Source organism: Bicyclus anynana, chromosome 24 (genome assembly GCF_947172395.1).
Source record: "Bicyclus anynana chromosome 24, ilBicAnyn1.1, whole genome shotgun sequence".
Taxonomy (NCBI): Eukaryota; Metazoa; Arthropoda; class Insecta; order Lepidoptera; family Nymphalidae; genus Bicyclus; species Bicyclus anynana.
Genome location: NC_069106.1, coordinates 4,795,141 through 5,777,710, shown reverse-complemented (window position 1 = coordinate 5,777,710; position 982,570 = coordinate 4,795,141). Strand labels below are relative to the sequence as shown.

Here is a 982,570-nt window from a genome sequence, read left to right as displayed (position 1 = left end):
TAAAACCCTATAATAACTTACTGCCTATCGTTCGCATAGAAAAAATGCTACTTCCCACATAACGCCGGCGAAACTGTCAACCCGGAAAATTATTGCGAGAGTAAGCCCAGCTGAGTCTATTGAAAAACTATTGCGGAGGCGAATGTATGTAGGCCGAATATAGACTGATTTTCAAGTTGGAAATTTTCCCTTATATTTATAGGTTTATTGTACCTAACCTAGATTTGGTCTGACTATATTTTTCTATGGACCTAATAAGAAGGCTCAAAGTCACTCAGCGGGCGATGGAGCGAGCTATGCTTGGGGTTTCTCTGCGTGATCGAATCAGAAATGACGCGATCCGCAGACGAACTAAAGTAACTGATATAGCTCAGCGAGTCGCGAAGCTGAAGTGGCTGTGGGCAGGCCACATAGTTTGAAGAGCCGATGAACGTTGGGGTCCCAAGGTGCTGGAATGGCGACCCCGCACCGGAAAGCGCAGTGTTGGTCGACCCCCCACTAGGTGGACCGAAGACATCAAGCGGGTTGCAGGGAGCCGCTGGATGCTGGCGGCTCGAGACCGTTTTGTTTGGAAGTCCATGCAAGAGGCCTATGATGATGATGATGATGATGATATTTTTCCTGGCAACACGCGTTGCCAGTGATGACCTATGGTTCCGAGACTTGGTCGCTAACTATGGGCCTCATAAGAAGGTTCAGAGTCATACAGCAGGCGATGGAACGAGCTATCAGAGGAGTAGGCTTTGTATTTTGTGTGCAATTATTTCCTCTTCTTTACCGACTAGTTGGAGCAGAATGGGAATTAGTCATATAATATATAATTTTAAGTGGAACCAGTTGAAAGGATGGGGAGTGACATAGGCTATTTTTTTGTCACTTCCCTAAAATGGGAAGTGGAAGTTTAGTTGAGTCAAAGCGAAGCTTCCGGGTCCGCTAGTTAGTCGAATTTAGAAAATATACCAAATATTGTTTATAAATCCTCCTTGGAAAAGAAAATTTATCTAAATTCTAAATTCCGTTTAGCCATATTTCGTTTGATTGAATAACCAAACCAAACATCTGAAAACCCAAACGTAAAAATATTTTATAGTACGAACTCTCAAACACTCGTAGAATCAGAATATTGCACCGCAGAATAAAAATAAAATGCACCAGCAACAAATCTCTATGAAAGCTGTTAGACCAAGAGCCTATGACAGACAGATCTTCGTCATTTTATAAATGACAAAATTTGTCAGTCACCGGGCAACGTTAAGGATAATTTTAAAATTATTTTTGAATTTAACATTACATAATGAAAAACATCAGAGAGAATATAGACAAAACACAAGATACCTTTAGTTTTATTTTAACGGTATCCGTTGATCTGGTGACTTTACCTGCCATACCTCCTAACTAGATTTATAGATTGTGATGCATAGGATATGATTTATCATTATATTATGATGATTTTAAAAAACGTGTGTCTCGAAACGATTGACAAAAGTGATATTAGTTGCTTTAAATAATCGAATCTATTAAATTATTTAAAAATCCTCTTTTTTCGGAGAGGTGTAAAGAACATTATGACAGCAGCAATACATAAACTTTTAAAATAGTCTGTGGTCGTAAAATCAGTCCAAAGTTTTCTCTGTCAAGTGGAAGTATCAAATGTGCCAACGTCAGCTGTAACGCGTTACGTTATATATCACTTTAAAAAATACGTTTTACTTGTTGAACTTGTTGTTTACTTTACGGTGTAGGATCTGAACCTTAGCAACCTGCTACATCCCAAAGCCATTCGGTACCATAACCCAAATTCTATATTATACTTGAGTATTGGCTACAGTAATTAAGTGCATATGCATCATGGGCTGACAAATTTTTAGAATTTTTATTTGACGAAAGTCTAGCTATCACTGGCTCCTAGACTATGTATTTAATTTCACCGATACGTAAGTCCGGACTCTTTGACAATCGGCTAATACTGGAGAGTACTTGTGCGATGGAAACCGGATTTGAGTACTTATTTTAATGAGAGTCTGTACTTACGTAAATCGCCAGGATTTTTTATCGCTTTTAATACGAGAGGAAACTTTCAGCTCTCGTCTCTAGTGAATTAAATACCGCAGAGTTTGTTGTTGTTGTTTTGTAGGTCCAATGGTTAGCCCAATGAATATAGACTCCTTACCACGAAAGCACAATAAGTAAAAAAAGAGAATGACCAAAAAAAAAAGAAAGAAAGAAAGAAAAGAAAAAAGATAAAGACCACCATTACCAAATGTCAATGAGCATTGATGACACTCCCATGATATCCCCGGAAGTGAAATTGTGCGTGCGGGGAAGTGAGGTGTCGTTTTTCATTCATCGCTACACGACCCCCCCCCCCCCCGGCCCGCGCGGCCCAGGAGTGTTACGAACGAAGTTGCCAAGCTATAAGACATTAGCGCCGCGTCTACGGGACTTGTTTTGTGGCGCGGAGTATAGAATGCATTTGTGAAAAACTGAAATTCACGTCGCGGTTGTCCGCTACGTGAATTTCAGTTTTTGTACGTTTAATACTTACCTTTGGTTTTACCTTGTGCATACCACTGGATAGAGAATATGACGCTTAGGCCCACAGCGCTTCTCCGATGTGGATTGGCGGGCTATGTAGTAGGTCTGTTCAAACAAACGTTAGCAGCTCAATTGTACGCACATGCTGAAAGTTATATACTTGAACGCGTCCTCATATCGACCCTTATCATTATAATGAAGGGTATGCTCCGAATACCACCTCCCCAGAGTGTAATTTATTACCGAAATTGCGTATCTGTGCTAAGTTCGATATAAATTGCCAAATTAACATTAAGTGGTGGCAAGGGTGAGATGCTAAAAGTAATTTCGTCGTATGCTACAAATACATTGTCTCCTATTTTTTGGAAAAAAAATGACTTTTTTTGTTCTGTTGTTCTCATGCGATCAGTCTGTAGACTGCAGAGGTGTTGTAGTTTCAAAATTCATTTATATCAAGTAGGCTCAGTTTACAAGTACTTTTGTTACGTCAGTTGACTACTTGTAAAGATTCTACAACCGGTTCTGAAAGCAGGTTTTGCTGAGAAGAAACCGGCAAACTTAACATTATAATTTACAATTGATGACAACATTACAATTTCTTATAGTTAACACATTGCTTAAAGCAATGCATTGGCGAAATTTTTGGTGATTAGAGGCAACACTCCCCTGCGGGAAGAGCTCCATGTATGTGTCATATGTGGCTTTTAACCCAGACAACCCGCGGGGGCCGGGGACCGGGTAGCTATGACAGCAAAAAGTTGACCCTGCCCCGCGCGCACGATCTCACACCCGCGCTGTTCTTCCCATCCTGTCGCCCGCATACCATGGAAGTGTCATCAACAAACTTGCCAAGCTAGTTCTACTAATATAAACGCGAAAGTTTGTATGGATGTTTGTTACTCTTTAACGCCGCTACTACTGAAGCGATTTGACTGAAATTTAAAAAGAAAGTAGATTTTACTTTGGATTAACACATATGCTACTTTTTATCCCGAAAAAATCCATGGTTTCTTTAGATTTGCGAAAACTGATGATTTTAATGTTAAGAATGTTTGTTACTCTTTCACGCCTCGACTACTGAACCGAATTAGCTGAAATTTGGTATTCAGATATATTACAGCATGGATTACAACATAGGCTACTTTTTACCTCGGAAAAATCCATGGTTCCCGAGGGATTTGTGAAAAACTAAACTCCACACGGAAGAAGTCGTGGGCGTCCGCTAGTTATCTATACGAATAATATAACGAGGTGGAGTGTCCGCTGATAAGGTGAAATCTTTGCGATGCGTCGCCGCAACTCATCGTGTGCTCGACGTGAACACCAACCAAAACAAGTGAAAGTGAAAAACCAACACAAGTTACACAGCTAGTGTAATATAATAAAGAAACATTGTTACAAACAAGCCAAAACATGTAAATCATACATTATCGGCGCCAGGCATTTTAGGAAAGCACGGAATCAACCTGAAAGCCCTTATCGCCATAATAAAGAGCACCTAGGTAGATTAACACGTCCCAGGCGTCTAATTTATCTCTAAAAGTGCGTATCTGCGGAAACTTTCTATATAAATTACCAAATTAATATTTGGAGCTGGTAGCAATCACCGTGAATACTCTTTGGAAATATCTGAGCAAATGTTATTCAGTTAATTAATTATTTTATACATCAATACATCTATATGAAACCTCTTTTCACGATGTTGATATGGGAGTTCGGAATTTTTGTATATATTTTTATTGATTCGTTTATACAATGATTAGAAATTAATTGGTATTTAATTAATAATTATTAAGCAAATTCAAAATAAAGCGAGCTTCTTAAAAAAAACGCCTGTATAACTGTTTGTCGGGGCTACTCTCTGTTTGTCGGGGCTACTCTTTTCAATGGCTGAACTGATTTTAATGGGACTTTCTATGGAAGATAAAGAAGGCTATTGAGCAACATATAGGCTTCTTTATCCCGTAACATTTGTGAAAAACATAATTCCACGTCAGAAATATTTTTGACTTCTGAAAATCTAAAGTTTGCATACAGTAGCATAAATTTGCAAACTGCTCACTACTAATCTAATTTTAACTCCTAAAGTGTTTTTCAAATAGCATGGGTATGGTGACAGTCGCCTGTATGTCATACAGTCATAATACGAACTGTTATCGTGAATCGCGGCAAACTATCAAGAGTGAAGAGAACTGTCACCCGCACCATCCTACATTAAACGAACTTTAACAATAATTGGTTGTTAATTTGTAAAAGCACTTATTTGCAATAAAGAAATGTTTATAACTTACAATTTTACGACGTCTGAAATAGTAAAACTAATAAGTGTTTCCAGTCTGCCTTTAATCCAATCATAATAAAACGTTTATAGTGATCTTTTAATTTAATACAAAAGGGTGCGTACTTCGTCTTATTCTTTGGTCTTGTTTTCCTTCACCGTTTGAGACACGTGATATTTAATTTCTTAAAATGCACACAACTGAAAAATTGGAGGTGCATGCCCAAACCCGGATTCCGGCATACCCTCCGGAATCAGAGGCAGAGGTCATATCCACTGGGCTCTCATGGCTCATAGACTAAAGAAATAGTTAATGATAATTAAGACGTTTACATAGAAATTCTAATAAAAAAGATTCATCATCGTCATCATCATCATATCAGCCGATGGACATCCACTGCAGGACATAGGCCTTTTGTAGGGACTTCCAAACATCACGATACTGAGCCACCTGCATCCAGCGAATCCCTGAGACTCGCTTGATGTCGTCAGTTCACCTGATGGGGAGTCGACCAACACTGCGCTTACTAGTGCGGGGTCGCCATTCCAGCACTTTGGGACCCCAACGTCCATCGGCTCTTCGGACTATGTGGCCCGCCCATTGCCACTTCAGCTTCGCGAATTGCTGAGCTATACCAGTGACTTTGGTTCTTCTGCGGATCTCCTCATTTTTGATTCGATCACGCAGAGATACTCCTAACATAGCTCGTTCCATCGCCCATAAAAGATTTTCTTTGGTATATATTTCGTTAAGTGAACTCCTTACTAAATATTTACCGAAACATAAATGATTTTCCCTAACTAATAGGTTTAACCAATTAAAACAGACACAATTAATATGTCGGCCAAACATATTAGATTAGATATTAAGTCCAAAGTCGGTTAAAGATCAAAGAGATAAGCCCCTATCCATCTTAACCTTTAACTTTTAATCTTCTGATGTTAAGGGCTCCGTCCCTTAAGGAACGTTTATTGTTTAGATGAAATAATTAAGTGGAATAATGCTTTAATTAAAAGTTCCTATTAGGTAGATAGAGGATATTATTTGTATATGGCTTAAATATAAGCTAGCGGACGTCCTCGACTTCGATTACGAGAAAAATAGTGAAAATTTTTCGTCACCAATTTTTTTTTAATCAGATTAAAAAAAATTGTTGACGTTTACCGTTACCGTAACCGTAACGTTACCGTTTTACGACGGTAATTATGCTAACCTTAAAGGATGTGCTTTTTGCGTACTTCTTTGTAGATTTATAAAAGGAAAAGCGCCGTTCAACCAGCGCTGTATGCAATGTCGTGCACTTCATACAAGCATTAAAGCACTTCATACCCTAACAAATGTTTTGTTAGTACTTATCCAATACCATGATAAACAATCATCGTTCACATCGACTCAGATTAGACCGAAAATGGTACATCTGGGCGTGAATCTCAGGAGGGGGAGAGATAAGGGAAAGGAGATGATGAAAATACTATAACTACATATTACTTAAAAAAGGCAAAGGATCGCATGGCCGCTCGTATTACATCCTCGTCGTAGACATTGCTTTCTCAAATATTTATTAGGCACCCGACAAGGCCTATCTTGCTACTTAGGAGATTACAAAGTCTACCTTCTGTAAGATGATAATCTTCGACATAATGTGTTCCAAGTAATTTGCTTTAATCGTGCCAAAGATTTAAGTTATTAGATAATGTCCGTACATAGAAAACCTATACCTACGAGTACATAACCGAAAGCGTTCTGGCTCGTATTGTCAAATAAATATATACATTTTTTTTATTCTTTACAAGTTAGACCTTGACTACAATCTCACCTGATGGTAAGTGATGATGCAGTCTAAGGTGGAAGCGGGCTAACTTGTTAGGAGGAGGATGAAAATCCACACCCCTTTCGGTTTCTACACGGCATCGTACCGGAACGCTAAATACGCTTGGTACGTCTTTGCCGGTAGGGTGGAAACTAGCCACGGCCGAAGCCTCAACCAGCCTGACCTGGACTAATTAAGAAAATCTCAATATGCCCAGCCGGGGTTCGAACCCAGGACCTTCGTTTTGTAAATCCACCGCGCATACCACTGCACCACGAAGGTCGTCAATTAAATAAAATATAATAAATATTTAATATTAAAATTTTCAATGACGTTACTTACTAATTTGATAATTTTATTTCAATCTAGTAGAACAATAATGATAAATTTAAGACCATTTAAAAAAGTGTCAACTAGCCTTTTATCGGAAAAAGTCAAGCTGCCTGGGAGCTTCCATTAAAAACTCTGAAAAACCTATTCAAAGTGTTCTTAAATAGGTGAAACCTCAGAATACAGAGGGTGAAACTAAAGCCTTAGATATTGGATAGAATTATTTTCTTCTACATTATTTAATAGGTCCCGACTGTTTTCTAATTGCCTTCTACACTTCTGGACTGAGCTTGTTTTTTTTCTTTTCGGTTTTTTTATACTTTATGCAGTCGGGTTTTTTTATTTGTTTAATTAAATTATTTATTCTTACTTTTATTACTACTCTGAAGTAGGTACACCGTGTACATGTAAAATGGTTTATTCTAGATTGCAATACTGACTTGTGAATGTAAAACAAAATATGAATAGTGTGAAAAATCCTATCTAGGGCGCTGGGAAATATTCTACATCTGATTCCCTATTACCGGCACAGTCTCTGGAGACTCATTTCCCGGGTAAAAGGAAACCTCGCTTCCGCCGAGTTTTCGCATAGACGTCCACTTTTTACCCAACGTTCGTTTTTATTCCTCTATTATTATTAAACTGTTTGTTATTTGGTATTCACAGTCTGTGGACTTAATGACATTATCAACCCATATTCGGCTTACTGCTGAGCTCGAGTCTCCTCTCAGAATGAGAGGGCTTAGGCCAAATAGTCACGCCGGCCCAAAGCGAATTACCAGACATCACACACGCAGAGAATTAAGAAAATTGTCTGGTATGCAGGTTTCCTCACGATGTTTTTCCTTCACCGTTTAAGACACGTGACATTTAATTCCTTAAAATTCACACAACTGAAAAGTTGAAGGTGCATGCCCCGGTCCGGATTCGAACCCACACCCTCCGGAATCGGAGTCAGAGGTCACGTCTCTAATATATACGGCCAACTATAGCTTAGCAAATTCATTCGTCAATGGTCCCAAAGCGATGCACCGCGCGCACGACTTCATACCCGCTCATTCCCCCCCCGTCGCCCACATACCATGGGAGTGTCATCAACGAACTTGTCAAGCTATACAATAACAGGCATCGCTCCTTACAGGAGAGGAGATATGGAGCTTAAACCCAGCATGCTACTGCAATGTGGTGGTATGGTGGTGTGGTGGCTTGTCCTGCTAGATCCTGTAGATGTTACCCCTCTGTCAAGAATGATCTAATGCGTATATAAAAACAATTTCTATAGAATCGATGTTTCATTGTTGTAATCGTTTTCGTCGTGTAAAGAGCTCATTAAAAATGCCGATCAGTAGTTGAATGGCAACTAAACGGTCAACAACTTGTAGTTCACTAAAAGATAAAGTTAGGTTTCATTAGTAAGTATTTCTAATTTAATTATATCAAATTTGTAATATTTAAAAAGAATCTTCTGACGGAACAGCAAAACATCGATTAATTAATCGAATTAACTAGTGTAAGCGATATGATTGTTTCTGTAAAAATTACATGTGTTGCTAATCAAATTTATGGTTGTGTGTAGTGAAAAGAATATATTTAGTGGTGTTAAATATGTTCGATGTGACATTACCTCGCCCCCCTCAAGAAACCACAGACAATTTTGTTAGAGAATTTGAGTGCGATGCATCTCCATATCTAATTCCTCTATGGCCATTCAATACCATAGATAAGTACCTCCGACAGTAAACTATGGACGAGCTCATCCGTTATGGGAGGTAGGATGTTTGAAGAAACCAGTTCATAAATTATATCTATAGTAATATTATAAAGCTGAAGAGTTTGTTTGTTTGATTGAACGCGCTAATCTCAAGAACTACTGGTCCGATTTGACAAATTCTTTCAGTGTTAGATAGCCCATTTATCGAGGAAGGCTATAGGCTATATATTATCCCCGTACACCTACGGGAACGAGAACCACGCGGGTAAAACCGCGCGGCGTCAGCTAGTCTAAGTATAAAACGATTTTTTGTTATGTTATTTACATTTTCTCAGTAGAATTTCTACCTTCCGAACCAGTAGTAGACTCACTACAAAGACAAACTTGAATTTCAAAAGTTCTTGTAAACCAAGTCAACTTGAAATAAACCAATTTGAATTTCGCGGCAGTAAAAGTGTACCTGCCGGTTCTAAAATTTAAAATTAAGATTCGCTGCATAAAATCCTTAGTTTTCAAGAGCGACGGAATTAAAATAGAACGGGGACAAAAGTTTTACATAAAGTGTTTGAAGCTTCCACATTGTGAAAACGTCTTGCATGCATTTTAACTTGCTTGAGAATATTCATCATTTTTATCATCATCATCATCATCATCATCATCATCATCATCATCATCCTCCTTTTGACGGCCGTCAAAATCACGTGAGTTTTAGCCGTGTTTCATAATCAATTAAGTTTTTAAATTCCTTACATTAAATGTAACATTTTTTAATATTTGTATTATAAACATAAACGTGATAGCCCAGTGGATATGATCTCTGCCTCCGATTCCGGAGGGGGTGGGTTCGAATCCGGTCCGGGGCATGCACCTCCAAATTTTCAGTTGTGTGCATTTTAAGAAATTAAATATCACGTGTCTCAATCGGTGAAGGAAAACATCGTGAGGAAACTTGCATACCAGAGAATTATCTTAATTATCTGCGTGTGTGAAGTCTGCCAATCCGCATTGGGCCAGCGTGGTGGACTATTGGCTCAACCCCTCTCATTCTGAGAGGAGACTCGAGCTCAGCAGTGAGCCGAATATGGGTTGATGATGACGACGACGAAACATATTAGTATAGATATAAACTAACATAACTACCTAGACTGAAACTGTTGACGTTGTACTAAAAGCGCTTATAAATAAAATTCTAAAACCTTTTTAAAAATATTTTAAAATCTCCCAAGGGAGGTCGTTACGTCCGAATTTGTTGCGACTGGCAGTTTTTTATTTGCGTTACTCCTACATAATCCTGTTTAGTCCCGAAGCTTCGAAAGTTTTAACACGAATCGTCTGCGGACTAAAGGTTTTTGTTTCCACTTCGCAAAGCTTACGAACTTTTGCTTGAAATTATTATTTTTATTCAGCCTATTTTACTAGAGAGCCAGTTTTTTCTCAATATAGGAGATATGCATCTTAAGACATGCACCAATACGGGTTTTACAAGCAAATATTCAAAGTAAAATTAATTTATATTTATATTCATTACTAGCGGACGCCCGCGACTTCGTCCGCCCTTAGACCTCTTTAATCCAGCACTTACAGTAGTATCGCTGTAAAAATGTAGTAACTTCTTCCGTTTTCCCAACATTTCCCTTCACTGCTCTGCTCCTATAGATCGTAGCGAGATGAAAAGTATACTATACCTGCCCAGGAGTATGAAGAATAATTGTACCAAGTTTCGTTAAAATCCGTCGAATAGTTTTTGTTTCTATAATAAACATGTACAGACAGACAAATATTTTACTGTTTGCATTTTTGGCATCAGTATCGATCACTAATCACCCCCTGATAGTTAATTTGGAAATTTCATGTACAGAATTGACCTCTCTACAGATTTATTATAAGTATGGATTTTTATATTTCACTAATCATACTTCGTTTACAAGCATTCTTCAGTCGTCGAAGAGTGCGTGATGACCTATATAGTTCCGAGACTTGGTCGCTAACTATGGGCCTCATAAGAAGACACAGAGTCACACAGTAGGCGATGGAGCGAGATATGCTCGGAATGTCTCTGCATGATCGAATCAGAAATGAGGAGATCTGCAAAAGAACCAAAGTCACCGGCATAGCTCAACGAGTCACGAAACTGAAGTGACAATGGGCGGAGCACATAGTTCGAAGAGCCGATCGACTTTAGGGTCCGAAGGTGCTGGAATGGCGACCCCCCACCAGGTGGACTGACGACATCAAGCTAGTCGCAGGGATTCGCTGGATGCAGGCCCTACAAAAGGCCTATGCCGGCAGTGGACGTCCATCGGCGGATATGATGATGATGATGGCAATAAGCCCGCCAACCCGTATTGCAGCATACACATCCACTATCCTATAAAAAGAGGCCTTGCCAACTACATGCCATTAAAATAGGCTGATGATTACAGAATTACATAGATATCGTCATCAACCCATATCCGGCTCACTGCTGAGCTCGAGTCTCCTCTCAGAATGAGAGGGGTTAGGCCAATAGTCCACCACGCTGGCCCAATGCGGATTGGCAGACTTCACACACGCAGAGAATTAAGATAATTCTCTGGTATGCAGGTTTCCTCACGATGTTTTCCTTCACCGATTGAGACACGTGATATTTAATTTCTTAAAATGCACACAACTGTAAAGTTGAAGGTGCATGCCCCGGACTGGATTCGAACCCACACCCTCCGGAGTCGGAGGCAGAGGTCATATCCACTGGGCTATCACGGCTCTTACACACATTTACGGTATTACGGTTTTATATGCGTAATATATCTACATAGATATATTACGCATATAAAACCGAGTTTATAATTAGGTGGCAGGCCTATTAAAAACTAAACTCGAGAACCATCGACCCGTGTGTGCTATTTAAATGCCAAGGGTTAAAGTTAAGGTTGCATAAAGGACCAAGTGTCGCTTGCTAATCACGGGGTATACGGAAAGTTAGCCCGCTGTGCTGGAATTAGACCCCACTTGCCCCGAAACTACTTTAAACTAACCCCAACTAAACAACCGCTCTAGAAAGTAATAACTAACTGGAAAGTTGTATCAGCAGAACAAACGAATTCCAAAATAAGGTCCGGAGGTCCTGGGATCGAACCTCGGTTAAGCCGATTGAGGTTTTCTTAATTGGTCCAGGTCTGGCTGGTGGGAGGCTTCGGCCGTGGCTAGTTACCTCCCTACCGATAAAGACGTACCGCCAAGCGATTTAGTGTTCCGGTACGATGTCGTGTAGAAACCGAAAGGAGTGATTTTTATCCTCCTCCTAACAAGTTAGCCTGCTTCCATCTTAGACTGCATCATCACTTACCATCAGGTGAGATTGTAATCAAGGGCTAACTTGTAAATAAAAAAAAAGGTACTTTAATTTCATTGAAATTTTTAGAACCAACTATACCTTATCAGCCGATAGACGTCCACTGCTGGACATAGGCCTCTTGCATGGACCTTCAAGCACAACGGTCTCGAGCCGCCAGCATCCAGCGGCTCCCTGCAACCCGCTTGATATCCTCGGTCCACCTAGTGGAGGGTCGACCAACACTGCGTTTTCTAGTGCGGAGTTGCCATTCCAGCACCTTGGGAATCGTCAACGTCCATCGGCTCTGCGAACTATGTGGCCTGCCCATTGCCACTTCAATCAGCTTCGCGACTCGCTGAGCTATGTCAGTGACTTTGGTTCGTCTACGGATCATCTAATTTCTGATTCGATCACGCAAAGAGACTCAAAGCATAGCTCGCTCCTTCGCCCACTGAGTGACTTGGAGCTTCTAATAAGGCCCATAGATATAGTACCAAATATGTGTGGTATGGAGAGTAAATAAAATTTACCATAACTGTATAGTATTATTATATTGTTGAGGGTATATGAGGGTAGAAAAAAAAATTTACTATATTTAAAAAAATATGGGAATGGTTGCAGCAAAATCGAAGCCTTAACGATGTTCAATTAAATCAACTCTCTGCAGACTCCGATTCACTTAAAAATGCCTTGAAAGATAACAGATTGAAAAAAGCGAAGAAGCCCTGCTCGGGGAAAGAAATTGATTTAAGACAATTGAAGACTCAAGGCCGCTGAAGCAATCGCTTTGAATATCTAATTGAGTTTAATTTAAATGAAATCCTTCTTTTATTGCAACCCATAGTAAAAACACACTAACTAGGTACGTTTTCTTATCTATAATATAAAAATGAATCGCAAAATGCGTTGGTAAGCGCATAACTCAACAACGCCTGGACCAATTTGGCCAATTCTTTTTTAAAATATTCGTTGAAGTTCTAGGATGGTTTTTGCGGCGAGAAAAATTCGAATAATTGCCGGAAAAATCATAAAAACCCTTTTCTTTTTCCCATACAAATGTTTTTTAACTAAAACGTAGTCAATTTGAGCTTTATTGTTATTGTATAAAGTTCATATTAATAATATTAGAAAGGGTAGGGTAGGGGTAGGGTATGGTAGGGTAGGGTAGGGGGTAGCGTAGGTTTAAGGTAGGGTTTGGGTAGGGTAGGGGTAGTTAAAAGTTTACATCGAGTTTCACGCGGACGAAGTCGCGGGCGTCCGCTAGTAGTATCTAATAATAATTGACAAGTAGGTACATAGCTTGTTTATAAAAAGTGTAAACTTTATATAAAGACACTAAAGGGATTGTACATTTTACAGCGTTATATATAGTGGTCGTTATATGGAAAGAAGAAAAAATGTATGAGTAAAACTTTTTCGTCAATACACAGTGATTTTGTTTTACTAGCCATGTTTACTATTTGAAAGTTTGTGAGCAACTAAGAATATGATAACGTATTAAGTCCATGACTTCTACTTATTAGTCATGGTAAACAACAGTCCACACGTGCAATCCCCATTTGTAAATAAAAGAACGAATTTCTTGGAAAGTGTTATTTGCTTGATGCCGGCAATCGAGTTTATTACAGGCTGCGCAATTTTCACTAATTTTGGCAAATTAAAAGGTACTTTTTATTAATTAATTGTCATTAAAGAGAGTGGGTGTAACGCTATATACAGTGTATCATTGCATAGAAGGCAAGCTAAACCAACCATAGCCATGTGATGTGGACGCTATATTGAGTTTGACGTTAAATCGAGTGACTTTACATGGAGATTCACTGTAGTTGTATAGTCAAACAATTTTTTTAGTTTTGTCATTGCTGTCTGTGCCGCCCCTGTTTCCTCCGCTCTCCGTCTTTTAGTACTAGACATCTGTAATTTATTATAATAGGTATATTGCATGCCGACAAAGTATTAAAATCTCAAAAAATGATTTTTTTACACCTACCTAGTGCATTAGAGGTCTGATTACCACTGCCTTTGTTTAGGAAGGCGTAGGTTCGAATCTGGTCCGGGGCATGCACCTCCAACTTTTCAGTAAATTAAACATCACAAGTCTCAAACGGTGAAGGAAACACATCGTGTGGAAACCTGTATACCAGAGAATTTTCTTAATTCTCTGCGTGTGTAAAGTCTGCCGATCCGCATTTGGCCAGCGTGTTGGACTAAGGGTTAACCTCACTCATTCTGAGAGGAGACTCGTGTTCAACAGTGAGCCGAATATGGGATGTTAATGATAATGATGATTACCAAAAAAACAGGATCTACGTGGATTAATCAATCGCAGGACATAGGCACAACAAAAATAAAAAAAAACGTGTGAAACGATAACTTAAACCTGCTGCCGTATGCGTGAAAAAAGGTAAGCCAGACAAAGTGGCGCCGTAACGCGTTACGTTACGAAGCATTTTACCCTACCATAAGAAGTTATCACTTTAAAAATCCGGAGATTGTCACGCAATTAATTCTGCTCATTAATACGCGTAAATCTTCTAACATAATGACGTCTCCGTTTCCACAAAAGTCCCTATTAATTTGAAAACAAAAGAAATATTCTCATTGAAGCAAATACCAGGATTTATATCCTTCGTAATTAAAGATAACGAGCGTCGTTAATTCCGTTTTCTTTTTTCCTTTTTTTTTGGTTAATTTACGATCGCTAAATGGTAATATATTTTCGCCTAAAACGGAATTGAGTGGCCGCTCATTTCGCGATAAAAGGGCTCAAGGAGAGAAAAATAAGCCTCTATTGCTTTATTAGCCTTGTTTTACATAATTTTCTCCTTCTATAATTCCTTCTGTGGACCGTATAATTCCTAAAGTCCAGTCTTTTGCGAAAATTCATAAGATATTTCAATTATTATGAAATTATTCGTTTCCGTGTACGTGCCTGTTTTTAATTTCGTAATCAAGAAGGAACTTTTATCGGTCCATGTCCATCTGTCCGTCTGTAAGACTATTATTTTTATAGTAAATAAGCAATAAAGGTTATGTATGAGAGGGGTAAAGCCAATAGTCCACCACGCTGGCCCATTGCGGATTGGCAGACGCGCTGAAGTATCAAAAGAAGGGTTTTTTTGTTATTTTTGTTAATGAAAAATGATTACTACTGTTTGTATTTGTAGTCGTATGATGTTGCTTCAATAACATAAAATGTAGTTCACATTGTTTTCTACATTTTTTGTTCAATAAAATTTTCCCTAAAACCCATATTCGGAGAAAAACGCGTTTCAAATTTTTTTTGGATTTTCTCAAAAACAGCAGGAGGAAAACCCCGCTTATCTACAGCTACATCTTTACATGTCCCCCTAACGTTATATGAAGTCAAACTTTTTCTTAAAATTATCCTGAGGGTAGCATTTATTTCATTACAGATTGACTGAACTAAAGGTATAAACTAAATAAAATGAGAAAGTATCTCATTGTTGCAATTCCGGCGGTATGGAATCCTTGAGAGACAAGTAAAGCTACTTATCGGCGTGACGCTGGGATTTATGAGGCGACTTTATCTCTTCCTTATTCCGGACTCGGGAGCATTAACTTGATACGCGTTGTTCCGACGAATAAAATGTACTTTCATACAAAGCTTTGATAGACGAAGGGTGGCGTGGTACGGATGAGATAACGTATGAAACGAATGCTCGAACCACTTTAACCCTAGACTTGTATTTAATGGTTCTATCCCTTTTTTATACAGCTAATCCATAATGGAAATGGATAACGCTTGTGGACTTATGTCGAACAAAGGTTATGAATCACAACATTTGTCAGGACAACTTAATTAACAAATCAAACTGTAACCAAAATAAGACCCTAGAATGGCAGAGAATGACCTTCAGTGAAGTCACGCATTTGTGAACGTTGTTTGTAGGGTTAAAGGATCCTTTGACTGTTAACAAACACTCCCCTTTTCCACTCAAGTCACTCTCCTCGCCTATCCCAAGTAACCCATTAAGAATTACACAACAAGAGATGTGGACGGCTTGAACGCCACGGGCACACTGAAGCCGTCCGTACCGCAAGCCGTTGCAACGTTGATAACACTTCTACTGTTAATTACTTTGAACTACGAATATTTTTGTATGTAAACAAGAAACTAAAGCGGAGCGAAGGATAATCCTCGTATCACACAAGTCAAATACGCCGCATACGTAGAACAAATAGACGGGACCTGGCGAATTGACACAGTGCGATTGCACTGAGGAGAGTCAACACAACTGAAACTGTAATGGAATTAGTACAGGCTAATGTCACTTTACTTGGAGTGGATTTGATACAACGCTGTTAATTTTTAAAACTCACTATACTCGTATTACAGCCCTACTGGAAGTGTCATCATCATTCATCATTATCAACCCATATTCGGCTCACTGCTGCTCGAATCTCCTCTCAGAATGAGAAGGTTTAGGCCAATAGTCCACCACGCTGACCCAATGCGAATTGGCAGACTTAACACACGCAGAGAATTAAGAAAATTCTCTGGTATGGAGGTTTCCTCACGATGTATTCCTTCACAGTTTGAGACACGTGATATTTAATTTCTTAAAATGGACACAACTGAAAAGTTGGAGGTGCATGCCCCGGACGGGATTCGAACCCACACATTCCGGAATAGGAGGCAGATGTCATATCCATTGGGCTATCACAGCTCAAGCGAAGTGAAGTAAAAATGATAGTATAAATCGCTAGTCATTTCACAACTAATAATAATAGGGATGATGACAGTTTTTTAAATTGTATATAAATTAAGAGTATGCTAATAGTAAAGCAATTTTGTAAAAGTAACAGGGTATCTGTGATCATTACTTTCGGAGCTACAGGGATTTAAAGGGTCAGATTTGCGGCGCTGCCGCGGATCCCTGAAAAACGCCCCATACAAAATGGTACGAACTTATGACGTCGTAGGCACTTAATGATTGTATGGGCGTTTAAACAAAATTACTAATATCTTTGTTATTTCTGCGTTTATGTTTATAGTTCATGTATTAAAAATGTCACATTTAATGTAAAGAAGCTTAAACTGTATGAATTTTCATCTAATTACAATAAAAGATTTTTAATAGATTTTGAAATTTTATAATCTTATTTATTTTGCAAATATCCAGTCAATCTTTGCTTTTTATGTATAAATTAGTTAACATTGACCTTATTTACCTGAATTTATTATAAAAATCAATATATTTAAACCTAGTCATCATCCCCATTACAATTAATTAAAACTATCGTGAGTTTTATTCATATTAATTATGAAACACGGCTAAAACTCACGTGATATAACCCATACGGGGCCCTTAGTCAACTAGTGAAAAACTAAATTCCACGCGGACGAATTCGCGGTCGTCCGCTAGCTTATAATACAGTGCAATATCATAATTTTAGCAACAGACGTACAAATTAAATGGAACATTTTAGTTAATAACAAAAGGAATGTCTACCATTGTGTTCTACTTCCCAAATAAAAGAGCTGCACCTGAAATTTAAAATTAAAATTCGCCGCATAAAAACTGTTGGTCGGACGGTGGAGGGCGGAAATTAAAATAGAGAATGGGGACATATTTTTACATACAAAGTGGTTTAGATTCAAACTGTCGAGCATTTTAGGGTTGAGTACCTCGAAAACATAAAGTATATGACCTAGGAGACCGACCATTTTGGGCCCCGCCTATTAAAAAAAGACGAACAGTCTTTTATTGACGTGACATCGTCTTATAATTTGAGCCGGCTGCACACTCGAAAAAAGATAACGTCATACGTCGTTCCCTCGCTCGGGGGTTGCCAACTTTTTTTACAAGAAATAAAGTATATTCTGGTCTATGAAGATTACGAAACAGTATTTTAGAATAATGAACATTTTCTTTTGAAAAATGCAACCCATTCCATCAGTATTTTCTTGACGTTGTCACGTTCAACTATGATCAGTAAACCGACTTTACAAACAACCAATTTTTTTTATAAAAATTCAAATCATTACAAATAATTAAAATTCACGGTTGTTAATATTTTATGAAATGTGTGTGTTTTTTCTCAAAACCACAGACTCTTAAACAGACATTATGCTGCGCTTTTTTATATCCGTGGTTAAAACTTTTAAAAAAAGATTACTGCGGTTTCAAAGCCGACGTAAATAAATAAAGAATAAACTATAAAGGACACTACACTTTATGATGCTCTGCGTAAACAGGATTGTTTATTTTTTATTTTACTCCCGGAGGTTTTGTCATAGTGTTTACGATTTCACCTTCGTGTTTACGCAAACTGTTTACTCAACATTTAACATAATGTTAACATTTTTTCAGAGCTTTTAAAGCTACATTAATTTAAAATATAATCTTCGTTGCTGTGTCCTACGATTTCAACAGTATATTATTATCTTAATATTCCTTTCCGCAAAAAAATCAAGATATAAGTTTTCTGTATTCTTGACTATAATCGCCTTTTTAAATTTGACATCATTCCGTTCCTTTCAAAAATATTTAGCCGACTTCAAAAAAAAAGGAGGAGGTTTCTCAATTCGACCGTATATATTTTTTAATAGAGATATTTGACTAGCGCGTCAAAACAGAGGTTAATTGAACGCATTTCAGTGAGTCGCACATATATTATTTGTTAAAATAACGAAAGTTATTCGTCAACCGATAACTAAAACATGAACAGCAAAAAACGTGGACAGCAAAAATGGCACATCACAAATAAAAATGTCCAGTATGACAAACCGGTTGATGGAACATAGATCAAGTAAGAATCGCAAATAAAATTTCTTTTGTTTCAATTATTACACAGTTTTCTTTTTCATATTTTCCTGCAAATATATTTATACTGGTGGATACACAATAGCTCAACACATCAAACAAATCTTGAAATCCTCTGTAGGATATAATTAGGATAATTTATACTAATTAAATATTAAATAATTCCCTTAAAAACACCAGTGTAAGGTTTATATATTCAACAATTAAACCTTTGTTAATAATGCTCGGCTAACCGGAAACATACACAAGGGGAAGGAGAAAGGAGTGTGAAAAAATCAACGTAGCGGAAAATTGATTAGGCTTCCAAAGTTCTGTGTATAGCACGTATCATGTAAAAGGAACGATATTTTTTTTTTACTCTTTACAAGTTAGGCCTTGACTACAATCTTATCTGATGGCAATCTAAGATGGATGCGTTAAGAAAACCTCAATCGGCAAAGCCGGGCATAATCGGCAATAACTAACGTTTGGGTTAAAAATAATCTTTTTTATATTTCTTTATTCATCATCATATTCATCATCATATCAGCCGATGGACGTCCACTGCAGGACGTTTGCTTACGTTTCACTGCAATCAAGTCCATTTGTTTTTAATAATGTAGCCTTTAAAATTAAAACTATTCGAACTTAAGTTATACTAAGTAACAAAAATATAATCGATGTTTTGAATATGATAATTTACAATGCTATAATCTAATGGATATAATCTATTTGTCTATGGTTCACGAGTTTTTAATCCCAGTTCAAGCAACAAAAACATCGGGTTTTTTCTTCTTTTTTTTTCATTTAATTCATTTTATTATGTACAAATAACTTAGTTTTATAATATTTATGCTTTTGGTTATATTCACTGCTATAGTAAGCTTGCTGTTATTTTAAATGCATAAAGGAGGAAATCTCATGATAACATTCGTTTAATAAATGACCTAATCCAACAGAGTGCAAACTAAAATATTATGTAGTTGGCTAGGCCATGCTACTTTGCATATTGTTACTTGTGTATTCAGTGTAAAGTTAATTCACTATTTAAATAAACTATTTGCAAAACACTGCGGTTTATGTGATCCTTATATTTTTTTAAACAATAGCGAGTATTAAACAATAGGTGAGTGTTTATGCATTCTGAAAGGATCCTTTAAACCTACACCCCAAGGTCACAAGTCCTGGGACCTGCACGAGGTGACCTCTGCCACAAAATAATAGGGCAATCACTGTCGCTGCTACCCGTTACCTTAAGTCACGGAGCTATAACAAAAATCTTGTATTCACTACAAACATCATTTGTAATCGTCAAAAACAAAACTTCCGATGAATGGTTTTTACTCGTTCCCTTGCAAAATCTATCTCTGTGTAGGCTTTGAGCGCGACTGTTTATTGTTAACTTTTCCATTTAGTTGTTGTCAACGCTGACAAAAAAGCCAGAAAAGTATATAGCTGACCCGGAAAATGATGTCATTTTTGTCATTTAGGTAAATGACAAAAATGACATCATTTTCCGGGTAAACTTTAGTACAAAAATACTTTATACTACAATCGCGCATTATAAATAGCAGGGCGGGATTACAGGATTTAAAATACTTTAAGAGGTATTCTCGTACCATATAATAAAAAAAAATCAATAAAGTCAAAATCAAAGTTAATCTATACTAATATTATAAAGAGGTAAAGTTTGTAAGTTTGTAAGTTTGTCACATTTTTTAAATGGGGTAATCTTCGGAACTACTGGTCCGATTTTAAAAATTCTTTCACCAGTAGAATGCTACATTATCGGGGAGTGCTATAGGCTATATTAGTATCATATATATTAGCCGAGTTATCACAGTTTTTGTCATACAGGTCGGACTGAAAATCCTCTTAAACAGAGTTATTCGCATGCGCTGCCTTAACTATTGTGTATAATTGAAATTAATGTATGGAGACTTTATGTATCTTTAAAAGTTCTTCAAAAAAGTCCGCGACACCATATATCTATCTTCTATATATTAGCAGATATTGTACCTTTTGTGTTTTAAAAAATATTAATTTTATATACTTAGGTTTACGTCATTATTTATACAACTAAACTTTAATCCTTATTAAAATAAATTATTTAATAATCACAAGGATATTATGGAGATAAGATTTGCCCTTTACGATATTTTAATTACTTAAATAGTTTCGGAGATAATACAAAATTTCTAAAAGACGCAGAAATTCCGCTATATGACACCCGGCGCTTTCATTTACGTAGTTCCCGTTCCCGTGTGAATATGGGGATCAAACATAGCCTATGACACTCGCAAATAACGTAGCTTTCTATTGGTAAAACAATTTTCCAAATCAATCCAGTAGATCCAGAGATTACCTCCTACAACCACACATACTTTACCTCTTTATATTATTAGCATAGAAGTTTCTATATCCCTTGGTCATACCACCACTCTCGAAGGACTGGATCGATTTTGCTAAGGGTAGGAGTAAGATAGAGAAGTTATAGAGTAGGGTAGGGTACGGGTAGGGAAGCGTAGGGGTAGGGCCGGGGTAGGGTAGGGGTAGAGGTAGGGTACGGGTAGGATAGGGAAGTGGTAGGGTAGGGGTAGGATAGGCGTGAGATAGGGGTACGGGTGGGATAGGGGTAGGAAAAGGGTAGGGTACGGGGAGGGTAGGGGTAGGGTGTAGGTAAGGTAGTGGTAGGGTAGGGGTAGGGTAGGGGTAGGGTAGAGGTGGGGTGGGGTAGGGTAGGGGTAGGGTAGGGGTAGGATAGGCGTGAGATAGAGGTACGGGTGGGATAGGGGTAGGAAAGGGATAGGGTACGGGGAGGGTAGGGGTAGGATGGGGGTAAGGTGTAGGTAAGGTAGGGGTAGGTTTGGGGTAGGGTAGGGTAGGGTGGGGATAGGGGTAGGGTAGGGTAGGGGTAGGGTAGATGTAGGAGTTAGGTAGGGTAGGGTTGGAGTAGTGGTAGGGTAGGGGTAGGGTAGGGTAGGGTAGGGTAGGGGTAGTAGTAAAGTTGACTTCGAAATTTACGCGGACGAAGTCGCGGGCGTCCGCTAGTTTTTTATAATTGGGCTTAATGAAACCTGACGTTTCAAAAGTGCTCATAAATAATTGGGCTTAATTTATGAGCACTTTTGAAACGTCAGGTTGTGGTATAAGTTAATAGTGATAATTAAAATCGAAAACTTAATCGGTCAAGCCGTTTTGGAGGTGTGCTACCGCTAACATTGCCATACTTTTTTATACATTAGACATTTATGATTGTACTTACTGCAAAACTGCGCAATGATTTGTAAGACTTAATGCTCTTTTGTTGTGACACAAACTATACACGTATTATAGAAACAATTTAGGCCACGAATATTCAATGGTAAGGATATAAATTAAACACGGGCTTATTTTCTTTCAATAAAATTGGAATGTGTTGCCACACAACATAGCTTTGTTCGGGCACCTGCTTGACATTTATAATTAACTAGCTGACGCCCGCGACTTCGTCCGCGTGAAATCCTACTACCCTACCCTATTCCCACTCAACAGGTACCCTACCATACATTCATAGGGACCTTACCCCTAACCTACTCCTACTCTACCCACACCAAATCCCTACCCTACACCTAACCTACCTTACCCCTACCCTACCCTTGCCCTAACCTATCCCTACTTTTAAATTCAAAAAATACCCTATGTTTTGCTCCAATGTCCCATTTACCATTATATCAAAATTCATCTTGTTCGTTTCAGCCGTTTAGCAGTGAAAAGGTAACAAACATACTTTTGCATTTATAATATTAGTGTAAGGTCCCTTGTCCTTACTGTAATAGCAGTAAGTCACCATCTCACCACTACACTGTTATACACTATAATGGCCAGCGGCACACGTCCGCCTTCTGTCGATGCCAGAGACAGAATGCCCGCTCTCTCCCACTACCGGTGTATACATACACAAACACTACAATTAGTATAGATAATATAATATGAATTGTATACCTATACATATGTATATTAGCAGACGTACCGCGATTTGAACCGCGTTGTTCTCTTTCAATTGGGAATACAGGTATAAAATGATATGCTGATCAGGGATAATGTAGGAATTGTAATGGTGATTTTTTTCCAATGGGTCCAGTAGTTTCATAGTCTAGTTTGGTAGTTACCTTACAAACATTATTAATAAGGAAATCCAATATCCCTTCAAGGAAGTAATACAAATATTAGGGCACGTCCCTTCATTACACCGTAGCTGGCGATTAGAACTGTCCCTTGCGACTTACATTATTACGAATAACATTAAGCCAAAGGTTTTATACTATTAAATATGTCTGTCAGTAGCGCTTTTATTGAAATATTACAACTTAAGGACCTAGTATTCCATTGTTACCGGCAAAGACATACCGCCAAGCGATTCAGCGTTCTGGTACGATCCCGCGTAGAAACCTAAAGGGGTTAGCCCGCTTCCATCTTAGATTGCATCATCGCTTACCGCCAGGTGAGATTGTAGTCAAGGGCTAACTTGTAAAGAATAAAAAAAGTTAGAGGACGCAATTTTATTTTTGGGACATGTGTGAGAGGTCAATAGAACCTCAAGTTTGTGGGGTCGCCACCCTTGTCCCCCGGCCGCCATCTTGAAAAAAGGGGTGAAAACACTTTTTTCGCGATGCGAAATAAATACTGAAGCGAACAAAGGTGGCTAATTGTCTTAATTTCATTTAGTCGCATAGTAAACACCGAAAGTTGTCTAAACAATTAATACGTAAATATTGTCTACAATGTCGAGTTGTGTATTCAGGAACTGTAAAAACTATGTACACAAATATATAATGTAAGTAAATACAAAATTGTCAATGTGTGCGCGGTATGGAGTAGCTATATTCGGATATTTTTTGCGGTGATTTTGTGGACACGTGACATGTCTAATAGTATAAAATATCATTGCATTAGCATAGCAGATGTGATTTTTATTGTTATCGGAGAAGACTCCAAGATCCTTTACTCATAAAGTACCTTTTTTTTGGAATCAACCCATATACGGCTCACTGCTGAGCTCGAGTCTCCTCTCAGAATGAGAGGGGTTAGGCCAATAGTCCACCACGCTGATCCAGTGCGGATTGGCAGACTTTACACAGCCAGAGAATTAAGAAATTCTTTGGTGTTTTTGAGGTTTCCTTACGATGTTTTCCTTCACCGTTTGAGACACGTGGTAATTAATTTCTTAAAATGCACACAACTGAAAAGTTGGAGATGCATGACTCAGGCGGGATTCGAACCCACACCCACCGGAATCGGAGGCAGAGGTCTATATCCACTAGGCTATCACGGCTCTCATAAATAGACATAAAGTACCTACCAAGTAGTAAATACGCGTTCCAATTTAAATTCCAAATTAGTTTACTTCATGTACTAGAGGTATTAAGTGTGCATAATTCTAGGACCTCATTCTGTTTACAGTAATGAACTCAAAAAAGCATGCAGATTACGATTCTGCATGTTGCCAGGAAGTCCATTGGTCCATTCTTTTGTTATACTATATATTTGTTATCTTTTGTTATCTATACTAATATTATAACGCTGAAGAGTTTGTTTGATTGAACGCGCTAATCTCAGGAACTACTAGTCCGATTTGAAAAATTCTTTCAGGGTTAGATAGTCCATTTATCGAAGAAGGCTATGGGCTATATTTAATCCCGGTATTCCTACGGGAACGGGAACCACGCGGGTGAAACCGCGCGGTGTCTACTAGTATAACCTAAAATTACAATTAAGAAGGTTCCAAAGTAAAGTAAATCATTAGATTGATATTAATGTTTAAAGTTCACTTTACTTTGAATAAAGAGGTTTAAATCCTAATCCATTTTTATAAATAAGGCCGTAGAAGCGCGTACCATTACATCACACTACGGCATACACTCGCTTGCAACGCAATCCAATATAACGAATCTTCGTCAAAACTTATTATCACTTTCATATCGTACGGTGAAGTAATTATATAAGGCACAAAGGACAATTACACGTAATGGATTGGCGGCGTATAATGAAAGGGCTCTTATCTCTAATTGACTTTCCGACCCGAAGATATCTTGCCGACTAAGCAAGATATTCACGCTCACTCGTCCAACACTAACTTTAACAAGGTCTTTTTAGTAGGGGAGCCCGAGATGCTAAATTTGCAGTTACTAGAGCGTCATGGGAATCGATTAGATTTGATGATAGCAAAAATAAATGGTTATATACTTTTTTGCTTTCAGTGTTAGCGAAAAAACCTACGGACTTTAAAGACAATTTTTATTACTGAAATAGTCAGAAAACATGTGCGATTATTCAGGAGATTATTTCATTTAAAATAACTAAAAAAATTACCGCGTTCGTGCCTTGATAACAGAAATACAAAGGTTTTATTTTGTAATTTTGGAACGCTCCCATTCCATTACGTTACGTTCAAATCGTTAGATTTTCGAAATACACACGTTTTAGCTATCAACTCTACTACCTTATCGTAATCTGACGTGCTGGTTGAGTATATAAGAAGTTAGTTTTTTTTTTGCATGCCCTAAACGTACTTACTAATATTAAGGGCAAGGGCAGGGTTTCGAGCAAGGAACATATTTAGGGATTCAGGGTTTCGAGGACCCAATTTTCGTTATATTCAGTAACCGTTATCCTTAACCGTTATCGTTAACCCTACAGTGTGAGTTTCAAATTCATATGCGTATCTCTGTCTAACCCTATAGTACAGATATATATACGAGTTTAAAAAACTCGAACTGCCGATTAATTGAGACTCGCGAAAGAGTGTCAGCCAAATTAGAAAGAACGGCTGACAACAAAGCGACAAGTATCTTCGAGTGCCTTATTACGTACTATTATCGTGAATCAACGAACTGTCACCGTACCCATGCTATCTGAAAAACACTATAATAAAGAATTTATTATACAGCATAGCGCTACTAATATTGAAAGTGACCCGTCTAGTTTATTATCCAATATTAGGCACAAGAACAACTATGTAATATTAACTTGATAAGAAATATGTAAGTTTATATTAAATTCTCTTTACCCAATAACTATTACTTTGACATTCGTTTGAACTTTGAATATGAACGAGACGAGACCAAATAGGGATCGATGAGATGTAATAAATGGATCTTACCCATTAATCTTTATTAGGCTACCTCATCTGAGACCCTAATCTTACTAGCTGAGTTAAGCACCTCCCCTAACCTATATACCTGGATTAGGAAGTGGCTGTCTTACATGGCCTAATTATATCTGCTGGCCTATTCACTATTTTGGTCTTTATTATCAAGGAATGATGACAGTTTTTTAAATTGTATATAAATTAAGAGTATGCTAATAGCAAAGCAATTTTGTAAAAGTAACAGGGTATCTGCGATCATTACTTTCGGAGCTACAGGGATTTAAAAGGTCAGATTTGCGGCGCTGCCGCGAATCCCTGAAAAACGCCCCATACAAAATGGTACGAACTTATGACGTCGTAGGCAATTAATGATCGTTAGATTTGTATGGGCGTTTAAACAAAATTACTAATATCTTTGTTATTTCTGCGTTTATGTTTATAGTTCAATTATTAAAAAATGTCACATTTAATGTAAGGAAGCTAACTAAAACTGTATGAATTTTCATCTAATTACGATAAAATATTTTTAATAGATTTTGAAATTTTATAATCTTATTTATTTTGCAAATATCCAGTCAATCTTTGCTTTTTGTGTATAAATTAGTTTACATTGACCTTTTTTTTACCCGAATATATCATAAAAATCAATATATTCAAACCTAGTCATCATCCCCAAATTATATGATATCCACCAGTAAGCAAACGGATGAGCTTTGTAATTTGTATCATATTATGTGAATGATATTTTGTCAATTGATTTATTTTTTTATTTTGATGGGTTGATAATAAAAACCAAAATAGGAAATAGGCCAGCTGGTTTAGACGAGTGGTTAACACTAACATTATAAAGCTGAAGAGTTTGTTGGTTTGTTTGTTTGATTGAACGCTCTAAACTCAGGAACTACTGGTCCGATTTAAAAACTGCTTTCAGTGATAAATAGCCCATTTATCGAGGAAGGTTATGGGCATCATATTTTCAAAAAAATTAGAGATCCTTCCTGAAACTCCAATAATGTAACTCAAGGTGTACAAAAGTTTTGTGTACATGGCGTGCGCTGCAAAAACTATTGATGTTAGAATAAAATAATGTACTACAACTTTACAGAACACATTTTCTACAAAAAATGTCGCGACAGCATATCTATCTTCTATATTTTAGCAGATATAGTACCTTTTTTACTTTAATAAATTATTTAAATTATATATTAAGGTTTACGTTATTATTTACACAACTAAACTTAAATCCTTATCAAAATGCATTACTTAATAATCAAGAAGATATTATAGAGATAACATTTGCCTTTTACAGTATGTTTACGTATAGTTTCGGAGATAATACAAAATTTCTAAAAGGCGCAAAAATGCCGCTAATAGACGCCCCGCGTTTTCACCCACATAGTTCCTGTTCCCGAAAGAACACAGAGTAAAAAATTGCTTATGACACTCGCAAATAACTAAGCTTTTTATCAGTAGTGTGATAGGGTTTGAAAGTTTACATCGATTTTCACGCGGACGAAGTCGCGGGCGTCCGCTAGTAGTTTATATATAAAAATACTAAAAAATAATATTTATATAAAAATACTAGAAAATAGGAAATTAAATATCACATGTCTCAATCGGTGAAGGAAAACATCGTGAGGAAAACCTACATACCAGAGAATTTTCTTAATTTTCTGCGTGTGTGAAGTCTGCCAATCCGCATTGGGCCAGCGTGGTGGACTATTGGCCTAACCCCTCTCATTCTGAGAGGAGACTCGAGCTCAGCAGTAAGCCGAATATGGGTTGATGACGACTAGAAAATAATATATCTTTCAATTCTTCTTTTATTATAAAAAGATAATAAATAGGAAATATAATACACTGGAAATTAATTGCAATTATCTTACTTAAACAGATTAAGAAAATTTACTTTTTTATAACAGAACAAAGGCTAAAGATAAAATGTCCATCAAAAGTAAACACGGTTAATGAGGAAATCTTCTCATTATATTGTTCGTAACGAATGGAAGACGTAATCAATAGGATAAGATCATTCGCGAAATGAGAGGGCGTCTAATGAAAGGGACTTTTCGGTCCCTCCCAATAAGTCAAACTCTGATAAGGTTCTGTTTATAATGATGTAATTACGTCATGAGAATTCAGAAAAATTTGTATTTTTCTTTTTATAAAACAGCAGACGCGACTTTGTTCTAATCTATATTTACTTACTTGCCGCTTAACTTTTTTTCACCTGTTAATTATTTTATAATTGGTGTATATAATACGTGTAGGTTTATGTATTAGTATGTCGTTATTTGTAGGTATGTACAATTTTACAATGTTTATTATTATTACGTACACACCACACCACCTACAGTTGTCCTAATATAAGTTCCTAAACCAGCCTAAAAGGTTGCCTGTTTTTTTTTTAATTTTGAGTGTTTTTTTTAATTATTGTGGTTTAAAAATAAAGAATTTAAATAAATAAATGAACTTTTTCTGATGCTGTTCTTGGTTTTTTCAGATGCTGTTTGTTGTGGGCTATCACGGTTGTTATGCTTATATACATATAATCCATACGTAAATCGAACACTATGAATTAGAACGAATGTAAGTCCGATCCAACCCTTAGGCTTATTAGGCTTAGAACAAACAAACAACCCTAGAACTACATAAAGGACAGTATTTGAAGTTACACGAATATTTTGTTGACCTGTATGTCAACCCAGACATCTATACTCTTGACAAAGAGCCTGCGATAGCCAGACATACCTCATTTTATAAACTAACAGACGCCGCGCGGAATCACCCGCGTGGTTCCCGTTCCTGTAGGAATACTGGGATAAAATATAGCCTTAGTGTAGCTTCCCAGTGAAAGAATTTTCAAAATCAAATCTTTTCTTTTAATAATATTAGTATAGACTAGCGGACAGGTGAATCATCATCATCATCCGATGATGATGATTAACTTGATTAATTGATGATGATGGACATCCACTGCTGGACATAGGCTTCTTGCATGGACTTCCAAACGAAACGGTCTCGAGCTGCGACCTGCAACCCGCTTGATGTCCTCGGTCCACATAGTGGGGGGTCGACCAACACTGCACTTTCCGGTGCGGGGTCGCCATTTCAGCACCTTAGGAACCCAACGTCCATCGGCTCTTCTATGAGGCCTGCCAATTGCCACTTCAGCTTCGCGACTCGCTGAGCTATATCAGTGACTTTGGTTCTTCTGCGGATCTCCTCATTTTTGATTGGAGCACGTAGATAAACCCCAAGCAGCTCGCTCCATCGCTCGCTGAGTGACTTTGAGCATTTTTATAAGGGCCACAGTTAGCGACTAGGGCTCGGATCCGTAAATCATCACTGGCCACTCGCACTGTTCGAAGACTTTCGTCTTCAGGCACTGAGGAATTTTGGCAGCAGGTGAATTCTTCTTAATCGTACACTCTTGGCAGAGTGGTCGTGGTTGCAGCGATTAGCGACGCCTTCTGTACACCACATTTTAAGAACGCTGAAATTTCATCAGCCTAGCAAGTGAATAGGCTGATGAAATTTCAGCGCTCCCAAAATGTGGTGTATCTAGCTAACGCAGGCTTTCGTTCTACGTAAATAGAGTCTATCAAACTTGTACATCCTCAAACATTGCGGTCCCGAAATTTAAGTGAATCCGGTCGTTCGATAAATATTCATGACCCACACGAATCGTAATGGAAAGATTATGTAGATGTCGTCCTTTTAGACTATAAACACTCGTCGTTCTACGTTGATACGTGGGATACGCTTTTTAAATTCAGGGTCTGTATGACTGAGTAATGTAGTTTTTTATGTGACGATGAATCATTGTTTTCGTATAGTCGGATGAAATCTTTGTGACGTTTTCGTACATCGTGCGTTAAGCTGCACAATACATGTAGTATAGACTATATACTCAGAGGTATATAATTATCCGCCCTCTTTAATATGACGCGAGTATACCTAAGTGGCCGGATAATTGTGCCTTAGATTTAACCGGCACACAGGAGCGCGGCGGCAGGGTATATATAACCCATGCCCTCAGACCAAATACATATGGACTTGTATCGCACCCAAGTTCACCAACAAAATGTCTGTTATTATTTGAGAGGGACAAGGGACAAGCGTATTTTATGCATGACCTGCGCGTAGAGAGACCTGCGGCTAATTTCGGAGACGTCATAAAGATTGTGTCCGACGATACCTACTACACTGTGTTTAAACGGCGATTTCTTAAAACCGTGTTTTTCAAAGTGTGTTTTTAGAGTTCCGTGTCACAAGGAACCCTTATAGTTTCGCCATGTCCGTCTGCCTGTCCATCCGTCCGTCCGTTGTTTAGCGCAGAGACTACCACTTCTAGAAAGCTGTAATTTAGCAAGAGTATGAACATTAGAAATGGACTCCCCTGCACATAAAGTGGGGATGATCTTTTTTTATTCGTATATCTAATAGTGTGGGGTATCGTTAGATAGATCTTTGATAGATATGAGAGGTCTTTTAGCACTATTTTCCGATTTAGGTATCCATTTGTAAAATGTTGATGCAAAATTTTGTTACAGCCAGGTGTCTCCCCCTCTACCAGCTAGATGGTTGTTGTTTTTTTAATAGTGAATTATAATTTGTAATTAATTCATTATTAAAAAAAATACTTACCAATAGTCGTTATAACCCATATTCGGCTCTCTGCTGAGCTCGAGTCGCCTCTCAGAATGAGAGGGGTTAGGCCAATGCGGACTGGCAGACTTCACACACGCCGAGAATTAAGAAAATCCTCAAGATGTTTTCCTTCACCGTTTGAGACACGTGATATTTAATTTCGTAAAATGCACATAACTGAAAAGTTGCATGCCCCGGACCGGATTTGAAACCACACAAGGCTATAGGCTCTTTACCTACCTAATACATACCAATAGTACCTACTACAAACATAAACTAGTGTAATATTTTTTTTTTATTTCGAATTTTAATAAAACAACGGAAGATCAAAAATCTGTGCAAATCCCTACAACAATATCCCGTTAGTTATGACATAACATAATATTGGATAAACTCGTTCTAGAACGCTAGAATATACTCTATTTCATCCCCTATTACTGGCATCGTCTTCGGGCTCTCATTTCCGGTGTAAAAGGAAACCTCACATCCGCTGCGGCTTCCCTCCGATAGTCATTTGAAAAATGTTTTTCATATAAAACCTCTCTGCGTTGTCTTTGAATGCATGTTTTTGTTTTTTTTATAAAACAACATTATTTCCACTATTAACTGCAATTGTCCGTATGAACCACAGTCATCATTTTTTTTCAGCCGATGGACGTCCACTGCTGGACATAGGCCTCTTGCATGGACCTCCAAGCATAACGATCTCGAGCCGCCATCATCCAGCGGTTTCCTGCAATCCGCTTGATGTCCTCGGTCCATCTAATGTGGCCTGCCCATTGCCACTTAAGCTTCGCGACTCGCTGAGCTATGTCGGTGACTTTGGTTCGTCTGCGGATCTCCTCAACCACAGTACACAAAATATTTTGTTAGATATATTTGTGCTAGGAACCCAGAGCCAACCATAGATAATACAGGAGCATAGAATTTTATAGTTGGTTTACTAACCTGGTTAACTAACCAGTTTGATCTGTGGTACTGTAAATGCCGGTCGTAGATTCATATTTTGTTAATTAATTGTTTTGGTGATAATTATAAATGTAATCTCGTGTTGTTTATTTTAACCACTTCTGATTTCTAATAATATAAATTATTTTATATTATTCCTATTACCAGCTTACAGCATTACCTGAATAACCGGGGCATGCACCAATTATGTGCATTTTAAGAAATTAAATACCACGTGTCTGAAACAGCAAAGAAAACACGTGGCGAGGAAACATGCATACATGAGAATTTTCTTAATTCTCTACGTGTGTGAAGTCTGCCAATGCGCATTGGGTCAACGTGGTGGACTAAGCCTAACCCCTCTCATACTGAGAGGAGACCCGTGCTCAACAGTGAGCTGAATATGGGTTGTTAATGATGATTACCATACCTCAGATTTGATAGCCTTGTGACAAATGAATTTTCCCCGTTTTTTGTTTCCTTGATTGAAAAACTGGGAAAATTAATCAAGTTTGGGCAAAGGTTAAAGTTATGCAAGAATACTTATAATTATAAATATGAGGGAGAAATTTCAAATATAAATATCCGTAACATAATGTATGTCTTTTCAGGCTAACTAAACTTAACGGGTGTCTAGTCCTACTAATATTATATTTGTATGGATGTTTGTTACTCTTTAACGCCGCTACTACTGAAGCGATTTGGCTGAAATTTGGAATGGAGATAGATTTTACTCTGGATTAACACATAGGCTACTTTTATCCCTAAAAAATCCATGGTTTCCCGAGATTAGCAAAAACTGATGATATGAATGTTTGTTACTCTTTCACGCCTCGACTACTGAACCGAATTAGCTGAAATTTGGTGTTGAGATACATTACAGCATTGATTAACACATAGGCTACTTTAATCCCGGAAAAATCCATGGTTCCCGAGGGATTTGTGAAAAACTAAATTCCACGCGGACGAAGTCGCGGACGTCCGCTAGTAGTATAATATAGTAGATGGATAGCGAAAGGTCTGAATGTATTTTCGTGTATTTCAACATTTGAAGCAAACAGAACTGGGTTGGCCCGACATACATAAACATGAGGTTTATAGCAAACGCAGCCGACCGGAACTCTAGTACACCTACTTCTATCTGTGATAGTTGACATTGCTCAGCAGGCCAATTCACTAACTTTATCGTATATTAGTTGACATATAAACGTATATTATAAGCTACCACATGAAGCCACTGGAATGTCTCTCAAAAAGTTCAAAGTGTTTATTAAACGCAAGCTTAAAGGTGCTTGGAGGCCATTGGATCAGCTTCCACCTTCACACAGGAAGTAAAACTAAGAGAAATTGTAATTGTTATCAATTGTAAATTATAGTACTGTATGACTTTTTTATTTCAAAAGAGCAACTGTTGAGTTTCTTGCCGGTATCTTCTCAGCAGAACCTGCCTTCCGAACCGGTGGTAGAATCTTTACAAATAGTCAACTGACGTGTCAAAAGTGCTTGTAAATTGAGCCTACTTGAAATAAATGAATTTTGATTTTGATTTTGCTTTTAGGAAAGTCTTATTAATTATAGTGTTAATGATTATATAAATGGTAAAAAAACTTGGTGATGAACTGTATTATACGACTTGTGCTTAGTTTTAAATGAGTTTGTAAAATGGTGGTAAACAAAAAAAAAATAAACCTTGGCTGAGTTTGTTGTGGGCTTTTCTCGGACCAAGGCGCGTTTGGAACCCTCGTAACTTTAATTTTAAGTTTTCGACTATTATTACCGGATTAAATTAAATTATGACATAAACCTGAGTCAAAGTCAAAAGTGCTTGTAAACTGAGCCTAATTGAAATAAATGAATTTTGAATTTTGAATTTTTATGCGAAATTGAGATTCTATGTCACAAATGTCATCCAGTCCTAGATTCCAGTTGCGCCAGATTTATTTTTACAAGTTGCTTGATTGCGGGTAGTATTAAAATTCATTATTTATGCTTTTGTAGAGGGGATCTATCAGTGTTGGTATAAATAAGAGAGTATTTGATGACTTGAACTCAGTTGTTTGTTAGGCAGCATGGACACCGTTACGCTGCCAGTTTTCACTATTAAAAATTAAAATATATAATCACTGCGGTAGATAATTTATTTTAATAGGTTGTTAATAAAGACCAAATTAGTGAATAGCCCAGCAGGTCTTTTTATATTGAATCTATACTAATCTTCTATCTATCTTATATCTTCTATATAATATAAAGCTGGAGAGTTTGTTTGTTTGGTCGAACGCGCTAATCTCCACCACTGGTCTGATTTCAAAATTCTTTCAGTTTTACATAGCCCATTTGTCGAGGAAGGTTATAGGCTTCCTATTTTATCCCCGTATTCCTACGGGAACTAGAACCACGCGGGCGAAACCGCGCGACATAATTTTACATAGTTTTACATAATATGTGTTTCAAACATTTTATCCCTGAAAGTGATAAATAAACACACAAACACAGCAGCGATACAGGCTTATTTCTTATATATTGCCTTATTTGTAAAAGCCTTAGATATATTAAGTAACAAGCATTTAAAAGTCCTATTGAGACACAAAGGTAAACATTCATTCCACGTCTAAACGATTTGTGTAGCTACATTCTTCAGCAAGGAACATAGGAAAACGCTTTCTACTTATTACTCGTCTGTCTTGTTTATCTCGTTTTAAGTACCCTGTTTTTCATTTCATTTATTACTACGCCTAAGAGGTTTTATTCAATTCTTAATATCGCAATTTGTGAGCTTTCAGGCAAAGCAAATAGTTCTAGGTAAGACCCCAGAGCGACCGAAGACATCATATTTTCTCACAATTTTTTTTATTTATTTAGACATTTATGCACACATAATTAACATAATAATTGATATACTAGCCGATGCACGTGCTTCGACCGCGTGGATTTCAGCTTTTCACAAATTCCGCGGAAACCATGAATGTTATTTATACATATAAACCTTCCTCTTCAGTCACTCTATCTATTAAAAAAACGCATAAAATACGTTGTGTATTTTTAAAGATTTAAGCATACATAGTAACAGAGAAAGCGACTTTGATTTATATTATGTAGTTATAGTGAAGATAGATATAGAAATACAGATTTAAATGAAACATAAATATCAAAGGCTGGCTTGTACAGTAGACACAGAAATACTTTAAATATAAACAGAATATAAACTAGAAATCCAAAAAAAAATGAAACCAAAACCCAATTGAAACTTTATATTTTCAATAGCGTCTCATGTGTTTTAAATGTCTGCGTGGGAGAAAGGTAACCAACCAACGTGCCAAGGGAGAAAGGTAACTAAAGAAAGTTGCATGTATGTTACGGTGCTACTCTAGGATGCGTGGACCGATTTGGATAATTCTTTTTTGTTACACAGGGTACTTTTGTCGTTGTCGTTGTTATCAACCCATATACGGCTCACTGCTGAGCTCGAGTCTCCTCTCAGAATAAGAGGGGTTAGGCCAATAGTCCACCACGCTGGCCCAATGCAGATTAGCAGACTTCACACACGCCGATAATTAAGAAAACTCTCAGGTATGCAGGTTTCCTCACGAAGTTCTTCCTTCACCGTTTAAGATACGTGACATTAAATTTTTTAAAATGCACACAACTGAAAAGTTGGAGGTACATGCCCCGGACCGGATTCGAACCCACACTCACCATTATCACGGCTCTATTTACTGTATTTACTCGTACGTAATCTTCCAGTTCCGGCACATAAAATACATTGCTTAATGTAACATTGTCTTGGAACAAAAATGTACGATAATATATACAGAGGCACAATTATCCGCCCACTTTAATATGACGCGAGTATATTTAAGCGGGCGGATAATTGTGCCACTGAGTATATTTTCATAGTGTTGAATAATGTATAATGCATGTACCTGCAAATAAATAAATTGATTGATTGATTGAAACAAGCGGTGTCTAACTGAATGTAAGTCTTCGGTGTCCATCAGCTATCAGTTGATCAAAGGACTGCGATCTAGAGGGCGTTCGAAAGCCAAAATGTATTCTTAGCGGTCACACAAAACGCATTAGTGTCAAAGACCCGACGCTCCCCACAGGCTGGGAGGAAGAAATCCCTCGGAAAAATATAATGAAATAGTCGGCCCTAATATCACGCTTGTGTTGGGCAGATAATGATGTCGTGGCGAATGTGAGAGCTGGTCTAACGTATAAGCTTAGTCGTGTATTTTTATTGAGAAAGAATATAATAAGTGTTTACGTGCAGTGGCACTAGATGGCGCCACTCACACTTTAGATCGCGCTATGACTTGTTCATACTAGAGTATATGAGGCAAGCCATCGGTTTGCCTAATTGTTGGTGTTCTCAGTTATTGGTGCCTACATTGGTCCTTCGAGCCGGATATCTGGAACCGAGGACATTTTTTGGAGACAAGTGGTCACTGGAGACCACCCGCCGTACTCGCAGTGGATTGCTGCAGAAACCGAGTACGTAGCACCGACGGAAGGCGCCGGCAGAGGGCGCCATCGGCGCTAGCAGCGGACTGATGACAAGTGACAGCAGAGGACATCAACCACAGATCAACAAGGACAGGAGTTCAAATCACATTGACAGCTGTCAATGTGACACGTGAGTGCAAAAGTGTCAAGTGTCAAAAGTGACGTTTCAAATTTAATACTAATAGTTAAAGTAAATTGAACCTTATTTCTTTAGTGAAAATAACTTTAAAATTTCAATATTGGAAATAGACTTTGGAAGATAAATTAGAGTAATTTGTTAAAGTAACTTAGAATTAATTGCATGTTAATTAAGACTTAGAATAAGTTCATTAAAAACGAGGGAACGGGGAACCTATGCCCGATTTCCGCCAGAGTTAACTAAGTGTAAAACACTTGTAAAATTTTTAAGAAAAAATATTAACTTAGAAGATTTTTGGTAGCAAAAAGACTTGTAATTTTTTGTGATTTGAAATTGGAACATAGAATTATTTTGGTTATTAGAACATTTTGTTGAATTTAGTGATATTGTGAAATACACTTTGTTGCTTGTTTATAGAACGTCATAGAAATTTAGTTTGAGATTATTTTAAGTTTATTTTTTGGTTTAACTTTACTTATAATTTAAATAATTTGCAGGATTCATTGATTTATTAGTTCAACCATGGAAGGTCTATTAAATGTACAATATGAGTTACATAATATAATTAAAAAGGGGTTTTCCAATTTTAAGAAAACACCAAAGGACAGACTAAATTTCGAGTATATAGAAGTTAAATCAGAGAATTTAGAACATGATTGGTTAAGTTTTAGATCGAATAACATAAAATTGTATCAAATATCAGAACCAGATGGTTTATCTAGTACACAATATGTCAAAAATGAAATGTATGAATCCACTGAAGATATTTATTTGCTATATAAATCATTAATAAAAAAACTACTGAATCAGTATTCTAAAGAACAACCTAGTAAGGAAAAAACTATTGTATCAGGTCAACAGCAAGATTCGTGGGTAAAATTACCAAAAATTACCATTCCCACATTTTCTGGTAATTATTCGGAATGGACCACATTTAGAGACTTATTTTTGGCCCTAATTCACAATAACGAGACTTTAGATAGTGTACAAAAGCTACACTATTTAAAGTCTCACTTAACGGATGAGGCCGAACAACTAATTCGGCACACTCCGATTACGGGAGCAAATTATGGCCAATGTTGGTCACTATTAGAGCAACGATATAATAATAGGAAATTCTTGGCAAACAATATTTTAAAACGATTATTTGGTATTAAACATATAAATTTGGAATCAGCGTCAGGTCTAAAAGTACTAATAGACACCACTATAGACTGTTTAAATGCATTAAAAAATATTGATATTGATGTGAGCACATGGGATATTATTATCATTCATATAGTCAGTTTTAAATTAGATCAAGAGACTCGAAAGCAGTGGGAGCTACATATTTCGAGCTCAGTAGATTTGAATAATTTGCCAACTCTAGATCAGTTCAAATGTTTTATTGAGAATCGGTTTCGTGCACTAGAATTCGTAGAGTCAAGAAAATCTTCAGTACAGCGGACCAGTGGTAACAGCTCCAGACCAAAGACTTTTGTTGTGACGAATGAGTCAGATAAACGTCGTTGTGAATTTTGCTCAGGTAGTCATAAATTGTGTTTCTGTAAAAAATTTGCAAGTGAAGATGTAGAAAAACGACGCGACTTTGTAGCAAATAATTCTATCTGTTTTAATTGTTTGGGTAGTAACCATCGAGTTCATGAGTGCAGAAAATCTGGAACTTGCAGAATCGACAATTGCAGAAAACGGCATCATTCACTTCTGCATCCAGAACAGGAGAGCCAGAGTAGAGCTACCAGTTCAACAGCAAGAGAACCAGTTGAGAGTGCTAGAATTACAACTAGTGCTGAACCAATAGTTTCCTGCTTATCAACACAAAGAAGCTCTAATAGCGGACAGGTTTTACTTGCAACAGCATTAGTAAAAGCCGAGTCTGAAACTGGAGATCAAAATATTAGGGCACTAATAGATCAAGGGTCACAAGCCTGTTTCATAACCGAATCAGCTGTGAAACGGTTACAGCTCAAGAAGACTGCAGTAAGCGGAACCATAACGGGACTTGGAGGAGATAGAGCTATTAACTCTAAAAATTTAGTGACTATTAAGTTCAAATCTAGATTCAACAGAGGTCGTAAAATCGAGGTAACAGCATACGTATTAAAAGACATCACATGTTATCTGCCTGAAAAAAGATTTAATGAAATAAATTGGATAGAACTGCAGAATCTCAGTTTAGCTGATCCACATTTTAATAGGCCTAATAAAATTGAGCTATTGTTGGGAGCGAATGTGTATAGCCAAATTCTGCAGGATGGCATTAAAAAGGATTCAACTGGCACTCTTCTGGCACAAAATACCAGTTTAGGTTGGATTCTGACAGGCAAGGTGACATGTCAAAACCAGTTCAATAGTAATAGTCTGGAAAATATATCGGTCTTACAAACTGATATATTGAAAAGAGTATAGAAGAAGTTGAGATGTCAAAACTAGTTCAATAATAACAGCTTAGAAAGTATATCGGTCTTACAAACTGATATATCAAAAAGTAAATAGAAGAAAATTATAGTACAAAAGTATGCTGACAGAGGAAGAGCTGAAACGAAAAATTATATTAAATAAAATTATTAAATATAATAAATATTTAAAACACAACAAAATAAAAAAGTTAACAGGATATCAAAGTCAAACAGAACAACAAGATCAATCAAGACAACAAAATCAAACAGAACAACAAGGTCAAACAGGACAACAAGGTCAAACAGAAAACAAGGACAAAGATAGATTAGTTATACAGTCTCACTAGGAAAACAGGTCAACAAGGAAGAACCGGACAACAAGGTCTAACAGGACAACAAGGTCAAACAGGACAACAAGGTCAAACAGGACAACAAAGTCAAAAAGGACAATTAACAAGGTCAAACAGGACAAGACTTCAAGATCAAATAGGACAGGAATACTACTTAGGACAACAGCAAGGACAAACAGGGCAAACATATACAGGACAAAAATAACCAAAAGATCAAAGGATAAAGGACAATGAAAAGTTCTAGAACAAAAAGGAAAAAATAGTATGTAAAGGAAAATATAATAAAGATTACTTACCTTAGACAGAAGGGAAGATCATTTTACTTACTCGGATAATCTGCCGGAGATGTCATCTGGATCTGAAACAAAAGATCAATCAATATTATTAGTTACAGCATATCTGTACAATCTACTAGGATAAATAGCAACTTTAATTATGAAAGCAAAATTAATTATTAAAAAGCTATAGCTAGCAAGATCATTTGGGAAGAGTTAATCTTGAAAGAACTACAAAATTAATGGTTCACTTACCGTAGAGCACTAGAACAACTTACTGCAGGACACGTCCCCGACGGTTGAGTGATCCAGTGATGAATGTTACCACTGAATAATTATACGGATTTTGGAATACTTCTCAACTAGCATCTGTAACCGTGGTTTATTCAAGAATAGATAAGAGGACAAAGGTAAAATATTTATATTTTCTGGTGTCTTAAACGAAAATCGAAGGAAACGAAGTTTGTTGCAAAACGCTAACGGTAGAAAAGGTTCAGCCACTAACAACAATTAGGTTACTTGTCAATAGAGTTTCAGAAAACATCCTACCAAAAGGCTTTATCTATATTTGGAGAACAACCTAATGTTGAACGTAATCTTTTAACGAGATGGCAATTTATTCAAACAGTGACCTAAAGCTTCATAAGTCCTCTCTTACAAAGAGGACCTGCCCCCTGGCAGCTGGTTAATAGGTCAAATTGTAGAAAAGCACCCAAGTGCTGATAGTATAACCCGTGTGATCGCTATCATGGTGAAAAATACTACTTTCAAAAGGTCTAAAATTAAAGTAATTCATGGTAAAATAAAAGGAAAGTTCAAAGTTTCAAATTGGTAGATTTTATATTATGGTACAGTTTTGTCATAGATAAATTTTAAGTTCATTTATAATTTAGCATTTTAGTTCATTTTTTTTTTCAAGTTCAAATTCATTTTATACTTTAGTATTTTAATCAAACTAAAATTTAAGGGTAAGTTTCAGAGTTCAATAAAATCATTGTAAAATTCAAACTAAATAATTGATGGATGGTTATAGATTTTGATTCATAGATCAATTTAGATTAATTTGTAATTTAGTTCATATTTCCAGTTCAAATTCGTTTTATAATTTAGTATTTAATTTAAAGCAAATAAATTAAAGTTGTTGTACAAATGTAGATTTTAGTTCATAGGTCTATTTAATTTAACTTTATAATCTTATAGAGTTTAGCCCATAGATACATTTTATAATTTATGATATGTTTAGTTCATATTTCAAGTACGATTTATTTACAAGTTCAAATTCATTTTACAGTTTTGTATTAATTTTAGTTCACAGTTCAATGAACTTGAGCAGTTCATTTATAATTTTGTATAAATTTTAAATCATGCTAAGGAACATCTGAAAAAAATTGTGTGTAGGTCAGTAAATTCAAACCGTGTAAACTTCTCACCAAGAACATCTCATGTGGTCACGGTGGGCGGAATAATGAAGGACATTTCGCCACTAAATGTCCTTGGTGGGCGGTATGTTTACGTGCAGTGGCACTAGATGGCGCCACTCACACTTTAGATCGCGCTATGACTTGTTCATACTAGAGTATATGAGGCAAGCCATCGGTTTGCCTAATTGTTGGTGTTCTCAGTTATTGGTGCCTACATTGTTTGTTTAAAATAAACCCAACCCATCGAGATCAAGCCGTAGTTTCATTTGGTGTGACCCGCGGCCCCAGTTCAATAGTGCACGGTGGGTTTGGGGTGCTTCGGCCCATACAATAAGAAACTTAAGCTAACTTATCCTAATAATCATACAAATCATGCCTACGTGGAATGATGACAATAACACTGGCTGTATTTCCGCGATGGACGGCCAGGCTGATCCTTTGCGCTTAAAATGAGCCAGCCCTTCCGTCAACAGTCTAATGCTACTGTTACACATGCTCATTCCAAGCACGAAAACATGCTACTATTGATCAGTTGCTACTTATTAGCATGTATACAACATTGCTAATAATGAGCATTCTTATTTCGCGCTTGCTCAAGAATCAACAATCGTGCGATTTATGAGCATGCTTGCTGTGCGGATGGAAGAAGGCGTACGGATGTAAACCGATGATAAGCACGCTCGTATAATAATAATAATAATAATAATAAAGCCTTTATTTCCAATAATATACAAGTAATTTCAAAAACAGTATTCATCATAAATCTAATATTATTCTTTTAAGCAAAACATGTCAATTCTAAATAAAATTTTTTATAGATGTTTTATGTCAGAAAAGTTCTTCGTCATTGTTAGTAAGTATTTGTTTAGTCCAATTTAAATTAGTTCTATAAGTTTACGTCACTGCTTGCTGTCAATTAATTATTATTGGAACGCCCATTTTTGGGCATAGGCCTCCTCCATCCTTCTCCATTTATCTCTGTCTCTCGCCAACCTTGTCCAGGTAGTCCCCGCTGCATCGACGATGTCGTCGCGCCAGCGTCGTCGCGGCCGGCCTCGCGACCGGCGCTCGTCACGTGGGTACCAGTGCAGTACCTTCTCTGTCCACCGCCCGTCCGTTGTTCTGGCTATGTGTCCAGCCCAGCGCCATTTTAAGAGACATGCTAGTTTTGCCGCGTCTATAACTTTTGTCTTATTTCTTATTACTCTATTTTTTATTTTATGCTTTATTTTTAGGCCTAGCATGCTTCTTTCCATGGCTCTTTGGGAAATCTGTATTTTATAAATGATCTCTTTAGTGATCGGCCACGTTTGACAGCCGTATAGAAGTGTTGGTGTTACTATAGAGTCCATTGTCAGTTTCTTTAGTTTTACATCCATATTTGATTTAAATATATGTTTTAAAGACCAGTATGCAGCCCAGGCTTTTTTGATGCGCCTTTCGACTTCATTGACATAATGACCTTTGAAGGATACGTTCTGACCTAGATAGACATACTCATCCACATATTTAATCTCTTTCCCTTGTACTGTAACTTTATATTGATCACTATTTGACATCACGCATGTTTTCTCTAAATTCATTTCTAAGCCACACTCTCGGCTGCGGGAATCTAAAGTATTCATCATGTGTAAAAGCTGATCGTGATTTCTTGCTAGTAAAACTATGTCATCGGCAAATCGAAGATTGTTTAAATATTCCCCATTTATATTTAATCCTAAGCCCGTCCAATTTAGCTTTCTGAAGATATACTCTAGGAGAGCAGTGAAAAGGTTAGGCGAGATTGGGTCTCCTTGTCTTACTCCTCTCTTTACTTCGAAAGATCTCCCTCTCTTTTCAAGTTTTACTAATGCTTTACTCTTGCTATAGATTTCCTTAAGGATATTTATATATTTTTCTGCAATGTTTTGACTCCTCAAAGCACACCACAAGGATTCATGAAAAATGGAATCGAATGCTTTGGAGTAATCAATAAATGCTATATAAATAGATTTTCCATACTCTACATATTTTTCCATGATTTGACGTAGAGTAAAAATATGATCTAATGTAGAGTAATTCCTTCGAAAACCTGCTTGTTCTCGGGGTTGGTGGATCTCAAACTCTCCTTTTAGCCTATAAAGTATTATATTGGTAAATAATTTGTATAGTCCTTGTAATAAGCTAATTGGGCGATAGTTATTTATCTCCTGAGGGTTGCCCTTTTTATAAAGTAAAGTTATGACAGAAGTTTCCCATTGCTGCGGTATTTTTTCTTGGTCTAAAATATTATTAAATAGAACGGTTAATATAGGAGTCAGTGGTTCGGTTATTGCTTTGATAGTGTCGTTCGTTATGTTGTCCTCTCCTGGGCTTTTCATACACTTCAAAGAATTGATTCCGCGCCGGATTTCACTTTCCAAAAAAGCAGGTATCTCTATTATATTCTTATCTGTTATCGATAGGTTAGTTTCCCTTTCCATTGGTGTGTTATACAAATTTTGATAAAATTCAGTAGCTACTTTAATAATAGTGCTTCTGTTTGTAGTGATGGTGCCTGATCAGTTTCTTAAAGTTGGTATCCACTCTTTAGTATTATTTAAGCGTTTATTTCCACGTTTTACGGATCTCCTTTTGCTCAGTTCCTCTTCAAATATCTTTAATTTGTAATTTTCTTTGTTATTTTTTAAAGATTTTCTAATTTTTTTATAAAGATATTTTAAACGCCTCTTTTCCGAGTTTGTTTTTATTACTTTTCCTTTGAGTTCTGTCCTTTCTGAAATCATTCTTCTTACTTTATCTGTTACGTAATATTGAATTGGATTTTCCGTTTTTCTGTCCGGCAATTTATTGACGCTTTCACGTATTGTATCTATAAGATTTGTGTATGTATTTTGAATGTCATTTGTGGTTTCTAAAGTTTTTGATAATTCTGTAAAGGCATTTTTTACATGTTCGCATTCAATTGGCAGATATCCTGACTGACTTTTTCCATAAGTTCTTCTCTGCTTGCGATTATTTTCTGTTACGGCAAGAGTAGCTCTGACCAATCTGTGGTCAGTTGGGTGTGAGGTGTTAATTACTTCTATGTTATGGATGCAAGAGATGTCATTCAGTTTAGTAATAAAGAAATCTATTTCGTTAAATGTACGTCCGTCAGGTGATTTCCACGTCCATCTTTGTTTTGATTTCTTTTTAAAGTGGCTATTTATTATGTAGAGTTGATTTTCGAAACAAAAATTAATAAGTTTTGAACCTCTATTATTTCGGTTTCCATAACCCCATGGGCCCATTACTGTTTTGTCCTCTGGGTTGGCATATCCGATTTTGGCATTGAAGTCTCCCATAATGTATGTTTTCGATAGAGTATTTTCGAGGGCCAATCCAATGTCGTTGTAGAGACACTCAAGTTCTTCTTCAGGTGATTTTTCGGTTGGTGAGTAGACTTGTATTATACTTGTTGAGATGCTTTCTATGCGTATATCCAATCTAGCGACTCTATCAGAAAAGGCTATGAAGTCTATTATGTTGTTTTTATACTTCTTCTTTACCATAAATCCTACCCCATTACTTCCACTTTTCTGTCCTGTGTAAAGTAATATGTATTCGTCATGCTCTATGATATGTGTTCCTTCTTTTTTAACTTCCGATAATCCTAGTATGTCCCATTTGATATTTTCTAGAGCATGTTCTAATTCTTCTAGACGTCCTATTCCTACAAGAGATCTTACATTTAATGTACCAATGTAATAAAGATGCTGGATGGAGGGTGATGGTCTACTGCTCCCTCGGGGACCAGCCGGCTTGGGAGAGATATTGTCTGTTATAAAGTTTTTATATATTGGAGGGAGAGAGGCCTTTCGTTGCTAAGTTCGAGGCGATATAGTAGAGCTCGATAGAGTAGTATTTGATGTCATATAATATGAGTCAATGGTTTTATTCTTTTTATGAGCATAATTGGTATGTTTGCGCATTGGTAGAGTTTCGGGAGAAGAAATTGGCTTTCTTTTGTTGTTTCGAATTTTTGGACTCTCTTGGTTAGTAACTCTATCTTTAGTAGAGTTTTTATTAGCGAGTGATATTATTTTATCATATTTCAGGAAAACATTTTCGCCTTGCTGTCTTCTAGAAATAAATTCATCTTGCAGTTCTTTTCTCTTTTGAAGGACTTTAGGCGTAAAGTCTTCTTTTATGTAAATGCATGTATCCTTGAGTAATTTCTTGTTTCTTAGAATTTTTATTTTTAAACCCATTGTCGTTACTGACAATACTACAGGCCTAATATTTCCATTTCTTTTTCCTAATCTTCTGACTAATTCGATGTCTCTTTTGTCACAGGATATTTTCATAGTAGTGTTCAACAAGTTTAAGATAATATCTTCTAAGTCACCATAATATTTTTCCTTTTCTTCTAGTCCAAAAATTACTATATTTCTTCTCTTTAATTGTTGTTCAAATCTGTCCATACATGTTTGCTGTTTTTCCAACTTTTCTTCCAGTTCTTTAGTTTTTAATTCTATGTTTTCAAACTTTTGTGAAATATTTTGATTTAATTTATGCAAATTATCCTGAACTCTATTCATTTCCTCCTTTTGGCTCCGCATATCTTCCCGGATTTCCATAAGTAATTTCATAATTTCTTCCATTCTTGTGAATATGTATTCCAGCAGGATAAGTTATTAGCAGTCGGCCTTTTATTTTAAATTGCCAGCGACATCTAGCGGTGAGGTGCCAAAGTAGCAATAGATGGTTGATATGTTGTATAGTTCGGATACTCGTCAATAGATGGCAGTAGAAGTTTTAAAAATCGTCGATACAATTTGAATATGAGTCATCAGATAAATATGTTTCGCAAAAACACTTTACTCTTCGTTTGTATTATCACTAATAAGTCATATATTGTCACAAAATAACACTCAAATTACACATTTCATACAAAAGTTGTTGGTTTTGAATTGTCACTTTGTTTTATTATGATAAACTGTCACAGATCGTTGCACATTAGTTTTGTTATTTTTGCTGCTAATATGAAGTATTTTGCATAGATAACGTTTGTTCGCGTGCACTGTCAACAACTCTTTACATTTCATTACTTTTAGCACTGTTAATGTTCTTTTTATATTTTAAAAACACAAATAAATACGGACAATATGTTTACGTGCGCACTGCAGCGCCCTCTCGCACGCTCGTATGGAGCATACATAATAGCATGATATTTTAGATCATGTTTAACAGTACCTTAATGAAAGTAGTTAAGGACCAAATATTCATTGTGTCAACAAATGTTCATGACGTCGATGATTCCAACACCCACTGAGCCATTTAGTCACCAATATGTAAGGGTAGGGATAGGGTAGGGGCAGGGCAGGGGTAGAGTGTAGGGTAGGGGTATCTTGGGTAGTTACGAATAGGGTAGGTGTATGGTGGGAGTAGTAGGGGTAGGGAATGAGTCAAAGCGAAGCTAGACCGGCTAGTTATTTTATAAAAATACAAAACTTGTACCACATTGAAGGTTCACGCAACTCTTTTATAGCGGAGTTGTGGTAATATAATTTTGCCGATTACGACCTTTTTAACCCGCGATGAAAAAAAATACTATAAATATGACAATTTATAGGTATGCATATCTGTCTGTCTAAAGGAATTGACCAACTATAATGCGATTTTTGTTTGAAAGGTGACGTGAAATTATCACGTCATAATCAGCGTTTACCTATCATTTAAATATATCATAGTTAGTTAGACTTAACATAGTTAGTTAGACTTTTTAACATAGATAGTTAGTCGAAGAGCCGATGAACGTTGGGGTCCCATGGTGCTCGAATGGCGATCCCACTCCGGAAAGCGCAGTGTTGGTCGACCCCCCACTAGAAGGACATCAAGCGGTTTGCAGGGAACAGCTGGATGCTCGCGGCTCGAGACCGTTTTGCTTGGAAGTCCATGCAAGAGGCCTATGTCCAGCAGTGGACGTCCATCGGCTGATAATTATGATGACAGTCAGTAACCTTTGAGTTATATATATTTAGATATGAACTATTTTCAAGCGTTTTCAAACCACTACTATTGGGATTTCATCGAATTTTGTAGCCTAACAATGAAGTTAGTATACCTAGTTTATTTTTCATTCTATTATCAGAGAACTAAAAGCAATTTACGTCGGGCCACATACCGTCCGACCGTTTGGGGAAGTTTTCGAGCAATTTGTGCAAAACTGCCAAATTTTCAGTACGTGAGCGCGGAACGATGAAGGCAATAGAATTGTATGGAAATTTCTGCGTACATAGCATTCGTTAACAGGTCATTCCGTGGTCAAACGGAATAGGAATTTTCCTACTTTCATTATTTCATCATTCACAGCTGTTAGGGGTGGCGAGAAAAGTAACTCGAGGTTCACAAACACACCACTTTAATAACACAACTCTTCGATTATAATCACAAAATACTGAACCCGCCTCATCCATGAAGCCACGTTTTTATACCTTACCAAAGTAATAAACAACGAGAACAAAATATAGTCAAACATCAATCTTTTATCTATACGGATATTGACATAACTTCATTTATGAATTATGTCAATATACATTTTTAAATCTATTTATTTATTTTAGTGTAGTTTCGTATATTTTAGTTTAATTTTAAGAACAAAGAATTACTCGTCATTATACGTCATGGTACCTACGTATATTGACAACACTACAGTTATAACCAGGTTGTTTGTAACATATAATGTAGCATATCCGTTAATACAAATGCCTTTTTATTTAATTTTCTAACACAGCCGATGGACGTGCACTGTTGGACATAGGCTTCTTGTATGGACTTCCAAACACAAGGGTTTCAAGCCACCAGCATCCAGGCTTCCTGTAAACCGGTTGATGTCATTGGTCTAGGGGGCCACCAACACTGCTCTTTCTTGTGCGGGGTCGCCATTCCAGCGCCTTGGGGGAGAATTTCCTTAATTCTCTATGTGTGTAAAGTCTGCCAATCAACATTGGGCCAGCGTGATGAACTAAGACTTACAGACCAAGATCCCAGGTTGAAACCTGGATGAAACCAGATTTTTAGTAGCGTCTTAGTTTACTTTGAATATTGGGATCCTGCTCTATTATCGTTCTCGTTCTGACAGGATACCCGTTCTCAACAGTGAGTCCAATATGGGATGTTAAGAATTGATGATGTCTTTGATATCATCACGACACACGACACACGTCACTACGGGACTGAAGTTGCGAGATGCGCAGTGCAAACCACACTCACGCTAGACTTGAAAAAAGAGAAAAAGAACAAGAAAGAGGGTAGATCGATTCGGCCCCTAAATGCTGACGTCAACTTCGCATCTCGCAACTTCGAAATATATACGAAATATCGACAATAAAATCACGTCGTTTTATCGTGGTATGTACTACTACTTTTATTATATTAACATGCAGTAGGTATTACTTCTTGCATAAATATCATATAAAGTTCAAATCGCTTCTCATATTTGTACATACGAAAACTTTTAACGACGTCCTCCGTACCTAGGGTACACAAGTAATGAGATATATCAAAAGACCTTAAGTCAGAATGCAGAACTCAAACAAGCCGCTTCCCGGTACAAAGTACTACTTGAGCCCGACTTCAATAAAGACGAATATCAATATTATCTTCATAGTGCATGCAATTTACGAAACTATGAAAGTATAAGTAAAGGCTGAGATAGGTAGGAAAGCAGCACTAAGCCGCTTAAAGGTCATAGCACACATGACGACTCAAAAAGGGATCGTAAACGTATCTAGGTTTTTTTTTCTGTTTGTGTAAGTGCCGTAGGCTCCTTATAGAACCTCAGCGGCGTCATCGCGGGGTAGCGTATCTATGCTAAGCAATGATGTTAAATACTGTTAGATGTGTTACTAGATCATAAAAAATAGGCGCTTGAAAGATGAAATTTCCACATCTCAATTTCCATAGTTGTGGTCAACACTATATTTAAATAAATAATTCCTAAATATCGTCTACAATGTAGAATTAAAGACAAAATTGTGCATGTGTGCGCTCAGTGTTGTAGCACTATTCGGATCACTTGTGGCGGTGATTTTGTAGGTACGTAACCGATCTATATTATAAAATAGGGATGATGACAGTTTTTTAAATTGTATATAAATTAAGAGTACGCTAATAGTAAAGCAATTTTGTAAAAGGAACAGGCTATCTGCGATCATTACTTTCGGAGCTACAGTGTCATTTAAAGGGTCAGATTTGCGGCGCTGCCGCGGATCCCTGAATAACGCACCATACAAAATGGCACGAACTAATGACGTCGTAGGCAATGTAATGATCGTTACATTTGTATGTGCGTACAAACAAAATTACTAATATCTTTGCTATTTGTGCGTTTATGTTTTCACAAAAAAAAAATGTCACATTTAATGTAAGGAAGCTAAAACTGTATGAATTTTCATCTAATTACGATAAAAGATTTTTAATAGACTTTGAAATTTTATAATCTCATTTATTTTGCAAATATCCAGACAATCTTTGCTTTTTATACATAAATTAGTTAACATTGACCCTATTCACCCGAGTGTATCATAAAAATCAATATATTCAAACCCAGTCAGCATCCCCATTATCATTGGATGAGGGTATATATTTCTGACGCCGGATCTCGTACTATTACAAGTACTCTTTGATATAATGTCATTTACAGTCTACGCAACAATATCATTGTCATGTCACGCTCGCAAAACATTATGATGACGAATTGTAACACATAAGTTTTCATAAAAGCGGAGAGGTATTCATTTTACGTGAACCCCGCTGACTTAACGTGGCATGATTTGTTTTAATACAACGTATCTTTGTCCCTTCATGTAGATATTCTATTTCATGAAGATCTGATTCAGTTGTAGTGCAGTGGAAGTAAAGCCCAGTTCGGAATACTTTAGTATTTTAGTCGAGTACGAACGACTTTTGGGCGGTTAATCCAAAAATTGTTCGTACTCTACTAAAATACTAAAGTAGTCCGAACTGGGCTTTAGGTGTAGTAAGGTATAAGGTGACTTTGTGTGTGTGATCCAACGATATTTTGATACTATTAGATATGTTACGTGCCTACGAAATCACCGCAAAAAGTGATCCGAACTCAACTCAGCTACTCCAATGAGCACGCAATTTTGATAGTTTTACTAAGCGACCAAATGAAATTAAGATAATTTTTTTGGTCGCATACCTTTGTTCGCCTCAGTTTCGACGCGTTAGTGATCTTTAGTATAAAATATCGTTGGTGTAAACAAAAGGGTCAGCAAATTAGAAATACGTTAACAAAGTTGTATTTATTCCAATACCTATTCCTACTGTGAACGAAGTAAAAACAATGTTATTAGGTTGACAAGTAGTCTATGGTTGGCAACATTGTGTATTTTAAAAAGATATTGTCTGGCAAGTTCGTTGATAACACTCATATGATATGCGGGCGACGGGCAGAAAGACTGCGCGGGTGTGAAATCGTGCGTGCGGGGAAGTCATCGCTACACGCCCCCTCTATTTCACTTTATTTTTTATGTCGTTCGCATATTCCTTTCATTTTGAAAGGTTAAATAATAATGTTTCTTGAAAAAATAAATAAATAAGCCGATAGAATATTTATAATATTAAATGAATATTTAGAATATTTAAAAGCTTTTTATTAAAAGACGATAATGTAAACGTAATCAGTAGCTTGCACGTAGGATTAGGTAGCAAATTAAACTATAAAAAATTATAAATTTATACATAAAATAAAACCTAAAATAACAGTCATTTTGCAGGTCAAATTCAAAACTTTTTGAATATATTTCTACTTTGCTAACCCTCCTCCAGTACAATTTACACAAAGCTTTCTGTTACTACTACAAAGCCAAATCTTCTTCGTAAAATACAATATCTATACATACGGCGAAGTTTACATGACAAAAGCTCCCCCAATGATCTAAGATCCGGTGTAAAAAATATATACCCTCATCTATTAAATGATGGAAAATGACACATTGCAAATACTCGTACTCGCAAATACACATTACATACACAATCTAGGAAACCATAAACTAGATCAAAGGCAACTTAATACAGCAAATTAAGCATAATCATCATCATCACATCAGCCGAGGGACGCCCACTGCAGGACATAGGCCTTTTGTAGGGACTTCCAAACATCAAATTAAGGCGGTGTAAGGGGGAGGCTAGTACCAGTCAGTCTCCCCAACTGTCAACCTCACCTGCTCGTGGTGCACCCTGCAGATGGACTAACGAGCGTCAATATTAATAAATAATAAATATAATCTATCTCTACTTCAAGATTCAGGTGATTCGGTTCAGTAGCCGAGGCGTGAAAGAGTAACAAATATTCATACCATCAAAATCATCAGGTTTTCGCAAATCTCGGGAAATCCATGGGTTTTTTCAAGATAAAAAGTAGCCTATGTGTTACTCCAAAGTAATATCTATTTCCATTCCAAATTTCAGCCAAATCGGTTCAGTAGTTGTGGCGTTAAAGAGTAACAAACATCCAAACATACAAACTTTCGCGTTTATAATATTAGTAGAATCCTTAATAAATAACATATGAGGGTATAATTTCATAAGCCGGTTCTTGTACTACTATTTCCCGAAAGAATATTTCCCGGCAAGGTTTCCATGGATAACGTTTTCATAGAAAGTTTTCGGCAATTCAGTACCCTTTATGGTGACTTATATTCTGTACGCATTTTGCCTAGCGAGGAAATATTGCTAGATTTACCTCAAAGACGAAAATAAAGTAACATAAAGAGATTTCACGAACCACTGGGAATTTTTCCATGTCACTTGTTTTCTATTTGGAAATGAGTAGTGTTTGTGTGTACTAAATAAATACCTACAATACTACATACACTATCTCATGTACATTGGTAGTGGGGGCAATGGGACAGTCTATCACCGGCGCTTGACCGGGGTGGTCGTGTGCGGTCTGCTTGCCGTAATAGTGTAGGAACGAGCCAGTTATTAGCTTTATTATAGTAAGGACGAGGGTCCTTACAAGTAGGTATGAGTTCCAATGTAACTTGGCTTCGTCTAAATAAAATGTAGATTAGGTGCATTATTTTTCATCAATCAAATGTAACTATAGGTACATAAAATAATAATAGATTAAGAAACGGTTGCAATGTGGTATTTTTACTTCCATTGCGTAATTTAATCTTGGCTTGACGGCTTTACGTGCTCTCCAAGGCACGGGGGTGTACCAACACCGCCAAATTCTCCAAGCTGCTATTAAGATTTACTTTTGTAAGAAAAATTTAAAAATTTCTTTTGTAACGTATTTTTTTTAGTCTGACCCTAGATTCGAACCGTGGACCTTATTGTCCGAACCAGCTAACCACGCGACGAAAACGAAATTAATGTTTATATTATAAAGTTTAATGAGTCAACTACCCTATTGTCTATCGTACTTCGCTAAAATAGCTGATAACATTTTAGACTTCTTAAAACGTATCTGGTATTTAGCTAAGGTTCAGTCCCCATTCGCACGAGTGTTTTTTTAACGGACGTTAAAAAAGCGTTCAAATATAGTATGAAATTAAATAAAGTCTAATACCAACGCCTAGAATTGAAAATGCATAGCTTGAAAAAAAAGCATCGCGTTTTTAAAACCCTGACGTGAGAAATATACTTGGGAATGTATTTGTGCGAATGGGGAATAAAGCTTTAAAATAAGGTATGTCTGACTGTTACAGACTCTAGTTCTAAGATTAATAATCTAGAAAACCTAATTAAAGTTGAAGACTTTACAACAAAGCAATTGGAAAGATAATATACTGGCAAATTGAAACAAATACTGTATTCTCATTGTGTGTATAGTATTGACGTATTGATTTCATTGTATCGCTACTTAGAGGGCTTTAGCTAACGAGATCGAGCTGTGTACTGCGATCAAACGCCGAGATACTTGAAACAGCTCGTTAAACTCATCAAATGAATAGTTCAAAACTACTTGAATGTACTAATGATTGGATGCGGCTTATTTTCTTTATTTGTTTTTATTCTCGGTTACCGTGTTGTAGCGAGTGGAATTCCTTCTTGTAGGCCTTTGATGCGTACCATGTCATACTTATCCCGACACGAGATAAGATATTATATCCGTCTTATCACACTAATATTATAAAGGCGAAAGTTTGTGTGTGTGTATGTTTGTTCCTCCTGTACCCTGCGGCTACTGAAGCGATTTGGCTGAAATAGATTTTCCTCTGGATGAACACATAGGCTACTTTTCCCCGATGGTTCCCGCGGAATTTGTGAAAAACTGAATTTCACGCAGATGAAGTCGCGGACGTCCGCTAGCAGAAAATAAAGAGAGCGCTATATTTTCGATTACGCTGCTATTGGTCGACATTTGTCTTTCCGTAGTTTAGAAATTAATCTACCTAAACGTTGTGATGCGTATCACAGGTCTGATTTTACCTCATACTTCTTCTTTGACTTACTTTTTCACCGTACTTTGCCGAAATACAGCCAGTATTCTGGCTAACATTCCAAGTGAACTTGATTTGTCGATTGTCTAGAATAAGTTTGCTTAAGCTTCCTATTCTTTCTCAATAAAATTAAGCTTAGATATTGTTAAGGCTACGCCCAAACTGAGTATACATAACTTGCATTATTTAAAAAAGTTTTAGCAGACTCAGAAGTGGGTTACAAAAATTTGAAAAGCAATGTCGAACAAAGGTTTATGATTCACAATATCTGTCAGAACAACTTAATTAACAAATCCAACTGAAACCAAAATAAGAATGCCCTAGAATGGCAGAGAATGACCTTGAGTGGAGTCACGCACTTGTGAACGTTGTGTGTAGTGTTAAAGGCCCCTTTGACAGTTAACCAACCCTCTCTTTTCCACTCAAGTCACTCTCCCCGCCTATCCCAAGTAACCCATAAAGAATTACATAACAAGTAATGTTAAGGCTCGAACGCCACGAGCACACTGAAGCAGAAAACAGTACGACGAGCGCCTTATATCGCAAGCCATTCCCGCCAACCGATCGCTACCCCTCTCTAAATCCCAACTCTTTACGAAACAAGTCGGCACGAGCCAACACGAGATCGAGCGAAGTCATATGCGTCCCAGACTACTATTTGTAACAAAAGTGTAACTAGTATAATTATTAGGTATATTGTATAATGTAAAATGTATTGTATTGCTTGAATATGAAATAAATAAATTGTAATAAATAAAAAAATACTCGATATTTGACAATACACATTGTGTATCCCTATTTTCACATCCCAAATCTTGTAAACAGCTCTACCGATTCTTATAATCATGTTTTGAAAACATTAGTGAAAAACCAGATTTCAATTTAAAAAAAAACCGCATCCAAATTCAGTCGTTTAAGAGCTACGGTACCACAGAGACATATTGTAATCAAAATACGAATACCTCTCTTTTTTTTATTTTTTTTTATTCTTTAAAAGTTAATTAAGATAAGTTTTTTTTTTATTCTTTAAAAGTTACCCCTCTTTCTGCAACGGTGGTAAAATACAAGAAAATAATACTAATACCGTATAAGTTCTTTTAGTATTTCATGACCAAACTTTGATTAAGGTTTCCCTTAGTTCGAGGCTCACATAAAAAGGGCTCATCGCCAACTTCGTTTTGCTTCTTAATTACCTACCACTTACGTAACTTTTTCTTAGTCTGTGGCCAAGTTTTTTTTTTTAATACTTGCACTGATTCCGTTCCTTTGAAGAGTTTTAATGGAGTATATACGGACATTTTGATTGCATTTTCTTGTATTTTATTATAGCTATCGAACTTTGATGACTTTTCAAAATATTGTTAACATTTATTTATCATTCGCCTATTTTTTTTTATTCTTTACAAGTTAGCCCTTGACTACAATCTCACCTGATGGTAAGTGATGATGCAATCTAAGATGGAAGCAGGCTAACTTGTTAGGAGGAGAATAAAAATCCTGACCCCTTTGGGTTTCTACACGACATCGTACCGGAACGCTAAATCGCTTGGCGGTACATCTTTATCGGCTGGATGGTAACTAGTCACGGCCGAGGCCTCCCACCAGCTCTGGCCCAGACCTGGATCAATTAAGAAAATCAATTGGCCCAGCCGGGGATCGAACCCAGGACCTCCATCTAGTAAATCCACCGCGCATACCACTGCGCCACGGAGGTCGTCGTCTATTTTTAATGACCCTGATTTTATACTTAAATGTAAAAAGGTGGCTAATTGTTTTAAGTCTTCAGTCGCTCATTAAACAACGAAAATTATTTAAACAAATAATAACTAAATATTGTCTACAATGTCGAGTTGTGTGTTCAAAACTATATACACATAAATAAATAATGTAAGTAAACACAAAATTGTCCATGTGTGCGCTCAGAGGAGTAGCTAAATTCTGATCACTTTATGTGGTGATTTTGTAGACACGTAACATATCTAATAGTATAAAATCGTTGCTCTAACTTCTTTATGGAGAAGAATTTGAGCGACACAATATATCATAGCCTAAGCCTAGGCCCTTCTTGAAAGGGCATTCCCTTTTGAGAGAAGTAAAGCTGAGCAGTTCGTTGCTTGATTCAAAGTCGAACCCAGGACCTCGTGATCCGAAGGCACATAATCTAACCGAGGCAGTTTATCATCATTAACAACCCATATTCGGCTCACTATTGAGCACGAGTCTCCTCTCAGAATGAGAAGGGTTAGGCTATTAGTCCACCACGCTGGCCCAAGTGTGGCAGAAAGTTTGGAATTTCTTCAGATATGTAGGTTACTCACGATGTTTTTCTTTCACCGTTTGAGACACGTGATATTTAGTTTCTTGAAGTGCACATAACTGAAAAGTTGGAGGTGCATACCAAGGACCGGATTCAGACCTACACCCCCTGAATCGAAGGCAGATGTCTTATCCGCTGGGCTACCAAGGCTCAGTTACAATATAGAAAAAGCACAATAGTTAAACAATAAAACCGACTCATGTCACCCTTGTGATAGAAATACGTGTATAGTACAAAATAATCCGGGATATAAAGTAGCCTATGTGTTAATCTAGGCTATAATATAACTCAATACCAAATTTCAGCTTATTCGGTTCAGTAGTTAAGGCGTAAAAGAGTAACAAACATTCATTTTATCAAAATCATAAGTTTTTGCAAATCTCGGGAAACCATGATTTTTTCGGGATAAAAAGAAGCCTACGTGTTAATCCAGATTAAAATCTATTTGCCTCCGATTCCGGAGGATGTGGGTTCAAATCCGGTGCGGGGCATGCACCTCCAACTTTTCAGTTGTGTGCATTTTAAGAAATTATCACGTGTCTCAATCGGTGAAGGAAAACATCGTGAGGAAACTTGCATACATACTAATTCTCTGCGTGTGTGAAGTCTGTCAATCCACATTGGGCCAGCGTGGTGGATTGGCCTTTACCCCTCTCATTTTGAGAGGCGACTCGAGCTCAGCAGTGAGCCGAATATGGGTTGATGACGACGAAAATCTATTTCCATTCCAAATTTCAGCCAAATCGCTTCAGTAGTAGCGGCGTTAAACAGTTACAAACATCCAAGCATCCATACAAACTTTCGCGTTTGTAATATTAATAGTAGGAGTAGGATCATTGAATATACTAACAAAATAATGCGATTCTCATACTAACATACATTTTGTTTGTTGTTTCCACATACTTGTACATCATATTCTGTCAATAGAAAATTTACAGTTTAAACGTAAAGAGATGGAGGCGCGTGAGGGGAGTAAAACCTCTTACTCGCGGAACCTAGGGTGTGAATAAATAAAATTTTCTCGCTTACGGCTTGATACACACGGCGTTTTCAACCCGCAAACCTTGTTCGAAGTCAAACTTCATAACTCTTAACTCGGAGAATAAGTTGGAATACAAAAAGTGTAATCGGGCGATGCGTGCTGCCATCTACAGGCATAATTAGTTATGCAGTTCGGAAGAAAGAATATAAAAAAGTTCAGTAAGAATATAAAAAATATTTTAAACTACCAAAAAATGGCGGCCTTAGAGAACTTTGAATCAATAAATTCTTGTACACTCCAATAACCTTTTGCGATGCTGCTGTCTGAGGCTCATAAATGGCGCTGTTTTTTTTTATTTTTGAAAAAAGTTTTACTTTAGTCGTTTGGTCTACAGTGCACTATTTTTTGAATTTTTTTATTTTGATAAAACCCCAATCTGCAATTAGCAGACGTTGGCAAACATTTTAATATACAAGTATTCTTCACCATAAAACTTTACTTTTGGAAGTTGGCAAATAAATCTAAAAGAGCACTATCTATGAGGCTTGGCAAATAAAATAAGTACTATTTTAGTAAAGTGGCTACGGATCACAAATTCCTGGGTTCGACTCCTAGGTCAGGCTTTGAAATGCTGCTGATTTTAGTAAAAATTGTCAGCCCGGAGTTGTTAAAACGGTGTTGTGTGATGTGCCGTGCAAGCACGATAAACCGTAGTTCCTGTCATTAACGCAGGGCCGCCTGATCCTGTAGGTAGTGGCTGATAATGTTGAATAAAGCATCATTAGCCATCCGTAGAAGCAGTGTGTCACCACGCTGCGTCGCTACAGTTTTATAGCGTTCTCTCCGAAGGGCTATACCTCTCTGAATCCACTAGGAAGACGTTTTTATGTGTTTTGGCGCTGAGATATTTTGTAGGCCCTATATATTGTTGGAGGGTGTTGGGCCCCAAATTGTCCTACGGCGTTATAAATGATTTACGGCCTACTAAACTGATGTATTGCTCTAAGATTGGTGTTTAAACGGTTTACGGGGATTTTGCGAGGATGTAGTGTTAATAAAGGTTAAAATTTACGATTTTTTAATAAACTAGCTTTAGAACGCGACTTTGCGTTTGTTTTTGTCTAAATGCATATTATTTTAGCCCTTGGGTAGACTTCCTTTTATGTATGTTCATTTGACAGGCATGCTATACGTACATACGGTTTGTATAACTATACTCCGCGCCACGAAATAAGTTTCGTAGACGCGGCGCTAATGTCTTTTGTAATGGCGGTATTAATGTCATTTGTGTAAGGCGCTGTACATTTTAGTTCTGGTTTTAGCCAAGGGACTTCTTTCGTGGCACGGAGTCTAAAATGATGTTCTTATCTGCTACTCTGAGTGGCGCAGTGGGTACTGACCTGCCTTCTGCATCCAATGCTGTGGGTTCAATTCCTACAATTAGAAAATATTTGTGTACTCGTAATAAGCATGGATCTTTTCTATTCTGTGTAGGTGGTATATATTTTATATGTATGTTTATTGCTTAAGCCATGCTTTATCTACTAAAGAGCTAGTTGGTGGTGTGTGAAATATTTAAATATTTATTATTGATTATGTATTCGCGTCTTTTCTTTAAAATTAACTTGACAACTAATAACTTATTATTTTTAATGTATGTCATTAAATAATAATTAGTAATAGTATATTCGCAAGGTTTATTTGGAGTATTTTTATACCTACCTCCTCAATCTATTTTTAGCGGACGTCTATTAACTATAAACTACCTCCCTGCCAAATTTCAACTTTGTACGTCAAGCGGTTCTTTAGCTTGGCAAATTCGTTCGTAACACTCCTGATAATCCGCGCGGGCCGGGAGGGGAGTAGCGATGCCCCGCGCGCTCGACTTCATACCCATACAGTCCTTTCCTGTACCCGCGCGTACTACTTCACACCCGCGCATTTTCTCCCCGTCGCCTGCATGTCATAGGAATCTCATTGACGCACTTGGAAAGCTATAGAAATTTAGTTTATTAGTGAAAGAGGACTACGTACAAAAACCAAGCCCGCGTGGAATTTAGTATTTCACAAATCCCGCGGGAACAATGGATTTTTCCGGGACGAAAAGTAGCCTATGTGTTAATCCAAAGTAAAATCTATATCCATTCCAAATTTCAGCCAAATCGCTTCAGTAGCCGCAGCGTAAAAGGAACAAACATACTTACACACAAACTTTCACCTTTATTATATTAGTGTGATGGTGTAAGTTTGAGCACAGTATCTTGTGTCTTGTTCCCAGCCGCAGCAGGTTAGCAGGTAATAGTTGCGGGACCCATAAACCGACTACGTGAGAGAAATTGTAATTGACTCTCTTACAACCTGGGCTTAGTCTACATTATACCTAGAGTACAGACTAGGTAGTGATCGTGAAACTAAATTAAATACATTCTCTTCCTTAGAATGATGATAAGAAGTATTTTTTATGACAAACAGAAATTACAAATTAACTAATGACAAGATGCACATTTTTTATACAATGACTGCGATCTCACTCTTAACTTGAACCGGCAAAGACGTACCGCCAAGCGATTTAGCGTTCTGGTACGATGTCGTGTAGAAACCGAAAGGGGTGTGGATTGCCATCCTCCTTCCATCATAGATTGCATCATCACATACCAGGTGAGGAGTTTGTAGTAACTTGTAAGAATAAAAAAATTCTTACTTCGTAGTAAAAAAAATATTCTACCCATAATATCTAAAATAGTTTTTATGGGGTATAATACTGAACCGCTAAATCGGATGGTGATAAGACTTTGCCAGTCAAAAATCAAAAGTCCAAATCAAAACTCATTTACTTTAAGTAGGCTTAGTCACTTTTTAAAACCTTGGGTTATTTTATGATATTATGGTGATAAATGAAAACATTTTAGTTTCTTCATTAGGTTGCTGGGTTGATCGCTTGTTACCAATAAGGCTGACTATTGTACATTTTGTATTTATTGTATTGTATATTCTTTGCTGCTGCATTTTGTATTTTTTTTGTATCTATTGTACGAGTATTGTATGTTCTTTGTGTTGTTCTTTAAAGTGTATTTTATTTTCATTCTTTCAAAATTAAAGTTACGAAGGTAATATACGCGCCGTGGTCCAAGAAGAGCCCACAACAAAATAAGCAAGGGTTTTTTTGTTTGTTACCGAAGAGTGGTGCTAGTAACTTACCACGGCCAAATTCTGACGACGAGTACTAGTCCAATGATTTAGAAAAAAATAAGCTCCTAAGTTTACTATAGCACCGAAATTCGAACCCAAACCCTCCCAATTACAAAGCGTACAAACACTGTACCATAGAGGTCGTATAGCTCACAACAAGAGCCTACTTTGGCACAAAGCCCGTCTCAAGAACCCCTCTATATGTTTTTCTTTATCAAACAATGCCACATTGCCAGCCAACTTTGGTAATCTAATTCCTGGAATATTTGCCTACTTCAAGCGAGTTATAATGTACGCGAATATCGACCTTATTATCAATAGTTCCAGTAGATTGTGGGGATAAAATCGGTTAAATGGCCTAAACAGCGCGATCGCACGCGAGGCCTACGTTTGCGTGCGTTCTGTTTGCGGTGCAAGTTTAATTTTTGCGATTGTGCCCGCTACGGTGCTGGGCCGTGGATGATGTTGAATGGATGCGGTGAGATTGGCTTTTAAATTGTCGATCGTAAAAGAAAAAAAAAAAAGATAGATCTTTATTAAGTTTTATCTTAATATCTAGCAGATCCTTAGCCTTATCTATCTGCATCAAACACTTTAATTTTATTTATTTGATGTAAAAGCAAGTTTGGTGAAGAAATAAACCATGAGACCTTGGACCAAAACATAGGCTACTTTTTATTCGAGAAAACTTCATGATTTCCGCGGGAATTGAAAATAAAGAACATTACAGCTTTCGCTTCGTCCACTGGTAGACACCTTATAGGTGAGGGGATTTAAGGCTTTGACTCAGTGTTTATAAGTGTTGCAAGTTCCTCGATTACAGGTGGTATTAACATTCATTATTTATGTTATTATACAGGGAAGGTATCAGTGTTGGTATAAATAAGAGGGTATTTGATGTCTTGAGCTCAGTTGTATGTGAGTCAGCGTAGACAACGTCACGCTGCTAGTCGCGTTAGAGATTTTGTGCAATAACGTTTTGTGTTGTAATTATTGATAGTGTTTTGTGTTGTATTTATTATTTATTATATTAAGAGAGAGAGAGAGAGAGAGAGGTTGAGAAAATTACAATCACTATCACACAAGCTTAATTAAAACATAGTGTTTACAAGCTAAGGGTGCTTTTCCACCAGTGATGTGTTACGCTACGTTGCTATGGAAGTTTTTGATTTCACATTCACATGAGCCCATAACTTAGCACTGGTGGAAACGGATTCAACTAAGATATGTCTTGATGGAAAGATGAGTCTATATGGAAAGATGCGTGCTATGGATGCGTACTATGGATTCCCTCACTTCCCTACTATCGATACATCGTATACTTATAGCTCGAGCTGCGCATCTTTCTCGCACAGCTACATAGCTTAGTATTGATGGAAACGGTCACATACTTTCGTAGCGCAGATTTCACATATTCAAAATTCATTTATTTCAATTAGGCTCTAGGCAATAGGAAGTATTTTTTATGACAAACAGAAATTACAAATTAACTAAAGACAAGATGCACATTTTTTATACAATGACTGCGATCTTACTGTTAAGTTAACTTGAACCGGCAAAGACGTACCGCCAAGCGATTTAGTGTTCTGGTACGATGTCGTGTAAAAGTCAAAGTCAAAGTCAAAATTCATTTATTTCAAATAGGCTTAGTTTACAAGCACTTTTGAAAGGTCAGGTTTACGAGGGTTCCAAACGCGCCTTGGTCCGAGAAGAGCCCACAACAAACTAAGCCAAGATTTATAAACATAGCTGTATAGAACATCTTTGGTGGAAAAGCACCCTAAAACTGACAATGTATGGACGTTCTAACACTACCGACTCTGTGTGTTACTAATGTTTGTATAGAAAGAAAATATTTCAGAGCGCAAGCATTGAAGCCAGATATTTTTAATGGGTACTATACCAACGGATCTCAAAGAAAGTGCCGCATCTAAAATTTGAACATCCACTAGTCTGGGTTGATGAATAGTTTTAATTAGAAACACCTTGGCGAGTTTGCCGCTCGTTAGAGTTCAAATGACTGTCTATGCTCCATCTACTTACTCTGTGGGATTAAATTAATTCTATCAACATTATGATAATTTGTTTAGGGGTATCTACAAACCACAGAACATAGATAAAGGGGTTAAGCTGAAATTTAAAAGATACAAACAATCCGATATCCGATAGACGTATATTTTATCTAAGCAAAAAGCTAAGTAATTTTAATATTTATTAAGTGTATGACCAAATCACCGACATAACTCAACGTGCCGCGAAGCTGAAGTGGCAATGGGCGGGGCACATAGTTCGAAGAGCCGATGGACGTTGGGGTCCCAAGCTGCTGGAATGGCGACCCCGCACTAGAAAGCGCTGTTGATCGACCCCCCACCAGGTGGACTGACGACATTAAGCGAATCGCAGGTATTCTCTGGATGCAGATGGTTGAGTATCGTAATGTTTGGAAATCCTTACAAACGGCCGATGTAGTAACCCGAATTAGATCTACATACAGGTAAGTAGATATTAAAGTACCTTTAACAATTCAGAGGTTACCTTCAAATTAATCGATACGTCGCGACTTCATACACAAACTACTTACTTAAGTTATCATTTCATATCATATTCCTAACGTTATAACAATGATGTTACTTAATTAATATTCGTTAATAATTATTTATTAACCTAGTAAACATACTTCGAAGAGCCGATGGACGTTGGAGTCTCAAAGTGCTGCAATGGCGACCCCGCACGCAAACGCAGTGTTGGTCGACCAGGTGGACTGACGACATCAAGCGAGTCGCAGGGATTCGCTGGATGCAGGTGGCTCGGTATCGTGATGTTTGGAAGTCCCTACAAAAGGCCTATGTCCTGCAGTGGACGTCCATTGGCTGATATGATGATGATGATGAAACTAGTAAGACAGTAGTCTGTGAATGAAGCAATTTTAATGTAGTTTTTTTTTTATTAAAGATGAGATTTCATTCAATTCAGCAAAGAGTTTGTATTAGGATTACGTACGACTATAGTCTAATAGTCTGTTAGATTAAGCCTCAGACCTCATAGATTTGAGTCGAAGCCCAGAACCGTTCAATTACTAAAGCTTAATTTATTGTAGTACGAATACTAGGCAGCTACGTTCTACGCCGTAGTTTGCTACAGAGTGCTACGAGCGAATGTAAGGGATGATTGTTTAGATGCTACGTATAATGCTATTATTAATCCCCGACGCAAAAATTTATTTATTTATATTTTTAGTTACTAGCTGACGCCACACGATTTCACCCGCGTGGTTCCCGTTCCCGTAGGAATACGGGAATAATATAATTATAGCCTATAGCCTTCCTCGATTAGTGGACTTTCTAACACTGAAATATTTTTTCAAATCGGACCAAGTATTCCTGAGATTAGCGCGTTCTATCAAACAAACAAACAAACTCTTCAGCCTTATAATATTAGTATAGATAGTGCTATAAGTTTGGCGTGTCTGTCCGTCTGTATGTCTGTCTGTCAGTTTGTCTGTGGCAATATAGGTCTCGAACGGACGAAGCGATTTGAATTGAGTTTTTTTTTATCAAAGGCATGAAAATATAATAAAAGGTATATAAAGACTTATGGGCGAGTATTCTTAGACATATTTGATGAAAATCGGTTGAGCCGTTTTTAAAGTTGTGTGGGTTGAAAGTTGAGTGTCTGCAAATATACCTAACCGAGTGGGGTTTCAAATGAAAGCGCACTGAAAGAGAATATTTACGGCTTGATCGAGAGTGTAATTAATAACTTCATAACATTCGGGGGTATTTCAAAGTTTTCAATTTAATGTTATTTGAGATGTGTAATTCGTCTCTATTTGACTCTGTCTATTAGATAGTGTTAGACAATTTATACAGGGTGCTCGGGAGTATTTATATAACTCTGGGGTTATATTCTTTACCGAAAATTAATTTTAAATGGTCTAGGAACATGTGTTCTAAAATTAATATTTTCTGGATAAATAATATTTCTTTTGTAAATAGATCTTAAAATATGTCTCTTATACGCATCCTTGTACTTATGATGTAGCCAAGATTTACGTATTTTAAAATGCAAGGATAAATAAAGGTGTGTGTTATATGGATAGTCAGAATTATTTGAATTACTTTGTATGGAAACATATTTAATTTTTTAATTAAAAAAAAATTAGTTATGCAGTTCGGCTCCTAATTGAACACTTCAACATCTTGTAGTTATGGGAAATACTTTCGAGCACCGTATATACATATTCTATACCTTACAATATACATCCAATCAGCCCGAGGATCAAAACCAGGATCTTGTAAATCCACCGCGCATATCTCTGCGTCATGGAGGCCATCAAAAAATATACGTATAAACGTACCAACGTAAAAACTATGGAGTTTTGGTCATGGTGGCATTGAAACAAAAGGTCTGACTAGCACAAGCCCTTGTACCATTAGTTCAGTCTTTTAATAGCCCTCTAATATATCCTAATAATCACTGTATATTTTACAACGGAAGTAAACTCAGTATAATTAACGGATATAATATGTCAGCCAGTAAGTGCCTACTTATGCAAACCCAACCCTGTATAGCTCCTGAGAGGCTTGTAAAGGTGAATTACGTGCTTCTCTCTTTACACTGCTACTGTAATGGTCGTTAATTAGTAAGCTGATCTTCTGTTGGAATTTTCTACAAGCTTTTATGGACTTGACGGACGACGGAGGTCCTGGGTGCGATCCCCGCCTGGGCAGATTGAGATTTTCTTAATCTGTCCAGGTCTGGCTGGTGGGAGGCTTCGTCCGTGGTAAGTTACCACCCTACCGGCAAAGACGTATCGCCAAGCGGTTTAGCTTTCCGGTACGATGCCGTGTAGAAACCGAAAGGGGTGTGGATTTTCATCCTCCTCCTAACAAGTTAGCCCGCTTCCAGACTGCATCATCGCTTACCATCAGGTGAGATTGTAGTCAAAAGAGAGATTGTAGTAACTTATAAAGAATTAAAAAAAAACGTATCAATCTTACGGACTACAAGGGCCCACATGTTAAAGCAAAATGTATAACACATATACATACACAATATCACTTACGAGTAATCTGCCGCTTCCTAGTCCTAGGCAAAAAAAAAAAAAAAAATAAGCGAGCATTTTTGTTTTTTTTTTTGTGAGAAATCTTTACCCTTAATTTGGGCCCTCCCAACTAATTTTGATACAGGGCCCTTTTAAGGTACGCTACGCCACTGACTTAGGGCCTGTGATAGCCAGACATATTTCATTAGGAATTATGAGAGTTTGTAAGCTCCGTTCTCCTACCATTACCAAGGCCGCTTGGCTCTGCTTTCTGCATTCACGGGTTCAATTCCCACAACTATTCTTCTCCAGTGTATGGGTGTTTTGATATATTGTAATATAATTTTGGAAATAAGTAGTCTGAGCAGGACATGACGTCATTCCACGAAGACCAGGATATGGCGCTGGATAACTAGCCTAAACTTTTCATTAAGCAAATAATATCGAATAGCAAAATTTCCCCCGGACTCCGTTAAATCCGTTAGCAAAATTATATGAATACAATAAAAGGTACCCAACAAGGCTACCCAATCAAGCATTAACCTGGCATCCAATAAAATAAAAAGGTAATAGCACCCTTTACCCACACGGTGATTGCGAAATTATTCAAAAATTCAAATCGCAGACCAGCCTTTTAGGCATTTTGGGCTTCAACCTCTCCATTACGTTGACCGAAGTATTTTTGTCCATTCAAATAATATGTCCCGTGACACCTTTTTCGTAAGTCTGCCCAAATGTAATATGGAAATTCATAACGAAAGTATTTCGTTTGAAATTATTCTATAGACCAATGTGATACGTCTTATTTTTCTTTGATTTATTTTTTACTGGCTTATTTTATTCACTAATGTACATTTTTTAGTTTTTTTATTTACACTTTATTAGCACACTACAGCATAAAAAGAAAATATCTATACTTAATATTATTATTAAGCTGAAAAGTTTGTTTGTTTGATTGAACGTGCTAATCTCAGGAATTACTGGTCCGATTTGAAAAATTCTTTCAGTGTTAGATAGCCCATTTATCGAGGAAGGCTATTGGTTATATATCATCCCCATGTTTAGGAACTACCACCACTAATTTAAACATTTTTATGCAGTAAAACTATTTTTAAGTTTACATTATTAGGGCACTTTTAAAGTTGGTCGCATTAAAGCCTTTTTAAGTTTAAAGTGATCTTACTACGCGATGTATTAAGAAGCTTTAAAAAGCTGTATAAAACGGTGTTAGAACGTAATAAGCTTTGTAATTAGCACTTTTATAAAATTTCCCAAGCTCAAATTTTATACTTTCCGCTTTAACCGCCCGTCATGGCGGTAATAAAAATGGATTAACATTTTATGAGTTGTAATTTATCGCGCTACGGGCGACATAGCATCTTGTACAAGGTTGTAGTTCCGTCCGTTTGCTATTACGTTGTCTACCTATACCTACCTACTTTTTGGCTGGTGGGAGGCTTCGGCCGTGGCTAGTTACCACCCTACCGACAAAGACGTATCGCCAAGCGATTTTTATCGTACCGGTACGATGTCGTGTAAAACCGAAAGGGGTGTGGATTTTCATACTCCTCCTAACAAGTTAGCCCGCTCCCATCTTAGACTGCATCATCACTTTCCATCAGGTGATATTGTAGTCAAGGGCTAACTTGTAATGAATAAAAAAACATGTTTCACACTCGGTTGAGGAACTTCCTTTTCTGAAGCTATTCGAAATCTGATGATATTTATAATCATCATATCCTTCTTCATCCACGTAGCTAGGAGTAGCGAAGACTAAAATTTTCTCGTAGGTAACCTGTTCATGTGGTTTTTTAGACTGAATGTGTTTTTGACTGAGCACGTTAATTTATGTACGTTTGTATAACTCGTGTGGTTTTTGGTTAAGGGTGTGGGTTCGAATCCGGTCCGGGGCATGCACCTCCAACTTTTCAGTTGTGTGCATTTTAAGAAATTAAATATCACGTGTCTCAATCGGTGAAGGAAAACATCGTGAGGAAACCTGCATACCAGAGAATTATCTTAATTCTCTGCGTGTGTGAAGTCTGCCAATCCGCATTGGGCCAGCGTGGTGGACTAATGGCCTTGCCCCTCTCATTCTGAGAGGAGACTCGAGCTCAGCAGTGAGCCGAATATGGGTTGATGACGTATAACTCGTTGTTCGCGCTTGGCTTTGCTAGGAAAGTTTACTTACTGTAAACTGCTTCGTATCTTCACTCTTCTCAATCCCAGCCAGATTTTAGATAGTTTTGGTAACTTATATACGAATTACCAAAGGGTCGCGGCGCGTGCGCACAAAACGTATGTAGGTAGCGATAGATTACGTGCGACTAATTAATTTTGATAAGTTTTCAGTGGCGCAAAGGAAATGACGGGAATTATGCGGGACAGAGAGGAACTTATAGGATGCGTTGGTGTATAGGAAAGAGATAGGAAGCGTTAGCTTTACGCGAACACTCGTGGATTATTAAAGGTAACCCGATAGGAATCGTGTTGTTAGGAACCATCGCCCCTGGTAGCTAGGTAACAAGATGAGATTAGCGAAGTTGATAATAGATTGATTAATAAACAGAGCAGGCAGCCTAAACACACACAGATAAGGTATCGCACAACCGATGAATGACGAACAATTTGCATATAGATAGCCGTTCATGTTAATTAATTGACAAACTCTGTGGTTCCAGCAATAGACGTTTACGTCTTCAATCTATACCTACATATACCGCGGCGTGAAGAACATTTTTAACCAGGGTAAGCACTGTTGTACAGTCTGTACGTCTATTACATAGGACATATCCCAATTTAGTATGGAGGCTGGGCCTTTATTTCGAGTGCAGAACAAATAATTTTTATCTTAGAAGAACATAAAATACAGAGCTTAAAATCCAAAATAAAAAAAATTTTGGAACCCGCATTTGTTATTATTACTATTTATTAATTAAATAAATAGTAGATTGTTATACAAGGGGCTAAAAAGACCCATTATATACGAGGTATGTTAGGCCTAACTAGAAACCGAGTTTATAATGGGTTTAGCCCCACGTGTTACACTCTGCTTTTTACTACGATTGCGAGAAAATAAAATAGTTTAGTTCAATATTCAATGATTTATTTTAATTGAAAATTAAATGTACAAAGTCTACAATTTAGGATATTAAGGGTGATGTTTTACCAGGTAACATAATTTCTGACTACTGTGAAGATGAATAATGAATATGTAAGGTAAACGTGGGAGATAATAGTTTAAAAAACTCCTTTCGTAAGTGAATCCGTTGTTGTTTTTTCCACATTACCTAGGTAGGTATTTAAGTAAATGCGTCTCGACTTTGATGGTAACAGATTGAAAATTTCATCCATCTCCAAATTAGAATCACCATTTTCACTAGATGAAGACAACAATAACAATTAATGTTGAAAAATATGTAAGTTACTCTATTACTTGTTGCCAATATAATTACGGACATCAAAGTGATTCTATAAGGTTTTCGCTTTTTCCGTTTGAGGTACCCTAAAAACAGAGCTCCAAACATTCCGCTCTACGCACCGCCAAGTAATAATAATCAACGCTCGAACAAATAGTTCTAATTTGGGCAAAACAGTAAACGACCTAATTACGTAAAGGAATACAACCTTCTGTCCCACTCAGAGACACCGCTAATGAGACCCCTTTGAGAAGCACGCCCTTTGCCGCGATTGGAGCCTCCTTGGAAACTTTCGTATGGAACTTTAATAGTAGGTACACATATATACAGCGGGCGATGGAACGAGCTATGTTAGGAGTATCTCTGCGTGATCGAATCAGAATCGATTGACGGCCTCCGTGGCGCAGTGGTATGCGCGGTGGATTTACAAAAGGGAGGTCCTGGGTTCGATCCCCGGCTGGGCAGATTGAGATTTTTTTAATTGGCTCAGGTCTGGCTGGTGGGAGGCTTCGGCCGTGCTTACCGGCAAAGACGTACCAACGCAGACGTACAAGAGATTTAGCGTTCCGGTATGATGTCGTGTAGAAACCGAAAGGAGTGTGGATTTTCATCCTCCTCCTAACAAGTTAGCCCGTTTCCATCTTAGACTGCATCATCACTTACCATCAGGTGAGATTGTAGTCAAGGGCTAACTTGTAAAGAATAAAAAAAATAAGGAGATCCGCAGGAGAACCAAAGTCACCGACATAGCTCAACGAGTTGCGAAGCTGAAGTGGCAATGGGCGGAGCACATAGTTCGAATAGCCGATGGACGTTGGGGTCACAAAGTGCAGGAATGGCGACCCCGCACTAGTAAGCGCAGTGTTGGCCGACCCCCCACCAGGTGGACTGACGACATCAAGCGAGTCGCAAGGATTCGCTGGATGCAGGTGGCTGAGTATCGTGATGTTTGGAAGTCCTTACAAAAGGCCTATGTCCTGCAGTGGACGTCCATCGGCTGATATGATGACACATATACAGGATGCTCGGCAGTATTTCCCATAACTCTGGGGTTATATTCTTTACCGAAAATTAATTAAAAATGTTCAAGGTTTGTTCTAAAAGTAATATTTTCGGGGTAAATAATTTTTCTTTTGTAAATAGATCTTAAAATTTATCCCTTATACGCATCCTTATAATTATGACGTAGCCAAGTTTTACGTATATTAAAATGCAAGGATAGATAAAGTGTGTTACATGGATAGTCAGAATTATTTGAATTACTTTGTATGAAAACATAAAAAGTTTTTATTTTACAGTTAAAACAATATTAGTTATGCAGTTCGGCTCCTATAAGTGGACTCGTCAACACCTTGAAGTTATGGCAAATACTCCCGAGCACCCTGTATAGGACTAATAAGAATCATCATTAACAACTCATAGTCGGCTTACTGTTGTTGATAATGTTGTTGATGAGTAATAGAGATGAATGAAAAAAATTGACATATCTTTCCGACCCCACTTAAGTGGTATAAGAGAAAGGGGATGATTATTCGGCTCACTGTTGACCCTACAATTCCTCCTATAAAGACTCTCAAAAATACTTGAAGTTTTGAGTATAAAAAATATATTGCAGCAACAATATTTTATACTAGAGATATGGCACTAGTGCGTCAAAACTGAGCTGGACAAAAGTTGCTAATTGTCTTAATTTCATATAGTCGCATTGTAAACAACGAAAGTTATTTAAACCTAATACCTAAATATTGTCTACAATGTCGAGTTCTGGGATTACGAAGTGTAAATCTATACATCGTTATCAACCCATATTCGGCTCACTGCTGAGCTCGAGTCTCCTCTCAAAATAAGAAGAGTTAGGCCAATAGTCTACCACCCTGGCCCAATGCGGATTGGCAGACTTCACACATGCAGATAATTAAGAAAATTCCCTGGTATGCAGGTTTCCTCACGATGTTTTTCCTTAACCGTTAGAGACACGTGATATTTAATTTCTTAAAATGCACACAACTGAATAATTGGGGGTGCATGCCTCGGACCGGATTCGAAACCAAACCCTCCGGAGTCGGAGGCAGAGGTCATGGGCTGGGCTATCAAGGCTAAAACTATATATATATATATACTCGTACGTAAATATATAATGTCCTTACTAGTAAGAATAAAATTGTGCATGTGTGCGCTCAGTGGAGTTGCTAAATTCGGATCACCTTTTGCGATGATTTCGTAGGCATGTAACATATCTATAGAAGAAAATCTCTGTATTCTTAGCAGGAAATGTAGATAAACACATAACATAAAGTGTTTACTTACGTTTTAGACGTTTGATGAGTTTCTGTACTTGATTCGCTGACGAAATGAGGTTTACACGTGCGTGAAAATATTCGGCAAAACCAACACAACTTACAAGATAGATATAAACAGATGAATTAATAACATTTTCATCATTAATAAACTGTGCCACAGAGGTCGAAGATCGTTATCAACCCATATTCGGCTCACTGCTGAGCTCGAGTCTCCTCTCAATTTCTCTCCTCTTGGGACCCCAACGTCCATCGGCTCTTCGAACTATATGGCCTGGCCACTGCCATTTCAGCTTCGCGACTCGCTGAGCTATGTCAGTGACTTGGTTCGTCTGTGGATCTCCTCATTTCTGATTCGATCACGCAGAGAAACTCCAAGCATAGCTCGCTCCATCGCCCGCTGAGTGATAAGGCTCATAGGTTTTTTTGCTAAAAAGATTTTATTTGTGTACCTAATCAAAGTTACATTGGCAAATAAGCATGGAGCATGTTGCACATAGAACTACAAGTTAATTAACAGTACTCAATCTACGCCAGCCTCGTAACGAAGTGCTTTCCCGGCTAGGCTTAGGTAATCTATCATTTGCCGCCCCGCACCCAACTATTAACACTGCCACCTCGGATCTGTGTTCCTGATAAAGAAATTACAACCCATTATGACGTTATTAATAATAACCCTCAACCCTCACCTAGTGTGAGATTAATGATAGGCCTAATAATACGCTGGGTTAACCGAAAATACCTGTAAACTATCTACAACAAATCATCGATGTAGGCGTATATTTAGAACGGACATTCCTTTGAGGTTAAGTTATTTTAGTCTGAAAAATTTTTGTCTGTAAAATTAAAAGATGTCGTAAAATCAAGGGGTTAATCATCATTATCATCATTATCATCATTATCATCATCATTATCAGCTTATTTTAACGGACAAATACTCTTTATCATCATTAATAACCCATATTCGGCTCACAGTTGAGCACGATGATGAGGATGAGAGGGTTTTATTACTTGTTAGTTTGTTGTCAGTTTTTCACAAATCCCGCGGGAACCATGGATTTTTCCGGGATGAAAAGTAGCCTATGTGTTAATCCAGAGTAAAATCTATTTCCATTCCAAGTTTCAGCCATTTCGATTATAAATAAACTAGCGGACGCCCGCGACTTCGTCGGCGTGGAATTCAGTTTTTCACAAATCCTGCGGGAACCGTGGATTTTTCCGGGATAAAAATTGCCTATGTGTTAACACAGAGTAAAATCTATTTCCATTCCAAATTTCAGCCAAATCGCTTCAGTAGCCGCATCGTAAAAGAGGAACAAACATACTTATACACTTTCACACAAATTATTTCATTTCGATTATAAATAAACTTCGCCTTTATAGTATTAGCGTGATGTGATTAGTAGGAAAAATGCTTTTGAATATAACTCTTAATTTGCCCTTCGTAGCCGTGTAAAAATTAAATCATCGCCACCCATTCAGAACGCCGATCGAACGCAAGCCATTGAATATAAATCCACCGATAACCCGACAAAGTAAACCCATCCGAGTGTTCGATGCAATAAAAAATTATTTACGAGCCCATTGCCTTCGTATCGGATGTGAATCGATTATCACCGATTTATTCGTTTGTTACGTTTGAATCGATTACGATTGCGACCGATTTATTCACGTCTCTATGGGTGAAGGTATAAGCTAAATCTCGAGCTGAGATTTATGTTGCTGTTTTATCTTCACCGTCGTAAAATACATATAAATATTTTCCATTTCAAGGGCTGGTAAACAAATATCACAATATCTGATAAAGCATTGGAGATATTTAGTTGCTGCATATTTATAGATAAACCATAGATTAAAATAAAATAAAAATAAAAAAAGCCTTTTATATCCAGTGAGTTAAAATTTAAATTACCTATTTTTAAAAAAATAGTATGTAACTATTTTTATGGTATTTATTTAAAAATCTATATTTTGCTGGAGCCCCCCTCAGGTAAAGGCCCCCTTTAAAGTATTTCATTTTTTAGTCTAGTCTTTAGCGTAGTTTTTAGTTTAGTCTTTAGCGAGTTGTAGCCATTGTGGACCTGCAATTTTTTTAATATTAACGTCCCATCTAGAGTATGGTCTACTTCTGTAGCGTTTGCCCGCTGGACCTTTCCATGATGTCACGGTTTTTGTCCATCTTCTATCTTTGAGTCTGGCTATATTCCCAGCCCATTTTCATTTTAATTTTTGGTTTAGATTAAGGATTAATAAACATAAATCAATTTAAAAATAACTATATGCCTTAAAAATTACTATTAACATTGACAAACCAAATGTGACGTGGTGGATAGCAGCGACAGTGATTATACCATTATTTTGTGGTAGAGGAAACACCTCGAGCAGAATCCAGGACTTGTGACCTTGGGAGTAGGTTTAAGGGTTCCTTTTAAAATGCATCACCTTCCCTGCCTGACATGTTCTTCATGCCCATACTAAACAATTTATGATAAACTATAGTTATAATGCAAAACATTATCGCACAATACCACTAACGCGACTGGCAGCGTGACGGTCTCTACGCTGCCTAACAAACAACTGAGCCAAGTCATCAGATACCCTCTTATTTATACCAACATTGATACCCCCCCTCCACTATAACATAAATATTGAATGTTAATACAACCTGGAATCGAGGTAACACAAAATCACCATCATAACTAACGAGTTGCGACGCTGAAGTAACAATATGCAGGCACAGTTCGAAGAACCGTGGACGTTGGGGCCCCAAGGTGCTGGAATGGCGACCCCGCACCATACAGTGATGTGATGATGTCAATCGGGTTAGAGAGAGCCGCTGGATGCTCGAGATCGTGTTGTTTGGTGCTCTCCAAAGCATGGAGTGTAACATTGCCATCTTCCCAACTTCGGGCTGAGAATTTTTGCTGAAAATTTCTTAAAAAACAAAAGCTCAGTATTTAATAATCCGACCCAAGATTCAAAGCCAGTACCTTATTTAAAACATGTAAACCAACGAGGCAGTTGTAAAACAGTTCAATTACTTGACGGCCTCCATGGTATGTAGTTTTTGACGGCCTCCGTAGCGCGTGGATTTACAAGATACAGGTCCTGAGTTCGATCTCTGGCTGGAGGACCGATTAAGGTTTTCTTAATTGGTCTAGGTCTGGATGGTGGGACGCTTCGGCCGTGGCTAGTTACCACCCTAACGGCAAAGACTTACCGCCAAGCGATTTAGCATTCCGGTACGAAGTCTTGTAGAAGCCGAAATGGGTGTAGATTTTCATCCTACGCCTAACATAGGCTATGTTTTATTTTAGATTTCATCTTCACTTACTATCAGATGAGATTGCAGTCAAGGGCTATGTGTTCATTTAAACGAGCGGCAACTCTACCGACGACCGCAATCGACTGCAGTCGACAACAGGCGACGGCGTCGCTGACTGCAGTCGACTTCCGACGGCAGTCGACGTCGGTCGCTGACTGCAGTCGACTGCCGTTGGCTGCCGCCGAGACGTCGCTGACTGCAGTCGACTGCGGTCGTCGGTAGAGTTGCCGCTAGTATAAATGAACCCTAATTTGTAAAGAATAAATAAAATTATCAACATCGCTGAATTCATATACTACGAGTATCTCATCTTAGTCCCGCCATCATTACAATAATATAATTGAATTGTACATCAAAGTTTGCGAAGTAATTAAAACAAACAAGTGGAAGCGAAATCAAACGCGCTGCAATTTGTTGATTGGATTCGATACAACTTGAACAATATGCCGATGGCAGTGGAAACTAATTGAAAATACTTGTTATTTCATCTGTAGGTACTCATACCTAGTTAACTGGATAACAGGATCATAGTATAATGATGGAAACAGGTGGAACTCAGACTAATTACATAAGGACTAGTATCGCACCCAAATTTATGAACAAAATTATCTGTAAATGACAGATTTGGTTGGTGGATCTATCTTTTACTAAACTAGAAGTTTTTTCTCGTTGTTTACCCCAGTTAACTACACTAAAGGGTATTTTTATAACACATTTGCTCGTAAAGTATCTACCTACTTCAACAATTTCAATATTGTAATGTATCTCATTACGCACATGTGCTGTAATGTAAAGTCAATGCACATGTGCTGTAATGTAATATAAAACCTATATCAAAAGTCTAAAAACGAACGGTACTTTTTTAAACCTTTGCAAAAAGTTTTTATGTCAGAAAATTGTAATTTACTTTATTAGTAATACTGGCTATTTTTGGTGCATTTGCCGAAACGCACGCACTTAGCTATCTAAGCAAAAATGACAATGATTCTTCTTCTTCGGCCGTGGCTAGTTACCAATCTACCGGCAAATATATATCGCCAAGTGATTTAACATTCCGGTACTATGTCGTGTAGAAACCGAAAGGGGTGTGGATCTCATCCTCCTCCTAACAAGTTTGCCCTATTCCATCTTAGATTGCATTATCACTTACCATCAGGTGATATTGTAGTCAAGGGCTAACTTGAAAAGAATAAAAAAAAACCGGTGATAGCCAGCTCTACAAACATTATATTTTAAGATACAATTCATTCGTATTCTACGGCAAAGCTATAAAAGTAGACTGCAAACAACTAGACATCCTATCGGCTTTCTTTGCACCGTGTCCCGAAGTTATAATGACTTTCTTACGTACAAATAACAAGACAGACTTCGTGTTTATAATAAATATAGTGCACTCTATTCTGTATTGGGTAGAGTTTAAAATTATTTGAAATGTTTTTATTCTATATAAAATGGCATCGGTTTAAAAGTGATCTTTTTGCGTGTTCTTATAATATCTCTTTCTTTTAGTTTTAATGAAAATAATGAGAACATTGTTCTTAATATCGCTTTCTGTTTTAAACTTAAGTAAGTTTTGAACCGAGCATCGCTCGCTAAATAATATAAATTTAGATAATCTGTTTATACAAAATTTAGGTCATCATTCAGACAGCCATTACAAGGTTTCCTTCCTCATAGAAGAGAAGAGAAGACGTAGGCTTTTCACCACGGGTTCTTTCTCATCTTATAGGATAAGAGATGTAGAGCTCAGTATGTGTAAGCTATGGACTGTGGTCACAGTCAATCTAAGATGAAAGCGGGCTAACTTGTTAGGCGTAGAATCAAAATCCACACCTATTTCGGTTTCAACACGGCATCGTACCAGAACGCTAAATCACCTGGCGGTACGTCTTTGCTGGTAAGGTGGTAACTAGCCACAGTCGAGGCCTCCCACCAGCCAGACCTGAACCAATTAAGAAATCTCAATAGGCCCAACCAGGGCCTCCGTGGCGCAATGGTATGCGCGGTGAATTTACAAAACGAAGGTCATGGGTTCGATCTCCAGCTGGGCGATTGAGGTTTTCTTAATTGCTCCGGGTCTGACTAGTGGGAAGCTAGTTACCACCCTACCGGCAAAGACGTACCGCCAAGCGATTTAACATTCCAGTACGGTCGTGTAGTAACCGAAAAGGGTTAAACCAATTTTGTTGGTGAATACAAGTACAATAGAAGATAATTGGTCCGAGTCCTAACCCTATAAAAATTAGTAGGTAATTTTATATGAGAATTTTCAGAGGTACGAAGTTCGCCAAGTCATCTATCTAATTGTAAGTAATTTTCTGAGGTATACTGTGCGTTTATTATAAAAAATGCGTAGGCATACATTTAATTATAGCCAGGAGCGGTAAATGAGGCTGTCTTTTCCATACTTTGTCACTGTCGTGAGTAATAGATGTCCGTTTGACTTCATTGCCTTGTATGGATCTCTGGGATCCTCACAAAAACCTTATTAATCCATCATCATCACATAATCCGCTTTGTAGGCCGTGGTTTTTTGTAGAGACTTAGGTAGCTACACGATCCTGAGCCACCTAAATTTAGCAACTTTGATGTCGTGTACTAGGTGTATAGTATAGTCCTTTCCATGAAAGAAGGCCCCCAGACGCGGCGCTAATATCTTGATGGTTTTATTGTCATTTATGTAAGGCGCTGTCAATTTTAGTTTAGGTTTTAGCCGCGGGACTTCTTTCATGAAAAGGACTCTACATGTATTTTCATACCAAAGAAATGAGAATAAAGTATTTTAGTAAAGTAGAGGTCATAAAGTATTTTTCAGTTACCTCCACCCCCAATATCTAATAGCAAACAGGGAATATAAAATTACACTTATAATGAGAAAAATACATATAGCTTGGTAACTTCGTTCGTAACACTCCCGATGTTAGGCGCGGGCCAGAGGGCGTGTAGCGATGAATGAAAAACCCACAAATGATTCACGTCACTTCCCCGCACGCATGATTTCACACCCGCGCAGTCTTTCCCCCTGTCGCCCGCATATCATGAGCGTCATCATCATCATCATATCAGCCGATGGACGTCCACTGCAGAACATAGGCCTTTTGTAGGGACTTCCAAACATCACGATACTGAGCCACCTGCATCCAGCGAATCCCTGCGACTCGCTTGATGACTCGTCAGTCCACCTGGTGGGGTCTACCAACACTGAGCTTTGTAGTGCAGGCCATTCCAGCACCTTGGAACCCCAACGTCCATCGGCTCTTCGAACAATGTGCCCGGCCATTGCCACTTCAGCTTCGCGGCTCGTTGAGCTATGTCGGAGTTTGGTTCTTCTGCGGATCTCCTCATTTCTGATTCGATCACGCAGAGATACTCCGAGCATAGCTCATTCCATCGCCTGCTGTGTGACTCGGAGCCTTCTTATGAGGCCCATAGTTAGCGGCCAAGGACTGGATCATGGGAGTGTTACCAACGAACTTGCCAGGCTATAGAAATGATGTTCATTATTCAGCTAGTACAAATGTTAATTGTGACCAGCCGTACGTCACGCAGCGCCCGCCGATAGTTTGTCACTGTCACGCTAAACGCTTTGTCTGTGCGTTCATTCATTATATATTTACCATTTTGCAGGGAAAATATGCGAAATTACGAGAGATCACTTTAATAAGAGCATCTTCATGAGCAACGAATCTATTAGTACGTATTATCGAAACTAATGAATAATAATTAAAAAATAACACAAACAACAATGCACATATACTATACTTATAATAATTCTGCAGAGAGGTCAATTCTGTACATGGAATATAATTCCAAAATAGCTGATGTCATTTTGGTGATTAGTGATCGATACTGATGCCAAAAATGCAATCAGTATAATTGTCTGTCTGTATGTTCGTTATAGAAACAAAAACTACTCCGGGTTTTAACGAAACTTGCTACAATTATTCTTCATACTCCTGGGCAGGTTAATAAAACGGTTATACTTTTCATCACGCTACGATTAATAGGAGCAGAGCAGTGATCGGAAATGTTGGGAAAACGGGATAAGTTACTCCATTTTTACAGCGATACTACTTTAGCCATTTGGAGAGATGTAATTCACTTGTAATTATTTTAGATCTTTTAATACTTTACAAGTTAATCCTTGACTGCAATCTCACCTAATGGTACCTGATGATACAATCTAAGATGGAAGAGGGATAACTTGTTGGGATTAGGAAGAAAATCTACACCCCTTTCGTTTCTACACGACATCGTATCGGAAAGCTAAATCGCATGGCGGTACATCTTTGCCAGTAGGTAACTAGCCACGGCCGAAGCCTCCCACCAGACCTCGACCAATTAAAACCTCAACAAAGACCTCCGTATTGTAAATTCGCCGCGCATACCACTGCGCCACGGAGGCCGTCAAAATAGTTGAAATTCTGATTTTCACCGTTTATCAGAAGAAAATTGTCAACAAAGTTAATCAAGACTGTAGGTATAACAATATCCGAAGACGCTACCTGCGGGCCGGATATCCGGTTAGAGCTCAAATGATGTATTGAACTCGTGACCGTCTCTTCACCGTTGTTTGTATTTCCGGGCAAGGCTATATTGAACGAGGGCTTGCGAACGTCAGACATACCTCATTTTGTGAAAGCTGATATTTTTTTGAGTTTGTTAGACAATGCTCCTACGGTAAAATATGAAGTTTGGGCCGCGATGGTTTTGAAAGTTATTTTTATTTAAGAGATCCGTAGTCCACAAGGAACCATTATAGTTTCGGCATGTTCATCTGTCCGTCCGTCCGCGGCTAGCGCAGAGACTATTACTACTAGAAAGCTGTAAATTAGCATGAATATGTACATTAAAAATTTAAACAAAGTCGTAAAATAAAATCTTTAAAAATATTTTTTTAGGGTACCTCTCCTACATGTAAATTGGGGATGATTTTTTTTTTGCTCGTTTATTTCATAGTGTGGAGCATCGTTGGATAGGTCTTTGAAAGTTGAGAGGGATCTTCTACCAATATAAATCGATTTAGGGTTCCGTTTGTAAAATATTATGCTTTTAAGAGCTAATTTTTGTTAGATTCAAGTGTTCCCAAACTCTACCAGCTAAACAGTTGTTTATGGATACGTGAAAATATTCACGAAAGTAGGATATATAGTGAAATTACAAGGATAACTATAGCGGCTAATTAGCAATTACTATTTAAAAATTAATAGTCGACCAACTAAAAAAACGTAATTGGAAATTGAAAATTGCATACTGATTCCGTTGTTAATTAAAAAGATAAAATTGTCAGTACGATATCTCAGAGTCTGTTACAACTAGAAAGATGAGATTTGGTAAGGGTACGTATATTACTTCCATCTATAAAGAAGCATTGCTTTTCAGCGATGAACGGCTAATGCTGAGCTGTAAACCCTTTCTGTTTGGTGTCACAGACAGTCATATAATATCTAAGATAGGATGTACTGTTTGGGACACTAAAAATAAAAAGTGAATAAACTTATTTTCTTTCTTTATTTTCTAAGTAGAAAGAAAATTTGAAAAAAAAAATTTGGGATTCCTTCCCTACATGCAAAGTGAGGATGAATTGACTTGTGAGTGTTGGTAATATAACATTGTATGGGAACTGTAATCCACAACAAGGAACTGTCGAAGAAATAGGTAATTGGAATAGGGATATATAAGAACAATTTATATTACAGTAAACACATACCTAATACTGATTAGACCTTTTATGATCACGTCACACTACTTTGTACACTGAATAATTTTAGTGTATTTAATATTTTTTCTCTGTGCTTGGTAACATTAAAAAGAGATTTTCTTTCCTCTTTCTAATTATCGCAAAAGAATAAGACCACGGCCTTCTAAAATAAACACACAAGATTCTCTTTGTGAAAACATTTCTAGAGGCCACTGTAGGAAATGTAGAAAAATTACATCTACTTCTGTGATGTTTGTAGTTTATTACAACATAACAATAATTATAAGAATGACTTTTTCAATATTTTAGACAAGTTAGCCCTTGACTACAATCTCACCTGATAGTAAGTGATGATGCAATCTAGGATAAAAATCCCCTTTCGGTTTCTACAAGACATCGTACCGGAACACTAAATCGTTTGGTGATACTGCTTTGCCAGCCGGGGATTGAACCCAGGGCCTCCGTGTTGTAAATAATAAAGTTTTAGGATTTAAAGACAGTTCTTTCCCGTAGATCTTACAGAAATAGCTATATTTAATACGTCACTGTCTTGTCTTTTAAGTGATCTGAAGGTACCACATACGATGTTATTTCGTCGTCATCAACCCATATTCGGCTCACTGCTGAGCTTGAGTCTCCTCTGAGAATGAGAGGGGTTAGGCCAATAGTCCACCACGCTGGCCCAATGCGGATTGGCAGACTTCACACACGCAGAGAATTAAGATAATTCTCTGGTATACAGGTTTCCTCACGATGTTTTCCTTCACCGATTGAGACACGTGATATTTAATTTCTTAAAATGCACACAACTGAAAAGTTAGGGGTGCATGCCCCGGACCGGATTCGAACCCACACCCTCCGGAATTGGAGGCAGAGGTCATATCCACTAGGCTATCACGGCTCTCGATGTTATTTATCGCTTTTTAATTCATCTCTGTGGTTAATTTTTTTTGTTAAAAAGATTTTATATGTCTTAACTTTTGCCTACAAAGTCGATAAGGTCCGCAAGATAGCTCGCTCACTCGGACTCCGACTGTCCAAGAAAACTTTACGAGCGATATTTTATTTCTTCACGAACTAAACGCTTTATTGGTGATCTAGAAATTCAGCACAAAAGTTTTGAAATCTAACTCATTGTCAGTTGTTTGACCTAGATACCACGTTGAAAATTCTACAAATAATAAAAACTATGTCAATAGGTATTTATTTATTGATACAAGTTGATTCTATTAATATTATAATAGTCCAGTTATTTGGTAGATTTACACGTGTTATACATATATTAATACCTTCCTATAAGAAGCTGCTAAATAGAAATTCTAAGAGAGTACATCCTGGAATCCAGTTCCAAGTTCCAGGAATTTCGAAAATGTTGAAAATTTTCGAAATTCCTGGATCTTTCCATTCATCATTATCAACCCATATTCGGCTCACTGCTGAGCTCGAGTCTCCTCTCAGAATGAGAAGGGTGAGGCCAATAGGCCACCACGCTGGCCCAATGCGGATTGGCAGACTTCACACACGCAGAGAATTAAGAAAATTCCCTGGTATGCAGGTTTCCTTACGAAGTTTTCCTTCACCGTTTGAGACACGTCATATTTAATTTCTTAAAATGGACACAACTGAATAGTTGGAGGTGCATGCCCCGGACCGGATTCGAACCCACACCCTCCGGAATCGGAGGCAGAGGTCATATCCACTGGGCTATCACAGCTCTTAAACTTTCCAATCACTTTTTTGAGTACCAAATGACTATTATGCGAAAGTTTAGATGTTTATTATACTGAATTTCGCAATAACTATTGGACGAATTTTGGTAAGAAAATGTCATCGTCATCACCATCAGTAACAGCCAATAGACGTCCACTGCTGGACATATGTCTCTTGCATGGACTTCTAAACAAAACGGTTCCTTGCAACCCGCTTGATGTCCTCAGTCCACCTCTTAGGGGGTCGACCAACACTGCGCTTTCCGGTGCGGGGTTCCCATTCCAGCACCTTGGAACTCCAACGTCCATCGGCTCTTCGAACTATGTAGCCTGCCCATTGCCACTTTAGCTTCGCGACTCGCTGAGCTATGTCAGTGACTTTGGTTCTTTTGCGGATCTCCTCATTTCTGATTTGATCACGCAGAGAAACTCCAAGCATAGCTCGCTCCATCGCCCGCTGAGTGACTTTGAGCCTTCTCATAAGTTAAATTTTCCCATGATTTCCCATAGCGACCAGGTCTCTGATCCGTAAAAAAATATGTTAGACGTAAAGTATAATGGATAAATAGTTTTATCCTCAACCACTAAAAAATGTCAAATATTAAACAACAAAAGCTAAATTTATTTAAAATAACGAAAACATATTTTTTTATAGTTTAACAAAAAGGCATTGCCTTTGTGTTAGACTGTTGGGTAAATCATAATTAACATTATTTTTAAGTACATACTACTTGAATACTAAATGAAAAGAATAGAGAGAGAGAACTGTCTGAGAATATTAAAAACATTCTAATTATAGTGAAACATTCCACTGGTGGTTACTGTCCCAGGAGCGTACTAATTTGTTTATTTTATTTGCATAACATTGTAAAATAACACTTGTTTTTTTACAACAAAAAACATTGTTTTAAGTAATACTTACATACATACAAGATACACGCTGAAACCATAACCCTTCTTGTAATAAAAATATTTTTAGTGCAAAGCTTATTAATTAAATAAGTGAAATTAATTTAGCGATAATAAAAACTAGAGATAAGGAAGAGATATATTAAAATTGCATCTTTTATCTTTGAAGTTTAGGCTTTTATTACGATCAATTAATGTTTTTGAACTAGTACTAGAGTATACTTCCAAGTTTTAGAAAGAATATTTGTTGCGAAAATATTTTTCCTATCCGTTCGACGTGAAATATCGCAAAAGTTTTGCTTATCCGGGGAAGTTTAGAAATTCGTTTTAATATTATTTATGAATTCTTCTTATTTGACGACATAACTTGCTAGCTGACCCAACAGAAATAATCATTCCACAGACCACTATTTATACATGGCTGAGATTATGAAATATAATTTGGTTCGTCGTCATCAACCCATATTCGGCTCACTGCTGAGCTCGACTCTCCTCTCAGAATGAGAGGGGTTAGGCCAATAGTCCACCACGCTGGCCCAATGCGGATTGGCAGACTTCACACACGCAGAGAATTAAGATAATTCTCTGGTATGCAGGTTTCCTCACGATGTTTTCCTTCACCAATTGAGACACGTGATATTTAATTTCTTAAAATGCACACAACTGAAAAGTTGGAGGTGCATGCCCCGGACCGGATTCGAACCCACACCCTCCGGAATCGGAGGCAGAGGTCATATCCACTGGGCTATCACGGCTAATAATTTGGTTACCAGCCGTGATTTCCCAGCATCAATAAAAAGGTCTTCCCCTGGATCGTTTAAGACCATGCAAATCGGACATACCTTCTTTTTGACGCTGGGAAATGCTAGCTGACATAGATTAACAAATGGATTTATCGGCAGCAAGATGCTTCTACCTAGCTTACCCAAAAGACTTATCCAACCACAGATCGACCCTTTATGTAGACCGTATTATAATCGAAAGCTAGGAGTCAAATCCTTAACCCTACGGTTCGCAACAAAACTGTAACACGAAAGAACTACATAGATTAACTAATGGATTTGCTCTTAGTAAAATAAGTCTTTCTCTCTAGCTGACCCAAAAGAGTCTAGTTCTTACTACAGTACAGTACGCCCGTAGACCGTATTTTATAACTAAAAAATATAGGTCGAATTCTCAATACTATGGTTCGCAGCTGAAGAGTAAGGCCAAAGTGCTACATACTACCTAACTAATGCATTTAAAGGCAGCAAAACAAGGCTTCTAACTTTCTGACTAGCTTATTCAACAGACATATCCTACCACAGATCGATCCCTTTATGTAGATCGCATTGTATATTGAAAGCTAGAAGTCGAATTCATAAACTTAAAGCTAAACAGCTAGACGAACTATTAGATTTGCTGTAAGCAAACAAGTTTTTGTGTCTAGCTGACATAAAAGATTAGCGTTTGATGTAGACCGTATTCTTAATCGAAAACTAGGATTTGCTGATGATTTGTACCTAAATAGCTAGAACTTACACGCATAAGTTTATCAATGATTAAATAATGGATTAGCTGTAAGCAAAAGAAGTCTTTTCGCCTAGCTGACACGTCAGACTTTGTCCTTTCAAAGACCGCCTTATTCTATATCCGCGTATTTTATATCGAAAGCCAAAAATCGAATCTCCATCTTATAATTATATATAAACAGTTAAAGCAGAGAGCCAGAATAAACTTAGTAATTTATCGTAAGCTAAACAAGGCCTTCTGTCGTAGGCTGACACAGGATTAGTGCTCTTAACAAATCTCTGTTATGCCACAAGGCATTTGTTTGAGTGAAATATGTGTCGGGATTAAGTTTAGTCGACAGAAAAAATCTGCTACCATTTATTTTGTAAGGCCTTGGTCTATATCGAAATAATAATAATAAATATATAAAAGGATTGCTTTTGGATAAATATTACGGAAGACCTCGACGTCATCCCTGGTTTGATTTATGTATTTTACTTAAAAGTTATTTGTGGTTGCTTTGATTTGGAATTAAATGCAACGAGCATGTGCCACGACACGGAGAGAAATAAGATTAGTAAGTTAGCGAGATAATGAGATAGCATACAACATACACAAATTATAACGTAGCTCCTTGGTAATATTATGCCTCGTGGAAAAGCAGTTTTCCTGTCTTTATGGTCAATGGTTAGTGAACTTATGTGGTTTCAGATCACAAGGTTCGAGTCCTGAGTCGAGCTATGAAATATTGTATTTCTTTCTTCCAAGAAATTGTCAGTAAATAGCCGTCGCCCCGTTCATTATCATTTGTCATCTGTAAAAATTATCCTTCAATAGGCCGTAAGCAGCTTTATTACAATTAGTTTTCCCAACATTTCCCTTCACTGCTCCGCTTCTATTGATCGTAGTGTGATGAGAATTGACCTCTCTACAGATTTATTATAAGTAGGTATAAAAGATTTGCGGGCGATGGAACGAACTAAGCTCAAAGTATCTCTGCGTGATTGAATCAGGAATGAGGAGATCCGCAGAAGAACCAAAGTCACCGACATAGCTCAACGAGTCGCCTGAAGATCGTGTTTGGAAGTCTCTACAAAAGGCCTATGTCCTGCAATGGACGTTAGTCAACTGATATGATGATGATGACGACCTAGACTTTTATATACCAACCCTTACTACGAATATAAAAATCATGATCAACATTAAAATGTGGGTCAGACATCGCTTTTACTAGCAAAGCGAATGCTTTCACCGATTTGAAATTTGCTAAAAATGTAGGTCACAGGCCCCACGACTAGCGTAGTAGTCGTTAGGCACAAGAGTCGCATAACGAACGCTATATAGACGCAAGGCTGAACTTATATAGAACAACGCCTATATATTGTATAGAACTGCACCTATTCACTGCATATATTACTAATGATTTTTTACTACACCTACTAGTAGCTTAAGAATATAAAAGGCGTAACAAGGAAATCGTCGGTCTAGATGTGATACCTCGTAACTAACAATTACGTAAGTGACGACCACGTACCACGTACCTAAGTGCATTTTCTCAGAGAAAACGGAATTTACTCTTATAATAATAAAATTTCATATTTCTTAAATCTAAATCACTAAAAAATGTAAACATTTTTATTACAGTTAGCTTTAAAGCTTTAAAAGAAGTTTTTTTTGTCTCTCTTGTAAAGTTTGCACGTACGAGCTATCACATCTAGACTGATAACTAATATAGAACAACGCCTATATATTGTATAGAACTGCCTTTATTTACTGTATTTACATTGCTAAAGATGTTTTTCACTACACCTAGCTACAGAAAAAAACAGATGGAAGAAGGATATGGTCCAGTCCAGTTAAGTGGAAAACCAATAATTTCGACGGGAAAAATCGCTAGGAACATAGTTGACTCTCGTAACAATTTAATGTGTCATCATGAAATAGGCCTTAGTCCAGAGGTCATGTCCACTGGCCTATCATATCTCTCGATATGTACCAAATCTATACTATAAAGTTAAAAGTAAAAAGCGGTAAAGTTTGTAATTTTCTGAACTTACAGGGGGTAATCTCTGGATCTACAGAACCGTTTATGCGATTATCATGTTTCATGGTTATAATTGTGTTCGTCGATAAAAGTTCTCCGTAAAAATACCTTTTTGTGTAGTTGAATGGTGTGAAAAACAATCAACAACTTCTAGTTTAGTAATCTAATCTAAGCCCGTTTTTTTTACAAAATGACAGACAATTTTGTTTGTGAATTTGGGTGAGTATAGTACATAAGTAAATACTTAAACTCTGAGTTTTGATGTAATTTTTATTTCCTTAATACTTTTTTTAGAATCGCACCATAAGACAAAGAGCCCACAGTACCTAATGATGCAAAGGCTACATCTATTTATATTTTATACCTCCCATCACTTCCACCCGTACCGGCCTTTTGTTCTATTTAGCACAGACTACTAATGTTTAGATACCTACTTAAGTAAATTCGTACGTAAAAAGAATATAAGCTAGCTGTGCGGCGCGGTTTCACTCGCTTAAAATTACAGCGTTTACAGGCTTTAGCTTTCTTCAATTAATGGGCTATTAAACACTAAAAGAATTCGAATTTCGAACTAGTAGTTCCGAAGATTAGCGCCTACAGAACAAACAAACAAACTTTTTAGCTTTATAACATTAAATTGTACAAACTAATTAGTGAAAACATTGTCAATACAAGTTTAAAAATGACTTCGTTCGCGTGAATTTCTGTTTTTGACAAATCCCGCAGAAACTTGGTTTTTTTCGGGATAAAAAGTAGCGTAGGTATTATTACATATTCTCTGTCTATTCTCTATCTATGCTTATGTTAAGTATTAATATGTAGTATATAATTGTATATTAATATTATAATATCAACTATATTAGCACCCATAACACAAGCTACTCTGTATGCTTACTTTGGGGCTAGATAGTCATGTGTATTGTTTAAGTATATTTCATTTAATTTATTTATTTTTATTTATTTCTTTTTTTATGTTATGTTTCAAGGTCCGATTTATTACAGTACTATGGTATCTACTGACATTCATTCATCGATTTGATTTATCTAAATCGGTTTAGCAGTTTAGCGGCGAAAAGGCATTTATACCTAATACTAGCTGACGCCGCGCGGTTTTACCCGCTTGGTCTCCGTTCCCGTAGGAATATAGAGATAATACATAGTCTATAGCCTTCCTCGATAAATGGGCTAGCTAACACTGAAAGAACTTTTTAAATCGAACCAGTGGTTACTGAGATTAGCGCGTTCAAGCAAGCAAACAAACAAACTCAGCTTTATAATATTAGTGCAGATTTATACAGTTTAGTACCTACCAGTAAGTTTTAAAATAATGAAAACACCTGCGCTTATTTTTCTTGAGTTCTCTCAGATTTTTTACTCTGTGATCGTTTGCAAACGTTTTTCCTTTATTTGTCGGCGATTTGCTAAATTGCTAAAACAAATGACTTTGTTGATTCCGGCCCAATAATAAAACGGATTCCGATTGTTTTGACTATCAAGTGAGTTTTATTTGAATTTGCCCATTGAAGCTAAAGGCGAACATTTATCTTTTTTTTATTCTGAAAAGATCTGGGTCTACTGAACCGATTTTGAAAAATCTTTTACAAATAGAATGGGTTTTTAAGGACGGCCTCCGAGGCGCGGTGGTGTGCGCGATGGATTTACAACACGGAGGTCCTGCGTTCGATCCCCAGCTCGGATTGAGGTTTCCTTAATTGATCCGGGTCTGGCTGATGGAGAGGTTTCGACCGTGGTAGTTCCCTACCGACAAAAACGTACCAAGCGATTTAGCATTCAGGTACGATGTCGTGTAGAAACCGAAAGGGGTGTGGATTTTCATGCTCCTCCTAACAAGTTAGCCCACTTCCACCTTAGACTGCATCATCACTTACCACCAGTGTGCCTAGTGAGAGTTTTGAATATTTTCATACTGTTACTATCGCGTTGACGTAAACGCGAATTTATATGGAATTGAAACAGTTGTGCAGTAGAGCCACTAGATGGCGCTGTTTCAATTCCTTAGAAATTCGCGTTTACGTTAACAGTATCAAACTGACCCTCAGATGACAATGAGTCAAGGGCTAACTTGTAAAGAATAAAAAAAAAGTTGAAATTGGCGGTGTTAGTACACCCCTGTGCCTTGGAGAGTACGTAGAGCCGTTGGTCCTGCGCTTGATCTATTACCGCTCGTGTCGGTCTGCCGTCCCATAGGACTATGAGATTGAAGTGAGAGTGCACCTGTGCTTGCACTATAATATCTCATGCGTACGTGGTTAATCTCAACATGTGATTTGGCCTTCGAATTTCATCAAGTCAGATGGACGTCCACTGCAGGACATAGGTCTTTTGTAGGGACTCCCAAACATCACGATACTGAGCCGCCTGCATCCAGCGAATCCCTGCGACTCGCTTAATGTCCTCAGTTCACCTGGTGGGGGATCGACCAACACTGCGCCTTCTAGTGCGGCGTCGCCATTACAGCACCTTGTGACCCCAACGGTTCTTCGAACTATGTGCCCCGCACATTGCCACTTCAGCTTCGCGACACGAAGCTATGTCTGTGACTTTAATTCTTCTGCGGTTCTCCTCATTTCCGATTCGATCACGCAGAGATACTCCTAGCATAGCTCGTTCCATCGCCCGCTGTGTGACTCTAGAGTTTACCTTGGAATTTGGAATTTAAATACCAAAACTAGTAACATAACTATGGTCCACGGCTAAGTACATCTACCTACACGGTAAACTTAAATCTGTTTGCTAAACATATTTAGAATCGTTTGAAGTTTGAATCTCCGGACGCCATAACTTAGAGACGCGTCTTATGCAAATCCTGGAGGGACAGCTCGTCGCACTAATGAAAACCTCTAATGGCGGTCGTGACCTATTTCTCAGTTTGCTTGAAGTATTACATAGGTATACCTCAGTCAAAGAGGTAAGTTGGTATACCTACACTGAAATACAGTCAATACATATCATAATGTGAACGTTCTACTAGTAAACTACTAGTAGGCCGTTTAAGAACTCCCGAGGCGCAGTGGTATGCGCGGTGGATTTACAAGACGGAGGTCCTGGGTTCGATCCCCGGCTGGGCAGATTTAGATTTTGTTAATTGGTTCAGGTCTGGCTGGCTGGCTTCCACCCTACCGACAAAGACGTACCGCCAAGCGATTTAGCATTCCGGTACGATGTCGTGTAGAAACCGAAGGGAGTGTGGATTTTCATTCTCCTCCTAACAAGTTAGCCCGCTTCCATCTTAGACTGCATCACTTACCATCAAGTGAAATTGTAGTCAAGGGCTAACTTGTAAAGAACAAAAAAAAACTTAATAATCATCAGCCTATAATACCTACTTAGGCCACACTCGCAGTCCACTGTTTACCAACAAACCAATTAAAAATGAAAGTAGGAAACGCATAACATTATTGTTTCGCTCACAGAAATCAGAACAGAGAATGATACAGAATGAGTCTTCACAAGTCGCGCGAAACCCATAGCAATAAAAGAAACATCACGCGTCTCGTAGACATCCGCCTATACAAACTTTTTTATAGTTTGTATTTCAAGATTTAACACTAACAACATTTACGTAGATTAATATCTTCGTCATCAACCCATATTCGGCTCACTGCTGAGCTCTCTCAGAATGAGAGGAGACTCGAGCTAGGCCAGGCCCACCACACAGGCCCAATGCGGATTGGCAGACTTCACACACGCAGAGAATTAAGATAATTCTCTGGTATGCAGGTTTCCTCACGATGTTTTCCTTCACCGATTGAGACACGTGATATTTAATTTCTTAAAATGCACACAACTGAAAAGTTGGAGGTGCATGCCCCGGACCGGATTCGAACCCACACCCTCCGGAATCGGAGGTAGAGGTAATATACACTGGGCTACCACGGCTCTTAATTAATTAATATCTTAATAGACTGAGATTACCAATCATTTGGTAATTTAACTGGAAAGTTTTCCGGGACTTTTGAAAATTGTTAATTTTAATAGATTTTGCCAATTTGAAAAAATGGCGTCTAAAAACAGTTTTCTGACAATATCTCCTTTCCGACTCGTTTTACGAATAAAATATATCTATATTAATACTATAAAGCTGAAGAGTTTGTTTGTTTGTTTGTTTGATTGAACGCGCTAATCTCAGGAACTACTGGTCCGATTTGAAAAATTCTTTCAGTGTTAGATAGCACATTTATCGAGGTAGGCTATATATATTTTATCCCTGTATTCCCACGGGAACGGGAACCACGCGGGTCCAAACAAACAAACTCTTCAGCTTTATAATATTAGTATAGATTAAACTAGAGAAAATTTCTTACAATTCATGTAATAACTTTCTTTTTTGTCAAATCAAGTTTTAGTCTACGGGCGCCGCTAAGTATATTGTATTTGACTTAACCGTACTGGACCTTTCTCATTAATTGACTCGTCTTTGTCCATGAAACCTGTGTAAGAGTCAAATGCTTCATATACATTTTTTGGGGTCCTTCCTGGGTGGCGTATAGTTATTGGTATTTTTGTGCATTACATAGGGATTAAAGTGCTAACTTAATCTACAGAACCCTACACTGGGCGTGGTCCAAAAAGCAGCTAGCCGATTTTTTTTTTATTAAAGAATGAGTTTAATTTAAGAATTAACCAAATAGCAATATTTTTTAAGACATTGTTACTAGGTACTTAGATATTACTACCTAATTTCTTTTTTTAATTGAACTTCAGTTGTGACACATTTTTGTTAAACAAAATAAAATATTAATTATTAAGTTTTTAACTTATATGATATAAGTAAAGTCAAGAGCAAAAACTATACTACAGTACTATATAGAACTATTAGGATAACGTTTGGCAGCATAGTAAATATCCCAACAGTTCTATAGAACTACGGGATGGGGTACTACTGGGATGCACCCAAACAATTTTGTCTCTGGAAGTTTTGTTCGATACTGACAAAGAATTCTCGATCTTATTTTATTATAATAAGGTTCACATTTTGAAGCAACTAATGGAGAATGTTCACTATTTTTTAATGTTAGCTTTCTGTATTCTCCGTTGAAAATGAAAAATACTCGTGGAAGATTTATTTTAATACGTAATTTAGTATAAATCCACCGCGCATACCACTGCGCCACGGAGGCGGTCAAAATATCCAACGCTTTGTTTCAAACAGACAATAATTGCGGGATTATAAAAGAAATAAAACAACAGAGTCATTAATCCGAAAACAATAGTTTTATTTAAGAACTTTTTCACTTTCTCATAAAATATACACATTGTTTTTGTCATTAAACTAAACTGTAAGTAAATACTAATTTTAAATACCAATCACGATTGTCGGATTATGTGGGTGGCTATTGCGATCCGTCTAAATTAAACGTGCTGTCTCCTTCTCATGTACAAAATCCGTAACTTAATTCTATTTAGAATCAAAAAAAAAGAAAATAATAATAATTGAAAGCATGATTTTTGTACATTTCAAAATAACCAAAAAAAAAAAATAAAGAGAAAAACACATGTCCTCTCGTTTCTTTCGAAATAATTAAAGTGTGATGATAGGTCTACAGTCCTTTGTCAATACTTAAAAAATAACAGTTTGTATGCATAATGTGCACTCTCTCGGGCGAGCGGGGTCAAATGCGAACAAATGCTGAACACACCAGAGGGGCGATGGATCCAACTTGCACATTGTAACTTTTCATCATACTTGTCAGTCCCCTTTATGGTCTGTCCCATAGAAATCATAATAAAATGGCAATAGAAGTGACACATAGTCCTCTAAAAATTCAAGAACATACCCGTAACAGATTGTATCGCTTACACTCAATAACATAATATGGAGTGTGCCATTTAAAATGCCATAGCCAAGGCATCCATTGGCGAAAATTTGTTAATACAAATGAATAGGTGCTTGCCTTTTCTGTTGCCTTTTTATTAACATTTCTATGGTCAGTCTATATGTGAACTTAGTGGTAGAAACACATTAAACACCCCCCACTCGACGCCATACAAATCAACGACTCTTAAAACACATTTATTAGTCCATTGTTTCCCAAAACTATCTTACATATTGAAACACCACCATTATAGACCTCCACATATTACACATCGCCCGTCAGCTAGGGCCAACCAGCCTAGGTCAGCTCTCGACCTTGACCGTAAGTAGTTCATTGCCTATCTGACCAATTCTTTGAAGGCTGTCGATTTGCGGTGTAGCGCTGTATTTCGATCACCCCACTTTTATCAGCTGATGGGCCCTTGGTCCATTCGCGTAGGCGCCGGATGTTTGCCCATAGAATAGGATTTATTTATCATGCAAAAGCCAGAACTCAAACTAGTGCACCCTCTCTAAAATCAAACAAAGTATGTATTATGGATGTTTAAAAAAATCACAATACTTGAAGACACAGCACAATTTTAATTAATTTGATGTTGTTTTTTTAAACACCCAGGGGCACCTATCACAAAGAGTTAATTATTAATACACAAATTTGAATATTTTGTGTGTGGGGTGTTACCCATGTTTCTACCATACGCCATAACTCTACCATAATGTAAAAAAAACACACGACATAGAAAGAGGCGGGTACCGACCACGCCTCATACTAGGCGAACCATTGATTTGTGTCGCGTAAATCTTCAATTGTCACATTACAATCTATACCAAAATAATATGTACATCTCATTGTAATCACTTTTATTGCAAAACTTTCCATTCACAAAAATTTTATTTATTTCACAAAACCAAAATTAATAAAACATTTCTGAATATTATGGAAATAACTAGTAAATCAATATAAAGTCTTGCATCAAATGTTATACAAAATATTCACAGCAGAGAGTGGTAGAAACACATTCACAGAATCACATTATATATGACAAATCTAACTAATTATATTTTTAATAAATCACAGCTCTTACATTCTACAGCAATTTGTTTCATTGGCTATTGTATTGGACAGTATAGTACCTATATTTCTAGACAACACCCATGTAATTCCAAAATTGCTCAATACTCAATAGGCTAGTTGACACTTTTTTTAAATGTTCTTAAATTGCTCATTATGATTTTTCTTAAAAAAATATAATTTTATAGTTTTTGAGACGTGATTACATAAAAATTTCAATTTCTAATAATTTTTTGACAATATAAGCCAAATTGCTGTCCACCATGATGGTTTATATTTCCAAACAGAGTGTTTGACAAAAATATTTGTTAACATTAGTACATCAAGTAATTGTGAGGTCACAAAATGGAAATCAGCGTTTTTGACGTTTGTAAAATAAAAAAAAAAACACGTTTTTTAAATTTAATATTTATAAGAAATCCTTAACTTTTATTAATATCGATATATTTCGGACCCTTATTCCATGTACTATAACGAAATTAATAGTGTTTTGTTTATACAAAATTTTATATGTGTCAACTACCCTATTGTGTGTCAGTTAATGTGTGTGTGTCTAGGCCTGTGTTGCATAGAATGTGTTTCTACCACAACATGTGAAAAACCATAATTACGGAGATCCATTTCCTTGGATAGATTTAATAACAAATTCCACTTACTACATATTTTTCCGTACACTTAAACAAACAAATAAAAAATGAAAAAAAATAAAATATATATATATATAATTCTTACAGTTTAAGTAGATTTAACACAATAATATTATTTCAATTCCATCATACGTTGTATGTTCGACACATCGCCCCGTCACACACATACATCGGCCCGCGACATTTGCACGCAATTACATAACAGTATATAATATATAGCTGTCCCAACTTACCAAATACAAATACAGAATCAACTATTCGCTCATAAACGACGTTTGCACCAACACGCATCACTTACACATCAAAATATATTCTTAAAAGTCCGAAAGCGGAGTCCGTTGGACGATATATTTTGCGAAATATTCAAAAACACCCCCAAACACAGTCTTTTCACATTCAATACATGCACTATAAAGCTACATTTATTATTTTGTACGCTCCCCCATCTGTCACTTTTCTATACTTTTTTTAAACTGTCTTTTACACTTATATAGGCGTAATTAAATATAGCTTTAGGGGTACGAGGTCTGTCACACTCTACGAGACAAACCGCTGACAAGTGCAATCTCTCTGTGAATATGTCTCCCTTGTCTCAGCAGTCTGTCTCCACAGGATCGCGAGAACATACCAACGTCTGCATGTCACCAGTGGCGTGCACAAGGTTTTTAACTAGGGTATGCACTATAATTAAAAATTGCAAAAATTCCTTGTCCGAGCAAGTATTCTGTGGTCCAACATAGGTTTGTATTGAATCCTTAGGGTAGACAGTGCACTTTTGCATGTATGAATTGCACGCCACCGCATGTCACCCAGTTCCGTCTTGTCAGCTCCCGACGAAGACTGCCCACTGATCAGTTTCGGGAACTAAACTAACAGGCATGCGTATGCAAACGTCCGTCCACTTGATATCACTCGTTGGCTTACGACGTAGGTACTTATGACATAGTTGCGATGGAATCAATAAAACTATTGTTTGTATGTTTGTTTGTTTGTGTTGCTCGGCGCGTACGGTACTGCAACGTAGCGTGGCGCCTAGTGGACGTCGGAGCTCTCCTGCTTCATCTGGTGGTTGGCCGGGTCCGAAGTGTTGATTGGCTGAAATGCAACACAAATAATGGTCAAAATGGCTTTGGAAGTACCATCATTGTTTAATACAAATAGCGAGATAATAGCGAGATTAATACATTACAAATTGTATTTCAAAATATCTTTTACTTTAGTTTAAACATTCTTAGACCCGAGTTCACCGACTTTCATTTAAACAGCGTTTACAGAACCGGCCCGTCAAGTATTAAACGTAGTTTGAACAAGGAGCGTTTTTTTCCTGTTCACCAGACACTTTATGACTCTGGTTTGTAAACCGAGCGAGCGAGAACGGCGAATGAACGATATATGAATAATTTATTTATTATATATAACAGCATTGCCAAACTTGCGAGGAATGTCGGGGATTTATAGGGGAGTTGAGATATGTTCTTTCCCATATTTGGGAAGTTCCCGCTTCAATTTGTAGGGAAAGAAACGTATTGGCAACACCGATTTATTATTTACCATGTGAATTTGACAAATATTTGTCTTTTTGTTATATTTATTCGTATGGAAATCGAAGCTGGCAGCATTCAGTGGCATAAAACCTCAAAGCTAGAAAGGGATTGATTTATGGGAGACAATGAATTATTTCCGAAATAAAAAATATCCTCTTTTATAATTTAACGGGTCATTTGCATTTTGGTTGTTACAAAATTTGCGAAAGTTACAAAAATATAGCGTGTAAATATATCTGTCAAACACGTCTTATCCGAAGAATAACCAGGGTATGCAAGATAACCACCCGTTTTACGTCCTTAACCGGCATATGGGCTGTGATGACCACGAAATTTGGACGTAACGGCGTTTAACTTATTTAAACAGCTGATTATGTTTAAACGGATGTCAGTGAACTCGAACCTTATTCCTTTAAACATTACGTTTTCTGTACGTAGAATGCATAACTCGACACTTGGTGACTGCCGCGAAATGTGATGAATTATTATAATCAGACGGCAAATTAGAATTTAACAGTCTTCAAATCATACATTCAATTAAGCATTTTTTTACTGTGGCACAAAAAAGTTGATGCCAATACTAATCCTCATAGTCACTAATTGGTCAATGTTCTTTTTAGTACATTTTTCATTTCTGTATCATTCTGAAGAGTGGGCCCAACTGCGGACTACTTCTTTGTAAATTCGCCACTGCCAGTCAACTACTTATGGGTTGATATTGTGTGTGGTGCTAGTGATGTGGTGATGTGGTGGTGATGTGGTGGTGGTGATGTGGTGGTGGTGATGTGGTGCTGGTGATGTGGTGGTGTGGTAGTGAGTGGCACTGGTGACGTGGTGGTGAGGTGCAGCGGTGACGTAGCGCAAGGGAGCACTCACGAGGGTGATGGGCGGCTGCTGGGGCGGCGGCTGCGGCGCGGGCTGCGGCGGCAGCGCCGGCGCCTCGTGCACCGCCGTCGTGGAGTGCGCGGCCTGCGCGCCGCCGCCGCCGTAGTACCCGCCGTTCATGCCTGCGCGGAAACTCAGCATTACTACATGTTCATTATGATCAGCCTAATTGCAATGCCTTACTGCAGGTTCAGATCTTATAAGAGGGATATTTCAAGACACTATTCCAATACTAGTTGGCAGGATATATTTGTTAAGTAAAACCTCTTTAGGGAACCTGCTGAACACTTAATCAGGCGAGGTTTTTAAGATATGTGCTGCCTTCTACAGGCTTAATGAAACATTGTTTGTTAAATTACAGATGGCGTTCGAGAGAACTGTTATGCCTGAGGCTTTGTTTTTTATTTTTACAAAGTTAAGTTTAAAGTAAATTTACATTAAAGAAAACCAGTCTGCTTTAAAACCACAGTAATGCAGACTGGTTTTCTTTATTTTATTGAATGCTAAGATGTGACTTGATTTTGATCACAGTCATCACACAGTCACAACACAAGTATATAATACTAGCGGACGCCCGCGACTTCGTCCGCGTAAATTTCGATGTCAACTTTACTACTACCCCTAGCCTACCCTACCACTACCCCAACCCTACCCAACCCCTACATCTACCCTACCCCTACCCTACCCTACCCTACCCCTAACCCCATCCTACCCCTATACCCATCCTACCCCTACCCTCCCCGTACCCTATCCCTTTCCTACCCCTATCTCACCCGTACCCCTATCTCACGCCTATCCTACCCCTACCCTACCACTTCCCTATCCTACCCGTACCTCTACCCTACCACTACCCTAACTCTACCCCTACCCTACCACTACCCTAAACCCGGCCCTAAACCTACCCTACCCCTACGCTTCTCTATCTTACTCCTACCCTAAGCAAAATCGGTTCAGTCCTTCGAGAGTGGTGGTTCACTCTCATTTCTCTTGATCCACAGTGGTGGACCAAGAGAAATAGAGACCGATTTGGAAAAATGTTTTACCAATAGAAAGCTACGTTATTTGCGAGTGTCATAGGCTATGTTTGATCCCCATATTCACACGGGAACGGGAACTACGTAAATGAAAGCGCCGGGCGTCATATAGCGGAATTTCTGCGTCTTTTAGAAATTTTGTATTATCTTCGAAACTATTTAACTAATTAACATACTATAAAGGGCAAATCTTATCTCCATAATATCCTTGTGATTATTAAATAATTTATTTTAATAAGGATTAAAGTTTAGTTGTATAAATAATGACGTAAACCTAAGTATATAAAATTAATAATGTTTAAAACACAAAAGGTACTATATCTGCTAATATATAGAAGATAGATATATGGTGTCGCGGACTTTTTTGTAGAACTATTAAAGATACATAAAGTCTCCATACATTAATTTCAATTTTACACAATAGTTAAGGCAGCGCATGCGAATAAGTCTGTTTAAGAGGATTTTCAGTCCGACCTGTATGACAAAAACTGTGATAACTCGGCTAATATATATGATACCAATATAAAATATAGCCTATAGCACTCCCCGATAATGTAGCATTCTACTGGTGAAAGAATTTTTAAAATCGGACCAGTAGTTCCGAAGATTACCCCATTTAAAAAATGTGACAAACTTACAAACTTACAAACTTTACCTCTTTATAATATTAGTATAGATTTGAATCTTTAACAATCACTATTAGATGCTAATACTCTAGGACAAGGACTGCTGCCTGGTTTTTTTTTTCGTGTTGAGTGAGTGCCGATGGCTCCATGTGGGACCACTAGGGCGTTACCGGGGGGTTTGGAAGAGCGCAGAAGCATCGCCTGATGAGACCCCAAGGCTGAAATAAAGACAGGACGGAACGACTCTCTAAGGATATCACACATCGCAGGATATTGTCCTGTCATATTATTTAATATGACAATATTATTTGATAGCATTATATGATATTATGAGCATAACGTGTTGTGTGGCATAATGCTGTAATAAAGATTTTTTCTTTCTTTCTTTCTTCTTTCTTTCTAAGGGCGTCTCCTATGAGACTCAGATGCTGCCTGGCAGTCCTTGTTACATGTTACTTGTCTTAGTAGTGCGCAGTGAGGAGGAGACGATACCTTCGCTGACGTGATAGCCCAGTGGATATGACCTCTGCCTCCGATTCCGGAGGGTGTGGGTTCGAATCCGGTCCGGGGCATGCACCTCCAACTTTTCAGTTGTGTGCATTTTAAGAAATTAAATATCACGTGTCTCATCGGTGAAGGAAAACATCGTGAGGAAACCTGCATACCAGAGAATTTCTTAATTCTCTTCGTGTGTGAAGTCTACCAATCCGCATTGGGCCAGCGTGGTGGAGAGGAGACTCGAGCTCAGCAGTGAGCCGTATATGGGTTGATAACGATACCTTCGCTGTAGGTGCTGGGCGGCGGCTGCGGCGCGGGGATGGGCGGCGCGGGCGGCGCCAGCACGGGCGGCACGCCGGGCAGGAAGTAGTCCTTGTTGACGCAGTTGCGCAGGCAGTCGGGGATGCGGCCGACGATGGCGCGCCGGATCTCCGACGCGGCCATCTCGCGCAGCTCCTGCGCCGACGCGTCGGAGTAGAAGGCGGCGTGCGGCGTGCACAGCACGTTCGGCGCCTCCTTCAGGGGGCCCTGCTGCGGCACACGATACGACACAGTTAACACACCGCGACACCGTACATCTTTTTTTTTTATATATAAGGAATAAGCTCGCGCTTGACCACAATCTCACTTGATGGTAAGTTTAGATGTGGCCTAAGGTGATACGCGCTTGCCTAGAAGATGCCTATTCACTCTCATCTTAAAGATGCCCAAGTTGTAAGAATTAGGGAATACCGACTTCGGGAGAGATTTCCATATTAAACGAGCACTACAGTAATCTCAAAGTTGGTAGAAGTTGGAAAAGAGCTGTTTCAGTTTTTATGGGGGACCTGAGGATTATAGCCTGAGGCCGTGATAGCCCAGTGGATATGTCCACTGCCGTTTTCCTTTGAGTCAGCACCTCCAACTTTTCAGTTATGTGCATTTTATGAAAATAAATATCACGTGTCTCTAATAGTGAAGGAAAAACATCGTGTGAGTGCGTGTGCGAGTGTGTGTGTGTGTGTGAGTGTGTGTGAGAATTTGTGCATAAGTTAGTTATTAAGTTTGTTGAGTTTGGAATGTGTTTTTCGTTGAGGTGTCTATGGTGTAGTGATAATTTTTTTTATTATTATATTTTTGAGATAGACATACCAAAAGCGCGTTTTGGACATAATTGGAGTTTGATTTAGGAGCAACTAGTAAGCTAGACCTAAATGACGAAGCGTTTAATGTGAGAGCTGATAGTAAGCTAGGACAGTCGCTACGCCCAGTCAAGATAGCATGCAACAGAAGAATGTCACTCTGATTTCTTCTTTGTTCCAGGGTGCCTATTTTATAGTGCACACAAGCTCCCGTCAATAATAACCAGTAAAAAATTTAATACAAATGAAAAAATATCTATGTAAATATGTTTAATTTTAAATTATATAAATATATTAAAAAATATTACAATTACGAGATTATTTTCACAAATAAAAAGTGAGAGAGAAAAGAGGAGCCTATTGTTCAATTATTAGTGATGATGATGAAGAGGTGAAGGTGGTGAGGGAGTTTAGGGTCCCCATCACAATATACTCGCCTGGAAGACGTTGAAGGGCTCGTTCTCGTGCACGTCGAGCGCGGCGGCGCGGATGCGGCCCTGCTTGAGCGCCGCCGCGAGCCCCTCGTCGTCCACCAGCCCGCCGCGCGCCGTGTTTACCAGGAACGCGCCTGTGGGGCAGCACCACGCGTTATAGCGTCAGGAAGGAAAACCCCGACTTATTTTTATAATATACTAGATTTGCAAAGAAACACACTTTGAACACTCTTTCTGAAAATTAATTTTCGTCTTTGCCTGTTTTCCATATGGTGACATTTTGATATGGTTGTCATTTTGGCACAGATAGCGATGTGAGCATACCAACGTTTTTTTTTAAGCAAATGCAACAAAAACAGCTAGTATTACTCATAAAGTAAATTAATATTTTTGTGTTTCTGTTATTAAAATGAAAGAATTAAATGCTTATTTATTATTATTATATCACAAGGTTAATTATATTCATAAAATGTTGAGCACTTGACATAGAAACTCTTTGCTAAGATTTCAAAAAGTACCGTTCGTTTTAGACGGATGATAAAGGTTTTATATTACTTTACGGCACATGTGCATTTTACATTACATTACGGCACATGTGCGTAATGTAATGCGTAATGATACATTAGGATATTGAAATTGGTGAAACTAGAGATGCTTTACAATCAAAGTGTTTTTTTTGTTTGTGCTGTACAGTGTACACGTTACAGTATCTCAGTCAAGTTAGCGTAGTATCGTAATATAAAGAAATCCTCCTCCTCCTTATCAGCCGATAGACGTCCACTGCTGGACATAGGCCTCTTGCATGGACCTCCAAGCACAACTATCTCGAGCCGCCAGCATCCAGCGGCTCCCATAAAAAATAACGATAATGTATTTACCTGGGCGCATCTGTTTGATAGTGAACTCGTTGATAAGGTGATGATTGTGTTCATTTAGGCTGCAGTGCAATGACACACAGTCACTCTGGAATAGGAGGTCCTGGAAAACACAACAAAATGGCATATGAATTTACAGATGTTTCTCAATTCGACTCTTCAAATTCTCAGACGCATAGAGTTTAAATTCGATACTCAGCGGGTAAGCAATCCCCTGAGGGCGCTCCCACAACATCTATGAATTCTACTGTTAGTGAAGCAGGGGGCGTTTAGTATTGTGCGGAATACTAGGTTCTGGTATCTGTGGAGTATTTTTATATTGGAATGACTGGCCCCACAGCTCTGAACCATAAGTCTAGATTGGTTTTAGAACGCTCTTTTACAAGAGGAGTTTGTTATTAAGCGACATTAAGATAGATAGTCCAGTTAGGTGGATCCAATTTCGAGAAAGAGGTGAACCGCCGAATCCTGCTCGGCTGGGCAGCAGTCGGGAGACTCCGCGACTTCTCTGCGTTCAAAATTCCTCAGTGCTTGATGACGAAACTCTTTGAACAGTGCGTATTGCCAGTGATGACCTACGGATCCGAGACTTGGTTGCTAAATATAGGACTTAATAGAAGTCACTCAGCGGGCGATAGTGCGAGTTATGCTCGGATTTTCTCAGATGAAAGTCACTGACATAGCTCAGCGAGTGCAGGCCACATAGTTCAAAGAGCCGATGGACGTTAGGGTCCCAAGGTGCTGGAATGACGACCCCTCACTGGGTAAACCGAGGACATCAACTCGAGACCATTGTCTTTTCGAAGTCCATGTCAAGCGTGCTCGGCTGAAAATGATGATCAAGATTTTTTTTTTCTCTTTCCTTTGTCTATCGGAGATCAGTCTCTGGACCATAGTCCGATTAAATGATCTGCACATCCACTGATGTAGCATCCAGGAGTGAGTATTTATTTTTTAGTATTTATACTATGTTGGCCATGATGATGAAAATAGATGGAAGATATAGTGTTATTACCTGCAACGTGTAGACCCTGGTGAGGCCCAGGGACTTCTCGATGCCGTCGGGAAGGTAGGGGTCGTAGAAGATGACGTTGAAGCCGAACGCCTTGGCCCGCAGCGCCACCGCCGAGCCGATGCGGCCGAGCCCCACGATGCCGAGCGTGTCGCCGCGGATCCGCGCGCAGCCCGTCGCCGCCTCGCGGACCTGCTCCGGACCTGGAAACCCATCACTGCACTTCAAATTTTTTTTTAATTGTCAATCTATGGCAATGCTGAGTATGAGTGTGCTCTCAAAATTAGAGGGGTTATGCTAATAATCCGTCATGCTAGGCGTCGGTCTGATAATGAGGAATCTATTAAGCCTTACTCAATCTTAGGTTCTGCACCTGATTGGACTTTATTAATGGATACATATGAGGAACATTATAAAATCCCAGTGGATGTCTAGACCAGACATTTTCCTTTTGTCCAAACAAACTAAGCAAATAGTACTTGTAGAGCTTACTGTACCGACTACCATTCTGAAGGACCACAGTATAAAAGTAAATAAATATTGTGACCTAACAAATGAACTATCTAAAAATGTAGTTAGTCTGTACGCCGTAGAAGTAGGTGCGAGAGGATTACCAGCAAAATGTCTCTATAACTTGCTTAAAGACCATGGCCTCTAGAAGTGCAGCTAGTTCTATATTAGAACGAGTATCCAAATATGCTTTAATATGATCTTACCAATTTAGGCTAGGCAGGGAGAACAACACGAGCAGAGAACGGGGAGTGTTGATCGATCGTCAAGGAATTCCTTAACCCTACATCCTGTATTCACAAGTTCAGGACTCTGCACGGAGCTTTTCTCTCTACCATGCGATGGACCCGGCACACGCACGGTGATTCCATGGAATGCTAAGATATTCGTCTCTCTAGTTTAAGTAGGCGTAACGTACCTGTGAATTTTTTTCCTTCTCTCACCATGTTGGCGAGCCAGTATGTCCGTCGATATAAATTCAATATGAGACACATTGTCGTGTCCGCTACTTCCTCCACGCCGTAGCCCGGCACATTACATACAGCTATGCCTGAAAACAAACCAATACACAACATTAAGTTATTTAATATTTGTAGACCCAATTTCATATGAAATTACTAGGTGCCCTTAACTCCATTCGTCGTTACGATTCTCCGATAAGCTCTGCTCTTTATAATTTATTACTGCACCAAAATACATCTAAGTCGGTTCAATCGTGATAATGTATTGTATATAATGTAATGTAATGTAATAAATCACAATTATATTAAAAATATGGATTAGTAGACCGATATCTAAGAACCGGGTGTCGGTAGAACCAATAAATATAATAGGGTTAATGAAGTCTCTTAATTTGAACCTCTGGTGCTGAGGCGATTTTCAGCCGATTTCAAGATTCAAGGAGAAGATTCTCAAGTCGATTGGTATTTTCCTGTAAGGCCTAGCACCACCCTTCAGTCTTTATTTTTATTCTTTACAAGCCCTTGACTACAATCTTACCTGATGGTAAGTAATGATACAATCTAAGATGAAAGCGAGCTAACTTGTTAGGAGGAGGATGAAAATCCACACCGCTTTTGGTTTCTACACGACATCGTACCGTAACGCTAAATCGCTTGGCGGTACGTCTTTGTCGGAAGAGTGGTAACGAGCCACGGCCGAAAGCCTCCCACCACCCAGAACTGAACCAATTAGGAAAATCTCAATCGGCCCAGCCGGGGTTAGAACCAAGGACCTCCGTCTCGTAAATCCACCGCGTATACCACTGCGCCACGGAGGCCGTAAAAAAAAAGTCATGAGAACAATAACGACAAGTGTGTTACCTAATTCGCCGGCAGCCTTGACGTCGATGTTGTCGACGCCGGAGCCGATGCGCACGATGATCCGCAGCGCCTTGAACTTCTCCAGGTCCTCCTTGGTGAGGATGATGGTGTGCCACATGAGCGCGCCCACCGCCTCGTTGAGCACCTTCTCGTGTATCTCGGACGTGGACTGCGCGTCGCAGAACGCGACCGTCGCCACGTCCTTCAGTATCGGCATCTCCACGGTGCAGTCCCGCCCGTCCAGTAACGCCACCAGGGGCCTGCAATTCAAACAAAAAACATCGATTAAGCCCAAGGTATTAAATCAGAGTCTTGATAACTATAGGCTAACTATGAGCCTCTTAAGAAGAGTTTTAGCCGTGATTTATAATTTTAATAAGAACTAGCGGACGCCCGCGACTTCGTCCGCGTGAAACCCTACTACTACCCTACCCTACACCCACTCTACAGCTACGCTACCATACAGGGGATGATTTTTTTTATTCTTTACAAGTTAGCCCTTGATTACAGTCTCGGTAAGTGATGATGCAATCTAAGATAGCAGCGGGCTAACCTGTTAAGAGGAGGATGAAAATCCACACCCCTTTCGGTTTCTACACGACATCGTACCGGAACGCTAAATCTCTTGGCGGTACGTCTTTATCGGTAGGGTGGTAACTAGCCATGGCCGTAGCCTCCCACCAGCCATAAGTAGGTACTCGACCCTACCCCTACCATACTCCTAGTCTAACCCTACCCTATCACGCGACGGAAGCTTAAAAAATGGAGCCTCTTAAGAAGGCAAGACACGCATGGAGCAAGTTATGTTCAGAGTGCGTAATTGAATCAAAGCGGACGGAGCGAAGGCATCAAGCGGATTGCAGGTAGCCGCTGGATACAGACGGCTCAAAACAGTCTAGTTTGAAAGTACTTAAGAGAGGCAACTGGACATAGCAGTGGACTCCATCGGCTAATAATGATGTTAATATCGAAGCCTCAATGTTATAAACAATTTCGTCCGCGTGAGAGTCCTTGATTACCATAATAATTGTAGACTGTCATACAAGGGGCTATTAAACTACCATACGAGGCATTTTTAGGGCACAAGCCGTATGGCGAATGCCGCCAAATAACGCTACTTTTCACTACGATTGCGAGATAATAAAATAATTCATTACAGTATTCAATGTTAAAATTCTTTTTGCAGACACAGCTCGCAACTCAATAAAAATCAAATAAAAAAATTACGCATTCCACAGACAAGAACTCTGCATTTCGTTCCAGTGTTTTTGAGCAAGAGTAGTGAAAAGATTATTTTGAGTCAACCTTAATTGTAATCCAGTTAGTATATACAATTTTAGAAATGCTAATTAACCTTGAAAATTTAAACTTAAAAAGCATAACTTCAAATTCTCGACCAAGATTTCCTATGTGCATTTTTCTTTCTTTCCTATGTCGATATTGGGATAAACCCAATATTCTTACGGAATCTACGTAGCTAAAACCAGTAGGTACAGCTAGTGTAGGGTACAATTTACAATCTAGTTGATGTACATTAGCAACATATTATGTAGTTTTCCTCAAAGATACAGACAGCTATTACATAAAGCGCATGGATTTATGCTAATAAAGCCATTTTATTTCGTAATTGACATTGCGACCTACAATATTCGGAACATACTGGCCGTATTCAAGATGCAAATTAGACGCTTATAGTTCAACGACGCATAACTTGTTTCATTCGGTATTATGACCAAAAATATTACAATATTATGTATATTTCCCATGCGTTTTTATGTATCGATGTTAAGTAGGTATGTTTATGAGTGTTACTCTACTTTTCGTACATCGACATGGTATTGCGTATAAGGATAATGTATTGTGCATTATTAAACCTCGTCGTCATCAATCCATATTCGGCTCACTGCTGAGCTCGAGTCTCCTCTCAGAATGAAAGAGTTAAGGCCAATAGTCCACCACGCTGGCCCAATGTGGATTGGCAACACCACACACGCAGATAATTAAAATAATTCTCGGTTATGCAGGTTTCCTCACGATGTTTTCCTTCACCGGTTGAGACACGTGATATTTAATTTTTTTAAATGCACATAACTGAAAAGTTGGAGGTGCATGCCCCGGACCGGATTCGAACCTACACCCTCCGAAATCGGAGGCAGAGGTCATATCCACTAAGCTATCACGGCTATATATTATTAAACCTATTTGTATTAAACTATTTAATTTAATACAGCGAAAGACTCAGACCGTCTACAATTTGGATATGTACAAAGATTTATAATAGAGATCACTAGCGCGTCAAACTGAGGCGATCAAAAGCGGCTAATTGTCTTAATTTCATTGAGTCGCATAGTAAACAATGAAAGTTATTTAAATAAGTAATACCTAAATATTGTATACAATGGCGAGTGGTGTGTGTTCAGGAACTGTAAAAACTGTATACACGCATACATAAATATATACTTAATAGTATTACGCACGAAACGTGGAGTAGCTAAATACGGATCCCATTTTGCGATGATTTTATAGATACGTAACATCTCTACAGTATAAAATGTGTTACGGATCCATTGCATGAGCACACACAGGCTAGTTCATGATCCTTTATATTTAAAAAAACACTATCATACGGAACACTAATAAGTAATACATACTTAACTCATAAACTTCATCAAGGCCAGGGGATATTAGCTAAATTCGGATCATTTTTGCGGTGATTTTGTAGACACGTAACATAACTATACTATAAAATATCGTTATATATGTCACGGATCCGTAACATGAGGAGACACGAATAGAATAGTTCATCATCGTTTATATTTTAATAAATCCAAATTATTATGAGTCAGGACAGTTCAAAATTCAAATACATACATCTGAAAATTGGACATCGAAGAAAATCGATTTACAAATCGAATTTGAAATCAAATATAGGCTACTCGGGGACGCGAAACTAACATTCCGAACTAAATTAAATCGATTCCGAGACACCCCTTCTCAACCCGCGCGAATAATAATTAAACCGGAGCCAGCGCGATTAAACTAATAAATTAAACTTTCGTCATAGCGAAGCAAAATTATTATTATTATTACTTGCCGCCGAGGAAAGTTTCGGGCGAAACGGGAAAGTAATTCCAGAGCAGTTTTACAAAATTTCACCAACTTTCCCCGGGGTAGACGGAAACAGATTTGAGAGGGGGGGGACAAACAAAGGGATGGGGCGTGGAGGCGGACCCTTCGGGCAAGTTTTGATGGAAGGCAAATAGGATTAGCGCGAGAAAAGAATAAGTTCACAGGGTCCAATAGACCGGCCGGCGTCGGCAAGGGTTTCGGAAGGACTTCCAAAGCGAATTAGAGAACTTTCTTGGGGTGTTAAAGCTTTTAAGTATCAGATTGTTTATACTGTGACTTTGATAAAGCTGCAAAGGCAACATTGACTCATTTGATTACGGATTCTATATTATTCGTAGCCTGTAATCAAGGCAAAATGTATCGTGAGAAAAGTTGATTATGATAGGAAATGTAGAAAGAAAAATGTCATATGATAGATTTTTAATGGTTATAGTCACTTCACATAACAATAACTTTAAATAGTTTAAAAAACTAAAAAACACGCATTTAGCACGCACGCACGCACGGGGTACTGAATGTCTTTAAAGCCTCGAAAACGGAACTCAAAAGAATAGAATTCATCGACCTTGTCTATTATAAAGAGGTGTAAAGTTTGTAATTTGTGTAAGGTTATGTTTTGATCTACTAAAGCGATTTACCACTACAAAGTCACGTTATTTTTTGTGTCACAGGCTATATTTTCCCCGTATCCTCACGGAAACTAAGCGGGTCAAACCGCGGAGGGTCGCTAGTTTTTAATGCAATAACCGGATAACTTCTGTGTTGTAGTGAGAGTGAAACTTAAAGACACGAAAACGGAACTCAACAGAATATAATTATCTCCTTGTCTATACTATTCTATACAAATTTTATTACAAAGAATAGGGGGATTGTGGCATTGTAGGGGTAATCTCTGGATCTACTAAACGGATTTATATTTTTTTTCCACTAGAAAGCCACGTTATTTATATGGCCACGTCATAGGCTATATTTTATTCATGTATTCTCAAGGAAACGGTAAAAACTTTGAAACAATAACTGTGCTGTAGTGTATAAAAGCCTGAAAGTGAAACTTTCATTACCCAGCCATATTTTATTATGGTAATTTTTGTCGTAAACATAACTATCGTAATATAAACATTTCACAATAATTACTTGACATTTTTTTTTGTTTTTATACACACCTTCACAGTAGACGATGGTTTGTATATAACTAAACATAATGGATATAGTAGTAAAAAGTTCAAAAGCTAAACTGCAAGGCAACCAATGATAGGAACGTTAGACGGGTCAAGGTGGGATGAAAATGGCTCTGCAGTTGTTTCTTTAATGTGTCGACTGTTGAGTGGTTGAAGTAAACACAATATGATATCAAAGGCATAGTATGCGGCAACTATGCCATTGATATCGTATTGTGTTTATTACGTAATACTTATGTATATGTCACTATAAAATTGTAAATATGTACCTTTAGTTTGTAATCTATCTCGCGAGATTGTAAACTGTCGAGAGATTGTGAACATACCTACTGCTTACAATTTAACGTGTTATTTATTATTCGGTAGATTTATATTTTTAAACACGTTGACAAATTAAAAGATACCTAACCTAACCCAACCATTGGTTTCCGACCCACTCAAGTTCCGGTTCTTAGCAGTGTGTATGAAGTTCACAATCTATCGACAGTTTACAATCTCACAAGATACATTATAAAACAATAAACTGTGACATATTAGTAGATAATACAGTGACGTAGTACGACGTACACTGCCTATCCCTAGAATTAAATACGAACTTATATTGAAGAGTGAGTTATAATGTAAATAAATAAATAAATATACTTAAACAATGCACATCACTACCCATCTAGCCCCAAAGTAAGCATACAGAGTAGCTTGTGTTATGGGTGCTAAGGTTGTTGATATTATGATATGCATATACATTTATATACTACATATAAATACTTATATAATGTAAATGTACACGCAGACACTGGAAAAAACCCATGTTCATCACACGAATATTTTCCAGTTTTGGGAATCGAACCCACGGCCGTGGGTGCAGAAAGCAGGGTCACTACCCACTGCGCCACGCGGCCGTCAAAGTCAAAAGTCAAAGAGTTATCCATTTTCTATACCTAATACGAATGTACGCATAGTGCATACCCTAATTAATAACTTTGTACAAGCTACTGTTGATTAGCAGTCACAATCGAACCACACCTTCGTCGAAAATAATACAGAACCCTAACAAAAGTACCTACCAAATGTAAAAAACTTTGCATGACCACAATCACTCAAACATCGCATTAATAAAGGGTTAATACCTAAAACAGTCGGAATAGGCACGCAGCCAGTTTAACTGAACCGCAAAATAATGAAACAATTATATTAATGTAAGTGTTGAATATATTAGAATTGTAATTAGCATTTTCATAGGAACTACTAATTCTAAAGGTTACTAATTACGCATAATATTTAAATTGCTTGTAATAGTTGAATAATTTATATGGCGACAAACAGGATGTAAAGGAGGTATTATTGTATTTAATTATAACTATTGTTTTTTAATACTGTTCCACATGACGATAATCTGGTTGAAGCCGAAAAGGAAAAAGTATCATAAATGGACCTCGCTCACGAGATTACCGCCATGTGGAATCAACCCAACACAGAGAGGTCGTGGTTCGATCCCCGTATGGACTTATGTCATACCTATCCTCCAACATCCTTTTCAGACTTTCCATCCTTTAACACAGCCTTTTCAGACTAATTATACCGTTACATTACCGAGGGGTGGTGGTTCGAAAGCCGCCCCGTTGGTCTATTGTAGCACCCACTCCTAATATTACAGTATTTCCCGAATAGTTGGGAGGGGAATGGGAATATTGGTCATACTAGTATTCAAAACATATGTCAAATATCACTTCTGTAATACTTGTGTAGCTTCAGAGACAACTGAAAATGCAATAACATGGTACCAGGATCTCATGATGGAGTTTACGAGTAAAATTGACTGAACACTCTAATGCTAGTTAGAGGATTTAAAGAAAATTTGTTTTTAAATACACTTATGAATATTATAACTTATTTTCTAAAAGAAGCATTTTTATAATTTTTAATTTAATATATAGGTAGCTTCAGAGTGAGACTACAATTAACAAAGATTTTATACTACTAGATATGTTACGTAAAAAATCACAAAAAAGCCACCACTGAGCGCACACATGCACAATTTTTTGTTCCTGAGCACACAACTGTACTTTGTAGAATAGACAATATTTATGTATTATTTGATTAAATAACTTTCGTCGTTTACAATGCGACTAAATTAAATACTCACTTAAGTCACTTTTGTTTGCCTCAGTTTTGACGTGCTAGTATCTAGTACTATAAAACTAAATGCAAGTCATGGTCCTCACCTTGACTGCAGGGGTCCATTGGCGATTGGACCCCGCATACTATCCATACGCGCTCTCTTTGGCAGCATCTTGCGTTTGTCCATTTAAAGCGGCAGAGCCGCTTTAACCACCGCTCCGCAGCGCGTCACCTGGAAACAACAACATAACACGTTAAATATACCTAAGAAACACACCGAACATAGTAAAATCACCAACGGGCCTATCATCATCATCATCATCATCATCATCATGTCAGCCGATGGACATCCACTGCAGGACATAGGCCTTTTGTAGGCATTTCCAAACATCACGATACGGAGGATACGGAGGATACATTCCAGCACCTTGGGACCCCAACGGCGACTCTTAGAACTGTGTGAAGACATGAAGCACCATTAATCTCAAGTTCCGACTCTCTGAATACGTAATCGAAAATTCTTAACATCTCTAATACCTATTAAAGCCATCTCGATGCTCGATGTGCACTGTTTACCAACAAACTAATGTAAATACTTTAATACTAAGAGTACGTAGTTAAAATAACTAAATAATTAAAAAAATAAACAGTTAACATTTAGCTCACTCTACGATTTCGTTTATAAAGTATAATTACCATGCGTCTATTTGATTACCCAGCAAATATTATAACTTTTTATTTTCTCGACCCAGATATCTATGTAGGTTGCGTACCCATTAACCACTTTTAATTTTAAAATACAAAACGCATAATATTAGGAATTTAAATTCTGCTTATTTATGCATACGATTATAAACAAGTTGTGAATGAGTCACAAGCGAGTAGGTTGGGAACACGGCTGTATTATTTCAGAAATAAAATTATACAAAATAATAGCTAGTGATGCAATCACAACGATTAAACGTAATCGACGATTAACGGAATTTCGCGATTAATCGTCATATTGATTACAATAATTTGCCATTATCTAGCGATTTTATGATACGATATTTATTTTGAAAGCAATTTAAATAAATAATTGCTAATGTCACAATATTTATTAGTGTACAATAGTATGTTATAAATATAATCCTTTCTTTAGAAAATATTGTTTTGGTGTTTTAAAATGCGAAAGCAACTACGTAATAACTAAAGTATAACTTTTCATTACTAATAGGTATATTAAGTATACTTTGAAGTAGAGCATAATGCTAGCCACTCACCATCAAATAAGCCCACATGCCTGCAGCGCTAACAGCTTGACATCGGCATGATGTCATGCACATCGCGACCAACACACGATCAGTTATGGCAGGCATGTAGGCTTATCGCATGGTAGGGGGTTAGCATAAGGAATAAAACGTCGTTGGTTCCATGGTTAACCTACATAGTTAGGCTCCGTCTCTGAAGGTCCTGGGATCCTTTAGTTGGGTGCATTTTAAGAAAAATCACGTGTCTCAAACGGTGGACAACATCGTGAAGAAACCTGCATATTAGATTTTTTTTTAATTCTCTGCGTGTGTGAAGTCTGCCAATCCACATTGGGCCAGCGTGGTGGACTAAAGCCTAATCCCTCTCATTCTGAGAAGAGACTCGAGCTCAGCAGTGAGCCGAATATGGGCTGATAACGGGGAATGCTGCATCTCGGAGAGCACGTTCCGGCGTCAATCCAAATCATTATCCTTAACAGTTGCTAATACTGATCGTTAAATTAAACTTTAATTACGCTCTAAATTCCCCTCCCTTAAAACAGATAAAACTGGCCCTGTATTATTGTATATTTGTATAATGATAAGAAGCGTTAGAGAACTTCAGTTTTAACAATACAGTTTTATCTAATCGAAATGTCCACTAAAATCATTACAAAAATCTGTATAGTTAAAACTATAAATACTTACGATATTAAAAACGACAGAATATAAAACGTAAAAACAAAAACGCATCAAGTAGGTACAGAAATGAGAAAGTTCATGAAGCGACTTCCAAAAAAATAGATTTATTAGACAATTTTACGCGAATCGTTCTAACATCAGGTGAGATCGCAGTCAATTTAACGTGTCACTTTATAAAAAGAAAAAGAAAAAAACTAGGCCACGGAGATTGAAGTAAAAGAAACGCCAGTCTAAAGAAGTAGGTATAGAGCCCCTTGTAAAGATGTTAAGTCAGCTTCAATACTTGACCGTGGGCTAGGTCGCACGCCGGAGATAGAGGTCGTAAAACCGTGCGATTGTATAAAATCTTGGAAAACCTCCAAATCGGACAATAGTTGCATAAGAAATGATACGGAAACTGGGGTACACACGTTATTGAATACGAATAGGATTTTGAAGCATTATTTAAATCTCAAATCGTCCTAAAACTAGAGCCTCTGTTAGCCAGACAGATTTTAACCGACTTCAAAAAGGTGGAGATTCTCAATTTGATCGGTATTTTTTTTTTATAAAATCTGAATGCTCGTCAGCCCTTGTTCCGAAGATATTACCCGCGCGCATTAACTTGACACCTGACTACCAAACACATCGATAGGATACCCACATTAGGAGGCAGAAGGTTTTAGGGTGAAGAGGCCGAACCGCGGGAAGTCATGGGTTCGAACCCCGCCTGAAGTACTGTCGTACTCACTCTACAACATATTTAAAGAAAAGATTATGATCATTTTTTTTTAAATTGACTAAAGTCATTGTTCAAAAAACCAAAGGGGGAGATAAACTCATTTCAGGCTAAACCGTGGGGGCACTTGCTAGTTTATTCATACATGATTTATATTATTTTCAATAATCTTACACATTTTATATATTTTGGACGTAAAATTTATTGAAGTAGTTCATTCTACGTCAGGGCAATCAATTATTATCAAGATTATACGGTAATGAAATCGTATGTAAACATGAAAATGTACTCTAGGTATAAAGTATACCTAGAGTACATTTTCATGGATGCTATTTTATTAAGTTGCTCAAAGAATAATAATCGTTATGAGAATACTTTAAAAATTGTAATTATGATATTTTTAAACGCGTAAAAGCACAACAGTTTTACTGCTGAATTTCTTTAGAGTTTTCGAAACTGCTTGATACTAAAAAGCTACTTGAAATCATAAGATTTTAAGAATTTTGAAGTAAATCTATACCAATATTATAAAGCTGAAGAGTTTGTTTGTTTGAACGAGCTAATCTCAGAAACTACTGGTCCGATTTAAAAAATTCTTTCAGGGTTAGATAGCCCATTTATCGAGAAAAGCTATAGACTGTATTTTATCCCGGTATTCCTACGGGAACGTGAACCACGCGGGTGTAGCCGCGCGGCGTCTACTAGTTTTGGTATAATACATAAGGGTTGCTACTCACAATGTCAATGTCATTAGGGTTGGCGTTGGAAAATCGCTCTCGGCCGCGCTGCGCTCATTTTACCTAGAGCAAAAACACAACTGTTTAGTTACTGAGCCAATAATAAGTACTAATATAATTATCAGCATTAATTACAACAAGCTTATTTTTTAATAACCTACTATGAGAGGGGATTTTGGACCTTGGCCCGGGAAGGTAATTGTTATGAAAATTTTCGTTAACGGTCCATGAATACAACATTTTAATCTTGTTCCTCTCCTTTTACTCTGAAAGAGTGGATATGACAATAGTACAGAGGGCGGGGATCCAACACATGACCTGACTTGCACTTATACTATGTAGATATTGAGGCAATTACTATCAGATGATAATTATAATGGTAATCAATGAGACCGGAGATATTTCACGGTGGGTCAATGTGTTAACCATCATTACTTTCGGAGCTACAGAGTGCCGCGGATAGCCCTATACAAAAATGGCAGGAATTAATGACGTCATCGATAATAGTGATCTTTACATTTGTTTGGGCGTTCAAACAAAATTACAAATATCTTTGTTATTTGTTATGTTAATGTTATGAAAAATGTCAATTTGCATGTAAGGAAGCTAAAAATGAAATTTCTAAAGTTACGATAACATATTTTTAATTGATTTTGAAATTATGTAATCTTATATTTATTTCACAAAACTCCGACAATCTTTGTTTTTTATGTATGTTTATATCTTTGTTTTTATCTATGTTTTTATTTTATGCACGGTGAATTCCGTATTATGGAATGCTAAGATATTCGTCTCATTAATTAGTAAATATGGACCTTATATACTCGAATGTCTCATAAAAATCAATATATTCAGACCTAGACATCATCCCCATTGTTGTTGTTGTACTTAAATTATTCGATCTCAATCCGTACTTCCATAATACACTAATATTATATATAAGAAAGTAAGTCTGTCTGTTACCTTTTCACGACTACGCCTCTAAACCGAAGAAGACAAATTTTCGGTTACTTTTAGCCCGAAAAAAATCACGGTTTCTGCGGGATATGCGTTTTTCACCAAACGGAATCGCGGGCGTCAGCTAGTTATATATCTATATAATAGACGCAACTTTATCCTCCTGGCAAGTGTATCGAGGGCAGTAGTTATACAACCGAAGGTCCGTATCTGTCACAATTAATTACAATTGCTACTTGACGCTTCTCAGAATCAATAAACGATTACGTAGCCGCTATCCGCAATTGAACGTGTCACTTGCATGACCTTGCATTGAATTAATTAATTACAAGTTTCCCACGTTACTTTCAGCTAAGATATCTAATTAACTATTTATGTATCAATCAATCAAGCGTGTCACAACTGCAAAATTGGTTTACAAACAGATGTATTATCTAATTTATCTATCCTCGTGCATAGGGTTCATGATGACACATAATAATTATTACAACAAAGTAACACAATTATTACACAAAGTAACGCAAAACTGAATGTCTGTAACGCGGATGTTTATTCTTAACTGCGCAGTGTTAACTTTACAGTATTATCTAATCGAAATTTTAATCAAAATAATTAGAAAAAAAATGTATAGTTATAAAAACTGTTTAACAAAAAAAATCGAGAGACTTCATAACACAAAAATACACTAAAAAGCGAAAAGTTACATCGTATGTGCCACCTTCTGATCACTTTGTAGGCGGTGCCAAGCCAGTGGCATATAAATTAAAGCCGTTTTTAAAACGTGGGGAAAGATCTGTCTAAAAATCCTAAAACTTCATGGTTTAAACTGCTTGAGTTGATACATCAGTGTTGGCAGCAGTGACTGTTTTTTGTTAAAAAGATTTTATTTTTCCAATATTGATGAAAATTAAATGGGACCAATCTGGAAGAAAACATACGCATCGAATTGAAAACCTCCTTTTTTTAATAGAAATTACACACGTAGGACTTAACTGAACAGTCACGTCTGTAGCACGTGTCTATAGCGTTTTTCAGATAGCATGGGTACGGTAACAGTTCGTTTCGATAATAGTACGTATTATGAACGCCATAAGGCAAATGTCGCTGTCGACTTGGTCGCTAACTATGGGCCTCATAAGAAGGCTCAGAGTCACACAGCGGGCGATGGAACGAGCTATGTTATGAGTATCTCTGCGTGATCGAATCAGAAATGAGGAGATCCGCAAAAGAACCAAAGTCACCCACATAGCTCAACGAGTTGCGAAGCTGAAGTGGCAATGGACGGGGCACATAGTCCCAAAGTGCTGGAATGGCGACCACGCACTAGTGTAAGCGCAGTGTTGGTTGAAGGCAAAAGTCACCGTACCTGAGTATTATGTTACCCTCCTTCTGACGCAGTCGGGTAAAAAGTACCCTGATTCATAAACATATGGCCCACTACATACAAATATATGTTATAATTCCGACGACTGTACTACGAGCATATCGTTTGAATTAATGACCCTGTTTCACAGCTGTATCTCTAGATGACCTTGCACTGAATAGTGACGACTTGATTACACCATTCTCACGTTACTATTGCGTGATTTATTTTTAATTAATGTTGTTTTGAAGTTACGTTTGTTACGGTATGCGGGTTTAGGTTTTATAATACATTTTATACAGCCTTTTTGTATGGGATGCGATCAATCGCACAATCTACGTGTATGTATATCTTTTTCTGATTGTGTAACTGCCGAAAGCTACTTAATGGGATCTCAGCGGCGTCACTGAGGGTTTTGAGCGAGCATCGCCTGATGGCATCTCCTTTGAGACTCGGATCTCGACTTAGAGGGCCAATCTGGAAGGGTGTTTTGGTCGCCCCGACTTCTTCATCAGTCATTAATAAGTAGTAGTATATTACAGCAGAAACGCCTTTCTGTATGTAAACAAAACGCACGTCAGCACAGAACAAACGTTATTATAACATTGTTATATTAAGAAGAGTGATACGAAGATATGTGACAAAGAAACCAGTTTAACGAGAAACTCAAGCCGAGCCAACCACTAACCACAGACAGACGATAAACTATACACATGATCTGCTTTCGCACTATTATTTAACGACCTTCACCCATCTTTTTTTTTTAATTCTTTACAAGTTAACCTTTGACTGCAATCTCACCTGATAGTAAGTGATGATGCAATCTAAGATGGAAGCGGACTAAGAATGAAAATCTAGAATCAATTGTCCCTTTCGGTTTCTACACAATATCGTACTTCCGGTACGCTAAATCGCTTGGCGGTACGTGTTTGCCAGACCTGGACCAATTAAGAAAACCTCAATCGGTCCAGCCGGGGATCGAATCCAGGACCTCCGTCTTGTAAATCCACCGCGCTTTCCACTGCGCCACGGATGCCGTCAAAAAATTAAAATTATTTAAATTAAAAGTTTAAAGAATGAAGTGTTTTATATCGAATTTAAGTAAGTTAAAAAATACATATATTGCAAGTAGGTTGCCTCAAAAACTCCTAGCCAAACTATCATGAAGTTAATAATGGTTAGTATACATTAGGTATACTCAAAGGCACAATTATTCGCCCACTCTAATATGACGCGAGTATATTGAAGTGGGCGGATAATTGTGCCTCTGAGTATAGTTAGGCCAGGATTTTTTTTAGACAACCTACTCGCAATCTACCTACTTCTACTACTAATTCAATTTCGGACTCAGACATGCCTGTCTGTAAACCTTACCACAAACCGTCTTCAAGAAGAAGACCATTTGTAACATCTAAACAACTGCTACTGTATATCTATACTAATCTATACTAATATTATAAAGCTGAAGAGTTTGTTTGATTGAACGCACTAATCTCAGGAACTACTGGTCCGATTCGAAAAATTATTTCTGTTTTAGATAGCCCATTAATCGAGGAAGGTTATAGGCTATATATTTTCCCCGTATTCCTACGGGAACGGGAACCACGCGGGTGAAACTGCGCGGCGTCAGCTTGTTTAGCTATATTCGGCTAAGGGTTCATTTACACGAGCAGCACGTTGCCGACGGCAGCTAGCAACTGCTACCGACGACTGCACTCGACTGCCGTTGAGTGCCGCCGAGACATCGGCGATTGCAGTCGACTGCCGTTGACTGCAGTCGACTGCTGCCGAGACATCGCCGACTACAGTCGACTGCAGTCGTCGGTACCAGTTGCTGCTCGTGTAAATGAACCCTAAGCCATACTTAGTTCGTGATTTATTTTAACTATAATGACTTCAACAATTTATGGCTCCTATTTAATTTCTTTTATCAAACGTAAGTATTAGACTTCGCGTGAATTTTCTTAATAAGTGGGACCAGAGAAAAAGAAAAATGTATGTGGAAGCAATTAAACTTGGACTGAGAAAAGTTCGAATCGCTTTTTACTGGCAAGGCAACATTCCACAAAGTTCAAATTGTCAATTTTGCAATAATCCTCATTTATTTATGGACTAAGAGCCTGTAATAGCCAGATGTATCTCATATTAAAAACGCTGTAAGTTTGTCAGCCATTAGTCTAAGATCCGTATTATAGACTAGCAAGTTCGTTGGTGACACTCCCATGATATGCGGTCGACAGGGGGAATGACTGCGCGGGTGTGAAATCGTGCGTGCGGGGAAGTGACATGCATCAGTCGTGAGTTTTTCATTCATCGCCACACGCGCCCCGGCCCGCGCGAACCATCGGGAGTGTTACGAACGAAGTTGACAAGAACTTGCGGACCCGGTCAAGCTTCGCTTTGACTTATGTGCACTTCTTCCCTATCCCTGCTGTACACTAACCCCTACCCCTACCCTACCCCTTAACCTACCCCAAACCTACCCCTACGCCTTGACTCTTAAATGTTTGTATGGGAAATAGAAAAGGGTTGTTTTTATGGTTTTCCGGCAATTATTGAATTTATAGAAATCGTATTATAAGTATAGATTCTAGATGGCGCTAGTAGTAGTCTATGCCACGGTAACGTTTGTTATTACAAATGGTATAAGTAAAATCTCAAATTGCTAATAAATGTATAGAATTCGACCAGTTTTATAAAATACTAGCTGACACCGAGCGGTTTCACTCGCGTGGTTCTCGTTCCCGTAGGAATACGGGGATAATATATAGCCTATAGCCTTCCTCGATAAGTGGGCTATCTAACACTGAAAGAATTTTTCAAATCGGACCAGTAGTTCCTGAGACTAGCGCGTTCAATCAAACAAACAAGCAAACAAACTCTTCAGCTTAATAATATTAGTATAGATAGATAGGATAGGAAGATTAGTGAATAGGCCAACACGTTTTCATAGGTAAGTACGTGACAATTCCAACACACATCAAGTATGCAGTGAAACACTAATAATGTCGCTCGTGCTCTCCGGATTGAAATGCGGCTGAGATTCCGCGAGAGCATCAATTCCACAAAAGTGGGTCACGTTCGTTGCTCGGCTGCACACTGCAGAGGGGGGAGCCACTTTAAGGTGCAGACTGCATTAAACGTGAGTGGCTTGAACTTGAATATTTAATACATTTTAAGCGTTAGTTACATTAGTGAAGGTCTGGCGGTATCGGGGAAAAAATGTTATCTAAACGATGAAATATCACGGTTTCTCAAACGGTGAAGGAAAACATTGTGATTAAACCTGCATAACTGGGAATTTTCTTGATTCTCTACGTGTGTGAAGTCTGCCAATCCGCATAGGGCCAGCGTGGTGGACTATTGGCCTGACCCCTCTCATTCTAAGAGGAGACTCTAGCTCAGCAGTGAGCCGTATCTGGGTTGATAACGACGAAGCGTTAGTTACATTAGAGAAGGTCTGGCGGTATCAGGGAAAAAATGTTATCTAAACATTTTAAGAAATTTAATATCACGTGTCTGAAACGGTGAAGGAAAACATCGTGAGGAAACCTGCGTAACTGAGAATTTTCTTAATTCTCTACGTGTGTGAAGTCTGCCAATCAGCATTGGGCGCTGACCCAGTGGAATATTAGCCTAACCTCGCTCACTCTGATAGGAGACTCGCGCTCAACAGTGAGCCGAATATGGGTTGTTAATGATGACTCATTAGCATCAAATTCAAAGCAGTAAATTTACTCGATATAAATAATCATAATCATTATCAGTCATTTTGCATCCAGCATCCACTGATGATAGACATGGACCTCTTTTGATCCACGCCGATAATGTTTTCAAATGGCGTTTCGCATCAAATCGATATGCCAACGCGCCACGTCATAATTCTCAGCTTATTGTACCAGCCCACACGTCTATTTACAAGACGGAGGTTCTGGGTTCCACAGATCCGCATCGTAGGTATGTATCGAACGCATCGCATCAACCGGATTTTAGTATTCATTGGTGAAGTCTGTCAATACGCATTGGGCCAGCGTGGTGGACTATTGCCCCTCTCATTCAGAGAGGAGATTCGAGCTCAGTAGTGAGCTGAATATGGATTGTTTATGATAAATAATTTTAGCCCAAAATTAATACGTTATACTTGTTATTAAGGTTAATAAAAGATATTTAAATATCTCATTACATTGACATTATCTCTCTCATTGACATTGACAGGTGTCAGAAATACAATGTCTGAGCGGCCGGACTTTTTTTTATTTTATTCTTTACAAGTTAGCCCTTGACTACAATCTCACCTTATGGTAAGTGATGATGCACTCTAAGATGGAAGCGGGCTAACTTGTTAGGAGGAGGATGAAAATCCAGACCCCTTTCGGTTTCTACATGACATCGTACCGGAACGCTAAATCGCTCTGCGGTACGTCTTTGCCGGTAGGGTGGTACCAGCCAGAACTTTAAGGCACTTGAAGGGTTAAAGTATCACGTCAGACTCACCAGCGCTGCACAGGCGATGTAGTCAGGCCGCGATCACCGATCCATCGGCGCACCTGCATCTGCGAGGTGACCTGCGCAGGCGCCACCACGGACGCGCGCACGCACACACGCACAGTCACCGCACACAGACACAGACACGCACACAGACACCACGTACCGCACTGGCACTCACACTACGGCGATGCCGTCACGTCACGCACACCTCTTCACTTTACACCTGCAACAAGGAAAATAACTCATTAGCAATTAATTGAAGTAAACAGCACACACGTGGAGGCAGGTAATTGTACTCCGTTTTCTATATATAGTAGGTAATAGTTGCTTGTATTTTTAACTGGCAATTTATCCAATTAGATGTATAAAAACTTCTTATTGTTAAATAATAATTCTTTCATAATTTTCATAACGAATAGTTGACCGAACAAGAAGATATCTGATTTGATAATTGTGTTTAAGTAACAGCTTAAATGCTAAAAATAAAGGACATTTTTTTAATAACAAAACTTAATGAATACTGTTTGCGTCAGAAATTAAAATAGCGATAGATAGTACTTTCCACCAAGAGCTTAACTACTGTTAATACCATCTAATTAGAATTAGATTATATTCAAACACGAGCGGAGAACATAGTTCAAGGAACATAATATGAACGTAAGGTCCCAAGCGGAACTGCATCAGAAAGCGCAGTGTTATTTGACCTCCCACTCACCCACATGTGGAGTGACCAAGTCAAACGTATCACCTCTGGCTACAGACGGCGGTTGTGTTTGGACTTTCCTACAAAAAGCCTACATACAAAATGGACGTCTTTTTATTCTCTACAAGTTAGCCCTTGACTACAATCTCACCTGATGGTAAGTGATGATGCAATCTAAGATGAAAACGGGCTAACTTGGTAGGAGGAGGATGAAATCCACACTCATTTCGGTTTCTACACGACATCGTACAAGAACGCCAAATTGCTTCGCGGTACGTCTTTTTCGGTAGCACAGATATGACAGGTAACTAGATTTATAAAGTGTCAATTCTTTGTATTGAAACCAGCGTACCCAGGGGCGTGGCCTAAATGGCTGTTTAATATTTAGTGAAAAATGAAATGTGTCACCCTTACTTTATGGAGTTGAATATTATTTATTCCATTTGTCACAGGACAAAACAAGACTGCTAGTACATGCGCGGACACGCTTGCGTTGTTCCGCAAACCCGAGTGTACGCTGCGCGTTAGCTTTTAGCGTTATCTGTTCCGTGGTCGGTAGGGTGGTAACTAGCCACGGCCCAAGCCTCCCACCAGCCAGACCTGGTCCTGGGGATCGATCTGCGCTACGGAGGCCGTCAAAACCCCTCAACCGTACAACGGCATCTGAGTATCTTCAACGTACATCCACGGTGACGATACAATTTCCGTTGTAGGTAGCAACACGCTTTCACGGCCTCGCTACTCCGATGCCCAGTGTAAACACAACGAGTCGCGGTAAATGCGGATTAATGAATAATAATCGCCGTGTACAATGTACATACATCTTTTATGGGCCGCTGGAGCGGACTGCATTCAAATGAGATAGATAAAAGCGTTATAAAATCGTAAAAAAAGAAAACATAACAAACGAAACCAAAATGTGTGAGGTTTTGGTTATTTATTAGACTGTGAATAAAATTATTTTTCTATTTCCAAGAAATTTTACTGTGAAAACTCAAGTACATGCTGCTAAATTGCCTTGATTTGTGACAGTGTGGAAGATACTAGAATATTCATGAGAGACAGCAATTTCCTTTCTTCATAATAAACTACACTCCTTTGGGTTTTATAAATTCTAGAATTTATTATACATTTTTCATTTTAAATGTAACAGACATAATATGAATTATAATTACGTTTTTCATGTAGGTATCATACGTTATTCAAATTATTAAAATACTACACAACGTACTGTTTTTTTTTAATTACCATAATTTATTAATTTATTTATTTCAAACTTTGTTAAAACTATTTAAAAAACATACGTACTCATTTCATAATACTTTACACGCACAGATAATAGAACACCCATCAACAACCTTTCCCATACAAAGAAAGACCAAAAAGTAAACTTCAAATGTCAAATAACTCATATAATCAAGCTGACTTTGGCGAGACTTAATTTAATGATGCCTTTCCTAGATCTAAGGAAATACAGATCTAGAATGGGCATTTTAGATCCGAGCTATGTGTATAAGAAAGGAACACACAAAAAACATTTAGTCTTCATTCTCGTACGGTTTTGATTTCGAATCGTGAACCCCCAAATTTTGTATCACGTCAACCGTAGACCCCCACCGAGTCTTCCGTACACCCGCTTGACGCTTTACATGCACAGATAATAAATAGTAAATATCCATCACCTATCTTTCCCATACAAAGTCCAAAGTAATAAAAAAAAGTAGACTTCAAATGTCAAATAACTATGTAGATATTTATATGTAAGATTTATTCCATACCACGCCTCGTACCTACATGACATATGTATACCTAGAACAAGAGACGTAACGTACAAAAGCACTCGCAAAGATTATTTTTATAGCGTTGCGAGGGCCGGCGTAATATTTTACGGTCCATAAACCGTTCGGCAGACATTGTAGCTATTATGATGCCCGAGTTAGGAACGTAGCTTGCATTGTTTTCACATACTTCCTATGTACATAAGTAAGATTTGTCTATGTCAGAATAACGTGTACTTGCTACTTCGTTTGTACAGTTCGTAAAGCTATTCTGTAATGTTGTTTTTGTAACTTCTTATATATCCATGAGATATAAGCATAGTACAGTATCTTATTTTCCTAATATTCCTTTATTTCCAAAGAATTGATGCGTTCGAGATGTGGTGTTGGAGGCGAATGTTACGTATACCGTGGACTGCCAAACGTACAAATGTGTGAATTATTTCACAGCTTCAAATTAAAACACGTCTATCGACCATCTGTCTACAGCGCATCTTCAGTTATTTTGGACATATCACACGCCGTGGTAACGACAACTTGGAGAAAATTATTGTGGTGGGAATTGTGAAAGTCATACGGCCACGAGGTAGATCTCCAACCCGATGGTCGGATTTTCTCCAGGAAACAGGAGCCCGCACCTTTTACAGTGCCGTCGAAATGGCCAGCGACCGTACTCGATGGAGATGACCTACCAAAAGATGACTCGCTATGATGGTCACGATCCTCAGTCATGAGGGACCGACTGGAGAGAGACAAATTTGAAACTCACACTTACCAGTTATAAAAAGCTCATTATGGGGATCAGTTTATGCCGAATGAAAAGTTTTTTTTTTTATATCAAATTAAATATATTGCTAATGCCTAAAAAAATTCGGTCAAAAATAACTCCGTGAAATTATATCTCGCATAAAATAAAATGAAATTCGTTTATTTTAAGTAGGGTCAATTTGCGGTAAGACCTCTTTTTCTCTACAACAATCTCAGTAAGTATACTTCCAGTCCAGTACAATTGAAATTAGTCGTAGGTAGGTACAAGTTTTGTAACACTTTTTTAATGCTAGTTCTTATTATGCGTATTCAAATTATTCTGTTTTTAATAGTGAGAAACATTACAGTCATCTCCCTCGAGAATCATAAAATAGAAATATAAAATGTTATAATACCCAAATGGAAACAAAAGCTATAAAACGCACAATTGCCACAAAAAGGCGGCCAACTAAAACCAACCAGCGGCGGTTGTTCAAAAGGGAAACTTTTAATTGAAAGGACGACTGGATCGCATCCGACTACGCGCAACTATTCATACAGTAGCCGTAGGTAACTATTCATTTTCAATTTCTTTTATTAATTCGATTTCTTTGCAGCAATATTGTTTGTACTTGTAGTTGCAATGCTTTAAACGATATTTTAAGATCTAAGACTTTGTCTGATTTGCAAAATTTCGCGGAACCATGGATTTTTCCGGGAAACTTCAAAAATTCAGCCACATCCATGTGGTAGTTTCAGCGTGAGGGACTAACAAAACATTACTTTATTAACGTTTATAGGTAAGTATTAGCAGGATTCGTCTTTATCGTCGTCATCAACCCATATTCGGCTCACTGCTGAGCTCGAGTCTCCTCTCAGAATGAGAGGGGTAATTGTCCACAACGCTGGCCCAATGCGGATTGGCAGACTTCACACACGCAGAGAATTAAGATAATTCTCCGGTATGCAGGTTTCCTCACGATGTTTTTCTTCACCGATTGATACGTTTTACTTAATTTCTTAAAATGCAAATCGGAGGCAGAGGTCATATCCACTGGGCTATCACGGCTTATCGGTTCGTCTTTATAGTAGGCATATTTAACGGTGCCTGGCGAAGGTGCGTATCTGCATTGGAACAACATGGTGCCTCTAAGCTCCAAATTCCCTCTCCTGCCATACTGGGACTCTAAAAGTTGATGAGACAATAATAAAAACAAACGTCCTAAGGCAGACCCGCCACGACCTGTATACAATGTACCTAAACGCCGACCACACACAGTCAAATTGACAAGACTCCAGCGTGCTTCTTATGAGGGCAGTGATAAAAACACCCACCCCCTTTTTTTATTCTTTACAAGTTAGCCCTTGACTATAATCTCACCTGATGGTAAGTGATGATGCAGTCGAAGATGGAAGCGGGCTAACTTGTTAGGAGGAGGATGAAAATCAACACACACAACAACTTTTGGTTTCTACACGGCATCGTACCGGAACTAAATCACTTGGCGGTACGTCTTTGCCGGTAGGGTAGTAACTAGCCACGGCTGAAGCCTCCCACCAGCCAGACCTGGACTAATTAAGAAAATCTCAGGACCTCCGTTTTGTAAATCCACCGCGCATACCACTGCGCCACGGAGGCCGTCAAAACGCACTAGAAATTTGAGGGTATTCTTGACCGTGTGTGGCCGGCGTAATAATAAATCCACAAGTAACAACAACAACAACAACAACAACAAACATACGATAATGATAAACGGAATGCAAAACACGAGCGTGTACGTTATTCCGAGTGAACTTTTCCCCGTGTACACAAACTGAGCGTGTACGTATATAAAACATCAAGTTGAGTGTATAAAATTGCCACAAAAAGCGTGCAGACAACTCGGCAATGTAGCGACCGACCGGTTTACAGGGAAACTTTTAATTGAAAGAGCCTTTGATCGTTACCGGTGCGAGTTTACCTTTTGTTGGGGAAAAGTGCATTCTTTCATCGGGGTGACACTGGAATGTACACTCAATATATCTATTTACGAGGTTAAGTAGTATTACTTTCACTACTAGCAGAACTTTAGTTCGTTTTAAAACGAAAGTAGAAAATTAACTACAATACTTCATATCATAGTCAAACTCTTAAGACATGCGTTATTGTACAATATGTGTTCCTTACTTACTTATACCACGATATATTATATTTTAATAATATCGTCGGTCTAGATGTTATAGCTCGTAAGTGCAAACTGACGAACTTTAAGGAGAGACAAGAATCATCTTTTAGGTATCACTAAAAGTCGTTTTATGCGAAAAACGTTTTTTAATGTACGTACTACAAGATATTTACAGGCTACCACCGGAAAAGCTGTTTGAAGCTTTCTGCATCAAAATCAATTTTTACCAAAAATTGTTAGTTACGTGGTATCACATCTAGACCGACGATATAATATATTGTGATAAGGTTATAATTAAATTACTAATTAGAATAATAGACGATCAAACCTTTTGTCAAATCAAACGTGTTTGATAACTTACGGTTTTGTTGCGAAAAAGTTAAGAATGACAAGCAAGTTTGTCAAACGTATTTGACTGTTTCCAACGCCCACCATGACGCCAATGTAAACGTGTCATAAAAAAAAGTTCAAGATTTGTCAAAAATATTGAAACGTTTTCAAAGCCCTTTAACCCACCAACGCCTACCTAATTCAAACGTTTTTCTGTACACTCTACCACTACATAGAAACCCAAACGGACTTCCCGGTATATATTGTTTATTATTTATAGTAAAAAAAATGGAAAATTTTCAAAATACTACATCCATCCAGCAACGAGACCATCATTAAGCTTCAATTAAAAGATAAATGGAACAGATAACGGTAGTGTCGTGCGGTTATCACAATTCACATTAATTGTACTAGAAAAGAGACCGTCCGTGATCGTATCAGTTGTACGATGGGAGATGATAGTAAACAACAAGCAAAATAATGTATCTTGGAAGATTTAAGAAGCTATCTATACTAATACTAGCGGACACCTGCGACTTCGTCCGCGTGAAACTCGATGTAAACTTTCGACTACCCCTATCCAACTCTACCCCTACCAGAACCCTACCCTACGTTGAAATTTTTCCTGAATTTTCTTTGCTATAAACCTCACGGAGCCCGAGACCTTTCCAACGAATACAAAACCGTGGAAATCGGTTCGTGCGTTCTGAAGTTATAGCGTCAGGAAGGAAACCCCGACTTATTTTTATATAGTAGATTATGAGGTAAAGTTTGTAAATTTGTTTGTAGGTGATAATCTTTGACTCTACTGAACCGATTTTGAAAATTATTTTACCATTAGAAAACCACCTTATTTGTGGGATGTTCTCACGGGAACGGGAATTACGCGGGTGAAACCGTGGGGCGTTGGCTAATCTATACTAATACTATAAGAGAAAAGATTTGATTGTTTAGTTTGTTTGCAATAGACTCTGAAACTACTGAACCGATTTGAAGGTACCTTACTAGGGTAAGGGTAGGGTAGGGTAGGGGAAGGGTAGGGTAGGGTAGGGGTAGGGTAGAGGTAGTTGAAAGTTTACATCGAGTTTCACGCGGACGAAGTCGCGAGCGTCCGCTAGTATTTAATAAATACGCGTCATTTTGTAGCTTTAATCGAGTCCAACAATATAATAAAGCAATATAACGTCGCGTACATACCAACCATCTATTTTTATTTATTGTATTGAGTGTTAATAATAGAAAGTGAATTCCCGAATAAAATCGAGGCACATTCGTATCGCACAGTAATAATAACAAATAGAATACTCTTCTAGTCCAAACAAAACACGTCCTATAATGTATAGTTTTATCAGATAAGATGTAAGCCAATTATATCAACAACAAAGGCACGAGGGGAACATATACGCAATACCAGTGTGTAGTTATATTATAGTTAGGTAAGTTATCAAGTTGGCGAGTGGCAACCATGAGCGGTTTCGAAACTCAGTGACTAGTTGAGGTCGTCGAACTATCGATTGCAAGGGCACTTGCACGAGTCGTGGATAGGATAAAGCTCGGGCTACATTGACTTCTATCTATTTGCGACGCGGTACGCGTGGCCACTTAATAAGCGAATATCCAGATGGTCTCTAGTATTATGTAGCACTTTTTAGTAGAACAGCAGATTTCATCAGAGGAGTACTACGAGTACATTGCCGATAGATTAAACTTATTTCTGTACTATCGCTTAAACCTTACCGTTAAGACAGATGGTTCCCTCATAGCATTAAAAAAACTGTTTCACGAGTCATTATTATGACTTTTATTATATTATATTACATTAAAAAACCCTTTTGACTGTATGATCAAGGGAGTACGTTGCAATTTTATAAATTTCAGTAACGTCCAGGGAAATTCGGAGACTGCAATGTGAATAGGTTGTGTGTGTGTGTCGATAATAGCGCGGATTTGGTCTGACCAACGCAACGTCTGCCTGGTCCCTTTCCCTCTACTTTGCCAGTGATTACTAGTTTCTCTAAGTTTTCTCCTCTCCAAGCAATGGAGAAAGAATTTAATTATTCTTAATAAGTTAATTGGCTTGACGACGACGCAGTGGATAAATAATAAACCGATATCGTTGTCTTTGGAAACAAAAATCTACGATATAACAAACTGATCATAAGATTGAAGATCATAAATAACTTGCTGACTTCGAGACTTACATGTCTCAAAATTTACAGCGAGCGAAAACTTGGGAATTTTCCACTTCCTTTGTAAATCTACAAATTAACGTTAACAAATCGCTTAACGGTCATTCGCTGCTCTAGTAACTGCATGAATATTATTTGTATTGATCGCATATGCGTGAAACTAATAGAGTGGAAAAGTATATGCATGATACGCATCATAACAAGACACATTTATAGACGTACATTTCAGTAAAAACTTTTTTGATTGATTTATTGATTACAAACACGGAATAACATTAATGTGTATTGATCTTATGAATATTATAAAGCTATATATTATTTCTGGTCTCATAATTCAGACCAATTCAACCTATCTAGTAAAAAGTGTCGTCGATTTTTATAAGTTTCCACACAATTCCTATAGAATTGGAATAACTACAAAAAATTGAACTGGCGTTGTATTTTTGACCGAAATGACAGTTCATTTATAACAGTTTAAATTATTTTTAAGTAGTTTTTGTCAATTGTTGAGTTTATTATCTTCTCAATAGTACTTGCTTTTCAAATTGGTGGTACAGAATTTTATTATTAACACATATTTAGTTATCATTAATTGTAAACTGGAATTGTTATTTTTGTTTACTTTGCATTAAACATAATGTGATGTACAAGCATTATCTACTAAATATAAAAAAAATATATAATATAGTGATTAAAGCATTTTTTATTGTATTTTTTTTATATTAATTTAGACATAATAATTTCTGTAATTCAGTAATAAACAAGACGAATTTAGTTGGAACAGGACCAATTTGGCGACATTATTATATTTGGCCGGGTTATACAAAATAAAACCCACAAATATCCTACCGGTTCAATGTAACCATGCCCTTATTATAATACCGAGAACAGAGAACGTGACATCCGTTATCATTTTTTGTGAATTAAACGGTCGCCTCGTCGGCGATGCATTTGAAGAGACCTGAATAGAGAAAGCGACCAACGACATCGAATGAGATTGGAAAGTAAGGCAAATTCGTGCGTAAAAGAGGCGCTGACAATGATAATTGTAAAGTCACGCCGATAACATTGTTACAGACATTTTGTCGTTTGTGCGAGGAATAATAGAGATACTAATGGAATAACTGTGTCGACTCCTTAGCAAGCTACGTTGTTGTTGTTTCTTTTGTTGTTGTTGTTGTTAAACGTGTCTTTAAATAAACCAGCCGCCGAATGCATTTCCTAAAAAAAATATTAAAATGTTTTTAAAAAATTCATTATTTAAATAAAAACGAAAACCCCATCCATTTTGGATCCATACAAATCGTACATTACGGATCCAATAAAAAACATTCAATACCTCCATTTTCTAAATAATCTTGGAAATTTGATTCAAAATCAAATGGGTAAAAAACAGTTTTTTGGGCAGTTTCTCAGCCTCGAATAAGTAAGTATGTACGAGAATCTTCATATAGCTTTAACGTGATTTATTTTGTACCTAATCTACCAAAATTAGCTAAGAATGAATCAGTAGTATATAAACCAAGGAGAAGAACCTTCTTATTTGGGAAGTCGGTTAAAAACGCTGTACACACGTGTCCGAGAAACTTTCGGAAAACGGGTCCGTTAACTTTTGAAACTAAAAGTTTACGGAGTTCGCGGCAACTGAGAGAAATAAGAGATAGAAAATAAAATTGGTACTTGAGCTATCAAAGCAAAGAGCACTTTTTCAAGCTTCCATGTTTTTTTTACTATCTCCAACATTGAGCTTGACCTTTAATTTTATGTCACTTCGAATATTTATTGCCATATTTGTATCATGAACAATAGCGAATTGTTTTTGGCCATATTTGACCAATATTCTATGACCCTGTGTCGTGCACTGCTTAGAGGCAATAATGTAATGTCTATCTTGAGCACTTATTACGAACCTACGTAGGAGAATATTTTTTTAAATCTGTATAATACCCTTGTCAAAAACCATGCGCACGCCACTGCCTAGGCCTACAAGTAAATATATATTTTTTACATCATCATCATCATCATCATCATCATCATCATCATCATCATCAGGTGCCCTCTTCAAACTCAAGTTTGGCGGTCAGATGGAGAAAACTTTTCCGATCACTTGACATATTTTTCAGCTGGCTGTAATTACTCTTTAATTATTTTTTAACAAGTACCTCTCAACAACACGAGGGACCAATATTCGTCATAATACGTACAAATTAGATAACAATCCACGCTTAAGACGCCAAAGCGAGGCGAGGGAGGCCCGCAAAGTTATAATGAAATTCAGGAGCAATAAAACTTCCAGTCTCTCACCCCTGGATATATACATTCCGGCAGGGCTGCCACTCGCCTGTTCGCGGGACCCGTGCAAATAAAATGTAAATTTAATGGCGGCTAAATAGATTCAAATTGTTACACCGGAGTCGAGATGTCTCGAGTACTCTTTGTTTTATTTCACTTTACTTACTTGGTCTTTTGAGACTAGTGCGTTGGTATCCATTATGGCCTATTCAATTTTAGATTTGCGTTTAGATCTTTTACTCGTACGCTTAACGAATTTATTGCGAAACTCCTTAAGAGGTGGAGAAATTTGAATAAAAATATCGTTAGTAACTAGTTATTGACTAGTTTAAGTAAATAACTAAAATATAAACCATTTTATTTTTTATTTACGCCATTTTATTTTATATTTATTTAGAGTTACGAGTATATTTTGTTTTATGATTGAGATCATAAAATAACATATTTTGATGTTTTGTGATATGAACAAAAGATTTTAATTCTTTTGAGAGCAATGATGTTCCAGCACCACCAGCAGCGGAGGTTTGGGGCGAACGTAGAAGCATTGCCTGATGGAGCCCGAAGGTCTACTTGTATAAATTTGTCAATATAATGTAAATATTACGAGTAGTATTACACCGTCTGAGATTGATTTACGGTTTCTTTTTGCAGAGTTGACACAGAGTGCTGTGTGATTGAGTTATAATTTGACTGATTCATAATAAAAAAATCTTTTAAATAACATCAAAAGCCATTAACAAAGAAAATAAACACAATAAAAGTAAGTATCTTCCATTTGAAGACCCTCGTATTCGTACTTACATAATATTTATGATAATAAGCATAAAAATGTAGCTGCCAGCCCTAAAATTCACAAAGTAGAGTTATGTGCAACCAGACAGGCGCAAACTTATACAAAGACGGCCAAGCTTCCATTAAATCTTTCGCAACTAAGTCCCGGCCCCGCTGAGACCTGTATGTTGTTTTACTCACTCGTTCTGGTACCTTTGAATATTAGATTACTTTGTCTTCTTTAAAGGGAATGTCAACTAACTTCGCAAAGTTTTTTGTAAGGATTTTACCCTACTAATATTATGACATCATCTTCTTCTTTCCTAGGCCTTTACCGCACTTAGCCGTTGTACGTCGTCAGTCCAATTGGTGCTGGTCCCCACTGGAATCACTCCAGCCAACCGAGTTCGCTACAGAAGCTTAGCAGGCCGCCCAGGGCTGTTTGAAATCCGCCATATTGGATTTGTAATGATGTTTCTTAACTGGTCATGTATTGTCATCAGAACTCGGAGAATTTCATCCTAATTGATGACCGGGAAGTGGGTCAAATTAAGATTCCAAGATATGTCTTTTTGTTTACTTAGTTCTTACATAATTACAAGTGATTGGGGAGGCCGCCATATTGGATTTGTAATGACGTTTCTTAGCTAGTCATGTATTGTCATCAGAACTCAGAGCGTGTGCAAAATTTCATCCTAATTGAAGACCGAGAAGCTGGTCTCATTAAGATTCCAAGATTTTCTTAGATACATAGTTACAAGTGAAGCTAATATTATAAAACGTGTAATAAGATAGCAACTCTCGTGCGGTTGATGTAAATAAAATAATATACGACGTAATTTATTCCCTTTGAAAAACCCGTAAAGCGTAAATGACTATTATTATTATTAGCAAGTGATAATAATAATCATTGTACGAACAACTAACTGTGGCAGTGAAAGCGTTAATTGCTTGTATTAATTCTGTGATAACACGAACTAGTTACTTAACTATTTATAACAACAGTACGAGAATTCGCCTGGCAACTAGAGATATTCGAGAATTTAACATTATAGCGCCAAGAATATTTAGTTTATTTTATGTTACTTTCGGCGTAATTTTAAATAAAACCTTTTTTTACTTCAGTTGAACCGCGGGAAGGTAAATATAAAATACTTGAGTTTCTGTACTCGGAAATAGCCGACCTTACTTTGCCTTAAAATGACTGTACCCAAAAACTACTGGCACATACTTTTAATATCGACAATTGACACTACGTCATGGCAAACGACAATACATTGAAACCCTAGTAATCGTACCATCACCATTAGATGTGTCCTTTAAATAAAGAAATTGGAAATTCATTATGGGAACCAACCTTATGGGCCACAATCCCATGTGGCGATTTTACCAACTTATTTTAAGTGTCGTCTATACTTACGCAAGATTTCATACTTTATGTTTATGTTTCATACTCTTAGGTGTGTTACTAGAGCATGGAAAATGAAGCCTCCTCCTCCTGAGGAAATTCCTCAAAAGAGGAAAGTCAATGTTAGTTGTGGTCAACAACGAACGTTACAATAAACAAATAATAACTACCTAAATATCGCCTACAATGTCTTCTTGTGTGTTCAGGTGTAAAAACTATATATACATAAATATATAACGGAATTAAAGACAAAATTGTGCTTGATCATGTATGCGTTCAACCTATTATTCGGATCACTTTTTGCGGTGATTTTGAGGGACGTAACCGATCTATAGTATAAAATTATCATTGCTTTATGTTCAATAACAAGAGAAAAGTTGTGAATAAGCTATTTGAATTTGAAGCCAGCTCTATGTGAACTATGCGTTTCTTAACAAGGTCTATTCAAGCTCATAGCGAATTAAGTACTACATTCAACGTAAGTAAGGATTAATCTATGCAAGTTTGGTAATCTTGGTGTGTTACGCCATTACAATACCAATATAAACTTTGACGAATATATTACAAGTACGCTTAAAAAGTTGTACCAAAGTTACAATAACACAATCGTCACCCCCAACCGTACGCCCGAGTTGGGCGGACGAGCGGCGAACTTAAACAAAGCGGACAAACTTCCATTAAAATCTTTTGCAACTTTGTTCGCATAGTCCCGAACACTGCTGACTGCTGTATGTTAGGTATATTAATATTACTTATATCACTTTGAATGTATATGTGAGTTTCGTGTTGATGTACTAATAATAATTTTATAATTTATGTACATCCTATTAATATTATAAACGCGAAAGTTTCTATGTTTAGATGTTTATTATTCTTTAACGCCGCAACTACTAAACCGGTTTGGCTGAATTGGATATTTATTTATTTATTTATTTATTTATTTATTTACTTAAACAGTACCCGGGAAGACATTACAGTTGCCCAATTCATCTTCCCGGGCTATAAATATACATTATAATTTTATATTATTACTAACAAAACAGTACAAGCTTGTTATATCTACTGTGGTACAGGTGATACACAATTTACTAACTACAACAAAAATAACACTTCAAAAAATTACAAACTACAATAAAAATAACACAAAATAGAAAAGAAAGAAACTAATTAAAAAACAAAAACATTAATTAATAATAATATATATATATATATATATATATATATATATATATATATATATATATATATATTATACTCTGGATTAACACATAGTCCTACTCTTTGTCCCGAAATAATCTATGGTATCCCGAGAATTGATGGTTTGATGGTATAAATGTTTGTTACTCTTTCACGCCGCGACCCGCGACTGCTGAACCGAATCACCTGTTTAAAGTAGAGACAGATTATAATCTGCATTAACAGATAGGTTACTTTTTATCCCGGAAAAGTCCATGGTTCCCGAGGAATTTGTGAAAACTATATTCCATGCGGACGATTTCCACTCAGTTGTTCCAATATTTGCACTATAATTTTGAGAATTTACTCCTATTTTTTTTTAATAATACCAATTTATTAAGTCGGCGCTATGAAATACAAATTAATATTTCCAAGAAAATCTCAGAAGCAGTCGGTGTGGTTTAAATGTGCGTTTTACAGTGTATCAATACCATATTACGTCGTATTTTTTTATCAGAACGATAGTGTCAATACTGTCAGTAAACTATAATTATTGTAAAGTAAACTAATTTCAATAATCGAAAATATAAGCTAATCTCGAAAAAAAATAATAAACTAAAAGTAATATAGGTACAGGTAAGTAACAATAATCTGTATTAAAGCTTCGTTTAAGGTTAACTGCTATAAAGGTCACTTTACAAAAAAAAAAATATTACACGACGTTCTGCGTAGAAACGACCTTTCCATAACATAAAACCCCTAAGCGCTGTAGTACTGTGGCGTGATGAAATTTACATATTCATTAGAATTTGGCGTTGATGACGTCATGTCCACCGATAGCTCGGCGCCGAGCCAAACATTGCTTATGCAACAGCCACAAGTTAGATTGGGCACATCTACAAAGCTACGAGCTTTTGGCGGCACACACGTTATAACTTAACACGGCTAAGTAGACAGCGCTGCATGCTCTGTAACCTACAGTTTCACAGATACATTTATTCCAATAAACAAAAATTAATCGTTATGGTCCTCATAAGACTCAATCACTCGGCGAGCGATGGAACGAGCTATGGTTCTCTGCGTTATCGATCAGTAATGATTAGATCAGCTAATTAACAAAAGCCAACGAGTCGCGAAACTGAAGTGAACTCCGCCCTGCTTAGCACATAAATCTAAGAGCCAGCGGACTTTTAGGATCACATGATCAAAATTAACAAAAAGCAAGATGGCCCACATGATATCGTGTGAACGACCATCGGCTACGCGAACAACCACCAACAATTAACGCTCTAAGATCACACGAGAATACAAGAAAAAAAGTCGTTGGTCGAAGTTGTTTTGACGCAGTTGTTTTAAAAATGAAACACTGTATGAAGTAACTAATAAGTTACTACCGGACCCGGTCAAGCTTCGCTTTGACTTATGTGCACTTCTTTACTATCCCTACCCTATCCCACTCTAATTGTGGAATTTTCCAAATCGGCTCGTAAGTAGCTTTGTAGCTTTACAGTAAGAAACAACTCGCCGATGTTGTGTATAATCCCTCGAAAACATGATGCAGCTTACCTGCCCACAGTTCCAACTAAGTTTGCGTTCACATCGCCAGTTTGCGCACTCCGCGGCACGCGAAAGTAATAGCTTTTCGTCGTACAACTATGGCTTATGAACTACATAGATAGGTACATGCTGGTGACTGTTTGTTTTGCACCCTCCGTCTGTGTGAACTTTGCACACCAGTCGGGATACACGGGAGTTTGTAGTTATGTAATGTTTCTTTGTAATATTAAATGCGAGTACAATGTCGTTTATTTTCTTCCCTTTTCAGGACATTTATGCCAATGGCAGTGCTAAATGACTCTAATGGCGTTTATGCACGGGTTCGACGTTTTTATTCGGAGTTAGAAAGATTTTTCCTTTTTTTTAATCATTACAAGTTAGCCATTGACTAAAATCTCACCTGATGGTAAGTGATGATGATTAGGAGGAGGATGAAAATCCACATCCCTTTCGGTTTCTACACAACATCGTACCAGAACATCTCTTGTTGTGTAATTCTTGATGGGTTACTTGGGATAGGCGGGAGAGTGACTTGAATGGAAAAGGGGAGTCTTAGATATCTGTCAAAGGCGCCTTTAACCCTACACACAACGTTCACTAGTGCGTTACTTCACTCAAGGTCATTCTCTGCCATCCTATGGTCTTATTTTGGTTACAGTTTGATTTGTTAATTAAATTGTCCTGACAAATGTTGTGAATCATAATCTTTGTTCGACATTAGTTTTCCTATTTTTGTTCTTTCTTAGTTTTGTAATAAATTTTGAGTCTGCTAAAACAATGACACGGCACTAAGGAGGCCGTACAAAAATTATGAGATGCTCTATCGCGCCTACATGTATTCAAATAAGAAAGCAAACCAAATGATTTTTAACTATAAAACACACCATGCTGCACCGTGCATTAGTGAAACATTCTTTACGAAAAGAGATTACTTTAAAACACCATCCATCCAACGCACCAGCGCACGCTAACGAGCGAACAGGCGCTTACAAACTTAGGTAAAACCGTAGGTAACAGTAGTTGCAGTACCTACTACATGGTACACTGTGTTTTTGAAGGATTAGTTGAAAAGTTAAAGTTGGTAAGCTTGGAAACTAACTAACTGCCGATGAAGTTGCACAACTCGCAGTGAGTTTAAGCAAAAGTTTTAGTAACACAGTTCAGACCCCCTATAATGGTTGTTGTGAACTCGATGGAAAATTATTATTGACGACGTGGAAACTCTTGTACGATGTTATACACATTCTAATCTAATGGCTGGCTCGTTTCAACGCGAATATTTGCGCAAAAAGAGGGGTGTTATAAGTTTGACGTGTCTGTCTGTCAGTCTGTTTATGGCACCACAGCTCCTGAATAGATGAACGCATTTCATTTTATTTATTTTTTTGTATGAAAGGTGACTTATGGGCGAATATGGAAGTGTTGTTAGACATGTGAAAATCTGTTGACCCGTTTAAAAGTTCTGGGGTTTGAAAGTGGGGAAGATTAAACGAATGTCTGCAAATATACTCGAGGAGTGGTCTCAAATGAAAGCGAATATTGATGACTTGATCGGGAGAGTAATTAATAAATTCGTGACAATTTTTTTTTTTTCAATTTTATGTTATTCAACTATGTCCTTATTCTTAGAACGGTAATAGATCTAATTAGGGCTGCAATCAATGAAAAGCTATGTCGATTATAATAATTAGTATAGTAGTGTTTACTTTAGTATATATCTAAGTTTAAATTTTATGAAAACTTACAAAGGGGCATATTTGCTCTGCCAAAAATATCTATAATAAAAAAAACTACATAATGTTTTCAGTCTTTTCGTTTTATAATAACATGAATGTAATGTAATTAATAAGAAATATTTATAAAAGTAATCATTTTTGGCTCGTGGAGTTTCAGAATGGCGGTTAATTGTCTTAATAAATAGATTGTAATAATTACAGTACTTCTGTTGTTTATGTAATATTTAACTTGCATGGTTCCCGTTCCCGCAGGAATACAAGGACAAAATATAGCCTATAGCACTCGTTGATAGTGTACCATCTCGACAGTGAAAGAATTTTTCAAATCGGTTCAGTACTTTCAGAGCCCATTCAATGCAAACAAACAAACATATAATCAAATATTTCTTCTTTATAATATTAGTACTTATAGAAAAGTAAAACCGCTTCTTTATTTTAAGAGTACCTACACAATAATTTTGATTTAAAATCTTTATACTTTATATATTTTTTAATTAATCAAAGTGGTTAACTATTTCGCTTTTAAACGAAAGCTCAATTTATAAAATACCTCTCCGCATGCATACATTTTACGGCGGCATTTGTGAAGTTGGAACCGGCGAGGCACCTGCATATATTTGATAATTATAATTTATGTGAGAAATATTCTACTTTGGGCAATAAAATTTATTCAAAATATATAATTTGATTGGTGATGATGTTACGAAAAAATGCGGAAGTTAAAATTGAGACTAGTTTCTTATTGTAATTATTCTAAAATATCAGGTAGTTAAATGTACTCGTATGAATAATTAGGCAGTCATATTCCAGTATACTCATAGGTATACAAAAGACTCAATATTGTATCTGCAACTGTAGCTAATGTGACCATGAAAACGAGCTAAAAAAAAACATTTCACTAGTACATAAATAAATACACATAAAATGCCGTAAAAAAAACTCAATGAGTACACCACGTGTCAATTATAATATGACAGACGGCGTGGTAAACCTACATGGTATTGGCAGAGAAAACAGAAAGTACGGTACTTTGAGGCAAAATAAGTTGTAGTAGCAATTCACGCCGCAACACGCAAACACAAACTAGTACTTAAAAAATTAAAAATAAAATGAGGCAAATACTTGTCGTGTAATATTTAAAAACAAAAAATACTCTACGATAACGCCACGTGTCAGTTATATGACAGCAGGCGTGGTGAACTTAAAACAGTAGCAGCAGAGAAAACAAAAAGTACGGTAAAATGCGTGCAAGTCAGGCAGGAAATAAAGTACTTTGAGGCAAAATAAGTTTTAATAACAATCCACGCCACGAAACAAAAATTAGTACATAAAAAAAATCGGCTGTACTCTTTTTATTGACGATAGTTGAAGGTGACAACGTCATAAGAAGTAAATAAATAAAATACTGTTCGTTTTTCTAAAATACTGTTTAATAATTTTCATACACCAGAATATACTTTATTTCTTGTACAAAAAGTTGGCAACCCTAGAGCGAGGTAACGACGCATGACGTCATCTTTTTTCGAGTTGCAGCCGGCTTCATCGAATTACAAGACGTTGTCACGTCAATAAAATGAGGTACTCCTCGTGTAATGCTTATGTGTCAAATAAAAAATTAACTCAACGAGTACGCCACGTGTCAGTTATTTGACAGACGGCGTGGTGAACCTACAACAGTAGTGGCAGAGAAAACAGAAAGTACGGTAAAATGCGCGCAAGTCGGACAAAAAATGAAGTACTTTGCGGCAAAATAAGTTTTAGTAGCTGTCCACGCGGCGAATCAAAAATTAGTACATAAAAAAATAAAATGAGGTACTCCTCGTGTAATTCTTTTGTGTCAAAAAAAAATTAACTCAACGAGTACGCCACGTGTCAGTTATATGACAGACGGCGTGGTGAACCTACAACAGTAGTGGCAGAGAAAACAGAAAGTACGGTAAAATGTCTGTCGCGCAAGTGGGGCAGGCAGGCAGGCAGGCAGGCGGCAGGGCGAGCGGAGTGTAGTGGAGGGCCTTCGATCGCGAGCGGGGACGCGCTCGGGTCGTTCACCCGCGGCGACCGGACCGACTGTCGTCATCGCGTCCGCTTTCTAGACACGACACGACTCCGATTTTGGGCTACACACGACACGACTTCGACTTTGGGCTCGCATGCGTCAATGACATAATATTTTGTGACGATAAGAATACCAATAACGGAGTTGTCCCACTGCGATATTTACGTTTGCGCTGCTTTTGGTTGAAATTTGACTTTCTCTCGTCTCAATATATGTCATGATGTATAAATCTGCAAAAACAATCAATACTGTTTTGTTTTTTAATCAACCGCGGTTTATTTTATAGTTTATATTCAAACTTTCGGGCGAATACAATAAATAAAATACATAAAACACAAGACTTAATTAGTTTTAGTTTCGTTCTGTTTAACAATAAATACTAGAAATAAGTTTGTAAAGAAGAAATACTCAAATAAAATCTTTCATTTATTTTTTAGAAGAGGAGGAGCGGTTAAAAAGCGGGTTAGAAACCAGATTCTATGGAGCCGGTAACAAATTCAGCAGGAGATTTAAAGAATCTTATTGTTACAATTTTACATGTTCACTTTTTTCTAAATTAAAACATATATTTTGACGTGGGTACCAGATACCAAGTCAATAGTGATGCAAAATATTATTCTCATTCATAATTTAAATGTCATCTGATATACTAAATGTTTCCTTTATTTGACAAAAAAAAAAATACATGATAAATCGTATCGGATAGTTGAAGTGACGAGCACAAAGTCGAAAAAGTTTTATAACACGCGCGTTACGAACCGTAAACTCTTGGAAGATGGCCGCTAGTGCGTTTGACAAATCGATACGTTGTTTACATCATCCGTTACCATCACGCAAAATACATATTAAATGTATGTCTCCTTTTACATGGACAAAAATTTATGGCATATGATTTATTTCTTTTTATCCTTAAAGCGATATTATTATGATGGATAAGTCTTAAGTACAATCATCATCATCATCACACCTTCCGGAGGCAGAGGTCATATCCACAAGACTATCACGGCTCTTAAGTACAATGGATTCTAAATAATACTCAGTCATTATACAAGATTTATCTTTGATTTACATACGTATTATATGAATCAAATGTGGGTGTTCTACAAATAGGTAAATATTTAATTTTTATTTTACACATCAAATTTAAATTAAAACATTACGTACATTAATGGCTAACTTAATAAAAATTAAGGTAATCTTTTAGTAAAAACATAATAATGATTGTTGAATAAACTGAATTCATTTTATTTAAGAAAGTTCTGTTAGCAGGTTATCTTGTCAAAATCTTCTCTGGAAGTGGCTGGATTTGCTACAAATTGTATTAACATTAAAAACTAAGCCACTAGATTCAGAACAAGTACGATGCTCACTACAAAGTCAAATAAAGACTGACTCAATCATTGTACATTGTTATAACAAAAGTTATAACATAGAAACACAAAACAACAAACTTTAAATCAACGATTACATAGCATCAATAGAAGTTTGATTAAGTCAAAGTCAAAATTCAAAGTCAGTCATTTATTTCTATATTTATAAATAGGCTTAGTTTGCTCTTTCGAAACGTCAGGTCATATTAAACTTAAGATAATGGTGATAATAATCATTCGAAAACTTAAAATTAAAGTTACGAGGGTTCCAAACGCGCCTTGGTCCGAGAAGAACAAAGAAACAACACCACACCCATAACAAACTCAGTTAAGGTTTATTTTTTTTTTATTTATCACCATTTTACAAACTTATTTAAAACTAAGCACACAGTCGTATAATACAGTTTAACACCAAGCTTTTTATCATTTATAAACTCATTAACACTATAATAAAACTTTACTAATTAAGATGATTTTTTAAAGACAGTTATTATTTTTATTACGACATATTTATTACAAAATCGTATCCGTTACGTCACGTTTGTATAAGAGCAAACAAGAACGCGAAGTTAGAACTTTATTCCGTGAACCGTGAGTTTTTCGAAGATGGCCGCCCCGGTACAGTGTCATCTGTCAGATCGATACCTTGTTTACCACCCAATAGAACGGACACGGTAACTTCGTTACCAACTTCGCTCGCTCAGTTGTTTCATACGAATGTTATATAGAATTGTTGTTCCATTTTCCACGGCATACTTTGTTAAAGTTGTCTTGTGTTTTGATGTTGTTTATGTCTTGTTTAAATATGGAATCTTTCAGAAGTTAAAACTAATTTGGAACTTAGTTACGTTTACACCAAAAACGAAATATATTTTTTTTTAATATCTATTTCGTTTTTGGAAACAAAGACCCAAATTAGTTGTTATTTCTGATGGATTATATTTAAAATTCGTTCGTAAACATGAAATACGAACTCGTAAGTCATAAAGCTATGAAAACTATTTATAATATGTTTCATAAAAATGCTTTATTCAATCAAATCATCATCATACGTTCCTACTATTATACACCAATGAATTACTCGTAACTGGAATACTTTGAGAGCCTGATTTTGGATGGGGGCAAGTTAAATAAATTGACTAAGTTTTGATCGTGAGACGTTGGCTAATTAAGCTCAGACATGGCCAGAGCTTAGTCATCATCTCCTTACCCTTATCCCACACTTAGTCGTTCACGTCATCATCTTTGATCATAAGATTTATAATACTTATGAATTCAGTAATCAAAGCGAGTGAATATAAACTCAACAACTGACCAATTAATAGAAAACCATTTAAAGTAACATAAGGACGAGTGTGTTAAATTAACAACGAGTCAAAAAGACGGTAAAGTTGCCGCAACAAAGCCAAGGGGACCCACATTCGGTATTGAAAACTAAATTTTATTCATAGCGGCACGCCGACCGGAACGGTTCAGATGCCAACAAAAAGGCTGCCGACGCTGTTTCCACAAAGGCGCTTCCGAACAAACGAATTTGAAAGACAAACCCATCTCCACAATTTCTGGCTGCGATCTTGGAAAGTTTTATATTGCGGTGACAGCGGACACGTCGCCACACCCGCTATTGACGACAAACTATTGTTTTTTTATTATTTTTAACATATGTGCTACATTCTGATCAGTTTGAAGGCGGTGCCAATCCAGTGTCGTGTTTTAATTAAATCCGTTTCTAAAAAGACCACAGAAATTTCGTAATTTGAACGGCTTGAATTAAAACATCACTGGCTTGGCAACGCCTTCAACTGATCAGAATGTAGCACATAGGTAAGATGTTATTTTTTGCTTTTTAGTTTAGGTTAATTTTTGAGTTGGAAGTCGGTTGAATTTTTTTTATTATTGTTAACCAAGACAATCCTACTTCCTACTAATATTATAAACGCGAAAGTTTGTATGGATGTTTGGATGTTTGTTACTCTATAACGCCGCTACTACTGAAGCGATTTAGCTGAAATTTGGAATGGAAATAGATTTTACTCTGGATTAACACATTTTTTATCCCGAAAAAATCTATGGTTTCCCGAGAATTGCGAAAACTGATGATTTTGATAATATGAATATTTGTACCTCTTTCACGCCACAACTACTGAACCGAATTAGCTGAAATTTAGTATTAAGATATATTATAGCCTAGATTAACACATAGACATAGACTACTTTTTATCCCGGAAAAATCCATGGTTCTCGAGGGATTTGTGAAAAACTAAATTCCACGCGGACGAAGTCGCGGGCGTCCGCTAGTGTGTTATAAGCACGTAAGCATAACTATCCATCACCACGAAGCTTTCCCAAGCACTTGGGTGAACACAAAACGAGACACGAAGCAGGAAACGGCACGCGGCAAGTAAAAACTAAAAGGCAACCGGTTCCAGTGAAACGCGCTTGCCGTTTAGTAGCAAAGTAGGATGTCATATTCATTAAGCCGTTTGCTTTAGGCTAATTAATTATGAAGTATATATCCAGTTTTGATTTACTTTGGCTAATATTTTTAGTCTATACTAATATTATAAAAAGTTAAAAATTATACGACGTGATCTCTGGATCTAGTGAATCGAGTTTGAAAATTCTTTGACCGCTAGAAAGCCACGTTTTTTTTGAGTGTCATAGGCTATATTTTATCCCCGTATTCTCACGGGAACAGGAGCCACGCGAGTGAAACTGCGGGACGTCAGAACGGTTATAAAGAAATTCCTTCTAGATCCGTCCAGCCGTTCTTCAGCCGAGTCTACTTGAGACTTAAGACAAGACAAAAATACATCTAAACTTTGACATGACTTTGACATAACTTTGACATAATAGTACAGATATTAAATTAATTAAACGACTAAGCAATCTACGTTCAATTATATCAAAGTCACGGTGCGATAAATTCACCAAACATTAAACAAACAGAGATCACTAGATTTATGAAATATGAAATGTTTAGATAATATTCGCCATTGAAACATTTCGTGAGTTAACGTGTGCGTGCTAATAGCTACACTCAACACGTATCACACACACACACACACAGATGCTACTAGATTGTATAAGATATGTGCGTGTGTGTGACCCGGCTTCAAGAATACGAGCGAGGACTTTGAACCTATCCTCGAACGACGTCATTCGCCAACTGCCGAGTTGTGAATGCAATGAATGAAAAGTATTATAAAACTTTACATTCGTTACTCTTTAGGTGCAGTGCTTAATTAGCGTGCTAGGGAAGTTTTTACACCGCGCTCGTTTTTGTTTTTTTTTTTTTATTTCCATGAAAGATGTGGTGGCCTTTGTTTCGCCACAGTCTTTTAGTTTACAACTGTATAATAAGAAGATGTTTTTAAAGCCTACTTTACAAAGTACCTACTATGCAAGTGAAAATAAATGTTCAAGTATATCTTAGTTTTTTATAAGAAGCGACAGAATATTTTTAACATTTTAGTGCTTACCTTAAACAGATGAACAGGCTTTGCCTTGACCGTTAATGTACCGAATTTTAGCTTCACACACAAAAAAAAAAAATAATTGTTTTATGTAATTGTAATAAATATTGTGAATAATTGAGTGCCGGCTTTTCTGAACAGAACCTACCTTGCCGAACTCTACTAATAGTCAAACTTGCAGCCTACTTAGGTCCACCACGCCAGCCCAGTGCGGATTGGCAGATTTTACACACGCAGAGAATTAAGAAAATTCTCTGATATGCAGGCTCACGATGTTTTCACCGTTTGGGACACGTGATATTTAATTTCTTAAAATGCACACTTGAGGTGCATGCCCCGGACCGGATTCGAACCCACACCCTCCAGAAATCGGAGGCAGAGTTCATATCCACTGAGCTATCACGGCCGCTGGCCGAACCGATTGGGCTGAAAATTGGCGGAGAGGTAGCTTAGAACCTGGAGACGGACATAGGATACTTAGGGTAAGGTAGAATAGGGTAGAAAAGGGTTGGAGTAGGGGTTTCACGCGGACGAAGTCGTAGGCGTCTGCTAGTGAAACACCTTTTTGAAATTTATTTCTGTACTATAAGAGCATACAAAACTAAATTGAAATACCTTTAATTCTCAAATGTTATATGTAATATCCTGGCGCCGACTCTGTAAATGAGAATATGTTAAAAAAAATCCAGCACCTACTGCGATCGTGAGTGTTTGGTACTTAATTTAACTATAAAATCTTTATTTTCAAGTTAATGTGAAGTGTTCCAGGTGCCTTGCATTTAATGCACGCCTGAATGCCCGAGTAGAGATTCTAGTTCATGAGATAAGAGTATGAGTGAGTTACTGCATACTTAGAATGTTTTATCTAAAGTTTTAACAACTACCTACCTACCAGCGGCGATGAGTTCACGTAAGCCGATTCCCGGCGGGTTACTTTTAAAAATCCATGCATATTCATTGTTGTACTATAGTTAGATGTATGGGAAACCGGAGTTTGTATCACACTGTACGAATTTAATTTTCTTTGGGACGGCTTCGCCACTGCCTGTCTACCTAATAGCATGTTTACTGCATACTTAGAATGTTTTATCTAAAGTTTTAACAACTACCTACCTACCAGCGGCGATGAGTTCACGTAAGCCGATTCCCGGCGGGTTACTTTTAAAAATCCATGCATATTCATTGTTGTACTATAGTTAGATGTATGGGAAACCGGAGTTTGTATCACACTGTATGAATTTAATTTTCTTTGGGACGGCTTCGCCACTGCCTGTCTACCTAATAGCAGGTTTTCTGAATCCTTTCAAATTTTTTAATAATAAGGCATACATTTAAATATTTATTTCTTTATGTCAACTGAAGTGTCGGTTTATAATTTAAAATTCTTGTCTGCCGGTCTGTTGGTTCCTCGAATCTGCTGGACATATTTTGACGGGACTTTCACTGGCGGATAACTGATACTATAAGGATTAACATGAGCTTATTTTTATTCCGGACCGGATAAAACTGCCGGACATAGTTGGAAACTTAACGCTCCAGTTAAATCACAAACTTATAGGATTTAAAAATGAATTTCACTCGCGATAGTTTAAATTTCGGCCAAAGAGTTTTAAAACTTTCTATTTTTCCAATGTTCCAATCTCCGTGTTTACACAGTCTGTTCAAATAGAGATTTCAGTTCGACGCTTTAAAAAAAAAATAGAGTAAAAAAGGCTATTTCCGCTGCCGCCCGATACATGAATAAATAAGTCTAGCTACAGTTACAACACGTCCAAATCAAAGCGCATTTTATATCTATACTATAAAGGGAATTTGTTTGTGTGTTTATTTAGACGTTTACTTGGATAGAAGCAGGCGTTACTTTGCGGAAGTTCATCATGATTATATAATGATTTATTTATTTTGCTATTATCCGCGAAAAGTCGACGAACACATGCGACAACGTCACCCAGGTCCGACAAAATACTTTCTACGTACGTTTCACCCCGAAACCAGAGCATCCTCAGGAGATGTTGACTCTACAACGTGCAATTGCAAAGTGACTTTGCAAAATAATAGCAAAATAAATAAATCATTATATAATTAGACGTTTACATTATTATTGTATATTCATTATTCATATAGCCAGGCTCATGAGTGACACGACTTTAAACTGGGGATAAGTAGGGAAACTTTGTTTATATGTTAGCTCTTTAAAATTCGAAAAGTGAGGGTTGTCTACGCGGACGTTAGTCTGTGGTATTCGTTTACTCATACGAGTATAACACAGACTAACGTCCGCGTACAGAACCCTTACTCTTCTAATTTTAAAGATTAAACTTTAATACAAAGTTTTCCTACGTATCCCCAATTTAAAGTTCGGCTATGTCACTCATTACGAGGACGATAGTCTGTGTTATGCTCGTATGAGTATACATGAAACTTTAATACTGAAAGAATGTTTCAATTTTAACCAATAGTTCCTGAGATTAGCCTTCCTCTTGAATCACTCTCTATCTAATGATAAAACCACATTTAAATCCATTGTATAGTTTCAAAAATCTAAAACTAGATTTACACGTCATTGTGTATGTCAGGAAGGTCTTTGCAGTACTAATGAGTACTAGGCTAGGGTAATAGACGAATCTAACGATATCTTAAATAGCGATTAAGCGATAGCGAACAAATAAATGGTGGCATATACGTTGTACATAGAACTGTTCACACAACATTAATACCGCAAAAACGTACACACACAATGTCGTGTGAATCTAGTCTTAGCGTACCGGCGGGAAACAAATTCGTTTTACACTATGTTAAGATAGCGTAAATAATGATTTTCCACCTCTGATGAATCATATCAAAGTAAATGAAATGCCAGTGTGTGGTCGACGCACTAATCAGAACCTATACTATACGATACATAACGATACATAACATACCGGTACATAACGATACACGAGTAGCGGTGGTGCACATACTTCGTTTAATGCCCTCAGTGGGTGGGCGAGTAGGGTGACCGCACTAATACCGGGACTTTGTGAATTATTAATGGACACTGCTACGATTAATCGTAATCATTCGATTTTCATTGCAAGCAGGACTAAGACTATGTGGTGGCGAAAAATTCCTCATTTTATAAACGCTGAAAGTTTTTCAGCTCACGCTTCTAATATACATAGATAGACGACTAGAAGTTTGAGTGGCAGAATCTTTACAAATAGTCAACTGACGTGTCCTTGTAAACGGAGCCTACTTGAAATAAATGAATTTTGAATTTGAACCTTGATGTCTTTAGGAGATTTCAAAGATCCAAATATAAAAGCACTTTTATTTTTTAAAACAAAAATGAAATTATTTTTATACTTTAACTAACACTCTATGGCCAAGTATCTATCCTTCGGTGACACAGGTTTCTGTAGTTTAGAGCGGAACACCCTATTACTTATTTATTTTAAAACTAGCCGACCCTCCTGATTGTAAGCTCCACCAATTATCAGCCAAATCAGTCCAGCCGTTCTTGAAGTATAATTAGTGTAACTAACACGACTTTCTTTTATATATATAGATTAGATTTCTTTATAAATAATTTTAAGAAAATGACATTGTATGGACTTGTCCCCAAACGCATAAATATATTCTTTCTTTACAAATTAGCCCTTGATTACAAACTCACCTGTTCGTAAGTGATGATGCAGTCTAAGATGGAAGCGAGCTAATTTGTTAGGAGGAGGACAAAAATCCACACTTCTATTTGGTTTCAACACGACATCGTACCGGAACGCTAAATCGCTTGGCGGTACGGTCTTTGTCGTTAGGGTAGGGTAACTAACCGCGGCCGAAGCCTCCCACCAATCAAAAATAATTATACAGAATACCTTTGACTTTATTCGTAGTACAACGGCACCGTTAAATACGTACCTAACTCAGGCGTTACCAAAGGCAACTACGTGATTCGCGAACACACCCCGGGCGCGAAATCTAAGCAACTTAAGCGGACATGTTTATGGCGCATTAAAATAGTTACACTGTCAGGTACGAACTAAAATAAATAAGACGCAGCGTAGCCGGCGGTAATTCGCGAAACGTGCGCCACGTTTTGCAAATCATCTGTCACGCCGTTATACGAACGTAGATGAACGATGCAGTTTACCGTTCCCCAAACTATCCCATCGATATACCTGTATTATACAGGTACATACAGTTCTACCATAGTTTAGAAGAGGTTTTTAGCCTGTAAGAGTCTGGCCTGTAATACTTCAATAAGGTGTTGTCACCTTTTATGAAGAACAGAACTACCACGCTCCTATGCCACGCTTTAGGCGTCGTGCCCTCATTAATGACGGCTGGGCAGCATTCGGGAAACTTCGCAATATCTTTTAGTCCGAAATTCCTCAGTACCTGAAGACAAAATTCATCGTGCGTGTTGCCAGTGATAACCTATGTTTCCAAGTCTTAGTCGGTAACTATGGGCCTTCTAATAAACCTCGAAACGAGCTATGCTCAGAGTATCTCTAAGTGACCGAATTAGAAATGAGGAGATCTGCAGAAGACCCAAAATCGCCGACATATGAGCTCAACGAGTCGCGAAGCTGATGTGGCAATGGGCGGAGCACACTTCGAAAAGCCGATGGACATTAGGGTCCCAAGGTGCTGGAATGGCGACCCCGCACTAGAAAACGCAGTGTAGTCGACCCTCCATCAGGTAAACTGCGAGTCACAGGGTTTCGCTGGATGCAGGCGGCTCAAGATCATGATGTTTGAAAGTCCCTACAAAAGGCCTATGTCCTGCAGTGGACCTCTATCAGCTGATATGATGATGATGAAGAGTACAGCACTACCCAACACGGGTGTCCATGGGGATTTTCCCCCTACGGGGGAGAAAGTAAGCAGCAAATCAACATAAAAAATCCTATACAAGTTTACCTTTTACATTCGTATATTTATGTAATAATACCATCTCAAACAACATTAATATTCATACATCCATCTACTTCGGGCTCTCTCACAGAAAATGTTTGATCCGAATTCTATATCAATCTAATATAGCCTCGGAACCCTCTTATCAAAAATACATGATTAGTTTATTCACGAGAAAAAGGTGTCTAACAGTGTTCAATTGAGTTTCCGAACTCTTGAAGCACATCTTTACAATACTTTTATTTGAACACACGAACGCAAAGCAAAATCAACTGTAATATCATACAAATAGAGTGCAATATAGTATAACGGAATGTATTTTCACGGGATTTCCGCTCGAGGGCGTTAATATTACGAGTCAAAAAAAAAGGTATGTGCACACAGTTACCAAAGTTAGTTAGCTTGGTTTACAACAGGTCCTGGATTCGTTTGAAATTATGATTTTATTTATTCCAAATAGTTTACTCGTACGATCGTATTGTGATCGGGAATGACGTACTGCTAACGATACGATAACATGAACAGAATGCAGTCATCAGTCGAAGAATTGGAATCGACTCCTCCCAAGTCACCGCAATACTATTTTAATCTGCATTATCACTTTACATCAGGTAAAATCGCAGTCAACCGATAACATGTCGATGGTACTTCATACATACAACAATATCTTGCATACCCTCCATAAAATTTAATCCCTCCTGTATTGAAAAAGGAGATTTCCATTTTGTACAATTCGTAATTGTAGAAATATCTGATGGTAAGTGACGATGCAATCTAAGATGAAAGGGGGAACCTTGTTATAGGAGTAGGTTGAAATCCCCTTTTGGTTTCTACACGACATTGTACCGGAACGCTAAATATACCTAGTGCCTACTTTAGTTAAAAACGTGTGCACTCCACATATTGATGGAAAAAATATCAGTAAATAATCATAAAACCAGTAAACTACAAGATTTACACACAGTTTTATATTGCGTTATGGCGGGCATAAGGATGGGTGCCGAAGGTCGGTTACGAAGCCGCAACATTTTCCTGTTTACGGTATTTGACTTCATAAATGAAGGGTCACAAGGGCTGTCAGTACGTTGCATATCTATAAATCTACTATACTATAAGATAATGGAAAATTAAGATCTAGTCTAGAATAAAGATCCAGATTGACTGGACAAATACGAAGTCGCCGGTATCCACTAGTCCATAAGGAGCATGACACAAGGTCTCAACTCTCACATTAATAAGGAGCATAACACGAGATCTCAACTCTCACATCAATAAGGAGCATAACACTTTTCAACTCTCACATTAATAAGGAGCATAACATAAGGTCTCAACTCTCACATTAATAAGGAGCATAACACGAGATCTCAACTCTCACATCAATAAGGAGCATAACACTTTTCAACTCTCACATTAATAAGGAGCATAACATAAGGTCTCAACTCTCACATTAATAAGGAGCATAACACTAGGTCACAACTCTCAAATTAATAAGGAGCATAACACATCTCAACTCTCACATTAATAAGGAGCATAACACAAGGTCTCAACTCTCACATTAATAAGAAGCACAACACAAGATCTCAACTCTCATATTAATAAGGAGCATAACACAAGGTCTCAACTCTCACATTAATAAGGAGCTATACACAAGGTCTCAACTCTCACATTAATAAGGAGCATAACACATCTCAACTCTCACATTAATAAGGAGCATAACACAAGATCTTAACTCTCAAATTAATAAGGAGTATAATATATCTCAACTCTCACATTAATAAGGAGCACAACACAAGATCTCAACTCTCACATTCATAAGGAGCATTACACAAGTCTCAGCCCTGAGCCACGTTAGTAACACACCGACAGAGGCGAGAGAGACGCTCGGTGACAGATCGCACCTCGCATTTGCGCATTGCCCACGAGCGCGATAAACAATTACAATGGCACACCCATTGTTACACGCGGCGTTTAAATGGTTATAAATAAAACCGAGTAACGTAACCAGTGAGAGAATAGAATCAACCGGTGACAGCTGCATTGCATTTATACAATGGGTGTGACTATGGAAATGTCGTAGCATGCACGCACATAAGCGATATACCGTACAGCGAGTCTTGTAAAAAACGTGATTGATATCTTATTGTTATTATCACTAGAGCAGCGTTTCCCAAACTTTATTCTACTGGGACCCGGTAAATTTCACACTCCTCCTTCGTGACCCACTTGAGTTTTTGAACCCATAATATCTACAATCCGCCCGTTGAGTAATCATTATTGTCTCGTTAGTCAAGAAATAAAATCGACCATCTTTTAGTACTTGGTTAAAGTAGCAGCATTGCCTCCATAATGCTGCGACCGGTATTTTTTTTGGCGACCCGGTATAGGGTCGCGACCCACCTGATGGGAAACGCTGCACTAGAGAGACGGAAAAATATTCTTACCAAGAAAGACATGTAATGGGCATAAGACCTAGGTCTAAGGCGAAGAGACCACCAATTCTAGCCGGGTTACCTTTTCAAAATCCATACATATTCATTGTTGTAATGAATATACTCGTAAATCTTTAAGTAGTTTGTAAGCTCTGTTAGTATTAGTTTGTAATTTCTTCTTCTTTTTTAATTTGTATTTTTTAGCTGAATAAAGGATTTTATTATTATTATTATTATTATTAACTAATATGTAAGGATATACGAGAAACCGCAGTTTGTATCACACTGTATGATATCATTTTTCTTTGGTACGAAGATGATGAAGGTAAAGCCCTTTAATCTAATGAGTATGTCAATTAAAACTTGTCAGTTATTTTTTTTTTTGTATTTCATTTAGTAGTGAGTGAAAATATGAGGAGGAACGTCTGTTCTTTGAACTCTGATGGGCCAGTCTTCCACGCAAACGAAGTCACGGACCGTCCCGCTTAGTGTACGAATAAATGTTAAAAACCCACGCATCAGTTCGCACCTATCAAATTCAGTAATATTAATTATTCACGCCAGCAAATTATTACAAGTCCTCGAATTCGGTCGGGCTATTTACGTAGTATGACGTATCGTGTAACCGAGTGAATATACGGAATGGTACTGATAAAGTATTCATTACAATTTGTAACGAGTAAAATGTGTCTCTATGTTACATAACTTATCTATAAGGTTTAGTCAAAAAATAATAAATGTGTTGAAAAGAGTATTATGATAGGAACGAGGTATTGAATAAACCGCAAGTTATTAGTCATCATCATCATATCAGCCGATGGACGTCCACTGCAGGACATAGGCCTTTTGTAGGACCTTCCAAACATCACGATACTGAGCCGTCAGCATCCAGCGAGTCCCTGCGACTCGCTTGATGTCGTCAGTCCACCTGGTGGGGGGTCTACCGACACTGCGCTTTGTAGTGCGGGGTCGCCATTCCACCACGTTGGGACCCATACGTCCATCGGCTCTTCAAACTATGTGCCCCGACCACAAATTATTAGTGCATCGAAAAAAATCAGTTCTTGATTTGAAATGATCCAGGCATACAATACAATTATGTTTTATTCTAGTAGGTATAGGCAAAGACGACGTACTTCCACTCTCATCAATCCTTTCATTCAAGTTCGTCTAACAACTACGAACTACGAACTACGAACAAGGTCAAGAATACCAACTTCCCTGTATCTTTTTTTACCTATATTCGGATTTATTTATTATATTATTGCCTCTTTCTTTTTTTATCTATATTCGGCTCACTGCTGAGCTCGAATCTCCTCTCAGAATGAGGGGTTAGGTCAATAGTCCACCACGCTGGTCCATTGCGGATTGGCAGACTTCTCAGAATTGAGAAAATTCTCTGGTTTACTCACGATGTTTTCACACAACTGAGAAGTTAAAGGTGCATGCCCCGGACCGGATTCGGACCCACACCCTCCGGAATAGTCCGGCAGAGGTCATATCCACTGGGCTATCACGGCTCTAAACAAGAAATAAACGAATATGGTGTGAATTAATTTGATTTATCCATTTAAATTTACAAAGTTTCGTTCCAGTGTGCTCGAGCCTTAATATTCCACGTTGGTGTTTAATTATGTATTCAAAACCTTGCCAAGTAACAAAAGAATTGATAATAAACTTGTACGCGTCACACCGCCGAGTGGAAACATTACATAAGCGCACAATATAAACGCCACAACTTATGATAATTTGGACGGAACCGAGCTATCAAGCCCACTTCTGTACGGGTATTTACCTTTTGCTACCTGTTTCACACATTTATCCTATTGTTATGTGGTTCCGCTTTTATTTATATTTAATCGAAACATCTTTATAAATTACTTCATGTGGAAATCAAGGTAAATTTTGTAATCCTATTATTTATCTTAAATAGGCTAAAAACTCTCGTCACATAATTTACGTGATTGGTTGCTCGCGTAACTGTCACAGTGCAGCTTGACTGGATCTGCTAGTTTAATTATATAATAATAATAAGCGTGAGAGTTAGTCATGATAATAATAATAAAGCCTTTTATTTTCCTTATACTCTAGGGTTACAAATTACAATAGTTTATTAAATCTAGTGTTAGTATATTTAGTGTTTCTATTATTTAGTTTGTTTGTTTTAAAAATACATTGTTTTTTTTTGTAGTATTAGTTTAAGTTCTTTAAAATTATAAGGATCCCTCATAGGGTATAGTCCTCCCCCAGTTTCTTCCACTTATTTCTGTCCTTTGCCAAGAACCTCCACTGTTTTCCAGCTATATATGTAAAAGGTCGTCACACCAACGGGATTTAGTTTAATCATATACTAGTACATAATTCCTGATCCGATTTCTTAAAACGATAAATAAGTAAGCTTATTGGCGATATTTTACCTTCTTCCCCTGAACCATTGAATTATTGATGCATTCAAAATTAATATTGGTAGGCTGTATACGGAAAAATGATTATAACATTGTGTGTGTGTTATGTGTGAAGAAAGTGTTTAAATACACCTAGGTGTCACCTACTCATAGCATTACGTTGAAACCACACAATCGAAATTTTCAGTCATTTGACATCGACAACTCTAAACACTTGTTTATAATTACATCTGCGCAAACAACTGTCATTTTAGTTCAAGTAACTTGCCGGGGTGTAAAAAAACGTGTGGTTACGTGATTATTCATATCAACGTTGCTAAGCAAATAAAATAACCGACAGATCTCATCTCATGAAAACTGATCTCGGCGCTGTAAATATATCTAGTTAGCAGTGGCGAAGGATGGAATTTTGACAAAGGTAAGCCGTACCAAAGAAAACAAAATTCATATCTGTAGAGAATTAATTAAAGAAACTGTATTTGTTTACCACGTTTTATTTCTATAAACAGGTGGGCATGCCTGGGCCCATAACCTGTAGAGAATTAATTAAAGAAACTGTATTTGTTTACCACGTTTTATTTCTAGAACTTTTTACAAACTATAAAATTAAATAAAATTATTCTAACAATATCGCTTGATACAAACTCAGAGTCAATCAGCGGGCGATGAAACGAGCTATGCTAGGAGTATCTCTGCGTGATCTAATCAGAAATGGGGAGATTCGCAGAAGTACGTAAGTCTCCGACGTAGCTCAACGTGTCGCGAAGCTGAAGTGGCAATGGGCGGGGCACATAGTTTGAAGAGCCGATGGCCGTTGGGGTCCCAAGGTGCTGGAATAGCGACCCCGCGCTAGAAAGCGCAGCGCATCAAGCGAGTCGCAGGTATTCGCTGGATGCAGATGGTATCGTGATGTTTGGAAGTCCCTACAAAAGGCCTATGTCCTGCAGTGGACGTCCATCGGCTGACATGATGATTATGATCGCTTGATACAAACTCCAGTTTCTCATACATACAGATATATTACATACATAATCGTTACAATAATGAGCAAATGTATGGATTTTTAAAAGGTAACCCGGCGGGAATCGGCCTGTATGGACTCTTCGCCGCTGCTAGTTAGGTATATAGAGTGGGTACACGAGCAGGAACGTGTTTGTGGTCTCGAGATTGTCGCCGCGGGCGCTAATGGCCGCCGGCCACGATAATTGAGGCGGGTCAACTCAAACGGCCGGCCGGCAATAGACGCAATTGCAAGCGTCGCGGCGGCCTTTGAGCGCCGAACGGTGGGCGATCGAGAGACAACTTTTAAATTACGCACCAATAAAACTGTCGACGACACTGTTGCTTACAAATCACGTATATGTGAACTGAATAGAAGAAAATATACAATTCATATCCTGCTAATATCAATGCTTTATAACGAAGAGATGTACATTTATGACAGTTACTGTCGTACTGTCGAAACCAAAATGTTTCGATAAAATAATTTATGTAGGTAGATATGTCATGTTTAATAATGATATTTCACGCAAAACCAAAGAGGTTGTTTATTCTACCTATACAAATCCATATACCTATAGCTATAATTCATTTTATGAAGACTAAAAGCTAAAAGTTTGTTAGTTAGTGATGCTCATACCAGGTACCTAAGTACACGCAAGCCAATAATGAAGTATCGACTGTGCTGGTAATAAGTATGTGATTTCCTTCAAATTCACTACCGTTAACAACTTACAACAATGTATAATAATATTATCAGTAGAGTAGTTAAAGAATGAAAGCACATTTATAATATCAGTATGTATAAGTAGCACACCTCGACTATTCACTATTTTTGACTTTATTATCAACCTATTAAAATAAACATCAAATCCATTGACAATAATAATCATTTACTTACTATGTGATATCCACCAGTAAGAACCAGATGACATTTTACATAGAATCTGAATTTCAACTAGCATACTTACTACGTCAAAGATTGTGAATAAGCCTGAAGGTCAAACAACATTAAAACACCGTGATCATAAATAAAATCTACAATTTCCAAAGTAAAAAAAAAAAATCAACCACCTTGTGTAAAACACGCCTTATTCCCCATTTCCTCCGATCCGTCTCACAGTCACAAGAAACGATAGCAGGCAAGTATTGGTATGCGAAAGCCGATAACGCCGAGCAAGGACGTCGGAATGCGACCCTCTGTGTGTTTGTGCGCGCACTCGTGTGTGTATTGTGTTATATGTAGGACAACTGGGAACATACACACCTATTACCTACGAGTATATACATATATACGTGTAAATCTGTGTGCTTTACCTCGAGATCCACAATAGCATAAAGCAATTTACAGACATGCTAGCTACCAATCCCAATTTAGGACCGCTACTATTGATTTCAAATTTCATATTAGCTCGAATATTATTATACTAATAGCATTAACAACTGAGTCTTAGGGCCATAAATCATTTCTCTATATCTATCTCGCTTGCACTTATGGGTCTTATGGAGCCGTCTAGTGAAGGGTGTAACAATGAAAGACATATTATCGATAAGTAAAGTTTATTATCGTATCTTGTTCACAAAATTAAAAAAATTAACAATATTTGATTTAATATAATACATATTTCATATTATATAATTATTAACTAAATAAAATTAATCTTCATCTGAGTCTTCATCATCAGAATCTTCGTCTTCTGCCAAATTTATTATATATTAGTATCCATAGTGCGCAACGAGTAACACATGAATGTATTTATTTAATTGCAGTAAACACATTTATAGCAAAAAAAATACGCAATGCAATTACATTAGAAACCGACCAATCAGAATCGTCCAAATCATTATTGACTCATCATTAGCACGTGCGCAGGTAGCCGTTTATCGATAATTAGGGTGCGCAGGTAGGCGCGCTGCACATTCCTATCTTTTTTGACTTTTATGACCGGACGACTCAGATGATAATGCGCATACTATAGTGTGGTCTAATCTTACAATTGAAAATCAAAATCAAAAATCATTTATTTCAAGTAAGCTCAGTTTACAAGCACTTTTGACACGTCAGTTGAATATTTGTAAAGATTCTACCACCGGTTCGGAAAGCAGGTTCTGCTGAGAAGATTTAAGATTGTAAGATTGAGATTTTACAATCAGTGCAAGATCTGAAGGATATTATTAAAATCCATCCTCTCTTTACGACCAATGGCAAATATTCGCGAGAAATAGAAAAATGAATTTATATGTAAGATATGCCACATTCCATCCCTAAATACTACCTTTTGCCTATAATGGTAGGCGTCCACAGATCCGCAATCCGCATCCTACGTACCGTAAAATTAAAAATGCGTTAATTACGATGCGTCCGATACGCACGATGCGATCTGTGGACGCGTGCCATATATCGGAAAACACAGATCATTCATATGGTGATATAATGTAATTCATGTCTGTTCCAAATAATAATAACCGTGACGTGACGTCACATGCCAGATAAAATAAATGCTGGTTATTTGTTTTTAAACAGCGCATAATATAATACAAAGATAACTAACTCATTATCTTACATATAACACAAATATATCAACATACTTAATTCGTTCTAGTTTTATTTACACAAGTAAACTTTTTTAAAAAATAAAACTTATCGATATTTTAAAAAATAAACTGCATCATCAGATACGCTATCAAACGGTAGTTAAGGCTAAAACATCTCAAGGAATCTATTGTTTGGACAATGTAACTTTTTTATCAAGATCAGTAGTAACGGTAATATTGCACTTTTAATTAGTACTAAAACAGTTTGAGATAAGTATCAAACAAAGTAAAGGGAACATTGAAACAGTAAATTCGCTTATATTATGATCGTTAAGACATATTCAACGAGGCAATAAACCTAAAACGCCTTACTCGACAGAACATGGAAACTACATCAGATGGCAGTGAGCGTTGCACACAGCGCTGTGCCGGCACCAATGTTGAATAGAAGCGACTGTATTTGGGGCTTTAGAAATGGTGCACACAGGGAGGTATTATCGGACTGTTTTTTTTTTTTATTTTCTGATTCTTTTTGAAAGTGTACTGTAGCTCGTGATCGTGAACCGAACCTTAAACCTCTCGTGTTACCAGTATGACCCCTTAATAAGGCTTAGTATGTGATTCATTTAATTAGTAATTCAACGTTCTAAGTCTGATTTCGAAAGTGAACGTACATAGGGCTTTGTTGTCGAGTGAGTGTATGGGTCATAATCTGGCGTGTCATGACATTACACTGTATCTTTAGATACCTTTAGACACAAAAATACCCTGCAATGCATTAATAGTATTTTCATGGCACGGCAGCATTGCCGCTAAGATTCGTCGGATTTTTGCGGTAAAAGTTAAAACGTATTAATAGACCCGATTTTATAGAACTTACGTACATAGGATTGAGTTGAATTATGATACTTTTTTAACCGACTTCAAAAAAGATTCGCAAACATGGGCGTATAAAAACATACAGATGGTAGGTTTTTATACGTCCATGTTTGCTAATCTGTTGATGTATAATTACAATTGAAAGCAGCAATGTAGCGTTATGTGTGACGGCGGCAATATTTCTATACATTTCTAATAAGTTTACTTTGTTAATATTATCAATTTGTTATAGAAATTCGTACCCAGTCATACCCAGTTTCGCATAGTTGGAGAGGAATGAGAATTATATTGTACACAATAAAGGGGGGTAATATTTTATTAAAAAAAAAATTAGACCCGCACACTTGATGGGTCACGATCCGCGCGGCATTCCCCACAGTCCTGCACCAGCCCTTACAGTCGGCGCTATTAACGAGTCGGCAAGCGTCGCCGGAGATCACGTAGGGGACCGGTCGTGGGTCCGCCCCCGCCCCCGCCCCCGCCCGCCTGTGTTAAATTACCGCCATTTCGGACCCGGCGGGCGCGATCGTAAAAATGTGCAACCTAACGGAAAAACTACCATATAGCAACGTGAGCTGGGAAAAAAGGCGCTTATCTACATTTTTCAGCTGACGTTTTTGAACGCGGTTTCAATTTTTACGGCCTTCAGTAATGCTATTTGATAACATACCTAAACGCGTGGTCACAGTTGGAATAGTAAGGGCATGTTTAATTTAACCACTGTTTGGTAAGTATTGGATAGCTTATTCACAAGTTTTGTCTTTGTCATTTTGACAGTAAGAAAGTTACTTGAGGTTACACCATGATGATTTTATTACAGTTACAGCTTGTTGTTTTAAAATTCCCTTTCCTCCGATAAGGATTAATTTGTTAAAATTATGTTGATAGTAAGCGAAAATGTAATTTACAACAATACTTGTTTAACGAAACACTGGAAGCTCTATTTAAAACATCTCCTTGGTAATTCCACTTAAATTCACTGTGTACAAACCATTAATTATAAATCAAGGCTATTATTAAAATGATGAAATAGTTTGATAAGCGTAGCAAAATCAATTTAATAGGCGAAGTGGAATACTAATAACCCACCGACTAAATACGCAGTATCATTAATAAAGTAAGTACCTACTGTAAGAGCACGAGTTTTAGGGCCCACCTTATACGATATGCAGATAGCTTTATTTATCCATCGTCGTGTATCAAGATAAAAATGATAATGAGGTACGCAAATTTAAATACATATATATATAAAATAATGTTTAAAACAATTTGGTCTCAGGTAGTACTAGTTAACTTCTCTCGTATATTTAGTAAGAGCTGTATTAGTTTTTTCGTAATCTAAATTTCTCCGATACCAACAGTTATAATACCAGGTGTCGAAATATAGCAATAATACAATTCTATGTACAGTGGTAGTTTGTGTTATGCTGTCTATTGTCTGTGGATATTGTTTGTTCAACCTGTCACTCTCATATATACATTCAAGCATTAATCTGTAAATAAAACAATCGCACAGTGCATAAGTGGTTTTCTTTTCCCTGCGACCTCCATATACCAACACATAGTAGTCAGGCTAATCTATAATTGAACAGTTTTATGTAGAACTCACAGACGTCCTATGATTTCACCCACGTAGTACTCTATTTCCGAGGGAATAAGTACGGGGATAAGCATATAGCCTATGACTATAAAGTAGCTTTAGTGATCAAAGAATTTTCAAAACCCAAGGAAAACCCCTACACATTACTTCTTTATTTTTTTTTTCTTTACAAGTCAGCCCTTGACTACAGTCTCACCTGATGGTAAGTGATGATGCAGTCTAAGATGGAAGCGGGCTAACTTTTTATAAGGAGGAGGATAAAAATCCACACCACTTTTCGGTTTCTACACGACATCGTACCGGAACGCTAACGCTTTGGTGGTACGTCTTTGTCGGTAGGGTGGTAACTAGCCTCGTCCGAAGCCTCCCACCAGCCAAAATTACAAATATTAGTATAGAGTAGGCTATAGGAGACGGGCCCTTAACTGCGAGTAGGTATCGTGACGTATAACCGTTCAATCAAACGGCGATAAATATTACGATACGAGTAGCGTAAAGATCCAAGTCCAACTGCCCCATTAAATTTAATAATATACAACCGATAAAGATATTTCATTTAAATGAACCGACTCTCAAATCCATATTAGTACGAATTAAAGAGCCCAATGGAATCCAAAGACGTCCATTAGCTGGATTCCGAGAACACGCCCGCCGGGACTGGTTTAATTATGACTGTCATTTAATAGTGTGTATTTTTTTACCGTGTCACTTCGCCGTGCCATTCTGCCTTCTCGGTAAAGTCGCTCTATTGACAATAATACTTGAAAAGCCACCTACTATCTATACTAATATTATAAAGAGCAAAGATTTGTTTGTTTGTATGTTTTGATAGGCTCTGAAACTACTAAACCGATTTGAAAAATCATTTCACTGTTGGGAAGCTACACAAGCTACAGCTCTGACGGCCTCCGTAGCCCAGTGGTATGCGCGGTGGATTTACAAGAGTGTAGTCCTGGGTTCGATCCCCGGCTGGGCCGATTAAGGTTTTCTCAATTGGTCCAAACCGAAAGGAGTGTGGATTGTCTTCCTACTCCTAACAAGTTAGCCCGCTACCATCTTAGATTACATGATCACTTACCAGGTGAGATTGTAGTCAAGGGCTAACTTGTACAAAATAAAACACTATCCCCGTGTGCTATAGGCTATATTTTATCTATTTCTACGTGAAACGGGAACCACGCCGGTGAAATGACGTCATTCATTTGGTCTTATAAAGATAGACGTCCACATATCAACATCGCAAGTGTCGGACACATCGCAAACTGATTTTTAATTTTACAATGGATTACCGATTTACCGCTGATCATCCGCATCGTGCGATCCGTACGATGCGGATGATCAGCGGACACACTTGTACGACTTGATTATATGATACGATGCGCCCGATACTTACGATTCAGATATGTGGACGCCTACCACAAAACGCCTGTACGCCGCTCGACGTGTCCTTGCTGCAAGTGGAAGAATACGCGTAACGACAAAAAACTGTACGATCATACATACGTTCACTGGCGCACATGAGAACTGGTCGCCCATTCAAGTTTCAACCATCCACAATGCCGTTTCGTCTCAAGAAGCGGTAACTGATCCGAGTGGGGTGGGGGGGAGGGTAGTCGCTTAGCAACTGCGCCGTAACTCGCCGCGCACGTATGGCCAGACAATCGCAATTATTATTATTAGCAAACACACGATTAAGGTATCGTCATACGTACAGTTGACTATGACTTGGTGACCTTATTAAAGTTCCATTTTGTTTCAACGGAGGTGGGTAGAGAATTACTCTGTTACTAGTACTTCGTGTTTTTTACTCACACGATATTTATAAATAAAATACGGAACTCTATAGCAAAGAAAACATTGTTTGAAACAGGGAAATTACGTATCTCGTGTATTTACGAGTATCATATGCCAAGATCTGTTACCAAATTTATATTATTTTGAGTGCCTCAGTGGTATGCGCGGTGGATTTACAAGACGGAGGTCCTGGGTTCGAACCCCGGTTGGGTCGATTGAGGTTTTCTTAATTGGTCCCGGTCTGGCTGGTGGGAGGCTTCGGCCGTGGTACGATTACATGTAGAAATCGAAAGGGGAGTGGATTTCCATCTTCCTCCTAAAAAGTTGGCCCGCTTTAATTTTAGATTGCATCATCACTTACATCAGTTATACAGAATAAAAAAAAATATTATAACTGATGGGTCACCATAAAACTGTATAGTGCTCGTACCTACACCGATTTACAAAAACGAAATTTCTTAAGATTACACTTAAACCAATTACAATAATGTATGAAACCCTAATGATTAAACAAATTTAAGTTTTACTGAAAATTTACTTGGAAATTAAAGTTAAGTTACCTACGGCAACAAAATTCCTGACTTAGACGGAATTAACTAATTTCTTGTGATTTTCATCTTAGTTCTTGCAACTCAATAATAGTTTCTAAATCGAATTCTGTTTGATTTAGACGTAACAAGATTTTAGTTCTAACGAAGTTATAGTTCACAATGTCCCAATTAGACTAAGTAATCATGTATAGTCCTAAAGCCACTTCCACAGTAACAACGGTTAGGATTAATTGGACTTATTAATTGCTGCCCTAGTGGGTTGCTCTTCTACTCAATACAACCCAATACCGATACCGTTGAAGGCGAAGCTTTTATACTATTAGATATGTCACTAACGGGCGAACAAATGTGGCTAATTATCTTAATTTAATTCAATCGCATAGACAACAACGAAACTTATTAAAAAAAATATTGTCCACAATGTCGAAAACTTTATATACATAAATCTATACTTATAACAAAACTGTAACAAGTCAAATGCTGTACATTGAAGATATTATGAAAATTTTTGTTGGAGGTGACACTGAAGCCAAAAATATTTTTTTTCGATGTTTTGTCTGTCTGTCTGAACGTGACTTTTTGGCCGGGCATCACGCTGAAACTACTGAATGAATTTAAATGAAACTTGGCATGGTTTAAGACCATAATACGGAGAAGGTTATAGGAGTTTTTATTGCGAAAATAAAATTAAAAGAAAAGAAAAAAAGAATGGGCTAAAATAGGGGTTGAAAGTTTGTATGGAAAGTCCTTCATTTTTAGAGTTAGTTTTAAAATATTGTTCATAAACCTTAAAAAATATACGAAATATAATGTAATTCAAAAAATTTTAAACTCAACCTCTAAAGTAGTGAAATAGGGCTTGAAAGTTTACATTGATTTCCACGCGGACGAAGTCGCGGACGTCCGCTAGTATATGTAAAATATAAGTAAACACAAAATTGTGCATGTGTGCGCTCTAATTGAGTAGCTAAATTCGGATCACTTTTTGCAGTGATTTTGTATTAGGCACGAAACATATCTATAGTATAAAATATCGTTGGCAGTACTCGTAGGTACACGAGACACTGGGTGGGAATTAGTAGCGAGGTGTAGGTATAGAAGGCGCGAGGGCCCAAGGAGGTGGGTCGGGAGGGAGATTCTTGTGGAGTCGGTCGAGTGATGATTTGTAGTGTGGTTAGCGTTCATCTAGCGAACTGTCGGCCCACTGCACATAACTCATCTCTAACAATGATGAATAGTGGACTCGCAATGTGGACAATTTACTGTTACGTACAAACACTTCAGAGCTATAGATGTTTGTAAAACCGACGTCATTTAGATAACGTAATTCTATCTACCTACAAATATCGTGCACTCCTTAAGTGCTAGAATGCAATACCTTTGACGGCTAGATTAACAAGAAGAAGGTCCTGGGTTCGATGCCCGACTGTGCCGATCGAGGTTTTTTTAATTGGTCCAGGTCTGGCTGGTGGGAGGCTTCGGCCGTGGCTAATTACCACCCTACCGGCAAAAGTCGTTCCGCCAAGCGATTTAGCGTTCCGGTACGATGTCGTGTATAAACCGAAGGGGTGTGGATTGTCATCCTCCTCTTAACAAGTTAGCCCGCTTCCATCTTAGATTACATCATCACTTACCATCAGGTGAGATTGATCCCGAACCTGATCCTGTAGCCATGTGGCACGTCGGTTCAATTTCTACACGACATTGTACCAGAACGCTAAATCACTTGGCGGTACGTCTTTATAACTAACTAGCCACGGCCGAAGCCTCCCACCAGCCAGACCTGAACCAACTGAGAAAACCTCAATCAGCCTAACCTAATCCACCGCGCATACCACTGCGCCACGGAGGCCGTCGACGAGTCACCTTTTCGGTCTTCAGTTTCCTCGACAGATTGACATCTAATTCACCATTTGAAATGCTTCTAAGACCGCATAAAGACATCAAAAACGACACTAATTGCTCATGTACATGTACAAATTGCTCAATAAATTGCCACTCACTTAGTGTAGTCCAAACTGCTCGCTGCTCCGGCAATGACCTAAAACAAACAAGTAGGCGCATTAATTTATTATCGCGCTATAAATATGTCACCAAGATGGCTTTAGGAAGTTCGCCGAACTACCAAACTACTCGCTAAGCACATTTAACTTGGTATAAAACTATCGCGAATTCCACTAACTAGTTTTGTGATTTATTGGAATAACAAGATTCATTTTCGCAAGCGGACCAGTTTCGCCCGAACAGCTAGGAGAAATAGTTATTAGAATATTATTGTCTTATATATACGGTGAAGGAAAACATCGTGAGGAAACCTGCACATATAATTTTAATTATCTGCGTGTGTGAAGTCTGTCAATCCGCATTGGGCCAGCTTGGTGGACTATTGGCCTAACCCCTCTCATTCTGAAAGGAGACTTGAGCTCAGCAGTGAGCCGATGGGTTGATAACGATTGTCTTATAAAAGACTGAAAAAAAAAGAAATAATCTTTTTTAGTTAAAAACTGGACGTTAGGGATAATGTAAACAATTGATTTATTTTGTTATTCTCCGCAAAAATGCGATAATCCAAGCATACCGTTGATATATTGATTCTAGAATTTTTCAATTAAAAAAAAATTTACAGTTTTTTTTAGTATTCTACACGATATTTCTTCGTTAACTTTAATTTAATGCTTTTTTTAATTATTATTTTTTGCTGTATAGTGTATAGGTAACACGTTATTTTTGCCACTCTGACTAAACATTCAATGGATGCTCTACATCCTCATTCTGTATGACTTACTTATTGTTATTTTTTTATTATTTACCAGTTAGGCCTTGACTACAATCTCACTTGATGGCATGCGATGATGCAATCTAGATGGAAGCGGTCTGACTTGTTAGGACGCGGATAAAAATCGACAACCCTTTCTGTTTCTACACGACATCGTACCGAAACGCTAAATGGCTTGGCCAGACTGAGCCAATTAAGAAAATCTGAATTGACCCAGCCGGGGATCGAACCCAGGACCTCCATCTTGTAAATCCACCGCGCATACCACTGCGTGACGGGGGCCGTCTATAATACATACACGTTATATCTACCACTAATCATCCAATGGATGCTCTATATCCTCTTTCTGTACCACTTACATAATGTTATTTTACATTATAATCAGTCGAGTTGTTAACAAACAGAAGAGTTTAGCAGATAGCGTACAAAACAAACACGCATCAACAATACCTGCATTCATAAAATAATAAATAAAGCAAACAAAGTTCAAGGCAACACTCCTACATAGCTCTCAACTCGGGCGTACGGCGGAGTAAAAGCGATTTCTTTGTTAGCACAGTACATCAATAATACAGTTGGGCTGGGGATCGGGTCGGGGCGTTGGTTGGTGCCCGCATCGTGTAACGAATGGACAGCGCGCATAAAAAATCAATAAAGGCCCGGCCTTCGCGGAGGTCGTGTGACGCGCGGATGTACCACCGCATACCGAGACTGTCCAAGATGGCGGACTTCTTTCTTTCTAACTTGTGACGATTTATTAGCAGACTTACGTGTTATGTTGTAACTGTTTGCTAGTCTGGTTAAAACTTGAAAATGATATAACCTAAGATATTTTATTTTGTTTCGTTTGCTCTGACACGACACCATACCGATTGTCCTAATATGACGGACTTCTTTCTTACTATCTTGTCGTGACGATTTAATAACTGACTAAGTGGTGTTAAATGAGTTGTGTTGTAAGTGTTTGTTAGTATAACTAAAACTAGAAAACGAGATAACTTATATTTTTTTTAATTTTGTTTGCTTTAAAACAGATCGCATGCCAAATCTCATAAGATGGCGGACTTCTTTCTTTCTCTATTGTAACTATTTATAAATTGACTTAGCTACAAGCTCGTACTGTGTACAAATGTATCTACATTATCAAGAAATAGAAACTGCAAAAAAATCTTAATAAAAAAAATTCAACCGACTTCAAAAACATAAAACATACTGACTAAACTAAAAAGCGGAAAATAACATTATACTAAGTTCTATATATCTTATTATGTTCTAACTGATGATCAGTTTCAAACAGTCGAATTGAGAACCTCCTCCTTTTTTTGAAGTCGGTTAAAAACAATCTTTAAATTTCATATTATTTTAGAACAAAAACGTTTTTTTTAAAACAATTATAACCTTCTTTAAAAACCAAAGTTATAATTTCGACCTATATTTTATTTTATAGATGGGATATTTATTAATCACTGAAATATACTACCAGAATAGGATTTCAGATAAAAATATCGAAAGCTGTCATAAATTAAAAAAAAAATCCTTATTCATCTTAACTGGGAATTGAACCTCAAGAAGCATCAATTATAAAAGATCGCTCCGCCACAGCGGTCGTCGGGAATACTTTGGCCGCGGTTCAAAGAGTTAACGCCGTTTTATTCAGTGCCAAGTGCAATATTTTTAGATGGATTTGTGACATAGCAGGTTTTGATGCGCGTAATTGCTAAATTCGTACTACTTTTAAGCCGACTAGTTTTAAATATTTCATACAAGCAGACGCCTACCGGTTTCACCCGCAGTTCCCGTTTCCGTAGGAATGCGGGGATAAAAAAGTCTATAGCAATCTTTTTTTTTTCATCTCACCTGATGGTAAGTGATGATGCAGTCTAAGATGGAAGCGGGCTAACTTGTTAGAAGGAGGATGACTACACACACCTTTTCGGTTTCTACTCGACACAACTACTCATAAACAAAGTAGCATTCTAATGGTACAATAAACTACAAAATCGCTTAAGTGTATCCAGAGATTACCCGTAGAACATCACAAACATTACCTCTTCATACTATTAGTATTTAGTATAGATAACACTAGCAAAACATCCGCAAAATCCACCACGTGGAAAACGCCTTAATAACTCCATGGCTATTGTTGTACTCAGTACAAACAAACGTTGCAGTAATATTGGTAATATTTAAAAGATATCATCTAACTCACCCTCTATTTCACAAAAGGCAACCTTAGTCCTTCAGCTTGCCTAGCATCAGTAGTTTCTAAAGTCAGCCCACCCACCATCCGATAAGCCTACATTTCTGCAGCGCTAACAGCATGACATCCGACAAAAACTCTTCGTGTGTTGGTCACGATGTACACATCATACAGTTCGTGACCAACACACGAGTTAGCGCTGCAGGCATGTGAGCTTATCGGATGGTGGGTGACTAGCATTTGAAACTACTGATGCTAGCAAGATGAGTTTAGCATTAGCGTTGATAATAATTTATCTTAAACGTAGCCTCATAATGTATCAAAAATCATGTTGTCAGAAGTTGTGATTGTTATCAGAACAGAATCGGTATCATACATTTTGTATGCGGCACATCAGAAGCCATCACGACATGTCACAACACATAAGTGTAAAAGTTGCCATACAAAATGTATGTGATACCGATTCTGTTCTGATGCGTCACGACACGACACGTCAGACAATTGTAAATCCGTCTTTAATTTCACCATTAAAGCAATCACAAATTAGATGCTTTTAAAATCTTCTATTAAGGTTAAAAAAAGAACAATTCTTTACTCAAGTTAATGGAAAAGTAGAAAAGACTAAGAAAACTGCACATTCTTTTGTATAAAGCTTGAAAGTTTCGAACTATCTCGGAAGTTTAAAAATAATATTTTTCCGTACTTGAAAGTTTGTAGGTTATGGTTCCTACATTTTGTTCTTAATGTTTTTTTTTAAACTTGAAGTTCACAAAACTGAAATACATTTATGCTCAGTTTAAATTGATTAATTATTATCTACTTTAAGTATTTTTATTCATATTAGTAAACAGAGATAAAAAGGGTTTAAATCGTCGAAAAAAACTATACAAAACAGAAACAAATGATTTCGGAACTCACATATTTATGTTCATATTTTGAGTTCAAATATAAAATTCTGAAAGTTTTTCATCATATTTTCATCAAACGGCAAATTTTCGCCTTCTGAGAACAGCATACCTAACGAAAAGACGCTGCACTTTAAATTCTTTGGCAGACGATATCTACTAAATCAATGAGAAACATTTGGAAAATACTAAAATGTCACGCCTCCTCACATTAATCAGCTCTCTTATGACGTTTTATCACGAAAATCATTCAACGCGAAACTAAGTGCGCGTCGGAAAATGCGTAATCGGGTTCCGTTATCACGCCAGTAAAATAGACAATAGAAAATTTTGCATTGTAGTAATTTTTTTTCTAGTTCTGTAATAATAATAAATTTTATTAACTATAGTATGCGCGTTATCATCTGAGTCGTCCGGTCATAAAAGTCAAAAAAGATAGGAATGTGCAGCGCGCCTACCTGCGCACCCTAATTATCGATAAACGGCTACCTGCGCACGTGCTAATGATGAGTCAATAATGATTTGGACGATTCTGATTGGTCGGTTTCTAATGTAATTGCATTGCGTATTTTTTTTGCTATAAATGTGTTTACTGCAATTAAATAAATACATTCATGTGTTACTCGTTGCGCACTATGGATACTTTATTTTCTAACGTTGATCTGAAGAAATTACATGGCGATATTAGCCCTCAAGCTCGAACACTGATTCACAACGTATTCCTGTTTCTCAATGAATTGAAAAGTGATCCGAATAAAGTGGCTTCTCTAAATTTCAACAAACCACGTGAAATGGCCGCATTTGTTTGTGGTGTGAGCAGAGCGACAGTGGACCGAATCAAGACGGAAGTATCACAATCAGGCAGTACCTGTATACCAAGAACAAATTTTAAGAAACCACAAACCGTCTGTTTAAATCGATAAAAGTTGTCATGACCGCCGATAGATGGCGTTAGTAGTCGTCTAACTCACGCTACCATTGTTCCAATTCGATATCATATAAGTTGAACGAATAAGCCCACCGCGAGGTTGTTACTTAATATTAGTTTCTATATATATTGTGAAGTGAGTAATAAAAGTTAATTCAAAAGAGTGTTGTGTTTAAATTGTAGTAAAGTGATCGAACATTATGGTGCCGAAACCCGGGATAAACTGTGAGTAAAAGAACTTAGAAAATAAAATCAGTGAAAAAGACTTAGTGCAATCGCGAGTGTTTGTAAAAAGACTTAGAAAATTCATACCGGTATTAACATAGAAAAATTTCGCTCCAAAAAAGACTTTGAAAATTTATACCTGTATTGACTTAGAAAAATTTCGTTTGAAAAAGACTTAGAAAAATTTATACGTGCATCAACTTAGAAAAATTTCGCTTCAAAAAGACTTTGAAATTTTATACGTGTATGGACTTAGAAAATTTTCTCTTGTGAACAAATATAATAATTTCACTTGTGAATAATTAAGAAGCAATCAATTAAATGTGTTTGAACTTTTTTCATGTTTTGTTAACCGGACATTTTAGTGACAACTGTTTCATTGAACTATAAATTATTTGGACATTCTTTATTATTGAACTTTACATAAACGAACTTTGTTTTTAAATTAAATTAGTGGTGTTAACATTTGAAAATAAAGATGCAGTCATTAATACTTGTTCAAGAAGATCGTTTTGAAAACTTAATAAAATCGGAAAGAAATTTTAAAAAATCACCTAAAGAGAGGTTAACAAAATCTTATACAGAATCGAGATTGGAGTCTGCAGATACATTATGGAATGAATTTAAATCAGATCATCGAGAAATTGTAGCACAAGCAACTAAAGAGATCAAAAGGGAATTATCATATTTTACTGAAGATTTATACGAACAATTTGAGGAATTTTACACTACCTACAAATCATTATTAAAAACTAAACTCGAGCAATTTAAGTCTACAATAGAAAATGTTAACGTTGCTATGCCTAATGTCGGATCGTGTTCAACGCATAACGAAGTGCATTTGCCATTAATCAAACTACCCTCATTTGATGGAAAATATTGTGAATGGCAATCTTTTCATGATTTATTCGAGAGTTTAATTCACACTAACAGAAGGTTACAAAGCGTTCAGAAACTTCATTATTTAAAGAGTTGTCTAAGTGGAGAACCTGAAGTTTTATTACGAAATTTAACCATTACTGATGCAAACTACGAGGAAGCGTGGACATTATTAAAAAGGCGATACGATAATAAAAGATTCAATTGTAACGCCACACTGAAGACACTATTCTCCATTAAACAAATGAGTCATGAGTCGGCTAATGCAATTAAACTTATTCTTGACACAACATTGAGTTGCCTTAAGCAACTGAAGAATTTAGGCATTGATATTGATTCTTGGGATGCAATCCTGATATATCTAGTGGTTTCCAAGTTAGATACCGAATCTCACAAACAATGGGAAATTCAAATGAGCAATTTTGCATCTGATGAACTGCCTAAATGGAGTCAACTTGCCGAATTCCTAGAAACTAGATTCCGAGCATTAGAAATGATAGATACCAGTAAAGCTAAGCCTTCTATTCAAGGCAATCAAGTATCCAAATCTAAATCCTTTCACACTTCAGTTCTTGACCAAACCAAAACGGTTAAGGATCCAATTTGTGCATCATGTGAAGGGAATCACTATCTTTATGCCTGTAAGAAATTTGGAATGCAACAGTCAAAAGAGAGACAAGACTTTGTACAGGCTAAGCGACTGTGTTTTAACTGCTTGGCACCGACTCATTCTGTAAAGAACTGTAGACTATCAAAATCATGTCAAAAATGTGGTAGACGTCATCACACACTCTTACACAACAACAAAGAGACTGATGTTTCATTTAGTACTGATGAGAACTTAAATCAAGAAACTAATACAACCCACCATCAAACGCAACCATCAACTTCGTTGGGAACCGAAAAGAGAATTATTTCAAGCTTCTCGACTGAGAAGCATCAACCTAGCGAAGTCCTACTTGCAACTGCGCGTTTGAAAACAAGAGATCGAAACGGCTGTGAGCACCACATCAGAGCATTGTTAGATCAGGGCTCACAGGCCTCATTCATCACGGAAGCTACAACTCAACTGCTTGGACTTAAGCGCTCACCAGTCAATGGTTGGGTGTCAGGTTTGGGGCCTGGCGAAACGAGAATTAAGTACATGGTTTCGTTACATGTCGAATCACGTCAGAATCCAGCAAATTCAATCCAAGTAGATGCATATGTGCTGAAATCATTTTCATGGTCACTTCCGTCGAGCAATCTTAAATCATCTGATCACCTAGAAATAGAAGATAGATTTCTTGCTGATCCAGACTATGCTACTTCCAGTAAAATTGACATTTTGCTTGGGGCAGAAGCATATAGTGAGATATTAATTGAGGGCATGATCAAACATCCAAAAGATAATTTAATTGCACAAAACACAATCTTTGGATGGATTATATCAGGAAGAATTTCGAGAGACACAAATACAAAGTATAGAAGAGTAGTTAACATGCACCTTAAATTTAGAGAAGACAATTTCGTGAAACAATTTTGGGAACTAGAGACAGAACCAAATAACATTTTCCAAAAGAAGCTTACGAATGAAGAAATCAAATGTGAAAATTTATTTCAATCAACTACTACGAGAGATAACGATGGGCGGTACGTTGTGAGACTGCCGTTCAAAATAGAAAAACCTGAATGTGAAGAAGGACAGTTTAGAGAGTTAGCTTTGAAAAGATTTTATAATAATGAGAAAAAGTTACTAAAGAATCCGAATCATTATGAAGAACATCAGAAAGTTATGAAAGAATATATTACACTAAATTATATGAAGTTAATAAAAGTAAGTAAAAGTAAAAGTAATGAAGAAAAGGCAGATTCTACAACAGTTTACCTATCACATCACGCAGTAGTCAAGGAAGACAAGGACACGACAAAAGCAAGAATAGTTTTTGATGCTACCCAAAAGGATGTGAATAATGTCTCATTGAATGACAGTCTAATAAAAGGTCGAAAATTGCAACAAGACTTGAAACATTTGTTGATGAGATGGCGATGTGGAAAAATTGCTATAGTTAAAATGTACCGTCAAGTCAGAGTACATGACGATGACACAAAATATCAACGTATACTCTGGAGACCCGATCCTAATCAGCCAATACAACATTACAAGTTACTTACCCTGACTTTTGGAACTGCTTGTGCACCCTATCTCGCAGTAAAGTGTTTACAACAAATAGCTAAAGATGAAGGTTATAAATATCCGATGGCTGCTGAAAGAGTATTAAAAGATTTTTATGTGGATGATCTGATGACTACATGTAAATCTGAAAAAGAATCTAAATTGATGTACAATGAAATGAACAATCTACTACATGGATCAGGCTTTCAACTTCAGAAATGGAGTAGTAATAGTGAAAACTTTCTAAAATACGCGAGTGAAGAAACAACTAGTTCTGATAAATCAATAAAAATCAAGGCTAACGATACACTAAAGGTTTTGGGCATTACTTGGAACCGGACAGCAGATGAATTTGAATTTGGAATAAATTTACAAAACACAAACGATAAGATCACTAAGAGAAGAATTCTTTTAGATATAGCTAGATTGTACGATCCAATAGGATGGATCGCACCTGTTAAAGTCAAGGCCAAAATTTACATCCAAAAGTTATGGCAAGCAAATTTAGATTGGGATGACACATTACCTGAAAATCTCTTATCTGAATGGTTAAACCTTAAGACAGATTTAGTCAACCCCAAAAAGGTTAAAATTCCTAGATGGATGAAGCTGACAGATAATTCACATCGAGAGTTACATGCGTTTACTGATGCATCTAAGTCGGCTTATGCAGCATTTATTTATCTGAGAACAGTGGACACAGAAGGTAATGTTCACGTGAGTTTGGTTACTGCCAAGACGAAGGTTGCACCAATAGAGAAAGAGGTATATATTCCGAGATTAGAACTTTGCGGTGCAGTTCTGGCTGCGAAGTTATTATACGAAGTATCCCAAGTGTTAGACATAAGTATAAATAACTCATTTGCTTGGACTGACTCGACTGTGGTGTTGGCATGGCTACGAGGTTTGCCGAATCGCTGGACAACGTTTGTTAGTAATCAAGTATCCGAAATTATTAACATTGTTGATTATGAACGATGGAGTCACGTAACGACAGTTTTCAATCCGGCTGACTGGGCTTCGATAGGCCCGCAGCCATCAGAATTATTAGATCATGAACTTTGGTGGAAAGGTCTGCAATGGCTTCATAGTAGAGAACTCGAATGTAACAAAACAGAATTTAATACACACAAAGAAGAGAAACCTATGAAGACTTATGTAGCAATAAAAGAAACAGAAGATAAATTTCCATGGACTAAATTTTCATCATTATCAAAAGCACTAAGAATTCTATCACTGTGTAAAAGATTTTTAATATTAACAAAATTATCAAAAGAAGAAAGACACAAGATAAAACCTATAATAACTACAGACGAAATAGATGACGTTGTAATCGTTAAAGAAGATAACATCCCTCTGGCCCAATGGGTCCTAGGAATTGTAGAGAAACATACTGGCAAGGACAACATAACTAGAGTAGTGTAAAAATATTTTTCTTAAAAGACCTGTCAGTAAACTATGTTTCTTACCTTAAACTTAGTTTAAAGTTAATTATCTTAATAATTGTCACGGTGGGCGGTAACTAACTTGTTATTTGTGTTTACATTTATACTGTTAGAAGTTCAAGATTAACATATTACTTCAACTTGTTCATTGTTACCCACATATTTCATTAAGGCTTAACATCTATTGTTCTAACTTTATTTGCATTGATTTGCTTTACTTTGTTTAGAGTAAATTTTATCTGAAGCTTGTATTGAATCATTTTGTTTGTTTTTTTGTAAGTAATTATTGTTAACCTTAATTTGCAAAATCATTTAGATCACTTTCTTTGAATTTGGTGAATTTTAGTTTGTTTCATCTTATTAATGTATGTTTATTTAAAGGACAAGTCCTTGATGGGCGGAATGTTTAAATCGATAAAAGTTGTCATGACCGCCGATAGATGGCGTTAGTAGTCGTCTAACTCACGCTACCATTGTTCCAATTCGATATCATATAAGTTGAACGAATAAGCCCACCGCGAGGTTGTTACTTAATATTAGTTTCTATATATATTGTGAAGTGAGTAATAAAAGTTAATTCAAAAGAGTGTTGTGTTTAAATTGTAGTAAAGTGATCGAACACCGTCACTAATATTGACGATTTTGATAAAAGTGTGTTGAAGCGAACTGTAGCTTCATTTTATGAGAATGGAGAGTATCCATCCGTGGCGAAAATTTTAGAAAAATTCCGTGAACAGATTGAAGACTCAGATGAAGATTAATTTTATTTAGTTAATAATTATATAATATGAAATATGTATTATATTAAATCAAATATTGTTAATTTTTTTAATTTTGTGAACAAGATACGATAATAAACTTTACTTATCGATAATATGTCTTTCATTGTTACACCCTTCACTAGACGGCTCCATAAGACCCATAAGTGCAAGCGAGATAGATATAGAGAAATGATTTATGGCCCTAAGACTCAGTTGTTAACGCGCGTACTATAACCCAAGTTGAGGCATTAGACACTACAATGGTGGAAGGGCATTGTATGTACGGTATTTATTGTATGTGTGGCAAAATTAAAAAAAAATGTTTTTTTCTTTCTTTCTATTGAAAAACAAGTACTAACTAAATGAATTAGCATTTACGATTCGTATGCCATGAATCTGAAAAAGTACAATACAATGAACTATAAGCAAACATGAGCTTGACGCAATATGTAATTATGTATTCAGTCGTAAAATCAAAACCAATCAAAAAAAATTGTAATTAAGTATAGTTTTAATTTTTTTTGTCTATTTTCTGTATTTAATACATCGATTCTCCCATTAGTACCTATTATATAGCTCAGCCGATATGAATGAAATAGAAACTCTTATTAGGATTGCTTCATGGAACCCAAAAAACGAGCGTGCTGTATAAAACGAAAGCTGAAATAAATTAGAACTGGTGTAATTTTGTAAGTCTGTTTTTGCGTTAAAATACTTACGATATTCATGAGAAACCAAATCAATTTAATTTTGACAAAATTCTAGTGATATCAGCTTTACAGGTGATTATAAACTTATAAAATAATTGAAAATATACCAATCCAATGGTTTTAACGACTTTATTTAGGGACAGTGAAAGTTAAGAAAGGTACATATACTAACATATTTCTCTTTACGGAATTATTATGAATAATATTTTTGTAATTTTCTAGTAAATATGTTACACACCGTAACACATTCCGACCAAAATCGTCACATATTTTTATTTTTATTTAAATATATGTTATATCTTTTAAATACGGCCAAAATTTCTTTTCCCCTCTAACAAGTCGGAAAATACTGTAGGAATAGGTACGACATTATCCTAAGCTCAAGTTTCAACGTAGTAATATTAATCCAACTTTTTAGAATTTTGTAAAAATATATTAATTCACGTAAACGCATTTCTATATCATTCATCATATTAAATTGGAAACCATCATATATTTTATAGCCGTGTCAGATAGTCAACTTTCTCACACGACAACCATCCAATTACTCGGCGGGTTTCAACAATGACACGGGGTCAACGACCTCAACGCGTGTGGAGATTGCAAGGTCCCGATACTAAACGCTCTCTACGACTGCGGTTGCTAGGCGGGTAAAACTAAGTGGAAACTATTTCAATGAGCATCATCAATAACTCAACAGTTATCTGGTGTAGATTAAAACCGATGTCTTGGGTTCGATCCTCACTCTTTGAATAATCTTAACACTAACAACATAGTTGGTTAAAAAAACGACAATATTTGATGTTTAAAAAAGTACATTCATTCATTATCAACATACATGAACATATTCGGCTCACTGCTGAGCTCGAGTCTTCTCTCAGGATGGAGGGGTTAGGCCATAATCGACCACGCTGGCCCAATGCGGATTGGCAGACTTCACACACGAAGATAATTCAGAAAATTCTCTGGTATGCAGGCCTCCTCACAATGTTTTTCCTTCGCCGTAGACACGTGATATTTAATCTCTTACAAAGCACACAGCTGAAAAGTTGGAGGTGCATGTCCCGGACCGGATTCGAATCAACACCCTCCTGAATCGGAGGCAGAGGGCACATCAACTGGGCTATCACGGTTCTCTTAAAAAAGTACATTCCATGTTAATTCAGTTAACATTTTTAACCGAAACTGTCCACGCAAACCAAACCCAAATCACGCATCACACTAATATTATAAAAAGCGAAAGGTTGTGTGTAAGTATGTTTGTTTGTTCCTACTTTACGCTGCGGCTACTAAAGCGATTTGACTGAAATTTGAAATTAAAATAGATTTTACTCTGGATTAACATATAGGCTACTTTTCATCAAAATACATGTTTGTGAAAAACTAAATTCCACGCGGAAGAAGTCGCAGACGTCCGCTAGTTGTATAATCATTGATCCGTGGTAGTAAACTAACTCTGCCGCTATACAAATTACAAACTATATACAACACAAATTTTATAACAAAACTTCCCACTGCAAGTTCCCTATAGCAAACTCCAAACGCTTTATTGCAAAACTATCTTCGGCGTTGTATCGCCGACTGTACGTGGCCCGTGCAACTTTCTATTCCGGCCGCGACTGTACCAGTGACCATTGTAAATGAAAAAATTACGCATTGTGTAATTGATCCATAGCAGTAAACTCTAACTGGCTGCAGCTATACAAACTAATAGCAACACAAATTTTATAACAAAACTTCCCACTGCAAGTTCCCTATAGTAAACTCCAAACGCTTTATTGCAAAACTATCTTCGGCGTTGTATCGCCGACTGTACCTGGCCCGTGCAACTTTCTATTCCGGCCGCGTCTGTACCAGCGACCATTGTAAATGTAAAAAATTACGCATTGTGTAATTGATCCATAGCAGTAAACTCTAACTGGTTGCCGCTATACAAACTAGTAGCAACACAAATTTTATAACAAAACTTCCCACTGCAAGTTCCCTATAGCAAACTCCAAACGCTTTATTGCAAAACTATCTTCGGCGTTGTATCGCCGACTGTACGTGGCCCGTGCAACTTTCTATTCCGGCCGCGTCTGTACCAGCGACCATTGTAAATGTAAAACGCATTGACCTACGGCACTAGTGCGCTGCAAGTACAACTTTCTTTGATGCCTGTAGCGTGTTTTCTAACCTGCCCGGCTTAGTGTGTGTGCGAGACCGGTTTTAATAAATGCCCGGCTCTGCAGTATAAATAACGTCTAGATACTAGATGCTTGATAATGTACGGTTTGCCTTTCAGAATGGTTAACTACGGTATACGTATAAGTCTTTCTTAGCGCGGAGATAAAACTGTTTTCTTCTCTTAGTTTTATTGCAAACATTTCTCATTTTTAACCGGATTAGGTCTTATTTATACCTATCGTCAAACGCAAAAAACTCATTTATTTTAACTATTATTCGTTTCGCAAATAACGTCTAAATGTTTGAAATGGTCAACTCCGAATAATAATTACAGTCTCGCACATATAAGTCTTCCTTAGTGTAAATATAAAGCTCATTTTCTTTTTACTACTTCTACAAACGGATTAGAATGTTTACTGGCTTGATATATGGATATACTCTTAGCATTTTGCATATCGTATCTTTCCTTAGTTCTATTAAAACTATTTGAATTAGAGATTTATGCACATATTCGTACTGCGATCTCACCCGATGCTAATTGACGATGCAGTTTAAGATGGAAGCGTGAAAACGACATGTTTTGCTCACATTTTGCTTTCGATCTCAGGAAAAGCAAACTTATTTTCTTAGATTTTTGTTTTGTATAGAAAATTAGGTATATATCTTGAACATGGCCATTTTGTTTTTCGTTATGTTGTTTAATTTATTTGCAATTAGGTAAAAATGGTTTTGGCGCTCACGTCATAAAATTTGCGTCGCGCGTCAATCGCTCCGTGCTTTTCACTCACGTGAAAGTTATAATTCGGCGTCTCGTTTGCGCTTCGAATTTTATCCATATCGTACCGACGTGCTGCGCGCTCTTAACCCAGATGAACCTACCGACCCATACATGGGTTCGTCAAAATAAAAAAATCTACCGTCATTATTTGATTTATTTAAACCAAGTTACACATTTTTTTAGAAGCTTTAGTTGATAACTGTTATTTGTAGTGACAAGTAACGCGGTGAATTTATTATTTTCTTGGTGTTTCACGTGATTGAATATATTTTTATTGGAAATTGTAAAACATGGCCTCAAAAAGGTAACTTTATAATATACTATTGTTTTGAATTTTAAAAGTATAGAAGTAAAAATAGAAACCAAGTAACATTTTAGTATTTATTGTTAAAAATTAAATAATAAAAACCTAACTTTTTGACACTTTTATATGGCCGCAAGTTCTATGAACCCTTGTATGGGTCTGTCGGCACAACCATTACGCATTGAAAGTTTTGACTAAATATTTTGTTTTTTCCGTCTTGGATCAAAACCTTTATCGGTACACGAAATTTTGAACGGGTTAGAGAATAATGATAACCCGGTCCCTGAACGAATAAAATTTGAATCATCAGATAACGATAATACTGCTCGATACTGCGGATACTGATGAAGATTCAGGAGAAGAGGATAATATTGTTATACATAATCTGCCTGGTTTAATTTTACGTGCACCTGCTAAAGCTAATTATGGCAATCAGACTGATTCTGAATCGGAGGCTGAAGATGAGATTTATTTCGCTAGTGTACTAAAAAGATCTCGCATTGAACAGCCGCTTCAGCAGCTAAGGCCATTTACATATGCCGAACTAAAAGATCGTCCTCCATCAAACAAAACGTACGAATTTAGGAATCGACACCGACCAAATGATTTTCTTAGTTTCCAGCCCTTAGACGGCCCCAAAAATATGTTACGTTCTCTGATAAACTATTTTGACCAATTATTCAATGAATATTCCTTTATAGTGGACATGTATGCTTGCCAAGACGTCGTATGTATTGGAGAAACACGTCCAATTGTGAATTTTCTCTCGTGAATCAATCTCTATCTTGTGACAGATTTATATACATCATATACCATTTGCATCGTTGTGACAACTCATTGATTCAGACCAAAAGTGATAAATATGCTAAAATGAGGCCTTTATTTAGCTTGCTAAACGCTGTTTTTCAAGAAAACGCATACGTTGAAGAGATGCATAGTATTGACGAGGTTATGATTCCTTACTACGGCGGTTGTAAACAGTTCATCAGTGGTATGCAAATTAGATGGAGATACAAATATTGGATTGGGGCTGCTCGTCTAGGGTAGGTAGGTAATTTGGTTTGATCCTTACCAAGGAGTCCGTACAATTACCAGCTGTTTACAAGAAATTTGGTCTTGGTGGTAGCAGTGGGTATTGAAAACAAACAGAAGGTGTGAAAAACGTGGACCTTGTCCTGCACCTAAAAGTCATCTTGCAAATATACGACATGATAACATCAGTCACCTAATAAGCTATGATAGCAAGATTCTGAAATGCAAAGCATGTAAAAGAAACTGCAATTATATTTGCGTGAAGCGTACATCATAAAGAGTGTTTTCTTAGTTACCATTCAGTATAAATAATACTTTTATTCAACAAAAAGTCTTTTATTTTTGCCTCAACACATTGTAAAAAACTTCTTAGTAAATAGTATATGTAATGCCGACCGACCCATATATGGGATGTCATTTTCCAGCTTTCCCGGGGGACACAGATTTTTTTTATTATTTTTCCTGAAATACTGAGGCAATCATTAAGAATATATAAAAAAATCGCAACTTTCTAACGCAAAAATAGTTTCAGGCTTATCTGGGTTAATACATAAACATCGACATTTGAAAGAAAAAAAAAAAGAAAAAAGAAAGCACCAGTTCAGTGCACACGTCGGCAAATAGCGGCGATCGCTATCAGCACGCCACGAGTGTGACATCATTAGTGAAACATTTCCACTTGCGTACGTACAATATACATACACACACGTACAGTTCGAGTGTGTATATGCGATATTGTAACAGCACTCACGTTTTGCTACACGCCGCGTTCGCAGATACCACACGTTCCGATAACGTTGAGGACTGCACCACATAATCTGTTGCGTTTCGCACATACATATATATTATAAAAACTTTAAACCTAAAACAAAATAATAAAAAAATATTTAAAATTTAATACTTTTAATTTCTGATAGAAGACAATTTCACTGGCGAAAAGTTATTCAACTAAAGCTGTGAGGGTTCCAAACGCTCCTCCTTGTCGTCATATTATACCTTAACGGTAATTTTTTGTCCTCAAGTTTTTTATGTATACCTTTACCTTATACATACAGACTGACTGCTGCTAGACATGATATGTTCTGTATAAACCAAAACAAAAAAAACGATTTAAACTTCTTGGTCGACTTAAGATTTATTAAAGAAAAATGTGTTTATTTCGAAATTATGCCACACATCACAATACCACCAGGACAGGACATCCAGGACAATACCCTGCCTTGTGATGCGATGGACATAACCCAGAAAATGGCCCCAACTCAGCATAATGCTACGTGACCGTTTGAATTTGGACACGTAGCGCATATTAGTTATTACGTGACTTTTATGCTGCCTCCCTAAGCCATGATGAGCATAATTTTTCTACTGTTATAAAATACAGGCCATCACAGGATACAGAAAGGCATATCCAAGCTATACTATAAATATATTAATTGAAATTAAAAAGTAAAAAATAAATTGTCCCGATTCATTGTCCACGTATAATGGTGCTCCTAGTCATGGTAAGCGACATTCGGCCCTGCGTCGTAAGCATCGGCTCACACGAGCGTGCAACTTGGAATAACACGACTCGTCGGCAGTTTCGCGTTATGCAACTTCCGCATATATACGTACTTTTCTATACGCCGCTACAATTACGTCTGCCTCGTCGGTGCTGTGGTTAGATTATGTGGCTTCTGATCAGGAAGTCTCAAGTTTATATTTCAGTAAGTTCAAGTTTAAAGGAAAATCTTATTATAGTGTTAAGGATTATTTAGGAAAGAAAAAATGCTTGACATTGAATTGAACTATATGATTGTGTACTTAGATCTAGATAAATTTGTAAAATGGTGATAATCATAAAGCCCTGGGTGAGTTTGTTGTGGGCTCTTCTCGGACCAAGACGCGATTTTTTAGTACTTATTATTTATTTATTTTAATAAATTTTGGAAATTTTTTAGATAAATGAATGAATTTGAACCAAACAATCATCGTCCCTATTTACAAAGTATTGTTAAATTATGAAAGCATCTGTAAAACTTCGTGATTTATTCAGTTTTAGATAAAATAACATAGTCCCTGTTTCGATAGTTACGTTAAAATATAAAATAAGACATTATATTCACAAACAAAACATCAACACAAAAATTTAACGGAAGATGTTCAAGATGAATACAAAGAACTCGAACGAGTAAATACGTAGGATGATTGTTCGTTTCGAGTGAATACGGTGAATTTATTAAAGAATCTGACGCTTATTTGTTTCCACCCTACGCAAATATATTTACTACGGCGTGATCAGAAGGTCGAAGGACGAAGCCTTGGAAGGAAAACGTGCGATTGAGTAAATACGATGAGTTACGAGAATTGAGTGGGCACGAAGCTTTACAATTCTCCAATTTCGTAGCAGAAAGTTTGGTCTGGAAAATCGTAATCCTAATTATCGTTTCCCACGCTTTTCACAAAGTTTTATTAAGTTTGTATAAAGTTACACCTCAGATTTCTTGGCCTACTTATTCGTATGTATCATTGAATGTTAAATGTAAATTGAATGTATAAAGTAATCTTTGGACTATTTTTCCATGCCTGTTCAAAAGATATTCGGCGCTTGGAAACACCAGTTAATGTTGGCGAGCTTCGAATGATAATAAATTAATAATGACTGTAAAAGTCCCTCTCAGAATGAGAGAAGTTAGGCTAATATTCCGCCATGCTGGCCCAATGCGGATTGGCAGATTTCATACACTAAGCGAACCAAGAAAATTCTCATGTTCCCTCAAGATGTTTTTCTTTCACCGTTTGAACCACGTGATATTTAATTTCTTAAAATGCACATAACTGAAAAGCTGGAAATGCAAGCTCCAGACAAACATGTCATATCTGGGCTATCACTTCTTAGTTCTTACCTTGAAATAGGTATACTTGTGTGTTATAGTCTGCAATAACACATAGTTGAACTTTCTCAAACTTGTATAGACACCTACTAGAAAGAAATAAATTTGTTTCGATATCCCTACAAGGGAGCAAAGATGTTGAAAGCTAATACATAGTGCCCAGTCGATTATACAAGCCACGTGTACGGTAAATACCGCCCGGGGCCGCATCGAAACAAGGTCACTGAACGATTGTCCATGCTTAGCGAAACTCAAGCGAACTAACCGTAGGTACCTACTTCGCAAATACACCTGATTAATATTATCGTTAGGGGTGACAAAACTTCAGTAACATTTACAAGTGACAGCAAACTATCTATCCTAATAATATTTAGCCAGACTTCAAAAAGAAGGAGATTCTCAAGTTGATCGGTATGTTTCTTTTTAATTTAATCAATTATTGTTATGTTATAATGTTAGTGGTATTGCTGTCTTGAGTTTTTTTTTTTACAAAAAAAAAATACCCAACCCCGAGTCTAAACACAACCATTTCCTATAATGAATATAAAATAGGTTTGACTGAAACCAAACCGAGGTCCTCTCATTTTGATAAACCAAGTTTTAGGCTAGTGGGAGGCTTTGGCCATGGCTAGTTACCACCTACCGGCAAAGACGTATTGCCAAGCGATGTAGTATTCCGCTAAGAAGCTGCATGCAAAAAAAAAAAGTAGGCTCAGAACTAAACTGCAATAGACTCAATTGAGGCAGCCCTACATTCGCACCGGTGCGCGGCGGTGGCTAGATAAACACCATTGTTTACCGTACCCAAGTCAAACAAACGTACCTGATAAGTCCTTCGGTTCGAACTGTGAACAATCCGATCACAATGGCACTATTGCACGGTGGGCACACAGCACTTAGATATCACAATGGCAAGTAACTAACAATACACATAGACGTTTGTACTCCGGTGTATATGACAAAGGCGACGCTGTGAATTGACATGACCGATTTTTTTTTTAAATATGATGACAGTAGGGACGATGACAGTTTTTTAAATTGTGTACAAATTAAGAGTATGGTAATAGTAAAGCAATTTTGTAAAAGGAACAGGGTATCTGTGATCATTACTTTCGGAGCTACAGAGATTTAAAGGGTCAGATTTGCGGCGCTGCCGTGGATCCCTGAAAAACGCCTCATACAAAATGACGTCGTAGGTAATGTAATGTTCAGACAAAATTACTAATATCTTTGTTATTTGTCCGTTTATGTTTATAGTTCAAATATTAAAAAATGTCACATTTAATGTAAGGAAGCTAAAACTGTATGAATTTTCATCTAATTACGATAAAAGATTTTTAATAGATTTTGAAATTTTATAATCTCATTTATTTTGTAAATATCCAGACAATCTTTGCTTTTTATGTATAAATTAGTTAACATTGACCTTATTTATCCGAATGTATCATAATCATCCCCGTTATAAGGTTTATCTGATAACATTGTCATCTGTATACTAAAGCCGGGGCTACATATAGCTTCAAACATTAAACACTTGAATGAATCTATGTCTGGGATGGGTAATTTCAGCAGATCCGGTCTCCCGAACCGGTTGTAGAGTCACTAGTCACTACAAACAGCTTGTAAACCAAGCATATTTATGATAAATTATTTTTGAATTTTGCTTGAGACTTGGAATGTTTAATTTAAGAAATAGATACACATTGTTGTGTGGTGTCGTTTTTTTTGCGTCATCAAAGCGTTGAAAGGCAATGTATCTACTGTAGAAAGATGTGGTTACAAACTAGACTGGCAAGTTATTCAATAATGGTAGCCACAAACGGTCAATTATTCTCACGTTTCTGTAGCACCTACGACTATAATTGATCGTGTGTTGGTCACTGCGTACATGACTTGTATAGTATGCCGCGTGGGTACTGCCGTTTGCTTTTCAGAAACGTGAGAATAATAATTGACCGTGAAGAGCACAAACAAGTGTACAAAGTAATTCAAGAGTTCAAATGTTTGAAGATACATGTAGTGCCGGCATTACATATTATTAAAATAAATGCTGATTAGTACGTTTTATTAATTACATAAAAACACACTAAAATCATGCGCCAACACAGCACATGTCAATTCATTTTGTGGAATGTAAAAAAAGCCTTCCAAAGTATACTTCTCATCAAAAACTCATCAAAAAAATCGAAACAACCCTTTTCAGGCGAACTGTGTCGATTTTTTATTAGAAGTACGAGTATATATAACAATACCTACTGGTCACGTTAAAACATATACTAATAAACAAAAATAAACAGTTAAATACTTGGTTATTACAGTCGCACTTCACACACGAAATAAGTCGCATGACAATATTTATTCCGACAACACAGAAATGTCCACTTCGTATCGATTTTATGAATTGAGGGAGAAAATAATAGTCACGTCGACAATTTGGGTGTACACACACGATATAATTCGATTGCGCTGTGCCGCGTAAAGTAATATTATTATTATTATTATTTGTCCAATATTCAATATAACATTCACACCACTTATGATAGTCACTGATAATACATTTGTTTGTACGATATGAGAGAAAAAAAAACCCAAAAGATATAAAATAGAGTATCAACACACGGCACGTTTCGATCGCGCGGTGCGTTAAGTATTATTTATCTGTAGGCCGTGCGGCAGCGAACGGCGGTCGGCCACAACTGGTTAATTATTATTATTGTTGGACGCGGTCTCGCCTCGGACGCAGATAGGTGGCGTAATCACTGAATTCCGTATAATCGCAGTACGCAACGCACACAAGCGTACGCCGGTACGCGCGTCGCGTTGCCCACGTGTGTGCCGACCAACGGCGTAGCGCTAATGTTAATATGACACAACTGAAATAACACGTGTAGCTTTATATATTTTTTTTTATAATAATAATTAAACAAATTAGCATTTATGAAGAGCTCTACTAGCAGTGAACCGCCTTTGTTTTTACAGACAGATATTTTTAAGGGGTTTAGACTTAAGGCTTTAGTTATCCTTAGAGGGGAATTAGAAGCTTAGACCCACCACGGTGCTTCAGTGATGGTTGACGATCTTAGGATGTTAATATTTTACCTTGTCACAAGATGTAAAAAAAAAATAATACATTGTGCTCTTCGAGAATACTAAATCTTCCATCTACCAAACTTTAAAGATTTTTAGAAGAAGAAAAACCGACATATTCTTTTCCCGTTCAATTACCTCGTGTTCCGGAACTGCACAGCATAACCACAATTTAGATTCCTATGAAATAAATGTTCGTTTAATTGCTTTGAAATAAAAACATTTTATTACGAAATTTTGTAACCAATAAGTTATCAAATTCTTTGTTTAATTATAATAACGTGCCTATATCTAACTTTCTGCAAGTGGTTATTATAATTATCGATTGTGAATTATTGGCCATCACATCACTAGCCTTGATTATCATGGCCGTGTACAGTAAATTCGGTACGGACAGCACAGCGCTTAGGGCCGGGCCGAGCCGGGTGGACGCTTATCGATCTCGCGATAAATTCGATACGCTCGCGCGGTGAATGCACCGCCGCCGCACGTGCGATGGCCTTTCACGATGAAAATGCAATTTAAAAATCCCGGTCTCTCTACATCGTTGAAAAATCGGTACAATAAAGAGGCAAACTAGAACCTTTTTTATGCAACGTTATTGCGTTAGCCGCTATGGCCTTAAGTGGCAACGCCGGGGTTCCAGCCGCGAATTTATAAATAACTAAATTGATGTAATTCCTGTGTGAAACAGCCTTACAGTGTTTATCGGAACTCCTAATAAGAAATCGATACATGTTTGCGAAACGTTAACTCAATGTACTTCCAAGTTTACCACTGATTAATAAATCTTTAGTAAACAATTGCCTGCATTTGGCATTATACAATCTTCCATCAAAAGTACTACACCTTCGCTTAAAACACAGGATTTGTTAGCGAGAATTTCTTTTTAACCATCATAATAAAAGGAAGACGATAAGATTTAATCATTCAGTGGTGGATTAGTAAGGCAACATAGTATCGAAACACTAAATATCTATTAGTCACTACTTAACCGAACATTAAGTGGAACATTCTGGAGCCCAGTCATCGATGTAACGCGTGTATGTATATCAAATTGCGCAACACTATTGTAGTGATAAGAGCGTTTGCTCTCCGCCTCACAAGTGTATATTAAGGCGAAGGTGACTGAAGGTCTGAAGTGGACGGGAATTAAATTTATCTGCATTATGTTCTGCAAAGGTAAGGTAAGGTAATGCCCATAAAAGACCACCAGGCTTAGGTTTCTCGCACCGACCCCCACTAGGTGGATAGAAAGACATCAAGCGGGTTGCAAGGTGCCGCTGAATGCTGGCGGCTCGAAACCGTGATGTGAAGTCTATGCAAGAGGCCTATGTCCAGCTGAGGACGTCCATCGATCCAACGATGGATGATGATGATGATGATGATGATAATGATGATGATGATGATGATGATGATGTTCTGCAAATACCTGACACATTGAAATGAATTAAGAACGCAAAATCTTTTGATGACCGAATGTAATTTTCGCCGCAAAATTGTACAAATTAAACTTAATCAAGGCCGCCTTGGCATGCCAGTTCTTTGTATCAATTCTATTATTTATAATTAATTGTATTTTGTGTGCAAAAATGCCCCTTGAAAATTGTCCAACAATGGTATCACTTAATTTTTTATTTTTGTCTTACGAAAATATTTTTAATCTAAAAATTTACAACTTCAAGATATTATAAATATCTAAATACTGACTATAAATGTTTAATATTACTTAAAAAGTAATTTCACTTGGGACAGAAAATTACACTGCCCAGTCAGTGAAGTCGGCCACAATACAAAGTAATAAAAACAGACGGATATGTCTCACTTGTTCTATTAAAGCGAGTATCGTGGACTTGTCTAAATTAGTTCTTCTGTCGTCGGTCGGTGCTGTTTGCGTCATCAAACCATATAAATAAAATTGAATTGTCTGTCTGTGATTTCAAAAATAACCGTTGCTCTCAGGTCCAAATAGTGATTTACACGATATTAATACACACTTTTAAGATTTTTCGTCAACGTACCTCGAACCCAGGACCTCCGTCTTGTAAATCCACCGCGCATATCACTGCGCCACGGTGGCCGTCAAAATTATTATGGTGTAACTAGTATTGTGCAGTAAGTAAGAGCCGCTTCCGATTCCGGAGGGTGTGGGTTCTAATCCGGTCCTGGGCATGCACCTCCAACTTTTCAGTTGTGTGCATTTTAAGAAATTAAATATCACGTGTCTCAAACGGTGAAGGAAAAACATCGTGAGGAAACCTGCATACCTCGAATTTTCTTAATTATCTGCGTATGTAAAGTCTGATAATCCGCATTGGGCCAGCAGAGGTGGCCTAACCTAACCCCTCTCATTCTGAGAGGAGACTCGAACTCAGCAGTGAGCCGAACAGATTCACCGACGGAACCCTAACGGTGGACTATTGGCCTAACCCCTCCCATTCTGAGATGAGACTCGAGCTCAGCGGTGAGCCGAATATGGGTTGATAATGATGATGATGATGATGAGTAAGTAACCGCACCTCGCAAAAATGCTCCATGCAAAAAGATTTTTCCGCAAAACTTACTCAGTCTGTCTAATACGCTTCCATGAAACTTAAATACCTTGATCAAATCTGTGCAGTGGAACTTTCTCGAACTGTAGATTGATTTTCGCAACAGTTTTCCCCGCGGGCGAAGCAGGGAGCGGTATCTAGTTGATTTTAATTGTAGATAGAAACCAGAGATCCCCAAACTTTTGCTTTCTACTACTACTTGCCATGACTTCGGGGTTTCCGTTTTATAAATTTTAAATATCTGAAGTTTAGTAAAGTTGTAGAGCCAAAAAAGGAACCTATTAATGTAATAAAAATCAAAAAGACGAAATAAAATTTAGCAGGATCTATTAATCACACTAATATTATATATTATATTATAGGCCAAAGTTTATATGTTTGTCTGTGTGTGTGTATGTTTGTTACTCTTTCTAGTAGCAGCTGCTAGTATTAAGCCTTAATAAAGATTTTATTAAGGCTTAATACTAGCTGCGCAATTTGAAAATAAACTAGTACCAATTTAATTATGTAAATTGATTTGGTAACTTTATTATATTTCCAATTTTAATTTAATGCTGATAGATAATTAATCCTCGCGACAAGCTTTTATTATCATTTAAGTTGTACATAATGAGGTTTATAAGTTGATAGTTAAAATGTTCAAAAAAAAAATATTTTCTTCTTTTTAGATCGTTTAAATAAAAGCTTTTTTTAAAAAGTTTTACTTTTTACTTATATACTCGTATCTATACTAATATTATAAAGCTGAAGAGTTTGTTTGTTTGATTGAACGCGCTAATCTCAAAAACTACTGCTACGATTTCAAAAATTATTTCAGTGTTAGATAGCCCATTTGTCGAGGAAGGCTATAGGCTATATATTATCCCCATATTCCTACGGAAACGGGAAGCACGCGAGTGAAACCGCGAGGCGTCAGTTAGTGTATTAATAAAAATATGTTCTACATAAAATTCACAGAATTCCGGAAGCACTTTCAAGGTTGTGCCAAACATGACAGTGTGGCCTTGCTCAGGTGGTTGAGGCATCGGACGCTGCATCGGTGCTTCGGCATTGTGGTGTGTGACACAATTTTAAAATAAACGTTTTTTTCTTTTTTCTTTCCTTCTTTTTTCACTTTCCGCTGTTTCGTTAATCGTGAGGACATCGCTAATGAAGTTGAAAAATATTCCAGAGACAAGACAATCTACATAATGCACTGCAACAGTGAGTAGGTACATACATACATATACAGAGGCGAGACACACCTACACAATGGTGACAATCGACAAAACAATGGCCGCTAATGAAGCAGAACCGTCTGAAATGGAAATCGGCTGTTATTTTTTTTTTTTTCGTCCGACGCGGCCGACCCGCCGAGCCCGGAAACCGGAGTGGTCGTCCGAAAATGACAACGGCCGTATCAAGCGAAGCGTGCCGCAAAAACGACCACGAGAACTGAACGAGCACGCCAAGGTCACCAACTCAATGCTGTTTCCGGGATAGTCTTTCTATAAAAAAAGCGTTATTATATTATAATTAATTGGTATAACGATTACTGACACCTGCAAACTGTCTTGATCGTAAAGGCAAAAGAAATCAATAAGAAATGTATTATGATTCAAAATTAAATTTAGGTCCACGCTTTTTTTCTTACTATTTGTTCTTGCACTGACATTTTCAAATAATCTTTTCAACTTCTCAAAGCTACTGTACTACTTTTCCGTCTTCTTTTACTGTTAATTTAATTTAAATTATTATGATGAAATAAATTTATAGGTGTATTTCCGACACAGAAGTCATCAATCTGGCAAAGGTATTGACTGACAAAGTTACACCTCAATAACTCATAAAAGGTAAAAAATAACCATTAACCAATTTTTCATCGAACAGCTCTAGAATTTCCAAATCTCGCGATGCTCAATTTATACACTTAGACCAATGCAATATTTAGATATAACTTCATATTTTAATAACAAAATTTAAATTTGCAATTACATCACACTAATATTATAAAGACGAAAGTTTGTAAGTGTGTATGTTTTTTCCTCTTTTACGTTGCGGCTACTGGAGCAATTTGACTGAAATTTGGAATGAAAATAGATTTTACTCTGGATTAACACATAGGCTACTTTTAATTCCGGAAACATCCATAGTTCCCGCGGGGTTTGTGAAAAACTTAATTCCACGCGGGCGTCGGCTAGTAAGGTTATACATAAACTAAAACGAATAAAATACTAATCGGCAACCATTACTTCGTTGAACACGCGTCATTTACACCGTGTCCCAAAAAAAGTGTCCGTACATCTGGCGCCCCCAGTACATACGGCGAACGCTTCGGCAAAAAGTGAATAATGATGGACGCCGGCCGCCTCGCCATCGCACAATTGCGCTATTTCGAGACACGTTTTCCTGCTAGCAATAATACCTATTAATAATAACAGCCGTTGGCCGTCCTGTACAATACAAAGACAGCGATTGTTAAGCCGCAAACGGCATGGCAAATTGAGAGGCGGCTGCATGTTCGTGTCATTGATTCAACACTACTTGTGTACGTGTATTTATAATACGTGAGCATCGGAAACGTTTTGCTTAGTATGTATTATTATATACTGGCTCGACAGCCGTGATAGCCCAGTGGATATGACCTCTCTCCAACTTTTCAGTTGTGTGCACTTTGAGAAATTAAATATCACGTGTCTCAAACGGTTAAGGCAAATCGTGAGGAAACCGACATACCAGAGAATTTTCTTTTATCTCTGCGTGTGTGAAGTCTGCCAATCCGCATTGGACCAGCGTGGTGGACTATTAGCCTTGCCCCTCTCATTCTAAGAGAGACTCAGCTCTGCAGTGAGCCGAATATGGGTTGATAATGATGATACTGGCTCGTTGGTTTAATGGTTAGGATATGCTGCTTCGAATCATGTGGCCCTACTTTGAAGTGTACGTGTGAACAACGTCTAAGGTTTCATCATCAACGTATATGCAGTAGTTTCCATCCAAATGGTCGGTAATCCATCTATACCATTTATTCCACGCACATACAAGTTGGGGAACCAACATTCCGCAAAGATCTATCGGCTATGCTAACAGTTTTATTATGGGTATATTTAGGGAACGGATAAACATTAACATATACCAAAAGACGCATTAATATGGAATCTGTGTTTACAAAGTATATACGAGAGGCAGTAATCACATAACATCAGATGATCTACATTAAATATTATTGATATCTAAATCAATTATTTTTGATATTTACATCAATAATTATTATTGATATTTACATCAATTAGTATTGATATCTACATCAATTATTATTGATGTCATGCTTCTTTTATGCACGAGAGATACGACTACTGATTATGCCCTGAGTTACATAAGCTTACTTGCTATCCCAGGAATTGCAACAAACTGAATCTCACGCGGACGAAGTCGAGGGCGGGCCTATAGTATAGAACCGTGTAATTTCCGGATATTTCAAATGTCTAGGTTTCCCGTTGTTCATTTATCCTTTCAAGGATAAAAGTCGATTTCGACAAAAGATATCTAAGTATTTTTAAACAATATCCGAAACAGAAAACAACATATACCTACAAACTCTGCTATAATAATAAAATTAAATAATAATACATTCTGATACGTTTTTATATTGAAACACAAATTAATCTAAAGCAGAATGACACGTCTGGGTCGACTTCAAACAGGTTTCCGAGTCTAATTTACGCCCGTGAATTCGAAGGACTTGCGTTATAATCAAAGCAGTAGAGATTTACGCGAGAATTAGCATTTTTATTAAAACATAAAACATGAAGAGCTTTTCAACGTACAGCCAGATTTTCTTTTTGTTTTAAAAGGAAAGATATGCGAATTATTATTATTATTATTATTAATGAACTGCTGTGAGAAGAAGTAAGTAATGTGAGTAAATGTTATTGTGCACTTGTTTCATTACGGTGCCCAAAAGATTTTTATACGTCATAATAGTTTTTACATGATTACTGTTAAATAAATATAGAGCAGTTTTTATTTTTTTATAGGGTACTCTCCCCCACACGGTTTCATGTAGATAAGTAAAATTAGTACATATTAAATGTATGTGGGATATCAACTCTAGACTCTAGAGCTAAGAGTATAAAACTAGAACTATTAAAGTTTTAGGTATTTTTTTTTATAAGTTAGCCCTTGACCACAATCTATCTAATGGAGAGTGATGAAGCAATCTAAGATGGAAGCAGGCAAACTTGTTAGGACTAGAGTGTAAATCTACACCCCTTACAACACAACATCGTACCGGAACACTAAATCGCTTGGCGGTACGTCTTTGCCGGTAGGGTGGTAACTAGCCGCGATCGAAGACTCCCACCAGCCAGACCTGGATCAATTAAGAAAACCTCAATCAGCCAAGCCGAGGATCAACCCTAGGACCTCCGTCTTGTAAATCCACCGCCACGGAGGCCGTCAAGGTATACCTTGCGCATTTCCGGTGACATTGCAACTGTGGTGGTAGCAAACAAAATGAACGCTTTGAGAGAAAAGCACACGTGGATCATAATTATAGTTTGGTCAGTCGATCAGTTCCCTTCCCCAACGAGCGCATCGGCTCTCCCAACTTTGTACTACTTGGAGCAAAACTCCCGACAACTTCGCAACTACAAACTTTACTAAACTTACACGTACACGAACATCTATGTAAGTGTAATTCATACATGCATACATCGTAGCTATACCGTACACAGAACAATCCCCTCTACGTTAACTTTAGCTTTTAGGATAGACTTGAAGTAGGTGAATTTGTAACTACACTCTCTGTTCGTACATTAATCTGTACAGTAAAATAAAATGGGTAATATGAGCCGTGATAGCCCAGTGGGTGTGGCGAGCCAAGGAGTTCACTTTACATAAGACTGGCTGTCTCATCGCATGTTTCGAATTTAGAACACGATTCTGCCTGGCTGCGCACCGAACGTGCGCAGAGGAGAATCGGACCGTCAGGTATTTGAGCTCCTCCATACAAGCGGCTGATTTCCAAACAACAGCCTGAATTATACTACTATATATTATTATTTCACCGCCTCCATTACTTATGTACTATTAATTTGTGGAATATATATTATGCTATAACCTACAGGCGTCTTATTCCCAAGTAAAAGTATTAAAGCAAGCATTGAGACTAGCGCCAAATGGGTTCGAATCCGGTCCGGGGCATGCACCTCCAAATTTGATTTGCATGCATTTTAAGGAATTAAATATCACGTGTCTCAAACGGCGAAGGAAAAACATCGTGAGAAAACCTGCATACCAGAGATTTTTCTTAATTCTCTGCGTGTGAGAAGTCTGCTAATCCGCATTAGGCCAGCGTGGTGGATTGGCCTAACCCCTCTCATTCTGAGAGGAGACTCGAGCTCAGCAGAAAGCCGAATATGGGTTGATAATGATGAGAAAGTTAATTAGTCTCTCTTTACACTGACTTGTGAAGTTATTTTTTACACCGAATATACGCAACTCTAATCGAATGTCAAAGAAGTAGCTCTTATATGACATCCCAAGATATTCTTATAACCCAAACAGGGCAATTAAATAAAATCATTTAAAAGTACAGTTACGCCAATTTCACAAAACAAAGGAAATGAAGGAATCGATCATTTAGGAGCGTCACAGCAGCGTCGCCGCGTCGTTCAAATTAATTAAGACTTAAACGTCGTTTAAGCCAGAGTCGCCTAGACCGAGAGCCTGCGATAGTAAGACATACTTCATTTTATTAAAGCTAAAAGTCAGTCCATGCTTCTGACCATATGAGAAAATATGTTCCAGTAGCCATTCAAAAACACAGTTAAATATTTTCAGGAAAACTTCAAGTATCTTTAGCGAAGGGTTGTCACGAAACTGAGGGTCTAGCGTCTGGAAACACGCCTCCTCGAGATAATACCCCGTAGAAAACACCAAAAAGTTACGTTTTACCTATAGGTACTTAGACAGTCAAGATTCTAGACCTTTGAAACATGTTACTTCCAAACCAAATATTTGTCTACCGTTGTTAACTGTGGAGGAGCATGGACAGACAAACCTTCATCCTTACTTATTAAATGTCAAGATAGTCTTTGATTGCGATCTCATCTGATGTTAAGTGACGATGCAGTCTACGGTGGAAGCGGAATTACTTGAAAGAGGTACAGGTTCATTCTACCTATACCTCACGGTTTCTAAGCAGCATTGTACATTTATACTAATTCGTTTGACGGTAGGGTGGTTAGCCACAGTCGATGCCTACCACGAGACCAAACCTGAGCCAATTTAAAAAATAAAAAAATCGTAAATTGACTCGAGCTGGGAAACCTTCATAAGATGAGGTAGATGTGGATATAGCAGGCTCGCGTTCTAGCCGTGTTTCCATGAAACTGTGGCGGACGCAATTCATTATGGTGAAAGCTTGTGACTCACTCACTCACCCGGCGACGGGCGTCAAGTTGCTATGCCGCTAATTGCTTTACCTGGAAATAGAAAGAATACTTTATTAAAGTCACAAAATGGAAATTTCATAGCAACTGCTGGTATACATACTACAATCTACATATAAACTACATAGACTACTGTACTGTCTACTTCATAATATATTACGGATTATTTCGTTTTTAAATACTGATGATATTTTTACAAACTTTGTGGATAAGCTAGACATGTTTCTAATCTCAATTGAGATATTAAAAGCCCATAAGAACCTCGCCCATAAACAAAACCATATAATACTAGTGGACGCCTGCGTCTTCGTCTGCCTTAAAACTTCCTTAATCTCTCGCATATATCGCAAAATTTTAGTGTACATCTTTGCCAAATTTCATTAATTTACTTGAAGCTGTTTTCGATATTTTGTGATGTAGACCTTTCGCTTTTATATACGGTGACTTAAGTATCGTCATAAACGAATAACCCAGTTATTGTACCCAATGTATATTATTCATATAAACTAATTTTATACAGAAGTAAAGTTTGTGAGTTTGTTCTTAATCTTCGGATCCACTGAACCGATTTTGAAAAATATTTTAAGAATCGACACGTTATTTTTGAGTGTCAAAGGCTATATTTTATCTCGGTATTCCAACGGAAACGAAAACTACACAAGTGAAACTGCGGGGCGTCTGCTAGTTGCACAATACGAAGATAGAAGGTACAAGGCAGATTTATTTAGCCGGTAACATGGTTCGATTAGATCATAAAACGTGGGCCCGGCGACACAGCCTAGCTAGGTCGGGCGGGATTACGCAGACAAGGGCGGCGACCTTGGCACCCCTCCCCCCGCCCGCCCGCCGCTCGCGCGAGATGTGAGCTGACTTCAGACGAACATTCTTTATACTACGCCGCTTTATCTAATCTATACCATCTACAGACACGAATCCAAGTCGAACTTGGATCGGTAGGCCAACTTTTTTGCACGATTGACGCCTTTTTCGGTACCTCTACTACTGGGAAAACTTAGCTCTCATTTCATTAATAAAGCCTTTGTGCATTTATTTGCTTTCGAAATACACCGTTGATGGTTCAACTTCTCAAACCTAATATATATATAAATATATATTAGGTTTGAGTTTATATAACCCAGTGCAAAGAAGCGAAATGATTAGCTTCTTGACACCACTACTACTTCACTACCAGGGACACGATTCCTCATATTATTCCATATAACCATACCTTTGTGGTTTTATTTGCTTTCGAAACAAATTACCAATGTATCTCTAGCTTATGATTGTCAAGGAGCAAAAAATCTAGCGACAATCATGATTTCTCTTATTATCTAAATCTATACTAATATTATAAAGCTGAAGAGTTTGTTTGTTTGTTTGATTGAACGCGCTATTCTCAGGATGTACGGGCCCGATTTGAAAAATTATTTCAGTGTTAGATAGCCCATTTATCGAGGAAGATTATAGGCTAATATTATCCCTATATTCCTACGGGAACGGGAACCACGCGGGTGATACCGCACGGCGTCAGCTACGAGGGGACTAGACATCCTAAAGCTACCAAAATCGATATTGTGTAGGTAAAACGTACCTATGGTAGGAATATGGCCTGATAAATATTCAGCTATTAAAATAACGCAGGTCTAAACATGCTCACAGACCATGATGTGTAAAGCCACCTGCGTGAAACTTTTGCGTTTTTACATCACACCATAGCAGGCTTTACATCAAAATGATCATTGTCTAGTGGTTCACACAACACAACATATTGACAGTATATTAGAAAAAGTATATTTATTATTATAATTGTAAAATACTGTCAAGTTATGTGATGTGTGACAATATATGCGACACGTATATATTGTTGGGAATGTTCACATTTTTCTCTTAATTTATTATTATCTTTATAAATTCATATTTAAAATATACCATTTGATGGTGGTTCGACTCTCCAAAACAAAATGATATCATCATTAAAGTGTTTTGCAGATAGCATGGGTACGGTGACAGTTCGTTTCACTCTTGAAAGTATGCCGCGATTCACGATAATAGTACGTATTACGAACTAGGGATTGCAATTGCTGGATCCAGCATACAGCAATCCAGCTGGATCCAGCGCCTTTTTAAACATGCTGGATCCAGCATACATCTTGTTCCAGCGATGCGGATCCGCAAACGTATCAATTTCTATTGTTTAGTTTTGAGTTAACTGCCGACACAACCCTGAAATTTGTCTTAGACAAGCTAAATAATTCCTTAAGCGCCGAGCTTACTGAAGCACTACGCAACAGAATCGCAGAACGACGCCTTTCCGAAGTTACTGGTACGTTAGTGTACTTGAAAAATCCAACAAAGTATGAAGAAGCAGTAAAAAAACCTGGCTATTTTCCATTGCCAAAAAAGAACGCGATGCGGCAGGAGATAAAAACATTGTTAAAACGAGTAAATAAACAATATATTGTAGAGCCGGTGCAAGAAGATACCATGGAGATAGAAGAAGATTGTGTAGGTGATGACGCAGAACCCGTTAAAATGACTTTAGAACTAGAGCTTGAGATAGAACTTAAAAGAGAGAAGGAGAACTTTAATAAACAAAAGCCAAGTGGTCAATTAGATTACGAAAAGATCCTGAAATAAGAAATGAGCGTTTATGAGAGCGAAGGAGTGCGAGGTGAACATTTATCAATGGTTTATGAGTATTTGACCTTAAAACTGACCAGTGTAGGGTGCCGAAAGGGCATTCTCAGCAGCCGGCTACATATGCAGTTCTGTGCGAAGCAGGTTGGGAGATAAGACTATAGATAAAATTTGTTTTCTAAGGTCTTACTTTCAGAGAATTCAAAAAAAGAAGTAGTCTCTTATCGTTAGACTTTAAACGGCTTAATTATTAAGGATTAACGAGCGCAGAGAAGATTATTTCAAAGCTTTTTTTGTTTGATACAAAAATATTATTGAAAGTTAATTTTAAAAGAATTTGTGAGACTGATTGCTACTGATTAGCCGTCCTATCATTAAACATAAGCGTAATTAATAAGATAGTGCTTACTTAGAAACATTATCTTAAATGTTAGGTATATGAATATAAAGTTATATGTTTGTTATTTAATTTTATGTTGATTATTTTGATCTCAAATTATTAAAAAACCAAAGCAAATTAATATAAGATATCACCAAATGAGTGGAAGATTTCAAAGATTATCGTAAGAAGTGCAAATTAATAAAAAAAGTCTTAAAATGTCGTCTTTTTATTTTCGTTCCACGTTTTGCTGGATCCGCGCTGGATCCAGCTGGATTGAGGTCAATCCAGCAAAAAATCCGCTGGATTGAAAACGCCGCTGGATTGCAATCCCTATTACGAACGTCATACAGGCGATTGTCACCGTACCCGTTTACCAGCCTATGTTGTCATTTAAGTTTTTATAACTCAAACTCAGAAACTGTATGTTTAATTCATCATTAACAACCCATATTCGGCTCACTGTTTAGCACGTCTCCTCTCAGAATGATGATGAAATGATAGTCAACCACGCTGGCCCGATGCGGAATGGTAACTTCACATTCACACACGCAGAGAATTATTAAAATTCTCAGGTTTCCTCACGATGTTGTTCCTTCACCGTTTGAGACACGTGATATTTAATTTCTTAATGCTCAACTGAAAATTTTGACGGCCTCCGTGGCGCAGTGGTATGCGCGGTGGATTTACAAAACGGAGGTCCTGGGTTCGATTCCCAGCGGGGCAGATTGAGGTTTTCTTAATAGGTCCAGGTCTGGCTGGTGGGAGGCTTCGGCCGTGGCTAGTTACCACCCTACCGGCAAAGACGTACCGCCAAGCGATTTAGCGTTCCGGTACGATGTCGTGTAGAAACCGAAAGGAGTGTGGATTTTCATCCTCCTCCTAACAAGTTAGCCCGCTTCCATCTTAGGCTGCATCATCACTTACCATCAGGTGAGATTGTAGTCAAGGGCTAACTTGTCAAGAATAATATATAAAAAAAAGGTGCATGCACCGGCCCGCATTCGAATCGAAGGCGCAGAGGTATTCACTGGGCTATCGCGGCATGTAATGTTTAATTTTAATAAAACCGCCGTCACATAAATAAACGCGGCCGATAGTAACAGTCAATCCATAAATTTACGCTGACGGGTGTGCAAATTGCATGTTTATTTATTGTGACATTTGACCCTGCGTCGGGGCTTACTGTACGCTTTTGAAATACACAAAACCATTTACATTATAAGTCATTTTAATAGGATACTTTGCCTGATGTTTACATAACTAATGAGTTAACTAATAGCGGATGCCCGCGACTTTGTCCATGTAATTATTTTTTTTATTTCGCATAACTTTTCCATGTCTAGCAATAAACAGTCCACTCAATTAACAGTGGAGTCATAAAGGCTAGCTAATCGTGAAACAAAACTTGTGTTTTGGTCTAGACTTAGTGCAATCTATGTATGAACACCTAACGAAAATAATTCGTTTAGTCAATCAAATGAAGTGTCTTTTTGAAGTGCTCACCAAGAACTTTTATTTGATACCAAACACGTGATAATTAACTCTGTTTTTTTTCGAGGTTATAATCTGATGGTTGAATTCCGTCATACAAAAATTTGTATGAATGTTACCAGGGCTATTATTATTACGAACCTTTTGACACCTCATTCAGTAAAATCGGTTCAGTAGTTTAGGCGCTACTGTGGAACATACACGCATACATACACACATAAACTGCCAAAATCATTATCCTTCCCCGTAGTCGGGTATATAAGAGTACTAGTATATGATGATTCTATATCATCATGTAAGTATCAGTGGCGAAGGATGGAATTTAGACGAAGGTAAGCCAAAGAAAAGGAAATTCATATATCGTGATACAAACTCTGGTTTATCATATATTTAGATACAGTACAACAATGAATATGCACGTATTTCCAAAGGTAACCCGACAGGAATCGGCTTGCATGAACTCTTCGCCGCTGGTAGGTATGTTATTTACATACAGAAACGTGTCTCGAACATGTTACATATGCAGATCAAGAGTAACATTTCTGCAAGTCTAAGTAAATATAATCACGTATCATGCTATTCAGATTAATTTGTGCCATATCCGTGACTCACATAGCGATTGCGTCATATATTAGTCAAGTTGAAGCATAAATAAGGTAAAATGACAAATAATATAAAGTGTTTAATTAAATTAAACAATATGGCGAAATCGGATGGGTGCAAAGTAGTTTCAAAAAATCCAATTCGTTGGATTTTCCGTTCCTTCAAAACTATAAAACAATTTTTATGTAAAGAATAATTAACACCTGCCTCTATTGATATGACTAATTAATTTTACATTTTTATTTAATTTAGCTTTTACTATTTATTAAATACTAGCTGACGCCGCCGGTTTCACCTGTGTGGTTCTCTTTCCCGTAGGAATACGGGGATAATATATAGCCTTCCTCGTTATATGGGATACCTAACATTGAAATAAACTTTCTTTCAAATCGGACCAGTAGTTCCTGAAATTAGATCGTTTAAACAAACAAACTCTTCAGCTTTATAATATTAGTATAGATTTTATTCTGACGATGGAAGTAAAATCAACATACAGGAGTAACATACCTATGAAAATATGCATCATCATTGAATAGAAGCCGGCGTTACTTTACAAAATCATGAACAATGAATTATTGGTTTATATTGCTTTTTTCTGGGAAAGTAAGCATTATAAGTAAACTAGCGGACGCCAGCGACTTCGTGCGCTTGGAATTTAGTTTTTCACAAATCCCTCGGAAACCATGGATTTTTCCGAGATAAAAAGTAGCCTGTGTGTTAATCCATGCTATAATATATCTCAATACCAAATTTCAGCTAATTTAGTTCATTGAGGCGTGAACGAGTAACAAACATTTATATCATCACTTTTCGCAAATCTCGGATAACCATGATTTTTTCGGGATAAAAAGTAGCCTATGTGTTAATCCAGAGTAAAATCTATTAATATTTCAAATTTCAGCTAAATCGCTTCAGTAGTAGCGGCGTTAAATTGTAACAAACATCCAAACATCCATACAAACTTTCGCGTATATAATATTAACAGAATAATTCATGCATCACACTGGTAATAATTTACTCTTTTTGTAAGACGACGTTAAAGTACTATAAGTAAGGGTGGTCATTTAAAACGACATCAACATAATTGAAACCGGTTATGTTACATACACAGGTAGTCTTTCCTGAACGCCATAAAACCAAGAAACGAAGACGGATAATACGTTTAAATGCCTATAACTAAGCATTACCAATTATCACATAGCTAATACAGGTCCTTCCATCCTTTCAGGCATTTTATAAGGGAATGCAACGACACGACTACGATTTCAACATGTTTTTACTCTTAAGTTGCAATTTTTTTTTTATTCCTTACAAGTTGATTACAATCTCACCTAAAGAAAAGTGTTGATGCAATTTAAGATGAAAGCGGACTAACTTGGTAAGCGGTGGATGAAAATCCACACTCCTTTCGGTTTCTACACGACATCGGAACTAAATCGCTTGGCGGTACGTCTTTGTCGGTAGGGTGGTAACTAGCCACGGCCAAAGCCTCCCACCAGACAAATACTGATAATGAGCTTAGCTGTTCAGCAATAATACCTAATTATAACAATATAATACAGTTTCAATAGCTTGATGACGTAACATTTAAATAGTTCTACTTTAAACAGCCATTTTTGAGATGCCCGAAGTGAACTTTACATAATAATACATATTTTTGGAAGAAACAATGAGCAACCATTGCATACCTACTGTATTTCAAACAATTTAAATAAAGTAACAAAAATGGTAAGTAACATGAAAAACTGAAAAAAACCTCTACAGCTTTGATTAACTTAATTTTAACTTTTGGTGTTAAACTGTGCGCTTAGTTTTAAATAAGTTTGTAAAATGGTGGTAAACAAAAAAAAAGCCTTGGCTGAGTTTGTTGTGGGCTCTTCTCGGACCAAAGCGGGTTTGGAACCCTCGTAACTTTAGTTTTAAGTTATCGACTATTATTACCACCATTTAATTAAATTCAATTATGACATAATCTTGACCTTTCAAGTGCTTGTAAACTAAGCCTAATTGAAATAAATGAATTTTGACTTTGACTTTCAATTTCGTGACGTCCCTATTTCCTAACTCTGCATATTACACAAAAAGTCTCATAGATTATTATCTTAGCATAGGTAAAGGAAAAAGAAAAATATTTGCAACGTTTAAAATATATTCATCAATCTCAAACGAAATCAATCTTAAAAATATCGCACGGATGTCGTATCATATCAATTAATCGTAAACAATTTGTCGTTGCATGTAAACGGCTCGCTTGTTTCGCAGAAGATGCTAATTGCCCACAGCCGGCCTGCAGACGCGTTTTTTTTAATTGACATTGACAAGCCGGTTGGGTGCCACCTGGTTTCCGAACCAGTTTACGAAACGATTGCAGAAGTGGCCGCCAAGTATTTTTACACTAATCGATATTTATTAGCTAATCCTAATACTTTAAAACTAGAGATGGGCCTCGGTTGTTACTCGGTACTCGGCGGATTTTTTGATATGTATACGAATAACTCGGTCGGTGAATGCCGAGTGTACCTTGTTTAAGAAAAGCATTATTTAGGTACATATAATTAAAACAACAGTGTTAATCAAAAAGTATTTATTTGTAATTTAGGAAATCTTTGAAAATCTCAATTAAATTTAAATAAAATCAAAATGAAAGATTTAAAAGAGCAACTCTTGAGTTTCTCGTCGCTCTTCTCAACAGAAGACTGCGCCTTCTTAGCTGGTGGTAGAGTCACTACAAATAGTCAAACTTGACGTTTCAAAAGTGCTTGTAAACTAAGCCTACTTGAATGAACCTAGTTACTCGGTTGAAAAAAAAATTGAACCGAGTAAAACTCGGTACTAGTTACTCGGCAAAAGTATTACTCGGCGCATCTTTATTTAAAACTAAACTTTACATAAATCTGTTTTCTTAACTTATTTTTATAGCTCACATTTTTGGATTCCAAACTCGGGTCGGCATTTACATTATTTTCTTTTAATGATTGTCTGATTAGTGACTTGACTTACTCGCTGGTTAATGGCAATCACAAAACGATTAGCATTTCGTTACGATGCCAAAGAATAAAGTTGGAGATTAAATAAAACGTACGTCTTCCAAGTAACTGCACACCGTTCTCATAATTTAACTTCAATAGCTTCACAGTTAAGGGGCTGGACTCATATCGAAATAGTCAACGGTTCTGTTCCCACCGTTTGGGCTATTGTCGTTATGACTACCTACTTGTGAGTTGTTAAAGAGCCCCAAGTCAAGTCCTGCAAGGGTTATTATGTAACTCGGTGTACCATTCCAGTAGTCAGTCACTATATCATTTTTCATTGAGGTGTTCTCAACGAAATAACCATCGAAATTGCCATCGATAACATATAATACAAATATCACGTGTCACAATTTGTTTGTGGTTGCACACCTCCGAAATGATTTTACTGATATTTTTTTGTATTCTTAGTAGACATGAGAGATTAGTTCGGAAAATATTTTTCACTTTCCCACCCACTTTTAAACGCGATTTTATTTTTTTGTAGGACAGATTATACATACATAGCGGAACTACGTTTCCGTTTCGTAAGTAATTACACCGGAGAGTACATTCGGCACGTACCTTAGTCAAATGTGCCAACGATTCACATCCATAGAATGGCTGACTGTACATTGTACAGTCGCACAAGTAACGTGTACATCTCTTTGTAAATCACCGCCTCTAGCCGCTAGCTGGCGCGGTCAAGCCCCCAGTTGATCACGTCAGCGACTCACTGCCGACTAAGCGCAAACTCAAACAAAGAGAAAGCCGACGATGCTCCTTTTCCGTTGATTGCACAATCGTTTCCAATTTCTTTTCGTATTTAGTTACATTTCCGACAGCGTTTCATTTCGATTACATTGGTGGCGAAATTATTTGTCCCTTTTCAGCAATATAGACAGCCGAATGGCGCAGTGGATAGAAACCCTGCATGCACGGCCGTGGGTTCGATTGCCACAACTAGAAAATATTTTTGAGTTTTCCAGTGTCTGGGTGTGTTTATACATTATCATGAAATCTTAGTACTCATGTGTTGGTCAACCCCCAACCAGGTGGACTAACGACATCAAGCGAGTCGCAGGTATTCTCCGGATGCAGGCGGCTCAGTGATATTTGGAAGTCCCTACAAATGGCCTATGTCCTGCAGTGGACGTCCATCGGCTGACATGATGATGATGATGAAATATAAATAAAATCTTACCTAACACCTTGTTTACAAAGGCAAAATTATCCTAACTTTACGGATTATCATGAAATTAATTAGGTACTCTAGTCATTGGTCCACCTTCCATGCTTATTATGCCATAATTTTGAGATTAACTCTATATTATTCTAGTTAATATTATAATAAATAAAAAAAATTCGATATCTACTTGTAATTCTTTAGGATATAAAGGATACTATTTCATTATTTATCCACTTGAAGTTATTACTTATATTACATGAACATTTATTAAGTGTAATCAATTTGCAATTTCCTTGTGTCCCGTTTCAAGGCTTAAACATAAGGTAAGTGTCTGAAATGTACACTTTAACCAGAGTATAATGTTACGGTAACCAGAACAGACTTTCTATTGGATTAACCACAAAATGTAAACAAAATATGTCTTGTAAATTAATTTCTGTGGCAGTAAATATTATTGAACGGATTTCTTATACTAATATTAGAACAAACTTCTCAATATGGACAGAATATTACGGCCAATACACAACAGCTAATGTACAACACAATATAACAAACAGTATTGTATAATTTACTAGCTAACGCCGCGCGGTTTCAACCGCGTGGTTTCTGTTCCCGTAGGAGTACAGGGATAATATATAGCCTAATAAGCCTTCCTCAATAAATGGGCTATCTAACACTGAAAGAATTTTTTTAATCGAACCAGTAGTTCCTGAGATTAGCGCGTTCAATCAAACTCTTCAGCTTTATATATTAGTATAGATTAAATTACTACTGAACAATGACACAGATTATTTCATTAAAGGTAGGATCAAACCTCATAGTCTAAGGTTTACAAAATACACTAGCAAACACCACGCTGTTTCATCCAAGTATTTTCCGTTACGGGGATAGAATATAGCATATGTTAATCTGTGAAGTTTTGGTTTACTAATGGTAAAAGAGTTAAAAATCTGTTGTAGTGTTTTTGAGTTAAGTCGTAACAAATAAACGAACAAAATATCAAATCTTAGTTAATTTAGCTACATTGTAAATGTAATGAAAATAGGCAAACGCCATAGTGGTAATCCGTCCTATTATCGCTAGCAATAAGATCCACATAATGACCAAGTTATTAAGTATATGATGTAAAGAAACATATATAATTAAAAAAAAAATAACTTGAGAGTACACAATGAAAACAGAGTCACAAATAAAATTGAGAATTTCAATGGTAGATTCCCTGTTTAATGTAGAAATGGAAGGTTGTATTGTAAATTGAATGGCAATCATGACTATAGGTAAATAACTAAATAGGCAAATGCCAAAATGGTAATCCGTTCCATTATCGTGTGCGATAGAATCCACACAATGGCTAAAATACACAATGATAGCGTAAATGTGGTTACCCTAACTAAGCCAACCGCTATCGAGCAAACGAGCCAAACGCGACATTCCATTATTTGTTCAAGTTTCACACATGGCGATATGGATGTAGGTACATATTGTATGTGACGCGTGTATGACTAAACTTTATATTTTAGGGATGTCACATTTCTAAATTAAACGATTTTCTGTTTACAATTTTTTAATTTATCACATCTAATGAGACATAAAAAATTATATACAAATATGTGAACCACACTGACGCGTGTGTGAATATACTATGTCTTAGGGATGCCACATTTTAGTACTTATTCATTCTATCCGTCAATAATAACGATCCCATCTTTTTTTTCCTACAAATTAGCCCTTGACTACAATCTCACGTGATGTTTAGTGATGATGCAATCTAAGATGAAATCGGGCTAACTTGTTAGGAGTAGGATGAAATCCACACTCCTTTCGGTTTCTACACGACATCGTACCAGAACGCTAAATCGCTTGGAGGTACGTCTCTGTCGGTAGGGTGGTAACTAACCAACCAGACCTGGTCCAATTAAGAAAACCTCAATCGGCCCAGCCGGGGATCGAACCCAGGACCTCCGTTTTGTAAATCCACCGCCACCACAAAATAAATAATTACTAATATATGAGACTATAAGTAAAACTTGATGAATAGTAATATAATAGTCCATATATGATAAATTGCCATCTTCTGTCGACAACCCTTGCACAGTACATATCTAAATCAAGCTACGCATGTACCTACTTTATAAATACCTGTAGAAGATATATATACAACGTATCAGTGTTAGCAAACATTATCGACTATTATGTAGAAATGTTCTATAGCGCGCGATAAACACACAATCGTGTTACTGACGGTTGATAAAGTATTTGACGTTGACAAGGTAGGTATTCTGCATACCATGTTATGAACATGTTTGTTATGTTATTATCAATAGTAGGCATAGCCTTTTATTACAGAACTCATCAGGGAAAGGCATCACACTTATTTATGGCACGGCACAACACCGTATCTTCAGATACAGTGTTAGTTCAAGACACGGCAGTGCCTTAGTATGACAATGTAATGACAAAACACTGTATCTTAAAATGATTAACATTTGAAAAAGCGCAGTTCTTTGTATTTGTTAGAAACAGTTCTTACTATAAATTCCTTTCACAGGGTATTTTTGAGTTTTTATAAAATTATTTATATGTCTGTAAATGTAATTATGTGCGAGGACGTTATTTATGTATGTTAAAACAAAATACCATATCTGGAGATACAGTGTAATGTCATACCACATGCTGTGTTTAGCGCTATTCTTTAACGATGTTTTTATAACTCGACAGTTTTAGCCTCAACTCTATCTGTCATTTGTCTAACACCATACTATAGACAGGGAAAGATAAGACGAATTCGAAACTCACTCTGTTAAGTTACAAAATCATAGTTTCAAAATAACACTTCAGGTATGGTCCCCGGTGTATTTACGGTTGTTTATGTTTAAGGGTTTAACACCTCTGCCGTGCCGTTACGTTATACTGTATCTCCAGATACTGTGTTTGTCGTAACACTCACAATATCCTCGCGCATGGTTAAATATAATTATTTCCAGGACATATATGTCCACTGTTGACCGGGCTCTTAACTCTATGTGTTTAGGTTTACTAATAATACTAACATAGTTTTTAAGGTAAATATTGTTACTAATCTTACTAACCCTTCTAGACCGAAATAAAAAGTTATTTATTTATTTTATTTAACTTCCCACCAACACTTTTTGAGCCGCCTGCATCTAGCGACTTCCCTGCAACCGTCTTGATATCGTCGGCCCGCATCATACAAATAAAAATTAAATTATAAACATGGCTGACTGAACATTTTGTTTTTTTTTTAAAGATATCATTCACACCTTTTCCCTAAAATACAATATACATAATTATAATTATTTCTTTAATACGTTAAGTAATATGTTAATAACTATTGTTATCTCGACCGGTTATAACCAGTTACGGCGTACCTAATTTGAGTACATTCGGCTCCGAGATAAGATAGCGCCATTTCGTTACGTGCTGACCTTATTAGGCGGCATTTTTAATCGCTCCGACAGCGTACTATGGCTTTCTTTAATAAGTAACAATTCTTTATTTTTATCAAGTATGATAACCCCGAGTAATATTCTTTCAGAGAAATCTGTTTAATTTGAGTTATAGTTCCTTGTATTGCGTTAAAAGAAATACCCACACACATACAAGCAACTAGGTTAAAGAATTTAAAACTTTAATAGTTCTACGGGAAATGGTCTGTATTAAAATACGTAAGGTTCTAGGTTTGATGCCCACCATAGAACTATTGTCGTATATACTGCTAGCACAAGCTTATCCCTGTTGTTTTTTAAATTGATTTATATTTATATTGAGGACGTGAGAGAGACGTGACGTCTGCCTCCGATTCCGGAAGGTGTGGGTTCGAATCCGGTCCGGGGCATGCACCTCCAACTTTTCAGTTGTGTGCATTTTAAGAAATTAAGTATCACGTGTCTCAAACGGTAAAGGAAAACATCGTGAAGAAACCAGCATACCAGATAATTTTCTTAATTCTCTGCGTGTGTGAAGTCTGCCAACCTGCATTAGGCCAGCGTGGTGGTTTATTGGTCTAACCCCTCTTATTCTGAGAGGAGACTCGAGCTCAGCAGTGAGCTGAATATGAATACGAACGAACGAGGAATACGTTGACTCTTTAATTCTAAAATAAGTTCTACCGAGTATGTACAACTACATATTTGCGAAAACTCATTATTATTAAAATGCAAGTACACACTCAGTAAGCATGATTATATGGTATTAATTATTTTCACCTGACACCTGAGTAAATGTGATGGCAGTTAAAAATAATTTACATATCATCGTACCATATAAAAATTACATCTTCACTCTTCACTGAACATCAAATGTAAACACAATGGTTGTATATGAACATAAAGTATACTCAGAGGCACAATTATTCACCCACTTTCATATACTCGCGTCATATTAAAGTGGGCGGATAATTGTGCCTCTGAGTATACGTATTTAAAAGTTTACTGTGTTTTTAGAAAGCATAAAATTGACCATCTGTCGCGCGACAACTATCTTTTCACAATAAGAAGTACAAGTTAAAGACATTCCGCCCTCAATACCGAAGCGTTTCTAATTATCACCGAAGCTTCTATTTTAAGAAGAACAACTTCCATTCAGTAGGTACATACCTTTATATACATATAAATTATATAACGCACTTAGTCGGTCTATAGATATCCACATAGACTCACCAAGGACATATCGCAAGTTAGTTTTAGGTTAGTTGTAAATGTTTCTTTTTCTTGTTACTGTAAAATGTATTTTCATATGTAAACTGATTTTATGTAATCGTTAATTTATTTTAATGTTTCGGAAATGAGCATGCTGTGTCTACCTTCATTTGATTGTGCAGAGCCTTGTGTTTGTGTTTTTTAGATTGTAATTGTGTAAATGCTGTAACAGTCACTGGTGGATCAAATAAATAAATAAATAAATACTGCGATATACATGTACATCGCCGATAACGCGAGAAATGCAGTTTTTCACAAATGTCGCAGGAGCAATGGATTTTACCGGGATAGAAATATCCCATATTAAGGTCATAATATATGTCCATATTTCAGCCAAATACATTCAAACTTAGACGAAAAGAAAATAGTCAATTTTGTCTAACTATAACGAGGTAAACAATATAAAATAAACGTAAATAGGGTGGTAACTAGCCACGGCAGAAGCCTCCCAATCTTCATTAGCCCAGGACCTCAGCCCAGCCCAGTGGTATGCGAATTGTTTTCTGTAACCCTGACAACATACAAGTATGGAATACTTCATGACCACCGGTTGAGTACATAACGCGTGAAAGCGTAACAAACATACTCAATTTCGCATTTATAATATAAAAAATATAATTCAACTTACGTTACCTATAACACATTACCTATATATGGACGTGTTATATATATACTAATATTATAAAGCTGAAGAGTTTGTTTGTTTGTTTCCTTGAACGCGCTAATCTCAGGAACTACTGGTCCTGGTGGGACTAATGGGACTAATGGGTCCAGCTCAGCATTGTGCTGCATGTACCAAGCAAATATTGGACATACAGCGCCGATCCCTTGAACCACAGGACAAATATGTATGTAAGGAATTGTATCTCTTTAGTTCTTAAAAAAGTACGCAATAGTATATGTTTATCTAAACAAGTTAGATAAACTATAGGTAAACTCTTTGATTTTATCGTAATCAAGGGACGGACACATGGACAAAATCGCAAGCGTCCGCTATTATAGTGAAATAAAAAAGCACAAGAGCCGTGATAGCCCGGTGGATACGACCCCTGCCTCCGATTCCGTAGGGTGTCAGTTCGAATCCGGTCCGCGGCATGCACCTCTAACTTTTCAGTTGTAAGCATTTTAAGAAATTAAATATCAAGTGTCTCAAACGGTAAAGGAAAAACATCGCGAGGAAACCTGCACGACAGAGAATTTTCTTAATTATCTGCGTGTGTGAAGTCTGCCAAATCCGCATTGGGCCAGCGTGGTGGACTATTGGCCTAACCCCTCTCATTCTGAGAGGAGGCTCAGCAGTGAGCCGAATATGGATTGATAATGATGAAATTTACAGTGTTTACTCAAAATTCACAAGAACGAAGACGACGACAAATAGTAAAACATAAAAAGAAAACTGTTCAACCGCTCAAACTAATGCCTAACTTTTTCCTTCAGACTTTATTTCGCCGACTAAGTAATTGCCTTTTACAGTTGTGTCACGAATGTGTTTTCTAGCTGACTCATTCTTCGTCGTCGGGGACGTTCTTCTATGTACGGATGTACGGAACTCGGCAAGTGTTTTTAAAAACGACAGAGCATTCTAGAAGTATAATGTCTTTATACATTGCATCGTTCTAAGATTTTTTTTAAAGCTGCTAGCCTATCCTACTAATATTATAAACGCGAATATTTGTTTGTTACTCTTTAATGCCGCTGCTACTGAAGCGATTTGACTGAAATTTGAAATGGAAATAGATTTTACTCTGGATTAACACAAACTAAATTCCACGTGGACAAAGTCGCGGGCGTCCGCTAGTTTGTTATAATTAAGTTAGAAATACACAAATGAAACGTAATATCATCCTTTAGATTTTTTTAAAGAAAACATTTTTAGCTACCAGAATCAAGAATTTTCGTTAATAAAAAAAGTTGATCGTCACATTCAGATGAAGAAGCTCACGGAAAATTAACTTGATAGTGATCAGTTGTACAAAATGTTCTACGGATCCCCGACTAAAACAAGTGTTCAAACGAAAAGGACTCGCAGAGACAATAAAAAAGTCGATCGTCTCATTCAGATGAAGCTACTCACGAAAAATTAACTTGATAGTGATCAGTTGTACAAAATGTTCTACGGATCCCCGACTAAAACAAGTGTTCAAACGATAAGGACTCGCAGAGACAATAAAAAAGTCGATCGTCTAATTCAGATGAAGCTACTCACGAAAAATTAACTTGATTAGTGATCAGTTGTACAAAATGTTCTACGGAACCCTGACTAAAACAAGTGTTCAAACGAAAAGGACTCGCAGAGACAAAGTTAGTGCAAAAAGTAATAAACAACACCGAGCGACACGGTTCGTGCCAGTAACAAAGGAGCAAATTACGACTCTCTGTACACTGCAGGAGTTGGAATTTTAAGTTTTCTGCTGTCTTGCACAGACGGATCGTTTCTAAAAGTTTTTTTTCCAACTGAGTTATTCGTTTCATAGATTGCATTCAATTGTTTCAATGTATGTGATATTCTATTCATCATCATCATTAGCAACCCGGCTCACTTTAGCACGGGTATCCTCTCAGGAAAAAAAATGAAAATGAAATATTCTATTCATATAATAGTAATCTATTCCGGGAACTATATTTACACTTGGATGTGTTGTTAACGTAGAGTAATTAACTCGTAACTTATTGTGAAACTAGCCGACGCCCCGCGGTTTCACCTGCGTAATTCTCATTCCCGTGAAACACGGGGATTATTTAACGCGACTTTCTAGTAAAAGAATTCTGGTAAAAGAATTTTCAAAACCAGTTCAGTAGATCCAGAGATTAAATACTACAAACTTATATCTTTATAATATTAGTATAATAATAAACCAAAAAGGTTTACAACCCCTGACAGTTTTATAAAACTAAAAAATAACTATAGCGACAAAAAGCGATCATTGATACACTATCAGTTTGTTTCATAAACGGTGATAAGTTCTGAAACCTAACATTCATTTATCAACAAAATTGACACAGTTAAGTATTTAAAACAAAAGACGACAGACGCATAATAGTTAGAAAAAAAAAATCCGACAACAAACTTGATGAAAAGAACAAACTACATCCCTGTGTCCGTTTGTATTCGGAAACAACATGAAATGGGCGAAACTACGAAAATAAAAAAAAAAATCCCGGCGCGACGCTTGCTGATGGATTTGTCCACAGTAGAACGAACATACAGTTCTTTTTCGAGGTATAGACGTATTACAGTTACACTTTAATAATATTATAATTATTCAAAGACATTTGTATATTATATCCGCAAAAAAGCAATTTGATTTACAGACCTGTAGTTTTAACTGAACAGTTCGACTGTTCAGTGTGTGTTTAGTGACTATCAGTTTTAATTGTACAGTTTTACAAAATAATAAAACTGTACGGTTAAAACTGAAGGTCTGTTGCGCTTCTTAAGTTAAAAGTGATTCAATAATCTTCGAAATTATAAATTTAAAACATTTTTAACATAATATAAATTTGCAGAATATTTTAGAATTATATGCTTTTTCTATTCTATTTTATTCTAGCTAAAATAAAAGCAATCAAAAATACTTTTGTATTCAAATAAACAAGACAACAATACAAGTGTTTTGACTTTGGAATAGTTACATTTATTAACATCAACATCTCATCTTATTTAACTATTCACAAGCTTCTTTGTATAATGTTCAATTTATTTGCAGATAACTTACTATTAAAGTAGGTTTATTAGAGTTTGTATATAATTCATATGTATTGTAAAAGACGTTTAAAATATACATATATTTTTGTACTAACTGTAAGTTAGCTAATCCGCGGATCTGCCGAAACTCTTTGCCGGGAATGTAATTGGCTTTTATAGTTTCGGAGTGAGTCCTTATATCACGCTGACTCATCTTGACTAGTCAAGATAGACTAAAAGCTAACAGTTACAGTTACATAGCACAAAATATTTAGGAAATCATATCGCACTAATATTATATATCCGAAAGTTTGTGTAATTGTGTATGTTTGTTTCTCCTTTGCGATGCGGCTACTGAAACGATTTGGCTGAAATTTGGAATGGAAATAGATTTAACTCTGGATTAACACATAGGCTACTTTCATCCCGGAAAAGTCCATGGTTCCCGCGGGATTTGTGAAAAACTAAATCCCACGCAGACGAAGTCGCGGGCGTCCGCTAGATATATATTTGTTATATTCGTAGTCATTGTATATTAACAATATAACAAAGTTGTTTAATTTGTAAGCTAATCTATTTCATAAATTATATCAGTATAGTTTTATCATTATAATTTACATACGTCAATAGCTACGGAAGATAATAAAAACAATTCAGATAGCATGGACTTTAATAAATGATATCAAAAAGAAATTAAACAGTAATCAGTGTGATGACCGTTGCCTAATATTCAATACAATTTGTCAAACATTCACAAACAAACAACACTAGTGACGTGTCGTTATCGATAAAAATTTCATTTATCGTCGCGTCGTAAAGTTATTTATCGACGGCTCGAAAGTTCCATCAAGCGTGCCCCCGCATTCGTGAACTGTTTACGCAACGCGGCAAACTATTACAAAATTGGAAAAGATTCAATGTCGGTCGGCATTAACAACAAGTTAAGAGCGGCATAAATCGTGTTTTCCGCGACGTTAACAGCACGGGCGGCGGTGCCACGTTGACTCGACTCACGTCCCGGTGTGTCGCTGACACGCCGCTCTCAGCAAAAACAACGTGCCTCCACAGTACTACAATAGGTGGCTGAGCCGAGCGGTTTCCCCCCCCCCCCTCCTTGCCCCCCTGCCCCCGCGAACCCACTCAGCTCCCCATGGTCGCCACTTACGTGACTCAGCATCGAGCTTTATATCAAAATCGACGTCGTGCGACTTTTGCGACTTGTTTTTCGTTGTAACGTACATTTTTTTTTATGCCAATAAAACACTTTGTAATAGCGCTATTGGCAATGATAAAGGTGAGCGACTGAGAATAAATTACAGGAGGCGAGTTTGCCTTTTATTCTTTTTAATAAAAGTTTCGATAGTCTGTATATGTACGCGGCGAAAGAGTAACTTTTGTCGAGGTTCCGAGACCTATTGAAAACTTCGCCGGCAAGGATAAAGTTGACTTCTAATATTTCCGAAGGCGAGGCACGAAGTTTTGAACTGAAATAGGCTTACGTTAGCTACTATTACGGTATACAGGTTTATACATTGTACTAGCTTTCCTCCGTGGCTTCGATCGCGTCAAAACTCACGTAGGCATTTCGAAAAGTTGTATTAAAATTTAATTGTATCAGACGTGTGTCTACATGTCTTTGTGTATAAAAATAAATGTACTGTTTATAATTTTATGTATCTATATGTAGCTACGTTTCTTTTTATTTAAGTTTTTTATCGATATGTAAATTGGTATTCAAGTCACTCATGTATTTGTACACTGTATTGAAAAAGAAAATCAAAATTGGTGAAACAGACATCAAAACCGACGCAAAGGTTGACGACCCCTTCGAAAACGTGGCATAGCCGGCTGTTTCCGATACACGACGAAATCCAATTAGCCATCCCATCCCGGCTGCTTTTATTAACTGGCCAAATAAGCGGAAACCGTAAAATACTTGCCAGTCTTGCAAGAAAGCAGTACCGTATTTACTTACAGTTACATATTAATAAACTCAAGTATTTTTTTTCCAGAAACTAAAGTTTCTTCTGTTATCAGAATATGTTATTTGACCAATTTGACTAGTTTTGTTTTTAAAGCTAGGACCATTCATCCAAGTCAAAATTCATTTATTTCAATCAGGCATAGTTACAAGCACTTTTGAAACATCTAGTTATGTCGTCGAATAGTTAAAGTACGAGGGTTCTAAACGCTGAATGAGTCCACAAACTCAGCCAGGTATTATTTTTTTTTTGTTTATCACCATTTTACAATGTTATCTTGAATTAAGTTTCCAGTAATATAGTACATTTCAATTCCAGGCTTTTTTATCGTACCTAATCATATTTCTACCATATAATATCGAAGACTAAGGATCCCTTGCGAAGTACATCGTGATGTCTTTTTTTAAACGCAGCAAACCTGACTAAACGAATATTCGTAAATAACTAAAATTCGTGCAAAGTAGGTAATTTATTAATTAATGTAATTAATAAATTAATGTAATTAATAAATTACCTACTTTGCACGAATTTTAGTTATTTACGAATATTCGTTTAGACTAATTAATATTAATGCAACATACAAAACTAACAATTTATAAATAGGATTTTGAACGTTCGAGTATTTTACAATAAGTCGGAAAGACTGTGTTAGTAGGAGCATGACGATATAAGTGGGCGGGGAATGAACCTATAACCTCTCAGCGAGTCCAGTGCCATTGGGGACTTAATTAATTACTGAGGATTTGCAATAAAAATATTGAACTTTGCTCGTGTGTGGAACTTACCGCAGTGGTTACATATTTATTGATAAACCAATCAATTCTGAACCGCAATGGCGTAGATTAATTAATTATTTTTGATTTGGTAAAGACAAAATATTCCGTAATCACAACGTCATTGTTACCCAATAACAATCGGAATTTTCCGTAGGTATTCACGATTCAGTGAATGTAAATAATATATTATGTGAAGAATAGGGATGATGACAGTTTTTTAAATTGTATACAGGGTGTGGCGTAAATAATGGATAACCCTGTACCTGCCGAAGAGCCTCCAAATGGGCTATTCGAATATAGATTTTTTTTTATTTATTGAAGTTTCGTTTTGAGAAAAATGGCTTAAGTCATGTTTTTATAAAAATGGGTACTTTCACTTACTAATTTTGCTACAGTAATCTCAAATTTTGGAATTTTCTTTTTCTGTTTTTTTTATAATATAGCTTAAGAGTTGTGCTACTGTTATTGATAAGGAATTTCTAATTCGTTACTCTAGTTTTGGCAAAAATTAACATGAAAGTTCAAAAAAGCCTTATTGATTATTCAGTTTGTTAATTTTGTACATCATATGGTTTAAAAAATCTCTATTAGAGCTGATTTGCCCATTATCTTAAAAACATGCTTGCTTAATGCAGATTCCGAAACGGTATAATACTTATTACATATCGCGATATTTACGAAAAAAATTGGCAATAGTCAAGAACATGTCCTTGTTTTATTTTTATTAAGTAAATTATTAAGCTATCACAAACAAATTATCTATTGCAATTTAAGTTGACTAGGTTTACCAGTGGGTGTGTGGGTTGTTTTAAAAAATAAATAAAAAACATAAAACGATTTTTTTTTATTGAAAAAGCTAAAACACAAAAGTTTACATTTTAAACTAAATGTTCAAAATGGCCGCCATTTGCGGCAATGCAGGCCCTGCAACGACGGATGAATGACCTTTTCAGGCGTCGTACAAAGCCAGATCTCTTTATTTCGTCAGCAGCTTGAAAAATCCGGACCTTTAATTGTTCCAGGGATGTTATCTCCGTCTTGTAGACCTTTTCTTTTAAACATCCCCAGTAAAAAAAGTCGAGAGGATTCAGATCAGGAGATCTTGGCGGCCACAAAATGGGTCCTAAACGACCAATCCATCTCTCATTGTATTCATCATTCAGGTGATCCCGGACAATGCGTGCGTAGTGAGCAGGGCAACCATCATTTTGTAACCAGTGGTTATCTGGCAGTGGTTTTTGTGGCCGCCAAGATCTCCTGATCTGAATCCTCTCGACTTTTTTTACTGGGGATGTTTAAAAGAAAAGGTCTACAAGACGGAGATAACATCCCTGGAACAATTAAAGGTCCGGATTTTTCAAGCTGCTGACGAAATAAAGAGATCTGGCTTTGTACGACGCCTGAAAAGGTCATTCATCCGTCGTTGCAGGGCCTGCATTGCCGCAAATGGCGGCCATTTTGAACATTTAGTTTAAAATGTAAACTTTTGTGTTTTAGCTTTTTCAATAAAAAAAAATCGTTTTATGTTTTTTATTTATTTTTTAAAACAACCCACACACCCACTGGTAAACCTAGTCAACTTAAATTGCAATAGATAATTTGTTTGTGATAGCTTAATAATTTACTTAATAAAAATAAAACAAGGACATGTTCTTGACTATTGCCAATTTTTTTCGTAAATATCGCGATATGTAATAAGTATTATACCGTTTCGGAATCTGCATTAAGCAAGCATGTTTTTAAGATAATGGGCAAATCAGCTCTAATAGAGATTTTTTAAACCATATGATGTACAAAATTAACAAACTGAATAATCAATAAGGCTTTTTTGAACTTTCATGTTAATTTTTGCCAAAACTAGAGTAACGAATTAGAAATTCCTTATCAATAACAGTAGCACAACTCTTAAGCTATATTATAAAAAAAACAGAAAAAGAAAATTCCAAAATTTGAGATTACTGTAGCAAAATTAGTAAGTGAAAGTACCCATTTTTATAAAAACATGACTTAAGCCATTTTTCTCAAAACGAAACTTCAATAAATAAAAAAAAATCTATATTCCTATAGCCCATTAGGAGTCTCTTCGGCAGGTACAGGGTTATCCATTATTTACGCCACACCCTGTATAAATTAAGAGTATACGAATAGTAAAGCAATTTTGTAAAAGGAACAGGGTATCTGCGATCATTACTTTCGGAGCTACAGGGATTTAAAGAGTCAGATTTGTGGCGCTGCCGCGGATCCCTGAAAAACGCCCCATACAAAATGGCTCGAAATAATAACGTCATAGGCAATGTAATGATCGTTAGATTTGTATGCGCGTTCAAACAAAATTACTAATATCTTTGTTATTTGTGCGTTTATGCTTATAGTTCATATATTAAAAAATGTCACATTTAATGTAAGGAAGCTAAAACTGTATAAATTTTCATCTAATTACGATAAAATATTTTTAATAGTGTTTGAAATTTTATAATCTCATTTATTTTACAAATATCCAGATTGCTTTTTATGTATAAATTAGTTAACATTGACCCTATTTACCCGAATGTATCATAAAAATCAATATATTCAAACCTAGTCATCATCCCCATTGAAGACGATATTTAATTTTTTGGGTGGTAAAATAATTTAATAAGTCGACATTATTTTTGCACTCAGCGACTCTATTTGTAGTGTCACCACAAAGGAAGAAGTACGATTTTACGTAATAATTGACTACGAAAGTAATTCACTGATTTAGTGAAATTACAGTTTGGTATATGGAGCTATAGGATAGTTTTTTTTCTTTCTAAAATTTACCGAATTAAAAAGATATATTTGTGTTTGTTTAAAGGACTGGATTAAGTAAAAAAATACTTTTGTATGAAATTTTTATAGGCGGTCAGAGATCGAATCATCTTCGGTTTGCATATTTGCCTTCGATTTTTCATAGAACATGTCCTTGTCCAGTCACAAGTTTTTATATCACAGTAATAACAGGCGATACTTTAAGTTAAATACTTTGTTTTTGTTTAAAAAATGAATATTATAGTCAGAAAAGTCATGTACGAGTAAGTACAACAATAGTCCAGCGGCCGGGGATCGAACCCACAACCAGTCAGTGTCGAGTCCGGGCCTTTTACCATTGAGCTATTGAGGTTGCTTATATTGATAGCAGGCAATGGCGTGCACTCCATAGATGCCAAATTGAACTGCATACGTTTAGGACTCATCACGAATCTATATTTGAGAATAAATTTTCCAATTCTGTGCAGTGCTTACCTTATTCAGAAAACTTGTGCACGTCAGTGATAGCAGGATAGAGGAAAAAGATAGTGAGATACGACCAGAACACTATCGGCGGAATATGGGTGAAATTGAGCCATAAATCCTTTATCGGTTCGACCGTTGGCAATAAACAACGGAATGATCGCGCTCAAATGGATAATTCGCGTGTTTATATTGCATCGCAACAGCGAGCGGTTATTACTTGTATCAACTGTGCACATGTGACAACACCCGCCTGCGCGGAAACGTTCTCAACTAAGCATCTGTTTTGGCCTGCAGGGTTATTATGTAACTCAGTGTACCACTCAAATAATAAGTCACTACATCGTTTTACATCGTATTTTCGTTTTTGCAATCATCTAACATTGTGTCATTACTCACAAACACACGCACACGCACACACATACACACACACTAAATATATTATAATTTATAATTCTGTTATTAGTTAACTATTGTTGTTCTGTGTGGTGAATGAGCGGGGCACCCAGTAATACGGGTTTTCCACCTAGCACAGGTGCCCTTGCTACTTGTTTGTAAGACTTAGTTGACGAATAAAGATTTTTTTCATTTATCAACGAAATGAGACAGTTATCGTCATTTTACGTAAAGTAACATTAGTTTAATAGTGCTAGGTAGTAACATTATTTTAACAAAAAACTGCTATTTATGTAATTTCGTTGAAATAATCATGTTCGATGATCGTTGAAACAAACTAACGTTACCACTTAATGCAAACTGATGCAGTTAAAGTTATTTTGTTCAAAACAATGTTATATGATCACAAAAACGAAAATACGATGAAAAACGATGTAGTGACTGATTATTTCAATGGTACACCGAGTTACATAATAACCCTGCAGCAGGGTCATTAGGTAATTTAAATTAAACCATTTAAATAATAAATCATTACATCGTTTTTCTTCGTTATCCTTGTATAGATAGTCATACAAGTTAGTCCCCTGATCCTCATCGTACCGATCGCATCGAACAGATTTTACGTATCTATACTAATATTATAAAGCTGAAGAGTTCGTTTGTTTGTTTGATTGAACGAGCTAATCTCTGGAACTACTGGTCCGATTTGAAAAATTCTTTCAGTGTTAGATAGCCCTATACTCGAAATTTACTTAGATGACTTTTTTACACAACAATAATGGCCGACTATGAATCAAAGACAATCAGTAGGGTTGAGAAGTTAACGGCGGGCATCGGAACGATATCAAGTAGGTATCGTTATAACTGAAATACCTAAACTAAAACATCCGTTACTATACTACGTTATCTTAAAAGGGAACGTATAGTAACGTTTGTCGGTTGTGTGCATTTTAAGAAATTAAATATCACGTGTCACAAACGGTGAACGGTGCACGGTTTATGCCTATGGGTACGCGTGGTTAAGAAATGGGGTAATCTTTTTTTATTATTATTATAAATATACTTTAACAATACACATCACTATCTAGCCCCAACGTAAGCATACAGAGTAGCTTGTGTTATGGGTGCTAAGATAGTTGATATTATAGTATTAATATACAATTATATACTACATATAAATACTTATATACACTCATTCTCATCACACAAATATTTTCCAGTTGTGGGAATCGAACCCACAGCCGTGAATGCAAAAAGCAGGGTCACTACCCACTGCGCCACGCGGCCGTCTCTTTCTTTAATCTTTTGGGGACGTACTAACGTCCAAGATTTGCTTATACTTCAAAAAAGTGTGCACGTATCCACGTACATACTGGGTGTAAGGGACATGATACCGAAAACTGCGTGAAGAGGTTAAATTTAGTTTCCACAACGATATTTTAAATAACAATTACGTGGGAAATGAGAAAATTCAGATTGTGAAAATTTTGAACACGCAATGTACAGCTAACAATGCGATAACAACGCTCCGCAATCTACTGTGTACGTACGAGTAGGTACGTACGCATCGACAGCAAATCGGCTGGCTACACTTACCTATCTAATACCAATTTTTTATACTTTACAAGTTTTTAACTAGGTACAGGTAATTAACTTACTTCAGGTTGTTTCTCGTTTACGAGACGTTCTGTCGTCATAGTAGGTACAATATTCATAAGTACTGAATTGATTTGATCTAAGCATTTCAAGACTTCTCAGTCAACACACACAAACACACACAATACAAACGACACAATTGTATGAGTATTCGTTACAGAAAATCACTACTAACATAACATAGAACATACACAAAGGTTTTTGAATTTTGGTTTGTTTGTCAACAGACCGCCGAATACGAACTAAAGAAAAAATAGCGTAGCGTCTAGCGAAAGGACCTAAAGTTTCAATATTTTGAAAATACCTATTAACCACGCCGCGCGGCTTAGGTTAGAGAGAGATAGCAATTATTTTCCTCGGCACCGGCGGCGGTCGGCAATACAACGTCGCGCAGTTTGTTTGTGACTTTGTATAGATAGATATTAGTCGTGACCTGCCTATTTGACCTCTTGGAAAACAGCTGATCGCGCGCATTTTGCAAATTAAATTTACATTGCTAGTTTTTGTTAAAATCTTGATTTGACGATTTTTATTAAAAATCGTATTGAGATAATGTTATCCATACCAGTGTTTGAATAATGCTACTATTCGTAAGATATCTTTTACGCTATAGAATAACGTGAGCATATGTATTGTATAACATTTTTATTAATAAACTATTTTTTAAAATAAAATGATTATAAAATATTTCATTTTCCCATCTTTAAACTAACAACATATCAATTATTAAAGAATCATTCATTATCATTTATCGATAAGTTAACGCTCGATGTTATTTACCCATCCTTGCTTTTCATAGACAATCTAGCGTTACGAAATGTCAAATTGCCGTAATCGTAGTTAAGCTGTGCAAATTAATCTCGTTGTGATTTTGTTTTTCAGAAAATAAATGTGAATAAATCGTAAATTCGGTGTAGTTTTTGGTGTAATTCGTACTGTATGCGTATAATAAAGGATTTAGACACTTTGTTCTTTAGAAATTACGTATAACGTAAGTGAAATATGTGATTTTAGTGACAAGACGGGTTTGTTTTGGTGATAAGGCTTCTAAGAAAATTTTCGGTATAGATATATTATCCCTGTATTCTTACAGGAACGGGAACCACGCGGGTGTAACCGCGCCGCGTCAGGTAGTGAACCATAAAATGAAAAATCTGTTTGATGCTATGCCTCCGATGCGTACGGTGCGGATCTGTGGACACCTACCATAAAACATAGCATTCCACAATACCCAACGAAAGAAAGCGAAAAATAGGATCACTTGGTGGCAACCCTAATCCCACCCTACGTGAAATGACGTCACACATTTCTCACATAACACATTCCTCCTTCAACGGAGAGAATGTCACCCGTCCCTGCAGGGCTTGCATAACCGACGCAAACATATTTGACATTGTCTGTGCCAAAGATTTAATATATTATAGCACTGTCAGTTATGTACTGCAATGGCAAGCCGGTAACGGATTCAACTTACAAGGGAAGGTATGAAAATATACTCAGCATTTTGAAAGTCTCAATGATAAATCTACCCTAAAATTTATAGGCAAAACAACGTTTACAGAGTTCCTCAATTCGACCTCAGTAGGAAATTGAACCTAGAACCGTATAAACAGTTTTCAAACAACGGCGTTCGTTTGATAGTTTCATAATCAAAGTTAGAGCCTAACTAGAGAGTTGAGTAAAGCCGTGATAGCCTCTGTGGATATGACCTCTGCCTCCGACACCGGAGGGTGTGGGTTCGAATCCGGTCCGCGGCAAGCACCTCCAACTTTTCAGTTGTGTGCATTTTAAGAGATTAAATATCACGTGTCTCTCTCGTGTTAAATATCTCGTGTGTGAGGAAAACTGCATACAAGAGAATTTTCTTACTTCTCTGCGTGTGTGAAAACTGCCAATTCGCATTAGGCCAGCCTGGTGGACTATTGGCCTATCCCCTCTCATTCTGAGGGGAGACTCGAACTCAGCAGTGAGCCGAATATAGGTTGATAATGATGATCAAAGTTAACTAACTCATCACTATAACTGCTTCTATACATATACTTCTCATCAGAAAAATGGAAACAGTCTGCCTGAAAAGTACTTGTGGAGTGTTTCGATATTTTTGATGAGAAGTATACATTAGGCCGGTTTAGCTAACCCTGCTTGAGTAGGTATTTGCCGTTTACCAAAATTTTCCATTATTCGTATTATCCTGGTAAACAAGCTCCTTAATTAAATTTGCAAAAACAATACAAAGTTCACGATCTTCTATCTCGAGACATTGTTTCGCGCAAGTTCGTAATCTTTATTACTTCTGATGCCCTTCTTACGACCTACCGAAAATATATAATAAAAATTTTAATAAAAAAAATACAACCGACTTCAAAACCTAAAAACGTACCCGCTAAACTAAAAAGCGAAAAATAACATCATAATATGTTCTATCTGCTGATCAGTATGAAGGCGGTGCTAAGCCGGTGATGTATTAATTCAAGCCATGTGAGAATATCTTATAGATTAAGATTTTGCAGACAGTGTTGTTTCATGTGGTCCTGTCAGAAATGGCTTTAATTAAGACAACACCGGCTAAGCACCGCCTTCATACTGATCAGCAGGTAGAACATATTATGATGTTATTTTTCGCTTTTTAGTTTAGCGGGTACGTTTTTAGGTTTTGAAGTCGGTTGTATTTTTTTTATTAAAATTTTTATTATTTTTCCATTTTTAGTGTAAAATTTCATCTCAAACGAATACATCAGACCCCTAATGACAGTCACAATCCATCTTGGTACAAAATTCTCAGCAATACAAATTAATCAAGCCCAAGCACAAGGTAGCTACCGTAAACCGTTAAGGAGTTCCCTTAATTGACCTTGGTCTTCATCATCAGACCCCTAATAACAGACACAACTCATATAGGTAGAAAGTTCTCAGCAATACGAATTAATCAAGGCCAAACACAAGGTAGTTACTGTAAACTGTTAAGGAGTTCCCTTAATTGTCCTTGGTCTTCATCACCAAACCCCTAAATGACAGTCACAACCTATCTATGTGGAAAGTTCTCATTAATACAAATTAATCAAGCCCAAACACAAGGTAACTGCTGTGAATCGCCGAGGAGTTCCCTCGTCTGTTTTATGGCTCCATCATCAGATCGACTTTAAACGTTTATGAAATTATAGTGCTTAAAAGTACTAAATGGAAAAGTATACGAACACACTAGACACCCATATAATTTTCGAAAGTTCCCCTCAATTTCTCCAGGATTCCACCATCAGATCTTGACATGTTGGCAATGGGACCAAATGGGGGCTATACCATTTCAAACAAAAAAAGAATTTTTGAAATCGGTCCAGGCGTCTTTGAGTAATCGGTGTACATACATAAAAAAAAAAAAAAAAAATACCGACCGAATTGAGAACCTCCTCCTTTTTGAAGTCGGTTAAAAATGAACGTCGTATTTTTAATAAAAATTAAAAAAAAAAACCACAAAAAAAATAAATAAAAGAAATCCATATCCTACTAACATCTACTACATCCTACTAATATTACAAACGCGAAAGTTTGTATGGATGTTTGTTACTCTTTAACGCCGCTACTTTTGAACCAATTTGGCTGAAATTTATAACGAAGATAGAAGATTTGTGAAAAACTAAAAATCACGCGGACGAAGACGCGGAAATTCCCTAGTAAATATAAATGCGAAAGTAACTCTTTTGTTACTGGCTGGTTAAATCATCGATATACGGAAAAATTGGATCTTAGCACATGGCCATACTTTACATCCTGGAAAATGTCATCCCATGGTTCCTGTGGGATTTGTAAATAACAGAATTTTATGCAGTAGAATGCAAAAGCACATGTTTATTTTATCAAAAAGAATACTCTCGATCTCGAATCAAAATTGCAAATCTGTATATTTGTACTAGCGAACGACCCCAAAGTTCCATCCGCAGATTTCCCGTTCCGGAATACGGGATAATAAATCCTAGTACTTACTGTCTGTCCTATGTGGCTGTCCATTGGTGAAAGAATTTTAAAATCGGTTCAGTGGCTTTGGCATAAAAGCTTAACAAACAAACGAACTCACATTCGAATTAATAATATTAGTTATAGCCTGGAATCCGTGGAACAAATGTGAGTGATTACTATCAACTTAATTTTCCGTAAGTAGCTTCATAGCTTTTTTTTATTAGTTTGTTTATTTGTTAGTCTTGATGAGACGCTTTTATTACTGTTGCTTAATTAATAGTTATACATATTAACAGCCACAATGTCCTACAAATTGCGTGGTCTCGTTCCGACGCTCAGAAATTTTTTATTACCTGGTAACCCAGTTAACTATCAAAATCAAGAATATTCGTACCTAAATAAAAAAGTTGAGCATCACATCAAGATGAAGCTACTCATGGAAAATTAACTTGATAGTAATCACTTGTGAATTTGTTCCACGGATTCCGGGGCTATTTGGTATATACCACCAGTTACAGTATTTTATTTATTTTAACAATCTAAAAACGTACATTTGTACAAACGTACAAAATAATATATGCTATTCGTCAACAACAAAATACATTATATCCGTTCAGATATTTTGTTTGTGACAGATAAATAAAACTTCTCGTTTTGCGTCACTACCATAAACAATCAACGCTAATGTTTTGTTTTTTTTTACAAAAATATTCGTCTCCAGATAGAAGAACGTCTATTTTGAAACACGAGGTAATTACGCTTGTTTTGTATAACATTACGCGGTAACGTTCAGGTCAATGTCCTGAATTAACACGTAGAAAGAAAAACCAGTACATTTCGTCCTAGTGTAAAAAAAAACTTTTTTAGTTACTAACTTCAAAACAAATTTAAATTGAATATGTGAAATAGTGCATTGTAACTGTCGCATCCGTGATAGCCCAGTGGAATATGACCCCTGCCTCCGATTCCGGAGGGTGTGAGTTCGAATCTGGTCCGTTTACTCAAACGGTGAAGGAAAACATCGTGAGGAAACCTGCATACCAGAGAATTTTCTTAATTCTCTGCGTGTGTGAAGTCTGCCAATCCGCATTTGGCCAGCGTGGTGGACTATTGGCCCAACCCCTCCCATTCTGAGAGGAGACTCGAGTTCAGCAGTGAGCCGAATATGGGTTGAGAACGATACGACGAACGAACCGTCGCATGAGGTGGTAAGTCATTGAATAAAACAAAGATATCGAACCGGAGACCGATCGTAGAAAGCAGAAAATACTACTGAGCCGGATGGTAGTTTATCTGGCTCGTAATAATATAAATAATCAAAATACCGCAGCTATATCGAGCATGTCTCGATGTATGAATCGTGGGGGCGTCGAGAGCTGCAGTATTTAAGGTTATCTAAAAATACACGTTGCGTTGGCTTCACAAACGTAATCGAGTTTTATTTCGCAAGAGGCCCAGCGTGGACATGTTGTTTTGGGCAAACCGTTTTGGATTTGAAATAGATAGCTTTTAAAACCATGTTATATTTTTACGTTGCCTATGTATGGTAAAATGTATTATCGGGATAATGACAGTTTTATTTAATCCTACTAATATTATAAACGCGAAAGTTTTTATGGATGTTTGGATGTATGTTACTCTATGACGACGCTACTACAGAAGCGATCTAGCTGAAATTTGGAATGGAAATAGATTTTACTCTGGATTAACACGTAGGCTACTTTTTATCCCGAAAAAATGCATGGTATCCCAAGATTTGCGAAAACTGATGATTTTGATGATATGAATGTTTGTTACTCTATAACGCCGCTACTACTGAAGCAATCTAGCTGAAATTTGGAATGGAAATAGATTTTACTCTGGATTAACAACACATAGGCTACTTTTTATCCCGAAAAAATCCATGGTATCCCAAGATTCGCGAATATTGATGATTTTGATGATATGAATGTTTGTTATTCTATAACGCCGCTACTACTGAAGCGATTTAGCTGACATTTGGAATGGAAATAGATTTTACTCTGGATCAACACACAGGCTACTTTTCATCCCGGAAAATCCACGATTCCCTAGGGATTTGTAAAAAACTAAATTCCATACGGACGAAGTCGCGGACGTCCGCTAGTCTAATATATGTTAAGCAAGCAGTCTCCAAATACATTAATTTAAATCGTTTCTTGGTTAGTAATCTCGTCGTCATCAACCCATATTCGGCTCACTGCTGAGCTCGAGTCTCCTCTCAGAATGAGAGGGGTTAGGCCAATAGTCCACCACGCTGGCCCAATGCGGATTGGCAGACTTCACACACGCAGAGAATTAAGATAATTCTCTGGTATGCAGGTTTCCTCACGATGTTTTCCTTCACCGATTGAGACACGTGATATTTAATTTCTTAAAATGCACACAACTGAAAAGTTGGAGGTGCATGCCCCGGACCGGATACTTATCTAACTAATATTATAAATGTTAAGTAACGCATGGATGTTTGTTGCAACGGCTGAATGGATCTGTATGAAAGGCGCAGACATTCGTGATATATTCATAGTCAGTGTGTGTACAAAGACCTTACCTAAGGCACTGCGTACAAAATTTATTAGCCTCAATAGCTCAACGGCAAGAGCGGTCGGACTCATTACCCCGTTGGTCTATTGTCGTACCCACTCCTAGCACAGTCTTTCCCGACTAGTTGGAGGGAAATGGGAATATTGGTCATATTAAAAAATATATGGCAAATATTCTTTAAAAAAAAAAATAGCACAAAGTAATAAATTCATTCTACAATACAGGTTCAAATGAGCACGACGTAGCAGTGCAAATGTTGCATATATGAAGTTCATCACAGATTATTATAGTACATACCGTTCTTAAGGTAGAACCGAGTGGTACCTTACCTGCCTACATTTATTAAAAAAAATAAACTCTTTGCCAGGCAAACAGTTACACAAAAGCAATAAAAACAAGTGGAACTTACACTAATGTTATTGCCAGCCGCGAACATTCTGCGAATCTGCATTAAAGTCGAGAAAGTTACTTTTGATATTTGTCTCCCGGGAGCGTAGCTTTTCAAGAAATACAAAGTTTCTAAATTGCACTTTTCGAATACTATTATCTGCAGATTCAAGCGAGTAAACGTTTTAAATATTTTATATGCAGTTTCGTTGCACTCATACTACTTACTGAATTCAACAAAAACTTGAGTAAAAACAGCTCTACAATAATAGTAACTGGTTGTGTTAGAATCTTCAATTAGAAAGTTAAAACTGAATTATTCTACTTTGAATGTCAAAAAATGCAATGCATACAAAATTATGATAATGAATATTATTTCGAATGAATTAAATTAAATTCGTAGATTTGTATAATAAAAACTAGTTAAAAAAATATCTTCTTTTATTTCCGCTAGGGTACAATGACTGATCCTGGGCTCCATACAATTTTGGACCCATCTCCTTTACATGACACATCTTTGTTTTTTCATAATTTTTGTCGGTCTGTTTGTCCAAGCTAATCTTTGGAACGGCTAGACCGATTTTAACGGGACCTTCATTGGAAGATAGAGGAGGTTATTGCGCAAAATATATGCTACTTTTTATCCATGGTACCCACGGGATTTGTGAAAACACAGACCCAATTTACGGGCGTACGTTATACGTTAGACGTTAGTCTTCATATATAAATACAAAAGGTACATCATAAAAGCTCGAAAACCGCTAGACGTAAAAAGATGAAATTTGGCAGCGAGGTAGTCTATAGTTAGTAGAAATCCGCTAAGAACGCTAAGATTTCGCGATAGGGCCGAATTAAGGAGGTCTAAGGAGGGGCGATGTTGCTTGCGTCCGCTAATTAAATATAAAACTATCGCCATGAACCACCCTACACTATAATCTACTACAATTTATTTATCATAGTCAATCTATGTAATCAATCATTCAATAGACAATTTATTACATTTTCTGTGGTACGATTGTCTCTCTCGGTAACAAAGCAATAACTCAAGTCAATTTCCAATCAAAATTGGATTAAGTCTACAATTTTGGCTGGAATTGACTTGACTAATAGTTATTTTTTTAGCAAATAAGTGATGTGTTTTAAGTTTAGAGTAAATAAGAAATTCGACAAACAAACAAACTGTTCTGCTTTATAATATTAGTATAGTTATCTATACTAATATTATAAAGCAGAACAGTTTGTTTGTTTGTTTGTTTACTTGAACGCGCTAATCTCAGGACGTACTGCAGGGTTATTATGTACCGATTTGAAAACTTTTTTCACTGTTGAGAAGCTACACTATCCCCGAGTGTTATAGTATATAGTCGGTTTCTACGCGACATAGTACCGGAACGCTAAATCGGCGGTACGCCGGTAGGGTTGTAATTAGGCACGGCCGTAGCCTCCCACCAGCCAAAAACCTAAATGTAGGGAAGACCAATTAAGAAAACCTTTCAAACCTAAATGTAGGGAAGACCAATTAAGAAAAGAAGACAAATTCAGAAAGAAAAACGGCTCAGCCGGGGATCGTACCCAGGACCTCCGTCTATAAATCCTCTACGCATACCACTGCACCACAGAGACCGTCAAAAAAAAGTTCAACCCCCTTTACCATAGAACTGTTGAAAATTAAAATATCACAAATAGTTCCCAAAACCAAGTGTCTGTGGTACTCGTAGATTATCGTGCGAGGAACTCAACACACATATAAATCAGACGGTAGAAGCGCCCGTTTTGTAATAAGCGAGTTAACAGTGGGGTACTAAACAAGGTCGTATCTCGAATCTTGAGTTAGGTGTCCCGATGTCGTCCTCTAGGGGGCGCTCCCGTCGTTTCGGAGCTCACCCTTCTGTTCCCAAATCACATTTGCTATCTGCGTCGCAACGTTTTGTACTTTGTAAAGTAATTCCTTGTGGGATGTGAACAAACTATTATTTATTCGTGAATTCGAAAGTACACACTATAAACAGTATATTTGTGACTTGGATTTATGAATGACAAATACTTATTTATCTTCAATGCTTTATTACATTGTTAATCGTTCATATTACTGTAATCTAGCATTTACTTTGTACAATCAGTTATTTCAGGCAGCATGTCAACAATTTTTATTGTATACTGTGCTCATACTATCGGACGCCCGCAACTTTGTCGGCGTATCCTACTCTACGTATCCTATGACCGTCTCCTGGTTCTAAGCTACCTCTCAGCCGCTTTAGAGTTATACATAGTGTAACTTCTATTATCTAAAGAGAAGATTATAGGAGATTGTTTAAGTTGTCACATCAGAATACAAACTGCTTTAACGTTACTACTAGACGCGGTCAGTCATGCACTAAACGAAGTCTAAGCCAGTAAAAGTCCAAATAGTCGTAGCCCTTGGGAAACCAGAAACTTCGCTTATCAAGCTAAAGAGGTTGTTCCATTATTGGAACATTAATTTAAACAAAAAAAGGCATTAGCCAGATCGACATACTATCTACGATTCCCGTCGGATCTAAATTTTAGAAATTTAACAAAAGTATAATAAAATATTTTTTTTAACCCTAGATAGCTAACATCCGTCGATTCGACGGGCACCGCACAGAAATATCGCTTTTTATATACCCGTCGTTTCGACGGATGGTTAGCTTAAACAGGGTATGGCCGAACGTTAGCTATCTAGTGTTAAAAGAAAATCGGAATTGATTTTAATCTGTGTTCAAACCTTACTACAACAATATGGTATGTACTCGTACTAAATACGTTAAACCCTCATTTAAATAGAGCAGTATTTTTTAGAAACATCGCGAATATACATACATATACACGGGTCATATATGGAACAATCCTTTTTTGAAAATCGGCTAACAAATAAAACAGCTCCGACAAGCCTTTTATCCGCTGAGGCGTTAGAAACAGTTTTATGTAACTGCCTTATATGGAACAGTGAGCAATAACATTCGAGTGTTTTATTACACGATTTCGCTGTAACAGCATTGGCCATTTGTTGGCGACCTTTAGATAGCGGGAAACTAGTCGTCCGTCAAATCTACCAGCTAAGCGGAACGTGAAATTGCTTGCTACGCCATTATATTGAATTTCATTCGGATTGGTGATGTCCACAAACCATAAATCTATACTAACAATATAACGAGTATGATTGTTTAGTTGAACGCGCTAAGGCTTAGTTCGGACTACTTTAGGGCACTTCAGGAACAATTTTTGGGCGGTAAATCCAGAAATTGTTCGTACTCGACTAAATTACTAAAGTAGTCTGTACGGCTTCTAACGTCTGGAATTACTGATTCGAGGAAGTTTTATAAGGAATATTTTATAGGACCCTACCGGCAAAGACGTACCGCTAAGCGATTTAGCGTTCCAGTACGATTTTTTATTATTATTTACAATGTCAATGTCGTGTAGAAACCGAAAGGGGGTGGATTTTCATCCTCCTCCTAACAAGTTAGCCCGCTGCCATCTTAGATTGCATCATCACTTACCATTAGGTGAGATTGTAGTCAAAGGCTAACTTGTAAATAATAAAAAAAAGAACACCCTATACTTCACTTTCCATATGTACACACAAATGGCTGGTGGAATTTTTTCACCAACGGTCCAAGTATTTTTGTGAAAACGTAACGACCAATTTCTTTTAACGAACCGTTTTATATCAAACAGAACTCCCGGGAAAGAGGGGGGGAAAATCAATATGACATAATTTCGGCAATAATACACAAAGCCGTCTGGTAATTACAATTTTAATAGGTCGGTCAGTGGGGGTAGGACGGGAGCGACCCCCTCGCTCGCCACCCCCTGGGGGTGGGAAATACAATGGGTTTACGTAACTGAAATTATTATACAGCTTTTGATTACGTTATTGGACGTCGATCGTGTGATTTTGACTTTGAAACTTTATTAGACGCCATTAAAGTCCAAGTTTATTACCAAGTTTAGTTAAGTCTCACAAAACGTTGCCACTTGGAAAAAATAGCTAATGTTTTTAACAAGTAACATTTTTTACGTATTTTACGTTCATTGTCGAACAAGAAATACAATTCACAAATAAGATTTGTAATTATTAATTGTAAATATAATTTCAATAAAGCTCCAAAAGTTTTCATGTTATATTATATAGTTTTCACAAGAAGGACTTTACTCAAGTTTCTAGAACAAATAAATTTAAAGTGGATTGAAATAATTCAATTTCCTTTCAGCTTGGTTGGTTTAATTTATTTTACTAAAATACTACACGGCCACGCGGTTTCACCCGCGTAGTTCCCGTTCCTATATGAATACAGGGATAAAATATAGCCTATAGCACTCAAGGATAGCGTAACTTCCCAACAGTGAAATAATTTTTTAAATCGGTGCAGTAGTTTAGGAACATATTCAATGCAAACAAACAATCACATATTTTATCTCTATAATCTATACATATATATAAAAGAAAGTCGTGTTAGTTACTCCACTTATAACTCAAGAACGGCTGAACCGATTTAGTTGAAAATTGGCAGGGAGGTAGTTTAGAGTCAGGAGAAGGACATAGGATACTTTTTTTTTGTAGGGGTAGGGTAGGAGAGGTAGTTGAAAGTTTACATCGAGTTTCACGCGGACGAAGTCGCGGGCGTCCGCTAGTAATAGTATAGATTTTTACACTACACTATACAATATATTCTTGTCGTCCTGAAACTCTACGTTGTGTTTATAAGAACTATTATAAGAATTAGTCTATATTTCAAGCGGTAATAATGTACAAGATTCGAACCTTGTCTTGAAAACACATACACTGTCACATTACTACATCAAAATACAAGTCATTGCAAAACACAACCTACAATACACATACTTAAGAATAAATAGACATACTCAAGGACGAAATAAAACGCACAGTGACAACCCTAAAAAAATGACATCAGTATTTCATAGAGGCGCCAGGGGAAAAAAACCCTCCGCGTGACATACGAGCCCAATTTGCCGCGAACGAGCTCAACGTAGGTATAATGAAAACGATGTCTGTATGCATACTTTAACACGTCAAAAAGAAAGTTCTCTCCTCGGCGAATATGTAGATCGTGACACGTTTCGCAATGTAACACATGCTCGCTTTTGGCGTGCCTTTAGGTATATCTATATATATGAATATTAGTTATAGACCATACACACAAACCTTATTTTGTAGTACGTATTGTACACCCGACAAACGTCCTGCTAGTAGGCCTAGCATGCGTCAACGACAATTATCCCGTGAAGAGAAAAAGACATTGTCGACCAATAGCGGCGAAATTCCCAGTCTTCGCTCTTGCATATCACACACAATGAAATAGCGACATTTTAGACTCTGTCGCTATTGGCAGATATATTTTTTTTTGCGATATGTCGCGGAAAGTACCTTGTCCAAAGTTTAATTAAATAAAAAAATCTTTTGTACAGGGAATTGTTGGATTTTCATGTGCTTGTGATAAATAAAAAAATATATATTTAAAATATATTGGCAAAAGACAAAATAATTCTCAGTCTTGCGATAAAAATACATCTTAATCAGTCCAGCTAGCTATCCTGGTTCATACTTATACGATACGAGTATATTATTGTACCTCAGAAATTATTACCTGAAACGGAATCGAATCTTGTGCCATAATGAAAATAAATTCGATTTATAAACTTACAACAATTAGATATATTATGTAGTTAATATGTTTTGAATAACATTTTATAAACATAAATACGTTATAATTTATGAAGTGACATGCGTCTGTCATATACTGTCATTTCTAATTTGTTTGTTGGTAAACAGTTCACATCCAGTAGGGCTGTAGCAACGTATTAGCAGTGACATAAACAATGTACAGCGGCACTTTTACCATAAACGAAGATATCACCACCTGCCAGGCAGGTGGCGGTTTTAATTAGAATTTATGACAACATTACGTTACGAAACACCTCACAAACAGATCAGTCAGCATAAACAGAAAGTTAATAATTGATATTTTTGTATATTCACGTACCATAACAAAAGGAAGTTTGTAGAATAAAGTATATGAATTAGTACTCATTTACGAGTGTTTTACACACAGACAATGTATGTCTTGTAGTTTTGAATATATTCACTAGGCTCAGGAATCACTTTCACGGGATATACAATATAATGTGTGTTTTTGTGTGCCTCGTCGGTTCAGTGGTAAGCATATGTAATTCCGGATCACGAAGGTCCTGGGTTCTAAAATAGATCGGACTGAGATACTGTCAGAGCAGGTTGAGCCACCGGTCCCGGTCATTATCATTACCATAGAGGTCGTTAATGAATTTAACATTATCACGCTGGTTGCAGGGAGCGGCTTGAGACCTTGGAGGTCCTATGTCCAGCAGTGGACGTCCATCGGCATATAATGATGATGATGACACCAAGCCCGCCAACTCGCATTGGAGCAATATAGAATAGAATATAATATAATAAGTCTTCATTGCACATAAAATAAAGGTACATTGAAACAACTAAACACTCACCATCACTTAGTGGATGGTGGTTAAGTCCAATCTGCATGACATCATGCAGATCGAGATCAACACACGGTCAGTTTTATCGCATGTCCTGCCGTTAGCGCTGCAGACACGTGAACTTATTGGCTAGCATTAGGCACAACAAAAATGAACTTTGCTTTCTTGTTGAACAAATAACTATTTCCGTTATAAGGAATTCCTAACACAAAGAGTCATTCTAGGTAAATTATTTAGCTGTTTCATTAATAATGATAATAATACGTATTTGCTCACAATCCAGCACTAAAACTGACAACACACGAGGAAAACTGCATAAATCGTATATAAATGCCCCGCAAACAAAACAAATGATAAGATGGCCGCGCAGTTAGTTTCTTACTTTGTTAAGTTTGTAACTTTGCGATAATTTATTATACCTACCCGCAATACAATGTATTTAAGTGGACTGTACTTCAAGTTTAGAAGTCGTTGTACACATCTAGCCCTCCGTGTTATTCCGTGCTGAAATGTGATTTGATTACTTACTAGCCGACGCCCCGCGGATTCTCCCGCGTGGTGCCCGATCCCGTGAGAATAGAAGAAATTAAATATCACGTGTCTTAAACGATGAAAAAAAACATCGTGAGGACCTGCAATACCTGAGAATTTTCTTAATTCTCTACGTGTGTGAAGTCTGCCAATCTGCATTGGGCCATTGTAGTGGACTATTGACCTAACCCCTCTCGTTCCAAGAGGAGACTCGTGCTCAACAGTGAGCAGAATATGGGTTGATGATGATGATGATGATGATGATGATGATGATTATGATGATGATGATGATGATGATGATGATGATGATGATGATGATGATGATGATGGTGATGGTGATGGTGATGATGATGATGATGATGAAACTATAAAATAAACTAAAAAATCCGAGCTGGGAATCGAATCTCACTCTATTGAGATCCACAGTACCTACTACCAACGTATATCTACGCTTAAGAAATAAAAAAAAAAAAAAAAAGTTACAAAGTTTTGCCTTCAAATAAAAGTCGTAGCGGTCAATAGGAAAGATACGAAGTGAAATAAAAGCGTGGCTCAGCATTAAAAAGGCGGGCAAATCGATAGCCGATCAAGCCTCGGCGACCGGTTACCGTGTGCGTGTGTGTCTTTGTATCTATGTAGGCAGACGTTATGTGTGCGCGGACGGATGTGTTGCGTTTATGTTCGACGTATTCGCCGAGCCTTCGAGGACCATCGTGCTCAAACTATGGGATGAAAAGTGTGTGTGTTTTTTTTTTCAAACGAGTGTGTCTAAAGTTTTTAATGAATATACAAGGAGATATATGTTGAGTCATAATTTGCTTCGTTGGTCTAGTACTCTAGTGGTTATCTACCTATCGGGATAATGAACTGCTGCGTTAGTCTAGCCCGGAAATCCGTATTGTAGCAGCGTGGTTGGCTTTGTGACTCCTTTATTAAGAAGGAGAACTGCTAGCCTGCAGTTCTCCTTCTTAATAAATTCACTGACTGACGTATGTTAGTAGTCTATGTAACAAATGTAATCCGGTGCCTACTGACAAATCCCTTATCCCTTTGTGAATATCATACAGTAGGTACAAGACATTTCTCTGTTGATTTTAATAGGTTGCTAATAAAACCAAACTAGACCAGCTGGCTTGATAATGATGGATTTGTCGAGGGGCGTGCTATAAAATATTGAGAGCCTTTACGACGAAATTATCAGTAAACAGCCCGGAGATTAAAAGTTGGTTTTACATTGATATTTTGACGGCCTTCGTGGTACAGTGGTGTGCGCGGTGGTGGTTAGAAGACGGAGTTTCTGGGTTCGATCCCCGGCTGGGCCGAATGAGGATTTTTTAATTGGTCCCGGTATGGCTGGTGGGAGGCTTCGGCCGTGGCTAGTTACCACCCTACCGGACGTACCGCCAAGCGATTAAACGTTCCGGTACGATGCCGTGTAGAAACCGAAAGGAGTGTGGATTTCAACCTACTCTAAAGTTAGCCCGCTTCCATCTTTTATTGCATCGTCACTTACCATCAGGTGTAATTATAGTCAAGGGGTAACTTGTAGAGAATAAAAAAAACCTCCAAACGTACTTACTTTTCGGAACACGCATGCCTCGGAGAGCACTTTAAAATAATAAACGGGAAAAAATAAACTACTTTGTCACGAAAAAAACTACCTAATTCGCAACCAACTATCTGGTTTCCAAGAAATTCATCAAGGTAATTAGTCATCAGCAATTAAAACTAAATATAAATTGTAATAAACTGTTCAACATTTATAATGTGTCTAAGCCAATCAGATGTGTACTCCAATCAGGGCTTGATAAATCGAGGCAATGATTTATCATATAAAATTATAATATTCCGCAGAGTGTAGATTAATTCGAACGCTTAGAACACGCTCTGCGGTCAGGGCCGTTCATATACCTAACTATAGACGCTACAAGGATTTTCGTAATCGAATTAACATGATGAATCAAAAATCTGTGGTTGCCAGACTTTCATCATTTTATAAATGCTGAAAGTTGGTCATATCATGCGGTAGCATGAACAGATGCAAAAATGTCTTTTGAAGTTGTGCAGTAATAAAAATCTGTTAATTTAAAATTTGAATATAAAATAATCTATCCCAAAAACACCGATTCCACTCGCGTAGTTCCCGTTTCCGTGGGAATACGGGGATAAAACATAACACTCGCAAATAACGTGGCATTCTATTGGTAATAGAATTTTTATAGGTTCAGTAGATCCAGCTATTACCCCTTACAACCTAACAAACTTTACCTCTTTATAATATTAGTACAGATAGTATAGAAGTATTCTCGTTATCAATATACGGCTCACTGCTGAGCTCGAGTCTCTTCTCAGAATGAGAGGGGTTAGGCCAATAGTCCACCACACTGGCCCAATGCGGATTGGCAAACTTCACACACACAGAGAATTAAGAAATTCTCTGGTGTGCAGGTTTCCTCACGAGGTTTTACTTCACCGTTTGAGACACGTGATATTTAATTTCTTAATAGTAGTATTTATAAGCATTAAAAATTAAAAACCTTCAAAGAAAAGATAAAAAAAGACAATCATGTCTACACAATAATTGTAATAGCAAATGCAGTCATAAGCAAATTCCCTTGTGAATGTGATAGTACCGTCTCATACGTGTTCTCTGTAGATAGCTGTGTCATAAACAAAGGCGCTCGCCTCGACCTATCTGTATGGATGTAGGCCTAAAGCCGAGTGTACAATGCAATATATCACATAACACAATATGCACTAGCCTTTATGTACTGGCATGTGTGTGAATATCAGTAAGTGTCCGTGTATACAGGGTGTTCCGTAATTAATGGATAAAACGCAAATGGTAGATGCACCACCTAATTATCTAAAACAAACTTGAAAAGTTTTCTAAAAATCCTTAGGGTGAGCAAGTTATATATTTTTTTCGGATTTATCAAAATTTTCTATCTTGAATCAGTTTTTTCAATGCTTGTAGCTGCTGGAATTAAGATACTGAAGATCTGATTTTTGTGTATTGTGTTGTGATGTTTTGTATCTACCATTTACCGTTACCGTTTACCGTTTTTATCATTAATTACGAGTCACCCTGTATATGTTAGTCTTTTGCACGTACGTACTGAAACAATTTGACTGAAACTTTACATGGCAGTAGATTCCAAAATCGTCTTCATGGCAAATTCAACTCTTGACTTAGAGTCAAATTATGTGTTACAGAGGCCAACATAGCGTAGATTTTTAATCGATTATTAATTGATGTTAGCAAAGGCGTTTTATAACATCTTGATGCAAAACGCCATATAATTATCATTCTTTTTTGTCATGTAAGTTTTCAATTTTAATAATGACAGATTATGACATTTACTTCAATGTACCTGATATGCTTAAAGCTATTTTTTTTTTTTAATTTAATAGGTTAAGAATTTTCAAGAACATATTTTAAAGAACAACAAAATGTGTGCCAACCCTTACATAACATATAGGTGGGAAAACAAGTCCCTATATAACAACATCCTATCCACAGTAGGTATAGACGCATTGCGACTGAGTTCTTAGTGTATTACGTAAACAGTCTCCTTGGTCTAGTGGTTAGTGAACTTGGCCTGTGTTCGAGTCCAGTAGGCCAATTCACTAACTTTGACGTATGTTATTCCACATATACGAAATTGAATTTTAGTTACTTTGGAAAGCAAGTAAAACCAGAGGATTATGAGACAGCAGGAACAGTCACAGGACTTACAAATATAAGAACATTTGTTTTTGGATTGCAGCATAATACTTTTCTCACCCATGCAGTTAATTAGCCGCCCGCAAATTAGCCCGCTTCCATCTTAGATTGCATCATCACCATCAGGTGAGATTGTAGTCAAGGGCTAACTTGTAAAGAATAAATATAAAAAATAATTACATAATGCTGATTTCCGTGATTATTGTTTACTTAACACTAGTATCTCCTAGTATAGCATTTGTTATCATTACCAATGCCCATTGTTTTTTTCCCTAGCAAATATAAAATTCTGGATATATATTGTCACAAGTTCAGAAAAGATTGGGATTCATTTGATCTACAAAGAAAAATTTAATAAATCAAAAATAATTCTGTCTCCTAGCATACTTTTGATTTTAGTTCAATATTAATTTGATGTTAATACATCAAAAAAATCGCCCAGAAGTATTAACAAAACTTCTCCCACATCTCTACCAATAAAGTTGTTGTTGTCTCCAACAACTGAAGTTTTAAAAACTTTATACTTCTGATTTCAAAGAAAAAGTAGTAAAATGTTAAAGACAATAAAGTTCCAAACAGTTTTCTTTTAAATTCTTTATTTAATGGAACAACTTTCTTTTTGTTTCAAGCAGCATAATGGAATTGTTTCTAACCCCTTTCACTTTGAAATTAATGAATCTTAGCAAAGAATTCTGACAAAACTAAACCTTACAACTGCAATAATAAAAACAAAAAGCTAAGCTAAATAGGTAAATAATGAAAAGCCAAACTTCCCCAAACGAAATCCATTCAAACTTTTTACCCAATTCAAAGTTTAGTTGAGCGAGTCTGTACTAATTTAACTTTTCCAAGGGACATGGGAAACAATGTTTTGATATTGCCTCAAAGTATCCAACTTGACAGTTTAATTACTTCTAACAGTTTCTTGGGCAATGAGTGATTGCAATATAGTTCATCATTGCCTTCATCATCAGCATCATCAGCTTATTTTAATGGTTTCCATTTGGATAGGATTTTAAAGCTTAGTAACACCATGCTGCTCAAATGTGGAATGGTGGGTACACGAGCAATCAGAGATGTCTCGGCGGCAGACAACGGTAGACAACTGCAGACATTGGTAGCAGTTGCTGCTCGTGTAAATAAACCCTTAGGGTGAAAAATATATGACATAGTGCCTCAGAAGATAATTGTCTATGTTTATCTAAATATTGCATTCTCTATCATCTCATCACCAAAAAGCAATATTTTTTTTAACTTCTGAAAAAGAAACTCATTTTCTCGAACAATGTGTAAGTAGCCCACGCTTTTAATTATCTCATAGAGCTCATCATAGATCCACACCCACAGGACAGCTTGCTTAACATTCATAACCATTTTAATATATATATTTTATTGGACAATACCAATAAATAAATTATTTTGAAACTAAATTTTTTAAGTCTGCCTCTGCACTTGTACTACTCTGTGAAAAATTATTCCATTGTGTTGAAACTAATTAATATTTTCTCTACAACTGTAGGGGTGTTCTCATAATTTGGATTGACCAGAAATTTTTCACATTTTTAACCGACTTCCAAAAAGGAGGAGGTTCTACGTTCGGCTGTATGTATGTTTTTTTTTTTTTTTTTTTTTTATGTATGTCCAGCGATAATTCCGTCAATAATGGACCGATTTTGAAAATTCTTTTTTTGTTTTGTAGGGTTTACTTCCAGGGTGGTCCCATTTTTTTCATGTCAGGATCTGATGATGGCATCCTGGAGAAATTGAGGGGAACTTTCGAAAGTTGTAGAGACAGCTAGTACGTTTGTTAGTGTTTCCATAAGGTATTTTAAACCACTACAACTTTATGAAGGTTTGGAGTTGGTCTGATGATGGAGCCGAAACACAGACGATGGAACTCGTCAAGGATTTACAGCAGTCACCTTTTGTTTGGGCTTGATTAATTTGTATTGATGAGTACTTTCCACCTATATGGGTTGTGACTGTATTAAGGGTCTGGTGATGAAGACGAGGGACAGTGAAGAGAACTCCTCGACGGTTCACAGTAGCTACCTTGTGTTTGGACTTGATAAATTTGTATTGATGAGAACTTACCACCTAGATGGATTGTGACTGTATTAAGGGTCTGATGATGAAGACGAGGGACAGTGAAGAGAACTCCTCGACGGTTCACAGTAGCTACCGTGTGTTTGGACTTGATAAATTTGTATTGATGAGAACTTTCCACCTAGAAGGATTGTGACTGTATTAAGGGTCTGGTGATGAAGACGAAGCACAGTGAAGAGAACTCCTCGACGGCTCACAGTAGCTACCTTGTGTTTAGACTTGATAATTTTGTATTGATAAGAACATTCCACTTATAGTCCGCAACTTTAGGCTTTTTACACAACAATATCACTACTCAAAAAGGTTCTTTTAGGCGACACTTTTCGTTTCGATTCACATACATTTTATTTTTATTAATAAGCTTTACGGCTCTGGGTTCTAGCCCTTTTGAGCCCGGATTCACATACAATTAATTAATTATCTTGGACTAATTATAGAAGGACCTGCCTCGCAAGACGTTACCTCTCTGTCAATCAATCAACGATCTAACGCGTGTATACTTATATCGTATCGATGTTTCATTGTTGTAATCGTTTTCGTCGACTGAAAAAACTCCCTAATCATTCCGGTTTGTGTAGTAAGTAGTTCAATGGCATGAAAAATGGTCAACAACTTCTAATTCACTAAAAGATGAAGTGACGTTCGATTTCAGTTTCACCTGATGGTAAGCGATGATGCAATCTAAGATTTTTTTTTTTATTGTTTACAAGTTTCCCTTGACTACAATCTCACCTGATGGTAAGTGATGATGTAGTCTTAGATGGAAGCGGGCTAACTTGTAAGGAGGAGGATGAAAATCCACACCCCTTTCGGTTACGGCATCGTACCGGAACGCTAAATCGCTCGGCGGTACGTCTTTGCCGGTAGGGTGGTAACTAGCCACGGCCGAAGCCTTCCACCAGCCAGACCTGGTCCAATTAAGAAAACCTCAATCAGCCCAGTCGGGAATCCAACCCAGGACCTCCTTCTTGTAAATCCACCGCGCATACCACTGCGCCACGGAGGTCATCAAAAACATAACCGACTTCCAAAAAGGAGGAGGTTCTACGTTCGGCTGTATGTATGTTTTTTTTTTTTTTTTTTTTTTATGTATGTCCAGCGATAATTCCGTCAATAATGGACCGATTTTGAAAATTCTTTTTTTGTTTTGTAGGGTTTACTTCCAGGGTGGTCCCATTTTTTTCATGTCAGGATCTGATGATGGCATCCTGGAGAAATTGAGGGGAACTTTCGAAAGTTGTAGAGACAGCTAGTACGTTTGTTAGTGTTTCCATAAGGTATTTTAAACCACTACAACTTTATGAAGGTTTGGAGTTGGTCTGATGATGGAGCCGAAACACAGACGATGGAACTCGTCAAGGATTTACAGCAGTCACCTTTTGTTTGGGCTTGATTAATTTGTATTGATGAGTACTTTCCACCTATATGGGTTGTGACTGTATTAAGGGTCTGGTGATGAAGACGAGGGACAGTGAAGAGAACTCCTCGACGGTTCACAGTAGCTACCTTGTGTTTGGACTTGATAAATTTGTATTGATGAGAACTTACCACCTAGATGGATTGTGACTGTATTAAGGGTCTGATGATGAAGACGAGGGACAGTGAAGAGAACTCCTCGACGGTTCACAGTAGCTACCGTGTGTTTGGACTTGATAAATTTGTATTGATGAGAACTTTCCACCTAGAAGGATTGTGACTGTATTAAGGGTCTGGTGATGAAGACGAAGCACAGTGAAGAGAACTCCTCGACGGCTCACAGTAGCTACCTTGTGTTTAGACTTGATAATTTTGTATTGATAAGAACATTCCACTTATAGTCCGCAACTTTAGGCTTTTTACACAACAATATCACTACTCAAAAAGGTTCTTTTAGGCGACACTTTTCGTTTCGATTCACATACATTTTATTTTTATTAATAAGCTTTACGGCTCTGGGTTCTAGCCCTTTTGAGCCCGGATTCACATACAATTAATTAATTATCTTGGACTAATTATAGAAGGACCTGCCTCGCAAGACGTTACCTCTCTGTCAATCAATCAACGATCTAACGCGTGTATACTTATATCGTATCGATGTTTCATTGTTGTAATCGTTTTCGTCGACTGAAAAAACTCCCTAATCATTCCGGTTTGTGTAGTAAGTAGTTCAATGGCATGAAAAATGGTCAACAACTTCTAATTCACTAAAAGATGAAGTGACGTTCGATTTCAGTTTCACCTGATGGTAAGCGATGATGCAATCTAAGATTTTTTTTTTTATTGTTTACAAGTTTCCCTTGACTACAATCTCACCTGATGGTAAGTGATGATGTAGTCTTAGATGGAAGCGGGCTAACTTGTAAGGAGGAGGATGAAAATCCACACCCCTTTCGGTTACGGCATCGTACCGGAACGCTAAATCGCTCGGCGGTACGTCTTTGCCGGTAGGGTGGTAACTAGCCACGGCCGAAGCCTTCCACCAGCCAGACCTGGTCCAATTAAGAAAACCTCAATCAGCCCAGTCGGGAATCCAACCCAGGACCTCCTTCTTGTAAATCCACCGCGCATACCACTGCGCCACGGAGGTCATCAAAAACATAATTATAATAAATAATAAATTTGTAATAAAAACAATATCTAAAAGAAAAATAGATACTATTCTTCTAACGAACGAACAAACAGCAAAACATCGATCCATTAATTTAATATTCTGTGTACAGATTATATTATTCTTATTAAATATTTTATTATTTATTTTTGTTAAATATTATCGATGACTGAGTTTACCTCGTACCCTTCAAAAAACGACAGACAATTTTGTTGCTGCATTTGGGTGCGATCCATTTCCATTTCTAATTCCTCTATGTGGGTCATTCCACGTCAAATCGACCAATAGTTGGACTCGACCCCTTTCGATTTGGATAAATTTTGGTCAGAAGTTTTCTTTTATCCTATAACGAAGTTCTGCCGAAGAAAAAAAATTGAAAAATTTTTTTTTCAAAAGTTATGCAAAATCCAAAATTTCACTATTTTCCATATTTTTTAAATTTATGTTTTAAAAATCTCGAAAACTATTGCAATTAAAAAAATTGCTTATGGTAAACTTCAAAGGGGATACTTGGGGCTATTAAAAAAAAAATTTCCAAAAAAAAATTTTGAAAAATCTCCAATTTGTGAAATTTTGAATTTTTGAAAATTGTCAAAATTGACCGTCGACAATAAATTTTTGGCTCAAACTTTTTTGTGTACTACCTTGTACCAATCTTAAAAGATCCTGAAATTTTTGGAACTGTGTTTTTTGTTTTTTCAAAAATATGAATTTTTGAAATTTGTTAAAAAAAATTTTTTCTTAAATTTTTTTTTTTAATCAGTTTTTTCTGCACTCAAAATTTTAACTTGATAATGTCCTCAAATTAAACACTTGATAAGATAATTGTCATAAGTTTAGAATTTGAAGAAAGAGTTATTTCTAGACACTTACTTAGAACGATGACTGTCTTCGAAATAAAAATCAGAAAGGTTAACTTTATCTTACACGTAAAGATTCAAACGTCACGCAACAGATGTCACCACTTCTTCTACTTTAACATCAAATGATAATACAGGTGTCAGTATAATTTTTTTTACGAGTTTTATTTTGAAAATGATCCCAAAAAATGTCATTAATGTTTTTTTTCTCATCATTATGCCACTAAATGAAATTTCAACTGATCAAAATATCAAAATTACGCGATTCGCCAAACTGATTAAAAAAAAAAATTTAAGAAAAAATTTTTTTTAACAAATTTCAAAAATTCATATTTTTGAAAAAACAAAAAACACAGTTCCAAAAATTTCAGGATCTTTTAAGATTGGTACAAGGTAGTACACAAAAAAATTTGAGCCAAAAATTTATTGTCGACGGTCAATTTTGACAAATTTCAAAAATTCAAAATTTCACAAATTGGAGATTTTTCAAAATTTTTTTTTGAAAATTTTTTTTTTTAATAGCCCCAAGTATCCCCTTTGAAGTTTACCATAAGCGATTTTTTTAATTGCAATAGTTTTCGAGATTTTTAAAACATAAATTTAAAAAATATGGAAAATAGTGAAATTTTGGATTTTGCATAACTTTTGAAAAAAAAATTTTAAATTTTTTTTCTTCGGCAGAACTTCGTTATAGGATAAAAGAAAACTTCTGACCAAAATTTATCCAAATCGAAAGGGGTCGAGTCCAACTATTGGTCGATTTGACGTGGAATGACCCATGTTAAATATATAGAGTTTGCACAAAAACAATACAAACGACATAAAAAGAACCCAAGCAGACATGAGTCACAAACCATTATGAAAAATAAAGATATTGAGTTTTATGGGTATTAAATGTGCATTTATAAAATTAAATTATAACTTTAATTATTTTATAAATGTCGTATTTTCATATCAAAAGAAGAAAGAAGTTGTAATTAAAACGATGATTTATTTTATTTTAATGTGAATTTAACCTTTCATTTATTGCAGAATTACCATATACTATGATATTTTTTTTGATTTTGTATTAATAAGTGAAAGAAGATTGACATTTGACAGTTCACACTTCACAGCACAGAACACTACTTTATTTGCTGTCTATGACTAATACTCCTACTTATATATCAGTATTCGTTAATGATTCGTTAACTAAATCCAGTCTGTCGTGCGTATTTTCTTCCCTTGTAATTTTTGTTATTTCGTTTTGTTCTCGTTTCGTTGTTATTGTTAATTATGGTTTATTTGTTGTTTGTTTACTGTTTTTACCCGACTGCAAGAAGGGTTATGTTTTTCGCGCGTATCTTGTATGTATGTATGTAATATTCTTTATTACCTCATATCTTCCAAACCGTTGAACGGATTTACGTAATTCAGATAACGTTAGATTTGTTTTAATAACCCAAGTGTTCTTAGATAGGTGAAATTAGAAAAAAAAAACCAACAAGACGACTGTGAGACGCTATAGAATCGGGGTGAAGTTTTTTTTTTTGTGAATATTGCAACATGCGAATCAAATTCAAGGGATTTTTGTGAGAATTTCAAAATAGTATATCATGGCCATGTTAAAAAAACTACAATTAGGAAAACGTTATTTATTAATTCTAATATTAATTAAGTCTATACATAATACGCGAGGCGGACGACTATAAGGTGCGAGGTTTATGAAGTGTAGTCATAAAACACCTAAAATAGACTAAAAGAAATATATTGATTATAAAAATCGGACAAGTGCGAGTCGGATTCGGCCACCGAGGGTTGCGTAGATTTTTTGAATATTTACTTAATTTCAGTTGGACTTAGGTATACATTATCGTACTTTGTAACAAACGTAACCAATAAATCCGAAATTCACCATCTATCGTAACTAAAAAGTGTGAAATAAATTAATTAATTAAACAAATATAAAAACCCGGCATAAATGATATAAAAATTGATCAAACTAAAGTCGGGACCTAATAAAAAATGTAGACGAAAATCATTCTATTCAATATAATAGGTCCCGACTGTTTTCTAATTGTTTTCTACACTTCTGGACTGAGCTTTTTTTTCTTTTCAGTTTTTTTATCATTTATGCAGTCGGGTTTTTTATCAGTTTAATTAATTAATTTTATTTAGTTTAGTACGAAAATTAGTGAACCGGAGCCTGGAACTAGCCGGAGCAGTTATTCCGCGTTGCTATTGTTTCCGTCACCAAAAAAGAAACGTACGAATCAATCACCCTTATCGTCCTCCGAGAAAACCGTTTTGATTAATGTGTTTAAATATGTCGAGGAAACCTTATGCTTGCTTCTACATAATAAAGAAACAAAACTATAAGAGTTCTTTATTGCCTACGGAACCCTTAATATAAGTGAAGCATTATCTGTTTGATAAATAACAGGATATATTATATAGGAATATAAAATTAAAAAAAATATTTGTTTACCACAGGAAGTTTTATTTCATGATAATATTCGTAAATAATGATAAAATGTTGAGCAAACCTGAGTCAGCTGTTTTTGTTTGTTTACATAGTTTAAAATACCTACTCAATCTGACTATAGATAGGTTGTGACTGTACACACGCAGTGGGTATGCTAACACTAAAAATAAAAAAATAAAAATTTTAATAAAAAAAATTCAACCGACTTCCAACTCAAAAAATAACTTTAACTAAAAAGCAAAAAATAACATCCTACCTATGTGCTACCTTCTGATCAGTTTGAAGGCGGTGCCAAGCCAGTGTCGTGTTTTAATTAAAGCTGTTTCTGGAATAACCACAGAATTTTTGTAGTTTAAACGTATTTAATTAAAACATCACTGGCTTGGCACCGCCTTCAAACTGATCAGAAGGTAGCACATAGGTAGGATGTTATTTTTTGCTTTTTAGTTAAAGTTATTTTTTGAGTTGGAAGTCGGTTGAATTTTTTTTATTAAAATTTTTATTCTATTAAATGTTCTTTCAATGCCCAAGTTCTCATTGAAATGACAAATTTCAAAAATTCTTTGGCAAACTAGTAACAGACAGCTCAGGGAAATGACAACTGGTCTAGATAAGCTAGTAAAATTTGAATGGATCATTTCTGAATACAATACAATGATGTCATACAATACTTATCATATCATATCCATTAAATTAAAATACATCACAGAACAGGTAAATGATATCTTTTGATAAAAGATATCATTGACAATGACAGTGTTTTATTTCTAAAGATAAAGAATTTATCTGTTAGTTATAATAATATAAATGCAAATGACTGGATGAACTGATATTTGTTGCCAGTGAAGAAAAACAGACAAAACATTGTCCAATGATTGTGAAGTTCTACCATCACTTTTGTTCCAATGCAATTATGTGTTGTTAGTTAAAATTTGTCTACTTCTATTGACGATAAATGTCTTTGGCACTACTGAATGAAATTAACAAGATTTAAGTCTGAAATAACACTAAGGCATTAAATGCAAGCCATACATGATCAAGTCTCTCATTTGCAGCGCACTAAAGAATGTTGGCAGTGAAAATCGAAATATAATAATGATTTAATATTTTTTCTCTGTCCCATCTCTTAAGCCTAGTTCGGACTACTTTAGTATTTTAGTCAAGTATGTACGATTTTTGGGCGGTAAATCCAAAAATTGTTCAGACTCCACTAAAGTAGTCTGTACGGCTTATTACATGCTATAAACTGGACAGTGTGTGGCCAACATTATCCTGATACAATCACAGGAACACTATTTACATGGTAGAAATAGAGGGTAACACCTAGATTATTTTAATTACTGACAAAGTAAAAGTTTTGTATCAGGTAGTTTTGTAACACTTTTTCCTGTTGGATCCATTTGTAACACAGGTTTTCTGTTAAATTAAAGGTGAATGGGGAACATTGGCGTGCACTTCATAGAAGCATAAACGCAATGAATATAATTATAAATTGTATTGGAGGAGGAATTTTCTTTTTGGTCAAAATCAAAAAAATCAAAATCAAAAATCATTTATTTCAAGTAGGCTCAGTTTACAAGCACTTTTGACATGTCAGTTAACTATTTGTAATGATTCTACAAATGGTTCGGAAGGCAGGTTCTGCTGAGAACAGTTGTTCAGTTTATTACCTTGCTCTACTGCCTTGTTCTGAAAAGTGTCAGTTTCTGCCCAAATAGTTTTAAATCAAAATGTTTTATAGTTATAGTTTTTCCATGGTATACATGAATTTGTTCACAAATCAAATTATGCACCCAGCAGCAATAAACCTACACACAATGGCCAGCATTTTGACCATAAAACTGTGTTCTGGAACCAGAACAACAAGTCTTACTATTTTAATGTTCAATAAATAGCTATTTATTTAGTCCAAATTGTCACATGGAGTTTCAGTAAGATATGGTTTAAAATATTATAGAGCTCCTATATTTATAATAGATAGCTTTAAAAGGTTTGTATCATAAATAACTGTTTAACTGTATAAGTGTTTAACTGTATTCTAAAAATTAAGGATTATCTGCATACTTGCATTTTGTTCTCAAAAAAAATAGATACTTAATAGTCATTGTAAATTACTCAATAAATAAATTATACTGGCCATAATGGAAGTTAAAGTAAGTATCCTATATTAACCTACTAATATGTATTATAAATGCGAAAGTTCGTATGTAATGTATGTTTGTTTGAATGTTTGTTACTCTTTAACGCTGCTACTACAGAAGTGATTTGGCTGAAATTTGGAATGGAAATAGAATAGATTAGAACACATAGGCTACCTACTTTTTATCCCGAAAAAATTCATGGTTTCCCGAGATTTGCGAAAACTGATGATTTTGATGATATGTTTGTTACTCTTTCACGCCTCGACTACTGAACCAAATTAGCTGAAATTCGGTATTGAGATATATTATAGCATGGGTTATCACATAGGCTACTTTTTATTCCGGAAAAATTCATAGTTCCCGAGGGATTTGTAAAAAACTAAATTCCACGCGGACGAAGTCGCGGGTAAGCGCTTGTATTCATATAGTTTATGCTGTCAGCCTAGAAACTATAGCTGTAAAGAAAAGTTATAAAAAAAATATAAAGCAATAGTTACGTGGTAGAATAGAAGTTATTTACACGAAACTAAACTTTCTACTCAAGTAGGTCAGCGTCCCCGTCCCGTCATTCCGACAAAAACCGCGTGGTGTCTTACGATTAGTTGGTAGGTTCTAGAATACGGATGCCGCCGGCGAGAGTGCGACTTGTGAGGCAGCTACCCAGTCGAGCGCCGACAAAGGACATAACGGAGACCCCGGCATAGATTCATACAATACTTTAGACCGTTTATGACTGGCATTGCCACCCGGATGACGCCAACACACTGTTAAAAACCTTTTCAAAACTTATTTGTTTTTTATCAAGAAAGTTACGTCACACTTTATTCTAGATTAAATATGACGAAACAAACGAAAAACCAGTGAAACTTACCTATTTAACGCCGAATCCAACAACAAAGAGTAACCAGCCACGCGCTCCAATTACAGTGCACTCACAAATCACGAAAGCACTACGTATCGATGCAAATTTATTACACTACAATGTCAGTATCGCCTAAAGTCAATTGGGAGAGGCAATAGAACGAAGTTTTTCAGGTTTTCCACGCAATAAACACTTAACCGGGAAAGTGAACCCCGAATCACCGCCAGCTACGTACAAAATGGCGGATTCGCGTGAAAGTGACGCGGTGACGCGCCGACTAGCGCATAGATAAAAAAAGTTTATGTTAAGTCTATGGATTTTATGTTTTGAGCTTTGCCACAATACATGCAATGGGTTGGCTATGGATTGACCGGTGAAAGCTAATCGCAGATGGTGCCATCGACTGGTGCTTCTTTATACTTTTATCTGTGGCGTTTTGTTGCGGGAATTTAAAAAGTCGTAGTGTATTTTTTAAGTAATCCTAGCTTTTTTTGTAAACAATTTGACTATAACATTTTTGGCATATTTTAATTATTCAGCAACTAGTCTATTTGACGGGTTACTATATAGTCTGCTATGTGTGTAGCCAGCTTATGGCCTTGTTTTAACAATATCAATAATATATCATATTTTCATAAACTTTAATATGTTTGCTAACTATAATCACACTACTACTATTGAATGCTGTCCTTATAAATAATAATTAAAAACATTGTCGAAAAAAATATGGTTCGAAAGTGTCGCGTGGATTTCAACAACACAAATGAGATTTTTGTTTTCAGTCTAAAATATAAAACATTTAATAAATATTGGATTTTTGACTAATGAATTGATAACTTTTTGAGAGGGGCTCTGTCTGGCTTTTTTTATCACGCATAAGGTAGCAGGCTTAAATTATCCTTTTTGTTAAGCGTCTCGAGACGCACACGTTATTTTAAAACTATACGAGTAAATGTAAGTTACATTATTTTAAACGTTAAATTGACTCAAAGACATACATTGTATCTACAGTACATAGACTAGACGATCACTGTCATTCGCACAGCTCACGGAACTAACAGAAGATTTTATGAAACATGTCAAATAGTTGCTCCCCGCTTAGCATTGGGAACAACTTTTATGCACCGTTTTCGTATGACTATAATATCTGTTTGTCACCGATAGCTTTCTTGCGATTGGTTGCTTGCGTAACTGTCAAACTTAGTCAAAGCAAATCCGCTAGTTTTCTGTAAAAACGAAATTGTTTTTTATTTGAACACGATACGACTCGACAGTTAGTGGCACATACTACATGCATCGTGTATAAGCAGAAATTTCACCATAGATAGATGAATTAGATAAGGAGATGCATCGCACCCAAATTATGCAATAAAATTGTTTTCACTACTCTTGCTCAAAAACACTGTCATATTACCACTTGTGGAGCAGGGCTAAACAAGCATTTTAGCCTCTAGGGGCTAAAGTAATTTTGTTTTTTAATTCTTGTCTGTTACGAGTACTAGCCAAGTACTAGCCTACTAAAAACGGAGGAGGTTTTATTCGAAAATAGAATCATTATATAAAAAACTTTTATTGTATAAATTGGAATGAAATGCAGCGTTCTTGTCTGTGGAATGCGTTCATTTTTTTATTTAATTTTTATTGAGTTGCGAATAGAGCGAGATTTGAAGACATGGGATGCATCCTTTACGGTGTAATACCTTTGCCTTTTTCTCATGTGAAAAAAATAAAATTAAAAAGCGACAATTTAAAAAACAATTGGCGTGAATAATATTCATATTTTAATATAGTTAGTACATTACATTTCAATTTCACAATTTTACTTAGTTAATTTTATATCGAGTATTCAATTATTATCGATAAAATAGCCCTAGCTTAATTATCGATCAAACATGGCTACCGGAGGCTTCAAAAATAATTTCTTAGAGACATTTTCGGTGTCCTTACTCTACATACAACTATAAATTGATTCGCATTATATTATAGAGGTGAGGCGTATATACTGGAGCAGGTCTTAACACTAGGTTTGTTGGAAGACGTATGGCGTACGAGTACGGAGCAGGGACTTATACACGTATTAAGCGTATTTAGAAGTACCGAGTACCGAGGAGCGCAAGACGTCAACGGAGTGCGAGTCCAATACTCGCAAATACTCTAACGGTCCAACCAATGCGGGACGTGTTCAGAGACGCGTTCGATTAGTAATGTGTGAGTGAGAGACTTCTATCAATGCCGAAAGAAAATAGACTTTGTTGTCTAGACATAAGACCGGTTTTTCAACGCAATAAACACTTCATACTCCAACAGACAAAACATCGCGAGACGCGTTCCCGGACGCGTTCGTTTAAGAATGTGTGAGTGACGTCCCATTGCCGATGAAAAATTGTCTTTACTTTGTCAAACATAAGACCGATTTTTTAACGCAGTATACACTTAATACTCTTAATACTCCAATATTTGGAGTCCCTGATTTTAATCCTTATTTTAAAAACATAATGTTTATTTGTTTTAGTATGATTATTTATCCGCTAAAGTAACAAGTTAATGTAACCCGACAGTATCATGAGGTAATATTAAAAGAAATAACTAAATAATAAAATTAAATTGAAATTTTGAAATTAATGACTGAAATATTTTTGTTTGCAAATTTTTTTCTTTTTTTTGTGGATTACAAAAACCAAAAATAGTTGAAGAAACCAATTGAAAAAAACAAAATAAAAAGACAAAAATGATATTCTGTTACCCGGGATCGAACTCAGGATTCAATTTTTTTGTACCTTGCGTACATACCACTAGTCCAAATGACTACGTAGAACTCGTTTGAAATTAATGTACGCTTAGTATCAGATTATATGACGTAAAATCGCTGGCCACTGAGTATTTAGGAGTACGTATCTATTCTATAGGTCCTAATGGCTCGTACTTCTAAATACTCGTGGAGCTAGTCTTTGGAGCGCGTCTCTCGGCGTACTCGTACTCGTAACACTCAGTACGCGTTTTAGCGAGTACGACTCACCTCTATTATATTATTGAAAAATAGCGTAACAATCACATCGCTTACACTCGTTACACTTATCACTCCATTACATAATCAATGTTTTGCTCGTCCGGTAAAAGAATCTTTTAAATATTGTTTTTATTACAAATTTGTTATAAATTAAGTTGTTGACCGTTTTTTATGCCATTCAACTACATAAACCGGCATTTTTAGAGAGCTCTTTACACGACGAAAACGGTTACAATAATGAAACATTTATTCTATAGAAACAGTTCTTTTAAACGTTCTAGATATTTTGATTCTTGATCTTGGACAGATGAGTAACATAACATCTAGCGTATAACTAACTAACATACATCCTGAGTAAATATGTTCCTTGATCTAGCGAGTCAGGTACTTTTATAATTAGTCTGAGCTTGCAGTTTTAGTATTTTTTATGATATTATTATTTTTAACCGACTTCTAAGAAAAGGAGGAGGTTCTCAATTTCACCCGTATATTTTTTCAATTAAAATTTATTAGATTATAATGTTTGATACCTCATTTCTTAACTGGTTTTAAAAATTCTTTGTTTAAAAAAGTATAGTTCCAGTAATGTTGAAATAAATTTATGTAAATCTCCATTTTGCTTTTGGTTTTGTCAATTTTGTCGTCTGTGTTGTCAAGTTTCTATTGAGATATTTTAGAGATTTTTGCGTTTTACCGTTTGTGAAACCGAAATTGTTCGCTAACAAAGAACTTTATATTAATTTGTTTACGAAATTGTCTACACATTTCATGCGATACTGCTGTATGACTTTACAATAGCTTGCATGGATATTCAGTATTGACTTGACACATAGAATCAGCTGAGTTTTGTTTTCGTTATTGAAGTGCGTAAAGGTGGTTGCTAGCTCCATCATTGTATATTTTATTGTGGGGAAGTGACTCGGATTGGTAGCAATGAACGAAATAAAATCACTTGAACATGCCACATTAAAGGTAAGCAAACAAAATTTCATTAAATTACGATCAATAAAAACGAAATTTGCAAACGTGTTCCCTGTTCGTCATTATACTTGTAAGGTAAGGCGTAAAGGCATATTATACATATTATATTGGTTTTAAAGAGATTAATAAAATTAGTAGCTTATAATAAGTCATTGTAATAAAGTTAACAGACATTTTTTGTAAGTCTCTATGATTCTGATTTCTTTATTTTGTAACATTTAAAAATACCTATAATTATCTTTAACTACCCTATAAAAACAAATGTTTTTTAACAAACTTAAAAAAAAGAAGAGGTTCTCAGTGATTTTAAAATCCTTTTTCTTTTATAGATAAATTTAGATATTCAGTTATTATTTATCTGGTTTCTGTAATAAATGAAATTGTGAATTTAATATATTGTCATATATGTTTTAATGCATACACTAGCATTTGCCTGTGCGCTGTGACTTTGTCTGCCAAAAAATAGGTGCACTGGTATCATTGGTAAACATTTCACATCAAGTTTGGCTACAAATATTGGAATAGGATACAAAATTTTAGATTTTCTCTAACATATTATTAGAATTAGCCTGCCAACCTTCACTGAAGCAGTGTGGTGGGTTTGAGCTCCATTATCATCATCATTGTACTCTTCAAGCTGAAGTTTAGCAAGCTAACAGAGAAAACTTTTCTGATCACTGACAATATTTATCAGCTGGCTGTAATTACTCTTGGTCCACTACTTAATATTGTCCATCCATTTAAGTCTCTGTCGCCCTGGTGCGATGTAAGCTCCATATCCTGACTCTTGAAAGGAGGCCTGGTCCTATAGAGGGTCTAAAATATTCTGACAATAATTATAATAATTAATTATACTTAAGAATTTAAACATTCTTGTGTTTATGTGCATAAGAAAAACTATGTTTTATTTCTAAAACACCCAAGATAATGATTCTAAAAATGTCTTTTAGTACCACAGTAAAAGCTCCTTATTTGCTATTCCTTTATTTGCATTTTTACTATTCGCAGATTAAAAAATTCACTATTTGCAGTTAAAAGTTTTGTTATTCACCGACTGCCGAAAATTACATAAAATCTGCAAATTTAAACTTACCAAACTTGGCTAGGCAGTAAGTGTTAATTGATTATCAAAGACATCTTCCATCGATCATAAGTCCAGGACTCTGCTCAGACTTTTCTCTCTGCCGTGTAATGGATCTGGCACTTAATCCATGTATTGCGAAGATATTCATCTCATAACTTGCCGATATTGTGAATTTAATAATAGAGTTGAAAGGAATAGTAAATGTGACATAGTAAAGTGAAGGTTTAAGAAGGCCATTACTTAGTATTATTGGGAGTCAAAGAAGCTTTCAATTTCTCTAAGACTGAAGATAACAATAAATAAAACTTTTTTTTCATACATTTGTTTTTTTTTTATTTTACACCCAAAGTATCCCCTATGATCCCACATTAAATACATTTGCAGAATGTATCCTCTGTAAATAAGGAGCTTTTACTGTATATAGTTATTTTTAGACAATTTAACAAAAGTTATGTTTATTTATTTATAAATATGATTCCAGGTGCCATATGAAGTATTTAACAAGCGCTATCGCAATGCTCAGAGGGTGCTGGATGTGGAAGCGAGGCAAGTTACATCTTCTGTGAGTGACATTGATGCTGCCACAAAGAAAGGAGCTACAACTGGAGAGATTGACTCACTGCTTGGTGGAATGGTAAATATGCAATTTATTTTCCTGATTCTGTAATAATAACAATAATTTATTTGCTAAAACATGGGTTATAACAGATACAATGAATACATTTCACAATTAATGGTCCAAACATGTTTTGCTACTAATTATTAGGCGTGCAAATTTTTAAATCAAGTAATACAATATAAATGTTCAAATGATTAATATATGTTACATGTTGATTTGATTGATAATAAAGAGACACAGGAAAATTACCACAACTATACCAATAATGAAATAATTCTAAAGCAATTAAAATAATAAATATTTAATTAAAGTTATTTACTGAAAATACAAATTTAAAACATAAACATCAATAACTGGCTTGTTCAGTAGATGCAGAAATACTTAGGATATAAACAAAACAGAACACACTATAAAACAATACAAACTAAAAATACCACAAAAAAGAAATAAAGAAAGCAAAAATGAACAAAGAAGAAAGAGCAAATTAATAATAAAATTAAGTAAAGTACCTACACTGAATCTTTAACTTCCCTGCGCAGGGAGATGATAACCTTACGACGGAAGCAGATAGTTTTAGAATTAAAAAGGTTGATGTCTTGATTATTTTGATGAAAGCTGTCTCTAAAACCTCTACAGTGAAAAATTAATGTGCATTTGCAGGTAGAGAAGCTCACAACAATGAAACGCAAAGCATCAGAAGCTATCACAGAGGAGGTGCAAGCTGCCTGCGTTTGCAAGAAGCGGCTGGAACATCTCAAGGAGCAGGCTGAGGCTCTTACAGAGCCGACTGCTCCACAGGCTAAGGTAACACTACTAGTTTAAATAACTACATGCATCATTATCAGTCAATGGACATCCACTGCTGGACATATCTTTTAATCACTTATTTGCGATACAAGTGAAACCACCTCTAAAACTAGAAAATGGAACCTGGGCCAGGAGCTGCCAAGAGAAAGTGAATGCTTTTGCTGAACACCTTGCATTAGTATTCACCCCGAATGAATCAGGGAATAACAGCTACTTTGAGGACTCTGTAGAATCAACTGTAAATGCTCCCTATCAGCTAAATGTTCCTCCAAAATCGGTTTCACCTCGTGAAATAGCACGACTAATTAGAGAATTAGACAACAAGAAGGCACCCGGGTTTGACTTAATCACAAAAGAGGTCTTGATAGAGCTACCCAAGAAAGCATTAGTTTTTCTATCATACCTATTTAACGGTATTCTGAGAACACAATATTTTCCGAGAATATGGAAGGTGTCTCAGATACTGATGATTCACAAAGCGGGGAAACCACCACATGCCATCAAATCTTATCGACCCATAAGCTTATTACCAACCTTGTCAAAACTATTCGAGAAAGCCCTTCTGGAAAGATTAATACCAATTTTAAATGAAAACAACTTGATTCCTCCTCATCAATTTGGCTTTAGACAGCATCATTCGACAGTAGAACAAGTCCATCGAGTGTGCGATAAAATTCGAAAATCCCTAGAACATAAAGAATATTGTGCTTCTGCTTTCTTAGACATTCAGCAGGCATTCGATAAGGTCTGGCACAAAGGTCTTTTGTGCAAACTCAAATCAGTGCTACCACATAGCTACATACCACTTCTCTCCTCCTATCTGTCTGATAGAATTTTTCAAGTAAAAGAAAAAGACACAACATCTTCGTTTTTCAATATTAGCGCTAGTGTGCCGCAGGGATCTGTTTTGGGGCCTACTCTATATACAATATACACAGCCGACCTACCGACTCTATCAAATATTACAACAGCAACATTTGCCGACGACACAGCTATATTAGCAAGCCATAAAAATGCTACTTCAGCATCAGCACTGCTGCAAACAGGTCTTGATCAGGTTGCAACATGGCTGCGGAATTGGAGGATTAAGACAAGCGCCAATAAATCTGTTCAGGTCACGTTTGCTTTAAGAACAGGAGATTGTCCGCCGGTCCATCTAGATAACAACACTTTGCCTCACAATGAACACGTCAAATACTTAGGCCTATATCTAGACCGCAGACTCACGTGGAAAAAGCATATAAAAACTAAAAGAGAAGAGCTGAATATCAGATTTAAAACATTCCACTGGCTTTTAGGCAGAAACTCTAAGCTGTCCGTTGACAACAAGCTGCTTATTTACACGTGCATCTTGAAGCCGGCCTGGGCCTATGGCGCTCAACTGTGGGGTAGTGCATGCGACACTAGCCTAAATATCCTGCAAAGAATGCAAAATAAAATACTACGTACTATCGCCAACTCGCCGTGGTTTATCACGAATGAGGAACTACATCATAATTTGCAAATTTGCACAGTAAAGGACGAAGTTAGGGGGCTAGCCAAAAGATACAAGAAGCGACTCCTTATTCATCCTAATATCTTAGCAAACAGACTCTTGACTGATGACTGTCCGAGGCGTCTTAAACGTAAACGCATACTCGACCTGGACATTTAAAAAACAGGACGCACCAAATGAGCGCCGACTCCTAATGAGGATCGACCTCCACAAGACAAAGACACTCGCAACATATTTGTTTATAGTCTTAGGACTGATCGCAGATTGGCCGTACAAGAAAAAAAAAAAATTTATTTGCATTATATAACATACTAGCGCACGCCCGCAACTTTGTCCACGCGGAATTTAGTTTGTCACAAATCCCACCATGGATTTTTCCGAGTTAAAAAGTAGCCTATGTGTTAATCTATGTCAATACCAAATTTCAGCTAATTCGGTTCAGTAGTCGAGGCGTGAAAGAGTAACAAACATTCATATCATCAATTTTCGTAAATCTCGGTAAAGCATGGATTTTTTCAGGATAAAAAGTAGCATATATGTTAATCCAGAGTAAAATCTATTTCCATTCCAAATTTCAGCCAAATCTTTTCAGTAGTAGCGGCGTTAAAGAGTAACAAACATCCAAACAAACATCCAAACAAGCATCCATACAAACTTTCGCGTTTAGAATATTAGCCCCTAACGTATCCCTATCCTACCCCTACTCTACCCCTTTTTTAATCGACTTCCAAAAAGAGGGAGGTTTACGTACGGTACGTTCGGCTGTAGGTATATTTTTTTTATGTATGTCTAGCGATATATTTGCTTTTTTTCTCTCGCTGGGAAATGTTTTTACGCGTCCCTCCCGAAGGTGTCGCGGCTCCATCGGGAGAGCATGTGGGACTCGCAGGCCAGGACTACAATACGTACTAAAACCCAGCGCAACCCTCCGCGTCTAAATGAAGCAACAACGCGTCGAATGGAACATTCCACATTGCCACTTCCGACGTAATCCTAAAGAACTAAAAAAGCTAAACAACTTGGGGGAAGAAAAGAGGATAATAAGGAAACTAAGGAAGACTGGGGAAAAAGTGTACATTAGTCTAAGCGAAACTTGACCAGGTCCCACTAGTTTTATATATACGCCAGCATATTAAAGTGGGTGGATAATTGTGTGTATATAATATATATACATTATATAATTATATAACATTTTGTTACAGACACAGATGAACGCTTGGCGCGGCGTCCGCCTGGACAGGATGCTGGTGGACTACTTCCTGCGCAACGGCTACTATGACTCGGCAACCAAGCTGGCTGATAAACGTGATCTTAGGGATCTCACTAACGTAGGTCAGTATCTGTAATCAATATCATCTCAGCTGATGTTATAATGATCTACAATATATCAGCATATTTGAAGCCGATTGACTTACACATTACACGAGAGCAAAGAAATTTTGTTCTTGTGCCTTTGAATCCCTCACTTTGCTCAGATGTCTAGCGTAGAATCATTTGCTACTCTTGGATTTATTTTAGAATTCTACGCTTCCTTAGGGTCTTGAGGACTAAACTAGACTTAAGAAGGTTCTGATGAGAAGAGCTGGCAAGACATTTAAGAAGTTTACGAACAATTGAACTTTATTATTACATAGAACTAATAATTTCACTTCTTGTGTGAATATTAAAGACAATCCAAATTGTCTTAAAGCATCTTTGTCATTAGTCAAGCATATTTCTCAGGGGCGTTGCTACCGCCGTATCAGCCGTATCAATGATACGGGTCCCCCAGACTACAGGGCCCTTTACGTGTGAAAGCAAAAATGTAGGTAATCCACAATCTATTTTTTGGCAAGCGTGCGCCCAAAAGTTGGAAACATCCTACATAAGTTAAGTCACAGATATACTTCTTTTAAGAAAGCATTTTTGTGTCTTTTGTGAGAAATCTTCAATTGGGCCCCCCAACTAATTTTGATACAGGGTCCCTGCAAGGCACGCTACGCCACTGATATTTCTCTTCTGTTTGTGCAGATATCTATGCGGCAGCGGCGGAGGTTGAGACTGAGTTGTCTGCGCGGCGCACGGCGCGCTGTCTGCAGTGGTGCGCCGACAACCGCTCCAAACTGCGCAAACTCAACTCCACCATGGAGTTCAAGATACGCATACAGGTATTGTACATCATCATCATCATCATATCAGCCTCAGACTAATTACATAAGGACTAGCATCGCACCCAAATTCACGAACAAAATTTTCTGGCATTTTCTAAAGAAACGAGCTTAGATTTCATACATATCTTATACTAAACTAGAAGTTTTTGTTCGTTTTTTACACCATTCAACTACACTAAAAGGTATTTTTACGGAGCTCTTTAACGACGGACACGATTGTAAACTATAAAACATGGATTCTATAGACACTGTGTTTATAATAGCATAAGATCGTTGATCATATACTTTGACAGAAGAATAATGTCTTACGAGGCAGATCTTTATGTAATTAGTCTGAGATATTAGCAGATGGACGTCCACTGCAGGACATAGGCCTTATGTAGGGACTTCCAAACGTCACGATCCTGAGCCGCCTGCATCCAGTGAATCCCTGCGTCTCGCTTGATGTCGTCAGCCCACCTGGTTAGAGTCGATCAACACTTCGTCCAATTTGTAATTTGTCTCAAATGTGTAGATATCTAGTTGACTTCCTCAGTCTCTGAAGGACAGACGCTAACTATGGGCCTCATAAATAAGCTTAAAGTATTTAACAGCCAGCTTATGTTTGGAGTTTCTCTGCCTTGTATCGATCGAATGGATATTGTGGTCTCAAGAGACTGAAAATGCACGAAGCCCAGTGCTGGTTGACCCCAGCATTTAGACTAATGGTATCGAATTGCGATTGCAAAGAGAGAGCCATATCTAAACTTTCTCATATATTGCAGGAGTTTATAGAGCTGGTTCGTGAGGACCGTCGCCTGGAGGCGGTGCGTTACGCGAAGAAGCATTTCTCCACTTACGAAGATGGCCAGCTCGACGATATACAGCACTGCATGGGCATGCTGGCATTCCCCAAGGATACAGGTATGTTGTGCGATATAAATATGTATACTCAATACTCATTAATTAATAAATATATAAAGAGAATCTCTGATATATTAAGTATTTGTTTATATAAACCATCCTCTTGAATAACAGTATCTTTTGCTAAAAACTGCATTAAAATTCGTTGAGTAATATAAAAGATTTTAGCAAACATATAGCGGAAGTGACTTGATTTTACAAGCTTTTATTTAACTTGCAATGTATGAACATTTGTTTAGGTGGAATCTTGCAACTCAATTCTGAAGCAGATATCTTCAACCAATTGAGCTGAAATTTCTTATACAAGTTCAATTTGGATGACCATGCATATTTAACTTTGTGACGTCATTCCAAATCGAACATGGCGGCATATCTGTGGCGCACTAGTTATTTTTAACACACTTCTACAATATGGGTATCAAATGAAAGGTCTTGCTAAGAATAATTCGAAACTAAGTGACGTCTAAATCCAATTTTGCGGCAAAATTTTGTAACAATGGCCAGGTATTTTGTAACATTTTTGCCTATAAAAGCTTGATTTTTTTTACTTTTAATTTATTATGAATGTTATTTAAACGGGTACATACCACGATAAAACGACGAGATTTTTAATGTCGATATTTCGACCCAGTTGCATGGATCGTGGTCACGACGGAACTGAATTTGCGAGATGAGAAGTGAAGTCAGCTGTTAGGGGCAGAATCGATCTACCCTCTTTCTCGTTCTTTTTCTTTTTTCAACGACCTCGCGTTTTTGGCTGTTTAGGCAAACCACACTCACGATATCGCTTTTGTTATTATGCGTATCGCGGCGCCCTCTTGGTTTGCATAATTCTACGACCGGCTATTATTATACTAATATTATAAAGCTGAAGAGTTTGTTTGTTTGATTGAACGTGTTAATCTCAGGAACTACTGGTCCGATTTGAAAAATTATTTCTGTGTTAGATAGCCCATTTATCGAGGAAGGCTATAGGCTATAAATTATCCCTGTATTCCTACGGGAATGGGGACCACGCGGGTAAAACCGCGCGGCGTCAGCTAGTGTTTGATATGGTGCAGAGGTTGAGCCGTACCGCTCGCTGCTGGGCGGCTGGCGCTGGGGCGCGCTGGTGGCGCAGTTCCGCTGGGAGCACGCGCGGCTGCTGCACCCCGCGCGCCTGCCCGCGCTGCCCGTGGCGCTGCAGCTGGGGCTGGCCGCGCTCAACACTCCGCAGTGCTACAGCGAGACCACGCAGGTATGATTTATACTGGTACTAAAGCCCGACCAGACTGCACTATTTCATCATCACCATCACCATCACCATAGCCGTCGCCGTCGTCGTCATCGTCATCATTGTCAACCAATGTACGTCCCGTGTATGTATGACTATTGCTATTGACTGGTCACGTAATCAAGATCTGTCATTCCCATACATTTTTCTAGTTTTCGAAGCGTTTGCGCTCGTAGAAAGAGATTCGACGTGCCACTTAGCTAGAGGGGCTGAGCCGCCTGCATTAAGCGGATCCCTGCATTGCATATTGTCAGTCCTCCTGGTGGTTGACCAACACTGCGCTCTCTAGTGCGGGATCGCCATTTCAGCACCTTGGGACCACAAAGTCCATCGGCTCTTTGAGCTATGTACCCCGCCCATTGCCACTTTAGCTTCGCGTCTCATTGAGCTATGTCAGTGACTTTGGTTCTTCTGCGGATCTCTTCATTTCTGATTAGATCTTCAGAGAAACTCACATAGCTCATTCCATCGCCCGCTGTGTGACTCAGCAGTGTTTATTAATAACAAATAAAAAAAAAATAATTAGAAAAATTAACACTCAAGACAGTTATAACGAAATTAAACTTGTCAAAGTGCATTTTCTATTAACTTCCCCACTATGCAAGCGGTCATCATCAACCATCCGCTAAAAATCGTTATCTTTCATCCTCGATTTAACCCCATTACATGTTATATTTTAACTATAGCCAATATACCAATCACTGTGAAAAATGGCAGACTTTCATAAAAATGTAAACTACTGTAACCCTATATGATTCTTATGTAGAATCCCTCGCTACTGAACGCAGGTTTTCGCAACTTTAATAAAAAATGTAAACTACTACTTAACCTTATACGATTTTTATTAAGAATCCCTTGCTACTGAACGCAGGTTTTCGCAACTTTATAAAAAATGTAAACCTCTACTGTAGCCCTATACGATTCTAATTAAGAATCCTTCTCTGCTGGTTGCAGGTGTCGGCGTGCCCCGCGTGCCAGCCGCCGTTGAACGCGCTGGCGCGGCTGCTGCCGCACGCGCACTGCTCGCACTCGCGCCTCGTGTGCCGCATCTCGCGCCTGCCGCTCAACGAGCACAACCAGCCCATGGTGCTGCCCAACGGACAGGTGTATGGTGAAAAGGTACGTGTAAGGTCCCTTGTCCTTACTGTAATAGCACTAAGTCACTGTCTCACCACTACACTATTATACACTATAATGGTCAGCGGCATTATTCGTATCATAAGAGACGTTGCAATCCAAACACTTTGGATTCGTTCGTTTGGATCGTGCCGCGATGCAAGAACCAGCTCATGACTAAGGGCCCCGTATGGGTTCGAAACTAGTCGGGCATACTCCGACGTAATATCACGTGAGTTTTAGCCGTGTTTCATAATCATTTAATATGAATAACACTCACGATAGTTTAAATTCTAAAAAAGCTTATTATAGTTATATTTAATATATTTTAAATGATATTTTATAAAACAACAATACATATTTTAAAATAAAAAAAGTTATGAAATGACATGCGTTTCTACACTCATTTCTAATTTGTTTGTTAGTAAACAGTACTCCTCGAGTATGGCTTTAGTACAGTACAGTAGTTTTTTTTGAAGTACCTATTAAGGGATTCTTAGTTAGAATCTCTTGCTATGCCCATAATGAGGGACTTATTTCTTTCAACATCATTAGCTTATTTGAATGGCCCAACTGAGAAATGTCAAGAACCCATGGTGTTACTTAATGTACATATTGTGTACGCTGATTTGATAATAATTACTATCAGAAATTACTCATTATTATGTCATTATCATGTAATTATGTCATTTTGTTTGTTTTCAGGCTCTCAAGGATATGATGAAGGAACACGGATCGATCATATGCCCAAAGACAAAGGAAGTGTTCTGCATGAAGCGTGTGGAAAAAGTATATGTCATGTAAGCCATACTCAAAATAACTATAGTCTATTTTATTACTCAATTATGTCGACATGTTTATGTGTAGTACCTTCGTTTTTGGATATTTATCTTTTCTTATAATTGTATTAAATATATCCTAGTGTGATACGAAAACGGGTAATAAATGTGAAATGTAAGAATAATGTCAACATTTCTATATTTTATAATCCTTACACTATATTGAGTTGTTCAGTATGGGAACCATCTTTATGTACAGTGTGTAGTATCGAAGTCTCAGACTAATTACATAAGGGCCTACCTCGCTAGACTTTACTTTTCTGTCAAAGTATATGATCAACGATCTAATGCGATTATAAAAACTGTCTCATTATCGTGTTCATCGGTGAAAGAGCTCTGTAAAGATACCTTTTTGTGTAGTTGAATGGTGTGAAAAACGGTCAACAACTTCTAGTTTAGTGTAGGATATATACCTAATCTAAACTCATTTTCCTCAAAAAACTACAGACAATTTTGTTCGTAAATTTAGGTGCAATACTAGTCCTTATTTAATTAATCTGAGATCGAAGTAGATAAACTTTGTTGTGTAATCAAAATGGCCATACCATAAAAATAAAAAAGAAGAGATAAGACTTCATTGGCGAAATTTTGTCATAATAAGCCCGAATGATGCAATGTTTCTTATAGACTCTGAAACCCCTCCAGGTCCATCAGAACCGATTCATTCGTCAAACCACGGATGCTCCGTGGATTGTACGCAATAACGACTAACATAGAAACCTAGATCTCCCTACAATAGCCCAATATATGAAACAGCTCTCGAAAACTTATTTTGAGAGAGCCGCCACCCACCCCAACCAACTAGTGGTTGAGCCTTTCAACTATACCCCTGATCCCAACGCCGATTGTAGATCTAGACGCCCAAAAAGGCTCCTTAAGATGACTTAACGACCGACAATGCTTCCCAGTCAAGACAAACAAGCTACACAGGTCTTCGACGGCAAAGACGAGGTCCCCTAAATCTGATGTCACCCAGACATGAGTTTATAACCCACGATTTTTGGGGCGTCTGGACTGATACATTCAGGCCAAAACACCCTTCCAGAACTCTCAGAGAGACAAGAGACTCCCTAGGAGATTCGTTCCGGCCACATCTGCTTCTGCCTTCGGGCCCCAAATGCTTCTGCGCTCGTCTAAAGCCCCGGTGACACCGCTGAGGTCCTATTAAGGAGTCTACGGCACTTACACAATTAGAAAAAAAATTTACCATGCAGACGAGGGGTCAATACAGTTTCCTTATAGTTTCTTGTAACCTCGTGTTGTGGTTTAGTGTAACCTCAAATGTAACCACAACACAATCGTAACGGTCGACATAAATTTTTGTGTATATGTCCATATTCGTATTAAGATTCTTGGTGTTACTTATTTTATACGGTTTTAATTGCTTCTTATTTTGGTTGTAAAACGTTAATCATTAGGTATCAAAAGTTCAGACCAATGGTAGAACCAAATGTTACCATGTACGGTCCAAACATTTTATTTTTATTTAGTCAGCTATTTAGCGATGTCCTAATGCATTATTGATTCATTTTATTCAATTTTAACGATTCTCTTAAGGTGAACTTTTAATCGGTTTAACACTTAATGTTTTTAGACGTTTTACACTAACTATGGAGAAGGCTATTTCTTTTATAATTTTAAATTAACCATATTGAAAAAACTGAATCTCTTTGAAATTTTAACTCTTCCCACCTGTCACATTAGAAAACAGATTTTGTAGAGTTCCCACACAGGTCATATGCAGTAGTTAAAAAACACGTTTTGCTCACTTTAAGACAATTAATTTAATTAAAAAAATTAATAAAAAAAAAATAAAAGCAAGCTTTTGTATTTGTATGATTTTCTTTACTTGTACTAATAAAAGTGTTATAATATGTATGTTCCATTCACAAACTATGGAAGTGAAACTTCAGACATCTTCGCCATACCCAGTGGCGTGCACAAGGTGTTTAACTAGGTATGCACTATATGTACAATTTGGTCCTACCAAATGGAAAATTCTCCTCAATCTCTTCGTAATGACTTCTTAGGGTAGGCAGTACATTTTTGCATCTATGGAATGCATGCCACTGACCATACCTCGTCAATCATCACAAATTGTCACATCACAAGACGATAGAGTGTTTGAGGTTTTTTGCAAGGGTTTGAATATCGGCAAAATTTCTTATGTCACAAATCAAGGAATTTGCCACAAGCGCTTGTATTGGTTGATGTCATGGTTCCACCTTTACTAAAGCCATGCCCGATGTGCACCGTTTACCAACAAAACAAACAAATTAGAAATGAAGGTAAAAAAACGCATGTCATTTTATAACTTAATTATTTTAAATTGTGTTTTGTTATTTATCACATTTTCATCAATTTAAGAGCACGTTAATTATTATTTTTCTCTCATTTATTTATTTGTCCTTTTTTTAATTTTATTATTATATTTTAAATACCAAACTTGTGGTTCAGTTATAAAATGTATTCGTAATATGACTATTGTGCTAGGATGTAATGTCTCATTCCTTCGCTAGCTCTGTCTGTAGTGATATTTTCGTCTCATCCAGTTCAAATAACAAGGATTAAAGTCGCGCTGCTCAGAAATTGCGATGTAACTTCGAACTGGCGTATAAGGTTGTTGAACTGCGCTGTTCCAAGGTTATGACAACTGTTTGTCTTTGTTGTGATGAGTCAAAATAACGAGACAATCGTAATTTCAACATGTCCAATTCGATCACGACCCCTCAGAAACGCAATCTCTGAGCAGCTGGATGTAAAGTTTCACTTGAATACATAACTACGTGTCCACTTTATTACATTTGGGAACATATCAGTTAGTTAACCGTACATTGTCAATCTTCATGGGAAAATAACTACTGGAATAACTTTTCGTAATTATTATAACTGACCTGTCCATTTTAAAAAGAAAAAAATAAATTTCGTATGTAGTGGGTTTATTTTAACTATGCATTTTAAGAAAATTGTATTGTTACAGTGTAAGTCTTTGTATCTTATATGTGATTTTTAAGGAATAAAGTATTACCTATGTAACCAAGCAGCATTTTTATTTCATTTGCCATCGACAATTTTTTTAACATACTAGCGGACGCCCGCGACTTCGTCCGCGTGGAAATCAATGTAATCTTTCGAGCCCTATTTCACTACTTTATGGGTTGAATTTTAAAATTTTTTGAATTAAATTAAAATATTTCGTATTTTTTTTATTATTTATGAACAAATTTTTAAAACTGTAACTCTAAATATGAAGGACTTTCCATACAAACTTTCAACCCCTATTTCACCCTCTTCTTATTTTATTTTCGTAATAAAAAGTAAGGTCTTAAACCGTGCCAAGTTTCATTTGAATTCATTCAGTAGTTTCAGCATTATGCCCGAATAACAAAAAAACATAGACTGACAAAAAATCGAAAAAAAAATGTTTTTAGCTTCAGTATTGATTTTAATATAATGCTCCCCAACATATAAATAAAATGTTTAGATATAGATTTTGTCAAAAAAGGGTATTTTTTAGTAAAAGAACATATATTTTTATATTTTTATTGCTTTATTATTTGACTAGTAGATAAATTGACTAGAAACATTACAGTCGTGATTTATAATAACATTTGAATTGAATTTTTTATAACATGTAATAAATAACCAACGTCATTAAGTAAATTATAAAGGTTTAATCCCACCCCTCTCTCATTCTGAGAGGAGACTCGAGCTCAGCAGTGAGCCGATTATGGGTTAATAACGATAAAGGTTTATCATTTACAACTATGAACCTTTGTTTGTCTAAATCTACCCTCCTACAATACAATATTGGTAAATGACTAGAGAACAGACATTTTTTTGTACATACAAAATGTCTAACAGAACCAAGTTTTGACAGGCGGTTCGGAACTGTCATTGACTTCATGTCAAATCTGCCCAATACCAGAAATCCCGTATTTGGCTAGTTCTGGTACATTTATATCGTCCAAATCCGGATTGTTCGAGACATAACCGGTTTTATCCGGTTTCATCGACAAATATTCGGTTGAATCCGGTTTTATGGGCACATAATCATCGGTTCCATCGGTGAGATCGATTATTTTGTTCTGTAAAAGCAAATTTTCGAATTCGTTGGTGATATTAGCTTCATTCAACAGTTTCAAGGATTCTTCTAGAACAAGATGGCGGTTGTGTTCTGGTGTGTGTGAGTGTGTGGATGGCGTCCGGTCGTGCGGTTTGCGGTGGTGAGCGTTGGTGCCAATGTACGGCGGTGGTTGTGGGCGGTTGTAGTTGGCGGCTAAGTTGGTGGTCGATTTTGGGCTGTAGGGCCGGGCCAGGCTGTTGTTTGGGCTGAAACAATAAGTCACATATGATAATCTGTATTAAAACTTAGTTTTCAATGTCTAAACTTAGACAGAAAGCAGTTTTCCTAAAAAAAATGACCCTTGGGTCATATTTACGAGTAAATAACGACTTTCCGGTTTTACCAGCTCATGTGTTGAATAGTCCAAAACTCTAAACGGAACTTTACATTAGAACCGGTGTACAGGTCATCCTAAGGGTGCTTCTCCACCAGATATGTGTTACGCTACTTCGCTACTTTACCAATAATATTCATTGGTGCACATAGCTTAGCACTGATGGAAATGGATTCAACTAAGACATTGTTTTTTATATGGAAGGATGCGAGCTATGTGCAGAACAGAGTATCTACAGTATTCCTGCGTTTGTCGAACTACATAGCGCATCTTCCTCGTACAGCTTCATAGCTTAGTATTGGTGGAAACGGTCACATATTTTCGTAGCGTAGATTTCACATCTTCGCAGCATAGCTGTATAGCACATCTCTGGTGGAAAAGCACCCTTAACCCTACATCCATCGATTACAAGTCCGGGTTTTCTCCGGGAAGTCTCGACGGATTATTATTGGTAACATTCATGTTGGGAATCGTTAGACCCTTTCGTTCAATAATTGTGTTGTGCCCTTTAAAATTTAAATACGCTTCTGATGTCAACCAGTCACCAACAATAATATAGATAACAAAGACAAAACATTTGATTAAGCAATCTGACACTGATCAGTAGATGGTGAAACTGGCCCTTAATATTCTATTTGTTACTTTAATAATATTTATTTTCCATTGCTATATTTACCCAATTTTTAACAAACTCACCTAGGACCCAAACTCTTCTGGCTCGTATTGTCGCCTACTTGAGTCTGGTCAGTGTTGCCAGTACCGTATCTACAAAGTTCCACCTTGGCAGAATTGTGGGCTCTGAAATATGAAATAAGTACCTACTTATAGTGGCCTAAATTATTGTCTGAAGCAAGTTTGAATTAGATTGCCTTTGGTTAATACCTAACGGTTATTTATAAACATGGATTAGGATTTAAACCTCAATTTTTTTCAAAGTAAAATGAACTTTAAATAATAACGATTAGATTCACTTTACTTTGAAGAAAATTAAATCTTAATCCATATTTTTATATAAGGGGGAAATTGTTATCAAGAGAAAAAGTCAGTCTAATTAGTCGGAGGTAAGAATAATATGAAATTAATTGACTGCCTCCTGCCTGGTATGCGCGGTGGATTTACAAAACGGAGGTCCTGGGTTCGATCCCCGGCTGGGCAGATTGAGATTTTCTTAATTTGTCTAGGTCTGGCTGGTGGGAGGCTTCGGCCGTGGCTAGTTACCACCCTACCGGCAAAGACGTACCGCCAAGCGATTTAGCTTCCCGGTACGATGCCGTGTAGAAACTGAAAGGGGTCTGGATTTTCATCCTCCTCCTAACGAGTTAGTCCGCTTCCATCTTAGACTGCATCATCACTTACTAGGTGAGATTGTAGTCAAGGGCTAACTTGTAAAGAATAAAAAAAAAAGTCTGTCGTAGTACTTATGCAGTCTAAACTACGTCCGTTAATATTAATTATGTATGTACCTACCTAAAATCTACATTATTCACGTACCTACATAAGTAGGTAGGTACCTATATCGCAAAATAGATTATAATTATAATGTAACGTTATTTACCTAGTATTTACAATTTTAAGGTAGGCATACATGACAAGTTATATACGAGATGTAGATAGAAAGCAGAAAGCTACTTAATGTTAATCTAATTAGCCAGGCCCGGACTACCATCCTATGAAAAATTGCCAGGCATGTTATAAAAAATATTTTAATAATGGTTAATGCAAGCTGCCGAAACATCACAGTTAATGTTTTAAATTAACAAAAAAACATATTTGCTATCGTTTTAAAAAAAATAGCACCTGCGTTTTTTATATTCTTCGCAAATGTGATAAATTCCCTCAAGGAAACTATCGGACTGTGGATCAGGGCTGAAAGGTGATATTTAATTATTAATTATTAATTAATAATTAACTTAAAGAAATACATATATAAATTATAATAGAACAAATTCAATTTACCGGAACATAATAGAAGTTTAAATTGAAATTCACAGATTAAAATAAAAGAAGTAACAAAAAAAGTAAGGCTGTATGTACAATGGTCATTGCAAATCGGTGAATGAACGAAAACTAAATTGTAATATACGCAAATAAACAAAAGACATACTTTAAAAATTTAAAACGAATATCATTAAAACTAAAATGTAAATTACGTCACTAGCTGTCAACTTTAAAGAGAATAAAATAAACATTAATGAAAATAATATAGGCAAATAAAATATAATAGACATTTCGCCTTTGATCCAATGGTTAAGATTCGGCTAAAATTTTTTTAAGTCTTTCTTATGGGTTTAAAATATTGGGTCGAGGTATTAGATAGTCTAAGAACCGCAATAGAATGATTGGTTGATAAATTTTTAGGTTTATTATATAAAAAATAAAAAAAACGATGGTCTGTCCATAACAAAGTCTATAGAATGAGTTTACTCACATGGCAGCATAGTGAAAGCACAGCACAGCAGTGAGTGCAGCAATGGACAGCAGCAGTAACGCCATTGGAGCAGCAATTGCTGCTGTCAACTGCTGCACGTAACTGCGCGACGGCAGCGATTGCTTGTACGGCGCGGACCATGCCTCGGTCTCTAGCCCCTTTGATTTGCCCGATTTTGATGTGTTCGGTATCTCCGTTAGGTACTCTAGATGTTCTGTTGTACGATCTTTGTATATTGTGTTGTACTGAAAGGTGATTTCAATAATTAATTACCTAACTGGTAAGATTTTGTAAAACCTTTGTTTTATTTACCCTAAGCTCCTCAATCAGCATTTTAACAACGTGGTTGCTTTAAGCTGTTTTTTTTTTAAAAAGAATATGTCATATCTTTTTTATTTAATATGATTAATATTCCCATTTCCCTCTAACTAGTCGGGAAAGACTTGTGTTAAGAGTGGGTACGACAATAGACCAAATAGGCGGGGATCGAACCACCATCCCTCCGTGTTGAGTCCGACCGCTCTAACCGGTGAGCTATTGAGGCTTTGAAGCTCCCTTTAAGGCACCATAATATATAGTTACATAAATAGGTAAATGATATCCAGGCCTTAATGTTGGCCATTTAACTAGGTTAATGACAAAGATATTCTTTTTACAAAAATTTGATTTTTTTGTGATTTATCTCTTTAGTTTTTCCACAGTTCCTAACAACAGTGAATAAGTAAATTCTGAATCCTATAGGGAATCAGGCCTGACCATGCAGTGGGCAATCTTTAATAGGCTTACCATCAGGTGGGCTATCTGGTTTCGTCAACTATTACTAAGAACCTCCAGGAAATAAACTAGATTACTAGAGGATGTTGTACGTGGTTAACTTACCAGTTCGAAGCTGCACCAATCAAGAGTCAACCCTGCGTCTCGGAAAAGGCGTTCGACAGTGGTTCGCTTATATTCACGAGGACAACTCGGCAGTCGTGATAGGGGACGGACCTCCTCCCTTAACCGTTTTAGTTCAGATGAGAATGCCATTGAACTACCCAAGCGGACCACGAGACTGAAATTAGGTATTTCAATAATTAGACAAATTCATTATTATCCGCTTTTCCTATATAAGTATACTAATATTATAAAGCTGAAGAGTTTTATTGTTTGATTGAACGCACGAAATCAGGCACTACTGGTCTCATTTGAAGATTTCTTTCAGTGTTAGACATACCATTTATCGAGGAAGGCTATAGGCTATATTATATGATAACCCTAATCATACGGAAACGGGAAACGTCATGTACAAATAAAAGGGTAAATGGTTTTCCGTTTTATGATTTATCTAATATAGCTATATTATATTTCTGTAAACTTACATTCTGATGGATTTTGCGCTTAATTCTGTTTAGACGATGACGTAAATATTATCCGAATGACGACTTAAGAAAAAACGATGACGTAAATATTATCCGAGCATAGCTCGTAGGTGCTTTCAGAGTGATCGAATAAGAAGTGAGTAGATCTGTTGAACCGCGTTGCCAACACATATCTACTTTGTAAGTTCTGTCGGCCTCCGTGGTGCTGTGGTATGAGCGGAATCACAAGACGAAATCTGGTATCCCACCACCAGCTTGACCTATTAAAAAAACCTCAATTTCAAAATCGAACCCAGGACGAGCAAATTGAGGTTTTTTTAATAGGTCAAGGTGGTGGTGGGATACCAGCTGGTTGGCACTGGCTTCGGCCGTGGCTAGTTACCACCCTACCTGCAAAGAAGTACCTACCGCCCAGCGATATAGCGTACAGTAGATAATTACAAATATCTCACCCTTCTCCATCGCTAGGTTTCAAAGGTAGGCGTGCCCCTAAATCGATAGCCGAAGCTAGAAATGTAGGATACAAATCCTTGCTACTCTCAGTCCATAATTTCGTTCTCAAAATGTCCTTAAGGCGCGTCATTCTGTGAAAAATATTCGATATTTAGGTAAATAAGCAAAGGACAAGTTATTTAAGACTAAAGTGATGTGAAGTATCTACAGATTTAAACTAAACTTGTCATTCGTTTTCGTTCGATCCATGGTTTATGACTGACCTATGCTCATCTAACAAATCCTCAACATTTAGATTGTCGATCTTCAGTTCCACTTCATGTTTTGCCATGTTATCTTTGGGGGTGACGTTGAGAGTCAGTAGTACTCGACGAGTCTCATAATCTTGTCTATTCAAGCCTATTATTTCCAACTGAAAAACAAGTCAGTTTATTAATCAGTAAAGTAAACGAAATTAAGCTAAGTAATAAGTTAGAAATGGTGAAGATGGGCAGTTATACCTTTTAGTTATCACATACATCAGTTAAAGACGCTTAGAAACATAACTTTCTTTCATAAAACTTTTTGGATTTTCGATTTTCAGAAATTATAAGACTAAGTACCCTGGGTCTTGGTCTCTTGTAACGTTTAAACATTTCGTTAAATTCATCTTTCATACTAATATCAGGTATACATAATTATATGCGAGAGTCCATCTGTCTATTACCTTCTCATGGCTAAACTGCTTAATGGATTTTGATGAATATAGAGATAACCATTTTATCTCTATATTATACATATTTAAAGAGCAGAACAAAAAGTCCATGATTCCCACAGAATCTATGAAAAAATTAATTTCATGCGAGCTGAGTTGCGAATGTCCTGTAGGTACTTGGTTAATAATTCTGTAGGCGTTACAGAATTATTAACCAACTTTTGAAAGGCTTTCATTTTAATTATTAACCTAGACAAGAATAAAAAACATAAGCATTCGTACATGGATAATCTGTATATATCGTTTTATCTATCGTCAATGCATAATGCATGGCGCATACCTTTTATAAAATCAGTAAATCCTCATTAACATAAATACTTTAACGATTCGAGTTAACAAGCTAGTTACACTTAACGTAAAATGGATTTTAAACAAATTCCATGTAATTAGAGCGACACACCATTAGAGCATAACAATAACACTGTTAGTAGATAAACATTTGAGTATTTGTATTAGAATTTATAAGCATTTATCTACTTACCTAACCAGTCCTGAGTATGTGTTGATTATGGATGCGAAGTTAGAGCCACTTTCAGATGTTTGGTGTTATTAAAATATGGTATAAGTGCCTTCGTGTGGCGAAAGGCGTGTCTTCGATGACAAAGTAGGTTGATAGAGAGAATGCAATAATACAAGGAGCTGATCTGATAATAGAGTAGGACGGTTGCCATGATCATTATCATCATCAGTCTTTTTTAACGGTCCTCCACAGGATCAGTCCTCCTTCTCCAGAGAGGGGATATGGACTTAGACTTAGGGCTAAGAAATTATTAAATTATCTAAACTAGTCCAGGATCTCGTGACCCAAAACCACATAGGTCAACTAATACTGGACCAATGAGGCTTAGTGGTCATGGGAACATCGAAACTATCAATTGATTTTGAGCTCATTAATCTTGCGCTACATATTAGAGCTATATGCTCTAAAGCTTGACTTAAAAAATATATTTTTAAATATTAATTATTCTCAATTTCCGTAATCTAATTTCAAAACGGTGATCTCACTCGCTCTAAATATTTATATACGGAACGGTCCGAAAATTTTACGATAAGGCAATAAATAAGACGATCGAAACTTCAAAGAAATAAACGTTAACGTGAAAACAAATTTACAGTGATCGGCGATTTGGTACTCCTTGGTGGTGTTCCAAAAATAAATCCCGAGTGATGTCGGCCGCTGTATATGTAGCGTAGCCACGGTGGGAGCTCCGGTTTGCCGATCAGCGACGCGTGGAAGCGGTATTGCTGATCGAATTCTGTGTACACGGAAAATATTCATTTATACACTATTATTTTTTTTCAGGAGGAAAAAAAATCATGGACATCCTGAACCGGATAGTGTCGGACTCCTACTGGCTAAAAAAAGCCCCTCCTGACCCCTATGCGTTGGTGTTCCTGCCAATTCGACCTACCACCAACACCACTGTCTATGTATCACCGAGCTCTATTACACTTACACTTACACACTTACACTTATACACTTTATTATTTATTCCAGATAAAATCTTATAGCTTCCCATTTCTCCTTCGTCTCTAGCATTAAGCTGCTTAGATTTTCAACTTCTATTTCGCTCCCAACATGACGTTTTACTAATTCTCTCTGTTGTTCAAAATTTGGACAGTGGACTTTACACTTTATTTGTATACCAAAAAAACAAGGAAACAAACAATATAACAAATAAATAAGAAGTAGGATACAAAAAGATTGCATTATCGCTTCATAATGGTCACTTTCAGGCAACCAAAATATTAGAGTGAATTGCGAGTTGCATGCATGACTGACTGAGGATGAAGTAACGATGCAGTCTAAGATGGAAGAGGAAACTCTGACGGTTTCTACGCGGCATCGTACCGGAACGTACGTCTAAATACGTCTTGGTCATCTTTGGGTGATAACTAGCCACGGTCAATGCCTACCACCAGACAAGACTTAAGCCTATTTCGAAATTACAAAATCCGAAATTTTCCCGAGCTGGGCATTGAACCCAGAACCATTATATATATTGCATATATTGCATTGATATTGAGAGTCACAACACCACCACAGAGGCACAGAGTACATAATGTAGAAGGCTGTATATTATGTATGTATCTATCAACTGCGAGGTCGTTATAAAATACTACAATAGTCCAGCCAGATCGAGAACTGTTATTGTACCTAGATAGGTGTAACTAATAAATACGTATATTTTCGTAAAACGAAGTCGTTACACCATTTGTAACTTCAAAATATCTAAACGAATCAGGATGTATTTTTTTCAGAGAGATAGATATATAGAATAGCAGATTAGCACTATTCGAATACCTTTTTATTAGGACTAAATTCAACTCAGTTCAGTTAGCACTCAACCATAAAACATTGAGTTAGCATAATGAAAATTGTAAAATATCTGGCATTATTTTTTTTTTAATTTCTGTATATCGGTATGTTTGTATAAATATTTAAACCTTATTCATATACTAATGGATCGATGGCCTAGAGCCTAGACTTTAGGCATTCATTCAGGTTTCATTGAAACTGAAAGTAATTATAAAAATATTTAAGCAACACTGACGAAGTATGCGTCTTCTAGCTTTATAAAACACCTCAAAGTTTCGTAAAAAAAATCAAATGGGTTAATTAGACACACCTTGATATGTCCAGTTGAACAGATTGGGACTGATTGGTATTGCAAACATTTCCGTTTCCACCGCATTGTAAACATGCCCTAATACTGCTTCGCCGCAGAACAACATCCATGCGAGTATTATTAGCGCCATATTCTGAAAATTTAAAAATGGAATATTTCAAATGAAGATTTAAAACCATTGCCTTTTCCCTACGGGAAAGAATAAAGAAAAAAAAATGAAAATTTAAAATTATATTAAACTCGTTTATTAATACTGGAATATTTAAGGTTAACTACGCATCTCTACTAATTTAGTATCAAGGAATAATTATTAATATAAATAATACTTAACAATTTAACCACGTTATTATCAACTACTTCAGAGTTATTAGATTTTTTTTATTATTTTAATAATTAGAAAAAAAACCAGGTAACTAGGTTAGTAAGTAACTAATAATTAGGCCAACGATCAAAACAAACAGTATTATATTATAACAAATAATGAATACATAATCCAGTTTCCCATGACACGGAAGAATTTTAACAGAAGCGTAATTAAAATAATTTTACTCATTAATAATGATACCTACGAACGTTAACATAACAGCTGTTTTACACTGTGTCGTAACTCGTAAACAGTATGTTACAATTACCTACCTACCTACCTACTTACCTACCTACTACTGCCTTGCGTACTGATATTATGTTAGGATTATTTTTATAAATATTATTTAAAATAAAAAAGAATTATAGCAAACAGCATAAATAATAATGTTAGAAACAATAAGCTCACAAATCACACTTTTATATTTAAATATTCGCTTTAATGGTAAAGGATCTAGTGAATTTCTAGGTTTATTTTAAACACCTATGCAAATCTACGTAAGCGAATGATATTAAAAAAAAGAAGTCGTCATTTAACGTAGAATAAGAATTTATTCACTTACAATTTACTTCCCATTTATTTACGTTTACGATAAAAATAAGCAAATACGTCCCTGAAAATAGGGCGTGACGTAAAACAGGCGCGAGTCGCAACGTCATACGTCATTGGTTGGATGGTTGGCCTTCTCGTGGGGGTCCAACAACGATGTTTTGTATTGAAATTTGCGTTCCGTTTCCAAGACCGATAAATAGAACCATAATTTTTTAAATGTAAAGAAATTTTATTGTATCATTAAAGTGCATTTCTGAAACTAAGAATACTTTCAACATACGTTGCACTTAAAGTAACGTGGTAAAAATAGTGTGCATTCAAATTATTAAAATATTTAACCAAAGTTTCTCCATTATGAAACGTGTGTCATTAACTGCACGTATAACTTAACGTCATTTTGTTCATTCGTTCGTATTTCGCTACAAATGTCAGATGCTCGAAAGGGCGAGGGAGGCGAATTAGTGATATTGTTAACTTTTATGTGCTGATATCTTCGTACAAATAAATATTAACATTTGTTATTGTAACAATGTTATCAGCGGTGCTTAGAGATGGGGCGTATGCTTGTCAAATGCGCTCACTCCTGTGTATGTAATGCCTAGGCAGTCGTTTTAGTTTGGGTGTTAATAATTGTTTTTTGTACATTTTCGGGATGTTGAAGTTCAAAAAAATGGGTTCCGATAAAGTACCACTGCTGCTTGTGACTGCCAACGTTGGATCAATATTTGAGGACGTAAGTTATGTTTTATTTTAAAAAATGGTTTCTGCTTTTTAGTTTTGTCCGAGGCTGATCTAACCGCCTTCCCACATCATATTAATTAAATGTAGCATGTCATAGTCTTATAATGTTTTATAGCGCCACAGTTTTTTAGGGTAGGTAGGTACCTTTCACATAATAATTACTGAACAGATTCTGATGAAACTTTGCAGTAAACACCATAACTAATATCACATTATGTAATTTATTAAAGCCAAAATTTAATGTTACTATGTGATTAATCTAAAATTTGAAGTGAATGTAGATTTATATCATGGTTTAACACACCTAGGCTAGTTTTTCATATAGGAAAAATTTAACACAGGAATTGTGTTTACTGATTACTGAAAGTTTTTTAGTTTCCCAGCTCAGTCAGTATGGGATTCTATATTTTCTAAATTTGCTCAGGTCTGGTTTGGTACGCATAGGCTGTGGCTAGTTACCACCCTAATGGCAAGGCTATACCACCAAATCAGATTTAGTGTTCTGGTATTATGTCGCATAGAAGTTGTCAGAGGTGTGGGTAGAATATTCTTGTACCGGAATCGGAGGCAGAGGTCATATCCACTGGGCTATCACAGCTCATTGTGTGGTTTTGAATCAAAACCGGGGCATGCATGTCCGTCTTTTCAGTTGTCTGCATTTAAAGAAATTAAATATCACATGTCTCTAACGGTCAAGGAAATCATCATGAGGAAACCTGCATACCAGAGAATTTTCTTCATTCTCTGTGTGTGTGAAGTCTGCCAATCTGCATTGGGCCAGTTAGGTGGACTATTGGTCTTACCCCAGTCATTTTGAGAGGAGACTTGAGCTCAGCAGTAAGCCAAATATAGGGTTGATAACAAACAAGAAGATAAAACAAAACTTAAAAATCTATTCAAAACAACAAACAAAGCCATCAGAAAAGATTATAAAGACCACAGAAAACAGATATTAGAAAAAAGCCTGAAACAATTTCGAAGTACGAAGAGGGGTCTCAAGGATTTAAACACACACAAAAATTGGATAACAAAACTAGAAACGGGTCAACAAGAAATGAGAACAAGGAAAGAAATAATTGACAGTGCCACGGAATTCTATAGAAACCTTTATGGATATCATGATGACATAGCAGAGGAAAGGGTAGGTCCAATCATCAAGACCTCCGAAAACTCAGAAGGTATAGTACAAGCCATTGATGAACAAGAAGTGCTTAAATATATATGTAAACTAAAACCTGACAAATGCCCAGGACCTGATCATATAACAAATGAGGCCATAAAGATTGGAGCACCAATACTAACTAACATCTTAACAAGATTATTTAACAAAGTGATAGAACAAGGCTCCATACCTATACAGTGGGGTAGCTCAAACATTGTTCTACTATACAAAAAAGGGAACCCCCTTGACATCGGTAACTATAGACCAATTAGTTTGATACCGACCATTTACAAGCTATTTTCATCAATTATACTTAGTCGAATAACACCAACAATTGATATGAACCAACCGATTGAACAGGCAGGATTCCGTGCAGGTTTTTCCACAGTTGACCACATTCATGTTATAGAACAACTTATAGAAAAATACAAAGAATTTAATAGACCACTTTATATAGCTTTTGTGGATTATTCTAAAGCATTCGACAGTATAATACACACATCTATATGGCATACACTGGAGAACAACAAAGTGGATAACAGATATATTCAAATTATTAAAGACCTGTATTCCAAAAGTGTAAGCAGAATAAAGCTAGAAAGGAAAGGTGAAATGATCCCCATTAGACGAGGCCTAAGACAAGGTGACCCGCTTTCACCAAAACTATTTATAGCAGTGCTTGAAGGTGTCTTTCAAAACATAGAATGGGGAAGTAAGGGTATACAGATAAAAAACCGTCGCCTAACGCATCTGAGGTTTGCAGATGACATAGCCCTTTTTAGCGAAACTGCACCATCCCTAGAAAAAATGCTACAAGTCTTAGATGTGGAAAGCAAAAAAGTAGGTCTAAATATGAACCCAGACAAAACTAAAATCATGTCCAACAGCCAATTAAAGCCTATAAAAGTAAATAATAAAATGATAGAATATGTAGATAAGTATATTTATCTGGGGAAGCAAGTGTCATTTGACACAATCAACAACGAGATGGAAATAAACAGGAGAATAAACATAACCTGGAGCAGATACTGGGCACAAAAGGAGATTTTTAAAGGAAACTATATTTCAAAACACAAAAAAATAGTAATGGACACCTGTATTTTACCATGCCTAACATATGCCAGCCAAACATGGGTGTTTGATAACAAAACCAAAGGCAAAGTAAGGTCATGTCAGAGGGCAATGGAACGCAGTATGCTGAAATTGAAAAAAATCCATAAAGTCAGACATAAAATGATCAGAGAAAGAACCAGAGTCACAGACGCCTTAAAACATGCCTTGAAACAGAAATGGCAATGGGCAGGACATATATCGCGGTTGAAAGACGCCAGGTGGACACTTAGGGTCACTGAATGGCAGGGTCCACTAGGCAAAAGGAGAGTTGGCAGACCTCAGAAGCGCTGGACAGACGACATTGCTCAAGTGGCTGGTGGGGATTGGTTGAGGTCAGGAAGGGACAGACGAAAGTGGAAATTGCTGGAGGAGGCCTATACCCAATACAATGGGATTCATGCAAACGTAAAATAAAAAAAAAAAAAAAAAATAAAAAAAAAAAAAAAAAAAAAAAAAAAAAAAAAAAAAAAAAAAAAAAAAAAAAAAAATTGTATTACTAATTTGTATGAAAAATAAAGACTTTATTATTATTATTATTATTATTATTATATAACAAACAAACTTGTACTTCTTTCAAGTTAGGCTGCTTCCATCTTAGACTGCATCATCACTTAACGTCAGTAGAGATTGCTATGAAGGACTAAAAAAATCAAAACCTCTTTATAATATTTGTTTAAGCTCATGTATAACTAAATAAATGGCTGAATTTGGAATATTTTTATCAAAATATGGATATACATTACAATACATTATCAACTACATTTAGCTTTCATTAATTAATTATAAATTTAGTTTTTATGTTAACAAATCATTAGCTAATTGCTGTTTGGAACAACACCCTTAATTGAATAAATGTTAGGTAATCTAAAATCACTAACTAAACATAATAGCCTGGAATCCGTGGAACAAATTTACAAGTGATTATTATCAAGTTAATTTTCCATTAGTTCTCCTTGATGATACATTCAACTATTTTATTTACAAAAATTTTTTTGATTTTGGTAGCTAACTGGGTTGTTACTAACATGTTGTTTTTTTAACTGTTGCATACTGTTGCGTGGTACATTATCTTTTTCCGACGCTCAGAATTTTTTATTACCTGGTCACTCAGTAGTTTTGTAAATATAAAAGTTGAGCGTCTTTTACTCACGGAAACTAGTAATCACTTGTAAATTTGTTTCACAGATCCCGGGCTATAAATATGATTCAACTGAAAAATTAAATTAAATGAAATAAACTATAAATAGATTAAATTGAAAGTTAATTTTACTGAGTCACCATTATGATAATGCAAGGCACTTGCTTGTTACATTTCCATGTTCTGATAGCTGTAGGACTCGGATGAAGTGTCTTGCTTCTTCTTCTTTTTTTGTTGTTTGAAGTAAACTTTTATTCTTTAGGTTCCTAAAACTATCTCTAACTAAATAGTCGTTATCATCATCAACAACCCATATTCGGCTCACTTTACACAACCCATATTTGTAATGACATAAATGTTAAGGCAAAATGATTTTCGATGAAAAACCACAAATGACGTTAGTTTGTTAATAAACAGGAAACTTAATGATCAATTAATTTATTCCTGTTAATTATTTTTTTTTTGTTAAATTCATTACTATTGTGCAATCAGCTGCAAATTCAACCCAATTTTAAAAATATTTAAATCACATTATATTTCGTATTTTTTTATGGTTTATGAACAAATTTTTAAAACTGTAACTCTTACCCTATTTCATCCCCTTCTTATTTTATTTTCGCAATAAAAAGTATCCTATAACCGTCTCCGTGTTACAGTCTTAATCCTTGCCAAGTTTCATTTGAATTCATTCAGTAGTTTCACTGTGATTCCCGGAAAATCATGGACTGACAGACAGACAAAACATAATTTTGCCTTCAGTATTGATTATACTATAATGCCCTCTAACAAAAATTTTTAAAATATCTTCAATGTACAGAATTTGAACTGTTACAGTTTTATTATAAGTAAGATTAAAATGAATAATACTCGCAATAGTTCTGTCATGTATATGTCGTAGAAAACGTAGATTCATTAATAAAAATATGGACAGAACCACTGACCTAACCTTGGTCATCGGTTCTGCCAATTACAATAGGTATGCTATGCTTAACCTCACTAATCGCTTACACAATAAACTACTCTTAATTTTACTATTGTACCCTGGTAGTTGTGGTAGAGGAAGTACATCGAGCAAGTCCCAGGACTTGTGACCATTGGGTGTGGTTTAAAGGCGCCTTTTAATACTAGTAAACACTCACCAACCCTGCCCGACATGCTCTCCATGCCCACAGTAAACAATTTAAGATCAATAATTACTTCATCACGAAACATTATCGAACAAAATCACTAACGCGACAAGCAGCATGACGCCTCAAGCTGCTCAACAAAGAATTGAACCAATTAATAGCCCAAGTCACTAATCACTTTCCTTTTCTTAATAACACTACTTAACACTTCACTATTTCACTATACTTAACAAGTAGAAGACGATTATTCCATCTTAAAAACGCGATTAGAACTGAATTACTAAATCAGCAGACTACGGAGACAGACGGAGGCAGGATGCCTCACTAGACTGAATACACAGTGACGGTACACGCGTACGCGCCATTTGGGACGCGATGCCATTGGATGAGAGTTACGTGATCTCCTATTGGTCGATCGCCGCCACGTTCGTTATGGTGGTAACGTTTTACAATCTTAATTACTTCAAGAGTAAATAATCAAAACCTAATTACATGAAAACTTGATTCTAAATTTATTAAATTAATTAACGTAGATTTTGCTGACCATTACGACAGCAAAATCTCAACACAGAACCTAAAGAGTTTCTTTTCTACTGCTGTCACCTGTCATCATTACTTGAGAGACTAATTATTAATTAAATCAAAACGGAATAGTATTTTGACTGCAAAATGATCAGACCACTAGATAACAAGTCGATTCGAAATAACCACAGAGCAAACATGACAACTATTAGGTCTGAGGCCATAGAGCCCTCAGTGAGCCAAGCTTCCCCGGCGACACGGCCATACTGACGTGCGGTGCGTGCTCTGCAGCGCCTCCAGTTCTTTTCTGTAAAAAAAAAAAAAATTCTGAAGCTAGGTACTTTCACAATTAACCTAGGCTTTGTTTGAATCTAGAAACTTGTGTTTTTCAAATTGTTAGTTACCTTAAACAAGGCTTAACTTTAGTATCTAAAATTAAAATGTTTAGTTATCTTAGACAAGGCTGAACTATAAGTGTGACAACACAAACTTGCTATGAATGTTGAGAAAGAGAATATTTATAAGTTCATATTGACACTGCTTGCTACACGCGACAACAGATAATGATTCATATGTACACTGCTCGCTCCACGCGACAACAGATAATAATAATTTATATTGACACTGCTCGCTCCACGCGACAACAGGTAAATATTATAATTATAAAATAAGTAAGTATGTTGTGTTTTAAGTGTACACGTAGACACTGCTCATAATTTTCATATGAATACAGTTATAACGTGGTGTGTAGTATAGGTAGGGAATCATGTGAGATAGATCCACGTAGAAGGCTACAGGGGAGTTTGGGAAGGTCGATGCTGTGTCCTTTGAGTGCCACATGGCATCTTTTATTAGTTATAAACGACTCCACGCCGCCAATAAGTAAAATTATAAGTATTCTCATTACTCTTTCTTTTAAAGTGTTTGTGATGATGTTTGTGTAAATGTTAAAATAATTGAAACTATATTCACCGGGAATAAATAGTCCACGCAGTGGTCGATGTAGTAGACGACACAGGCAGCACGCCAGCTCCAGCGGTCGCAATAGCAGCAGGCTGAAACGACTGCAGAAGTAGTAGCGGGCTGCGCGGCTGTAGTGGCGTTAGACGTTTGACACCGTTGATACCAGAGGCGGTACGGCCGCCAGAAGATCACCAGGGCGAGCAGGTCGCCTCAATTGGTTATCTGTTACCCTGCAAGGCCTCCAATGACGACCAGATACCGCTCTTGAGCACTCTGTGTACTTCACTATAAGGATTGCTAAACAAAGGTGAAGCGACGTTTGGTTGTTTTTAATTAAAACCAAGTAGTGTACTTACTAATAGTGGTTTTTTTTTTACCACCGCCTCGGCCATTCTACTTTGGATGTAAACATGCAGGGCTTCTATATCGATGACCCTACTGTCAAAGTTAACTAGATTAAGAAGTTTAGGTGCTACACAATTTTGACTATACAAGAAGTGTTAACGAAGCTATACCAAATATTGTATGTACTTTACAGTAAAAAGAGCATTGCAAATAACCGAAGATAGTATTTCGTTACCTGAAGTCACTATGTGTAGTTCGTTGCAATGCCTGTCACAATAAGTCTTGGAAGCTTCTGAGGAATTGTCTTCCATCATCAATAATTTATTTTGGGGATGTAAAGAGGCGGAGAAGTTCTTAAAGTAAACCCTTGGTACAATCTGAATTAAATGAAAAGTAAGAGACGCAATCTAACTAAGGAAAATGCCGTACGCCACGTAAACGCAATATCTATTTTGAAATTATCGGTAAAAGATTCGCACACTCGGCTCAAACCGTCGCGGTTTTTAACTAAAAGTACTCGACTCGCAAACGCATAACGTTTGCTAACGATAAATCTTAAAAGTAATACAGATTGCAACGTAATGAACATTTCTCAAATTTTTTTTTTTTTTTTTTTTTTTTTTCTTTTTTTTTTCTCTTTTTCTTTTTCTTTTTTATTTTTCTCTTTGTCTTTTACGTTATTACATTATTTATTTGGATGCGATATGGCGACACGGGCATCACGGCAACCATTGCCGATTCAACTCAATGACGCATCAATATTAAATTGTCAAAACTATTTTACGGTTTTAAGTCCAACTTAGTTACCACAAGAAAAACTGAGGGTAGTTATCAAATAAAATTAATTTCATCAGGGATTTCACAAATTACAAATTAAGTTGCACTTTCATTGTCAATGTCAGGATTTGGTACAGATTGACCGGCAGAAAGGGATCGCTGGAGCGATCCCACTTCTGATGTCGTAGAAAACGTAGATTCATTAATAAAAATATGGACAGAACCACTGACCTAACCTTGGTCATCGGTTCTGCCAATTACAATAGGTATGCTATGCTTAACCTCACTAATCGCTTACACAATAAACTACTCTTAATTTTACTATTGTACCCTGGTAGTTGTGGTAGAGGAAGTACATCGAGCAAGTCCCAGGACTTGTGACCATTGGGTGTGGTTTAAAGGCGCCTTTTAATACTAGTAAACACTCACCAACCCTGCCCGACATGCTCTCCATGCCCACAGTAAACAATTTAAGATCAATAATTACTTCATCACGAAACATTATCGAACAAAATCACTAACGCGACAAGCAGCATGACGCCTCAAGCTGCTCAACAAAGAATTGAACCAATTAATAGCCCAAGTCACTAATCACTTTCCTTTTCTTAATAACACTACTTAACACTTCACTATTTCACTATACTTAACAAGTAGAAGACGATTATTCCATCTTAAAAACGCGATTAGAACTGAATTACTAAATCAGCAGACTACGGAGACAGACGGAGGCAGGATGCCTCACTAGACTGAATACACAGTGACGGTACACGCGTACGCGCCATTTGGGACGCGATGCCATTGGATGAGAGTTACGTGATCTCCTATTGGTCGATCGCCGCCACGTTCGTTATGGTGGTAACGTTTTACAATCTTAATTACTTCAAGAGTAAATAATCAAAACCTAATTACATGAAAACTTGATTCTAAATTTATTAAATTAATTAACGTAGATTTTGCTGACCATTACGACAGCAAAATCTCAACACAGAACCTAAAGAGTTTCTTTTCTACTGCTGTCACCTGTCATCATTACTTGAGAGACTAATTATTAATTAAATCAAAACGGAATAGTATTTTGACTGCAAAATGATCAGACCACTAGATAACAAGTCGATTCGAAATAACCACAGAGCAAACATGACAACTATTAGGTCTGAGGCCATAGAGCCCTCAGTGAGCCAAGCTTCCCCGGCGACATATATAATCTACATAAATTCTGTGTCTTTTCTAAACTTTAGTTGAATTAGGTAGGTAGTTGAATAATTCCATTTTACAACTGTCATGTCTTGCTACCTAGCTCAATAAACGTTATCTAAATTATAAATCGTATTATTTAAACATAATAAGTTACAATTCAAAAATAAATTCTAAAAACATCTAATATAAGTTGCCAACAAAGTTCAGCAAAAATTAACCAGTTCTATAATTTTTAGCCATCAGTGATGCTACCGATATGGACTGCCGAGTTCCTCCAAGCAGTAGCTCGGATGGATCCCAAGTTTATTGCACTGCATCTTCAAGAGGTCGGCGGCAAAGCATATGAGAAATCCATGCAATATGTCAAAGACTTTGTGCAGAGACTCTGTGACAGTCCAGAGCTGCGGCTATATGACAAGATCCGAATATTCTTGGACGAGGATTTCAGCTCTCCAGAAAAATTTACGGTAAGAGTTTCTTATATCTGTTTATTACTCGAGCAGAGAACGGGGAGTGTTGATCGATCGTCGAGGAATTCCTTAACCCTACATTCTGTAGTCACAAGTTGAGTATTCAGCTAGGAGTTTTTCTCTCTACCACGCGATGGACCCGGCACCCGCATGGTGAATTCATGGAATGCTAAGATATTCGTCTCGGATAGAATAAAATTTATGCATCGTCATTGTTTTCTGCTCATAGATTTCCACTGGACATTGGTATTATGACATATACAGGGTGCTCGGGAGTATTTCCCATAACTCTGGGGTTATATTCTTTACCGAAAATTGATTAAAAATGTTCAAGGAACATATGTTCGTAATTAATATTTTCGGAGTAAATAATATTTCTTTTGTAAATAGATCTTAAAATGTGTCACTTATACGCATCCTTAGAATTATGACGTAGCCGAGTTTGACGTATTTTTAAATGCAAGGATAGATAAAGGCGCGTGTTATACGGATAGTCGGAATTATTTGAATTACTTTGTATGAAAACATAAAAAGTTTCTATTTTTTAATTAAAAAAAAAATAGTATGCAGTTCGGCTGCTATATGTGGACTCGTCAACATCTTGAAGTTATGGGAAATACTCCCGAGCACCCTGTATTGTGAAGATTTAAGTGGGGTCGGCAATATACGTCAATCTTTGTCTCTATTGCTCGTCAACACATTATCCACTCCCTTTGCACACATGTCGTCTGTCATACACTCCAACCATCTCTTCTTTGGCCTTCCTCTCCTCTTGTGCCCTTCCACTTGCAAATTCAACATTTTTCTAGTAATATGACTTTCATCCCTCCGCAATACATGTCCGAAAATATAGCTGTTTCTTTTGTTGCGTTGAGACGAAAGAGAGAACGATATTCTGGTTATAGATATACCATTATTCCGGCTCCGCACTATTGGTCGATTTGTCTTCACATATACATATATAGGGCTATTGGCAGGGACTACTAAAAACCATGATTGAGGACCTCGACAAACATTGGGCTTTTGTTGCATGGTTTCTGTTGTAGGGGCTTATCTCTGAATCTTCTAAACCGATTTTGAAAATTCTTTTTCTGATAGAAAACCACTTTATTTGTGAGTGTCATAGGCTATATTTTATCCCCGTATTCCCACGGGAACGGGAACTACGCGGGTGAAACCGGAGAGCCATTTCCTAGTGCTAGTAGTTAGTTAATTATACAGGTTAACCTAAATCGCATATAAAATCGATTGCACGGGTCGCCTGTTCATCCCGCCTCATTACTGACATAGGAGACCTATGTGGGTATTTGCGGTTTGACCTGAATAGCATTATACCTAGTACATGTAGGTTTAATCAACAGCATTTGAAGTAGAAGGTTCTATTTAAATTCAAAATCTACCGTTAATCGTTAAATAATGATTATAACAACTCAGAAGATTCTATTTAAATTTAAAATATGCCTTAACGTTAAAGAATGATTATAGCAACCCATATTCGGCTCACTGCTAAGCTCGAGTCTCCCCTAAGAATGAGTGGGGTTAGGCCAATAGTCCACCAATGCGGATTGACAGACTTCACACACGCTGAAAATTGAGAAAAATCCCCGATAAGCAGGTTTGTTTTTCCTTCACCGTTTGAGACACGTGATATTTAATTTCTTAAAATGCACACAACTGAAATTTTGGAGGTGCATGCCCGGTCCGGATTCGAACCTACACCCTCCGGAATCGGAGGCAAAGGTCATATCCACTGGGCTATCACGGCGTAAATAATGATTATTATGTATTATTAACTGATTTCAAAAAGTGATGGTATACCCGAATGTATGTAAGTCCGTAAATTTTTCAGAAACTAATGATGGGTTTTCGTTAATCATACGCGTTTCTACATATCTTTCACATTTATTACGGACCATATAACGAGAAATCGTCACAGAAATAGGTTCAGATTAATAGAAGAAACGGACAAAATACCACACGAGTTGAGTTGATTCCCTATTACATTACGATACCGCATTAAGATAAAGACTTTCTTAGCTTTGGGACTTAAGGTTAGGATTCCAGAGAATTATCTGATTTAGTTTGGACTACGGAAACGGACGGACTATACAGAAATCTTTTCCCGGCCGTTTACCCCAGGGTATTAAGACTAATCATCACCATCTTATATAACCCGCATATTCGGCTCACTGTCGAGCACGAGTCTCCTCTCAGAATGAGAGGGGTTAGGCTAATAGTCCACGGTAGCCAGGTTTCCTCATGATGTTTTTACTTCACCATTTGAGACACTTACTTTCTTAAAATGCACATAACTGAAAATAGGTGGATGCCCCGGACCGTCTTCTAAAAAAAAATATTTAGTTCCCAAGGCGGGTGATTTACCAACCCTTATGTAACAACTCAAGACAGCTCTTTGCGGAGGTTTTAGCGCAACGTCATTACCTTCTATTTATAGTTGAAGCTCATTATTTGCTTAGATAGACTGTTAGGTAACGTATTTTTTATATAGCAGTCTATATTTTATGGCTTATACAAGAAAAATTTATTATTACATCATTAATTTTTTAACACGTCTATAAGTCATCTATCTATACTAACATTATAAACTAGTGGACGCCCGCGATTTTGGTCCGCCCTTAGACCTCTTTAATCCAGCCCTTATCGCTGTAAAAATGGAGTAACTTCTCCCGATTTCCCTTCACTGCTCTGCTCCTATTGATCGTAGCGTAATGAAAAGTATACTGTAATCTGCCCAGGAGTATAAAGAATAATTGTACCTATTTTCGTTAAAATCCGTCGAGTAGTTTTTGTTTCTATAAAGAACATACAGACAAAAATTTTACTGATTGCATTTTTGGCATCAGTATCGATCACTAATCATCCCCTGATAGTTATTTTGGAAATATATTTCATGTAGGTACAGGATGGACCTCTCTACAGATTTAATATAAGTATAGACATGTTAAGTTTGTGGTGTTTTCGAGCGTAATCTCTGGATCTACTGAACCGATTTTGAAAAACTTTTTACTACTAGAAAGCCACGTTATTTGTGGGTGTCATAGGCTAAATTTTATCCCTGTATACTCACGGGCACGGTAACTACGCGTTAGAAACCGCAGGGCGTCGTCTAGTTTGTTATATATTCGTTTATAACAAAGTACCAGTTTGAAGTGCTACGATTTGTGTTTGCAAACTTTTCCATTTGAATTGCTCAACTCGTGGAAAGTTATTAGCATTTCGTGGGGAGAAAATCGATACGGTGACCTCTGACGTTGGCGGTTAGTAGGCGCAAAATGTATTTAGTGTCGCCGCACACGGGCCAGACGCTACAGCCACAAACGCCGCTACAAGAAGCAAGGAAAGGCCACAAAAATTGCTGAAGCGCGCGACAGCTATTTGTGGCCGGTGGTCGACACTTGTGGCAATCCTGCCACAAGTGTCGACCACCGGCCACTGCTACTTTTTAACAATACATGCAGTACTATAATCGCGCGAGTGACGTGTTTTTTTTATTCTTTACAAGTTAGCCCTTGACTACAATTTCACCTGGTGGTAAGTGATGATGGAAGCGGGCTAACTTGTTAGAAGGAGGATGAAAATCCACACTTCTTTCTGTTTCTACACGACATCGTACCGGAACAAATCGCTTGGCGGTACGTCTTTGCCGGTAGGGTGGTAACCAGCCAGATCTGGACCAATTAAGAAAATCTTAATCTGCCCAGCTGGGGATCGAACCCAGGATCTCCGTTTTGTAAATCCACCGCGCATACCACTGCGCCACGTGGCCGTGAAAAAGTTGTGGTGGCGTTTTGTGTCGGCGTTTAGGTTTAGGTCACAAGAAGCGAACAGCGACGACGGTGGCGGCCACCGGCGTCGCCCGTGTGGCGAGTCCATATACAATGTATGAAAACTACAGGAAATATGCCGGTAGCCGCGTTTTGCCGTTGTGGCCGGTGGCCCGTGTGCGGGAGCCCTAAGAGGCCGTACAGACTACTTTAGTATTTTAGTCAAGTACGAACAATGTCGAGTACAAAAAATTTTTTGTACTCGACTAAAATACTAAAGTAGTCCGAACTAGGCCTTAGTCGCGCTGCAAGCGTTTAGTTTTAACGGTACAGTTTTATCTAATCGAATTTCAATCAAAATCACTAGACAAGTGCGTGTCGGGCAACACGCAGTATTGGGGTCCGTAGAATAAGTTAGCACTTTAATCCTTTATGTAATGCACAAAATATCTTGTGGACTACGGAACCCTAAAAGGTGTACAGTTAAAACTGACGGACACTAAACACGTACTATTTAACTTAACTACCTAGCCGCCCCTTTTAGCACCCATCTGACCCATCATAATATAAGTTATAATATATGATATTGTCGTGTAGGTAATGGGAGCCATTGTAGCATGAGTGATTTTTGTGCAATGAAGCCGAATAGCACAATATACATAACGAGTGCTGCATTCGCTAATTACGTGCAGTGGCATACTATACTGTTATGATTACCAAACGACTTGTAGGAGTGAATGAATGAATAGCTTTGTGTTTGTGTGTGATTTGAGGTTTTATATTTTCTGTATGTAATCTACTATTACAAAATGGGAGTAGAAAATAGACATTTTTTGCCGTATGTTGGGGTAAATGCACATTTAAATAAATCATTCAAAACTATTATTAGTTTTTAAATTTGAAAAAAAATTACATAATTAGAAATAAAAATAGTAAAAGTTTGTTATTTATCATTGCTTATTCCCAAACTTTTTGTCACAAATGGCAACCCTGAACATCTGGTCGGTCGCCCTAGGCCCAGGGCAACTGAACCTAAGAGGCCGTACAGACTACTTTAGTATTTTAGTCGAGTACGAACAATTTTTGGGCGGTAAATTCAAAAATTCTTCGTACTCGACTAAAATACTAAAGTGGTCCGAACTAGAAATTAGGGTAAAACCTCCACTGGCTACATCTATAGCTAAGCTGACTTCCTACAATAGATTAACTATAACACCGATAGAATAAATAACTCCCACAAGTCATTAGACCGCCCCATAAGGTTGTATTACGTATGAATTGGATTGTAGCTAAGAATGCGGTCTGTAAGACCGAATAAATTCAATATGGAGTAATGACGTACGTGAGCGTCATAATGTAAACGGAATTCTGCATCTGCATAATGAATGTGCCGATTTCCCGTTCTATTACGTATCACTGTTTAACCGACTTCCAAAGAAGGGTTATTATGTTTTGAGGTAATATAATTATGTCTGTCTTCACTGTTGGACGTTTTTTAATCTATACTAATATAAGGAGGTAAGGTAAAAACCGAACCGATTTTGAAAATCCTTTTATCAATAGAAAGCATCGTTAATTGTGAGACATATAAATCCGGCTTAAGACATATTTATTATTTATCGACTAATAGCGGCAGAACCGAAAATGCCCCTCGCTCTTCCTCTGCAATGGGACGATATTTTCAATACCGTGCATATATTGGTCGACGATATCCTACTACTACTAAACCTGGGTTCAAAGGTCTCGACTTGGTATAAAGTATCGGTGTATTTGTCGTAGACTTTCATCAAGATGTGAACGATATTTAGATTATTAATCTTAATAATGGGGATGATGACTAGGTTTTATATATATTGATTTTTATGATACATTCGGGTAAATAAGGTCAATGTTAACTCATTTATACATAAAAAGCAAAGATTGACTGGATATTTGCAAAATAAATAAGATTATAAAATTTCAAAATTCGTTAAAAATCTTTTATCGTAATTAGATGAAAATTCATACAGTTTTAGCTTCCTTACATTAAATGTGACATTTTTCAATACATGAACTATAAACATAAACGCAGAAATAACAATGATATTAGTAATTTTATTTAAACGCCCATACAAATCTAACGATCATTGTCTACGACATCATAAGTTCGTACCATTTTGTATGGGGCGTTTTTCTGGGATCCGCGGCAGCGCCGCAAATCTGACCCTTTAAATCCCTGTAGCTCCGAAAGTAATGATCGCAGATACCGTGTTACTTTTACAAAATTGCTTTACTATTAGCATACTTTTAATTTATATACAATTTGAAAAACTGTCATCATCGTCACATAAAAATCAATATGGCGCACCCCACGATATATTTAGTTGGTATAGAATTATAATAAGTAGTTTAGTGATAAGGTTTTTCCAGCATTCCATTTTCAAACAATTCTAATAAGACAGACAAAGTGGCATTACATTATTCTACGTAACAAATATGAAGAAACAGTTGTGGAAATTCCGTGTCTTGCATGACCGAAAGATCCAATATGGCTTTATGACGTCACGCTATTGAACGTCACCTATACATGGGACTGCCGATTTTAATATTACTTCTAATAACAATAGGCGAGAATGTTGGCCATTGTAAATATCATATTATACTTTTAGCTTTAGAGTCGCTTTTCAGTTGTAGTCTTTCTAGGTAATTGATTTACATGCGGGACTACATGTCTGTTATGACGTCAACGATTGTCTTTTTGAATGGCAACAGTGGGATATAACATAACATAGAGCCTGTGATAGCCAGACCTTAGACATTAAGACTTAAATCTTGTCAATCCATGCTCCTGCAATAGGTTAGTGCGGCAACCAATTTATAGACTTTGGAATTTGGCCTTGATAGGATTTCAAGGATATAGTTCCGCAATAGGGTTGATGACAGTTTTTTAAATTGTATAAAAATTAAAAGTATGCTAATAGTAAAGCAATTTTGTAGAAGTAACAGGGTATCTGCGATCGTTACTTTCGGAGCTACAAGGATTTATCTTTGCCTAGAGGCAGAGAGAAGCAAAAATGAAGTGTGGCAAACTTTACTTATTCCCCAGACTTTTTTTTAATTCTTTACAAGTTACCCCTTGACTATAATCTCACCTGATGGTAAGTGATGCAATCTAAGATGGAAGCGGGCTAACTTGTTAGGAGGAGGATGAAAATCCACACTCCTTTCGGTTTTACAGGGCATCGTACCGGAACGCTAAATCACTTGGCGGTACGTCTTTGCCGGTAGGGTGGTAACTAGCCACGGCCGAAGCCTCCCACTAGCCTAAAAATTTATCTTTGCCCGGAGCGGCGAAATTGCTGGATCGGGCTATGTTACATATGTATTTTGTGCTACTCGTAGAAGTGGTATGTCTTGCTATCGCAGGCTTTTAGACCATAACAGGATGCTGCTATCGCGGAAAATCTGGTGGAATGTCAAATGTCAAGTGCATCTACTTGAGTTACAATAATAGGTATGTTTTGTGAACAATGTTGTATTGTATGACAACAATGAACATTAGAATAACACTTGATAATCTTGATCAATGGTTTTTTTCTGGTCGTTTATACTGAACTGTGTCGCATTGATGACACTAAAGTTTGCTAGTCTTTTGCGCTGTGACGAATACTCTAATATCTATTATTTATTTTAAAAGACATTATGTCCTTATTTTGTAATCTGATAATATCAACTCTGAGGGTGTATTTCTGTCGACGGGGCGTAAATAAATAACTGCCGCCCCGCCCTTGACACGATACTAAAATAAATGCTCGAGTGCGCCTTTCAAAGGTTATACGTATTTTTAATAAGTTGATCAAAAGTGTGCAGGAATTTTCAGCCAGAATACATAATGATATTGGTTAAGTTAATTATAATAAAACTTCGCTATTAGACGAGACGAGAGATAAGGGACGTGATAGGATATGACCTTTGCCTTTGATTCGTAGGGCGTAGGTTCGATTTCGATCCGGGGTATGCACCTCCAACTTATCAGTTACGTGAATTTAAAGAAATTAAATATAATGTGTCTCAAACGGTGAAGGAAAAATATTTTTTTTTGTCATTTGGCAGCGTGGTGGACCAAGGCCTAACCCGTCTCATTCTGAAAGAATCGTGCTCAACAATGAGCGGAATACGAGTTGTTATTGATGATGATGATCACTATCAGGCTAGTTTTAGGGCCTGACTTTATCAACATAATATACTTTTAAACACCACGATCACAGCCTGCACCCAATGGTTTCCTGCAACCAGATTGATATCTTCAGTTTACCTAGTGAAGGGTTGCTGTTTCTGCATATTCGGAGTCGGATCCCCATATCCAAGGGCTTATCAAAATATGTCATCAAAATATGTCTCGCCTATTGCAACTTCAGCTTTGCGAGCTATATCGCTATTTTTGGTTAGGATATCATTACTGATTCGATCACGCAGTACAGCACGTTGTCAGAAGTTCATACTTTAAACTATAAGTTACCGTGTGAGAAATATATTATCTAATCATCCACAGAAAATGGAATCATATCAAAGAGTCCTAATATAGGCTTCCCTGAAAAATAATATATTGGTCTACCACACTGCTTCAGAGTGTCATCATTCATCGTCAGCATTATCGCCCGCATCTAGCGGCTCCCTGATGTGATCCGGTTCATGACGTCAGTCCACTAATGGGGGGCGACCAACACTGCGCTTACCGTTGCTATTTCAGCACCTTGGGACCGACGTTCACCGACTATTCGAACTATATGCCCCACTTATTACCACTTCAACTTTGTGATTCGTTGAGCTAAGTTTGTAACTTTGGTTCTTCTGCGGATCTGCTCATTTATGATTCGATCACGCAAAAATACACCGAGCTTAGGTCAATCTTTCGCGCGCTGAGCGACTGCGCCTTTCTTAAGGTCCCTTAACCTTAACTAACGTCAGTCGTTAGTCACCACTGTCAACAAGCATTATGCTTGTTGACAGCGATGACTATTTGAAGCATAGAGACTCTTATATTGTCAAAGATTTGAAAACTATCGTCTTCAAGCACTGAGGATTTCGGACGAAAAACAGTGTGTTGGCTAATAAATCTATACAAATTCCTAAAAAAATGCAAGCCCATTACACTTTCATTATAAATATATTTCATGTAGTAATCGATCTGTCACAGAATTAGATTCGACAGCGTTGATATCGTATCTGGTAAGTACATACTAATATAACCTGATATTAGTTTTGTGTTAAGCCGTCAAACACTTAATACTCACTTATTAAAAAAACCATGACGTCAGTTTTTACAAGGTAAATCAATTCCAGGGTAAAAAGACTTAAACTCTTCACGGTTTTAGGGAGTGGATAAAGCCCGTTATGTCTTAGGCTTAGATTAATTTACTAATCACTAGTGACCTATACATTATGGCTTCCCACGGAAATTCAAGGTGCTTTTCCACCAAAGATGCGCTATGGATGCGTTTGATATCCACCAATCATATTCATTGGTGCATATAGCTTAGCACTGGTGGAAATGGATTTAACTAAGATATGTTTTTCATATGGAAGATATGCTTATGGGCCGTCGCGAGTGGGTAGCCATGTACAGAGCAGAGTACCTACAGTATGCCCGCGTGTATACTTTGCGACGACGCGACTTACTCGCACAGCTACATAGCTTAGCTTAGCTTATTGGTGGAAACGGTCACATATTTTCGTAGCGTACATTTCACATCTTCGCAGTATAGTTGCATAGCACATCTCTGGTGAAAAAGGTATATTGTGAACTGAACATACTGATTACAATTTAACGTTTTTATTTTTTAATATATTATAATCTATCGAATTTAACCGATGGATTCACCATGCGGTTGCCGGGTCCTTCGTATGGAAGAGAGAAAAACTCCAAGCAGAGTCCTGGACTTGTGACCAATGGATGTGGCATGTGGTATGCTATGACAAATAATCAGGTAAAAATTCTCTTTACCAGGCTCTCGGCAATATGTACTTCGCTCATTCCACACTGACTGATCTCAAGATCTGGGACTTCGAACTGAAGTCGTACGTAGACGTGGTCAGCAAGGAGGTCAACAGCGGCAACATCGAGAAGGTGACCACCAAGGAGAAGGCAAAGTTCCCTCAGCATTTCTTCCCTGAGGTAAGTTCAACATCCCCAATACTATAACCGAAGTTGATCAAGTACGAATAAAAAAAATAATTAATTCATTGATCATCATATTTATATTACACTACCGTCATTCTCGTGCTAATGCTAGCTACTCACCATCCAATAAGCCCATAATCCTACAGCGCTAACGGCTTGATAAAACTGATCGTGTGTTACAGATTATGGGCTTATCGGACGGTGATTGGCTGAGATATGATTGCCTGGGAGAAATCGCCACGTAGAGCTTTTGTTTTATGTTGTAGTGGACATATAAAGAACTAGCTGACGCCGCGCGGTTTCACCTGCGTGGTTCTCGTTCCCGTAGGAGTACGGGGATAATATATAGCCTATAGCCTTCCTCGATAAATGGGCTATCTAACACTGAAAGAATTTATCAAATCGGACCAGTAGTTCCTGAGATTAACGCGTTCAATCAAACAAACTCTTCAGCTTTATATATTAGTATAGATTTCAATGAATAAAATCATTAACAACCCAAAGTCGGCTCACTGTTGAGCACGAGTCTCCTCTCAGAATGAAAGGGGTTAGGCTAACCAAGCCAACCAAGTTTAGGTCAACCAAGCTGGCTCAATGCGGGTAAGCAAACTTTACACATGAAGAGAAGAAAGTTCTCAGGTGTCAGGATGTTTTTCCTTCACCGATTGAAGCACGTAACTGAAAAGTTGAAGGTGCATGCCCCGGACCGGATTCGAACCTACGCCCTCCGAATATTAATTAAATTTACACTTTGTACGCCACAGTATGCCTGTTCGCTGCCACTATTTATACTATGAACCTTCGTTTCTTTCGGGCGTACTTAGGCGGCACTGTAATTTATGGGATTATAATTCGTAACGTAACGCGTTACGGCGCCACTCTGTCTGGCTTCCCTTTACGGTGGCATTTTTCTTTGGTGTCGCAGTGCAAGTGGTCTCGCAAGGGCTTTTTGCGCACGCGGTGGTCGATCCGAAGCACGGCGGTGGAGTTCGTCAACATACATCTGTTCCACGACGCTTCCAACCTGGTCGCGATGGAGCCTTTTCCATCTGTGAGTAAAACATATTTATATTGTTCTCGACCGATTTTTTTTTTACTACGGCGACCAATCTCATGTTGTCATTAACCATATCATCATCATCATATCAGCCGATGGACGTCCCCTGCAGGACATAGGCCTTTTGTAGGGACTTCCAAACATCACGATACTGAGCCGCTTGCATTCAGCGGATCCCTGCGACTCGCTTGATGTCGTCAGTCCACCTGGTGGGGGGTCGATCAACACTGCGCTTACTAGTGCGGGGTCGCCATTCCAGCACCTTGGGACCCCAACGTCCATCGGCTCTTCAAACTATGTGCCCCGCCCATTCAGCTTCGCAACTCGTAACTAACCATATACGCAGGAGATATTATAGTGCACAAGCGTCTGCACAAGAACAGGTGCACTCTCCTATTCCTTCACTCTCATCGTCCAATGAGACAGCAGGCTGACACGACCGGTGAGAAGATCGGACGCAGGACTGAAGGCTTTACGTACCCTCCGAGTCACGGGGATGTTCTAACACCGCGAACTTCCCAACTTCAGGTTGCTATTAAGATTTTTCTTGTAAGAACAATATATTTAGTGTGATTAGTGTGAAATTAGTAGTAGGTCATTAGGCTCATGATGGATTCTCGAAGGGTTGGATATAATAATGAAAACAATAAATGTTTTAAATATGGTCCTTAGAAAGCACATATCCCTAACTTTTAAGCCTACTACTAAAAGAAATAGATATATTGTTGCAAAAACAGAACGCACCAGAACTACTTTTGCCCGAAAGCAATATTTTTTACAATCTAGTTATTTGTATAACATACTTAATAGAAAACTGAATATATGTATATCCATTGTATTTATATTCTTGCAAAAAAATATTAAAAGTTTTCTTATTAACACAAAATTTTGAAGAAGTCGAATCTCTACTGAAGCGTATTAAGCGTAATAATACGAGTACAAGATTAACCCAAAATACACACACACATTTTTCTTGTTATGGAAGAGCGAAGTCTTCAAATTTACTTTTGAAAGGTGAAGATTATGTCATAACTTAATTTAATCTAATAGTGGTAATAATAGTCGAAAACTTAAAATTAAAGTTACGAGGGTTCCAAACGCGCCCTGGTCCAAGAAGAGCCCACAACAAACACAGCCAAGGTTTATTTTTTTGTTTTGTTTGCTTCTGACACAGGAGTTCACAATTCTTAAAAGAAGACTAGCATTTTTGTTACCGATTGATGTTACTGAAATAAACTAATTTTACTATTTTTTTTAATAAACATTTGTTAGGTGTACTGCCGCAGTCGACGGCGAGCACTCCGTCACACGCTACGTCATTTGACCGCGGACGCGAGCGCGCCGCCTTTCTTCATATTCGGGGACTTCAACTTTAGAACCGACACCGGCGCCGTTGTTAAGGTAACTTATTGCGCTTTATTCTATTTTTATTATTATAAATATTTGGACTACCTACCCATGGTTCATAGTTTTGTCAATATAACCATGAATTCTGGACTAATAAAATTAACGATACTTATTAAAAAAAAACATATTTCAGAAAGTGACAGATGAACTGAACGCGTGTCGCGTGCAAAACGGCGCGAACGTAGAGTCGTCCAAGCTGCAGTACCGCGCCAAGGCGGACGAGCGCACCGTGCTGACGGTCGGCAAGAAGGAGTTCGCGCACGCCGACCATCAGAAGATCTTCAGAGAGCCGTGGGTGAGTCGTCAGTCAACAAAACGTCGCGCACGTAGAGTCGTCCAAGCTGCAGTACCGCGCCAAGGCGGACGAGCGCACCGTGCTGACGGTCGGCAAGAAGGAGTTCGCGCACGCCGACCATCAGAAGATCTTCAGAGAGCCGTGGGTGAGTCGTCAGTCAACAAAACGGGGTCAGCCTATGGAAGTCCACTACTGGACATAGGCCTTAAGCCGCTTGCATCCAACGGCTTCCTACAACTCATTTAATATCGGGATTAAAAAAAATGCTTTCCTATACGGGGTCGTCATTGTAGTGCCTTAGAACTTCATCGGCTCTTCGAACTGTGTCCCGCCCATTGCCACTTCAGCGTCACTATTCGTTGGGTTATCTTCGGTTGTTCTGCAGATCTCTACATTTTTGATTAGATCATGCAGAGAAACTCCGAGCATAACTCGATCCATTGCCTGTTGAGTGACTAAACTAATACTGACTTCATAAAAGAAGGCGGTTATTCAGCACATGTTTTGGGCTGCCACACCTTAAAGGGGAAAAAATATAATTGTTTCAAAATGTCCATCAGTTTTAAGTAACAAAAACCAAACATTCATGTGAAAGATTTTTGAAATTCACTAAAAAGGTCTTATAAACTAAAAGGCAAAAATCTTAATACCACAAAATAGAGGAAACAGTAAAATTGGTTTTTCTATTCAAGCCTACTTTTGAGGCTAATTAGTGTCAGTCATTTATAAAAATTACTTCAATAAATTAGGACATTATTCAGTGTATGCTTGGGGCTCCCACGCGTTGAAAAGGAAGAAATTTAACTATTTTAATATTTCCACCATTTCCAAGAATAAATACCAAATATTAAGATTTTTAGAAAAACATCTATATAAGTTATACAAATGACCAAACTGGAAAATTAGAATATCTGCTTTTGAAGTTTAAGTTTGCCCTAGTTTGCACAATACTCGTATGTACACAAGTAATTAAAAATGTTCAAAATTTTCACGTATGAAATATAGCAGAACCTTGCTTGCTTAGCCTATAGCACTTGGGGAAAGGTATAGAATTTTGAAGTTTCGAAAATTCAGTAGTATCGGAGTCTATTTAATGCAAACAAACAAACAAATCTTTCCTCTTTATAATATTGTTATATTAAATGTTCCAGCTGCAGAAATTCGATCGTGAGCTAGAAGCCTTCAAGCCAAATCTATACGAGTTTCCTGTCAAGTTTCCTCCCAGTTACCCCTTCGAAGAAGATGTTCATTTGCCCACACATTATATGAAGACTAGGTTTGTTTGAATTAATATTTACTAATATTATAATTACGATAGTATGTCTGTCTGGTACCTTCGGCTAAACCTCTGAACAAATTTGCATGAAATCTGGTATAAATTGGACCTTGTATCAGAACATAAGCTGTTTTTTATCCCGGAAAAATCCATGATTCCTGCGGGATTTGTGAAAACAGAATTACACGCAAACGGAGCGCGGGCGTCGGCTAGTACATATAATAAAATCTGAGCCAAACCTGCTTATTTTGCGTATTTTGCAAACGTCAATGAAGTCACGTGAACCAATCTGGCCAATAGCGGCGATATCTAAATTATCGCTCTCACTTTAGACGTGACGAAAGAGATAATATGTAAGACAGACAATATTCTCATTGTCTCTTGGTCATTTGGGTTACAAGTAAGCTGTTTTGACCTTTAGTGAGTTGCGATCTCGTAGTACAGGCCCAGTGGCATCAGTGTCCCCGTTGATTCCCCAATGACTTTGTCAAGGTTCATCATCATCATATCAGCCGATGGACGTCCACTGCAGGACATAGGCCTTTTGTAGGGACCGCCTGCATCCAGCGAATCCCTGCGACTCTCTTGATGTCGTCAGTTCACCTGGTGGGGGTCGACCAACACTGCGCTTTCTAGTGCAGGGTCGTCATTCCAGCACCTTGGGACCCCAACGGTCATCGGCTCTTCAAACTATGTGCCCTGCCCATTGCCGACTCGTTGAGTTTTTTTTATTTTGTTGATTTGACTTTGATTCTCCTGCGGATCTCCTCATTTCTGATGACTCCGAGCCTTCTAATGAGGCCCATAGTTAGCGGACCAAGTCTCGGAATAGGTCATCACTAGCAACACGCACTGTTCGAAAACAGTATGATCCTAGTATTATCTTCAAGCATTGAGGAATTTCAGATAAAAAGATTGTCGATTGAAGGTTATTTCGTTGAAGATGATGCTGGGTTTCAGATGTCCCGCGTGGTGTGACCGGGTGTTCCTGTCACAGTCGGCGCGGCTTTTGATACAGCAGGGCGATGCGCGCACTGGAGACAACAGGCATCACAGCTCTAGGTGAGTAACTCGCCCGACTCTAACTTAGGTACAGGCAGGCAAATTTAGTATGAAGCCCCATAGACGTTCATCTTGGAGGAGGGGAGGGGGGCGGGAGGCAACTGCTCTGAAGATCTAGACACAACAAGGCACCTTCGAAAGACAAGGCAAAAGCCTTCTTATACCTGTTACTGTTTACACTACAATAGTAGTGGTCAGTTATAATAGTCCATTGAAAAGTTACATTGAGGTTGCGTTTTTTAGAGAATGCAATTTTATTTTTTTGCTGTGTAGGGGGGGTCAGTGTAAAGCTAAAAACAAGTTTGTGGGGTCGCCACCCTTGTCCCGCGGCCGCCATCTTGAAAATAAGGGTTGAAATGGTTTTTTTAGCAAATTAAATTCTCTACAACTTTGGTACAGTAACTTTTTGTCGTAGATCAATAAAGAAAAAAGTTATGAGCAAAAATGATCAGAATTTCCAGAAATATAATAATTTATACTTTCTTGAAGTTGATGAAAGATGAAGTTATCAAGAAAGGCTAAAGTTGAACGTTGAAGCGAAGTTGTCGCCAAGGAGGACATCGTTTGTCATTCAAAAATTACAATTGAGGAAAATACAAATAAAATATTCCGACGAAAAATAAGTTGTCCTCTTTATTTGAAGTTGGTTGAAGTTTACTACCATAATAATAATTGTCATATTATAGGAAATCCATGGCAGATTCTACAGATAGTGGCAGTGGAAGGGTGTCATCGTCAGACAGCAGCCCGGCCAGGTCGGGTTCGCCTGCTAGACAGAATAATCAGGTAATTAAAGCCTCAATAGCCTAGTAAAGGGGCCGAACTAAACATAGGTCATCGGTTTGACCTCATTTTTATTGAAAAAAGTTATATTTCTTGAAAAAAAAAAATACAGGCCTGTCTCTTACTTTGTTGTTTGCCAGCCAACAAACTTATATTAACTTTTATTGTCTATTTTTTTCATATATTTTTATATATGTGTGTAGCTATGTAGGCACAGCAATATTCTCGCTGGTTTTAACCGACTTCAAAAAAAGGAGGAGGTTCTCAACTCGACGCGTATGTTTTTTTTTGTTACCGAATAATTTCGTCATTTCTTAACCTTAACGTAACAAATTAACTCAGAGGTAGGATGGGGGTAGGGTAGGGTAGGGATAGCGAAAGCTAAGCTTGCCCGGGTCCGCTAGTTTACTATATTTATGTATACCATTCAACACTTAATACTTGATACTATTTTTATTATACTTTTCAGCAATGGAGTCCCAGTAAAACGCTGGAGAAGAAAAGCAGTGCAGCAGAGTTGGACGTCTTGAATGTTCCCGGCATACAAGTCAGCAGGAAGAGTATCGCCGACCCCACCAACTTGCAGCAAGCCATCAACGCTAGGTCAGTTCATTCACCAATCATTCACCATTCATTCACCATTCATTCATTATTCATTCACCATTCATTCACCACTCCTTTATTATTCATTCATTACTCATTCACCATTCATTCATTATTCATTCACCATTCATTAATTAGTACAGCCTAAGTCCAATTTGAAAATTCAAAATACAGGCCCGCACAGAATTCACATTAACGTATATAATGAAATACCACAATACATTAAAGAGAAAGTAAATATTTATGAGTTTTTGACATTAAAAATTATTTTGCTTAAGAAAGGTACCTATAAAATTTCTTTTCTTTCTTTCTTTCTTTCTAAAATAAATGACTTTGTTACCGAAAAAAATAAATCCGCCTCTATATTAGTTACAACACTCTCTGGTTCCATTGTGATAATTAAATGACATTTGTATTATTTGTTTCGTATCAATGTCCGGAATCCATCTTGAGAGAAGCACTCATCTTTCCTTGCCGGATGTCAGCTAAAATCACCTCTCCGATGGTGGCGCCCCCTTGCCGCAACCTAATACCTATGTACAAGTGACCGTAGCGAGCCGAGTGAATGTTCGTCATTAAGCGTCGTTTTTTCACGCCGTTCACATGTCAGCCATTGTGATCACGGAAAAAACAATTTATACCTACATATTAGGTGCACATTTTATATTTTCTGTGTGAATAAACCTCTCCGAAAATGGAGAACGTAAGTGATTTTGTTAAAAGTGAAATTAAAACGTGCACGTTGTCCATCGTCGAGTTCCAGCGGCAGCGGCGGTAGTGATCCTACGAGAAGTCGCAGAGCAGAGCATGTAAGGCTTTGCAAACCTGAGTTACGTACAGTTTAAATTTTATTACAACACGTCACATTTTCAACAAATCCTATGAATAGAAATAGTGAAAATACGTGTACAATTACAGACTAAGCGACGGTAGTAACGATTGATCTTGGCTGCAAATTAGTACGAAATTGTTGCAACTTTATAGGAATCTATTTACTAAAGCGAGTCATAAACCTCATGAATTTATTCAAACATCGTTTTAAATACGAGTTTTAAATACAATATAAACTATATATTGTTGATTTTCCCTTTGTTACGACTTTTCTTCACTTAAAAGAAAAATGTGGGTACCCACATTTTATCATTCACACCCGGAGTTAGTATGAAAGAAAACGTTTAAAGGTACATAATTATGAAAGAATTGCATTCAAATATACTGGAATGTTCTTTCGCAGCTTTGTAAAACTTCTTAAGTTGCCAGACTTTAGACTTATTACTCCGAAAGGTCATCTATACATACAAGTACAAAACAATGGTAGGTGAAATTATTTTATCAATTTATTTTTACGTGAAATGAAAATTTTAAATATGATGTTTTGTATAAAATGCCTCCCAAGTGCAAAGCGATTTCAAAACAAGGGGGGGGGGGGGGGGGGTGGCTAAAAAACTTACCCTTGATACACTTAGTTCCAGAAACAGAGCAAAACTGTCTTGTTTCTTCATCGTGACATTTCAAGAACAACATCTATTATACTTACCGATAATTCAAGCTAACGTAACGAAAACATTACATTACATTTTAAGACGGATGTTTGTTTAAAAAAAAAAAAAAAAAAAATAGAGTTTTGAAATATGTGGACCATCAGACATTTTTAAATGGTGTTCATATCTTCAGACCATATCGTATACCTATTTCAGTTTTAGTTTCTACTCATGCAGCGTTTCAGAAATAAAACGTACACTGTGTATGTATACTCAATACCTATTAACTTTTGCTACACAGGTATACGTAATGTTTATTTTAGAACTGGCGCAACACAGCTTTGTCCATTTTGGTTTTGGTACCAAGACTGAACCAAACATTCCGACCAATCCTAAACTTGACTTAACTGAACGCAACTGATGGAAAGAGAAAAACCGCTTTCGCCTATGCACCGCATATATCTAAGGCTCGATTAGCACTGAAGTTTAGACAAACAGCAGCTACTTCAGCTGGCCTAATTGACATTCGGTCTATAAGCACCTAAAAACCTTTGCAATAACAACGACTTGGGTTGCACGATTCCAAGAAATCGAGGAACAAGTTTACCTTTTCTAGAATACACCCTTTAGACTGTAAGTCGGTCCTGGTACTGACACAATACCTCGGGATTGTCGGCATAACTTGGATACAAGCAATGTAAAGTCTTTGTAGGAGTCGTATGTGCTTAACGCTATGCAAGACACTTGAGCGACATCTTCTTAAACGTAAGAAGTAAAGCAATGCTAATCTCATATGGACTGGACTGACCCTTTCACAATAAGGACTGTAAACATTAGAATGGATAACCAACTCCGAGAAGTCTGTGCTGACTCCGATACTTTGCCTCAAGTTTCTTCGCAAACTGGGACGCAAGACGCAACGCAAAGTCCCCTTGTCGGAGTCGAAGTGCTTAACGCTACGCAACAGCGTATGTGCTTAACGCTATGCAAGACACTTGAGCGACATCTTCTTAAACGTAAGAGGTAAAGCAATGCTAATCTCATATGGACTGGACTGACCCTTTCACAATAAGGACTGTAAACATTAGAATGGATAACCAACTCCGAGAAGTCTGTGCTGACTCCGATACTTTGCCTCAAGTTTCTTGGCAAACTGGGACGCAAGACGCAACGCAAAGTCCCCTTGTCGGAGTCGAAGTGCTTAACGCTACGCAACAGCGCTTCAGCAACAGCTTCTTAGTCGCAGGTGGTCTCTCTGACAAATATCAATCTCTTAAAGAGAGGCTGACCTTTGCGACCTGTGTGTGTTGGGCCACAGTCCTTCGAGCAGCTAAGTCAACAGGTTACGTTTACAACACGCCTGTTGCACTGCCTAGGACGGATAAGCAGGCTACACAGTTGGACAATGCAATACTACAACCGACTGCTGCCGATAAGTCAACATAGGTGGAGCAGGGCGACTATTCCTATACCGTTGTGCCCAGATATAGGTTAATAGGTTAAGAATACCTATAGAACACATGGCAAAACACCTATTGGCCATGCCAACACACACTCATATTGGCTTTCAGATGTGGATTGAAAAAGCAATTCAATGACATGAAATTCACGATGTCTTGGACGAATGACTCGCATGGTACGCACACCACAAGAAAATGTACTGCGATATTTTATCAGCATTGTCGATTGCAAAGTGCTTAGACGCTTCTTCAGATCTATAACCGATACGTGGATTGCTTATATAAACAGAACAGAGTTATCTAGCAGTCACATCAGGTCCTAACACAATTAGACAAATAAAATATTTATATAATAGCTCAATATTTCCTGGACGGGTTTAATACAGAGTTGTCCTCTCGAGTCAGCAAACTTAGTCAGAATGATTTTTCTTTTTGACGTGCGACAGCTATATTATTTCAAGTGTGAGACACGCCCAAAACAAGCGTCTTGTGTAGGAACTACTCATGCTGAATAGCCTTTCGAGAGCAGATGATCAGGACTAGTAAGCCTTATACACAACAACACGTTATGTGTACTAAAGAAGCACAACTGGTTGTCTCTTCCACCAAACCTCATCGTACACGGCCACCGGAATCATTCCAGTCATTTCAAGCGGAAAGCTATTAAATTTTAATTTTTTAAATATGGCGATCACACACACCACAAAACAAACAGATGCACATGCCCCAGTGATTCAAGATTATAATTACTGAGCCTCACCGATTTTGAGTGAATAGAAATGTTGATCCATTGACCTGATCAAGGGCAGCAGTTATCAATACCCAGCCGGCGCTACAATCATATGATAAAGCCAGTTTGAGACAGATGTAAAGAAATGGTGTATCCCACAAACCATTGAATTTATATTCTACAATGTTGGACAAATAGTTTGCTATCTGTCTTGGATGACAAAAGTATGCCAATACAGAAATCGGTACCTAATATAAAAAATTTACTAATTTGACTAGTAGGTGAGATGGGCTTATATTAATGCTTCTTCACGTTGGTATCGATACCCAAAGCTATTTCAGTATCGGAAGAGAAGTTAAATTGGTATCCTAAACTTACCACCGTATTATATAGTTTCACATGATCCTGACAAAATCAATAATTTCTACACCCAGCTTAGCAAGGGCTTCTTCACCGTTGAACATGGATTGTCATAATTTTATCAATCAAGATACTAGTACAATGAACAGCAGTGACGTGCACCTCATACATGCAAAGGATTCGCTTCTACCGGACTCATTTACCGTCGTCATAATCAGCCGGGCCTGCCTACTTATGGGACATGGAGCTGAATCCACCATGCTGCTACAGTGAGGTCTATTATTTAAATAAAAGTAATTAAAATTCATTTATCGCCAGAATGATGAATCTAATGATAATAAATTACATTTTGATGTGGCACAATCTGTCTGAGGGGTTGTGGTAAGTAGATTATTTATAGGTACATATCCTAGTTCCTGGGCGTGTCACTGTTGGCTAACATATTTGGACTCTAAAGTGCAGAGTATCATTAAGAAGCAATTCATATAGAGTTTTGAAATATAATCGGTAAAAAATCCAAGTATGGTTTATGGGTTTAAGCAACTGCTTTGTATTGCTGTAACTGAATGACAAAACATAACTAATTTAATAATACTAGGAGCTATGTTACGCATGCATCTTGAACAATAATAGGTTAAATAAAATTGTTTTACAAGATCTGTAAAGCAAATCTTTCATCAGATTCTATCCATTTCTAGAAATTCGGACGGATTTGGAAGTCAGATTTAATTACTAACATCTAGAATTCTAGAAAATCACTGATTATGAATTCCAAAATAGGTATACATAACTGGATTACCTAGCCCACTATCAAAATCCTTAACATACATATTAAGAGTATATTTGTTCTTCAAAATTGAGAATTTTCATTTATTCAAAAATACTTTTCAGTATAACTCACATTAAAGCGTCAACCTTGCGAGCACCAGGTGATAACAAACACTTCACTCAAGATGGATTCCGGACATTGATACGAAACAAATAATAGAGAGTTTTAACTACCAATAAAACTTACCTATTATTTTTTCATCAATGTCCGGAATCCAGGTAAGGCCTACCTGGTGCATCATGAGTATAATAATGGCGAACATTCACTCGGCTCGCTACGGTCACTTGTACATAGGTATTAGGTTGCGGCAAGGGGGCGCCACCATCGGAGAGGTGATTTTAGCTGACATCCGGCAAGGAAAGATGAGTGCTTCTCTCAAGATGGATTCCGGACATTGATGAAAAAATAATAGGTAAGTTTTATTGGTAGTTAAAACTCTCTATTTTTTATTTAACGAAATGTAACTTAAATGAATATAACAAACTCATAACATTTTAACTATGAACATGTACAGATAACTTTAATATTTATGTTATCCTGATTACTTCATAACCAATTAGATCTATCGTCAACTTGATATCAATTCAATAAGTACTTAATTTGTCTACTATCACTTACCTGGTATTATTCAAACACTTACCTGGTATAACCAGAAATGTCTAAGTTTATATTAATAGTCTTGTCCAAGTATGACATAATCAATTAATTTAAACTAATTTGCTCTATCCTGACCCTGGTCTTGTCCATAAAACATAAATTTGACATAATTTGCAAAATAAACACATGACATTTAGAGTAATACCTCCTATTTAATAAACTGACTGTGTATGATTTTTTGAAACTGTACAATATACTCAACTTTACAGACTCAAATGGAAATTTTTCACAAAACAAAAACAGTAAGTTAGTTGGTCGATGTCAGTTGTTGCGGTTGTGATGAAATTTCTGTTAATTCTCTTGATGTTTTGAATGTTAATGTCGTTAAAAGTCATTCCATATACTATGTCGTGACATTTAGTATCAATTCATCATTATCAGACTATTTAAATTGCCCAGGTCTATCCTGCCCCCTATGAAAAGGTGACTTTTAACTTAGATCCATTATACAGCTTAATAAATAGGTTTGATTCTGTAATGATTTTATTATCACTAGGTCTAAGATGCTCATGAAAAGAAAAATGCGACAAATAGTGGCAGTATTGAAAAAAAGGTCTGTTTCATCAAGGGTCATAATAGAGAGTTTTTTCGCGGCCACTATTGGTCGACAATATGACTTGCATCCTAAACTACTATACTACAGATGTCTATGGTAATAGCCGGGACCATTGATTTAACATGCTTATTAAGAGGGTGTGGTGACACCGCTAAATTGTTAAGTTCTCTCCTTCCTTGTTTTCGTTTTCTTTCTTCTAATAAATACTCAGTAATGCTCCCCCTTTCGTTGTGATAGAACAAATGGAGAGTCTCTCTCTCTCTCTCTCTCTCTCTCTCTCTCTCTCTCTCTCTCTCTCTCTCTCTCTCTCTCTCTCTCTCTCTCTCTCTCTCTCTCTCTCTCTCTCTCTCTCCCTTTCCCCCCCCCCCCCCCCCCCCCCGTCTTTGAAAATTGTCTCCCGGCGTAATTAGGCCTTAGGTTGACGACTTTAGGCAACTTTGTACACCGCGTTCCTTGCATGCCCTTCAAAGTGTGTCATTGTTTTTACCCGACTGCGTCTGGAGGAGGGTAATGTTTTTCGAGCGAATGTATGTGTGTATGTGTGTCCATTTCTTTGGCACGCCCTACAGCCCATATACTTGTAAAGTTCTGACTAAATTCTTTGTGGTGACAAATAAGACTTTCTTACGGGCAAATGAAATACCAATGTTTCTCACCGCATGCGGCAACATAAAGAATTTAGTCAGAACTTTACGAGTATATCGATATTGTGATTCTTGTTTTCCTCTTTTCAGTTCATTACGCAGTAGGCAGTCGGGTTTTTTGTTTTTATTAAATATTCTTTAAGTGATTGTTTTCTATTATACCACCAATTGGGCTATCTGCTTGGTACATCAATTGTAACTTTAAAAATTAAGTTAAGTGTGAAAAAAAAAATTGGCTATAAACGTTTTTCGTGATATGTTGCAGTACCTGTGTTTTTGCTTCATTTTGATTAAATAAATTTATTAAATAAAAATAAATTACGTTGCTATTGCAGGGTGTCGGACTCGGAAGTTTCGCCGGGACGTCGTAAACTGGTCCGCAATCAGTCGGAAGGTTCGCCGAAATCCGGCGAAACGTCCGCCGAATTACGACGGTTGGTCGACGCGCCCGCGAGACGACGGAGCGAGTACGGTGTTATAGGAGACGCGGCTTGTATGGGTGACCATAAGGTAAATACTACTTTCTACCAATTGCTACCATTTTCTACCAATAGGGTAGTTGACTCATATCAAATATAATATAAACAATATTAATTTCGTGTAGTACATGGAATAAGGGTCCGAAATATATCAATATCAATTAATAAAAGTTAAGGATTTCTTTTAAAAATTAAATTTTTAAAAATTACGTGATATTTTTATTAAATATCACGTATTATTTCAATTTTTCCAAACGTCAAAGACGCTGTCGTCCATTTTGCGACGTCACTAATACCCTTGATGTACTTAACGTCGAACTAATTGTTAACTAATATTTTGGCAAAAGCTCCATTTGTATGGGATTTATTGTAGTGACGTCATGAAACAGTTGAAATATAGACTGTCATGGCCGACAGGCGTTTTGGCTCGTATTGTCAAAATCATATTTAAAAACATTTTTCTTTATGTAATCACGGTTCAAAAAAAATTTTATAGCCTAGTAAAACGATAATGAACGATTTAAAAAAAAAGTGTCAACTAGCCTATTTCTACCATTTTCTACCAATTAGTAGAAAAAATAATTATACTTTTTAAACTTCAAGAATCAATTATTTCTCAAACACTGCATGAATTAGCCATTATTTATTAAGTACTTATGCATATTTCATAAACAAAATCTACTTCACTCTTTCTAACTATAAATTTTTGATAATTTCAATAAATTGATTATATCCTTTGAAATAATTGTATTGGTATGCTGCTGTCATTGCAAGCTTATTTACGTTATTATTACGTTCGTTTAAATAAGTAGATTTATTTTATTTAATATCTACAAATTACTTCTTCGTTTTCCTTTGCGGTACGGCTAAAATACATATTTATTTTTTATTGTCAAATAATATACAATCTGTCCAAATTTTTTTTTTTTAATAAGTGATGAATAATAATAAAATGTCCAAATATATAATAATTCATCACCATTATCAAGTTTTTTTTAACTGTAATCTATGACTCCACTCCATATAGGTAAGATGAAATGGATCCTAGGACTGTAGGAGTGGACACGACAATAGTCCAAGGGCACGGACCACCACACCTCGGTGATGTGTCCGACCGCTTTACTATTAAGCTTAGTAATAATAATTGGTTGCTCTATAATGACAGATTTTTATGAAAATTACAGTAAACGTGGTGTTGCCATACGCCGAGTTTATTATAAAAAAAAAACAACTATTATGTCGCACTATACCTATGTTCGGAACCCTGTACTGTAAGCGCGGGAAAACACTCACTTTGTCTATAGTTAAATTTTTGCTACTCATATACAGGATGTTCCGTAATTAATGGATAAAATGCAAATGGTAGATACACCACCTAATTATCTAAAACTAATTTGAATAGTTTTAAAATTATCCCTAGGGTGACCAAGTTATATTTTTCTTTCGGATTTTTAAAAATTTTCTATCTTGAATCAGTATTTTTAATGATCAGTTTCTTGAATCAGCTTCTTGTACAAAACAAATAAAACATTATTTACAAAAATAGTATTACCGTGCATTGCTAATGTTTAACTAAAATCAGATCGTCAAAATCTTAATTCCAGCAGCTACAGAATTAAAAAAAGTGATTCAAGGTAGATAATTATTAAAAATCTGAAAAAAAATTATAACTTGGTCACCCTAGCGATTTTTGGAAAACTGTTCAAATAAGTTTAAGATCATTAGGTGGTGTATCTACCATTTGCATTTTATCCATTAATTATAGGACAACCTGTATATCCTATTTTGAAATGAAACTTTAATATGCTGTATCGCAAAGAAAACCGACAAACTACTTTAGAACGATAAAAATATTAATTTATATATTTAAATATCCATGCGCATATTTCGTCTACCAACCGTAAAAACGTTGTCCACAGCCGATATATCTACGAGTGATGCTGCAAAGCGATAGAGGTAAACCCCTCCCGCGCCTTCGCCGCCTTCCCACAGACCCCGACTTGTACGCGAACAAACTCACGATTAACCACCTAGAACACACCACAGACCACCCATACAAACTGTTGCCCGATGTCACCAACAAACGTACTAGGACTGGTTCGCTCAACGAAAAGATGTTACGCATTCCGTACGTCGAAATCACTAGTGCTGCCACAAATGCCGACGTCATATTCGTGAACGATATCGATACATCGTTGTTGAGTCCGAAACGGTTCTCCGATCCGTATACACCAGAGAGTGTCGAGTCGCACACACCGAATGCCGATGCCTCGGGATCGGGTAACACTGAGGTTATCGACGATGCGAACGTCACTAGTTTGACGCGTGACAGGAGTGTATCTCCGTCTCAGTTGAAGACGCGGTTGGATATGTTGTTGAATAGGGACGGGAATAGCGATAGGGTTGTGCCGTTGCAGAGGTTGGACAGTAGGGAGTCGTGCAAGTCGGGCGGCAGCAGGAAGGGTGGTTTGTGTTGTTTGGCGTTGAAGTGCTACGGGTTCTGTAGGAGTCGTGCGCGCAAAGTGAACTGTGGCTGTACTGGCTTGAAGTGTTGCACCTCGTGATGTTTGAACGTTTGTCGTGTTTTACAGTGGAATTCATAGACGTTATAGGGGCACCCCTAGGGGATTGTTTGAGAATTTGACACTCAGCCGGTGAATGATCACCTAGGAATGAGTCTACAACGTCTATGAATGCCACTGTTGGACGTATACAGTGGCGTGCACTGGACTTGTAACTATAGTAAGCGCACGTACAAATTGTACAAAATGGAAAATCACGTTGACAATGAATCCGGGGATAGGCAGTGCATTTTGCATATATGTAGTGCACGCCACTGTTTACAAAACAAGGACAGCTAATATTGATGAGATAAAGACAAACTATTGTTTGTCTAATAATGACTAAAAATCGTTTTAAATTACGGGTTTAAATTTATTTACACTAGTGTGGAATGTAGGTCATTGTTTAACAGTGAAAACAGTAAGAAATGATGATCTTAGATAATTTATCGAAGTACACATATTTACTAAAAAAATTGCGGTGTCTTTTAACTTGAATACCTGTAATAAAGGGTTAAGTTGAACTTACTTTAATATGCATTTAATTATTACTTGGAATAATTATTAATATTGCTGTCCTTCTTTCACTGCTTAAAAATGCATTTTTTTTTATTTTTAATCGTAATTCGCACAATAAGTTTAGTCGACTTAATTATACAATGTATTTTTGTATAATAATTAATTATAATTATTTAACATAGACTAGTATGTTTTATTTTATTTTTGTTTTTATAATAATAGTTAGATTTAATTAAATATAATCAAATCTAATTATTATTTTATTTGTGTTTAGAATGACAACAAAAACAATAAATGAAGTGATTACACTTTACTCATCATTTTGTAGTTCACATCACATTTAATTGATTTATTTTGTTATTAGTTTATTTTGCTATTTCACCCAATGATGTGCAAAATACCCACAACTCAATATACAAAAATATGTTCAAATTTCACATAATAATGTATAACAACAATGCAAATTATATTCTACTATGAATCGCAATATTATAATTAAATAAGTCAAACAAATTGTATTTTTAACGAAATTTAACGACTTTGAACCTCATTAAACGAATATAAACATTTTCTTATTTTGATAATTGCGATAATTTTATGACTTTTTGAAAACTTTTGAATGACTTTGAATTTTTTTTTGACTGCGCGTATAATACGTACCTCTATAATTATTAAATGTAAGAGAAAGTTTTGTCGTCCCTCGTGATTATTCGGGCTTTCCTGATCAAAGTTCATATTAAAAAAAAAATCACCAGTACCAAATTTTTGGAAACCATTTTTGACATATTCGAGTCCTCTCAAAGGCTGGCAGCAAAGGCGTACCGCCAAGCGATTTAGCGTTCCGGTACGCTGTCATGAACAGAAACCAAAAATGGTGTGGAATTACAAGTTAGCACGCTTCCATATTAGATTGCGTCATCACTTACCATCAGATGAGATTGTAGTCAACTTGTAAAGAATGAAAAAAAAATTTATAGCCGTAAGGAATAATGACGGTGAAAACGACAAAGCTTTAACTTACCCAATAGTTTTTTGCTAATTATTATTCTAGACTTACCAATCACTTTTTGACGCTTACTTGATTTAGATAAATGATTTGTAGTTGTAGCATGTTTATTATTTACCATCGACCTCCTATTAAAAAGTGGATGCACAATCAGCGACCAAAAAACATCCCCACTCAATGAGTGCCAAACACAACTTCTTGGCACTCAATTGAAGTAGTCGCATTTGCAAATTCAACCTTAAACTCAATCCTTAAAGTTGAATTTGCTCTGAATTTGGAATTTTATTGAATATTGGACTATATTTAAAGGCCTTTAGGATTATTTTCTTTACAAATAATTCTACAAAAGCAAAATTGGCCAGTTTTTAAGTGAAATTTTTCACATGATTGTGCGTCCTTTTATTATAATAGGTCTATGTTTACCCGTAGTATTTTATTGAATATTGGACTATATTTAAAGGCCTTTAGGTTTAATTTTCTTTACCAATAATTGTAAAAAGCAAAATTGGCCAGTTTTTAAGTGAAATTTTTCACATGATTGTGCGTCCTTTTATTATATGAGGTCAATGTTTACCCATAGTATTACAATTATATTTAAATAATATTACTTAATGTTTAGTAGATGTAGTTCATAGAATATTAGTGTAAAGAAAAGGTAACAAAGTTCTATTACCATTGTTTTTACGATTTAACATTAATGTAACGCATGCATTTCATGTTGCAATATTAAAATTAATTAAAGTACGTGTGGGAAGTCTGGCAAATAACTTAAATTTATATTGTTACTAATGAAAATACCTATCTAAAAGAACCACCATTGATTTCTTGTCGGGTTTTTAATAATATCTATCTTAGAAACCGATAGTAGAGTTATTACAAATAGCTCAAAACTTAACGCTTTAAGTGCTTGTAAAGTAAGCTTAATTGATTTGGTTAATTGTATTATTAATGAAACTAAATTAATTTTATAACAGTTTAGTGGTGTAACTACAAAGAACTATTTTGGTTGTGATACACCAAAATAGTTCCTTGTAGGTACTTACTACAAAGTACAATCAAAAACATTAATTTTTATCATCGCTAAACAAAACTACAAAATTTAGTGCTTTTACAAAATCAATTACCTACACTGAAACTGATTTATAAACGTGACAATCATTATTCAAGGTATTTGCCTAGATTTATAATGACTTATTTAATTACTATTAAACTACTAGCCTTTTTAATTTTTATACTTTATAATGTAACCTATACACATGGATAGCTCTACTAGTCTATGGCACAGTTGTTTATTGTATAATTTATTTATTTAACATATTAAAATGAAAATGTTATGTTGCTTCTACACGATGGTCAATCGAGGTCCGAGTCTCAGAGGAGACGCCCTTAGAGAGTCGTTTTGACCTCGCTTACTGCTTCTAACTTCGGGCCCCATCAGGTAATGCTTCTAAACCCCTGGTGACGCCCAAAACGATCGAAAAACCGACAAGGATCTCAAAATCATCGACATTATGGTCCATCATAGTAGGCCTCAGATGGATTATATATAGACTTGCCTCACTAGTCAGTCACCACTCTGTCAATGATCAAGTATCAAGGAGCTAACGCATTTTTAAAAACTGTTGTATAGTATCGATGTTTCATTGTTATGATCGTTTTCGTTGTGCAAAAAGCTCCCTAAAAATTTTGGTATGTGTCTTCTAGTTTACTAAAAGATGAAGTTACGTTACATTTATTATCTGTATTACTAAGTTGATTATATCAAATTTGTAATACTACACCATAATAGTAATAATATGCAATATCTAATAATAATCGATTCTTCAGCCGGAACAGCAAAACATCTATCAAATAATCGAATATTCTGTGTGTCGAGTTTAAGCTATGAGTTTGTTAGTCTGTGTAAAAAATACACGTGTGTGAATCGCGAATCTTACGAGTATAGAAGTGTGTAGTGTAAGGACACAAAATATTCATTGATATTAAATATTTTCGATGTGTGTGAGTTTACCTCGTCCCCCTCAAAAAATTACAAACAATTTTGTCGGTGATATTGCTTGCGGTACAAGTCCATATGTAACTGGTCTGAGTAGTATGCTATTTCGATGGCCCATCGTGTAGAAGCAGCATTACACTCTGCTTGTAATGTCTAGGGAGATTACACCGAATCGTTGAATCGAGCTTACATTTACTTAATACACTTTTCATTCCCGATGATTGCCAATTCCATTACATGTATGTATCAGTGGCGTAACTACATCATTTTCAATTTTGTATGGGGAAGAAAAATCTGCGAAATTTCGATTAAATGTAGCTTACGCGACTGGTTAATAATTTAGCTTTCCAGCATGGAAAGAATTTTTAAAATCGGTCTAGTACTTTCGAAGCCTTTTGGCAACAAACAAACAAAAATCAAGTTAGGTACCTCGTTATACTAAAAGATTAATTATGGATTTACGACCTCACGGGCTGTGTACCCTTAAAGCCGTGGGCCCTTGGCAATTTTCCAGCCCTATCCACCCTAAACCGTAGTTACACCACTGACCATAGTTTGGCAAGTTCGTTGATGACACTCCCATGATATGCGGGCGACGGGGGGAAAGACTGCGCGGGCTTGAAATTGTGCGTGCAGGGAAGTGAGGTGCATCAGTCGTGGGTTTTTCATTCATCGCAACACGGGCCCGGTCCGCGTGGACCATCGGGAGTGTTACGAACGAATTAGCCAAGTTATAGTATAGTAGATATTAAGCAAATAGCGCGTATACATTCAACCTAAAAACTACGTACACCATAGATCTAAGAAATATCAACTGTGCCGAATTCTTTATGTATTTTTTATTATTTAAACTGAAGTGAAATTATACCAAAATATGGTCTATGATTCTAGTCTAACGGATGCTCAAATGGACCTTTTACTATTAAATATCTGTGTAATATAAAACGCATTTTTTATTTATTGACATAACAATATTAAGTGAGAAAAAATTGTAAAATGTTTTTTTCTTTTATAGCAACACCTACAAATAATAGGTGATCGCGGTCCTATTTATGACTAGTTTAGCTCCGCGATTTTACCCTGGGATACCTATTTCGTTTGAATATATCAGGATGAAAATTATTATGTACTATTTTAGACTACAATGGATGGATGTTTAATGCATTCATACATCTAAACAAAGTTACATTTAATTAGTTCTATTTTCGAATTTCTAATAAGTTTATCACACGGCATTACTGAGATTTTTTTATATTTATACTAATCTTAGAAACATAAATCTTACAAAATATTTACAAATGTTGCATTTAATTGCATGATTTTCCCTTACTTTTTGAAGCTATTTTGATTTGTTTTATAATATTCCAATTTCTTTGATATTTTGCTATGAACGTTGTATTGTGTTGTAAGATTTTAGATTACCAACCCTTAAATTTCCAACCAACGAAATGTAGTGACAGAAAGTAGTTTTGTGCTTTTTGTAGTGTTTTTTTAGTTTTCATGTGTATTAGTTATTACAGAACTCATTGTATTCAAGCATCTGTGAAGCTTTGCTTGTAAGTATTTTTTATTGTTTGTTTTATACTTAGTTACGAATGCTTTTGTTGCAAGCTTTTTAAATAACACGTTGATGTACCAAAGTTACACATTAAGGGTGTTACTTACGACATCGAGTGGCGTAAGCAACACCCACGTCATCCATGTAGCGATCTTGATCATAAAAAATATATAAAAAGAATTTAAAAAAATAATTTATAGTTATGATCAAAATAACTTTATAATTTCATTCCCAATATATATTTTTTTTTTAAGTTTTGAATGATTGCCCAGCCAGAGTTTAATTTTTTGTCGTTTTTTTTTTGATAAAGGTGACAATGTAGTTACATAACTGACAACATTGTAGTTCTTCTTCTTCGTCGTTACACTCTTGACAGAGTGATCGTGGTCGTCATTTGGGCGCGGTGGCAAGCCTCACTATCCGTCGCCATTCGTCCCGCAGTGTGGCTCTCCTAGAACATTCGTGGAGCGATCCATCCACATTGTAGTTACAGTGACGTAAATACAATGATTTAAAAAAAAATGTTCAGTTGTTTTTTAACGATCTTTATAACTACAAATAGCTCATAATATACTTTATTAGTATGAAATAATCTTCATCAACTAATATTATTTGATAGTAATAAAGTATGTTTTCCTTGAAAAGTTCCTGCTCGACAAATATCTCGTCATTATAATATAATAATCCTCGTACTGGCGGCAGATAGGCGATGTTTTGTTAGACGTACCTATTCCTTGCATGCCTTGTTTTGCTGACTGCAGTCGACTCTCGGCGGTGGTCGACGGCGGTCGCCGACTGCAGTCGACTGCCGTTGGCTGCCGCCGAAACGTCGCTGGCTGCAGTCGACTGCGGTCGTCGGTAGCAGTTGCCACTTGTGTAAATGAACCCTTATGGTTTCCCACATAACACCAAGTGTGCCATTTAGTTACATCGATTACTTTAAAAACAATATAACATCATGAACAAAAACTTCATGTAAGTGAAACTTTGTGTACATTTTTCAGGAAACTTCCGTCATGAGTTGCACTCAGAAAGTTCTCCAAAGCAAGACACCGACGACGTGGAGGATGTCGAGGCACCAAACACTCGCTATATACACTTCAATTCAAACCCACATGATATATTTAAAGAGACAGATATATAAGAATGTATATATGTTACAGAATTTTGATGCAATACATATGATTATACAATACACTGCCGTACCATGACAAAACACTGTATCTAAAACATGGGCGTAGTTACCGCCAATATCTATGATACGGGCCCCCCGGACTAGGGGGGTCTGTTTCGTGTGAAAGCAAAAATGTATAAAAAGTAATCTACAATAATTGTATTGCTTTGTGCCGTGAAAAAAACATAAAAAAATGCAGAAATGACAAAAGTAAAAAAATTAGTTCTTTGTGGTGAAAGAATTAGGTCATAGTAAATTAAAAACTAACGAGTTTTTTCGGGATTTTCCTCTCGTTTATTGGGCCAACTAATTTTAATATAAAGCCTCTCTAAGACAAACTACGCCTGACTGAAACTACACTGAAAAACGCATTTTTTTTTTGAGAAATCGCAGTTTATTTTTAGTCTGGATAAGTTGTTAGATACAGTGTAGAATATAGATGTTAGTGCATTTCTCATTAAGATTTGTAATCTTGAAAAAAAAAGCATTAAAATGCCAGTAAATAAATGCGAGAACTCATTTTGTGAGCTTACAAAACACTGTATCTCAAGTTACAGTCTAATGTCATAGCACGACATTATATTATGTAATATATCACATATTAGATACTTGTCATGTGATATTTGCACAGTTGCAATTATCTCTTTTGTAGAGCATAATATAGTCATTTACTTAATGTACCTTTTTAGGTATTTTACAGTTTGGTTCATACCAACAAATGCAATATACAGGGTGGTCGGGAGTATTTCCCATAACTTCAAGATGTGGATGAGTCCACATAAACCAGCCGAACTGCATAACAAATATTTTTCTAACTAAAAAATAATATATATGTTTTCATACAAAGTACCTAATTCAAATAATTCCGACTATCCATGTAACACACGTCTTTATCTATCCTTGCATTTTAAAATGCGTTAAACTTGGCTACGTCATAATTATAAGGATGCTTTTATGGGACACATTTTAATATCTATTTACAAAAGAAATATCCGAAAATATTATCTATAAAACACATGTTCCTTGAACATTTTTATTTCATTTTCGGTAATACTTAGGTACTTAGACTTATGGCAAATACTTCCCAGCACCCTGTATAGTATGCATCAATGTATAATAAATAAACATATCTCTTAATGAGAAATATATTAGGTAGAAATATGTAGGACGACAGAGAGACAGATAGATTTCGCCGCTAGAGTATTGTATCACCCACTGGTGAAACATGGCGATATTTAAAAAAAATGCCAATTATCTCGTAGAAAATCTTAGGTGTAAGATGTGCGTCACGAATTAAAGATGAAATGAATTTCAGAAAAAAATAATTTAACATTAATTTATTTCAAGTAGGCTTAGTTAACAAGCGCTTTTGGAACGTAAAGCTTGACTATTTGTAACGACTCTACCACTGGTTCAAAAGGCAGAGATCTTAACAAATACTCTTATCTACACAAAGCTCTTTATTTTGTCCCAACTCAAAGAAAGAGATCGATATTTATGCAATACTTTGTAGGTGTGATTTGTCCTGAGTGCAACGAGAACTGAGAACGTGCTGATTCCTTCCAAGTCTTTTATTGCGTCACTGATTCTATAACGCCAGCCACACACGATCAAGTTTACCGTCAAATCTGCAGGAAACTTAAGCTTCCCATCTCTAAGGATTTAGCCAGTAAAAAAATATCGAAACATGGTAATAGATATGGATTCGATATATTTTCACTGCCTAAATCCTTAGGGATTAGAGATCCTTAGGAATGGGAAGCTCAGGCTTCCTGCATACTTGACGGTTAACTTGATCGTTAGTGGCTGGCGTAACGCGATAATATGCCATTCTGAAATTATATTTAATATATAGTAATGTTCGTTGTTAGCCATTCCATAAAATTTATTCGAATCAATAATTTATGTAAATTTTAAATCTTGAAGTGAAAACTTCTATTTTTATTTTTTTTTTTATTTATTTTTTATTCTTTACAAGTTAGCCCTTGACTACAATCTCACCTGATGGTAAGTGATGATGCAGTCTAAGATGGAAGCGGGCTAACTTGTTAGGAGGAGGATGAAAATCCACACCCCTTTCGGTTTCTACACGGTATCGTACCGGAACGCTAAATCGCTTGGCGGTACGTCTTTACCGGTAGGGTGGTAACTAGCCACGGCCGAAGCCTCCCACCAGCCAGACCCGGACAAATTAAGAAAATCTCAATCTGCCCAGCCGAAGATCGAACCCAGGACCTCCGTCTTGTATATCCACCGCGCATACCACTGCGCCACGGAGGCCGTCAAAAGGTTCTATCGGCACTTTAAGCACATTTGGGATGAGAAAAAAGCATCATGCTTAATACTGTTCTGTATCAATGTTTTATAAATTTTAAGTTTCTAATTCCGATCCGAGACTTGGTCGCTAACTGTGGCGCTCATAAGATAGCTCAAATTGGTTTGGAGTTGAAGAAATGAGCGGAGATCCGCAGAAGAATCAATGTCACTCTCTGCGAGATCAAATCAGAAATGAGGAGATCCGTAGAAGTACCAATGTCACTCTCTGCGAGATCTAATTAGAAATGAGGAGAAGAACAGAAGAACCAATGTCACTGACATAACACAGCGAGTCGCGAAGCTGAAGTGGCAATGGGCCGACCACATAGTTTGAATAAAAAGTTTTTATGTTATTTAAAAAAGTTTAAATAATATAAAATGATTTTTAGAATCATTATATATTGAAACTAGATCATTATTTTATTTCTAGTCAATTTTCATAATAATAACTATAATTATAAAAAAAAATCTATACATATTAATAATACATAAGTTTTAGCTAATGCATGATATTTAACTAGAATAGGTTTAAGTAGCTTAAAAGACTTAATGTATAATATCGTGTCAATGTAATCAATACAATATGAACGTTCCTTTGAAATGCCTGAACAATAATAATTTAATATGCAGCAATAATACATTATGTATAAAATATTTATAAGACAATTCATTTTATAATACAAATGAAATAGCTATTTTGTATTGATTGTTACAATAATTCGTCAATTTGTGTATTACACGTTCTACAGACGTGCAGTTTTAACTGAACAGTCGAACTGTTCAGTTTTGTTTATGATTTTGATTGATATTTCTATTAGATAAAACTGAACGTCTGTATGTGATAAAATAAAAATGTGTAAACACACTAAATTGACAGAAAATACTTTGAAAGTCGCTCGTTTTTTTGGATTTGGCTTTTTCGTACTATTTTTGGTATAACAAGTAGTTACAATTTTCTGTCATTTAAGTGTCGTTTAGAGATTTGCTTGCAACAAAATCTACACCAGTTACTACGAATTAATTATGTAATTAACCTATTGTGTGAAAAATGCCAAATACAACACAGGGTAGCTTTACATGGGAGAATACTTCAAGTGGATAAGATGTCATCTTAAGATTTCTTTGATTAAAATTTGTCACAGCCTATTAAAATATGCAGCTTATTTTACTAATATTTAAAATTATATTATATACACATAACGACATTATTTGTCATAATATATTTAGTCCCATCCAATAGCTATCTAACAAGTCCCATCCAATGTGTTATATAAATAATATCGTTGAAGTATACCAAGTCTATGAATTATTTGTAATTAGCAAGTAATATTTAGCATAATATTTAAATTATTTTTTGTTAATTAAAATGAAAAGAAAAGGAGATAGCCCAAAACTGCCCCAGGTGAAATAATTATTATTTTGAAAGAAAGAATAGAAATCTATATTCTCTTATTTAAACCATCACTATTATCTTAATTCCCTTTTGATCGAATAGATTATAGATTGTGCCCATACAAGAAAAAAAAAATATTACCTTATATTTATTATATAAACAATATAGGAACTCGTTGATAAAATTACTATTATGTATTGTAAGAGTTAACCATGCAAAATGACACATATTCATTGACTAGAATGTAATTTGTAAACGCTTTTTTAAACTCAGGTGACAGCATTTTCTGATAAGAAAATTTTATTTTTTTTAATAAAGTCAAAGATTACTGATACTAGGCAATATTGGTAACTAATGTGGAAGTATTTTAACTATATTTATTGCTTAGGTATCTGCAAAAAAAAATACAACTAAAATCACACTTGTCAGTTTAGTTTAAACATTTTGTCTACAAATAAATTAACACTAGCACATGCGTACAATTAAACTGAAACACTTAACCATTGTTACTAGTGGATAATGTATTTTGCTAAATGAATTGAAATATAATGATATTATTAAATTATTAGATGTATTTTTAGATATTAGATAAATGTCTTTGTTGTTTTCGTGTTTGTCACTTATTTATTAAAGTTGATATTAGTACCTGTTCTTAAAGGTACTATAATATTCATTCCACTACTATATAATATTGTATCTGTATACATAAGTACTTGAATATTGTAGAATAGTGTTTTTGAGTTCATTGTTTAAAAAATCTGTGTTTTACAAACACTACATTTTATTAATTGCTAAAAACTGTTCACTAACACTTAAGTACGTATACTTTAGTTATATTTTAAGCTGAGCAATTCTTATAGGTATATATATTCTTATTAACTTTATGGTGTTAGAGTGTCACTTTTTGTTTATGTGCCGTAGGCTCTTTAATGGGACCTAGGCGGCGTCACCATGTGGTTTTAGGAGAGCGCAGAAGCCTTCGCCTGTTGGGGTCCGAATTCAGCAGCAGATCACATGGACGACTCTGACCTCGCCAATCTGGTTATGAGTATGGTTTCATTTGGTTTAAACGCGCTGCAGACTATACTTGATAGTGTGTGGATAGCTTAAGTCGTAACTACTCGAATGTTGTAAACATATCTATGAATATCTACTCTACTAGTTCCTATTCAAAATTATGGTGTAAAGCAAGGTCAGACATATTTTTTTTTATTGTGCAAATTTACTAGCAGACACCCGCGGCTCCGTTTGTGTTAAAAACTATTTTTTATTTATTCGACTTTACTTATAGAGAATACATTATCCTGCCATCTCAGATTGCATCATCACTTACCATCAAGTGAGATTGTAGTCAAGGGCTAACTTGTAAAGAATAAAAAAAATCAATTTATGAAATTATTTTAAAAACGCTACGTTCTTCTTTTTTGTTGAATTATAAATACTAACACGCAGTTTCACCAACGTTGTTCCCGTTTCTGTCTGAATATGGGCATAAGATATAGATTATGTTACTCAGTGAAGATGTAGCTTTCTAATAGGTAAATATTTGAGTTGAGTAGTTATTGAGTTAAATCGTATCAAACGTTCTAAAATCAAATCTTCCCTCTTTATAATATTACTTTAGATTATTATAATTCGTGTTTGAGGAAAACAATATCCTGTTTTAAACATACTCGTACCTACTCGTTAGTAGGCAAATAACAATAAAGTTATTTATTACTTAACTCTGGCCTTGCTTTAGGTATAATTTTAAAATTTTTCCTTCTTATTAGAATAGTAAATATGTATATAAATAATGTTCTAAAAGTATTTCTTCCACATTAGTCTATAAAAAAGAATTTAGGCGACGGATAACTTGTGTTTTCGATCTGTCACATGTTCTTCAAGCTCTAGGTCGTATGGCTCGGGCTGATCGAAACGATGAAGCTGTTTTCCTAGTATGCCAATAAAGCAAATACCTACACTATAGTCTGGCAAGTTCGTTGATAACACTCCCGTGATATGCGGGCTACAGGGGGAAAGACTGCGCGGGTGTGAAATCGTGCGTGAGGAGAAGTGATGTGCATCAGTCGTGGGTTTTTCATTCATCGCTACACGCCCGCACGCAACAACTTGGTGTTACGAACGAAGTTGTCAAGCTATAACGCCAGCCACATACGATCAACTCTATCGTCTACTCGTAGTTAGCGCGTTTAATACAAGCGAGTGAGGATAAGGGTTCTGTTAAATACCGAAATCGTGACAATTATACGATATATTTTTAACACGCTTTTATTAGCTTCACTTGTAACTATGTATGTAAGAAAATCTTAAAATCTTAATTTGACCCATTTCTCGGTCTTCGATTAGGATGAAATTTTGCACACGCTCTGAGTTCTGATGACAATACATGACTAGCTAAGAAACGTCATTACAAATCCAATATGGCGGTCTCCCTAAGATGGCGGACTTGCTGTTTGAAATCCACCCCATGTTATGGATATCAAATGAATAGTCTCGTGACTTAAATCCAATATGGCGGACGTCCAATTTTTAGTGTGTGCTAAAAGCGTGTTTTTTAGTTTTTTTAACTATTATATATTATTTTTTGCCCACATCCCTAAACGTGCTGCAAATTCGACATTAGATTTGATCGTGTGTAGCTGGCGTAACAAACCGTTTTTGTTGCATGTTGCTTTATACCGCTCGTTTAAAGCAACTTGCTTTAAAAATAATGCTATGTTGTTTTCGATTAAAATAACATAGCATTATTTTTGTATTTGATTAACCTATCTACATGATAAATTGATGAAGAATACCTACTCGTTAAAATGAATTTAACTTCAATTAGTTAATTATTATTCGTTAATTAAAAATTATTGTTATCTACATACCTATAATACTATTTGGTGTCTAGTCATTTTATTATTATCATAGTTGTGTCAATAAAATTGAATTATTGAAAATTACATTGCTTTTATTTGTTTTTATTACAATCAATTTCCTTTCGATTTTTTGGTAACAGGTTTTTGCTGATTGGATTCTTACCTTCGATTGACATAATACCTAATATGATCAATCAACGGCTTTTAAAGGTGCTGATTGAGCATTCGCCGTTTTTATATTTGTTGAACTGAACAACGAACCGAGTCATGGAGCCAAATATTGCTATTTGCTACGAACATCTTGACATAGGTACCTGCTCATAATTCTACCGAACGCCTCTATTATACTCATCTATTATATCGTACTCACATGTAGCGCTCAGAAATGACGGCATAGTGCTCAGAGTTATTTTCTGGTATAGTAACAGCCTTCTAAGCGTTATTCACGTTGGGTCACTTCACATGTAATTTTTGTTCAAGGGCTTGTAGTCTATTCGATGTTTCCATTTCAAGCAAATCTGCTCGAAAGAATGCTTGCTCGCTAAAATGTTCTCGTATCTTTCTGTGATGTAACATTTCAACAATGCTCAAGTCTATCAGTAGCTTAAGATTTTAATGGGGATGATGACTAGGTTTGAATGTAATAATTTTTATGATCATCATCATCTTCATTAGCCGATGGACGTCCACAGCTAGACTTAGGCCTCTTGCATGGACTTCAAAACCCGTGGCAGCGCCGCAAATCTGACCCTTTTTAAATCCCTGTAGCTCCGAAAGTAATGATCGTAGATATACTGTTACTTTTACAAAATTGCTTTACTATACTCACGAGGCACAATTATCCGTCCTCTTTAATATGACGCAAGTATGTTAAAGTGGGCGGATAATAGTGCCTCTGAGTATATTAGCATATTCCTAATTTAGATACAATTAAAAAAAAACTTCATTTACAAGATTGTATTGGACGACTTTTCGAAAATTCATGTTCAATACATGAATTTTGTCGCCCTCCGTGGCGCAATGGATTTACAAGACGTTCGATCTGGGTTCGATCCAGGCTGGGCCGATTGGGTTTCTTAATTTGTCCAGGTCTGGCTGGTGAGAGGCTTCGGCCGTGGCAAGTTACTACCCTACCGGCAAAGACGTACCGCCAAGCGATTTAGCGTTCCGGTACGATGTCGTGTAGAAACCGAAAGGGGTGTGGATTTTCATCCTACTAACAAGTTAACCCGCTTCCATATTAGATTGCATCATCGTCTTTATCAGGTGAGATTGTGGTCAAGGGATAACTTGTTGAGAATAATTGACCTCTCTGGCGCAGTTGGTAGTGGGTTTCAACACAGAGACCCTGGGTTCGATCTCAAGGACATGTCTGCTTAGATTTAATATTTATTATATTAGCTCAAGTCTAATCTGGTGACTTCGGCCTCGGTAATGACGCGTAGAAACCGTCAGAGGTGTGGGTAGAATAAACTTGTACCGCTTCCATCTTAGACGGCATAGTCACTTGACTTCAGGTGAGATAGCAGTCAAGAGTTAACTTTTCTTGGAATTAAAAAAAATTACCCTACCCTACTTAAAGAACTTCTGCACGCCACTGGTGTATATGCATGTACTTCGCAAGATAAGCCGGCAGATAGCTGGACCGATTTGCAAATTCGTGGAAATGGATGGATTTGGATACTTATAAAAGTAAAATAAATAAAACAAGGATATATTTATGTAATTTATAAATTTATTCGACAATATTTTTTTAATAAAATAAATAAATAATTGATCTGTTTTTACCGCCGTATTCGAATATAAATTCTTAAGATAGCCGTTTCAGTAAATAGTCTTATAGCGAAAGTCTACCAACATTTTAAGCGTTTGATTTAATAGCCAAATATTAAATCAAGAGACAGATACAGATAACAGTTACTAATACTTGAGACGACGCCTATAGTGAGAACAGAGGTTCCTCACTCTAGACCCCTGACCATGACCTTGTGCAATCAAGTCTCGCAAAAGGATTTTATTTTTTAAGTCAGTTTTCAGCGTCTGGGGTCTAGGGATGAGGACTAGGCTAAAGGCTAACCGTTTACTATTTGTGGTAGGAATAAACAAAATGCCGTTTAATACACTTAGTGTTTTTCAGATAGCATGGGTAGGTACATATGTCGGAATTAACTACTTCCTTACCTAGTAGTTAGTATCTACTTTTAATAAGACTTTTTCGCAAGTTATAAAATACCTATATATACTATGCACAAAAATTAAGGGAGCAGAAAAAAAATCCAAATTTATGGGGGATTTTCAACAGGCTGTAACTTATACAAAAATGGTCGTACAGCAAAAAAATAAAAAGCAAATTGTACAATTGTACAATTGTACGCTTTTGTGCTTGCGCACGTGTATGTGCGCAAGCACAAAAGCCATTGGTTTCCGCAATATTTTTGATTGGGCGCTTGATTTTCCAAAAAACGACAAAAAGCCCTTTTTTGGATGCTTTTTCAAATTCATGTAATGATTGAAAAAAAATTTTTTTTTCAAAATTCAATTGCCAATCCTTGTAGAAAGTTTATTCAAGTTTTTGAAACCAACCTCAAAATTTCTGTGCGATCATTGGTTGCTGAGATATTGGTAATCAAAGACAAAATGATCTTTTTCCATTCAAACATCGATATCTCAGCGAGAAATGCTCGTATCGAGATTTAAAAAAAACGAAATTAAATCTGAATAAACAAGCTATCCGGTTATTCCACGTCCGTAGATTAAAAAAAAAACCAAAAAAATTTCGAAAATTTTTTTTTCGGTGGTTTTCTTATGATTACTCGAAAAATATTTTCAAAAAAAAATTTTCAAACTCAGATCCAAAAACTAAACACTTAGAGCTACAATTTGCTTTTTATTTTTTTGCTGTACGACCATTTTTGTATAAGTTACAGCCTGTTGAAAATCCCCCAAAAATTTGGATTTTTTTTCTGCTCCCTTAATTTTTGTGCATAGTATATTATCTAACTTGTGATATAAGAATTTAGATTTTTAATACAGTAAGTACTTATACATATTATGACCTGATTACAAAAACTTGGGATGCAATGCAGGATACCTAAATATTGAGCATTGCTACTAAAAATCTTTGTGTCAAAAATTTTCAACATAACAGAAATTAGATACCTATACTAAAATAAGTATATTTATTGTAATTAACAGTTCATTCAATATTGGCAATTAAATAACATTTTGTAAAACACTTAAAATCTACCTTCATATTATATATTGGTAGGTATACTTATAGCTAATAAAATATTACTTATTCTACTTAGCTTACTTATATTTTTCAATAACAACAGCTTGTATATTGTAACAATGAATAAAATACTTGGCAGGAATACAATAAGTAGGCACATTATGCTAGATACTTATTTAAGTCTACAATTTATAGGTATATTAATATTAATTTTATTGTAATTGATATAAAATATAATTATTTCATTAAACATGAGGTTTCTCCATTTTAAAGTGTTTCTGTAATCTCTACTATAAAAATACCATTGTTTGTTATCCAGCAGTCATTACTCAAGGGTACTTAATGAGATATTTATCTATAAAATATAGCAGTATATGACAATATATTGTCATTGAGTATATATGTCTCATAAAATCACAAGAAAACAACAACTACAAAGATAAACATTTCCAGAAAACAGAATAAAAGTAGGTAAGTAGTAGGAAAATAGAAGCAGACATTACCTTGCGGAAGTTCTTTATGAACAGTGAGTGAATCATTGATTTATTTTGCTATTCTCTGTGAACTCACAAATGTGAGCAAAAATCCTCTAAAATATGTTTCACTCTGTTATTAGAGCATCCTCGGAAGATAGACTTTACATAATGATTATGCAATCTAAGATAGAAGAGGGCTAACTTGTTGGGTATAGAATGAAAATCCACAGCCATTTCGGTATCTACATGACTTTGTGCCGGAATGCTAAACCCCTTGGCGGTACATCTTTGTCGGTAGAGTGGTAACTAGCCACGGCCGAAAGTCACACCAACTAAAACTTTAAAGAATAACAAATGAAATCACTTCATCATTAGGAATTTTTATGATTACATTAATTTTTATTATTAAATCTTACTATGTAATTAAAGTAGTGTCTGTATTGTTTTTTTGTACTTTATCACAAGACTTAGTTACCCACTTCTTACTTACTAAGTTCTACTTAGTTTCACTACTTCTGCTATATGAGGCACACCTTTCATTACATTGCAGCATTAAAATTCACCTTATAGGTGTGTGATTTATCTATAGAAAAAAATGTTACCTAAAATAAAGTTAAGTCTACAAAAGTACACAAATATCAAAAAATTAAATATGGCGTTATTATACGATTTGAATACAAAAATGTTGTGGTTATATTAGAGGCTTAACTGTAGTAAATGCACTGCAGAACCTTTTACATTTTTTGCGCTTAAAAAATACATTTCAAAAAGATTTTATTCTACACATAACAAACATCATTACTGAGCAAAACCCTTATTTTAAGTAAACTAAGACTCCCTCACACCTACCAGCCAACTTTGTTTGTGTGTGTTTGCTGCCTTCGATTCACAGGGCGTAAGGGCCGGGGCAAGCACCTCCAACTTTTCAGTTACGTGAATTTTAAGAAATTATATATCACGTGTCTTAAACTACGAACGAAAAAAATTGTGCAGAAACTTGCATATTATCTCAAAATTTTCTTAATTCTCTATGTCTGTGAAGTCTGCCAATCCTGTTGGCCAGCATGGTGGACTAAGGCTTAACTCTTCTCATTCTCAACAGTGAGCCAAATATGGATTATTAATAATGATGATGATGACTTAAGTCTTAATCCTTCATTGTCTACACTTAGTCGTCACAGTCACAGTCACAGCCAGCCTCAATACAAGCAGAACAGAACTTGTCGAGACACTCACAGCATCCTGAACAGCATTCTCCAAGACAATCTACACACCCTGAACAGCATTCTCCAAAACACTCACAGAAACTTGAACATGTAGATCCTAAACACTCAATAAAATTGTTACATAACCCACCAAAAGTTTCACAGTTAAAAAACATATCAAATACAGTGTCCTCATCGGGACCAGTGCATACACAACAGGCAGTTTCGTTCCTCTTTTTTTTCTGTTCTTGCTCGATTACTTCATTTCCTATAGGTTTGACGATTGGCATCTCTTGCTCTGGTGGTTCTGGATTTTAAAATGGTTCATTTACTCCAGGTTGTGTGGTGATTGGTTCAGCCATAGTCAGTTTCGTACAAGCTTTCTTTCTAATCACACAAGTTGTACCAAACACAACAACTTGTGATTTAAATATTTTCGCACAAGTTTTTACCAAACAATGCAATAGGTACCCAGAATTTACTGCATTTTATTTATGCCTACCTAAAATTGGAGACCTATTTTAGGTCTTCACAGTATCATAACTACCTATGATGTGCAATATACAGTTTAACAATGTCCACTAGAAACTGCTTTACCACAAAAGTTGTTTGGCACTTTTTTAATTATTTAATTCAAATTGAGAACAATTAAGTAATAAACAAATTACCCACCCAATTTTATATAAATATAATTAAATAGCTACTTATTAAACAATCACAGCAGTGTAATGGCTAGAGTGTCTAATAGACATTATAAATTGTTTTAATGATATTATTGATTATAATAATATTATCTCTGAAGTGTGTGCAGTCCTGAACCCACAATTTGATTTGATTTGAGTTTGACAAATGACAATATTATTATTTTTGTGTTAAGGACTGTGTTCACAGATGACGTACATGTAACATATTAAACATCAATTTACAAAGATAAGTTTGTACTACACATTGAGTATTAGCTTTAGTATACATATAATTTGAGTACAAAAATATTGTGGTAATACTAGAGATATAAAAGGCTACATTGTAAATGCACTGCAAAGCTATTTACATCTTTTGGGCTTAGAAAATATCTTTCAAAAAGACTTTATTCAACTCATAAAGTATAACAGAGACTAGAATTGTCTATCATTACTCCAGTATGCCTAAGTTGAACAACACAACATATATCAAACATTGCGAGGAAACCTGCATACCTCAGAATTTTCTTAATTCTCTATGTGTGTGAAGACTGCCAATCCGCATTGCGCTAGCGTGATAAACTAAGGCCTAACCCCTAACCCCTCTCATTATAAGAGGAGACTCATGCTCAACAGTGAGCAGAATATGGTTTGTTAATGATGATGATGAAGACACAAGTATGAAGATATTCAACTTTTTATGTTCTGTTTAACCCTGCGACTTATGTCTTAGTCCTTCATTGTCTAAGCTTAGTCTGAACAGTCACAGTCACAGCCACCCTCACCACAAGCAGAACAGAACTCTCCAAGACACTCACAACATCCTGTACTGCATTCTCCAAGGCACTCACAGCATCCTGAACTGCATTCTCCAAGACAATCACCACACCCTGAACAGCATTCTCCAAAACACTCACAGCAGCTTGTACATGTATATCCAAGGCACTGTATAAAATGGTGACATAACCCAGCGAAACTTTCACAGATAAAAAACATATCAAGTACATCATCTTCATCGGGATCAGAGCATACACAACAGGCAGTTTCGTTTCTCTTTTTCTTCTTTTCTTCCTCAATTACTTCATTTCCAATAGGTTCGACGATTGGCATCTCTTGCTCTGGTGGTTCTGAATTTAAAAATGGTTCCTCCAAATGTATTTTTTCACTCGCTCTAATGACTTCATTTACTCCAGGTTGTGTGGTGATTGGTTCAGCCATAGTCAGTTGTGTACAAGTTTTTTTTTTAATCACACAAGTTGTACTAAACACAAAAACTTGCGATTTTCTTTTAAATAGTTTGGCACAAGTTTTTCCGAACAACGCGAACAACGAAAAAAAATTAGGTAACCGGAATTTATTGCATTTTATTTATTCCTTCCTAAAATTGGAGACGACGACGACGTGCAATATGAAGTTGAATAATTATATCAACTGTCCACTAGAAACTGGTTTACCACAAAAGTTGTTCGGCACTTTTTTTACTAATTTATTTCAAATTAAGAACAAATAGATAATAAACAAACTACCCACCTAATTTTAAGTATTTCTAAATAATTGTATAGACTTATTAAACAATCTCAGCAGTATATTGTCTAGTGTCTATTAGACATAACAAATTGTTGTATTGTTATCGAATATATGTTAAAAATAGGTTTAAAAAATATTAAAATAAATAACTCGGAAGTTTGTGCAGTCGTGAGCTTTACAATAACAGGGGCCTAATTGTCTAACGGAGTTCATTGATCGTAAAGTTCATACGATCGGCTACGATCAACGATCAATCGTAACTTTACATTGGTATTGTCTAATTTAGTTCATTATATGAAGACCGGATGGTGAACGATGAACTGAAATCATTCATGAAGATTGCGTATTGTTTATGCAAAACGATAGTGAAACTATCGTTAATAATATTATCAAATTTAAGTCAAACTCCATAATAATGCATATATTTTAACAAAGTTTTATGTCTTTTGTTTAAAACATTAAAGAAGCATTAAATTTCACGAAAAATATCTACTATTGAAGAAAATAGCGTGAGAAAATGGTACATGCAACTCGAGTAACAAAACGCATTTAACGAATTTAACCAAGGGCTATTTGGACTATTTGGTAATCTCCCTGTTGTCTGTGTAGGCTAGTGTCAAAATAACGGGGTATCCTATTAGTCTGTGGTGAAACATAGCATATTAATAACCTGTGGATTAGAAATTTTATTTTTTAATTTATCAAAACAAAACAAAATTTTTATTTTTTAGGTTTTAAAGAGAATTTAGAAATTGAGCAAAGTTTTACTAAATTATATTGATCTTAGGAGCAAAGTTTACTTCGTTTGTGTTATTGTTAATCTAAAATATAAAAGTAAACAAAAAAGAAAACTACCTCTATATAATTTTGTCGATGTCCATTTCTTAAGAAGTTTCTCATTAAAACAACCCTTAACTCAGGCAAGGCAGGGCTAAGGTGGTTAGCGTAACTACAAGTGGAGTTAGCCAACTGAAGAACAATCAACAATGCCCGATTAATAAGTGATCGCGCTGCTGTCTACTACATGTCCCTGCACTAGTTACAGCAGTAATTTCTTTGTTGGGAAGTATTTAGCACATCCGGGCTGCGCAAGAGGAGAGGGTGGGCAGCTGTCTCTTAGAAAAGTCCGCATGTTATTTTTTCCCAGTGTTAAGTCTCGTATGAGTCAGCACTAATATACATAGGTTTACCTAAGTGTGTGATGAGTGACTTCACAAACAGACTTATTATTAAAGGATTTGAACAGTTCTTTAGCTCTTTAGGGTGTTTTATTCCTTCACCAGCCAACAACAGTGTCATAATAACAACGGGTTCGCAGAGATAGTTTATCTAAGCATTTAGATATACCATTCAAAATCCTCTACTGAGAGCAAAATGTTACTGTTTTATTTTATTTTTTATTCTTTACAAGTTAGGCTACACGTCATCACACTGGAATGCTAAATCAGTTGGTCCAGCCGGGGATCAAACAAGTTACTTTCATTGTATGAACCTTCGGAACATAAATTATCATTAACATCTGATAGTGGTATATTATACATTAACACCATAACTACCAATCCACATTGGAGCAGGTTTTTTTTTTTTTATTCTTTACAAGTTAGCCCTTGACCACAATCTCACCTGATGGTTAGTGATGATGTAATCTAAGATGGTAACGGGTTAACTTGTTAGGAGTAGGAAGACAATCCACACCCCTTTCGGTTTCTACATGGCATCATACCCAAATGCTAAATCTCTTAGCGGTACGTGTTTGCCAGTAAGGTGGTAACTGGCCGAAGCCTCCCACCAGCCAGACCTAGACCAATTGAGAAAACCTCAATCGGTCAAGCCAGGGATCGAACCCAGGAAATCACTGCTAATGTTTTCCTCTCAAAGATTCTATCTAACTTTTAGTATGAAATATTATTTTTTTTTTTTTATTTCAGACTAAATTGATTATTATGAACAGACTATTACGATGAACCACTGATATTGAGAGAGACATGAAGATGAGTGCTTTGACAACAAGACTGACTAGCTGAGCCAGCTTAAGAATTATGTGCTGTGTGTGTGTGTAATTCCAGGAGCTCTCTATGTCAGCTATCCATCTAAAATATTCTTACTCATTTTTGTTAATTATAAAATAAATTTGATTATTCACTATGTAACTTCATTGTACCTATCCTGTGATTGACTGAAGCTGTTAGAAAGGTAGCATCTGTAATAATTTATTTACGGTAAAACATATTTAAAAATAAATATGCTTTAACATTTAAGTATGGCCAATATGTTGTCTAGTACAGTGAGCAGGGCTGAACCCATGATCCCTCAGTGTCTAGTCTGGCCCCTCTATGGAGTAGCTAGTTAGGCTTTAGCAGATTTATATCCTAATTTGGTAATACTCGTTTTTCTGATTTAAGAAAATATACTAATCATCAAAACAGTGTCTGCAAGTTACTGTACAGGCCGACTGGATGAGAAGTATAAATTTGATTATTTTTAAGCTTTGTGGTTTCCGGGTTTAAAAAATGTCTAACTGAAAGTCTATGTCTACTGTATTTATTATTATTATAATAAATAAACTTAAAAAATCTTTTTTTTTATGAACTTCCAACCCCTATTACACCCTCAGAGGTGTCATTTTCATAATTCTTAGAATACTAGTTGTCTAGATACTGTAATAAAAAGATACAGTTCGGGGGATTGTAGGGGTAAGCACTGGACCTACTGAACCAATTTTGAAGATTATTTTACCAATAAAAATCCACATTTGAGTATTATAGGCCATGTATTTCTTCCCACGGGAACAGGAATTATGTGGGTGAAACTGCAGGGGGGTGAACATACACAGGTATTATAAATGTATTTTTTACAACTACACTTTTTGAATATTTTATTTAATTATTGTAATGGTAAAAAAAATATTAATAGTAAAATGTTAAACTAAAAGCTTTAGGCTGGTTTTACAGTCACGCGTTTCGGCAGCGCCGTCGGAGCGCGCGCGCTCGGATATGTATTGGGGTATTAGTAGCGTTTCAAATTCGCGCGCTTGAGCAGCGCCGTTCGTTGAACGCGTCCTATTCGCGCGACGCGGTCGAAGCGCGCGCCGCTCGTGCGCTTCTACGGCCATTGTGCGTTTTAGTCTCACGCCGTTGAGACGTGCCGTTAGGTACTGTTGTGTACAAAATGAATCACATCGATACGGGTCGAGTAATTGACGAAGTGCGAATTAGAAGATGTTTATGGGACCCGGCCGATGATTTTTATAAGAATAAGGACGCAAAAAATAAAGCCTGGAAGAAATTGGAAAGGAATTGTGTTGTGAAAATTTCCAATTTTTCCACTGGAGCTATGGGGTTGCGACGTATGCTGGATCTTCGTAAAGAAAACTCTAACTTGCACAGTAATTCGTCGAAACTGCTGGTTGATAGGCGAAAATATTTATAAAATTTATAACTATTTTCTCGTAAATCAGAGAAAGATGTTACGTGTTCGCCTCTCAGTAACCTTGTAGCGTTATAAGGATCAACACCTACTGTTCTTCGACGTTTTTGTTGCCTTTTTTTCCATAAAAAGTAAATAGCCAGTACTCTAACCGCATTGCCGTTCATTTTGTATCTGTTTGTACACGACTGTCTCACAGCAGCGAAACGCGCCGTACTAATTGAGGAGCGCCGTACTAGTTGGTGCACCGCTGTTCAAACGCGCGCTGTCCAACAGCGCGCTGTCCAACGGCGCGTCTAGCGGCGTGACTGTAAAACCAGCCTTAGTTTTAGAAAAAACTACAACAAAACAAACTCAGCAAAGTAAGTATTCTTTTATTTTTAAATATCAAAGACCAAATCAAATATCATCAGCATTTCACAATCTATGCAAATATTTTGATAATACACACACATTTATGATTTGACCAGATAACAGGGTCATCAGTACAATGTCCTGTCAGCTAAAAGCCTTTGCCATCTTTTCTTCAGCACACCAATATGTTATTCCACTGTATTGCAGGTGCTATTTGCAATATTGGAGTCTGCAGTTATAGGGCATATTCCAAATCTCCTGTAAAGCAAAATTGTTAATATTGAGCATATTATAAAATATACACATCACTATTTAGTCTCAATGTAAGTGTAGTTTGTGTACTAAGATAATATAGCAGACAGACAAGCTTCGCTTTGACTCATTCCCTATTCCTATCCTATTCTACTCCCACCCATTGGCTTATCTATTATTATTTCCTATTCCTATTCGGTAGCTCAGAATCCTAGGATTCCTAGGGTGGGCATGCACTAATGGAAAATGTAAATGTACCTATGAGCGATGACGAAAGAGTTCGTTCGCCATAATCATACTTTTAAAAATGAAATTTGATTCCTTTTTGCTTAACTTTGCCAGCAAACTTAACTAAACCACACACTTATGCCATGGAACACAGATCCAAACATATTGGATACAACAACATGCAAGATGTCGCAGAAATCGAGTTTATGTCGCTCTATGGACTAAGTGTCTCTTTGTGTGGTACGTCCAAAGAAAGTGTGTGTAAGACATTGGATGCTGGAAGAAAGATGCAGTTTGATCCCCAGTTCTTGGAGGAGTGAGATGTTGTTTCGAAACTGTGTCCAGGATATGCAAGCATTCTTCTCCAACACCACATTTCTAGAGTGTGTATCTTCTTTTTCTCACTTTCTCTCAGAGTCCAAGTCTCAGCATCCTATATAAATCGATTAATGGCACTCAATTAACTTCATTGTTTTGACTTTAAAAGTTCATTGCAAAGAATATATTATTTATTACTCTTTCTAATAGAGTTCATTGTTTACAAACAAAGCACTAAACACTTCGCAAAGTTTCGTACTAAAAATGCTAACTGTGGACGGGGAGACTGAATTGAGAGATTTAGAATGGAAAAAAATATTAATTTTAGATATTTAATAAAATATAAATTATTATTTTGGAATTTTGGACATCCACAATTTGTCCTTTTTACGATCAAAGGTGACTCAAGACCCATCGTAAGTTTTTGACATAGGCCATGAAGATAAAACTTTAAACAATTCGAAGACAATCGCAAATAACTGTCAAATCATATAAAATCATTCACTCTTCGTATAAAAATAACGATCTAATCGTAATGAACTAACTATGCCCAACCGATGGCTTTCCATTGGCTTACACAATCCGAAATAGCTGTTTGACAAGTAAAAACGTACGATTTCAACTGTCAAATTCAATCGTTTGCGTTAGACAATTAGGCCCCAGATCATAAAGATTTATTTATGCAATTTTGATTTGAGTTTGACATTGACATTGACAAATGACTATAACAATTTTATTGACATTATTTTTGTGTTGTAGACTGTGGTCGATGACGTAGTCGTAACTGTGGACTTAACGTACTATCATTACATCAGTAGACAAAGAACAATTTGTAGTAATTTGTAGACAGGTCGCGCGACGAACTCCTGTAATGACAAAAGACCGACACACGACCGGCTACAAGTGACAACACTTTTACTTAAATAGTCTCGTAAACGCGTGGATCCGGATTTAGGACTAGGTGAAAAGTAAAAAGTGGAAAGCGTTAATTATTATACAAACTGTCTCTTCAAAAATTCAATATAAAAATGGTTCAAAGATAACACCCATGAACAAATTGACTTTATTGTAAGAAAAATGCCGAAGGACGTGAAAAATATTCAATAGAATTGATATATTCAACCCTAGTTTCGTAAAGAAAAATAGATATTGATATATTTATTTCTTTTACAGTCACGCCCTTCCCTTAGCGGCTTCATAAGGTCTTCAACGTGCGTCTGCGTACGTGTCTAGAGTTATACGAGCTTACTGAGCTCACAAAATGTCACATAACCTGAACACATTTGAACGTGTACCTAATCACTGATGGCAAATATGGGCATTAATATTAACATAACATTTATTTAAAATTATTCTAAACTATAAACATATACCTATAAATCGAGACATAATTAAAGGAAGTAGTAGTGGAAGTAAATGCCCTTATTTGTTTCAATTTAATAATGAATAACGTACGTAAGTTTAAGTGACAAGGGAAATATAGATAGAGGGAAACTATATCTCATTAATTCTGACGAGCAACTTAGCAAGGATTTTTCCAAGGTACTATTGTCACAAATAAGGTACTAAGTTGCTCGTCAGAACAATAATTACGAAGATAACGTTTGAAATATTTGTCACTGACAAATTCAAAATTTTAATAAGCTTTAGCATTAATACCTTAGCTTCCCTGGATAATCCATTGGTTCTTTAAAAAGCAGGGCAATGTCTTATCATAATTTAGTAGGTACATAATAAAATCGCTTAGATTTTTCAAATAACACATCCAATTTTAAGGTGGTTTTCATTAAAAGATGAACAAGTGATTCAATAGGAAGGTCAATACGTCTAGTTCAATACAAAATGTCGCGGTCAATGCGGACGAAGTTGAGGGAAGTAGTTCACAACAAATCATTAATCATCTCCACCACCACCACCTCCCCCGCTATCACCACCTGTGTCTCCTCCGCCACTATCACCACCGCCCCCTCCACCACTATCACCGCCAGTGTCACCACCCCCACCCCCTCCACTATCGCCACCAGTGTCTCCGCCGCTGCACCCCCAGCCACTAGAATGATCTACGCTCCCATGATTTCCCCCAGAGTGATCACCACTACTCGAATGCGTGTTATCGGCAACAGAATGGCCTCCATGTCCAACAGTACCACCTGAGTGGCTTACGCCGTGATCTCCACTTCCAGTGTTACCAACTGTATAGCAAACATTTCCATATTTATTTTCGACGCCGCTATGATCAACTGAATGACTTTTACTGCTGTGATCTCCACTTGCGTTGTTACCAACTGTATAGCAAACATTTCCAAATTTATCTTCAACACTGCTATGATTAACTGAATGACTTTTACTGGCATGACCAACTGATTGGCCATATGGATAGCATACGGTCTCAGAGTCATTTGCACTATCACTATGAAGACCTGGTTGGTGTACTTTACCAGAGTTACCTGCATCGGGCTTACAAGTTGAGCGACTCATGTCTCCCGTGTGATGATCATTTCTACTGCGACCACTCAAGTGACCATCATAGTCGATTCCTGCCACAGCGAGATCTCCCCTGTTTACACCTCCGCTATGTTCATGAACTATATTATAGTCACTATATGTAGTGGGCCTATAGACGGTGTCGTCTTTTATAAAACTTGTAATATTATCGTCTTCAGATACATCATCGACTGTGTAATTATTCGCCGCAATCCTTAGTGGCCTACTTCTCTTTTTTTTTTCATCATCGCAGCAACCAGAGCAGCGGTATCGACCGCAGTATAACGAGTAGAAATACACGAAGCAGCATTGGTCGTTATCGTTTCGACATTCTTCACATTTAATTGTATCATAACGAACTTCGGATAAAGGCGGTTCTGTCGAATTATTCTTTGCCGTTGTCCTTGGCTGTGACGATACCACATACTTTGACATTGTTTAGAACGTGGGAAACAACTATTAATTTAGTTTGTATTTATAAATTTACTCTCTACTCACTTTATTTCGCACTTAACGATGAACACATCACAACCGAAGTTTTAATTAGTAGGAACTGCTCATTTTAGGCGTAATGAAAACATTATTTTGTTATTTTGAGTTGATGACTGACGTCAGTGCTATGGCGAAAACCACAGATAACAAATGCGAAAACGGAATCACAGACTTCATTTGTCGTCTGTGATCACAGATTCGTTATTAATTACTACGTAAAGTTGAATTCAGCCATAGATCAATAGATACTAATTCACCACAGACCCACAGGCCACACAGAATATAGATGAATGTGATTTGAATCATAGATATTTAATAGGTATAGGAGTTTAGGTTTGATTTAAATTGATTGATTTTAAATTTCTCCTGTTTTTTAATTTTTAACAATGTTATACATACAAAATATACAAAACACTAGTAAAAACTTAGGTGTAAAAAAAATTAACCCCCTCGCTGCGGGACATATAAGTGCCCAAGCAACCGGTGGTCAGGACTCCAGAGTGAGAAACCTCCTCACAATACGCGCCGTCTCAAGAATCACTGCCTTCTGTATCCGACCCTTGATCTAACTGTTTAGTGAAAGCTTCTTGAGATGTTGGTCGAAGCTTTTCGCTATAAGATCATTGACTGAAACAACTACCGGAACAATAATAGTTGACTCAACATTCTACATGGAGGTAATCTCGTGAGCAAGGTCCTCAAGTATTTTGATACTTTTTCCTTTTCAGCTTTAACCAGATTATCGTCATGTGGAACAGTGATATCAACAATTATTGCACGGCGCACCGACCGATCAACTAACACTATTTATCAGGTCTATTGGCTACAATATACCTGTCAGTGATAATCGTTCGGTCCTAGTAGAGCAATGCACTGCTATTTTCAAGAACTGACGCTGGGTCGTACCTATAGTAAGGCATCTCAGAATCAATACATAAGAGCAAGCTGGTAGTGGATTATCTTATCTTGGCTACTTGATTATGTCTGTGCAAGTATTCGCCGTTAGCAAGGTGAGAACACCCGGACACAATATGCCTGAGGAACTCCCCAGGACAATGACACGCTCGACAGAATTCTAGAGTGCCATCTTTCATAATATGTTTCCAGTAGTTTCTCGTCTTTATAACTTCGTCCATAATTGCACAGACAAAATCATCGGTTTCCCCAAAGAGGTCATTTATTATTATTATATTCTTTGATTCAAACTGACGAATCTATAACACGTATAATTTAGATATTGGCAGAGAAATTTCTCGCGAAGCATATTTTTGTGCACGAAGAGATCCTTTTATTTAGATATAGGTAGATACTAATCTAAATAACTCACATGATAAACTTATTTAAGCTAAGTCTGGTGTGTCTGTATTTGAACAACCACAACAACAGACGTCACACTCTTCATAATCGGGTTCGACAAAACACTCCGCAAAACAATCGCATATGTCTGAATGTAATTCTCCAAGAGATTCTTTTCTTTTGTTTATCTCTTCTTCCTCAGGAGTAACTTCGTTCGGAATAGGTTCAACAGTTTGTACTTGCCCTGTTGCAATGTCTCCGAAAGGGTTATCTTTATTCGCGTTAACTGCTTCATTTAATCCAGGTTGTGTGGTAATTGGTTCAACCATAGTAATTTTTTTTTTTTTTTGTTATTTCGTAGGTACGTTTTTCTGATTAATGCACTAGTAGGTAATGGGTACACTTTGCACGCTAATGTATATTATTACAAAAAGTCTACTTAAAAATTTAAATTAAACATTAATCTTTAATCACAATGTCATGATAGTAGATATCTTTATTTTATGACGCGCAATAAAAATATTAACGGTTACGTACTGGTTTGATATTTTGGCACTTTTTAATGAATTAATCATGAATCATCATTCAAATTAAGAACGAATAGGTAATAAAGTAGTGTCACCAAAAGATGAATGGACCATAATAGATGAACATCCACACGAAAAAAAAATATAAAATAATAAAAAAAAAATAAAAAAAATAGTTTTAGCAGACCCAGAAGTGGATTATAAAAATAAGGAACCTATGTCGAACAACAGTTGTGATTCACCATAACATAATTGTCAGGACAACTTGTACAACAATCAACAACAAATCAAACTGTAACCAAAATAAGACCCTATAGTCAGATCGGGTAGGTATTTTAAACAATGTAAATAAACAAAAACAGCTGACTCAGGGGTGCTCAACATTTTACTACAGCATTATTTACGAATATTGTCATGAAATAAAACTTCCTTTGATAACCAATATTTTTTTTATTCTATATTCCTATATCCTGTTATTTATCTAACAGATAATGTTTCACTTATATTCAGGGTTCCGTAGTCAATAAAGAACCCTTATAGTTTTGTTTTTTATTATGTATAAGCAAGCATAAGGTATCCTCGACATATTTAAACACATTAATCAAAACGGTTTTCTCGGAGGACGATAAGGGTGATAGCTTTGTACGTTTCTTTTTTGGTGACGGAAACGATAGCAATGCGGAATAACTGCTCCGGCTAGTACCAGGCTCCGCTTCACTCATTTTCGTACTAAACTAAATAAAATTAATAAATTAATTAATTAAACAAATAAAAAACCCGAATGCCTATATGATACAAAAACTGAAAAGAAAAAAAACAAGCTCAGTCCAGAAGTGTAGAAAAAAATTAGAAAACAGTCGGGACCTATTATATTGAATATAATGATTTACGTCTACATTTTTTAATAGGTCCCCACTTTAGTTTAATCAGTTTTTGTATCATTTATGCAGTCGGGTATTCGTTTATTTAATTATTTTATTTCATAATTTTTAGTTAGATAGATGGTGAATTTCGGATTTATTTGTTACGTTTGTTACAAAGTACGATAGTGTATACCTACGTCCAACCGAGGATAAGTAAATATTCAAAAAAATCTACGGAACCCTCGGTGGGCGAATCCGACTCGCACATGTCGAGTTTTATAATCAATATATTTAATTTAGTCTATTTAAGGTATTTTATAACTACACTTCATAAACCTTATAGTCGTCCGCCTCGCGTATTATGTATATACAATTAATAAATAACGTTTTTCTAATTGTAGTTTTTTGTTGGCCATTATATACCATTTTGAAATTCTCACAAAAAGCCCTTGAATTTGATTCCCTTGTTGCAATATTTAAAAAAAAATCACCCCGATTCTATAGCATCTCACAGTCGTCTTGTTGGTTTTTTTTTAATTTCACCTATCTAAGAACACTTGGGTTATTAAAACAAATCTAAGGATATCTGAATTACGTAAATCCGTTCAGCGGTTTCGAAGATATGAGGTAATAAATAATACATACAAGATACGCGCGAAAAACAAACAACAAATAAACAATAATTAACAACAACAACGAAACGAGAACAAAACGAAATAATAAAAATTACAAAGGAAGAAAATACGCACAACAGTCTGGATTTAGTTAACGAATACTGTGAGGTAGGAGTATTAGTCACAGACAACAAATAAAGTAGTGTTTTGTGCTGTGAAGTGTGTGTGTGTGAAATGTCAAATCTTCTTTCACTTAATAACACAAAATCAAAAAATTAATCATAGTATAGGGTATTTCTGCAATAAATGAAAGGTAAAATTCACATTAAAATAAAAGAAAACATCTTCTTTTGATATGAAAATACGACATTTATAAAAATTATTAAAGTTATTATTTAATTTTATAAATGCACATTTAATACCCATAAAACTCAATATCTTTATTTTTCATAATGGTTTGTGACTCATGTCTGCTTGGGTTCTTTTTATGTCGTTTGTATTGTTTTTGTGCAAACTCTATATATTTAGCATAGAGGAATTAGAAATGGAAATGCATCGCACCCAAATGCAGCAACAAAATTGTCTGTCGTTTTTTGAAAGGGACGAGGTAAACTCAGTCATCGAAAATATTTAAAAAGAATAAATAATAAAATATTTAACAAGAATAATATAATCTGTACACAGAACGTTAAATTAATGGATCGATGTTCTGTTCGTTCGTTCGTTAGAAGAATAGAATCGATTTTTCTTTTAGATATTGTTTTTATTACAAATTTATTATAAATTATAATTATGTTTTTGACGACCTCCGTGGCGCACTGGTACGCGCGGTGGATTTACAAGACGGAGGACCTAGGTTCGATCCCCGGCTGGGCCGATTGAGAATTTCTTAATTGTGCCAGGTCTGGCTGGTTACCACCCTACCTACAAAACGTACCGCTAAGCGATTTAGCGTTCCGGTATGATGTCGTGTAGAAATCATACCGTCCATCTTAGATTGCATCATCACTTACCATCAGGTGAGACTGAAATCAAGGGCTAACATGTAAAGAATAACAAAAATAAAATAGAAATATTTTCAAATTGAACGTCACGTCATCTTTTACTGAATTAGAAGTTGTTGGCCGTTTTTCATGCCATTGAACTACTTACTACACAAACCGGAATATTTAGGGAGTTTTTTAGACGACGAAAACGATTACAACAATGAAACATCGATACAATCGAACAATCTAACGCGTTTGTTAGTTTTTTTACACGCGATAGCCGCTCAACTATCCCAGTCGATTTTACAAACACTTCTAAATGCCCCGCTCTATATAGATAGATCGTTGATTCTTTGACAGAGAGGTAACGTCTTGCGAGGTAGGTCCTTCTATTATTGGTCCGAGATAATTAATTTATTGTTTGTGAATCCGGGCTCAAAAGGGCTAGAACCCAGAGCCGTAAAGCTTATTATTAAAAATACAATGTATGTGAATCGAAACGAAAAGTGTCGCCCTAAAAGAACCTTTTTGAGAAGTGATATTGTTGTGTAAAAAGCCTAAAGTTGTGGACTATAGAATGGCAGAGAATGGAGTATGTTTGAGAGAGAATGGCACCTTGAGTGGAGTCACTCCCTTTTCCACTCACTCAAGTCACTCTCCCCGCCTATCCCAAAATCAAACAAAAGGTGTGAACGGATCAAACGCCATGACAAGAATGAGCTAGACTGTACAGCGAGCGCCTTATATGGCCTGTCGTTCCCGCCAGATGGTTACCACTCTCTAACTCCCTACTCTTTACGGAAACAAGTCACGCCACCAAGCGTCGGCACAAGCCAACACGAGATTGAGCGACGTCATATCTATCTCAGACTACTAGATTTTTCCTACAATAGGTACCTATTCACAAAATAAAAGATCTATAGATAAAAAAACATCTACGCGGCAATTTATTGGTACAGACATAAAATAAAACTGTAACAAGTCAAATTGTGTACATTCGATTTTTTTTTGGAGGGCATTATATTATCAGGTTTAATCAACTTGTATTCATAGGTATTGTTTTACGCTTAGATGGTTTAAGACTGTCATTAGGAGTCTGATGACGAAGACAAGGGACAGTTAATGGAACTCCTCAACGGTTTACAGTATTTACCTTGTCATTGTTCTTGATTAATTTGTATTGATGAGAACTTTCCACATAAATGGGTTGTAACTGTCATTGGGGTCTGGTCACATCTTTAAGTTATTCTTCCAAGCTATACATATCCGAACGAAAGTTCCTTATCCTATACATACTCGTAATGATCCATGAAATCCATGCGACCTTTATATTTTTAGGAATATGTTTAAGAAAAAGTCCACAAGAGATTATATTCAGTTTAATACTTATTCGTATTAAATAAACATAGACAATCATAAAAAAACTAGTTCCTAATTACCTACCTATAATTAAGTTTTTCTGTCTACAAAATAGTCCATGTAATCGACCTAGGTAAGTTAAACCTACCTTTTTACAAAAAAATCAGTAATAAAAAACAAACACAAAATTGTACGTTATATCCAAACGTGACAAGTACTTTTTTTCAATTTCAAAAGTGCATATTAATTTAATTAATTTAATATACTCACTTAACTTATTAAAGTTTAGTTACTGAAAGTAGAGACTGAAATTGCGTGGCAAATTAAAAAACAATCTACTAATGTTTGTTAAAAACGCATATGTGTGAAAACATAAAGGTATGTTTAAAAATTACAAGTATCAAACTGAGTTATGCCAATATTTGCACTATACTTTGCGGAATGCGCTCCGTTTTCTCGAGTTTCATTAGGCAAACTCTACATTATACTTACTCTACTCTTTGCTACATTTCCTTTTTCCATTTGTGACTGAATACCTTTACATTACATTATATTTTACAGCAATTTTTGAAAGTTATGGCTTACGTTACACGAAAAAATAATTATTCTAACAGGGTTATAAATAATAGCTGCACAGTTCGGCGTGTTGACATAGAGTAGGTGCATCGGTAATAACAAGCACTTCTGCGAATGTGGTTAAATGTAGTCCATCGTCAATCAAAGTCCTCAGTCAAGTCCAATGGCGTACATAATAGAAAATTCCTTTTCTAATGCAGATTTTTAGTGAGTTCTCAGGATATGCAGAGCATTTTTGCATCGATGGCGTGCAAGCCACTGATCAAGTCATGCTTTAATATGGCGAAGGCAACCTTACGAAAACTAATAGTCTTGCGAGACAATTTATGCAATAACTTAAAACTTTCTTACTTATTCTCCACTTCACTTGTGCACCTTTTCTGAACTAAATTGAACAAAGTGCATTCTACTTTACGCAATAAAACTCTAAACTGCAGCAAATGAATGAAAATAAAAAGAGAGCTTTAAGTAATTCTTACGATTTCCCGCCAAAAACCAGGTAAACCAAAAAATGATACCAATTTATCTACTCCATTGCGTACACATACACAATTTTTTTACTTACATTATATATATTTATTTATATATACTCAGAAGCACAATTATCCGCGTTTTTTAATATGACGCGAATATATAGAAGTGGACGGATAATTGTACCTCTGAGTATATATATAGTGTCTATACTTTTGTAGACATTGTAGACAATATTTAGCCATTTAATAAAATAAAATATTAAGGCAATCAGCCACTTGTGTTCGCCTCAGTTTCGACGCGCTAGTGATAATTGACATATTTAATCTTAGAAAAAGTACACGTATCTATTAGTATAAAATCTTTGTACCTACTTATTAAAATATATAATGATTTTATAATAAGTTCAAATTAAAACAGTATTGATATTGTATAGGTACCTTGGGCCTAATTGTCTAACGCAAACGATTGAATTTGACAGTTGAAATCGTACGTTTTTACTTGTCAAACAGCTATTTCGGATTGTGTAAGCCAATGGAAAGCCATCGGTTGGGCATAGTTAGTTCATTACGATTAGATCGTTATTTTTATACGAAGAGTGAATGATTTTATATGATTTGACAGTTATTTGCGATTGTCTTCGAATTGTTTAAAGTTTTATCTTCATGGCCTATGTCAAAAACTTACGATGGGTCTTGAGTCACCTTTGATCGTAAAAAGGACAAATTGTGGATGTCCAAAATTCCAAAATAATAATTTATATTTTATTAAATATCTAAAATTAATATTTTTTTCCATTCTAAATCTCTCAATTCAGTCTCCCCGTCCACAGTTAGCATTTTTAGTACGAAACTTTGCGAAGTGTTTAGTGCTTTGTTTGTAAACAATGAACTCTATTAGAAAGAGTAATAAATAATATATTCTTTGCAATGAACTTTTAAAGTCAAAACAATGAAGTTAATTGAGTGCCATTAATCGATTTATATAGGATGCTGAGACTTGGACTCTGAGAGAAAGTGAGAAAAAGAAGATACACACTCTAGAAATGTGGTGTTGGAGAAGAATGCTTGCATATCCTGGACACAGTTTCGAAACAACATCTCACTCCTCCAAGAACTGGGGATCAAACTGCATCTTTCTTCCAGCATCCAATGTCTTACACACACTTTCTTTGGACGTACCACACAAAGAGACACTTAGTCCATAGAGCGACATAAACTCGATTTCTGCGACATCTTGCATGTTGTTGTATCCAATATGTTTGGATCTGTGTTCCATGGCATAAGTGTGTGGTTTAGTTAAGTTTGCTGGCAAAGTTAAGCAAAAAGGAATCAAATTTCATTTTTAAAAGTATGATTATGGCGAACGAACTCTTTCGTCATCGCTCATAGGTACATTTACATTTTCCATTAGTGCATGCCCACCCTAGGAATCCTAGGATTCTGAGCTACCGAATAGGAATAGGAAATAATAATAGATAAGCCAATGGGTGGGAGTAGAATAGGATAGGAATAGGGAATGAGTCAAAGCGAAGCTTGTCTGTCTGCTATATTATCTTAGTACACAAACTACACTTACATTGAGACTAAATAGTGATGTGTATATTTTATAATATGCTCAATATTAACAATTTTGCTTTACAGGAGATTTGGAATATGCCCTATAACTGCAGACTCCAATATTGCAAATAGCACCTGCAATACAGTGGAATAACATATTGGTGTGCTGAAGAAAAGATGGCAAAGGCTTTTAGCTGACAGGACATTGTACTGATGACCCTGTTATCTGGTCAAATCATAAATGTGTGTGTATTATCAAAATATTTGCATAGATTGTGAAATGCTGATGATATTTGATTTGGTCTTTGATATTTAAAAATAAAAGAATACTTACTTTGCTGAGTTTGTTTTGTTGTAGTTTTTTCTAAAACTAAAGCTTTTAGTTTAACATTTTACTATTAATATTTTTTTTACCATTACAATAATTAAATAAAATATTCAAAAAGTGTAGTTGTAAAAAATACATTTATAATACCTGTGTATGTTCACCCCCCTGCAGTTTCACCCACATAATTCCTGTTCCCGTGGGAAGAAATACATGGCCTATAATACTCAAATGTGGATTTTTATTGGTAAAATAATCTTCAAAATTGGTTCAGTAGGTCCAGTGCTTACCCCTACAATCCCCCGAACTGTATCTTTTTATTACAGTATCTAGACAACTAGTATTCTAAGAATTATGAAAATGACACCTCTGAGGGTGTAATAGGGGTTGGAAGTTCATAAAAAAAAAGATTTTTTAAGTTTATTTATTATAATAATAATAAATACAGTAGACATAGACTTTCAGTTAGACATTTTTTAAACCCGGAAACCACAAAGCTTAAAAATAATCAAATTTATACTTCTCATCCAGTCGGCCTGTACAGTAACTTGCAGACACTGTTTTGATGATTAGTATATTTTCTTAAATCAGAAAAACGAGTATTACCAAATTAGGATATAAATCTGCTAAAGCCTAACTAGCTACTCCATAGAGGGGCCAGACTAGACACTGAGGGATCATGGGTTCAGCCCTGCTCACTGTACTAGACAACATATTGGCCATACTTAAATGTTAAAGCATATTTATTTTTAAATATGTTTTACCGTAAATAAATTATTACAGATGCTACCTTTCTAACAGCTTCAGTCAATCACAGGATAGGTACAATGAAGTTACATAGTGAATAATCAAATTTATTTTATAATTAACAAAAATGAGTAAGAATATTTTAGATGGATAGCTGACATAGAGAGCTCCTGGAATTACACACACACACAGCACATAATTCTTAAGCTGGCTCAGCTAGTCAGTCTTGTTGTCAAAGCACTCATCTTCATGTCTCTCTCAATATCAGTGGTTCATCGTAATAGTCTGTTCATAATAATCAATTTAGTCTGAAATAAAAAAAAAAAAATAATATTTCATACTAAAAGTTAGATAGAATCTTTGAGAGGAAAACATTAGCAGTGATTTCCTGGGTTCGATCCCTGGCTTGACCGATTGAGGTTTTCTCAATTGGTCTAGGTCTGGCTGGTGGGAGGCTTCGGCCAGTTACCACCTTACTGGCAAACACGTACCGCTAAGAGATTTAGCATTTGGGTATGATGCCATGTAGAAACCGAAAGGGGTGTGGATTGTCTTCCTACTCCTAACAAGTTAACCCGTTACCATCTTAGATTACATCATCACTAACCATCAGGTGAGATTGTGGTCAAGGGCTAACTTGTAAAGAATAAAAAAAAAAAAACCTGCTCCAATGTGGATTGGTAGTTATGGTGTTAATGTATAATATACCACTATCAGATGTTAATGATAATTTATGTTCCGAAGGTTCATACAATGAAAGTAACTTGTTTGATCCCCGGCTGGACCAACTGATTTAGCATTCCAGTGTGATGACGTGTAGCCTAACTTGTAAAGAATAAAAAATAAAATAAAACAGTAACATTTTGCTCTCAGTAGAGGATTTTGAATGGTATATCTAAATGCTTAGATAAACTATCTCTGCGAACCCGTTGTTATTATGACACTGTTGTTGGCTGGTGAAGGAATAAAACACCCTAAAGAGCTAAAGAACTGTTCAAATCCTTTAATAATAAGTCTGTTTGTGAAGTCACTCATCACACACTTAGGTAAACCTATGTATATTAGTGCTGACTCATACGAGACTTAACACTGGGAAAAAATAACATGCGGACTTTTCTAAGAGACAGCTGCCCACCCTCTCCTCTTGCGCAGCCCGGATGTGCTAAATACTTCCCAACAAAGAAATTACTGCTGTAACTAGTGCAGGGACATGTAGTAGACAGCAGCGCGATCACTTATTAATCGGGCATTGTTGATTGTTCTTCAGTTGGCTAACTCCACTTGTAGTTACGCTAACCACCTTAGCCCTGCCTTGCCTGAGTTAAGGGTTGTTTTAATGAGAAACTTCTTAAGAAATGGACATCGACAAAATTATATAGAGGTAGTTTTCTTTTTTGTTTACTTTTATATTTTAGATTAACAATAACACAAACGAAGTAAACTTTGCTCCTAAGATCAATATAATTTAGTAAAACTTTGCTCAATTTCTAAATTCTCTTTAAAACCTAAAAAATAAAAATTTTGTTTTGTTTTGATAAATTAAAAAATAAAATTTCTAATCCACAGGTTATTAATATGCTATGTTTCACCACAGACTAATAGGATACCCCGTTATTTTGACACTAGCCTACACAGACAACAGGGAGATTACCAAATAGTCCAAATAGCCCTTGGTTAAATTCGTTAAATGCGTTTTGTTACTCGAGTTGCATGTACCATTTTCTCACGCTATTTTCTTCAATAGTAGATATTTTTCGTGAAATTTAATGCTTCTTTAATGTTTTAAACAAAAGACATAAAACTTTGTTAAAATATATGCATTATTATGGAGTTTGACTTAAATTTGATAATATTATTAACGATAGTTTCACTATCGTTTTGCATAAACAATACGCAATCTTCATGAATGATTTCAGTTCATCGTTCACCATCCGGTCTTCATATAATGAACTAAATTAGACAATACCAATGTAAAGTTACGATTGATCGTTGATCGTAGCCGATCGTATGAACTTTACGATCAATGAACTCCGTTAGACAATTAGGCCCAAGGTCAAGAGTTCCCGCCGAAAATTGAGCAGCATAAACAAATACACTCTAACATTTCAGCGCAAAACGCAAGTACTGGACATGCACAATCACAGATATCTCTGGTGGACCTCAAACATGGGTACATACATGAACAACAGTCACTCGAACAATCACTTGAACAACATTTTTTTCTCTCCCTTACATCTTCTCGAGGTATCTCTGTTTCAATATGCGGTTGAAAAGGAGTTGTTTCTTTCATCGCAAGTTCTTCTTTCTCTTTTTCACGTCTAGCTATGTCCTTATTCCAATTATCAAGCGCAATTTCTAATCCTCTCGATACTGGCTGCTTTGATATCGTTTCAGATTCGGACATTATTTTTAATTTACAAAAACAATTTAAACTTTTAAGTTTTACAAAATCTTGGTGCAACTTTTAATTATCTACCTATTTGAACATTTTGAGCTTTCAAGTTTCATATGAACACTGATACATATATGCAATATATATTATATAAACATTCGCGTGAATAACAGGAAAATCGAAAACTTGTTTCTTAAAAATCAGGTTGGGAATTCCACAACCCACTCAGTAATTATGATAAACGATGGGTTTGGTGTCGATTTTGCACACGTATAAACCAATGTATTTTTGAACTATTTACGTATATCTTATGTTAATTTAATAAACACGAATGTATTAAATGGCTAATGAAGCAAAACCAATCTATTCATTGTGTTTCAACGTTTAATGAGGAGTGAGGACCCAGCGGGAGCATCGTTCGTGGAACTGGAAATTGGAATGTGGCACAAGTCATCAAAGAATAAGGAATTTGCAAAGGGCACAACAGATTTATTGTCTCGATTGAACCGATTTCTGTAACTGCTTAGAGTAAGAAAGCTGCATTAAAAGACAAGTTGTTACTGTTACTTGTTTTTTGATACATATAACAATGTTTCAACTACAATCTACTAGGAATGTTAGACTGGAGGTGCGTTGAAAGACGTATTGCATTACGTCATTCGAAGAGATTGTCTATACCTACGAGTATGTATTCGTTGAAATTCTTGATAAAGAGGTACTTGATTGAAGGGTTTTCTAAAGCCTTTTAGTATAGCAATGATTTGTAATCACTTGCATTGAATTATTACAAATTAACGATTTAGATTTTTGTTTAACCTACCTAATTAACTACATACTGATTTTGTTTTGTATCATCATTGATTTGAATAATAATAATCCTTTAATCAACACCGCCACCACAATCTCCTCCCCCACAATCACCACCTGATGAGAAATCTCCACCTCCACAATCTCCCCCAGAAAAACCACCTCCTGAGTGGTCTGTAGACCCGCCAGTGTCGTGAGTTGAGCTATACACGTGGTCGTTGTGTATGTTTATATGATGATTGTGGTCACTGATGGCCATGTTTGTATCACTGAACATCATAGTATCACTAGTATAATTATTGAAGCTACTCCGATATCTTCTTCTTTCTTTGTTATCTTCATCTTGACTATCTCCACAGCAACAGAAGAAGCAACATCCTGCATCATCCTTTTCCTGAGGACGAGGAAGTTTTATTTCATATTCAATTTCAGGTGAAGGCCGGTCTGCGGAATTAATCTTTGCCTCTTGCCTTGGCTGTGTCGTCACTACGTCAGACATTTTTATTACAACCATATTAATCGGTAGAACTTTATAGTATAGTCTATTACTCACGGGATGTGATATTTGAAACGCCTACGTCCTATTAATATAATATACATATTATATTACTGTACCTACGTCACTCCGATATAATATTATGACAACTCCTTTTACTTTATTCTACGTGCGCTAACGCTTACGAATTGTACTAAACTGATATAAAACAACATACTTAGTTAGGTTTTATACACTTAGGTTAGTAATAGATACAGGTGATTCTCGCTCCTGGATTTCTCATCAACAGGTAAACTAAGCCAACTTGTAGTATACACTCACTTGACGAAGGAATCAAAATGTAGGTATGCATCCGTTCCCTACGTCATAATAATAATTTGTAGTGACTTGGATTACCAAGAAGAATGATGGTCATTCAAAGTATGCTTACTAATAGGTAACCTAATAATGCCTCGATACTAGGCATATGAAGACTAAAATATACGATGATAAAACACAATCAAGTTTTTTTTTAAATTTCGTCTGTCTATTAGTCCAGGCTAAATTTTTGAAACGGCTGGACCGATTTTAATGAGACTTTCACTGGAAGATAGATAATGTTATTGAGCAACATATAGGCTACTTTTTATCTTGGAAAAATCCATAGTTCTCGGGGGATTTGTGAAAAACTGAATTGCACGCGGACGAAATTGCGGGCGTCAGCTAGAATATAATGTAATAGATTAGTTAATTAGTATCTAAAAAATACACAAGATGGTGTTGCGAGTATAATATTTCTATACCTATAGAGTAGAAAATGAGGGCGCTCCAATCGTTTATGTAGCAACACAGGAAGTATACAGCTAACCAATTTTGATACTTGATATATATTTTTGTATTTATTAATTCTCCACTTGAATGTTCATCATCTCAAATTATTGGACCGAGTTTTTTTTATTAATTAAAAATGTACTTCCTCGTTTGTCTAGTGGTTAACATGTGGCTTTGTATACAGAGGGCTTGAGTTCGAATCCTGACTCCTAGTCGCACTATGAAATTTCTAAAATAGTGCAAATTCTGTGCAAACTCTCAGCTGATCAGGATTAGTCATTATCATTACCATCTCGTAATGATCATCGATGATTATTAGGTATTTATCTCCATAATGTTACGAATTCCTTGAGTACGTGAGGTATTTACATTCATTACTTACAAGTGCTTATGTTATTTTTATAAAGTTGTTATAACAGGTTAAATAAAAGAGTATTTGATGATTTGTGACTTGTGTTGATTCCCATTTACAAGGTGTTCTCTACCACAAAATGATAAATTTATTTCTGACGGTTCAGAAAAATATTGACTACTGTCAGACCTACTAAAACAACGCCCATCGTAATAAAATAAAATGAAATGCTAAAAGCCGAATAAAAGTATGAATTTATATATATCACTTCGCAAAACTAACTTTTGATAAGGCCCATATTACAAAAAAAATTGTAATACTATGTATATTTAACCAACTAAACACAACAATATCTAAATAACCAACAATAAGGAAGACCTACCAATGCATGGAGGGGCAAATAAAAGCAAGACAGATATATTAAAAGCTTTTATTAATTTGAAATTTACTTCGATAAGTACAACTATATTAATAGATATAATAATTATAATATTTATATCTAGTAAAGGCATTAATTATTTCGCTACATTAAATTATTACTTAAGTATTTATTACGGATGTACTTTGGATAACTTAGTTATTCTATGTAACCTAAAATTGGTTAAAATCATTAACTTTGTTAATCTCTTTTTCTTGAATAAACTAACATATTCAAGAAAAAGAAATTAATAAAGTTAATGATTTTAACCAATTTTAAACTTATTTTCATACTCACAAAATATACAAAAAAATCGTTAAAATCGGTCCTCCGTTTCCGAAGTGCTACCACAAAAACCGTGACATGAGATTTTTTACATGACATAGCAAACGCCCCGTGGTTTCCGCATTCGGGGATATAGTGAATTTCTATTGGGAAAAGAATTTTTTAAATAGATCTAGTAGTTTCAGAGCCTACTCGTATCTAACAAACAAACCAAAAGTCAAATCTCACCTCTCAAGTTAGTTAGTGTTAGTTTTAAAAGTGCTAACTTTTATTTTTTGTAGGTTTGGCAAATAATGATAAAATAGCTCTGCAGAAAAAGATCAAAAAAAATATTAATTTTTTTGTTGACACAGAATTTTTGTTACATAGAAAACCAAAGTTACCCTCATACCTCCCAAGTATTTATTAAATTGCTTCCTACATACACAACCTAGTATAAAAACAATTTTAAACGTACACAAAATAATAATTTAATATCGTCTACACAAATGAAAACTGCATACTTTTCGATACAGCATTGCACGAAGACAGTACTGTCAAAGGAATGTACGGATGTTTAAAACACCCGAACGTTTAATCTCTTTAGAGTATATATTTACAACTACGAAAAAAATATGATTCAAAGAAAATCGGTTTTTTATCCACCAGACAAAAAATATATTCTTTATCGCACTAGTTCGGAAAATCTTTCTTTGTAGCTCGAAATCGGCACGCAGATTTCAAACTAGACCGTAATTTATTATTTTTCACATTTACTTCACAATTTCGAGTTTGTATTTCCGTTTTACGGACTCTTCACACTAGTGTAAATCAATCGTACGCGTTAGTCGCGACGTCATGCGTTCGTCGAACGCAAGTGTGCAAGGACTCTTACATTAAACACATTATCGAACTAGTATACAAAAATAACTCCAACACTATTTTGTGAACACAAGTCTTATGTCTGCAGTCTTTTAAGCGCTAAGGCGTAAACTTTATTGCCACAACAATAGATCATATTTAAGAACTAACACGACGACACTTTATCGAAACGCGTCTCACGCAATGCAAATGCGACTGTCGCGTTTTTTTCTAAAATTTAGTTTAAAATAAATTTTAAATAAAATGAGACAAACAGAATTCCGAAAATAGAATAAATAAACAAAGTAAAATAAAAATAATTGTATGAACGAATGACAGCTTTAAAATATTAGGTTAATTTCTTTTTATTTGTAAATAAAAATGAACTTTTGCTACGCGTAAATGTCGTCGTATGTATAGGCTCTTAAGGTCTATTCACACAGGCCATGCGTTGCTAGCGGTGAAACCGGGTCTCGGACTTCGCTAACTAGATAGCTTTGAGAAAATGAAAACACATATGATATTTAATAGTTTTTCATAGGAAATATGCTACGAATTTTTATCACAAGTTTCAATGTAAAACATTAATGTTGAAACAGGTTTGGGTGCCTTTATCCATTAAAACACTTTTGAGTTAGCGAATAACCACGATCTGTCATTATATCACATTAGCATCGATCTCCTATTAAAAAGTGGATGCACAATCAGAGACCTAAAAACGTCCCCACTCAATGAGTTCCAAACACAACTTCTTGGCACTCATTTCAAGTAGTCGCATTTGCAAATTCAACCTTAAACTCAATCCTTAAGGTTGAATTTGCTCTGAATTTGGGATTTTATTGAATATTGGACTATATTTAAAGGCAATTTAGGTATATATTTTCATTACCAATCATTCTAAAACTGTCAATACTAAATTAGCCAGTTTTTAAGTGAAATTTTCTACATGATTGTGCGTCCTTTTATTATAAGATCAATGCACATTACTTAATTTTATTGCTCTAAAACTCACTGATCAATATTGATTTATTATCAATTTTGTTTGTTCTAATTAAATATTCATTTTCTTTGACAGATCACAACCCAGTACACTATACTGTGTAAATAGATATTTAGCAAGCATACAGTTCAGAAATGGTTTTTAAATGAGCGCTAGCGCCATATTGTTTTATAACTCTGATCTTCTACCCAAAGAAATTATAAATGTTACGCATTATTTTCATTCTTATTCCAGTATTTATGTACACTAAATGACTTACTTTGAGAAATTACATAATATTAAAAATTGCAAAAGCGACGAGATATCATTCCACATGTCTTTTGTACTCGCGTTTTAGTTAGCTGTGGTACTATATTATATTATATGCGTTAAAGTGTAGAGAAATGTACAAAATGACGTCAATGGCGGCGGAGTTGTTTGGCGCAATTATTACAATTCCGGTTGCTACGCCATTAGTCGAAATTTGTCTATTTCCCTTCACAAGATTATCTTGTTGGTCGCATGTTAACACCTCCGGGGTGCGATTCCGCTATTTTAAACTCGACGACGAACTTTTGAATACATGATGTCAAAATTAAAATACCATTAACATATAACATATAAATAGTGCTGTAACTTTACAGAATGCTGAATATCGTTTGGTTCAAATAAGGCCAATTTTTTAAAATTGAGAAAATGAATTGATAATTTTTGGGCGACCTATTGATTGGTCATTTATTTACCTCTGTGATGCAATTTCATCTAGTCGGTAACGCAATTTTTAACATTATACATTTTCTGACATTTAAAAATTATAAATGCACGAATAAATGCAAACATCTGAACTGTATGATCGCTAAGCTGTGACAATGAGATCAAAGCGTGTCTACCGTCATTCTTTGGGCTTCGACGGACTATCTTCTGCCTTCCTTTTGCTTCCAGCATGGTGGGACCTTTTGTCAGGCTTGTATTTCTCCCATTTTTTGTGATTTAAAGTGTCAAAATCGTCGCAATACATCGCAATGTCCTTTAAATAGGTCGCCAGGTGAAGTAGTTCCCTATCTTTGTCCCTGTTTAAATGTGCTTGTCTGAACGGTCGAATTTTGAGCCCACTTTTTGGGTTCATGATAAAGTTTCGTCGTATATCGTCGAACATTATAGTGTTCTTTGAGCTGTATTGCGGGTATTTGCCCCATATAACTCCGAGTGGTTTTACCTGTAATTAATAAATATGCATTTTAATACAAAGTATTAGCTCCAGAAAATTATATGCATTTTATTTTATATATTCAAATATACTACTAATATTTACGCGAAAGTTTGTATGGATGTATGTTTGTTTGGTTATTTGTTACTTACTATTTACCGCCTTAACTACTGAACCGATTTGAATGAAATTTGGAATGAAATAGATTTTACTCTATTTCATTCCAAATTTAATTACAGTTAACACATAGGCTACTTTTCATCCCGAAAAATCCATGGTTCCCGAGGGTTTTGTGAAAAACTAAATTCCACGTGGTCGAAGTTAAGAGCGTCAGACTCCGATAGTTACAAAAGATAAACAATGATAACTATAATCATCGTTTACAAGATAAAAAAAAAATGGAAATATATTTATAATTGGTAATAAATGACAAAAGATTTAAATAGGTCAAGTTAACTTAGTTTGTGAAAAAACAATTCATGATATTATACTAGCTTACATTTTGCTCTACTTTCGAGTTTAATAGTAGATTCTATCACTTCACTTTTGTCTTTCTACAATTTTACCTTCACGAAAAAAGGTGATTCTACGTGTATGTCTGGCTGTATTTATGTTTTTTTATGTCTTTTCATCAATATTTTTCAAGTTATATTCGCAGAAATATGCACTACTAGTACTAGCATTGGGTATGCTAGTAGTGCTAATTTCTGTGAATATAACTTGAAAAATATTGATGAAAAGACATAAAAAAACATAAATATATAACGAAACTAAAAAAGGGAAAAATAACATTATAATATTTTCTACCTATTGAAACCTAGGTGCCAAGCCTAATTAAAAATAAAGTTTAATATAAATAATATCAAAATCAGACCACTCAGTAAAAAATTACACATCTTCAATTCATATATAAAAAAATATACATGTTCAACGTCGTCTACTTTAGCTCTGTTTTTCTTTAGTTGAAAATATAATGACCTTAGTAAGGGGATGAAAGCTTTAACTTATTTAAATTAAATACTTACATCAATAGTCCCATATTTAGCTGTGTGTACCGTGATCATTGCCAAATAGTCCAGATAGAACATGATCTTATAGTCCTGATGCGTTGACACGCCCAACAACCGCATCTTCTCTTCAATCCACTTCATACCTGTCGCAGACCATATCACTATGTCGTAGTGTTCATACGCCCATGTGAGGAATTCGTGGAGAAAGGGACGCATTAGTTCGTAGCCTGGAATAATCATTTAATTATCATTGATTATCTGTTATATTTGCTTGATCCATAGGTTTTATTTGGTGATCGAATCATAAATGAGGAGTTCCACGATGTACCAAAGTCACTGACATAGCTCAGCGAGTCGCGATGCCGAAGTGGCAATGTGCAGGCCATATAGTTCGAAGAGCCGATGGACGTTGGGGTTCCAAGGTACTGGAATAGCGACCCCGCACCGGAAAACGCAGTGTTGGTCGACCCCCTCACTAGGTGGACCGAGGGCATCAAGCGGAACGCAGGAAACCGCTGGATGCTGGCGGCTCGAGACCGTTATGCTTGGAGGTCCATGCAAGAGGCCTATGTCCAGCAGTGGACGTTCATCAGCTGATAATGATGATGATCTCAGTTTTATTTAAAGGCCCACTAGACTACAGGGCTAGGCCAACCACTTTATAGACGCAGGGCTCAGACAAATTACCTTTGGACCTGTATTACACCCAAATTCACCAATAAAATTGTCTGTTATTTTTGAGAAGGTTTGCAAGTGTTAAAAAACATTTACTATGTTGAGGTTACTAAACAATTGATAAATTTCTGAATGACAAAGATATTTGGAGGTCATTGGCCTTTACACAGAACGTACAATTAAAAGAAATTTAATGATTTTAACTATTGTGTATTATGAAACTGTATGATTTTATTAAACAGCAATTGTTGAGTTTCTTTTTAACTCTTCTCAGCAGACCTGCCTTCTGAACGGAACTGAAATTGTAAAATCAGAAGTGCTGGGACCAGCACTTAATGGACCTATATACAAAAGCCAACCTTAGTGGCCAAGTGCAGAAAAGGTTCAGAAAAGACTAAAAAGAATATCAAAAGTGCTTGTAAAGCCTATTTCAAGTAATTTAATTTTGATCTCAAACACAGGTGGACAACAGTGCACATCCATCAGTTGTTGGTGTATTTTTTTTTTTATTCTTTACAAGTTAGCCATTGACTACAATATCACCTGATGGTAAGTGATGATGCAGTCTAAGATGGAAGCGGCCTAACTTGTTAGGAGGAGGATGAAAATCCACACCCCCTTCGGTTTGTACACGGCATCGTACCGGAACGCTAAATCGCTTGGCGGTACGTCTTTGCCGGTAGGGTGGTAACTAGCCACGGCCGAAGCCTCCCACCAGCCAGACCTGGACAAATTAAGAAAATCTCAATCTGCCCAGCCGGGGATCGAACCCAGGACTTCCGTCTAGTAAATCCACCGCGCATACCACTGCGCCACGGAGGCCGTCAAATTATAATTTTATCTTAGAGAGGTTCTACAATGTACTCGTAAGTATAGAAATAGAAATTGTCTTACCAGTTTCTGCAACAGATCTGTGATCAAACAGTGTATAATCTATATCAAGGACAAGTAGCTTTTTGCCCTCTCTGGGTTCATTCAATATGTTTATTTTGTAATCTCGCACCCTTTTATTTATTTTCGCTAGGTAGATCTGTAATTTAAAAAATAATTATAAGAGTATTTTTTATAATTTATGTTATTTAAAACATATATAATTAAAACAAATTTGTACTTGAGAAAAGACAGTTTTGAAATCACAGGTAAACTTCACTTTTATTTATATTTATTGATAAGAAGAGATTGAAGAAGATGGACAATCATCCATCCAATCCAATCCAATCAAACCATCAAAATGAGGCTCCATCAGCTCATTGTAAAGCAAAAGTCGATAGACCGAAGCAGCAATGGGAAGACAACATTGTTCAAGCGACTTTGTCCTCGTGGAATTCAGTTTTTCACAAATCACGCAGGCACCATGTACTTTTCCGGTATAAAAAGTAGCCTGTATGTCCAGAGTAAAATTTCAGCCAAATCGCTTCAGTAGCTGCAGTGGAGGAACAAATATACTTGCACATTTACACACACACAAACTTTCGCCTTTATAATATTAGTGTGATGTATTCATAAGAACAGATCTAGTGTTTTACCTCTTGATTCTCCACATCAACCTCTTCTTCTTCAATATCCAGATCATTAACAACCTCATCACCAACATCAGGTTTGGTTCTGGCACCTTCTATTGCCTCCTCCAGGGAGCCCATCATCATAATCTTGAGATTCGGCTTGAGATTCAGCTCTGACAATGCATAGTTGTCGGTTGCCACTTTGCCTACCAAAGTAATATAATTATGAGACGAATATCTTAGCATTCCATGGATTCACCGAGCAGGTGCCGGGTCCATCCCGTGGTAGAGAGAAAAACTCCGAGCAGAGTCCTGAACTTGTGACTACAGGATGTAGGGTTAAGGAATTCCTTGACAATCGATCAACACTCCCGGTTCTCTGCTCGTATTACTTTTTAATTTCTACCATATGGCTGGTACTTACTACCCTAAACAACTACCTCTCTTTTCCACCTTAGCTCTTTCTTTTGGACTAGCGGACTCCTACAACTCTGTCTGCGTGAATTTGTTTTTACAAATCCCACAAGAACCATGGATTTGGCAGGATAAAAAGTAAAAGACCCACTGTATCAAACTACATCAAAATCAATTGTAAGGAAAGAAATAGTATAATTGTTGCTTATTCTTTTGTTTTGATGGGATGAAAGGGCGAGGGATATGTAGATAATTATCCCATTATATTATGTGCAGGAAAGAATTCCAATTGTATAAAACTGATTGTCAGCGGTACATTAAATAGATTGTGTTGATTATTAATATATTGTTTGTTGTGTTGTATTGTTGTTTTTATATAAGAACGGGTTTCCAAAGCTACTCTAATAGGATCAAATTTGGATAGGCAGGGAGAACAACACGAGTGGACGAGGTGAGTGGTAATTGATTGTCAAGGACAAATCTTTCGTTAACTCTACATGTTTTGATCACAAGTCCAGGACTATGCACAGAGTTTTTCTCTTTACCACTCGATACACACTAAAATATACATCTCATTAACTTTATATTTACCAATTCTAATACACACCATCTTCATCATGTTAATGTAACTATCACAAATGAAATCAATCTATTTTTCATTTTGTATAGTACAAAATAAAGTAAAAAGCCTGTATTAAAAGAGATTACTTAACTCAGGAATATTTGCAGTGTTCAGTTCCTGTATAGACATTCCTCAATATTGAAGCTCAAGTTCAATATTGAGGAACGTCAACAGTATACAGCGTTAGAATCCTAAAAAGGATGATCAAAGAAGGTCATATAGGCCAGGTTTTAGCATTATACTTGGGTGATGACGTTGTAGGAGACAGCTGTTAGAGTCAAGTTTTGTTCAAATTCCCAGGTAAAGATGATAAAGAAACATGAGCCATATATGAGGTACAAGAGGCCATTGTCAGAGGTAAGGCTTTAGGTGTATTATTAAATAAACAAAGTTATATTTACCTTGGAATTTAACGTTAAGAAGTTTTTGTCGTTCCGGCCGGACTCCGGTTGCGTTTTCAATTGCGATTTTCAACATCGCAACAGAGTCTGACGGCGATAACTCCGGTATATCAAATTCCTTACCGTTCCATTTAACACTTAATTTAATTGGATTATCATTTAAATCGCACATTTTCCCATTAAAACTAATAAAGCAAATTAGAGAAATGTGATCGTAAGTGACAGGTGACACATAAACAAAACAATTTTGACATATTACAATTTTTTTTTTCTTTATTCTATCCCATGGGGAAAAGTGATCCAACTTTGCTTAAGGGATGCTCCCATGTTAACGGTTTTCAGATATTAGTGATGCCTCCAACTCCATGTAACTCCTTAAAGTAATTTTCCGAAAAAAAAATTATATCGCCTATTGCCATACATTTAGATACTTGAACCGACCCGTAAATCTATGTATTTAGAATAGGCTATAAAAATATATTATAAATCTATAGGTACTATATCCAGATTAAAAAAATAAAATACCTCAACGTGGACATTTAACACATATACATAATACTATCTGACGCCCGTGACTTCGTCCGCGCGGGAATCAATGTAAGCTTTCAACCTCTATTTCACTACTTTAGGGGTTGAATTAAAAATTCTTGAATTACAGTAAGTATATTTCGTATTTTTTTATGATTTATGAACTATTTTTTAAAACTGTGACTCTTAAAATGAAGGACTTTCCGTACAAACTTTCAACCCCTATTTCACTACCTTCTAATTTATCTTTCTATTCTTCTTTTTCTATTTTATATCTTTTATCATTTATCTCTTATTTTATAGTGAACAATAAGTTGTTGGCCGTTTTTACCATTCAACAACAGAAACTGGTTTTTAGGGAGCTCTTAACACAACGAAAATCCGTTTCTATAAAATCAATGTTTTCATTGTTGTAATCGACAACAAACCACTCATAAAATATAACACTTCAATTCAATCAGTTTATTTATCAAATGAATCAAAGAAATTACTCGTAATGATTAAAAATATATGTTCAATTTTTTACTCTTCCTTCTTCTTGACTCTCTTTTCTGTAAATTTCTTTCTCTTCATAATATTGTTCTGGTTCATAATTCGGATCTAGTTTTTTCGATCGTATGATCTCTTTATATATAAAAGCAGATTTCCGAGGAGTTGTAGTCTTATCTGGACTATGGAAATCTACTTCATACAAGCCAAACTTTTCTCTGAAAGTAGAAACAATCAACGGTCTTTTTTAAAATTGATAAGTTCTAAAATAGGCTTCTTGATTTTTCAGGTCTCTTTACGTACTGACACCTCAAAAACAGTTGACGGATAACTACGTGTAGCCATGATGTTAACATACCTAATCGTTTAAAAAAATCAAAGAACTATTTTTATCAGATAACTTACGTGTAACCCCTCAACCATTCAAAACTATCCATCAGGGTCCAAGCTGCATAAGCCTTGATATTGCACCCCAATTTGACAGCATCTAATAGGGCAATAAGGTAATTCCTCATGTATTGTATCCTGTCTTCATCTAATAATCCTCTTTTAGAAGACCAACCGTTTGCCAAGATGTACACCGGCGGATTGTCGTAGAGTTTGTTTATTTCGAGGAGTAACTTACGAAAGCCCCATGGAACTTCCTAGTAGGTAAACACAAAAAGAACGAATGAGTACAAAAATGTAAACTCCTGAACATTCCGAATGACTAGCAATTTTAAAGAAAGGAACAAAAGCATGATGTTATTTTTAAAAATAGCAAGCATTACCTGCAGCCAAGGTGAGTGACTACGCGGCCAAGAGGGGTCATTTGTCAAAACTGCTCCCATGTCATCTCTAAATGAAGGCACGGGAAACATTCCATCCAATGAAGCATCTCTGTATGTCAATACTGTTGTAAATGAATTAAGGCCAAAGAAATCTGATGTTCCCCGTATAATAGCTATTTCAGCAGCCGAAAGTTCTGGTAAACGCGATTGTGCATAGCCCTGTTCAACGCTCTTAGCATAAACATTGTTTTTCACCTGAGTAGGATAGTCGCCTTCTTTGGAAAATATTGGATGCGCATATAAACCCCACTGAAAAAGGCATCATTAGTAAGTAAGATCTACATCAACTAAGGTTACATTTCCATTTTACATACGAGAGGTTTCGAAGTACAAACTTACATCAAATTGTCTAGCGTCGATCGCTGCTTGATGGTCATCAATAGTGTCTGAAGCTGGTTCAAACCATTTAGCATTTAAAGCTATACCAATACTACCCTGTTGCTGTGTCCTATACTCTTCATCATACAAATGGTACACCTTAGCGTGGGCGAGCAAAACGTTTTTTGCACAAATATATTCAGCTATTCCACTCATATTGAGGAAAGGAGCTTTCATATCCGAACCGTAACCTTCGTGGCAAATTTCCTTCGGCTCGTTTATTGTTATCCAAAATTTAACTCGATCGCCGAGACTTTCAAACAAAATGTTCGCGTAATCAACAAACCAATCGACCGTAACAGGGTTCGTCCAACCTCCTAATTTGTGGAGTTCATACGGAAGGTCCCAATGGTACATGGTGACGAAAGGCGTTATACCATTTTTCAGCAGGTCATTGATAAGGTGGTTGTAGTACCTCAACCCAGCACTATTGACGTAATTGGAAAAGCCATTTGGTAATATTCTCGTCCAGGATATAGAAAAACGATAAAAGTCAACTCCCAAGTCTTTCAACATAGAGATATCCCGTTTGTAAAGATGGTACGAATCAACAGTAATGTCGCCTGTGCTTCCATCGTCGATTGGTGAAGGTTTTGTGTGACTGGCTATGTCCCAAATTGATAGACCTTTACCTACAAAAAATAAAAAGTAACAACGTAATTCGTCGTTCGTTATCAACCCATATTCGGCTCACTGCTGAGCTCGAGTCTCCTCTGAGAATGAGAGGGGTTATGCCAATAGTCCACCACGCTGGCCCAATGCGGATTGGCAGACTTCACACACGCAGAGAAACTTCTCTGGTATGCAGGTTTCCTCACGATGTTTGCCTTCGCCGTTTGAGACACGTTAATTTAATTTCTGCTCTTCTTGCTAAGGACGAAGCACTGTATTTAAAGAATCGATGACTTTTCTGTATTTGCCGATTTTTTGGCATCTCTTTATTTCGGACGTAATATTCGTCTAATATTTTAATCCTCAGTTTTTTTTAGTAATAAGTAATTACAAAGATTATTTTACCATCCTCATAACAACCTCCTTCAATTTGATATGCAGACGTTGAAACCCCGAACATGAAACCCTTGGGAAAACTCCTAATGTCACTTTTAGACCATGCTCCATTTTTACTCGCAACGAAAAGTAGGCTGAAACAGAAACCGTCTAATTGTTATTATCTAAATATGCAATTAAAATAATTTTAATAATTTGCTTGTTATGCCTACACGTTAATTAGTCTATATCTACATATTAATAGGTAATTAATATGTAGATAGAGGCACATCATCATCATCAACCCATATTCGGCTCACTGCTCGAGCTCGAGTCACCTCTCAGAATGAGAGGGTTAGGCCACCATGCTGGCTCAATGCGGATTGGCAGACTTCACACAGGCAGAGAATTAAGAAAATTTTTTGGTATGCAGGTTTCTTGACGATGTTTTTCCTTCAGCGTTTGAGACACTTGATATTTAATTTCAATGCACACAACTGAAAAGTTGGAGGTGCATGCTCCAGACCGGATTCAAACCCCCTCTCTCCAGAATAGGAGGTAGAGGTCATATGCACTGGGCTTATATAAATTTGGAAAATTAATCCAACTCTAAGGGTAGGAAAACGGGGGACAATTTGATTGTCACTGATTGTAAAATGTAATACTGATCGTATATACTTATTTCAATAAACCGTCATTAAAGGATATAAGAAAAATTCAATTTTAAGGGAGGGGTATGTCAGGGTGAATTTTACAATTCAACCGCTTGTGTTTTTGAAGTCACTCGAATTTATAATAAAATACCTATTTAAAAAAAACAAAAATAGGTAAGCTCACCACATTAACTGAAAACTTTTCATTGCATCACCAACTACAAATATATACTATAACACTTTAACTGAAGTTTAGTACAAGACGATTTTCATGAATAAAAATAATTAAAAAGCTAATATTTGTACCCCTTTCGACTACCTCTCGTATTAATTGATCCTCCCACTACAATTGCAGTACGTATAGTAAATGTTATTGTCTTATGAGATCATAGCATAAAATTGTCACTGTTTTGTAAACTTTTAAAATAATGTTATTAAAATACGCTCTCATAAAGAAAATATAACGGTCATACTGCGTACCTATGTACAATTTTTATTATTATTGTAGGTACATGTATTTGTTAAATGCCAAATCATACGGAATAGAAGTGTGAAACCTGCGAATATTCGTTACTTATAATGTAAGAAAAATTATAAGACTAACAACCGACGCTTTGCGGTTTCACCCGCGTAGTTCCCGTTCTCGTGGGAATACAAGCATAAAGTATAGCTTATGATACTCGCAAATAACGAGGCTTTCTATTGATAAGAGATCTTTAGAAATCGGTTCAGAAGATCCAGAGAATACCCCGTACAACCTCACAAAATCTCTTTATAACATTAGTACCTATGTAGCGTTATTCATAAAAATATTATTATATTATTATTTTAGCTCATCTACATTAATATTTAGTTAGTAGATTATCCATAAGTTTATAACGTACCAAAATGTATCCCGACATATGGCCTGCACAATGCACATGTGGCGTACACATGTGCAGACCACACTAAAATATGTTCCTTGTTACTAACCCAATGTATTTAGTTATAATAACCAGTTGAACAGTAAACGGCGATCGATAAACACGCTTTTCTTTGCCACCTTACCTTCTTTACCACACGCGGCAAACCTACAGGAGTAATAGATAGGTACGCCTAGTTCATTGGAAGCGGAATAAAATCTTGAGAAAGACAGAAGAATTCTTCTGCAAGCCAAAATTGCAGTTTTTATAACCATTGTTTTCGAAGGGTAGGTTTTTTACCCCCGACGCATAAAGAGGGGTGTTATAAGTTTGACGTGTCTGTCTGTTTGTGGCACCATAGCTCCCAAACGGATAATGCTAGCCACAAACGGTCAATTATTCTCACGTTTCTGTAGCACCCACGACTATAATTGATCGTGTGTTGGTCACTGCGTACATGACTTGTATAGTATGCCGCGTGGGTACTGCCGTTTGCTTAAAAGAAACGTGAGAAAAATTGACCGTCAATGGCGACCTTAACCTTTTTTTTTGTATTAAAGGTGGTTTATGCGTGAGTATTCTTAGACGTGTCTGATGAAAATTGGTTGAACCGTTTAAAAGTTGTGGTGGGTGAAAGTGGGGAAGAATAAGCGAATATCTGCAAATGTAAGAGTGTACGACACTTTTGAGTGTGACTCCCACTTTCGCCATCCTCCTTTTTAAATTTTAAGTTATTTTATTCAATGGCAAGTTAGTTAGTTGCATGCTCATGAAGAGGTCTAGCCACCGTTGGCTCTTTGTTCATAAGTGTGGACTAAACTTGGAAATTTTTTACCTTATTATTATCATGGTCAATTTCTTCATCACTGTAATCATCAGAGGAACCGCTAGAAATTTAAATTAATTAATTTAAACATAAATTAATTTACATAATTTAATAAGCAAAGAAAACATGTTCTTTTAGTGGTTTTTTAACTCATCATTGTCAATGTCAGCTAGTAGAACATCCGAATTAGAAATGACCTTCACCCATCTGTTGAATAAAAAGTATTCAAATTTAGTGCCGAATTATTATTAACCATTGTTAGCTATTGTTAATTATAGTCCGGCCAGGAATTTTTGAGGCAACCTACTCGCAATAGGCTTTTTAACTAACTTTGAAGTAAACACTTTTCATTCATTAAACAGATGGGTGAAGGTCGTTTCTAATACGGATCTTTCTGATAATGATCATGATCGGGAGGCATGGGGGCGTAAATACCACACCACTTACTTCCCAAGTCCGGGTTGAGAATTTGCACTGAATGCTTCTATAGTAAGATAGAAAATATTAGCTTATATTTTTTTTTATTCTTTAACAAGTTAGCCCTTGACTACAATCCCACCTGGTGGTAAGTGATGATGCAGTCTAAGATAGAAGCGGGCTAACTTGTTAGGAGGAGGATGACAATCCACACACACCATCGGTGAGTCGGTTGAATTATTTTGATAAAAAGATTTTTTTAATTTAAGTAATTTTCGACTCACGTTTCTAGGCTGACATCACTCAAGTCCCCATAGTCTGTGGGTGACATACAAATGGTGCACAAATGACCAATATCGCAATAGCACCTTGCACAATACACTCCGGGACAATTCCTTGTGTTACAACTACAAATAAATCAAATAGTTTAATTAATATAATAGAAGGGATTCCCGGGATGCTAATGCAGTTACTAAAGCGTCTTGGGGACCGATTACATCAATGATATTATCTATCATCATCATCATCATCATCATATCAGCCGATGGACGTCCACTGCAGGACATAGGCCTTTTGTAGGGACTTCCAAACATCACGATACTGAGCCACCTGCATCCAGCGAATCCCTGCGACTCGCTTGATGTCGTCAGTCCACCTGGTGGGGGGTCGGCCAACACTGCGCTTACTAGTGCGGGGTCGCCATTCCAGCACTTTGGGACCCCAACGTCCATCGGCTCTTCGAACTATGTGCCCCGTCCATTGCCACTTCAGCATTATCTATACTAGTATTATAAAGAGGAGAGATTTGATTGTTTGTTTGTTTGTTTGCACTCTTGTTGGCGAATGTTTTTTCATAAATTTATACGGCGGTAATAAAGACGACTCACTATGCTTGCGATACAAATGATTTGCTAAGACAGTGACTAAAAATTCATTTAATATATCATCGTTGCGTCCAACACAAGATGCTGCTCGTTTTCATAGTCTCCGAGTATATCACCAAGTCCAGTCATGGCTCGGTAGATATTAAAATCCTGAAAATTGGGGCTGGAAATAGCAGCAAACATTCGGATGCCAATAGAAGATACCCCCCGATATCATGAAATATATTTTCAAAGGATACTGTGGAAGCATGTGTGCAGAAAAGCAAGCCTGAAGTACTTTGCAGTATGCCTCCATTGCTCTGAAACTACTGAACCGATTTGAAAAATTCTTTCACGGTAGTAGTAGGTAGAAGTAGGTAAGGGTAGGGGTAAGGTAGGGAAGGGAAGTGTATATAAGTCAAAGCGAAGTGTGACGGGTCTGCTAGTAAATAAAACAAAATTACCTTATTAACGTTGTTTCAGAATCACTTCCTTCTTGTAAAGTGTTACATAATAAACAATGCAGTTCCTTGGGCAAAGTGCCAAACAAGTAACGGAGCCACCAACAACTACAAAACATTGGAACACACTTTATTATTACACTAGCTGACGCCGCGCGGTTTCACTTGCGTGGTTCCCGTAGGAATATGGGGATAATATATAGCCTATAGCCTTCCTCGATAAATGGGAATTTTTCAAATCGGACCAGTAGTTCCTGAGATTAGCGCGTTCAATCAAACAAACAAACAAACTCTTCAGCTTAATAATATTAGTATAGATATGTAATTTAAACTAATATTATAAAGAGATAAAGTTCGAGACGTCGTAGAGGGGTAATCTCTGGATCTACTGAACATATTTTGAACATTCTTTAATCACTAGAAAGCCACGTTATTTATGAGTGTCATTTTATGTTCAGTGTGTGTAAATTTTATCTCCGTATTCTGTCAGGACCGATAACTACACGGGTGAAACCGCGTGGCGTTTGCTAGTAATTAAAATTGTGGTGAAAAAGTGTCTCTTTACCCACATATCTTGCCCTTGGTGACAGTTCGTCTTGGGAAGCACGGAAACCAAATTCTACCTTTAAGCAACATTCGTTATCAACCCATATTCGGCTCACTGGTGAGCTCGAGTTTCCTCTCAGATTGAGAGGGTTTAGGCCAATAGTCCACCACGCTGGCCCAATGCGGATTGGTAGACTTCACACACGCAGAGAATTAAGGAAATTCTGGTACTGGTATACAGGTTTCCTCACGATGTTTTTCCTTCACCGTTTGAGACACGTGATATTTAATTTCTTAAAATGCACTCAAATGAAAAGTTGGAGGTGCCCCGGACTGGATTTGAACCCACACCCTCCGGAATCGGAGGCATATCCACTGGGCCATCACGGCTCATAAGCAGCATTGCTGTATGCCAAGCTGTAGGGCATTACCCCTGAAAGTACTTTCCTAATGGCAATGGGCTAGCGAGTAAATAGACCTTTACGTACGTACATACATGAACTGAGCGAACAATTGCAACTGCTTCGAGCAGTTATCAATAAACTGCCATTGTTAACTGCTCGAACCAGTTGCAGGCTGTTGACTTGGACTGCAACAGCGGTCCATGTATGTTGATCATTGGCTTACTGCCCGAGCAGGACTAGGTAATTGTGGAATTTGCAACACTCTCACAATGTAGATTGTACGTCGGTTTTTACTGGATATACTTTGATGAGTGTGCAAGAATTTCACCATCTTGTTCCTCTTTCTCCTATCTACCACAGAACATCAAGACGCCGCCAACGGTGGCATCCTTACGTTGTGGATGTCCAGACAACTCGCACGTAAATTAATGGAACCCACATTCCTAATTCGCATAGCAAAAGTTTGGAATGCCCTTCCAGCGTTTGTGTTTCCTGACACATAATTTTACACATTCAAAGCAAGAGTGAACAGGCATCTTCTAGGTAAGTGCGCTCCAAACTTAGACTGCATTTAATACTTTCCATCAGGCTTAATTTTAGTCAAGCGCAAGCCTACATTGTATAAAAAAGCTGTCTTTATATGGTCTAAGAGCTGAAGATTCAAATCATGGTAGTATACAAAACTTACGGTAAAAGTGAATTTATCCAATGTCGAAACGTGAGGTGTTCCTGATTTGAGTATTTGTATTCACGGTGCAGTTTTCTGCGCGCCAATTTCATAAAACTGCCTACAAAATGATTTGAAACCAGAATAAAAAGGTGTTGATAAATACATAAAAATTACTAAAACCTAAAACTTAACCTCAAAACACTCAGGCGATTCCTTAAGTCTCCTTAATTTTCAGTTGATATCCAGTCGACTCGCACAAAACGTTTCGCATCGACGTTTGTAATAAGAACATTACGAAGATACTAAGATATGGAATGCCCTTCCGGCTTCTGTGTTTCTTAACACTTAGGATTTGTACACCTTCAGGACAAGAGTGAATAAAAGTCGTCTAGGCAAGCACGCTCCAATCTAGACCTCATCATTGCTTTCCACCAGGCATGATTGCCTATTCAGAATAAAAATAATATCCCCGTATTCTCACGGTAACTAGAATTAAAACTGCGGGGCGTTTGTTAGCCAAAGATAAAAGTAAAAAAAGCATATAACTTACCTCTAGTACGCAATATATGATTGTAAAGCCACACAGCCCGTGCTTTTGCGCGCTCGGGTCGGTAGTGACCCATGATGACGTGTCGAAGACGCAGACCGTAGGGTTCGAATAGCGCAAAGAACCACAGGAGCATTATTAGTACAGCTAGAACATGACAATCTGGTTATCTGAACTGTATTTGTAAACTAGCAAAATTCTCGTCCTCAGTTCGGAGTTGGGAAGTTGGCGTGCTCTCCATAGAGAACTATAGTGACCATTAACATCTGATAAGAGTCAAACAATATTATCTTAAAAACCTGAGAACGCGCATTAGAGTAGCGTGGTCGTAATAACGGAGGTCTGTCGTGGTGTGTGGTCATGTAGTGGGCCATAAGCCTTAATGATGAATAGGAGGATAATGATGAACAAAATTTTTAAAGCGTAGTGTTTCTAGATAACCCACCCCTCAACGAGGTCCGATGACATCAAACGGGTTATATAATGCCGCTGGATGAAAAAGGCTTAAGAAGTTAAAACGATGGTGTTTGAAAGTCTACAGGAAGCGTAATGAACGATGATGATGAAGAATAAGCGGTTTTACCTTATTTGTAAAATATGTACTTACCAATTTGAGTGTATCGCTGCAAATCAGGTGGATAAGGATTAGGAAGACACGTGATAGGCGATGGTATTGTCTGCACCAGGGGAATGGTTAACGCATTGAATATAGATCGTATAAGATCTGCCACAGTCCCTTGCCCCGATATGTGGACACCAGCACTATATGGGCCGTCTGAAAATAAATTAAAGATTTGAGATAGATGTGGTTTTTGATTTGGCAGGTGATAGGCGATGTTACTTATTATCTGCGCCAAGGGAATGGTTAATGCATTGAGTATAGACAGTATTAGAACTGCCACAGTACCGATATGTGGACACTGGCATTAGATGGGCTGTCTGCAAAGAGATGATAGATTCAAGATCGTTACATAATAGGAGGATGTGGTTTTGGAAGACAGGTAATAGAAGATATTATTGAAAGTATAGTCTGCACCAAAGGAATGGTCAATGCGTTGAATATAGACCCGATAAGATCTTCCACAATAAACAGTCCCCTGTCCAGCCGAATAAAATCTGCCACAGGCATTGAATATAGACCCCTATAAGATCTGCCACAGTATACAGTCCCTTGTCCAGCCGAATAAAATCTGCCACAGTTCCCTGTCCTGAAATATGGACGCCGGCGTCTTAAAAGCCGTATGCAAAATGATTACTGCAAAATTAGGTGGACTTAGAATTTGGGATGAATGGTGGAAGGTGATTGTATTTTCAGTTCCAAGTTAACGGCTAATTCATTGAATATAGACTGTATTATAACTACAACAGTCCAGTGTCCCGATTTATGTGGATGCCTGTGTCAGATAGTTAAGTAAAAAAGATGATTGATTAATAGACACTGGTTTACGATCGAAATATTGGCAACGATCGTGCATAAACGTTTATGTACGTGTGGTTTTGAAGTTGATTTATGTCAGCGATGCCTAAAGTGGGTTCCGCAAAACCAAAGAAAGGATTATGTAGAAAAGTCACGGGTTTTGTGACTTTATTTAATGGATGCTATCCACATGTATTAGGAGGAGATAATGAGAGGTTGGTTAGACCAATAGTTAGATTAATCCTGGATTTTGAAATTGCTTAGACTTAGAGCATCCAGTCTAGGGGGGCACTACAGCCGAGAAAAAAACGAGTACATGAAAGTGTGCAAAATCCGCGCGTTTCAAAATATTAACATTATTTTTTTTTGTAGTTCATTTAAGGCTAGGGGGACTCACAGGGGAAGATTGCTTAGGGCATCAAGTTACCACTATCTGGCGCTGGGAGCAAATAAAGACCCCAACTAGATGGAACACGACAAAATATGTTGCTTCAGGACTATTAAAATGCACCTACATACTTTATTTGTCATGATCACTTCTTCCACAGAGTCATTTGCCATAATTCTGTTTACTATTGGATTTTGTTTAGAGAAGCGATCTGCAAGTATGTCTCATAAAGAGTCCTATATCCATTACAGTGGACGTCCATTCTCTGAAGATGATGATAAGGTGGTAGAAAATATACATACGTGGTAATACAGTTTGGAAACGCCCATGATAGCGTATGGTGGTCAGAACCCAGTACAAGCTGTAGTCAGCAACGATATGTATCAGAAGTTTAAACGTTGTTATGGTCATGAAAACCACAGCACGAGTTAGGTAACGCTTTTCCGTCGTTACCAAACGAAATGAAGTTACCTAAAAATATTTGAAAATTACTGCTCGTTGGTTTACTGTTTGCCCACAATATAATCTGTCCAGGTGATGGTTCGCGTGTTCTGTGGTTTTAAATTGGTTTCCTGGGTCGGGCTATAAATACATTTGGTTTTCTTGTGTCTAAAAACTCTCAGAACTGGCTTATTGGTATAGTAGCTACCTGGTTCGGCTACTTTGAATGAGGTCCAGGGTTCCAGGGTCCAAGCCCCGCGGATAACATCAACATAAAATACGTCATTAGGAATTTTCTTACGATAAGTTTTAATATCAGCCTGGAGTTGGGAAATAGGTGGTGTTGTACCCCGTGCCTGCCCCATTAAACTATGAAAGTGAGGGAATAGAGTGCACCTGTGTATGAGCTCACACTTGTGCACTATAACATCTGCGACTGCGTACATGGTTAATGTCAACATGAAATTGGAAAAGAAGCAGGAAATTCGGTTGGGAGGATATTTTATATTTATTTTCATAATTATGATTCATGTAATGCAACTGAATCTACTCTACCATCTTCGACTTTATCATCACTATCCGATGAGATCGTAGTCTAGAAATAATTTGTCATTGATAAAAAATTAACCAACATTGATATATTTCGCTTGTTCCCTCTTATTCAACGGCAGTATGGTCACACGTCCCTCGAGGTACCTCTTTAGATCTAACTCGCACAACTCTTTAGTCACGTAGAGATTGTCGAATCTCGATCTTGTTTCGAACATGTGCTGATAATATTTGGCTCTGAAAACAACAACAATATAAAGGACTAGCCAAGGCCCTGCGGTTTCATCCGCGTAGTTCCCGTCCCCATGAGAATACGGGATTAAATATAGCCTATAAGGCTATGACGCTTAATAATAATTAAAGCCTTCTAGTAAAATAACTTTCAAAATCGGTTCAGTATATCCAGAGACGATACCAGATTACTACAAAGTTTACCTCTTTATAATATTAGATTAGGATTCCCACTTAATGCGCAACCATTTTGGACTGGACACGATCTAAATATTTATTCTGATATTGATTTATTGTAATTGTTGATTCTGAAGAAATACTTCAGGGATTGTATCGGCGCCTATTTGGCTAGTGTAAGTCTAATGACTAACGCTGGCGAAATTGTCGTAAATTGGAGTAATTGGCGCCGATACCTCTGGCATAACGCTAATGCGTTGTTGCAAGAAGCCAGAAATCAATCAGCTCAGTTCAGATTTCCACCTGAGACCTGGTATGTCGGGTCGTTGGTAAATGTAGCTTATGATGGATTAGTATGGCATACCTAAATATATTGAGCAATAGAAACAAGCTGGTGACACAAGAGCTCCATCAGCGTGAGTCCTAATGTCAGTGACTATACCAGCAGCTATTTGGCTAGCCGAGTCACAGGCGTATACTTAACATGAAAGATGTCAGAAGAGTTATTGGAGGTCTATTAGAGATAGAATAGCTCCTCAACAACCAAGTGAGCAGTGGATCAGATTGAGTCCTGATCTCAGTTACAAGCCAGCGGAAATTTGGTTAGCCAAGTCACGAATAGTCAGAAGAGTTATTACTTACCTGAATATGATGAGCAACAGAAACAAGCTGGTGACACAAGAACTCCAAGATAACCAGGTGAGCAGTGGATCAGCTCGAGTTCTGATCTCAGTGACTATACCAGCAGCTATTTGGCTAGCCGAGTCACTCGCGTTGTTGGTAAATGTATAAGTGTGTTTAATATTAACGTTAACGGAAAACACTTTGTTGATTCGATCGGTGAATAATCTTATCTCTGAAATATAATTAAATTATTTAAATCCTACTAATTTTATAATTTTTTTATAGAAACTTTTTCTTTGTAGACCCCTACTTTCTACACGAAATCTTGAACAGTAATTGGTCTTGCCCTGTGTGCGCAGAGGAATAGAGAGGTGTGGTTTAAGCAGTAATACGACTAAGAATGTTTTGTAGTCAATTATTTTTGTTTTAAATGGATATCCCTTAATACTGAGGTGTTTCTGACTGACCAAGTATTTATGGAGCTAAAAATACACGTGTCGAATTGAGTGCATCCTCTTTACACGCGTTTATTGGCTTGGCGTGACACGCGCCTCTTTAAGAATGTTATTGAATGAAATTGCATTAAATGTTAATTTTTCATCCGCTGTCCAAATATACGTCGTCTGGACGTGACTCCTAACCACGGGGATGTCTGGGCTGATCTATCTCTGTCACGAACACCATCGGTCTTAAATCTCTAAGCCGAGGAGCGAATACATATCATGGACATGAAAAGTCCCCTAAAAAGACGTCCAGTCACTCTATGTTCTTCAAACCCTAGGAGTTGACGCTGGCCCCTTTTTGTTTGGGACCCTAGTAACTCCCCGGTGAAGCTGCTGCAGTCGCGTTAAGGAGTCTATACAGAATCAGAAAAAAGTTCAACTTTGTAGGAACCGGCGTATTCTCTTGCACTGCTTTATAATCTGGAGGTCTTGGATTCCTAAGTAGAACACATTGGGATATTTTTCTGTAGAGTAATTCTAGTAGCACTAGCAGCCCGTAGTTTGGAGGATGGTGGTGTTACACTTACGTAACAACAAGGCAACGCTTTTGAGTTTTTTTTTACCCTTGTGGTTGTGTTTTGGCTCGGACAACAAGCTGTCGGTCCCGGTTATTATTATTATCATAATGTACTGAATGTTTATACAGACAAACCCTCATTCAAGTAGGTTAGTGGGTCTAACCTCCAAAACCTCACTCCTAAAAGAGAGACCTGTGCCTTATAGCGTTTAAAATAGGCTAAAGATGATATACTTAAAAACAATTACTTCTCTTCATTGTCGCAGCAAATGACATAGTAGAATAATCAGCTATAAAGCAAACAGAGCGATACGGTTTGACAGACAAACATGCAGCTTTCGCAGCGGAAGCATTGCAAAGCCTTCCGAAGTCGCCTTTGAAGGTGTTTTTGCAGTTCAATACACCACGGTTCACAGCTTTCATACAATAATCGTAGGGTAGTCCAAATTTGTTGTTGCAAATGTCACCAACTGAGTTCAACCAGGACAATGATGATTGGATTACGTCAGCTGGAATTGAAATTATGACTGTAAATTTGTTGTTATTATTATTTAATCTCTGTAGTTGTTTGTTTATTTGTTTTGCCACCACCACAGGGCCATAAATTAACAAAACATGTACGAGTAATATGTTGTATCATCATGAAATGCGGAGATCCGCAGAAGAACCGAAGTCATTGACGTAGCTCAGCGAATCGTGAAGCTAAAATGGACAGGGCACATCGTTCGAAGAGCCGATGGACTTTGCACTAGAAAGCGCAGTGTTGGTCGACCCCTCACTAACCAGGTGGACTGACGACATCAATGGTGTCGCGGGGATTCGTTGGATGCAGGTGGCTCAGGGTCGTGATGTTTGGAAGTCTCAAAGGCCTGTGAATGGCGATCCCGCACCGGAAAACGTAGTGTTGGTCAACCTCTCACTAAGTGGATTGAGGACATCGAGCGGGTTGCAGTGAGTCGCAGGATGCTCGAGGCTCGGGACCGTTTTGTTTGGAAGTCCATGCAAGAGGCCTATCTCCAGCAGAAGACGTCCATCTGCTGTCAATAATTTTTAGACATTAGCATTTATGTGTGGTCCAGAGATGACACCGCAGACCCCCATATACGAGTATGAGTATGAGGGTCCGCGGTGTCATCTCTGGACCCTTGGGTCACAGGTTGGGAAACAATGCTATAAACAGATCAACTTACAAATAGTAGTAGCCAATACATCTATCCTAGAGATAATCCCGTCCACAGCGCAGGCGAGGCGTTTGATAGTGCCGACCATTAGCGTTATAGTGTCCTTCATTGCGTTGAAAGGTTTTTTTATCGACTCGTTTATTTCTCTGACGCTACCTTTTATTTGTTCCTGGAACCAACACAAACACTTCATTACGTGCAATGATTATTTTATACTATCGGTTACCTACATCTCTACAAAATCACCGCAAAAAGTGATCCGAGTGACACGCTACAAAACTGAGCGCACACATGAACAATTTTGTCTTTAATTCCATTAATTATTTATGTAAATATAGTTTTTACACTTCCTGAACACACAACTCGATATTGTCGACGATATTTAGGTATTATTTGTTTAAATAACGTTCGTTGTTGACTAAACTAACATTGAGATGTGGAAATTTCCTCTTTTGAGCGCCTCATTTTTCATGACCAAGTACACACATCTATCAGCATTTAACATCATTGATTATCTGTACCTACCTATCAAGCCGTGATAGCCTAGTGAATATGACCTCAGTCTTCGATCGATGACGTGAACAAAAATTGTTAACGTTAGGATATTTCAGTGGAGACGTCAGACAATAATTTAGTCCCAACTTTCTGAGCTGTTGTAACAGATACTATTTTAAGAAAAAGTATGTTTGTGTCGTAATAGCCCAGTGGAAATGAACTCAGCCTTCGATTCAGACGGCGTAGTTTCGAATTTAGTCCGGGACATGCACCTCTAGCTTTTCAGTTGTGCATTTTAAGAAATTATATATAACGTGTCTCAAACGGTGAAGGAAAAATATTGTGAGGAAACCTACATGCCTGAGATTTTTTTTTTTCATTTCAGGTCAGCTTGGTGGACTATTAGTCTAACTCCTCTCATTTTAAGAGGAGACTCGTGAGGTTTTTGAATAATGGTATTAAGAGGACCTATGCTAGGAGTTTCTCTGCTTCATCTAATTAAAATAATATGCATATCCTCAGAAGAACCAAAGTTACCGATAGAGCGCAACAAGACGTGAGACATCAAAACCAGTTTACTGCGCACAGACAGACGATTAGGAACATGTTTTGCTATAGTGACTCCTTCAGTTTTATAATATGGCGTCGTCAAACGTTTAACTACTATTAGATTATCATAGTTATTATCATTGTAAATTAATGGAATGAAATAGACAATAACTATTCAAAGTCGCGCCATAAAATTTGCATGAATTAAAAATGCAATGTATTTTGCAATTTTTCTCGAAGTTTCTAAAGGTATTAAAAAAAATAGAAAATTCCAACTATTCCCCAGTTCTGTGTTGGGTAGCATAGGAGAGACAAGTAAAAGATAAGTTTTTAACTCACATACCTACTGAAAAATATCCACTAGCTCTCGGACCATATGTAAAGACGTAAGCAGTTACGCGCGGCGTCGCCATGGGTTTTGGGCGAATGCTGGAGCCTGCCTCTGTACGCCTTTACATAGCCTGAATATGATTACCTGACTACAGGCCATAGATTCTGAGAGCACTTCAGAATTCTTGAAGGTGTTGGTGGCAGGTCCTGTCAGTATCAGCACCAGGGCGTAGCAGGTGATTGTGTAACGACCCACTCGGGAGAACAGCTGCGGGATCAGTAGGAATACTAGACATCTAAAACAGAAGATGTCGAGGTATTTAAACATAGGTGCTGGAATGACGACCTCGCACTAGAAAGCGCAGTATTGGTCGATCTCCTACCAGGTGGACTGACGACATCAAGCGAGTCGCAGGAATTTGCTGGATGCAGGCGTCTGCGAAAGTCTTCGAACAGTGCGTGTTGCCTACTACGAATCCGAGACTTAGTCGCTGACTATGGGCCTTATTAGAAGACTCAAAGTCACTCAACGGGCGATGGAACGAGTGCTTGGAGTCTATTGCATGATCAAATCAGAAATGAGGAGATCCGCAGATAAACAAAAGTCACTGATATAGCTCAGCGAATCGAGAAACTGAAGTGGCAATGGGCAGGCCACATAGTTCGAAAAGCTGATGGACGATGAGGTCCCAAGGTGCTGGAATGGCGACCCTGCACCGGAAAGCACAGTGTTGGTCGACCCCCCACTAGGTGGATCGAGGATATCAAGCGGGCTGGCGGCTCAAGACCGCTGTGTTTGAAAGTACCTACAAAAGGCCAATGTCCTGCAGTAGAATTCCATCGGCTGATATGATGATGATATGTACATAGAGGTAGATAATATTATGTACCTGATTCTATAACTGAAGGCGAGTCCTAGTGTGAGTAGAACGCCAATAACGGAACTCATAATAGTGGCGTGGATGAGCGATATCGACAATTGGAACACAAAGAACATAAAGCAGAGATACGTAAGCACAATGCCACCGAGGAAGCCGACGACGCTTTTCAAAACGAAATTAGGGAACGTCTGGTCAGTTTTCAAGTACAAATACATATTGGATACGTAGGAACCATCCGGGAACCATTTCCTTAGTTTTCCAGTCACGCGGGTTTTTGTGTCGCGCCTGTAAATACGCCATTTCTGCAAAATACTTGTACGGGGAATCTCAGTGTTCGACGCGAGAATTGAGTTGAGTTTTTCGTTTTCGTATTCCGTTTTGCATTTCTCTATTATTCTCGCTTTCCAGAGGGAGGTGAAGTAAGCCATTATAGTATTGGTGCGTATGGATATTTTTTGGATAAACCTATAATAAACTCATAACTAATAATATCTGGCCATTTTTCATTTCGGTGTATTCTTGAAGCGTAAATAATTTCGTGTCAGTTGGTGTCAGCTTTCTTAATGCGGGCTACAGACCTTCAGTTTTAACTGTGCAGTTTTAACTATAGCACAAACAATGATAATTTTATAGGTACTATATATAGGTTACGTTCCTACAAAATCACCGCAAGGCTAAGGCACACTGAGCGCACACATACACAATTTTGTCTTTAATTCCATTATAAATTTATTTACACACAACTCGACATTGTAGACGATATTTAGGTATTATTTGTTTGAATAACGGCCATTGTTGACCACAACTAACATTGGGTTGTGTATAAATTTCCTCTTTTGAGCGCCAACCTTTCAGACCCGGTGGCCAAAACTGGAACTAACTCTAACTTGGGAGCACCTCCAATTTTTAGAGGCTCCAAGTGGCCTAACTTGAGTGGATGGCGGCGAATGGGATGACGCAACCACCGGATTTGACACCGCACTACTCACCGAAAGACATTTTTACATAGAATCTCAATTTTGAAAGAAAGAAAGAAAATTTCTTTGTTTTTTATTATTGAGAAACAATAAGGAACTTAAGCTAACTTATCCTAATAACTATACAAATCATGCCCACGTGGAATGGTGGCAAGAATACTGGCTGCATTTCCGCGCTGGACAGCCAGGCTGATCCTTTGCGCAAAAAATGAGCCAGCCCTTCTGTCACCAGTGGAGGCAACTAGCCGTGATGAAATGATTCGGTAAAATTTTTTGGCACTGCGACTCCATGGCCCAAGGGTCTCCACGGCAAAAGGTACAAATATGTAACTCTCTGTCAAAGAGGCTTACTTGAGCCACTTACCGATTTCAGCTTTTTCTGCTGCGGCTCCCGGTCTTGATTCTGTCTCCCTGATATAGCACGGTGCTAATGTGTCGACGCATGTAGCGTCCCACATTAGGGTCCGCCCCATTTCTCAGGGAACCAGCGTCAATCCAGCAGGTCTATTGCCATCATCCCGATTGATTCCTGACGGCTCGATTAGCGCAGAAATATTTATGGTGGCAAGAAAGAAAAAAAATATTTAAAAAAAAATTTGCCACCCATTAACACTATTTGTAGTGCCTGATATTTAATCTACTTAGTCTAAGCATCAGAACACCACTATGTTATATTTGGCACAACCTTGAAAAAGGATCCAGTTCAGCATTGTGCTGCATGTACCAAGGAAATATTCGACATACAGCGCTGAATTTCGTACGCATACGTCAAAGATAGTGAATAAGCCTGCTGATATCGCAACTGGACAAACTGAAACTCACCATATGTAGACATATGTAGGTAGGTACCTACGTCAGTTAAAACTGCAGGTCTGTAGCTCGCGTAACAGTTTTTTTTCTATAAATTTAATTTGACATTGTCAGTATTGGTGTGGCAGCAGGTTTTTATTAAAATTCAATAAAAATTATAAATCTAAAGAAGTTTTACTATCTTATAGCAGACTTAAAAAAAAAAGTTGCAAACTGAATACGAAATATCGAAAACTGCTTGATGTACAGAGTTCGTTTGTAGTTAGATGACATCTGCTAGGAACGGATTTTGTGGTTTATGAGCGGAATAAGGAGGAATACCCATTGACAGGTTCAGTTCAGTTCATAAGGATTTGCCTTCGAGCGCTAGTACGCAGTTATCACCTCCAGCTCTTCCGTCACCACAACCGACAGCAGTAGTAGAGAACCGTCCAAAAAGAGTGCGTAACCCAGTGGTACGTTTCAGAATAGAATAAGATTAGTTGATAAGTAATTAGGGATTATAGTACATTAAATTCATAAGTTCTTTTAGTTTGTAAATCAAATGGTTTAGTAGATTTGGCAGGGAGGTGTAATGTATGCTAGGTTAACATTTGTAGGTAGTCACATAAATTATGTCATCTTTCTGTGTGTGATTAAATGGCGTATGGTAAACCGTGATGTAACTATTATTTCTCTCTCAATATATTTCAGTCTAGGGCGGACAAAGTCACGAGCGTTCGCTAGTATTGTTATAAAACCTTTCATCAAAACTAATGTCTAGTTTTATTAATACTCGTAGTTTGTAAATAGGTTTGTATATTTATCGAAAAAATAAATATTTAATAATTACAATTTTAAGTATCATCTTTCGGAGCCCTCTAGGTATACCTATGCGAATTCAACGTGCACTGTTTTTTTTTAAATTATTACTTTAGAAATAGAAATAAAAAAAAGATCCATAGTTATTATACTTTTAAAATTTCATACAAACACATAATACATAATAGTACAACAAAGAAAAGAAAGAAAACTGTGTCTATAGTACACATTACAATATTGCTTCGATACAAGTCCTAACTCACGCTAACGAAATGTTTTCGCTCTCGAACTACATATACCTCGCGCATCGTATATACGCCGGGAGTCCGTTTCTACACAGTAAGGCAGTCGTTGCGGAGGGCTGCTCTAAACTCCGCACCCGTAGTCTAGTAGTTTGGTGTACTACCCATGACACGGCGATACCGTTCACCGGAACGCGAATGATGTCCACGTTATCTGAGTTCACTCAGAAACTGTCCTCCCGTCCCTTGTGAGACGCTAACTAGGATTCAATTCCTGACAACACTGATGTAGAAGATTTGACTCTCTTTTGATACTTATATCACTTATATATAAAAAATATCAACTTTTTAACCGACTTCCAAAACGGAGGAGGTTCTACGTTCGATATGTATGTTTTTGTACCATGAAGTAGGAATATTCTTTGACTAGGTACACCAAAATAGCCCGATGTGTTTCACATCTCTGCTTGCAAAGATGCAAAGATGTTTTGAAAGTTCTTCGAATGCTTAAATATACAAGTAAACGAGCACCGTGTAAGATTTGCAATGCAGATATTTAATAAGAGCCTGCAATTTTTCGAAATTGTAGGTACGTACAGTATTGCTTTCTTTTAGAATCAGGCGCTGCATTTTATTATATAATTATTATTTAATTTGCGTAAGCACAGGTATTCTTCGGAATGCGGCCTAAGGAATACATTGGAGATTGATTAAATTAAATCCGCGAAATAATATTATAAATTAGCGTTACGAAAAACATTATCTTTATATTGAACGCAGCTGTAAGCCTATTTAATAAATGGTGTCATTTGCTTTGCGTCGCAGTCAATTTGAGTCAATACGAACGAGAAATATAATTAAGGGCTATTGACCACAATACGAAAGTGATATGAAGGCAATAACTTAGGTCGGACATTGAAACAAACTGCCTTTTAGAGTTCATTGACTCGATGAAAATTGTCAATAGCAATATTAAAATGTGCTCGGCCAGCTTGCTTGCGGATCTGCGCAGGGGATTCATTCATAAAACATGCGCAGAACACTGCATTGCTACAAAATCAACTTCACTCTGTAATCGTTCGGGATAGGTATCGGCTATATTTTCATTAATATTTAAATTAGTATATTAGTGATGCCGTTGCGCTAATTCGTGACAAACGGGTTTCTTGTAGTGTGCAATTAAAGTGAAAATGCTTAGATGATCTTCATGATTCTCATAAACACTGGTTTTTATTGTGTAGCCAGACGGCTCGTTATTCAGTGAAGAATCCCGTAAGTGAATTATCCTTGAATTATCACTTTTTTTTTATTTTCACCTAAAACGTTTAATCAATATGTTTGATAATTCATTCTTAATAATGATTTTGTTTTCATTAATACGTAACTGTGTAGATACAAAACTGTGTAGTTTATTTGCTGATTTCTATTAAATTTAAATTAAATACACATAAATACGACCTAAAATATATATCTTTTTTATTTATTTATTCAAAACAAAAATATTTTCTTGAACGCATTATTGACAAATGTTTAACGAGCTTTAGCTTTAATTGTCAAAATTATCACTACCTTTTTAATTTATTGTCTGTGATTGAACAGCTGTTTCCTGTTTCGATGTTTCTTGTTTTGTTTTGGACTTTGAATTCGAGTTTCGATTTTGATTTTTGAATGAGAATTTGAAATTTTTTATAAAATTCACTTGCCTTTGCACGTAAGATTAAATTATTTATCAATTTAATAGGTTCAGTTACATCTAATTAAAATGTCTTGTTCGCAAAATATGTACAAGTGCTTGTTACTATTAGGTAAGTTTAATAATTTTGTATTTCACCGAAATATTATTATATCTATCCACCTTAAAGTTTTTTACCTAGGCTTTAAAGTGCCTTCCTTACTTATTATTTATTTAAAACGGTCAAAGCTATTCGCGGTTTCCGTGTTGACGGCTAAAATTCATTTCCTTTAATAATCCAATGATTTGAATTGTTCATATTCGCGGTTTTGTTTGCGCACAATCCCCGCTAATAAGGAGCTTCTACTGTAATATTATTTGAAAATAAAGCAGTTCTTTAAAATGGTATGGCCTGACTCTCGCTAAAATGGTCATTGAAGTTTTTTTTTTATTCTATTTTGTTTATGCTAAAATTACGCCTGATGGTAAGCGATGATGCAGCCTATGGTGGAACGCGCTTGCCTAGAAGATGCCAATAATTATCTGTTAATGATAACGACATGGACTGATTGCTTTGTATGGTCTCAGAGGATACACCACCAACTTCTCAGTTCTAGGCTGTAATTTTTTTTATCAAATATTTCCGAGCAGAAAGATAATTTCAGTATTACTCAACCCAGGATTTAAACCTAAGACCTCATGATCTGAAACCATATAGGCTAACCACTGGACTAATGACACATTTATGTTCTAGAATGTGTACCACTAAAATTGTTACTTTACCAGTCTTTGCTTTAAAGAAGATAAAATTTCCTATTTGTACGAGTAATTTGTTAGGCAATCCACATTCACAAGTCCAGGACTTTGCTCGGAGTGTTTCTCTTGGCCATGCATAGGACCCGGCACCCGCACGTTGAATCCATAAATTGCTAAGATATTTGTCTCTCTACATTAAACTGCAGAGGATACAAACGAATAATATTTTTGTTTGATATCAGAAATCAGTAATGCGTACAGATATCTTATAACCCTGGCAGCCCTTAGTCAATAAACAACAGAATGGACGTACAGATTTTTCAAAACGGCAGGAACTAATTTTATTTAAGTTGTTACATTAAATTTTAATACATTTTTAAAATTGCCTATATGTACTTATGTTTATTGTGAGGCAAATGCAATTCTGTATTAATCTTTTGTACTGCTGAAACTTAACCACACACAAACAGTGTTTGAAACCATATGGATATTATTTGTGACTATGTATCAAGAATAAGATTAAGCGTGGTTAAATTTATTCAACCATCTGTCACCAGCGTACACTCATGAATAGTGACGTTGCTGTTATGACAACATTCGTTCGGCTGTTCGTTCGTTCTTTATCAACCCATATTCGGCTCACGGCTGAGCTCGAGTCTCCTCTCAGAATGAGAGAATTGAGAAAATTCCCTGGTATGCAGGTTTCCTTATGATGTTTTCTTTCACCGTTTAAGACATGTGAAATTTAATTTTTTTTAAAATGCACACAACTGAAAAGTTGGAGGTGCATGCCCCGGACCGGATTCTAACACACACCCTCTGGAATCAGAGGCAGAGATCATATCTACTAGGCTATCACGGCCGTTATGACAACATATATTATAAACCAGAATGAAATAAATATTTAAGGGGCTCCTATACAATGAATGTTTTATTTTATTTTTATAAAAACAAATTAAATTTCTCTAATAAACCCTATTCAATCCTAGGTTCTGCACCTGATTGGACTTTGTTAATGGATATATATGAAAAACACTATAAAATCCCATAGGATGTCACTATTTTAAGATCTAGACCAGACATTTTCCTTTTTTCCAAAAACACTAAGCATAAAGTACTTGTTGAGTTTAATGTGTCGTGGGAGACTAACATTTAGCTACTCTGTATGCTTACTTTGGGGCTAGATAGTGATGTGTATTGTTTAAGTATATTTATATTTATTATTATTATTATTCCGAAGGACCATAGTATAAAAGTGAATAAATATTATGACCTAAGAAATGAATTAACTAAAAATGGCAATGTAGTTAGTCTGTACACCATAGAAGCTAGGTGCGAAAGGATTACCAGCAAAATTTCTCTATAACTTGCTTAAAGACCTTGGGTTCTCTAGAACTGCAGCAAGCTGCTCTAATGCTAGATTTTCAAGGAATTCCTTAACCCTACATCCTGTAGTCACAAGTCCAGGACTCTGCTCGGAGTTTTTCTCTCTACCACGCAATAGACTCTGCACCTGCACAGTGAATCCATGGAATGCTAAGATATACTCAATGATACCCTAAGTATGCAAGTCTGACTCGCACTGGGCCAGTTATTATTAAAGAAAATCGGTAATTTTTTTATTTAGTAATCAGTAGCTCAACTATTAAGGTGTTAGACTTACATGAGCACCAAGAGGTAATAGGTTTGACTATTGCCTTCTCATAACAGAGTCTTTACGACTAATAAAAATTCTGTCTTTTTTATTAGTCAAAGACTATGTTAAGAGTACAACCCGTCACGTCCCATGGCCCTTTCAACCTCTCGGTAATTTGGGCCGAATCGAGGGAGGGCGAAACCGATACTTGCTCTTTGCATGCTTTGCAAAATCGACGCAGTTCACTTCCCTTGGTCTCATTCGCCCATCGCTCCTGCCACTCGCGGTTTATGGCCGACCCGATTTCTAGCTTACGCCTGCTCCACTCCCCTTTGGCCGCGGTACTACGCGCCGCATCCAGCCTGGCAGCACAGAGAGTGAGACAGTTATGTTAAGAGTATAGTACTTACTTCGTTCTCTATTCCAGAGCATGGACAACGAACAGCCCCACCAGGAGCTGGTGAAGTGCGTGGTGGTAGGCGACACGGCGGTGGGCAAGACTCGGCTGATATGCGCGCGCGCATGCAACAAGCATGTCTCGCTGTCGCAGCTGATGACCACGCATGTGCCCACCGTGTGGGCGATCGACCAGTACCGCATCTATAAAGACGTGAGTGACAGTTCATCATCATCATCATATCAAGCACACCAGGAGCTGCTGAAGTGCATGGTGGTAGGCGATACGCCGTGGGTAAAGATTCGCGGGCCCCCTGAGCTTGAGGGCCTTGCACTGCCAAGCTCCTGGGTAGTTACGCCATTGCCAATGCCTACAAAAGGCCTCTATCTAGTAGACAGAGGCATTTTGTAGGCCTTGATAATTTCCAAACACAATAACTTGTGTGATTACACAAGTTGTTGTGTTTGGAACTTATCAAGCTATTGCTCCCAGCAACAGGTTTTAGTGTTTTTTTTACAAGTCTTTTTATTCTGTACAAATTAGCCCTTGACTACAATCTCACCTGATGGTTAGTGATGATGCAATCTAATATGAAAGCTAACTTGCTAGGAGGAGGATGAAACTCCACTTTCCTTTCGGTTTCTACAAGACATCATACCGGAACGCTTGGTCGGTAGGGTGGTAACCGCCCAGCCAGGGATCGAACCCAGGACCTTCGTCTTGTAAATCCATCGCGCATACCACTGCGCCACGGCCGTCAAAATGTTGTTTACCTATAGGGAGAGAATTATTAGTATAGGGTCGTCATTTCATGTGTTTTTTTTTATCTTTATGAGCATTAATATAAAATATACTTGTAAAAAAACATATGGATAATATTTTTTATACGGGTTTTCTTTGTGTTAAGTTTTTAATAAAAAAATTCTTGTCAGGTTTTGGAGCGTTCATGGGAAGTTGTGGATGGGGTCAATGTGTCCCTCAGACTATGGGACACATTCGGAGACCATGAAAAGGACAGAAGATTTGCTTATGGAAGGTAATTATTTGCCAAATGTATTTGACATAACAAGTTCTTGACTGTTATCTGAACTGATACTAATTGACGAATCGTGCAGTATCATACTGCAATAAATACCAGTAGCGAAGACTGAAATTTTCTAGTAGGTAACCCGTTCATTTGTTTTTGGCTGAGTACGTTTAATTATTATTATTACCGTCCGTAAAACTCGTGGATTTTTAAAAGGTAAGCCGATAGGAATCCGGTTGTTAGGAACCAACGCCCCTGATAAATACTAGTTTTTCTTGTCCTCCCAAGTAATTCTTGTGACAACTTACTCAGCCCATAGCCTCGAAGCTGTTGTTGCTACACCCCCTGACTCAGGTCCAGGAACCAGGTCTCCTTTCTTCTAAAAGAGGAATATATAGATCTAAAAACCACTTTGAGTCAGAGTGTCTGTCCTGGTCGTTTAAGTTAACATCTGATGGGGATTCTTACAGAGATGATGATGTATGGAGCTTGGTTATTTAGTGGGATGTTAAAATACGCTGATAATGATCATGCTGAAGATAAGGCATTCTATAGGCAACTTTTTTTTATGAAAGCTTGACTAAAAGTACGCCTGATGGAAAGCAGTAATGCAGTCTAAGTTTTAGCATGCTTGCCTATAAGATGCCTAATCACTCTTGCCTTAAAGGAGTTTTAATCGATGAGATGGGATGGGATAAATGACAGGAAACTTCAAATAGATATATTTGCGAGTTTGTTCAGTTCATGTTCCTCAAGGTCATTAATTATTATTATTATATAGCTCTTTATGTGGATATATAAAGAAAGTTTTCTATAGAAGCTATTAATTTTAGGTCGGACGTTGTCCTGCTGTGTTTTTCCATCACAAATCCAATATCTCTGAGGAACTGTGGCGCCATGTGGTATCCAGAGATTAGGTGAGTACAAGCCACATAATAAAATCATTTATACTATGTCTTTCTTATTTATTCGTGCTCCAGTTTATGGGTGTAAGAATAGGACCACTTCATATCTGCGTGTGGATGACGTAAGTGGCGACTAATAGACAAAACAATGCAAGCGGGTAACAATAATAAAAAGTGATATAGACACCCATATCAAAAAGAGCGGGCCCCATCAGAACGCGATGGATTTACAAGACGGAGGTCCTGAGTTTGATCCCAGGCTGGGCCGATTGAGGTTTTCTTAATAATTGGTCTAGGTGTGGCTGGTGGGAGGCTTCGGCTAGTTACCACCCTACCATCAAAGATTTAGTTTACCAAGCGATTTAGCTCTTCCTAACAAGTAAATCCGCTTCCATCTTAGATTGCATCATCACTTACCATCAGGTGAGATTGTAAAGAATAAAAAAAAATGGCTTCCGTACTTATCAATGATACGAACAAGGGCTCACAAAATATGATGAAGTGTATCTGGTAACGTCAATTTTCTCTTTCTACATCAATATAAAGATTCATCCAACGCAAAGAGTTTTATGAATGACCCGTACTGCTCCTTCAAGAGATTCGTGAATGAGTTGACGGTTACTTATCCATTCATTCATTCATTCAATCCCGAGTGAACGAACTGGTGTTTTCTTTTGTGAAAGGTGAATGTTGTATAACTGTGAACGACGCACACTCTTTGCATACGCAGTGACATTTAACCTTTTTGACGTCATTTATCTTGAAGATGTTTATTGGATAGAAGCTCGGATGTCAAGTGTCGTATTGTGGATTTTGTCAAAGCTATTTTTTTATTAAAAACCGGGTATTTTTTACCTCATAACAATAATGACAATGTTACTTTCTTTCTTTTATAATATGACCGATATTCCCATTCCCCTCCAACTAGTCAGGAAAGACTGTGCTAGAAGTGGGTACGACAATAGACCAACGGGGCGGGGATTGAACCACCACCCCTCCGTGATGAGTTCAACCGCACTTACTGTTGAGCTATTGAGGTTTCTTAAAGGTAGGGGACCGATAAAATGTGTATCTAACCCGTACATTATAACAAAATCAATAGATTACAATTTTGAAATATTTCTTAAAGGGGTACGAATATTCTTGTAGTTACGGTGACTTAATTATTGCACTAATCATCACCTTTGGTGATTGGTGAATTTCACTCTTCAAGTTTATTTCTTTACTATTGGACGCCCGCGACTTCGTCCGCCCTTAGACCTCTTAAATCTAGCCCTTACAGTAGTATCGCTGTAAAAATGGAGTAACTTTTCCCGTTTTCCCAACATTTCCCTTCACTGCTCTGCTCCTATTGATCGTAGCGTGTTGAAAAGTATACTATAACCTGCCTAGGAGTATGAAGAATAATTGTACCAGGTTACGTTAAAATCCGTCGAGTAGTTTATGTTTCTATTACGAACATACAAAAATTTTACTGATTGCATTTTTGGCATCAGTATCAGTCACTAATCGCCCCCTGATAGTTATTTTGGAAATATATTTCATGTACAGAATTGACCTCTCTACAGATTTATTATAAGTATAGATTTTCTTTTAACACTCTGTATGTAATCGGATTAAGTACGCCAAATCTGACACAGATCGGTAATCCTAAAAGAACTTAGGACTTATAAGACTCCTATTTCCCGAATTTGCGTGTCATTTCCTTATTTCTGTTAAGTCTATACTTTGTAGACAAGATATTGATTAAATATAGTGTTAAGTAGCTGTAATAGAAAAGACGAGAAAGTTTTATAGCCCCGCTACAAGCTTTCCGCAATGAATGTCCTACATGAAGGTGAAAACCGCAATTAGGTCTGTCTAGTGCATCTTATAGTCATAAGCGGCTAGACAGACGAAAATATTGCACGGCTACATTGTAAACAGGGTTTCCACATACTGGAAAATCAGGGAAAAGTCTGGAAAAACTCGAACGCTTTAGGGTGATCAGTGGAATCGAGGCATCACCTAGATTATTGTAACATGACGGATATTAATAACATAACAGATGTCACGCGGTTTCACCTACATAGTTTTTGTTCCCGTAGGGAATACGGGGATAAAATATAGAGTATGACACTCACAAATAATGTGGTTTTCTATTTTCTCAAAATCAGTTTGTAGTGTCAGAGATTATCTTCTACAATTTCTATTTATTATTAGTGTATAAGTATATAAGTAGCTAATATAATCTATCGTACATTTGGTTATAAGCTATATAAATTTGCTATCTTCAATGCTAAATAATTCATTTGAAAAACCTGTATATAATTGGATTATCAAATCATGTAATCAGCTTTTCAAATCAAGGCTTTAATAACCTTCCCTCCGTTTTTATGTCGGTTTAAAAGAAAAAAACATAAGGCAGACTAAGAGAATAAGGTTAATGAGATTTTCTTCATTTTAAACGATGTCTATGAATCAACGTGTAAACAATTTTTTTTTAATTTTCATTCGCAGACGCTTCTGTCCAAACACGCCGATATTACTCGTCGGATGTAAGAACGATCTCCGCTACATGTACCGAGACGAGACCTACTTGAACTACTGTAAAGATAGAAGCCCTTTTATCAGGTGAGACACCGCTATCTTTGTTTGTTTTAACACGTTCGCTGCACTGATATTTCTGTACTTTCCTCTGGTGCGGTACGAGGTTTTTTGACCTCATACTAACATACTTTATATGGTGTAGTACGAGGTCCCATCGACCTCGTAACTCCTGAAGACGTTAGACGCACGAGGTCAATTGACCTCGTAACCATTGAAGACGCTAGACGTACGAGGTCAATTGACCCCGTAACTCTTGAAGACGCTAGACATGCGAGGTCAATTGACCTCGTAACCCTCGAAGAAGTGAGACGCACGAGGTCAATTGACCTCGTACCGCAGCGAACCTGTTAAAACCATTTTTTAAGGTCTATAATCATGCATTTGACCGCGCATCAAATCACGCATTGTCTGGTGGAAAGCAATGATGAGTTCTAAGATGGGACGCGCAAAGCTATTCATTCCAACAGGTTGTTTGGTAATGTTTATTACCACACGGGTAATAAACATTAGCAAACCGTGCTACAATGTTATTTTTTATTTTCAAATAGCTCCATGGCATTGGTTGCAAAAATTCAGGCTTCCCTAGAAGAGATAAAATTTAGGAGGCCATGCCGATACAAAATCGAGTGGGCCATTGCTCAAAGCTATATAATATATTATTAACCAAGTTTTGTTAAATAATGAATGAATGTAATATACTTTATTGTACACCAAAAAGAATAATAACAGGCAAGAAATTAACTTAAAAAGTAATGTACAATTGGCGGCCTTATCGCTAATGAGCGATCTCTTCCAGACAACCAATCGAAAAAGAGAAAATATATACAAAGAATAATCAAAAATGACGGGTGTACACATAAAATGAAGAGTAGAAGATACAAATAAATATTTAATTTCTTTTATCATGGTTGTAGAAAAAGTATTGTATGCCACTGCACGTAAATAGCCATTGCAGCACATGCTGTTAATTGTGTAAAAAATCACTCGTACTACAATGGTCTTCATAACATGAAATTAGAATGAATAACCATTTCAAATATTTTTTTGTTATCGATAGGGCTCCAAGAAAAAGTGACCTAGTAATGCCGGACCAAGGGCGGGCCTTGGCCCACGAGTTGGGCATATACTATTACGAGACGTCCGTGTTCACTTACTACGGAGTGAACGAGGTGTTCGAGAATGCCATCCGAGCGGCGCTGATAGCGAGGCGGCAGCAGCGCTTCTGGATGACCAACCTGAAGAGAGTGCAGAGACCTCTTTTACAGGTCAGTTCGGAGTCCTAAACACTAACACAGAACTCAGTCTTGAGTTCTTTGCATGTTGTTGAGTACCTCCACCAAGTATGAGCCCTTAATATTGGTGGGTACGTTTAGGACAACCAAAAAATAAACTAACTTCAGAAATACTCAACCAGCACGTCAGATTAAGATAAGGTAGGTGAGTTGATAGCTAAAAGATGTGCATTTCGAAAATCTGACGATTTAAACGTAATGTAATGGAATGGGAGGGTCCCAAAGATACAAAATAAAATCCTTATATTTTAGTTCTCGAGTTACAGGCGCGATTAATTTTTTACTTATTTTGGAGGAAATAATCTCTTAATTAATCGCTAAAATTTTCTGACAATTTCAATAAGCCAAAGTAATAAAAATTGCTTTTAAGGTCTATAGTTTTTTCTCCACCGCTAAAAGCGAAAAGTAAAATAACCATTTATTCTTCCCCTATTATTACGTGTTATATTACATACCTTTTTGACGGCATATCTGGTGTTGGTATTGAACTTCTACCTCTTCCAAGTAAGCCCGCTTCCATTTTACACTTCATCGTCAATTAATATCAGATTAAATCACAGTCAAGGCGCAAATACATCCGGCTCGAAGGACCACTTTGTAAGGGGCCAGACTCAATAAAATACAGCTTTTCGCAAAAACGGCTTATTTCTTGGAGACGTATGTGATGACGGTTTTTCGGTTGGAAAAAAAGTCGTTGAAGTTCAAAAATGCTGTCAATGTATCTATGACGTTTACTGTTATCACATATGTTCCGTTTCGCCCTTTATTGATAGGCACAGATTACATAATTATGGATGTACTAGCTGACGCCGCGCAGTTTTACCCGCATGGTTCCCGTTCCCGTAGGAATACGGGATAATATATAGCCTGTAGCCTTCCTCGATAATCGGACCAGTAGTTCCTGAGATTAGCGCGTTCAATCAATCAAACAAACAAACAAACTCTTCAGCTTTATAATATTAGTATAGATTTGCGTCGCTAACGAACGCGAAGTTGTCATAGAATAAACAAGAAAAAAAAACAACGCATAAGAATGGAATTAGTAACGGAGAAAGGACAATAATATTATTCATACTAATTTCCATTTTGTTTCAGGCTCCATTCAGACCTCCCAGGCCTTTAGAGCCAGAAGTTGTTATCGTGAACAGCGTGTTTTTGGAAAATATGACAACTTTATTACGACAACAGGTATGTCACGCAACAATTTAAACATCTGTGTAGTGTATTGTTTATTTACTGTGTAGAAGGCAGATGAAAATGTATTGTGTATTCCACAAGGCACTCCTCCAGATGAAAATGTATTGTGTATTCCACAAGGCACTCCTCCAGATGAAAATGTATTGTGTGTCTATATTTTTTATTATATGTATATTAATTGCCTTAAATAAACACATTTTACTAGGATAAAAAGTAGCCCCAATGTATATTTAGCGTTAATCTATCGCCATTCCAAGTTTCAGTGAAATTGTGTGGAAACTACTGAATCCACGTTAAAGTGTAACAAACGTTCAAACATTTATATAAACTTTCGTGTTTGTAATGTTTGTAAGAATATTTGTCATATATTTTTTTTAAATTTGTCAAATACCGTTCCCTTATAAATTGTTTGAAAAGCCTGTGTGCGTAACCCATGATGTGTTTGCGTAAGTCCGGCCTCTGTTAGAGCATGGATTCCCAAAGTGAACCCCCAGGGGTCCTAAAATTCATCTGGGTTCATAGGGTTTCGTACCGGATTGGGAGGGAGGGCGTAGTAAAAATTTATTGGTTATTTTTCTGTGTTTAATAAAATAACTGTTTTTGATTGAAAAACTTAACTTTTTTGACATTTACCACAAATCGCAATCGATTAATGAGTCAATTCTCACTTTTTTTCGAAAAGTTTTTGTGGTTGGAATTCCGCCACAATATAGACATATCCAATGATGTTCCATAGTCAGATCTAATCTTCACAAGTTTGGGAACCTCAATCAATCAATCAATTTATTTCTTTGCAGATACATGCATTATTTATACAGGTGGTCGGTAGATGTAGATGGTAAATGTATCTTGCCAATTAGGCATGCAAATTATTTATTAAGTATTTAATGATTCAAATGACAATTTCACCATTTAAAATTTACATCTGCTTTAGGCTTTTGAGGCTTATATATAATATTTGTGGGATATAGTCAAATTTTTCAAATATTGTTCTTTTATTAGTACTTCTCGGACATGGTAATAATATGCGGCGCAAAGGGATTCCCGGTGCACCGATTTGTAATGGCGGCCGCGTGCGAGGCGTTCCACCGTTTGCTGACGACCGACTGTGTCAGCTTGTCCGCGGAACTTGCGAGAAGCTCCAGTGAAAGTAGTATGGTGAGGATATATATAATCTGTACTATAAGTAAAGGAATACCCGCTGCACCGATTTGTTCCACCGTTTGCTGACGACCGACTGTGTCAGCTTGTCCGCGGAACTTGCGAGAAGCTCCAGTGAAAGTAGTATGGTAAGGATATATATAATCTATTCTATACGTAAAGTAATACCCGCTGCACCGATTTGTTCCACCGTTTGCTGACGACCGACTGTGTCAGCTTGTCCACGGAACTTGCGAGAAGCTCCAGTGAAAGTAGTATGGTGAGGATATATATAATCTGTACTATAAGTAAAGAAATACCCGCTGCACCGATTTGTTCCACCGTTTGCTGACGACCGACTGTGTCAGCTTGTCCGCGGAACTTGCGAGAAGCTCCAGTGAAAGTAGTATGGTAAGGATATATATAATCTATTCTATACGTAAAGTAATACCCGCTGCACCGATTTGTTCCACCGTTTGCTGACGACCGACTGTGTCAGCTTGTCCGCGGAACTTGCGAGAAGCTCCAGTGAAAGTAGTATGGTGAGGATATATATAATCTGTACTATAAGTAAAGGAATACCCGCTGCACCGATTTGTTCCACCGTTTGCTGACGACCGACTGTGTCAGCTTGTCCGTGGAACTTGCTCGAAGCTCCAGTGAAAGTAGTATGGTAAGGATATCTGTGATTTAAAAACAATTGTGTCTTCTATGTGTATCTGCCGGTCTGTCTTTTGTTTGTTGTATGTATGTAAGTGCCTTGTATTTTTGTAAATAATAAACGCAGATACACTGTTACTTCAACAAAAATGCTATTAGGATACTGATATTATATATTAAATAAAAAATGTTGAAAAATACCCAATTGTTACTTATAAAATTTTAACTATAACAAAAATTGTTTATTTCATTGTAGGTCAGCAGTATGGGAGAGGCTACTGCAGGGGAATTTAACGAAGACACTGAATACTTAATTCGACAAGATCAAGCGAAACAAATGAGGTACACATTTACAATCTTAATATATAAATGGAAAAGTGTGACTGTACCATCATTTTGTGGTAGAGGAAACACCTCGAGGAGGTCCCAGGACTTGTGACATTGAGAGTAGGTTTAAGTGATCCCTTTAGAATGCAACACCCATCTTCCCTGCCCGTCATGTTGTCCATGCCAACACTAAACAATTTATGATCAATAGTTACAACACAAAACAATATCAATAAAACATTCATCACGATTTCTCGAAAACCGCTTGACGTACAAAGTAGAAATTTGGCAGGGAGGTAGACATCCATTAAAAACGGTTTTTGCGAGAGGGTCGGATTAAGGAGGTCTAAGGCCGGACGAAGTCGCGGGCGTTCGATAGTGTAATATAATGTTGAAAAAAGTCTAAAGTCTTTTCAAACGTCAGGTAATAATATTATAAGATAATGGTGATAATGCACACCATTGGTTATCTCGTGAAGACATATTGTTTACCAAAATATAGCTCACTCTTTCGTGCCATCGTAACAAAAGAGTGTTATATTTTCTATTCAGCCGCTATTGATCGACATATTTTGTTTTTTCTCTCGTCTTAAGATAGATATATGTTTTTATAATAAACTTACTGAGGTAGAGTTACTACTATTCAATACTAGTGGACAAGCGGAGGTGCCCCGGACCGGATTCGAACACCTGATCACTCTCCGAATCGAAGGCAGAGGTCATATCCACTATCACGTGAAATCGTCATACGTGAATATTAAAAATATATTTAGATAAATATAAGCCCTGATAGCCCAATAGATATGACCTCTGCCTCCGATTCCGCAGGGTGTGGGTCTGAATCCGGTCTGGGGTGTGCATTTTAAGAAATTAAACAACACGTGTATCAAACGGTAAAGAAAATCATCGTAAGGAAACCGGCATACCAGAGAAACCCCTCTCATTCAGAGAGGAGACTCGAGCTCAGCAGTGAGCCGAATAAGGGTGGATAATGATGATGATGATTTAGATAAATAAAATGTAACTTTTCTTATAATCAGAGTGTGGGATCAGATAAAACGCCGCTCGTCGTGTCAAATCCTACCTATCAGTGACAGTTGCAAACGACCGCCCGACTTGTACAGAGAAGTGAACCACCCAGCCATCATCTCTATCAGAGTTGTTAAGGTTTGTACATGTTACTCGCTGATAATATAGGTTTGTACAATCGGTTTAGTGGTTTAGGTGTGAATGCATAGAAAAAAGTCACATTAGTATTTTTTTTTATTTAGTACTATGCATAGGCGTATATAGAGGGCGGTCCGGGTGGGCTAAAATGGACCTGTGCACACCCTTGAATTCTGGACTGAGGATATGGAATTCTATTATGATACTAATAATAAACTTGATGTCGGGGGCCGGGCCCACCCCAGGAAGTAATCCTAGATACGCCAATGGTACTATGACCAAAATTATCAAAAATTTAAATAGAGGGACAGAAAGAACACAACTAAAAACAATTTTTGAAACGGATTTCTGTCTGTCTGTCATACAGGTTACAATATTACGATCGGAAAGTTATCTGCAAAAATTATGAAAAAACGTCTGTTTGATTTTGATAATAATAAATAATTAATAAGTGTCAGTTCTTTTTTGCGTTTTGTTAGAAAAGACAAATTTCTACCCGGGCGGAGTCTTGCTTGTTAATACTGCAAATACCTAATTAAGAGAATAATTTTCAACTAAACTTTGCATTTTGATCTCAGACTAATTACATAAAGGACCTGCCTCGCTAGACGTTACTTTTCTGTCAAAGTATATGATCAACGATCTAATGCGATTATAAAAATTGTCTCTATATTCTATAGTATCGATGTTTCATAGTTGTAGTCGTGTTCGCCGGTTAAAGAGCTCCGTAAAATACCTATTTGTGTAGTTAAGTGGTGTAAAAAACGATTCACAACATCTTGTTTCGTATAATATATAATGTCGTTTTCCTCACAAAATGACAGACAAATTTTTTCGTGAATTTGAGTGTGATAGCCCCGTGGAGATGACCTTTGCCTCCGATTCCAGAGGGTGTCGGTTCCAACTTTTCCGTTGTGTACATTTTCAGAAATTAAATATCACGTGTCTAAATCGATGGAGGAAAAACATCGTGAGGAAACCTGCATACCAGAGATTTTTTTTGCGCGTGTGAAGTCTGCCAATCCGCATTGGGCTAGCGTGTTGGACTATAGGCCTAACCCCTCTCATTCTGAGAGGAGACTTAAGCTCACCAGTGAGCCGAATATGGGTTGATGATGATGATTATACTACAGCATGTCTTGATGAGTACTGTTTACTAACAAATAAATTGGAAATGAAGGTAGAAAACGCATGTCATTTCATAACTTATTTATTTTGAATTATGTATGGTTTGTTTATAAAATATATTAACTATATCTAACTGTTCTAAGCTTAGTTAATCAAATTTATTTTTATTAATTTAAGACCAAGATAAAAATAATTATTATTAGGTGTGAAATGACTAGTGATGACCCTCATTTCTAATTTGTTTGTTGGTAAACAGTACTCACTAAGAAAGGCTGTAGTATAGTCCTTATGTAATTAGTCTGAGATTTTGATAGACGTAACAACCATAAAACTTTTTAGTGCGAAAAAATCCAGCACGCAACATCGCAAACTCAGACAATTGTTACTATGAGCAAGCTCATATCGCAAACTGTCATGCAAGAGATCATAAACTTCGTCTACACCGGCGTGATGGACAACACGGCCTTCAAACAACAGGTGAGTTGGAATTATTAACCTTGATATATTGTAATACGGCGTATTTTGGTTTGGCTTCTTGTTGCCTTGGATTTGGAGTGTACTGTGATGTTTATTTATTGTAGGTTCTGTGTTTTTTTTAACTTGTCTAATTCCAAATTTTCATATCTACACAGTTTTTGTTAGGTGTCGTATCTGTCTTAGTTCCTTTAGGTTGTCTATAAGATGTTGCTCGATTATATCTATAATGCCGCCTTGCATGCCTCTAAGTCTGTTCTGGTATGGTGTCTTCTTCTCCAATAAATATTAAGATCCACAAAATTGCTACTTATGTAACGCCCAATTTCAAATCACTTATTAAATTTTGATGTCTTCAAAGTTGCCATCTTGAAATTTATGTTAACAAAATTAAATAACAACGGTGATTGATAAACTCCTTGTTTACAACATACATGCTACTCAAGATTTATTTTAGTAAGTACGAAACTTTGTTGTTCTGACATCTCTGAATCAGTTGCTTAACGAGGACACTGTCATGTAACTGCCCATTGTAGCACGAGTGCTACAATCACTAAATACTTGCAGTGGCATACAATACTTTTTTTATGGTAAATAATACATAATTGGCGTAGAGCATGCCCTCTTCAATTTTTGTAGCCTCCAAGATTTAGTCTCGGCGTAGCCTCTTTAATATGTCTCTCTTAAGGAAGCATTTGTTTCTGATTTTATGCAGCCAATGACATGGAACTATTAAAAATTAAACAAAAAAAACATTGTAGCACGGTTTACCTACACAACCAAAGCCGTATAGACTTCCCAGAATAGATTGACTATTGGTAGGCTTCGACAGATCCGTATCGTAGTATTCTTTGTATTGTACTCACCATGAGACATTAATAAAAAGACGCACAATCATGTAGAAAATTTCACTTGAAAACTGGCCATTTTAGCTTTGACAGTTATAGAATTATTGGCAAAGAAAATTATACCTAGCTCTTTAAATATAGTCCAATATTCAATAAAATCCGAAATTCAGAGCAAATTCAACCTTAAGGATTGAGTTTAAGGTTGAATTTGCATATGCGACTACTTGAATTGAGTGCCAAGAAGTTGTGTGGGGACGTTTTTTTGGTCACTGATTGTGCATCCACTTTATAATAGGAGATCGATGCCGTCGGTATGTTTTTATTAGACGGTAATTTTATGTATTATTTTTAATATCGCAGTGGACTCCAGAACCTTCGCTTTGTTTTTATCAATATCTTATCAAACTTTGCCAATCTTTTTCGCCGCCTTTACAACTGCTTCTTGTAATTAGTCTCTATATTTCCTATTGCTGTTTTTTTTTTATAAATCAATATTGTTGTATTTGTATGGTGTAAAATAATTATAATATTAAATAAATAAAATGTAATAATAAATTAATAATGGTCTTCTTCAGTCCGCTGCTATCGGAATACTACTGGTAACGATTATTATAATATAAATAACTCATAAATCATGATTATTAATTTTGTCATTATTATTATTATTTATTATTATTATTATTAATAAGAAACGTTTAATATTGTATTTAGAATAGTTTTAATTTACATTTTACTTCTTTGTAAGATTTTTTTCCACTAAATGCTTCCTTTTCTTCATTGCACTTTAATATTATGAAATATATATTGTTGTACCGTTTATTTACTTCGTTGCACGCGCATTAGAATCTTAACAAGTCATGGTACATCACAAATTTTATATGAAGAGGAATACAACGTTATTAAAAAAACATATAAAATAGTTATGTTTATAATTTAGTGTAAGTAGTAAGTTAACAGGGCTATTGCCTTTGTGTGTGTAACATTAAGGAACGTAGACAGAGAAAGTAATAGATAAAAAGATAGCATTCCCTCAAACAAGACAACAGCCTATACGTGGTAAACTGTAAAGAAACGAGACAATGCGGCTAGATATTTGGTGTCAATATGCGTGGTGTTTTTCAGACCTAAAAACGGGTCAAAAAAGTTCGTAAGTTACTCGGTAAAAGATTTTTATGTTTTTATTAAAAATATAATATATAATATAAACATTAAACGTAATGTGTGCAAATCTCAACCTCTCAACCAAGTCTCAACCTGTTGCAATTTAAAAAAGTTTAAAAATGGTTCATTGTTGGTGTTGTAATGTGAAAATCAACTCAAAATCAAATATCTTTTGACTGAATGATTAATAGTCTATTTTTTTTCTATCTACGTAAAGAGGCGACAACATAGAAGAAACGCATTGTTTTCGCTTGTTTGTATACCTTACTTCTATATCCAAATAGTCTTCCGAAAGTAAAAGTACTATATGTTAAACCAGAATGTTTTTGGTGCCACAGACCATACTAGGAAACCTTAGGCTGCTATTAGGCATTTTGGCGGCCATAAACACTCACCAGAGTTTCTTTACAATCGGATCCTAAGCTTAAAGGCATACAGGTCAGGATATCTAACCTTAACATTCCCCCAACACCCTCTAGTAGTTAACAGTTGTGAATAATAATTCGTATTGATTTAGGCCATTTGAATTTACATATTTGAACTCGAAAAAACTGAATAGTTGAAAATAATGGAAGTTTTGAAATTACTAAAATATGAGCGACTTCAATAAGATTCATGTAACAGAATAAAATATAGGACAACGGTGGAAACTCAATTTTTTAAGACCTCAGCTAAACAAATGCATTATTATCCAGGTCAATACCAAGAATTGTATAAGAATACATTATGTGGGGAACACAATCGAAAATATGTCCAAAGACAAAAATATGTACATTTAGGTATAGATCCCGGCAAGTGAGTTGAACAAAAATGACAAATTCGTATGTCGCTAAAGCCTGAGAGTGTTATTGCGCATAGTTCAATTTAATATATATAAATTATATGGACATTTACATAGTGATTTAATTGATCGCAGGAAATACGCCAAGCTGCCGAGCTGTTGGGCTTCCACGAGCTGACGAAGTTGAGCCAGTTCATATTGGACCAACATTTGCTCTTCGATAAAGGGTTCATGCATCAATTTCATACGGTGAGCATTATATTCATTTTATAATTTAAAGTTTTCTTATGTGTGAATTAATATATAATATTGATGGCAACGATCCATTCTCAGTAGAGTAGTGAGAAGATTATGAGTTAGGTAAAACCACAGAGAGCTCAAATTATCGCCCTGGAAAATACCTCGCTTAATCCTTACGTTCGATCGGATTCGGTCAGTTTGAAATCTCACAAGTCCTTGAATTATAAAGGACTGTCATACATTATCTTATGATTGACCTAAGAAAAAAGCATAGGGTTGCATTGACCTTGCTCAAAACCTCCATTAGCCACGAATGAGGCATCGAATCATAGGCCTTCTGAAGTCCATCCAAACAATCGTGAGGATTTTCCTGTTTCGCCAAACCTGCTGGCAATATAATAAAAAAAAAAATAGGAGAAGTTTCTGTGTACGAGTACACATAGACTGTGAGCCATGAATGAGGCGCCGAATTATAGGCCTTCTTGTAGTCAATCCAAACAGCCGTGAGGTATATAATATAACAGTATCAAATAGGATAAGTTCCTTTGTCTGAATCTGGGTTTTGCATTTATAGCTTACTAGCAGACACACCGCGGTTTCACTCGCATAGTTCCCGTTCCTGTGGGAATACGGAGATAAAATATAATCTAAGACACTCGCAATTAACGTGGCTTTCTACTTGTAAAGAACTTTCAAAATCAGTTTAGTAGATCCAGATATTACTCACTATACACTTTACCTCTTTATAATACATTGTTATTATTGTCTAATAGACAGTTGGTTTATTTATTAAGTTTGGCTGGATGCGAAAGGCTCTCGCATATTCGCATAAAACGCACGAGCGTTTTATGACTAATGATCTGGCCACGACTAAGAAATATACAAAATGAAAAAGATCTCGAAGAAACCTGCATACCTGAGAGTTTTCTGAATTCTCTACGTGTGTGAAGTTTACCAATCCGCATTGGGCTAGCGTGGTGGACTATTGGCCTAACCCCTCTCATTCTGAGAGCAGACTTGAGCTCAGCAGTGAGCCGAATATGGGTTGATAATGATGATAAAAATCTCAATTCTAGCCGCTGCCACAAAGGATGCGCGACATTTGCGTGGAACAGAATCTGTTTGCGGACGTGACGTTCGACCTCGACGACGGCATTCACCTGGCGCACCGCTCCATGCTGATGGCGCGCTGTGACCCCATGAAGGCGATGTTTCAAGGACATTTTAGGGAGAGCACTTCGAGAGTGGTGAGTATTGTGTTTCATTGAATTTCGAGCTTTAGGAAGATAGTCAAAACAATTGCACACATTATTCCCGATCTCTTCTGTACCTTATTTCACTTAGGTGGGTCGATATCAATCTCCTCCATTCTCCTCCTCCTCCATTCACCTCAACGCATCATCCACTCACTTTACACACATCCTCTTCCTTCTCCGTCCTCTTTGACACACTCCAACCATCTTTTCTTTGGTCTTCCTTTCCTCTTGTGTCCTTCCACTTGCAATTCCAACATTCTGGTAATATGACTTTCATCCCTCCACATTACTTGGATATGTACATACCAAGCTAACCTTTTACTCCTCAATTTTTCTGTCACTGGCGCCACTTTTGGATTTTCAATATTTATAATCTCTTCTTCTTCTTCTTCTTTCCTGGGCCTTTTCCGCACTTGGCCACAAGGGTTGGCCGTTGTACGTCGGTACCTTTGGTGCTGGTCCCCGCTAGAGTCACTCCAGCCAACCAAGCTCGCTCCAGAAACAGGTCGCCCAGGTCGCCGATCGCCTCATGGAGTGTTGCTGGAGATTCAATGTGTGCTGCGCGTTGTTCAGATACACCTCTGCAAGCTTATGTATCGGTGTTTCTTTCTCCATGCATGCTCTGCACAGAGAGCTGTCGGTTATACCTACCTAGAACCGAAAGGTGTTAGTGCCTTGTCATTAATTCTGTTGATGTATTAAGTTTGCTACGATTAAGTTTAATTAGCTTTGTTATTAAAAGTGGGTTGAGGCTTGGGAAAGCCTCTAATAGCCCTCTCTAATAGTAAAATATTAATGATATTAATTTTTACATTTTTGATTTTCAGATCGCATTCCCGGGCGTGAAAATGTACGCTTTTCACATCCTCCTGTGCTATATTTACTCGGACAAGGTGCCCACTGTGGAACCCACTCGTTGTTTGGAGCTGCTGGAGTTGGCCAATAGACTATGCATGAACAGACTGGTCAACCTGGTGGAAGCCAGGGTCATAGATACACTGCAGCATCAGGACAGGTTAGTTTGTCTCTGGGAAATAAATTTAAGCCATAGCTTTAACCGCAACTAGCATGACCTTAACATGTGGGCTTAAGGTTATACTTGGGGAGTCGAAGTAAAGATTTTTTGGATTTAATCGAGCGTGGCAAACAAACATAAAGAAGTACGTTCTTGATTACCTCCGCCAAGTATGAGCCCTTAATATTGGTGGGTACGTTTAGGGCAACCAAAAAAAATTCTGTTCTTGTAACATGAGCACCAGTTATTTTTTTTCAATATTTTGAAGGAAATATCCCAAAATTTGGTTGATTATAACAGTTAGTACTGCTATTATAAGTCATTCAGTAGAGAAATCTAAAATCTTGACTCAATTCGGAAATGTATATTTTCTTAAAGCTACAAATGAACAACGCCAAACGTCATTTGTCAGATTGACATCTATAGTAATATAATAAAGGGAAAAGATTTTATTGTTTGTTTGCATTGAATTCACGTATTGTTACCTGAAAGGTATCTACGCGAGTAAAACCGCGTGGCGTCAGCCAGTGTTTCTCTAGAATGAAAAGCAAATGTTGCTTTTTAACCGACTTAAAAAAAAAGAGCAGGTTTCTCAATGCGACCGTATATTTTTTTTTTATGTATGTTCGCGAATAACTTCGTCGTTTATCAACCATTTCTGACAATTTTTTTTTGTTAGAATGAGATATTCCGAGGATGGTACCATGATCAGGATCTGATGGGATCCTGGAGAAATCGAGGGAAACTATTGAATATATAAAAAACGGAAAATAAACATTGTATGTGCTTCCTTCTGATTACTTTGATGGCGGTGCCAGGACAGTGATGCATTAACTTAAGCCGTTTTAATCGTTTTAGTATTTTCTGACCTTTCTTTCCCGTCGTTCTATCAGAAACGGCTTTAATTAATACGTCAGCTTGGCATCGCCTTCAAAGTGATCAAAAGGTAGCACATACAATGTTATTTTTCGCGTAACATTTATGTGATTATGAAGTCGGTTGTTTTTTTCTTTAAAAAATGGTTTGCTAGCCCCTTTTTTAGGTTTAGTAGTAATGGATAAATGTGTGTGTTGTTGCAGAGTTGGCGAGGACGACCAGGTTGTAGAAATAGCCCTGTCATTGTTGGAGCCTGTGAAGGTATATATTTATTTTCAAAATCTACATCATCATCATCATTATCAGCCGATGGACGTCCACTGCTGGACATAGGCCTTTTGCATAGACTTTTAAACAACACGGTTTGAGCCGCCAGCATCCAGCGGCTTCCTAAAATCCGCTTGATATTGATATGAAATTATGTTGTGACATAATCCTGACATTTCAAAAATGCTTGTAAACTAAGCCTAATTGAAATAAATGAATTTTGAATTAATTTGAACTATCCTTAGTCCAACCAAGTCGAATGAGTCGAGGGAGTCGACCAACACTGCGCTCAAGACAACATTAATACACTAATCTATGTCATTTTAAAATTATATTGACTGATATCTTAATCAATCAACTTAATTTTGTGTATTTGAAACGATTCTAATAACTATTCAGAGAAAGTTGCCAGTAACCAGTAATTGGTGCTCGCGGCGACCTCTTCGTATGCTGATGAAAGTGATGAGTAGTCTTTACGACGGTGATGATGAAGTTGCCACTGATTTAATACCTTGAAACATAGAAGACTTGGAACAGTTAAGAATATACATTCAATCTCTGCACAGCTTTTTGCTGACCAAAACGACAATTTCTTAAGTTGTAATTTTAGTCATGTTCGTGGGTACTTGGGGACTAATTCTACTCAGTCAATAAAGCATCTGTTATCTATACTAATATTATAAAGCTGAAGAGTTTGTTTGTTTGATTGAACGCGCTAAACTCAGGAACTACTGGTCCGATTTGAAAAATTCTTTCAGTGTTAGATAGCTCATTTATCGAGGAAGGTTATAGGCTATATATTATCCCTGTATTCCTACGGGAACGGGAACCACGCGGGTAAAACCTCGCGGCGTCAGCTAGTGTTAAATAAAAATAAGAACTAATAATTGATGTATTTGCACGTTACAGTTACACAATGCGCACAACCTGTCAGAGTGGTGCACGTGGCGTCTATGCGGCGCGTACGACCGCGTGTGTCGCGCCAAGCACCTCAGCGCTGCCTCCAGGGAGTACCTCGCCGACAACCGCTGGCCGCCCGTGTGGTAAGAAGAAGCTCGGATGATCAGATCATATGACATACTCGAATGATCAGATCAGATGAGATACAAGGATGATCAGATCAGTTGACATAATTATATAATGATTTATTTATTTTGCTATCATCCGCGAAAAGTCGACGAACCCATGCGACGACGTCACCCAGGTCCGACAAAATACTCTCTATGTACGTTTCACCCCGAAACCGGAGCATCCTAAGGAGATGTTGACTCTACAACGTGCAATTGTAAAGTTGTCAGTTGACATACGCGGATAATAATCAGATTAGATGAGATACTCGGGTGATCAGTTCAGATGACATACGAGTACTTGGATGATCAGATCTGATGACAAACTCGGATGGTCAAATCAAATTAGATACTCGGATTATCTGATCAGATGAGATACTCTGATGATCAGATCAGAGGAGATACTAGAATGACCAGGTGTTTACTTAGATTGTTTTGATCCGTTCGTCGCGTCTTTAGGTATCTTAAATTTCCACCCTGTGACCGCATTTGAACCTGTTTCTGATGTATAAATGTAAAGGCTTTTGTCCTTTTTTTAGGTACGTGAAAGAGTTCGACTATTACCAGAAGTGTGTAACGGAGCAGTCGAAGGATCAAAAGGAGATCCGGCCGACGACGTCTCTCCAGGCCAACCAACAGACTGGTTGTCTATGTTTTACTAGTAAGTATAGTCTATTTCGCTTTGCATATGGGGCATTTCACGTCAAACCGACAACGAAAAAAAAGTGAGGTCTTGAAATTTGTTTATATTCTGGTGGTTTGTAGTTCTAGTAGACATATATACGTGTGCCTATTTTTTTTTTCGTACGAGGCATAATTGCCGAGTTATGAGCTTCTAAAGAATTGAAAAAATTTGAGAAGGGACATTTTCAACTGTTGTTTTTCGAATCATTGAGTTTGTAATTAAATTCAAATGAAATGGTTTCAAATAGTCAAAAACACGTTATTTTTGAATTTGAAGTCGAATTTGAGTTTTAATTTTTTTTTAGCATAAAAAACCGGAAGTGAAAATTTCAAATTAAATTTTCAAAAAGTTCGACATAATTTTTTTTCAAAATTTCAAGTTCTAATAAATAGAGTACCAACAGATCGCACGGAGCGCCCCATTTCAGCGCTGCCTTAGATGGGTTGGTATACACAATACTGCAATATAGGTGTTTATTGTTATTCCTAGCTGGTTACAATAGTTTAATATATGAAAATATAATATATACATGCATTTAATTGATCTGCACCAGGAGCAACGGCGTCCCAAATTTGACCCATTTCGACATTTTTTACATGTGCTAGTATTTTTTTGTGACTTATACTTAATGCAAAAAGTTGATTGTTATAATAAGATTTGAAACCTTAAGTGGAATAGATTACTATATTTATCTCTAACCACCTCTAAGCGCGGCTGGGTCTTTTTTGACCCAGTCATGGATGACGAAGTTTAACTTTATATAATTTCTAAGTTAGTCGCAATTTTGCGTTATCATGCACCTTATGCGAATGTTCACATTCGCGGGGAAGCAATGAAGATGTTGCTTGTGGGGGACGCGGTATGACTTAATATTCAAAAAATGCTTCAAGTGCTTATGGTTACTAACACCATAGATTGTAGTAAAAAGACTAAAACACAAACAAGCTTTTTTTAACTTGCTTAAAAGTGAATGAGTTTACACACATGCACATCATCACACACACTTATCTCCCTCAAAAAAAATTATTTTTTTTACCAATTTTCACCAATTTTATTGGTGAATTTAGGCGCGGTTCAAAGGTAGGCATGAGGAACAAACTTACCCATTGTCAGGTAAAGTATTTTTGAGCAGTTAACAAATTGAATGAAAATAAGATAACATTCAATTTGTTAACTGCTAACCGTGTAAAAGATCTAGCATTAAATAACATCAACAGAGTTTTCGTTTGTTGATAATTTACTTAAAGAGTCTTATTTAAATCTATTTTTGTCATGCAAAATTTAGAAATCGGTATATTTTTTAAATTTTTGCTTAGATATTTAGATATTTATGACCTCGATTATTAGTTTTTTTTTAGTTATTTTTTCGATTCCAGGGTGGAGATATATATAAGAAAGCAACCATAAAAAAACGGTTTAGCGGATCTTGAGATATAAATGTTTCTACTTGATCTGTTTTCTTAAATTTAAAATAGTTACAATTTTAAATCTTCCAAACAAAGATTGGACAAATCGTGAAGTAATTAAAAAGATTCATGAAAATAATGATTTATGGGTAAAATTGAAATAAAACTAAAGACGGTGATGAGTTAAAAGTACAATTTAATACAAAGTGTGCTTTTGTATCTATTTAATATAATCAAACTATTAAAATATCTACTATTATAAAGAATTTATGCCTGTGCAAATGCCTTACCTTACACTTCCCTTTAACCTGGCGCTGAGCTATCTATGTTTAAATCTTGTACAATCAATGATTTATTTTAATAATATCTTACCTTGCTTACAATTATTTCAGTATTGGAGTAGATGGTATAAGTACCAACGAAGTATTTTAACCGGCACAAGGCCGTCTTTATCTGATATAATGTTTTATTAAGCCATAGAATAGCTTTTATCGCTGGATTTGAACGCAGCGACCGAATCTAGAAATACCGTATCGAAAATAAACCTAACACCTAAGCCTCAAGTTAACACATTTCGACATTATCATATCGACTCAACTGGACAAGTGGTATGAGACTAAGGGCAAAATTTATTAAACCATAGTTGGATTCCAGCTGAATGTAAAGACATTTTTTATTTTTGTTTAATTTATTAATTATTCTTTTATTTTTCATTCTCTTCTAAAGAAAAAATACTGCATGAATAAAATAAATAAATAATTATAATTGCATGATTTGATAAAGACGGAAAATTGCATAAGTTTGTAGACGAATTCATATACAGCTAGAACATATTCAGGTAGATCTGATTTCGAGAAGGACGTGAACCACTAAACCCAACTCGGCTGGGCCGCATTCGGGAAACTTCGCGATATCTTTTCGTCCAAAACTCCTCAGTGCCTGAAGACAAGTCTTCGAACAGACAAAGTCTTCGAACAGTGATGACCTATGGTTCCGAGACTTGGTCACTAACTATGGGCCTCATAAGTAGGCTCAGAATCAAACAGCGGGCGATGGAATGAGCTATGCTAGTAGTATATCTGCGTGATCGAATCAGAAATGAGGAGATCCGCAAAAGAACCGAAATCACCGAATTTCTTACAAAAGGCCTATGTACTGCAGTGGACGTCCATCGGCTGACATGATGATAATGAAGTTGAAAAAAAAGCTATAATTATATAATGATTTATTTATTTTGCTATCATCCGCGAAAAGTCGACGAACCCATGCGACAACGTCACCCAGGTCCGGCAAAATACTCTCTACGTACGTTTCACCCCGAAACCGGAGCATCCTCAGGAGATGTTGACTCTACAACGTGCAATTGCAAAGTCAACGTTGTAGAGTCAACATCTCCTGAGGATGCTCCGGTTTCGGGGTGAAACGTACGTAGAGAGTATTTTGCCGGACCTGGGTGACGTTGTCGCATGGGTTCGTCGACTTTTCGCGGATGATAGCAAAATAAATAAATCATTATATAATCATGATGAACTTCCGCAAAGTAACGCCTGCTTCTATCCAATATTTAAAAAAAGCTATACTTTTCACCGAGTGCCACACCTATTTTTTCTCTTCAAAAGTTCTTGAAAGAATATTGTACAATAGGATACAACCAAATCTTGATTCAATCAATTTTACTTTTCACCGCGGCTTATAACTGAAATTAAGTACTCTCTCTGATTGACCTTGTAACTAAAATAAAGTATTTTTATGACAAAAACATATAACGTTTGGCATTTTTATTGATTTAAAAAAGACCTTTGTTACTGTGAACCTTCTATTGTTGTTTAAAATCTTGAAACAAATTTAAAAAATTGTAATGTTTGCCATGATAATGTTTCAATCGAATAACCAATTGGACACTAATTGTTAAATTAAACAAATTTCGGAGCTAAGATTTTTTTTATTATTCATTACAAGTTAGCCCTTAACTACAATCTCACCTGATGGTAAGTAATGATGTAGTCTAAGATGGAGGCGGGCTAACTTATTTGGAGGAGGATGAAAGTCCACATCCCTTTTGGTTTCTACACGACTCCTGATCACTTTGAAGACAGTGCCAACTCTCACTGTGTTGGCACACTTACGATGTTATTTTTCGCTTTTTAGTTTATTTTTGTGATTGTGAAATCGGTTAATTTTTTTTTGTTAACACAGTTTTTTTAACACAGTGAGTGTTGGCACCGCCTTCAAAGTGATCAGAGGGTAGCTCATACGATGTTATTTTTCGCTTTTTAGATATTTTTGTGATTTTGAAATCGGTTAAATTTTATTGTTAAAAAGATTTTATTTTCCTATTTTTAGTATGTCTAATAGTGAACGAAAGCGCCGCTGTACGGGCAATTGTTGTTTTCATTTTAACACAAAATTACTTAATTTTTCACGAATTTACGAGGTAACAAACATTAAAAAAAAGCATACGCATCTAATTGAGAACTTGTTCCTTTTTTGAAGTCGGTTAAAAATACATTACCTCAATAATAAGAGCATTAATTTCATACTATTGATGATATTCCGTTTAAACAATAATACAGTGAAAATTGCTTAGGCCTAAGATCTGGAATACTAAATAGATTGAATATCCAAGGAGTTAAATTAGCTTATTCTTTTCAAATAAAATAAAGCTCTACCGCGTCCCCCACCACCCATTCATTGCCGCAAATTTTCAATATGGCGCATAATTACGCAAAATTGCGACTAACTTAGAAATTATATAAAGTTAAACTTCGTCATCCATGACTGGGTCAAAAAAGACCCAGCCGCGCTTAGAGGTGGTTAGAGATAAATATAGTAATCTATTCCACTTAAGGTTTCAAATCTTATTATAACAATCAACTTTTTGCATTAAGTATAAGTCACAAAAAAATACTAGCACATGTAAAAAATGTCGAAATGGGTCAAATTTGGGACGCCGTTGCTCCTGGTGCAGATCAATTAAATGCATGTATATATTATATTTTCATATATTAAACTATTGTAACCAGCTAGGAATAACAATAAACACCTATATTGCAGTATTGTGTATACCAACCCATCTAAGGCAGCGCTGAAATGGGGCGCTCCGTGCGATCTGTTGGTACTCTATTTATTAGAACTTGAAATTTTGAAAAAAAATTATGTCGAACTTTTTGAAAATTTAATTTGAAATTTTCACTTCCGGTTTTTTATGCTAAAAAAAAATAAAAACTCAAATTCGACTTCAAATTCAAAAATAACGTGTTTTTGACTATTTGAAACCATTTCATTTGAATTTAATTACAAACTCAATGATTCGAAAAACAACAGTTGAAAATGTCCCTTCTCAAATTTTTTCAATTCTTTAGAAGCTCATAACTCGGCAATTATGCCTCGTACGAAAAAAAAAATAGGCACACGTATATATGTCTACTAGAACTACAAACCACCAGAATATAAACAAATTTCAAGACCTCACTTTTTTTTCGTTGTCGGTTTGGCGTGAAATGCCCCATATGCATATATACATTTATATATGCATATGCAACATATATATTTTACATATATACTCGTAGTATTAGTAGAGTAGAGATATATCATCATCATAATAGTAGGGGAGCCGAAAAGAGGATTTTTGCAGTTACTCGAGCGCGGCAGATAAACATAAGGGTCTATATCTTGCACGTTATTGAGTACCTCCACCAAGTATGAGCCCTTAATATTGGTGGGTAAGTTTAGGGCAACCAAAAAAAAAACTAACTTTAGAAATACTCAACCAGCACGGATTTTCTCTGCATGATCTTTTTTTATACTTTACAAGTTCGCCCTTGACCACAATCTCACCTAATGGTAAGTGATGATGCAATCCAAGATGGAAGCGGGCTAACTTGTTAGGAGGAGGATGAAAATCCACACTCCTTTCAGTTCCTACACGGCATCGTACCGGCACGCTAAATCGCTTGGCGGTACGTCTTTGCCAGTAGGGTAACTAGCCAGGGCTGAAGCCTCCCACCAGCCAGGCCTGGACCAATTAAGAAAACCTTAATCGGCCCAGCCGGGGACCGAATCCAAGACCTCCGTCTTGTAGATATGAGATTCGCAGAAGAACCAAAGTCACCGACATAGCTTAACGACTTGCGAAGGTGAAGTTGCAATGGGCGGGGCACATAGTATTATTTATTTTTTAACTGTGAACAGGCAAAGGTCGCAGGGAAAGCGGCGCTGTGCCCGACGCTACGACCGCACTGTGCCGCACCGAGCCGCAGCAGGCGCCGCTCTGACATCTGCCTTACTGGAGGTGCGGTTTCATTTGTTAATTAAACTGTGAACATTTAAAAGGAGGGAACTAGCTACGCTTTACTAATTCGGAAGAAGTTTCGAAGTAAAAACTTCTTTGTGACACGCTTGGCTTGGGGAGAAAGCTAGTGAATCATCATTATCAACCCATATTCGGCTCACTGCTGAGCTCCAGTCTTCTCTCAGAATGACAGGGGTTAGGCCAATAGTCCATCAATGAAAAAAAAAAAAAATCCCAATGAGGATTGGCAGTCTTCACACACGCAGATAATTAAGAAAACTCTCTGGTATGCAGGTTTCATCACGAGGTTTTTCCTTCACCGTTTGAGACACGTGATATTAGTAATTTCTTAAAATGCAGACAACTGAAAAGTTCGAGGTGCATGTAAAATCCGGAATCGGAGGCAGTGGTTATTTTGTCCACTGGGCTATTTTGGCTAGTGAATGCCTTACCAACATTGTTATCGGGATACGCTTTAGGCTACAGTGAAATAGTGATTGTTATTTTAAAATATCAGTACATGGAGTTCTCAGAGAACTTTGAAACAATCCATTTTTGTATACTTCAAGAATCTGGTGCTCTACAGTTATGACCGAGGCTCATTGGATGGCGCTTTTTATTTATGTAATAAGTTTTACTTCGGTCGTGTGGTCTAAAACACACGGCAAGCGTCTCCACAGCAAAAGGGCGAATATGCAATTCGGTCAGAGAGGCATACTTGTGCCACATATCGTTTTCAGCTTTTTTTGCTGCGGCGCCCGGTCTTGATTCTGTCTCTCTGATATGAGACGGAGTCAATGTTTTAACGCAAGTACTGTCCCTTATTAGGACCTGACCGATTTCCCAGGGAACCAGCGTCAATACATCAGGTCTCTTATCTATCTATCATCCCCAATAATTAGTGACAACTCGATTAGCGCAGAAATATTTTATGATGGCAATGTGTCCTTCAGAAAATCACGAAGAAAAGGTCTACTGGCATTCCTTTGGGAGGAGAGGTCGTGAATACCTTACTGACATATTTTCCACATGGAATTTTTAATATAATTTTATTGTGTTTTCAGATCGCTCCGTTTCGCGGTTCTCCTGCCAGTGTCTCTGTGCTTCATGAGCACTTTGCTCACCATTCTCATACTGTTTCAGGTGTACACATAAACTTTGTACTACAATTAACATCGCGGTAATGCACAAAATGGTATAAAGTCGATTGGATTGCGTTTTTGAGATCTGTAAACCCTTTTTGAGGCGTTGAGGTTATGGCCTGTATCAATTGACGTTCCTCAAAAATTATTGAGATCATATTTGTGATGTATATTTGTATGGCGAATAACGTCTATTGATACGGAGCCACGTTATGGATGTCTGGGCATTGAAATGTTTGGAACGGTCTACGTTGGACCGTTGATTTGATAACGGAGTCTTGAAATGTTTGGAATTACTTTTAACTTTTACTTAACTTTTATTTATCCCCTTTTAATATTTACCCTGGAAATTTGCCCTATACCCTATTACCCTATAATTATAATTTTTAGATGATACACCATACTTTTCCATACACTATTATTCTCAATCAATTAATTATTTTATTTTTTTGAAATTACCTAATTTTATGTATGTCAAGTTTGTTGTAGTCCAAACGTAATGGCATTAGGTCGATATGTCCTGTAAATGGTCGATTATGATGGTATTGGTAGTTGCCAAAAACTTGTAAAATCGGTTCCTGGTAATTGGATTGCTATTAATTAACTTAGCATATAGGTGCGTAATATTGTATTTCTAATTTATAGGTAATTGTATGAATATTAAGCGTATATGTGAGGGTGGATAAAGATTTCAATTGTAGATTAGCTGATCCCTTTTCTAAGAATACAAGTCAGCAATACAAGAGATGTTTGTCTTATGTTAAACAAATCTACTTCCCAGATATCGCAGTTGGGGCCGAATATTTAGTAGTTTATACCAGGGAGTTAAAATTGGTGTTTATTTAGCTTTTGGGTCCTTTTAAGATGATTTATTTCATAAATTGGCTCATTTCTAGCGACTCGGAATATCAGTAATTGAAATCTTTGTCTAATATTTTTCATGATTTGTAACAACTTTTAAAACAGCTTTTACGAGACGATGAAAACATATTTTGGCGTTATTGCGTTAGTTACTTTTCTCTCTGGAGAAAAGAGAGGAAAGTAACCAATAACTATCGTATTGACTTCACGCAACGAACATCAAAGTATGTTGGCATTATAATAGTATAAGCCTTAAGATATTTTTGTAAAGCTTGATTAAAAAATTGCGGCCATATAACTAAAAATGCATATTGTTTAAAAAGTTTCTTGATTATGTACCTATTTGGATTTTGGTCCTTCCTGGGCACAGTTAGTTGATTCAATAATGCCTCCATTTATGAAGTTACAGTCCACTTATGTTGCGTTTAAATACACGGTATAGTACTTGTTGTGAATTGACTGCTGCACAGTAGAACACAATGTCTGTGTGAGTGAAAACACAGTACAAGTCAGGGATCCGTAGAACATTTTTTACAACTGATTACTATCAATTATTGGTGAGTAGTTTCATCTCAATTAGACGTTGATTTTTTTTTATTTTCGAAAATTCTTGATTCTGGTAGTTACCAGGAAATCAATTTCTAAGCGTCGTTCTACGGATCCCTGATTATACTGTCTTGGTGTCATACTGTTTATGCGTTTCCCTTGCATACCTCTAGGCATGGCACGAGTTGCCGTATTTTTCTGCTATAAGTTACAAGCTTTTTGGACCTTGAGATAACGAGAAAATTTTGTCTGCATAAAGCTCTTTCTTTTACACCATCGAAATATGTGTGCTTCGATGGTAAGAAAAGGAGAGTGATATGTGGGTACACAAAATTTGTTGTTATCTCTTGGCGTGCCTAACCGTGGCACGGCGATTCTTTTTCTACGATCGCAAACGCTTGGAAAATTAAAAAAGTTATAGAAATGACATTTGCTAGCGACAGGTCACGTGATCAAGTTGTTGATCGCATCTGTCACCGTTTATTGAACGATGGATTGAATCGACTAAATGCGTCCTGAAGTTTGTATTACCGGTTGATTTTATTGGTTAATTTCAATTGAGTGATTGATTGAGCGGCTCATTGAATTTTGAATGGCTCATTGAAAATTGAACCTTATCGAATGCTCGTACAGTGTAAATTAGCTTGTGCTGTATTTTGTAGGTATAATTGCATACAACGTGCAAGTATCGTTTGGCGAGTCAAATGTATACTAATCTACACTATGTTTATTTATATAATATTTATCTTGAAATTGTAATTAACTGTATGATAATTTGAAAATATACAATAAATTCACATATTTTTCTACGGCACTTACCTATTTGTAAAATAAGTTCAGAGTTCGAGTTAAAGTTCACAAACGTGACGGTTAGGTACGTTAATTTGTCAATATTTTTACTGTTTCTTTCATTTTGACGGCCTTCGTGGCGCAGTGGATTTCCAAGACGGAGGTTCTGGGTTCGAACCCCGGCTGGGCCGATTGAGGTTTTCATAATTTGTGGGAGGCTTCCGATTTAGCATTTAGATTTAGAGCGATTTAGCATTTCGGTGCGATGTCATGTAAAACGAAAGGGGTGGATTTTCATCACAGAACAGACACTATTGCTTTTAGCAATAGAAGTAGCAAGGGGGCGTGGCCCGCGTACACCCGGGTGTGCGGAACATCGCAAGCCTGTCCGCGCATGTACTGGCAGTCTTGTTTTGTTCTGTGACAAAAGGAATAAATAATATTCAACTCTAAAGTAAGGGTGACATATTTCATTTTTTACTGAATATTAAACAGTCATTTAGGCCACGCCCCCGGGTACGCTGGGTTCAATACAAAGAATTGGCACTTTATAAATCTAGTTACCTCTTATATCTGTGATTTTCATCCTACTCCTAACAAGTTAGCCCGCTTCCATATTAGATTGCATCATCAGGTGAGATTGTAGTCAAGGGCTAACTAAGGAATAAGGAGTAAGGAATAAAAAAAATCGGTTGTCTATAAAGTCGGTTTACTGACGATAGTTGAACGTGATAACGTCATAAGAAAATACTGATGGAATGGTTGCATTTTTCAAAAGAAAAAGTTTCTTTTTTCTAAAATACTGTTTAATAATCATCATAGACCAGTATATACTTTATATCATGTAAAAAAAGTTTGCAACACTAGAGCGAGGGATCGACGCATGACGTCATCTTTTTTCGAGTGTGCAGCCGGCTCCATCGAATTATAAGACATCACGTCAAAAAATATTTATTGTCAGTTATACAGGTCCTCAGCTGTGCAGCTCTCAGAATGAGAGGGGTTAGGCCTTAATCCACCACGCTGGCCCAATGCAGATTGGTAGACTTCACACACGCAGAGAATTACGAAAATTCTCTGGTATGCAGGTTTCCTTCACCCTGAGACTAGTGATATTTAATTTCTTAAAATGCACACAACTGAAAAGTTCGAGGTGTATGCCCCGGATTCGAACCCACACCCTCCGAAATTGGCGGCGCTATCACGGCTCTATCAACAAAAAAGTTTTGAATCATAGTTTTCATATCTTGAAGAACCGCGATATTGTAAAAAAAACTGAATTCAATCCTTTTTCAGGATAGTGGAATTCACATGGGAAATCTTGGTCGAGAATTTGAAGTTAAGCTTTTCTAAGTCATATTCAAAATTCAGTTGTAGTTAAAGCAACACTGGATAACTAAAATTTACTTGTCCAAAAGTCGTCGTTTCAAATGGCAACTTAACATACCTAACTGACTTGTCACGTTTGTCTATTATCATTTGAAAATTACTGGAAACTCTTTACATTTAATATAAAACTAAAGTAAGCTCTTAAAAGATTGCTTGAAAATAATCTCGCGCTTTATTCAAAATGTCACAAATACTGTGGAATTCTAAAGGAATTTGCCATAAGGCCAGCATTTTTAAACACAAATTATAAACTATTACCCATTTTTCTATGAAATGTAATGAATAAAATATAATAATACTTAGATCTAGTTTTTTTATAAAACAAGGCATGCTTGTATTACGTAGGTATATATTGTTTTGTAAATATTGAAAATTTATTTTCGTAGTTTGCTATAAGCCGAATTAAGTATGTAGATGTAATATGCTGTCCATTTACAATACTCCTATTGGGGAATGTCAATATCACATAAAGGACAAAAAAATATGGTGATACTGAGGGTAAAATCACATTTTGCCCTTTGGAAACAAATCTTCTCTTGATTTTATGTAAGCGCATTAAATCTTTACTATTTAAAACTAGCGGACCCGGTCAAGCTTCGCTTTGACTTATGTACGCTTTTTCCCTACCCTTCCCTACCCCTACCTCTATCCTACCCCCTTCCCTACCTCTATCCTACCTTTGTGTAGCAATTTTTAGCTTCCTACCTTGAAAACTGCGAAAAGTCCCATATAAAATTTTACTCCCTCTTTTAAAGGTTTGGGGGCAGATTAAAAAAAATGATGCAGTTTTTTTGTTAGTCACAAACAGTCTGCATACTACTGCATACATGCATATTATTAGCTCTCTGCCTTGGAAATTGCGGAATGCTCCATACAAACTTCCACCAACCATTTTAGGAAAGTGGGGTGACAGAAATAGACAAAAAGTAGTCTATGTCACTCTCCATCCTTTCAACAATCTACACCTAAAAAATCATGTCAATTCGTCGCTTCGTTTTGCCGTGAAAGACGGACAAACAAAAAGACACACACACACTTTCACATTTGTTATTATGGAATTATGGATTATGGACTGGGCCAAAATTGAGGGCAAATTTTATTATAAAATCGACACTGTCCAAAGCTTGGGTTGTATTTTCTCATTAGGAACTTTGTAAATGGACAATGTCTAAGTAGTTTGTGCTGTGATAGGTTAATATCAGATCTGTGATTAGATATGGTCAAACCATGCAATGGGTGTACCAAAGAATTATATTTTTAGTCGGTTTAAACTTAAAGTTTATCCTTATTCAGGGATACATTTTTGCATTTTATTCATCAGAGTGTGAGTAGACATGGGTTGAGGCTTGGTATTGCCTTTTTATTGTGTTTGCAGTTTTTTGTGTAAGCCCATGACTCTGCATGTGACATCAGTGACTTTAATACGAAGGTGAAGGGGTGGTATTCCCAGTATCACCTCTAAAGCGGTTGTAGATGTTGTGCCCATGCTGCCTGTTATGGCTAGACATGCTTGCCTTTGGAACTTTTGTAGTTCTTACTGGATTGTTGTTAAGAGTGTCCTAGGCCACTAGATTATTGAGGCTTAGGCCCCTGGACCTAACGTGTGAAACGAAAGAATTGTACAAGTGAGATTGAGTTTCTTTTGTGAGAAATCTTTACCCCTCTTTAAGACTGGCGGTTAGCAAACTTAATGTAAACCTTGCCCCTAACTCTTTCACCACAATGTAAAATTGGTAACTAAAGAAGTTTTTCGAGATTTGTCGCTTGTTTGTGGGGCCCCCTAATTCTGATACAGGCCCCCTCCAAGGCACTGCCTCTCACTTTATAAGACAGTAGATTTGAGGTAAAGACACTTCAGTAATGCATGATAGTGGGCTTTGGATGATAATAGAGATTATGTAATGATTGCTTTCATATGTTAATGCTTTCTGAAGCTTCGGTCTTATATTAAGAATTACTTAGATGAAAGAAAGAAAGTCAATTGGTATTTTATAGAACGAGGACTTCATGATTTTAAGTCCCATAGTTAGTAGATGAACGAGGCAGATGTAAGAGGGTTTTGCTCAAAGTTTTTAATTAGGGTAGAGCATTGGCGAAGGATGGAATTTAGATGGAGTGTAAGCCATCCCAAAGAAAAGGAAATTCATACAGCGTGATACAGACTCAGATTTATGATATATCTAGATACAGTACAACAATGAATATGCATGGATTTTTAAAGTTAACCGACGGAAATCGGCTTGTATGAACTCTTCCCGCTGGGGTAGACACTGTATGGAGAAGCTGTACAAAATGGAAATTTTCTTCTAATACATTAATTTATTTTAAATTGTTTTTTTTCAATCCAGGTATATTTTTTCTGGTTTACTTTTAGCTGAAACCGACTAAAAATATTTATAATGCTTGAGATTTGAATGTTGAATTTTTATAGTTAGAAATTTAGCTTACAAGCATATCTGTGTCTAAGTGGTATTGTTTGTTTTTTAATAATAATATATTTATTATATTTGGCACATAAATAAAGATTTTTAGTTTAACTTTCTATTATAAATACCTGTATTTTTCATCAATCAAAGTTAAAAATGATGATTTTGCCTAGGCGACGTAGATTTTGTATAATATGAAAATGTAAAAAAATCAAATTGATAATGAAATCCCACTATAAGTTTTGCTCACGCACAATAGCGAACATAGATAAAAAATCGTAGTGGATAATTAATTTATCGATTTTTAGTACTTTATATTTGGGCAAAAATTTTTATATTCAGGTGCCCGAAATGGACTTCTCATCAAAAAAAATCGAAGCAGTCCGCATTGCATATTCAGGCAAAATGTTTCGATTTTTTTGATGACACGTATATATTGCAGTGTATTTGTTTAATGAGTAAGCAACGTTATATATAAATTATATTATTATTTAACTATAGTCAATATTTTTTGATTTAAGAATGGTATTACTGTATTTAATTAGGATATTACGGTATTATTAGTCTTAAGATTCGAAATTAAATATAAAAAATCACTAAAATAATCAGCAGGCGATTCAAATGGGTTTTGAAATTTGTTTAACATCACAATAATAAAATAAAAAATAGATAATTATATACCTGATTATGGATTTATTTATATAATTTCAAGATGAGGTTGAAAATTTTACATACCTCAGAAAAGGTTTGAAAGAAAATCTTCTAAATGTTTTGAATTGTTATTTTTGTCGTTAGATGGCGCTGATCGTTTTAACATCACGTTATATGCCACAATAACTGAGTCCTCTTTTGTGCGGTACAGGAGTGAAGGTCATGAGGATAAAGAGGAGGGGGTGACAAGCTTTTGGCCTCCGTGGCACAGTGGATTTACACGATGGAAGTCCTGGGTTCGATCCCCAGCTGGGCCGATTGAGGTTTTCTTAATTGGTCCAGATCTGGCTGAGTAAAGAGGACCAGACAAAAATCGGTACGATGTCTTGTAGAAACCGAAAGTGGTGTGGATTTTCATCTTCCTCCTAACAAGTTAGTCTGCTTCCATCTTAGATTGCATCATCACTTATCATCAGGTGAGATTGTAGTCAATTTGTAAAGAATAAAAAAAAATCTCTCACTCCCTCACTTTATAGTCATACCAAGCATTCGTGTACCAGACAAGCGAAGACTGAGTCCAAGTTACTTATTGATTTATCTAAGCACGTTTCAATCGCCATTTTGAATCGCTGAGATAGAAAAAAATAGTATTGATAAATTTATTTTTGTATTATTTAGTAATAGCACACCGAGCTGTATGAAATTTTCGCTGACAACATTTAAAATAGACGCGTGTTTAGGACTACTTAGTGAATCTCTTCGACATTTCAAATTGTGTACAAAAATGTTCCCCCTTCATATAATATATTCAGAGGCACAATTATCCGCCCACTTTAATATGACAGAATACATTAAGGTGGGCGGATAATTGTGCCTCTGAGTATACAATAAATAGCGTTGCACATTATTGCAGCACGCGACTTAAACCTTTGGTGCACTTAAAATCGAGCTATATTTGCTGATTTTTTTTTAAATTATTCGGACTATAAACAAACCTCATGACTGAGTCGTCTTCGTGGTACAGGGGTTCAGCTAGAGTGAGACCCTCACAAAGAATAGCAACCCTCTGTCATCATTACATACATACACACACTTAAACTAGACTGGGCACACAAGATATTGGGGCCCTTTTATAAAAATTAAATACCTCTTATCAAGACCTTTCATTTGACGTATCTCACGATGAAGTTTGTAAAAGTTTTTTTTTCAACTTTCCATCTTCCCCCCCTCGCAGTGCAGTAGTATGCGCGGTTGATTTACGAGATTGGGTTTTCTTAATTGATCCAGGTCTGGTTGGTGGGAGGGAGGCTTCGGCCGTGGCTACTTACCACCCTACCGACAAAGACGTACCGCCAAGCGATTTAGCGGATTTCATCCTACTCCTAACAAGTTAGCCCGCTTCCATCTTAGATTGCATCATCACTTACCATTAAGTGAGATTGTAGTCAAGGGCTAACTTGTAGAAAAAAAAGAAAAGATGACTTAGTTTTCTGGTTTGCTTAGAGTCACTTGGGAAGAATAAATAAATTAATAACGTGCACATTACATTTCATTGAACTTTAAGGCAACCTATCTGCGTATATAAATGAAAATCTGTACTATTTTCTTACACTTTATTGAATAAAGACAGTACTGTTATCTCATTGACAGTGCACTGAAATGCAGGGTTATTATTTATACGATATTATTTAGGACCTCTTAGACGAAACTATCTCTATTATAATCTTGGAATACTGTAACTATTACAACTGTTAGGTTATATAAACATAATGTCCCTAATATGTTAGTCATTTTAAAAATTATATACTAAGGTGCTTTAAAGTAATTACAAAAATGGAGAAATTAAAAAAGTATTTTTGCACATTTGACTACCTCTACCTAGGCAGCACAATAGTTTCCTGCTTATTTCACTGAAAAAAAATCCAGATGACAGAAAAATTATTACACATTTGCAATGGAATTTTCATAATTGCCCTATGGCACTTTCAACGTAAATGACACAAAAATAAAATTTTAGTGCTCATATTTTGTTAGTTTGTATTTGTTTATAAGTTTCGTTTGGGGGACAAAAAATATTGCTTCAATTACTAGTAAATAGAATTCATTGGACAGATTTCAGACAGATATTTCTTAGGTTTTTAAATATTTATAACTGTAAATTGTGCTGTCACACCAATGATGAAAAAAAGAGGTAGATAGGTTATATGCGGACTGCAAGTGGCACTTTAAAACTATGCTAATTAGCAAACCTCAGCTCAGTCGCCACACTGTCATCGCGCCGTTGACAATGTCGCTTATGCTATTTTCGTGTGCCAGTGGTAAACATCAAATGTGGTTAATGTAACCTTTTTATCTACCTCTTTTTTTTTTAATCATAAGTGTATGTAGGTTCCATTGATCTGATTAGATAACATAGTCTAGATGTGTATGAAATATCTGCTGAAATCTGTTGTATTTTAAGATAGTTTCACATTTACAGCCAAAACAATGTTCATAGTTAGTTATGCATAAATATTTTTTTATCATAAAATTATGTCACGACATTGCTTGGAGTCATGTTTGTTAGAGTTATTTAATGGTATTAAAACAAATCACATTTTTTTTAATAACTGGTTTTTATATTGTAAATCTAAATAAAGTCTATCTCTCAAAGATAAATGTGAATACTTCTGTATATAACCTTGATACAAAATAACAAAAAAAAATAGTGGCTTTAAATACACTTGACTCTTTCCGGCACGCTTAGATGAGACAGCTTGGTGGAAGTTAAATAAAACATTAAGTAACAAAATCAAATACTACAATTTTAAGCAAATTTATGCTTAGATTTTCCAATGTTATGAATGCATTGCTTAGTCCAGAGGCTCCACAATGCTCTGTAAGTGTGAAACCACCTTTAGATCTAGTATTCTAGTGCGTAATTAAAGTACCTAATGTATTTTGCCAATCATCACTGTCTGGTTAGACAATCTGCCATTTTTTACGTACCCTTAGATTTTAATAAGTGTAATAAATCTATGTGTAATGGGGAACTGCTTTTGTTATTTCACCATTTAAACAAGACCAAACCTGAGATAAATCATGTTACATTTTGCAATGAGCTTAAGTTAAGTTTTTTTACTCTCTTATATTTAATTGCATTGCTTCTAAGATACAAAATAAAAAAACCTTTTTAAAAATCATCCCTGTCTTCAGGGTCATTTGAGGAACCTCCTCACAATAAACCTCAAGGATTACTGCCTTCTGTATCTGATTGATCCGTAAGTCAAGTGAAAGCTTTTTATGCCAAGCATGCGACCGCGCACTGCGCCTTCGCTGCTAGCCTCAGTCAATTCACTCTCTTCGCAGCGAGCAGTCGTATGCATGAATCGGTATGCACATATGTATAGGTAAGTACTATCTAGCCAGCAAAGGTGATATGTACATTACACGCGGCCTCAGTTTGCTGCAGCTTGGCGCAGTGTGTGGTCGCATGCTTGGCATATATGCTCGTATGTAGGTAGCTACAACTACAATCATAGACAGAAAAGATTAAAGAATAGTATCAGTTTACTCAACTTTGCACACAACTGTACTCTTATGTGCAGGTTCCAATTACTTTGTTTATAATTATTATACCACAAAAATGTAGACTTAGATAACTATTTTAATATACATTACACAGTTTTACTGAACTAAAGTAACATTATAAAGGATGTCCGAGGTGCTTAATTTCATCTCTAACTTCATCATACAACTCCTTATAGTCCTCATGTTCCTTTATAAGCACCATTATACACCCTCTCATGGTGCCCATGGCAGCTCCTATGTCTTTTCGACTGGGAGTGTAACAGTATGGGACATCTTTCTCTTCACATACTGCTGGCAGGTGGCACATGATTTCTATCGGTGAAATGTCGCCAGCGAAGAAGACAATCCTGCAAACATACAAGTAAGTTAATAAAAAATCAATTTTAATTCATTGTATTATTTTTTGGTCAGTGAGAAGTTAGCCCTTGACTGCAATTCCATTTGATATTAAGTGCAGTTTAAGATGGAAGTGGGCTTTTTTTTTATTTACAAGTTAGCCCTTGACTACAATCTCACCTGATGGTAAGTGATGATGCAGTCTAAGATGGAAGCGGGCTAACTTGTTAGGAGGAGGATGAAAATCCACACTCCTTTCGGTTTCTACATGGCATTATACCAGAACACTAAATCGCTTGGCTGTACGTCTTTGCCGGCAGGGTGGTAACTAGCCACGGCCGAAGCCTCGCACCAGCCAGACCTGGACAAATTAAGAAAATCTCAATCTGCCCAGCCGGGGATTGAACCCAGGACCTCCGTCTTGTAAATACACCGCGCATACCACTGCGCCACGGAGGTCATCAAAACGGGCTAACTTAGAAGATATAGTATAAGTTATTCTAACTATACCATCACCATTCACCATCACTTTCACCATATGTCATCTTACAAGAAAAATTGAATACAATAACCATTTTAGTGGCTATTGAAGCATATCAGTTAAATAAGTAGCTCTATTTTCCATGATATGTTCAAAACTTAAACTTCAGATAATAGTATCGGTTATGTGTGTAACTTTACAGGAGTCAACTATGCATGACCACTTGTTATCCATGCTATGCTCAGACAAAATACATAAGGACTAGTATAACACCCAAATTCAAGAACAAAATTTTTCTGCCATTTTCTAAGGAAAACGAGCTTAGATTTCATACATATCTTATACTAAACTAGCAGTTTTTGTTCGTTTTTTACAACATTTAACTACAGAAAAAGTATTTTTATGGAGGTTTTTACCGACAGACACGATTGTAAACTATGAAACATCGATTCTATAGAGACAGTGTTTATAATCGCATAAGATCTTTGATCATATACTTTGACAGAAAAATAATGTCTTGTGAGGCAGGTCTATATCTAATTAGTCTGTAATGCTATGGCATAGAGTTATAAATGTTGCACATAATGCAGAATTTAGATAACCCAAGTGTCTTTTTTATTTTTGACAGCTCTTAGTATAGGTTAAACTTGGTATAGGTTGTTTCAATACTATTGCTAATAATAACTTCATAATAATCATTGTTGAGATTGTCTGGGAGTCTGAAATTCTGAAATTGAAGCCTCAAGTCTGACAATGTTTAAAATTAATTTTAAGAATATGTTTTGGACTTACTTAACTTAGCGTACAAGGCCTTGAATATCCAAAGCACTGCTTAAGATACAAATTCCAATGTTCTAAATCTAATCAGGGTCAGTATACAAACATAACCTAAAAACTATCCAATAACTTACCCCTTTTCGCCTAATCTCAGTTGTTTTTGAACAATTTTTAATCCGTTCCGTATATAATTTTTATGACCACTGGACTTCTTGATGAGTTTATATATTTTTTTGCTTAATTTCTTCGGCGCCATCGGTTTCGCTATAATACTGCAATGCTCAACTTTGTCGTCGTAACTTTGTGGTTCATTCTTGATGCTAACATCGCCTTGCTCATCTTGCTCCATTGCTTCCTGTTTTACTTTGCCCATTATATCAAAATATAGTTTAGTTTTTATTTAATTATTTTAAGAAAACTTAACCAACACGTGTAAATGAAACAAAACAAACGCGAACGCCGAATCAAACGTGCGAGTCGGCGTGACAAGTGACAACTGACACTGACAAACGCTTTGGTGGAATAGTTGCGTCAAAATGTCAAACAGACGTTGACAGTTATTTTTTTTAATAAAAAGTTCAACAGCAGCATCGGCAGGGCCTTTTTGTGTTGTAAACATAAACATTTTATTGTTTAAAGTTAATTTTAAAAGAATTTAAACAACAAATTAAGCTAAATAATCATCTGACTTTTAGGCCTCAAAATGGAGCCGGAAAGTGGCTCTAGCTCTAGCGTATAGATTAATAAATAATAATCAGATGCTGGCAGCACCAATGATAGTAATAAAAGGTCGTTGGGCAGCACTATTCTCGGATAAAACCGTAGACCGCCGTAGACAGACGATTTTTGATTGTGCCGCCTTGTAGAGCTTTCCTATATCATAAGTTCCTAACTAACGGAGCGGTCAAGCTTTGCTTTGACTTATGTGCACTTCTTTCCTATCCCTACTCCTACACTACTCTACCCCTGCCCTACCCCTAACCTTTCCCTGCCCTACCCCTAACCTACCCCTAACCTACCCCTATCCTACCCCTACCCCTACCCTAGGTCTACCCTACTCCTACCCTAACCCTACCCTACACCTACCCTACCCCTACCCTACCCTTCCCAACCCTGCCAAGAAGTTGTGTTTGGCGCTCATTGACAGGGGACGTTTTTTGGTCGCTGATTGTGCATCCACTTTTTAATAGGAGATCGATGTCATTTGTCAATTTTAGTTCAGGTTTTAGCCGCGGGAATTCTGTCGTGGCGCGTAGTCTAAATAAAATTGATTTTACGGGCATTCAACACTGATTTGACGTTTTCTATTGTTACAGAGGTAACCATGGTGAATTTGTTGTGTCAACAAATCAAAATCACACCAAACATTTATATTGTGCAATAGTTATTTAGCGTATAATTATAATCTTCAGTAGGACTGTGTTTAAATCATTTCTTAGTTTCCATGATGGTACGTAACAATATAATAATAAATCAGACTTACCTATGCGATTAAGGTAAATGTAGATATGTATATAGTATAGACCTTTCAGCAGGGTCATAATTAGGTTTAGCGTCTGATCATCATCATCATTATCAACCCATATTCGGCTCATTAATAAGCACAAGTCTCTTCTTAGAATGAGAAGGAATATGCCTTAGTCCACCACGCTGGGCTAATGCGGATTGGCAGACTTCACACACGCAGAGAATTAAGAAAATTCTCAGGTATGCAGGTTTTCTCACAATGTGTTTCCTTCATCGTTTGAGACGCTAAAGATTATGAATTGCTGAAGTCGGTCTTTCTTCATACAATGCGTTCATATTCTAGTTCACACTTAAAGTTGCAACATGCCACACTGCGGAGGTTTTATAACCCCTCGGTAAGTATAATATTTTTGTACGATGCACCTCGTGTTCAAACCGGACTAGAAGCTTGACATCGCATCAAAGAAATACCAAAGTCACGATTTCCCTGGTTCCCCATCCATTTAATTTGCCACAAGCATTAGACGCTAGGAGACGTGGTAGCCCAGTGGATATGACCTCTGCGTTCGGGGCACGCACCTCCAACTTTTCAGTTTTAAACATTTTAGGAAATTAGATATCACGTGTATCAAACGGTGAAGGAAAAACATCGCGAGGAAACCTGCATACCTGAGAATTTTTTCAATTCTTTACGTGAGTGAAATCTGCCAATCCGCATCCAGCGTGGTGGACTATTAGCCTAACCCCTATTATTTTGAGAGGAGACTAGTGCTCAACAGTAAGCGAACATGGGTTGTTAATGTGACGTTTTTCCAAACATTACAGGGTCTACTGAACATTTTAAAGAAACTACGGTCTAATCCTGATAAAGAGCTTCGTCTACTGCTACTTGGTTTGGACAATGCTGGCAAGACCACGATACTGAAGCAATTGGCTTCAGAAGATGTCGCTCATGTCACCCCCACAGCGGGGTTCAATATTAAATCAGTGCTTTCCAACGGTTTCAAATTAAACGTGTGGGATATTGGTGGGCAGAGGAAGATCAGACCGTATTGGAGAAATTATTTTGAAAATACAGACATTCTTGTAAGTATTTTAGAATATCGTGAGTGTTATTCAATGAAACACGGCTAAACGCGATTTGAATCGTGCCGCGTTGCAAGAACCAGCTCATGATTAAGGGCCCCGTATTCGATTGGTAGGATCTTATTACTCAGGGTAGGAAATTAGTTGCTAATTGGTTACTACTAGTTAATTGGTTAAGCAGTAGCAGCAGATGACTATAGTCCGGCCGCTCAGAAATTGCGTTACTGGAGATTAACAGGACAGGTCGTGATCTAATAGGCGATGTGACATGAGAGAAAGTGACAAAAAAAAACGAAAAAAAAATGTATTTGTCCCATTAGCACGATCTGTCAGAAGCGCAATTTCTGAGCGGTCGCTCTTTAACCATGATAGGCATTAAATTAACATGTTAGGTACCTACTTCTTTTATGATATACGATCGCAATCGAATTGTTAATATAATTAAAATCTATTTCAGATCTATGTAGTGGATTGCTCTGACCACCAAAGACTTGAAGAAACTAGCCTAGAACTGGCAGAGCTCTTGCAAGATGACAAGCTACGCGGCGTGCCTCTATTGGTGTATGCTAACAAGCAAGACTTAGCTACAGGTGATCATCGTCATCAGCCGATTTTTTTATCATCATCATCATATTCAACCGATGAACGTCCACTGCTGGACATAGGCATCTTGCATGGACTTCCAAGCACGGTCTCGAGCTGCCATAATCCAGCAGCTCCATTCGCCTGCAGAGCAGTCAGTTAAGGTGCCGAATAACTGATATTTGGCACCTGAACTAACTGCTCTGCAGGCTAATTTACTATCTTCGACGTATGTTAGGTGACATATATTATACGAGATGGTCCATTTCAGGTTCACTCTTGTACACGGGGTACAACAATCATTAAAATTTAAAAAGTACAAAGATTTTATTAAAATTTATTAAAATGAATAAATCTAACTAAATAAAAAGAAATAAATAAATAAAATAAAAACTCAAGTTTTTGAGTTATACCAAGATGGCGCCCATAGAACAACTATGACATAACAATTGACAGCAAACGTCAAATCGATTAATGCATTGAAAACGTCTTAAATCCGCCAATATTACCCTTATTAATGTTTAATTTTTTGGGAGATAATGAATATTATTTCGAAAGAATTAAAGTAAAATCGTAGATTTGTATAATCAAAAATAGTTTAAAAAAAATATCTTCTTTTATTTCCGTTAGGGTACAATGACTGATCCTGGGCTCCATACAATTTTGGACCATCTCCTTTAGATTATATGTAACAAATGTCATCCGGTGCCTTATATTTACCCTTTTTTATATCACACAGTAGGTAGATTAGATGTTTATTTTATTAGGTTGTATAGGGACGAAATTAGTGAATATTGCTTTTATAATAATTAGTATTTTTTTTAATTTGTTTAGTACATTTATATAGATAGTTAATTGGATTTTACAGCTTTGCCGGCGAGCGAGGTAGCGACTTTGCTTGGCTTGCATCTGATCAGGGACCGGACTTGGCAGATTCAAGCGTGTGTGGCTACTGACGGCACTGGCGTGAAGGTAGTTTTATTTTTTTCTAAAAAAAAATTCTGAAAGGAGACTCGTGCTCAACAGTACGCCAAATATGGGTTGTTAATGATGATGAGGTAAAGTATCTACGCAATTTCGCGTGTTGCAAACTTCAGAGCGGACTCGAAGTTTTGCGCATCATCATCAACCCATATTCGGTTCACTGCTGAGCTCGAGTCTCCTCTCAGAATGAGAGGGGTAAATCCACCACGCTGGCCCATTGCGGATTAACAGACTATAGAGTCTATAGAGTAAGTTGCGCATACTATAGAGTAAAGTTCTGTTGTATTATCAGGTAGTGTGGAGATGATGATTTTGTTTGAATGTATTGATTTTTATGATACATTTGGTTAAATAAGGTCAATATGTTAACTAATTTATACATAAAAAGCAAAGATTGTCTGGATATTTGCAAAATAAATAAGATTATAAAATTTCATAATCTATTAAAAATCTTTCATCGTAATTAGATGAAAATTCATACAGTTTTAGCTTCCTTACATTAAATGTGACATTTTTCAATATGTGAACTATAAACATAAATGCACAAATAACAAAGATATTAGTAATTTTGTTTGACCGCGCATACAAATCTAACGATCATTATGACCTACGACGTCATTAAATCGTACCATTTTGTATGGGGCGTTTTTCAAGGATCCGCGGCAGCGCCGCAAATTTGACCCTTTAAATCCCTGTAGCTCCGAAAGTAATGATCGCAGATACCCTGTTACTTTTACAAAATTGCTTTACTATTAGTGTACTCCTAATTTATATACAATTCATAAAACTGTCATCATCCCTAATCAACATAATATTTGTATGACCCGTCTTGAAAATATATTTTTTTTTCATTTTCAGGAAGGCATGGAGTGGGTTTGCAAAAATATTCCGATTAAAAAGTAACTTCTGCAGATAATATAGTTTTAAGAAATCAATCAAAGATGATATTATATTGTTACTTCTTACCTTACCAATTAATTAATTAATTATTTATTTAATTAACAAACCACAAATGAAACTTAATGTGTTTATTATATTTTATATTAAGTTATTATTGTTTACAAAAATCGACCGATATTTTTAAAGTTTAATTACGATATTTTTTTAGATTAAAAAGTCACATGATACCTAATTTGTAAAAAATATTTTTACTGTGGTAAATGTATTTTTAACGTGATTCATATTAATATGACCGCGTGAGTTAATTATTACACTTAAAAATTAATCAATCCTTCATCTCGTTTAGAACTTCCAATGTAATTAATTAATTAAAGGAATAAAAGTCACTTTCATAAGAGAAAATATTTTATTTATTTAAACAATACAGTCTTCCAACAAAATTGCGTATGTAGTATTTAATTATTGAATACATATTTACATATTTTTTACGATAATAGGAATTAAATTATTATCTATAAGTTAATCAATTATTTATATCTACGAAATTTTACAACATCTACTTATTTGTCTTTATTATTTTTTAAATATACTTTTTTATATAAGAGGAAGACGTAATATTTTTCTTTGCGATAATTGCAAAAATTTTTTTAGCACCATGTCCAGCAAAATACCTATACTTTTAAGTGACAATCAGTCAAGCTTAACATACATTTCTATAAAAATAATAAATTCAAAATTAAACGATCACATTATATTATTTTAATTAGATAATGTCAATAACTTATTAAGAAATTGCTACTTTATAAAAAATACGTATTTAAATTATACAACATTTACTTTGTGGTACCTATATAATGAATCTATATATCTAAATTTTATATTAAAAATATATTTTTTTATTTATTTTCCATATTTATATTGAGTCAACATTAACTAAAAGAATTTGCGCGTAAGTTTATATTTAAATATGCCCATTTTGATTAATCGTTTAAACTTTATGAAGCTATCATTTATCACTACGAATTTATTAAAAAGACGAACGCTGAAAGCTCGGAAAATTCGATTTTATTCTTAAAACTAATTAACTACTGTGCCTACCGATATCGATATTTTTTCTTCTTCATCGCACTTGAGGTACGTCTTTGCTAGTTGGGTGGTAATTAGCCACGACCGAAGCCTATAAACGAAACGAGTCCGGAGCCAATTTAGAAAATAATAAGTTATTTTTTACCCGAACCTATTAAATTATAAACTAAATTTAATACAACAGCTAAAGAAAAGTTCAATTTAATACGTAATTCTACAAAAAAAACAATATCTTACACATATTAATTCCGCTTTTTCTTACAAGTATAAAGTAGATGTAAAATGTTTACGTCAATATCTTATTCTTAGAAGTCTAAATAAATGCAAGATTACCTAAACATATTATATTATAAGTGAAATGCAATTTGTGTTATAATAAATTAAATTTAATACAACATTAATATTAACATTACATCTGTATTTATAACTCGCTGTGGTATACTTCTGTAGTAACTTTCATTTCATGCTCGTGGAAGGCAGCACAGTCCGCGGGATATTTGGTCTGAAATAAGAGAAAAGATAAAGATAAATAAAATTTTCGACGGCCTCCGTGGCGCAGTAATATGCGCGGTGGATTTACAAAACGGAGGTCCTGGGTTCGATCCCCGGCTGGGCAGATTGAGATTTTCTTAATTTGTCCAGGTCTGGCTATCTGGCTAGCTTTATAAGTTGGCCCTTGACTACAATCTCATGGTAAGTGATGATGCAGTCTAAGATGGAAGCGGGCTAACTTGTTAGGAGGAGGATGAAAATCCGCACCCCTTTCGGTTTCTACACGGCGTCGTACCGGAACGCTAAATCGCTTGGCGGTACGTCTTTGTCGGTAGGGTGGTAAATAGCCACGGCCGAAGCCTCCTACCAGCCAGAGTTGGACAAATTAAGAAAATCTCAATCTGCCCAGCCGGGGATCGAACCCAGGACCTCCGTTTTGTAAATCCACCGCGTATACCACTGCGCTACGGAGGCCGTCAAAAATCGATACCTACTGTCAATCTGTCTGTATGTTCGATATAGAAACAAAAACTACTCGACGTATTTTAACAAAATTTGATACAATTATTCTTCATACTCCTGGACAGGTTATATGACAGTATACCTACTTTTCATCATGCTACGATCAATAAGAGCAGAGCAGTTAAGGGAAATGTTGGGAAATCGGAAAAGTTACTCCATTTCTTAAGCTTCCGTCGCCATCCGCTAGTACGTAATATAATAACAATTGGAAGTTGGGGTCTCAAGGTGTTGGAATGGCGACCACGCACCGGGAAGTGTGGCTCCCTACCAGATGGTTTGACAATATCAAGAGTCGCATGGTCATGCTGTGTGCAGGCAGCATAAGTCCGTGGTGTTAGGAAGTCCCTACAAAAGTCCTATTCCAGCTGCAAAGGACGTACATATGCTGATGTGATGATGATGATGAGCCATAAAATAATAACGTGTCCTTTGTACTTCATATAAGCGGAAAGCTTATTTTTGAAGTGAGTACGACATTAATAAACATACACATAACATAAGTGTTTTACTGTATTCTGAGGTCTAAAGTTCGACTTTTCATATTTCAAGTAACAGCAGACATTATTCAGCCGATTAACCTTCACTTCTAGTAATTGTCAACAGTCATTGAAACGGCGTGTTCCTTACTATGCAGGTTTCAGTATCGGTTACTTGAGCTCTCAAACTTCGCATCGGAAAAAAACGAAATATTCAAAATTTTTAAACAACTAATTGACACAAAGAAATCTTTTTCGTACCTCACAGTTAACGTCATTCTGGATAGCGTTGTACAAATCCCAGAAACCATTGCCGTTCTGGAAGCTGAGTGCAGCCGACGCGATCAGGCTGCTTAGCTTGGTTAAACCAGCTTTGAAGCCTGGGAGACCTGTAAATACATTTTAATTCATGTAATCTTATAATTTCAATTTGATTTCATTGAATCATTGGAATTGAAACACGTCTTTCAATTATGTGCCTTCAGTGCGTCTTTAGTTAATGTAGTCACATCACACACTGAAGAAAAGAAGCAGAAAAGTGTTGATTGAGTCCAAACCGATGATCAGATCAACTAAAAGACACAGGCGATCTGTTGTTCAAATGGCTGGAAACGGTACATGAAGAAACCATGGTGTCTCATTTATTCTGGTCACGGTCCCAGTTGATAACGCACATGCGTTGGTCCTGGCAGTGCAGCGTGCTTAGGAATTTCTTATAAGCTAGGAATAATCATAGCACGAGTTTAATAACTTTGGGACTTTGTAGAGGGCCTTTACTAGCTGATTCTAGTCACGGTCTCAGTTGACAACGCACATGAGATAACCCTGGCAGTGCGGCGTGCTTAGGAATTGCTTGTGAGCTAGGAACAATCATAGCATGAGTTTAATAACTTTAGGACCCTGCAGATGGCCTTTACTAGCTGATCCTGTTCACGGTCCCAATTGACAATGCACATGAGATGGTCCTGGCAGTGCAGCATAGGGATTGCTTGTAAGCTTTTTTTTTTTGCAAGGCCCATTTACAGCATGAATTTGATGACCATGAAACACAGCATGCCTATAATGGATGATCATGATGATGATGATTACTTTCCTAATGATAAAAGATTCCCATTACTCACCATGTTTATCCTGGTCATGATGCCTGTTAACGACGCACATAAGATGCTCTTGGCAGTGCGGCGCTTTGAGCGAGTGCTTGTAAGCGCGGTACACTCGCAGTACGGGTTCAATGACCTCGAGGTTGAGCGTGTCAGTCAGTCGGTCCGCAACGGCGTGGTAATCGGCACGGTTGGCGAACTTTTGCGACGCTGACTGCGCCATTTTGAGGATTTGCTGTAGGATGAAAATTACAAGTATTAGTCATAACCAAAGATCTACATATCTGTAATAAGTAATATCCAAAGGTAAGTATGAGACATCTATATTAATAAAAAGATAAAGAGTTTGTTTGCTAACACGTTAATCTCAGGAACTTCTGATTTAAATTGTAAAATTACTTTTGCGTTGGATAGTAGGTACTTTAATGCCGATAGGAGTATTATAGAAAAATTAGACAAAATAGGAAGAAATCATTGCTTTTGGTAGCTTTTGTTGCATGCTCTGGTGTACGAACGGTTAAAGTTTCACTAAAATACAAGAAATTGTTCTGCTTTAAAAATTCTACTAAAATGCAACATCAACATGTCATCAACAATAACGAAAAGTCAACCTTAAATAAATCTCAAGTTCTTTCAAAGGATTCCTGTAAAGTTACAGGGTTGTGACATCGTTTGTTTCCATGGCAACTTCGTTGATAGTGACATAGGTTCAAATTCGAATAAGACGTGTTGAAGGCGAAAAGTTCATCGACGAGTGTAATAGCAGAATCGCACTCCTGATCTGACCTAGATGATCCGCATCCTTCGCTTTTTAGCATAGTATTTTTCATACCTTTATATAGTCGATGGCTGGTTTGACATAATCCGAGACATCCGTGTCCATGTCCAGATACTTTTTCAGCGCGTAGTTGGTCAGCGAAGTGATGGACTTCTCTGGGTTGTTGATATTGAAATGAGCGGTCTTGGGCAGATCTTGCGAGTCCAGGAAACTGTTTATGATGTACTGAGCCGAGACTAGGTACCTGTAATTGATAATGGTTTTGTTTCAGTCCTAGAATCTATATACAGGCTGTCTCGTAAATATTACGACATACTTTATAGGGTGATAGATGACATCTAGGCCTACTAAAAAAACGCAATATATGTTAACCGAATTTTTAAGGTTTTGAAGTTAGTGTACAAAATACAAAAATCAATACCTTCAATGAAGTTTAGTCGTACCATGTGGTGAAAAATTACTTAATCATTGATTTTTGAATGACAGATCTTGATCACGTGACCTGTCGATAGCAAATGTCATTCTCATACATCTTTCTAGTTTTCGAAGCGTTAGCGATCTTAGAAAGAGAATCGACGTGCTACTTGGCTAGGGGGGCTGGATCCTTTTTCGAAGTTGTGGCAAATATGATATTATTGGTGTTCTAAAGCTTAGACTACTTTTGATTTTTGACTTGCCTATGTCATCTGGGTATCAGGCACTAAAGTAGTGTTAAGTAGTTAAGTGTGGTACAATTTTTGAAATAAATGTACTTTTACTTTTATCCCGGAATTCCTCTGGAATCGGGAATGGTTTCCGATTCAACGATTCCGATTGTGCGATTTGTGAATTCCACGCGGACGAAGTCGCGGGCGTCTAACATGGCTATAGCTTGGCAACTTCATTCGTAACACACCCGATGGTTCGCGCGGGCCGGGGGGCGTGTAGCGATGAATGAAAAACCCACGACTGATGCACCTCACTTCCCCGCACGCACCATTTCACACCCGCGCCGTCTTTCTCCCCGTCGCCCGCATATCATGGGAGTGTCATCAACGATCTTGCCAGACTGTATAGCCATAATATTAACTTAGGCATAATAAATAACTCATCAGCTTAGACTGGCTTAGATGAATTAGTATACCTAAGCGTTAATTTGTAAATCTATAAAAAAAGTTGTGATCTCTATGGTTAAGAATCCGCCCCATACCATAAACAACCCCATATCGACGTCCGTACGTGAGAAAAAAATAGATCTGTCAATCTTTCCCGAGAAAGGAAAAAACTACAATTTATGTTGATGACTATCCCCCAGACGAGACGTGGGTACGTAAAAACACGAGAAAATTCAACTTTTTTCCATTGAAATATGTCCCATTTATTGACGGAATCCTTTGCAAATACGACCTTGTTAGCGATACTGGATTGACAATATTATTGTTGGATTTGTAGGGAGAATTTTATTTTTAGGCAGCCACACGTATATACACGCATTGCGTATGTTTTTTTTATTATTATTATTTTTTACAATTTCACCTGATGGTGAGATTGTAATCAAGTGATGATGCAATCTAAGATGGAAGCGGGCTAACTTGTTAGAAGGAGGATGAAAATCCACACCCCTGTCGGTTTCTACACGACATCGTACCGGAACGCTAAATCGCTTGGCCGTACGTCTTTGTCGGTAGGGTGGTACTACTAGCCACGGCCGAAGCCTCCCACCATTCAGACTTGGACCAATTAAGAAAACCTCAATCGGCCCAGCCGGGGATCGAACTCAGGACCTCCGTCTTGTAAATCCACCGCGCATACCACTGCGCCATGGGGGCCGTCAAAATACTATATCAAACAAAACGTTGGTGATTTTATTAAAATCTTGGATCGGGATTCAATAAAATTTGCATCAACGCGCTTATTACTTATTATTTTCAGAGGGTAAAATGAGAAGTAAAGGTCGGATAGTTAGTTTTGGTACAAAATAACTCGTAAATACTCAGAAGGTCCTTAGAAGTTAATCCAAGATGATATTCGTATCAAATAGGTCTTGACGGCCTCCGTGGCGCAGTGTTATCCGCAGTGGATTTACAAGACGGAGGTCTTGAGTTTAATCCTTGGACCAATTAAGAAACCCATTGAGGTTTTCTTAATTGGTCCAAGTCTGGCTGGTGGCTTCCGCCGTGGCTAGTTACCACCCTACCGGCAAAGTCGTATCGCCAAGCAATTCAGCGTTCCGGTACCGTGCAGAAACCGAAAGGAGTGTGGATTTTCATCCTTATAGTTATCCAGCTTCCATCTTAGATTGTATCTCACTTACCATCAGTAGAGATCGTAGTCAAGGGCTAACTTGTAAGGAATAAAATAAAAAACCTTGCAATCAACGCCATACCTCGTGAAGAGAAATAGACTAAATATGTCAACTAATAACTAAGCTGCTCAACCGGAAATATCGCTAGCTCTATCATTCCGTAGGGATGAAAGAGATGGGGCTGGGACAACTCCACCGCCATTAAATACGATGGTAAAGATAAAAACTTACCTCTGATATACCTCTGGCTTAGCAACATGTACCACCATGTCTGTCAGATACTGTGCAACTGCCTTGATCCAGTGTCTTCTAAACGAGTGGTTCTCAAAATTCTTGAACATCAATTCGAAACTGAGCTTTCCATCAGGTCCCATGAAAGCTTTCGTTGCCTTTTTAAAGCCAGACTTTTCCCATATCGTTCTTCCTAGTTCAGAATTGATAAACACGTCCCAGTACAAATGTGCCTTTTCCAAAAACGGTGGAAGGAAGGACGCGTGGTCTTTATGTTCGTCGGCCATTTTGTTAGTTTCCTCATCGGAGAACGAGCTTATAGTGTTCATGATCATTGGCATCATTCCTGCTACGTTCTTGTTTCCTAAGAGTCCTGACGCCATGGTGAGTAGACTGTCCATGTTGACGTCGTTGGATTCAGTTTTAGTGTTGGATTCTCGTTTCTGACGCTGGTTTTGTTGGCCGTTTGACGTCATCTGTTGTGCGAACATAGACGCAACTGTTCCAATGAGGGAAGGATCGATTTTGCCGTCTTGTCCACCCAATAAGCCTCCTAAACCTGAAATAATATGAAATATTTTGTCTGCTGTATTAGTGAAATGTCACCGAAGGAAGGAAAGAAAGTTAATCAAACATTTTTTAAATAAAATTTAAGATCCAGAAAATCATATTACTAGTTTTTTAGAGGGCAAAAGATATTTATTAATAAAAGTATATTAACCATGTGTGTTTGAAGATAGTTAATATTTCCATTTTTCCTCCAAGTACCCAAAATACTATAGAAGTGGCTACGACAATAGTTCAATATCCTTTTCGAACTTTTCGTTTATGAGTCCATAACCACAGAGCCGCTAAGAAGCTTCAAATAACTTACTCATAAAATTTCTTCATGTGTATGTTTTGAGCATATTTACCTGATACCATGCTAAGTATATTCTCCATGCCGTTTTCTTTGGTTTGTCGTTTCTCACGCTGGGGTTTATCGCCGTTTGAAGCCATCTGATTTGCGAACATTGATACCATTGATCCAACAAGTGATGGATTGATTTTCCCATCTTGACCGCCTAATAGACTTCCCAGACCTATAAGGAAATTCAGAAATTGACTAATTTGTCATAGTCTAAGAGCCCGTGAACAGACTTTTGTCATTTTATAAAAGCTGAAAGTTTGTCAGCTCATGCTCCTACCACAAGTAAGTATGGTAGCCAATTATGGAGTATGGACCATGGTGGCTTTGGAAGGTAGCAGGTTTGACGATACCTGACCCTCTAAGTATAAAGTGTTTAATTTTTTCATGTTTTCTTTTTCTACGAAAAACATTATTTAATTTGAAGCTTTAAGGGAATCTAGCGAAGGGTTAGATGGTTGAGGGTCTGGATCCTTGAAACCTGCTATCTCCCAAAGCCACCACGGACCAAATTACATAGTTGGTTACCGTACCTATCTATTGTAGGAGAATGAGCTAACAAACTTTTTTTAGCTTTTATAAAATGACGAAGGTCTGGTCTGTCGCTGGTTCTTCATCTATATTTTAATGTAACATTATGAGCATTTTAACAAGCAAATCGTTCAATTTGTTTAACTTGCTCCTAATATTTGGACAAGGTAAGTGTACCATTTGCTTTGTTATTTCGGGTTGCTACTGAGAATATTTGATATATTTGCTTTATCTTGCTCCTTGGGCTTATCTTCAATCTTGTTGTACCCTTGAGTCAAAGTTTTCTTATCTACTTTATTTGCACAGAGCTAAATTATTCTATTGGCTCTTGAGTTAACATTAGATAATAAAGTTCTTTTATACCAGATTTCGTATAGTTTTATATTATTTAGGATTAGAGTTTAGCAGCAATCAGGCGATAGCGTTCGAAGATATTAACCAAGATAGTGTCTTGAATGTGGTAATTCAGTCTTAACTTGATATTACCAAAGTGGTGGAAGGGACAACGGAAGCTGGTTAGGCATTCCAGATCTTCGCAGTCCGTCACAGAAACGATGATCTAAATCAGTAGATCTTAACAAAAATTGACAGATGATTAGTTGTACCTACTAATCGCCCGTCAATTTTCGCTATTATCCTGCCTAAAGCACCCAAGGCTGTGAGTTCGACTACCATGACTGGAAAACATTAACTACATGAACTATTTTCCATTGCTTGCTTGGGCGATTTATTTGAAGGTATCTGTGTATATTTATTACTTATTACTGTCCATAACACAAGCTTAAACACTTACTTTGCAGCTAGATACATGATATATTCAGTCTAATATATTTATTTTAATTTATTTACCTGATAAAACATCACCAGCGTTACCACCATCTTGTCCCAGCATTGATCCTAGCTTCTTAGCATTATCCCCTTGCATGAGAGTGCCAACCATGTTCCCTATAGCAGCTAGACCTTCCATCTTGTCATTCCCACCTTCACCCATATTCTGTAGGAACGATGATGCCAGATCCAATAAAGGGCTATCTTCATCTCCATGGGTCAGGATCGGGAGACTTATGATTTGGCAAATAAGCAGAGCTAATGTTATTCTCGCCATTCTTGGACCTGGAATAAATAAACTGCGATAAGTGTTTATGGTTATTGCTTAGATATTGGATAAGGAGACAGTGGCGGATTTAACAAAGCTAAGTAGGCTTTGGCTTTTTAATGACTACCTCCCTGGCGCAGTGGTATGCGCGGTGGATTTACAAGACTGGGGAGACAGTGGCGGATTAGGATGGAGGCTAGGACGGCAGATTTTAAAGGGCGGCAAATTTGGGCCAAAAATTTGTATCCAGAAATAACATAATTGTAACAGAGTCCTAAAAATTTAAATACTATAGTCATACCGTATGTTATCAAATATTAAAATTGCATTGTAATTGGCAGAATAAATGTAGCTATCTAATTATGTGAATACGTAGTTTATATGATAGGTTTAGGTATTAAATTTAAGTAGGTAGTTTTAATATTATGTTAAAATAAAATTGTGTATTTTCGATTTTTTTTTTAAATAAATTTTACAGTACGTATGTTAATGTGCTTGCAAAATAGTGTATCGATTTACAGAAGCCAGTAGAGGTGGCAAAAATTTAACAGCCTTCTGAAGGATTTATAAATCCGCCGCTGTTAAGAACGCGTTGGAGTATTATTTATACAATAAAAATATCACTATTTGCTTATACCTACATGTGTATTCTGTGCATAAATTTACTTATAGCTCAACAGCTCGCATTTGACATGGTCTGTGGGATTGTTTTTAGTAAATAATATAATATATTACTTAACATAAATAAAACGACTGCGCAAAACTACTGTAAGTATAGTCTTTTGAAAGTCAGTGGCGTAGCGTGCCTTGGGCCCTATATCAAAATTAGTTGGGGGTGCCCAGAGTAAAGATTTCTCACAAATGAAACAAAAATGCTTGCTTAAAATTACAGTGACTTAACGTAAGTAGGAAAATCCCATTTTTCGAGTGCACGCTTAACCCGAGAAAATATTGCTTATTTGAATTTTGTCATTTCTGAAGTGAAACTCTACCAGTAGGTATAAGTATTTTTTTATATGATTTTTTTCGGGAAGCACCAAGTGACATTGTGGATTACATTTTACCAAATTTTGCTTTCACACGTAGGCCCCCGGACTACAGGGTTCTTCCCAGAGAAAAAAAAAACATAAAAAACTGCTAATTTTAATACAGGGCCCCTCCAAGGCAAGCTGATGCGGCGGTAGCTACGCCCCTGTTGAAAATACATTATCAACAAAACTCAATGTATTTTGAACACAACTATGCCTATGAAAATTTATATATTTTCAATGGAAAACTATTAGAAAGGCGTCCGTTTAAGTTTCCAAGATAAGAACTTATTGTGCCTACTCGTACTTAATTGAACGTTAATTGAAAACATTTTTCACTTTGATATGCGATTTCGCTTTTAATTATGACCAACGGATTCTTGCAGACGGTTCAAGTGAAGCGTGAAGTAATTTTTCTGATCTTTTATTCATCTACGAGTATGTAAAAAACCGGCCAAGTGCGTGTCGGGCCACGTGCAGTGTAGGGTTCCGTAGATTCAATTAGCACTTTAAACTCTTATTTACAAAATACCGATAACGATACTTTAAAAACACCAACACTAAATAAATCATCGTCACTTTGCATCTGCAGAAGGAACACCATTTCTTTTTTCATTTTATTTTTTACCGCTTTAATTAAAGACGTAATACTTGTACATAAGCTGAAGTGACAATGGGCGGGGCACATAGTACGAAGAGCCGATGGACGTTGGGGTCCCAAAGTGCTGGAATGGCAACCCTGCACTAGTAAGCGCAGTGTTGGCCGACCCCCCACCAGGTGGACTGACGACATCAAGTGAGTCGCAGGGATTCGCTGGATGCAGGTGGCTCAGTATCGTGATGTTTGGAAGTCCCTAAAAAAAGCCTATGTCCTGCAGTGGACGTCCATCGGCTGATATGATGATGACTTGTACATATTATGTTTTCTGTGGTAATAGCCAGGGATCCCTAGAATATTGTGTACACCTGAGGCGAGGTTGCCTTTTTTTCTCATATTAGCTGACACCGCGGGGTTTCTCCCGCGTGGTTCCCGTTCCCGTAAGAATACGGGGATAATATATAGCCTATAGCTTTCCTCGATAAATGGGCTATCTAACACTGAAAGAATTTTTCAAATCGGACCGGTAGTTCCTGAGATAAGCGCGTTCAATAAATCAAACAAACAAACTCTTCAGCTTTATAATATTAGTATAGATATTAATTTACTCTTTGGTTACCAGCCTTAAGAAGTACCGCCTAGCGATTAGGGCTTCAAAATTTCTCATAGCAAAATTATGATTCACGGATAGTTTTTTTTAACAGAGTCGATAACATAACGAGGTATAAAATGGAATTTCCTTGACTGCTATGAAATGCTTTTGTGTTAAAAATTACTTAGCGATAATAAGTAAAGGTACTTTCGTCACAGACAAATGGTTTTCTTTGAATATTCATGAGCGGTAATGTACCATAACATTTTATTAATATGCAAATGTAGTAATGCAATACCAATATGGTATCAAACACCTGTTTCATTATTATATCGATTTAAGAGTGTGCAATATGTAATTTGGTGGTTACAAATTGTTCTGGCTCTCAGATTATGGAAAAGTTAAAGGCTGATATTTGGGTAAATGATTTTTCAAAGGGTTAACTTCGTTATGACTATACAAAATAGACAATTTGTAAAACTTTTCTCGATAATTTATTTTTTTGAAAAATACATGTTTTGCTCACATTTTGCTTTCAATCTCAGGAAAAGCAAACTTATTTTCTTAATTTTTTGTTTTGTATAGAAAATTAGGTATATATCTTGAACATGGCTATTTTGTTTTTTATTATGTTGTTTAATTTATTTGCAATTAGGTAAAAATGGTTTTGGCGCCCACGTCATAAAATTTGCGTCGCGCGTCAATCGCTCCGTGCTTTTCACTCACGTGAAAGTCATAATTGGCGTCTCGTTTGCGCTTCGAATTTTATCCATATCGTACCGACGCGCTGCGCGCTCTTAAACAGAACTACTGCATATCTATAAGTAGGTATGCCAATAATTTTTATTCAGCTACAGGCATAAAATCAAATTATCATTAAAACTAGCTGACGCCGCGCGGTTTCACCCGCGTGGTTTCTGTTCCCGTAGGAGTACGGGGATAATATATAGCCTATAGCCTTCCACGATAAATGGGCTATCTAACACTGAAAGAATTTTTCAATTCGGACCAGTAGTTCCTGAGATTAGCGCGTTCAAACAAACTTTTCAGCTCATTATACACTCAAGAACATATATATCTTTATTCTGACTCAAGGGGTCGAATCTTCAGTACAAAGACTTTGGACATGAGATTAAGAGATACTTTACGAGCAAATGTGTTAAAAAAGAATTTAAAAAATTGGTTCCGTAGATCTAGTGATTACCCCCTAGTAACAGTAACTTTACCTCAATATGATATTAGTACTTACCTATTTAAGAATTTAAATATTACGTGTCTCAAACGGTTAAGGAAAATCATCGTGAGGAAACCTCCATACCTGAGAATTGTCTTAATTCTCCACGTGTGTGAAGTCTGCCAATTCGAATTGGGCCAGCGTGGTGGACTAATTACCTAAACCCCTCTCATTTAGAAAGGACAATAAACTGCTAAACAGTGAGCCGAAGAGTCAATGATTATTGCTGGACTAAGGGCAGCTAATAGCCAGACATACTTCAATTTATGAATGTTGAAAGTTCATCAGCCTATTGCTCATACAAAAATTCGTTTATTTGACACACACACAATACAGCGAAGACACCAAAAAATAGTAACTAAAATAAAAAAAAGCACTTTTTATACTTGATCTTGGAAGTATGTCTGGCATTTGCAACTCTCGGTCTATTCCAAAGATTTTATACTATTAGATTAGATATGTCACTAACGCGTCGACACTGAGGCGACCAAAGGTGGCTAGTTGTCTTAATTTCATTTAGAAGCATAGTAAAACAACAAAAGTTACTTAAACAAATCCTAAATAATGTCTTAGATGTGTCTGGATGTGTTTAGAATGTGTAAAAACTATATAAATGTGTGTAAACACAAAATTTTGCATTTCTTTGCAGTCATACTTATCTATACTACAAAATATTGTTGTTATATTCATACTTTGGTCAAATGACTAAACAATCGACTTCACGAGAGTACGGCAAGGCTAACTTTATAGCGGTATCCGTGACGTCACTATACGCCGCCAGGTCATTACCCTTTCCACCTGACCGCTAGGCGTTATTCCATGTGATGCCTCAATAACATTTACTGTAACTCTTTTTTTTTGTGTAAACAAACTAGAGACTAAGAAATAGTCCATAAGAACTAGAAATGTAGTTCTTATGGACTATGTTGCATTTATTTATTACATTTGTATTTTTGTGATCTGTATTTTGTCAGGCTTGAATAAATTGTGTACATAATACATTTTATCTCACAAAGTAGAAGAATATTAAGAGGTTATTTACAATTACTTTTACAAAGATTAAAAAGAATAATCCTACTAATATTATAAACGCGAAAGTTTGTAAGGATGTTTGGATGTTTGTTACTCTTTAACACCGCTACTACTGAAGCGATTTGGCTAAAATTTGGAATGGAAATGGATTTTACTCTGGATTAACACACAGGCTATTTTTTATTCCGATAAAATCCATAGTTTCCCGAGATTTGCGAAAACTGATGATTTTAATGATATGAATGTTTGTTACTCTTTCACGCCTCGACTACAATACCGAATTAGCTGAAATTTGGTATTGAGGTATATTATAGCATGGATTACTTTAACACATAGGTTACTTTTTATCCCGGAAAAAACCATGGTTCCCGAGGGATTTGTGAAAAACTAAACTCCACGCCGATGAAGTCGCGGGCGTCCGCTAGTAAAATCTAAATTTAAATAAATTAAATAATTATAACAAATACACACCATTTAAAAATGTTCACCCATAGGCAAGGTAATGCTTATCCTTTTGGCCAAATAAGCGCCAGCTCTTGGGTCATCTGACGCATGGATAAATTCGTCGGATATACAATTAAAAAAATTTTTGGTGTCTGATGACCAAGGGCCTAAAGTCTCAAAGGCAAGCGCCGCAAATACATAGTCATTAGATATGATTGATATGTACATAATAATTTAATGTATATTTTTTTTCATTTAGTTAGATGCTCCGCTATGAATATTTTTCTCTAGTTTTCTAATATTCGTGTAATGTATACTCTAAGCCCGTCAACCCACTATGGAGAAGTATGGTTGGTCTCAAACTCTTATCTCTTAAATAAATAAATATTATATACGTGGAATAATAAATATTATATATATAGGTGACCCCGCACCGGAAAGCGCAGTGTTGGTCGACCCCCCACTAGGTGGACCGAAGACATCAAGCGGGTTGCGCTGGATGCTAGCGGCTCAAGACCATTTTGTTTGGAAGTCCATGCAAGAGGCCTATGTCCAGCAGTGGACGTCCATTGGCTGATAATGATGATGATGATGATGATGATGAAATAAATGTTACCTCTTCTTTATGGAGGGTGGGCCATGTAATAGGCTATTAGTGATGATGACTCGTGTATTTGACACACAAGGTCATAATAAATATTTAATTACGTAAGTATCCAAAAGATGATTACATAAAAAGCTAATTTTATTATTAAATGGTCACGATCTAGGTAAGTAGGTCTTGCACTAAGATGCAGAGCTGTTAAATTATTTATGTAATACGTCCCGAGCGATTTGTCTCGAGTTTTTGCATGATTTTACATTGCCTGGATTAGCTTCTTTATGTAGGTATAGTAATAGAAAAAAAACGGCCACGCGCATTGTAGTGTTCCGTAGATTAAATCACTTTAATTCCATATGTAATGCACAAGAATACTGATAACGATATTCCACACCATGGGATAGACGTTTTCGAATTCATCCTCACTTTGCATGTAGCCAAAATTTTTTTTTTCAAATTTTCTTTTTATCGATTTATAGACGTAATTAATATACATACCTATAATAAATATTAGTTTTCTAGTTTTAACAGACTCTGAGTTATCTTTTTAATTTAATTAGTTACGATCTTTTTAATTACGAATAACAACGGAATTACTCGTAGAATGCAATTTTCGATATCCAATTATGCTTATAAGTTTGTCGACTACTTATTGCTCTTTAAATGGTTATTCTTTCTTAGTTATTGTAGTTTTCATTGTAATTTCATCATATATCCTACTCTCGTGAATTTTTTCACGTATCCATAGACAACCGTTTTGTCAGTAGAAGGTGGGTACACTTGATTCTAACAAAAATTAGCTCTTTAAAACTCAATATTTTAAAAACTAATCTCTTAATCGAAAAATGTTAGGAAAAGACCACTTATATCTTTCTAAGACCAATCCAACGATACCCAAAACTATGAAATAAACCAGTAAAAAATCATCCCCACCTTACATATAGGGGAGGTTTTCTAAAAAAGTATTTTTCAAAATTTTATTTAACGACTTTGTTTACATTTTTAATGTACATGATCAGGTTAATTTACAGCTTACTAGTAGTAATAGTCTCTGCGCTAAACCACGGACGGACGGACAGACAGTCGGACATTACGAAACTATATGGGTTCCTTGTTGACTATGGAACCCTAAAAAACGGAATTGACGGTTGAGTTTCTTGCCATGCAGTGTTTTAGAGGTACGAGTATAGACAGTGAATTTTTGAAATTTAGGTTTTTGTCATTTCTCTCTAGTCTCCAATAACAAATTTCAACGCCGACTCGAAAAAATCCTATATCCGGGGCGGCAGAGATATTCGTTATTGGATTTCCTGAAAACGAGGTTTCCAATTTTTACGTTATTCGGACGTGATCTCAATATCTTGTCCTTGGAGACGTGGGAATTAATCAAACTTCGACTCCTTGGCAGCCGAGGCTAGGCCACTGTTCCACTCAAAAGACTTCGGTCGATGACTTAGTTTCTTTGAGTAACTTCCTAACCGATTCAATTACGATGTCATCATCTTTATCAGCCGAAGGACGTGACCCTATGAACTTTAGAACACTACGTTCTTGAATCACCAGCAATCAGCATCCATTGGCTCCTTGTTATACTCCGCTAGTATAGACTAAACCAACACTGTGTATTACGTCATCATCATCATCATCATTATCAGCCGATGGACGTCCCCTGCTGGACATAGGGCTCTTGCATGGATCTCCAAGTTCAATCAAACAAACAAACAAACAAAGCACATGTACTTCTTCTCTTCGTGTGGGCAATCTGCCAATGCGCATTGGGCCAGCGTGGTGGACTATTGGCCTAACCTCTCTCATTCTGAGAGGAGACTCGTGCTTAGCAGTAAGCTGAATATAGGTTCATAATGATGATGATTATATTTATGAAAATCTGTTTTAGAGTAGTAGAAACCGCAAGCAATAATTTTACTAATAATTGTTGATATAACTGTTTCACATGCCGATAATCTGGTTAACGCCGAAAAGGAAAAAGTATCAAAATACTTGGACCTTGCTCACGAGATTGGAATGTTGAATCAACTATTATTGTTCCGATAGTTGCTTCAGTCAAAGGTCTTATAGCGAAAAGCTTCGACCAACATCTCAAGAAGCTTTCGCTAAACTGTTGGATCAAGGGTCGGATACAGAAGGCAGTGATTCTTGAGACGGCGCGTATTGTGAGGAGGTTCCTCACTCTGGAGCCCTGACCACTGGTTGCTTGGGCACTCGAATGTCTCGCAGCGGGAGGGTGGAATTTTTTTATAAATTTTTTATAGTGTTTTGTATTATATTTTTAAATAAATAAGAGTAAAAAAAGTATTTTACTAATAAGACTAATAAGATATTTTAAGGCTTTTATTATTATATTCTACCAAAGGACCAAAGATAAAATGGTCACGTTTTAGTACGAGCTAACAGCAGGGGACTACACGTCTTCGGTAACAGCGTTTACGTCCCCGCGGATTTTTTCATGTGTCATAACTTTTATAAAGGGCAGTGGGCTGATGGAATTTGTTATATACTTGTTCTTTCTATTATACTAGCAGACAACCCACGGTTTTGCCCGCATTGTTCTCATTTTTGTAGGAATACGGGAATAAATATACCCCATGTTACTCAGTGAAGATGTGCCTTTCTATTGGTAAAATAATCTTCCAAGTCGGTTCTGTACATTTACCCCTTCAACCTTACAAACTTTACCTTTTTAAAATATTAGTATAGACTAGCAGACGCCTTGCGGTTTCACCCGCGTAGTTCCCGTTCCCGTGGGAATTCGGGGCAAAAGTATAGTTTGTGACACTTACAAATATTACAAATATGTCACAAACGCTATATGTTGTCTGTGCTAACGCGTCAAAATTGAGGTGTACTTATGTGGCTAGTTGTTTAATTTCAATAATGTAGTCGCATAGTACATAACGAAAGTTATTTAAACAAATAATACCTAAATATTGTCTACAATGTAGAATTATGTGTTCAGGAATTGTAAAAACTATATATATGTTACTGTTAAATTGTAAAATACATTAGTTTATAATTTCACTCAATAACACATTAAACTGTAATCAGTATTTTCAGTTCACATTATAACGGCAGATTATAATATTACGAGTGAGATTATAAACTAACGTATTTTACAACCTAACGGTGACATATACATAAATATATAATGTAGGTAGATATGTAGTAAACACAAAATTGTACATGTGTGCGCTCAGTGGTTTAGCTAAATTCTAATTGCGGCGATTTTGTAGCCACAAATCATCATCATCATTATCAACCCATAGGTATTCGGCTCACTACTGAGCTCGAGTCTCCTCTCAGAATGAGAGGGGTTAGGCCAATAGTCCACCACGCTGGCCCAATGCAGATTGGCAGACTTCACACACGCAGAGAATTAAGATAATTCTCTGGTGTACAGGTTTCCTCTCACGATGTTTTCCTTCACCGTTTGAGACACGTGATATTTAATCTCTTAAAACGTAACATTACCTATCTATAGTGTAAAAAAATATCGTAGATGCTAAGAGAAATGTGTTGACAATATATCATCCTTCATAAAATTGAGTATGTCTGGCTGCCGCAGGCTTTCAGTCTTACGGCCGCGTATCTGTGACATACTGTAACTGCGCATAGTGATTCAACGTTCCGGTACGCCGCGTAGAAAGCGACTATGGTGTCCATGGGTTCAATAAACTATACGCAGGTTCGTACGCTAAAAACATGGTCACCTAACTACATGAAACACAATTTGTAAACGAATAAAAATAAGTATAGATTAATGAGAAGAAATAATTAGATTGGTACCGAACTAATTACATCTTTATGTGAAACATTTTGGTACTATACGTATACCTACTAAAAAGTTGCTAAAATTTTATGAAAATACCGTAAACATACTAGAAGCATACAAGATAATGTAATAATTGCGATATTTTTATTAAAAAATAATTTGTTAAACTCACCCACTATTTAAAAAATCCAAATTTGTAAGTCACGCGTAGTTTTTCCGCAGTCCAAAAAAAAACAAATAATCTTAACTTATCAACTGAAATTGTTCTTAATTACCAACTGATTTAATTCTTGCGATAATTTTCCAGATAATATTCGTGACAGTAGCGAAGCACCGTTATCGAAGACACGTCATCTTTCCTTTAAATAGTTTTTATTCAAACAATCACAACAATAAGCTGTTTAAAGAAATACCTTAGTCAGGAAATTATAAAAAAAAAGTTAATTTGAATTTAAAAATCGAACACGTAACTTTCGCGGCGTAAACGCAACGTTGCGCTCGCATCGACACGTCTGTATTCTATTTTCTTTTGAACTGAGTCACTATTTTCGTCTCTATCGTTAGTGTGGCGCTCTCTCTATCTTGCACAGGTATGGGGAATCTCAGTACTTTTGTCCTTGACTCTGACGCAATGACATTTTATACTGTAGACACGTTATGCCTACAAAATCACCACAAAAAGTGAGCCGAATTTAGCTACTCCACTGATTTATACTACACACATTCATAGTTTTGTGTATTATTAATTTTATGTAATACTAGCTGACACCGCGCGGTTTCACCCGCGTGGTTTCCGTTCCTATAAGAATACAGGGATAATATATAGCCTATAGCCTTCCTCGATAAATGGGCTATCTAACACTGAAAGAATTTTTCAAATCGGACCAGTAGTTCCAGAAATTAGAGCGTTCAATCAAACAAACAAGCAAACTCTTCAGCTTTTTAATATTAGTATTGATTTGTGTGTATACAGTTTTAAAGTTCCTAAACAAACAATTCGATATTGTAAATCTATATTTAGGTATTACTTGTTTAAATAACTTTCGTTGTATATTGTGCGGCTCAATGAAATGCGATCAATTAGCCGCTTATGTTCGCCTCAGTTTTGATGCGCTAGTGACATATCTCTAATATAAAATCTTTGCCCTGAAGGCGCTTCGAGAAATTAAAAGTACCGTTGGTATCTTACTTCTCGTTTCTTCACACTCTATTAAGGTTTATGTGAAAAAGAGAGGTTTATATAATTGTCGGTTAGGTGTAAAAGTAACTGTCATTGACCGAATGCAAGGATCAAAATAAATAATCGATTTACTGTTACAACCAGGTTATGCCATCGGGTCCTTTGACCTCGTTTTCCAAAACTAATATTATAAAGTGGAAAGATTTGATTGTTTGTTTCTTTGCATTGAATGGGCTCTGAAACTATCGTACCGATTTAAAAAAATCTTTCACAGTTGGGAAGCTACACTATCGCCGACTGCTATAGGTTATTTTATTTCATGTATACCTACGGGAACGGGAACCACGTGGGTAAATCTTAAATAAAAATGTACAAAGGTATTCTTATTTCTCAGATAACCTACCACTTTTGCATAAGTTAATGGTTATTATAATTAGGTATTGAGCCGTGATAGTCCAGTGGATATGACCTCAGCCTCCATTTCCGGAGGGTGTGGGTTCGAATCCGGTTGTGTGCATTTTAAGAAATTAAATATCACGTGTCTCTATCGGTGAAGGAAAACATCGTGAGGAAACCTGCATACCAGAGAATTATCTTAATTCTCTGCGTGTGTGAAGTCTGCCAATCCGCATTGGGCCAGCGTGGTAGACTATTGGCCTAACCCCTCTCATTCTGAGAGGAGACTCGAGCTCAGCAGTGAGCCGAATATATGTTGATGACGACGAAGCAATGTGACGTATTATCTTAGGTAAATATACACAAAAAGTTTAAAAACATTAAAATAGGACAGATAACTTTTAGCTTTGAGCCATGATAGCCCAGTGGATATGACTGCTTACCTTCGATTCGGAGGGCGTAGGTTCAAATCCGGTCCGGTTATCCAGGAAACCTGCCTTGTATATGTTTAAATTCTCTACGTGTGTGAAATCTGTCAATCCAATGTATTAGCTATTAGCCTAACCCCTCTCATTCTGAGAGGAGACTCGTGTTCTACGTTTGTTTGAGGAATTCCGCTTAGGTGTAGCTTAAGTGCTATAGGTTAAATGGGAATTGTTTTGTGTACAAAATTTGATTTGAAAAAATGGTATAAATCGGTTCAGGCGTCTTCGATTAATCGGTACATACATATAAAATAAAATATAAAATAAATAGCCGTGATAGCCCAGTGGATATGAACTCTGCCTCCGATTTTGGAGGGTGTGGGTTCGAATCCGGTCCAGGGCATGCATCTCCAACTTTTCAGTTGTGTGCATTTTAGGAAATTAAATATCACGTGTCTCAAACGGTGAAGGAAAACATCGTAAGGAAACCTGCATACCAGAGAATTTTCTTAATTAGGTATCTGCGTGTGTGAAGTCTGCTGATCCGCATTGGGCCAGCGTGGTGGACTGTTGGCCTAGCCCCTCTCATTTTGAGAGGAGACTCGAGCTCAGCAGTGAGCCGAATATGGGTTGATAACGACATATAAAATAAATATACCAATCAACTTGAGAACCTCCTTGTTTTTAAAGCGGGTTAAAAATATGGTTACAGAATGAAATACAAGAAGATTCCTTTCTTTTATTCGGACGTTCAGAAGTCTAAGAAATAGTTGTTATAATGAGGAAAAGATAAAGAAAGGAAACGGCATCAACCGTTAGTGACTCAGCATTCAGCAGTAAGAACGAACGGTATTTTGTTTATGATTACCCCGCACGTTTGAAAATACATACTAATCACTATGGAATGCTGACTACGAACAATTTACTCACATCATGACTTTGCCATTCCTTTTTAGAGAGCATTTGTGTTATCGCCGCGTTGCAAGAACTTGCGGTATGGACGGGTTCAGTGTACTCGTGGCGTTCGAGCCGTCCACATCTCTTGTTGTATAATTCTTTACGGGTTACTTGGGATAGGCGGGGAGAGGGACTTTAGTGGAAAAGGGGAGTGTTAGATATCTGTCAAAGGCGCCTTTAACCCTACACACGTTCACAAGTGCGTGACTTCAGTTAAGGTCTCTCTGCCATTCTAGGGTCTTATTTTGGTTACAGTTTGATTTGTTAATTAAGCTGTCTTGACAAATGTTATGAATCATTTCATCTTTGTTCAATATTAGTTTTCTTATTTTTGTAATCTTTTCTGAGTCTGAGAATTAATGTAAAATAGCAAATTTTATTGCTATTTTTCATTAATTGACGGACTAAACAGATGGCCCACGGAATCATTGAAAATCTTAACTTATGGAGTTAATTAAATAATGCTTCTAGTTTTCTGTCTGTCTGTCTGTCTGTCTGTCTGTCTGTCCGTATTTTTTTGTTATTCGGTTATTCGCTGAAATAACCGAAATAAATTCAAATGAAACTTGGCACTGTGTAAGACCTTATTACGGAGAAGGTTACATTTTGAAATAGGGATTGAAGAGTGTATGGAAAGTCCTTCATTTTTAGTATTCAAAAATTTTTTAAATTTAAACTGATGAAGTGAAGATAGAAGATAGAAGAGTGGTGAAATATGGCTTGAAATTTTACATTGATTTCCACGCGGACGAAGTCGGGGGCGTCCGCTAGTCAATAATAAACGTTTAATTGAAGCTCTAAAGGAGACGAAGCGAGAGAAATAAACGATTTAAATCTAAAATGTTATTTTATTTTATAAAGTTTAAGGGCAAATGGGCTTTAAAGCTGGATTCTAAAGCTTTATTAGTGGTCGAGGGAGTTTTAATTGTACAAATTGAATTAATTTGCATAATCGTTTGGACCTCCCCGAGATAATTAAGGTCATAGTGTATAGAAGTATTTGTATAGCGAAACGTCTTAACGGTTAGACACCTTGTGACGTCACAGGTAGCAGAAAATAGCAGCGACAGTGATTGTACCATTATTTTGTGGTAGAGGAAACACCTCGAAAAGGTCCCCGGACTTGTGACTTTGGGAGTAGGTTTAAGGGATCCCTTTAAATGCATCAACACCCACCTTCCCTATCCGAAATGTTCTCCATGCCCACACTAAACAATAATTACAACACAAAACATTAATGCTCAAAATCACTAACGCGACTGGCAGCGTGACGGTGTCTACGCTGCCTAACAAACAACTGAGCTCAAGTCATCAAATACCCTCTTATTTACACCAACACTGATACCTACCCTCTGCAATAACATAAATAATGAATGCCAATACCACTTGTAATCGAGAAACTTCTAACAATCTACTTAATACACTTTCAACTATTTTTCTCAGTGTACGATCATCATCTTCATCATAATATCAGCCGATGGACGTCTACTGCAGGATATAGTCCTTTTGTAGGGACTTCCAAACCTCACGATACTGAGCCGCCTGCATCCAGCGAATCCCTGCGACTCGATTGATGTCGTCAGTTCACCTGGTGTGGGTTCGCCATTCTAGCACCTTGGGACTCCAACGTCCATCGGTGAGTTTTACCGGACGTTATGCCGGCAGCGCTGTAGGCATGTTGGTATATCAGACCGTGGGCGACTAGCATTAGGCAATCACAATTAACAGTAAAGTTACTTCCAGTGTGCCTAGTGGGAGTTTTCAATATTTTCATACTGTTATATCGCGTTGACGTAAACGCGAATTTATATGGAATTGAAATAGTTGTGCAGTAGTGCCAATAGATGGCGCTGTTTTAATTCCTTAGAAATTCGCGTTTACGTTAACGCGATAGTTAAAAGTATTAAACTGCCACTAGGCCCTCTGATATTTAGTTATTATTGTTTTACATGAAATATTTCCTTAAATAAACGTATGCTAAATTAGATATTAAGCCGGTGCTATCCTGTTGTAAGTATTTGAAATGAAATTCTAACAAAACACGTTTGAATTAGCAACGTAATTTAGAATGTAAATACTGGTTGTTATCGCGTTCTATGTTATTTGTGTGTGTTCATTTTGAATTAAATTCTTGGTATAAATTAATGTTCAATGTTTATACAAAATGTTACAATTAGCTAGTCTTGTATTATCTAATAACATAATTAATGCTTTTCGTTATACTCGAAAAACTGAAAGAAATAAAATTATCGTATGAAGCACCTTTTTCTTTTGTTTTTTCTCCGTAGGTGGGAAAATCTGATATTATCATTTCATCATCATTATAAACTCATGCTGAGCTCGAGTCTCCTCTCAGAATGAGAGGGTTAGGCCAATAGTCCGACACGCGGATTAGCAGACTTCACACACGCAGAGAATTGAGAAAATATTATATTATATATATTATAATATTATATTATTATTTATGTTAGCTGTGGCGTCACACGGGTCTCAGCTGAAAATCAGCGCCGTGTGTTATGCTTGTATATAGTACACGGCATATGCTGAGCTGTACACCCTTTCTTTTTTAAGGGTTACAGACAGACATGCTGTTTTTAGTTAAGGATACTGTTTGTAACTTTTAAATTTGAATAAATTCATTTTCTTTCTTTCTTTAAAATTCTCTCGGAATCTGCATTCTCCTCACGATGTTTTTCCTTCACTGTTTGAGACATGTGATATTTCTTAAAATGCACACAACTGAAAAGTTGGAGGTGCATGCCCCGGACCGTGTTTGAACCCACACCCTCCGGAATCGGGGGTAGAGGTCATATCCACTGGGCTATCACGGCACTCTAAATTATGTAATTACAAATGTAAATTTCAGTGTCAATCTAATAAAGGAAATGGTCCATTTCAGGTCCACTTTTGTACCCTGTATCATTAAAATTTTAAGAATACAAGGATTTTATTAAAATCTAAATAGATGAATAAATCTAACTAAACAAAAAGAAATAAATAAAATTAAAACCCAAGTTTTTGAGTTATATCAAGATTGCGCCCTTAAAGCAACTATGACATGACAATTGACAGCAAACGTCAAATCGACTACTGCATTGAAGACGTCATCAATCCGCCATTATTACCCATAATGTGCATTTCTTGGGACAGAATGAATATTATTTCGAAAGAATTAAAGTAAATTCGTAGATTTGTGTAATCAAAAATAGTTAAAAAAAATATTTTCGCCAGGGTACAATGACTGATCCTGGGCTCCATATAATTTTGGACCATCTCCTTTATTACATTTCGAATTGCCTTTACAACTCCGGAAGTTACACAAATATGACGGGTATCTCGTAAATTGCGTCCCTGTTTTTGACGTACTGAATGCAAACGAATTTCCGCTGAAAATATATCGTAAAACATGTAACGACTCAGCAAACCGACTGTTAGCATCCTTCATCATCTTTTTATTTTAGCTATAAAAACTTATTACGTGCTCCAATTGAGATAAAGAGTATGCCGTTTATGTAACAAAGTTACATAAACTTTTTATTTTCTTAAAGTATTCATAAAGTTTCTAACCGCCTTAAAAGGTAAACCCAAAGAATAAAGAATGGATCCAGAATGACAGAAATAAATCCCTTAAAAGTATAATACTGTACTAACAAGAGTTTTAAACACAAGATTAAAGTATATATCGCTAGTTATTCATAAAGTTTCTAACCGCCTTAAAAGGTAAACCCAAAGAATAAAGAATGGATCCAAAATGACTGAAATAAATCCCTTAAAAGTATAATACTGTACTAACAAGAGTTTTAAACACAAGATTAAAGTATATATCGCTAGTTATTCATAAAGTTTCTAACCGCCTTAAAAGGTAAACCCAAAGAATAAAGAATGGATCCAGAATAACAAATAAATCCCTTAAAAGTATAATACTGTACTAACAAAAGTTTTAAACACAAGATTAAAGTATATATCGCTAGTTATTCATAAAGTTTCTAACCGCCTTAAAAGGTAAACCCAAAGAATAAAGAATGGATCCAGAATAACAAATAAATCCCTTAAAAGTATAATACTGTACTAACAAAAGTTTTAAACACAAGATTAAAGTATATATCGTTAGTTATTCATAAAGTTTCTAACCGCCTTAAAAGGTAAACCCAAAGAATAAAGAATGGATCCAGAATGACTGAAATAAATCCCTTAAAAGTATAATACTGTACTAACAAGAGTTTTAAACACAAGATTAAAGTATATATCGCTAGTTATTCATAAAGTTTCTAACCGCCTTAAAAGGTAAACCCAAAGAATAAAGAATGGATCCAGAATGACAGAAATAAATCCCTTAAAAGTATAATACTGTACTAACAAGAGTTTTAAACTCAAGATTAAAGTATATATCGCTAGTTTTAATACACATTCAGCTGTCTAATGAAGTAATTCACTACTTAATGAAGCAATAAAGGTTTCACGCGTTTAGTTACTGCGTGACTCTAAGTTTTATGACTTATTTCCTCAAAATACTAAACAAAGGTGTTTTGAAAATAATTTCAGTTATGCGTGGGTGCATTCGGTTGGTTGGCCAAATTAATTCAAACGATTATTTGTACTGTAGTGATTTTTATATTATTTGGTAATAATTAATTATAATTAATGGGTTGTGTAGAAAAAAGGTTTTTCTAAATAATAAGAAATCAATAATTTGAATTTTTATTAAATTATGGTTAGAATATTAATTTAAAAAACAAAATAAAATTTACTAAGGAATGATGTATAATGCTTTATAAGGTTAGTATACATGCTTCATTTTATTAAAATTAAACTCCTGAAGCTTTGCAAGTTCGTTTATTAAACTCCTGTGTTATGCGGGCGACGGGGAGAAAAGTATTGCGCGGATGTGAAGTCGTGCGCGCTGGGCAGAGGCTGGAAGTGGGGTGCATCAGTTGTGGGTTTATCTGTCATAGCTACCCACCTTCCGGCCCCCGCGGACCATAGGGAGTGTTACGGACGAATTTGCCAAGCTACAATAACACCATTTCTATAAGTATAGTATCTATTAGCTAACCCAACCACCAACCAACGTACTTCCCATTCTCATGGGAATAGATACAGGGTTAAATATACGTCGCTTTCTATTGGTACAAGAACATTCAAAATCGGTTTTGTAGATTCAGAGATAGCCCCTTAACTACAAACTCACAAACTTTACCTCATAATTATATGTATAGACAAAACCATTTTCCTTTTAGACTATGTAACGGATTTTAACACGGTTGCTGGTTTTAGACAATAGACAAAGAGTGATTCGAAAATAAGTTTTTTAAGTGTAGTATGATAAAACTTGTTACAGTTAAGGGTTTACACGCTGGCGAAGCTGTGAGGGTCTACAGGTATAACTTATATAATGTACTGGCTGTTTATTACGCCTACCATTTTTACATAGCAATTTCACCGTCAGCATACATTGCCGTAATATTTCATCAGGCGCTATTATTGTACTTCTATTTTCAGATTCGAATATTAGCTGTGGCATTGTTAATATGTGGCGCAAAATGTTCTCAAGTTATAGACATACACACTCAAAAAGGACTCAACATATCCGACTATTGTCCTAGAATAGGAGAATGTGCTGAAGGATCGCACGTTATGTGTGTTTATAATTCAGTAAGTTTAATAAATTGCTTCGTTGGTCCCGTGGTAAACCTATTTTATTTAAGAAATAATAACAAAAAATTAGGCTCACCATTGAGCACGAGTTTCCTCTCAGAATGAGAGGGGTCTAGTTCACCACGCTTGCCCAATGCGGAGTGGCCGACTTCACTTCTCCGATATGCTCCGGAGCGGAATCGAACCTACACTCTCCGCATCGAAGGCAGAGGTCACCTGGGCTATCACGTATGCGTAATGGTCAATAATGAATGTAAAATTACTCACTAGCGGACGTCGGCAACTTCGTCCGCGTGGGTTTAGTTTTTCACTAATCCCTCGGGTTCCATGGATTTTTCCGGGATAAAAAGTAGCCTATGTGTTAATCCAGAATATAATCTATCGCTACTTCAAATTTTAGGTGATTCGGTTCAGTAGCTGAGGCGTGAAAAAGTAACAAACATTTATACCATCAAAATCATCAGGTTTTCGCAAATCTCGGGAATCCATGGATTTTTTGGGATACAAAGTAGTTTTTTTCTCTCTACCATTCGATGGACCCGGAAGTCTCAAAGTAGCGATTTGGCTATTTTCAGTAGTAGCGGCGTTAAAGAGTAACAAACATACATCCATACAAACTTTCGCGTGTATAATATTAGTAGGATTAGGCCAGACCCCATAGTAGGCCGATAAAATGGTGGTATAGAACAGTTTTCATTACAGGGCAGAATAATGGGACCCGCCTGTTACGATTTTTTAACGAACATTACAATTACTGCCGACTATGCTCAAATGATACTGAGCATCATTAATAGGTAATTTTAATGATTTCTTAACTTTAGCATCCTTTGTACAATGTAAATTATGTGGTTTAGGTATTCTATTTAGAACGATATTCGATTTTCGAAAGACGATTCGCCTTTGGTAGTACATAGTAAGGTTTAGAGAGTCTGTTTTTATGATACTGAATTCTGAAGTTAGCCGTATAGAAATATGTTTATTAATTACTAGCGGACTTCGTCCGCGTGGAATTCAGTTTTTCACAAATCCCGCGGGAACCATGCATTTTTCCGGGATGAAAGGTAACCTATGTGCTAATCCAGAGTAAAATCAATTTCCATTCCAAATTTCAGCCAAATTTTCGCAAAATTTCGCTTCAGTAGCCACAGCGTAAAAGAGGAACAAACATACTTACACACTTACACACAAACTTTCGCCTTTATAATATTAGTGTGATAGTGTGACTAGCCAACACGGATAGATAAGATATAAGATAAATCTTAGATTACATCATCACTTACCATCAGGTGAGATTCAAGTGAAGGGCTAACTTTTGAAAAATAAAAAAACCAAACGCATTAAGTCTGAGAATTGTACAACAAACTAGCTATAATTATTATTTTTGTTATCACCATCGCATAGTTTATTTAAAAATTAGATCTAAAATTCTAAACTGTAAAGTCACATTGCAACGATTGAATTTTCGCAAATATGACCGTTGCCTATGTTCTACTTTTTTTTTCTAGAATTAGGAGTAGGATTGCAAATGGACTAGTGAAAGCTAAGGATGGGCTGCTTCTTCCCAAAGGTTACGGTATACATAGAGTGGTATGTACATTTTATTTGCGTAGACAGATAAGTAAATAGACAACTGTTGGCGTGAATGTGTTGTAAGTCAAATTGAATGAGAGCATACGAAGGCCTTACGTATCTTATTTTATGAAGGTTGAAAGTTTGTCAGCATTATCTTCTACTCGTACCATAAGGTAAGTACGATAGCCATTTGTGGGTGATCGAGGTTCGGAACCCCTGATATTACCACTATCTAAGGCCATCACGGTCCAAACTTGATTACCCTAATTAGCTATGGATGATTACTGCAATTACCATAGGCAGACAAAGTAAATCTTCATAAAATGAGGTACCTATGCCTCTCTCTAGTCTATTACACAATTTTAACATCCCAAAATATTACAGTGAATATTTTCAGTTTTACTGCTTATTTATTTGTATATTTTTGTAAATTCGTAAATGGTTGTTATTTCGTACTTACAATACGTTTATTCTTGTTTGGACCTTCGTTGTTGCTAAAAAAAACATTATATGAAATAATCGTGTTGGGTCGATTCTTTCAGAGTCCACACATAAGTTTATTTTGGGGTATTTTTTTATGGATGCCTTCTATATCTAGTTATTACTCAATCTACGTTTCTATGTATATGACAGATTTGTTCTAGAGACGTAGGTATCCCTTTGCTATTTGCTTTGTAGTCATAGAAAGATCTAAGTATTCCCAATTTATTAATATATAAAATATAATTTTTTATTGATGTTACCTTTTTTAGTCTTGGGACGAAGAGTTGGCGACGTTCGCGCAAGTGTGGGCCAACCAATGCATTTTACGTTTGGATCTGTGTAGATCGAGTAGTGAGTTAACATTTTTTTTTTTTATTCTTTACAAGTTAGCTCTTGACTACAATCTCACCTGATGGTAAGTGATGATGCAGTCTAAGATGGAAATCCACACGCTAAATCGCTTGGCGGTACGTCTTTGCCGGTAGGGTGGTAACTAGCCACGGCCGAAGCCTTCCACCAACCAGACCTGGATCAATTAAGAAAATCTCAAACTGCCCAGCTGGGGATCATACCCAGGACCAGAAAAAATGCGAAATATTTCAAAATATTTATTTTGTTATCATCATCATTAACAATCCGCACTCAGCTCACTGTTGAGCACGAGTCTCCTCTCAGAATGAGAGGGGTCCACCTAGTCCACCACGCAGGCCAAATGCGGATTGGCAGACTTTACATATGTAAATAATTGCGAAAATTCTCAAATAATGTAGGTCCTCACGATGTTTTTCCTTCACCGTTTGAGACACGTGATGTTTAATTTCTTAAAATGCACACAACTGAAAAGTTGGAGTTGCATGCCTCTGACCTGATTCGAACCTACGCTCTCCGAATGTCATAGACAGAGAATGTCATACTCATAGGCATAGAATGGCAGAGGTCATGTCAACTGGGCTATCACGTCTTTCGGATGCGATAGCGGATTTCTACTAATTATAAACTACCTCCCTGCCAATTTTTACATCAAGCGGCTTTTGAGATTTACGCCGGTGCACTTTAATTTGGTTGACACCTGACTCTATATCTTTCAGAAAGGTTTCACAAGCGCTAGGAATTACTCGTTTCTCATTGGATCTCTGAATCAAAGGCAGAGGTCCAACTGGGCTATTACGTCTTTCGGATGCGATAGCGGATTTGTACTAATTATAAACTACCTCCCTGCCAATTTTTACGTCAAGCGGCTTTGCACTCTAATTTGGTTGACACCAGAGTTCAACTGGGCTATCACGTCTTTTTTTTTATTTTTTTTTTTTTTTTGATTTTTTTTTATTCTTTACAAGTTAGCCCTTGACTACAATCTCACCTGATGGTAAGTGATGATGCAGTCTAAGATAGAAGCGGGCTAACTTGTCAAGGAGGAGGATGAAAATCCACACCCCTTTCGGTTTCTACACGGCATCGTACCGGAACGCTAAATCGCTTGGCGGTACGTCTTTGCCGGTAGGGTGGTAACTAGCCACGGCCGAAGCCTCCCACCAGCCAGACCTGGACAAATTAAGAAAATCTCAATCTGCCCAGCCGGGGATCGAACCCAGGACCTCCGTCTTGTAAATCCACCGCGCATACCACTGCGCCACGGAGGCCGTCATGCGTCTTTCGGATGCGATAGCGGATTTGTACTAATTATAAACTACCTCCCTGCCAATTTTTACGTCAAGCGGCTTTGCACTCTAATTTGGTTGACACCTGTCTCTATATCTTTCAGAAAGGTTTCCCAGTGCCGGTCAAGCGCTAGGCATTACTCGTTTCTCATTGGACGATTGGATGCCAGTACACAGAGCTGACTTCAACGACACAGTACTGACACCGCAGAAGGTGAAGTACGCTCTTCGATCTGTGATGAAGGCGTGGTGGAGTATGAAGGAAGAGATCACTGCTGATGATGTCAAGGAATTCAATAGATCGTAAATATATTACAATTATTTTAAGTCTAAGTGTTCATTTACATAACCGGCAACTCTACCGACGATCGACTGCAGTCGGCGACGTCTCGGCGGCAGCTAACGGGAGTCGATTGCAGTGGGCGATCGCCGTCGACCGCCGCCTTGCCGCCGAGACGTCGCCGACTGCAGTCGACTCTAGTTGGCTTCCGCCGAGAAGTCGCTGACTGACTGACTGATTGCGGTCGTCGGTAGAGTTTTAGACGCTTTTTAATGTCCGGTAAAAATACTCTCGCGTTAATGAGGGCTTAGCCTTTATCGTAGTAAGTGCAATCTAATAACATGGAAGCGGGCTAACTTGTTAAGATTAGGATGAAATCCACACTCCTTTCGGTTTCTACACGACATCGTACCGAAACGCTAAATCGCTTGGCGGTACGTCTTTGTAGGTAGTGGTAACTAGCCACGGCCGAAGCCTCCCAATCAAGAAAGCCTCAATCGGCCCAGCCTGGATCGAACCCAGGACCTCAGTCTTGTAAATCCACCGCGCATACCACTGCGCCACGGAGGCCGTCAAAACTTGGCACTATAACATCTCTTGTGTACATGGTTCTAAAAGAAAAGCCCCTGTCAGCCATAAAATAATGTTTTTCAGGGTTCCTGAATTAAATAGGAATAAGTTTTCGAACTTGGCGTTTGGACCACTCACACACGTCGGCTGCGGTATATCCGTTTACAAAGAATACGCTTACAAGGATAATTTGGCGCATTTGATTTTTAATGTTAAGTACCTATTTTTTTTTAATTTGCAAGTTTTTAATTTTACCACAGATTAAAGATAATAGGCAGATAGTACGTCAGTAATGCAGCCATTCCAAATACAAATTCAAGAAGTAATACATTCTCGAGTAGAGAGACACAGAGGCATCAGTGATTTTCAATATTATTTAAGAAAAATGGCCTCTTATGTTTTTAAGTATTTTTCGTTATCAACCCAGCAGTGAGCTGAATATAGCTCACTGCTGAGCTCGAGTCTCCTCTCAGAATGAGAGGGATTAGGCCAATAGTCCACCACGTTGGCCCAATGCGAATTTTCAGACTTCACACACGCAGAGAATTAAGAAAATTCTCTGGTATGCAGGTTTCCTCGCGATGTTTTCCTTCACCGTTTGAGACATGTAATATTTAGTTTCTTTAAATGCACACAACTGAAAAGTTGGAGGTGCATGTCCCGGACCGGTTTCGAACCCACACCCTCCGGAATCGGCCGAGGTGATATTCATTGGACTATCACGGCTCTAAAATATCCCTTTACCTGTATGGAATAAAAATTCAAGGTAAATATTTTTAACTGACTTCAAAAAAAGGAGAAGGTTCCAATTCGAGTCTGTATTTAAAAAAATAAAAAGATAATAAGATTATTTTTATAGGTTATTATTGATTATTATTAGTCTATTAGGATATTAATTTACGTAACATGTACACAATCAGAAAGGTCACAAAAAACTCTACCACGCTCTGCTTTTTCCAAGTTTCTTTTTCCAAGAGAAAGAATACATTAGGAAACTTACTCTAACGCACTGCAATATCCTAATTAATTATATAAAAATGTCCACGTGGAATGGTGACAAGAATACTGTATTTTCGCGTTGGTCAGTCAGGCTGATCTTTTGCGCAAAAATGAGCAAGCCTGTCTTCAGTCGAGGCAACTAGCCACGCAGAAACAATTCAGAGGTTTCTTTGGCTCTACTACTCGATGGCCAAACGGTCTCCACAGCAAAAGGAACAAATATCAAACTCTAACAGCCAGTTTCTTCATGTAAAACTAAAGTAACAGTAAAAGTAGTAAGTAGTAAAGAAGACTTTATTTTTCAGTGAATAAGACCGTCACTTTTGATTTATTATGTTACTTTGACTGTTACTTGCGATGAAGAAATTGACCGTTAGACAGAAAGGCGTACTAATTGTGCCACTTACTGGTTTATTTTGAATGATATTTTTGTGTTAATTTTTCTTTTTTTTTTCAGTGCATTCAGATCGTCTGTAATTTTTCTTCGCGCCCCAAAAAACCGATATTTACGGTGGAACCACCAACGCAACCTGGTTACACGGTGCGGTGCGGTTGTCCCTTAGGTTACGATGAGGATGAGGATTGTCTCTGTTATGAGAGCGGCAGAAAGATGCGTAAGTTCTATTAGAATAATCTAGGATGGTCATATCCCCCTCCGCAGCGCTGGACCAAAGTAAATTTTAGATGGAGCGAGATCCAATTATGGCGCCTTTCTGCTTGCCTTTAATAATATAAACTTTTAAACCAATTGTGAGTTCAATGTAAGTATGAAACGCGAAGATCTCGACCATACTCTGGAGTGACCAATTGAAAATCAAACGCAATGGGCTGCGCTCCGAGGCCTTTTTTCTACCTTGCCAGTAACAACTAACTTTTCCAGATAATCATATAAATGCCTACTCTTGTTGTCACTCTGTGTAAAAATTTGTGCATATGTCTGAGTCAGAGGCACGAAAGTAGTGAGACAAGGGATGTAGTGCAGAAAAACTCAACTCTTATTCGTAACACTGAAAAAACGTAGCAGTTTATCGTAACTTCTTTTTCTGTGTCATCGAGTGTCGTGTTGTGAAGTGCCATCTCCTATCGGAGGTTAGCAATAATTAAAGCTAATTTTACTTTATTCACTGCTGCTCGAAACGTTGATCTAATAGCTACTCGTATTGAATCATTGGTGTAAGTTTTTGAGCCAGGCCTTCGTTTTCCCTTCATCTTTTCTTGGATAATAAGCTGGAGCAGATCATATTTGGAGTTTCGCATATATATCCCAGGTACCCAGGTTCACTTAAAACTGAGACAGCTTTTCTTCGTTCTTTTCTTTTAGTTTTTACTAATTTTCTAATACCATTTCAGCATGTAAGGACAAGGATCAATGCAAACCATCAGTTGTAGTGCTGCCAATTTTCACTGTGGAAGATGCTTCAATTTCCCCATCTAGGTATAAATTTTTAATCAATATACATACGTCTTAAAATAATCGCCATAATAAATATACGTCTTAAAATAAACGCCATCTCATATTTTTTTTTAACATTTTAGTGATTTGACTAGAAGATTTCCAACTGATGTTAAAAGTCGATATTTTATTAAGGAGCCCGAAATGTCACTTGTAAACAATACTACGCATGCCCCGGGTAGTTCACACGCTAGAGTAAGTATAAATTAAAGATATTGTCAAGTACTTTAAATAGTAAGTTAAGCTGAAATTCTTATTAACTTTGTTTTATTCTTCCAATTCCTCAGTGCCTAAAGACGAAAGTCTTCGAACAGTGCGTGTTGCCAGTGATGACCTACGGATCCGAGACTTGGTCGCTAACTATGGGTCTTATTAGAAGGCTCTAAGTCATTCAGCGGGTGATGGAACGAGCTATGCTTGGGGTTTCTCTACGTGATCGAATCAGAAATGAGCAGATCCGCAGACGAACTAAAGTCACTGATATAGCTCAGTGAGTCGCGAAGCTGAAGTGGCAATGGGCAGGCTACATAGTTCGAAGAGCCGATTGACGTTGGGGTCCCAAGGTGTTGGAATGGCGACCCCGCACCGGAAAGCGCAGTGTTGGTCGATTCCCCACTAGGTGGACCGAAGACATCAAGCGGGTTGCAGGGTGCCGCTGGATGCTGGCGGCTCGAGACCGTTTTGTTTGGAAGTCCTAGGCCTATGTCCAGCAATGGACGTCCATCGGCTAATAATGATAATTGATGATGATTCTTCCAATTCTTCAGTGTAGCATAGTCTTCGCAATCATTATTGATTTGGTCCATTGCCTTGAAATTTCCCTTCTCATCAGCACTGAATGCCTTCTTCCAACTGAAGTTTGCCGGTCATGTGTATTCAGACTAATCCACTACTCTACTCCAACCTGCAGGTTAATCTTTGACGTACGCTAGTTGACATACGAAATTGATGTTCTATGTAACAAATGTCATCCGGTGCCTACTGGTGGTTATCATACAGTTAGGTAGATGACAATTGGCAATTAATGTTCATTTGAATAGGTTCATTTTATAAAGACCACAATAGTGAATAGGCCAGCTAAACTCATTGCTTTCCATTTCATTATGTTTGTCTTTATATTCAAGGTATCTTAAGTTTTATCATACAGCCCTTTTGTATAATAACTGTATAGACGATTTCAGAATATACATATAATTGCAATTTGCAGAGGCACTTTTCAAGGCAAAAACAGAGTATATTTTCCAAGGCAGGAATTTTTGAGTTACCAATTAAACGAAAACAATTGAAAATGAATCTTATACCTCAAACAAAGGAAATCCAAAATGATGTAAAACCTAGAAAAGATTTCACAAAAGTTCAAGAGATAGTATCAAAGTATTTAGACGAAAAGAGAAACGGAAAGACTATTATTGTAGATATAAATAGTGGTGGGGATATTGCTCATGGACCAGTTACATTGAAAAGTAGTACTATCCAGAAGTTAAAAGAAAATACTATACATGAAAATCATAATTTCAATTCAACTACCGTTGATCTCAACTATTCTACCACACAACCAGTCACAGAAAGTGATATAAAACTCATGTCTCTGTTAGATAAACTGGAAGAAGAAGTAAAAAGAATTGATTTAAATACACACGAAAAAGGACTTTTTGACGAGAAAATCCGTAAAATATACGGAACTCTTGTTGGTAAATTAAATATAGTTGAACAAAAACTTAAATTACGGAACAGAGATTCAACTAATCAATCTATTAATAGGGACAGTGAATTTATTAATGCGGACAATTATGATTTTAATTTCAATAAGCCTAAACACAATTACCGTGACTTTGAAAATAGTTACAATTCTCTCAACAACTACGAAAATAAAGTAGATAGAGTGTACAATAAAAATAATTATTATAATGATAAAAAGAGTTTTTTGCGTGGAATTGATGAAAATTTAGAAGAAAGGAAATTACGAAATACGTACGACGTTAGAGAAAACGTTGGGAGGAATATAATGAGTCGTCATTCAAGACTAGAAGGTGACGACTATTATCCGCTTAGCAGTGAGAGAAGGAGGTATTATCATCAAAAGTTAGCAAATTTACAGAAGAAGATCAATAATATCAAAAGAAGTGGGCATCGGAAAGACCAAGTAAGTAAAGACTAACAAATATTTGATATTAAATCTTGAATGAATTTTTACAAGGACATAATATACATATTTATAAATGTGAGTGGGCATTATTTAAGAGGACTGTCTATATTAATATTAAACAAAAAAGTTGATAATAAATTTTTGTTTACGATAAGTTTTGATAATTTTACTTTTAAATATATATAACTCAAAGGTTGACTGACTGACTGACTGACTGACTGACTGACATAGTGATCTATCAACGCACAGTCCAAACCATTGGATGGATGGAGCTGAAATTTGGCATGCAGATAGATGTTATGATGTAGAAAGAAAGGATTTTGATCAATTCTACCCCCAAGAGGATAAAATAGAGGGCGAAAGTTTGTATGAAACTTTGTCAATTTTGCGGCGATTTGGCTAAAATTTGTATCCAAAATAGGCTACTTTTAATCCCGAAAAAATCTATGGTTCCCGCGAGATTTGTGAAAAATTGATATCCACGCGGACGAAATCGTGGGCGCCTGCTAGTTAGAAATAAAGAAAGAAAAACATTTAGTCTTTAGTGCCATTGATAAGTTTACATCCATACGTATGGAATGTCCTTACAGTTTCTATTTTTCTTACCAACATCGTGGACGTATCTTTACAAGAGTGAATAGGCACTTCATTATAAATATAAGAACGAAAATTCATATGTTTTGATCACGTATTCTTAGGTATTTTTTCTGACTCATATTCCGAGATATATCAAGCTTAATAAATTAAGTCTAGACTTCTACATTTTCTAGAGCCCCGAGGGAGTGAGACATGTACGTCCTACGAAGCGAGAAAAAAAGCAACGCAGCAAAAGACCGAACGACCAAGTCAATACGTACTATATGCCGGATCGCGCGAGGTTTCTTCACGGATTTTGAAAATACATATACATATGGATTTTTGTAGTATATTTTGATGAATCTATTAAAATAAATAAAAAAATAATATTAAAAAAAAATTCATTCATATAATAAGGAGAAGAAAATTTTTCTTAATTTTTTTTCTCTTTTTGACGGCCTGCGTGGCGCGGTGGATTTACAAGACGGAGGTCCTGGGTACGATCCCCAGCTGGGCCGATTAAGGTTTTCTTAATTGGTCCAGGTCTGGCTGGTGGGAGGCTTCTGTGGCTAGTTACCACCCTACCGGCAAAGACGTTTTTTTTGGACGGTCTCCGTAGCGCAGTGGTATGCGCAGTAGATATACAAGACGGAGGTCCTGGGTTCGATTCCCGGCTGGGCCGATTGAGGTTTTCTTAATTTGGCCCGGGTCTGGCTGGTGGGAGGCTTCGGCCGTGGCTAGGTACTACTCTAACGACAAAGACATACCGCCAAGCGATTTAGCGTTCTGGTACGATGTCGTGTAGAAACATAAAGGGGTGTGGATTTTCATCCTCCTACCGACTGCAGTCGACTGCAAAATAAAAAAAGTAGTCGAAGCTTACCATGGGACCAATGAAGCAGTTCAACTTTACTGGAGTTATAAAGACTGAGAATTTGGAAGAATAAAAGCTAAATATTTCCCAACTCAACAGAGCATCGAACCCGGGATATTGTGAACCGAATACTAACCCCTGGACCAACGAGGTAGTTCAGTGCCCTGTGAGCTGTAAAAATAGGCTGATGAAAACTTAATCAAAGAATGAAGTATTTGCTCGGTTTATGTTTACAATATACAAACAAATGAAAATAGATAAGCGGACGTTTAATTAGTTTTCCGTATGTGTTTATGCTATAAAAAAGATTAAGCAGAATTCGAGCTAAAAGGAAATCCATATGCCTTGTTTTCTTTTGTTACATTAAACCTATATTATATACTAGCTGACGCAGCGCGGTCTATATGGGGTACCAGTCAGTCTCCCTCCAACCAAGTCGAGGTGCCAACCTCACCTGCTCGTGGTGCACCCTGCAGATGAACCGACGAGGCTCTGGCGACCGATTAATAGCGGTATAACCATTCGTAACTGGCTGGATTTTGTAAATGGCACAGCGACACTGGCACGAAAAATCCAGCCCTGCGAATGACCAACCCGCATGCCCAGCGTGGTCATTTATGGGCAATACCTTATTATGTATTCCCCCTAAGGCCGTCCACTGCACCCGCCCCTGGAGAAGGTCAGAGGAACACGTATAAGTCCCTACCTACTCGAGTCATTAGATCGACTAATAATGACGATCGCCAAATAATTTCTTCTAGAAATTATTTGCTGATGTACCTGTTTTTACTGGCCCAAGTAATAAAGCACTAAGTCAGACTGGGATGTTATCTATACTAATATTATAAAGCTGAAGAGTTTGTTTGTTTGATTGAACGCGCTAATTTCAAGAACTACTGGTCCGATTTGAAAAATTCTTTCAGTGTTAGATAGCCCATTTATCGAGGAAGGCTATAGGCTATATTATCCCCGTATTCCTACGGGAACGGGAACCACGCGGTGAAACCACGCGGCATCAGCTAGTACAATATAAATGGCACCCCAAACAGTATCAACTTAAGCTAACCAACTTGGAGTTAATAAGTTGTAAGCAAGCGATAGTTTCATAGCATCTTTGCTATCTTCTACGGACATATTTTAAATTAAAACAAACATTTTCGAGAGACAAAATTGAACCATAATATTATGCGATAAGCAGAGTGTTTGTATCATAATGCTGATCACACATTATGATATGAACCGCAACAGGTGTAAGAAATACCGCACGTAATGTATTATCTGTCTTCTAACACGATTATGAGGAGGTTTTATGTTCGGCAATTTTCATGGAATAACTAGTTGTTCACCGTGGTTTTACGCTGGGTGTTACCATTGCCGTAGGAATTTCTAATAAGTAGCTTACTCGTTTGTGCTATTCTAGAGTATAATACGAGTATGTCTCTGTGCAGTTCTAATGTTGTCAATTGTGTATCTAGCCCGACTCTGTTTAAACGGTTGTTAAATAGGACAATAATATATTATGTTAAAAAAAATGTTAATAATTAAACGAGAGAAAAAAAATTAAATGTTTTACTATTCTCCATAAAAGAAAAAGAGTCAAGTTCAATTTACATGTTTGTAAATATATAAAATAGAAATAGTACTGCAATTTAGTATGCCCTACCTTACCTCATCAGCCGATAGACGTCCACTGCTGGACATAGGCCTCTTGCATGGACCTCCAAGCACAACGATGTTGAGCCGCCAGCATCCAGCGGGTCCCTGCAACCCGCTTGATATCCTCCCTCCACCTAGTGGGGGGTCGACCAACACTGCGTTTTCCGGTCCGGAGTCGCCATTCCAGCACCTTGGGACCCCAACGTGCATCGGCTCTTCGAACTATGTGGCCTGCCCACTGCCACTTCAGCTTCGCAATTCGCTGAACTATGTCAGTGATTTTGGTTCGTCTGCAAATCTCCTCATTCCTGATTTGATCATGCAGAGAAACTCCAAGCATAGCTCGCTCCATCGCCCGCTGAGTGACTTTGAGCCTTCTAATGAGGCCCATAGTCAGCGACCAAGTCTACCTTGACCTGTTAACTATGTATTATGCCATTTTAGCATAATACATAATAATTAACAGGTCAAAACTGCTACGTGCGGTATGAGTGACAGTAATTGCTATAATGTGCGACGACTTTTAAAAGAAATGAATATGTTTCCTATTTCATGTTTGATGTCCAAACATTAATTAAATTTGGATTCGCTGAAAACGTTTCAACAACGCAATTCTAGTGCTAACAAAAGCACATAATAAACGCGGATTATGTGATGAATTCGTTGTTCTAAAATGATCCAGTTTTCTCAGTATAAAAAGATGAGTTTTCTTGCAATTGATTATATTCTTGCTTTGGTTATAGTAAAATGAACTTCTCTAGAATATTTTTGTTCGTGTTTGCGGTTATGGTTGTTCTGTGCGCTGTGAACGCGGCGCCTAATCCAAGATGGAAGGGCTTCAAGAAATTCGTAAGCATAACATTTTTGTACTATAAGGGCCCTCTCACACTATGCGGCCAAGGCTGTCGTTGGCTGTAGTCGCTAAAACTACGGTTTGATTGTGGCCAGATTAGCGGCCATTAGCAGCAGGCCTTATTCACTGTTTCGGTCTTATCAACCTATAGAAATAAACATAAAATCAATTGACAAAATGTCATCTACCTACTATAAGATATCCACCGGATGACATTTCTTACATAGAATTTAAATTTCGTGTACATCAAAGATAGTGAATTGGCCTGCAGGAAATTCGTAAGCATAACATTTTTGTACTATAGGGGATCTCTCGCACTATGCGGCGACGACTAGGTAATACAAGTTGGCTGTAGTCGCAAAAACTACGGTTTGCTTGTGGCCAGATTAGCGGCCATTACCCTGCTGGTAATGGCCGCTAATCTGGCCACAAGCAAATTCACGCCTATTCACTATTTTGGTCTTTATTATCAACCTATTTATTATCAAATGTCATTTACCTACTATAAGATATCTACAATTAGGCACCGGATGACATTTGTTACATAGATGCTCAATGCCAACTAGCATACGTCAAATATAGTGAATAAGCTTGCAGGTCTGGTTGTAAAGCGGCTAGTTGCTAGTTGTTATTCTGCCCCCGAAGTACTGGCTGGCTAACCTGTTCACTAACTTGGACTATGTGATGCAACTAATATAATTAACATCAAGTCAATAACTATCGCATTTTTCGTATTCCGTAAAGTTAACTGGGCAATATCCACTAGGTAACTCTATGGCTTATAAGGGTCAGTTAGCAATAAATAGTGAATACGAAATTACATGACTTATGAATTACTAATAAATTATAACAAACTAGCAGACGAACGAAGTCGCGAGGATAATTTGTTACGAGAAATAATGTTAGAAAGCTCAATTGAATATGTTATATATATATATATATATATATATATATATATATATATATATATATATATGCATATTATGTGTAATAATATATAGGTATACTAATCTAGATCTATATTAATTTTATAAAGAGGTAAAGTTTGTAAGTTTGTAACAATTCTTTGTAAGGGGTAATCTTCGGAACTACTGATCCGATTTTAAGAATTCTTTCACCAGTGGAATGCTTACGTTAACAGGGAGTGCTATAGGCTATATATTTTATCCCCTATTCCTACAGGAATGGGAACCACGCAGGTGAATCCGCACGGCACCTGCTAGTGGCATTTAAATAATGTTCTCCGTTGCCAGATTCTAAGAATGTAACTTTATTGTAAAAATAATTTCATTTTGGTTACAGGAAAAACTTGGTCGTAGAATTCGCAATAGTATCGCAAAGGCTGGCCCAGCGGTGGGCGTCGTGGGACAAGCTACTGCCATCGCTAAAGGATAATCGACAAAGAATAAACATCTGGACTCAGACCAATTATTGTAAAGGACCTGCCTCGCTAGACGTTACTTTTCTGTCCAAGTATATGATCAACGATCTAATGCGATTATAAAAACTGTCTCTATAGAATCGATCTTAAATAGTTGTAATCGTGTTCGTCGGTTAAAGGGCTCTGTAAAAATACCTTTTTGTGTAATTGAATGGTGTAAAAAACGGGCAAAAACTTCTAGTTTAGTATAAGATATTTACAAAATCTAAGCTCGTTTTCTTCAGAAAATGACAGACAATTTTGTTAGTGACTATGAGTGCGATACAGGTCCTTCTATAATTGGTCTGAGCATCTGGACTTAGTTTTTATAATAACTATACTTACTTTGTATTAAGGTAGCTATAAGTAATCTGTATTCTTAAAGTCTATTAAAATAATTTCATTTTAAGTTATAACATTATTTCAATGATTTCCTCCATAAATTTAGGTCATCTTTATCGAATCATTTAACTGCGGCTGGTTGCCTCGACTGGTTACAGAAGAGCTGCCTCATTTTTTGCGCAAAGGATCAAAAATTGTGTGTGTAACAACTTAACCAAGGTCAAGAATGTGTGATTGCCTTAGAAATAGGAACTCTTACTTTTAAATCAGCTGTAAAAATTTAAAATTACAAACACAGAGTAACCAGAGTGATACTTTACAAGCAACGTACTGAAGCCGGTGAATGTACAAAAAAACAAACGTCATGCGTCTCCTTGACAACCGCATAAACAAACGTATTTCACAATTTGTATTTCAAAATTTAACACCAATAATAATAATAATAAATTACTAATAAAAAAATACTCCATCTTATTTCTTTAGTTTTTGCGTTTTTAAAATATTTAAAAACATAAGACGTAATTTTTCTTGAATAATATTGAAAATTACTTTTTGAATGTCGTATTCCGCACACTCCATCTGTATAATCTGTAATTTAAAATAAATAAGTTTTACGTTACAAAATGCGATTTTTCACTTAACTCTCCAAATTTGCATTTACAAACTGACCCGTGCTGGAAATCGAATCCAAGACCTCTCTTTTGAGAACCACTGCACTACAAACTGCGCCAGAGAGGTAACAAGACTTTAGAGAAGAAAAGAAAATATTTGGTACAGTAAAAATCAACAAATATAAATTGTACCAGTTTAACGACGAAAACATTTCGTATTGAAAACGAATTGAAAACCTCTTTTCAGAAGCTTGTTTGGAATTTCGATAGATTGCGAAATAACGTAGGAAGTTTTAATTAAACAACTTTTTTGATTTTCGTTCGAATGTTATTTTAATTATTATTTGGGAAATACATATAAATAAAGGTACGTGATAGCCCAGTGGATATCCTCTGCCTGCAATTCCGGAGGGTGTGGTTTCGAATCCGGTCCGGGGCATGCACCTCCAACTTTTCAGTTGTGTGCATTTTAAGAAATTAAATATCATGTGTCTCAAACTGTGAAGGAAAACATCGTGAGGAAACCTGCACGCTAGAGAATTTCTTAATTCTCTACGTGTGTGAAGTTTGTTGATCCGCATTGGGCCAGCGTGGTGGACTATTGGCCTTACCCCCTTTCATTCTGAGAGGAGACTCGAGCTCAGCAGTGAGCCGTATATGCGTTGATAACGACGATATAAATAAAATAGAAGTGTATTTCTGTGATTTCAAAATAAGCGCTTATAGTTATTTACACGATATTTTTTTACTTTTGTCTGTCTGACTGTTTGCTAGGGCTCTGGAACAGCTGAACTGCTTTTAATTGGACTTACTGGAAGATATAGATTATTAAGTAACACATAGGGCTACTACTACTACTACTACGAGGAAAAATCTATAGTTCCAGCTGGATTTCAGTCAAATTCAATTTCACGCGAAGTTGTGGACGATTACTACTTTGATATAAAATTGTTTAATTGCAAAAAATTGGCAGTAAAATGTCTCTATATTTTAAAGTTCTTGTCATAATTATATACATGAAGATAAATTGTATGCTAGCTGTGGAAAACGTCGATGTAAGTTTTTAAACTAAATTGTAAACTGTTTATATGGTAATAATCTTTATTATTATTGGTATTTTAAATACAAAAAAGTTTGTTTATTTGGTTTCACGCTTCAACTAATTAATTATGAAAATCTGCATATACTTCCCAAGTGATTAAAGGTATTACGTTCTTCATTAGTGCTAGTAGATACTTTAATCTAGAAATAAATAGTATTCTAGGATTGAAAAAGATCATTTATATGCGAGTGAAGGCGCAGTTAATACGATTATCTGGTAATAGATATTGCAAGTCAGTAGGTACTAATTTACAACGGTGAAGGAAAAAGATCGTGAGGAAACCTGCATACCAGAGATTTTTCTTAATTCTCTGCGTGTGTGAAGTCTGCCAATCCGCATTGGGCCAGCGTGGTGGACCATTGGCCTAACCCCTCTCATTCTGAGAGGAGATTCGAGCGAGCAGTGAGCTGAAAATGGGTTGATGATGATGAGGTACTAATTTGTTTAATATATTTATATTAGAAAAATATGTATTTATTATGTGACGTTAGCTGTGCCTTATTATATAAAGTAAATTATATAACTAATCATTTATACTCTCATTTATTTATTTTTCCTTTTTTTAATTTTTAACAATGTTATTAATACAAAATATAATACAAAACACTATTAAAAAATTATAAAAACCATCAACCCTCCCGCTGCGGGACATTTGAGTGCCCAAGCAACCGGTGGTCAGGGCTCCAGAGTGAGGAACCTCCTCACAATACGCGCTGTCTCAAGAATCACTGTCTTTTGTATCCGACTCCTAATCCAACAGTCAAGCGAAAGCTTCTTAAGGTGTTGGTCGAAGCTTTTCGCTATAAGACCATTGACTGGAACAAATATGTGAACAATAATAGTTGATTTAATATTCCACATGTACATTATACATTCCAAGTATTTTCTTACATTTTGTTTTGTGGAACAGTAATTAACTAATAGTTATCATTAATTTTGCAGAAGCTCAGCACAGTTTTACAAAATGCTGATTTTGGAAAGAACTTTAATTTAAGGGTAAGTTTGCCGATATTTTCAGCTGAATAAGTTCAAATATTGACGGCCTCCGTAGCGCAGTGGCATCCGCGGTGGATTTACAAGACGGAGGTCCTGGGTTCGATCCCTGGCTGGGCCGATTGAGATTTTCAATTTTAATTGGTCTGGCTGGTGGGAGGCTTTCGCCGTAGCTAGTTACCACCCTACCGGCAAAGACATTCCGTTCTTAGCGTTCCGGTATGATGCCGTGTAGAAACCGAAAGGAGTGTGGATATTCATCCTCCTCCTAACAAGTTAGCCCGCTTCCATCTTAGATTGCATCATGACTTACCATCAGGTGAGATGTAGTTAAGGGCTAACTTGTAAAGAATAAAAAAAAATGATATTTATTATATTCCAGGTACCGCGTCATGTAGTATTACCGACTGAAACTATACCGCATTTTTTGAAATCCATTAAACATAAATATTTAAACGCGAAAAAGAAAGGTAAAAAACAAACATTAGATAAAAGCTTATTACGTCAGTTGAAGAAGAAACTCAGATTGTATTTAAGGAATAAAAAGAAAAACAGAATGAACTAACGAATAAACTTTTGTTTTATTTCATTTGAAAATTGATTTGTACCCACGTCTACGCAATTTCGCTCCATTGTTAACTTGAAGGAATGCTTAACTAAATAATTTAGAAGTTCAAGTTTAGTTTTCTTTTTATTTTAATGGAATAGCGAATATCATCTGCTTATAATAAAATTTCATGTCACCGTTTAGATCTCATCCAGATATTTCATTTGTTATGTCAAACGACACAGTTTGATTTTTTTTTAAATTTCCATGTTACACCCCAGAAGTGACCTTCATAGTAAAAATTTCAAGAGTAACTTTACTCAAAATCAAAAAATCAAAATCAAAAATCATTTATTTCAAGTAGGCTCAGTTTACAAGCACTTTTGACACGTCAGTTGACTATTTGTAAAGATTCTACCACCGGTTCGGAAGGCAGGTTCTGCTGAGAAGATACCGGCAAGAAACTCAACAGTTGCTCTTTTGAAAAAGTCATACAGTATTATAATTTACAATTGATAACAATTACAATTTCTTATAGTTTTATTTCCTGTGTGAAGGTGGAAGCTGACTCCTATACCCTCCTTACTGTAATAGCAGTAAGTCACTGTATCACTACTACATTTTTATACACTATAATGGCCAATTCTCAGACATGCAGGTTCCTCAAGTTTTTTCTCAAGGTGTTTGAGACACGTGATATTTAATTCCTTAAATAGCATATAACTGAAAAGTTGGAGGTGCATGCTCTGGACCGGATTGTAACCTACGCCCTCCGGAATCGGAGGCAGAGGTCATCAATACATTGTAATCTTTGGAGGTCATATCCACTGGGCTATCGCGGCTCTACTATACGTTCTATATTAAACTATTTCTTACTCTCTTATTCAGTGATACTCCATTCATTCAAAATAAAAAACAAGCCATTGTTTAAATAATTATTATTTAATCTTTCATTTTTATATGAACAATAATATCAACTGGTTTTCTATTGATATCGTTTTCTTTTGAATCAGACATCTTTGAGTCTCTGTTCACATCTTTAAGAATAGTTTTAACGAATCTTCTGTCACTCTTGACTTTCCTTTTTTTGTTTTTTCTTTTCTTTTCTTTACGGTAATGTGGCAGGATATTAGCTTTGGCTCGGCGATTTTTGTTTTTTGATACCTCATTGTTTTTCTTATGATGTCGTCTTCTTTTTATAGTATCAAACTCTGCCTTCTCTTGTTCATAACTTTCAGTAGGTTCTCTTAGATGTAGTTGAGCATCCTGTTAACAAAATAAAGAGAAATATAAAGATGTGACTTTTACAATAATAGATTGTTCACTATCTATATTTTACCTTTAGATTTTGAATATGCTGCCTCTCCCAACTTTCCAAAAATGAATTCAGTGGCAATATTTCGTTATGATTGGCTTGTACCTACAATAAATTATAAAATATTAAATAAAATGGTATTATTATAAATAGTAAATTAATTTAAAAATTCTTACTTCGAGATCGAACCCAATTTTAAAGATAACTAGTAAAAAGCTGATTGTTAATTGTACGCATTTCATGTTGATGATATTTGAACTACTTTGAAATTGCGGAAACGAGTACTATAATCGTAAACACTTGATTGTTTGCAAAACACGGTTAACTTTAGTACGTAAATAGTTTACAGTTTCCCTGTAATTTTCTTTTCAACCTTCAGCTAATTAGCTTAGCGATAGTATCAGATATAAACAGAATTAGTAGTATGATATCATCACATCGTATTTTCGATGCATGTATGATGATGATGTATACTTGTAAAATTATTTCCTTTTTAAGAAAACAGGTATTTTCTACTCACAATTTCTTTTTTTTCTTTACAAGTTAGCCCTACAATCTCACCTGATGGTAAGTGATGATGCAATCTAAGATGGAAGCGGGCTAACTTGTTAGGAGGAAGATGAAAATCCACACCCCTTTCTGTTTGAAAAAAAATACATCGTACAACGCTAAATCGCTTGGCGGTACGTCTTTGTCGGTACTTGTTTTAATGCTCATAATTTCCTTAAATCGATAATATTAAAAAAATATATAAATTATAAAAAAAAAACATTGATCGGTGAACACACATTCGTCCGAACATGTAATTTTCTCCTTTTTGATTGTTGGTTAAAATACATTCATTATAATAAATAAAAACAAATATACTAAAGAGCTAAAAAAAATGTTTGGCAGATATATCGACTGCAGATCTATTTGTTCAAAGTTCTTAACCTTATTAATATAAAAAAACTAAAAACGATTGAGTTAAGGCATTTTACGTTTCACTTGAAGTTCATGATAGTTCGGCAGCATTCTTCTCATATATCGGGCAGCATGCATCTAAACAAAACAAAAGAGATCTTGTTAGTAATAGACACCAATATTCTTTTCTGTAATTCAGGATTTTGTATAATTTTACTTACATTATTCTGATTCCCGTAATTTTGGAATTCTTGAAATTTCTTCTTTAAATTATTCAGCCTGTCCTGATAAAATTGTCTCTTTTCTAGATTAAGGAAATCGTCTTCCCATCGTAAAGAAGAGTTTTCATTGCGAAAATAATTCATTTTATCTCTTTTATTATTTGGACTACTTCTTAGTCCATGTATATTTGGTATTCCTGGCATTTCATCATTATTATCATAAGCGAATGATTCGATTTTAGAATTAGGGACCAAGTTTACTTTTACAGAGTTTTCATTAAGTTCCTTAAAGCAACGACTTTCCGATGTATGATCATTGTTATGATTTTCATCAAAAACTTTATCGTTTATAATATTGATCTGTTCGTGTTCGTTACCAGGAGTACCCGTTAAACTTGCATTTTTAATTGCATCATTTATTCTATTTTCATTGTCTCTGGGTGAATAGGCTTTCTCTATAAAAACGTTATATATTTTTCGAATTTTGTGATCTAAAACATTTTTTCTTTCGCAAGCAAGTTGAACATTATTAGCTTCTTTTTCTAACTCATCTAACAATGTTATTAGCGTACTTTTTGCATTATGTTTTTGAAAATGTGAATTAATATTTGGATTTAATCGCGTAACACTATCTGATATTTCCATTCGATTTGCAGTTTTTGGGAAATTTTCTATCATTAGATTATTGAATTCATTTCTTTTATTGACAATCTTAGACAGTGAAATCGTAGTGATATTTTTGATATCATCTATTCTTTGGGGTTCCGTAATATTTATTCTTCGTCTTACATGAGAATTCCTTGCCACGAGATTACGTTCATCTGAAAAATCTCTTCTCGTTTCATTTTTCTCAAGCAATTTATTTTCATTTCTTTCATTTTTCAGTTTTCTTGAAGGTAATTCAAATACCGATGATTTTAAGAATATACTCCCTCTTAAGTCGTGTCTCTAAAATAAATAACACTGTTACTGGATACAGCCTAAATTAGTACGATACCCAGTGAATAATCTAATTCTAATTCTAATGTATTAATTAATTCTGTATTAGACCTAAAAGTAATCTATTGGTGGAGGGTAATGTAAAGATTTCTCAAATTGGAATAAAAAGGTTCTTCCACGAAATAAAATGGTCGATTTTGACGTTTTGTACGATCACAACGTTCAAGAAATCAAAATTTAAAAGATCTAGGGTAAATTCTAGAGTACAAAATTTACCCACCCTTAAATAACTTGTCATAAATAATCTTATTTTATACTAGTGGACTTCCCGCAGTTTTGACCGTGTGGTTCCCATTCCTATGGGAACACGGGGATGACATACATCCTATGTTATTTGCTAGTAATGTAGCTTTACATTGGTGAAAAAATCTTTAAATCGATATAGTGGTTAAGGCATTGAACTTAACAAATCACATTCATAATTTACAAGATTATTTTAGGCCAGATTTCTTATTTTAAACAAATACTCACCCTTGAATTCGTATCATCAAAGTGTTTCAGATCTACTTCATCTGTAGTTTTTGGGTTACTGTTAACTTTTCTGAAAATAAAGGTTACTTCCAATAATCATTAAAATATATCTATCTAATAATCTCAAGCTTGGCCCTGAAGTAGGCCGTTTAAATAAGAAAGAAAGATTTTTTTTATTTGGACACACACATACATACACACACACAACACACACACCCATAATACAGAAGACAATAAAAAAAAGAAAAAATATTTAAATTAAGGAAAACTAATAATTTAAAAAGATATCTAAAAACAAATGTGTGTGGTTCCAAAATGGTCACCACTCAGCATGTGATGGATGCACCAGCGCAGCGCTGGTCTTCCGTGGAGCCATGTGGTAACGCGGGCGGAAACAGTAAGAAGAAGTGTTAAATCATAATTAATAATAAGAACATAATTAATAATTGTTTATTAATTAATGTATTAAATAAATAAATTTTTAGTAAAGTTTTAAGTGCGAAATATAATATAGAGAAGAAAATAATCCGTAGAAATAGGAACAATAGCAAAAGGCCTTATCAATTTAAACTTGGTAAGTAAGTTATAACATATTATTTTACCTGAATTCTTCGTTGGGTTGGGGAAACGGCTTATTTTCGAAGGTGAATATTGGCAACACAACAACAGCGGGCTTACATTCTTTACTCTTGCAAGAAAATGCTGATGAAAAATAAAAAAAATGACTTTCGAATATTTTTGACAACTAAAGCCGGATTTATATTTGTCTGACATATGGTATCGTACATTTTGTATACCTCTTTTTACTTCTAATATCATTGGCTACAGGCTTAGACCATTAAAAATAATGGACCTGTTTCGCACCCAAATTCACCAACAAAAAAGTCTGGCATTTTTTGAGGGGGACGAGGTAAACTCACACATCGAAAACATTTATCACCATTATGTATATTCTGTGTCCATACACTACACACAACTATATAATTGACTCGCAATACACACACGCGTAATTTTTACACAGACTAACCAACACATCGCTTAGACTATATATATTTATATATAGAATGTTCGATTACTTGATTGATTTTTTGCTGTTCCGTCAAAAGAATCGATTCTTTTTAGAAATCGTTTTTATTACAAATTTGATAAAATTGTGTTAGAAATACTTACAAATGGAACGTTACTCCATCGTTACTAAAGTATTTGGCCGTTTTTATGCCATTTAACTACACAAATTGGCATTTTTAGAGAGCTATTTACACGACGATAACGATTACAACAATGAAACATCGATTCTAATGCAACAGTTTTTATAAACGCGTTAGATCATAGATTTTTGATCTTTGACAGAGGGGTAATGGTTTACGAGGCAGGTCCTTTCTTTTTAATGGTCTAAAGCTACAGGCATATGTGTTAATCGGATGGTGGTTGGCTAACATAAGACAATCTTACGCATTTTCCTGCCGCTTTCATAACATAAGCAATATTCGTCCTCATCATATCCGAGAGGGCAACCGCATTTTATTGTGTACCCCGGCTCAGAGGGGGGTTCGGTGTTGTATACTCTGTTTATCCCAGGCGTTGCAAGCATACGGGACGATAGATTGCAAACAACACGGACAACCTGAAAGAGTACATAATAATCTATACTAATATTATAAACTTAATAACTGTGGTCCTCATACAAAGAGTCAAAGTCACTCAGCGAGCGATGGAGCGAGCTATGCTAGGAGTTTCTCTGCGTGATCCATCCAGAAATTAGGAGATCTACACCAGAACCAGAAATTAGGAGATCCGCAGCAGAATCAAAGTCAGCTCAGTAGCTCAGCGAGTCGCGAAGCTGAAGTGGAAATGAGCGGGGCACATGGGCTAAAATGGCAATATTTAATGAAGGTGTAGATTTCACCGCCTTCATACTGATCAGCAGGTAGACAAAACATAGTAAGTACTATTATGATGTTATTTTTCGCTTTTTAGTTTAGTGGATACGTTTTTAGGTTTTTAAGTCGGTTGTATTTTTTTTGTTATTAGAACATTATCTGTTTGTTTATTAGATGATGTATGATGAAATTTAAAAGACAGTGATGTCTAACGACCGTATTTAATAACCTACCCAAGGTTACAGATAGATAGCTATCCTCAATTATCAGTAACAGCCAACCTACCTTTACATAGTCAATCTATCTGTCAGTAGGTTATTATAAAAGCAGATAAGAACAGAAAGATACATTTTCTTATCTTTTGTAAAATGGCGGATAGATAGGTTATTGAAAACGGCCGTTAATAAGTAAGCAGTACGTTACGTTATGTGTCAAACTGGTTTTGTATTTCATTGTTCTGTCGTATGAATATTCTTTGAAGAGAGATACACCGCATCCAACGTGCGTGACACGGCCATGCACTGTCATCAAAAATATATTGTTACCTAAATGTTTTGGCCTGAAATTATAAACTTTATACAGTACAGTTAACGGAACATACAATAGGACTGAACGAATTTTGATGAATCTACTGTAAGAACTGGAAATAATAGCAGTAAAATCAGCTGTTAAAAAAACCTAGACATATCCAAGCGGTCAAATTTATAACACCTTTCTTTTGGTGGGGGATAATCTAGTAAACTAGATTATTGTAAGATCTATTATCTAACTTTACCCCTAACTCTTTAACCACAATGTAAAATTGGTACCAAAACTATTGTTGTAACATAAACTAAAGGTCGGATACAGGAGGCTTGAGACGGCGCGTATTGTGAAGAGATTCCTCATTCTGGAGCCCTGACCACCGGTATCTTGGATACTTAACTGTCCCTTAGCGGGGGTTTGAATTTATAATTATAAATTTTTTATAGAGTTTTGTATTATTATCATTGTCAAAAAATAAAAAAGGATAAGAAGAAGAAATTAGAGAAGAATAAACGAGAGAAAATCTGAAAATAATGTTGTTTGTTAAGAATAGGTTTCGAAGCTATTTAGAAAACTCCTTCACTAATGGAAAAGCTACATTAACGGCGAGTAAATTACGTTATGTGTATAAAAGGAAATGGGTGTAGATTTGTGAGATTATAGTCAAGGAGTAACTTGTAAATAATAAAAAAAATAACGTTAACTAACCAAACATCACTGGACTCTGTAATGTCGTCAGGATGGACGTACTCTTTGGTTCTGTACCACGATCTCAACAGAGAGTGGATGCCGTATTTCACCTTCTCAATACTGAGGCCTGTGTAGTTGAATAGGCCTTTGGCGTTGATCGGCAACCAGTCCTCATTGAAGCGAGTTATACCAGCCAGTTGAGCTGGATTGGGGAACTTTTCTGAAAGGTTAACAACCCAAATTACTTGGCTCACTCACTCTTCTTCAAAATCAAAATCAAAATCAAAAATAGTTTATTTCAAGTAGGCTCAGTTTACAAGCACCTTTGACACGTTAGTTCACAGTACATTTGTAAAGATTCTACCACCGGTTCGGAAGGCAGGTTTTGCTGAAAACAAACTGGCAAGAAACTTAGCAGTTGCTCTTTTTAAAAAATCACACAGTATTATAATTTACAACTGATGATAACATTACAATTTTTATAGTTTTACTTTATGTGTGGAGGTGGAAGAAATGCTTACTACTTACTTATACTTCTTAGAATGAAAGGGTTAGGATAATAGTCTACCACTAGCCCTAGTGGCAGATTTCATACATTTCTTTTTTTTTATATATTCTTTACAAGTTAGCCCTTGACTACAATCTCACCTGATGATAAGTGATGATGCAATCTTAGATGAAAGCGGACTAACTTGTTAGGAGGAGGACGAAAATCCACACCCCACACATGTAGAGAATTAAGAAATTTCTCAGGTATGCAGGTTTCCTTAGGATGCTTTTCCTTTCACGTGATATTTAATTTCTTAAAATTTTTAATAAATAAAAGTGACTTCAAAATCACCAAAAAATGTTTCTACTAAACTTAAAAGTGAAAAATAACATCGTGTGTGCTACCTTCTACTCTACTACTACTCTCTACTCTACTAGACTACAATCTCACCTGATGGTAAGTGATGATGCAATCTAAGATGGAAGCGGGCTAACTTGTTAGGAGGAGGATGAAAATCCACACCCCTTTCGGTTTCTACACGACATCGTACCGGAACGCTAAATCGCTTGGCAGTATGTCTTTGCCGGTAGGGTGGTAACTAGCCACGGCGGAAGCCTCCCACCAGCCAGACCTAGACCAATTAAGGAAATCTCAATCGGCCCAGCCGGGGATCGAACCCAGGACCTCCGTCTTGCAAATCCACCGCGCATACCACTGCGCCACGGAGGCTGTCAAGTACCAGCAATTGATCGCACTAGATCCCCGAGGGTACTCTTTCTTGGCCTCGGCCTCGTGTAAGTTAAATGTTAAACTTACTGGTAGCTCGGCACATATCAGATCCTATAATACATGTGTTTGCCCACACTTGGGCCAATGTAGACAGCTCAGGGTCCCACTCCTGGAAATATATAATCTGATGAAATAAAAAAATATATATATTTAATATCGTGTGTCAATGTAACAAAACCTTACATTTTGAAAATCATTTATCGATTTGAAGAACCTGCCAAAGATAGTTGCATATCATCAACATAAATTTTTTTCACTCAACAATCAAACAATCAAGTCAACAAACAAATTTGACGGAAAAGACGAAGGTCCTGGGTTCGATCCCCGGCTAGGCCGATTGAGGTTTTCTTAATTGTTCCAGGTCTGGCTGGTGGGAGACTTCCGCCGTGGCTAGTTACCACCCTACCGACAAAGATGTATCGCCAAGCGATTTAGCGTTCCAGTACGATGTCGCGTAGAAACCGAAAGGGGTGTGGATTTTCATCCTCCTCCTAACAAGTGAGCCCGCTTCCATCTTAGATTGCAACATCACTTACCATCAGGTGAGATTCCAGTCAAGGGCTTGTGAAGAATAAAAAAGTGGGTAATCAAAATCAAAGTTAAGAAAAGTTAAGAAAGGAGCAGGAGACACTTACGAATACAATTTACTTTATTAGAAAGGCAAAACGATCTTACCAATCGGTATAGCCCATAGGCTCTCGGCAAGGTTAGATTTGCCATTCCATATGTCTTGCCTTGAGCTGATCTGCCTCTTATACTAGAAAAGGTGTAGGGCTTTTGAGAATACAATATAATGTTTAAAACTATAAGAAACTTTTAGTTATCTATGACAATGTGGATAAAGCCAATCTCAAAGACCACAAAGAAAGGTAACATAAGCGCTGGAGATAAAATTAATTACTCGTATGTTTTGGGTACTGTTAATTAGTTCTATTTATAAAATCATTTTATCTTATAAATGGAACCGACTTCAAATATATGTATTTCAGGTTTTGATTTTAACACAAAATTTTTAAACCGATTTTTATGAAACTGAAATGGGACCAATCTGGAAATATGCTCTGACGAAGGTTTAAAGGTAACAAACATTCAAATAAAAAATAAAAACATACGCGTCCAATTGAGAACTCCCACAACTTTTTGAAGTTTTGAAAAAATTTTGTCATACAAATGTACAGTAGGTAAAGGAGACGATCATTAGAGAGGCAAAGACGGGTAACGAAATAATTGTATACTATTTATGCACAAGTTTTTTGGTTTTATTTTGCAGCACAGACAGTTAAATAAAAAAATTAATATAACGAAAATTACTGTTGTTATTTTTCGAACTGTCAGAAACATGTTTTGACCTTTTTAGATGTTCTTTCATCCCTTGCATTTTTTTTAAATTAATATTTGTGTTGCCTTTTCTATACTTGATGAATTTAAACCCTTGCCCTCCTAAACTAAGTGGAAACGACAATAGTCCAGTCTAACTAACAGGTTGAGAAATACGACCTAATAAGAGACGAATCAAAATCAAAAATCAAAATCAAAAATCATTTATTTCAAGTAGGCTCAGTTTACAAGCACTTTTGACACGTCAGTTGACTATTTGTAAAGATTCTACCACCGGTTCGGAAGGCAGGTTCTGCTGAGAAGATACTGGCAAGAAACTCAACAGTTGCTCCTTTGAAAAAGTCATACAGTATTACAATTTACATTTGATAACAATTAAATTACAATTTCTTATAGTTTTATTTCCTGTGTGAAGATGGAAGCTGATCCAATGGCCTCCAAGCACCTTTGTCGTTAAGGAACTCATCAATAGTGTAGTAACCTCGACTAATTTCGACGAATTTCATAGCAATCCATGGATTCACAGTGCGGGTGCCGGGTCCATCGCGTGGCAAAGATAAAAACTCCGAGCAAAGTCCAGGACTTGTGGCTAATGGATATAGGGTTAAAGAATTCATCGACAATAGATTTACGCTCCCCTTCTCTGCTTTAGCTTGCTTTAGTTAAGTAGCAGTGGTAGTATTTGTGTAATCATCTCTTTCTACAAACGCTAACGCTTCGAAAATTAAAAAAAAATGTATGGGAATGACATTCACTATCGACAGGTCACGAGATCAAGTTGTCGATAGGATCTGTCACCCCCATATATTTTGTTAGTTTTCGAAGCGTTATCGTTTGTAGAAAGAGTATCGACGTGCAACTTGGCTAAGGCCCCAGATCTGGTGGTAGATTTAGATTTTTTCGATTACATCTTAAATATGGATACTTACACATTGAGAAGATCGAGTATAAGCTCTGCGTAGTCCGGTGCGATATAAACCTCTTGTGCTTCAGCGCACAGAGGTCCGTGGGTTTTGTTCTATAATTAATTAGCAAATATAATAAATTAACAATTTTATAATTAACAAACATTAACATTACATACATATAAATAAAATTGAACTATCTGTCTATGATTTCAAAATAACTGTGTTATATCATAATAATTTATAAGTGCTTAAAGTTATTTACACAATACAAAAACATAATCAAGCTTTTTTAAAGTTTTTGTCTGTCTGTTTGTCCGGGCTAATCTTTGGAAAGGCTAGACGGATTTTAATGGTACTGTCATTGAAAGATAGTATATAAGTAACATAGAAGCTATTTTTTATCCCGAAAAAAAAGAAATGAAGAATTCTTAAATCTTCTTCTTCTGATAGTGCCATCCTCCTACCCTTTCTATTATTTTATCATGTAGATACAAAGAGTTGAACCTGATTGATTTTCAGCTGATGGTCATGTATTTTGCCTTTTTACAGTTAATATTGAATAATCGTAAATAACGAATTTATTTTAAATTCTTTTTTTCTCGAACTTCAAAGTCTTTTCGCAACCAACAAGATTAAAATCTGTAGTGAAGGAAATAGTAGTCTGAGACGGATATGACGTCAGGTGGCGCTACTTGTTTCCGTAGGGAGTTGGGAGTTGGAACAGGGTAGCGATCGGTTGGCGGGAACGACTTGCGATATAAGGCGAGTCGTACGGACAGCTTCAGTAAATTTATGGCGTTCGAGCCGTTCACATTTGTTGTGTAATTCTTTATTACTTGGGATAGGCGGGGAGAGTGACTTGAGTGGAAAAGGGGAGTGTTTGATATCAGTCAAAGGATCCTTTAACCCTACACACATCGTTCACAAGTGCGTGACTACACTCAAGGTCATTCTCTGCCATTTTATTTTGGTTATAGTTTGATTTGTTAATGAAGTTGTCCTGACAAGTGTTGTGAATCATAACCTTTGTTCGATATTAGTTTTCAAACGCAAAGTAAACTCACTGGTATGTAGTGCGTGCATAGTACATGAGTCCCTTCTGGACATACTCCTATGCTTTTGCAATAGTCGGCAGCGTACAAGGCTTGTTGGTACTGCTGGTCAATGACTTGAGAACACTCGACAATCACTAACATAATCGTTAATATTAGTAGGATTACCTGGAATGAAGTTATCACCATTAATTTAAAAACTTGCAAGACCTGTCGTATTGTATGGAATAGCATGTTAGGCAGTGAAAAGGACGGATAATAGTGACTAGAAAACGCAGTGTTGGTCGACCCCCCACCAGTTGGACTGACGACATCAAGCGAGTCAGGATCGTGATGTTTGGAAGTCCCTACAAAAGGCCTAAAGGAACTGTCAACTTTCAAAATTCTACAATATCAATACAAGGCAACCTATTTGCATTATGTTAATAAATATTTTCTATCGTTTATATTTATCCCAATCAAATAACATATGAGGAAATATGAAAAATGCTGTTTTTATTAATTTGATTTGATATTAAATTGGATATGGGGTTTTGGCCTAACCCCTCTCATTCTTAGAAGAAACTCGAGCTCAGCAGTGAGCCTAATATGGGTTGATAATGATTGTGATGATGATATTAGGTTGCTATAAGACCAAAGTTACTAAATAGGCCAGCAAGACTGATGGCTTAACGTGCTCTACAAAGCAGGCAGGTGTAATCTATATAATCACTAACTTCTTAACTCTCGGCTCCTATTGATGATGTATTTTAAGAAAAAACCTCAATATTTCATAGCCCAACTCAGGACTCGAACCTACTTTGGATAATGAGGTCCTGACCTCACGATTAACCAAAGCCGCATAGATTAATTTAAATATATTTTTTGTAGAATAGTAAATAAATTATAACAAAATAAATGATTAACAATTGTGCCAACGAGGCATGTTTTTGTTTTTAAATTATTGATTACCTCGTTATTCATTATTGTTTTGTAATGTCATATGTCATTCATTTTTCTATTCACTTGTGACGTCACCACTTGCTATGTTCACGATATAATTAAGTTAACCCGAATGTAAAATATAAATTGGATCACATAAAAGGATTATTCTTGGATATTTTTAAACACGTCAACTACCTCACACTTGAGAGTAAAACTAGTACTCATTTTGAATAAAAAAAAAACAAAAATAGATGTTTTTTAAAGACAATGGTGCTTACATTCGGTTAAGGAATGTAAAAATAAGAAGTCCGTATGAATGGCTTCGATTTTTATTATTCTTTTCTTTTTCTCGTTTGGCATTTTATACTTTTGCATAGACTATACGGTAAAGTGTTTTTCAGATAGCATGGTGCGGGTGACAGTTCGTTTCGCGAACGCATTTGAAAGTTGGCCGCGTTTATGATTATGGATTTCACAGGACCCATGCTATCTAAAAGGCTTAGAGGCAACGACTCTTTTCGTGACTCCTTCATAAAATTCATTAAATCGTCAATAAACTATATTTTGCATTAATATAAAGTTTTCTTAAATAAACTCGTAAACATTAAATTGCAGCTTGGAGGGTTCCAAACGCGCCCAGTTTAAAAGCTAACAAGACATTTAGCCAGGTAGGTATTTGTTTTATTATATTTTTTGACGACCTCCGTGGCGCAGTGGTATGCGTTTACAAGACGGAGGTCCTGGGTTCAATCCCCGGCAGGGCCGATTGAGGTTTTCTTAATTGGTCCAGGTCTGGCTGGTGGGAGGCTTCGGCTAGTTACCACCCTACCGGCAAAGACGTACCGCCAAGCGATTTAGCGTTCCGGTATGTCGTGTAGAAACCGAAAAGGGGTGTGGATTTTCATCCTCCCCCTAACAAGTTAGACTGCTTCCATCTTAGACTGCATTATCACTTACCATAAGGTGAGATTGTAGTCAAGGGCTAACTTGTAAAGAATAAAAAAAAAATCACAGCATCGCTAACACGTCAAATAAATCATACAAATTTTCACAATTTTCTAGCTTTACTTTTTTTGCTTATTTGCTTATATTGCAAAACTTCAATTAAATTTAATGGTCTTAACGAAATAATAATGTTGAGCTAGACCAACCGAAATAAGTTTGATCTATACTAAGAAGTAAAGTTTGTGGTGTTGCAGGGCGTATCTCTGGATCTACTCGACTAGAACGTTACTATATTTGTGAGTATCGTATTCTTACGGGAACGGGAACTACGCGGGTGAAACAGCGGGGCGTCGGCTAGTATCTTAATAAGAAGGCAGAGAGGAACCAAGGCAGAAAGGAGGAGGAAAGAGGAGGATAACCACAATCACAGAATACATATTTACAAGTACTTAATTCACAAGAGCTGTGAAAGCCCAGTGGATATGCCTCTGCCTCCGATTCCGGAGGGTGTGTGTTCGAATCCGGTCACAACTTTAACTTTTTTAAGTTGTGTGCATTTTAAGAAATTAAATATCCCGTGTCTCAAATTGTAAAGAACTAGCGGACGCCCGCGACTTCGTCCGCGTAAAAATTGATGTAAACTTCTCTACCTCTACCTACCCTGCTCGTAAACCTACCCAACCCTACCCTACCCTACCCCTACCTTACTCCTACCCTACAGCTAACGCTAACTCTACCATCCCTTCACCTTACCCCTACCCTAACCCTACCCGTAACCTATCCATACCCTATCCTACCCTACCCCTACCCTACCCCTACCCTACCCCTACCCTACTCCTACCCTACTCCTACCCTACTCCTAACCTACTCCTAACCTACCCCCTACCATTACCTAGTCCTAACCTACCCCTACCCTACCTCTACCCCTACCCTACCCTTACTCAACCCCTACCTTACCCGTACCCTACCCTACCCTACCCTACCCTATACCTTCCCTACCTTACCCCTACCCTTAGCAAAATCGGTCCAGCCCTATGAGCGTGGTGCGATGACAAAGGGAAATAGAGACTTCTATGCTAAAATTATAATAAGGTAAAGTTTGTGTGGTTGTCGGAGGTAATCTTTGGATCTACTGGACCGATTTGGAAAATTGTTTTACCAATAGAAAGCTATGTTATTTGCGAGTGTCATAGGCTATGTGTGATCCCCATATTCACACGGGAACGGGAACTACGTAAATGAAAGCGCGGGGCGGCATATAGCGGAATTTCGGCGTCTTTTAGAAATTTTGTATTATCTCCGAAACTATTTAAGTAATTAATATACTGTAAAGGGCAAATCTTATCTCCATAATATTCTTGTGATTATTAAAGAATTTATTTTGATAAGGATTTAAATAAAGTAGCATAAATAATGACGCAAACCTAAGTATATAAAATTAATAATTTTTAAAACACAAAAGGTACTATATCTGCTAATATATAGAAGATAGATATATGGTGTCGCGGACTTTTTTGTAAAACTTTTAAAGATACATAAAGCCTCCATACATTAATTTCAATTTTACACAATGGTTAAGGCAGCGCATGCGAATAAGTCTGCTTGAGAGGATTTTCGGTCCGACCTATATGACAAAAACTGTGTTAACTCGGCTAATATATATGATACCAATATAAAATATAGCCTATAGCACTCCCCGATAATATAGCATTCTACTGGTGAAAGAATTTTTGAAATCGGACCAGTAGTTCCGAAGATTACCCCATTTAAAAAATGTGACAAACTTACAAACTTACAAACTTTACCTCTTTATAATATTAGTATAGACTAGTATAGATAAACATCGTGAGAAAACCAGCATAACAGAGACTTTCCTCAATTCTCCGCGTGAGTGAAGTTTGCCTTGTCACCACGCTGGCCCAATTCGCATTGGGCCAGCGTGGTGGACTATTGGCCTACGCCTCTCATTCTGAGAGAGACTCGAGCTCAGCAGCGATCCGAATATGAGTGGGTGATCATGATAATGATGATTATTAATTGATTATGAAACACGGCTAAAACTCACGTGATATTAGGTCGGAGTATGCCCGACTAGTTTCGAACCCTTACGGGGCCCTTAGTCATGAGCTGGTTCTTGCATCGCGGCACGATCCAAATTGGATGTTTGGAGCGTGCAGCTTTAGCCGTGTTTCATAATCAATTAATATGAATAACATCCACGATAGTTTAAATTCTAAAATAAGATAATGATGATTATACGCTATTATTGTTAGCTACGCTAACATCAAAAAGTTCGTCACTCTGTGTTCTGCCTTTTTTAATAACTTATCTCATGCTCGCGTTCGTTCCCCATGTCTGAGCCCAGTTTAAGTTATTCATTATAAATTATTATCATTTCAGTCGGCTCAATAAACCCTCGACTAACTTTCCCAAGCCTTCGAGTGGGATCCCTAGTTCTCGAAATTAAAGGAAAATGCTTGTTGTTTTTACGTAAAATAGACTATTTAAATGTCTGAGCCTTATTTACGTAAATTGACAAGAAATTGCTGCGAGATATTTATTCAGAGGGAATCGTTTTTCAATAACATTAGTTTTAGTTATTTTAGTAGAGGGAGAAATGGCTTGTCGCTGAATCGAGTGGGAGAGAATCGCAGAGTCGAATGCGCATGGCGACGCGTCGCCACACCGTACACACTACTGCATATAGACTGTATATATATATCATCAAATAGCGTGGCGACGCGTCGCCACGGCATGCGTCGCCACGCCAGAAATCGGTTTTACGTGCGGCTATAGATATTTCACATCAAAAATATGTCAAATATATTTTATTATATATTGTGTATATTTTATATTTATACATGTAGTATATATAAATGTACTATTTTTATTATTGTATAATTTTTCTTTTTTTTTTGTTGCACTATCCCGCATTTAATTACATTAATTCCTTTCCAAAGGTTGTCTGGTAGATATTGCTATAAGCAATAAGACCGCCTTTGCACATACTTGTCTACTATGTTTTCTTTTGTTTTCTTTGTTATTGTTTGTGCAATAAAGTATAAATAAATAAAAATAAATAAAACAAATATTCGTTAAATAAAAACAAGGTGCCGATAGTGTGCCTATAATGTAACAAAGCTTCAAACAAATAGTAGCTTAGAACGTTTCTAACAATGCTGTTTTGAGTTGCAAGGTAATAAACTCACCTACGAACAGTTTAGTTTACAAATCTAACGTTTTAAAAGGAAACTTTCCTCATTTTCCTACAAATCTTGCTCGTATTTGTACGTTATGCATCTTTCGTTTCTAGTTCTCTACGTTATTGCATTTTCATCTGCAGTGTCAGAATCTATTAAGGTAAATTATAATTCTAAAAAATCATTATTTTAATGTATTTACTTACCTAACTATCGTGATAGCCCAGTGGATATGACCTCTGTCTCCGATTCCGGAGGGTGTACGTTCGAATCTGGTCCGACTTTTCTAATGTGCATTTTAAGAAATAAACATCACTCGTCTCAAACGGTGAAGGAAAAACATCATGAAGAAAATTGCATACCTGAGAATTTTTTTAATTTTCTACGTATGTGAAATCTGCCAATCCGCATCCGCAATCCCTCTTATTCAGTATCTATACATATAATAAAACTTATCTTTTATATATCTATCCCTCTTTCTTAAAAATTATAACAAATAGCTGACGCCACGCAGTTTCACCCACGTGGTTCCTGTTCCCGTAGGAATACGGGGATAATATATACCCTTAGCCTTCCTCGATAAATGGGCTATCTAACACTGAAAGAATTTTTCAAATCGGACCAGTAGTTCCTGAGGTTAGCGCGTTCAATCAAGCAAACAAACAAACAAACTCTTAAGCTTTATAATATTAGTATAGATATTTATATTTCAGGACACCCCACAAAACAACCCTGCAGAAAAGCGTGTAAAGGGCAATCAAGGTGCTTTGAGTTTAGTTGCGTCTATTAACAATAGCCCGGTAAGTGTCCACGACCGATGTGCAGGGGCCTTGAAAACCGAAACCCCTCTCATCACTATACAGGGTGCTGGTTATTGCGTCTAAGCGATATCGATTTGTAAAAGTAGACACGGGCATTAGTTAGTTATTTCTGCATATCGTCTCCAAAGAGTAAAAAAATCTTTTGTAGGTTTTTACTCTTCTATAACAAGATCCCCAAGACTGTGATGGACCTGCCAATGCATATAAGCAATGTGTTAAAAACATTTGCTTAGTCGAGGTTACTACACCATTGATGAGTTCTTTAATGATAAAGATGCTTGGAGGCCGTTGGATCAGCTTCACACAGAAAGTAAAACTATAAGAAATTGTAATCAATTGTTTATTATAATATTTTTTTTTTAAAGAGCAACTGTTGAGTTTTTCAGCAGAACCTGCCGTCTGAACCGGTGGTAGAATCTTTACAAATAGGCAGCTGACGTATCAAAAGTGCTTCTAAATTGAGCCTACTTTAAATAAATGAATTTTGAATTTTTTGAAAAAAAGAATAAAGAACTATTGTGATACTTTTAACCTTTTGGCTATTCACTTCATTATTCAAGCATTTGCAATTTCGTCTTTCTAACTAACTAATCGAGTTCCCTCTCATTTTGAGAGGAGACTGGATCTCAGCAGTGAGCCAAATATGGGTTGATAAAGATGATGATGAACTACCTAATCTATTGCACTTCTATGGCTGTTAGGAAGGCGGCCTTAGTACAGGAATCGAATTAGAAATCCCATTAATTGAATAACTCTACGCCAGTGTAGTGTGTATGTCTATACACGAGGTTCAAAGCTAATGCGTGAGATAGATGTAGAGATTGATGGGATTAGAGAGAGCGCTGAGCCGGGTGATGAGAACTCAGTCATTAGCTCTATATCTTTTTTATTTAGGTCAAGCCTGTTAATTGTTTAAAAGTAAGGGACTGATTACTTATGTAGTATGTACTATAGATAGGTCTACTCTGATTTTGTACATTGTTTATTAGCGTTTCTTGAGTACAGAACATTTACATTTGTTATTAACGACTAGGTTATATACATATTAGCCCAAGATTGCAGGGCCATAAGACCTTACTTAACTTTTAAATAACCAAATATTGGTATTTATTAGACAAACTAACGGACGCCCGCGTACAACTCGATGTATACATTCAACTACCTCTACCCTGCCCCTACCCTACCCCTTAATTTTTTTAATTTTTTTCTGTCATAAGAACCAACAATAACAAACACATCAATAATGAAAAAAATTGTGAAATCGGTCCAGCCGTTTCCACGCGTGATGGCGTGACCAAGGGACATATGGATTCATTTTTGTATATATAGATTTGTAGTGTTTAGTTTAAAGGTAATGTAGATAGATTACAATCATTCATCAGGTGCTATAGGTACATAAAATCATTAGCTCGCTGTCATCTTAAAAGCCGATTTATAAAAATTCCATTTGTTTTTGGAGGTTAATTTATCTTCTATACGAGTACAATAATATGTATACTATAATATAAATACTATATCCACTATAATATTATAAAGAGGTAAAATTTGAGGTGTTGTAGGATTCTACTAACTGGTTTTCAAAATTCCTTTACTACGTAATTATAGATACGTTTTCGTATCTTCATAATTTCACCGGAACGGGAACACACAGGTTGGCAGGTTTAGTGAGTTTACACAGGTGAACTAGTATCTGTGAATGTTTCAATTTTGTGTATAATATTACTGTTTCAGCCACCTGTAAATAAAACGTATAGAGACAAAGAAGAAAACCCACTACGTATGCCACATAAGTTTTATGAGGAGCCAAAAAAGAAAAATAAAATATTGAAATCACCAAAGAGAACAATTCAGAAGATTATAAAGAACGGTAAAAGTAAAAGCAGAAAGTTCTACGTACATCCGGCAACGCGACAACCTATGAAAACCTCAGTGGCAATGGAAATCGTTGATAACACACTCCGTAGCATAGAAGAATTAGGACCCACAGAAAGAAACTATAAAAAGAAACCAAGAAAAAGTTTAAAAGTCGCAAGATATCCAATGCCATTCCATAAGTTCCAGACAAAAAAAGTTGTAACTCATAAAAGGAATAGAAGAGACGTTGGTAGAGATGATGTGTTTATTATTAAAGATCTGGATGAGGTGGAATTTCTGAGTAAAGACAAAGACTATGATATTGTGAATGCACATGTTAAAAATTATTGGTAGGTTTAGTAAGTTTGTAATAAAGTGTAAGATTAAATATGAAAATATTTTTGTTTATTAAAAAGTAATGTTATTTATTGTTGGGTTATGTAACATGCCTTAGTTCTATAATAGAACGGGTATCCAGGGCTCTGGTGGGATCTTGCCAGGTTTGGCTGGGCGAGGAGAATGGCTTGAGCGAAGAAGGGGAGTGTTAATTAGTTTTAAAGGATATCCTTTACCCTACATCCATCGGTCGCAAGTTCGGGACTTCGCTTTAGGTTAGTCTCTGCCATTCACGGCTCACTGTTGAGCATGAGCCTTGTCTCAGTATGAGAGGGGTTAGACCACCACGATGACCCAATGCGGATCGGCAGACTTCACACACCTAGAGAATTAAGAAAATTCCCAGGTATGCAGGTGTTTTTCCTTCACCGTTTGAGACACGGGAGATTTAATTTCTTAAAATGCTCATAATTGAAAAGTTGGAGATGCATAAGCCCCGGACGGGATTCGAACCCACGCTCTCTGAATCGAAGGCAGAGGTCACATCCACTAGGCCAGGGTTTCTCAAACTTTCGGCTCCACGAACCCCTGTTAAAATTTCCAAGTGACAGCAAACCCCTTACTAACTAATGAACGCCCCTGTAAGAAAAAAATAAATTTGACTGTTGAAGAAAATAAGGTTTTTATTTGAATAAAAGGTAATACATAAAGTACCAAAATAAATGTCTTTGTAATATTAATGTGGTGTGCTTGTTTCTTGTCGTAAATGGATTCAATGTTAGGAGTAATTTTGGACAATTTTAACCTTAATTCTGACTCATTATCTGTGATCAAGCCACCATTACGTAAATCTTGTCGCGAACCCCCTGCCGTTAAATGGCGAACCCCTAGGGGTTCGCGTACCCCCTTTTGAGAAACCCTGCACTAGGCTATCACGGTTCCTATCACTTAGGTATAGCCAATAAATAAAATTTTAATAAAAAAAATACAACCGACTTCAAAACCTAAAAACGTACCCACTAAACTAAAGAGCGAAAAATAACATCATAATATGTTCTACCTGCTGATCAATATGAAGGCGGTGCTAAGCCGGTGATGTATTAATTCAAGCCATGTAAGAATATATTATAGTTTTAGATTTTGCAGACAGTGTTGTTTCATGTGGTCCTGTCAGAAATGGCTTAAGTTAAGACAACACCGGCTAAGCACCGCCTAAATGACAGTCACAACCTATCTATGTGGAAAGTTCTCATTAATACAAATTAATCAAGCCCAAACACAATGTAACTGCTGTAAATCGCCGAGGAGTTCCCTCGTCTGTTTTATGGCTTCATCATCAGATCGATTTTAGACCTTCATGAAATTGTAGTGCTTAAAAGTACTAAATGGAAAAGTTTACGAACACACTAGACACCCATATAATTTTTGAAAGTTTCCCTCAATTCCTCCAGGATTCCATCATCGGATTTTAACATGATGGCAATGGGACCAAATAGGGACTATAACGTTTCAAACAAAAAAAGAATTTTTTAAATGGGTCCAGGCATCTTTGAGTAATCGGTGTACATACATAAAAAAAACACCGACCGAATTGACAACCTCCTCCTTTTTGAAGTCGGTTAAAAATGAAGGTATGTAGCGATGCTAACAGGTATTGTTATAGTACTACTAAGTATTAGTAAAATGAAAGAAATTTCACGCTGCTTGACATTGTAATCAGAATTTATGGAAATCGTGTTAGACAACTACATAATAATATTACAATTTGTCTTGCTTATCGTATATGCAAATCGTATCTAGGTAAATTTATTCACCAATATTAATTAGGGATATTAGTTTAAACGTGATTGAGTTTGTTAACTTAATTATAGTTATCATATTAGCCGACGCCCAGCTGTTTCTCCCGCGTATTTCCCGTTTCCGTGAGTTAACGGGGATAAAATATAGCCTGTGATACTCACAAATAACGTGGATTTGTAGTCTATACTTATAATAAATCTGTAGAGAGGTCAATTCTGTACATGAAATATATTTCCAAAATAACTATGAGGGAGTGATTAGTGATCGATCGTCGTCATCAACCCATATTCGGCTCACTGCTGAGCTCGAGTCTCCTCTCAGAATGAGAGGGGTTAGGCCAATAGTCCACCACGCTGGCCCTGGATTGGCAGACTTCACACACGCAGAGAATTAAGATAATTCTCTAGTATGCAGGTTTCCTCACGATGTTTTCCTTCACCGATTTAGAAACGTGATATTTAATTTCTTAAAATGCACACAACTGAAAAGTTGGAGGTGCATGCCCCGGACCGGATTCGAACCCACACCCTCCGGAATCGGAGGCAGAGGTCATATCCACTGGGCTATCACAGCTCTTATCAGCTCAGTGATCGATACTGATGGCAAAAATGCAATCAGTAAAATTTTTGTCTGTGTTTCTGTCTGTCTGTCTGTCTGTCTGTCTGTCACCATCATAATTGTAACACATAACTCCCGAACGGATGAAGCGATTTCAAATTACTTTATTTTGGATTAAAGGTAATATATGCGCTAATATTTTTAGGCATGTTTGATGAAAATCAGTTGAGACGTATAAAAATTGTGGGGGGTGAAAGTGGGGACGAAAATCCGAATGTCTGCAAATAAACTCGAGTGGGGTCTTAAATGAAAGCGCACTGAAAAAGAATATTGATGACTTGATCGAGATTGTAATTATTAATTTCATGACATTCGGGGGTTTTTCAAGGTTTTCAATTTTATTTTTACATCGCACGCACGCACAGGTTATTTAAATGAAATTTTGTAAGAATATTTAATTAAGAACATTTAAAACAGAATTCTATTTAAGTAACACTTTTCTTTAATTCCAAAATACATACTAATGTTAAGTTAATTATGTGTATTTATATTAATTAACAAAAGACAGGAATACGTGGAATATATTAGAGGAGGTCTTTGTCTGTACAAGACAAGCTGTTTGAAAGGGAGATCGGATGGAAAATTACCATTTTAGCTAGTTGTTTACCCTACTTTTTATTTACTTTGTTAGCAAGTACCTTGTATGTAAAGATAAAAACAGCAATAAAGGCTTAAAAATTTAATTTTTTTATATTAATTAACTAGCTGACCCGCGTGGTTCCCGTAGGAATATGGGAATAATATATGTATAGCCTTCCTCGATAAATGGGCAGTAGTTCCTGAGATTAGCGCGTTCAATCAAACAAACAAACAAACTCTGAAGTTTTATAATATTAATATAGCTATGTATTTTTATTTATTATTAATTACATTATATTTTTATTATTAATTATATATTTTGTCGAGTAAGAGCCGTGATAGCCCAGTGGTTATGACCTCTGCCTCCGATTCTGGAGGGGTTCGAATCCGGTCCGGGGCATGCACCTCCAACTTGACAGTTGTGTCCATTTTAAGAAATTAAATATCACGTGTCTCAATCGGTGAAGGAAAACATCGTGAGGAAACCTGCATACCAGAGAATTATCTTAATTCTCTGCGTGTGTGAATCTGCCAATCCGCATTGGCCCAGCGTGGTGGACTATTGGCCTTACCTCTCTCATTCTGAGAGGAGACTCGAGCTCAGCAGTGAGCCGAATATGGGTTGATGACGACGACGTTTTAAAGTTTCGCAAGACTAATCAAATAAGGACATTTTCAATAGGTGCGTAGGTATGAGAAATTCTACTTAAGACCAAATTTCTAATTTCGTACACCGGTGTCTATTTATGTTTATGGCTGAAACATTTTAATTATAGCCGACGACATATTCTGTTACGTCGTTAATTAATATCCTCTGTACACAGTAATTTGGAGTCTCAAGGACAATGTCTGTGTTTACCTGCACGCGTATTTATCATATCAACTTTCTAACAATTTGAGAGCTTTAATAGCTTCGCCGTTAATGGGCTAGACCAGTGATTCCCAAAGTGGGGTCTATGACAACCCGCAAGGGGTCTACATCAGCGAAAAAAAATTTGGGGGTCCACGATAGTGGATCTTAACACATACACTGATTTTACCTATTTACTTACATCATACTATCTTATATCTTTATTATTAAAGCATCAGGTTCATCCTTCTTATGTTATTTTATTTATAGTTTATTTTATGTTTATTTAATGTTACGTATATTTTACATAACTGATACAAAATTTGATTTTGAGTAGTTTTAATTTAAATTCAATTAATAAATGTATAAATTAACATGTGTTTTTATTTTAAGCATTTAACATTACTTTACTATAGTTAGAAAACAGGAAATCATTATCAAGTAAGTAGGGGGTCTAACCTACACGGAAAAACGTGGCAAGGTGTCTACGACACAAAAAAGTTTGGGGAACTCTGGGCTAGACTGAAATGGAGTCCTTGGGTTCGTTCCTCTACGTTGGACTATTGTCAAACGTTTTTCTTGCTGGGAAATGCATTTAGGCATCCCTCCCGAAGGTTGCGTTAAAAGGACTCCTCAGCATCATCAGGGTATGTGGGACTCACCGGCCAGAGGATCAGAATACCCACTAAAACTCAGCGCAACCGCCGCGTCTTAAATGAAGCAACAACGGATCGAATGAGACATTCTATATTGCTGCTTCGATATGTAAGTATAAGTAGTAACTCCTAGCACAGACTGTTCGCTAAGTTAAAGGGTATTGGTCCATACAATGTAATAAAAATTAATTTTAATATTAAAAGTTTATTAATATTAATATACAATATGTAACACTAATAATTATTATCTTATACAATAATGAAATAATCAAATAAATATATGAAAGAAGTACTTCTTTCTGATGTCATGAATGTCAAACATTTTACAGTGAAGAATTATGAACATTTCATAATTCATTTCACAACTAGTTCATAATTCTTCACTAGAAAATGTTAATTAATCAGTAAATTATTCAATAACATACAATTGGTAAATAATCAATTTTTACACAAGAATAGATTCTATTTACAGTATACTTACAAAGTTTACACGTAACCGTCTCAATTTCCAAGACGATTTTTTAAAAGCTTATGAGCTATTTAAATAAACAATAATCATAATAAACAATAATTATGCCTTCTATTGTAACACAAAATTTAAAAATAAATGTAAAGTGATCGAGTGTATGAAAATTAATGCAACGAATTTTGTTATGCAAAACTAACGTATTGTTTGGTCAAATAATAACCTGTTGATTGACTAGAATCTTCGAATATGTATTTGCATAAAAGTAGACGACAGTGTTTACGATATAGATTTAATTATCTTATGTGTTATTGAATCTATTATATTTATAAAAGAAATTCGTGTTTGTTACACTAATTATAACTCAATACTGTGTTTGTTACACTAATTATAACGTCTGGACTGATTTGGCTGAAAATTGGTGGAGAGGTAGCTTAGAAACAGATTAAGCAAGCAAGCTAAGCAAGCTAAGTATCGAGACGTTCGGAGCGTGTATAGGAAAATTCTAGAATGTAACATTTATATTATGAAAGTGATTTTTTTCAGATAGCATGGTGCTGATGACAGTTATAGATGGCCGCGTTACGCGGCAATAGTACGTATTATGGACGTCATAAGTCTATTACTGTCACCGTACCCATGATATCTGAAAAAAATATGAGTACGAGTAACATCTGTTTACCTAAAAAAATCTTTCTTTGTCGCTTTTCGATTCACTTGCTTACAATTAAATAAAAAAATGGCTTGCTGAGTTGTTCATTTTGTGTCTTTAAATAAAATCTTTATAACAGCTTAGTACGTCCAATCATCAATATAAATCGTTAGATAGGCCCCTCTATATTAAAGAACGCACAATGTTATGTCATTACTCAAAGACGTGCACGCACATCTTAGTACGCAACAAGCGTATGCTGTGAGTGGAAGTGGACTTAAAAAAATATATTACTGTTTTTTCTTGTTAAGTATTATGACTTCGTGTTCATTTTGGAAGTGTAAAAACACAAGCCGCAACACGAATAAAGAGAAAGGTGTTACGAGTAATGACGTACAACGTGCGAAACCAATGACAATTCTGCGACGCTTCGGGGCCCATCTAACGACCTAAAATCGATGCGTCCAATAATGGATACTTATAACTTGGATTACTTTTCAGTCTTATGCTTCTTCTGCTTTTATATCTTCGGCTCCTTTTTTGTTCCGGTACTCCCAACCTTGGTACGCCAAATCTTGAGGACCAAGCTCGTGTTCTCTGAAGGCTACCCCATTGGAACCATATTTATGGTATTGGTTACCCTGAAAACAATGTTTTAGGTTTAGTATATACACAATAATAAAATATACCGTATCTACTCGTAAATGCTACATTACTTCTGCGATCCTGGTAATCTGTTTTGGGGTTGCTGCGATATACTACGTTTTTATTTCTTTTTTCTATTCTCTACAGGTTAACCCTTGACTACAATGTCATCTGATGGTAAGTGATGATGCAATCTAAGATGGAAGCGGGCTAACTTGTTAGGAGTAGGATGAAATTCACACTCCTTTCGGTTTCTACACGACATCGTACCGGAACACACACAACTGAAACGTTGGAGGTGCATACCCCGGACCGGATTCGAACCCACACCCTCCGGAATCCTAGTTATATGCTAGGTACATAATGGGTGTGACCACGGCTCTACCTTAGCAATTGTTGTGCCTTGTCTTGTTTCGTCCTTTTTAAGCCCGACTACGTAAAATAGTTTTAAACTTTACCTACCAATATACCTATATATACCTATATATATGGAAAACAGTACTTACAGCATAATTTTCGTAATGTCCATAATTTGAAGGACTGTGGCCATCTCTATATGGACTTAAGCCGATTCCCGCTGGAGAGTATTGTGGTCCATAATGGCTGGATGAGAACGGAGAGGTGAGGTTTGGCTTGCAGAATTTGAAGTAACCGATGACACCTGCAAAGGATTTCAATATACTCGACCCATTTTTGAAAAACGTGGATTAGCGATCACTTCCAGACAGATGATAATTTTTGTATTGCTGACGCTCCTTGGCTTGTAGCCAAGTTGGACATCAAATTCTCTTTTCGAAAACTCCATCGTTCCGAAAAGTCAGACCAAAATATAAGCACCTGTCTCGCTAGACGTCACCCCTCTGTTAAAATATAAGATAAACAGTCTAACGCATATATATATACTGTTTTCAGAATCAATGTTTTGTAATCATTCTTCGTGTAAAGAGCTCCCTAAATATGCCGGTTTGTGTAGTTGAATGGCATAAAAAAAGAGTTCAAGACTTCTTCTAGTTCACTAAAAGATGAAGTAACGTTTCATTTACGACAATTTTGTGCGATTTGCAGAATTTGGGTGCGATGCATCTCCATACCTAATACCTTTTTGTTAGAAAACTATAAAATGTATGGGGATGACACTCATTCAGAGCAGTCAATCGAATATGTATTTTTTTTTAGTTTTCAGAGTATTAGCGTTTGTAGAAAGATGTGTAAGTTGGCTAGGCCCTCGTTAGTTTTAAACACATGCTGACATATCTGTAAATCTTACGACTAACGATAACTAACTAATAAACCATCTTACATCTTATTATACAGGATGATAATATGGGAGTATTTCCCATAACTTCAAGATATTGACAATTCCACTTATAGGAGCCGAACTGCATATCTAATAATTTTTTAATAAAAAAAACCTTTTTGTTGAAACAAAGTAATTCAAATAATATGTAACACACGCCTTTATCATTGCGTTTTAAAATACGTAATCGAAATAGTATGGTTGTCGATATCGACGAGATATTTCATCTGGCACTGCCATTTTCAATGAATATGTTTGGCTAGGTCATAGTATAAAGATGCAATATAAGGGACACAATTTAAGATCTATTTACAAAAGAAATGCTTTTATTCCGAAAATATTCATTTTAGAACACATGTTCCTTGGACATTTTTAATTTTCCTTAAAGAATATAACCCTAGAGTTATGGGAAATACTCCCGAGCACCCTGTATATAACACATTATAAATACCTGGAACAATAAGAGCCATGAAACCGAGGAACTTCTTGAAGCTGGCCAAGCCGAGGATCAGAGGCAGGAACAGCAGCAGTTTGAGCTTGAACAGCTTGAGGATCAACAGCATGGGGATGATGAGCTTCTTCAGCTTATGGCGACCTGCAAACAATAAGCTGTATTATGTTAAATGACATTATGAAAGTTAGATAAAACCCTTGTATATCCGTTCTTGAGCCATGAAAGTGGTTATTTTGAAGTGATAATATCATATGAAACCCCCTTCGTAACGTAACGCGTTACGCACGTGTCTGAAACGGTGAAGGAAAACATCGTGAGGAAACCTGCATACCAGAGAATTTTCTTTATTCTCTGCGTGTGTGAAGTCTGTCAATCCGCATTGGGCCAGCGTGGTGGACTATTGGCCTAACCCCTCTCATTCTGAGAGGAGACTCGAGCTCAGCAGTGAGCCGAATATGAGTTGATAACGACAATATTTATGTTTATATAGTTTTTACAGTTCCTGAATACAGAACTAGACATACTAATTAGGTAATATTTGTTTAAATAACTTTCGTTGTTCACTATGTGGCTCAATGAAATTAATCAGTGTGCCCAGTGGGAGTTTTCAATATTTTCATACTATTACTATCGCGTTGACGTAAACGCGAATTTATATGGAATTGAAACAGTTGTTCAGTAGTGCACCTAGATGGCGCTGTTTCAATTCCTTAGAAATTCGCGTTTACGTTAACGCGATAGTGTCAGTATCAAATTGCCATGACTAGGCCCTCAGTTTTGACGTGCTAGACATATCTCTATTGTAAAACTTACGGAAAGGCGGTGCTTTCTTGTCTTCAATGATGTCAACTTCATCAGCAATTTCATCCAGAAACCGCGGTGCTATTACTCCGTTTGATGTCACATCGTCATCCAATTGGAATTCCAATGCTGTTGATCTCAAAAATCTGGAAATTAACAAAAAATACATTTTAGGCTTTAAAAAAAAAATATATATTAGGTATCGTGAGTGTTATTATTATATAGTATGTGATATTAGGTCGGAGTATGTCCGACTAGTTTCGAACCCATACGGGGCCCTTAGTCATGAGCTGGTTCTTGCAATGCGGCATAATTGAAACTGCGAAACGGCTGTGCGACGCACAGCTGCTCGCATCGTGCGTTGGGAGAAGAGATGAGTGGTGGGTGAAGGTTCCATTACACTCTCCGACGGTTCAATAATTCCTTCTTCCTTAGACTCGTCATCTTGTAAGCAACCAGCTCATAATTAAGGACCCCGTATGGGTTTGAAACTAGTCAGGCATACTCCGACCATCACGTGAGTTTTAGCCGTGTTTCATAATCATTTAATAAATAATATTTCATTTATTTAATTTTAAGTGTATTATTGCTTAGGTATTTTCATCTAAATTGATTATGTATGTCTTCTGAAATTTATCAATCGATTCCTCATTCTGATGTTAATTTGGTTTAGATATTCGGACCCACGTCTATAGGATATAGAACAGTTTAGATGGAAATTCTAAAGACGCATGATATATGAGACGCAAATACAAACTGTATTGTACTGAATGGACGGATATAGGTTAAGTGATCAAGGGCTATTTATAACCCCATGCAAAAGATAACTATTATTGTAACGAAAAGCAAGAGAAGATGTAGTTTTGTGTTATTTTCCACTCTCTTGAATCCCTTGATATTTGGTAGATGAGACTACTTGAAATTTGGTATAAAGATAAATTAAACATTGTGTAGAACATAGATCCTAAAAACCCATGGCCCCGCGGGATTTGTAAAAACAGAATATCAAATGAACCAGAAATCGCCTATGTGAAGTAATTTTGAGGAGACACATCCATAAAGTAAGTAAATAAATTGAATTGAATTGAATTGAATTGAAAGTCTTTTATCGGTGAAATAATTAATGAGCTTATAGTCTAGTATAGTAGCTTCAAGACGTGTATTGGATACAAATAAAAAAGCTTTCAAAAGTTTTTCAATCAAGTTATGTAGTTATGTAGTAAATTGAACAAGAAGGTAATCCATCTGATCTTAAGTCGAAAACTATAAGATTGTTAGAAGTTTCACTTGTGAAACTTCATAGTAGCTCTTTCAGAAATATCCTCTTACAAGTTTCGTATAAGGCTGCTCTCCCACGAGACTACCGGTTGGCGACGCGCGTTTTGTACACGACGCTTTGATAATTACTAATAGTTTGGCCATATAGTTCAAAAAGCCGATGGACGTTGTCGTCCCAAGGTGCTGAAATGGCGACCCCGCAGCGGAAAGCGCAGTATTGATCAACCTCCCACTAAGTGGGCCGAGGATATCAAGCGGTTTACAGAGAGCCGCTGGATGCTGGCGGGAGACTGTTGTACTTGGAAGTCCATGCAAGAGGCCTATGTCCAGGAGTGGACGTCTATTGGCTGATGATGATGATGATGACTAGTTGCTCGTCAGTCGCTTACATATCACTTCGTTATGTAGATTACGTCTCAGTCGCTTAGCTTTTGATATCATCATCATACTCAAAAGCTACGCGACTGAATTTTTTGATATAGACCTCTCTAAGATCTTCGAAATGGTTGTGAGCTTTCTTGCATCCAGTGGTTTCTTGTAACGCTTTTAATAACTTCTGTCCACCTGGTCGACCCCCTTAGGTCAACCAACACTACGCTTTTCCAACGTCCATAGGCTATTTAGCCGACTGCGTCAGAAGGAGGAGGGAGGAAGCTCGAATCATCATCATCATCATCATATCAGCCGATGGACGTCCACTGCAGGACATAGGCCTTTTGTAGGGACTTCCAAACATCACGATACTGAGCCACCTGAATCTAGCGAAACCTGGGTCATATAATGCGAAACTCCATATATCACCTTCTCCAGCTTATTATACAGGGAATGATAAAGGGGAAACGAAGACCTGGTCGTAGATGTACATCTTGTCTCAAGAACTTACGCCAAGGGTTAAACAAGAGTTCCAGATCACTCTTTCAGGCAGCAGTGAACAAAGTGAAATCAGCCTTAATGATTGCTGACCTCCGATAGGAGATGGCACTATCAGAAGAAGAAGCGTCAGAAGGAGGGCAATGTTTTTTTACTATTTGCTTTACCTATTGCCACTTCAACTTTGCGACGTGTTGAGCTATGTCGGTACCTTTGTTTCTTCTGCGGATCTCCTCATTTCTGATTCGATCACGCAGAGATACTCCGAGCATACTTCGCTCCATCGCGCTCTGAGTGACTCTGAGCCTTTTTATGTAGGCTATATTTGAATATCTCTGTGGTAGAATGGCCTAAGTGTTTTGTACACAATCTTGACATATGTATAAGATCACGGAGGAAATTGGCAATTTACTATGCAAATGCGGGAACTGAACAAACACAGTGTCCTCAGTATATTGGTTACGAACGGACGGCGACTGATATTCCCAATAAAGCTAGCCATTGACGATCAAGTATACCCACGTTTCTGCCACGGCTATAACTGATCGTGTGTTGGTCGCTGCGTGCATCACGGCTCGACTTGACGCCTACATGGAACGTCTATGCTGCGGGCAGAGCTGCAGAAACGTGGGTATACTTGATCGTCAGTGGTTAGCATAATGGCCTGCCAGCCTCTTTGGTACATTGGTTCATTTATGTGGCTTTTGGTTGAAAGATCTTGGGTTCGAAACAGTTTAGTGAGAATTAGTGAGATCTGGTTTCTACTAAGAAATTTTCAGTAAAAATGTTCAGCCCAAAGTTGATGGTTATATACAGGGTGTTGCAGAGTATTTTCCATAACAACAAGTCCACATAGGAACCAAACTGTATTACATTTTTTTTTTAGCTAAAAAAAACTGTAAAGAATAAAAAAAAAAAAAAAAAAACTTTTATGTTGTCATACAAAGTAATTTAAATAATTCCGACATGTAACACACGCCTTTATCTATCCTTGCATTTTAAAATACGTAATCGTAGTGGTAAAACTGTCGATATCGACGAGATATTGCAACTGGCACTCCATACTTCACTAGTAAGATACTTCATTTATCAATGAATTATTTTGACGGCCTCCGTGGCGCAGTGGTATGCGCGGTGGATTTACAAGACGGAGGTCCTGGGTTCGATCCCCGGCTGGGCAGATAGAGATTTTCTTAATTTGTCCAGGTCTGGCTGGTGGGAGGCTTCGGCCGTGGCTAGTTACCACCCTACCGGCAAAGACGTACCGCCAAGCAATTTAGCGTTCCGGTACGATGCCGTGTAGAAACCGAAAGGGGTGTGGATTTTCATCCTCCTCCTAACAAGTTAGCCCGCTTCCATCTTAGACTGCATCATCACTTACCATCAGGTGAGATTGTAGTCAAGGGCTAACTTGTAAGAAATAAAAAAAAAATGTTTAGGTGTTTGAAGTCTGCTAATCCGCATTGGGTGGTGGACAATTAGCCTAACCCCTCTCATTCTGAGAGGAGACATGGGTTGTTAATGATGAGTCAATCAGAAAACGTATTTCAACTCATCCGTTACTTTCGCAGAGCTTCTGGGCTCATCCAAACCTCTCCAATTATGCTACTGAAGACTTTACAATACGATATATCGTAAGCTATAAACGGCCCTTCATAAAGTAATTCCTGTTAGAACTGACACAGCAATTACACAGTGTCCACGCTATATTGGTTACGAAACGAACCGGTGTTTGACATTCTGTATAATAGTTATGAGAACTAAAAGCAGTACAAGTAAGACGTACCATTAACTTTCCTATAATATTCAAACCAATGACTTTTTTACATTTGTATTAAATTTTTTTTTTATTCTTTACAAGTTAGCCCTTGACTGCAATCTCACCTGATGGTAAGTGACGATGCAATCTAAGATGGAAGCGGGCTAACTTGTTAGGAGGACGATGAAAATCCACACCTCTTTTGATTTCTACACGACACCGTACCGGAACGCTGAATCGCTTTGCGGTACGTCTTTGTCGGAATATTATAAATGCGAAAGTAAGTCTTTACTCTGTCTGTTACCTTTTCTCGGGCATAATATAGATTTGGATGAAATTTGGCATAAAGATAGGATCTTGTAGCAGAATAGGCTACTTTTTATCCCCAAAAATTCCAAGAAGCCCACGGAATTTGTAAAAAATACATTTTCATGCGAACGAAGTTGCAGGCGTCCAGTAATACCTAAATATTTCCTTAACAAATGTATAATGGTTCGCAGTTAAATCACGCATCATCGCACTAACATCAATTCAGTCCAAAAATATAGATTATATTGTAGGTTTTTGACCATTAAAGGCCATAAGTATTGGAAAGGCAATCCTCCTCGTGAAAACATTTGCTCCCCGTGTAAATGCTTAAAAATTCACACAACACACTTATTTCAATAAATGATTTTTAAGTTTCATTGATTGTTAATTTAAAGCCAACTACTCGTAAATAAAGAATCAATCGATGTAGAAGACAATGTTATATTTCAATTGAACTGAAATTAAAAAGGGCTCTTGCCACCATAAATATTCCTGCGCTAATCGAGCCGTTAGGAATCAGTCGGGATGATGGTAAGAGACATCAGGTCTCTTACCATCATCCCGATCGGGATCCTTGGGCCATGGAGTCGCAGTGCCAAAAAATTTTTCCGTACCATTTCACCGCAGCTTGTTGCCTCGACTGGTGACAGAAGGGCTGGCTCATTTTTTGCGCAAAGGTTCAGCCTGGCTGTCCAGCGCGGAAATGCAGCCAGTATTCTTGCCACCATTCCACGTGGGCATGATTTGTATAGTTATTAGGATAAGTTAGCTTAAGTTCCTTATTGTATTCTTTCTCATTGAACTGAATATCATATTAAAATTTCCTTAAGACTTGAGCAACCTTATCCTATAACCCAACCCTACCCTACTTAGTGTAAAGAAAGTAGAATTCCCATATTTCAGTTACCCGACATAAGGTATAAGGTTTACTGCGTTTTACCGATAGATATTTAGCGCTTTGTTTTGAAGACTTTGCACGCAAATAAAACAACTTAGATGCTTCTGGCTTTGTTCACTGGAATGGCCATTCTGTTTTACGATGGCTCATTCCTGCAGATATTATTCTGTTATCTACCTCACAGACAGTAGCAGACGGTCCCAACGGTTTATTTATACTAACAGCAGTGCTATAGAACTGTAGATTTGCTGGATTCAATGCGATAATCTCAGCAAAGTACTTACTAAGTAAGAAAAGTTCGTATAGTTCAGGATCGGTGGAGTATTTTTAACAATTGATTACTATCAAGTTAATTTTCAGTTAGTAGCTTCATCTTGATGAGACGAAAATTTTTGAATCTGGTAGCTAACAGGGTAATAAACATTTCTGAGTGTAGGAACGAGATGACGCACTACGCAATTAGTAGGACAATTGTCGTCGTCGTTATGAACCCATATGCGGCTCACTGCTGAGCTCGAGTCTCCTCTCAGAATGAGTGGTCCAATATTCCACCACGCTGGCCCAATGCGGATTGCTTGATGATCGTTGTGATGCACTTAACACACGCAGAGAATTAAGAAATTCTCTGGCGTGCAGGTTTCCTCACGATGTTTTCCTTCACCGTTTGAGACACGTGATATTTAATATCTTAAAATGCAACAACTGAAAAGTTGGAGGTGTATGCCCCGGACCGGATTCGAACCCACACCCTTCGGAATTGGAGGCAAAGGTCGTATTCACTGGGCTATCACGTCTTAGTAGGACAATAAGGCTGTCAACTTGTTTAACTAGCGGCAGCTGCTTTCGACGACTGCAGTCGAGTGCCGTTGGCTGCCGCCGAGACGTCGCTGACTGCAGTCGGTGACGCCGTCGCCTGCCGCCGAGACGTCGCCGACTGCAGTCGACTGCGGACTCGTGAACACTTAAACAATTTAATAGCCACATTGTCCTACAATTTGCGTTACCCTGTTAGCTACCAGAATCAAGAATTTTCGTCTCAAATTAACTTGATAGTATCAATATCATTTTTACAATATCAATTGTAAAAATGATTAATTATGTAACTATTAATTATGCAACATTAAAAACAACAGTTAGTAACAATTTTTCATGACCTCGTTACTTTTACAAGTTGGGAGGAGGGAAGTTCATTAAAAATTGTTGCAACTCCACATCTAATTCCTCTATGATTATGATACAATGATGCAGTACCTTTCAATTTTCCTCATGCCATATTTGACAAGCGCGTCCCAGTCGGAGTCCTCACTCCGTGGTTGAGAGGCCAGCTGTGGCGGCTCCCTGGATAGAGCTCTGGCTTGAGACTCTACTTTAACCAGCACTGCATTGTCTGAAAGCCTGAAATTTTGGAATTGTAAATAAACCTACTACATATCCATCGTTTCGTAAACTAATAAAAAAAATCGTTAGGTATTTGCGAAAATCTTAAATTCATGAAAATTTTGAATTACATTTTATAACTAAACAATACTGTAGGAAATAGCTTTTACTTGGGATAGGCGGAGAGAGTGACTTGAGTAGAAAAGGGGAGTTTTGGTTAACTGTCAATGGCGCCCTTAACCCTACACACAACGTTCACAAGTCTCCAAAGAGTAAAAAAATCTTTTGTAGGTTTGGGTGTACTCTACTATAACAAGATCCCCAAGACTGTGATGGACCTGCCAATGCATAGCTTTAAGCAATGTGTTAAAAAACATTTACTTAGTCGAGGTTACTACAACATTGATGAGTTCCTTAAATATAAAAGCGCTTGGAAGCCATTGGATCAGCTTCCACCTTCACACAGGAAATAAAACTATAAGAAATTGTAATTGTTATCAATTGTAAATTATAGTACTGTATGACTTTTTCAAAAGAGCAACTGTTGAGTTTCTTGCCGGTATCTTCTCAGCAGAACCTGCCTTCCGAACCGGTGGTAGAATCTTTACAAATAGTCAACTGACGTGTCAAAAGTGCTTGTAAACTAAGCCTACTTGAAATAAATGATTTTTCAAATTTTGATTTTGATTTTGAAGTGCGTGACTCCATTCAAGGACATTCTCTGTCATTCTACGGTCTTATTTTGGTTACAGTTTAATTTGTTGATTAAGTTGGCGGTTTCAAAGACATTTTCTTCACGTATAATCTAATAAATTGTCTGCAATTCACCAGACATCTAACTGTTTACGTGCAGTGGCACTAGATGGCGCCACTCACACTTTAGATCGCGCTATGACTTGTTCATACTAGAGTATATGAGGCAAGCCATCGGTTTGCCAAATTGTTGGTGTTCTCAGTCAATTGTACCTACATTGCTTGTTTAAATAAACCCAACACCCATCGAGATCAAGCCGTAGTTTCATTTGGTGTGACCCGCGGCCCCAGTTCAATAGTGCACGGTGGGTTTGGGTGCTCCGGCCCATACATTGTTCCTACGAGAGCCGGATATCTGGAACCGAGGACATTTTTTGAAGACAAGTGGTCACTGGAGACCACCCGCCGTACTCGCAGTGGATTGCTGCAGAAACCGAGTACGTAGCACCGACGGAAGGCGCCGGCAGAGGGCGCCATCGGCGCTAGCAGTGGACTGATGACAAGTGACAGCGCGGTGACAAGTGACAGCAGAGGACATCAACCACAGATCAACAAGCCACAAGGACAGGAGATCAAATCACATTGACAGCTGTCAATGTGACACGTGAGTGCAAAAGTGTCAAGTGTCAAAAGTGACGTTTCAAATTTAATACTAATAGTTAAAGTAAATTGAACTTTATTTCTTTGGTGCAAATAACTTTAAAATTTCAATATTGGAAATAGACTTTGGAAGATAAATTAGAGTAATTTGTTAAAGTAACTTAGAATTAATTTGCATGTTAGTTAAGACTTAGAATAAGTTCATTAAAAACGAGGGAACGGGGAACCTATGCCCGATTTCCGCCAGAGTTAACTAAGTGTAAAACACTTGTAAAAATTTTAAGAAAAAATATTAACTTTGACAATTTTTGGTAGCAAAAAGACTTGTAATTTTTTGTGATTTGAAACATAGAATTATTTTGAATGAATAGAACAATTTGTAAAATTTATTGATATTGTGAAATACACTTTGTTGTTTTTTATAGGACATCATAGTAATTTAGTTTGAAATCATTTTAAGTTCATTTTCACTTTAACTTCAATTATAATTTAATATTAAAGTACATTGCGTGATTTATTGATTTTTTAGTTCAACCATGGAAGGTCTATTAAATGTACAATATGAGTTACATAATATAATTAAAAAGGGGTTTTCCAATTTTAAGAAAACACCAAAGGATAGAATAACTCTCGAGTATCTAGAAGTTAAATTAGATAATTTAGAAAAAGATTGGTTAAGTTTTAGGTCAAATAACATAAAATTGTACGAAATATCAGAAGCAGATGCTTTATCTAGTAAACAATATGTCGAAAATGGAATATTTGAAGCTACAGAAGATATTTATTTGTTATATAAATCATTAATAAAAAAAATATTGAATCAAAATTATAAAGAACAACCTAATAAGGAAAAAACTATTGTATCAGGTCAACAAAATTCATGGGTAAAACTCCCAAAAATTACAATTCCCACATTTTCAGGTAAATATTCGGAATGGACCACATTTAGAGATTTATTTTTGTCCCTAATTCACAATAACGAGACTTTAGATAGTGTGCAAAAGCTACACTATTTAAAGTCTCACTTAACGGATGAGGCCGAACAACTGATTCGGCACACTCCGATTACGGGCGCAAATTATAGTGAATGCTGGTCACTGTTAGAACAACGTTATAATAATAGAAAGTTTTTGGCAAACAATATTTTGCAACGTTTATTTAGTATTAAACCTATAAATTTGGAATCAGCGTCAGGTCTAAAAGTACTTATAGACACCACCATAGACTGTTTAAATGCCTTGAAAAATATAGATATTGATGTGAGCACATGGGATATTATTATCATTCATATAGTCAGTTTTAAATTAGATCAAGAGACTCGAAAGCAGTGGGAGCTACATATTTCGAGCTCAGTAGTTTTGAATAATTTGCCAACTCTAGATCAGTTCAAATGTTTTATTGAAAATCGGTTTCGTGCACTAGAATTTGTAGAGTCGAGAAAAGCTTCAGTACAGCGTACCAGTGGTACTAGCTCTAGACCAAAAACTTTTGTTGTGACGAATGAGTCAGATAAACTGCGTTGTGAATTTTGCTCAGAGAGTCATAAATTATGTTTCTGTAAAAAATTTGCTAGCGAAGATGTAGGAAAACGACGCGACTTTGTAGCAAATAACTCTATCTGTTATAATTGTTTGGGTAGTAACCATCGAGTTCATGAGTGCGGAAAATCTGGAACTTGCAGAATCGACAATTGCAGAAAACGGCATCATTCACTTCTGCATCCAGAACAGGAGAGCCAGAGTAGAGCTACCAGTTCAACAGCAAGAGAACCAGTTGAGAGTGCTAGAATTACAACTAGTGCTGAACCAATAGTTTCCTGCTTATCAACACAAAGAAGCTCTAATAGCGGACAGGTTTTACTTGCAACAGCATTAGTAAAAGCCGAGTCTGAAACTGGAGATCAAAATATTAGAGCACTAATAGATCAAGGATCACAAGCCTGTTTCATAACCGAATCAGCTGTGAAACGGTTACAGCTCAAAAAGACTGCAGTAAGCGGAACCATAACGGGACTTGGAGGAGATAGAGCTATTAATTCTAAACATTTAGTGTCTATTAAGTTCAAATCTAGATTCAATAGAGGTCGTAAAATCGAAGTAACAGCATACGTATTAAAAGACATCACTAGTTATCTGCCTGGAAAAAGAATTAATGAAATTAATTGGATAGAACTGCAGAATCTCAGTTTAGCTGATCCACATTTTAATAGGCCTAATAAAATTGAGCTATTGTTGGGAGCGAATGTGTATAGCCAAATTCTGCAGGATGGCATTAAAAAGGATTCAACTGGTACTCTTCTGGCACAAAATACCAGTTTAGGTTGGATTCTGACAGGCAAGGTGACATGTCAAAACCAGTTCAATAGTAATAGTCTGGAAAATATATCGGTCTTACAAACTGATATATTGAAAAGAGTATAGAAGAAGTTGAGATGTCAAAACTAGTTCAATAATAACAGCTTAGAAAGTATATCGGTCTTACAAACTGATATACTGAAAAGTAAATAGAAGAAAATTATAGTACAAAAGTATGCTGACAGAGGAAGAGCTGAAACGAAAAATTATATTATTAAATAAAATTATTAAATATAATAAATATTTAAAACACAACAGAACAAAAAAGGTCAAACAGGACAAAAGGGTCAAAAAGGACAACAAGGTCAAACAGGACAACAAGGTCAAACAGGACAACAAGGTCAAACAGAAAACAAGGACAAACACAGATCAGTTATACAGTCTCACTAGGAAAACAGGTCAACAAGGAAAAACAGGACAACAAGGTCAAACAGGACAACAAAGTCAAAAAGGACAAAAGGTCAAACAGGACAACAAGGTCAAACAGGACAATTAACAAGGTCAAACAGGACAAGACTTCAAGATCAAATAGGACAGGAATACTACTTAGGACAACAGCAAGGACAAACAGGGCAAACATATACAGGACAAAAATAACCAAAAGATCAAAGGATAAAGGACAATGAAAAGTTTTAGAAGAAAAGGGAAAAAACAGTATGTAAAGGAAAATAAAATAAAGATTACTTACCTTAGACAGAAGTGAAGATCATTTAACTTACTCGGTGAATCTGCCGGAGATATCATCCGGATCTGAAACAAAATTATCAATATTATTAGTTACATCATATCTGTACAATCTACTAGGATGTTAGGAAGTTATAAAAGCAAAATTAATCATTAAAATCTATAGCTAGCAAGGTTAGTTAGACAAGCTATTTTTTGAAAGAACTACAAAATTAATGGTTCACTTACTTTAGAGAATTAGAACAACTTACTGCAGGACACGTCCTCGACGGTTGAGTGATCCAGTGATAAATGTTACAACTGAATAAATATACGGATTTTAGAATACTTTTCAACTAGCATGTGTAACCGTGGTTTATTCATATTTAATGGTGTCTTCAACGAAAATCGAAGGAAACGAAGTTTGTGGCACAACGCTGGTGGCTAGACTTTAATTGAGATACTACAGTCGTAGATGTACAAAAAGGACAACATTCGAACGTGGACTAATTCCGCTATTGTTCTCGTCTGGCTAAATACCTAAATAGTTAATTTGACAGTTTCAATTTCGAGATCATAGGTCGAGGAATCTCATATAAAATGCCAAAGGTAGAAAAGGTTAAGTCGGAAGCAGCAATTAGGTCACTTGTCGATACATTTTCAGAAAACATCCTACCAAAAGGTTTTATCTTCTAAATTGGAGATTTACTTACTTCAATTGGAGAGCCTCTGGTAGCTGTACTGGAGAGCAACCTAATGTGGAACGTAATCTTTAAACGAGATGGCAATTTATTCAAAGAGTGATTTACTCAAAGCTTTAAAAGTCCTCTCTTACAAAGAGGACCTGCCTCCTGGCAGGTGGTTAATAGGTCAAATTGTGGAAAAGCACCCAAGTGCTGATAGTATAACCTGTGTGATCGCTATCAAGGCGAAAAATACTACTTTCAAAAGGTCTAAAATTAATGTAATGTAAAATTCATGGTAAAATAAAATAAAAGGAAAGTTCAAAGTCAACTATTTGATAGCTTTTATATAACGGTACAGTTTTGTCATAGATCAATTTTAAGTTCATTTATAATTTAGCATTTTAGTTCATTTTTTTAAAGTTCAAATTCATTTTATTCTTTAGTATTCTAATCAAACTAAAATTTAAGTGTAAGTTTCAGAGTTAAATAAAATCAATGTTTAAATTCAAAGTAAATAATTGATGCTTTGATGGTTGTATATTTAATTCATAGATCAATTTAGATTAGTTTGTAATTTAGTTCATATTTACAGTTGAAATTTGTGTTATAATTTACTATTCAATTTAAAATAAATAATTGATAGTTGTTACATTGTTGTGGATTTTAGTTCATAGATCAATTTTAATTTAACTTTATAATCTTATAGAGTCCATAGATACATTTTAAGTTCATTTTATAATTTATTGTTAAGTAGAGTTCATATTTCAAGTATGATTTGTTTAAAAGTTCAAATTCATTTTACAGTTTTTTATTAATTTTAGTTCAAAGATCAATGAACTTAAGCAGTTCGTTAATTTTGTATAAATTTTAAATCATGCCAAGTAAAATCTGAAAAATTTTGGAATGTAGGTCAGTAAAGTCAAACCGTGTAAACTTCTCACCAAGAACATCTCAAGTGGTCACGGTGGGCGGAATAATGAAGGACATTTCGCCACTAAATGTCCTTGGTGGGCGGTATGTTTACGTGCAGTGGCACTAGATGGCGCCACTCACACTTTAGATCGCGCTATGACTTGTTCATACTAGAGTATATGAGGCAAGCCATCGGTTTGCCAAATTGTTGGTGTTCTCAGTCAATTGTACCTACATTGCTTGTTTAAATAAACCCAACACCCATCGAGATCAAGCCGTAGTTTCATTTGGTGTGACCCGCGGCCCCAGTTCAATAGTGCACGGTGGGTTTGGGTGCTCCGGCCCATACACTAACTTCATTACAACCCTTCACCGGAGAGCCTTAAAAGCCATGGAAATGTGGAATCTATAACGGAAGCTGACTGTAAAACTGTTAGTGTCAGCTTTTATGAAATAACGAAATCTTGGCCATCACATGTTTACATTATATATTACCATATCTTTGATTACATTGTATTCCAATGTTAGACAGGCAACACTTACTGGTAAGCTTGTTTATCGAAGAAATCATCGAATGATCTCAAGGCTTGTGCTTTGAAGCAATCAGCCAGGTCACCGTTGAGACACTGCTGAGTTGATTGCTGAATGTAAGGGTCCTGGTCTTCGCCGAGGCCAATCCAGTCCAGGAGACCACGACCCTGAGCTTCTGGCTGAAAGTAATATAAAAGGGCGTTTATTAAAAAAAGTCCTCACAAATTCAGAGAGATCCTAAAAAGCAATTGGTATTAAGCACGTATTTTGCCTACTACAATTACTATATATACAGGCTTTTTCTCTCCATATTTGGAGTTTAGACCCAATATAGATTTGGTTCTCTTCTTATCAGTTCACTCTCATTGTTTGACAGGCACAGGTCAGTACCTCAGTGTCAGGTACAAGTCAGCATTTTCGTGTGACTATTTTTCTAAGTCAGAAGCTAGCAGCAACTTGTTGCTTTCCTTATTCAAAATTAAATCATAAGTTTATAATTGCAAGCAGCTCATTGCGGAGCTTTATTTATTAATTTTAGAGCAAATTAATACAAGCTTATCTAATAAAGAGACGTGGATATGACCTCTGCCTCCGATTCCGGAGGGTGTGGGTTTGAATCTGATCCTGGGCATACACCTCCAACTTTTCAGTTGTGTGAATATTAGGAAATTAAATATCATGTGTCTCAAACGGTGAGAGTGAGCCGAATATGGGTTAACAATGATCTAATAAATGGTGGAACTAACCGATCGTCCATGGTCACCCTCGCTGAAGTGTAAGTTTCTGCCCTCAGTTTCCTCCTTGGGCGGCTGGTCGGGAAGTCTGAACCCGCCTTCCCCCCGCGACTGCAGCGCCAATAAAGCCGATATGGCGAGCATCAACCAGCGTGCTCGATTTAACATCTTTGCTGGTTATGATGTCCTGGTAACAGAAAATAATTACTTTACCTAATACCGTTTTTTTTAAGTTTTTGTTTTTCACAAATTTCATAGGAACCATGGATTTTTTCCGGGATTAAAAGTAACCTACATTATGTACACCCAGACTTCTAACATAGTTTGTTTGTGCTTCAGTGTAGTGTAAAGAACTATATTTAAACTTAATTTTACTTCAATTTTCAGACAGACACTTCAATTTTATTTACATGTATTGACGTTTTTTGTATCATCAGAAATGAGGAAGAAATCTGTGGAAGAACCAAAGTCACCGACATAGCTTAATCAGTCGAGAAGCTGAAGTATCAATACATATACGGGACCCCGCAACGCAAAAGCGCAGTGTAGGTGGACCCCCAATTAGGTGGTCAGATAAAATCAAGACGGTAGCAAGGAGTCACTGAATGCATACGGCTAGAGACCATGGTGTTAGACCTTATAAGAATCCTATGTCCAGCAGTGTTGATAATGATGACGTTATGCTTTAACCCCCATATTCATAAACACGGATTAAGATTTAAACCTTGATTTTCTTGAAAGTAGAGGACCTATGCACAAATATTTAAAGTTCACTTTACTTTGAAGAAATTTTAGATTTAAATCCTGATCCATGTTTATAAAAATGGCTGTAAGTATTAGAAATAATGTGTTTAAAATACCTAATTTTTATACTATGCTTCTTGCGATAAGACCGCCTCTGTGCATTATCGTTTTTGTATTAAGTTTTTAAACAAAATGCATATAATTCGATACTTAACTACTTTCGATCCCAGTGTAATGCTAATTTACTGTAAAAACATTGCCTGACTCGATAGAATAGCAGATACGAAACAATAAAAGAAAAATCTATCTTATTTGTAACTTCGAAGTTAGCCGTAAATCTTGTAACATAACTTCGGAGATCCACTCTAACTTAGCGGCCCTACATTATGTGCCCGAATAAACTTTTACAGAATACTAAACTTGTGCCATTACAAGATGTAATTTGCACACAATCGATGTCGTAGAAGTCCCTGTAACCAAGTGGCATATCGATTCTCTTTCTACGATCGCAAACGCTTCGAAAACTAGAAAAATGTATTGGAATGACATTTTCTATCGACAGATCACGTGATCAAGATCTGTCATTCCCATGCAATTTTCTAGTTTTCGAAGCGTTTGCGATCGTAGAAAGAAAATCGTAGAATCACTTGGCTACAGTTCTACTGGGTAATCATTAAAAACAAAATAGAATGTTCTACTATTAGGAGTGACAGTTTGTTTATATCGATTGTTGGTTTTTTTTTAAGTTAACCCTTGACTACAATCTCACCTGATGGTAAGTGGTGATGCAGTCTAAGATGGAAACGGGCTAACTTGTTGGGAGGAGGATGAAAATCCACTCATTTTCGGTTTCTACACGACATCATACCGCAACGCTAAATCGCTTGGCGGTACGTCTTTGTCGGTAGGGTGGTAACTAGCCACGGCCGAAGCCTCCCACCAGCCAAAAACAGTACAAGTACAGTGTTGTTCAGTAAAAGCTCCTTATTCGCGCTTCCTTTATTCACATTTTCACTATTCGCGGATTAAAAAATTGCGTCGCAATTCCTATAATCGCGGCTAAATATTTCGTTATTCGCGGATCTGACTGACGAATCTGACATAAAATCTGCAAATTTAAACTTAAACTTGCAAATTAAACTATTGCCGAAATTGAAAATGGATGGTTTAAGAATGCCACTGCTTAAAATCACTCTGAATAGAAGCTTTTAAAATAGCAAGATAAAGTTTCAAAATTCTTCAAACCATTGTTTAAGACTGAAGATAATAGTTAATCAATAACTTCAATTATTTGTTTTTTCTTTATATATTCGTTTTTTATTTTGTCACCCAAGAACGTATCCCATAGAATCTCATATAAAATACCATTCCATATTCACGGTTTCTGTATTAGCGACACATTTAGAGAATAATGAGCTTTTACTGTATATACTCTACAATACTAAGTAGATCGAGACGTACGTCAGTCATCATATATATATATATATATATATATATCTACTTAGTATTGTAGTGTATACAACAATATAAACAAGACAAACTTTAGTTATTTGTTATTATAGTTCGCTGGATAGAGTTAGAGTTTATACTCTGTATATTTATGTTATGTAAAATAGATATTTACCCATTTTCACTTGACACTTTCACTTGTTCGGCTATTTAATATTATTTCTATTAATAGTACTGTCTTTTAAATTTCACGCTTCAATGATCTCGGTTTTATGTCGATTGTATTTTATCTATAGAAATATTAGAAAGAGATAAAGTTTGTGGTATTGTAGGGAGTAATATCTGTAGTAGTAGTATTTAAAAAAATTAAATATCACCTGTCTCAAACGGTGAAGGAAAAACATCGTTAGGAAACCTGCATACCAGAGAATTTTCTAAATTCTCTGCGTGTGTGAAATCTGCCAGTGCGCATTGGGCCAGCGTGGTGGACTACTGGCCTAACCCCTCTCATTCTGAGAGGAGACTCGAACTCAGCAGTGAGCCGAATATGGGTTGATAATGACGATGAATATCTGTAGGCAGAAATCTATTAAACCGATTTTGGAAATTCTTTTTACCACTATATGCTATGTTATTTGTACACTCACATATGACACTTCATAGGCTATATTACATACCCGTATTCTCACAGAAATGGGAACTACACGGATGTTTACTAGTACACAATATAAGCGTAGTTACTGGAATACGGAGATAAAATATAGCCTATATAACTCGGCGAAAATGGAGATTAAGGTTAAAAAAAATTTTAAGTAGTTAATGAATTTTTGAAGTATTTTTGAATTTGTTTAAAGTAGTTTTTGATTTAAATAGTAACAAACAAACAAACAAAAATCAAATCTTAGTCTTTATAATAATGCTTAGTTTAAGGAAAATATTATCATCAAATAGTAAAATTTATAGGGGTAGAGAACAAAATTTAGTGACAAATTATAACTTGTAATTATATTTCTTACCGTTCAAAGAAACATTTGAAGTAAAAACCATCCAAAAATTCACAGCAACACACAGAATACAGTTTTAATTTCAAAGTATTTTAAGCCACTCAAAGTAATAACATAGAATATGGGCGTAATGGAAAACATACTGCATAAATGGAAAACACATTTCTTTGTGCGAGCGAGAGGCATGAAATGCGGTCGGCAACTGCGCGTGCGTTGATAGCAAATTGCCATAGAATATAACATACAGATAACTACTAAATCCTACCAAATATTATAAACCCGAAAGTTTGTATGGATGGATTGTTACTCTTTATCTGATGAATTGGCTGGGGAATGGAGGTATGATTATGCAGATAAATGGCGCCCGCGGGATTTATAAAAGCTGAATTTCATGCGGACAAAGTGTAAGGTTTATTTCATTTTTATTTGATTACAGAGGGTATACGATTTTTTTTTAGAAATAAATTAAGTGACTTTATTGTTGACTTTATTTAAACTAAAATTTGCAATAATGTAAAAAAAACACTAACAACTTGTCTTACATTTTAAAGAAAAAACTGAACTATACTACACACGATTCAAAGTTTTGTTGTAATTCATAATTGTTTTAAAACTAACTTTGCTTGGGTTTACAATATTTTCATCTGTCCCTTCGTAACTCCCTTTACTCTAACTCTCTGTACTTCTCCGGAGGATTTGTTCTCTTATTTTCTCTCTACCACGGACAAGATATTTTTCAATTGGACTTCCTAAGTTGAGTAAGTTGTGAAAGAGGAAAGCAAACAACCAGACTTAATTACCTATTTATAACTACATACAACAAAATAGAAAAAATCTAATTATTGTATAGATTATTTGTTCACATTTATATTTATTTCAATAAAACAAAGAGTTCATTGGTACATTATTGCTTTTAGGTATCTACAAAGTGTCGCGTCTGTCACATTAAATATTCTTTGTGTAACGGTACGGAAGAGTTGTAGGCCGCACTCTTTCTGAATACTAAGTATTGGCATATTTTTAAAAATGGACGTTTTAAAACTTTTCCTTTAGAGTTACTTGCTTTGTTTGTCTGTGTAAGAGTTTTGCTCAAGGGGGTTACATAATTTATTATTCGAAGTACCTTCTTTTGCTGATTTTTAGCAGCGTTCCAACTGAATCGATTCCTATTATGATTGGCTTTTTGTTATTGTAGATCATTTTTTATGGTAATTCTAAACGGAACGAACGAAATAAAATGAGAACCACGCATTGGAAAGTGTTTGGTAGTTGGAAGTTAAATAAAAAATGAAACTATAATAAAAAATACGTACGGAACCCTAAAAAGATCGACTATGTAAGTTATTTTATTTTGTGCATCATATTGTGGTGGTAAAATTGTTGTAGAATTCTTGGACAAATATTTTTTGCACCATTTGGGCACAGATTAAACAGAGAGCGCATGGAACACGACGGTGCCGTAGTCGCTCCAAATACAAAACTCAAAAAAAATAATAATAATAATACATCCAAGTCAGTAGTTATCATATGTTTTTAAATAATTAAATAACTGTACACAAAAACTAAAGAAATAAGAGGAAGTATTTTTAATTGATTATTATATTAATATACGTAATTGTTGTTAGTGTTCAATTTTGAAAAAAGTTTTTATGCGGATGTCAAAGAGAGACGTGACGTTTGGGTTTTTTACGGCTTCACCACGCTGCTTGTAAGCACTCATTCTGGATTTATTTTTTACTAGCGGACGCCGCCCTTAAACTTCTTTAATCCAGCCTTTACAGTAGTACGCATCGTTGTAAAATGGAGTAACTTCTCCCGATTTCCCAAGATTTCCTTTCACTGCTCTGCTCCTATTTATTGTAGCGTGATAAAAAGTATACTATAACACGTCTAGGAGTTTAAAGAATAATTGTACTAAGTTTCGTTAAAATTCGTCGAGTAGTTTTTAATTCTATAACGAACGAACGAGCGTAGAAAGACAGACAAAAAAGACATCAGTATAGTTAGTTATTTTGGAAATAGGTTTATTTCATGTATAGAATTGACCTCCCTACAGATTTATTACAAGTATATAGATTCTGTGCAATTGGGCTATAACTTGGCTGTGTCTAATAAAAATCGAATGCTGTGAAAGTACCTACTTACCAGTGGTAAGTAACATTATTAGCAACTAACACAGACTAGAAGAGAAAGAGGTGAACCGTCGAATCTAACTCGGCTGGGCTGCATTCGGGAAACTTCGCGACATCTTTTCGTCCGAAATTCCTCAGTGCCTGAAGACAAAAGTCTTCGAACAGTGCGTGTTGCCAGTGATGACCTATGGTTCCGAGACTTGGTCGCTAACTATGGGCCTCATAAGAAGACTCAGAGTCACACAGCGGGCGATGGAACGAGCTATGTTAGGAGTATCTCTGCGTGATCGAATCAGAAATGAGGAGATCCGCAGAAGAACGAAAGTCACCGACATAGCTCAACGAGTTGCGAAGCTGAAGTGGCAATGGGCGGGGCACATAGTTCGAAGAGCCGGTGGACGTTGGGGTCCCAAAGTGCTGGAATGGCGACACCGCACTAGTAAGCGCAGTGCTGGCCGACCCCCCACCAGGTGGACTGACGACATCAAGCGAGTCGCCGGGATTCGCTGGATGCAGGTGGCTCAGTATCGTGATGTTTGGAAGTCCCTACAAAAGGCCTATGTCCTGCAGTGGACGTCCATCGGCTGAGATGATGATGATGATGATGATGATGAACACAGAATATATCTTATATCCGTATTCCTACAGGAACGGGTACTAAACGGATTAAACAGCGCGGAGTCCGCCAGTTATGTCGCTTCTTCGTGTTTTAATTAATCTTTGTCAGGAGGCACGGAAGCGCCATTAGGTGGACTCTTGCTGAATGCTAAGTGAGACGCCACTTTTATTGCACCGTCGTAATTAAGTGATGTATCTCCATTTTATTTGTAGCATTTAATTTAATTTGGTTCATTTTATTGCTTTAGATAATCTAATGAGTCAACCAAGAGTAGTAGAGGATCACTAAAAAGAATGAACTTCACCCATCTGTTGAATGGATGAACATTCATCATATCATGATCATCATCATATCAGCCGATGGACGTCCACTGCAGGACATAGGCCTTCTGTAGGGACTTCTAAACATCACGACACTGAGCCAACTGCATCCAGCGAATACCTGCGACTCGCTTCATATCCTCAGTCCACCTGGTGGGGGGTCGGCCAACACTGCGCTTACTTGTGCGGGGTCGCCATCCCAGCACTGTGGGATGGGATTCTCAAAGTGCTGGATGTACATTAATCTATACTAATATTATTAAGCTAAAGAGTTTGTTTGTTTGTTTGATTGAACGCGCTAATCTTTGGAACTACTGGTCCGATTTGAAAAATTCTTTCAGTGTTAGATAGCCCATTTATCGAGGAAGGCTATAGGCTGGGCAATATATTATCCCCGTACTTCTACGTGAACGGGAATCACGCGGATGAAACCGCGTGGCGTCAGCTAGTTAATTGATATGAGTGCTAAGACAATTTAACATTAAGATATATGGTCATGGCTGGACAGATTTTTATGACTGACTTTTTACATTTTTCACCGTTTCAAATAAAATAAAAGAAATTTTTTCCCTTATTTCCTAATCTAATCTGTTGGTACTCGTAAGTGTCTACTTACTAACTGTTAGTTCGCTTGAACTAACAGTTCCATAAATTATTACATTTACTCTTATTTATTTATTTGTCCTTTTTTAACAATGTTAATGCTACATACATTATTTTATGCATTATTAATGCTGAAGCCTGGAAGCATTTGAACTTTTAATCCTATCGTACTCATCAAGCATAACAGGAAATTGCGAACTGGAGGCGTGTGATTGGACTCGCAGATTGGGTGTTAAATTGGACGGCCATTGAAGGCTCTTTGTCGGGAATTGTTCCATGCAAAACACATCGGTTTCACACTGGTCATATGACCAGATGAGCCTCTATACTTCAGCTTTTCTTGATGAATACTGTTTACCAACAATTTTTGGAGCATATAAAGAAAGATAAGAAAGGCAACTTTGATTGTGTTCATTAACTTGAGGCGTTGGTGTGCCTCGTGTGCTTTTACGAATTTAATTTAACGAAAATAATAACAAATTATCCATCCCTACTCAGTCTTTTGTTACCAGTCAGTCATTGTTGTTTAATCTTCAAGACACGTAAAGAAAGATTATATCACAATCAAGTTTCAAGCGTGGATAGAGAAGTAAATAGACGAATGCCAAATATCGTATTTCCTTAAAAGACAACACAGATTTAACATTAATTTTCGTGTCTTATCACGCGCGACGTTTACAAATTTGACAGCTTATTGTCAACTACCTGACCCGACAGACTTTGTCCTTACTGTAAATTTTGAGTTCGCAAAAATCTAAATCAAAATTCTTTTTTTTATAAGCACTTTTGAAATGTTAAGCATGCAAAAATAAACAGAGGAAATACTCTAATAAATGCAACATTTCTAATGTTTCGCGTATCTTCCTTAATTTGCTTTTAAAAGTACCATTTTCTGAGAATAATAAATACAAAGCAAAAAAAACAGCGAAATTGGTCCAGCTGTTATTTTTTTAATACTATAGATTAGTCGTGCTTTTTGATCAAAAAATATAAAGTAAATTTATATGTATACAGCAAAAAATTATAGCTTAAACTTATTACAAAGTATTCGTAATATAAGTTTATATTAATGTATTTCTTGAATTGTGGGTATACTGCTTAAAATGGTACAAAACTGTTCCAGTGTTGGGATATCAAAATCACCTCAGTATCATAATTTATCTTTTAATTTATAACGCGCGCAAACCAATCGTCTATTTACTTCGCTGTCTACGGTTAGAGTCTATTGCTCTAAGTATTTTTCAAGTACATTTTTACGAAGTAGAAATACTTATAAAAGTTTATTTTCACCAGTCCATTGTGAGAGTTGAATAGATAATATTTCAATGAGAAAGAATTTAGCGCTAGCGACTTTTAAAAAGCTTTTGTTTTTCGTAACGAGTTGAGAATATGAATGAGGCTTGGATGGCTTTTTGTGACTTATAGCGTTTATATTTATGTACGAGCAAATGTCTAATTTGTTTACGTAATTTTTTTTTTCTTCTTCTTCTTCCCAACTACGGCATGACAGTTTGCAAAAAAATTCTAGGAAAACAGAAAATGTTAGCATGTCATAGGCTGACTGAGGACTCGAACACAGGCACTCGTGATCCAAAGCTTCATAGCCTAACCACTGGTCCTACGAGGCAGTTATGATTGCATCATCACTTACCATCACATGAGATTGTAGTCAAAGGCTAACTTGTAGAGACTAAAAAAAATATTTGTCATAGGCCCAGGTCTATTCCTAGGAATTCACTAGATGTTAATGATGACCGGGATTGCCGTTATAAAATGCTTTCCGAAGCACTGAGGAGTAACGCTACCAACTTCCCAACTCCGGGCTAAGAGTTAGCACTGAAAATTGTAGGAAAACAGAAAAGCTCAGCATGTTATCCCTAACTGAGGAATCAAACGCAGGACCTCGTGATCCAAAGCTTCATAGCCTAAGTACTGGATCTACGAGTTATATAGGCACTTTGGTGTACAGTTCACATATTTTGTGTTACCAAATAGATGACATAACTTCTAGGCCAATTGAGAAGGACAATGAAATTATATCAATTATGAAACAATGCTTATTACGTGATAGCTTTTGCCTTCGGCTGCAATCGTGTGAACGTATGCTTTTCACTTTATTTTGGGAAACCTTAGATATTTTTAAGCCTTGACGTAAAAAATAAGGGTGTTATAAATTTGACGTATGGCAACATATATTTTATAGGAATGGACCGATTATATAATTAGGTATGTGTTTTTGCTTAAAACAATATTAATATTGGGCTAAATAATTACAAAATCAAACATTATTGAGTACCATAAGCTTGCCAAACTGTATTGAAGTCTGGTAGGTCTAAGTTCTATATCCCCTCTCTTGGTAGGAAAGAGGCCTGGCCCTTTAGTGAAAATTATGCTGAAGTTAGCCATTGACTACAATCTCACCTGATGGTAAATGATTCGAGAAAAGACGATAATCTTTGCCGGTAGGGGGGTAACTAGCCTCGGCCGAAGCCTCCCACCAGCCAGACCTGGACTAATCAAGAAAACCTCAATGGGTTAAAAAAATATTTATCAAAGAAAAATTTAAAATTTTGTCGACCTCTTGGCGTACTGAAAGGTCAGAGTTTGATTTTCACATCTAATCAATTTGCGGTTTTATTGTATATATTTTATATTTTTGATGTTTCATCATGGAATATAAGAAGAAAATGTTAATGATGTAATAAAAGTTTTCCCTCTTATATATTCCCTATTATATAAAATCACAGGGCATTTTCTGCAGATAAATAAGTTACATTAAATCTTATTTATCTGCAGAAAATGCCCTGTGATTACCATGAGGTGAGCTGCTAATTATCTATAATTTTTTTTATTATTAGAAAAGCACTGTCGGTGAAATGGGGGTTGGAAAATGAAGTGAAACTCCTGTATGTGACAAGGGAAATTGTGAAGAAGCTCAACTTTCAAACCAATCTGCCACTATCTTATTCATGATATTAGGGATGAAATAGGGGATGAAATACTGAATGAAAGTCCGAAAAGTGTGAAAGTGTTATTAGAGGGCTGAAAAGAAGTTAAAAAATAAAAACAAGGCTTAAAGTGCTAATTAATATTAATGAAAAAACTCACCTAAATTAATTAGCAAAGTTACACTAAAATCTAGATCAACGTTCAATGCACTGAACGATGGAAACGAGAATGACCGACCGACAGACAAACCTTATATAATAACAACATAAGAATTGCATAAACTTCTTGGATCCGTATTGTATGAAACTTAGCCTAGTGGCTTCAGTATAATTTAAACCTTAAAGCGTCTCAATAGAGTCTATATTTCTTACTCATTTTAAAATCTTTAATAGCTCTGAAGAACTTAATACGATTTATAATTCAAGCAATATTAAACTCTAATGACATAAACACAAAGTCCTTTAAGCAGTAACAGTATCATCATCTTTACTATGAGTAAGACAACTTCAGTACAAATATTTCAATTAATCAAAATTAAATCTTATAACAATACAGTAAGGTTTATTTTTATTTGTGTTGTGATGTATGTTATCGTTGTGGTTGAGAAAATTAAGGACAAAGTAAAGTGAAACATAAAGTTAACACATTACGGTTCAATATTCAAGTCGTAATAGTTCGCAAAATGATCGTTTGAACAAAGTTAGCGCAACTCTGGGATAACCCCAGCTGTTGTTTCGCGGTTTGCTAATATGGAAATGGACTCTTTTAAAATAATAACTACCACATTTTGAAATTGTGTTTTACTATGATTTCGTCATCATTTAATTTCAGGTAAGGTGATCCTGACCGTAGTCTTCTTTTTATGTTAATATCATGCCATTAAAATCGAAGAATTAGACAAAATATCGGTTCTAAGTTTAGAGAAAGGGTTTCATTTCAACTAATCCGATTTAATTATACACATAGCTAGATATCAGAATAGGTGGAAAGTAAGCTTATGAATAAAAATCAGTGGAATAATTTAATATTGTTTTTAAATTAAGAAAAATGGAGTCTTAAGGGATTTCAGAATTAGAACGACTTTTCATGTACGCAATGTACTCTTACCTGATGACTTCGAGGTTTCAACAATATTACCTTTTTACAAAGGATAGAAAGAGTAAAAAGATAAATTCATCTATAATTTTGTTGTGTTGTAGGTATTTACTGCATTTTCATCGCGGTGTATGTTAATTTACAAATATTTTTAATCAAGCCATCTCTATATTAAGCGGCGCTCATATCCTGGTAAGCTTTCATAATTTGGTTCATGGAAATTCGGAGGTTTTCAACTTCGGATTGATGTTGGGAAACTCGCCCCATGGGGGTTTACAAAACATGTAAATTTCTACCCCTTTTTATATTCAAATTACCACGGAAAGTACTTTTTCGTGACAATGATGTCGCGAACTTTGTGTAGTTTATATGAAAGTTCATAATATTATACCTATTCTTTTATCGGTTAGGTCAACACAGCGTCTTCGCCGGCGAAGACGAAGTCCCCGATATCTAACGTCACTCGGACGTGGGTTTTCTAACTCACGATCTCGGGGGCGTCCGGAGTGATTCACACAGATCACGGTTACACCCTCCCGAATGGCCCTCTAAGCCGAGGTCCGAGTCTTATAGGAGACGCCCTTAGACAGTCATCCTCTATCTTTATTTCAGCCTTCGGGTTTCATCAGGCGAAGCTTCTGCGCTCGCTCCGGTGACGCCGTAGTAGACCCACATGGAGCCATCGGCATTTACTCAACACGAAAAAAAAAATCGGTTCGAAGTTATTGTATTAGTCGTTGTATCTTCCACTGACAATATTAAGTCTAGGAAATATACAAGAAAATAAGCACCTTCTAGGTAAATACTTTACTATGGTAATATCTATACTAATATTATAAACTGAAGAGTTTATTTGTTTGTTTGATTGAACGCGCTAATCTCAGGAACTACTAGTCCGATTTGAAAAATTCTTTCACTGTTAGATAGCCTATTTGTTGAGGAGGGCTTATTATCCCCATATTCTTACGGGAACGGGAACCACACGAGTGAAACCGCAAGGCATCAGTTAGTTGCCTATAAACAGAGTAACACTTCACAGTGTGCATGGAAGGTTTTTTTATTTATTCTTTACAAGTTAGCCCTTGATTACAATCTTACCTGATGGTAAGTGATGATGCGATCTAAGATGGAAGCGGGCTAACTTGTTAGGAGGATAATAAAAATCCACACCCCTTTGGGTTTGTACATGACATCGTACCGGAACGCTAAATCGATTGGCAGTACCTCTTTGCCGGTAGGGTGGAAGCCCCAGCTGAAACCTCCGACCAGCTAGACCGGGATTAATTAAGAAAACCTCAATCGGCACTCGGGGATCGGACCCAGGACCTCCGTCTTGTAAATCTACCGCGCATACCACTGCGCCACGGAGGTCATCAAAGCTATCAATAAGTAACCAGCATAATTACAATACTACTTAATTTACCTAACTTTACTATCGTCGTTATCAACCCATATTCGGCTCACTGCTGAACTCGAGTCTCCTCTCAGAATGAGAGGGGTTAGGCCAATAGTCCACCACGCGGGCCCAATGCGGATTGGCAGACTTCACACACGCAGAGAATTAAGAAAATTCCGGATTCGAACCCACACCCATCGGAATCGGAGGCAGAGGTCATATCCACCTATCACGGCTATAACTTTACTATGCAGGTACATAAGTAGCTATCACTAACCTCAAAGAAAAAGACTCCATGCTTGAGCTTGACTAGAAAAATGCCTATAATTATTTTTTTTTAATAACCACTAGGTCAAATCTTGTTTACCGGTTCACTGACCTACATTGGTAATCAGATTCAACCGGACAGGTGATTCATAAAGTGATTGTTGTTGACTTAAGCAACAAGCTAAAAAGACATGACTGCCAAAAAACTATTACACATTCGGCGGCATTTACAACCGTTATATAAGAAAGAAGAAAGAAAGAAAATAAATTTATTCAAATTTAAAAGTTACAAACAGTATCCTTAACTAAAAACAGCATGTCTGTCTGTAACCCTTAAAAAAGAAAGGGTGTACAGCTCAGCATATGCCGTGTACTATACACAAGCATAACACACGGCGCTGATTTTCAGCTGAGACCCGTGTGACGCCACAGCTAACATAAAAAAATAAAAATGAGAACAAATTCAAGTGAATTAAATTCAATTAGAAGCAGCAAATATGTTTAAAAATAATAATTAAGTACCAATTAAACTACAGATGTAAAGATATATAGTGTTATGTGTTTAATATTGATTTATAAAAGCTACTATGTAACTTAGCCGTGATAGCCCAGTGGATATGACCTCTGCCTCCGATACCGGAGGGTGTGAGTTCGAATCCGGTCCGGGGCATGTCCAACTTTTCAGTTTTGTGAATTTTAAGAAATTAGATATCACGTGTCTCAAACGGTGAACGAAAACATCGTGAGGAAACCTGCATACCAGAGATTTTTCTTAATTCTCTGCGTGTGTAAAGTCTTAAAATCCGCATTGGGCCAGCGTGGTGGACTTAGGCCTAACCTTATTCTGAGAGGAGACTCGAGCTCAGCAGTGAGCCGAACTTGGGTTGATAATGATGATGATGATGATGACTGTTTAACTTGTCTTGTTAGTATGATTTATTTTTCTAATGTGCCTTACATTGTCACTTATCATTAGGTGAGATTGCAGGTAAAAGTTTCCTTATAGATTTCCGTATAGAATGAAAATCCACTCTCCCTTCGGTTTCTACATGCACCGGAACGCTGAATCGCTTTGCGGCACATTGCCGGTTGGGTGGTAACTAACCACGGCCGGAGCCTTCCACCAGCCAGACCTGGACCAATTAGGAAAACCTCAATCGGCCCAGTCGGGGATGGAACCCAGGACCTCCGTCTTGTAAATCCATCGCGCATACCACTTCGCTACGGAGGTCGTCAAAATTTATATTATATTTGAAACAGATAAGTTTGCATGCTTTCGTCTTTTTGTCATTTGTCATCAAGTGACGTCACACTCTGAAACTTGTTACTAAGTAAAAAAATATACCATGACCTTGTCCGTTTGTATGACTCAACATAACGCCGTAAATCCCGTAACGATTGAGCCACTAACCGAAAAACATATAAAGCATTACCCAAGATTATGCACTGAGGTTTATTATTGAAGCCCAAAATTATTTCATTTAAAATTGTACCTTATGTGTAATAAAATAAAGTTGTATTTTCTCTATTAATTGTGCAAACATCAGTCTTCCATACAAACAAGTGATTAATTCTGTCGTTTGAAAATGAACTCTATGATAATAAGCATACGGTTGAAGTAGTTATTAAAATTTAATAAAGGAAGGTCAACTTTCTACTGGTAAGAGTAGGGGCGAACCGGATCTCCGTTCACACTCACTATGCTTGGATGGGTACGTTTTGATATTTTTATGACGTCATTTGTGTCAATCGGGCAAAATGTCTGCTATACAAAATATTCTTGGCCCTGTAGTATTATGGGAATAAAATTATAGCCTTTGTTAATGAGTGAAGACGTATGTTTCTGATGGTGAAAATATTGAAGTGATAACCTCTTATGAGAGGGTAAACTGCTTCGTAACGTTACGTGTTACAGCGCCCATCTGTCTGGCTTCCCTTTTTCTCACGCATACGGCAGCAGCCTTTTTTATCACTTCTGTGTACAGTGATAGCCTCAATAGCTCAACGGTAAGAGCGTCAGATTCATCACCAGAGGGGAATGGGAATGTTGGTCATATAAAAAAAAATATGGCAAATATCCTTCTTTTTTTAAAGTGATTATCTAATTAACAGTGTAACAGCTTTATTTGTTGTTTCTCTTTCAATAAGAGCAACACAATAAACTACATCTCATATAATTTGTTTGTTATTTTAACAAAATAACATTATACCTATATTTATCACCTAAATTAATCTTTTCTTTCTAACCCATTAGTTTTTTGTAACAAATGGTCGTTCATTTTACATGCGACTGAAGCTTCTAAAATCCAAGAGCTAAAGTATCAAGACTAATACACTGTGACTCACTTGAATATGTAACAGCTCGCTAGAAACAGATGGCTGTTGCATCTTTGAATGCTTTTGTAGAAAAATATACTTATACTACGAGTATATTATAGACTTATACTTGTTTGTAAGTACGTATCTACTTAGATATAAGTAGACTATTTTATTCTGGAGGTCAGGGAATCGTTTTAGCTTCCTGTAACTTCGCTCATTTTACATGCAAATGGAGCTAAAGTATCAAGACTAATGTACTACGGTTTGCTTAAATATGTAACATTATCTGCGTATCTGTTGCGTCTTTAAGTTGCGTTTATTGCAAAATCTAGTTATAAGTAAGTTGATATAATTAACCGACTTAATAAAATAACAAAAAAAAAAAAATCCACCGAACATGAAAACGTACCCACATATCTAAAAACCTAAAAATAACTTCATATTATGTTCTACCTGCTGATCAATTTCAAGGCGAATGGATGAATGGAGCTTCAACAAACAGCTAAAGTACCAAGACTAATCTACTGCAACTCGCTTGAATATTGTATCTTTATGTCAGCCACTGACGATCAACAAAGCTCACATGATTGCAGCGCTAAAGGCTTGACGTCCAATAAAACTGATCGTCAGTGGCTGACATTAAATACTCATGTAGCAAAAATATATTTAAAAAGTTTTGTTACCTGCTACCTTCCAAAACCATCATAGTCAAAGATTGAGTTGTCTATGATTTTTACTTTTGGTAGAAGAATCCGCTGAAATCATTCAGGATAGGCAAGTTTCAGATTTTATATTTGGATAAATGTAAAAAAAAATATGTTGAAAAAATTGTTTATGCATTATTTTTTATTTTGATAAATAAAACAATTTATTCGTAGACTTAATTACTTTAAATAACAATAAAACTTACAATTACAAATGTTTCTTACTTCTACAATTACATAAAGTTTAAATAAACATAATAAAATAACAGTTATTTATTACAATATTTAGTTATTTCACAACAAAAATTAAAGAAAAAGAAAACAAACATTCATACAAACATACAATAAATTACATTCGCTCAATAAATTATAGTACCAATTTATTATTATTTTAAAATAATATAATTTACTTAATAAACTTATAATACATTTGATATACGTAACGAATAAATAAAATTTAATATTTACATTTATTACACATACATTTATTAATATTACAATTATGTAATTTTATTCACTCAATATAAAACTCACTAAAATGTTTTTTTATATTTGCTATAATTTCTCTCTTTCTTAGCCAATGTCCCGCGGTTTCGTCCGTAGTTCCCGTTTCCTTGAGAATACGGAAATAAAATATAGCCTTTAATTCTCACATATAAAGTAGCTTTCCAGTGGTAAAAGGATTTTCAAAATCGGTTCTGTGGATTATCCTGCAACACCACATACCCGCGTTTTCACCCGCGTGGTTCCCGTTCCCGTAGGAACACGGAGATAATATATAGCATATAGCCTTCCTCGATAAAAGGGCTATATGACACTGAAAGATTGTTTCAAATCGGACCAGTAGTTCCTGAAATTAGCGCGTTCAACCAAACAAACAAACTCTTCAGTTTTATAATATTAGTATAGATAATGGAAGATACTTCCGATTCGAAGAAGAAAATCTATATAAATCCTGAACAATACACAATCATTATCATCATTAGCCTATAATTCTCAGACCAATTATTGTATAGGACCTGCCTCGCTAGACGTTACTTTTCTGTCAAAGTATATGATCAGTGATCTAATGCAATTATAAAAACTGTCTCTATAGTATCGATGTTTCATAGTTGTAATCGTGTTCGTCGGTTATAGAGTAAAAACATATTTTTGCATAGGTGAATGGTGTAAAAAACGGGCATAAAATTCTAGTTTAGTATACCAAATCTAAGGTAGTTTTCCTCAGAATATGACAGACAATTTTGTTCCTGATTTTGGGCGCTATACTGGTTTTTCTCTAATTGGTCTGAGTCACCTAACTACTGTATGAGGTATCATACAGTAGGCAGATGACATTTCTCAGTTGATTTGATGTTTATTTTAATAGGTTGTTAATAAAGACCAAGTTAGTGAATAGTGCAGATGATGATTATGCCTCTAGCTTCCCAACTTCGGGCTACTCCTGAGAATTTATAAAAAGAAAGACAAGTTCAATATTCAACAACCTAACCTAGGACTAAACCAATGACCTTCTGATTTGAGGCCACATCGTCGTCATCAACCCATATTCCGCTCACTGCTGAGCTCGAGTCTCCTCTCAGAATGAGAGGGGTTAGGCCAATAATCCACCACGCTGGCCCAATGCGGATTGGCAGACTTCACACACGCAGAGAATTAAGATAATTCTCTGGTATGCAGGTTTCCTAACGATGTTTTCCTTCACCGATTGAGACACGTGATATTTAATTTCTTAAAATGCACACAACTGAAAAGTTGGAGGTGCATGCCCCGGACCGGATTCGAACCCACACCCTCCGAAATCGGAGGCAGAGGTCATATCCACTGGACTATCACGGCTCTCCACCCCACATAGTCTAACCAATAGACCATTGAGGTCTCCCACTATGCGAGCTTATTCACATCAAATTGCAGGTCGACCCACCCCAAACCCCAATATAATTTCTTGGCGGTAACAAGAATTTTCATATCATACGCTATATAAGGTATACCTACATATAAGTACACTACCAAAATTACTTTTTTTTTACAAATACTTAAGAGGGAAAGATTTTTCGGGGTAAAATGTTTTCAAATATTCCAAGCAAAAAACATCGTACAGGGATTTCTAATTTAGACATCAGACTAAATACATATTTTCTACATCGTTTTTTATTTATAAATGTTTTTTATATATATATATATATATATTATGTAATAGAAACTTTTATGAAACTTGCTTTTACTCGTGTTTTTTTAAACTTCTAGAAAATAACATTTTTTCTGGACGAAAGATTCTGTTTTGTCAATGTATTGTGAATTATATGTATGTAGAAGCCTTGTATTATTACACAGCCTTAAAATCGTGCTAATAAAGAGTGATAAACAAACTTTTAGAATTAGAATTCAAATGCTAGTTTTGTATGGATCAAACTCAATGAATAAAGTAATTAGTCTCTATTTTGATAGTCCAGTTGGATAAACACAGGGTTAACAAAATGTCCACTTATATTAGGGACATCTTATTGGGCGACTTGGTGTAATTTCTCCTCTCAGACTCTATTCTTTAGTGGAGTCATAACAAAGTAGTGTGATGACAATGATGATGATGATGAAGATGATGATGGCTTTTTTTGCATTGTTTGATATTTTCTACATTAGGCTTGATCGTAGCATTCGTAGCATCTGCATCATTGTTCGTAGACAACCTGTAACATAATATATTAGGGTAGTACCATACCTGTGGTATATATTTGGATACAAAATTGAGCATATTATATTGAGCATATTATTCATGTTTTACGCGTACTAAGCGGATTAGTTCCTCATTCCTTATACGCACTGCAAAGATGTGGAATGCTCAACCAGCTTCAGTTTTCCCCACCACCTACAATATGGGTATTTTCAAGTCAAGAGTGAATAGGCATCTTCTAGGCAAGCGCGTTCCACCATAAGCTGCATCATCGCTTACCATCAGGCATGATTGCAGCTAAGCGCTTGCTTATTCAAAATTAAAAAAAAAATGTAATACTGCTGTTGTTTGTTAGTAAACAGTGCATCGACGATGGCTTTAGTATAGATGCATGAATTTAAGGCTTTTTTATACTTTACAAGTTACTCCTAGACTACAATCTCCCCTGATAGTAAGTTATGATGCAATCTAAGATGGAAGCGGGCTAACTTGTTATGATGAAAAACCACACCCATTTCGGTTCTACACGACATCGTACTGGAACACTAGATCTCTTGGTGGAACGTCTTTGCCAAGTATTACATGTGGTAACTAGCCAAGGCCGAAGCCTCCCACCAGCCGAGACATTGTTAATATCGACTTGCCTACATATTATGGTAGCTTTGGGTTTCTCTGGGTGATCGATTCAGAAATGAGGAGATCCCCAGAAGAGACCCAAAGTCATTGATATAGCTCAGCGAGTCGCGAAGCTGAAGTGGCAATGGGCAGTCCACATAGTTCGAAGAGCCGATGGACATGCTGGAATGGCGACCCCGCACCAGAAAGCGCAGTATTGGTCGACCCCCCACTAGGTGGACCGAGGACATCAAGCGGTTTGCAGGGAGCCGCTGGATGCTGGTGGGTCTAAACTGTTTTGTTTGGAAGTCCATGCAATAGGCCTATGTCCAGCAGTGGACGTCCATCGGCTGTTAATAATGATGATGATGATACCTATTATGTGTGTAATTTCCTCGCCGTGACGAGTTTATTGATATCATGGTATGCTGCTATCATGGTGTGGGAGGGAGCGGTATTGGTCGCACACGCGGGGTGAGAAGTCATGCAGTCGGTGCCTTCTTGGCCTCTCCTCGCAGCTCGCATGTAACGGAAGAAACGGAGGATCTCCGGGTTGTCGGACACTGGCCGACGGAGTTCGTTGAGCTCTCTGTAACAGTGATGAAAAAAAAGAACTATAGTCGTCTCGTCTTTGTCGATTCGGCAACAGCGACTGGAGACTCTGTCAGATTACACGCGGGCTTCGATCATGCGCCCTCATGTGACTTATGTACCCTATTTTTGAGCGGAATGTCCTGGAGCAAACAGGACAAGTTAGGGTACCGTCCACATAATTATATGAGATATTGGAGGGTGGCTTGGCCTTAAGTTGTTCACGACGATTATCCAGATCCCGCCTCCGCCTATCTTCAAAACCAAAGGTACTCCGCTGAACATAGGACCTCCACTCTGACCGATCTTTTGCTAATATCTCCCAATGAGTAGAATCTATGATACAGTTAGCCAAATGCCTCTTCTGTTAAATATTTTTAGCAGAAGCTTCAAAATTGGATTTAAAATATATGAAAAACTTCGGGTTTGCCTCACAATATTTGTCAAGACAACTTAATTAACAAATCAAACTGTAACCAAAATAAGACCCTAGAATGGCAGAGAATGACCTTGAGTGGAGTCACGCACTTGTAGACGCTGTGTGTAGGGTTAAAGGCGCCTTTGACTGTTAATACTTCCCTTTTCTACTCAAGTCATTCTCCCCGCCTATCCCAAGTAATTACATGACAAGAGATGTGGACGGCTCGAACGCCACGAGCATACCGTACGACGAGCACCTTATAACGCAAGTAGATAAATTTAACGGCGACATTTATAGCACTTGAGAAAACAGCTACTTTGAAATCACAGACCGACACTACAATTTTATTTATTATTTAAATGTATTCACAAATCATGATTAATTAGAAAATACCACAGACGTAAATAAAACATTTGTATTTTCAAATTTTTCGAGAATCCTTTATCATTTTCTACCTTACAAGGCTTATAATAAATAAACCGTTTGCAACTCACGAGAATTGCGGCGGCATTTCGAGCATGTTGTAGGTATTTCATTAAACTGCCATAACATCAGTTCCCGGTGCTATTGTACCAACATACTGACATATATCACACGCAGATATGGCTCAGCGATTTTATTCCCCTATTTAGGTTGCTATTTATCCGCAGACAGAGGAGGGAATAGACAACTGACTGACGTGCCGTCGAGTCAAAAGATATACGAACTCGAAGTGATTTTGAAACCCACACTTTACTGGTCTACCTAAGTTTTCATTAATAAACGATTATTTTATACTAAGTGGTTATTTAAGCTTTCAACAAGTTGTGATTTCGTGTTCACTCTAAGTTCGTTAATTTTATGCAGAAAAAGCATTGAAATCGATGAATGATGGAATATTCACATTGTTTGTACCATACATCTCCTTAAAATAACGGCAAGCGTCATGACTCCGAATATCAAGTCGCCTTGTCCTACACGAATTGTTTTTTTCTTGAGAGAATGCGATAGATGTTATCTACCGTCCGATTCGATTCGATATCCATGTATCTATTTACTTCTCTGTCTACGTATTTACCGATACATCCCTACAGTCTAAACACGTGTTATTTGTGTAAATTGCATGGCGTGAGACGTCATCCAATTATTCGTACTCGTAGTACGAGTATAATATTGTACTAAAAGAGATGTATACTTCGGAATAGATATTCAATTAGTATAGTATCAATCCATATTCGGCTCACTGCTGAGCTCGAGTCTCCTTTCAGAATGAGAAGAATCTATGTAAACTTTCAACCCCCTTCAGATTTTAATAATAGCAAAGTATCCTTTAACGTATTACGCAAGTATTATGGTATTAAATCGTGCCAAGTTTAATTTGAACTTATTGAGTAGTTTCAGGGATCCACAAAAAAACGGAGAGACAGAAAGACAGACATAAAGACAAAAAAAGAAAAAAAAAATTTAGATTCAGATTTTAGATTCAGAATTTTTGATTTTAAAATTCTCCCTAAAAAAGTTTAAAAACATCTTTATGAAGAATTTAAATTTATAGAATTTGAGCCGTGATAGCCCAGTGGACATGACCTTTGCCTTTGATTCTGAGAGCGTAGGATCGAGTCCGGTCCGGGGCATGCACCTCCGTCTTTTCATTTATGTGCATTTTAAGAAATTAAAATATCACGTGTCTAAATAACATCGTGAGGAAACCTACAGACCTGAGAATTTTCCTAATTCTCTACGTCTGCCAATTGGCCAGCGTGCTAAACTATTAACCTAACCTAGCCTATTAGCCTAACTATTAGCCTAACCTTTCTCATTCTGAGAGGAGACTCGTGCTCAGCAGTGAGCTGAATATGGGCTGATAGTGATGATGATGATTATAGACTTTATATGGTTCTACGTCACGTACCTACTCAGTTGCGCTGACACCAAGTTGCTATATGGCGCATACTTGGCCGGACTGGAGTACATAAGACATATCAGCTGTTCCCGACAGGCTTCCAGCTTGACGTCACTCAGCGTCTGCCCGCCGATCATAGTGCTGTCTTCCGTCGTTGTCTCCGTTGGTGCTAGACCTGGAAATTATGGTATTACTAGCGGACGCCCACGTCTTCGTCCACATGGAATTCAGATTTTCACAAATCCCGCGGGAACCACTGACTTTTCTGGGATGAAAAGTAGCCTATGTGTTTATCCAGAGTAAAGTCTATTTCCATGTGAAATTTCAGCCAAATCTATACTAATATAATATTATAAAGCTGAAAAATTTGTTTGTTTGGTTGATTCTCAGGAACTACTGGTCCGATTTGAAAAATTCTTCCAGTGGTAGATAGCCCATTTATCGAGAAAGGCTATATAGGCTATATATTATCCCCGTGTTCCTACGGGAACGGAAATCACGCGATGAAACCGCGCGGCATCAGCTAGTCGCTTATACAGTCGCAGCGTAAAGGAGGGACAAACATACTTACACACTTACGCACACACAAACATTCGCCTTTATAGTATTAGTGTGATGTGAAAAATAAGTAATTTGATTAGTAATTATAACTGACTGTGACGTCACTCCTGTCTCAGTTGAAAATCAGTGCTGGGCATTGCTTCTTTGCAATGAACATCGTAATGGTGAGTTGAGGTGAGTTGTAAGCCGTTTCTGTTTGGTGTCACAGACAGTCATCTAAGATAGGTGTTTGTGACACTAAAAATGGATAAAAAAAAAAACATAGCCTGACATAAAATATAGCCTAGCACTCAGGGATAGTGTAGCTTTTCAACTTGGACTAGACCTGGACCAATTAAGAAAGCCTCAATAGACACAGCCGGGGATCGAACCCAGGACCTCGATCTTGTAAATCCACTGCGCACACCCCTGCGCCACGGAGGCCGTTAAAAAGATGTAATACCCTTGCTCTCAACTCCAGGCGGGATTAGAAAAAAAAAACATTATCATATAAGAAAAATCACAAATTGTATGCTTGCTAAGTTTCAATATCTTTGTAATCGGCTCACGTAAATTTAAATTTAGAACAGCACTATCTCATACTACTAGCTTAAAATATGCATCAATGAACCCTTGTTTGCTTACATAGGAAAATCCAGCTTAGATTCTGCAATGAATGTCAAATTTGAACTTTAGTGTTATAGTGGTACTGTTCAGTTTAGCTTACCCAGTCTTGCGAAGATACCGTCGAGACGTGAAAGTAGAGGCGAGTAGAATGGATCATAGTTGCTCAAAATCATAGAGGAAGCTGGAATTTTCTGGAAAATCTGAAATATTTACATTTAATTTAAAAACTGTTTTTGACTTGAGAGATCCGAGAAAGAATTTCGAGAAATCCGTTCGAAGATCCCACAGAAAATTACATATTTTAGACTCATCTCTTGGCGATGCAGCAAGAAAAATTATACTTAAAATTATTAATTATATATTGATTAAATAAGTGTTAGGATTAACACTGTATACAAGTGAAAGTCAGCCCTTGCGTTTAAAGTTTAAACCTTCTGGCTATTCATAAAAGCATTATATTCTTATTTTTATCTTACTTATCTTTCGTAAATTTAGAACCCACATATCAAAACATCTCTTACCTCTTCTACTTGTTCTGCATCTAACAAGATTTTACAATTTGCCATACATTCTTTCAAAACCATGCAAACAACGATGTTATTAGGAAACTATATCTTATCATCGTATAACCAGTGGATGTGACCTCTGCCTCCTATTCCGGGGGGTGTGGGTTCCGAATCCGGTCCGGGGCATGCACCTCCAACTTTACAGTTGTATGCATTTTAAGAAATTCAATATCACGTGTCTCAAACGGTGAAGAAAAAACATCCTGAGGAAACCTGCATACCAGAGAATTTTCTTAATTCAATGCGTGAAGTCTGCCAATCTGCACTGGTCCAGCGTGGTGGACTATTTTCCTAACCTCTCTCATTCTGAGAGGAGACTCGAGCTCAGCAGTGAGCCGAATATGCGTTGATAATGAGGACGATGATACCTTGTAATTGTTACTGGTTGTGGACATTTGATTTTTGTAGTAACTGTTCTTTGTTGGTAAGTATGTAACCTTCTGACCACCAGCGCCAAATCTGAAACAAGAACAAAATATAATAAGATGTGTGTTGTTGTGAATTTTTAATGAAAAACCCATCGATCGTAGATCGTTAGATGGGCCTCAAAGCATCGCGGAATTGTCATTGGTTTCGTACATTGAGTACGTCATCACTCGTAACACATTTCTCCTTATTCATGTTGTGGCTTGTGCTTTTACACTTCCAAAATTATTTTTTTTTTTATTCTTTACAAGTTAGCCCCTGACTACAATCTTACCTGATGGTAAGAGATGATGCAGTCTAAGATGGAAGCGAGCTAACTTGTTAGGAGGAGGATGAAAATCCACACCCCTTTCGGTTTCTACACGGCATCACGAAGGAAAAATTAAGGGATTAAAATAAAAAATCATTTTAGACATTAGTTTTATTATTTTTGTAATCACTTCTGAGTCCGCTAAAAATACCAAAGTTAGTGCCTTGAAAAACTCCTGGCCAAACTATCAGATGATAGTAAATAATGGTTAGGTATTATTAGCTTGGTTTCACGATTTTGATTAAAATTTCGATTACATAAAATTTTACAGTTATGATTGAAGATCTGTAGCCCGTATATCTTGAAAATCAATTTTGGCAGCAGAGCCAAAATTGATTCTTTTTTTCAACAAATCGCGCATACCCTGTCTCGTTACGCAGTAATAAATTTAGAAGGGAGATTATTATTTTTTATGCTCCCGCTTCATATTTCGTCGTTTTTAATGAAAAATACGCCGAGTCCCCGCGGAACGAACGTGAGGAGATCGAGTCTCGTAAAATGAATACGTTTTCACATGAAGGAATACATTAGAATACCGTTTTATGGGGCGGTGGTTCTGTATAATGGGAATGTTAACTTAATTCATCATCATAATAATTATCATTGACAACCCATATTCCGCTCACTGTTGAGAACGAGTTTCCAAGGTACTTCTGAGTGTTGGAAGATAAAGTACCATGCAATTTGTAGGACAATGTGGCTTTTAAGTTATATCACTATTTTTTAAGCAACAGTAAAAAAAACAGCTGGTGTAAGATGCTTCCATAACTTAGATATATTGAATTAAAGTCCAACTTCTCTTGTATACATTTTAATTCCATCTTCACCTTATGTACAGTAAATCTCGACATTGACATAATCATGGAATCTCGTAAACATTAATTGTTGTACATTTTCATTGATATTTCATTTACACTCAATGATTACTAATTTAATAATTAAATCGATAATCTGATTTAGTCGTCTACCATTTCATAACTCCCTCCCGCGTCACCATCTCCTTCTTTTTTTGTATGCAAAAAGGCAAAGGCATTACACCGTACAGCCATAGAATACTTTATTTATTAAAATTAAATACTCGGCCACACTGCCGGACGTGTCAATATCATTCTTATGAATTCCTTTTTGTATAACAATGTAATGTTCCGTATAAATTTAACTAGAAAAATCACATTTTAGACAATAATATTTCCGAAACCTTACACTGGTTAGTAATAATTTTTGAACAACTCCTTATGCCAATAACTAGGTCGTCAGAAATTGGTACTAACCACCTGTTTTTTACCAATTTATAATAATAATAATTCATAGTAGTAATTTATACTTAATAGCTACATTAAATAATATAAACCACGTAAAAACTGGAATTTGTTTAAACAATTCTGTGTAGTAAATATTACTTTTAGTCTAAAATATCAGAGTATTTTGCGAATGCGTTTAAGTGGGTAGATCACTAACTTCACGAAAAGAGTTATGTTCCCACCATAAAGTTCATAAAATACGTCAACACGAAATGGGTAGAAATGGAAAACCCTAAAATTCTTTCAAAACTTTGGAAATGGGGATTACTTCCATTAGCTGGTATATTTCAGGGGATTTATTTTGTGAAGTTTAATATTATGTAGATATTACACGAAGAAAAGCTGTTTTAAATTCTGAATAAATCAATTTGGGATAAAATAAAACGGTCTTTATATGTACGAAAAACGAAAAAGGCCGAAATTATGCTAAACGACGCTTAAGACTGAGAAGTTTTAGCAAATTTTAGTGGACTCAAAGGTGATTACAAATATAAGAAAACTAATGTCAAACAAAGGTTATGATTCACAACACTTGTCAGGACAACTTAATTAGCAAATCAAACTGTAACCAAAATAAGGCCCTAGAATGGCAGAGAATGACCTTGAGTGAAGTCACATACTTGCGGACGATGTTATGTAGGGTTAACGGATCCTTTGACAGTCGACTAACACTCCCCTATTCCACTCAAGTCACTCTCCCCGCCTATCCCAAGTAACCCGTAAAGAATTACACAACAAGAGATGTGGACGGCTCGAACGCCACGAGCACACTGAAGCCGACACTAGATCGAGCGACGTCACTGTCACAGACTACTATTTCCTACACTATTTATTAACAACATGTAAATTTAAAAGCGGCAAACGCGGCGATAACACAAACTTTTTAAAAAAGTCTTGATAATAACAATAAAATAGTATTCCGTTGTTACAATTTAAGTTAATTTAATCATAAAAGCTCGTATTGCGGTTAGGAAAACATTAAATTAACATTGAAATGAAGTAAAATTACATAATTATGTTAACAAAACCATTTGCGTAGTTAAAATACTGTATTTGTAAAATTTTCATACAATTATAATTATTGTGATAACGATGACCTAAAAAGAGTTTTGTGCATTAACAAAAGGCATTTATATGTATTTTTTTTTTAATTTAGACATATTATAATCTATTTACGTATACTGTATTACTTACAAGCAGAAACTCCCGGTTTCACCTGCGTAGTTTTCATTCCAATTGGAATACGGGGATAAAATGTAGCCTATGTTACTCCCTGATAACGTAGCTTCATTTTTAAAATCTGTCTAGTGCTATTTGAGATTATTTATTACATACAAAAATACAAAACTTTCATATTGATGCTGTAGATTTATTAAAATCTATATTAGTTACTTTTATACATATTTTTCAAGATACTAATTTGATTTAAAATGTCTCTCTATCAACAAAAAGATGGGTGAAGGCAAAGATATTTATACTAGAGATATGGCACTAACGGGTTTGTTTAGGCGTTGAAACTGAGGCGGACAAATGTGGCTAATTGTTAAATTATTAAACAACGAAAGTTATTTATACAAATAATACCTAAATACTGTTAACAAATAATGTCTTGTCGAGTTGTAATCAGGAAGTGTAATAACTATTACTGTTATTTATACCTACATAAACATATAACACAAAAATAACACAAAAAAGTGAAGGAAATTCTGAGTTCGGATCACTTTTGCGGTGATTTTGTAGAAACGGAACACATCTATAGTATAAAACATCGTTGAGTGAAGGTGATTTCTATCGCATTTGATACCTATTTAAAGTCTCACCTTGACATATCAATGCTAGATTGATCGTTGACGTCATTCCCATCCATATTCCCATACATGTCCGGGGAATACGCATACGTAGCAGCTGGGTTGGTTTCGTAACCCATAAAGTTCCCATTGTCGTTGTTATAAGCAGTCTCGTCTGTGTTGGCTGGCGGGTAGCTTGCTTGGCTCGATGCCGCGGATATTTGAGATATACCTGGAAGTATCATCATCATAATCAAACCATATTCGGCTCTCTGCTGAGCTCGAGTCTCCTCTCAGAATGAGAGGGGTTAGGCCAATAATTCACCACGCAGACTCAATGCGGATTGGCAGACTTCACACAGGCAGAGAATTAGACTGTATTATAGCATAATACAGTCTTTCCCGACTAGTTGGAGGGGAATGGGAATATTGGTCATATTTAAAAAAGATACGGCAAATATTCTTAAAAAAAAGGTATAGAAAAATATGTCTCGGTCGCTTTAAATTTTATTTGTATTTACTTAATCGTAAACTGGATGAAAGACGATTAAACACAAACTTTGGAAGATTCCAGAAGTTGATAAGATACGTTTAGACACTGTGTTGATTTAATCAAACAACTTGAATCAACTTACCTTTTCCGAGAATTTTGCCGAAACTCCCCAAAAGGCTCGGCAGGAACATCGCCACAAGTATACTTTTGAAAATTTGAACGCCGATAAGGAGTGGTAAGAAGAACTTTTTAAGTCCAAACGCTGAAAAAATATAAAAAATCATTTTAAGAGTATAAAAGGTTTACCTAATTTACTGAGTTCTTAAACAATATGACGACCTCTTTGAGGTTTGATTATGCTTTGCTCTTATAGCTAGAAGTCATTTTTTTAATTTGCTCAGCGAGGTAACAAAGATATTAGTTGTTATAATTTTGTTTGACCGCCCATACAAATCTAACGATCATTATGTACCTACGACGTCCTTAATTCGTACCATTTTGTATGGGGTGTTTTTCAGGGATCCGTGCAGTGCATCGAAATTATATTTATTATTAGCGATTACGCTTTTTCGGTTTCTATCACAGGATTAAATCAACCGAACATGTGTGACATATTAATTAATATACATTGCAACTTTATTGAGCGATGCATAAAAATATTTTGTAGTAAATCTTCTATGGAGAATATAATTAACTATCAACCCATATTCGGCTCACTGCTTTCTCTAAGAATAAAAGGGGTTAGGCCAATCGTCCACCACGCTGGCCCAATGCGGATTATCAGACTTCACGCAGAGAATTAAAAAAATTCTCAGGTATGCAGGTTTCCTTATGATGTTTTCCTTCACACGTGATATTTATTTTTTTTAAAATGCACGAGGCAAAGGTCAAATCCACCGGGCTATTATGTCTCGTCCCGTCGTAAATTAGATTTAATGAGCTGCAAGTTTTACAATTTTTTTTATTGAGCGTCAACTCAAACCTCAAATCGTTATTACACCATTCGATTTTATTTACTGCAGTTAAAAGTCACAATAACTAGTAAAAAAAGTAAAATATTTTTTTACTTACACCGAAATCCGGCAAGCCCCACAGCTTTAGGTAAATTAATTGATACAATATGTGTATCAATAAAGTTTTTTATCTTCTGAAATAATCTATACTCATAAGTATACGAGCTGAATAGTGCTCTTTCTTCGTTTTTAATTTCTAAGCTTTTCCTCGACCTTTTCGTTACGTTATTCGAATCTATCGCTTTTAGTTCTACACCTTCTATTAATTCATATCTATCTTTTTCGAAAGCTTCATCTAATGCTTTCTCTAGTACATTTTGTAGCTTCCTTTCTGTTTCATTTACGAAAACGTACTTTTCTGAAAATGTACTAACTGTATCTATAAAATCAGCTAAAATATTACTGCCTTTAGCATTAACGTTAATTTCATTACTATCACTACGACAGCTATGGCATTTACTAGAATCTACTGTATTACCTAATTTATTTAAGTCAGATTTGGTTGAGCTACTGATATGACTCGATTCATCTTTGTGGTTAGTCTGGCAATTGCCTGAGACTATAAAAAGGATTATATATAAAGTGACTGATATGAAGCCTTCTGGGAACCTCCAATCTTTTCTTTTATACATGTTTTTCGTTGATCCATTTGGGTCCATCTTGTAAGCCGTTCAACCTTCATCACCGGATGTTTCAATTTTCGTATTCAAAACGTTCTCTTCGTTCATTGGACAGGATGTCTGAAACAATAAATAAGAAGTCAGTTAGTTCAAACTTTTTCAATACATCAACTTCTACTTAGTAGTAAGTAAGCATTCTAAAGTAAAAAAAAATCTATTTTAGGATGTTTTATTTGCTCTCTTGATCTCGCGTCTTATTGAAGAATAGAGTAGACTTGTACTAGAAAAAGAAGAAGAGATAGTAAATATAAAGAAAGAAGAAGAATAATTTAAGATTCTAACAATCCAAAAAGGTAACTGTATTTTCAATCAATCAATCAAAGCCTTTATTACTTCTTAACAATAAATTACATAGTTATTTTAAGTTTATTTATCCTATACTATTTGTGTAAGTGAGTAAGTTTATTAATTATTACAATATTGTGTGTACATTTTCTTTTTTACAATTGTTTGTTCTTAAATAAGTGTTAGAAGGTTATAATTGTTACGTATGTTAGTATAGTAGTTTATAATTATGTTAAGAATCCCTCACTGGGTATAGGCTCAGACCAATTATAGAAGGACCTGTATCGCACTCATAGTCATTTTCTGTGGAAAACGAGCTTAGATTTTGTATATATCTTTTACTAAATTAGAAGTTTTTGCCCGTTTTTAAACACAATTCAATTACACAAAAAGGTATTTTTACGGCTCTTTCAACTATTTAACATCGATTCTATAGAGACAGTTTTTATAATCGCATTAGACCGTTGATCATATACTTTGACAAAAAAGTAACGTCTAGCGAGGCAGGTCCTATACAATAATTGGTCTAAGAGTATAGGCCTCCTCCAGCTGATACATTTTATTCATTTTTTTCTATGTAGAAACATAATTCCTAAATTATGTAGGTTTGCCATCCAAACATATATATATTTTTTTTGTATTTTAGAGACCCATCATGGCAGACAGCGTATTCGTAACATTAAATCAAAAGTTTAATTTAAAATTAAAGGGAGTATTCAAGTCTCAAGTCTCTAGAAATGTAAACAGTAATTGTTATCAATTGTAAATTATAATACTGTATGACTTTTTCAAAAGAGCAACTGTTGAGTTTCTTGCCGGTATCTTCTCAGCAGGACCTGCCTTCCGAACCGGTGGTAGAATCTTTACAAATAGTCAACTGACGTGTCAAAAGTGCTTGTAAACTGAGCCTACTTGAAATAAATGATTTTTGATTTGATTTGATTTAAGACCGATATTGAGCAATTTAAGACCTTTTAATAAAGTGTCAACTAGCATATTGAATTAATAACGTTCACACAACTGTCTATTGTTATTGTTGTAGATGGTTTGTAGGTACTTTGAATTATTATGTATTGTTACTATCGACGGGAAGTGATATCTATAGATTAGTTCCACAGTAAATGTGATTAAAAACTATACAGTATAGTGTTGTTCTAGTTTACGTGATTTCATTATTAGGCAAAAAATATAATATCCATTATATCAATCGTATATGTATCCATTCAGATTTTATTTACATGAGACAAAGAATTCATTTGAATTGTAGAATATTAAAGAAAGCAACTTACTTATTAACTAGCTTAATTGTAAAAATAATTTTATGTTACATTTGCTCGTAAAGTGTCTCTTATGTCAACAATTTCAATATCTTAATGTATCTCATTGTGCACTTGTGCGTTATCATAATTTAGAACGCTTAGTTTATAATCCGTTTAAAAAAATTAAAATCATAACAAAGAGTTTTCATGACAAAAAAATCTCAATCTCAAATCTCAATTTCAAAACCTACTCGGGTTTACAAACACAAAATTGAGATTCTATGTAACAAATGTCATCTGGTGTTTACTGGTGGATAACATACAGTATGTATGTATAATGACATATGTCAAAAGGTTTTGATGTTTATTTTAATAGGTTGATAATAATTATCAAGATGGTGAATAGATCAGCTTGATCCTATTTCCTATTTTGGTATTTATTATTAATCTATTAAAATAAACAACAAATCAATTGACTAAAATGTCATCTACATACTATAATACAAATTACAAATGTCATCCGGTGCTTACTGGTGGATATCACAGGACAGAAATTCAATAGCGACAAATGGGAAAAAACAGAACTCATAAAAGATTATAGTTAATATAACCCTAATAATTCTTGCTCTATGGCTAGGTACTTTCCTTTTACGTTTCGTTGCAGTGCTTTTCAATCTAACATTTCTGAGTGGAATTATGCATTTGGTTGTTAAAACTCTCTAAAACCGACGCGAAATTACCAACGGAATAGCAGTAGACGAGATTTGTGAATTAATATTCCTAGATTTTTAAAAGCGTCATAAAGATGCGAGTCTAGTTTTATGCTGATGCACATGAATGCTTATAAATATACTTATAAGTATCTACAAAAATATTATTAGTAATAGAGCAAGAATCTGTCAATGCCAGACCTTTGTGGTTTTACAAAAGCTCAGAAATGAAGCGATCCGCAGTAGAACCAATGTCACCGACATAGCTCAACGAGTCGCGAAGCTGGAGTGTGGAATGGGACGGGCACAATTCGAAGAGATATTGGACGTTGGGGCCCCAATGTGCTGGAATGGCGACCCCGCATTATAAAACGACATCAATCGAGTCGCAGGAATTCACTGGATGCAAGTGGCTCAGGATCGTGATGTTTGGAAGTCACTACAAAAGGTCTATGTCCTGCAGTGGACGTCCATCAGCTGATATGAATAATGAAGCTACTCGTAATTATAACCTCTAGCACTGTTCTAAGCCACTACGAGATAAATGTTACGTGTTTGATTAAAGGAGTTTGATATACGAGAACGAACCGAACAGTAATCCGATCTATTTCAAAGTTCAAACATTACTGCAGGTATTACATAATCCACAATTTTGGAATTTCCTGGACAAATTCAATACTTTGTTCATTTATCTTACACAAAAGTCTCTATTTTGTTGGAATCTCTATTAGAATTTTGATTTCATGGTTCGTCACTCAGGTAACTTGGAATTGGGTAGTTGACATATCAAATCCTACTTCCTACTAATATTATAAACGCGAAAGTTTGTATGGATGTTTGGATGTTTGTTACTTTTTAACGCCGCAACTACTGAACCGATTTGGCTGAAATTTGGAATAAAAATAGATTTTACTCTGGATTAACACATAGGCTACTTTTTATCCCGAAAAAATCCTTGGATTCACTAGATTTACCAAAACCTTATGATTTTGATGGTATGAGTGTTTGTTATTGTTATTTGAGTTCTTGCTTGTTGTTGTTTGTTCCACGCGGACAAAGTCGTGGGCGTCCGCTAGTTAAATATAAACTTTTTTTTTTTCAATCTAAATCGCTTTCTTCTCGGAATAATATTAATTAGCCACATCCGGTGCCTACCACTTGAGCACTATCTCCTGCGTACTTGGTTAATCTCACCATGAGATTGGCCGCTGTGGCCGAGAAAAAAAAAGAAGAAGAAATCGATTGGGAGCATATTATTAATTCATCATCATCATCAAAATCAAAATAAAAATCAAAAATCATTTAGGTATTTCAAGTAGGCTCAGTTTACAAGCACTTTTGACACGTCAGTTGACTATTTGTAAAGATTCTACCACCGCTTCGGACCATCATTGTCAGCCGATGGGCGTCCACTGTTGGACATAGGCCTCTTGCATGGACTTCCAAGCAAAACGGTCTCGAGCCGCCAGCATCCAGCGGCTCCCTGCGACCCGCTTGATGTCTTCGGTCCACCTAGTGGGGGGTCGACCAACACTACGCTTTCCGGTGCGGGGTCGCCACTCCAGCACCTTGGGACACTAACGCCCATCGTTTATAACGTATTATTAATTAATAGAAAAAAACTATAATACTTTTTTAAATTATTGAAATTCAATATTTTAAAACTAAACTCATCTAAATGTGCTTACATAAAATGAATAAGATTGATGATATGAAATTTTTATATGAAGGTCGTAAAAATAAAACTCCAATTGGTCTTAAATTGATGCACCCGTAGAAAGTCGTAATTTATTATTAGATCTTTGAATAGTGAGATAAAATTTCACGAGATAATGAAAAAGTATTTAGAATTTGTAATAAAATTATAATTTGAATTCTTTATAATGAAAACTACATAAAAAGTTCTGAAAATAACATAAAAAACCAGCTCTATACTTATCCTACCGATATTATAAACGCGAAAGTTTGTATGGATGTTTGGATGTTTGTTACTCTTTAACGCCGCTACTACTGAACCGATTTGGCTGAAATTTGGAATGGAAATGGATTTTACTCTGGATTAACACATAGACATTTTTATCCCGAAAAAATCCACGGTTCCCGAGGGATTTGTAAAAAACTAAATTCCACGCGGACGAAGTCGCGGGCGTCCGCTAGTAGCTCTATATTAAGCGTATTTGTTACACACGTTTTTGTGTGTATAGAGGAAGTTAGGGCAAAGTAGAAACCTTGACGTTTGACAGCTTATGGAAAGAGAAGTATTAGACATAATAAATAATTAAATCTGTTCTTCTATATGAATCAAAATGTATTTTAGTTTTTATTATAGTACAACAATAATGCTACATAAATACATTTCTTATTCAAATAGTTTTAATAACATTGGTAATTATATTAGCTTTTCCCAACCCACCGGGTAAAGTGGACACGACCATTGAGCAAAATAAACGGCCTCCGTGGCGCAGTGGTATGCGCGGTGGATTTAATGACGGAGGTCCTGGTTTTCTTAATTGGTTTTCAGGACGAAGTTCTCTTAATTGGTACAGGTCCAAGCCTAGTTGGTGGGAGGCTTCGGCCGTGAATAGTTACCGCCCTACCGACAAAGACGTACCGTCAAGCGATTTGGCGTTCCGGTACGATGTCGTGTGGATTTAAAATAAAAACTGTATTATTCCAAATGCTTATGTATAGTTATTTACATGATACCAAATCACATAAAAAAATATTTTGTGTCAGTTTGACAAATGTCCGGGATAATCTTTGAAATTTGAAGTGGAGGAGACTATTAAATAAAATAAAAACTACTTTTTATCCCGAAAAAATCCATGGATTACGCGTGATTCGTGAATAATTAAATTTCACGCATGCAAAGTAGCGATCGTCCACAAGTATGAAATTAAATTTTGATACATCTTAAAGACAGAATGAGCCGGAGTCAAGAGATAAGTATCTCATTCTATTTGGCGAGGGCTTGACTTTTTATAGATTACTCAGTATTTTTCTCAGAAACGGACCCGGTTGTTTCAACCAATTTATCATTCGGGTCCGGTCGACGCGGGTCGTGGATTGCTTTTGTTAGGTACCCTACGATATTTCATTTTTCCTCGACAATAACACAAGAGATCGATTAGGTTTTAGGCTTAACTAAGAATCTAAACTATACTAGTGGATGCCCGCGACTTCGTCCGCGTGGAATTTAGTTTTTCAACAAATCCCTCGGGAAGCATGGATTATTCCGGGATAAAAAGTAGCCTATGTGTTAATCCAGGCTATATATCTTAATACCAAATTTCAGCTAATTCGGTTCAGTACTCAAGGCGTGAAAGAGTAACAAAAATTCATATCATCAAAATCATCAGTTTTCGCAAATCTCGGGAAACCGTGAATTTTTTGGGAATAAAAAGTAGCATGTGTGTTAATCCAGAGTAAAATCTATTTCCATTCCAAATTTCAGCCAAATCGGTTCAACAGTAGCGGCGTTAAAGAGTAACAAACATCCAAACATCCATAGAAACTTTCCCGCTTATAATATTAGTAGGATAGGATTATAAAGAGAAAAGTTGTGGTGTTATGTAATCTTTGGATCTGCTGAACCGATTTTGAAAATTCTTTTATCACTAAAAGCCATGTTATCTGTGAGTGTCATAAGCTATCCCTATCCCCGCGGAAATACGCGATGAAATCGCGGGGCGTCAGCAGTGCTTAGATAAAATAACCCTCCTTAGCCAGTCGGGTAGTTAGAAACACTTTGTCCCAATTCTAGTATTAAAACTCATGGTGTTTCTACAAAGATAATGAGTAGGTATTCATCGGTGTAAACTGGGCCAACCTGCACTTTCAACTTAACGATAATATGAAAACTTGTTTTTATCGGAAACGCTGCGGATTTGCGGGGTCCATTTCACTTTATTAAATTTGCACGATAGATTCCAGTATCATAATAAAGTTTATCTATATATAAATAAGTAGGCAGACCAAAGTCGCGCTGGTCCGACGACATCGTCCAGTTAGCAGGCAGAAATTGGCTCACAGTCGCAAATAATAGAACTAAATGGTATCGGCTGGAGGAGGCCTATACCCAATGAGGGGTCCTTACTGCATAGTTAAATATATTTAATTAATCAATTAGAAATAAGACTAACCTACTAAAAACAAGTTTTTTTTAGTTGTAAGCATTGTTAAATTATAGAAATGTAAGGAATAATAAAGGCTTTGAAACTTGAAACTTGATATATAAATATATAAAAGAAAGTCGTGTTAGTTACTCCACTTATAACTCAAGAACGGCTGAACCGATGACCTGATTTAGCTGAAAATTGGCAGGGAGGTAGTTTAGAGCCAGGAGAAGGACATTTTTTTTTTAGTAGTAGGGGTAGGGTAGAGGTAGTTGGAAGTTTACATCAAGTTTCACGCGGACGAAGTCGCGGGCGTCCGCTAGTCTTGTAATAATCTTTAAAACATATCTTTATTCAAATTACCATTATATCCTAGTAAAATAATCGCTAAGCAGTACTTTTATTTGCAACTAGGATAATGATAATGACTGTCCATAGCTAAAGCCAGTGGCGGATTTAAAAATTTTTCGCCAGTAGGCTATAAATAGGTATCTACTCGTACATGTAAAGTATATTTTACCGAGGTTTTAGTAATTTTTATGCTTCCTTGAAGGCCTACAAATGCTATCTATATATTTACAGTGTTCAGTAACAATACAGACGTTAGAGTTTCGCGAGAATCAAGACTTGTTTTCTTTATGCGTATTAATAAGTTTTTCTTTATTTCTGTAATATGAAAATTTTTAGGCCTAATTCGCCGCCCCCTAAAATCTGCCGCCCTAATCTTCAGCTTGTTGGTAAATCCGCCACTGGATAAAGCCATAAAAGCTGAGATAATTTAGAAAATGTTTCTTTTTCAACTTATCCGAATTTAGAAAAGGGTTTTCTTGCTTAGCATACACACGTAAAACATCAGGGCGATCGTAAAAATATACTTTGCTTATGAGTAAACTACACTTCGAAAGATCAAAAGCCTAGTGAAGTTTTCGGGTCCACCAAAGTTTTATCGGTTATCGTAGATCAATGAGAGTACGAACTTTTGTGTGCTGCCTTTTATGGTAATACAAGCTGACGCCGCACGGTTTCACCCGCGTGGCTCCTGTTCCCGTAGGAATACGGGGATAATATATATTCTATAGCCTTCCTCGATAAATGGGCTATCTAACACTGAAAGATTTTTTCAAATCGGACCAGTAGCTCCTAAGATTAGCGCGTTCAATCAAACAAACAAACAATCTCTTCTGCTTTATAATATGAGTATAAAGTATAATAGATTTGCCATGCTCATGAAGTCGGTCTCGCTTATTATTATTTCAACTTCAGCGTTTTCTATGTGCTGTAGTTACTATCATTAATGTTTGCAGTGATCACTATAGAGATAATCATTATCGCCCTAAGATGGCCCTTGTTCAGAAAGGGTGATTACTATGTGAATATCACCAGATGGTAAGTGGTGCTGCAATCTAAGACGGGAGAGAGACTTGTTAGGAAGAGGATGAAAATCCACACCCCTTTCGGTTTCTACATCGTACTAGAACGCTAAATTGCTTGGCGATACGCCTTTGCTGGTAGCATGGTAACTAGCCACGGCCGAAGCCTCGAGTTAGCCAGACCTGGACCAATTAAGAAAATCTCATTCGGCCCAGCCAGAGATCGATCGCGCCTATACCACTGCGCCACGGAGGCCATGAAAAGATATAGATATGGAATAGATACACAACAAGTAAAAAGTACTAAATGTCAACTCAACTGTATTAAATGCACTATTATCTGCGTTATCATTAGACATCAACCTAAATCACTTTCAAGTACTAATTTATAACTGAATAAGCCGGCACCCGGAAAGCCCGTACAAAACGCTTTTCAAATACGAAATATGCAAGCGTTTGTTGCAAAACTACGTAGTTTGGGCTTTACATTAATTAGCATTCATTAGTACTTCGGTATAGTAACTTACCATGAAGCGGTTTCAGCGTGATACGAGTTGTTGGTATGAACATTTATATCAAAGCGCTTTTCGCTGGAATTCAGCATTCCGCTGTGAAACATTCTTGAATGCTAACAGGAGTTGCAATTCGAATGTTGTGTTTGTAACTAGTTTGTATAACAAGACAAGTCCACTAGAACTTGTGATATTTTGGATTAAAAGCCTGCGGTAGCCAGACCTACGGCATTTTATAAAGGCTGTACTTTTGTCTACTACCGGATATATTTTTTATGCAACTTGACTTCAATCAAGCCTGATGGAAAGCAATAATGAGATCTAAGGTAAAGCGCACTTGCCTAGAAGATGCCTGTTCGCCTTGCTTGTGAGTGTCATAAGTTATGTATCCATGTATTCCTACTGGAATAGGAACTATGGGGGTGAAACCGCGAGGCATTGGCTAGTATTACTATAATAGTGAATTATTAATCATGATTTACAGTCACACAATTTCTACTTTGTTATATTGATATATTACATAGTTAATATACTTCCAGTTGGTGTAAGTAGATGATTAATAGTAAAAATGCTGAGCATTTTCTCGCTCTCCATAAATTATGGTCACAAATACAAAAATGAACTGGCGTTTTTTGCGACCCTTCTCATATGTCATCCGTGACGGATGTTATGCTTGTTGACAGTTGGCTTGACGTCAAACCCAAGGGTAATTCGAGAAAGTCATGTAGACCCTGCAGGGTAATTATCTCGGTGTGCGATTGAAAACAATGCATTTATTACGTCTTTGCAATTTTCAAACATTCACACACAATTGAAAAGTTGGAGGTGCATGCCCCGAACCGGATTCGAACCCACACCCTCCGGAATCTGAGGCAGAGGTCATATCCACTGGGCTATCACGGCTCAACTACCACGACTATACTAAATAGATAATAATATAAGATATTATAAAAGATATTTCTCACGATAAAATCTGTGGAAAACTCGACAAGCTCTTATTAGTCAACAAAATCAATATACTTTTTTGGGCGAAAATTCAATAATTACATTGCAAAAGTGTTGAGTCGTGAAAATTGATAAATTTAGCTTCTTCGGCTCGAATAAATTCGATATTCTTACGAAACTCAAAAGTTACGGTATCGACAAAGGGCGTTTACTGAGATCATTATTTTCCAAGTAATTATAAACTTTCATAAAGTCGCCGACATAAAAAACTGCTCATGCATAAAATGCTTCACTTTTAATGTCAGAAAAAGTTTATTTTTAAAGATACTTTTAAACGAAAGCTATAAGTAAGGGTGTAGCTACCGCTGTATCAGCCATATCAATGACTAACTGACGCCGCGCGGTTTAATTCGCGTGGTTCCCGTTCCCGTAAGAATATGCGGATAATACATAGCCTATTGCCTTCCTCGATAAATGGGCTATCTAACACTGAAAGAATTTTTCAAATCGGACCAGTAGTTCCTGAGATTATCGCGTTCAATCAAACAAACAAACAAACTCTTCAGGTTTATAATATTAGTATAGATACGCAGTGGCATGCACTTCTTAGATACAAAAAAGCACTGCTTACCCTAAGGACTTAATAGGAATCTATGTTGGACCACGGAATACATAGTTAAACAAGGAATTTTTTCAATTTTTACTTATAGTGCATACCCTAGTTAAACATCTTATGCATGCCACTGATGACAAGAGGCCGCCGGAATACAGGGCCCCTTAAGTGTGAAAGCAAAAATTTGCAAGATTTAATCCACAATCTCTCGTCATCTAGTGCTACCCGAAAAAAAAAATGCTAAAGAGATTTTCGGGATTTGCTGCTCGTCTATTGGACTCCGAAACTAATTTTTATACAAGGCCCCTCTAAGGCAAATTACGGGAAATGCCTAGTCAAACAGAACCAAAACTAAGGGGGATATGGATTCGTTTTAGGGTTCCGCAGTCAACAAGATCAAACATTACCGCGTCAATCCTGTCGCCAGACGATCATGATCATCATCTAGTCTTACAAATCTAATATGTTCTCGCGACGCTTGAGTAAGTAAACTTTTAGCATCGTGGGCTCTTCTACCTATAAAACACTATTAATAAATAAAAAAATGTGTTCCAAGTTAGAAGCCAAGTCATATGAGCCAAAACTCGATGGGAAAGTATTTATATTCATTGTGCGTTTATTGTGCGTTGTATGTATGCGTCTCGATGGTCACATTCGCACTACGCCAACCCTAGGCGGGCACAGGATTTTAAACTAGGGTAAGCATCATTCGTACAAATTGTGCAAAATGGAAATTACCTTCTCCAATACAGGTTTGTATTGAGGCAGGCAGTAGCATTTTTGCATATATGAAGTGCTCCGATCATTACGATATCGTTGCATATTCTAATCCCGAGTTCCCGAGACATTTCACGCAGACAAAGTCGCTGGCGTCCGCAATTTTTTTTTTTTAAAAGAATATTATCCATATTTTTTATAATATGACCAAATATTCCCATTCCCCTCCAACTAGTCGGGAAAGACTGCTAGGAGTGGGTTCGACAATAGACCAACAGGGTGAGGATTGAACCACCACCCCTCTGTGATGAGTCCAACCGCTCTTACCGTTGAGCTATTGAGGCTTAGTTTGGTTCTAATTTAGCTTCCAAGAGTCGATCCAACAGGGAAAGATCCATAAAAGCTTGCAAAAATACCAATATAAGCCACGTTCAAAACATAAGCATGGCGGAATAACAGTTTATATTTTGTTATGCAAATTACTAGCTCTGCTTTCGACGCGCGTCTCTAGGGTATAGAAGCTTTTTTTACATCCCATCCAAACTTGCATTTTGCCGCAAAAAATCCGCATTTTTAATAGAAACCGATTTTCCTAGCGTTTTTTCCTAGAAACACGTCTTTTTTACGTAAGCGTGAAGTTTTTCACAATATCATAAAACCGTAGGTACCTACGTACGTAAATTTCAACTTGAATACCTACAGGCATCCTTTCGACATTGAAAGGACGGCTGGAAAGCAGTGGAGGAAAAATACCACAGATAGAGACTACTGGTAATCTCTGGAGGAGGCCTTCACCCTCCAATAGAGGGGTACGCACTAATTTTTTAAAACTTTATATAATATAATAAAGTATACTTCCAAAAATTTAAAAATTGTAATTTATTTTCGTTTTGTAACAAAATTATAAATTTTAATAACCTAATTCTACATATTATCTACTATAAGTTCACTATGTATAATTTACTTATGTGCGAAATAAAAGGCTTTTTATTTGATTTTATTTATTTATTTACCAACAGGCATTCCTGAAATAAAGGGTCTTGATAGACAGAACCCTAAAAAGCACTAACATTTATGAAAGCAAGGCACCAACAATAACAAAAGTCAAAAGGAATTAAGAATTTGGCCATTCACCATTGAATCCGCGAGAAAAATAACAGAACGATTAATCAACATTTTACCTACTTCCATTGGTTTTGTTTGTCGACATGACATAGCATTATATGAGCCTTTGTGTTCGACATCCAATGATTACAAAGTCAAATTACACCATTAAACAAGATTTAAATAGTTATTTTATAATTATGGCAGGCAGAAGGCAGAGGTCGTATCCACTGGGCTATCACGGATCTGTAATATATTACTAAGTTTAGATTAATAAAAAGTATCTATCGACCCTTTTTGGACATCCAGTTCACATCATCATCATTCGGCTCAGTCTTGAGCACGAGTCTCCTCCCAGAATGAGAGGGATTAGGGCTAATAGGCCACCAAGCTGACGTACCACATAAAAGTCAAAATTCATTTATTTCAATTAGGCTTAGTTTACAAGCACTTTTGAAAGGTCAAGATTATGTCATAATTTAATTTAATGTAATGGTGGTAATAATAGTCGAAAACTTAAACCTAAAGTTACGTGGGTTCCAAACGCGCCTTGGTCCGAGAAGAGCTTACAAAAAACTCAGCCAAGGTTTTTTTTTTTGTTAACCACCATTTTACAAACTTAAGCACACAGTCGTATATTACTGTTTAACACCAAGCTTTTTATCATTAATATAATCATAACACTATATTAAGCCTTTCCCAAAAGCTTGCGTTTAATAAACACTTTGAACTTTTTGAGAGACATTCCATACATACGTAAAGAATCAAGAAAATTCTCTGGTATGCAAGTTTCCTCATGATGATTTCTTTACCGTTTTAGACACGTGATATTTAATTTCTTAAAATGTATATAACTGAAAAGTTGAAGGTGCATGTCCCGGACCGGTTTTGAACCTACGCCATCCCAATCGAAGGCAGAGGTCATATCCACTGGGCTATTACGACTCCAGTTCATAGTAAAGATGTTAAGCAACCTCTCACCATATTGGTGTTAGTGTGTTGCGAATACTAATATCCTATGACAAAAAACGCTCCATAATTTAGAGTGACTCGTAGAATTTTCTAGAAAATAACAAAACGATCAATCAACGTGGCTTCGTTCGACATAATAATTCGTCGTCATGACACTGCATGATAATCTTCGTTTAAGACACTTTGTAGATACAAATGGGTCTGAAGAGTGCTTAAGCTTTACGCAAATTTTCCTGTTTTATTAATTACTAGCTGACGCCGCGCGGTTCCACCCGCATGGTTCCCGTTCCCGTAGGAATATGGGTATAATATATACCTAGTCTATAGCCTTCCTCGATCAGTGGGCTATCTAACACTGAAAGAATTTTTCAAATCGGACCAGCAGTTCCTGAGATTAGCGCGTTCAATCAATCAAACAAACAAACAAACTCTTCAGCTTTATAATATTAGTATAAATTTGCCGAGAACACAGATTAACACATGTTCGACTATTTATGGCGTACAACAGTTTACCTATGTATTATAACATGAAATAAAGCTAGGGAACTTTAACAACTTTTAGCAGACTCAGAAGTGATTACAAAAATAAGAAAACTAATGTCGATTCGCAACATTTGGCAGGACAACTTAATTTACAAATCAAACTGTAACCAAAATAAAACCCTAGAGTGGCAGAGAATGACCTTGAGTGAAGTCACGCACTTGTGAACGTTGTGTGTAGGGTTAAAGGATCCTTTGATTGTTAACAAACACTCCCATTTTCCCCTCAAGTCACTCTCCCCGCCTATCCCAAGTAAAGAATTACACAACAAGAGATGTGGACGGCTCGAACGCCACGAGCACACATGTGAAATATAAATGTATTATTAAAATGTCAAGATAATACTAACAGAACCCAGCGGTTTCACCTTCGTTGTATACGTTTATGCGTTCCCGTGGGAGTACTGAGATAAAAAAAATAATTATTTTCATCAGAAATAATGTACAATTCTATTGGTGGAAGAATTTTGGTCCAATAATTGACATTCATTATCATCATCATCATTATCAACCCAACTTCACACACGCATAGAATTAAGAAAATTCTCTGTTATGCAGGTTTCCTCACGATGTTTTTCCTTCACCGTTTTAGACTCGTCGATAATTTCTTTAAATGAACATAACTGAAAAGTTGGAGGTGCATACCCAATACCACCTAATTAATTGACATTAATTAGGTGTTATTTTGCTTGTGCGGGGGACCTAACGTTTTGGTTAATCTGTCAGCAGATCTAACATGCAACCAAACGTATTGTGTGAAGTGAAATAGACAAATGTCAACCAATAGCAGCGCAACCGGAAATATCGCTCTCTGTTTCATTGCGTTGGGACGAACGATATAGGCTGATACTCCGTTGGCATTGGTTGATATTTTGTCTATTTCGTTTCACGAGATAAAATAATATCGTTGGTTGTATGCTAGGCATACCAATGCGATAACAAATCCAATTAAACGGAAATCCGCCATATTGTTATAACTTATGATATCTTTGATAAGGGAGAAAAGCCGAAGCCAATGAAATCCTATTAATCAAAGATCAAAAGTTTCTCCCGGCAATATATGAAGCAAACATACTAGTACAAACAGCAGAACAGACTGTTAAAATAAAGTAATTAAGAAAAGATTTCTTCACTTGACCCACTGGTTGGTGCTTTCGCTAAGGCAAATTTGCGCATCTTGAAAGTGTGGAGCAATTTATAAAAGGAATGTTTAATACTGATTTTTATTTTAACTAAAAAATTTGTTGTTAAATATTTTTCTTTCTTTCTTTCTTTCTTTCTTTCTTTCTTTCTTTCTTGTTAATTTTATTTGTATTGAGAAAGAATACAATAAGGAACTTAAGCTAACTTATCCCAATATTTATACAAATCATGCCCACTTGGAATGGTGGCAAGAATACTGGTTGCATTTCCTGATCCTTCGCGCAAAACATGAGCCAGCCCTTCTGTTAAAATATCTTGGTAGCTTGACGTTAGCAATTTGATTAAAAAAAACATTTACATTTTCTTCAGAATCGAAAGAAGTATTTTTTAAATTTTTTTGTCTACTTAAAAAAGTTTCCGAAAAGTGTAGTGTACTTGCGAGTATATTGTGAAATTATTATGGTTATCTTCGTCAAATCAATGTTTTTTTTTTGTTTTTGACATTATTAGTTTAACCGAGTATTGGGTAAAATAAAATTTACCAGCAGGCTAATGTTTGAAATATGCTAGTTGACATATACGAAATTGAGATTCTATGTAACAAATGTCATCCGGTGCCTACTGGTAGATATCATACAGTAGGTAGATGACATTTCTCAATTGATTTGATGTTTATTTCAATAGGTTGATAATAAAGACTAAAATATCGAATAGTTCTTAGTTATTTATTAACTTCATGGTCTAACTATTTCATTATAGACAAGGTTTCGTCTTCGTGGGAAATATTTTTGTTTACTAGTTTTTTGTACGTCGCATTCCAATGAAAGGAGTCCTATAATGTGCTCGAGAAAAAAAAATAAACAAAACATAAATTAACTACGCAAACAGATTTTTGAGGAATACAATAAATTTTGTACACATGTTACTTCATAAGAAAACTTGTTCTTAAAATCAAAATAAAGTCTAATGTGTTCTTGTTTACTTTAAGGTTTTTTAGTATAATTACCTACACTGACATAAAAAAATCTGGGCCGCCATATTATAATACGTAGCAAACCAAACAATATTACGCTTATAGCCAGCGCTATGTTGTAAGTATGCGAGCTCCTCATGGTGTTACTTATAAACATCACAGTAAACTACATTATTCCAAGTATACTGCATTTATTTTACGTATGCACCCGCTGTAAGTAGTAATTAGCAAGTTCCTTTAGTAAGTAGCTAATTTTTCTCAGTGTAACAGATGGAACGTTCTCGCTTTCGCCTTTAACTTAAACGCTAACCAGAGAAACGTGGGGTGTTTACCGATGCAAATGAAGTCCAGACAGTCGCTTTCTACGACACACCTGTATGTTTGTACAGCTTATATACCTATATACAGCACTTGTCATTAAGCGTATGTACTTGGGCCTAAAAATAAGTCGAAGAAATAAGGGAAATATCAAAGAACATAATAAGGCTAAACTAACATTTAAACATATTAGCACAGCTAGCATATTCACTCATCATCATTATCAACCCATATTCGTCTCACTGCTGAGCTCAAGTCTCCTCTCAGAATAAGAAGGGTTAGGCCAAAAGTCCACCAAGCTGGCCCAATGCGGATTGGCAGACTTGACATACGCAGAGAATTAAGAAAATTCTCTGGTATGCAGGTTTCCTCACGATGTTTTTTCTTCACCGTTTGCGACATGTGATATTTAATTTCTTAAATATCATATGTCTCAATATATAATATCAATAGGGATTCCCTACCCTCTCAGGAATTCGAAGCAGAAGTCATATCCACTTGGCTATCACAGCTCTATGGTAGTAGTAAGTAGAATTATCGAGTTTTTCTAGATAGATATAAGTAAATAGCCGAGTGATTAGGGTAGGCATTGGCCGGGGATGGGCATTCCCTTTAAAAAAAACTTATATAATATCATCACTACATAGTTTAACCACTGCCATATCATGGCAATTCTACTAATATTATAAACGCGAAAGTTAGTATGGATGTTTGTTACTCTTTAACGCCGCAACTACTGCACCGATTTGGCTAAAATAATAGATTTTATTCTGGATTAACGCATAGCCTACTTTTCATCCCGGAAAAATCCATGGTTCCCGGTTCATAGTAGGGGAGCCCGGGATGCTAAATTTGAAGTTACTCGTGCGTTATGGACCGATTACATTTAGTAGATTAAATTATAGGAATAATAAATGGTGATTTACTTTTTGCGGTGGAAAAAAAAACTGCAGACCTCAAAAGCAAAATTTTATTACTTTGGCTTAGTTAAATTGTCAGAAAATTTTAGCGATTAATTAGGTTATTTCCTTCAAAATAAGTAAAAAATTAATCGCACTCTTAAATCGAGAACTAAAATATAAGGGTTTTATTTTGTAACTTTGAAAGCCTCCATCCATTGCGCTACGCTTAAATCGTCAGATTTTCGAAATGTGCAGTTTTTAACTATCAACTATCAATCTGAGTTAAGGTTGAGTATTTCTGAAGTTAATTTTTTTTGGTTGCCCTAAACTTACCCACCAATATTAAGTGTTCATACTTGGTGAAGGTACCCAACAACGTGCAAGGTATAGTCCCTTATCTGCCGCGCTCGAGTAACTGCAAAACCCCCGCTTCAGCTCCACTACTATAATGTCTGATTTTTCACCAACAAATCGACTTCAAGGTCACTGTGCTAAACACTCACTCTCTCCAGCCGACCAAAGAGTGTCAAATATCTTACTTTCGATTATATATGCTGTGAGTGACACGAATGACATACGATAGGTGTAGTGCGGTTGTGGCGTTATTAAATAATTACTGTTAAAAAAATAATAATACAAAATCAATTAAGAAAAAAAAAATACATAAATGTAGTTAGTTTTGATAGTAAATTTAAAATAAATACCGTTGAAGAATAAGCAAAGAATAAATAAAGCCATACTCGATGTGCACTGCTTATCAACAAATAAATTAGACACATGTCATTTCATAACATATTTATTTTAAACTAGCTGAGCCCCGCGGTGTTACCCACTTAAAATAAGTACACGTACACTTAAATAAATTTTAACAACAAACTTAAAAAAAAAATAGGTTTTGATTTAACGCGTAGGTACGTTTCTGTCTTTTTAATTAATTTTATTATTCCTTACCTGTATCACTTTTTAAAACAGTAATAAATAAATAATGTATGTGTGTTTAAACAATGTCTGTTTCTATCAACGCAGAGCCCAAACCACTGGAGGGATCGAACTGAGAAAGGATTTTGATCAATTATACCCCCAAGGGTTAAAATAGGGGCTGAAAGTTTACATCGATTTCGGAAGTTTACGGAAGCCGTGGGCGCCCGCTAGTAAATAATAAAATGTCACGGTTGAGAATTTCCACGCGGACGAAGCCTTTATAAAAAATATTTGATTAAATATTTCTGATTAATGGTGTACCATTATACAAATGGAACCAAATTGATAATGCCTACAAGTCTCTTTAGTTTCCTCGAAAAGGAAAAAGGAAAAATTATCATTAATCTTTAGTTCCTACGAAAAATATAACTGAGTCTGGTCAAAGCCAAGTTGTTTACGGACCATGAAGCCGTTTAATGTCTCAAATCTGCGAAGATTAAAAGTAAAACGCAAAAACGTAATAAAACGAAGTGAAAGTGCGACATTAAAATGGCGAATCCCGCAATTTTTTCACTCCGGGATTTGCCACAATCTGTCTCGTGATCCAGGATTACTGTAATGCTGGTCGCATATTGCATTGCTTGAACGAGTCATTAAAAAATCACGAATTGATGAAGGTAACAGGTAAGGTTACATAGTAATTATAATAAAATCAAACCTTGCCAAGTTGTCTTTAAGTTTTATTTTGTTTTTTGCTTTCAAAATAATAATTTACACAATGAAAAAGTTATATGGTGACAATTATACGCTCTTTCTTTTTAAATTAGGATATAAAATTCCAAAAAAATATCATTACAAAAAAGAAAAGGAATTTAAATTATCATAGTATCTGAATAACATGATTTAATTATTAGAGTATATTATTGAACCGAGGGCCTAGTGGCAGCTTATCATTGTTACTATCGCGTTAACGTAAACGCGTATTTGTAATTGGAACAGCGCCAACTAGTGGCACTACTGCACAACTGTATCAATCTATAGTAATATTATAAAGCTGAAGAGTTTGTTTGTTTGATTGAACGCACTACTCTCAGGAACTACTGGTCCGAAAATTCTTTCAGTGTGTTCGAGTGTGAGAGTGTTCGATAGCCGATTTATCGAGGAAGGCTATAGGCCATATATTATCCCCGTATTCCTACGGGAACGGGAACCACGCGAGTGAAACCACGCGGTGTCAGCTAGTTCCGTATAAATTCGCGTTTACGTTAACGCGATAGTGACAGTATAAATATATTGAAAAGTCCCACTAGGCACACAGGATATCACTTGATTTATTACGCAGGTTTATTATCTTTGATGATGATGGATGTCCACTGTCCATTTCCTATTTTAGTCGGTAAAAGTTTGACGTACCTCCCCTTCCTATCGTGTGAAAATCCTCACTCATTTCACCATGATAAAAAAATATTATAATTATTAGAAATACGGAAAAGTAATTGCAAATAAAAACTATTTTGTAAATCGGTAATTTTTCTTTAACATATCGTATCAATATCAATACCAAAAGAGTGGAGCAAGAGTGTTACTGTACTCTTTTTCAAAAAAGGAGATAAAACCTTACTGAAAAATTACAGACCCATATCACTTCTGAGCCACATCTACAAGTTGTTCTCGAGGGTGATTACCAATCGCCTCTCCACAAGATTCGACGATTTTCAACCACCAGAACAAGCCGGGTTTCGAAAAAGATACAGCACCGTGGACCACATTCACACGTTAAGACAGATTATACAGAAAACGCAGGAATACAATGCTCCTCTCTGCTTAGCGTTTGTGGATTACGAAAAAGCTTTTGACTCTATCGAAACCGGGGCAGTTCTCGATTCATTGCAGCGCTGCCAGGTCGATTGGCGCTACATACAAGTGTTGAAGTGTTTGTATGACGCGGCAACAATGACTGTCCAAGTTCAAGACCGTCGAACACATCCAATACCAACCCGAAGAGGAGTAAGACAGGGTGATGTTATATCCCCGAAACTCTTTACTTGTGCTCTCGAAGACGTGTTCAAGGTTTTGGACTGGAAAAGTCGGGGCGTCAACATAAACGGAGAATACATTTCACACTTGCGTTTTGCGGACGACATAGTAATATTGGCAGAATCGCTGCAAGATCTTGAGAAAATGCTGACCGACCTTAGCCATTCCTCCAGACAAGTGGGTTTAGTGATGAACATGGATAAAACTAAAATCATGCTCAATGAGCACGTCATCACGATGCCCATAATTATCGATAATGCCAGCATCGAAGTTGTTCAGGAATACAACTACCTCGGTCAAATGATACAACTAGGTAGGAATAACTTCGACAAGGAAGCTGACAGAAGAATTCAGCTTGGTTGGGCAGCATTTGGGAAATTGCGTCGGGTCTTCAATTCGTCAATACCCCAAAGCCTGAAGACAAAAGTCTTTAATGAGTGTGTCTTGCCTGTTATGACGTATGGAGCGGAAACGTGGACACTGACGATTGGCCTTATCCACAAATTTAAAGTCGCTCAGCGAGCTATGGAGAGGGCTATGTTAGGAGTCTCTCTGAAGGATAAAATCCGGAACGAGGAAATCCGTAGGAGAACGAAAATAATTGATGTAGCCCAAAGAATTAGCAAACTGAAGTGGCAGTGGGCGGGCCATATCTGTCGTAGAACAGATGGCCGCTGGGGCAGACGTGTTCTGGAGTGGAGACCGCGTACTAGCAAACGCAGTGTAGGACGCCCTCCAGCTAGATGGTCCGACGACATCAAGAAGGTAGTGGGAAGTGGCTGGATGAGGAAGGCGGAGGATCGTGTGTGGTGGCGCGCTCTCGGAAAGGCCTATGTCCAGCAGTGGACGAATACAGGCTGTTGATTGATTGATATCGTATCTTGTATATTATAACTAGCTGAAGCCGCGCGGTTTCACCCGCGTGGTCTCCGTTCCCGTAAGAATATGGGGATAATATATAGCTAATAGCCTTCCACGATAAATGGGCTATCCAAAACTGAAAGAATTTTTTAAATCGCACCAGTAGTTCCTGAGATTAGCGCGTCCAATCAAACATACAAAAAACAAACAAACAAACAAACAAACAAACAAACAAACTCTTTAGCTTAATAATATCAGTATACATTACATGATTATAATATACCAACTTAATTTAAAATCTTGGCAATCTATCTACAGAATTCAGCTACCATGATTACATAATGCGTTGTAATAATAATAAAATTCTAAAATAGAATATTAATTACTATTAATTAGCTTTGTCGTTAAAGATTATTAATTGATTAACGACTCAAAGGATTAAATGCGTTTGCGACGATTTTACAACTTATCGTTTTTTGTTTACTAGCAGATGTTGCGCGGTTTCACTCGCGTGGTTCCCGTTCCCTTAAGAGTGCGCAATATGTAATTTGGTGGTTATGACTATACAAAATACACAATTTGTAAAACTTTTCTCGATAGTTTATTTTTTTGAAAAATACATGTTTTCCTGAGATTGAAAGCAAAATGCTTTCAATCTCAGGAAAAGCAAACTTATTTTCTTAAATTTTTGTTTTGTATAGAAAATTATATATATATCTTGAACATGGCCATTTTGTTTTTCGTTATGTTGTTTAATTTACTTGCAATTAGGTAAAAATGGTTTTGGCGCTCATGTCATAAAATTTGCGTCGCGCGTCAATCGCTCCGTGCTTTTCACTCACGTGAAAGTCATAATTCGGCGTCTCGTTTGCGCTTTGAATTTTATCCATATCGTACCGACGCGCTGCGCGCTCTTAAGAATACGGTAATAAAATATAGCCTATAGCACTCGTTGATAGTGTAGCTTCCCAAAAGTGAATTTATTAAAATCTTTTCAGTAATTAAATGCAAACAAACATACAAACAATTAAATGGACTACAAATTAGCTATACGAAACTATGTGCGACCAGCCTAATAACGCAGGAGATTTAAAATTGAACATTAAAGCGTTCCCCAATTCTTAACTAATGGCAATCGATACAACAGTATCGGTCTTCATTCAACGCAATAAGATTCAAGGATTTATCACAATCAAGGCCTGGATCTCGCGATAATCCCACAAACGCAATAAAAACTTTATGGGTTTTATAAAATTAAAAGTTGTTTCGATTAAAAGACATTTTAATTACAATGTTTTAATAAACAAGCGATTTTGAGTTCTGGTACGATGTCGTGTAGAAACCGAAAGGGGTGTGCATTTTCATTCTCCTCCTAACAAGTCAGCCCGCTTCCATATTAGATTGCATTATCACTGAGATTGTAGTCAAGGGCTAACTTCTAAAGAATATAAAAAAAAAAAACTATCAATTATTATTGTGAGAATTCAGAATTATCTATGTGTATCATTAATGCTTTTCCTTTACAGGGTCTTAATAAATAAATAAATATACTTAAACAATACAATCATCACTATTTAGCCCCAAAGTATTTAGCGGATTTTATCATAATTTATAATAATAAAAATAATTTTCTAATAATAATATGAGAATAATTAGGATAAAGCAGAACCAGTGGAAATATCAAAATTAGCAACTTTGATGTGTAATATTTAATATTTGATTTTCGTTTGTATGATTTATTTTAAGTTTAATTTTTAATTAATTATTTAACCGTTTTCAAAAATTATTTAACACTAGAAAGCCTTTACCGAGTAACATTGGCTATATATTATCCCCGTATCCCAAGGGAACGCAATTCACGCGGGTGAAACGATAACGGGTAACTAGGCAACCTATTTGCAATCTGTCGCTGTGAATATCATTTATTTTTTATCACTAATAAATAACAGATAAGAGTATATATGTCAACCGCTAGATTGTAAAATACGTTAGTTTACAATCTCACTCGTGATATTATAATCTACAGTAATATTGTGAACTAAAAATACTAATTACAATTTAACGCGTTATTTTAATAATAAAATAATAATAATAAAATAATCTTTATTACCATACTTATTACTAGGCATACATAAAATCAATTTAATTTTAATTATTGTGCTTAAGCTATAATACAAAAATGAAACGAAAAAAAGAAACTAATTATTATTACTCGCCTACCTAGTAACATGGCAACTGGTCGCAAACTCAGCCTTATGCTGTGCATAGTGCACAGCGCTGATTTTCAGTTTGCTCCGTTACAACGGTCTAACGTGCACCGTGCTTACTAGTATATCATTTTAAAGAAAAAATAGAATAGCATAAACATTAACTCAAAAAAATACACTTTACAAAATCAATACTTTAATAATATACAATATACAAAAATAATACATTAAGGTATAAAATAATACATAATAATACATATATGTATAATCACATATATCTACACACATATTAAATACATACAAAAAAAAATACGAGTTAAATATCAATGAATTTATTATATTAACAAAGAAAATATATAAATATATGGAAAAAAAGGAGAAGTAGAATTGTGGAATAATTATCTCATAATTTATTATAAATAAATCCGTATTTTTATTATTATAAATAATATTAAAATAATTATAAATAATACCGTAAAATTTATTTATAATAAATTTACAGAATTATCTTTGTTAGCTAATAGGGTTTGGGTGAAAGTTTGTAGTTTGATGTGACAGCCGGGAAACTTGGTCTTGATTACGCGGTGTAAGTTGTGAAATCCGAGAATTTGTTGTTTCAATCACAACTATGCTTTTGATCTCTACCCTGATTACATAACTGACTTTAGTTTGTATGGTAACTTGATGTATCCTTCAAATTGCTTGCAGGAAGTTCATTCATCATAATACGCGACGCGCGACTTCAACTACGATAATTTTTTAACTGACTTCAAAAAGGAGGAGGTTCTCAAGTTTATGTTTTTTTTTTACCTTAAATGTTACAAATAATACATAGTAAACACACACACACGAGAGACGTGATAGCCCAGTAGATATATGACCTCTGCCTTGGATTACGGAGGGTGTGGGTTCTAATCCGGTCCGGGACATGCACCACCAACTTTTCAGTTGCATTTTAAGAAATTAAATATCACGTGTCTCAAACGGTGAAGGAAAAACATCGTGAGGAAACCACCGGACACACCGGAGAATTTTCTTAATTCTCTGCGTGTGTGAAGTCTGAATATTAAGTAAAAGTAAGTATTTTCGTTTGCTTATTTTATGTATTTGACTGATTTTATTATTATTAAAAAAATATTTTATTTGGAAAAATGGAACAGGATTTTATCTAACAATAATGGATATCTCTTTTCCAAGTTAAAGCATAAGAAACCAAACTATATTAAGCTTAGTTCGGATTTAGATTTGGTCACGTCTCGATTCTCAAAAGGTTCGCTATGGAATTTATATAGCAGATTACATCTGTTCCGTTATCTAAAATACTTCTCCTAATGTTTCTTTGGAACTATGGAAGATTTAGTGTATAATTATGTAGTAAGTACTAACTAACCCCGCGGTTTTATACGCGTAGTTCCCGTTCCCGTGTAAATACGGAGATAAAATATAGCCTATGACACTCACGAATAACTTGGGTTTCTATTGGTAACATAATTTTTAAAATCGGTTCAGTAAATCTAGAGATTAGATTCATTGATTCATTACCAACCCATGTTCGGCTCACTGCTGTGCTCGAGTCTCCTCTCAGAATGAGAGGGTTTAGGCCAATAGTCCACCACGCTGGCCCAATGCGGATTGGCAGACTTCACACATGCAGAGAAATTAGAAAATTCTTTGGTGTGTAGGTTTCCTCAAGATGTTTACCTTCACCGTTTGAGACAAGTGATATTTAATTTCTTAAGACTTGGAGGTGCATGCCCCGGACCGGAGTTTAAGTCCCACCCTCCGGAATCGGAGGCAGAGGTCATATCCACTGGGCTATCACGGCTCTAGAGATAAGATTACAATACCATAAATTTTATCTCTCTATAATATTAGTATAGATTAGAATATATTGTAATTTGTGATACCTACCTTTACATGAATCCTATATGCATGCTAAGCAAGCCTATAAATTGGACGTTTATAATATCCAGGTTAATCTAAATAATGTTATTTATAGCCAAATTTAGCTCAAATGCAATATTGGATTTCGATAAATACTCAATAAGTTTATTCAACGAATGAAATGAAATATGATTTGGATTTTGGGCTGGATTAAAGCTTATTAAACAGTCAACTATAACTAAATTTTTAATATTTACACAATATCGCCATGACAAGCAAAATAAAAACGTTACAATTTTTAATGTTTACATTTATTAAAAATAAATAAATTTTAACAAATCGACTTATTTATTAACATTGATTGCTTCAAGGAATTATGATAGTCGCCATACTGATTTACGAATTTAATTCTAAAGATGTGTTTTGGATTACTTAATAAAAGTACTTTTTCACTCAATAATATATTATGTGGTTCACCCAATGATTATTTTATACTATTGATATGTTACTTGCCTATAAAATCACCGCAAAAAGTGATCCGATGGACGTCCACTGCTAGACATCAGCCTCTTGCATAGACTTCCAAACAAAACCGTCTCAAGCTGCCAGCATCTAGCGGCTCCCTGCAACCCTCCTGGTCCTCGGTCCACCTAGTGGCCACCACCAGCTGATATAATGATAATAATAGAATATACTTACTTAAACAATACACACCTCACTAGCCCCAAAGTAAGCGTACAGCGTAGCTTGTGTTATGGGTGCTAAGATAGCTGATTTAATATCTTATAAATGTATATACTACATCTAAATACTTATATAAGAAAATAAAAAAGAAAAGAAAAGAAATATCTTTATTTTTAGGCAGTGCCACACATTAAAATAGTTAATTTAAAATATATAGCTTATAGCTAGAGCAATAAAAGAAGAACGCCCTGCAAAAAGGCCCTAACTCAGCATTTTGCTACATACTTCCTATCTAATAAAAAGTATGCAGCATTGATTTTCAGTTAGGACCCAGTTCAGGTGCCGCCACGTACACAGTTCAAATCAACGACCTTTTAATAACGTAAACTATTATTAATTAAGAACAAAATTAAAACTAAATAGGTAGGTACATTGATTTTTACAAAAATACAGAAAAAACATCGATGAAAAGAAATAATAATAATAACAATAAAAATATCACCTGCAATATAGTTACGTAAGTAGACCGGTATACTTTTCTTTATTGAAAACTCTTTTTCCTAATGGAGATAACTAAATACTTGTTATTTAATATTAAAACATTAATAGTTAGTATAAAACAACATATGAATTCGTTATTGAAAATTAAATATATAAATAATAAACACAAATAATAATATAATGTATATATCCAGACACCGGAAAACACCCATGTTTATCACACACATATATTCCAGTAGTGGCAATCGAACCCACGGCCGTGGATGCAGAAAGCAGGGTCACTACCCACAGCGCCACGTATATTTATATGTATAATTCTCAAAATGCAACTTACAAAGTACCTGTTGTATAACAATACAATTGCCGAATGATAATATGTTATAATTTATAATGTACACCTTTAATTTTAGCTAGTATTGTTTCAATTGTACCAATTGCGGTTTATTAAGAGAGCAATCGAAGCGTTGCGTATCTGAATACATTTTCAGTGAAAGTTGTGTTGCGCGTAAACGGCCATCTGTATTCATGACGTGATTACCGAAGCGGCAATCGATGTTTTTTTTTTCCTTTTACCCGTCCGCCGGTCGCGGAATTTGGAGTTCGTTGCACTTTTGGTTCAACTTTATTAACTTCATAGAGGAACAAAAGTTTTGGATATAGTAGGCGTCCTTGTAAGAATCTTCTTTTTTGACTGGTGCTTGAATTAGTAATGCCGATTAAGTATGAAACTAATTACAACTAAATTATATTTTCTGCAAAGTCGTTTTACTATCTATCTTTGTGATAACCTGATGAATAATAATAAAATGAAGGTCTTTAGACCTCCCTTATAATAAAACTAGTAAGAAACTGTGTAGATCTCGCTTACTTCTAAAATTGCAATTTTATGGTATATTTTGAATAATTTCAATTCTGAAAATGAAAATCTATTTACATTATATAATAAACTACAGAAACAGCTCAACTAAGAACAAAGCACTAAATTGCTTCTGACCACGTCCGATGAATAAATTATTTGACTGATCTATACCAAGATCCACAAACTATTTTAGCTAAATTGCTTCCGCTATAGTTAATCTTGGATACATATTTTAATACGGTTAACAAATAGTGTTTTAACGTCCTCAAATAGGTTGAACTTCCCAAAAATGGTTAATACTTGCTTTTGACGTAAGAATCTGAAAACCTAAAAATATACCTGATTATTATAAATGGAATTTCTATTTAACTAAATTCGTTATTTATTTTGCAGGTTTATTTACATATCATGGTAGTGACAATAAATGTTATGGTTAGTTCTATAATCCGCCATAAACGCATTGAAATAATAACAACTTGCAAGATACAAACAAATACTTCAATGCCTTGTTGTCACGTGCCAGTAATTTCACCATTTTATGAATGAAAGAATAGTCTACAAAAACTCAAAGTTTACGTTTCAAAGGTGATGATAGACGAATTTGAATTTAAAACCCAATGCTGCTTGGCAACACAAATGAACATGGCACGTTAATTCCGGACCAGCAGTTAATACCAGTATTACTAAAAATAAACAACTTTAATGATAACATTTATTTATACCGAAATAAAGCAAGGGAAGGACGCTTGAATAGAAACAAATTCATCTTATTGATGACACAATTACCCCTCGAGTCTGCGATGTTGTTATCTTCTCAGGAAAGGCATTACCTGAGGGTCTCAAGGGGAAATTTGGCGACAGGTGGGATGTACCCAGCGAATCTTATTAAGGTAGATCTCATCCTAACCACTCCCCTGACGCTGAGTTTTGCTGAGGTAAGTATTTGAGAGTGGTGTGGTTAGATTGTGACAGCTAAAACCACTTAGTTCCTATTATACTCGTAAGGATATAAAATGCGTCAGCTTGAGCGTTTAATAAAAGAAGAAAGAAAGAAAAAAAAAATTATTCAGATTTAAAAGTTACAAACAGTATCCTACCCTAAAGACAGCATGTCTGTCTGTAACCCTTAAAAAGAAAGGGTATATTATAATGATCGATAGTATAAAGCAACGGTTAACTATGTTAGTATAAATAAATTAATAAATAATTTTGTGGGGATCGGTATGTGATTTGGACTCCATTTAATCTAGATTGTAGAATATTTTAAATAAGCTTTTGGTCTTAGTATATTTTATTCCAACCACCTACTAGGTCTTGGCAAAACTTTCTAAGCTATGTTTATTTTACAATAGACATCGAATTTTGCTAATTCAAAGATATTAGCATTGTATTATTTTAGCTACAGGAATTTTTGAGTATACCTATTACGAATAGTACAATACAAATATACGAGTATACCTATTTAGGAGTATTAGTACTGTTATAGGTATTACAAAACTGTTAATGTCTTGCCCAATATTCAGCATATAATTATTCCAATGTAATTAATATTCGCACATATTCATTACATTAGATAAATGCTAGTTTGTTCTTGATTGTAATTAGCTAATGGATTGTGGCCCATTTAATGTCTTGAATCGACGAGCAAGCCATTTGATGTATGACCTATTATAATAAATTAGGAGGGTAATATTTGATATCAATTACTTTAATAACTTTATTATCAGTTACAGTTGCCTGATGACCTTTCTGGTACAACCTGTAATAAAGAGCAGCTGGCCCACTTGATCTTAATTGGAAAACCGTCACCTATAAATAACTTTATAGATAATTATTTTGAGAAAATAAACTTTACTGAGTGTTGATTGTACTGAGAGTACAATAAGACGAAACTGTAGAAGAGAAAGAATAATGAAAAATGGAGGAGGACATAAAACTACTTGTCCAGATTAAAGAAGGTTCAGGAATCTTCTAATCTAGTAGTCAGGCCACGGAAAGGAGCACAATATGACAAATAATAGCCTTAGAAATGCAAAATTGATGAAAAAGGGACGTGTGTCATGAAACTACTTACAGAGTAAAGAGGGTTCGAGAAGAGCTAAAAGAGCTAGTCAGGTAAAATGGGAGGCATTTTGAGGACTAGCTCTTCTTTAGATTGTACGGGAAGCACAATTTGACAGACTAGCCCTAAAAGAGGAAGATTGATTAAAAATGACACGAAACTACTAATTAAGTACGTTCAGAGTAATAAAAAGAAGAGAATATCCTAACTACTAGGCAACATTGATGGCCATGGAGGTGGTGGTTAAACTGTGATCACAATATGACAGATACTAACTTTAGAATTATTAGAAGATTAATAAAATCAGACGAGCAAATGAATCTACTTGTATAGAGTAAGGACGATCTGAGAACACGCTAACAAAAAAAAAGAAACAAGGACATGAAACTTTTATAAGAAGGTCTGAGAACACGTTAAAGGCAAACCAGGCAAGATTGATGGACATTCTGATCGGAGAATATCCTAACTACCAGGCAATATTGATGGGAGCATGGGAGGTGGTGGTTAAACTGTGATCACAATATGACAAATACTAACTTTAGAAATAGACGATTGATAAAACCAGACGAACAAATGAATCTACTTGTATATAGTAAAGTCGATCAGAGACCACGTTAACAATAGTTACCAGGCGAAAATTGATGGCAAAGGAACATGAAACTTTAACAAGGACATGAAACTCTTACAAGGAGGTCTGATAACACGTTAAAGGCAAACCAGCCAAGATTGATGGACATTCCGATCGAGGCCATGATTAAACTGCGAAAGTTTTCATTGCTTACGCAAATATTGTCATTTGCAAAGACCTAGTTACACCAACCTATATTAAAGGCATGCATGACACGGCGTGTGACCACGTAACCGATGGTTTGTCGGTTCGATCACCGAAACGTGTCACTAAAATGCACCGAACGACCTCGATACACATAGCGGAATACGAACGCGAAAAGCGTAGTTTACGCGTTTGATGTTGACAGGAGAATTAGTAGGTGATAATAGTTTCACGGATGAAACACCGTAGAAAAACAGCCGATAGCAATCAATCTGTCATTATAGTACGAGATCCGGTATAAGAAATATATACCTTCATCTGTTATTTATGTGGAATCAGAAATAAATGATAGAAAATATTCATTCATTGCAAATTGGTTGCCTAGCTACATTGCGGCTGTATAGTATAGAGTTAAATGATTTTTTGACGTGACAACGTCTTATAATTCGATGGACCCGGCCGATCCGCAAAAAGATGACGTCATTCGTCATTCCTTCGCTCTAGAGTTGTCAACTTTTTTTATAAGAAATAAAGTATTAAGTATTCTGGCCTATGAAGATTATAAAACAGTATTTTAGAAAAGCGAACATTTTCTTTTGAAAAATGCAACCATTACAACAGTATTTTCTTATGACGTTGTCACGTTCAACTATCGTCAGTAAACCGACTTTACAGATAACCGGTTTTTTTTATTAAATTTATGTATCGACTGCCCCTATTGGTTGATTTAAAAAATCGTGCACTAAAGAATTTAAAACGTAAAGGTTGCTTGCATATTGCAACTGTTGGTTTGCCAGATATAAGGGCCCTACTCACACATCTGCCGCAGGGGCAATCTTGGGTGCACGGCGGTTGTGGCGATATCGGGAGTATCTCTACACACTTGCCCGCCGTGCAGTGTTCCAGAATAAGCCGAGCTGAGCACACGTATTGAGAATGGCACCCATATTATCGACCACTCAAATGATTGGAGTAGCCTTGGCGCTTTCTGTGGTGCTACCTCAAAAAAAAAAGTAAAAGGTGATACTGGGTGAAGAAAAGAAGTGAGTTATGCCACATGAATATTATAAAAGAACTGGAAGTAGATGACTTCAGTAACTTTTTACGGATGGATTTTGACTCTTTTGAAGAGCTTTTTGCAATGGTGGCACCATTTATAGAAAAAAAAATACATTGATGCGAAATGCCTTTTTGATTCTACGCTGTTTGTACGTGCACTCCGTGTGACAGCTACTGACAAACTGACTGAGAAATTGCCCCAATCACGCTACACACGCACCGACGGCAGAGACGACTTAGGGATCAAGGATAGTCCCGCGCCCCTGTCGCCCTGCCGCAGGGCCATCCTCCCAAATTGCCCCGGCATGCCTACACACATCACAATTAAGGATGCAATTAAGGGTCATCCCCACTCCTACACCCTAGATTGCCCCTGCGGCAGATATGTGAGTAGGGCCTTATACTCAATTGAGTAATGTTACATAATGTCGGAATACCGAATGACATGACAGTGGTAAAAAGGCTGGATTTTTAACCGACTTCAAAAAGGAGGAGGTTCTCAATTCGGTCGGTATTTTTTTTTTATGTATGTACACCGATTACTCAAAGACGCTTGGACCGATATTCTTTTTTGTTTGAAACTGTATAGTCCCCATTTGGTCCCATTGCCATCATGTCAATATTTGATGATGGGATCCTGGAGGAATTGAGGGGAACTTTCGAAAATTATATGGGTGTCTAGTGTGTTGGTAAACTTTTCCATTTAGTATTTTTAGGCACTACAATTTCGTGAAGGTTTAAAATCGATCTGATGATGGAGCCATAAAACAGACGAGGGAACTTCTCGGCGATTTACAGCAGTTACCTTGTGTTTGGGCTTGATTAATTTGTATTAATGAGAACTTTCCACATAGATAGGTTGTGACTGTCATTTAGGGGTTTGGTGAGGAAGACCAAGGACAATTAAGGGAACTCCTTAACAGTTTACAGTACAACTACCTTCATTCATTTAGATCATTTTTACCAATTCCTACTAAAGTTATGTTAGCACATTCTCTTCTTCTTTCGGTTTTAGATTATGCGGACGCGAGCTATCTAAATATAACTGAGGACCAACTCAATAAACTTGAGCGACTTCAAAATCTTGCTATTCGGTTCATATTTAGCCTACGCAAATATGACCATATTTCTGAATTCCGTCAGAAGCTCAAGTGGCTCCCTATTCGTCGTCGCCGGGATCTGCATGTACTTTCACTTTTGTACTGTGTGTTGTTTAATCCAAAATCTCCTGTGTATCTGAAGGAGAAATTTACGTTTCAGGGAGTGCAGTCTGAACTGAGACAGTGTCGTTTACTAACTCTATGTTTACCCGTGCATAAGACGAAATTTTATAAACATTCTTTCGTTGTGCAAGCCATTAAGTTATGGAATGCTCTCCCTTTAAATATACGGCAATCAAAGACACTGGACATTTTTAAAAATGCCGTAAAGTCTCATTATCTGGTGCAGTAAAGTCGATCTGTATATATTATTTCTTTTCAATATAAGGTATTTATTAGTATATTTTGATATGTATTTTATTCAATATTGTAGGTATTTGTGTAATATTGTTTATGTATTAGGATGTAAATTATTTGTATGTATGTGTATTACTAATACTATGGTTATTTTTGTTTTACGCCACCTGCTGATGTCCTTAAGTTTTCCTAAACCGAAGGTTGCCTGGAAGAAATCGCTACTTAGCGATAAGGCCGCCTTTTGTATGCTGATCTCTTCCTAATTTGTTTTTTATTTCACTTGTTTTTGTCTTTGTGGTGTGCAAATAAAGTATATTTATCATATCTTACCTTGTGTTTGGCCTTGATTAATTCGTATTGCTGAGAACTTTGTACCTAGATGAGTGGTGTCTGTTATTAGGGGTCTGATGATGGAGGCCAAGGTCAATTAAGGGAACCCCTTAACGGTTTACGGTAGCTACCTTGTGCTTGATTAATTTGTATTGCTGAGAATTTTGTACCAAGATGGGTTGTGACTGTCATTAGGGGTCTGATGTATTCGTTTGAGATGAAATTTTACACTAAAAATGGAAAAATAATAAAAAATTTAATAAATAAAATACAACCGACTTCAAAACCTAAACCTAGCGGTGCTTAGCCGGTGTTGTCTTAATTTAAGCCATTTCTGTCAGGACCACATGAAACAACACTGTCTGCAAAATCTAAATCTATAAGATATTCTCATATGGCTTGAATTAATACATCACCGGCTTAACACCGCCTTCATACTGATCAGCAGGTAGAACATATTATGATGTTATTTTTCGCTTTTTAGTTTAGTGGGTACGTTTTTTGGTTTTGAAGTCGGTTGTATTTTTTTTATTAAGTTTTTTTAATCTACAGGTGGTGGTTCGACTCCCGCCCTCTGGACTTTTGACTTACCTACTCCTAACAGTATTTTCTGACTAATTGGAGGGCAACAGAACTATTGGTTATATTTAAATGGTCATGACCAAATGGTCCACCACGCTGGCCCAATGCAGATTGGCCGTCACACACGTAGTGAATTAAGACAATTCTCAGGTATGCAGGTTTTTCACGATGTTTTCCTTCACTGTTTAAGACACGTGATATTTAATTTCTTAAAATGCATATAATTGAGAAGTTGGAGGTGCATGCCCCGGAGCGGATTTGAATCTGCGCCCTCTGAATCGAAGGCATAGTTCATATCCACTAGGCTATCACGTCTCTAAAGCCTCAAATTATGTAAATACACTGAAAGCATGTGCGTCTATCTGTAGGTATACCTACACTTCGCCAAAGCTTCGCTTTCACTAGATAGCGTTTGTTTTTTTGTAACATCAATGTTTTGGCTGAGCAAAAAATACTTTGTCAAATATGCTACGCGATGTAAAAAAATATTTTTGAGATACAAAGCCAGGAATGTTATTGTAATGCAAAATAGGCTTTGTTTGGTCTTTTGAATGGATTTTCATTGGTTTATTTTTTTACAAGTTAGCCCTTGACTACAATCTTACCAGACGGCATGATGAATGATGATGCAATCTAAGGTGGAAGCGGGCTAACTTGTTAGGAGGAGGCTAAAAATCCACACCTCTTTCGGTTTCTATACGATATCATACCTACCTACCTACATACGTAGGTTGGTAACTAGCTACGACCGAAGCTTCATACCAGCCATACCCTCAATCAGCCCAGCCAGGGATTGAACCCAGGACCTCCGTCTTTTAAGTCTTCCGCGAATACCACTGCGCCATTACCTATCTTCATTTTAAATTTAAGCCAAAACTTGAGGTGTTAAAAAGTAACAAACATCCAAACATCCATACAAACTTTCGCGTTTATAACATTAGTAGCATGACGCTCCGCTCTATCATCCACTTAGTCCTTGTTCCCTTGGGAATATGGGGACGAAACCTATAACATTCACAAAGAATGTATTTCTATTGGTAAAAAAATTTTCAAAATCGGTTCCGTACATTCGGAAATTTTCCCTATAACCTCAGAAACTCACGAACTTTATGATATTATGATATACATCATCATTCATTATCAACCCATATTAGGCTCACTGCTTAGTTCGAGTCTCCTCTCAGAATGAGAGGGGTTAGGCCAATTAGTCCACCACGCTGGCCCAATGCGGATTGGCAGACTTCACACACGTAGAGAATTATGAAAATTCTCTGGTATGCAGGTTTCCTCACGATGTTTTTCCTTCACCGTTTTGAGACAAGTGATATTTAATTTCTTAAAATGCACACAACTGAAAAAGTTGGAGGAGCATGCCCCTGACCGGATTCGAACCCACACCCTCCGGGATCGGAGGCAGAGGTCATATCCACTGGGCTATCACTTGTATCACAGCATCATGATATTAGTAGAGATGTATTTGAATCGTATAAGCAAAGTGTTCATACTGTTAGTTATAAAAGGATATGTCACTCTAACGCGTCGAAACTGAGGAGCTACTTAATTGACTTAATTTCATTTAGTCGAAAATTATTTTTAACCGACTTCAAAAAAAGGAGGAGGTTATCAATTCGTCGTCGCCGTCGTACCAAGTTAGTGATGTATTCAAGCCGTTTGAATCATAAAATATTTAACTGGATTTTCAGACATTTCTTTCAGATACGGCTTTAATTACAACACTTACTTGGTACCGCGTTCAAGCTGATCAGCAGGTAGCACATAGTACGATGTTATTTTTTTAATGTGTTAAAAGACATTTACTTAGTCGAGGTTACTACAACAGGCCATTGGATCAGCTTCCACCTTCACACAAAAAGTAAAACTATAAGAAATTGTATTGTTATCATCAATTGTAAATTAGATTGCTGTATGATTTTTTAAAAAATAGCAACTGTTGAGTTTCTTGCCGGTTTCTTCTCAGCAGGCAGGTTCGGAAGGCAGGTTGCCTTCCGAACCGGTGGTAGAATCTTTACAAATAGTCAAGTGACTTGAAACTTGAAATAAATGGTTTTTGATTTGATTTGATTCGCTTTTTAGTTTTGTAGAAACATTTTTGTTAACTTAATAAATAATTTGCATGCTAAATTTGCAAGATACATTTACCATCTACATCTACCGACCACCTGTATATATATAATGCATGTATCTGCAAATAAATAAATTGATTGATTGATTGATTGATTTTGAAGTCGGTTGTATTTTTAACCGACTTCAAAAAGGAGGAGGTTCTCAATTCGGTCGGTATTTTTTTTTTTTTATGTATGTACACCGATTACTTAAAGACGCCTGGACCGATTTCAAAAATTCTTTTTTTATTTGAAACGGCTTAGCACCGCCTTCATACTGATCAGCAGGTAGAACATATTATGATGTTATTTTTCATTTTTTAGTTTAGTGAGTACGTTTTTAGGTTTTAAAGTCGGTTGTATTTTTTTTATTAAAATTTTTCAAACAAATAATACCGAAATATTATGTCAATAATATTTCGTCAAATACAATGTCAATTTGTGTGTTCAGAAAGTGTAAAAACTATATATACATAAATATATAATGTAAGTAAACACAAAATTGTGCATGTGTGAGTTCAGTGGAGTAGCTAAACTGTGATCACTTTTTGCGGAAATTTTGTAGGCACGTAACATATCTAATAGTATGAAATCTTTGCGAATAAGACACACCTCATGACCTTGTTCCAGCGCGGTTATAGGACTAAATATGAGAAACTGGTTCCACGTTGTAAATAAACTTTCCAATACATTTCGCATTATGTGAATGGAATTAGCTGTATTAACAAGTTCGGAGAATCTTTTCTATTTTAAATATATAAACGGTTAGAATGGGATGCCTTCACTTTTCTGTTGAATATGTGAAACCAGTGACCTAATTTTTTAGGGATTTCACATAAAATAAGAAAAAAAGATAGATACATGACAAATAAATGTATATATGTACGTGTTTTATTTAAAAACTAGCTGACGCCGCGCGGTTTTACCCGCGTGGTTCGCGTTTCCGTAGGAATATGGGAATAATATATAGCCTATAGCCTTCCTCGATAAATGGGCTATGTAACACTAAAAGAATTTTTCAAATCGGACCAGTAGTTCCTCACAACAAACAAACTCTTCAGCTTTATAATATTAGTATAGATATCGGCATGTTTGTTTTAACTTGCTCTGCTAGGAGGGTCAAGTTTATGAATGAATGAAATATACTTTACTGTACACAAAAAAGAATAATAACAAGTAACAAATTAACTTAAAAAACTACTTTTTATCCAAAAAAAAATCCTTGGATTCACGAGATTTACAAAAACATTATGACTTTGATGGTATGAGTGTATGTTACTCTATCACGCCTCGGCTACTGAACCGAATCGCCTGAAATTTGAAGTAGAGATAGATACTTTTTAGAGATAGATCCCGAGGGATTTGTGAAAAAGTAAATGGGGATGATGACTAGGTTTGAATATATAGATTTTTATGATACATTCGGGTAAATACTTTATACACAAAACTAATTTATACACAAAAAGCAAAGATTGTCTAGATATTTGCAAAATAAATGAGATTATAAAATTTCAAAATGTATTAAAAATCTTTTATCGTAATTAGATGAAAATTCTTTACATTAAATGTGACATTATTTAACATATGAATTATAAACATAAACGCACAAATAACAAAGATATTCGTAATTTTGTTTGAACGCACATACAAATCGAACGATCATTACATTACCTACGACGTCATTAGTTCGTGCCATTTTGTATGGGGCGCAAATCTGACCCTTTAAATCCCTGTAGCTCCGAAAATAATGATCGCAGATACCCTGTTCCTCTTACAAAATTGCTTTACTATTAGCATACTTTTAATTTATATACAATTTCAAAAACTGTCATCATTCCTATTCCACGCGGGCGTCTGCTAGTTGGAAATAAAAATTTGAATGAACGGTAGAACGGTAAGTAATGTAGAAACTATAGAATCAGTTCCGAACAATAAAAAAATCCTAAAATGAGTCGTGCCTCAAACCTAAGACTTTAACTTTCACATTCAAAGCAAACCGACCATAATAGTTTAGAAATACTAACAAAGTTTGATATCACGTCTTTGTCATTATAAGGAACTTTTACCACAATGGTATCCTAAAACTAGTTTACAACTATGTTAGAACGGGAAGCTTTAAATAACACATAAAACACAACCTAACAATTTTAAACCATATGCTATAAGCAATAGAGTCTACATTTTAACAAATAGATTAAGGAAGGCCTTTTATGGCATTTTCCTTATAGTGGTTTAAAAGACTATTAAACGTGTGTTTTGTGTTTTATGTCAAGAATTTGGGAACGGTTTAGGGATTCTGTAATAAGATTACAGAAGCCCAACAAATCGCGTCGAAGCAGTGTGTTGGGCTCGAGCTTTATTGGACTTAGATTTCTTCAAAGGGCTTTTCGTTTTCTTATCTACGGTATGAATATTAGATATGAATGCCCTTTCAAAGTCTTTGTTTCCTGATTCATATAATTTTAGCATCTTATTAGCATCATCAAAACGATTAGGATTCATTATGCGAAATACTCGGGACTTTCAAAACAGTCTCACAATAAATCTTTTATTTAATTCTAGTAAAGTGATACTAGCGCCTGTATTAGGAATCCCTATGAATGCGCCTATTCGTTAGTATTGGAGAAAGTTCAAAAAGCTTTTCTGTACCTTACAAAGTTCCTATTGAGTCACTTGGGTCATAACTCGTGGGAGACGCGGCGAGCTTACGATCAATTAATTACTATATGTACAGTCTATTCTTCCTCTAATAGTTTTTAGGGGAAGAATAGACTGTCCGAAACTTCATAATGACTAGTGTCGAATATTTGCTCCTAAAAACAACCTGAGTCCTCGCCGCCAAAAATATATGGTCGTTTCTTTTTCTCGAACAATTCTCCAATACCACGCACTCTGACCGCTCTAAATGTCCGGTTGTCGGAATTTCCACACTGTGACATTTTGCAGATAGGACCAAATTGTGCAGAGATATCTTGCAATTTCTAATAAGTCATAGTCAGACTATGGGCCTTGTTTATGAAATAAACGAGTAAAAAGAAATTCATCCCCACTTTATATGTAGGGGAGATACCCTGATTTTTTTTTCTAGATTTTATTTTACGACTTTGTTCACATTTTTAAAGTACCTACATATTCATGCTTTCTAGTAGTAATATTTTTTGCGCTAAGCCGCGGACGAACAGGCGGACAGACGGACATGACGAAACTATAGGGGTTCCTTGTTGACTACGGAACCTTACTAAAAGACTAATTTTTAGTAGACTCAAAGGTGATTACAAATATAAGAAAATAATGTCGAACAAAGGTTATGATTCACAACAATTGTCAGGACAACTTAATTAACAAATCAAACTGTAACCAAATAAGACCCTAGAATGGCAGAGAATGACCTTGAGTGAAGTCACGTACTTGTGAACGATGTGTGTAGAGTTAAAGGTACCTTTGATAGTCGACTAACACTCCCCTTTTCATCACTCAAGTCACTCTCCCCGCCTAGCCCAAGTAACCCATAAAGAATTACACAACAAGAGATGTGGACGGCTCGAACGCCTCGAGCACACTGAAGCCAACACGAGATCGGACGACGTCATATACGTCACAGACTACTATTTCCTACACTATTTATTAAAAACATGTAAATTTAAAAGCGGCGATAACATTAATTTTCGAGGCGATTTACTTGCATGCGGGGAAAATATCTGAAAACACCAAATTAACACTCATTCCAACACGACATACGATACTCGTATCCACTAACTGCGATTTTTTCTCATTCCACTTTCATCTTCTGCATTCCGATGCTGTGTACTCATCCGTCCAAAACTACCTTTCACTGCTTCACGTCACGTTCGAACGACTCTTTGAGCTAACATAACGCATTTCTTTATTTTTATGTTACCTTAGTAGGAAGAGTGTGTTTTTACACACATCTAGTATTTGAGACCTTTTTTATCCGTCGAGACTTCGAAAAGTAGATTGTCAAAACAGTAATCTTTATGACTGTCGTCGCTATCAACGACTCTATTCGGTTCATTGCTGAGCTCGAGTCTCCTCTCAGAATGAGAGGGGTTAGGCCAATAATCCACCACGCTGGCCCAATGCGGATTTTCAGACTTCACACACGCAGAGAATTAAGAAAATTTTCTGGTATGCAGGTTTCCTTACGATGTTTACCTTCACCGTTTGAGACACGTGATATCTTATTTCTTAAAATGCATACAACTGAAAAGTTGGAGGTGCATGCCCTGTGCCCCGGACCGGATTCGAACCTACACCCTCCGAAATCGGAAGCAGGGGTCTGATCCACTGGGCTATTTATGACTATAAAGGTACTTTTATATTTTTTTATACTATTTCTCTTTACTTTATTAACCGACTTCAAAAAGGAGGAGGTTCTCAATTCGGTCGGTATTTTTTTTTTTTTTTTTTTTTTTTTTTTTTTTTTTTTTTTTTTTTTTTTATGTATGTACACCGATTACTCAAAGACGCCTGGACCGATTTCAAAAATTCTTTTTTTGTTTGAAACGGTATAGTCCCCATTTGGTCCCATTGCCGTCATGTCAAGATCTGATGATGGAATCCTGGAGAAATTGAGGAGAACTTTCGAAAATTATATGAGTGTCTAGTATGTTCGTAAACTTTTCCATTTAGTAGTTTTAAGCACTACAATTTCATGAAGGTTTAAAGTCGATCTGATGATGGAGCCATAAAACAGACGAGGGAACTCCTCGGCGATTTACAGCAGTTACCTTGTGTTTGGGCTTGATTAATTTGTATTAATGAGAACTTTCCACATAGATAGGTTGTGACTGTCATTTAGGGGTTTGGTGATGAAGACCAAGGACAATTAAGGGAACTCCTTAACAGTTTACAGTAACTACCTTGTGTTTGGCCTTGATTAATTCGTATTGCTGAGAACTTTCTATCTATATGAGTTGTGTCTGATATTAGGGGTCTGATGATGAAGACTAAGGTCAATTAAGGGAACTCCTTAACGGTTTACGGTAGCTACCTTGTGCTTGGGCTTGATTAATTTGTATTGCTGAGAATTTTGTACCAAGATGGGTTGTGACTGTCATTAGGGATCTGATGAATTCGTTTTAAGATGAAATTTTACACTAAAAATGGAAAAATAATAAAAATTTTAATAAAAAAAATACAACCGACTTCAAAACCTAATAACGTACCCACTAAACTAAAAAGCGAAAAATAACATCATAATATGTTCTACCTGCTGATCAGTATGAAGGCGGTGCTTAGCCGGTGTTGTCCTAATTTAAGCCATTTCTGACAGGACCACATGAAACAACACTGCCTGCAAAATCTAAATTTATAAGATATTCTCACGTGGCTTGAATTAATACATCACCGGCTTAGCACCGCCTTCATACTGATCAGCAGGTAGAACATATTATGATGCTATTTTTCGCTTTTTAGTTTAGTGGGTACGTTATTAGGTTTTGAAGTCGGTTGTATTTTTTTTTATTATAGCCAGCAACATGATTTATGCGAAAAGAACCTAAGCTGATCGTTATGTTCAACCTTATGGATGTTGCACAAGACTGGCAATTCCAATCCTACTAATATTATAAACGCGAAAGTTTGTATGGATGTTTGGATGTTTGTTACGCTCTTTAACGGCGCAACTACTGAACCGATTTAGCTGAAATTTGGAATGAAAATAGATTTTACTATGGATTAACACATACTTTTCATCCCGAAAAAATCTATGGTTCCCGAGGGATTTGTGAAAAACTAAATTTCACGCGGACGAAGTCGCGGGCGTCCGTATAAGATATACCTATAGGAGATGTTGGAAATTGGGCCACTTTCAAAACGATGCAGATATGAAAAATGTACTAAAAATCTTGTTTATTTTACTAAATTATTCCATTTAGAATTTTAGCCGAAATAATATTCGTCTACAGGTAAAATAAACTAATTGTATTATTTGCACACCGATCCAGCTTTGTAAATGCATATCGTAATGATTTATATACATCTTCTTTGATGCGTCGTATTTCACTGATTGCCTTTGCAAACGCGTTAATTTCATAGGGATAAGAATTATTGCCCACCTGTATTAAGTAATTTACTTAATTGATTAGGCAAACATAGAGTTTTTTGAAAATTGCCCTCATGAGTTCTCCTTAATTGTCCTAATTCCTAAAAATGCGGATGAAGTCGAGGGCGTCCGCTAGTATATGATATAGAAAATATATTTTCAGATGTGTTACTCAAAATATTGGGCTTAGAGAAAGAAAGTGTAAAGAGCTTTTAAAAGGCTACTTTTAAAAGTGTTGTAGTAATCTGAGGGATTAGGTATTTAGTTTAAAAATGTTTTTTTATTTACGCAAAGTTGAATAAGAGAGCTTAGATTGAAGCTAAACGTAAATACGTAAACGTAATACGTAAACCGTACGAATTATATTATAATTATGCATGCCAATAAAATTTTTGAATTTTTTTTAACTTTTCTCTACTTTTTTAAGTTAAACTGAAAATTTAAAAATCCAAGTTTTTTTGTCATTAAGCCAATTCGTATGGTTTACGCGTAAATAGTCACTTCCGAGAGCTTATTGGACACTTGTAAAACTGAGATAAAAATATAGATCGAAAATCGTGTTTCGAATCGAAATTCACAACGCAATACGATTTTCCATCTATATTTTTACCTGTCAAACGGATAAAAACGGAACGCTTGGAGAGTTGAGTTGACGATTGAGGGTTTTAACCCTTGAACGGTCAACAATATGGATGAGTATCTGAAGCCTTGAAATCTGCTATCTTCTAAAGCGACCACAATCCAAAGTCATCCAAAGTCTGTCAGGGGTTGTCTATTAGAGATTGCTTATAGCAAAAAGGCCTTTGCATGCTCGTTTATTTAGTTTTAATTTTTTTTTTAATTTTTTATTATTTATTTTGTGTGCTACAAAGATTTTCCTCTTTTTCTAATTTTCAATTGGCTTGTACTTATGTATGTAATGTACTTACCTCTGGTTGGCATACTCGTAGTCTTCATAAAATAAGATGATCTCGGGCAATAAAGGTTATACTATTTACCTGCCAGTGTACACAATACGTTCGTTATTAGATCTTGGACGCAAATTTGATTACTGGACGTAGGATGGATGCAAGTTGGACGCTTTTGTTTGAGACAAGACACGTGCTGAGAGGAAAATAACAGAGTGTTCCTATTCATAATCTTTTCCCACAAAATTATTTCAATATTTATTGAATAAGCCGATCGTGAGAGAGTATTAAACGAAATACTATTGTTTCAGACATTTTCCACGGGGACATTTGTGGTGAATTAAATTAATTAAGTGTTATATAATGCTCGACTTATTTATTGTCATGTATTAAATTATTATTTACTGATATCTATCAGTTTGTAAATTGGGTGAAAAGACACAGGAATATAAGTATTCCTGTGTCTTTTCACCCAACTACCTACCATAAAAACCTTAATAACTTAATTGTTATTAAGGTTTTTATGGTAGCAGATCATCAGTCAGCTAATAACAACGTCTATCAATCCTCCAAGTTTATAGCTTACTTTTCAATATTTAATTTGGAATATATGAAATCATGTGTTTCAGCAGACAGATTTTTAATAATGCCTCGCCATTTTATCTTCGAAGGTGTTTTCTAAAGGGTGCTACTATGCTATGTAGAAGATATAAAAAAGTATGTTTATATTGAGATGATAGGGCAAGCTCCATAGTTGCCTACCTAGTAATGGTAGAAGTATTGGCTGAGTAACTTTCAGTTTTCATAAAATACTAGCCAACGCCCGCCACTTCGTCCACCCTTAGATGTCTTTAATCCGGCCCTATCGCAAAATCCGTCCTTAGTGGATATCTACTAATATAAACTACCTCCCTGCCAAATTTCAGCTTTGTACATAAAACGGGTTTCGAGATTTCGTGATGAATAACCTTTTGCATATATATATATATATATATATATATATATATATATATATATATATTATGATATATATTTTTATATAGTAAAAATTATGCAAGCAATTCGATCTTGTAGTTTATAATACAATGAAGAATACTTAAACTTCCTAGAATTCCGTTTTTAAAAAGGAAACATCGTATATATGTTGAATACTTTGTTTTTTTGTCGGTGAAGTAAAGTGTAACATAATAGCCGTATCGTCTCCGAAAAGGAAATATTCGTCTTGAAAAATAGGAAAGCTTTTTAGTTGTTTGTCACTTTGAGCAATGAACCCCGACGCCTTCCGGAGCCCATAGCTACCGGGTGGCTTAAGGCGCGCCCATGTTTACAAGAGGAAATTTACATCGTATTATTTTACCACAGGCTTGTTCCTTCGGTTTCTACATCAATGTCATGTTTAATTCTATAAACTGAGTACTGAGTAATTTTATTATTGGACTTACAATTTTTGAAGGCCATTGAAAATATTATCATTGCGTAGGGAATGCCGTCGCTTGTTTTAGAGAGGAGATTTGGAGCTTCAACTCTTTAAGCTGCCCCAATGCGAGTTATTGGACTTATAATACTTTTTTTAGTTGTTTGTCACTTTGAGCAATGAACCCCGACGCCTTCCGGAGCCCATAGCTACCGGGTGGCTTAAGACGCGCCCATGTTTACCAGAGGAAATTTCCATCGTATTATTTTACCACAGGCTTTTTCCTTCGGTTTCTACATCAATGTCATGTTTAATTCTATAAACTGAGTACTGAGTAATTTTATTATTGGGCTTACAATTTTCGAAGGCCATTGAAAATATTATCATTGCGCAGGGAATGCCGTCGCTTGTTTTAGAGAGGAGATTTGGAGCTTTAACTCTTTAAGCTGCCCCAATGCGAGTTGTCGGACTTATTATGCTTTTTTAGTTGTTTGTCACTTTGAGCAATGAACCCCAACGCCTTCCGGAGCCACCCATAGCTACCGGGTGGCTTAAGGCGCGCCCATGTTTACCAGAGGAAATTTACATCGTATTATTTTACCACAGGCTTTTCCTTCGGTTTCTACATCAATGTCATGTTTAATTCTATTAACTGAGTACTGAGTGCCGTGATAGCCCAGTGGATATGACCTCTGCTTCCGATTCCGGAGGGTGTGCCGAATCCGATCCGGGGCATGCACCTCCAACTTTTCAGTTAATTAAAGAAATTAAATATCACGTGTCTCAAACGGTGAAGAAAAAACATCGTAAGGAAACCTGCATACCAGAGAATTGTCTTAATTCTCTGCGTGTGTGAAGTCTGTCAATTCGCATTGGGCCAGCGTGGTGGACTATTGGCCTAACCCCTCTCATTCTGAGAGGAGACTCGAGTTCAGGAGTGAGCCGTATATAGGTTGATAACGTAACGTTTACATTTAAAATGTTTGCGTTTCTGTATGAACGTAATACCAGTACAACGAAATAAACTCTCTGTTTTCGTTCGTTCGTCATTTCGATAAGCAGTGACAATGGTATTGGGAAAGCACTTTAAACAACACATTGTTCCCTTAATTTAAATAACATACTTCTTGTTGACATACATAATGGCCCTGGGTTCGGTGCACGACCCACAGACGTGTTTCCCTGCGTGAGATCTTTATATTCGGATTTTTATTTGCACCATTAATGTCACTTGTTTTAAAATTGCGATAATTTTATTCCTATTTCCTTGAAATAACCTCTTTAAAGATCGCAAAACTGAGAAATCACTGCCAAAATGTTTCCTGAACCTTAATATTTCGTTACAATAGCCTATGGACGCTTTGCATTTTGCCATTTTCTAAGCAATGTTTCCACTTTAACTCCTTCACGAACTACATTTTTCTGTGATTTAAACCCAAAACTGTATAAATAATGTACGCAATAAAACAAATTGGAGAGTGTTCAATGACTCGTAAGAATGCCTTCGGGATTTCGTTGAGTATGTAAGAACACGATTTATTCAGATAATGTTGGATATTAAACGGAATGAGGTTGTGGTTGTAACCATTACTATTTATAGTTAACACCCTGTTGGGTTTGTGGTGAGACGATGTATAACGTATTGTGTAATACAAAAATGAGCGTCGATTTTCATATTTTTTGGGTCAAAAAATTTAGGTGTTTTTTGTTGATGGTATCAGCTGGCCTATTCGCTATTGTGGTAAATAATCAACCTTGTAAAATAAGCAATAATGGTTGATATCCTCCAGTAAGCACGGGATGACATTTGTTAAATAGAATCTCAATTTTGTATATGTCAACTAGCATACGTCAAAGATAGTGAATTAGCCTGCTAATCATCTTCAGCGTAATTATGTACATAATTATATCGGTGTATTATTCAAAACGTATGCCACCACTTGTTAGTGATTTTTTTGGTTTTTTCTAAATTCAAATTCGAATTATTTATTTGCATCAAAACATATGCGTACAAGATGTCAATAATTTAATAGTAGACTATATACAATGTTTTGCCTTTACTATGTAGCTTGCAAATAGCTTGCTCAGCGTTACGTCTATGCCAAATGGAAAATGGTTTAGCTAGTGGGAGATCCGCTTATTTAATTTTACTCTTTTTAAACTGTTAAACACCAGAAATGGCCGAATACATTTGTTTTTTTTTATTCTTTACAAGTTAGCATTTGATTACAATCTCACCTGATGGTAAGTGATGATGCAGTCTAAGATGGAAGCGGGCTAACTTGTTAGGAGGAGGATGAAAATCCCTTTCACCCTTTCAGTTTCTACACGACTACGTACCGGAACGCTAAATCGCTTGGCGGTACGCCCTTGTCGGTAGGGTGGTAACTAACCACGGCCGAAGCCTCCCTGGACCAATTAAGAAAACCTCTATCGGCCCAGCCGGGGATCGAACCCAGGACCTCCGTCTTGTAAATCCACCGCGCATACCACTGCGCCTCAGAGGCCGTCAAAACAAACTATGTCTTCTCAGCAAAAGCAAAATTAAATTTAAATTACGTTCTAATCGCTTTTGAATTCTTGTAAATGTAATCTTGCTCTACAAAATCTTTTCAAGTCGCCCAGGAAACCAACTTAACAACCCTGTACATACATAATTGTGGTCATTTGGCAAGGCTTCGCTCCCGTAAAGCCACTGTATCTACATAATAACGAGTTTGGCGTACTGCCATAGGACATAAACTTTGAACAACTTCAACACGGCTTTACAATAAGAAGCTTTTAGTACCAATTACTTGAAAACTGCCTCATTATTTGAAAAAAACCACGTAGCAGTATATTTGAATAATCCCACTATTTAAGTCTCAAATAATACTTTAAATTTAATGGTATAAACAAATCTTAATTAAGCTAAAGCCTGATATTATGACCTCTGCCTCCGATTTCGGAGGTTGTGATTTCGAATCCGTACGTATTGTTATGCATTTTCAGAAATTAAATATCACGTATCTCAAACGGTGAAGGAAAAACATCGTGAGGAAACCTGCATACCAGAGATTTTTCTTATTTCACTGCGTGTGTGACGTTTGCCAATTGCATTGGGCCAGCGTGGTGGACTATTGGCCTAACCCCTCTCATTCTGAGAGGAGACTCGAGCTCAGCAGTAAGCCGAATATGGGTTGATAATCATGAAGCAAATCTTGGCCACTGGATGCACATACATAAATTAATTCTCTTTCTACAAACGCTAACGCTTCGAAAACCAAGAAAATGTATGGGAATGACATTTGTAATGATGGGTTATTCAATCAATTAGATTTTTTATTTATTTATTAGTCACTATTAAAGCAGTATCTGCAAATAACCCCAATTGAAAACCTTAAATAATCCTTTAAGTTTTATGGGATAAGGTTATCTTGGCCTCTGAACCTATTACATAAATTATTGATTTTTTTCTACTATTAACGCTTCGAAAACCGAGGAAATTATATGGAAATGACATTGGTTATCGATAAGTCACGTGATACTATTGATCAGTATGACCTTTAGATGTTGTCAAAATGTAGTAATATGTATATCTATATCTATATTAATATATAAAGCTGCAGTGTTTGTTTGTTTGTTTGATTGAATCCGCTAATCTCAGGAACAACTGGTCTGATTTGAAAAATTCTTTCAGTGTTAGATAGCCCATTTATCGAGGAAGGCTATAGGCTATATATTATCCCCGATTTCCTACGGGAACGGGAACCACGTGGATAAAACCGCGCGGCTTCAGCTAGTGATAATATAATAAAGCCCGCGACTTCGTCCGCGTGGAAATCAATGTAAACTTTCAACCCCTATTTCACCTCTTTATGCGTTGAATTTTAAAAATTCTTGAATCATATTTTATTTTGTATTTTTAATGATTTATGAACAAAATTTTAAAACTGTAACTCTAAAAATGAAAGACTTTTCATACAAACTTTCAGCCCCTATTTTGCCCCCTTCTATTTTTATTTTAGGGTCAAAAAGTACCCTATGTTTTGCTCCAAGATCTTATTTACCATTACATCAAAATTCATCATAATCGGTTTACCGTGAAAAGGTAACAGACAGGCAGATAGACGGACTTACTTTCGTTCCTAATAGTCTATACTACAAATAATAATAAATAATATTTTAAAAAATAAAAATAAATAAATCCAATGTCAAATATAATAAACAACTTTGATATTTTTTAATAATAAAACATTGCAACTTTGAAATTAAAAAAAATAAACCTCTGGCCTTTCATGGCGTATTCTCTCTACGAAACAAATGTATAAAGCCATTAGCCTAATGCAACCATAAGCCATAACCCACATAATAGAGATACGTATGTGATAAACTTTTACGAGATATAAATGAAAGATGATTATATCAACTAACTGCCTTTTAATGCCACTGTAAAGTAAAAGGTCGCCTTCTCTTAATAAATCACTTTCTTGGTATCGTATTAGTTTTTTATTTGCTCCATAAAGTATCGATAATGTGATATTTTTTGAGACGCGACTCTAAATAAAGGAATATAAGCTACTAGATGTCGCCGCGCGGTTCCACCCGCGTAGTTCCCGTTCCCCTAGGAATACGGAGATAATATATAGCCTGTAGCCTTCCTCGATAAATAGGCTATCTAAAACTAAAAGAATTTTTCAAATCAGACCAGTAGTTCTTGAGCTTAGCGCGTTCAAAAAAACAAACTCTTTAGCTTTATAATATTAGTATAGACTGGTAGACGCCGCGCGGTTCCACCCGCGTGGTTCCCGTTCCCGTAGTAATATGGGGATAATATATAGCTTATAGTCTTTCTCGTTATATGGGATACCTAACACTGAAAGAATTTTTCAAATCGGACCAGTAGTTCCTGAGATTAGCGCGTTCAATCAAACAAACAAACAACCTCTTCAGCTTTATAATATTAGTATAGATCGCTTGGAAACTTCATTCATAACACTCCCGATGGCGTGTAGCGATGAATGCAAACCCACGACGATTTCACACCCGCGCAGTCTTTCCCCCCGTCACCCGCAGATCATGGGATTGTCATCAACGAACTTGCCAGACTGAAATGGATTGGTGGCTAGAATATTGGTAGAGTAGTTATAATACGGGCTCAAAGTCACTCAGCGGGCGATGGATCGAGCTATGATTGAAGTTTCTCTACGTGATCGAATCAGAAATGAGGAGATCCTTCGTCGAATCAAAGTCATAATGATGAACGCACATAGCTCAGCGAGTCGCTGGCCAAGGTGCTGGAATAGCGACCCCGCACCGGAAAGCGCAGTGTTGGTCGACCTCGATGTTCTCAGTCCACCTAGTCCCACTAGGTGGACTGAGAACATCTAGTCCACCTAGTGGGTGAATTGCAGGGAGCCGCGGGATGCTGGCGGCACGAGACCGTGGTGTTTGGAAGTCCATGCAAGAGGCCTATGACCAGCAAGCAGTGGACGTCCATCGGCTGATAATGTTGATGATGAATTTTTCATGGGCCGATCATAATGAATTAATGATAGTTTAATTTGAATCATAAAATATTGCTTAATCCACGCAAATTATACATTAATAAAATATAAATAAAATAAAATGTGTTTGAAGTTTTGGGACATACAAAAAATAACAGGGTAAATCACAGCGTGCCGTGAAAAAGAAGAACAACGAATTTCAAAAACACACAATTAGAAAAAGTAGCATCGTAGGTGCTACCTACAGATATATTTGGTTTGACAGCGATGTCAAGTCATCAAGAAAGCCGTTTCTGAAAGAACCGCATAAAGTAACTGCCTGAAAAACCTAAATCTGTTTGATACGAACGGTAGTTTTATGTACATGTTAAGTGGTCTTCATCATAAGTTTGACTTCACCAAATTGAGCTTTTCGTACGCAAATGCGCTAAGATACTATATAAAAAAAATTGTACATTCTAGTGTGCCTATAAAAAATTACAATGACATAAAACCTCTTCATTTTCAATACCTGCTTACGAAAGAGATTTGAAAGTTAAAAAAAAAAACGAAAATCAAACAAGTTAAAAAAATGTATAATATGAATGTATTCATTCATATTTAAATCCTACTAAAACATTTGTTTATGTAAATTAATACCCATATCTACACTTTCTTTAAAGGCTTAAACCGGACATTTGCGGTCGAGGTTCGCTTTTGTGGTCAGACGGTGTTAGTGTGTCGCCGACATTATTATACCTCCTAAAACACTGTTCTACACACAGATTAAAGAATAACAGGCAGATAGAGCGAACGGAACATGGCAGTGTTCTGGGCTGGTAGGAGGTTTCGGCCGTGGCTAGTTACCACCCTACCGACAAAGACGTACCGCCAAGCGATTTAGCGTTCCAGTACGATGACGTGTAGAAACCGAAAGGGTGTGGATTTTCATCCTCCTCCTAACAAGTTAGCCCGCTTCCGTCTTAGATTGCATCATCACTAACCATCTGGTGAGATTGCAGTCAAGGGCTAACTTGTAATGAAATAAAAAAAACATGTTGCAGTCATTCCAAATTCAAATTCAAAACAATACATCCTCGAGTCAGTTACGTCACAAAGCGTCGCATCAGTAATTTTCAATATTATTAAAAAAAACAGCGTCTTAAGTTTCTAAATATTTTAAAAACTGTTCACAAAATCTAAAAATAAGATAGTGGTTTTTTTTATATGTATTTATTGGATTATTAGTCTACTGTGATATAAATTTACGTAATTGTTGTTAGCGTTAAATTGAAATACAAATTAAGTAAAAAGTTTGCATATATGCCGATGTCAAAGAGACATGTGACGTTTGTTTTTTATGGGTTTCATTGGCCTCACCGCGTTGTAAAGACTCATTCTGTATTATTATTTATTCTGTGTTTTTACAACAACAGTTATGTTATTAAGACTGTTGAGAAATTAATTAGCATACGCTAAGTTCGTGAGTTTATAAATTAATGTCTGGCGAACCGAGTTTCGCTTTGTTGATCTATACTTCTATACTAATAATATAGAGAGGTTAAGTTTGTGTGTGCTGTATTATTTTTTTTTTATTTTTTACAAGTTGGCCCTTGACTACAATCTCATCTGATGGTAAGTGATGTAGCAATCTAAGATGGAAGCGGGCTAACTTGTTAGGAGGAAGATGAAATCCACACCCCTTTCGGTTTCTACACGACGTCGTACCGGAACGCTAAATCGCTTGGCGGTACATCTTTTTCGGTAGGGTGGTAACTAGCCACGGCCAAAGCCTCCCACCAGCCAGACTTAGACCAATTTAGAAAACCTCAATCGGTCTAGCCGGGGATCGAACTCAGGACCTCCGTCTTGTAAGTCCACTGCGCATACCACTGCGCCGTCAAATTATGAAAAAGATTGTATATGCGGATGTCAAGGAGACGCGTGACATTTGTTTTTTTTATGGGTTTCCAAGTTTCAGCACGCACTTACTAACTCACTCTGGTTACTCTTTAACTATGGGCCTTATAAGAAGGTTCAGAGTCACACAGCGGGCGATGGAACGAGCTACGTTAGGAGTATCTCTGCTTGATCGAATCAGAAAAAAGAACCAAAGTCACCGACATAGCTCAACGAAGCTGAAGTGGTAATGGGCGGGGCACATAGTTCGAAGAGCCGATGGACGTTGGGGTCCCAAAGTGCTGGAATGGAACCGCGCACTAGTAAGCGCAGTGTTGGCCGACCGCCCACCAGGTGGACTGACGACATCAAGCGAGTCGCAGGGATTCGCTGGATGCAGGTGGCTCAGTATCGTGATGTTTGGAAGTCCCTACAAAAGGCCTATGTCCTGCAGTGGACGTCCATCGGCTGATATGGTTACTCTGTGACCAAATTAAACAGTTTGTGTGTATAGTATGTATGTTACAAAAACATAACTATCTCATGCAGGTCTTGTTACCGGAAGACTGAACCTACATAACAAAGTGACTTCGTTTAGAAACGTGCGTAAGATGACATCTTAACTTTTGCAAATCACCCGACTTTCTTCTCGGTATTTCCGAGTTAAATAAATAAATAAAATACTAGTTCAAAGCCGTGTCACCATTTGCATAATTTGCACAGTTTATGGCTAACGTTAGTTAGCTAAAGTTTTTTTTAATAAAATGAAAGAAAATACCTTAAAACTTTAAAGCCCTCAACTGTATGATTTAAATAAAACTAAAATAACATAAAATTGAAAACTTTAAAATACTTTCGAAGTCATGAAATTATTATTATTAACATTCTAAATCAAGTCATCAATATTCCCTTTTAGTGCGCTTTCATTTGAAACTCCACTCGAGTATATTTGCAGACATTCAGTTATTCTACTATCACCCCCCACAACTTTTAAACGGCTCAACCTATTTCCTTCAAATATGTCTAAGAACACTCACAAATAAGTCAACTTTCATACAAAACAAACTAAATTGAAGAAGAAAGAACCGTTCGGGACCTATGGTGCCACAGACAGACAGACACTTCTCTTTTTGCGTGGGGGGTTAATTATAACACCCCTCTTTTTCGTCGGGGGTTAATAACGACTTTTATAAGAAACTCTTTCCTTTTACATTTTACAATTAATTAAAACAGCAAATTTGGATAGATTTATTTGAACTGCATCTTTAAGAACCATCGCGTCAGCTTTCAAACTGAAATAATCGGTCAATTCATACTGACAAACTCACAGACACACAGACAGATTTACAACCTCTACCAATTTGCATCTAAATATAAGGATGGCATAAAAAATCTTAACTCATTTTTTGCTATGTTCTTATTTTCTCAGCTTATCACCCAAGTTATTTATTTGACGACTCACGGCTTTTAACTTGGTGCTCTAATAGCTTGCCAGACATACGTCACTTTATGAAGGCTGAAAATTTGTTTGTGTATGCTCCTACCATATCCTGAGCTGGGCCATTTTCTGGGTTATGCCACACATCGTAGGGTATTGTCTTGGATGACCTGGTGTACTGGAGATATTGTCATGTGTGGCAATATTTCGAAATAAATTTTTCTTTCTTTCTTTTCCGCCTTTCTTACCATAAATATTATAGATAAACCTCATTATGAGGAGAAAAATTGCATTTTTGGGCATTTGCAAAGGAGTTTCTATGTGTTTCCTAGGTTGATCCTAAAGGAAGGCAGCGGAGATAGTGGATAGATGATGTCAAAGAGTAGCTCAAGTTAACCTACATACACACAGCCTAAAAAAATTGCAAAAGATCGGTAAAGATTTCTACACATGACCGCCAAACTTTTTTTTTTTAACTCCAGTTTGCAGAAGGCATCCAGTGATAATTATTATGATAAATGACAAATAAGTACGGTAACCAATTATAGGGTTTGGACTCTGGTAGTTCTGTAAGGTAGCATGTTTATTAGTGTTAATTGTAAGAGCGTTAGTTTCAAGAGCCCAGACACTAAACCGTTCAAGTAAAAAGTACTTTCCTCGGCATAAGATGAGAAATCATGGCTCAAGTCCCTGTTGCTCCGTGGCAATCCTTGAAAATCCTTAGAAACATACCAGCAAAGATCAAATTCCAAGGGTTTATAATAAGGGTTTTTTCTAAGAAGCTGATGACCGGAGACAAGATTACTTAAGATCCCGTAGAAAATATAAAAAAAATACGTTTTAAACTTGGAAAATTGAGAATTTGGAATCTTGAAACATGCTTACCTCCCAATGCCACTATGGTCCAAACTCCACAACTGGTTAACGTACCTTCTTACTTAACATGCGTCGATAAAGGCTGGTAGATCGGCGCAAGCAATCAGGCTCCTACGTGATTCCGCCTGGCCGATCAACCAGCATTTATCGGTACAGCCAGTCACTAACTTTGACGTAAGTTATTCCGATAAAACCCATTGTTAACTAATATTCAGCTTTAATAAAATGAGGTAAGTCTGGCATCGCAGGCTTTTAGTGCACTAAGTTATAGCGCGAATGGTCTGTGCTGGTTACGGCGACTTACGGTGGAAATTACACCAAACTTGTGTTACTGGTTCAACTAGTGTTCTCAGACATAATAATTTACTAAAGCCTGTTTAAAAGTAGCCTTTATATAGGTTAATATGTCAAACGTTCTTCGGGAGTACCAGGATATCATAACACTGATATTATAAAGGCGAAAGTTTATGTGTGTGTGTGTGTGTGTGTGTGTGTGTTAGTGTTTCTGTAAGTGTGTGTTTGTTCCTTTACGCTGCAGCTACTGAAGCGACTTGGCTAAAATTTTAAATAGAAATTTGTTTTATTCTGGATTATTAAATAGACCATATTATCCCAGAAAAATCCATGGACCCCGCGGGATTTGTGAAAAACTGAATTCCACGAGGACGAAGTCGCGGGCACCCGCTGGTAATATAATAAAGCCTGTATACAAGTAGCATTTATATAGATTATACAATATTACATGTCAAACACTCTTTGGGAGTACCAGGATATCATAATATAATAAAGCCTGTTTAAAAGTGGCCTATTTAAAGGTTAACATGTCAAAGAATCTTTGGGAGTACCAGGATATCATAATATAATAAAGCCTGTTTAAAAATGGCCGCAGTGTTAACATGTCAAAGAATCTTTTTGGAGTACCAGGATATAAGGACATGAAAGAGTAATTTATGTAGGTGATATTGAAACGTGGGTAATTAGGATATAGTATGGGTGATATAGCAATATTACTAATTGCTTCGATGGGTCAGTGGTTAGCCTATGTGACTTTAGATCATGACGACCCAGGACTCAAGCCCAGAACCTCGTGATCGTATTCTTCTTTTTCTTCAATTTAGAGTCACCATAGTATGTCAAGGCAGTATAGTTTTCTCTTTAAAATATTGTAAAATGAGAAGAAAATGTCCTAGCACTTCAACCTGATATATAAAGAAATTACGACGAGTACTAGATAACATACTGCGTTCAATACTCTGTAATGATTGATAAATTACTAAATTAACGACCGCAATGCAGCTAATAATCTAGATTGATATAGATCTTCATACTTATCTAAAGGTTTTCTGACCTTAAGCGCTTATGCAAATTCCTAATGACGCTATAAAATACCATAGGTATTTTTATGGTTAACAGGTCAATAGTTCAAATAGGTTCAAATCTCAAAGACCTACCTTAAGAAATTATTAGAAAAAAAATCAGCTCGGACTTGGGAAGTCAGTGACATGTAGGTATACGAATATATATGTGGTGTATATAAGGGAGGTTATTTTTAATTTTATTCTTTACAAGCTAGCCCTTGACTACAATTTCACCTGATGGTAAGTGTTGATGCAATCTAAGATGGAAGCTAACTTGTTAACAGGAGAATGAAAATTAACACCCGTTTCGGTTTCTACACGACATCATACCGGAATGCTCCTTGGCGGTATGTCTTTGTCGGTAAGGTGGTAACTAGCCAAGGCCAATTAAGAAAAACTCAATCGGCCCAGCCGAGGATCGAACCCAGGACCTCCGTCTTGTAAACCCACCGCGCATACCACTGCGCCACGGAGCGCCGTCAAAAGAAAGGTTTGATCCCCTCACCTTCCCCCCATCTGGTTCCACCACTGTTTCCCTTTAAAATCCGTTCCTTATCAGACAACTAAATAAATATCTTCTTACTTTCAATTAAGTAAACCAAACATAGTAAATATTAAACAACAAAAAAAAATACTCACATTCTAAACCGGAAGAAAGTATCCATTGTAAGTGCTCTCACCAAAACAAAAAAAAAATCCAATCGAATCCGAAAGAGAAAACGCACCCAGTTTGATAACACACTGTTTATCGGATATAGGATATGGGACACAACACTTTCATGTGATTAAACACTGGAGCACTGGCCAATTGGAGCAAATATTTGCAACGAATGGTCACGGCCACGTCAATGGTACCACGGCCACAGTTTCATCGCCACTGCCACGGTCGGCAGTGCTGCGTTCTCCCACCAGTTTCACTGGGGCAAAAAAGTCGTATGCCACGCGTGGGTCAGAATAAATTGGCCGTGACGGCGTGTGGATTGCGGGTGACCATGTTTTTGTTTGATATGAAACCTTTTTATTATCACACTTATGTTATAAAGGCGAAAGTTTCAATGTAAACATCACTCTCGCTCACTTACTTCGTCTTATATCTAAGTACTCAGCAAAAACTGAATCGATTTGAGTGAAATTTGGAATACATACATAATTGATTATTCTCTGAATTAGAACATGGGGCACTTTTTACGCGAACAGAGTCGCAGACTACCTCTAGTGACTTTATTAATTTTACTTTTTAAAACTACCATATATTGTAGGAACAACTTTTTTGTATTAAAGATTAATTTTAATGTAATACAATCGATTTCCAAATTCGAGATACGTGATAGCCCAGTGAATATGGCCTCTGATCCTAATTCCGGAGGGTAGTGGGTTCGAATCCGGTCCGGGGCATGCACCTCCAACTTTTCAGTTGTGTGCATTTCAAGAAAATTAAATATCACGTGTCTCAAACGAGTAGTTTTTGTTTCTATAACGAACATACAGACAGACAAAAATTTTACTGATTGCATTTCTGGCATCAGTATCGATCACTAATTACCCCCTGATAGTTATTTTGGTAATATATTTCATGTACAGATGAATTGACCTCTCTACAGATTTATTAGAAGTATTCAATGGGCAAGAATCAAGGAATCAACCTTTCAGATTTGAGTGTGACCCCTTAACTGTAGAGTTATTGAAGCCTTAATTTATTAAGAGACCATGAATTATTTTCTAGGTTAAGGATTGCGTAAAGTAATAGTTTGACTTAACAAAGTTTCAACTTTCACTCTCATTGTTCTTTAATTTATTATTCAACAGTGTTCCGCATATATTATGTGCATGCGCATGGCATGTGAAAACAAAATGTCTACTCGCTCTATGAATTTATCATTAGTAAAAACTTATCATAAATTCATAGGTTTCACATGGAAAGTCCTGACGTCTTGGAAAATTGAGTATAATGTTATTAGTAATCGAGAAAACATGGAGAAAATCATTAACTAGGTACCTACTGTGATTTCCCTACAATGGGGATGATGGCTAGGTTTGAATATATTGACTTTTATGATACATTCGGGTAAATAAGGTCAAAATTAACTAATTTATACATAAAAAGCAAAGATTGTCTGGATATTTTTAATATAATTTCGATTATAAAATTTCAAAATCTATTAAAAATCTTTTTCATAATTAGATGAAAATTCATACAGTTTTAACTTCCTTACATTAAATGTGACATTTTTTAATATGTGAACTATAAGCATAAACGCACAAATAACAAAGATATTAGTAATTTTGTTTAAACGCACATACAAATCTAACGATTACATTACCTACGACGTCATCAATTCGTGCCATTTTGTATGGGGCGTTTTTTAGGGATCCGCGGCAGCGCCGCAAATCTGACCCTTTAAATCCCTGTAGCTCCGAAAGTAATGATCGCAGATACCCTGTTCCTTTTACAAAATTGCTTTACTATTATCATAATCTTAATTTATATACAATTTAAAAAACCGTCATCATCCCTATTGATGTTTTATAGATACAGTGTTTTGTCATGGCATGGCAACGTCATTATCAACATGGTACCTGAAGTTTGGCTTTAATTTCGTTAAGCCGTATATTGTTTCACACGTATCACGTTCGCCGGCCATTGTTTCGATGTTTAATCCAACAGTTCACCGATTAACTCGCGTTAATAAATTTATGGTTATTATGTAAAAACCACGTATAATATTACGGTTGTGCTACGCACGGTTAAAACAGTATAATTTTTTTTTTCCAAACGACGCCAATGATAAGTAATGGAATTGGAGAATTGGATATTAATTATTCTTTGAAAATTGGCCTCATGTGTTAATTATCCTAATTGCCATACCGAATGTTCAGCTCTGTGCCATTTAATTTGGGCCCGAGTTTGTATGGAGATTGGGTTTCTCTTTTATAAGCCTAGAGCCTTCTTCGATAAATGGGCTATCTAACATTGAAAGAGTTTTTCAAATCGGACCAGTAGTTACTGAGATTAGCGCGTTCAACCAAACAAATAAGCAAACAGCTTTATAATATTAGTATATATATTTACTTATGGATTTGGCTTAACTCCAGACAGACAGGAAGTATCTATTTATTGCCACAAACAATGATGAAAGTTAACTATTCATCAAGCTATTTCCCTCTATAGAGAAGTCAACAATAATGCGTGAGAATATTACAGAGTAAAACATTCCAATACGGAACGATTACTTACGTAAAAAAAAAGTAATACTAGTTAATGACCTTCAAGGCAAGAAAGTAACTTTATTACCTTTAAGGAATTTTTGCTTCTAAATTTTGGCTCAGACCAACTCAGACCATAGGACCAGCTGTCCTATTCACTATTTTGGTCTTATCAACCTATTAAAATAAGCATCGAATCTATTGTCAAAATATCATTTACCTACTGTGTGATATCCACCAGTAAGCACCGGATGCATGCCCTGAATTGGATTTGAACCTACGCCTTCCGAATCGAAAGCAGATGTCATATCCTATGTGGGCTATCACGACTATATAACTAATAATGGACTGATTAGGAAACACGGCTAAAACTCACGTGATATAAGGTCGGAGTATGCCCAAATAGTTTCGAACCCATTCGGAGCCCTTAGTCATGAGCTGGTTCTTACAACGTGCCACGATCCAAACTAATCGGGATTAACTACTAATTAATTTTAATCGGTATCTTTTTCTTTTATTATCACAAATAACAAACTTGGAACAAGATAGCGTTAGTTCGGTTTGCTTACAAGACGATGAGTCTAATGAAGATGACATTAATGAACCATCGGAAAGTGTAACGTAACCTTCATTCCCCTCCACTCAACCCATCTATCAGCGCGCGATGCGAGCAGCTGCGCACCGCGCCGTCGCTTCGCAGTTTGGATCGTGCCGCTTTGCAAGAACCAGCTCATGACTAAGAACCCCGTATGGGTTCTAAACTAGTCGGGCATACTCCGACCTTATATCAAGTGAGTTTTAGCAGTGTTTCATAATCAATTAACATGAATAACACTCACGATAGTTTAAATTCTAAAATATTACTGGATTGTTGTTGTATCCAGCATAAAATAATCGGTGTACATACATAAAAAAAGGAAAAATAACGACCGAATTGAGAACCTTTTTGAAGTCGGTTAAAAATATGTTAAAATAATGTATCTTGGATTGAGGATGTAGATTTTGTATCCCAATTCAAAGATTTTAGACCGTTAATTATTGAACTACCTCACTAACCGATGTGAGGCGTTGACTGGCAAACTTCAGCCTTCAATATGAATTGAGATATATCTGGTTATTGTAGATTCTTACTCCATAATATACCAGCGAAGCGCAGAACCGGTTGTCATTTCAAAAAAAGAATAGAAATCGCGAAAGTGTACAATTGAGTCGGCTCCAAGCGCTGCAGTTCAAGGCAGGTGAACGCACTTGACCGTCCGCCAGTCCGCTGCCAAGTAGTACACCTTGCCTACTTAGAAACTTCAAATACTTTATATCATCAAATAGTCGACGGCAATCGGTTCCACCCGCGTGGATCCTGTTTCCGTGAGAATACGGGGATAAAATATAGCCTTACTCACAAATAACGTGGTTTTCTAGTGGTAAAAGAATTTACGGAATTATTTAGTAGATCTAGAGAAAGTAAATTCGTAAATTTCAATAATTAAAAATCTATACTTAATATTATAAAGCTGAAGAGTTTGTTTGTTTGATTGAACGCGTTAATCTCAGGAACTGGTCCGATTTGAAAAATTATTTCAGTGTTAGATAGTCCATTTAACGAGGAAGGCTAAAGGCTATCTATTATCCCCGTATTCTTACAGAAACGGAAACCACGCGGGTGAAACTGCGTGGCTTCAGCTAGTATTTTAATATAAGTAATATATATCTATGTTTTTTTATGTATATCAGTCTTTGTACACTGACCATAAAAATTTCGATCTTCTTTTAAAATATGACATGACGTATTACTTATAAACTTGTATTTGTGGACATTTCCAAGTGACCAAGTCTTAGGTACATACCAACGAATGCAAGCTCATTGGAGAGTGGCCAAGTGTGAGGCCTTGTTTTAACAAGCGTTCCAGTGCACAACTAAAAAGGTGAAAGGTTTTTGTTTTAGTATTTTAATTTTAATAAAGTTTAGTACCTATTTTTTACCTACGTAGTTTTAATTAGTGATTCAGTTAGTTATGATGGTACCCGAATGGCAGACTCTACCTTCTACATCCATTGCCGTGGCTTTGATTTTCATAACTGGAAACATCTACAGGGTGTCCCGTAAATAGTACGATATACTTTACAGGGTGATAGCTGACATCAAGGCCTATTAAAATAATGCAATATATTTTAGCCGAAATTTAACGATTTTTAAGTTATATTGATTTTTGTACAAAATACAAAAATCCCTACCTTCATTTTTTTCAACGTGACCGTTAAAAAAAATCGTTTAACATGAAAAAAATAATTAGTCTCGTTTTTTAGAAAAAACTTACTTTGCAGTAGAAAAAATTAAACTTTCATTACATGAAATAAATATTTATCAGCACATGGTATGACTAATCTGCACTGTGAGACCCGTGAGTAATATTGTCAGAATGCATTTTTTTTACAAGTTAACCCTAGATTACAATCTCACCTGATGGTAAATGATGATGCAATCTACGATGGAAACGGGCTAACTTGTTAGGAGTAGGATGAAATCCACACTCCTTTCGGTTTCTACACGACAGCGTACCGGAACGCTAAATCGCTTGGCGGTACGTCTTTGTCGGTAGGGTGGTAACTAGCCACGACCAAAGCCTCCCACCAGCCAGACCTGGACCAATTAAGAAAACTTCAATCGGCCTAGCCGGGGATCGAACCCAGGACCTCCGTCTTGTAAATCCACCGCGCATACCACTGCGCCACGGAGGTCGTCGGACTGTTACACTACAGTACGGGGAGTAACGCCATCTGTCAAATAATTTCAAAAATGTGTAAAGTTAGCCAATTTTTCGTATTTTCCCGATTTTACTTTAGCAAAACTCTTACAAGCTAATAAGATTTAAGTTCATCCATTGTGCGTACATTTAGGAGGGAAGGAAGTAATAAGGGTCGTAATAAGTCACGACCTTTTCATTTTGACCTTTGTTTGGAGAGGCGGCTATCAATCTCGTTCATTTCCATAATTTTTTGTTATTATTTCAATGGATTTAAATTTTCGAAGCTCTGATTCAATTTACTTGATTATAAGGAAGAGAAAAATGTGAAATACAAAATTTTGTATCACGCTGTTATATTGAAAACGGCTCGATAGATTTTAATGTTTCTGTATATTTTGGTAGATATGAGAATAGGTTGTAAACCATCGTTTTTGTTCTGTCTTCCATTTTTTATGAAAGAAATTTATAAATGGCATAATAATGTTCCACCTAGTTACATCTATTACTAAACGAACGAATTGCAGCAATTTATGTGATTTTCGTGATATTTTGGAGGTGTTTTTGTTTTTATTCATTATTTTCGTAACCCATAGCATAAAGTTAGATTTTATGATTTTATATTGTAAAGAAAGCTACATGAATTATATTATATTTCACAGTAAAAAAATATATGCATACGTATTTTTTTATTTCACTTTGAAAATTTACTACATTATGTAATCCATGCGACCACTCCCGTTACTTTTAGGTATGCGACCACTGTAGGGTGAACTGTCAAATGATTCTTTAACCCTACACGCAACGTTCACAAGTGCGTAACTCCACTCAAGCTCATTCTCTGCCATTCTACGGTCTTATTTTGGTTACAGTTTGATTTGTTAATTAAGTTGTCCTGACAAGTGTTGTGAATCATAACCTTTGTTCGACATTGGTTTTCTTATTTTTGTAATCCTCTTCTGAGTCATCATTATAATCATTATCAACCCATTTTCGGCTCACTGCTGAGCTCGAGTCTCCTTTCAGAATGAGAGGGGTTAGGCCATTATAGTCCACCACGCTGGCCCAATGCGGATTGGCAGACTTCACAGACGCAGAGAATTAAGGAAATTCTCTGGTATGCTTACGATATTTGCCTTCACCGTTTGAGACACGTGATATTTAAATTCTTAAAATGCACACAACTAAAAAGTTGGCGGTGCATGCCCGGACCGGATTCGAACCTTTACCCTTCGGAATCAGAAGCAGAGGTCGTATCCTCTGGGCTATCACGGCTCTCCTCTGCTGCCTCTTCTGAGTAATCTGCTAAAATTATATTATCGCTTTTCAGCCCGCCCACTGAACCAAAGTAACTTGAATTACGTAATACATTAAGACTTGATACTGTCAACTCTCGTGGAAGGGACGATTGTGAGGACAATCTTCAAACACTGTAGGCTTTGGGTCGCCCTTTGTCATAACAATGCCTCACAAGAGGGGAGTAATGCGGCAGATAATTTGAAGCCTCTTTGCGTTTGTCATACAAGGAGCCTAGACAACTTGATTTATTTGACATTTTTGGTATATTTTTAGCTTGATTTCGTGCATCTGTTTTTTTTAAACTAAAATTATAAATAGGATTTTTTGTTTTTTACTCATTTTAATCATAAATTCTCCAACATTAACAACTCATATTTGGCTCTCTCGAGTCTCTTCTCAGAACGAAAGGGGTTAGGCCTGGCCAATCCACCACGCTGGCCAAATGCGGATTGGCATGGCGGACTATGAGGCAGAGGAGACTCATGCTCAACAGTGAACCGAATGTGGGTTCTTAACCAGCCATATAAAATTGTCTAACACACAAACTTTCTTATTTGTAATATTAGTAGGATGGAACAAATGTCAAAATCAAGGTAAGTCCATCGTTTTCGAACTTAATCGTAAAAACCATCTGGTGAAAGTTGTCCATCCGGTGGTAATTTACCAAATTGCCAGGTTTGGACGCATGTGAAAGTGATTTTTTTTTTGGTTCCACACAAAACACCGTCTGTATACCTACCTATTTGTTATTGAAGAGAAATTTCTTAAATGCGGGTAGGCGAACAAAAAGAACAACTTCTTGTTGTTGTTGTGTATGCGGTTACGGATCGTGAGATTTTAGGTTCGAGTCTAGGGTGAAGTTACAAAATATTAAATATTTATTTCATCTTAAAAACTCTCAATGGTAGCCTGGATATTTTTTTAAAGAATATTTGCCATATCTTTTCAATTTGGCCAATATTGGGAATATTGGAAATGCAGTCTTCCTCTCCAACTAGTTGGGAAAGATTGTATTAGGGGATAAATATATATTCTTTCTTTCTTGTTTCTTTATTACCATTTGACAGTGATATTACATTATCGCCCTAAACCCGTCAAGTCACATTGAAGAGGCGTGCGACATACTTATATCCTCTTCTGTTATGAAAGCAAAGTAATGGGCTATAAAAATAGGTTGATCATGATGAAACAATAAACGTTTTAATTGGAACTTTATTTATTATGAGGCTTGCAGGCCTTATATTATGTCAGTTTCAGGCTTAAGCACTTTGGGATAGGCTTAAGATGTGTTTTCTGAAGTACCCACTCGTAAGAAGAAGTAAGCTTTGGCATTACCTTGGTGTATAAAAGAAAGAAACCCTTCAAAGCATCTTACGTAAGGGTTACTGTAACATATAATAAATGTATGCAACTTACAAGCACTGCGTGCGGGGCGCGGGCGCGGGGAAACGAAACAGAAGTCGTACGACACTTGCGTTCCGTGACGTTGTGCGGGTAAGACGCATACTGTGTAACTGCATAGTGTTTTATTCTAACCTAACTTATTACGGCCATAAGAGTAACCTGTACAAGTGGCGACCCTGCCAGGATACTAAACTTCAAGGTTAGTAAGAATGCGCACAATGCGCACAATAAAAGAAATGCATAATGAAACTTTAATGCAGTAATCGAGAGGTAAATCAGTAACCGGTCAGCTTTGTTGTTTAACATCATAATCTGTTAAGTATTAAATATTCTCTATTACTTTTTACTATATAAAATCTACAGATAGGTCCCAGGTAGATGGTATATATTAATACCTACTCGGTTGTGTATTAACGGTACATAAAGGAAAATTCAAATAAGTTTTGTTTTGAGGAATAGTGGGTACCTAATTATAAAATAACGTAATAATAACGGAGTTATACAGCAAAGCTGAATTTGTTACATTGGTTAGTACCTACCTAAATATTATATTTCTACACCCATGACACATCGTGTGTAAAGGTACCAATCGACATATTGTTGACAGAAAGTACACAGGATATAGGTAGTTAGGTAAAATAATTTATAGTGATGTTAAGAAATTCACAAGATAAAGAAATATTACCTAACCAATTTACTTTTTGCTAAACAAAATTGTGGGTATTTTGAACAATGTGTGTATACACGAATAAAACTAAATATCACATTTCATGTTTCATGTATGTTTGTACATTTTGCGAAGGCCCCTTTTTGCATTACGCCACTTCGCACCTACCCCACAGTACAATCGACGACGGCCGTCGTCAATGATAATTTTATACTATAGATCGGTTATGTCCCTATAAAATCACCGCAAAAAGTGATCAGAATAATAGGCTACAAAACTGTGCGCACTCATGCGCAATTATGTCTTTAATTTCATTATTTATTTGTACTTATATCTAGTTTTACACTTCCTGAATTCCTGAATGTATTATTTGTTTTAGCAGTGATAGCCCAGTGGATATGACCTCTGCCTCCGATTCCGGAGGGTGTGGGTTCGAATCCGGTCCGGGGCATGCACCTCCAACTTTTCAGTTGTGTGCATTTTAAGAAATTAAAAATCACGTGTCTCAATCGGTGAAGGAAAACATCGTGAGGAAACCTGCATACCAGAGAATTATCTTCATTCTCTGCGTGTGTGAAGTCTGCCAATCCGCATTGGGCCAGCGTGGTGGACTATTGGCCTAACCCCTCTCATTCTGAGAAGAGACTCGAGCTCAGCAGTGAGCCGAATATGGGTTGATGACGACGATTATTTGTTTAAATAACGTTCGTTGTTGACCACAACTAACATTGAGATGTGGAAATTTCCTCTTTTGAGCGCCTCATTTTTCATGACCTAGTAACACACAGTATTTAACATCATTGGCCGTCGTAGGTAGTTTATTAATCTTCAAATTATTTGCACTGAACTTGTGATACCTATATGCCTACCTAAGTTATAACTTAGTTTCATATTTGATTGTAAGACCTAAATATATAAAAGTGTGTATTACTCACTTTATTTATAATTACACTTTATTTATAATTAACTTACTTTCGTTATGTCAACAATATTAGATTAAAATGGGTGTAGATAAGAGGAAGTTTGGTAAATCAAACAGTTCCTAAAAGATCTTTCAATAATAAGATCTAGAGGTAGTTCGGCGAAAGTCGGAACAGTACCTATAAAGGATGTTAACTCCTTAACCAAGCTAAGAGGAAGCTAGAAAACTAAACGGTTCCTAAAGGATATTTTAATGGCTACTAGAATAAAGTCTATCTATCTTGATCTAATGGTAGTTCGGCTAAAGTCGGAACGGTACCTAGTATATCAACTTTTTGGTCGGAGTTCGGCAAAAAAAAAAAAATATCCTGTAATGGTTATATTGAAATATACCTACTATGTGGCCAGTATGGATAAAATATAAGATGTAAAGGTAATTCGAAAAATCGAATAATGCGTATCCTAACAGGTACACCAAAAAATGTCGCACTTATCACCTTTAGAATCTTTAGATTGCGACGGTGATCCAATTTCACTTGGGTTACGTAGGGAAAAATGGAAGCGTGCACCTGGGTTGTACCTCATAGCGGCCAATGTTACCACGCCAGAAACAAAAAGAGCTGTGCTCTTACATATGGGTGGATTAAGCTTGCAGGAAATATATTATGATATACCCGGGGCCCATATAGACACTGCTGACGAAAACTAATGACAATTGTGTAGTAGCTATAAATAAGCTTGATGAGTACTTCGCTCCTAAACAAAGTTGTGTAGTTTATGAGCGCCATTTGTTTAGTAGCCTAACAAACAAGAGGAAGGAGAGAAATTTAAAAAATTTCTTGTCAGGCTCAGACGTCAATGTTCTAAATGCAAATTCATTGCTCCTAAAGAACACATGATCGATCAAATCACTAAGAAATGTGAATCGGCCAAATTAAGGAAAGCGATTCTGACTCTTGGTGACGAGGTGACTCTAGATAAGATTATTACAGAGGCGAACGCCTTAGAGACAGTAAACCGACAACTTAGTAACTTCAACTCATCTGGACCAAGTAAAGATATGTCTATAAACATGGTGACTGGCAATTTAAAAAGAGTTTGAATGCAACTCCCTGATCTCGCTGTGGTGGCAATCATTCAAGCGATGACAAGTTTAGCCCAGTCCGAAACAAAAAATGCATAAAATGTGTGTATTTAGGACATTTCCGCAAACTGTGCAGAACTAGATCTAGAAAAAGGAATATTAGCGAAAATAGTGAAGATAGAAATTCCAAGAAGAAAAATCTAGAGATTTTTCTAGAAAAGAATAAGTGGATTATATTTTCAACGTTTGATACCATTAAGAGTACATTGGGGACCGTAGAAACAGTTAATAGATTCGGGTGGTAAATGTAATTATTAATGATGTAACATTATTAATGATGTTACCTGGAAATTTAAAAAAAATAAAATGGTGTTCGTGTTGAAAACCAACTTAGAAACCGAACAAAGAATTTATGGCTTACGGAAGTCAAAAGCCTCTTTATTCTCGGGTCCTTCGTCTGTACCATAACAGTCGACAACAGGTTTCCAAGTAGCAAAAGCTTTTTATGTTATAAATGACGCCGCCACTGAGCTTGGGGTTTTAAAGGTTGGAATAGATGCTTGGAGGCCGTTGGATCAGCTTCCACCTTCACACAGGAAGTAAAACTATAAGAAATTGTAATGTTGTCATCAATTGTAAATTACAATGTTGTATGATTTTTTAAAAAAAGCAACTGTTGAGTTTCTTGCTGGTTTCTTCTCAGCAGAACCTGCGTTCCGAACCGGTGGTAGAATCTTTACAAATAGTCAACTGACGTGTCAAAAGTGTTTTTTTTAACTGAGCCTACTTGAAATAAATGATTTTTGATTTGATGTAAATACAGTCAAACATAACTATGTTTCCTAAGTTCAACGATGTTGAAAATCATATGCCCATAGACATTTCTATCAAAACAGTTGCTCAAACTTGCCGAAGAGTTCTCATGCCCTTGAATGGAAATATAAACTAGAATCAACAAGACAATGCAAGAGCTCATGGATTTAGACATTATAGATACTGTAACGAACCATTAGATTCGATTTCACGATAAGTGCCTGTTTTAAAAGCAAATAGATATGTTTGCATCTGCGTAGACATGATACTAGACTTATAAATGTTTTGCAGGTTTTAAAAGTTAATCTTGGTCTGCTAAATGAAGCCAAAGTACTTACAAGGTTAGACAAGTTGAATTTCTTGGACATAAACTGATAAGTACATATAACCAATAGAAGCGTTCCAAGAACCTGTACATTGAAGAGGAACAAAGCTTTTTAGGATTTGTTAATTACGTTGGTAAATGGATTCCAAACTCAGCAACGTGGACTGAAGCTTAACGCGAACTGTTAAGACTAAAACTAGGAAAGAGTGCTGATATTACTTCTCATTGATGTGATCAACATTCACAAGCATTTGATGGTTTGAAATGTATCATGAGTCAGATTAGAACTTTAGGTTATTATGACCCTCTTGATCGTACTTAAGACTATGCTGATGCCGTCTCATTTGGTTAGGGGCTGTGCTCGCTCAACTTAATAATAGAGGGCGCGTAATAATGCATACGGTTACAATAGTCTCACTGATCGCGAAAAAACGCTATTGCTAGACCGAGAAAGAGGCGCCTGCATTAATCTGAGCGGTAAAACATTTTAATATGTATCTGTTTGGTAAGGATAGTTTCGAGCTTGTAAATGTCTTTAGAAGTAATATTTGGATCAGCTGGCCTATTCATTATTTTGGTCTTTATTATCAACCTATTAAAATAAACATCAAATCAATTGACAAAATGTCATTTACCTACTGTGTGATATCCACCAGTAAGCAATGGACGACATTTTTATATAGAATCATTACATAGAATCTCAAATTCGTTAATGTCAACTAGCATACATCAAAGAAAGTGAATTAGCCTGCGGACTCCAAACCGTGCGCAAGAATAGAACGATGGGTTCTACGATTGCAATCGTATAATTTTAAAATCGTCTATACACCCGGTAAGAAAAATAATCTATCGATCTAAGTTAATCAATTTCCACTACCTTTTGACGTCGAAAGTTATTTAAATTTAGTCATTGACCAATCACTGCCAATTGTAATTACCATGCGCGAACGAAATTCTCAAGCAATGTAGGTACAATGGCACAACCCATTCCGTCATAGGAAAATCACCTGCAGAACTCTTTTTCAGGCGTCAGTTTAGAGATAAGTAACCTTCTACTATAGTATTTACAGAGTTAGATTACGAAACCAAAGACGGAGATACGCTGAACAAAATGAAGGGTAAAGGAATATGCTGACAAGGAAAGAGGGGCAGTTTGTCTAGAAGCGAATGAATCCGTGGGCAGTTGCCCAGAAGCGAATGAAGCCTGATTGTATCGACTGTATTATGTTTTATAGATTTGATTGTAGATTAGTATTGAAAATAATGTTTACTTTTATTTTTCAAATTTTATTTTGTAAAGGGTAGATGTAACATATAATAAATGTATGCAACTTACAAGCACTGCGTGCGGGGCGCGGGCGCGGGGAAACGAAACAGAAGTCGTACGACACTTGCGTTCCGTGACGTTGTGCGGGTAAGACGCATACTGTGTAACTGCATAGTGTTTTATTCTAACCTAACTTATTACGGCCATAAGAGTAACCTGTACAGTTACTTTTAAGGATTTCTTCCTTTTAAGGCAGGGTTTCTTCCTTCTCATACATATGCTAATGCTTAGCTGGCTGAGGAGATAATAGCTCTGTAGCTATCACTATCATTAATGTTTCGTTTTATTTGACCTGATGTTAAACAATGATACAGTTCAAGATGGAAGGGGGCTTACTTAACTACACACAGAAGTGTATGGATACCCTAAGGGTGCAATATAACAATGGGTTCAGGATGCTGTTACCTACCCCTACTGCTTGACTCTTAAACGTTTGTATGGGAAATAGAAAAGGGCAGTTTTTAGGGTTTTCCCGGAAACTATTTGATTTTTTCTCACCTTTTAAACCTTCCCTATACCTCCACGAACATTTCAAGACCAAGATAAGATAAATCCGTTAAACCGTTCTCGAGTTTTAGCGAGACTAACGAACAGCAATTAATTTTTATATATATAAATTAGAAAACGGAAGTCATCCCTACTAGCAAGACTGCGGGCGAGCTCCAATAGGATCTTGAACATGTTAGCAAGCAAGACTGACTCGCCGATCCTGCAGAAAATTATTTCTGTTTTGGTGCGGTGAGATTGTTTATGTATTTATTTTATTCTCTCAAATGTAATTGTGTATCTACTAACATATTTTATAAGATAACTTAATGTAACTAACCAATTATTTATCATTACTATTATTAAAAGAATTACAAATATAATCTACCCATTCCTGTGATGTTTTCCACGCAGCATCGTACCACAACGCTACAGGTCCGTTTTTATCTACAAACACATTGCATTACAGACAAGTAGCGTGGCAGACATCCACAGACAGCGTCTATTCACACAGCAGGCATAGCTAAAGACACTAAAGTTATTTTCATGAAAGAAGTCCCCCAGACGCGGCGCTAATGGTTTAATGGCGCTGATTGTCATTTGGTAATGGTGGTCTTATTGTCATTTGTGTAAGACGCTGTCAATTTTAATTTAGATTTCATGAAAAGCACTCATGAACCACACAGACAAAATATTCTTTAAGCGAATACTGGCCGGGCTCGGCCCGTGTCTGTCAACGTCTGCGCGGCCGCGTTACGATAGATATAAATATGTGTTACGTGTTAAATATACACTGTTATGAATATTATTTTGTCTGCCATGGCACGTGTCTGGCACGCTAAAGGTCTGTAGATATAAACGGACCTCAAACCGCTTGGCGGTTGGCCAATACCTACCACCGGACCAGACCAATTTACAAAATATAAAATCCTAAACTGAGGATTTGAAAATCGAACCCAAAACTCTTTAATAAGATCGACAACATTACCAATTGCGCCAAAGGTTGTAGAAATAATTAAAAATAATTGTTAAAAATATTTAATGATTAAAAATATATCTAATCGTTAATGACCGTGACTGATGGCTTAGAGTACTGGTGGGAGGCTTCGGCCGTGGCTAATTACCGACAAAGACGTACCGCCAAGCGAATTAGCAGTCCGGTACGATGTCGTGTAGAAACCGAAAGGGGTGTGGATTTTCATCCTCCTCCTAACAAGTTAGCCCTCTTCCATCTTAGATTGTATCATCACTTACCGTCAGATGAGATTACAGTCAAGGGCTAACTTGTAATGATGGACCTGGCAATGCATAGCTTTAAGCAATGTGTTAAAAACATTTGCTTAGTCGAGGTTACTACACCATCGATGAGTTCCTTAATGATAAAGTTGCTTGGAGGCCGTTGGATCAGCTTCCACCTTCACACAGGAAGGAAAACTATAAGAAATTGTAATGTTGTCATAAGTTGTAATTATAATATTATTGTATGATTTTTTTAAAGAGCAACTGTTGAGTTTCTTGCCGGTTTCTTCTCAGCAGAATCTGCCTCCCGAACCGGTGGTAGAATCTCTACAAATAGTCAACTGACGTATCAAAAGTGCTTGTATACTGAGCCCACTTGAAATAAATGAATTTTTGATTTTTTTTGATTATGAATAAAAAAAAAGGACTCTCCAAAGCACATAGCTGTAACACCTACATAAAGTGCTTAAGTGGTAACAGGACAAATTTTCGAAAGAAAGAAAAACCCAATAAGAATTCACCAGGTAATATATTCAGTTCCGGTGTTAGAAAGTGAAATGGTTTAGTCACTTGCGGTTTTTATTGTAAAACACCTCACGAATTCCGTTCGAATGATGCGTAATGAAATTAAGTTACGTAGACTATATATTTCAGTGTTTACGTAATGAAATTGAGGACGGAGGGATGAGATCACGGTAGTTTAGTTAAAGTTTAGGTTTTACGTCTGGTTTTGGTTCACAATTTTTACGGAATTTCGTCATCAACCCAAATTCGGCTCACTGCAGAGCTCGAGTCTCCTCTCAGAATGAGAGGGGTTAGGCCAATAGTCCACCACGCTGGCGCAATGCGGATTGGCAGACTTCACACACGCAGAATGAAGATAATTCTCTGGTATGCAGGTTTCCGCACGATGTTTGCCTTCACCGATTGAGACACGTGATATTTAATTTCTTAAAATGCACACAACTGAAAAGATGGAGGTGCATGCCCTGGACCGGATTCGAACCCACACCCTCCGGAATCGGAGGCGAGGTCATATCCACTGGGCTATCACTGAGGTCATATCCACTGGGCTATCTCTAAATTTAATGTTATTAAATGTAAATAAATACTATATGAGCTCAATAAAAATGTGGTTAATTTTTATGCCATTGTAGTGGACCCACTAACGGCCTCCGTGGCGCAGTGGTGTGCGCGGTGGATTTACAAGACGGAGGTCCTAGGTTCGATCTGGGCAGACTGTGCTTTTCTTAATTTGACCAGGTCTGGCTGGTGGGAGGCTTCGGCCGTGGCTAGTTACCACCCTACCGGCAAAGACGTACCGCCAAGCGATTTAGCGTTCCGGTACGATGCCGTGTAGATACCGAAATAAGTGTGGATTTTCATCCTCCTCCTAAGTTAGCCCGCTTCCAACTTAGACTGCATCATCGCTTACCATCAGGTGAGATTGTAGTCAAGGGCTAACTTGTAAAGAATAAAAAAAAAACCCAAGCAGAATTTTTTTAACCTCCTTTACTCACTAGAACTGCAGTCAGTTCTATATTAGAAAAAAAATCCAAAGTTGCTCTAGTAGGATCATACCAAGTTTATATGGGCAGGGAGAACAACACAGATGGTGAGAGTTGGTGGTGGAGGAAGTCCGCCAAAAACTTTTTTAATCCATCTCCCGATTACTATATCTAATGAAACCATTTTGGGGCACATCGCTTGGATGGTTTCAAAGCGTATCTCTTTATGTATAATTATATCGGTAGAATTTATTTGTGTGTTAAATAGGTATTCCTCCTATCTCCTATAGGTATCTGTTTACTCATTGAAAAGTATTTTATATCAAATTAGCTGACGCCACGTGGTTTCAATCGTGTGGTTCTCATCCCCTTAGGAATACGGATAAAATATTACAGCCTATACTATAGCCTTCCTCGACAAATAGGTTATCTAACACTGAAAGAATTTTTTAAATCGGACCAGCAGTTCCTGAGATAAGCGCGTTCAAGCAAACAAATCAACCAAACTCTTCAGCTTTCTTAGTATAGATTAAATATGTATTTATTGGCATATTTATTTTATATATAAAAGAGAAACTTGACCCATCTGTTCACTGAATGTAAACAGATGGGTGAAGGTCCTCTTATATTGGGACCCTCTACTATACTATTTTACTATTCTTCCTAGATAGATTATACTATTCTTCCTAGACACAGAATATATATTGAATTGACTTTGAATAATATCACATAGATCTAGATTCCGAGGTTAAGAGTTTTTATCTCTACTATATAACGTTTTTCACGGTTTTGCATTCGTTGGAAAGGTCTCGGGCTTCGTAAGGTTTATAGCAAAGAAAAATCAGGAAAAAGTAGGGGAAGGGTAGGGGTAGGGGTACGGTAGGGTAGGGTAAGGTAGGGGTAGGGTAGGGGTATGTAGGGGTAGGGTAGGGGTAGAGTTGTGTAGAGGCAGTTGAAAGTTTACATACGCGGGCGTCCGCTAGTTTGATATAAAAGCACTTCCACAAATTGAGAACTGTTGTCATTGTACTAAAAGCAACAAGATGGAAAATCAGCCGCATTCAACGACAAATGATAGAAAATTATTTCATAGAACGCTCCGTGATGCATCATACCTATAATTTTATGCGGAACCCGCTGGCTACCACTGTTACGTGATCAGAATACCGCTGAACCTTTCAAATAAGGGTGTTCGTAAACTGAGCGATGACTCGGCGATGATAATTTCTCTGGAACAATAACAAACTCAACCGATAGAGCCACTAATTATAAACAGAATCTGACGTTTAAATAGTTTTTGTAAGCTAAACCTACGTAATTAAATTAAAATTTTAATATTCAAGCGCTAATTGATTTCTTACGTCCGTATCCTTCACCGTTAATACAACCACACATTTAAACATTTTCTTTAACATGCTTTAGCTCGGTATTTGTTGTATTTTAGTGGAACCTTACTGAAAGAAATAAAACCCAGCACCGAGTTGGTTTTTTAAAAGTTGGATTTTTGCCAGGTGTATATTGTCTCCGAGTTCAAATGCTGACTGTGAAATAGTTTTGGGCTTATGACGATGATACTCACTTCCGGTATATGACAATTTTATTTTTCGACTTAGCTTCAATCATAACATCCATTTATCTATACTACAGCCTTTCTTGATGAGTTCTGTTTACCAAAAATCAAATTAAAAATGAGGGCATAGATCACTAGTGATTTCACACCTGATAATAAGTGTCATTAACTTATTCTAAAACTCATGAATATAAATTTGATTAATAAGCTTAGATATGGTTAATACATTTTATGAACATACCATATATAATTTTAAGTAAATAAGTTATGAAATGGCATGTGTTTTCTGCTTTCATTTCTTTCTTTGTTGGTAAACAGTGCATCAAGAAAGGCTGTAGTGTTGACATGTCATTTTGTTGTTGCTCACAGTGTAGGTTTCCTTATTTCGATACTGCTGCGGGAGAGTAATAAACTCTCCTTATTTGGCAAATTTATCGTCCCTGAAGCGTATTCCCACTATATTAAACAATAAATATACCTATTTTGTATTTCCTGAGATATCAGATCTGGGCTACGTTGTCGCTATACAAATATTCAAGCCAAATCCTTACAAAATAATTTGTAAAGAAATATGTAAAGTGACGCGTCTCCTTGACATCTACACATACAAACTTTTATCATAATTAATATTTGAAAATTTAACACTTACAACAATTACGTAAATTAATAAAATAAACAATATTATCCAATAAAAAAATACTCCGTCCTATTTCTTTAGTTTTTGAGAACAGTTTTTAAAACATTTAAAAACATAAGACGCCATTTTTCTTGAATAATATTGAAAGTTACTCATGCGACGCTTCGTGTCGTACTGACTCGAGAATGTATTCGTTTTTGAATTTTGTATTTGTGAAGGGTACGACACCGTCGTGCTCCGTGCTCTTCGTCTGCCTATTATTAAATAATCTGTGCCCTCAAAGACTTTATTTTTAGCTGCTGATGCTGATGTTCTATTCCGTTTTTTGTATATTTAGTTATTAGAACCAATTTTTTTTTAATTATTATATAAAGTGAGTTTGGCTGGCTTGAATGGCTTGAATGACTCTACATACAACTTTCATGATTTATTTCCTTACTACTAGATACATCCAAAGTCAGGCAAGCCATCCTCATACGGTTTTGTGTTAAACATAAAATTCTTTGAAGAAGTAGTATAACTTATAACAAAATTTAAAGGCGGTCACACAGAACGTAAAAGCGTTCGGCAGTGTTGTAACTCAATGGAACTTTGCTCAAGTTAGGAATACCAATTATACAAAGTGTGGCTTCGCCTTTGTGAACATGTTCTTTTCATTCTGAACTTGCGGGTACTTTGGCCAATACTTTGCAGGAATTTTATAGACAACTTTAAAGTTTTAGAGATGTGTGAGCAAAGTAACGTTTAGTTTTTAGCCCGTCGATCACCTATTAAAAAGTGAATGCAAAATCAGCGACCAAAAAACGTCACCACTCAATGAGTGCCAAACACAACTTCTTGGCACTCAATTTAAGTACATAGTAACGTTTAGTTTTTAGCCCATCGATCATTTATTATAAAATGGATGCACAATCAGCGACCAAAAAACGTCCCCACTCAATGAGTGCCGAACACAACTTCTTGGCACTCAATTTAAGTAGTCGCATTTGCAAATTGAACCTTAAACTGATTCTTTAAGGTTGAATTTGCTTAGGTATAAATTTTCTTTATCAATAATTCTGAAACTGCTAAAGCAAAATTGGCCAGTTTTTAAGTGAGACTTTCTATATGATTGTGGGTCCTTTTATTACAAGAGGTCAATGCCCAGTACCTACTATTAAATTACTTTAAATAGTTAAAAAAACTAAAAAACACGCTTTTAGCACGCACTAAATAAATTTTATTTATTTCTTTTTATTTAGATAGAATTATTCACTTATTTAGATTTTAATAAAATCCGTGTATTTTTTAAATTTTAATGGGGTACAAAAATGGACCTAAAATGGACCATCTCTTTTTAGGCAAATCAGTTCAGTAGTTGCGGCGTTGAAGAGTAACAAACGTCCAAACAAACATCGATACAAACTTTCGCTTTTATACTATTAGTAGGAAGTAGTATTTAGTTAATAAGAATATATGGCAGAAATATACTCGTCATTTGGAATATAGCCTGTGTCATTGACTAAATAATAAACGAGGTATCGACATGGTACGATGAATCTTCCATAGAATTACGACTGACACACTAGTCATTCGTTAATGCTGTGTGATAGTAGACGTGCGATCGCTTTTATCGATAAAATATGTCGATAATATTTTCTACTGATTCAATATTTAGCCTGTTATACTTGTTGAGATCGATGATAGCTTTAGCAGGGTTGCTCATGGTCTGTACTTTGAGTGTTATAAAATATTTGGAAAATAAAGGAAATATTGGTATATACTTTTGACGACATGGACTCATGCATGGACTCATCAACAATAAATACGATTGTCCTGACTTAGTATGTAAATTATCACTAAATGTTTTGTACGCAGGTCAACGTCGGGTGCGTGCTTATAATTTATTCGCTGTCAATTTCTGTAAAACCAACGCTGGAAAGCGCGCGCCTGTGCGTCGACTTGTGGACACATACAACAAGTTATTTGACGATGTAGACGTATTTGCCATGTCCGAACCCCAATATAAAAAGCCATCCACCCAATATAAAAACCCATCTCAATCACTCTTCAAAAATTAAATATCCCTGTACCTGAGTAGTAATAGTGTCTTAATTCTTATTATTAGATCTCTTATTATAATTATTATTATATTTTTTTTTCTTACCTATTTGTGTTTCGTTGTATTTTTAATTATTATTGTTATAATTCTCTCTTTTTTTATATAGATTTACGTTTGTTTGTTTTTTTTGTAATTGATTTGTTTGTGTATTTTGTGACGCCATTATTTTCGTATGTGTATTCGTGGATGCTGTTATAAGATGTATTGTTGTTTACATGTTTAAACTATTTTTACGTTTACTTTTAGATTTAAGAAATAATATGTAAATGTTAACTATCCCTAAGAAATAAAAATAAAAAATAAAATAAAGACATGACAACACTCAACTTGACCGCTCGTGTAGTATATCTCGCTCAGATAAAACAACATATGAAGAATATGGTAATTGACTCATATAAAATTGAATATAAATAATAAATAAACAATATAATTTCGTGTAGAAAATGGATTAAAGGTCCGAATATATAGAAATTAATAAATAAAAGTTAAGGATTTCTTATAAAACTTAATTTAATATGATGTATTTTTCAAATACGATGTACGTCATACGTCAAAAACGCTGTCATCCATTTTGTGACGTCACAATGTTACTTGTGTAATAAACGTCAAACTAATTGTTAACTAATATTTTTGTCAAACGCTCCGTTTGTATAGGATTTCTTACCATGACGTCATGAAACAATTGAAATATAGACCATCATGACTGACAGGCGTTTTGGCTCGTATTGTCAAAAAAATATTCAAAATTTAAAATTTTCATTTAATCTAGTAGTAAGATAATGAACAATTAAAAAAAGTGTCAACTAGCCTATTACACAATCAAACAGAAAAAAACATACAGTTAAATACATACCCCTCACGTGGCAACGTCAATTAATTGAATGTTGTGTGCACTTGTCATAGATGTACGTATAAGTCAATGTGAGCTAGTTATATATTATTTGTGTATGTCTCTATATGTATATTGTAAGTGTACGTAAATAAATAAATAAATTAACAAAATTACAGTGTCACTGTCACATAACTTAAATTCAAGTCGTCAACTTCTTCAACATCGATAAAAAGGTTTTAAAATTAGCACAACACTACGAGTAATTTCGCCAATACTATATTTCACGTGTATAATGACTTACATATTTTGAAAGCAATATTACTGCTGTCGAAATACGAAAATAATATTATGATTGATGTGTCATTTCACTTTACTTTTCATTGCTTTTTGTGTGTTATTTACTGTTTGAAGATTTATTAGAGCTTATCGGAAGTTGAGAGCTGTGATAGCCCAGTGGATATGACCTCTGCTTCCGATTCCGGAGGGTGTGGGTTCGAATCCAGTCCGGGGCATGCCTCCAACTTTTCAGTTGTGTGCATTTTAAGAAATTAAATATCACGTGTCTCAAACGGTGAAGGAAAACATCGTGAGGAAACCTGCATACCAGAGAATTTTCTTAATTCTCTGAGTGTGTGAAGTCTGCCAATCCGCATTGGGCCAGCGTGGTGGACTATTGGCCTAACCCCTCTCATTCTAAGAGGAGACTCGAGCTCAGCAGTGAGCCGAATATGGGTTGATGACGATGTCATTTCACTACACTTTTCATTGCTTTTTGTGTATTATTTACTGTTTGAAGATTTATTAGAGCTTATCGGAAGTTACAATACCTTGAAGTGATATTTTGATGAGAAAATTACTTTTTGATTAGGGACTTTCGATAGTGAACTATTATGTGTTTTGTAGTGAAACTTTTTTACTACAACTATAAAAAAAATTAAACCATTGTTATTGTTAAACAAGCTTTTTAAAGTTAAATCACCATCAGTTTATTTTTAAACACTGTAGCCAAGACCACTTTTTTTATTCTTTACAAGTTAACCCTTGACTACAATCTCACCTGATGGTGAGTGATGGTGCAATCTAAGATAGAAGCGGGCTTACTTGTTAGGAGGAGGATGAAAATCCACACCCCTTTCTGGTTTCGGTGGTAACTAGCCAGGGCCAAGGCCTCCCATCAGCCAGACCTGGACCAATTAAGAAAACCTCAACCGGCCCAGCTGGGGACCGAACCCAGGACCTCCGTCTTGTAAATCCACCGCGCATACCACTGCGCCACGGAGGTCGTCAAAAATGCTACCTATAGAATTGCTACCATAGCACCATATGTCGCTAGCACCCGAAAAGTTGTATAAGCATAGATCAACTTACAGGCCGTTTACTATACAGCCCCCCCTAGCCAAGTGGCATTTCGATTCTCTTTCTACAATCGCTAACGCTTCGAAAACTAGAAAAATGTATGGGAATAACAAATCTTGATCACGTGACCTGTCGATAGCAAATGTCATTCCGATACTAGTTTCCAAAGCGTTAGCGATTGTAGAAAGAGAATCGAGTGCCACTTGGCTAGGGGGGCAGGGGTATCACACTGCCGACTTAGCTAGGAAGGAGGAAGAGTGCAATCCATTTAAACAAAAATTAATAAACCTATCCAGAGGAATCATTACGAACCTTTATTTGAAAACATCTGTAATCATAAATTTTATGTATGCCTACTCTAGCTAAAAACCATAATCACGCCACTGTCATTAACCCAGGACTCGATCCTTCATCATTATCAACCCATATTCGGCTCACTGACTGAGCTCGAGTCTCCTCTCTGAATGAGTAATAAAATAGTCCACCACGCTGGCCCAATGCGGATTGGCAGACTTCACACACGCAGAGAATTAAGAAAATTCTCTGGTGTACAGGTTTCCTCACGATGTTTTCCTTCACCGTTTGAGACACGTGATATTTAATTTCTTAAAATGCACACAACTGAAAAGTTGAAGGTGCATGCCCCGGACCGGATTCGAACCTTCGCCCTTCGGAATCGGAGGCAGAGGTTATATCCACTGGGCTATATCGGCTTTTCTCGATCCTTAAAAAGACCTTATCATTTGTAGTCGCAAAGACTAAGAACTAGTGCGTAATTACTATAATCATTTTGTACAATCAATGTTATTAACATTGTTTGCATGTCAATGTCAAACTTTTCTACTAAACACATTAATTTATTAAATATAATTTATTTAAAAAATAATTATTAGTAATATTTTAGAAGTCACGCAAGTAATTATAAAATTTAATTAAACATTATGACTTCTTTACGATAACGTTGGTACATACCAACTTCAGAAGGAAACGTGTAAACGTAAAATGTTTGATTTCCCTTGGGAATAAATAGCTTCACTTTTTTTGTCTGGTGGGAAATTTTCTTTGATGTACGCTAATCTCTGGGGGAAATGTTAGAGTTCGTATGTGAGGGCTTTTGTCCATCCACAACCACATTTAAGGTAAACATCGTTCTTATATTCAACACTAGCTGACGCCGCGCGGTTTCACCCGCGTGGTTCCCGTTCCCGTAGGAATACGGGGATAATATATAGCAAATAGCTTTCCTCGATAAATGGGCTATCTAATACTGAAAGAATTTTTCATATCGGATCAGCAGTTCCTGAGATAAGCGCGTTCAATCAAAAAACTCTTCAGCCTTATAATATTAGTATAAATTAATTCAACTGCCTCATTGTTACTGTGATAAGATGTCCAAGTCAAGTGACGGCCTCCGTGGCGTAGTAGTATGCGCGGTGGATTTACAAAACGGAGGTCCTGGGTTCGATCCCCGGCTGGGCAGATTGAGATTTTCTTAATTTGTCCAGGTCTGGCTGGTGGGAGGCTTTGGCCGTGGCTAGTTACCACCCTACCGACAAAGACGTACCGCCAAGCGATTTAGCGTTCCGGTACGATGCCGTGTAGAAACCGAAAGGGGTGTGGATTTTCATCCTCCTCCTAACAAGTTAGCCCGCTTCCATCTTACTGACTGAAAGACTGAACTTACTCTTAAAAAAAAAAAAGTGGCAGGTCGATTCTCTTTTTGTCGGTCGGTTGTCGGTCTAAAAGAGGAAAATAAGAGTGCACCTGTGTTCGTACACACTTGTACACATTAATATTTCCTGCGTAAATGGCTAATCTCAACATGAGATTGGCTGCCGTGGTCGAAAAAATTCGGTCTTTAGCATTTTAAATATTCAACATTATCATCGTTTTGCTTTTTTTATTCTTTACAAGTTAGCCCTTGCCTACAATCTCACCTGATGGTAAGTGATGTAATCTAAGATGGAAGCGGGCTAACTTGTTAGAAGGGAGAAGAAGATAATCATCATTACCATTAGGCTCACTGTTGAGCACAGTCTCACTCAGAATGAAAGGCATTAGGCAAATAGTCCACCACGCTGGCCCAATGCGGATTTGCAGACTTCAAACGTATTTCTTCTCTTAGTCTTTACCTTTGATTCTTTTGCCGTCTTTAAATAAAGATAAATTAAATTCAGAATTTATATTTTGCTCAAAATTTGATCCTTCAAAGAAATTCCAAGCAAGGTTCTCATAGCCCTCCGTCGTTTTAATTTAAATAAAGAACAAATATTTAGCATAATAAGACAATATTGTCTATTACAAAAAAATCAATAACTTTTCGAATACTAACCAACCGTTGTTTACCCCTGCTAACGATGTTTTTGTCATCTAAATGCAAAACACTTTGGTGCTAAATAATTTGAATATCAAAAGAGATTGATTAGGTGTCCTATTAGAGCGAGGCCTTACAGTATAGTTCGTATATATGAAAGTAATACCTACTAATTTCTATCATTTCAAATAATAAATACATTGATTAAACAAATAAAAAAACCCGACTGCATAAAGTATAAAAAAACTGAAAAGAAAAAAAACAAGCTCAGTCCAGAAGTGTAGAAAGCAATTAGAAAACAGTCAAGACCTATTATATAATGTAGAAAAAAATCATTTATCCAATATCTAAGGTCCCGACTGTTTTCTAATTGCTTTCTACACTTCTGGACTGAGCTTGTTTTTTTTCTTTTCAGTTTTTTATACTTTATGCAGTCGGGTTATTTTATTTGTTTAATTAATTAATTTATTTCACACTTTTTAGTTACGATAGATGGTGAATTTCGGATTTATTTGTTACGTTTGTTACAAAGTACGATAATTTACACGTCAAACCGCGGTTAAGCAAATATTCAAAAAATTCTACGGAACGCTCGGTGGGTGAATCCGACTCGCACTTAGCCGATTCTTATAATCAATATATTTAATTTAGTTTATTTTATAACTTCACTTTACAAACCTGCTTGCACCTATAGTAATCCGCCTCGCGTATTTTGTATAGTCAACTAATAAATAACGATTTTGTAATTGTAGATTTTTTAAACATGGTCATGATATACCATTTCAGAATACTCACAAAAAGCTCTTGAGTTTGATACCTATGCAATATTAGAAAAAAAAATTTTTTTCACCTCCAGTCTATAGCGTCTCACAGTCGTCTTGTTATTTTTTTTTAGTTTCACCTATCTAAGAACACTTGGGTTATTGAGACAAATCTTACGATATCCTAATTAAGTATATCCGTTCAGTGATTTGGAAGATATGAGGTAATAAAGAATATTACATACATATAAGATACGCGCGAAAAACATAACCCTTCTTGCGGTCGGGTAAAAATACAATAATACGCAAAAAAAAACAGTTTTAACGATTGTTGAACTCTGTGAGTCAAATATTGTCCGTATACTTTATCACAGTAATATTATAAAGGTGAAAGTTTGTGTGTATGTTTGTTCCTCCTTTACCTGCGGCTACTGAAGCGATTTGACTGAAAGGACATGTCCCAATTTAGTATGGAAGCTGGGCCTTTATTCCGAGTGTCAACTAAGCAGAACAAATTATTTTAATCTTAAAAGAACATAAAATAAGGTGCTTAAAATCCAAAATTAAAATATTTTTGGAACCCGTATTTTCATTAAATTAATTGAATAAAATGTATTTTTTTCATTAGCTGACAACATTAATTAAGAATTTTTATCATGGCAACATGCTTGTAACTCACACCCTGACAGATTGTCAGTGATCTTCGAGTAGTAGCGTTCGTTTAGGGCGTTTTTAAAACAATTTAAGCAATTTAAATTGCTTAACTCGTAGACGATTTCTTTTTAACATGTGTATTTAATACATTGCTTATTATTGTCACCAAGTACTATTGATTAAGGGTCCATTTGCACGAGCAGCAACTACTGTCGATTGCCGCCGAGTCGTCGCCAACTGCAATCGACTGCAGTCGTAGCTAGCAGTTGCCAAGTTGGCAACGTGCTGTTTGTGTAAACGAACCCTATGTCGTGCATATTTCATACATTACCCCTCATTTATGTTATGTCTACCAGTATCTGAAGTGGATAGCCAAGAAAACAATGTTAAGCTAAGTTTCGCGTGTTCTCCCTTGATTATCCATTTGATCATTTATTATGTAATAATCTATAATTTCCCTTTTGTTCCTTTAACTGATTGCGTGCTTGTGTAAGGGCGATTGCTATCAATAATCGCAAGGTTACGTTGGAGGTCTTAAATTTTGATTATTAATATACGTTTTTGTTTTGTTTCCACTTAAGTTATAGTGCTTTAGTAATTCTTTACACTAGCGTTTATTATTATAAATATCATCCGGAACCTTGTGTTCCTACCTGTGTGGGTAAGTTCGTTATCAACCCAGATTCGGCTCACTGCTGAGCACGAGTCTCCTGTCAGAATGAGAGGGGTTAGCCAGGTATGCATGTTTCCTTTCGATGTTTTACTCCACCGTTTGAGACGCGTGATATTTAATTTCTTAAAATACACACACTACTGAAAAGTTGGAGGTGCATGCGCCGGATACGAACCCAGACCCTCCAGAATTGGAGGCAGAGGTCATATCTACTGAGCTATCACGTATCATAGCCAATTATGGAGGAGACTTTGGCTCTGGAAGGTATAGTATAGGTTTCAAGGGTCCTTCAGCCATTCAAGTATATAGCCTATTTTTTTTATAATAAAAATAATTTCCTAGACATAACCCTGATCACCAAACACTTCTACTTAAGTGTTGTACCCTTTAGAAAACCCGTTAAATCTAACTTAACTAAAGCTACAGTAGATCTAAAGCTCTCTAGCACAAAGGGTTCGTCGACTAAAGACGTGATTCTTCTAGATATCTCCTAGAAAATATAAAAACTGCGTTTTATACTGTACTCAACTCAAAGTCCAAACTAACTTGACTAACATACTTACCTGTGGTAGGAGGATGAGTTAACAATTTAGCTTTCATTAAATTTGTTCTATGCAAACCTGTGACAGTCGCTAATTTGAGAGTACGCTAATCTATTCGAATCGTTCGACTAACTACGAGTATCTATGTAAATTACAAGACAACGATCGTGTCCGATCATACATTTTGCTATTCTCGCTGTATATTATGGCTATAGCTTGGACTAACGATTAGTTGACCTAAAATTGCGCATGCGTGTCTCTATTAGTATAGGACTCAAAAGTGATTGCAAATATAAGAAAACTAATGTAAAACAAAGGTTATGATTCACAACATTTGTCAGGACAACTTAATTAACAAATCAAACTGTAACCAAAATAAGATCCTAGAACGGTAGAGAATGACCTTGAGTGGAGTCACGCACTTGTGAACGATCTGTATAGGGTTAAAGGTACCTTTGACTGTATACAAACACTCCCCTTTTCCACTCAAGTCACTCTCCCCGCCTATCCTAAGTAACCCATAAAGAATTACACAACAAGAGATGTGGACGGCTCGAACGCCACGAGCACACTGAAGCCGTCCGTACCGCAATTCGTATGGCAGAGAAGACTGCGTGGAGTCGAAATTACACAAATTAACTTATTACACACTGCGTGAGTTCTCTCTCTTCTATAGATTACCTAGATAAAGTATGTAATGGATATAATATTCATAATATTGTCATTAGCTGACAACATTAATTAAGAATTTTTATCATGGCAACATACTTGTAACTCACACCCTGATAGATCGTCAGTGATGTTCGTTTATGGCGTTTTTAAAGCAATATAAGACTTTTTTTGTTTAATGCTTCTCTGTCTACGATTTAATATTTATTTTTAACTTGTGTCTTATTAACATTTGACAATATTACATGACATTGACAGCTTCACCTATAATTGTATCATCTATCATCATAGAATGCGTGCCTAGGGCGCCTGCCACCAGTCAGACCTGGAGCGATAAAGAAAACCTCAATTGGTCCAGCCGGGGATCGAACCCAGGACCTCCGTACTATGAATAAATTAGTCCAGCGCGCATACCATCGCGAAAGCCGTTACTGTAACGTACATTAGGAGAAACGCTAGTATGAACAGGCGTTAGAATTAGCGTGACTGTGTTATCTAAATCTGAGAATTACCTGCTGATATGCCTTCAAAAACACTACAAATTACAAAAATGTATGTAGTAAGTTCTTTCTAAAGTGTACTTTAATTTTTTTTGATTTTTGATCTAATATCGCCTGCGAAAAGTGTTCTTTTTTATTCTAAATCATTGATATCGCCTGCGAAATATGATTAGCATATATTTTGCAAGAATTACCTGCTGATATGCCTTCAAAAACACTACAAATTACAAAAACGTATGTAGTAAGTTCTTTCTAAAGTTTACTTTATTTTTTTTTTATTTTTGATCTAATATCGCTTGCAAAAAGTGTTCTTTTTTTTATTCTAAATCTACGATATCGCCTGCGAAAAGTGATTAGCATATATTTTACAAGCAAAATTTTAGAAGGACTAATAAATAAATAAATTTCTTAAAATGCACATATCTGAAAAGTTGGAGGTTCATGCCCCGGACCGGATTCGAACCTACTTCTTCCGAATCGAAGGTATAGGTCATAATATCCACTGAGCTATCACGTAATATCATAGGTAACTACGGTAGCCAATTATAAAGGAGGATTTGGCTCTGGAAGGTATAGGATTAAGGGTGCTTCAGCCATTCAAGTAGGTTTATTATAGCCTATTTTTTATAATAAAAATATTTTTTTTCCTGGTATAGTAAATTTACTACTGTATTATTTAGTACTTGTACTAAATAATACATTTCAGAATTCAGATAATATTTGTAAATTGGGTTTTGTTTTTGCCAAGATTACTTTATTTTTGTATCACCTAATTCGATTCATCCAATCCTTGTCTAATTCAGACAATAGAATTCCAAATGAGTATTGATGTAAACGAACACGTAAACTCAATTGTTCAACAATTTGATGAAAAATTAACTTAACGAACACAAAAGAGGGGAACGAACGTATTTTAGTCCAAAATCAACATTTATTTCGTTAATTCCGAATGAATTGACGTGTGAAGTCGAGATAAAACACTCAGATTCGTGTTTCGTGAACGCTATTCGTAAAGTAAATACGTACTATTATAGTATAAGAGCCGAAGAAGAGATTCTTGGATTTACTTGCGCGGTAGAGAAACTTTGAATACTTTGTATAGTGTTGAGTATCTCCACCTAGTACAAGCTGTTAATATTGATGGATACGTAATACGTTTAGAGCAACCGAAAAAAACCAAGTTGAGAAATACTCAATCAGCACGTCATAGGATAAATGAATGTAAGTTAATAGCTAAATGTATGTAAGTTAATCTAACGATTTGAACGTAGCATGAGGGAATGGGAATATATTAGTGAATAGCTACGAGAGCGGTTATTTTTTATTTTAATAGATATTAAAGTAAGTCGAAGTAAAAAAAAATTGTCTTTAGAGTTTGTATCCCCACCGCTGAATGATTTTTTTTTTCAAAAGAGCAACTGTTAAATTTCTTGTCGGCTCTTCTCAGCAGAATCTGCTTTTCGAACGACAGGTAAAGTTTTTACAAATAGTCACACTTGAAGTTTCAAAAATGCTTGTAAACTAAGCCTACTTGAATAAAGCCAATAAATCAATTTCGATTTTTTTTGTAGCGTTGAAAGTATATACCTAATCATTTATTCTTTTTGTCTATCAAATCTACGGCGCTTCAATAACTGCAAATTAAGCATCCCGAGCTCCGCTACTATAAAGTAAATACATACTATTGCGTAGTGCCCTTATCTCTTTCGTGCAGATGGTTAGGGAAGCCTGGTTGTATTGAGGCGAATTTATATTCCAATTTATAATGATGTCCTTAAGACTGTGATTTTGGATTGTGTGGTTCCGAGATTCAGAGTATTGTAAATGGTTTTCAAAAAAAAAAAACTAGCCAACGTGGCCTCGATTCACGAGGTCTTCGGTTCATATAATAGTGAATAGGCCTGTCCCGGTTATCATTAACATCTGGTAGTCGTTGTTAGAAAGTTTTACAATAAGATCTTATGCCCACCAAGACACATTAGAGCAGCGAGATTGGTCTAAGCTTTTGTATGGAGAATAAATAAAAACTATTAATATATAACAAAAATCTGCTTTATGCATCGATATCCTATTAAAAATGGATGCACAATCAGCGACCAAAAAACGTCCCCACTCAATGAGTGCCAAACACATCTTCTTGGCACTCAATTCAAGTAGTCGCATTTTGCAAATTCTTGAAAGGTAGAGTTTGATCTGAATTTGGGATTTTATTTAATATTGGACTATATTTAAAGGCATTTAAGTATAATTTTCTTTACCAATAATTCAAAAACTGTCAAAGCATTTGGCCTGTTTTTAAGTGAAATTTTCTACATGGTTGTGCGTCCTTTTATTTTAAGAGGTCAATGGCTTTATGTTAAATTTTGGAATTGTAATATACAAATAAAGGTCAAGTGAGAGTCGGATTCAGCGGAGTCCCAGTAATAGCGTCCCGGTTTATTTTTTAGGACACAGATCCTAAGCAGAATTTAAACAATGAAGTGAAACTTTCAAAAACGGTTGATATATTTATAAAGAAATCATTACAAAATATCTTCATTTATCTGCTATTTATTTCCCAAGGTGCGCAATTTGACCCACCACTGCAACGGCGGGCCCGGCTTTGATGATTCCATCCCTGATATGTTGACCTACTCTCTCCTGCAACAAACAAATCTTTATTACCTACTGAAATCAATACTCAATGATTTGTAAATAGGATCATCATGTCAGCCGATGGACGTCCACTGCAAGACATAGGCCTTTTGTAGGGACTTCCGAACATCAAAATCAAAATCAAAATCACGATACTGAGTCACAAGACATAGGCCTTTTGTAGGGACTTCCACACATCAAAATCAAAATTAAAAACACGATACTGAGCCACCTGCATCCAGCGAATACCTGCGACTCGCTTGATGTCGTCAGTCCACCTGGTGGGGGGTCGATCAACACTGCGCTTTGTAGTGCGGGGTCGCCATTCCAGCACCTTGGGACCTCAACGTCGATCGGCTATTCGAACTATATTACAACTATAAATTGGATAATTCTACTGATATCAATAAAACGCGAAAGTTTGTATGTTTGTCCCGAAAAAATTTATTGATGAGATTTGCAAGAAACTGATGATTTTTGATGGTATAAATGATTGTTCTTCTTTCACGCCGCGACTACTGAACCGAATAAAACTCAATTTTGAAATAAATATAGTTGCCTGGATTAACACATAGATTACTTTTTATCCCGAATATTCGTAGTTCCCGCGAGATTTGTGAAAAACTGAATACTCGCGGGTGTCCGCTAGTTCCGTATTGTATTATTTAAACTAATATTATAAAGCTGAAAAGTTTGTTTGTTTATTTGTTTGAACGCGCTAATCTCAGGAACTACTGGTCCGATTTCAAAAATTCTTTCAGCGTTAGATAGCTCATTTAACGAAGAAGGCTATCTCGTATAGACTATCCTCGTATTTCTACGGGAACGGGAACCACGCGGATAAAACGTGAATACATATCAATAAAGTTGAAATTGTAGAACGTTCAAAGAGCAACAAAAAAGTAGGTATTCAGTCATTTTCGTATCTAAACGGAAAACCGAGTTATTGCAAAAAAACTGAATTCAATGCCTTTTCCAAGATGGCGGATCGAGCCCAGGACCTCCGTCTTGTAAATCCACCGCGCATACCACTGCGCCACGGAGGTTATCAAAGCTTACCTACTGAATCAAGAGGAACATAATATGGTAGGTACTTACAGCTTTCTTCCAAAACTTCCATTTAGGATTAGGAGAAGGCGCAGCTATAGACATGGATAATCCCAATAAAAATACAACGAACAAACAGAATATCTTCCCAAAGTTCATGATGAAAGCAAACTAATGGATCTTTACGAGTAATTACAAAATTAATTCTCTCAAAGACACTAGTAGTCTGATTTATGGATGAGATGGACACAGATTATATACACGATTAGCCACTTATGTTTATCGTCTCATATGACTTCGTCCACTTTATAATTTTTATCGTCCATTTTTAATTGATAAGTAAACAGTATAATATTGTTTTAGATTAAGTATTTATTTACTAGACTGCCTTGGTCCAATTTACTTGTTCGATTGAGAATCATCAAGCCCATATTCCAACAAGTTTTAGAATGAATTTCTAGGAAATAAAGTCATCTATCCATTACCTTGGGGAGGAGGGTACTTAAGTATTATAGAAAATATGACAAACTAGCGGACGCCCGCGACTTCGTTCGCCCTTAGATCTCCTTAATCCGGTCCTCTCGCAAAATCCGTTCTTGGTGAACGTTTACTACATATGAACTACTTCTCTGCCAAATTTCAACTTTGTACGTCAAACGGTTTTCGAGATATCGTGATGACCTTTCGCATTAATATATTAAGATATGTAAGCTTCATGCTCTGACGGTAAAGCTACACAGTTAAAATATAAGTTTTCATTAAATAGTGACTACGAGTAATAGTGACTAATTGAGCTATTTTTAAATTTTCCTCAAAAACCAATCCATCCAAGCAACTTTACCCAAATCCGTCAAAAAATCCACTACGCACGTTCCACGGCCCTTGAGGATCCTCAGAAATGTTAATCCTATAACGTTTAGATGGAAAAAAGGCCTACTTGAAATAAATTAATTTTTGATTATGATTAAGCAGTTTTTGAATCTAGTTTTTATATCATTATTATGTTTTGACGAACATTCTGGTGCTAGATGTAAGATGAGCCAATACAATAAGTTAAAAAACTCTATATTATTGTACTCTATACATATATATAACATTGTTTCTAAAGTTTATAATCTAGTTTTTGTTATTAAAGTTAATCTACTTTGTTTTGATCAATATTTCTTGGGATTCAATATTTTATTTAGAAAATGAAAATCATTACTATCGGTAAAAAGTAGATCAGGTTAATTATTCTATTGTTGATATCTATTTCTCTATTGACATCTATCACATGTCTACATGTCACATGAAACTACTGGCATGTCTCTCAATAAGTTCAAAGTTTTTATTAAACGTAAGCTTATAGAAAAGTCGAATTATAGTGTTAATGACTTGAAGACAAAATTGCTTGGAAATGAAATGTACTACATGACAGGCTACTTATACACCTATTGTTAAATGGTGATAAACTAAAAAAAGATAAACCTGACTGAGTTTGTTGTGGGCTCTTCTCGGACCAAGGCGCATTAGAAACCCTCGTAACTTTAAGTTTTTGAATAATTATTATCACCATTATCTTAAGTATAATATTATTACCTGATGTTTCGTAAGACCTTGTAAACTAAGCCTATTTGAAATAAATGAATTTTGATTTGATTTATCTATCTATTATTGAGTGTTTAAATATTCTTTATAATATTAAAAGATATAGATAATATTGTTAATGATTATAACCACAGAATTATGCTTTCTTTTCTTCCCTAAAATTTAATAGTAGTGCATTGAGCAATAACTACTTTATTAAAAAGTATATGAGCAATGTTCGCTATAAAAGATTTTGCTATAGAATAAATTAAATATTGTTAGTTTATCTCGGAACCATTTTTTTACTTAACAAGTTAGCCATTGACTACAATCTCACCTAATGGTAAGTGATGATGTTATCTAAGAAAAAAGCGGGGTAACTTGTTAGGAGGAGGATGAAAATCCACACCCCTTTTGGTTTCAACGCGAAACGTTTTTGTCATATTTCCAAAAGAAAAAAATATACCTAATTACAATAAAAATAGCCTAACTCCTCTCATTTTAAGAGACGGCTCGTGCTCAACAGTGAGCCAAAATGATGATGATAACAATCAAAATATTAAAGTAAAGAAAACAGTTTACAGATTGAATGTTTCCATAAGTTTCTATTTTTTTTTATTCTTCCGTGTTCCTTTGTTTTTTATACTACCTTAACACGAAACAATATCGTGGAAAAAGGCAATTATGCGGTCTAGCCGGAAAACGAATCTATTAAGCGAAATATCATTGGTTACAAACATGATTGATTGTTTATTTAAATGTTAGGGAAAATACCTTTGCACCGATACTTTATATAGTTACCTATAGACTTATCGCGTATATTACTTAATTACTTATACAGGATGCTCGGGATTATTTATTTCAAGTTTTGACGAGTCCATTTATAGAAGCCTAGCATAACTAATATTTTTTTTTTATGTTTTCTAATAGTTTTTATGTTTTTATACAAAGTAATTCAAATAATTCCGACTATCCATGTAACACACACCTTTATCTAACCTTGCAATAAATTTTAATGTATACATCATTATTATAAGGTTACGTATACGTATGATAGCCACAAACGGTCAATTATTCTCACGTTTCTCTAGCACCCACGACTATAAATTGATCGTGTGTTGGTCACTGCGTACAAGACTTGTGTACGCCGCGTGGGTACTGCCGTTTGCTTTTCAGAAACGTGAGAATAATAATTAACCGTAAATGGCGACCTAATGGCGAGAAATATTAGTAGCTCCGAAAATATTACTTTTAGAACACAATGTTCTTTGAACATTTTTAATTAATTTTCGGTAAAGATAATAACCCCAGAGGTTGATGGGAAATACTTCCGAGCACCCTGTATAGGATGACTAAACAATGACTAACCAAACAAGTTGTGCTATGACAATACACTGTATCATCAGATACAATGTTTTGTAACACTCACAAATGAGGTTTTCAGGCATGGTTTAATCTTTACTAATATTATAAAGCTGAAAAGTTTATTTGTTTGTTTGGTTGAACGCGCTAATCTCAGGATCCACTAGTCCGATTAGTAAAATTCTTTCAGTTTTATATAGCCCATTTATTGAGGAAGGCTATAGGCTATATATTATCCCCGTATTCCTACGGAAACGAAAACCACTCGGGTGAAATCGCGCGGCGTCAGCTAGTATTAAAAAAATGAACTGTCTTTAAAGCCACAATAACTCAACGGTGAAAGGGCCAGACTCAACAGAGGTCGTGAATTCGATCCCCGCTATTATAAGATATATCTGTTTGCATAGATTAGGCTCTGAAACTACTTAACCGATTTGAAAAATTCTTTCACTGTTGGAAAGCTACATTATCCCCGAGCGCTATAGTCAATATATTATTCCCGTATTCCTACGGAAACGGAAACCACGCGAATAAAACCGCGCAGCGTCTGCTAGTATCCTATAAAATTGTACAAATTAAAGCATTTTTTTTATTGTTTACTAGTTAGCCCTTGACTGCAATCTCACCTGATGATAAGTGATGATGCAATCTAAGATGGACACGGGCTAACTTGGTAGGGAGAAGACGAAAATCCACACCCCTTTCGGTTTCTACACGGCATTGTACCGGATCGCTAAATCACTTGGCGGTACGTCTTTGTCGGTAGGGTGGTAACTAGCCACGGCCGAAGCTTCCCACCAGCCAAAACATAATAGCATAAAAAAATTATGGAAAATCTATAGGAAACTACACTCTGTATCTGTAATTTACATATGTGAGTAGGTATTTCTTTACTTATTACGCTGAGATGAAAGTGTATTCAATATAATGCAGGTTTTGTTCCAGTCATGGTCCAAGTTTTGTATGAACACGGTAGTTTCAAAGTGATCACGTATTAACTGAGTTGAAACTTCAGTAAGTTTTATTTCTTGTTTATAAAAATACTAGCGGATGCCCACGACTTTGTCCGCTCTTAGACCTCCTCAATTTGACCCTCCCCGCAAAATCCGTAAAAAAAAATTCATTTATTTCAATTAGGCTTAGTTTACAAGCACTTTTAAAAGGTCAGGTTATGTCATAATTTAATTTAATCTAATGGTGGTAATAGTAGTCGAAAACTTAAAATTAAAGTTACTAGGGTTCCAAACGTGCCTTGGTCCTAGAAGAGCCTACAACAAACTCAAGGTTTTTTTTTTGTTTACTGCCATTTTAGAAACTTATTTTAATCTAAGCACACAGTCGTATAATACAGTTTAACGCCAAGCTTCTTTATCATTTATATAATCATTAACATTATAATAAGACTTTCCTAATAGCTTGCGTTTAATAAACACTTTGAACTTTTTGAGAGACATTCCAGTGGCTTCATGTGGTAAATTAATTAGTGGACGTCTACTGCCTACGAACTACCTCCCTTTCAAATTTCAACTTTGTACGTTAAACGGTTTTCGAGATATCGTGATGAATGCGTGCAAACCTTTCGCATTTACATATTAAGATTAACCCAGGATCCGTGGAGCATTTTTACAATTGATTACTATCAAGTTAATTTTCCAAGAGTAGCTTCATCTTGATGAGACGCTCAAATTTTATATTTATGAAAATTCTTGATTCTGGTAGCTAACTGGGTTACCAGGTAATAAAAAAATCTGAGCGTCGGAACGAGATAATGTACCACGCAATTTTCAGGACATTGTGGCTGTTTAGTTGTATATCTATAATGCTCTCTAAACTCTTGATTCTGGTAGCTAACTGGGCTTAACATGAACAAAATCTGATCGTTAGAACGAGGTAATGTTCTTCGCAATTTGTAGGAATATGAAACTGTTAAATTGTATAACTATAGGGAACAAACAGTAAAAATAGCTGGTTAGTAACAACTTTTTATAACCTCGTTATTAATACAAGTTGGGGGGAAGGGTGTTTACCAAAAGTTATTACTAACCAGCTGTTTTTTGACTATTGCTTGATTAATAGTTATACAATTTAACAATCTCAATATCCTACAAATTGCGTGGTACATTAACCTCGTTCCGACGCTCAGATTTTTTTATTACCTGGTAACCCAGTTAGCTACCAGAATCAAGAATTTTCATAAATATAAAACGCTTACATTTTTTTCCATGTTAAGCCTAGTTAGCTACCAGAATCCAGAGTTCTCGTAAATATAAAAGTTGAGCGTCTCATTCAGATGAAGTTACTCACGGAAAGTTAACTTGTTATTAATTAGTGTATTAAGAAAATGAAAAATCAATAATAATAAAATTAGTAAAGCTGGATTTATATTTCTCTGACGTCTTATGTCGTGACACATCAGCGGGTCTAGTGGAAGTTTGATACTGTCACTATCGCGTCAACGTAAACGCGAATTTCTAAGGAATTTAAACAGCGCCATCTAGTAGCACTACTGCACAACTGTTTCAATTTCACGTTTACTTCAACGCGATAATAAACTAAGAAATAACACAGAACTGAATCGGTATGAATACATTTTTTAAAGCAACGTTTACACATAAGTGTAAACGTTGCGTAAACGTCGTTTATAAAATGTATTGATACCGATTCATCAAAGTCCATCAACAACACATAAGTGTTGTTAATGGACTTTGATGTGCTGCATGCAAAATGTATGATACCTATTCTGTTTTGATACGTCACGACACGACACGTCAGACAAATATAAATCCGGCTTTAGTCAGCCGAATTGCCGACGCAGCAAGTTACGCTTATCAAAACAAAGACTCCTTAGTTCGGATTAATGGCGTATAATATAATTTAATGTATTTACACAGAAGATAGCAACTCTGCGTTATCAACATTATTGCTAGCCGGGATTTACGATCGGCTTGTTTAATTACCAAGATTAGTTACGATTTGGCTTCAAGAACTTCGATTTGTAGGTGTGCTCCAAATAGGTAGATTTTATCTTCGGTTTTTGCGGAAATTTCGTAGTGTAACCATTTTCATTGTACCTGCAACTAAAAACAATTTTAAGCCACGCTGTTGTTAATATTTTATTTTCATTTATTTTTAACTAGCGGACGCCTGCGACTTCGTCTGCGGATTCAGGGATTTCAGCTTTTCACAAATCCCGCGGGAACCATGAATAGTCGTCATCATCAACCCATATCAGTCACTGCTGAGCTCGTGCCAAGGCTAATAGTCCACCACGCTGGCCCAATGCGGATTGACAGACTTCACACACGCAGATAATTAAGATAATTCTCTGGTATGCAGGTTTCCTCACGATGTTTTCCCTCACTGATTGAAACACGTGATATTTAATTTCTTAAAATGCACGCAACTGAAAAATTGGAGGTGCATGCCTCGGACCGGATTCGAACCCTCACCCTCTGGAATCGGAGGCAGAGGTCATATCCACTGGGATATCACGGCTCATGAATGTTATTATGCATATAAACCTTCCTCTTCAATCACTCTATCTATTAAAAAAAACATACATAGGGATATAGGGACAGAGAAATCGATTTTGTTTTATACTATATGTACTAAAGAGCAGACGCCCCCCGTTTTCGTGAGAATAAAACGCCTATGACACTCATAAATAATGTGGCTTTCTAGTGGTAAAATAAATCAAAATTAGTTTAGTAGATCCAGAGATAGCCCCCTACAATACGACAAACTTTACCTCTGTAATTATTATATTTATAGTTACTCATCACGAAAATCGAAAACAGCTTAATATACAAAGATGAAATTTGGTAGGGAGGTAGTTTGTATTTAGTAGACGTCTTCTAAGAACGGATTTTGGGACAGCGCCGGATTAAAGAGGTCTAAGGGTGGACGAAGTCGCGGGTGTTTCCTAGTATTAGTATAGAAGGACTCGTTGTAATTTGTAACGTCCTGGGTCCAAAAAAGTAGGTATCCTTTACAAAATGTTTCCAAAGTCTTCACTAGACTGCTTCAAAGAGTCATCCTTTTCACATAGAATCCTAAAACGTGTAAATACTTACATAACTGTGGAACAAACTTACCATGAAATTGACAAGTAATGTGGTACAGACACGAGTATGATAATTAATTGCGTCGTGTAAATAGCATAGTTAATGATAACAATAATAAATTGTTATTAATTTTATCTAATATATAAAATTCTCGTGTCGCGGTGTTCGAACTTGAACTCCTCCGAAACGGCTCGACCGATTTTGATGAAATTTTTTGTGCATATTCAGTAGGTCTGAGAATCGGCCAACATCTATTTTTCAAACCCCTAAATCCTAGGATAGGGTAGTGGTAGGATAGGGGTATGGTATAGGGATAGGGTAGGGGTAGGGTAGCGGTAGGGTAGGGGTAGGGTAGGGGTAGGGTAGGGGTAGGGTAGGGGTAGGTTAGGGGTAGGGTAGGGGTAGGGTAGGGGTAGGGTAGGGGTAGGGTAGGGTAGGGGTATGGTAGGGGTAGGGTAGGGGTAGGGTAGGGGTAGGGTAGGGTAGTGGTAGGGTAGGTTTATGGTATAGGGATAGGGTAGGGGTAGGGTAGTGGTAGGGTAGTTATAGGGTAGGGTAGGGTAGGGGTAGAGTATAGGTAGGGTAGGGGTAGGGTAGGGGTAGGGGTAGGAGTATGGTAGTGTAAGGTAGGGATAGGGAAGAAGTGCAAATAAATAAATTAATAAGTCAAAGCGAAGCTTGAGCGAGTCCGCTAGTATTATTATATAAATATTAAATACTACTGTCTGTTCGTGTTTTCTGCAATGTAAGATTTGATCTGAAGATATATAAAAATTGGCAAGTAACGCCGTGATATACACTACAAATAGAGGGGATAATCTGAAAACTATACAATTTAGAAAAACCTCATTATTTAAAGTAGGTACGGAAGACGTGATAGCCTAGTGGATATGACCTCTGCCTTCGATTCGGAACGCGTAGGTACGAATCCGGTCCGGGGCATGCAACTCCAACTTTTCAGTTATATGCATTTTAAGAAATTAAATATCACGTGTCTCAAACGGTGAACGAAAAATATCGCGAGGAAACCTGCATGCCAGTCTGCCATTTGCATTGGGCCAGCGTGGTGAACTATTGGATTAACCCCTTCATTCTGAGAGGAGACTCGTGCTCAGCAGTGACCTGAATATGGGTTGATAATGACGATGATTAGTGACATGAAATTATTAATTTTATTTTTTGTATGTCGATGAAAGGCACATCCTTGTTCAGACACATCAGAAAGTAAATCCATGATTTTTCCTACTAATATTACGTAAATTATTATAAAATGATTAAGATTATAAATAAAATCATACTGAAAGAAATGATATACTTTTTAATCATAGGTAGGATTTTCTTTTATTTTTTATTCTTTACAAGTAAGCCCTTGACTACAATCTCACCTGATGGTAAGTGATGATGCAGTCTAAGATGGAAGGGGGCTAACTTGTTAGGAGGAGGATGAAACCACACCCCTTTCGGTTTCTACACGGCATCGTACCGGAACACTAAATCGCGTCTTTGCCGGTAGGGTGGTAACTAGCCACGGCCGAAGCCTCCCACCAGCCAGACCTGGACAAATTAAGAAAATCTTAATCTGCCTAGCCGGGGATCGAACCCAGGACCTCCGTTTTGTAAATCCACCGCGCATACCACTGCGTCACGGAGGCCGTCATAAATATCAATAATTACAAATCCCTCGGGATCCATGGTTTTTTTTCGGGATAAAAAGTAGCCTATGTGTTAATCCAGACTATAATCTATCTCTACGTCAAATTTTAGGCTATTCGATTAAGTGGCCAAGGCGTGAAAGAGTAACAAACACTCATGCCATCATAATCATAAAATTTTCGTATATCTCGGGAATCCAAGGATTTTTTTGGAATAAAAAAGTAGCGTATGTATTAATCCAGAGTAAAATGTATTGTGATTCCAAATTTTAGCCAAATCGCTTCAGTAGTAGCGGCGTTAAAGAGTAACAAACATCCATCCAAACATCCATAAAAACTTTCACGTTTATAATATTAGTAGGATAGTAGGATAAGTATGTTGTTATAAATTCACCTACAAATGTATTTTCCTCTAAATCGAAAACTAAAAGAAAAACTCCCTCAAATATAAACAAGTACAGCTAATGGGGATGATGACTAGGTATGAATATATTGATTTTTATGATACATTCGGGTAAATAAGGTCAATGTTAATTAATTTATACATAAAAATCAAATACCGTCTGGATATTTTCATAATAAATGAGATTATAAAATTTCAAAATCTATTAAAAATCTTTTATCGTAATTAAATGAAAATTCATACAGTTTTAGCTTTCTTACATTAAACGTGACATTTTTTAATATTTGAACTATAAACATATAACAAAGATATTAGTAATTTTGTAAGTTCGCACATACAAATCTAACGATCATTACATTACTTACGACGTCATTAGTTCGTGCCATTTTGTATGGTGCGTTTATCAGGAATCCGCGGCAGCGCCGCAAATCTGACCCTTTAAATCCCTGTAGCTCCGAAAGTAATGATCGCAGATACCCTGTTCCTTTTGAAAAATTGCTTTACTATTAGCATACTTTTAATTTACATACAATGTAAAAAAACTGTCATCATTCCTATTCCATTTCCAAAAACTATGTTGTATAAATGGAAATAATCTTATCTCTATATTTTACCTGAACCTACCTTTATACCTGAACTGGGTCCTAACTGAAAATCAGTGCTGCATACTTTTTTTTATTGAAAGTATGCGGCAAAATGCTGAGTTGGGGCCTTTTTCTAGGTTGTGCCACATATTACAGGGCATTCTTTAGTGCTCCACTGTTTGAGTGGACGTTAAGCCATAATGTTATAATTTAGATTTAATGTGATATGTGGCATTACTTAAAAATAAAGATCTTTCTTTCTTTCTTTTCATATTTATTTATTTAAAAAAAAAGTCCCGCGATACTCTGAACTGCAGTTCAGCGGGGATTCACTTTATCTCCAACTGAGAATGACCCCCGTCAGCCAACCGACCTTTTAGCGAACTACAAACACAATAACAACTATGAAACAGCTCATCTTTGTTTACTAACTCTTATTGTCTGCTGCATAAAGGATAAATTCTAGCATCATTTAGTTCAATGAGCGCACGTATATTTTGGTCAATTCCCTACTATTTAAATTGAGGAGTTCAGATCTAGTGTCATTCACATTTCGTCGCCTTCTGAAGTAATATCGAAAGTTATTACGATTTCAGAAAATGGACTTTTCAAAGATTTTTTTCTTTGTCTTCGCCTGCCTTTTGGCTTTGACCTCGGTGAATGCTGCGCCCAGTCCCAAATGGAAGATTTTCAAAAGAATTGTAAGTTGTTTATTTTATTTTTGTTTAAAATTTTGTCAATATGTGCGACTTTACTTGTGCATTTTTGTCTTAGTCTTTCCCGGCTAGTTGGAGGGGAATGGGTCATATTTAAAAATATATGCCAATTTTTTTTTTAATATATAATTTAACTTTGTCTACTTCTCATCTAGATTTTAGTTACTGTATTATTGGCAATGTAACGACATTTGGTGTTTACTTTTTTATAATATAATTATTATATTTATATTTTGTCCATATGTGCGATTTTACTTGTGCATTTTTGTCTTAGTCTTTCCCGGCTAGTTGGAGGGGAATGGGTCATATTTAAAAATATATGCCAATTTTTTTTTTTTTTTTTTTTTTTTTTTTTTTTTTTTTTTTTTTTTTTTTTCTCTGTGGGTAGGCTTAAAGAAAGTAACACATTTAAGTAATCTCTTATATTTTCAATTTTAAAATATATACAAGTGTTATTAAATATTTACATATGTACCTGTGAATAGCCTAGGCTTGCCAGCTCCTTTTGGTTATATTTGCACAGGCTTTAAGCTTCTTTTTGTGACAGTGTGCTATTTCACATATCCTAACCTCACTTTTGGTTTTTTTGTTTTCACTGTTACTAAACTTTGTTTAACATGGAGTCTCTAAAAAGTAACATAAACGAAATCAGTGAGCACTTCAACAGAAGAATGGAAGAGTTCCAAAAAGAGTTAAGAGCAGCAATCCCAGCCACAAGTCCAACATCAAATTTAAACTCTCAGTTTCTAGCCTTCCGGACATTTGTGTTGACTGCACTGGAAAATCTGCAACTACAGCTTGAGCTTCTTGGCAAACAACAGGAAGATTTGGAGATGCATTCCAGGCGAAAGATTCTTCTAGTGCACGGAGTTCCAGAAGAAGAAAAAGAGGTTCTAGGAGTTAAAATTTCGACCACCTTGTCTGAGCGCCTTGGGCTGCCGGAGTTGACTCCAGAAGCAATTAGCCGCAGTCATCGCATGGGTCGTCCGGGTGATAAGCCACGGGCTGTTGTTGTCAAATTTAAGGACTTCTCGCTGAAGAATATGGTTTGGTCATCGAAATCTAAGTTGAAAGGCACAGGGGTCACTTTGTCAGAGTTCTTAATTAAAAGCCGCCATTCAATTTTTCTGGCGGCTCGACAACGATTTGGCGTAGCCAAGTGCTGGACAAAGGATGGAAGCATTATAGTGCTTGACCAGACTGGTAAGAGACACCGCATCTCGTCAATGAAAGAGATGAATGCTATCCCGACGTCCACGCAGAATGCCTCTGTGCCTATTGCTGCTCCTTCAGCCACGGGTGATGCTTCTCGGGACACCAAGGGTGTCAATGCCAGGTTGAAGAGAACGGGCAGGAGATAAGCCGTGTATAGCCGTCTTTCGTATTTCGTGAGCTGTGTTTCTCATTGATCCGTTTTATTTGGTATTATGATTTAATTCACAATTTTAGTTTATGTTTAATTAGTTTGTTTCATTCAATTACTTATTACTTATTAGTTATATTTAGAAAACGCAGGTAAAACTTTAATTTTGCAATTATATTTTGACGTCTGTAATTTTAACACATCACACTGACATTGACAAGAGATAGATCTGTCAAAGATTATTAATCAAAGTCAAGATGACAGTTTGTCTAAGTTTATACCACATATGTTGCTATATTTTTTATAAATCCTCTGAGACTAAAATAGACAATCATATTCTTACTTTAGTTTGCTGTAAATTGTAAGATTGTAGATCTGTTTGTAGTTCTTGTACTAGCTTAGTTTATTTTTATTTGTAATTTTGCTGTAACTGATTTTTTTTTTTTTTTTTTTTTCTCTTGTACTTTAATATACTTTGTTTCTCTTTTTATTTTTGTAAATCTGTGTAAATGTATATATTTCCTGTATATCTTTATTTGGCTGCTGGCGGTTTAGGATAAATAGGTGCATTTTTTTTTAGCATTTTTAGACACTTATCATAATTTATTTATTATTATTATAACTATTTTATATATAAATATTTTTGTATTTGTTTAATATTTTTAATTATGTCATGTACCAGTTTAGATAGTGATATATTTTTGTCTATGTCGTCTAGTGATAATAGTTTCCACAGTACATCTTTCCTTCCACTCGATGAAACCCTTGATTCTCACTTCTCGGATTGCCAGAAAAACTTTAATGTTATCCACATTAATGCACAAAGTATCCCGGCTCATTATTCTGATATGCTTGCGTCTTTTGATTCCCGTAATATTCATGCCATTCTTGTTTCAGAATCGTGGCTTAAATCTTGTTTACCATCAACGTCCTACTCGTTGCCGGGTTTTAGGCTTATACGCAATGACCGCGTGGGTAAGGGTGGTGGTGGAGTGGCGATCTACTTGCGGTCTTATATTTCTTTCTCTATTGTTGATTCGTCTCCACAACCTCCTTCACCTGATGCGGCTGAGCACCTGCTGCTAGAAGTTGTCCTATCGCAAACAAAAATTCTTCTTGGCGTGTTCTATTGTCCACCATCTGTTTCTAATTACTTTTACTCATTTGAAACTTTACTGGAACAAGTAGTCCCCTTGTATAGTCACAGCATAATTCTGGGGGATTTAAATACATGCCTAATTAAAGATGACTATCGCAGTAAGAAGTTAATGACTGCAGTTGAATCATGTAGTTTATCTGTCCTGCCACTTACTGCTACACATTATTCTCCTGGTTGTACTCCATCTCTTCTTGACCTTATTATTGTGTCTTCTCCTGATTTCGTCTTCAAGCATGGTCAATGTCCAGCTGAAGCATTTTCGTATCATGATTTGATTTATCTTTCCTATAAATTACGTTGGAGTTGGTAAATCTTCCCCTAATAATCCTATCAATATTGATATCGAACATCTGAATAAACATTTTGCTACTTCCGATACGATTGATAGTATTGATAAAGAACGTACACTTAACATTCTTTCTTCTGCTTCAACTCCTAATCATTTACCCTTTTTCTTTGAGTCTTTCACTGAATGTGATGTTAAGAAGAGCATTTTATCGATCGTCTCAAATGCTGTCGGTTCTGATGACGTGAGCCGTAATATGATCATTCCCATCATTGATATTGTTATCCCAGTTCTTACCCATATCCTAAATTATTCCATCCACTCCAGTAAATTTCCTGAGGCATGGAAGAGTGCTCAAATTATTCCATTACCTAAAAAAATTACCCCTAATTCCTTCTCAGACTTTCGACCTATTTCAATTTTGCCTTTTCTGTCAAAAGTCCTTGAAAAATTGGTTTTCCGACAGTTGAGTCTTTTTCTTAGCAAGCATTCCATTCTAAGTCCCTTTCAATCCGGTTTTCGCCCTGGTCATAGTACGGTCACAGCTTTAGCAAAAGTTACTGATGATATCCGCTGGGCGATGGATAATAGACAACTCACAGTCTTAGTTCTGCTAGATTTTAGTAATGCTTTTAACACTGTTGACTATGACATTTTGTTGGGTTTATTATGCTCTCTTAACATATCTCCATCGGTGGTTGACTGGTTTCGGAGTTACCTCAATGGCCGTAAACAGCGTATTCGCGTTCACGATTCTTTCTCATCTTGGTGCGATGTTTCGGCTGGGGTACCTCAGGGTGGCGTGTTATCTCCTTTACTCTTTTCCATATTCATTAATTCTATCACTCAATGTTTCACTTCTCTCTACCATATGTATGCAGATGATGTGCAAATATATCGCTCGTCAACTCTTGAGAACCTTGGCTCTGCTGTGTCTGCTATTAATAAAGATCTAAATGCAATTTCAGTATGGAGCAAACAGTATGGGCTTAAGGTTAACCCTATTAAATCAAAAACAATTATTATTGGCAGTCCTAGTCTAATCTCAAGAGTTGTTTGGGGCGACGTACCACCTATTATTTACAACGGTGTCATGATACCGTATTGTGATTCGGTTAAAAACCTTGGAGTTGTTATGGACAAGGAATTATCGTGGTGCATGCATATCAAGGAGTTGAGTAGGAGGACGTTTGCGACGTTGAGTTCGTTACGACGCCTACGTTCTCTTCTTCCAATTCCTACCAAAGTTATGTTAGCAAATTCTCTCCTACTCTCTGTTCTCGATTATGCGGACGCAAGCTATCCCAGTTTGACTGAGGACTATCTTAATAAACTTGAGCGACTTCAAAATGTTGCAATTCGGTTTATATTTAGCCTTCGCAAATATGACCATATATCTGAATTTCGTCAGAAACTCAAGTGGCTTCCTATTCGCCGTCGCCGGGATCTGCATGTACTTTCTCTTCTGTACTGTGTGCTCTTTAATCCAAAATATCCTCCTTATCTTAAGGAGAAATTCACATTTCTGGGAGTGCAATCAGAGCTAAGAACATGTCGTGCTCTTACTCTGTGTATGCCTTTCCATAGGAGTAAATTTTATAAGTGTTCATTTGTTGTTCGTGCTATTAAGCTATGGAATGCACTCCCAGTCGACATTCGGAAATCCAAATCCCTTGACATGTTTAAAAAATCCGTTAAGACATATTATCTTAGTCACTAGTTACATATTTTATTTTATTAGAATATTTATCATACGACATAATGATATATTTATATATTAGTTTATTTTATGATATTTATAATTTTTATATAATTTGTGTATTATGGTTTATGTATTAGTGTGTAGTTATTTGTATGTATGTATATGTACAATATTATTACGTACACACCACCTACAGTTGTCCTAATAAGTTCCTAAGCCTAAGGTTGCCTGGAAGAGATCGCTACTAAGCGATAAGGCCGCCTTTTGTATTCTACTTTTTCTTGTGTTTCTGTTTTGCTTGTTTTCTTTTATTTTTGTGGTGTACAAATAAAGTGTATTAAATAAAAATAAAAAATAAATTTAACTTTGTCTACTTCTCATCTAGATTTTGGTTACTGTATTATTGGCAATGTAACGACATTTGGTGTTTACTTTTTTATAATAAAGTCATTTACCTCTTATAATAAAAGGACGCACAATCATGTAAAAAAAATCCACTTAATAACTGGCCAACTTTGCTTTGACAGTTTTAGAATTATTGGTAAAGAAAATTATATCTAAAGGCCTTTAAATATAGTCCAATATTCAATATAATCCTTAACAAATTTAACCTTAAGGATTGACTTTAAGGTTGAATTGAGTGCCAAAAAGTTGTGTTTTTCACTCATTGAGTGGGGACGTTTTTGGTCGCTGATTGTGCATCCACTTTTTAATAGGAGATCGATGATTATAGTGGATACATATAGTTTACCAGTTATAAAAGACCAATTTTCAAAAAAATCTCAATTTTCGTTTTTTTTTTCTTTACAGGAGAAAGTTGGTCGAAATGTAAGGGATGGACTCATCAAAGCCGGGCCAGCCGTCCAAGTCGTCGGTCAAGCTGCAACCATCTACAAAGGATAAACGATCTTAATGCTATACAATAAAAGTTCAATTCAACTCGTCAGCCATACGACTTCCATAGTCAAGTGATACCCCTTAGCACTATTACCCTAAGGACCATTTTAGCATAATTTCACTAGTCTTAAGTATAAGCTGTATTATTAAAATGTAAATAAAATATTTATTTATACAGAAAATTAAGTCGATTTTGTTATTACGCCTTAAAAGCGATCCTTCATTGAATAATGAATAATGTAAGAGCCAACACTTTGAGAGCAGTAATTTCTAAGAGAACAGCTCCTTAGCCAAGTGGCGCATCGAATCTCTTTTTACGATCGCTAACGCTTCGAAAACTAGAAAGATACATGGGAATGACGTATGCTATCGACAAGTCACGTGATCAAGATCTGTCATTTTCATACATTTTTCTAGTTTTTTTTTTTTTATTCTTTACAAGTTAGCCCTTGACTACAATCTCACTTGATGGTAAGTGATGATGCAGTCTAAGATGGAAGCGGGCTAACTTGTTAGGAAGAGGATGAAAATCCACACCCCTTTCGGTTTCTACACGGCATCGTACCGGAACGCTAAATCGCTTGGCGGTACGTCTTTGCCGGTAGAGTGGTAACTAGCCACGGCCGAAGCCTCCCACCAGCCAGACCTAGACAGATTAAGAAAATCTCAATCTGCCCAGCCGGGGATCGAACCCAGGACCTCCGTTTTGTAAATCCACCGCGGAGTGGAGTTTCTAGTTTTCGAAGCGTTAGCGATCGTAGAAAGAGAATCGACGTGCCAATTGGCTAGAGGGGCAGTATTTTAGTCCGTTCATTTAATACTTACATAAAATACATGTAAAGCAACATAAATAGGTACAAATTCCCATAAATAAGGTAAGCAGAAAATAGGTCGTCGTCATCAACCCATATTCGGCTCACTGCTGAGCTCGAGTCTCTTAGCCCAGTGATTACCTCTGCCTCCGATTCCGGAGGGTGTGGGTTCGAATCCGGTCCGGGGCATTCACCTCCAACTTTCTTAGTTGTGTGCATTTTAAGAAATTAAATATCACGTGTCTCAAAACGGTGAAGGAAAACATAGTGAGGAAACCTGTATACCAGAGAATTTTCATAATACTCTGCGTGTGTGAAGTCTGCCAATCCGCATTGGGTCGGCGTGGTGGACTATTGGTCTAACCGCTCTCATTCTGAGGAGAGACTCGAGCTCAGCAGTGAACCGAATATGGGTTGATAATGATGATACATCTAAATCATAATATTTAACAGTAGTTAAACAATGAGATGATTAATTAAATATTAAGCTTGACTAATATGTTATAACAAGACTAGTCAATAATTATGCATACCTTATATTACTACTAGCTGATTCGGCAAACGTTGGCTTATTAGTTTGGGGTGGAACACCCTTATACGCGTAACTTAGGGGTATGAAAACGAACGAACACTTTGATACGAGAAATTTATACGAGTATTTTATCACAATACTATATCTATACTTCTATACTAATATATAAAGCTGAAGAGTTTTTTTAACCGACTTCCAAAAAGGAGGAGGTTCTACGTTCGGCTGTATGTATGTTTTTTTTTTTTTTTTTTTTTTTTTATGTATGTCCAGCGATAATTCCGTCATTTGTGGACCGATTTTGAAAATTCTTTTTTTGTTTTGAAGGGTTTGATTCCAGAGTGGTCCCATTTTTTTCATGTCAGGATCTGATGATGGCATCCTGGAGAAATCGAGGGGAACTTTCGAAAATCGTAGGGACGGCTAGTGCGTTTGTTAATGTTTCCATAAGGTATCTTAAACCACTACAATTCTATGAAGGTCTGGAGTTGGTCTGATGATGAAGCCGAAAAACAGACGATGGAACTCGTCAACGATTTACAGCAGGTACCTTTTGTTTGGGCTAGATTTATTTGTATTGATGAGAACTTTCCACCTAGATGGGTTGTGACTGAATTAAGGGTCTGGTATTGAAGACGAAGGACAATGAAGAGAACTTCTCGAAGGTTATTAGTATCAGTTTTGGTTACACTCAGTAGGTGTGCTAACACTAAAAATTAAAAAATTAAAATTTTAATAAAAAAATTCAACCGACTTCCAACTCAAAAATTAGCCTAAACTAAAAAGCAAAAAATAACATCTTACCTATGTGCTACCTTCTGATCAGTTTGAAGGCGGTGCCAATCCAGTGTCATGTCTTAATTAAAGCCGTTTCTGAAAGAACCACAGAAATTTTGTTTGTGGCTTTAATTAAAACATGACACTGGATTGGCACCGCCTTCAAACTGAACAGAAGGTAGCACATAGGTAAGATGTTATTTTTTGCTTTTTAGTTTAGGCTAATTTTTGAGTTGGAAGTCGGTTGAATTTTTTTATTAAAATTTTTATTGATTGTTTGTCCGATTTGAAAAATTCTTTCAGTGTTAGATAGCCCATTTATCAAGATATATTATCCCCGTATTCCAACGGGAACGAGAACCACGCGGGTGAAACCGCGCGGCATCAGTTAGCTTAGACAATATTTTTCGAAAAAGCTTAAATCTAGTTAATGGAAACTATTTGATTCTATAGTCTCTTATTAAGAGATGGAATTAGAGTAGTAGTAGGTGAGTCCGGGATGCTAAATTTGCAGTTACTAAAGCGGCATGGGGACCGATTAGATTTGGTAGATTAGATGATAAGAAGTATAAAAGGTTATTTACTTTTTGACGTGACAACGTCTTATAATTCGATGAAGCCTGGACACTCAAAAAAGATGACGTCATGCCTCGTTCCCTCGCTCTAGGGTTGCCAACTTTTTTATTAGAAATAAAGTATATTCTGGTCTATGAAGATTATTAAACAGTATTTTAGAAAAATGAACATTTTCTTTTGAAATAATGCAACCATTTCATCAGTATTTTCTTATGACGTCACGTTCAACTATCGTCACAGAAAACCGATTTTCGCAAGCAGTGAGAAAAAAAACTACAGACTTAAAAGGCAATTTTTATTACTTTGGCTAACTGAAATTGTCAGAAATTTTTTGCGATTACTTCCTTCAAAATAAGTAAAAAATTATTCACGTTCGTGCCATGAGAAATGAAATATATTATAAGTTTTATTTTGTAATAACCTTACCTTACCTTTAACTAATAGAGGCTTGTTAATACTTACCACGGTTAAAGCAAGCCCCCCGCTCCTGTAACGCTATCCAAATAATCTTTATTTTGCGGAACCCCGGACATGTCCCTAATACCCTACTGCAATTTGGCTCCTGACCTAATTCCGGAAATTTTTTAGATAAGCAGTTCCGTGCCATGCTTTTTATTCTAGAAAATAATTGGAATACTCAATCTCAGTCTCAATAATCAAAATGGATTTTTATCTTCTTCATAACAAGTTAGCCTTCTATATTAGATTGCATCATCACTAACCATCACGTGAGATTGTAGTTACGGGCTAAATTGTAAAGAATAGAAAAAAAATAAAAAAGTAATTATGTTGATAGTTTAAATTTATCTCTATATGTTCATTAAAATGGGATTTATCCCCTAGGGTTTTTGACTATAAATTATAACAGGGTTTAGGGTAGTTACATTAATTATAATTAAACATGGTAGCATACATCGGTTCATTTAAAATTTATTGCGCATTAGTAATGTAATATCTTTGGTCCAGCTTTCAGCTTATTCAAATCCCTTGGAGTAGTGGCGTGCACAAAGTGTCTAACTGGGGTAGGCAATACACCTGTACAAATTATACAAAATATAAAATTCTTTCTCCAATGCAGGTTCGTAATGGGTCCTCAGGGTCCTGAATAAAAAAGTAAAGGTCAAAGTGAAATGTTAGGAAACTGATGATTTTGATGGTATGAATGTTTGTTATTCTTTCACGCCCCGACTATTGAACCGAATTACCTGAAATTTGAAGTGGATATAGATTATAACCTTGATTGACACTTATGCTGAATGTGACGTGGGTAACACCGCGGGGTGCAACTTGTTTTATTATAAATCAAAAATATTTTAAAATATTATATTAGAATTCATAGTTAATTAGAATTGATAGACACGGTGTTGTGGTGTAACTTTTTTGAAACGGCTTTATCGAATTATATGATATTTTATATCCCTATCAAATTTATATCCCTTAAAATGCACACAACTGAAAAGTTGTAGGTACATGCCCCGGACCGGATTCGAACCCACACCCTCCGGAATCTTAGGTCATATCCAACGGCTATCACGGTTCTTTCTATTGATTAGAAATTAATATATAAAAAAATAATTACATATATTTCGAGACTATAGGATACTGGTTAGGTTGAAACTTGTATGATGTATCACAAGCTTTCCTAGCGCGTGTATGTTGGTAGGTACACTAGATAGCAATCTTCATACCTCCTCTATCGTGTGCTTTAAATTGCATATTGTTGTACAAACCAGACGTTTCCTTAATCGCGACTGTAATTTGACGTGGACTTATGATTTGCATTAGCGCGTATGACCACGGTAGCGACTATTTGTTTCAAAACGTCTTGTCTTGTCTTCTCCCCATAATTTTTCAATCACGATTCTAGTATTTTTGCAAGACATAAAGTTCTCCAGGTTGAAGGTTTAACTTGTTTTCAATAAAAAACCTGTCTCAAAAACTCACTCTCTATAAATCCACACAAATTTTCAAATAACCGTTCTGACGTGACGTCACAGTCAGGGACTCCCCCCAAATCAATTAGCCGCAGCAAAAAATTAATTGGAATCGGTTATGAACCGTTTTAATTGACATATTTACGAAGCAGGAATCACTTTTATCTCTAACCGAGGGAGTTCCCGCGTCTTCGCAAACCGTTATCACTCAACCTCTTTGTTTATACAGCTGTTTATTTGCTCTAACAATGTAGCTCATATTGCTATAATAATAAAGTCTATAACCTTCTGTATTGAATATCCCAACTGTAAATATATGTTTGTAGCTGCGACTAAATATATAAACAGTAAGCTTTGGGATACATCACATATTCAAGCAAGCGTTTGGGATATCGTGTCCAGTTACAACAGAAAAATCCATCAAAATGAATTTTGGAAAAATTTTCTTCTTCCTGTTCGCCTTCGTTATGGCTTTGACCACAGTTTCTGCAGCACCCAGCCCTAAATGGAAGTTCTTTAAAAGACTGGTAAGTTATTTTTGTTTCTCTCATTTACTTATTTACATCGCAAGTAACAGTCAAAGTAACGTCATAAATCAAAAAAAAAAAAAAACATACATACAGCCGAACGTAGAACCTCCTCCTTTTTGGAAGTCGGTTAAAAAGTGACGGTCTTATTCTCTGAAAAATAAAGTCTTCTCTACTATTTACTACTTTTACTGTTACTTTAGCTTTACATGAAGAAACTGGCTATTAGAAGTTTTTCTTTGAAGCTTGATTAAAAATTTAAATACTTACCTACAGCTGGACATAGCACCTCCTCCATTTATGAAGTGGGCTAATAAATATCCAGTCAACTTATATGAGTTTTGGAGGACCAAATCTTCGACTGTTTAATTACTGTTTCTTAATGAAATATAAATGTTAGATTTTACATTACCCATATTGATTATAGGTATATCTATGTTTGTGAAACCCAATCCTCGACTGTTTAGTTGCTGTTTCTTTAATAATTATAAATGTTACATTTTACATTATATTAATTATAGCTATATTTAGAATAACTACTAAAACCATCCCTAACATAGTTTCAACAAACTATGCAAAAAACATAGACATTTTTTCGTAGAAAATGAGTAATGTTAAGTCTAGCCCTGGGAATATATTATATTTTTATTAACAAATTTTAACTGGTATTTATTTTATCTTTTTATCTGCAAACCACACTGCCACTTACCATCAAGTGAGATCGCAGTCATTTAAACATTTTCAAAAAAAAACCTAGTATTTTTTTAAATAACTGCAAACCACAGTCTCACTTATCATCAAGTGAGATCGCATTAATTTTATTTCAGAAATAAAAAAGTAATAATATTTTCTTTGTCTTTTACAGGAAAGAGTAGGCCAAAACATTCGTGACGGACTTATCAAGGCCGGCCCAGCTGTTCAGGTCGTCGGCCAGGCCGCCACAATCTACAAAGGATAAACAACCTTAACACCATTAAAATAGGGTTGAATTTTGCGCTAGCAAAACTAGTTATAAGTTAATCAGCATTTACTCGCCAAAGCCAACAATGTAAAATAATAAGCACTCGAACTAATCGTAAGAATACTCATAATTGTAAATTAATTGTTATGCCATTTTTATAGTATTATTTATTGTACAAAATAAATTACATACAAAGAGTTTCCAAGTATTTTTTCATCTATGTCTATTCCTTATACAAAGTGGTGCCAGGAATACGACCTTAAATTAATACACAATCGCTAACAGTCAATCAAAATACGATTAGGTGATTAAATTAATTATTGTATAATAAATAAAAAAACTAAATTTTCAAACAAAAAATATTCGGAAATAATCTAAAAAATTCACAACATCCTTCATAATAATATAAAACTAACCTCAAGTGACCTATAGGTAAAAGCGGCAACATCGCGTCTCCTAGTTTTTGGTTATTTGGCGGTCCGTTTGTAGTGCGTAAAGTTCTTTCATGCACTTGTAGGTACTTATCTACATAAGAATAATCACGCCGCGCCGGCGGGCGGGAGCGCCAAAATTTAATTAATTTGTATTTTGTACGCCGCACGAGACGAGTAGATATTGTTGTTAAATGTTACTCATCAAAACTCACACATTTTAAACATGATAGGTATAGGTAGGTACTCGTACGTATTTACAGTACTTAGCTTGAATTTTTAAATGCTGGAAATGTCCACCATTGATTAAAATACACATGTTACAACGTCGCGAGATATCGGTATAATACTCAGTAGCAGTATTACCGAAACGTGGCATTATGTTTCAATACCAAAACACACTTCACAATAAAAAAAACTACACAAATCACAAGAAATGTTTGATTTGTATAAAACAATGCGCAAGGGTAGCAACTGGCTATCACACACTGAGTCACTATTCAAAAGACGCCGCCCGCGCCCGGAACCAAATCTAGCAAAAACACTAAATGTATTTCTATCCTATTCCCACTTAGTAAATCTTCCAAACACCTACAGTTAGCTAAAAACAAATGATATTGAATGAAAGCCCTTATAGGCCAGGATCCGGTGAATATTTTAACAGTTGATGACTGTCAAGTTAATTTTCCGTGAGTAGCTTCGTCTTGATGAGGTCGCCCAACTTGTAAATTTTCGAAAATTATTTATTTTGGTAGCTAACAGAGTTACTAGATAACAAAAATGTCTGAGCATAGGAACGAAATAACTGACCACGCTATTTGTAAGACAATATGGCTGATAAGTTGTATAACTATTAATTTATACAACTTTTCAGCCATATTGTCCTACAAATTCAATGTTATTTATGCCTCATCAAGACAAAGCTACTCACATAAAATTAACTTGGTAGTGATCAACTGTAAAAATGTTCCCCGGATCCTGGACTATTAGTGCCCAATTGACAACGTCGCAATTTTCGTTTGTTTACATTAAAAATAGGTACAAAATTTGTGGTGCCGAATAATTATTGTAGGTAAGTATGGTAAAGATAATAAGAATTTTTATTCTTATGTGCAATAGGTCTAAATTTCAATAGGATTTTTGTTTTTTGTAAGTTACCAATATTTTTTAAAACGCACATTTTAAATTGTTATTTTGGTTTATCAAGGTGAATGACCTAGTGAATTTTCGTGAGGTATTTGTAATACATTTACAGCGTGTTCAAAAATTGTTTAAGTGAAAAAATTATCCTGTGGCTAAACCACTGCATAGAAATTAATAAAAATTGGCGTGCAGACTACTTACACGATACCCCATATGTGGTTGAAATTAAGGTCGTAATCGTTTCACCACTTTGTATATTATAACTAGCTGCCGCCGCGCGGTTTCACCCGCGTGGTTCCCGTTCCCGTAGGAATACAGGGATAATATATAGCCTAAAGCCTTCCTCGATAAATGGGCTATCTAACACTGAAAGAATTTTTCAAATCGGACCAGTAGTTCCTGAGATTAGTGCGTTCAATCAAACAAACAAACAAACAAACTCTTCAGCTTTATAATATTAGTATAGACTAGCGGACGCCCGCGACTTCGTCTGCGTGCAGCTCGATGTAAACTTTCAACCCCTATTTCACCCCCGTTGTATTTTCGCATGTTTTATATAACTCAAATATGATCGATTTATATTTAAAAAAAAAACTTCCTTTAGAAGTTTGAAAAATATTGAATTGCATTATTTTTAGTATTTTAGTAGTAGTAGTAGTAGGTAGGTACACATACCAATTATTACAAACGTAACTTGAAAACAAATCAAGGACTTTCCATAAAAGTTTTCAATCCCTATTTCGCTCCCATAAGATTTTATCAATGGACAAAAAGTATCCTAAAACCTTCTTCGTATTGTGCTAAGTTTTATTTGAATTTAATCAGTAGTTTTAGCGTGATGTCAACAAAAACACGGGTAGACAGACAGACAAAATCAGCTTCAGTATCGATTATACATATAATGCCCTCCAACGAAAGTTTTTAAAATATCTTGATTGTACAGAATTAGACCTGTTACAGTTTTATTATACGGTATAGAATATAATAGATACTTTTTTTTTTTTTTTTAAAAAGAATATTTGTCATATATTTTATAATATGACCAATATTCCCATTCCCCTCCAACTAGTCGGGAAAGACTGTGCTAGGAGTGGGTACGACAATAGACCAACGGGGCGGGGATCGAACCACCACCCATCGGTGATGAGTCCGACCGCTCTTACCGTTGAGCTATTGAGGCTATTAATAATAGATACGTATATAGGTATAGAATAAAATAGATACGTCGCATTCATCTGGTTAAATTAGCAAACTAATTAGACGACTATAGCTTGGCAACTTCGTTCGTAACACTCCCGATGTTGCGCGGGCCAAGGGACCTGTAGCGATGAATGAAAAACCCACGACTGATGCACGTCACTTCCCCGCACGCACGATTTCACACCCGCGCAGTCTTTCCCCTGTCGCCCGCATATCATGGGAGTGTTATCAACGAACTTGCCAGACTGTAGGCTGTTCATTAGACGCCGCCATCCAATTATAAGACTAGATTTCAGTTTTTCACAAATCCCTCAGAAACCATGGATTTTTCCGGGATGAAAAGTAGCCTATGTATTAATCCAGAGTAAAATCTATTTCCATTCCATATTTCAGTCAAATCGCTTCATTAGCCGCTGCGTGAAGGAGGAACAAACATACATACACACTTACATACACAAACTTTCGCATTTATAATATTAGTGTGATTATGATTGCTATTCTACCCTTACAGTAGAAAGAAAAGCTCAATATTTCATAGCCCGACACGGGACTCGAACCCAGAACTTTGTGATTCCAAGCCACATAGGCTAACCACTGGACCAGGGTATTAAAAACTACAGTTATAATTATTACAAGACTCAACTCAACTTATAATTATTATAAGAAAACTAATGTCGAACAAAGGTTGTGATTCACAACACTTGTCAGGACAACTTAATTAACAAATCAAACTGTACCCAAAATAAGACCCTAGAATGGCAGAGAATGACCTTAAGTGGAGTCACGCACTTGTGAACGCTGTGTGTAGGGTTAAAGGATCCTTTGACTGATATCAAACACTCCCCTTTTCCACTCAAGTCACTCTCCCCGCCAATCCCAAGTAACTCATAAAGAATTACACAACAAGAGATGTGGACGGCTCGAACGCCACGAGCACCCTGAAGACGTCCGTACCCCAAGTCTTTGCAACGCGGCGATAACATAATATGAATATAATGTGGAATGTATGAGTTTTATTACTATTGCATTGCAGGACAGTAAAGTTTTCTACTACAAAATGTTTTCCACTTGGTTACGCAGTCAAGGTCAAATTCCAATATTTAGTATCCATTAAAGAACGCGAAAATCTAAGGAACTTCTGTGCTTCGATAATCTATACTAATAATATAAAGCTGAATAGTTTGTTTGTTTGAACGCGCTAATCTCAGGAACTACTGGTCCGATTTGAAAAATTATTTCAGTGTTAGATAGCCTATTTATCAAAGAAGGATATAAGCTATATATTATTCCCGCATTCCTAAGGAATCGGGAACCACGCGAGTAAAACCACGCGGCGTCAGCTAGTACTTCGATAAAAATGTTACATGCATTTCACTTCATGTACTAACAATATACTTATAAAGATATGTACATATAGATAATGTTGATAAATAGAATACATTCACTAAAACGTACATCTACGACTAGAGTACAGGACACCCACTAAAAAAACACGTAAACAGTCAAAGAAGAAACAAAATACAACAAAAGAAGGAACAAAAAACAAAACTTAACTTAAAAATATTATGATGAAGAACTCACCGATAGATGACCGGTGAGTTTTTTTTTAAACAAAATATGTCGATATCAGGTAACAAGAGTTCTTATAATGTGAATTAATAATTATTAATCATTATCAACCTTTTTTAATAGCCCATTACAGTGGCAGGACTTCCTTCTTATCATTATCAACCCATATTTGACTCAATGCTGATCTGGAGTTAGGCCTAACCCCTCTCAGAATGAGAGGGGTTAGGCCAATAGTCCACCACGCTGGTCCAATGCGGATTGGGAGGAGAGGCGACTCAAGATTCAGCGTTGAGTCAAATATGGGTTGATAATGAGCCGTGATAGCCCAGTGGATATGACCTTTGCCTCCGATTCCGGAGGGTGTGTGGGTTCGAATCCGGTCCGGGACATGCACCTCCAACTTTTCATTTGCGTGCATTTTAAGAAATTAAATATCACGTGTCTCAAACGGTGAAGGAAAAACATCGTGAGGAAACCTGCGTACCAGAGAATTTTCTTAATTCTCTACGTGTGTGAAGTCTGCCAATCAGCATTGGACCACCGTGGTCGACCACTGGCCTAACTGGGGCTAAAGGCAATATTTTATCCCTGTATTCCCACAAAAACTGGAACTAAAAGGATAAAACCTCGGCGCGTCTATTAGTTGCAAATATAAGAATAGCAAAACCAAAAATACAAACAAACAAAATACCACTGTGTAATTTTGGAAACCCTATTTTTGTTGTTTTGAAACTCAAAGATCACAAAAGTCCCCGAAGAATTAAAAAAAAAACACAACACAGTTTCAAGTTCGCGGGGAATCACTGAGCTTTGGAAAATCTAAAGAAAGCTTTCGCATTACTGCTTTGCGGCCAACGGCAAGTGAAAGCTGCATCTACATTGCAAAACCATGACCCGTATGCCTTACAAAATAAGAGTTAGATTTGGTTACGTTTTGATTTTTAGAAATACATTTATATATTTGTTCATACGGAGTATAAAAGGTTGTACCGAGGATTTTAAACTTCATTCCAAATCTTTACACCGTCGCTTATTTTTCATTTAGTTGGAAAAAGTAGTATTTACGTCAAAATGAACTTCAATAAGATTTTGCTCGTATTATTTGCGTGCTTTGTGGCGCTAACTGTGGCGAATCCTGCGCCAAAGTTCAGACCGTTCAAAAAACTGGTATGTACCCTCATTTCTCTTGTTATAATGAAGACTAGCTGTGCAACGGGGTTTTACCCGCGAACAGTATATACTAATTATAGTTCTTAGATTTCTTTGAGCTGAAGGACTACTGAAGGATTACTTACACGCCAAGCTTACACGATAATATTCGTTTAAACAAATATTTAAGGTCGTAGCTCATTAGAGCCACTTGGGACCCGACTCGCACCGCCTCGTCGTTAGGCGCGAATTTGTAGTTGACAGGTGAACCACGGGTGTACCTACTCTGGTTGTCACCACTGACCCTCGCGTGGTCAACGAATTTCCGAGTAGACTATCGGCGTTTGGTCCTATGTGTGCATTGCATGCTTATGCATCAGTGATGTCAAATTTTACAATACGTGAATAGGCCCTCATAGCTGTCAGTCTTAATGATGATAAAAATGAAAGAAGAAACAAAAAAAGAAAGCTTATTGGGTGCACGAAATGTTTAAAAAAAAATAGAGGGCGAAAAAAGGCTGAATATTGGATCTCTCGCAGGCATTGGGTGCGGGTCGGGTTCCGGTTAGCTCTAATGAGCTACCACATTTAATTTTGGATATGTTGGTACTATGATATAAAATATTATCGTTTACTGTGAATAATAATTTAAAGTATTTAAACCTAATCGAATATAACAAAACGATGTGCGGTGATTTTTAAGCTATTGCATAGCTTTTATAACGTTTCAACCGAATAAATAAATTCCGTAACGAAAATAAACCTAACACCCAAGCCGTGCATCAACACATTTCGACGTTGTCATAAAGACTCAACTGGACAAGTGGTGTGAAACTAATTTAAAAAGAGCTTAGTCACTATGGTGACTATGTAGCTCTTAATACTTAAATGTAATGTAGAGCAAAAGTCACGAGTGCTTAAAATGTTGGATTACGAGCCTAAAATGTTGTACAATGTGTTACGAGCCAGTTTGATGTTTTACTAACCATCAAAAATTTTTTTATTACAGGAAAAACTTGGACAGCGCATTCGAGATGGTCTCATCAAAGCCGGTCCAGCTATCGAAGTTTTAGGACAAGCACAGACTATCTACAAAGGATAACTTACCTTAACTTTATCAATATAGAGACGCTTATTGTATCAGCCACCGATTTGAAATGCATTCTTAGTTATAATAAATTAATTTATTTACACAAATATTCTATTTTACTTACGTTTTCCTTGTATGTATGGATAATGGATAGTGGGGATGATAACTAGGTTTGAATATATTGATTTTTATGATACATTCGGGTCAATGTTAACTAATTTATACATAAAAAGCAAAGATTGTCTGGATATTTGCAAAAACAATAAGATTATAAAATTTCAAAATCTATTAAAAATCTTTTATCGTAATTAGATGAAAATTCATACAGTTTTAGCTTCCTTACATTAAATGTGACATTTTTTAATAAATGCACTACAAACATAAACGCATTAATAACAAAGATATTAGTAATTTTGTTTGAACGCTCTTACAAATCTCACGATCATTATGTACCTACGACGTCATTAATTTGTACCATTTTGTATAGGGCGTTTTTCAGGGAACCGCGGCAGTGCCGCAAATCTGATCCTTTAAATCCCTGTAGCTCCGAAAGTAATGGTCGTTGTTACCCTGTTACTTTTACAAAATTGCTTTACTATTACCATACTCTTAATTTATATACAATTAAAAAAACTGTCATCATCCCTATTTCTGTTTTTTGTATTTTCCATCTTGCGTCTCCATGTTCCATCCCAAATTACACGAGGTTGTCACCACCCAACTTCCTAGCCCCGGGCTGGTGATTTGATTTCATGATAAACCCAGTATTCGATCCCAAGACGTCGTGATTAGAAATCACAAAGGCTAACCAATAGACCAACGAGCCATTCTAATATCATCATCATCATCATCATTATCAACCCATATTCGGCTCATTACTGAGCTCGAGTCTCCTCTCAGATTGAGAGGGGTTAGGCCAATTAGTCTACCACGCTGACCCAAAGCGGATTGGCCGAGTTCACACACGCATAGAATTGTAAAAAATCTCAGGTATGTAGGTTTCCTCACGATGTTTTCCTTCACCGTTTGAGACATGTGATATTTTTTTTTAAATGCATACAACTGAAAAGTTAGAGGTGCTTGCCCCGGACGGGATTCGAACCAACACCCTCCGGAATCGGAGGCAAAGGTCATATCTACTTGCCTACCACGGCTCAATACTTATATACTTAGTCATAATATTTTGTATGACAGAATTAAAAAAAATTCTACCCCCAATAAATCTTTCTGTGGGGATGATAAGCCTGAAACACGTATATTTTGATTTACAGCTATGGCAGTTAGCATCAAGATAACTTTGAAATATTACTTTTTTTTAAACAAATATTTAAGTTACATTTTCTTAGATTCCTTTTGTTCTTTTTTTTGCTGTTCCTTTTGAATTCTTCAATTTTTTTAACCACTCATATAATATAGCAATAGTAGCATAAAAACAGTTACCCTACCACCCTTACCTACCCCTGTTGATTAAGCCGTTTTTGATCAAAGATTTTATACTATAGATATGTCTCTATAGTACGCGCGTTAACAACTGAGTCTTAGGGCCATAAATCATTTCTCTATATCTATCTCGCTTGCACTTATGGGTCTTATGGAGCCGTCTAGTGAAGGGTGTAACAATGAAAGACATATTATCGATAAGTAAAGTTTATTATCGTATCTTGTTCACAAAATTTGTTCTTGGTATACAGGTACTGCCTGATTGTGATACTTCCGTCTTGATTCGGTCCACTGTCGCTCTGCTCACACCACAAACAAATGCGGCCATTTCACGTGGTTTGTTGAAATTTAGAGAAGCCACTTTATTCGGATCACTTTTCAATTCATTGAGAAACAGGAATACGTTGTGAATCAGTGTTCGAGCTTGAGGGCTAATATCGCCATGTAATTTCTTCAGATCAACGTTAGAAAATAAAGTATCCATAGTGCGCAACGAGTAACACATGAATGTATTTATTTAATTGCAGTAAACACATTTATAGCAAAAAAAATACGCAATGCAATTACATTAGAAACCGACCAATCAGAATCGTCCAAATCATTATTGACTCATCATTAGCACGTGCGCAGGTAGCCGTTTATCGATAATTAGGGTGCGCAGGTAGGCGCGCTGCACATTCCTATCTTTTTTGACTTTTATGACCGGACGACTCAGATCATAACGCGCATACTATAGCGCGTCAAAACTGAGGCGAACAATGGCGGATAATTGTCTTAATTAATTTAGTCTCATAGTAAACTACGAAAGTTATTTAAACAAATAATACCTAACTATTGTCTACAATATCGAGTTGCGCTCAGCGGGGTAGCAGTGGTACCTATTTGTGAAAAACAAAAAGGGATGAAGTCAAAGTAATCATCTAGTATATTATAAAATATGGTAAAGAAAAAGAAAAGACGATTGCACACTTCTTAACAAGTTTACAAATAAAACCACTTATCGGATTTTATCTGACACATTTTCTTTCTTTTATATATTGAACCTACTTAAGTATGCTCTTTCAGAAGCAATAGTGAGTGCCTAATAAATAAATAATAATAATTTATATTATCAGCGTTTGTGCGTCACAGATTTTAATTATTTGTTTTATAAATTTCTTGTCAAAGATGAATAATAATAATAGGACGTACTTGTAAATACTCATAGATTAGGGTTTCTCAAACTTTCGACTCCACGAACCCCTGTTAAAAAAATCCGAGTGACAGCGAATGTCTTACTAACTAATGAACCAAACCCCCCCCCCCCCCCCTGATTGTTGAACAAAATAAGGTTCTTAAAGGTAACACACACAAAACAAATGTCAAATATTAATGCGATGGGTGTGCTTGTTTCTTGTCGCAAATGGATTCAATGTTAGGAGTAATTTTGGACAATTTTAATGTTCATTTTGACTCGGTATCACTTATCAAGCCACCATTATGTAAATCTTGTCGAACCCCCTGCCCTCATATGTCAGACACCGTCAAAGATTTAATGGTTGCTTATTTTCCAAAACTACACCATAGTCCTATCTCTATAACTAAATACTTATATGTTTTTTATAAATGTTTTAAAAGACATAACGATCTCATTGGTCCCGTAGCTTGCTGGTTAGGCTACGGACAACGAGGACCAGAGTTCAAATCCCTCGCTAGGCGACCGAAAAAATACGATACGAAATTTTTCTTCTAAGAAATTCTAATGGCAGCCTGGAGTTGGGAAGTTCGCGATTGTACACCCCGATCCTCAAGAAACCCACGTTATTTGTGAGTGTCATAGGCTATATTTTATACCCATGTTCCCAGTACAGAAACTACAAGGGTGAAACCGTGGGTCCTCTCTCTCTCTTGGATTAAAAAATAAATACTCTTTCTTCGCAAGTTCTCTCGTCAGGGGTTGCCTGGTAGAGATTATTTTTAGTAATAAGGCCGCCTTTGCATGCTAAGTTTAATTTATCTTTTTATTGTTTTATTTTATAATTGTATTTTTGTGTGCAATAAAGTATTTCTTCTTCTTCTTAAGTAAATAAGTAGACGGAATATAAGCGATAAAACCATCTTTTGAATTCTACTTAATTGCTTTTTGTCACTAATGTATGTTGGTAAGCATAATAAACGCAAAATGAGAACAGATAAGTAACATACAGTAATATCACATTTATTGACTTCGAAGACCTTAAATTATTGAATACATAGTATCGAAAAGGCAACTGCTGACATTATATTGTTTTTATCTTAATATAAACTAATCATCTTTCTTTCCTCCGTTCCAAATGTTCTGCGCGTCGCCAATGACGTCAACAGCGGGTTTGGCTGAGATGATGGCGTCTCTCACTCTCTGGCCAGCTCTCTCCTGGAAAAGATAATTTATTTTATAACATGTAAAAAAATATTTAAAAAAATAAAGTCACCCGCCGCGTCTATCGGTTTTTTTATTCTATGACAAGTTAGCCCTCAACTGACTGATCTCATCTGATGTTAAGTGACGATGTCTAAGATGGAAACGGTCTTGGAAGATGTACATTATACCTCTTACGGTTTCTACGCGGCATACTACCGGAACGTTAAATCTCTTGGCGGTACGGTTTTGAAGGTAGGGTGGTTACTAGTCACGCCCGATGCCTGCCACTAATCAGTCAATTTAAAAATATAAAGTCTTAAACTGACCAGTATTGGGTATCGAATCCAGGACCTCTCTGCGAACCACAGCACTACCAACTGTGCTAGAGAGGTCGTCAAAAATCAGATTTTTAACATTTAGATTTGTGACAAATATTTCATTGTATTTCAGTTTGACGGGCTCCGTGTGTGGTGTGTGCGGTGGATTTACACGATGGAGGTCCTGGGTTCGATCCCCGGCTGGACCGATTAAGGTTTTCTTAATTGGTCCAGGTCTCGCTGGTGGGAGGCTACGGCCGTGCCTAGTTACCACCCTACCGCCCTAGCGTTTTGGTACGATGTCGTGTCGAAACCATAAGGAGTATTGGAATTATTGAATGAAAGTCTGTCAGGTCCAACAACTCCCACTAAGAATGTTACCAATAAACCCTGAGTAGCAGAGAATGACCTTGAGTGGAGTCACGCACTTGTGGACGATGTGTGTAGGGTTAAAGGCGCCTTTGACAGATATCTAACACTCCCCTTCTCCACTCAAGTCACTCTCCCCGCCTATCACAAGTAACCAATAAAGAATTACACAACAAGAGATGTGGACGGCTCGAACGCCACGAGCACTGAAGCCATCCGTACCGCAAGTCGTTGCAACGCGGCGATAACAGTTTCCACCATCACTTACTATCAGGTGAGATTGTAGTGAAGGGGTAATATGAACTACTAGTACGTGGGCGAAACCGCTGGCTTATGCTAGCTTAAAGGGGATATTATCAATTGTGTAACATGTGTTTAATATTTATTAAGATGAAGTTAATGATGATAATTATATAAATTGATACCAATAATAATAAATTAATGAGGGTATTTAAGAAAAAATATTTGCTTACAAATGAATATTCTATTTATTAAATATGACCAATATTTCCATTCCCCTCCAACTAGTCGGGAAATACTGTGCTAGGAGTGGGTACGACAATAGGCCAACGGGGGATCGAACCACCATCCCTCGGTGATGAGTGCGACCGCTCTTACCGTTGAGCTATTGAGGCTTTATAATAAAAGTTATTATTGATTTTAAAAAAAATGCAATCAATTTAAATGAAATATTTACCAATTCCTTGAAGAAGTTCTCTGGTGCAGCCTTTACGTTGTTCAAAGCCATGAAGCAGGCGAAGACGAAGATGAAAATCTTGGAGAATTTCATTTTTTATTATTAAATTAATTATTTATTAATAAACAATAATTAAACAGACACTAGTCTTCGAATGGCAACATACGGTTACAAACGGTATTTATATCGACATGTCTTACAAATTAATTTTCTGTTACACAACTGATTTTTATACAAATATATACTTTATTGCTATAGTGATAAGTATCACAGCCACGTTTAGTAACTGTATATGGGATCAAAGGTCTTTCGACGGGTCCATAGCAGATATGCAAGAAAAGTGATTCCCCCTTGTACTGATTATAATACGAGTATTTGCTTATTATTGTCTGGTGTTAGGCGGAAAATGTTATAAACAAATAATTACTATATGTTTTATTTCGTTGACCTTTATGCGTGATTTGGTTAGTAAGAGGGAGTTCCCGAGTTTCATAATACTAGCGGACGCCCGCGATTTCGGCCGCGTGGAAGTCAATTTAAACTTTCAACCCCTATTTCACCAATTTAGTTGTTGAATTTTAAAAATTCTTGAATCACGATATATTTTTTATTTATTTTTATGATTTATGAACAAATTTTTAAAACTGTAACTCTAAAAATTTTCCATACAAACTTTCAACCCCTATTTTATCCCGTTGGGGGTAGAATTAATCAAAATCCTTTTTTAGCGGATGCCTACGTCATAGCATCTACCTGCATGCCAAACTTCAGCCGGATGCGTTTAATGGTTTGAACTGTGCGTTGATAGATCACTATGTCAGTCAGACACCTTTGAGTTTCATAATATATTTAGATACATAGATTTGTTGTGACCTACTTTATATATCTATACTAATATTATAAAGCTGAAGAGTTTGTTTGTTTGATTGAACGCGCTAATCTCAGGAACTACTGGTCCGATTTGGAAAATTCTTTCAGTGTTAGATAGCTCATTTATCAAGGAACGCTATAGGCTATATATTATTCCCGTATTCTTACGGGAACGGGAACCACGCGGGTGAAACCGCGCGGCGTCAGCCTGTACTAGATATTTTATACTAGAGATTAGCGCATCAAAACTAAGGCGGACTAAATATGCTTAATTAATTATCTTGATTTCATCTAGTCGCTTAGAGTTATTAAAAGTTTCACTTACTGCTGAGCTCGAGTCTCCTGTCAGAATGAGAGGGGTTAGGCCAATAGTCTACCACGCTGGCCCAATGCGGATTGGCAGACTTCACACACGCAGAGAATTAAGATAATTCTCTGGTTTGCAGGTTTCCTCACGATGTTTTTCTTCACCGATTGAGACACGTGATATTTAATTTCTTAAAATGCACTCAACTGAAAAGTTGGAGGTGCATGCCCCGGACCGGATTCGAACCCACACCCTTCGGAAGCGGAGGCAGATGTCATATCCACTGGGCTCTTATTAAACAAATAATACCTGAATATTGTCTAATATTAAATATTAATAATAATATTAAAAAATGTGAGCCGTCACGGGACGCCTGGCAGATGTGAAACATCGACATTATTTTGTATGAGAACCTCCTCCTTTTTGAAGTCGGTTAAAAAGTTAAACAACACTGTATACACTACGGAGTATACACTATATCCGAGCTCAGTGTAGTGAACACTATATCCGAGCTCAGTGTGGAGAAAATCGCACAGTCGATTGCGCATGGCGACGCGTCGCCACAGTGTACACACTACTGCATATAGACTGTATATATATACCATCACATAGCGGGGCGACGCGTCGTCGGCGTGCGTCGCCACGCCAGAAATTAGTTTTACGTGCGCCTATAGATGTTTCACATCAAAAATAGTTTCAATGGCATAAGCGTGAAAGTGTAACAAACAAATAAACAAACTCACATTCGCATTTATAACTTTAGCTTGTGTTATGTAAGTATGTTTTCAAGTTCCTTTTTCCCAATATTTTCCCACTCAGGCATGGTTTATACATCTTATCACGACATACCAGTTTTTATGATTATTGATTTCCGATTCGCCAGGCTTCTGTGTGCTCTAAGGACGGTACAATGCTACAATATTTACTGTTGCTTTTGTTTATGCGTGAGTACATAACTGTATATATAATCGTCGTCATCAACCCATATTCGGCTCACTGCTGAGCTCGAGTCTCCTCTGAGAATGAGAGGGGTTAGGCTAATAGTCCACCACGCTGGCCCAATGCGGATTTAAGATAATTTTCTTTCTTTTCACGCAGAGAATTAAGATAATTTTCTGGTATGCAGGTTTCCTCACGATGTTTTCCTTCACCGATTGAGACACGTGATATTTAATTTCTTAAAATGCACACAACTGAAAAGTTGGAGGTGCATGCCCCGGACCGGATTCGAACCCACACCCTCCGGAATCGGAGGCAGAGGTCATATCCACTGGGCTATCACAGCTCATTAGTATATATAATACATACATATATATACCTACGAATATATACAGGGTTACTTTTAAACGTATAGCGTTCCCTGTAAGGGGTGATAGTAGGGATCATTAGCTATCAAATTAAACTGGATTATGAAAAGAGTACCGCTTTCGAAAAATGAGGCTTTACTCTTCTTTGAAATGTGGGTTACTCTACTTCAAAGTGGATTATGAAATAAAAATTACGTATTTAGTAGGTGTTTTTGGTGTTTTTATGTTGGTAACAACCTATTACATAATAATAATACAAAAAAGAATACTAAAGTTGTACTGTTTTGAATTATGACTTCAATCATTCCGGTAATGATTGATAATGTTACTTTGTGTATTTGCCATACCTGACGTAAAGTGTAGAATCTAGTCGAGACATACGATAGTAGTGCGAAGTATACGATACGACATGATATCCCGATATTTAGCGCTTGAAATTTAGTATTCTCCGATATATATTATATATAAATATTGTTACATTGTATATATGTATATACGGATATTTATTACCAACAAATTCTATACCAACGTCAAATATTTGTGGTTTTTGTGGTTGTCCATGTAATTGATATTTTTGTAAACTTTGTATTTTTAATAAATAAATGTTAAACCATATATACCTACGTACCATATATAACTAGAAAAAACAGAGTTGGTCGACTCTTACCAGGTGAACTGACAACATCAAGCGAGTCGCAGAGATTCGCTGGTTGCAGGCGGCTCAGTATCGTGATGTTTGGAATTCCCTACAAAAGGCCTATGTCCTGCATTGATCATCCATCGGCTGACATGATGGTGATGATGATATAAATATTTAATAATAAAATGTATATTATGACTTTATCTCTTTCACTCTATAACTTTATCTATTAAACAATTTTATTTTTCCTAGCGTATCGTAATTATTCAAACTATAATTTTATATTGTTTCAGTAATAACGAAAAGTAATACAAATTATGTAAACAGCAGTATGACTAGGCCGGGAAGGGTGAGGTTTTACCCAAAAAACTCCGTCTTTCGGAAATCTGATTTCATAGACCGCGGCTGCGTGGTCTTCATTAAGGACTGTCCTGCTGCATATAAGTATTTATGCGTTTTTTATATAATTTTCTAATTATTTCGATTAACGGAAGATGTATTGAACCGTGATCCTTCGATTCGGAGGGCGTAGGTTCGAATTTTTTTGCACCTCCAATTTTTAACTTTTATTTTTTTATTTATTTTCGATTTTTGTGTGCAATAAAGTATTTTTTCTTCTTCTTTTCAGATAAGTGCATTTTAAGAAATTCAATATCACGAGTTTCAAACAATGCAGGAATAACATCGGAAGGAAACCTGGATACCTGAGAATTTTCTAACTCTACGTGTGTGAAGTCTGTAAGTCCGCATTGGGCTAACGTGGTGGAGTATTAGCCTAATCCCTCTTATTCTGAAAGGAGACTCGTGCTCAACAGTGAGCCGAGTATGGATTGTTAATGATGATGATTAGCGGAAGATATGTGATGAGAATTGGAAAACCATTTTTTTTGCCAGTTAAACCTTAGAGTTAGAGTAGTACACGTAAGAAGCCATAACCGCATGTATTTTATAATTAACTAGCTGACGCCGCGCGGTTTTACCCGCGTGGCTCCCATTCCCATTGGAATATGGGGCTAATAATATATAGCCTATAGCCTTCATCGATAAATGGACTATCTAACACATAAAGAATTTTTCAAATCGGACCAGTAGTTCCTGAGATTAGCGCGTTCAATAAAACAAACTTTTCAGCTTTATAATATTAGTATAGATTAATTCATCATCATCATTATCAACCCATATTCGGCTCACTGCTGAGCTCGAGTCTCCTCTCAGAATGAGAGGTATTAGGCCAATAGTCCACCACGCTGGCCCAATGCGGATTGGCAGACTTCACACACGCAGAGAATTAAGAAAACTATCTGATGGGCAGGTTTCCTCACGATGTTTTCCTTCACCGTTTGAGACACGAGATATTTAATTTCTTAAAATGCACACAACTGAAAAGTTGGAGGTGCATGCCCCGGGCCGAATTTGAACTTACGCCCTCCGGAGTCGGAGGCAGAGGTATATCCTCATATCCACTGGGCTATCACGTCTCTCTATAGATTAATCTATTTATTTTTAAAGTTTTACAATTGTATTTCTTGTATGCAGGCGGGATATAGTATGCGCACGACACTACGACGGCTACTATAGAACCTTCAACAACTATTGTGAACTGGAGTATGAGAACTGTAATGGTTGGAGACGTGAGTATCACACTAGACAACTAGCTCGCTAGATGGCCACGATCACATTGTCGTTGGCCGTGGTCACAAAACCTTAGGCTTTAGACTATTAGGCTGCGGGCAGATTTGTCAATAACCACAATATCTATAAATATAAAAGAAAGTTGTGTTAGTTACTCCACTTATAATTCAAGAACGGCTGAACAGATTTAGCTGAAAATTGGCAGGGAGGTAGTTTAGAGCCAGGAAGGACATAGGATACTTTTTACTTTTTTTTTGGGGTAGGGTAAGGGTAGGGTAGGGGTATGGTAGGGGTAGGGTAGGGGTAGGGGTAGGGTAGGGGTGGGGTAGATGTAGTTGAAAGTTTACATCGAGTTTCACGCGGACGAAGTCGCGGGCGTCCGCTAGTAATATATATTAACAAGTAGATACAGGTATATGTAGGTAGTTGACTCATACCAAATTTAATATAAACAATATTAATTCGCCATCCTTGATCCTTACAAAAACGTCAAGTTTGTGATGATGGCTATTAATGTACCTAATTATGTAACACTTTTTGTTTTTTGTACATTAAAAAAAAAAAAAAAATACTACATATAGTACTTGCTTACATGGAACAAGGGTCCGAAATATTTATCCCTTGGTCACGCCATCACGCGTGAACGGTTGAACCGATTTCATTATTTTTTTTATGTGTTTGTTATTGTCAGGAGAAGGTTCTTAAGATAGAAAAAGAAATGGTAGGGGTAGGGTAGGGTAGGGTTAAGGTAGGGGTAATTGAAAGTTTAATTCGAGTTTCACGCGGACGAAGTCGCGGGCGTCCGCTAGTTAATTAATAAAAGTTAGGTATTTCTTATAAGACTTAATTTAAAAGTGATGTAGGTATATATAATATAATATTAATATAACATCAGGTGAGATCGTAGCTAAGTTCTCATAAAATAATAATAATAAAATAATTATTATAGAAGCAGGCGTTACGTTGCAGAAGTTAATCATGAATCATGAATATATAATAATTTATTTATTTTGCTATTATCCGCGAAAAACCGACGAACCCATGCGGCAACGTCACCCAGGTTCGACAAAATACTCTCTACTTACTTCACCCCGAAATCGGAGCATCCTCAGGAGATGTTGACTCTACAACGTGCAATTGCAAACTTTGCTATATTATAATATTTGCAAATAATTGTTTTTTTACAGAATGGAGTATGGTGAAACGCGAAAGGTGTTAATTGCTCTTCGTAAAGCGTAGGCGTAGAATCGGACGGAATGAAAAATACACAAAAACAATAAAAACTTATAATATTTTGTAACGGACATTATATTTTTATTTAACCTACAACCACCAAAAACGCGCATTTGTGAATACAAAAAAAAGGTGATTGGGTTATATTCCCTGCATGGTTTATGGAATGTATGTAGTTAACTAAATTTGTCCTGCCCCCCTAGCCAAGTTGCATGTGGGAATGACAGATCTTGATCACGTGACCTGTCGATAGCAAATGTCATTCCCATACATCTTTCTAGTTTTCGAAGCGTTAGCAATCGTAGAAAGAGAATCGACATGCCACTTGGCTAGGGGGGCAGGTCTTGTACTCGTATAGTGGTAGGCTTTAGATTCTGTGTCACGTTTTACAGACAAATATTGCTAAAGTAAAGACCATTTTATATTAATACTAGCTGACGCCGCGCGGTTTTACCCGCGTGGTTTCCGTTCCCGTAGGAATACGGAGATAATATATAGCCTATAGCCTTACTCGATAAATGGGCTATCTAACGTAGTAGTTCCTGAATTTAGCGCGTTCAATCAAACAAACAAACTCTTCAGCTTTATAATATTAGTATAGAATATGTCATACGGACGTATATATTTAATGTTAGCCCCTGCATTCTATAAAGTTACAGCGATGTGACATCGCTCATTTCCATGGCAACTATGTTGATAGTGACATTTTATTTTTGGCATCCCATAAAGTTGAACTTCTAATAAAACATATTATAGGAATTAGAATTACATCGACAAGTATAAAATAGTGGAATCACTCCCAGGTGAGACAGCGTTCAAATGACTCGTCATAAAAAATAATAGATTAGTTAAGAAAACGTCGAGTTTCAGCACCGTCCATCTCTTAGATAACGAAGATTATCTGGAACCAATGTAAAGTATTTTAGGTTACGTTCATAATAATTACTAGCGGACGCCCGCGGCTTCGTCCGCGTGGAAATCAATGTAAACTTTCAAGCCCTATTTCACCACTTTATGGGTTGAATTTTAAAAATTTTTGAATTACATTATATTTCGTATTTTTTTTATGATTTATGAACAAAATTTCAAAATTGTTACTCTAAAAATGAAGGACTTTCCATACAAACTTTCAACCCCTGTTCCACCCCCTTCTCATTTTATTTTCACAATTAAAAGTATCCTATAACCTTCTCCGTATTATGGTCTTAAAACGTGTCTTAAAAAAAGTTTTTTTAAAATTTATTCAGTACTTTCAGCGTGATGCCCGAATAACAAAAAACACGGTCAGACAGCCAGACAGAAAATCGAAAAACAATATTTTTAGCTTCAGTATAAATTATATAATGCCCCCAACAAAAATTTTCAAAGTATCTTCAATGTACAGAATGTACCGAATGCGTATTATAAGTATAGATTCTAGATGGCGCTGGCTTCCTTTATGCCACGCTAACGTTTGTTGTTACAAATGGTATAAGTAAAATCTCAAACTGCGAATTAATATAGAAATTGAACAGTTATATTATAATTATAGACAGTACCTACTCAGTTATAAAAAAATAAATAAAAAAATAACGTGTAACACATGTTTAGAGTAACTACGCACGCGGCAGGTCAGAAAATGCTTTTGGCATTTTATTATAAAAGAGCAGCATTTTGTTAAAAAAATATAAAATTTTTCAACTTCACAAATGATTTTTTGTACAATACATTTCATAAATGACGTCGGCTTATTGTTATTCCAGTTTCGCCTGAATTAATTCGAGAGGCAAAATAAAATAATGTTTTATGAATGCATCCTGTAAAGGTTGTAGCTCATAAGAGCCACCTGGGATACAACTCGCACCGCCTCGTCGCTAGGCACCGCCTGGACGCTAGGCATCCATTTGACCACGGGTGGACGCCGCGTTGTCACCAGTGAACCTCGCGTGATCAATTTCCGAGTAGTCTACAAGCATTTGACCTTATACTACAGCCTTTCTTGATGAGTACTGTTTAACAACAAGCAAATTAGAAATGAAGGTAAGAAACGCATGTCATTTCATATTTTATTTATTTTAAATTATGTATGGTTAGTTTATGAAATGTTATTTAAAATAAATTAACCACATCTAATTGTTCAAAGATTATAATCAAATTTATTTTCATTAATTTAAGAACAAGTTAATTATAATTCTTACTATGTGTGAAATGCCTAGTGATTTATATCCTCTTTTTTACTCATCTAACTGTACTCATCAAGAAAGGCTGTAGTATACGTGTCATACCTAGCTATCATCGAGTGGTTCCACTCGCAATCCGCGCCTGGACACCTCGCGAGCGAGGCGATTCGTTGATGGTACGAAGTTGATGTAGTGAGCGCATGCCCATAGAAATCTATACGAAGATTACTAACCACTCGAGGCGTGGCGGTGCGGGTCGAGTGCTGGTTGGCTCTAATGAGCATTTACCTGACTTCAGTATAATATAGAGTTCAAACCAGTCTAATGGCGGCTTAGTTTTGCACAGGTATTTTTGTCCTTCACTAATGGATTCACATGGAGGACATAAAGCGAGTTGCAAGGAGACGCTGGATGCTGGCGGCTCGAGACCGTTGTACTTGGAAGTCCATGCAAGAGGCCTATGCCTATGTTGATGGTGGTGATGAAATGCAAGAAGCCTATGCCCAGCAGTGGACGTCCATCGGTTGATAATGATGATAGTGGTGATGAATGGACCATTCATCACCATCACCATCCCGGGACTTTTGTCTTCCAGTGAAAGTTCCATTAAAATCGGTTTATCCGTTCCAGAGGATACCCGATAGTTGAGTGATAGAAAGAAAGGCAGACTAGCACTTTTTTTTTATAAAATGTAATTTTATTATTATGTGTATGCTGTATTTGATGTATTATTTGACGGCATCTTTTGTGGTTTATTGTTATTTGTGGTTGCCTATCAAAATAAGACTTACTCGAATTGCTTTCTGAGGGTCTAGTAGCAGTTTGATACTGTTACTATCGCGTTATCGTAAACGCGAATTTCGAAGGAATTGAAACAGGGCCAGCTAGTGGCACTACTGCACAACTGTTTCAATCCCATATAAAATGGCGTTTACGTTAATGCGATAGTAACAGTATGAAAATATTGACTCGCACTAGGCACACTGTTATTGATTGCCATACTATTCCTTTTGGCATTGCCGGTAAGATCGTAGGATATATCTTTTCAATGTGTGTGTTCATGGAAGTAGAACTGTGTTTCGTGAGTGTGTGTGTGTTTGTTATTGTCATTATCATGAAAACTTACCTTTAGAGCCTTTGCAATTCTTATATTCCATATCACATAGATTACTAAAGTTCGTTTTTTCGTTCATTTCATTGGTGGCACATATTGGTATTTTTCTGTGATTCGTAAATATTTGGAAATTTAAGTATCAAATTGTTTCGTTTGACCGTATATAATATTATCATCATCATCATCATCATCATCATCATCATCATCATCATCATCATCATCATCATCATCATCATAACAGCCGATGGACGTCCACTGCTGGACATAGGCGTCTTGCATGGACTTCCAAACAAAACGGTCTCGAGCCGCCAGCATCCAGCGAATCCCTGCAACCCGCTTGTGTCCTCGGTCCATCTAATCGCGGATAGACCAACACTGGACTTTCTGGTGCGGGGTGCGGGATCAGCATACAAAAGGCGGCCTTATCGCTAAGTAGCGATTCCTTCCAGGCAACCTACTACAGGAACTATGTGACTTCAGGTTCGCGTCCGTGGTTTATTAAAATATTAAACCGTAAAGGGTGTGGATTTTTCATCTAACTTCTAACAAGTTAGCCCGCATCCATCTTAGATTGCATCACCTTGCTATGAAGTGAGATCGTCGGGCTTCTGGAGCGAGCTCAATTGGCTGGAGTGACTCCTGCGGGGACCAACACCAAAAGCACCTACGTATAAGGGCCAACTCTAGTGGCCAAGTGCGGAAAAGGCCCAGGAAAGAAGAAGAAGAAGATAGTCAAGGGCTAACTTTTAAATAATAAAAAACAACCTTACAATCGCTTAAAAATAGACTTGGTTACTTACCTGGTAATGCTAAGACATTTTACATAATCTTCCATACATTCTTCGTAAGTCTGTTCCATAGAGGTTTTGTTATATGGAATGTCCAACATTGGACGACGTGTTTCTTGGGGTACCAGCGATAGCATTTTTGATATTTTTACTAATAAAAAAAATTAAAATATTATTGAAGTGATAACTTCTCATGGTAGGGTGAGCCGCTTTGTAACGTAACGCGTTACGGCGCCGCACTTTCCTTTCTCTCACGCATATGGCAGCAGGCTTATGTTATCACGTCTGTCTAGCGTCCCGAGATGCATTCCTTTTTTTTGTTTAGTTAGGTTTTTGTTATACTATTCATTACGACTAGGTATATTAGAAATTAGATGCTGAAGTGGCAATGGACAGGGCGTATAGTTTATAGAGCCGACGGACGTTGGGGTCCCAAGGTGCTGGAATGGAACCCGCACCGGAAAGCGCAGTGTTGGTAGACCCCCCCCCCCCCATTACGTGGAAGTCTATGCAAGAGGCCTTTGTCGGCAGTGGAAGTCCATCGGCTATTAACGATGATGATGATGATGATGAGGTATTTTAGATCTCCTTACTAAGTTATTGATTGTCTTGTTGGTCTAGTGGTTAGCCTATGTGATGTCGAATCACGCGGTCTTTGGTTGAACTGGGAAATACTGCTTTTTATCTATATCTTGGAGAACACGTTAAGCACGTCTTGGTCATAATCATTAACATATGATGGAAAGAGATTCTCGTAGCCGTAGTTTTGCACCGCCATTGGTTGAAGTATCTATTTCTATCATCCTGAGCCCGCCAACTCGCAGTGGAATAGCGTAGTGGGTTAGCTCCATATCCCCTCTCTTGCAAGGATATACACAGAGTATATCCAGGGCTTGGGCCATTTTCTTGTTTATGCCACACATCGCAGGGTAATCTCCAATACACCCAGGACAATAGTCCTGGTTCATCATTAATCATCATTATCAACCCATATTTGGCTCATTGCTGAGCTCGAGTCTCCTCTCAGAATGAGGAGTTAGGCCACATAGTCCACAACGCTGGCCCAATGCTGGTTGGCAGACTTCATACACGCAGTGTATTAGGAAAATTCTCAGGTATGCAGATTTCCTGACGATTTATTTCCTTCATTGCTTGAGACACGTGATATTTACTTTCTTAAATTGCATATAACGGAAAAGTTATATGCAATTTAAGAGATTCCCTGAACGGGATTCGAACCTATATATATCCTATATATATATAAAGTTGATGCAAACGCATATTTCATTTTCTTTTCTTTATCTTCAAATCGTTGATGAATCGTGAAACTTTACCGTTAATATTTAAATTTCAATTAATTTACACTTACTCAGAAATATATAACAGAAAAGAATTGTCGTCCTCATTATGTCGGATTTTTCCAATATTTCAAGATATGTGTTTTATTATTCCATAACTAACTGCCAATTAGACACTAAATATTTTAATGATGCTATAAAATTTGTGCTAAAATACAAAAGTGACATATACCATACTTTTCAAAAAAACCAAAATGTCCGCGAAACGCGATGTAAACTTATATAATGATTTATTTATTTTGCTATCATCCGCGAAAATTCGGCGAACCCATGCGACAACGTCACCCAGGTCCGACAAAATACTCTCTACGTACGTTTCACCCCGAAACCGGAGCATCCTCAGGAGATGTTGACTCTACAACGTGCAATTGCAAAGTATACGCCCCGTTGTAGAGTCAACATCTCCTGAGGATGCTCCGGTTTCGGGGTGAAACGTACGTAGAGAGTATTTTGTCGGACCTGGGTGACGTTGTCGCATGGGTTCGCCGAATTTTCGCGGATGATAGCATAATAAATAAATCATTATATAATCATGATGAACTTCCGCAAAGTAACGCCTGCTTCTATCCAATATTTAAAAGCGATGTAAACTTTTAGCCCCTTCTATTCATAATTTTGCATATTTTGAAAAGTTTCACAAAAATATCTCAAAACATGAATGATTTATATTTTAAAAAAAACTTCAAACCTTTTTTAACCTTTTAGGGGTAGAATTTAGAAAAATCTATATTATTTTACATCAATCTCCTACCTAAACAATCAGCGACCAAAAAACGTCCCCACTCAATGAGTGCCAACACACAACTTCTTGGGACTCAATTCAAGTAGTTGCGTTTGCAAATTCAACCCTAACCTCAATCCTTAAAGTTGAATTTGCTCTGAATTTGAGATTTTATAGAATATTGAACTATATTTAAAGGCCTTTAGGTATAATTTTCTTTACCAGTAATTCTAAAACTGTCTAAGCAAAATTGGCCAGTTTTTAAGTGAAATTTTCTACATGATTGTGCGTCCTTTTATTATAAAAGGTTATGTTACTTTAATACTTTTCTAGTAATCACATATCAATTTTTAATAATGTAACTTGAAGAAAATCTCTGTAACAAAAAAATCAACTGACTTCAAAATCATAAAAATAAACTAAAAAGCGAAAAATAACATCGTATGTGCTACCTATTCTGATCACACAATAAGCCGTGATAGACCAGTGGATATGTCCTCTGCTTCCGATTCCGGAGGGTGTGGGTTCGAATCCGGTCCGGGGCATGCACCTCCAACTTATTAGTTGTGTGCATTTAAAAAAAATTAAATGTCTCAAACTGTGAAGGAAAACATCGTGAGGAAACCTGTTTTTCATAGAATTTTCTTAACTCTCTGCGTGTGTGAAATCTGCCAATCCGCATCGGGCCAGCGTAGTTGACTATTTAGTACTAGTATTATTAGTAGTATAATAATTTCTCGTAAGAAATTGATTAAAATAAATAAATAATAAATAAAATAAAAAGCCTTTTATTTCGCACATAAGTAAGCACATATACATATTAGTGTTAATAAAATTTATAAAAAAATAAATTACAATTTTTAAATTTTTGTAAAAAAATTTTGTGCGAACCCCTCTATTTGAGGGTGAAGGCCTCCTCCAGAGATGACCAGTACTCTCTATCTGTGGCTTTTTTCCTCCACTGTTTTCCAGCCGTCCTTTCAATGTCGTCTGCCCATCTACTTCTAGGTCTTCCTCTTTTTCTAGCACCTACAGGCCCTGTCCATGCCGTTAGCCGAGAAGTCCATCTATCGTCATTTATTCTTGCTACATGGCCCGCCCATCTCCATTTTAATCTCATAGAATAGTTTAGTACGTCTATTACTCCTGTTTTTTCTCTTATAGTAGAGTTGCGAATTTTTTGAATTTTTCGGATTTTCATCATACTTCTTTCCATGCTCCGTTGGCATTAATTTATTTTGTTCTTGACATTTCGCGTAAATTTCCATGTTTGACAGGCGTATGTGAGAGACGGTAAGAGACAGGTGTTCATGACATTTCTCTTAATTTTTGTTGGCATTTGACTTTTGAAAATTTCTTTAAGGCTCCAATATTTCTTCCATGTCCCTTTTATCCTTCTTTCAATTTCTTGCTCGTTACTTTTATTATCAAAAGAGAGTTGCTTGCCCAGATAAATGTACGAATCGACAAACTCTATCGAAGTATTTTCAACTTTAATTTCATTTTTTAATGCATTTGTCATCAATTTTGTTTTTTTGAAGTTGATTTCTAGGCCAGACTGTCGGCTCGATTGTTGCAGCGTGTATATCATATGCTCTAGCTCTAGGCTGTTTTCAGAGAGCAAGACTAGATCGTCAGCGAATCTCAAATGGTTTATATAATTTCCGTTTATATTTAAGCCCATCGTATTCCAGTTTAACTTGTTTATAACGGTCTCTAGTACTGCAATGAAAATCGTTGGTGACAGCGGGTCCCCTTGTCTGGTTCCTCTTTTAATTGGAATAGGGGTTCCTGTTGACTCTAGCCTTACTCTACTGGTGTTGTTTTTATAAATGTTTTTTATCACTCTAATGTATTTGGCCTCTACATTTTGTAAGTACAGAGCTTCCCATATTGATGAATGGAGTATAGAGTCAAACGCTTTTTGGTAATCTATAAACGCTATGTAGAGTGGTCGTTGGAACTCTTGGTACTTCTCAATAAGTAGCTCTACCGAGTGAATGTGATCTACTGTAGAGTATCCTTTTCGAAAGCCTGCTTGTTCTATTGGCTGATGTGAATCAAGTGTAGAGATTATTCTATTTTTTATAACTGAAGAGAAAAGTTTATATATCGACGGCAGAAGGCTTATGGGTCTGTAGTTGCTTATGTCGTTGGGATTGCCCTTTTTATATAACAATATAATATCTCACTCTGACCACTGCTGAGGCGTTATAGAGGTGTCTAGTATTTTATTGAAGAGAATCATCAGAGGTGTGGCAAGAATGGTATAAGCCGCTTTTATAGCTTCGTTAGTTATTTTGTCCGGCCCTGGACTTTTCTCTACTTTAAGGTGCTTAATTTCTCTTATTATTTCTATTTCTTCTACTGGATTTATTTCCGTGGTGTTAATATGTTTTTCCTGAGACATATGAAAATGTAGAGTACTTGCGTTTTCTATCTCTGGGGCATCATATAAGGTTTTGTAAAACGTAGTGGCTATATGGAGTATATTTTTTCTATTTTGTGTGACTCTATCTGATTCGCTGAGACCCTCAATCCACGACTTATGGGGTTTTAATGCTTTGTATGCTCTTTTTAAGCTTCCTGATGCATTGAGGTGTCTTTCTATGGTTTGGTGTCGGTGGTTATTGTAGTCATGTCTTATACACTTGCTTATAAGTTTGTAGAGAGCACTTACTTCGTTTTTCAGTGATCTTGATTTAGGTTTGGTCTTTTGTAGGTCTATTCTATCTATTGATTAAAATACTTATTATAATTTTTCAAAAAAAAAAGATACATTTTGAAACTATAAAATACACTAAATTATTGTTTAATTTTTTGGATTCTTAAGAATAGGTCACTTTATGTGCAGAGTGTATAATTAAAATTAATCAGCAATTCTGGTGTTTAATTACCTTGTTTTAATTATTCTCACCACGTTGTTAGGATTTGATGATTTTTGTGTTACATCTACGCTTTAAAAACCGTTTAGGCGTGTCGGGACACGCAAAGTGTAGGGTTATGTAGATTATTTTAGCACTTTAAACCCAATACACAAGCACACAAATACCGATAGCGATATTCCCCACAATGGAAAACAAGAAAAAAATCATGCTGTTTAAACTTTGTTTGGAACCTCAAATTTTTTTTTTTATTTTCTTTTAGGGCTCCCTCACACGGGCCACCGGCCAGAGCAAGAAAACGCCGCTACCAGCATATTTCCTGTAATTTTTTTTATATTTTATATGGACTCGCCACACACGGTTGACGTCGGTGGCCGCCACACGCTACAGTCTACGCTGCTCGCTTCTTGTGGCCCGCACCGGCCACTAAACGCCGACACAAAACGCCACCACACGCCATAAGATTCTGCATCTTCTGCATGTTGTTCTCGTTCTTCATCAAAAGGACCAGCCACCGACCACAAGTGGCTCCTCTTGCTTCTTGTAGCGGCGTTTGTGGCAGTCGCGTGTGTTCCGTGTGCGGGGACACTTAATCACTTTATAGTCCTAATGAATATACATACTCATGCCCAATTTCAGCCAACTACTTATCAGGCTCGGAGTTAACTTGTTATTTTCGTGCTCCGAGTACGTTTTTTAAGTTCGACTGTAACTCTTAAAATAGTAATTGCGATGAACGGACGGACAGACAGATGGACATGGGGAAACTCCATTGGACTTCGGAACCCTAAAAAACCAAGGTGTAATTGTCGTAACATTGTTCTAACTGAATCTAAACTATCTCTAATTTAAACGTCGCTGTATGATGCTGCATATATATCTATACTAATATTATAAAGCTGAAGAGTTTGTTTGTTTGTTTGATTGAACGCGCTAATCTCAAGAAATACTGGTCCGATTTGAAAAATTCTTTCGGTGTGGAGGAGTCCATTTATGGAGGAAGGCTATAGGCTATATAATATCCCCTTAGTGCTACGAGAATGGGAACCACGCGGGTGAAACCGCGCGGCGTCAGCTAGTATGATAATATAGCAGTAACAGACTCAGGAGAACAATGTTTGCCAATATTGAGACTCAGTCATAAAAAACAATCAACGCCCTGAGATAATTAATTTTATTAAAAAAGAGATTAAAATTAGGTCACCTAAATCACATTCTCATTTTATAACAGGCGATTTACGCTTTGGGCTCATTAAAACGTAAATCACCGTTTACATTACATTACATTATGTTCAAACCTTATTCTTAGACTTAAAATTAGAAGAAGATCTATATTTACATCGTAAATTACACAGATTAACAAACACTGAAACAACTGAGGAACTTTTTACACCACACTATACATGGATTACGCTAAAACAGTACTTAGAAATGTTCAAGGTTTCAAATAAAAAAAAAGTTCAAATGCTTTGCATTTCAACAGTTTCATGCTATTTGAAACAGGACTTTAGTCAGAAAATTTGCGAACATTGCGACGTCTTTGTGTTTGTTGTCACCGTTTGCTCCAATTGCAAAGCAGTCAACTCTGTGTCCATTTTCCGGTTATTAGTCCTCATATTCTTCTTCATTGGACCTTTCTTTCTGCAGCAGCAAAGGATCTCCTCGAATTCCTTCCGAAAATTGTCATTCAGCCACCCATATAGCAAAGGATTGGATATAGCACTCGACATTCCAAACATGTGGCAAATCGCATACGTTATTGTTAATGGTTGTTCTTCGAGAATGGGTTGCGAACTAAAATCTGCTACCATGTTGAAGACGTTCAATGGCAACCAACTAATGACGTACGTTACAGCTATTGCTACAAGGATAGCTGGAGTTTTCCTCGTAGGCCGTCTCCTTCCTTGCAATCTTCTGTGAATTTGTACATGGGCAATTACCACTACTAAAACTGGCAAGAGATATTGGAATATTAGGCTAAAAGCTGAGTAGATGGCCCGCCCTTTCTCGAAAGGCCAATCTTCGATACAGAAATGTATGAAGTCGAACCCTAGTATGCCGACTTTATGGGTTTTTAGACTTCTAAATATGTAGAGGGGTGATGCAAGGGCGAACGCGGTGACCCATATGAAGAACATTGTGACGAGAGCACCCATTGTTTGCAATCCAGGCCGAGTAGGGTACACGATCAGCTGTGGACAAAAATATTTGTTATTGTAATGGCAATAAGGTTCTAATTTGATGATTTCGCAATGTAATAATTATGATTAGAGACCAATAAAAGTTATAATCATGTAGCGAATAGGCTAAAGTAGATTTTTAATTTTTCTGTTACATAAAAAAAAATTGGCTTTCCATTGCCAAATTTGAATAGTTTTTGCGAATTGAAAATGCGAATTTCTATGCAGTAATACTTGTAAATATCTTCTGTATTTCACGCTTTATGTCGATAATATTGTAAGGAAGTTTTGCAAAGGTTAAAGCATAATTTATCCGGAGTTTTTCCTTAAATTTTTATTGAATAAAAGTAATATCAACTTCATCATATCATCATTTCCCCAACGTTCATTAGCTCTTCATGATGTAAATGTACTTACATTTACATCATCATCATCATCATCATCATATCAGCCAATGGACGTCCACTGTAGGACATAGGCCTATTGTAGGAACTTCCAAACATCACGAATCTGAGCCGCCTGCATCCAGCGAAAACCTGCGACTCGTTGAGCTATGTCGGTGACTTTGGTTCTACTGCGGATCTTTTCATTTCTGATTCGATCACACAGATATACTCCTATCAAAGCTCATTCCTTAATATTCTGATAAACATAATTAATCAAAATTTTCACTAAAAAAGGAGTACTGTTTTGACTTGTACATAAACACTACGTCTATCAATCAATTTAGATGCATCCAGTCCAATAGTCGTTGTTTACTCTGACGCGTACATACATGTTTATTCTAAAAGCGTAGATAATAAATTTCAATTACAATGTGTCATAGTTTGCTCAACATTTTTTCCACGTCCAATAGACCACCGTACTATCAGTTGTATTGAGTGGCGTTATCAACTGTCTAGTGTTTGGGTATTCGGTTCATTACACGAACTCTTCAATGATAAACTGATAATGGAGTTCATACAAAATCAATATGTGCATTGGAAATAGATATTTTAATCAGATTCTCGCGTATGCTACCCAGTTCAGTTCATTGTTTTCATTAACTCGTTTGGGGATTTGCTAAATAAATGTACACTTATAATAAATCTGTAGTGAGGTCAATTCTGTATATGAAATATATTTCCAAAATAACTATCAAGGGGTGATTAGTGATCGATACTGATGCCAAAAATGCAATCAGTAAAATTTTTGTCTGTCTGTATGTTCGTTATAGAAACAAAAACTACTCAACGGACTTTAACGAAACTTGGTACAGTTATTCTTCATAGTCTTGGGCAGGTTATAGTATACTTTTCATCACGCTACGATCAATAGGAGCAGAGTATTAAAGGAAATGTTGCGAAAACAGGAGAAGTTACGCAATTTTTTAACCGTCCGTCGCGTGGTAGGGTAGGGGTATGTTAGGAGTAGAGTAGGGGTAGGAGTAGGATAGGGTAGGATAGGGGTAAGGTAGGGGTAGAGTAGGGGTAGGGTAGGATAGGGGTAGAGTAGGGGTAGGGTAGGAGTAGGTTAGGGGTAGGGTTGAGTCCCTAATCATCCCCTGTATGGTAGGGTGGATTGGGAGTAGAGTAGGGTAGTAGTAGTACTGTGAAGGAAAAATGTCGTGAAGAAACTTGCATACCAGAGAATTTTCTCAATTCTCTGCGTGTGTAAAGTCTACCAATCCGCATTGGGCCAGCGCGGTCGACTATTGGCCCAATCCCTCTCATTCTGAGAGGAGACTCGAGCTCAGCAGTGAGCCAAATATGGGTTGATAAAGATGAAGATGATGATGAAATTAGATAAGTCTCATGACATGATCAAAAATAACTGAGGTATACAGCTTGTCACTGCAAAGTGATTTTACAAAAATAAAGACGATTGATTATAAATGTATCAGAAGATTAATCATGTCTTATCCGGAGTGGGATAAGTAATTGACTGAGCCTAGACCTATAAATCTTAAGATCAATCAATTAAAATGTATACTCAATCGACGCGAATCTGACATGTTTCAATGCCACCCCAAAGTAAGGGTCGTACTTGATCTCTATCTATACTACAGCCTTTCTTAATAAGTACTGTTTACCAACAAACAAATTAAAAATGTGGATATAAATCACTAGTAATTTCACACCTAATAATAATTATATTTAACTTGTTCTTTAATGAATGAGAATAAATATGATTAATAAGCTTACAACAATTAGATATGCTTAATATATTTTGTATATAACATTTTATAATCAAACCATACATAATTTAAAATAAATAAGTGAAATGATATGCGTTTTCTACCTTCATTTTTAATTTATTTGTTGGTAAACAGTACTCATCAAGAAAGGCTGTATTATACAATTATATCGCTTAATTTATTTTAACTACAATCTGAATACAAACAAAATACATATTCATTATGTTCCTAAGCGTTTTGATGCATATGATTTGCTATTTAAAATAACCGGTCAAGTACAAAACGGACTCGCGCACAAAAGGTTCCGTACTATGCGTATCTATAAAAACGGTAAAATAATGTTTATTGTATACGGGCCCAAATATTTATCTATTATTGAGTTTTTTAATAGTTAGTTCAGCGATTTGGCTGAAATTTGGAATAGAATTAGATTTTACTCTGGATTAACACACAGGCTACTTTTCAGTCCGGAAAATTCTATGGTTCATGGTTGCTCGCGGGATTTGTGAAAACTGAATTCTACGCGGACGAAGTCGCGAGCGTCCGCTAGTTCTTTATAAACGCCAAACAACAACGCACGCTTTGCTACGATACTGTGTGTAGTGGGAGTTTTCAATATTTTCATACTGTTACTATCGCGTTAACGTAAACGCGAATTTATATGGAATTGTAACAGTTGTGCAGTAGTGTCACTAGATGGCGCTGTTTCAATTCCTTAGAAATTCGCGTTTACGTTTACGCGATAGTAACAGTATCAAACTGCCACTAGGCCCTCAGAAGCATCTATAGTGTGTTGACTCGATATAAACTAAGCAAAATCACAAATACCTTTCACAAAGCTCAATAAATTATTTTTTTAATTTAAAAATTACATGCCAGACGGCAGATGTTATTCTATAAGGTTCGTTGGCTTAACTTCAACTAAACTCGATACAGAATATTGATGACTTCAAAGTTAACTAGAACGGGCTATTTGCGGCGTTATTACAAACCATAAGCGTAAACACATGGGCCGATCAAAACAGAAACGGACGAAAATTTAAACGAACTGAAATTTTGTAGTACGAGAACCGGCATAAGAAATTATACCCTCATCTGTTACTTAATTGGGATAAAAAAATGATAGAAAATATTCTTTAGTTGAGGTCTAACTGTTGCCTAGTTAAATAGTGGCCGTATAGTATTAAATTACTATTTTTTTCAATTTATTTAATCTCCTTCCCTAATTCTACCCCCAAGAGGGGGTAGAATTGATCATTTTTTTTCTTAGCAGATGCCTACGTCATAAGATCTACCTACATGTCAAATTTCTGCCCGATATGTCCAGTGGTATGGGCTGTGCATTGATAGATGTTAATAGATCACTATGTTATTAGATGAAAGGCTTAATTTAACTTTATTAGTTTGCTTTTGATCTAGTTCATGGTTTCCTAGATTTTGTATGAAAAATATGTTTGGTCACACTTTAACTAGACAAACTATGTGTCACTCTGAAAAATATCTATCATTTGTTTCTCATCACTAATGAATAACAGATGAGGGTATATATTTCTAATGCCGGATCTTCGACCATTAGTCGTTACAGACATGCCCCTCTACTAATAAACGTTGTTTAAAATTTGTATGTTTATGTAGTATGCGCTAAGCTTCGTGTCCGATCTGACATTGCAATGCGAACTACGTGATAGTTATTAACCCGGCTATAGTATGTTTTCGTTTGCGCAACATCATGTTTCGTGTTCAGTTCAGGCTTGAAGTTTGGTTCGGTATATACAAATCTTTAGTGACTGATACTTTGATAAATTGATATTTCATCGTTTCAGATAAATTTATAAATAATAATTATTAATATTTGTGATTGATACTTGAATGTAAAATATGTTTTAAATCTATCTAGCGCAAAGAGTAAGAGTGAATGAAGGAGAGACCTTTTTGGAAATTGGTTATTTTTTTTTTTAAACTACTATTGCTAAGTTTCTTGCCTGTTCTATGGGTACAATAGAATCTTTATTTACAGACAGACAAACTTGACGTACCTTGGCACTCAACTTGGTAAAAATGACAATGGCCAATATTTGGTCAAATGCTTTATAAAAAATTGTGGAATTCCAGAGAAATTAATTTAATCCCAGTTTGTTTGTGACTAAGTCACACGTAAATTAGATGTAAGTAAACAATAAACCTATCTGATGCCTACGTCTAAAGAAAATGATGTGATGAAAGTAGATGGCGCGAAGTATATAGCTTGGTTTACACAGACTAAGCAGTCTCGACCAATGTTTGGTCTAAAGCTAAAATGGTGCATACCAACATACAACACACCTGATATCGATCCAAAGCAATCGCAGTAATGGACAAAAGTATACTAATATGGATATACTTTGGATGGAGTCGTAGCCTATACAGAGGCTTGGCCAATTTGGCAACGGCCAATATTTGTTCAAAGCTATATATTGGGGTAGCAACACAGCAATCTTAATCAGAGCCTGTATACGGAGTAAACAACGTACCTGATATAGATCCAACAGTTGACACAAATTGGATATAACTTGGATTGCACCTTCACAAAAACTAGGCCAATCTAGCAATGGCGATTTGATCAGTGTCTAGTGGGAGTTTTCAATATTTTCATACTGTTACTATCGCGTTAACGTAATAACGAATTTATATGCAATAGAAACAGTTGTGCAGTAGTGCCACTAGATGGCGCTGTTTCAATTCCTTAGAAATTCGCGTTTACGTTAACGCGATAGTAACAGTATCAAACTGCCACTAGGCCCGCTGCATATAAGTCACTATGCAGAGGGCCATTGTGATCATCTAACATAGTTATTTCAACGAAATGATCTTGTCTACGCCACTTTATATCAAATGGCAGTGATTTTTCGTTTTACAATTATCTAACAAGAATATTTTGATGAAATTAAATAATCTTACTAATTGCTACTACCACTTCTATATTAGAGCATCAATCAGCGGTAAGAGCGGTCGGACTCATCCAAGGGGTGGTGGTTCGATCCCCGCCCCGTTATTCTCTTGTCGTACCCTACAGTCCCGACTAGTTGGAGGGGAATGGAAATATTGGTCATATTTAAAAATATGGCAAATATTCTTTTAAAAAAAAATCGTATTGTCACTTTATGTAAAATGAAGATACTTTATGCCATTTCGTTGTAAATATAATGTTAGATGATTGCATAAACGAAAGTGTGTTGAAAAACGTTGTAGTGATTCATACCAACCAACCAACGGAATAGTCTTAATCAGAGTTGGTACCTATAAATATACAATATACCTGATATCGATCAGTGCTACAGTTGACAGCTTGGATTAAAACTTCATAAAGGCTAGGCCAATCTAGTAACGACCAATATTTTAACCAAACCCAACAACCAAATTCAACGGCCAATATTTGATCAAAGCTACTAATGTGATGGTAACGTAAGAGCCGTGATAGCCCTGTGGATATGACCTCTGCCTTCGATTCCCGAGGGTGTGGGTTCGAATCCGGTCCGGGGCAAGTATCGCCGTTGAGGTTTTTATATATTTGGTTATTGATATGAAGACGATGGTGATTGATATATTTATTCACTTTACTAATTATAACAATTGTATATAGATATAAAATAAAAGTACTATCAAAGTGATGATGCGGTGTGGAATGGAGAAACGGTAAAGATGTAATGAATGGGCGAAACAATATATCCACGCATGCGCGGTCGAGGGAATTCTAAATATGAAATGAATCTGGAATGTGAATGTAGATGGCCTAACCTAAAGTGGGCGAACGAAAGAGTTCGTTCGCCACACCAGCACCTCCAACTTTTCAGTTGTGTGCATTTTTTAAGAAATTAAATATCACGTTTCTCAATCGGTGAAGGAAAACATCGTGAGGAAACTTGCATACCAGAGAATTTTCTTAATTCTCTGCGTGTGTGAAGTCTGCCAATCCGCATTGGGCCAGCGTGGTGGACTATTGGCCTTACCCCTCTCATTCTGCGAAGACTCGAGCTCAGTAGTGAGCCGAATATGGGTTGATGACAACTAACGTGAAGATTAATAAACCAGTAAATAACACACCTGATATCGATCCAAAGCAATCGCAGTGATGGAAATAGTTGACACGAATATGGATATAGCTTGGATGGCACCGCAGGCCTTGCAGAGGCTTGGCCAATCTGGCAATGGCCAATGTTTGGTCAACAGCTCCATCAGAGTGAGTGGAGTGCCAACGCAGCAGACCAGCGCATCGGACACCGCTAGGTTGACGATGAACATGTTTCTGGCAGTTCTCATTGCTGGCTTTCTGACTACCTGGAAAAGAAAACAACTTTTTATCTTTTTCTTTACTTGTTATAGTCTAGGATCCGGGGAACAATGTTACAATCACTTGGAGTCATCATTATCAACCCATATTCGGCTTACTGCTGAGTTCGAGTTTCCTTTCAGAATGATTTTTGGGTTAGGCCAACAGCTCCATACAACAACCAATATATTTGAAGTACTTAAATGTAATTTCCTTCGCTGTGGTAATCACAAAAATATTATGAAGGCGAAAGTTTATGTATATATTTGGAGATTTGGCTGAAATTTGGAATGAAAATATATTTTACTCAGGAACATGATCTATTTTTCATCCATGATTCTCACAGAATTTGTGAAAAATTTAATTCCACGCAGACAAAGTCACAGGCGTCCGCTAGTTTCAGAATAAAAAGTGGTTATACTAAGAGTGAGAGTGACGACTGGGAATATAATTTCTCATATTATGTCGAGTAAAATTACACTTTATACTTTAGTGGTTGAAGGTGTGAATTCTTGAAATCTGCTACCTTTCAAAGAAACCTAGGTCTAAACTCCATAATTAGCTACCTTACTTACCTATGGTAGACTAATGAGCTGACAAACATTCAGTTTTTATCAAATGAGGCAGGTCTAGCTGTCGCTAGCTCTTAGTCTATAGCCTCTGTGTTATTATAAACTCCGCATCATTTTCTACCGCTAATTTCAAGTTATTATAGGTAAATTAAAACCCACAAAACAACTCATTCAAGTTCGACGAACATGTTAGTTCGAAGTTTATTATGTATAACAAGCAAGAAAATAATTAGTCGCTTATTACAAATTTAATGACCTCCAAAATATTGTTAAGGGTAATTGAACTTGGAAAATTAACAGACGTATAATTTCGGAAGGTAAAATTTGTTAGCAAAGTTATTTATTAAGGGAAAATAACATGTAGGTATCTAAAGGTTATTTTATAAGAGAATTTTGTTTTAATAATATGTTAAAATACTAGCGAATGTCCCGTGGTTTCACCCGCGTAGTTCCCGTTCCCGTAAAAATACGGGAATAAAACCTATGACTCTCACAAATAACGTGGCTTTCTAGTTGTAAAAAATTTTCAAAATCGGTTCAGTAGATCCAGAGATTACTTAAAATACTTTTTTTTATATATTAGTATTTTATTGTATTCTTTCTCCTAAGAAATATCCAGTGATTTTTATCCCGAAGTTTGGGCCTCAGAGAGCATGTTAGGGCCATCGCACAAGCTGGCCTATTCACTAATTTGGTCTTTACTACCTAACCTACTAATTAAAAAAAACATCAGTCATCAGAAATGTCATCTATCTACTGTATGATATCCACGAACTACCAGGATACCATAGATGGTGAGAAGTACCGACTACCGCTTGCTTATTCGTTTACTGGCTATAGAAGTTAAAAAAACCAACATACTTACAGAAATGACCACGAGTGCATTTCCAACTGCGCCGATAACTACCAGGATGCCATAAAATGTGAGGAGTAGAGCTCTTGTCGGGTCATCGACCTTCCTGTTTTGCGAGAACTTTTCTAGCAGCACATTAGGGTTCTGCACACCGCGGGATGCTTCGATCAGTGCCGACGTTAGGTTGACATTGAACGTGAAGTTCAAATTGGGGTCTTCCCCCTGAAACAAAAAAAAACGCATGTCAAGTATAATCAATCATACTACACTAGTCGATACCCGCGACTTCGTCCTCGCTTTGAGCTCGCTTCGCTCGTTAATCCGGATCTGTCACAAAATCTGACCTTAGCGAACGTCTATTAACTATGAACTACCTCTCTGCCAAATTTTATCTTTATACGTCAAGAGGTTTTGGATATTTCGTGATGTGACCTTCGCTTTTATAACACAAGTTAGCCTTTGACTACTATCTCACCTGATAGTAAGTGATGATTCAATCTAAGATGGAAGCGGGCTAACTTGTTAGGAGTAGGATGAAAATCCACACCCCTTTCGGTTTATATACGTCATCGCACCAGAACGATAAATAGCTTGTCGGTAGGGTGGTAGCCACGGCCGAAGCCTCTCACCAGCAAAAGATGTAGAAAGTAGTCAACGATGTAGAAAAACACACTTTTAACAAAATTATTTTCTTTCGTCGGACAAAAGTAATGGACCTTTTTACGTATCTTTATTCATGTTTTATTTCTTTTTCTCCTCTCTGTGTTGTTTTATGCAATAAAGCTTTTATCTAAGTATTTATCTAAAGTATCCAAGCTTTCCACTCCAAATGACCTAATAACAACTGCTTACTATTTATTTTTTCAATTTCAAACGATTTAACAAACCTAGTTTTGAACCGTCAAGCTCTTGTATAATTTTGGATTTATATAAAAAAAACAAAGTCAAGCGTGAGCCGGACTTGCTAGCCGCTGGTTCCGTACAGGTCAGAAAATATTTTTGTACAAAAGCCATGAAAACACCAAACATTTCTATTGAAAATATGTAAAATGGATTGAGAGACAAACACAACCATAGAAAGCTGTTGTTGACGTTGGTCGCAGATAGAAAAATGTGTTTTCTGGTGTTACCAACTACAAATAAATTTTTCCACAACAAATTCAATTTTTACGATCGGAATCGATTTTCCGATTTTTCCTTAACTTTTAGAATAGAATAGAATAGAATAGAAATCATTTATTTGTTAGCACAACACATAACTACATAATAACTTAAAACTAATACATATATATATATAGAAAATATGTTGCGAAAAAAAAATGGACCTGACTCAGCTAAAATGTGTTGTGAGTACATCAGTACCCGTTTTTACTATAACACATTGTTCTTTTTGTTATTCTTTACAAGTTAGCTCTTGACTACAATCATATTTTTTACACTTTCTGAACATACAATTTGACATTGTATACGATATTTAGGTATTATTTGTTTAAATAACGTTCTTTGTTGACCACAACTAACATTGAGATGTGGAAATTTCCTCTTTTGAGCGCCTCATTTTTCATGCGCTAGTATACACCTAACAGTATTTAACATCAATGCACGACATAGTACGCTAAATCGGTACGTCTTTGCCCGTAGGGTGGCTTCCATAATCCATGCCTGGACCGACACAGAAAATCTCAATCGGCCCAGCCGGAGATCAAACCTAAGACCTCTGTCTTGATCCTATGGCAACAGGAAGTAACGTCAAAGGTTTTAATTCCCTTACGAGCGTCAAAATTGCGGTATCTTTTGACTGCGTTAGTTTGGGAGTTTGAATTTTTACAGTCACAAGGCTATGCAGATTTAAGTCTTAGATGCTACTTTCAGCTTGATACATTCACGAGTTCTTAAGTAAAAGATCATGGCAAACATACTTAACTATAAAACATACATAGCTATGTTAGGAGTATCTCTGTGTCTGTGTGATCGAATCAGAAATGAAGCGATCCGCAGAAGGACCAATGTCACCGACATAGCTCAACGAGTTGCGAAGCTGAAGTGGCAATGGTCGGGGCACATAGTTCGAAGAGCCGATGGACGTTGGGGTCCCAAAGTGCTGCAAGGCGACCCCACACTAGAAAGCGCAGTGTTGGCCGACCCCCCACCAGGTGGACTGACGACATCGAGCGAGTCGCAGGGATTCGCTGGATGCAGGTGGCTTAGTATAGTGATGTTTGGAAGTCCCTACAAAAGGCCTATGTCCTGCAGTGGACGTCTAACGATGAAACATACTCGAGTATAATACACTAGCAGACACTGCGCGGTTTCACCCGATGGTTCCTTTTCCCGTAGAAATACGGAGATAAAAAGTAACCTATAGCAATTGAGGATAGTGTGGCTACCCAAATTATTCTTTTCTATAATATTATTATTAATATTTGTATAGAAGTATAGATGACATTCATTTTTCGTGCTACAACTAAGGGCAAAGTTGTTTTCTTTTAAGATAAGGGACCCTAAAATTGCAGGAAAAAACAACTTGTTTTTATACCTATTTCGTCTAAAAATAAATGTTACAAACAACCCATCAAACGCCCTATTAGATGTGTTTATGGGAACCATGTTCGCCAAAGCTTTCATGTATTTGCTATGTTGTTTTCAGAGGATTTTATGTAAAGGCGTAGTTGACATTTTTAAAGCTACCAGCGTTGAAAAGCGGTGCGTAATGTGGGTTCAACGGGATAAATAAAACTTTATTTTTACGACACTAGGGTTTAAAATTGTTTGCATGTTTACAGTTATAAACATAGATGATGGAGTGTATTAAACAAAGTGGGAAAAACTGGCATACGTTCAGCACACCTGTCCTTTAAATGGCAAAGTGTATATTTTCCTGCATTTTCCCGTGACATTTTCATGCACAGTTGGAGAACACGGCAACTGAAACGAGCAGCGAATAACGTGCAGTAGCTTTCTGTATCCATGGCCGTGGGTTCGATTCCCAGGATTAGAAAATGTTTGTGTTGTAATATTTGATGAACATGGTTTTTTTTACCATTCAAATAATGTCACTACATCGTTTTTCACCGTATTTTTAACCGACTTCAAAAAAGAAGGATTCTCAATTCGACTATATGTTTTTTTTTTGCAACTTCATGTTTTAATTCAATTACTGTGCACTTTATTATTTAACATAGGATAACTAGATTAATTTTGGTTAAGTATATGTATAATTGTATATTGTAGTAGTAGTGTATTTAGTTATTTATAATCTAAAAGTGTTAAAATTATTGTAAAATTACGGAGCGGCATTATCGCTCTGTGCTAAAGCCCCACAAAAAAAAATTAAAAAAAAAAAAAAAAAATAAACTGACACAATAATTATTGTCATTTTACGTAAAGCGGCATTAGTATAGTAGTGACAAGTAACGTTAATTATTGATCGTAAAAACAATTCCTATTAAAAAACAGTGTAGTCACTTCGTTACAAACATAAAAGACAAAGTAATATAAATGATCACCATAATGAAAATACGATGAAAAAAAATTTTAGTCACTTATAATTACACCTAGACCGAGATACCCTTGCAGACATAATAACCTTGCTGATCCTCAATTGAAAATATTATATTTTTTAATAAATAGGTATTATTTAGCAATGCTGTTCGCTTGACAGTAACTTGAAATTGAGTAAGTATTTTCCTCGTAAATTATTGTCATAAAAGTGCGCTACCGATATAAATTGTAATATTCCAAAACCTATGACAATGGAAATAGGGAAAGAAAACCTAAATCGTTTTATTATTAATGACGAAGGGAAAAAATGAGAAAAACACCCTATAGAAGGGCGGTTTCAAAAATGATTAAGCATTTTCTTATTTTGACGGCCTCCGTGGCGCAGTGGTATGCGCGGTGGATTTACAAAACGGAGGTCCTGGGTTCGATCCCCGGCTGGGCAGATTGAGATTTTCTTAATTTGTCCAGGTCTGGCTGGTGAGAGGCTTCGGCCGTGGCTAGTTACCGCCCTACCGGCAAAGACGTACCGCCAAGCGATTTAGCGTTCCGGTATGATGCCGTGTAGAAACCGAAAGGGGTGTGGATTTTCATCCTCCTCCCAACAAGTTAGCCCGCTTCCATCTTAGACTGCATCATCACTTACCATCAGGTGAGATGTAGTCAAGGACTAACTTGTAAAGAATAAAAAAAAATTCTTGCTTCTCTCATCCGATTTTTGTATTTCACCGTATATATTACCCTTTTCTGTACCAAATTAAAAAAAATCCTATTATGAATTATTGTATAGCGAAATTAAAAGTTTTTTAATATCACCAGTGATATAACTTGGCACAGCCGCCGCAAACTTTGCGTTTAGTTCGATGAAAATAGTAATATTATGAAATATCCACTGACATATAAATCTACTTATTAAACTTTTACAAAATCAAAGAACGAGCATTCGCCACTTCTCCCTTTGAAAATCCTTTCTTAGCGGAGGTCTATTAACTATAAACTACCTCCCTGCAAAATTTCATCTTTGTACGTCAAGTGATTTTTGAGATTTCGTGATGAATGAATGAGACTGCATCGTCATTTAACATCAGGTGAGATCGCATTCAAAGACTAGCTTATTATTGAACTAGCAGACGCCGCGCGGTTCCACCCGCGTGCTTCCCGTTCCCGTAGGAATACGGGAAAAAAATATAGCCTATGGCACTCGGGGATAATGTAGCTTCTCAACAGTGAAAAAATTTTGCAAATGGGTTAGGTACTTTCAGGGGATATTCAATGCAAACGAACAATCAAATATTTCACCTTTATAATCTTCAAAGTCAATGTCGAAATATGGCAGAGAGGTAGTTCGTAGGTAGTAGACGTCTATTAAGAGAGGATTTTGCGAGAGGGCCGGATTAAAGAGGTCTAAGGGCAGATGAAGTCGCGGGTGTCCTTTTTTTTTTATTCTTTACAAGTTAGCCCTTGACTACAATCTCACCTGATGGTAAGTGATGATGTAATCTAAGATGGAAGCGGGCTAACTTGTTAGGAGGAGGATGAAAATCCACACTCCTTTCAGTTTCTACACGACATCGTACCGAAACGCTAAATCGCTTAGCGGTACGTCTTTGTCGGTAGGGTGGTAACTAGCCACGGCCGAAGCTTCCCACCAACTAGACCTGGACCAATTAAGAAAACCTCAATCGGCCCAGCCGGGGATCGAACCCAGGACCTCCGTCATTAAATCCACCGCGCATACCACTGCGCCACGGAGGCCGTCAAAAGTCATGTCAAAGGCCGTCAAATGTCCGCTAGTATTAGTATATTTAGCATAGATAAAATGTTTGTAGATATCTAAAAAGTTAAGCTTAGGTAACAGTTTTGTAAAGTTCTAAGACCAAGAACTCATCTTTCATAGATATGTAGCTCTTATTTTTGATGACACACACACTCTAAAAGAGCTAAAAATATTGTTGTTCGATACGGCGGGGTAGGAAGTGCCTTTGACCCAGTTCCAGTTGTCAGCGAGAACGAGGAATCTAAATCTGTACCATACAAAGAAAAGCTTCGTTCATGATTTTTCAGTTCCATTGGAAGTGAAAATCAACCTATTTTGAAGGCCCAATATGTACGCATACGTACAGTTTTTGTTTATTTTTTTATTATTTACATTTAAGCCCTTGTTTACAATCTCACCTGGTGGTGAGTGATGAGCGGGCTAAATAATACCGCTTTCATTTCATCGGTAGTCAAGGGCCAAAGTGTAAGTGTAAGAGGGTGTAAATCCACACCCCTTTCGGTTTCTGCACGACATCGTACCGGAACGCTAAATCGCGGCGGTTATTGCCGGCAGGGTGGTACTTTAGTTGGACTTTAAAAACGACATGTCTAATATTAGTAAAAAAAAGTGTGTCAGCTCCGACTCACATATGGAGTTTACTCTTTCAGATCGACTGTCTAAATACACTATACACTATATACGTCTCAACACTCTCGCCTGAAAGTGAAAGGTGCGCAACCGAGGAGCAGCACGCACAGCGGCAGCGCACGGTGAAACGTAAAAGACGTAACGCTGTCATTTGTTCATCGAATTTTACTGCTCACATTTTTTCATATCGCGGGCTATACTCGTACCTGTATTAAAAATCGATTCTCAACCTCCATTGCCACGTCACCTAACAGATCTCAAACATAAAAAAATCACAACCAAAGTGATGCACGTACATACGTTATCAACCCATATTCGGCTCACTGCTGAGCTCGAGTCTCCTCTCAGAATGAGAAGGCCAATAGTCCACCACGCTGGCCCAATGCGGATTGGCAGACTTCACACACGCAGAGAATTAAGAAAATTCTCTGGTATGCAGGTTTCCTCACGATGTTTTCCTTCACCGTTTGAGACACGATATATTTAATTTTTTAAATGCACACAACTCAAAAGTTGCATGCCCCGGACCGGATTCGAACCCACACCCTCCAGAATCGGAGGCAGAGGTCATATCCACTAGGCTATCACGGCGCTCTAGCACGTACATAAATATTCTTTAATTAACTTTATGTTCACTACGCACAAACAACTTTCGCATACATTCAGTATGTATGTACAAATTATTTCGAAGCACATAATATATTCCCACACCAACGACTTGCTAACGTACTGACGTGCGTTGTACATTTTCTTCTATAGTTTATAATTATTATAGCATTACATTATCCAGAAGCGAATAGACGGGCGGAGTCAATTTATAAAAGTTTTTAAGACAAGATATCTAACACGTGCTGTTGTCAATTAATTATAAGTTCTCATCGGGTTTCTGTAAGTATTAGTAACTAGCGGATGCCCGCTACTTCGTCTGCGTGAAATTTAGTTTTTCACAAATCCCTCGGAAACCATGGATTTTTCTAGGATCAAAAGCCTATGTGTTAATCCAGAGTAAAATCTATTACCATTCCAAATTTCAGCCAAATCGGTTACGGTTAAATTTTGTAGTTGCGGCGTTAGAGTAACAAACATCTATACAAACTTTTGCATTTATAGTATTAGTAGGATGCTCGCGATTTCATCTCCGGAAAATACTATATAATATTCACCCCATAAGGGGTTACATAGGAAATAAATATATGTAATAATTTATCACTTCAACGAGTGAAACTTTTAAAAATACTTAATCTGTACGATTTTCGTGAATCATCATCATCATCAACCCATATTCGGCGCACTGCTGAGCACGAATCTTCACTCAGAATGAGAGGGATTAGGTCAATATTCCTGGCCCAATGCGGATTGACAGACTTCACACACATAGAGAATTAAGAAAATTCTCAGGTATGCAGGTTTCCTCACGACGTTTTTCCTTCACCTTTAGTGACACGTGATATTTAATGCACATAACTGAAAAGTTGGAGATGCCCCGGACCGGATTCGAACCTACGTACTCCGGAAGGCAGAGATCATATCCACTGGGTCATCACGGCAATAACTCTCACGGTTTTCTTTCATGAATAAATAAATCTTTTAAGAAACTTACATACTCTTATATACAGCTGAATAAAGATAGTCTTCCTTTTTGGAAGTTAAAAAATCGTAAATAACATTAGTTGCTGCATTGCTCTAAAATAACATGCTAAAAACATGCTATTAAGTATGCTCCATACGAGCATGCTTTTTATGAGTTTACATTTGCTAGCAATGATCATGCTATTTTTAGTAATGCTCCGAAACAAGCAAACATTCCAATTACACATGCTTATTTGTATCTATCGCTCTCTGTCTTTAGTATCGTGTTAGACAGGGAGCGATGAAGGTGAAGAGAATACAGAATAGCAATGCTGATCGACTAGCATACTCAATAAGCAAAACCTGTTTTTACGCGCTAAAAGCACGTCCCCTTCCAACCGCACATCAACTAGCAGGCTCAACAATCTTTTAAGCAAGCTCGAAATAAGCATGCTCATTACTAGCAACGTTGCGATACACATGCTAATAAGTAGCAACTGCTCAATAGTAGCATGCTTTCGTGCTTGAAATGAGATTGTGTAACAGTAGCTTAATATAAGTAAAATAGATTTAAAAAACTATCAATTAAGTAGCAAGAGTGTAACAACTAACACCCTACACTAGATAAACGATAAAAGCTTTAACGATAAGGTTAGAGTAGTCGGCATACAGTATCCCCTTACTTTGTAACTTTCCCGAGAAAATACTTACTGACGGCCTCCGTGGCGCAGTGGTATGCGCGGTGGATTTAATGACTGAGGTCCTGGGTTCGATTCCCGGCTGGGCCGATTGAGGTTTTCGTAATCGGTCCAGGTCTAGCTGGTTAGCTAGCCTAGCTACGTACGTAGTAGCTAGCCATCCTAACGGCAAAGACGTACCGCCGAGCGATTTAGCGTTCCGGTACGATGCCGTGTAGAAAACGAAAGGAGTGTGGATTTTCATCCAACGCTTCCATCATAGATTCATCAGCTGAGATTGTAGTCAAGGGCTAACTTGTAAAGAATAAAAAAAAGGTAAGAACTGTATAATATCTTATTACTTAAAGGCAGACTGCATTTTAAATGGAACAAGTTGTAAACTAAGATTTAATTATCTCTAGTGCCAGTTGCGAAGAGCCTTCGTTACGAATAAACGTGTTTTCTAATATAAAAGAGCTGTCTGTGTAAGACTGTATTAAATTTTTAAACTGTTCTTAGAATAGATCCTTAGTACAGTTAAAGTTCTCTAAGTGTTAACAACAAAATTGTGAAAGGTAGTGTCTTTATGAAAGCTATTATAAAGTAAAGCCTTTTGTACTTTGTAGTCACTTTATTTAAATGAGAGATAGAGTATTTCTTTTACTATTGTAATATTACAGAACTTACACTTTCTGTTTTGCTCAACTAATTATAACTAACTAGCTGACGCCGCGCGGTTTTACCCGCGTGCTTTCCGTTCCCGTAGGAAAACGGGGATAATATATAGCCTATAGAAAAATAGGCTATCTAACACGTAAGAATGTTTCAAATCAGACCAGTAGTTCCTGAGATTTGCTAGTTCAATCAAACAAACCAACTCTTCAGCTTTATATATTAGTATAGATTTATTATTTAGCGCTCGCGCTGCGCCTGCTCAATGATCTAACTGGTAACAATTTAGAATTGGACATTTTTCACTCTCCACCGCAGATGCTTATAAAAACCATTAAATTATTATTAATGAAGTAAGTATTGATGTTTTTCGGGCATTTCATTTTTATGTTTTGTTAAATTTTCAATTATTGTTATTGATTAATGTTTTTGTTTTTAAATTATTAATGTTTTCTTTCTTTTTTTTTCTCTCTTTTATGGTTTTTTTGTTATAGTTTGTAATTATCTATTATAATAATGTATGTATAGCCTGGGAAGACGAATTGGGCAACTGTAATGTCTTCCCGGGTATTGATTAAGTAAATAAATAAATTATAAGCGCACAAGTTTGTATTTATGTTTATTACTCTTTCACGCAAAAAGTACTGAATGGATTTAGCTGAAATTTTAAATGGAGATAGACTTTATTCTGACTAGGTTCGGATTAGGTACATTCTGGATTACCAGCCACTTTTCATCCCGAAAAGCTAAGATTATTTAAAAACAATTTAACATTATTGTAATAGTATCGATATAGGTTCATCTATTCCCGTTTGTTTTTATGGGATTATCTGTAGAGTTCCTAGAAGCTATGAATAATGTGGGTAGTGAACGGGACAGTGAACGATCGCCTGTCAATTCAGTTTATAGCAGCTGTGTAAAGTTTATGGCAGATAAAAAAAATACCTTTTTTAATTCAAAAAACCAGGAAGGCAAAACAAACGTTTTTTTTAATTTATTAAAAAAGAACTGGTGTGCGTGTGTGCATTTTTATAACTATGTATATTTTAAATAGTCTGTGTTCTTTACAAATAGTGTACTTTTTATAGTAGACTGTACTATAAAAACCTTACTCTGTACACAGCCTTGTAGGGCTTTGTAGTAGGTATCAGTAAGGTAAGTAATGCTGCATAAAGCAGCAGCAAAAAGCAGGAGGTTGGAAAAAGCATTTTAAGAAGAGCTTTATCTTGCAAAATTGCTTTCTCTTGGAAAAACACTAATTATATAAATCTTAATATTTTTTTTTTAAATTTATTTTGTTGATAAGATATAATAGTTATTTAACATATTTTATTATTCTAGTTATTATTTAAAAGTAAATGCTAAATCTAATTTTAATAAGATACTTAAAACTAAGGTAACCTAAGAATTTAATATTATAAAATGAAATAATAAAAAAAATTACAAAAGGTGAAAACAATTTCTATAAAGTAAATCCGTCAGTGATGGGGTCCCCAAGGAAAACTTTCTTTAATTTCTTCTTGAGGACTCCTTCACTGATCTCCCTTTCTTTTTTGAGCCACTCAATTTTATTATATATTTTGGGCACCATGTAGCCTTTAATACTCCTTTAAAATCTTATTTAAATACGAATAGGTATTTTATAGAGATATAATACTTGAACATACCACTTCTTTTTGACTTTAACGTAGGCAAGTAAAAAAAATCACTACAGTTCGTTTCATATAGGATGGTGAGGGTGACAGTTCATCGTTGAAAGTCGCGAATCACGGTAGTAGGTCATACAGTCACCGTATTCATTAGGTCCCAAAAAAATCAAAGTGACATTTTTTAATGCATACCCTTTTATTTTGTTTGAATGGTCTTAAAACATTTAAAAATACAGTTTTGCGTACTTAGGATCACGACAACCCGTGCCGACTTGCAGCGAAACATTTCTATGGTTGTGTAAATGTTGGGTCAAATGAAAAACAATTGAAGGGTATGCGTTTTGAAATTCGAAAAAAAAAATTCTCCCTTATAGCCTGGGACACCCTAGTATCCATGCTATCTGAAAATCACTTTAAAATTGAGATAGCAATCAAACGCTTCATAGAATAAAATATAAAGACCCATTTCAATTCTTTTGATTCATATAAAAAGAATATTCCATTTTTAGGTTCAGTAATTAACAAATATGTCAGAGACAGTGGAAAAATGACAATAGCCTCGAGCTTTCCTAACCTCAGTTCTCATTTCCCTTTCAACAACAGTAATTTTTTGCTTAACCGCCTACGTATTCGTCTCTGATAAACCCAGTTTCTGACAAAACACCGATATTTTGTATCGTTTACATTATATGCAACTAGCTAACACACGCAACTTCGTTCGCGTGAATTTTAAATTTCAGAAATCCTGCGGAAAATCCGTGGTTAAGGATTTTCCGCGATAAAAAGTCGTCTGTATGTTGCTTAATAACCCCCTCTATCTTCGATTGAATTCTAATTTATTTAAGTCTAAAATTTGATAAGATTGATATTAAAAAAAAAGTGAGGTTAAAATAAAGATTACGAAAAAAAAATCTATGACCAAATCATCACGAAAAAAAAAATCTATGACCAAATTAAATCGGTTCAGCGGTTTTAAACATCATTATCATGTTTGGCTCACACTTGAGCACGAGTCTCCTCTTAGAATCAGATAGGTTAGGCTAATAGTTTACCACGCTGGCCCAATGCGGATTGGCAGACTTTACCTAAAGATTTAGAAAATTCTCAGCTATGCAGGTTTCCTACACCGTACGAAACACGTGATATTTAATTTCTTAAAATGCACATTACTGACAAACATAAGTCCAGACAAACGGACAGATGGACATTTTTTTCAATTAATTGGTTGTGTCTTGCATCTTGTACACAATCACTTGAGAAAACACAAATATTTTGCAATCACAGACAGACACTTCAATTTTATTTATGTAGATGTATTGATTGTTGGCGTCAGAACTTTCGTAGAATTGTTAGCGTCAGAACTTTGGTAGAATATTTCGCGTCAGAACTTTGCGGTACAGGATTTATGTCCACAAAACTGAACGCAAACTAATTCAATGTTTTATTTAGACAAATATTTCAAACAATTCTCTATTCTATTGTAAACCACTAGCAGAGCATGGTTATATAGGCAAGCTTTAATTTAACTTGCAATATTTGGTTGTTACAGCTATAAGTCTGAATTTTCCCATTTTGTAAAAAAACTAACAACGCAATACATAGGTATAACTTGGTCACCCTAAGGGTTTTTTTCAAAACTGTTCAATTTTATTTTAGATAATTAGGTGGTGTGCCTACGCATTTGCGTTTTATCAAATAATTACGGGATACCCTGTATTTTTATCGGCACTCAATGTATGAAAAATTATACCCCCAATCACTAGTTACTGAGCTTTAAGGCAATACTTTTATGGAACTTATAAAAATACTGTTAAAGTTCAAACTTAAAGGGTCTCTAGTAAATAGCTACCACAAAGTCAAGTGTGCCAAATAGGAACATAATTTCTCATAATATCTTGAAAAAATGGAAAAAAATAACATTTTTAAATTTTTTTATTCTTTACAAGTTAGCCCTTGACTACAATCTCACCTGATGGTAAGTGTGATGATGCAGTCTAAGATGGAAGCGGGGTAACTTGTTAGGAGGAGGATGAAAATCCACACCCCTTTCGGTTTCTACAGGGCATCGTACCGGAACGCCAAATCGCTTGGCGGTACGTCTTTGCCGGTAGGGTGGTAACTAGCCACGGCCGAAGCCTTCCACCAGCCAGACCTGGACAAATTAAGAAAATCTCAATCTGCCCAGCCGGGGATCGAACCCAGGACCTCCGTCTTGTAAATCCACCGCGCATACCATTGCGCCACAGAGGCCGTCATTAGATATTATAGGACCTTCCAATGTCACCAAGGTCCCTTAAAGTAACATGGGTTCTATCATCCTTTGAAATATTGTTGTACCAGCTCATTCATAGTCTTTACAACTAATACATTTTTTTATGATATGCGCTGATGTTTTAGTTCGTGTAATCCCAGCTTTAGAGTTATGAGTACGCGATCTTTGATATTCTCTACTATTGTACAATGATTAATCAAAAGAAAGAATGATGTTACGTAATTCAATAGAAAATTATTTCAATTGAATTTCAATTTAGGCTAGAAAAACTTAAACTTAAATATAGTATTAAACCTATATGGTAAAAGTACTGTTACACATGCTAAAAACGTGCTATTAAGTATGCTCATTAGTTCATGCTTATCATCAGTTGACATTTGCTAGCAATAAGCATGCTATTTTTAAGTATGCTCCTGAATTACACGTGCTAATTTGTATCTATCGCTCTCTGTCTATAGTATCGTGTTAGACAAGGAGAGATGAAGGTGAAGAGAATACAGAATAGCAAAGCTGATCGACTAGCATACTCAATAAGCAAAATTGGACCAGTAGTAAACAAACAAACTCTTCAGCTTTATAATATTAGTATAGCTTTAAGAGACACCGTTTATTATCCTTAAGAACGAAAATAAAATATAAATAAATTAATTAAACAAATAAAAAACCCAACTGCATAAAGTATAAAAAAACTGGAAAGGAAAAAACCAACTCAGACCAGAAGTGTAGAAAGCAATTAGAAAACAGTCGGGACCTATTTATATGCAGTTGGGTTTTTTTATTTGTTTAATTTATTTATTTATTTCACACTTTTTAGTTACGATAGATGGTTAATTTCGGATTTATTTATTACGTTTATTACAAAGTATACGATAATTTATAACCGAGCCAACCGAGGTTAAGCAAATATTCAAAAAATTCTACGGAACGCTTGTTGGGCGAATCCGACTCGCACTTAGCCGATTTTTATAATCAATATATTTAATTTAGTCTATTTTATAACTTCACTTCACAAACCTGCTCGCACCTAAGTCATCCGCCTCACGTATTTTGTATAGACAACTAATAAATAACGTTTTTCTAATTGTAGATTTTTTAAAACATGGCCATGATATACCATTTTAGAATACTCACAAAAAGCTCTTGAATTTGATACCCATATTGCATTATTTAGAAAAATAAAGCTGGATCGAAGGACTTTACGTGATCTTCAAGACACAAGGGTGTAACACCACAAATGTCGACGAAATGCTTAGGTACCTTTCGTTTAACATATTTTATTCAGCTAAAATGTGAAATGCCCTTCTGGCGTGTTAATGTTCCTGTCATCTACATTTTCAAGACGAGAGAAAGTGTCTTCCAACCAAGCGCGTATCATAGATCATGTAGGTATATATAGAAAGGGGAATCAGCCCATACCGTTGTATAGGCCGGCCCAGGGAACCCAGCTAAACCCCCGTATAAAAGTATATGGAGATGATATTATGATGTACTAGCAGACGCCCGCGACTTCGTCCGCGTAAAAATCGATGTCAACTTTCAACCCCTATTTCACATCCTTCTATTTATATTTTTGCAAGCTTACTAACGTATACCTAGTAAATAGTCCACTAATCATTTTACATTTACAAATATAGCCTATAGCACTCCTCGATAACGTAGCATTCTACTGGTGAAAGAATTTTTGAAATCGGATCAGTAGTTCCGAAGATTACCCCATTTAAAGAATTTTACAAACTTACAAACTTTACCTCTTTATAAAATTAGTATAGATAAATAAGGATCTGGTTAATTAATTGGCTTGGCTTAATAAAAGTATGTTTATTGAAGAAAAATACATTTTTCTTCTAGGGCAAATTGTTCCCCGATGTACCAAAGCGGCGAAGTAACATTTGAAGCTGTTTTTTTTCTGTTACTTACAAATATAAAAAACAAGAAAACGAACAAACAAACTGATCAAAAGTCTTAAAAAATATCGTTAAACTCGGGCTGTATGGTCAACGATCTTAGCTTATCCCCGTTGTGGACAAATTAAAGATGAATTAGAAATGTCGTAAAACGTTGTAGCAAACTTTTTTTTATAAAGTAATAATTTCATTGTTAAAGTAGAATTATCCAGTTTTTTAGATTTACTAATTGCCGGGTGGGTAGGGAAGGCCTGGGCCGAGGATGGGAATTCCCCTGTTAACTTACAAAAAAAGCCATTCCGAAGTTCTTTCACCATATTACCTATATAGTAGAGGAGCCGAAGAGGGGATTTTTGCAGTTACTCGAGCGCGGCAGATAAACATAAGGGACTATACCTTACACTTTGTCGAGTACCTCCACCGAGTATGAGCCCTTAATATTGGTGGGTACGTTAAGGGCAACCAAAAAAAAACTAACTTCATAAATACTCAACCAGCACGTCAGATTAAGATAAGATAGGTGAGTTGATAGCTAAAAACTGCACATTTCGAAAATCTGACGATTTGAGCGTAACGTAATGGAATGGGAGGGTTTCAAAGTAACAAAATTAAACCCTTATATTTTAGTGCTCGAGGTACGAGTGCGATTAAATTTTTACTTATTTTTAAGGAAATAATCTCCTAATTAATCGCTAAAATTTTCTTACAATTTCAGTAAGCCAAAGTAATAAATAAAAATTGTTTTTAAAGTCTGTAGTTTTTTTTTCCACCGCTAAAAGCGGAAAAAGTAAATAACCATTTATTCTTCCTATAATTTAATCTACCAAATGTAATCGGTCTCAATGACGCTCGAGTAACTGCAAATTTAGCATCCCGGGCTCCCCTACTAATATGAATGCTCGTGTGTTGTAATAACCAGAGGTACGCAATATATGCGTGAGATTACAGTTTATGGGGGCCAATATGTTGCCAGTTATTGACGTCAACGTTTGATAAAGGCGGCGCATTCCGCGACGTTATTGCGTTTAGATGATGCGGATGGATGGCGCGACTTTCTTTTTTAGAGATCCGTATGCAAAACGTATCTGCAACAAGTTCAAAGGAGGAAGCCCAAATACCTGGGTCATATAAGGGGAATATAACCAGCTCCAGCTTATTAACCAGGGAAAGATGAAGAGAAAACGAAGGCCTGGTTGTAGACGTATATCTTGGCTCAAGAACTTAAGCCAATGGTTTAATATGAGTAAAATTAGCCTTAATGATTGCTAACCTCGGATAGGAGATGGCACTAACAGAAGAAGAAGTATGTAAAACTAGAGATATGTCACTAGCGCGTCAAAACTGAGGCGGACCAATGCGGCTAATTGTCTTATTATCATCGAGTCACATAGTAAACAATGAAAGTTATTTAAACAAATAATACCATATTATTATATACAATATCGATTTGTGTGGTTAGGAACTGTAAAACTGTCACTTTTTGCTGCGATTTTAAAAACCCGTAACATGTTCAAAGGAAAAAAATCGTTAACATGCCCTACCTATATAAGCAACTAGCGGACGCCCGCAACTTCGTCCGCGTGGTTTTTAATTTTTCACAAATCCCTCGGGAAACCATGGTTTGTTTCGGGACAAAGAGAAGCCTATGTGTTAATCCAGAGTAAAATCTATTTCCATTCCAAATTTCAGCCCAATCGCTTCAGTAGTAACGGCGTTTCAAACTTTCGCGTTTACAATACTTATTAGCGGACGCCTGCGACTTCGTCCGCGTGAAACTCGATGTAAACTTTCAACCACCCCTACCCTACCCCTACTCTACCCCTAACCTACCCCTACCCTACGCCTACCCTACCCTACCCCTACTCTACTACCACAAAAAAAAGTATCCTGCCAATTTTCAGCTAAATCGGTTCAGCCGTTCTTGAGTTATAAGTGGAGTAACTAGCACGACTTTCTTTTATATATATAGATTAATAGGATTTTACTCATATTAACAGATTAAAAAGAAAGAAACAAATAATTAAATCTTAGACCTATAATAATATACATTTGGACTAAACTGGTTAAATCACGCGCCTGCAAATATTCATATAATTCCCGAAGTGTTTGGATTATTTTTCTTAGAATGATGAACGATAGCTGTTCTGTTTGATAGACATAAAGCTTTTTGCGCGCGATTAAAGTAATTCAAGAAATAGAGTTATCTGTGTCACTATTTACACATTAGAATACATTTAGATCGTGGCGCGTGATACTGGCGATCTGTTTTTAACAGGCTTATTTTTGACGGCCTCCGTGGCGCTGTGGTGTGCGTGGATTTACAAGACGGAGGTCCTGGGTTCGATCCCTGGCTGGGTAGATTGAGGTTTTCCTAATTGGTGCAGGTCTGGCTGGTGGGAGGCTTCAGCTGTGGCGAGTTACCCTACCGACAAAGACGTACCGCCAAGTGATTTAGCGGTACGATGCCGCGTAGAAACCGAAAGGGGTGTGGATTTTCATCGTCTTCCTAGCAAGTTAGCCCGCTTCTATCTTAGATTGTATTATCACTTACCATCAGGTGAGGTGGTAGTCAAAACAACAAAAAAGATTGGAAGATGATATCTGACAGGTTGCTGGGAAAACCTGGACTAGAGTAGCCAGAGAGAGATTAGAATGGAGGAGGCTTTTGCCGATTGGCAAACGAACCTACTGAGAGTTAAAAAGCACGAAATATAAGAAAAGTTTTAAATGTATAAAAGATATAATATTTAAATGTCTGTAATATTTTGTATTGTTTATACAATAGTGTAAGATTTCTTACCTTCTTAGAAGGCTTACCTTCGTCAAAATTCCTTCCTTCGCTACTGGCAAACGCTCGCTACCGGCAAAGACCTACCTTCAAGCGATTTAGCGTTCCGGTACAAAGTCGTCACAGACACTGATGTGAATTTTCATCCTACTGTTATCGTGTACTGTTATAGTAGTCTGTGACGGATATGACGTCGTTTGATCTCGTGTTGGCTTCGAGCCGTCCACATCTCTTGTTGTATAATTATTTATGGGTTACTTGGGATAGGCGGGGAGAGTGACTTGAGTGGAAAAGGGGAGTGTTCAATATCAGTCAAAGGACCCTTTAACCCTACACACGTTCACAAGTGCGTGACCCCACTCAAGGTTATTCTCTGCCATTCTAGGGTCTTATTTTTGTTACAGTTTAATTTGTTAATTAAGTTGTCCTGACAAATGTTGTGAATCATAACCTTTGTTCTACATTAGTTTTCTTAGTTTTGTAATCACCTTTGAGTCTGCTAAAACTACTACGCACTACCAACTGCAGATACCACCAGAAAGGTCTTCAAATAACCATGGCGGATACTACCTGGAAGTTGTCAGATGAGCCGAATTGGGGCGTATTTTTTTGGTTTCTTTATTACCTATTTTTATTAATTCCTAGATACATAACAGATTAATATCCCGCCAATTTATGACTTTTTTAAATTTTAAACATCTCACCCCATAATTGTTGCGGCTTATTCCGATTTAAGTTTGCGCTAAATTCACACTGGTTTAGAAACTTACATGGTCGCAGCATTTTATTTATAGTTTATTTATGTTTTACATAAAACTCTTCCTCAAGAACAGGCTGTATGGTCAACGATCTTTGCCTGTCCCCGAATTTAGTTGGGGACAAATTAAAAAAAAATCTTACTCCTAACCTATCCTACCCTACCCCTAACCTACCCTACCCCTACCCTACCCTACCCTACCCTACCCCTAACCTACCCTACCCCTACCCTACCCTACCCCTACCCTACCACTACCCCAACACAACCCTGCCCTACTCAATCCCTACATCTACCCTACCCCTACCCTACCCTACCCTACTCCTACCTATAGGTTTGGGGTTTGGGGTAAGGTAGGGGTGGGCCTACCCTACCCCTACCTTACCTACACCCTACCCCAATCCTACCCCTATCCCACCCGTACCCCTATCTCACGCCTATCCTACCCCTGCCTTACCACTTCCCTATCCTACCCGTACCTCTACCCTACCACTACCCTACCTCTACCCCTTCCCTACCACTACCCTAAACCCGGCCCTAAACCTACCCTACCCCTACACTACCCCTACGCTTCCCTAACCGTACCCTACCCTACCCTGTAACTTCTCTATCTTACTCCTACCCTTAGCAAAATCGGTCCAGTCCTTCGAGAGTGGTGGTATGACCAAGAGAAATAGAGACTTCTATGCTAATAATATAAAGAGGTAAAGTTCGTGTGGTTGTAGGAGGTAATCTCTGGATCTACTGGACCGATTTGGAAAATTGTTTTACCAATAGAAAGCTATGTTATTTGCGAGTGTCATAGGCTATATTTGATCCCCATATTCACACGGGAACGGGAACTACGTAAATGAAAGCGCCGGGCGTCATATAGCGGAATTTCTGCGTCTTTTAGAAATTTTGTATTATCTCCGAAACTATTTAAGTAATTAACATACTGTAAAAGGCAAATCTTATCTCCATAATATCCTTGTGATTATTAAATAATTTATTTTAATAAGGATTAAAGTTTAGTTGTATAAATAAGGACGTAAACCTAAGTATATAAAATTAATATTTTTTTAAACACAAAAGGTACTATATCTGCTAATATATAGAAGATAGGTATATGGTGTCGCGGACTTTTTTGTAGAACTTTTAAAGATACATAAAGTCTCTGTACATTAATTTCAATTTTACACAATAGTTAAGGCAGCGCATGCGAATAAGTCTGTTTAAGAGGATTTTCAGTCCGACCTGTATGACAAAAACTGTGATAACTCGACTAATATATATGATACAAATATAAAATATAGCCTATAGCACTCCCCGATAATGTAGCATTCTACTGGTGAAAGAATTTTTAAAATCGGACCAGTAGTTCCGAAGATTACCCCATTTAAAAAATGTGACAAACTTACAAACTTACAAACTTTACCTCTTTATAATATTTGTATAAGTATAAGTATAGATTTTCCCTCCCTATGGAGGGAAGTAGCATTTTCTATCCAATACTCAGATCAAAACAACACTACTTTCCGAGTATGAGAAACGAAAAATGTATTTTTTGCTTTGTTTATAAACGCTCCAGGGTTCCTTATTTTGAAATGGAATAGCGAATACCATCTGCTTATAATAAAATTTTATGTTACTGTTGATCTTCGTTATTACACACAGAGTTTCATCTTTATGTGTTTCATCTCAGTACATTTCTGTATCATTGTTTACTGGGAACCATAATTTTTATGCTCAATGACATTTCGGCGATTTCACGTTATAGTGAGTGATGATTCAGCGTATGTGAACAGAGTTCATGAAATCTTTTTAACAAAAACATTGAAATGACTTCAAAATCAGAAAAATAATCTAAAAAGCGAAAATTAACATCATATGTGCTACCTTTTGATCACTTTGAAGGCGGTGCCAAGTCGTCCCATTGAATATCGTTATTCCTTAGTTACCAAAATTTTAAAATAAACACATCGTTATTTAGCACTTTTGACATTTCAAATGTATTTACGCAAATCATCGTACATTATTTCCCTGACGAATGCGGTCATACTGTCATGGACCCCATCGTTAATCACGGTTGAGTTACATGACAGAGGTACATGTCGGTGCTCCAGACAGACGTTATTATTCATACTGTTATGTCAAACCCTCGGGGTAATTTCTTGATATAATTATCTTAATCTGTATTATAATACGCTGCTGGTATTATTAATTAAATTAAAATTAATTCAAACTAAGAATTAACAGAATTATTTAATTTAACGACTTATTTAATGCTATGTAACTATACTCTTTTATGAATTGACTAAACCTATTATATATATATATATATATATATATATATATACTACATATTTAAAAAAATAAAAAAGTAAATATTCTAATGTTTCTTACATTAGAATATTTACTTTTTTATTTTTTTAAATATAGTAGTCAGAGACGGATATGACGTCGCTCTATCTCGTGTTGGCTCGTGCCGACGCTAGGTGGCGCAACTTGATTCCGTAAAGAGTAGGGAGTTAGAGAGGGATAGCGATCGGTTGGCGGGAACGACTTGCGATATAAGACGCACGTCGTACAGTCAGCTTCACTATGCTCGTGGTGTCGTTCGTCGTTCGAGCCGTCCACATTTCATTTGGTGTGATTATTTATAGGTTACTTGGGATAGGCGGGGAGAGTGACATGAGTGGAAAAGGGGAGTGTTTGTTAACAGTCAAAGGATTCATTATCTGCCATTCTAGGGTCTTATTTTGGTTACAGTTTAATTTGTTAATTAAATTGTCCTGACAAATGTTGTGAATCATAACCTTTGTTCGACATTGGTTTTCTTAAATCCACTTTTGAAGCCTTCTGCTAAAACTAAAGTTAAATTATATGTAATCTACTGGTCCGATTTGAAAAATTCTTTCAGTGTTAGATAGCCCATTTATCGAGGAAGGCTATAGGTTATTATATTATCCCGTATTCCCACGGGAACGGAAACCACGCGGGTGAAATCGCGCGGTGAATTGTTAACTAGTGGTGTTTGAAACTAGTTGAATTTATATTTGGATCGTGATTTTTTTGACATTTTTATCATCATTGTCAATTAATTTTAACAAGGGCCAGGGCTCCTTACCAGGACCTAGACATCATAAACCACATTAACTATCCGCTAAACCAACGAATCATTAACATCCATAACCGGTCCATATTCAACCTAAACCCAACAACCCATATTGGAGAAGCGTGGTGGGTCTATACTCCATATTCCAAAGGAAGGCCTGGCCCTAATAATAACATTGACATGATGAGATCATTGCTACACAGAATCTAAATAAAAAATCCGAAGAGAGAAAAAGGGGCTTGGAGTTAATGTATATCATTCAGTTTGAAATAATGATACAAGCTTCCGTGTCCGTGACGCCATAAAGCGAAAATGTGACCCCATTAACTGGATGACGCGTTTATACGATATACTTACAACAGTGAGTGTCTCTTATTTTATATACTCGATTTAAAGGACATTTTAATTGCGACTGATAATATTACTATATCACTACATCTCAAAGCCCAAACACTAACTAATGCCACATAATATGAGAACCAACAAATGAGGCAGTTGAGAATTTTCAGGACAAAGAAAAACTCAACGTTTAATGGCCTGACCCAGGATTCGAACCCACTCACGATCCAAACCGCATAAGCTAACCTAAACCTAGAGAATAACTGGACTAACGAGCCAGTTATTCTCTTCACTTCACGTATTATATCTATATCTATCTATACTTTTAACATTTGTAAACCAAACGTTACCGTAGCATAGAGTACTACTAGCGCCATCATTGAAGATATTTTGAAAATGTTTGTTATATAATCGATACTGAAAATATTTTTTTCAATTTTTTGTGTCTGTCTGTCCGTGTCTTTTGTTATTCGGGCATCACGCTGAAACTACTGAATGAATTCAAATGAAACTTAGCACGGTTAAAGACCATAATACGGAGAAGGTTATAGGATACTTTTTATTGCAGAAATAAAATGAGAAGAGGGTGAAATAGGGGTTGAAAATTTGTATGGAAAGCCCTTGATTTTTAGAGCTACAGTTTTGTTCTTCATAAATCATAAAAAATACAAAATATAATGTAATTCAAAAAATTTTAAAATTCAACCCCTAAAGTGGCGAAATAGGGCTTGAAAGTTTAAATTGATTTCCACGCAGGCGTCCGCTAGTTCAAAATAAATTTCAAGAAAACCTTGTGATAACATAAAAAAGATTTCTGTACGTATTGGACCGATTGACGCAAAAACCTAAATATAACCAGACAGATCCCACAATAATCCGTGAAAAATACACCTGAAAAACGGAGATTTAATCAAAGTCGACGTTAAAAGAGGCAGGAGCGGTTTTTTCCTCATGGTCTTACAAAAAGGCAATATGTTGATATTGAGTAAACGTTGGGGGCTGTTGAATAAATCTGCCTACTGCTATGATATGGCTGCCTATTACACCGTTACGAGCTTTTAATATTACAGAAACATATGTTCTCTTTTCCGTACTGTGATAGGTCAATGGATATGATCTCTGCCTCCGATTCGGAGACCGAGGATCAATTCTACTATGGGGCACGCATCTCCTTTTTAACTTTTCATTTATGTGCATTTTAAAAAATTATCACATCACATCTATCAGAAGGAAAAATATTGTGAGAAAATATGCATACATCAGAATTTTCTTACTTCTCTACGTGTGTAAAGTCTGCCGATCCGCATTGGGCCGGCGTGGTGGTGGTGGTAGAGCCTAACCCCTCTCATTGTGAGAGGCGACTTATGCTCATCAGTGAGCCGAATATGGGTTGTTAATGATCATGATTCTCTTTTCGGAAGATGGTTCAAGTTGATTTGCAATACTAGGTGTACGCAAACAGGTGCGTTTGCTGTGTATATCTCAAGGGGCGTCTTTTGTCTTGAGTGCTTATAAACAAGGGTTTATCGGCATCCCATTGTAAATAATTTGACTGTAAATACATGAACAGTTCGTTTCTGCTGTGTTGATGATCTCTTACTTTAAAAGTGTTTGTGATTTCACCTTACGGTATTTTATTGTGGGGCAAGGCTGCCGATATACAATCTATATTTGTACTTCAAAAAAGAGCAATTCAAGCAATATATCAATTAAAATCACGCGAGTCCCTTCGTCAATAGTTTAAAGAAATAGGTATGCTAACAGTAGTAGCCTGTCAATATATATATAACAGTATAGTCTATGTAAGACAAAATATTAATTTGTACAAACGAAAAGTGTACTTAGTCGAGGTTACTACAACATTGATGAATGATGATTCCTTAAAGATAAAAGCGCTTGGAGGTCATTGTATCAGCTTCCACCTTCACACATAAAGTAAAACTATAAGAAATTGTGATGTTATCATCAATTATAATTATAATACTGAATTTCTTGCCGGTTTCTGCTCAGCAGAACCTGCCTTCCGATCCAAAACTGCCTTACATACTTAAAACAATGAGGTACTGTATTCGATGCTTATCCATAAAACTATCATCGTTTTCCTCCATTAAATGTAAATGTTTAAATTTTGGCTGGTGGTAGGCTACGGCCGTGGCTAGTTACCTCCTTACCAGCAAAAGCCGTACCGCCAAGCGATTCAGCGTTCCGGTACGATATCGCGTAGAAACCGTCAGAAGTATGGGTAGAATAAACATGTACCTCGTCCAAGTACGCCTGCTTCCATCTTAGACTGCATCGTCACTTAACATCAGGTGAGATCGCAGTTAAGGACTAATTTGTCATTGAATAAATAATAAAAAGACTTCAAGTACGATTAAGTACAAGTGTCTATAATATTATTATAAAGAGTTTGTTTGTTTTCTTTCAGTGTTAGATAGCCCATTTATCGAGGAAGGATAAAGACTATATTATATATTATTCGACGGAATTATTTCTACGTATTTCTACGGAAACGGGAACCACGCGGGCGAAACCAGCTAGTATTATTATAATTTAAAGTCAATTAGAATTCCCTTACTAAAATTAAAAGTGAAGTATTTTGTTACAATACGGTGTAATACAAGGAAATCTTTACACAGATCTGAACATTTAAAAACATGTAAAATACATACCAAATCCTGATGTACATTTGGGGATTTGGTATTGTTGCGGAGCGGAGATAGGAGACCGTCTGTTTTTTGTGTTTTTATTTTTTACATCTACACACATAAGTACAACGAATGGAAAACGAATTGGACAAATTCTTTAAAGTATTCTACTAACATTTTAACCGAGAGTTTGTGACTTCAATCATATTTTTACGATTAAAGCAGCGCATGGCTGCAACACCTGATGGTAAGTGATGATGCCTAGAAAATACTTTTTTACTCTTGTGTTCAAATTAAACATCTTTTATTATAAGACTCAAAAGTAATTACGAATATAAGAAAACTAATGTCGAACAAAGGTTATGATTCACAACACTTGTCAGGACAACTTAATTAACAGATCAAACTGTAAACAAAATAAGACCCTAGAATGGCAGAGAATGACCTTGAGTGAAGTCACGTACTTGTGACCGATGTGTGTAGGGTTAAAGGATACTTTGACAGTCGACAAACACTTTCCTTTTCCACTCAAGTCACTCTCCCCGCCTATCCCTAGTAACCCATAAAGAATTACACAACAAGAAATGTGGACGGTTCGAACGCCACGAGCACACTGAAGCCGACACTAGATCGAGCGACGTCATATCTGTCACAGACTACTATTTCCTACACTATTTATTTACAACATGTAAATTTAAAAGCGGCAAACGCGGCGATAACATTCGGCCATCCTGGTAACGCATCCGTCCCTGGTGCAGTTGCGTTTACACTGACAACTTGAGCTTGTACAAACCACTATTGAAGGTCGTGTATGACTCATTTTTAATCGAATAAGTGTGTATGGGCCTTGTGTACAAAGTCTATACGGCAACATTTCGCGTCTTGTAACGCAAATTTTATATTAAAACGCAAATTTTCATCGAGAACACCGTGAAACACAATTTCTAAACAATTTCTGTCTATACCGTCAATACTAAATTTATACCGTCAATACTTAAAACTTGAAATCACGATTCACACACTATTAACTTTCAAATTTAACAAAACCGTAATGTAAAACTCATCGGTGTACTCTGACAGGAGATAATGAAACAACACTGTTTGCAAAATCTAAATCTATAAGATATTCTCACATGGCTTGAATTAATACATCACCGGCTTAGCACCGCCTTCATACTGATCAACAGGTAGAACATATTATGATGTTATTTTTCGCTTTTTAGTTTAGTGGGTACGTTTTGAAGTCGGTTGTATTTTTTTATTAAATTTTTTATTATTTTTCCATTTTAAGTGTAAAATTTTATCTCAAACGAATACATCAGACCCCTAATGACAGTCACAACCCATCTTTGTACAAAACTCTCAGCAATACAAATTAATCAAGCCCGTAAACCGTTAAGGGGTTCCCTTAATTGACCTTGGTCTTCATCATCAGACCCCTAATAACAGACACAACTCATCTAGGTAGAAAGTTCTCAGCAATACGAAATAATCAAGCCCAAACACAAGGTAGTTACTGTAAACTGTTAAGGAGTTCCCTTAATTGTCCTTGGTCTTCATCATCAAACCCCTAAATGACAGACACAACCTATCTATGTGGAAAGTTCTCATTAATACAAATTAACCAAGCCCCAACACAAGGTAACTGCTGTAAATCGCCGAGGAGTTCCCTCGTCTGTTTTATGGCTCCATCATCAGATCGATTTTAAACCTTCATAAAATTGTAGTGCTTAAAAGTACTAAATGGAAAAGTTTACGAACACACTAGACACCCATAAAATTTTCGAAAGTTCCCCTCAATTTCTCCAGGATTCCATCATCAGCTCTTGACATGATGGCAATGGGACCAAATGGGGACTATACCGTTTCATACAAAAAAAGAATTTTTGAAATCGGTCCAGGCGTCTTTGAGTAATCGGTGTACATACATAAAAAAAAAAATACCGACCGAATTGAGAACCTCCTCCTTTTTGAAGTCGGTTAGAAAGCGGCAAACGCGGCGATAACACTTTTGGGAGGTAATGGAATTGATTTTTGATTAATTATTTACTGGTAGACGCCGCGCGGTTTCGCCCGCGTGGTTCCCATTCCCGCCTTCCTCGATAAATGAGCTATCTAACACTGAAAGAATTTTTCAATTTCCTGACATTAGCGCGTTCAATCAATCAAACAAACAAACAAACTCTTCAGCTTTATAATATTAGTATTATATTTATTCAAGCTTCGATTTACTTATGTGCACTTACTCGTACTTCTTCCCTACCCTACCCCTACCCCTTGGTTTTACTGTGCACTTGTCACTTAGAAGCGTCGTGACAGGTTAATTATTAAAGAATTGGCGGGTAGTATCATGTTGTTATATAGAGGTCGCAGGGAAAAGAAAAAGGCTTTTGCTTGACTTATTAGTTATTAAAATTTAATGAAATGGCAGATCAGTAACAGAGAATACATATTGTAATGATACTGGAACAATGAAGAGCGACAGGTTGAACAATTAATATTCACAGACAATAGACAACTTATCTGAATATACCACTGTACCATAGCGGTCGCGCGGTTTCACCCGCATGGTTCTCGTTCCCGTAGGAATACGAGGATAATATCTTATAGCAAGCCTTCCTCGATAAATGTGCTATCTAACACTGAAAGAATTTTTCAAATCGGACCAATAGTTCATGAGATTAGTGCATTCAAGCAAACAAACAAACTCTTCAGCTTTATAATATTAGTATAATGCATTTAAATTTTTTCGAAGATTGTTTTGAAGTCTTGGAACAATAAATTCTTTGTTAGCCGTGGTTCTTGTGATTGCGTATAAAAAAACCCACAAGAATTACACCTCCTTTGTGTCCTTATAAACACTATTTTTCTCTTCTCTTATAAGGCTTCTGTTTAACCCACGTGAAAATAAACATCATTTATGTATCAGAATAAACACTGCAATATAAATTCCTGTTTAAATAAGACCTCAAAGAGTTCCAACCCGAGAATGCCTACAAAGAAAATATAGCTTATTAATATCCTTTGACGTGAAGATATTAAATACAGTGTGTATATAGTATATTTATTGTTTGTATTCTCAAACGAAGAAGGTAGGTATGTAATAAAATATTTAAATAAATGAATTAATATACTCGGGTATTCAGATTTCCTCATGATGTTTTTCCTTACGTATATACACGTATACAATACGTGATAATAAATACCTAAAATGCACATACTTAGCTGAAAAGTTGGAGGCGCATGCAAGGACCGAATTCGAATCTACGCCCTCTGAATCGAAGGCAGAGGTTATATCCACTAGGCTATCACTATCCTACTTCCTACTAATATTATAAACTCGAAAGTTTGTATGGATGTTTGGATGTATGTTTGGATGTTTGTTTGGATGTTTGTTACTCTTTCACGCATCGACTACTAAACCGAATTAGCTGAAATTTGGTATTTAGATATATTATAGCCTGGATTAACACATAGGCTACTTTTCATCCCGGAAAAATCCATGGTTCCCGAGGGATTTGTGAAAAACTAAATTCCACGCGGACGAAGTCGCGGGCGTTCGCTAGTCCAACTAATCTATACTAATAATATAAAGCTGAGTTTGTTTGTTTGATTGAACGCGCTAATCAGGAACTACTGGTCCGATTTGAAAAATTCTTTCAGTGTTAGATAGCCCATTTATCAAAGAAGGCTATATATTATCCCCGTATTCCTACGGGAACCACACGGGTAAAACCGCGTGGCGTCAGCTATTTATATTAGTTGGACCAACTATTCTAAGTATTTATAAATTACGGTAATTTAAACTCCAACAGCATTGATATTCCCATCCTTGTAGCAACGGAGCTTCGTACAAGTTATCCGATTCGACCCAATAACACATTAGTATCACAACCGTGTTCTGTTTCCGAAAAAGTGCTATAAATTGTGTGGAATGTGTTTGTAATATGTGTGTGTTGAACGGTAATGTGCGATGTCGAGGCGCGGTACGTGGAAATGTTTTCCCGACGATTTCCACGTTGCAATCTGTATTCTAGGGCTGTGATAAATTTTTCACGCGCGATTGTGAGTAATAAGATAGTGAGATGGTATTTTGTTTTGGTATTCGCTTGTGGCGTATTTTTATAGTAGCAGTGGCGTGCATAAGGTTTTTAACTAGGGTACCAACTATGTATTCTGTGGTCCAACATAGGTTTGTGTTGAGTTCTTTTTTTTTTTTTTATTCGTTACAAGTTAGCCCTTGACTACAATCTCACCTGATGGTAAGTGATGATGCAGTCTAAGACGGAAGCGGGCTTACTTGTTAGGAGGAGGATGAAAATCCACACCCCTTTTCGGTTTCTACACGAACCGGAACGCTAAATCGCTTAGCGGTACGTCTTTGTTGGTAGGGTGGTAACTAGCCACGGCCGAAGTCTCCCACCAGTCAAAAACCCTCAAAACCTCAAAACCAGCCAAAAATAACAACCCTCTTGGGGTAGGCAGTGCTTTTTTGCATGTATGAAGTGCACGCCACTGGTAGCTAGATATATATTTTCAATGTTTTCCAGTTGAAATATTTCTTACTAGCTGACGCCCGCGACTTCGTCCGCGTAGGATCCAGTTTTTACAAATCCCGCGGGATTCGTGTGGATTCGTGTGGTCGTCGTGGATTTTTCGGGGAAAAAAAGTGATAATCCAGGGTATTATTTCCGTTCTAACTTTTAGCCAAATCGCTTTAGTAGTTGCGGCGTTAAAGAATAACAAACATCCAAACACACATCCATACAAACTTTCGCGTTCATAATATTAGTACGATGTCTCTCATTCTATAATGTGGCTTTCTATTGGCAAAAGAATTTTCAAAACCGGATCAGTATTATCATAAAAAACGAAAACTGAGTTCGCTCGACGATTCACACCATATGTCGATGCAAAAGTCTACAACTTTGTTGCAAGGTCCTGTGATCTTTGCAACCTCTCAGTAAATCAGGCAAGTCTAACAATAACAAATTGGTTAAAAAGTTTAACTTCTACAGACACCGAAGAATTACTCAATGCAAATATGAAATAAGCTAAAATAATTGTGTACACCTATCTAACGTTTCTGCTTACTGTTTTACTTTACTTTTCTTTTTTGTAATATATTTCTTTTTGTAATTAGTCCTAGTCCAACGGTAGGCATTAGAAAATCCTACCTGGTCTCCACGATACAGATCAATCTAGTGTGGAGACCACAGGCAATGTTATGATTTTTTGTATATATTTTTGGTCAATAAAGATTTTATTTATTTATTTACTTATATTATAATAGCATATAAGATAGAATACGACGGCCGCGTGGCGCAGTGGGTAGTGACTCTGCTCTCTGCATCCACGGCTGTGGGTTCGATTCCCACAACTGGAAAATATTAGTGTGATGAGCACGGGTTTTTTCCAGTGCCTGTGTGTATTTATATATTATATAAGTATTGATATGTAGTATATAAATGTATATGAACATTATAATGTCAACTATCTGTTACCCATAACACAAGCTACTCTGTACGCTTAATTTGGGGGCAGATAGTGATGGGTATTGTTTAAGTATATTTATTAAAAAAAAAAAATCTTTAATTCAATTAACTAAAACTGTTGTATTTATTTTATTTAAATATATTTATTGGACAAAATAAAGACAATAACAAAGAAAATAGAAGAACACATAGTAAGCAAGTATGTGCAAATGCGATCTAAATGCATACAGCAATATTTGTCAGATAGAGCCGTGATATCCCAGTAGATATGACCTGTGCCTCCGATTCCGGAGGGTGTGGGTTCGAATCCGGCCCAGGTCACGCACCTTCAACTTTTGAGTTGTGTGCATTTTAAGAAATTAAATATCACGTGTCTCAAACGATGAAGGAAAAACATCGTGAGAAAACCTGCATACCTAAGAACATTCTTAATTCTAAATTTAGTCTGCCAATCCGCATTTTGCCAGCGTGGTGGACTATTGGCCTAACCCCTCTCATTTTAAGACTCGCTCGAGCTCAGCAGTGGGTAATAATGATGATAAATAAATTTATTTCAATGTTGGACAAATCCAACATCCAAATAAGTTTATTACGTTATCATCTATCATGTTTACCGATCCTTGTATTTGTGGTCAAAATCACGAAATACAAGGATCGGTAAACACAAATATTCACCGAAAAGGCTAGCTAGAAATGCGACACGTCTGATATTCGGCTTACTTCTGTTGACATCTCAATTTTAGGTGCAACATTTTAAAATGATACAGTTTTTTTAATTTATGCTCTCAACCTTGCGTGTTATTTAAATTACCCCTAAAACTACGGCGGCCTCCGTGGCGCAGTGGTATGCGCGGTGGATTTGCAAAACGGAGTTCCTGGGTTCGATCCCCGGCTGGGCAGATTGAGATTTTCTTAATTTGTCCAGGTCTGGCTGGTGGGAGGCTTCGGCCGTGGCTAGTTACCACCCTACCGGCAAAGACGTACCGCCAAGCGATTTAGCGTTCCGGTACGATGCCGTGTATAAACCGAAAGGGGTGTGGATTTTCATCCTCCTCCTAACAAGTTAGCCCGCTTCAATCTTAGACTGCATCATCGCTTACCATCAGGTGAGATTGAAGTCAAGGGCTAACTTGTAAAGAATAAAAAATTTCGCACCATGCTCATGCACGACCCCGACGTTTCGAATTTAGTACTTTAAATTCATATTGTTGTTTTATAAACTCATAATCGCTCAGGTCATTAAATAAATTTTTCACTACTCTTGCTCAAAAACACTGTCATATTACCACTCCACAGCGGGGCTAAACAAGCATATTAGCCTCTAGGGACTAAAGTAATTTTGTTTTTTTAATTCTTGTCTGTTACGAGTACTAGCCAAGTACTAGCCTACTATAAAACGGAGGAGGTTTTACTCGAAAATAGAATCGTTATAGGTAAGGCACTGATTGTTTTGAAAAATAAATAAAAAACTTTAAATTAGAATGAAATGCAGCGTTCTTGTCTGTGGAATGCGTTTATTTTTTTATTTAATTTTTATTCAGTTGCGAATAGAGCGAGATTTGAAGACATGGGACATCCTTTACAGTGTAATACCTTTGCCTCTTTCTCATGTGAAAAAAATAAAATTAAAAAGCGAATTTAAAAAAACAATTGACGTGAATAATACACACTTGATTTTTTTCATAAATTCATTGTAAATTTGTGACCGTAACTTACATATTTTTCAACAATAATTGTTATTGTTGTCTTCATATAGTGAGAATGGTGATCCTAATTTGGAGATGGATGAAATTTTCAATCTATTACCATCAAAGTCGAGACGCATTTACTTAGATACCTACCTAGGTAAAGTGGAGAAAACAACAACGAATGGATTCACTTACGAAAGGAGTTTTTTAAACTATTATTTCTTATAATATATTGTTTACCTCATATAGTATACTAGCGGACGCCCGCGACTTCGTCCGCGTAAAAATTGATGTAAACTTCTCTACCTCTACCTTACCCTGCTCGTAAAACTACCCAACCCTACCCTACCCTATCCCTACCTTACTCCTACCCTACCGCTAACGCTAACCCTACCCTCCCCCCACCTTACCCCTACCCTAACCCTACCCGTAACCTATCCATACCCTATCCTACCCTACCCCTAATCTACCCCTACCCTAACCTTACCCTACCCGTACCCTACCCTTACCCTACCCCTATCCTACTCCACCCCTACCCTATACGCCCTCCGCTATCCTTCCGCTACCTCTACCTTGCCCCTACCTTACACTACCCCTACCTTATCCGTACCCTACCCTACACTTTCCATAAATTACCCCTATCCTACCTCTATCCTACCCCTTCCCTACCCCTATCCTACCCTACCCCTAATCTACCCCTACCCTAACTTTACCCTACCCGTACCCTACCCTTACCCTACCCCTATCCTACTCCACCCCTACCCTATACGCCCTCCGCTATCCTTCCGCTACCTCTACCTTGCCCCTACCTTACACTACCCCTACCTTATCCGTACCCTACCCTACACTTTCCCTAAATTACCCCTATCCTACCTCTATCCTACCCCTTCCCTACCCCTATCCTATCCCTATCCTCAGCAAAATTGGTCAAGCCTTTTGTGCGTGGTGCAATGACCAAAAGACTATAATTTCCCAAGCGACTTCTATGCTAATACTATAAAGAGGTAAAGTTTGTGTGGTTGTCGGGGGTAATCTCTGGATCTACTGGACCGATTTGGAAAATTCTTTTACCAATAGAAAGCTAGATTATTTGCGAGTGTCATAGGCTGTTTGGTCCTCATATTCACACGGGAACGGGAACCACGTAATTGAAACCGCGGGGCGTCATATAGCGGCATTTCTGCGACTTTTAGAAATTTTGTATTATCTCCGAAACTATATAACTAATTAACATACTGTAAAGGGCAAATCTTATCTCTATAATATCTTTGTGATTATTAAATAATTTATTTTGATAAGGATTTAAGTTTAGTTGTGTAAATAATGACGTAAACCTTAATTTAAAATTTAAATAATTTATTAAAGTACTAAAGGTACTATATCTGCTAAAATATAAAAGATAGATATATGGTGTCGCGGACTTTTTTGTAGAACTTTTAAAGGTTCAAAAAGCCTCCATACATTTATTTCAGTTATACGCAATGGTTGAGGCAGCTCATGCGAATAAGTAAGTTTTTCCGTCCGACTTGTAAGAGAAAACCCGCGATAACTAAGTAGTTATATATGATAGAAATATAAAATATAGCCTATAGCACTCCCCGATAACGTGGAATTCTACTGGTGAAAGAATTTTTAAAATCGGACCAGTAGTTCCAAAGATTACCCCATTTCAAAAAATTGTTACAAACTTACAAACTTACAAACTTACAAACTTTACCTCTTTATAATATTAGTATAGATTGTTTACCTCATATAGTCATTATTCATCTTCACAGGAGTCGGAAATTATGTTGCCGGGTAAAAGCATCTTCTTTAATATCCAAAATTGTAGACTTTGTACATTTAATTTTCAATTAATATAAATCATTGAATATTGTACTAAACTATTTTATTTTCTCGCAATCGTAGTGTGGAGGATTTTGGCGAGTCCAAACCACAGGAAGACGCGTAAAAATAAAACACGTATATCTTGTTATGTAGAGGTGCGATCGCTTCAGGCTTCGAGAGTGAAGTGTGTGATTATTACATGGGGTGCTTTATTATATAGGCTTTGAAGCGTCCGCATTCCCTTATCTTTATTGCAGTAATAGTAACAATATAAAGGAGACAGAGTTACATGTATAAAGGAGATGGTAATACAATGAGAGCGAAATAACAATATTGTAAGAATAGTACAATAAACATACAACAGAATGAGACAGTTAATATTAGAGTAGTTAAGCAATATAGAATATGATGGTTAAACAAATACATGGTTATAATATCGTATTTTAGTATAGTAAAGATATTTTAGTACACTATCAGATAATCTACATCGGCATGCAATTATATACAATAATTATTGCTCTTATAACTAATTATCTAAATAGAGATAATTCTTAATCACATACAGTTATTATTCTTAATGTAATAGGGATACATTACGTAAAGTAAGGGTAAAAACTTACTAATCAAGTAATCTAATATATACTTAATATTAACTATATTATAAGCGGATATATTAAATATGTACATTCACCCAAAGTATCGTCAACTAGAATTAGTGGCCTAACAATTCTTAACACGTAGTGAAAAGCAGAGTGTAACACGCGGGGCTAAACCCATTATTACTTTACTCGGTTTCTATTTAGGTGGCCCTCGCCTTCGTCTCGGGCCCTAAAAATACCTCGTATATAATGGGTTTTTTTAGCCCCTTGTATAACAATCTACTATTAATATATTCTTGAAACGTATATTAACAAACTTTAATGAATTTTAAATGACTTTAAAGTATTTCAGTCTTGGAAAAATGTGGAACTTTTGTGCACCCGTGTTATAAGTTATACGTATTTAGCAAAAACGCTTGTATACTTATACTCCTAGCGAACTCATGGAGGTGCATGCCCTGAACCGGATTCGAACCCACACCCTGCGGAATCGGTGGCAGAGGTCATATCGACTGGGCTATGGTGGCTAAAAGACGTATGAAAGGTACTATTGTTTTCTAGTCCATTTCAAAATTTCATTTCTTAAGGCTTGCTGAAAGACCAGTCAGATCTGATCTGAATTTTAAGCAAAAATGTGGCTAATATAAAAATAATATTGACTTTATAAATACTTTGTGATAAATATGCCGAGCCGTGATAGCCCAGTAGATATGACCCCTGCTTTCAATTAGGAGGGCGTATGTTCGAATCAGTTATGTACATTTTTAGAAATTAAATATCACGTATCTCAAACGGTCAAGGATAAACCTGCATACCTAAGAATTTTCTTAATTCTCTACGTGTGTGAAGTCTGCCAATTCACATTGGGCAAGCATGGTGGATTATTAGCCTAACTCATTCTGAGAGAAGAACTGTGAGCTGTGAACAGTTCTTAATGAATAATGATTCGTCCGAAATTCCTCAGTGCCTGCAGACAAAAGTCTTCGAACAGTGCGTGTTGCCTGACCTATGGTTCCGAAACTTGGTCGCTAACTATGGGCCTCGTAAGAAGGCTCAGAGTCACACAGCGGGCGATGGAACGAGCTATGTTAGCAGTATCTCTGCGTGGTCGAATCAGAAATGAGGAGATCCGCAGAAGAACCAAAGTCACCGACATAGCTCAACGGGTTGCGAAGCTGAAGTGGCAATGGGCGGGGCACATAGTTCGAAGAGCCGATGGACGTTGGGGTCCCAAAGTGCTGGAATGGCGACCCCGCACTAGTAAGCGCAGTGTTGGTTGACCCCTCACCAGGTGGACTGATGACATCAAGCGAGTCGCAGGGATTCGCTGGAGGCAGGTGGCTCAGAATCATGATGTTTGGGATTCCCTACAAAAGGCGTATGTCCTGTGGACGTCCATTGACTGATATGATGATGATGATGATGATGATTAAGTAAATACGGTACGCAATAAAGACTAGCTACATTAATTTATTTTCAACTGTACATTGTATAAAAAGAACGAGCATTTCACACGAGTGACGTGTTTCGAGAGAAACAATTTCCATATAATTGAAATGTATTTTCATTTTACTTTCCAAGGCTTCATTACACACGCGCTTTGATAAATCCCACAAAGGGTTTAATTAACCACTTAATTACCAACGCCCCAAATAAAAGGAGGAACGCAATAAATTATACATAACGCAAATCCCCTTCCGCAAAAATATGATACCGTAAGCAAAAAGAGATGAAATTTGTGAATTGACAAATCCAATTATAATATGAGATTTGTACACCTGTTTCCGTTTTTTGTTAATTAGTTAATTGCCGTTGTACAAACTCGAGTTTTTTGTTCACGATTATTTCATAAATGAGAGTGATTTTTAAAACCGATTTCAAAAACATAAACGTACCGATGAAACTAAAAAGCGAAAATGTTATTTTCGCTAAGTATAATATTTTCTACCTACTGTAGGTACTGTATTTTAAAGCCACAGTTTTTGACAATTTCGTCGAGAACGTTTAACATTTCATCAGAATATATTTATAAGAATGCTTCATTAATATAAACCGGACTTAACGTGAATAAATGATGAAACGCTACTTATTCTTAACAAAAATGACAAAAATCGTAAGTTTTGATGTAGTTATAGTAGTTAGATTTTGATTTGATGAAGGATTCCATCAAATCAAAATCGTAACTACATCAAAACTTACGATTTTTGTCATTATTGTTGAGAATAAGTAGCGTTTCATCATTTATTCACGAGCGGTTCCTTAATATAAGCCGGATATAACGTGAATTCTTAAAGTCGATCCAATCCGACCAATAACCAATCATCGAAACGAACACTATGGTTTACATTAAGTAGCTGAATTTTTTTTTTTTTTTTTTCTTTACAAGTTAGCCCTTGACTACAATCTCACCTGATGGTAAGTGATGATGCAGTCTAAGATGGAAGCAGGCTAACTCGTTAGGAGGAGGATGAAAATCCACACACCTTTCGGTTTCTACACGGCATCGTACCGGAACGCTAAATCGCTTGGCGGTACGTCTTTGCCGGTAGGATGGTAACTAGCCACGGCCGAAGCCTCCCACCAGCCAAACCTGGACAAATTAAAGAAAATTTCAATCTGCCCAGCCAGGGATCGAACCCAGGACCTCCGTCTTGTAAATCCACCGCGCATACCACTGCGCCACGGAGGCCGTCAATAAATAATTAAAACTCTGCACAAAATCATACGTATAAGAAGTCGGTTAAAAAGCCGTCTCTACGATTTTCGAAAGATCCCCTCGATTTCTCCAGGATGCGAAAAATATATACATACAGCCGAACGTAGAACCTCCTCCTTTTTGTAAGTCACTTAAAATCCCCTTTAGCATATTATTATCTACTGCATATGTTTACTTTCGAAGTGTTCTAATGTATTTTGTATTTATTTAGCTTCTATACCGGCATAAACACTTGTTAGATTTTTAATTATTTAATAATTATAAATACATAAGACAACATATAAAGACTCCTTCTTCCAGATGAATATTTTAATCTGTTTATTAATGATTATGGTTTTATTCTGAGGTTTGGTGGGGTAATTGTTGTCTAGAAAAAGGATGATGACATGTGAAGTGGTGATAAGTAAAATTAACCTAATGTATTAACCATAATGTAACGATTTGTTTAAGAATGATATTTGGAATACAGTTTAAACATTTCAGCTTCTGTTTATTTTATTAAAATTCTTAAACACTATACTCTCAGTTGTCTTATCTGTGGTACAAATAGTACCAGTTTGCGATATTCACGTTTTTCATTAGAAGATCTAGAAAATGAATACGATTTTCAACGGTTTCGTCGAGCACATGTAATGTTACACATATTCACGAGTGGTTAGTCAATATAAACCGGGCTTAACGTGAATTCTTCAAATCGATCCAATCCAACCGGTAAGCGTCCTAAACTAAAACGTTTATTTACTTTACCAGACGTATATAAATAAATGAAAACCTGAAAGCCATCGTAACTTCGACAAAACCCTTTGTGAAATTGCGCGAATATCGCCAACCGCATAAGTTCTTTGATCTCGAAGTATTTCAGCGCGAAAATTGATTTCAGTTAGTAGCTATTCGATTTGGTAGTGTGTTTAAATTTGCCGACATTATATAGGCACGAGTATTTTTTTTTTATTCTTTACAAGCCCTTGACTACAATCTCACCTGATGCTAAGTGATGATGCAATCTAAGATAGAAGCGGGCTAACTTGTTAGGAGTAGGATGAAATCCACACTCATTTCGGTTTCTACACGACATCGTGCCGGAGCGCTAAATCGCTTGGCGGTACGTCTTTGTCGGTAGGGTGGTAACTAGACACGGCCGAAGTCTCCCACCAGCCAGACCTGAACCAATTAAGAAAATCTCAGTCGGCCCAGCCGGGGATCGAACCCAGGACTCCGTCTTGTAAATTGACCGCGCATTACCACTGTGCCATACCACGGAGGCCGTCAAAAGGTGTAGGTACTTTAGTAAAAGATCAACATCAAATAAAATCGAAGTGTCCGTCTGTGATTGCAAGATAACTATGCTTACAGTAATACTAAAACAATCAACGTTTTTAAAAAAAATGTCTGTCTGTCTGTTAGTCCGGGCTAATCACTGAAACATAAACTAATAGGTTACAAAAAAAAAACTGTAGCTGTATTTTTTTTAGAATGCCATATCCTTTTTTTATACATGACCAATATTTCCATTCCCCTCTAACTAGTCGGAAAATACTGTGTTATGAGTGGGTACGCAAATAGTTCATCGAAGTTCAGAACCACCCCCTCTAGATAATGAGTTCGGTCCCTTTGTAAATGTCATCATCATTATCAACACATACTCGTGCTCACTGCTGAGCACGAGTCTCCTCTCAGAATGAGAGTGGTTAGACCAATAGTCCACGACGCGGGCCCAATGCGGATTGGCAAACTTCGCACACGTGTAGAATCAAGTATGCAGGTTTTCTCGCGATGTTTTTCCTTCACCGTTTGAGACACGTGATATTTAATTTCTTAAAAAGTCTCGCCTCGGACCGGACCGGATTTGAACCTGCACCCTCCGGAATCTGAGGCAGAGGTCATATCCACTGGGCTATCACGTCTCAGTTTGTAAATGAACTTAAACTTATTAGTTATAGAAAATTCTCTGCTATTCATATTATTGGAATGAAAAACCATTTCCAAGAATTTTCTATTAATACTAAAAAAGAAAGTGTTAATCAACTTTTTCCACCAAAGGTACCTTTCCTTTCCGCTTAATTAAAAGCTCAAATAACAACTAATTAGAAAAATGAGAAAGAAAGCTTACTGGAAAACCTTAGTAGTTACCTACTTATTGGCTGTACCTGGAACTATATTTTAATTTTAAACTATGAGGGAAGAAATAATTAATTTAATAAATTAAAAGAGGGGAGGTATTTTTATGAAATAGGCTTGCGCTTGCCTTTGGCTTTCTAATGGTGAACGAATTTTTTAAATCAATTGAGCGGTTTTTGAGTAAAATCGTAAAAAACAAACTATTAAAAAGTCTAATCATGCTTTTTACTTCCTTACTCTACAACTTTCTGTTATACTTTATGATATTAATTTAAATAAATGTAAGTATATGGAATTATTAATTATTATTACCAATTACTCTTTGCTTCTCCTTTTTGGTTCCTATCAATGAATCCAATGCACCAAGCATACAACCTCAAGATTAGCACCAGAATGGGGATGATGACAGTTTTTTAAATTGTATATAAATTAAGAGTATGCTAATAGTAAAGCAATTTCGTAAAAGTAACAGGATATTAGCGATCATTACTTTCGGAGCTACAGGGATTTAAAGGTCAGATTTGCGGCACTGCCACGGATCCCTGAAAAACGCCCTAAAATGGTACGAATTAATGACGTCGTAGGTACATAATGATCGTTAGATTTGTATGGGCATTCAAACAAAATTACTAATACCTTTTTTAATTTGTGCGTTTATGTTTATAGTTCATTTATTAAAAATTTCACATTGAATGTAAAGAAGCTAAAACTGTATGCATTTTCATCTAATTACGATGAAAAATTTTCAATAGATTTTGAAATTTTATAATCTTATTTTGTTTGCAAATATCCAGACAATCTTTGCATTTTATGTATAAATTAGTTAACATTGACCTTATTTACCCGAATTTATCATAAAAATCAATCTATTCAAACCTAGTCATCATCCCCATTGCTTCAACGCTGTGTAAGATGCTGGCACTTCACCTTAGCATTACAAATGCCAGACACCGACGCTCGCTTACATATTCGTAGCTTCGCTTTGTTACGGAAAGCAAAATCCCTCTACCCACTTTATGCTTTACAAAACACTCTAAGCGTAGAAGACACGTGACTTTCTTCATGGGCGTAGCCAGGATTCTATCTAGGGGGGGCAGCTATACTTAGGTACTTAAATTGAGTATCTCACATTACAAACTGATACTGTCCAACCGAAACTAGGTTTCACGGCCGAAACCGAAATCGAAATTCAGCTTCAGAATTACCCCTACCCTACCCCTACCCTATCACCACCCTACCCCCACCCTACACCTACCAATGAAATCGTCACTAAAAATGTGATAAATGAAGAACTGCTAGACCGGTTCTGGGCAAACTTCACATAAACCATCTACTAAATAGGCCGAACAAAGCATAAACATTTAGTTTGGATAGGTAAGCCCGTTCTTGAGTTATAAAATCACAACGAAAAGTGGTATTGATTTTTATGTATTTTTCAAATCGGACCAGAAGTAGTTCCAGCGATTAGCGCGTTCAATCAAACAAACAAACTCTTCAGCTTTATATATTAATATAGATTATTAAGTATTACAAAGATTACGTTAAGGTAAGCATGATACTTATAAATTAAATAAAAAATATATACTACCGATGCTATCGAGCGAGACCGTGTCGGGACGCTAGTTAATATCAAAAGCGTTTCACAGAATCACACAGTTGAGAGAGCTATCTAATGATAAAGATTCCACGTAAACAATTTATTCGAACCAAAAGAAAAAAATATTATTTATGTTGCCTTTGAAGAATGTGGGACTGATAATATTTGCGTCGAATGTTTTGGTTTGCCGCTAGACGAGGACGTTTCTTGGAAACTCTTTTTAGAACGATCGAGTGGAGTGGTACTTGGTAGTATGATGTACTTTTCCAGCCGTTTTATAATGATACTGGTGGATGCCTGCAGGTCCGTCCGCATTAGATTTAACCTTAAAGTATGTACCTGTGTAACCTAGCCATGTAGCACGTCGACTCTCTTTCTACGATCGCTAACGCTTCGTAAACTAGAAAGACGTATGGGAATGACATTTGCTATCGACAGGTCATTTGATCAAGATCTGTCATCGATCGTAGATAGAGAATCGACGTGCCACTTTGCTTGGCTAAATCACACGACAATAAAAATCTCGAAGGTCACAGACGCACAAATTTATCAAACAATCTATTCTAACAGAGTTTATTTTAGAATTTAAACTATCGTGAGTGTTATTCATATTAATTGATTATGAAACACGGCTAAAACTCGTGCTAAAGAACGTTCCCGGGGTGTACAAGATTCCGTGTGACTGTGGTCGATCATACATCGGTGAGACTCGCCGTAACATTACAATGAGTAAGAGAACACATACGTAGCATGAAGAATGTGGACACGGACGGTTCAGCAATAGCCGAGTATGTTCTAGCTTTGGGTACGACTCATAATATCCGTTTAAGGCTTCTGTATTATCAAGGGAAAAGTTTCTAGTACCTCGTAAGATACGTGAAGCGATAGAAATTAGTCGTCACCCGAATTTTAATCGGGATCATGGATGGTTGCTGCCCACAGCGTGGAAACCGCTATTTCTTTCATTATCACATACAACAAACTTGGAACAAGATAGCGTTAGTTCGATTTGCTTACAAGAAGACGAGTCTAATGAAGAGGTCATTAATGAACCGTCGGAAAGTGTAACAGCACCTTCACTCCCTCCACCACCACTCAACCCCTCTCCGCGCGCGCAATGCGTGCAGCAGCGCGTCGCGCAGCACGCACGCAGTTTCGCGCGCAGATCGTGCCGCGATGCAAGAACCAGCTCATGACTAAGGGCCCCGTATGGGTTCGAAACTAATCGGGCATACTCCGACCTAATATCATGTGAGTTTTAGCCGTGTTTCATAATCAATTAACAGAGTTTAATTTAGAATATCTGTACAATACCGTCTCATTGTAAAAAAAAAATCTATTCTAGATTCCAGATGGCTTCAAAATTAATTAACTCACTCACTAAAAACAAAATTGTTTAGAAATGACTTCAAAGACAAATGTACGTACTTGAAGTATCTTGCTTTATGAATATAAAGAACGTCCTTTATTACAATGCTCTATATTGTCTTGAGTCTCTCTCCCAACAAAGGATGTATCAAAGAGAAGCTTAGCTGTTGAAGAATTACTCTCGAGACAGAATCTGATTAAATTTCAAACGCCAGTTCTTGAAATAAACATGAAATCAGCATGAAGTCGTATTGTTTGTTATTAAATTATTAAATGAATGATATTTTCGGAAGTGATTCTAAATTCTGGCTCAAAAGTAATAACCATGTTTAATTTAAGGGTTCCTTGAAAATTCAAGTAAGTTCACGGTACTAACTGTCTATCTATCGTGCGTTAAATAATTGTATTAGGTCCATTGCACCTGTTTTTCTTTATTTTCAGATAGCATTCTAATTATTTTATGTTAATTTAACCCTTAACTATAGTCGTGGGTACACTAGACCCATGTTGAATTTTATTATGTGTGTAAAAATCATGACGTGTGCGCGAAAATCACCTCATTGCCTCCCGCTCGCTCGCTCGCAAAATACGCTAAAGTATGGACAAATGGACATGCTTCTATCTCTACTACAAAGGTTAGTATTGCTGTCCATGTAGGTCCGTGAGACCCACCATTATAGTTGCGTAACTTTTTTAGTTTAATCGGTGCTAGAAGCACTATAAACAGACAAACTTGGTATTATCATATCATATTCGGTTCACTGTTAAGCACGAGTCTGCTATGAGATGGCATGATTTGCATTTCGTTAGTCTCGCTAAAACTCGAGAACGGCTGAACAGATTTATCTAATAACTATCTTGAAATGTTTTTGGAGATATAGGGAAGGTTTGAAAAGTGAGAAAAAGTAAAATAGTTGCCGAGAAAACCATAAAAACAACCTTTTTCTATTTCCCATACAAACTTTTAATAGTCAAGGGGTCGGGGTAGGTAGGGTAGGGTAGGGTAGGTGTAGAGAATGGGTTTAGGGTAGGGATAGGGAAGAAGTGCATATACAAAGCGAAGCTTGACCGGGTCCGCTAGTTTCTAAATAAATAAGTTCTTTAAAATATTTAGGTAAGTAATATAAAGAAAAGCTTTCTTGAAATATATGTATTTGGATTCAATGGACGGAAACTTTATTAAAAGTTACAGTAAGAGAATTACAACAAAATAGATGCAAATTGAGTCAGTATTTGCTGTAAGCCGATTTGTCCAGGCGACGAGTGATCCAATATTCTTTTTTTTTATAAACCGAAAGCAATTAAGGTTTTTTATCGTGCTTGATATATTCAGCCAAATTGGTTTTAAACTGACAAGGTTTCATACAAACTTTCATCCCCTATTTTATACCCTTGGGGATAGAGTTGATCAAAATCCTTTCTTAGCGGATGCCTACGTAATAACATCTACCTGCATGCCAAGTTTCAGCCCAATCCGTCCAGTGGTTTATGCTGTGCTTTGATAGATAACTATGTCAGTCAGTCACCTTTGAGTTGTATATACTTATTTAGATTTTTTGATGTAAAACTTCTTTAGGCGCATGAGGGTAAAATTTTTACAGATGTAACGTCACGCCGGTACGCAACGGAAGTGTCGAAAAAGAGAGAGAGAGCGATCGAGAAAAATGGAGAGAGAGTAAGACAGGGCGAACGTAGCAAGAAGCAACTATAGCCGTGGAGTGAGAGTAGGGAGCAAGCAAGTGAGAAAGATTGAGAGAAAAAGTGAGACAGAGCGAACGTCGTATCGCACAGTGCTATGGAGTGAGAGGTGGGAGAGAGCTATAGTGAGAAAGATTGAACGAGAGAGAGAAATCGCGCAATGTAAATATTAAAGAAATAAATTGAAAAAAATAATTTATAATTATACATTAAATTTCAACACTTTGTATTTTAATGACAATTAAATTCCTAACCTATCTTCCTTTTTTTCTTCCTCTTAGTCTCGGAAATCTAAAGTTTTAGATTTGTATAAATATAAACAAGATTTATAAATTAGTTTGCCAAAGAAGTTTCACTTCTGACATGTGTACTTTGTACGCACGCATTTTTTTTTCAGTAAAAACTGTTTTCGCCTTGCCTTTATGCCTGCCGTTTTCGCAAAATAAAATCTCCCGCACCCCATTTACCAAATAAATTGAGCCAGACGTATTCAAAGCTCACTGATTACTTTCGCTATTATGTAGGTACCTACTCTGCTTTTAGCGTTTCTTCTCGGATACGACTAATCCCCGTTTCATTGTTGATCTCAATAATTTTCATTCGATCACGCAGACATAGTCCGAGCATTGTTAGCGACCATAATCTATACTAATATTATAAAGCTAAAGAGTTTTTGTTTGTTTGTTTGATTGAACGCGCTACTGATCCGATTTGAAAAGTTATTTCAGTGTTGGATAGCCCATTTATCGAGAAAGGCTTTAGTCTATATATTATTCCCGTATTCCTACGGGAACGGGAACCACGTCGGTGAAACCGCGCGACGTCAGCTAGTTACCTTTATACTCGTACTACAAAAACACACAAAGCATCGTCTTCATGATCATCAAATTGTGTTTGTTAATTGTATAGAATTCTTCCGGCTGTTACTACAAAATAAATACCTTCCGGTAACCATTTATTTCGATTTTTTTTCATTCTATAAAACACCTGTTACCTGATGGTAAGTGATGATGCAATCTAATGTGGAAGCGGGCTAACTTGTTATGGGGGTAGGATGAAAATCCCCTTTCTGTTTCTATACGACATCGTACCGGTACGCTAAATCTCTTGGCGGTACGTCTTTGTCAGTAAGGTGGCAACTAACCACGGCCGAAGCCTCCCAGTCAGACCCGAACTAATTAAGAAAACCTCAATCGGCCCAGTCGGGAATCGAACCCATGACCTCCGTACTGTAATAACACCGCACATACCACTGCGCTTCGGAGGCCGTCAAGTCAAGTCAAAGGAGAGTCATTTGAAGAAGATATATTTTTACATCTTTAATGTCCCACAGAGCATTTGAAGAAGAGTCATTTGAAGAAGAAAAGAACAAAAGAGCAAAAGCTAATTAAAAAAATAAATAAAAACTGAATGGATTGCAAACAACGGATACAGATTTCGATACGGTGGGCGTTGTGGATATAATACCTACAAGTTATCTCTAACAGCGCGCTATCGGGCCGCACACATTGTTTTTATCCGTTTCAATTAAAAAATACAAATATTGATATCAATATAGTCGTGTGGATAGCTTTAATTTATTTTATACCAACTTTTGCGCGCGACTTTAGTACAAAAGTCAATAACACGACCTTGGAACTATGTCATTTCAATGTTGTACTACAATAGGGATGATGACAGATTTTTAAATTGTATTTATATACAATTTAAAAAACTTTTATCATCCTTATGCTTCACTATTCGCATAGGTACTCCTAATTTATATTAGGAGTATGCAAATAGTGAAGCAATTTTGTAAAAGTAGCAGGATATTAGCGATCATTGCTAACTACCATGTATTTTATTTCCTTCGCTCGTCGTTGTTATTATTATTTGTTTATTTAGTTTTTTTCCTTTTACTAATATTTAGTTAGTTTTTTATCATTAGGATTTTTTATTTTCTCTAATTAACCGACTTCAAAAAGGAGGAGGTTCTCAATTCGGTCGGTATTTTTTTTTTTTTTTTTTTATGTATGTACACCGATTACTCAAAGACGCCTGGACCGATTTCAAAAATTCTTTTTTTGTTTGAAACGGTATAGTCCCCATTTGGTCCCATTGGCATCATGTCAAGATCTGATGATGGAATCCTGGAGAAATTGAGAGGAACTTTCGAAAATTATATGGGTGTCTCGTGTGTTCGTAAACTTTTCCATTTAGTACTTTTAAGCACTACAATTTCATGAAGGTTTAAAATCGATCTGATGATGGAGCCATAAAACAGACGAGGGAACTCCTCGGCGATTTACAGCAGTTACCTTGTGTTTGGGCTTGATTAATTTGTATTAATGAGAACTTTCCACATAGATAGGTTGTGACTGTCATTTAGGGGTTTGGTGATGAAGACCAAGGACAATTAAGGGAACTCCTTAACAGTTTCGAGTAACTACCTTGTGTTTGGCCTTGATTAATTCGTATTGCTGAGAACTTTGTACCAAGATGGGTTGTGACTGTCATTAGGGATCTGATGATGAAGACCAAGGTCAATTAAGGGAACCCCTTAACGGTGTACTATAGCTACCTTATGCTTGGGCTTGATTAATTTGTATTGCTGAGAATTTTGTACCAAGATGGGTTGTGACTGTCATTAGGGGTCTGATGTGTTCGTTTGAGATGAAATTTTACACTAAAAATGGAAAAATAATAAAAATTTTAATAAAAAAATACAACCGACTTCAAAACCAAAAAACGTACCCACTAAACTAAAAAGCGAAAAATAACATCATAATATGTTCTACCTGCTGATCAGTATGAAGGCGGTGCTTAGCCGGTGTTGTCTTGATTTAAGCCATTTCTGAAATGACCACATGCAACAACACTGTCTGCAAAATCTAAATGGCTTGAATTAATACATCACCGGCTTAGCACCGCCTTCATACTGATCAGCAGGTAGAACATATTATGATGTTATTTTTCGCTTTTTAGTTTAGTGGGTACGTTTTTTGGTTTTGAAGTCGGTTGTATTTTTTTATTAAAATTTTTATTATTTTAGATCTATAATGAGGGAAGAGCGACGGAAGTAGCGACACGGTTTATACTAGTGCAACTTCCATCACATTAATTATTTGGATTTACACATTTAATTTTTTGGATGAACAAAATTGCTATCGGAGCTACAGGGATTTATTTGCGGTACTGCCACAGATCCCTGAAAAACGCCCCATACAAAATGGCACGAATTAATGACGTCGTAGGCCATAATGATCGTTAGTGTATGGGCATTCAAAATTCAAAATTCAATCATCACGTTTAAGGTAAAGAAGCTAAAACTGTATGAATTTTCATCCAATTACGATAAAAGATTTTTAGTACTTAGTAGTTTAAGGTATTCGCCATAAATATTAAATAGAATAGGACAAAAGTTGCAACCCTGCATTACGCTTTTCAGTGGTTTATAAGGCTTAGAGATAATGTCATTGATTCGTGACACGGAATCCGTCTTCAAAGCACAGGTTCGCGATCAACTTAATGAGATGATAAGATTACATGAATAAAAATAGCCTAAGCAGCTTCTAGTATTTATCATTCGATTTTCAAAATAAATTATTTATAGTTTATCTACTAGTAGATATGAATATCACACAGGTGTATCGATGAACTGATAATAATAATGATCGATGATAACAATGGATCATTTGGATCATTCACTATGTTAAAATTAGCATTTTATAACGGTTTGTTAACGTCATGATTTATTTCTTTATCACAGTTAATTAAAGTATCTGATTGATAAGTACTTCATTGGATACTTACCTACCTATTAAACGGACTATTTTCAAAAATGCCTAATAAGTAAATCAATTAAAATTATATCTCCAGTTAACAAATTTTGCAATTCAGTCCCTTAGAGACGGTTTTACCACCTTCTGATAAGTGTTAGACGTGGAAATACACTTGTCTGAAAGTTAGAGGTGCATACTCCAGACCTGGTTTGAACGTACTCCCTCGAAATTCATATCCACTGGGATATCACAATTCTCTAACAACTTTACCTCATTTATATACTATGCACAAAAATTAAGGGAGCAGAAAAAAAATCCAAATTTTTGGGGGATTTTCAACAGGCTGTAACTTATACAAAAATGGTCGTACAGCAAAAAAATAAAAAGCAAATTGTAGCTCTAAGTGTTTAGTTTTTGGATCTGAGTTTGAAAATTTTTTTTTGAAAATATTTTTCGAGTAATCATAAGAAAACCACTGAAAAAAAAATTTTCGAAATTTTTTTGGTTTTTTTTTTAATCTACGGACGTGGAAAAAATTTTTTCGACTCAACCTCCATATGGACCGGATAGCTTGTTTATTCAAATTTAATTTTGTTTTTTTTAAATCTCTATACGAGCATTTCTCGCTGAGATATCGATGTTTGAATGGAAAAAGATCATTTTGTCTTTGATTACCAATATCTCAGCAACCAATGATCGCACAGAAATTTTGAGGTTGGTTTCAAAAATTTGAATAAACCTTCTACAAGGATTGGCAATTGAATTTTGAAAAAAAAAATTTTTTTCAATCATTACATGAATTTGAAAAAGCATCCAAAAAAGGGCTTTTTGTCGTTTTTTGGAAAATCAAGCGCCCAATCAAAAATATTGCGGAAACCACTGACGTTAAGTGTGCCTTTTACTGTTCAATATACCCACAAAAACCCTACAAAGTTTCAATTCAATCCAGCCAACCGTTTTTTTTTTCCCACTTGATCGAATTTTTGAAAAAATTAAAGGAGCAAGAATTTCGCTCTGAAAATGTCATAATTTACGCTTTTGTGCTTGCGCACGTGTATGTGTGTGTTCCACAGTATTTTGTGACTCCAAACTCACTCTCCGAAGATGTATGTGTGTGTGTGTGTGTGTGGAAGTGACGAACCACAGGGTCTCAATCTCTGATAAAACCACAGACATACACGTGCGCAAGCACAAAAGCGTAAATTATGACATTTTCAGAACGAAATTCTTGCTCCTTTAATTTTTTCAAAAATTCGATCAAGTCCGTAGATTAAAAAAAAAACCAAAAAAATTTCGAAAATTTTTTTTTCAGTGGTTTTCTTATGATTACTCGAAAAATATTTTCAAAAAAAAATTTTCAAACTCAGATCCAAAAACTAAACACTTAGAGCTACAATTTGCTTTTTATTTTTTTGCTGTACGACCATTTTTGTATAAGTTACAGCCTGTTGAAAATCCCCCAAAAATTTGGATTTTTTTTCTGCTCCCTTAATTTTTGTGCATAGTATATATAAATGACGAAGATCATAAGAGTTTTAAGATGTAGATATGAATAAAGATAGTCAGAAAACTAAGCAGGCAAATACAACGACGTAAGCGAGAAAAATAATATTTCTATTCTACAAAGTTATAAAGTTTAAGTTTCAAATTTATTTCAAAACACCATCCATTTATCTGAAAATAACATTGTTAAGAAAAGAGCCTGTTAACTGTCTCTCTTTGATACCAAAATGACTTTTTGCTTGAATAACATTAATTATAAAACACCAACCCCTTTTCAAGTCTCGCGCTGGGAATTAAATTAACTTCGAATTGCGATATTTCTTATAACAATATCTTGAAAAATTTGTAATAGTCCAAACTGACTGACTGACTGAAAATAAATATGCTATAAATTTTTATCTAAGATAATTAATTTTATATTATTTTCCAAAAATAAAAATAGACGTATCAGCTTAAAACGACTTATCAGACATTGATGAAATTTTATGGGAAATGTATATCGATAAGATCTATCATTCTTTTTTAGTTTTCGAAGCGTGACACTTATCTACAGGCCCTGTTATTTGAAAGCCGAGAGGTGGTGGAGAGCTATCATCATTAAACGACCACTGGTGAACGTAGGAATGTTCAGCAGTTGTTATTTAATGATGATAATGTTGATGATGTTGATGATGATGATGATGATTAATTATTTATTTGGTTAACTAGTGATTGTTACAGTATTTACATAATTACAATCTAAAAAAAATACAAATACAAGGCTCTGTACAATCAAATTAAAGAAATGGCATGCTTATTTCCGTAATATTAAAATAAATTAAAGATTACATAAAATCAGTTTATATAAAAAATAGAGATGATGATGATGATGATGATGATGATGATGATGATGATGATGATGATGATGATGATGATGATGATGATGATGATGATGATGATGATGATCATGCCGACGACGACGACGACGACGACGATGACGACGACGACGATGATGATGATGATGATGATAATCCATTGTTGAATGTGCTCTCCGTATGATGGTGTCCACTAACTTCCCAATTTTCACCTATTTATTTATTTTAATTTAATTTTTAAATGTTGTTGGCTGAAAAAATAAATACCTTCAGCTGCTACTGAGTTTATGGAAAAAACCCAAATTTCTAACGTTTCGCAAACATTTTTATTATAGTTCTTCTATTTCAGGAATACAACGTGTATTTAGGTGTAGTAGATACTAGTGACAAGGGGAACGTCACAGTTTCTTTTAATTTAGACACACAGACGCGTTTGTACTGTCACCTTAGTACTAAATCTAAAGCCAAACTATCTTCCTGAAATAGAATAACTTTATAAAAATACTAATATATAAAGCTCAAGCGTTTGTTTGTTTGTTTGATTGAACGCGCTAATCTCAGGAACTATTGGTCCGATTTGAAGAATTTTTTCAGTGTTAGATAGCCCATTTATCGAGCAAGGCTATAGGCTATATTCTATCTCCGTATTCCTACGGGAACGAGAACCAGGCGGGTGAAACCGCGCGGAGTCAGCCAAGTACATACCTACACCAATTGGTTTGGCGTCACACTTATTATCTTGCTCCTTATATCAGGCGCCTACTTGGCTACTTCAATAAAACGTCCTCGTTTTAATTGTTTAATAGACAATTTGTATGCGTGGACAATGCATGCGATATGCTATAAACTCGTATGCATATGATACACACGTATTAAATGTGTACAAAGTAATATGTTCCACGTTATGATAGGTTATGACTTTCGATCTTTTTTCAAAACGCAGTTCTCGTTTTTAGGGCTCTGAATCTCAAAAGGACATACACAAAAGCCTTATGTTCACTTTGTTGTAAGTCTGTAGATATGTCGAGACTTTTTCTCAGGTACGCGTGGATGTATCAACTCATAATTCAAAATTTTGACGGCCTCCGTGGCGCAGTGGTATGCGCAGCGGACTTACAAGACGAAGGTTCTGGGTTCGATCCCCGGCTGGGCTGATTGAGGTTTTCTTAATTGGTCCAGGTCTGGCTGGTGGGAGACTTCGGCCGTGGCTAGTTACCATCCTACCGGCAAAGACGTACCGCCAAGCGATTTAGCGTTCCAGTACCGGTGAAATTGTAGTCAAGGGCATATGTATTGCACAGAATAAAAAAAAAAACAAAACCATTAACTAAGGTCTACATTCCCTTGAAGCTGTGGGAAAATCAAACGGCTTACTCTTCGTAAGGGAGGGTAAACCGCTTGGTAATGCAACGCGTTACAGCTGACGTTTGCACGTTTGACTCTTACATTTTTTTGACATTGACGTCAATTCCTTATTACCGAGTCAAATATGCTCGTTAATTAGGACCTGACCACGAAATTTCTGTGTACATATATTTTACATAACACATTCTTATTTTTAAAGTAAACATAATTAGTGTACGGAATGACGACTAGACATAAAAATAAATAAATCCTTTTTTAGAATTTAAACTATCGTGAGGGTTTATTCATATTAATTGATTATGAAACACGGATAAAACAGATATTAGGTTGGAGTCGGCAGTTTGGATCGTGTCGCGATGCAAGAACCAGCTCATGACTAAGAACCCCGTATGGGTTCGAAACTAGTCGGGCATACTCCGACCTAATATCACGTTTTAGCCGTGTTTCATAATCAATTAATATAAAATAAGTCCTTGTTTTAAAAACTTCATCACTTTATAATTCACAATACTAGTCCGGTGAAAGTTTCACCGGACTAGTATATATTGTGAATTAGCATAGCTAATATTGTGAATTAGCATAGCTCTATAGCTATGCTCGGAGTATCTCAGCAATAGGTAGTAGTGATCGAATCAGAAATGAAAAGATCCGCAGAAGAACCAAAGTGACTGACATAGCTCAACGAGTCGCGAAGCTGAAGTGCCAATGGGCGGGGCACAAGAGTCGAAGAATCGATGGACGTTGGAGTCCCAAGGTGCTGGAATGGCGGCTCCGCCCTAGATAGCGCAGAAGTGGTCGACCCACATTAGGTGGACACACTCAGTTTTTTTTCAAGACTGCTAATTTTGTTGCTAGTTTGATTGTAATTGAGCCATATTTATTCGAAATTTGGAAAATGATTGAAATGTTGTTTCAGGGGGTCTACTGTAACCAGCTAGATTTCGAAAGTGGTCCATGAGAAGAAATACCTTGGGAACCTCTGGTATAGACTAAGGCATAACCGATTAATACGAAATAGAGTGTCTTACTTAATGTTTTCGGTAGTTTTGATAACTTCATCCATAATTGCACAGACAAAACCCTCCCGATGGATGGTTGCAAATACCGAATTGCAACCATGATACATCATCATCATTTTCATCACTAACAATCCATATTCGGCTCACTGTTGAGCACGAGTCTCCTCTCAGAATGAGAGGGGTTAGGTCCACTACGCTGGCCCAATGCAAGAAATTCCCAGGTATTTATTTATTTATACTTTATTTGTACACCACACCATAAGAAAAGCAAATAACAAGACAGAAAAAAGTATAGCACAGAAGTAAGAAACAAAAGGCGGCCTTATCGCTACGTAGCGATTTCTTCTAGGAAAATGCAAAAACAGTGCAGGTTGTATAAATAATATAAAATACATATATTCAAATAATACATAAACCATACAACCAACAAACCAACCAACCAGGTATGCAAGTTTCCTTACCAAGATATCGATGGTGTTATTAATTTGGTTCCCCTAAATAAGAGATCTGTAGAATCTTCCGTGCAATGTACACTTCAATACACGAACTGAGCTATTTTTTATTAAGTAACAAAGTCAAAGTCAAAATTCATTTATTTCAAATAGGCTTAGTTTACAAGCTCTTTCGAAACGTCAGGTAATAATATTAAACTTAAGATAATGGTGATAATAATTATTCGAAAACTTAAAATTAAAGTTACGAGGGTTCCAAACGCGCCTTGGTCCGAGAAGAGCCCACAAAAAACTCAGCCAACAAAATGTATTTGATAAAACTCATATAAACCATTCGAACGAAGCAGCAGGCTACGTGTGAATAAAAGCATTAAAAGGTAGGCTTAAATTAACTTTAATGATTTATGTAGATAAAGTTTTTAATTAAAATGAGCTTAACTTGTAAAGAGGGTTAACTTTGTAATGAGAAAGTACCGCTTTTATGACATTATCACATGCTGGTTGCGCCCTGTGGCTTTATTTATGGGATTACATTATATCCATACATTACATTATATCTTATAAGTTAAAAGCTGTGATAGCCCAGTGGATATGACCTCTGCCTCCGATTCTGGAGGGTGTGGGTTCGAATCCAGTCCGGGGATGCACCTCCAACTTTTCAGTTGTGTGCATTTTACGAAATTAAATATCATGCGACTCCAACGGTGAAGGAAAACATCGTGAGGAAACTTGCATACCAGAGAATTTTGTTAATTCTCTGCGTGTGTGAAGTCTGCCAATCCGCATTGGGCCAGCGTGGTGGACTATTGGCCTAACCCCTCTCATTCTGAGAGGAGACTCGAGCTCAGCAGTGAGCCGAATATGGGTTGATAACGACGATCTTCTAGGAATTTATTTATTACCAAAAATATATTTAGGAATATTTGCCTTAATATTTTAGGTAAGTATTTTTTTTGACAAGTTTGCTTTTGAATGATATTTGATGTAGTTTAAAATTTAAGTGGACTTACTTTTTTTATTCTTTACAAGTTAGCCCTTGACTACAATCTCACCTGATGGTAAGTGATGCAATCTAATCTTTTGCTTCTCTCAGTATTGTTATTATATTCAATGTTTACGGGTTTACTTGACGTCATAACACAGATAAAATATAGACAATCATGGCGATAATGTTTTGGCTCGTATTGTCAAAAAAAATGATAACTTTTTTTCACGAGCGATAATTTAAAAAAAATAAATATTTACATTGCAAGGTACGTGCCAATAAATGACCACGCAGGGCATACAGGTTCGTCATTCGCAGTCCTAAACTACTCGCACCAGTGTCGCTGTTGCCCGACACCGGTCTGTGATACTTGTGAAGTCTAGGAACCCCCGACCCCGCACCGGAAAGCGCAGTGTTGATCGACCCCTTACTAAATGGACCGAGGACATCAAGCGGATTGCGGGAAGCCGCTGGATGCTGGCGGCTCGAGACCGTTGTGCTTGGAAGTCCATGCAAGAGGTCTATGTCCAGCAGTGGACGTCTATCAGCTGATAATGATGATGATGAGAATTCAGCTGGTGGGAGGCTTCGGCCATGGCTAGTTACCACTCTACCGAGAAGATATCGTATTGGTAGGAACCGAAAGGGGTGCGGATTTTCATCCTCCTCCTAATAAGTTAGCCCGCTTCCATATTAGACTGCATCATCACTTAGCATCAGGTGAGATTGAAGTCAAGGGCTAACTTGATAAAAAAAAAATATTAATGAACAATTTAGGACCTATTGGATAGAAGCAGGCGTTACTTTGCGGAAGTTCGTCATGATTATATAATGATTTATTTATTTTGCTATCATCCGCGAAAATTCGGCGAACCCATGCGACAACTTCACCCAGGTCCGACAAAATACTCTCTACGTACGTTTCACCCCGAAACCGGAGCATCCTCAGGAGATGTTGACTCTACAACGTGCAATTGCACGTTGTAGAGTCGGACCTGGGTGACGTTGTCGCATGGGTTCGCCGAATTTTCGCGGATGATAGCAAAATAAATAAATCATTATATAATTTAGGACCTTTTTAAAATAAGTGTCAACTAGCCTATTGTAAACTTAATTGCTAATTTGGACAATGTTCTTTAGAATAGTATGTGTATTGCGACCTTAACCGTGATACTATAAGTACTAAGATTATCTAATCAAGCCTATTGAAGCAAATTCTCAAGATAAGCCAGATATGGAATCGTATTTAAAGAAACAATCATAAATTATCTTCGTCTAAAAAGCGATGATGTAATCCTGAAATAATCGGGTAAGTAAAAAAAAAAAATAAATCTATACTACAGCCTTTCTTGATGAGTACTGTTTTAATAATAATTATTTATAACTTGTTCTTAAATTAATGAAAATAAATTAGATTAATAAGCTTAGAACAATTAGATATGCTTAATACATTTTATATAACATTTTATAAACAAACCATACATCATTTAAAATAAATAAGTTATGAAATGACATGCGTTTTCTACCTTCATTTCTAATTTCTTTGTTGGTAAACAGTATTCATCAAGAAAGGCTGGAGTATAGTAATATACTCATAGTACATTCACTACTGACGTGAAACTTAACTTTCGAATGGGTGGTCAGGGGTTGAATCGGGCATTTCCAAGTTTTCATTATAAGTCTTTATTTAATTATTGAGGTGAAACTTTGACTTTCGAATGGGTGGTTGGGTTGGATCAGCCATCTGCAACTTAACATTATAATAACTACAGTATAGGGATACAAAATGGTACGATATAATGACGTCGTAGATTATGATGATCGTTAAGATTTGTATGGGCGATCAAAGAAAATTACTAATATCTTTGTTATTTGTGTGTTTATGTTTATAGTTCATATATTGAAAAATATCACATTTCATGTAAGGAAGCTAAATCTGTACGTATTTTCATCTAATTACGATAAAAGATTTTTAATAGATTTTAAAATTTTATAATCTTATATATAAATATCCAGACAATCTTTGCTTTCATTGTATATAAATTAGTTAACATTAACTTTATTTACCCGAATTAATCATAAAAATCAATATAGTCAACCCCATTGATGCAGTTATTTTTTTATTTGCCCGCCCTAAGCCTACCCTCCAATAATAGTCTTAAAGGTGGTGGAGGTACTTAACAACATACAGGGTATCCTCTGTTATGTTTATCTGCCACGATAAAGATCGGCTTCGGCTCCCTACTAACACAAAACAGCAGTTCATATAAAAAATTGCAATGTCACTAAAACGCAAGTATACCAAATTACAATACATCGAACGTCAGAAAGTGGTTCTAATTTAACTTTATATGACCAACACAAACAAACTGGACAATTTAACCAAGAGCTTTTATAATAATAATAATAATAATAAGCCTGTTTATTTCCAATCCAAATAAAATAACATAAAGTACAAGCAATTTTTAAACTTAATCACTAACATAATATTTAAAAAAAAAAACATAAATATATTAATTGCTGTCGCTTTCTTCGTTACCATTGATCGGAACCCCTTCTCGGGTAAAGGCAACCTCCAGCTTTTCCAGACCTCTCTGTCTTTAGCTTTCTTTATCCATTAATTTCCTGCTAGTGTTCGTATTTCATCTATTCACCTTTTTTTGGTGTTTAGCTTTGACCAACACAAACAAACTGGACAATTTAACCATGAGCTTTTAATTAAGCTCTAATAAGACCGTATGCTATATTTGAATCCATTCCATTCCATCCACTGAACCTTTGTTGCATGATTGCTTTTAATACAAGTTGGATGTAATTACAACGATCCAGCGGCTGATTTAGAACAAATGTGACAAAGTGAATATTCGAAATACTGTTGAATTTAGCCGAAATTAGTTTATTTTCCGATGAATCACGTGTTATGTAGGCTACAGATATTCTGTTAAACTGCGCAATTTTTTTTTTTCAAAAGTCATTTATTTTAATTAGGCTTAGTTTACAAGCACTTTTGAAAGGCCAGGAATATGTAATAATTTATTTTAATCTAATGGTGGTAATAGTAGTCGAAAACTTAAAATTAAAGTTACGATACCAAACGCGCCCTGGTCCGAGAAGAGCCCACAACAAACTCAGCCAAGGTTTAATTTTTTTTTGTTTACCACCATTTTACAAACTTATTTAAAACAAGCACACAGTCGTATAATACAGTTTAACACCAAGCTGTTTCAACTGGACAGTTATCTAATCGAAATTTCAATCAAAACAATTAGGAAAATCTGTACAGTTTTTTTTTATTCTTTACAAGTTACTTAACTAAATCTCACCTGGTGGTAAGTGATGATGATGGAATCAAGATGGAAACGGGCTAATTTGTTAGGAGGAGGATGAAAATCTACACCCGTTTCGGTTTCTACACGACATCGTACCGGAACGCTAAATCGCTTGGCAGTACGTCTTTTTCGGTACGGTGGTAACTAGCCACGGCCAAAACCTTCTACCAGCCAGATTTAGACCAATAAGGAAACCTCAATCGGCCCAGCCGGGGATCGAACCCAAGACCTCTCTCTTGTAAACCCACCGCTTGTTTCATAGCGCCACGGAGGCCGTCAATTAGTTAAATTAAATACATTTGGTTTAATGAAAAGTTTGATCATTTAGGAGGTTTTGTGAAAAGAGCAATTTACATAATTTATTTTATTGGTATTTAATTTAAGGAGGATGCGAATTTAAGCGACATAGCGTTTGTGATTTTTTTTGGTATTTTTTTTTCGCTACGGACCTATTTAATGAAACAAAGCTGTATTATGTAAATTAAGTCTCAAATCTCTGAAATAAGCAAGCTATAAGGAAAATAGCCTGCATTAGCTTCACGATTATGGGGCCGGACTTAAGCCTGTGAAAAACGATTATGAAAAGGAAAAAACGGAAGTACGATTATATTTATATGACGACCCCGCACTAGTAAGCCCAGTGTTGGTCGACCCCCACCAGGTGGACTGACGACATCAAGCGAGTCGCAGGGATTCGCTGGATGCAGGCGGGCTCAGTATCGTGATGTTTGGAAGTCCCTACAAAAGGCCCATGTCTTGCAGTGAACGTCCATCGGCTGATATGATGATGATAATGATAATGATTGGAAGGATTAAAGAAACACCGATACTAGGCAGGATTAAGAACTTTACAATATCGCAGTACAAATTTTTGTCTGTCCTTAGACCTCTTTAGTCTGGCCCTGTCGAAAAATCCGTTCTTAGCGGACGTCTGCAAACTATACTTAAACTAACTTCCACGCTAAATTTCGTCTTTGTAGGTGCATCAACAGGTTTTGATACTTCGTGATGAGTGACCTTTCACTTATAAGTACAAATAAAAATTGAGAAAAGATCAAATTCCAGTAACCAGTGGGGACTCTACTACTGGTCAAAATTTAAAGTTCTAACGAGAAAAATAAAAGAAAATTATTGACGAACTTTTCATTGATATTTTCCAGGCATTATGTACATTTTCTTCTCCATAGTTAGAGTAACAAATCAAGAGGACAACTTGATATGATATAAAACCCATAAAATCTACATACATATCATACAGAAGTATCCTATGGTATGGTTTAAAAAAAATGGGTAGAAATTGTTCCAATGTTGCATATTAGGATGACAAGAGCCTCTCAATGTTTTTTTATTAGAAGGTATTCCTCGTACGTGCCTGTAATTTTCTAACCATACCTTTCAAATTGTCTAACTGCTTCGTTGATCCAGTAGTGGTAGTGACTTCGGATCACAATCGGACATTTCTCAGTTGATTTGATGTTTATTTTATTAGGTTGTTAATAAATACCAAATTGCTCAAGTGGCTGGTGGGGATTGGTTGAGGTCAGGACGGGACAGACGAAAGTGGAAATTGCTGGAGGAGGCCTATACCCAATACAATGGGATTCATGCAAACGTAATATAAAAAAAAAAAAAAAAAAATTGTATTACTAATTTGTATGAAAAAATAAAGACTTTATTATTATTATTATTATTATTAATAAATACCAAATTAGTGAATAGGCCCACAGATGTTAAGTAACGATGCAATAGATGGAAACAGGCTAACTTGGCAAATTGTACCAGAACACTAAATTGCTTGGCGGTACGTCTTGGCTAGTAACTAGCCACGGCCGAACCCTACCACTAGACAAGCATTTCAGAAAGTAGTTCTTATTACTTTATAACACAAATAGACTTACCATATCATCATAAAACGGCATTTGGATGGCCACAATCCGCTTGATGTGGTAGTAACATAACGTCCAGTTTATATTATCACCACTACAAACGGGCTCCTTGGACCACTTCCCATAATTGTTGTAAATGTTACTTATATCACCTATTTTGTCAGAACACCGTATAACGAAAAACGAAATAAAAAAACAAACTACAACAATACACTTATCCACTCTCAAAGCATGCAGTTTAAATTTAAAATTCGAATTTAGAATTCGGAATGCTTTTTTCGTATCGCGTGAAACTCGTTTCAAGTTTCGTAACGGTTTTCGTTCGGGAATCGACGTGTTATCACGTTGGCGACTGAAACTCGACTGAAGTCTGAAGTTGAGTGAGGTGAGGAACGTTGTATTGTCGTAGAATCGTGCACTAATTCGGTCTCAACCGTTTTATCTACGTGATATTTAGTGCTGAAACTTGGAATTTCTAATTACACAATAGAGAGATGTTTAAACTTGGTTATGTATTATTAACTCAGCTTTTAGTAGCTCAGCGAGTCGCGAAGCTGAAGTGGCAATGAGCAAAGTACGCATACACTAGTGCAAAGAGCCGATAAACATTGAGGTCCCCGCACGACAAACCGTAGTGTTGATCACTGGGTGGACCCAAGACATCAAGTGGCGTGTTTGGATGTCTGTGCAAGAAGCCTGTGTCAGACTAAGTTTGGAATTCCATCGGCAGTTAATACGCACGAACGTACATAAGTACGTTATACGTACGTGTTAGTGGTAGGTACGTATTTATCGGATGATGATGATAAATACGTACCTTACCTTACGTTTTCTATTTTTGGTGGGGGATCCAAATATTTACAAGAAAATGTGCCTTACAAAAGTAGGTACTGAATTAATTAATTTTTACTTTAATTCAAATGGTTGTATTGAAGTATTGAAGCTGTTACTTTAAAATAATTCTACGTACCTACTAACATTTTTGAAATAATGTTGATATTAATTATCACTATCACAATTATCACTTTTCATTGAGTTTTAACTGACTTTTATGATAAAGGATAAGATTCCCTACACGGCCTTAAAAGTTTGATCCAAAAAATGCATACCTACCTAGGTAGGTAAGTGTTTTTTTGAGAAAGTCACAATTTTTTCCCAAATAAAAAGCAAAGATTGTTTTTTGCAAAATAAATAAGATTATAAAATTTAAATAACTATTAAATTTTTTTTATCGTAGTTAGATGAAAATTCATACAGTTTTAGCTTCCTTACATTAAATGTGACATTTTTTAACATATGAACTATAAACATAAACGCACAAATAACAAAGATATAATAGTAATTTTGATTGAACGGCCATACAAATCTAACAATCATTATGTACCTACGACGTCATTAATTCGTACCATTTTGTATGGGGCGTTTTTCAGGGATCCGTGGCAGTGCCGCAAATCTGACCCTTTAAATCCCCGTAGCTCCGAAAGTAATGATACCCTGTTACTTTAACAAAATTGCTTTACTATTAGCATACTTTTAATTTATATACAATTTAAAAATTTAAAAAACTGTCATCATCTCTATTGAACCCAAGTACCTACATCATTCAATAGTTGCCTATTTGAAGGGTTATTACTCGTCGACATTATTGACTCAGTCCCTTTTAGGTCAAACAATATTGGGACAGTTTGAAAGGGGCCGCTCGTTGCAAATAAGCCTAAGTAAATATTTAGAAAAAAACTTTTGCGCCCAATCAACCACTTCTATGTGAGTTTTAAATATTAACTTACTGCAGTATTATTACAGTTAATTGCTTAACATCGAAATTACCTACCTATATTAATCTAAATAAGCCCTTCAACGATATGAGCCGACTGAATATTCGTACGTCGTTCCGACGAGTATATGTATATGGGACGAGTATATGGGAGTAGTCGAATTTGTACAGATTACCCTCTTCTATAATCATCCATATCAGTAAATGATGTGTCGTAGGTACTATGTAGTAATTGAAAAAAAAATATGCACTTACCTATGTAGGTAGGTATACCATAAGTGAAACTAAGTACATCATTCAATAGTTACTTATTTGAAGGGTTATTACTCGTCGACTTTATTGTGACTCAGTCCCTTTTAGGTCAAATTATGCCCACTGAGTGACTAAGCCTTTTTATGAGGGCTACAATAGGGATGATGACAGTTTTTTAAATTGTATATAAATTAAGAGTATGCCAATAGTAAAGCAATTTTGTAAAAGGAACAGGGTATCTGCGATCATTACTTTCGGAGCTACAGGTATTTAAAGGGTCAGATTTGTGGCGCTGCCGCGGATCCCTGGAAAACGCCCCATACAAAAATGGCACGAACTAATGACGTCGTAGGTAATGTAGTGATCCTTAGATTTGTATGTGCGTTCAAACAAAATTACTAATATCTTTGTTATTTGTGCGTTTATGTTTATAGTTCATTTATTAAAAAATGTCACATTTAATGTAAGGAAGCTAAAACTGTTTGAATTTTCATCTAATTACGATAAAAGATTTTTAATAGATTTAAAATTTTATAATCTCATTTATTTTGCAAATATCCAGACAATCTTTGCTTTTTATGTATAAATTATATAGTTATTTAACATTGACTTTATTTACCCGAATGTATCATAAAAATCGATATATTCAAACCTAGTCATCATCCACATTATCGACCAGGTTTCGGATCCGTAAGTCATCACTGGCATCACGCACTGTTCGAAGACTTTCGTCTTCAGGCACTGAGGAATTCTGGATGAAGGGATGTCTCGGAGCTTCCCGAACGCTCCCCAACCGAGTTGGATTCAGCGGTTTACCTCCCTCTCAAAATTGGACCCACCTAACTGGATTGTGTGTCTTAAGTATATATACTCATCAACAATTTCGAGCGCAGAATCCTCAACAATAACTGGGTGGAGCGGTACATGAGCGTTACACATGATCTTCGTCTTACTCATGTTCATAATTTCATCTACACACTGTATGATATTTACCAGTAAGCACCGGATGACATTTGTTACATGGAATCTCGATTTCGTATATGTCGACAAGGATACATCAAAGATAGTGAATTAGCCTACAGGTCGTCGTCAAGGCAGATCATCAAGTGTTTGCAAAGCGCTCAGCAGTCTATCTAAGAAGACAAAAGGCCCGATGTAATGAATATTAATGGAATACAACGTAAACACAAAATAAATTAAACGTTGGGAAGGGCGATAGGTACAAAATACCTATCAGAGATGTCTGTAAATCCTAAAACCGTGATCGGGCATACCTAGTTAATATAGCTTTTAATTACTACCTCTGCCTTCTATTCGGGGGGTTAATTATCTGCGTGTGTGAAGTCTGCCAATCTGGTCAGCGTGGTGGACTATTGGCATAACCCCTATCATTTTGAGAAGAGACTCGTGTTCAACAGTGAGCCGAATATGGGTTGTTAATGATGATGATGAGACTAGGTTTTAGAAGGTTTATGATCCGGAAAGCGAACCCTGATCCACATTTTCCGTTGCCGAGTCAGCTAACCACGGGACAAAAGATGGTTTACTACAACGAACTAAAAGATCCTTACGATTGTAAAAAGGTTCGATTTATTTATGAAAGAGAACTATTTATTCACGTAAGGCGCCGATTTATTTACGAAAGTATTCGTAACGAAAACGATTTTATTTATTATGCACGTGTTACGAGTTTACCCTTTTTTCTTTACTTAAATATATTTTAGCGATTTTCTTCTCCTTTTAAGATACTTAACCCAGTGTAAATGAGGTGAAAAATTGTTACACGAACTATGAGGTGGGTATGGCATACCCAAATATAGGTTTCGTTGATTTTAATAATTGGGATGTCTTTAAAGTAATACTCGCTCCTGTTATATTATATATATAATTATCATTATGAAAATGAGGTCACATGACAAAATAACTCAGCTTTAGTTTGTAAAGTATTTCCATAAAAAGTAGTATTTTAACGCATCTACGTCCGAGTAGTCGATAATTTTTAACAAATCAACAATAGCTTCAACATTATTTAAAACATTCTAATTCTTTTACACAAATTTCTTTATCTTTTCGAAGCAGTTTTGTTCTACTTGTATATATAATGACATTTCATGTATAGTTTACTACTCAGCCGACGCAATTGTCACAATGCCAACGTTACTATCACTTCAAAGCACACTCTGCACCTCCTCTAGCAACTAAGCCAAGAATTTTCCAGTAGGAGCTCCCAGAATCGCACAGTTCCGAAATTTTTAGTGTTTTACAAATCGCTGGGTATGATATACCCGACCTCACTCGCAGCGGGTTAAGTCCAAGTTGTAAAGCAATAAAACAGCGCGTTAACGTTTAATGGGTCGGGGTTCATTCAACCCTTACTTATTAAAAGTCAGCCAAGTTTAATAGTGATTTTTCCAATTTTGTCTCACTAGTGCGGGGTCGCCATTTCAGCACCTTGGGACATCAACGTCCATCGGCTCTTCTAACTATTTGCCCAGTCCATTGCCACTTCAATTTCGCGACTCGTTAAGCTATGTCGGTGACTTTGGTTCTCGGATCTCCTCATTTCTGATTCGATCACGCAGAGATACTCCGAACATAGCTCGTTCCATCGCCCGCTGTTTGACTATGTTAGAGACTAAGTCTCGGAACCATAGGTCTGGAAGGAATCGCTTTTTAGCGATGAGGCCGCATATTGTGCAATTCTTTTTCTTTATGGTGTACAATAAAGTATATTTTCTTTCTTTCTTTCTTCTAAAAAATCAGACCTAAAACACACACAAAGATGCGGGCGTATACTAGTAGTCATGAAATATGTAGACTATACCTAAACTGTGTGATGTATGAAAAGTTAGGGTACCTAACCCGGGAGACAAGGGTTTGACAGAAAAATTGGGTACTTTGTGGACACAATAGGGAGATTCAAAGAATAAATCCTGAAATAGAAGCGTGACTGTGTATACGTTTTTTAAATTAATTATTCTACAGAATCAGAATCAGAATCATTTATTTGCAAGAAACATTAAATTTAGATATACAAAGATGCTCTTAAGTGCTAGGTAACAATGTTTCATCATAAATAGGTATACAAATGTTTAATTAATAAAATTAAAATTATATAGGTAGGTTAAAATTAAATGACATTAAGTTTAAAAGAAATATAAATACAATTACTTTTTGAAGTATCAGCAAAGTACTCTTCTATGGAGTCGTAATATTTTTGTATTAGAAACTTTTTAAGTTTTTGCTGATGCTTCTGCCTGCCAGGTGTTTTGGCAAGTTGTTATAAATTTTTGGAGCCTTAAGTAAGATCATCATCATCATCATCATTATCAACCCATATTCGGCTCACTGCTGAGCTCAAGTCTCCTCTCAGAATGAGACGGGTTAGGCCAATAGTCCACCACGCCGGCCCAATGCGGATTGGTAGATTTCACACATGCAGAGATTTAATGGTGGTGGTGGTGGTTAGATCCCAACCCTATTTCACTATTTTAAAAAAATATTGTCGTATCCACTCCTACTACAGTCAGATTAGTTGTATATATTAGGGTGAATATTGGTCATATTTAAAATTTACGGCAAATGTTTCGGCAAAAAAAAATATATATAAAACATAAAAAAAAATTAAAGGAAATATTATTTTGTTAATTTTGCGAAGATTGGAGATCAATCACTTCGAACTTTAATAAAGTAATAAATATTTATAAGAGCTTGTCCAATGATTGACACATCAATTAGAAGCAGAAGTTATCAATATCCTTTGATGGTGATAAAGTTTCCGGTTCATTTCTTCCATATTTTGATGCTAATTTTTAATTAATAATCAAAAATCAACCTAGAGGCAACAAAAGGAAACGCGGCAAGCCATTAAGAAGATGGGAAGATGATTTGAAGATGACAGCAGGAACACTTTGGAAAAGGAAAGTTCATGATCGCACGGCATGGAAGATCTTGGGGAGGCCAATGCCGAAAGGCAAGACGATTTACCGGTGTCGTAATTTTTTTATATTGTATAGTTTTTATATTAAGGTAAATTGTTAATAAAGGCTATTATTATTATTATTAATCAAAAAAAAAAAAAAAAATCAGTTTACAAGCACTTTTGATACGTCAGTTGACTATTTGTAAAGGTTCGGAAGGCAGGTTCTGTTGAGAAGAAACCGGCAAGAAACCAATACTTAACTTAAACTCTAAATTTTTTTAAATTTAGTAGGCCTTGATGTCAGTATCACCCTGTAAAGTATGTCGTAATATTTACGGGACAGCCTGTTGGTACCTATATACCTAATATTTTTACTAGGTATATTGTTGAATTGTCTATTTTTTTTATTCTTTACAAGTTAGCCCTTGACTACAAACTCACCTGGCGGTAAGAGATGAAGCAGTTTAAGATGAAAGCGGACTAACTTGTTAGGAGGATGAAAATCCACACCGCTTTTCGGTTTCTACATGACATCGTACCGGAAGGCTAAATTGCTTGGCGGTACGTCTTTGCCGGTAGGGTGGTAACTAGACACGGCCGAAGTCTCCCACCAGCCAGACCCGGAGCAATTAAAAAAATCTGTATCGGCCCAGCCGGGGATCGAACCCAGGACCTCTGTTTTGTAAATCCACCGCGCCAAAATAGACGGCCACGGAGTATTTCTTTTTCTTCTTTAGGGTAAAATTAAAGGCGTGTTCTAAGTTTTAGGTATTTATTTACTAAATTGTAAGCCAACTAGCATAGAAACTATGTTTACTTAGCAAGTTATATATTCTTTTCTTTTACTTTTTACTCAGCACCGCTCCCGTTTGAACACTTGCCAGTCTGTGAACATAAAAGTATTCAATAGCTCAAAGTCAAAGTCAAAATTCATTTATTTCAAACTGCTAGCTGACACCGCGCGGTTTCGTGCGCGCGTGAGAATACGGGGATAATATATAGCCTATAGCCTTCCTCGATAAATGGGCTAACTAACACTGAAAGAATTTTTCAACTCTGACCAGTAGTTCTTGAGATTAGCGTGTTCAATCAAACAAAAAAACAAACAAACAAACTCTTCAGCTTTATAATATTAGTATAGATAGGCTTAGTTTGCAAGCTCTTTCGAAACATCAGGTAATAATATTAACCTTAAGATAATGGTGATAATAATCATTCCAAAACAAAATTAAAGTTACAAGGGTTCCAAACGCGCCTTGGTCCGAGAAGAGCCCACAACAAACTCAGCCAAGGTATACTTTTTTTATTTATCACCATTTCACAAACTTATTTAAAACTAAGCACACAGTCATATAATACAGTTTAACACCAAGCTTTTTTATCATTTAAATACTCATTGACATTATAATAAGACTTTACTGAAAGCTTGCGTTTAATAAACACTTTGAACTTTTTGAGTGACATTCCAGTGGCTTCATGTGGTAGTCTTCTTCTCTAATATATAAAAATAAGTCGCGTTTTCCTTCCTGACGCTATAACTTTAGAACGCACGAACCGATTTCCACGGTTTTGCATTCGTTGGAAAGGTCTCGGGCTCCGTGAGGTTTATAGCAAAGAAAATTCAGGAAGAGGTAGGGGTAGGGTAGGAGTAGGGTAGGGTAGGGGTAGAATTGGGTAGGGTTGGTTGAAAGTTTACATAGAGTTTCACGCGGACGAAGTCGCGGGCGTCCGCTAGTTTATTCTAAAAACGTTTGCAATTGCCTTAAAAGAATTACTATTTTTTTGTAATATAGTATGGTGTGCAACAATTTTAATTTTATTTCTGACATTAATGTTATTACAATCACACCTTCTTTTAAAAAATTATATATAGCTCAAAAATTATATATAGACGGCCGCATATTTGCATGATGAACATGCGTATTTTTTAGTGTCTGGGTGTGTATATACATAATATATAAGTATTTATATGTCGTCCTTATCAAACCATATTCGGCTCACTGCTGAGCTCGAGTCTCTTCTCAGAATGAGAGGGGTAAAGCCAATAGTCCGCCACGGTGGCCTAATGCGGATTGACAGACTTCAGACACGTAGAGAATAATTAAGAAAATTTTTATCACGATGTTTTTTCTTCAACGTTTGAGACACGTGTTATTTAATTTCTTAAAATGCACATACCTAACTAAAAAGTTGGAGGTGCATGCCCTGACAGGATTCGATCCTAGGCCCTCCTACTAAAAATCTCTTAACGTATTTAGATGAAAATTCATACATTTTTAGCTTCCTTACATTAAACGTGACATTTATCAATATGTGAACTATTAACATAAACGCACAAAATGACAAAGATATTTGTAATTTCCTGTGAACGCCCATGCAAATCTAACATTCATTATGATCAACTACGTAATTAATTCGTTTTCCAGGGATCCGTGGCAACGCCGCAAATCTGATCCTTTAAATCCCTGTAGCTCCGAAAGTAATGATCGCAGATATCCTGTTACTTTGAGAAAATTGTTTTACTATTAGCATACTCCCAATTTATATACAATTTTAAAAAATTACCTCAGTGTCATATCAGGGAGACTGAATCAAGACCGGGAGCCGCGGCAGAAAATGCTGAAACCGGTAATTGGCTCAAGTATGACTCTCTGACAGAGAGTTACATATTTGTACCTTTTGCCGTGGAGAACCTTCGGCCACGGAGTAGCAGTGCCAAAAAAAATTTACCGAATCATTTCACCGCGGCTAGTTGCCTCGACTGGTGACAGAAGGGTTGGCTCTTTTTTTGCGCAAAGGCTCAGCCTGGCTGTCCAGCGCGGAAATGCAGCCAGTGTCACCATTCCACGTGAGCTGATTTGTATAGTTATTAGGTAAAATTAGCTTAAGTTCCTTATTGTATTCTTTCTCAATAAAAAAAAAAGTTGGTAGGCGCAATATTAAATGACTTATTTCAAAAACTGTCATCATCCTTAGCTGTCGAATTGTTTTACGAAACAATTAAACAGCATAATTACCTACTTAAAGTTAAACAACCTACAGAGCTAACAATTCGTACTTTACGTCGCCTACGCTACGTCGTGCAAATTCTAGAGACGTATGAATTTAGAAGGCCTTATTAGACTCAACGACAGGACGCTGACATTGTAATGAATGTTGATTCGAATACTTAGATAATTCCAGAAGGCCTAGTGGCAGTTTGATACTGTTACCGTCACGTAACGTAAACGGGAATTTCTAAGGAATTGAAACAGCGCCATCTAGAGGCACTACTGCACAACTGTTACAATTCCATATAAATTTGCGCAAACGTCAACGTGATAGTAACAGTATGAAAATATTGAAAACTCCCACTAGCTCAGACCAATTATAGAAGGACCTGTATCGCACTCATAGTCACGAACAAAACTGTCTGTCATTTTCTGAGGAAAATGAGCTTAGATTTGGTATATATCTTATACTAAATTAGAAGTTTTTGCCCATTTTTTACACCATTCAATTAAACAGAAAGGTATTTTTACGGAGTTCTTTAACCGACGAACACGATTACAACTATAAAACATCGATACTATAGCGACAGTTTTTATAATCGCATTAGATCGTTGATCATATACTTTGACAGAAAAATAACATCTAGCGAGGCAGGTCCTATACAATAATTGGTCTGAGCCCACCAGTTTTGCTTACAATAAGTAGAAATCTGCAGCCAATTCAGAACCATGGTCTAATGTTTTAAAATCAGATAGGTATTTAATTTATTTCAAAATCAATAAGAATTTATTAAAATACGAGATTAAGCAATCGAAATTAAACTTATTTTCAGTTAAGCAACCTCCGTTTCTGCCTTGCTTGGATATTTTTTAACTACACAACGTATTTTATACAGGTTTTTATAATTATAGGCTGACAAGTACGTTGATGACACTCCCATGATATGCGGGTGACGGGGGAAAAGACTGTGCGGGTGTGAAATCGTGCGTGCGAGGTATTGAGGTACATCAGTCGTGGGTTTTTAATGCATCGCTACACGCCCCCCGGCCCGCGCGAACTATCGGGAGTGTTACAACCGAAGTTGCTATAGATTGTGATTCAAGTGAAAGGTCAATACGTAAAGTTTAACATTGTTTTCGACAAGTGGGCGCGTTCTCTAGAAATATGCTTAGTTGCATGTCAGTGCCTACTACGTACTAAACTGTTTTTCAGACGTTCATAATACGTAGTATTATCGTGAGTCGCGGCAAACTTTCAAGAGTGAAACGAACTGTTACCATAGGTAGCCATGCTATCTGAAAAACACTAGGTAGGTATATTATATATTCTTAGCTTTCAGAACTCAAAAAAGCTGCCTTCGTGCTGTTTGTGGAGCTGATTTTATTGAGCTGCAAACCACTATTCAAAAAAATTAAAATATTGCCACTGCCCGCACTTTATATTTTCGAGCTGTGCATATTTGTGAAAAAGAATATTATTCTATTTCCTAAGAAAAAAGTGGTCGTAAAAGAAACATTGAGATACCTGTACAGAAACTATCTCTTTTTAAAAAATGTGTACTACATGGCTGTAAAAACGTATAATCACCTGTCAGAAAAAACAAAAGGAATGCCATTACAGAGTTTCAAAAAACATATTTTTAATGTCCTCAGCCAAAATAGTATTAACGAATTAAATTACTTTTTTTTAAAATTAAAATCAATTTGACTAATTTATTATATTTTCACAATTTGACATAAACTTTATTTAAATATTTTATTATTTTCATTACTTTAGAATTATTTCATTATTGGTATAGTTGTGGTAATTTTCCTGTATGTCTCTTTATTCTCAATCAAATCAACATTAACATTTATTAATAATTTGAACATTTATATTGTATTACTGGATTTAAAAATTTGTACGCCTAATTTGTGGCAAAACATGTTTGGACCATTAATAATTGTGAATTGTATTCATTGTATCTGTTATAACCCATGTTTTAACAAATAAATTATTATTATTATTATTATTCTACATTTAAGTAGGTAAGTATAGAAATACTAACATATTTCGTTCACAAATATTTTCAGGTCATTTATGGGTAGTTTTTCAAGAAACACGACAATAAATCTAACGCATTCGATCTGTCTAGACGTGGCAAATGATATTTATGGTCGCGGCAGAGAAGGCGGGTGTATTGAGAGCAATTTATTGTTCCCGCTGAAAAAGATGATGTTGAGACATCGATCGTAGATCGTTAGATGGGCCTCAAAGCGTCGCGGAATAGGGATGATGACAGTTTTTTAAATGGTATATAAATTAAGAGTATGCTAATAGTAAGGCAATTTTGTCAAAGTAACAGGGTATCTGCGATCATTACTTTCGGAGCTACAGGGATTCAAAGGATCAGATTTGCGGCGCTGCCGCGGATCCCTGAAAAACGCTCCATACAAAATGGTATGAGTTAGTGACGTCGTTAGCTCGCTGATCATTAGATTTGTAAGGGCGTTCAAACAAAATTAATAAAATCTTTGTTATTTGTGCGTTTATGTTAATAGTTCATTTATTGAAAAATGTCACATTTAATGTAAGAAAGCTAAAACTGTATGAATTTTTATCTAATTACGATTAAAGATTTTTAATACATTTTGAAATTTTATAATCTCATTTATTTTGCAAATATCCAGTCAATCTTTGCTTTTTATGTATAAATTAGTTAACATTGACCTTATTTATCCGAATTTATTATAAAAATCAATAAATTCAAACCTAGTCATCATCCCCATTGTCATTGGTTTCGCACATTGAGTACGTCATCACTCGTAACACATTTCTCTTTATTCATGTTGTGATTTGTGTTTTTACACATCCAAAACGAACACGAAGGTATAATTAAGGGATTAAAATTAAAAAAATAAATCAATAAATGTTTTTTTTAAGTCCACGTCCACTCGCAGCATGCGCATGTTACGTACTAAGATAAAATGTGCGTGCACGTCTTTGGGTAATGACATAAAATTGTGCGAGTATGGGGGGGCCCATCTAACGATTTATATCGATGCGTTGAAAGTGAAGACTTGTGTAGGGTGGGGGTAGATGAATTATCGGAAATACATATAACAATAGGTTTTACAGGGTGACTTTTATAAATGGTGAGTGACGATTTACACAGGCTATATAAAAATACGAGTAGGTATGAGGCATGAAAGCCCAGTGGGTATGACTTGACGGCCTCCGTGGCGCAGTGGTGTGCGCGGTGGATTTCCTTGACGGAGGTCCTAGGTTCGATCCCCGGCTGGGCCGATTGAGGTTTCCGTGGCCGTGGCTAGTTACCACCGTACCGACTAAGACATGCCGCCAAGCGATTTATCGTTCCGGTACGATGCCGTGTAGAAACCGAAAGGGGTGTGGATTTTCAATAGACAGTGAAAAGCTTTGCTGCGGCATTTCTTGGTCAGACTACTTATTTTGTGGCTATATTTTATATTAAGACAATTACAAATTATAAAAAGTTGAAAAATAATTTTATGTTTCAATAAACAATAGATACTTTATTTCATTCTTAAAGTTTTAATTGGACCTTGAGATACTATTGTTTTGTAATAAACATTATTTTCACGTCTACAGACAACAGTGATCGAATTAGAAATGAGGCGATCTGCAGAAGAACCAAAGTCACTGACATAGCTCAGCGGGTCGCGAAGCTGAAGTGGCAATGGGCAGGCCATATAGTTGGAAGAGCCGATGGACGTTGGGGTTCCAATGTACAGGAATGGCGACCTTGCAGCGGAAAGCGCAGTGTTGGTCGAGCCCCCACTATCTGGACCGAGGACATGGTGGCGAAGATGGATTTTGTAAATGTTAGTTAAGTTAAGCCTCCTATAAGTCAGGATATAATCAATCTCACTTCAAAATGTAGTTTTTGCGAGAGAGTAACAAACGTCCAAACAAACTTTCACGTTTATTTACGCGCGGAATTTAGTTTTTCACAAATCCCTCGGGAACCATGGATTTTTCCGGGATAAAAAGTAGCCTATGTGTTAATCCAGGCTATAATATATCTTAATACCAAATTTCAGCTAATTCGGTTCAGTAGTCGAGGCGTGAAAGAGTAACAAACATTCATATCATCAAAATCATCAGTTTTCGCAAATCTCGGAAAACCATGGATTTTTTCGGGATTAAAAGTAGTCTATGTGTCAATCCAGAGTAAAATCTATTTCCATTCCAAATTTCAGCCAATTCGCTTCAGTAGTAGCGGCGTTAAAGAGTAACAAACATCCAAACATACATCCAAACATCCATACAAGCTTTCGCGTTTATAATATTAGTAGGATTAGTAGTTTATACCTACATAATGCCGCAGCCTTATTTGGAAATTCGTAGTTCGCGTTTAGCCTCATTTTTTTCTTTTGTTTTTCTTCATTGACAAATTAACCCTTCATTGCGATCACACCTGCAGGCTAGTTCACTAGTTTCGACGTATGCTAGTTAGCTTATTAAACGAAATTGAGATTGTATGTAACAAATGACATCTGGTGCCCACAGATAGGTACCTTACAGTAGGTAATCCATTTTGGCTGGTGGGAGACTTCGGCCGTAGCTAGTTACCACCCTACCGACAAAGACGTACCGCCAAGCGATTTAGCGTTCCGGTACGATGTCGTGTAGAAACCGAAAGGAGTCTGGATTTTCATCCTCCTCCTAACAAGTTAGCCCGCGCCCATCTTAGACTGCATCATCACTTACCATCAGGTGAGGTTGTAGTCAAGGGCTAACTTGTAAAGAAAAAAAATGTTGTTGATGTTTATTTTAAAAGTTGATAATTAAGACCAAAATAGTGTATAGGCCAGCTGCTGGCCTTTTAACTATTTTGGTCATAATTATCAAATCAATTGATATAATGTCATTCATACTTTGAAGCACCGGATAACATTTTTACATCTAAATTTCGTATATGTCAACTAGCATACGACAAAAATATTGAATTAGCCTGCAGATGCAGTTCAAAAGTGATAGTGCAGTTTAGTATTGAAGCCTGGTAACTTGGAAGAGCTACAAGTTATAGGTTATTGATTATGAAATAATAATTAAGAAAATGCTTACTTTTCCACGTGTTACAGTTTTCGTACTGCATCTCGCAATAATTGGGAAAATTATGATAATCCCCGTCGTAGTTGCGGGCACATATTATTTGAGATCTGAAAAAGAACAAGATATAAAATATTATACGGGGTGCTCGGAAATATTTCCCATAACTTCAAGGTGTTGGCGAGTTCACTTATAGGAGCCAGACTGCGTAACTAATTTTTATTTTAACTAAAGAAAAAAACTTGGACATATTAAATTAAATTTCTTTAAAGAACCCTAGAGTTATGGGATTTTTTTTTTAAATCAAGTACCTTTTCCGGAAAGTTTTCAGAGGGAATACCTATTTCTTGGACGCACCAAAGTCTTGACGGGAAAATCGTAGGAATCTGATGTACTTACTTACTCGTAGTTTTATTTTAATATATAATAAATAAAGGTGCTGGAATGGCGACCCCGCATATAGAAAAGGCAGTGATGATTGACCCCCTGTCAGGTGGACTGACTACATCAAGCGAGTCCCAGGGATTCGCTGAATGTAGGCGGCTCAGTATGTCCTTTGGCTGATATGATGATGATGATGCAGGATGAATGCAGGGTCTCCATTTCAGCAGCTTGGTTCTCCAATGTTTACTAACAACATTAAGTTAAGACTAAAATAAATTGTGTAAAATGATTTTTTTGAGTCGATTAGCAAAAAGTGAAAGAACCAGCGCACCCACACATTAATTTTAAAATGTTTTTTTTAAAGGGGAGTATAATAGTTTTTGTTTAAAGGGGAGAGTAAGTAGGAATGTTTAAAAGATGAACTTATTTAAATAAATAGCATTAGAAGGCGGAATTCCTCAACGACCAACCGCAAACTGCTTGCAATCGGGGCTAAAGTAAAACATTATAATTTCCACTTTTACTAATACGTTGGAAAAGGAAACTAGCTTTCATTTTTTTATTATGAGTTCCGAGTTCTTCCTAAGAGAAAGACAAGATGCATTTAAATTTTCTTTTATCTATATGTGTCATTTGAATAAGTTTAATCACTTTAGAAATCACAGTTGTTTTGTAATCATAGAGTATAATTTTTTTTATTTTTTACAAGTTAGCCCTTGACTACAATCTCACCTGATGGTAAGTGATGATGCAATCTAAGATGGAAACGGGCTAACTTGTTAGGAGGTGGATGAAAATCCACACTTTCCCTTTCGGTTTCTACACGACATCATACCGGTACGCTAAATCGCTTGGCGGTACGTCTTTGTCGGTAGGGTGGTAACTAGCCACGGCCGAAGTCTCCCATCAGCCCAGCCGGGGATCGAACCCAGGAATATCACTGCGCCATGGAGGCCGCCAAAATCCAGTGTCGTGTTTGAATTAAAGCCGTTTCTGAAAGAACCACAGCAATTTTGTTATTTAAACGGCTTGAATTAACCTATCACTGGTTTGGCTCCGCCTTCAAACTGATCAGAAGGTAGCACATAGGTTTGATCTTATTTTTCGCTTTTTAGTTTAGTGGGTAGGTTTATTTTTGTATTGGAAGTCAGTTGAATTATTTCATTAAAATGTTTATATTTTTAGTGTTGATTAAAAATGTTTTTATGTAATAGTATTTAGTTTAGTTTGTGCTTCTCTTTTAGTTTTTGGAAATGTTTATAAATCCTTAAACTAGTATTTAACTAAGTAAGTAGTGTAACCATTTACTTGTATATTGCAGGACATTTATCGATAAAGTTTTTGCAGCCCTTCACAAAGAAGTCGGTCGCCCAAAAGTTGGTGTCTTTTGGATACCTAATAATTGGGTATCTATGCTTCTTGTATTGTAGACTTCCTCTGACTATCATCAAAATTACCAACAGTTTTACCGAAACTGAAACAAATATACAAGATGTCAGGGAATAATAAACATAATCATCACTAACAGCCGATGGACGTCCACTGCTGGACATAGGCATCTTGCATTTGTTATATAATTTACTAGCGGACGCCTGCGACTTCGTCTGCGTGGAAATCAATATAAACTTTCAAGCCCTATTTCACCCCGTTCTCATTTTATTTTCGCAATGAAAAGTATCCTATAACCTTCTCCGTATTATGGTCATAAACTGTGCCAAGTTTCATTTAAATGTATTCAGTAGTTTCAGCGTGTTTCCCGAATAACATGGACAGACAGACAGATAGACAAAAAAATTGAGAAAAATATTTTTAGCTTCAGTATCGATTATATATCAGAATGTACAAAATGTACAGAATTCGTATTATAAGTATAGATTCTAGATGGCGCCAGTAGTACTCTATGCCAGGCTAACGTTTGTTGTTACAAATAGTATAATTAAAATCTCAAATTGCGAATAAATGTATAAAATTTGACCAGTTTTATTATAAGTATAGATAAAACTTTGCTATTTAACTCTCTTCGCCCTTTTATAAAATAATAAATATTATAACAAAATTTGCGCTATTTCAACGTTGCTTTCATGGCGTTATTATTTCTATAGACATTCCTTTTATTTCTCCGCACATACTCCTTTATATAGCCGTATAAATAGTTTCACAATTATTAACATAAATCCTTCATCAAAATATTCTTGTGTAAAATAGAAAAGGTACGTTACCGTGGCGATTACCCATATCGCCAACCTTGGAGAACTCCAGGAATACCTTCACAAATGTACACAACGTGTCAGGTTTCGCAAACCGTTGGCTCTTATTATTGATTGTAATGTAAACATCGATTACTCACAGTATTATGATCACGAGTTTTTACGGTATCGATAAAGTTGTTGTGTACAAATGTAAAATTTTTACGAAATTTCTTTGATCTTTGTGTATTGAGCCCTTTTATTACGGCGAATACCTTCTAAAATGTTAAATGTTATACAAAAATATTTGTTAAAGAGTCACAGCTGAATCAAATTATTAATATATTTGTGTGAGACTTGAGATCATGTGTTTTGCAATATTAAATCACAAAATTAATATTTAGTTACGTGTTACTACTTATATTTACAGTAACGGTAATATAATTTATAAGCAAAGAAATTCTTACACATTGACATTAGTAACATAATTCTATACTCTATTTTTTTATTTATAAGTTTTTAATAGTGTTTTGTATGTATAACATTGTTAAAAATTAAAAAAAGGAGAAATAAATAAATGAGAGTATAAAAAAATACTCTATCACAAATTAAAAAACGATGAAATTAATCCACACTTAATATTTAATGGAAAACATATTGAAAATGTCTGTAAAAAAACTTATGGAACCCTCTTGAAATTTTCCAAACATATTTAAGAGAAAGAGTTAAGATGCACTTTTATGACAGAAAGCCAAGCCTTTTCTTGTTAAATGGGAGCAAATTTGGTGCATTCACAACATATATAAATTATCTCAGACACAAACAAGTGTTGTTCTTTGTGCCAAAGAATAAATGAGTTTTGGCTCAAAAAATGCAGGTTCAACTGTACTTTGGCAGAATGCGAGGTCGCAGAAAATTCAAGCGAGAAAACGTAATTGTATTCGTGGGTTGTTAGAACATCGACGTTTAATGTCGCGTGATTTTCCGGCATTTGAGCTATTTCCCGACGGGCTCATTCTTGTTCGATTTATCATTTTCACTGAATTTAACAAAGGGTTTTCACGACAACTTTAACTGACTTACATTTGGGTGACCTACCGCGGCATTATGCTATAGATAGTAATGTTTTTTTCAATGCAAATAGGCTCGCGTTTGACTATGATTTAATGATGGTAAGTGTCAGTCTAAGATGGGACACGCTTGTCTAGAAGGTGCCTATTTACTTTTGTTTTAAAGATACCCAAGTTACAAGATTCAGGAAACACAGACTAGAGAAGGGTATTCCAAGCCTTAGTCGTGCGTATGAGAAAAGAAGACGCAAAACGTTTTGTACGGGTCCTAGGGACATCTACAACATAGGGATGAAAACCCACCCAATGTCTTGCGGTGTTATGGTAATGCTTAATGTATAAGAGTTAAGTATGTCTTGCGTACATCCGAGGTCTAGATTATATCTGGTCATGTCTTGTCTAGTAATAGTGTACGCCTTTTGCTTTTTTAACTTAAACATTCCCAGGTTTGATAAAAAATATTTATGAAAACAGACATACAAACGTAGGCGGATAATTTGTTGTCAGAGAGTCGTGATAGCCCAGTAGAACCGTTATAGCCCAGTGGATATAACCTCTGCCTGCGTAGATTTGAATTCGATTAAGGGCATGTACCTCCTACTTTTCCGTTATGTGCATTTTACGAAATTAAATTAAATATCACGCCCTTCAAGTGCCGACCTGTGTCCATCCACATGGCCATTACGAGTATGTTGTAAATGTTAAGACTCGTGTGCCTTTCAGACTAAAACACAACAATAATTTTTGATAGCAGAAATAAGTATGGCGGCAGTACTTTCCCGGAGTAGCTTTTTTATAAAAATAATTACTACTAAATAGTAAAACTTAAATATAATAATTTGGCATGGATATTAATATGATCATCTTTATAGTAAATATACAAAATATAAAAGGAAATATTTGATTGTTTGCATTGAATAGGCTCTAAAACTACTGGATCAATTTAAAATTCGGTCACCAATGGAAAGCTGTATTATCAGGGAGTAATCACAAGCTAATTTAATCCCTAAATCCCACGGAATTTGCTACGCAGGTGAAATCGTGAAGTTCTGCAAGTTATTTAACATTATTTGTATCAGCAGAGCTGAATATCAGTGAAAATAATTCCTTAATAAAAAGTAAATGTTTGCTTTACCCATAAAATGACCAACTGTTTACGAAACCTGAAAATGCGATGCTAATAAAATTTTATGAGAACTCCGAAACGAAAATTTATATTATTACGTGATTATAAAATGGTACGTGAAAACAAAAAGGAATTTTTCTTTGAAGCACGGATAAATAGCCATATATATTTTACGCAAATTTTATTTATATTGTTTCTGAAGAAGAATAATATTGTAATTAGCCCTGTTTTCTTTCGAGCCTGTAAGGAATGAGTACGAAGATTTACGGGGATTCAACCCAATATCCGAATTCTAAGTTTTACACTTGTGATTTTTAGCCTGTGAACTTTTAAAACCAGCCACATCCCAGAGCCATCACGGTCTATGAAAATTCAAAAATTCAAAATTCATTTATTTCAATGAGCACAGTTTACAAGCACTTTTGAAAGGTCAGGATTATGTCATAATTTTATTTAATCTAACGGTGGTAATAATAGTCGATAACTTAAAATTAAAGTTACGAGGGTTCCAAAAGCGCCTTGGTCCCAGAAGAGCCCACAACAAACTCAGCCAAGGTTTATGTTTTTTTAATTGTTTACATTCATTTTACAAACTTATTTAAAAATGGTATTGGTATTTATGGTAGGGTCAAGCTGACCAACTTTCAGCTTTTATAACATGACGAAGGTCTGGCCGAGACAGGGTCTTAGTCCATCACACTAATATTATAATGGTGAAAATTTCTGTGTGTGTGTGTGTGTGTAAGTATGTATGCTCCTCCTTTACGGTGCGGCTTGCAATCCAATTTGGCTGAAATTTGGAATCAAAAAAGATTTTATTCTGGATTAAGACAAAGGCTACTTTTCATCCCCGGAAAAATCCATGATTCCCGCGGAATTTGTGAAAAACTGAATTCCACGCGGACGAAGTCGTGGGTGTTTAAGTTAATATATATTATTTATGAGTAACAAGATTTTTGTTGAATAGAATAACCTAAAGGTCTCTTATATGGGACTTTCGGGTTTCATAATATGATCCCTGAGCCGTGAAACTATTGTGGGTTGTAAATTTATTTTCCATATTGTCCCGTTATTATCTTGTAGTACAATAATTTATGTCTGCGACCGAAGCGTGTATGATTTATTTTGTATAATAAATGTGCACCGAAGCATAATATTATTTTTTCGTACGTAAACTAACTTCTATGTTATAGTACAGGAAATCTAGAAAAAGTCGTTTATGATTTGTAAAAAATCTTTTACAAATCTTTTACAATCTCGTTAGGACTTTAGTCTTCTCAATTTTCCTTTATGACCCCGCTCGAATATTTATTTATTTATTTATTTATTTATTTACTTAATCAATACCCGGGAAGACATTACAGTTGCCCAATTCGTCTTCCCAGGCTATACATACATTAGAATAATACAAACAAAATTACAAACTATAACAAAAAATAACATAAAAAAGAAAAAAAAAAGAAAGAAAACATTAATAATTTAAATACAAAAAACATTAATCAATAACAATAATATACTTAACAATTTAATAAAACAAAAAAATTAAATGCCCGAAAAACATCAACTTACTCCATTAATAATAATTTAATGGTTTTTACAAGCATCTGCGGTGGAGAGTGAAAAACGTCCAATTCTAAATTGTTACCAGTTAGATCATTGAGCAGGCGCAGCGCAAGCGCTAACGGTGCGTGCTGAGTCACTTTTGTTCTGCCATGCGGTATAACAAATAAATGGCGACGTCGCGCACTAGCGTATTTGTCCGGGACATGCAAACCTACTGTTTCTAGTATGGCAGAATTACTCACTTTGCCCTGAATTAAAATTATTACATATTTTAACAAAGCTACCTTACGCCTTAACTCCAATTTGTCATACCCGGTCATACCAAGGAGAAACAGACTTGGATATATGGTGGGGTACCCAACTGAATAGCCATATTGCTTCCTGTAGAGCCATCTAATAAATTTTTTCTGAATCTTTTCCACCATATATACGTACTTATGCTCAAATGGATTCCATATGATGGAATTACACTCCAGTTTACTCCTCACATATGCGTTATACAAAAGCTTTATAACCTCAATAGATTTGAAATGTTGTGACTGGCGGAGCACAAACCCTAGAGTCCTATAGGCTTTGGTACTTATTTCTTGTATATGGCTACGAAATGTCAAATTTTCTGACATAGTCGTTCCCAAATCCCTAACTGTCGTTACACGCGAAAGATTTGTGTCGCCTAGTTTGTAAGTAACTACGATCGGTTCAACCATTCGACTGAATGTAATGACGGAGCACTTATTAATGTTAAAAAATAATTTATTACGAGTACACCATTGCAACACGTTATCAACATCATTCTGTAAAATTTGCGCATCCGAAACGCGCTCCACCTTATGAAAGACTTTCAAATCATCTGCAAACAGTAGGCACCTAGCATGGGTAATCACATTCGGCAAATCGTTGATCAATATTAGAAACTCCAGTGGTCCTAGATTGCTTCCTTGACTTACACCAGAATGTGTAAAATAAGGTTCCGAACGATGTCCCTCATACTGAACGTATTGCCTCCGGTTTCTTAGGTAACTGGAGAAGAAATTAAGTAGTAATGGCGTAAATCCAACAGAAGCAAACTTATTAAGAAGCACGTCATTATCAACAGCATCAAACGCCTTTTGAAAATCAAAATAAGCTGCGTCAACCTGTGAACTACCATCAACTGCCCCAGTCACATAAGTCCAAAATGCCAACAAGTTCGTACAAGTTGATCGACCCGCCCGGAACCCATGTTGGACATCAGTTAGTTGGTATTCAAACTGCTTTCTTATTCGACTCTCCAATATTGATTCAAACAATTTTCCGAAAACGGACAATACTGCGATAGGCCTAAAGTCACATACTTCTGAGCTGTTGCTTTTTTTGGGAACAGGCACTACCCTAGACGTTTTCCAGATTTCTGGATAGAACGAACTTCTAAAACAGACATTGAAAATATGCTGCAATGGCAATATGAATACACTATCACAATCTTTAACTATGTAAGGTGGAATGCCATCTGGACCTGCGGAAAATTTCGGTTTAAGTTTCTTTAACGCTCCCCTTACATCGTCACAGAGAATAGACTCTACATGGATGCGCGCACTACCACTCCCACTTGTCCTCACCGCTTCATCCACGCAGAGACGCGGAGGTGTCTGCGCATACACTGAGCTAAAAAACTTCGCAAAGAGATCAGCACACTGCTCCGGCGGTACTAACTGTCCCCCTTGCAATATTTTATGTTTGCGTGCCCCTTTGCGTTTTGAGGTAATATAGCTCCAAAATACATTAGGTTCGCGTTTTATATTAAGTTCCATATTACTCCTATATAAAGCAAAATCATCCTGAATATTTGACTTGACTAGACACCGGTAATTAGAAAATAAGCTCCTATAATACGAACTATTATTAAAGGTTTTCATTAATTTATGATATTTCGCTTTTAACTTTATGTTTCGTTTAGTATTATTAGAATACCAACCGGGATAAATATATCTTGATTCACCAAGTGGGCACTGCTTAAGAGGGACATAATCATTAAAGCATGCTTCAAGAGTCGAATAAAAAATCTCAACTGTTCTAAGAGGCTCTAAAGTGTTATACAATACTGACCAATCTGTATTAGCCAATCGCTCATACAGTAATTCAAAATTGGCTTTTTTAAAATTCCACTCCGGCTTCAAGTTGGATGGAGAATAGCTAATATTTAAGCAGTCAGGCGCACAGTATTCAAAACTTATTTCAAGCGGTGGATGGTAGGCATCAGGTGGAAGAAGTGACTCCTCAGCCCTTTGCACTATCACCTGGCCCAATGATCCATTAACAAGCACCAAATCCAAAAATTGGCCACTGTCATTACAAATATTATTCACTTGTTCAAGTTCACAAAAGGTTAATATGTACTCAAATTGTGACTTAACATTAAAAGAAGAAGAATTAAAGTTAAAATCACCGCAGATTAATATTTTTTGCTCACTATAATGGGCACAAACTTTTTCTATACTCTCGTAGATCATTAAGTAATTCTCCTCACTAGATTTCGGAGGTATATATGTTACTACTAATATACATAATAAATTTTTACCGCAGTATAATCCGGCACAAACTATCTCACTGTTCAACGCGCAGTCCAGCGGGACATTTATTGTTTGAAGTGTGTATTTTGATCGTGCTATTATAGCTACCCCGCCACCACGCCGATTGTCTCTCCTATCAAACCTGAGCATGCTAAATCCACTTGGTACAACTTCCGAATCTGAGATACTCTCAGTGAGCCAAGTTTCACTGATGAGATGGACGTCGACTGATGAAGCCACAATCGCTGAACCAAACTCTTCGAGTTTAGTACGTAAACCTCTTACATTTTGGTAATAAATTAATATTTTACGAGGTTTACGCCTGCGACTTTGAAAAGGGCCGGTTGAAATTATTACTTTCTCTGGTTTCACGTCTACGAAACCACTCGTTTAACTCTGCATTTGGTGGCCAATTTTCCGCTGACATGAAAAACCCAAACAAACTTTCAGGTACGTTCACCACAAACGAGGCATAATTGGTATGCTTCAACTGCAGTTTTTGCACCATGTAAGGTGCCCCAGCAGAACATTTTCTCGACATATAAGACTGCACTTGCTCTGCCGTAACATCATGTCTTAATGACCACAAGTGGATTTGCCTATTTTTTTCGACCGTAGCCAATTCAGCGTCAACTTGCCCCGCGCCTCTAATCGGCGCCTTCCGTTGCTTACCTCTAACGACTCGCCACTGTTGAAACTCCAACGCATCGTCGTCTAGCGCCTTGGCGATCGGTATATCAGCGGACAATGTCACTGTAGGTGCATTCATGGAATTCCCGTTTACGTTCGGAACGACATCCACAGATGGCGCCACCGGTAATTCACTCCGCTGCGATTGCACCTTGGCTTGTTCTGTCGGTGACGCGGTGGTACTCGGGAGCGCTCGTCGCCGTCTCGTCGTCAACGCTCGGGCCGGATCGGGACGGACCTTCGGCTGCTCTCGCTGCGTCGTCGGAGTCCGCGAACCAGTTGCACTCACTGTCGCAGCTTGCTGTCTCTGTCCAACAGTTTTATCAGCTGGCTGGCTGGCAACATTTTTCTGACTACCTTGTTTACCAGCAACTGAATGCATCTCATTCTGTTCGTCTATTTTGGCTTCTAGTGCGCGAACAGCCTCCAACAGCGAGTTAATCTTTAGTTCTAAAGGTAGCACAATACTTTGAAAAACTTTTAACACTTCCGCAGCAACTAATTTCTCCATTTTAACAATTATAAGAAAAATAAACAACGGAACAACATAAAAACGTCAGGCACGTCGCACCCCCCCCGCGCGAATATATTTGCAGACATTCGGTTATTCTTCCCCACTTTTAACCCCCACAACTTTTCAAAGATTTTCATCAAACATATCTAATAACACTGTAACACATAAGTCACCTTTAATAAAAAAAAAATAGAAATCGCTTCATCAGTTCGGGAGCTATGGTGCCTCAGACAGACAGACACGTCATACCAACCCCCTCTTTCTGGATCGGAGGTTAAAAATTGTATTTTTTATTAAATTATAAGTTAGCCTTTGACTGCGATCTCACCTGATGTTAAGTGATGATATAGTCTAAATATGGAAGCGGGACTACCTACAACATTATTCTCACCATACCCCTGACGGTTTCTACGCGACATCGTACCGAAACGCTTAAAAGCTTTGCGGTACGTTTTTTACGATAGGGTGGTAGCTAGACAAGCAGATAAGGCAGCCAATTCAGAATATTTAAAATCTTATTCTGACCCTAGCTAGGAATTGAACCCAAGGCCATTCTGGTGAGAAGCACAACATTACCATCCAGAGAGGTCAAAGAGGTCTTTAGTCTCTTTGGAGTAATGAGGCCATCTAATGAAATGAACTTTAAAATAAAATTCGCTTTTTTAGATTTTAAAAAGGCATTTTAGACTACGTCAATCACATCACAAAAATTACTTCGTGTAATAAAATTGGATATGTGAAAAATAAAAGAAAAAAAAAACGTTTAACCTTAGACGAAGTCAATGGAAGTTGCTTGTTATTATTAAATGAGTAATGTCATGCTCAAATAAACCTTTTACCACTTAATCAAATCGTTCGACAATAGCGTCTAACGGCCAATTTACACTTAAACGATTTGCACTTGATCGAATAAATTTATTCGAGCATTACTGGAACGTCGAATAGTCGATATAGTTAGAACGTTAACCCTGGGTTTAACGTTATCAAAGATGAAAATTGCTCTATTTGCCTGTGTCATTACGCTCACGACAAGATCACAGTGAACTTAACTACTTGTACATACGAGTATAACTATATTCTGTGACTTTGTGAATTAAACCCCGACAACGTTTTGTGTTGCTTTATTATGGTTAGGCTTAATTTCAATATGTTTTTTGCATAAAAATAAATAAATTACTGTTCCACATGACGATAATCTGGTGAAAGCCGAAAAGGAAAAAGTATCAAAACACTTGAACCTTGCTTACGAGATTACCGCAATGTGGAATGTTGAGTCAGCTATTATTGTTTCGATAGTTGTTTCAGTCAATGGTCTTATAGCCAAAAGGATAGACCAACATCTTATGAAGCTTTCACTTAACTGTTGGATCAAGGGTCGGATGCAGAAGGCAGTAATTCTTGAGATGGCGCGTATTGTGAGGAGGTTCCTCACTATGGAGCCCTGACCACCGGTTGCTTGGATACTCAAATGTCCCGCAGCGGGAGAATTTTTTTTTTTAATTTTAATAGTGTTTTGTATTTTATATTTACATTAACATTGTTAAAAATTAAAAAAAGGACTAATAAATAAATATAAAAGTTTTGTATTTTATGTTGTACTTGTCTGCCTGTATATGTTTACGTGTCTGTGTGTTTGTCTAAGACAATAGTAAAAAAAGTGAGGAAAAAAGCGGAGGACATTATGGCCTTATTCGAATAATAAACTCATGCATTTCGTGTTAGTCCAATATAACAAAAATGTATCATATTAGATAATTCAACTGGAGTAGAAGAAGAAGAAGAAGAAATATACTTTATTGTACATTAAAAACAAAAATAAACAATAACTTATAATAACACTTAGAAACTAATGTACAAATGGCGGTCTTATCGCTAAAGAGCGATCTCTTCCAGACAACCACTGTGGAAGAGAAAAAAAAAACGTAAGCACCGATTCGGGTATACGCACACAAAAAATAAGAAAAGTTAAGTAATTTAAATACATAAATATTAAGCAATAATACATAATAATAATACATAGACTATACTTAACTACATCATACATATATACAAAGAAATACATATATACATACATACATACATACATACATACATACATACATACATACACACATACATACATACATGAAAACCTGCAAAACAAAAAAACAAGACGGCATCAAAGGGAAGACAAAAGAAAAATAAATAAACATAATACACATACAAGCGTAATTTGGATTAATAAGTTAAATTAAAAGATCAGGGAGGAAAAAAGTGCATGTTTACCAGCCGTTTGAAAGAGGTTAGAGATTGGGCACGCCGAATGTCTAAGGGCAATGAATTCCAGAGCCGAGCAGCTTTAACAGAAAAGGATTTAGAATAGAAGGAAGTATTATGGGAAGGAATTTTTAAGATTAGGTTGTCTTCAGAGCGAAGGGAGCGACAGTGAGTATCACTTAGAAAGCTAAAACGCTCTTTTAAATAAATCGGAGTCGTTGGATTAAACAGGACATTATACAAAAAAGACAGAATGTGAGTATTCCTGCGAAGGCGGATCGAGGGCCACTGGAGTATTACTGGAATACTACCGGATTGCAACTGGGATAGTGTAAACAAACCCTAAATAACATTTACTGTAAACACTTTCTTTATAAGTGTTCCGGAACGTAATACTTTTAGAATCTTTATGGTTTTACTCTTGAGAATTCATAGGACAACAGGGTGAGTTTGACATGTTTAAGGCTAATAACTCATTAGAGCCACCCTCATCAGAGCTAACAACTCATCAGAACTGTTTCTAAGCGAGTCGATCAAGTGATGCTACGTAGCGTTTACGTAATTTATTACAAAAATACTACCTGCTCTAAGGTGGTTCAGTTCGAGAGCCAAATAGCTCTAATGAGGTCAGACCTTTAGCCTTCAGTTTAGCAAAGTAACGTTTAAATCTTTCCTGTGCAAACAAAACCATACGTTTCTATTGGCAGGGTTGTTCCTGTAAACATACATTTTAGTCTATACTTTATGGTCAAAGATCCCGTATTACACCATTTTCCCCATATTTTCTGACATACCTACTGATTTAAACTGACGTGGGTACTGCCGTTTGCACTGCAGACTAATTAGACTATTAGAGAGAATAATTGATCATCAATGGGGCCCATGACGTCTTCATTGGTTCAATAGTAAGCAAGCATGTATGGTAATCGTGGGTTAAAGTCCGAGGTTCGGACATGAAACATTTTTTTTACTAGTAGTTGTAGGTTCTGTAATAATCTCGTGTCTTGGAGACCAAATCGACACCAACTATACTACGCTAACTCGGATTTTGGCAATAACGTTTTCTTTGTATCAATTGTCCTAAAATTAGGTTTTTATGCGTATTATCACGCATATTCGGCTCACTGCTGATAGTTTCCTCTCAGAATGAGAGGGGTTAGGCCACCACGCTGGCCCAATGCGGATTGGCAGATTTCACACGCGCAGAGAATGAAGAAAATTCTCTGGTATGCAGGTTTCCTCACGATTTTTCCTTCACCGTTTCAGACACGTGATATTCAATTTCTGGTATAGTGGTATCGTGGTATACATATAAGGTATAGTGTTTTCTAAATTCTAATTAATTCTAAAATAATAATCCTAAAAGGAGCCTTTCAGTTGAAGTTTTCCTTGTCAGCAAAATATCAGTAATTACCCAATAGTTAAGAAAGTTATAGGCGAGGAAAATAATAATCTGTAATCTGAATTATAGGAAAACTGTCAATTAAATAAACTTTTCAGCATTGGGGAAAATTGATACCTCTAATTCAGTTTTAAGTTACTTAGTTGAGTGGATAATTTGATAAATCTGATGAAAGTATCCGCTGGCCTATTCACTAACTTTAATCTATTAGCCACCTAATATAATTACCATCAAATCAAATACGGTACTTTCACATTAACAACCGCTTTTTCATATTTCGTAAAGCATTGTAAACAAAAATAACAGAATCATGACACAGACCTGGGTTAGTATTTTTCATTCGTTAGCAATATAAATATAGAGACTTGGTCGCTAACTATGGCCTTCATAAGAAGGGTCAGAGTCACACAGCGGGCGATGGAACGAGCTATGTTAGGAGCATCACTGCGTGATCAGAAATGAGGAGATCCGAAGAAGAACCAAAGTCACCGACATAGCTCAACGAGTTGTGAAGCTGAAGTGGCCATGGGCGGGGCACATCGGGGGTGGTGGTTCGATCCCCGCCCCGTTGGTCTATTGTCGTACCCACTCCTAAAACAGTATTTCCCGACTAAGTGGAGAGGATTGGGAATATTGGTCATATTAAAAAAAAAGATATGCCAAATATTCTTCTATAAAAAAAAAAATAGGTTGCGCACAAAAATGTGATGAACCTGCCAATGCATAGCTTTAAGCAATGTGTTAAAAAACATTTACTTAGTCGAGGGTACTACAACATTGATGAGTTCCTTAATGATGAGGAGGAGGCCTTGGAGGCCGTTGGATCAGCTTCCACCTTCACACAGAAAGTAAAACTATAAGAAATGTAAACAGTAATTGTTATCAATTGTAAATTATAATACTGTATGACTTTTTCAAAAGAGCAACTGTTGAGTTTCTTGCCGGTATCTTCTCAGCAGAACCTGCCTTCCGAACCGGTGGTAGAATCTTTACAAATAGTCAACTGACGTGTCAAAAGTGCTTGTAAACTGAGCCTACTTGAAATAAATGATTTTTGATTTGATTTGATTTGAAATGTAACGCTTCGTCGAATTTTACTGGATTTTACATATATTTTTAGAATAGGGGCTAGAAAAATCGATTCTTAAAGAGTAAATTCCAAAAATATTATAACCGATGATTTGACCCTATAGGCAGTGGCATGCACTTCATACATGCATTAAAGTATTTCATACCCTAAGAGTTCACTTCTTAGTTCTTATGAAATACATTTTTTTCCAGTTTGCTTAATTTTATTACCAGTGCATACCCTGATCATGTCTCAAACGGTGAAGGAAAACATCGTGAGGAAACCTGCATACCAGAGAATTTCTTAATTCTCTGCGTGTGTGAAGTCTGCCAATCCGCATAGGGCCAGCGTGGTAGACTATTGGCCTTAACCCTCTCATTCTAAGAGGAGACTCGAGCTCAGCAGTGAGCCGTATTAAGGTTGATAACGACGACCCTGATCGACAACCTTATGCACGCCAACTGCTGTAGGGTGGTACCTAGTATCGACCGAAACCTCAAACCATATTAGACCTTTCGATATCAACGGCCTGTAAGTCATAGGTATAAGAAAGTGCAAGTGTAACCCTATAGGAATAGAAAACAAGGGTGTATTGTATTACGACATTGCAAGCACTAACTAATAAGAAAACTGTGCGCTTGTCCGTGTGTCGTAAATATCTATTATCATCATCATCATCATTATCAACCCATATTCGGCTCACTGCTGAGCTCGAGTCTGCTCTCAGAATGAGAGGGGTTAAGCCAATAGTCCACCACGCTGGCCCAATGCAGACCTCACGGAGAGAATTAAGAAAATTCTCTGGTATGCAGGTTTCCTCACGATATTTTTCCTTCACCGTTTGAGACACGTAAAATTTATTTTTTAAAGTGCTGCCCCGGACCGGATTTAAACCCACACCCTCCGGATACGGAGACATAGGCATATCCACTGGGCTATCACGGCTCTAACATATGTGATAGGTACGCCTTGAATATATATATATATATATTTCTGAACAGAACATTTGCGATTTTGTAATTTGCAGATTTTATTTTCATTAAAACAAAAGTATAATTTTCCAAAGTGATAGTAAGTGACTAGCTTTTTAGAGATCTTGCACTAGTTCTGCATATTCACTATTCAATATCTCCGCAATGTTTGAAATTGCATACAATTATATTATTAAAAAATAAAAGTGGGGAAAGCCGCGTGCAGTAACTGCTATGGTTTCGAAATCAACCGGATCGTATTATACTAGGCACGGAGATAAATTGTAGATCATTTAAATACAGCCACTGTCTATTCCATGACATTGGACGTTGTGCTGCAGTGCTGACCTAACGGATTTTACGCATAAATTAAAAAAAAAAACAAAAAAAAAATATTACAGTGTGTTTAGTGTTGCCAGTGTTGTGATTCAATACGTAAGTCATTAATTATGATAATTTTAAGTTAAAGGAGATGGTTCAAAATTGTATGAAGCCCAGTATCAGTCATTGTGCCCTAGCGGAAATAAAAGAAAATATTTTATTTTAACTATTTTTGGTTATATAAATCTACGAATTTACTTTCATTCTTTCGAAATAATATTCATTATCTCCCAAGAAATGCAACACTAATATGGGTAATAATGGCGGATTGATGATGTTTTCAATGCAGTGAACGAATTGACGTTTGCTGTCAATTTTCATGTCATGGTTGCTTTAAGGGCACCATCTTGATTTAACTCAAAAACTTGGGTTTTAATTTTATTTCTTTCTTTTTATTTAGTTACATTTATTCACTTTAATAAGTTTTAATAAAATACTTGTATTTTTAAATTTTAATGATACGGGGTACAGGAGTGGACTTGGGGTAAATTAATGGACCGTCTCCTTTGGAGACACATGAAAGCCCAGTGAATATGACCTCTGCTTTCGATTGGAGGGTGCAGGTTTGCAGTACGGTCAGGGTCATGCATCTCCAACTTTTCAGTTACGCGCATTTTAAGAAAATCGCGTGTCTCAAACGGTGAAGAAAAAAGAAACTAAAACCCGACTGCCTAAAAAGGGGCCTAAAAAGAACGAAACGAGGAAATATTTCAGATCAAAATAGAGAAATTTATAGATATAAAAATGGTCACGGTAGAGTAGAGGTTGCACCCATTACCTAGCTTGTACCTAGGTTTAAGTTTAGGTGTTCCTGGTATAATAGGCTAGTTGACACTTTTTTTTAAATGGTCTTAAATAGTTTTAAACCGTTCTACTAGACTGATTTTTTTTTTATATTTTTTTAAGACCTGATTACATGAAAATTTTAGATATGTTTTTGACAATACGAGTCAAAATTCTGTCGGCCATGACAGTCTATATTTCAACTGTTTCATGACGTCAGTATAATAAAATGGAGCGTTTGACAAAAATATTTGTTAACAATTAGTTCGACGTTCAGTACATCAAGTAAGTGACGTCACAAAATGGACGACAGCGTTTTTGACGTTTGGAAAATTTGAAAAAATACGTGACAATTAAATTAAGTTTTATATGAAATCCTTAACTTTTGTTAATTGATATCGATACATTTCAGACAATTCTTATATGTACTACACGAAATTATTATTGTTTATATTAAATTGATGAGTCAACAACCCTATTACAGAAAACCGCAGCTAATGCGTCCATGGCTCTACTGTGACCATTTTTCTACCTATTTGATTTTGTACCAAACACGTGATCTCAGTTTAATTTTTTCAAGTTTAAAATCTGAGCTTTAAATTCCGTCATATATTTTTTATAAAATTTATATAGCCTTTGTTACCTGGGCTATTAATACGAATCTTTTGCCATCTCATTAATTAAAATCGGTTTAGTAGTTTAGGCGCTAATGTGAAACATATATAGATACATAAATAGCTATACATACATACATGGATTGCCAAAATCATTACCCTTCTTTTTAGCTTTGCCGTAAAAACATCAGGACGAAACCTGCATACCTAAGATTTTTTTCTAATTCTCTGAATTTACTAATAATTTTGTCAAACACTCCGTTTAGTAAAGATTTAGTGTTAACGTGGCGTCATGAAACAGTTAAAATACCATCATCATTATTATTTAAAAATATTTTTTTTATGTAATCATATTGTTATAAATATTTTCAATCTACGATCTAAACAATTAAATCACAAAAAGTGTCAACTATTAATTCATTAAAATCGAATAAATCAATCTTAGAAAACCTTTACTTGTTTTTAAAGGATTTTTCCAAAGTTTTCCAATGTTATGGGCTGTTGCCTTTATAAACAAACCCAACTGTTTGGTTATTAAAGTAGTGTTATTTTGTGTCTGAGTATCTAACAGTTGCGAATATGACTGTCTGTGTTTTAACCCTAGATAGCTAACCTCCGTCGATTCGACGGGCACGGCACAAAAATATCGCTGTCATTTTCTAACAGTACACCCAAATGTTTCGTCTCGGCTAGCCAACTCTGTTGCCAGCGAGGTCTCCGCGGTAGTGTATGGGTCGGGCAGGTAACTGTTATACTTATCGAGATAATTCAGTTTTGCCCGTCGTTTCGACGGATGGTTAGCTTTAACGTTGTTTTTTTTTGTTTGACTGTTCGTTAATTTTTTGAGTGAAGGCGTGTTTGTTAATATTTTTGGTGAAAAATACGGTTTTTATATACCCGTCGTTTCGACGGATGGTTAGCTTAAACAGGGTATGTCCGAACGTTAGCTATCTAGGGTTAATAACGTTTATTTTCGTAAGCCAATAATGTAAAATAAACATAACTGTATCCACAGTAATAATTGTTATTGCGGGAGACAAAGTAGCTACTAATAAAAAAAGAAAATACGACACTAATATCTTTTTTATTTGTTTGGACTTGTTTACATAAAATAATTTGCGTCTTTTGTTGTTTTTTATTTACCTCGATAAAATGGAATTTTATTAGGCGCTTATTAGATTTAATATTACTACAGAACTATAGTATTATGGTAGGCGTCCATAGATCACTATAGAACTGTAGTATTATGGTAGGCGTCCACATATCCACGTCGTAAGTATCGGACGCATCGCATCAAACGGATCGTAGTATTCTTTGTATAGAAAGTCATACGTACCTACTGTGTTTTTTACAGAGACACGTGAGATAGGCAAACATCGGTGACTATACAGCCGGTTAATTATTTTTGTAAATTTTTAAATCGGGAATATTTGATATACAATCCATTATTTCTCTTTTCACAAATTAATCCTACTACTTACTTACTACTACATATCTATCCATTTTGTTAAATGGAAATGAATGAAAATTTGAATATTAAAAAAATAACAAGCGTAATATCATAATTTAAATACTTTAGGAACCAACCTCATTTCTAAACTTCCATATTAAAAAAATATTTTTTTTATAAATACCTATCTTTTCTTAGTAAAAATAATTTTTCTGCGCAAGTAAGACAAAATACTAGATTATGTATCCGTCCAGTTTATAAAAAAGAGACACGAGTGCTATAATGCCAAGATAATTATTCACTTGACTCCTAAATGGACGACCGGTCGCCTATCATATCCGTTACGTGACATGTAAAAAAATATAAGTAGTTAGTTAGTTTACCTAAGGGCAATAGGCGAGCATAGTATCATTCTCCGCGCGATAGAGGAATATAAAGATTTTTTAAATGGCTCACAACGGTAGATTAAAACCGCATTCCCTGACTGTCGGCTTCTTCAACGCAGACGGGCTTTTCGATAAAATACTCGCGGGCAGCGAATGAATAAGCACGGTGCAATTAAACAGTGTAACCTAACTTTTAAACAAAGTCTACTCGCGCTTGACTTTTTGACTTAAAAACCCAAGAACCCAGAGCCACAGAATATGTGCCAGAGCTCTAACAGCTAATAGTAAAAAGTACCATTATAATATACTTTCATTGAAAGACCTATGTCATATTAATTTAATACAACATGAATTGTACGAGTATGTGCGTGTAATCTATGTCATTAAGTAGGTATGATATTTTTTTTAATTTCATAGCAGGAATTTTATGATTTGAGATTAAATAAAATATATTATTGTTGTTTCTTTAAAGAAGTATTCGTATCTAATTTATATTTTGACGGCAAGGTTCCCTTCAAATGAAGGTAGTACAAAAACTTCTTGTCTGTCAGGTAGTGAAGTTATTTGTTTTAGTACGTGCAAAAAGGACGTGTTCAGAATCTGTAAAGATGAAAGGAATTTATGTAGCTTTAATAATATATGTAGGTCCTAAGCTAAAAGGGGTTTAAATATTTATTCTGTTAAAGTATATGAACATTACTTCTTCAGAATGTTTAAGCGGTTTCTGTATTACGTTTTTCAGTAGGTAATCGTTTTTTTGTACACTTTGTTAGAGTTTTATTAACCTCTGATGTAAAAAGAGGGCTTTCCAAAGATAAGGTCGGACAAACAGAAAGACAGACGGACGGACGAAAATTTTAAAAAAGTTTGTTTGTGGTTTGGTGTCGTATAAATACCTATAAGCACTTGAGAAAACATGAGATTACACTATTATAAAGACAGACATTACAATCTTATTGATATGAGTGATGATGATGATGATGATGATGATGATGATGATGATGATGTGTTTAATAAAATAAACAACAATCCCTCAATCACCTTATAATATACTAACCATAGCTGCGGTATCATCATCATTATATCAGCCAATGGACGTCCACTGCAGGATATAGGCCTTTTGTAGGGACTTCCAAACATATATACTGTCCTGATATATGTTTGGAATTTATGTTAGTTATGTTAAGTTAACTTGTAGATATGTTTTGTTACGGTCTTGACCCGCCTGCATGCATCGAATTCCTGCGTCTCGCTTGATGTCGTCAATCTATCTGGTGGGGGTCGACCAACACTGCGCTTTCTAGTGCGAGGTTTCCATTCCAACACCTTTGGGACCCCAATGTCCATTGGCTCTTTATGTATCCCGCCCATTGCCATTTTAGCTTCGCGACACATTGATGTCGGTGACTTTGGTTCTTCTGCGGATCTTCTCATTTCTGATTTCAACCAAAGATACTGTAATCGCAGCGTTGCAACGACTAGCGGTACGGACGGCTTTAGTGAGCTCGTGGCGTTCGAGCCGTCCACATCTCTTGTTGTGTAAGTCTTTATGGGTTACTTGGGTAGACGTACTTGGGTAGAGTGACTTGAGTGGGAAAGAGGAGTGTTAGATATCTGTCAAAGGCGCCTTTAACCCTACACACATCGTTCACAAGTGCGTGACTTCACTTCACATTCTCTGCCATTCTAGGGTCTTATTTTGGTTACAGTTAGATTTGTTATCCTGACAAATGTTGTGAACTATAACCTTTTTTCGACATTAGTTTTCTAATTTTTGTAATCACTTTTGAGTCTGCTAAAAATGCTATAATTATAATTTATTGAAATATTTATTGTTGTATTGTTTCAGGATACCAAAATGATTCTTAAATTGGCAGCCATCCAAATTATCATCGTCGCACTATCCATTAACACCGTCAAAACATCCGAAGATCGATATCTCAGATACGTCAAAGATAGCTGCTATTTGAAAGGCGAAGCTTTTTCGTGCGTCAAATATAGAGCCCTTAAACTAGCTAAGAAGACATTCTTCGGAGAAATGAATAACAATGAAACAATACAAGCAAGCAACATGATCAGCTTCGTACCTTTGGATGAAGAAACCATAAAGAATCTAACTATTGTCGAAGATATGGAGCTAAGCAATGAACCTAGAAGCTTCTTGTCTGAGTGGACGGAAATCGCTAAGTATTTTATGAGTTTGGTGAAAGAGTTCTTCAAAATGAAAGGAATGAGGGTCAATTTGCCAGAAGGTTCGAGAACTATCGAAGAACAGGAGGTAGAAGATGATGGTGAGTGTAGTTTATTTCTTATTCAATGAATATTATTAACGCCCGCAAAAAGAGGGGTGCTATAAGTTTTACGTGTCTGTCTGTCTGGGGCACCATAGCTCCTGAACGAATGAAGCGATATCAATTTAGTTTCTTTTGTATCAAAGGTGACTTATTTGCAAGTTTTCTTAGATATGTTTAATGAACATCGGTTGAGCCGTTTAAAAGTTGTGGGGGTTAAAGTGGGGAAAATAACCGAATGTCTGCAAATATACTCAAGTGGGGTCTCAAATGAAAGCGCACTAAAAGAGAATATTGATGACTTGATCGAAAGTGTCATTAATAATTTCATGACATGATACTGTGTTGAGTTCTGATATGCGCCAAGAATTATTTGTTATCAAGCTATCACTCGCATGACGAAACAGCACGGTTATTCTCTAACGATGTTTTGTTTCGAATTAATCGCTATCGATCTCATTTTATAGTATCGTGCTAAACAGAGAGAGATAGAGATGAATTCGATACTAGCACTTGCGAGGTATATAAATAGCGTTACAGAACAGTCTAGCAGGTCATCATAATCGATTAGGACATACATTCATATTGGAAAGGTGTCTTGGTATATCCCGTAGGTATGGCGTAATAAGGTAAATAACAAATTAAATCAAAACATTATATATTTGCTTGGATGTGGTACATGGTTTGATTTGAAAATTATTGAATTACCTAGACATTCAACTACTATTTTCGAAGGTCTCCGTGGCGCAGTGGTATGCGCAGTGGACTTACAAGACGGAGGTCCTGGGTTCGATCCCCGGCTTTGCTGATTGAGGTTTTCTTAATTGGTCCAGGTCCCTACCGACAAAGACGTACCGCCAAGCGATTTAGCGTTCCGTTACGATGTCGTGTTGAAACCGAAAGGGGTGTGGATTGTCATCCTACTCCTAACAAGTTAGCCCGCTTCCAACTTAGATTGCATCATCACTTACCATCAGGTGAGATTGTAGTCAAGGGCTAACTTGTACAGAATAAAATATAAAAAAAATACTATATTATTGTACGTAACTTTTCTTTTACAATTAATTTCATCCTAATAAAAGTGATTATAAAATATTTAGACGTTCTTGACGTGAAAATTTACAATAAAAATTTCTTCGTATTCTACATATTATTACCTAAATTTACCATTTGTATTATTTATCGTTATTGTAACAGTTAAAACTTCCAAAGAATATCTAAAGAACGACGTCAATGCTAATTTTTTTTAAACTTCCATATCTCAAAGTAATTGTCAGGAAATCAGGATTCTTTACCACCTTTGGATACTTGATATTCAAAGTGAGAGGTAGCCAACTTTGCGAGCTAAAAGGCTACCCTTCAAATATTTGGGACCCTAACATCATCATTTCTGCGAACTGAAGGTTGGCATAATAAAATTTAAAATTATTTGCCTATTTACTTCCAGAAAGTGTGTTCAAATTAACTTTCAGAAAGTGTGTTCAAAGTTTGTTTCCTCACAAATGTGTTATAAAACGTCGTATGACATACGAGCGCTTTGATAATTACAGCCTCTGCTGCTTTACTACCGCTCTCGACTTTGGCTCGAGCTGCAATGTCGCCTCGACTGTAATTTTCATATACCACACTTATAACATTATGTACAATTTGTGTTTATTTTTTCTTTTTAATGATGCTGCACGTAAATTTATTAAATTATATAACAACAAAAATATTTAAATACTTTATTCAACATGCCCGTATTTTTCGTTTCTCCAACAATAAAATATAATATTTTATTAAAATTCGTTTAATTATTTAAGGAATTTCTGTCATGTTTAATTTCTTCAACGCTTCTTCAATTTTGCGGCCTACAACTTCGTTAGCGGTTTTAAATAGCTTCACCGCATTCGTTTGGATCCTGGGACTCGCAAACCTCAACAAAGGGACCACGTTATTAACAAGCTGGTCTTTTTCGTGCTCCGTGAAGATATTGGCGAACAGGTTCTGGACCTGATCCATATTGTAGGGCTTTTCCTCTTTAATGCTGATCAGTCGTGAGCAGTGCGTGTCATAGGCGGTGGGTCCGGAGAAGGAGTTGGGGAAGTAGTTGGGGGCGTCTCCACCGTTGTCCAAGACTGGAGGAACACCGTCGCGGTTGTAGGTGTTGAGGGGATTTTCGCTCATGAACGGACAGTTGACGGGAATGTTGTTATGGTTGCCGCCGAGGCGATAGTTCTGAGCGTCGCGGTAGTTCATGCGGCGTGCTTCGTACAGCTTGTCGGGCGCGCCCAGGATACCAGGCACCACGCGACACGGACAGAACGCCAGCTGTTCGCACTGTGCGAAGAAATTCGTGGGGTTGCGATCTAAAACGAGTTTACCGACCGGCACAAAGGGGTATTCCTTTTCATCAATGATTCTCGTTGCATCGAATATTGTAGCTCCAAGTTTTTTATAGTCGGTCATGTTCAGAATTTGAAAATTGACCGTCCATTCAAGGGGATTTCCACTAGCGATCTCGTTGTACATAGTGGACGCCAGGTAGCGAGGGTCCTCGGCATTCATAATGTTACCTTCCTTGGAGTCGAAGTTCTTGATGCCTGCGACAGGTATGAAACTCATTTTGACGAAATGTGCGTCCCCGCATTTATTTTCAAACTGGAACGTGTGGGCTGAAAATCCGGACATGTGTCTGTAGCCAGCAGGCTGGCCCCAGCCGGAGAACACATAAGACATCGCGTGGATAAACTCCGGACGCCTGGTGATACCGTCCCACAGCATGTTGGAGTCCGGCAGGTTTGTGGCGGGGTTGTTTCTAAAAGCGCGGGTAACATGAGCGTCGAGTGGATCCTTAAATGGGGATACCGGGGTGTTGAACATGGCCATATCGAAATTGCCCTCGCGGGTGTAAAACTTGATTGAGAAACCCCTTATGCCCAAAAATAAGTCAGGGGTGCCTTTGTTGCCTAATGTTAAGGAGAACCTTACGCTGATGGGTGTCTTCTTTCCGACGCCATTCAGGAAGTCAGCTTTGGTGATATGTGACATGTCTTGCGTCAGCTCGAAGTACCCAAACCCACAAGCACCTGAGGCGTGAACGACGCGCTCGGGGATCCGTTCTCGTGCGAAATTAAATAAGTTGTCCATCAGGAAGTCGTTAGTCATTATCGGTTTGTCGAGCGAGTAAGTTTGGCACTGCTGGCAGGGCATACCGCTACTCGTCGTCAACTGTCCTCCGAATGGCTGGAAAGGAAATTACTTTTTAAAAATTGCAACCACTAACTAAAAAGTCTTTTTGTGGAAGATTGTCAATTTGTCAACATTATTTTACTGGATATATTTCGTGGTATGTGCCTTCTTCACCGTTTTAACAATAGTGACGTGGTGGAAAAAGGTTTTTACTCCTATGTTGTCGAAGACGACAAAAATTTTGTGTTATCGTATTTCGGTAATGCCGTTTCGAGTTCTGATCCTGATTCATACAATCTATTGGGTATCTATAGAGCAGATTTGTTGTTTTAGGTTATCGCATTCCACCTCAGGCTACATCTACAATTATTATCATCAAAGAATATCGTAGTCAAGCGCGAGCTTTTGTAATATGAAACAGTTTAGTTTAGCGTTTAGTTTTTTACAAATAAAAATTTGTATTTTCCTATTCGAATGTTCAAAAAATCTTACCCCAATGGCTTCCTTGAATTTTATTAGTTGCGTAGCAGCTGGGGTATTTACTTGTGCCGCCGCCAGCGCCGCTGACGTCACCAACAACCCTACGAACGCGTTCATGATTAGTGCGGTGGATCAAGCGCAACCTGTGGTTCGGGCTGACTGAGCGTCATATATACGAGTAGCAATTGTTTGCTCATCGGTGATGTTTGCACAAAAATTTCTGAAGTAAGTTTTGTCCGCGGTTTTATCTGTCTGCTGCTTTTAGGGTTCCGAATAAATAGTACAAAACGGAACCCTTTACACTCGCGCATATTCGGATCTCCGTCTGGTTACTGGACCAATTAAGAAAGTTATAAAATAAAACTTTTACAAACTTCATTGAGTGATACATTAAATGAAAGATCTTGATAAGATGATATAAATATATTTTTATTGGATTTTGGAATAATGGTTTCCAAGTTATTCAAGAAAATAGACCATTCCCCCTACTTTTTTACCGAAGGTACTGAATCTAAATAAAAAAAAAAATACAGAATACAGTTACCTACATTTATTCGAATAAGTATTTTGCGTTGAACTTTTTATATAGCAATTTGTTTCCACTTGAGTATACATTGGAAAAATTAAGCATTATCAGTCAATTTTAACAGTTTACTATATATATTAAATAATATAAATATACTTATGGAATAGAGGATAGAGCTTATACCAATCACATTGCAAAAATGCGAGTCGGTTGATAAGCCCTGCATTCTGTAAATTTACAGCGATGTAACATCGCTTATTTCCATGGCGACTACGTTGTTAGTGACATATTATTTTTGGCATCCCATTGATATAACGATCAAATTCTAATAAAACTTGGCAAAAGCAAATATTACATCGTCGAGTATAAAATAGCGGAATCACACGCAAGCTCGCCTATCAGCACTTCCTGATGAGAATGTCAGTGACAATGGGTCAACGTTCTCTATGAGGCACCCTCGTACCTCTTAAAGCATCATGGGAATTCATAGACGTTGCAGGGGCACCCCCAGTGGACCATACACCCGCTGTGTCGAGTGTCGAATTCTCAAACGCATAGAGTTTTAATTCGATACTCAGCGGGTGAACTATCCCCTGGGGGCACACCCACATGAACATTATAGTTATCGTTACACGAGTGAGTGTTGCCTTAAGTTGGTCGAGTGTACACAGCTGAAACACCAAGTAAAACCAATAATTATTTTTGCACTTTGTCTGATGATGCTCATCGCATAAATGATCAAGGTCATTTGCATATTGTGTTCCAAATAAGAACGATGACAGTTTTTTTTTAATTGTAGGTATGTATTACGGCGATCTGTGTGCCTAGTGGGATTTTTCAATATTTTTTATATCACGTTGACGTAAACGCAAATTTATATGGAATTGAAACAGTTGTACAGTAGTGCCACTAGATGGCGCTGTTTCAATTCCTCAGAAATTCGCGTTTACGTTACGTGACAGTAACAGTATCAGACAGCCACTAGGCCCTCTGTATAATTCACGTATTCTATGCAATGCCTAGGCAATGCATAATATAAAACCTGAGGCATTCTGGCAATGTATTAAATATTAAGAATATTAAATACATTGCTTATGGATTATATACAATATCTACTAAATAAAAATAAATAGATTTGATATAATTTGCACAGAAAATTCATGAAAGAATTAGGTAAACGTTTAATATTACTACAAGTATCACTCACTACAACTTCATGACATAATCCGGTATAAACAGATCGCCGGTAATATAATATTTTACCGGCAATTTGTTTAATCCGGTTTTATATGCCCCGCCATCGATCGTAGATCGTTAGATGGGCCCCGAAGCGTCGCGGATTTGTCATGGAAAGTAGCACCTTTCCTCTTCATTCGTGTTGCGGCTTGTGTTTTTATATTTCCAAAATGAACACGTAGGCATAATTATGGGATTAAACAAGAAAAAACAGTAAAGTATTTTTTAAGTCCCATTTCATCTTCACGGAATTCGGTTCAGTAATTTAAAATTAAAATAAAAAAACTGAAATAAATTAACAAAATTGCCCTTTCTGTGGCGTTAAGCCAAGACAGATTTAAAACAGAAATAAAAACTTAAAACAGTAGAACCGACTTCAATGATGCATTATTTTAAAAAACGAAAAATAACTTTGTACCTATGTCCTATGTATATGTATCTTAGACCATTAAAAAGAAAGGACCTGCATCGTAAACCGTTACCCCTCTGTCAAAGATCAAGAATCAATGATCTAACGCGTTTATAAAAACTGTTGGTTTAGCATCGATGTTTCATTGTTATAATCGATTTCGTCGTGTAAAGAGCTCCCTAAAAATGCCGGTTTGTGTAGTTGACTGGCATTAAAAACGGCCAAAAACTTGTAGTTTAGTAAAAGATGGAGTAACGTTTCATTTGTAAGTATTTCTACCACAATGTTATCAAATTTGTAATAAAAACGATTTCTAAAAAAATCGATTCTTTTGACGGAACAGCAAAAAATCGATCAAGTATTCGAACATTCTATATATATATTCTGTGGATAGTCTATGCTATGTGTTGGTTAGTCTCTGTAAAAATTACGCGTGTGTGTATTGCGAGTCAATAATATAGTTGTGTGTAGTGTATGGACTCAGAATATACTTAATGGTGTTAAATGTTCAATGTGAGTTTACCTCGTCCCCCTCAAAATACGACAGACTTTTTTGTTGGTGAATTTGGATGCGAACCAGGTCCATTCTTTTTAATGGTCTAAGATATGTATTGATCTTGATTGAAATGACGTCGGTTAATTTTTTGACGTGACAACGTCTTATAATTCGATGAATCCGGCTGCACACTACATTGTCAAATAAACTGTAATGTAAAACTCATACTTTAGGAGAAAAACGCAATCCAAAACCTTTTTGAAATTCTGAGCTACCCCAAGGAGTTGGAAGGGGGGTCGATGTATACCAGTTAAGCTTGTTGGGTTGCTCCCTACCGATGTTTAAAAATTCTCGAGTCATGTAATTCTTTTAGTCATACTTCCTAGATTTCCTGTACTATTGGCGGAAAGTACCGCTTCCATCTTAGACTGCATCATCACTTACCATCAGGTGAGATTGTAGTCAAGGGCTAACTTGTAAAGAATAAAAAAAAAAGTATCAAAATAAATGAACTATTCTCATAAATTTATCTTGCTACATATATAGTGAAAAGAAACCCACAATAAATCCAACCAGTTAATATATAGAACAAATACAATATAAGAATACTTACGAACACATATCGATAACGCTACAGATATTTGAACACGCCTAAGGCTTTTAATCCTTGCGAGTTATTGAAGCTCTACAAATATTTTGGTAACGTATTATTAAGAAAAGGTAAGGATTTATTCATTCTTCATGAGAGTAGACTCGAGCTCAGCAGTGAGCCGAACATGGGTTGATGACGACGAAGGATTATCACATCCTCACTCTCACATTTTTTGCTGTTTCCTTTTGAAGCGATTTTCATATAAGGCGTCTGGTAGTGAAATTCGTTACTTTCACTTCGCCCAACACTGCGCTTTCCGGTGCGGGGTCGCCATTCCAGCACCTTGGGACCCCAACGTCCATCGGCTCTTCGAACTATGTGGCCCGCCCATTGCCACTTCAGCTTCGCAACTCGCTGAGCTATGTCAGTGACTTTGTTTCGTCCGCGGATCTCCTCATTCCTGATTCGATCACGCAGAGAAACTCCAAGCATAGCGCGCCCCATCGCTCGCTGAGTGACTTTGAGCCTTCTAATAAGGCCCATAGTCAGCGACCAAGTCTCGGATCCGTATGTCATCACTGGAAACACGCACTGATCGAAGACTTTCGTCTTCAAGCACTGAGGAATTTCGGACGAAAATATGTCGCAGAGTTTCCCGAACGCTGCCCAGCCGAGCTGGATTCGGCTATTCACCTCTTTCTCGAAATTGGACCTACCTAACTGGACTGTTTCCTAGGTATATATATTCGTCTACAATTTCGAGCGCAGAGTCCTCAACAATAACTGGGTGGAGCGGTACATGAGCATTAGTCATGATCTTCGTCTTGCTCATATTCATTTTTAGGCCCACACGTTGAAAAACCCTGAAATTCGTTACAGCATTAACAAAAAAAAATAAACCAGTCTAGTTTCTAAACTTTGAAGTTTTCACAATTTCATTGGACCGTAGATCAGTTACTGTTTAAATTTCAAATTGATACCTTCACGCATTCTTAAAATAAGAGATCTTGCCGACTTAGAATATTTGACAGCCATCGTGGCGCAGTGGTATGCGCAGTGGTTTTAAAAGACAGAGGCGCTTGGCTCGATCCCCGGCTGGGCCGATTGAGGTTTTCTGAACTGGCCCAGGTCTGGCAAAGACGTACCATCAAGCGATTTAGCGTTCCGGTACTATGTCGCGTAGAAATTGGTGGATTTCATCCTCCTAACAAGTTCCGCTTCCATCTTAGATTGCATCATCACTTACCATCAGGTGAGATTGTAGTCAAAGGCTAACATCTTATAAAGGATAGGGTGTCTTTTTCCCCTTTGAGTTTTATGGAAGATCACGTGAACAAAGTGACCTAAAGACAAAATAGTTAGTGAAAGTGACATTATCTTAGCCTATTAATAATAGTACTTTACAATAGAGGAAAAAAAGGAAATAGGTTTAGAACCTTAAAAACAACAGCAGTTGCAAATATTTCATGCTAAATTCGAGAATACACCCAAACAAAACAGTACAAAGGGAGTTCGAACGAGATATATAATAGCACCAGTGTAAACTAGTCCAATTAGTCCCAAAGGGTTCGTTCCAGATAAGCCGTACACTAAACACGTTAGCTTTTACCGCAAAGATAAAACAACAAAGCGAGCAAAAGCAAATTGTTGTGGTCCAGTCAGTGTGTACTTAGAACCGCATTTAACTTTCTTTACCCGGGTAAATGTATAAATAGTTGTTTTACACTAAAATTATTCTGCATCGTGTACATTTCTTTTAAGTTTAATTTAAGTTAATTTTATTATGTCTAGGTGCTCAAGGAAGTCCTGTTTATGGGACTTTTTAAAGATTTTGTCTATACTAATATATAAAGCTGGAGAGATTTTTTGATTGAATACGCTTATCTCAGGAACTACTGGTCTGATTCGAAAAAATTTTTCAGTGTTAGATAGCCCATTTATTGAGGAAGGCTATAGGCTATATATTATGCCTACGAGAACCACGCGAGTAAAACCGCGCGCCGTCAGCTAGTACTTTATAACATTGGTAAGATAAAACCCATTCATCAATAGTAATATTTAGTTGTGAGTTTTGTTAATTACCATATATTATAATAATAATTTTAGGACGTATATGGGTAGTACCCATATACGTCCTAATATACTATAGACGTAGTATGGGTTTCAACTTTATATCTCTAAGCGTTCCCAAGATAAAGGGTGACTGACAGATGGACAGACGGACAACAAAGTGATCCTGTAAAGTTTCCATTTTCCCATTTTAAAGTACAGAACCCTTATATGAAGTCGCCGGCGTCATCTAGTAGGTACATTATGAAATAAAAATAAAATAAATAACAAAAAGTTTTAATCGCTGGCAACGTTTTCACAAGCCTAACGAAACGACAAAATTACAGATATTAAAAACACAGTTTGTCTTTTTAATACGTCCATTCATAAATATTATTATTATTCAATATGCGGTTGCGTTTCTCATTTTCGGGATATCCAATAATGATACAATAATTACAAAATTTCGTTTAATTATATCGAATTAATGAAATGTTTACTAGTTTATTTCTTCAATCCTTCTTCGATTTTGCGTCCTACCTCTTCGTTTGCGATTTTGAAAAGCTCCACCGCCTTAACTACGACCCTGGGAACATTCACTCTCTTCAACTGAGCGACCACGTTATTCACCACTAGCTCTTTTTCGTGCTCCGTGAATACATTGGCGTACAAGTTCTGGACCAAATCCATGTTGTAGGGCTTTTCCTCTTCTATGCTAATCAGTCGTGAGCACTGCGTGTCATAGGCGGTGGGTCCGGAGAAGGAGTTGGGGAAGTAGTTGGGGGCGTCTCCACCGTTGTCCAAGACTGGAGGAACACCGTCGCGGTTGTAGGTGTTGAGGGGATTTACGCTCATGTACGGATAGTTGACGGGGATGTTGTTATGGTTGCCGCCGAGGCGATAGTTCTGGGCGTCACGATAGTTCATGCGGCGCGCTTCGTACAGCTTGTCGGGCGCGCCTAGAATACCAGGCACCACGCGACACGGACAGAACGCCAGCTGCTCGCACTGGGCGAAGAAATTTGTGGGGTTGCGATCTAAAACGAGCTTACCAACAGGAATATAGGGGTACTTCTTATCATCAACGGTTCTTGTTGTGTCAAATATTTGAGCTCCAAGTTTCTTGTAGTCGGTCATGTTAAAAATTTGAAAATTGACCGTCCATTCTATAGGATTTCCACTGGCGATCTCGTTGTACATGGTAGTTGCCATGTAGTGAGGGTTCTCGGCGTTTAATTTACTAGCTTCCGCGGGGTCCAAGTTTTTGATGCCTGCGACAGGTATGAAACTCATTTTGGCGAAATGTGTTTCCCCACATTTGTTCTCCAACTGGTAATTGTGGGCCGAAAATCCAGTTATGTGTCTGATCCCGGCGGGCTGGCCGTAGCCGGCAAACAAGAAGGACATCGCGTGCAGAAACTCTGGATGCAAGGTGATAGTGTCCCACGCCATGTCCGGGTCTGGGAGATTCGTGGCAGGGTTGTTTCTGGAGGCGCGGGTACCGTGAGCGTCAAGCGGATCCTTGAACGAGGATACTGGGATGTTGAACATGGCCATGTCGAAATTGCCCTCGCGGGTGTAATACTTGATCGAGAAGCCCCGAGCGCCCAAAACCAAGTCAGGGGTACCTTTGCTGCCTAATGTTATGGAGAACCGTACGGCGATAGGTGTCTTCTTTCCGACGCCGTTCAGGTAATCCGCCTTGGTGATGTGTGACAAGTCACGCGTCAGCTCGAAGTAGCCGTACCCACACATGCCAGGAGCGTGCACGGTGCGCTCGGGGATCCGCTCTCGGGCGAAGTTAAATAAGTTGTCCATCAGGAAGTCGTTAGCCATTATCGATTTGTCGAGCGAGTAAGTTTGGCACTGCTCGACTGGCATACCGCTACTCGTCGTCAATTGTCCTCCGAATGGCTAGAAAGGAAAAGAAATTACTCTTTGAAAATTGCAACTACTAACTAAAAAAATCTTCGTGATCTGTGGAAGATTGTCAATTTGTAAACATTACTTTGCAGGATAAATATGTGTCGTAGAATGTGCTCTTAACCATGGTACCTTCTTTAAAATTTTAACAATAGTGACGTGGTGTGAATAGGTTTACACTCCAATGTTTTTGAAGATTTTGCGTAATCGTAATTCAGAAATGCCGTTTCATATTCTAATCCTGATTCATTCAAAATTGGGTTTCTTTAAATTACTCGTAGACTTATTGTTTTTGGTCATCGCATTCCATCTCAGGCTACAAATCTACAATTATTTTTATCAGGGAAAATTGTAGTCAAGCCCAAGCTTATTTTATAATATGGTATCAGTTTAGAGAAGGAGCGTATTTTGAAATAAAAATAAAAGATTCAGACGATATCTTTTTTTGAAGCTGACTAAAAAAAGTCGACTGAAAGTCGAAGTGGTCTGAAAATATTTTCCTAATCGAATGCAGGTTAATAAAATCTTACCCCAATGGCTTCCTGGAATCTTATAATTTGCGTAGCAGCTGGGGTGGACACTTGAGCCGCCGTCAGCGCCGCTGTCGTCAGCAACAACCCTACGAACGCGATCATGATTAGTGCGGTGGATGAAGCGCGACCTACCGTTCGGGCTGACTGAGCGTCTTATATACGAGTACAAATTATTGTTTGCTTATTGGTGATGTTTGCACAATTTCTGTAGGTATGAGCTAGTTTTGCCTGTGGTTTTATCTGTCTACTTTTTTTATTCTTTGTTAAGTTAGCCTATAACTGCAATCTTACCTGATATTAAGTGATGAAATCAGCTGAAAGCGGTCGCTGGAAGAGGTACAAGTTTAGTCTACCTGGATATGTTTGTGTTTTTAAATTAATTAATATATATATGTAGGAGAAAATGGGTTTGACATCAGAAGCGGTTGTCTGCAAAACACAATTATTGAATGAAAGAATGTTACTAATAAACCCTGAGTAGCAGAGAATGACCTTGAGTGGAGTCACGCACTTGTGAACGATGTGTGTAGGGTTAAAGTCGCCTTTGACTGTTAACAATCACTCCCCTTTTCCACTAAAGTCACTCTCCCCACCTATCCCATAACAACCCAGGATTATTATCCAACAAAGGTGTGGACGGATCAACGCCTCGACGTGTTAAAATCATTAATATCATCATTGCTCTCCTAAATAATATAAACTTGTTACTCTTCCAAGTTAACCCATGTCACGAAATAAAAAAAGAATCTACCCTTTAACTTCTTAAGTGTCCCAAAAATTATCAGGAACAAACAGACTTAGGTTGAAAAAATATCTGTAAAGTATATACATAAAATAATTGAATAAACAAAATTTTTATTCAAATATATGTACCGTTGATCTTTTGTATATAGAGCTATTTGCTTCCACTTGAGCAATCATTGGAAAAAATAATAATTAACAGCCCATTTTCACGGTATTTAACGCAAATGGGCGAGGTCCGCTTTAAAGATACCTAAAGAATAGAAGAATATAATAGAGCCAATTAGAGTAATATTAAAACTTAAACAAAACTGCAATTCTATATAAATTCACACTTTGACAACACATTTTTTGCATATTTCTCACAAATTGATAATTTCTAGACAAAACACAAAAAAAGGTTTTTTTTAAAATTAATAGTTGTTTTTGAGTCTAAAGTAAAATATTTCTGACGTAAAAATATTAAGAAACTTACTTAGATTTACAATAAAAAATACAAAACAAATAATTATTACATCAGGTTATACGTCACTATAATCCTCGTCCTGCAGCATTATATTTCTTATTTAGCACTTCTTTTCGACGATGTTTCACAATAATTTGATTATTCAAATGAACGTCTAAATCAGGGTTTCTTAAAGTGGGGTACGCGAACCCCTAGGGGTTCAACATTCGACGGCAAGGGGTCGTTGAATCCATTTGCTACAAGAAACAAGCACACCCATCACATTAATATTAGCAAGACATTTATTTTGGTACTTGTGTATTTGTTGTGTATACATATACATTATTTTCTTCAACAGTCAAATTAATTTATTTCTTTGTTGGGGTTTCCCATTAGAAAAGGGTTCGCTGTCACTTATAATAATAACACAACCACCTACATGCGGTCTCAAAGACCGCTGGCGAAATATTTATACTGTCCAAAGCTAAAAGTGTGCACGTTTATTATGCTCAAGTGCAAGCGCATTACAGATCGATGTAAAAAGTTAAACAGATGGGCTCCGTCAAATAACACGTAACTTTAGAACAAATTTAATTTAAAAACTCGTCGCGGTCTCTGAGACCGCAGGTGGGTGATTAAGGGTTTATCATTCATATGCTTATTAGCGATCGTTATAAGAGCAAGTATTAAGCTACCTTAAGCTAGTAGAATGTACACAGGTGATACATTAAGTAAAACCAATAATTAGCTTAACACTGTTATAAATGATGAAGCACTGTTGTTTAGATCATTTGCACAGCTGATGTTACAAATGGGCATAAGTTTTTCTAAATTATTATCTCAAAAGGATTCTTAATAGTTAAAATTTTTATACAAGAAACGGGGTTATCATTATCATCATCATCATATCAGCCGATGGACGTCCACTGCAGGTCATAGGCCTTTTGTAGGGACTTCCAAACATCACGATACTGAGCTACTTGCATCCAGCGAATCCCTGCTACTCGCTTGATGTCGTCAGTCCACCGAATGGGCGGTCGACCAACACTGCGCTTGCTAGTGCGAGGTCGCCTTTCCTTGGGACCCCAACGTCCATCGGCTCTTCGAACTATGTGCCCCGCCCATTGCCACTTCAGCTTCGCAACTCGTAATGCTATGTCGGTGACTTAGGTTCTTCTGCGGATCTCCTCATTTCTGATTCGATCACGCAGAGATATTCCTAACACTGCTCGTTCCATCGCCCGCTGTGTGACTCTGAGCCTTCTTATGAGGCCCATAGTTTAAACGAAGACACGGGGTATCTTCGATTATTACTAAGTCATATTAATTTAGTCAAAAGAGGCTCAATATTAATTAAGCCTTACTCAATCCCAGTTTCTGCACCTGATTGGGCTTTATTATGGCGTGCGTTTGATAAACATTATAAAATCCCAGAGGATGTTGCTATTTTGAGATCTAGACCGGACATTTTATTTTTTTTCCAAAAAACCGATCTACTGTACTTGTAGAGTTGTGATAGCAGACTCGAGCTCAGCAGTGAGCCGAATATGGGTTGGAATATACGTTTAATTTAGAATACATACTAGTATAATATGTGATAGCCCAGTGGATGATGACCTCTGCCTCCGATTCCGGAGGGTGTGGGTTCGAATCCGGTCCGGGGCATGCACCTCCAACTTTTCAGTTGTGTGCATTTTAAGAAATTAAATATCACGTGTCTAAATCGGTGAAGGAAAACATCGTGAGGAAACCTGCATACCAGAGAATTACCTTAATTCTCTGCGTGTGTGAAGTCTGCCAATCCGCTTTGGGCGAGCGTGGTGGACTATTGGCCTAACCCCACTCATTCTGAGAGGAGACTCGAGCTCAGCAGTGAGCCGAATATGGGTTGATGACGTACTTGTATAATAGAGTGATTAATTTAACATTATAATAACACTTACCAATTCTAAGAACCTGTTGGATATATGTTCTGGTAAAATGAGACCGCAATTTACGAATTTAGAGTTTAGAGATATCTCCTGAGGCAACACTCTGCGTTTGATAAAGAGAAAATAGATTTAATGTGTTATATGTTGTGTTTTACATATCATTACGTTATAAGCATAGAGCAATGGGGATGATGACTAGGTTTGAATATATTGATTTTTATGATATATTCGGGTAAATAGAGTCTATGTTAACTAATTTATACATAGAAAGATTGTCTGAATATTTGCAAAATAAACGAGATTATAAAATTTCAAAATCTATTAAAAATCTTTTATCATAATTAGATGAAAATTCATACAGTTTTAGCTTCCTTACATTAATTACATAATTACATTACATTAATTAATATTAATTTTTTAATACATGAACTATAAACATAAACGCACAAATAACATAGCATAAAATTAGTAATTTTGTTTGAACGCCCATACAAATCTAACGATAAGCGAGCCAACGACGTCACTAAATCGTGCCATTTTTTTATGGAGCGTTTTTCAGGGATCCGCGGCAGCGCCGCAAATCTGACTCTTTAAATCCCTGTAGCTTCGAAAGTAATGATCGCAGATACCCTGTTACTTTGACAATATTGCTTTACTATTAGCATACTCTTAATTTATATACAATTTAAAAAACTATCATCATCCCTATTAGATATGGGGACACATCGCACCCAAAATCAACAGCCAAATTGACCGTCGTTTTTCAAGGGTGACGAGGTAAACTCAAACATCGAAAATACTTAACACCAATAAATTCTGTGTTCTTACACTACATCATCATCATCATCATCATCATCATCAGCCGATGGACGTCCACTGCTGGACAAAGGCCTCTTTCATAGACTTTCAAGCACATCAGTTCCGAGCCGCCAGCATCGCCAGCTCCCGGCAACCAGCTTGATGTCTTCAGTCCACCTAGTGGGGGGTCGACCAACACTGCGCTTTCCGGTGCGAGGTTGCCATTCCAATACCTTGGAACCCCAACGTCCATCGGCTCTTTGAACTATGTGGCCTGCCCATTGCCACTTCAGCTCCGCGATTCGCTAAGCTATGTCAGTGACTTTGGTTCGTCAGCGGATCTCCTCATTCCTGATTCGAATCACGCAGAGAAACTCCAAGTATAGCTCGCTTCGTCGCCCGCTAAGTGACTTTGAGCCTTTTATTAAGGCCCAGTTATTGTTGAGGACTCTGCGCTCGAAATTGTAGACGAATATATATACCTAAGACACACAGTCCAGTTAGGTAGGTCCACTGTCGAGAGAGAGATGAATCGCCGAATCGCGTTCGGGAAAATCCGCGACATCTTTTCGTCCGAAATTCCTCAGTGTTTGAAGACGAAGGTCTTCGAACAGTGCGTGTTGCCAGTGATGACATACGGATCCGAGACTTACACTACCATACAACTATAAATTTGATTCGCAAAACACACACGTGTATTTTATGGAGCCCTTTACACGTCGAAAACGATAACAACAATGAAACGTTGATTCTATAGAAACAGTTTTTATAATCGCTTTAGATCTTGTACTTTGAGGGGTAATGTCTAGCATGACAGGTCCCTAAATAAATGGTTTGAGGTTTTAAGTAACTGTTCCGTTGTGACGACCTCCGTCGCGCAGTGGTATGCGCTGTGGATTTACGAGACGGAGGTCCTAAGCACGATCTCCAACTGGGGCGATTGAGGATTTATGAATTGGTCCAGATCTGGCTGTTGGGAGGTTTCGGCCTTGGCTAGTTACCACCCTACCGGCAAAGACGTACCGCCAAGCGTACATGTCGTGTAGGAACCGAAAGGGGTGTGGATTTTCATCCTCCTCCTAACAAGTTAGCCCGATTTCATCTTAGATTGCTTCATCACATACCATCAGGTGAAATTGTAGTCAATGACAAACTTGTAAATAATAAAAAAAAAGTGCAGTGGTTAACACGTACGAACTTTTAAAAACTCTTAAGAAACCTTTAAGAAACTTTTAAGAAAATTATTAGTCCAAAGTTGGAAAATTAGTGATTACCTACACCGACTTTAAGAGCATTAAATGTCAAAGTTAATTTAAAATTAATAAACTAATGTATAATTTTGAAACAATAGCATAAAACAGAAAACAAATTAATTAAATACAATTATCAAATTAAATGTATATATTATTATGTGGATCAAAACCTTCAAGGTGTTAGTTATTCTGCAAACAATCTCAAAGCGTATAAATTGTTCATAGCTCTTGAGACAAGAAAATCCTTTCAGTTTGTAGTGCTTTCGCCTGTGAAAGCGTAGTCTGCTTTTGGTGAACTCAATTGCTTTTGAGATGTACCGACAAATAGACTTTAGTCGTAAACTAAAGGCTATTACAGTTTACCCTTGAGGTTTAGCCTTGAAACTTGTGTAACATTATGCTAATTACTAAAATAATCAATTCTAAGTAAATTTGCCTAAAAGGAGATCATTCATTTTGGGCCCTTTTTGAAAGTGCCGGCCAACGAAAAAAAATGGTACGAATCGTTAGAACTAATCATTTGAAGTAATAGCTAATATGGCATAAAAGTTGTCAGGTGGTGGGGTGTCAGTTTTTTTTCTTGGCGGGCACTTTTGAAAATCGACAAAATGTATGGAAATAACGAATAGTCGAACCTGTATAACTTGGTTCAGAGCCCTCCTACAACTTTTATGTCATATTAGCTATTGCTCCAAATGGCTAATTCTAACGAGTCGTGCCATTTTTTTTTTGTTGGCCGGCACTTTCAAAAAAGAGCCCAGAAATGTATGGAGCGTGAATGATCTCCTTTGCGAATAAATATTAACCTAACAAATGAACTAACTAAAAATTACTCTTCACTTTGCAATTGCACGTTGTAGAGTTAACATCTCCTAAGGATGCTCCGGTTTCAGGGTGAAACGTACGTAGAGAGTATTTTGTCTTTGGACCTGGGTGACGTCGTCGCACGGGTTTGTCGACTTTTCGCGGATGATAGCTAAATAAATAAATCACTATATAATCATGATTAACTTTCGCAAAGTAACGCCTGCTTCAATCCTATATTTAAAATGACTATGTCGTTAGTCTGTTAGCCGTAGAAGTAGGTGCGAGAGGATTAACACAAAATCGCTCTATTACTTGTTTAAAAACCTTGGCCTCTCTAGAAGTGCAGCTAGTTCTATATTGGAACGGGTATCCAAAGCTGCTCTAATAGGATCTTAGCAAATTTGTCTAGGCAGGGAGAACAACACAAGCGGAGAAGGGGAGTGTTTATCGATTGTCAAGGAATTTCTTAACAATACATCCATTGGTCACAAGTCCTGGACTTTGTTCGGAGTTTTTCTCTCTAGCACGCGATGGATTTCAGGCACGGTGAATCTATTTATTGCTAAGATATTTGTATGGTTTTGAAGTTGCTAATTATGAAATAAAGGAATTGTACCTCCAAAGCCCCCGGTGTCGTGTGCTCCGGCCTCGCTCGTTTTGGAATTGGATGTAGTGGATATCCACGTCTTGTAGTGCAAAACACTGGGATGATTGTTTGTACTAGTTTGATGAAAGTTATTTTAGATTTCACCAGTAATCACTTTATATTATTTGATTTTTCTTAACGCGTGGCGCGGCTATTTTAGCGTGTTGCAGCCATATTGCTTCTTTCTTGCAACGTTAACAGGCGGTCTTTTGGCAGCGGCGGTTTACGCGGGAGGTTTCAAATATCCGACAATATTCGTCTCATATTTAATCCAACAAATAATATTAGATCCCAGTTTCACATGGGAATTCGCTTACTTTAATTCGGAGCTCCGTTTTATGATTAAAGTTCTTTTTCTTTTTAATTGACTGCGTCATCATCATCATCATTAACAACCCATGGCTCACTGTTAAGCACGAGTTTCTTCTCAGGATGAGAGGAGTTAATTCCACCACGCTTGATGCGGAATGGCAGACTTCACATACGAAAATAAATGAGAAAGTTCTCAGGTATGCAGGTTTCCTCACGATGTTTTTCCTTCGCCGTTCGAGACACGTGATATTTCATTTCTTAAAATGCACATAACTGAAAATTTGGAGGTGCATGCCCCGGACCGGATTCGAACCTACGATACTCACGCGCCATATTGAATATGGACGGGGAAGAAATCAGGGTAGTGGGAGAAGCGGTACGATCTGATGTCCAAAAAAAAAATTTTATAGTATTGGGTAGATGTAAATATGGGTAAATAAATTAATCTATTCCACTTACATCTTTGAAATCTTGTAAAATAATAATCATCCTAATTCAATAAAAGTCACAAAAAATTGTGTAATGTATAATCAAAAAAATGCTAGAGCAGGATGAATATCAAAATGGTTCTAATTTAGGACGCCTGCGCTTCTAGTGCTAAAACCAAGAACAACTTTTTTTTTTGGGGATCATTAATGGTTTTTAATTATTAAAATGTTTTTTAAATAATTATTTTTACTCAGTTGACAACATTAAGTAAGAATTTTCATCATGGCAATATGCTCGTAACTGACACCCTGACAGACTATGCCAGTGATCTTCATGTAAACGTGTTCGTTTTTAACGTTTTAAAGCAATTTAAGGAATTGTTTTGTTTCATGCTTCTCTGTCTACGATTTAATGTTTATTTTGAACTTGTGTCATTTTCACATTTGACATTATTACTTGACATTGACAGCTTACACGGGTATGAATTAAATTCCAATTATTTTAATGGCTGTTTTGAATACATGCTGTATTTGACTAATTTGTAAACAAGGGAATGAAATTAAAAAAAAAACAATATCTAATTATTGGTGATTCCAAAAATTCAGGAAATTATTTTCTAAACCACAATTTGCATATTCTTCGCTTGCAACTTATAATCAAATAACTATGGTCCATTTTGGGACATGTTCTTTTGTAGTTCTAGGTTAACGATATGTAATACTTTGAATTGAATTTCCAAATCTACGTTTTTGTGGTATAGCCGTCTCTTTTTTAAATTAACAAGCTTGATTTTTGTATAGTTTCAAGGGGCTATCTACATAACATGATTTAAATTTAAACTGAATAATTATGTGTTTGCGTTCCCAAGATTTTGTTATGGTCTTGACAGACGTACTGACAGACGAACAACAAAGTAATTTTATAAGGGTCCCGTTTTTACCTTTGGAGGTACAGAACCCTCGAATTCGCCAGCATCAGATGGTAGGTGAGTAGTGAAATAAAAATAAAATAAAAAACGAAAACTTTTAATAGATGGAAACATTTTGTATTAACAATTAATTAAGAGACGACAAAATTACAATGAAAAACATAGTTTGTCTCTTTAATACGTTATGTCATATTATTATAATCTGTGGTCTTTAAATAGTTGTATTGTGTTAATCATTAAAAACACAAAACCGAAAAGTTTTGTGTTTCCTTCTTTCTTTTATAAAATGCTGCACATACTTATTTAAGTAAAAATATTAAACTATATAACAAAAAAATATTTAAATAACGCTTACGATTTTCGTTTCCGGGATCTCCAATAAATATATTTTATACAAAAATTAATCTTTACATTGATGAATTTTTTAGTAAATTTACTGTTTTTTATTTAATTCCAAATATTCTGCAATGCGGTCCCCTGTCTCTTTGTGTGCGGTTCTGAAAAGCTCCACTGCTTTCTTTTGGAGTCTGCGAGTCACCTTCACCAACTGAGCTCCCACGTTTTTGACAATCTGGTCTTTCTCGTGCTGCGTTAAAATATTTTTGTACAGCTCCTGCACCTGATCCATGTTGTAGGGCCTTTCTTCTTTAATACTAATGAGTCGTGAGCAGTGCGTGTCGTAGGCGGTGGCACCGGAGAAGGAGTTGGGGAAGTAGTTGGGGGCGTCTCCACCGTTGTCCGCGACTGGAGGAACACCGTCGCGGTTGTAGGTGTTGAGGGGATTCACGCTCATGTACGGACAGTTAACGGGGATGTTGTTATGGTTGACGCCGAGGCGATAGTTCTGAGCGTCGCGGTAGACGAAGCGGCGCGATTCGTACAGCTTGTCGGGCGCGCCTAGCATACCCGGCACCATGTGGCACGGGCAGAACGCCAGCTGCTCGCACTCGGCGAAGTAATTCGTGGGGTTCCGGTCTAACACGAGCTTACCGATTCTAATATAGGGGTACAACTTTTCGTCAATAGTTCTCTGTACGTCAAATATTTGAACACCAAGTTTCTTGTAGTCGGTCATGTTAAAAATTTGCAAATTAACATGCCATTCTAGAGGTTTCCCGCTGGCGATGTCGTTGTACATACCAGTCGCCATGTAGTGAGGGTCCTGGGCGGTCATGTTTTTAGCCACATCGGAGTCAAGGTTCTTAATACCTTCGACAGGTATATAATTGAATCTACCGAAAGCTGTCTCCCCGCAACTGTTTTCAAACTGGAACGTGTGGATCGAAAAGCCACTGATGTGTCTGTAGCTAGCAGGTTGGCCCCAACCGGCGAAGACGTAAGACAACACGTGCAAAAACTGCGGACGCAAGGTGATCCTGTCCCAAGCCATATTCAAGTCTGGGAGGTTTGAGGCGGGGTTGTACCTTGAAGCGCGGGTACCGTGAGCGTCAAGCGGATCCTTGAACGAGGATACCGGAGTGTTGAACATGGCCATATCGCAATTGCCTTCGCGGGTGTAATATTTGACCGAAAAGCCTCGTGTGTCCATGGTCGAGTCGGGGCTGCCTTTCTGGCCGCCTGTCAAAGAGAACCTACAGGCGCACGGTGTCTTCTTTCCGACGCCATTCAGGAAATCGGCTTTGGTGATGTGTGACAAGTCATGCTCCAGCTCGAAGTAACCGTATCCACACGCGCCTGGAGCGTGCACAGTGCGCTCGGGGATCCGCTCTCGAGCGAAGTTAAATAAGTTGTCCATCAGGAAGTCGTTAGTCATGATCGATTTGTCGAGCGAGTAAGTTTGGCACTGCTCGACGGGCATACCGCTACTCGTCGTCAACTGTTCGCCGAATGGCTGAAAAGGTAAAAATCTATGAAGATTGCGGACACTAATTAAAAAAAAAAACTCTCCATCAACGGTGGGAGGTTACCAAATTTGGAATAGACGAGGGTCTTTTTCATTCCAATTAGAGCATTTGGACTGTGAAAGTGCAGGGGAGACATTCATAGACATTTTTTTTTAATAAGTCCCAAAACACGCCGTTGTGCCTTTACGTAAGATCTTTTAAGTAATTCTTTTATCCAATTATTTTTTTGTAAATGGTCTATAGATGTAGATACATGACTTAAAAAATATAATAGGCATATTAAAATAGGTATAGTAGTACCTTACAACTTTAAAAATGTGTGGATTCTTGAATAAAATATACAGATTATCTAATAACTTTTCTTAATTGTAACTAACTTTACTTTTTATTTAAAATTTGAAAAAAGATTTGACGTGACCACCAAAGGCGTGTCTTTTAAATATAATTACATTTTTCGAAGTATTAAATATTAACATATAATTAAAAATATGTAATTTAATCTGGACAATTAAAAAGTCAAATACCGAATGAGGTTTTCTATACTAATTAACATTTTTTTAACTCTTTTCTATGTTTTAAAACTTTTCAACGTTCCTATTAACTTACTAGACAAATAAAATAAAAGTTTTATGATATTCCTGGTTGTTGGTTGGGTATCATTACTTATTTCTAACTTTTTGATTTCACAACGAAATAGGATTGGATAATTACTAGGATTTCTTTATTTTATTATTGTATTTTATTGTATTATATATTCAATATACATTCTGCAGAATAAAAAGGTCTTATCGTTCTAATTAAATTTCTAACTAAAAAAACTTATTGATAAATAAATGTGATTTTAAGTTAACTCAATTGTTAAATCGTGAACAAAAAGCTATTTATTTATTTATAATTTATGTTTGAAAGAAACATATTGAGTACAATATTTCTTAAATTACAATTTTATTAAAAAAATATATGTTTTTACAACAAATTATGTTTTAAGAATGTTATTTTCAAACTACAAATTATATGAAATTTACAAAAAACAATATGACAAACAAAAAATTTATTTTTGGTTAAATACCTTTTAGAAAACTTGAGAAAAATCTTTTTTTTTTCTTTTTCTTGAAATAGACTACCAAAAGACAACGTTGATATTCCATTTTTTTTCAATTAAATTTTTATTTTAAGTATTTATTTAGTAGACGTTTAGTTCACCTTTAAAATGGAATGACCCGTACAAGTTCCATAATCATTACAAATTAATAAAACCAATTAAAATACTGTGAGAGTTATATATATATAACACTTGTACCTCTTCCAAGTTAGCCCGCTTCCATCTTAGACTGCATTGTCATTTAATATCAGGAGAGATCACAGGCTAATACGTCATTAATTAAAATAATATATACATAATTTTCACGTATGTCCTATTCGAAAGACGGTTAATAAATCTTACCCCAATGGCTTTCTGGAATTCTACAATTTGATTAGCAGCTGGGGTGGTTTGTTGAGCCGCCGCCAGCGCCGCCGTCGCCACCATCAACCCCACGAACGCGTTCATGATTAGTGCGCTGGATCAAACGCAACCTGCCATGCAAGCTGACAGAGCGTCTTATATACTAGCCAATGTGTACATTGCTTGCTCATCTGTGTAGACAGTTTGGCACAAAAACTCATGTGTAAACTAGTTTTGTACGCGGCTGTAACTGTGCTGAAAGAAAAGTAAATTACTTTTATAAACAAAAGTAAAGTCAATTTTTTTGGGTTCCAATAAGGTCTGGAAACGTAATATTGTTTTCCTTTCTCATTGTGTGAACGCCGTAGTCTTCTCAATGGGAGCTCATTGGCGTCTACCAGGAGGTTTGGGCGAGCTCAGAAGCATCTCCATAGGGGGCCCGAAGGCAGAAGCAGAAGAGATAGGAGGAACGACTCCCTAAGGGCGTTCTCTAAGACTCGAACCTCGACTTAGAGGGCCGTTTTAGAATCAGTCCGGGTGCTCATAGGCTAATAAACCCACGTCCGGTTACGTCAGACATCGGGGACCTCGTCTTCGCCGACAAAGACGCTGTGCAACTAATCTTTGTGTTGCCTGGAAAGCATCGGTCGTTATGTGTCGTGTGTCATACTTGTACGTAGTGCACGGCATATGCTGAGCTGTACAACCTTTCTTTTTAAGGGTTACAGTGACATGCTGTCATAAGGAGAGGGTACTGACTGTCTGTAACTTTTAGATGTGAATAAATTTATTATCTTTCTTTTTCTTTCTTATGTCACCGTCAGAATTGTAAAGGACGTGACATCAGGTGAGTTCGCTGTCTAGGTTTGATGAATGAAACATTAATAAAACTGTTTTACGTTAAATTTATAATAGTTTTATGTTGCTACGTGGTTTTGTATATCCATGGTGCCACCTGGATGAGGCTATCAGCTTAATCAGTGCTGTATGCTCCAGAATTTGCTTGGGTCATGCAGCGAAATGCTGAGCAGGTACCTTTTCAAGGTTGTGCCAAATATGACAGTGTGGTGTTGGATGCTTCTGGTACATGAGTTTCTGTCTTGCCTTGTTCAGGTGGTTGAGGCATCGGTCGCTACAAATATTGCTTAGGCTTTGTGGTGTGATGTCTTTCTTTCTTTCTTAAAATAAAAAAAAATCTATCAAAATCCAAAATTTTACGAACAAACAGGCTAACTGATGTTTCAAATTTACCTGTAAGGTTGGTACATTTGTTTAAATAAGCATTTTGCGTTGATCATTTTTATGTAACGCTTGATCCAGTTGAACAATCATTGGAATAATAATAATAATTAATTATCAGCATATTTAAACGGCTTTATAAGCCCAGGCCTTTTTTATAGAATAGGGTATGGAACTTTTTTTTTAAAGAATATTTGCCATATATATTTTTTTAATAATATGACAAATAATCCCGTTTTCCTCCAACTAGTCGGGAAAGACTATGTTAATAATGCATGTATCTGCAAAGAAATAAATTGATTGATTGATTGATAGGAGTGGGTACGACAATAAACCAACGGGGTGGGGATAGAACCACCACCCCTCGGTGATGAGTCTGACCACTCTTAAGCTATTGAGGCTATAAACCCACCATGCTGCTGAAATGCGGGACAAATGAAGTTGAAGGAACTGAAAAGTTGGAGGTTCATGCCCCGGACCGGATTCGAACCCACACCCTCCGGAATCGGAGGCAGAGGTCATATCCGCTGGGCTACCACGGCTTCCTCATCTATTAACGGATAAACTATTGCTCTGACATAATGGGAACGCAGCCTAATGGTGGGCGTCCACTGATCCGTACGGATCGCACGAATCTACCGTCAAACAAAACTGTGATGCATCTGATACTTACGTTACCCGTATGTGGACGCCTATCTTAAGTCGGTAAATACGTTATATGTAAAATCAATAATTGCCAATAATTAGTTTTCATATGAAATGCACAATGAATTCATATTCAAGGTCATTTAGACAGATGTTCCAAATTAAATAGCAACTAGCTAAAGTCGATAATTAAATATCAAAAGACGCAATTTCAGCATACCTACTATTAACTATTCATCATTAGCAACCCATTTTCGGCTCACTATTGAGCACGAGTCTCCTCTCAGAATGAGAGGGGTAAGTTAGGTTAGCCAATAGTCCAATACACTGGCCCAATGCGGATTGGCAGACTTCACACATCTAGAGAATTAAGAAAATTCTCAAGTGTGCAGGTATCCTCACGATGTTTTCCTTCACCGTTTTAGACATGTGATTTATTTAATTTATTATCTAAAAAAAAAAATTTCTTAAAAAAGAAGAAATTAACTAATACTGCGACTTAACTTGTCAGTGGTTAATTTTTTTTTTAGTCTCTCATTATTCCTACAATCTGTCGTGAAACATTCAGCGGGATTTTAAGTATTTGTATTCGGTGCGAAATCCAGTGATTTGCCCAAATATAATATTGTCTATTTCATTACATCTTGTGGTGCTCATCTCTTGAGCCTTTAAAGTTGTTGAAAGTTGATTAAAAATTAGCTCACAAAACTGATCTAAACATACTAACAGTTGACGTTAAATGAAATGTAGCGGGTTTGTCAGAATAAAGAAAGTTTTGAATTGGATTAATCGGGCGGTTTGTTAAACACTGTGTCGAAAGTAATTAGAACGCAACGTGGGAACAGGAGCGCAGTGAATTCGGAACTAATCTTGGTAATCGAGTAACTTGGAATTACCAATTATTACTTTTTTGGGGTCAGGTTGAACCTACTAAACTTTATAAGTAGTTACAAGTTACCAATGAGATACGAAATAACAATATTTTGTAAGACTTTACGAAGAAGTAATGCTCAAAACATTTCTACATACGAATTACTTTTTAACCGACTTCCAAAAAAGAGGAGGTTCTACGTTCGGTTGTATGTATGTTGTTTTTTTAAGTTATATTCAACAAAGGAGATGGTCCAAAACTGTATGGAGTCCAGGATCAGTCATTGTACCCTGGCGGAAATAAAAGAAAATATATTTTTTAACTATTATATATTCATTCTCTCCCAAGAAATGCAACACTAATATGGGTATTATTGGCGGATTGATGACGTTTTCATTGCAGTAGTCGATTTGACGTTTGCTGTCAATTGTAATGTCATAGTTGCTTTATGGGCGCTATCTCGTTATAACTCAAAAACTTGGGTTTTATTTTATTTATTACTTTTCATTTAGTTAGATTTATTTTCTTATTTAGATTTTAATAAAATTCTTATTTAGATTTTAATAAATTTTATTGATTGAGGTCCACTCTAGTGCCCACTTCGGTAACACGGTAACTTCGTAACAATTCGGCAGATTGTAAGGATTTTTTTTTTAATATCTAACTTATCCATTGATTTGTGAGCCACTCAAATTCCGGTTCTTAGGAGTATGTATGGAGTTCACAATCTATCGACAGTTCACAATAGATTATAAACTAATGGTATTTACAATTTTACGGTGACATACATAGCACTATACATCATTTGTATACGTAGTCTATATACCGCTATAAGTATTTCACCCACACACTATATTTCATTTCACCCATCCAAAAAGTGTCTAAGGCGCACAACACACTGCGTGTGCGCCAGTGAGCATGTCGGTGACGCGAGCTCATAAGATTTCCCTTTACCAAAAGTGCGTAAAGACGTTTTCAGTTTCATTAATATTCAAACTTATCTCATTCCAGCTGGACGCGGTAAAAGGAAGAGGTTGGCGGTTATGATCCCACTTCTGAACCTGCTAGCTACGCTGAAGACTAAAATGTTGCTCATCCCTATACTTCTCGCTGTTATGCTGATAAAGAAATTACTGCTGGTTGCAGCATTATTGCTGCCTAGTTTACTCAGTACTTTGAAGGCTTGTAAGGTTAGTAATCTATGAACACTATTCGTTTGTTCGTTATCAACCCATATTCATATCATATCATATCAGGCCAGTAATCCACCACGCTGGCCCAATGCGGATTGGCAGACTTCACACACTCAGAGAATTACGAAAATTCTCGGGTAAGCAGGTTTCCTCACGATGTTTTCCTTCACCGTTTTAGACACGTGATATTTAATTTCTTAAAATGCACACAACTGAAAAGTTTGAGGTACATGCCCCGGACCAGATTCGAACCCACATCTTCCGGAAACGGAGGCAGAGGTCATATCCACTGGGCTATCACGGCTCTTTTAACACTATTAGTTTCTGTTTTTCCATTTCAAGTATAATTTCAAGCTTCCTTTCATTATAAACAACCCATTCAGCCCACTATTGAGTCTCCTCTCAGAACAGACAGGGGTTAAGAAATAATCCACCACGCTAACCCAGTGTGGATTGGCAGACTTCACACTCAGGTTTCCTCGTGATGTTTTTCCTTCACTGTTTGAAACAAGTGATATTAAATTTCTTAAAATGCACTTACCTGAAAAGTTGGAGATGCATGCCCGGGAAACGGATTCGAACCTACGCCCTCCATTGAAGGCAGAGGTCATATCCACTGGGTTCCCTGACAGATAGGCAGAAGGAACAACAAAGTTCTCCTATAATAAGGCTTCCATATTTTCCATTTGAGGCACGGAATCCTAAAACAAAGTCCAATATCTGAAAACAAAGAAACAATTAGAAATCCTTGTAAAGATTGAAATTAAATAAAAAATCCAACAAAATTATTAACCCAACTTGAACTTTAATTAAACTGTCAAATAACTTTTCCAAGAACGCAATTACAAGTAAGAATAAAGATATATAGGTATGGCTAATTGCGATGGACCCAAAACTAATTGGGTTTTTGTGTTAAAACGAGGAGAGGCTCTTTCGTATGAACCCTTTGGTGACCCCGTTCCTATTACATACGTAATATGGTGGCTTAATGTAATTAACACTACTAATAACTCAATAATTTTATTTCCTTAAAGTGCCTCTCGCTTTTAATAATTATTATCAGCCTATTTTAGGCTTCCCACTTAATCTATACTAATATTATAAAGCTGAAGAGTTAGGATGTTTGAACACGCTAATCTCAGGAACTACTGGTCCGATTTGAGAAATTCTTTCAGTGTTAGATAGCCCATTTATCGAGGAAGGCTATGAGCTATGTATTTTCCCCGTACATTTACGGGAACGAGAACCATGCGGTTGAAACCCCGGGGCGACGGCTAGTGCGAAATATGTAGCTTAGACCAAAGATTTTATAATAGAGATATAACTAGCGCGTCAAAACTGAAGTGAACAAAAGCGGCTAATTGTCTTAATTTCATTGAGTTGCATAGTATACAACGAAAGTTACTTAAACAAATAATACCTGAATATTGTATAAAATGTCTAGTTGTGTGTGTGGAAACAATCTGTTTATACATAAATATGTAATGGAATTAAACACAAAATTGTGCATCTGTGCGCTCTGTGGAGGAGCTAAATTCACTTTTAGCGGTGATTTTGTAGGCAAGTAACATATCTATACTAATATTATAAAGCTGAAGAGTTTGTTTGTTTGAACGCGCTAATATTAAGAACTACTGGTCCGATTTGAAAAATTATTTTGTTGTTAGATAGCCCATTTATCGAGGATTGCTATATGCTATATATTATCCCTGTATTCCTAAGGGAACGAAAACCACGCGGATGAAACCGCGCGGCGTCGCAGCTAGTCTATATTATAAAATATCGTTAGCTTAAACAAATTTCATTATTAGGGAATCAGAGACAGACACTTTAATTTTATTTATATGTAGGTACGTATATAGTAAGTTTGCAATTAAGTAAGCGGAGAACGTTTTGCTTGGAGGTCCATGCAAGAGGCCTACTCTTATGTCCAGCAGTGGACGTCCATCGGCTGATAATGATGATGTAACCCTCGTAACTTTAATTTTATGTTTTCGACTATTGTTGTCACCATTAGATAACTAAGCCTAATTGAAATAAATGAATTTTGATTTTAGTAATAGTAAGTTCGTGATAGCCATCTGGATATGACCTTAACCTTCGATTGGGAGGGAGGGCGTAGGTTAGAATCATGCACCTCCAAGTTTTCAGTTATGTAAATTTTAAGAAATTAAATATCAAGTGTCTCGAAGGGTGATGGAAAACCATCGTGAGGTAATCTGAAAATGTTCTTATTTCTCTACGTGTGTGAAGTTTGCCAATTCATTGTTTGGACCAGCGTGGTGGACTATAGCCTAACCACTCTGTCTAAAAAGAGACTCGTTCTCGGTAGTGAGCCGAATATGATTTGTTAATAATGATGATGTAATAAATATTGATAGCTGAGAGAAAACGCAGATGAGTGGGATGGGGCAATATAATACAAATTGCTTAGTATGGAGAACCCCTTCAACCTGACGTGTGTATTCATAGAATGTCATATAAAGTGCAAGGCACTAAACCTTACATGTAAGATCTTCAAGAAACTTAGTCTGTACAAAAGGAAAATGTAATAAACGTGTATGACCCTTATACTCGCTTATTACATTTTATAAAAGAAGGAACTAAAGGTGAGCTATTTATGGGAAAGATTGTGTGGAAAAATACTATATACACTATATTTTATAAGCCGAGTCAGCGGGAATAAAAACACAACGGCTTTTTCACCAGAATTATCGCATATAATCTATTGTATTTATAATACATAAGAATAATCAATGACAATACATGGGTATTTATGCACTTTTACATATAATTATTGACTTTTTCCTCACACCGATCTCTCTTTTGTCCTCTCTGTACCATATATCCTTTCCCTCTAACTCGTCGACCGACCACGTCACTCTCTCTGCTCTGATTGGTCAATGTTTCTCTGCGTCGCCGCTATTGGCTGATTACAGTAAACTTACGTCTAAAAATCTAACAAATAATTGATCACATTTAAATAGTTGAAAGAGAATAGCTTAATTAATTTATACTTCCAAATTTACGGAGTATCGACTGTGGGATTTGTGGCCATCTTTAACAGAACCTAACAGCTCGGCCATCCTACCTTAAGCGAGTCCCATCGCTTTTACATCAATTTAATACATTAATTATTAATCTGAATACATGTTTTCTCTATACTAAATTATCTATCGTGTTAACATAAACTAGACTTTAATAAGCTAATTAATCCATAACTTTATTATTATGATTACCAAAGTACTTATACAATTTTCTTTGGTTAATAAATCATACTACATTATAATATATAAAAAAAACAATATACAAGTAAATAAGTCTGAATATTATTCGCACGCAACTAGCTCACTGTACATTTAGTAGATACATATTATGGCTAAATTTGAATGAGGACACAGCTAGATCTACTCTTCTTCGGTATCATATTCAGACGATTCAGAATCAAATTTTCTAGTGAAATTCATCCAAGGTTGGATTTCGTCTATAGCTAAAATACCTTCGTATCTTCGACCTCCTTTTCGAGTAAGAGGTGTGTCCTCAATCAAAAATCTGTCATTATCGAGCAATTTTACTATGCGGTAAGGACCTTTATATTTTAAAACCCCCATTGTTTCTGTGATTTACCATCATGAGCTACTTGTCTTTCTACTCGCACTAGGTCTCCTTGTTGGTATTGGGTCGCCGTCTTCCTGTGCTTATTATAATAAATGGTATCTTTTATTTGTTGTTTTTTTCTTCATTTTCTCCCTAGCTTCCTGCCTTAGATTGTCCGACACTGCTGCTGGAATTCTGTTTAGTGTATCTATAATAACTTCGCTTAGCTTACCTTCTGTCCTGTTAATAACGTTGAATCCAAACAGCAATTCTCAAGGACTCTTTTGAGTGGTTTTGTGTTTTGTTGAATTCCTTCAGGTTGAATTCCTGTATCGGTAAAACGTCTAAAGTATGGTGTTCACTTACCGCATTGTACACAGGATTCCTACTGAGCGCATCTGCGCGATTCATTCGTGCGCCTGGTCGGTATTCAATCGTGCGGTCGTATTCCTGCAGCTGTATCCACCAGCGTACGGGGAATAAGGTCTCTTTTGACTAACGTTGCCCTGAGAGTATTGCAGTCTGTCAAAATCTTAAATGGTATTCCAATAAGGTATACTCTGAACCCGCTTAGAGAGGCAATAACCGCCTCTCTCTCGGGTCTCTAATCCATAAGAGTGTAACTTCCGTTCATCACTCATCACATCTTACGACTAAAGTATGAGATTGGCTGTAGTGTCCCTGGAAAAGTATCCCCGCCAGACCTTCTTTGCAGGCACCTGTATGCAGTTCTACTCAGCCCTTTGGATATAGTGCGATTAAAGGTCGGCTTGTAAGTAATTCTTTTACCTTTTCAAACACTATTTCTTGCTCGTTTTTCAAAGACCATTCGACATTTTTTTTTCAAAAAAAATTGTTAACTTAGCAGTAATGCGTAACATTCAATTAACGCCTAAGAAATTAGCATTCCTCGTTTTGATTATTGGATCGCGGGAACCGCTTCGCTTTCAAATGCTATCAGACCTAACGTCGAAAATCCCAGAAAATCTATACAATCCAGAAAGAAATAGAACTTATTTAGCTTCAACGTTAATCCACCTTTTATAACAATTGTAACACTTCTCCCAATCGTTATATCCCTTTCATGAAGGTTTTTAATGGGATTAATACGTCAACCGTTCTGCACCATAACGATCGAACTTGCGTAAGGTGACGATGACTTACTCTCTTATTATTTTGTTGTGTAACATCTGTTGAACCATATTATTATGAGACTATCGGCATGCGACATACGGTATGGACAATATACGACTGGATTCCTTGTCAATAGAACTTTGAGTTCTTTTCGCAGTTCTGTGTCTAAATTCGGGTTAAAATTCACAGAAATCATTGGAAAATACACGAAACGAGTTTTTGATGTTAGCTGTTGAAGACTGATTCCTTTTCCAACGACCTAGTCAACAGTGTTCCTTTTACGATGCTCATGGGTTTTGCCGAAATATTATAAATCAAAATTGCACTATGACCTTCTTTAATTTCATATTGGCCGGGAAGTAAATAATATTCTTTACCTTTTGGGCCATGCATAGTACCTTTTATATGCACTTCACCGTATAATATTTGAATGTCAGTCATAACCTGTACTGCTCGCATTGTGTTACAGGGAATCTCGGAATCATATGCCGCAACTAACTTAATTTTAAATGGAGGCATCTTTCATGTGTAATCGCGTTTGGAGTTTTGATTATCAGTATATCAGGTTTTTCTGTGAAGAAATGCCCCAGAAGTACAGGATGCATCAGTACATAATCTTCCACGATATACAAATCAATCGTTTCTGCTACGCCTTGCGCCACTACAGAAGCAAACTAAGCGACTATTCCTGAAGGGCTTACTAGACTGGCTCCTATACTGATACTTATACCCCTGAGTGTCGGCAGATTTGTTCCTTTAGTCATTTGAAGGCCTAGAAACTTGACAACAATTACCTTGATCATACCTTGAAGAGAACATTGACTTCCCACATCTACGTGACAGGAAATTGTGGAGCCGTTTACTTTTATGTCCATAACATATTTGTCTATTCCAGTGTTTTCAGCGACTACTTCGGGTACCTGTTTTTGTTTTGGATCATTACCTGTTGAAGTCACCGGTCTTCCAGCGGTCCGGTAACAGTTATAAGTAAGATGTCCAACTCGGTCATAAGTTTTTTTTTCTCACAACTGGAACTGCGGTGACCTATCGCATTACAGTTATGGCACTTTAACGAGGACGTTGTTTTTTTTTTTCGAAAAATGGGATGTCCTATTTCCTGGCTGTTGTAGCACCTAATTAAAGGGTTGGTGGCGTCACCTGATTTATAACAATCAGCTCGAAGTGTACTGGGCTCGACTTGACTTCTAAATCTCCCTCTCCACATGCTGTCTGGGTTATTTCTGATTTGACCTATTTTTATAGATTTGAAATATTTAAGTACCCGTTCCGGGTCCTGAAGTAGAGCCGCTTGGAAGCCAACTTTCATCGCACGTTTCTCTACACCATTCAGAAGACAATTTACGGCCTGTTTTCGTATGATTCTACACCTATTTAGTAAGTTAATCTTCGCTTAGTAATAATGCTCTAATGACTATCCATATTTAATTTTTTTTTTTTTTTTTACCTAGCATTTCGACTAAAAGTTCAGCATAATCCTCCCTACACGGAAAATATTCTAATAGTTTTTTTTCATTCGGACCACGTATACAGTACCGAAGTTAGACCCTGATACCAAATCTTGACAACACCGCTTAATTTTGGCATAGAGTACTGTATAACCTTCTTTCTTCCCAACCATAAATTTTAGCTCATTCTTCCACCTTGTTGATCCATATTAAAACTGTTTGATCTTTTGATACAGGGTCGAACTCTGGTACCACATTCGTCGGTGTGAATGTTAGTTTTGGCCTATCCGAAACCTTATTTTTTTCTAAAATCTTCTTCTTCTTCCTTCTTCTGTAAATTTAGATGATTTTACTCTTTTCGGAGATGGTGTCTTGCTTCTCGATTCTAACGAACTGTAAGCCGCACATTTTCTCTTTCGTAAGCCTTCCATACCAAATCTTTCCCGTGAATTTTCGTCCTTTTCAAGTTGTGGTGAAGACGAATCGTCCTCGGTACCAGACGATGAAAGATACTGTTGCTTTCGTACTTTTGATCGACCTGTCCTTTTTCTTTCACTTAGACGTTCTCTTTTGTTCACACCACCTTGTATCGACTCTTGTCCCGAGTATGTTTCATATTCATCCCGATCAGCCATATCTCCCACTATACTCATTTCCTCAGATTCACTCCTAGTAATCAACAACCCTCCACTTAGGGTTTCATTACTTTGCTTAGACCCCCCACCAAGGATTTTCATCCTATCCTTGGACCTACTCCTACTAAGCAACAACCCTCCACCTAGGGTTTCATTCCTTTGCTTAGACCCCCCACCAAGGATTTTCATCCTATCCTTGGACCTACTCCCACTAAGCAACAACCCTCCACCTAGGGTTTCATTCCTTTGCTTAGACCCCCCACCAAGGATTTTCATCCTATCCTTGGACCTACTCCCACTAAGCAACAACCCTCCACCTAGGGTTTCATTCCTTTGCTTAGACCCCCCACCAAGGATTTTCATCCTATCCTTGGACCTACTCCCACTAAGCAACAACCCTCCACCTAGGGTTTCATTCCTTTGCTTAGACCCCCCACCAAGGATTTTCATCCTATCCTTGGACCTACTCCCACTAAGCAACAACCCTCCACCTAGGGTTTCATTCCTTTGCTTAGACCCCCCACCAAGGATTTTCATCCTATCCTTGGACCTACTCCTACTAAGCAACAACCCTCCACCTAGGGTTTCATTCCTTTGCTTAGACCCTCCACCTAGGGTTTCCTTTTTATCCTTAGACCCCCCACCTGGGGTTACTTTCCTTCGACGCAACCCTCCACCTAGGGTTTTTTGTTTTTTTTACAATCATCGCCAAGGGCCTACTCCTTATTACTTTCCATTATCGCCTTTTCTGAAACTGACAGTTAGCAGTTCAATATTTTGTTACATTGTTTAATATCAATATTGAAATCATTTTACCTCTTAATGAGCAATAATAATGAATGCAGAAGAAGCAATAATATTTCTATTTGAATAATAAATATGTTTTCTTTTTAAATTTAATTTTTACAATAAAAAAAAAGTCCAAGCTAGGGCTATAGTTACTTGGTAATAGCCTAATGCTTGTAACAAGCGTTTAATAATAATCGTATTGATCCACCTGTCATACTAAAAAGTAAAAACTTATAAGACGGGAGTCATTATAATATGAATTAATCGAGAGTCGATCTTTATTTATACCTCGAAAATTTTTGGAAATCTAATTGAATATGTATTAATGTAATGAAGATAACTTAAATAATTTTGATCCTGTTATACTTGGTTTAGAAAGCTTAATAAGCCTAACTTAAAGTTATAAATAATAATAAAAATACTTAAACAATATACACATCACTACTTACCCCCAAAGCAAGCTTTTAGCCTGTGTGATAGCAAATTCTATCAATTATACATTTATATACTACATATAATGTAATTAATTGTAAGCATGAATTTAATGTATTAGCGGTTGATTTTCCTTAATAAATAAATTAAATTAAATATACATACTTATATTATATGTATATAAAAAAACCCCCACACACTGGAAAACCCATGATCATCACACAAATATTTTTCAATAGTGGAAATAAACAAAGTGAACTACTAACCACAATTAAAAGTTTAAGGAAAGGTAACCATAAAGTATCATATCAGTATGGACCATTGTTATTTATATGAAAATATTGACATAAATAAATTTTACAACAATAAAAAAAAACAATTAATATAATAGAATAAACAGAAATCAGAATATATTTCATTATGCTATTCTTTGTAAAATTGTAAACCTTTTTTTTTTTTTCGTTGAGGCAGGTAGGTACCTACATTTGTTATGAAACAAATTTTCAATTTGCCAACTACCAAGTTGTTAGCAATCCAGGAATCAATGAATGAAACCTTTTCTATAAACTTGACGAGAAAAAAAAAAGAAAGTCTTAATTGAACAGGCTGTATGGTCAACGATCTTTGCCCATCCCCGTAGGAAACCAATTAGAAAAAAAAACATGCTTGAAAAATTTATTGTATAAAACTTTAAATACTTATAATTTAATGAACTGTGAGATTATGTAATGTAAATGTAAATGCCTTAAATTTGTAATTAATCGTTACTTACGTTTCTTTTCTTTCAAATTGAGGGCGTGACAAGAAAATATGAGATTTTCTCGACTATCCCACTACTGAACTATAAGCCGAGTCAGCGGGAATAAAAACACAACGGCTTTTTCACCAGAATTATCGCATATAATCTATTGTATTTATAATACATAAGAATAATCAATGACAATACATGGGTATTTATGCACTTTTACATATAATTATTGACTTTTTCCTCACACCGATCTCTCTTTTGTCCTCTCTGTACCATATATCCTTTCCCTCTAACTCGTCGACCGACCACGTCACTCTCTCTGCTCTGATTGGTCAATGTTTCTCTGCGTCGCCGCTATTGGCTGATTACAGTAAACTTACGTCTAAAAATCTAACAAATAATTGATCACATTTAAATAGTTGAAAGAGAATAGCTTAATTAATTTATACTTCCAAATTTACGGAGTATCGACTGTGGGATTTGTGGCCATCTTTAACAGAACCTAACAATTTATAGTATTTTTCCGCACAATCTTTCTACAATTTATAGTATAAGTGTCTATTCTTATTTATTGTCTTAGAGACATGATATCCCTGTACACAATAAAATTACTTGGATAATGGGGATGATGACTACGTTTTATGAGATTTTTGGGAATATCAGGTCAGTATTAATTTTATAATGCTAAATACGATTATAAAATTTCAAAATAAATTAAAAATCTTTTATCTTAAATAAATGATAATTCATACATTTTTAGCTTCCTCATGTAATATGTAACATGTTTTATGATACTACGTATAAATATAAACGATAGATAGTCCAGTGGATATAACCTTAGCCTTCGATTGGAATTACCTAGGTTTGAATCCGGGAAATGCACCTCCAACTTTTTCTCTTCCCTCCCTTGATAGATGCGATAGGTAGCTTATACCCACCATGGTGCATTTATATGGACGGACGGACGCTCCTGCGGCTCCTGCAAATAAAAGAAACGTATGCGTACGAAGGCTCGACCTAAGTAATAAATTAATCCTGCTGCCTTATGCGTGAGACATAACAAAGGGATGTCGCACAGAGTGGCGGCGTAACGCGTTACGTAACCAAGCGGCTTAACTTCTCATAAGAAGTTATCACTTCAAAAAAGTTTCATCTATAAGATTCTTAACATTTTTTTTTCTTCCAGCAACACCATCATCCGATGACCCACTACTCCTACCTGGGGAGCGATTCTTCAGACTTCAGCTCTGACTACGCAAACAGCTATTCCTACTCTTCAGGGGGTGGTTACGGAAAGGATTGGCCTTCTAACCGCGCCTACTCTTTATCCAAACACAGGCCTACTACTGCACCGGTTTATATAACTGCACCTGGCGCTGTTGCCTAATAATATTTTGAATTTATATACAATGAATAATTTAGATTAGATGATAAAGATCATTCACGCTCCGTACAAGTTTGGGCTCTTTTTGAAAGTGCCGACCAACAAAAAAAATGGCACGACTCGTTGAAATTAGCCATTTGGAGCAATAGCTAATGTGGCATAAAAGTTGTCGGGTGGCTCTGAACCAAGTTATACATGTTCGACATTCCGTTATTTCCATACATTTTGATAATTTTCAAAAATGCCCGCATAGTAAAAAAACTGATGCGTATCGTTAGAACTTCCCATTTGGTGCAATAGTTATTATGCAATATACGTAGCAGTAGTAGCAATATACTAACCATTGTTCGAAATGGGCAGTTCTAACGCTACCTACCAGTTTTTTCCTAAATAACGAATCGTCGAACCTGTATAACTTGGTTCAAAGCCCTCCTACAACTTTTATGCCATTACTCCAAATGGCTAGTTCTAACGATTCGTGCCACTTTTTTTTTGTTGGCCGGCACTTTCAAAAAGGGCCCAAAATGAATGATCTCCTTTAATAGATTAGCCAACGCCTCAGGGAGGCAACAGCTTTCTTTTTTTTTTTAAATTTTAATCGCAATTCGCAAGAATGCTGCTTGCGTGATGGGCACCGAACCAAGAGCGGCGATAAGTATTTGTAGCCGACTTTAAAGAATGAAGGAGGTTATTTATTAACCAATTTTGAAAATTCTTTTTTTGTTTCAAAGAGAATACTTTCAGATTGGTTTCATTTATTTTTCAAGAAAATTGGTTCAGTAGTTTTGTGTTAAAATCAAAATAACTGAAATTCGTCTTTGAAGTCGGTTCCATTTTTATGTTAATTTATTTTTAAATAAGTTTTAATTTATTTTTATTTTATAGATTTCGTTAATTTATTTTAATGTAAGTTATTGATTTATGTTTCAAATATTTATATTTTCGTTCAATAAAACTTTTAACCTTCTGGTCTAAGTTATATAATCTTCAAAATGTTTATCTTAATATTGTTTTAAATTAATTTATTAAACATCTTCTAATGAATATAAAACATTTTTTTGGAAATTTTGATTGAAACACGATACCAATGGATGGGGTCTGCAAGTTTTTGCAAAAAATGAACAAAGGGAAGTTATTATTGTCTCATAATTTGTATTTAAATATTTAATGATTAATTTATATTATTTTAATTTATTTTATATAGAAGTTATTTTTATGAAAAACATAACACATAAAGAATGCGATATTATATTATTATACTATACTAAATACTATGTCGACTATATTCGTTTACATTTATTTTTTAAAAATAAATATCTCTGTAATATTCAATATTTCTTATATTACGTTAAATCATATAATTTGTTCTATATTTATTTGTTTTTGCAAGAAGGTATAATCATTATATTGAGTAATTAATAGTAAAGCTTTTTACTATTAAATTTAATATTAAATTCTTGATAATAATTTTCATAAATAACATTTATCTAATACAAAATTAATGGTCCCATTCCTAATTTTTTTTCGATATATCTACAAATACATTTCAAAAGTAGGTTCAATATAAAATAGTAATAACTTTGTAATGTCGTTTTATTTCAGAATTTCTATAAAACAAGTTTACAAAACGAAGTGCCTTGAAAGGCTTATAGCAGACATTTTGTTTTTTTTTTTTTTTTTTTTATTCTTTACAAGTTAGCCCTTGACTACAATCTCACCTGATGGTAAGTGATGATGCAGTCGAAGATGGAAGCGGGCTAACTTGTTAGGAGGAGGATGAAAATCCACACACCTTTCGGTTTCTACACGGCATCGTACCGGAACGCTAAATCGCTTGGCGGTACGTCTTTGCCGGTAGGGTGGTAACTAGCCACGGCCGAAGCCTCCCACCAGCTAGACCTGGACAAATTAAGAAAATCTCAATCTGCCCAGCCGGGGATCGAACCCAGGACCTCCGTCTTGTAAATCCACCGCGCATACCACTGCGCCACGGAGGCCGTTGTATTAGGTCGACAGTAGATAATATTTTGGAATAAAGCACACTTTAGGTATTTTGTTCTATCGAGAAATTTTTGTTTTCATTCTATTTGTTTTAACTGACTGATTTGCGTAAAGCCTTTTTTTTATTAATAATCTCTGTATTATTATACTAGCGGATCCGGTCAAGCTTCGCTGTGACTTATATGCACTTCTTCCCTATCCCTACCCTAAACTACCCTACTCCTACCCCTACCCTACATCTACCCTACACTACCCTACTCCTACCCCTACCCTACCCCTACCCTACCCCTACCCTACCCCTACCCTACTCTACCCTACCCCTACCCTACCCCTACTCTACCCCCATCCTACCCATATCCTACCCCTACCATACCCCTATCCTACTTCTGAATCTATAGAATAAATCTTAGAAATTGTTTTCGGAAATAGAAACTTTAATTTACACAAAATAAATTTATGAACGCACGCGTAAATTTTAATTAGGGTGTATATTTTCCAGTATCTGAGTGTCCAACATATGTTGAATATTTATGTATATTATAATTATCACAGAACAGACAACGCTAAAAGGTAACGCTTTTAGCAATAGAAGTAGCAAGGGGGCGTGGCCCGCGTATACCCGGGTGTGCGGAACATCGCAAGCGTGTCCGCGCATGTACTAGCAGTCTTGTTTTGTTCTGTGACAAAAGGAATAAATAATATTCTACTCTAAAGTAAGGGTGACATATTTCATTTTTTACTAAATATTTAACAGCCATTTAGGCCACGCCCCAGGGTACGCTGGTTTCAATACAAAGAATTGGCACTTTATAAATCTAGTTACCTCTTATATCTGTGATAATTATAATGTATCTTTATTATTATTCATCAGTTATCCTTGTACTCATAACTCAAGCAACGTTTACTTTGGGGCTTGATAGCTTCTCATATGTGATTTTCATTCTAACACTAAGAAAATATATTTTCTATATGATTTAAAACACACATTTCGATCATCTTCTACTATAATAACATACTTGTATTATTTACAAATTTTATTATTTTATATGGGGCGATGAATATTTAGTTACTCTTCTATAAAATAAAAAAAAAACAAAGTAATGATTAATTAATACTTCAGTTATACGTACAGTATGTATGTGCTGATGATTTGAATTGATATACCTACTTAGAATGTTGATTTATCATTAACAACTGATGGACGTCTACTGCTGGACATAGGCCTCTTGCGTGGACTTTTGCCAGCATCCAGCGGCACCCTGCAACCCGCTTGATATCTTCGGCCTATCTAATGGGGGTTCGACCAACACTACTCTTTCCGGTGCGGGGTTGCCATTCCAGCACTTTGGGACCCCAACGTCCATCGGCTCTTCGAACTATGTGCCCCGCCCATTGCCACTTCAGCTTCGCGATTCGCTGGGCTATGTCAGTGACTTTGGTTGTTCTGCGGGTCTCCTCATTTCTGATTCATTAAATTAATAGTTTATAATAAATGTTATTGATTATTTATTCCATTATTTATTTTAATTTACAAGGCTCTGAATGAAATAAATCATTATATCTGATTTATGTTTTTTTATTTCTTGTACTTTCTTTATAATATTGTCAGTTGTGGGACTCGTAGATGTCTTAATCAAATGATAATTTATTATTTATAGTTTTACAATCACTGATGATCTTGTACTTAGTATGTGAATGTAAAATTATTTACATTTTTTTGGGAAATCTTCGCTTTGATCAAAGTTAAGCTCTTGCAAATACGAAATTACTTTATTTCTACAGGCGTTTTTATATTGGGTCGCAAACGCGTAACAATGCGCAATGCAATATTATTTGTCCTTTTATTTATCATGCTCTGATCAAAATGAAGAGATTTATGCAGTTTTAGAGTAACATTTAATATATATAAAGGCCTTACTGTTAGCATTTTACATAATGGATATAATAGATAGTAGTGGCGACGCTGGACGCTGGATCTCAGATTCTGGAAAAGTTAGGAGCCCGATATTTGGGTAAATGATATTTCAAAGTGTTATGACAATTATTATACAATATGCTTCGATATGACTATATTCAAATACACAATCTGCAAAAATTTTCAGGATAGTTTATTGTTTTTTAAAATACATGTTTTGCTCACATTTAGTTTATTTAGTTAGTATACTCGTACCATGAAACAAGTCCCGTAGAAGCGGCACTAATTTAAATGGCGCTTGTACCGTAATTAATGGACAAAGCGCAATACACCACCAAAATATTTAAAACTAATTTGGTTATTTTTAAAAAATCCATAGGGATAATCAAGTTTTAAACACCGGATCAGAAAAATAGGCATCAATAAATAGGGCGCAATGAAACGCCTTACTTATTATAATAGCAAAACTATATGAATGCACGATTGCTCTAAACTTTAAAATTAAAATTTGTTGTTTTTACTTTTTCTTTTCTATTGGTTTTTAATTTTACTTTTCTATTGGTCATAATGTAAAACTGTTGGTAATTTACCTTTTCATTGGTTTTTTTTTAATCAGTCTAAAAGTTTTTGAAGTCTATTTGTAATCAACAAAAATCAAATGTTATTATAATAATTAGCGGTTTTTTTTCTGATTTTAGTACCTAGCATATCACAGGTAATTGTAATTATTTTTAGAAAAATGGCTTTAGGTATAACTGAAAGTTCCGGCAACAGTTGTTTGCATATATTGAGAATAGTTTTAAGTTATCTTATCTCTAAGCGGTTTATCAATTCTAATATTATAAACAAGTAAAGTTTATGATGTTGTAGGGGGTAATCTCTGGATTTACTAAACCGATTTAGAAAATTCTTATACCACTAGAAAGCCACGCTACTTGCGGGTGTCATAGACTATATTTTATCCCCATATCCCTACAGGACTACGCAGGTGAAACCGCGTGGCGTCGGCTAGTTTATTTAAAAACCATTTATATCATCACAAAATGAATAAAAATTTTAATAAAAAAAATTCAACCGACTTCCAACTCAAAAAATAACTTTAACTAAAAAGCAAAAAATAACATCCTACCTATGTGCTACCTTCTGATCAGTTGGAAGGCGGTGCCAAGCCAGTGATGTTTTAATTAAATACGTTTAAACTACAAAGTTTCTGTTGTTATTCCAGAAACAGCTTTAATTAAAACACGACAATGTCTTGGCACCGCCTTCAAACTGATCAGAAGGTAGCACATAGGTAGGATGTTATTTTTTGCTTTAGTTGGAAGTCGGTTGAATTTTTTTTATTAAAATTTTTATTTTTTTTATTTTTAGTGTTAGCATACCCACTGCGTGTGTACAGTCACAACCTATCTGAGTGGAAAGTTCTTATCAATACAAACTTATCAAGTCCAAACACAAGGTAGCTACTGTGAGCCGTCGAGGAGTTCTCTTCACTGTGCTTCGTCTTCATCACCAGACCCTTAATACAGTCGCAATCCATCTAGGTGGAAAGTTCTCATCAATACAAATTTATCAAGTCCAAACACAAGGTAGCTACTGTGAACCGTCGAGGAGTTCTCTTTACTGTCCCTCGTCTCCATCACCAGACCCTTAATACAGTCACAATCCGTCTAGGTGGTAAGTTCTCATCAATACAAATTTATCAAGTCCAAACACAAGGTAGCTACTGTGAACCGTCGAGGAGTTCTCTTCACTGTCCCTCGTCTTCATCACCAGACCCTTAATACAGTCACAATCCTTCTAGGTGGAAAGTTCTCATGAATACAAATTTATCAAGTCCAAACACAAGGTAGCTACTGTGAACCGTCGAGGAGTTCTCTTCACTGTCCCTCGTCTTCATCATCAGACCCTTAATACAGTCACAATCCGTCTAGGTGGTAAGTTCTCATCAATACAAATTTATCAAGTCCAAACACAAGGTAGCTACTGTAAACCGTCGAGGAGTTCTCTTCACTGTCCCTCGTCTTCATCACCAGACCCTTAATACAGTCACAACCCATATAGGTGGAAAGTACTCATCAATACAAATTAATCACGCCCAAACAAAAGGTGACTGCTGTAAATCCTTGACGAGTTCCATAGTCTGTGTTTCGGCTCCATCATCAGACCAACTCCAAACCTTCATAAAGTTGTAGTGGTTTAAAATACCTTATGGAAACACTAACAAACGTACTGGCCGTCTCTACAACTTTCGAAAGTTCCCCTCAATTTCTCCAGGATGCCATCATCAGATCCTGACATGAAAAAAATGGGACCACCCTGGAAGTAAACCCTACAAAACAAAAAAAGAATTTTCAAAATCGGTCCATAATTGACGGAATTATCGCTGGACATACATAAAAAAAAAAAAAAACATACATACAGCCGAACGTAGAACCTCCTCCTTTTTGGAAGTCGGTTAAAAAATACGTCATAATCGTAAGAGGAAAAGACTTCTTCGTAGATACGACTTTTTGTTCATCATCATCATCATTATCAGCCGATGGACGTCCACAGCTGGACATAGGCCTCTTGCATGGACTTCCAAACAAAACGGTCTCGAGCTGCGAGCATCCAGCTGCTTCCTGCAACCCGCTTGATATACTCGGTCCACCTGGTGGGGGGTCGACCAACACTGCGCTTTCCGGTGCGGAGTCGCCATTCCAGCACCTTTGGACCCCAACGTCCATCGGCTCTTTGAACTGTGTGACTTTTTGTTCTATAATAAAAAATATTATAAATAACATAAAATTGAAAATTTTGAAAAGCCTCTGAATGTCATGTAATTATTAATTACACTCATGATCAAGTCATCAATTATGTTTCAGAGCGCTTTCATTTGAGACCCCACTCGAGTATATTTGCAGACATTCGGTTATTTTTCCCCACTTTCACCACCCACAACTTTTAAACGGCTCAACCGATTTTTATCAAACATGTCGAAAAACACTTGCATATACGTCATCTTTAATACAAAATAAACTAAATCGCTTCATCCGTTTGGGAGCTATGGTGCTACAGACATACTCACAGACAGACAGACACGTCAAACTTATAACACCCCTCTTTTTGCGTTGAGGGTTAAAAATATGTGGCATTTGCTTCCTTTTTGCGTAGTATTACTAATTTGCACACGAGGGGTGGAAACTTGCAGTCTTCAAGGTAGACTATGGTGCACACAACTGAATCAACACGAAAAACCAATAGTAATTATGCAGAAAAATTCAATAGCTAATGTAATGACGCATTCATGTTCAAGGTAATTTGCACAGTTGTAAATTGTACAGCGATTAAATAGCAAGAGTATAAAAAATTTGAATATTTTTTGCTCATGGAAAAAATCATAATATTTAATTATAATAATCGTTATTGATTAGAGAGCCGATATCTTAGCAATCCATGGATTCACCATGCGGGTGCCGGGTCCATCACGTGGTAGCGAGAAAAACTCCAAGCATAGTCCGGACTTGTGGGTGGTGTTGTGTTGTGGTGGATGTAGGGTTAAGGAATTCCTTGACAATCGACTAACACTCCCCTCCTCCGCTCGTGTTGTTTTCCCTGCCTAGCCAAATTTGGTAAGATCCTGTTAGATCAGCTTTGATTACCTGTTCTAATATAGAACTAGCTGCAGTTCTAGAGAGTCTTTAAGCAAGTTATAGAGAGATTTTGCTGGTAATCCTCTCGCACCTACTTCTACGGCGTACAGACGAACGACATATCCATTTTTAGTTAGTTCATTTGTTAAGTCATAATATTTATTCACTTTTATACTGTGGTCCTTTGGAATGCTAGTCTCCCACGGCACAGTAAGCTCTCCAAGTACTATTCGCTTAGTTTGTTTGGACAAAAGGAAAATGTCTGGTCTAGATCTCGAAATAGCGACATACGCTGGGATTTTATAATGTTTTTCATACGTATCCATTAATAAAGTCCAATCAGGTGCAGAACCTGGGATTGAGTAAGGTTTACTAGATGATTTTGTTATTGAACCTGCTTTGACGAAGTTAATTTGTCTTTTATTTGTAGTCAATCCTTTTTGAGCTCTAGCTACTGAAAGGGTACCTTCACGTATAATTTGAAGTACTCTAAGTATTAGTAGTACTAGACTCTAGTCTAGATGACGACGCGAGTATAGACCCCTATCCAGAAGCACTTTGCATCCAACCAACAAATGCATTGCTATTCCTATTGCCTCACCACAAGTAAAGCAAGATTTTTCAGTGACTTTCCCATATCGTACTAAATTGCTCTGATCTAGGAGAGTCATTTGAAAGGCATTAAGATAGAATTTTAATATGGCAGGATACCAGTCATATAGCAAGGCGCACCACTTTAGCTGGGACTGGGATGCAGAACTCGCCTAAGGATAACCATAATATAATAAAACTTACCATGAAAATAAAAAAGAAATCGTTTTTATGTTCGATTAGCCATATTTTCTCTAAAGCTTATTCGGGCATCACGCTGAAACTACTGAATGAATTCAAATGAAACTTGGCACGGTTTAAAACCATAATACGTACAAGGTTATAGGTACCTTTTTATTGCGAAAATAAAATAAAAAGGGGGTGAAATAGGGTTTGAAAGTGTGTATGGAATGTCGTACATTTATAGAGTTACAGTATTAAAAATACAAAAATTTAAATTAAAAAAAATACGAAATATTTTTAATTAAAATTCAAACTTTAAAATGGTGAAATTGGGCTTGAAAGTTTACATTGATTTCCACGCGGACGAAGTCGCGGGCGTCCGCTAGTTTAAAATATTGCTAACTGTAAGATGTTTCCACTAATGTTAAAAATATTAAAGGACTTAGTAAGTTCCATAATGCTATTCAAGCAGTTTCTCAACAAGAGTTTTCATTGCAAGATAAATCTTTTAAGACACAAAATAACTTTTATATCAATAAACTTTAGCCACTATCTTGAAGTTTAGATATAATCAAACTTGGTTTAACTTTGTGAAGTTATATATTGATCTGGATTCTGACGAATGTTTTTTTTTTAATTTCGTGAAGTTATATATTACACTAGCAGTTCACTATTGATCTGGATTCTGGCGAATGTTTTTTTTTTTGAATAATTTTTTGAATCATCAAACATTTATCCATCGTATTAACCTTTAACCTTTGAGGTTTTCTTAATTGATCCAGGTCTAGCTGGAGGGAGGCTTCGCATGTGGCTAATTACCACCCTACCAACAAAGACGTACCGCCAAGCGATTTAGCGTTACAGTACGATATCGTGTAGAAACCGAAAGGGGTGTAGATTTTCATTCTCCTCCTAACAAGTTAGCCCGCTTCCATCTTAGATTACATCATCGCTTACTATCAGGTAAGATTGTAGTCAAGGGCTAACTTGTAAAGAATAAAAAAAAATTAGGTATTTCATATTACCTACCTCATTTTCATAATGGTAATGATTATACTATAATGACAAATCTACGAGTATTTAAGGGTATGCCATACCCACTTTACATTTAATGTAACATTTTTTCACCTAATTCACGCCTGTTAATGCTAGCTATTCGTATGGGTAGAGACAATTATTGATGGCCCTGTAATATATATTGAGCAAACCATTAGCACCCCAAATTGGCTTCGGCTGTTCCTATCTCGCTATTTACGGAGACAACACGAGTTGTTCGTGACTTGTGCGTTACGTAATTAATGGTACACGTAAACGATAATTAGTCAAAGCGAAATAGTTTACGAATTAGTTTACGTAATTAAATAGTCCGCGTGGAATTAAATTTTTTACAAATCTCGCGGGAATCATGGATTTTTCATGAAATGAAAATGTGATGAAAAAGATTATGTGCTAATTCAGAGTAAAATCTATTTCCATTCCAAATTTCAGCCAAATCGCTTCAGTAGCCGCAGTATAAAAGAGGGACAAACATACTTTCACACTTACACACTTTGACACTTACACACAAACTTTCGCCTTTATAATATTAGTGTGAAGTATCTACTTATGTTTAAGAAACTATATATGCCGACTGGTATACTAAGCACGATCAGTTATTTATTCTGATCGGATATCAAGCTTATCTCCGAGTATTCTGGGCACAATGTGATTGCTGAACCGTGATAGAAAATCTTTCAGAACGTGTTGATTCGAGCGAAACGGGATATCACTACAATAGACGGTAAAATGAAAATCTTATTTGCCCTACCTACTTAAACTTATATAGATAGGCAGTGGTGTGCTAAAGATTTCTAACTAGGGCAAGCACTATACGTACAAATTGTACAAAATGGAAAATTGGTTCGTAATGAGTTCCCAAGATAAAAAAGCAGTACACTTTTTGTAAGACTATTTGCCATATTCGGCTCACTGTTGATCAGGAGTCTTCTCTCAGAAGGAGAGAAGTTAGACCTTAGTCCACAATTCTGGCCAAATGCGGATTGTGAGACTTCACACACGTAGAGTTAAGAAAATTCTCAGGTATGCAGGTTTCCTCATGATGTTTTTCGTTCACCGTTTGACTACGTGATATTTAATTTCTTAGAATCTTATAATATAAACTAACGGACGCCCGCGACTTCAGTCTTTCCAGCCACGACTGGAGCCTACCACAAGACTTGAGCCAATTTAGAATATCCTAAACTGATCCATCTGCTCACTCAAACCCAGTACCTCTCCATTGGAAACCATAGCATTACCAACTGCGCCATAGAGGTCATCCAATTCCTATTTAGCTTTTACAAGGTTTCAGTATATTCTCTATACACGTATTTAACCGACTTCAAAAAGGAGGAGGTTCTCAATTCGGTCGGTATTTTTTTTTTTTTTTTATGTATGTACACCGATTACTCAAAGACGCCTGGACCGATTTCAAAAATTCTTTTTTTGTTTGAAACGGTATAGTCCCCATTTGGTCCCATTGCCATCATGTCAAGATCTGATGATGGAATCCTGGAGAAATTGAGAAGAACTTTCAAAAATTATATGGGTGTCTAGTATGTTCGTAAACTTTTCTATTTAGTACTTTTAAGCACTACAATTTCATGAAGGTTTAAAATCGATCTGATGATGGAGCCATAAAACAGACGAGGGAACTCCTCGGCGATTTACAGCAGTTACCTTGTGTTTGGGCTTGATTGATTTGTATTAATAAGACCTTTCCATATGGATAGATTGTGACTGTCATTTAGGGGTTTGGTGATGAAGACCAAGGACAATTAAGGGAACTCCTTAACAGTTTACAGTAACTACCTTGTGTTTGGCCTTGATTAATTCGTATTTCTGAGAACTTTCTACCTAGATGAGTTGTGTGTGTTATTAGGGGTCTGATGATGAAGACCAAGATCAATTAAGGGAACCCCTTAACGGTTTACGGTAGCTGCCTTGTGCTTGGCATGATTAATTTGTATTGCTGAGAATTTCGTACCAAGATGGGTTGTGACTGTCATTAGGGGTCTGATGTATTCGTTTGAGATGAAATTTAACACTAAAAATGGAAAAATAATAAAAATTTTAATAAAAAAATACAACCGACTTCAAAACCTAAAAACGTACCCACTAAACTAAAAAGCGAAAAATAACATCATAATATGTTCTACCTGCTGATCGGTATGAAGGCGGTGCTTAGCTTGTCTTAATCATCCAATTCCTATTTAGCTTTTAAAAGGTTTCAGTATATTCTCTATACACGTATTTTATACTTAAGGTTTTAACATTTTAAGGCTGTGTAGTTATTTTCTGGCAATACCTACACAGTAATTTAAATTTTACTTCGACAGTAAAACTGATCTACATGACTCGAGCATTCATTCAAGTAACAAATTGCTATTCAAAGGAATGGTTTACTGCCACAATAAAGTTTACGAGGCAGTACGCTATAATATGAGGACTGTTGAACTTTTATATCTATTGTTACAAATACTAGTAATTATTTTAAAACAACATTATTATTTGCATAATATATTAAACTTGCGTGTATTATTTTTATAAGCTGTCACCTCGACGGCCTCCGTGGCGCAGTGGTATGAAATTTCTTGTCTAACTAACTAATTAATCTATACTAATATTATAAAGCTGAAGAGTTTGTTTGTTTGATTGAACGCGCTAATCACAGGTACTACTGGTTCGATTTGAAAAATTATTTAAGTGTTAGACAGCCCATTTATCGAGGAAGGCTATAGGCTAAATATTATTCCCGTATTCCTACGGAAACAGGAACCACGCGGGTGAAACCGCGCGGCGTCAGTTAGTAAAATATAAAAAGAAAACGGAAGAGAGAAATCTTTAAAACAAAATTCACTAATAACGGTTATATACAAATAATAAAATTAGAACATAATTATAGTTTTAGTCACAAATATATTTTCTTACTAATAAGATCGGTATGGTTAAGATCGTCAGTCGGGTAAGTCCGTCAGTTTCATATTTTTCTACAGAAACAATTTGATTATTTTCACTTTACTTGAACAATATTACTTTTAATTTTAGTGACTGTATAACAAGTTCGGAAAGTGCAGTCTCTTGTTGAGTAGAACGGCAAGAAACGGAAAGAAAGAAATTGGTTAAGACAAAGTACAAGACGGACGTTTAAGACCGGAAAAATTTATTCAAGGAAAACGTATTGGAAAATTTTATTTGAAAGGTAAACATTTCTTATTCACAACATGATGGGTAAAATTTATTTGATGGTGATTATAATGTCTGTTCCAATAATTATTATGTTTGCTTCTGATAAGCCCGTTGTATGAACTCAGTTTCTAATAATGCTGATATTTTTTAATGATTTTCTTCCTTTCTTTTCCTTCTGAAAGAAATACATACTTTGTATTTCATAAATTAAAAGTAGTAAATACGTTTATGTGAGCCGTGATAGCCCAGTGGATAAGACCTCTGCCTTCAATTCCCGAAGGCGCTGGTTCGAATCCGGTCCGCGGGGCATGCATATCTAACTTTTCAGTTGTGTGCATTTTAATAAATTAAATATCACGTGTCGCAAACGGTGAAGGAGGAACCTGCATACTTGAGAATTATACGTATGTGAAGTTTGCCAATCCGCATTAGGTCAGCGTGGTGGACTATTAGCTTAACCCCTCTCATTCTGAGAGGAGACTCGTGCTCAACAGTTAGTTGAATATGGGTGGATAATAAGATACGTTTAGCATCCAGAAGGATAGGACAAGTATAATTACTGGACTATTTATTATATTTTAAAACACATTTGCTCGTAAGGTACCTATCTCTTATTTCATCAATTTCACTATTGTAATGCATCTCATTACGCATTAACTTTGCGAGAAAAAAAAAATCTTTCATTTTAATAATTTTGACAATAAATAACAACCATTTATCTGTAACAGAAACACAAAAATATTAATTTACTTTATTAGTAATACTGTCTGTTTTTGGTGCATTTGCCTAAAAAAAACACGCACTTCGCTATCTGTATAAAATTACAAGCGCATCAAAATGGCATTTATATGGACAACAGGCGAAGATGTAAATTCATTTTCAGAAAGTGTGTTCAAAGTGTGTTTAATACAGCCTCTGCTTCCTTACTCGCAATGGCGCCTCGGCTGTAATTTTCAGCTTACTGCACTGATATCATAATGTACTAATATAAAACATTCGGAAATATAAATGGAAAGGAATAAGGTAGGGGTTGAAAATTTACATCAATTTCAACGCCGACGAAGGCGCGTGCCTGCAAGTCTATATGGTACCAATATAATCGCGTCCTTAGCACTTTATTAATACTTTTTTCTGTCTACCCGCCAGTTCATTAACAATACACATACATAATCCAGATAATTACTGCATTTCGCGTGACCAACTGCGTGTTACTTTCCACTATAAGAGCGACGTTCTTGAAAGTAATTTTTTTTTCACAAATTTTCTCCGCTGTTATGTCTTGAATTATGTATGAATTTTGCTCTTCTATTTTTAGTTTCGAATTATATTGTTATTTGTTAAACGTAACGGTAAAGTTAACTAATAACTTGATGGCACGAGAGCCTGAGTGACCAGACCTGCTTTATACAAGACACTAGCGACCAGCGCCAGCTTTGCAAGGATGCTATGTAGATTGTAGATACTAAAACTTAATAATAATAATAATAATAAGCCATTCTGTGTTAAGAAATTACAAAGGAAAAAGGAAAAAGTATCAAAATACTTGGACCTTGCTCACGAGATTACCGCCATGTGGAATGTTGAGTCAACTATTATTGTTCCGATAGTTGTTTCAGTCAATGGTCTTATAGCGAAAAGCTTCGACCAACACCTTAAGAAGCTTTCGCTTAACTGTTGGATCAAGAGTCGGATACAAAAGGCAGTGATTCTTGAGACGGCGCGTATTGTGAGGAGGTTCCTCACTCTGGAGCCCTGACCACCGGTTGCTTGGGCACTCAAATGTCCCGCAGCGGGAGGGTGAATTTTTTTTATAAATTTTTAATAATGTTTTGTATTTTATACTTATATTGTTAAAAATTTAAAAAAAAGAAGTAATAAATAAATGAGAGAAAAAAAGCCATTCTGTGTTAAGAAATTACAATATTATATACATTACATTTTGTTTTAATTTTTTTTTTAAAGAATGTCTCTTAACATAGTGTGCCTTTCGGCATAGGCCTCCTTCAGCGACTTCCACTGCTTGACGGACGCGTGGCGCAGTGGGTAGTGACCCTGCCTTCTGCATCCACGGCCGTGGGTTCGATTCCCACAACTGGAAAATATTTGTGTGATGAGCATAGGTGTTTTCCAGCGTCTGTGTGTATTTATACATTATGTAAGTATTTATATGTAGTATATAATCGTATATTAATATTATAATATCAACTATCTTAGCACCCATAACACAAGCTACTCTGTATGCTTACTTTGGGGCTAGATAGTGATGTGTATTGTTTAAGTATATTTATTTATTTGCTCTCTTTCTAATGCGACCCTTCTCCAGTTTGGACCTGCTGTGAGCTTTAAGTCGTCCTCCCATCTAAGGAACTGTTTGCCCCGATTCCTTCTGCCATCTCTAGGGTACCATTCCGTCACCAGTCTGCCCCACTTCACCGTTGTGTTCCTTAGCATGTGGCCTGTCCATCGCCACTTTTGCTGGTCAGTGGCAGTTCGAAGGTCAGTGTTTCTTACCCTATCCTTTTTCTTATGGCCAGTCATGCTCCTCTCCATGGATCGTTGGCACCTGGCCAGTTTAGCCCTTTAGGCCATGGTGAGCGCCCAGGTTTCACAGCCGTATGTTAGGCACTTATTATGTAGGTATTTATTTAGGAAGACCAACCTCAGAACATTGTATCGTGTATAAATATATAACATACGTTGTGCCCAATGGTGTATGTTCAACTTATTACAGATCTTCACAACATTTACAATATTTATAATATATAATTCATAATTTATGTTATCACTTCAATATATATCTTATGTGTAAGAATTAAAAAATATTACAAACTATTTACAATACTACAAATTAAATTAAATTAAAACACAAAAATACAGAAATACAAAAAAATACAAATTAATTTACCTATCATGTTACAAACTGGATGAAAATCAACACCCCTTTCGGTTTCTACAAGACATCGAACCGGAACACTAAATCGTTTGCCGGTACGTCTTTGCCGGTAGGGTGGTAACTAGCCACGGCCGAAGCCTCCCATCAGCCAGACCTCGACCAATTATGAAAACCTCAATTCACCCAGCCATGGGTCGAACCCAGGACCTCCGTCTTGTAAATCCTGTGAAACGGAGGCCGTTGTGATTAATAGGCCGTTTAGGCCTAAAGTCTGATTAAGTAGGTACTTGATAAGCTAGAAGTGGAGGTAAATATTTTTCGATACAACTCGTAAAGTACTCACTCTTATTCGACAAACAAAGGAGAGAAATTTTATTGACCCAATAAGGAAAATTATTACGTAAACAATTTAGCCTACTTCCACAACTTGGTTTAATAATAAGCTCACTTATTCTCGTAAAATTTTGTTTTTCACTGCTTCAAGAAAATTGATTTATAATAATAATATTTATTTCAAGCTTTAATAGGCTCATAGTTATGTTAGTAAAAATAAAAATAAAATGTGTTAGTATCTTATAAACTATAGTAATATAACTTATTTTTTTTTTTTAAATAAATCATACTAGTAATATGTGTGTCACTGCCGCTCCAATCCATTTGACATGGAACAGCAGTGATTCACATATTTACAGTCCAACCTGCTCGCAATCATTTTACATAAGGAATTTGCAAAATCAATGGGTATGAAACTTTCACAACCTAGTTTTACGTTACTTTTGTTTAATAACCGCGGAATTCTTTTTATTCTAACCCTTGACTACAATCTCACCTGATGGTAAGTGATGATGCAATCTAAGATGGAATCGGGCTAACGGGAGGAAAATGAAATGCACACCCTTTTCGGTTTCTACACGACGTCGTATTTTTCGCAGCTAATTTGCTTGACGGTACGTATTTGTCGGTAGGGTGGTAACTAGCCACGGCCGAAGCCTCCCACCAGCCAGCGGAGATCCCGTGGGAATCCGAGGATAACATTCATATTACAGTTTATGTTCATGAGGGTTATGTAGGATTGGAAAATTAATTTTTAAAGTCTAGGAGCCTTTTAAATCCAGAGGATAAAATCAAATATTTCCTTATTAAACTATTAGTGTAGACAAAGCGTTTGATTATTCAAGATTTTAAAAACTTTTATGTACCTATACTAAAGAAACAAGAGTCGTAAGTATTAGGGTATATGAACACTTATCCGAGTGGATATGCCATTTGCCTTTGATTTCTAGAGCGTCCGGTCCGGGGCTTGCACCTCGTATTCAGATATGTGCATTTTATGAATTAAATATTTTTTTATTTAAACACTTTATTAACACAATATAACAAAAAATAAGAAGTAGGATAAAATATCACGTGTTTCAAACAGTAAAGGAAAAACATCGTGAGGAAACCTTCATACCTGAGTATTTTTTTTAACTTGTGTGAAGCCTACGAATCTGCATTAGCTCAGCGTGGTGGTGGCAGCTATTGCCTTAAACTTTTCCATTCTGAGAGGAAACTCGTGCTCAATAGTGAGCCGAATATGGGTTTTTAATGATGATGGTGATATAAAAAAGAAAAGTATTTGCTATTTAACGTTTAATGTTATTGTAAACACGCATTTTTTTCAGTAATTTGAAATTTATTTAGGTAACATTGAAACTGTTAAATATTTATGTTAACTGTGCACGCAAGCTTTTTGCGTAATGTTCACAATAATTTTGACGAATAATTAAAATTTGCTCGTTTGATCTTTTATTAATTACTACAATTATTAGAAGACCCAAGTAATGAATGATGTTATCTTGTCCTAATGTATAATGTATAATAAATCTGTAGAGAGGTCAATTCTGTACATGAAATAGACTTCCAAAATAACTATCAGGGGTGATTAGTGGCCGATACTGATACCAAAAATGTATGTCTGTCTGTTACCAGGCAGACAGACAGACATGGCAGGTTATAGTATACTTTTCATCACGCTACAATCAATAGGAACAGAGCAGTGAAAGGAAATAAATGATTTTAAACTTATTTCGTGGTTGTTCATTATGAATGTTATTTAAACGGGTACATACCACGATAAAACGACGAGATTTTTATTGTCGATATTTCGACCCAGTTGCATGGATCGTGGTCACGACGGGACTGAAGTTGCGAGATGAGAAGTGAAGTCAGCTGTTAGGGGCAGAATCGATCTACCCTCTTTCTTGTTCTTTTTCTTTTTTCAACGACCTCGCGTTTTTGGCTGTTTAGGCAAACCACACTCACGACATCGCTTTTGTTATTATGCGTATCACGGCGCCCTCTTGGTTTGCACAATTCTACCACCGGGTTCCACTCGCTGGCTAGTTTGAAACCATCTTCCCGATTGAAATTTTTGTAATTTCGAATTTCAATGACTTCTCGAACTACTCGGGGTATATAGTGGCGGTCCGTGGAAATAATGCTTGGATTATGGATCTCAATCCAATGTTTAGTTCCCAGTTGTAGAATGTGATCAGCTATCACAGACTTTTGCGGGTCGTCGTTTTTTATCGCTCTTATATGTTCCGTTACACGGGTTGACATTGAAGGGCATGAGTGCATGATAAGCTTTGATGTCGAATCCCTATTTACCAACGTACCAATTCACGACTTTATGGAGGTACTTAAAATAAAGTTACAAGAAAACAACATCCCGGAGGAGTATGTCACCTTAACAGAGCATTGTTTGGAATCTAGCTTTTTCCTTTATAAAGGTGAATACTACCTTCAGATTGATGGGGTGGCAATGGGTAGCCCAGTTGCCCCAGTAGTTGCCAACTTATGGATGGAGTATTTTGAAGAGCTCGCCACCTCATCTATACCCATACAAGTTAGGTTTTGGAAAAGGTACGTGGATGACGTTTTTGCTGTCATGCAGGGCGGTGAAAAAGAGCGGCGTTTAAATAACATTCATAGTGAAAGGAAATGTTGGGAAAACGGGAGAAGTTACTCAATAACTCAAGGGTAGGGGTAGGGTAAGGGTAGGGTAGCGTTAGGGTAGGGGTAGGGTAGGGATAGATTTCACGCGGACGAAGTCGCGGGCGTCCGCTATGTTTGGAGTATCTCTGCGTGATCGAATCAGAAATAAGAAGATCCGCAGAAGAACCAAAATGACCGACATAGCTCAGCGAGTCGTAAAGCTGTGTTAATTATTAAAAAGTGTTAATGGGCGGCGCACATAGTTCTAGGATCAAATGGCCGTTGGGGTCCCAAAGTGCTGGAATGGCGCTCCCGCACAAACCAGGTGAACTGACGACACCAAGTCAAGCGAGTTTCAGGGATTCACAACAGGGGTGATGTTTGGAGGGTAGGCTGCAGGCAGACTGCAGGCCATAGGCCTTTTGTAGGGATACAAAAGGCCTATGTTCTGCAGTGGACATCCATCGACTGAGTAGTGAAGTAATAAGTTATCGGAAGAATGAAGTTGAAGTAATAAGTCTCGTTGATCCAATGGTGCATATGTAGCTTCGGATCACTAGATCCTGGGTTCGAATCGTGAGTCTGGTCAGGAAATACCTTCTGAGCTTTTCTTGCTTCTTAGATGTTTTCAGCAAAAAATCTCAGCTCGGAATTGGAAAATTGGTGGAGTTATGTTATGTTTCGGAGAGCACGTTAAACCGTCAATCTTGGTCATTATTGTTATCATCTGATCATCATCATCATTATGGATGGACTTCAACCAACCATCCAGCTGCAACCAGCTTGATGTCCTCGTTCCACCTAGTCCACCTCTGATAACGGCAGTTATTTTAATATTATCACCCTACCCGCCAACGTGCATTGGTCTTGCATGGTGGGTCTAAGCTCCACATTCCCAGTCCTGTAAATCATAATTGTCAGTTTTTCACAAATCGCGGAAACCATCGATTTTTGCGTAATAAAAAGCAGCCTATACGTTGCTCAATAACCTCAATCATCATCATCAATCAAATTGTAATAAACAATCGGTATAACATCGTCAGACAAAAAAAAATTAAAAGTTTGTTTGTGTTTTTGTTTCGTATAATAAAGAGTTTTTTTATTTTTTTATTCTTTACAAGTTAGCCCTTGACTACAATCTCACCTGATGGTAAGTGATGATGCAATCTAAGATGGAAGCGGGCTAACTTGTTAGGAGGAGGATGAAAATCCACACCCCTTTTGGATTCTACACGGCATCGTACCGGAACGCTAAATCGCTTGGCGGTACTTCTTTGCCGGTAGGGTGGTAACTAGCCACGGCTGAAGCCTCCCACCAGCCAGACCTGGACAAATTAAGAAAGTCTCAATCTGCCCAGACGGGGATCGAACCCAGGACCTCCGTCTTGTAAATCCACCGCGCATACCACTGCGCCACGGAGGCCGTCAAGACTAGTTATTTATATCCATTTTATTTATATGTTATCTATGATGATGATGATGATTATGATGACTTTAGTTATTAACAAGTACATATTATAATCTGTGGCCACATTTCAATTTGGGTCAAGTTACTAAGACTGTAAATCCGCCTGACCCACATACAATGGTTGCCTGCCATGGCGGTGTAATACAAGAAGGCGTGAAAGAGCTGATTGAGTTTCTTCCATTTTCCTTTTATTTACTTTCTTTTATCTTACTAGCTTTGAAGTTAAAGGACTTTTAAAACTCGTGTCTATTTATTTATTTAATTTTTTGAATCAAGTTGGTTTAATCTATAAAAAAATATGAGTGTTCTTTAAAAACCCTACTAATATTATAAACGCAATAGTTTGTATGGAAGTTCTTTACTCTTCAACCAACGCTACTATAGAAGCGATTTGGCTGAAATTTGGAATGGAAATAGATTTTACTCTGGATTAACACATAGGCTACTTTTCATCCCGGAGAAATCCATGGATTTGTTAGAAACTGAATTCCACGCGGACGAAGTCGCGGGTGTCCGCTAGTCCGCTATGAAGTACAAAGAATTTTTGTCTTAAGCAAAAGTAATTTGTACTTTGTAAACAAGGCTCCTCTAATTTCTAAGCGATCTAACGAAAATTCAGTTAAGAGTAAGATCCCAGAGCCATCTAAGACAGATAACAAAGATCAAACTTTTTAGTAGCGTCTTATGTGCTTTGAATACCTGCGTCTTTGTGCAGACTTGTTCTGTCATACCAAGTAAAAAGGTAACTAAGTAAAAAAGTGTTAAATTTTAGAAGAATATTATTCTGAAACTGAATCAAAAGTGTCAGACCCATTTCATTGACCAGAACTTTCGTCAGACACTTTAAGATTACACTAAAAAAAACCCTTACGGCAAATGTTACGCGATTACCCGATGCCGAAACCGATTTAGATAGTTATTCTTTTGTTTAAAGATATACTAGTGTGGGTCCCATTGTCATCATGTCAGAACCTGATGCTGGGATTCTGTAGAAATCAAGGGGAACTTTTAAAAACCGTCGTTAATTTTAAAGCAATACAATGTAATGAAGGTCTGGAGTAGATCTGATGATGCAGCTGAAACACAGATGAGGGAACTCCTTAACGGTTTGTTTAATATAAAAAACGTACTCGGAGAACGATAATTGCATACAAATTTCGTTATGAATTAATTAATTAGATAAATGTTATCAGTAAGATTTTTTCATCGTACCTACTTACGATTGTGCGATCATCTTACATTGTGTTTTTAACGTAATTATAAAAATACATACGCGTCAAATTGAGGTTAGTGATTTAATGTACGTAAAAGGAAGACCTCTCATACTGAGAGGAGGCTCGAGCTTAGCAGTGAGCCGAATATGGGTAGAGAATGATGAAAAGGAAGACAATTATGTAATTTCGTTGAAAAAAAAACAATGCTAGATTATCACAAAAAAAAAACACGAGGTCTATCAAACGAACAAAGAATTTTCTTTCGAAAATTCGTTAATAAATGACGAAGTCATGAAGTTACAAACAAAAAAAACATACTTGTAGAATTGGGAACCTCCTTTTTTGAAGTCGGTTTAAAATCACTGCCACTTGATGTTAATTGATTGCAAAAACGCAAATACAATTACAAACTAAAAAGTGGCTCATGTTTTGAATCGTATACCGAAATCTATAATCGGATAGTTGACTCCTATCGAATATAATCAATATTAATTTCGTATAGTACATGGAATAAGGGTCCGAAATATATCTATATTAATTAAGGATTTCAAACGTCAAAAACGTCGTCATCAAATCTGTGACGTCACAATGTTACTTGATGTACTAAACGTCAAACTAATAAATTGCTAACTGATATTTTGTCAAACGCTCCGTTTTAAAAAAAATTGTTAACATCAAACAGTTGATATAATATAGACCATCATAGCCAACAACGTTTTAGCTCGTATTGTCAAATAAATATTTAAAACTGAAATTTTTGAATAGGTAATCACGTCTGAAAAAAATATGTTATATTTTTTTCAATGTAGTAAAACAATAATGCTTAATTTAAGGCCATTTAAAAGAAGTGTCAACTGTACAAAAAAACAAAAAGTGTTACATAATTAGGTACATGAATAGCCATCCTCATAAACTTGATGGTTTTGTGAGGATAGCGAGTTCACCATTATGTTAAGTTATTATATCAAATAAAATTACCTACACACAATTAGGCACCATATTATAATGGCTAGTCTTGTTATAGATTTGACAGGACCTTATCAATTTATTTCAAAGACATATTACGTGTTATTAGACGCAGACTAGAAACTATCATACATTAGGTCCCCACTGTATGTGCATTCATGCGTGCCCATATAAAACTGTATTACTGGAGACGTTGTCGCATTTGCCTTGAGTGCAGCGGGTGTCGTACTGTGAACACACATTGTCAATCAGTGAAGCACTTAGTGCTAGTGCAGTGTTGGACTATCAATATGAGGGGATACGTTTTAGCGGCTCTTGTTTTGGGTATAGTGGCGGCGAATGAAATTGACAATGAGGTGAGCTTTTTGACGTTTTGTTTTTTTTTTTTAAATTTAGGCAAAGGTCGGTGAATGTAAAGCCTGTAAAGTCATGCTATATGAAGTGATTTTTAATTCAGTCAAAGATCGGTGAATGCAAAACCCTTTTAACGGAATCTGTTAGAATCGTGTTTTAAGCTTGAGTTATTTATATTATTACTAAAGCTATTTACTTAATAAACTGCAACGTAATACCTACATAGAAATAAATAGTGAATAAATATATTTAGACTTCACATATCAATTCAATATTAATATCAATCTATTAAGCCTTACAGCATAGTTTGTGTTATGGTTAGCTGATTTATTTTTATCAATATGAGGGGATACGTTTTAGCGGCTCTTGTTTTAGGTATAGTGGCGGCGAATGAAATTGACAATGAGGTGAGCTTTTTTGACGTTTTGTTATTTTTTTTAATTTAGGCAAAGATCGGTGAATGTAAAGTCTGACGTGTTTTATGAAGTGATTTCCAATTCAGCCAAAGATCGCTGAACATACAGCCATTTTTAACGGAAGTAGTTAAAGTCGTTTAAGCTTGAGTTATTTATATTATCATATCACTATTTAGCCTCACAACAGGCTAAATAGTGATTTGCGTATAGTCTAAATATATTTATTCACTATTTTTATCTATGAAGATATCATGTTGTATTGTATTAAGAAATTAGCATTAGTAATAGTTTGTGTTTTGGTTAGCCGATTTAATTTTATCAATGTTTTAAAATATTGCAAAAAGATTATATTGCTTAGGTACATATGTTTAAGTAAGTATACTCTAGAAAAAATATTATATAAAATATTTTAAGCTAACAAACCCCATGTGGATTCACCCCCGTAGTTTCAATACCCGTAGGAGTACGTGGTTTAAATATAGTTTTTTTTTACTTACTGATAATTTAGCTTTGCATTGGTGAAAAAGTTTTCTAAATTGGTCTAGTAGTTTCAGAGCAATAAAAACAAGCAAACAAACAAATAATCGAAAGTTTCCTCTTTAAGATACGAGTATTATAATGATACATAGATAAATAAATACTATTTAATTTGGGTATTGTCTAACACCTATCATCATCATCATCATCATATCAGCCGATGAACGTCCACTGCAGGACATAGGCCTTTTGTAGGGACTTCCAAACATCACGATACTGAGCCGTCTGCATCCAGCGATCCCTCAATAGATCAAGTTAGGATAATTTGTAGGGGTACAAAAATTAACATAGAGCTAAAAATTGTTATAAATTAGTCTCCATTATAAATGAAAATGTAAGAAATACCCATAGATATTGTACAAGCATAAAAATTTATGCAAAATTGCAAGTATGGTAAGTTAGGCTACTTTTTATCCCGAAAAATCCGTGGTTTCCCTAGATTTGCGAAAACCGATGATTTTGATGATATGAATGTTTGTTACTCTTTCACGCCTCGACTACTCAACCAAATTAGCTGAAATTTAGTATTAAGATATATTATAACCTGGATTTACACGCCTATATGTAAATCCAGGTTATAATACTTTTTATCCCGGAAAAATCCATGATTCCCGAGGGATTTGTGAAAAACTAAATTCCACGCGGACGAATAAGTAAATGTAAAGTATGAAATAAGTGGCCGGATTTCTCCTTTTTTTATAAAGAACTCATAAAAATATAAAAGTATCATAACGATATTAAACAATACATATTTAACAACTATTTATTACTTCGGAAGTAATTATTACACATGACAATAGTACATAAATCGTCAACAAATCGCAACACGGCTGTAATGCACAAACTTGTACATTTCCAATGTGAAAATAACGTTGCAAAAGAAAACAATAATTCATTAACAACGCATGCCTGAGCACAATTACAATTTCTTGGATTTCTTTTCTATTCAATGCAAAAAATATATCATCAAGATGTACTGTGATATACACGGAAATTATTTTTTTATTCAACGACTAGTGGACGCCTGTGGAGTTGTCTACATTGAAATTTTTTTTTTAACTAACTGACGCCGCGCGGTTTCATCCGCGTGGTTCTCGTTCCCGTATGATTACGACGATAATTTGGCTATCTAACACTGAAAGAATTTTTCAAATCGGACCAGTAGTTCCTGAGATTAGCGCGTTTAAACAAACAAACTCTTCAGCTTTATATATTAGTATAGATTACTACCGGCAATGGCGTATCGCTAAGCGATTTAGCTTTCTGGTACTAAACAAAAGGGATGTGTTGTGTGGAAATCGAAGGGGGTGTGGATTTACCCTTCAATCTCAGATTGCATCATCATTTATCATCAGGTGAAATTGTTGTCAAGGACTAACTTTTTTAAAAATTTTTTTTTTACTTACGCTCGATTTCAATAACTCAAAGCCGAAAGCCTGATCAAGTCATCTCAGATATGCAGGTCTAATGCCATTTTCTGAAATGACCACGTTTATGTTAATTTTATATTCACTTTGCCCTTCAAAAACCCGCTCGGACTTATGTTAATCTCTCCTGGCCAAATTTGTTTTTAATTGTATATTTAATTGTGCATTTCACACTAAGTGATATAGTAGGTATATTAAGATTTATTTAGTCTTTTTCAAGTACGTTTGGTGCTACTGAAAAGTGTAGAGACTATTGAAAAATATTTTAAGATCGAAGCAACTTTTGATGTTTAATAAAAGTTGTTTACCTATTTATAAATACCTAAGAGGTTAGGGACCTATCTCATGCTCAAATACACGAAAATGGCGACCGTAAGGCGAGGTTAGTCTCACAGGAGACGCCCTTAGAGGGTCGTTTTGAACCCCCACGTCCTTCAGCGCTCACTAAAAATAGTCAAATCCCTCAGCGATGCTACATACCCTCTTAAGAAGCTTACAGCAAATTTACAAACAATAGCACTGCATGTTAAAATGGTAATATACCTCGACATTGTGAGTCTAAGTTATATCTCTGACTATCTAAGTATAGTTTCGTATTATAAATAGATATATAAAGATAAATTCGGAGCGCACACAATCTAGTTACAAAATATTGTTTATAGAATACCTAGCGAACTTCGTCCGCGTGGAATTCAGTTTTTCACAAATCCCGCTGGAATTATGTACTTTTCCGGGATGAAAAGTAGCATATGTATTAATCCAGAGTAGAATCTATTTTCATTCCAAATTTCAGCCAAATCGCTTCAGTAGCCGCAGCGTAAAAGAGGAACAAACATACTTACACACTTAAACACAAACTTTCGCCTTTATAATATTAGTGTGTGCTACAGAAAAAAAAATGTTCACTGCATTGGCGACCGCAATATTAAATATAATACGGTTTTAGATGTAGATAATACTGTTCGCGAGCCTTTTCAAAGTTATGTCATAATAATTATTATTAAAATACTTAAGATATTCCCGTAACAAAGTTAAAAGGTCAAATTGTAAGCACAAGATGTACTTATACTATACCAAGTTATTTCCCTTGTTGCTCGCACACTGGTACGTCAGCCGCAATAGAATCATATATTGTTTAACTGAGCTTGATTATTTTTCTCTCATTTATTTAATAGTCCTCCTTTTTTTAAATTTTTAACAATGTTGATGAAAAAATAAAATACAAAACACTATTAAAAATTTATATAAAAAAATTCAACCCTCCCGCTGCGGGACGTTTGAGTGCCCAAGCAACCAGTCAGGGCTCCAGAGAAAGGAATCACTGCCTTTCACTTAATTGTTGGATCAAGAGTCGGATACAGGACTGTTGATCCAACAGTTAAGTGAAAGCTTCTTAAGGTGTTGGTCGTAGCTGGAGCACGTTTTTGGTCGGAATGTCACGTCATGTCTGTGTGCTGACTTATCCTAGCGCCTCCATGAACAAGCTTGGAATCCACGTCAGAGTATGTTGGACCTCCTTTCCGGCAAACACAGAGAGACTCAGTGCCGAACAGCTATTCAGTAACTATGTTTTGTATAACTCGCAAGTGCGAGCTTCGAATTCACCTCAATCTCTCTCTGTCTAACACAGTACTATAGACAGAGAGCGATAGATACGAGTTCGAAGCTCACAAGTGATAAAACATCGTTGTAGATTCTCAAAATTAAATTTGTCAGCCATCACCGAACAATCTCCATCGTGCCTCCTCCATCTACTCGACACTGGCGAGATAAACAGTGCCCAGTTGGCACAAATGAAAGCCATAAAGAAGAATTGAATTGAATTGAACATCGTTACAGAATAGTCTCCCAGAGGTTGATTTTATGCGAGTAAAGAGTTCTCTGCAGTAATGAACTTGGCCTGATTGTTGGCCTGAATATTTTCATGAGGTTTTTTGTGTTAAAGCCGTGTACTGCTGCGGCAGGTGAGACAGTCTGCGAACACTACTGGGTTACATATTAAAATTCTACTACAACGATGGGTCTGTTTCAACAGAAATTTTCCTAAATGTACAAAAGTTTAGAATATTTCTCGTGTTATTAATTCACTTGAGTACTACTTGTGGTACTTAAGAGTAATAATAATGTATATTTGATGTAATTGTAAAGGTGACCGTACATGTATTGTTTATGCGGTGCAATGCTTCACGGAATACGAAAAATGCGCTTGTTATTGTTTTGTTGTTAATATTTATAAAGTATGTTACTTTATAATTATAATTCTAAAGTAACATACTTCATTAATTATAAACTAACATACGTCAAAGTTAGTGAATTGTCTGGCTGCTTTTTACTGTCTAGTGTAAAAGCATTTTTTTATTTGATTTATGTCTTCTTCTTGGCAAGTGTGTCTTCTAGGCAAGTCAAGTAATTAAGCTAGTCAGTGTCATAATAAATTTAAATAGTTTAAACAAAAAACTAAAAAACGCTAGTAATGACGTTTCTTAGATTTCATCCTAATCGAAGACCGGGAAGAGGGTCAAATTAAGATTCCTAGATTTGATTTTCTTACATACATACTCGTAGTTAAAAATGTAGTTAATAGAAGCGTGTTAAAAATAACTCAATTTGCTGATTGCTTATAGCAATAAGGTTGCCTTTACTTGCCAATTTTTAATTATTTATTTATAATATGTACGTATATATGGTATGGACATGTAATGCGTAGGGAGGAAAGTCATATTACTAGAAAAATGTTGAATGTGCAAGTGGAAGGACATAAGAGGAGAGGAAGGCCAAAGAAGAGATGGTTGGATTGTGTGAAAGAGGACATGTGTGTAAAAGGAGTGGATGATGAGTTGACGAGTAATAGAGACGAATGGAAAAGATTGACATATTTTCCCGATCCCGATTGACATATTTTCCCGATAAGTGGGTTACGGGTAAGGAGATGATGATGATGTACGTATATATATCATTTTTTTTAAATTTGCGTGCGCTAAAATTCTTCTGCTTCTTCTCAGTACGGTTTGCTGTCCGAACTGGTGGTAGTTTTTGACAAGTTTTAAAAGTGCTTGTAATGAAGCCTTATTCAAATAAATAGGTATTTAGATATCCATTTTTATGGACAGTGAACAATCAACATTACAAACGTTGTGTCTGTTTTATTTAAACCCATGAATGAATAACGATTGTTGAATTATTCGTTTGCTCCTTTTAATACGTTTTTTCATTAGTAGAGACAAAGAGGGTACAGCAGGGTATGTAAATGTGCTTAAACCGACCCTTTGTGGAAAGGTCTCGTAATTATTCTTATGTAGAACACAAATGCTTCAATACTCTCAACGAATTTAATTACGACTATTTTTTTTTTGTTTCATACACTTATATCATAGATTTATAACACATAGATAGTGTGCAGTCGCTGGATTCGTAAGCAAGTTTTATGTGCCCCGAAATGGGAGCCCTTGAAACATCTCTGTGCTACGATAAGTACGCTTGTGTGCGTGTCGGCGAGAATAATTGGCTTAGCTCTTATGGTGGACACTCTCGGTCAAGTAAGCTCACATTTATTTATTAAGCTCGTGGATTCTAGATGGCGCTGGCATCCTTTATGCCACGCTAACGTTTGTTGTTACAAATGGTATTAGTAAAATCATATTGCGATTAAATGTATATGTCGTAAAAATCGTAGAGTCATTAATAAAAATATGGACAGAACCGCTGACCTAACCTTAATCATCGGCTCTGCCAATTACAATAGGTATGCTATGCTTAACCTCACTAATCGCTTACACAATACTACTCTTAATTTTACTATTTTACCCTGGTAGTTGTGGTAGAGGAAGTACATCGAGCAAGTCCCAGGACTTGTGACCATTGGGTGTGGTTTAAAGGCGCCTTTTAATACTAGTAAACACTCACCAACCCTGCCCGACGTGCTCTCCATGCCCACAGTAAACAATTTAAGATCAATAATTACTTCATCACGAAACATTATCGAACAAAATCACTAACGCGACAAGCAGCATGACGCCTCAAGCTGCTCAACAAAGAATTGAACCAATTAATAGCCCAAGTCACTAATTACTTTCCTTTTCTTAATAACACTACTTAACACTTCACTATTTCACTATACTTAACAAGTAGATTGTAGAAGACGATTATTCCATCTTAAAAACGCGATTAGAACTGAATTACTAAATCAGCAGACTATGGAGACAGACGGAGGCAGGATGCCTCACTAGAGTGAATACACAGTGACGGTACACGCGTACGCGCCATTTGGGACGCGATGCCATTGGATGAGAGTTACGTGATTATTTCCTATTGGTCGATCGCCGCCACGTTCGTTATGGTGGTAACGTTTTACAATCTTAATTACTTCAAGAGTAAATAATCAAAACCTAATTACATGAAAACTTGATTCTAAATTTATTAAATTAATTAACGTAGATTTTGCTGACCATTACGACAGCAAAATCTCAACACAGAACCTAAAGAGTTTCTTTTCTACTGCTGTCAACTGTCATCATTACTTGAGAGACCAATTATTAATCAAATCAAAACGGAACAGTATTTTGACTGCAAAATGATCAGACCACTAGATAACAAGTCGATTCGAAATAACCACAGAGCAAACATGACAACTATTAGGTCTGAGGCCATAGAGCCCTCAGTGAGCCAAGCTTCCCCGGCGACACGGCCATACTGACGTGCGGTGCGTGCTCTGCAGCGCCTTCAGTTCTTTTCTGTAAATAAAAAAAAAAAAATCTGAAGCTAGGTACTTTCACAATTAACCTAGGCTTTGTTTGAATCTAGAAACTTGTGTTTTTCGAATAGTTAGTTACCTTAAACAAGGCTGAACTTTAGTATCTAAAATTAAAATGTTTAGTTATCTTGGCTGAACGTGACAAGGCTGAACTATAAGACGTGTGACAACACAAACTTGCTATGAATGTTGAGAAAGAGAATATTTATAAGTTTATTTCATATTGACGCTTGCTACACGCGACAACAGCTAATGATTCAAATGTACACTGCTCGCTCCACGCGACAACAGGTAATTATAATTTATATTGACACTGCTCGCTCCACGCGACAACAGATAAATATTATAATTATAAAATAAGTAAGTATGTTGTGTTTTAAGTGTACACGTAGACACTGCTCATAATTTTCATATGAATACAGTTATAACGTGGTGTGTAGTATAGGTAGGGAATCAGGTGAGATAGATCCACGTCGAAGGCTCTAGGGGAGTTTGGGAAGGTCGATGCTGTGGTGCTAAGCGGTTATCTAGCGCCGTGGTCCACAGGGGATAGACAAGGTTGGTCGTTATACAAGGCACCTCAGGCCAACGACATCTTTTGGTGGTCGCTGGTCGGCTCCATACGCCAACGACATATTTTTAGTGCCACATGGCATCTTTTGGTGGTCGCTGGTCGGCTCCATACGCCAACGACATCTTTTGAGTGCCACATGGCATCTTTTATTAGTTATAAACGACTCCACGCCGCCAATAAGTAAAATTATAAGTATTCTCATTACTCTTTCTTTTAAAGTGTTTGTGATGATGTTTGTGTAAATGTTAAAATAATTGAAACTATATTCACCGGGAATAAATAGTCGACGCAGTGGTCGATGTAGTAGACGACACAGGCAGCACGCCAGCTCCAGCGGTCGCAATAGCCGCAGGCTGCAACGACTGCAGAAGTAGTAGCGGGCTGTGCGGCTGTAGTGGCGTTAGACGTTTGACACCGTTGATACCAGAGGCGGTACGGCCGCCAGAAGATCACCAGGGCGAGCAGGTCGCCTCAATTGGTTATCTGTGACCCTGCAAGGCCTCCAATGACGACCAGATACCGCTCTTGAGCACTCTGTGTACTTCACTATAAGGATTGCTAAACAAAGGTGAAGCGACGTTTGGTTGTTTTTAATTAAAACCAAGTAGTCTACTTACTAATAGTGGTTTTTTTTTTTTCTACAACCGCCTCGGCCATTCTACTTTGGATGTAAACATGCAGGGCTTCTATATCGATGACCCTACTGTTAAAGTCAACTAGACTAAGAAGTTTAGGTACTACACAATTTTGACTACATACAAGAAGTGTTAACGAAGCTATACCAAAGATTGTATGTACTTCACAGTAAAAAGAGCATTGCAAATAACCAAAGATAGTATTTCGTTACCTGGAGTCACTATGTGTAGTTCGTTGCAATGCCTGTCACAATAACTCTTGGAAGCTTCTGAGGAATTGTCTTCCATCATCAATAATTTATTTTGGGGATGTAAAGAGTCGGACAAGTTCTTAAAGTAAACCCTTGGTACAATCTGAATTAAATGAAAAGTAGGAGACGCAATCTAACTTAGAAAAATGCCGTACGCTACGTAAACGCAATATCTATTTTGAAATTATCGGTAAAAGATTCGCACACTCGGCTCAAACCGTCGCGGTTTTTAACTAAAAGTACTCGACTCGCAAACGCATAACGTTTGCAAATGATAAATCTTAAAAGTAATACAGATTGCAACGTAATGAACATTTCAAATTTTTTTTTTTTTTTTTCTCTTTTTCTTTTTCTTTTTTATTTTTCTCTTTGTCTTTTACGTTATTACATTATTTATTTGGATGCGATATGGCGACACGGGCATCACGGCAACCATTGCCGATTCAACTCAATGACGCATCAATATCAAATTGTCAAAACTATTTTACGGTTTTAAGTCCAACTTAGTTACCACAAGAAAAACTGAGGGTAGTTATCAAATAAAATTAATTTCATCAGGGATTTCACAAATTTCAAATTAAGTTGCACTTTCATTGTCAATGTCAGGATTTGGTACAGATTGACCGGCAGAAAGGGATCGCTGGAGCGATACCACTTCTGATGTCGTAAAAATCGTAGAGTCATTAATAAAAATATGGACAGAACCGCTGACCTAACCTTAATCATCGGCTCTGCCAATTACAATAGGTATGCTATGCTTAACCTCACTAATCGCTTACACAATACTACTCTTAATTTTACTATTTTACCCTGGTAGTTGTGGTAGAGGAAGTACATCGAGCAAGTCCCAGGACTTGTGACCATTGGGTGTGGTTTAAAGGCGCCTTTTAATACTAGTAAACACTCACCAACCCTGCCCGACGTGCTCTCCATGCCCACAGTAAACAATTTAAGATCAATAATTACTTCATCACGAAACATTATCGAACAAAATCACTAACGCGACAAGCAGCATGACGCCTCAAGCTGCTCAACAAAGAATTGAACCAATTAATAGCCCAAGTCACTAATTACTTTCCTTTTCTTAATAACACTACTTAACACTTCACTATTTCACTATACTTAACAAGTAGATTGTAGAAGACGATTATTCCATCTTAAAAACGCGATTAGAACTGAATTACTAAATCAGCAGACTATGGAGACAGACGGAGGCAGGATGCCTCACTAGAGTGAATACACAGTGACGGTACACGCGTACGCGCCATTTGGGACGCGATGTCATTGGATGAGAGTTACGTGATTATTTCCTATTGGTCGATCGCCGCCACGTTCGTTATGGTGGTAACGTTTTACAATCTTAATTACTTCAAGAGTAAATAATCAAAACCTAATTACATGAAAACTTGATTCTAAATTTATTAAATTAATTAACGTAGATTTTGCTGACCATTACGACAGCAAAATCTCAACACAGAACCTAAAGAGTTTCTTTTCTACTGCTGTCAACTGTCATCATTACTTGAGAGACCAATTATTAATCAAATCAAAACGGAACAGTATTTTGACTGCAAAATGATCAGACCACTAGATAACAAGTCGATTCGAAATAACCACAGAGCAAACATGACAACTATTAGGTCTGAGGCCATAGAGCCCTCAGTGAGCCAAGCTTCCCCGGCGACATATAGAATTCGACCTGTTTTATTATAAGTATAGATAGATATAGATAGATACCAAATAAATAGCAGATGAGGGTATATATTCCATATGCCGGATTTCGTACTATCTCATTTAGGTACATTAATTTGTGCTGAAATAAGATTTACCTACATCTGCGCTTTGAAGCGATAATCTGCTTCCGTCGGGCGTCGCGGTATCATCGATTTACACCACATTCCCACTTTCATAGTCTTAATTGATACGACATACCGTTAGCCGTAATGCATAAGCTTCAGCGTATAATATTTGTTTTATATTAACCCTTAAACTAAAGTCACCGACATAGCTCAACGTGTCTCGAAGCTGAAGTGGCAATGGGCGGGGCACATTGTTCGAAGAGCCGATGGCCGTTAGGGTCCCAAGGTGCTGGAATGGTGACCCCGCACTAGAAAGCGCAGTGTTGGTCGACCCCCCACCAGGACGGTAGGACGACATCAAGTGAGTAGCAGGTATTCGCTGGCTTAGTATCGTGATGTTTGGAAGTCCCTACAAAAGGTCTATGTCCTGCAGTGGACGTCCATCTGACATGATGATGATGATGTCGATGAACCCTTCAGCCTAACTTCAGTTCCAAAGATCTTTCGAACATTTCGAATCCGTTTTTTTTATTTTTTACTTGATATTACATTTACTTTAATTGTTGAAAACGGTCGATAGTTTGTGTTCCCCTTCTTGTTCTTTTTCTCAGACTATTACATTATCATCATCATCATCACTTTCACTGCTGAAAAAAGGAAATTTTAAGGACTTCCAAACAACACGCTTTTGAGCCACCTGAATCCAGTGTTTCCATGTAACGCGTTTGATATCGTTAGTATATCTAGTCCACATAGGTAGTCATCCATAGGTAAAGTTAAGTTAAGTAAACGGTTGATATGATACTTAATGAAATGAAAAATATGATTCTATAATATTATGTTTAAAAGAACGAATCTATAGTTACAAAAACGAAGAAATATCAACTTTATGTAGCGTTTGATCGAAATAACAGTTCCTTACTTTTTTTCATTTTATTCCAACAAAACATACATATAATAACAAAAAATGAGCCGTTATGGGACGACTGGTAGATGTGAAACATCGACATTATTTTGTAAATTGACTTAAAAAATAAGTGCATATAGCGTGGCGAGGCGTCGCCACGGCATGCGTCGCCACACCACAAATTTTACGTACGGCTATAGATGTTTCACATCAAAATTGTTGTGTAAAATAAAAACTCGCTTACGCTTATGACTTGAAATTTTTGTCGACTGTAATCACTAGGGCAGAATTTTAATTGCAAACCGCCGCGCGTATAATGTGAATGTCAGCAGGCGTTATGACGATCGGGAAACGTGTTATTAGAACATTCCAGAAAGCGCATTATTTCTAGTACTTTACTATCACAATTTTATAATGATTATTTTTATTCTTTACAAGTTAACCCTTGACTGCAATCTCACCTAAGTAAGTGATGATGCAGTATAAGATGGAACTTGTTAGGAGGAGTATGAAAATCCACACCCCTTTCGGTTTCTACACGACATCGTACAGGAACGCTAAATCGCTTGGCGGTACGTATTTGTCGGGTGATAACTAGCCATGGCCGAAGCCTCCCACCAGCCAGACCTGGACCAATTAAGAAAAAATTAAACGGCCCAGCCGAGGATCGGACCTCAGTCTATATATATATATATATATATAATAATTTAAATAAAAATAATTTGGCTGATGATAATCATGATGAAAACGGTTATCTAGAGTTCCTCTTTGGTTCAGTAGTAAGTCTTTGTGGCTGCAGATCACGAGATTCTGGGTTCTAGATCTTGCATTATTATTGACAAAGTTTCAAACTGACACTGCGCCACGGAGGCCGTCAAAATGATTATTATGTTTAGTAGATGAATATCGTTATAGCAATGCCAAAAAAGCCATGGACATCCCTAAATCACATTTAGTTAATTACGTTCTGTAAAAAATTTACTAAATAAACATACCCTAGTCTACTTGAACAACGGAAATCTATTATTTTAAGCACGTCACATTTACTACTGTATCACTTTCATTTAAGGCAGAACGATGGTTATCATTAACACTGACATAACATACAACACAATATAGCCTCTAGTAATCGATATAAATCGTTAGATGGACCCTCCATATTAAAGAACGCACAATGTTATGTCATTACTTAAAGCCGTGCACGCACATCTTATTATAGTACGCAACGAGCGCATGCTGTGGGTGGACGTGGACTTAAAAAAATATATTACTGTTTTTTCTTGTTTAATCCCTTTATATACGAAACGAAGGCATACTTCGTGATTATTATGGAAATGTAAAAATACAAGCCGCAACACGAATAAAGAGGAAAGGTGCTACTTTCCATGGGTAAGTATTTGTGAAACAAATGACAATTCCGCGACGCTTCGGGGCCATCTAACGATCTACGATCGATGCCTCTAGGCAAACCCTACTAATAAATAATATTTTGTGGAAAAAAAAATAGTAGGATTAATACAGGACTGTAATATTACCATCTTGATAAAATATGGTAAAAAATAGTAGCTATTAGAGTAATTATATTATTTATGCTTATATTATAAAAAAGATAAAGTTAATGAGATTGTAGGGGGTAATCTCAGAATCTACAGAAACTATTATAAAATACTTTTGCCTGTATAAAGCCACTTTATTTGTGAGCGTCACAGGTTATATTTTATTCCCGTATTCCCACGGGAACGAAAACTATGCATGTGAAACCACGTGCGTCGGCTAGCTAGCAATAATATTGTCATCGTAACAAAGCAAACCAGCAGCGTATGGCTTATACTCGTACCCTCGTACCTTGAAAGCGATCAGTAGGACACGGTTTTAATTACAGCCGCTAGGTAGGTTGTGAATCGGGACGGGGAAAGCGCACTGTAGTATTCATTTCAACCGTAACAAATTAGCTTGTCACCAGGCAATCGTTTGTACGTGGCAGTTTTGATTGATGCCTGTGACATGTGCTGTTATTCATCGTTGTTTTAACCGATGAACATCACAAGAAGCAGGCGTTACTTTGCGGAAGTTCATCATGAATATATAATGTAATAACTTATTTGTTTTGCTGTCCTCCGCGGGTTATGCCAATAGTCCACCTCGCTGGACCAAGGCGGATTGAGAAAATTCTCTGGTTTGGCTGGTGGGAGGCTTCGGCCGTGGCTAGTTACCACCCTACCGGCAAAGACGTACCGTCAAGCGATTTAGCGTTCCGGTACGATGCCGTGTAGAAACCGAAAGGTGTGTGGATTTTCATCCTCCTCCTAACAAGTTAGCCCGCTTCCATCTTAGACTGCATCATCACTTACCATCAGGTGAGATTGTAGTAAAAGGCTAACTTGTAAAGAATAAAAAAAAAACAAAAAAAAAAATTTCAACCGTAACAAATTAGCTTGTCACCAGGCAATCGTTTGTACGTGGCAGTTTTGATTGATGCCTGTGACATGTGCTGTTATTCATCGTTTGCTGGTGAAGGTTTTGGCCGTGGCTAGTTACCAGCCTACCGGCAAAGACGTACTGCCAAGTGATTTAGCGTTCCGGTACGATGCCGTGTAGAAACCGAAAGGTGTGTGGATTTTCATCCTCCTCCTAACAAGTAAGCCCGCTTCCATCTTAGACTGCATCATCACTTACCATCAGGTGAGATTGTGGTCAAGGGCTAACTTGTAAAGAATAAAAAAAAAATCAACCGTAACAAATTAGCTTGTCACCAGGCAATCGTTTGTACGTGGCAGTTTTAATTGATGCCTGTGACATGTGCTGTTATTCATCGTTGTTTTAACCGATGAACATCACAAGAAGCAGGCGTTACTTTGCGGAAGTTCATCATGAATATAAAATGACTTTTTTGTTTTGCTGTCCTCCGCGGCTTATGCCAATAGTCCACCTCGCTGGACCAAGGCGGATTGAGAAAATTCTCTGGTTTGGCTGGTGGGAGGCTTCGGCCGAGGCTAGTTACCAGCCTACCGGCAAAGACGTACCGTCAAGCGACTTAGCGTTCCGGTACGATGCCTTGTAGAAACCGAAAGGGGTGTGGATTTTCATCCTCCTCCTAACAAGTTAGCCCGCTTCCATCTTAAACTGCATCATCACTTACCATCAGGTGAGATTGTGGTCAAGGGCTAACTTGTAAAGAATAAAAAAAAAACCGTAACAAATTAGCCTGTCACCAGGCAATCGTTTGTAAGCAGCAGTTTTGATTGATGCCTGTGACATGTGCTGTTATTCATCGTTGTTTTAACCGATGAACATCACAATATTAATAATAGATAGAAGCAAGCGTTACTTTGCGGAAGTTCATGAATCGAGGTGAGAAAAATTCGCTACGAATGGATTTACACGTGAAAATTAGCTTATGAATAGGCAAAGTAGGCATGTTGATGCTCTTCATCGTTGTTTCAACCGATGGATATAACATGACACATAAATTAATATCATCATTATCAACCCGTATTAGGCTCACTGCTCCGCTCGAGTATCCTCTCAGAATGAGAGTGGTTAGGCACTAGTCCAATAGTCCACCACGCCACCACCCAATGTGGATTTGCAGACTTCACACATGTAGAGAATTGAGAAAATTCTCCGTTAAGCAGGTTTCCTCACGATGTTTTCCTTCACAGTTTGAGACACGTGATATTTAATTTCCTAAAATGCACGTAATTGTAAAAGTTGGAGGAGCATGCCCCCGACTATTAAGCTTACTGTTGAGCTCGAGTCTCCTCTCAGATTGAGAGGGGTTAGGCCAATAGTCCGCCTTGCTGGACCAAGGCGGATTGGCAGACTTCACACACGTAGAGAATTGACAAAATTCTCTGGTATGCAGGTTTCCTCACGATGTTTTACTTCACCGATTGAGACACGTGATATTTAATTTCTTAAAATTCACGTAGCCGTAAAAGTTGGACTGGATTCGAACCTACGTCCTCCAGAATCGGAGGAGGTCATATCCACTGGGCTATCACGGCTCTATAAATTAAAGTCAGCCATTGACAGTCAATTGAAGGAGTGTGCCAATTGACGTTTCTGCAGCGCAAACGGCAGCGAAGACGTTTCATAAGTCGAGCCGTCATGCACGCAGGCACCAATACACGATCAGTTGTAGTCGTGGGTGCTGCAGAAACGTGAGAATAATTGATCGTCAATGGCGTTCATATGCACACAACAAATTAGAGTAACACCAATTTAATTATACCAAAACATTTACAACATAATTGCTGTATGATTCAGTAAAGCATTTATTCAATTTGTGTAATTATTTTAAGTGCTCTTATATTGGATCGTGTTATTACATCGTAAATTGGTGGTAGTACGATTAATTACTTTGAAATGTGTAAATTTATATGAAAACACGAATTCATGTAAGTGATTAACCAATTTACATAAATACCTCAACAACAGAAATTTAAATAATACAAAAGGTCAAAGTGCATTAAGACAATTTTTTTAATAATTAAGAAAGAAAGAAGGAAAAATAATTTTATTTGGTCTGTAAAAACCTATAACTAAGCTGTATAATTACTTTTTTCTACTCTCATTCTGAAAGAGACTCGAGCTCAGCAGTGAGCCGAATATGGATTGATAATGATGATGATGATGTAACACACGCCTTTATCTATCCTTGCATTTTAAAATAAGTAATCGTAGTGGTAAGACTGTCGATATCGACGAGATATTGCAACTTGCACTCTGCACTTCACTAGTAAGCTACTTCATGATAATTATCAATGAATAAGTCATAATATAAATATGCGATATAAGGGACACAATTTAAGATCTATTTACAAAAGAAATATTTTTTACATCGAAAATATTCATTTTATGTTCCTTAGACTTTTAAATTAATTTTCCTTAAAGAATAACCCTAGAGTTATGGGAAATACTCCCGAGTACCCTGTATTTATAACCCGGATAAATCCATGGTTCCCGCGGGATTTTTGAAAAAATGAATTTCACGCCCAGTAAGTCGCTGGGGTGTGCTTGTTTTTTTGATAAATGAAGATAAAATAGAAGGTCCATCAATTAAACTAAACGTGGGAATATTTTTAACCTATCATCATCATCATCATCATATCAGCCGATGGACGTCCACTGCAGGACATAGGCCTTTTGTAGGGACTTCCAAACATCACGATACTGAGCCATCTGCATCCAGCGAATCCCTGCGACTCGCTTGATGTCGTCAGTCCACCTGGTGGGGGGTCGGCCAACACTGCGCTTACTAGTGCGGGGTCGCCATTCCAGCACTTTGGGACCCCAACGTCCATCGGCTCTTCGAACTATGTGCCCCGCCCATTGCCACTTCAGCTTCGCAACTCGTTGAGCTATGTCGGTGACTTTGGTTCTTCTGCGGATCTCCTCATTTCTGATTCGATCACGCAGAGATACTCCTAACATAGCTCGTTCCATCGCCCGCTGTGTGGCTCTGAGCCTTCTTATGAGGCCCATAGTTAGCGACCAAGTCTCGGAACCATAGGTCATCACTGGCAACACGCACTGTTCGAAGACTTTTGTCTTCAGGCACTGAGGAATTTCGGACGAAAAGATGTCGCGAAGTTTCCCGAATGCAGCCCAGCCGAGTTGGATTCGACGGTTCACCTCTTTCTCGAAATTGGACCTACCTAACTGGATCATATGTCCTAGGTATATGTATTCGTCTACAATTTCGAGTGCAGCGTTCTCAACTATAACTGGGTGGAGCGATACATGAGCATTACACATTATTTTTGTTTTGCCCATGTTCATTTTCAGGCCCACCTGTTGAGAAACGCTGCTGAGGTCATTGAGCATGGTACTAAGGTCATCCAGAGTCTGTGCCATGATGACTACATCGTCCGCGAACCGCAGTTGAGTGATGTACTCGCCATTGATGTTGATGCCAAGTCCGCCCCAGTCCAGAAGCTTAAAGACGTCTTCCAATGCGGCGGTAAATAGCTTCGGAGAGATCACATCTCCCTGACGCACTCCTCGCTGCAACTGGATTGGCCTCGTAGTCTGATCCTGAATACGGACTGACATAGTGGCGTTTTCGTACAAGCACTTCAACGCTTGGATATACCTGTAATCAATTCGGCATCTCTGCAATGACCTTAGCACAGCCCAGGTTTCCACCGAATCGAAGGCTTTCTCATAGTCCACAAACGCTAAGCAAAGTGGCTGGTTATACTCGTGAGTCTTCTGTATAACCTGCCGCAGCGTATGGATGTGGTCTATGGTACTAAAACCTTTTCGGAAACCGGCTTGTTCGGGAGGCTGGAAGTCGTCAAACCTATTAGCGAGACGATTCGTAATGACTCTCGAGAACAATTTGTAAACATGGCTTAGCAGCGAGATGGGTCTGTAATTCTTCAGCAAGGTGTTGTCACCTTTTTTGAAGAACAGAACCACCACGCTCCTATGCCACGCCTCAGGCGTCGTGCCCTCGTGAATGACGGAATTTTTAACCTATAATCAGCTACAATTACATAGTATGGAACTTCTTTATTTACACGCCCCTACAGCAAAAATTAATGCTAATGAAATCAAAGCGCATATCACCAATTAGTTAATTAGTAGGCGAACGTATATTTACATGCATTGTTTATGGAAAAATGCTTCGATAGAATGAAAGTGTTTAGTATATTGTTTCAAAAAGAATCTCATGGGAAAACTCTCGCTTATATCCCATCGGATGAGAACATTACACGAAAAAACTGATAGAAGTCAGTTGAATAATTGAAACTCCTTGCACAGTAGGCAAGAAAATATTCAGATCAGTCTATTTGTATAGCTGATTAGGCCTTTCTTTATTCTTTTTGACAAGAAATCTTTGACGGCATCCGTGACGCAGTGGTATGCGCGGTGGATTTACAAAACGGAGATCCTGGGTTCGATCCCTGGCTGGGCAGATTGAGATTTTCTTAATTGGTCCAAGTCTGGCTGGTGGGAGGCTACGGCCGTGGCTAGGTACCACCCTACCGGCAAAGACGTACCTACCGCCAAGCGATTTAGCGTTCCGGTAGGATGTCGTGTAGAAACCGAAAGGAGTGTGGATTCTCATCCTCCTCCTAACAAGTTAGCCCGTTACCATCTTAGACTGCATTATCACTTACCATCAGGTGAGATTGTCAAGGGCTAACTTGTAAAGAATAATTAAAAAAAAAATCCGTTGATTGCGATCACACCTGATGTTAAGTGATGATGCAGTCTTAGATGGAAGAAGGCTTACTTGAAAGAAGCAAAAGTTCAAATTCAAAATGGACTAAAGGACTACCTATACGTCAATTAAGAGGGGTTCAAGGAATCTTTCTTTTAAATTATACCTCTGCTCGCGTAAAATTCGGTTTTTTATTCTCTATTTCTGGACTAGTTCTAAATTGCGAGTAAATTGATAATTAGATACATTTGTCTACATATCACTCTCTCCTTTGTCATAGATGCGAAAGAGATAGATAAACTTATGTTGTTATCTCATCCCCGTTGGTTTCCAGTCATTAATTATTAAGTTATTTATGAAGTCAATCACTACAATCCATTATATCTTAACCTCGAGCTTATGTCACTAATGCTTCATTAATACATTATTAATATTTCAACCTCAAATCCTAAGTACCTGTAAAGTGCGGTAACTGATTCTCAAAGTAAGGATATAGTTCCCTTGTGGGTATTAGATGCTTTCAGATGATAAATCACCTAAAGAAAATTAAAGGCATTTAGCCGGTTTAGAAATACATAACATACCCCTGGAGGTTTTCGCCTGCGAAGTTTCCTTTCCCGTGTTACTCGCTTATATTGCATTTTTCTATTGGTGGAAAAATGTTTTAAATGGGTCCAGTATTTTTAGAGTTTTGTAAAAAATAATTAAACAAAAAAAAACATTGCTTTAATAAATCACACAAAAAAATTAACAAATGTCTATACTAGTACATTATTATTTTCAGAGAATAACCAATGCTGTTTGAAGGGCGCAAGTTCACTCGTTTGTTTAAATTAAATATGCTCTGAAACTATTGGGGCGATTTGAAAAATTCTTTCAACATCCTAATCCTACATTATCCTTGAAATAAGTATATAGGTAAATATCTTGGTAAGTAAAGATACTAAGTAAGTATATAATTATCCTCGTAGTCTCAAGAGAACGGAAACAACGCGGGTGAAACCGGGTGCATTTGTTAGTAATAAACAAAATAAACCAAACAACATTATTACAAGCTAAATCTTTTACATTTCTCTTTCTTAGTTCGGAGTTTTATTCTTCGTCAAAATGTTTGTAACTGTGAAAGCTCTCGGTTAAATCTTTTAAGCGTTTTGAGTAACTTTTCCCGCTAATTTACAGTGAGGTTGTTACGGGAGAGTTAAATTAGATCATTTGGTATAATTTGAAATTGTTTGTTTTTATATGCATAAACAACCTATCATCATCATCATCATTGTCATTCCATATTCGGCTCACTGCTGAGCTCGAGTCTCCTCAAATCTATACTAAAGCCATCATCGATGTGCACTGTTTACTAAAAAAGAAATTTAAAAATGAAGGTTTAAATCGCTAATCATTTCACCTCTAATAATAATTATAATTTAATTGTTCTTAAATTAATTAAAATGATTTTTCATAAGCTTTGAATAATTTGATATAGTTAATAAATATTCTGAATTATATTTTATAAAAGAACCTCCTTTTTTTGGAAGTCGCTTAAAAACAATACATACAAAACAACAAAACAAAAATAAGTTATGAAATAATGCGTTTTCTACCTTCATTTCCATTTTGTTTGTTGGTATACAGTACACATCGAATATGGCTTTAGTGTAATGATAATATGTTATTTTCCATTCCTATTAAGTTTAGTAAAAAGCCGTGATAGCCCAGTGGATATGACCTCTGCCTCCGATTCCGGAGGGTGTGGGTTCGAATCCAGTCCAGGGCATGCACCTATAACTTTTCAGTTATGTGCATTTTAAAAAATTAAATATCATATATCTCAAGCGGTGAAGGACAAAGATTGTGAGGAAACCTGCATACCAGAGAATTTTCTCAATTCTCTGCATGTGTGAAGTCTGCCAATCCGCATTGGGCCAGCGTGGTGGACTATTGGCCCAACCCCTCTTATTGTGAGAGGAGACTCGAGCTCAGCAGTGAGCCGAATATGGATTGATGATGATTAAGTTTATAAAAACATTCTTCATTTAGACTGTTCAATCGAGTGTAATATGATGTTAAGAGGTTATTGTACCTACGTATCTAAATATTAATTACTAATATTCCATACATTTTAGTGAGTTTCAGAAAATTCTGGAACATTCGAACATATTTTTTTCGACAGTTTCCTTAAACGTAATTAACTTATAGTTACTGGAAGTTTTTTCTGTCCTCATGACCAAAGAAATAAAGATATTAATCTTTATTTCTTTTGGTTTAAGTAAATTCTGTACATTCAAAAATTTTCTAGAATGTTCGATCAGACTTTATAAGCGAGATTCAATAAGCTGGAAAATCACTTTAATACAAATATATCAAGTACACTTATTTTAAGTGGGCGGTCAAAACTCAAAATCTTATTCGTTTACAGTGCCTACACTGTTAAAGATGCCAAGCCAAGCGATTTAGCGTTCCGGTACGATGTCGTGTAGAAACCGAAAGGGGTTTTATCCTCCTCCTAACAAGTTAGCCCGCATCATCACTCACCATCAGGTGAGATTGCAGTCTAACTTGTAAAAAAATAATAAAAAACATGCATCAATGTCCAATTGTCTCTTCCTATAAGAAGTCGATTAAAAATCACCTATGCTAATATTATAAGGCTGAAGAGTTTGCTTGAACGCGCTTATCTCAGGAACTACTGGTCCTATTTGAAAAATTCTTTCAGTGCTAGATAGCCCATCTATCAAGGAAGGCTATTGGCTATATAATATCCCCGTATTCTTATGGGAACGGGAACCATGCGGGTGAAGCCGTGCGGCGTCAGATAGTTAATTCTTTTTATTGTTTAATTCCAGATGTCAACATCGGAAGACACGCTAAAACGTGGCCTCACAAACAAATGCGTGTCACGGGAGACCTCATCATGTATCGCCATCGAACTAGTCGGCTACGTGGACCGGATGCTCAGGACAGCCGCCTTCCAGCTCTCTGACGACCTCATGATCGTTGATGAGAGGTGAGAAATTAAAATTATATATTTTTTATCTATACTAATATTATAATCAGGAACCGAATATCATATTTGAAAAATATTTTCAGTGATAGATAGCCCATTTATCGAGGAAGGCTATAGGCTATATTATATTTTCAAAAAATCAGCGATCCTTCCTGAAACTCCAATAACGTAACCCAATGTGTACAAAAGTTTTGTTTACATGGTGTGCGCTGCAAAACTATTGATGTTAGAATAACATAATGTACTATAACTTTGTAGTATATATCATTTTCTACAAAAAAAATCGTGACAGTATATATTTATCTTCTATATTTTAGCAGATATAGTACCTTTTGTACTTTAATATTATTTAAATCATATACTAAGGTTTACGTCATTATTTACACAACTAAACTTAAATTCTTATCAAAATGAATTATTGACCACTTTTGCCCTAATAAGGCAAATTATTATTATTTTGAGAGCCGTGTTAGCCCAGTGGACCTTTTACCTCTGCCTCCGATCCTGGAGGGTGTGGGTTCGAATCCAGTCCGGGGTGTGCACCTCCAGTTGTGTGCATTTTAAGAAATTAAATATGACGTGTCTCAAACGGTGAAGGAAAACCATCGTGAGGAAACCTGCATACCTGAGAATTTTCTTAATTCCCTACGTGTGTGAAGTCTGCCAATCCGTATTGGGCCAGCGGATTACTTGAGGATTAGCTAAATGCTAAAAAATACTAGATTCTGAGATTAGCGCGTTCAACCGAACAGAGGAGTTAACATTAAAAGGTATTTAAGTTCATTTTACGGAAAATGTGAAAATCAAGTAGTATTTTCCACCCCAAAGGACAAAATTATCCAATTTTCCGCCATGATTACGGCATTGAATCCACCGTCTTTTTTGTGTCGTTTATCTAATGTTTGCAATTCGTTTGAACGAGGAAACAATTTATTAAATGTGACCCTTATAATCTCAAAAACTAGCTTTTCTCTTATCTTTTATCAAGTTAATTCAGATAAAAGAATAAAAATTAATTGTCAGTAATTAATGAAAATGTGAGTTATTAAGTTACGATTTAAAGTTTTAACCAATTTGCATAGTATGGAAAAGGTCTTAAAATATTTTAATGAATAAAAAAAAATTGGTTTCTGAGGATCCACACCAATGGCGCCTTTAAATTTTTATTAAATTAAATATTTTAATTACATTTTGTATAAATTTTGGTTCGAGATGTGTAGAGCGCGTCAGGCAAATTCTTGAGAACGACTGAGAAACAAAGCGATAATGAATTCACTCGAAATTATATTATCTTTTCTTCCAATGAAAGTTTCTTATATTATCTTTCTGATAGATCAGCCGTTAACTTACCCACAGCAACCCAAAAGCTACTAAGCATTAGCTGTAGTAAAAACGTTAGGTCCCCGATTACATATAAAACCATAATAGATACTCGAAATTCTTACATTGTACTATATTCACTCACAAACCTCATTCGTTAAGATTAGTTTTTTTTATAAAAAATAAAAGTAATGTAAAATATTCAAACGAAAATTTATTTGTTTCATCAATAACATCATTATCAATCCTTATTCGGCTCACTGTAAAGCATGTTTCACATTCTCAAAACAGAGCGGTTAGGCTTATGTATGCAGGTTTTTGTGAAGAAAAACATCGTGAGTTACAAGTGACCGGATCGAATTCGATCCTACGCCCTCCAAATCAAAGTCAGAGGTCATATCCACTTGGGCTATCATCGAGTTTACTTATTTAGAAACAGTTAAATCTTCTTTAATTAAAATCGAGACGTGAAATAATAAATCTTTATAAACCAACCCCATCTACTGTTTGTTATCTTAAGGTTCGATTTACCACTAACCCTCTAATATCCCGTTTGATCTCAGATTATTTAATTTACGAGGATTTAATTCGAACTTTGAAAACACTGTTTCGACCAATCCGACACCACACTCAAAGGGAATTTCAATAACAGTTACGAAAGTTTATAATTGGAATACTGAAGGTTTAATATTAACAAGTTAATTTACCGGTTAATGTTTACGTGTTCGTTATTAATTCATTAATTATTTATTTGCTGCCTTTCAATTATTGCCTTTTATGTGGAACGAATTGTATGAAGATTTAAAAACAGTAGGTAAAGGTTGTAAAAAATACCATTTATTTTTTTTATTCACTGATTTATTTACTTACTAAATGCACTGACTATATCTCTAAGTAATGAGAGATTACTCGTAAAAAGTAGGTATTTAAAATAAAATTAAAACTGCCAATAACGAATTTTAAATATTTTTAACAGTTTTTTTTCTATATTTTTTTAGCGATTAACGTAACCCTAAACAAGAGAAGGATCTTCTTTATCCAGTCCTATCGCAAAATACGTTCTTAGCGAATATCTAATCATAAACAACCTTCCTGTCAAATTTCATCTTTATACGTCAAGCGGTTTTCGAAATTTCGTGATGAGTGACCTTTCGCATTTATATATTATTATAAAGGAAATAGACTAAAGGAAGGTATCATTATGTTAAAAAACGCAATTTTACTTAAAATCTAAACGCCTTAATAAAGTTTCATTCCAAAAACTTATTTGCAGGTTCAAAATGACAATGTAAGTTGTCCTAAGATTATTTATTTTTTTTAACAATTCCAGCAATGGAGCCGCAGCAGAAGTTCAAATCAAGCCGGAGTCCCTTGCTCGCGCGGGCACATCACTCGAGGACCAGGCACAACAGCTCATCATGGACAAACTGTGGAACTTCGCGACCACGCGGTCCTTTAGGTACAGGTTACTAGACAATGCGGACGTCGTCATCGCTGGGAAGACGGAGAAAGATGGCTCATTGGGCGTAGGTATGTATGAACATAAAGCATGTCCTCTTTGACGTATCTCTTAATGGCGACACCTTGGCTTGAACGTCTAGAGTGCGCGTGTGGCAAAACCAAGTAGTTTTAAAAGTCCAATTTTACGAATATCAAAATAACTGACCACTATAATAGGATTTTGCCTGGTTAAAGAAAATATAGTATTTTACGAAATAAGCGAAAAAAAACACGTTTGTTTTTATAAAAACTATATTTATTTACACTTATTGCATTTTCAAGAATTGTTATCTTAAGTAAATAAGAGATATTATATGCTATTTATATATGCATAATAATATATCTTATGCAAAATAAAACATGTTTGTAAAATTATGTACAGTATATTTTTGCGTACTATACATATATATTTTCAACAGTATATAGTACACAAACCCGAAATATACTACAATACTACAGTACAGTCGGCAACCCTAGCTGGTTAACCTACTGTTATGTGTCAAAAACACGTGTAACTCTATGGTGAAAATACTAGTAAAATGCCATGGACATGAATAGGCTAAACTTACTGAAAATTAGGTTATTAAAAACCTTGCCAAATGCGTATCATAAAACCATTCTACATTGTAAAATAATATCTATGCGGAACATAAAAACAAAATGCAAAATAAAGTACAAACACATATAACTTATCTTCAGCAAATTTTTGCCAACAATGGTTTGGAGATCAGCCAAAAACTAGTGACCAGCTTCAATATACTAAAAAATATTTTTTAGCCATATTTTAAAAAGTTTTGACTCAAAACCATAAATTCCGTGTCGTAGATAGATAAAATACACAATAAGAAACTTTTTTTAAATCGAATCAAGGCAATCTAAAATTAAAAAAATAAACAGTTTTAATATTTCAAAGTGGTTCAGTCATCATTATCATATCAGCTGCCTTCCACTGCAGGATATAGGCCTTTTGTAGGCACTACTAAACTTTGCGATTTTGAGCCACCTGCATCCAGCTAATCCCTGCGACTCGCTTGATGTCGTCAGTCCATCTGGTGGGGGGTCGACCAACACTGCACTTTCTAGTGCGGTGTCGCCATTCCAGCACCTTGGGACCCCAACGTCCATCGGCTCTTCGAACTATGTGGCCTTTCGCCATGTCCGTCTGTCTGTCCGTCCGTCCGTCCGTCCGCGGCTTAGCGCAGAGACTATTATTACATCAAAGCTGTAAATTAGCATGAGCATGTACATTAAAAATGTAAACAAATTCGTAAAATTTAAGTCTTGAAAAATTGATTTTTATAGGGTACCTCCCCTTGTGTAAAGTGGGAATGAACCTATTTTTTACTTGTTCATTCCGTAGTGTGGGGCCTACAATTGGATAGGTCTTTGAAATATGTGAGTCTTTCAAAAATATTTTTCGATTTAGGAATCTGTTTGTAAAATAATAAGCTTTTAAGAGCTAATTTTTGTTAAAGACCCTCTACCGGCTAAAAAATTGACGGATCTATTCAAAAATAGGATATAATATAATTAAAAAATAAGGTATAATATGTGAATCACATTCGAATACCCCGGAAAAAAAGTTAAATACAGCTTTATTTTTAGCTAAGAGCTACTTAAATATTTGAATATACAATGGGTAATAAAGCATACTTATTTATTCTGCGCAAAACAATATTAAATACTCCGAAATATTAAGGCCACTATAATAAACTGGGCAAATCTAATTAGTAATGACAGTTCTCCCAGTCGAGCAATATTTCACAATGACAAATTGTCCTAGAAAACGAAACTCATTTAGAAAAACAGTTCCGAGATTAATGGCTTACAAATTATATTGTTATTATAAATTTCAAGTCCCTCTGGCTGAAATTCAATTTGTTATAAGCATTTTACTATAAGAGGCTGTTTAAGGTTAATTTATTTCGACGGTGAAATCGAGCTGTCTTTTAATTATTCGTATACTGACAATAAACAGTATTTTGGTGTTTCTTGGTATGCCTGGGTTGGATATCACTACTACGACTATCACTTGATGGATTTTTACTGATAGTAGGAAATTAGCTGTAAAAAGCCTATGCTCATTTACATTAAAAAGTAAGTATATATGTCGGTGCAGCAGACTAAATTCCACTTTCGATAACGGAGAAGCCGTAGCCTCAGAGCAGTTTCTAAGCTTTACGTGTCAAGGATCGCAGATACACAAAGTAACACTATCGATCATGTACGGAACGACCGGTTAACTTACTTATACAGTTCTACCCTCTAACCACAATATTGATCAAATATAGCGCTGATACTATCAGATGTAAACCAAGATTAACTATTGTGGAGTCAAGCACGGGCAGGATCACGGACTGGCAACCGCTAGTAGTTGGGTTAAAGGGCCCTTTTACTACATGTAATCGCTCCTCATCCCCGCTCCTGTTGGGTCTCAGCCAAATAACTAACAATGCAATGTTATTATTATAATGGCCTCACTATACGGATAACTGACTGACTCACCCAATTCCTTCATTCACTAAACTGACTAGATCCAGCTAAAGTATTCAACTGAATAAACCTGAAATCTACCTCGAGCTCTCTCAGAGATTGTCAACTGACAGATGTCCACAGACAAAAAACTGACAGATAAACACGTACTCCTTGACGTTTCTAACAGATATCGACACCTAATTAGTTACTATAATTAATGTAAGATGGCGCTACTATCAAATCCTCCGACATTCATATAAAAATGAATTTTATTTGTGTTAAAAGTATAAACGGAAAATTTGCAACATTCTAAATTCAATACAAATATTTATCCACTTCGTGAGAGAATTTCTATTTTTCACACAAGTCTAAAACAACCTTTTTAGTAAGCGGGGTAAAAAAGTGTGTTAATGAAAATAATAAATGAACATAATATTTGCGTTTCACATGTGGGAATATGAGAAAATAGAGGTTTTTATTATTTTTAACAAAGAGTATTTATTATTCAAGTTATTATTTTAAAATTTGCGGCTAGAGTACTCTGGTTGCTGGCGCACGTTTTTAATTTAATTGCCAATCAGCGCCTGCGAACATTTCGTTAAATGAAACTTAATTGTATTCCATGTTTAACATTATCTTATTAATTTTAAAGTGGAATTTTATTTTTTTGGCTGGTGGGAGGTATCGGCCGTGGCTAGTTACCCTACCGGCAAAGATGTATCGCCAAGCGATTTAGCGTTCCGATGCAATTTCGTGTAGAAACCGAAAGGAGTATGGATTTTCACCCTCCTCCAAACAAGTTAGCTTCCATCTTAGATTACATCATCAGTTATCATCAGGTGAGATTGTAATCAAGTCAGTCAGTCCAAACTTCTAAATTGGTATATATAAATGCGAAAGGTTTTTATAGTTCTATATTCATAACGAAATCTCAAAAACCGCTTGATGTACAAAGATAAAATTTGGCAGGGAGGTAGTTTATAGACAGTAGACATCCACTAAGAACGGATTTTGCGAGAGGGCCGGATAAAGGAGGTCTAAGGGCGGACGAAGTCGCGGGCGTCCGCTAGTTATGAATAAAAAGAGCAGACGCCCCGCGGTTTCAGCCGTAGGAATACGGGAAAAATGACGCTCAAAAATAACATAATTTGTATCGGTAAAAGAGCTTTTCAAAATCGCTTTAGTGTATCCAGAGATTACCCCCAGATTACAAACTTTACCTCTTTATAATATTAGTAACTTGATATATATATTTACAACTACTCGTATTTACATACAAAGTTATTATCAAAGTTGGTGTTATCTCATTGCTTGGACCGTCAGTTATTTGTGGAACAGGGGCGTAGCTATCGCCGTATGAGCCGTATCAATGACTAGCTGACGCCGCGCGGTTTCACCCGCGTGGTTCCCGTTCCCGTAGGAATACGGGGATACATAGCCTGTAACCTTCCTTGATGAATGGGCTATCTAACACTGAAAGAATTTTTCAAATCGAACCAGTAGTTCATGAGATTAGCGCGTTCAATCAAACAAACAAACAGTTAGAATAGATACAGCGCCCCCTTACATGTTAATGCAAAAATTGGTAAAATGTGATTCACAATGTCACTTAACCTGGGTGCTTCCCGAAAAAAAACTGCTTAGAAAGTTTCACTTCAGAAATGACAAAATTCCAAAAAAGCAATATCCCGGGTTAAGCCTGCAGCTAAAAAATGGAAATATCCTACATAGGTTAAGTCACTGTCATATATATTTTAGCAAGTACTTTTAGTCAGGGATCCCTAGAACATTTTATACACCTGATTACTAACAAGCTAATTTTTCATGAGTAGCTTCATCTATTCATATCATTACCTATATTGTTTCTTTTGTGAGAGATCTTTACCCTGGGCCCCAACTTATATTGATACAGGGCCCCAAGGCACGCTACGCTACTGGTTTGTAACTATTATAAAATCATTAGGGTATGTGTGTGTGTGGGTGTGTTCTGATAACACATACACCACTGAACAGTGTTGTGTATGTGTTATCAGATGGAAATACTAATGGAAAAACTATTTTGCTTTTGATTCTGATTACTCAGAAAAGCTTTGAATTTATTTTTAGTCTATCTATATTTTATTAAGCATGTAGCAAAAATCCAAAAAATGTACGAGCCAATTAGCAAGCATGATAAAAACATTAGAACTTTTTCTACAAGAAAAATACACAGTAGAAGAAACACTCCTCTTTCCATCTCCCTTCGACCCCTTTTCTGTAGCTACGGTTCAAAATTTAGTCTTTCCCGGACTTCAAAAATTGCAGGCAATTGCAGAGATTCTCGAAATTAAGGTTGGAGGATTGGCTGACAAACTTACAAGCCTCAATAAAATGCGGTATGTGTGGCTGTCACAAGCTCTCCTTACATATACCCTACGGAGACGGCCAGATGAGATTAAAAGAGGAAAAGTCCATTGACAACAATCTCACCTGATAATAAGTGGTGATGCAATCTACGATGGAAGCGGGCATACTAGTTAGGAGTAGGATGATAATCCACACCCCCTTCGGTTTCTACTCACCATGGTACCGGAACGCTAAATCACCTGGCGGTACGTCTTTGCCGGTAGAGTGGTAACTACCACGGCTGAAGCCTCCCACCAGCCAGATCAATTAAGAAAACCTCAATCGGCCCAGATCCCAAAATGACAAAAAATGTTCTTTTTGAAAAATAAATAGAGAAAGGACCCGAAAAATACATGTTAAAGAGTCCTTTTTCCTTTTTTAATTAAAACAAATACTGCAGGCGCATGGCTCGCTACTGTTTTGCATAAAACAAATTATAAATGACTTAATTAAAACAGTACGTTGATACTAAACTTGGTTATTAAGAAGTTGTTTATTTAAACGTATAAAAATAATTTCTCTTCAATTAGTACATACCTTTTTATTATTTTTTTTATCATAAACATTTTATTTTAATCTTTTTTTTATTCTTTACAAGTTATCTCTTTAATGCAATCTCACCTAATGGTAAGTGATGATGCAATCTAAGATGGAAGCGGGCTAACTTGTTAGGAGGTGGATGAAAATCCACACCCCTTTCGATCTATCCAAACGATGTCGTACCTTATGTTTATCATCTGCCTATTTTAGTAAGTTAGGTAGTATAGCACATAATATGCCTTCTTCTCTTGGTCGCATGGTTTTCGTTCTCATAAGAATATTATATTATTGATTAAGTAAATAAATAAATTATCCAGTTACTGGATGAATAAAATTAATTTATTCGTACGGTTGCTGTATGAATGAACTTCGATCACACACATTTTTAATGCGACTTTAAAATGGTTTCATTCTTTATTTCCAGGTGTATCAATGAAAGCCCACAAAGCAATCGAGAGTGGTAGAGCAAGGAACAAGAACTTCGGTCCATTCCTCGCCGCCGCCGCCTTGAAACTGGGCCTACTGGGGGCATTGACCTTCAAAGGCCTCTACCTGATGGTCGGAAAGGCTCTCCTGGTGTCAAAGATCGCGCTCCTCCTGGCGACGATCATCGGCCTGAAGAAACTGTTCTCTCCTCAGGTGACCGACTAATGCATGCATGGACTTTGTTGCATGGAACCGCATGCTAAAGTGTGAGTTGTCTTTGCATGTACGTATAAGCTGAGAGCTAGGGTGTGATTTGTTCATTTTTTTTTTAATTTTACGAGGTTTTATTCCGTGTCATTGTTTCATTATTTGAGGAGCTTTTTGTTACGGCTTTTGGTCATGCTGACTACTTGAGGTAAAATCGTACAATAAAATTCTATTGCTGTTATCCCTAATTGATAGAGCTGAAATGTTACAGGCTTAGTTTGTTATATAAACAAAAAAATATTTTTTGTTAAATATTATTCATGGACATATCTAATTCTGATAAAAAATAATAAGAAAATTCTGAAGACATACTCAAGAGAGATACTGTTTATTGAATACTTGCCACAAGAAAAATGTTTATTAATTGCTTGTAATAATAATTGACGTAATTAAATTACTAGTAAAACGTTCTCTTTTTCATAAAATCCTACGGGAAACATAATTTTTTCCGGGATAAAAACTAAAATTTGTAATGCTCCAAGTTTACCTATACAAAGTTTGTCAAAAAAGGTTCAGTGGCTTAGCCGTAAAAAGTTAACAGACATACAGACGGAGTGATACACGACTACTTTCGCATCTAGAATATCAGTTTAACCTAGTATGGCTTGGGCTTCGTCGTTTTAGATTATTTTTATTGGTTAGAGCAATTTCAATCAAGAAGTGTATGAACTTTCGTGTTCCCTTTTATGAATTTCTGTTCACTTAATTTCAGCTTGATAAACTTATTCGAATTTTAACAGTCTTATGTGATCTTTTCACAATCTTTTATTTTATTGGTTATAACTATTAATTTGGTACTCGATATTTTGAACAATTTGCTCACTAGCTCTTTGACAATGTCTTGTTAAGTTGCATGTACACTTGATTTAATTTAAGTGATTGAATTTTGCAAGCGATATTGAATGAGAGTGATTCTTACTATTTATTCGTGAATGTGTCATCCTTTTTTATTATATTAATAAGAAAGAGATGCATAATATTCGATATTGTTATTATAATTTGAAAGTATTGTAAAAAGTAAGCCAAGATAGCCCAATGGATATGAACCTTTGCCTTCGTTTCGGAGGGCGTAGCTTCGAATCCAATCCGGGCATGCACCTCCAACTTTTCGGTTATGTGCATTTTAAGAAATAATATCATGTGACTCAAACGGTGAAGGAAAAACATCGTGAGGAAACCTGCATACCTGAAAATTTTCTTAATTCTCTACGTGTGTAAAGTCTGCCAATCCGCAATAGCGTGGTGGACTATTAGCTTAACCCCATTCATTCTGAGACGGAGTCTCGTGCTCAAACAGTGAGCAGAATATGATATGGGTTAATGATAATGATGAAAAAAAAATTATATAATTGTTTATCATATTAAAATTTAAGGTTAATTTGTTGTATTATGATATTGCCAATTAATAGCATACTATGTCCATGTCATAATAAAATTAATTGAGGTAATAAAGAGCAATGCTGAAAAACCCAGGACCTATATATCCCATAACTTTAGTATTTTTAATAACAAAAATACAAATGCTTCTTAAAATATCTTAATATTGTTAGAAAAATATTATTTCAGTGTGAAATGAACGTAATTTGAATTTAAATAAGCATATTTGTGACGGCAAACATTTCTTGTATGAAAAATTTAATGACTTTAGTGCATTTAGTGAATAAGGACATTTTATTATTAATAATTATTGTTTATTTATGGTCTTTCTACTCATAGCTGTTCAAATGATGCTCGTGATTTTGTCAAAATAAATTATTTCAGAATAAATTTTTATTATTGTTCTGTAAATTTATGAACTACTCGTACTCGTAAAACAATGAACATAACGTTCTTTTCGTAGCCTTTTCTAATTAATTGCTAAACCTTTTTTTCTGCTTATAACTTTTAATTCAATTTAACACACATATACTATAATTCGTTTTCTGTAATTTACCCATAATAGGAAAAATATATAAATGCTTTCTAAGGCTTATAACACATTCTGTTCTATTTTTTTACTAACTATGAATATAAAAATGACTATTTTAATATAATATAAATGGAATAATTTTATTACTTTTAAAGAACTTATTTTTTGAATACTTTTCAGGCTATCATCAAAAAGGACTAAATCATATTGGTGAATGGGACCTGACGGAGCGATTGACGAACCTTTCGAGGGTTTAATCTCAACTAACAAACTGCTGATGTGGTAGAGTTAACAATAAACTACAAAATGAAGGTAGTTTTACAAAAATACAAGGCCTCTTTTACACTGTACGAGTTGTGACTCCGTCCGTAATTTATTAAGAAATTAAATATTTCATTATTTGTTTACTATTTGTGGATGAATAATATTGATTGAACAAGAAATACGGACAATAGTGTTTCGTTATCAAGAAATATTAGCCACATAATCAACTTAGAAGACCTGATTAACGTCAATTATACAAATATTCTTGCTTATGTTTACGTTGAATTAATACCAAAAAAAAACTACCTAAATATAAACATAGGCACAGTGTACAGGGGGTCTTAATAATCAATAACACTTTAATTTAAAGTGTGGCTGCCTAAAGTCAATATTTTATTTATTGTTAACTCTGTCACAAATGATTCGGTAACGATTGTAAATAATTATTTATTTTATTTATTAAAACCTTTACTAACTTGTAAAGTAGCTGGTAGCATTTAATTTTAATGTAAAAGCTGTGTGCTTGGAATGATATAATAATAATTTAATAATTTATTGGCATTAATATACTAATGGGTATTTATTGTGGATTAAATGGAATATTCACTAATATATTTTTATTTTGTAAAATCCCTTATGTTTTATCATAATCCAGTAACTCTAAATTTTCATCATATTAAATAATTATACCGTGCCGTGAAGCCGTGATAGCCCAGTGGATATGACCTCTGACTCCGATTCCAGAGGATGTGGGTTCGAATCCGGTCCGGAGATGCACCTCCAATTTTTCAGTTGTGTGCATTTTAAGAAATTAAATATCACGTGTTTCAAACGGTGAAGGAAAACATCTTGAAGAAACCTGCATACCAGAGAATTTTCCTAATTCTCTGCGTGTGTGAAGTCTGCCAATCCGCATTGGGCCAGCGTGGTGGACTATAATTGGCCTAACCCCTCGAATATAGGTTGATAATGAATAATTATACTTTACTGACTAGTAAATGCCCGTGACTTTTTCCTCCAATAGTCGTTCTCTTGTCGTGTGGTTCTATTTTATTTAGGCGTCACTCAAAATTGTTTTTCCAATGCATTAAAAAGGTCTCCCAATACAGTTTAATTTTTACATTTATGTAAAATAGAAAGGTTTTACATAGTAAGAGGTTGATAAGTCAATAAACTCTATACATTTTATGTTATCCGCATATCATTTTATTTATACGACCAGCGCCGGCCCGAAGTAAATTTTAGAATGGAGCGAGATCCAATTATGGCGCCTCTCCTGTTTGCTCCTAACAAAGACCTCAACCATACTCTGGAGTGATCAATTGAAAATCAGACGCTAGACCTACCATCTACGGTCGACTAGGATTTTAGAAGTAATAGAATATCGATAACTTCTATAATCATATACTCCCGGACACCGGATGGCGAAGCGATGACACCCGCGCACTCTATCCGCGTGCGCCTCGTTAATCTCTTCGCTTAAAATTTAGACAATCGAAAAAAATAATTTTCTTTTATTTTTCTTTGCCATTTAGGCGCCATCTAGAATTTGGCGCCTGGAGCGACTGCTCCGTTCGCCGTATGGACGGGCCGACCCTGTATACGACATGAAGCAAGAGTTTATTTTAAAGCAATCCCTGTTTTATAAGAACAAAAAAAAATATACCTCAAACTGTCAGTAATTTTAGAATTCTCACAAGCCTAGGAAAAGAGTCTTACCAGCACCAAGAATAAAAAAAGATTATACCTTCAATATCACGTTTTTTGTCAAACGAATTCAATTTTCTCGATTCATTGCTCATACAATGTGATATTCTTTGGCATTTCGCTATTGGAAATTTCCTATTGTCATATATGACAAAGCCCAATCACATGTGAAGCTAAAGGGTTGATTGCTCTTGCAGGCGTTTCAATAAGAAAGTTCAATTTGAAGGAATTACGTGAAAGTCCTGAAATATATTTGTTTTTACTGCCTGCTGGATGGGGTAGTGAAATATTAAGATGTTTTTTTACACTATCTTTAACGTATGCTAGTGTCATCCGGTGCTTACTGGTGGATGGTAGGGTGGTAACTAGCCACGGCCAGCCAGACCTGGACTAATTAGGAATCCCTCAATCGGCCCAGTCGGGGATCGAACCCAAGACCTTCTTGTAAATTCACCGTGCATACCACTGCGACACGGCCGTCTGAGTTGTGAGCTTACTTATCACGCAGCTCCAGAGCGGGTTGGCGGGCTTATGGCGATGTTCTGGGTAGCATAGGGGAGGTACAAGACAAGCGTTCATCTTGCCTCTAATACATACCTACCTAAAAATGTCCACCAACTCTCGGGCATCCAAAATGACGTGCGCGCTTTGCTGGTGAGCAAACGTCGAGGTGACGGCACGCATTAAGCATGTCCGAAGGCGAGGCGTTTTTGTAATGCTAGCCACTCACCAACCGATAAGCCTGCAGCCAGCGATAAGTCAGCTTGACAGCCGATAAAACTAATCATGTGTTGGTTGCAATCTGTATGATGTCATGCACAACGCGATCAACACACAATCAAATTTATTGGCTGTCAAACCGTCAGCGTTGCAGGCATGTCGGCTTATTGGATCTTCAGTGACTTTACGTTTAGATAGTTATTGAGATGTAATAATGTGTCTAGACCACGAGAATGACCTTACCCAGTTTAATCGGTTTTATAGTAATAATTTTACACATGAACAGAAAAATAACCTGAAATACGAAGTTTTCATCGACTCGCGAAACGACTGGAAGCCTGGCGCGCCAACTTGGAGAAGAAGAAGCAATACGTGATGGAGAATATGAAGAATATTATGTACTATAATGAATATATTATATTATAATACTAAACCGTGGTTTTATTGCCTAGTACTAGAGGTATTTACGATTATTCTAATCTTCGATCTATTCAATTTTCAAACCAACGTTTGAAGCATCAATAGCTCAACGGTAAGAGCTGTTGGACTCATCACCGAGGGGTGGTGGTTCGATACCCGCCCCGTTGGTCTATTGTCGTACCTAGTCTTTCCCGACTAGTTGGAGAGGAATTGAAATATTGGACATATTTTAAAATAATTTGGCAAATATTCTTATTTGAAAAAAAACGCACTTATTTTTGTTATTGCTTCATTGATCCAATTAACCTGTTTAAATTTAGACAATGATATCCTAGGTTCAATTCCTGTTTCGGGTTTTAAATAGGTATATTTGAGACAGTCATTAGCCCTCGACTGCGACGGCGAACTGTGTAGTCTAAGATGGAAGCGAGTATGGAAGAGGTAATAACAAGTTTATTCTACCTACTTATTATATCTTGGAGGGTTTGCACAGGGCATCGCACCCCAACAAAATCGCTTGGCCAGAGTAAAGTTATTTACTGTGGCTTGGCGGTACATCTTTGCCGGTAGGGTGGTAAGTGGTAGGTAACTAGCGATGGTCGATGCCTACTACCAAACTAAACCTGAGCTAACTGTTTTCTTCCAATATCGACTTAACTCGTGACTCGCTCAAAAGTAAATGATCGACTGCATGAGTACCCGCGTTTTTAGAGAAGGAAAAGTATAATACGTAATTGACATTTCGTTATAAGTGCAAGTAGTCAAAATTGAGCTATTTACAATTAAAATTAATAAACTAGAATATAGAAATCTTTTCAAAATACATTACAAATGTTTTATTAATAACATAAATATTTAATAAATAAAACTTTTGAAGTCATTGAGATCTACATCTACTAATAATTTTAAACCATAACTGGATTACAAAACCCAAATAACTTATTTCTTCGATCCGAGCGGGAATCGAACCCTGGATCTCTCTCTCCGGTGTAGAGAACATCAGCATTACCAACTGAGCCAGAGAGGTTGTCAATATTATTCGACCAACACTTGCAAGCGCCAATGAAGTACTCGTAGTTATTTTAATAGGCTAATCCAATTAGCGTGTTCATCTTTGGCTCATGAAATCCTAGGTTCTATCCCTCGATTGGTTATTAAGAATAAGACTTGCCTAGTTTATAAAAAAATATAAATTGGGTTTGTCATGCCAGAAATGGTCTGTGGTAACCCAGGGTCGCTGGATGCTTTCGGCTCGTAAACGAAGTGTTTAGAAAGTCTTTACAAGAGGCCTATGTCCAGCTTAGCAACAAACGTCGATATCCGTCGACCAGCGAACAGCCTATGTCCAGTGACATCCGTCAGCTGATAATGATGATGATGAACCCCAGGGTTGGTAAATCCGTGATAATACGCGATGCCTATAACAAATTATGACATCGATCCCAGACGTTATTAAGACACGCGGCACCGTATTTGACAAATTTTGGCAAATGGTGTCAGTTATCATTAACATTATAAAATAGTGATTATTACAATATAGTCAACCATTATTATCACTCTAAGCCTTCAAGCCATTGATATACTCGTATGGTGGGTCTAAGCTTCTTTTACTACAGTATCGTCGTTATTAACCCATATTCGGCTCACTGTTGAGCTCGAGCTAGGCCAATAGACCACCTCGCTGGCCCAATACGGATTGGTAGACTACACACACGCAGAGAATTAAGAAAATTCTCTGGTATGCAGGTTTCCTTACGACGCTTTCCTTCACCGTTTGAGACATGTGATATTAATTTTCTACTACAGTGTAGAGTCGAGGAATGTCTCCAGCTATTGGTCTAGATATAATAATTTGGCTGATGATAATGATGATTAATACGGTTAGATATTGCTAGAGTACCTCTTTAGTTCAGTAGTAAGTCTTTGTGGCTTCAGATCACGAGATTCTGGGTTCAAGTTGTTACATTATCACTGACAAAGTTCGTCCATCTGCGAACTATGTGGACTCAACGAGTCGCGAAACTGAAGTGGCAATGGGAGCCACTTCAGCAGACGTTGGTTTTCCAAACTGCTGGAATGGCGACCACGCACTCGAAAACGCAGTGGTGGTCAATCTCCCACCAGATGGACTGATGACATCAAGCAAGTCGCAGAAATTCGCTGGAAGCAGGCGGCTCAGGATCATGATGTTTGGTAGTGTCTACAAAAGGTTTATGTCCTGCAGTGGACGTGCATCGGCTGATAATAATAATATGATGATGATGATGATGATGATGATAATGATGATGATGATGATGATGTTGATGATGATGATGATGATGATGATGATGATGATGATGATGATGATGATAATCATAGGAATAGACGTACCTATAGTTTACAGTATATAGCAAAATAGCACATGGACATCTAATTAAATAATAACATTTAGATAATCTGTACTGTATTTAGATAAACCGTTGATAATCGAAACGGTTTCAAATGACAGGCTATCCAAGAAAATCCCAATAAATTGAAAAAAAATAGCGGACATACAAACTTACATGCAATATGAGAATCTAAATTGTCGATTATTGGTGATATGATATTTTAAACAGATAATAATTAGCTAATATAATGTTTAGGTCCGCTAACTGGCATTAGAACAGCGAGGCGGGTCTCGCGTTATAGTGGATCATTGCAGTAGGTTGATAAATATGAAACCTAAGCATTTATAATAATATCGTTACCACAGAGAAAATACAAAAAATACAAATCATCGTAACAAGAAACCCCTGCTGGTATAAAAAGAATTTAGGTAGGGATTGTTATCATAAACTTTTATTACAATTTCTTTTTCATACATTGAAATAAATAAAACAAACATTGGTTTCTGTATACTTTCTTTTATTCCACATAGTGCTGAATAAATAAGCCTTAAAAACATATGTACCTAAAATAAATTATCTTTACTATTTTATAAATAAAGTCGACGGGACTCGCGCTCATAATACCTCAGAATTAGACTAGATAACTACATGTAGGTTCAGTCTTGTAGTGATTACGTCACTACAGATTATACCTGTCATAATAAAAATGACGGTAGAACATCTATTTAATAGATGTCATACGTTGTCTCAAATACACCTGTGGGGTGGCACGGTGTCAAACAAATCAGTCTTACGCTGACCTCCGTCGAGGGCGGACCGATGCCTGCCTACTGGTGCAGTTATGAGCCAATGTATTATACGGTAGTGTAACATAGCACACTACAAGTCTCAAAACAAATACGAGCAGTCATCCGCAATGTTTTAAATTGTCTGGACGGCCAAAAAATGAAGGCGGATAAGATCCAAGTAAGAATTTTAAGTTCGGTCCAGAAACTTAAAACACTGCGTCTGCGTTACGTTTGCTAAATGTCAGATCACCACATGTCAAATTCACAGTCAACCGGATCAAGTAGACAAGTGGCAATCTGACATTTAGCAGAATATGATCTAACTGACGCCACTTGATCCTTTACTAAATGTCCAATTTTGTTAATGAACCGTTGGCATAGCCATTGTCGGGCTAAACATTTGGCTCTGCATTTCCTGCATGTCCTGCATGCCTTGCATGTCGTGCATTTGGGGCAAGGCATACATTGGCATGGTCATGGATGGTGCGCTTAGCGGCGTCTCTGGTATGCCGAATAGGAATCTGAAGTAGCGCGCGAGGTTCCATAGAACATTGGGCGCCTCCGGTACCCTGCACAACACAACATTCGTTACTTACAATGCAAATATCAATTTAAATCACTTACAGAATTATAACATGAACCCAAACAATTAAATTATTAGATACGTTATTGATTCCACATCAACGAAATGTGATTCTAAAATATTTGTAAGTTCCATTAGAATCTTAGTTACTCGATAACTAGGGTAAGGATTACAAGTGTATGTAAAAATTTAAATGTTTGGGCATTGCATTCAATAATAATTGAAATTTTGGGCATATGAGAGCATTAAAAGCCATTGAGGTGTTAACATAAATAAATAACAATAAGTCAACTTTCAAAACAATTTACTGACAACAAGTTATGAATATTTAGCAGTTACCGCCATATATACATGATATGATAAATTATATTAGATTATATATACATATGAGTAGAAATATTATTTAATCCAATTAATGAGATTTCTGAGAAAATTGACAAATTATAAAATTTCAATTGATATTTACAATACCTACTATTACATCATATTACCTACTATTATAATATTAATAAACCGCCACCAAAATAAATGCAGAGGTTGTAAAAGTTAACCAACACGGCAGATAATTATTATTCATTTCTGACGGTTGGTACTTTAACCGTTTTATAATCTGTTATATTTCGCTGATAAATTACTTAGCAATGTTTTTTTTATTTGTAAAGTTGCTAATAAACTTATCGGCTTACGTATAATATGATATAGAACTTCTAAAACAGATATGTTTACATGCAATCACTCTGCCGCAGTTGTTTCATTACTCTGAACCTTTGATTGTGATACTTTTTTCTTCTTATTTTTGTTTTTAATTTTATTTTTGATTTTATTTTTATTTTTTATCTTTATTTTTCTTTTAGGTTTTGTTGGAAAATCTTCAGTAATATAATTCCTAAGAGCTTCATGAACTTCAACTAAACCATCAATTGCGTCTAAATAAAACATCACTATATTGTAGGCAATTGTATAGAATATTGGAGGCTCTTTTGACTTCAATGAGTCTTGCACAACTTTTTCCGCATAACCATCTACGTTTTTTAACACATTAGTGAAAGGATTACTTATGTATTGAAAAAAACCAGATAGTCCTCTACCAGAAGTTACTGCAATATTACTTAGATTTCTATCATAATTATACTCTGAAATAGAATTAACATTATTGGACTCATACGAATCTAGACTTCGTTCTACTCTTTTGTGTTTCTTCATTATTTTCTTTCTTCGAAGTTTTCTCATATTTTGAGTCTTTTTTCGGTGCTTTCGTACTTTATTTCGATGTGTATTCGAATTTGTTACATTATATACAACTATAGGCTTCCAATCCGTTGGTTCTAATGATAAAACACCCGCAGTAGTTGTTTCTGAAGTATTATTGTTGTTAACGAAAATATTACGTCTAAGGATTGGTTTTCTATAAGACAAAAGTCTATTATTATTAGAACCTGCAGAAAAAATATTAGGATTAACAAAATATTTCACGCGAGGGTAATAAAATGTATGAGGATAGTTATATTGGTACTTTTTGGTTTTTATATACTCCAGATAATCTTTATTATTTTTTAATCTATCTAGGTTTAAGTTTAATTCAACATATTTCTTTGGTCTATGTCTCGGTGTTTTACGGTAAGACATTTTCCTTTGAGCGATATTTCTCGGCTGAGGTATCAATATTTCTCTAGGTCTTTTCTTTTCTTCATCCGGTTCAACGCTCTTTGCTGTAGACACATCAGAGTTGAGACCTCTAAACGTTGGCATTGCATCGTAGAAGACGTTGGCTATCGGATCGACGAAGCTTCTGATTTTGTCGACGACTGGTTCAAATATTTTGAACAGTTTTGACTTACCATCCCATCTCTCCGCTGCCCGTGTGGAGTTAACTAGGAGCTGCGTTGGCGCCTGTTGCGACTGCTGAGCACTAGCGTCACTTTGTTGTATCAGCTCGTGCTGTTGGGAGTGCGAGCCCAGCGCTGTTGGACTGTATAACTCCGGAGACGCAAACTGTGGGCTCACTCCGTTAACGGAGTATGCGTGCGACGTGGCGCTTGGAAAATCGATCGGATATTGTGAGTATAGGTACGGATGGTTTTGCAAACCAGCGCTGGAATGCAAATAAATATAACATTTTAAATAAGCTGATTGTCTACATCTTTCCAGTCAGTCTCACCAGTGTATTAGTCTCAGTCGTCCTTTTGGCGTAAAACGTTAATGTCCGTAGCGGTTTCAGTCATATTGAGGTTTGCTGTTATAACAAATATCCTTCTGATATTTTCACATTCCATCGTTAAAATATTCACTCAATTTAAATTAGAGTTTAAATTAATGATAACAGTTTGCGTGTGCCTATAAACCCGTTAATGGTAAAAAGTAAAAGTACAAACCAAATACATAAAATCAGTTGTAAGTAATAGTAAACAATACATGATTTATTACATTCGATGTTTAAAATAAATTATCAGCATGATATCGTTGGAATCGGTAATAAAACCACCGGTATAATTATCTCCAATTCTGTTTCTAAATTCCATCGAGCAATAGTACAGTCACGTCAAAGTCCGGTGAAATCTCATAAATTAAATATGTATGTACATCGTAGTAGTGCGTGTCGGTAAACAGTACAGTGGAAAAAGTCGGTACAGTCATGCGAGTAAACTTATTAACATTCCATAGAACAGATATCGATGCAAACTTTTTGTCCGTTTCCCTGGCGTTTTCCGATTTTAATTCGGATGATTAGTTAGAAATTACGCATACCAACATTGTTGTATCACGACACATTGGAAATGTGAATGAATAATGGTTAATAATACTCGTTATAATAAGGAACTAAGAGTTTTATTCGGTTTTGTTTTTCACGATAGTTATTTTAAGTTTTAGCTTATAAGTTTGCATCGATGTCCGTTGGAAAAATCAATAATTGAAAGACTTTGCACCAAAAATATTTTTATCTCCGAAGTAAAAACTGTTATAAGCTTTTGATTTAGGTAACATTTTATCCACAAATGTGTCAAATTTATTACAGATAGTCAGTCAGTTGCAGATAAATAACGAAAAATGGGACTTGATTGTAAAACGGAAACGAGACAGTGTTTATTTTTCAAACAGTGGAAACCTACGTTCCATTTTCCACAAATTTGTCAGAAAAATAAAGCGAGCACCTGTGATGTTCAAACTGAAAATTTACTAAGACTGTACCCAGTTTTTTTGGGTCATAGTTACTTTGGATGATGGACTGACAAACTTTCATCTTCCTTAAAAAAGGTATATCCATCATAAACTCTTCCGGAATTTTCTTCAATGTAAAGTGGACCTAATTAGTACTGTTTAAAATTCATTACACTTTAAAGAAATTTGAGATTTTTTTCCTAATCCAAGTTTATAAATAAGGCCGTTGAAATCATTATATTTTAGTAGTGGTCTGCGAATCTAATTTTTACATGCTGAAGCGAAGATTTTAATGTCTTATTCTGGCTCAGTAAGTACAAATGTAACTATTATGCAATAAATGGTTCATCTTTCAGATATTGATTTATTTTAAAGCACTATAACTATGTTATACCATTAACACTATACAGTAAATTGTTAGCATTTACAATAATTGGGAAATAAATAATTCACTAAAACAACACTGGTTAATATTTTCTTTTATTATTTGTAGCAGTACTGGTAATTTGTTTTACAAAAAAGTAACGTTCATAGGGAAGTTTGAAATCTGGAAGTTGCCTTTGTATATGAATTATTAATTTTCACATTTAAAAATACTTTAAAAAAATTTTAAAGGAAATAAATGACTTTTCCTTGAAAAACTACTAAGATGTTATTTCCTTAAATGAACTATTTATCACCCAATTATTGTGTATGCTATAATTTATAGAGCAACAAATAAAAGCTCAAAATAACACTTCTTAGAAATAACGATATCGTGTTAGAACCAACGACAGCTAAATTTATTCCACGAATTCAACATGAATTTCAGCTAAGATCCAGTAAATTTATAATGCCGACAGATTCTACATTACCAGTTTGAGATAAATTCTCTGAACTAAACAGGATTGATATAAATTGAGATCGAACAATTCCAAATGTAATCAATTTCAGGAATCCGACGGTGATTTACATAATGAAACCAAAGACCAAAAGGAATAAATTAAAAATAATCTATTTTCGACATCAAACGGTCGAAAAAGAAATAAAATTGTGCGAGCCTCGTTGAATTTTTCATTCGTATCAAAAATAAAATTGGCTTACAAAATAACGAGTAGGTAACGAAAAGAATTAAATTATAGAACGTTGTCTGTCCAATCACAGCTATTTTGAAAAATATTTTAAGTCAAAATGACGTCATTTAGAGACAAGCCGACGCTTCGCGATTTAACTTTACTTCGTTCGTTTAAGATTATGGTGATAAAATTTAGCCTAAAACACTCACGAATAACTTGGATTTCTAGTGGTAAAACAATTTTCAAAATCGGTTCTGTATATACAGAGACTACCCCTACAATACCACAAACTTTACCCCTTTACAATAATATCTAGATAACAACTACAGAAAATCTATTACGTAACTAAATTGAAGAAGCATCGAAGGTAGCTTATTGCTACAAACAAGCAATATCGAGTCTACTTTATTAGCAATCTCATTCAAGCAACATATTGCTGCAAAAATCAACGTTATTGACACGTGTTTCATTCTGTGATTTTGTATTATCCTGTGTCTTTTCTATCAATATCATATTTTCTATTTTCATAAGAGTTCTTTTTTCTAGTTTATTGTATTCTTGTTATTAATGATTAGACTTTTGTACTATTAGTCACTACTTTGTCTATTTTAATTTCCTAATTTCGGAAAAAAAATATCTAATACTTAATTAATGGCTACACTTAGTACCCAAAGGATTTGTTTACGGTCTTTCCTATATTAAATCTCGAGTTGATTGTGTTTTTTAACGTCCGAAAACTCGCAGATGACCGCCATTTTTGATCAACTTACTTGCCGGCGTCTATACCTCGTTAGACGTATGCGTACGTATTATTATCTATAGGGTATAGTATATATATTATAATAGTTTAATTAAAAAATTCAGTGAAACTTACCCATTGCCATAACTTTCATACAACTTCTTCACAGCCATTCCAATTGTCACCATGAGCGCCATCTTGCTAGCCAAGAAAGCCTTTATCGTAATGATGGACACCATGAAGAGACCAAACACAGCTATCCCGGCAGACTTCATGCCTATGAGCATGGGGACGATTGCTTGCATCACCTTGCGTTTCGATCCCCTTCTTTCTGTAATGTAAGTTATTATACTATCATTAATCATATTCAATAATATTAGCTTATATAGCTTAGGCCTACCATGCTGCTCAGATGCGGGTTGGCGGGCTTAGCGTGACGGTGTTTGACTATTTAACAATTACTCTTAGATGTTAATGATATCAACAAAAAAATTAATGTAGAAAACGCTTGTCATTTCATAACTTATTTATTTTAAATTATGTATGGTTTTTTGACGTGACAACGTCTTATAATTCGATAGAGGCGGCTGCACAATCAAAAAAAGATGACGTCATGCGTCGTCCCCTCGCTCTAGGGTTACCAACTTTTTCTTTTCTTTTCAAAAAGAAATAAAGTATATGAAGATTATTAAACAGTATTTTAGAAAAACATTTACGAACATTATAACGAACATTTTCTTTTGCAACCATTCTATCAGTATTTTCTTATGACGTTATCACGTTCAACTATCGTCAGTAAACCGACTTTACAGACAACCGATTTTTTTTATAAAATGTTATATAAATTATATTAAGCATATCTAATTGTTATAAGCTCAATCAAATTTATTTCCATTAATTTGAGAACAAGTTATTTATATTTATTATTATGTGTGTATATGTATTATTAGATTGGTAAACAGTATTCATTAAGAAAGGCTATAGTATAGTCATTATACCCATGGTATAAGCTATTCGTTAAGTATAAGTTAGCTTAAGTATCTTAATGTATTATTTCACTGTAACCACTTTAACATATTCAGATGAAAATCTCTATCGAGACTGGATCAAAAACAGATAAATTCTTTCTTCCTGGGCCCAATAATGCCGTAAAACACACAGACAATAAAACAATTCAAACAAAACCGATCACACAAACCGAATCACATAAACGCTTTGTTATTCAAATCCCAATCTCATAAATCACATCGTAAAGATTACATAAAAATATATTTGTTGTTTGCTTCTATTACAATTTACGGCCCATCATCGAGTTGCCGTTGTAAATATGAAGTAACTACTTTGTGACGCCTTTTGTGGCGTGGATACACTAAACAAGTGAGTAATAATAATAATAATATGTAATATTCCAAACAATTAACAAATTAATACATAAACAACTAACATGGAACGAGCTATGTTCGGAGTATCTCTGCGTGATCTAATCAGAAATGAGGAGATCCGCAGAAGAACCAAACTCACTGACATAGCTCAACGAGTTGCGAAGCTGAGTGGGCACTTAGTTCGAAGAGCCGATGGACGTTGGGGTCCCAAAGTGCTGGAATGGCGACCCCGCACTAGTAAGCGCAGTGTTGGTCGACCCCCCACCCGGTGGAATGACGACATCAAGCGAGTCGCAGGGATTCGCTGGATGCAGGTGGCTCAGTATCGTGATGTTTGGAAGCCAATACAAAAGGCCTATGTCCTGCAGTGGACGTCCATCGGCTGATATGATGATGATAATGAGTCATCATTATAGATCAATTGTGTATGGACCTGCATCGCTAGACGTTAACCCTCTGTCAAAGTATTAGATCAACGATGTAACGCGTTTATATACACTGTTTCTATAGAATCGATGATTCATTGTTGTAATCGTTTTCTTCGTGCAATGAGCTCCCTAAAAATGCTGATTTGTGAAATTGAATGGCAAAAACAAATAACTCAAAAACTTCTAGTTCACTGAAAAAAAAAGTTACGTATAATTTCAAAATATTTCTAACTTCATATATTAAATATTTTTTATAATAATATCTAAAAAAAAGTCGATTTCTCTGACGGAACAGCAAAACATTCATCAAGTAATCGAATATTTTGTGTAACGCGTGTAAGCCGGCCACATCTCAAGATATGTGGACAAAAGATGGACTATTGAAACAACACGATGGAAATGTCCATTAGGAAAAAGAAATGTAGGAAGACCAATCCGACGGTGGGCTGATGATATCATTCAGATGGATCAGGCCTTTACCCTTTTAGGGGTCCATATTTAATAAAAACACACTAACTAATATTACTAACATAATTTAAAAAAACTTGCTAACAAACTACTAATATCTTTATGTAAATGTAAATATGGAATAAACGGCTTATTTATTTACGGAATACATAATATGCGATTGTTATTGATTTGACGTTAATTATATTAGGTAGGTAGGTAGGTAGGTAGGTAGGTAGGTAGGTAGGTAGTAAATAAACGTCAAAGTGTGGTAATTGGCTGCCTGAACACAACTTATTCGCATCCTTTCTTACTGTAATCAAGGTTTACGTATTTTTATTAACACGTTTATATAAGCCCCGCTTTAAAAAAATTCGGTCACTACAAAAAAATGTGAGGGAAAATTACGTTGAAAGTATTTTAATGGACGCAGTAAATTATAATGCTAAGATTTATAATCTTAGCATGGGGAAAATTGAAACGATTATTATTTATTATCACCGGGGAGTTTATCCCGGTGAGATTTTTTTTCCTTTTCAAAAGACATTTGATATATTGTTCTGGGACACTGTGACAAATATAATGCTAATTTGATTAATACTGCTTATGTTTGATAATGTTTTACTGTATAATCTGTCACATTGTCTACTCAAACATAAATCAAACCGTATTACCTTTCGTACAAATTCACACTTTTACAATAATAATTAATTGATTGATTTGACGGCCGCGTGGCGCAGTGGGTAGTGACCCTGCTTTCTGCATCCAGGGACGTGGGTTCGATTCCCACAACTGGAAAATATTTGTGTGATGAGCATGAGTGTTTTCCAGTGTCTGTGTGTATTTATACATTATATAAGTATTTATAAGTAGTATATAATTGTCGCTGCAACCACGACCACTCTGCCAAGAGTGTACGATTAAGAAGAAGAATATAATTGTATATTAATATTATAATATATTATAATATATCTTAGCACCCATACCACAAGCTACTCTGTATGCTTACTTTGGGATGTGTATTGTTTAAGTAAATTAAAAAAAAAAAATGATTCATTCTCTTATAGTGTTCAACCAATAAACACACGTTGTTCCTTGGTAACGCATGGCACGGGTTCCTTACTTAGTAAAATCACCCATAAAGCATGATAAACACGTTTTAGTTGATAAAATATGGAATTTCCTCGAAGTATATAAATAAACATGTCCAAAACAAGTCCCGGAAATAAGCAGGCTAATATATTAATCTCAGGAAAAAGCGAATAGCAAATCGAAGAATGGCTTTCTCACAACAAATGCCGCAGACATACGTCAAGGTAACTACTGTCAACATAACGAAGTTACATATCACAGTACTATATCAATTACAGTAATATTATTAATGCTGTCACCAATCGTAATCTACATTATCAGTGAGTAACATAGGTTCTTTTATCGCCATTTTTCGACGGGAATGGGAACTGTGCGATAGAAGCAGGATCTGCTAGTCATCAATACTAAATAATATTAAATTAAATTACTAAATATATTAAATGAAAATATTAATATTAAATAAAATTAAAGAGACTCTTAAATTTTAAGACTACAAATATACAGATAGACAAATGTCTGTTTGTATCTTTGTCCGGGTTAATCTCAGGAAAGGCTGTGCCGATGACATAACACAGGCCTACATTCTACTATAAAGATTTGGAGCTTGAAGAAGCAATTGGAAGAGGTCTTCTTCAACCACCACCATGCAGTTTCATGTGGGTTGACGCCTAGAGTATATAATAATCTTAGACTAATAACCTATAGACCTGCAACACCTAAACATTTTTCACTCCATACGTAAGCCACTTTTGTGACTATGTGAGCGTAAGAGCTAAGTTAATTCCTGTCGCCGACACGCACGCAAACGTACTTATCGTAGCGTAGTGATGCGTCAAGGGCTCCCATTTCGGGGCACATAAAACGGCTTGCAAATCTTGTGACTACACACATTGTGTTATATAACATAATATTATGACGTTAATATAGGCCGAAAATGATGATGATAATCTATACTAATATTATAAAACTGAAGAGTTTGTTTGTTTGTTTATTTGCTTGAACGCGCTAATCTCAGGAACTACTGGTCCGATTTGAAATTTTTTTTCAGTATTAGATAGCCCATTTATCGAGGAAGGCTATAGGCTATATATTATCCCCGTATACTTACTGGAACGAGAACCACGCGGGTGAAACCGCGCGGTGTCAGCTATTTGATGATAAAAATTCTGCCTGATGTCTGTACAACCCTTCTAATAGTACAAACAAATCACAATAAGATGGTGCCTAGATATAAAATATGGCGGGGCGTAAAGAAAAATAAAAAAGAAATGGTCTGAGAAATAATGCTTTGAATAGGGGTTTATCTCGAATTACAAGTCAAATACAGCATTTATTCATTAGAGCACAATTTACAATAAATCTATCGGAGTTTATCGTTGGTAAAGTTGATAGTTTGAAATTAATTAATAGTCTAAATAAGGGCATGCTCAGACTAGAATTTACTGTGCTATACGTTATTGTATGACCTTATGACAAACTAGCTGACGCCGCGCGGTTTCACCCGCGTGGTTCTCGTTCCTGTAGGAATACGGGGATAATATATAACCTACAGCCTTCCTCGATAAATGGGCTATCTAACACTGAAAGAATTTTTTCAATCGGCCCAGTAGTTCCTGAGATTAACGCGTTCAATCAAACAAACAAACTCTTCAGCTTTATAATATTAGTATAGATGAAGTCGAGCAAGTTTTCCGAGTAATTGAGTTATTACGAGTAGTAAAGAATTAAAAACTTGGAGAACCCCTATAAGTCTTTAATAATTTTAATTTAGTTAAGGCCGACTTTTGTTTCAGATATTTTTTTGACGAAAATTATATTAATCTACTCTTTTTACTTATAAAAAAAAAATGAAGATTTTAAGGAGAACGCGCCTAGGAAAATGTCAGACTCGGAATAAAGAAGATAGCTTTAAGGAAAACTCGGAAAATGTCAGACTCGGCATGAATATCACATACACAAAGTTTCAGCAGTATGGTCATTAATAAATATTTTGTTCATGGGCCCAATGAGAGTAATTAGATAATGAGTAGTTATGTACTTACTAATGGGCTTTATGTGAGCATTTATATGAGCATTGCCGGACTTGTCATCGATGACTTCCTCTTCATCTTTGCTTTTTGATTTCTTCGGAACAGTATCCGAAACATCTGAAAAATAAAGACAAGGTTTTTGGTTTTCGGTTTTATAAATTACTAGCGCGTACCCGCGTTTCATACAGCATAATTCGAAGAGCCGATGGACGTTGGGGTCTCAAGGTGCTGGAATGGAGACCCCGCTCCGGAAAGTGTGGTGCTGATCGACCCCCCACTAGATGGACCGAGGACATCAAGCGGGTTGCAGGGAGCCGCTGGATGCTGGCGGCCCAAGACCGTGATGTTTGGAAGTCTATACAAGAGGCCTATGTCCATCAGTGGACTTCCATCGGCTGATAATGATGATGGTGATGATGACCCGCGTTTTTCTCTTAGTTTAATTCAATTCCTCCAATTATTCAGTCATTATCAACTCACATTCGGCTCACTAATAAACTCGAGTCTCCTCTTAAAATGAGAGGGGTTAGACCAATAGTCCACCACGCTGGCCCAATGCGGATTGGCGCACTTCAGGATACACGCAGAGAATTTAGAAAATTCTCTGGTATGCAGTTTTCCTCACAACGTTTTCCTTCACTGTTTGAGACACGTGATATTTAATTTCTTAAAACGCACATAAATGGAAAGTTGGAGGTGCATCCCCGGACCGGATTCGAACTTACGCCTTCTGAAATCGGAGGCAGAGGTCATATCCACTGGGCTATCACTGACTGAATTCCTACAATGAAAATAACAAATATGGCGAAATTTTAAAGGTTCCTTGTAACCTAGGGATCACTAAAAGGATAAGATTATCTAAAATGGAAGGCCTTGTACACACTCGTAAACAGGGAATCGTAAAAATTGTCAGGGAAATTCTCTTTCATGGAAGTTTGCATAAAGTTTTGCTGAAGTGCCAAGGGTGGGTCATGTTTCAGAATATTATATACGAGTACCTATATAGGGAGGGTCCTACACGATGTCAGGGCGAATGAATGGTTTTATTGTTTGAAATATGATTTTTTTTAGTAAAATTATTCAAACAAAGGTTTTTATGCAAAAAGGAATTCATAATAAAAATATTAACAGTTGACACTTCGGGCAGTATGGCTAACCATAGAATTAATAAATTAAATATTTTGTGGCTGTACGGTGTAATGCCTTTGCCTTTTTCGTACCAAAAACATTTCCATGTAAAATCAAGGCTAAGTGCAAGCAATAGTTAGGCTAGCCAATATTGCTTGACTATACTATATAAAAGGTTATCAGATATTATTTAGTGCTAAAGCTTTTAGCTACAGGTTTACTTATCACTCTCTCATTGAAACTCTCATCATCACCATTATCATCATTTTCATCATCATCATCATTCATGAACGCAAAGTAAAATATTCTGCCTGAATCATGTTATTTGAATGAATGAATGAATGAATGAATGAATGAAATATACTTTATTGTACACCAAAAATAATAATAACAGGCAAGAAATTAACTTAAAAACTAATGTACAATTGGCGGCCTTATCGCTAATGAGCGATCTCTTCCAGACAACCAATCGAAAAAAGAGAAAATAAATACAAGGAATAATGCATAATGACGGGTGTACACATAAAAAGAGAAGTAGAAGATATATTACACTTAGATAATAATATATAAAATCAAAATCAATATATTTATATATATATATGAACACATACAAATATACATACATACCTACCAACAATTACATATATTCCTACATAAATAAGGATACTTACAAATAAATATATATATATATATATATATATATATATATATAACATAAGCATACATACGAAAATTTTATTTAAATAATTTAGATGTAAAAAGTAAGAAACAAGACAACATCAACAATTATTTAAACATGAACAAATAAATAAAATCATTTTAACGAAAATAAATACGGAATGATAAAAAGGTCAAGGAGGAAAGAAGTGCATATTTACCAGTTGTTTGAAAGAAGCTAGAGATTGCGCACGCCGAGCCTCGAGAGGTAAGGAATTCCAGAGGCGAGCAGCTTTTACAGAGAATGATTTAGAATAATAGGAAGTATTATGGGAAGGAATTTTTAGAATGAAATTATCCTCAGATCGAAGTGAGCGACAATGAGAATCACTGAGAAAGTTAAATCGCTCCTTTAGATATGGGGGAGTAGCAGGGTTAAAAAGGACGTTATATAAAATAAAAAGAATGTGAGTATTCCTGCGAAGGCGAATTGAAGGCCACTTGAGTTTATCGCGAAATTCGGAAATATGATCATATTTGCGAAGTCCAAATATGAATCTTATACAAATGTTCTGAATGCGCTCAAGCTTATCAAGCAGTTCCTCACTCAAATTAAGATAACACGTATCAGCATAATCGAGAATTGGTAGTAGGAGTGATTGTGCAAGCGCAATTTTAGTAGATACTGGAAGGAAATTTCTTAATCTTCGAAGTGACCCTATAGATGCAAACACCTTCCTACTGACCTCACTTACCTGGGGTGCCCAAGTAAAATACTTATCGAAAGTAACACCGAGGTTTTTAACCGTGTCACTAAATGGCACATGCGTTCCATCAAAAACTACACTAGGAATAGAAGCCCAATCAATGCGTGCTACCAAATTATGACTACCTATAACTATAACTTGAGTTTTGGAAGGATTCACTTTCAGACCGTATGAATTGCTCCATTGTATTGTTATTCAATGCTACATATTTTTTTTTTTATTTTGAAGATCAGATTTAGAAGTTTTTCGAAGCTAGTTACAACGCTTTTTCTTTTTAGGGTTCCATAGTCTATAAGGGATGTTATAGTTTTATCTTTTTCGTTCTGTTCGCAGTTTAGCTCTGATTTTTAACCGACTTTAAAAGAAGGAGGAGGATTTCAAATCGACGCGTATGTTTTTTTTTAGTATTAATAAGCCGTAAATTTTCAAAAACCACGGTGCGTAGGTATGAATACTTACAAGACCATTAACTAAACATAAAACATCAGTGGGTCAAGTTGAAGTTCAAGAAAATCTTGTAATTTTATAGATGGATAAATCCTATTATTTCAAGGTTTCAGTATTGTTTAATATTTAATTTGCTTCGCAGTTTATCGTGAACGTCAGAATTTCATCGTTGGAAGAGAGCCTGCGGTTGCTACACTTACCTCATTTTATAAATGCTCAAAATTTGACAGTAAATGAATGCTATTACATAAACAGACCATAAAATGTAGACCGCAACGGTGGTTTCAAAAGATAGAAGCTTCCTAGGCCCCAGGTCCTCAAATTTCAAGGCTTAAAACGTATTTTTTTGTATTTCCTACGAAATCACCATGAAGAATCATGTTTCAAGACGCTAGACCTTACCTTTGTGGAAATACTTCGCTAGAGGCCCTTAAAGTTTGATCTTTAACGGTGTTTTTCGAAGGGTTGTTACGAAGCTAAATGACTTGGCAACTGCGAAATGATTTTTCTTATTGTGCCCAGGAAAATATTAAAAAATTACACTTACATTTGATGGTGTGTACCCTCCAAACCACTTACCTCCAAAACCACTAGTCTAAACTTCATGATATGGTACTAACTTATGGTACGAGCATAACTACCTATTGGCCTCATAAGAAGGCTCAGAGTCACACAGCCGGCGATGGAACAAGCTATGCTCGGAGTAGCTCTGTGTGATCAAATCAGAAATAAGTATCGGCAGAAAAACCTAAGTCACCGACATAGCTCAACGAGTCTCAAAGCTGAAGTGGCAATGGTTACGCATAGACATAGTTAGACCTAATAGTTCGTAGAGCCGATGGACGTTGAGGTTGCAAGGTGCTGGAATGGTGACGCCGCTTTAGAAAGCGCAGTGTTGGTCGAGCCCCATCAAGTGGACTGAGAACATCACTGGGATTCGCTGGATACATGCGTCTCAGGATCGTGATGTTTGGAGGTCCCTACAAAAGGTCTATGTCCTGCGGTGGATCGACTGATATGATGATGATGATGAGGATAGCCTGACAGATTCACAGCCTTCATAAAATGTGGTATATTATCTGGCTATTGCAGGCCGGAGTGTTTTCATTTTCGCGCTTCAATGTGAGTTGAAGGTCAAATCCATCAAACTGCTGGTCGAACAATCGTACAAACGATGATTGGAAACGACAAGAGATTGACGTAATTGCTTCGGTGGGTCTTTCTCGAATTTGTCTCTTACGTAAGGGCTATGTTGTACCACCGAAGCAAAGCGACGATGCATCAATATTTGTATACATACTACAACTACCGAACGAGGGTTAGGTTTTTCGAGCATGTGTGTATGTATTAATACACAATACATACACACGAGCCGTGACAGCCCAGTGGATATGACTTCTGCCTCCGAATCCGGAGGGTGTGGGTTCGAATCCGGTCCGGGGCATGCACCTACAACTTTTCAGTTGTTTGCATTTTAAGAAATTAAATATCACGTGTCTCAAGATAAGAAGAAATTTCACCGAACCCTTCGCTTTGACCGTTTGGTCAGTTGTACCTAATAGGTGTCTTAAAAACATAAAAAAATTCCAAAAACAAAAAATTATTAAAATTGCGTGATTCTTATTGCATTAAAGTAATAAAACAAAGGTTTTTATTTTATCTGAAAAAATAAATGATAATAGAAACTAGTCCGGCGTACCCCGACACTGAGTCATGAGCGTTTTAGCCGTGTTTTAACCGACTTCGAAAAAAGGAGTATGTTTTTTTAATGTCTGTTATCTAATATCGTCGTTTACTAAACTAACCAACAAATTTTGAAATGTCTTTTTTTTTTTAAAGAGATAATCGTTTTGTTTAGTAATTCTGTGTTAAAATCAAAAAACCTAAAATACGTCTTTAAAGTCGGTTCCATTTTTATGTTAAAAAGATTATAGCATCAATTATTATAGCTAGCCGTCGAGTGCTACCTAATTTGTAAATATTATAGGTTGTTGTCAGAACTTCGCCATAAATCAGGACAAGAGAAATACCTCGAGACACGGTTAAGGGAAAATGAAGATGAATTTATCTTTGTCCGTAATCAACTTACCACGCTTCCTGATTCCTTGTCTCTGACTCAACTTTGTTCATAAACTTCTTGTTACAGGAAGTGAAGGAAATTGTTTTGAGAATATCTTTATATTCTTAATCTGATGAATTTGTTTCATTCTTAAGCAAAGAAGATTAAAGAATTATTTTCTTTATGTGGATTCAAGGGAATTTATTTATTCCTTTATGACTAAACTACAATTTTGCTAAGAAAACAAAATTGTTTTGTGAAGCAAAAGACAAGGCCGAAAAATTACATTCCGTTTACACGTACTTAGCAAGTGTATTTATATAATAAAAATAGAAAGATGAATAAACACAATTCTTAGCCTCTCTCAACTTCTCAGTTTTTATTTATAAATAAAAAGATTGCAATATGAATTCGTCCACATCCAATGCTTCTGTCCAAAGAATATATTATACTCGCGCGAATCTCAAGAACTACTGGTCCGATTTGAAAAATTCTTTCAGTGTTAGATAGCCCATTTATCAAGGAAGGTTATGGGATATATATAATCACCGTATTCTTACAGGAACCGGAACCAGGCGGGTGAAACCGCGCGGCGTCAGCTGGTAATCAAAATAAAGTCCATACCATGCCTAAATTTTTTCACGAGTAGTAGTAGTAGTAGTAGTAGTAGGTACTTTTGAAAACGTGACATAAGAAAATAATAAAATGAAATAAAATTAAAATAGCATTTATTCTAAATGAAATTAAAGGTCGCAATAAAACAAGAAAAATAAGAGACATGTACGAAAGGCATCCTTATCTCTAATAAGCGTGTTCTGCCAAGCATCATTATACCATACCTCATGGTGCAACTATATAGCTAACGGCTACATATTCCTTGGGGATATCAGCATTCCTATGTGTTATACTAGAACATAGAATAATCTATCCAGATTAAGGGATGAGTTATATTAGACCGGACCGTGTCCGGCTGAAACGATAAAGATACATTTTTGGTATAATGGTAAATGGGACCTTGGAGCAAAACATAGGGTACTTTTTGACCCTAAAATAAAAATAGAAGGGAGTGATATTCCCTTCTATTTTTATTTTAGGGATAGTCTTTCATTTTTAGAGTTACAGTTTTAAAAATTTGTTCATAAATCAATAAAACATAATCTTAATATAATATGATTCAAGAATTTTTAAAATTCAACCTCCGATTTCCATGCGAACGAAGTCGCGGGCGTCCGCTAGTTTTGTACAAAACTGTCTATATTACACGGTGCATTATCCGCGTCTCGTTCAGGCCGGTCTACTAACGTAGAGTTAATTTCCGGTCCGCCCGGACACTGTCCGGTTTAATATAAATCAACCCTAAAAAGTGAGTGGGATAAAAAGACTATCAAATATCAAGTTAACCATTTGACTCTTAAATGGACGACCGGTCGCCCATCGTATCCGTTACGTGACATGTAAAAAATATAAAGTAAACTAAGGGCAATAGGCGAGCACAGTAACTTGCTCCGCGCGATAGAGGAATATAAAGATTTTTTAAATGGCTCACAACGGTAGATTAATACCGCATTCCCTGACTGTCGGCTTCTTCAACGCAGACGGGCTTTTCGATAAAATATTCGCGGGCAGCGAATAGTTAAGAAATTTCATTTGAAAAAAAAATGCTGAGTTTTATTTAAGCCTAACTGAAGGCCTAACAGTTTTACTGCCGTTTAAAAGAAATTTGTAGTAAAACGGCAAATAGTAATATTTCCCATTTTTTCGTACCATCGGGCGAGATCGTATTCCAGTGCCAATCTGTCGTAAAACGGAATATACGTCATATAGTTTTCGTTTATATTTTACAACATGCAACGTCTTGGACCAAGAGCCTGTGTTGTCCAGACCTACTTCATATTATAAAAGATGACTTTATTTCTATACGCAGGCTTGCGCTTGACTCTTGACTTGATCATTGCTTTTTATCATGACTGATAAAAATTAATGATAGGATGCGTTTGCCTAGAAAGTGCCTTGATTGTAGGTGGCATGAAACACAGATGCCAGAAGGGTCTCGGCTAGTTTTTGATTATGTTTATGGGATATTATTATAAATGTTGTCACAAATCGCCATTCATTAAGCTCCTAAATAACCTTAAAGTTTGATGTCTTGTCGGATCCAGGCTATCAGGAACGGACAATATAATAATAATAATAATGGTTTGATCCCAGTCAGCCTCGTTCACCATTTAAGGCGGCTAGGGTTCCGTGGCAATTCGCTCGCATCCAAGATGCAAAAAGCGGTCTTTCTGGACTCGGCTAGGATAGCCCGCCGGTTTCTCCACCTGTCGCCCTGACCCCCGGCCGCTTGTTCTCCCTGCCGAGGTTAATCCTCCGCCCAGTGCATATACGTATTTATGTAGCGTACCTATATTTATGTATATTTATTTTGCGTATTTAAGTAAGTTTATTAATTTTTCTTTTGGCCTAATATGTATATTTATGTTGTTCCGGGCGTAAGAGTTAAATTCATGATAATAATAATAATAATAATAATTTGTTTATTCATCAGAAAGCAGGTTTACAAAGATAGCTTAAATATAATTAGACCCTGATACTTTCTACATAATGATTTGATGTATGAAAAATATAAGTTGACTATGCATAATCCTAATTTACAAGAAAACAGATAAAATAGAAAACGTATGTATGTAGCTTATACAATTTATCATTTTATAATTCATTGATTATGACAAATCTAGCTCAAAACTACTGTGACAGATAAAATAAAATAATCATAATGTCAAAATAATATATGTCAATTAAAATTATGTCAGAATATTTATCATAAGTCAAGTTTAAGTAAAAAGAATATTAAAATATGTAATTTAAATACTCATTTACGTTATAGAAACATTTATCCCTAAGCATTCAAGAAACCTTACTCTTGAAACTATTTACATTGCCAATCTTATAGATATCTAGTAATTTGTTATATTGAAATTGCACTGAAAAATAACGCAATGGTAGAAACATGGTCTAACAAACTTACAGCTGTTAAAAATCGCGAAGGTCTGGCTTAACAGATTCTTTTTCTAATATCATACAAAAACGCACATTTTTTATACCAACAAATAAAAATGACGTGTCACTTTATGACAAAATATAAGTTCAAACTTAACGATTTGCAATGAAATATTGCCATTTTTTTTAGCAACGTTTTATTATGTGTGATGGTTCACATAATAGATCGCGCCTTATATTAAAAGGTTAATTAAAAATATATAAGTAACTAGCGGACCCGGTCAAGCTTCGTTTTGACATAAGTGCACTTATTCTCTATCCCTACTCTACCCTACCCCTACCCTACCCCTATTTTTTCTCACCTTTTAAACCTTCCCTATACCTCCACGAACATTTCAAGACCAAGATTCGTTAAGCCGTTCTCGAGTTTTAGCGAGACTAACGAACAGCAATTCATTTATATATATATAGATTATAACAAGCTTTTATATTAATTGTTTAAATTATCTATACTTACAATAAAACTGTAGCAAGTCCAATAGGGATGATGACAGTTTTTTAAATTGTATATAAATTAAGAGTATGCTAATAGTAAAGCAATTTTGTAAAAGTAATAGGGTATCTGCGATCATTACTTTCGGAGCTACAGGGATTTAAAGGGTCAGATTTGCGGCGCTGCCGCGGATCCCTGAAAAACGGCCCATACAAAATGGCTCGAACTAATGACGTCAAACGCAATGTAATGATCGTTAGATTTGTATGCGCGTTCAAACAAAATTACCAATATCTTTGTTATTTGTGCGTTTATGCTTATAGTTCAAATATTAAAAAATGTCACATTTAATGTAAGGAAGCTAAAACTGTGTGAATTTTCATCTAATTACGATAAAATATTTTTAATAGATTTTGAAATTTTATAATCTCATTTATTTTGCAAATATCCAGACAATCTTTGCTTTTTATGTATAAATTAGTTAACATTAACCTTATTTACCCGAATGTATCATAAAAATAAATATATTCAAACCTAGTCATCATCCCCATTCTGTACATTGAAGATTTTTTGTTTTTTTTTTTCGTTTTAGGACATTAAATAGGTATAGGTACGATACTGAAGTCGAAATTTTTTTTTCTCGTTATTTGTCTGTCTTTTTTTTTATTGTTTACAAGTTAGCCCTCAACTACAATCTCACCTGATGGTAAGTGATGATGTAGTCTTAGATGGAAGCGGACTAACTTGTAAGGAGGAGGATGAAAATCCACACCCCTTTCGGTTTCTACACGGCATCGTACCAGAACGCTAAATCGCTTGGCGGTACGTCTTTGCCGGTAGGGTGGTGACTAGCCACGGCCGAAGTCTCCCACCAGCCAGACCTGGACCAATTAAGAAAATCTCAATCTGCCCAGCCGGGGATCGAACCCGGGACCTCCGTTTTGTAAATCCACCGCGAATACCACTGCGCCACGGAGGCCGTCAAAAATATCTATATATATGTCTAATATGTATATATCTATATATGTCTAATATATCTATCTGTTTGTCCGTGTTTTTGTTGACCGGGCATCACACTGAAACTACTGAATGTATTCTAATGAAACTTGGCACGTTTTGAGACCAAAGTAAGGTAAACTTACGGTAGGATACTTTTTATCGCAAAAATAAAATCAGAAGGGGGTGAAATAGGTTGAAAGTTTGCATGGAAAGTCCTTCATTTACCCCTAAAGGGCTAAAAAAAGGTTGAATTTTATTTTTTATTTAAATCGTTCATGTTTTGAGCTATATATATTGCAAAATGGTTAGTGGACTATTATAAATATAAAACATGCGAAAAGACAAAAAAGAAGAATAAGATAATTAAAACCAAAATAGGGTTTAAAAGTGTAAGTACATTGATTTTCAGGCGGACGAAGTCGCGGGCTAGCCGCTAGTTAGTATATATTATTACTACACTATTATTAGTACAGTATACAAGTAGATGTCGAGTAGATCCATTACTATTATAAGTCGATAATGTCAATGTACAAGTCCCTCAATCACGAATCAGTGACGCAAAGGACGGCAATCCTTCAAAGAAACGAGAATACAATTGTCTCGTTTGTAACTGTCGTTTCGCCGCCATTTTTAACCGACGAGAATGGAGGCAAACGAAATTCTCAATTCGACGCGTATATTTAACTAGCTGACGCCGCGCGGTATCGCCCGCGTAATTCCTGTTCCCGTAGGATTACCAGGATAATATAGCCTATAGCCTTTCTCGGTAAATGGGCTATCTAACACTGAAAGATTTTTTCAAATCGGACTAGACTAGACAATCAATCAAACAAACAAACAAACAAACTAACAAACAAACAAACTCTTCAGCTTTATAATATTAGTATAGATATAAAAAAGCGAAAGGTGCGAAATCTCGAAACGTACAAAGATTAAATTTGTCAGGAAGGTAGTTAACAGTTCGAAGACGTCCGCTTAGAACGGATTTTACAAGAGGGCCGGATTAAGGAGGTCTAAGGACAGACTAATAGTGATATATTTATATCTAAATACCTATCAAATGCTTGTGACTTAAGTCGTCGTTAATTTTGGTAACTTTACTATCTCGCGGTGAACTTGCTTTACACAAAAAATATTCAAAATCCTTGTCTAAAATGTTTTAGTGCCAATCGCCAAGCGCCTAATATATCATCATCACATCAGCGAATGGACGTCCACTACATGACGTTGGCCTTTTGCAGGGACTTCCAAAAATAACAGACCTGAGCCGCCTGCATCTAGCGACTGCCTCATCATCATCAGTTCACCTGGTGAAAGCTTTCTAGTATGGCGTCGCCATTCCTGCTCTCTAGAATCCAAACGTCTATCGGCTCGTCAAACTATGTGACCTGCCCATTGCCACTTCAGCTTCGCGACTCGTTGAGCTATGTCAGTGACTTTGGTTCGTCTGTGGATCTCCTCATTTCTGATTCGATCACGCAGAGAAACTCCAAGCATAACTCGCTTCATCACCCTCCGAGACTTGGTCGCTCACTTATGGCTTTCTATCCAGGCTCAAAGTATGTGGTCACTATTGCAATATTATATTAAAACTCCATGCTTTCTTGGTTTTTAAGCCATGATGATTTAAATTGTAATAAAAAACTACAAATAGATTCAATTCAATACAAGGTTAAATCCGATTTTGTATTACAGATAAGAAGACACATGCAAATAACCACGTCGTTATGATAATATAAATAGATTCCCTATATAATCCTTTCTACTTCATGTGGATACTAAAAGGATTGGTCATAAATTTTACGATACCGTTAAATTTTACTACCCGTATTTACATTACACGTAGGGATTTTAATATATTTTAAGATGAAAGTTCAATGGGCTATCTGGACTATTATGAAACTAAAATGGGTATTTTACATGGAAAATCACCCTCTTCTCACCTTTAGCCACCATATTTTTTTTAAATATTTTTTAAAAGTTAGTCCTTGACTATTGTAGTCAAGGACTAACTCTTGATGGTAAGTGATGATGCAGTCTAAGATGGAAGCGGACTGACTTGTTTTGAGGAGGATGAAAATCTACACCCCTTTCACACGACACGTGTTTCTACACGACATGGTACCGGAACGCTTAATCGCTTCGCGGTACGTCTTTGCCGGGAAATACGGGTAACTAGCCACGGCCGAAACTGCTTGTTCTTCTTAGAAACGGACATAATATATATCTAGTTAAAACTGCTTATCGTTGAAATTTTTTTTCAAAATGAGTTAACAGAAAACTATATGAAAATAAAGACCGGATGCAATTTCCACATCGTTACAATGTCTAGTTTCTCTGGACTAATTGCGTTCGCTCGCACGCCGCACCGGCTGGGTGGCGTGAGATGATTAATTAATAATTAATTAATTGGATATATAGGTCTTTCCTTTTAGTTTTTTTTAATATAGCATAAATAATAAATATAATAAGGAACATAAGCTAAGTTATCTTAATAAGTATAAAACCATGCCCACGTGGTATGGTAGTAAGAATACTGACTGCATATCCGCGTTGGACAGCCAGGCTGAACCTTTGGGCTAAAAAGCTGTTGAAAAACGGCAAAAACTTCTTTCAAGAGCTTCGTGCGCTGTGTAGACGCTTAAAGCTACGCAAAAATCATATTTTATGACGTAATTGTTTTCTTTTAAAAGTTCTAAATATCTATATTTTAAGGTTCCTAATAGACTAGACAAAGTTCTGGGCATATTTTCTTTTTGGTTCTTATAGAAATGGAATGATATTATTTCTTGATATTCGCAACCAATTATGGAAACGTACTAACGTTATGATCCTAAAACTGTATAGTTTCCATAATTAGTTTCCAGTCTTACATAACCAGCCTCTATCCCATTTATTCCTGAAATAACACGCCTTCTACGTATTGTTATTTTAGTATAATGTTATCAACCAGTCTAATTCTGCATAAATCTGGAATACTGAATATTATTATTTCTCGAATCTTGCACGTAAAATACTGGTTGCCTGTATGTAAGCACCACTGGTGTCGAAATAAGACTGTAATTTTAATAAATTACGGTTATATTTTGATTTTTAAGATGATTAAACGAGTTTTTTTTTTTTGACAATATTATTCACCTTCACACAGGAAATAAAACTATAAGAAATTTTAATGTTGACATTAATTGTAAATTATATTATTGTATGCTTTTTTAAAAAAAGAGCAACTGTTGAGTTTCTTGCCGGTTTCTTCTTAGCAGAACCTGCCATCCGAACCGGTGGTAGAATCTTTACAAATAGTCAACGGACGTATCAAAAGTGCTTGTAAACTGAGCCTACTTGAAATAAATGATTTTTTTTTATCTAGTTCAAGGTTACCTGCATGTTGTATGAAAAATAATATTGTTTGGCCGCAATTTAACTAGGCAAAGTATATCTATCATTCATTTCTTACTAGCGGACCGCCGCGACTTCATCCGCGTGGAAATTAGTTTTTCACAAATCCCTCGGGAACCATGGATTTTTTCGAAAAAAAAAGTAGCTTATGTGTTAATCCAGACTATAATCTATCTCTACTTCAAATTTCAGGTCATTCGGTTGAGTAACCGAGGCCTGAACGAGTAACAAACATTCATACCATCAAAATCATCAGGTTTTCGCAAATCTCGGGAATTCATGGATTTTTTCGGGATTAAAAGTACCCTTTGTATTATTTCAGCCAAATCGGTTCAGTAGTTGCGGCGTTAAAAAGTAACAAACGTCCAAACATCCGTACAAACTTTCGCGTTTATAATATTAGTAGGATGTAGGATCACTAATAAATAACAGATGAGGTCATATATTTCTAACTATCTGACGCCGCGTTTCACCAGCGTGGTTCCCGTTCCCGTAGGAATACGGGGATAGTATATAGCCTATAGCCTCCTCCTCCTTTATCCTCGATAAACGGGCTATCTAACACTGAAAGAATTTTTTAAATCGGACCAGTAGTTCCTGAGATTAGCTCGTTCAATAAATCAAACAAATAAACAAACTCTTCAGCTTTATGATATTAGTATAGATTCCGGGTCTTAGACCATAAGTGTTTTTTATGATTTGACCCGATCTTCTTTGTCTATAAATTATTGAACTTTTGACTAATTATGGTAAATTTCGTTATCGTGCAAAATTATTGTCCCTAAAAGGCAGCAACAGCAGGCAGCAGGCAAAAACAATCTCTACGTATTTTATGTAATATATTGTAGAGATAAGTAATTAGTATAATGACAATTAATTTATGTTAAACTGTCCAAAATGTGGAACCTTTCTGTTCAAATCGGGACTAACGACAAGAAACCGTGAAAAGGGTCCAACAAACATTGCTGGTTTTTAGAACTATTCGTTGAAAATTTATGACGTCAGATTTTTTTTTTAATAAATGTATAAAGGTCGCGTTGATCCAGTAATTTGAGTGGCTATGGTTTGTAAGGTCCGAGTTCAGGGTGGGGCTTAGGTGTATTGAGTTGTTCTTACTTCCAAGAACTGAAAATTACAACACACCGATTTCGAGCTGTGATAGCCCAGTGGATATGACCTCTGCCTCCGATTCCGGAGGGTTTAGGTTCGAATCTGGTCCGAGGCATACACCTCCAACTTTTCAGTTATGTGCATTTTACGAAATTAAACATCGTGTGTCTCAAACAGTGAAGGAAAAATATCGTGAGGAATCTTGCATACCTGAGAATTTTCTTAATTCTCTGCGTGTGTGAAGTCTGTCAATCCGCATTTGGCCAGCGTGGTGGACTATTGACCTAATCCCTCTCATTTTGACAGGAGACTCGAGCTCAGCAGTGAGCCGGCAAAAAAAAACAAAATTGGTTTAATAGATCAAGAGATTACTTTCCACAAACTTTACCTCTTTATAATATATTAGATTATTAACCGAAACTGTTGAGTCAACTATTATTATTGTTCCGATAGTTGTTTCAGTTAATGGTCTTACAGCGAAAAACTTCGACCGGATACAGTAGGTAATGATTCTTGAGACGGCGCGTATTGTGAGGAGGTTCCTCACTCTGGAGCCCTGACCACCGGTTGCTTGGGCACTCGAATGTCCCGCAGCGGGAGGGTTTATTTTTTTTTATGTACTTTGGTATGTATAACATTGTTAAAAATTAAAAAAAGGAGAAATAAATTAATGTGAGTATAGATTATTATTATTCATATTAGGTTAGGTATACTCGTAGAAAGACGACCCACCGCTAATATTTACTTCATAAACCACCCAACATTTTCTTGTCTAGATAATATTTGCCAAGCAAAGAGCTTCACGTATTTCATTATAAATATATCAAATATCACGTACTTTGATGTAATGAATAATGTAATAAACGTAAAAAACCCTAATGCTCATTTTACCCCTACCTCCCCCAAACCACCCTTTCATCCCTGGATACCATTTTACTGCCAATTATTTATTTGATACAGTGCCTGTAGAGTCTAGAAGGTGGATGACCTCTAATTCAGCAGACTGCTGAATATTAACTTAGAAATCGTTAAAAATTGAGCAAGTGAAAAGCAATTTAAATTTGCTATTTAGACATTGACACATGAGTTAACTTTGTATACTTTGATTTTTTTCTATCTTCGTCTTTGTTAATTATAATTAATTTTGTAGAATTTCTGTTTCTTTTGTTTATTTTTCATTGTAGTTCGATTAATTTTACAATAGATTTAAGAATCAAATACTTACTAATCTACTCTTAATTATGTATAATAATATTTTAAACAGGAACGATTTGTTTGTTTATTTGTTTGCTTTGAATAGGCTCTGAAACTACTGAATCGACAACCGCTAGCTAGATAAGCTACACTATCCTCGAGTGATATAGGCTATATATTATTTTCATAGTTTATCATTAGCTTTTATTAAGACTTACTAAGATAATAATAAATTATTATTTTTCCAGTTTATAGAGTGACATTTTTGTTTTCGTAGTTTTAAGAAGGTGCATAAAAACTCAAAAAATGATAGAATAGATAGAAAGATATTATATATTAGATAGTGGATACGACCACTGCTCAGAAAATTCTCTGGTATGCAGGTTTCTTCACGATGTTTTCCTTCACTGTTTGAGACACGTGATATTTAATTTCTTAAAATGCACACAACTGAAAAGTTGGAGGTGCATACCCACCGGATATGAACCCACACCCTCCGGAATCAGAGGCAGAGGTCATATCTGGGCTAACACAGCCTACTGGGCTTTCTTGTAGTACTCGTAAAAGAACTTTCACAATTGGTTCAGTAGATCCAGAGATTACCCCCTAAAACACCACAAACTTTATCTCTTTACAATAATAAAATAGAAAAAAGCGGTTTCAACAAAACGAATATATTACAGAAGATAAAAAAGGTTTTAATGAGGTTGATTTAATACAGTAAATCGTTTACTAATATAACCTACTTTTGACTCCACATCTGCTGACACTAAAAGAAAACTCCTCTAATGGAATTCTTAGCGAGGAAAGTCGGAACTTAGTTTCATATCGCTCTAATTACTGCTCGACACGCTAGATATATACATCTATACTTCAGCTAATTAATACATGTTGAATTTACAAATGATTGTAAATTAAAACAGCACGAAGAGTTAATTGCACGAAACGGAAATATTGATTTCTGTCACCGAAAATTGAGACGAAGTAAATTTTGTTAATTGTAATTAACGTTGAGGTGCTGAAATGGCGACCCCGCACCGGAAAGCGCAGTGTTGGTCGACCTCTCATTAGGTGACCGAAGATATTAAGCGGGTTCCAGGAAGCTGTTGGATGCTGGCGGCTCGAGATCGTTGTGCTTGGAGGTCCATGCAAGAGGCCTATGTCCAGCAGTAGACGTCTATCGGCTGATAAGATACATTTTGTATGAGGGATAATCTTTATATATAAGCGAATAAAGTTTCGACATGTCGCAAACATGTCGAAAGCTATTGCTGGGTGCTTGCGTAACTGTACTAGCCAATGGGGTGGAGTTATCAAGTTGAATAAGTCAAAGCAAAGCTTGACTGGGTTTACTAGTCTTATGGGTATATAAGCGGCTGAAAACTCCTTTTGTAGCCGATAGCTTCCTTGTGATTGGTTGCATGCGACACTGTCAAAGTGAAGTTTGACTGGGTAGTAATTTATATACGACGTGCTGCAGAAAATAAATATGTCATCATTATCTACCCATATTCGGCTCATTGCCGAGCTCGAGTCTCCTCTCAGAATGAGAGGGGTTAGGTCCACCACGCTGTCCCAATGCGGATTTGCAGACTTCTTACACGCAGAGAATTATGAAAACTCTCTGGTATGCAGATTTCCTCACGATGTTTTTCAAAAAGACGTAGACAGAAAAGTGAATAGACAGATAAGAGGCATATACATTTTGACTTGGAATAAAACGGCGGAGGCATACATGAGGGTTAATGACTATAATTAGTAATGTCCTCAAATGTAATTAATTAAACATAACGAGTTAAAAAGACGTAGACAGAAAAGTGAACAGACAGGTAAAAAGCATTCGTCTCATTCCATTAACATTGAAAACTTATACGTGGATGCTGTAAAACAAGTCGAGACCATTTGGTGTCATAAAATTAAAGTAATTTTGGTGTAATTTTTCAGGCACTACAAAACCAGAATAAACGTATTGTGAGCACAAAATGACTGCCTCAACTTTTTGCAAATTACAAATAGCCACTTAGCTTAACATATATTGGTAAAATATGTTTCAGTGTAGTGTTTTGGGATATAGACAAACATTTTAATACTATTAAATATGTCACTAACTCGTCGAAACTGAGGCGAAAAGTGGCTAATTGTCTTAATTTTAATGTCAAATTTCAACATAAACAATATGGAGTTGTGTGTTTAAGAAGAATGAAAACTATACAGGTATGTATACATAAATAAATAATGTAAGTAAACACAAAACTGTGAATGTGTATCCACAGTGGAGTAGCTTTTGAATCAATTTCTGCGGTAATTTTGTAGGCACGTAGTCTAATTGTAGAACATCTTTGGAAATATAAATTACTAGCTAATGTCGCGCGGTTTTCCTCGCGTGGTTCATGATTCCGTAGGAATACGGGGATAATATATAATAGCCTATAAAGCCTTCCTCGATAAATGGGCTATCTAACAAAGAAAGAATTTTTCAAATCGGACCAGTAGTTCCTGAGATTAGCGCATTCAATGAAACAAACAAACAAACTTACTCTTTAGCTTTATAATATTAGTATAGATTTTGACTTACAACGCCAATCAGGCTAATAACTTCTCTGTCTACGTATATAGCTTAGGCCATTAGCAAACCCCAAACCATTTACAAGATAATCAGACAGTATTATCTAATTGCATGCATTATGGCGAATAGTCGCAGAGATACCGCAATGCATGGTTCTAACTATTACAGCTGAGCTAGCAATTATGATTTTAACTTCTACACCTTTTACTTTTAATTTATCGCGATCTTATTTATAAGTTATTATTATATCCATCACTATCTTTAACTGCTCATCTTCACGCTTTTCTATTAGAAAAGTTTAGATAATATAGTCTATCAGATAATCTTCGAATGTTATCATAAATATAGACTTAAGTTTTATGTGCCATTGTTACGTAATTAATGTCTTTAACCCTTAAATTTTATAAATAATTAGAAAGTTAACGTTACTATAGTGCCCAGTGTACTAAAGTACTCATATTAGGCTCACTGTTGAGCACGAGTCTCCTTTCTGAAAAAAAGGGGTTAGGATATTGTGAATTGGCAAACTTCACATACGAAAAGATTTAAGAAAATTCTCTCAGATATACAGGTTTCCTCACGACGTTTTGCCTTCACCGTTTGTGATACGTGATATTTAATTTCTTAAAATTCACATAACTGAAAATGCATGCCCTTGACTGGATTCAATTCATTTTTGACTTATCCTAAATGATATTTTATTAGATAAAGGTCGGTTTCACCACATTCTAAAGTGTCGGATAAGTATCGGAAAGTGACAAGTTTGTGAATAAGCTATTCAACGGCTATAGAACGTGGTGAAACAGGCCCTTAAGATAATATATTTTACAGTAAAAAACACTAACCTTTAGCAGATCTGCTTTCCAAAACTTCTAGATCCATGGCATCACTTCTACCTTCCGGATTGGAGAATCTGAACGTGAAATCATTCCAGTCGAAGCTGAAAGCGTGTGTAGTCATAAATCTCGTTATTGGATCTTGGATCGACCTCGCCTGCCGACTCTCCACTGGCTCTATCGTAAACAAATCGAATATCTTCACCGCCTTCTGATGTCTCATACTCCTGACGAACTCCCTCGCCATATTGTCTATACACGTCGCATTATCACTACAGTTAAGTTCAACTACTTCCGACCTAGCTTGGCCTAGCAGCGCTAGCGCTACAAGGTATATTAGGGAAGTCATATTGCTATCACTCTGTCCGAATCACCAACACTGGCACCAACGTCACCAATCCATTTGTGGGTCACAACCACACCACATGCATCGGTGGTTTGTTCGACAATGGGTCCTTCTCTTGTCTGTCTATGATTTTTATTCTCGGTCACGCTGCACTGGTTTTTCTTGAGCGTGTGTGCAATTATTTTTTGTTCTTTCGTTCACGTGTGTGTTCCTATTTATTTATTGGTGTTCGCAACACTTTTTCCACTTCGCGTGCCATATCGATTTTGCGTGTCTCTACTTAAGGCACAATCTTCATCATCAGCTTGTTCCAGGCACATTATACCGTTTTGTTGTATACGTCGTGTTTAAATGTACTGTTTACTTTCAACGGTACCGTTGCCAAATAAATCATTTGTCGATTTTATCATTTCTTTGGAAGCTCATCCCGTGAAAATTATTTTAACGAAGCAGAATTGTAGCGAGTGGTGTAACTGACATTTAAATACTTAAATCGTTTGTAGATTTCGTCATTTCTTTGGAAGCTTATCCCGTGAAGATTGTAGCGAGTTGTAGCGAGTGGTATAACTGACATTCAATTCACGGGTAGGTATATAAATAAGGCTCTGATGGCCATATAGCAGTACCTACAAGGAATCATAATCATCATCATTATCAACCCATATTCGGCTCATTGCTGAGCTCGAGTCTCCTCTCAGAATGAGAAGACTTAAGTCAATATTCCACGCTGGCCCAATGCGGATTGGCAGACTTCACACAAGCAGAGAATTAAGAAAATTCTCTCTTCCTCACGATATTTTTCTTTCACCGTTTGAAACACGTGATATTTAATTTCTTAAATTGAACACAACTGAAAAGGTGGACGCCCCGGACCGGATTCGAACCCACACCCGCCGGAATAGGAGGCAGAGGTATCCACTGGGCTATCACGGCCACATGGAATGTATGTTACTGAACTTTAGTCGATTTTTGTGAACACATCTTTGTTTTTATTTATCGCCACGAATTTTCGGAGTAGTTACTGATATTATCCTGGAGAAAATATACAAAAATTACTTTTTGCACTTTTGTTTTAGTTTGTACTTCTGCTACCGGATAGCTTCCAAAGCCAATTAAACTTGCACTACCGTAGACAAGGTTTAGTTTACAATTGTTATAGCTTTACCTTTTTGCCCATTAATATGGACATAAAAGGTGACCTGTGGTATTTGTAATAGTGTGAAGATTTGTAGTATTTATTATTGTTTTTATTATTGAAGTAAAATTTAATTTAAACAGTTGATACTTTTTTCCTAACCGTACTTAAGCAACAGAAATATGTTAGTAAAACAAGCATATTAAGTTTAGGAAATCTCGCTTAGAACTTGATAAATAATCTATTAGTTCTTAACACTAATATATTCAGATGACAAATGTTTGGAATTTAATTTTCGGATGAGTAGGTACTTGAAATATTTAATTTGTCAAAATATTTTTTTTTTTCTTTTTCTTTACAAGTTAGCCCTTGACTACAATCTCACCTGATGGTAAGTGATGATGCAGTCTGAGATGGAAGCGGGCTAACTTGTTAGGAGGAGGATGAAAATCCACACCCCTTTCGGTTTCTACACGGCATCGTACCGGAACGCTAAATCGCTTGGCGGTACGTTTTTACCTTTAGGGTGGTAACAAGCCACGGCCGTAGCCTCCCACCAGCCAGACCTGGACAAATTAAGAAAATCTCAATCTGCCCAGCCGGGGATCGAACCCAGGACCTCCGTTTGGTAAATTCACCGCGCATATCACTGCGCCAAGGAGGCCGTCGATATATTGACAAAGTAAAATTTTTTTGGATAGCATGTAAATTTTTAAATGTAAATAGGTTTAAATTGAAAGTCAAAAAAATTCAGTAAACCTGACCTTAGATAGATGTATTGTGAGTAATAAACAACAAAATACCTACCTACAAGGTACCTAATGTCGTCATCAACCCATGTTCGGCTCACTGCTGAGCTCGAGTCTCCTCTCAGAATGAAAAGGGTAAGGTCAATAGTCCACCATGCTGCCCAATGCGGATTGGCAGACTTCACACACGCAGAGAATTAAGATAATTCTCTGGTGTGCAGGTTTCCTCACGATGTTTTCCTTCACCGATTGAGACACGTGATATTTAATTTCTTAAAATACACACAACTGAAAAGTTGGTTGGTGCATGCCCCGGACCGGATTCGAACCTATACCCTCCGGAATCGGAGGCAGAGGTCATATCCACTGGGCTATCACGGCTCACCTAACACATCAAAAATCAACGCATCATTCTGTGTGTGTATAATGCATGTGTCTAAGCTACCTTGTTTATTTCACACAGACATTAATGAAATAGAACTCCAAAGGGGTGGGAGGATAGAAATTGGAGATTTAGAGAACGGTGGGTTTGTTTAAAGGGGTGGGAGGACCATTTGACCTCTATAATATTTACTCGTGAACCATCAAAACTAAGGTCATAGTTCATTTATTTCAATCAGGCTTAGTTTACAAGCAATTTCGATAATAATTAGTCGAAACTTAAAATTAAAGTTACGAGCATTCCAAAAGCGCCTTGGTTTAATTTTAGTTTTTATTAAATAAATTTATCTATAACTAGCGGACGCCCGAGACTTCGTCCGCGTGAAATTCAGTTTTTCACAAATCCTGCGGCAACCATAGATTTTCCGGGATGAAAAGTAGCCTATGTGTTAACCTAGAGTAAAATCTATTAATATTCTAGGTTTCAGCTAAATTGCCGCCAAATTGTCAAAGTTTCATACTAACAATAATTCCCCATTTTATCTCCTTGGGGGTAGAATTGATCAAAATCCGCTCGTAGCGGATGCCTACTTCATAACATCTACTTGCATGCCAAATTTCCCGATCCATCCTGTGGTTTGGGCTATGCGTTAATAGATCACTATGTAAGTCAGTACCTTTGAGTTTTATCTCCAACTAGCTGTTGCCGCGCGGTTTCACTCGCGTGGTTCCCATTCCCGTAGGAATAGGGAATAATATATAGCCTATAATTTTCCTCGAAAAATGGGTTATCTAACACTGAAATTTTTTTTCAAATCGGACCAGTAGTTTCTGAGATTAGCGCGTTTAACCAAACAAACTCTTCAGATTTATAATATTGGTATAGATTGCCAAATCCGGGAGAACTTTTACTGAAAACGTCTTAGAAGAAAGAAAAATTCAGTAATTGACGTGAACGTCACTATATGAATTTTTCTAAGGAGTATCAAGGTATACTTGACGCGTCCTAGGATTCGAACCCAGGACCTCGTGATTCGAAGCCTCATTCTCGTAAGGTAACCACTGGAGAAAGGAGGCAGTAGCACAAACGATATTATTTTTTGCTTTTTAGTTTTTCTTACGGCCTCCGTGGCGCAGTGGTATGCACGGTGGATTTTCAAGACAGAGATCCTGGATTCGATCCCCGGCTGAGGTTTTCTTAATTGGGCCAGGTCTGGTTGGTGGGAAGCTACGCTGTGGCTAGTTACCACTCAATCGGCAAAGGCGAACCGCCAAGCGATTTAGCGTTCCGGTACGATAACGTGTAGAACCAACTTTTTTCATTTTAAAATGTAATGTAATTGCGCAATTTCTTGTCCTACAAAACTGTGGGAGCTCTAGGGAGTAATAAAAAGGCTGTGTCTTCTACGTCTTTCGTTATCAACCCATATTCGCCTCACTGCTGAGCTCGAGTCTCCTCTCAGAATGAGAGGGGTTAGGCCAATAGACCACCACGCTGGCCCAAAGCGGATTGGCAGACTTCACACACGCAGAGAATTAAGAGAATTCTCTGATATGCAGGTTTCCTCACGATGTTTTTCTTCACCGTTCGAGACACGTGATATCTAATTTCTTAAAATGCACACAACTGAAAAGTTGGCATGCTCCGGACCGGATTCAAACCCACACCCTCCGGAATCGGAAGCAGGGGTCATATCCACTGGGCTATCACACTTTTACTATTTTTCTATGTCTTAGTCTTCTTAAACATTAGTTCAGGCTTACTTTTGATTGGAGCACATCCTACTCTTATTATTACTCTTATTCATAGCGCCATCCATTTCTAATCTCTTCAGAAATTTTCATTTGCGTAAATGTGAGAAAATTGCAAACTATGGCTAAGGCAATATTGCAGTATCAACATTATAATAGTGATAATAACAGAGTTTAAAATTTTCACTATTTTATCATTGTCAACCCATATTCGGCTCACTGCTGCTCGAGTCTCCTCTCAGAATGAAAGGGGCCAATAGTCCACCACGCTGGCCCAATGCGGATTGGTAGACTTCACATACGCAGAAAATAAGAAAATTCTCTGGTATGCTGATTTCCTCATGATGTCACGGTCCTTCACCACGTGATATTTAATTTGTTAAATGCATACAACTGTAAAGTTGGAGGTGCATACCCCGGAGCGGATTTGAACCCACACCCTCCGGGACCGGAGGCAGAGGTCATATCCACTGACCAATGAAGGCTCTATAATAATTCTAACTTTATAAAACACAGGATGTAGGTACTACATCTTTTACTTTTGGTTAATAGGAGGCTTTGACCGTGGCTAGTTACCATCCTACCGGTAAAGTCGTTCCGCCAAGCGATTTAGCGTTCCGGTACGATGTCGTGTAGAAACCGAAACGGGTGTGGATTTTCATCCTACTCCTAAAAAGTCAGCCCGCTTCCATCTTAGATTGCATCATCACTTACCATCAGGTGAGGTTGTAGTCAAGGGCTAATAAAAAAAACCTTACACAGAACATAAACCTCATAATCGAAAGGCGTAATATATTCTAACCAGCAAACTAACGGACGTTACGTTAACGTTACCACCCTGCCGGCAAAGACGTTCCGACAATTTAGCGTTCCGGTACGATGTCGTGTAGAAACCCTAAAGGGTGAGGTTTTTCACCCTACTCCTAACAAGTTAGCTCGCTTCCATCTGAGATGGCATCATCACTGCTGATGCTGATGATAGCAAAATAAATAAATCAATATATAGGCCGAGATAAGTTAGTGGCACTATAAGTGGGTATCTAAGTCACACCTGTCAATAATTCTAAAAATTCACTTAATATTTAAATCAATTACGTATAATGAAGCACGGAATGGCTAATTAGGAAGTGCAAATATACAAAAGTATAGGAACAAAATTGTTGCACGCCAAATGCTTAATAGTCGATTTCCTAGCCCAAAGAAAACATAATTGGTGCAGACGAATCGAGCGATGAATAATACCTATTAACCGCATTGTGCGGTCAAACGTTTCTGGGAAGCTTATTCAGCAAAATCTCTGCTCATTGGACTAATTTATTTAAAAGCTCTTTTGCGGTGAAAACCATTTTACACCTATTCTATTATTCATAGTGAATATTAAAGCATAAATTAGGTGCCTTTATAGGTCACGTTTTGTTAACATAAAAACATTATTTAAGAACACAAAGTTTACAAGTAAAATAACAAAAAAGTATTTATTCTCAAGGATAATTAGTCATACTTAAAACATATTAATAAATTCTAGCGTAATCTTTTCAAATATCAGTTTTAAAGATCAATTGCAATTACCTCATAATTTTATCCAACTTGATAAAAAGTTTCTGTATAATTAAATTAAAATTCAATAGGTTTTTAAGGTTGGAATTGGTTTTGGATCTAAATAAAATGTTCATTAAAAATTCTCAGTCAAGAGTTGGGATACTGGTAGCACAAATGGTACAGCCTTGTGGCTCATAGAGCACGTTAAGCCATCGGTACCGTATTAAAGTTAGTGGGCGGTTATAATATAAGCAAAAAAATACGCGTTGAGTTGTGTTATTTATTTGAAATAGGTTGTTATTGATGGATGGATCAAAATTTTGAATATTACATTTCAAACATAGTGGCGCTTCTGTAAAACTAATCTATGCCACTCATTAGCAATTAGTGCGTGACAGTGTTCGTGTAAACTGCAGCAGTATTGTCAGCGCTGTGCTTGAATTTCATTTACATTGGCGCAATTAATACACGACTACAATCTGTCGTTGAAAAAGTTTCATTTACTTCTTTAATAGCTCAATTATTTGTTACCCGACTTCTAAAATAAGGAGGTTCTATGTTCGACCAGTATGTATGTTTTTGAAGTGAAAACTTTTATATCTACATTGAGCACTTCTAGGGAAAATCTTATGAGTTCGTGTCATCGATATTTATCTATTTACTAGTGGACGCCCGCGACTACGTCCGCGTGGAATTCTGTTTTTCACAAATCCCCCTGGAACCATGCATTTTTCCGGGATGAAAAGCCTATGTGTTAATCTAGAGTAAAATCTATTTCCATGCGCGTAAAAGAGGAACAAACATACTTACACACTTACACACAAACTTTCGCCTTTATAATATTAGTGTGATTTATTTTATTAGGATAACCAACAGTTAATATAATATCACATGTCAATAATTTATATTAAGCTAGATACAGGGTGTCCCGTAATTAATGGATGAAACGAAAGTTTTGAAAAAAGCCAAAGGGTGACCAACTTATAATTTTGTTTTATATCGAAATTATAAAAGTTTTCTATTTCAAATCTGCTAAAAAAAACGAAAAAAAAAGAGTGAATGGGCATCTTCTAGGCAAGCTCCTTCCATCTTAGGCCACATTAACACTTTTTTTTTTATGTAGTATAGGCTTACGCTTGACCACAATCAAGCCTGATGGAAAGCAATGATGAGGTCTAAGATGAAGCGCGCTTGCCTAGAAGATGCCTATTCATTCTTGCCTTGAAGGTGCACAAATTATACGTGTCAGGAAACACAGACGCCGGAAGGGCATTCCACATTTTGGCAGTTCTTATTAGGAACGTTGACGCAAAACGTTTCGTGCGGGTTGATTGCACGTTGACAACAAAAGGATGCCATTTTTCACGGCGTCTCGCTGTTCTGTGGTAAAATGGGGACGGAGGAACTAGATCGTAAAGTTCCTGTGCACACTCTCCAAAGTATATGCGATAAAAGACCGATAGACAGGCAACGTTGCGTCGGTGTTGAAGACTTTGCAATTTTGCCCTTGTTAACGGTTCATCACCTATGATACGCCTAGCGCGACGATCAACCGAGTCTAATGCAGCGAGTTGGTATTTAGCAGAGCCATCCCATAGGTCACTGCAGTACTCCATGCCGGTTCGAACTTGTGCCTGATATAGGGTGAGAAGTTGTTCTGATGTGAAGTACCGCTTTACCTTGTTTAGGATGCCTAACTTTTTAGCTGCTGTCTTGGCCTTATTCTCGATGCATTTCCCGAAGTTGAGATTGAAGGATATGTTAACACCCAATAGCTCGATGCTATCACAGATGGGAATGGATATACTTTGGAAAGTGGGAGCCAAGGTGAAAGGGCTCCTTTTAGCAGAAAAAACTACCACCAGGTGAGATTGTGGTCAAGCGCGAGCTTATTTTTTTTTTCTCTTCCACAGTGGTTGTCTGGAAGAGATCGCTCTTTAGCGATAAGACCGCCATTTGTACATTAGTTTCTAAGTGTTATTATAAGTTATTGATTATTTTTGTTTTTAATGTACAATAAAGTATATTTCTTCTTCTTCTTCTTCTTCTTATTCCAATTTTAAAAAATCTCAACACTACGCTTGACAGTTTGTATTCTCCCTATAATCTTTCTAATCTCTAGCAAAAACTCCCGTACTGGCGTTTTTCATTCCAACGTAACTGAAAATTGTGTAACAGTACAACGCCATTACATTGTAGGCGTAAAAAAATAGAGTGAGACAGCTTTATATATTTACAACTATTACGAAAGAGAAGAATATATTTCGTTTCTTCAGCTATCAAAACGATAGTGAAAGTGTAACGTAGAAAGCCCGCCAAATTCAGTTTTAGTTCTTTTTTTAAAACAACAAAGCCATTGACTGTCGATTGGTCATCATTTTTTTGTAAATCGAAAGTTGTTCAAATATATATAGAGCATAGATTTTACTGTGATAATATATCTTACTTCAGTTTGATTACTTTATTTTGTTTATTTAGAAAATCATAGAAAAGCTCAGAGTCACTCAGCGGGAGATTGCTAGACCATACTCCAGACTAGACTGGACTAGATTTTTTTAAATTTCTTTAAATTTCTCAAAATAAATAAATAAAATAAATAAATAAATATACTTAAACAATACACAGGGTCGTGATAGCCCAGTGGATATGCCCACTGCCTCCGATTCCGGAGGGTGTGGGTCCGGGGCATGCACCTCCAACTTTTCAGTTGTATGCATTTTAAGAAATTAAATATCACGTGTCTCAAACGGTGAAGGAAAACATCGTGAGGAAACCTGCATACCAGAGAATTTTCTTAATTCTCTGCGTGTGTGAAGTCTGCCAATCCGCATTGGGCCAGCGTGGGGGACTATTGGCCTAACCCCTCTCATTCTGAGAGGAGACTCGAGCTCAGCAGTGAGCCGAATATGGGTTGAAATGATGAAACAATGCACATCACTATCTAGCCCCAAAATAAGCACACAGAGTAGCTTGTGTTTATGGGTACTAAGATAGTTGATATTATAATATTAAAATATATTTATATACTACATATAAATACTTATATCTATACTAATATTATAAAGCTGAAGACTTTGTTTGTTTATTTGTTTGTTTGATTGATTGAACGCGCTAATCTCAGGAACTACTGGTCCGATTTGAAAAATTCTTTCAGTGTTAGATAGCCTATTTATCGGGGAAGGCTGTAGGCTATTTTATTCCTGTATTCCTACGGGAAAGGGAACCACGCGTGTGAAACCGCGTGGCATCTACTAGTAATGTATAAACACACACAGACACTGGAAAACACCCATGCTCATCACACAAATATTTTGTAGGAATCGAACTCACGGCCGTGGATGCAGAAAGCAGGGTCACTACCCACTGCGCCACGCGGCGGTCTATAAAATGCACATACTGAAAAGTTTGATGTGCATGCCCCGGACCGGATTCGAACTTACGCCCTCTGAATAAAAGCCTATCACGGCTCTATAATTATTTTAACCCACTCAACTCTCAATTTCTCTCAGAAGTCAGCAGGAAACGACTCGTCAATGTCAAGCCAATTTATTAGATGACTTGCGTAACATACTACCAAATCGATCAACACAAAATTATACCATTACACGCTTAAGTAAGTGAGCCGTGATAGCCCAGTGGATATGACCTCTGCCTCCGATTCCGGAGGGTGTGGGTTCGAATCCAGTCCGGGGCATTCACCTCCAACTTTTCAGTTGTGTGCATTTTAAGAAATTAATTATCACGTGTCTCAAACGGTGAAGGAAAACATCGTGAGGAAACCTGCACACCAAATATTTTTTTTAGTTCTCTGCGTGTGTGAAGTCTGCCAATCCGCATTGGCCCAGCATGGTGGACTATTGGTGGACCCTAACCCCTCTCATTCTGAGGGAGACTCGAGCTCAGCAGTGAGCCGAATATGGGTTGATGATGATGACGCTTAAGTAAGGAAGTAGCGACTCTTTAAACTAATAAATGACTATATAATTTCGTTTCGATCATCAAGTACATATTGCATTGAGATAAACTATCATCTTTTGAAATATTTAAAGCATAAATTATCATCAATCATTCATCAATAAATTGGCATAAAAATAACATTTTACCCAAAAGCAGACTTTTGCCCTATTGGAGGTGAAGGCACAAGTCATATCCACTGGGCTCATAATGCATAATCGTAATGTGCATTTTAAGAAATTAAATATCACACGTATCAAACGGTGAAGGACAAACATAGTTAGGAAACCTGCATTATTGAGAATTTTCTCGGTTCTCTACGTGTATGAAGTTTGCCAATCCGCAGTGGGTCATCGTGGTGGACTATTAATCCTAGCCTAATCAATCTCATTCTAAGATGAGACTCGTGCGCAACGGTGAGCCGAATATAGGTTGTTAATGATGATGATGAATAACACAGAAGATTAACATATAAAACACATTTTGAGAAACTATTGACATTGGAGCATTGTTTTTAAAACAGGCAAAAGTAAATACAATCTACTTTCTTTTCCTTCTTCTTTCATCAGGGCCTTTTCCACAAGCAATTCCCACTTGATGGTAGAACTTTGAACAATTATTTATATATAATTGTATTATTATTATTATTATTATTAATTTAAAAGGTACCTATCACATAAACAAACCATAAAGTTTTCAAAATATAACCTACCCCCGAGCGAGAAAAACGCGAGACGATTATTATTTAAACATGCGTATTTTGACATGTAATTTAGTAACTCTTCACTCCCAGCATATTCGTTACAGAATCATATTTTCAACGTCCCTTTACTCTCACCTGTGAAATGAAAAAGAAGAAAAATCAGTGCGTTGAGCTCCTAGCCCACGGCGAAAACTGTGTACGGCAATTTTACACAGATCTAACTTTGCTAGATGTACCATTTGAGAAAATATTTGCATTATTCATAACTACCTAACGCTCGCGAATTCACCTGCGTAGTTCCCGTTCCCGTAAGATTATAGGGATAAAATATAGCCTGTGATACTCACGAATAACGTGACTTCTATTAGTAAAATAATTTTTTCAAAATCGGTTTCGTATATCCAGAGATTTCAACCTACAATACCACGAACTTTACCATTTTATAATATGAGTATAGAATAGTGGGTGCCCGCAATTTGGCCCATGTGAAAATCAGTTTTTCATAAATCCCGCGGGAACTATACATTTTGCCATGATAAAAAGTTGCCTAATTTCTGCTCCCTGTCCCTTCGAGACACGAGGGTTTAATTTTATTGTACAATAAGATTGAACGGAGTTTTGAGTTAAAACGATTAATTGTATTGCACATAAACGAAACATAAACATTGCACGAACAGCGCAATATTTTTGTATTCAATCGGAAAATTAATCCAGTGTGCACCTTTCACGATGCAATGGAAAAATATGTACTGAAACTCCCTCAAACTTTCGTTTCATTATTGCGCAATTTTTATTTTTTTTTTTAAATTTTTATACGATCAATAATATTGCACAATACGTAATATTGCGTAATATAAATTAATTGTATACAGGCCGCCTAATACTATAACTATCCAACACCCAAATAAAAGTAATCGGCATAGGGAACAAATCAAGAGCATGAATGAAGTTAAGATTTTAGTACATCCAGTAGCTTTATATCAAATAATACGAAGTGTAAACTATTGTTATAGTTTTATTTGTTAAGATTCAATGCCGAGAGCTGTTAACGGTGGCTATTCTACAACAGAGTTCCAAATTCTCAGTTTAACCAACTAAATAGAAAGATATTTTCATTTTGAACCGTTTATTTTTGCTTATAGATTTAGATTGGATTTTTAATTATATGTACTGATTTTTATGTTTTCCTCCAACTTTAAAATGTTATGTAAATTTACAAGCAAAAATTTGTACTTTTTAATTTTTTTATTTAAAAAAAGTAAAATTAATAGTGTACAAATTTTTGTACACTATTAATTTTATGGTAGAATTATGACTTTCAGTGTGCCTAGTGGGAGTTTTCAATATTTTCATACTGTTACTATCACGTTGACGTTTACGCAAATTTATATAGAATTGAAACAGTTGTGCAGTAGTGCCACTAGATGGCGCTGTTTCAATTCCTTAGAAATTCGCGTTTACGTTACGGGACGGTAACAGTATATACACAGATAAAAAAACAAGATTATAGTTTAGTTAAAATTTTGTTAAACGTTTATTATTAGACAAATAATAAATAATTATTTACTTTATCATAAAAATAAAAATAATTTCATCACAAAACATATTATAACAACCAACCAATTTCACAGGTAAAGGAATACGTTTATTGCTTATTTCTATCATCCAACAATTACGAAGTTTTTACCAAAATCGTTCATTAAATAATTACGTATTTATTTTACCTTTTTGTCTTCGTGGTCCTGAGTTCGATGTCGAGTTGGGCCAAGCTATTAAGCGTTCCGGTTCGATGCCGTGTATAAACCGAAACGGATTAGCCCGCTTCCATCTTAGCTTACATCATCATTTACCATCAGGTGAGATTGTACCCAAGGGCTAACTTGTAAATAATAAAAAAAAACTTTAACTTTGACTTTATTACGATCGAACAAAAGCAACCATTGGAAATTAACGCCCTCTACACGTTACCGCTTGCATTTTTCCACTATGGCCGATGGTGTAGACCAGGGTTTCTCAAAGTGGGGTACGCGAACCACTAGGGGTTCGCCATTTGACGGCAGGGGGTTCGCGACAAGATTTACGTAGTGGTGGCTTGATCATTGATATCAAGTCAAAGACATTTCTTCTGGTTCTATATACTATGTTACCTTATAATCTAATAAAAATCATATTTTCTTCAACAGTCAAATAATTGTTTTCTTTGGGAGGAGAGGGGGGGGGGGTGTGTCATTAGTTAGTAAGGGGTTCGCTGTCACTTAGAAATTTTAACAGAGGTTCGTGGAGCCGAAAGTTTGAGAAACCCTGGAGTAGAATGTAGAGGAACCATAACAAACGTCAAAGAAACATAGGCCATTAAAAAATAAATGTCATTTAATTACAAAACGAACCAGACTGTGAAAATAACAGCCTGTTATAGAATGGCGCTACCACGATGTTTTTTTATTTCACCCAACGCTTCAACGCGAAGCGATTGCTTGGTTCTCATTTTTTTGAAAGCTATCTATATAAAAGCATTTTTGCCTCCCTTTCTCACTTAATTCACAAACGAACTTCAAACGAAAATGTATCGAGAAACCGTAGTTTTTACTTTTATATTTAGTTCAGTATTATGTTCCTTGCTTAGCGGTGATTTTGATATAGCTGATGGTGTTAGATTAGTCAGTATATCTGATAATAGTTTGGACGATGAGGGAAGATCTATTGGTGATACGCCGTTATATAGGATGGCAAAGTTTCTCCACAACCACGAACTACATGTAAAGCTGCCGAATCTAATTGAAAAGGATAAATTGAGTAAAATCTTCTCTGAATCGCTGAAAGCTATTGACGAGTCTTACAAGGAAAATAATGGTAAGTACATATTGAATTCCTATGTGATTATAAACATGGAAAAGTATATGATTGAGAATAACTTATAATAATAATATAATAAAAGCCTTTTATTCAGACAGTATTACAGTTAAAATTATTATCTATCTTAAGTATTCTATTTCTGACATTTTTAACATAAATATTATATTTAATTCCTTACACTATATTACACACTTAATTATTTGTTTTGCATGAATATCCATCTGTCTGTCTGTATGCCACTGTCGGCAAAGGCCTCCTCGAACTTTCTCCATTTTTCTCTATCCTGTGCAGTTCTTGTCCATGTACCACCTGCCACGGCTTTGATGTCATCGGCCCATCGTCTAAATGGTCTACCTTTTATCCTTTTCTTGTAGCTTGTATACCAGTTGATTATGGATTTTGACCATTTTTCTTAATAACTTATTACTTGACTCCTAAATGGACGACCGGTCGCTTCGTATCCGTTATGTGACATGTAAAAAAATATAAAGTAAACTAAGGGCAATAGGCGAGCACAGTATCATGATCCGCGCGATAGAGAAATATAAAGATTTTTTAAATGGCTCACAACGGTAGATTAAAACCGCATTCCCTGACTGTCGGCTTCTTCAACGCAGACGGGCTTTTCGATAAAATACTCGCGGGCAGCGAATGGTTATCTTACTAGATGACGCCGCGCGGTTTCCCGCGTGGTTTCCGTTCCCGTACGAATACAGGGATAATATACAGCTCAAAGCTTTCATCGATAAATGGGCTTTCTAACACTGAAAGAATTTTTCAAATCAGACCAGTAGTTCTTGAGATTAGCGCGTTCAAGCAAACAAACAAACTCTTCAGCTTTATAGGTAATATTAGTCTATATTTCAAAATTTAAACAGTAGTAAATGTATTTCGTATTGATATCTTCTTAATAAATAAATGCGAAAGGTCATTCATCACGATATCTCGAAAACTGCTTGATGTACAAAGTTGAAATTTGGCAGGGAGGTAGTTCATAGTTAGTGGACGTCCACTAAGAACGGATTTTGCGGGAGGGCCGGATTAAGGAGGCGGAGGGCGGACAATAATAAGCTCAACCCATTGTGTGTCTAAATATGTCTAAATAGTTTCAAACTCATTAGATTACTTAAACTGAACTTGCTTATGCAATGCGGTATAAGCATTTCATCGTAAAACTTTCCTTGAAAATCGAAAAATTGTAGATATTAATTAATCTAGAATTAAGAACCACAAACTTGTTGAAATCGATTAAAGTTGGAATAAAAGTATTTTCAACAATAAGTGTAACACAACTCTAAGACCAGGCACTGTGAGGTATTGAGTGTGCATAATTCGTATATATTGTCATCAGAACTCAGAGCGTGTTCAAAATTTCATTTTAATCAATGACCTGGAAGTGGGTCAAATTAAGATTCCAAGATTTTCTCACATACATAGTTGCAAGTGAAGCTAATTAATATAAAACTTAAAAAGCATGCAGATTACGATACGATCATCATCATCATCAGCCATTATGTATCCACTGCTGGACATAGGCCTCTTTTAAGTAGCGCCAGCCGGCTCTATCTTTGGCTTTTTGCATCCAATCGATGCCTGCCACCTTCCGGAGGTCGTCGCTCCACCTAGTGGGGGGGGGGGGGGCACACTTCGAGACGTGGTCTCCAGTCAAGGACCTTACGACTCCAACGACCATCGGTCGTCGACATGATTTGAATAAGTTTCCTTGAATGTTTATTTTTTATCAAGACGTTATCACAATAATAGCCAATCTAACACACCACCAAAAACATGCCAATCTAAAACACAAGCAAGATAAAGACAATATTTTTTTTAATGTATCACTCCGAAACTACTACACGAATTCAAAAGAAAATACTTCGAAAAAGCTTGTAGAATACTTCTTGTCGCGAAAAAAAGAGTATAATTTGTTAATAAAACTTATAATATGTCGTATTTCTTAAACAAATTACAAACTGTAAAATAAGTAGGCGAAAGAAGTACAAAGTTTTATGTCACTGACAATATCGCTAAGTTATGTAAATTACAAAAGTTGTCTACGCAAATTCGTTGTGATAAAATTACAGTAAGTAGATAACGGAGCTAATGCGACTTACACAAATCTTTGACTAAAACTCGAGTGGCAGGTCTAAGAATAGATTCATCCTTTTTCAGAAAAAATTCAAGGGAATATTCTAGTAAAAATAACTGTTCTTTAGTAAAGGTTCACTAATATATTTTTTTTACAAAAATATAACCGACTTCAAAACATTAACGTATCCACCAAACTAGAAAGGGAAAATCATTTTTATATTTTCTACCTATTGATCACTTTGAAGATGGTGCCAAGCCCGTGTGGTGTTGATTTTAGCCGTTACTGAAAAAAAAACACATGAAATACGTAAATAATGTCAAAGAAACCCAGATCTTTACTATAGGTACGCCTTGATTAATAGATCACTCCTTCAAAGTGATCTATTAATCACATTAAATCACTATTAATCAGAAAATATTATAATGTTATTTTAATGGTACGTAAGTGGGCTATTCTATATAGGGACCTAATTCGAAATATACCCTTTTTAATTAAAAAAAAAAATTAAAATCGTGTGTTCATACATAAAAAAAAATTATACACGTCGCATTGTTAACTTTCTCTTTATTTTCGTTGCTTAATATAATAGCTACCTCGTCATCATCATCAGCCTGTAACCGTCCATAGATGAACATATGCCTTTCCGAGAGCTTGCCACCACACAAGATCCTTTGCCTTCCTCCAACCAATTCCCACTACCTTCTTAATGTCAGACTATCTAGCTGGAGGGCGTCCTACACTGCGCTTGCTGGTATTGGTCTTCACTCTTGAACACGTCTGCCTTCCGTTCTGCGACAAATATGGCCCGCCCACTCCCACACCAGTTAGCTAATTTTGGGTTACGTCGATTAATTTCATTCTCCTACGGATTTCCTCATTCCGGATTTTGCCCTTCAGAGAGACTCCTAACTGAGCCTTCTCCATAGCTGAGCGACTTTAAATTTGAGGATAAGGACAACCGTCAGTGTCCACGTCTATACGTCATCACAGGCATCATCATCAGAGATTTTTTTAGACCCACCACGCTGCTTCAATGCGGATTGGTGGGTTAGATGATAGACTGTTTTACGATCACTATTGTAAAGCTGAATGGGATGTGGCACATAGTTCGATGAGCCGATGGACGTTGGGACCCCAGAGTGCTGTTTGTGATGGCAACCCCGCATTGGAAAGCGCAGTGTTGGTCGACCGGGTGGATCGACGACATCGCTGGATGCAGGCGGCTCAAGATCGTGATGTTTGGAAGTCCCTACAAAAGGTCTATGTCCTGCTGTGGACGTCCATCGGCTGATATGATAATGATGATTGTAATAATAAGGATCGGGCTTGACGGCCTAACGTACTCTTTGTGGCAGTTGGGTGCAACACCACCAATTTCCCTAAATCCGAGGCTGATAATTTAACTGAAAATTTCTTAGAAGAAACAAAAACTCAGAATCTCGATCCGAAGCCACATAGATACAGTAACTGTCTTGTTAATCCGATGGATCAGAGAGGCAGTTGAAGAAAAAAGTGTAAAACCCATATTGAATAAAATTTTTATTTCAATTTGAATTTATTTGTAAAGTATTTAGTTTAAAAATACCAATTTCTTTAAGTAACTAGGCCTTAAAAAATCTTTTGAAATTTCAAATTTGTAATTTTTTGGGACTACCACCACCACCAAAGTAGGTTCTATAGGGAAGAACTACACTTAGGATCAAAATGAGATATGTAGTTTTCAAAATAATAATTTCAGTAGTATTTTCGTTGTTTGTTATGCATATAAAATGGCTCGCATTGGAAAGCAACATTGCAAACCAAATCACATTCCGCTCATAAATCGCAAAGTCTGGGTAAAACTGAGCATCGCTCTGGGCTATAAACGAATTTCTCGTAGAGAAAACCAATAAAACTCTGCATTTTCTAGCCGAGCACACGTCAAAACTTTATTGCCGACCACTTTGCAGTCATATGCATTATGCACATCTACGTTCTACGTTTCATATGTTTAAAGTAAGATGAATTGTATGTATGATCTAAATAAAAGTACCCTCGTAACTATAATTTAAAATTTTCGATTTTATATATCAAATATCACATCATATAAGATTACTTTTCACTAATTTGGTATTAACAACCGATTAAAATAAACATCAAATCAAATAACCACCGCATGTTTCGTATTCCGTAAAGACTTTTGTTAACAAAAATCACAATGTCAACTGGCCAATGTCATGTATTTTCTCAATGATATCCACTAAGGGTTGTCAGTAGGCAGTCAATGACATTACATGACCTGTAATCTCAATTTTGATCAGTTAGCATTAAATAAATGGTGAATACAAAATCACGTGACTTAAGAATTGCTAACAATAGGTTGGTAAACTCCGTGTATGTCCACTAACATTCTTACGTCTAAGTTAGTGAGTTAGTGCCCTGCTGATGTCAAAGTCAAAGTCAAAATTTACAAGCTCTTTCGAAACGAGAATGTATGATGTTTCAAAAGTGCTTGTAAACTAAACCAAATTTAATTAAATGATTTTTGACTTTAATGATTCTATGTAGGTCCCTAAATTTCCAATAAATGGCATTTCTTTGATGTGTGTTCTGTAAAATGTTATATGCCTCTATTAATATAGGTGAGGGGATATGGAGGTGATAATGTTTAACTATTTGTGCCACGTTTTGTTTATTTATTTATTTACGTACACTTACAATATACATATAGAGACATACACAAATAATATATAACTAGCTCACATTGACTTATACGTACATCTTTGTTTGAATTCATTCAGTAGTTTCAACGTGATGCCCGGTTAATAAACAGACAAATATACAGGCAGACAGACAGACAAAAAAATAATTGACTTCAGTATCGATTAAATGCCCTCCAACAGAAATTTTCAAAAATATCTTCAGTGTACAGTAGACCTGTTACAGTTTTATTATATGTATAAAGGTTTTTTTTATATATAATACAAGGGACAGGCTAACAGAGCAAGTTCAATAATACCTAATTAAATAATTAAATAATCTATACTCTAAAATTCTTTCAGTGTTAGATAGCCCATTTATTGATGAAGGCTATAGACTATATATTATCCCCGTTTTCTTATGGTAACGGGAACCACGCGGGTAAAACCGCACGGCGTTCGTTATTAAGAATTAAATTAAGTAAATGACACTTTTCCACTTCGTTAAACTTAACGACAAGCAAACAGTTACTTATATTTCCTCGATGAATGTGTTTATATAGGAAATAAAGTGAAACTGCTTATTTCAGACATGCGATACCTACTCGAGTGTTTTACACAACGGATATTTCTGTTTCCTCGATTTTTCTTACTTGAATAAATAAAGTTTTTATTAATTTTATTCTACGACATTAAAGACTGTGATCTTTAATATCCTACTACAAACGATAAACTTTTTTGTCATTTGAAATTGACCGATAACTTCACTAAAGAGTTTTTCAGATAGCAATTAGGGTATACAGTGACATTTTGACGTTGTCATATGACGTTCATAATATGTACTACTAGGACGCTCGCGACTTCGTCCGCGTGAAACTCGATGTAAACTTTCAACTACCCCTATCCTACCCCTACCCTACCCCTAACCTACTCCTACCCCTACCCTACTCCTACCTACCCCTACCTTACTTTTCTGGTTATTTTTTTAAACCTTGTGTCCGAAAAACCCAAATATCTTACGGAATCCTATTTTTTATCCAAAATAAAATTTAGCCTGTGTTACTTGTGGATAATGTAGCTTTCGAATGGTGAAAGAACTTTTAAAATCGGTCCAGTAGTTTTTGTGCCTATTCATCAAGTTTTTCTTTTTAAATTATTAGTATAGATTATCGTGAATCGTGGCAAACTTTCAAGGGTAAAACGAAATGTCACCGTACCCATGCTATCTGAAAAACACTATAGTACTATGTGAAGATGTGACTTACAACGACATTTTATACTATAGACATGTTACGTGAATACACAATCATTGCAAAAAGTGAGCCGAATTCAGATACTTCTCTGAGCGCACACATTCCTCACGATCCAGGTTTCCTTACGATTTTTTTCTTGACCTTTTGAGACACGTGATATTCAATTTCTTAAAATGCACACAACTAAAAAAGTTGGAGGTGCATGCCCGTATTCGAACCTGCACCCTCCAGAATCGAAGGCAGAGGTCATATCCACTGAGCTATCACGACTCACCCAATCACATTTAAAACAATTTAAGAAAAGCAAAAAAATACTGCAATTCTTTACATAACTTTCAATTGGAAAATTCAATAAAAAATCAAACCGTTTCTAAAAAAACAAAAATGGATTTTAAAATCGATATCTCCATCTCGATCAATCGATTGAATTCGATTGCGTCTTGCATTATCATTCCTTTCACTCTATTTTTTTTTAAATTGCTTGCTTATTACAGTCAACAGATAGAAAGTGATGATGTGCTATCATTTATCAGCGGGCCTATTATCAGTAACGTAATGGTGTGTGTGAAAATTAGTTGGGGGCCCAAATTAACACGTTCGATGCGGTACGAGGTCAATTGACCTTGTAAGTCTAGCGTGTTCAAGATTTACGAGGTCAATGGACCTCATACCAAACATACAGTTTTAGTATGACTTCAAAAAACCTCGTACCGCAGCAGAAAAGTGTTAAAATAAATTAACGGTGACTTATCCTATGTAGGATACTTTTATCATTTTTGTAGTGCAGCAAATTTTTATGTATCTTTTCCCGGGGAGCACCAGATTATGTGAGATTGTGGATCACATTTTATAAAATTTTGCATTCACACATAAGGGGTATGTCCCAGACCGGATGCGAACCCGCGCCCTCCGGAATCGGAGGCAGAGGTCATATCCACTGGGCTATCCTTAATACTCACCGGGCGCAATTTTACTGGGCAACCTTTTTGCAATGTGTCAATGTGATTTTTTTCTATCATTTATTCCTTATATCTAATAAATTCTTATGCTGGATTTCGTACTATTATAATATTACTAGCGAACGCCCGCGATTTCGTCCGCGTGGAATTCAGTTTTTCACAAATACCGCGACAACCATGGATTTTTCTGGGATGATCCTATGTGAGCCTATGTTTTAATCCAGAGTAAAATCTTTTTCCCTTCCAAACAGCCAAATCGCTTCTTTAGCCGCAGCGTAAAGTAGGAACAAACATACACACACACTTACACACACTTTATAATATATGTGTGTATTACTTAAAAAATAACAGATGATGGTATATATTCATTATGCTGGATATTATTTCAGTGACCGGTCGAGGCAGCAAAGATGGTGGAGGATCCCTGGCGCTGCTTGGACTGATGTTCGCGAAGACATTGGGAGCGGTGGGGATTGGAGGCTTGGGACTACTTACTATGAAGGTACTTAATGTTTTTATTACTGTCGATACATCCTGAACTCCTGAACCTTTACAAACAAAAAAAATTCAGTAGGCCTCCGTGGCGCAGCGGTATGCGCGGTGGATTTACAAGACGAAAGTCCTGGGTTCCCCGGCTGAGCCGACTGAGGTTTTCTTAATTGGTCCAGATCTGGCTACCCTACCAAAGCCAAAAGACGTACCGCCTAGCGATTTAGCGTTCCGGTACGATATCGTGTAAAACCGAAAGGAGTGTGGATTCCATCCTACTCCTTACAAGTTAGCCCGCTTCCATCTTAGATTGCATCGTCACTTCCCATATCAGGTGAGATTGTAGTCAAGGGCTAACTTGTAAAGAATAAAAAAAAACAGATGAGATCACCAAACAGAGCGAAAAACAATCGCCTCGCTTTAAACACGCATACAAACCGACAGTGTGTAATTACCTTTACGCTTCATCTGTTAGATGGAAACTAAGAACAAGAAAGATAGTGTATCGGGAAAGTAACTACTTTTTTTGCTGGCGGTCGGTAAAACAATTTCCATTAAACAATTCGTCACGGCGAGCGAGCAAAGAGGTTTGCACAAGCATTCACTCTTTCCAATTATTATCGACGCTATCCAATTACCTATTGGGTTTTCAATCCTACTTTAATAGGGTACTCGCCTGCTGTACAAAACTAAGAAGATTTTCTGCATATAGGCGGCTAGAAACTCTAATCACATTTTTAATTGTGAAAATAATCTCGTAATGGGGATGATGACTAGGTGTGAATATATTGATTTTTATGATACATTCGGGTAAATAGGGTCAATGTTAACTAATTTATACATAAAAAGCAAAGGTTGTCTGTATATTTGCAAAATAAATGAGATTATAAAATTTCAAAATCTATTAAAAATCTTTTATCGTAATTAGATGAAAATTCATACAGTTTTAGCTTCCTTACATTAAATGTGACATTTTTTAATATGTGAACTATAAACATAAACGCACAAATAACAAAGATTTTAGTAATTTTGTTTGAACGCACATACAAATCTAACGATCATTACATTGCCTACGACGTCATTAGTTCGTGCCATTTTGTATGGGGCGTTTTTCAGGGATCCGCGGCAGAGCCGCAAATCTGACCCTTTAGATCCCTGTAGCTCCGAAAATAATGATCGCAGATACCCTGTTCCTTTTACAAAATTGCCTTACTATTAGCAAACTCTTAATTTATATACAATTTAAAAAATTGTCATCATCCCTATTGTAATATTTTTATAAAACAAAATTGTATTTTTATCACGTCACCGCAAACGCCAATCATAAACTGTGACGTCATTCGCTACAAGGTATCGGTTTGTGATTGGCGCTTGCGGTGACTTGATATATCAATCATTGCAAACGCCAATTACGCTGTTATCTCTATGAATGACGTCACTTGCTAATGTGTTGTGTTTCGGCGGCAAAAAAATTTCGTAGAGTTTTTTACATTTATATTAAATTTTATCAAAATACAATATAGTTAATAATACTTCCGTAATTCAGTTTAAACACTGTTTACAAAAGAGGCAAGAAGCCTATTAGAAGTATTGACAGTGGGTATGCACGTAACTTCGTTCGCTTACAATTTAAATTTTACAAATTATGGGGTAACTTTTGAATTTTCCGGGATTAGTTATTATGTTGCTAAGTAACCTCATCTATCTTCCAGTGAAAGTCCCATTAAAATCGGTTCAGCCTTTCCAGAGATAAGAACAAACAGACGTTTTTGACCGACTCCGTAGCGTAGGTGGACTTACATGACGGAGGTCCTGGTGACGCTGATTTTATGCTTGGTAATTATTTTTGAATAGTTGTTTCAGCCAATGAAACTATGGTTTTTCCTTGTACAAAGTGAGTTTTTCCCAAAAAACGGGCCTAATTATTTTTTTTTATGTTTAACGATTTTTATTGCAAGTACTTTTAACGGTCACGTTGAAAAAAAAAAGTTGTACATCTAGCTTAAAAACATGCTCATTAAATAACGATTCTAAAAATGTAAGACATTGATCATGGTTTCTAAACACTTAGTCACAATTGCTATTTTAGTTCTGAAAGGGGTTGATTATGTAAAAATCGGTACTTATTAAAATTTGTTTCTTGTCACTTGAATAACAAAAGAATTTACATTGAATCACAATATTGAAGTTGAAATGACAATAACAACATGAAAAGTGTAATAAACTATATACAGGGTGTCCCGTAAATATTACGACAATATTAGGGTATATATGTACTGTACTACATTATAAGAGCCGTGATAGCCCAGTGGATATGACCTCTGCCTCCGATTTCGGAGGGTGTGGGTTCGAATCCGGTCCGGGGCATGCACCTCCAACTTTTCAGTTGTGTGCATTTTAAGAAATTAAATATCACGTGTCTCAATCGGTGAAGGAAAACATCGTGAGGAAACCTGCATACCAGAGAATTACTTAATTCTCTGCGTGTGTGAAGTCTGCCAATCCGCACTGGGCCAGCGTGGTGGACTATTGGCCTAACCCCTCTCATTCTCAGAGGAGACTTGAGCTCAGCAGTGAGCCGTATATGGGTTGATAACGACGATATTATACGACTGTATGCTTAATTTTAAATAAGTTTGTAAAATGGTGATAAATAAAAAAAAAATAAACCTTGGCTGAGTTTGTTGTGGGCTCTTCTCGGACCAAGGCGCGTTTGGATCCCTTGTAACTTAAATTTTAAGTATTCGTATGATTATTATCACCATTATAATTAATTAATTTTATTACCTGACGTTTCGAAAGAGCTTGTAAACTAAGCCTATTTGAAATAAATGAATTTTGACTTTGACTTTGACTTATACATACCTAATGCCGGATCTTAGACTATAAGGCACAGGACATGTACTGACAAACGTCAGCTGCTGGCTGAGAAACTTTCATTCTTGAAACTTTCCCGTTCTAACTTAGCTTTTAGTACAATATCATATACGTATCATATAAGATAAAACAGATGCAGTTGTCTCTGACACAAATTCAATTTAAATTCAAAGTAAACGCATTTGTTGGAATAATTTTATTTCAAGAAAATGTATATCGCAAATACGCTTTTAACTCGTAATATTGAAACTGTTTCTTATTCAAAGAGTTTCAATGAAAAATAATTTCCGAGAATACCTACCCTTTCGATATTTATGACATCAAACAGAATCCATAATATTTAATATGTATCGAAAAATGATGAAAGTATTAATATTTGGTGAGCGTATAAATATTAAATATTTATTAAATAACATAGAAAGAGGCTTCGTTCAGACTGACAAAATTAAATAACTTAACATAACCCATACCTAGATTATAATCACCGGACAGAAAAGTTTGTGTGCTGTAAACAACGAAAGTTATCTATAGAAATCGTCGTTATCAACTCATATTGGGCTCACTGCTGAGCTCGAGTCTCCTCTCAGAATGAGAGGGGTTAGGCTAATAGTCCACCACGCTGGCCTAATGCGAATTGGCAGACTTCTCAGAGAAGAAAATTCTCAGATATGCAGGTTTCCTCACGATGTTTTCATTCACCGTTAGTGTGATCGATCACACTTGTTGTAAACAATGAAAGTTATCTATATAAATCGTCGTTATCAACCCATATTCGGCTCACTGCTGAGCTCGAGTCTCCTCTCAGAATGAGAAGGGTTAGTCCACCACGCTGGCCTAATGCGGATTGGCAGACTTCTCAGAGAAGAAAATTCTCAGATATGTTTCCTCACGATATTTTCCTTCACCGTTAGTGTGATCGATCACATGTGATATTTAATTGCTTAAAATGCACACAACTGAAAAGTTGGAGGTGCATCCCTGACCGGATTCGAACACACATCCTCTGGTATCGGAGGCAGAGGTCATATCCACTGGTCTATAACACAAAATTGTGCATGTGTGCTCTCAATATAGTAACTACATTCGGATCACTTTTGTGGTGATTTTGTAAGCACGTAACATATCTAATACACAGATTAATCAATATACAGATGGAGCATACGAAAAACGAGTGTCGTACCCGTCACGAGGATGTATTTGTTTTTTAATACGAAATTAAAAAACAAATACATCCTCGAGTCAGTACAACACAAACCGTCGCATCAGTAATTTTCAATATTATTCAAGAAAAATGGCGTCTTATGTTTTTAAATATTTTAAAAACTCTTCACAAAGACTAAATAAATAAGATTGAAGATTGCTGTGTAAAAAGCTTACTACCATTTCAATTTGTATTGAAGTGGGATCTTTATTAAGCTTCGTGACATTGGAGTAGGTAGGTAGGTAGAGAAGGTACGAGGTTTGACGGCCTCCGTGGCGCAGTGGTATGCGCGGTGGATTTACAAAACGGAGGTCCTGGGTTCGAGCCCCGGCTGAGCCGATGAGATTTTCTTAATTGGTCCAGGTCTGGCTGGCATGGCTTTAGCCGTGGCTAATTACCAACCCTACCGACAAAGACGTACCGCCAAGCGATTTAGCATTCCGGTTCATCCTCCTCCTAACAAGTTAGCCCGTTTCCATCCTAGATTGCATCATCACTTACCATCAGGTGAGATTGTAGTCAAGGGCTAACCTGTAGAGAATAAAAAAAAATGGCTTCTTATGTTATTAAATATTTTAAAAAATATTCACAAAAACTAAAGAAATAAGATTGAAGATCGTTATGTAAGAAGCTTACTACAATTTCAATTTTTATTGAAGTGGGAACTTAATTAAACTTCGTGACATTTGGAGTAGGTAAGGGAATAAAACCACGGCACGAGGAAATCAACAAATAAATAGAATCGGTTCCGTAATCGCTCTTCTTTACGATCTTAGTGGGTATGTACCTACATTTAAATTGTACATCTGTCGTATTAGTTGCACGCTGAAACTACTGAATGAATTCAAATGAAACTTGGCACAGTTTAAGACCATAATACATAGAAGGTTACGTATAGGATACTTTTTATTGCGAAAATAAAAAAGGAAGGGGGTGAAATAGGGACTGAAAGTTTGTTGGAAAGTTCTTCATTTTTAGAGTTACAGTTTTAAAAATTTGTTTATAAATCATAAAAAAAAATACGAAATATAATTATTAATATATGAAATATGATTCAAAAATTTTTAAAATTCAAACTCTATAGAGCTTGAAAGTTTACATTAATTTCTACGCGAACTAAGTCGCGGGCGTCCGCTAGTATATTCATATTACTTATGTCGATTCTTAGCTCTAAACACAACACTAGTATTCACACAGTATTCATACAGTATATGATTTTTTTTTCTGATTGTGTAAGTGAAGGAAGAAACAAGGCGGTGTTGTGTTAGAGCCATTTCTGAAAGAACCACAGGAAAAATCAAAACCAAAGCTTTACTATATAAACGGCTTTAGCTAATACAATAAAAAATATAGGTACATAAAACCTCCTCGCTTTTGGAAGACAGATAAAACTAAATACATTGTCTCTGTTTCCAGGCGTTAGCCGTGTCAGCTCTCGCTCTAATGCTGTCAGCCATCGTCGGAGTCAAGAAACTCAGCTCGCATGATGACCACGACGACCACCAAGTCATCTACGCTGGTCACCACGGCTCGCATAGACGGAGACGGGACGTACCTTTACCCTACCAGACATTACCTTACCAGGGATGGGATAGAAACAGGAACATTGCTAATTGACTTGTATAGATATCAGTGGCGTAGCGTGCCTTGTAGGGGCCCTGTAACCTTGATATTTTTTTTGATTAAATTAATTGAGGGGCCCAAATGAAGGGGAAAAAATTATTACAATAGAAACAAAAGTGCTTGCATAAAATAAATATAACAATGACCATAGATTTAAGAGTCGGTACGGAGTAAATTATAACCCTATGGACATTACCTAGGATGTTTCCAATATTTGGACGCACGCCCCGGGATAAAAATAGATCGATTTTTTTGAATTTTGGTCATTTCTGAAGTTAACCTCTATGGCAGTTTGTTTTCTAGGAAGCACCAGATAAAATTTTACAAATCTTTGCATTTACATGTAACGGTCTTGTAGTCTGAGGGCCCCGTATTATTCATACGGCTGATACGCATGTAACTACGCCCCTGATAAATATCTCATTTTCGGAAGAAAGTTCAACTTTGGTTTTATTATTAAGGTATAACTGAAAAACAGAAACAATATGTTCTATTGAATTTGTGAAATTATTAATGTTCTATTTGCGAGTGGCTGATTGTTTGGTAAACGGGTTTTTATGTCACACGTGTTTCTATGTATTTTTAAAATTAGTATAACCACAGTCACACTCATGTCGCAAAAATAGATCTAGAAATATATATTTATTTCTCTACGTCAATAATCTTTTTAACATAAAAATGGAACCGACTTCAAAGACTTATTTCAGTTATTTTGATTTTATCACAAAATTACTAAACCGATGTTCATGAAAATGAAAATTGGTAGTTAAATGATGAAGTTATGAGGTACCTAACAAACATTAAAAAAAAACATACGCGTCGCATTGAGGACCTCCTCTTTTATTTGAAGTCGGTTGATAGATGATAGATCGAATAGATTGTGATTAATAGGTAATTAACAAATCCGATGGCGATGATTTTTGTCCAATAAAACAGTCCAAATTACATTTTGTCATTAGCGCCATCTGTTGTGGTGGACTTTGTTAAACGACCAAATGTTGATTTTTTTCTTACCATATCTCCAAACTACCTGTAGAAACTTACTAGAAATATGACTAGATCATTATATTATTTATTTTAATTTAATGTGTAAATAAATATTTATTGTGCGTTTTATTGTTTTATTATCCATTATTCTACGAATTGGAGAGTATTCTATTGCAGGTGTATGAGTATAAATAAGTATTTTACATTAAATGCATACATAATTTTTATTTAAAATAAAAAATAGAAGAAGAATATATAATTAACTGTTAATTTTATACAAACATATGGAGTTGCAATCGGTGTCGAAAATCTGAACTATTTCGCTGAAAGGAAGAAACTAGAAGGTTACTAAGCGAAGAAGTACTTCACAATGAACATAGATGGCGGTATTGTATGTTGCTCGAATTAAAATCTCACTGAAATTAAGAAAAAAGTTACTAATCGAGGAAGTACTTATTATTTAACATAGATGGCAGTATTGCATATACTAAAAATTAATTTATTTTTAGTAGATTCGGTTTGTTCGCTGTTTATTAGATTCGATTGATACAACGTCGGAGCATGCCCGACTAGTTTTGAACCCATTCGGAGCCCTTAGTCATGTTAATTCCCAATAATAAATTAGTAACAAACGATAGAATCACAATTAAATTACATTTTATAGTGTTGACACACGGTAAATAATGGTCTCATATAAATTTAAAAAAACAATTGTAAACTTATGGGTAAGAAAACAGATGATGATTGATTGTTTTATCATTAATTTTAATGTAAAATTATGCGTAACCTTTTAAGGTCCGATTTCGATAATTCATTATTGATTGTAAAGGGTTTTTTTTAAATAGATTCCATATAAATTTGGAAAAAACAATTCCAACCCTAAATGCAGGAAAACAGGGTACTATTGATTGTCTAACCACTCTAATTGGTTTCTAATTTCAAATAAATCAAAAAACAAACTTAACAAAAAAAAAAACATTAAAATCGGGGCTGTTTCTGAGGACTTCGAGGGAATATGCTCTATTGGACTAATTATAGAACTAAAAAAAACATAAGTATTGTAGAGAGTAGCTGGAGACAGGTGGCTTTATGTACCTAATGTCTAAAAAAGTGATTGCTACTGGGTATAAAGTTTCTAACAAGGCCAATCGCGACTCGTCTATGTACCGTTGGAAAAAACACAAGACAACATCTGTACTTATTTAAAACTTCGTCCGTGTGAAACTCGGTGTAAACTTTCAACCCCTATTTCACCCTTAAGGAAAGAGTTTTAAAAAATCTTTTTCTTTCATGATTTATGGACATTTTTTTTATAACTGTCACTCTTAAAATGAAGGACTTTCCATAGAAACTTTCAACCCCTATTTCACCCCCTTTTGAATTTACTTTCACAATAAAAAGTATCCGATTCTCTTTCTACGATCGCTAACGAAAACTAGAAAAATGTATGGGAATGACAGATCTTGATCACGTGATCTGTCGATAGCAAATGTCATTCCCATACATCTTTCTAGTTTTCGAAGCATTTGCGATCGTAGAAAGAGAATCTATGTGCTATTTGGCTAGGGGGGCTAGGCTCTCTAAATAGAGAGAGGGGATATGGAACCGAGACACGCCACGCTCCTCTAACGTGGGTAGGTGGGCTCATGACTATAATGTTAAACGTTTTTATGTAACCGAGACCGATGGCTCAACATGCTCTCAGGGAGGCGTGAAAGCACCCCGTTCCAGGCTAAGAATTATTATAGGAAGAAGAAAAGAGAAGCTCAATATTTTACAACTCCACCAAAAAAACACACACACATAGAAACCCACCACCACACACGCATGTTCACATAATATACCTATGTAACTATTTTGAACTAAGTATATAAACTTACCACTTAACTTAACTTTATTAGGTACCTAATTTAACTTGTTCACCACACACTTTTTATACTCTTGTTTCACTACTGTGGAAGAAAGTTATTACTGAGATCATAGACCTATGTAATAGTAGATTGTTAACCGAGGGTGGAAAGAATCAATTCCCGAGGTATTTAGACGCACGAGCGTAGCGAGGGCGGCTATAGTCCGAGTAGAGTATGAGAAATGAAAAATCATTTTATATATTTACTTGTAAATCAATAAATACTATATTATAATTATTAGATCGATGACTCCACCCAAGAATTGAATCCAGGACCTCGTGGTCGTGAGATCCTGAAAAATTATGTACTAAGAAAAGTTGTTTATATTTACCTACAGTTATTTTAAATGTATTTGTCTTCTGGTAACTTACCTAAGTGGAAAATTAGTGACAAACAAATTTTGTTTTGTCAACTGTACAAAGGTCCGGTTGTCATTAGAAATTGTCGCGTTCCACCGTAGTATCCGACTGACTCAGGGATATTCCGACTGTTTATAATTCTACAGTAGTAGGGGAACATGTGATACTAAATGTGTGTATACTCGAGCGCCATCTCTGGATCTCTAGATTTGGTGGATTTGATGATATTGAGAATAAATGGTTCTATAGGTGTTATTTCCCGCATTTAGGCCGCTCATGCCGGTGTAAAACCCAAGAAATAGACCCCGGTCCAAGATGAATTAGACCCCGGTCCGAGATAAAATAGACCCCGGCCAAGATAAAATAGACCCGGGTTCAAGATGAAATAGACCCCGGTCCGAGATGAAATAGACCCCGGTCCGAGATGAAATAGACCCCGGTCCAACATGAAATAGACCCCGGCCTAAGATGAAATAGACCCCGGCCCAAGATGAAATAGACCCAGGTCCAAGATGAAATAGATTTTGTAAAGATTAACTGAGAAAGTTAATCTTTACAAAACTGTTGTAGACTGACACGGTATATTTATGTTCAGTGTTAATGTTACTATCGCGTTAACGTAAACGCGAATATACATGGAATTGAAACAGTTGTACAGTATCACTAGATTGCGCTGTTTCAATTCTTTAGAAATTCGCGTTTACGTTAACGCGATAGTAACATTAACAAACTGCCACTAGGCCCTGTTACTATCGCGTTGACGTAAACGCGAATTTATATGGAATTGAAACAATTGTGCGGTAGTGCCACTCGATGGCGCTGTTTCAATTCCTTAGAAATTCGCGTTTACTTTAACGCGATAGTAACAGTATCAAACTGTCACTCCCTCTGTAAACATAATGTACTGCTGTACTTACTTTATATATTCGTATGATACGCATCTCTCTAGAAAGTGATAAGTAGGTACTGCACTTTACCTCATTTTTTTTATTATACAAACACATATCTAGCAATAACCATTTAAATAAATAGCCATCCTTTTTTGCCTTGCATTTAGATAGCTTTGTAACCTCTTTTCTGGATTTTAAATTATGCGAATTATTATTATTATTATGGGATTCATGGGCTTCACCACGCTGCTTGTAAAGACTTATTCTGGATCATTCTATAATCTGAGTATAAAAATAAGACGATACATAGGTACGGATATCGCCATCTAGCCCCAAAATAAAACATAGTACCCTAGTTGTAAGTTAACTAAAAGGTAACTGGTCAATTTTGGAGTTAAATAACTAAACATAATTTATAGTCAGTAATTTAATTAATTTTATTGAGGTCGTCATTAATTAAGCAATTTAATCAATTCATCATTACAATAATTAACGATTGTATCCGCGTGATATATGTATTCGTTCTTCACACAGAACAATAACATATTAAGAATAGTAACACCATGTCTAAAAGCTAATTATCCGAGACATAATATTATAGTCTTAAAGGTGATTACAAATATTAGAAAACTAATGTCGAACAAAGGTTATGATTCACAACACTTGTCAGGACAACTTAATCAACAAATCAAACTGTAACCAAAATAAGACCCTAGAATGGCAGAGAATGACCTTGAGTGGAGTCACGTACTTGTGAACGATGTGTGTAGGGTTAAAGGTACCTTTGACTGTTAACAAACACTCCCCTTTTCCACTGAAGTCACTCTCCCCGCCTATCCCAAGTAACCCATAAAGAATAACACAACAAGAGATGTGGACGGCTCGAACGCCACGAGCACACTGAAGTCGACACTAGATCGAGCGACGTCATATCTGTCACAGACTACTATTTCCTACACTATTTATTAACAACATGTAAATTTAAAAGCGGCAAACGCGGCGATAACATTAAGTATGGTAAAAACTTAACTTTTAGCTGAACGGTAAACGTTATTCCACCATTCAAATTAAAAAAAAAATATCAACCCATATTCAGCTCACTGCTGAGCTCGAGTCTCCTCTCAGAATGAGAGTGGTTAGGCCATTCAAATTATTTTATGCAAAAATACTAAAATTGCGATTAAAAATGGGGATAGAAATGCAATACAATATTAGCTGCTGCTTAGTGTTTTATTCCTTTTTGAATTTTCTTTCATGATTTTTCTTTGTTAAGTTTTGTTTTGTCACTATAATATAAAAAACCAAGTCGAGTCAAATTTGCCCACATAGGATTCTATATAATTTTATAGGTTTTGTAGTGTTGAAAAGTATATTTGTTGTTATATAAACGGCCGTATCTAACTTTTTTAAACTTTATTTTAAGTTTTTACAGCTTTAAAGGAATGTATACCTGGGTATATGATTTTAATTTCAAATCTATACACGTTACCAAGATTAAGGGTTTTGACAGATAGACACCAAAGTGATTCTAAACGGTTCCGTTTAAAAAAAAAAGTTAATCACTTTTAAATACAAATGAACACGCTAAGTTTAATTAATTTTTATTTGCTTAGAATATGATAGAACTAATATTAGGTATCTATTTATCTTTATAATTATGATTAATTTGTTGAACGAGGAAAGTCCTGAAATTCCTAAATAATGGTCACACTGCCGACATATTAACACAAAAACACCAATTTCATTAATTTATAGACCATTGGTTTGATATGAAAGGAAATTCTACCACGGCCTTGCTCTACACGACAAATTATGTGAACTTGATGACAAAAAACTATTTTGCATTGGAGTTTTCCATTCTAATGATAAAGGAAGGAAATGCATTCTCTAAATGAGTGTATGGGATATTTAGTTTTTGTGTTCCATAGTTGAAATTGATGCATTCTTTGCGTAGCTGAGATAATTGGCTTTTTGTGTTCAGTACTGAATGTGCAGTGCGTTAAATGCATTATAATTAGTTACTATATGCTTTATGCTTGATGGAACGAGCAATGTTAGGAGTATCTCTGCGTGATCGAATCAGAAATGAGGAGATGCGCAGAAGAACCAAAGTCACCGACATAGCTCAACGAGTTGCGAAGCGAAGTGGGAATGGGCGGGGCACATAGTTCGAAGAGCCGATGGACGTTGGGGTCCGCACTAGTAAACGCAGTGTTGGTCGACCCCCCACTAGGTGGACTCACATCAAGCGAGTCGCAGCGATTCGCTGGATGCAGTGACTCAGTATCATGATGTTTGAAAGCCAATACAAAATGCCTATGTCCTGCAGTGGACGTCCATCGACTGATATGATGATGATGATGATGATGATGATGATGACTATATATGCCTCCCGTCCCGTGATTAACTGGTTCAACTATGGACAATGAGGTCCAAGGTTCGAATCTCGCGTCAGGCCAAAAATTACGTTTTTGGGACTTTTCTTAGAAGGGAAATCTTAATAGCAGCCTGGAGTCGGGAAATTGGCAGTATTGGTACACCCACGTGCTTCGGAAAGCACGTAAAGCCGTCGGTCCTGCGCCTAATTTTTCATCGGTCGTGTCGGTCTGCCGTCCCATAGGACTATGAGAGTGAGGGAAAAGAGAGTGCACCTGTGCTTGCACACACACTTGTGCACTATAATATCTCATAACATAGGTATGCTCCGCGTACCTACATGGTTTATCTTACCATGAAACTGGCCGCCGTAGCCGAAAAAATAAAAAAAAAAACAATTCGGTCAGCGGCATAATATTATTTTATTTATTTTGGTATTGTCCGCAAAAAACTGAAATATACAAGTAAAAACGCCACCCAAATTCGACAGAATGATGCAAAGAAGAGTTCTTTTTACATCGGAATATTGAAAAGTCATCACAGTGAGGAACATCATTTCATATGTTGACTTTTCAGTAGCACTAATTTGAGGAAAAGCAAAAGTAAGTTTAGAACTACCTACTCTTAAAAAGTAATTCTGTTTATTTTGACAATCCGCTGAGTTCCTTGATGAAAGTGCTTGGAGGCCATTGGATCAGCTTCCACCTTCACAAAGGAAGTAAAACTATAAGAAATTGTAATGTTGCTATTAATTGTAAACAAATACTATATGTATATGATTTTTAAGAAGAGCAACTGTAGAGTTTCTTGCCGGCCCTTCTCAGTAGAACCTGCCTTTCGAAACGTAAAATTTTAATGTTGACGTTTCAAAAATGCTAGTAAACTGAGCCTACTCTAAATAAATTAATTTTGAATATTGCATCTTTATACAACTTTCTTGAAAATTTTAACCTTCGTTTTTAAGCACTTTGATTTTTGAAAATGCTCTTACCTACAAATGCCTTGATGTAGCTTGAATGTTGCTTGAACAATGGAATTTAAATAATAACCGTCTTGGTTATGAATGTAGGTAAACAGCGCATTGGTATACAGGTTGAAAATACTTAATGCAGAGAAATCTAGCCAACCATGCACTTGCATTGGTCAAAGGTTACCTCATGGCTTGATAAATATACATTGGAATGAATCATCTATTCCAATAACCAGTACTTAAACATTCAAGGTAGTTTGTGGCCATAAAACGTAGAAAAGGAATGCTGAATGCCGAATAATAGTTATTTGTAATGCTAGACAGCAATACTGATTTTTGTTCTGATTGTGTTATTAAATACCGCCCTAGCGAAGGATCCACTAGGCTATCACGGCTGTTCCTCCGATTCTGGAGGGTGTGGGTTCGAATCCTGTCTGGGGCATGCACCTCCAACTTTTCAGTTGTGTGCATTTTTAAAAATTAATTATCACGTCTCAAACGGTGAAGGAAAACATCGTGAGGAAACCTGCATACCAGAGAATTTTCTTAATTCTCTGCGTGTGTGAAGTCTGCCAATCCGCATTGGGCCAGCGTGGTGGACTATTGGCCTAACCCTTCTCATTCTGAGAGGAGACTCGAGCTCAGCAGTGAGCCGAAATGGGTTGATAACGTAGCGAAGGATTCTATTGAACTACGAGCGAAGCGAGGTTAGCAGAATCCTGAATGTCGCGAGGGATTTTTAATACTGATTGACAAACGTTGTAATGGTTCCATGTTTTATTTTTTTATTTATTTATTTTTATTACAAGTTAGCCCTTGACTACAATCTCACCTGATGGTAAGTGATGATGCAGTCTAAGATGGAAGCAGGCTAACTTGTTAGGAGGAGGATGAAAATCCACACCCCTTTCGGTTTCTACACGGCTTCGTACCGGAACGCCAAATCGCTTGGCGGTACGTCTTTGCCGGTAGGGTGGTAACGGCCGAAGCCTCCCACCAGCCAGACCTGGACAATTAAGAAAATCTCAGACTGCCCAGCCGGGGATCGAACCCAGGACCTCCGTTTTGTACATCCACCACCACTGCGCCACGGAAGTCGTCAAAATCTTCACATTACTCAGTTACTTTGCGGTTCTCTCTTGCTATGTACCTTGAGCTTGGAAGTTGGAACTACAAAACAATTTTATTGTTTTCTTCCTGATAACATCTGTAAAAACACAAGATAAATTTGTTACCTGCGTGTGAAGCTTCCCATATACGTCTGTAACTTTCTACGCGTGGTTGTAATTTGGTGTGGAGCATTGAAAATTTTATGGCGATTTTGAGTGCCGTTGTCATCATTTCTATCGACGTTTCTAACGCAAGTTCATTATTAAATAACTTATAAATAGAAACATTATTTTGGAAAAAAACTTGTTTTTTCAAAATGTTTAATTTTATCTTTTTTTGCATGACACACATATGTCACCGTCGATTGTTACGTTAGTTAGTTGACAATTTAACGGTTTCACTTCCGATAGATTTTAATATACCGAAACATAATACGTTAAATTGTAATCAGTATTTTCAGTTCACAATATGACGGTAGATTATAATACCACGAGTGGTATTATAAACTAACGTATATTATATTAAAAAATTGCAACGCCATTCAAACTTTTATAATTGAATTTCATATAATTCGTTATTTTAGTAAATCAAAAATGTTGGAGTTTTTTCAAAATTTAGAATTTTATATTCTTAGTCCAAGTCTAAGTCTTCACTGTAAAACTGTCCAAGTCTAAGTCTTGTTGTGGTGGAAATAAATATCAACATATTATAAGTGTTATTCTAGCAATTCATGAAAGAAGGAGGTTCTATCCAAACTTTTTAATTTTATCTTCATAATGCAAGTCTTCAGTGCATGACACACATATACATACACTCACACATTAACACAAGCCCGCAGCGGCCCGTGACAAATTGAAAGTGAGCGAAAGTAAACATATTAACCGTGACATTTACCTGCTTACCTTACCTTACCTACGTTTTACGAGCCCTTGAGAATGATAGAGTTTAGAAAAATAGCTTTATAGCAGCTTTCCAAAAATACCAAGGCCCATTGGTGTATCTAGGATTATTATTTCCTGGGGTGGGCCTGGGATGAGCTTACATATCACTGAACAGAGTTGACACTCAATATAAAAATTTGGTTAGCAATATTTGTAGACGCAGACCTCTGAAACGGCTAAACTTGTTTATTATTTTTTCTTTGTATCTATGGTAGGTATCAGAAAAGGTCAATATATTTTCAAAATATTTAATACTTATATATTATGTTGTAATTGTTATTATTTGATATTTTCTGTAAAATTATTAGTATTTCGGCGTTTATCATGGAATTTCAAATCGGTAGGCCAGTATCCTAGCGTGGGCACTGGACTATTCTAGGGTGGGCCCGGCCCACCCGGCCGACCAGCTATATACGCCTATGCCAAGGCCTCTAGCAACGTTACACTACTTTCCTTTCTGAATGTGTAAGTGCCGTAGACTCCTTAATGGTACCTCAGCGGTGTCACCGGGGGCTTGGGCCAGCGCAGAAACATCGCCTGATGGGACCCCAAGGCAGAATCAGAAAAGATGGGCGGGACGACTCTGTAAGGTCGTGTCCTTTGAAACTCGGACCTAGGCTTAGAGGGCCGTTCGGGGAAAGTGGTTTTTGTCTTGTATCAGTCCGGATACACACGGATAGATCCGTTTATATCTACAGACACAGTATTTTTATTTCTGTAAGGCGCTGTCAATTTTATGTCAGGTTCGTGAAAAGGACTCTACAGACATACACCGCACAGACACAATATTCTTACCGCGAATACTGGGCGGGCGCGGCCCGTGTCTGTCAACGTCTGCGCGGCTGCATTACGATATAAATACGTAAATAAACACTGCATAGAAGAATATTATTTTGTCTGCCACGGCACGTGTCTGGCACGCTAAATGTCTGTAGATATAAACGGACCTTTACACATTGATGCTTGTCTACAAGCGGTAACGCTTCGAAATGTACAAAATGTAAGGTAAATACATGATTATACGTATTCTCAAAGATTAAAATAAAAAATAATATCTCATGGAACTAGATCAAAGGCGTGTACTTCATAAATGCAAAACACGAGGCTATTCAATTCACTTCGATATCTCTCTGTCTAACACAGTACTATAGACAGAGAGCGATAGATATGAGTTCGAAGCTCACACTGTCGAAGTGATAAAGAGAACGTTACAGAATAACCTCTCTGCACTATCTATCCTGAGAAATCATTACGAACTTGGGGAAAGAATTTTCCATTTTACAATTTGTTTCGTTATACCTACCCTATCTACATATCTTATGCACGCCACAGATCTAGATCGACGTAACAGATCGATGCGAAGTGTAACGCGCAAGGTGGCTGGCCTTGTAACGGGTTCAGTGACCAGGTACTGGTTTTGATATTCGTTTTTGGTTAGCAGGTTTATGTGGGGCAGGTCGCTTATGTAAATATATATAATTTATATTATACCACTGTTATGCACGCCATTGACGATCAATTATTCTCACGTTTCTGCGGAACGACTATAACTGACGATTTTGACGGCCTCCGTGGCGTAGTGGTATGCGCGATAGATTTACAAGACGGAGGTCCTGGGTTCGATCCCCGGCTTTGAGGTTTTCTTAATTGGTCCAGGTCTGGCTGGTGGGTGGCTTAGGCCGTGGCTAGTTACCACCCTACCGGCAAAGACGTTCCGGTACGATGCCGTGTAGATACCGAAAAGAGTGAGGATTTTCGTCCTCCTCATAAAAAGTTTCATCTTAGACTGCATCATCACTTACCATCAGGTGAGATTGTAGTCAAGAGCTAACTTGTAAAGAATAAAAAAAAAACTGATCGTGTATTGGTCACTGCGTGCATGACGGCTCGACTTATGAAACGTCTTCGCTGCGGTTTATGCTGCAGAAACGTGAGAATAATTGACCGTCAATGGCTGACTTTATGGAGGTGTGTTTGATTCGTTAAGCTTATAAAATTAAAACTACCTTGCTGCTACTACTACTAACTACTACTTTTTGACGGCCTCCGTGACGCCGTGGTATGCGCGGTGGATTTACAAGACGGAGGTCCTGGGTTCGATCCCTAGCTGGCCCGATAGCGGTTTTAATTGGTTCAGCAGGGTTATTATGTAACTCGGTGTACCATTCAAGTAATCAGTCACTGCATCGTTTTTAATCGTAATATCATTCTATTGATTATTCATCATTAAGGTTCATTAAGGCCCTTTCATTCTGAGAAGAGACTCGTGCTCAGCAGTGAGCCGAATATAGGTTATTATTGATGAAGACTTACAAGTGTAAATTTTCCGACGCATAATGATCCGAACAAAGTCGAGAACATCTTAATAAAGTAACATTTTGTCGATGCTAATTCAATCAATACTGTCAATACCACTAACAATAACATTGTCCAAAGTTTCACATAAACCGTTACCAACTTTTCTTCTCAAGTGATTAAAAGTTATTTCACAATAATCACTTCAAATCGTAGACATCAAACTTTCTCTGTGAAGCACGTCTGAGAAAGGTTCATGATTTTAACAGATTACAGCAATACACTTCAACTTTGGCATTCCACGTATGACTTATGGATTAAGAACCTGTGGGGCTCAGACCTCCCTCAGTTTATTAAAACTGTAAGTTTGTCAGCCGTAAGTAATCGAGGCAACTCTAGCAGGAGAAGGAAGCAGGTTTTAAGGGTTCAGACTCTTAATTGTCCAAGAATAAAACATTTAACATGACCCAAGAGCCTTGCTTATTCTTTATCAAGAGGGGTAAAAGCGCTAGTGTATTGGGTACCTTACCTCTGGGTGAACAATTAGATGGTGTGTATTTGTTATAATTATCTTATTTTTTATAAATTTAAATTTAATATACTGTGTGATTCTTAGTTTTAATTTATATATTAATAAAAGTTATGGATTTAATATGGATATAAAAATTAATTTATTTTCCACAGAATATCTTGACAAATCATGTTCGTAGTGCCGTTCGTTATTTTGGCTATAATTATTATTTTCCTTTGATTCTTTTTAATTAACCGCCTTAAAAAAAGGAGGAGGTTGTTAATTCGACGCGAATGTGTTTTTTTACGTCTTTACATAGTAATTTCTTAACCAATTTTGAAAGTTCTTTTTTTGTTTGAAAGAGTATACTTCCAGATTGGTCCCATTTAATTTTCATGAGAATCGGTTAAGTAATTTTGTGTTAAAATTAAAATAACATAATTGCCCGAATGGTGGCGTTCTCGTTACTTATGCTAGGACACACTAATACCGAAAAATAAATCTTTTTAAAAAGTTTAAAGATTATCAGTCAGTTGTTTCCCGTGGTTCTTTCATACGCCGAAGTCGGTTGAATTTTTTTGTTAAAAGGATTTTATTTGTATTTATGTTCTGCTAGTCAAATGAACAAAGCTTTCTTCTTCTCGTGCCGTGAAGTTATCACGTCAATCTGTCGCAAGCAACCCCTAAAGTTTTAACTTGTATAGTATTTTTTTAAGGGTTACTAAGTTACATATTAGGGACATAATTTCTCATATCACAATAAAAAAAAAATAAAAAAAATACTTTATACTTTATGAGGTTGAGGGTCTGAGCTTTTGACTTCTATTACCATCCAAAGACACCATGGTCCGAACTCTACAGCCACTTACTTTTACCTAATAGTAGGAACAAGATTTAACTATTTACTTTTATAAAATGAGGTAGGTCTGACTAACACAGGTTCTCGTTTAATAAAAATATCATGTAGACGAGAAAGTATTCATTTTTATACAAACGGTACTATTAAACTTTTTTTTAGGATACCTTCATTTACTAAGCTCGTTTTCCTCACAAAATGACAGACAGTTTTGTTCGTGAATTTGGTTGCGACACTAGTCATAGCTAGGACTAAAAATCGAACCTGGGACATTCCTGTTGAAAAGCAGCACTAGCGACTGTGCCAGTGAACTCGTCGTTCTCATAAAGGTGGATTTTAATCACAGAACATAGTCGTAAGTCGTAAGAACCTATATGAGTATTATCTGTGCCTACCAGCATAGAAAGTTGCATGAATGAATATCTCACTGTGTTGGTCATTAAGGGCATAATATTACTGTAATTTCAAGAATGGCATTACCGTAATCTACAAGTTATAAAAGGGGCTTAATAATACATGGTTGTTATTAATACTCGTGCTTAAAAGCCCAGTCACTCAGCGAGCGATGAAACAAATTATGCTCGGAGTTTCTCTACGTGATCGTATCAGATTGAGGAGATCCTTACAGCCAATGGGCAGGATACATCACTCTAAAGCCGGATTTATATCTGTCTGACGTATCGTGTCGAGACGCATCAGAACAGATTAAAATCAAAAATAATTTATTTCAAGTAGGCTCAGTTTACAAGCACTTTTGGCACGTCAGTTGACTATTTGTAAAGATTCTACCGCGGAAGGCAGGTTCTGCTGAGAAGAAACCGGCAAGAAACTCAACAGTTGTTCTTTTTAAAAAATTCTACAACATTGTAATTTACAATTGATGGCAATACAATTTCTTATAGTTTTACTTCCTGTGTGAAGGTGGAAGCTGATCCAACGGCCTCCAAGCATCTTTATCATGAAGGAACTCGTCAATGTTGTTGTAACCTCGACTAAGCAAATGTTTTTAACACATTGCTTAAAGCTATGCATTGGCAGGTCTATCACAGTCTTGGGGATCTTGTTATAGAAGAGTACACCCAAACCTACAAAATATTTTTTTACTCTTTGGAGACGATATGCAGAAATAACTAACTTTTGCCCGTGTCTAGGGCAATCCAATGGATAGGATACATCACTCTAAAGCTGGATTTATATTTGTCTGACGTATCGTGTCGTGATCCATCAGTACAGAATCAGTATCATACATTTTATATGGCATGTTTACACTTATGTGTTGTGATATGTCGTGATCGCTTCTGATGTGCCGCATACAAAATGTATTATACCGATTCTGTTCATGCGTCACGACCCGACACGTCAGACAAATCTAAATCCGGGTTAAGATACGATAGACGTTCAGTACCCAAGATATATCGACACAAGGAATGTCGTCCGCGCAAAGGAAGGCACAGTGTTGCTTGCAATACGAATAAAAATAGGTGGAACGAAACGACGAAAAAAGCAACGTTTTTTGTGAGTATCTTATTAGCCTACGTCGTGATAGCCCAGTGGATTTGACCTCAGCATTCGATTCGGAGGGCGTAAGTTCGAGAAATTAAATATCAAGTGTCTCAAACGGTGAAGGAAAACATCGTGAGAAAACCTGCATACCTTAGAATTTTCTTGATTCCCTGATGTGATGTGTGTGAAGTCTGCCAGCATTAGTCCAGCGTGGTGGGCTCGTGTTCTACAGTGAGCCGATTATGGGTTGCTAATGATGACAGTAGTAGTAGTAGATATGAATATCAGTACTCACAAAACGTATTATTTTATCCCGCATTCTCATGGGAACGAGAACTTAAACGTGAAACCGCGGGACTTCGGCTATATTAGTATATAAACGCGAAAGCTTATTCATCACGAAATATCGATAACCACTTGATGTATAAAGATGAAATGTGAAAATACTCGTACCCACCGACCAATATAACTTCGGCCTCCGGCACACAGATATACCCCCGTATATAAAAAAGTTGGCAACCCTAGAGCGAGGGAACGACGCATGACGTCATCTTTTTTCGTGTGTGCATCCGGCTCCATCGAATTATAAGACGTTGCCACGTCAAACTTTATGGAGATGATAGTATTATGATGTATAAATAAGGATCTCGTTAAATAATCTATACTAATATTATAAAGCTGAAGAGTTTGTTTGTTTGAACGCGCTAATCTCAGAAACTACTGGTCCGATTTAAAAAAATCTTTCAGTGTAAAATGGCCCATTTATTGAGGAAGGCTATAGGCTATTTTATCTCCGTATTCCTACGGGAACGGGAACCACGCTGGTGAAACCGCGCTGCGTCTACTAGTTGGTTTAATAAAAGTATGTTTCTTCAAGAAAAAAAAAGGTATATTATGAATGTTATTTAAACGGGTACATACCACGGATAAAAAGACAAGTTTTTTTTTTTTAATCTCGATATTTCGACCGAGTTGCATGGATCGTGGTCACGACGGAACTGAAGTTGCGAGATGAGAAGTGAAGTCAGCTGTTAGGGGCAGAATCGATCTACCCTCTTTCTCGTTCTTTTTCTTTTTTCAACAACCTCGCGTTTTTGGCTGTTAATATCGACATTAAAAAAAAATCTCGTCTTTTTATCGTGTTATGTACCCGTTTAAATAACATTCATAATGAACAACCACGAAAAAATCATTATAATCATTAAAAAAAAAGGTATTCAGAAAATGTATGTTAAACAGGAATTCACATTAAAAATTCGCGTCACTTTACTGATTGTTACCTAAAACGTATACTGTTACGTGTTATTTTGAGAAACCAGTTTTTTCCTTTCACTTTTCAAGTGTAGAGGTCACTGACATGTCACTGTAGAGATGAGCGGATGCCGCTTACGAGATAAATGAAGCATCAATTTTTATTTTACATTCATTGCATAGAAATATCAATTTATAGCTTACTTTGAATCGTTTAACTTTTAGAAAGGAATTTCTTTATTTTTACGGAATCAATAATTAGATAATTTGATTTTTTTTTCATATGAAACTAAATTGTTTGTCACGACAATTGAGTCTAAACTTGATGGTTTTATTTTGTTTAAGGCTAGGGCGTCGATTATTTTAACCCCTTGGAACCCATCTATTACCAATTCAACTTCGAGACTCATTAAGATGTTTATGAAGAAAGAAAGAAAAATGCGTTTATTTCGAAATTATGCCACACATCACAATATCTCCAGTACACCATGACATTCAGGACAATACCCTGCGATGTGTGACATAACCCAAAAAATGGCCCCAGCTCAGCACAATGCTACGTGACCATTTGAATTTGGACACGTAGCGCTGATTTTCAGTTGGAACCACAGATTGGGTAACGCCACGAACACAGCCAACAGAACCTTATAATCTAAACTAATACAATGATATTAAACTGAAAAATAACCAAAAAGAACTAAAATGAGTTAAACTATAGACCTAATAAAAAATATATCGGTGATTCTTCTGCGGATCTCCACATTTCAGGGAAACTCCGAGCATAGCTTGCCCTTTGAGTGACTGAGCTTTCTTATGCCTAATTAGCGATCAAGTCTCTGAGTGTCTTGTTATTAGTCCAATATTCAATTTAATACGGTTAAGTTCCATGGCTATTGTATGTAGGAAGGTCATGGGACCCGTCTCGCTATTGTCAACGCAGCAATCATTGATATGTAGACTAATATTACAACGAACTAGGGCGCAATGTGACTGGGTTAGTAGCATCACCTTGATTCTGTTTTACATTATCCGCATGCGTGTCTGTGGATTATTTTTAAAGAAAACTAGCCACATGCAGTGGCGTAGTGTGCCTTCAAGGGGGGTGCAGTGTTATGCGCGGTGGATTTACAAGACGGAGGTTCGATCCCCGGCTGAGACGATGGACGTTTTCTTAATTGGTCTAGGTTAGGCTAGTGCCTACCGGCTAAGACCGCGTATCGGTCCGGTACGATGTCGTGTAGAAACCGAAAGGGGTGTGGACTTTCATCCTCCTCCTAACAAGTTAGCCCGCTTCCATCTTAGATTGCTTCATCACTTACCATAAAGTGAGATTGTAATAAAAGGCTAACATGTAAAGAATAAAAAAAATCTATCCCGAAAATTCGGAATTAGGACTTAACCCGTCGATCATAGATCGTTAGATGGGCCTCAAAGCGTCGCGGAATTGTCATTGGTTTCGCACATTGAGTACGTCATACTCGTAACAAATTCTCTTTGTTCATATTGTGGCTTGTGTTTTTACACTTCCAAAATGAACACGAAGGCATAATTAAAATTAAAATAAAAAAAAACAGTAAATATTTTTTTAGGTCCACATCTACTACATCATGCGCTTCTTACGTACTAAGATAAGATGTGCGTGCACGTCTTTGAGTAATAACATAAAATTGTGCGTTATTTAGTATGAAGGGGGCCCATCTAACGATTTATATCGATGACTTAACCAATGTGTTCCGCCCATGTAGATAAGAAGTAATCAAACATTTTTCATTTTCAGAGTTTCCAAGCGGACGAAATTTCTGACATCCGCTAGTAAAAAACAATTGTTTTGGAATGTTTTGTTCGTCGTTATCAACCCATATTCTCTCCTCCTCTCAGTCTCCTCTCAGAATGAGAGGGGTAAGGCCAATAGTCCACCACGCTGGCCCAATGCGGAATGGCAGACTTCACACACGCAGAGAAATAAGATAATTCTCTGGTATGCAGGTTTCCTCACGATGTTTTCCTTCACTGATTGAGACACGTGATATTTAATTTCTTAAAATGCACACGGATTCGAATACACACCCTCCGGAATCGGAGGCAGAGGTCATATCCACTGGGCTATCACGGTGTGTGTTAGCTTTTTGATAATTATTACGTAAATCGTTCTCATACACAATCAAAGTAACTATACAATCAGATACGCTAATTTCGGCACTTCACTCTAAAAGTAAAAGTGAGGTATATCGTATTAGCGGCTTATACATAAATACTTGGGTATTACGTTAATTAGCATAAATTTTTATTATTATGCTCATTTTGATCATATAATTCTGTAGGGACCTACTTCTTGAATCGTGAAAGCGTTGAAAAAATTAAGCTAATTTTGTTTTTATTTTTGTAGACGGTAGGTATTACACATGTAAAGTAATGTTAATAGAGAGTTTTTTTTTTCAACTGACGCATATTTAGGGATCCCTAGAACATTTTGTACACCTAATTACTAACAAGATCTTTCGTGAGTAGCTTGATCTCGATGAGACGATCAACTTTTTTATTTACGAAAATTCTTGATTTTGGTAAATAGCTGATTTTAGCAGCAAAATAGCAGATTTTTCGCCCCCCATTTCGCCACTTTTGGGGTTGAATTTTTTCACATTATATTTCGTACTATTTTTATGATATACGAACAATTTCTTAAAACTGTAACTATAGAAATGAAGGGCTTTCCATAAAAACTTTTAACCCCTATTTCATTCCCTTTTATTTTTTATTTCAGTGTCAAAAAGTACCATATGTTTTGCTCCAAGGTCCCATTTACCATTATACTAAAACTGATTTTTGGTTGGATTAGATTTACAAGTCTAATCCAACCAAAAATCAGTTTTATTATCCTGGTCCTAGATTCGATCCCCGGCTGGGCCGATTGATTTCTTTTTATTGGACCAGGTCTAGGCTTCGGTCGTGGCTAGTTACAACTCTTCTCGCAAAAACGAACCGGAAAGCGATTTAGCGTACCAAAATGAGTGTGGATTTTCATCCTACTACTTACAAGTTAGCCCGCTTCCATCTTAGATTGAATCATCATGATCAGGTAATATTGTAAACAAGGGCTAACTTGTAAAGAATAAAAAAAAATGACGATTTGAGATTTAAAAATAACTGTTTTCTTATGTGCAAATTTATTTAGGTACATGATACCAAAACACAAAAACACTTTTTTTAGTTTTTGTTTGTCTTTTAGGCCGGGCTAATCTTTGGAACGCATTTTAATGAGACTTTCACTGATAGATAGAGGAGATTACTGGAAAACGTAATTTCTATACCGGTAAATAGTTCCCGTAGGATATTTGAAACGCTAAATTTCACATGGAGGAAGGCGCGAGCGTCCGCTAGGTAATAATTAAGGAAATTCTACTTTATTTAGGTATTTTTTTGGTTCAATGAAAAAAGTAAGAGTGAACTCCAAAGAGCTTAGTCACGGATCGCGGAACTCTTTGTGCATTCCATGCGTGATCGTCTCCTTCGATTCGTCAAAAAATATTCATGGTATTTACGTGATTTAGGACACACATTATTGGACTTTTTAAAGTACTTTCGAATAGAAAAAAGAACCGTCAATATGCTGTTTGATAAGTCGAGTGTTGTGATTCTGTTAGAATTCAAGGAAAATAGTTCATTCGACGAGGATCCTGAATGAATGCCTCCTCCTTTTTTGAAGTCGGTTAAAAAGAACGGATAATTTGCTGATTGACTGGTCAAGTGTTGTGTTTCTGTTTTTTTTAGAAATAAAGGAAAATAGTTCATTCGACGAGGATTAACATCCTGAAAAAGAGATTTTCTTTTTTTCTGCAACTCTAAATTGCATTATAGACATATATTAAAAAAGAATCATATTACTAGAAAAATGTTGAATGTGCAAGTGGAAGGACATAAGAGGAGAGGAAGGCCAAAGAAGAGATTGTTGGATTGTGTGAAAGAGGACATGTGTGTAAAAGGAGTGGATGATGAGTTGACGAGTAATAGAAACGAATGGAAAAGATTGACATATTTTTCCGACCCCACTTAAGTGGGATAAGGGTAAGGAGATGATCATGACATAAATTAAAAAAAATAGGAATAATTTTGTTTTTAATTTATGTTTGATTCAGCTGCAACGAAAATTGCCATTGGTGAATTTTTTGTCGAGTTTTGGATAAAAATTTAGCAGGGGGTCCACCAGAAACAGTTAAATTAGAAAGTGGTCTGCGAGAAAAAAAAAATAAAAAACCTATAAGTATATAAATATTCTAATATAAAAAATATAATATTACTACCATACTTCGCAAAACAAACTAAACCATCTGTAAAGTGTGTTTACTTGTCTCGTTTTGTTTGTGTTGCTCAAACTTACTATCTTGTATTTACTGCTAGCCGTAGAATTACTGCAATTTGCGTAATAGTCTACGTATATAACAAAAACTAGAAATACTCGTATATCTATACTAATAACAATATTATAAAAAGGTGAAGTTTGTTGTAGCGGGTAATCTTTGGATCCACTAAACTGATTTTAAAAATTCTTTTACAACTAGAAATCCACGTAATTTGTGAGTGTTGAAGGCTTTATTTTATCCTCATATATTCACGGGAACGGGAACTACGCGAGTGAAACTGCGGGACGTCGGCTAGTATTACAATAAACTAACGTAACGTAACTATGATTCTAAAAGGTTATATTGAATAGATAAAAGTATTTTTCTATGAATACAAAACTAATTACTTTATAAGTTTTTTAATATGTTCAAACTCAAAGACACAATAAAATGTACCACACAATGAGATTTCAAGTTCACGACCTTTACAGTGACCGCACCGGGCTTTCGCCGATGCAACATTATGAAACCTGGACTTCACTTTTACTCCTAGACCACTGAGAAAGTCCAACTTATTTCGGAGCGTTTTTTACCGGGCACATCTATCGAGGGGTGCGGAGAGAAACTATTTAAGCCCAGCCTCTTGGCCCCGTCGCACAGTCTGTTTCTAACCGCATCATGTGGAGGTCAATCGCCATCTTAGCACTCGCGGCAGCGTGTCTCGCCCTCCCCGCTCAAGACACCAACCATTCAGAAAATGATATAGAAGGATTCAGCGATTGCCTCAAAAAAGACTCCACGTCATGCCTCAAATACAAGTTCTTTTCATACGTTGACAAAATGATGGGACAAAAAGACACGTTTTCCTTAACAGAAGGTGTGACTGTTGTGCGAGCGAGTGATGTGCCTCCAGAAACCGGTGCACCCAGATCTTTGGATCCTGTTGACAAAGTGAAGAATTATTTCAACACTCACTCAATAAGAATTGAAGTCAAAGGCTCTGATGTCATCGATACAGTCACCAGTGTTGGTCGCGCGTTGGAAGATACTGTGACATCGTTTACAGAGGACAATGACTTATCAGACGAAGGTAGGGGCAAGAAGAAGAAAGCTGCAAAGATCCTCGGACCATTGTTAGGTATAGTGATGTTGAAAATGATGGCGTTGATGCCGCTCGCGATTGGTGCGATAGCTCTAATCGCCGGGAAAGCGTTGCTGATCGGAAAGTTGGCTCTGGTGCTGTCAGCGATAATTGGTTTGAAGAAACTGCTGTCGCAACAGAAGCATGTGACGTATGAAGTTGTGGCCCATCCTCACCATTCGTCGAGTCACACGTCGAGCCATGACTACGCGGGTGCGAGCGGGTACGGAGGCGATTCTGGGGGATACAGCAGTGGCGGAAGCGGACACGGAGGCGGTTGGGGTAGATCGGTCGACGCGCAGAGCTTAGCGTATGCCGCGCAAAAGCATTAGCTTTCCTAACCTAGTTTGCCGACCCCTTTGCGATACGATTTCACTACGACTATTTATGTATTGTGTATAAATGTGTGTGCGGTTGTATTTATTGTTGACTGAATTGATTCTCGTAAACCTTATAGGTGTTTGTTGTAACTATGATTTTTTATAGTATATTTTATTTCGTTATCAAAGATTATTATTATATTAAATATTAGGATAGACGATAGTTTATTTATGGTTTTCCAAGCGTACCTGGCTTTAATTAATTTTATTTAAGTATTGTTTAAGATTGTGTTCGCGCCTTTTTTGTCTGTTTTCTAAGTCATCTTCACGGGTTCCCTTGTTTTTTGTATGTGTGTATTGTATTTTTCTCAGTATTTTTATTTTAAGTAATAGTTTGTTTAATATATTTTATTACTAAGAGGATTCTTGCTTTATATTAATTTATGGAAACAAAGAGATTATGAATATTAAACAATATTTAATTGACGAAGTATTTTATTTACAAAGTAAAGAAAATAAATAATTATATGATTTGTTTTATTATTATAACCCTTCTCATTCTGAGAGGAGACTCGAGCTCAGCAGTGAGCCGAATATGGGTTGATAATGATGAATGATGAATAAACTCATTCGAAAGGCTGGACTGATTTTAATGAAATTTTATTTGCATATCGGGTAGGTCTGAGTATCGACCATCATCTATTTTTAACCGACTTCCAAAAAAGAGGAGGTTCTACGTTCGGCTGTATGTATGTTTTTTTTTATGTAAGTCCAGCGATAATTCCGTCATTTATAGACCGATTTTGAAAATTCTTTTTTTGTTTTAAAGGGTTCAATTCCAGGGTGGTCCCATTTTTTTCATGTCAGGATCTGATGATGGCACCCTGGAGAAATCGAGGGGAACTTTCGAAAATTGTAGAGACTGCTAGTTAGTGTTTCCATAAGGTATTTTATACCACTACAATTTTATGAAGGTCTGGAGTTGGTCTGATGAGTTGGTTTTGCTTTTTAGTTATTTTTGAGTTGGAAGTCGATTGAATTTTTTTTATTAAATTTTTTTAATATATCTACTTTAATGGTGGTCCACTCCAAGTTTTTCATAAGAAAAAACAACGATTGTTGGATCATCTAGTTTATCTTTAAAAATTATAGTCTTAGCCTTAGGGATCTTTAATAACCTCGATATTAATATAAGTTGAGTGGTTTACCAAAAGTTATTACTAACCAAATGTTTTTTTTACTGTTGGTTAATTAATAGTTATACAAGTTAACAGCTAGAATGTCCTACAAATTCCGTGGTATATTGTCTCGTTCCGACGCTCAGAAATTTTCCTGATAACCCAGTTAGCTACCAGAATCAAGTTCGTAAATAAAAAAGTTGAGCGTCTCATCAAGATGAAGCTACTCACGGAAATTAACTTGATAGTTTACTTGTAATTTTTTTTCACGGATCCCGGGCTATTAACTTTATCAACAGAAAAATGCAAGAGGCAAATTTTTCAAATAGCTGATTGTATTTAGCAGACGCTCCTTGCTTTTACCCGCATAGCTCTCGTTCCCGTGTGAATAAGGGTATAAAATATAGCCTATATTACTCGCTGTTAATATAGCTTTCTATTTTCAAAATAATTTTAAAAGTACGAGTTGTTTTCGTGCGCATTCGTAACAAAGAAATAAAAATATCAAATATATCCCTTATATTGATAGTGTGTATTAGAATTATTGGTTATACCTATATATAAACAATCATAATTTTAACACATATTAGTAGAACAGAAACAGACAAACTTTAAAAATCTGCCGATACCTACAAGCACTATGTCTAAAGTGTTTTCAGATAGCATGGGTGCGGTGACAGTTGCTTTATGACGTTCATAATAAATCATTTTGACGGCCTCCGTGGCGCAGTGGTATGCGCGGTGGATTTACAAAACGGAGGTCCTGGGTTCGATCCCCGGCTGGGCAGATTGAGATTTTCTTAATTGGTCCAGGTCTGGCTGGTGGGAGGCTTCGGCTGTGGCTAGTTACCACCCTACCGGTAAAGACGTACCGCCAAGCGATTTAGCGTTCCGGTACGATGCCGTGTAGAAACCGAAAGGGGCGTGGATTTTCATCCTCCTCCTTAGCCCGCTTCCATCTAAGACTACATCATCACTTACGATCAGGTGAGATTGTAGTCAAGGGCTAACTTGTAAACATCATTACAACCCATATTCGACTCACTGCTGAGCTCGAGTCTCCTCTCTGGATGAGAGGGATTGGGCCAATAGTCTACCACGCTGGCCCAATGCGGATTGGCAGACTTCACACACGCAGAAAATAAAGAAAATTCTCTGGTATGCAGGTTTACTCACGATGTTTTTCCTTCACCGTTTGAGATACGTGATATTTAATTTCTTAAAATGCACTTAACTGAAAAGTTGGAGGTGCATGCCCCGGACCGGATTCGAACCCACACCCTCCGGAATTGGAGGCAGAGGTCATATCCACTGGACTATCACGGCTCTCAACTTGTAAACAATAAAAAAAAATACGTACTATTATCATGAATTGCGGCAAACTCCCAAGAGTGAAACGAATTGTCACCGTACCCATGCTAACTGAAAAACACTTTATGAACCCATCTCATGCGTGTAGCAATTACACCATTTGTAATACATACGACTATTTCTTTCTCTATAAAAGAAAACTCGCAGATTAATGAGGAAAGGTAATCCGGTGGAAGCTGTCTGGGAAAAGTAGATTTTATCTCCTCTTAACAACAACGGAAAGGACAAAAATCAACTTTATTGCATTGAAAACAAATACTAAATTACAGTGAAAGTATCTAAGTATTGTAAGTAATACTAAGCTGCAATGATGACCGTGCTTAGAATTTGCAGTATATCTATATATACTAGTATAGTATTGTGAAATTAGCTATGGTTCTCTGCTTTTCTATACTAATATTATAAAGCTGAATAGTTTGTTTGTTTGTTTGATTGAACGCGCTAGGAACTGGTCCGATTTGAAAAATTCTTTCAGTGTTAGATAGCCCATTTATCGAGGAAGGCTATAGGCTATATATTATGCCCATATTCCTACTGGAACGGGTACCACGCGGGTGAAACCGCGCGGCGTCAGCTAGTGCCTTAATAAATATAATTCGGACTTGTCTAAGTTTTTTTTATTCTTTGCAAGTTACCCCTTTTATCCAATCTCCCCTGATGATAAGTGATGATGCAATCTAAGATGGAACCGGGCTTACTTTTTAGGTGTAGGATAAAAATCCACACCCCTTCCGGTTTCTACACGACATCGTACCGGAATGCTAAATCGCTTGGCGGTACGTCTTTGCCGGTAGGGTGGTAACTAGCTACGGCCGAAGCCTAAATATAAGCCTATTTTATGGGCCTACTATATAGTCAGGCCTCCCTCCTTATTCCTATAAGGAACAATAATATATCGTATTTATCCATCATCACCCATATTCGGCTCACTGTTGAGTACGAGTCTCCTCTCAGGATGAGGATTGTCAGATCACACACGTAGATAATTAAGAGGTTAAAGTATATGCAGGTTTGCCCACGATCTTTTTCTTTCACCGTTCGAGACAATATGATCTATACTAATATTATAAAGCTGAAGAGTTAGTTTGTTTGATTGATTGAACGCGCTAATCTCAGGAACCACTGGTCCGATTTGAAAAATTCTTTTAGTGTTAGATAGCCCATATATCGAGGAAGGCTATAGGCTATACAATATCCCTGTATTCCTACAGGAACGGGAACCACGCGGGTGAAACCACGCGGCGACAGCTAGTATTTAATATTTCTTAAAATGCACTAAATACAAAATACTATTATTATGGGAAAAACGACTATATTTTTTTTCTTATTATTAACCTTAGGTACATAATAGGTAAGTATACTACATTTTATATTCGCTTTAAATAATGTACGCTTAGGATGGAGAAGGTTGTATTTTATGGTAAGCACTCTTATCAAAGGCTACTAAAATGTACACTCGTAAGTATGAAGTTCTTATTATCTGAGCAATAAGGTTTTAAATGCAATTCAAAGATTTTAATAATTAATGAGAAATTACACTTCTAAATGACTTGAGGCATGAAGATTAAGTGATATACAAGATAATATCAGTAAGAGCATGTTGTTTATTTACGGTAAAAAGTATGGGATTAGCATTACGCCATAAAGTAGGTACATAACGAAGAGTTTTTAACCGACTTCCAAAAAGGAGGAGGTTCTACGTTTGGCTGTATGTATGTTTTTTTTTTTTTTTTTTTTTATGTATGTCCAGCGATAATTTCGTCAATTATGGACCGATTTTGAAAATCTTTTTTTTGTTTTGAAGGGTTTACTTCCAGGGTGGTCCCATTTTTTTCATGTCAGGATCTGATGATGGCATCCTGGAGAAATTGAGGGAAACTTTCGAAAGTTGTAGAGACGGCTAGTGCGTTTGTTAGTGTTTCCATAAGATATTTTAAACCACTACAATTTTATGAAGGTTTGGAGTTGGTCTGATGATGGAGCCGAAACACAGACGATGGAACTCGTCAACGATTTACAGCAGTCACTTTTTGTTTGGGCTTGATTAATTTGTATTGATGAGTACTTTCCACCTATATTATGGGTTGTGACTGTATTAAGGGTCTGGTGATGAAGACGAGGGACAGTGAAGAGAACTCCTCGACGGTTCACAGTAGCTACCTTGTGTTTGGACTTGATAAATTTGTATTGATAAGATCTTTCCACCTAGATGGATCGTGACTGTATTAAGGGCCTGGTGATGAAGACGAAGCACAGTGAAGAGAACTCCTCGACGGCTCACAGTAGCTACCTTGTGTTTGGACTTGATAATTTTGTATTGATAAGAACTTTCCACTTAGATAGGTTGTGACTGTACACACGCAGTAGGTGTGCTAACACTAAAAATAAAAAAATAAAAATTTTAATAAAAAAAATTTAACCGACTTCCAACTCTAAAAATAACTTTAACTAAAAAGCAAAAAATAACATCCTACCTATGTGCTACCTTCTGATCAGTTTGAAGGCGGTGCCAAGCCAGTGTCGTGTTTTAATTAAAGCTGTTTCTGAAAGAACCACATAATTTTTGTAGTTAAAACGTGTTTAATTAAAACATCAATGGCTTGGCACCGCCTTCAAACTGATCAGAAGGTAGCACATAGGTAGGATGTTATTTTTTGCTTTTTAGTTAAAGTTATTTTTAGAGTTGGAAGTCGGTTAAATTTTTTTTATTAAAATTTTTTATGTAAGTAAACTTCTCAGGAGCAGTGGTAGCTTTCAACATAAAGGTCTTGCGTTCGATTTCCAGCTCAGGAAAATGCATTTTACTCAAGAAATATTAAAGAATTATGTCAGAAAGTTCATTTTTATAACCTTGGTTTGATTTTTTAAACTTAAAAGGCTGTAAGAAGCCGCTTTTGATAACTTTATGTGATACTGTATTAAGGCTATGTAAAAATTAGTTTTTTTTTACAAATCCCGCAGAGACCATGGAGTTTTTGGGATAAAAAATAAAATGCAGAATTTAAATTTAATTCTTTACAAGTAAGCCCTTGACTACAATCTCACTAGATAGTAAGTGATGATGCAATCTAAGATGGAAGCCGGCTAACTTGTTAGGAGGAGGATGAAAATCCACACGACATCGTACCGCTAAATCCTATGTTCTGGTTCAAGATTTTAAACTTTTATCTCAACACAAAACTTTATCAAAATTGATTCAGTGACTTAACCACGAAAATCGCAAACAAACAGTAAATGACATACTTATTACTCGTAGCTTAGAATTTAGATATAGATACAAAAAACTTCCTGTATCTGTAATGATAGCAGTACAGAAAAATAACTAAATTGCGCCATCTATTAGCGAGCACTGAAACTATGTCAAGAACAAGCCAGCTCGATTAGAACCTTACCGATCGCAGGTCGTCGTTCTGTAGTAAGTTGTAACCTTGGCCGAGAAGCGGGAAACAAGAACAAATAAACAACAAACATAATGTTTGCTCTTTTATTTAGTTCGCAAACGGTTCATTCATGTAATCCTTTGCTTTTTGCCATTTTATCTTTTCATAGGTACCTGTATAAGCTGTCTGAGATTTTGATGAAAATATTTTTTTAATAAATATCAATTAATTTTGGTATTGCCAGTAATTTTACTATTATATTCTTTTATTATTTAGTGATTATCTAAGGTATTAGGTAACTACTCAGCATTGCTTTCTTCAAAGAAATTTTCGAAAAAATTCTCAGCCTGGAGTCGGGAAGTTTGTGATGTCACTGTGCCTCGAAGAGTTAAGCCGTCGATCCAGGTTAGTATCATTAACATCTGATGGTGCTCGTCAATAAGTAATTAAACATTGTTCCTTTACCCGCCAATCCGCATTGAAACAGTGTGGTGGCTCTTAGCTTATCCCCTTGTAAAGCCTTAAAGCCTCTCCTATAAGGAGGGAGGCCTGGTTCCATAGTGGCTTGTAATAGTCTGAAAAATAAGTTCGATAATGGTTAAAATAGTCTGAAAAATAATTTTATTGATTTATAAACAGGTTTACAGAGTTCGACGAACGACGGTAACTGTTTTATTTTTATGAATCGGAAAAACCTTGAACTACGTAGTAAATGCATTCATTCATGAGGCTTGAGCGAAACGTAAACAAACATGACCGTCATCGAAGTTCTGGAATACACTAATAGATGGCGTGATTAAATCTATACAAAACACACAAGTATTGGAAAATTAAAGAGTTTCACTTCACCACTCTAAGCCCGCCAACCTGCATTGGGCCAGTGTGGCGGTTCTAAGCGTCATATCCTTTTTGTGATGAAGCTGAATTTGATATAAAGCAAGTAAAATGAAGTTTTTCCATATTAGAGATAGTAGGTGTACTCACGAACATTACAAATTCATCGATTGTCAAATGCTTTTCAAATTTAAATCCAAAATTCATTTATTTCAAGTAAGCTCAGTTTACAAGCACTTTTGAAACGTTTCGTTATTTGCTTAGCTCTACGCGTTAATTGCATAGGTAATTTATTTGTAAACATTATTAAATTATCCGTATAGCTGAATAAACACTGAAATGCGATATCCAAGCTTTTTATTGATATTCGTTAGAGAAAATCATCTCAAAGAAAAATGAATTCAGTAAGAATTCGATATACAAAATTATTTGTTCTCCAGTCAGGTAAAAATCATCAATATAATACCTCTTCTCAGGTTATCAGGTCAGGCCTCTTCTCAGGATTATGGAGCTTAGACCCACAATGCTGCTTTAATGCAGCTTAGGGTAATAAAGGGGAATGCCCGGCCCGGCCCATACTACGTCGGCCCAGGGAAATCAGGTATTCTTAAATGTGTTCTGCTCCAAGGTTCCATTCATAATAATACCAAAATTCATCATGATCGATTCAGCCGTTTAGCCGTTTTTGCTGGTGGGAGGCTTCGGCGGTGGCTAGTTACCACCCTACCGGCAATGACGTACCGCCAAGCGATTTAGCGTTCCGGTACGATGCCGTGTAGAAACCGAAAGGCGTGTGGATTTTCATCCTCCTCCTAACAAGTTAGCCCGCTTACATCTTGGACTGCATCATCACTTACCATCAGGTGAGATTGTAGTCAAGGGCTAACTTGTAAAGAATAAAAAAAGGTAACAGATAGACATACAGACAGACTTACTTTCGCATTTATGTAATTAGTATACATAAAAAATTAGAACTTTAATTTTAAAATTAGAAAAATTGAGAAAAAAATGCAATGCTCAACTTTTTACTGTCAAAGACCAAAATTAAATGACTACTAATTAATTAAAATACGATACAAAATGCAAACAAGTAAAGCTCACGTACAAAACGTAGGCTAATGTGTGCGAGAGCCTATTGCGTTACAAACAATTTACCATTGTTCCTTGTTGAGTGCCTCTTTTGCTTGCAAATGAAAGTAACTTTACGATCGCTTTTACACCTTCCGACACGGATACGACAAAGCTCGAAAAACATTTTACTTATTTCTTTCTTTTGGTATTTAAACCAGAGACTATGTAACATAATAATAATAATAACTGACAGGTATATTGTAGCCAATAGACCTGAGGGCCTAGTGGCACTTTGATACTGTTACTGTCACGTAACGTAAACGCGAATTTCTAAGGAATTGAAACAGCGCCATCTAGTGGCTCTACTGCACAACTGTTTCAATTCCATATAAATTTGCGTAAACGTCAACCTGATAGTAACAGTATGAAAATATTGAAAATTCCCACTCGTCGTGCAATAGTTGTTGATATTACTGTTCCAAATGACGATAATCTGGTTAAAGCCGAAAAGGAAAAAGTATCAAAATACTTGGACCTTGCTCACGAGATTACCGCCATGTGGAATGTTGAGTCAACTATTATTGTTCCGATAGTTGTTTCAGTCAATGGTCTTATAGCGAAAAGCTTTGACCTGTTGGATCAAGAGTCAGATACAAAAGGCAGTGATTCTTGAGACGGCGCGTATTGTGAGGAGGTTTCTCACTCTGGGGTCCTGACCACCGGTTGCTTGGGCACTCAAATGTCCCGCAGCGGTAGGGTTGATTTTTTTTATGAATAAAAAAAAATAACTTCATTTTACCTTTTACTTAATACCAGTTACAATGTATCTAGTTATATGAAGACTTTAATTAAACTTTCAAATGCTGCATTTGCTATTAAATATGCCTAAACCTGCAAATATAGAAAATAGTGGTTTGATTAAAACTTAAACTTTCTAAGAATATGAATGAAAATTTCCAGGTAGCAAAATGAAATAAGTAAGTACAAGCCAGCTGTATAAAAATCTTTATGAAAATTAATGTAGAGATTTTATTTTACAAGTACAGAATTATGTCATAAAATCTAACTCAAAAGTAATTTGTAATCTCTAACATTGTAGTGGGTGCAGTTATCGAGTTATTACAAAAAAATTAGTTTAAGCTTGATTATTGAGTTACGTTTTATATAATATTGTATTTTAAATCGTAGCAGCTGGTATGATCTATAAGTGTTTATTATTAAAATAAGTTACATGGATGTTTTACGTAGCTACCTTAATTTGTAAGCAGAAACTCAGAAGAAAGTATTTCAGATATTAGATTATTTGGTTCTCGAAACCATCGTAAAACATCAAAAATTAATAATAAAAGTCAGCTCCGATGCACGAATGGAGTTTACTCTTTCAGATCTACTGTCTAAATAGGTGTATGTTGCCCCACAGCATACACTATGTACAATACGTACGCCTGAAAAGTGAAGGGTGCGCAGAATAGGTTGCGCACGAAAAACGTAACGCTGTCATTCGTTCATCGAATTTTATTGCCCATATTTTTTTCATACCGGGGGCAATGTATAAAAAAAGATTCTTAAGGAGTACCTAAACTCCACAAACGTTATTTTTTAATAATAAGTATAAAAATTTAAAATACTCGTATGTCGTCGTGTCGTCAAATGTAAAAGTCGTTGACTGTGCTTTACTTTCTATTGTTTTATTTTAAGAGATACCGTGACAAGATCTCATTAGTAGTGCAAACTGCCTCGTGGGTTTAGTGGATAATTTATTAGGCTTAAGATATTGAAGTCTAAGGTTCGAGTCCTGGTCAGGTCACGGGAAAAAGCATTGGGTTTTTCTTGTCTTACGAACATAACATAACCGTTTCGAAATTTAACTTTTAAATTAAGTTAATTATAATAAAAACAAATAAGCTTTATTTAATCATAATATTATAATTGAAATAGCCCCAAAGCTTTCCTTATACATTGTATGAACCCATCTAAATAATTATGTTTTTATTTCTAAATCCAGTTCCAGCAATTAAATTAAAAGGTAAAGAAATAAAACTGTTTTATAATTTAATATTTTTTATTTTAACAAAATTATAATAATAATTATTATTATGATGATTTTATGTATTAAATGAGTGTTAGGTTTAAATAAAATGCATTTAATTTATATGACTTTCGTACATTTATTAATATTAATAAATACTTATATCATCTAAAATATTAATTAATAATGATCGTGCATAATGGTGGGTGAACATGAAAGTGATTTGTAAAGAAGGGCATCACCTTTTAGATATATATTATTATATTATAATAAAATCATTAAAAAATTATGAAATAATGTCACAAATAAATGTAAAATATAGATAAGAAAAGGATTGTATACATACGTAATATTATATCAAAAAACGAAGATCTCAAAAACAATATTTTACGTAAATACATTATATGAAGCATATTTACAAAAGCAATATATAAATTATATAAATAAACATGAGAAATGATAAATAATAAAAGTCAATAAACTTAAGTGAAAAACAATAAAAGTACTTAAAGAATGAGATAATTGTGACTTTGGTGAAAATCATAGTTTGAAAAACAATATTAAAACTATTTACTTAAAATAATCTTTGTACTATTCGATAAAAATAAAAAAAAAACAACAGGTACATATATATCAAAATACTGGTGACGCGTAGACCATAGCCAAGCATTTAATAAGTTAAATAAATTAAATAATTATTATTAAATAACAATAAATTAATTTTCAACAAACATTGAGGTACGCGTAAGGACTATACTCCGTCAAAATACTATTTTATATTTGCAATAATGATCAAGTAACCATACAATAACGCGTAATTAAGACTTGTCTAAATAACGAAAGACAAGATCCCCCTAAGAGGAGACCAGAATGTTAGCAAAAACCTTTGTAAAGAATATAAGAAACCCATCTATAAAATAGTATCCAGGTGGAGTTATAATTCAAAAGTTCCATCTATTCATGGCTTATGTAGAGTATGCGTTGTAGGCGAGGTCCTGGGCATCTTGAGATCGTCCCCATCCTCCATGACCACCGCCATGGCTGTAGTGCTCATCATGGTGTGGATGGGCAACCACCTCATAACTCTCATGGTGGTCATGCTTCGACAACAACTTCTTGAGTAGGACCAAAGCAGAAGCTAACAGGGCTGCCTTAGCAAGGATGAGTCCTTTGACAGCAGCAAAGGCGATGATTCCGAGGAACAGAGGAATGAGGGACTGGATCTTCAGCTGGAGCAGAGCGAAGATTGGGATCAGTTGCTTCAGCTTCTTCTTTTTGCCACGACCTGAAGTAGAAATAAGCTCAGTTAAAAATATTAGTAAATTATACAACAGTAAAACGTTTGAGTATGATGTTGCTTAGTAGATCAAAAAATTCTAAAGGAAATGACACTAACGAAATATTTTCAAATAACAACGCGTAAAATAAGTATCAGGAAATGACACAAACGAAATATTTTCAAATAACAACGCGTAAAATAAGTATCATTAAATGACACAAACAAAATATTTCCAAATAACAACGCATAAGATAAGTATCAAGAAATGACACAAACGAAATATTTTCAAATAACAACGCGTAAAATAAGTACTTGCAAATCATCGAAATAATGTATTTGCTCATCTAATTCGAGGAAACAACTGTCTATTACAAGCCCATTTTATTTAGAAAGAAGTCATCAATAAACATAGAGTGACAGTTGACACTCATTGTCCGAAAACTGACTCGAATTCAGAATGATGAGCCAATTGAATATACAAGTGTGTTACATTGAAATTCACATTGTTACGTACAGTTTGCATAACAACCTCATTTATCTAGAAAGTGCATCAACTTGATACCAATTCGAAAGCTTCAAACCTACTTCCATATTTCGACAAGTATCCGCCTGGAGCTAGACTTTTACTCGGTTTTGTCGCGTCCAACGGAAACGTCAAACTAGTTACTAACATTCTAAGTATCATGGAGGCTTTGCAAAAAAAAAAGTGGACTGTACGCCCGCTTTCCAACCGACCTTGTTACCAGAGAAACCCTGGCTGGACCCGTTCCTCTATGGAGAACTCATACTAGAACTGTTTCATTATAAGGAAATGCGTTTTCTAAATCAGTTACTGCAGCATTCCAGCGAGTAATTTTGAAAATTTGCTGTATAATTGATACTTGTAGTTCCCATGACTAAGGACTTTCTATTTTTATATCTCGTGTACTAAGTCGAGCAGTGGTCATTTTTAAATTAAGTTTCACGAGAGCGTAATGATTGGCAGAAATTATATGATCATCAGTTTTATATAACCGTTCTCTTTAAGTTATTATATCACAAGAACTATAATTTCGCGGCATGATTATGGCTATTGCATGTGTGTTTTATTCACGAAATTGTGTTTGGTGAAATTGTAATTTGAAACCTTTTCCTTATATTAAAGTGTAGCTACATTGTTTTACTTATTTGTTGAAACACTAAACGTTGTTCTGCCAAATCTGCCTTAATACCAAAATTCAGCAATTGGCTGAAATTTGGTTCAGTAGTTGAGGCGTGAAAAAGTAACACACATTCATATCATCAAAATCATCAGTTCTCGCAAATCTCGGGAAACCATTAATTTTTTCGGGATAAAAAGATTATGTGTTAATCCAGAGTAAAAATCCGTTCCAAATTTCAGCTAAATCGCTTCAGTAGTAGCGGCGTTATAGAGTAACAAACATCCAAACATCCATACAAACTTTCGCGTTTATAATATTAGTAGGAAGTAGGATTTTGTGTAAATTACGTGTAATATGACGATAATTATGTGATAAATCTTCGAGATAGAACTTCGACGATTCCAGAATTTATAGATCAATAAAACCCGCCATGTCAGATCTTTTATTTAGAATAGTAACTACTAATGTCGAATCTTAGATAGATTTGACATCGATATTTTCACGAATAAAGTCACGGGATCAGCTAGTTAAATAACTATCCGCATACCATGCAAAGTGATTCTAAATTGCTAATGTCTATTAGTATAAGATCCTACATTAGAAATATTTACCCTCATCAGTTCTTTATTAGTGATTAGAAATAAATAATAGATAATATTCACAGTGACATATTACAGATAGGTTGGTAAGTAAAATTGCGGCCAGACCCATTTTTCAATCTTTTCAATTTCAATTTCAATTTTTTCAATCTGACAAAACCCACAAAATCTAAGAAACCATGAACTAGATCAATCGCAACAAAACATACAGTTAAATTAAGCTTAAGCTTTTATTTGACATTACGAGTAGACGACTAAATAACTAATGAGGCTATGTAAACAACATGGGTCAACTGTTTATATCTGGCAACCCCACAGTTGCAGTGCGAAATTCAGACAACCTTTACTTTTCAATTCTTTTGAGTATATTCTGTTAAGTTTTTTTAATAACCAATGATGGTAGGAGATTAAATATATATTTTTTTTATTTATATAATTTAATTTATCAATGTGTCAATTTGGATGTTTCTCAATCATCTATTTCTTATCTATACTGATATTATAAAGCTGAAGAGTTTGTTTGTTTACTTGAACGCGCTAATCTCAGGAACTACTAGTGGATTTTGAAAATTTTTTTTCAGTGTTAGATAGCATCAGATTAGAGGAATGCTTTGCTAGGTTATATATTATCCCCGTATAGGAACCACGCGGGTCAAACCGCGCGGCGTCAGCTAGTCCCGAATAAATAACAGATGAGGGTCATATTTTTTATGCCGGATCTTGTACTATGTTATAAATATATGCAACAAACTGCAGGTCTAGCAATTAAGCACAGCTAACTAATCTCAGGGATATGGAACCGGTTGAGCAAAATTTCCCTTCGCATACGAAAATACCTTTATGGTCATGTTTATTGTTTTTGAGTTTGTAGAGACGTTAGAAATTGCATGCTTTGTTTAATGATTGTAAAAACGTTACACCGGAAAATTTATAATTTTCGATGTTGTTTATTTTTTATACTTATAGTTATTGCTTATTTATTTATCCATACTAATATTATAAAGAGGAAATATTTAATTGTTTGTTTGCATTGAATAGGCTCGGATACTACTGAACCGATTTTTTGACGGCCTCCGTGGCGCAGTGGAATGCGCGGTGTATTTACAAGACGGAGGTCCTGGGTTCGATCCTCGGCTGGGCCGATTAAGATTTTCTTAATTGGTCCAGGTGTGGCTGGGGTGGGTCCACCGAGGGGTGGTTCGATCCCCGCTCCGTTGGTCTATTGTCGTACTCAGTCCATATACAGTATTTCCCGACTAGTTGGAGGGAAATGGGAATATTGGTCTTATTTAAAAAAAAGAAGATTTGGCAAATATTCTTAAACAAAATTGTAAGAAAAGGAAATCCTTATTAATATTTTTAATGTAAATCATTTATACTTATATACCTATCTACCTACCTACAGAAAATTATTCTAGTTACGTGAAATGTTGTATTTTTTCTACTACGCCTAATTTATTGCATAACATACGTAATTTTTGCAACGAGTTAGTAAGAATGATTACCATAATCTGCGAACAACTTTTCATTTATATAATATTTGTGCTAATAAATATCAGCATAGTCTATAATTACGACTTCAATTATAATTTTTAACACGTTACGGATTTTTTTATTATATTTTATGATTTATTTACTTATGATTTAAAATAGTGCTCTATAGAAACGGTAATCATTGGACACTTTGTGACAAAATATGCTTATTGGAGCCGTGATAGCCCAGTGGATATGACCTCTGCCTCCGATTTCGGAGGGTGTGGGTTCGAATCCGATCCGGGGCATGCACCTCCAACTTTTCAGTTGTGTGCATTTTAAGAAATTAAATATCACGTGTCTCAAACGGTGAAGGAAACATCGTGAGGAAACCTGAATATCAGAGAATTTTCTTAATTATCTGCGTGTGTGAAGTCTGCCAATCCGCATTGGGCCAGCGTGGTAGACTATTGGCCTAACCCTTCTCATTCTGAGAGGAGACTCGAGCTAAGCAGTGAGCCGAATATGGGTTGATAGTACGAAGCAATTAAACAAAGTTTTTTAGACTTGGAAATAAAACAATAAGTACTACTAACTTGCAAGGTTTTAAATTTAAATAAAACTGAAATTAAATTAGTTTCCACCTTGTCAAAATATATCTCTTCTAAGAAATTTATTACAAAAGTCTATAATTAATTAGGTATGATTAAAAAGTAAAATACTCAAGACGTTGCTCATGAAACTCATGAAAGCGTTGAGAAATAAAAAAAAATGAGATACATTTATTATAAAAAGTGAATTAAACTACTAACCTAAATGCACGTTCATCTTTCAACTTGTATCACAATTATTAAATTAAGTGACTTTAAAAAGTATAAATTCTACTTTTTGAAATGCTTTTTTGGCTTGGAATCTAATAACTTCGGCAATACCCAATTTTATATTTTTATTCCGCAGGGAACAGGAAGTACTTACACGGGTGAAACCGCAGGGAGTCTGCTAGTCATTAGATAACATCTTTAAGTCAAAGACCAATTAATATCACATATGTATGTTGGCAATCGAGCCGCAAAGCTGAAGTGGCAATGGGCGGAGCACAATTTTCGAACAGCCGATGGAAGTTGGGGTCCCAAGGTGCTGGAATGGCGACCCCGCACTAGTAAGCGTAGTGTTGACCCCCCACCAGATTGACTGATGACATCAAGCGAGTCACAGGGATTCGCTGGATGCAGGCGGCTTGGGATCGTGATGTTTGGAAGTCCGTACAAAAGGCCTATGACATCGGCTGATATGATGATGATGAAAGAGTTCAAAAAAAAGTTTATAATTCTCAAGAAATAGTCGTTACTTTAGCAGTTACTTTTATGAGTTTAATTCTCTCACGAGTATCATAATTAGGGAAAAGTTTTGTAGAGACTCAACGGATACTGCATGTTGTTTAATTTATTGCGACAAATGTAGCTTGTCTTCGCTAATTGGAGAACTATCATTTCCGATTTGCATCTGAAAGGTTGGAAGGTGCTTTTTTTTTCATTCTTATTCTTTACCTCCATTCTCTGTCTATTAATTCTGTATCTCCGATTCCAGAGGGTGTTGGTTCGAATCTGGTCCGGGGCATGCAACTCCAACTTTTCAGTTGTGTGCATTAAGCCATACTGATGATACTTTGGCCAGGAGTTTTTGAGGCAACCTACTTAAACTTTAAAGTAAAAGTGTCTCAGTTAATATTTTTTTTTTGTATTTGCAAAAAAAGTAGAGAACTCCGAAAATTCACGTCCAAACAAAAAGTCTAAAGCAAAAACTCCAGAGTGAGAAAGTATCTCCCAATACGCGCCGTCTCAAGGACTATAACTGCCCTATGTATCTGACCCTTGATCCAACAGCCATTCGAAAGCTTTTAAGAAAGTTTCACTAATACTAACTATTTACAGTATTGAAAGTTGGTTGCATCCACTAAAGCTAACTATAGTCTGGCAAGTTCGTTATGACACTCCCATGATATGCGACGAGGGGAAAGATTGCGCGGTTGTGCATCAGTCGTCAGTTTTTCATTCATCGCTACACGCCCCCCGGCCCGCGCGGCCCATCGGGAGTGTTACGAACGAAGTTTTTTATAGTACTTAATTATAATATTACAAATCCACTGTGATGAAGTACCTACCTACCTAATAATAAACTGATATGCTTATTAGAATAAAAAAAAAAATGTTTAACAGACGGAGAGCCAGCGACCGCCAGACCTTTGTCATTTTATAAAAACTGTTTGTGCAGTATTTAATACTACAATAGATATTATGCTAACGTTGGAGTCTCAAGGTGCTGGAATAGCAGCCCCGCACCACAAAACGCAGTGTTGTTCGACCAGGTGGACTGACGACATCAAGCGAGTCGCAGGGATTCGCTGGATGCAGGTGGCTCAGTATCATGATGTTTGGAAGTCCCTACAAAAGGCCTATGTCCTGCAGTGGACGTCCATCGGCTGATATGATGATGATGATGATGATGATCATGCAGCAGGTGTATAATGTGTATTTCACACTTTCTTAAAAATGGTGTTAAAATAATGTTGAATTTTCGTAGAAGGAGTAGTGGAATTCATAGACATAGTAGGGGCACCCCCAGGGGATCATTCAGCCGCTGAGTGTCAAATTTAGCCTCTATTTGTTTGAGAATTTGACACTCAGCGGGTGAATGATCCCCTGGGGGTGTCCTACAACGTCTATGAATTCCATTGTAAGAGACAAGCGGACCTCTGCATCTATATCCTTCCTTTTAATCGGTATGAAGGCGATGCAATGCCAAATAGGCTCTTGAACTTTAATGTCAGTAAAAAAAAAACAATATTCCCACCTCCCCTTCAAACAGTCGGAAAATACTGTGTTCAGAGTGGGTACGATAAAAGTCCAGCGGGTAGGGATCGAACTACCACCCCTCCTCCTCTTCCTGATGAATCCGGCCTCTTTAACGTTGAGCTATAGAGGGTTCATCATCATCATCATATACCATGACGAGGACGAGGACGTCCAGGACTGTAGGTCATAGGGACCTTTTGTACCTTTTATAGGGACTTAACCCTGCGACTCGCTTGATGTCGTCAGCCCACCTGGTGAGGGGTCGACCATCACTGCCCTTTGTAATGCAAGGACGTTATTCCAGCACCTTGGAACCCCAATAGCTCTTCGAACTATAAAGGGTTCTTAAGATGTAATCAAAATACTGACCTTCCTCAAGTGACCTCTTGACATCTTCTACAGTGCTCTTTGGTACTCTAAGCTGGATGACGTGGTTTTCAAAGAAGTCCGCAGCTGCATCTGCCAGCCTGGTCTCTATCTGGTCCTCCCTGGCTCTTGGCTCTTCTGAGAGTGGCTCAAAGGACCTGGCTGACCGGGATGATCCACTGCCAACTAGTGTGATACCGTCAGTAATGTCGATCTCTCGTGCTGAAGCCAAATTTTCGGCGTATTTCAGCGCTTTTTCCTGCAAAATAATAAAAAAAAATTAAATGCTAAGTATATTTTAGAAAGATGGATATTTTTGTCTGTTATTTAGGATTTTCTGACTACATGAAGCTCAGTAATAAATACATGTAAAATAGCTAAGATATGCACAGCACGATAGATCACAGTTCGTTATGCACGTATAATTTAGGCTATTTGTTTAATTTTATATTAATTCTTTTTTCATATTTTACCCTGAGTTTATTTATTTTATATTTTAATGAATAAATACATGAAGCTCAGAACCAGCAATCAGGATTCGTTATGCAAGTAATTATACGCTTGGCTATTAGTATAAATTTATATTGACTTTTTTTTTCTTATTTTGTCAGTTTTATGGTGGCCTGACAATAAAGCTATTATCTTGCATTTTTTTTCTAAAAGAAAACAGAAGAAGACGAGTTATACAATTAAAAATTAACGGTAGCTACCTAGAATAAGCAGCAAATGATCAAAAGAACATAGCTGATATCCAATTCAAGATAATGTTGAACTCCGTGTGATTACTAGTAAATGGTCTGATAATAATGACCTTTGAAGGGTTAATGTGCTTTCTGACAACCGGAGGTGTGACACTTACTTTAGATAGTTGATTTTACACCCCCGGGACTCCGGAGTAATAGCCTTATGGGTCTAGACCCAAAGGGCAGAAAAAAAATATAAACATTTAAATAAAGACAGCAAATCATTTGATGTTTTTAAGAGGGTTTAAAAAAAAATGCATTTAAATATGACATCAAAATTTTTTACAGTATAAAAAGTTTTACTAATCAAGATGAACGTAAGTTAGAGTCGTGACCCGGATAAAGTTAATTTTATGAGTTACTAATTACGCGTATTAGTTATAAACCTACTTGACAACTGTATAATGATCAAACAACTTAAAGCTGTTAATTTTCATTACATTTGACAGTTCATTTATATTGAGAGATTATTTAATTAG

At 36.5% G+C, this 982,570-nt stretch overlaps 28 protein-coding genes and 1 long non-coding RNA gene across 43 annotated transcripts in view; 12 read left to right on the top strand and 17 right to left on the bottom strand.

Moving 5' to 3' along the window:
- The first annotated feature begins 35,870 nt into the window (after window positions 1–35,870).
- LOC128199462 (uncharacterized) lies at window positions 35,871–516,749 on the top strand. The gene is made up of 2 exons (XM_052889086.1): window positions 35,871–38,937; window positions 514,577–516,749. Exon 1 carries the CDS (start codon window positions 36,643–36,645, stop codon window positions 38,527–38,529), a length of 1,887 nt encoding a protein of 628 aa, XP_052745046.1. The 5' UTR covers window positions 35,871–36,642; the 3' UTR covers window positions 38,530–38,937; window positions 514,577–516,749.
- On the bottom strand, window positions 90,649–248,256 carry LOC112051313 (C-terminal-binding protein). 6 transcript variants are annotated; one of them, XM_052889089.1, is made up of 14 exons: window positions 248,004–248,256; window positions 193,517–193,558; window positions 163,319–163,356; window positions 119,477–119,693; window positions 112,663–112,725; window positions 109,381–109,508; window positions 102,852–103,111; window positions 101,948–102,079; window positions 101,023–101,222; window positions 100,011–100,110; window positions 99,136–99,266; window positions 97,859–98,108; window positions 95,411–95,541; window positions 90,649–94,085 (listed from the first exon to the last, which is right to left on the bottom strand). In XM_052889089.1, the coding sequence occupies exons 6-14, from the start codon at window positions 109,461–109,463 to the stop codon at window positions 94,023–94,025; spliced, it is 1,350 nt and encodes a 449-aa protein (XP_052745049.1). In that variant the 5' UTR covers window positions 109,464–109,508; window positions 112,663–112,725; window positions 119,477–119,693; window positions 163,319–163,356; window positions 193,517–193,558; window positions 248,004–248,256; the 3' UTR covers window positions 90,649–94,022. The 6 variants fall into 6 exon arrangements, with proteins under 6 accessions (XP_052745049.1, XP_023945675.1, XP_023945677.1 ...); XM_024089907.2 differs by lacking the exons at window positions 193,517–193,558; window positions 248,004–248,256 and adding exons at window positions 182,276–182,422; window positions 183,709–184,129; XM_024089909.2 differs by lacking the exons at window positions 193,517–193,558; window positions 248,004–248,256 and adding exons at window positions 182,276–182,422; window positions 183,758–184,129.
- On the top strand, window positions 251,567–265,308 carry LOC112051315 (E3 ubiquitin-protein transferase MAEA). Its single transcript, XM_024089913.2, has 9 exons — window positions 251,567–251,973; window positions 253,548–253,700; window positions 254,346–254,489; window positions 257,190–257,319; window positions 257,998–258,134; window positions 258,902–259,040; window positions 260,102–260,277; window positions 261,268–261,432; window positions 262,135–265,308. Exons 1-9 carry the CDS (start codon window positions 251,935–251,937, stop codon window positions 262,231–262,233), a joined length of 1,182 nt encoding a protein of 393 aa, XP_023945681.1. The 5' UTR covers window positions 251,567–251,934; the 3' UTR covers window positions 262,234–265,308.
- LOC112053836 (uncharacterized) lies at window positions 265,800–275,428 on the bottom strand. 2 transcript variants are annotated; one of them, XM_024093399.2, is made up of 10 exons: window positions 275,281–275,428; window positions 274,355–274,487; window positions 272,838–272,980; window positions 271,234–271,382; window positions 270,970–271,101; window positions 270,036–270,210; window positions 269,157–269,401; window positions 268,526–268,594; window positions 267,425–267,526; window positions 265,800–266,600 (listed from the first exon to the last, which is right to left on the bottom strand). In XM_024093399.2, exons 2-10 carry the CDS (start codon window positions 274,482–274,484, stop codon window positions 266,177–266,179), a joined length of 1,569 nt encoding a protein of 522 aa, XP_023949167.1. In that variant the 5' UTR covers window positions 274,485–274,487; window positions 275,281–275,428; the 3' UTR covers window positions 265,800–266,176. The 2 variants fall into 2 exon arrangements, with proteins under 2 accessions (XP_023949167.1, XP_052745047.1); XM_052889087.1 differs by lacking the exon at window positions 268,526–268,594.
- On the top strand, window positions 275,659–315,476 carry LOC112053838 (uncharacterized). The gene is made up of 12 exons (XM_052889094.1): window positions 275,659–276,003; window positions 284,592–284,822; window positions 294,597–294,764; window positions 295,696–295,821; window positions 297,100–297,228; window positions 297,368–297,529; window positions 298,681–298,805; window positions 299,766–299,867; window positions 300,554–300,653; window positions 301,120–301,253; window positions 308,306–308,480; window positions 310,369–315,476. Exons 1-12 carry the CDS (start codon window positions 275,923–275,925, stop codon window positions 311,011–311,013), a joined length of 2,178 nt encoding a protein of 725 aa, XP_052745054.1. The 5' UTR covers window positions 275,659–275,922; the 3' UTR covers window positions 311,014–315,476.
- Window positions 325,552–338,668, bottom strand: LOC128199463 (uncharacterized transmembrane protein DDB_G0289901-like). 2 transcript variants are annotated; one of them, XM_052889091.1, is made up of 2 exons: window positions 330,960–338,668; window positions 325,552–330,867 (listed from the first exon to the last, which is right to left on the bottom strand). In XM_052889091.1, the coding sequence occupies exon 1, from the start codon at window positions 338,451–338,453 to the stop codon at window positions 337,428–337,430; it is 1,026 nt and encodes a 341-aa protein (XP_052745051.1). In that variant the 5' UTR covers window positions 338,454–338,668; the 3' UTR covers window positions 325,552–330,867; window positions 330,960–337,427. The 2 variants fall into 2 exon arrangements, with proteins under 2 accessions (XP_052745051.1, XP_052745052.1); XM_052889092.1 differs by lacking the exon at window positions 325,552–330,867 and having other exon boundaries at window positions 330,973–334,994; window positions 335,247–338,668.
- On the bottom strand, window positions 344,161–351,956 carry LOC112055369 (uncharacterized). The gene is made up of 2 exons (XR_002887498.2): window positions 348,969–351,956; window positions 344,161–348,141 (listed from the first exon to the last, which is right to left on the bottom strand). It is a non-coding gene; the product is annotated as an uncharacterized LOC112055369 (long non-coding RNA).
- On the bottom strand, window positions 353,107–361,286 carry LOC112055370 (ubiquitin-like domain-containing CTD phosphatase 1). Its single transcript, XM_024095446.2, has 5 exons — window positions 361,044–361,286; window positions 359,631–359,812; window positions 358,999–359,134; window positions 357,445–357,656; window positions 353,107–356,428 (listed from the first exon to the last, which is right to left on the bottom strand). Exons 1-5 carry the CDS (start codon window positions 361,213–361,215, stop codon window positions 356,105–356,107), a joined length of 1,026 nt encoding a protein of 341 aa, XP_023951214.1. The 5' UTR covers window positions 361,216–361,286; the 3' UTR covers window positions 353,107–356,104.
- LOC112055363 (myrosinase 1-like) lies at window positions 362,038–365,830 on the bottom strand. The gene is made up of 6 exons (XM_052888890.1): window positions 365,793–365,830; window positions 364,286–364,410; window positions 363,230–363,900; window positions 362,831–363,139; window positions 362,466–362,704; window positions 362,038–362,278 (listed from the first exon to the last, which is right to left on the bottom strand). The coding sequence occupies exons 1-6, from the start codon at window positions 365,828–365,830 to the stop codon at window positions 362,086–362,088; spliced, it is 1,575 nt and encodes a 524-aa protein (XP_052744850.1). The 3' UTR covers window positions 362,038–362,085.
- Window positions 366,771–379,255, bottom strand: LOC112055362 (DC-STAMP domain-containing protein 2-like). The gene is made up of 12 exons (XM_052888889.1): window positions 378,837–379,255; window positions 378,092–378,242; window positions 376,582–376,741; window positions 375,640–375,900; window positions 374,390–374,603; window positions 373,423–373,576; window positions 372,652–372,820; window positions 371,152–371,319; window positions 370,548–370,691; window positions 370,016–370,115; window positions 367,338–367,460; window positions 366,771–366,843 (listed from the first exon to the last, which is right to left on the bottom strand). Exons 1-12 carry the CDS (start codon window positions 379,253–379,255, stop codon window positions 366,771–366,773), a joined length of 2,136 nt encoding a protein of 711 aa, XP_052744849.1.
- LOC112055361 (rho-related BTB domain-containing protein 1) lies at window positions 382,426–422,753 on the top strand. Of its 4 annotated transcripts, none has more exons than XM_052889084.1 (20): window positions 382,426–382,745; window positions 386,149–386,331; window positions 387,051–387,154; window positions 387,979–388,062; window positions 390,550–390,663; window positions 391,697–391,904; window positions 393,027–393,119; window positions 394,131–394,286; window positions 395,185–395,270; window positions 396,296–396,422; window positions 397,890–398,027; window positions 399,448–399,471; window positions 400,950–401,063; window positions 402,131–402,301; window positions 403,138–403,325; window positions 404,405–404,462; window positions 405,378–405,511; window positions 406,075–406,196; window positions 411,818–411,917; window positions 412,982–422,753. In XM_052889084.1, the coding sequence occupies exons 2-19, from the start codon at window positions 386,152–386,154 to the stop codon at window positions 411,898–411,900; spliced, it is 2,184 nt and encodes a 727-aa protein (XP_052745044.1). In that variant the 5' UTR covers window positions 382,426–382,745; window positions 386,149–386,151; the 3' UTR covers window positions 411,901–411,917; window positions 412,982–422,753. The 4 variants fall into 4 exon arrangements, with proteins under 4 accessions (XP_052745044.1, XP_052745042.1, XP_052745045.1 ...); XM_052889082.1 differs by having other exon boundaries at window positions 382,428–382,929; XM_052889083.1 differs by lacking the exon at window positions 382,426–382,745 and adding an exon at window positions 383,290–383,462.
- On the bottom strand, window positions 421,321–425,379 carry LOC112055364 (H/ACA ribonucleoprotein complex subunit 2-like protein). Its single transcript, XM_024095439.2, has 2 exons — window positions 425,020–425,379; window positions 421,321–423,638 (listed from the first exon to the last, which is right to left on the bottom strand). The coding sequence occupies exons 1-2, from the start codon at window positions 425,256–425,258 to the stop codon at window positions 423,407–423,409; spliced, it is 471 nt and encodes a 156-aa protein (XP_023951207.1). The 5' UTR covers window positions 425,259–425,379; the 3' UTR covers window positions 421,321–423,406.
- LOC112055367 (ADP-ribosylation factor-like protein 3) lies at window positions 426,183–430,141 on the top strand. Its single transcript, XM_024095444.2, has 5 exons — window positions 426,183–426,335; window positions 427,178–427,438; window positions 427,896–428,028; window positions 428,889–428,992; window positions 429,863–430,141. Exons 1-5 carry the CDS (start codon window positions 426,330–426,332, stop codon window positions 429,905–429,907), a joined length of 549 nt encoding a protein of 182 aa, XP_023951212.2. The 5' UTR covers window positions 426,183–426,329; the 3' UTR covers window positions 429,908–430,141.
- On the bottom strand, window positions 430,292–449,273 carry LOC112055365 (uncharacterized). The gene is made up of 8 exons (XM_024095443.2): window positions 448,899–449,273; window positions 439,161–439,424; window positions 437,788–437,955; window positions 436,874–437,432; window positions 434,413–434,602; window positions 433,602–433,815; window positions 432,742–432,869; window positions 430,292–431,492 (listed from the first exon to the last, which is right to left on the bottom strand). The coding sequence occupies exons 2-8, from the start codon at window positions 439,414–439,416 to the stop codon at window positions 431,412–431,414; spliced, it is 1,596 nt and encodes a 531-aa protein (XP_023951211.2). The 5' UTR covers window positions 439,417–439,424; window positions 448,899–449,273; the 3' UTR covers window positions 430,292–431,411.
- LOC112055360 (uncharacterized) lies at window positions 456,449–471,854 on the top strand. The gene is made up of 11 exons (XM_052888888.1): window positions 456,449–456,460; window positions 457,184–457,336; window positions 458,042–458,133; window positions 458,845–458,926; window positions 459,664–459,745; window positions 461,157–461,355; window positions 461,987–462,113; window positions 463,359–463,515; window positions 464,252–464,336; window positions 465,576–466,497; window positions 471,762–471,854. The coding sequence occupies exons 1-11, from the start codon at window positions 456,449–456,451 to the stop codon at window positions 471,852–471,854; spliced, it is 2,004 nt and encodes a 667-aa protein (XP_052744848.1).
- Window positions 493,745–495,182, top strand: LOC112056368 (uncharacterized). Its single transcript, XM_052888887.1, has 2 exons — window positions 493,745–493,810; window positions 494,677–495,182. Exons 1-2 carry the CDS (start codon window positions 493,745–493,747, stop codon window positions 495,151–495,153), a joined length of 543 nt encoding a protein of 180 aa, XP_052744847.1. The 3' UTR covers window positions 495,154–495,182.
- Window positions 500,658–527,740, bottom strand: LOC112056371 (uncharacterized). 2 transcript variants are annotated; one of them, XM_024096793.2, is made up of 8 exons: window positions 520,887–521,043; window positions 517,690–517,864; window positions 516,956–517,122; window positions 510,319–510,462; window positions 503,966–504,099; window positions 503,150–503,293; window positions 501,908–502,062; window positions 500,658–501,397 (listed from the first exon to the last, which is right to left on the bottom strand). In XM_024096793.2, the coding sequence occupies exons 2-8, from the start codon at window positions 517,843–517,845 to the stop codon at window positions 501,260–501,262; spliced, it is 1,038 nt and encodes a 345-aa protein (XP_023952561.2). In that variant the 5' UTR covers window positions 517,846–517,864; window positions 520,887–521,043; the 3' UTR covers window positions 500,658–501,259. The 2 variants fall into 2 exon arrangements, with proteins under 2 accessions (XP_023952561.2, XP_023952562.2); XM_024096794.2 differs by lacking the exon at window positions 520,887–521,043 and adding an exon at window positions 527,657–527,740 and having other exon boundaries at window positions 500,659–501,397.
- Window positions 527,741–535,467: 7,727 nt separating this feature from the next.
- Window positions 535,468–602,340, bottom strand: LOC112056885 (uncharacterized). The gene is made up of 9 exons (XM_052889088.1): window positions 602,080–602,340; window positions 546,580–547,261; window positions 545,651–545,770; window positions 545,049–545,247; window positions 541,560–541,650; window positions 540,726–540,825; window positions 539,468–539,633; window positions 536,940–537,153; window positions 535,468–535,965 (listed from the first exon to the last, which is right to left on the bottom strand). The coding sequence occupies exons 2-8, from the start codon at window positions 547,178–547,180 to the stop codon at window positions 536,943–536,945; spliced, it is 1,488 nt and encodes a 495-aa protein (XP_052745048.1). The 5' UTR covers window positions 547,181–547,261; window positions 602,080–602,340; the 3' UTR covers window positions 535,468–535,965; window positions 536,940–536,942.
- A 42,523-nt stretch (window positions 602,341–644,863) lies between these two features.
- Window positions 644,864–656,816, top strand: LOC128199465 (cecropin). The gene is made up of 2 exons (XM_052889096.1): window positions 644,864–645,080; window positions 656,523–656,816. The coding sequence occupies exons 1-2, from the start codon at window positions 644,979–644,981 to the stop codon at window positions 656,613–656,615; spliced, it is 195 nt and encodes a 64-aa protein (XP_052745056.1). The 5' UTR covers window positions 644,864–644,978; the 3' UTR covers window positions 656,616–656,816.
- Window positions 656,817–670,335: 13,519 nt separating this feature from the next.
- Window positions 670,336–674,474, top strand: LOC128199464 (uncharacterized). The gene is made up of 4 exons (XM_052889093.1): window positions 670,336–670,524; window positions 671,821–671,971; window positions 673,064–673,158; window positions 674,347–674,474. The coding sequence occupies exons 1-4, from the start codon at window positions 670,491–670,493 to the stop codon at window positions 674,376–674,378; spliced, it is 312 nt and encodes a 103-aa protein (XP_052745053.1). The 5' UTR covers window positions 670,336–670,490; the 3' UTR covers window positions 674,379–674,474.
- A 10,100-nt stretch (window positions 674,475–684,574) lies between these two features.
- Window positions 684,575–752,403, bottom strand: LOC112053144 (neuropeptide F receptor). Its single transcript, XM_024092452.2, has 4 exons — window positions 752,051–752,403; window positions 693,517–693,726; window positions 691,854–692,087; window positions 684,575–685,609 (listed from the first exon to the last, which is right to left on the bottom strand). The coding sequence occupies exons 1-4, from the start codon at window positions 752,069–752,071 to the stop codon at window positions 684,929–684,931; spliced, it is 1,146 nt and encodes a 381-aa protein (XP_023948220.2). The 5' UTR covers window positions 752,072–752,403; the 3' UTR covers window positions 684,575–684,928.
- Window positions 752,404–789,532: 37,129 nt separating this feature from the next.
- On the bottom strand, window positions 789,533–791,503 carry LOC112053139 (catalase-A-like). Its single transcript, XM_024092446.2, has 2 exons — window positions 791,399–791,503; window positions 789,533–790,960 (listed from the first exon to the last, which is right to left on the bottom strand). Exons 1-2 carry the CDS (start codon window positions 791,501–791,503, stop codon window positions 789,533–789,535), a joined length of 1,533 nt encoding a protein of 510 aa, XP_023948214.1.
- Window positions 791,504–797,198: 5,695 nt separating this feature from the next.
- On the bottom strand, window positions 797,199–799,252 carry LOC112053146 (catalase-like). The gene is made up of 2 exons (XM_052888886.1): window positions 799,148–799,252; window positions 797,199–798,608 (listed from the first exon to the last, which is right to left on the bottom strand). Exons 1-2 carry the CDS (start codon window positions 799,250–799,252, stop codon window positions 797,199–797,201), a joined length of 1,515 nt encoding a protein of 504 aa, XP_052744846.1.
- Window positions 799,253–807,873: 8,621 nt separating this feature from the next.
- On the bottom strand, window positions 807,874–810,854 carry LOC112053145 (catalase-A-like). The gene is made up of 2 exons (XM_024092453.2): window positions 810,750–810,854; window positions 807,874–809,292 (listed from the first exon to the last, which is right to left on the bottom strand). The coding sequence occupies exons 1-2, from the start codon at window positions 810,852–810,854 to the stop codon at window positions 807,874–807,876; spliced, it is 1,524 nt and encodes a 507-aa protein (XP_023948221.2).
- A 36,294-nt stretch (window positions 810,855–847,148) lies between these two features.
- On the top strand, window positions 847,149–880,475 carry LOC112053141 (uncharacterized). 2 transcript variants are annotated; one of them, XM_052889024.1, is made up of 5 exons: window positions 847,149–847,310; window positions 868,619–868,779; window positions 871,430–871,629; window positions 877,424–877,638; window positions 879,782–880,475. In XM_052889024.1, exons 1-5 carry the CDS (start codon window positions 847,245–847,247, stop codon window positions 879,800–879,802), a joined length of 663 nt encoding a protein of 220 aa, XP_052744984.1. In that variant the 5' UTR covers window positions 847,149–847,244; the 3' UTR covers window positions 879,803–880,475. The 2 variants fall into 2 exon arrangements, with proteins under 2 accessions (XP_052744984.1, XP_052744985.1); XM_052889025.1 differs by lacking the exon at window positions 847,149–847,310 and adding an exon at window positions 847,576–847,715.
- Window positions 880,476–885,581: 5,106 nt separating this feature from the next.
- Window positions 885,582–915,940, bottom strand: LOC112053142 (uncharacterized). 3 transcript variants are annotated; one of them, XM_052889022.1, is made up of 5 exons: window positions 915,443–915,930; window positions 896,794–896,898; window positions 891,538–891,733; window positions 888,291–888,544; window positions 886,419–887,888 (listed from the first exon to the last, which is right to left on the bottom strand). In XM_052889022.1, the coding sequence occupies exons 1-5, from the start codon at window positions 915,780–915,782 to the stop codon at window positions 887,185–887,187; spliced, it is 1,599 nt and encodes a 532-aa protein (XP_052744982.1). In that variant the 5' UTR covers window positions 915,783–915,930; the 3' UTR covers window positions 886,419–887,184. The 3 variants fall into 3 exon arrangements, with proteins under 3 accessions (XP_052744983.1, XP_052744982.1, XP_052744980.1); XM_052889023.1 differs by lacking the exon at window positions 888,291–888,544 and having other exon boundaries at window positions 885,582–886,438; window positions 915,443–915,900; XM_052889020.1 differs by having other exon boundaries at window positions 886,419–888,544; window positions 915,443–915,940.
- A 12,499-nt stretch (window positions 915,941–928,439) lies between these two features.
- LOC112053143 (uncharacterized) lies at window positions 928,440–942,144 on the top strand. Its single transcript, XM_052889009.1, has 3 exons — window positions 928,440–928,842; window positions 936,217–936,329; window positions 941,811–942,144. Exons 1-3 carry the CDS (start codon window positions 928,554–928,556, stop codon window positions 942,009–942,011), a joined length of 603 nt encoding a protein of 200 aa, XP_052744969.1. The 5' UTR covers window positions 928,440–928,553; the 3' UTR covers window positions 942,012–942,144.
- Window positions 942,145–962,987: 20,843 nt separating this feature from the next.
- Window positions 962,988–964,128, top strand: LOC112055081 (uncharacterized). The gene has a single exon (XM_024095071.2). The coding sequence runs from the start codon at window positions 962,992–962,994 to the stop codon at window positions 963,784–963,786; it is 795 nt and encodes a 264-aa protein (XP_023950839.2). The 5' UTR covers window positions 962,988–962,991; the 3' UTR covers window positions 963,787–964,128.
- A 9,623-nt stretch (window positions 964,129–973,751) lies between these two features.
- LOC112057237 (uncharacterized) overlaps window positions 973,752–982,570 on the bottom strand; it is a 10,468-nt gene continuing 1,649 nt past the window's right edge. Inside the window, exons 2-3 of the mRNA XM_052889066.1 lie at window positions 981,352–981,607; window positions 973,752–974,922 (exon numbers count right to left, since the gene is read on the bottom strand). Of these exons, the coding sequence (XP_052745026.1) occupies window positions 974,603–974,922; window positions 981,352–981,607 (576 nt within the window). The 3' untranslated portion in view covers window positions 973,752–974,602. The remainder of the gene's footprint in view (window positions 974,923–981,351; window positions 981,608–982,570) is intronic.

Excerpts from the sequence above, each read along its gene's own strand:
- LOC112053142 (XM_052889020.1), bottom strand. The coding sequence starts at position 915,782 with ATGACTTCCCTAATATACCTTGTAGCGCTAGCGCTGCTAGGCCAAGCT. Across the intron at positions 896,899-915,442 it reads GGAAAGCAGATCTGCTAAAG|ATGTTTCGGATACTGTTCCG; the intron begins GTTAGTGTTTTT and ends TTTATTTTTCAG. Across the intron at positions 891,734-896,793 it reads TGCTCACATAAAGCCCATTA|AAAGAAGGGGATCGAAACGC; the intron begins GTAAGTACATAA and ends CTTACATTACAG.
- LOC112051315 (XM_024089913.2), top strand. The coding sequence starts at position 251,935 with ATGAACGAAATAAAATCACTTGAACATGCCACATTAAAG. Across the intron at positions 254,490-257,189 it reads CGACTGCTCCACAGGCTAAG|ACACAGATGAACGCTTGGCG; the intron begins GTAACACTACTA and ends ATTTTGTTACAG. Across the intron at positions 260,278-261,267 it reads GCTACAGCGAGACCACGCAG|GTGTCGGCGTGCCCCGCGTG; the intron begins GTATGATTTATA and ends TGCTGGTTGCAG.
- LOC112053836 (XM_024093399.2), bottom strand. The coding sequence starts at position 274,484 with ATGGCGCTAATAATACTCGCATGGATGTTGTTCTGCGGCGAAGCAGTA. Across the intron at positions 271,102-271,233 it reads GATTTGTTAGATGAGCATAG|AATGACGCGCCTTAAGGACA; the intron begins GTCAGTCATAAA and ends TATTTTTCACAG. Across the intron at positions 267,527-268,525 it reads GAAGAATATAAAAAACGCAG|AGCCCACAATTCTGCCAAGG; the intron begins GTGCTATTTTTT and ends TTCATATTTCAG.
- LOC112055364 (XM_024095439.2), bottom strand. The coding sequence starts at position 425,258 with ATGGGCAAAGTAAAACAGGAAGCAATGGAGCAAGATGAGCAAGGCGAT. Across the intron at positions 423,639-425,019 it reads CTGAGATTAGGCGAAAAGGG|GATTGTCTTCTTCGCTGGCG; the intron begins GTAAGTTATTGG and ends GTATGTTTGCAG.
- LOC112053139 (XM_024092446.2), bottom strand. The coding sequence starts at position 791,503 with ATGAACGCGTTCGTAGGGTTGTTGGTGACGTCAGCGGCGCTGGCGGCG. Across the intron at positions 790,961-791,398 it reads AATTCAAGGAAGCCATTGGG|CCATTCGGAGGACAGTTGAC; the intron begins GTAAGATTTTTT and ends TTTCCTTTCCAG.
- LOC112053145 (XM_024092453.2), bottom strand. The coding sequence starts at position 810,854 with ATGAACGCGTTCGTGGGGTTGATGGTGGCGACGGCGGCGCTGGCGGCG. Across the intron at positions 809,293-810,749 it reads AATTCCAGAAAGCCATTGGG|CCATTCGGCGAACAGTTGAC; the intron begins GTAAGATTTATT and ends TTACCTTTTCAG.
- LOC128199462 (XM_052889086.1), top strand. The coding sequence starts at position 36,643 with ATGGAAGGTCTATTAAATGTACAATATGAGTTACATAATATAATTAAA.
- LOC112055363 (XM_052888890.1), bottom strand. The coding sequence starts at position 365,830 with ATGTGCATTGTGCAGGCCATATGTCGGGATACATTTTG. Across the intron at positions 363,901-364,285 it reads AGGAGGTTGTTATGAGGATG|GTAAAGGTCTATCAATTTGG; the intron begins GTAAAATAATCT and ends TATTTTTTGTAG. Across the intron at positions 362,279-362,465 it reads GAATGGTTGAGGGGTTACAC|AGAAAAGTTTGGCTTGTATG; the intron begins GTAAGTTATCTG and ends TTCTACTTTCAG.
- LOC112056885 (XM_052889088.1), bottom strand. The coding sequence starts at position 547,180 with ATGGACCCAAATGGATCAACGAAAAACATGTATAAAAGAAAAGATTGG. Across the intron at positions 545,248-545,650 it reads CGGCAAAATTCTCGGAAAAG|GTATATCTCAAATATCCGCG; the intron begins GTAAGTTGATTC and ends TGATACTTCCAG. Across the intron at positions 540,826-541,559 it reads CAACCAGTAACAATTACAAG|ATTTTCCAGAAAATTCCAGC; the intron begins GTATCATCGTCC and ends TAAATATTTCAG.
- LOC112053143 (XM_052889009.1), top strand. The coding sequence starts at position 928,554 with ATGTATCGAGAAACCGTAGTTTTTACTTTTATATTTAGTTCAGTATTA. Across the intron at positions 928,843-936,216 it reads GTCTTACAAGGAAAATAATG|TGACCGGTCGAGGCAGCAAA; the intron begins GTAAGTACATAT and ends ATATTATTTCAG. Across the intron at positions 936,330-941,810 it reads TGGGACTACTTACTATGAAG|GCGTTAGCCGTGTCAGCTCT; the intron begins GTACTTAATGTT and ends CTCTGTTTCCAG.
- LOC112055361 (XM_052889084.1), top strand. The coding sequence starts at position 386,152 with ATGGACAACGAACAGCCCCACCAGGAGCTGGTGAAGTGCGTGGTGGTA. Across the intron at positions 390,664-391,696 it reads GATAGAAGCCCTTTTATCAG|GGCTCCAAGAAAAAGTGACC; the intron begins GTGAGACACCGC and ends TGTTATCGATAG. Across the intron at positions 402,302-403,137 it reads GGGAGAGCACTTCGAGAGTG|ATCGCATTCCCGGGCGTGAA; the intron begins GTGAGTATTGTG and ends TTTGATTTTCAG.
- LOC112055370 (XM_024095446.2), bottom strand. The coding sequence starts at position 361,215 with ATGTGCGATTTAAATGATAATCCAATTAAATTAAGTGTTAAATGGAAC. Across the intron at positions 359,813-361,043 it reads TCTTAACGTTAAATTCCAAG|GCAAAGTGGCAACCGACAAC; the intron begins GTAAATATAACT and ends TTACTTTGGTAG. Across the intron at positions 357,657-358,998 it reads CAGATCTGTTGCAGAAACTG|GCTACGAACTAATGCGTCCC; the intron begins GTAAGACAATTT and ends TGATTATTCCAG.
- LOC128199465 (XM_052889096.1), top strand. The coding sequence starts at position 644,979 with ATGGACTTTTCAAAGATTTTTTTCTTTGTCTTCGCCTGCCTTTTGGCT. Across the intron at positions 645,081-656,522 it reads GGAAGATTTTCAAAAGAATT|GAAAGAGTAGGCCAAAACAT; the intron begins GTAAGTTGTTTA and ends TGTCTTTTACAG.
- LOC112055362 (XM_052888889.1), bottom strand. The coding sequence starts at position 379,255 with ATGGCTTACTTCACCTCCCTCTGGAAAGCGAGAATAATAGAGAAATGC. Across the intron at positions 372,821-373,422 it reads AACAAGCGAAATATATCAAT|GTAACTTCATTTCGTTTGGT; the intron begins GTTGGTTAATTT and ends AAATATTTTTAG. Across the intron at positions 370,116-370,547 it reads TCATATATTGCGTACTAGAG|GCAGTTTTATGAAATTGGCG; the intron begins GTAAGTTATATG and ends ATCATTTTGTAG.
- LOC112053838 (XM_052889094.1), top strand. The coding sequence starts at position 275,923 with ATGTTGAAGTTCAAAAAAATGGGTTCCGATAAAGTACCACTGCTGCTT. Across the intron at positions 284,823-294,596 it reads GCTCTCCAGAAAAATTTACG|GCTCTCGGCAATATGTACTT; the intron begins GTAAGAGTTTCT and ends TCTCTTTACCAG. Across the intron at positions 295,822-297,099 it reads CGATGGAGCCTTTTCCATCT|GTGTACTGCCGCAGTCGACG; the intron begins GTGAGTAAAACA and ends AACATTTGTTAG.
- LOC112056371 (XM_024096794.2), bottom strand. The coding sequence starts at position 517,845 with ATGTTAAATCGAGCACGCTGGTTGATGCTCGCCATATCGGCTTTATTG. Across the intron at positions 510,463-516,955 it reads TTCGATAAACAAGCTTACCA|GCTTTCAGACAATGCAGTGC; the intron begins GTAAGTGTTGCC and ends CCAAAATTTCAG. Across the intron at positions 501,398-501,907 it reads GACATTACGAAAATTATGCT|GGTAACCAATACCATAAATA; the intron begins GTAAGTACTGTT and ends CATTGTTTTCAG.
- LOC112051313 (XM_052889089.1), bottom strand. The coding sequence starts at position 109,463 with ATGGACAAACGCAAGATGCTGCCAAAGAGAGCGCGTATGGATAGTATG. Across the intron at positions 103,112-109,380 it reads AATGGACCCCTGCAGTCAAG|GCCCCTGGTGGCGTTACTGG; the intron begins GTGAGGACCATG and ends TTTGAATTGCAG. Across the intron at positions 94,086-95,410 it reads AGCAGCCGCCCATCACCCTC|CCAATCAACACTTCGGACCC; the intron begins GTGAGTGCTCCC and ends GTTGCATTTCAG.
- LOC128199463 (XM_052889091.1), bottom strand. The coding sequence starts at position 338,453 with ATGTCAAAGTATGTGGTATCGTCACAGCCAAGGACAACGGCAAAGAAT.
- LOC112055365 (XM_024095443.2), bottom strand. The coding sequence starts at position 439,416 with ATGGCGAGAATAACATTAGCTCTGCTTATTTGCCAAATCATAAGTCTC. Across the intron at positions 437,956-439,160 it reads CGCTGGTGATGTTTTATCAG|GTCTGGGAAGTCTATTAGGC; the intron begins GTAAATAAATTA and ends ATTTCCTTATAG. Across the intron at positions 437,433-437,787 it reads TATACTTAGCATGGTATCAG|GTTTAGGAGGCTTATTGGGT; the intron begins GTAAATATGCTC and ends ATATTATTTCAG.
- LOC112056368 (XM_052888887.1), top strand. The coding sequence starts at position 493,745 with ATGCGTGAGATAGATGTAGAGATTGATGGGATTAGAGAGAGCGCTGAG. Across the intron at positions 493,811-494,676 it reads AGCCGGGTGATGAGAACTCA|CCACCTGTAAATAAAACGTA; the intron begins GTCATTAGCTCT and ends TTACTGTTTCAG.
- LOC112053146 (XM_052888886.1), bottom strand. The coding sequence starts at position 799,252 with ATGATCGCGTTCGTAGGGTTGTTGCTGACGACAGCGGCGCTGACGGCG. Across the intron at positions 798,609-799,147 it reads GATTCCAGGAAGCCATTGGG|CCATTCGGAGGACAATTGAC; the intron begins GTAAGATTTTAT and ends TTTCCTTTCTAG.
- LOC112053141 (XM_052889024.1), top strand. The coding sequence starts at position 847,245 with ATGAGGGGATACGTTTTAGCGGCTCTTGTTTTGGGTATAGTGGCGGCG. Across the intron at positions 868,780-871,429 it reads CTCATGATCGTTGATGAGAG|CAATGGAGCCGCAGCAGAAG; the intron begins GTGAGAAATTAA and ends TAACAATTCCAG. Across the intron at positions 871,630-877,423 it reads AGATGGCTCATTGGGCGTAG|GTGTATCAATGAAAGCCCAC; the intron begins GTATGTATGAAC and ends CTTTATTTCCAG.
- LOC128199464 (XM_052889093.1), top strand. The coding sequence starts at position 670,491 with ATGCTACAATATTTACTGTTGCTTTTGTTTATGC. Across the intron at positions 671,972-673,063 it reads GACTGTCCTGCTGCATATAA|GCGGGATATAGTATGCGCAC; the intron begins GTATTTATGCGT and ends TCTTGTATGCAG. Across the intron at positions 673,159-674,346 it reads GAACTGTAATGGTTGGAGAC|AATGGAGTATGGTGAAACGC; the intron begins GTGAGTATCACA and ends GTTTTTTTACAG.
- LOC112055081 (XM_024095071.2), top strand. The coding sequence starts at position 962,992 with ATGTGGAGGTCAATCGCCATCTTAGCACTCGCGGCAGCGTGTCTCGCC.
- LOC112055360 (XM_052888888.1), top strand. Across the intron at positions 457,337-458,041 it reads TTATGTGTGTTTATAATTCA|GGCAGAATAATGGGACCCGC; the intron begins GTAAGTTTAATA and ends TTTTCATTACAG. Across the intron at positions 463,516-464,251 it reads TGAGAGCGGCAGAAAGATGC|CATGTAAGGACAAGGATCAA; the intron begins GTAAGTTCTATT and ends ATACCATTTCAG.
- LOC112053144 (XM_024092452.2), bottom strand. The coding sequence starts at position 752,071 with ATGCCGTTTTATGATGATATG. Across the intron at positions 693,727-752,050 it reads TGCCGTTTTATGATGATATG|GGGGAAGACCCCAATTTGAA; the intron begins GTAAGTCTATTT and ends TTTTTGTTTCAG. Across the intron at positions 685,610-691,853 it reads TTGCTTTGGATCGATATCAG|CTGATCGTGTACCCTACTCG; the intron begins GTGTGTTATTTA and ends TTTTGTCCACAG.
- LOC112055367 (XM_024095444.2), top strand. Across the intron at positions 427,439-427,895 it reads TTGAAAATACAGACATTCTT|ATCTATGTAGTGGATTGCTC; the intron begins GTAAGTATTTTA and ends AATCTATTTCAG. Across the intron at positions 428,993-429,862 it reads CTGACGGCACTGGCGTGAAG|GAAGGCATGGAGTGGGTTTG; the intron begins GTAGTTTTATTT and ends TTTCATTTTCAG.